Source organism: Rhinolophus sinicus, linkage group LG10 (assembly GCF_036562045.2).
Source record: "Rhinolophus sinicus isolate RSC01 linkage group LG10, ASM3656204v1, whole genome shotgun sequence".
In the NCBI taxonomy this organism is placed as follows: Eukaryota; Metazoa; Chordata; class Mammalia; order Chiroptera; family Rhinolophidae; genus Rhinolophus; species Rhinolophus sinicus.
This window is the reverse complement of record NC_133759.1, coordinates 57,468,752-58,622,184: the sequence shown is the minus strand read 5'-3', so window position 1 is coordinate 58,622,184 and position 1,153,433 is coordinate 57,468,752. Positions and strand designations below refer to the sequence as shown.

The 1,153,433-nt window shown below is 40.7% G+C and overlaps 2 protein-coding genes, 2 long non-coding RNA genes and 2 pseudogenes across 11 annotated transcripts; 4 read left to right on the top strand and 2 right to left on the bottom strand.

Moving 5' to 3' along the window:
* Nucleotides 1–206,404: 206,404 nt before the first annotated feature.
* On the bottom strand, nt 206,405–569,177 carry LOC109461181 (uncharacterized). Of its 3 annotated transcripts, XR_012489736.1 has the most exons (12): nt 568,726–569,177; nt 454,600–454,914; nt 321,265–321,500; nt 291,344–291,632; nt 283,729–283,987; nt 281,387–281,471; nt 272,134–272,257; nt 256,577–256,807; nt 254,137–254,274; nt 224,786–228,856; nt 208,569–208,811; nt 206,406–207,623 (listed from the first exon to the last, which is right to left on the bottom strand). It is a non-coding gene; the product is annotated as an uncharacterized LOC109461181 (long non-coding RNA). The 3 variants fall into 3 exon arrangements; XR_012489737.1 differs by lacking the exons at nt 272,134–272,257; nt 281,387–281,471 and having other exon boundaries at nt 206,405–208,811; XR_012489735.1 differs by lacking the exons at nt 206,406–207,623; nt 208,569–208,811; nt 224,786–228,856; ... (5 more) ...; nt 291,344–291,632; nt 321,265–321,500 and adding an exon at nt 448,974–451,656.
* On the top strand, nt 565,712–727,571 carry ADAMTS9 (ADAM metallopeptidase with thrombospondin type 1 motif 9). 2 transcript variants are annotated; one of them, XM_074313242.1, is made up of 40 exons: nt 565,712–566,550; nt 567,132–567,532; nt 572,530–572,689; nt 594,316–594,605; nt 596,855–596,938; nt 597,040–597,155; nt 598,139–598,179; nt 598,288–598,393; nt 603,353–603,499; nt 604,745–604,886; nt 606,803–606,907; nt 613,598–613,743; nt 621,228–621,409; nt 621,505–621,641; nt 623,283–623,400; nt 623,643–623,738; nt 630,972–631,138; nt 631,231–631,360; nt 632,420–632,546; nt 638,529–638,739; nt 639,241–639,405; nt 641,166–641,330; nt 647,619–647,738; nt 650,885–650,989; nt 651,128–651,295; nt 653,262–653,531; nt 658,098–658,259; nt 660,399–660,575; nt 684,446–684,613; nt 691,187–691,360; nt 703,097–703,270; nt 707,446–707,640; nt 708,955–709,087; nt 709,294–709,388; nt 709,499–709,593; nt 709,685–709,818; nt 711,427–711,518; nt 715,768–715,872; nt 724,061–724,155; nt 726,071–727,571. In XM_074313242.1, exons 1-39 carry the CDS (start codon nt 566,436–566,438, stop codon nt 724,148–724,150), a joined length of 5,808 nt encoding a protein of 1,935 aa, XP_074169343.1. In that variant the 5' UTR covers nt 565,712–566,435; the 3' UTR covers nt 724,151–724,155; nt 726,071–727,571. The 2 variants fall into 2 exon arrangements, with proteins under 2 accessions (XP_074169343.1, XP_074169344.1); XM_074313243.1 differs by lacking the exon at nt 684,446–684,613.
* Nucleotides 663,657–691,286, bottom strand: LOC109461183 (uncharacterized). The gene is made up of 5 exons (XR_002139652.2): nt 691,170–691,286; nt 680,247–683,929; nt 679,859–679,911; nt 667,038–667,183; nt 663,657–663,777 (listed from the first exon to the last, which is right to left on the bottom strand). It is a non-coding gene; the product is annotated as an uncharacterized LOC109461183 (long non-coding RNA).
* Nucleotides 727,572–794,365: 66,794 nt separating the features above from the next.
* PRICKLE2 (prickle planar cell polarity protein 2) lies at nt 794,366–1,133,130 on the top strand. 5 transcript variants are annotated; one of them, XM_074313240.1, is made up of 9 exons: nt 794,366–794,568; nt 795,349–795,434; nt 1,045,333–1,045,516; nt 1,078,259–1,078,372; nt 1,081,221–1,081,358; nt 1,084,184–1,084,387; nt 1,088,125–1,088,311; nt 1,093,372–1,094,244; nt 1,127,259–1,133,130. In XM_074313240.1, exons 1-9 carry the CDS (start codon nt 794,527–794,529, stop codon nt 1,128,131–1,128,133), a joined length of 2,703 nt encoding a protein of 900 aa, XP_074169341.1. In that variant the 5' UTR covers nt 794,366–794,526; the 3' UTR covers nt 1,128,134–1,133,130. The 5 variants fall into 5 exon arrangements, with proteins under 5 accessions (XP_074169341.1, XP_074169340.1, XP_019583911.2 ...); XM_074313239.1 differs by having other exon boundaries at nt 794,422–794,676; XM_019728352.2 differs by lacking the exons at nt 794,366–794,568; nt 795,349–795,434 and adding an exon at nt 977,878–978,158.
* On the top strand, nt 882,677–883,408 carry LOC109461172 (RNA polymerase II subunit A C-terminal domain phosphatase SSU72; annotated as a pseudogene).
* Nucleotides 1,073,744–1,074,303, top strand: LOC109445753 (2-iminobutanoate/2-iminopropanoate deaminase; annotated as a pseudogene).
* Nucleotides 1,133,131–1,153,433: the final 20,303 nt, after the last annotated feature.

Genomic DNA, 1,153,433 nt, shown 5'->3' with positions numbered 1-1,153,433 from the left:
ATCATTTCTCATTATTGTTTATATTAGTGTGAATTTTTAGTTTTGTTTGGATTTAATTTTTTAATAGTCATATAAAATTTATAAGTAAAATAAATGTTTGCCTGGTTTTATATTGGTATTGTATTAATATTATAATAAAAATTAATATCACTATGAAAGTTATTTAAGTAAAGTTCAGGGATTGGTATAATTTTATTTTTTCATTTAAAAAGAATCGTATTTGTTTGAGAAACAGTGATGTTGAGTGTAAAATCTTGCACTTGAAATAAGCACATAAAAAGATGCTCAACATCATTAGTCACTGGGGAAATGAAAATTAAAACCACAATGAGATATCACTATATAGTCATCAGAATTGTTAGAATTAACGAGACTAACTCATACCAAGTGTTGGTGAAAATGCACAGCAACTGGTACTCTCATACACTGCTGTTGAGAATGTAAAATGGTACAGCCACTTTGGAAAACAATCTGGCTGTTCCTCGAAAAGTTAAATTCAGATAAGATATGACCCAGCCATTCCACTCCTATGTATTTATCCAGGAGAAATGAGAGCATGTATTCACATAGATATTATGTGAATGCTCACAGCAGTATTATTTATACTAGTCTCAAACTGGAAACATTTAAATCTTTAGTCAAATGGATAAACAAATATGGTACATCCATACAATGGAATATTACTCAGCAGTAAAAAGGAGAGAACCATTACTACACTCAACAACATGGCTGCATCTCAAATCAATATGCTGAGTAAAAGAAATCCGCGAAAAAAGGCAGTCTGTGACTCCATTTATGTAAAGCTCTAGAAAATGCAAATCAAGGTATAGTAACAGAAAGATAGTGGCTGCCTGGGGTGTGGTGGGGACAGGGAGAGAGGGATGACAAAGGTCATAAGAAAGTTTCTAGGGGAGATAGACAGAGGCATTTTCTTGATTGTGCTTATGATTTCACAGATGTAGACATATTTCAAAACTCATTATATCGTACCCTTTAAATATGCACAGTTTATTGTATGTCAGCTTTACCTCAATAAATCTGTTAAAAAATAAAAACCATGGTTTGCCAAACCTTGCCATCAGACAGACTTGATTTTGAATCCCAGCTTTGCTTCTCACTGATACTCTTAGCTTGGAAAATGGCTTAATTTTTTTAGTGCAAATGTAAGTGGGTACAGTTATACCTACCCTAGAAGGTTGACTTGGAGTCATTGAAATACATGTGCCTTCTTGCAAAGTACTTGATACATAGTAAATTCCCAAATAAGTAGCTGTTGTCCTAGAGTGGGGTCCTCACCTGACAGAAAGCAATCTGAGCTGCATGTGTACATGTCTATTGTCTTGTTTCTGGGGATCTCAGTACATTCCGTATGCTTAGGATATGGGAATACTTCAAGAAAAATGTGCTACCATTTCCTAAAAATGTATAACTTGTATATATAGCGACTAACAACAAAAGCATCCACTCTCCAGGCGGCACCCTACATTAGTGAAATCAGAATCTCTGGGGGTGAGAACCAGGCATTAATATTTTAACAGCTCCAATTGACTCAGATATGTGGGGACATTTGAGAATTAGGGCGCTGTTGCTGTGCTACTCAAGTGTGAGCCTTAGTCCAGCAGCATCACATCACGTGGGAGTTGCGTAGAAATGCAGCCGCTCAGGCCCAACCTCAGATTTGAATCAGAAGCTGCATTTTATTTAATAAGAGCCTCACGTTATTTGTGTGCACGTTAAAGACTGACGAGCACCAGGAGGGATGATCTCGGAGGGTCCTTTCTTCTTTCATATACTGTGTGAAATTTTTGAGTATGATATAGTGATAATATAACATCCCATTTTAAATCTTATTAGAAGGAATCAGGGAGATCAGAAGATTATATCTCAGAGAGAGAGAGGCAGGTCAGAGAAAAATCTGCTAGAGGGGACACTTACTTCTCAGAACAGAAGGCCCTCAATTAGCCCTTTATAAAATGATAATTTGGGATGATTGGGGACAAACTGACCTCAACAGAAACTCTGTATTTATGTACTTACCAAAAAGCTTTATTTACATAGTTCATTCTCTGACACTTTGCAAATGTTGCAATTAACACTTAATAAATTTTTCTTTCAGAAACCTGATTTGATGGGCTAATTTTTCAGTTCGATTATAATCAATCAAACTAATTTGTCTGTATGTCAGTCTTTGTGCAAGAAATTTTGCTACATTGCCTTATTTAATTTAACTCTTGCATTAAACCTATGGAACAGGTACCATAAGCAAATCCACTTTTACTAATAGAGTCAGTCTGGCTCAGGGATTTGCCCAAGGTCCTATCCAGCTAGAAATTGGCAGCATAGGGATTTGCACCCCTGTCTATGTAGATCAAAGGTCATGTGTATGACAAGCCTAGTAGAGCAGAAAGGTGAAGAGCATGATTCTGGAGTTGCCCTGCCTGAGTTTGGGTCTTGACTCAATGTTGAATGGAACACTGAATGAATGAGTGACTTAGCTGTACATAACATGCCTGTGGGGGTAGCAGAGGAGGTCCCGAATGCTCCAGATGAAGCAGAGATGGGGTAATAATTCTGGTGAACAGGAGGGCAGTATGGTGCCTCTCAGCCCCTAACTCAGGGGGCTGGGAGTAAGGCATGGAGTAAGGATTGGGGGTTGGGGGTAAAGGGAATAGTGTAGATAGGCAGATTGGAGTTGCAGGGGAGATGGAGCTGTAGACCATAAAATGTGCCTGCATCACATCTTTGCCCACAATAAGTGATACACATAATTATCATGTCTGGCACGTGGTCTGACATCTAATTACACTAAAATGGTAACTAACTCTAGACCCAAGGACAAATCTATTGTTATTGTTTTCTATCAAACAACAGTCTCTGCAAGAACTAGCTGCCTCGCCTATTATTGTACCATAATCCTCCTTTTCTAAAGGAAGTTACTTCAACTGGAAGCCTAGTTCTACCCAGCCCTATCCTGCCTCATCGTAAAGCTCTATTTCAAACATTATAAAATACTTCTTTGCAATTCTGCTCCTGTATTCTTTTCCTTATTTATCTAACTTGATTTTTAATATCACTTAATTTTTTGAATATATTTTAATTAAACAAGAAATACATACTTTTGTGGAAAAACAGAAGGAAAACATATAAGCAAGAATAAGGAAAATGTAACACATAACTCTAATCTTTTATTGTTTAATATTTAGGTAATTGGCAATATGTTACCTTTATAAGTAATGCTGAGGTGACCATCCTTGTCTGCAAATCTTTGTGCATATTTTTAATTATTTCATATTTTGCAAACAGAACCAACAAAGCTGTTTGTCACCAGTTTTGGTTGCGATCTCTACCACTAAGTTTGGGGTATAAACCCAAGGTAGAAGCTTAGGTCTGCCATTGAGGGAAGGGCTTGATAAGTGGTAAAACTTTGCACTTCCTGATTTACATCGAGCTTCTCCTGAGACCAAGTCTGCTCTGGGGTGTCCCAGAGGTAACATTTCAGAACAGTATTTGGGAAACTCACTAAGGAGTGCATTTTCAATTCTGCGGATTTTTTCCCAAGGGTTTTCCTACATAGCTGCCTCTAGACCCAAGGTCTAAAATGTCAATGGGAACCATAATCTCTATTGAGTGTAAAAGTTTCTCCACTCTTCAAGAGAACTCAACTTATTATTGTAAGTGCCTTTTACACAGTCAAAATTCTGGAACATTTATCATTGTACCATCAATGAAGACAAACGAGTCCAAATCGATCATTCCAGTGCTTTGTAGAGAGAGCACTGGATCAGGACAGAAATCAGATCCAAGCCAACCAATTTACTTATTTTAACAAAATATTTTCTTTGAAAGCAAAGTGAAAATTAGAAAGAATATCAATTCTTTTTACTAGGAAAAAAGGACATACAAAAACATTGCAGGGATTGATGTTGGAAAACTTCATACCCATCTATCAAGACAATGCGGTCACTGATGGATGAGCTCCCCACAAGCTGAGAAAAAGATGAGAATTTTGGAGGTCTTAAATCAGTTTCATTATAAGGACCCTGAATCATGTGTACTGCATTCAAATTACTTATGAGAAAGACAAGAGAGCAAAACTTAAAATAGTCTCCAACTGGCTCCTGGGGGAATCCCACAGCTTGTTTGCAGCAGTATCTCCAGTGTTGTGGCCCCAAATGGATTTCTAGCCTCAAGACCCAGCATCATTTAAGTATCATTTAAGGCTCTTTTCGGTCCAACAACAAAGGGAACTAGTCTAACCACATAGCAAAACAGAATTCCTGTAGTCTGCCCCTTGTTTATAGTACTCCACCAGAGTAAATGTTTATCACATTATCTTTGTAAAACAGTGATGTGGAAACCCTGAAACTAAAAATATATTAGAGATGGCAACCTGATTTTTTTGTCAAATGGGAAGACTTGTAGAGGCACTTTACCGGAGAGGATAACCAAATGGACAATCAGTTTTTGGAAAATTGACTACATGTCAGAAAGCTGAATGTATGTAAGTATTTGTAATGACCCAATAATTTGACACTAATGTATTGAATACCCCAAAGGAATGTGTTCATATGTGCATCAAAAGGCTGATATAAAAATGTTCATAGAAGCACTGTTTTAATAGCCACAAAATTGGAATCATCCCAAATTTTATCAGCAGTAGAATGGATAAATAGATTGTGTTATGTTTACATAGAAATACAAAAGAACAAACTACCATGCATAAATCAACATGAATGAGCTCAGAGAGGTAATATTGGGCAAACAAGCAGACATAGAGTAAGTACTGTGTAATTCCATTACATATATTCAAAACAGGCTAAACTGATCAAAGGTGTTAGAGATCAAGAGAGTGGCTGGGCGGGGGCAGGAGAGAGGTTTCTAGAATGCTGGCCACACTCTATTTCTTGTCTGATTACATGGGCATGAACAATTTGTAAAAATTCATTGAGCCACACACTTATATACTGTGTTGGACATTTTTCTGTATCTGTTATACTTCAATGAAATCATTTACCTAAAAAAGGTCACAAAGGGAGATGCCTGATAGATAAGCAGCCCTTCTCATTTCATCAGGAAAAGAATAGGAACGTGATTGATTCAAGGACAATGGTTTTTATAATTATATCCTATTTGCTCACTAAGTGTGGGATGAAAATTTGTGGGTAAACGCATTTCGCTAAATTGAATTTTGTTCTTGAAGGAGACCCTGCGATGGATCATTGTGATAAGGTCCTGACTCTCTAATTCGTCTCGTCTACGAATTAAGACTTTTATTCTTTAAGCTTGCTCCCAGGGAGAAGCACATGAATTGATTCAAATACAGGTCGTTTGCTGTTGTTCTGCATTTATTTGTTTGTTTGTTTGTTTATATATTTAAAGTTAAGGTGTATTCTCAAATAGCACGTACATTCACCACTGTATTCGTTTCCTAGGGCTGCCATAACAAAGTACTATAAACTGGAAAGTTTCAAACAATGGAAATGTATTCTGTCAGAGTTTTGGAGGTCAGAAGTCTGAAATACAGGTGTTTCGTGGTGCTCTGCTCCCTCTGAGGGCTCCAGAGAGAAGAATCCTTGACCCTTCCAGCTGCCGGTGGCTCCAGCCGTGCTTGGCTTATGGCAGCATCACTCCAAGGTCTGTCTGCGTGTCTTCACATGGCCTCACCCCTGAGTGGCTCTGTGTTCTCTCCTCTTAAAAGGAAGAGGGTTCACCCTATATCCATAGTGTTTTTTTTTTTTTAATCTTGAGATCCTTAACTAATTATATCCGAAAAGACCCGATTTCCAGATAGATCACATTCTGAAGTTCTGGGTGGACATGAATTTTGGAGAGGAGACCACTATTTAACTGGTGCCCATGGGCTAAGCCCACCCACAGCCCTGAACCACATGCTCTTGACCACATGGACTGGGAGCCCTCAGGGGTCCCATCTGGGAAGGGATTTCCCCCCCGCCCGTCCCCCAGTCATTCCACAAACATTTTGAGCCTCTACTATAATGCGTGGCATTACTCCAGACACAGAAGATAAAGAACTTAACAATTAATGTTAGCATATGACTAAGTACCAGGCTTTTTATCATTTAAGTCTCTCCAAAACGCTGTCGTTGTATAAAGGTCGCAGTGGTGGAACAGATGATTTAAGTAACTTTCACAAAGTCACACAATTAGCGTGATTGAGCTCAGGTCTGTCTGCGCCAAAGAGTAGATGTCTACTATTAAAACTATACCACATGGCAATGAGCATGAATTGCTTGCTCACTAGGTGTCAGGCCCTGAGTTAGACTGTAGGGCACAGAGATGAATGAAACATGGGCCCTGTCTCTGAGAAGCTCATGACCTATGTGGCTACTTAAACCAAGAGTGTTAATGGCAAACCATTCACTCAACAAATATGTAATTAAAGCCTTGTACATGCTGGGCAGGTTTTAAGCGCTGGTGAGTTGTTGGTGAACATGACACATAAGATCCCTGCTGTTTGGGAGCTTACAGTCTATTGGGGAAAATGATGATTATTAGTAAGCAAAGAGGCAATAAATATGTCCCATGTTGTGATGAATATTATGAAGGAAATGAACTAGGAAATCAACAAAGGTTCGGTATCACCCCATTCTGCACAAATAGTGACTAGCGCTGACCTTCGAGGGCAGAACCAAGTGTAAGCATTGGAGATAGGAGAGCCTAGTGCTCAGCTTAAAAGGTGCTGTATAAACCCTGGCAAAGTTACAATGATTTGGGTGACCCACGCAAGTTACTAAAAAGCTCACCCATAGAACAGGGATAATAGTAGTCCCCACTGGGGAGGGTTGTTTTACACATGGGCTTTGCTTGGCACAATGCCTGGCACATGGTAAGGGTTCAAAAAAGATGAGGACTCACTGGTGGGCAATACAGGTAGAGAAGGGGATGAGGTGGGAAGGAGTTGCTGAAGCTTTTCTGCCTCCCCTACCCACGAGTACCACCATGCATTTGACCCACCTCCACTGCCCAGGAGGCTGGACCTCACAGCAAGCTCCATTTAGGGAGACAATGGCTGACCACCAGGGAAGATGGAAGCAGTGCATTCGCCCCCTTAGAATCCTGCTTTTATTCTTCCTGACAGCTTATAGCCTTTAAACCAAGACCTCCTCTCACCCTCTGTGCACGGAGCTGTTTCCTACCCCATCAAAGCTGCTCACGGCCCAGTGGAGCCTCCCCTGCCCACCGGCCAGCACTGTGCTGCATGCGCAGGTGTTACTGGTAGCATCTCATTACACATCGAGGGGAAGTTCTGATACTGAGAGCAGTGACTGGACGCTGGACACAGCACACAATTACAGAGCTGATCTCTCCCCCTGCAGCGATATGATAGATTTCATTCCTGGGGAGCTCTGCGGGCAAGATTTAAGTATGTTTTTCCCTGCTGTGAGTCTGGAACCAAGTCTTCACAGATTGCCAAAGCAAGTTCAGTGAATTATTCTTGCTTTCAGGTGCTCTTCGCTCCTCTGCATGGAGGTTACAATCTTACAGAGTAAATGTCACTCCCGCCTCCCATGCATCAGACACACGGCCAGGCAGTGGTACTCATTTGCAGATGTTCCTGTCAGCCCATTACAGCAGCCAAGTGCCTTTCCCTATGTGGCCTTTCATGTGGGAGATTGTCCTTCTGCAAGACACAGAATGGCAACAGGTAGGGTCACTCTGTGGTCCAATGTGCAAGGATTCCTGGGACCAGTACAGAAGTATCAGCTCTGGAACAAGCCTGTATCAAAGCTGATGATTGCATCTGTGTAGATGTGGAGTTTTCTTGTTGTCATTGTTGTTGTAAAGGTGGGCTGTCTGGATTGTTTGGACAAAATGTTTATAGAGGTTAGACATACTGGCTTAGGAATGATGCAGTTTATGTTTGAATCTAACACTTCCTTTTTTGTAGCTTTGGGTGAATTGTTTAACCTCTCTGAATTTCAGTTTGTTCCTCTGTAGAATACTACTTCATTTGGGGTGGGGGTTGTTACACGGTGTAAGGCATGTAGTGTGGTGCCTCGCACTGGTTATAGTTCATGCACAGTAAAAGTTAGCAATTGTAAATGCTGTTGTTATTGCGGCTGTGTTAGTCTTACATTATGTTATTTTTAACCAGGTTAGTGGTTAGCCCAACTGTGTTTTCTTAGCTTTCCTGGAGAGGTTGGAGAGAGAGTCTTTTAGAGGGGTTCCGGTTTGCTCTTTCTGGGCTGAATGTCAGGGGAAGTTGTAGTAGCCAGTTAGGACACTGTGGAGGCAATACACTGTGATGTTAAAAAAAAGGGAGCAATGATCTAGAGCAGGGGTGTCCAAACTGCCGCCCGCGGGCCAACTGCGGCCCCGCAATCCATTGTTAATTGGCCCGCAGCAAATTCCAAAAATATATTTAGTTTACTTAAATAAACCAGGTGAGGCAATACGTACTTCACCTCGAGTGAGTGGCCCGGCTGTTTGTGTATTTTACCGCATATGGCCCTTGGTGAAAATCGTTGAAAAAAGTTTGGGCACCTCTGCTCTGGAGTCACAAAACCTGATGCTGAGTTCAAGCTTCTCCACTATCTTCTGGAATTTCAGCAAGACACTCAGTGCTTTAGAACTTCCCTCCCCCCAAGCCTCCTCCAAATGGTTGCTGTGAGGATTCAGAATGTTGTAGGGTGCCTATCATTGCATCCTCTGCTACGTATTGAGTGCAGAGAATAGCTTGGGCAGTTGTTGAGTTCTTTACAGGTGTCAACTTATTTAATCATCTCAAGAATCCCGTGGGAGAGATAGTATTATCTCCAGCTTCAGGTGACTCCAAAGCTTATGTTTAACCACTCACAGTCTGGTAAATGAGATCACATCTTTGAAGATGAGCAAGCTCCTCATATTTTTTTTTTCTTAGAAAAAGATTTCTCAAAAGTCTTTTGTTGCCCAGAGTCACTAACATGGCATTTAATGGCGTTTGAGGTCTGGCTGCGGTCACAAAGCCATCCTCCTGTCCTGTCTATAGCTGGGGTCTGTGCTCCCTGCCTGTAGCTGTAATTTTATTGCCATTTCCCAGAATGCGCCATTCTCATGCAGGCCTATGAGCCTTTGCATATCTGTTCCCTCTGGCTATAATATCCTTCCCTTGTCTGCTTTTTTTACTTGGAAAACTTCTACTGTTCCTTTAGGCTCAGAATAGATGATCTTCTCTATGATCCGAACTCTGACATCTCACGTAGAGCCTGTCACCTTATCCTTTGTGTTTCCAGGGAACCCTGCACAAGACTCTGACACAGCACGTATCAAACCCTTCCAGGATTGTCTGTGAGAATCCGTGATTACCTCCGTTCAAAATGCTGGTCAGTAAACTATGAATTGGTAGCACCAAACACAGTGCCTGGCACAAAGTACATGTGTAATACCTGCTTGTGGAATGAATGAATGGAATGTGCCTGGTGGGGCTCTCCCCTTCCTCATCTGATTGATCCTGCCCAGGTCACCTGTGATGGGGATGAATTCTTTCTGCTCAGTAGAGGGCTAGCACTATAGTGTGTGCTAGGACAGGAGATCCATACTATTTAGCAAAGATTGGCTTGCCTTATAGTTACTCCTCCTCATGCAAAGAACTCAGATAAATGGTTCTGGTCTGGGCTGGGGTCAGGGAACACTTGGCATTACAGGTATCATGAGCTCGCACTTGGCCCCCAAACACCACATCAAGAAATTTATCCTGAAGATGTTATCAATACTGGTAAAAATATTTTGTCTTTTTGATGTTTATTACTGTGTTTTGTATAATAGCAAACAATTTATGAAAAAAATCTAAATGTCTCACAATGTGGAACTGGTTGAATAGTTTGTGGAGTTCTGTAATAGAATTCAAGTTATCCATTAAAAATAACATTGTAGATGAACATTTTGATATGGGAAAAATATATTCACATGTAGAGTAAGAAAAGCACATTACAAAATGTATGTATAGCATAATGCCTTATTTATAAAAATGCATGTATAATTTTATATTTGTTTAAAATTTTTATCATATGTTATACAAATGTAACTGCATGTGTGTGTGTGTGTGTGTGCATGTGATACACTTAGGAAAAGATTTGGAAGGCTATATACACCAAGGTGTTAACAATACTTCTCTCTGGTTGGTGGAATTATAGCATTATTATCATCATTATTATTATTTTTTGCTGGGTCATATGGTAATTCTATTCTTTATTTTTTTGGTTTTTTTTTTTTGAGGAACCTCCATTCTGTTTTCCACAGTAGCTGTATATGAAGGTTACTTTTTCCCTCAACCTCTCCAATACTTGTTATTACTTATCTTATTGATAGTAGCCATTCTAACAGGTGTGAGGTGGTATTTCATTGTAGTAGCTACCTGAAAAATTTGAAAACATTTATCCATAAGGCTATACGTACCCTTATGTTCATTTCAGCGTTATTCATGGTGGCCAAGATATGGAAACAACTGAAGTATCCTTTGGTAGATGACTGGATAAAGAAGATGTAGTACATATATATACAATGGAATTCTACTTGGCCATAAGAAAAGATGAAATACTGCCATTCGCAACACCATGGATATATCTTGAGATTATTATGCTAGTGAAATAAGTCAGATAGAAAATGTTAAGAACCATATAATTTCACTCTTATGTGGAATATAAAACTGAAAGCAACCAATGAACAAGACAGACAAACAAAAACTCATAGACACAGACAACGGTTTAGTGTTTACCAGAGGGAAAGTGGGGAGAGGGGGAGGCAGCAAAGGATAAAGGGAGTCAAATATACAGTGACAGAAGGAGATTTGACTGTGGGTGATAAACACACAATGTAAATATACAGATGTTGTATTATAGATAATGTATGATTGTACGCTTGAAACCTATAAAATTTTATTAACCAATGTCATCCCAATACATGTAATAAAAAAATTTTTTGTAACAAAAATATTCTGGTTATATTTAATATTGAAATATATTTATATTCATGGCAATGTTTTATATGGTTTGTTTTCTAAGTGCTAATGTTTCCATTACATTAAAACAAAAATTTCTTTTCCAAAATGAGATAGTGAAATGATACTGGCTATAACTGATCAAACTCTCCTCTCTATTATATGTGACAAACTATTCTGCAAGTGATATCTTTTGGACAATTCACAATTGGATTGCTGGGGTGAAAAGTTATCTTAGGTAGAAGGACAGGGTGAATTATAATAGCTTCTTTAAGTGGATTTTATGTTAAGCGTTCTAACTGATTGATTTATGGTTGAAATCAAGCTTTCAAAAAATTTCCTCAAATATATTAGCAGACAAAAACGGTTAACCCATCCAGGCTCCAGAGATGGTATTATAAAGAGACATTTAAAATAAAGATCATGAGAACCCACTCATTCGCAGGCACGTTGCCATCTGCAAGGCTAATGTCATCATATAAACCAAATCTCATGTAGGTTTTCTTGTCACCAGAGTCCTCTGGTGCTTAAGATCCTTCCTTCACAATCTAGTCCTTGCTTATGCAGTGTCTTCTATTCTTCTCTTTTAGTTATTTGGAATAAATTCTGTTCTCCTCATCACGTTAGGATTTTCTTTCCTAGCAAACCAAGCCCACTAGGGATTTGTGAGTAGAGAGTAGTGGATGAAAATTCTTGACCTATTTTTAGTATTTCAAAATGTCAAGCAGACATGATGTATTTTCCCATCCTAAAGCCATTTAGGCCAACCAAAATGTCAATTTTTTTTCTTTTTTTTTTTTTTCTCTTGGCTGGAACAATATTATCGGGATAATAATATTAGTTATTTCTTGTTTGCCAGATGTACCAATTGGCTGCTGAGGCCACTACAGAAATTTCTGGGATGTGTGTGGAGGGCCAGTTCAGAGACTTATGGTTTGATGGTGAAAGAATTACAAACCATTGGCTGAGGACAGAGTTGAACACAATGTTAATGTTTAATACATAAACATTGGGGAGGGGGACTCTATTTCATGGAGGTAAGTTCTTCAGTTTGTTTGACATCAAATCAAACAGACCAAATAGCAGGTAATTGACTGAGATTTTCAATTCTGTTTGTTTTCAGACAGTGGTTTTCCGTAAGTTGCATCAGAATCACCTGGGGAACTTTTTATACTCCAGATTCTCTGGCTTCCTCCTTCTCCCCTCCACAATGCTGATTTAGTAGGTCTGGGGTAAGGCCCAGGAATCTGAAATTGTAACAAGCACCCAGGTAATTATTTAGCACAGTTAAATTTAGGAACTGCTAATGTAGGTCAACATTAAGTAACAACAACAATAGCAACAACAACAACAACAACAAAAACTAATAATAACTAGGTTTAAAGTTTCTTTTTCGGTCTATGAAACATAAGGATGCCTACGAGTGATGTCCCTTGGATGACTGTTAGAATGTTCTAGATCTTGCAGGCTCTTCTTTCTCCCTGATCTTACCCCTAAGTACTGCTTCTGTGGAATATTGACTGAATCAAATGTGAAGATTGTGTTACCTGCCAAGAGGTTAAAGGAAATTCCCTGCTGGTAATTCGACTCTTTTCCTGTGGATTCAAGGATGTGGAGGCTCTCAGGGCAATTAAGGGAAAAAGAAGTTAACCAGATGGCTTTTGTGTAAATTCTTAATTCAGTAAGAGAAATAGAAGTATAATGTGATTCAAAATCATATTCCAATAGATAACACATAACCCAACTGGGGGGACAGAGCCCCAGAGAGCAGTTTCCAGGCTCTCGTCCTCACATAGACAGGTGCTGGCTCAGGTAGTAAATGGCCATCAACTGTGATTGGATGGCCATCAGCTGTGGCTTATTGACCATCAGCTGTAACCATTGAGCCATTGGCCACTAATATAACTGCCGTGGCTACGGAGGAGAGTGGAGGAGAGTGGAGGAGAGTCGATCGATTGGCAGCAAAGCGGACAGCAGGTTGCACGTCGTGTGAACCCAGCCTCCAGTGAGACCATAGTGGTATGACTCCCCTACCTATGGCTCCGTGGGTGTTCCTTTTTGGCCTCACCATATTCTGCGTTCTTATGTGGGGAGCTGGAACAGAGACCCTGCAGGCCGCCCTGCAGAACACCAACTATTGTTCTCCTTTCCTTATAAAATTATCTATTTTTACAACAGTAAAGCCAAGGCAGACACTTATCTTAGCTGGGTTTGAATTCAAGATGTTTTCCTGCTTGGAAACAGAACCCCTGAGAATGTTTTATTTATTGTAATAATGCAGTGAGAAGTCCTACTGCTATCTGGAAAATTATAAATAAGTTACCTAAATCATCAAAACCCGCATACTTTAATACATGTAAAGCCTCAAGTAAATTAAAACTCAACATATGGAAATCCATGCAATAGAATATTATTTGGCATAAACATATTGTTTTTACATTGTGTGTTACATTTAAAATGTTCAAGATACAATGCTGTTATAAAAATAATTTAAAAATATATACTGGTATGAATCAAATTTGGGGGGAAGCCAGACAAAAATAAACTGGCTGGTAAGGAACACTCCTAAAACATTATCAGTGGTTATCTCTGGATGACATAATTACAGTCATTTTTATTTATCATATTATATTTATTGTAATTTTTCCTTTATTTTCTGAATTTACTGCACAAAGTACATGATAACTTTATGATTGGAAAACAAAACAAATTGTTTTTAAAAGACTATCTGCATATACATTGGATACTAGCCTGACATTTATTTATCCATACAAATACAAACGTTTAAGTCCTGGATAAAGAATACATATCAATGTTTCATGAAAGATATGCGGTTGGGGGCCAAGTGAGGAGGGAGCTGGGGGTTGGAATTGCAAGGTGGCAAGTGCCTGGCTGTCTTGGGGTCCCCCACTCCCATCATATGAAACTCAAGGCAGGCATTACTGGAGACGTAAGCCCTGTTTCCAACGGAGCCCTGGCATCAAACTTCCCAACATCCCATCAATTACCAGCAGTTGATTGGAGAGGGCACACAGGGAGCAATCTACTTACTGGTCTTTGCTGGCTTAATACAGAGTCCTGGTCCCCAGGGCACTGCATCTAATTGGGAGACAGGGCAAACATAGGAAAAGTGCAGTATAAAGATTAGCTTTCCAGTTCAAAGTAATGAAAGAAAGAAGAAATGTTACGAGCCAGTCTGTGGTTAATTACCAAATGAATTGGAGGAGGAAGACATCAAATATCTTCCAATATGCACCAGCTGTGGCTATGTGATGTCAAAATATGTGGAAGAAAATTGTTTCTGCCTTCCACTTTGTGGGTCAGAATCCTTTCCACTCCTGGATGATCAGAACTGACACAGGTCTCGTGAAATACTGAACCTGGGCATGTTGGTTTCTCTCTCTGGGTCGTCATTTTCTTTCACTTTACAGTGAGTCAGGAGAGTTGGCTATGAGAGGTTTTGGCAAAGGATAATATGTGCATGTTCTGAAACTTGATGAGAAAGGCGGAAGGTTACTTAAGTATCGGAAAAACCCATTTAAAGGTCTTATTTTCTCAGACTCAGTTTATTTCACATATCAAATTATGGCCTCCCTATGCTTCTGCTGTAATAAGGTATCTTTTCTACTCTACTTGGGAAGGTCTGTGAAACAGATGGGTTGTGAGATGATAATTAAACTTAACGTCCTTCTTGGGTGTCTATACTGACTTTCATTTATATGCTGTCATAGAACAGTCTAAGGCATGTATTGGCCACAAGATAGTTATTGAATAAATGAATGCAAGTTGTGTTGCTTCCCAATAATAGGCAACAGCTAATTTACTTTAATTTATGAAAGCACAATATTTTGTTATGAGGTTTCACAGCAGCCAAATATTTCATAATTTTTAAGACTATTGGCCAGTTAGAGGAAGAGTGTAAGGGCAGAGGTGAATATACCATATTGTTCCAGGATGTGGAATGGCATTTTCCAGGACTGTGCTGGGAGTTCATCCCAACTTGGTCACTTAGTATTACATATCCTTGGGTGTTGTGAGCCTCTGTTTTGGTTTCCCTGCCAAACTCTCACTTTTCCTTTCTTAGGGTAACAGGACCCCAATTATCATTTAAGTAACTGCTCCTTCTCTATTCAGTGAACATGCCTTATTGAGGGATGGGATATGAATAGGCCTGGCCAATGAGAACAAGAATCATTGAATAACAGATGGGCATGCGATGGGCCAATTAGAATGAGTCCCGAGATTTTCCTAGAATTTTTAGGAAAGGAGAATTCTCTTTTACATAGGAGGCTGCTAAACCTGTAGATATCCATCTTCTCACTCTTAGGAGCACCTGCATGAGAATGAAGACAAACTAAAGAAAAGCAATGTAAAAGAAGAGAAAAACATACTGCAGAGAAATATGATTTGATCACCTAAATTTAACTGTTACCAAAACTGGAAACACTCCACTTTTGGCCTCAGAATTCCTGTGAATCAGTAAGTTAATTGATTTGCTTAAACTTTGAATTAAGTTTTTGTCACTTGTAGCCAGAATTCTAACCAGTTGGGCAATTCCTCTTTAGGCCTTTAGGTTGCTTCTCTTTAAAGGGTTAGGTATTTTAAAAATATTTTATTTTCTGATTTAAAAAGCAATACATGCATTGTAAAATTATAACATTATAGAAAAGGATTATTAGGTGGTGTCCACAGCACCATTATTAGGGTGTATCAGTTAATGGTTGCTGCATAACAAGTCACACCCAAATCCAGTGGCTTGAAATAATAAGTGTTTAGTATTGCTCATGACTCTAATTGTTAATTGGGTAGTTCTACTAATGTGGATCAAGCTTAGAAGATCACACTTGAGGTTACTTATGTGTCTGTGTTCAGCTGGTATATTGGCTGGAGGCTGACAGGTCTAGGATGGCCTCATTTGCAAATCTGGTGGGGCTGGCTGTCAGTTAGGGCAATGGGTATCAGGGTTGTGTCTCTCATAACATGACAGTCTAGTCTGGGGCTTGTTCTCATGGTGGCAAGAGTAAGTATAAGCCTATTAAGGTCTAGGTTGGCACACCTCTACTCCTGCTGCTTCTATTGGCCAACACAAGTCACAAGAGCAGCCAAGATTCAAGGGAAGGTGAAACTGACTCCACATTTTGGTGGGAGTTGCAAAATCACATTGCAAGCAGCATACATGCAAGAAGGGGGAATAGCTGTTGCTATTTTTGCAATCACTACATCACTTTATTCTCTCAGAAATAATCACTGTCAATATTTTGATGTACACTCTTCTGGGTTTATCCAGAATACATATCTTCTATTTATTTTTATTTTGGAGAATATATATTTTCCAGAAAATTTATTTTCTATTTGCTTTTATTTTTGTGGTTGGAAAACTGATGTTATATGGATTGCATTGCAATTTATTGTTTCCAGTGTGACAGTGTATCTTGGACATATTTCCATGTCTATGGATGTCAACCTCTTCTAAAGAGATTGAAAGTAGATCTTTTTCTTATCTCTGATCTTCTGAGACTCGGGGATTCTATGACTCATTATGAACCAAATTTCCCAAATCCTCAAGCTTATTTCCTTAAAGTGACAGGAGAACTGTTAGATTCCCAAACAGCTAAAAAGTTGAGCCTATAATTCTGACTGAGATTATGTGTCAATTTTGAATGTTGAGTGATTGGTTTCACCCTTGCTGGTTAGAAAATTACTTATCATTATTACTATTAATTATAATGATAATTACAAAACTATATCTGTTGAAATTCCAGCAATTGATTTTCACTAGCCCACGGAAATATGTACTGATTGTTCCGGATATACTGCTTGTCTTCTGGTTTGCACCAATTCAGCAAATGTGCTAAAATTGTTAGACAGAACAAGCTAAGAATAGATAACCTGGATGTAGTAAGATAAATGCTCACTATGCTAATTGTACACCATCAAGTTATAGAAAAAGGATGGACTCAGGATTTTTGGGCTCTGCTTTCTTTCTGGTTCTTCGGTTCATAGAAATCATGAAGTCTTGAGAGCTACTCATGTTTTTTTAAAGCATGTCCTCACAGTTCTTAAGCACCTTCAGCCTGACAATAACTTACTCATATACTACCGTGTTTCCTCAAAAGTAAGAACTAGCCAGACATTCAGCTCTAATGCGTCTTTTGGAGCAAAAATTAATATAAGACCCAGTCTTATTTCACTATAATATAAGACCGGGTCTTTAATATCATATCGTATTGTATCGTATCATATTGTATCATATATCATATCATATCTACTGGGTCTTATATTAATTTTTGCTCCAAAAGATGCATTAGAGCTGATTGCCTGGCTAGGTCTTATTTTCAGGGAAACACGGCATAGTAACTGACTTTGGAAAACCGAATAGATTCTTTTTGTGTTATGATTAAGGCCTTTGGGGAAATTTTAGTTAATAGATGGTAACTAAAGAATGACGAGGCAGTTATGGATCCTATGATAAGTGATTCATCTCTGAAATAGTGGTTTTTCAAACTTTCTTTCCTTTAGCATAACCACAGTTTAGCCTTCAGTTGCAGTGACAGAATTGATCGGACTAATGTGACATGAGCTAAGAGCAAGGGGATTTCTGTGTCTGCTGTAAGGCAGAATTTTTTTATTCATTTATTCAAAAATATTTGTTGATCACCTGTTGTTTGCCATGGGAATGAAAAGATGAAAAAAATTTGTACTCAAGATCTTATATTTTAATAAATGGAGAATGATACCTATAATATGATTTGAAGTGTTCCATGGACAGAAATTGATGTAATAGTCTAAAGGGAAATTGAGATGGCATATACAGATACCTAAAATAATAAAGTGCATTATAATAATAGCACATGCTCATGTAGTGCTTTTTTTATCAGGGAGGGTTCTCCAGGAAAATGGAACCAACAGGAGAAAATCTATGTATGTAGCTAGTTGTCATCTTATATTGAGAAAGAAAGAGGAAGGGAGGGAGGGAGGGAGGCAGAGAGTGAGTGAGGGGGGGAGAGAGAGAGAGAGAGAGAGAGAGAGAGAGAGAAAGAAAGAGAGATGTTTTTTTAAGGAATTGGCTCACAGAATTTTGGAAGCTAGCAAGTCCAAACTCTGCAGGGTAGGGTAGCAGGCTGGAGACCCAGGGAACAGTTGATGTTGCAGCTTGAGTCCAAAGGCAGTCTGGTGACAGAATTCCTTCTTCTTTAGAGGACTTCAGCCTTTTTCTCTTACTGTTTTCAATGGATTATATGAGACCCACCCATATTGTGGAGGATAATTTGCATTATTCAGAATCTACTAATTTAAAGGTTAGTTACATCTAAAAAATACCTTCACAACAACATCCAGACTGGTATTTGAGCAAAAACTGGGGACCATAAAGTCATCCATTACAGTCATAGTTAGTTGGCCAAGTTGACACATAAAATTAAGCATCATTGTCCACCCTTGTCAACTTGGCAGTTATACACATCCCCTTAAACCATGTTGAATCTCCAAATAGACAATAACAAGGTCATCCTTCTGCCTAACATGATACAAATAGCCCACTTACTACCAAAAATGCATTATTACTTTCCCCAGAAAAGGTACAAAATGCTTGGGTGATGTTCACTCTTTGTGACATCCTATAACTTAAATATTACTATATAAAGTTAACAATACTTAATTACCATGACGTAAAGTTAATACATCTTATCTTGTATGATAAGAGAATAAAAGAGGGATGAAAAAATATTTGCTTAATATACACATACATTTATAACAAAATGAGGAAGTACACAGGACAATTATGGTACCTGTTTCTTCTATAACTAGTCAAGTGGTCATAGCTGGTAATTATAACTACGTTCCTCCAGGACCCATTCCATATTCCCTTTATCTTCAGCAAGCACTTTAACTGGTTGTGGTCCTTTACCTGGTGGGGTGATCCAAACCTTTATTCCTGAAGGACCTGGGCCATGAGTAATCCTACCTGAATTTAGTTGTTATAGTTTTTCATTGACTTCAATCACAAAGCAAACGAGCCCTAAGAGGCACACTAAGGGATCTCCTCTCCCTTATCTCCATCATGGAGTCGGAGTCCACTTTCCCCTGGGTGCTCAGGATCAATCATCCCAGCCAGCAAAGTATAACTCCCTTCTTTGCCTGTCGGTTCAGAGGCATGCTGAGCCCAGAATGACTGGGTGGTGGACTTAACTTCCAGTTCAGTGGAATTATTGTTGTTTCTCTGGGTGAAAGCATTCTTTCCTCCAGAACTAAGACTTCTAGATCCACAGAGGACAAGGTTGCAGGGACAGAAAGCACACAATTTGCTGGTGGATTACTGGGAGTATTAGCTAGTAGATCACCCCTTGACTCCTGGACCCGTCAATCTTGGCTGTGGGAGAAAGAGCACCATATATTGGATGCTGATTCAGAGCATATTATAGCCTCTTGGAGAAGCTTGCCCTCACCCTGCAAGGCACTGCCACCTAGCTGACACTGTAACAGAGTCTTCAGAAGGTCATTGCAGCAGCCTATCAAGCCAACCCCTTCAGGATGGTGGGGAACACAGCAAGACCAATCAATGCTGTAACCATGGGCCCATTGCTGTACTTCATTGGCTGTGAAGTGAGTTCCTTGATCAGAAGCAATGCCGGGTAAAACCGCATGAATGTGATAAGGCATTCTGTCAGTTCATAAACGGTAGTTTTGGCAGAGGCACTGAGTGCAGGGAAGGCAAATCCATATTCAGAATCATGTCTGTTCCAGTAAGAACATAATGTTTCCCCTTCCTTGATGAAATCGTCCAATGCAATCAACCTGCTACCAGGTAACTGGCTGGTCACCCTGGGGAATTGTGCCATGTCAGGGACTCAGTGTTGGTCTCTGCTGCTGGGAGAGCTATAGGTTACCCAGCTAGTGCAGGAATGTGGCTCCAAAGCCTATGTCTTAACTGCTACACTCTGTCTAGCCTATAACAGTGAGAGATGGTCCAAAAAGTGACACAAAATGAAGTCGTTTTCAGGAAAACCCTGGTTGAGGATGAAATACTGAATGAGACCAGGAGACTGGCCAGTAAGTTTTTTGGGCAGTTTCCTTTCTCTCCTTTACAGAGCAACCTCATTTGTAAAATTACAGTATCGACTTAAGTCATGGGTCTTCAAATGGCATTAATGGTGTTTGGTTATTCAGATTTCTGGCTATGAGAAACCTGTGAGGGGCAAGTATAGAGGCCAAACAGGTAGGTTTTGGGTGTCTCCCCATCACTATCTTTACTTCAACCAGAGAGACTTCACTTTCATTTAGTTTCGTCTATGGGAGGCTGAAGACCATTGGACCCGAAGATCAGGTGCCTCCTTATCTTAAACAGTACAGAGACATGAGATTGAGATTCAGCTAACATTTACTGTAAGTTCTTCTACTTATGAGCTTTAAATCTAAAAACTATTTTCAGTCATACATCACTTAGTGGCTTAACACACCATGTGCTACCATGTTTCCCCGAAAATAAGACCTAACCGGACAATCAACTCTAATGCATCTTTTGGAGCAAAAATTAATATAAGACCTGGTCTTTAATATACTATACTATACTATACTATACTATACTATACTACCCAGTCTTATTTTACTATAAGACCGGTCTTATGTAATATATCATATCATATCATATCATATCATATCATATCATATCCTAAGTCTTATATTAATTTTTGCTCCAAAAGATGCATTAGAGCTGATTGTCCGGCTAGATCTTATTTTGGGGGGAACATGGTATTCCTTACAGTTCTAGCGGTTGGCTAAGTGGTTCTTTTGCTCCACATGGTATCGGCAGGGCTTCCTCATGAAGTTGTTATACTTTTAGCTGGTGGCTGGGTGGGGCTCGAAGGCTCCAGAAGTCCTGTCTCTCATGTCTGATGTCTCAGTGCTGGTTGATGGTTAGGAAAGCTTGGATCTTCACCCTGTATCCTCTCATCCCCTCAGGCCTCTCCAGGAGGCCTCTCTCACAGCAGGCTAGACTGAACTTGCATAGCATGGTGACCTCTTTAAGTGTCATTTCTGCCTATTTGACTGGTTGGTCAAATTACAATGACAGTCCAGATTCAAAAGAAAGAGAAATGGATGTCCGTCTCTTGATGGGAGGAGCTAAACGTGTGTACAGGAAGGGAGGGATTATTGGTGGCTTACCTTTGACTTCATTGATTTCCTTTACCGTTTTTCTAGTCTCTATTTCATTAATTTTTGCTGTAATCTTTATTGTTTCCCACCTTTTGCTGGCTTTCAGATTACCCTTTTTTTCCTCCAGTGCCTTAAGGTGGAAATTGTTATCAATTTCAGATCTGAATTTTTAAAATTTATAGCTAAATTTCCCTCTAAACACTGTTTTAGCTGCATCCCATGCATTTTGGTGTGTTATGTCTTCATTTTCATTCATCACAAAGTATTTCCTAATTTAATTTGTTATTTCTTCTTTGATCCATTGGTAATTTAGGAGTGGGTGGTTTAATTTCCATATATTTGTGAATTTCCAAAATTTTTCTGTTATTGATTTCGAATTTCATTCCATTGTGTCAGACAATGTACTATGATTATTTCAATCCCTTTAAATTTATTGAGGCTTACTTTATGGCCTAGCATATTGTCTGTGTTTCCTTGAGAAATAATGTGTCTTTTCTGCTCTTGTTTGGAGTGTTTTATAGATATCTGTTAGGTCTTCTTGTTTATCAGGTTACTCAAGTCTTCTGTGTCCTTGTTGATATCTTGGTTATATCCATTAGTGAAAGTGAAGTATTGACATCCCAAATATTATTGTTGAGTTGTCTATTTCTCTTTTCAATTTGCAGTTTTGCTTCCTGTATTTTGGGACCCTGTTGTTAGGTGCATAGATGTTTATAGCTATCATCCTGATTGACTGTCAAAGAAAATTTATAATTTGCCATTATAAAATGTCCTTCTTTGTCGCTAGTAACATTTTGTGTTTAAAATATATTTTGTCCAATATTAGGATAGCTATTCAAGCTTTTTTATGATTGCTGTTTGCATGGCATATCTTTTTTCCATCTTTTTACTTTCGATATATTTGTCTTTGAATTTAAAGTGTGTCTCCTGTAGTCAGTACACAGTTGTATCTTGTTCTGTTATCTAGTCTGACAATCTCTGCCTTTTAATTGGATTGCTTCATTCACATTTAGTGGTATTACTATATAGTTAGGTTTATGTATGCCATTTTACTTTTTGTTTTGTATATGGTGTATATCTTTCTTGCTCCTCTATTTTTTTACTGCTTTCTTTTGCATTAAGTGAATATATTCTAGAGAAACGTTTCAATTCCCTTAATAATCTTTTTACTCTGTTTTTTCGAGTCATTTTCTTAGTGATTGCTTTAGGGCCTACCACATGCATTTGATCTTATCAGAATTGACTTTAGATTTGTACAAAAGCAATTCCAGTGAGATATAGAAACATTACTGCTATAGGTCTCTATTCTCTCTTTTCCCTTTGTGCCATTGTTATAATATTACATCTACCTGTGTTACAATTCGTGGTTATAATGATTGTTTTATATAACTTACATCTATAAACAAATCTGCATAAACAAAGAGAAAAAAGGAGACAAGTATATATTTATAAAGTCTATGATATTAACCTTCCTATTTGCCATTTCTATTTCTTTTCATTTCTGTGGATTCGATTTACCATTTGATGTCATTTCCTTATTCCCATGTAGCTTTGGTCCAACCCACTACCTTTGTGCTATTATTGTCAAATATTCTATACTTCCATATGTTATAGACTTAACAATACAATTATATATATTTACAGTTGCCCTTTAAATTAATTAACAGAAGACAGTAAGAGCAATAAGCATTCATACTATCTTTTATAATTACATAATTACTGTAACTGGTGTGTACTTTATTTGTGTGGATTCAAAGTACTATCTTGGAATACTTTTTTTCAGCCTGCAAAATTTCCTTTAGTATTTCTTGTAAGATGGGTTAGTGACCATCTTTAGAGATAATCTACTACAAATTGTTGTGGAATTCAACAAAGGCATGCACTGGACTCCACCCACCAACAACAGATAGCATCAGAGATTATTACAATAGTATCATAAATGCACTTATGATAACCTTGATTAGAACTTTAATTGTAAGTAAAGGACATTTCAATAATGTTGGGCAGTGTGCTAAGCCAGCCTTCTGGGAAGGAACCCCAGGAAGGTCAGAGGAAGGAACCAGGCACGGGTTAGGGCCCTAGAGCTGTCAGTGTGGCTGCCTTTCTTGGTATGACCTACAAAGCAGAGGAGAGAAGCTTTCTAGTTCTGGCTTTTTCCCAAAACAAAGAAAATATTCCCAATTATGCTGTGGCAGCTTAAAAATAGGTCATATCTAGAGTCTCAGTTATTTTGTGGTGACCCTATAATCTAAACCAGTTCTTTCCTCTCTTTTTAATTTGGAAAAATCATTAAAGCAAAAGAAAACAAAAGCCCAATTAGAAAAGACCTGCTGCATACCAGATAATTACTGCTTTTGCAGAAAATGAGTATCTTTGACTATACCTGGATTGGGAGAGGCAGTGCCAAACTCCGTTGGCCAGGCACTACTCTGGACAGCATCAGCAATTCTTCTCTAATGCCTCATGAAAACAACCCAGTGAGTCAGATTATCTCCTGTTTATAAAAGCAGAATCTGGAGCCCTGAGAGTTTAAGTAACTGGCTCCGGTCGCATAGCTAGTAAGTGGAAGAGAATTGAAATGCAGGTCTTTGTGTCCTGGATCTCATGAGAGTTGTAAGGTCAAACTGGTTAATTTGGAGTGGTGAGCGCACTTTTAGTTCTTCTGGTTTATCTTGGACCACTTTTATTAGTCAACATCCAACCCCGCCCCGTTTTGCCTGGACCCCGTTTATGTTTGGTGGTTTGCTCTGTTTTATGTATAGACTGATGCCCTAGTATAAGTACATTTTATTTGATGATTCAATGGTTTGGAGATGTTAGAATAATCTTATTTGTTTTCTGTCTTTCTCACTGACGGGCAGGAACTTGTGCCACATGAGTCTTCTGAGTAGTAAAAACTCAAACTGGGTTTTCATTATGTATAAAGTTGACCTGCGGGTCATGACACTTGGAACACTTCCGTGATAGTATCATAATCAAAGCTAATTTGATTCTGCTTGGTGATAAAATGTACTGGCCTGGTTGTTGTGAGATTTTATTCCATTATTTCTTCTACCACAAACCAGTTGAGTGACCTTGGGGAAGTCATTTCACTTTGTTGGACCTCCATTTCTCCATTTATAAAATTACAGGGTTGTGCTTGATGCTTCTAGGTTTCTATGACCTTAGAACTAAGACTTGGTTATGGCCCTATCAGACCCAGAGAAGAATTCAAAAGGCGTAAGAGTTTGTGTTTTCCTTGTTCCACCATTACTCCAGCCACAGGAACACAAACCAATTGTCCAGCTGCTAGCCCATCCACGCTCTCTTTTTCCCACCTAACTTTTACACTCTCATCTGAAAGCTTGTGCCTTGTTACTCTCTGAAGGTTTTTTTCGTTCGTTTGTTTGTTTGGTGTCCAAATGCAAGCACTCACTGTTTCCACAACCTTGGTGCCATCAATATAATGATGGCACTTGCTGCCTTGTTTTCAGTCCTACTCACATTGCATTCTAATGTAATGTCATGTTTTGAACATCTGCTATATTCACTATTAAAAGCAATTTGCATAGAATGTCTCATTTAACCTTTGCAGCATGCTTATAAAGTGGACGCCATTATTATCTCTAATGTAATACGATGAAAATGAAGCCCAGAGAGAGTAAGAGGCAGAACTAGGATTATAACTCTGCCGACACCTTTGCCGCAAGCGACGACGCCCCCCCCCCACGCCCCCCCGAAACTGAACCACGTGCATCTCTCCAGTCTGATCCTGTGGCATCCTCGGCTCGAGTTTCTCGTAGTGCCACTACTCTCCCCCCACTTGGAGACAGCTTAGAAAGTTGTCTCAAGAGGCTGAAAGAAAGTTAGTCGAGGAAAGGCTCCCGAGAACTGCCACTAACATGTTTGTTTCCATGATGGCTGTTCTTACAGCAGTAAGTTGTTTTCCGTTGGGTGTTCAAGCTGATAATTTTACTTATTGGGCCTCTGTTCCCAACCCCCCATTGCTGACACCTGTGACCTGGAATGATGATCCTCCTTTAGTTTATGTAAATAATAGCTCCTGGTTTCCAGGACCTGAGGATCAAAGAGGCCCAGAATTTCCTGAGGAAGAAGGCTGAGAGTTTACACTTTCTGGCCATACAAGCTTAGGTTATGTGTATCCTCCTCTTTGCATTGGTCCCATTCCTCCATGCATTCCTGTTTTTGATCAGGTTTGGGTAGTCCCTGAGAAAAGGGAAATGATACATATAAAGACTTGTTTATGCTTTCTGCTAAAGGACTTCCAGCAGAGGGATTAAGTACTCATCTTTTTTCCCCTCCCCTTCATCCGTGTCCTCAAGATAATTGGGTTACTATTCATTCCCGCATTGCATTCATTGCGAAGAATGCAGGGGAAGTCGAGACCCAGTGTTGGCTTGTCCCTCCTTAGGAACCATAGTTGACTGGGGACCTTATGGTACTGCTGTGCACACCTGTTCTCAAGGAAGATGTTCTGATCCTCAATCTCTTAAACATAAACTAGTGTTGGGAGATTTTTCTGAAGATTATTAAATCTCCATATGATCTTTCCATTTATTGGATAGATAAAGTTTTGGCCCCACCTCAATTAAAAATGATTACTCCTATTCAGGGTCCGGTACAAAAAACCTTGTGGAAAGTAGCCTTAGCTTTAGGTCCAATTAAAGTATGGAATGGAAATCTTACCAAAGATAATAGTAAACAATATACCTTTAGTTTTAAAGATTTACAGGTATGTCTTAAAATTCCTTATGTTTTTCTAGTTAGAAAATTTACAGTTGATTCATCTCTTAAGGTTGTTAAATGTCCTCAATGTTGTCTTTTTACCTGTATAGATTTATATAATTTATAAATTTATAATCCATCAATTATAATCCATCAATTTATAATCCATCTCAAGATAAGGTTATGGTCTTGAGAAAAAGACGGGGTCTATGGATTCCTGTCCAAGCCCCACGAGTGTGGGGGGGGGCATCCCACTATTCACAATGTTCTTCAATTGCTTCATAAGATTGTACATAGAGCTAAAAGATTTATTGGTTTGTTGATTACTGCTATGATGGGAATAACTGCTGTAACCACTGTTCCTGCTGTTTCTGGTGTTGCACTTCATCAAACTGTTCAGACCACAGAATTTGTACAAAAATGGCATGAAAATGCTAGTAAAACTTGGAATCAACAAGTTAAAATAGATCAAGAGATTAATGTTAGATTAACTGATTTAGAAACAACTGTTGTTTTTCTTGGTGATCAACTGGAAAATCTTCATACAATGATTACTCTTAAATGTGATTGGAATGTGTCCACTTATTGTGTAACCCCATTTTCATATAATCAAACTCATACCCCTTGGTCTGAGGTGCGAGCTCATCTTTTAGGACATATGCCTAATCTCACTGTAGATATTGTTCAATTACAACAAGAGATCGATCAAATGTCTAGTGCTAAGCTTCCACTTCTCCCCGGAGAAGATATTCTTTCTGCGGCTACAGAGGGACTCTCCACCCTTAACCCTGTTAATTGGATAAATACTTTGCGTGGTGGGTTTGTTGGTGTTGTTGCTGTATTGATTGTTGTATTTTGTTTGTTTTGTTTAGTCCTCGGATGTGGACAAGCCTCCCTCCAAAAGGCGCCAAATGAAGAAACTGCACGGTCTGTGTTTCTCACCCTACGAAAACAAAAAGGGGGAGATGTGGTCACACAACAGCCTAGACGTCTGTCCCCCCATGCCTTTCCCTAAGAAAGGAAGGATTTGTGGCACTGTGCCTCTCTGGGATTGAGTTTGTTACAGCTCGTGTCTCTCTACCTGGTCTTCAGATGAAGGGTTTGCTGTCAAAGACGGGTAAGATTTCTCATGGGAGAAACAGCCTAAGCCAGGGGGGACCCCGTTGAGACCCCCGATGAGCTGTATGAAGATTGATGGGAAGAGGCTTTGTCATTCCTTCCCCCTGCTTGAGAAAAGCTGATGCTGACTCTTGCCTCTCCCTCTCACCTAATTGTGAGAGAGGATCATTAGAGCGATAAGATCAAGCTCTTTCTGCTCAGCTCAAGGCTTGTTTTACCTCCAGAGACTTTCCCCACCCCAGGGAGGTACATATCATATCACACCTTAGTTATCATGGGACTGGACGTCTCAGTTTTGAGATAAATAATTGGATTTTGAGATCATTTTTTTCTATGTGGTACAAGGGTTTCACCATCCTTAAATCATGTGACTTCTTTGTAATCAATAAATACCGACAGTCGGCCCTATTCGGAGCCCCAGTCTCTTGATACTGTGGGTCCCCTGGTTCTCTGTAATTTAACTGTGTTGAGTCTCTGTGTCTTTATTATAGCTTAACCCAAAGCTGCCCCTTCTCGCCTCCCTACAGCCTTTGTTGGGCTGGATGCCACATCTGGCGCCCAACGTGGGGCTCGAAAGAGAAGGGAAGGACGACCAAGAGTTGTGAGGTCTGCAGATGCGGCTGAAGGGCTCCGACATCTGCCGCGCGACAGCTACCTGGGGTAAGGAGGTAGTCATTGGACTTGCAGAAGTTAACCAGGGTAACGGAGCAAAGTTAACAGAGAACAAACTACTAACATTTTCGTGTGAAAAAGTGTGATTGTGTGAGTGAAAGCTTATAGCCCCACGGTCCTTGTGGCTATGGGACTTGATTGGGCTCATCACCGAGGTTCTGTCATCTCGTCATAAGGCATAATGGCGATTTGGGGGTCTCCCCAACCAGGGTCGGGGGTTATACGACCATGCCTTCAGCTAAGACGAGTGCTAAGGTCCCGAGAGGGGCACGGCTGGCCGAGCATCAGAGTGGAGATGGAGTGAAAGTCCTTTCCTTTCCGTTTCATTAACTAACATGGGTAATACAGAGAGCAAGTATAGACCATATATTTGCCTGCTTAAGCAGCTTCTTGACAAAGGGAAGCATAAAACCTCAGAAAAGAAATTAGAAGAACTCCTTAAAGTAATTGAAACTCATTGTTCCTGGTTTCCAAACCTGGGAACGTTAGACTTAGGTCAATGGGAAGCAGCTGGCCAGGACATCCGTGACTTACATGCTAACGGAGTTCCCTTTCCTGGTTCAGTCTGGGAAACTTTCGAGAAGGTTCGTTCAGTTCTAGAACCGTTACAAGCAGATTCAGAAGATGGAAAAGAAGAAAAAGAGGAAAACAATAAAGATTCCCCCAAGAGGATAAAAAAGGAATTAGATGAGGATGAGGGGTCTGAGTCATTTTCCACAAATCCTTCCTCTCTTAGGGAAAGGCATGGGGGGACAGACGTCTAGGCTGTTGTGTGACCACGTAGCTCAGGATCTCTGACACCAAAACATGTGTTCTTAGCCACCAGGCTGTTTCCCAGGGGAAGTGAAAACTGGGAATCCTCAACACAACTTATCTGGAGTGGGGTTCTTGGGTGTGAAGTCCATTTTCCCAAGCTGTGCGTCTGCTTCCCGGTGGAGGAGGAGTGAAATGAATATTTGGAGATAACCATAATGTCTAATCTGGGGCCTTAGATAAAATTGCTAAAAATAATTTCAGTCCAGATGGAAAGTTAACAGTGGTTTGGAACTGAGAACCGACGATCAAGGCAGGGGCTAGGATACAGAAAATGCAGGTATAGTGTTCCCATAGGCACATGGGAAGGACAGACTCTCCCATCAGAGTTGGAGGATCTGAGAATAAAGGCCAATAGGCCATTTTGGGGGGCTATCATGTCCCGTCATATTCGTATCCAGAGGAACTACATATTGAAGCAAGCCTCTTCAAAATGACTTCAAGGGCAGTTTGTACCTTGGAGTTCCTGGAAGTGTATACATATGGTGTCACTCCTTTAGCCACTAGACTTGAGAGCTATTCTCCCACCCATGTGAGGTGCCTTTCATGGACAACGTGAGTGAGACCACAGGGTGGAGACATGTGTCCTTTCTGACCTTTGTTCTAGACTTTTGTTTGAAGTATACAGGAAGGGAGGGGAGCATTTAAGACACTTCTCGTGGAAAACTCCAAGTCTCAGACTTTGTGCTCATATTGGTCATACCTAGCTTGGGAAGGCACATGAAAGGAGCTTGATTACAATTTTGAAGGTCAGAATGAACTATAAAGAATCAATTATTATATTAGTATTTTGGTGATGGAAGGAGTTTTGTAGCAGAGCTCTCTGCTGACACATAATTTTTTCCTCTAGCTCACCTGTCTTGGTTTAATAGCTAGATGGCAGATAATTTTTTTGTGTTCTTCAATGAACTTGACACATACACAACTTGAATCAAGCTGAGAAAATTCTCTATGGCTACTTTACTCTCTACCTTGGCCTTCCCATGCAGGAAACATGCTCACAAGAGAGTGCTTCAGGTTACTGGCTGGTGCCTGCTGTTCTCAGGGAAAATCCAATACTGCCTTTTACAAAGATAGGAAAATGGAGGCACTTTTTCAAGAATTAGTACCGAACATGTAAAATCTAGAATGTATCCTTCTATGTGGGGAAAAAAGTAACCAAAAAACAATAAACAACTCCTTCTGTAGATGCTTCCTTAAGAAAAGTAAAACTATTTTTGGAATAAAGCACTCTGGAGCCTAAAGCTTCTTTTAAAATTCTATATTCAATAACTTTTATGCAAATGATTTTATCCTTTTTCTTGTGCCACATAAGAATAATGATAGTCCCTTTCTAAAGCTTGACAAAGAGCTCTTATAATAGTGTCAATTTTGTTTTATGGATTCATTCAGCTGGAGGATCTTGTGTACAATAGCCAAGCTGGATTTTATGGAGCAGGGGTTAGAAAAAAGGAGGAATAAACATTTTTGAAATACAGGGAAGCCAAGTACTTCTGATAAGCAGATAGCTGGTAATGTTCTTCCCGTTCATTCCACTGATTCATCCACTCTGAACTTCACAGCTACCTTTCCTACGGACCCAAATGCACCTGTGTTTCTCAGCAGTGGTGCCAGGTAAGAGTGACCACAATGGAAGGACTTGGTCCAAGGCCGATCTTCCTTGAGACCAAGAAAGTTGTGGATTTTGTGTGATGGCTCAACAAGTTCTGATGCTGGCATACCTGAGGCTTGGAGAAGGTGTGGTACCATCATAAGCTCTATCCACTATTCTCACTCCTCAACTACTCACTAATGAGCTGAAAAAAATGGCACAGATCTAGTTTTCCTTTTCTAATAAGACTGTTGAACGTAATGCCCTGATACATAGAAAGTCTAGAGCAGCCTAGGTTTCAGGAAAATCCCTGCCTTCAATTTCCTAAAAGGATTTTTCTGTCATCATTACTTTCTGTTCCAAGAACTCTGTCATCAGACCCTTGTGGCTTTAAGTTTAGCGTCAGAGCATCTGGAGGCCTTTTGTGAAGTGAGAATACCCCTGGAGAGATATTTAGGTTCTAACATGGCTCTCAATGATCCCGGCCTTCCAGTGGTCATGTCCTGTGTAAAAGTGGGCCAGACCTAGTGAATTGTGTCTAAGGAATAGAATAGGACAAAGTGATGGGATGTCACTTCTAGGATCGGGTGATAAAAGACTGTGACTTCTATCTTGCCGTCACTCTCTCACTCTTTCTCATTTCCTTATCTGATGGTAGCTGGCTGCCATACTGTGAGCTGCCCTTTAGTGAAGTTCACATTGCTAGGAACTGAGGGTGTTCACTTGACAACACCCAGTGAGGAACTGAGACAGCCCACGGGGATATGAATCCTGTCAGTAATTACATAAGTGAATTTGAAAGAGGACCCTTCCTCAGTTGAGCCTTCAGATGAGACCCCAGTTCTGGCCAACATGTTGACTGCAGCCTGAGAGTTCCTGAGGCAGCGAACCCAGCTAAGCTGCTTTGCATACCTAACCCACAGAAACTGTGACGTAATACATTTTTTAAACCACTAAGCTTGGGTCTTAAAATAATATTTACATCCTAAAGTAAAATAATTCTTAAGTCAAATTCCAATCTTTATCCTGACCCCTCAATTTTGTACTTTCACTCCTTTGTTTTCAGTTGGATTAAGTACGTTAAGTGTATTAAAAATGAATTGTATATTTAGTGTTCCATCATTGACATGTAGCATTTATACCGTGTTTCCCTGAAAATAAGACCTAGCTGGACCATCAGCTCTAATGCGTCTTTTGGAGCAAAAATTAATATAAGACCCAGTCTTATGTTAGATAAGACCTGGTCTTATATTATAGTAAAATAAGACTGCGTCTTATATTAATTTTTGCTCCAAAAGACGTATTAGAGCTGATGGTCCGGCTAGGTCTTATTTTTGGGGAAACATGGTATGAAAAATTATAATTGTAATTTTGTTTTGGCTGAAGTTTTGTCTATCTCTTTAGCTCTTTCCAAACTGCTTCTTTCTAAAAGCGTATTGAATTAAACAATTCATTCTGCAAGTGTCAGAAACCAAACTCAAACCAGCTTAAGCAAAAATGTGGCTTTATTTATTCATGTGTGTGAAAACATCTAAGGACGTGGGTCCTGGCTTCAGCATTACTAGATGTGAGGGTTCAAATCAGGCACCATGACTCAATCACTTTCTCTGTCTCTCCAATCCCCCAACTCGCTGCTTTCCACACCTCTGTCTTTGCATTCTCTTGTACATTCTGTGTGTCCATGCCAACTCTTTCTTCCTTTCAACAAAGATGTCACCCCAAAGTTAGAAAACCTAGAGAAAAGGACAACATCTCCTTTTCCTAGAGTCTGCATTGATTCTCCCAATGGTCTCTCATTGGCCCTGTTAAGTTGTATGTTCCCTGTCTTGGATCAATAACTATCTGCAGATGCGATACTGTGATTGGCTGGGTTGGGCCACATATCTGCCCCTGAGGCAGAGGACTCCAAGGCACCTGGTGGACAATTCCAGAAAAATCACATGAGTTGGGAAGGGAGAGAGCTCCTAAAAAGGAAAAAAATTCCAGGCAGCTAAAAAGTATGAGAGGTCCACTCAGTTGAAAGAAAAAAATTTATTTCTTAGAATATTATGGTTATTTATTGCTATAAATTAAGACATTGTTTAACGTAGGGGGATACATTATGAGAAATGTGTCATTAGGCAATTTAGTCATTGTGCAAACATCACAGAGTGCACTTACACGAACCCAGATGGTGCAGCCGCCTGCACACCCAGGCTTGTGGTGGAGCCGGTTGCTCCTGGGCTGCAGGCCTGTACAGCGTGTCACTGTACTGAATACTGTGGGCAGTTGTATCACAATGGTAAGTATTGTGTATCTAAACATAGCTAAACATAGAAAAGGTACAGTCAAAATATGGTGTGAAAGATAAAAAATGTCCACCTGTATAGAGCACTTACGATAAGTGGAGCTTCCAGGACTGACAGTTGCTCTGGGTCAGTCAGTGAGTGAGCTGTGAGTGAAGGTGAAGGCTGAGGATGTGACTGTCCACTACTGGAGAAGATAAACACTGTCCCACAAGCCCTGCCTTTGTTTCCTTCCAATAGGGTCGGAAATAAAACATCAATGCTGTTTAATGAACACGGATGTGGGCTGAATTGATTAGAAATATCAAGGAGAAACAGTCTGGATAAGGCATAGATCACCATAATACTGGCAGTCAGGAGGGAGGGAAAGGTGGCCTGAGTCTATAGAAATAAGAAATCAAGATGGAGAGATAAAGGCACACAGGGGACTGACAGGGCAGTCTGGTTTCGGCTACTGCGTGTTGGAGCAGTGGTCAGGTTACGAAACTTTGTGGTATTCATAACAAAGAGAGCGTTTAACATGGAGCGGTTGAAGAACTGAGGACTCGATATTTTGACTTTAGAAATTTATTTTTGGTTCTACTGACCCTATCTGGCACAAAAGGCATTGCATTGATGGGAGAATAAAACTTGTCTATGCCATGTTTTCCATCATTACAACCTGAAAATATTTCCAAAGTACAGAGTCAGGCTGGCTCCACACCACCACAGGAAGCTTTTACTAAAGTGGCAGTGGCACTTAATACTTGCTACGTTAGCCCCTATACACCTGAGTCCTTGTACAGGATCTTAGGTCCTCAACAAAAAATTTATAGCTGTGAAGACCATCGGGCTAGATCTGGGGGTCAGGCTCCTCTGTGCTGAAACAGGTCCGTGGCTGACTGAGTTGTAATCTGTGAACTACAGTTGAGGTGCTGTGAGTGGAAGGGAATCTATTGCCAAGCTCCACAGACCTTGCTCCTGTCAAAGAAAAATGATTCCTCCCGAACCACATATACTTGTATTTCTTAAAGGAAATCCAGCTCCGTTATAATTTTATGGGATCGGTGTTGTGTATGTGGTCTGTTTTTGAGCAAAACTTGGTTATGTGGTATGTGACTGTATAACAAATCATCCCAACTTCATGGCATAGAACAAGAATAATCATTTATTATTATCATCTCTCACAGTCATGTGACCTGACAGGGCTTCACTAGATGGTCTCCACTCAGGATTGTTAAAGCAGCTGCAGCCAGACAGTGTCTAACCTGGAGTTACCTACAGGCCTCATCACTCACAGATTTGGTGCCTGCACTGGGAAGACTCAAATAGCTGGAATTCCTTGTCTCTCTCTCTCTCTCTCTCTCTCTCTCCTCCCCAGCATGGCGGTTATAAGGTAGCCAGACAGCTTACACCACGTCTCAGGGCTCTGGAGGGCTATGTCCCAAGAGGAGAGAGCCAGGTGCCTTTTATGAATGCAGCCTCAGAAGTCACACAGTGTCACTTCTGCTGCCTTCTCTTCCTCAGAAGGGAGCCATATTCAAGGAGAGTGGAATGAGAGTCCACTCTTGATAAGAGAAGCATCGAATAATTTGTGGATACATTTTTAAACCATCACATGAGAATTAAAACCAGTTTTTTTTTTTTGGTCTTTCTAAGCCAGCACTTAATTGAGAATTATTTCTAGATAGGCCAAGATTTGACTGAGACTTATATGTATTTGACAAAGGAAGGTGATAAAGTCACAGAATTCAAGGATGGAAGTTTTTAATTTCTAAACTAGAAAAAAATTACATAGGTTTTCTTACTCAGTACTCCAAATCCCAAAGAAACATATGATTTCATACTGAGAATTTATACATACACCAATAAGTGTTTGTGTTTCTTTTGTTGTTGTTGACTTCAGAGAACCTCCCAGTAAAGGGAGGGCAGCGTAGTTGATCAGTTATAAGCTGTTGCATTTCCTGTGCCTGCAGAGGATTCTGGATATCTTTAGGAGTTTGTTTTCTTGTGTAAATAATCATTTTTATTGAGGAATGATATGCCAAGTGGTAGAAGGGCTTTTTGCTCTCTAAAGTTGTCTAATCTCTTTTCATGACTTATTTGTAGTATATTTTTTAAGGGTTTCTAAACTTACAATTGTGTGTGTGTGTGTGTGTGTGTGTGTGTGTGTGTAAATACATGGCTTAAGATGTTTTATTAGCAAAAATAACTGAAGCAGCTGTCTTTTCCTGCCTGAGAAAAGCTGTAATGGCAGGCTTTGTCAATTCTATTTGCAACAAATTTGGATTATGACTTCGGGTAAATCATGTCATTTTTATGTGCCTTAGATTCTCTGTTGGGCTACATTGGACATGGAGTTTCATGTATTCAGAAGCTCATGTTTAAAACCCATAAATCTTAAAGCCTGAGGTGCTCAGCCTCATACACACAAAACAAAAATCCTCCTATGTATGTATTGTACCAAATTCCTCCTAGGTGCCTAATCCCCATAAATCTTAAAACGAACATGCTCAGCCTCTCAAGAATTCCCCACTGCCTCTGTGTCCCTGTCATATATTTCCACTCTTCCCCTGCTGATAAGATATAGGAAGAGATGATTTTATGACCCGCCCTATTCCCCTACTGGTGAGATACAGGAAGAGGAGGAAAAGCAAGATGGATTTCATGATATCATTTGGGGGTAACCTGCTATGGGATCAGGAGACAGTGAAACATGAATTTTATGACAACCTTGTGGTACTCAGGCAAGACGCCTTTCCAGTGAATCTCCATAGGGGAAGAGGGAAGAGCTGGAAGGTTCTGAGTTATGAGGAAGTACTCAACCAACTGGGAGATCGCTCCAATGAGCTCAAGCTGAGAGTACCTGAGAACGGGGCTGACGAGACCTGTGGAGTTCAGATACCTCTCTGACCATCTCTCAGCACAGTTGCTACTCCTGATGTTATAGTAAGTGGACATTATAATTCCCTAAAATTAGGAGATTCTTGTGATTCATTCCTTGGACACTGAAGTTTGTGAAGCATTCCCTCAGTGCCTGAGTTGCTGTTTGGGGAATGTAGCCATAAGTGCAGGCAGAGCAGTGAACCAAGCTGACTCTTGGGAAGGGAATCCTTAATGACTTTTTTTTTAAAAACACAGGGTCCAAGCTAAGGACACTTTTGAGGTCTTTGTCAGTCATAAGCCTTTGCTTTCAGAGTCTTGTCTATCAATTATACTTCTTAGTACAGTGCCTAACAGACAGTGGTGCCTCAATAAATATTCATTGAATGAGTTAATTTATTTAAGCAGCAAGAAGTAGCAGAAAGAGTGTGGCTATTGGATGCATACATACTGGAGTTTCATTCCCAGCTCTACCTCTTTTAAGGATGACCTTGGACGTGTTACACATAGTCTCTGTATCAATTAGGATCCAACCCGAAAAACAGAACACTATGTATTTAAAATGGAGGGAATCTAATGCAGAGAATTGGTTGTGTGGGTGATGGAAGAGACTGAAAAGCCAGCAGGAGTTGGCAATCAGACAGTACCAGCAGGAAGCTCGTACCCTGAGGGCTGAGGGACAAAGAGAAGAGGCAGAATTACTGAAGTTCAAGGCTGAGGGTTAACTGGCACAAGGCCACTAGCCCAGAGGATTTTGGTTGAACTTTAATTTCTGTAGTTTGTACCATGAAAATAATAGGGTTATTACACATATTTTTAAACGACTTATGCCCACCCCAACCTAAATCTGATAGCGTCATCCTATTAAGAATCACTGAAATAAGACAGGTTTAATCAGGGAGCAGAATCCCTTGTTCATAGCAAGCGCTTAATACATTTTTCAGCAAAGTGAAATTGTAATGCAAACATCTGTGGGAGAGGAAGCAGATTAAATTGCCATCACCTTGGGGTGAAATAGCATCAAAGGTCCTTTCCTGAATGCTGGGTGATAGATGGGCCTTGAATCCCCTATGGCTCCACAGTCAGAGGCACATAAGGAGGTCAAAGCTTCTTAGAAAACATGACCAGCCCAGATCTTTGGGCATAATCGAATTATAAACACCTGGCTTAAATTCTCCCACCTACCCCAAAGGTTTTACCTGGCAGGTAATTCCTTGCTCTAAAGTAAGATTTGGTATGTGTATCTCATAGGCATTTTAAGGATTCACAACACCTCTAATACTCTCTCCCTAATGAAAGAAATTATACACAGGGATGCAGAGATGGAGGAACCACGAATTAGCCATTAGCCTCACCAAGGATAGGCCTGTGGGCTGTATTTTTAATTCTTTTAGAGAATTATGCCTTAGCCTATTTGCTCTGTAAAGTAGTCTTTTGGGGACTGGTCAAGATAACACTTCAGTTGCTTAGTCCCCATTTTCCAAAAATGTTAGAGATGGACTTAGATTGGGGGAAGCATTTAAAAAGTCCAGATACGAATCTTCCTGGGAGTAGAAAAGGGATGGATCAGCCGCTGATGCTTTCTCGCCCCAGACACACTCTTTCACAAAATCCCTGCTGGCCCCACATGTCTTACTACAGAGAATGTTCACACTCAGAGGAGAGAATTTGTAAATCCATAAGAACACAAAGGCCTCATCTAATTCTATCAAATATAATAAACAGCATTGGAAAGAGACGTTTGTTTGTTTGTTGCATAAAGAAAAGAAGCCAACATTAAGAAATTATTATAAAATTATTGGAAATTTTTTTCCCTGTTGTTTCTCAAAATTGCCAAGCTTGGTCCTGTCTCAGAGTCTTTGTGTTTACACTCCGATGAGAGCTCTCTTCCCCAAGCTTGATCTCTCCAGCTATTTGGGGTCATTGAGGTCTCTGCTCAGATGTCACCTCCTTCGAGAAGCCTCCCATGATCATCCTACTGACAAAGTCTCTATTCGCACAGAGCTGACCTTTTAGGGAGGGGACGACAAATACATTGATTAACGGTTAATGTTTTATGTGATAAGAAGCCAACAAAGGGTAAGGGAGAGAGAAAATAGTCTGAGTGGGAGGCTGGGACAGGGCTGTATTGACCAGTGAGCACAGGCCTCCCTGATCAGTGGATATTTGAACAGGTTAAGAACAAAAGCTTGCTCTGTGCCTTGAAAGTGTCAACCTAAGAAACATCCAAACCTGTAGAGAGTTTTTATGAATTTACATGAGCGAAACTGACAACATATGCCAGGAAGCAAGGTCTCAAATGCTCCAGAGAATGGCGGCTTTGCAGCTTACTTCATATATTAGAATCGAAGAAGTAAGGAAGGTGCATGAAATCCATTGGTGGTAGATTAAAGAGGCAGGAGAAAGCAAATCAGGGAAATCTCTAGGATTGGATAGAAGGGAAATTGGAGAAGTACATACTTCTTTTACATTGATGGGTACAGGACAGTTAACATTTAACATTTACAGTAAATACAGATGGTATGTGGACAAAAAGATAATACTGAAGGGGTCTGTGTTCTGTTGGTCTCGTGATCTTTGGTCTGCAGTTATGTCTTTGAAGGTTGTGGAAAAAACTCACTCTGACATTTCAAAGGTATGTTATCATAGATCAGAAGAATAATGGACAGGGCTCGCTTAAGGTAAAGACTGACCTTTGCTAAGGAAGCCATCAGCCTGGCTACCTGCTATGACCTGCCCAGTTAGGAATTTGCGATCAGACCATTCTGTGTCGTTACTTTTGGTCACTGAGCTTGTCAGGATTGCCATGTGGCCCCTCAAGCTTGTCAGGTTTGTTGCACAGCTCCCTCTTCATTCACAAAAGAAAAGAAAGAAAGCCAGAGGTCTGGACTGGAGTCACCACAAGGGCAAAGGTAGGAGACGAGATCAGAGAGGTAGCTGATCATGGGCCAGGTCGTGGAGGCCATGATCAAACTTTGGCTTTTACAGTTGTAAGCAGAGGGGTAACATGGCCTAATTTCCACGTGGTCATTCCGATTGCTTTATGGAATATAGACTGCAGGAGGTTAGAGAGGAAGCAGAGGGACCAGCTAGGCGGCTCCTCCTGTGGCATTTCTTTGGGTGACTGTGTGAATAGTTCATGTACTTGAATTCTGTTTTGATTTCTGGTCTGTGTTCCATTGACTGCCATTCTCTAAACTATGACAAGAGTGGCCTTGGGACTCACTTGGTTTACATGTGCATCAGGTGCTCCTGGCGTACCAGCCTATGCCCAGCACCAAGGTAAGAACTAGCCAACCCACAGTTATTGATAAAAGCAGAGGATGGCATAATCCTGAATAGGGAAAACTCACAAGTTTTCAGATGTGCCTATTTCAGCCAATGATTTCTTAGTTCCCTGAGGCTTATTTACCAGAAAAAAAATGTAAGGGGTGGGGTAAGAGAACCAGCTGCTTTGTTTTTCCTTTCCTTGCTCTCCTACTTGTAAAAATGTTTGTGAGACACGCACATGGCCTGAACATCAGAAGGAAGATTAGCAAGAAGGAGGGAAAATCAGATTTATCCTTTGAGTCATCTGGCAGGGACAGAGAGGGCCTGAGCTCCAAGGAGGCTTTTCTGCCTCAAACAACTCATTCTGTTGGCTCAGTTCAGTGGCAGGAAGAGCTTTCAAGGCCAAGCTTGGGTCTGGGCTCCAGTTCACTTGAGGAAAACCCTTAGAGCTATTGCTAACGGACACAATACCATTGGTTCAGTTTGGGACCACAAAGTGTCAAGGGAGAGGTATCCCTGTGGTGTTGATATCATTTCCAAGCCCCAGTGGCTAGCAGCCAACCTAGTTGCATTCTGTTGTCAGGACAATGAGGGGACCATAACTCCTGTGACATCCAGTGATTGCAGGAGGCAAAATGACCCCCTAAAAAGCCAAGCTATAAAAGCTTTTCAATGTTGTGTGTAAATCTGCAGAGCCCACTGTCTTGAGCTTGTTTGAAACAAAAGTGCATTGTAGACAGACTTGTGAAAGCTGCTCTGGAGAAAATACCCTGGAATATTAGAACACTCCTGCCCACTCTGCCCCCCATGCCTCACCCTCCACCCCCGTTATCGACTGTTAATGAAATGGCTTGCCTTCATCCTAGGTATTGCCTTGAACTAGAGTTGAAAGTGTCTGCAATTCTACCAGGACCAACAATTGGGGAGATAAGAAGATCAGTGCGCCAAGACCAACAAATAAATTAAATCTGTGTCATGGTTACTCTGTTTTGCTAACATGGCCTGATGTTCAGGTTAAAATTCATTACATGGAGCCTCTCAAGGTCTTAATTCTAATGTGAGCCTTAACATTCCAACATTTAAAGAACTACCTTTTGTGGCTTATTTTGCCTACTTTCCTTGGCAGGGGTGAGAGTAGGAAGGGCGATGTCCGCCATTTGCATAATGTTAGGTCAAAAGTCCTTGGAATATATGATACAGAGACATTTTGTAGAACAGGAATAATCTTTATGCTGTGAAGGAAACCAGACTAGTAGCAAGACTTTACACACTGACCTCAAGACTTCACTCTGCCTGCATTATTACCGCCTCCATTTTCTCTTCTGCTTTTGAAAGACAGGAAATGTAGACCACAGCACAGAGCAGACAATAGATGTCTCAGGGTGTGACATAAACCAGACATTGCAAGGTGACACCATCTGGATTGATCCTGGAAGAATGTGACAGGGGCTATCTGTAAAGTAATGATTCACTGACTTGGGTAGTGGTGCAGACTCCTATCCAGTTAGTTTGATGGCGCATAAATGCTTTAGAGGCATCTCAAACCTCTCTGTTCTAGTGGCATCCATTCATCTTTGATTTGACTTACTCTAGTTGGATCTCAGTGTTCACTGGGAGCCTTTGGTGATGCGTGGGATGGTTGCAGAACGCCTGGGCTCCCCATTCTCGTTTCAGTCTGTGTCACTGGTCCTCAACCGGGGATGATTTTGACCCCAGAAGACATTCTTACAACGTGTCGAATCATTTTAGGTTGTCACAATGGGGAGGGGTTTCTTCTGGCATCTAGTGGGTAGAGGCCAAGGATGCTAACACCCTACAATGTGTAGGACAGCCTCCCACAACACAGAACTATCTGGCCCACACTGTTCATAGCGAGAAGCAGAAAAACCCTGTTGTACGTGAATGACCTGCTCTCTGCGTGACCTAGGCCTCTGCTTTAAGGTGGCCTAGGGAGGATTTTGGCCAGGAGATACACATGCGTTTGTTTTCCTTTCAGATTTTGTTCAATAGACTCTGTTACATGAGGGAATATAGAGTTGTCATTAAGAGCTAATAGACTTTGGAGTGCCACACACTGGAGTTCCATTCTTTGGATCTTCCGAATATTAGCTGTGTGGCCTTCAGCAAGTAACTTAACCACTCTGAAGTGAGTTTCTTTGTAAAATGAGGGGAATAATACCCATGGTGAGGATTACACGATAAACTAGACTTAAAATGAGAACATGATGTATAGCCCATAGTAGGACTTAATAAGTGACAGCCGTGTGACAAAGCCAGAGCTAGACCCCATAAGCTGAACCTTTTAACAGTCACGGCCAGGAAGCATCTGCACTGAGCAGAATGAGCGATTGCTGCATTTAGTATTTTTATTGGTGGTGGTTAGGAAAATATATGGCAGTTTCTGTGTCAAGTGAACATCCCTTGACTACCATTCCAACATTGCTTTATGTGTGGTATATAATATTTGGTATGGAGGCATCGGAATTAAGATAGAAAATAATTACAAACAAAAGCAACCGAGAAGAGAAGAAATGCCAAACCCACAAAAAATTAAACAATCACTTGGATTTTGTGGTGCTATCATTTTGGGAAAACTCGAATAGGAAAAAACCCTGCTATTTTAGGGAGGTATTTCTCTAATCTTGAGTGATTTAGTTTAGTGATCCTTTCCTGTGCCTCTATTGCCAAACTGACCCCTCAGAAATCTTTCTTAGATACCGGAATTTTCAAGCAAGTTCCCATGTTCACATGAGCAGGGCTTCTAATAGGATTCGGAGAATGCCTTCAACATGGCTTATGATGGATGTCTGTGATGGAAGGCCCCTGTGGTTTTCATTTGGACTTGACTTAATAAAAAACAATCATGCTAACAAAAGAGAGTGGGAGGGAGTCTGCTTCTCCCAATTTTTCTATTGTGTGGCCAATTTAATGTCGGACTTCTCAAAGGGCTTTCAAATACAAGACAGCAGGAAAAATAATTTAATATAAAAATGCCAGCATGGAGTAAACTTAAGTAGAGTAAATAAAGAAGAAGTAGAGTGTCTTAAGGGTATATGTTTGGCTTTTCTTTTCTTTCTTTTTTTTTTTTTTAATTTCCATGTTCAACAGCATAGTACGATAGTTTGCTTTTCCACACATGAACGTAACTGCCAAGAGAAGGCTTTCATCAGACACACCCCAGTGGGTACCAAAGCACCTCTCACCAGACTCTTCAGCCAGTCTGATTTCCCTGTTGGTTAAGGAAGATGAGAATTTAAGACACAATGTTGTCATCCCAAGCCAACATGGAAGAAAAAAAAACAACTGATTACATTATGTGCTATCCAAACTAATCAAAAATATTTCTTCCACTCAGCCAGAGTAACTGAAATTTCTCTGTAAAATTTTCCTTTGAGTTAAAGCATGGTAGATCCTAAAGCACAAATATAATATTCTATCTGGAAATGACAAAGCCAGTGGTTATCAACCTTGACTGTAAATTAGAATCACTTGGAAAGTTTAAAAAAAAAAATTGATGCCATTCAATATCTACAAGGAAATAAAATTTAATTGTCATACATAGGGTAGAACTGGGCATCAGTATTTAAAAAAAAGAAAAAAAGCTTTCCCACATAATTTTCGAATCTTCAACCAGACTTGAAAACAATTTCACTAACATTGTAAACTCTGGTTCTTGAATTTTTTTTTTTTTTAATCAAAACACCTACAGATTACCACACACCTTCATCAGTCACAGTGACTCACTTTGGCATTGATTCATGAGACAGAATCTTGGGTTGGGGTGAGGGAACAGAGAAACTGGAGGGAAGAGAAGGAATGGCATACATAGCCGGACGAAGCTTCACGTGCAGGACTGACAACCAATGTGGCATGGGCACTGAGCTACTTACTACCAGCTCTGCTCATTGAGATGACCCTGACTTTGAAAATCTGGGTGTTAGGACACTGGCAGCTACTGACTCTTGCACACTGTGAAGTCATCTTATTATCAGCAGTCTCCTAGCAAAAACCCAAGTGAGGGGAGAAATTAAGAGTATTTGAGGACCAAAGATGCAGGGTGTGTGACTGACTGGCTATCTATTTGGGGTGAGAAGGGTTTAATAACAGAGTGGCATTGGACAGAAAGCTGATAGGTTTGGAATACAAGAACAGCTGTTACCTACTTCCCAGGGTTGCCTTGGCTCAGCCAAGTTCTTAGGTGTTGACGTGTTTTATAAACATAGTGCCCTTTGTAAGAATTTTGGAGATGAGCTATAAAAAAACTTGGAGCTAAAAAGCAAGTCTCCTAATGAGAACTAATGATTCTCAATAAACTCCCAGAGGTCACGTAACAACCAAACTATAAATTGTAGAGCCTCAGACCCAAACAAAGGGTCACCATGACATTCTGTACACCATAAACTAGTGATCTTCTGTTTGCCTGTTGGTGGCCGGGGGCCTCTCTCCTGCAGACCCAATCATCTGTGTTCTGTACGAGCCCAAGAAGTTCCAGGGAAAAGAGCTGTCTTGTTTTCAACCCCAGCTTGGCTTTAATAGGCATTTTGCCCCTGAAACCTTCCCTCTGGCAGTGCTGGTCTGGTCTGTTGACACAAGGCAAAAGCTAGAAATATAAGTTGGTATATAACTGAAAGTTGATCGTTAAAAATCCAGTGTGTAATTGTTCTCTGACAGGAAATGTACCTTGTTCCACGTTAGTCAAAGACACTCTCAGACATTAGTCCATCTTAGATTCATTTCAAGTTGATTTGAAAAGGTGATAGCGTGGAAATAGATATGATTTTGCAGATCTTGAATGTGCTCAAGACTTTTAAGATCAGAAATCTAGAAATCAATGTATGCCACACGCCTTCAGACACATTACTGAGCTGTAGTGATTTATTAAAACATTTGCCGAATACATTGTTTTTCCTCTTTCTCTACAAATGCTTACCAGCTTGTGGACAAGATTTTCCTTGACAACAATGAAGCATTATGTTGCTGAGCTGTGATTTATGTGATTTTGGGGGTCAAGAGGATATTTAATCTTACCATCACGACCACCTTCAAAGTAAAGAAAAGTTGATCTTGTGTCTTAGCAGACTACCATTCAGTGACAAATATCCCGGTGGCCAAGAGAGGCTGTTATTTAAAGGTCATTCCAGCTACACCGTAAAACAACATTCATTTCTGGTTCAGAATAAGCATTTAATGTCTGTACAAATGATTAGTGACAGGCTTTCATATACAGCTTTGAGGTTGTCTTCTCAGCCTGAGACCCACAGCCTTTTTGAAACTGCAGCCATGTAACTCTTTCATTTATTTATTTTTAAAAGTTTGTTTGTTGTTGTTATTGTGGGGTCTCCAGTAGAAAGGGTTCAGTTGACTCCTCCTGGTCTGTTGCTGCCACATTATCCTCATTGTTCTGCGAAAGATCATCTTTTATTTGTTCATCATTCACTCCATTTCATTCGTTCCTGCCCCATTCTTTGTGCAAATGGTACTCTTTATTATTTTAAAGTTCTTTTCTCTATTTTCTACCCTTTTCACTAAGCACTATGTATTTAAGATTTGCAGTGACCAATAGGATGTCAGGTGCAGGATCCAGCGTTCTCTTCCCATTAACTGAAAGCTGGCTGGGATTGGGGGTCTCCTCCCTTCTCCCCAGTGGGGTGGGCTGCACCCAGCCTCAATTTCCCAAAAGTTTCTCCAGGTGCTATCAGCATGAGCATATAACTCCCCTGAATAGCCAACCCCTACACACAGCCTTTTTGGGCCCTGTTTTACCTGCATGCAAGGCAGCTCTCACATGCCTTGTAAGAAGGGGTGGATCTCCTTCCTGGCACACAACCCATAATACACCTGGCTGCACTCTGGCCCAAGAACACCTCCCTATGGGGTGCTGTTATAAAGGACAATTGCACGTCCACCATCCTGCTGCAGCCCTCTTTCCTGCGACTTCTCTTCTGTCCATATGGGGCTTCCATTGTGTGTGACAAAGTCCTGAACTCAGCAAAGATCCCCCATGTAGCTATATGTAGTCTTTTGCTTCTAACTGCTGCATAATACTCTGTGATGTGCATCCACTGAATTTTACCTAGTCTCCTCTCCCAGTAATGGACCCCTAACTTCTGCCACGACAAGCAGTACAAAGAACAGCCTTATTCATGTAGCTCTACAAACCTGTGTGAAATTTTCCTTGGAGTAGGCTGTTTAGGTCACAGGAAATGTATATACATCATTTGCTTGACGAGTTCCAGATTGCTTTACATGCCCCTCTGCTGAGAGCTGATTGGCAGTTGAATTCCATCTGGAAATGTAGTGTCAGAAAAGGTAGTTGGTCCAATCATTTGAATTGGGAACCCACAATTTGCGAGTTGAGGGAATGGCCAGTTTCTGTCAAGCATTCCTAGAGTGCAGAGAACGCTGATCTATATAGAGAGAAGCCTGAAGGTGACTATAGAGAGATGGAGAAGTGACAGGACTTGCCCCAGAGAGGTCAAGAGATCCAGAGGCTGGCTGTCTAGTTTTTTGGGTCCCATCCTTCCTGAGCTGTTTCCTGTCCTTGAGTTCCACAACATATTCGTCTTCATTCCCTACCTACTCCAAAGCAATTTCTGTTACTGTGACCAAATGAGCTTTTAACACAAAAGGGATAAATCCTACTGAAAACTGACAACATCTGAATGTTTTTCTAAGTTTGCTGAAAGCTGTGTGATTTTTAGAAATGAAGGTTTGGTTTTGATTGAAAGTCAAGTTTTATCAGTGGCTTTTAAAAATGAGAGATGGAGTTCTTCTATCAGATAAAGGCAGTTCTTGAATTTCTGCTAATGGATTTAAAAAAAAACAAGACAATAGTGTACATCAGAGGAGTTTTGCAGGTGAGAACCTTATAGAAATGAGATGCAAGTTGCTAACATGAAGACATCTGTTCTAATGTACAACTTTGAAGTGAACTGACATTGTGTAGGTAGCGTACATAGTACATATATGATAAAATAAACTTTTCCTATTTAGGTATTTTTATCAAGTATAAATTGTTATTCTGCTTTAATCATGCATTTTAACATCACTTTTAAAATTGTAGGCACTTATTTAGTCAATTGACTGTGCTCTTTCTTGTCCTTTTTCTACAAGATTTGGATGGGCTAGACTTCAGTCTGAGTGGACATTGGTTTCCATAACATCTTTCTATGAGGCAGATTAAAAGTGTCTGGTGAGTTTGGCTGCAGAGAAACATGCAGTGTTGGGTCAGGAGTAGGGGAATTGGTGGATTTAACATCATTGAAAATGGTTGCTCTCTTTTATGACCAGAGAGGATACAGAGAATGTGGAAAGAAATTTTTGATGGCAGGGCGTAAAAATATGGTTGATATACTGGCAAGGCTTCTTCTCTCTTTCTTGTTTGCAACAACATTAAAGGTGATGCAACTGTTTCTATAGTTTTATTAAGAAAATGTTTTCTTTTTTCCATTAAAGTTAGTTGTCAGATCATTTTTTGTTTTGGTAGGACTACCTCTTCCAACACCATTATATCCTATCTGAGAAGTTTCATAGCCTGTGTAGTATTGCCCAATAATTTTTATCTTTTCTTTCCTCCCATCGTATTTTTCTTGGTTCACAGCCCATCTGTTGTGAATCCCAGATAATATGTAGTAAAAATTCAGATTTATGGCAAGGGAAAAATCACAATCAGGTGGTTTGCAGTTAAAGGAAAACAGATTTCTAATGGCAAAAATCTTGTAAAATCACATGTAAACCTAGACTATATTTGGTTCTATTCACAGAAAAGATTAAGAAGGATAAGTGAAATGACCTTGATTTTTTTCATTTGAACATTTCTACTTGGTCAAATCATAGATCAGCAAAAAACAGTTGACGTTGTGCGGAAGCAACAGCCAAGGTCCTGTGAGTTTACCAAAAGGAAACTTATTTTTTTTTCAGCTTGCAAGCTTTTGCTTTCCCCATGAAGGAAAAAGACAGAATTTCAAAGCCACAATTCTGCTTTTGCTGCCAGGAAATGTTTTTGTTTTCAGTCTATTGTTATAAACTTTAACTTTTTCTTTCTTCTTTTTTGAAAAAACTGAACAAATGAATTGCTAGAATTATACCACACTGTTTAAGTTTTGAACCTCTTTTAGTCATTGAAATTCCATGAACTGAATTGGAATAAGTGGATGTGGGAACTCTAGTGTCTGGCTTCTGGGTTATGTGTAGCCTTCTTCACTGGACTTACACTTGTGTGGACACACTTTGCTTCCTCTGAACAGAACTTGCCTTCTGAGGGCAGAGGTCACGTGGTCATGACCTGTCAGCAACAAAGCCCTCCTTCCTCTCTGAGGGCTAGGTAAGTGGGACTTGAGGGAGGAGCTTCCTGGAAAGTCTTCTCAAAGGCTTAAATTAAAAGCTGCAAAAAAGTGGGCAAAAATTTTGTTTGGCCAACCTAAGGTTTCAAGACTATTTTAAATTACAGTGCACTTTCCACCACTAACCCCCAGCATAATGCATACATTTATGCTACCTAGTTGGTCCCTATGGGGATTTTGTAATGCTTAGATGATAGATAAATGGCACCTGAAACTATTCATTCATTTATCCATACATCCATTTATCCATCCATCCACAGAAGTTTTTAACCTTTTTCAATTACATTTGACATTCAATATTACTTTATATTAATTTCAGGTGTGCAGCATAGCAGTTAGACATTTATATAATTTATGAAGTGATCCCCTGATAAGTCAAGTTATTAAAATATTATTGACTATATTCCGTACGCTGAACTTTACATCCCCTTGACTATTTCATGGGTACCAATTTGTACTTCCTAATCCCTTTACCTCCAACCCCCCTCCTATCTGGGAACCATCAGTTTGTTCTCTGTATCTCCGAGTGTATTTCTGTTTTGTTTATTTTGTTCTTTAGATTCCACACATAAGTGAGATCATATGGTATTTGCATTTCTCTGTTTGACTTATTTCACTTAGTATAATACCTTCCAATCCATCCATGTTGTCGCAAATGATAAGATTTCATTTTGTTTTATGGCTGAATAATATTCCACTGTATGTATGTACCACCTCTTCTATATCCAGTTGTCTACTGATTGGCACTAAGGTTGCTTCCATATCTTGGCTATTAAGTAATGCTGCAATGAACATAGGGGTGCATATACCCTTTCAAATTGGTATGTTGGATTTCTTTAGATAATTACCCAGAAATGGAATTGCTGGGTCATAATGTAGTTCTATTTTTAATATTTTGAGGAACCTCCATACTGTTTTTCGTGGTGGCTGCAAACATTTGCAATCCCATCAAGAGTGCACAAGGGTTCCTTTTTCTCTATTTCCTCGCCAACACTTGTTGTTTGTTGATTTATTGATGAGAGCCATTCTGACAGGAGTGAGGTGCTATCTCATTGTGGTTTTTATTTGTCTTTCTCTGATTATTAGTGATGTTGAGCATCTTTTAATATGTCTATTGGTCAGCTGTATGTCCTTTTTGGAGAAATGTCTATTCAGGTTCTCTGCCCATTTTTTAAATTAGATTGTTAGTTTTTTGGTGTTGAGTTGCATGAGTTCTTAATCAATTTTCGATATTAACCCCTTATCAGATGTATCATTGGTGAATATTGGAGTTAATGGAGGAGAGGGGTTGGACAGATCACTGTAGATTGAGGGAACATTCATGTAAGTTCATGTGACACCAGGGCTTGGCATGGCCACAGGGCAGTAAGATGTCCAGAGTGGCTGAGTATAGGGAGAACTGGCTCTAATGGAGGTGGGTTAGATGCACAGCAGACTTCTCTACAAAGGCCTTGTAGATTAATTAAGGCTTTTGTTCTTTATCCTAAGAACAATGGGAAGTCATTGTAGGGAGGGCTGTAGTGTCGTAGATGTTTCATGAGGGATGCTTTGGCTGCTAAGTGGAGAACGGAAGGAAAAAGAGCAAGAGAGATGTAGTGAGACCAGAGAGGAGAAAACTGGGAGAGAACAGTGGTTTGTGTTGTCAAGGGGACTTGGAGAGTGGTTGGCAGAGCATTAGATAGGAGAGAAAACTGACAGTCCTAGGTGATGGGTTACATGTGAGGGTGAGAGAGAGACAGGTATGAAGAATGATGCTTAGATTTCTGGTGCAGCAAGAGATGGTGGAACATATTCCATGGAGGAGGGGCAGCCCTACTGTATCTTGGTCCTTAGTGCCATGCATCCTGCCTCTGTTTCCTCCAGTACAAGGAGATTAGATCATGTTCCTGTCCTCTTGGAATGCCCATTCTATTGGGAGAGACAAACAATAAATAATTATAATTACTTCATTAATTACTTTTGTTTCTGTGACAAATACCATGAGAGCAAGATAAAGCGAACTAATCAGGCCTGGATAGGAGGGGCAGAGGGCACAGGGTCAAGGCAGGCATCCAAAGAAGGATGAAAAGAAAAACAAAGCATTCCAGGAGGAGGAAAGAACATTTTTGAATGTCCCAAAGAATCAAAAGTATGGAGTATTTAAAGAACAGAGAGAGAGAGAGAGAGAGAGAGATCCTTCTACCTGGTGAAAGTGGGAGTACAGTACCGCAGTGACATATGACAGACAGGAGATGCAGCTGGGTTCTGGCAGATCAGGGCTGCACTGTTTTCACTTACCTAGGCATCTGAAAGTTGTTTTGTTACAAATTCCCATACTTAGAACTCAAGAGAAAAAAAAAAAGAGGAACTGAACTGGGAGGGGTGTGGCACTAACAAAGCAAAAATTGTAAGGTGATGGGAAAGAGGGCATATATACCTGCGGAAACAAGGAGGGTTGTCTGGAGGAAGAATTTTTGACATCGTATGTATTTTTGACTCAAGCCCTGAGTCATCCCTTTTCTTTTTTTGCCCTTGACTCCTTGATCTAGGATAATTTTATTCGATTACCCTTACTTCCCATTAGTTCCTGAGCTCACTTTCTGACCAGAGTAATAGAAAATGTACCATATGGTAGCCAGCTTCTGCAAGTCACGCATGAAAATGTTGATTCCTTTGCACTTACCTAACTGCCTTCCCCAGAGGAGAAGTTGTCATTCTTGTCCTGGATGAGAGAGAAGATGAAGATGGTTCGTAAGAAATAAGATGGCACAGTGAAACAGTTTTGAGGCACGGTGTCCCCTGCCTGCCTTCTGTTAAAAGATGTATTTTGGTGTGGAGACACGCTATGATTCCCTTCTTACTTTTTCATTACCTTTTCTCCAGTCTCCTTTGCCCTGCTTAATCAGAGCGCCCTTTCATCATGTAGTGAGTTCCTCCTGTGAGCCATAAGAGAAACAGGCCTCACAAAGGGCTCTGTCTCATTTAATAACTTGCTTGAAGGGAAGAAAAGTGTCAAGGAGCATTTTAATCTTTCCCATTTTTCAGATTCACTCAGCTGAATGTTAATTTGAGGCAGCTCTTTAGAAAGGAGATCATGGCTTTCTTATTTCAATGGCTTTCCTGATAATTTGAGTTGCGAGCATGTTCTGAGATTGGGAGTTTCTTCTTGGGCGGTTTTGGGGACAGCATGATTGGTTCTAGTTTGGAAATGAAATAATTTCTCACTTGTACACTTCTGCTATTGCAGATGTTCAAGCAATAGCTTCTCTCAGTCTAAAGACAGAAAAATATAATTAGCTTTTAGATTTGTTTTGAAACAGATTAGGCACCCTAGATTTTATTGAATGTGTGTGTGTGTGTGTGTGTGTTGGTGGGGAAGGCAGAAGAAACAGTGCCATGGAAAGAACAAAGGAAAGGGAATTTGGAATTCCAAGTTAGAATCTTGGCTCTGCCCCCAAACTAGCTGTATAACCCTGGGCAAATCATCCCATTGCTCTGGTTACAGTTTTGTCACCTGTGAAATGGAAATAATAATAATTTCCACCCATCCCCATCAAAATGCTAGTTTGAAGATATGAACCAATGCTTTATACATATGAGAAGATTATTATTAGAATTGTTGCTTCTTCCCCTATGGATTAATCATTCACTGGTCATTTGTTCAGTAATGGTGGGAGTGGCCTGACCTGACTTGCCTGGGGGGGGGCGTGGTGGGCTGAGGGGAAGCCTGAGTGTAAGTGGGCAGAGCAGTGTGGTGGTTGCCGTCACCCTGGAGAGAAATGGGAGTGTCCTAGATCAGGGTGATGAGTGAGAAGGTGGGAAGAAGTGGATGACATAAGATAGATGGACTGGTTAGAATTTTTATGGGAGAGGTAAAACAAGTTTAAATTATTAAAGAACAAGAGGGGTTCTTGGGGACAAATATGTGGAAAAGTATGAGAAGACAGTAAAGCTTAGGTGGGACCTACTTTCTGTTGTATTTTCTTTTGAATCCTCTAAGCCATGCATTTAGAAAGGCAAAGGAAAAAAATTGCTTTCCGTGTAAAAGATCACAAGCCATAGAATTGATGGTTTTTCATTTTTAAGTAACACATGGCATGAATAATTTCTTTCTCTGTTAACTTCCAATTACTTTAAATAAATTGGGGTGTGGCAACAGCAACCTCAAAATCCCAAAGAAACTTAAATCTTATAGCATAGTTCAAAATCACTTTTATGTTTTATTGAACAAAGGTTGACTTGTGGGAGAATCACAATACCCTTAGAGTGTGTTAAGACACAGACTTACAATGAAGCTGCTGACACTTTCATTTGTCTGTTACAAGTTCATTGTTAACAGACTCAGAAGAGACACATCAACAACAACCTATGCTAAAAAGCCTGCATTATAAATCTGCATAATGGTAATAGGTCTGTTGTCTGACTAATTTATTCTCCTTTTTTATATTTCTGAGTGACAGATGTATAGCACGTGGATATGAGTTGTACTGGTTGAGAATATCACAATAGCTGACAACACTCTTTAGAGAATGTGATTGAATTGAATTAACTACAATAAGTATGTCTACTTTCAATATAGTCTCTACTCTCCACTTCTATATCAGCTAGTGTATATTTTTTTATGAGAAAAGTTAATAAAGTATTATTATTCTACCTAAATAAATGAAGGGCACACATTTATTTCACTTTTCATCCACATAGTACTGTGCATTATTTAGCTATATGTTGGTGGAATCACTTATTTTTTAATTTCTTAGTTTTTCCTGCATTTGGTGAGCATTTGTTTTACCATATGCTAGGCATTGTTCTAGGCATGGGATGCATGGAGGACAGGCAGACATTATTTCTGCCGTTTTGAGTGGGGAAGACTGACACATACTCTAAAAGGAAACATGCAAGTTAGTAAAATCATTGCAAGTTGTAGAATCATGCAGAGTTTACTATATTGTAGGGGGCATTTGGATTTTAGTCTTTAGTATAATGGGTAGCCTTTGAAAGTCTTCAGTGAGGGAGTATTGAGACCTAGTGTAGGTTAAAGACGATACTTTTGCTAGTGTGTGAAGAATAGACTGGGCAGAATAAAATAGCCAATAGCAGTAAAAGATGTTCATCAGCGTTAGTCATTAGGGAAATGCAAATCAAAACTGGAATGAGATACCACAGTGAACTGATGGATGGCTTTATAAAATGTGGTGTCTCCATTCAATGGAATATCCCTGAGCCACGAAAAGGACTGAAGTACTGATACAAGCTACAACAAGGATGAATTTTGAAAGCATTATTCTAAGTAAGAAAAGCCAGTCAGAAAAGACCATATATTGTGTGATTCCTTTATATAAAATGTTCAGAATAGGCAAATCCATAGAGACGTGAAGTGGCTAGTGTTCTCCTGGGGATGGAGGGTGGGGATGAAGGCTGACTGTTGCTGGTATGGGCTTTCTTTTGCAGGTAATGAAAATGTTTTGGAATTAGATTGTACTAATGGTTGCACATCTCAGTGAATATACTAAAAGCCATTGAATTGTACACTTCAGTGGGTGACTTCGGTGGTATGTGTACCATCTCAATCAAGATGTCAAGAAAAAGAAAAAAAGAAAAAGAAAATTGAGGGAAACCGCTAAGAACATGGAACACATGACTCACTTCTCTTCTTGTTACTGGTCAGAACTGGCCAGGCCGTGCAATGGCTCCTGGGGAATGAATGTGCTGAATATATCGGAGTGCCGAAAAATGTATACACATGACTTGTCTTCATCTTTTGTTATCAGTATATATTGAGTATTACAGTTTTAATACAGTTTTCTCCTTTCTTAAAATGTGCATGCATTTTTTTAGTGCCCTCTGTATACATACTAGCAGTCAGGATTACCTCACCTAGCAGCCCCACAAAATGACTTCCATTTCTCTGAACCAGCCATGCACTTTTATTTCTCCTCACCTCTGCTCAGGCTGTTCTGTGTTTTTCTTTGCTATCTCTTTCTACTAGAAAAGAAACATTTACTAATTCTGTGAGCTCAGTTCAAATTTCTCCTTGAAACGCTCCTTTGTTTCCTGGCCCTATAATACATCATTCTTGCTTTCTGTGGGCCTATTTATTACATGTGGATTGTACTTCTCTGAGATCTCAACCACATAGCATTTCAAAGACCCACTTTGAATTCACTCTTTTTCTCCCTTCCTCATTTCCTCCCTTCTTCCCTTCTTTCCTTCTGCCTTCCCTTTCTTCTTCTCCAACCCCTATTCCTCATCTTCTTCCATCCCTTTTTGACAATTAGAAGGAAGTTTCTCTGCCACTTTAAAGTCTCTAAGATTGTCTCATCCTGTTCAGTATCTATAGATCTGCTCACAATTGGTTCCCTAAGACTAGTTGTATAACAGACGTTGTTCTTGCAGAAGTTCACCTTATTCTCATTACAACATTCCTCTCCTTCCAGAACTCAAGTTTTGATGGCAGTTTTAAGCAGGATATGACACGCTTTTTTTTTCATAATTCATTCAACAAAATTTTTCAGTAAATATTTATTGAGCACCTACCATGTATCAGGCGCTAGTTGTAATGGATACATCAGGGAACAAGACAGTTGAGGTCCTTCACGTTATTCAAGATCAGAAAATGACAAGTGCAGTGCAGAGACTTAAATTGGGTGATGTCAGAAAGAGTGAGTGAGAGGCATCTTAAGATTGAATGGCCAGGTAAGGTCTGTGATGAAATGTCATTTGAGCTGCGGTCTCAATGACAAGAAGGAGCAAAAATCACTCTAGGCAGAGGGAACAGCTCATGCACACGCTCTAATATCAGAAGTGCTTGGCATGTTAAAGAACCCGGAGAATGTTTAGGGTGACTAGGGTTAGTAGCAAAGGCAAGAGAGGCAGCTGAGCCTTTGGAGAAATAGCCAGGGGCTATTTCTTCTGTGGTTTTGCATGCCAGTGTGAGTGGTTGAGATTTATTCTAATTCCAAGAAGAAGCCAGTAGAGGACATTTATGTGAACATCAGTTTGTAAATTTGTTGAAGTTTTGGGATGTCATGTTTTTCATTTTTATTTTGGCCTATAAAAAGTATCATTACCAATCCAGAAAGTGAAAAAGGAAAGTGTAGAGATGGCCAAGAGGAGTTGAATCTCTTCACTCTAGCTGACCCTCAAACTAGTAAACAGCGAAACACACAAAATACTGACCTTCAAGTGATGAAAAGAGAACATCTAGGGATGCTATTGCCAGAGGTGGCGCAATAAGTATCTGGGGTTTCATATTTTTGTATAATCCAGTTACAGCTTAATGGCAACAGGAAAGGATTATTTTCTATCAGAAGGAATTTTAAAAGCTGTCCCAACTGCCACACAAAAGAGAATGTGGATCTCACAATGGAACTGAAAAAAGATCCTGTTGGTTAGAGAGACAAAGACCTGTAGCATCACATACTCCCAGCCAGATTTTTACAGAGCATTTTTGGAGAAATAGTGCATTACAATAGAAATCCACTGACTATACCAAAAGTTTAAGAATGTTGTTTTCCTTTTGGATATTGAAAATTCCACTCCTAGGAATTTATCTGAAGAAAAGATCATAGATCTGCATAAACATTGAGCTCCATGGATGTCCAACCATTTTTAAAAAATAGTGAAAATTGGAGAAAACTTCAAAATATCCAGTAATGGAGGAATGGCTAAATAAACTCTTCTAGGCAATGTAATAGTGTGCATTAGGCACGATAATGTTGTAAAAGAATATTTTATGATAAGAATTTTTTCCCATTAAGTACGATTAAATGAAAAATAGGACATTTCTCCCCAAAAAGTGGTGGAAACAAATTAGGTTACAAAATACCAAGTACACTTTGGTCTTAGTTCTGAAATTACATATTTAAAAGGAACACTTTTCCAAACTGTTACCAATAGCTATCTCTGAAAGGTTAGATGGCAAGATTTTAAATTTTCTTCCTTTTAATTTATTTTCCCTTTTTAAATTTTTCTGAAATTTCTAAAGTGACTATAAGTAAAAAATTAATGAAACGCAGCCATCGATCAAGAATGAATTAATACAAATAGCTAAAGCTTGAACTACTATGGGCCAGGCGCAAAGTATTCTCTTTACCTTATCATAAATCAGTTGAATGCTGGCAGTCACCTTCTGAGACTGACTACTGTTAATCCCATTCACTGTTGACAAAATTGAGGCACAGAGATATTAACACTCCCGAGTTACACATCTAGCAACTGTTGGTGCTGGGTTTAGAATCCCAGGCAGTGTGATGCCCAAGTGCACCCTGGGAACTATGACCCTACGTTTCCAAACCAAAAGTAGTAAAAAGTTTCTCTGTGGCCAGACATGGTCTAGGACTGTTTCCTCAACTTCACTGTAGAAGCGATCACCAGGTCCTTAGTGAGGAGTGGCTAGTCTAGGTGTCTTTTATTATCAAGTTTATAGAATGTGGATTTCCTGGTGGAATATGGATTCCATTTATTGCTATGAGCCGCTCAGGTTTTGTGATTAAAGAACACGTCTGGGTATTCTCATATGTAGGTACTTAGACAAATGGACCATATCAGATTTTATGAGTCAAGATTCTGATGTCTCTCCAATGGGAAAAACCATGTAAGACGACTTCGCATAATTGTCTTAACTAGGCTTCTGTCTATCTGGGTTTGCCATGTGCTACATCCAATCTATTTACTGTGAGTCATGCCAGTTGGCTTGGGCTAGCCCTTGTCATGTATACCTTTTATACGGCTAGACTCTATTTTAGGAAGAACACACAATAAAAGGCATGGAAGAGACTTTACACCAGGAATGAAACTGGAATGAAATGTCCGAGAGGCTATAATGAAGACAGCCAATACACAGTGCGAATCACAACGGCATCATGTAACAGGTGTTATTAATAAGAGCCTGCCAAGTGCCAGGCACTGCACTGAGCGCACATGATGTATGTTAATCCCGTAACTCCTCACGCACAGCGATCTGTGAGATGGGTGTTATTCTCCCACTTGGCACAGGAGGAAGTTGACTCAAGCATGGTTAGGTCAATGGCCCAAGGCCATGCAGCCAGCACTAGTGCTTTTAATCACAAGACAGTTTTGCTTCCACAAAGGCAAGGGGACCCTCTGCTCCTTCCCCAAATAGAAATCCCTAAATTATTATTTTTATTATTGTTTTGCTTCTACTAAGTGATAGAGAAATGAAACTTTTGTCTTTTTGAGAGCATTCAGTGTTCTTTGGGGAAGAAAGACTCTTTTTCCCTCCCATTATCACAACTATGCGGGAAAATGTCTGTGTTCCTTCGGCCATCCCTGGGGATCCCTGATCCTGAGTTGCACTGGCAGAGGTGTAATGCTTCACTGTAGGGGTTCTGGGACTAGTCTGATCATCATGAAATGATTTTAGTAGGCACTGAGTCAGAGTGGCTGGAAGCCTTTGGAATCTGACTAATTCACACCCTTCTTTATTTACCTGTCACTCTGGGTATTCCCAGACAACACAGCTGACATCCTGGTTACTCTGGCACCTGCAAATGACAGAAATCCTTTCTTGCTTTGCATCTGTCTAGCCTGTATTCTGGCCAGAGAAGGCTGTCACCATGGGAAGAACCTGTCATTGTCAGAGGATGGGCCTCTCTTGGCCTTCTGGGAGATCAGAGCCATATTGTGGGAACAGCCCCTGTGTCTCTGCCTGCTGCTTGCCAGAAGTCCCTAACTGGCTGTCAGCAGTTATGCTGTAGTCCTTTCACATGGACGGTCCCTTTTGAATGCATTGTCGTTTCAGTTTGGGTTATTTTCAGCTGGTTCTTAACCAACATTCATACTATACTGATCTCCACTCTCATGTCCTTTAAAAAAATAAAAATACTCTCTTTTACCTTGTTGTTTAACACAAACTCTAAGTAAATACAGTGCTTGTAACCTCACTTTTGGCATTGACTTTTAAGAATAATCACCCTTTCCCATAACAAAAAACACACCAATCAATGTTCATTTTTAAAAATTGAAGAGGTGAAAAAGAAAATAAAAATTATGTGCAATTAAAGTGGGCAGAAATTACTATTGTTGTTATACAAGTGTCTTCCCTTTGTATTGTCACAGGTATCTGTAGTTTACGAATAGAGCTATATATAGCCTTACAGCTGTGAAGATTTATTGGGCTGTAACTTTAGCTGGTGGTCAAGAAAGATAGATATATTTGTTTGAGATAATTGTTGTTTTATTTAGGCTAATGCTTATTTTTCCCCATTAAAAGAAGTTATAAGGGTGGCTGGTTAGCTCAGTTGGTCAGGGTGTGGTGCTAATAACACCAAGGTTGCCAGTTCAATCCCCTCATGGGCCACTGTGAGCTGCGCCCTTCTTAAGAAAATAAATAAGTAAACAAACAAACAAACACATAAATAAAAATTACAGCATGCATACATTATAGTACAAAAATATTCAGTGTACAGTTTGAGGAATTCTTACATATATTATGATAACCACCTAGATCAAGACAGAATGTTTTCAGTGCCCCACACCTCCAAAGATTCCCTCATGACTCTTCTCAGTCAGTGACCCCCTCCCTTAACAGGAAACCACTATCCTGACCTCTATCACCATAGATTAGTCTTGTCACTTCTTGAACTTCACAGACATGGAATCATACAGTAATTATCTTTTGGTGTCTGATTTCTTTTGATCAATATTATGTCTGTAAAAGTCACCCATGTCATTGAATACAGTAGTTTGTTCTTTTTTCTTATTATTTTAATTACTCCATCACATTTCTTGTCTGAATACACCACAATTGATTTTGTTGTGGGCAATTTGGGGTTGTTCCCAGTTTTAGGCTTCTATGAATAAAGACGCTATTCTGAAGAAGGATGAGGCCCTTTTAGTGACTGCGTTGTCACCCAACTTCTCCCTCTGCCCAGTCCTTTTGCCTGCCCTCCTCCCATCACCATCAGTCTTAAGGGACTCCCTAATAATGTTCTCTCCTGGTAATAATCTCCGTCTCACAGGCCACTTCCTGGGAACCCGACCTGCCACAACATTCTCGATGGATATATTATATCAAATTGGCTCAGCTGTTTTATTTTGCTCTAAGACTTAGAAAAACTAAGCGTTTGAAGTCAATTTTCCATAAGATCCTGGTCACAAAAGGGACAGAAACTGGCATATCAGGTGCACTGTCAGATTGAATGTCATGGTCAAAGGTAATTTTCCAAATACAAATACATGACTGTTCTCTAGATTTTTAGGCAACAGAGTCACGTAAAATGAGAAAAATTTTAGAAGGTATAATCTGGCTTTGTGGATACAAAATGAATTAGAGAAGAAATCATCTTTGAACAATTACAATAGTTATGACATTAAAAAAATCAGAAGAGAGGGGTGGGTGTGAGAGCCTCAGTGAAGGAAAGAGGCCCAGCATGAGGGCATTGCGGTCGCGTGCGGCATTGCTAATGCAGAAAATGGAAAAGATAATGATGACACTGATGCTCTGAATTCAAATGGCTGAGGTTACATTTCTCAGTGAATTCATTTGGGCTTTGGGGAAGAGGAACAAAGAGTGTAGAGAAGCATGCTTTTGAAAAGTACAGACATCAGATGAAATCCTTGTTTGGGGGAAGGAGATGCATAGTTCAGTTTAAGAGCATGATGGAATCATTAAGAAACCTATCAAGGAATAAAAGAAATGGGAGTTTTCTGTGTGATTGCCGTAGATTTAAGAGAAGAGATAAAGATTTGGAGGTCATATCATGTGTTAGTTGTATATTATTGCTGCACAACAGATTACCCCAAAACTTAGCAGTTGAAAGTGATGACATATTTACCATTTCACAGATTCTGTGACTCAGGAATCCAGGTACAGCTTAGCTGGGTCCTCTGGCTTTGGGACTCCCTCAGGCCTACAGTCATCTTATGGCTCAACTGTGAAGGATTCACTTCCAAGCCCACTCATGTGTTTGTTGCCAGGATTCAGGTCCTTGTGGGTTTGTGGACTGAGTTTTCGTTCCTCAGGGGCTGTTGACCACCCTTGGTTGCTATCATGTAGGCCTCTTCATCGGGAAACAGACAACATGGTAGCAAGGATGAAAAAGGTAAGAGAAAGTGTCAGCAATGGAGAGAAAGCCAGCAAAATGGAAGTTGGACTCTTTTAGAACCTCCACATGGAAATGACAACCCATAACTTGTGCTGTACCCTGTTTGCTAGAAGCGAGTCACCAGGTCCCATATACACTCGTGGGAAGTGGGAAGGGGATTATACAGGGTGTGGGTCCCAGGAGTCAGGCCTCGTTGGGAACCAAGTCAGAACCCACCTACCACATCTATGTAAAGTAATATTTGAGGAAATGCTGCTGATCCACTCGAGGCAAACTCTCTAAGCATTTTTTGCCATCTGTAACTTTACAGTTAGGAAGTTCCATAAGAATAATAGAAATGTTTTCCTTTGACAGAAGGCCATATGTCAATAGAGGTGTCTCTGGCATTTACTAATGTACTCAGTAACTTGATTGGAAATGTGAAATGTGTAATACTGTATAATTTCAAACACTTTTCTAGCAAAAATGTATTACCTTTAATTAGGCTGATTTAAAGCTATTAAGATTCTTGTCAGAAATAATTTTTAAGTGGATGTGTCAAGATAAAAACAGCAGCTATCAAGTGAAGAAAGCGATAATTTGTGCATGTGCTGTCTGGCTTATGAGCAATTGGGTCTTAAAATACTGAGTATTTGTGCTTACAATTTCTTTTATAGAAGCCCTTCTGGCAGTTAGGGAGTCAAACTGTTGGAATGCTATTGTTTGTGGTAAATATTTGTCTTATGACGAAGGAATTAAATTTGGTTCTTATCCTGTAGTATAGACAAAAGCATCACTAAGAAGAGAAAGCATTTAAGCAATTCATCAATTAATTGGTGTAAAACGCATAGCATGAGCAAAGCATTCTGGGTGATTACAAGGTAGAATAATAATAACAATAATGAAAACCACTCTTTGATGAAAGCAAATCAGGTGACTCAAAGCACTTGAAAAAGCTTGAACTCTCTTTGCAATCTTTTCAGGCTATTTATTTCTTTGGCAAGCTTTTGTTATTGAGCAGTGGAAAGGAGGGCTTTTGCCTGACCTCTGTTACAAGGTTTCTTAGTAGTGGCACTATTAACATTTTAGGTCATATAATTCTTTTTTGTGGGGGACTGTCCTATGCATTGTAAGATGTTTAGTAGCATTCCTGGCTTCGGCTCACTAGATGCCAATAGCTCTGCTCTCCCAACCCCAGTTGTGACAATGAAATATGAGTATGTTTCCAGACATTGCTAGATGTACCTTGGGGTGGGGGAAGGAAACAGGCAAAACGATTGCTCTGTGGGAATTAAAACAGGTTTTGAATTAGGGAATTCTAAATTAACAAGGGGTAATGTTATCTTACTTTTACACATTGCACTTATAAATATGTTGTCCTTCCTCTTGGTCCTCAAAAGCAAAATTCCATATGCTATATGAAAGATCATTCATTCTCCTATTTAATGAGTCAATAAACATTCATTTACTGCATGTGATTGACTTTACCCAGGCATAGTGAAAGATATAGAAAATAATGATACAGATTTTTGTCCTTGAGAAGCTTGAAATCTGAGAGGGAGTAGAGTGGGGATTTTGGTCATATAGACACATAATTATAAATGCAAGTAGAAAGCATTAAGTTTGACAAAAGAAAGGTAAAATTTTATAGGATGTTTCAAAAAGGAACTTTTAAATTTTTCCCTTGCAGACCAGTAGTGGGTTAGAAGTTCATCCCTGAGATGGAATGCTCTAATCTGAGTTTAATAGGGTAAAGCTGACCTATAGTTTTGGAGTTTGAGAGCAGTTTGGAGTTGGAGCTAGGTCTCTGGAACAAAACATCAAATCTCATGAGATGGAAACCCAGTCTGAAGCCAAAAGTTCTCAACAAGAAACAGTAAGATCGAGGAAGCCGACTCAAAAGGAGCAATAGGGGAAGAGCCTGGAGAAGGTTCCCGAAACACTGGTAATAGCACCTGGTGTCTTTTGTAGGAAACATCTAATAAGCATGAGGTACAACATGAGCTGTAAAGGCACTAAACTGGTTTGATGGGAGGGCAGCCTTCCAGCGGGACCACAATTATTCTTCTCTTCCCTGTGGTACCCAGTAACAGAAAGCAATTCTAAGCCAAGCACAGAAAGGGGTAGACCAGCTATCAGAGGGTCCTGCATCCATGCACCTACCACTGCCAGCTGCATGCCCAGCATCTCCACCTTTAGAGCTTTGTTGTTTGGGTGAGCATTTCAAAAAAATGAAAATGTTCCTAGAGATATCATTACTACAAATCGCATGGTGTTATATTCTCAAAGTGTATTCTGAAGACTGTTAATAGGTATTACCTTGAAGATTTTTATCTTCAAACTAGTTTTGAAATGCCAGGTAAAACAAATTAAACACATTTCCTTTCTGCAGAAATGTCAGAGTCTTTAAGACACATCACAAATCTCAAATGGAGGAATATAATATGAAACATTTCCCAAATTTATTTAATTACAAAACCTTTTACGGTGTAACATCTCATGAGAAGATGGTCTGTGCTACATGCTTTGTATAACCCTGCCCGGCTATGAATGGGTTTGCGAAATAGGGGCTGTTGTCAGCTGTCTAGAGATTAAGTAAATAGGATATGGCAGGGAAAATATATCAACATGTGAATATTCACAGACCTCTTCCTCCTTCATCTGCTAAAGGAAAACTTGACTTTGCCAATTTGGTTCCACCTCTTGTGCTTCACCAAATATATTTCTCTCTTGATCACCAGCTTCTAGGTCTTTAGTATATATCACTGTAAACAGTAAGGTCTGGAATTGCCAGCTAATTACTCTGATGAGGTCAAAGAGCAAATGGTAGGAGAAAAATCATAGAAATATTAAGGGGAAAATGACAAGTGGGACAGGTATGGAGAGTAATTGTTGGTGTTTGAGCATCGCAGGTGAATGACCTTGACAGTAGCCTTCATGTATCTTGGAGTTTGAGAAAGTGGGAATACTTGGTAAGAGAATATTTTCTAGGTGTTACAAGAGTAACTGGTAAATTGGTATTTTTCCTTATCAAACTGTAGTAAACATTGAAATTGCTTTTTATTTACTTGTGATTGCTAAGATAAATTTCTTTAAATATGAAAATGGGATTAAAAGTGGGACTTTAAGGGGGGATCCCAAAGGCCTGTTATTATAAAGGTTATTACAGGGAATATTTATTGGGAGGCAGAGGTTGTACAATAAGGTGAAAGAGGGTCAGAGTATATGATTATCCTGGAAATAAAGGCTTACTGGGATGATCTGGTGATTATCTGATCTGTTATTTTTGGCTTTCCACCCACCTTCTCAGAACAACAAACACTCTCCTTCCAGTAACTGTTCTTCCACCCCAGGAAGTTCTAAGGAGCTGCCAATCACAGGACATAGCCCTGTGACCACAAGAATGGGCTCACAAGTAGGCCTGGCCAATCATATTAGCCTGTTCCATGGCTACAGGGATGAGCACGTGACCCTCGTCAGGCCAATCAGTGTCCATGTCTGCTATGCTGTATAGACAGATGATGGAATAGAGAGGTCTGGTGTGACGAAGCAGGGAAGATGGAAGCCTGGATGTGTCTGCACTCACACTTCTTTTGTCATTCCATTTCTCAGTCTGGCCACAAGGAAGAAACCAAGCTACCACATAGAAGGAGGATATTAGGTAGAATCTGAGCTGGGACATGGAGGGAGATGGTAAAACTTAATCACATTATCTATGTTACTGGGCAACCTTACCTCTGGACTTACCTCTAAGTCCAGAGGCCAACCTACCTCTGGAAGTCACTGTTATTTGAGCCAATCATTCCAGCCAATCATTCTAGCCAATCATTCCAGCCAATCATTCTAGCTTATCTAATTTTAGTTTCTGTCATTTGTAACCAAAGGAGTCCCAGTGAATTATCCAGCAATGTTCTGAGTGCTGTGAGGGCTCAGAGATGCACATGGCAGTGATGATGGAGGAAGGCCGTGAGGATGGAGAGAGAAAGGCGTTGCTGTCAGCTTCCTCATCAGCGCTTTGCTCAGAGCAGAGCCTGATGGTGTGAGGAGGGGGTGGGAACTGTAAAGTGACTGGGGACTGAGAAATTAATTTCTGCTCTTCACCCTGAGTTGGCTCTCCTCCTGAGGTGATAAGGCAAGAAGAGCTGCATTCCTGAGATGGTGTTTTGATTTTGAATCACTTCAATTTATGCTTCAAAGATTGATCTTTTTCTCTTCTGATCTGTTTCATCACTGTAATCAGTACACTATATTTGGGTAAAAAAAATACAGGCCCAGGGCTTTTATCAGTTGCCTATTTTAACCGTTTCTTTACAGTTAGAGGAAGCTGTAGGGACAGAGAAAATCTGCTGCTGCTTCACGACACATCTGGTGCAGTTTTCAGGCTGTCAATGTGAGTGTGATGGAACAGTGGTCGAGTCCACCCGGATCCAGCTGAGCGTGCTCGTTCACAGCCTCAGGGCAGGGCCCCGGGCTTCACTGCACTGGCGTCCGTACATTCTGCTGGTGTACACTTGCCCCATATTTCTTCTGGAAATTCAGTTCCCGCTGCACAAATCAATGTCTCACTTTGTGTTATTGTGACAGGCAGTAACTAAGCAGATGATAGGCTTTGAAGTAGGAAGCATTTGAATTCTGGAAAGAAAAGACTGAGAACCTGTTGATTTTTCACTGTGAACCTGAAACACAGATGAGAGCATTACATTAGGTAGGTTTTTTTTTTTCCCTTGTTATTTATTTTATTTCACTTTTCTGTCCTTCTGTTAAAAAGAAAGTTCTTGTGCAGCTGCCCTTGGTCTTAGCTTATTATCTCTCTTCTCATCTATCCCATATACTCCTATAGGGTGAATGTAGTGAAACTCAAGCTGAATTAGAATTCAATTTCTAAAGGCAACTGAACAGGGAAATTGATTTACCCTTTGGTCTGTGTGCACAGGCATGAGATGTGGGCATGATTTAGTGGAAGGAGCTGTGGCAGTAGGCTTGTGGTCCTGGTCAGTAAAATCATAAACTTGGCAACAGTGCTAGGGAAACTAACCATAATCCAGGGCATTTTCTGCCGATATGAAAAAGCCGTGGGCCATGTCTCCTGTGAGGACTTGTTTTCTTAATAGTTAATACTACTATACAGTGGTTGAAGAAACTTGGGGTGTGTAGCCAAGTGAATGGAAGTTATATGGGAGAAGTAATGATAATAATGATGATAACTAATACTTACTGAACACTTATTATATGTAAGACATTCTTTGAAGCGCTCTACACGTATTCTCATTTAATTGCAGCAACAACTTTATGAGGCTGCCCATCTCTCAGATGAGGAAACTGAGGCTCTGAGATAGAACTCACACAACTAGTCTATAAGAGAATGGTATTTGGACCCATATCTCTGTGACTCCAGGAGTGGTTTGGGATTCAACTAGTGGATGATAATTTGATGCACTTATCAAGTAGCCAGGCCACTTCTGGAGATGCCCGTGCCTGGGATGAGGGTTATTGTCAGGGATGTTGTAAAGAGAATTCTTGTACCCTGACTAAAGAGGACAAGATGAAGACTCAGAGGGGGAAGGCGGCTTTAGGGGGACAACCTAAGAATTTGGACTGGTAATTCAGGATTGTATGTTCTTGTAAGGATTCAGTGTCTTAATCCTAAAAGCCCTAGGAAGCACTTGAAAGGCTTAGAGCTGGAGAGGGACTTGCATTTATATGAGATTACACTGGCTTCACTGAAAAATGAATCCAAGTGGCCAGACTGAGTCAGCAGAATTTGTAGGAAGTCATTCCATTGATATCATTGACATGGCAAAGCTAATCATGGTTTCAACTAAGCTACTTGATTAAAATAAATTTGCAAATCCAGGCAATATTATCCCCAGATGTTTAGTCTGCCACACATCGACTCAACCCTCCTGCCTTGAAATTCTCTCCGTTTCTCATCACTTTCAGCTGGTCAGAAAAAGTTGGGGAATATTCTGAAGAAAGCACACATCGAATAGGGCAGTCAGGGAGGATTAGCACAAATCGGTGACTTAGCCCTGTCCCTTGATAGGGGTGTCTGTGTGAAAGGACTGTTGTACCTTTTGTTGAGATGGAGGAAGGCAGGTCTGACTGACCAGATTTGCTGTAGGTGGCAGGTGGGAGGATTGAAGTTGTTATGTATTCTCAAGTTAGGTATCCAGAAAAGTAGAAAAGCTGTGAAATGAGAATCAGGAGACTCTTCTTTTTAAACTATCGGACTGGGGCCATGTCACTTAATCTCCTGACGCCTCAGCAGTTCTGTCTAGAAAGTGGGAATAATAATAATTCCTGCCCTCTGTTTCTCATGGATTCCTGGAAATATCTAATAAAATGTGGAAATGCTTAAAAAGCCACATATCATTCTATACACATTAACTGTCATGTCCAGTAACTGAGATGAGAAACAATTTGTGGATGTAAAGAACAATTCACAGGGAAAGCATGCTCATATTTTAAAATTTCAGTTTTCTCAAGTATCTGTGTATCTAAGGATCATTCCTCGGAGCTGATTGTACTTCCCATTATAAGTAGCTACTTAAGAGCTGGTGTTTCTATTTTGTGGAAACAGTACTGCAGAGGGCCAAGAATTCTGGACTTAAGAGTTATACAGGTATAGGTTCAGTTCTATGTTCTGCACTTTGACACCGGTATGATCTTGGTGAAATTATTTAACTTCTCTGAATCTCAGTTTCCTCCTCTACAAAATGGGTCTATTGGTAGAACTGACCTCATAAGCCTGTTCTGAGGATTAAATAGAATATTACATGGAAAGCTGTTAACACAATGGTTAGTTAGTGTGAAGAACTCAAGACATGCTAGCTCTTAGTATTTCTATCTGCTTTAAATTTTGTGCAGCATCTTTAAGGGGCATTTGCTCATTTAATCATCCTTAACATTATCAACAAGGTGTGTGGAGGGTCTGAGTATTATCAATCTTACTTCATTTATCCACTTAGGTAGGTTTTGCATGGATTCATTAAGGGTCTCCACCCTGCCCCCCTCTCCTCCCCCAGGTCCCCCCCCCCCCCATATTCTCTAGAACATGCTCTAGGAGAGAAATTCAAATGGGAGAGGCATGGAGACAGCTTGTTGGTGGAAGGAATAATGATGAGAACAAATGACATTAGGCCACTTCAAATTCGTAATGTTCCCAGGCCCCCTGACACCCATGACACTGTAGAGAAGTTCCCACTGGCCCTTGCATCATCAGTGTCTCCCTAGTGACAGCCGCATGGGAGAGCTCGTTGGTGCCGTGTCCTGAGGTGGTGCTGACGCACAGCCCTGCGAGGTTCCAAATAGTTCCGAACAGGCGGTGGGCACCGGACCGAGCTGGGACTCGTGATGTCACAAAGGAATCTCAGCACTTGGAAGCCTGACAGACTGCCTGTGCCAGCTACGCACTGGGAGTCAGAGGGGATTTGGCCTCCGGAAAGCACACTTTCACTCCAGCCTAGAGCTGGTCAAAATCAGCACAAGGCTCAGCAGTTAAAGATTCATTCTGTTGAAAGTGAGGAAAATGCCACAGGGACGTCCCCTTGTCCTGAGTAGGACCGCTGATGCTCTCTAAGCAGATGGATGAATCATTATTCCCATCACTACGGGGCAAAAGCACAGCTCCGCCTTCTGGCATCTGACCCGAGAGTTCTCGGCCTCTTTTGCCAAAGCTGAGGACATGGATGGGACGAAAACTGTAGGGGGAGCTATTTTGTTTTGAATGCAGAGTGTAATCTGCCTTTTCAAGTAAGCAAGGTATTAATATTCTAAGAGTTTCTTTTAGAGAAAAAATTCACCTTCTGGGGCATTATGAAAATGCTATAGAAGGAAACCCTGGTCATTCTACAGGAAACATCATATAGTATGCATCAGTGTGAATCTAAATTAGGAAATGAGAGGAATGCTCTCCCAATTATATCAAATGACATTTCGGCATTTTGAGGGTAGGGAAAAAAGTATAGGCTTTGAAGCTAAACGAACCTGGGGTCAGATCCCAGTCAGTTAGTACTAGCTAAGTGACCTTGGGCAAGTTGTTTCCTAGCTGTATAAAAGGGAAAGAGGAAAGCCTGCTCCTAGGATTCTTCTTTGGATTTAATTTGACAATACATTTAAAGATCAACCAGTAGTAAGTGCCCAGCAAATGATTTTTCCATCCTCCTTGTTCTTCTAGAGTGTCAGATATCATACCCATTCGTACCCATCTATGAATTTTGCTTCTCTAATGGGATTTTTGCTTTTTACATGGGAGATGTGATTACGTTCACAAAAAAAGGGGCACATACTCAAAATCAGTTCCACTGTGAAATTGGCATCATCTGTTCAAACCTTTGATAGGATGGTTGGAGGCTGGAGCCTCCAGCAAAGTGTGTCTGATGCTGTGGGAAAATGTATTTATGCTCAAGCACAGGTCAGAGAGAAAGTAATGACAGGATGGCATTTGCTTCTGTGGAGCATGGGCAGTAGCTTGAAAGTGATTCTTGATCCAAAGCGTATTTCCTGCCATACCATGAATATACGGAAGCCCAGGGACTGCTTGGCTCCTTATTCAGACATAATATTCTGCTCAGGTTAAGCTTCCTTTAGAACCCCAAAGGCCATAGTATAGCAAGCCAATTTCTTTGCCTGCAACAAACCTAAGATTGCTTTGGAATCCATTTTATAAATTACAAATGGGGCTTATGACCTGGCCAAGGAAACTATTAATAGTTAAACGATAAATGGAATCAAGAGAGGGGAGACATGCAGACCCACGGAAGACCAGCAACATACTACAAGGGAAAATGTCCTGCGTTTTTCTCTTTCTGCTTTGTTGGGCCTGGGCATCTGAATGAGGAGCTCTGTTCTCTCAGGCTATTACCTTAGGCAGTTTACCAAAGGCCTGGCTGAGAGGGTGTTTTCTTAATTATTTTTCTGCAACCACATGTGTACAAGAGAATTCCATATTTGACAGCATTCGGGTTCTTTTATTTAACAAAGGCATCTTAATTTTTCTATGATGGTAACATTGAAGTTACCTCAAGTGTCATGTTAAAATAATTGTGACACTTAGAGGTATTGTCAGACTAAAGCTGGAAAGAAACATAGAGATAATTACTCCAATTCCTTCATTTTATAGGTGACAATTTGAGGACCCAAGTTGAGTGTATTCTCAAGGCAACACAAAGATGGGTCAGAGTTGGGCTGAGAACTCAGATTAGTATTTCCACAATGATGCTCTTTCAACTCTTGACATGCAATCATTTGGATGCTACTTGGTAGTTACAAACTTACAGCATTAACAGGGATTTAAGTATAAAAGAATACTACCAAATAAACCCATGTGGGAAATTGTGACCCACAGAATGTTATAGAGAAGGGACCACGAAGATTGTGAAGGCTACATGCTACAGTCAAAGAAAACATGGCAGAGACGTTGAGTGACTTGCTGAGGTCAAGATAGCTAATAATTGATGGACCCAAGATTTGAACTCTTATCTGGCCTGTTAGATTCTACTAGTTAGTATCTTAATTTCAATTAGTTAGAAGTTAAACTGGAGTTGGCCAAGGGTTTTACTAGACTCATCTGTGTTTAGAGTATTCTGAGAGATTTGTTGACCCTACTTCAGTGATCTGTGAGGAAGCTTGTACTTTGGGAGCACATGGGAGAGGCTGGAAATGGGAATTCTGCCTAGCCTGAATAGAAAGAGCTGTCCAACCTCTCCTCCATTTCTGTACCACATGGGAGAATAAGTAGGCATACTAGGAAGACCTCTAAGTGGCTTTGAAATGTGTGTGTGTGTGTGTGTGTGTGTGTGTGTGTGTGTGTATTGTGGTGGGGACTGTGTTACACTTGAGAAGTCTATCGTTTCCTCTTTTGCCATTCAGCTTTTTTAAAGACTCTGCCTTACAGCCCAGAAAAGCATTCATGGCTCCTCTGATTTGACTAGAGGTGGACATCAATGGCCCCTATCACAGCCTCTCTCCAGAGTTTTTGCAATTAGGCATGGTGATTGAATTAGTTAACTTTGGAAAGATGAATTGGAAAGTCATACAGACTTGTCATCTGAAGCCACCATTTTAAAGATGCCATGATCAGATATGTGTTTGTGAAACAAAAACAACTGTGTGGAGAGAAACAGGGATCAACGAGTGGATAGTGCATTCTTTCTCTTTTTCTAGTTATAAGGGGTGCTTGAGCCCTGATTTTTTAGTGTCATCATGAAGATTCTCACTATAAAGCCAACAGTGTAGAAGATAGAGCAGAGAGGGAATGAAAATATGGTCCTGATAATTTGATCAGGACCTGAAATTTGGTCCTGATAATATCACTTGGATCTAGAATCCAGTTGATCCTGAAGTCAACCTCTACCCTGGAAATTCTGGGAAAAAGGGCCAATAACTTTTTTTTTTAAACTTACTTCAGTTGAAGTTGAGTATTCAGCCCCATGCAAGAGAAAGAGTTAACTTTTTAACTGTTACATGAACCCCACATCGCCAGTAAATTGCTTTGTTTTGCAACATGTCCAGTCAAACTTCAAGAAAAAAGAAATGCTGGATTGGCTGTATTTTGACTGTAGTTGTTTAATTTATTTTTTGTTTTGTTGTTTTTGTAAAGAACATGTAAAAAAATTCTCCAGTTGAATTCCACTTGGTGCTTAGATCCTGATTCTTTTGAAGAAAAAACATTTTTCCCCCTTATTCTCTGGATGGTTCCTGGATACTGTGGTTCTGAAAAAATGAGACATAGAGGAGAGTTCTCCAGACTAAAATTTAAGAAAACAAGTCAGCAACCTGAAGGGAATAGAAATGATCAAAACAAAGAAAAACAAAAAAGGGGTGAACTATCCAAGTTTGAGGTTGATTTCATTTGCCAAAAGCTCCAAGCAAATTGAGAACGTGGCCAAAACCACAATAAGGAAAAACTTTCTTGGGAAGGTATGCATTAATTAAAAGCAACCCTATGACAACAGAAATTCTCTCTTCCAAAGTAGAGTCCTGACATTGAAACTCATTGGTTATAATCAGCCTGAATTGAGCTCCTTTGTTCATCCCTGAACTAATCACTATGGTCCCAGGGATTTGATTTGTCAAGCTGAATCACAGGGATGCTGTGATTGGTCAGTCTTGAATCACATGTCCACCTCTGGCACTATGGAAATGATGGATACCACCCTACTGAGATTATGGAAAGGGCAGTACAAGGGAAATCAGGATACAAAAGATGAATGAACGGAAGTCAGACAGGGAACAACAGAAAACATGCAGGCTAGAGTTCTCTCTAAAGTGAACACCGTAGAAACCCAAGCACTTTTAATGACATATTTCCAAGTGAAACATTGTTGTCCAAGCTAAGTATTTCTGTGAGGTTTATAGAAAACATACCTGTTTCTCTCTGTTGGAAATTTCACACTAACAGGAATAGTTCTGAAACATTGAAAATATTAGAAACTTACAGAAAACTTTTGGTTCATTGGAAGTATAATTCTGAGAAAGAAGGGTTGACAGTTATGAAATCATAAAGACTTCAGTTTCAATTACTTGTTATATAGTCTTATTAGGGACTCAGGATTTCCTTCAGAGTGCATTAATAGAAATGATTTCAGAATCATGAAAACTTAAATTTTTGTGAAACTGGGCCCTTGACTATTCCACTTTTAGAACATTCTCATTGACGCAAGAATGGAGAAAAAACCACATTGGTTGGGGTAACTAATTGGCCCAACGAGAATGATCTTTGCAATCATTTTACCCAGCCCCCTTTTATAAGAAGTTTTCTTAAAAATCAAATGTATTCATTGTATCTATTCAAAGATTTGGGTTTGGTAATTTTCTCATTGCACTTTTCTTATTCCTTTCTCTCAGAAAATTTCTATGCATAATAACTTATTAATTTGAAAATCGTCCTTCACACCTAGGAAATGTGTAACTTTCTGAGATGAAGATGGATGCTCAAAATAAAAATAAAACATGTGAAAGGTAAGTGGACATTGTTGGATAAATGCACTGTTGGGAGAAAATAAGATGGTGGTCATGTCATTTGACCCGACTTCCCCTTCTTTGACTTGATACTCCACCTTCAGAAACAGGTGAACATGCCATCTATCATATTTTACATTTCCTTTGTAGTAAATTTGACTGGTTTTAATTACCACATTTTGTTAACTTGATATAATATGCAGTATCTGAGTTGAAAGGTGCAGGAACAACTGAAACGACATCTCTTTCTTTTAGGGGCCTTTGTTCTTAAATACAGGAAGTTGTAAAATCTTCAATAGCAAATTTCATTAGTTCTTGGGCAATACCATAAGTGGTGGTATTCTATGGAGTCAATGCCTTGAACATGAATCAGGAGATTAACTTTTGTAGCAAAACTGTCAATCTTTACTCCTAAATTATGGTGAGTAGTGAATTTTTTTGTTTTGGCTTTGAAGTTGAATTATTCTCTTTGCTCAGTTATGTCAGTCAGAAAGGAGAGTTTTCATCTCAGCTGAGCTCTGTGTGGTTTTCTTTACGTAATTAACATCTCTCTCCCTCCTGCACTATGCCATTACTGTGTTATTATTCTCATTCATCAAGTTCTAAATATTTCTTTAAAATTCTGAGGGGCTTGACAGGTTAAACTGTATCCCATTATTGACGATATTAAATAACACATTCTGAGAACCCTTCTTCAAACTTTCTGTCATATTTTCAGTAAAATATAATTATATTTGCATCTTTATTTCTTTAAGAGAGAGAGGTCATGCAGAATCACTTGCTAAAGCTCCCTATAACATGTTTGTAGACCAAAAAATATCATTTAAGAAAAAAGAAAAAAAAAGAATTTCTTAGAAGCATTGTGTAATACCCACTATCAACAGGCATACAAGCTTAAGTGCACACAAATATTTGGCCAAGAATGTTCATTGATGCCTTATTTGTATAAGCTAAAAAAAGAAAAATAATAACACCTAAAATTTCAAATAGATGAAAAGTTGCGTAAGCCAAGGAACAAGGTAATGTTATGTAACATTTGAAATAGATGACATAGATTTATCTGGACTCACTTGCAATGAGGTTCATGAGATATTATTAGGAATTAAAAAGCAATTGCATAATAGTTGATATAGTAGAATGATTTTTTTTTGAAAATTATGTATCTTTATCTCACATACACGAATGCATACAAATTGTTAACTATAGTTACTTCTGCATAGTGAAAATTGTGAGTAATGAATTAGAGGTGGGAGCTTTTGCTGTTATCCTGTTTTTGTTTTTTTTATGAGCATATATAGAGATTTTAAAATGCATGTGGACAAAAGAAAATAGGTTACCAATCTTTCTCATTTTGTAAGCAAGAGAACTAAGCATGGAGATATTAAATGACTTTTTCATGGTAACACAACTCATTAAAGCCAGGGATACATGGAATTTGAATCCAGGTCTTTGGCCTTCAACTTTGTATGGTTACTCCTATATAAGTTTGGCCATCCTTATATTAACTAAATAAGAAAAAGAAATGTTTTAATTATTAATACCTGCATCTTTGGAAACAAAACCCATCGCTGCCCTACTATAAAAACCTTGGAATTTAAATTTTAAAGTCAGATCTTACTTTTCTTCACAATATCTATAAACATACTTCCTTACATGAATTAGAATTTAATGCTTCTCTTTTGTTTTTCAAATGAGTTGTATTAGCCGCTAATAAATAGGATAACCTCAGTGCATGGAAGAAATAATTAACTGAAAAGTTAACTTGAGTAATCAAATCAATCTGCAAAATTAAGAGGAAGAGGGTTGGGGAAAGACTGGAAGACTGCGTTTGTGTTGCTTGGTGTAATTGTCGAATCATGCAACACTAGGGAAAGTGGCCATGGCTCAGCTCTTCCAACAAAGGTGCTCATTGTAGTGATATCTATGAATCGATTTCGCAAAGACCATATATCCAGGTGGGCTCTGAATTGAGCTCTGTTTCTTCTACTTTTCACTTGTTCTCATTCATTCCTTTCTCCATGGCTACCCACAAAAAGTTGCTCCAGATAGATGTTCCAGCACCTGAATTCACCCTGTTGAGTACTTACTCATTGTTTTCTTGCAGCCTTCTAGAAATTGCAGACATTTAAACTTATTAAACAGTCGATACTCTCTTCTTTCTGGGGGATCTGAACTCTTTGAGTGCTAAGTAAAGGATGTTGTAAGGTAGAAAGAAAGGAGATGATCAAAAGAATAGTGAGTTTCTGAGCTAAACTTAAATGTCAGACAGTCATGAGTAACATCTTTCTTACTAATCATTAATATAATCCCTGTTACCATCAGAGCTATCATTTATTGAGCATTGACTAGGAGCCAGGCACTGGGTTGGGCCTTTTACATAAACTTATGCCTCACTACAGCCTGCAGGGGTAGGTACTGTTATTATTCCTATTTGTATATAAGGAGATTGAAGCAAATAAGGCTTAGGTGATTTGTTCAAGGTCACATCCTTAAGGACTGCCTTGCCCGTTTTGGAGGGTAATTATCTTCTCTCAGGATTCAATCTTCGGGTGGGAAAACAGGCCAAGAGATCCTAATAAGACTCCTTACAGAAGTGGAATCCTCTACCACTTCTTTCCCCATTGTGTTCAGCTTATTAGTGTATAGGGGAACTCTTTGACGTTCTGAAAACGTGTATTGATTTCCTCCTTTGCAGAGATTTACAAAGACAATTTGTAGGCCTCAGATGCCATTGAAATATTCACTGCTTTGCCATGGATAGGAAGAATGTTTGTGAAAGGAAGGCCAAGTAATGTCATTATTCGGCCTCATTTGTGAAATGGATGGCTGTGTTCCTGGCACTGAGAAAGATGCCCCAAAGCCATTTGAAAGATGAAAGGGCTTATCTTGAAACAAGGTTTTCTGGAAGATCACAAACCAATCATATAAAATGTTAGTTCAGATAAAATGAAGGCAAAGAACTATCAGAATCTTCCTATTGAAATGTCTAATTAGGATTTTAACAGCGTTTAGGAAAATTATCCTTGCTCCATCCTTCAGAATTGATTCTTCTTATGGAAATGGGAGCAAGTTTTTCTATCTCTTGGTTATGGACTTCAAAGATATGCAGTGATTTAGGGTGTTTTTATTTTGAGCAGCCTTGGTATCCAGGCGTTCCTTCTGGTTTCTATAGTCAAAATTCTTGTCTGCAGCTCGAGGATGATTTTAATATAAATAGCAGGTTTGTCTTATTTCAGGTGCTTATTAAAATGTCATTCAGCAATCAACTGAATCAAAAAAGGAACATAGTACACCATTATTCTGCCTCAAAGTTTGTCCATATCTAAGTTGAAAATCTTGCTTTGCTCCAACAGCTGTTGGTTTGGGTGCCTGGACTAAATAAATATAGGAGTAAGTGCTGCTCTTTGGGTATTTCTGAAGGGGATTACTTCTGCTACCCTCTCTCGGCTAATATCACCAACTAATTTCAGAAGTGATAAGGGTGGATTCCCTAGGGCAATCATCTGCTATGTAAAAATGGGCCATGAAATATAATTATATCAAAATGTTGCTAATCATACAGTACTTTCCACAGATGTTTAAATTCCACATAACCTTGCAAATTGAATATCAAGTGCTATCCTAAAATTAAAAAAAAACTTCCAGACTGCAAAAATGTACATGTTACTATTAGCAGTGGGATTGTATTCCCCCTCCAGTGAATCTGGGAATAATCCCTGAGATGTTGCCGTCACACTAAAGGGTTAAGTTTTTTAGGACAAGTCTAAAAGAGTTTAATTTTCTCAGCACTTTGCCTCATCTCTGGTAGCTGCCACAACATGCTTCATTTTGGTAGCACAGCAGTTGAGACATCCTTTTGGAATGGAAAAAAGAACAAAAATAGGGAATCTCCTCTCCTCACTCTCAATAGTTAGTACCAGGAAGAAATATAATTAAGGACTTGCATGTTTAGTACAATGTAAACATTAATATTTCCAGTTCTGTTTGGTTCTGAATTATTAGCAAGCAAAGGGGAAAAAACCCATTAAGTACAAAGACTGTAGTGTGTTACATAGAAAAAATATTTCCAATACTTTAGATTAATTGGCACATTAAATTTTCTTTATTTTTTAAAATTGACAACTACTCCACTTCTCCACTTCCTCTTAAATGCATTTTCCAAGCAAACTGGCTCATGTCTTATCTTTGATCACTCTGTTCAGAATTCTGTACTAGGAATCTGAAAAAAAAAAAAAAAAAAAAATACATTGGGCCAACTTCTGGAATGGTGGAGTTAGGACATCCAAAAATTCACTCATCCATATAAGAAATGAGAACACTAGCAAAAACTGTGTATATCAACTTTTGGAACTCTGGAAATTAACTAAAGCCTTACAACAATCTGGGAAGTGTTTATTCAAGAAAAATGGCTGAATCTTGGCAAGAGCAGGATTTGTGGCATTTTAAAATTTGCTATAATTCTACCCCCTTCTTCAGTTCTGGTAGCTTTTGAAACTAACAGCCTTGAACTATAACAACTGTGAAAAATAACAGGCTGCCTGCCATTGGAGTGGGGAAAAGGGGGAAATTCCCCTAAAGCTCACTCGTCAGAGAATTTCTGCTATTTAACCTGTCTGGAAGCATGCTGAAAAAGTCCATTCTCAGGGCTTGTTTTTATTTAACTTGATTCAGAATTCTGTATAAACAACATTATCTCTGGGGTATTTGTTGGAAATAATCAGTGACAATCATTTAACATTACAGCTGCCTGAGAGGCACCATTACTAGTTGGGGCTAGTAAGAGGTTGACCAAAAACCTTGAAAGGAAAAATCAAGGAATGGAAGGCCCATAGGAGGCTTTGAAAATCTCTGACATATTCCTGGGAATTTAGAAAGTCACATAGTCTATGTAGAAAATCTTAAGGACTCTCCAAAGCTAATAAATGAGTTCAGCAAGATTATAAGACACAAAATCTATACAATACTTCCTCTTATCCATGTTTTCACTTTTCACAGTTTCATTTATCTGTGGTCAATTGTGGTCTAAAAATGTTAAATGGGAAATTCCAGAAACAAAGAAGTCATAAATTATAAGTTGCATGCTGTTCTGAGTAGTGTGATGAAATCGTGTATCATTCCACTCTGTCCCACTCGGGATTGGATCATCTTTGTGTCTAGCATATTCATGCTGTTTTCTCCACATGCCCTTTAGTCACTTAGTAGCCATCTTGGTTATTAGATCAACTGTCTCAGTATAGCAGTCTATAATGACAAGCAAGCAGTCTGTAATGATGAGGGAGCGGGGAAAAGAAAGGAGAGGGACACGCTAGAGAGGGGATTAATCAATTTATTTATTTACTAATATCTAATTCATTTATTTGTCACTATACAATAACAAAAGACAAAGGCAATTCAATAGAATGTGCTAATGATAAAAGTAAAGGTGGTTAAGACTAAACTATATACATTGACAACAATGTCATATCAAAGGAGTATACATACATATAAGTTTAAGAGACCTCAACATATATTTACTATTGATCAAAAATCATTTGGCTAAATACACAAATAGTATCAGTAAGGAGTATTTTTGAAAGCAGTAATAAGCTTTATAGGATAGTAACTATTACAGTAGATGTCAAAATTTCACCAAACCGGGGAAGAACAGCACTGGAAAAGTCATAAATCAAAACCTTGCCAGGTCTGTAGCTGAGAGAAACTCAGGCGTCTCCCACACCACTGCTTGCTAGTTCCCAAGAATGCTGCTGTTGCCGTTGTTGTTGTTGTTGTTGTTGCTAGAAGGCAAGGCGTCTTCTGATGCTGTAAGCTGCAAGCTGCATAAAAGTTTTCAAGTTGTTAACAAGTTCTCAAGAAAGCTAACCATGGGGAACAACACTGCAGAGGTCGGGAACCAGCCAGACCTCACCAGGTTTGCAGCTGAAAGCCAGGATATCCCCTGGTGTTGTAAGCTACACATTGCTAGAAGTCTTCAAAATGTTAGAATGATGAAAAATCACCATTGACAAATGACCAAATGATGAAAAATTAAAAATTAATAATAATTACACTGCCAACTGAGGTCTGTCTTATATATTTTGTCAGATGTACCTTAGAGCCAAGTTTCTTGTTCCTGCCTCCCCCTCCTGGAATGGCCAGTTCTGGGAGGGTCCGGCAGTTACTGATATGAATGCTTCCCATTCGGCCAAAGGGCCAATTCATCTGGAGAAGCAACAAGGCCTGGCTACATGCCTGTCACGCCGTCCTGATATAACTTAGCTACTTCTTCACTTCATCTGCTGATACGGGCAAAACAGACAGAAAACAACATCATCTCATATCTCCCCTACTTGGGAAGATGAGATCAAAGGGGGAATTCTTTTAACCCTAAGCTAACTATCACCTCCCAGCACAGACAGAGCAGTAGCCTCATCTCACATCTCCCCTACTCAGGAGGATGAGACCAAAGGGGGAATTTACTCAACCCCTGATCACAGCAGAAATCACCTCACATGCAGGAACAGATAAAAGCTAATAGACAAAAGCTCACATCAAACAATAAAGGCAAATTTTCCTCAACATCTACCCTACATAGTGTTTCCAGGTGGGAATTCCCGCCCATTCTTGTGAATTTTTTTCACTTTCCCGTTCCCAAATCCTGAGAAAAGTTAGTCGGGAAATTGGGAAAATCGGCTCCTTGAACCCAGGTGGTTGGTAGTATTGGCCGTCACTTTGTGGAAATGATTCATCGTGGAGAACAGAAAACAATTTACATATTGGGATTCAGGAATGGGAAAGCGAAAAAATTCCTAAGAACAGTGGGAAGGTGGGAATTCCCACCCAGAAGCCTTAATCCCTACAAAAGTCCTTGTGTTCAAGTAACATTTATTTTACTTAATAATGGCCTCAAAGCACAAGAGTGGTGATTCTGGCAATTTGGATATGGCAAAGAGAAGTTGTAAAGTGCTTCCTTTAAGTAAAAAAGTATGTATGACTAGGAAAAAAACATAGTATATACTGTACAGGGGTCAGTACTATCTGTGGTTTCAGGTATCCACTGGGGGTCTTGGATGTATCCCCACAGATATGGGGGAACTATTGTATAAAAAAAATCTATTGTATTTCTATATGTAGCAAAGAATAATTTGAAAATGAAATTTAAAAAGCCAGTTATTTTACCATAGCATCAAAAATAATTACTTAGTAATAAATTTAACAAAATAAATGAGAGACTTGTACACTGTATGCTTGTATACTGAAAACTAAATAACATCGTTAATTGAAGCTAATAAGTACCTAAATAAGTGGAAAGACATCCCATGTCCATGGATTGGAAAAATTAATATTGTTAAGAAGACAATACTCCCCAAATTGATCAATAGACTTAATGCAATCTCTTTCAAAATTCAAGTTGCCTTTCATTGCAGAAATGGGTAAACTGATCCTGAAATTCATATGGAAATGCAAGGGACTCAGAATAGCCAAACCAATCTTGAAAAAGAACAAAGTTGGAGAATTCACACTTCCTGATTTCAAATCTTACTACAAATCTATAGAAATTAAGACAGGGTAATACTGACATAAGGATAGACATATAAATTGATGGAACAGAACTGAAAATCCAAAAATAAGCCCTTAAATTTGCTTAATTGATTTTTGACAAGAGTGCTAAGACAATTCAACAGGGAAAGCATAACTTTTTCAGCAACTGGTGCTGGGACAACTGGATACCCACATGGAATAGAATAAAGTTGTATCCCTACCTCACAACGTACACAAAAATCAGCTCACAATGGATCAGATACCTAAATGTAAGAACTTAAGTTAAATCTTTGCAACATTGGATTAGGTACAGTTCCTTAGAAATAACAACAAAAGAATGAGCAACAATAGAAAGTATAGATAAATCAGACATCTTCAAAATTAAGAACTGTTGTGCTTCAAAGGATGCCATCAATAAAGTAAAAAGACAACCCAGATAATGGGAGAATATATTTGCAAATCATTTATCTGGTAAGAGTCTAGTATCCAGAATATATAAAGAATTCTTACTACTCAACCATAAAAAGACAAACTCGTTAAAAGATGGACAAAGGATTTGAATAGATCTTTCTCAAAAAAAAGATATACAAATAGTCAATAAGCACATAAAAACATGCTCGATATCAGTCATTAGGGAAATGCAAATCAAAATCTCAGTGAGATACCATTTTATATCCACTAGAATATCTATAATAAAAAAGACAAAAAATAGCAAGTGTTAACAAGGATGTGGAAAAATAGGAAATTTCTTGCTGGTGGGTATATAAAATGGTGCAGCCATTTCGAATACAGTTTGGCAATTTCTCAAAAATCCAACATAGAGGTACCATATGGCCCAGAAATACTACCGTTAGGTATGTACTCTAAAGAACTGAAAACGTATGTCCACGCAAAAATGTTCATATAAATGTTCATAACAGCATTATTCATAATATCTAAAAGTTGAAACAAGTCAAATATCAATCAATTAATAAATGTATAAATGAAACCTGATATGTGTATACAAGACAATATTATTCAGCCATATAAAAGAGGTTCCCTGCTATATGCTACAACATGGATGAACCTTGAAACATTATGTTAAATGAAAGAATAATTCACAAATGCCATATTGTATAGCATTTTATTTATATGAATTGTCCATAGGCAAATTTATAGAGACATAAAGTTAATTAGTACAGGGGCTGGGTGGAAGAGGTGGTAAGAGGTGATTTTTAATGGATATGAGGATTCTTTTGGGAGTGATGAAAATATTCTGGAATTAGATAGTGGTGATGGTTACACAATAGTGTGACTATACTACGAACACTGGTTCGTATATAAATGTATATATTTAAAGGATGAATTTTATGGTCTGTGAATTATATTGCAATAAAGCTATTATTAAAAAAAAAGGCATTCCCCAGCTGTTCTCAACTAATGCTCTCAGGTCATCTGTGGATGAATGATTCGGCAGAACTCAGTAGTTTCTTACTTACATTTTTAAGAGAGCCAAACTATTTTGCAACACAGCAACCATATTAAACAGCATATAATCATCACATATCAATGTTATAAATTAGATAAACAAAACAGATTTCTTCGCAGATACCATATAGAGATGGGATTCACCCATAGATATATCCAAATTGCTTTGGTCATTTTACACTGAGCTTGAGTTGGCAGAGAAAAGGAAGGTTAAGGCAGAATAATCTAGGCCTGATGATTCTGTTCTTGATTAACCATAAAAAGGCTTTTGTTAGATCCTTAACTGTCCAGCTTGGCTCCCTCTACCAATTACCTTCAACAGATAATAGTTTGTTGGCTAGGTATTGGTAATTATTTTAGATTGTGAGATTTCACTGTGATTAAGTTAATTAAAATCTGTCTCCCTGGCATCCTGAATAAAGTCTATATCTCTAAGAGTTTAAGCATTTTTTTCTTAAGTTGGAGAATGGGTAAAAAGAGATTGGTGTGATCTTGAGAAAGAAAAACTCAGACTCTCCTACTTAGTGTCATAATAAAAGATGATAATCAGCAAAAGAGTGGAGCTTTTGGCAGTGAAGATGACTTTAAACCTGAACTGTTCTGTGTATTTCTTGTTACTCTGGTCCTTTCCAGGTAAGTACCTTTGTTTATTTAATGTTCACATTTCATGCTAACACTCTAATATTGACATTTTTATCGCCAGCCCCTTGGATGCACAAGAATATATTATAAGTAGATAATATCCTGCTGGGGTGCTTTTAATTGCCATTAGATATAATTAGGTACATCATTAAAAACAAGGGGCACATAGGAAATTTCAAAAGTTTGAGTTTCACTATTTTAGTTTTTAGGTGTGCATATGCATAAATATTTATATTCAGCTCTGTGTTTGCTAGCTTAAGTCCTACATGCTTATATGCTAATATGGTCTCGGTGTACCAAGGCTGTCCACCTGATGAAATGTAATTGTAAAGTTGGATCGTACTTTCAATATTCCATGGGAGCAAACTAAGGGTATTGTTCATTTCATGGATTGACAAGTTATTGCAGGGAGAGGCTGAAACATAGATCAAGTATAACTCTTCCTCCCAGTGAACCTCTTTTGCCATTTGCCAAGTATTCTACTTTGAACATATTTACCTTAGGTTTGTCATAAGAGGACAAAGAAGAAGGCTTTGAACTGTCATCCGCAAACTGAGTTCTCTGATATCATTTATACATATGAAGGACTCTTGGGGCAGAAGTTGTTTATTTAGATCTGGCTGATACTGTGGAATTCCCATGTGGATATGAATATGGTAATCTTAAAAGGTAATTTAGATTTTCTGTTGCTTTTCCCCAATCATTGGTTTTTGCTAAAGAATGCATATAAATTACAAATTAGAAGGAACAGTGTCTTTAGAATTTTTAACTTGTATTGGTGACTGAAGTTATCTAGTGTTGTCATAAACAACTGAAAGATCTCAAAATGTTTCTAACTGAGGTGGAAAGGTATTGTACCAGACCTGTTCAGCAACATGAATCAGAAAAGAAAAAACAAATTAGTAGGAAACTGGGGTTGGCTTAATTTTGGAACAATTACATCCAAAATGGGAGTGCGTTTTCAGACCTTGGTCAGAATCTAAATAATCTATGAAAGTTTTGGAGATAAAAACCCAGGAATTTTAGGGTAATAGATCCCCAGCTTGCATGCATGAATGTGTAACAGAACTCGCGGTGTCCCATTCAAGGCAGACATCACTAATGGAACAGGACAAACTTTCTTGTTAAACCCTAAGGTAAAATATGATAGCCAGTCCTCAAGATGTCCCGCTATGATCCTAGCCTCCCTTGTGCACCCATGCCCTTGTGTAATTCCATCCCATTTTGCATAAGGCTGGTCTATTTTACCAATAGAACACTGCAGAAGTGAACTGCAGAAGAAGTGACTTCTGAGGCTAAGTCATAAGGACATTGTGACTATGCCTTGCTCCTTGTGGATTCCTTTCTCTGGGGGCAGCCAACTGCCATGTCATGAAGACCCTCAAGCTTTGGAGAATCCCCCAGGGTGAGGCCCCCTGCTAACAGTCAGCACCAACGTGCCAGTCACCCTAGTGAGCCATCTTGGGAGTGGTCCTTCCAGTTCGTATCATGCCTTCAAGGGACTGCAACGTCATGAGAGGCCCTGAGCCAGAACCATACAGTGAAGCTTTTCCTTATTTTCTGACCTATAGAAACTACAAGAGATAATAAATGTTCATGGTTGTTTTAAGCAGCTGAATTGGGGATAATTTGTTAGCAAGCAATAAATAGATAACTAATGCGGAATGTGTGAAAGGTGATCCTAGGAAGCTTAAGTGAGGGAGGGAAGAAAATGAGCCAGCGCACAGAGAGAAGTCAGTGAAGGGCCTGTGAACATGGGCAGCAGGGCTCCACCCCATTGGACAGCCTCTGAGGCTTGTTCAGTTCCTACCTGAGAAGGTGTCACAAAGGGATGGGGAAGCATACGTATTTTCCCACCAGACTCCCATTCCTCATTGGATGAAGGTTGTCCATGACGGTATTCAATCCTTATACTTCCAGGCTGCCTTGTCCTTCAGCTCTTGAAGAACCAGAGAAAATCCTCAGTCAGAAAAGCAGAAAGCTGCAGGGGGTTGAAATGGGAGGCTGTCAGCATGTGAAAGAAGGGTTCAGGAGGCCACATGTGAACTCAGGGGTGGAGAATGGATTATGGGGTGGATTATAGGGTGGGGTTTCAATAACGTCTGCCACATAGCTTCAGTCTTTTTCATTGCCACACTTTGAGCAGCCACTCCCAATCAATTAGAGTTGTGATTTGAGATGAAGTCCACTTGCCTTCCCTACTCTAGAGTATACTCCCCACTCTTTGTTCTGTCCCCTCCACTCAACACCATTTTCCACCTGGTGAATTCTTACTTAACTCTCAAAGGTCAGAGGTTACCTACCCAGTGAACCTTCCCTAATAATGCCCCCTTTGCCTGGCTCAGTGAGCCTCCCTTTCTTCGCTGGTCTCCTGCTTTCAATAGTCACATGGATTGTAATCATTTCGTTGTGTGTTTATCTCTCTGACTTGCCTGTCAACTTTTGCTCATTTTTGTATTTCTAATGTCTGTAATATATTATTAGGCCCTCCAAAAATGTGAGCTACATGAGCAAGACTGGAGGACGTCAGGTCCAGGGGTAAAGCTCCTCGGTGTTCCACAATATTCTCCTGGAGTTATTCTCCCTACAGAGCTATACACAGACATGTGCATTCCTCTGGGTAAAAGAAACATGTTTACATGCATTTTTTTTTTTTTTTTTTTTATTACTTGGACTGCTCTGTATAGGAGTAATCCAAGTGAGACGAAAGATTCTGCTAAACTGAGTTTGGGAAGATAGCATTTTAAGCCTTAAGCCATCCAATATTTGAATTTACTTACCATATGCATTTTTTAAAACTGTTTTATTCTAGTGACTCCACAGAGAAACTTGGAGCCAGTAGAATAAAACTTTGCTTTAAAAAAATGGGCTATCCATAGCAAAGTCATGCCATGTTAAGTGTGGCATGAGGTTTGGTTCCTATTATTAAAGTTGAAAGGCTAATGTTTATATGGGGGAAAGGGGAGAAGTGACCAGCAGTATTTCAAAGCTGGCATTGTTTCTGAAGGTTCCTGGGGAATGTTACCGTCCCCAAACATTAACAGATGTCACTCTCCTATCCTGGTTTGACCCGAGGCCCTTACCCATGGTTCATTTGTGTGGCGATTTAGTTCTTGTGGATTTCCTCATCTTTCCCTTCAGGGCAGGACAAGCAAAGAGAAGTGAGTTTCATTCTGGCTTTTTGTTTTGTTTTGTTTTGTTTTGCTTTGCTTTGCTTTGTTTTGTTTTGTTTTTATCCCATCAGAGCCACTCCATGGCTTATGTTTAGAGCATCTAGTAGTTGCAGACCTGGAGAATCCCCTCTTGTTGGATGCCAAGAGTTAAATGGATTCAGTGCATTTTCCAGGGGGCATTATTAAAGGTGCTAACAGATGTCGATTTCAGCTTTGTCATTAAAGTGCTTCTCAAACGCCACCTGATGTCCCTGGGTTAGAGCTTTTCTTTCAGCCTTTTCTCATTACACTTTAGCTCTGTTTTGTGACTAAACCTTTGAGGAAACTTGAGAGCTATTTTGGAAACCTAAGGAGTAGAAAACTTGAAATGCCTAAGCTCCAAAATATGCTTTTGACCTATGCCCATGGTGCACGAAAGGCAACCGCAGATGTAAGTATTTTTCTGTGCTCTAAAAAGACGATTTTCCTTTTTAAAAACCAGTCATTAATTCCATTATAACTACATATAACTATATATGTATGTATATATATATATACACACAATATATATGTATGTATATATATATATATATATATGTGTGTGCGTGTAGTTATATATATATATGTATGTGTGTGTGTGCGCGTGTAGTTATATATATGTATGTGTATATATGTATATATATACATATATACACATATAACTACACGCGTGCACACACACACACACACACACACAAGGTCAGACAATTAAGTTCATGAACTCATCCAAGAAAAACTGCTACATACCTCATTGCTGAATATCACTACGATCACCTTCGAACTATTCCTCTTGGGAAGCTATGCACTGACACCGGCACCAAGTATGACCTTCAAAGCAATTTTGGAACTCTTTTTCTGGAAGGGCCATCAGAGTTGTCATCATATTACCCTTGATGTCCTGAAGGTCATCAAAATGTTTTCCTTTCACTATTTCCTTTATCTTCGGGTAAAGAAAGAAGTCACTGGGGGCCAGATCAGTTAAGTAAGGAGGGTGTTCCAATACAGTTATTTGTTTACTGGCTAAAAGCTCCCTCACAGACAGTGCCCTGTGAACTGGTGCATTGTTGTGATGCAAGAGCCATGAATTGTTGACGAAAAGTTCAGGTGGTCTAACTTTTTCACGCAGCCTTTTCAGCATTCCAAATAGTAAACTTGGTTAACTGTTTGTCCAGTTGGTACAAATTCATAATGAATAATTCTTCTGATATCAAAAAAGGTTAGCAACATCGTTGCAACACGTTTGCAAACTTAGTTGTGAGACCTCGTATACATAGATACACGCACACACATTTTCTACTGTGGCCTTTGTATAAATCCTTGAAATTTGGTGTTAAAAAAATTTACATCATGTTTGGAACTTTTGAATGATTTTATTTATCCTAAAGGTGGATACAATAAGTCTAATAAAATTCATTAAAATATTCTTTCTATAGCTACCTGTAGTAGAGACAAAAAATAAATGCCAGTATCAAGCTTAGGATTTGCATTTTCAGTAATGGTTTGGAACCCACCTGACTTCAAGTAAAACAGAAATCTTTTAACTCAGCTTATTTCCCTTGGCTTCAGTTCTAGTTGACACAACCTAGTTTTGGGAGGCTTAATTCAATTGGGGTTGTAAGAAATATGTAACTATTCACAACAGTAAATAGAAAGGTAGTGTCATGTATATCTCTGAGAGTGCCCTTTTACATAAATTGTCCCCCTTTCAGTAAGTAGGAAGTGACCTAGTATAGATATGAGATGTCAAGGATATGTTTGTATTTGCTGGCCAAGTACTCCTTTCCTTAGAAAACAGCAGCCCAAGTGTCCATTTGGGACCCACCTCTAACCACTAGGCTTCCTTGTCACCTCCCAGATGTGGATAATTCTACTCTGAGGCTCCAGGGGTGGGCTCACGACTCAGGCTGAGCCAATCCAAAGATCTAATTTCCCCTGATCACAATGATTGTTGGCTTAAGGGTATATGTGCACCTGCCTTAAATCAAGCTGATCAAAGCCTTCCTGAGGACTTCGCTGGAATTATCAGGTGAGAATTGCACTTCTCTCCAGGATATTAAATGTCAGGACGCTTAAACTCAGAGTTGTCAGTGGCCACATTGGTGGAGAGAGTCTGCCTTCAGTATGAAACAATCCAGAGGAAAGCTGAGCCAAGAGATGGTGAGAAAGAGTCCTTCTGAGATTTGGCCATGCCAGGAACAACTGACTTTAGCGTTTTCTTATAAAGGAGCTAGTAAGACCCCTTGTTGTTCTTGTTGTTGTGTAAGCTCTGTGCGTGGGAATCCAAACTCATACACAGAACTGCCTGGGAGATCCTTTGCAGGGTGGATGTGACTTCCTACAGACTGGACCTGGTCCTGGGCAGAGAGGTAGAGAGATTCATAAAGAGATGCCCGTTCCTTGAGTGTCATAAAGAGACACTCCAGTTCCTTGACTCAAACCCTCTAATTTCTGGCACTTATTTTTTTATCCATCGTTGGGGGGTGAAGGAAACCAGAGTGAATGTAGAACACGTGTCTGTGTTCTTGCCCCTGTTCTGCACTAACGCACAACTTGTGCAGATCTTTTCTGGTGTTAAAAGCTCCATGTAGGCTGCAGTTTCCTCGCTGTTGAATCTAGGTCAGCAAATTCATACTTTTCTGAGGAGCCCCTGCTTAGAGTTCTTGGGGGAGGAATTAACCTTTGGAAATAAAGGAGACCAAGTTTACACAGTTTGGGTGTCCCTACCGCATTTCCCTCCTGTTTCACCTGCAAGTCGTCTTTTACTTATTTTTATATTTAACATTGCATTGGAAAAAGAAAAAAAGGCCTTTTCTTACAAATGTTTGAAAACCTCTCAGAGGTCTCTAAGTAAGCTTCCTTCCAGTTTATTTCTCTGACATCTTTAAGATATTAATCTCTAAGAACTTCATGTTGAAGGGTGTAGCGCCTGGCCTGCATCTCCGCTGAGCTGAATATCTTGATTGATGTATTTAGCCAAAGATGCTGTGTTTACCTGTGGGGGCAGAGCCCCAAAAAGTAGTTTCCAGGCTCTCGGCCTCACATAGAAAGGTGTTGGCTCAGGTAGTAAATGGCCAACTGTGATTGCATGGCCATCAGCTGTGGCTAGTTGGCCGTCAGCTGTAACCAGTGAGCCATTGGCCACTAATATAACTGCTGTGGCTACGCTAGCAGAGGAGAGAGAAAGAATGGGGGCTAGCAAGGAGATGGCGGCTGGGCTGGCAAGCGTGGATGGCGGTTTGCGGACAGTGTGAATCCAGCCTCCATTGAGAGTATAGTGCCGCCAGAGAGAATATAGTGGTATGACTCCCCTACCTATGGCTCCGTGGGTGTTCCTTTTTGGCCTCACCATGTCCTGCGTTCTTGTATGGGGAGCGGGAGCAGAGACCTCGCAGGCCGCCCTGCACGACACATGGTGCAGTGAGCAGGGTCTCCTGCATGACAAATTGCACAGCGAGCAGGGTCTCCTGCATGACAAATGGCGCAGCGAGCAGGGTCTCCCGCATGACAAATGGCGCAGCGAGCAGGGTATGGTGCCAGCCAAAGCTCTCCCAAGGACGGTGGAGCAGTTTGTGTGTATGAACACCCAGTCTGAGGAAGACCAGGAGGAGCAGCTGCCGGAGAGCTGGACCCCCGTGGAGGGGTGGGAGGACGTGGACGGTTCTCCCACCAGCACAGGAAAAGCCATGCAGCTGCTGGAGAGATGGAGCCCCGTGGAGAGGTGGAAAGATGTGGACGGTTCCCCAACCAGCACAGGCCGGAGAAAGCGAAGGTCGTTGCAGCCCTGTGGGCCGGGGAAGTTCCTGCTCAGGCAGCCCGGATGCAGGACTTGTAGTCCCAGGAGGTAACGCTTGCTGAGTCCTCCGTGGGAGATGAGGGTGAGGTCAAGGTCGTCCCTCACCCCCAGGACAGCCCTGGTGAATGACTATGGACTATGGGGAATTGCCTTCCATCCTTAAGTTAATGGACCACTTGACTGTTTGTTTGGGAACTGTTGTTAGTGGAACTGGGGGATATTTGCTTTTGTCTCTTGACTGGCCGCCATTGAGAATAGTAAGCACCTTGATTGTGAGTCGCTGTTGTTCCAGCAGGGTACCCTGAGAGGCACAGAGAGTGGCAGTGCCCTGAGAGCCCTGGCTGTGCCCAGGAAGTTGGGCTGTTCCCAGAAAGAGTGGCAGTGCCCTGAGAGCCCTGGCTGTGTCCAGGAAGTGTGGCTGTGCCCACAGAGAGTGGCAGTGCCCTGAGAGCCCTGGCTGTGTCCAGGAAGTGTGGCTGTGCCCACAGAGAGTGGCAGTGCCCTGAGAGCCCTGGCTGTGTCCAGGAAGTGTGGCTGTGCCCACAGAGAGTGGCAGTGCCCTGAGAAATCCTAGCTGTGCCCGGGGAAACTAGTGGTACCCTAAGAAGTCCAGGAAGTCTGGCTGTGCCCAGAAGTACTGGTGGTGCCCTGAGAAACCCTGGCTGTGTCCGGGAAGACAGGTGGTACCCTAAGAAGTCCAGGAAGTCTGGCCGTGCCCAGAAGCACTGGTGGTGCCCTGAGAAACCCTGGCTGTGCCCAGAGAGCCTGGCTGTGTCCAGGATATTGCATTCACCTTCAGGCTCCTCGCACAGGGCCCCTCGCGGAAGATGCTTGTCGCATAGATTGTGAGGCGAGAGCCTGTAGGGGTGGAGTGTGGGGGCAGAGCCCCAAAAAGTGGTTTCCAGGCTCTCGGCCTCACATAGAAAGGTGCTGGCTCAGGTAGTAAATGGCCAACTGTGATTGCATGGCCATCAGCTGTGGCTAGTTGGCCGTCAGCTGTAACCAGTGAGCCATTGGCCACTAATATAACTGCTGCGGCTGTGCTAGCAAAGGGGAAGAGGAGAAGGAAGAGAGAAAAAGAATGGGGCTAGCAAGAAGATGGCGGCTGGGCTGGCAAGCGTGGATGGCGGTTTGCGGACAGTGTGTATCCAGCCTCCAGTGAGAGTATAGTGCCGCCAGAGAGAATATAGTGGTATGACTCCCCTACCTATGGCTCCGTGGGTGTTGCTTTTTGGCCTCACCATGTCCTGCGTTCTTGTATGGGGAGCGGGAGCAGAGACCTCGCAGGCCGCCCTGCACGACACATGGCGCAGTGAGCAGGGTCTCCTGCATGACATTACCCCTCTCCCATTTCTAAACTGTTGATTTGCGTTCTCAATGTTAACAATGTTTTGATCACTGACCTCTCCAGAAAGTGCCTATCTGATGTACGGTTTATTGTATTTGTGTTTTGTTTTAAGTGAACTGTTTAAAATACCTTATAAAATTACATAACTAGTACTTGTTCTTTACAGACATTTTAAAAATCAAAAAATATTAAGGTGGACAATATCTTCCATGGTCTCACTACCCTAAGATAAGCCAGTTTTCTGCTGAAATCTCCCTGGGAGCTTTCCATTGATTTGGGATAAAATCCCTTCTCCTGGGCCTGGCCCACTGCCTCCACCTGACCTAGACCGCAATAAGCTCCCAAGTCACGTGTTGGCCCCCTTATGTTCTATGAGTTTCTCTACTTCTTTCAGTTCTTTTTTTTTTTTTATGTTATTTTATTAAATTTATTGGGGTGACTCTTTCAGTTCTTTGAAAGGGCTAATTTGCTTTCATCTCCAGACCTTTGCACCTGTTGTTACTCACCTTCTTTACCTTCCTAATTCCTCTTTGCTATGCAGAGCCCAGCTGAGATGGCCTTCTCTGGGAAAGCTGCTTTTCCCAGCTGGGTCTTTGTTACGCATATACTTCTAGAGCATCTTCTACTTTCCCAAGCACTACCCCAATTTAATTTTGTCACTTGTTTATTCACCTCTGTCTCCCTGTAGATCCATGATAAAAGAAACTAACTGGATCTTTTCAGCATTATACCCCCAATGCTTAGCTCTCATCTAATATAAAGTCATTACTCAGTATAGATTGGACAAATGGATCAATGTTGTTTAACAACTGAATTTTTTAAAATTAAGACTTTATTTTATAAAACAACAACCAAAAAACAGGTTTAGGTTCACAGTAAAATTGAAAGGAAGGTACAGAGATATCCCATGTACCCCTATGCCCACATATGCACAACATCCCCCATTGTCAACACCCCCAACCAGAGTGCTACATTTGTTAAATTGATGAACCTACAATGACATATTGTTATCACCCTAACATCCATAGTTTACATTGCAGTTTACTCTTGGTGTTTGGATAACTGTATACAAGTCATGACATGTGTCCATCACTATGGTATCATACAGAGTATTTCCCCTGCCCTAAAAATCCTCTGTGCTCTGCATACTTATCCTTCCGCCCTTCTCCCAGCAAATACTGCTCTGTCTTTTTACTGTCTCCATAGTTTTACCTTTTCTAGAATGTCATAGTTGGAAACATACAGTACATAGCCTTTCTTCATTAGTAACATGCACTTAAAGTTCCTCCATATCTTTTCATGGCTTGATAGCTCATTTTTTTTAGTGCTGAATAATAGTCCACTGTCTGGATGGATCAGAGTTTGTCCTTTCAGCTATGGAAGGACATCTTGGTTGTTTTCTAGTTTGGCAATTATGAGTAAAGATTTTATAAATGTCCATGTATAGGTATTTGTGTGGACAATCATTTTCAGCTCCTTTGGGTAAATACCAAGGAGCATGATTGATGGATCATATGGTGAGAATATGTTTAGTTCTGTAAGAAACTGCCAAACTGTCTACCAAAGTGGCTGCACCATTCTGCATTCCCACCAGCATTGAATGAGTGGTGCTGGGACACATCTTTACCAGCATTTGGTTTTGTCCGTGTTCTGGATTTAGGTCATTCTAATGTGTAGTGTTATCTCAGTATTGTTTTAATTTGCATTTCTCTGATCACATAAGATGTGAAGCATCTTTTCATAAGCTTATTGCCCTTCTGTATACCTTTGGTGAAATGTCAAGGTCTTCGGCCTATTTTTTAATAAAAAAATTTTTTTTTGAATATTGAGATTTAAGGGTTCTTTGTATACATTTGGATAGCATTCCTTTATCAGATATACCTTTTGCAAATATTTTCTCCCTGTCTGTGGCTTGTTTTCTTATTCTCTTGGCATTATCTTTCACAGGCCAGAAGTTTTACATTTTAATGAAGTCTAGCTTCTTGATTATTTCTTTCAGGGATTGTGCTTCCTTGTTGTATCTAAAAAGTCATAGCCATACCCAAGGTCATCTAGATTTTCTCCTACAAATTTTTAGTTTTGTATTTTACATTTAGGTTTGTGATCCATTTTGAGTTAATGTTTATGAAGGGTGTAAGGCCTGTGTCTAGATTCATTTTTATTTTTATTTTTTTGCATATGGACGTGCAGTTGTTCCAGCACCATTTGTTGAGAAGACTATCTTTGCTCCATTGTGTTGCCTTTGCTCCTTTGTCAAAGATCAATTGGACTATATTCATGTGGGTCTACTTATGGACTCTCTCTTTTTCATTCATCTATCTCTTTTTTCACCAATACACACTATTATGATTACTCTAACTTCATAGCAAGTCTTGGTGTCAGGTAGTGTCAGTCTTCCACCTTTGTTCTTCAATATTGTGTTGGCTACTCTGGGTCTTTTGCCTCTCTCTATGAATTTTAGAATCAGTTTGTTGATATTCCATAAAATAGCTTGCTGGGATTTTTATTGGGATTGCTTTAAATCTATAGATCGAGGTGGGAAGAACTGATGTCTTGATAATAGTGAGTCTTCCTGTCTATTAACATGGAAAATCTGTGTTTATTTAGTCCATTGTGAATTTTTTGCTATATTTCTTTGGTCATAGTTTTCCCCAAAAGTTAATCTTTAAGGATAGTTTTGTGCTAATAGTTGAAACTTTAGTCTTTATCTAGGTGCTCTGTTCAATATTGATGCTGTGAAAGATATCTCTCCTTGTTTTAATTGCTGTTTCTTCCATGCCAATGCATTAATATTACTTATGTGCCCTGCCTCTGCTCTGTGCCAGGCTTGTGCTGGGTGTCTGTCCATCCATCAGCGCTGGTGTATCGTGTAGGCCCATGTAGGGTAGGGAGACTATATCACTCCCATTCTCTAGATTAGAAATTGGAGGCTTCTAGAAGTTAAGTAACTTGTCTAAGGACATCCAGCAGTTAAGTATCTGAATTAAGGTCTGAACTGGGATTTAGATGTATCTGAATTCAAGGTATTGCTTTGTCCTTACGATTGTACCTTGGCCTGTAAACTCAGTCCAGTCTATGAGAAGTTTTTGTTGGTCTATATTGAAGTTTTCCTAGGTTCCAACAAAATAAAAAACTTAAAAAAGGAAAGAAACATTTTCTCCTAATTCAATGAGCTTAGCCAGAAAGTGAGGTTATATACACAGTACAAATAAAATTGTAGGTAAAGTTCAATATGTTCTAACATGGAAGATCTTTTGTTGTTGTTGTTGCTATTATTTTGGAAGAGGTGATTTAACACTTCTGAGAATGAGGTATCTTCATGAAAGATGGCAAATAAATATTTCCTCTCACTTCTATGAAGTAGAATTAAAGAATTCTGTTTTAACAACCAAACCCTCTTTCTTCGAAGGGTGTGCCAACCAAATTTTTGCATGCTGACTTTAGATTTTGCTTTAAATGAGGCAGTGAAGTTTTCCAAGTGATCCAAACAAAGAAAGTAGACTTTGGGGTGGCGGGTAGTTGAGTTGTCGTGTATGGGAAGCAAAGCACAGAGGAAGGAGCCCAATGCTGGTGCCTCTTGGAAGAGGGGGTTTGATGGTATCTAGGATCTACTTAGAAGGTGCTTAGTGATTGGCCCTGAAGAATCATTGGGTCAGAACATTTATCAGCACACTGCTTACGTCCACAAAATTAGTAATTCCACATGGCCCTAGAGCTCCAGCTGATTGACAACCCAGTCTTCATAAGAGAGTACTTTAAGTACACATAGCACTGACTATCTAGCAGGAACAATATCTGACCCAAGCCACAAGACCTTTCTCTGCATCCATCTGAGGACCCGTGTGTGTGCCTTCCCACAGTTCTCCCAGAGCTACTGTAAATTCAAAGGGACCTTATAAAGCAGGACAGAAACAAGTACCCTCCTGTGTGTGGAATGTTCCTGAGCGTGAAACAGGGGTGTCTCTTAATCCCACCTGGATGATGGGCCATAGCCTGGGCAATTTTGGATTGTGAGATTGGAATCAGAATGTAGGCTGCATAGTCCAGACAACCTTTGATTTTGGTCAGAAAATGGCAGCATTAGAGAGCTCCTATTTTGTGTTCTGATGAGATCATGAATCTTCCACAGTTCAAGGAATCTCTAAGTCTTCCTCATTATTTTGTAGCATTAAGTGCTTCTGCTTTTCCCTTTCTGCTTTCTGAATCTACCCAGCCTTCCAGATTTTGTCTTATGTTTGTGCTTAACATGAAGTTATGAGTCTTCTTTTCTCATAAAATGTCTATCACCCTCAGTATTTTGTGATGCACTCGTAATTTCCCTGACAAGTTGGGATACACCCCAGGGGAAGGATGCATTAGTCACCCATGGTTAACTACCAGTGACCTTCAGTATTGGAAGTAACCTTCCCCACAATGGCAGCCACCTGGGGAAGTTTGTTTTAGTTCCCACTCACCCACTCTCTCACCTTGTAGATTTATATCATAGTGCCTGGCACAGTGCCCAGAACTCCATCTTCATTTATTGAATGAATTAATGAATTTGTGCATGTATGCATGAGTCACTAAAAAGCAAAACCATTCACCTATGAAGACCAAGGTGAAATTGAGAAAGTTAGAATTTTACAGAGTGAAAGAAAGAGTTATTTTCTTTTATTTGAAGAGTATGCTAAATACACCAATGAGAAACAATGTTGGGAATTGCCTCTCATGCCCCAAAGGTGAGTGAGTGTCTTATCTAACCAGCCCAGGCCATTTCTCCTCTTTGTCATGCAGTGCACCAGAAGGCCTGTCCTAGGCGGCCTTTGAAATAGTAAGAAGCCCATTTCTCATTGCTGTGACCTTACATTTATTGCTTCAATCCCCTACCTGAGTTTTAAAACTTATACAACCTTAGTGTCTACCATGGCCTCACATTTAAAGAATGAGTACATGGGAAATGAGGTAGTGTTACTAGTCTCATAGCTAGAGTCCCTTTATTTCACCTCTTGGTTCAGGATCCTTTCCTCTATAACTTCTTCTTTCCTCTAAATCAGCGCTCACGTGCTCAAATGCCTTGTGAGGTCCTAATAGGAAATAGAAATGAGAGAAGTTGCCAGGTATGAGACAACAGGGAGTAGTGGTGAGTATGGCAAACTGGAACACACACTCCATCTAAAGGACCAGCCTACATTTTAGCTCTCACCATGTGTTGCATGAGAAAGCGTTGACAAACCCACTTCTCTTAGTAAAGTCTGAAATCTGGATATTTATGTAAAAGTTTTCAGCTTTTTCATGTTGGCAGCAGATTTTTAAAAATCTTGAAAATATTATGTAGACTAAATAGCACATACATTCAAGATGTGCTTAAAGGGTCTCATTGGCAACTTCCATTGAACTTCACCACAGAGCTAAGATACACCAAGGGTAAGTGGTGTCTCAAGTGACTTGACACTAATCTTTGCTTCTCTACACCAACATCGGAAGGTAATTTTCATTCTAAAAATATCTTCGTGTGAATTTAATGTTCTCACTCTAATGCTACCTCTCACTCTCTTTGCCTTTGGTTGTGTTTTATGAAAAGAAGAGACAAGGATGCAATTACATTTCTATCCTTCTGCAAGTCGCAGAGCTGGGTCAAGAGCTGAGTCTCTGGAAATCTTCTGCCTGGATATGTGACCTTAGGCAAGTCACTTAATCTTGCCATACCTCCGTTTCTTTACATTGCAAATTGAGATAATAATAGTACATACTTCAGAGGATTGTTGCACGGATTTATTGAATTATATAGAAATTGCTTAGAATAGTGTCAGGCGTGTAGTCAGCACACAGTAATTTTTGCTATTTGTAGGATTATCTTGTTATTAGTGCTAGTGAATTGTGCTTATCTGAGCAGCTACCCATTGATTTTGTTCTTCATGTGGTTCACAGCTAAACAAAGTTTGGCTGTATGCACTACTCTTTATAGCATGTAGGCAGATGAGGGTGAAGTGTAGCAAAACATAATTCCCAGGTCTTCATATTTGGATATGCTTTTGTGGGGATCGGGAATCCACCAGTTATATAGACACTAGTAAAGAAAAAAACAAAACTGAGGGTTGAGGCCTTCCAAAAGTGGTTTCTGAAGTTCTGAGACAATTGATTTAAAGCTGAGATCTTTTTAAAGCTAGACTGCCACTTATTTCTGATCTTATCACCAACACTCCATTAAAAACAGCTGCCTCTATTGCTCTGATGGGTAATTGGGCTCTTCAGTGTTTTTAGAATTTTGAGTAAGGAGTTTTAATATCTTTGGAGTAATGTTCTGATACCACTGTTTTTACTAACCTCAATTTAGTCATTATCTTGCAAACACATATATGCTATTTTAATGTATGTATGTTCTAGCTGGTTGAACAGGCTGGAACCTCCTGCTCAGGTAGGGGAACAAACCCATTTTATCTAGAGAGGGGTATCCAGAAATAAATAATGCAATATATCGTTTGTGTTTCTTAACAGTGCAAATAGCAGGGGTAGGATAGCTGCTGTGTAATACATGGTGGGAGGACCAGTTCAGGATCTGACTTCATTAACAATTCAAAGACCTGTACTGTCTGTCTCCCGACCTGCAGCTTGCTTTTGACTTGAGGACACCTTACCTTGTGCAGAAACTCTCTCAGGAAAGGAGATGAACGTATCTCTCCAGGTGGCAGGCAGGTGTAATAGGGAAGGAATGTGGAAACTTTGGTGATTGTTGCCTTTATGTTGAAATCATGGCAATTTCTCTTTGAACTGTCAGAGAGGCAGTGGTGAATTGTATTGAGAGCGTCCTTTCTCCTTATAAATGCTCTGTCTCCAACTGTTCTTTCTCTGACCCCTTTCTTTGTGTGGATCATCTTCTCTTTCATTAATCTATTTATTTTTTCTTTTCAAGGAGAGGGCTCTACAGACAGTAGATTCAGGAAGAGGTTTACCGAGTCCTGCTGCCCAGACTTTCCCATCTCCCACAGTGACATTTATGAGACAGAAAGAAAACAACAAAGAGAGCCCATAAAAGTTGATGGGAATGACTGAAGAACACAATCACTTCCTGAGTGGGGGGAAATCCCGACAGGGTGACTGGCAGGCACTCATGGTTGGTCTTCTCCGTGTGTCCTAGGAACTCATTTGATGGTGGGCTGTGTCTGTGAGGTAAGTTAGGCATGGCTGGACTCGAAGAGGCCCCTGGGCTTCCACAGTGATCCCTATGGGTTTACTTCCAACACATTTCTATGCCTTATCACATCTGTTGGTCAAGGCTATTTCTTACCAGAAAAGGCTCAGTGGGACCTAAACTCCATTTTGTCTGCACCTCTACTCAGCAACACGATGACCCTATATTGCCTGCTCATACTTAGAATTAAGTGATTTCTTTAGAGTTTTGAGCTTTCATCTAAGAATTAAGTCATCCTTTTCAATGGCATCTCTGATTAGTTGGAAACCAAACTTTATTTCTCTATTTTGATTTGCTTTTTCTTGAACTGCAATTTCCCCCCTTGATTGAATCAGCAAATGATTTGCTTACTAGACTCTTTCCCCTTCCAGAAACTATACCAAGATTTGACATATCATGGGGTGTCTCATGAGTTGATTGTTGCATAATGTCTTCTTGATAGGACAGTTACCATGAATGAAGCATTTTAGGTGAGATCCAACCAGACTTGCAAACTAATTGTCATTTTGATTTCTGTTCTGTCACTTTTTATTGTATTTTCTCTGCTTTGGCTACAATCCCCCATGTGATTTTTAACCCATCCCAGGTGCTGAACTTTAAAAATGTATTTGTGTGGTCAACATGTTTACACAAAAATGGCCTCTCTTAATCTGGGGTGAGGTTGGAGCGCAGTTTACATGTGTTTGTACCAATTCTTTCTTCGAAAATTCAAAGCCCTTTCCATTTTTATGGATATTGCTAAAGAAGCTGCTCATATCCTGGTATTCACTTGAGTAACACACACTCCATTTCATGGCTTCTAAGATCTCCAACTGTAGATGAAAAATTCTTGGTAGCTGTGCGTTGTGTTAGAAGTTGTGATAAGGACTGACTTTTATGTTTTCTGCTGATAAATGTCCATTTACTGATGCGGCATTGGAAATCTCTTATAAGCTGAAAAAAAAAAAAAATAACACACCCTTGACATCTTGGCCTCCTTCTCTGCAAAGTCTCCACCTTAGGGCTGAAAGGAGCAAAGGGGGTGACATCGCTTTCCAATCGGATTTTCAGCAATGCTAGAAATGTTCTATTTTGTGCCATCCAGTATGGTCGCTGCTAACCACATGTGGCTGTTAGCATTTGAAATGTGGCTAGTAGGTGCTTGAGAAACTAGTTTTCATTTCCTTTTATTAAGTTAAATTTAAATAGTCACATGTGTCTAGTAGCTATGTTATTGGGCAAGCTATAATATTCATGAACAGAAGTTGATTACTGAGACTTCTATTGAGTTTTTAAATTATTCTGTTGTGTTTTAATCAGACTTCAAAAATTAATAATGGTGACAGTAACATTTTTGAGTCTGTATTATGTGCCATGACTTGTCTATGCTATGTGTTTTAACATGCATTACTTCATTTAATCTTTACTTCAAACTACAGGGGAACTACTATTCCCATCTCTACTTGATTGTTGTTAAAATGGAGACAAAGAGAGGGAAGTAATGTGTTCAGAGTCACACAGGGAATTGGAGCTGTAGCCTGAGGCCAAGTAATCCCACTGGGTGCTTTTCTTTCTCTACCAGACACTAAACAGTTTATGCTTTTACCTTGTTTATGAATTGCCTAAATGGGAGCTGTATTAATTCCATAGGGCAGCCATAACAAACTACCACTAGTTGGATGGCTTAGAACAACAGGTATTTATTGTCTCCCAGCTCTGGAGGCCAGCGCCCACACAGCCGTGCTCCCTCTGACACTGGGAGGGGGGGACTCCTCCTTGCCTCTTCCAAGCTTCTAGTAGTTTGCCGGCAATCGTTGGCCTCCTTGGATTGTAGATGCATTGTTCCAATCCTCACCATCATATGGTGTTCTCCTGTTGTGCTTTTGTGTTCACATGGCTGCCTTCTTATGAGGACAACAGTCATATTGGACTAGGGGCCCTGCGGATCCTAGTATCACCCCAACTTAACTAATTTCATCTGCAATCACCCTATTTCCAAATAAAGTCACATTCTGAGGTGCCAGGGGTTAGGACTTTGACATATTCTTTTTGGGGGACACAATTCAACCTGTAACATGACTCTATTTTATTTTGTTAGGATTGGGGACTTTTCTGCAGTCTTAGATTATTGAGATTACTGAGATTTTTCTGGAAGCAGAGTATCATAATGGAAGAGCACTACATGGAAATAAGGAGACCAGAGTTGGAATCCTGGGTGTGCTTTAGTCCCACCATTACTTGGTTTTCTCGTGTGTAAAATGAAGGTAGCAAGAGCAGGGGTCTGGTGTCCCATTTTTCTCTTCGTTTGCTGGCAGGCTTTGCTAAGCAAGGAAGTGTGGAGGCTCTGAGCAGCATAGGCCATTCCTGCCACAGGCAGAGCCTGCCAGTTAATGGTGATGTTTCTTTCTCCCACTCTTCTCATTCCCAGGCAAGTGTCGGGAATTAGCCCTTCCCACAAGTGCAGGAGGAGGCCCGGAAAGGTGCTGGCAGCAGCTAGTGTGACTGCACTCACGTTGGTTTTCAGGACTCCTGGCAACACTGTGGTACTGCACGATGGATTGGCAGGGTGGAAGAGAAGGAAGCAGTGGGGATGGGGGCACTGGAGGAGGCTGAGTAGCAGAATGCCCTGCTCAGCAGTCTCCAGCTGTGGGATCACAGGGGACTGATCTCCTTTCTCTGCATCTCCAGTAGTTTCTGGTACTGTCTCTGTAGACTTAGCCCTGTATTCACTTAGCCCTCTTCTTGCCTTTTATTGATTGATGCACAGTTAAGCCAGAGACCAGTGAGACTTTTGTAAAAGTTTGTTTGTTAAACCCACAACCCTTTTCACCTTTCTTAGACTTGGGTATTTCTCTCAAAGCATGGAAGAAAAGTTTGACCTTTGCTCAGATCCAGATTAGCAGCGGGTCGCTGGCACCTCCTCAGACGTTCAGGAATAATGTGTTTGTTTTGTGCCTCCTGCTTATCTTCCCCATGTGTAGAGGCTGAGACCTCAAATGCTCCATGCTACAGTTTGGTGGAAATTCTTCTAAACATCTCTTACTCAATATCCTTGCAGTAAGTAATGTACGTTCTCCTTTCTACCCTCCATTCCTCAGTCTCCTGGTAGAATTCCTGGGTTCAGTGACACATGTCTTGCAGTGCCCTTTTTCCTGTGTATGGCTTCTCAGGTAGGAAAACACATGGCATCAAAGGGCAAATAGGAGTCGTTTGGGACTATACCCCTTCTGGTCTCCGAATTAGGTGAGCCCCAAATTATACACAAAGACAGAATCTTAATTTTCACCAAGTTTCTCAGGTATTGGAAAGACAGAAATAAAGATGTCCACTGTTCTGGTCATTTGTTATTGTGGTCTGGGCAGACCTGCTCAGACTGCTGGAAGATGTCTATTTGTTTTCACCCTCTAAAAGTTAGTTTTTAAAGAAACCAACTTGCTCAATAGTATCCAGTGACTTGAATGTCTTTTTAAAAGGGATTCTATTTTAAATGGACATCTCTTAACTTGTCATGCCTCAAATCTTTAAAAGTAAAAACCGTATTTTAAGAAAACAAAGTTCCTTGCTTAGAATTATTGAGGCAGAATTTGTCTTACAATTATGATTATGCCAATTTTTGAAATTGTACAATAACATTCTTGAGGAGTTTAATGTGTTTATTTAATATTCAGCACTGGATTAGATTACATTTCAATGGAAATAGCAACAACAGCAAAAATCCCCAAATAGCAGTGGCTGAACCAAGGTTGAAGTGAATTTCGTTCTCATATTTAAGAAGCTGGAGGAAGTCTATGGTGGTGTAAAGCATTAGAAAACAAGATTTCTTCTATTTTTCTGTTACACGTAGTTTGCTTTTCCATGTACATCTCATGGTCCAAGATGGCTGCTCACTTTTAGCTGTTACATCCCTGTTCTAACCAAGAGTAAAGAGAAAGGATCGACAAAGGGCACTCCCCCTTTCTTTAAGAAAACTCCCTAAAAGTTGCACATTTCTGCTTAGATCCCATAAAAAACAAGTGTTCTTTTACTGAGAGAAGGGTAAAAAGGATTTTAAGGACATTTAGTACCCTCTCCTCAAACACTGTGCCCCAAGCCAAGGGGGGTGCTGAATATGTAGAACACTGCCCCAATCTGGCCTAAAATTTCCTCCATTATCTAGTTCTACTTACCTTTGAGTCTCCTTTTTCAATAACCTCTTCATAAATATTCTAATCTTTGATTTGTTGACTTTTTTGCATCTCCTCAGACTGCTGTTCCTGGCAGTGAGCCTTCACCTGTGCTGTTTTTTTCAGTCTAGAATGCTCTCCTTTTTTCCCACCCCAACTCCATATGAAACTCTGACTTGTCTTCTAGACCTTAGTCAAGTTGCATATCCTTAAGTAGAACTTCCCTGGTCCCATGCATGTAAGGTTGTGTAGTCACACATTCTCATAGAAACATGTTCCCTTTCCTGAGAGCGTTGGTCGCTGTCTTCAATTATACACACATTCATGTCTTTATCTGATGACCTACGACCTTCCCTCTTCTTCACTACACTATAACCGTATTTCCCTGAAAATAAGACTGGGTCTTATATTATTAATTTTTACTCCAAAAGACACATTAGGGCATATTTTCAGGGAATGTCTTATTTTTTCATGTACAACAATCTACATTTATTCAAATACAGTCATGTCATCTTCTGGAACATCGTCATAACATACTAAATGCATCCATCTGGCTGACAATCTTAACTGGGTCTCATTTTTGGGATAGGTCTTATTTTCGGGGAAACACAGAAGTACTCCTTAAAGGTAGAGATCATGCCTGTGCTTTGCATTACCAAACCCTCGATAGCTATCAGAGTGCTCAGGATATCAGGGACACTTAATAATACATGTTGAGTGAATGAATGGATCAATAAATGCTCTGATGCAAAAAATTAACCGTTTTACTAGGGTAATACAGTATACCTAATTTACTTTGTATATGTATGAAATACATACAAATGCTAGATAATTTTAAAAATACTGAAAGAGAAGCAACCTAGTGAATCAATGTGTCTATTCAACCTAGTGAATCAATGTGATTCAACTTTCACTTTCACCATGATTTTTTTGTTATTTAGACTTAGCTTAATTCATTCTCCATATTAGTGAGAACGTGTTTTTCTCTTTGTAATCAATTACAATTAGTTTATTGGTTAGTTTTACATTTTCCTAATTGACTATTTTGGTCTCATTTTGATTTGATCAAGCAATTTAGGGAATGGGGTTCTGATCCTATTTTGTATAAATGGCATCACTCTTCACGCGTCAATTTTCTACTTTAGAAATGGGAGTGATCAGCGCACGTACCTCTTAGGTGTGCATTGGTTTGGATAGGCTGTGCTGCATTAACAAATGCCCCAAACTCAGGCGCTCAACCCAACAAAGGTTCATTTCTGCTGAGATTCAGGTGGCTCCCCGGGGAAACTATTCATTCACTGGCTCAGCAGTGATCTAGGTCACCTCAAGCTCTTGACATCTTCACTTCAATGAACCGCTTCCAGGAAAAGGAGAGAGAGCTGGAGGAAAGGGATCATCATTCCTCGGCTCTTAAATGCTTCAAATTGGGAGAGACGCATGTCATATCTGCTCATAGCCCATTTGTCAGAATAAGTTACATAGCTTCCTCTTATGCAAGAAGACAGGGAAATGTGGGAGAACACATGAATTTCAGTGGGCAGCAAATGTGTTAGCCATGGGACAACTGCAATGATTAAATAATTGACAACGATGATGATGATGATAGTGGCATTTAGGTCGTTCCTTGAGAGCCTAAGTTTCATGCTTCTTTATCCCTCACACCCTCTTCCCCCTCCACAACAAGCAAGTAATAATTAGCACCATAAATGCCCTGAATAATATGTTTGGTGAGTAACAGAACACAAAGAAAAACACAAAGCCAGCATTCAATGAGTGATGTGATGATGATGATGGGATTCTAGTGAAGGAACAAGAAATTGCAGCTACAGGTACCAAAGAAAGTCATCGATGTAGAATGCATTTGAACTGGCTACATAGGACAAATAGGATTTTGAGGAGTAGAGAAAGTAGTCACAACGGAGGAAGTAAGGAATTCCAAAAAAAGGCACTTATATGAACAACGTTCCCAAGGCATCAAAATGTCACCTGTGAAAGACGGGAATTGCACATGGTCATGTCAGTGGAAAAGGAGTGAGGTAGACAAGAGAATCTCCATGAGGGGAGTGTCTTCAGGGTTGAGCTGCTGGTAACAGAGTCTTCTTTATCTAGACAGATGCTAGCATTTTATCACCAGATTCGTAGTCTCTGCCTAGCTCCTCGCACTTGCAGTGTACCGGGTCTCAAAGAAAAAGATGGTCACATTTTTGTGCTCTGTTCACCTGATATGCACTGAACAAAAAAGCCTTTTCCTCCACTCCCCCAGGCCTAGTCTATAATCTTTATACACTTTCTAATAAAAATATGGAAAAATGGCTTTGAAACAAAAATATCCTATTATTTTTCTGACACTTTCATCTAATATTCCTGTTATTCTCTACTAGCTGGTAGTGTTGGGCTGGCTCTAACTGGGCCTCCATCTCTCTCATCTATTTAAAGAAAATAGGTTTGTGAAGAGACTTTTGACTTGTCTTTTCATCTGTTGCTTTTCAAGTTTTCAGAAAGTGAGCTAATGTCATTGGACTTTGTTCCCCTTTCCTTTCCTTAGTAAAATGTCCTTTCTATCTCTATAGAAACCCTCTGGAAGCGTTACCAGTATTTTTGGTAGAAGCCACCGATGCTTTATACTGTAGAGATTGTTTCTCCCTGCTGGAAATGTGAGACGTTATTATTTGATTGAGCCAGATTCTCTTAGAGTGTGTTCTATGTTTCTTCTAAAACTCTGAAAGTGTTTCTCCTAATTAATAGAGTATGGAAAGAAAATATAGTAACTTTACAGTGAAGAAATATGGCAGACATCACTTAAACTAAGAGATCAAGGCGAATATCACCATTAATAAGTCATGTTGATATAATTTACCCTCTGATATCTTGTGAGGAGAAAGACAGTGTACACCATTTCACAATCCTGCAGTGTTCTTCCAATAATCCGTATACCCCTTCTAATCATGAGAAAATACCACATTCTATAAGCATACCTGACCAGTACTCTGCAAAAGTGTCAAAGGTCATAAAAGCATGGAAAGACTGAAAAACAGATTGGAAGAGACTAAGGAGCCATAACTACTAAATGTTATGTGGTATTCTGGGTTTGTTCCTGAGACGGTAAAAGGACATTAGTGGACAAACTGGTGGAATACAAATAAAATCTGTATTTTAGTCAATAGTGTTGGACCAATGTAAATTTCTTGGTTTTGACAAATGCACCATGGTAGCATTAAAGAACAGTTTGAGAAAGGTAAAAAAATAAAATAAAATAAAATAAATAAATAAATAAATAAATAAATAAATAAATAAAAAAAAGCCAAGTGTTTCATGATATCCCAAGAAGAAGGTGACAGAACTTAAGGTGAGGAATGGTTTTCAAGGCACCCAGCTCAGAGGATGAAGCTCCACAGAGGGTCCGAGGAAGCTCAGGGAAAAAATATCACCCCAAGTATAATGTGGCAACCACCAATATGACACGTCATGGGTGAATCTTTCTAAACATGATTAAGAGCAAAAAATGAAGGCTCTTGGGGCGGATTGGTACATTAATCAAGGGAATTGGGATCCTCGTGCTTTCTTTATGCATGTTGGAATAAATTAAAGTAAAAACCAATCCATCCATCATGGCCACTCAAAGGTGCAGGCACCTTGCCTGGAAAATGAAAAGCAAAGGAAAGGAATTTCATCTGGTTGTAAGGAATGTTGCTCTCAAACCAGCCAAATTAATGAGTGCTTGGAAGAGGTCTGGCAGCCAAGGGAGTTGTTGGCTTATTGGTATCACTCTACTGGTTGGGGAATTTGAGATAATGGGAAAAGAGAGGGAGGACTGGGGCATTCAGGCTAAGAGGGAGCAGACTGTATCAGAAGCCCGTGGAGCAGAGGCCTTAGATGTCATTACTAAAAAAAATGATCCGACTAGCAACAAAGATTGATGATAAGAATAAAGAAAAGGGAAGGACCCTTTGAAAGAGCTTTTGCCTTGATCAGGCAGTAATTTATTTACTGTTTAACACTGCAAGAGATGCAAAATGAGATTCCTGAGTTGTAAAGGGGGATTTCAGATTTGGCAATCAATTGAGGGCTTAAAATAGAGTTTTCTAAATCTGCAGGCCAAATAGGTAGGGTAGTTCAGCAGTGTGTCTATAAGGAGGAATTAACCTACAGTGACGTGGGAGGATAGACATCTGGTGGCTGACACCACACATAGATTTGGAGGTCGAATGTGGGAGATTTGAAACCAAACCAAATATAATGCCAAAAATGTCAGGAAGAATTTCTCTGGGCCATAGTGTGGCATAGGTTTCCATCAAAACAATAAAACTCTTTTATTGAGAGTTAACCAAGAACATATTATTTGAATTAAACCTTACAATAAATTATGAGTTAGACCAAATTATTGTGTCTGTTTTACAGATGGATAGTCTAAGTCTCAGCAGTGTTCAGGGATGCGACAAGAGCACGCAGTTAAGATGAAAGGGACTGAGACTGGTGATGCCTAACTCACTCAGAGTGGAAGCTCTCTCCTGCTGCCTTTCCGACGGAGCTCCTAAGGGACAGTATATGTGCATGAAGGTCAAGGTAAATCTGTTCTGCCTCACATAGGGATTAAAGGGCAAAAATACATGTTGAAAACCATTCTGTTTCCTATGTACTTTTCTTGGCTCCATTACCTCAGATGCCTGGCATGACCTTTTTTTGTTTTGTTTGTGTTCTTTTTTCCTTCCTTTATTTGTACCCACCTCTTAGACTGTGGTTTTGATCTACCTTCTCATTCTGCTTTGCTTTTTGTTTACATTTTAGTCGTCAACATAGAACAGTGGTTAAAGGTGTGGCTTCTGAGGCTGGGTTGCCTGTGTTTGATCCTCGATTTTCTACTTGACTAGCTATGGTGACCTTTTGTGCTTCAGTTTTTTCATCTGTTTTAGATACCTATTGCTATATAACGAGCCACCCCACAAATTAGCAGCTTAAAATAACCACAACCACTTAGTTGCTCAGATCCCTGTGAGTTGGCCATGGCTTGGCATGGATGGCTCATCCCTGCTCTGTGTACTGCTGGCTGCTGGGTCTTGATTGGGACTGGAGGGGCCAAGATGGCCTCATTCACATGCACAGGGAATCAGCAGGCATGGAGGGAACAACAGGGGACTGAATTACCTCTTTTTCTGTCTCTCCATGATCTCTCATCATTCGACAACCTAGCCCACACTTTTTAACATTGTGGCTGGATCCGAAGAGGGCAAAAACTGAACCTACGAAGTCTCTTAAGATGTAGGCCCAGAAGTTACATGGCATCACTTCAGCTGCATTTTACTGGTCAAAGAGAGCCATGAGGCCAGCCCAGATTCAAGGAAATGAAGATAGTCTCCACCTCTTGGTGGGAGGAATGGCATGTGTGTCAGGGATGGGTAGAATTGTGGGAGGCTACTTTTGCCAACCATCTACCACAGGGAGGTAATTGGGTTGTTGAGGTAGCTAGTTCATGTTATCCTGACTACAACTTCCTGAGCTATCAGGAAAGTATAACAAGATGTAGTCTCTGGGATTCTGTTTTGAGATGAAATGCAGAACTGGACCAGGGTGTGAATTCACTGGCAGTAAACCCTCATTATAAGCCAGCTATATGTATTAAAGTAAAAAATTAAAACATCTATTATTTAGGTAACGTTTTGTTTTCTTCAAAGGCCGGGACATGCTAAACTTTCCAAATAGCTCATTCCCTCATAATCATCTGAAATATAATTTGATTCCCAAGAGGGTTAAAAAAATTATTATTACAGGAATGAGTTGAAATAAGGTCAACTTACCTAAAAAATCATGAGCATGCAGGGTTTTCTTTTTTTTTTTTTGTACAAGGCTTATTGTAGACAACGTGCAATATTTTCTGTTCAGTGCTTTTAATAAAGCCTGTGTCACAGCATCTTACATGTGTCATGAACACATGGACTCAGTCAGTGCAGGTGCACCCATGACCATGGTTGCTGAGATATATCACAACTTCTGCAGAGGAGCCCATGAGTGATGGGATATACAAAATCCTCCAAGATGGGATCAGACAGGAAGGAGCCTCAACAAATCCAGTACGCTAAACATCTTGAATCTCTATGTCTTGATATATTGATATGAACAGATTCACTTTTTTTCTTTCATGTGCAAAGCTCTTCTCTGAAGCATTCCATGCCCCACTCCTCCGCTCAGACACAGAGTTAAGCACTTAGTTCTCTAGCCCACCTCCATGAGGACGTTCATATGCCCACCTGACTTACATGACTTCAAGTGCACACAACAGGTGAGGCCCCCATGCTTCCCTTATAAACAGGCAGTGGATGAAATTAAGCCAGGCATGAAGGCAAAACACAGAGGAAGAATAAATGAATGATTTCAGTGTTTTCACCAACATGGGCATTGACGTATGGCACTTTGTTCAGGAGGTAGTTGAGACTTCCTCAACATTCTGAAGGAATTAAAGACTAATTTAAAGGCCATGATAAACACAGGCTATTACTGGTTTTTTCTGGGTGATTTAGAACTAATTTATATGATGCAAAATTTTATTTTTTAGACACTAAGTTCTTGGTAAAATTGGCCTCTACCTCTATACTTCTGTTTTTGTTGCACTTAACATTGATTTTTGTTGCACTTAATATACAATATTGTATTTGTTCAATCCCTTTATTTGGATATAAGTTGCTGTAACAGAGAGAGACTCCAAAATATGGTGACTGAAATAAGATGGGAATTTTCTTTTTCTCTCACAAAACTGTCAAAGAATGAACAGTCCAGAGTGGCTATACCATCCCAAATGTGGAGCTTCCACCTCCAGGTCCAAGAAAGTAGCTCTAGTTATTGTTATCTCCCAGCCACCTGGAAGGAGTGTCTTTCTTTAGAAAATCATAATCTAGAGTGGCATGCGTCATTGCTGCTCACATCCCACTGGCCAGATTCTGGTCATATGTCCATATCTGATTAAAGGGAGACTGGAAAAAGGAGTCTTGAGCAAGGCAGCCATGTGCCCTGCTGACACTTTCGTGGGTGGGTAGAGATTCTATTATTACAGGGAAAAATGGAAAATAGATGCTGCAAAACTATTAACAATTCATACTCCTCGTATTGCTCCTTGAGGGGCAATACTTTTGTTCACTTGCAAAAGGCAGGTGGTCCTTAAGTGTTTGTTTAATTCAATTAATGCAAAATATTATTGCATAGTCTTTTTTTGAATGTGCATTTATGCTCATGTGTCTTTCTTAGAATATCAGCCTCATGAGAATGGGAATGGTTGTTTTAATTGATTCACTGAAAGCTTCATATAGTAGCTTACACAAATTAGGCATTCATCCCTAGTCAACAGATATTTGTAAAACACCCACTATGTGCCACATACTTTTTCTAGTTTCTGGTGATAGAGAATTAGACTGATGTAGTCCTTGCTCTCTAAGATTTTATTTAGAGAGGAAGTCAGATATTGAATAAATACATCTAACCAATTGAGTAAATAATTTTTAAGAGTGCATAGTATCACAAAGGAAAAGTTCAGGATGCTTTGGAATACATATGCACTAGGGATCTTAACTTGGTCTGAACAATTACAGAGCCCTCCCTGAGAAAGTACATGTTTAAATTCAGTCAATCTAGAAATAATTATTGAGCATCTCCTATTTCCCAGGAACTTTTCCATGAATTGGAGATAGAAAAGGAACAAAATAAGAGTAGGAAATACTTAGATAAATAGAGTGGGGAAGAACATCCCAGGCAGAGGAAATGGCATGTGTAGTGACTGAGAGAGACCTTGGAGTCTTTCAGGAACTGAGGAAAGTCAACATTGCTGTAGCAAAAAGAGGGAAGAAATAATGGTAGAAGACTGGAGAGGTATGTAGAATTCAGATCATGCAAGTCTTTGATGGCCATGTTAAGGTTTTGGGTCCTCGTCCCACAAGCAATGAGAGATCTAGGAGTGTATAAGCTCAGGAATGCAATTCATTCATTGATTTTCCTTCAAGGGGTGTTTTTTGAGCCTTTTTAACATTCTAAGCATTGGTGCTAGGTTTAGAGCAGAAAATAAGACAGATGTGTCTGAGTCTGCTAATTGCACTGTGGTATTAGTGTCCCCTTCTTTGTTAATAAAACCGTGGTTTTTGGCTGAAGCTATTCAAAAATAAAGACTACATTTCCCAGTGTCCCTTGCAGGAGTTATGGCCATGTGACATAGTTTAGGCCAAAGACATGTAAGTGGGAGTAGAAGGGAGGGAGGACCTTGCTTTTTCCACTTAGTCTTCTGTCCTGGAAACATGAAGCCATGACTGAACCTCAAGTGGAAAGCCTTTTGAAGGTAGCAGATTTAAAGGATTTAAAGAACCTGAGTCTTCTAAAGATCTTGGAACCACATTACCAGCCCTGAACTGCTTACTTCTGGACTTCCTCTATGTGAGAGAAATAAATCTTATCTTGTTTAAGCCACAGTTAGTTTGGATTTTCCATGATAACAGAGGAAGCTCATTTTAACCTTTACAATAGATAAGATTCCAGTTCTCATGGAGTTTACACTCTAATGTGAGGAAATAGGTCATAAACAAATGAAAGTCATTTGGAGATAAGCACAGTAAAAAATTAATGCTGGAAGTCTATGTTAGATTCCTGGTTCAAGAGGATCTTTTTGAAGAAGTGACAGTTAAGCCGTGTCATGACAGGTTTTGTGAAAGATTGCTGGCCGAGGTGTTACAAATGGGTTATGAGAGGGATCAATAGGACAGAAGGTAAAGGTCTGATTTATGGTAGTTTTCTAAGATCAATCCCTACATACCGATTTAACTGCATGAAATATCCCTTAACATACAAATACCATCCTCTAACAACACAAATACTCTAACATACAAATACTTCAAATAGAAATCCAAAGGAACATGATCTCGTTAAGCCTGCACCTCTATACTCATAACAGTTACAAAAATATTTCTCTAATTTTCCAGCCATAGGGGAAGGTTGCCCTGAATCTGAACCAGTGACTAGATGTAAGTGCATTGGTGCTGTATTTGATGACAGACCTTGTGGTTCATTCTCCATTTGCAAATCACAGATTTTAGGCAAACACAATGGCATTATCCCATGTGGAAACTGACTAATATTTAGAAAGGGTCTACTAGATACTTGGGAAGAGAAAGAAATGATTAGTGCATGCCCCTTTCCCACAGAGAAGCTGTACTTCACCTACCAGCAAGGATACTTTTTCCTCAGCACTCTGAAATTAACTCTTTTGTTATTGGACTAGAGGCCGGTTAGTGTGTATGGTTCACCTCTCCTGACTTGGTTTTCTCCTTTGTTAAGCACCACAGCATTGCTTTGTCTCATTCAGTGGTACTGAAAAAGATGCTCTTTTGATTGATTGGGAAACATATGTGACATAAGCAATCTTGTCCTGTGGACAAAATAAAACTAGATAGTATACTTCTCTCTCTTCTGAAATAGCAAGGTTTCTAAGAAGGACTTCTATAACCAGGGCTTGAAAGGAGAGTTTCGATACCTGTTACCACTGTGGTTCCTATCTATAACCTCTGATTTGTCTCATTGCCGTGGAAAAAAAACACCACATCTCTCCTTTATGGGGTGTGCTTCTTTCTCTTAAGATTAACATCATCACCAAGTATTTACTTGGGGTCCAGGAGGAGGTTACTTGGACTGTGATGCTAAGAACCCCTGAACTTTATTGAAGAATGTTCTGTTTCTTGGATAAGGCATTTGATGATCGATTAAGAGAACACTGGCCTCAGTCAGAAGACTCTTGTTTCAGTTCTAAGCTCTTCCTCCGATTCACTCATCTGGTGACTTTTAGACATTTGGTAATGACACCAGCCCACTCCCAGTTCTCAGGAACTCTGAGAACAGGATGCCCTAATGTTTATACTCACTTAGCTGTTAGGAAGGCAGGAGCTCTGAGTAATTATGAACAGGGAAGTTGATCAATCATTATATCAACTCATTCACTACAGCCTCTAAGCTGAAAAAAGATATCCAAACATGATTAAGCATGGATTGTGAAGTCAGATAAGTGCAGGTTTAAAGACTTGCTCTGCCACTTTTAACTGTGAACTCGAGCAAATTCCCCGAGTCTCATTCTTTTATCAAAGAATGACAAAATAGTACCTTCCTCTGAGGTGCTGTGATGTTTAAATAAGTTCATGTGTAGGGAGCCTTTAGCACAGTGCTTAGATTATCATGCTAAGCGAAATAACTCAGCTGGACAGAAAAAGTCGAAAACCATATGACTTCACTCATATGTGGGATATAAAACTGAAAGCAACAAAGGAACAAGACAAACAAACAAAAACTCATAGACACAGACAACAGTTTAGTGGTTACCAGAGGTTACGAGGGCAGGGAGGGTGGTAAAAGAGGGTAATGGGGGTCAAATATATGGTGATGGAAGAACTGACTCTGGGTGGTGAGCACACAATGTGATATATAGATAATGTATTATAGAATTGTACACTTGAAACATATATAATTTTATTAACCAATGGCACCCCAATAAATTTAATAAAAGTTGATAAAAAAAATAAAACAAGTAATAAAAACCAGAGAAAAATAATTTTCTAATGCACATGCTGAGAAATTCTTTTGAAATCTGCTTCTCACCTAACTTGGGTCCAGACATCGTACAAATGTGTACCTGTTGTGCTCTTCCAATGTTGACAATATAGAACTTGAGTTTTGTTATTTTCAGTTATTGTCTATTTTAGGGCCAGTCATGAAAATTATCTGTTCCCTTCAAGAGGCAAATTACCCAAGGGACTGGAGGGTATCTTCTTGTAAATTAGTGGTGAAATAGAAAGAACAAAGTATTCATAGCCTGAATACCTGGATCATGTGTATAGAATAATGTGATAGAGAACATATATGTGATATATATTCTAAATATATACACATCATTGATATCTTTAGCAAGTATGAGATCTTATCACAGGTCTATGCTAAGAAAGAAGCGTACTGTTGACATATTGGTGTGCTTTGATTTATTTCTGTTTTATCTCTGTGATTCACCTGAAGACAAATTCAAACTGATTTTTATTCCAGGGTAACTTAAGCAGAACAACCCAGAGGGAATAATTTACTCCTCTGTCTGAAGCCTGGTAAAACCTAATAGAACTTATTTATCCCCTTTCAGAACAGGTGAGAGCATTCATACCCCCTCCAGCCTTCACTTCACAGCTGAGATACAGAGAAGTTTAAATACTCCCTAGTCAGAACTGGAATCAAGTGTGGAAACTCAAGAATGATACGGTCCACTTTTGGACACGAGCAAGTCATTGTCCAGACTCAGATATGATGAGGAGAAGTTTTTTGGAGTTTCAGAGAGCCATCTCAGGAGAATAGGGAACACCTTGTAACTGCTGCCTGAAAGACAAACCTCCGGATGTCTGAGCCGACTGTTTTTCTGTAGATTTTTGCTGTTTGTCTCTACAGGTACAGTCGTGTGGCAGGCCATGGAACTGGGCAAATTTCTAAGCTCTGTTCATTAGAATTGTATCAACAGAGAATTATACTTAGAAACAAAGATGGAAAAACTTAAGGCTTGTGGTTCTAAGTTCTCATCAATACCTATGACAGTACTGACTCATCTAATGAATCAAACCAGAAACCAATACGATCAAACCGACCATTTAATGTTGTAGAAACAGGGCCTCCCAATAAAAGCACGTCCATCTAGGGGTTGTGTGGGAAATACACAGGTACAATTTTGGTTGTTCCAAGGGTTGAGAGTATCTCTAGGTTTTGTGCTCCTTTGCACAGATGAAATCTTCTGACAACTTCACTGTGAAGTTTAGTTCCTAAGCAAATATTGAAATATACAAGTGACTTTTTGCTCTTAGGACATACTTACGTATTTATTTGTTTATTTAAATGATATGTTGATGTTATATTATCTGTGAATTTTATTTCAGAATAGTAAAGAGGATGTTGCAAAATAAATTGCTGATAACCACTGGTTTACACAAAAAGACAACTTTCCTGTGGTTCAAAACAGTTTTTTTTGTTTTTTTTTACCTTTTTTAAAATTAGTTTCAGGTGTACAAAATAATGTAATAGTTAGACATTTATACTCCCCACAAAGTGATAACCCCCAATCTATTGCGCCTCTGATAACATATGTATCTATTACAATTCCATTGACTCTATTCCCTGTGCTGTACTCCATATCCTGTGATTTTATATATATATATATATAAAATTATATTTGACATACAATATTATTCAGCTTCAGTTTCAGGTGTACAGTGCAGTGTTCAGGCATCTACACCATCCCTGAAGTGGTCTCCCTAATAAGACATGTGACCATCTGACGCCCTAAAAAATCTTTACAACATTATTGATTATATTCCACAAACTGTCTTTTATAATATCCCCATGGCAATATTGTAGTTACCAATCTATGTTGTCTAATCCGTTCCCTTTCTCCCTCATTCCCATCCCCTCCCATCTAGCAACATCAGTTTTTCTTCTATATCTCTGAGACTATTTCTGTTTACTTTGCTCATTTATTCAGTTCTTTAGATTCCACATATAAGTGAGATCATATGGTATTTGTCTTTCTCCGACTGACTTATTTCACTTAGCATAATGTTCTTTAGGTCCATCCATATCATTGTAAATGGTAAGATTTCTTTCTTCTTTATAGCTGAGTAATATTCTATTGTATAAATGTACCACAGTTTTTTAATTCAGTTGTTACTGATGGGCATTTCTGTTGTTTCCAACTCTTGGCTATTGTAAATAGTGTTGCAATAAACATAGGGGTGCATATATTTTTTGAATTAGCATCTTGGATTTCTCTGGATAGGTACCTAAGAGTGGAATTGCTGGTTCATAAGGTAGTTCCATTTCTAGTTTTTTGAGATGCCTCCATACTGATTTCCATAGTGGCTGCACTAATCTGCCATCCCACAAAGAGTGCACCAGGGTTCCCTTTTCTCCACATCCTCACCAGCACTTTTTGTTTGTTGATTTATTGATGATAACCATTCTGATCAGAGTGAGGTGGTATCTCATTGTGGTTTTTATTTGCATTTCTCTTATGATTAGTGAGGTTGAGCATTTTTTCATATGTCTGTTGGCCGTCTGTATGTCTTCTTTATAGATATGTCTCTTCATGTCCTCTGCCCATTTTTAAATTGGGTTATTTGATTTTTTGGTGTTGGTTGAATGAACATTTTATAAATTTTGGATATTAACCCCTTATCAGATGTATCATTGACAAATATCTTGTCCCATTCAATAGGCTGCCTTTTTGTTTTATTGATGATTCCTTTGTTTTGAAAAAACTTTTAAGTTTGATGTAATGCCATATGTTTATTTTCTCTTTTACTTCCCTTGCCTGAGGGGATATATCAGTAAAAATATTATTCAGGTAATAGCTGCCAGTTTAATTCCTATATTTTCTTCTTGGAGTTTTATGGTTTTAGGTCTTATATTTAATTCTTTAATCCATTTTTAATTTTTTCTCATCTATGGCATATGGAGGTGGTCCAGTTCTAGCCACAGCAATCAGACAAGAAAAAGAAATAAAAGGCATCCAAATTGGAAAGGAGGAAGTAAAATTGTGATTATATGCTGATGACATATTATACATAGAGAACCCCAAAGACTCCACCAAAACACTATTAGAACTGATAAATGAATTTAGTAAATTAGTAGGATACAAAATTAATATTCAGAAATCAGTTGCATTTGTATACACCAATCATAAACTATCAGGAGTAATCAAGAAATCAATCCCACTTACAATTGCTTCAAAAACAATAAAATACCTAGGAATAAATTTAACCAAAGAAATAAAAAGACCTGTACTCAGAAAATTATAAGACTCTGAAGAGAGAAATCAAAGAAGATACAAATAAATGGAAACACAGGCCATGTTAATGGATAGGAAGAATTAATATTGTTAAAATGTCAGTACTACCTAAGGCAATATATAGATTCAAAGCAATTCCTATCAAACTACCAATGACATTTTTTTCTCAGAAATAGAACATATAATCCTAAAATTTATATGGAGCCATAAAAGACCTCGAATAGCTACGGCAATCTTGAGAAATAAGAACAAAGTGGGAGGTATCACGCTACCTGTCATCAAATCATACTACAAGGCTATAGTAATCAAAACAGTATGGTACTGGCATAAAAACAGACACATAGATCAATGGAACAGAATAGAGAGCCCAGAAATAAATACATTGTTCAAATATGGTCATTTAATCTATGAGAGTGGAAGCAAGAATTTACAATGGGATAAAGACAGTCCATTTAATAAATTGTGCTGGGAAAAATAGACTGACACATGCAAAAAAATTAAACTGGATTAATGCAATTTTTCAACTTTATAACCAGTTGATTTAGGGTTGGGTGCAACCTTTCTCCTTTCAGAAAGCATTTCATCAGTGCCAACTCTTTTCAGCTCAGAACGCACTTGAAAAAAAAAGTTCCTTCACTGGCAAATAATTTAGTAATGAGTCAATGAAGAGCTGGCAGATTAGGAGAACAATTTAGAGAACAATTTTGTATGTTTCTGGATAATTAAGTAATCTGTTTCATGATTTACTGCACTGATTTCAAATGTGTTTTTACCATATGTGACTGTTTCCCTTCCTCCCAGGTTATTTTTGTATAGGAGATTGATTTCTTAAGTTGTGTTTCTTAGTTACCAATTTTTGAAAGACCTGAAATCTACATGAGTATTTAATGTGCAATGCTGAGCTAGTTTTTTTCGGCAAAGTGCATTGTAGTAAAAATTATAACCAAAATCATTTCTGTGTGCTTACTAAAAGATGCTGGCCTCTTTTGTGTGTAGGTTTATAGCTCACTTCTTATAGGGCCTTAATCCTGAGCTTACAAGACTGTCTTGGGCATTGCTTTCAAAGAACAAAGAAAAAGTCAGAGTGTATTTCTAGGGCTGACATAAGGTACGGCTGTCCATTTTGGTATGATTCCACAAAACTCTGTGTGTGCATATGTGTGCGGAAAGTCTGCTTCTTGTGCTTTTCAAAGCCCCAAATATGAGTTAAAATGTAAATATATGATCTTGGAAGCGTAGTTCATTATGAACTTCCCACTTAGGCTTAGGCTAATACAAACTATTTACAAAATTAGCCTGGAAACTGAACACAAAGACTAAGCCATGTTGCAGGTAAATTGAGGTTGAAGTGAGAGTCCAGGGTCTGTTCCCTGATGTGGAGGTAAACTGGAAAAAAACAAAACAAAACAAAAAAATGGAATAAAAATCTTCAGTTTAAAGGTGGAGCAAAGTGAGCTGTTCAAGATGAAGTCTATCAATAGAAAACACACATTAGACGTCAGATTGTGAAGAGGGAGCTTGTGCCCTAGGAAACGTCCCATTCCCGTGAAGGCAGCCTTGATGGTCTTGACCCGCTTTCCTATTAAGGAAGGATGTAGCCTCAGAATCCTTCTAAACACCGAGTTCTAAGAATCTACTACCAATTCATTTTTATCATACGAAATGAAACCTTTCTTTGTGTACATGTTAAGGTGTCCCTTTTAAGTTATGTCAGCATATGGATGATTTCAAGAGTATTAAGGAGCCCAAAGTTTATCTGGAGAGGTGCAAGAAAGAATCCTTTAACTGATACAGAGAATTGCCTACTAATTATAAACTTTTGCTCTGGAAGGTGTCTCAAGCTACCAGCTGGTACGTAGGACCCGAATCCTAAGATAGAGGTTTTCTTAAGTCAGAACAAGTAGAGAAGGTTAAGAGATGTAACTTATTTAGTATGTCAAAGATTTCTTTGATTAAAAAAAGAATGAGAGAGGAAAAATTTTAAAGCCTGTAGCCACACATATTTACAGGCCAGTTAATCTCAAGGGGAAACAAAAGTCAAAACAAAAATATGACATTACTTTGCAAGGGAAATCATTTAATAGTTGTGCTTGCAGACAATATATAATGATGCCTTTGATTTTGCAGGCACAATTGCCTAATCTATCATTCTGTATGTGGGAACATCAAGTTTGCTCTTTAACAATTGGATTTTGCGAAAATATACTGCAGATATCCAGTTTATTGGTAGTATTCTCTTGTAAACACCTTATAATTTGGATTCTAATTGAGAACTTTCACCCTAACGTAGACTTTTTTTTTTTTTTTTTTTTTGAAGCACCCATGGATACTGCAAGCAGGAGATGAGTGTTGCTCATTAAGGACATGACTATAAAATGAGAACCATCTGCCTTGCTTTACTCTATTAGAAAACAAAGCTTCTTCAAACAACTAAATATCATATCTCTGCAATGTCTCCCGTTGGATTTTCTGACTCAATTTCTGAAGTGAATGGATGAAGCTTTCATTCTCCTTAGCTTTGCTGGATATGAGATGCTCTGAAGGAACTGAATTTCAACATTGTGAGTAATTTCATCTTTCAGGGCAAAGGCAATGGAGGCTCAAACATAGCTGAGAGTTCTCGGAGAGAAGCGAGTAGAAAATGCCACAAGTGTACCTACCCCCGGGCAGATTTATGGCTTGGTGTCTGGTGAATCTTTAGATTAACACTCTCTAAATCCTATTGTCTAGACCTGGCAAAGACAGAAATTAATGTCAGCAGGAGGCAGCCTGTGCTGAATGTTGGGAATACAGATCCAACTTTTGACTGAGCTGTACCTCAAAGAAACTTGACATTTAGATAGACCCTAGAAGGAGATTTGCAAATCAGGGACAAGTATTCATGTTAAGAGTAAAAAGCAAGGCTCAGTAAAGAAACAGAAAATATGTGAGGGCTCAAGTGGACGAGACAACAGCAATCTCACGTTTTAACCTGGGCAACTTCTGTCTTGTGGATTATATTGAAAGTGAAGGCAAGCATGAGGGTAGAAATCTTTTCTGTGTTAGAATCTTTGTTCAGTAATGACATACACAGGGGTCACCTCTGAGAGCTTACAGGCAGAAGTAGGCTATTTCTTTACCACAATTTCGTTCCCACTTGAACGTGTGGGTTTGGAAATTTGCTCTCATTGAAAGAAGTTTAAAGAGGATGTTTGGAGAGATCATTTACCATCTCTCTTTCCCTGAGTAAAACATTTAGATGATTTACTTCTATGGAAGTCGGGAGGATCAAGATTAATCACAAAATGCACTCTGTCTGCTAGAGGAGCACAAGGCTCGCTGACATTCAGAACTGGAGTGGTCGGTGGTCCTGATTTCTGACTGGAAGGGTCACAGATGGATATGGGGTGAGTTTCTATGGGCTCTAAGTCACCCATGATTTTGACTCATTCTTTGGTTCTACTGTATTAATTCTTCATTGTTAATTTTTTCATTCAACAACCAAGTACTACTCTCCCTGTAGTTCTGAGCTTGGCATTGGGTGTTAAAGTCCTTCGTGTCTATGAGAGTGGTTCTCACCTGATGCCATTTTTGTGTCCTTACATTCCATTCTCCATACAGCGCTATAATGAACTCTAATGGCTCCTCCTCTCATTTAAAATAATATCCAAACTCCTTCCACTGATCTCTAAAGCCAACAGGAGCGGGGCTTCACCTAGATATTTGCCACAATTTCTGACCCTGGTACGTGACACAGGATGAGTGAGGACACCAGGGTAAATGTGTGCATGTTGTTAATAAACCTTAATCTTTAAGACGAAAATAAATATTAAGAAGATCAATGAAGAGTAACACAAGATGAGTTTGGGAGGATGGCAAGGCATTTTAGGTAAGGGTAAAGAGTTTTGCTTTATCCTATGTGCAATGAAAATTATTGGGGGTGATATGATCCGATTTGTGTTTTTAAAAGATCTCTTGGGCTGCCATGTGGAGGATGGATTGAAGAGGGAAAGGACATAAACCAGAAGCCCAGGTAGAAGACCGTTGTAGCTCAGGTAGTGGAAAAAAGGTGGATGCAAAATGTATTTTGGAAGTAAAATTAATGGGATTGGAGTTTGATTAAACACAGGGCGGGGTGGGAAAAGGGGAGGAATCTTGCTTGATTTATGGCTACCAGCTTCGGTGTGAGATATCATTCCTATGATCCAGGATTCAAATGCGGCCACTTTCACAATTATTCCAAATTCAGCTCATTGGTATCATCTGTTATTACATGCAGAGTTTAGCTAACTTGTGCCTATTTTTGGCAAAAGTATGACTAATTATGTTAATAACTCATTGGGCTTGACCTAAGAGACTCCGTCAAACCAAGATATTTCAGCATCATTTCTGGAATGTGAGCTCTTACTAAGAGATTTCCTCAAGTTTTCCTTTTTTTCTCCAGAAAGCATAAGATTGTCAACAAAAGTGTATGACCTGGGAATTAAAAAATCAAGGGGTTGAGACATATTAGTAATACTCATCTCCTCTGAGAAGGGGACAGTGAACAAATATATTGTCTTGGAAAAGTGAGTATGAAAATATATAAAATATAAGATGATGGAAGACTTTTTTGGGAGAACCATTTATTGAATATAGCCAAATATATTTTGAATGCATTTTATAAAAATGCAGGATATCAACAATAAAACATCTGCAACATACAGTTAAAGCTCTGACGCCATAACAACTTTTTGGGTGAGGTTCTTTCAGCGAAGAGTCAGATGGCCGGTTGAATACGATCTAGCAAAATGCAGTGTCTTTTTACACTTTCAATTGATTGAGCTAATAATTTAGCCTGACAATCTGGTGCTGCCTAAGAAGTCCTCTTCAACAAGTCTGAATTCTGCATCTGAACAGTTTAGTTGTTAGTCTTCACGCTGTACCACTTACAGCTGGTCCTCATATTGCTCAAAGCAAGTGACATCATGAATTTTCCCAAGAATCATTAATGCTAGTGGTAATATATTGGTTTCTAACTATTTAAAATTCCCTCTGAAGTCCTCTATTCTTTCCCCAAGAAAGCATTAAACTGAAATAAAAATGAATAGTTTTAATATTAGCAGCAGGAATTTTAGCCTTCTGTTTGCCTTTATAAAAATAATTTTTAATCAGTATTATTTATAATATGCTGTCAGCATGCCACATTTTTTTTGGCGTGCACTCCAGAAGGGTTGCATAAGCCTTCTTCCAAAGGAAGGTTTTAATTATGAGTTTTCTCTTGTATTTATACTTCATCTAACTTGTTTTATGGACTTACTAATAATTATCTAGATTATGACTATCTTTTGAGACCTTAGAAACGCTCCCCTTTATTTTCCTTTTTTGTTTCTACCACATCCCTACCTTTTCTTCTTGTAATCCACCTTCTGTCTCCAGGTCTTCCTCCCATTTGTCTCCAAGTGGTTTATCTTTGAGCTACTTTATATGTGTCAGGCCCTGAGCTATGCATACTGGCAGACAAGAACACCCTGCCTGAAGCTCATACAATAAATGGGGGCAAAAGATTAAGAAACAAGAAATTTCAATACTGGTTAAAAGGGGCTCTTAGAGATGTACAGACAAAGTATTAAGGTAGCTTATGGGACTGACTCATATCTCTTCTCCATTTTATTCACTCAGTTAACAAATATTTATTGAGTCTGCATGACAGACAGTACTGGGAATATGGAGCTTAAAGCCTAGAAGAGGAGGCAATTAAAATAATTGCACATATATCAGTATAACTGCAATTGTGGTATATGTTATCATGAAAAAGTTTAGGGTCCTATTGGATCATAATTACATAGGGAACAAACTACCCAGTTTGAGTCTTGAAGGTGGACTTCTCCTGAGTACTTGACATTTACTCTATAACTTGAAGGGTGAAGGAGAGTTAGAAAGGCAGTGGTCAAGGGGCAGTGACCTGGGCAAAGACCACATGGCGGGAGAAAGCCAGCATAGCTGAAGAATAGTAAGCTAAGGGAGGAGTGGGTGCAGCCTGAGGTGGGGAGCTGCCCGGTGGTGCAGGATCATTTAATTTATCCTAAAGATTGTGGCCTTAATCCCATGAGCCATGAGAAATCATTTAAGCAGAAGATGGGCAAGATCTTGTACCTTCCAGCATTTTATTTTCTCTTAAAACTCCCTGGCCTTGACTTTTGGCCAATTTTCGCAATGCATTTGGTAGTTAAGGGATTGGAGATCGGTAACTAGGATTAGTGTATTAACTGTAATTAGAGTATGAACTCTACTCTACTAACACCCCAAGCCAGAAAACACACTGACAGTAGAGCATGATCTGAGGATTTAAAAGTCTACTAAGAGAATCAGTGCCCAGGTCTTGAAGGTTTACACAGTTAGCTTGGAGAACAGCAATCAACCCAACACAGTTTTCTGCCTTCACCATGTTTGTATTATAGCCTGCAAAACAGGTGAGATAGTATAGACTTCAATCTCTCTCTGTCTCTGTCTCTGTCTCTGTCTCTCTCTCTCTCTCTCTCTCCCCCCCTTCCCCCCTCCCTTCCCCTTTTCCTCTCTCCTTCTCTGTCTCTCTCCCTCTCCCTCTCCCTCCCTCTCTCTCTCAACTGGAATACTTCAGTGATATCTACACTAGCAATTAGTGATAATAACTCTCGTGAAAATTGAGTACTCATAACATATTTTCATGAAGTTCAACACTTATCTCACCATCAGTATTTTGTGTGTATGTGTGTGTGTGTTTTAAAGGCCTCTTTCCATGAGCTAATTAAATACCACCCCAGAGAGGAAGAACACAAGTCCCATGAAGGGCTTTGAAATTGTTCTGTAGTTAAATACACAGTAATGTATTTAATTCACGCAGGATCGTGTGTCACCACATGTAGGTAATTCAGCATCAAAGGCTATGCTTAAATTAAAACAAAATCCTTTATTTTTGTTGTCATAAAAATCTCCAACCTTGAGTTCAAATCAAACAAGCGCCAAAAAGAGCAAAAGAGCCAGGAACAGTTTCTCTGAAATTTTCCCCCCTAATCTGAAAACGATTTTAAAAATAAATGTTAAGAGAGTTGTTTTCTAAGGACAACCATCACTTCATTTCTAGTAACCTTTAACGATTTTTCTATTTTACTTTTTTTTTTTCAATGTGAACAGCTTATACCCAGCAGTCACAAGTGCTGGGGTTATATTTTACCAAGTGGCTTATAAATTCCTTTTTCCACTACCACCTTCATTCATTTAGGCTCCAAAGTCAATACTCTGTTGTACATAGAAAGAATAATGGCTGTTGATGCTCATACAATTCACTTAGCTAATAACCAAAGCTGAAATAGTCTTACTGATATTTTAGTTCCACAAGTTAGAGATTATTTTTATTTACACTAGCTTTAGAAAAAAACAGAGCTAAAATCACCTTTAAAGATCTATCTTGTCCCTGGTAACTGATAAATTACAGCTTATATTGTAACTGATAAATTACAGCTTCTTGGAGATCTAGCTGTAATTTAGTGTTATTGAATAGTGCAAAGATGGGGGAATCAAAAGCGTTGTGGAAGAATGGAAAAAAAAAAACCCTTCCTTTTTGGAAATGGTATAGCATGTTAACTGCATATTCCTAGATTACAGTTGTCTTCAACGTTTATTTCTGTCTCCACCCTCCTGCCTGAAAAAAAGGACAAGGGAAGCTCACAAATATGTAACTCATCTAAAGCCAGGGGCCATAGTTGCCCCCTCTCATCTGGTTTCGCATAGAGGAATCATGAGTTATGACACCTGAAGAAAGTGAAGAAGAAATTTAAATCTTTTATGAAGTCTCTCAAAAAATGGCTGATGGAGACCCATTTAACACTGTACAGAATACTACTTCAAATTTGCTTTCCTTATCTCTCTCCATATTTATTTATGACTGCCACCTAGTTCTCTCTCCTTCCTGTCTCAGTATTTCCCTAAACTCCACTCACAGGCTCACCCTGCCTGAATCTTTCTCTTTGCATTTCCTCCCTCTACTCATCTCTTCATTATGTATGTCTGCTTAGCCTCTCATGTCTCTTTCAGCTTCCTTGTTATCCATTTTAGACAAAATCAAAGGCAAGGAGACAGCAAAGTAAGTAAGGAACCTTTCTCCTTAATAAGGTGTGTGTGTGTTTGTGTGTGTGGTGGGGGTAGGCAGATAGAATCCAGGTCTATGCTTCCCATATTTGAATGTTCACATGAATTACCGGGGGAACCTTGTTTAAAAAGCAGATTCTTATTCAGTGGGTCTGGGATTGGGCCTTAGATTCTGCATTTCTAATCAACTCTCAGTGGAATCTGTTGCTGCTGATTCTTGGACCACATTTCAAATGACAAAGCTGTAAAAGGACAGTCCAACTAGGTACTGAGAGAGAAGACCTGTAGGTAAAACAATTGTAGCTGGACCGTAATGATGTCTGCTTTATTCGCCGCTGTATCACGTGGCTTTACACAGTGGACCATATTCAGAATAGTTTTCCTGCTCTTGGATACGGCAAACCCTGATTGCTCTCTTTCTACTCCTGTCTTCTCTTAACACTTGAAATGCCTGAGCAGTGCCACATTTCTTGGAACAACTCCATTTATTCCAGACATTTATCTGGCATTTGATTTACACGGAATCCAGCAGCACTGAGGTACTTTGGTCTGACCCCTGCAGTCTTCAGAGATTCATTCTTCACTCCCAAGGACACTCATGCCCCACACTTGGCCATAGCTCACTTCTGACAGGCCTGTTTGGATCTTAATCATGGCTCCCAAAGTTTTAGTTAACATAGCTTTATCTGTGAACTTACTCAGCAAGCTCGCCACTTTATCATTTCGGCCATTGATCAAACAACAGCTACTAAATCATAGAGAGCCCTGGCTGATCCCTGAAAGCTATGCCCATTCTTGATGCTGAGCCATTGGTGGAAACTCTTTGTATATTGCTTTTTAACCACTTATTTACCAGTTTCCTTTTAACTGGGTTATCTCAGAATAACTCATAATTAACAGTTTTTAAGATATTTTGTTTAATAACAAATGTGAAACTTGCTTTTTGCTTTAAAAGTGAAAAAAATTAGAAGTATATAATATACAATGTGGACTTTATCTTCAATCTTTCCCTAATCTGAGTCCCTTTTCCCCTTCCCCTCCCCTTCCCATTAAATAGAGTTTTTCCTTCTGAAGATTTTTATTTGCATTTTATATCCATATATAGTGTGTCAAAACCATTTACTGCTAACTGTACACCCATGTGGTCTTCCCATTCCTTGTAGCTCTAATGAGCCATGAGACTAGCTTAGGCTTGTATGCTATAAACAAAGGTAGCTATGCATCATTGCTGGGCTGATGCATATAATAATAGAATGAGTGCTCCATGAGTTTTCTTCTTTTGTTGCAAAAACTGAGGAGACCCAATATTGCAAATAGCACAGATACAAAATGGTTGAACCTCTGCCATCCTGGGTTCCTGAGTGACTGTGTGGATTAGAGCTCCTCTCTGATTCTGCACATCTATTTTATATGTACCGTAAGCAAAATACACCTTCATTGTTTTAAATACTAAGATTTCAAGGTTAATTAGCTATCACAGCAAAACCAATCATAACCTAATACATATATCTACAATAGTGTTTTTTTAATTCAATGAGACCAAACTCTGTATGTTGATTTGCAGCTTATTTTTTTCCCTTAACATATCTGGATAGTGATCCTTGTCAATAAATAATTATCCCAAAGTTATAAAACTATAATCTTAGACTAGATTTTGACATTTTAACAGCCATACATTTATCACAGAGTCTGATAAAATTTACGTATAAGCTAAATATTGAATATGTACCTGTCTGCAAGTATATATGTAAATATTTGCTATTTAGTCATTTGTAAATGCATTTTACAATAATTGTATATAATTTTAGGTGTAAAATAATATAATATGACAAGTTCTGGGAGAACCATGACAGGTTCTACATTCTCATGAAGAAAAAGTGTTGAAAGAAATTTTTTTTAAGATTAAAAAAATTACGAATGCAATGAATACTGAATCAAAAGCAGAAAAAAAAGTTCCTTGTCTTTTAGGAAATGGCATAGAAAAGCATCAATTTGTTTCTGCATAATAAAGTTTAGGATATGTAATTCTTAAAAAGAGGCGGGCTGCATAAAACACAAAGAAAACATAAACATAAAAGCTATAAAAATGACTGAAGCTATAGCTAATTTTAATTTTCAAGGGATGATAAACAATTTTTTTACATTTTTAATAGAAATTTTAACAAATCAGAATTCAGTTAATCTAGAATTTTAATGTAGGAATAGACAAGGATAGCTTTGGAAACAAGAAAGCTATGTTGAGATTTTATTTATATTTGATCTATGAGGTTAGGTCAAAGAAAAACTTATTTCCTCATCCGTTACAAAGTTTTAAATGTATCTTTTAAGTATCTCTGCTTATCAGTTCTCTTTAAGTTGTGAGTGGTTAGAGCTCAACAGTAGATAAGGGCATCCTCATTTCTTTTTGGAGGACCACATTGTATGCTGTCTTATAATATTACCTTTTGTAGAGATCCCATTTTTTTGCTGTGTTGGTGGGACAGAAAATCAAGTTGTGCGTTCTTATCATCGTGGAAGTAAAGGAGAACCTGAAAGCATCTCTGTCGGCTTATTTTGTCCCCAATTCTGGTGTGGAAATAAAATTGAAAAAGAAAAGAAAGTGGGGGTAATGATGGGTCAGAGAAAGTAAAACAGATCCTTGAGATTTCCAGTCAAGATGACAGAGTAGGTAAATGCTGTGCTTGCCTCCTCTTATCACCACATCGAAATTATAACTAAACTACAGAAGAACCATCATTGAAAGTTGCCTGAACTCTAGCTGAACTGAAGCCCTACAACTAAGTACAATGAAGGTACATATATACAATGGAATGTTGCTTGGCCATGGAGAGGAATAAGTTCTTGCCATCAGCGGTGTCATGGATGGACCTGGAAGATATTGTGCTGAGTTGAGTATGTCAGACAGAGAAAGATGGATGCAGTCTGATTTTGTTTATATATAGAATCTAAGGGACAAAATAAACAAACAAACAAAATAGAAACAAACTCATAAATACAAAGAACATTTTAATGGTTGTCAGATTGGAGGGGGATTGGGGATTGGGTATAAAAGGGGAAGGGATTAAGAAGTACAAATTGGTTATTACAAAGTAGTCATGGGGATGTATGGTATGGCATAAAGAATATAATCAATAATGTTGTAATAACTACATGTGGTATCAGATGGGTACTAGATTTATCGGGGTGATAGTTGGGAGGGGGTTTGGGGACAGGGTGAAAAATGTGAAGGGATTAAGAAGTACAAACTGGTAGTTACAAAATAGTCATGGGGATACAAAATAAAGCATAGAGAATATAGGGAATAATATTGCAACAACTATGTATGGTGCCAGGTGGGTACTAGACTAATTAGGGGGATCACTTCTTAAATTATATAAATGTCTAACCATATGCTGTACACCTGAAATTAATATAAAATAACATTGAATGTCAGTCATAATTGAAAACTTACAAAGGGGTAGAAAAAGATGAAGAAGAATAGGAGGCTCACATTTCCAGGTGTAAAACAAATAAGCAAGGGATGTAATGTACAGCACGGGGAATATAGTCAATATATTGTGATACCATGGCACGGTGTTAGGTGGTTGCTGGACTTATGGTGATCACCTCTTTAGGGATGTAAATGTTGAATGACTATTGTAGATACCTGAAACTAATATAATGTTATATGTTAGCTATATTTTAATAAAAATCTTTTAAAAAAATCCTTAATGTGCTCATGTCCACCACTGGAAGGACAGAAAGCAAACCTCCACTTTCTCTTTTTTCTACTTCCTTTAATCCCTTTTCATGTTCTTTTTTCTATTTTTCATTCTTCTTCTTTTCCACAAGCTTCTTTATCACTGTTTTCTCCACATCTTTTTCCTTCCGGTGTTTCTTTTTATTTTCTTCTCAGCCTATGCTTTTGCCTCCTTTTGGTACTCAAAGCATCCACTTCCAGAAATCCTTGTTAACCTATGTCTCTTTTCTGCCTAGTCATCCAATAATGTTTGTGTCTCCTTCTCTTTAACCCCTCCCTTATCCTTACCCTTTCATTATATAAGATACTCAAAGAAAAATGTCTTGGCGATGTTTCCCACAACTCAAACTATATGTAATCCCATTGTTTGCTGAGAGAAAAATTTCACATGACTCGCAGGAGTTCCCTTTGTCTGAATGTTCCATTTATTACTCGCTACTCTGTTTGGCTGTGAGGGGTGCACACTGAGCCCCAATCATGTTGTCTGCCCAAACATTTGCAGCACAAGTTGGTCCTGAGGACCAGTCTTCTGCACAAAACGATTGTTTTGCTCAGTTCTCTGCATCAAATTTTCATGTATTTTTTTTCATTATGTCAACTAAATTCTAGCTGGAGCTACAGAACACACAAACATTTAAATGGTTTTGTCAGTTGTGGGTATAAGGCCAAATAGCTTCAAGCATCTTCCAGCCCCCTCAACTGTGGCCTCTACTTCCTCTCTTTCATTCTTTCTCTATCCCCTTCCTTCTCCTCGGCACACTCCCCACATTATTTTTTACAGTAACAGTACTGTTAGAAAAACAATGCATAAAAGCATATTCTATTGGAAACTGTAAACCACTGAGCCGGCCCTCACAAGACCAGTATCTCTAGTATTATATAAATGTCTATTATTTTTTAACAGAGAAAGAGATGTTGTCAGAAATTTTTATTCTTCGAATTCTATGGAGACAATGAGGTTATACAAATGCATAGATACAAGAAATATGATTGACATTCTGCGGTTTGTGTGATCAGTTTCTGTGATGAACAGCAAGCCACTAAGCAGAATCAATTAAAGTAGGAGGAAACCTCAGGTTCATATTAGATAGTGGTCCTTGAGATCAGCTTTGGGAATTCCTTCGTGCATTTATTTTATCATGAATCTGATTATTAGCACTGCTTGTGATGACATAGTTTGGCTATCTCAGAGGAAATATTGGGTACATTATAATTTGATCCAAATAAATGGAAAGAAAGAAAAATATATTTAGAAAGACATTCTAACACTAAAAAGAAGTCCAAGATAACCTGGTCGAATTCACTTTTTCTTCAACATAGAAGCTGAGGCCCAGGGAAATTAGAAATGTGCTCAAGTCATGCAGGCATTTTTAGACAAAATGACGCCCAGAATCAAGGTCTCTGGTCTCTACAATTGGTGTCCTTGCCACTTCTTTGAAATTCATATTTATGTAATTTTTCCTAATGATAACTGTATTTTTTTCATCCCCAAGTCCTTTTTGGTAGTTGTAATGAATTAAATATATATTCATTCAATCTTTATGTTTTAAAGTTTATTATATGCAGAAAATTGTGCTTGTGATTTGAATGAGTTTGGGGGTAGTATAGTTGTATTCATTTTCTGTTGCTGATATAACAAACAATGACGAACTTAGTGGGTTAAAACAGCACCAATTTATATCTTATAGTTCTTCAGGTTCGAAGTCTCACAATATTGGTTAAGAGTTTGGGTTCTAGACCTCAATTGCCTTGGTTTGAATGACAGCTATATGACTTTTGGACAACTTACCTAACTATTCTCTGACTCAGTTTTTCCTTTTATAAAATGAGGATATTGGTGGTACCTGCCACTTAGGGCTATTGTGAAGATTATAAGAGCTAATGCATGTTAAGCACACAGATCAATGTCTGACACATTGTAATCACAAGAGAGATACAGACTGATTCTTCTTTTTATAATTGTTATTACTGTTAAGATAATTGATCATACAATTCATTTCTCAAGAGATGTTACAACATGAATTATATAATTATTTGAATGGTTCCAACAATGTAATGAGGTTAGTGGGGTTGGTGTGCAAGAGAAGAGAGGACATTTTGAGCAGAAAGTTGTAAAAGAAAGAATTGAATCCAAAAAGAAAGTTGCATTTGATCATCATTTATCCAGCGAATAAGCGGGGCAAGTGTTGCAAATGGACTTAGTGTGTTCATTCACACGTGCTGAGATCATTCAGTAAACACTGGTAGCCTCTGACAGTAAGAGCTGGATGGGGAGTAGATGTCTCTTTCCCTCCATGTAAATTTTTCTATCAGGTGGTGCGTCATTAATGAGAGCAAGGCTCAAGCCAATTTCTCCCCCAAGTATGAACACTTACTAACAAGCCTCTTCTGTAATCCTGTAGTGAACCCTTTTCTCTGTTGTTTAAGTTCTCTAAACAACATCTGAAGTGAAATGGTTACTCCAAGACAAAGGTGGCCATACTATGATGGTAGGATTAACTAACCTAGTCGTGTCAGGCAGCAGACAGCCATGACGTGTGTCTCCATGCAAGTGAATGGCACCCTGTAGTAGCATTGTTAGGCTACTGGGCTTACCACGTTTGTATGCCCCATTTTTGTAAGGGTGAAAGCATATGAAATCTACTACATATCTTGAATACCATTCACTTTGCCTAAGAAAAAGTTACTTCCAACATCTGTTATGCTGATTCATGAATCCTGTGTTGTAACATTAGGCTCTAGTGATCCTGGAAATGCTGCTGCAGAATCACTTATAATAAGGACTCCTAATTAGTCTTTTAAATGATCACCTGATTAAAATTCTTCAGATTTAATCAGCTGACCCTAGATTCTAGATTAGATTTCATTCACACACATACATCTGTATGTTATATGACCTTTTAAGATATTTTTGAGTAAATTACATACAATGGAACAAATGGCTATATTTGAGGGTTTATGTTACAGAGCAATAGGCAATGGGATTACAAATGGGTTTTGGCTCTTTGGTGCTCCTGCTCTTCCTGACGGCTCCAAATTCTCTGTGGCATAAAATCTTCAGCATAAAAACAGACTCTCAAATCTCCCATCACAATAAAATCTTCTCTTGATTCCACCTTCTCCTCTGGCTACCATGTCCTTTCTTTGCTTCCCTTCATAAGCAAACCATAATAACTCCAATTCTCAAGTTCCCTTTTGTACTTTTGTTATGATAAAAAAAAATTGAAACTTTCAAATGTATCTTGCATGTACAGAAGAGTGTGAAAAATGTATTTATGCAGGTTCAAGGATGAAAATAACATGAATAGAGAATTGCCTAAAATCTAGCTGAACTGAAGCCCTACAACTAAAGGCATACAGAAGAAGCCACCTTGAGACTGGTAGGATGGGCAGAGATGTGGAATGGGCTGATTTCACACCTGCGTGTGACCATTAAAAATTGGGAGGGATATCTTGGCTACAGTGGTACCCCTCCCCAGAGGAGTGGGACATCCCAGGCCCCCCCAGGCTCCTCAGCCCAGGGTTTCAGTACCAGGGAGAGAAGTTCCCACAACTTCTGCCTGTGAAAACCACGAAAGATTGTGGCGGAGTGGGATGGAGGGCAGCTGCAGCTCTTGGTGCTCCTCTTAAAGTGCCCACACCTAGACTTACTCAGTCTGGTACAGTGTCAGATAGTTGCTGAACTTAATCATGGTCATCACTTCTTTAGGTATGTAATTGTTGAATAACTACTGTGTACTCCTGAAACTAATATCCTGTATTTTGCTATATATAATGTGCACCCACGTTTTTTGCCCAAACATTCAGGGAAAAAATCTTTTTAATTTTTTCAAATTTTTATTTTACATTTAGGTACTTTTTTTTTGTATTATACAGGAATTTTAGGATTTATTTTTTAACATATTATGGTACAAGAAATTTTATGTACAGGTAACAAAGTTACGATATTTACACATCATAGAAGGCCAAGAACTCTTCATCGTTGCAAGTTCATCATAAGTCCAACAAAACCGATCATTATATTCCAGGGTATTATTTTGCATATGGATATTGTTATTGATTTTTAGAGTTACACTTTTAACTCATGAGCATAAATAAAAGAATTAAAAACATTTATATAAATATGGAATTACTACTACCCATGTATAATGCACATCCTTATTTTTCCATTGAAAATTTGGGCAAAAAAGTGCACGTTATACACGGCAAAATATGATAATATTCTATGTTCAATATTCTATGTTTAATAAAAATCTTTAAAAAAAGAAACTACTATAAATAACCATAAATCCATTTGTTTAACTTAAGAAATAGAATACTATCCATATCTTAGAATCCTCTTTTGTGTCCTTCTTCAATTAAGCCCCCACCTTCTATTCCCTATTTCCAAAGTAAGCATATTACATTTGTGTTAATCATCTCCTTATCCATTTGTATAAGTATTAACGTGTTGTTTGTTTTTGAAAAACTTAGAAGCAAGCACTATAGCTTGGCTATGCAAGAAAAGGACAATATTTTCATTATTAGGGGGAGGACTCAGGGGAAGAAAAACTCAATAGCATTTCTGAGTCATAGTCTGGCTCCAAGCTTTATGAAAGTTTTAAAATTCTCTTCTTGAGAAGTAAGTAAGCAAGGGCAGAAGAGAACCAGGAAAACATAGGGCTCCCCATTTGGGCACTTGGAAGAGATTCTGATATCAGCAGATATACGAAAGATCTGACAATTAAGTTCGCGAACTTGTTGCATTGATGTTGTTAACTTTTTTGATATCAAAGGGATTATTCATTATGAATTGGTACCAACTAGACAAACAGTTAACCAAGTTTACTATTTGGAAGTGCTGAAAAGGCTGCATGGAAAAGTTAGATGACCTGAACTTTTCGCCAACAATTCATGGCTCTTGCATCACAACAATGCACCAGCTCACAAAGCACTCTGTGAGGTTGTTTTTAGCTGGTAAACAAATAACTGTATTGGAACACCCTCCCTACTCACCTGATCTGGACTCTAGTGACTTCTTTCTTTACCCAGAGATAAAGGAAATATTGAAAGGGAGACATTTTGATGAAATTCAGGACATCAAGGGTAATACAATGACAGCTCTGATGGCCATTCCAGAAAAAGAGTTCCAAAATTGCTGTGAAGGGTGGACTAGGCACTGGCGTCGGTGCATAGCTTCCCAAGGGGAGTACTTCGAAAGTAACTATAGTGTTATTCAGCAATGAGATATGTAGTACTTTTTTTAGGATGAATTCGCGAACTTAATTGTCAGACTACGTATGTTCAAAAGATTTGAGCTACTCTGTACATTCTGCTTTTATGTGAACTATGACTTCCTTTTGAGAAGTATGTCAAAGCAGAATTGTTCTGGCTGGTGAAATGTCCTTAGCTGATCCAGACACAAGGATAGAAGGGAGAGCAGGCATTCATCGGCATGTTTCTTAATGCTACCCAAGGACAGTTAAGAATCTGGGGCATTCTATCCTTCTGTCAGAATAAACAGGCAGCCGATATCATGGTGATGACAGCCTCAGTATTTCTGTTTCCATAGTCATGATGCTGATCCAGTCTGGGTTCATAGTCTTCTATGTCTGGTGTCACTCTGGGATCTCTCATTACTGTCATCCCAGGATTCTCCCCTTTGCCTCTCTCCTGTGATTGGGTCTCCTCTAGCTATTTCATTCTCTTTCTTAGTTTATTTTTTTCATTTCTGATGGAACTCATCCTGTGTTAGTTTTAAAAGAAATGTTACATAGGAGCTACTTTTTATTTTTTGAGTATATACATATTTAACCATGATCCTCTTACCCTCAACTTGACTGATAGCATAGCTGAGTGCAGTTCTAGGTTGAAAATCATTTTCCTTGTTTCCAGTGCTGAGTTGAGAATTTCAAAGCTATTGTGATTTCTGATCTTTTGTTTCTGATCTATTATTTTTCTTCTTTTCTCCTGAAATTTTGTAGATTCACTCTTCATCCACAATGATATATTTATTTTCATCTTTTATTTGGGGAACTCAGTGGGCCCTTTCAATCTAGTTACTAATATCCTTCAGGAAACCTTCAGTTATTTTGTCTATGAAATTTCCTGTGTTCTTTTTTGTTTGTTTGTTTATGGCTCTCCTATTTCGTGGAAGTTGGACTTTCTGGACTTTTTTCTAGTTTTCTTATTTCTTCCCTTTCTGCTTTCCTTATTTATTTATCTTTGCTAGTCTTTCTGAGTGATTTCCTTAATTTTATCTTCCAATTCTTCTACATAATTTTTCATTTTTGTTATCATGTATTTAATTTTCAAGAGCATCTTTCTTGCTATGGAAGGATGTCTTTCACCATTTGAAAGATATAAAAATGGTAATTTTTTGAAGTTTCCTTCTGCATAGTACCTGTTTCCTCCAAGTTATTTTTTTATTTCTATGTATTTTAATGGTCTCTGTCTTCCAAGTTAGAGATGTGGCGACTCTCTCATACGGCAATTCTTGACTAGGTGCTCACAATTAAGAGTGGCAGGGCCTGAATCGATGGGATGACCTGAGTGCATTGGTAAGGCTTGTCAACTTTGAGCTCTACTTTAGGGCATTCAGGTGGGTCATTTTGGAATGAATCCTCAGTGTAAATAAATACCTTTAGATGTTTTTTGGTTTTTTTTAATTTGATCAGGTTCCGCAGGAAAGTATCTTCCCATTTCCTGCCTCAAGGAGTAGGTTCTAAATCCCAATGACCTTGGAGCCAATCAGGAAAAGAAATATGGGGGTCTCTGTATTCAGCATTTAATATGTTCATTTAATCTGCCTTGTTTTCAGTACGGTGTTTACTTTCTCAACCATACAGAGATCTCTGTTGTGGGGACAGAGTCCCAGAGAGCAGTTTCTGGGCTCTCGACCTCACGTGGAAAGGTGCTGGCTTGGGTCGTAGATGGCCATCTGCTGTGACTAGTTGGCCATCAGCTGAAACCAGTTAGCCATTAGCCACTAATATAACTGCCATGACTATGCTAGGGGTTTGGCAGAGAAGCGGATGGTGGATTGCAGCTAGCAAGTGGGGTGGTTTGTTGGCAGAGAAGCAGACGGCAGATTGTGGCTCCTGCTTCCTGTATCTCCAACACAGCCGCCAGTGAGAATATAGTAGCATGAACCCCCTATCCATGGCTCCGTTGGTGTTCCCTTTTGGCCTCACCATAGCCTGTGTTCTGGTGCAGGGAGCGGGAGCTGAGTCCCTGCATTACATCTGTTTTATTTTCTATAGAGAAAAAAAGCCTCTAGACTTCTGTGGGGTAGTGAAGGGACAGTTACCCAACAAGGTGAAATGGAGGAGGGAATCTAGGAATCTGTTTTTCAAACAACTTTCACCCAGTGCTTTTCATTTTAGTAAACTTCCCAAGCCGCCTTGTTCTCAAGTTACCAGCTGCTGCTAATTCCTTTGTCTGTTGAGGACTCTGTGGTATAAATTGGTTTGTGCTCAGATTTCCTCATGACTAACTTGTAATTTAGCTTTCCTGAGTCAGCTAAGCCACTTACCACTCATCCATCTGCTTTCAAGCTTCCAAAATTTTGCTGTTTTTGTCTTTTCTCCCCATCCTTGTCTTAAAAAAAAAAATCCTCTTATTACAGTCTTACTGAAGTTTTGGAAGAAGCGAATTAGATGTGTGTTCAGTCTATCACCTCGGTTCAGACAATCCCCATTATGCTTCGACTTGCTTTGATCTGGTTTCTGCTTATATTGCACCAATAAATTATTTTATTTAGGTCACTAATGAGTGCCACATTGGCTAATTCAACATCCATTTTAGGTACTCATTTCATTGGACCTCTCCACAGTAGTCGACACTAATGTCCACTCCTTGAAATCATTGGCTTGCCTTCTGTGGAATGGCTCTTTCGTGACTTTTCTCCTGTGTCTTTTAATTAACCTTATTGCTGGCTTCTCCACCTCTGAGCCACATTCTAAATCATAGTGCTCTTTGGTTTCTTATGTCTTGTATTTAATCTCTCACTTTATGTCAGAAATCTGCTCATCATAGTATTAAGACTACACTTCTATTTTGGGTCCCCCCAAATTTTCATCTTCATTATTAATTTCTCCTCTGAATTTCAGTCTTAGATATGCAATTATTCATTTTCCTCATAGTGTATTCCTTTTTACATTATATAGTAATTTGCATATATAATTATATCCTCGTTTTCTTCCTAGACTCCAAAACCTATTAAGGAAGAAACAATATCTGTGTGTTCCATCGTTCACCTAGCATAGAGCCTGTCATACAGTAGGAATTCAATAATGTTTTTTGAATTAATACAGATGCATAAATATATACATATAAATGAATATGACTTAGATTTTTGGCCCCATGTTTTTCACACTCTACCATATCGTACCTTTTCTCTTAGACTGAGTTAGGGGCTTTTCAGACACTTGAAGACTAGCATGGATCACTAATACTGTAGTTCTTTTTTCCCTGTATGTGCCTTATCAAAAGCATTAGAGAGAAGATTCAACCACTTAGTAACATATTTAAAGTCAGACACCTGAGGAAAGGTGATCAATTATACAAGGAGAGTTGAGTAAGAGTTTATTTCTAAAACACTTATTTAATTTGTTAAAAAAAAACCACCCAAATACCAGCACTTAACTTTTGCCAAAGAAATCCAAATGAAAAAACAACTATGCTTTTTTTTTTTTTCTTTAATTTTCCGTAGTCTTCCATAAGAAGAAAAAGTACCTTGAAATTAATCAGGTACCTAGTCATGGTTTTTTGCCAAGTTCTGGAGTCTATACTAACTCCTGACATCTTTATTTATGGAAATATCATTTTGGGGATCCAAGTAGAGCAGAATTGAAACCTGGGGATTTCCACTAGCCTCCTGGCTTGAAGTTTCCCTTTTAGTTTTTCACATTGCCTAAGGATGGTAAACCAAAGATTATTGAAAAGAAAACAGTGTTTTGCCAGGTAATGTGATATGGAAAGCCAGTGTTGCGTGTTCAGAGGATTGCATCTCTCACGCCATTGGAACAGCCTTGCTTTATCTTGTGTTGAAATCATATTTTAGATTCTCAGACATGCTTCCATGTCTCTGATGGCTAAACTTGTCTCTGAAGTGAGTTCAACTGGGCTTAGATTAAAATCCAACTTAGTTCAAAGAGTATTTGCACTGATATATACTAACTATATCTGGCCAGTGAAAAAACTCGAAGGGAATCTTGTTGTTGTTGTTGTTTTTAATGACTTTAAAAAGCGCAATTAGCTTGATAATGATTGATACAATTTGGTCACTAAGATAGTCTAAGATATTTTATTCACATATATGCATATTTTGCAGAGCTACTGTTCAACAGATGCTGTTTTAGGTACTCTAGATATTATAGCAAACGAGCCAAAAAGTTGGAGAAAGATAGAAAATAAGAAAATAAATAAATATATTGAGAATCAAAATCATTTTGATAGAAGAAAAGAAATAGCATTATGTGATAGAAAATGACTTGGAGTGGGTATATGTATATAGCTAGGTTCTTTAGACCAAGGTGATCATGAAAGACCTCTTAAAGGAGATAACTTTCAAGCTGAAATTTGGAAAATAATAAGCCAGTCATGCAAAGGCCCAAGGAACAGCACTCTATGTGGGGGAAATAGTGAGTGCCAAAAATTAGGTCGTCAGAGAGCTTGGTGTGCAGATAAAATTAAAAGGCCAGCATTGCTGAGTGTAGAGAATAAAGTGGAAGGGTGTTTGGTGATAATGTAAAAAAGGTGGGTGAAGATTGAATCACGTAGGACAAAAGGCCTCAAACACTCAACTGGAAATTCCCGAAACTTTTCAGCGTCCACAATGTTAAAATGATTTTCATAATAATACTAAGTGTTATTTTCTCTTTTCACTTTCATTCTCTCATTAGCATATGGTAGTTTTCTAGAGGTCACACATAACTTTTCTTGAATCCCTCAAATTTCTGAGGTCTCAGGGCAACCAATTATGCTGAAATATAAGGTGAGACTTGTGCCTCTAAGAAGAGAAGACACATGAGCCATACAAGCTGATAGGAAAAATTTCAGCTAACGTTTTAATGAGTAAGCTAAAGGCTGATGTGCCTGGCCAATAGCATAGCTAACATGAGAGCCTCAGACTCAAGAGGACTTGACACACACTCACAGGTTCTTTTTCATGGTCCTCGCTGGGTCCTCTTAAGAAGGATTGGAAGCAGACTGAGAGTCTAAAGCAAACTTCATTGGTGATTGCAGGCCTGGAGGAGGGGAACAACAACCTCTGTGGGAAAGTCATAAGGCCTCAACCTAGTCCTCCAGTTGGAACTATCAGACAAGAAATTTAAATATGACTAATATGTTTAAGGGTCTAGTAGAGAAAATGGACAATATACAATATACAGATGATGAATTTTAGCAGAAAGATGGAAATCATAGGAAACAATCAAATGAAAATGCTAGAAATAAAAAAAATAGAGATAACAAATACCATTGACAAGCTTATCAGTAGGCTCAATAGAGCTATGGAAAGAATCAGTGAAACTGAAGATAGGCCAACAGAAATGACCCAGTCTGAAACACAAATGGAGTAAAGAAAAAGAAATAAGCATCCAAGAGTTGTGAAACAATATCAAACAATTTAATGTACAAATGATTGGAATCCTAGAAAAAGAAGGGATTAAAAACAAAACAAAACAAAACAAACAAACAAAAAAAACAAGACAGGAGCAATATTTGAAGTATATGGCTGAGAATTTTCTAAAATTAATGAAGGATGCCAAACTACAGATCTAAGAAGTTTAGAGAACACTAAGAACTGATTAAAAAAACACAAACAAAACAAAACCCCTCAAAAACAAAAACCTAGACATATCATACTCAAACTTCTGAAGATTAAAGATAAAGATAAAATCGTTAGGCAGTACAAGAAAAAAAGACATATTACATAAACAGGAGCAAAGATAAAAATTACAAGAGACTCTTCATCAGGACTCTGCAAGTCAGAAGACAATAGAGTAACATCTTTAAGGCACTGAGAAAAAAAGTTAACCCAGAATACTGTACCCAGCAAAAATATCTTTCAAAATGGAAGAGTAGACTTTTCCAGACAAATAGAAACTGAGAGATTCATTACCAGCAAATGTGTTCTACTAAAAATGTTACAGGAAGTTCTTCAAGCAGAAGAATTTACGTGGATCTATATAAAGAAATAAAGAGCACTGGAAATGACTTCAATGTAGGTAAATATGAAATTCATTTTTTCTTTTTTTTCACTTTAAATTGTTGTAAAAGATAACTTACTTTCTAAAGCAAGTAGTAATTTGTATTTGTAACATGTATATTAGTAAAATGTATAAAACGATAACACAAAAAGAAGGAAGAAGAACTAGAAGACTACTGTTTTAAGTTTTTTACATGCCACATGAAGTGTCTAATGTTATTTGAAGGTATTCTAAAGATATAGCTCATAAATTCTACAGCAACTACTAAGAGCTATATTTAAAAAGGCACAATAATATCTCAGCTTTAATTTCTAATGTAGTATCAATAGCTATAACCCAATTCTGTGTTTCTCACTAATTTTTAGGAGTGTAAGTATCCTGAGACCAAAATGTTTTAGAATTGTTGATGTAACGTCTTAAAGGCCCAGTAAAGAATTTGGGTTTTACTCTAAGTGTAATTGAAAGATCTTTGAGAATTTAAAGCAAAGAGATCAGATGACCAGATTTACATTATAAACAGATATAGAGAATAGATTATAGAACAAGAATCGAGGCAGAAGATCAGCCACAAGGCTGCCAGTCACCCAGGCCACATGTGGTGGCTTGGACAAAAATAGTAGCAATGGAGAGGAGTGGATAGATTGGGATATTTTTTAGATATCAAATGGACTGCACTTACGGATAAGTTTGGGATGAGAGGAAAGGATTAATCATGGATAACAGATATTTAATCAACTTTTAGTGATCAAGCTTCAGCCTTTTTAAGTGTTCAACTAGATGAGTGTACACAACTGTATACATTTGTGAAACCACCAACACAATATGGACATACAGAATATTCTACCAATCCTAAATAGTTCTTTGTGCACCTTCGCAGGACTCCGAGATTTTTTACTTTAGCAATAATGGTGTAGTTACGGTAAATCCAGCGAGGGAGGAATGTGTTTAGAAGGGGAAGAAGATGGAAATTAAGAATTTTTGTACTAGGTTGATAGACTATTTCCAATTATCATGTTTCATGTCCTCCAAGAAGACTTCCATATCATTGCCCTTTGCTCTTCTCCAGCTTGAGGAGAGTCCCAACTCTGCCCTGCGATGGCACTCTGCAATTCCCGGTCCTACACTTAGCATGTCGCTGAGTTATAATTGCTTGTATATTCCCAAATACAGTGCTCTCCTAGAAGTAATGACTGTGCATTTCTGCACAGAGTCTGGCACATAATGGACATGCAATAAATGCTCAATGAATAAGTAAATGTGAATGATTCTCCGTTTGCTGGGATTTTCCATCATTAATTAGATGGCATTCTTCATACCTGATGGGAATACAAAATACCTGTCACCATCCCCCAGTGGCAATGTGGGCTGTATTATTGGTTAAGATACTTAATATTGTTTTATTGGTTAAGATACTTTTTCCTTGGTAGGACTTTGGATTTTTTGAGCCATAGAGAGAATCTGTAATCTGGCTGGCAGGATTCAAAGCCATTCTAGGATTAGAGTGATGATAAACTGATTAACAGAGACTCAGCCTCTTGAGCTCTGAGTGCTGACACAGGGAGCCCACACAGCCTTCCAAATGTGCTCCATCCATATTTTCCATAATGTGCCACTAACCTGGGAGAACAGTGATGAAGAATTAGACTGTGCATCACATTTTTAAAACTGAAGTGTAGCATAGATATAATAAAGTACACAATAATTTTTTACATATGTATTCACCCATGTAGCCATCACCTAAATAAAGACATTGAACATTCCCAGTACCCCAGAATCTAAGAGTAAGAGTAAAGGGAGGGAAAGTGAGGGGTCAATGGGAATTAATGAAAATAGACTGACATGTAGAGCATTATAACTCAAATTATATTTTCATTTCCATCTATTAGATAAGGAAAGCAATTTAAATGCCATCTTGCATGTCATATGATGCAGCATAATTTTATCATATTTGAAGGCAGATTGATTAATTGAACATGTACATTGTAAACCTATGGGCAATCACTAAAAATTCTTTAAAAGGTATAAAAATTTAGGTAATATGAGATTGGTTATATTTAATCATTATATTTCTTGATCTTTTGCATGGGGATGTATTCAAAACTTAAAAAATTATTAACTTTCTCTTCTGAACTCTCATTTTATTTATATGAAAATTTGCTTATCAATTAGTTTTACCAACTAGTTTCATCAGAGAGAGCAAAAAGAAAAACTTCAGCACAGATTCAATTCAGTAATTGAAATGCTCAGATTAGTGGGGTCTGAGCTGCAAAGGCTGTACAGATAATAATAAAGAGTTACTTTCTGTGATTCTTGTCCTGCTCAGCTATACGTGTTGCGGACAAATGGTGACAGTGACCTGGAAGGAGAAAAACACACTGTTTCATTTGAGCACCTTATGGATTCACTCACTGATTTGAAATATGTCAACACTCAAAGAATGGAAAGAAGAGATAGAATAATGTCTATATTTCATTTAAAGTCAGATTTACCAGAATAGTTTGCAAAGCATAACCCATTTCTCCAGGAGAATGCTGTATAACAGATTGACATACATCACGTAACTCTGTTCTTCCAATAATAACAATATTTGCATTTATAACTTTTCACTGGTTTTACACATATCATCTCATTTTAGATCATTTTATATGCCTCCTAAAACACACATGAATGCTGGATTTTAAGCATAGATGAAATTTGCAAGTACTGATTTTGAAGTAGTCATAAATTACTAGGGATGTACCCTCAAGAACATGCCTTCCATAATCAGAACAGCATGTGTCTTTAAACTTCCAATATTAAGAAGCTGACAGTTGATATATTACTGTTAGAAGCAAGTTCTTTTCCAAGTTCCACCTAGGAATCATTTGCACGTTTTTCAGATGTAAAGTGTTCAGAATTGTTTTTAATTTGGAGCCAAGAACTTTTGTCTTTTCAGTTGACTCTGTTTCTTGTTTTTACTTGTATCCCCTTAAGCTGGGATTGTAAGGAGAGTCATTAAAATCGAACAGATACCTTCTTTCTGTGGCCAGAAAGAGAACATTCTGTAAAGCAGGGGAATTATTGGTAGAGGGAACAGCAGATTTTAAGTAAAACCTTCCACAGTGAGATTTGGTGGGGGAGGGGTATCGCTCAAGGGCATTACAAAGTTAGGGAGAGATATATATGTTTGTGATTCCAAACATACTGGTCAAGGAGAAAAATAGTTAAAGCTTGTATGTATAGGTCTATCTAGAGTTGCTCATAGTGACTAAGCTGACACACAAAGTCTGCAGCTGATTGCATAGTCCAGTTCCTGTGCTTGGGTTTAGGAGCCCGAGTTTGGTTTAAGACTGAACTATGTTTGATTCCTAGCTCAGTGACCCAGAATGACTTACTATACAGCTCTTGGGCCTCAGTGCTTTCCCGGTAAAATCAGGATGATATTGTCCCAACATCATAGATTCACTGAAATAATTTACACAAAGCATCTAGCATTCCATTTGGCACACAGTAATTGCTGCATAAATGCTACCCATTGTCAGGGCTGAATTTTCACTACTGTTATCAGAGTGAGTGCTCATAAACTGAAGAGGCGAAAGTATAAAAGTGGTAGGAAATCAGACTGAGTTTCTGAAATGCCAAAATGAAAGAAGCTGATTTCATGTGTTTCATGGGTAGTCGGTACTCTGAAACCAGCTAAAGCATTGCCTCATCATCTAGGGTTTCCTGCTTTGATGAAATGGTGGAACATTGAAGTATGAATGTTGAAATACGGATCCTACAAGGCATAGAAATTGTTTTTCCTAGAGTTTAATTTTTCCTACTGTAATCTGGGTTACATTTATACTTACAAACATGATAATCATAAATTTTGCATTGATAACTTTACTTCACACTTGTTTAAGTAGCCACACAATTAAAAAAATTTTTAGTGAGTGGAATTTAATGAGATTTTTGTTTGTCATAATCCATGAAGTATTATGTCACCTTTTTTTCTAGGAAAATTTTTGATACCTTTCTTTTCCCCTGACTCCTCAACTCCCTCCCCACCCCCAAACCATTTGAATTAAATATTTCTCAGTGGGGATTCCAGGAATCATACGTATACCTGCATGAAAGCACGTACTAAACTTATGATAATAATATTGTCATTCCTGAGTGACTCCTAAGTGCCAGGCATGATGCTCAGCCTTTTCAACTAACTTCTTTAATCTTGTCCACAACTGTTATGCAGGTACTGCTATTGCAAGTGGGAAAGCTCAGCACAGAGAAGTAAAACAACCTGCCCAAGATCACACCATCAGTAAACAGTAGTGTTGGGTTGGAACGAGGGCAGTTGACCCCAGAGTCCTAACTCTTAGCCTGATGGCTTGATGAGAGCCAATTGTTTTGCTTTTGGTAGAGAAGCCATGTGTCCCAAGTTGCCTAGGACAGTCCAGCTTATGCCTGATATAATTATTAACAGTGCGTACTTCTCTCAAGTTGTCCTGGCCTTATCTGGATGACAAATTCTATGGTGTCCCTAGTCTTCTGTTCCTCTTTATCCCCATCTCTCATTGGGCCTCATATCTCCACTTAGGATCACTCCCTGAGACACCAAGTGCCATGTGATGCCCCGAGCTTTCTCCACTCCTCCGCGTTGGCACCTTCTAATGACAAAGCATCTGCAGAACTGCATAGGCCCTTGTAGATGCTGTAGATAGCGCTCTGCTCACTGTGCCGATGCCTTGATGGCCACGGCCCACATAGGGGCCCTAGTTTGGGGACGATCTCAGTCATTTCTTTGGATGTGACTTCTGGCATTTTCTCCTCAGCTCCATGTACCCATAACCCCCTGATTCCAGAAAATTCTCTGCTTTGGTTTTGAGACACCCTGGCCTGGCTTTGTGATTTTGTTTCCTTTCATGAGAAGCTGATGATCACAAATGATAACAAATGTTCTCAAGATGGATGCCCTTCCTTAAAAATAGGCTGTTCACCTGCCAGCTGGGAGGAGAACATTGAATACCTACATATTCTCTGCTGAAAGTCTCATTTGTTTCAAACATTGTTCTTTTACAAAATGTCTTTTTTCATATTATTGTGTATGTGTCTCTAAATAACTTATGAAAAACTTGCCTCCAATGTTACAAACAAAAGAATGTAAGATTGGGACAAGAAACCTGCCATTCAGTCCCAGTTACAGGAGGAAAAGCAAACCCTCTTTGCTCTCAGTCACATCCACTGGGACCCAGAGGCAATGCAAGTGTCCTCTCTGTCATCCTCCCTTTTTAGAGGGAACCTGTTCCATTTCTGCACAGGGGCCTGAGGCTGAAGATTCGGAGGCAGGGAGAGAGTGGGTAACTCCTTTCATTGCAATCACCTTTAGATGTGCAGCATCCTCTGTTATTTTGTGATTCAAAGGACCAAACTTAAAGTGTGACCGTAGCGTGAACATCATCACAAGAGAAAGCAAGTGGTACACACATACTAGTAAATACCTACGCTTGTTCCTTCAGCTAAGATGGGGTTGTTGTTTCATATAACTTTTTTTTATTAAGATTTTATTGGGGAAGGGGAACAGGACTTTATTGGGGAACAGGGTGTACTTCCGGGACTTTTCCAAGTTAAGTTGTTGTCCTTTCAATCAGTTGTGGAGGGCACAACTCAGCTCCAGGTCCATTTGCCGTTGCAGGGGGCGCAGCCCACCATCCCTTGAGAGAGTCAAACCAGCAACCATGTGGTTGAGAGCCCGCGCTCCAACCAACTGAGCCATCTGGTACTGGCCCATGTGGGAATTGAACAGGCAGCCTTCAGTGTTAGGAGCATGGAGCTCCAACCACCAGAGCCACCGGGCCAGCCCGGGTTGTTTTTTTTTTTAAATGTCTTTATTTATTGAGACAATTTGAATTCAATTTAATTACAGCATAAAACATAGCAACTGAAATTTAGAAAAAGCAACCGCAGTCTTTGTTTTTTCTAAAAGCATTTCTTTTTTTAATTAAATTTACTGGGGGTGACATTGATTAGTAAAATGATATAGGTTTCAAGTGTGCATTTCTATAATACATCATCTATATATCATATTGTGTGTTCATCACCCAGAGTCAGTTCTCATTCCATCACCATGTATTTGATCCCCTTTTCCCTATCCTGCCATCCCCTTCCCTCCTTAACCTATGGTAACCACTAAACTGTTGTCTCTGTCTATGAGTTGTTATTTGTTTGTTTATCTTGTTCATGTGTTGCTTTCAGTTTTATATCCCACACATGAGTAAAATCATATGGTTCTTGACTTTTTCTGGCTGACTTATTTCGCTTAGCATAATAATCTCAAGATTCTTCCATGTTGTCACAAATGGCAGTATTTCATCTTTTCTTGTGGCAGAGTAATATTCCATTGTGTATATATGCCACATCTTCTTCTTTATCCAGTCATCTATTGAAAGACATTTTCGATGTTTCCATGTGTGGCCACTGTAAATAAAGTTGCAGTGAACATTGTAGTACATACAAGGTCTGACAAGTTCACGAACTCATCCTAGCAAAAGTGCTACATACCTCATTGCTAAATATCACTACGGTCACCTTTGAAATACTCCCCCTGGGAAGTTATGTACTGACACCAGCACCTAGTCCACCTTTCAAAAAGCAGTCTTGGAACTCTTTTTCTGGAATGGCCATCATATTACCAGAGCTGCCGTCATATTACCCTTGATATCCTAAATATCATCAAAATGTCTTCCTTTCAGTATTTCCTTTATCTTCAGGTAAAAAAAAAAAAAAGTCATTGGGGGGCAGGTCAGGTGAGTAGGGAAGGTGTTCCAATGCAGATATTTGTTTACTGGCTAAAAACTCCCTCATAGACAGTGCCGTGTGAGCTGGTGCATTGTCGTGATGCAAGAGCCATGAATTGTTGGTGAAATGTTCAGGTCATCTAACTTTTTCACACAGCCTTTTCAGCACTTCCAAATAATAAACTTGGTTAACTGTTTGTCCAGTTGGTGCAAATTCATAATGAATAATCCCTCTGACATAAAAAAAGTTTAGCAGCAACAGTGCGACAACTAAGTTCATGAACTTAATTGTTAGATCTCATATATCCTTACGGATAAATGTTTTCAGATTTTTGAGATAGATACCCAGAAGAGAGATTACTGGGTAATCTCTCTCCTGGGTACGGTAATTCTCTTCTTAATTTTTTGAGGAACTTCCATACTGTTTTCCGTAGTGACTGTACCAACAGTGTATGAGGGTTCCTTTTTCTCCACAGCCTCTCTAACACTTGCTATTATTTGTCTTGTTGATGATAGCCATTCTAACTGGGGTGAGGTGATATCTCATTGTGGTTTTGATTTGCATTTCCCTAATAGCTAGTGAAGTTGAGCATATTTTCACATATCTGTTGGCCATTTGTATGTCTTCTTGTGAGAAGTGTCTGTTCAGGTCCTCTGCCCATTTTTAAATTGGATTGTTTGCTTTTGTTGTTGAGTTGTATGAGTTCTTTATATATTTTGGATATTAGCCCCTTATCGGAGGCATTTGTTTGCAAATAATTTCTCCCATTTGGTTGGTTGCCTCTTTGTTTTGTTGATCATATCTTTGGCTATGCAGAAGCTTTTTAGTTTGATATAGTCCCATTCATTTATTTTAGCTTTTACTTCCCTTGCCTTTGAGGTCAAATTCATAAAATCTTCTTTGAACCCAAGATCCATAAGTTTAGTACCGATGCTTTCTTCTATGGAGTTTATTGTTTCAGACCTTATGTTTTTGGTCTTTAATCCATTTTGAGTTAATTTGGGTACATGGTAACAGATAGTAATTAATTTCATTCTTTTGCATGTGGCTTTCCAATTTTCCCAGCACCATTTATTGAAGAGGCTGTCTTTTTTCCATTGTATGTTTTTGGCTTCTTTGTCGAAAGTTATCTGTCCATATTTATGTGGGTTTATTTCTGGGTTCTCAATTCTATTCCATTGGTCTGTGTGTCTGTTTTTCTGCCAATACCATGCTGTTTTGATTATTGTTGCCCTGTAGTACAAGCTAAAGTCAGGGAGTGTGATACCTCCAGTATTGTTCTTTTTTCTTAGGATTGCTTTGGCTATTTAGGATCTTTTGTGGTTCCATACAAATCTGATGATTTTTTTGTTCTATTTCTTAAAAAAAAAAAATGCCATTAGGAATTTGATGGGGATTGCTTTAAATCTGTATATTGCTTTGGGTAATACGGCCATTTTAACTATGTTGATTCTTCCGATCCATGAACGTGAAAAGTCTTTCTATTTCTTTGTGTCTTCCTTCTTTAATTTCTTTTTTTAAATGTCTTATATTTTTCAGTGTATAAGTCCTTCACATACTTTGTTAAGTTTGTACCTAGGTATTTTATTCTTTTTTGTTGTTGTTGCAATTGCAAAGGAATTTTTGGTGGAGTCCTTAGGGTTTTCTATACAAAGAATCATGTCATTTGCAAAAAGTGATAATTTAACTTCTTCATTCCCAATTTGGATGCCTTTTATTTCTTTCTATTGTCTGATTGCTCTGCCTAGGACTTCCAATACTATGTTGAATAGAAGTGATGAAAGGGGACAACCCTGTCTTGTTCTTGAATTTAGAGCAAAAGGCTTCAGTTTTTCACCATCAATTATGATATTAGCTGAGGGCTTGTCATATATGGCCTTTATTATGTTAAGGTATTTTCCTTCTATACCCATTTTATTAAGTATTTTAATCATAAATGGATATTGTATCTTGTCAAAAGATTTTTCTGCATCTATTGATATAATCATATGATTTTTGTCCTTTATTTTGTTTATGTGGTGTATCACGTTGATCGATTTGCATATGTTAAACCATCCTTGTGTCCCTGGGATGAACCCCACTTGGTCGTGGTGAATAATCTTTTTAATGCATTGTTGCATTCGATTTCCTAGAATTTTGTTTAGGATTTGTGCATCTGTGTTCATCGGAGATAGTGGTCTGTAGTTTTCTTTTTTTGTGTTGTCCTTACCAGGTTTTGGTATCAGGGTGATGTCGGCCTCTTAAAATGAGTTAGGAAGTATTTCCTCTTCTTCAATTTTTGGAAGAGTTTGAGGAAGGCAGGTGTTAGGTCTTCTTTGAATATTTGGTAGAATTTGGTAGTGAAGCCATCTGGTCTTGGATTTTTGCTTTTGGGAAGTTTTTGGATGACTAAGTCAATTTCCTTACAATTGATCGGTCTACTTAGATTTTCCACTTCTTCATGATTCAGTCTAGGAAGGCTATATATGTCTAAGAACTTGTCCATTTCTTCTAGGTTACTGAATTTGGTAGCATATAGTCCTTCATAGTATTCTTGTATGATCCTTTGTATGTCTGTGGTATCGTGGTAACTTCTCCTTTTTCATTTCTGATTTTGTTTATTTGTGTCTTTTCTGATTTTATCTTAGTGAGTCTAGCTAAGAGTTTGTCAATTGCATTAATCTTTTCAAAGAACCAGCTCTTTGTTGCATTAGTTTTTCTATTGTATTTTTGTTCTCTACTTCATTTAGTTCTGCTCCAATTTTTGTTATTTCCTTCTTTCTGCTGACTATGGGATTCATTTGTTCTTCTAGTTCTTTAAGGTGTAATATAAGGTTGTTTATTTGGCATTTTTCTTGTTTCTTGAGATAGGCCTGCAATGATATAAATTTCCCTCTTATTAGTGCTTTCACTGCATCCCAATGATTTCGATAGGATGTGTTTTCATTCTCACCTGCTTCTATGTATCTTTTGATCTCTCCTCTTATTTCTTCTGTGACCCAGTCATTCTTTAATAGCATGTTGTTTAATCTCCACATATTTGTGGTTTTTCCTGCTTTTATTTCACAGTTGATATCCAATTTCAAAGCCTTGTGATCAGAGAATGTACTTGGTATGATTTCAATCTTTTTAAAATTTGCTAAGGCTAGTTTTATGTCCCAACGTATGATCTATCCTTGAGAATGTTCCATGTACACTAGAAAAGAATGTATAGTCTGGTGTTCTAGGATAAAGTGCTTTATAAATGTCAATCATGTCTACTTGATCTACTGTGTCATTTAGGGCTGATATTTCCTTACTTATTTTCTGTTTGGATGACCTATCCATAGCGGTCAGTGATGTATTCAGGTCCCCTACTATAATTGTGTTTTTGTCAATTTTTCCCCTTAGTTCTGTTAGTAGTTGCTTTATATATTTCAGTGCTCCCTCAATGGGGGCGTATATATTGATAAGTGTTATGTCTTCTTGTTGTATTATTCCCTTTATCATTATGAAATGTCCATCTTTGTCTCTTGTTACCTTTTTTTAATCCTGAAGTCTGTTTCATCTGATATAAATACGACCACACCCGATTTTCTCTGGATACCATTTGCTTGGAATATCAATTTCCACCCTTTCACTTTGAATCAATATTTGTCCTTGTAGCCGAGGTGTGTCTTTGGAGGCAACATATGGTTGGATTTTGTTTTTTGAGCCATTCTCCTACACTGTGCCTTTTTATTGGTGAGTTCAGTCGATTTACATTTAGGGTGATTATTGATATATAAAAATTTCCTATAGCTATTCTGTCTTTGGTTTTCTGGTATCTCAGAGTTTCTGTTGTTTCTTTGCCTTTTTTTTGCTGTCTGTTATTTTAGTGTGGTGGTATTCTATGATTTTTCCCTGTGTTTCTTCTTTTCTATGTTATATGTCTCAGTTCTGGATTTCTTTTTTGAGTGGTTACCGTTAAGTTTATGTAAAAGAAAGTGTCTTATATACAGTAGTCCTTTTTCTTCAGCATGCTTCTTATCTCCATTCCCCTTTACAGATTTAGACCTTTACTCTCTCCTCTTTCATGTTTTTGTTGTCACAAGTTATCCATACTTATGCTGTGAGTTGATTTCTGTGTTGCAGTAGCAAGTTGTCTTTTTTTCTCTTTTTCCTTTTTTTAAAATGTTTTTATTTTCTTTGTCCTTTATGTTATGTTTAAGTGTATAGTGCCCTATTTTGTGTAAGGATTGCCATTTCCTGCTTCAGTCTGTCTGTTTGTAATCTTGCCTATGGTTTTGTATTCTTTTGATTTTTTTGTTTCAGGTTGAACAGACTTCTTCAGTATTTCCTGTAATGCAGGTCATGTGTTAGAAATTTCCCTCAACTTCTGTATGTCTGGAAAGGTCTTTATTCCTCCTTCATATCTAGAGGATATCTTTGCTAAACATATTATTCTTGGCTGATAATTTCTCTCCTTTCAATAGTTTGATTCCACTCCCTCCAGGCTTGCAGAGTTTCTGCTGAAAAATCTGATGATAATCTAATGGGCCTTCCCTTGTAGGTTACTGCTTTTTTTTTCCCCTGACTGCCTTGAGAATTCTTTCTTTGTCATTAATTTTTGATATCTTCAATATAATGTGCCTTGGAGAAGGCCTGTTGTGATTGAGGTAATTAGGTGTTCTGTTTGCTTCTACGATTCGAGGTTCTTTCCACAGGTGTGGGAAGTTCTCATCGATTTTTGTTTGAATAGACTCTGTTCCCTACTCCCTCTCTTCTCCTTCTGATATACCCATTATTCTTATGTTGCTCTGTCTGATGGAGTCAGAAAGTTCTTGTAAATTTCTTTCATTTCTTTTAATTCACAAGTCTCTCTCTTCTTCCATCTATGTCATTTCCAGATTTCTATCTTCAATATCACTAATTCTTTCCTCCATCTGGTCAGATCTATTTCCTAAGCTGGCTATTTCATTCTTCATTTCTTTTACTGAGTTCTTCATCTCCAGAATTTCTATTTGGTTCTCTTTTAAAATTTCAATCTCTTTGGTAAAATATTTATTTTGTTCATTGATTTTGTTTCCGAGTTCATTAAACTGCCTATCTGTGTTTTTTGCATCTTGTCAAGTTTTTTCAGAACTCTGATCTTGAATTCTCTGTCATGTAAGTCACATATTTCCATGTCTTTAAGTTCATTTTCTGGAGAATTTTCATTTTATTTCTGAGCTGCCTTGTTTCTTTGGTTATTTATGGCAATTAATGAATTATTTCTCTTCCTCGGCATCTACAGGAGTGGGTTTTGCAGCAGGTTGATACAAAAAGGTCTTCCTTTTACTTTCCATAGGTGTTGCTGGAATGTTTTATTTTCTCTCCTGCTGCAGCCTTTTATTTTCTTTCACACTGTAGTGTTTTATTTTCTCTTGTGCTGTTCCAGCTTCTCACATGATGGGGGTTTTCTGAAAGGTGGGCTTGTCTTCTGTGAGCAGGTTGCCTGAGTTATCAGGGGATGATAGAGTTCTGAGCTTCTGAAACCTTAATGCTTCCCCTGCAGCCCAATGCAGAGCTTGTGTGTCTCAGTGGCTCTGGTTTCCCCTGTAGGGATCCACCCAGAAAGGTGGGAGTGGAGTGGGCTGTGAGAAGTGGCTGGTATGTTTGTGGCTCCAAGAAATGGCAACTTCCAGTCCACAGCTGTTTCGCCCCTATAGTTCCTTCCCTATCACATGAATTAGTTACACTGTGCATCAGCAGCTACAGGATTGTTTCTCCAGTTCTAAGGGCTGTAGATACGGTGTTTCCCTGAAAATAAGATCTAGCCGGACAATCAGCTCTAATGCGTCTTTTGGAGCAAAAATTAATTTAAGACCCAGTCTTATTTTACTATAATATAAGACGAGCATAACATAACATAACATAACATAACATAACATAACATAACATAACATAACATAACATAACATAACATAACATAACATAACATAATACTGGGTCTTATTTTACTATAAGACCAGGTATTATATTAATTTTTGCTCCAAAAGACGCATTAGAGCTGATTGTCCGGCTAGGTCTTATTTTCAGGGAAACATGGTATTTTGTACTTTGATCTGACACTGCTACCACTTCTTCTGGAGCCCGCTTCTAACACTGGGAGTGTGGGGGGAGGCAGCCAGGCTCCGCATCTTTGTTTTCTGTTTTCGGCCTGGCAGTGACGGCGTAAACCACAGTTCTCACCTTTCTGTATTCAGTCTTTGCTCCAAGGTCTCTGCCCCAAATGCTGGATTCAGCTGTATTATATGTTGATTCCTCAGGTAGGACTGTGGGCCACAGGGAGTGTGCCTGGAACCTGGATTCTTCCCTTTCTGGAGACAGCAGTGAGCTCCGGACTACGTTCTGTGGCCCACTTCTCCCTTCCCTCCTCCTCTGCTTGCCTGATTTGCCCACCTTCAGATGATATGATGCATGAATCTCTCAGACATGATTGTGTGTTGCTTAGGTTATTCTTTGTTGAATTATATCTGTTCAGTTTGTTGTAACTTCCAGGGGAGATTTCATGTTTCCATTTTTGTGACATAATCTAAGGTGGAGTTAAAAGTAGGTCTTCCTTGAAATGATTTTTAACATCATCCAATAAATTCCACAAACATTTAAAGATGCTAATGATAATCCATGATATCTCTATCCCAGTTATCGTCTTATTATGGTAGTCCCCCCTTATCTGCAGTTTTGTTTTCCTTGATTTCAGTTACTAAAGTCTCAAAACATTAAGTGGAAAATTCCAGAAATAAACAATTCATGAGTTTTAAATTGTTCACCATTCTTAATAGTGTGATGAAACCTCGAGCCTTCTCGCTCTGTCCTACCTGGGATATGAATCACCCTTTCGGCCAGCATATCCATGATGTATACACTACCTGCCCATTAGTCACTCGGTAGCTGGCTAGGTTATCAGATCTACTGTCACAGTATCGCGGTACTTGCATTCAAGAAACCCTTATTTTACCTCATAATGGCCCCAAAGCTGAAGAGTAGTGATGCTGGCAATTTGGATATGCCAAACAGAAACCATAAAGTGCTTCCTTTAAGAGAAAAGTTATGTATGAATAGGAAAAAAACAAAAACATTTATATAGGGTTTGGTACTACACATGGTTTCAGACATCCACTGGGGGTCTTGTAATGTATCCCCCAAGGATAAGGGGGGATGACTGTATCATCTTTCCCTGTAATGTAAATAATATGATTTTCAAGTTCAGGAGGCAAGTGCCTGGCCCAAGATCACACAGCTAGCCAATGGCCACTGCAGGCCCAAATTGAATATTCTTTCACTTCCTTCAAATTTCTTCTAATTTCTCTACAACAGAAATCCTACTTTGCCAAAGAGGTGGAAAATCTAGTGTGTGCAAAAGAATATTTGTTTAGGCAGTTTGTTCAAAAAGCACACCCAGTACCACATTTAAATGAACACTCTGGCCATCATTTATATTCAGTTGATCCAATGTACAGAAGTGAAATACAGAGCAGCGAGTTTGACCATTATCATACTGTGTTCATCTGATGTATCTGGACATCTTTAAAGATATACATGTAAAGAACTTGGCAATTGTAAATGGCCTCTGACATTTACTTGGTAGTAAACATAAGTATCGACCTTTCTCAGCTTCATATACTTTATTACTGGAAGTATAATTCTCTCCCTGTCTTTCCTCTACCCAGTTAAAAAATTTCATTAAATTACTTCATATCTTCTTTAAAGTGTCAGAACACTATTTGGAGAGAACAACAGTATACCAAGTTTAGTAAGAAGTGTTTTATACAAATCAACTTGCTAAATGTAAAAACCTAGAAATGAGGAAAGTGAAGTAGAAAATAATATTAAAAAACGGAATCTTTATACCGAAAAGTAGTTTTAAAAATTAATAAGCAATTTTTAGAGCAGCTTTGGGTTCACCGCAAAATGGACTAAGAAGTATAGAGAGTTCCTGTACACCCACTGTCCTCTCACACACAGCCTCCTCCACTGTAAACATCCCCCCCACGATGCTACATTTGTTGCAATTGATGAACCAACACTGACTTGTCATCATCACCCCAAGTGCATTGTTTATATTTGGGTTCAACTCTGGATTTGTACATTCTGTATGTTTGAACAAATGACAGGTACCCACCAGTGTAGTATTGCACAGAACAGGTTCACTGACCTAAAAATCTTTTGCACTCTACCTATTCATCCCTCCTACCTACTGCTCCTGACAACCACGCATCCTTTTACTGTCTCTATAGTTGGTAATGGGCTTTTAAGCCACAGAATTGCCTCCGTGTCACAACCTCAATATCCAGTAAGGGTTCCTTTTTTGCCCAGTGTCTTCAATTTTTTATTTCTGTCTTAATCAGGGATCAGGCTGACTTCTCTAAAAAGAAACTTTCAAGCTTGTTCAAGAAAAGAGGAAGGTAATTTAAGGATACAGCCAGCAGTATATATTTGGGTTTAAGAATGACAGCTTTGGAATCAGACAGAACTGGGTTTTAATCCTATTGCTACTAGTCACTAATTATGAGACTTGTGGGCAAATTACTTAATCTCTCTAAAGCTGTTTTGTCATCTATGATATGGGAATAATAGTTCTGACTATTGTTTGAGGATGAAATGAAACAGTGGATATATGATGTCTTGGGTATGTGCTCATTAATAATATTGGCAATTACTTATTTGTTACAAATTTGGATACTGAGTCTTTGTGAGACAGGAGTTGGAAAGTTAATAGGAATGAAAGATACTTCTGTGTCTCTGGGGCCCTACATTCAGTCTTTTTTTCTCCTTTATGGTCTTCTCCCCTTGTGTCTTTTGGTCTTTTCTCCCTCTTGACTGATTGCCTCAATTTTTTCTTTCTGGTTTTTGACTAACATGGTCAACCTGACCACTCGTACTAAATCTATTTGACTTTATGTTACAGTGCCCATCAACAGCTGACTATAGATTCTGAATATCTTAGTTAAAATTCTCAATAATCACAGTCTGATTGGTTGTTGGTCAGCCAATGGGTTGACACCTTGAGTCAATTTTTCACTCTTAGTATAATTAAGCTAATGATAAGGTTGTTGATTTCCAATATCAAATAAATGCTTCAATTCATCCTACTTTGAATCTCAAAGTGTTTTATTCCATCATGCTTGATCCATTTCTTTTTAGATTCAAGGCTTTTAGATTCAAGCACTGAGTGAAATGCTTTCCTTGTCTAAAATCCAAAAGATCTGTCATTTAATATGTTCAGGCTTCTTATAAGTTTTGCAAGTCTTTCAAAGGGACATTTCAAAAGCTTCTAGACACAGATAATTGTGTCAAAAGGGAAACAGCTGTCTCTGTATTTGCAGAGGGGAATAAAATTAAACAAATGGCAGAGATGAGACTCATGTATAATTAAAATTGGATTATTGCAGCATTTGACTCACCAGCCAGGAGTTTGATTCCTCTACTTCTGTATCTAGTCTCTTACCATTCCTGATTCTCACACTGTATTTCACTCAGCATTTCCTTTTCTTTTTCCTGGAATATTTTTCTTCCTGCTTCATAGCCCATTTCTCCATTCTTCTACTTCATCACCACTCTGTTCCTCCCAGATTCTTTTGTTCTTTTTCCTTTTGTTTGTTTTGTCTGGTTTGGATTTTTGTTGTTGTTGCTTTTGTTTTGTTTTTGTTTGCTTAGAGAAGGATAAATGAAGGATATGATATGTTCTTGTATTACTTCCCTTTTATTTATTTCTGGGAACAATCATTTTAGCTTTTTGTGTGGTGAAATCTCACAGAACTCATTAAAGTCAGTTTCCAAAGCACAGTATTAATCTCTTGCTGTTTACATGTAAGCAATTTCAGCCAGTTTTCCAAATGTTTAAATACGTGGTTAGAAGATGTGGCTTACCTCCCACCTTTGTTTGGGAAAACCAAACTAAAACTGCAAGGCTCTTTTTCTCTTTAACCCGGGTTCGTGACCATGGAGTTTCTTCCTTGAATCAGATTGACGTTGTTCTGTTGTGTCTTGAATGTTATAGTCACAAAGTAACTCTCTTTGAAAATGTCTAAATTTATATTGATCAGAAAAGATTTATATATGGTTAGAAAGGTGCCGGCATTTTTACTTTCATTAAAATATAAGCAGTATTTTTGATTAGTTTGTTCCACAAATATTAGTTAAGTGTCTACTAAGAACAAGAAGTAAAAAGAGGTAAAAGAGTACAAGATGGATACATACTGAGAGCTGTTTAGTGGAAAAGTTAAACAATAAATAGATAAATTGCACAATTATTTGAATTTCCCATGTTATTATAGAATAAATATGAGAAGGATTATTACAAAGTTTTACATATTAATTTTATCCTTAGAAGAGGGAAAAGCACTGCATCAATGAGTTTTGAGTATTTTTTAATGTATTTTTAAAAAATCAACGAATTTCAATCTTAACCTGAAATCTCAATTTATGTCCCCTTTGATTTATTCACGTATTTGACAGATATTTTTCTGGGCTTCTGTCATGAATTAGTTTTGTGCTCTGTGCTGCAAATAAAGTGATACCAAAAAAAAAAAAAAGTGTTGTTTAGTACTGAGTCAGGTATTATGCAAATAATCACATACTTATAGTATATTTATTTACAAATTAAGTGTAGTGCTATGAAGAAAAAGTACAAGGAGCTATGCGAGTATTACAGGGGACCTAATTTAATTGGTTATTTTATGATGCAGAGCAGTGTGTTTAATTGTACAGGAGATGGAATCAGATAGACCTGGTGCCAATTCTGATTGTGCTACTTACTAGCTTTATGACCATAGGAAAGAGACTTAACTTCTTTAAACCCCCATCTGTGAAATGGGCACATGAATACATACTTCCTATTTCAACGGCTTGTTGAAAGGACCAAACAAGCACTTCGATATAGAATAAGTGCTTTTAAAAAGTAACCCTTACTTTTAATTCTAACTGAGCAATTAAATATAGAGAACAAGAAGTAGGAAACAGACACAATTTGGAAGCAATTTTGTCCCCCAAATCCCAGAGCCACACAAAGCCGAGTCATCACCATCATTTCCAGGAACTTCACATACCGAGTGTTAGAGAGCCTTCCTTTCTTCTGAAACTCTATGCTCCTGTGTCTGCATGTTGTGACTCTATTTCCTCTGGATTCTGAAGCGGGGTAGAACCCTGTGTGGGCCTGCTCATGTGTCTATCTGAGGTTATGTTTTACATCCATCTCCATTGTTATCTGCACATCATCCATCTCTGTTCCTGACATGCCTTGAAATACGAGCTTTGCCTCAGTCTGGCCTCTCTTCATGTCCTGCTTCCCAAAGCTAGAAGCAAAATAATTGCTTTTAAAGTGTATTTAAGACTTTAGGAAGGTAACAGAGTGAACAGACTGAGACCCAAATGCCCTTGATTTACAAAGCACGCAACTCAGAGGCAGGCGGCCAGCTGCTGCATACTGCCCTTCCTGGGGTCACACGTGGAGTCCCGCCCTGCTCCCCAACCCCCAGGAAAGGGATTTGTAACATATGAACAAGTATAAGGCAACTTCTTCACCAATCAATTTCTTCATAGCCCTATGTCAGAGCTCTTAGAAAAGATGGGAGAAAAATATGTAGGTGTGGAATTCTATATATTCACTGAATTATTATTTGCATTAGTTTATGGTTTAGGAATAAAGACAACAGCAATAATAACAGCCAACAATTTTGGAACACCTATAGTGTGCCAAAGGGTATCCTAGCATGCCCCTTTTTGTCATTACAGTAATTTAGTGGGGAAAGAACTATCACGATCTGTCTTTCAGGTATGAAGAAGCTGAGACTCAGAGACTGTCACTTGTTAAGGCTACTTAGCTTGTAAATGGCAGAGCTAGAGTGCCAGCCCAGGCCTTCCAGATGCAGAGTCCATTGGCATACAAGATAATGAGATTATATCCATAGATATTTATATTCAATCATTCATTCACTTATTCAACACTGATTTGTTGAGAATCTACTACCTGCCAGACAGTGTTAGGCACCAGAGATTGAGCAGTGAGAAACAGGCAAAATTCCTACCCTCATGAAGCTTGTTTTTTACTGGAAGAAGACAGAAAATAAACAAAATATGTAACATTTATAGTGTAAAGTGATAAAAGCTAAAGAGAGAAATTAAGGAGGAGGAGGGTGGTCAGCAAAGGCTCAATAAGAAGGCGACATTTCACATATTACAAACATAGAGCTTGTCATTCAGGGCCTGGGCACTTGATGTGAGTTCTTTTCTTTCCTCCTTAGAGAGTCCCAGACAGTCTTCTTCACCAGGATCTCTGAGCAAGCCATTTGTACATTGACCCCAACCAAACACACAAAGACATTTGCAAACATCCTGAGTTGGTGTTTTATTTCACAGGCACCTCACTCTTGAAAGTCACTGGGTACGGAATTAAACAAGCACTTTGGACTTGGAAATTCTATTAAGACTTTTTTTTTTAAGGTTTAAGAGCTGATGTTGAAATAGGTTTGGACATGAATAGAGTTTTCCCATCCAAAATAGGTTTAGATATATATGATGGTAGAATAGAGCTGCCAGATGAATTATCTGTTAGCTCAAAAGTCACCAGCGAATTATTAGTGAGGAAAGGCCTCAGTCGGGAGGCCCGTAGCTTCCCAATAAGCCCAACGGAAAAAAAATCACAAAGAAGAATTAGAGGAAAAATTGGCCTCCTTGAATTTAGTCTATTTAATCAAAAAAAGTTATAGCAATATAGAAGATGGCAAACATACGTTTTACACACACACACACACACACACACACACACACACACACATTTCAATTATTAGCCTTTTCCCAATTGTAACAGTAAGACCTTTTAATATCATTGGGACAACTTTAGTACCAATTGGACAACCAATAGAACGAAATTTGTCACTCAGGAAAGAGCTTGGGATAAAATAAACTTTTCTATCCTCTTTGAATAAAATGGTCACATAAACAACATAGATAAGATAGCAGGAGATATGTTTAGCTTTTTAACATCAAATTGTTACACAATGATTGACACAACCTGAGCAGCAGCCCTTGGCCAAATAATGAAAGTGCCAAGTGCAAATGATTTTACCCCTTAGCAGCTCCAGTGGGACTTTGAGGTCCTTGGAAAGTCATTTGCTGTTCGTCTTTGCCCTTGAAAACAATACCGCTATTTTTCCTTAAAAAGTGTCTACACTTCAGATTTCACAGTGATTCTGAGTGTCCATCACCCCAGTTATTCCTAATTAGTGAGATTTGCCACTATGGGCTTTGCTGTGGTTGTGTATGAGTGACCTACAAATGTCTGGTCACAGATTCTTAATGTCACCCTTCCATTTCCCTTGAGGTGCTGGCTTTAAACCCCACCTGCCCTTTTGCCAATTTTAAGAGTTAGGTAAGTAGGATTAATTTCTGTTTCAATATCTCCATCTGCTTTTGAATCAGTAATTCTGCTTTTACTGCAGTATATTTCCTATTCATTGCAGAATAAAAATGAACATGCCTTGGGGGCATTTCACATTCTCTCAGCCTTCTCAACTGGTTTTCTTTTCTTTTTTTTCCCTTCTTCTGCCTCCCTCCCCTCCCCACTCTCCTTCAAGCCGTTGTTTCTCAGTCTAGTTGTGTAGGACACAGTTCCCTGGCCCACGCTGGTGTTATGAGCCTTGCGCTCCCCCAGCTTAGGCAGTCCGTCGCCAGTCATCGGTCGGCTGCTCCCAGCAGCTCACGGCAGCTCTCGCCTGCTGCCAGCTGCTCATGATGGGTGCCGGCCACTCACGCTGGCTGCCGGCCACTCACAGTGGCCACTAGCTGCTTCTGGCAGCACATGGTAGCCCACAGCAGCACACAGCAGCCTATGGCAGTACATGCTGACCTCTGGCTGGTCACGGCAGCCCAGCTCCAGGGAGAGCCCTTGTTCACAGTCTTAGCTGTAGAGGGTGCAGCTCACTGGCCCATGTGGGAATCGAACTGATGACCTCGGTGTTAGGAGCACAGCGCTCCAACCACCTGAGCCATTGGGCTGTCCCCGCAACTATATTTCTTAAAGCCCACTCTCGGAACTTCCTAAAACGTAATGGATTCTCTGAGCTAATTCGTGTCTGGTGGTGATATGCCCATTTTGCTAAAATCAACACACTTGTCAGTCTTGATGTTTCATTGAATCGGCTCAAAATTTCCAAGCTTATTGAAAACAGATCAACAATCTGGACCTTGCTATGAATCCTACAAGATAATTTCGTATTTTTCTGAAAAACTTATTTCCTCCCATAGTTTCCTATAATATTACATCACCCACCCAGGAACAATTAAATTGTTATGGTAAAACTGTCCTTTCCCTAGTGAAATGAAGAAAAAATATGAGGTAGTTAGAAATAATAGGAAAGTAATGCTGGAGTTGAAGGGAGATTTTGTAAATTATATAGCTGGGGTCAGAACCTCAAGTGTCTCCATGGGATTGGCCAGTCACTTAAAGGTGTCACCCAGTCCAGGTGAAATATATTTGAGAGCTGTGGGCAAGGTTGCAAACAGGAAAGCAAGAGTTCCATTTAAGGCATTCAAGTTAAACATTTAAACGCACAGCAACAAGGAGTGAAATACGCAAGTTAAACAAATCACATCCACTGATCAGTTCTGGCCTGCGGGGTGTCACCTTAGGAACTTGGTTACTAACAAAACTGCCTGGATTTAATTACCTGGGCCAAGACTAAATATGAGTAACCAGATAGCTGGTATTATAGATGACAAAGTCCTAAATGACTTTCCAAGTCACTTACGTTTGTCTTTAAGGTTGGATATTTATTTGCCCAACTAGTTATGCTCTTTCATGACTTTAGCATAAGGTCATTTGCAGAGCACAAGAAAATAGCATCCCTGATGTTAGAAGTTTATTCTACACGATCTGGAAGGAAGGTTAGCCAAGTGCCAACACTTGTGTTTCTCCTTTCTGCGTTGGAAGTTCTCCTGTTCCATTCTATCATCTCTCATTAGGGGAGGGGGAATACATATATATTATTATTCTGCTCACTGATAATGCTGCTTTTCATATCCACATATTGTTTTCAAAAATTGACCATTTCCCAATACATCCTTTCACTCTTGCCATGGGCCTTTCCAATAGACAGGAGGCCATGAATCTAGATAATCCCTTTTACAGACAAGAAATAGTTCAGCTTTCTTTTTTTACCTTCGTTGAAACCAGACCCAAGAAATTGGAGGCAATTTTAGTCATCATGTCAATTAAATGGTAGTGTATCATTATCTGTAAGAAGGAAACTCTTTCTTAGACTGATGGGTAAACTATTCCCCTGCAGTGGTTCTCATCTTCCCCTTAGCACCCCATCCCTTTAGTGTCACTATCTTGTTACCTTCCCATTCCTCAAAAATGTACTCAAGACATCACCCTCTGGCCTCATATTTTACTTTCCTGTCAACTCTATGGTATCAAAACTTACCATAATTTATGTCTCATTCTGTCAGATCCTATGTGTGAATGGCTGTTGGTGGCTGGGTGTTTTACCCATTCTAGGGAGCATTTGACATTTTAAGACAGGGTGAGAGATACTTTCTGGTATGCCTCAAATTATATCTGTGTAAGTCAGTGACTTCTTTCTCAGCACGAGATCACCCTCAATTGATGCACAGTACAGCATAAATATTTGTCACCCAACCAAATAACTCTTTAGAGCACTGGTCTCAAAGCATAGCTCCTACTCCAACTGTTATTGGCCTCATCTGGGAACTTATCAAAAATGTAAATTTTGGGGTCTAAACACAAACTTATTGAATCAGAAACTGTGGAGAGGAGATCCAGCAATGTGTGTTTTAATAAGCCTTCTTGGCAATTCTGAGGCATGTGAAGCTTCCAGAGACATGTTAGTGTACTCCCCTTCAAAGCTTTGTAGGCAGCTTGCATTTTTCCAACAAGCTCCCCAACCAGACTGTAAATTCCGAAAGAGTAGGGAGTTCCTCTGCTTATGAATCAATGAACACCCCGTCTCCAGCATTAACACCTGGTACATAGTGGGTGCTCAGTATGTATTTGTGGAGCACACGAGTGGTTGGCTAAATGACTACTTCTGTAGTGATCCGTGGTATAAAGGCCGCAACTCTCCCAGCTCATTCATGCAGGCAAGAGTGTGCGGTTGAGTAGGTGTTCTTATGAGCTATATTGCTTTGGATTAGATCTTTGCTCCACCATCTATCAACTGTGTAACCTTTGGCAAGTTGCTTAACCTCTCTTTCTGCCTTGATTTTCTCATCTAATCTGGGGATAACAATTGTACATTAACTTCATAGGGTTTTTTTTTTTTTTTAAGTTTAAATTGGTTGCAGTGGTGGCATTTGTTATTATTTTACCACTATGGTTCTCCCTTCCCAAAGGGCAGCCAAGCCACTCTCCACCCCAACCTACAGAAACTCTGACAAAGGTCTAAATAGAATTTGTCCCACCCCTTCACTAGCATAATATTCAGAGAATTGCATCCTGCAGATTTCAGTCTAACTCCTAGCTTTGTTATCATCCTCATCTGTGATTTATTACCTCATTTATTACTTCAATTAATATTTGCATTGCAAATAATGCATTGTTGGAATACTTAAAATGACTCTCAATTTGGTTGCATAAACTATATGAATGATATGATATGATTTTCATGGTAAAGCGCTTCTATCTTCTTATTTCTTGACACAAGCTGATGTTCCTGTGAACTTTACTAAGATCTCGAAGTCATCATGGTTAAACCATTAAAATACAAACAAATTGTTGTTGTTTTTCTTCCTTTTTCCTTTTTTTTTTTTAATTTTTGCTTCTGCCACACAGAGTAATGTGCTATTTATTATCTCCTTCCCACTAATCCTCATTTTGTTTTCAATGCTCAGCATTTTCCTTTTTGTACAGAGCCATAGATTGGCAGGAGTTCAAGGAAAGGCTGAAAATGCTTCTTAGAAACTATTTTAATCCCAAATAGTTAACGTTTGGAGAACAGGTTGAAACATATGTAATATAGGCACCCAAATGTGGACAATTATCTCCAAAGGGCAAGAGAGGACAGAGAATAAAGGCCCAGTTGCCCCGAGGTCAAGGGTAAAGAACAGAAGAAACGCCTTCTTTGGTTTTCCAAGGGTCACAATGTCAACTGAAGAATGAAATGATAAGACAAATGGAACAGCTTGATAACACCCAAATGCGTGTACTTATTCACACAGTTCAAGCCTGACGACTGGAGCTGCTTTCCCTTCTGCTGACAGCCATTCTGAGCATTATAACAAGATCCAGAATTTGAGGTCTAGAAACCCTTAATGATACTCTGTACAAAGTAGACGAAAGGTGACAAGGCAGAGGGGAGCGTGAGCCGAAGTTTTGGCTTAAAAATTGTGGAACTTTCAGAAGTTCTTTGTTGGCTTCAAACTTTGAATAACACAAAGACAATAAATAGTTCCTGCCTAATGTTTCTGAAGATAAAAATGGATACCCAGAGTTAGAATTGCCTTCTCTTTAAATAATGCCATTTGTGCTGTCCTTGAAGCATTGCATGGGACATGGTGAGCTGCTTCTGATCTTCCTTTCCACATCCAGCCATGTAACCACGCGTTCCCTGTCTCCCTCTCTCTGTCTCTCACTCTTTGTGTGACACACACACACACACACACGCACGCACGCACGCACGCACACGGTACACACTGTACATGTGGCATTGCTCTTAGGCAGTATTATTATTCAGTATCTATTGTGCAGCTATTACACAATGTGATTTTTTGGAAGGAAATACACTGTTAAAAGCATAACAACACCTTGCAGGATCAGTTAGGGGGAAAATATGAGCTCAGGAGGCAGAAATCCTTGCTTAATATTGCAGAGAAATTACGACAAGCCGTGAAAAGTTCCATAGGCTTTTGTAGCACTCAAATCTTTCCTTTAGGACCAAGTTCTATGAAAATACACTACGCCTGGAATTTGCCCTGTCAAAGCCAGACATATTTTTTTAATTGAATCTTGCTCTGAGAGTAGTGAATTTTTTTTTTTTTTTTCCCAGCTGTAATTTGCTTTTTATGTGAAGGGAGAGATGTTCTGTTTCTCTTCTTTGGGAGGTTGTCATATTCCTGTAAAAACAATCAATGTTGGGCCATTTATCTCTTGCCTCATCAAACTGTGATGTGGGCTATAGGTATGTGTATGTTCACAATACAGATTTTTCATTTCTGTATTTTACAGTCACATTATTGGCGAGTAGCCCTCATTTATTTTCCAGAACATTTCTAAGCTGATGACAACTCTTTAGTCTTTGTTTGTTAACTGTGTCCTGCCTGTCTACCTTTTCATGTAATAATTGCTTTCAGGGAATAAAACAGAAATGTGGTATTGCTTTATTTAATATTTTTCAAATCAAATATACCATAGCACAACCATCTGTGAAAATACATTTCAGTTTTCATCAAATTCTGCCAAGGCTTTTTTGAGGATTAATAATCCCTTCATGTGGGTGTACTCCTATAGCTAATGAATATTGTTGGGCAAAGACCAGGTCATATTTAGGTTCTGGCTCAGGTAAAAAATAAAAGAGCTTGTTGAGGGGAGAAAATATTGAATATTTTCACGCCTAGATTTTTGTTACTTGCAGAACGAGTGTCTGTGGAATGGAAATTCTTGTTGAGAAGCTTTTCTTGGCGGCAAATGTGGAAGTAAAAGCCATAGTCACTATTCCTGTACGTGGAGTCCAACTCTCTCTCAAGGGAATAGCCTCTAGCAGAAGAACTACAGGCATACTAGCAGAATGGGGCTGCCTGGTGCCTTTCAAAGGTGCCTTTTCGTTGGTTGATGCTGAGGAAGGGGGTTTGTGTCTCAGTTGTTTTTCTCAGCAGTTGTGACGCCTGTCCTTTCTGCTCATCTTCACGGTCTACTCACCACTCTCCTGCCTTTCATTTCCCAAAGCCCCACTAACACAGTGCTGTTACATGTAACGGGCTGGGAGGTGGGGCGGGCTATGGCGGGGACTGCAAGATTGTATAGAACATGAAGCAGCTACAGTTTTAACACACATCATTATCTTCAAAGTTCCTTGGCAACTGCTTCCAGTAGGAATTTCTAACAGGCTGTTTGGAGCCTCCGGTCCTGAACTCCCACCATATTGCCAGAGCTCTTATCCCGACTGTCCTAATTTCTCTCTAGGTGTTTTGACAGGAAAAAGGGACACAGTCCAATGTGGTCACTAAGAAGAATGCAATGAGGGGACTATTACTTATGAGGTCATAGGTCAAGTGTAGACACATGCACTACACGTACGTACAGTCAGTTGTGTTGTAACACTTGTTTTGAAAACATCGATTTGTTTCAACACCATTGATATATTTGGGAACAATTCGAGCATCATTTTGAATTCACTTATGTGTGATTTCATCTGTGACAAACATTGGGTGAACACACAAATCTGCACCCAGTTGAACCAAGCAATAAAGGAATGCCCAAAATGCATACCCTCAAAACTCCACCATCCACCTCAGTTTACCACATTGTTAGATACTGCACACAGTGCAGTGTTAGATACATTGTTAGATCCCCACACAGTGCGACAACTTTCAGTCCCTTTTCAGATAAGCCTCCTGTTGCCATTTCACACTAGCTCACAAGCTGTAGCCTTTCTGGAGCTCACTTTCACAAGCACATTTCTAGGTCTTTTTCAAGGTAAAATGCAGTATTTATTCCATTTATGTATTTCTTAATCATGTAACAAGTGTAATGCCATTTTTCTTAGTTTCCTATTTTTTCTAAATGTCACAGATGCAGTTTTTTGTGTGTGTGTGCCTCTACCCCCATTTCCCCATAAGCCCCATGGTTTTCCTTGCACAATTTTGCATAACATGATGAATTTCAAGAATACATATGTTACTTAAAGTACAACTGACTAAATGTTGAAGCACTCTGAGGCTGGCAACAGGAGAGCTGTTACACCCTTAGGCCTGAAGGACGAGGGCAGAAAAGCAGTCTCTGGAACCCTGAGGGAGAAGGGCCCTGTAGAAGAGCGTTGCTAGGCTTCTGCTAGCCAGAGACCTAGCATAAAGGAGCCTGTGGAGTGAACACCCTGGCCTCTCCCTCCTCCCATTCTCCCATTTGTGGCGGTTACATCCTTTTGGCAGAACCCAGTTGGGAGCCAGTGGGCCAAGGAGTGTGTTTAATGTCTCCACAGAGGGGGTTAAACACAGCAGAGTGGGGCAGTGTATACAGATGGGTCTGCAGGCACCCTCCTGCCCAACGCCACTGGGGAAATCACTTTTTAAGGAACTGCTTTTATTTTATTATATAAATCAACTTTATTCTCTTTCTGAATCACTCTTATCTAGGCTGGGGGATGAGTTGAGGAGACATATAAGGGTGTTTTTCTAAATAAAAAGAAATTTGCTGCTATGGAAGAGGAACTGCACTCCTTCTCGTTCAATTCAAAGAGCTGCCAACTTAGAAAATAATGTTTTCCCTATTTTTCATTATGCATGTATGTATATTTGTATTCGTAGTGACTTTCATATGAACTCCTTTCTAAGGGCAAACATGTTTCACCTCTAATGCTTGAAATTGGTTAGATAATGTTAAATAATTCGCTACCTTTTATGCTTGGTCAACACACGGAGAAAATACTTTTCTTCAATGATGTTAAAGAGAGAAAATGTTGGGGTTTCTTATGGTGATGCTTGTCTCTTCTTCAGTTATGCCAAGGTGTAAGAGAGGACTACTGAGACAATGATACAACTCGCTTGCTTACATACCTCCCCTTCAATTAATAGATTCATTTTTTAATAGTCATATTATAAAGCAACTAGCCATTTACCTCTAATGCTTAATTACTGTAGTGGGGTAGGGAGGTGAAGGGTGGGAAGTGGCATGAAATGAGCCTCTGCCCCTTGTGGCCTGAAAAATTTCTGTTGAGAAATCAACTGACAGTCTTACGGGAACTCCCTTGTAGGTAACTAACTGCTTTTCTCTTGTCACTTTTAAGATTCTCTCCTTGTCTTTAACTTTTGGCATTTGTGTCTTGGTGTGGGCCTCTTTGGGGTCACCTTTTTTGGGACTCTGCACTTCCTGGGCTTGAATATCTTGTTCCTTCACCGAGTGCAGAAAGATTTCCATCGTTATTTCTTCAAATAGGTTTTCCAGTCCTTGCTCTCTCTCTTTTCCTTCTCTTTTCTTTCCCTATGATGTGATTGTTGGTATGCTTGGTGTTGTCCCAGAGGACCCTTAAACAATCCTCATTTTTTTAGATTCTTTTTTCCTTTTGCTGTTTTGATTGAGTGTGTTCTGCTACTTTATTTTCTAAATCACTGATTTGATCCTCTGTTTCATCTAACCTACTGTTGATTCCTCTAATGTATTCTTCATTTCAGTTATTGTAGTCTTTATTTCTGATTGGTTCTTTTTTATGTTTTCTATCTCCATTTTTAAATTTCCTATCTCTTTGTTGAAGTTCTTCCTAAGATCAGTGAGCAGCCTTATAACCAGTGTTTGGAACTCTGCATCTATATTGCTTGTCTCCATTTTGTTTGTTTTTTTCCTGGAACTTTGTTCTGTTCTTTTATTTCAGACATGTTTTTTTGTCTCCCCATTTTGGCTGCCTCCCTGTCTTTGTTTCTATGTATTAAGTAGATCTGCTATATCTCTCAGTCTTAGTAGCATGGCCTTATGTAGTAAGTGTCCTATGGAATGCAGTGGCACAGTCTCCCTGGTCACCAGTGCTGGATGTTCCAGGTGTATCCCTTGTGTGGGTTGTGTGTGCCTTCCTGTTGTAATTGAGACTTGGTTGCTGTTTGCTTGTGAATGGGAGAGATCGCCCCTCAGGCTGATTGGTTGTGAGGATTCATGACTACAGTGGAGAAGCTGTTGTAATGGAGCTGACCCTATAGTGCAGTATTCACTTGACAGGGCTCTGGTGCCTACCCAGTCTGCCCTTTGGGTATGTCAGTCTTGAAGGCAGCTGGGCAATGTTCCAGCTGGGTTCAAAGATGGTCACCTGGTGTGCCAGACTTCAGGTCTCTGGGAGGGGACCTGCTGCAGGCCAAGTTCAGCCACAGCCTGTGTTACCTGCCCTGGACCACCTGGCCTGAGCCACAAAGCAATCTGCAGGTGGCCCCCATGTGTGCTGTTCTTGGAGGTCCCTCAAAAGGCCAAGCCATGAGCCGAGGCCAGCAGTCACTAGTGCTGGGCATAAGGCTGCTCAGCTGGAGGCACGGGACATGCCAAAGCCAAATGCTGCTTGTTGGGTTTTATGAACCCCTGAGAGATTTTAGGAAAGTCTGAAGCATGAGGCAAGTTAGGACATTTGTATGGAAAAGCCACTGGAAGCAACTTTGTTGTATCCAAAAGTTGGGTGGGGTGAGATTTCAGAATCACCAGGGCAGGATGAATGAATGGTGTTAGCCAGGTTGATGCAGACATAGATATGATGGCTGCCTGTGTTTGCACTCCAGGAGGGGGGAGGCCTTAACAAAGAAACAATGGCTTCTGCCAGTTCCTCCATCCAGGAGAAAGCTGTTCCTCCAGTCCTCGCTCTGAAGCCAGACAGCTCAGTTCCTCCCTGTATGTCCCAGGCATTTTTCGAGCTGCTGCCCCAGCACTGGAGCTCAGAGCCAGTGATTCCATGAGCAAGTCTGGTGTGGTCCCTTTAATAGGAGCGCCTGGAACTCCAGAACCTTTTTACTCACTCAGCCACAATCTATGCTGGTGTTCATAGCCAGAAGTTATAGGGACTTCTCTTTTCAGCCCTGAAATCCTGGGCTGGGGAATGGCTGGTACCCCTTCCTCTTCTGGGGGGTACCTCCAGAGCTGCAATATCGCTCCTGATTTTTAATCATCACACATGGGTGTGGGACCAGCCCGTTCCATGTCTCTAACCCTCCTACCAATCTGGGGTGGCTTCTTCTGTATGTCTGTAGTTGTAGGACTTCAGTTCAGCTAGACTTCAGGTGATTCTCAATGATGGCTGTTCTGTAAATTGGTTGTAATTTTGATGTGGTCCTGAAAGGTGAACACAGCATTTACTTGCTCTGCTATCTGGACCAGCTGTTCAAGTCTTAGTGTTTCATAAGTAAAATTTATTCCACCATTAACCATACTTTACTGTGTTTTATGCTAACTTGAAGTGAATAGCTGATACTGGTTGATTTATGACTGCGAAACTAATTTGATGATATTGTTAATGTTAACAAGATAATGGCAATGAAGATATAGATCCTTACAGGAGGCACATGTCATTTTTAAATTGAGATATAATTCAAATACCATAAAATCCACCTTTAAAAGTGTACAATTTGGTGTGGTTTTTTTTGTTTAGCATATTCACAAATGAGAAGATTTTCTTCGAATGGTTTTATAGTTTCATCTCATATTTAGGTCTGTGATCAATTTTGAATTAATTTTTGTATACAGGGTGAGGAAGGGGTCCAGCTTCATTCTGTTGCATGTGGCTATCAAGTTGTCCCAGCATCATTTGTTGAAAAAAAGTATTATTTTTCCACTGAGTTGTCATGACACACTTACCAAAAAGTCAATTGACTATAAATATATGGGTTTGTTTCTGGATTCTTAATTATATTCCAGGTTCATGGACTTTTAGAACTAGACAGGCCATTTTGGTCATGGAGTGTATGAGTCATGCACTCAGATGGCTGTCAAGTGTAGTCAGGCATAAATAAATGCAGTGGGCCAGGTGTACTTGGGGACAGCGGCTTTACCCAATGGTTGCCATATGGAAATATAGGATCAGGTTGGTCACATCTTTTGGTATTTCAAAATAAGCCAGAAATTTTGTTTTTTTCTGGAAAAGAGATCTTGATTTATATTTTGGCAACTAATTCATTTTTAAAAATTCTGACTAGCCAAAGAAAATATATCTTTAAGCTGTACTTGGCCCATTACCCACCAATTTTTCACCTCTGAAATATTTCAATTCTTTCATTTACATAGGTAAAGTTGATAAGTATAAGAGTGTTTAGGTGAGTAATCCTAGGTTTCATTGTTAGTTTATGGCAGACTCAGAACTAGAAATCAGAATCTGTGCTTTTCATCTCCCGGTTTAAAATACTAATACACCAAAATTCTAAGAATTCACTGATTTGCTTATCACATTGTCTTATTACCACGAGCAGATATTGTGTTTTTCTTTAATATTAAAACAAAACAAAACAACCTTTGAAAACTAAACAAATGTTTATTTGGGAGCTATGTCAGTAAGAGTTCTCCATTGAAACCATTTAAAAGGAAACATCTAATCTTTTTTCAGAAGTATGGTAGAAAAAGTTTGTTTTTTTCTCTGACAGTATACAAAAGAGCAGTACACAACTCTCCCTCCTCCTAAGAACACACACACACACACACACACACACACACACACACACACACGCACGCACACGCACACACACACACATCCTTTCCAGCCAACACCGACTCTGCTTCTGAGAGTCTTCCCTCATTTGGCACAGTTATAAATATACCATATGTGGAAGGATTAGAACTCATCATTCAGATTTTTCCTGCTCTGTTTTATGTTCAAAACCTTTGTAAAGATCAGACGTTTCCTTCCTTGAGATCCTCTCAATGGCATATTTTCTCATTCCAATAATCATTCCTGGTAGGACATTCCCAATTCCTGTGTCAGAATTTATTGAAAAAATGTTAGTATCCAGTAATATGAATGCACACTATTTCTCAACTCTTTCATGTTTGATTCAACTCAGCAAATATATGATGAAAACAGAGGTGCAAGAAATAGTTATGAGACTACTAAAATGAATAAAAACTATGACAATCCAAGAGACAAACATATGAAGCAGAAAGAAATGTTATAACTAAAGGTGCAAATGATGGACTGAAATGAAATAGAACAGTGACTTCTAAGTGGGGGTGTTAGGCAAGATTTCATATTGTGTGGACACTTGCACACCTAAGCTAAGTAATTAGCACCCACCAAGATGAAAACATGCCAGACATGTGGAAATTCAGAGCTAATGGACTACATCTACTCTAGGTTAAATCAGGCCATAGATTAATGAAAATTTCAATCATCCTGAATCCTTTACTTGCTCACCATCAATATGTTTGATATTTAGACAAAGCAATTGTATAACTGATGGAATTTTACTTTTCATTCAGTTTTTTGGAATAGGCAATAATACACAGTTTATCGAATCTTGAGAGAAGACTCTATTGCTCTCCTAATTTACTTTCAAATAACAGGAGAAAATTTGAAAGTAATCAAGAGGTTGGGGAAAGTAAAGTATGAAATGGCCAAGTCACAGAGAGTTACCTTCTGTAAATATGTTTATGACAATATATTTTTACAACTTGATAAGACTCTTGGTTTTGTTTTTTTGTTTTTTGTTTTTGTTTTTACTTTCCCAGAGAACCTCATTGTTCTTATGAAAAAAGATGCTGTGTTAGTCTGAAAAGCAGATGCCTGATGGGATTAAATGAACAAGGATTTAATTAAGGGAAACATCTGTGAGAGAAAATGGTGAAGGAACTATTAAGGTTGGGAGTACTATCAGATGGTGAAACCATCTGCCCCAAGTGAAGGAAGAGGGAAGAAAAGGTGGGTGGAAGTATCTTAGTTTGCCGTGCCATCTAAGGAAGGTTTGGCAGAGCCACCAAGGAGTCTTCAAGCCAAAGTTGGCTGTTAGAGGATTCCCATGTCTCCCAGGAATGGGACAGCTTTAGTATCCTCACCATGCCCAGATTGTGGGAGCAGTTTAAGGGAAGTGGTGGGCTGGGTACAAACGTGGTGGTGGGTTTCAGATTGCAATCTTTAGGTTTTAGTTAATTATACTCGTAGTTGGAAGTCTTTGAAGTGCAGTCTCATGTTGGACAAACATGGTAATTTCATTAAGCTATGGATTAGCTCTAATAAGAGTCGCCAGCATACAATGGTTTAAACCACAGACAATTGTATTTATTTTTCAAATTTGGATTTCAAGATGGATATTGGGGACCCAGGCTCCTTCCATCTTGTTCTACCATCCTAGCATATTACCATTCTCCACATAATAAGTAGTAGCATAAGATGGCTCACCAGCATGTTTCCGTGCCACCCAACTGGATAGAGGACAGAGGGAGGCAGGCTCACATATTTCCCCAGAAGGGCATGAGCTGGAAGTTGGACACCTCCCTTTCTGCTCATATTTTATTTGCCAGAACTCTATTATCTTAGTTACCTATGGCTGCTCTAACAAATTACCACAAATTTAGTGGCTTAAAACAACAGAAATGTATACTCTCATAGTTCTCTCAGTTTCATTGAGCTAAAATTGAGATGCCCATATGGCTGTACTCCTCGAGGCTCTAAAGGAGAGTCTCCTTGAATATCCCAGATTCTGGTGTCTGGAAGAGAATGGATAATTCTTTTTCAATCAGGCATCTCCTCCTCAGAAGATTCATGGAAACGGTGTAGTTTGAATCTTAGAGTAAGAAGTTTCACATTAACAACTCTAAATTCTGTATTTTATTGAGTACTTTGAAATCCAAGAGTGGTTGCAGTGGAAGTGTATTGTGTTTGCTTGCCCACCATTTATCATGCATTCCCCACTTTTTCTGGTAACAGTTCCTTGATTTTCCTTTGAGCAAATGCCACTTCCCAAATTTTAGTCCACGTGGTGTATGGCATGTGTAGCCTAGACTGGGCCAATTTACATTTTCTACTGGTTCAGGGTTGGGCCTGAGATCCAAAGGGGTTCTCTAAAGGCCATTGGACTTTTATGGAATAATGTGGGAAGTGGTGCCTTCTTTCCCTGGGATTGCTGAACAGCTAGATCTTCTGATAACCATCTTTCCACAGGATGTGCAAAGCCTGCCCGAGACTGGAGCCAACCCACAGGAAAATGAGCTGAGGGATGGGGATAAACATGTTCTCAATGATATCATTTAAGCACCTGATTGAACCACACATGAATCAAATATAACCCTGGACCTTTTATGTGGAGCCCCTGCTTTTACCTGTTATTTTGCCGTACAGTTGGGTTTTGTCACTTGAAACCAAGAGGCCTGACTAATGCAAAGTTCAGTGATATGCTAAAGGAAATGCATCAAGTTTTAAACAAAGTCAGGGCTAAAATTCAGATGTGTTTCCTTTTAAGCTATTCTATAATGTTGCCTTTCCTTCATTGCATAATGGCTGTTGACTAATTTCTTTTGATTCTGTTATAAAGTGGAAGTCATTTAGTCCTTTTAGTCAATCTTGATTTTTAAAAATGGCTTCAGCTTTTATGTGATTTCTTCTCATCTGACCTATGAGTTTCAACAGTTTACTAAACATCATTGACAAACAGAATTTGTGACAATGTTGAATACCATGTCTTTGGGAGATAAGGAAGGAAAAGACCGTAATTTCAAAATGCCAACAAGAAGTGAGGAAGACATTGATGACCTCTTTTGTTGTTGTTTCCGGCAGATTTATAATGCACTAGAAAATTTGTTCTGTAATAATTTAACCCATGTGGTTAATATTAGACTTTTCAGTCAAAACTGTTCAAGTCTTTCAGGAGGCTCTGAAACTTTTTATTTAAGTGAAAGATGCTGCTAAAATGTTGAACTCAACATTCTTCCTGAAGTTCTTTCAAGACTGTTATTATGAATAGTCTAGTTTTAAGAAATTCCAGATGAATTGTGCAAACCAAGATAAAAGACGAAGCATACACGCAGCTGTGCACAATAATTATGCAGAAGTATGCAAATTTTAACCCCAATGATGATGGAAATGTTAACCTTATGTTTCAGTAATAATAATAACTACTCTGATCTAATGGTGAGCCAAGAGGTGCAAAGGGCACTTGGAGTCAAGAATTAATAAGTAAAGAAAGCTTTTTTTCCCCTTACAACACCGGGTTATTTTCTGAATACCTTATTGTTCAGTGCAGTTCACCATAGCAACAAGTATTAACAATGACATGTTCATGACACAGGTACTTGTCATTAAGTGTAAACCTGTTTTGTAGAAATTTGATCCTTAAGCTTCCATAAAACAGGGTACTTTGAGAGAATTTGGTGGCAAGAATGGGTCAATGTTGGAAGGGGAAAAAAGAGAAAGGAGGCTAAGAGGCTTGAGACAATATTGGTCAAGGAGAAGACTCCAGAGCTGGACAAGTTCTGGAAAGTTCTGGAAATAAGTATAGCTGTCACCAATTGAGTACTCACTGTGAGGGAGTCACAATAAAACACTTTATAGTTACGATATCATTACAAACCTCAAAATAGCCCTATGGTTCAGGAAAACAGAAGGCTCCTTGTAGTTGCAAAGCTGGAAAGAGGTGGGGCAGAACCTGTTCAGGTGTCAGAGTGTTTGAACACTCTGCTGCATTGGGAGTGCCCTGTACACTCGCCATGCTACAATCCAGGATGCTACATTTATAACTTATGTAACCGAAGTATGCCAGATAGCCTTCTGAATATCTTCTTTTCAAATCATTCTTTCTGGATTTCTTTTAGGTTTTAAAACTCACTATTTATGTTGCAAGCAATATATAAGCAACTTTTCTTTTAAAAATAAAATGAAACATTGCAGGTAAGACTATAGGTTGCTTTGTCTATCACCACTAGAATTATTCTTTCCAGCCCTTTCTGCTGGGACCCTATGCTGACCAGCTCCTGAGGCTCACCTTGGCAATGCTTGACACCCACTTCTTAAGCTGGGGAAGTCCAGGGAGGCTCCCCAGGAGGATTCTAACTAGGTCCTGTCTTTCTCAGAGCCTTTAGCCTATAGTTCGACCATCTTCAAATGCTCTTTTTATCTCAGGTTCCAACATCACTTTCAGCTCCAGTCATCAAGCTCTCAGCCAGTAAGATGGAGAAAAAGGGAAAGAAAGGGTATGCTCATTCTCTTTAAAGACATGAATTGCAAGGTACATATATCATCACTTCGCACACATCTCCCTGGTCCAAAGTAAAATCATACGGCTGCATTCCCTGCGTGCTGACATGCTGTTAAGGCCGACATTAATAGTTACCCAATATCCCTTCTTCCCTTCTCTCTTCAGTAATGAACTCCCCAAATTTTCACTGGATAAGTGGTTTTCAGGCAAAAGTCTACATTCTGCAGCCTCCCTTGCAGCAGTCCTGGGATGTAGCCAGTAACTTTTCCTGCACTCTCCTGGCTTGACAAAGCTCCCAGGTCTCAAAGCTGACTAGACAGTGTCTGGCTGACCACCCTGGGATTGCTATAACTCATTTCTGCTTACAGATTGGCCTCGTCCTCAGAAAGTCCTGGAACAGATGCCTTGGGAGCCCAGGTCACTACCTGTTTTCAGAATATGGCCATTCTAGCTGAGAGAGAGGCTGAGAAATGTTATCTTTAGTTGGGAAGGCATATATGATCATCTTAAAATTGAGTGTTTTTATTTTTTTATTAAAAGAAGAAGAATAAGATGGAAATTGTAGGACAACTGAAAATATCTATTACATTTAGTCAAAACATATGTGATGCAGCTAAATCAATGCTCGGAAGGAAACTTTATAGTCTTAAATGCATACATTAAAAAAATACAATAGAAAAATAATGAGCCAAGAACTCACCTCAAGAGTTAAAAAAAGAAGAGAGTAAATCCAAAGACAGTGAACGAAGAGACTAATAAAGATAAGAGCAAACATTAATGAAAACAAGCAATAGAGATGATCTGCAAAAACAAAGGACAGTTCTTTGGAAAGATTAATGAAGGGGACAAGCATCTGGAAAGACTGAAAAACAAAAGGAAGGCACACAAAACAAAAACTGAGGGAAAAAAGGGGACATGACTGAATATAGAATAGTGACATTGTAAGGGTTAATGTGAATAATTATATGCCAATAAGTGTGATAGTTTATATAAAATTTATATATTTAAAAAAATATATAAATTACCAACAGTGATTTTAGCAGGGAGAAAGACCTTATAAAGCTGTGAAAGCACTTGATTTCGGAGTCAAACATCTATCCACCCTCACCTCTCCCCCCCACCTCCACTCATATCCCAGATGGTTTTCAAGTTGAGTTTTATCACACCGTCAACCGAACAAATAACTTCTAGCTTCTATGAATTGTTTAACACTCTGCAGAAGAAAAACCTCCTTAAATCCTGTTTTTCTTTTCAATTACAGTTGACATTCAATATTACTTTATATTAGTTTCAGGTGTACGGCATGGTGGTTAAACATTTATATAATTTATGAAGTGATCCCCTTGATTAGTTAGTACCCACCTGGCACCATACACAGTTATTACAATATTATTGACTGTATTCCTTATGCTGTACTTTACATCCCTGTCACTATTTTGTAACCATCAATTTGTACTTCCTAATCCCTTTACCATTTTCACCCAGCCTCTCAACCACCCTCCCATCTGGCAACCATCAGTTTGTTCTTTGTATCTATGAGTCTGTTTCTGTTTTGTTTGTTCATTTATTTTGTTCTGTAGATTTCACATGTAAGTGAGATCATATGGTATTTGTCTTTCTCAGTCTGACTTATTTAAATAATGTCCTCTAGGTCCATCCATGTTGTTGCCAATGGTAAGATTTCATTCTTTTTTATGGCTGAGTAATATTCCATTATATATATGTTACATATATATCATGTCTTTATCCAGCTGTCTATTGATGGGCACTAAGGTTGCTTCCATATCTTGGCTGTTGTGAATAATGCTGCAATGAACACAGGGGTGCATATATATTTTGGATTTCTTTGGATAAATACCCAGAAGTGGAATTGCTGGGTCATAAAGTAGTTCTATTTTTAATTTTTTGAGGAACCTCCAAACCATTTTCCATAGTGGCCGCACCAAGTTGCAATCGCACCAAGTTGCAATCCCACCAACAGTACACGAGGGTTTCCTTTTCTCCACATCCTCACCAACACCTGCTGTTTGTTAATTTATTGATGATGGCCATTCTGACAGGTGTGAGGTGATATCTCATTGTGGTTTTAATTTGCGTTTCTCTTACAATGAGTGACGTTGAGCATCTTTTCATATCTGTATTGACCCTCTGTAGGTCCTCTTTGGAGAAATGTCTATTAAGGTCTTCTGCCCATTTTTAAATTCGATTGTTTTTAGGTGTTAAGGTTTATGAGTTCTTTTTAAATTGTGGATATTAACCCGTATCAGATGCGTCATTGACGAATATCTTCTCTCAGCTGGTAGGTTGTCTTTGTTTTGTTGATGGTTTCCTTTGCTATGCAAAAACTTTATTTTCATTATTATTTTTTTAATTAAAGTTTATTGGGATGACAATTGTTAGTAAAGTTACATAGATTTCAGGTGTACAATTCTGTATTACATCATCTATATATCGCATTGTATGTTCACCACCCAGAGTCAGTTCTCCTTCCATCACCATATATTTGATCCCCTTTACCCTCATCTCCCACCCCCCACCCCCCTTATCCTCTGGTAACCACTAAACTATTGTCTGTGTCTGTGAGTTTTTCTTTCTCATTTGTTTATCTTGTTCTTTTGTTGTTTTCAGTTTTATATACCACATATCAGTGAAATCATATGGTTCTCTGCTTTTTCTGTCTGACTTATTTCACTCAGCATAATAATCTCAAGATCCATCTATGTTGTTACAAGTGATACTATTTCATCTTTTCTTATGGCAGAATAGTATTCCATTGTGTATATGTGCATATCTATATCTATATCTATATCTATATCTATATCTATATCTATATCTATATCTATATATAGATATAGATATAGATATAGATATATATATATAAACACACACATACCACAACTTCTTTATCAAATCATCTATCGAAGGACACTTTGGTTGTATCCATGTCTTGGCCACCATAAATCAACCTGCAGTGAACATTGGAGCACATATATCTTTATGGATAAATGTTTTCAGATTTTTTGGTGCAGATTGGTGCAGCCACCATGGAAGGTGGTGTGGAGGTTTCTCAAAAAAATTAAGAATAGCATTACCATATGACCCAGCAATCCCTCTCCTGGGTATCTGCTCCCATCTTTATTCTTTCCTTCCTTCTACATACTTTGAGCTTTGTTTGCTATTCTCTCTCTATTTCCTTAAAGTGTAATGTTACATTGCTTATTGGAGGTTTTTCTTGTTTCCTGAGGTAGTCCTGTATTGCTGTGAATTTCCCCCTTAGAGCTACTTTTTGTGTGTCGTGGAGATTTTGGGTCATTGTGATTTCATTGTCATTTGTCTCAAGGTATTTTTGGGATTCTTCCTGATCTCTTTGTTAACCCATTCATTGTGTGGTAGCATGTTATTTATTCACTGTGGGTGGGTTTTTTTTCGTTTTTCGTTTTTTTCCCCTTATAATTGATTTTTAGTTCCATAACATTGTGATAGGAGAAGATGTTTGATATGATTTCAGTATTCTTAAATTTCTGAGACTTGTTTTGTGGCCTAACATATTGTCTATTCTGGGAAAGGATCCATGTGTACTTGAAAAGAATGTTTATTCTGTTGCTTTAGGGTGAAATGCTCTAAAATATCAATTAAATACATCTGGTCTAATGTGTCATTTAAGGCTGCTGTTTCCTTGTTGATCTTCTATCTGGAAGATTTATTCATTGATGTTAATGAAGTGATAAGTCCCCATGACTACATTGCTATCAATATCTCCCTTGTCTGTCAATGTTCGCTTTATATATTTAGTTCCTCCTCTGTTGGGTGCATACATGTTTACAAGGTTTATATCCTCTTGTTGGATTGATCCCTTTATCACTATAAAATGTCTTTCTTTATTATTATATAGCTTTTGTTTTAAAGTCTATTTTTAAAAAAAAATTTATTGGGGTGACAATTGTTAGCAAAATTACATAGATTTCAGGTGTACAATTCTGTGTTACATCATCTATAAATCCCATTGTGTGTTCACCACCCAGAGTCAGTTCTCCTTCCATCACCATATATTTGATCCCCCTTACCCTCATCTCCCACCCTCCACCCTGCTTACCCTCTGGTGACCACTAAACTATCGTCTGTGTCTATGAGTTTTTGTTTCTCATTTGTTTGTCTTGTTCTTTTGTTGTTTTTGGTTTATATACCACATATCAGTGAAATCATATGGTTCTCTGCTTTTTCTGTCTGACTTAAGTTCGCTTAGCATCATACTCTCAAGATCCATCCATGTTGTCACAAATGTTCCTATATCATCTTTTCTTACCACCGAATAGTATTCCATTCTGTATATATACTACAACTTCTTTATCTATTCATCTATCAAAGGACATTTTGGTTGTTTCCATGTCTTGGCCACCGTAAACAAAGCTGCAATGAACATTGGAGCACACGTGTCTTTATGTATAGATGTTCTCAGATTTTTTGGGACATCCCAGGAGAGGGATTACTGGGTCATATGGTAATTCTATTCATAATTTTTTGAGGAACCTCCAAAAATGGAACGTCCAAAAGCTGCCTTCCATAATGGCAGCACCACTCTGCATTCCAAACAACATTGTATGAGGGTTCCTTTTTCTCCACAGCCTCTCCAACACTTGTTACTATTTGTCTTGTTGATGATAGCCGTTCTGACTGGGGTGAGGTGATATCTTATTGTGGTTTTTATTTGCATTTCTCTGATGATTAGTGATGTTGAGCATTTTTTCATATGTCTATTTGCCATTTGTGTGTCCTCTTTGAAGAAATGTCTCTTTAGGTCGTCTGCCAATTTTTCAATTGGGTTGTTTGTGTTTTTGTTGTTGAGTTGCATGAGTTCCTTGTATATTTTGGATATTAGACCCTTATCGGAGGCACTGTTTGCAAAAGTCTTCTCCCATTCAGTTGGTTGCCTCTTTATTTTGTCGATGGTTTCTTCTGCTGTGCAGAAGCTTTTAAGTTTCATATAGTTCCATTCGTTTATTTTAGCTTTTAGTTCCCTTGCCTTTGGAGTCAAATTCATAAAATGCTCTTTGAACCCAAGGTCCATAAGTTTAGTACCTATGTTTTCTTCTATGCAGTTTATTGTGTCAGGTCTTATGCTTAAGTCTTTGATCCATTTTGAATTAGTTTTCGTACATGGTGACAGATAGCAGTCCAGTTTCATTCTTTTGCACGTGGCTATCCAATTCTCCCAGCACCATTTATTGAAGAGGCTGTGTTTCCTCCATTGTATGTTTTTAGCTTCTTTGTCAAAAATTATCTGTCCATATTTATGTAGTTTTATTTCTGGGTTCTCAATTCTATTCCATTGGTCTATGTGTCTGTGTTTCTGCCAACACCATGCTGTTTTGATTATTGTAGCCCTGTAGTACAAGCCAAAGTCAGGGAGTGTGATACCTCCAGCATTGTTCTTTTTTCTTAGAATTGCTTTGGCTATTCGGGGTCTTTTGTGGTTGCAAGCAAATCTGATGATTTTTTGTTCTATTTCTTTAAAAAATGCCATTGGGATTTTGATGGGGATTGCATTAAATCTGTATATTGCTTTGGGTAATATGGTCATTTTAACTATATTGATTCTTCCAATCCATGAGCACGGAATGTCTTCCCATTTCTTTGTGTCTTCTTCAATTTCTTTCAAAAATGTCTTATAGTTTTCAGCATATAGGTCCTTCACATCCTTGGGTAAGTTTATTCCTAGGTATTTTATTCTTTTTGCTGCAATTGCAAAAGGAATTGTTTTTGTATTTCTTTTTCTGAGATTTCATTGTTAGTATATAGGAATGCAATGGACTTTTGTGCGTTGATTTTGTAGCCAGCAACTTTACTGTATTCGTTGATTGTTTCTAATAGCTTTTTGGTGGAGTCTTTAGGGTTTTCTATATATAGCATCATGTCATCTGCAAAGAGTGACAATTTTTCTTCATTCCCAATTTGGATGCCTTTTATTTCTTTCTCTTGCCTGATTGCTCTGGCAAGGACTTCCAACACTATGTTGAAAAGCAGAGGTGATAGGGGACAGTCCTGTCTTGTTCCTGAACGGAAAGCAAAGGGCTTCAGTTTTTCACCATTAATTATGAGATTAGCAGAGGGCTTGTCATATATGGCCTTTATTATGTTAAGGTATTTTCCTTCTATACCTATTTTATGAAGTGTTTTAATCATAAATCAATGCTGTATCTTGTCAAATGCTTTTTCTGCATCAATTGATATAATCATATGATTTTTGTCCTTTATTTTGTTTATGTGATGTATCACATTGATGGATTTGCAGACGTTGAACCATCCTTGTGCCCCGGGGATGAACCCCACTTGGTCGTGATGAATAATCTTTTTAATGCATTGTTGTATTCGATTTCCTAGAATTTTGTTTAGGATTTTTGCATCTGTATTCATCAGAGATATTGGTCTGTAGTTTTCTTTTTTTGTGTTGTCCTTACCAGGTTTTGGTATCAGGGTAATGTTGGCCTCATAAAATGAGTTAGGGAGTACTGTCTCTTCTTCAATTTTTTGGAAGAGTTTGAGCAGGATTGGTATTAGATCCTCTTTGAAGGTTTGGTAGAATTCACTAGTGAAGCCATCTGGGCCTGGACTTTTGCTTTGGGGAAGGTTTTGGATGACTGGTTCAATTTCGTTACTGGTGATCGGTCTGTTTAGATTTTCCAATTCTTCATGGTTCAGCATTGGCAGGCTATATGTTTCTAAGAACTTGTCCATTTCTTCTAGGTTATTGAATTTGGTGACATATAGTCCTTCATAGTATTCTTGGATGATCCTTTGTATTTCTGTGGTGTCTGTGATAACTTCCCCTTTTTCATTTCTGATTTTGTTAATTAGTGTCTTCTCTCTTTTTATCTTAGTGAGTCTAGCCAAGGGTTTGTGAATTTCGTTAATCTTTTCAAAGAAACAGCTCTTTGTCACATTAATTTTTTTCTATTGTCTTTTGGTTCTCAATTTCATTTAGTTCTGCTCTGATTTTTTTATTTCCTTTCTTCTGCTGAACTTGGTTTCACTTGTTCTTCTTTTTCTAGTTCTTTAATGTGTAACATGAGATATAAGTTAAAGTCTATTTTGTCTGATATAAGTATTCTTACCCCAGATTTTTTTCATTTCCATTTCCATGAAATATCTTTTTCCATCCTTATATTTTCAGTCTATGTGTGTCTTTTGATCTAAAATGTGTCCCTGGTACACCGTATATGTATAGGTCTTGTTTTGCTTATCCATTCAGGTACCCTATGTATTTGGATTGGACATTTGGTCCATTTACACTTAAAGTGATTATTGATAAATATGCAGTCATTGCCACTTTATTGTTCATATTTATTTACTCACTTATTATTTATCCATCTTCTTACATAAATTCTTTAACACATCTTATAATATTGGTTTGGTGGTGATGAATTTCTTTAATTTTTTCTTGTCTCAGAAGCTCTTTAACTTTCCTTCAATTTTAAATAATAGACTTGCTGGGTAGAGTTGTCTTGGTTATAGTAGGGTTTCCGGGTGGTAATTCCCACCCATTCTCAGGAATTTTTTTTCGCTTTCTCTTTCCCAAATCCCGAGATATAAACTGTTTTCTGTTCTCCATGATGAATCGTTTCCACAAAGTGATGGCCGATACTACCAACCACCTGGGTTCAAGGAACCGATTTTCCCGATTTCCCAACCAACTTTTCTCAGGATTCAGGAAAGGAAAAGTAAAAAAAAATTCCCGAGAATGGGTGGGAATTCCTGCCAGGAAACCCTAGCGATAAGTAGGAAAAATGTCTAAGAGATACATTGTGAGTAGTATGTTTATTTCCCATTGTTTTGAAGAAAGCGTATTCTTTATTACTGTAGTGTATGCTATGGCAAACTTCCTAGGTCTCCATTTCAGGACCAAAGCATACATTCTGTCAGCCACTGAGAATGGTGGCTGCTGACCACTCACAACCGAGTCCTTTCCAGGAATTTCCCATGAGTCTACACACAAGACTGGTAGATGCAAGTGTTCAAGAATCCAGACCCATTGAATTAATTTGGAAGAACATTGAAGGACACTCATAGTTCCATTTCTGAGGACTCTGATGTAGCTTCACTGGTTTCACTCTTCCCCTTGTCTTCACCTCCAATAGGAATTGATCCTCAGAGGCTCCCCAATAAACTTCCTGCACGTAAAAATTTTTCCTAGAGTTTGCTTCCTGGGGAACATGATTAAAGACAATAATAAAGCCAGATGAGGATCATATTAGAGAGGAAAATTATAGGCCCAGTTTAAAAAAGACATTATGATGCAGTAGGTTTATCTCAAGACTCTAGACAGTATAACGTTTGAAATCTGATAATGTACTTCACTGCCAAAGCAAAGAGAAATACTGTATGATTGTTTCACTAGCACATACAAAAAAAAAAAAGATCATACAATTCGTCTCCAATTAATGATAATTTTTTTAAAAAAATCTTATTCCTGCCTTATCATGAGAAAAACTTCAGAAAATTCCAATCAAGGGCATCCTACAATATACCTGATTAGTAATCCTCAAAACTGTGAAGGCCATGAACAACAAAGAAAGTCAGAGAAACTATTGTAGCCAAGAGGAACCTAAAGAGACATGATGATTATTTAGCTCGTGGTCATGTGGATGGAACAAAAAATGACATTAGGTAAATACTGTGGAAATCTAAAGATACTGTATAATAGGTTTTAGTTAATAATAATGTATCAATATTGGTTCATTAATTATAACAAATGTATTATACTATTATAAGATGTTAATAATTGGGGAAACTGGCTTCAAGTTATCTGAGGACTTTCTGTACTATCTTCTCAATTTTTCTGTAATCTGAAATTGTTCTAAGAAAGTCTATTTGAAAAAAATAGTCTGGAGGGAAGTACACCAATATGAACTGCTGTTACATCTGACTTGTGAAAACAGAATAAGATAATGCTTATAAAGTATTTAGTTATTGCTTTTAATATCTTCTTTATATTTTTTATATTAAAAAATTCTATCATAAGTACATATTAGTTATAGCATCAGAAACTTCTTTTTCTGAGAAAGAGCAACCTTCTACCTAATATGCTATAAATCTAGAGGGAGGCAACTCAATGGCAAGTGGAACAGCTCATGAAAATCTCATTTTGCCCCTCATTCCTAGAAGCTTACATATTGGCAAGTGGTAGAAAGATTTCCTTCTGTGTTAAGTGGTCTCAGAAGGCGTAGCTCTTCTTGAACTAATTCTCCATCTGAAGGATTTCTGAGGAATTCATTCTCTCCAGGGGCCAGCATGGACTTTCACTTTACTTCTAAATTTGACCCAAAGAGAAGAAACAGAGAACACAGGCTGACCTATGGACAAGGCCACTGGCCACCATCTTCATGAAGTCAGACACTGTGTCTACTGAGTCTCAAGAGTGAAAGGTTGGGCTGGGGCCTGCAGAAGAGAGAAGATGCATGGAATGGCAACTAGAGAAGTTTGCTGGAATGATAACATGATAAATAAAGGAACACCTAAGAAGCTCAAAAGAGTTCATTTGAGACTGAGAGTGGGGGAGAACTGAAGTTACCCTGTGTAGGTCAGGCTAGCGCATTGTAGGGCCTGGTATGCAGGAGTGTGGAAGGGGAAGATGTGGGCATGACCCACGCTTAGGGAAGAGTATGGCAGTTATGGTTAAATTTGAAAGGAAGAAGTCACAAGGAACCAGCTATTGAATATAGCTTTTTTTGGCAATTTTTGATACGCAGAATTATATACTAAACTCAAGTGAATTCATGCTTCTTAGTAGATACAGAAAGCAAGGAAAGCAGTCATTCCAATCCAGAAATCTCTTGTGGCTGCCATGTTTTAGAACACATTTTGGTCTCATAAAACTGAAAATGGAAAAATAGTGCAATACAGGCCTGTCACCCAATACCAGGCACTCTGTCAACCTCTGCTCATTACCCAGAAATGACTCCATGAGAAGGAATTAGTCCAGGTTGACCTTTTAGGAAAGAACAGAAATGAAATGTTCTTTTAAGCACTAATGTAGCCATTTCTGTCTCTTGTACTTTCTCTTCTCTTTTATCTGTCATTTTGTCCTCTTTTCTACTGTTAAGCTAGAACTCTGTTCATTGTTTGAAAGCTCTTTGTACAAGTCTTCAGAAATCTCCACATTTATTTATTTATTTACTTATTTATTTAAGGAGGTATCCAATGGTATGATGGAGCCCGCTTGTACCAGAAAAAAGAATTCCTAACAAATGAAAAATCTATAGCAAATATCATAATGGTTAAACATTAGAAGCATTTCTTTTTAAATCAGGAACAAATAGAAATACATATTTTCCTTGGATATTATTTGCATTTAATATTAAGTGGACATTCTTACCAAATAAGTAAGAGAACAAAAAATATACATAAAAATTAAAAGATACGAAATTATTATTTGAATATGATTGCCAACCTTGCAAATACAAGAGATTCTGCAAACTATTCAATAAAAATTAGAGTTCAGCAAGTTTGCAGGATACAAATGTAATAACAATAATAATATCACACTCACAAATCCATAAAAACTATGCAGTCCTTAGAAGCAAACCTAAAAATAGATATGCAAGAACTTTAAGGAGAAAATAATTTAAAAATTATTCAAAGATGCAAGAAAATCCTAAATATATGAGAAATCATTCTTAGATGGCAAGACTCATTGTCATCCCTATATCAATACTCCTCAAATTGATCTACAAATTCAATGCTATATAAAATATATATAATCAAGACCTAGAAGAGATTATTAAATTCCTGCATGTAATAAGGCTGTACTACTTATACCCCATCTCTTCTTAACATTAAACATATCCTTGATATGGGTTTCTTTTTAAACATTTTTTTAAATGGTATAAATAGATTTTTACTAAAAATGTGGCCTCTTATTGCCACTGTAATTGTTTCTAAAATACCTGTATCTAGGAAAGATTGTTTCTCAGATTCCTAAATTTCATTGTGAGTCTCAAGCTAAGTGTTGGGAAGTTTAACTTCCAAAAGATAAAAAGTGATAGTTTAAAAATGCAACCATCATTTTCTAATAAAAATAAACGTCTTTTTGGTTATATGGGAAAAATAAGTTATAAAAAATAATAGCTAACATTTAGAATGCACTTTTTATGTGCCAGGCAGTATGTCTGCTAAAAGCCTTGCACAGATTTTCTTATTTAGACCTGAAAATAATATGGCATTTTTAATTAGTCTCAATTAATTGGTGAGGAAATTGAAAGACAAAAAAATATATATGGAACTCATAACATCACCTAAAGCATAACCAATGGGGGGGTGCAGGGAGACTAAAAATAGACTTGGGCCCATAGATACAAAGTGGTACAGTCTCTTAATTATAATTTCTCTTTGCTTACATTATAAAACAAGATAGGTTGGGAATTGAGAGACTTATATCCTGGTCCATGTTTTATAGCAGTATTCACGACAAAATAATTTATTGAGTGACTAATATGTGCAGGACACTTTTAGAGGGATTGAGAGAATGCACAATCCCTATCTTTCAGGAATCTATAGTCTTTCAATAGTAGTAACTATTGTAGGCTCTGGAGAAAAATCTAGTTAAGTCTTAAAGTCTAAGTTGTGGTTTTCTTTATGCACAAAATCTAATATGACTGTCTCATTCTGAATGGGTAATATCTCTTTTTCTTGGCAGTGACAGAATTGAAAATTCTCAAGATACTTCCCATAGAATATATAAGTGTTCAAGACAAATGCATTGGTAATTCTGCTCAAGGTACATAATTATAACATGGGAATTATTTTATAAAGCACGAATGTCAGCAGGTGTATTTTTGAGTTAGAACTGAGTATGAAAATCATCAGGTTAAAACAGTGTTGTATTATTTAGTGATTTCCATTTTTAGAGGACAGTGAAAAATGTAGTTATTTAGAATTTTGACAGTGTGGATGTACTTTAAAATGACTGTGACAATGAATTTTATTCTAGAATTATCTTTTGATACTAAGAAAAGAAACATGCATTTGGGTTACTTACATACCTGTAGACAGCAAATTATAATTTCTTCACCCTAATTAAGTCAATCCCAGTCATGGTACACATCATGCATTTTGGGGGGTGCGTTTCTCTCTTCAAGTACTTAGTATGAGGTTAGCTCATCCTCCTGGCCAAAATTATTTTATGAGCTTCCTCTAAACAAAGTGTTATTTTGCCAGGTCTATCAAATGTCACTGATTGGTTTTAGCTCAGGGTAGGAAGTGGCAAATATATTATAGACACTATATATCATATGTTAGATCAATAGTTCTCAACAGTGGGGCAGGGGTGATTTTGCCCCCCAGTGGACATTGGACAATGTCTGGAGATAGTTATAATTGTTACAAAAAGGAGGTGAAATACTACTGGCATCTAGTGAGTAGAGGCTAGATATGCTGCTAAATATCCTACAATACACAGAATAACCTCACAACAAAAAATTAATCCACATTAAAGAATTATCTGGCCCAAAATGTCAATAGTGCCAAGGTCAAGAAAGTGTTCTGGAAGAAAAACATGTCATATTCAGTTAAATTTTTTGTTTCTGTTAGCTGATATACAGAATACCTAAGAATATTTCATACATTTGAAGTTAAGTTTCAAGTTATATCATCCAATTACAGAAAACCCATGACAAGTTAAATATATGGGAGGGACTTTCGTAATCAATGTTACTTCTCCATGATTTTTGGTCACGGCATGGGGCTAACCCAGTTTTCAAAGAGGAATGTTCCTGTGGACCCTCACTTTTCCATCCCCCTCTTCCTTTCCCAACTGCACTTTTGTTTATTTAACACAGCTTTGTCCAATAAAACTTTCTCTGATGATGAAAATGTTTTCCATGTATGGTTTCCATGTATGTTATCCAATATGGTAGCTATGTGTGGCTATTAAGTACTTGAAATGTCACTAGTGAGCCTGTGGAATTGATTTTTAAATATTATTTGATTTTAATTAAGTTTAAAAGTAAATAGCCACATGTGGCTAGTGGCCTACAGAGTGGACATTGCAGATTTCATATCCTCACACCTACCTCTCTAGGTTAAATCTCTTCTTGGGTCTGCCATCAAGCATACATGGTCATCCTTTTCACTTCCCTTACGTTTTGCTTCTGATTTTTTGGATAGGGCTTTTTGGACCCTGAAAGGAAAGGAGGGGAAAGAGATTCCCAGGTGATCTGGCTTCCAAAGGAATGCCATAAAGTTAAAGAAAATGGGGGTAGTTTAAACTCTAAAAGTTAGAGTCTTTGGATTTATAAATCTCTATGATATAAAGGCTGGTCTCCTATACATCATTTTCCTAAAACAGTGCCTCTCTCTATGCTAGACTTAAGTGATCACACAAGTTCCTTCTATTACAGTGATGGAACCTTCTTCCTAAAGAGAAGAATGGGCCTTCCAAGGATAAGAGATTGTCATCCCAACAGAATAAATAAGGACATTATATTTTTCCTTCCTTCTCCTCCACCAAACTTCTTTTGTTTGCAACTTCCCCTGCCCTCTCCCTCCTCCCTCTCTTCCCTTCTGCCTCTCTACCCTTTCCTTTCTCTTCCCTCCCCTCCCCTCCTGCCTTTCTCTCATTTCCTCCCTTCCCTTTCACCTATCTCTTCTTCTCTCTGCCTATCTTTTGAGTTATAAACCCTCTACAATCTGGCCTATGATTATTTCTCCTGCCTTAAGAAAAGAACTCATTAAATATTCTTTGGTATTCCACATCTATGCCTAATTGACTAACAGGAAAAAATATTTATAACTATGCCATCTCCCTTTACAGGATAAGATACATATGTGGTTGTCTGAAGTGTTAGTTTGGATTCTCTTAAAAGCAGGCACCAAGACAGGATTAGATGTGCAAGCACTTTATGGAGGGAAATGCCTGTGAAGGAAAATGGGACAAGTGCGAAGAGCCATTAGATTGCATGCAAGTCTGACGCTGTGAGAAAAGAAGGAAGGAAGGAAGCCCAGGTAGAAAGAGTCCAGACCGCAGTACTCTTCAGTATGGCTGGAGGGGAACCCTTGAGCCGCAGTTGCCCATCCAAAGAGCTCCCATCTCCCAGGAACAGGTCTGCCTCTGTGTGCCTGCTGTGCTCAGTCATTGGCTTGGAGCCAATGGGAAGAATGGCCTCAGGGCAATGTGTAGGTAGGTCAAAGCTTAAATGCTGCAACCTATGATGAGGTGAGGTGTGCTCCCTGGTGAAATGACCTCAAATTCCAAATTAGAAGGGTGTAAACGAAAGTCACTTTCCTAGAGGTCATTTAAAAGCCCTCCTAGGATTATTCATTTACATGCAGATAGGACATTCATTAACATTAGTCTTATCTACTATTAAAGTGGGCTTGGTAGAATTTTAATTTAATATCCTACTGGCTATTGGTCCTTAACTTAGGAAATTGAAACTTCAAATCTTCTGAAAACCCTTTAATTCAGATAATTCATTAATTCCAATTGTTTCATACCACCTTCTGCTGAGAACCCTGTCCTAGGTTTTAAACATATTGAAGGTGAGGACTGCATTCTTTATCTTTTTTATTTGAGCATATCTGACACAAAGTGTTCATTTATTCAAGAAATATTAATTGGCTCTATGTCTGGCTCTGGGAACACAACGGTGAGAGAAATACAGCCTATGCCTTCATAGTTCCTATGTTTAGTAGACAAAAAAGACAATACTATAAAGAACTAAGAATCCAATAGGATAACTCCTCTCTTGTGGAGAGATGGTTAGGTGGAAATTTGAAGGACTCGATCTGGGGAAATGGTTGGAGTAGACTCACTCCAGGCAGAAAGAATATATGTATGGGAAGAGCTTGAGAAATGGGAAAACCTGACAGTACCTTGTTGCAGTAACAGTGTACAGTGTGGAAAGGCCCATATAATCAATATTTAGCAAACTTAATTGATAAATATTGTGTGTGTTCTGACTGCTCCACTGACGGGCTGTTCCCCCATCTCTCTCCCTTTCCCTGAGACACAACAATATTGAAATTAGGCCAGTTATTTACCCTACAATGACCTATAAGTGTCGCATGTCTCTAATTGTAAGTCAAAAGCTAGAAATGATTAAGTTCAGTGAGGAAGACATGTCAAAAGCCGAGAAGGGCTGAAAGCTAGACTTCTTGTGCCGCGCAGTTAGCCAATTCGTGAATGTAAAGGAAAAGTTCATGAAGGAAATTAAACGTGCTATTCCAGTGAACACAGGAATGATAAGCCAGCAAAACAGCCTTATTGCTGATATGGAGAACGTTTTAGAGGTCTGGATAGATCAAACCAGCCACAACATTCCCTTAAACCGAAGCCTAATCCAGAGCAAGGCCCAGCTTTCTTCAACGCTATGAAGACTTGAGAGAGGCAAGGAAGCTCCAGAAGCAAAGTTTGAAACTAGCAGAGGCTAATGCAGCTGGTGACTTTCAGTTGCAGCTAATGCTCATTTACCATTCTAAAAATCCTAAGGCCCTTAAGAATGATGCTAAATCTACTCTGCCTGTGCTCTATAAATGCAACAGCAAAGCCTGGATGACAGCACATTTGTTTATAACATGATTTACTGAGTATTTTAAGCCCAATGTTGAGACCTACTGCTCAGAAAAAAAAATTTCTTTCAAAATACGACTGCTTGTTGAAAATGTCCATGGTCACCCAAGAACTTTGATGGAGATGGACAATGAGATCAATGTTTTCATGCCTGCTAATACAGTAGCATCCATTCTGCAGGGCATGGATCAAGGAGTAATTTCAACTTTCAAGTCTTATTATTTAAGAAACACATTTCATAAGGCTATAGGGGCCATAAATAGTGATTGCTCTGATGTACCTGGGCAAAGTAAATTGAAAACATTCTGGAAAGGATTCACCATTCTAGATGTCACTAAGAATATTTGTGATTTATGGAAAGAGGTCAAAATATCAACATTAACAGGAGTCGGAAAAAAATTGACTCTAATACTCATAGTTGAATTTGAGGAGTTCAACAGGTCAGTGGAGGAAGTAACTGCAGATGAGGTGGAAATAGCAATAGAACTAGAATTAGAAGTGGAGCCTGAAGATGTGACTGAACTGCGGCAATCTCAGGATAAAAGTTTAACGAATGAGGAATTGCTTCTTATGGATGAGCAAAGAAAAGGGGTTTCTTGAGATGGAATCTACTCTTGGTAAAGATAATTGAAATGACTACAAAAGATTAGAATATTACATAAATTTACTTCATAAAGCAATAGCAGAGTTTCAGAGGTTTGACTCCAATTTTCAAAGAAATTCTGTGCATAACATGCCATTGAGTCAGCTGTAATGCCTGGTGACCCTACAAGTGAATGATACACACCATGTCCTGTCCTCAACAGCCCTTCTCAATTCCTGCAGACTCATGCCTCTAGCTTCTTTTATGGAGTCAATCCATTTCATATTTTGTCTTCCTTTTTTTCTGCTGCCTTCTCTTTCCCAGCACTATTGTCTTTTCCAAAGAACCCTCTCTTCCTCATGATGTTTCTGAAGTAGGACAGATTCAGTTTTGTCATTTTTGCTACCAGTGATGTTTCAGGCTTACTTTGCTCAAAAACCCACTTATTCATCTTTCTGGTGGTCCTGGATATCCATAGAGTTCTCTTCCAACACCATATTTGAAATGAAATGAAAAGAAGTTCTGTGGGTAAAACGCTATCAAACAGCATTGATGCTACAGAGAAATCATTCATGAAAGAAAGAGTCAATTGATGCAGCAAACTTCACTGTTACTTATTTTAAGAAATTGCTTCAGCCACTCCAGCCTTCAGCAACCGCCACCCTGATCAGTGCGCAGCCATCAACATCAAGGCAAGACCTTCCACCAGCAAAAGGATTACAACTTGCTGAAGGCTCAGATGATGGTTAGCTTTTTTTTTTAGCAATTAAGTTTTTTTCAGTTGAGGTATGTACATATTTTAGACATAATGCTATTGCACACTTAATAGACTACAGTACAGTGTAAACCTAACTGTAATATGCACTGGGACACCAAAAATTTCATAGACTCGCTTTATTACAATATTCGCTTTATTGCGTGGTCTGAAACTGGACCCGTAATAGCTCCAAGGTCTGCCTGCATTTGGATGCAGCTCATGATGTAAGAGGCCCAGTCCTTTTTCACCTGGAACAAGTTAGGTACACAGCAACCTAGATGTGCTGGCCCTGAGAATGCACCTCTTAGAGCTCCTACAGCGAGGAGCAGAGAAAAGATTTGCTACAGTGATGAAGCATGTGCATATGAGGGTGTGGTATCTACAATCTGGAGAATTTCTATCTGATCAGCACGCTTTCTCATATTTCCATCTCCTGGAAACTAACCTCCGTGTTACCCATGGTAACCCATTTCACATGGTCCTCATAGGACTGACTTTACTTTTAACACTACAGAGATTAACAGGTAATGATATATTTTAATTTATTTAATATTAATAGGCTCACTGCATTCCAGGCACTGTCCTAATCACTTGGTATGGATAACTTGTTTAATCCTCACAAGGACAGCATGAGGTAGGCACTTTTATTATTATCCTTATTTTACAGATGAGAAAACTGAGGTCCCCCAAAATTAAATAATTTGTCCAGTGATGATGAGTGACAGAGGCAGAATTTGAATCTGGGTTGTCCAGCCTGATGTAACCGTTGCACGCTCCTACCTCACATCTTTGGGCCATCACATCAGAGCACTTTTGTCCCAAGACCACAATGGTTAGTTCCGAGAGGGGGTGTGGCCCAACTCTGCCCATTTAGATGCTTCTGGGATTTTGCTGAAGCCAATGGGGGGAGAAAATCACACCATCTTCTCTCAAGTGTCCTTAGTTACATGAACAAGGTCAGCCCCCAGCATCCCATGTTTGTTGTCAAAGAAGAGAGATCACATCAGAGAGAACAGAACCAAGTGAAGAAGACAGAGCTAAGGATGAAGAAGTGGTGACCGATTCTTGATGGTGGCATTTAAAAACATTTTATTTTAACTTACTATTATGAGTATTTTCAAATATTCATAAGTTGCATGGTAAGTTTCAGAGAGATAAGTATAGTAAAATTCCCGCTCTGACTTATGCCCATCATGCACGTTTAGCAATTATCAACACTTCATCAAATGTCCCTCCTTTTCCTCAATATTTATCTCCCCCCCTTTTTTCTGAAGTATTTTAAAGCAAATATGATTTCATTTCTCCATAGGTGCTGTATCTCCATCAGATAACTCCATAAAAACCTAATTCCAACAATAACACTCACAGCAAAACTAATAATTCGGTTAATCAGGCTCTGCCACAAGCCAAACAACTCCCTGTGTTTAAGCCAGTTTACAACGATTAAACAGGAAATTTCTGTTACAACCAAAGTAGTGTGTGGAGTAAAACTCCAGAGGAAGAGTTTGGATTATTTAGGAGTAACACACATTTTGTTCAGACAAACTTTGATAGAATCCATTCACATAGAAGTCATTACTTCTACGCACTAAGAATCATTACCTAAATATTTAACCTCCATAGCTCTGTAATTCTCCATGGCTCACAAAATGCTTTTGCATGTGCTGTGTTCATAGCAGCTATGCGAGATGGACAATGATTGTCATCCTCACTTTATATGAGGAAATTAAGATATAGATTAGTGAGAGCCTTCTCCAAAGCCAATGAAAGTGACATGAAGGGTCATAATCAAAACCATCTTCCTCCTTACATTCCATTGGATCCTAGTGACTGTTTCCTATAAGCCTCTGCGAGTCCCTGGTTCTAGTTCGGTACTAACATTTAACAAAAGATGTAAGTAAATAAGTAATGTGTGTTAAAAATTATTTGTGTGTGTGTGTGTGTGTGTGTGTGTGTGTGTGTGTGTGTTTCAGTGCAAGGTAAACAATATAAGAAAAATAATCCGATAATCTAGATCATCATCTTATTTAAAAAAAAACACAAACCTGGCAAAAATTTCCAAAAGAAAATATTATTAGTCCTTTTAAAGAGGTGCTTACCTAGCAGCATTTAGCTTTGATCTACTGATCCAAGGTAAAGTCAACAACTTTTTTTCTAGAACAAACATCCCAAGAACTTTAAATTAGACCCTTGGTTTCCAAAGTCTTAGCCAAGAAATCCAGTGTGATAAACTGTCTTTTGCTGCATTTATCTAATTTGGAAGGATGAAGTCCCAAGCTGACCTGGCAGAATTTGAACTCTTGGTTCCAGGAAGTCTCAATGAGCCAAAGATAATGCTTGGCCATGGATTATGACCCCTGGCAGGCAAAATGTATAGCATCAAGCTTGTCTACACTGACAGTGCTTTTTAAAATAAGGAATTACAATAAAATACTCACTAAAAGCAGAGTCTTGGTGTCTGCCTTAAGGCAACAGGTAGATCATTCCAGAACGCTTCTGAAAAAGACCTTTGTTTGGGATACTCTCCATGGGGAGGAATAAGGAACTTATTTATCTGTGACTAGAAAATGAAAAAACAAAAGACAAGCAAGTTGTTCTTCCTACTTTAACATGAGTAAGGCCCAGGGAGAGAGAGACTCTCACACTACCCTAAGAAACGGTTACAAAAAGGTAATTTTCTCCTCCCTCGGGCTCTGCGGTAAAGTGGTTAGAGTCAGAACCAAGGAGAGAGAGGAGCAGCTTCTGTTCGCACCTTAGATAACTATTTCCTGCTTGTCCTTAGGCAGATTGCTTCATCAGTTTGAGAAGTCATGATTAAGAGTGTCTCAATTTACCCATCTAAAATAATAGCTGTTTCATCAGTATTGTGGGGTTTAATTAAAGCCTGTGAAGGGTAATAAGATCCTCAGATAAGACCCTGTGTAAACACTAAGTAATGTTCGTCTGTATACATACTTACCACATACAGATACAGACCTGGGTCTACAAAACTGAATTATCTGACAAAATTGTTTTCTTCATCACAGCAACCTACCTCATGTTAGCTTTGTTTTCCCATATCTAGAACATAAATTCCTTCAGGCCAGTAATCTCCAAGGATTGCCACATGGTAAGGCTCCTCGGTTAAATGGTAAAAATCACAACCAACCTCAGGTCACCTGCCTTCCTACAATGTTTTCCAAACCTCAGACATTTGTTTTCCAACTTCACAGATTTTGCTATTTCTGTTTACCACTTGTACCATCATTTACTCAATATCTTAAAGTTGGAATACTTTTCTCTTTAAAAAGTTTAGTTAGGGCAAAAACTTTGTATGATTATTATTTGCAGAAAACCAGTGTTTTCTAATGCACATTAATGTAAATACATACCTATTACATTTTTACACTTTTTTCATGTTATTTTTAAATTATCTTGCATACCACTAATGTAGAACTGTCACGTTTAAATGAGGTCGCAAGTAAAGATAATTCAAAATTGCATGAAATCCCCAGACTGTTTATGTTTTATGTATAACACTTTGATGCTATTCTTCTGGCAACTTTATCAATGTGCTGTTGCAATGTAACAAATTCCTCAAAACTCAGAGGTTTATAACAATACTCATTTATTATTACTTAAGGGTCTGTCTGTGCATCAGCTGGGTGGTTCTGCCGACTGGGCCAGGTTTGACTGATCTTGGCTGGCTTGCTCACATGTCCATGGCCATCTGACAGGCTGACTGGAGCTGGCTGGTCAAGGATGGGTTTACTCACATCTCTGGTGGTTGCCTGGCTATTGCCTTGGGGTAAATTTATTGACTGGGCCACATGTGTTTTATCTTCTAGAGGCTATGCTAGGCTTGTTCTCAATTTTCAAGGTTCCAAGAGAAAGCAGAAGCCACAAGGTCTCTTGAGGCCTAGGCTGGGAACTGGAACCACCTCACTTCTGCCATATTTTATTGGCCAAAGAAAATTGCAATGCCAGCTCATTCTCAAGAAATAAGGGAATGGACTGTGCTTCTCAATAGGAGGGGCTATCCGGTCACACTGCAGAGGGCCTTGACTCAAGGAGAAATGCAGACCTACAGCCATTTATGTAGTCAAGCTGCTACAGTTGCTTCAACTTGTGTTCAGGTTTAGCTTAGGAAAATGTTAAAATGAATGTGCTTTTCTTGAATTCACATGAAGTAATGGAGGAAAGATGACCTGGAGTTAGGGAACTTGGCTGCTGGACCCCATTCTTTGTAGTAGAAGTGACCTCGGACAAGTTAGTTCTCTTCTCTATGTCTCAACTTCCTTATCTACAAAGGGAGCAGTTGGATAGCCAAGAGTCACTAAATGAAGGGACTAATATAGTTTATTAGGATTAGGTTTTGCTGTAGTCCCAAGCTGCTCTTCTGGTGCTGAAAACTCATTAGAGAACCAGATTCCTCCAGGTTTTCTGCTCAGCCATCCCTAGGCTGTGGTCCTCATCCCCACAGTCCAAGTAGTTTCTAGAGTTTCAGCCATTACACGTTGAGTGCAGCAAGCAGAAGGTTGTGGGAGGCTGGACAACAGTCCCTCAACATGTCGGCATCCTAATCCCCAGAACCTCTGAGGGTTACCGTATATAGCAAGAGGTTTTTTTGCAGATGCAAGCAATTAAAGATCTTAAAATACAGGTGAGATGCCCAGCTAGCTCGGTAGAGCATAAGTCTCTTAAAATACAGATGAAATTAAGGAACTTAAAATGAGATTATTCTGGATTATGCAAGTAAACCCTAAATGTACCTACAAATGTCCTTGAAAAGGGAGGTAAAGGGAGATTTGACTATAGCAGAGAAAGAAGACAATGGGCTGACTGAAGTATGATACTATACTGCTGACTTTGAAAATGGAGGAAGGAGCCATGAACCAAATAATGTAGCTCTAGAAACTGGAAAAGACAAGGAAATGGATTCTCCCCTAGCTTCTTAGAAAAAACCCACAAAATTGATAAGACTTCAGCAAGTCAGCCCAAGAAAAAAGAGTGGGAACACAAGCTATTAAATTAAAGAATAAAAGAAGGAATGTTATTACTAACTTTAAAGAAATAAAAATGATTAGAAAAAATATTATGAACAACTGCATGCCAAGAAATTATACAACCTATATGAAATAGACAAATTCATAAAAGGCTACAAACTACCAAAACTGACTCAAGAAGGAATAGAAAATCTGATTAGACCTATAACAAGTAAAGAGATTGAATTAGTAGGTAAAATGATTCCCAGAAAGAAAAGCACAGGACCAGAGAGCATCACTGACAAATTCTAGCAAAAATTTAATGAATTAACACCAATTCTTCACAAATTTTCTCACTACATAGAATGGAGCATTTCCAAATTCAGTCTGTGAGGCTAGTATTACACTGATCCATAAACTGTCAAAGACATCACAAGAAAAGAACACTCCCTTATTAATATAGATACAAAATCCTCAAGAAAATGCTAGAAACCTGGATCCAACAATATTAAAAAGTAGTATATACCATAACAAAGTGGGATTTATCCCAAGAATGCAAGTTTAGTTTAATATCCAAAAATCAATCAATGTAATATACTATATCAAAAGTCAAGGACAGAAAAACACAAAATCATCTCAATAGATGTATAAAAAGCATTTGACAAAATGTAAAACCCCTCATGACAAAAATATTCAATAAACTAAGACTAGAAAGAAATTTCCTCAACCTGATAAAGGGCATCTACAAAAGAAAAAAAAAATGCTAACATTATACTACAGGTGAAAGACTGAAAGCTTTCCTTCTAAGATCAGGAACAAGACAAGAATGTCCACTTCTGCCACTGTAATTCAACATCATATTTGAGGTTTTAGTCAGGAAAGTTAAGTAAGAAAAAGAAACAAAGGCATCCAAATTGAAAAGGAAGGAGTTACTATCTCTATTTGCAGATGACATGTTCTTGTATATAGAAAACTCTACAAAAAGTTAAAACTATATAAGAACTAACAGAGTTCAGCAAGTTTGTGAGACACAGAGCAATATACAAAAATCTATTGTATTTTTATACAGTAGCAGTGGGCAAAGTGAAAGTGGTAATAAGAAATGAATTCCATTTACAGTAGCATCAAAAGAATAAGACACTAAGGGATAAATTTAACAAAAGAAGAACAAAACTTACACTCTGAAAACTACAAAGCATTGCTGAAAGAAATTAAAGAAGACCAAAATAAATGGCAAGTCATTCTATGTTCATGTACTGGATAATTTATAATATTGGAGAATATTACCATCTTAACAATATGTTAAGAATATGTAATACTGTGTTCTCCAAATTGATCCACAGACTCAGTGCAATTCTTTTCAAAATCCATACTGGCATTTTTGCAGAAGTTGACAAGGTGCACCAATATTTGTATGAAAATTCAAAGGATCCAGAATAGGTAAAACAACCTTGAAAAGTAAGAACAAAACTGGAAGACACACTAATTTTAAAAACTTACTACAAAGTTAGTAATCAAGACAGTATGGTACTAACATAAGGATAAATGTTAATATATAGTGCCATAGAATTAAATTGAGAATCTAGAAGTAAATCTTCATCTTTACAGTAAATTGATTTTTTACTATGTCATGAGGAGAATTAAAAGGAAGCAAAAATAGTCTTTTCAAAAAGTGGTGCTGGAATGTCTTGGTGTCCACATACAAAAGAATGAAGCTGGACCCCCTTCCTCATACCATATATAAAAATTAACACAAAATGTATCCTGTGATCCTAAATGGATCAAGAGCTAAAACTATAAAACTTTTAGGAGAAAATATAGGAGTACATATTTATAACTTTGCTAGGCAATGGACTATTAGATATGACATCAAAATGCAGGCAACAACAACAAAAAACACCTAACTAGGACATTATCATAATTAAAAACTGTTGTGTTCAAAGGATACCTTCAAGAAAATGAAAAGATAACCCACAAAATGAGAGACAATATTTACAAATCATATATCTGATAAGAGCCTTGTATCTAAGTTATATAAAGCATTCTTACAACAATAAAATGGTAAATAATCAAATTTAACAATGGGTAAAGGATTTAAATAGACATTTCTCCAAAGGAAATATATAAATTGCCAAACAGACCTGCAAAGATCTTTAACCATTGGGGAAACACAAATGAAAACTACAATGAGATATCATTTAACACACATTAAGATGACTACAAAAAAAATAGACAGTAACAGTGTTGGGGAGGATGTGGAGAAATGAAAATCCTCATGCACTACTGGGGGAAATTAAAAACTTTAAGCCACTTGGAGAAACAGTCTGGCAGTTCCTCAGAAGGTTAAATGTAGAGTTACCGTATGGTATGGCAATTCCAATCCTAAATATACACCCAAGAGAAATGAAAACATATGTTCATACAACAACAGTGTTCATAGTAGCCTTGTTCATAATGGCCAAAAGGCAGAAGCAACCCAAATGTCCATCAGTTGACAAATGGATAAATAAAATATGATATATTCATACAATGGAATATTCTATTCAGCCATAGAAAGAAATGATAATAATATGCTGCACTATGGACAAACCTTGAAAACACTGTGCTAAGTGAAAGAAGCCAGTCACAAATGACCATTGTATGGTTCCACTGATATGAAATGTCCAGAATCGGCAAATATATAGATATAGAAATTAGATTACTTGTTGCCTAGGGCTAGGGGATTTGGTTGTGGGGGATAAACAGGGAATGACTATTGATTGGTACAAGAAAATGTTCTAAAACTGACTGTGATGATGGTTATAAAACTTTGTAAGTATACTAAAATCATCGAATTGTACATTTTAAATGGATGAATTGTATCATATGTGAATTATATCTCAATCACTATACACACACAAACACACACACGAGGTGTGATAAAAACATATGGTGAATGTTTAAATGAAAATATGTTATTATAGTAAAAGACACATTGCCACTAATCTTCCTCAAAATACTCCCCCTCACTTTGAACACACTTATCCCATCATTTTTTGCCATTTTCTGAAGCAATTCTGGAAGTCCTCTTTCATGAGTGTCTTTAATTGCGCTGTCGTGGCTGCCTCATGTCCTGAGTCATTTTGACTTTGGGGCAGAGCCAGAAGTCACATGGTGCCAGATCCAGTCAATAAGGTGGATGAGGACACACTGCGATGTTTTTATTGAACAGAAATTGCCGTACCAGAAGTGATGTGTGACACGGAGCATTGTCATGATGGAAGATGATTTATGGCACACTTTCAAAACACACCTTCTCTCAACCATAGCTCACACAAACAAGTTGAAACCTGTCACACACTGCTACTAAGGTTCGACACTCTGCTTCCCGTATTGAAGATCCCTGACTTCCTGTTGGATGGGACTTCGCAGCAACATTCACCGTATTTTGTAATCACACCTCGTTTTATATATATATATATTTTATATATATATATATATATTTATATATATATATATATATATATATATATATATATATATATATATATATATATATATAGCTATGCTAGCTAAAAGAGAATGACCAGTAAACCACTACAACAACAGAAAACAGGCCTGGGGTTATATTCAGCCCATACATGAACAATTGGTGATACTTAAAACAGATTCTGCCTAAGAGCCTCTTCAACTTCAGGATTTTCATTTTAAGGCAGAAATTAAAGAAGCCTGACTCAGAAAAAAGGGAATTAACATTTAGTATACAGGACCAACAGGTGATGAGTTGATTATATATATGTAAAATAAAATACATATATTGTCTACTGACCAACATTATGGGAAAATGAGGAATAAAAGATATGCCTAATTGACCAAGTAGATAAAGAGAAAAAATTGTTTGCTAACTCCAAACATAAAACAACACTGTCTGAAGACTGAAATTTCCTCCTTGGCGAGGGTACCTGATCTTATGAACTGAGAGGCAAAGAAGGTGCTGGAAAGAGCAAGAGGCATAGGAATTAGATAGTCCTGGGTACCAGTTCAGGCTCTGTCAATTGTTACTGTCACCTGGGACTCACCATTCCCAGGCCTCTGTTGCCTTATTTATAAATAAAGACAATAAAGCGATCCTAAAAATGTGTTGGGAAGATTAGGGCTATAAAAATACACCTGGCATATTGAAGGTACTCAAAAAACATTAATTTCCTTCCTTCCTTTTGTGTGGCAGAAAACGCAGCCGTACAGTTTAAGATGCTATAGAGTACAAGGAAATAATTCTTCAAATTCACTAGCATAGACCCAAATCTACCATCCTATTCTATATTATCATTTTCTCGTTTTTAAAAATTCACCATGTATGCTCTCCTTGCATTCTGGAGGAAGCATAATTTACTATTAGCACAATAGTATGTGATTTAGAAAACTGTGTTATTTCATTTAAAGGGGAAAGGAAAACTCCCTACCACCACCACTACTGCCAAGAAGCATCAACCGAGGGCTTCTAGATTTCAGAATAAATCAGGTGAGAAGGATAAAGAAAATGATTTGCCCAGAAAAAGTAAAATTCAGCTTTGAACCTACAAGTGGTCCTTAAGCAAAATTAGATAAAAAATCCTGTGAGTTGCAGGCAAGTGCTGAAAAGAAGTGCAAGGTGTTCCAGAAGAATCTAGAGTGAGAGGACCTAATTTTGTAGAACTGGCTCTTAAAGTAGCTGCATCACCGATTCTGCTTCCTCCCACCCCTCCCCACCAAACGGTTTGAAACTGGCCTTTTTTTGAAGTTGGTCTTTTAAACAATCATTTGCTGTCTTTAAAAAGTTTGAAATGACTGTCTCAGTAAAAGTGAAATCAATATTCTTTCAGTCTGGGCTTTTAGCAGATAATGTCTCCCCATAAATCATGGGCATAATGACTGGAATAATTCATCATCTCATTACATTTACATATGATGCGCCACATTGTTCTGAGACGAAGGTTATGTTTCCTGCCTGGGATTCCATCCAGAAACAAATAAAAGACTAAGGAACCTGCTGATTTCATGGTCCGTTTATAGAAGCTGTTTTGGATCAGTTTTCTGTCTGTCAGCTACTTTTTCTTTACAATCCTTCTGTGTGCACACTGCAGGGATGTATCCTTCCAGCTCAAGAATTTCAAGAACCTTTAAAACTTTATTTGCTGAAGAGGTGCCTGTCTAGGTTGAAGACGTTCTCAGTGCCAGGTCCAAGGTTATCTGTCAAACAGTCAAGTGTTTACTGCGTACCTACCAGGTTTGTAGTATGGCACTGGATGCTGGGTACACATGAAGTAAAGTCGAACATGGTCTGTTCTCATTGAGCTTGCCATTACCTGGGGGCAAATGATCAAATAATCATGCCATCTTTGCTAGTAGGAAGTATTGGGAAGGCTTGTATCTGGTCTGTGGAAGGCAGCCCTGCGAGTGATGTTCAGGGTAAGATCTAAAGGTGAGGTATTAGAATTAGAGTATTTTAGACAGAGGGAACAGAATACTATGTTATTTAGAAAACTGTGTTATTTCATTAAACTCAATAAAGGAATGAATAAAAGAACAGCAACAACAAAAAGACGAGTGAATCAACCAAGAGTGCACATAATGGCTCCAAATTTTGAGGACCTCTTCCGTACCTAATCCAGGAGTACTGAGTTAGTGAACTGTCCGTGAAGACCTGTTTAAGCCTGTGGTATTACCCCTTCACCGCAAACTCTTCCTATTTATACAGACTGTGGAATCCCGATCTTGGTATGTACCTAGAGAAAAACAGACCTAAGTGTGAATCTCAGAGTTACCCAATACGGTTTACTTGGTCCAGGGTTTGGTGGAGTGAGTTACTTTCTCAAACTCAGTTTCTTCAACTGTAAAATGGGCATTATGAGATCCTCTTAGGGCTGCTGTGAAGATTAGAAGAAATCATGTATGTCAAAGCAGAAAAACACAGGTGTTAAGAAGCTAGGCTGGGTCCCTTAGTGGACTGTGTCTGAATCTCTCCTGGTCCACTACTTAGTCATGTGACCTTGGGCAAGTTACAAATAGTTATGCTATAACACAACATACACGTTCCTAAAAATCATGCACTTTGCTAAATTGGGCAATAAGAACTACAGAGGTTATGGGGAAAATGAGGCTAGGGACACCACATAAAAACTTGTTAGTGATACGTAAAATAAAGACAGGAATCTAATAAATGGTAGTTTACACTTGTTAAATAGCTGGGAAATAAATGTGACAATAAATGTTTTGCCCTGAAAAAAACCTTGTGTTTGCTCATGGAAGTGGGCATTGAAAGGGGCAAAGCTTTCAGGCAATTGTCAAGTGCTGGAAGCAGGTTTATCTGAAATGGGACGGAAAGGTGAGGTGCCAGATATGGGTGGTGTGGCTCATCACACACGAAGTGAACTGAGGTGGGATGGCAGATGACTGAGGGGTGTGCAGGTGGGCGTTTTGTGCATTTGCATGCAGCCCTGTTTGGCCAAGTGTTCTGCATTCACCCCCGTGTTTCTTGTAGTGAGGCTTGAGCGTAAGCAAACACAAAAATCACCAATTCACATTATGCTTCAATTATTCCCTAACTTACCAGTTATGCTGGAGTAAAGAAGCATTATAGAAGAACTGCATGTTTTTGTCCTTGCTCTGCCTCAGTACTCTCAGCTGGAAATGGGGATAATTTTAGTGCCGGCCTCCTAGGGTGGTTGTGATCATAATTACACAAGATGGATCCATATAAAATGTCTAATACTGGGCATGACCTAGATGTTTGGTGCCTTTTGCCTACGCATTTAACATTGCATGTCGTATTAAATTTGATTTGGAGATTTTTACTGGAGGAAAAGTGACTTCTTGGTAAGTGAGGGATTCACCTTGTTGCACAGAGCTTGGCAGGGGCGCACATACGTGCACACCCCTAATACGTGCCCCAAGTCTCCTCCTGTTTCTCAAACAGGCCTGATGAGGAAGGCTGAAGGCCATGTCTTCGTGGGAGGAGGCAGGGAGAAAAAATGGCATCGATGGCTCTCTAGGCTAAGGAAGGGACAAAGAATCTAAGGTGACTGTTCCACAGCTCATCTAGGGGTAGTCCTTTGCCTCAGATGTAGCTCTTCCTGCCCATAGTCCTGGGGTAGGTCCCATAGTCCTCTGTAGCTGTAACCCACCCACTTCTTGGTGCCTCTCCAAACTGAGCCTGAATTCCAGAGGTTTCCCTATCAATGATGGCAATTGGCCCAGCCCACAGTGAAGTCCAGATAGGTAATTTCATCTTTCATCTTCCCTCCTTTTTGGTAGCTGCAGACAGCTGGCTAAGAACAGATGTGAGGAGCCAGGGTGTAACTTTCAGAGTTTGGGTGGCTGAGCTAGGAAACAAAGGCAACAGGCTTATGTGAGGTGCATGCCAGTTGTTTGTGGAAACTTACGAGGCTTCAGTACAGACAGCTGTGTGGGCTCCCCTGGTGGTGTTTGCTTCCAGCTGAACATGCTGCAAGCTTCTGAGTCATACACTCTGTTTCCTCCCCACAGGCTTCTACTCCCACCTGTATGTTTAGTGGGCACAGTGCTGCCTCCTCCTCGGTCTCCATTCCCAGAATGCCCTCTCTTACTTGACATATCCCACTCTCCTTCCAAGAGTGACCTCAACCCCACACCTTCATTGCCACTGTCTATCATCACTTCTGACTCTGAACTCATCCCTTATAAGGTTATTATTACCAACTCGAAACTGCATCCTGTGCGTCCCTGTGACCTCCAGCTCTCTGATCATTGTACTTTTTGGTACACACATCTTCCATCACCCCAACTGGGAACAGAAGGGTGACATGATTAAGAGCACAGACTTTAGAGGTAGACAGATCTGGGCTAGAATTCTGCTTCTACGTGGAAAGATGCTTCACTTCTCTAAGCTTTAGTTTCTCCTGCAAAATGGGGAGAGTAGTGGCTACTTCCTTGGGGTTGCTATAAGGATTCAATTAAATAATACCTGTGAAACACTCAACACAGCACCTGACACAGATTAAATACTCCGCAAATGTACCTATTGTGATTATTAGAAGGTTTAACTTCTCGCGAACAGTGGCAGTGGCCTCATGAAGCTAAATCCACACAGTAGGAGATGTACAAATACTTATCAAATGAATGAGTTTTCACTTGTTATTAATGTTGTGTTCCAGTCCATATTTTTATATGAATGTTTCATGTATCCATTCTTATGAATTGTCCAATATATGCCAGACCCAAGTAGGGAAGAGGGGACAGGAGTAACAGGATAGATAGTGCTGAAGAAAGGCACTGCAGGGAATTACCATTCTTGACCACCACCACCACCATCACCCCACCTGGAATTTGTCTCCTGAAGTACTTCGGGCATACATTTATTTTTTTCAAGTTTATATATTTGATTATATCAGGTAATGAAATATAGATTTTGACTAGCAGAATGATGTATCACATAGGCAAAACACTGATGGACTAATGAGCAAATGCCAAATGCTATAACCCTGAAATAAATTAGTCAGTGTAACTAAAAGTCTAGTGCAAAAATGATTCCACTCCTTGACCTTGGTTTTCATGAGATTTGTGGTCTGTAGGATTTTAAGGGTGGTATTAGAGGCTGTCTTACCACTCTGTCTTACCACTTTGACTGGATTCCCTATTTAATCTAAAAAGCCTACCTACGTACATTCAACAAACATAGATGTTTGGTTTCATGATGAAAAAACTAGCTTAACTGAAAGAATGTATATTATACAGCACTGTGTTACTCAAGGTGTATGTCATGCAGAGTATCATGTGGGGTCTCTGGTCCCGCTCCCCACATAAGAACGCAGGATATGGTGAGGCCAAAAGGAACACCCACAGAGCCGTAGATAGGGGCGTCATACCACTATATTCTTGCTGACGGCCCAGCGAGACTCACGAAGCAGGATCCACACGATCCACAGTTCGCCATTCACCTTTTCTGCCTGCCAACCAACCAACTAATCAACGCAGTCCCGGCAGTTACATCAGTCACCAATTGGCTAACCGGTTACAGCTGATGGCCAACCAATCACAGTCGATGGTCATTCACCACCAGAGCCAGCACCTCCCCACTCGAGGCCGAGAGCCTGGAAACTACTCTGTGGAACTCTGTCCCCACAGTGTAGATTCTAAGGTCAGCACCCAATATTGATTTTTTGTTTTGTTTGTTTTATCTTGTTTTCAGCAAGTATCTCCAGTTGATTCTGGCACAGGTAGTATAAATAGACCACAGTTTGAGAAACTGCTTTAGAGAATGTAGATGGTATCTGAAAGTCATAGAAATAAGTTCAAAATGGGTCTGAGTAAGAGTGCCAGGCACTGTGAATTGGGATCAGAGTGAATTTGTACTACGAGAATAATATTCAGGTAGAATTATGGCTTGGGAGTTTGAGTTACAGTCTGGATTGCTCCAAATTTGCATTTTCATGAGTCCCAAAAGTATGAAATCTACATCACTACACTTTTAGCTTTTTTAACTCAACTTCAGTCCACAGGTGTCTCTACAGAATTGTGTTAATAGAAATACCCCAAAGACTGCTTTTAAGGAGTTCGCAGTTGATTTGGAGGGACAAGACACGTTTGCATGAAACTTTCAAATATTAGCATCAGTTAGTAGGTAATTAATTATGTAAACCCAAGAGATAACCAATGGAATGGGAATTCAGAAGTAGGAGAGATCTGGTCCAGATAAAAGGGTTAGTGGCAGGTAAAATCAAAGGTGAGGGACTGACTTGTCTGAGCTCTAAAAGGGATGAAGAATGAAGGTGAAAAGAGGGCATCCCTCGGGCAACCACAGTACGAATTATGCAGGAAAGCATTGGAGGGTGTTGGCTTGGTGTTGACATTAGACATGGGTTCTCAAATGGAGCATAACCACCAGGAAGCTTTTTGGAAATTTGCAGGAATAATTTAGACAGTCACAACTGGGGGGACACTACTGGCATTTAGTAGGAAGCGTCTGGGGCCGCTATTCAGCCTGCAGTGGATGAGGTGGACACACAAAATAGGAAATTTTCCTGTGTGCTGTATAACTTTAAAATATCCTATTGGACATTTATTTGGTTGAAAAACCTGCATATGATTATCTTATGTAGAACCTAGACTGGATAGATGATAGTAGGTAAGTAGATGATACATAGATGATAGATAGATAGATAGATAGATAGATAGATAGATAGATAGATAGATAGATAGATAGATAGATAATGAGTTCATATTATTATATCTTCCAGGAATGCAACTACATAGGGTAGGTTATAGTTAATTAACTTCAGACATTTACCAAGCATTGCTCGCTCACCATTTCAAAAAATCATATCACTGATGACAATGCTACCTGTGACAATTTGGTTTTGAGTATCAGTTTGAGTTTGTAGCTGTCACATTCATAGTAATTATATGCATGTATATACAAATGTACTTATTTAGTTCTCATTTCAAAATGTGAAATTGAAAGAGAAAGAACACACATTCCGTGAGCACACTAACTTTTCTGAAATCCAAGATAATGTGATATTAAGTGATGCAAGCATCAGTATGATTTTTAGTATAATCATGCCTGAGTACTTATACTTTAAAATGTGTTACTTTATTATAAATTAATTATTTTTATTTATCATCTGTATTGTAGTGAGATCATGTTAATATTTTTCAAACGGTGTGTGTAGTATGGTTATGTTATGAAAAGTTTGTAACAGAAATGGGATGCAGGGTTTGATAAAAATAAAACGCCTGGGTTAAGACATCAGGCCTGAGAATTACAAGGACATGTTTGCTTAAATTCACTGGGAGTCGGGGCTGGGCTGGGCATGGAGTGGAGGTGAACCTTTGTTTGACTTTTGATCTTACTTCCCTAGCGCCAAGATAATATTTGCTCAAATATATCAACTTTTAGTCATCTGTTTTAACAAGAGGTAGATGGGCCTTTTAATATTTTTTGCAATATTTAAATGACTTATATCTGATATGGATGTTTCTGCAATAACAGATTTGGCCAAGTAAACAACTGTTGTAAGATGGCCTTATCAGCATTTTCAGTGGCTCAAAATGTTTTCCTCATGTTTAGAAAGCACAGTATCAGAGGGGTCTCCACTGAGATTTATCTGAATAAGCCATTTTAGTGATAAGTAAAGAACGCAACCCAACAGCATCACCTCCCCCAACACACACACACACACACACACACACACACACACACACACACGCACGCACCAGTTTATGTTCTTAAGCTCTACAGCGTTTCTTTCTTTTCTTTTTACAAACAAAGTAATGCTTCCCCCACTCCCTGACATATGGTTGATGCTTCCCAGAACTCCATGCTTCTCTAGAAACTATTCCTCAGGCAAGTCTGAGGTCCATTTAAACCAAACTTTGGCAAAAGAGAGAAATCTCATGTTTCCTCACGGACATAATTAAATTGCAAAGCATGGCATTAAGTCTCCACAGTTGGGGCTACAAGTTGTTCTTAAATGTTAGAGAGTTGGGGCTAGGGTAAGCCCCAGCTCTGATTTCCCAGTATCTGAGGATGGCAGCATGTATCGTAGGGGCTTATGAGATTCTACCAAGGGAAAATAAACATTGCTTTTGCTTAGAAAACAAATATATTTTCTATGTCACTTTAAGAAATGAAAGAATGAAACCATAAAATAAAATCAATAGCGATTGGTTATAGAAACATGAACTGTGTAATGCTGTTAGGTGTTCGATAAAAGAATCATCTAGACCCATTCTCAAAGATCCCCTGGTCATTGTTTGAGATGTTTTTCTCTCTTGAGGCATAAATAACCAGGAAACAGCAAATGTGGAGCTAACTTTTTTCCAGGAATTGCAGCCAGATGCCATGTTTGCTCTTCTTGGGCCTGCAATACCCATTAAGAAGGGGCTGTTTATACCACAAATGGCACGCAAAATAAATAAATAAATAAAGCACGCAAGCAAGCTTATTCATGGTGAGCATGCAGCTTTGATTGGTCTTAAAAAACTTATCCATTTTATCTAGGAAATGTTTTTTGTAACATGATACACCCAGTATTTCAATTCCAGTGTCACTTTACTAGGGGTGCCTGCTGCTGAGTACATAAAATGGACTAACTAATTTTGGTTTGGGTTTTAGTTTTCTAGGAAGTTGTTTTGGAATCCAGTGGCTAATATTATCCACTGGGCAATAGTCAACACTACGTTCAAGTTTAGGAGCTTGGGCTTTGTAGGCTCATAGATGTGGGTCTGAAACCACAAGCTCTACTCATGAGCTGGATGCCTTTGGGGAAATTAATGTAAAATCAATAGCAATTACAATTGTATTGTGAAATATTTTAAACACAAATAAAATGAGAGAACATAGTGCAATAAGTCTTCACTTAACATCATTAATAGGTTCTTGGAAACTGAGACTCAAGCGAAATTATGTGTAATAAAACCAATTTTATCGCAGGTTAATTGATATGAACAAGAGTTAAGTTTCTACAGCATATCTCTGGTCACAAAAATATCACCAAACTTCTAAATACATACCCCAAACATTTTTAATATTAGACATTAAAATAAATGTAGGCTGTATATACATTTAATAAAGATTATTAAAAACCAGTGAGACAATTATTTTCCAGCTCAATTATTCCAGTTCAGGGAAACCAGCCTGGACAGGAAGTCCTTCCATCACAAGGTACACACCCATTCCCCACACCCTCACTCAGGCTGGGATAACATAGACAGGCCAGTTCACCTCATGTGGCCATCTTTGGGACATGGGAGGAAACCAGAATCCACGGAGAAAACCCACACAGACATGGGGAGAATGTGTGAACGCCACACAGACAAGTGAGTGGCACCGATGGGATTCGATTATTTTTTCTCACCAACATTATAACAAAACAATGTTGAAGGAAACAATGCTATTCAAGAACCTGCTGTACAATAAACTCTACATGTATCCATCACCCAACTTCAAAAATTGTCATTTTGAGCAAGTTACTTAATGTTTGCAGCAGTAAAATGAGAATACAGTAGTCCCCGTCATCCATGGTTTTGCTTTCTGCAGTTTCAGTCACCTGTGATCAACTGCAGTCCGAAAATATTAAATGTGAAATTGTGGGAATAAAGAATTCATAAATTTCAAATTGTGCACTGTTCTGAGCAGAGTGCTGAAATCTCACCTTGTTGCCCTGTCCTGTCCTGTATGTTAACCATCCCTTTGTCCAGTGTTCGCACATTGTATACCCTCCCCACCCATCAGTCACTTAGCTGGCTCAGTGGTGCCACAGTGCTTGTGTTCAAGTAACTTTTTTTTCCTTAATAATGGACCAGAAGCAGAAGAGTAGTGATGCTGGCAATTCGGATATGCCAAAGAGAAGCTGAAAAGTGAAAAGGTGAATACAGTGCAATAAGATATTTTGAGAGAGTGAGAGAGAGACCGCATTCACATAACATTTATTCCAGTATATTGTTATAATTTTTAATTTTATTATTAGTTATTGTTGTTAATCTCTTACTGTGACTAATTCATAAATTAAAGTTTGTAACAGCAATGTATGTACAGGAAGAAACATAGCACAGAGGGTGCCAAAAAATGTATACTCATTTTAAGAAAGGAAAACTGTATTAAAATTGTAATACTCAATACATACCGATAACAAAAGATGAATACAAGTCACGTTTGACTTCTGCAATTATAAGAGGTGCTCAAAGTGGTTACCATCTGCGTCCAGACACTTCTGATTACGGCGAACTAACTGCTTGAGCAACACTGACCAAAGTGTCCACTTGGGTACATTTTTTTGGCACCCCTGGTATATATAGAGTTTTGTACATCCATGGTTTCAGGCATCCACTGGGGATCTTGGAACATATCCACTGAGGATAACGGGGGACTACTATAATAATAATTCACACATCCAAGAGTTCTTGTAAGGATTTTCAGAGCAATTGTATATGGGACGTTTTAGCACAGAAACTGGCATATAATAAATGCTCCAAAAAGTTTATTCAAATTTAAACGAAAAATATCTTTGGTTCAAATACAACCTATGCTACATGGAAAACAGTATCTTTGTGTTTTTACTGGCCTTCAGAACTTCACAAAGCATACAGACCCTTAGTATGAAATGATTAGATCTTGTATTAAAAAGTAACCCCCCAAATAGCACGGAAATCTGATGCATAGATAACCAGGGTTGTGTCTCAGTGAAAATTCCAAATGACCCATGAAAGGCCTTTTAAAAAGTTCCTTAGGAAGATAACTGTGCTTGAAAAAACAGTGGGTACAATAAAGGAACAAGTTTATGGCAAAAAAATCTTACCCCAAGGAAAGAATATCCTTTTTCCTTCGGTCTCCGGCCGCCAGCACCAGATGAAGTCACAGTTAATAGTCCTGCCATTTCCTTTGATTCTCAGTGGCCTTCAAGGTAGTGAGTGAAAACATTCTTTTGGTGCCAGAAATAGTTGTTGCTCTTGGGATAGAATGAGAAACTTTTTCCTGAGCTTCAGGATTCAGAGTGATTAATTTGCAGAAAGTTCTCACGGGCCAGTTAGATGGGGCCCCCCTGCGTGGAGAGGTGGCAGGGAAGAAGAGTTTAAGAAGATGAAAAATGAGCTGGGTACCCATGGTGCTTTGCAAAGAAGCTCAAAAAAGAAAAAAAGTTAAAATGTGCTGGCGGAGAAAAGGTAGTTTCACACTTGATTTGTATGGGCAGGGTACATAAGAATGTAGAATTTTTAAAATGCAAAACTAGAAGTTTTTCTGAACCCCCCAAAATATAAAAAGAATATTTGTTTATTTGTTTTTTTCAGTTACAGTTGACAATATCATTTTATATTAGTTTCAGGTGCATAGTGGATAGACATTTATAGAACTTATGCAGTGTCTCTCACTGACTAGTCTAGTACATACCTGACACTATACATAGTTGTTGCAACATTGTTGACTATATCTATATGCTGTACTTTACATCCCTGTGATTATTTTGTAACCACAATTTGTTTCTTTTTTTAAAATAAGTTTTATTTTTCAGTTACAGTTGACATATGATATTATATTAGTTTCAAGTATACAACATATTGATTAGACGTTTGTATAACTTATGAAGTGATCACCTTGATAACTCTAGTACCCATCTAACACCCTACATAATCATTACAATATTATTGACTATACTCCTTATGCTATAATTTACATCCCCATGGCTATTTTGTAACTACCAAATTTCTATTTCTTAATCCTCTCACCTTTTCTTTACCCTACTCCCCAACTCCTCTTCCCTCTGGTAACCATCAGTTTGCTCTCTGTATCTATGAGTCTGTTCCTGTTTTGTTTATTCATTTATTTTTTTTAATAAGTTCTTTTACTTTTCTTATTTTTTATTTATTATTTTTAACTTTTTAAAAATTTATTTAAGTGTGTTTTTCCAGGACCCATCAGCTCCAAGTCAAGCAGTTGTTCCAATCTAGTTGTGGAGGGCGCAGCTCACAGTGGCCCATGTGGGGATGGAAATGGCAACCTTGTTGTTAAGAGCACCACGCTCTAACCAACTGAGCCAACTGGCCGCCCCTGTTCATTTATTTTGTTCTTGAGTTGCTTCCATATCTTGGCTATTGCAAATAGTGCTGCAATTAACATAAGGGTACATATATCTTTTTGAATTAGTGTTTTGGATGTTTTTGTATAAATACCCAGAAGTGGAATTGCTTTAGTTTTAATTTTTTGAAGAACCTCCAAACCATTTTCCGTAGTGGCTGCACCAGTTGATAACACAGGCAAACACATGCACACTGCTTTAAACACTAAAGGTAAACGTTTATATCATCATTATTATCATTCTTTTGAGTTGCTGAGCGGTGCTACTGGATGGAGAAATTTTTCTGAAAAACATTTCTGTTGGCAATAGGCAGATAATGAACTTGATGTGGAACTTCTGATGCAGTAATTTCATGGTTTCCTTTTGACAAGCTGCAGAAAAATCCTTCAATAAATCACATTGTTTCTCTCTTTGGCATCTGATCTGTTGACTCCACTTCTACTTTAAACAATGAGTCAAGGTTGTATCTGACAGGATAAGAGTTGAAAAAACAACAACAAAATCTGATTCTTTTGGTTTTGATCCTACCCCAGGGCCATTTTACTAAGTAAGTGTTCAGAGCTGACCTGTTGAATGAATGAATGAATGAATGAATGAATGAATGAATGAATGATATACACTTTCATTGTCTATTCTGGTTCTTTCCCCTACTAGGCCATGCTTTTTTTCCCCTCTTATGTTTGTTTTATCTGCCTATCCTTAAACAAAACCAACGAGTTCAATTCATGTATCTTCTCCTTGTTTTACAACCCACCTCATCTCTTGTTTATTTAAATAGAAGCTAAATATTAAAAACCTGGGAGTATTTAATTTTAAAAAGCATCTTCTACAAGCTCTTTTCTGGGAAGAGTACAATATTGAACAAAGAAGGCACAATCCATAGTGAATAAATTTAAAAGTGTAATGGATTTAAAAGTTCTTTAACGGCACTAGTGTAGAAAAGCCCAACTAAATACTCAGGATTTAAGGATAACTTCTGGAAAACAACACCATCTTGAAGGACTGCTTTTCATCCTTCTTTGTGTTTGCTTGGCCCACTACAGTCACTATTGTAATGCGGTAATTGCTTACATGAGTTAGGCATTGTACCAAAGAGTGAATCCTTTACAACCATAATTTAAGGTGTCTATCCTTGTGTCTATTTTATGCATGAGTAAAAGATAAGTCTCAGAGAGGTTGAGTGTCTTGTCTAAGGTTACACAGCTGGTAAGTTGCCAAGCCAAGGTTTGTGTGCTAGTTAAGCAGAGAGTAATTTGGGCCTCCCCCCAAAAAAATTTTTTCCCCATGTAGACACAGACTCCTCTCATAAGTACAGGGCTTCTATATGTTGCTTTTACCTTCTGCTGACCTATTCAGCAAATCTTTCTATGATTGTCCATTCTCCAAAGTTCAGTGAAAGTAATAAGAACAGGGCATGGGGTCTTGCATTCTTGAGATCTCCTTTAACAAAAATTAGGAAATGGGATCTTTCTTGTTCAGAGTAGGTCAATTTTTGCAACTATTCTGTGGGTTGGTACAACAAATTGAAAATATATATGGCATTTAACAAGAATGTAATGGGACCACAAGTCAAATTAGAGTGGTAGAAAGATAAAATGAGAAGTAAAAATTAGAAAAGGAAAGAGTGAACTCCTGATTTACTTGGCAGTAAATAGGGAGGAGAAATAATGGGTTTGGGCATGAGTGGAGAGGGAGGAGAGTGAAACTAATACCAAAGGAAGGCTGGGGATGAAACAGTCTCTCTCCCCAACTTCACCTATAGCCTGGTCCCCACATCTCCTCTCTGCCTTTGCCAAATCAGCTTTCATTACAGTCTCCTCCACCTTCCTAAATCACACTGACTTGCTCAGTCCTCATCTCAGTTGACTTTCCAGAAGTACTTGCATTATTGCCTAGGGCTGCTTTCCTTCCCTTGGCTCCAGGGCACAATTCTTTCTGAGTTTTGTCCTATTATTGCTCTTTGTCTTTCTCCTTGGGGGTTCATCTCCTACCCAGGGGTTAAATGTTGGCGGTCCTAGGCCCTCTGCTTTTCTTAGTTTGACTTCTCTGCCTGGTGACCTCATCCACCCCCATCATTCCATATCACACATGTTCTCAGATGACTCACAATTTTTATCAGCAGTCTTGATCTCCCACTTAGCTCCAGACCCATATATTTATGAATTGTCTGCTTGCCATCTTTTGAATGCCTCCGAGGTACCTCACATTCATCAAGTCTTAGACTGAGCTCGTAGTCTCCTCCAGGCCTGGTCCTCATCCAGGGTCTCTCCGTGACCGCACCACTGTCTGTCTAGTTGCTCAAGGAGCTGTTCTCTCCCTTGACTCATATTCATCACCAAGTCTTCTTGATGTCACCCTCCTAAGTCTCTCTCAAACTCACCTGCCTCTCTGTCTCCGCTGCCATACCCCAGTCCAGGTTACAATTATCTCTTTTTTGAACAACAACATGCCTTCTGATTGGTCTGCCTGCACCCACAGTGGCCTCACTACATGTACTCTTTTCTCCACCTGCAGCTAGAGCGACTTTCCCTTCCCTCCAAAATATAAGCAGGGTCATGTCATCTTTGTGCTTGGACTCCCCCTCAGTGATTTTTCGTTCTCTGTAGGACAGAATGAGAAGTCCATCCCCTGGCCCACCAGGTGCTGTATAGTGCCGGGCAGTGGTTCTCAGAATGCAGCCGCATCACCCAGTGTGTTTTGAAATGTAAAGCCTTGGCCCCACCCCAGATCTAACATGTCAGTAACTGGGGATGAGATCCAGCAGATTGTGTTTTAACAAGTCCTCCAGATGATTCTGATGTCTACACTCAAGTTTGAAAATCACTGCTCTAGAACCTACCTTTCTGGCTACATCTTTCCTGTTCTTCCATTCTCACCTCTCATAACTTTGTTTAACTCCCTTGGATAGCACCATGTGTCTTTCTACCACAGGGCCTTGGCACACCTCTTCCCTCTTTCTTGAAAGCTTCTCCCTCTCATTTTTAATTTTCTTCTACTCTTCCTTCAGGTCTTAGCTCAAGAAATCTGACCAGGACTAATTCCTCCTAATACTATATACTGCTCCTTCCTAGCACTCAGTTATGTTTGTCTCTTATTTGTATGGTTGCTGGTTAACCTCTGTCTCTCCCACTAGGTTGTAAACTCCAAAAGCATTGGTACTGTATGTGTTTTTGCTTATTGTCTATGGTGTCTAGTACTAGGATAGAGCCTGTGCTCAGGTGTTTGTTCACTGAATGAATGAATGAATGAATGCAGAAATCAACAAACTTTTCCATACAGTATCTGAATACTGTTTGAGAACACACACAGACTGGATTTCTCATGGTTAGCTCCCAGTCCTCTCATTTCATAAAATGGGGACACCTACCTCAGTAGGCTATCGAGACAATTAAGTGAGGTAATACATGGACAAAACCTAACACAGGTCCAGGCAGACAAGTCCAGTTCATCATCATTATTGACCATCATTATTTTTACGACTCCACTGTTATCATTATTCCAGTTTCCAAAATCTCCCGCAATCATCATGATTGAGAGTGGTTAAAACCAAATGGTGTCATTCTTGGCACAAATGTACATTTTTAAATTATTAGATGAAAACGAATGCCTGTGCAATGTCTCAATTTTTTCCTCAAGAATTAATTTATCTTTCAATATTTTTTCTCCAGGAAATTCTTATTAGCCTTGTCATTGGTTTCTCATGCCATTCATTTATTTACTCAGCAAATAATTAGGGAGCACCTAGGTGTACTGTGCTAGGTTGCAGGGATTTAACAGTGACCAAGATGGGTGTGGCCCTCATACAGTTGACAGTCTGGTGGGGAAAAAGAAATGTTCCGCCCCAATGCTATGAATTCTAAGGAGAAGTACCAGGTACTGTGCGTGTGTGCGAGAACCGAGGCCCGCTGAAATAGGGAGGGCCTCTTCCACCCCCAGGCCCACCTTTGGCTATTAGGTAGGAGCGTCCTGTGCACAAAGCAAACCAACTACCTGGTGGCATGTGATATGAACCAGATAGGTCAAGTCCAAGTTTTATTTTTTTTATTTTTTTCCCAATCTATTTCAAACTGGTCTCTGTATGTGGTAATTCTGTGTTGTTCTTGAAAACAAGGTTTCCATGAAAACCAGCTAAAAGGGGAACAAAAGGAAAAGGCCAGCTGGGATGTTCTCATTGTTAACATATTTCCCAGGTGCTGCATATGTACATTTAGTGGTTGAGAACTATTCCTTTTTAGGCCCTCTGCCTGATTTTCCTTTGGCTGGTTCTGATTTCTTTACCACCTTGAACACCTGGGGCCAAGTCTCCTTTTCATAGCACGTTTGAAAGCAATCTTTTCTTTTTCTCTTTACTCAGTATGGTCCAGGTCTTATCTTCGAACAGCATCAAATATTCATTGCCAATTGACAAAGCTAGGGTTGGAGAAGCCAGAGTTTTGAAAACCGGGTCTTGCCTTACCATTGGTGATCCATGAGCCTTTCAGCAAGACTGACTCTAAATCATCCAGGCTCAATTAGCGTATTTCAAAGAAATCCCCAGGTGTTGTTTGACCTTCAAACATATGGACTGCTGGAGTCAATGAAAGTCTCGCCAGTTCCCATAATGCCTAGGAAACTGGATGGGGTAATTCTTTTTCATATTCTCTGAGTTTCGTGGAGGGATTATTAGGTTTCGGCTAAGTGAGTTATTTACTTAAACAATATGTCAATGGTGGCCTGCAATTGCCTTTGCCGAGGGAACAGCCAGGTGCGACCTGTCACTAACCACCATTAAAATAGCAAGCGGTATGAAGAAGAATTGGGCCACATAGAGAGTGGGGTATGAGCGTCACAAGGGGGAGAAGCAGCCTTAGGTTACAGCTAGAAGAGGTAATAATGTTAGATTTCTGGCGATTAACATCTTTATAACACAAGACAGTGCTGAGATTCTTCCTGGGTTTCTGCAGTGCAGGGGGTGACTCCTATGTGGTTGGACTCAGAGTGCTGCCCTACTTGATATCTTAAGATTTTCTTGGGTTTCATTTCGGAGGCCACTCTATGCACAATAGCCTGAGCTTAGTTTGCATCCTAAAGAGTTTCCAAGAACTGGGGCAATGTTGAAGATAATTGTCCTGTGATTAAGAGGGTTTTTTTTTTGTTTTGTTTTTGAGCTAAAAAGACCTGGTATCAAGTCATGACCCACCTAGCTTGCTAATTGTGTGACATCAAGCATGTTACTTAACTTCTCTGAGCCCCCATTTTCTGAGGTATAAAATGGAGCTGATAATTCTTTTAGCCTTTCACAAAGTATGTTTTAAAGGTATTCTAATATGCATCCAACCAAAAAGGGATTTAATGGTCAAATACATTTAGAAAACCCTTTTAGACGCTTTTTCTCTATCTTGGATTTGATAATGCATATTGTCAAATTAAAGTCCTTGAGAAGTTCTGAAGGAAATAAACCTGTTTAACTTTCTTTGATCTAAAGTGTCAAAAGACATTTGAGTTCATGGACTTTTTTTTTGTAGAAAATGGGAGCAGTGTTTTATGAAATGCAAATGACCTCATAGGATTGTTGCAGGAGTTGATTAAGAATTTAAGATGAATGCATCCCGTGGTGTGGGGGCAGAGCCCCAGAAAGCAGTTTCCAGGCTCTCGGCCTCACATAGACAGGTGCCTGGCTCAGGTAGTAAATGGCCATCAACTGTGATTGCATGGCCATCAGCTGTGGCTAGTTGGCCGTCAGCTGTAACCAGTGAGCCATTGGCCACTAATATAACTGCTGTGGCTATTCTAAGAGAAAGAGGAGAAAGAATGGGGGCTAGCAAGTAGATGGCGGCTGGGCTGGCAAGTGTGGATGGCGGTTTGCGGACAGTGTGGATCCAGCTTCCAGTGAGAGTATAGTGCCGCCAGAGAGAATATAGTGTTATAACTCCCCTACTTATGGCTCTGTGGGTGTTCCTTTTTGGCCTCACCATATCCTGCGTTCTTCTGTGGGGAGAGGGAGCAGAGACCCCACAGGCCGCCCTGCACGACAAATGGCGCAGTGAGCAGGGTATGGTGCCGGCCAAAGCTCTCCAAAGGACGGTGGAGCAGTCTGTGTGTATGAACACTCAGTCTGAGGAAGACCAGGAGCAGCAGCTGCTGGAGAGCTGGACCCCCATGGAGGGGTGGGAGGACATGGACGGTTCTCCCACCAGCACAGGAAAAGCCATGCAGCTGCTGGAGAGATGGAGCCCCGTGGAGAGGTGGAAAGATGTGGACGGTTCCCCAACCAGCACAGGCCAGAGAAAGCGAAGGTCGTTGCAGCCCTGTGGGCCGGGAAGTTCCTGGTCAGGCAGCCCGGATGCGGGACTTGTCCCAGGAGGAAAGGCTTGCTGAGTCCTCCGTGGGAGCTGAGGGTGAGGTCAAGGTCATCCCTCACCCCCAGGACAGCCCTGGTGAATGACTATGGACTATGGGGAATTGCCTTCCATCCCTAATTTAATGGACCGCTTGACTGTTTGTTTGGGAACTGTTGTTAGTGGAACTGGGGGATATTTGCTTTTGTCTCTTGACTGGCCGCCATTGAGAATATGTAAGCACCTTGATTGTGAGTCGCTGTTGTTCCAGCAGGGTACCCTGAGAGGCCCAGAGAGAGTGGCAGTGCCCTGAGAGCCCTGGCTGAGTCCAGGAAGTCTGGCTGTGCCCTGAAGATGCCCTGGCTGTGCCCAGGAAGTCGGGCTGTTCCCAGAGAGAGTGGCAGTGCCCTGAGAAATCCTAGCTGTGCCCGGGGAAACTAGTGGTACCCTAAGAAGTCCAGGAAGTCTGGCCGTGCCCAGAAGTACTGGTGGTGCCCTGAGAAACCCTGGCTGTGTCTGGGAAGACAGGTGGTACCCTAAGAAGCCCAGGACGTCTGGCTGTGCCCAGAAGTACTGATGGTGCCCTGAGAAACCCTGGCTGTGCCCAGAGAGCCTAGTTGTGTCCAGGATATTGCATTCACCTCCAGGCTCCTCGCACAGGGCCCCTCGCGGAAGACGCTTGTCGCGTAGATTGTGATGCGAAAACCTGTAGGGGTGGAGTGTGGGGGCAGAGCCCCAGAAAGCAGTTTCCAGGCTCTCGGCCTCACATAGACAGGTGCTGGCTCAGGTAGTAAATGGCCAACTGTGATTGCATGGCCATCAGCTGTGGCTAGTTGGCCGTCAGCTGTAACCAGTGAGCCATTGGCCACTAATATAACTGCTGTGGCTACGCTAGCAGAGAGACAAAAAGAATGGGGGCTAGCAAGAAGATGGCGGCTGGGCTGGCAAGTGTGGATGGCGGTTTGCGGACAGTGTGCATCCAGCTTCCAGTGAGAGTATAGTGCCGCCAGAGAGAATATAGTGGTATAACTCCCCTACTTATGGCTCCGTGGGTGTTCCTTTTTGGCCTCACCATATCCTGCGTTCTTGTGTGGGGAGAGGGAGCAGAGACCCCACAGGCCGCCCTGCATGACACGTGGTGTCTGGCCCAGAGTAAGTACTCAATAGTGTTATCACTGTATGATTATTATTAATAAGGGGTTTTAATCTCCAAAACATAAAACTCTAAATTTGATATACCTGGTTTCTGACCACAGGCACTTTTTCAGTGTTTGCCAGTTGAAAATTGGTGGATTCCTGCTGCTGGTAATGGCTAATGGCTATGACTGATTGTCGACCATGTGTCAGTGCACAAATTAGGTGCTTTAACCAACCCATCGCTGTATCTAATGGTCAAAATTACTCAACAAGGTAGTTATTCTTCTTCTGTGGATGTCAAAATTGAGGCTCAAATATGACATGTGACCTGCCCAGGGTTGAGTAGGTACTCAACTGTGGAGCTGGGAGTTTAGCTTCAATTTGTGTGGCCTAAAGCCCTTTATTACTCTCAGTTGGAGTCTACAAATCCTTAGGGGTCTGAAAGCATCAGTGGTCTGGGGGAAGTTTGCAGTAAGTCTAATGGAAATCAAATGCTTTACCAACATGAGGCATTGCAGGACTAACTACGTTGGGAAGGTCATGTTCCAGCCACCCCAAAAACCTGCCCTTTATGGAGCTCACCTTGTTCTCTCACCTCAAAGCCTTGAAAATAATTCTCCGATAATCAAGAGTGCACTTGTTGTTCCCTTGGCCCAAAGCATTCTTCGTGCCTTCCTTGGCTCTCTCTCATTTATCCTTCAGTCCTTTAACTTGTCTGTCTCCCCATTAAACTGTGAGCAGGGACCAAGTCCTGGTCAGCATTGGGTCACTGGCATGTAACACATCATATTCTATAGATATTCATTGCTGAATGAATGATGCCAATTCAAAACCTATGACTTTTTATGCAATAGAGTAATAAGGTGGGAAAATAAGTTTATTATTTAATATGTGCCATCTGTTTGATGTACGAGAGTCTCAAAACGGTTTCTTGGAGTTTGGGGCAACAAAAAAGATGAAAATCCCCATGTAGAACAATGTGTGCTACTAAACAGTAAGGAAGGCTTTGTACCACAGTAGAGGTTATTGAAAGTGGCAGCCTATTTTTAGCTGAGTCTTGAGCATGTCTACAGAACAATGCACAGCTTTGCAGGTTCAGAACCTCACTTTGTAACAGATCCCTGTGTTAAGGGGCGGGTGGTGTTTGTGTTTCAGCTCAAGGAAACCAATTCACTGGAATACCACTCCGTTATCATGGTTACTGTATATGGCATGCCTTCCTTTACCAACCTGTATCCTAGGAATATGTAGGGATGCAGTCCCAGAGAGCAGTTTCCAGGCTCTCGACCTCACATGGAAAGGTGCTGGCTCGGGTAGTAGATGACCATCAGCTGTAACCAGTTAGCCGTTAGCCACTGATATAACTGCTGTGGCTATACAAGCGCAGATTGCGGCTAGCAAGGGCGGTTAGCAAGTGGATTGTGGATTGCAGATCGTGTTGATCCTACTTCCTGTGTCTTGCCCGGCTGCCAGTGAGACTGGGGTGCAGGAAGACTCCTTGTTGGGGTACTGGCAGATGTTTGCTTTTGTGTCTCGACCAGCCGCCATCGAGAATATAGTGGTATGACTCCCCTGTCTGTGATTCTGTTGTTGTTCCCTTTTGGCCTCACCATGTCCTGAGTTCTTGTGCGGGGAGCAGGAACTGAGACCCTGCATTACAGCATATTACACCTGTTAACTCTCATTTTTGTGGTATGCCTCCAAGGTACTGGTTATTATTCCCATTACAAATGAGGAACCATAAACACCAAGAAGTTTTGCAACTTGCCAAGACACACAGCTAGGAAGTAGTAGAGCATGGACTTAAATCCAGTTCTGTTGGTCTCTGAAGTCCATCTTGCCCCACCCGGCCACCTTGTCATCTAAGATGAGAGCTTTTATTTTGTTTTCCTCTTCTCCAGGGGCATTCCACTAATTGGTAGTGGATACTGATGATTAAGTTTCCTCTGGAAACTAACCTTTGCAGCGAAAGGATGCAGAGTGACCTTAAACTAAAACTCATGGCAAGTGTTGCTGTAAAGCTCTGTACACCTGGCGCTCCCCTGCTGTCGTGTCATTTTCGTCTGTGCCAATAACATCTTAGTGATGATACCAGGAATAGTGCTTAACATCAGAACACCTGTTTTCTTGGTTAATTCGGAGTCCCCACTTAGCTTTCGAAATCCAATTCTCCTTATGTTCTGTTTCTTTCATTGTTTGAGAGTACCTGGTGTTAGGTGTGTTCTAATTTGATATTAATTATGGTTTTATATGCAGGCAGTCACCCTGGTTTAAGAGACTGACTGATTGTCTCAAAGGTTGATGGATTATTTCCTGCAAAGATTTCCACAGATGCATTATTTGATGCATTTTATTTTCATCTTACCTACTTCAGGAATATCTGAAAGGAAGGGAGGAGGTGGGAAATTGATATCCTTGAGTGCATTCTCAAGGAGTGGCATATTTTTAATTGTATATTATGATAATATATTCACAAGGTAGTTGTTTTGGTTAAAATGTTCAAATGTTGAGGAAACAACACTAAAGCAAAGAGCGAATGTGTTCCATACATGGTTGGAATACCAACGATCAGGTGATGGGTAACTAGGAAAGATAACCCAACTCTCATCACTGCGATGTTTACTTCTCACCCACAAATGCCATAGGCCTCCTTCCCCCTACGTTAGCCCCTTAATGTTGGAACCCAGTGGTGCTGCCCCTGTGGTTGCTCCCATTAGAGGAACTAACGGGTGTCAAGTACGTGGCGCAGGGTAGGCCTCACAGCACGAGATCAGTAAGGGGATGCTATTTACTCAGTTCATTTCAATTCCATGATGTGATCAATTCTAACTTGACTTCTACATTCTAAAGATAAAATTAGACACTTGGGGCTCTTTTTGACTAATTGTACAGGGGCCAATTCCAGAGAGAGTGGGCAACTCCAGGCCTCTTTTCTATTTAAATGAGGGACTTATCCTTCTATCACAGGGTTTCTAGAACGTTTGGTCTGAGGTCCAGTGCATGAGTTTTATTTGGGACACTTTATTTCTTAATGTTCCCACCTCATACCTACAATACCCATATTTCAGAGGATGAGCCATGGGTTTCTGTGATTTTAACAAGTTCCTCAGATGGTTCTTCTCAGCAAAATTTTAGCTTTAAAATGACCATCTGTAAGAAGAGAGGATTCAGAGGAGGAAGGAGCTGGGAGAGGCCTGGGAGATCAGATGGTCAGTTTCCATCATTTGTCAAAGGAGGAAACTGAGGCATAGTGAAGTGCCAAAGTTGCTGACAGCTCAAGGAAGACCTGAATGTAGATTTTTCAGATCTCTTCCAGATTCCTAGGACAAAACTCCATTGCTACACAGGAGTTGACATTCCCTTTTCTGCCAGGAAACATATTCGTTTTATACAGCTACATTTTATAAAGAAGAAATGGTAACTTACATGAGTTAGGTGTCCCTGGCAGTGCCACCCACTTTTAGTCTCAAACAGTAACATTTTAGTTAGCGTACTCAAAATTCCTTTGTGATTCCTCATTGTCTTGAGAGTGGGGTTCAAATGTCTCACAAACCCATATCAGTGATGCAAACCATCTTTCATCCCTCCTCTCTCCTCCACCTCCTTTGCACTGGACTCTCCAGATGTTCTCAACTATTTTCAGTTCACCAAACGAGCCATAGTCTTCTTTCTGGAGGGTTCGCACATGCTGTTCTCTCTACATTATTTTTTCTCTCTACATTATTTTTTCTCTTTGTCTCCCAGGTGTCAGATGTCAGGTTATGTCCTCCCTTCCCTGGGAACGTTTCTCTGACCTTCCAAGTGTGGATAAGAGACACTTCCAGGTGCCTATCTGGCGCCCTGTACAGCCCTTTTAAAAATAAATTGATATTGTACTGCAGTTGTTTCAGCGATTTCCTCATCTATATTTTAAGCTCAAAAGGACAGGAATTACGTTTTGTGTTGTAGCACACCTAGTGCATAGTGCCTGGTACAAAGGAGGCATGCTAAATAAATGGTGGGATGGTTTTCCAGTTCACATCCCAGAATGTTCAAGTCGATAATGATCTGCCTGGAATAGATGGTACCGTCAGTAAAAGGCAGAAGGGGAGCTGGGTCAGGGCAAGCTGGGATCAGGTATGAAAGACTTGGTTTTGACTTGAACATGCTGACCTGGACCTGGTCAGTAATGATTCATTGATGGTGGTGTGTGAGGGAGAGTCCCATGGCGGCAGCGAGAAGCATGGGTGAGAGTGAGAGGAGGCTAGAAACCCCACGAGGATTATGATGTGGCTGCAATAGTTCCAATTCAAGGCAGCGAGGGTCAGGAGCAGGCTCGAAGCTATATGAACGAGGAGAAATAAATAAATACCAAAACTGTCGGCATGAAAGAATCAGGAGTGCTTGATAAGGGGACAGAGTCAAAGGTCCTTCCTAGGGTGATCTTTCTGCTTTCACTGGTTCATTCATTCATTAATTCAATCAACATTGATGTATGAGGTACTGTAGCTACAACAGTGAATTAAGTAGATATATTCCTTGCTCTCCTGTAAGTGAAGGTGACAGATAAGTAAACCAAAGAAGGGGTGACCGATATATCCAGCAGGCAATGAACTTCATGAATGAAATGAAATAATTCATGTAAAGCACTTGGCACAGTGCTTAGTATATACTAAGAGCTCAACAAATACTATCAAGCCCCTATCCCTCACCAATAGCCTAATGAAAATTAAAAATTTTCTTTTATGTTTCATAACCATTACATTAACCATGATAATGGCTGCCGTATATTACATTCCTATTACATACCAAATTCTATGTTCTGGCTGTGCACATATTAACTTCTCTTTACAAGCACTAGTTGTGATTGTCCTTTTTCAGATAAGGAATCAGAAGCTAAAAGAAGTTAACCAATTTCCCCCAATTCCCAGAGCTATTGAGCAGACAACCCTAGGTGTTTTCTGCTCTCAACTCCCAAGTTCCATTCTCTTTCCATTGTCACAGTGTAGTTATTACCAAGCAGTGTTAAGGCAGTCTGCTTTGAGGTGACTCTGGCAAGCTCTGTAGAGTTATCTATCTATTCAAGCAACTGGAATAACTAGCAAGAGGCAAAGAGCAAATGGAAGTAAATACCTATAGCTCAGTCACCTCCGTCCAGGTATGCAACTGTGTGGAACTCCCATGCCTTACAACAAACATCTTTGAATGGGAGGACATTTGAACAGTCATTTTGAGACAATTTCAAGAAAGTGTTCATTCATTTCTGTATTTTTAGAATTCTTAGACTATAGAGAAAGCACCTACAGTATTGTTCACCTCAAATTTTGGGTGTTCACAGTGTTAGGATAAAGAGTATAAACTTTGCAGATCTGGTTGAAGTTTTCCTTGGCCACCGACTAGTCTGTGAAATTCAACAGGTCACCTAATGCACTCTAAGCCACATTCTCATAAAATATAAATGATAAGAAAGAGGAGGATCATAATAGCTCCTACCTTATTAGGTATATTTGGGATGAAAGTAGTAAAAGTAAGTAAAGTCTGTTTTTAACTGGTGGCAATTTTGCCACCCTTGGGGATATTTAGCAATGTCTGCAGACATTTTCAGTTGTTACAACTGGAGGCATGTGACTGGCATCTAGGGAGTAGTGGCTGCGGGCGATCTGAAACGTCCTACAATGCACAGCCCCATTGGCAAAGAATTATCCAGCCCGAAGTGTTAATAGTGCCAAGATTAGGAAATGTTGGTGTATATATACTAGTGTCTGCTGTGTAGCAATACAAAAAGAAAAAAATCCTAAAATCATCTAGGAATATGAAACATTTGGAAAATCCCTTTGGAAGCCCTGAGATGAATGACACGCAGATGAAAATACATCTGGGGTATTGACTAAATATTTCACTTTTCATAAAATATTTTGAACTCATGTAATAGATATTTACATTCATCTATTTGAGGTATAGTTCTTTGTCAATTGTTTAAAAGTTTCACAAAGCTGAATTTGCATTTGATTGAGGGCTCTGTTTTTTTCATTTCAGGAGTAGCTTACCCTACAACATAACTTTGGAAAGGGAGGTTTATTTGTTTTTATGTATTTTTTTGTAACTTAAAAGCATCTTGAATTATTAAGCCAGTGATTTTCCAGGCCTGCAAATGTTTTCAGCATGTTGCCCTAAACTAAGCTTCCCTGAGTCAGCACATAGTATTGCATCGTGGAAGACCTCAGTCAGTCAGAATCATTTCCTTAAGATGTTGGTATTTTTCTTCAGGGTTGTGATATTTGGGGTGCTCATTCCGACAAAAGAGAGCCTGTGTTTCTCCCAAACCCACCTTCAAGGTCAAGGTGGGAATTGTCAGGGCATAGGGGTATGCACCACAATTTCAGAATAAAGAGAGTAAACACAAGAAACTCAAGTGTTCAATTAATATTTTCCCCTGATGCTGGACTCTTGTTTATTTCTCACCAGGAGCCAAACCATAAAGGTAAATCCTTCAACCCACATTTTATGAGAGACAATAAGAGAGTACTATGAGTTACAACGAAAAAATTCTTCTTCTGCTTTGAAGCCAAATGCTTTTACAAAAGGCAGGGGGGGAAAAAAAACCTGAGTCAAATTGACGAAAACCAGTCAAAATATGGCCTTGTTGAGGCTCACACAGCCATGCTGGCTGGTCCCAAAACACAGAAGGCGTCTTCAGCCATGGCTCTCAATGCTGATTAAACTAGATTTCTGTGTCAACTGCTTGAAAGCTGCAGACCCACACCACACACTTCCTGACTATATTATTGAACATTATCAGACCTGTTTTGTTCATTACCAAGAAGCTGAAAAGGGACCGTCAAAAAAGGCTGAGAGGCTTTCTAGAGCCAGTACAGGCTGACTTTTAAACAAATGTCCTCAATGCTCATGAATACATCATGTAGGAGCTCAGACCTTGGGGAAGGCATTCTTCATAATCATTCCAAGGAAATCTCCACGGAAAGCCACTCACCGCTAGACGATGGATAGCCTCCCACCTAACTCTGTTCACTTAGCACTCAGAGCATATGGTTTGCTCTTAAGGAGCAAATGTGTTCATTCTTAATTTTTATTTTAAATAGTACTTACTGATACAGAGGCCAAAGAAAGAAATTTTTCCCTCTTTATGTCAAGAAATCTGAATTCTGCATGATGAAATCATGAGATTATACCTTGCAAGGACTAAAAAGGACATAGCTCATCATCCAACTCAATTTTACAGACAGGCTTCTATGATCCACAAGCTAATTATGCTGGAACAGGGAATAAGAGAGCATCAGCAGAGGTCTTTGCACTATAATACCTATGGCAGCCAAGGTCTTACTATTGTCAACTCTTCTCTTTGTTGTTTTCATCTAAGACCAGAATGCCTAGGCCTATGTCTCCTGATATTCCTAACATTCAGTTATAACCCCTACCTCCTTTCCCGCCCCCCATCTGACTTTGAAGAACCTGAATTCATTTCCACTTTGATGAGTGGTAATTATTTACCTGTCAGCTCCCAGCTGGACTATATCACCAAAGCTGAGTCACGTAGCTTTGCTTGCAGTGACTGCTTCCGGACAATTAAATTGGAGAAGCACCTGTGTAAATATGTAATATTTGCTGATAAGAAAATGATTAGGCAACAGAACCAGAGCTGAGCTGGTAAAAATAGTGAATATTCCCCTCTAGAGGCTTTTCACACATGCCTTTAAGCATCTTCCATCTCGAGAACAAGGTCAGGCTATTTTTCCATCCCTCCTATACATGTTTGAAAACTATAGCTAATCTGATATCACCAGATTTATTTATTTATTTTTATTTATTTATTTATTTATTTATTTTTCAGATTTATTTTCAGACATTCAAATTTTCAGGTCCTCATCTCGTGTAAGTTGAAAAAGAAGAGATTAAAATAGGGTGAGAGACTAACAACCAGTGATTTTTTCCATTCCAAAGTCCAGATGTCTACCTCAGTAAATGAGCTGACAATTGAAACTCATCTTGGACAATAATATCTGTTCTTATTTGTATTAGGGCTTCTGTGATGGCATTCAAACCTTAGGACAGTAGAAAGAGTGAGCACTTTTGTCCTCAGATAGACCAGGAGATGAATCTCAACATTACCTCCTAGGAGCTGTGTGACCTTTAACACATTCGAGACTCAGGTTCCAAATCTGTAAAGAGGACATAATTCTTAACCTTCCATGCCATGCCATGTGTAAAGTGCCGATCTCAGTGCCTGCTTAGCAAACATCCACTATGCCCCACGACATAAAAATAGACCACAAAATCCATCATCTTTGACCAGCTCACCATTTAGTAAGCCACAAACTGTTGGTGATTCTTTAAAGTTGCTTTCTGATGGTGATCAGTTTTTAGCAATAAGACGTACCAACAAGAAAATGATTCTAAAATTTCCTTCTTGTATTTCTAAAAGTACTCTGTCCTGCTTTTGGAATTTGTTCCTTCTTTAACACAAATTCATGTAGACTCTAAGAGACATCTTTTCAGTTCTACAATTGAACATAGAAAGATATTGACCCTTCCTGACCATCAGTTGGTTAGGTTTTTGCTGTTTCAACCTGGCTGTTATTTTTAGCTGAAGGATGTCCACAAGTGGTGTTTCATGGACCCACTCCTGTTGTGTTCCTTGTGCATTTAAGTACATGGTTCTGAACAGAGTCCAAACCCATTTCGTCTCTTCCTAAGCTCTGTGATCTTAATTATTCCTTGTGCTTCACTTTCTTCAATAGCAAAATGGAGATGATGCTAACTAATGCTTAGAAATATTCAGAGAATTCAGTGAGTTACATGTAGAGGACTTAGTACAGTGCCTTGAACAGAGAAAAAAGGTGTAGTTGTGGTTGCCGTTATTACTGGGACAATTGTAGGCAGCCAACAATGGAGTTGGCCTCATGGAAAGAGCTAGTGCGCATCACAGAGCATTCAAACCCTCAATCTTCCCAAGTCAAGAAGGTCACTGTTAAAAATTTTATCCTCTTTCATAAAAGTCATTCTTAATTTCATTTCAATCCAATGTTTTATTTGTGTTTTCAGAATAAGACAAAGAAAAGTGAGAAAGCCTTCTATGGAATGTTACTCAGTTATTCATAGAGTCAGGTCCAATTGTCTTTGGACCTTGACTATCAAATGAAATAGTTACTGTTTTTTCAAAATCCACAGGACATTATTCACTTGCCTTTGAGTTGATATACATATAAAGGTAGGTAAGGGGAGAAACAGCAAAATGTTGTAAATCATCAAGGTTTATTTTAACATCACTTTTTAAAGAAGTATCTGGAAACAGGAATATGGAATGTTTGAGAATATAGCATATCTCATTTACTGCACTAAGTATTGAACTTAACTCAAAATTACCCAATTATTTTGTCAGTTTGACAGCATTCTATTTTTGTTGAGCCCTTTGCTTGTTTGTAGAGATGTTTTATACTGTGAAAAGTGAGCATCCTAAACTGTGCACCCCCAAAATTTTTTGAAGCCAAAAGATATACTTAAGTGTGACAGCAGAGATAGTATAGAATTGTAGGAGGCAGTGAAGGAGTTTCAAACGCAAAATTAAAGGCAAGAAGGATCACTACTTGGAGTGCATCCTCTCCCTTCATAATCCATTAAGCAAACTGATCAGTGTTGAATGAAAAGATGTGGTGGGATGATTTGCTTTGCGATAGAAAAATCACTTTGAATTACTAAGCTTCCTACACATCTTGAAAGTAAATTTACTCTGAAATTCCCATTAGATACCATTGAATTCACTGAGCAATATGGCCTCTTTGTTTTGTTTAACAGTATACATTCCCAAGGGTGTTGGCAGCTCATTGTGTTGGAATTGAGCTCTAATGTGCTGCTTCCCTGAGGTCTTATCACTTATCTTGTCTGTTGATTAACTCTGTGCATCAATATACCATGATCCAATTGAGTAGGCTATTTGATAAGCATTTCAACAAAAACACCATAAAACCTAAGCAAAGAAATGGATAGTGCACTGATAAATAGACGTGCATGCATTGCATTTTAAAAATATATTTTCCCATTCTGCACTTTCAAAGCCATAGTTTAAATACCTAAAAGTCCTTTCCATGAATCTATCAATGTATAATTCTCTAAATTTGCTATACTTTTAATAAACATTGGTTCAATTTTTCTAGGAAGTTGAAGAAATCCTTCTCATGCCACATTTTTGGTCACTTATTTATAATTAATCTTAATTTTTTTTTCATCTTGTTTAAATATTCTGCCAGCACCTCTTTCACTTGACTTCTTGGTCAGTTCCCACTGAAATTTCTGTAGCTGCACACTCTCAAGCAGCTATTGATTCTTTGTCTCCTTGCTAAAGGTTACTAACTTCATCAACAGCAATGCTATAAATTACATCTGTTAAGATTCTCTTATTGTTGCTAGCTGACAATATACTTTTGTTTTCTGGCTGTTGAACATTCTTGACATTCATTTTGTCCATCTCTCTACAAAGACTACTGGGCTGAATTATTCCTGGATACTATTACCCAGTTGACACACTTTCAGCATCTGGATCATGAGCTGAAACCAAAAATCTGATGTTTTTGGCAACCAAATCCACAGCCTGTATTATCTTTGGTCCAAACAGGCTTTCAGATGATGAAAAGCATGGTGAGTGTTACTTCAAGCTTCTTCCCATTTCCCTTCACCAATGCATGGCATTCAGGAGCAAAGACTTGGGATAACACCCATAATGTGCTATGTTTAGAAGAAGAAAAAAAGCAGAATTTTTAAAGATCTGCGTGAGGAATAATTAACCGAAGAAAAATGAAAAATGAAAAGCTTAATGTAAGCATTATGGCATGAATATGAGCCAGAAGATTATAGATCTGTAGGTCTCATTTGGTATACCACAAACCTTTTATAGGTGAACCACCAAATTGGGAACAGTCTGTGATGTTTTCTTTTTGTACAGCTGAAGGTATTTATAGACATGACAACAGCTATCGCTTAATATGTCAGTCTGTGTTGTTCATACAACATGATGGGGCAGGGGCTGATACTTACCAGGAGTAGGAAAGGATAGACACAGAGTGACCTAAATCTGATACAAAAGAAATATCAAAAAGATAGATGATACAAAAGGTGTATAGGTGGAAACCTACAGTAACTGTCCTATGAGTGTGTAAATATGCATATGTTATCAAATTTATTGAAGTATAATTTACATGCAAGAAAATGTATTCATTTTAAATGTACAGTTCTATGAGCTTTTATATGTGCATAAATACATGTAACCATCATAGAAATCAAGACAGAAAATTTTCAGCACACTAAAATATTCCCTTCTTCCCCTGTGCAGACAACCTCCCAACCCAACCCCAGCTGCCATTACGTTTCTATCTGTACAGATTAGGTTTACCTGTTTTAGATCTACAGACAAATGGAATCATGTGGTATCTAGTCTTCCATGTTTGGCTGCTTTAGCTCAGCCAAATGTTCTTGAGATTCATTCATATTGTGTGCGTCAACAAATATTCATATACAAATATACAAGCAGTCTGTGTAGACATATGTTTTTCATTTTTCTTCGGTTCATACCTAAGAGATGAATTGATGGGTTATATGGTGAGTTTATCTTTATAAGAAACACCAAACTGTATTCTAAGATATTTATGCCATTTCATACTCCCATCACCAATGTGTGACATTTGCAGATCTACATCCTTCTAAGCCTTGGTAATATCAGTCTTTTCATCTGAACCTTCTTAGTGGGTGTAGAGTGATACCTTATTTTGGTTTAAAATTACATTGCTATGGTGCCTATGATGTGGAGTATCTTTTTGTTTTTATTAGTCAGTCATTTTTTTCTTTTGTGAAGTATGTTAAAATCTTTTGCTCATTTTAAAAAGTGGCTTGTCTTTTTACTGTAGAGTTGTAAGAGTTCCTTTATATTCTTGGATACAATTTTATGTTAAGATCTATATTGTGAATATTTTCTTTCAATTTTTGATGTGACATCTTTTTTTTTAAAAATGGCATCTTTTAAGTAGCAAAAGAATTTACTTTGGAGAAAGTCCAGTTTATCAGTTTTTTAAAGTGGTTAGTACTTTTTGTGTTTTAAGCAATCTTTGTCTATACAAAGTCACAAAGTTTTGTTGTTTTGATTTTTACACTCAGTTCTATGATATGCTTCTAGTTTATTTTTGTATGTGGTAAGAGGTAGGGTTCAAAGTTAATATTTTTCAATACAGACATCTGATTGTTACAGCACCAAATTTTGAAAAGATTTCCCCCACTGTGTTCTATTCAAGCTCGCTGACCTTTTCTTCTGCAGCCTCAAACTGCTATTACAACCATTTTGTGAATTTTTAACTTCAGATATTATATTTTTCTGTTTTAGAAGTTTCATTGGTTATTTTTAAAAGTTTTCATTTCTCTTACTGTGTTCATTTTAAAAAATAAATAACTAAACTACTTATAATAGCTGTTTTAAAGTCTTTGTCTGCTAACACCATCATCTCTTTTACTTCTGGATCTATTTCTGTTTTCTAATTTTTCTCCTGGTTATAGAGAAAAAGTTTTTTCCATAATCGTTGGCATGTCTAGTAATTTCTGATTGGATGCTTGGCTTAGTTGATGTTACATTGTTGAATATATGGATTTTATTATATTCCTTTAGGGAGTGTTGCTCTTTGATCTGGCAAGCAGTAAAATTTTGTGTTGATCAATTTAATCATTTTGAGACTTAAGGAAGACACAGAGTAGTCTTTATCCTGGTCACGGTTTTGCTTCACTCCTGAGACATGGACATTCTGGGGTCTCTACTGAATGCTGCATAGGTTCAGCGATGTGTCTTCACTCTGGCTGGCTGGAACCTTATTTAATGTAGCCTTTCCCAATGTGAGATTTGGTAATCCTTTCATTTATAGTTCTTCAATTACTGTTCTTTCCCCAGTAGTTGTTCTTTGCCTTGTGGAGTCTTACCCTATACAGCTTACTATCAGCCAAAGACAGCATATTTTTTGAACTCTTGTTTTTTCCTACATGTCTTCTTCATTTCTAGTATTCTGCCCTATAAATTCCAGTCACTTCAGTGTCCTCAGTCTTTGATCTCTGTCTCCTCTACTCAGCAAGGCCCATGTTCTACTTGGGTTTCCATTCCCTGACTGGCAGTCTGGAAGGTACAATTAGTCGTAGTCCCCCCTTATCCATGGTTTAGCACCTGCGTTTTCAGTTACCTGCGGTCAACTACGGTCCAAAAATATTAAATAGGAAATTCCAGAAATAAACAATTCCAGAAATAAATAAGTTTAAATTTCATGCCATTCTGAGTAACATGATGGAATCTTGCATTGTTCTGCTCTGTCCGCCCGGGACATGAATCATCCATTTATCCAGTTTATCCATGATGTATACGTTACCTGCCCATTAGTCACTTAGTAGCCATCTCAGTTATCAGATTAACTGTTGCAGTACGGCAGTGCTTGTGTTCAACTAGCCTTATTTTACTTAATAAAGGCTCCAAAGCCATCCACATAACTTTTGTTAGGTTGGTGCACAAGTTATTGCAGTTTTTGCAATTATTTTCAACCTTTTAAACCACAATTACTTGTGCACCAACCTAATATTACAGTATATTATTATAATTGTTTTGTTAGTCATTGTTGCTCATCTCTTACTGTGCCTAGTTTATAAACTTTATCATAGGTATGTATGTATAAGAGAAGCATGTTATATATAAGGTCTGGTACTATCCACAGTTTCAGGCATCCACTGGGGGTTTAGGAATGTACCCCCTTCAGATAAGGGGGATGATTGTCTCTCCAGGCAAAAAAGTCTGGGCTATTATCGCCTCATTTGTCTCTTTTCTCTCAGTGATCATAGCCTTGTGCTGCCTATTGTCCACTGTCTGAAATCAATGATTTCATGTTTTGTTTTGTTTTCAGTTTTATAATTGTTTATGGTGGGTGGTCTCTTCAATGACAGTTTGTCCATCATGGCCAGAAGCAGAACAAGTGTTATTTATTTATTTATTTTATTTTATTTTATTTTATTTTTAAATTTATTGGGGTGACAATTGTTCATAAAATTACATAGATTTCAGGTGTACAATTCTGTATTACATCATCTATAAATCCCATTGTGTTTTCACCACCCAGAGTCAGTTCTCCTTCCATCACCATATATTTGATCCTGTTATTTTTTTAAAAGTACAACTCAGGCAGTTACTGTACCACAAACAGGGATGGAGTGCTAACCGGTCCCAGCCAAATGTTATGATGACTTCATGTGATTTATTCCCTTTGAGAGTACTAGTCAAAAGTAGGCTTTAAGGTAGATGCCTTAAGCACTGATGGAGATGACTGTTTCCCAAACAGCAGTTGCTAGTGTGCCACCTTTGTGATTTTTGCTGTGGACCACTTGCATTCTATGTTACGTAAAATATTTTCTTTAAGTTGACTCATTTGTAACTTAAATTTATTCGAAAAGTAACCACTACAGCATTATCATAAATCAAGTTGAGAAACTAATTGTATTTTTCTAACACATATTAAAATAAGCAAATAACTCTTTAAAAATAAACAAAATGTCACTTCTTAAATTATATAAATCTCTAACCACTATGCTGTATAACTGAAATTAATATAAAATAATATTGAATGAATGTCAAAATAAATAAAGTGAAAAAATTATCCAAAGAATAAAAATAAAATAGAAAACAAGATGTATCTTTGGACTACTGAAGGCATCTTGTATCCCATCAGGGGTACTTTTGTACACCTAGTCATGCTGGAATAGATCACAGAGGCATTGCATGAAGATGTGACATAGGTGATGGAGATTTTTTTTAAATGACCATTTTTTTCATATGATTTTGTATGGTTTCTGAGAACCATACAATTTTACAACAAGGATGAGCTTAGAGAATGTCTAATCCAACCCCCTCATTTTACATATGAGGAAACAGTCTTACAGATGGAATGGTTGCTTTCCAAGGCCTCATAGCTCGTTAATTAATTCAACAGATAGTTATCAATGAGCTCTGAACAAAATAGAGAAGCCCTCTTGGAGCTTACATTCTACTGAGAAATAGAACTCCTTTTTGTTTTGGTTCTGTGTCCAATAGCATATTACTTAATGACCTCTTCACAACAAAAGACAGCACCTATGCCCATCTTGTCCCTCAACATCTTTAGAAATAAGGGTTTACTCTAAATCGACCCAGTTTAATAATTATTTCAGTCTAGCTCACCTGTAACATCCCATCTCTCAGGATGACACTTCCTACTTCCTAATGGGGCTACTTTTGATGCTTTTAGCTTTAGCCATAAAAGGGTAAACAAATCTCCCCTTTTTTGTGAGAAAATGCCCGTTACCCATTATAATTATGTAATTTGGAATTCTTTAGGATCTAGTCAGCCTCTGGTCGCAACATGCATTAAAGCTTGTAGACAGGGTCTTTTGGTTTCTTATCTCATCTGGCTTCATGATCTTGTTCCTGCCCTATTTTCAGTTCTCTTGCTATATCACTCTCCCAAGGTGTTTGTGCTGTTTATCTGTATCAGTTTCTATATCTCAGCTCTGTCTCTTTTCAGACCTGGAAACTCTTACCCAAGCAAGCCCCTTCTGGTGTGAGGAAACGAAGACTATATTGTGACATTCCGATCTTGAAAGCTACCTCTGCTCCTGACAGTTTCGATGCTTTTTACAGGCACAGCCACCCCCAGAAAGGCAGAAAGGGTAGGATGGAAGAGCTCATCAGGGATGAGTTTGGGCACACGGTGGACTCTCCTTTTTGTCTTTTCATCAGTGGAACTAATGAAAGCTTGTATGAACTCATGGAATTTTCAGCCTTTGAAATTCCCAGACGTCTTCAAGTTGTCTTTGAAGAATGCTTATTTTACAATATGTGTTTTTCCTCAGAAAAGGAGAAAAGCAGAATGGGTCTTATTAGAAGGTTAGCTGAGACTTGAGCATAACTCCCTTTATTATGGACTTGCTATGTCCCAGGCATTGTGTTACGCACTTAACATGCTTTTTCACTTTGTCCTTCATAGCAAACCAGTGTGATATTACAAATGCGGATATAGACAAAGAATTTTGGAGTGCTCACTTAGCTTCCCCAACATCAAACAGCTAATATGCGTTTAAGTCAAATTCAGTTCCATTTGATGCCAGTGAAACTCATTAATATCAGTATTAGGTAAAAATCACGAACACAAAAATATGTATAAAACATTAAGCATAGGATTTGTCCTTATATATTCATGTTATAACCAAGCCAACGGAGGTAGAGTGTATGGAATTTGCCTTAAAATTACTAAGTAAATTAATTCATGGTCTGAATTGGAACCCTAATGTTTTGAATTTTATTCCAAGGTTTTTCCACCACAGTATCGTAATTCCAAGAGAAAATTGTTCATCTCTGTATTAGCTTGAGTTATATTGTTAAAACCTAGTGTATGAGCAGTCATGATACAGAGAATTTTAAGGACAGAGTTAAAACATTGGCATTATAAAATTGTTTAATTCCATTAAATTGAAATATTTATTCAAATATTTATTGTATGTCCTTTTATTGATTACATTGTGCCCTTTTGATACCTGGACATCCTAAATAAAGTCTATTCTGTTACCAGACCAAAACAAAAGAGAAAATTCCCTTTAAATGGAAGGAAATTGTCTTGGTTCACCTAGGTTAACTATCTCATCCAAATAATGTATAGATGTGTAACAGGTGAGAATGCAATAGGAAATGTCTCTTTCCTCCAAGTGTTCTGTTAAGATGTGCCATTTGAAAGAGAAAAAAAATAGTTTAATCGGAACCACATAATCACCGAAAACAATCTTGTTTCTGTCGCCATCACTGCAAATGCAATTATGGCCAATTCTCATGAGTCTGTGCTAATGGGAAGAGGGTGTAACATGGATGGTTGACAGGCTCAGATAATCCAAATAACTGATTTTCAGCATTTCCCCCACTAAACCTATTTACCAGAGTTGCTAGCAAGTAATGGAAATTGCTGGTTCTAGTTTCCTTCCTTTCCTCCCCACACCCAGTGCCCCCAACCCCAGTCACCCTTTAATGGAGATGTCAGTGAGCAATGAAATGGCCAAAGAGCTGTGGGAGGAATAAAAGAGAAGGAAAGTCGATCAATCCTTGAAAAAAATAGGAACTATTTTAATGTGATGCTTTTGAAATAGAAGGTCTTGCTCCTCATAGAATATTCTTTTGATTGATATCCCTATCACACATATCACCACATCTCAAATACAATATTGTCAAAGTCCTATTATGTAAGTAAAATATCAATTCATTTTGTTTGTTTAAAAATGTTAAACGTTACAGATAGGGTTGAGGTTTTCTTTGGCCTTTACCCTCAGTCTCAAATCTGCCTCCTTTTCTCAAAAGGAACACAACAATCCTGTTTATTGTTACAAAAAATTTCTGGTTTTTCATCTATCCAGTTTTTTTCTGTGTATTAATATAGAAATTTAGTCAGAGAAAATAAGCATGTCCTTTTGTTTTACAGTAGTAATAGACTATTTTGCTTGGCTATGTAGCAGAGATTAATGCACTGCCCAAATCCCTCTTCAGTGAAGGACTCATTGCCTCAGGGGAATGTTGTCACCACACAGCCTTCAGCTTTGGCTCCTTCCTTTCTAGTTCTACAGAGGCACCTCAGACCTCAGCTTTGCCCCTTTCAGAGGCAGCCAACATCCAATAACTGATTTAATTCCATTGGATACCAATACAAAGTTCTTATGCAAGCTCACTGCAAGATTATAAATGTCTTGCTATATAGGCCCAAGTTGGGACAACTCAGAATAACCTTACTGGATTCAGAGATCTCTAATGAGGTGACAGAGCTGCTGTCGGGCTTGCATCACAGCTCAACTTCTCCCCCTGCCCAATCCTGCTTCCTCAGATGTTAATAGCAAGAATATCCCTTAACAAGTATGTATCCTACACAGTAAACTCCATCTCATAGTGTGCTTTCTAAGGAACCCATCCAGTGACATGTCACTTACTTTTCTCATTCAATGCTATGTTCTGGAAGTCTCATTTACTAGTAAACATAGATCTACCTTATTCTTTGAATATTCTTGTACTATTTGTGTCAGAAGCTAGGTAATTGTTCATTACAGCCCTGGTTCCCTTTTTTCCTGAACCAGTATCTAGAAAACATCGTGAATTAGTTATAGCTAGGTTACTAAGTTTTGTCCAATGGATTGTGGGAAGAAATGATATATGATATTTCCAGACCTCATGAAGTCTTCCATGCCTTTTCTTGACCCTCATGTGTTAGCTAGATGCAAAGGATTTAGCAGAAGATTCCAAGGTCTTCCAGGGTGGCAGAGTCACAGGATGAAAGAAGACCAGGTGACTGATTCATCCCATGGGCTGTCCACGAACCCTGCATCAAATTATTAATCTGTTGAAATATTTATTCAGGTTTATTTTTATAGGAGTTAGCTTCTCTTACTTAAACATGAAAAAAACGTTTTGTTGTTTCTGGTTTCAAACCACACTGTTCTGAATATTTTGTACGTGTCTTCTTGGGTGCAAGAGTCTCACTCGTGTTAAAGACAGAGAAGTGAATGGCTGCGAGGTATTGAGATGCACAAGCTTTAAATTCCATAAATATTTTTGTACCATTTCCCAATATGGTTATACGAATTTCTGTTCCCACTAGCTGTGTATGGGAATACCTCTTTCGCATATCTTTCAAATAGGGTATTTTAAGGGAAACTCTTCATTTGGGGATAAAAAAAATATTTTCATATGTAGTTGAATTTTAATTAGTTTCATATGTGAAATTCTAGTACATAATAGTTCAAAAATAGTAGACACCTGATATTTCCAGTTTAGTCTCTTTGAAAGCAGTCTCTAAGATTCATGCTATGAAAATCACTCACCGTTTTTCTGAAGCAGAAATTTGAACTGTATGTACCAAGACTGATGCACGCCACTGTGTGCTTAACTCCTGAATGATCCCCATCAAATGGCCAGATTCTGCCTCAGATAGCTTTGCTGTGACCTATTTTTCATTCAGATGGTGCTGGGTGGGCTAGGCAATAATGATACTGGTTTCTATTTATTGAGTATATAAGACATGCCAGGCTATGTGCTAAGTATTTTATTGCATGAACTTCTTTGAGCCTCAGAATAACTCTCTGCCATGTAAGTTTCTATTACTTAGCTCTGCTTTGCAGATGAGAAAACTGAGGTCAACATAATATAATTTATAAATGAAAGAGCAAAGCTATAACCCTAAGACTATCTAACTCCAGATTCAAGGCTAGATCTTTTATCTCTTACACTGTATTGCCTACATACAACTCTCATTCAAAGTTGGAAGGTGTCACATAAGTTGTTTAGTGAAATTTTACTGTACCTCATTGAGAGAAATTATGGGCTCTCGTCTTTGTGTATCTGGGGATTAATCAGGTCATGAGGAGGTATCCTTTGTGAATGTCGAGAGTTTAATGTATAGAACAACAGACAGGAGGATTAAACCATCTATCTCAGCTTTGGGGAAAAACGTATAAAAGTATACAGATCCATAAGTCATTTAAGGTTTAAAAAAAAAAGCCCCAAACAACAATAAAATCTGCATTCCGGGTGGTTGCTTGAAAAGCAGCTGTAATCACTTGGCCACCTCACATCTAGCTCAGTGCGCCTCCCTGAACTTCCTTTGTCCTCAAACTGAACAGAATGCAGAGGAGGTCTGTGTGGGTCTGGGACAAGATGGAATTTGGACCAGCTGTTCTCAAAGGTTACGTTAGAAACTCAAAAGGCTAAAACGGGTTGCTGTGAAAACCGCCTTCAAAAGTCACGGGCCCCACATTGTATCACGTGTCAGTACCAAGAAACTGTGGAAGAAGTGAAACTGGTAACACACAAATCCCCAAATGAACAAAATGTTTGGTTGGCCTTATCGATGAGGCACGACACATTTGACTTCCCGAATATCTCCCATTTTTGTGGTTTTCGAGGTTGCAGTAGAATTCAAACCTCTTTAGGTTCAAGTTCATCTAGTCTTGACAAAATATGACTTCCTGTGTCAGCGAAAAAAGGTTTTGATTTTTTAAAAATTGAGGGCAATTAGATGAAATATTTTCCACCAACTTTAAATGAATCAAGGTTAGATTTCTCTTAAAATATACAGGGGTCAAAAATCTGTGAATGAAACATAAGTAGGTTTCCTCGAGCCTTACCACATTGGAAAACCCGGAATTCCTATAAATCTAAATTTGCTTAAAGGGCCAGAAGACAGAGCAGGAAAAACAAAGAGGGCTAAGTGAGTATCTGTAATCATTGGGCAGAAGGCTTAAATCTCGTCTCTCCTAGGGTGAGCATGTCCCTTTAAAGCTGTCACCCTCTTTGTACAATAATGTATGTTCATATCAGCAACATCTATTGTGCTTATTCCATGTCTGGCACAGTTAGAAACTTTCTCTAGAGCAGAAAGTGAAAAGGACACAATCTCTTACAGTCTTGGAGTGAAGAGGTAAGGAAATGTATATGTGGACACAGCAATTTATAAACATTTTTTTTTTAATTTTTATTGGGGAATATTGGGGAACAGTGTGTTTCTCCAGGACCCATCAGCTCCTAGTCATTGTCCTTCGATCTAGTTGTGGAGGGTGCAGCTCAGCTCCAAGTCCAGTCGCAGTTTTCAATCTTGAGTTGCAGGGGGCACAGCCCACCATCCCGTGCAGGAATTGAACCAGCAACCTTGTTGTTAAGACCTCGTGCTCTACCCAACTGGGCTCTACCCAACTGAGCCATCCGGCCACCTCTCCGGAAGCTCCGTGGCAGCTGCTTGTCTTCAATCTAGTTGTGGAGGGCATAGTCCACCAGCCCATATGGGAATCGAACCGGCAGCCCTGTTGTTCAGAGCTCACGCTCTAACCAACTGAGCCATCTGGCCGCCCCCATAAACAACTTTTACAAACCGAGACATGAAGAAAATAATTGGGGTACTCTGCCAGGGGCCAAGTTTCTCTGGCTGGGGGCTACTCCTGTGAAGCCTTTGAGACAGGGAAGCGCTTGGGCTGATGGGAGCCTATGTCAAGATGGTACTGAGACTTTGGGGGTATGGCCAAGCAGGGGCCAGATGATCCCAGACCATGAAATGGCATTGGAGAGTCTTACACAAAGAGGTGACAGGGTCTGATTTACAGTTTGGAAATATCCCTCCAGCTACAATGCTCACACTATTTGGGGGAGGAGTAGAGTTGGGAAAGGAGTACAGTGGAAGCAGGAACTGACATAGTGAGAGATTATGAGAGTTCAAATGCAGCAGGGCAGAGGAACAAAAATGAGATGTATTTATTTATCGGTTCCCTCCTCATTGGCTGTACTCATTTGGACCTCCGTCAAAACTGATATGAATGTAAAATGTTTGTATAAATCTGATTGTATTGCATGAATTCTATTAAGCATTCTCAGGGAAAGGAACAATTAAGAAAGCCCGAAGGCCTTTACTGAGGCTTCAGCTTTGTCAGTTGCCAGAGACTGCAAACGCCCAAAGCACAGTGATTATAACAATGTGCAAAAATGCTTGAACTACTGGAGTTCTGCGTGTTCGAGTGTGACGTGTGGTGCACGTCGTTGCCATGGGAGTGAGCTCCTTAGGAAAGGATACTAGGAAGTACACTTCCCCTTGGTCTCTTTTCCATTTTCCTGACATGAGGTTGAATGGAGAAGGCCGAGCATAACCAGTTCAATGAGTTTCCGGATTTTTCTGTGCGTATGCTTATGGGACATCTGGAGAGAAAGGAAGGCATGACATCTAATTTCAAATGGCGGTGTGTGGAGGCTCAAGATTTGTTAATTTTAAAGCTCCAGTGGAGATTTTTGACTAGCCACTGCTTGTAGGTAGGCTCCATCGAAACCAGACATTGGTTTTTATGTTTTTTTATTTTTTAATTATAGTTGACATTTAATATTTTATATTAGTTTCAGGTGTACAGTATAGTGGTTAAACATTTATATAATATACGAAGTGGTCCCCTTCTATTAAGTCTAGTACCCATCTGACACTATACATAGTCATTACAATATTATTGACTGCATTCCCTAAGCTGTACTTTAAGTGGTACTGGGCCTACCTCTGCCTGTAAATTTGTTTTTACTTTTAGTATTTGATTATCCATCAAAGATTTCTATGGAGTTTCTGAGGTTGAACTTGCTATTTTGGAGAAAGGAAATTGGACGTTCTCTACAGCAGGATTGCAAGACACTGTTGAATATCCATTTGAGACATGTGGCTACGAATTTAAAGTGGTGTTAATCGGGGGTCTGGCCCGGTGGCTCAGGCGGTTGGAGCTCCGTGCTCCTAACGCCAAAGGCTGCCTGTTCAATTCCTGCATGGGCCAGTGGGCTCTCAACCACAAGGTTGCAGGTTCGACTCCTCGACTCCCACAAGGGATGGTGGGCTCTGCCCCCTGCAACTAAGATTGAACACAGCACCTTGAGCTGAGCTGCCGCTGAGCTCCCAGATGGCTCAGTTGGTTGGACCACATCCTCTCAACCACAAGGTTGCCGGTTCAACTCCCGCAGGGGATGGTGGGCTGCACCCCCTGCAACTAACAATGGTGACTGGACCTGGAACTGGACTGCACCCTCCACAACTATGATTGAAAGGACAACAGCTTGACTTGGAAAAAGTCCTGGAAGTACACACTGTTCCCCAATAAAGTCCTGTTCCCCTTCCCCAATAAAATCTTAAAAAAAAAAAAAAAAAAAAGTTTTGTCAATCAGCATTTTTGCTTTTAAACAGTCACACTGCTATTTCTTCTAAGGCAAATATCTTCAACGGGAAGTTGTTTCAATTTATTTCCCTTGGTATCTGTTTGAGTCTTTCTTTCACTGAGTGATAGATATTTCTTGAGCATCTATTATGACCCAAGGAGTATATTGATAGAATCCTCAGTAATAAGTTAAGGGAAGCAAGATGAGGAAAAAAAGATAGAAGTTAGGAGAGAGGGATGAAAATAACTTAGGAAAAGGGATTGTAAAATCCCTCTGGTGTTCACTTTCTAGTCTGTCGTTTTGCGTTTATATGACCTTGCGTGAATCACGTAATCTGCGTCTTTTGTTGCTCTTTCTAAATTTGAAGGCTTAATTAAACTATGGAGTCCTTGGCGACATATCAAGAAAAGATGTAACTGAAGTCGCAAATATGACACCTATTTTATATCTCAGATGTCTCTAAACTGATAACTCCAAAGACTTTGGTATCTTATTTAATCGGTAGCAACAGCAAGAATCTTTGATAAAGTTCTCCTTAGAGGTTGAGAACTTGGTGAAGTTTTGGGTTCAAAATAGAAATTACTACTCAGCAGGTTGATTTGCTCTGAATTTTTGTTGTTGCACCCAGAAGACAACAGCACAGGATTTTGGGGACTTTTGAGATTGTGTGTGTGTGTGTGTGTGTGTGTGTGTGTGTGTGTGTGTGCAATGTTGGCCATTTCTCTTGTTTTTAACACCAAAAATATAAAACATTTGGAACAGAGAAAGAAAGCGTGACCTCATTTGCTTTTACTTTTGCTCATTTCCAAGTGCCCATGCTGACATCATCCCAAATGCTAATTTAGCCTCTATGGCTAATCCCCTAAAAGCCTCAGCAGTCAGCCGTATAATTTAGTGCCACTCTACAGAAACTTCAATTTAATTTCTCAGATTTGTCGAGGAGAAGCATTGAATTGAGTTTATCCCATAAAGCAGAAACAACACTGGAAGATCTATGGAAAGATCAGCCTTTCCAACACCATTGTCGAGAGCAGTGGTTCTCAATCTGGGACAATTTTGCCTCCTAGGAGACATTACAATGTTGAGACACTTTGATTGTCATGACTCAGGAGTGGAGGTAGACAGAGGCCAGGGATGCTTCTAAACTCCAACCATGCACAGACAGCTCTCACAACAAAAATGTTCTGGACCAAAATGTCAATGGCGATAGTGGTAAAGTTGAGAAACCCATGTCTACATCACCCCTTTAGTCCCATAACCACACATGGCAATTTCCTGGGTTTGTAAGCGTGCTAAAAGAAAAAAGCTGAAAATTTCATTTAAGTTAGATTTCAACATGGTACCTCAATAGCTTTCTGATGCCAACTGCTTTCTGGCTTATAACATCAGATGTAAAATAGGTCTATTTGTAATAAAAATCATAATAATCCCTTACATATATAAGGTACTTTATAATGTGTAAAACAGATTTACATATGCCACCATGCTTGTCACTTCAATCTTGTTAAAAAATTATAGCTGGTATCATAACCATTTTAAAGAAAGATAATTATTTTTGTCTGTTGAGTCTCTTGAAATGGTTTTTCACCTTGTTATAACATCTTAATTATTGAGGAGTCACCAGCAAGCCTATCAGATGTGAAGTATTTCTAAAAGGAAATGTTCAGAGTGTGGGGGGCTCATGTCTCTCTCACTGAGCATGAGTGAACTCACCTACAGGGAAAATGGAGCTTCAGGGATTGCCTTAGAAGTAGTAAATTGTATGGTATGCCACAAGGGTGCCACACATCTGATTTATAAAAATTCATATTTTCAGAAGGCAAAAGATAATATTACAAGTGATTTTCTTATTTGATTTGCCTTGTTTTACAGAACCAGAAACAGAAGAGAGTTACGATCAGGAAAAATTCCTGGCCTCTGATCTATTCTCTGTATGGCTTTTCCATGCTGTGATCCACAGAGCATAAGTTGAACATTTAGAGGAGAAAAGATCTAAATGTTCTTTTCACTGAGTGATAGATATTCTTTTGGGGATGGGAATTAGATGCCGAGTTATTGTGTGGATCTCCTGGACAATTTTAAAATCTATGAGTATAAACGTGTCAAGGCCATTAGACAATCAAAGGACCACCTTTGATTCTGGAAATGTCTTAAAGACAGACAGTGCCAAGAGACAAGGGTTCAGAAGAGTCTTTGCTGAATGTGAAATGAGTTTTTAACTCATTCAGAACTGGCACAGAGCGCACTGCTTTTGAACCCAGGTTTGAGCAGAAGGCAGACCTGGGGTGAAATGTTTGTTGGACCACTTGCTAGCTCTGTGGAATCACAGCAGTTACACACTGATACTCATTTCCTCCAGCTAGATCGGGATGGTACTCTGGAGCAGCAGAGAGGATTAAAGGTGTAATGGAATGGATTTAGCACAGTGCCAGGCACATTGGAAGCACCTGAGGACTGCAAATCCTTCTTGAAGGGGCTGGGAAGTTCTGATTATGGCAAACCCTCCCTCTACTTAAAACCCTTTGAAGAATCTAACTTTCCTAAAGGAATAAGTCTTCCTCTGCCTGTCCCCAAGGTTTACTGCATAGCCCACTGCTTTTCTCTCATGCTCCCTGATGCTGTATCTTAGTACATTGTATGTGCACCAGTGTTCACAGCAGCATTATTCACAAGAGCCAAAAGTTAGAAGCGACCCAAATGTTCATCCGTGGATGGATGGATAAACAAAATGTTGTAAATACGTAGAACAGAATGCCATTTCAGCCTTGAAAAGGAAGGAAATCCTGATACATGCGACAACATGGATGGACCTTGAAAACGTTATGTTAAGTGAGATAAGCCAGGCACGAAAGGACAAATATTGTATGATTCCACTTATACGAGGAACCTAGAGGAATTAAATTCTTAGAGCTAGAAAACAGAATGGTGGTTGCCAGGAGTTGGGGAAAGGGGAAATGGACACTGATTTCTTAATGAGTACAGAGTTTCAGTTTGGGATAAAAGAAAAAATTCTGAAGATGGATGGTAGTGATGGTTACAAACAGTGTGAATGTACTTGATGACTCTGAATTGTACCGTTAAAAATGGTTAAAGTAGTAAATTTGGTTGTGTATATTTTACCATGGTAAAAGTTTTTAAAAATAAGCATAATATAATAATAAGAAAAATTGCCATTATTTAATATTTACCATGTACTAAGCATTAGGCTAATCAATTTATGTATAGTCATTAATTTAATCCTTATACTAACTATTGGAAATCAGTGCTGTTGTTATTCCCATTTACCTAGAAGAAAACTGAGGCCTTGAGAGGTTAAGTAAGCCCAAGGTCACATAGCTAGGAAGTAGCAGAGCTGAGATTGAAACCCAGGTATTAAATTCCAAATTCTTAACCACCTAGTCCCTGTATGTTGACAAGCGTCACGCTTTGAATCTCTAGCCCAGATTTGAGAAGAACGATGATGACGATATTGATGCTTTGCTAACATTATTTTCAGCTTCTCAAAAAATTGTGAAGTAGTTCCCATCATCCCAATTTAAAGATGAAGCATAGCAAGGTTAAAGAACTTGTTTGAGTTCGCTGATCCGTGGTGGAGCCTGCATTTAAACCTAAATTCGTCTGATTTAAAGCCATATTGTCAACATAACTGTTTTCTTGACTATCCCACAATATCTTATTCCAAGATAACTCTCTCTTTATATTTTAAAGTTTCTGAACTGGGTAAACACTTTACTATATCAATACTGTATTCTCCCTATAGTCCAGTGTGAACTTGGTGGATGACCTTTGTAGAATTCAGGAAGTAGGGCACTTATCAGTCTAGATGTAATAAGCGCTCAGAATAAGTTTGTGAAAACATGATCTGCCCCAAGATGACCAAAACTGGCCCTTAAGTACAGACCAAAATGAACAAATCAGGAATGCAGGTGAGGCCAGCACGTGTGTACAGGAGAGAATTCTCTCACAGCCCTCCATGAGATGCTTCTGAGGCCCAAAATCCTTGGCTCTCCCAAGGCCGACTTCAAGACCCAGCCTGTGTAACTTTTAAATGTTCAAACCATGCTACGTGCATTTTGGTCACCTCCATTATGGCCACCTTTCTTTACTGCCCGTGCTTCAATCCCTTAGCCAGCAGCGCAGCCTCATTGTTAAGAAGCACTGAGACCCTCAGTGGACCCCGTGGGTCTTTCCATGGGCAGTGGTGTTCTTGTCTCCACTCACACTGCTGCTTCTTTACCAGTTTTACAATTGTCCTCAGAGATTGCAGAAAATGGGACTGGACAACTTGGAGCCCAAACACAATTTCCAAGACCTAAATTCCTGACCCCCATAGAGATCCTAAGAGATGCTATGGAATGCAGACTCCACCAACTGAAGCCAATCTGCTTTGTTCTGTGAAAGAGTTTTCTAACAACCATGAATCATTAGGCATCATAACGAAAGGGCCAATTTTCCTGCTGTAAAACCAGCTTTTCATAAAAATTGGCCTCCTTGATGTCATGAGTAGGATTAAATGACCTGAATGCAACTTTTTAACAAAGGAAATAGTGGCTACGAGTTTTTGCTTTTCTTTCTCTCTCTCTCTCTTTTTTTTTTTCCTGGAGTATATCTTGCCTCTACCCAGATCTAGGTCTGGAAAAATTTATTTGTAATAATAATTCGATATTACCATGGCAACTGCAATGTTTAAAAATTGCTGGTAGCAAAAGAAATCACTTCTCAAGAAAAATTTTTTTTTGCTGAGAAAATATATGTAATTTTTCAAGGCATAAATGATATATATACCTTAAAATATAATTTTCCCAATTAGTACTGGTAATGTAAATCCAAAATACAGTTGAAATTTCAATGTGATGGAGTCATAATGAATTTAAAGGTTGACCTGACTGGTATTATCTTATAGAAGAAGAGAAATGAGCCTGTTTGGACAGGGCCTTGAATTCCTCTAGTCATCAAATATTCATGCTATAAAAACTCTGTAAAATGCTGTTTCCTAAATAAATGTCAAGCATTACATGACATTCAGTGAATGATTCCAGGATGAGTGCAAACAATATTTCTTTAATTAAAAGCAAGCAAAAAAATGATAACTAATTAAATGTCATGATGGGACTGAAAAGTGTAGGAAAGGGCTGGCTTAGTGGAAAACCATGTTAGAAAATTGGGCTCTGATTCTAAGGAGAGGGGAGCTAGGGGCAAGTTCCTCCTTTCACGGGACCAGGTTCAGACTGCCAAATAATAAAATACTCTCAAAAATGCATCCGCAGAAGGGAGAGCCTTAGCGTGCCTTTAAAGGGCAGGAAGCCACAGTCAATGTAATTGGGAACATATGTTGCTATTATTAAAAATAATAATAACTAGCACTGAGTAAGTGCTTCCTCTGTGCCAGGGAGTTTGATAAGCATTTTATGTACACTCTCTCACCAGATTAACCTTGTGTATGGGACACCAGCAAAGAACCAACCCCCCCACCTGCCTTTTTTTGGCCAGAAATTGATATTTTGCATTTCCAAAAAAGCATTGAGTTAGTCTCAGAGGAAAACCCGGGATGTTGCTGAACTACCTTTGTTCATATTTTCAATGGGTATTGTTTTATTTTAAATTACATCATGGGAGGGGGCAGGCAGCACCCGATTCTTTTCAATATTCAAGCTTTGGCCCTGGTCTCTGGAACCCCCACCCTCACCCCCACCCCCACACCTTAGTTAACTAGTTGCCACCAGGTAATTCCCATGAGGAGGAGAAAAGTAGGCATACAACTTTAAATGAGATTGGAGCACAAGTCGCCCTCCCACCCTGAACTTGCTCTGAACCACTTGACTGGAGCACCTCCTGTCCAGGCTGGATACACTGCCTGCTGCAAATCCCTCTTGTTGTTTTTATCTGAACTTTGTGTCTGATTCCATATCATCACCCCCCAGGATATTTCTACCCGGGTTGAAAACACACATTCTCTTCCAGGCATCTGCTTCACGTTTCCTGGATGGCCCTGTAATGTGTTTGTTTAGCTCACTTCGCATTAGACTATAGATTTTGCAGTGGCCTTTTGAACACCAGCCTCAGGATGTTTGTTTTTGTAAGTTTTTGTCTTATCTCACTTCCTCTAAAAAAGCCTTACTTTTCACAGCTTGGCTGAAGCCTGAATAAGCCACTCTCAGAGCCCTGCCTCCTCCACATCTTGCCAATGTGTGAGGCCAAATTATTTGCAGTTTGAAAATCATAACCATTCTGCGTTGCAGCATTTCATCAAATGGCCAGGAGAGCTTTCCAAGGACATGGATAAGAGTACAGTCAACTTCATGAGCAATAATCTGTCTCCTTTCTCTTCTTTCCTCCTTCCTTTTCCCTCCTATTTCCCCCATCACCCTCCTCCCTACACACTAGAGCATGGAACTGGGATGAAGTGCAGTGATTTTCAAATGCAAGGGAAGCACCTGGGGAACTTGTTAAAATGCAAATTCCCAGACCACATCCTCAGAGATTGAGACTCACAACAGCTGGGTGAGCCTGGGGACTCTGTCTTTTTAACAAACACCCCATACCACCACCATCTCGATCATTTTGATGAAAGACTTTGTAGATCTGAACATAAATAAACCCCATTAAAATGGTTAAAGTCCTATATTCAAACATCTCAGATCTCGCTTTGAATCCTTGTTCAGCCATTGCCTGGTTGGGTAAACTTCTGAACCCCAGTTTACCTCAGAGGTGGATAAAATAAAAGGTTGTGTGAGAATTCAAGGGGCTTAGCACAAAGTGAAAGTTCAAAAAATAGTAGCTCTTATTTTTCAGTTGTTGTGTTCTAAAGAAACACAAAAGAAATGAAAATGGTAGCAAACTGAATCTTATTGATAGTCTTTTTTCTATGAAAAGAAAGTGGTCCGAGTCTACGTCAAACTAAAGGCGAAACTAGGACCAAAATATGAAAGACAGAAAGCAAGTGCAGAGCTCCTTTATTTCCAATGATCTACATACAGTTCATAGCTTCCTTAGGCCCATCTTCACTCAGCATCCTTCAGGAGGTTTCTTGAATTCTCTTCCTCAGGGAGGTTGACCTTCCTGACCCTTAGTTTAAATCTACAGCTCTGGTTACTTCCTGTTGGTGTGTTTATTACGCGCTATGTTTAATTGCTAGTTTGATGTCTGCCTTTCTGCTAGACTGAGATCCACTAAGAGATGGGACTTAGTAGCCTTATTGCCTCTAGGAGGTTCCTAGTATGAACCGATATATATCGTTTGCGGAAATAAATAAATATAAGATTTTTTAAATAAATAAAAGCTTTTCAACTATGAAATAGAATGTCTTGGGGGTACTTACTTGCCTGCCATGGCAGGTCCATTCAAGTGGACCACGTGGATATATCGCTAAGGAAATCCCTGCAGAGAACTTGGTGACCAGTTGGCCAAACCTGTTTTCCAGAGCACCTCAAGGAAATCTTGGGTAATTTCTCGAAAAAAGACGAAGTTCATAACAAAGGCTCTCTTTTGCCATTTGCAAGGAGTTAGACAAATCGCACAAGGAAACGTCAGATGACAACATCCATTTTAATTAGGTCTCCGTGAAACACCTGAAGGTACCATTTAAATGATGCACCCTGGCAGTCCCCAGGACCTCCAGATGATGAAGGGGGAATTAGTGAGGTAGAGACAGAATTATTTTATTTGCCCATCTACTCCCAGCTTTGCTGCATTAAAATTTTTTTTCATTTCTCATATGGAGAAGTTTTAGCTTGGCATTAGTATTCCCACAAAGGAAAGGTGATTCACCAGCTGAATGAACTAAGCACTCTACCAGACTTAGAAAAAGTTGGAAAAACAGCAAAAATCACACATTATTTCAAGTCTGGGAAAGCTGAGCTAATATTTTTTTTCTCCATTGTCTTCCATTTTCTGGCCAAAAATAGAAAGCCACTTTTATATTCTTTTAAATGTGTTTCTTAGGGGAAAAGACACTTTCCAAGTGGAAGCAGGAACAGAGGATAAATGCTAAGTTCTATTTCTTTTGGCATATTGACTTCATTTGAATTTTGCTCACATGGCTGGAGTTTCCATTACTGCAAAATAAAAGGCTACCTGGAAACTTAGCAAAAGTGAAGCAAGAAGGCAACATAATTCTTAGCCATGGTCTTAATCAATTTACTCCTTGTTACAACTTAACTAAACTCTACAGCACAATCCCTCTGTCTGAATATTTACATTGCATTATTTGAAAAGAAAATCAAGAGTGCCATATAGAACAACAGTTTTATGTGACGAACATCTGAATGTAACTAGATAAATTATGGTTTTGTTTTCATTTATTTAGCAAAGCTATGGAAATGCCATTTTTAAGGTATTTCTACACATTCCTCTATTCATTATTTTCTTATGGGGAAGAAAATGCATTGAAAACAAAGACAAAGTGTATTCTCTGGCAAGTATAATATTAACAGTTTCAGCGGCAGACTACCTGCCTTCTGGGAGGTCATTCTGCAAAGGCTGTGGACTCAGTCTGGTTCATGAAAGCCCCCGATACTTGTTAGTTTGAGCTTTATTGGGTTTATCACTTGCCATAAATGCAAGAAAAAGCCAGTGTGGGGACAACCATATCATCAGATAGAAAGGATTGAGACATTCTGTGGAGAAAAACCCATTCTATACCATATAGTCAATGAAATCTGTGCAAAAGGAAAGCATATCATCTCTCTCCTGTGTGGATAAAGCAGCAAGAGAAGGATTCCTTTACTGAAGCAATTTCCAAAGTGCATTCCTTAGATGATATTCCATGGTCAAAAAGGTTTTGCACAATAACTCCATACTATTTCTACTTTTGGAGAGTCACAATGCATTTTAGCTAATTAAAGACCCTAAGAATCTCTAAAACCATATATACCCTAACTTAGTTTCCCTAAATTTATTTGATCTCTATTTTACAGCATACCTGTTAATAATAACTAGACTTTCATTGAAAAATAGTACCTCAATCCCCAAACCCCTCTCTTACCCCTACTCCCTAGCTCTTCTTTTTTTCAGACTTTATTTAATGCATGGATGATCTATAGTAACTCCAACACTTTCCAATCTTTTATATATCGTGACACCCATAGACAAATAGAAAACAAATTATAGTAGTTGTGGGACACACATGTACGTAATTAATTATTAATATATTTTCTCCACTAATGTTTTTTGACTATCTTTACCTGCCATAAAATATTCTGTGAGTTCTTCTACTCTCTAAATTTATGAAGCACTGGCCCAGACAGGAGGCCCCAGCCCCAAGAGCTGGAGGGTCCAGTAGCCTGGAGAAACCACTGCACCACAGCTTACCACTTGGGAGTTCCACTCTAACAAGTACGCACAAGTGAACCCACCCCAGCATTGGGAATATTTGTGTATACACTATTTGTATACTGACTGTGGAGTCTTCTCTACTCGCCCCTTGTTTAGTATCTTCAGGTGCCTACTTGGTGTAAAGTCAGATACGAGCCAGTGCAATGACTGGTGCCCTTTGTTTCACTGCCCACCCCTCCCCAAACATTTTACGGGGAGCTGCTGCTATATCATCCGAATGACTACCCTCATTTCCTGTGTTAGGTACACTTCATTTTTCCTGTCTTGGTTTCTGTAAAAGGCAGCAGCCCAGATGGAGAACTGAAGGATGATCTATCAACTCACTTCACAACATTTGGAGGATTTCTACTTCCTTTCAATTAGGAGCAGGCTGTTCCCAGAGGATACCCTGATCCCCCACTGTCCTACTGGCTTCCAAAGCAAACAGCCAGAATTTGATTTCATTATCAGAGGTAGGACTCTGGGGAAAAGGTAACCAGGTAGAAAAGAGGTAACTGGCAGGGAAAAGTTATCTTTAAATAGACTGGTATGAGTCCGAGTGTTTTCCAGATACACCTATTAGCTAACACCACATTTCTTACTCCCATTTCGAGATCTCTAGGTCCTTTTTTTGCTTATTGTTTCCCAATAGAATACATTGTCTCCTTTTTAAAAAAGATTTTTATTAAAAAATATAGCTGACATACAGTATTATATTAGTTTCAAGGGTACACCATAGTTATTCAATACTTATATGCTTAAAGAAGTGAACACGATGATAAGCCCAGCAACCAACTGCCACCGTACCACACTATCACAGTATCATTGATTATACTTCCCATGCTGTTCATTACATCCCCATGACTTATTTGTTTTATACCTGGAAATTTGGACCTCTTATTCCCCTTCACCATTCACCCCCCTTTATAAATTTATCAATTACAGGTGACATTCAATATTATTTTATATTAGCTTCAGGTGTACAGCATAATGGTTAGACATTTATATAACTTAAGAAGTGATCCCCCTGACTAGTCTAGTACCCACCTGGCACTATACATAGTTATTACCATATTGTTGACTATATTCTCTATGCTTTACTTTACATCCCTATGACTATTTTGTAACTATCAATTTTGACTTTTTAATCCCTTCACATTTCCCCCTGCCCCCCAAACCTCTCCCATCTATCACCCCAACAAATCTAGTACCCATCTGATATCATACATAGTTATTACAATATTACTAATTATATTCCTTGTGCTATACCCCACATCCTCATGACTACTGTGTAACAACCAATCTGTACTGCTTAATCCTTTCACCTCTTTCACCCACACCCCATCCTCCCAGCTGGCAACCATCAAAATGTTTTCTGTATCTATGAGTTTGTTTCTGTTTTGTTTGTTAATTTTGTTCATAGGTTCCACATATAAGTGAAATCACATTGCATCTGTCTTTCTCTGTCTGACATACTCCACTCAGCACAATACCTTCCAGGTCCATCCATGCCACTGCAGATGGCAAGAACCCATTCCCTTCCCTGGCTGAATAATATTCCATTGTATATATGTACCACCTCCTCTTTATCCATCACTCCATCGACAGACACCCAGGTTGCCTCCACATGTTGGCCATTGTAAACAATGCTGCAATGAACACATGGATGCACATGTCCCCTCGAAGTAGCCTTTTGGGTTTCTTTGGATAAATACCCTGACGTGGGATTGATTACTGGGTCCTTCTTTGTCTTTTGTTATAGCCTTTGTTGTAAAGTCTATTTTGTCTGGTATAAGTATTGCTACCAGAGCTTTTGTTTCATTTCCATTTTCATGAAATATCTTTTCCCCATCCCTTTACTTTCAGTCTCTGTAAGGGTCTTGTTTTCTTATCCATTTAGCCACCCTATCATTTGATTGGAACATTTAATCCATTTACATTTAAAGTAATTGTTAATAGATATGTAGCTATTGCCATTTTATTCACAATCCTGATTTTTTTTTTTTTTTTCCCTAAAAGAAGTCCCTCTAACATTCCTTGTAATACTGCCTCAGTGGTGATGAACTCGTTTAGCTTTTTCTTATCTGGGAAGCTCTTTATCTGTCCTTCAATTCTAAATGATAGTCTTGCTGGCTAGAGTAGTCTTGGTTGTAGGTCCCGCTTTTCATCACTTTAAATACTTCCTGTCACTCCCTTCTGGCCTGCAAAGTTTCTGTTGAGAAATCATCTGACAGTCTTATGGGAGCTCCCTTATAAGTTACTAGTTGTCTTTCTCTTGCTGCTTTTAGGATTGTCTCTTTGTCTTTAACTTTTGTCATTTTAATTATAATGTGTCTAGGTGTTTGCCTGTTTGGGTTCATCCTGTTTTAGACTCTGTGCTTCCTGGTCTTGCATATCTATTTCCTTCATTAGATTAAGATAGTTTTAAGTCATTATTTCTTTAAATAGGTTCTCAGTTTCTTGCTTTCTCTATTCTGCTTCTGACACCCCTATGATGCGAATGTTGTTATGCTTGATGTTGTCCCAGAGGTCTCTTAAACTATCCTCACTTTTTTTTTTTTTTAATTCCTTTTTTCTTTTTGCTGTTCCAATTGGGTGTTTTCTCCTACTTTATCTGAATTGCTGATTCAGTCCTCTGCTTCATCTAGTCTGCTGGTGATTCTTTCTAGTGCATTCTACATTTCAGTAATTGTATTCTTCACTTCTGACTGGTTCTTTTTTATGGTTTCTATGTCCCTTTTAATGCTTTCTGTCTCTCTGTTGAAGTTCTCACTACATTCCTTGAGCATCCTTATAACCAGTATTTTGAACTCTGTTTCTGGTAGGTTGCTTGCCTCTATCTTGTTTAGTTCTTTTTCCGGAGTTTTCTCCTGTTCTTTCACTTGGGACATATTTCATTGTTTCTTCACTTCAGCCACCTCCCTGTGTTTGTTTCTATGTATTAGGTAGATCTGCTATGTCTCCCAGTCTTGATTGGGTGGTGTTATGTAGTAGATGTTCTTTAGGGCCCAGTGGCACAATCTGCCTGGCCACCTGAGCTGAGTGCTCCAGGAGTGTCTCTTGTGTGTGCCCTTCTGTTATATTTGAGCCTTGATTGCTGTTGGCATATCAGTGAGTGGGATTGACCCTTACTTAGGCTGACTGGCTGTGGGGTTTGGCCACATCCATAGCTTATGGACAGTTGTGCAGGGGGCTTGCCTTACTGAGTAGTATTCACCCCAGGGGGCTCTGGTGCCTGATGAAACCACCCTTTATGGGTCTAATTGGGCTATGCTCTGCTATGGTCTGAAGCCATCCTCCAAGTATGTTGGTTCTGGAGCCTCTTAGGTGGGGCTCCAATGCAGGCCCTGGTCAACTACTGCTTATGACTGGCTGAAGGCTATCTGGTAGGGATACAAAGTGATCCACAGTTGTTTTCTGCCTGTGCTAACCCTGGGGGCATGTGGGAGAGACTACACTGTGAACCAAGGATGGCTGCCACCAGTACCAGGCCTGGAGTAACTCCGTGAAAAGCCAAGACACCTGGAGGCCTGTTGCCATCAGCCAGCTTCCTTAAGGTTCAGCCACTGATAAAGCCTTGCGTGGTATGAGTTAGGTGAGGTGGAGTCTCAGGGAGTCACTAGAGTGGGAAGAGTTGTGGTCATCAGGTTGATGTAGACTCTGGTTTGGTGCCAGTGTTGAGTCTGGGGCCACTCAGCGTAAGTCTCAGAGCATATCAAGGCCAGTTGCTGCCTGCCTACGGCCCGTGGACTCTGATAATTTTCTAAAAGAGTGCAATGTGGGATGGGCTGGCTGCTGGTACAGCAAGTGCCTCCAGTGGTGGGTGAATAAGGTAGGAGAGTGTCCCAGCTGAGTGAGTAGGAAGGAGCAGCAAAGTTCACCAGGCCAATCAAAATCAGACTTGGCCAAAGGGGGCAGGCTCAACATAAGAGAGATGGTACCTTCTTGCCAGCTGCATGGGAGAAGTACCCCTCACTACGAAAATGCCAACTGTCCTCCAGTCCTTCCCCTGTAGGCACACCCCTCAGTCAGCCCTCCATGTGTCTCTGAGGCCCTCTGAGTCACCGTCCCTCTGCTGGAGCCCAGGGTGAGTACCTGCGAGTGAATGAGTCTTTGCATGGGCCATTTAACAGGATGTCTGGGTTTCCTGAACCTTTCCATCTCACCCAAATGCTCAGAATTCCTACTGTTTTTCACAGCCAGATGTTGTGGGGGTTCCTCTTCCTGGCAACAGTACTACAAGCTGTGGAATCTGGTGTGGGGGGATGGGGTTCCCTCACTCTTCTGGGGGAACCACTGTAGCTGAAATATCCCTCCTGATTCTCCACTACCATAGGGAGGTTTGGGGCTTGTTCTGTGTCTCTGCGCCTCGTAGAAGTCTCAGTGTGGCTTCTTCTTTATATTTTTAGTTATAGGACTTCTGTTCAGCTAGACTTCAGATGGTTCTCCAGGTTTATTGTTTTATAATTTAGCTGTAATTTTAGTGTGTTCATGGAAGGACACAGGCACCGTGTTTATCTACTCTGCTATCTTGGATCTCTCTTATTTTCTCCCTTTTAGTCTCTTAAAAAGTAATCTATATTTCTCAGAATTGAAATTATACAAATGAACAAAACAAACAAAAATCACTCATAAAACCACCATCCAAATAGAATCATAATTAACATTATACTGTGTTTCTCCCAATCTTTTTCCTTGCATAAATATTTTTAGTGTATTTTAAAACATCAGAATATCTGTACATAATGTATTAGAAACATCTTTTCCAACCTTACTACACAGCTCATTTGTCTTTACATACCATGAAATATTCTGTGATATCATTTCTGGAGGTGATGTGAACTCCCCTTCTGTGGTTCCATGTGTGATGATACATATGTTTGATCCATTCCTTCATGTCATCCAACGTAGTGGTTCAATGTTGCAGGTTGTTTTCTTCCTATTATAAATAGTGTTATGGTTTAACCTGACACCTAAACCTTGGCACAGACACCTTTGACTTTGTACCATTTTTGCTTCATTTCTGGTGAAATACAAGACAGCCAAACAAACAAACAAAAACCCAAGTAGACAAAACAAAGCATAAAACATTTTTACAGTTAGCTGAATAAAAATGAACAACCATTGCATAACAATATAAATGTGCTTAATGCAACAGTACTGTACATTTAAAAATAGTTAAAATGGTAAATATTGTTATGTATATTTTTATCACAATAAAAAAAACATTTCTTTAGCTTAATATATGTTTATGAAATTTATCCTTGTAGTTTGTTCATTTACATTGTTGAATCCATACCACTGAATGAATATACCTTAAATTATCCATTCTAGTAAAGATGGCATCTCAGATTTACACTACTACAAACAGTCTGCAATATTCCTATGGAACATGTGTACCCACTTCTCTAAGGTATATGCCCAAGACTGACATCACTGAGTCATGGAATAAGTATATACTTTAACTTGAGTAGATGAAGCCAAAATATGTGATTATATTATTTATGCCAAGTATGTATAAGGATTCCCAATGTTCTACATTCTCCCAACATTTCGTAGTATCAGAGTATAATTTTTTTGTCAATATAGTAGATATACAATAGTATTTCATTTTCATTTTTATTTGCATATGTCAGATTATTAATGAGGTTGAGTACTTGTTCATATATTTATTAGTCATTTGGATTTTCTCTTTTGTAAAGCAAAAGATGAGGCTTTTGCAGACACTTTTCTATTATAGTATTTATTTTTTCTTATTGTTTTGGAAGAGTTCTTTATGTCTTCTGAAAACAAACCCTTTGTTTGTTATATGTGTTTCTCCATTCTATAGCTTTTCTTTTCAATTCTTTAGTGGTGGTGTCTTTTGATAAGTTTTTTAAAATATAGTGAAATATACAAATTTTCCTTTAGTTCCCTGTATTTTGTTTAAGACACTTTTATCTACCATATGTTCATGAAAATATTCTTCTATTTATTTTCTAAGTTTTAAAGTTTATCCTCTCCTAGTTGGATCATAAGCTAATTAGAATTATTTTGTATATAATGCAAGGTAGAGGTATAATTTGTATCTTCTTTTTTAAAAAATATGGATACTCAATTGTCCTAGCAACATTTATTGAAATTTGGTCTTTCCTTACCAACTTTCAGGCTACCTTTGTCATGTAGCAAATGTCCATATTACATGCATGGGACTGTTTCTGGGCTCATTGTTTGGTTGCAGTGGTCTGTTTGCCTTTCCCTGAGCCACAGTTCATTCTAACATCATAGTTATCCCTGATCCTTGATCGGGCGCACCTCCCATAGTGTCATTCTTCTTAGTGCTTAGTCATCTTATCATCCTTTGCAATTCCACATACATTTTGGATTATCAGCTTGTCATATTGTTGAAAAATTGGGGGATTTGATTGGGGTGATTTTGGAGGCGAATTTATATCTTTACGATACTGAGGCTCTCAATCTATGACCATCTATTTAGGTTCTCTTTAATGTCCATTAATAATATTTTATAATTTACTCAGTAGAAGTCTTCAATTTTGTTAGATTTATTCTTGCATATCTTTAATGCTATTCTGAATGCTAGCTTTTAAAAATTTTCATTTTTGGTTTGCTAGTGTATAGTAATATGATTGATTTTTTTATAGTGATATTATATCTAGAAAATATATTTAATTCTCTTATTGATCCAAATAACATACTGTGGTTTCTTTGGGGTTATATATGTCATATCATTTTTAAGTGACAAATTTGTTTTTTCCTTTCTAATCCTTATGCTTTTGGTTTCTTAGTCTTACCTCACTGTGCTGACTGAAACCTTCAGTGTAATTATGACTAGAAGTGGTAATAGTACACATCTTTATATTTTTCTTGATCTCAAAATGGGGATGCACTTTTAAGTATAATGACTGCTGTTTGTTTTGTTATCTCCTTTATCATGTTAAGGGATTTGGGTCCTTTTTATTCTTTTTTATCATGAATAATACAGAATTTTTTTCAAATGCTTTTTCTGCATTTCTGTATATTTTGTGATAATTTATTAATTTCTCTTTTAATGTCTGTTATCTATTCTTTTATAGCAAGCCATAACAATATTTAGTGGATTAAAAGAATTACCATTTTATTATCTCTTACACGTCTGTGAGTTGAAAGGGCTGAGCAAGGTGGTTCTTTTGCCCTCTGGTTTCAGTGAGCTCATGCAGTTGCAGTGAGATTGTGTTTGAGGCTGGAGTCATTTCAAAGCTCACCTTTGGTGTTAGAAGGTCCCAAATGGCTCATTACATGTCTGGCACCTTGGTGAAAATAGCTGAAGTCACGCTGCAGCTGTGATGCTGAGAGGCTAGGCTCTCTTCCTGTTGTCTCTGGACCTCTTTCTTTCTCTGTGGCCTCCACAAGATTTCTCCAGCTGGGTAGCTGACTTCTTACAGGGTGGCCCAAAGTACCAAGCAGGAGCTCTCAGGCCTTCTTGTGGCATATTCCTGGAATGGGCACAGCATTGTTTCTGTTCGTTGGTTAATGTAATTCACAGGCCAGCCAGCCCAGATTCAGTGACAGGGAGACTACACAAGCATAGAGGCCAAGAGGCATCTTTAGAGACCAGCTGCCACAATATATTAATGTGGTGAATTACGTCAATTAGATTTTCTAATCTCTGCTAGCTTTACGTATTGGAGATAAACCCAACTTGGTCATAATTAATTATTTTCAAATCTAATGTATTACTTGCTTAGCTTGTCTCACTTCTATTTTTTCCTAATAATACATGAGATGAAAAATTGTGGGTCATCCTTGCCCTTAAAAAGAAACTGATAATACTCTCATATGAAAATAGTTGAGGTTCCAAGTTCTCTCCTCTGCTAATGTATGTCCTGAGATGAAATGTCTTTCTTTTCATTGAGAGGATGAGACACTGAGACAATTTCATTTCTTCTAGTTTGGCAAGCATCAGAACCTGAGTAGCCATGATTTCAGTCGGTGACTCATTGGCACATTGGCATATCCTGTTCCCTGCTGATGGTGCCACCTTTTACACTAAAGCATTCAGAACATCTTGCGTTGACAGTGAGATGAATCTCCTTGGCTGCCCCTTCTAGTATGCGACCTCACAATGATTGCATTGGAAGGATTATGACAGCAACTTCCCACAGCCCTACAGTACCCAACAAATGTAGGGTGACTCATGCATCTGACAGGGAAGTTAATGTTTCTTTTCAGGGCTTATATGGGTTACTCTTTCCCTGTGTTCCCTTACATTTGCTGATCTTACTTTACAATAAGTTTCTGAAAAGATTGGAGGATATCACTATAAAGTGATTAGGATGGCATTTAGTTACTAGTATAGTGGATGCTATTTGAAAGATTATAACTTAATATGTACTAGATTTTGTGTGTGTGTGAATGTGTGTGTGTGTGTGTGTGTGTGTGTGTGTGTGTGTGATATTCTGGTGGACAAAACAGCCACTAATTTATCAACATCCTGCCCATTGAGAGGTGAATCTGTGACTCTTCCCCTTAAATCTGGGTGAGCTCTAGAACTGCTTTGAGCTGGAAGATGTGGATGAAGTGATGCTGTGACTGTTTTCAGCCCCAGGTCTTAATAGACTGTTAACTTCTACTTCCTGTCTCTTGGAATACTCCTTCAGGGAGAAGCCAGCTGCCATATACAAAGTCCAAAAATCTTGAGACTGTACTGCCATGCCACAAGGAAGCCATAAGGGAACAGAAAGATCTGACTAGCTCCCATTCAACTATACTGGCCATGTTGGTCCGAGCACCAGACATTGTAGGTGATGGATCTATCAGGTGATCAGCTTCAAATGACATCCTTTGATACAAACTAACATGGAGTTTATAGGAGATGAAATCAGCCCATCTATAAATACAGATGAGTTCAGTTTGGGTTGTATTGTGTTTGAAGTGCTGTGGGACATCCTGATAGAGATATTCATAGAATGCAGATGTTTAAAGTTTAGGATGAATGAATTGGAGTGAAGGTGTAGACCTGAAAATCTTGAGTGTGTGCATTATTGGTTTTTGACACCATTGGATATGGCCCACTTCTTTTGGTGGTAGTTGTTCACTGGCAGGGGTCACACCTTTTGGTGAGTTGAAGAGAATTGGACCTATGAGGAAAAGGGACAATGTGTGCCATACAGCTTGAATGAAACTTTCTCCCAGGCAATTCTAATACTTGTCCCCAAAGAACAGTATCAAATCTGCCCCCTCTCTTGCCAAAAACTAAACTAAAATGAAAACCATTATGTTACAATATAGGCCATTGTTCATATGATTATTATGGTCTTTCATGTAGATATTTTCTCACTTTTATAGTTATTGATCAAATTATCTCTTCCTCTCTCTTTTTTATGGCCTATAAACACCTACACCATCTGGTTCTTGGCTACCACTATGATCTCATTTCCTTTAATTTTACGCCTCACTCACTTTGCTCCCGCCACTTTGACTTTTTTTTTTTTTTTAATCTGTCCTTTCAATTTACCAAGCACATTCTCAATTGAGGGCATTTGTACTTATTATTCCTTCCACTTAAGATTTTATTTCTCAGATCTTCCTGGAGTTCTGTCCTTCCCCAAATTCAGATGTCAACCCAGATGTCACCTTCTCAGAGAGTCTATGCCTGCCTACTACACAGACTATTTAATTTCTTTATAGTACCTATTAATACCTCACATAAAAAAAATCCATTTTTTTGTAATACTATTAGCTTCATAAGGACAGGATTTTTGAATATCTAATTCCCAGCTCCATATGAGTACATAGTAGATTTTCAATAAATAACTGTTGAATAAAGAATGAATGGTCATCTGGACACAGAGAAGTGGACAGAGAGGTCCTGTGTGAGCTAGTCTTCCAGGACTCTGTTTCCAGTGCTCCCAAATCTTATACACTGGTCAATGGGTCTCAACCTCAACTGCACATTGCAATCATCTAGGGTCCCACTGAAGCATGAGTTCAATTTCCAGAAATTCTGTCATAATTTGTTGGGGTGTGGTCTAGGCGTCAAGTTTTTTCACAGCTCCCTAGGGGAGTATTATGAGTACCCACCTGAGAATGACTTATTAGGTGTTACTACAACAGAAGTAATCTTTTCCTGAGTTTCTTGTGACTTCTTTGTTTAGTAAACTCTGAGACTCTCTCTACAACCAACCAGCATTAAAGATATTCTCCAAAATACTTGGTCTAAAGAAAGATCTGGACTGCTCATGTTTACCTTAAGGATCAAATTCCCATTCACTGGTGGGAACATTTTGGTTTGTAAGAAAAGATACATGGAGCTAGGGATGGCATATAAGCCAAATTCAGTATTTTCCACAGTTGTGTCTTTCTTGATCATTTCATATTAAAGTAGAATAGGAAAGTAACTTAACAGTCCCCCTGGGAACTGGATAGGATTTTGACATTTTGAAGGTCACTTCTATGCCCCAAGGGAAGCGTATAGGAAAACGGAGCCAGGTTTATTCCCTAAGCCCATCTTTTGGGTAACATGGGGAAGGTACCAATGGCATTGATGGGCGCTATGTAGCATGAGGTTGGTTGAAAAATAATTAAAGCAGCAAAAGCCTCTTTTCAAAGGAAATAAAACTGTAATCTCAATTCCTAAAACTGATCAAAGTGGAGCAGCTCTGTTTGAAGTAGAGTTTGTAGCCTGGAGGCCAGCTCAGTCCAGGCTGCCTCACACAATCCCCCCCCCCAGATGGTTCTGGAGGACTGAAGCCTAGGGCTCTGCCAAATTTAACTTGAAAAACATTCCTCCAGATGATGCTTTTTGGAGTAGCAATTATAGATCTCTCCTGATTGAGAAAATGTACCACAAGATAAATTAAACTAATCAGAAATAGGTGAGGGTGTACTGTGGTTTCTTTCGTATCAAGATTGAGCATGGTATCAAGATTAACTGGATTGGCCCCTTCCTAGGAAAGCTTTAGTATACACGAGCTTGACCCAGGGACCTTGGAAACACGTAGGTTCTGATTCAGTGGATCTTGGGACTCACGATCTGCATTTATGATAAGCTCCCAAGTGCTGCCAATGCTTTGAATACCAGGGTTTCAAATCACAATTTGTATATCAACACCCCCCACACACACTCCAGGAGACTTATTAAAAATGCAGATCTTGGGGCTCTATCCTGGATGCAACCCTCTGGTTGTGGGTCTGGAAGTCTTTCTTTTTAACAAGCTCCCTAGCTTTTTCTGATGTTTGCAAATTTGAGAACTATGCTCTAGCATGTTTGTCTATATATCTTACCCTTCCAGACCCAGGAAGACAGTTTGAGAGTCAACAAATGCCAGGGCTGAAGGAAGGTTTGGAGATCACCCAGCCTAACCTTACTCTTTTATTAATTAGAGCTCCCAAAGGGCAAACAGCTCTGCCAGGTGCCCATCACCAGCTGGCAGCAGAGCAGAGCAAACACCAGAACAGAAATATCGGACTTGCTAACCCTCAGCTTCCCCCAGAATACCCTGCACCTTCTTTGTCCTTACGTCTCTGTCTGTGCTGCTTCCTGAGACCAGAGACCAGGCCTCTCTTGTCTTCTGCTGTGTTCCCAGAGCAGTGCCTGGCACGGGGAATGTGCTTAGTAACTCTGACCGTTGTGTATTCCTGCTATGCTTCTGCCTAATCAATGATCTTCAAATTCTCTTACTAAATATTTTCAAGTTATAAAAATGAAAATTGATGTTCCCAGATGAAATACCAACATTCTCATAAGAGTCGGAATACAGTAGGCATCCAGAGCTGGGCTTTGGGGAGTAGAGGGGATGGCCCTAGAGTTTAGCTCTGACTCCAATATTTACTAAGTGTGAGATTGTGAGATTTTGCTCAACTGCTCTGAGCCTCAGTTTCCTTATCTGTAAATTGGAGACATCAATACATGTACCGTATGTCCTGGGGTTTCATGAATATTGAATTGGTCAGTGCATGTGACATGTTTAACATGGTACCTGGTACATAACATGTGCTAAATCCAGTGATAGCTCTCCAGGTTACCAAAGCCAGAGAATGAGTCCATCAGTCACTCCAGAAGCCACAGCAGCAGAATCCTTTGATAACTGCCAAGAATTGGAAATGGATCATTTCTGAAATGAGCTTGTGTAAATTACATATGAGTAGATTTTAGGTCTGGAGTGAAAAAACTTGAGTTTGCTCAACTTCTCAGGAGAACCTTTCTACAGCATAAGGTGTGTCCTTCCCTTTTATAATAACGTGGTTACAGACATACCGAGGAATCAAGAGTTACTAAGCACACTCCCAACAGACAAGACGGCAAAAGGATTGGGTGGGCTGAACTCTCCCCTGGGATTCTCTCTGCAAGGTCCAAATATTGACTAACCAGCTCAGAGTTTGCTGCAGATATGTGGTGCAACAGCTTTGAGCAATGTGTTTCAATCTTTATCCAGAGAGTGTAGGAAATATATTTTTAGCTTGATTACTAAATGGAGAAACGTGCGTTTGAAATGCATGCCTCAGGAGTTCACTAGGGAAACAAGACTCAGTGTTTATTACTATCAGGAAGTGTGTTTTCTTCATATATTCCAGGTTTTCAGAATACTTTTGATTTTCAAGCATTCTGCTCTGTTCTATGAATAAAATTCTACTTGTCTGAGCAGATATGCTGATTTTAGGGGGCCGTGGTTGGGAAAATATGACCATGATGGACTAGAGCAATATAGAGATCATATCAAGATACCTAGTGTTGGAGGAAAATGCACTTTATATTAAAAGTGGGTTTGACTTCCCCTTGGCCTCAGTAATGAGTCAGACTTTTTTCAGTTGCAAGTGATGGAAACTAACTGAAACCAGTGGAGGCAAACAGGGAATTCCCTGGCTCTTGTAACTGAAAATTCCAGCGGCTTCATGGCTGGATGGATGCAGATTCTCAGTCAGTGACCTAAGGAGGTCAGTGATCTCCTCACTCTCATACCTCTGTGTTGCTTTTATTCTCAAGCAGGCTCCCCATTTGGGTAGCTGGGCTCATATCCTGCCAGCTTGACATCCACACAGAAAACGATTTTCCAAAGTGTTTAAGCAAAAGCTCTGAAAATTCCCTCTGGCTGGACCTGGGTCACTTGTCCCTCCCACGTTCATCCTTCAAGAGACTGGTCTCAGCATCACCTGACCTGCATAGACTAGAAGACTCCCCAAAGGAAACAGAGACATTGATATCAACAGAGGAGGGCATGGACCCTGGGCAGGGAAATGCAGTGAATATCCTTACGTTCTCTTCCTCTGACTCAGGATTCTGTTTCCCATTACTGCTTTATGCCCAGGTTTCCTAGAAGACAATTCTTCCACACACTATTATCAGCTACCCACAAGAGATTTGAGTCTTGCCCACAAATGATGTTCCTTTGGCCACCATTTACTTTTTCGGAACCACATGAACCTCAGCGACATCTCAGTTCTAGCTGTTGACTGTCTCTCCCCATGTGATTAAGTGTCATTTGGAGATTTTCTCTTTGTCACACTGGCTCCATTTTGCCTCCTTAATATCCATAAGTTTGTCACTTAAGTCTCGCAATCCTCTTATAACTGTAGAAGGAAGGGCAATGCCCATCGTTGCAGGCAGCCAGGAAGAGCTTGTTCTAGGATTGCCTGGGAAACATTCTCTGGCAAAGTATAGAATGGACCCACAGTACATCTGAGTTCACCAGAGCAGTTCACCAGAATGATTTGCTTGAATCCCATCTGCAAATTGCACTTAAAGAGCTAATTGTATATGAGTTTACAAATGAGAATCACTACCCTTGTGTGGAGCAATTTGCTTTATTAAATGAGAAATGACATGGTATGTGATATGCTTAGCACGTTCAAATTCACAGTTATACAGATAGTGGAGAACCTCCCAGACTGACCACTGCTCAGTGGATAGCGGAATGTCACAAGGTTTGGAAAGATCCTCAGACACCAAAACGGGGACATTTTAATGATGTATATTTTCTTCAGCACGGTGCCTCAGAACCTTCTATCGGGTTTATTTTTTAAAATTAACATTTATTGACTGCTTGCTAAGTGTCAGGTACTGGAAAGAACCCATCCACTCCTCCAAATACCCTATAGGGAAGGGACTGTTATTCCCATTTTTCAGTTATGGAAACTGAGGAACTGTGAGATTAACTGGTTTTTGGTGACATAGCTGGACCATGATGGAATTTCAGGACATTGGACCCCAGGTCCCAAGCTTTAATATGCTACATAGGTCTGATGCGGTGATCAGTTTGGATATTTAGAAATTATCCACTGCTACCTCCTATTTTTTATAATTTTATTTTTTAGCACATTTTTAGGTTCACAGTAAAATTGAGAGAAAGGTACAGAAATTTTTTCATGTATCCCCCCCAACACAAACACACACACACACACACACACACACACACACACGCATAGCCTTTCCTCACCAGACTGGTACAGTTGCCACAACTGATGAACCTACATTGACAAATCATTATTACCCAGAGTCCATAGTTCACGTTACGGTTCACCATTGGCGTTGTACGTTCCAGGGTTTGGTCAAAAGTATCTGTCATGATGCTATCACACAGGGTATTTTCACTAAAAATCCCCTAAATGCTCTCTTCTCCATCTATTCATCTCTACCCACTGCATCCCCCAACTCTAACAGCCACTGAAATGTTTGCTTTTCCAGAATGTCATAGAGATGGAGCCATATAGTATGTAGCCTTTTCAAATAGGCTTCTTTCACTTAATAATACATATTTAAGCTCCCTCCAAATCTTTTTATGGCTTGAGAGCTCATTTCTTTTTAGTACTGAATAATATTCCATTGTCTGGATGTATCACAGTTTATTATCCATCACCTACTGAAGGTGTCTTGGTTGCTTCCAAGTTTTGGCGATTGTGAGTAAAGCTGCTAGCAGCACCCATGTGCAGGTTTCTGTGTGGACATAAGTTTTTAACTCCTTTGGGTAAATACCAAGGAGTGTGATTGCTAGATCATATGGGAAAGAGTATGTTTAGTTTTGTGAGAAAGCACAATGTATCTTCCAAAGTGGCCGTACGATTTTGCATTTCCACCAGCAATAATGAGAGTTCCTGTTGTTCCACACCCTCACCAGCATTTGGGGTTGTCAGAGTCCAGATTTTGGCCATTCTAATAGGTGTGCTAACCTGCTGTTTTTAAAATATGACTGTTCATTAAATATCTTTGTATGCTTTCTACGTGCTAGATATTAGATGCATGCAATGCTTTAAGAATTTTTGAGAAATGACTCCCAGATAGCACCTGAAATGAAAAGCAACAATAACTAAAAACTATTGACTGATTACTAAGTGCCATGCCTTGTGTTAAACGTTTTACCTGTTTTCATCCTCTCATTTATTTAATCCTCATGCAAACTTCCAGAGTTAGATACCATCCCTGTATTAGAATAAGGAAACCAAGGCCTTGAGAAGACACTTGCTTACGGCCATCCAATAAGTAAGTGACAGCACTAAGAACTAAGCACAGGTAGTTTGGCTCCATAACCTTTGCTTTTGACCTCTGGGTCACACCACACAGCATGCCATGCCACCCCAGTCCTGCCAGTCACTGGCCAGAACCAATGAAGCCCCATGGGAACCCTATCCATTTTAAACTCAGTGTTCCTCAATTATCATGCAATAGTGTTTTCCCTTTTATTTTTATAGGCCATCACCTAATACAACTTTAAATGGTAGGTATTTCATTTTTAAGTTCACTTGCAAAGCACAAAAGTTTTGAAGAGTGAGATTTTGTCACTGAGGAATATGACAGAATGCTACATTGTCGGTTCATTCAACAGATTTCCTAAGAGGCTGTTGGTGCCAGGCTGTGTGCTAGGCATTGAGATGTGTGGTAAGACACAGACAGCTCCAAATGAATGCACACAGTTTGGTGATATGAACACAGACACGTGTAGGGCAGTGTTTTGAGTTTTGAAGTAGAGGGTATACCAACATGCCAAGGGACCTAGTCTGAGCTATCCACGACTGCCAGTAAATTGGGTCTTCTCTAGCAGGTAGTGGAAGACTTGTTCTCTAATCAAAGGGATCAGGTTTTGCAAAGTTGCGTACTTAGTGAAGAAACCTTTGGTTACAAATTAAAAAAAGAAACCATAACAGAGGTTTAGATAAGTAGCGGGTTGACCAGCGGTTAACATCACTGGCTCAGTTGCTCCAGTGTTACCAGTCTCCTTCTGTCTGTCTACTCTGCCATCTTAGTTGTTGGCAGTTCATAGTCATGCATTTTCCTTCATTGTCACAAGATGGTTGCTGTGGCTCCCGACAACACTAAGGTGGGAAGTAGAGTGGGAGTGAAAAAGACTTTTCCTGTAGTGGCACTCCTTTTAGTAACAAAGGGAAAAGTTCTTTTCCAGAAGTCTCCCAGAACCCTTCCCTTTTCATCTCATTCTCCAGTATTGATCACATGATGACACATATCCAGAAAGGAAGACAGGACACAAGCAAGTATCCCGCTTTTTTCTAACTTCTTTAAGGCAAAATGTACAAAGGAGATAGAAATGGCTTTGCACTATCTAATCCATAGTTTTTGCCACAGTGTGAAAGAGTGTGACAGACATATTTGGAGCGTCCTTAACCACGTGACTAGGTATTGTGACCAATCATTTGTGACCACATAATCATTAATTGGCCAGTTTGTTGGAGTTAATCATATAGAATGGGGTCACATGTCGGAGGCTGGGGAATTCCTGCCCCCTTGCTCATGAGTTTTGAAAACTCTTCCCAGAGAAATTAATAGACTGAAAATTGGCTTATCTGTTTCCCCTAGAGTTGTAATAAGGCAAATCTTTTTCATAACCTAAGACTCGACAATATGTTCCAAAGTTAGCTTTCAGGACTTCCCTTCAGACTAGGTAGCGATGTCGGCTGAACTCCATACAGCTTTTAGTGCTTTTGTCAACGACAGCTTATGGGCTATGGACAGTGCTGGCTATGTAATTTGCAAATCTCAGTGCAAAATAAAAATGTAGGGCTCCTTGTTAAAAACAAATAAATAAGAATTTCAAGATGGCAGGAGCAAAGCACTAAACCAAGCGCAGGGCCCTGTACAATCGCCCAGATTACAAGTCTGCAAAGGCAGCTTTGACTGAGGGTGACTGGTTCGCTGCTGAACCCTACACTCAGAGGAAGCTGACTTCACACTTTTGAATAGGCCTGGTGTGTATTATAATGCTGCGACTGGTTTGCTTAATGATTTTAGAAACTTCTTTAGCCTTTCAGTTGATTCAGTTTCCTCCTCTATAAACGGATGGTAGTATCATCTCTTTTATGTATTATTGAAAGGAGTAAACTGAATGATGGATGTTATGTTCTTATCATAGTACATTCCTGGTATACACTATGCTACAACCTCAATGAAATGTAGCTATGACCTGTCAATTTTGCTTATTCAGAAACTCAGTTTTACCATGTTAGACAGAGGATATTAAACTCTGAGGATATCCCCTTGCACATTAAACTCACAAGAGAACGATCAACAAATCAGAATGTCCATTTTGTCAGACGTAAAGAATTCATTAGACTTGGAATGACATCTAACATCAGTTCTTATTCAGAATTCACTTTGGAAACAATATTAGTTCAGCAGGTTGCTTTTGAACACAAAATCAGTATTTTCCTCAGATGCTGTGTCCTGACGTTTCCAAGACCAAATAAATTGAAATCTTTGGATTTAGCCAAGCTTCCCTTTTTGTAGGACTTGTCAGAACCTTTAGCATATTTACAAGTTCTGTGAATTCACAAGGTGATTTCCAAAGTTACCCAAGCATACATTATTGAATCAATGTGGTGATTCACTTTAGTACACATTTAACATAACAGAGTAATGTTTTATATGGGGGCACAGGCATGTGTAAACTACTGTTAGCCTAACCAATAGGAAAAATTAGCATTCAAAGCACCCTCAGCAAGAATCTAACTTCAGGAGTAGTTACTCAGACTTTTTGGTTTCCACTACTGTAATTTACATGATAGATTTTGTCAATTTTCAAAAGGGAAATAGAAATGCTTTTTTATTGTTAAAATTAGTGGTGTTCAGATATGTTATGAGCCAGAATGATTGCATGGCCCCATCACCTTTCCAACCAGGGAAGCCAGTCACCCAACCTCTTTGGTCCTAAGGTCCTATACCACTGTTGTCTCTTGACAGTCCTACAGTTAGCTGGTCCAGAGGATTGGGGTCTCAGCTTGTCTTAGGCAGAGTGAACATTTTAAGCAAGGGTATATACCACACCCTAAACACAGACTGGGACTTCCCAGAGCTTAAAAGAACTATATGCATTTCCATTTTTTCATGCTTATTTGCTATTACACATATGTGTGTTTGGCAGAATTTGGTCTAAGGCTTGCTCACATTAGGACTTCTTATTTGTCAACAGGGATGTGAGGTGGAGGATACACCTGAAGGATGGAAATATATGAGAAAACAACCAAACCATTTTGCACAGCCAAATGTTCTTAGGGCATTCACCATGTACTGTGTTTCCCTGAAAATAAGATCTAGCCAGACAATCAGCTCTAATGCGTCTTTTGGAGCAAAAGTTAATAGAAGACCTGGTCTTATTTTACTATAATATAAGACTGGATGTAATATAATATAACATAATATAATATAATATAATATAATATAATATAATATAATGTAATACAATATAAGACCCGGTCTTCTATTAATTTTTCCCCAAAAAACGCATTAGAGCTGATTGTCTGGCTGGGTCTGATTTTTGGGGAAACAGGGTAGTGCTTTCCTTGTTGTACAGTTCATGAAACTAGTATTCTCAGGACACACTTTGGCAAAGTGTGGAGTTAACTCACAAGCAGGAAGCTAAATTTTTAGGCAATATTTCCATCAGTCTAGAGTAGACAAGGACAGTTGATCTAGTTCTTTTCTGTTTATATCTTCATTTCCTGATCTTTGATGTAATTTATAAGGAAAGTGTTAAAGAGGCATCACAATGAAATCTCATTTCATTTTGCGTTTAATGAACTGCTTTTACTTAAAAGAGTAAATTGAAGAAGTTTGGGGAAAATGAAAGACATGGTCACTCCACTTGCATACTGATAGCAGATATGTGGGTGAAAAATGAAGCATTTAGGCATCATCTTGGTGTTTCCCATGTTTAAATGCTTCCTATTTGTAGAGGGACATTTAAATGACTGACTGAAAATTTCACTTTCAGAAACATGACACTGTAAGATACATCCTAAGATAGAAAATCCTTTGTGGTGAGAAAATTCACTGCTTTTCTGTGCCATCTACAACCAGCACACATCTAGTAATCAAAAGGAGAGCTGCACGGAGTAAATACAGTAGTGGACTTCTGCCCAAATCCTTTTGAAAAAAGGAAGTGGAGCTGGTCTGCTCTTTGACACACAAAAGCACATTGCTTTGTAATGGATTCCACAAAAGAAGCAAAAGCCAAACAAAGCAACATCTTTTTGCTCTAACCTACGTGCAATGTAAGTGAGATTCCAAGTATGCAAATGGTGGGAGGAAAGAAATGCATGTACACTGCCCCGATTATTGGATATTGTTTACAACATGAGTAGTAATTGCCCACAATTTGGATGATTAATGTGCACCACTTCTTTTTCCCTTCTTCCTCTTCTTTAATATTTGGGGCTCAGTCTGATTTTTATCTACTATTTCTTTTGTCATTTCTTTTTCTGTATAAGTTGTTCCAAGAACTAGCTCCATCTTCCACAAGCCCAAGATATTGGGGTGAAATATAACTTCAGTTTTCTCCATCTGGGCCAGTTGTCTCTTTCTAGACATCAGTAGGACTTTCTCATGTCCATCATGAGTTCGGTTTTCAAAGGACACCTGGTTCCATCCATTGATTCTCCTGGTCTAGGTGCTAGTGGAATTGGTGCCATTTTACAGCAATTTCTTCAAAGTGGACACTCCAGAGTCTCAATTTGGAACCCTAAGGCTGCAAACCACAATACTCAGCCTTCCTCCACCCACGTACTCCACCCCCTTCATGCAGGCCTACTATGAGTGAGTTTGTCAGTCTCACCACCCCTCTTCACATTCAGACAGGGATCTTGTTTAATTTGTCCTGTGTCTCCCTCCACTCCTCCCCAGGACCTGGGCCAGTGTTCCATCCAAGTAGGCTCTAGATGTTTGTTGACTAGTTGAATACTTTCAGAGGACTGTTTAGGGTACTACTGACAAAACGGCTTTGCTGCAGCTGCACATGAAGGAGGAGGCTTGGTTCTACAGGCTGGAATGAAGTACAGTGTGAGGATTTTGGAAAACTGGGGGCGGAAGGCACTATGGAAAAAAGAAGTGCTGATGGGAATTTTGTGTTCTATCTTTGCAGTTAAATACATCAAGTCTGTATGAACCTCAAGGCGTTGAAAGCAACACCATCTCATAAAAGTCTTGGCCTGCACTGTCCAGTGTGGTAGTCAGTAGCCACATGTGGCCATTAAAATTAAATACAAATTAAACATTCAGTTCCTGAGTTACACTAGCCACAGTCCAGGTGCTCAGCAGCCACATGTCACTACTCACAGCTGTGGGGGACAGTGCAGATGTGGCACATTTCCATCATCTCAGAAAGCTCTGTTGGACAGACTGCTCTAGGAGATGATGACCTCTTCATTTGTTTCACTCCTTGTTCACTCTACAAATATTAACTGAGCACCTACCTTGGTCTTGGTGCCACACTGAGACGTCTGGGAAATGTTTAAGAGCACAGACTCTGGAACAGCCTGGTTCAGCTGCTCACTCACTGTGTAACCTTGGCCAAGGCACTTACCCCCCACCCCCGTGCTTTATTTTAACTAGCTGTAAAGTGAACATCATAAAATTATCTCATAGGGTTGTTGTGAGGATTAAATGAGTGTGTTTGCATGTGTGTATAGGTATATAAAATGTATGTGTGTGTATGTATATATATGAGTATATATATGTGTAGGCATATACGAGGTATGACAGTTAAATTTGCAAACTTGTTCTCAATGATGTTGCTAACATTTTCGATAGCAGGGATTATTCATTATGAATTTGTACCAACTGGACAAACAGTTAACCAAGTTTACTATTTGGAAGGCTGTGCTGAACATGCTGTGTGAAAAAGTTAGACCACCTGAACTTTTCGCCAACAATGCATAGCTCTTGCATCATGACAATGCACCAGTTTACACGGTACTATCTGTGAGGGAGTTTTTAGCCAGTAAACAAATAACTGTATTGGAACACCCTCCCTACTCACCTGATCTGGACCCCAATGACTTCTTTCTTTACCTGAAGATAAAGGAAATATTGAAAGGAAGATATTTTGATGACATTCAGGACATCAAGGGTAATACAACAACAGCTCTGATGGCCATTCCAGAAAAAGAGTTCCAACATTGCTTTGAAGGGTTGAATAGGCAGTGGTGTCAATGCATAGCTTCCCAAGGGGAGTGTTTCGAAGGTGAATATAGTGATATTCAGCAGTGAGGTGTGTAGCACTTTTTTTTTAGGATGAGTTCATGAACTTCATTGTCAGATCTTGTATGCGTCTGTGTGTTCATCTATGTTTATATTCCTATGTGTCTTAAAACAGTCCTGGTACATATTCAGTGCTTGGCGAGTGGGAGCTCTTATTAGTAGTAGTAGATATTATTACACAGTGATGAACAAAACAACTATGGTTCCTGTGGTCCTGGAATTTACCATCTAATGGGAGCAGCAGACAATAAATAATTAAACAAATTAATAATTACAAACTATGTAAAAACTGCAAAGGAAATAAATGGGATGAAGTAACAGAGAACAACAGAGGCAAAGTTAGCTAGGAAAATTCTTAGAGGAGGTAACGTTTAAGTTAAACATAAAAAAATAGGGGAACAAAGAGGAGAGATGGCTGCCATGCAAAACGAGAAGGAGGATCAAGAACCCCAGGCAGAGAAAGAGGCTAATGTGATTATAACAGAGCAGACACAGGAGGAGGTCCAGATAAGGAGGCAAGGAGAGGTAAAGAAAAACAGTATATACAGGGCTGAAGCCAGTGATAAAGAGTATACACCAGGGGACAATATTTATATTATATGTAAAATGATCACTCTGGAAGCTGTGTGAGGCACAAATTGGAGGAGAGGGGCAGGAATTAAAACAGTGCACTAGAAGGCTATTTCAAGAGACCAGGGAGACTTGAGCAATAGGCATGGAAGTGAGGAGAAATGAGCAGTTTCTAGATGTATTTGACAGATAGAATTAATGAGACTTGCTGATGGATTATATGTGGTTGATAAGAGGGGACAGCCAGGCTGATACTCAGGATTTTGACTTGATTAACTGGGTGAATGGTAGTTTCATTTCCTGAAATAAAGAAGACCCGTAGAGAACATTTTTGAGGAAGAAAACCCAAAATTTCTTGATGACAAGTAGTCTGCTAGATATGGAAATCTGGTGTCCAGATGAAAGGCTGGGTTAGAGATAGGCACATGGGCATCATTAGCTCATAGATCAGATTTGAGAGATAAAATAGGAGACCAATTTCTAGAAGGTAAAGAGCACAGCAAACTTTCTTACCAACAAAATAACCATTTAACTGAAGAAAATCTATCATCTATCTATTCTCTCTCCCTCTGTCTCTGTCTCTGTCTCTTTCCCTTTCTCCCTCCCTCCCTACCTATTTACATAGTTATATATACCTATCTATGTACAAGGTATGATTAAACAACATGGTGAATGTTTCAATAAAAAAAAATTATTACAGTAAAAGACACATTGCCATTAATCCCACTCAAAATACTCCCCCTGCTTTGAACACACTTATCCCATCATTCTTACCACTTTCTGAAGCAGTTCTGGAAGTCCTCTTTCATGAGTGTTCTTAGTTGCACTGTCGTGGCTGCTTTGATGTCCTGAATCCTTTTGACTTTGGGGAAGATCCAGAAGTTGCACAGTGCCAGATCTGGTGAATAAGGTGGATGAGGACACACTGTAATATTTTTATTTGACAGAAATTGCCATATACCAGAAGCGATGCATGACATGGAGTATTGTCATGATAGAGGATGATTTACGGCATACTTTAAAACACACCTTCTCTCAACCGTAGCTCACACCCTACTAGCTGCATGGAACAAGGTAAAATTTGTCACACACTATGACTAATGTTCTACTACTTTACATGGGATGTGCTACTTCCCATATTGAAGATCCCTGCCTTTCCGTTGGATGGCACTCGGCACCAACATTCACTGTACGTTTTGATTACAGTGGAAAGGCTCTGTGTCACACATCAATTCTGGTACATCAATTTCTGTCAAATAAAAACATTACAGCATGTACTCATACACCTTATTTACTGGATGTGGCACTGTGCGACTTCTGGCTCTTCTGCAAAGTCAAAATGACCACGAAAGCTAAATATTTTACATTGATTCAGGACATCAAGGCAGCCACGGCAGTGCAACTAAAGACACTCATGAAAGAGGAGTTCCAGACCTGCTTCAGAAAGTGGCAATAATGATGGGATGAGTGTGTTCAAAGTGAGGGGGAGTATTTTGAGGGGAATTAATGGCAATGTGTCTTTTACTGTAATAATTATTTTTATTGAAACATTCACTGTATTTTTGATAACACATTGCATATCTATACATCTATTTCTAATAAAATTCTATAAATATACAGTATTATATAAAATATATATAAAATTATACATATATATCTCACGTAAAGTCCTTTAAGTCTCTGGAAACTGTCCTAAGGGCATAAGCAAATGGAGAAATAGTCATTCAAATAAGTTACTAAATTCCAGTAAGAACAGTGAGAATTTGTGGTATTTGTGTTATGAGATCCCCATCCCAGCTACATCTATGGAATTACCATCGAAGGGACAGGCTACCAGCATTTTTCATCCTCCCAAAGCCCCATTTTGCAGAAGATCTATTCAGAGAAGACTAGGGCTCTACTCCTCCACCTAGCACTCACTTGTGGGATAGAAGTTATATGTGAGATATGGTGGCCAACAATGTGGGACTCCAATCATCCTTGAGCACCTCCTGGTAGAGCAGGAGACCCATGCCAGGAGAGTCAAGCTAAGAAGAACAAGGATCACCATCCTTCTCCAGTGCTGCTTATAGAACAGGTGGGTCACTCCAGGAGAAGTGGGCCTCTCTCCCCATTCTAAACTCCTGTGTAGTGTCATAGAGTTTCCAGGAGGAAAGGCAGGCCATTATAACTCTTCCTGAGGAGAGTGACCTTATTTGAAGCGAAACATGATCAATTCTTTGCCTATGGTGTTGTCAAAAACCATGGAGATCTTGGTGGAGAGCAAGAAGGAGGATGCTCATAGCTCCACAGTATTGGCAACAATGACTGAAAAAAAGTAGCACAATCAGAAATTTAACAAAGAGAAACATGGGAAGAGACAACCAAGAAGAGCCCTCCTGGGATTACAGTTAACTTTGGGGCTGGAAAGGCTGTACACAATCATGGATTGCACCCATCAGGCACAATCAGAACAGGTCATGGATCACACTTGAAAACGTTTCCCAAGCTGCACACAAATCCATCACAGAGGGCACAAGCTATCAGTGGCACTAGGGACAACCTCCAGCCAAACATTGGCTGAGCAATAAGCTACTCCAATCTAAGAGCAACTCCTAAGAAGATAGGCTTAAAAATTAAATCACATGTATCTCTGGCAGTCTGGAACTGTATGAATGACCAAGATTGCACTCTCTCAGGAGTGAATGGAGAGGGAAAATTAAAGCTACTAGTCCCTTGATTAACAAGGGGCAAAAATGTGAATTCCTTCACCTGTGATAGTAGCCTCCATGCTACTCATATATTCAGTAGTGAAGGCAAAAATCTAATTGCCAACAGGGCTTAAGCATAACCTTTGACCAATAAATGGTTCATGCCATGCCATGATTGACCACGAAATAGCCAGGGTAAAAGGCAAAAACAAGGAAAAAATAGGAGGAGTCTCTGAAGAGATCAGAATGCACACTGGAGGGAAACAGACTTCAGAGAGTTAGTTCAGCCAACTAACTAAACAAATAAATCAATGACTTGGAAAACAACAGCAACAATATTAACTCCCTGGGGGCTGGGGCAGACCTGGAATCGAAATCCAGAGTTGCTAAAATATATTATCTCAAATGTCCAGTTTTCAACAAAAAAATTTACAAGATATTCAAAGAGGCACAAAAGTGTGACCTGTACAACCAGAAAAAAACAAAAACAAAAACTAAAACAGACACTAGTAACTATTTTGAAGGAATCCAGATGTTGGATTTAGCAGACAAAGACTTTAAAGCAGGCATTATAAATATGTTCAAAGAACTAAAAGAGAGCATGTCTAGAGAATTCAAGGGAGTTAATAGGACAATGTTTTTACCAATAAAGAATGTTAATAAAGAGATAGGAATTTTAAAATTGAGCCAAATAGAAGTTAAGGAATTGAAAAATATGATAACAGAAATGAAAATTTCACTAGAGAGTTTCAAAAATACATTTTATCTGGCAGAAAAAAAAGGATGAGTAAATTTGAAGATATTCAATAGAGATCACTCAACCTGAAAAACAGTAAAAAAACAAGAATAAAGAAAAATGAACAGAGCATCAGAGAAATGTAGGCCATCATTAAACAAATCAACATATGTAATGGAAATACTGGGAAAAGAGAAAATGAAGCAGAAAAACATTCAAAGAAATTATACCTGAAAACTTCTGAAATTTAATTAAAAAGTTAATCTAAACATCCACGAAGTCCAAGAAGTAAGATAAACACAAATAGACCAAATCCAGATACACAGTAGTAAAATATTTGAAATTCCAATATAAAGAGTTCTTGAAAGAGATAAATAACTCATCACATACAAGGACTCCAACAAAATGTACACCAACTTTTGATCACAAGCAATGGAGACCAGAAGGCAATAGGATGGCATACTTCAAGTGATGAAAGAAAAAAAAGTGTCAACCAATAATCAGCAAACTCTTTTAAAGATGAAGGTATAATATATATATATATTCCAAGATAAACAAAAGCTGAGAGAGTTTGTTGATAGCAGACCTGCCTTACAACATTTGCTAAAGGAAGTTCTTTAGTGTGAAAAGAAGTAATTTGGATTCATATGAAAAAACAAGGAGTGTCAGTAAAGGTAATTATAAAAGAAAATGTATAATGGTGTCATTGAAGGTGATGGAGTAGGAAACTCCAAGAACCAGTCCTGTTACTGCAAAAAAGAAAATACTATTGAGTAGGTATTAATAGTCAGAAGCAACTATTTGGCAAATATGGAGTCTAATCAAACACCAGCAGTGTCCAGGGAAGTGCTTAATGATGTAAGACGCTGGTAAATTTTGGTAAATTTTGCATTTTACAGGGAAGCTACTATCCTCTATTCCCAAGACCTGCAACAGGTGTCCATGGGGATGGCAACCTATGTTCCTGGCATGCCTTGAAGCTACCAGGTTGAACAGTAAGCACTCTGTCTTCCAAGGATCAGGTGTCTGTGTAGATCTGCCTGTCAGATCACTGAGGGACCAGTGTAGGAGTTGGTCATTGTTTCATCCCTCTCAGACTGAAGCAGCTTACCTAGCAGTATCTGTCAGGGGGAATTAAAAGAACAGAGTGTCTTTTCTTTTTCTTTCTTTATTGGATCCATGCATTCAGGAAACTGTCAGGCCATTAGCTGACTGCTGAGATGACAGAACAGAGACTTCAACGAGTGACCACACATGACAAGGAATACAATCCTCCCAAAATTAATTTGGAGAACTTACTAAAACAGATGACTATACCTCTCTACAAGAAGCATCAGCAATTCCTGGAGAAAGAGGATATCCTGATTCCCAGACTTACCACATTATGATATGAAAGTGTCCAGTGCTGAACAGAAAATTACAAAACATACAAAAAGTCAGAAATGTGTCTCCTGTTCACAGGGGAAAATAACCAATGGAAGCCCAGACATTGGACATACCAGACAAGTCTTTAAATTAGCTATGTTAACATATGTGAAGAGTTGAAGGAACCAATGGACAAAGACCTAAAGGAAATTGGAAGAACAATGCATGAACAAATAGGAAATGTCAATGAAGAGACAGAAATTTTAAGAAGTAATCAAATAGAAATGCCAAAAAATACAAAAGTTGGAATAAAAAAGTAACTAAAGGGGTTTAATGGCAGATTTAAACACCCGGAAAAATCTGCAAATTTGAAGAGAAGATAAGGCAATTGAAAATACCAATTCTGGGGAGAAAAAAAAAAAAAAAAAAAAAAGAAGAAAAATGAACAGCATCTAAGGGACCTATAGGACTCCATCAAGTGTACCAATACATGTCTTATGGAAGTCCTAGGAGGAGAAGAGAGAAAAGAGAAGAAAAATAGTTGAAGAAATAACAAAAGGAAACTTCTACATTTGATGAAATCTATAAATATACATACCTAATGAACTAAAAAAACTCCAAGTAGAATAAACTCAAAGAGATCCACATCAAGAAACATTCTAATCAAGCTGTCAAAAGCCAAGACAAAGAATCTTGAAAGTACCATGTTCCCCCCCAAAAAATATGACCTGGCCAGACAATCAGCTCTAATGCATCTTTTGGAGCAAAAATTAATACAATACCCTGTCTTATTTTACTATAATATAAGACCAGGTCTTATATAATATAATGTAATATAAGACTGGGTCTTATATTAATTTTTGCTGCAAAAGACGCATTAGAGCTGATTGTCCAGCTGGGTCTTATTTTTGGGGAAACACGGTACCAAAAGAGAAGTGACTCATCACATACAAGGAATCCCCAGTAAGATTAACAGGCAATTTCTCCTCTGAAACTATGGAGGCTAGAAGGTAGTGGCATATTTATAATGCTGAAAGAAAAAAATGATGTGAACCAAGAACTCTGTATCTGATAAAAGTATCCTTTAAAAATGAAGAAAAAAAATTAAGACATTCCAAGATAAATTAAAGCCAGAGGAGTTCATCACTATTAGACCTACCCTACAAAAAATACTAGAGGGAGTCCTATAGGTACAATCCCATCACAGTAAAGGTAGCTACATGAAAGCTATTATTATTATATTTTTGGTCTGTTATACCTCTTTTTGTTTTCTAGATTATTTAAAAGGCAAATTCATAAGACAATAGTATAAATCTATGCTAATGGGCACACAATGTACAAAGATGTAATTTGTGACAATAACATAAGGTAAGGTGGAGAAGTGGATAGGACCAGAGTTAATGTATGCTGTATTAAAGCTGGGTTGGTATCAATTCAAAGTAGAATGATATAAATTTAGAGTGTTAGCTATAATCCCTATGGTAACTGCTAAGAAAATGACTAAAAATTATACAGGAAAAGAAAAGAAAGAATCAAAATGGTACTAGAGAAAATTTAATCAAAACAAATGAAGGCAGTATTGGAGGAACTGAGGAACAAAAATGGTATAGAAGACATGTAGAAAATAAATAGCAAAATGTCAGAACTAAGTCCTACATTATCAGTACTAATTTTAAATCGAAATGGATTAAACTCACCAGTTAAAAAGGATAGCTTGAGGGTCTCCCTAGCTTAGGGATCTCCCTTTGACAGAACGGGTTTTTTTCAAATGTTCCAACTATATGCTGTGTACATAAACACTTTAGATTCAAAGATACAAATAGTTTGGAAGCAAAAGGATGGGAAAAGCTATACCATGCAAATAGCAACATAGTAATATCAGATAAAATTGACTTTAAAACGAGAGCTAGAAAAGGGTCAGGCACTCAAAGAAAAAGCAGTGCTGGAGAAGAACAGATGGTTTTGGATGGAACTCTGGGAATTCTCAACTTTAGAGGTTAGAGAGAGGGAAAGAATCTTGAGAGGGAGATTCTCAACCTTGAGAGACTGTCAAACTACAATTTCTTCCTGGGTTTTACAGATCATGCTGTTGTGTAAACATGCACTTTGGAATCCTTCACCATCAGCCCTAAAAATGCATGCAGTTCAACTGTATCCTTTCACTCTTAGCCTCACCAATTTGACAAATGAGGAAACGAGGACATGAACAGAGACTTCCCCAAAGTCAGAGAAACAGTAACAGAGCTGAAACTACCCCCCACCATATACAGAGCAACATTATAGAGGCACTGTGTTACTTCTCCTTCTCTCACACTACTAAATCTTTGTCTTATTTTGGGAGCCTCCGAGGTAGACTTACAAGAGTGCAGTCTGCTTGGAACCCTGGTAGACAGTTTTCAAGAGTTTGAATCAATAGAACGAATTTGGGTTGACTGTATCTTAGCTGTGTCATGTGGGTGACTGGTTAACTTCCCTGAATCTTAGTTTCCTCATCTGTGAAATGGAGAGAACCACAATCTGGGGGAGGTATAAAAATAAGGAAAGAAGCAGGAGCACAGAATTCCATAGGGTTTAGCCTGTATAATACCTGGAGCCCATCAGATTCATTTGAAAATCACAGTCACACTCTCCTGCCCCTTGAGGGCACCATGAAACATTTAAGATGTAATGTCTTTGCAATGAGAATTGACCTTTATAGGTAGAAAGAAGCAATTTTGGAGAGTTCAGTGAAAATACCATGCTGTGTTTCAAGTGCCAAAGAAGAACCACCACAAAATCTTCAAAGTTTCCAGCAGTGATTCTAATCATATCACAGGTTTCATTAACATCTACCATGAAACAAATGTGCAAACATTGCCCTGACATGAAAATGCCGGTGATTCTACGCTACCCTGAAAACTAAACTGCTTGTTGGCATTTAAATATGCCATAACCTAAATGGCTGTAGGCATTTAATAAATGTCCCTATTTTTTTTTTTTTTTTTTTTTTTTGAGTAAACCACCTACAGTCAGATCCTCTCAACCTCAGGAAGACAATGGGAGTTTAACAGAGATGAGCCTAGGTATATCCTTTATAACTGTCTTCATGCTGCCCCTTCGGTGTTCCCAGGATAAGAATCTGACCCTAGTACAACCCCAGATTCTACCACAGTAGAATCAGGTTGATATGTTAAAAAACAAAACAAAACAAAACAAAAACAGAAAGAAAGAAGGAAAGAGAGAGAAAGAAGGAAAGAAAACTATTATGTCTGGTAATCGTTTTTACAATAGCAAATCGATTTCACAATAAACACACATTGAAGCAACTCTACTCATAACATAAGCAATGATATGAAAGAAGATTAGGTAGTTTGGGAAACAACAGGACCCTGAGTGGGGATACACCATAGAGTTCCACACAACTTGCAAAAGCAAAGTGACTGCAACTTGGACCACTTTTCAACTCTACTTAAAAAGTTATTATCAGGCACTCCCTATTGCTGATACCATGGGAGCTTCAGGTAAACATTTTGTTCCTAATAACTTACAGTATGTTATAGCATTGTACTGGGCTCCAGAGTTAACCCATAGGTTTCATATCTGGGCAACCGGAAACAGTTACTAAGCTCAGTAGAAGATGGAGATTTGGGTGGTGCTAGTTAATTGTTTTCTAAGTTGTCAGAAGAAAGAAAATTACAGATGGAGTGGAAGTTTCTGCTTTCATACTGAAAAGATAAAATGTTAAGGTATGGATAAGTCTAGAATAGTTAGGTGCTACAAAGAGTGATTTTTGACTCACCATTTGACAATATTCTCCATAAAACTCTGTAAGTGAAGTAAACTGAAGTTCTTAATGCATTTTCTTGGAGGAAATTTTCTCCTCTCAGTTTAGGTTGCCTAATGAAGGTAAGGAGTATCATTACAGCCACACCTTGCTTTACTGTGCTTTGCTTTATTGCACTTTACAAATATTGTGCTTTTTGCAAACTGAATGTTTGTGGCAACCTTGTATTGAGAAAGTCTATTGGCGTCATTTTTCCAACAGCATTTGCTTACTTTGTGTCTGTGTCACATTTTGGTAATTTTTGCAATATTTAAACTTTATCATTATTATTATTATTATTATTATTATTATTATATTTATTATGGTGATATGTGATCAGGGATCTTTGATGTTATTATTGTAATTGTTTTGGGATGCTGCGAACCGTGCCCATATAAGGAGGCAAACTTAACCCATAAAGTTTGTGTAAATTTCGACTGGTCTGCTGACCAGCTGTGCCCCCATCGCTCTACCTATCCTCTGGTCTGCCTGTTCCCTGAGACACAACAATATTGAAATTAGGCCAATTAATAACCCTACAATGACATCAAAGTGTTCGAGGGAAAGGAAGGGTCACATGTCTCTCACTTCAAATAAAAAACTAGAAATGATTCAACTTAGTGAGAAAGGCATTTCAAAAGCTAGGCCTCTTGTACCAAACAGTTAGCCAATTTGTGAATTCAAAGGAAAAGTTCTTGGAGAAAATTAAAAGTGCTCCTCGAGTGAACACGGAAATGATAAGAAAGTGAAACAGACTTGTTGCTGATATGGAGAAAGTTATAGTGGTCTGCATAAATGATCACACCAGCCACAATACCCCCTTAAACCAAAGCCTAATCCAGAGCAAGGCCCTTACTCTCTTTAATGCTAGGAAAGCTGAAAGAGGTAAGGAAGCTGCAGAAGAAAAGTTTGACGCTAGCAGACGTTGGTTCATGAGGTTTAAAGAAAAAAAACTGTCTCCTTAACATAAAAGTGCAAGGTGAAGCATCAGGTGCTGATGGAGAAACTGCAGCGAGTTACCCAGGAGATCTAGGTAAGGTAATTAATGAAGGTAGCTGCACTGAATAACTGACTTTCAGTGTGGATGAAACAGCCTTGTATTAGAAGAAGAAGCCATCTAGGACTTTCATAGCCCATGAGAAGTCAATGCCTGGCTTCAGAGCTTCAAAGAACAGGCTGACTCTTTCATCAGTGCCAAATGTAGCTGGTGACTTTCAGTTGAAGCCAAAGCTCATTACCATTTTGAAAATCCTAGGGCCCTTAAGAATTATGCTAAATCTACTCTGCCTCTGCTCCAGAAATGGAACAACAAAGCCTAGATGACAGCACATCTGTTTACAACATAGTTTATTGAATATTTTAAGCCCACTGTTGAGACCTACTATTCAGAAAAAAGGATTCATTTTAAAATATGACTGCTCATTTACAATGTACCTGTTCAGCCAAGAGCTCTGATGGAGGTGTGCAACGAGATTAATGATTTTTTTCTTGCCTGCTAACACAGCATCCAGTCTGCAGCCTAGGGATCAAAGAGTAATTTCAAATTTCAAGTCTTAATATTTAATAAACACATTTCATAAGTCTGTAGCTACCATAGATAGCATTTCCTCTAAAGAATCTGGGCAAAATAAATTAAAAAAACTTCTGGAAAGAATTCACTATCCTAAATGCCATTAAAGCATACCTAATTCATGGGAAGAAGTCAAAATATCAACATTGACAGGAGTTGAGAAGCAATTGATTCCAGTCCTCATCGATGAATTTGGGGGGTTGAGGACTTCATTGGAGGAAATAACTGCAGGTGTGGTGGAAATAGCAGGAGAACTAGAATTAGAAGTGGAGTCTGAAGATGTTACTTAATTGCTTCAATCTCATGATACAACTTTAATGGATTAGGAGTTGCTTCTTAAGGATGAGCAAAGGAAGTGTTTTTTTCTTGAGATTGAGTCTACGCCTGGTGAAGATGCTGTAAAGATTGTTGAAAGGACAACAAAGGCTTTTAGAATATTTCATAAACTTAGTTGATAAACCAGGTGCAGGGTTTGAGAGGATCGACTCCAATTTTGAAAGTTCTACTGTGGGTAAATTGCCTTCAAACAGCATTGATGCTACAGAGAAATCATTCATGAAAGGAAGAGTCGATTGATGTGGCAAACTTCATTGTTGTCTTGTTTTAAGAAATTGCCTCAGCCACCCCAACCTTCAGCAACTGCCACCCTGATCAGTGCGCAGCCATCAACATCAAGGCAAGACCTTCCACCAGCAAAAAGATTACAACTTGCTGAAGGCTCAGATGATGGTTAGCTTTTTTTAGCAATTAAGTTTTTTAAATTGAGTTATGCACATATTTTAGACATAATGCTATTGCACACTTAATAGACTACAGTACTGTATAAACCTAACTGTAATATGCACTGGGACACCAAAAAAATTCATGGACTTGCTTTATTGCAATATTCACTTTATTGCGGTGATCTTGAATTGAACCCGCAATATCTCCATGGTATCCCTATACTACTGAGAAGTAGAAGAAATTAAAATAGGAAGAATAGAAAGAAAAGGTAATCATAATAAATTTCAATGCCATTATTCATTACATCACCATTTTAGGCCTTTTTCAATGGTGCTAATCAACTCTTCAATTAAACCTGACTGGTACTATTCAAAAACCGAAAAGAAATTAATGATATTTATATGCAAAATTTTTTCTCAAAAAAATCTGTTCTTGCCTGTATATGGTTTCTTTTTGTAAGTTCGTATTTTCAGTTTATTAATATTACATCAAAACGTAATATTCATTCTTTTCCCCCCCAATGATATGAATCAGCTTACCACAATCCATTTCTTTTTCGAATAAATACAGGGAAACAGGGTTGAATTTATTAAAAACAGTCTAAAAACAATTTATTTTGATTAGAGCCTAATCTTATCTTGAGTTTTCCTTATTAGATTGCAAGTCCTTTATCCGTCAGATCTCTATTCATTAATACATTAAGCCAAAAATCATTAAGAGTCCTGCCTCATTATAAATCACCAGAACTAGCTTTCCATGCTGGAGCTGTACACTGACAATAGCTTCTGGGGCATGATAACATTTTCTTTAAATGCTCATGTTTTATCTGATCAGTATCTTATCATCATTGACAAGTCCCCAAATCAGACTGACTACTGAGTGTGTCCATTCAAAAACAAATAGCATTGCATATTGTTTTGAACAACTGCCTTAAGAGCAAAAGCATATCATCTTCTCAAGTGCTTTTTCCCATCATTAACTAGTTATTCTTTCCAATAACCTTATGACAGAGGCAATTGTAAAGAAAGTAGAAATAAAAAACAAATTCTACCAAAAACAAAACAAAACAAAAAAACAACTATCAGTGGTTACATGTTGCCAATGTCATGTTCTGATGGGAACAAGTGCCTTTAAATGATTCATGTCTTTTGATGGTTACACCCCAGCAGGGCTGATCAGATCAATAATGCTACTTAAATTGCTGGGAATCTGAGACTGAGTTAACAGTTAGGAACAAAATCCTTTCGTCCTCATTTCAGTCAAACCAACCAGCCAAAGGCCTCCTACAAGGTGATAAAATTGGCAGAGCTGTGGTGTCAGATGTTCCAAATGTCCTTACAGGGAGGAAAATCATCCTTGGGCTCTCATTGTCTTGGATCATTAGCTCTTCTGAGCATGCGATACAAGCTCTGTGTGGCATCTCTCTCCCAAAAAATACACTTAGAAAAACTTCCCCCAGTTAGAGCCCATCATTAAAACTTACCTTGTCTTTTCAGGTGAGGAAGTACAGACCCAACAATGTGAAGTCAAATGCACAGGTTCACATAACTCTTAACTTGCTCCTCTTCCAATGATTCCTTGGTGACTCTGGAGAGGGCCGAGGTGACCTCAGGTCTTCTTCACCTGTTCTAGGAAACAATAGTACTCCAGTTCTAAATAACATTCAGCAACATTTGTTGAGTCCTTCTATGTGCCAGGCACTGTGTTATTCATTCTTCTCTTCCATAGCACAGGTGTTAAGTCTGAAAAAGAATCAAAGTGGCAATCTTACCTGTTGATATGGTCTGTTGGTGAAGTTCCAGACAACATTGTTCTGCTTTTTCTTTTCATCAGATAAAGAGAACAGACCTCTAAAACAGTTCTAGCTCTACTCAGAATGCTTAACGTTCCTCTGATGCTCTTGAGACCAAGCCCAGTTCCCTGCCTGGTGTTAAAGGCCCACGTGTACATGGGAACTTATGTCCAGACTCATCTTTCTAGACCTCTGTGCTCAAAACAAACCATTCTACTCACTCTGCACCAAATCATTTTTAAAAACACCAAACAGAACCATTGTTCATTCAAGCAATTCTCACCCAGAAATTTACTGTAGTTTTATCCATCCTTCAAAGCCTGGATCATATCGCCCTTCCTCCCTGAATCCTATCCTGATTACCTAACTCAAAATCCCTCTCTGTCTCCTCTTAATTCCTACAGCTCATAGGGCAATGCCCAATTGGGGGGCTGATACTTGATGGTCTTATTTTATCTCTTCATGCCTGCATGACTTAACACTGCTGATCTAGTTAAGCTTTTTGAGGATAGCAAGCATGCCTATGGTTCATTATACACCCTCATCCACTTGATAGATTTGTTCAAATGAGGGCTAGTAAAAATGGCCTCTCTTCAAAGGAATCCCAAATTATTTCTATTGTTAGTAGTTGACTATTAACAGAAAGCCCAGTCTATCCACATATTGAAATCCTTGAATCTGCCTTGAATGTGAATCCCTTCGCCAAGAATACTCTCGTTTTTATTTTCTTCCAGAGTCCAGAAAACCTTGGAAGGCTGCCTTATAGGGTGATGGAATGAAAAACCAGACCAAACCAACCAGACATGGGCTCCTTCTATAAATGAACATTCCACAGCCCAAGACAGAGCATCTTCCATTTCACTGCTTAGCCCCCAAATGCCTGCTGGTTATAATTAAGGACTTCAAAGTCTCCCAAACACCCTTTTAGAAATGACTGCTCCGAATACAAAATGATGTCCAATTAGATGTAAATCATCACACAGCAGGGAGGGAGTGGCATGGAAAGCGGTCATCATCGCTTGGACTAATCAGAAAGTCTAGTCTCTTGATGAGGATTTTCGTTTTCCCATTTGTCATTCTAGCCACTGAATTCTCAAGTGGCCAATTTGCTCCATATTGGTAATCAGCTAGTTATTTTTACTCTCATTCCCCTCTCTGGGACTGTCAGACTCTTTGGAGCAATTCGTCACCCACATGGGCCTAACCCTTCTGTGGCGGGAAGTGGGGGAGGGAAGCTATTATCCTGGAAAAGATAAGTAGAAAACTATTTCACCGTTTATATTTGGCTTTTTAAACAATGATTTCCCCGATGAGGTAAGTAAAATAATGACACAACTGGGTAAGAGTGAAACAATGAAAGCTTCAAGGGTAAGAACATTATGCAATGGAAATGATCTCCGGCTGTGAAGTTTGTTACTCTGAAATGACTTGTTCTTAGATTGTCTTTACAACCCCCCAAAGGAGCATCATCTTACATTCATTACTTAAGTTCGCAGGAAACTGCCTCTATGAAAATTATAAACCCAGAAAGGAGAGTTTCAAATATGTATAATTCATTGGCAGTAATTCTAAGCAACTTCACCCCACCGGCTAGGAGGCAGGTAGCCTTTGAAGGTTGTTTTGTCTGAGCAGGAAAGTTAGACCATTCTGTTCCTCCATTTCTTCCTGCCAAGTCTTCTCAATTACAGAATCTCACAGGTTTGCCTGTTGTCCCTTCTTCCTCCCTCTAGCAGTTCCTATCTCTGTGTGTCACCAGTGAAATCATTTCCAAACATGGTTTTAACGATTCCATTTTTCTGAGTGCCCCTCAAGTGCCATGGAAAGATTGACCCCAGCACTCGTTGCAACTACAACTCTGGTATCAGTGCATTTTGTAATTAGTGAGTGTCTAATTTGATCTCTTCTCAGAATTCCCTCAACCTTCTGAAGAACCTAATATCGAACCCAAGGCTGTCTGTACTCACTGTAGCCAATATCCATGGTCAGCTTTAAGAAAGATGTTAGTGTGACACAAACTGACATTTTCTTGGCACTTCCTTTGCTCATAGCAAACTCTTTATTCCTTGGAAGGAGGCTGAGAGTCGAATATCCCTTGTAGCTATTTCTTTAGAGACTCACTGAATTGGGGCAGCAACATGATCTGAATCTTGAAATGTTTATCTTCTCGACCATTTTTCATGTCTCAGGCCCTTTCTTGGGTCCTTTCTGCTTCATATAAACATCCACATATGTAACTTCACTTTTAGGTGTGTCTATCTATAAGGAGAATTGAAAGAGACTGAGAAAGCACGTTTACACGCCCCATATCGAGTTTGCTCACTTTTCATCTGCTAATTCCCTCCACGCATGGCTGTTTTCACAAAGGGTGATATCACCCAGCAGCTGTCTTGGACTGGAAACTAAAATGCTTGTAGAATTTCAGTCTTTTGCCTTACCTACTTAAATCTGTCTCTTTTCCAAAATACCAAAACAATAAAAGAATAGTTGGCTTGTTTCAGCAAGAAATTATGCCTGTAACTTTAAATAAATTGTTTTACAACTTATTCTTCTAATGTTTTGTTGTAATTGTCCCTAATTCTAAATTTGCTTTCAAGAATCATTAACTGCCATTATATCGACATGAGCTCTTATATTTGGTATTTGGTGAAACAGGAAAATTGAGTTTGTAAAAATCGGTTTTCCCTCTGCAATTTGTGAGTAGGAAACAAGTGGAAAGAATTGACGTTTTACCTGGCCAGTGTCTGCAGGGTGACCTGGACGAGAACTTTAATATCTCATATGGTGCATATTTGTTTTAGCATCTGGACTGACTGAACACAATGAGCAGAGACTTCTGTGCCTCCTTCTAAATAATCAGTCTGGTTATTTACTAATGTCCATGGTTTTCTACAGCAAGTTCCTCTCATCATCACCAAACATTTCTTCATCACTGAAATCTTGATTTCTGAGAGAAATCTCCTTTCTTATCTGTTCTTCTATCTCTTATCTTGAGTCTCCATCCTCATCACAATACCCTGTTCCCCAGTCCATTCCACCATTTGGGGGATTGCATTAACTCTATTTAGTCCCAAAGAGGAGTGTTCTTGGGAGATCGCAAAAGCCTCCGATGAACAAAGCTCCTAAAATCCACAGAGCACCACTGGCTCACAATGGTATGTGTAGACATTGCATACAGAGCAACAGATTTTCATAAACACATCTATTTGCTAGTATACATCAGGATCTGACAGAATAATGTCTGTTGAAATTAATAATAATAAATTAGGGCTTGTATTCTGCCTGTCTCTTTATTCCATTTTCAGTCATTTGTTGTTATTGTATTGTTAAAACTGTATTGACTGGTGAATGATTAGAAATAACCAAACAAAATGACAGAAAGCAACAAAACTGGTCCTTCACCTGACTATTTGAGAAGAACAAATCTAGGCACCTTTAATGCCCCTATGATATTTTGTGCTTGATTATTTTCAGCTGCTATTATAGCGTTAGCATTTCTGTGAGAACTGATCTTTCACCTGAGGCCCAGCTCTCGGGTAACACCCCTACAGTGAACTCATTCCCAGATGTTGTCTCCCATTCCCAAAGCATCTTTCCTTGGGGTTAGAGTTAACACTATGTGTGTGTTCGGGGTCTTAAAGTGTTGCCTTCCTTGGGGTCCCTGCCTCACAAATGTCAGCGAGGCTTGAATGTAATTAGGAAAAGTTTCCCTGCTACATCTCCTGGTCGACACTAGAGAAATTATCATTGTCTACACTACAGAAATCATTTTCCTGGTTCTAAGATAGAAGCTGACACATAGGACTGGATTTCTACTCCTCATGCCAAAATTGCCTGCGGATGTCAAACTTTCCTGTTGTGAATGCGTACAAGCTGTGATGTTGCCATTCAAGGACTTCCAGGGCGGTAAGAGGAAAATTACGAACCAACTCCCCTCAGAGAGGCAGTGCCTATTCAAACAACGGTGGGTCGTGAGCATGATAGCTGCCTCCTTCCTACCAGGAACAGCCCCGCCTCTGCAAGTGCTGACTCTTCCATTGTAGGGTACATGAATTAGCATGACAGGAAGAAGCTTGGCAGAAGCAGCATTTGGCATATTCACACTTATCCCATGAGCACTTGGGGAAAGAATTAGTATGTGCATTTTCCTGGAAGACAGAATTTCCCTTGTTCATTGATTGTGTCTTTAATTTACAACAAATGCCTTGAAAATGGGACACATGTGATATTGTAAGCCTTCTACAAATTCTAATAGCAAATGACCCAAGGCTCATTCTCTATTTTTTTCCATTGCTTCAGAAATTGACTGCTGGAATGGAAGAGGTAGTACACAGAACCATACAGTTGGAAGGACCTTACAGATCAACTAGCAAATCCGTCTTCCTTTTTATAGATACTAAAACTGAAGTCCAGAGAAGGCATGTGACTTGTCAAAGATGAGATTCAAAAAATACAGATTGGATTTTAGGATTTTATGTTTTAATTTTGATTTGTTTTTTGTAAACTGTTGATGGAAGGAGAACATACAAAAAAGTCACAAATCGTAAATGTACAACTCAACAACTTTTGATGAGCTAACTCTACCCAATCCTAGCACACAGAGCAAGAAGTTGAACATCTCTAGCATATGGCAATGTCTCCAATATACACTCTGGGTACTGTTTCCTCCCAAGAGTAATCACTACCTTGCCTTCTAGTAGGATGTTTTGTTTTTGCCTATTATCGAACATCATATAAATGGAATTATATAGTAGGTTATTCTTGAACCAGGCTTCTTTCATCAACACAATATTGGAGAGATTCATCAATGTTGTTGCATGTAGTTTGCAGTATAGTATTCTTTTGTGTGACTGTCGTACATTATTCATCTTTTCAACTGTTGATAGACATGTAGGTAGCTTCCAGTTTGGGGCTGTTATGCATTGTGCTGCTAAGACCATTCCTGTACATGTCTTTTGGTGAATATATGTGTAATAGATTGGGGTTTATGCATACTTTGTGCCTAATGATGCTCCCAAGAAATGTTAATAGAAGGAACGTACAAACTTTGTGCAAGTGTTTGTGCTATAAGAGATGGTCACTGAGCCCCTGCCTGTGCCAACCATCCAAAGGGAACCATTTGGGGAATTACAGTACCCACAGCAGTCACGAATACAACATTTGTGGTCAGGACTGTTTGCAAGGACTCGCAAAAGCCAAAATAAATAGTCACTTGATGTTTTGTTAATATTTAAAAAATGCGTTTTCTTAATTTGCTTTTATTTTTTACTTATTTTTAAGTACACAAATAATATATAAATACTTTCTTATTCTATAAACATATTAACAAAGCAATAATGCTAGGATATAGGTGTCATGGTTGCAAGGGTTTTTGTCTGTTTTCTTGATCACAAAGCAGCATCATTGCCTGGTACAGAAGCTGCTAGACAATGTTTGCTGAATGAATGAATGATGGATGGCACCCATAACTCTGCTCTCATCCCTGGAGCTTTCCTAGAGGTAATCTCATCTCTGAGTTTGTATTTCTCCATTCCTTTTTACTATACATGCTGCGTGTGTATGTGTGTGTGCGTGTGTGTGTGTGTGTGTGTGTGTGTGTGTGTGTTATTATCATTGGATGATAGGTTGCTGTATGGATTTTTAAATTAACGATATGTTTAAGCATTTCTTTATTGTCAGTACATAGAGACCTACCTTTTTATGAGCTGTGTAAAATTCTATGGTATGGATATATTACATTTCAGCTATCTCTAGTTTTTTGATTCCACAAACGGTGCAATGAACATTCTTAAGAATATGTATAAATGTCTCTTGATGGTAGAAAAAAAAGAATTGCTAACTCACAGGTAGTGTACATTTTTAATACTTCCAAAATGGCCTTTCTAATTCACACATTCATCAGCAGAAAGTACCTGTTTCCCCTCATCATTGCTATGATTGATATTATCAAACTTAGAAGTTTTGCCAAAGTAATATGTGAAAAAAGTCATTTAATTTGTATTCCATCCATATTACTGGAGAGGGGCATCTTTTCACATATCTGTTGATTAGGTTTGGGTTTGATTCAAGCCTTCTGCAAAGAGCAAGTGTATAGTTGTAAATCATTTAGTGGGTGGGTGAGGCCTGCCAAAACTCTATCAGGGCATCTCCTTAATGCCATGTTATTCTTTATTCTGATCTTCAAGGCTGTAGGAATCTTAGACAGTCCCTTGTTGTATCTCCCCCCAAAAGTTAATAGTGCAAAGAAGTGATTTAAACATGTCTTGAACATCCCAGGGTATGGTGGGAATCTGGAGCTGCCCTGCATATCAGTACAAAGTAAAATCCATTTGGAGACTGGATTTTCCAGTGAATTATCTCAGTATTTTCTCTTTATATCAGAAACTGGAAGGAAAAAAAAAAAGTTCTACTATGTAGCTTACCTACCTTTGTACAGGGTATGAAACTTCAACTACACCTCTATGAGCATCTTGTGTATAGTGCTGCTTGTTGGGTTCATTGCCCAACCAGTCCCTGAGCAATAGTAAGAGCAGAGGTTCTGAAGGTAAGCTGTCCAGTTTTCTATCCTGGTCTTTACTGGATTGCAAGCGGGCACATGTTTCTGAATCTCTGCTCCTCTGTTTCATTTTCAATTATGAAATGGAGCAAATAATGTAACCTACTTTGTGAAATCATCAAGAGGATTAATGGATCACTAAATGTGAGGTGCATAGCACAGAGCCTGGCATATATTAAATATTCAAGAAAGGTTGTTATTATTATTATATTATTATTATTAGCAGGGTTAGTTTTAACTGAATCATAGATCAAGGTTTGAATTGAAGCTTAGAACATGTCCAAGTAATTTTCTGCTTTTATATTGGGGAAGAAAATCGCTTTAGTATGCCCTTCACACTCATCTATAGATGTACCCCCATTTTGGGTAGAAGAAGTCACATTGGCTCTGATGTTGATTTTATACACAGCCCCTTCCAGGATTTAATCCAGGACATGCAAATGAGGAGCACTTAACCAATGGACCCACCAGACCACTAAATTCCATATGAATTTTACCCAAAGATAAATTGATTCAAGTTTGCTCAGACCTTGGTCTCATGAGTCCTTGGCTGACATTTCTGTTTGAAACCTGACACCCTGCCAGAAAGTTTCTTCAGTTTAAATAAAATGAAAGGAGGGACATAATTCCAATAACAGATGGACCCCGCAGGGCCAGCAGTTGGTTCGGATTTTTATTGTCCCACAGAACTTGGCTTTCTAGGCTATGACTCGAGGCCTCTACACATTTGCCGTGCATTCAGGAGAGACTAACCAGAGGCTCACAGGACATCTGGGTGGAACGAAGTCAAACACCAGCTGCCTTTTTCCTCAGCTTCCTCAAAGTTCCCGTTCTCTGAGGTCCAACCACTCTTGGTTTTAGTGATGAGAGTGATTCAATGCCAAGGCATCTGCTGGGGTGCCATTTGAGAAAAGCTGGGAATGCCACTTCTCGTCACACTCACTCCACAAGGGCCTCCCGTGTGGAGCTCCTTCTCCACGGAAATGCTAATGAGCTTAAGACGCACCCTTGATTAGAATCTTCTGTCCACACACAAGCGTTCCTGAGGAAAATGACATATTAAGTTATTGTTAGTCCATCAATTCTTCATTTGTTCATCCATGTATTTATTTCCCACACATGTGTAAGGGCTTACCCAAGGTCTGACGCTGTGCTATGTGCGATGAACCGAGGGGATAGCGGAGAGCAAGGCAGAGCCAGTCCTTATAGTCCGCATGCTGCACATAGCTCAGTCAAGTGCGGAGACAGGTATTGGACAGGCAAGTACATCAAAGTGTGATGAATGTAAAGGAGTTCCAGGAAGGGTCCTGATGGACTAGGGTTTGGGCTTGACTCTGTGGGACCTGGATCATCTCTCCGTCTGTGTGAGCCTACCCTGTCATGGGATGCCATTCTAGATGCTCCTCCTAACGAGATTTTTTACCTCCTGTGAGGCACCAGGTCATGCGGCCAGGTCAGGGCTCCAGTGTAACTTACTAAGATCTCATTACAGTGTCCCTCTTCGGGTTCCTGCCATAGGGTCACGTTGTAGGTGAGACCACCTTGTAATGAAGCTTTTCTGTACATTTTACCCTGGAATCAGCTTAAATTTAAGTTGAGAGAGAGAGAGAGAGAGAGAGAGAGAGAGAGAGAAGAGAGAGAGAACAGCAGGAGAAGGGAGGGGAGGGGGGAGGAGAAAAGAAAGGAGGGAGGAGTAGGAAGGGAAGGGAAGAAGGAATAAAGACCCTGAGTAAACAGACACAGGAAGAAGAGAGACAGGTAGAGTGTGATTATACTGTTCTTGTTCTGAATAAATCTGGTACCAAACATCCTTTCCTTGTCAGGGAGGAAATGAGAGTTTGACTCAGGGCACCTGGGCTTGAGTTACACCCCCATCATTCACCAGCTCTGACCTTGGCAAGTCAACAGTCTGTTGCCTCAGTTTTCCCACTTGTAAAAAGGGATTTAAATCACCACGTCCCATTAACTGGGTTGTTTTGTCACTTGAATGAAATTAAACAAGTCAATGCCCATAAACAGGGCTTTCAAAACATAAAAATGATAACAAATACTAGTTGTCATTGTTACGTACAAATATTCAATATATGTATGCACAATGGGTGCGATGGACAGAATCTATGCTTTGGAGTCGGCTTGGGATCAAAGGTTGACTGAGGCTGTGAAGTTCTGGCCTTCCCAGAAAGAAAAGATTCTAACATTCTCCTCCTCCTCTTCCTTTTCCTCATCATCTCCAAAGTGTATTTCCGTGGTGCTTCTAACTTTTCAAAGCATTCACACATCAGCCATTTCCCATTCATGCCTCACTGTCTCACTATTGCGTGATCAAAGTCACTGAAGAGACCCGCCTCTTTTGCTCACAGACTCCAAATGGATGTCATTCAACATGACTACATTGTTACCCTCATGAGGCTGGAGGGAGACAAATACATTGTAAGCTGGGTAGAACTGTGTTCAACAAGTACAGTCCTCTTAGACCGCTGAGCTCCTAATCTCCATGGGAAAGAGAAACTGCAATGTGAGGGAATGAGGCCAGACTTGGGGGAGATTATTCATGAGAACCACACTTGCCAAGTCAAGAACAGGACTCAGTCAAGTTTATGAACAGTTCCTTCAAAAGCCCCCTGGAAAGATGCTTAGCCTCTGACTTCTAGTGCCTGGCGTGCCACTGTTCCTCTGTGAAGGAGCAGTCCTCCTAGGAAACTTCCAGAAACAATGCATTTTCTGACATTTGCCAGTGGTGTAGAGCTTCAGGAACTACTTCTCTACATCTGTCTGCTCTAACTACTAAAGAAATAGATTTCAAAACCCTGTGGGAAGAAACCATGAGGACATACCAGGGAGATGTGATATAGAGGGGACGCTGCAGGTCAACTGTGCCACCTACAGTTGTGAACACCCAGCACCACCAGGAGAACTGACCAGAGTCTCCCTGCCCTGGAGGCGAGTGCTGCAGGGTGATGTTCTCAAGTCAGGGATGGGCTCGATGCAGTGCCGCCCTAACCCCCAGCCCCAAGCTGCTCCACACTCTTCAACAGCATCACGGTAACCAGAGAGCAGGGGCTTTGGAGTTGAAGGAGCCAAGCTGAAATCCCAGCACCATCATTTATTAGCTGAATAATTGTGGACAATATTTTTATCCTTTCTGAGTCTCAATTTCCTCATCTGAAAAACAGAGATGATATTATTCTGATAGGTCATTATTAGGATTCAATGAGAAATTGTGGATAAAGTGCTTAGCACCTGACACATAACAGTTGCTTAATTGGTATCAGTTGTATTCATTCATCCATCTATTAAATTTAGGGGGGCAGAATGACCATAGTATAACTTAGGCCTTTTTAAAGGCCTTCCTTCATTCCTCATATGTGACTTTATCACTGAGGCCTTCCTGATTACCATATTTAAAATTGCTACCTTGTATCATAGACACCACCACCCCCAGCACCCCCACCCGCACCCTTCACACACACACCTTTCAACCCACTCCCATCCTTTTGGCACTCACATTCATGCCTCACCGTCTATTTTTTCCCATAGCACTATCACTTGCTAACAGACTAGATAACTTAGTGTAGATAATTTATTATTTATGGTTTGTCTCTTCCTGATGGACCCTAAGACCCCCAAGGATATGGATCTTTGTCTGTAATATGTTCTTTACAGTTAGAAAACAATATGGTACCTAGTAATGCTCAGTAAGTATTTGTTGAATGAGTTAAGGCCTTGCAATTATGAGCTAGGCCTGCTTCCAGTGCTGGTCTTGGCTCCTGGCGTGTGTGATGTTTAGCGAATTACTCTCAGCTCAGCCTGTTTTCTCCTCTGGGAGATACTGACAATGATGATCTCAACCCCTCAGACTCAAAAGAATTAAATGAGATTCTGTCTATAAAGCACTTGGCATAGCATCTGGGGCACGGTAACTTCTAACTAAATGAAAGTTAGTAAAATAAAAATTTGAAAATCTCTTGATTTTCATGCTAATGTGGACAGACAAGGGCTCCCCCAGAATTATTCCCATAAACACACACCTGTAATCTTATTCTGAGCTCCCTTTCCCCCTGTGTGCTTAGGCAGCCAATACTGTGAATTCCAGCTCGTCTCTGTGCCCTTCCAGTCACCAACTTTCCCCAAGTCACAGACAGCATAATGGCCAATGGGGAAATCTGGAAATCATCACAGGTATTTGGCCCCATCATGTATATGATTTGACTGGTGCTGGAACAAAACAAGGTTGTTGCCACAAAACCTTTCATTAGCAAACAGTAGAGTTCCTATGGGTCTATCTTGTGGTGGGAGCCAAAACCATGGTTACAACCCTCAAGGAGTTTATGATTCAAAACTTTCCCAAGAGAGAACCAAGGAACTCCATGCCAATAGTCTTTGTGGGCAACGTGTGTGTACGCTCTTGGATTGTATCCACGGAGGCTGGGAGCGTGCAGGGACCAGGTGGGTTTCCCGCTCGTTTTAGCGGGCAAAGACAGCCTGCCACTTTTTCCTCACTTCCCTCTCCCCAGTATGAAAACCATAAGGCAGATTGACATAATGGTTTATGTCATTAAACCATTAAAAACAAGGCTGGCAGTTCAGAGAGAAAACTGAGTTCAAGTCTCAGCTCTGCTATGTGTCTTTGGGCAAGACACTGGGCTTATCTAAAGATAATTATGATAACAGCCAGCATTCGTTGCTTGTTTACTGTATGCCAGCTGCTTCATAAATACCTATTAGCTATTTGTTCAGCCATTGGTTGGTTCAGCCAAAGTCTGTTGAGTGTTGTCTCACTCTGCGTGCTGTGGACGCGACAGTGAACAGGCAGCTCAACCCTTTATCTCATCAAACGTAAATACCGGTGGTGGAGACAGACTGAGGAATGCATTGCACATATACTTAATCATTATTAGTTACTTATTCATTCACTCAGCAACCATGTATTAAGCTCAGACTACTTGTTCAATAAATTGTAGTCAGTGTCATGAAGGAGAAGTTTAGGGTGTTCTCTGGGAGAGCATGTCCTGGGAGGGTGGCTTCCTCTGACAGCTCAGCCAGGACTTCCAAGGAGAAACGACTTTTGATCTCTAAAACTGGAGAGTGAGTGAGAGTTAGCAGTGTAGTCCCATTTTGTAGACGAAGAATCTGAGGCTCAGAGAGTTCCCATAACTTGTCCAAAGACCCACAGTTAATATTTGATGGACTCCAGATTTGAACCCCGGTTTTTCTAACTCCAAAATGGGTAGTCTTGTTTTCATTACACTGGTAGTGTTCTTAGACTGTGATACATGTAAAATTGCCACCTAGGGCTTTTTCAAAACCTGTGTGCTGGAGTTCCACTATGATTCTGATTCAGTTGCCCAGGCGGAGCAGGGGCGGGTGTGGTGGTGGTGGTGGTGAAGGTGAGATTCAAATAGCTCTACAAGTGATTTGGATGCACAGCTGCAATACTACCCCTGTTTGTATTTCGGCTGCTCTTCTCCAGAACCTAGTGACAGCATGGCATGGACTCAAATGTGACTGGGTATCAGGGCTCTGCCATATCACTAGCTACCTGCCTGATTGAAGAGAAGTCTCGGATTCTCTAGTCCTGTCTTTTCATGGGGCTATGACTACATCGGTACGTCTAGCCCTCCTTGTGCATTAGAGTCACCTGGAAATCTTTAAAAATATTCCTGTGCCCCACCTCCAAACAACAGCATCAGAATCTCTGAGGAAAGGATCCAGGGATAGGTATTTACTAGAAGTTTCCACATGATTTAGCACTAGATGATCTCAAAGGTCCCTTCTGATTTGAAAATCTTGTGCGTCTATGAAATCCTTCATCCCCTCTTGTCTGACAACTCAGGGAGAGACTTTACAGAAGGCGTGTACTTAAGGGGGTGGGGGTGGGGAAGATGATGCATTGCCAAGACCTGCTGCTCCGCTTTGGCAGTATCTTTGTGAAAATAGTAACTTTTTTTTTTCTGACTGATTTATGTGACAGTTGGAAAGCAGCCCCCAGAACAGGCTGTTCTCCCCTCAGTACTATTAACATAAATATGCACACGGGGCCTTCAGCTCCTGCCTCTCTCTGTGTAAACGAGGCTTAAGGGGCTGTGAAAGCCAGAGGCTGAAGAGAAAGCAGAGCAGAGGAAGTGTCCTTAGAGGCACAAGAATGAAAAGGGGAAAAGGACAGGACGTTGCTAAGAGACAATGTCAAGCTGGGCCATGGGATTAGCAGCCAGTATCAAAGCAAGGACTTCTTAAGGGTATGTTCTTCCAGCAGGGCCTTTTGCAAGCACTAGCAGAGAGTGAGATTATCAAAGCAGTTCCATTCCAAATTGGGCGTAAAAGGCTCTTTTCCTTCTTGGTTGGATGAAAATATTAGATGGAGATTAAATGATTTAAATAAATATATCTTCTAGCTTGGAGTAGAGTGAAATAGATTCTTTCCAATGGAACTTCTCAGAGTTTTTAACATGCTAGTAAGCATTGAGAATCACTGACAGGTAAATATAGTTTGCAGTACACTCTGAAATTATTTACAACTTTTCATTTAGAGGAGATGAGTACTTTCCAAGACATGTTTGAGAAACCTTGGGATAAAAAACTACTGTAGTATCTAACATTACTGTGCTAAGAGTTTAAACAACACTACGTTAGGTACTTTGTTTCCTTCTTTGCACAAATAAAGAAATTAAGGCATCTTGCCCAAGATGACACTGCTAGAGGGGAATGGAAGGAACCTGAGCTCTGGAGCTAAAAATCCTCTGGATTCGAATCCTGTTTCTGCCATTTGTTGGAGGGACATGTTTGGACACGTTAATTAACCTTTCTGAGCGTTGGTTTCCTTATGTGCAAATTGGGGAGAATGAAATGTACCTTGTAAGAGTTGCACAGATTACACATAATTTATATAAAGCACAGAGTAAGTGTTCCATAAATGGCTGTAGAGACCATCATTATCATTATCATCTTATATTTAGTGTTAGAAAAGGGAGTTTATAAGTGGTGTCTGGAAAAGAATATGTGTTTTGGTGGAATCAAATGAAGTAGGCAATAGGACCTGACATGTGACAGGGCAGGTAAATTATACACCACCTCCCCAAGGAAATGGAAAGTCCTCCTCTCCCTCTTCAGGCTGACCTTTCTTATTCTTTATCAGCAGCTGGCAATGGAGCATTTTTCTTCAGAGTTTATAAAGGGGGAAGTGGCCAGCTTGGGGGCCTTGTGGGGTGGGATTCTTCTAGAGAGCAGGGGCTGGGAGAAACTGGCAGGTTCCATCGGGCTGGCCGTCGGAATCCTTGAGGAGCTTCCTGAATCAGATTCCTAAGCCCTGGGCCTGGGGAGCCTGAGTCCACGGGTCTGTGGTGGCCCTTGAGAATATGTATCTTACACAGCTTCCAGGTGATTCTAATTATCTCAGTCTGCCATGAAAGCTTGGGAAATCTTCCAGATGAGTTACCCAGCAAGGACTCAGAGGACAGCCTGGTATAATTACTTCTGGGATCCAGAGAGTTTGTGGCCTTTCCTTGAGCAAGAACCCAACAGTGTTCAAACATCTTGGCATTTGAGGGACAAATTTTCCCCACGCTTTGTGGTTGGTACCATAGCCTGAGTAGGTGGTTTTGTGATGATAACAGCATAAGTTTGGCAAGCCTGTATTCAAATCCCAGTGCTGGGGAGGGATGGGACATGACACTAGAAAGACACAAGCAACAGGTCATGATGTTCTAAATGGCTAATGTCTGTGCGTCACCTTCAGGATACAAGTGAGAAGCCTGGTTAGAGAAATAAAATCCTGAGTTACATTTAGGTAATTATTTTCAAGACAACAGAAAGCAAAAACCTTTTAGTATTCTAATTTATTAACGTAGTTTTCTTTTCTTGAATAACATGCAGGTAAGTAACATATGAATATCTGGCTTGAAATTAATCTTGATTTCTCTATCAAGTAGATTTAAAACTCACTATAAGATATATTTCATGCTTCTCTATTTTGTAAAGGTTTTTATTAAAATGTAGCTAACATACAATATTATATTAGTTTCAGGTGTACACAAGAGTTATTCAACACTTATAAACCCGAAGAAGTGATCGCCATAAGTCCAGCAACCATCTGACACTGTACTATGGTATTGCGATATTATTGACTGTATTCCCCATGCTGTACACCTGCTGTACATCCCCATGACTTATTTGTTTTATTCCTGGAAATTGGAACCTCTTATTCCCCTTCATCATTTCCCTCCCTTTTTAAACTTTTTCTATTACAGTTGACATTCAGTGTTATTTTATATTAATTTCAGGTGTGCAGCATAGTGGTTAGACATTTATATAATTTAAGAAGTGATCCTCTTGACTAGTCTAGTACCCACTGGCACTATACATAGTTATTACCATGTTATTGACTATATTTCCTGTGCTTTACTGTATATCCCCATGACTATTTGTAGCTACAAATTTGTACTTAATGCCTTCACCCTTTTCACTGTGCACCCCAACCCCCTCCCATCTATCACTCCAATAAATCTAGTCCCCGTCTAACACTACACATAGTTATTACGACATTATTGACTATGTTCCTTATGCTGTATCTTACATCTCCATGACTGCTTTGTAACAACCAATTTGTACTTCTTAATCCCTTTACCTTTTTCACCCATTCTGAAACCTGCCATTTGGCAACCATCAAAACGTTCTCTGTATCTATGAGTTTGTTTCTGTTTTGTTTGTTTCTTTGTTTTCTTCTTTAGATTCTAAAGGTAAGTGAAATCATGTTGCATCTGTCTTTCTCTGTCTGACATACTCTACTCAGCACAACACCCTCCATGTCCATCCATGTCTCTGCAGATGACAAGAACCCATTTCCATCCGTGGCCAAGCAATATCCCATTGTATATATGTACCACCTCCTCTTTATCCATTAATCCATCAATGGACACCCAAGCTGCCTCCACACCTTAGCTATTGTAAACAATACTGTAATGAACAAAGTAAAGCATGCATCCCCTCAAAGTAGCTTTTTGGGTTTCTTTGGATAATTACCCAGAAGTGGGATTACTGGGTCCTTTGTCACTTGTTTTAAAGTCTATTTTGTCTGGTATAAGTATTGCTACCACACCTTTTTTCATTGTTGTTTCATTTTCATGGAATATCTTTTTCCATCCCTTTACTTTCAGTGTGTCTTTAGATCTGAAGTAAGTGTCTTATAGGCAGCATATGTAAGGGTCTTCTTTTCTTATCCATTCAGCCACACTATCTTTTGATAGGAGCATTTAATCCATTTACATTTAAAGTAATTGTTGGTAGATATGTATTTATCGCCATTTTATTATACACATTTACAATCTTTTTTTTTTTTTTTTTTTTTTTTTTGTCTTAAGTCCGTCTAACATTCCCTGTAATACTGATTTGGCAGTGAGGACCTCTTTTACCTTTTCCTTGTCTGGAAAGCTCTTTATCTGTCCTTTGATTCTAAATGATAGCTTTGCTGGGTAGAGTAATCTCAGTTGTAGGTCCTTGAATATTTCCTGCCAATCCCTTTTGGCTTGCAAAGTTTCTGTTAAGAAATCAGCTGACAGCCTTTTGGGGGCTCCCTTGTAGGTAACTAACTTCTTTTCTCTTGTTGCTTTTAAGATTCTCTCTTTGTCTTTAATTATGATGTGTCTTGGTGTCTCTTGGAATTCGTCCTGTTTGGGACTCTGTGCTTTCTGAGCTTGTATATCTATTTCCTTTGCCAGGTTAGGGAAGTTTTCCATCATTATTTCTTCAAATGGGTTTTTCATTCCTTATTCTCTCTTTTTAACTTCTGTACCCCTATGATGTGATTTTTGGTACCCTTCATGTTGTCTCAGAGTCCCCTTAAGCAATCCCTATTGTTTTTTGGATTCTTTTTTAGTGTCCTGGTTGTTTTCTGCTACCTTATTTTTTAAATCACCGATTCAATCTTCTGTTTCATCTAATCTACTGTTGATTCACTCTAATGTATACTTCATTGTAGTCTTTATTTCTGACTGGTTGTTTTTTATGTTTCCTATCTCTTTGTTGAAGTTCTCCCTGAGATCATTGAGCATCCTTATAACCAGTGTTTGGAACTCTTTGTCTGATAGATTGCTTGTCTCCATTTTGTTTAGTTGTTTTTCTGGAGCTTTGTTCTGTTCTTTTATTTGGGACATTTTTTTGTCTCTTCATTTTGGCTTCCTCCCTGTGTTTGTTTCTATGTAGGGCTCCCATGCCTCCTGGTCTTTGAATGGTCTTATATGGCAGGTGTCCTGTGGGACACAGTGGTGCAATCTCCCTGGTCACCAGAGCTGAGTGCTCCAAGTGTGTCCCTTGTGTGGGTGGTGTGTGCCTACCTGTTGTACTTTGCATGTCAGTGGGAGGGGTTGACCCTCAGGCTGATTGGTTGTGAGGACTGCCTGTGACTACGGTGGAGGATCTATGGTGCAGGTGCTGACCATACAGAGCAGGGTTTGCTTTAGTGGGGCTCTGGTACTTGCCCAGTCTACCCTTTGGCTGTGCTGTCCTTGGAGGTGGTTGGGTGATCGTCAGGCCCAGTCTGAAGCTGGCCACTGGGCCTGCCAGCTCCAGGGCTTCCTGGGAGGTGACCCACTGAAGGTCAGATTCAGTTGCGCTCTGTGCTCTGACTGGGGCCACCTGGCATGAGTCACAAAGCAGTCCAGAGATGGCTGCTGCCTTTGCTGTTCTTGGAGGTGCCTTGAGAGACCAAGCTGCAAACCAAGGCCCCAAGGCTGGCTGTCACTAGTGCTGGGCTTAGGGCTGCTCAGCCAGTGGTATAGGTCATGCAGATGCCAGATGTTGTTTGTTTGGATTTTGTGAACCTTGGAGAGATTTTAGGAAAGCCCACAGCATCAGCCAAATTAGGCCGTTCATACAGAAAAGCCACTGGACACATCTTGGATGTGCCCAAAATATGGGTCGGGCGTGGTCTGAGGGAATCATTAGGGTGGGGCATAGAAAAGGTGATAGTCAGTTTGATGGAGTTTCAGATGCATCTGCGTGAGTTTGCAAGCAGGGTTGGGGAGGGCTCAACAAAGAAACATTGGCTTCTGCCAGCTCCTCCAGCAGTGAGAAAGCTGCCTCTCCAGCCCTCAACCTGAAGCCAGACAATTCAGTTCCTTCCCGTATGTCCCTGGTGCCTTTCAAGCTGCTGCCCCAGAGCTGGAGCTCCAAGTGAGTGAGTCGATCAGCAAGTAGGTCTGAATGTGATCCATTTAAGAGGAGCACCTGGGACTCCAGCTGCCCTCTGTCTCACTCAGCCACACTCTCTGCTGGTTTTCACAGCCAGAAGTTATGGAGACTTCTCTCCCCTGCACTGAAACCCCAGGCTGGGGAGGGACTGGGATCCCTCACTCCTCAGGGGGGTGTCCTCCACAACCAAGATATCCCTCCCAATTTTTAATGATTACAAGAGGGTGTGGGACCAGCCCGTTCCAGGTCTCTGCCCCTCCTACCAGTCCCGAGGTGGCTTCTTCTGCATGTCTGTAGTTGTAGGGACTGCAGGTTCAGCTAGACTGCAGGTGAATCTCAGTGATGGTTGTTCTGTTGTGTAGTTTAATTTTGATATAGTCCTGAGAGGAGCACAGCATTAATCTACTTTGCCATCTTGAATCATCATATTTTTCTTAAAGTGATGATTTCAAGCCTCTTAAATATTTACACCAGCCTTTTTTCGTAGAGGAAAAAAAAGACTAACTTTAGCTATTGTTATCATCTTATGGTCTTAACATACTCATTGACATATTTCATATTTAGAAATAAAATTCTTTGTTAAACTATCACCGTAATAAAGTATGTGTTGATAAAAGTAAATCCCAGTGTTGTCTCTGTCACTGTGTAACAGGGGTATTTTTAAATTTTCTGAAGCTTAATGTCTTCATCTCTAATTTAGGGATAATGATAGTGCCCATTATAATGGGTTGCTAGGAGTATCAAGTAAGAGAACTCTTATCAAGTACTGCTAGAAAGCTGACTTATAGTAAAGGCTTAATTAATAGTTGCTGTAATTTCATTATTTTTTCCTAATTCACCTTGCCTGCTATCTGCATGACTGTAGACAAGTAACTGTGCCTCCCTGAGCCTCACTTTCCTCATCCATGGAATAGGAATAACTATATCTACTCATGGTGTTGTCAACATTAAATGAGGGACTACTACATGTGACCTGCCTAGCACTGTGCTTGACATATCATAAGTATTTAATGAATGTTGGCTAATGTCATTTGCAAGACTGACAGGTGTTCTTTGTAGGTGGATCTCTTAAGTCATTCATTCATTCATTCATCCATTCATTCAAGAACACATGTCAGGAATCCTCATACAAAAGCACTTCATATAAATGCTTCTTTATGCATTTTGCTGCCCTAAAAACACAGTGTCCTAAAGGTACAGTGTCACCTCTTTCTGTTCTGAAGGAGGGTATCCCTGATGAGGTAGAGTCTAGGAGGCAGGTGTTGGGAAGCAAATCCTGAACCTAGGAAGTCCCATAGTCCCTCTGCCTATGGGGTGAGGTCAGGGCAAACTAAACATCTGCCACCATCGTCCATAGGGTACTGTCTTTCCTCCATGGCTATTGTCTGCCACCATGCACTGTGCTGGGTCCTAAAGAAGGGGTGATAAACTAACAGGCACGATCTCTGCCCTCATGGAGGCTCTACATAAGAGAAGGGAGTCCCCCGTTCCTTACCGTGCAGAGGCTTGGAGTGAGGGAGTATATTTGGTAAATATAGAAAAGAGAGAGAGAAAATGGCACGTTTAAAGAACTAAAAGAAAGTAAATATGGCTGAAACATAAAAGGCAAGAGGGAATGTGGAGAGAAATGAGATTGGAGGCGTAGCTCTGGGTCTAACACACAGGGCCTCCAAAGCCATGATAAGGGCAGGTTGAGGATGTTGGAGACCCACTGATAGGTTTTGAGCTAGAGGACACATGATCAGATTTGGGTTTTAGAAAGTTACTCTGACTTCTCGGTGGGGTAAAACGTGTGTGGAGTGGGGTAGGAGAGGGATATTTATGTTTTCTTATTTCTAATGCCACAATGATTATTCCCTTCTCTGGTGGTGAACCTAAGGGCAGTGGGATAGGAAAGCAGGCGAATGTAATGTCAAACACGGCCATCATTTACTGGGCATTCGACTTCTCAGGTATGATACTAGATAGAGATGTTGCACGTGATTTTTGGGATAGACAGGTTTCGAAGATGGCACCAATCGTCCCCACCTCTGGGTAGTCATACCCCTGTGCAATCCTTTTCCCTTGAGTGTGGGTTGGATCTGGTTACTTCCTTCTAGCAAATAGAATACCGACAAGTAATGTGATTTCACTTCCATGATGACTTCTGTCTTGCCATTGCTCTCTCACTTGCTCTGATGAAGCTCCCTACGGAGAGACTCACATAGCAAGGAACGGAGGGCTGGCTCCATGATCAGCCAACGACAACTGAAGGCCTCTATCCAACCACCTATGGGAACTGCAGCCTGCCACCAACCACTGAGTGAGCTTGGAAGCAGATCCAGCCCCGGCTGGGAGGTCTACGGCTCCCACTGCCACCTTGATTATAGCCTGTGAGAGACCCTCAAACAGAGGACTCCATTAAGCTCTGTCTGGCTACCTGACCCTAAAACACTGAGATAAGAAATGTGTGTTGTTTTAAGCCGCTCAGTTTTGGGCTAATTTATTACATAGTGGCATAGAACAAAGACACTGTTATACTCGTATGATGTCACAGAAGGCAAGAGAGGACACAGCATTGAGAAGCAGGAGTGACAAGCATTGTCTAATGTGGCAGGGAGATCAAAGATAACCAAGGATGACAAGAGAAAAGAAAGCATGGAATCTGACAAGGAAGCAGGGTGAGTAAGCTTGGGTGTGGTGGGGTAGAAAGGGCAGGTATCAAAGCTCCCAGAGGTGTATATGTAGACCTATATGATGCAACCAAATTTAAATTCCAATTACTGCTGCAGGTGGGAAGTATGACCTTTTGAGGATGAAGAATGCAATCTGTTTTTACTTTCTATTTCTCATTTGAGTTTTGGTTGTAATCTTATGATCCTGGGCTTCTAAAAACTCTCTTAAAGGCATGTATTAATGAATTCAGCACCTGGCTTTGCAGTGCTGATCCAAATTCTTCCTTCCCTTTCTCTGGATTTTGTTCCCAGTGATGCACTCTCTATGCCCTTAAAGTGCGTCTTTTCCACGCATTATCTGTTGTCTTTGGAGCAGACTTGGGAACAGAATGAAAATCCAATACATGGTGACCTGGGCGTGTGAAGTCAGAGTCTGGGTAAAATCAAGTTCAAGTTCTTCCCTTGCTTGAGTTTTTTACCTAGGAAAGACTCATAGATTACCACATGATACTCTGTATACTTCCCCTCTCTCCCTCTTAAACGTTTCCCATTCAGCACAGAGGAGAGGAAATATCAGAGTTTGGAGTTACCACTTAATTGCTGTGTGGCTTTGAGGAAATGACTTAACCTTTCTGAGCCTCAGTTTCCTCTACTGCAAAATGTAGGTAGTAATACTTGAGGTTGTTAATATATATAAGGCACTGAGCAAGGGCTTGGCATGAACCCTTTTCTGAATCTCTCCCCTCCCCCCTTTTTTTATTATGGTTGCCATTTCTTTTTTTTTTCTTTTTTAAAAAACTTTTATTTTTTTAAATTTTTCTAGGACCCATAGGCTCCAAGTCAAGCACTTGTTTCAATCTAGTTGTGGAGGGTGCAGCTCACAGTGGCCAATGTGGAGATCGAACCCGCAACCTTGTTGTTAAGAGCTCGTGCTCTAACCAACTGAGCCATTTGGCCGCCCCTCTGAACCCCTTGATGTGATAAACAGCTAACCTTCTCAAGTTTTCTTACCTACATGGCAAACCCAAAACCACTCTAGAGGCTGCCAGGCCAGCTGCCTGAGACATGTCATAAACAGCCTGGGGAGGCAATTTGCTTTCAAAGAGAAACAGGTAGAGGGAGTGAAAACAAGACAGCCAGCAGCAGGCCCAGCCCTGAGCCAGGACAATTTGGCACTTGGCAGCAGCAACTGCTGGAGGTGCACCGCCCAGAGAGTGTGTCTCTGCAGGACCTCACAAGCTCAGGGCCGTCCTGAAACACTACGCTCATGGGGAAGATCCGTCAGGGTTGTTCCATGGCACCTGTACCAGCCTATTCCAAACCCACACTTGCCTGAAATTATTTTGCTCTGATTTTTTTCATGCTACCAAGGCCCACATCTCCTGTCAACAGTATTTGTTTTCTCTCTTTAATTCTCTCTCGAGGTGGGTAAAACAGTTGCAAGGGCTGCCTGAGAAAAGTATACAGGACTCTTACCAGCCGTTGCCAGCATTTCACCGCACTGAAACTTAGAAAGTGACTTGGTGCTAGTTGATGGCATATGGGTTACAGCACAGGATCTTTGCTATGATGCCTATTCCTGTGTTTCTGTTCCGGAAGACAATTTTTGGAACATAGACCCTAGCCTCCTACCTTGGATGGTGATGTGGCTGGCTCCCTGTCACTGTTGAGCTCACAGGTAACTGATCACTTTCTTAGAGAGGCTCACCGTGATGATCCTCTTGAAGCAGCCCCTTTGTCTCCATCCCCTGCATAGTTACTTGCTATCTCAATAACCCGTTAAATTGTCTTCTAGCACTGTGTGACATTATTCTGTTTACCTGTATTCATAACAATAAGTTTTCTGTGCTCCCCACTAAAATATAGCTCAGTGTGGGCAGGAATTTCATCCAACCCACTTGTCTATATTTTTATCCCCCTATGGTGAAGGGATGACTATTATCACACCCATCTTACAGATGAGGAGACTGAGGCTCAAATAAATCAGATAGGGTTCCCAAGGTGATAGAACTAGTTAGTGGAAGAACAAGAATTCAAATCAGGGAATATAACTGTGCTGTCCAATTTAGCAGCTGCAAGCCACAGGTGGCTACTGAGCAGTTGAATTGTGGCTCGTCCAAACTGAAATGTACTTCAAGTATGAAATACATACTGGATTTGAAGACTTAGTACAGAAAAATAAAAGAATATTAAAATATCCCATTAATAATTTTATATTGATTATATGATGATATAAGTTTTTGATATATTGGATTAAATAAAATAGAATATTATGATTAATTTCACTTGTTTTCTTTTTAGTTCTTAAAATGTGGCTACTAGAAGATTTAAAATTATACATGTGACTTGAGTTGTATTTCCATATAGACTGCATTGGTCTATATTTTTAATCACTTCACCTAGTAAGACCTGAAATGTTAGTAGACCTGACATAACATCACTGTGCTAATCATAACAATAAAATGCAGAGTCATCCAATTTAAAATTCCCTCTTCTGGTTTCTATAGTTCATTAGTTAACATAAAAAGAAAAAAAAACAGTTACCCTTTAATTTACCCACGTACAGTAGGTACCACTCTGTGCAGACCACTGTGCAAGTTGCTTTTTGATGCAGTTAGAACGTGCATTAATCAAGAAGTGGCAGAAACCCAATCTGAACTACGAAAGGAGTAAAAGAAGTTGACGAGTTGGAAGAATCTTGGGTAGCTCACATATATGAAGAAAGAACTGACTGAACAATGTCAGAGATGGGACTCAAAATCTACTCTCTCCCTCTCTTGGTTCTACCTCTTTTTGAGTGTTGGCTCTATTTCCTCAATCAGCTTCCTCTCCTGTCCAGAGGCAGGTTTGATGGTGGCTTTCAGGCTCATTTCTTCCCAGTTTCATCACCAGAGTCACATGGGTGCCTCTGTATCAATTCCAAACAGGACCCTCCTTGGCTTCAGTTGACCATATGGGGATCTTGGGGGCCAATCACAGGTGGGGGATTGACTGAGCTGGGTCACACGCTCATCATGTAAACAGGTAGGTGGTTAAACTGATTGGCCACCCCCATTAGAAGCAAAAGCTGGGAGGGAATGTTTCCCAAATAAAGGGGATTTTTTTTTTATGACGGGAGGCATGCTGAGCAGACAGAATGGCAAATTCAGTGTCTTTCTGGATGTCGTTGTCTTCTCTATGGAAATGAATTTGAGAAATTATAAAAAATCCCTGTAAAAGTAAAGATGAAGAAGCTGGTAATGAAGCTCTAAGATATTAGAAAAATTTAACAGGAAAGTAAAAGGAGAATAGAAGTCTTTTTGCGGGTGGCAATATATAAGCAGACTCAGACACTGTCCCCTTTACAGAGCCTGCCTTTGTCCATTATGACCATCTGTGGTCAAGACAGCAACCTTGAGTGCGGAGATACTGGAATCATTAATGTCCTCGACTTCTTATCACCATTGGAATATTGCTGCTCATTTGTTGAGTACTAACAGTGCGGAACATAGAATGAAAAACAGTTCTGGTCTACTAGACAAACAGTCTCATCTAGGTAATATGTTCTGTTGAATGACATGCCCCTGAAAAATCCCTTTAGAAAGAGACTGAAAACTCTCCCACTTACAGTCAAAATGTCTCCCATGTTCTTCGAAAACAGATTCACTGATTCCTGCGCACACACACACACACACACACACACACACACACACACACACACACAATGTGCTCCCTCTTCATTTGGGGTTTAAAACCCTGGTCTTTTCAGCTTTATGATATTGTTATCTTACCACCAGCTCCAATACCCAAAACATATCCTTCCTTTGTCACTTAGGCATGGGAGTCACGTTTGGACACATTTCATTAAAATTGAGAAAATTGGGCTTCGGGACTTGAAGCGTAAGTAGAGTTGAATATGCAGGCACTAAAGAGAAGCGCGAATAAGTCATAAGGCTGTCCCTCCATGCCCAGAAAGCCCCGGGGGGGTCTTGAAATATTTACATATTTATATTCGCTTCATAGATATTTTTAAATGTGCTCACATTCATTATTCACTCTTTCCTTTATTTTTGGAAACATGTACTATGAGTTTACCCTCTTGTTTTCTTTCTGACTACTCAGTTTCACAAAGAGGTGAAATTCTAACTTTTCAGCTCAGATAGAGGGGTCTTGTCTAAACTATAGGAACAAAACAAGCTGCTCTTTGCTATGCATGCCTGAAGCATTATGAAAATAAGTCAGGTTTCTTGGCTGGGAAGACCTGGCTTGGGGGAAAGGGTTGGGGAGAGGGGTTGTCTTAAGTGGCAATTCAGGCCTGGAGTACATTGTACATAATCATATTCTTAGGAAACCTCTGAGCTTGTGTTTCCACTACGTCACCTTCCCTGTGCTTTGTGGAGGCCAAAGACAGGTGGGCACAAGAGACAGCCTTTATATAAGTAAGTTCAAATACATTTCCTTGAGAGGTGTGGTTTGGTCAGACAAAACTTGTGAGTTTTGTCTGTACCGGTCCTCATTACACAGTCTTTCTGATTTGGGGCAAACTGATGCTTTACACAAATCATTAAAAATCGGTTCTCTAATGTATGCAGCCTCTTTGAAATGAAGACAGTTTAAAATGTGAGGGATGGGGGTTGGGGGACATGTTTTCCTCCCTGGATGCTTTCATGTTTAATTAAATCTGTAAATTAAACATTTTCACCCTTCTCATTTTAAATCCCAGCCAACTAGTGTCTTGCCTTTCTGGCACAAGAGGCAAATCTACATGTCTAGCTTTGCAGGTAATGGTGACTCATTGTTGTAACCGAATGGGAGGGAAGAAAACACACACAAAAAAGCTCTCCTTCTTACTGCAGAACACAGAATGTCATTTCAGGAACAGTCAGTAATTTCTAGTTAAACACTGCCAGTTTTATCTTAAAGGGACCATTACGTGCTTTGCTTTTGTTCATTTACGAGTTTTATACCTAAGGTTATTTCAGAGCATAGAAAAGGAATGAAGCTGATCATCCATACACAGAGCTGTGTATCCCCTTGTAATGATTTGCCTGTGTAAAATGATGGCTGTGAAGTTAATGGTTATAAGATTTAAGTACCCGCTTCACAATAGTTCTTGAACTGCTCAGTTTAATTTCAGGCATTGAAAGGAACCAGAGCTTTTAGCAATAAAACTCTCAGTTATATGCTCTGTTCTAATTCAGATATCTTTCCTATTCTATGAGATGTAAGAGAAGTTCTCTTATCCTAAGATGTGTTCCACAATTTTGCCTTGATGTTTTCTTTGGGTACCTGGAAAACAATGTGCATGTCTTTGTCCAGAACTGAAAGAAGAAATAATTTGGTATTAAGGGATGAAGACTTTCTCCCCAATAATCAAGCACTGACTTAAGTGAATTAGTAATCAGTCACTTCCTAGTATAGGCTGAGCAGTTCAGGATTCAGCGTATGCTGTCATGTTCGCATGCCGTGGCCTCTGGACATGCTTTCCCGTCTGCCTACAACTCACTCCTCACTCCTGTATCTCTGGATAGATCCTACTCATCATTTCTCAGTTTAATATCACTTCCCTGACATGGCCTGGCTAATTTTAGTGCTCACGGCATCCTATGATTTTTCTTGTGGAAAGAATAATAATTCATTAATCAGGGTAAGTATTTATAGTCTTCATTGGGACAGGCACTGTAAGGTAGGGGTAGCTACAAGGCCTAGCACTGTGTCTGACACATAGTAGGTCCTCTATAAATATTTTGTTGAAGGAATCAGTTATTCATTCACTAGCATTCCATATAACCTTAGACAGAGGGTCTCAAGCTTAGCAATAACTAGGAAATGGATCCAAGCTAGAATCCAGTTACATTTTAGAGGTCAAATTGTCCATCCTCTGCCTCACAATCTGGTCTTGTGATTATTCAAAACTTCCAACCCTTAATGCAGGCTTTGACAAGCTCTGCCAACAGTATCATTTCTATCCAACATTGTTTCCAATGGGCTCTAAAAGCCATCAGTATGTATGGTTGTCTATGATAGCCAGCCTTCAAGATGGCCCTCAATAATCCTCTCTTCCTTTTATTTACTAGTTTGTGTATTTGCCTCCACATCGAGTCGGTGCTGGCCTATACTCACTTTGGAGGCTAGAGTGTGACTCTGAGGCTAAGTCATAAAAGGCATTGCAGCTCCTGCCTTAGTCTCTTGGACAACTTTCTTTAGTCAAATCTGGCCACCATGCTGGAGGATGCACCAGCAGCCCTACAGAAAGGCCACATGGAAGTGGACTGAGGTCTCTGCCAGCACCATCTGGTAGCCACATGGATGAGCCACCCAGGAAGTGGATCCTCCAGCCTGAAATTATTGAAAAACGAAGCTCAGGGTTTCATTGACCCAGGCGGAAGCTGAAATACAATAGAGGAGCATTCAGATGCTTCATACCTTGTCAGCATCCTGTTCAAAAGTTAGCCAAGAAAGTTATTTTTGGTCATCAAATGTTGGTTGAAAAATCATACTTTGAATACTCATTGCAACGAGAGTAACAAAAAATGCCTTATTCCCTCTCTATTTATTTAAAATCAGCTCTTGGATTAATTTCTAGTTTCAGAAACCTCAATCCAATCAGCAGGCCTGTTTTCATATTTCTCACAATTATTTTCTAATGCTCAGGATACTTCAGTCAAAAGCAGCCATATTAATGGTAAATAGGCTCTAAAATTTCCCTTCTAGACATATTCTAGTTCTCCAAACTTCAACCACCTGATATGTAGTCCAGGCAGAGCCATGGGCAGAGGAATAAACTTTACCTTCATGGAAAACAACACAAAGCACCTATTCCATTAAAAATGATGGAAAATGGATGACATCTACTCTCGGCATGAAAAATACTAAGTGTTGTGTTGTCACCTCACACCCTGCACATTTTGTCCCATTTCGTATCACCGAGCACTTCCATCCTCTTTTTCATTTTCATTTTTTTTCACCAAGTATTTTGTCTTTCTTGTCATTAAGGTTTGCCTTGGCAGGGAATATCTGCTACCCTGGTTCCTCGTAGACCCCACATTATACCCAAAGCTTAAGGGTCGGAAGTCATATGACTTATCTTTTTTATAATCTTATCTTTATTTTCTTATAAAAATAATATATGTTCATTATAAAGACATATACTGAATGATTCAGAAATATATAAATCAGAAAAGAAACTCCTTCTGTCCCTTAAGGTTAATAGTTTTGGGTCCGTATCTTTCAAAGGTTTTATGTTTATTTTTTCCATTTGTAAGCAAGTATCTATGTATGAAAAAAATGTTTTATATAAATGGACTCATTTAATAAATAATATAAGTAATATTAAAAAAATCTCAGTGATATATTATGGACATATTTAGATAATAGGGGTGACTAACATGTATTGCGTTATTTAGGTGCCAGACTCCATGCTCAGCTCTTTACATGAATTATCTCTCAGAATTCTCAAAACAACACCATGAAACAAATGCTATTCATGTACCCATTTTATAGATGGGGAAATTGAGACTTAGAGAATGTAAGTGCCTTGCCTGCGACCACACAGCTAAGAGGAGGTGACCTCAGATATAATCTTCTGAGTTGTGCTTTAGAGTCTACACTCTTAGCAACAACCCATGCCAATGTTCACAAATCCAGCTCTCCTTCTTTATAATGGTACATGGCATTAATTCCCTCCAAACTTGCCTCCTTCTTTCACTGGCTGTCTGCTCTAGACCTTGACTAGTTTCCCTTTCTTCTCATGTACCCCACCTCCAACTACCATACCCTTGGACTACCTTCCCAATCTTGTCACAGCCCTGCTTTATTTGTGGACTCTGAATAGCACTTCCTTTCTCTCCAGGTATATTTGACCCTGATAATCTGGTTCTATACTAGTTTTGACAACGATGGGGGTAGGTAGGGGCTTAATACATTTTAGAGGTACTATTGGTGAGGTCTACAAATTCTATTATCTTAGAAATAGGCATATTTAAAGAATAATGTTTCCTTTTTTTCTCCCTCCTGCTCTAATTTTGATTCTGCTCATTCCCAACTGGGTTCATGGTCTCTTTCTGAACTTTCACTAACAGTGTCTTGGGTGTGTCCATGCAGCTCTTAAATCCTTCTCTTAAGAAAGAAAAAGAAGAAAAGCATCATTGTATATGAACTGGAGGGGGAATAGTGGGGGAATGAGGGCACAAGAGGTAAACCGCCTGGGCTTGGTTTAAGGACTGGGAAGCCAGGGTAACGACCTGTTGCTGTCCTAAATCTGTACCGTGTCATGATCACTGGGCACTCCCAGGCTCACACCAGTCATTACGCTTGTGAGAGCATGCTGTCTGAGAAGGAAACCTAACCCCTCTGAGGGGAGGCAGCGTTATAGGCCTCACTGTTGGCATGGAGAAGAGTGCAGTTTTCCTCTTGTGGGAAGCAACAGACCATCAAAGAAGCATCAAGACTATGGAAATGGTGGCTTCACAACTAGCTTGGTGGCAGAGGGCCCCAGGCTCTTTACACAGCATCCTCTCTCTCTTTATAAGTAGCAGTTGGGCTGTGGGCTGTGAACCATCACATCTCAGATGCAACTCTGGGAGTTACAAAACAGTCTTTGTAAAGTAGCAAAAGTAGCATTCTTCTCACAGCATGCAGAGTTGACTAGTTTTCACTGTAGCCATCAAGGTAAGGGTGTTCGTCAGGAAGAGGTGATGCACGGGTAGCTTAATAGACATGACATTGAATGTTAACTGTTGTGGACCAGGAATGACTCTGGCTGGCTAGAGTAATTTGTGTAGAAGGATTCTGTGGTCATTTCCAGGCTCAAACGGGAAGAACACCATGACTAACTAGTAACATCTGCAGTGGGTGTGGGAAAGAGCATGGTGGCACGTGTGTCATGCATTTTTTGAGGAGTAATAAAAGACTGGGGTGCAAGCTCAGCTCTGCACTTCCTACCTGCAAGTGACATCTTGTGCAATTGACTTCATTTTCAGAGCCTCAGTTTTCTCATATATGCATTGAGAATTTTATATCTTGGGTTTTTTTTGGTGGGGGTGATAGTAAAGCTCTTATCAAGGTATCTGGAACATTAGAACTTCTCAATAAATGGAAATCGATGTGGATCCGGATCAAAATGGCGGCGTGAGGTGAGCCTCTGTAAAGCTCTCCTGGAATTTACCACTAATCGAACAACAATAACTCCACAAAGGACTCCCTGCACAGCAGACAGGCAAGACGAAGAGGCCCATTACTGAATTCACCTACAGGTGGGAGAATTGCGAGCAGGGGAGGAGGAGGAAAGGGAGAAGTGTGGAGATGGAGCCCTGCGGAAGCAGGACGCAGACCCAGCTCAGTGCTCCGAGCTCCTGCATCCCGGAACTACCGCAGCGGCGGGAGAGGGAAGAACTCGGACTGCTAGGGCTCCGCTTATGGCCCACAGGGCTGAGGGGGCAGCATATAACACAGCTGAACCCAACGCTCACGGCACAGACCTCGGAGAAAAGACTGAGGGAAGAAGGCTGAAAACGGTGGTTTAAGCCCGCACTGCCGAGCAGAGAACGGAGCCTTAGGCACTGAGACTAGCCGCCCCCTCCCTACCCTCCCACAGCTCGCCCCACCCCAACCTGTCCGGTGCTAGAAGTGGAATAGTAGCAGTGTCAGATCAAAAGAACAGAATATTTGCTGTTCTGAGCACTGTGGACCGCAGACACAAATTCGCAGACCAACTAGTTCCGGCAAAGTGGAGGGAGCTGTGGAAGCAGGACCGTCTGTGGTGGTGGACGCCGCCATTGCTCTAGGCCACCTCTCACAACTCACCCCACCCCTGACCCCAACTATCTGGGCGGATCCCTGCAGGAGTAAACAGAACTGCTGAAACATATGGGCTCTGAATCTGGAGCTGGAAGAACTTTGGAACATCTAAAGCTCTCCGAATACCCACACAGACACTATGCCCTGTGACCTAGGCGGACTATTAACAGAGGAGAAGCGCGTCTCCCAGGGAATCCCCCCATTGTGTGAGAAGCTGGAATAGTGCAGAGAAAACATAGCACTACCATGTGAGAGAGAAACAAAGGCTGCAGTAAGAGAGAAAATAAAACATTCTACCAACAAGTACCGGAAAACAAAAGAAAGACCTCTTTCTATCAACCTCTTCCAGAAGCCACTCCTGTAGATATCTAGGAAGAGAAATAATAAATCAGTAATTGCCATGAATAACCAAGGCAACAAGACAGCTCAGAAAGAAAGTGAAAAGTCTCCAGAAAAGGAACTTAAAGATATGGAAATATGTGACTTAAATGACAGAGAATTCAAGATTGCAGTTCTGAAAAAACTCAATGAGATGCAAGAAAACACAGAAAGGCAGTTTAATGAACTCAGAAACACAATCAAAGAACAACATGAGCATTTTACAAAAGAGATTGAAATTTTAAAAAAGAACCAAATAGAATTTCTGGAGATTAAGAACTCAGTAGAAGAAATTAAGAATGAACTAACCAGCTTAGGTAGTAGAGTTGACCAGATGGAGGAAAAAATCAGTGACATCGAAGATAGAAACCTGGAAATGAAAGAGACGGAAGAAGAAAGAGACTTGAGACTTAAAAGAAATGAAAAAACTACAAGAACTTTCTAACTCCATCAGAAAGAGCAATATAAGAATAATGGGCATACCAGAAGGAGAAGAAAGAGAGAAGCGAACAGAGAATATATTCAAACAAATTGTTTACGAGAACTTCCCAAACTTGTGGAAAGAACTGGATCCTCGAATCCAAGAAGCAAATAGAACACCTAATTACCTCAATCCCAACAGGCCTTCTCCAAGGCACATTGTATTGAAGCTGTCTAAAATCAACAACAAAGAAAGAATCCTCAAGGCAGCCAGGGAAAAGAAGACAGTATCCTACAAAGGAAAGCCCATTAGATTATCATCAGATTTTTCACAGAAACTCTACAAGCCAGGGAGGAGTGGAACCAAATATTCAAACTATTGAAAGAGAGAAATTATGAGCCAAGAATAATATATCCAGCAAAGATATCCTTTAGATATGAAGGAGGAATAAAGACCTTTCCAGACATACAGAAGCTGAGGGAATTTTCTAATACACGACCTGCACTACAAGAAATACTAAAGGAGGCTATTCGACCACCATCAACAGGGAGAATTTGTGCAACCAAAACACAAAAGGGGAGAGTAAAGGCCTGAACCGAATATGGGAATGGAGAAAGTAAGCGTGATGAAGAAAATGGAATAATCTAAATATCAAACTTTCTTTTACATAAACTTAAGGGTAACCACTCAAAAAAACTCCAGAACTGAAATATATACTGTAATAAAAGAAGAAACAGAGGGAAACATCATAGAATACCACCACACAGAAATAATAGACAACAACAAAAAGGCAAAGAAACAATGGAGACACAGCCTTACCAGAAAACTAAAGATAGAATGACAGGAAATCCTCACATATCAATAATCACCCTAAATGTAAATGGACTGAACTCCGCCAATAAAAAGGCACAAAGTAGAAGATTGGATAAAAATACTAAACCCAACCGTATGCTGTCTCCAAGAGACACATCTCAGCTACAAGGACAAACATAGACTCAAAGTGAAAGGGTGGAAATTGACACTCCAAGCAAATGGTATCCAGAAAAATCAGGTGTAGGTATACTGATATCAGATGAAACAGACTTCAGGGTGAAAAAAATAACAAGAGACAAAGATGGGCATTTCATAATGATAAATGGGACTATACAACAAGAAGACATAACAGTCATCAATATTTATGCCCCCAATCAGGGAGCACCGAACAGAACTAAACAGAACAGAAATAAAGGGAGAAATTGACCAAAACACAATTATACTAGGGGACTTAAATACATCATTGACAGCTATGGATAGATCATCCAAACAGAAAATAAATAACAAAATAGCAGCCCTAAATGACACATTAGAGGAAATGGACATAATTGACATATATAGAGCACTTCATCCTAAAACATCAGACTATACATTCTTTTCTAGTGTACATGGAACATTCTCAAGGATAGACCATATATTGGGACACAAAATCAGCCTCAGCAAATTTAAGAAGATTGAAATCATACCAAGCATATTCTCTGATCACGAGGCTTTGAAACTGGATATGAACTGCAAAAAGAAAGCAGGATAAAACACAAATACATGGAGATTAAACAACATACTTTTAAAGAATGACTGGGTAAAAGAAGAAATTAGAGAAAATATCAAAAGATACATAGAAACAAATGACAATGAAAATGCGTCCTACCAAAATTTTTGGGATGCAGCGAAAGCAGTTTTAAGAGGGAAATTTATATCATTACAGGCCTATCTCAAGAAACAAGAAAAATCCCAAATAAATAACCTCATGTTACACCTTAAAGAACTAGAAAAAGAAGAACAAGTAAAACCCAAGGTCAGCAGAAGAAAGGAAATAACAAAAATTAGAGCAGAACTAAATGAAATAGAGAACAAAAAGACAATAGAAAAAATTAATGTGACAAAGAGCTGGTTCTTTGAAAAGATTAACAAAATTGACAAACCCTTGGCTAGACTTACTAAGATAAAAAGAGAGAAGACACTGATTAACAAAATCAGAAACGTAAAAGGGGAAGTTATCACGGACACCACAGAAATACAAAGGATCATCCAAGAATACTATGAAGGACTATATGCCACCAAATTCAACAACCTAGAAGAAATGGACAAGTTCTTAGAAACATATAGCCTCCCAGGCTGAACCATGAAGAACTGGAAAATCTAAACAGACCGATCACCAGTAACGAAATTGAATCAGTCATCCAAAACCTTCCCAAAAGCAAAAGTCCGGGACCAGATGGCTTCACTAGTGAATTCTACCAAACCTTCAAAGAGGATCTAATACCAATCCTGCTCAAACTCTTCCAAAAAATTGAAGAAGAGACAGTACTCCCTAACTCATTTTATGAGGCCAACATTACCCTGATACCAAAACCTGGTAAGGACAGCACAAAAAAGAAAACTACAGACCAATATCTCTGATGAATACAGATGCAAAAATCCTAAACAAAATTCTAGCAAATCGAATACAACAATGCATTAAAAAGATTATTCATCACAACCAAGTGGGGTTCATCCCCGGGGCACAAGGATGGTTCAACATCCACAAATCCATCAATGTGATACATCACATAAACAAAATAAAGGACAAAAATCATATGATTATATCAATTGATGCAGAAAAAGCATTTGACAAGATACAACATCCATTTATGATTAAAACACTTAATAAAATAGGTATAGAAGGAAAATACCTTAACATAATAAAGGCCATATATGACAAGCCCTCAGCTAATCTCATAATTAATGGTGAAAAACTGAAGCCCTTTGCTCTACGTTCAGGAACACGACAGGGCTGTCCCCTATCACCTCTGCTTTTCAACATAGTGTTGGAAGTCCTTGCCAGAGCAATCAGGCAAGAGAAATAAATAAAAGGCATCCAAATTGGGAATGAAGAAGTTAAATATCGCTCTTTGCAGATGACATGATGTTATGTATAGAAAACCCTACAGACTCCACCGAAAAGCTATTAGAAACAATCAACGAATACAGTAAAGTTGCCGGCTACAAAATCAACGTACAAAAGTCCATTGCATTCCTATATACTAACAATGAAATCTCAGAAAAAGAAATACAAAAAAACAATTCCTTTTGCAATTGCAGCAAAAAGAATAAAATACCTAGGAATAAACTTAACCAAGGATGTGAAGGACCTATATGCTGAAAACTATAAGACATTTTTGAAAGAAATTGAAGAAGACACAAAGAAATGGAAAGACATTCCGTGCTCATGGATTGGAAGAATCAACATAGTTAAAATGGCCATATTACCCAAAGCAATATACAGATTTAATGCAATCCCCATCAAAATCCCAATGGCATTTTTTAAAGAAATAGAACAAAAATCATCAGATTTGTTTGGAACCACAAAAGACCCCAAATAGCCAAAGCAATCTTAAGAAAAAAGAACAATACTGGAGGTATCACACTCCCTGACTTTAGCTTGTACTACAGGGCTACAATAATCAAAACAGCATGGTATTGGCAGAAACACAGACACATAGACCAATGGAATAGAATTGAGAACACAGAAATAAAACCACATAAATATGGACAGATAATTTTTGACAAAGAAGCTAAAAACATACAATGGAGGAAACACAGCCTCTTCAATAAATGATGCTGAGAGAATTGGATAGCCACGTGCAAAAGAATGAAACTGGACTGCTATCTGTCACCATGTACCAAAATTAATTCAAAATGGATCAAAGACTTAAGCATAAGACCTGACACAATAAACTGCATAGAAGAAAACATAGGTACTAAACTTATGGACCTTGGGTTCAAAGAGCATTTTATGAATTTGACTCCAAAGGCAATGGAAGTAAAAGCTAAAATAAACGAATGGGACTATATGAAACTTAAAAGCTTCTGCACAGCAAAAGAAACCATCGACAAAATAAAGAGGCAACCAACTGAATGGGAGAAGATTTTTGCAAACAGTGCCTCCGATAAGGGGCTAATATCCAAATATACAAGGAACTCATGCAACTCAACAACAAAAAAACAAACAGCCCAATTGAAAAATGGGCCGAAGACCTGAAGAGACATTTCTCCAAAGAGGACATACAAATGGCAAATAGACATATGAAAAAATGCTCAACATCACTAATCATCGGATAAATGCAAATAAAAACCACAATGAGATATCACCTCACCCCAGTCAGAATGGCTGTCATCAACAAGACAAATAGTAACAAGTGTTGGAGAGGCTGTGGAGAAAAAGAAACCTTCATACACTGTTGGTGGGAATGCAGACTGGTGCAGCCAGTATGGAAGGCAGTGTGGAGGTTCCTCAAGAAATTACGAATAGAATTACCATATGACCCAGCAATCCCTCTCCTGGGTATCTACCCAAAAAATCTGAAAACATTTATACATAAAGACACATGTGCTTCAATGTTCATTGCAGCTTTGTCTACAGTGGCCAAGACATGGAAACAACCAAAATGTCCTTCGATAGATGAATGGATAAAGAAGTTGTGGTATATATACACAATTGAATACAATTCGGCAGTAAGAAAAGATGATATAGGAACATTTGTGACAACGTGGATGGATCTTGAGATTGTAATGCTGAGCGAAATAAGTCAGACAGAAAAAGCAGAGAACCATATGATTTCACTGATATGTGGTATATAAACCAAAAACAGCAAAAGAACAAGACAAACAAATGAGAAACAAAAACTCATAGACACAGACAATAGTTTAGTGGTTACCAGAGGGTAAGAGTGGTGGGGGGTGGGAGATGAGGGTAAGGGGGATCAAATATATGGTGATGGAAGGAGAACTGACTCTGGGTGGTAAACACACAATGGGATTTATATATGATGTAATACAGAATTGTACACCTGAAATCTGTTTACAGAAGTGTACACCTGAAATTTCACTAACAATTGTCACCCCAATAAATTTTAAAAAATAAATAAATAAATAAATAAATAAATAAATAAATAATAAATAAATGGAAACTACCCAGCCATATCACTGCAGTTGTGGCACCACAGAAATACCGCTGGGGCCAAGGAAACAGCAAGGATGTGTAATGATCCTCTTGTTAGATTTAACAGTGGTTTTGAAGATGCTTTCTCCCTCTGTCTTTTCTTTTGATGCTAATTGGTTCTACTGCTGTGACGATGCCTTGAGTTTTCAGACGTGTCCTGTAGTAACTGGGGCTAGACTCCAAACTACCACCTATTTTCTTCATTATAAAACCTGATATGCAATAACATGGCTCTCATACCCTAAGGCCCACAATACGATGCTCCACTTAGATGTTTTATTTGTGTGCCCTTGGGCATATTATTTAATGGCTCTGGGACTCAGTGTTTTCAATATTAAATGGGAATAATACTTACTTGACAGGATTGTCAATAACTTCCATTCAGATAATCTTTGTGAAAGAGTTACAGAGGCACTGTTATCTTAAAGTTTTATTAATATTTCGTAATTATTCTGTTTATTCATATAGAGCTTCTGATTTTATTTGGAATAGAGGAAAAATTGAAAACAAATGGCAAAATGACTTGAATAACAATGGGAGGAGTTTCTATTTTTTAAGGTCCATTTAGCGCTATGCTAGGAACTAGATAGTGCCCTCCTCATTTAAGGGAAGGGTTGCCAGGTGAAATATAGGATGCCCAATTACATTTTAAGTTTATGTGGGGACAGAGTCTCAGAGAGCAGTTTCCAGGCTCTCTGCCTTGCGTGGGGAGGTGCTGGGTCGGGTGGTGAATGACCATCAACTGGGATTGGTTGGCCATCAGCTGTAACCGGTTAGCCAATTGGCTACTGATGTAACTGTGGGGCTGCGTTGATTGGTTGGTTGGTTGGCAGGCAGAGAGGTGAATGGCGGCCTTTGGATCCTGCGGCTACTACTGCGTGTGTCTCCGCCGGCGCCAGAGAGAATATAGTGGTATGACTCCCCTACCTATGGCTTCGTGGATGTTCCTTTTTGGCCTCACCATATCCTGCATTCTTATGTGGGGAGCAGGACCAGAGGCCCCCGCAGGCCGCCCTGCATGACAGTTTAATTTCAGGTAAATAATATTTTTAGCATAAATACATTCCAAATATTGCATGGTCTATACTTATAATAAAAAAAATTATTTGTCATTTATCTGAAAATCACACAACTGGGCATCATTTTTTTTAACTAAACAATAACTGAGAATTGCTGAAATTATTAAGAGTTAATTCATATAAACCACCGAGAAGAGTGATGGAACTGTGTTCACATAGTAAGTGCTTACCAAGTGTTAGCAATTAGAGAAACAATGCTGTACCAAGGTTACAGGGGCAAGCTCTGGAGCCACACTTTCTGCACCAAATCCCAGCTGGGCCACCTGTTAGTTGAGTGGCCTTGGGCGAGATACTTCACCTTGATGCTTCAGTCTCCTCATTCATAAAATGAGAACGGCAGCCTCTTCCTCATGGAACTCTTGTGAGAGTCACTGCGTTAATACATGTGAAGGTTTTAGGTTGGTACCTAAAGCAGAGACAGTAGTCAAAAAATGGCAGCTATTATGATGTTATTGTCACTGCTGTACTCATCTATCAGTCTATCTGACCCTGATATTTGAGTATTACTGCTTGTTGTAATGAAGGTAATGCATATCTGCTATCCACCAGGAAAGTTTCCAGCAGCTAGGCAAGTGCCTCATCTCCATTGTGCAGAGGATGTATCTAAGACCAGAGAGGTTGCTAATTTGCCTAAGGTCACACAGCCGGAGCTGAAGTTCTGACTTACTCTAAAACAAAATCTCTTTCCACTCCTAAAGTAGCTGAGATCTGTGATGTATACAGTAAAGATGACTAGGAATTATCATAGTTACACCATGTGTTAAATGTATGAGCACTCTATCAATTCTAAAGAACATTATAAGAATATTACAGTAATGTTATAGTTCATTATTTATATTTATTTTAAAAATCTAAATAGACCTAATCATATTATCTCCGTTTTTCTTCATATCTTCTGAGGTGGGCAGATCAGGTATGATTACCACCACTAGGTAGAGGAGGGAACTCAGAATCCTGAAAGGTGACACGACTTGCTCAGAATCACCCAGCAGAATAAGCAATAGTGGGTATGACTATCATCCTTGGTTTCAAAGCCCATGTTTGTTTCCTGACCTGTGGCATTCCCCTCATTATAAACACATTCCTCCATTACAGCTTCTAGCATGGTCTGCTTTGGTTTTTATTAAATTAAGTGTGGTGTCCACATCCAAAGACAACTCGGCTGTTCTGTCCTACGAAAATTCTCCGTGCATTGGATTTTTCTTTCCAGTTTATCTTTAAGATAATAAAAACAAGTACTTCACAAATCCAGGGGAGAAATGAGCAAAACAAACTTTGCTGTTATTTTTGAGCTATAAGCAGAGCAAGCAAGCACCATAATTGCTAGCAAATGTTCTGTAGCCTATATTATCTCATCATGCTAATTATAAAGCAAAGGCCACTTCACCTAAGATTTTCTTTAGGACTCACAGGTATAATTCCTACCATGTTATTACAGCATTTTCAATTTTCAATTATACTCCAAATGGTTATTTGGCAGTTGAACGTATTCTGTGCATTTCTTTTTGGATTCTTGAAACTATTGCCCATGCTGTATGTCTCTAGACCACCATTAATACACAGTATGCTCATCCTTGGATTTCTTTCCTCTTAAAAAAAACAATACAGATGTTTATGGAAAATGCTGGATTTAGAGACTTTAAAAGGAAAGCGCTTTGAAAGACCAGGCAGGAGTCCAGCTGACCTAAGGCCGAAGTTTCTATCAAAGCTGCTGAGCCACGTGGAAGGAATTGCCCATTGGTGGATGCCATGGGATAGGCCCTGCCCTCTGAACTATCTTCCTGGGGGCAGATGGGTGACAGGAGTTGGGATCAGGGCAGCACAAGTTACTCTACCCATTCTCAAAAAGACTTGCTAATCACAGGCAAGAAAATTTGTAACAGGATCAGGAAGTAACAAAGTATTAAAATTTGTAGATTAAGACCCATTTTTATTTAAAAAAATCTATGCAGAGACAATGAGAGAGAAAAAATACTGGAAGAATATTTATATAAATGGAAATGTGGTCATTTCTGGATGGTTGGTCAAAATTATTTCACTTATAAGTAACAGAACCTCAGCTGAAAGTAGTTTAAGTAAAAAATAAATAAATAAAAGAAGCATGTAGGGTCATATCACTTTTTGGCCCATATATAGAGGTTATAGTTTCAGGCACCACTGCGGATCTCAAACTGCCATTGGGGATCTCTCACTACCCTTCCTTCTTCCTCTTCGTCCAGAAAGCTAGAATCTGCTTTCTTTTCTATTTTTTACCATCCAAAGCTTCAAGTATATTAATCATATGTCTCATAAGTCCCAGGAGAAAAGAGCCTCCTTCAGTAACAGCAGCAAAGCCCCAGAGGAGGTTCCGCACGTCCCCTGGCTCAGGCCTGCAGAGGGTCAGCTCCATGCAAACCGCATAGATTGAGCAGAATTACTGTGCAGGCGGGACAGTTGGTTCCCAAAGGGAGGAATGCAGCGAGATGAAAATTACCCGTCCTTGACGCTGTGATTTTCATCTGCTTTTTGTGATTCTTTTCGAAATAATTTTTAATACACCTATATTATTTTATAAGATTGAAAAGTTTAAAATTTTATTTTGAAACATACTGTGATGTAGAGGAAAGGAATTAAGAGAGCCTAAGCACCCAGGAGACCTTATACTTCTAATATCCCTAGTTGCCTTCCAAGTAAATGGACATTAGTAAATAGCCAGTTTGTCCACAAGAGCCTGTTACACTGGCCACAGTTAGTGGGGCCAGAGATAACCACCCTAGCCTAACAAGAGAAATAGCATCGTCCTATCTGCATTAACTAATTTAATTCTCACAAAATCCATTTAAGGGAGGTACTATTCATACCCACCTGTAACAGATGAGGAAACTGAGGCACACAAAAGTGAATCAATGTGCCCAAAGTAAATGTAAAACTTGATCTTCATATCCAAACAGAGTGTCTGTCTAGGGTATGTTAGAACAACATCCTGAGAGAAGCACCCAGATGTAGAGGGAACAGCCTAAGTAAAAGGTGAAAGTAGTAAGAATGGGAGAGAGAAACCTCCTCAGAGACAACATCCAAATACCCAGCCCTCAGAGCGTCCATTATCCTGAGGGACAAGGGGCTATTATTCGAGCTCTTCATGAGCTGTTATCCTGTCCAGCTGGCTTCCCCGGGTCTTTTGATAATAATGCTCCATCGCCTGACACATTGTTCCTCTTCCTAAGCCTGACTCACAGGTGTGACAAAGGACACATATAATCCTATACACACCTGGCCAGTCCAATTAACCTCCATCAAGTCAGAGAAAGCTAGTGAGCTTATTAATTTCTTTTTCCCTCACTCTCCTGAAGTTCTCTGCTTGACTGTCTCTTTTGACACAGATTTCATTTTGCCTGGTATTGTCAGGAGTGGTCAGTGTTTCTTTCCCCTATAAGAGTGCAGCTGGAGGGCAGGGGCTGTGCTTTACCCATTTCTGTAGGAGCACACTTCTCAGCACGTGTCAGGCGCCCAGTTACCACTTGTGCAATAAGCTTGAGGCTTGTCCTGGTTCCCAGATAACGCTCTGCTGAATGACAGAGCCCTCTGCTGTGATGTCCATGTCCCAAAGGCCTGTCCCTCTCTTCTCCTGACCCTCATCTTGTCAGAGAGTGAAGAATCCACCTTCTCTTACCATCCCAGGCTAAGTGTACTCCTGACACAGACCCTCCAATGTCGTCCTCAGCGGCCAGGCTTGGCTGAGCCCTGTGGCTGTACCACTGGGTACAGAGAATGTCAGTCCAGAAGAGGACCTTGGGGATGCCTGGAGCAGCTGGACTGCAGCCACCAGTGAGATCAGATGTTGTAGACCCAGGAAACTTCCTTCCCACAAGAAGTGGGCCCTGGCGACACTGTGCCCCATTTCTTTATATTCCTGCACTTTGGGACTGGGACACAAGGCCTTTGAAGAGCAGGTTGACATTTAGCTTTTAGGTACTGGTTTTAATTTGTGAAGCCACTTGAGATCTTAGTGAAAGATGTTGAAGAACGGGACGAGACCACTTGGATGTCTGCCTGGAGACAGAACTCGATGAGTGTCTTCCAAAGGTTTCTCAGAAATCTAGAAACGTGGGATCATCATTTGATACTGAACAAATATCCCCTGATGCTTTTTGAAGCTATATCCTTAAGAACAAGGAAACTGACAGGAAAACATACCAAATTTCCATCTAACAAATTCCAGCAGTAGCATACCTTGTCAACCTTTTCTAGTTGTGCTCCACCCCTCACTCATGATGCTCCAAGGCCCTTTCAAGCCCTCAAATATTACAGTCTTGTTCCCATCTCAGGGCCTTTGCACTTGCTGTTTCCTCCTGAAATGCCCTTCTTTCTGTTCCAATGAATCAAGAAGGTATCAGTTCATATTTCACCTCCTCAAAGACACCATTCTGGATCACTCAGCCTAAAGTAATTCTCTCCTAGCTAAAGTAATGCCCTCATAACCCTTACCACCATCTACAATTATTTTCTCTATTGCTTTGTTGATATTGTCTTACTTTGCTAGAATGTAAGTTCCATAAGAATGGGATCCTTGAATCTCTATGTCTTTGTCTATCTCTATATGACTGTGGATGTAGCCTGTCATTACATCGTAGGACACAGTTAGTAAGCCATCCTCTGTTCCCTTGGGTGTAGGAAAGATGACTTTTCTCTTTCACAGACAAACCAAGTTAGAAGCTGATGCTACGTTTGGATCTTTAGAAGGCTCTGTGATGTAGCATCCCATAAGTTATGATTTTCCAAGGCTATTTCTGCTGAGTCTTGAGATTTATATGTTTGGCATTTGGTGGCATGTGCAGGAATTCCCTTTGGAGTTTTACCCACTGTAGCATAGCGTTGGTTCTGTGTATCCAGCTCAATGATAGCTTCTTGGGACTCATCGAACTGCTTGAATGTCTTGGGTGTTGTTTTCCAAATTCTGTTTCTCAAGTACTACTTCTACCAGGCATAAATGGGTGTCCTGCATGAAAAATCGAAGGTAGAGGAGGCACCTGTGCAGCAGATATTGTAATTCCCATCCACCTTCCCTCAGCATCACAGCAGTGCTCTGTCACAAGCACCTGTTAATCTTTGTCTGAGGTCATTCTCTGGATGCTATGCAGGGCAGACGGGAAGTGCTAGGGAGTTAGGGGCACTTCTTAAGCAGCCCTCAATTTATGACCGGTGAGATGGTGGACAATATCCAGCTTCATCACTCCTGAGATGGGACTCCTCTGAGACGTGTTCTTCCCATTGGTCCCCAGCACGTTGGAGTCCCAGTTGCCCACAGAGGTAAATCTGCTCATTAATGTACCTGGACTGGCTTCCTTCCCTTTCCAACCTCACTTCCTGTTTCTGTTCTTGGCGCTTTCTATAAATTCACCTCTCAAATAAAAGTGCTTGCACTTAAATCCTTATCTCAGAGTTTGTATCTGGTGCCATCTAATCCAAGAAAGCATTCTATGGCAAAACATGGGCAAATAAACTTAGGAACTGAACAAAGTTAAATAGTTATGTTTTTTTCCCCCTTGTAGGACCTCTCGGCTTCTCTAATGTGCTAATGTCTATTGTGAATTTCTAAGACAAGGATTGTTGCAGCATTTCCTTTATTTATTTGGCCAGGGAGATTGAGGCATTGGTGCCCCTTTACATGAGGAAGTGTGTGAAATCAGTAAGCCTTAGAACAACACACTTTAGGAATCACTTATTCCACTCCTCTTCCCTCACTCCTCATGGTAGGGGAAGCGCTATGGCTGAGACCTGGCATGTTAAAACTTTTCCTTAGCAACAGTTCTGTGGGCTGAAAGGTGAAGAAGTGGTATAAATGCAACAGCACTCCCCTCACAGCCATTCACATATTCTCTTGGCAAAAATGGCCTGTACAGATTCAAGTTTCTGTTCTAAAAGCAACATAGACTGGACAAGGCTTTCAAAACCCCTTTCTTCTCAAGGTTACTCACACAAAGTCCTACAACTTAACTGAGCAGTTTCATTCATCTCATGTCCTTCCTCTTTGTCATGCTGAAAGCCACCGGGTTAGAAATGTGCTGATGGGAACCAACTATATTGATGGTTAAAGAATTGAGAATGACGTGTCACTAATGAGTCAATTATTCACACTGTGAGGTGGGATACAGATGTGAGGGCATCGTGAAACCTCAGTCTAGCAGGGGAGATGGATACTGAACTCACAGTTACAAAAAGAATTGATTCCCATAAGTACCCTAAAATGAAACTTTAGGTTGCCAAGAGAGTGTATAATGGCGTACCAGTAAGGCTTCCTGGAGCAAGTGGCATTAGAGGGAGATGTGAAGGCTGAAGAGGAGAGAGGAATGTGGGAGGTGCTGCTAATAGAGGAGTGGGAAGTAGCCAGGCATTAGGGGAACTGACCAGGGGGACCAGATCTCTGATAGCGAGGGGACAAGAGTGGGAACTCAATCTGGGCAAGTGGATACAGGCCAGGTCAAGTTCATGTATTCGCTTTGTGAGCTTAAGTAGTAAACATTTCTTAACCTTTGAATCCTTATCTACAAAATAGGAATAACGATAGTACCCGCCAAGGGGGTTCTAGGATTAAGTGAAATTAATACATGTGAGCCCTCAGCAAAGTATTAGGTTGGTGCAAAAGTCATTGAGGTTTTTGCAATTATTTTCAACCTTATAAACCGCAATGACTTTTGCATCAACCTAATACCTGCTGCATAGCAAGGGGTTCAATACACATTATAACATTAATTATTTATGTATTGTTATGCTAATTAAGTTGGTTATGGGGAGAACCAGAATTCAAATGAGTGTCTTCCTTACTGGAGCCTCCCCTACTAACTGCCATGATATATTTCCTGGTTTGATTTTATATAGTGTTTCTCAATGGGGATATTGTGGATTATAAGGTGATACTTGGAGATCAAGTTTTTGAAAAATACATAGAAGTTAAGTATATAGGAAAAAAAATAACAAGATTTTAGTAAGAAAATGTATTCTGCAAAATTTTATGTATCATTATCCCTCTTTTGTTTTTTTAAATATTAGAAGACTAGATTTTTAATAATAAAAATGGTAAAAACATTATTGTTAGATAATGGAATGATGGGTGATTTTCTAAATAAATTTATGTAAAAGATTTTATAATTGTTCTCCCAAAAGATAAAAAAGAAAACCCTGGTAAAATTCCAGATTTTCTTCCTGGCCCCAAACTTGGAATTACTCATTTCCCTATTTCCAAAAAAAAGTACATATATATATGCAGGACCCACCTCCTACCAGGAATTGACTTAAAAGATTATTATTCATGCTTGGAAAAAAAAAGAATTAAAGTAGTTGACTCTGCATCCTGGTCCACTTTAAAGAGGAAAAGGTTGCTTTCCTGCTCTCAGGCGGACGTCAGTGCAAAAGTATAGGAGTGGTCCACTTCCAGGCATGGCAAGAGGACCCATGCTGAGAGCATCTGTGGATCAAATGGCTGGCACAGAAAAGAGGAGCTGGATTAGCATCCTTGGTTTTCTCAGTGGCTTAGCTCACATGGTTAAGGCATTTTCCAGAGTGCACTGGACCCAGCACTAGGCTTGGATAACACCTTGGAATTATTCATGAAATCCTATATGCACCTTGGTTTTTGTCCCAGAAAGAAAGCAGGAGTACCAAAGCCCTACTTCCCCTTTGCAAGGTGTTAGCCACAAACATGCCACCAGCATGCTGTGGGGAAGACCCAACAAAAGCATTCCTCAGGGTTTTCAAGGAACACAATAGCGCATGATCCCTTCAGGATTTAAAGATCATCTTCAAGCATCCATCCATTCTTCTTCCAGATACATACATCATCAGATCAAAATGTGCCCTGACTTACAAATTCTGAGAGCTGAAAAGATGTTTGGTACAGCAATTTGAGCAGTATCGAGTCAGACTGTTGATGCAGCACACGCAGCTTTAGTTTGGATTAGGGTGTTCCAGAGAAAAGAAAACAGTGTAATCTTGTCAAACTGCGCCCCCCCCCCCACCCACACACACACAGAGGGTGAGAGGGAGAGAGGGAGGGAGGGAGAGAGAGAGGAGGGAGGAGGGGGAGAGGGAGAGAGAGACAGAGAGAGACAGACAGAGAGAGAGAGAGAGGAGGGAGGAGGGGGAGAGGGAGAGAGAGAGAGAGAGAGAGAGAGAGAGAGAGAGGGAGGAGGGAGGAGGCGGAGAGGGAGAGAGAGAGACAGAGAGAGAGACAGAGAGAGGGAGGAGGGAGGAGGGGGAGAGGGAGAGAGAGAGAGAGAGAGAGAGAGAGAGAGAGAGAGAGAGAGAGAGAGAAATTCAGCTACAGTTCTCCAGCCTTTGTTTCCAACAGTTATCTTTTATAGCATCCTAAAGAGTATCCCAATGGACAGTCATTTATTAAGTGCCTACCAGGTGTCATAGATTGCAAAGGTGTGCCTCAAAGAGGAGAAACTGGTAATTTTTCTAGCAAGCAGATTCTTGGCAAACATTTTGGAGGTAAATCAGGATTTATTTGAAGCTTAAGCTAGAGGATGTGGGCTCCAGATGGTACTTGAGTGAGTAAAAACTCTTAAGTAGAACAGAGCTGACCTCAGAGTGTAAGGAGCACGTTTTTGCAGATTATTAGACCATCTGTCACTTGAGGACACTTGAATAATGTCTTTCATAGGAAACTGAGGAAGTTATGTGCCTCTTTTTGAAGGTCTAAGTTCTGAAAGAATATGCTCGTGAGGCATTCATTGATTTCAGAAGTTGGACCCTCAGGGTATGTGAAAGGTACACTAAAATCCTCAAAACTCATGATCCCCTTCAACAACCGTGATAAATCACTGCATTAAAATAATAAATAAATAGAATATTTCCATGTGTTGGTGTACAAAGCATATGTACAATAGTAGGCCCAACTCCTGGAACTCTGGAGTTATACCCACTGGGGTTCTATTTGGAAGGTCTCAAATCATTTTGAGAGGGATAAAAGATACATACCGAGGACTTTGAAATCAATAGCCATGTCCCTAGAATGCCTGGATTTAGACTTCACAGCATAATGTGGCACATATTCTTTTTGTGGTGTTCCCGTCTTTCCCTTCCCTTCTGGATGCTTCTTTTCCACCACTTGAGAGTCTCTTAGGCAAAGCTGAGTGTCTCTTCTTCATTTACCCATGGCCTCACCTGCTTTCTCAGTGACAGCCCATTGTCATTATGTAGCTGCCTCCCTGCTAGACTGTGAGTATTCTGATATCAGGGAAAAAGGTTTGTTCATTTTTGTACCCCTTAGCACCTGTCACAGTGGCCAGCAGGATAGACCCAGAAATAACTGGAAAAGGAAGGAGCAACTCCTACAGGACCTTTACCCATTTTTCATCTGTTAATTCACAAGTCTTTTTTTTTTTTTTTTTTTAGTGTTGTGGTTAAGAGTGTGGGTTTGGGGTTCAGAATATCTAGGTGGGGTCCTGTGACCTTGTATAAATCGTCTAAGCTCTGAATTTCAGTATCATCATTTACAAAGTGAAAATAATATATTTATCTCATGGAATCATTGTTTTAGTTCTGTAAATTAATATATGTGAACCGCTTAGCTCAGTATGTAGCAAATAGTAAATGCTTAATAAATCCTAGCCATTCTAATTATTAACCAATAACATGTTTAGCATTTGCTAATCAAATAGGTTTAAACTACAGGTATTTACCTACATTCAATCCAACAAAATTTGTCCTGGGTGCTTACTGTGTTGTCTGGTAGAAATGTGCACAGAGGGCTGGATTTAGGAAGACGAATGGTCCTTTCCTGAAGTCTCACAACTAAAACTAAAAGGGAAGCAAATACTTGAAACACAGTATAATATGTGCTATTAATAGAGTCATTAACGAGATGCCATGGGAGAGACGTCAAATAGAATTTTAGTGTTAATTATGGTCAGTTGGTTGAGACTGACTGCTTTGGAGTCCTGTGTTGAGAAGGATTCTGAGGCTAAGTCCAGTTTCTTTGGAAAAGAGCAATGTGGTCAATTAGCAATGTCTTCCAGAAATTGAAGTGAGGGGATTGTGGTTCAAGTGCCACACATTAATCATTACAACTTTACCTACTCAAGAAAGGATAACAGGGAAGATATTTAAGAGGAGCAAACATTTCTGTCCTATGGCATTCCATATGCTTGAGTGGAGCTAAGGAGTAACATCGAAAAAGCAGACACTGCGGGTTTAAATCTGGGCTTTGCTCTGTGCAACTTGCTGAGCATGTTTAAGCTTCATTGACCACAGAGGTGAAATGGGGGTAATAAAACATTCTTATTGTGTGGACTAAATGTGAAAACACCTAGCAAAGAGCCCAGCCTTCAGTAGATACTTCACAAATGATATTGCTGTTATACTGATTATTGATTTCCTAAATGATTTCAGTGTGATGACATCTCAGATTTATTTCTGCTCACTCAAATGACTCGACTCCATTTGAATGTGCACAAAAATGGTTAAATGTTTTTATCTCATTAAATCCCCTGCACAATGAATGAGACATGAAGAGAAGAGTGAATGAACTTGCCTTTTTTTGGCAGAAAGTTTAGAAACACAAATAATCTTCATCCCAAAAGAGTACCTTTTCAAGTGCATCTTGTCTTTTTAGCAGGTACACTCTGTGAGAGCAGGGATTATGTCTCACATGGGTTCTGTACATCCTCAAACAAATCAGTAAGTGATAAAGATAAAAATAGCCCAAGAAAATGAGCATGATTTCATTTGAGGGATACGAATTGTGAAAACATGAAAACATAAAAAGTCAAATATTTGATGCTAGCAGATTCCCTATCAAGCTTATTCCTAAATGCAATCATTCTTCTTAAACGTCATGGGTAACAGAACAAAATTATATTTGAAATATACACATATATTTCAACCATTGAGAAATAAATCATTTTATATGCCAATAAAAATAAATCTTACATTACCCAGTGGTTATAATACACAGATATTGAGAGCATACCAGATGCGTGATTGTGCTACGACTTTGAGCGGCATCATATCATATATACTTGACCACAGTCTTTTGACATAAGGTACTGTTATCTTCCAAAAGTTACAGATGACAAAGTATGACTTCAATTAATTTCAAAGATTTGAAGCTAGGTGTTTCTGACTCCAAAACCCATGCCTTTTGCCCCTATACTTAGAGCCTACAGTCCCCCCAAAGTGTGTGTAGTTTTAATGTTTGTAAATGGAAGCATTTTAAAGTTTGTTGTTTTAAGAACTCAAAAATTTCTTTTTTTATAGATCTCACTATATCTGTTCTTTCAATTCAGACCTTTGTGTATAAGGTTTGCTTAAAGCAGAACACATGTGGGGTTACTCACAAACTATGAATATGAGTGTCTAGCATATGGATGACATATCATAGACACTTAATAAATGATGACTTTAAGAATGAATAATCAATTGAATAAAAACATTTTGTACAGTATATATCACTATGCAAATACCCACATTATCATTTCCAATAACTGTGTAATCTCTAATGCTCTTAACAACCACATTATTTCACAATGTTTTTGGGAATTTAGCTCATCTTTATCAGTGCACTATCAGCTCTGTGTGACTATTTGAGCACATAATGTGCCCAAAGTAATAACTGCCCTCTAATGATTTTTAGAGGTGTGGATCACTTCCTTTTTGGTTAAGTGGACAATACTTTTGGAAATTAGTTGACCCATATAAATGAATGTACTTGTTCTTGGCAATGCACCCTTAATTACCTAATTTCAAAATCTATTATCTACCATAAAAGGAAAGGTAAGTGGACTATGAATGAAGATCAGAGATTCCAAATAAATTAAACCCACTTGCCTTATATCGTCAGATGATTACAAAAACGTAGTCAGAAAACATGGAGGTAATATACATTAGTTAAACACATATGTGATAGTGTCAGTTATGTGGGGTAATAGAAGTTTAAACTTTTCACAAAGATGAAAGTAAACCACTATTTTCAGTTCATTTCTCACTCAGAGACAAGTGTTGAAATTCCTTTGTGTCTGTTCTCAATGTAAAACACAGTTCTGTTCCATTCTAAGTACGTGAATATAATGGGTACTTGGCATGGTCTGGGGATATGGTATCCTAATTGATCCGATCTAGAGTTTCTAGAGGTACCTTTTGTGGATGATCAAGTGTCATAGTTTGAGTGCAATACAACACACTGAAAAAACTATCTCCTAAGGATACTGGTTCTGGTAAAGATGGAGTAAGCACATGTCACCTTGTTTCTTCCATTGAATGCAACCTGGAACTCTGGGCAAAATGCACAGAACTTGTATCTGAGGACTCCGAAAAGTAAATAGTAGCAGGTTGATTGGGAAAGGAAACCAGAACTCTTAAGTAATATTGAGACCATGAGTTTCCTGGGGCTTTACTCCTAGCCTGGGCTCAAAGGCGGCATGAATCCTGAAATAGTACATGGATCCAGAGAGAAAGAACCCCAAGAGAAGCCCCTGCTTCTGGCCCACGGAGTGTGAAGGAGGGTCCTAAGGGACCGAGAGAGTGGGGGCAAACCCCTGTGGGTGTTCTTCTGTTTTTTCTTCCTCTCCTACCCCAGCCTGCAGGCCAGCTTCAGTCCTGAGAGCAGCAACCCTGGTCGGCGGCAGCAGCAGCAGAGTTTGGGCAGGCACCTAAAACCCTGAGCAGGGGTCAGGGGAGACCTCTCTGAGCAGAGGAACTGTAGGTTGAAGAGTTGGGGGAAATAACTGTGTTTCCTTTTTTTCTCTCTTGTACTGTCCCAGAGGCAGACTCAGTTGTGGGAAGTGCATGGGATGGGGGTGGGGTGGGGTGGGGTGGAACTAAAGCCTTTACTTTCTAGTAAAAGGACCCAGAAGGTGACCCCTAAGAGCCAGAGAGAGTCCAATAGAAACAATATATTTTATCTAGTCCAATATATCAAAAATATTATCATTTCAACATGTAATCAATATTTTTAAATATTTATACAATATTTTACTTCTCTCTCTTTTTTTTTTTTGATACTAAGTTTTCAAAATCCCCGAGCTCCATGTAGTTACCGAGCCGGAAATGTGGCTACTCCAAACTGAAATGCGCTGGAAGTGTAAAATACACATCAGACTTCAGAATTCTTCAAGTCAATGTCACCTATTTCTTTTACTTTCTTTAAAGTGACTACTAGAAAATGTAACTTATGTATCCGACTCAGATTTTTCTTGGAAACACTGCTACAGATGCTGAAATTTCACTGAGAAAGAAGAGATTGATCCTGGCTAAAGTCCTCAGGAACAATTTCATGGAGGTTGAAGGCCTTGGGAGTTGGTTAGAACTGAAACAGGTAGTGGCGCAGAGGTGTGCTTTCCCAGTGGGGTAGGTAGGGCTTCTGGCTTGTCTGGGAAAGCGGGGAAGCGAGGAGGTGGGGAAAGAGCAGGCATCTAAGGCCTCCCGATAGTACACACCTAACCAAAGCGATTCTGAGGCGAGCTGAAGTATTCTGAGCCTGGGAGGTCCCCAGGGGGCAGGGGGCTGACACCAGCAGGCCCAGGAGCCACCTGACAGTGTCTATGGTGCTAATAGGAGATTCTCAACTGAGTAAGGTCAGCACGTTAGCATAGCACAGAGGCTCCTGAGATAAAATCTCTTGCTATGCCAGGAGCAATCAGGGCCTAACTTACCCACATTTTCTCACTAGGAAACTATGTCCTTTTGGCTTGATGAAGGAAAAGCTGTTTTAGGTGACTTCCTTTTTCCCCTCAGTTATGCTGTATTGAGTGTTGAAAAATATTATCTCTGGCTCACATTTATTAAAGTCTTACGATATGCTTGGGACTGTACTGGGGCGTTATGTACATCATCTCATTTAATGCTTCTGACAAACCTATTCTACAGATATTATTATGAGTTCATTTTACAGTGAAGAGAGAAAAGCCCAGGGAAACATATTGCGAGTCAAACAGCTTGTAAGCAGTTCACGGTGAATGGGAATCCAGTGCTGTCTGCCTGCTAACAAACCTGCTGCTCTCCACATTAGCAGGGCTGGTATAAACTCAGCAGTGGGTTGGTTTGTCAGCCACTTCAGTCTTAAATGTCCACTCTAAGCTTAAACAGCCAAGCAGAAAGAAGAGCAACTCCTTTTCCAGCTGGCTGGAATTAAGCACCTGCATGGAATAGCTACCTGATTCTCTGTGCACCTCACACGTGGGGGTAAACCTTCAGTGTGAATGGTTATTTCCCAAAGCTGAGCCTGGCAAGAACATCCATGCCATCCTCTGTCTTAGGCAACAGAGTCTTGTTCTATTGCTAAGGAAGCTTCTTTGGCACATGCAAAGGTCTGATCATGCCACGTGTCTGTTTAGGAGCCCGCAGAGGCGTCACCTGAATCTGTGTGCTCTGCTCCTACGCTCTGAGCTCATGCCCAGCTTCGAGGGCTTTGGGAACCTGGCAAAGTCCCATCTCCTTCCTAAGTTTGCACAGAGCTGTTGCTCAGCCCATGCAGGTTAATTGATCAGATGCTGGTTTCCCGGGTCTCCTGCCCCTACCTCCACCACCATACATGTACACTAAACTGATCCAGCTTCTCAAATCAGGTCTCCTGGATGTAAAGTAATGAAGGAGGCTAGCAGGGCAGAGTAGAAAGGACATTCCAATGGTGACATATCTAAGGAGGCAAGAGAAGAGTTAAGGAACACATAGTGAGGCACAGCCTGAAATGTTATTAGCCAAGGAAATTCAAGTGTGGGAACAGCCACCGTAAGGCGAGAATTTCCAGGAAGGCTTCCTGGAAGACCTTGCATGTGAATTCCCAAATCCAGTATTTGGCAAACTGTGGCTCATGACCCGAGGGTCAGGAGGTCATTTTGGTGAGTCATGACTAGATTTCTTTTATTCTTCTTTTTTTTTTTAATGAAATAGAATCAAATCAAATGGAAAACACCAGAATGTATTGCTGGCTCACAGCATGTAATGTCTGTCTGTCTGAGGGTTGTGATCCAAAAAGTTTGAAACACATTGCCCTCTCCTTTGGCTTCTCAGAGGCTGCTCAGTCCTGTGATTCTAAATCCACCAGCCCCTGTCAGACACGGTCTTCTATTCTGTTAGGGAGGGAGAGAGAATATATGTTTCCCATCTTCAGAGAAATCACCCTTCATCTTTCTGTTGTGTCTGTTCCTACTGGGCAGTGTTCATTCATGAAGACAAAAGCTAACACATATATAGACCAGACTCAGTACTAGGCAAATTATATATAAGATCAACATTTAATCCTCACCTCATCTCCTGCTAGCCTCATGCCGTGTTTCCCCCAAAATAAGACCTAATCGGAAAATAAGCCCTAGCATCAGTTTTCAGGATGACATCCCCTGAACATAAGCCTTAATGCATCTTTTGGGGCAAAAATTAATATAAGACCTGGTCTTATTTTCAGGGAAACACAATAATAACCCTACAAGGCAGGTTCATCATTTCTATCGTACTGATGAGGAAAACTGAGGGCTAAGAGGGAGGAAGTGACTGAGCTGGGACTTGAACCCACTCTCTTCTGACCCTGATGCTAGTGTAAATCCCTCTATACTGCAAAGAGCTACTTTTTTCACTTGGAATTTGTATTGTGGAATTATATAGGCCAGTTACTCAGCGCATAGATAGTAAAGCTCTATTTTGTGCCCTTCCTTAGTGAATCCTTGAGTTTTGCCAGATTTTTAAAAAGATTTCTTAAGAAATATAGCTAACATACAATATTACATTAGTTTCAGGTGTACACAAGAGTTATTCAACATTTATATACCTAAAGACGTGATCACTATAAGTCCAGCAATCATCTGACACTATACCATGCGATTACAATATTATTGCCTATATTCCCTGTGCTGTACATTACATCCCCATGACTTATTTGTTTTATACCTTAAAGTTTGGACCTCTTATTCCCCTTCACCTTTTTAAATTTTTCAATTACAGTTGACATTCAATATAATTTTAAGTTAATTTCAGGCGTACAGCATAGTGTCTAGACATTTATATAATTTAAGAAGTGATCCCCTGACTAGTCTACTACTGTGTTTCTCCCAAAATAAGACCTAGCTGGACAACCAACTCTAACGTGTCTTTTGGAGCAAAAATTAGTATAATACCCTATATTATATTATATTATATTATATTATATTATATTATATTATATTATATTATGTTATAGACAAGGTCTTATATTAATTTTTGCTCCAAAAGACAAATTAGAGCTGATTGTCTGGCTTGGTCTTATTTTCGGGGAAACACAGTATCTACCTGGCACTATACATACCAGGTCTGACAATTAAGTTCGCAAACAATGTTGCTAACTTTTTTTGATATCAGAGGTATTTTTCATTATGAATTTGTATCAACTGGACAAACAGTTAACCAAGTTTACTATTTGGAAGTGCTGAAAAGGCTGCATCAAAACGTTAGATGACCTGAACTTTTCGCCAATAATTCATGGCTCTTGCATCACGACTGCACCAGCTCACACTGCCCTGTCTGTGAGGGAGGTTTTAGCCAGTAAACAAATAACAGTATTGGTACACCCTCCCTACTCACCTGATCTGGCCCCCAGGGACTTCTTTCTTTATCCAAAGATACAGGAAATATTGAAAGGAAGACATTTTGATGACATTCAGGACATCAAGGGTAATATGATGACAGCTCTGATGGCCCTTCCAAAAAAAGAGTTCCAAAATTGCTGTGAAGCGTGGACTAGGTGTTGGCGTCGGTGCATAGCTTCCCAAGGGGAGTACTTCAAAGGTGACCATAGTGATATTCAGCAATGAGGTATGTACCGTGTTTCCACAAAAATAAGATCTACCCCAAAAATAAGCCCCAGTTAAGATCTCAGCCAGATGGACACATTTAGTATGTTATGATGATGTTCTAGAAGACGACACGACTGTGTTTGAATAAATGTAGGTTGTTGTACATGAAAAAATAAGACATCCCCTGAAAATAAACCCTAATGCGTCTTTTGGAGCAAAAATTAACATAAGACCCAATAGTATTTTCAGAGAAATACAGTATAAAACCCGGTCTTATTTTTGGGGAAACACGGTAGCACTTTTTCTAGGATGAGTTCACGACCTTAATTGTCCAACCTCGTATTTATTACCATATTGTTGACTTTATTCACTATGCTTTACTTTATATCCCCATGACTATGTTGTAACACTAATTTGTACTTCTTAATCCCTTCCCCTCTTTCACCCATTCTCAATGGCTTCACCTTTTTCACCCTGTCTTCCAACCTCCCATCTGCCATCATACATAATTATTACAATATTGTTAACTATATTCCTTATGCTATACCCTACATCCCCATGACTACTGTGTAAGAACCAATTTGTACTTCTTAATCCCTTCCCCTCTTTCACCCATTCTCAACCTCCCTCCCATCAGGCAACCATCAAAATGTTCTCTGTATAAGTTTGTTTCTGCTTTGTTTGTTTACTTTGTTCTTTAGATTCCACATAAAAGTGAAATCACATTGCATCTGTCTTTTGCTGTCTGACATACTTCACTCAGCACAATACCCTTCAGATCCATCCATGTTGCCGCAGGTGGTGAGAACCCATTCCATTCCATGGCCAAGCACTATTCCATTGTATATATGTACCATCTCCTCTTTATCCATTCACCCATCTATGAACACCCAGGCTGCCTCCACATCTTGGCCTCATAAACAATGTTGTAATGAACATATGGATGCACACGTACCCTCAAAGTACTGTTTTGGGTTTCTATAAATAATTACCCAGAAGTGGGATTACTAGGTCTTTCTTTGTCACTTGTTATTGTCTTTGTTGTAAAGTCTATTTTGTCTATTATAAGTATTGCTACAGCTTTTTTGTTTTGTTTTGTTTCATTTCCATTTTCATGAAACATCTTTTCCCTATCTCTTTGCGTTCAGTCTGTGTGTGTCTTCTGATCTGAAGTGAGTCTCTTGCAGGCAGCACATGTAAGGGGTTTTTTTCTTATCCATTCAGCCACCCTATCATTTGACTGGATCATTTAATTCATTTACATTTGAAGTAATTGTTGATAGACATGTAGTTATTGCCATTTTATTATTCATATTTTTTATTTATTTTATTTTATTTATTTGTTTTTTGGTCTTAAATAAGTCCCTTTAACATTTCTTGTAATAGTGATTTGGCAGTGAGGACCTCCTTAACTTTTCCTTGTCTGGGAAGCTCTTTATCTGTCCTTTGATTCTAAATGATAGTTTTGCTGGATAGAGTAATCTTGGTTGTAGGTCCTTGCTTTTCACCATTTTGGATACTTTGTGCCACTCCCTTCTTTCCTGCAAAGTTTCTGTTGAGAAATCAGCTGATAGTCCTATAGGAGCTCCCTTGTAGGTAACTAACTGCTTTTCTCTTGTTGCTTTTAGGATTCTCTCTTTGTCTTTAACCTTTGGTATTTTAATTATGATGTGTCTTGATGTGGACCTGTTTGGGACTCTCTGTGCTTTCTGGGCTTGTATATCTATTTCCTTCACCTGATTAGGTAAGTTTTCTGTCATTATTTATTCTAATAGGTTTTCAATTCCTTGTGCTCTCTCTTTTCCTTCTCTTTTCTTTCCCTATGACATGATTGTTGGTACGCTTGATGTTGTCCCAGAACCCCTTAAACAGTCCTCATTTTCTTTTTTTTCTTTTTTTTTAATTCTTTTTTCTTTTTGCTGTTCTGATTGGGTGTTTTCTGGTATCTTCTAAATTGCTGATTCAACCTTTGTTCATCATTTCACTTATTGTATTCTTTATTTCTGACTGGTTCTTTTTTGTGGTTTCTATCTCCATTTGTATGTTTCCTACCTCTGTTGAAGTTCTCCCTGAGATCACTGAGCATCCTTATAACCAGTGTTTGGAACTCTTTGTCTGGTAGATTGCTTGTCTCCATTTTGTTTAGTTCTTTTTCTGGAGCTTTGTTCTGTTCTTTTATTTAGTACATGTTTCTTTGTCTCCCCATTTTAGCTCCCTCCCTGTGTTTGTTTCTATATAGGGCTGCTAGGCCTCCCAGTCTTAGTAGAGTGGTCTTATATGGTAGGTATCATTTGGGACCCAGTGGTGCAGTCTCCCTTGTCACCAGAGCCAGGTGCTCCAGGTGTGTCCCTTGTATGGGTTGTTTGTGCCCTTATGTTGTAGTTGAGATTTGATTGTTGTTTGCTCATCAATGGCAGGGATTTATCCTCAGGCTGATTTGTTGTGAAGACTGGCATGGACTACGGTGGAGACACTGTTGTGCAGGGGCTGACCCTACAGAGCAGGGTTCATCTTGGCGGGGCTCTAGTGCCTGTCTATTCTGCCCTTTTGGTGTGTCATCCTTGGAGTTGGCCAGGTGATGCTCCAGCCCAGTCTGAACCTGGCCGCTGGGACTTCCTGTCCCAGGACCTCAAGGGAGGTGACCTGCTACAAACCAAGTTCAGCCGCAGTCTGTGCCCTGCCTGGGGCCACCTCGCATGTGCCATAAAACAATCCTGAGATGGCCACTTCCCGCACTGTGCCTGGAGTTGCCTTGAGATGCCAAGCTATGAACCAAGGTTAGGTGCTGCTAGTCAGGCATAGGGCTGCTCAGCCAGAGGTATGGGAAATGCTGAAGACAGGTGAACCTTCTTTGGGTTTTGTGAACCTTTGAGAGATTTTAGGAAAGTCCATAGCATGAGCCACGGCAGGCGGTTTATACAGAAAAGCCACTGGAAATGCCTTGGGTGTGCCCAAAATTTGGGTGGGACGTGGTCTCAGGGAACTACTAGGGTGTGGCAGATGAAAAGCCATAGCCAGTTTGATGGAGATTCAGATGTGTCTGCCTGCATCTGTGTGCAGAGAGAGGGAGGGCATAATACAGAAATGATGGCTTCTATGAGCTTCTCCTTTTGGGAGAAAGCTGCCCCTCCAGCCATCACCCCGAGGTCAGACAATTCAGTTCCTGCCCATATTTCTCTGGTGCCTTTTGAGCTGCTGCCCCAGTGCTGGAGCTCAGAGTGAGTGAATCCATCAGTAAGTAAGCCCATGTGTGGTCCCTTTACGTGGAGCATCTGGGAGTATAGTCACCCTCCATCTCACTCAGCCACAATCTCTGCTGGTTTTCACAGCCAGATGTTATGGGGACTTATCTCCCCAGCACTGAAACCCTGCTTTTTGGGGAGGGGCTGGGACCCCTTGCTTCACAGGGATGGGGAGTCCTCCACAACCAATATATTCCTCCTGATTTTTAATAATTACACGTGAGTGTGGGACTAGCCCATTCCCCACCTCTGCCCCTCCTACCAGTCTCAAGGTGGGTTTTTCTGTATGTCCTTAGTTGTAGGGCTTCAGTTCAGCTAGACTTCAAGCAACTCTCAATAATGGTTGTTCTGTGGTTTAGTTTTAAATGATGTGGTTTTGAGAGGAGGTAAGCATAGCGTTTACCTACTCCATCTTTACTGGAAATGCTTCTGTGCCAGATTTTTTATTTAAGGTGCTAAAATACACATAACATAAAATCTAGCATTTTAATCATTAAGTGTAAAGTTCAGTGGTATTAAATACATTCATAATTTTGTGTTACTGTCACCACCATCCATTACCAGTACTCTTTTCTTATAAAACTGAAACTCTATACCCATTAAACAATAATTCCGCATTCCCCTTTCCTCCCAGCCCCTGGCAATCACCATTCTACTTTCTTGTTTCTATGAATTTGACTACTCTAGGTACCTCATATAAGTAGAATCATACAATATTTGTATTTTTTGTGACTAGCTTATTTCCCTTAGAATAATATCTTCAAGGTTCATCCATGTTGTGGTATATAACAGAATTTATTTCTTTTATTAAGGTAAAATAATAGTCCATTGTATGTATATACCATAGTTTGTTTATCCATTCATCTGTCAGTGGACACTTGGGCTGCTTCCATGTTTTAGCTATTGCGATTAATACTGAATATGGGTATAAAAATATATCTTCAAGACTCTGCTTTCAGTTATTTTGGGTATATACCCAGAAGTGGAAATGCTAGATCATATGGTAATTTATTTTTAATTTTTTGAGAAAACATCATTTATTTTCCACAGCAGCCATACCATTTTACATTCCCATCAAGAGTGTACAAGGGTTCCGATTTCTCTGTATCCTTACCAAAATGTTATTTTGATTTGATAGTAGCCATCTTAATGGGTATAAAGTAGTATCTCATTATAATTTGGATTTTCATTTCCTTAATAATTAGGGATGTTGAGCATCTTTCATGTGCTTATTAGCTATTTGTATATCTTCTTTTGAGAAATGTCTATTCAAGTCCTTTGTTTATTTTTGATCAGGTTATTTGTGGAGTTTTGTTGTTGTTGTTGTTGTTGTTGTTGTTGTTGAGTTTTAGGAGTTCTCTATGTATTCTTCGTATTAATCCCTTATCAGATATGTGAATTACAGATATTTCCTCCCATCATGTGTGTTGCCTTTTCACTTTGTTGCTATTGTCTTTTGATGCATAAAATTTTCCAATTTTCATGTCTATTTTTTCTTTTGTTTCCAGTGCCAAATGCAATGTTGTGAAGCTTTTGCCTGATGTTTTCTCCTAAATTTTATAGTTTTAAGTCTTACATTTAGGTCTTTGATTCATTTTGAGTTAATTTTTCTTTATGGTGTTAGGTAAGGTTTCAACTCATTCTCTTAAATCAGAATATCCAGTTTTCTCCAGCACCAGTTGTTGAAAAGATTATTCTTCCCCCCACTGAATGGTCTTCAAACCCTTATCAAAAATTATGCATAGTTTTTAAGCTAAGTTTGTAATGTGGCAGTATAGATTTCTAAATGCCATTTGTATTGCCCAATAGGACTGAATAAACTTCCATTTTCTATCTCTAGAGTCTTGTAAATGCCCATGTAATTTTTTAGAAGAATAGAGTTATGCATTTCCTAGTTTCAGATCTAAAGTACGGTTTTTTCATCTCAGTTCTATCTCTTGGGTCCATCATCCACCTCTCTTTACCTTCAGTGCCCATCACACTGGTCTGAGCCATCACCATCTCTTGACAGACTACCTGTAATAGCCTCCTAACTAGTCTTTTCAATCTAGTCTCTTCTAATATTTTTGAAATGCAAACTCTATCACTTACAACTTAATACATTTCAATGGCTTCTCTCCACTCCTATAATAAGGACCATGTTTGTTAGGGTGGCCATGTGTTGTCATAGTCTGACCTCCCTCTCTTCTCCAATTTTATTTTATAGCATGTTCTTTGCTCTTATAACCAAGCATACTTCCTTTCAGTTCCTCTGATGTGCCTTCTTTCCTCCTGCTACAGGGCCTTCGCATATACTGTTCATTCTGCCAGCATCACTCTTCAAACCAATACCCTATTACCTTTTTCTAAATATCTCCTGTCCATTCATCAGATCACTGCTGATTTTATTAACTCCCAATGGAAGATTTCCCTATCTTCCTTGTAGACAAATAACTATTATATGATCTCAAAAAGACCTGAATCTTTACTTCATAAAATTTTTGATTTTCATTTATGGATATGATTCTTTCATTGATATCTATCTCCCCAACTGGTCTATGAGTTCCATAAGGACAAACATTGTGTGTATCTATCTTTGCCCCCAGGGCCTAGAACAGTGTTCAACTCATAGAGTAGAGAGTAGGACATTCAACTTATTTGACCTGTTTGGAAACAGGTGTAATAAAACCTCCAGGTGCTCAGGTTTGGCCAGGAGCCTTAACTCAGGGAGGTAATCAATGGTAAACCTCTGAAGGATTAAAGAGTCAGGCTTAGCAGTAAGAAGAGCCTTCTGAGAATAAATGTTGATGTCTCAGAGCCCTGGTATTTATGGTTTCTCCTTTATTTGGTTTGGACACAAGACATTCTTCCATCTTCTTTGGGTACTGTCATTTCCTTGTTTAGGAGTTTAATTAAATCTGTACCTAACATACTACAAACAGTTGGTGGGGAGAGGGGTGTCTGGTTTAGGACACCGAGGGAAATGTTAACTTGCACAGCTTAGTGTAGCCACAGGATTTGCTATGTGTATAATCTAAGATAGATCTGCATGGGCCTCCATTAGCCTCGTCCCAAATTTCAAGCTATGTATTTCCCAAGAGATCTAAAGATAGGAAGTGGAAAAAACAAACAAACAAACAAAAAAAGAGAGATAAGATTCTCCATGAGCAAATATGTCTTTTCCAAACAAGACACTGGGATATGCTGAGGTAACTGTATTAATAATATTGGTAGTAGCAATAATAATTATAGTTCTTATTGAGTTTTTAAACTTTTTTTATTTTTAATTTTTTTTATTAAATTTATTGGGGTGACATTGGTTAGTAAAATTATATAGGTTTCAAGTATACATTTCTATAATACATCATCTATATATCACATTGTGTGTTCACCACTCAGAGTCAATTCTCCTTTCATCTTAATATATTTGACTCCCTTTATCCTCTTTTACCATCCTACCTCCCCACTTACCCTCTGGTAACCACTGAACTATTGTCTGTGTCTATGAGTTTTGTTTGTCTTGTTCCTTTGTTGCTTTCAGTTTTATATACCACATATGAGGGAAGTCATATGGTTCTCGACTTTTTCTGTCTGACTTATTTCGCTCAGCATAATAATCTCAAGAGCCATTCATGTTGTTAATGGCAGTATTTCATCTCTTCTTATAGCCGAGTGAGTAATACTCCATTGGATACATATACACCACATCTTCTTTATCCAATCATCTGTCAGAGGACATTTTGAATTTTTTTCCATGTATTGGCGAATAATGCTTCAATGAACACAGCGGTAAATGTTTTCAGATTTTTGGGTAGATACCCAGAAGAGGGATTGCTGGGTCATATGGTAATTCTATTCTTAATTTTTTGAGGAACCTCCATACTGTTTTCCATAGTAGCTGCACCAATTTAAATTCCCACCAATAGTGTATGAGGATTCCTTTTTCTCCACAGCCTCTCCAAAACTTGTTATTATTTGTCTTATTGACGATAGCCATTCTGTCATACCCTTTTTGCAGATTAAAGAAAATGGAGGCCTAAGGTAAAGTAAGTTGCTCAAGTGCCCATAAACAGGGAGTGAATGGCTGGGATAGGGTCTCGGGTATATTTGACTTTGTCAGGAATATGTACCTCTTCCTACAACAAATTACAAAAATGTGAAGCATGCACAAACAGAAGTACCTCCAATGCATTTTGAGAGTACGGGGCAGGAGGTGTTTAATTCTGCCTAGAGAATCCAGGGGAGGCTTCCCGAGGACTAAATAGATCTAGGAAAGAAAAAAATGTAGATTTTTTGTGTGTGTTACTTTGCCCTCTGCCTTCCTGCTTAAATTAACTCCATAGCTGGCAGTAAGTGGGAGTGGAGGGAAGTGCAAGTCAATGGGTAGATTTCCTAGAGGACATATTTGTGTTCATCATACAGAACTTTCTGATAGTTCTTCCAGACTAAGAATAGAATGAAGTGTTTGGGAAGTAGTGTGTTCCTTACCATTGGAGGTATGAAAGAGGCCAGAGATACCTGAGAGATTCAGTTACTGGACTGACAGTCACATTAAATCAGGGGCACTCAGTTTAACTGTGCATAAGAATTGGTGGGTGATTTGGTTAAACTCCAGTTCCTGGGCCTTCCCCCTGGACATTCTTGTTCAGTGGTCAAGACAGGATCCCAGGAATCTGCATTTTTAACAAGTTCTGCAGGTGATTCTGAAGGATCCAGGTCATTCTGAAGTCGCATTGCCACAAGTGGGCTAGGTGAACTTTGAAACCCTTCCCAACACTGAGGTTCTCTAAACCAGTGTTTCTCAGTGTATATTCCACAGATCATGTAGCCTATAATAGGGGCAGCAAACTGTTTCTTTAAAAAGCCAGATAGTGAAGAATTTATGCTTTGTAGGCTATAGGGTCTGTCACTACTGAAATTACCGTTGTAATATGAAAGCAGTCATAAGCAATATGTAAATGAATGGCCATGGCTGTGTTCCAATAAAATTTTATTTACAAAAATAGGTGGTAGACCAGATTTGGCTCAAGGCTATAGTTTACTGACTCCTGGACTCCAAAAATTGGTGCCATGTAAAAATGAATTTGTGGATAGCTACAAACCATATCTCTTCATGAATAATAATTATGCATAGTAGCATCTTAAAGACTCTGAGAAGGCTTGGGAAGTTAAGAGATCTGTTTATTTTGGGTTCATTTAACCATAGGACCCTCTCATTATGTAACACTGATTCCCAGCCGCTTAGAACTGGTATTCCAGAGAACACACTTTAGGAAGCATTGATTCATATCTTACAGATGAGTAGCACATATAACTACTTGCGTAGATGTCTTTTGAGAGGTTAGAAAGGAAACATCCTGAAATGTTTGCCTCATTCAGGTCACTGGTACCTAAACTTAACCCATCTGAGATGGGACCCTTGGCTTAGGGAGCTGTACCCAGATTAAAATGAAAACACACCCAATGTAAATGCCTTTGTCAGAGGTGGTTTTAAATGCAAGTGATGGGAGAGAAGACATAGAGGTATTTGGAAGGGGTCAAAGAAAAAAAAAAGAAAAAAAGACATCGTCCAAAGGAAGAAAGAGCAGGTAGGGGAGTGAACAATCATCGTAAGATTTAAGTACTTTCCTAGTATCCAGAATATACAAGGAACTCATGCAACTCAACAACAAAAAAACAAACAACCCAATTGAAAAATGGGCAGAGGACTTGAAGAGACATTTCTCCAAAGAGGACTTACAAATGGCAAATAGACATATGAAAAAATGCTCAACATCACTAATCATCAGAGAAATGCAAATCAAAACCACAATGAGATATCACCTCACCCCAGTCAGAATGGCTATCATCAACAAGACAAATAGAAACAAATGTTGGAGAGGCTGTGGAGAAAAAGGAACCCTCATACACTGTTGGTGGGAATGCAGACTGGTGCAGCCATTATGGAAGGCAGTGTGGAGGTTCCTCAAAGAATTACGAATAGAATTGCCATATGACCCAGCAATCCCTCTCCTGGGTATCTACCCAAAAAATCTGAAAACATTTAGAGATAAAGACACGTGTGCTCCAATGTTCATTGCAGCTTTGTTTACTGTGGCCAAGACATGGAAACAACCAAAATGTCCTTCGATAGATGAATGGATAAAGAAGTTGTGGTATATATACACCATGGAATAGTATTCGGCGGTAAGAAAAGATGATATAGGAACATTTGTGACAACATGGATGGATCTTGAGAGAGTAATGCTGAGCAAAACAAGTCAGACAGAAAAAGCAGAGAACCATGTGATTTCACTGATATGTGGTATATAAACCAAAAACAACAAAAGAACAAGACAAACAAATGAGAAACAGAAACTCATAGACACAGACAATAGTTTAGTGGTTGCCAGAGGGTAAGGGGGGCGAGGGGTGGGGGGTGGGAGATGAAGGTAAGGGGGATCGAATATATGGTGATGGAAGGAGAACTGACTCTGGGTGATGAACACACAATGGGATTTATAGATGATGTAATACAGAATTGTACACCTGAAATCTATGTAATTTTACCAACAATTGTCACCCCAATAAATTTAATTAAAAAAAAAAAAAAGATTTAAGTACTTTCTATACACCTACCACTACACTAAGGCCTTTATTTAGATCCAGAGTTTTTAACTGGGGGGCAATTTTGCCTCCTAGGGGACATTTGAGAATGTCTGGAGACATTTCTGATTGTCAAGACTGCGGGTAGGTGATATAGTACTACAGCTCTTTGAGGCTAGGGATGCTGTTAAACATCCTACACTGAACAGACAGCCTCACTCCCACCTCCAACAAAGAATCATCCAGCCGAAAATGTCAATAATACCACGGTTGAGAAATCCTGATCTGTATTACCTAATTGCTACCATATAACAAACTTGAGAGGTAAATGGTATTATTTGCACTTTTAAGAAATGAGCCACAAGATGCCCAGGTATTTGACCAAATATTATTCTGGGTGTGTCTATGAGGGTGTTTTTGGATGAGATTAACCTTTATAATGTTGGTAGGCTGAGCATAACAGATTGGGCTCCCTTCTGTAGGTGGGCCTCATTCATCAATTAAAGGCCTGAAAAGAACAAAAATACTGACAGTCCCCTGAGTAGGTAAGAATTCCTCCTGCCAAATGCCTTCAAACTGGGACTTCAGCTTTTCTGAGGCTTTTGACTTGAACTGAAACATTGTATTTTCATTGGTGTTAAACCTGCCCCCCCACCCCAACCCCCCGCCTGGCTTTCTGTTTATAATATCTGCTTACCAGTCTCCAGGTTGCAGATTACCCTGAAGATCTTGGGGCTTGTCAACCTCCATAACTGAGTGAGTCAATTCCTTATAATAACTCTCTTTTATAATAAAACAAAAAAAAAAAAGAAAGAAATGAGGAAACTGAGGCAAAGAGAAACTTAAGTATCTTTCCTCTGTGTTCCCCATAGTTAGTGACATCATGAGCCCATACTCTTAAAAGCTCACATTCAACTACCTACAGCAAAATGTCCTTGGCCATGAATAGCCCATAACTCCAAGAGGTCCTCCCATAGCTCCTTCCCAGCCCGTTTTGCTACCCTATCTCCTTTCATTTCCTGTTCCTTACATATGAGGTATGTACATGTCACAATTTTATCTATCCTCCCAAAATGTGTCTCTGATGACCACAACAAACACTCCTTATTTAAGCCTTGAATGTCATCTGGGGCCAGCCTGACCATTTATGTTTAATTAAGTTTGTAACACGAGGCAAATGATTTTAACCTATTGTCTTGGTTTTACCACCTGCAAATGAGAATGATAACAATATATGCCCTTCCCAACTCGATTCAATTCAACTCAAACCCAAGGTATAGGCTCAGGATTATGCTTGGAGAGTTGGGGGATCCAAAGAATGCAAAACCTCCCAGGGAGAGTATGCTGAGGTGATGGGCTCTTTAAGGAGGAGGCAAATTCCTCGTTTTTTTATAAGTCTGCTCAGCTCCAGTTTTGGGGTTTTTTCCCCCAGCAGCTTACAAGAATGCTGCAGAGAGTATAAGAGGCTTAAGAGTAAGGTCTGGATAACATCACTAAAGGGCAGTCATTACCCCAATATTTGACCCAAGGATGACTGAAGCTGGAAGTGCATGCGTGGCAGCACTTTACACAGTTAAAAGTTACAAGTTCCTAGGCAGAAGTCTCTCCCAAGAAGGCAATCAGGGCAAACACGACTGGGATTCTGAGGAGACATCGTCAGGACATAATTTGGCTCCCGTAGAACGACAAGTTATTCTCCTCTCTGGTAATTAAGAAATGTGAAGCCCTTTTACTTTATTTTTATCACTGCTAAATTGAGCAATCAATTTTAGATAGTCCATGAATAGGGAGGTTGTTTCTGGGAAGATGATACCCCACAGATTATCATTAAACATTGAAACCAGTACTCAAAAACGAAAAGCCGCACAATGGCATGAATATTTAAGATGGTGCATCCTGGCTCCAAGGTCTGGTTTGGCAGAGAGTCGTGAACTCTGGCCATGGAAGACTGGCCTTCCCATTACTCTCTCTAATCTTCTGTTCCCTTTAGAGATGTCAGTTCTGTGCCTCTCCCTCTCCATCTATACTGAATGTGGTTGCGCAATTATTTCATAATGAGAGAAGACACTCCTAGAATTGGAAACGACAAAAGAGCACCCACAGCCACGATGATACATCCTTTAGAGAACATCAGATCCTCATCAAAATGAATGATTGCTGAGTGCTGTGCTGTGGTGCTCACAAATGCCAGGAATTAAAGAGTTTTTAAATAATTCATGTTCCATAAATTACTGCTTCCCCTCTTCCCAACAATTAACAAAACAAATATTGTGATGTCAGTGGGGTTTGAGGGTATCTGACTGGGGCATGAATGGGGACTCATGGGGGCTGACAGGCACATACGAACGAAGTGAGGTTGTTCAATTATTTCATAGCAAGAGATAGGTCATATGTTATGGCTATTTACGATAAATCATATTTTGCTTGACTATTGTACTAAATCCCATTCCTTTTTGCTTTTCTTAAGTCCTTTTTCTACAGAGTTTCCAGAAAGGCAATAAGGGGGGGTGGAAAGATATAAAATTTGGAATAGATAAGACCTGAGGTTTACATCTTGCCTCTGCCACTTATTAAATGGGTAGTTGTGGACCAACCACTTAGCTTTCTTAGGTCTTAGTTTTCTTAATAGTTAAATGAGAAAATATTACCTATCTCATTGGATTCTTGTGAGAAATAAAGGAAATAATGTATGTTAAGTGCCTATAATACACTAGGCACGCAAAAACAGTAACTGTTATTTTCAGTCAAATAGAAGTGAAATTATATTGATGCTCCAGTGAAATCTCTCTACTAAAGATACCTAATCACTTCCCCTAAAGAAGAAGAGCTACTCCTTATTATACCTGGAGGAGTAGCAAACATAATGGATTATAATTTCAATTTATCATTTTTTTCTAAGTGGATCTCTGACCATTCAAGCAAAGTGGGAAGATACAGTTCAAAAAAGAAAGCAGGTATCCCATAGTACATGGTCTTACAAGAATTCAAATTTGATTGTAGATAAATCATTTTTAAAAGAATTTTTATGAACACAGGTTTAACAATCCTTAGCAGTATTATCATTTCATGGTTTCTTAAACCCTGTAGCTCAAACTGGGCTATCTGACCTCTTAGCCTGGGAAATCCCTAAAGCGGAAACTGTGATTTTCTCGAAATGAATCATCAGTGATTAGAGACAATTCAGTCTGCGATTCGTTCAACTATGTTACCTTGAAACATGGAAGCACCCTTGCCTTTCCCTTTTCCTTTCTTTGTTCTCCAGCCAGCCACAACTTACTAGGTCCACCACACCCCCTCACCTCTTACACAAAGACCTTCAGAATCTGGAAGTTTCAGCAGCCTCCCTGGGGAAGAGCCCTGCAGAACCTCCATTCCCACCCTCTTTTCTGGCAGGTGCTGGTTGACTAAGTTTTCCCTTTGTGCAATTTTCGGGTATTGCTTTTCCTCTCTTTCAGTAACCCATGATTAGCTAGGTAATAATCATTGTTCCTTGGAGTTAGCAAATGCCTGGTTGGGTAAAAGTAGTCCTCATGGTGAAGAAAATCTGAGAGTCTTTGATTAATTGTGTTAAAGGCAAAGAAAGCTGTATGCTCATGCCTAAGTAGGTGTTCATGCTACCTGGAAAACCTGGGAAGAAAACCTCAGCAAACGAGGCATCAGGTGGGATTCGATTAGCACAGGCTCCAGTAATGGTCTCATGGGACTGTTTGGGAATGTGTTGGGGGAAGAGTTGCTGTGATCTTCTTTCCCATCTTGCTGCTTGCCCTCTGTTCCAGGAGCAGACAAAATAGTGCTTTGAGAAGGGCAAAGCTGATGCTGGGGCAATTTTTTAATTCAGTCATGTACATTTCAATCCAGCCAGTCATTCCTAGCCCCGCCGCTGGGCGGTAGGTCAGGCCCCATCCCTCCCCTCCTGGAGCTTCCTCCTAGGAAAGGAGATGGATGTGAAGATACCTACGCTACAACACACCACTTTTCCATGCCAGTCTAAAGCTCCAAAACACAAACTGAATGAACATACCCCACCTCCACAAATTTTTCCATAAAACCATAGCAAAGGGCTATCATTCACTCACTACTTTTCTTTAAACCTACTTTCTGTCTCTCCTTTTTACTTAGCCTCATTCTAATCAATACATGCTGTGAAATCATGGGTCTGATGTATCAGTTACATTATTACAAATGCACATTAAAGTAAATGCATAAGTAAACCTGTTCCTCCCTGTGCCACACACCCAGTCCGCCTCACAGATCCCCGGCAGTGGGTAGACGGCCCATGGGGATCACTGCCATCTGGTGTGCTGTGTGTAGGTACATGGCAGACGTCTTACACAGTCTGTGCCATAGAACCGGGTAGGAGGAAGGAAGCAAGACAGAGAGAAAGTGGAGGGCAGACTTCCCTGAAGACTCTGAGCTGAGATTCAAAACACAAATTGGAGTTTGCTTGGGTGTCCTGGGGAAAGGGTGTTCCAGACAGAAGGAACAGAGCATGCTAAGCTGATAATACAAAGGGAAGCAGTAAAGAAAGGAGGAAAGATTCATTCATTCATTCATTCAATATGTATTTTATGACTACCTACCTTCAAACCACATATCTGTTTATTTGGTCGTTTTCTACATGGTTGGTTCTGGGAGAATATAGCATGAAATGTGATAGATGGTGTTGCTCTCAAGTTGCTTGCAATCTAATTATACAAACAACACACACACATATCCGGAGACAAGTATCCAAAGAAGGACATGATTAAGGACCAAAATAGCAGCACTGATAACTTACTTACTGTGAGTTCACAGAGGAAATTTCTGTAGACAGCACTGGCTGAGAAAGGCTTCCTGAAAGTGAGGGACGTTGAAGAATAGCGTAGAATTTGGAGAGTAGAAGAAACATTTCAGGTAGCTGCAGTAGATCAAGGTGGGCAGCTAAAGTGACCGGACATATTTAACTGGTCTCCACCCCTTGGCTTCTAGAATGAAATTGGCGCAGGCTCTATCTAACCCAGGTTCCTAGCCCAGCGCCCTGGAAGTAGGTTAAGGGGTCTGGGACTCTCCAGACATTACATGCAAATGTTTTTGTGAATTTATATGTGCATTTTTCAGGGGAGAGTATTTCTAGTTTTGATCAGATACTCTCAAGAGCATCTCAAACTAGCTTAGGAACTTCTGCAACTCTTTCTGATATGCTTTTATTATCACAGACACCCCTACTATTTTTCTTTAAATCTTGCCCCCCCCCACCCCCCACCCCGCATTATGAAGAGAATCCAGTTTTCACAAACTTGAGCAGAAATAAAACTTCTCAGGTCAAATATACACGGACCCCTGACTGGCAATCTCACCTCTGCTCTTAGGGCTTCTTATTGTCCTAGCTTGGGGAACACCACTCTGAGTAGCTGGCCCTGATCAGTCACCATGACCTGAGTGTTAATTTTCTCCTTTTGCTAATCATCATACTCTACTCAGTGTAAGAGCTGGTTCTTTGGAAACTGTAAGCAGGCTTTAAATAGCTTTGGCACAGCCTATCTTTTTAACTTGATGTTTCACTACATAGCTACACATGAACTCTACATTAAAAAACAGCAGCATTGCGATTTAAAAATCAATGTTTATATGAACCTGATTGCAGATGCACTGCTTATACATCATTTTTTTAAATTAACTGTTCTTGTTATTATACAAAATGAGGGAGAAGATTATACCAAGTCCCATGTTCCTGTCTCCTAATTTTCTTGATGAGCTCATGTCAATTCTGTTTCCCTTTAGCCCCACCACCAACTGCCCCCACTTGGATTATTTTGGAGCCAATCCCATGTATCATATAATTTCATCCCTAAATATTTCAGTAGTATACAGGATATAACATACGGTTTGTCAGAAATAGTATGGGCCACTTGGCCAGGTGATAGAAAAATCTTGTGCTATACAACAGTGTGTGAAAGGGTTTTATTTAAATAGGGCCCTAGTTGTTTCTCTGGAACATTTCTGTTTGGTAGTATTTATAGGATAAAGGTCTTTTTGATAATGAAGTCTGTTACATTTTTGAGAATCATTGTTGCTGTGAATTCCAGTTTTAGTTCGATCAACTCAGTTCAAGTAAATATGTACAGTCAGTTCTGCTATAAGGTATGTTTTGAAAACACGGGTTTGTTCCAATGCTATTGATATGTTAGGGAACAATCTGAGCATAGCTGAATTTCAAGTTTGCTTATGAACGATTTCATCCCCAAGAAATGCTACATGAGTGCAGAAAACTGCACCCAGCTGAACTGTGCCGTGTGGGAATGCACAAAACACACACACACACACACACACACACACACACACACACACACACACAATCTATATGGGGACAGAGCCAGGAGTGCAGTTTCCAGGCTCTAAGCCTCACGTGGAAAGGTGCTGGCTCAGGTAGTAAATGGCCATCACTGTGATTGGATGGCCATCAGCTGTGGCTAGTTGGCCGTCAGCTGTAACCAGTGAGCCATTGGCCACTAATATAACTGCCGTGACTATGCTAGCAGCAAATGGGGGGCTAGCAAGAAGATGGTGAGTGAGCTAGCAAGCGCGGATTGCAGCTAGCAAGTGGGGTTGGTTGGTTGGCAGAAAATTGGACGACAGGTTGCAGATCGTGTGGCTCCTGCTTCCTGTGTCTCCAACCCAGCCGCCAGCGAGACTATAGAGGTATGACTCCCCCATCTATGGCTCCGTGGGTGTTCCTTTTTGGCCTCACCATGTCCTGCGTTCTTATGTGGGGAGCAGGACCAGAGACCCCACCTGACACCCTGCAGGATAATCCACCTCAGTTCACCTCCTGTGTGATGAGCCACACCACTCACATCTGGCACCTCACTTTTCCGTCCCATTTCACATAACCCTGCTTCCACCACTTCACAAGTGCCCACAAGCTGCACCCCTTCCAATGCCCACTTCCACAAGCAGATGCCAGGTCTTTTCCAGGGCAATATATTTTGCAGTATTTATGCATTTTTCACCATTTAACATGGATAAAACTATGTTACTGTTTTTATTAGATTCCTATCCTGTGTTTTTTTTTGTTGTTTTTTTAATGTGTCACTGACAAGTTTTTGAGTGTCGTGCTCCCAACCCAGGGTTTCTCAACCTTGGCACAATTAGCATTTGGGGCTGGATAATTGTGCTGTGGGGAATGTCCTGTGCATTGTAGGATGTTTAACAAAAACACTGGCCTCTACCTGCTAGAAATCAGCAACTACTTACTGAGCACCTACTCCTTTTACCAAAGGAGGTATATAACATTGATAATGCAGCACATAGTTGAAGAGCCAAAACCCACAATGGGTTGAATTGCTCAGTAAAAATGATCTCACATTGCTACACTGAAGCCCTCTGCTAACAGTAAAAGTAAGGTTGTAGAAAAGGAATTATATGGAGAAATCTTCATATTTTACTTATTTACCAGCATGTGTATCTATTTCTACATAGAAACATACTAGAAGGTGTTATATCCATTATTATCTCTGAGTGTTATGATTACCATTGATTTCTGGCCTCGTCCTTTTGTTTAACCGAGCTTTTGAAATTTTCAGCTATGAACATGTCTTACACACACACATAAAAGAAACATGTTTTTGAAGAGAAAATTAAAGCCCAAGATAGCACAAGAGATAATAAAAGGGGAACTAGACACTTAATGAGTTCAAGTTGGATTAAACTCTAGCATATAGAAAGGACTTGCAGATGTGATTACAAAACCACTGTCAGCAATCTTAGAAAAATCAGAGCCTGGGAGTGAGGCCAGGGAACTGGAGACAGGAATATGTTATTCCAGTTTTTAAAAATGAGAAAAATGTAGATTCTAAAAACTAGAAGGCAATGGATCTAGCATCCGGGACCTGATTATGAAACCTACCCTTAACGCACCTTTAGGAAGAGAGCACAGCTGGAGATACTGAGAGCTTGCAGAAGTTCAAGTCGTTCTGGCCTAACTTTATTTCTTTTGAGACTTCATTTTTGATAGATCAATAGAATATTGCAGACATCATTCCAGCAAGAGCATTTGATAAACAGATGTGTTTTTCCTCGTGAAAAGCTGGATGATAATCTGATGAGTTGGGTGCACAGCTAACTGAATTATTCCCAATAACCACTGATGGCTACACACTGTTTGAGGAGGCACTGTGCTAATCCTTTGCACACAGAACCCTATCGGATGGGTGCCATTGGAATTTCCACGTTTAGGGGGAGAGAACCAGAGGCTTGGAGAGACTGTTACATTCTCAAAGACACACAGTATGTAAATAGCAGAGTTGGGATTTGTGCTTTTAATAATCACTTTATATTGCCTTCCTAATAAATAAATAGGGATTGAAACAAGGGATCTAATTACAGGCCACAGGCCCTTACTTCACGCAATATATTAATCAGTGACTTGGGAGACAATGTAGAACTGATAGTTATCAGACTGGCAGATGACATACAGCTGTGGGTTTAGCTATCCCTGTCTTCACTTCCCCTTCCTTGTCTTGACTGCAGGAGTGGACTCTCCAACTGGCAGAGCTGGGACAGAGAACCAGAGAGGCATGGGCATGGGTAGAAACCAAAGTCCAATCTTCTTTTTCCAAAACTATATTTGCTAAGGTCACCGTGAAGTTCAGCCCTTTCAGTACTTTCCATGGACGTTTTGCTGGAATAAGGTAGAGATCTTTGGCCCATTTATTTCACCAGTTCTTTCAGCTGCAAATCTTTGGGGGGAAAAATCCTTCTGGCTCCAAAAATAAAGGATTTATCTCTTTGTTAAATTTTCCCCCAAAAGTATTTTGTTATGGAAATTGGAAGGAAGGAAGAAAAGGGGGGGGTGGGGGGGAGAGAGAGAGAGAGAGAGAGAGAGAGGAGAGAAAAAGAAGGGAGAGGAGAGAAGGATGGAAAGGAAAAAGTAGAAGGGAAGGAAGAAAGGAGAGAAATAAAGAATAACAAAAAAACAAAAACAAAAAACAAAGGAACTTCTTCCTTGTCTGATACTATCAAATTTCTTTCTGAGGCAGTAGGGGAAAATGAACGAGGTTACGATTTCTCCGGCCGTTTGGTCTGGGATGCAGTGTAAACAAGCTGGCAGCTGACCTGGCTCCCAGGAGGCTGTGCATCTCAGCGGAGCCTGAGTGCCTGCGTGGCCAAACCGCTGTGAACTCTCCCGTAGTCCCCTGCTTGCTGAGTCAGCAGGAGCAACCCAGGGAATCTGACTGTTTCCCATTTTCATTCTTCTCAGCGCCAATAGCAGAGTATGCAGGTGAAGGGTGATGTCCTGGAACAATCAAGGTCAGCTCTGATTAGGAAACTGGGACGCAGTTCTCAGATCCTGACCCTGCGGAGTTGAGCTGTGGTGAGATTATTCTTAGCTGCCTTTCTGAAATGTGCACAGTGAGGATTTGGCCAGGCATTTTAGCCAGGGCTTGAATTCTGTTTGGCTTAACTTTACTTTCTTCTCCATCGGGAATATATTCTGGCATATTTGCATCGATGGAATGCTCTGCAGTTATTAAAAAAGATGAGAGACTGCAGCGCAATAGTAATTGGCAGGAAAAGATGCCTGCGGTATATTGGTTATAGGAGCACCAGTGTAATGTGACACAGTTAACCTCAGTTATCTTTGGGGGCAAAGATTGCAGGTGATATTTAAACCTTATATTTTTCTGTACTGTTTGTATTTTTTATACTAATTATAGCTAATGTGTATGGAGGGTTTCCTGTGTGGGTGGGTGCCATGCCAAGTATTTCACTTACATCAACTTATTGGCTTCTTGCCAATAGGTACTATTCTCATCCTCAGTTTGCTGATAAGGCAACATAATTAAGTTCTTTGCCCAAAGTTATGAAGCCAGAAAGTGCCAGAAAACAGTACTCAAACCCACACTAAAGCCCATTCAATCTTTTTATTATTATTATTAGTTTCAGGTGTACAAAACAACATAATAATTAGACATTTGCACACCTTACAAAGTGATAACGCCCCCCAAGTCTACTACCCCTCTGACACCTTATATAGCTGTTACGATACCATTGACTATATTCCCTATGCTGTACTTTACATCCATGACCATATTTTATATATATAATATGTATGTACATATATTACATATTATACATATGTAACATGTTATATTACATATATGTTGTATGTGTACATATATATTATATATATATAATTAGAGTTGACATTCAATATTACTTTACATTAGTTTCGGTGTATAGTGCAGTGGTTAGGCATTTATATAATTTATGAAGTCATTCCCCCAATAAGTCTAGTACCCATCTGACATTATACATAGTTTTTACATTATTGACTACATTCCCCATTCTGTATTTCACATCCCCATAACTATTTTGTGACTATCAATTTGTACTTTCTAATCCCTTCACATTCTCCCCCATCCCCCAATACCCCTCCCATCTGGCAACCATCAGTTTGTTCTCTGTATCTATGAGTCTATTTCTGTTCTGTTTGTTCATTTATCCTGTTCTTTACATTCCACATATAAGTGAGATCATATGCTATTTCCTTTCGCAGTCTGACTTATTTAACTTAAGATAATGTCCTCTAGGTCCATTGATGTTGTTGCAAATGGAATTTCATTCTTTTTTATGGCAGGGTAATACTCCTTTGTATAAATGTACCACAATTTTTTAAATCCAGTTGTCTATTGATGGTCGTCATTCTTGTTGTTTCCATCTTGGCTATTGTGAATAGCACTACAGTAAACATAGGGGTGCATATTTTTTTTTTTTTGAATTAGTATTTTGGGTTTCTTTGGATAAATACCCCGGAGTGGAAATGCTGAGTCAGGGGTCTATTATTAATTTTTGAGGAACCTCCATACTGATTTCCACAGTGGCTGTGCCAATCTGCAATCCCACCAACAGTGCACAAGAGTTCCCTTTTCTCCACATCCTCGCCAACATTTGTTGTTTGTTGATTTATTGATGATAGCCATTCTGACAGAAGTGAGGTGGTACCTCATTGTGGTTTTTATTTGCATTTCCCTGATGATTAGTGATGTTGAGTATCTTTTCATATGTCTATTGGCATCTGTATGTCCTGTTTGGAGAAATGTCTGTTCAGGTTCTCTGCCCATTTTTTAATTGGATTATTTGTTTTTTTGGTGTTGAGTTGTGTAAGTTTTTTAAATAAATTTAGGATATTATCCCCTTATCAGATGTATCATTAGCAAATATCTTCTCCGATTCAGGAAGATGTCTTTTTCTTTTGTTGATGGTTTCCTTTGCTGTGCAAAAACGTTTTAGTTTGATGTAGCCCCATTTGTTTATTCTTTCTTTTGTTTCCCTTGCCCAAGGAGATATATCAGAAAAAAAATATTACTAAGAGTAATGTCTGACAGTTTACTTCTTATATTTTATTCTAGAAGTTTTATGATTTTGGGTCTTACATTTAAGTCTTTAATCCATTTTGAGTTTATTCTTGTGTATGACGTAAGCAGATGGTCCAGTTTCATTTCTTTGCATGTATCTGTCCAGTTTTCTCAGCACTATTTATTGAATAGACTGTAAAGCCCATTCTCTTGAGCACTACCATGACAGTATTTTTTAGCGAAAACAATAAAACTATCTGAATTAAAATGTGTCCTGACAATTGGTTAAATCAAATTTTAAGCAACATGCAATTATTTAAAACAAATGGGTAGATAAATAATTAATGATGATGCGAAATGTTTCTGGTATTCTACAAAGTGAGAAGAGACGCCACAGGTATTACTTTGTTATGAGTGCCTGTGAATGACTGTAGAAAACATAAAAGTATATTGATATGTTAACTGCTGCACTTTCAATATTGGAATGAGGATAATTTTAGACTCTTCTTTTGATTTATAATGTTTTCAACATTTCTGTAATAACGAGTAGTACTTTTATAGTCAGGACAGAAAAGGACAGCAGCCCCTCCCTCTGCCTTCCTGACACCTTGTGCAGCTGTCTGAATTCCCCATTCGTGAGCGTCTCAAACAATAGCTTGTCTTTCCCTCTTCCTTCTCCTGGGAACTGCCTCTTCAGCCTTCTTTGGTCAGAATCTGAGCTGATGCCTTAGAGACAAGGAACAGAATCCATGACATCCAAGGAGTTGGCAGGACACTAGAAGATAAGCCTGCCTCCAAGGGTTTACATCCCTGTTTTGTTTGTACTCGTACATTGGGGCAGCTCACAGAGGTCAGAGGGGCTCATTAAAGATAAAGGCTCTTATTCCCAGGGCTCAGGGTGCAGGGTGTGGCCACCAGACAGATGGAAATTTAAAAACCATGTCAAGAGTTCTGCAAAGGCCTCCACAAGAAGTAGCGGGAAAGGTCTTTTGCACCTGAAGGAGATGTACCAGGCAAGAGTATTCAATACAAACCAGGTACCTTGCCCTTACATGTGCTATGCCTTTTGCCTGAAATTCACTCATTCATTCAAGAAATATTTATTGAGTGTCTACCATATGCAAGATACTGTTCTAGGTGCCTGGGAGGCAGCAGACAATAAAACTGACCAAGTCGCTGTCCCTGTGATACATGACATTCCAGCCTTTGTATCATCTTGCCTGCATAGAGAACACCTGGTCTTGCTTCAAGACACAGAATTTTAGGCCCATCAGAGACTTCCGTGATCATCTGGGGAAGAGGATAGTCACACTTTTCTCCATTAGATTCCATTATATTTTATTGGCACTTATTTTTCTATTATATAACTTGTACATGTGTTTGTTTGTGTGTAATATAATTATTTGTTTATATATTTTTCTCAAAGACCATTAGCTTAAGACACCTATGGTCCACCACTCAACTAGTTGTGTGACACTGGGTCAGTTACTTAACCTGCATAAGGCCCAGTTTTTTCATCTGTATTATAGGGACATTAATATCTAACTCAGATTATTGTGGGTTTTACAAGAAAAATGGAATCTGTTCATACAAAAACATGTATATGAATATTTATAGCATCTTTATTCCTAAGGATTCGAAACTAGAAGCAAAATAATGTCTTTCACTGATGAATGGATCATCAAACTGTGCTGCATTTGTGCTGTGGAATACTACTCAACGATAAGAGCGAATGAGTTAATATACAACACGACGTGAATGAATATCAAATACATTATTTTAAGTGAAAGAAGCCACAATCAACAAGCTACATGCAGTGTAATTACATATGACATTCTGCAAAACACAGAGACAGAACAAAGACCAGTGGTTGCTAGGGGCTGACGTGAGAGGAGAGGTTGCCTACAAATGGGTAAAAAAGAACTTTTTTTTTTTTTTTTTTTTATTAAATTTATTGGGGTGACAATTGTTAGTAAAATTACATAGATTTCAGGTGTACAATTCTGTATTACATCATCTATAAATCCCATTGTGTGTTCATCACCCAGAGTCAGTTCTCTTTCCATCACCATATATTTGATCCCCCTTACCCTCATCTCCCACCCCCCACCCCTCGCCCCCCTTACCCTCTGGCAACCACTAAACTATTGTCTGTGTCTATGAGTTTCTGTTTCTCATTTGTTTGTCTTGTTCTTTTGTTGTTTTTGGTTTATATACCACATATCAGTGAAATCACATGGTTCTCTGCTTTTTCTGTCTGACTTGTTTTGCTCAGCATTACTCTCTCAAGATCCATCCATGTTGTCACAAATGTTCCTGAGATGGACTATTTCTTATGTTTATGGTGGTGGTTACACAACTGTATTCATTGGCCCAAACTCATAGAACTGTACACTAGTAATTGTTGGATGGATGGATGGATGGATGGATGGATGGATGGATGGATGGAATGAAGTAAGAAAAGATGCATTTAAAACTGCAGGGGATTTAATGCCTCTGAAACTTTTACCAACAGAAAATGGAAACCAATGAATAAATTCTTCTCTTCTAGTTCACATGGCCTGGCAAAAGGTGGTCCCACAAGAACAGCTGGTCACATTTGATACTGTCTTTCACTCCTTCCTTGCTCATTCCATTTTCTCCTCACTTCTGCTTCTTGATGCACTCCCTAATAAAATAACATAAAAGCTTTTGCCCCAGGCTTTGCTTTCAAATGAACTGAGGCTAAGACCCTAGGCATGGCAATGTAACTAGGCTCTTGCTGGTGGAAATGGGAGCAGAAATGATGGTGATGCCTTTGGTTCTGAGCCTTCAACCTTTTGCAGGCTCTCCTTCATTACTCCCTCTTCCTTTTTCTGTGAACTGGAACCCAAACTACAACCCAGACTCAAATATGTAGATAAATTCAGCCCCCTAAAAGATGGTGAAACAACATTATGGGAGGAAACTTGGTTCCTGAATGATCCTGTGGAGAAGAGGCCTTGCCAACCTAGACAATTCTTCTCAAGACTGTTAAACGAGACAGAAAGAAATCTCTGTATTCTTTAAACCATTGTATTTTGGGATCTCTTTGTTATATAACATTTACTTAAACTAATATGGAAGTTAATATGGTTCTCAAGTAATCTCCATGGTGGTGACTCTTCTAAAAACATAGTGATTATGTATTTTATCACTGAAAGTGTAAAGGAGGTGCTATTAATAATGATTTAGGGATGATAGGAGTAAAATAGTCTCCCTATTTGTAAACAACTTCAAACCTCTTCTAAGAAGATAGTTGCCATTTACTTGGTTTCATACCTTCATTGGGAGGAAGGATGGAGAGTGGCATTAACATTAATAACTTCCGACCATGTGAGGGTTGTTGGTTGTAGAGTTGGTGGTCTTTGTACTTAGAGTGTATAGGGAATTTCCATCTCTAGGGGATGTGGATGTGGCAATTGGCATCCCTGGTCCATATACATTGGAATCTTAGGTGACTCTAAAGGTTTTCTAACACGTGTGGGGATATTTAATGACTAGGAGGAGCCTTCATTTGGATTTGAGTGGAGAGGAGCCTGAAAGGTGAATGTTCTCATTCTCAGGTGGGTGGATATGAGGAAACAGATATGAGGCTGCCATGGTCCAGTCTCACATTCTGGATCAGAAGCCTCCGGAAGCCTTTTCAGACAATCGTTGAGACATGGTGGCCCTGGAGTGTTGCATTATGGCCCAATTGACAAAGTGCTGCATTGAGCTTGAATGGAGGACATTGTCCCTATAGCTGAACTTGACTAAGTGAAAATGACAGGAAGTCCAGGAGCCCCAGTGCCCACTGGTAGTTGCAGAGTTGGCAGTTTGGTCAGTTCCATACCCGTTTTTCCTCTCTCTTTGTTTTCTCCCTAGATGATTTTATGTACTCTCATTATTTAATGAAATGAGTTTTCTTTTTTAAGATGCTAAACATACAACCAGAGAATCCAGCCATCAGGTCAGTGTACAAAGAAAATGTTATGTTGCAATAATTTCCATAACTTAAAAATAGAATGGCTTTCGAGCCTTCTTCATGAGGACTAAACCCTTATCCACACCATTTCCTTCCACTGCAAACCCTGTTGCTGAGCTAATTAGGATTACCATCAAACTGTAGCTTCATGCCTCGATTTGACCCCAAATCCACTACTTTTGTTCTGTTTTGTTTTCTAGTACCTTCCCTGATTCCTGTCTCATCAGTACATGGGGCAATGTAATGAGGTAGGCTTATATCGGGCTAGTTAAATTTCATGCAGCCCAGTAGCCACATAAAATGTTATCTACCATGCCACCTTATTAAGTTACAAAGCAACTAGTTGGAGAGAGGAAATGTTAGTGTTCAAATACAAGAAATTTAAAAACCGTAATCTGCCAAAAACAAACAAACAAAAATTTCCTTGGAGCTAATATTCTCCCAGGGACGGACCTAAGGAATCAGACAGCTGCATCTATTTATGGTTTCCCTGTATCTCCCCTACTCCTCTGAGTCCAATCAGTTCTACAGAAAGTAAGGACTGTTCCTTTATAAAGCTTCCTTATTCCCAGCAAGGGACAGAAGTAGTGCAAGAGTGAAACAGAGCCAGCTGCCTTTGAAATGCTCTGACCATCTGCTTCTTCCTATTTTTCCCTACTTTGTTCACATTGAAATGTTCTTCCTTATTTATCTGGTTGTAGGAAGCAGATGGGATTGTCATCACATCATTGTCATCATCCCATTCTACTACTGAATACCTACTATGCTCTAAGGACCATGTTAGTCATTTTGGATAAATGATCTCATGTAATCCTCACAAAACTTTAATAGAGTTAAGTCTTATTGCCCCATTTTACTGATGGTGAAACTGAGGCTTAGAAAGTTTAAGAGATTTGCCAAAGGCCACATAGCTAAATAAGTGGGATCTTCTAAACCCTAAGCCTCTCTTCCTTTGAAAGAAATTTTTGATGTAGTGATAAACCTTCAGAAAAAGTTACCAAGTAGGTGCAAGTACTTTTAGTGCTTTCAACCCCCTCTTTTCAAGATACTGCCCTACACCACATTTCCCAAAACCGTCAAGAATCCCAATAGTTTCAAGAGTATCCTTTCTTAGTGACATTTGCATTTGAATGCTGGTCTCTTAGAAAGCAAGACAGTTGAAAGATCCTAAGAAATAGACCTCTAAAGGCTGATTTTCTACCGTGTAACCGAATAACAGGAAAGATCTTTGTTAAGTCAGTGGTCTTCCCCAAGGCTGCTTTGGTGATTCCAGGAGAGAGCTGCTACTCTGAAAAATTTAATAACCCTATGCTCTCAGCAATGCCAAGTTCATACACAGGGCTTCTCAAAATAGGCTACATATTAAACTTTTCAATTCATGAAAACTAGAACAACAAACATCCTTTAAGAACATTCCTAAGATACCATAGCACTTTGAAAGGGGTGGAAAGCCCAATTTTATTCCAACCAATAAAGTAAAAAGATTCAGATCCCTAGCTTTGTTATGATTAAGTAAACAAGGGGTTGTTTTCTAGCAAATTGAAACATATTCTTTGGATGCTCTTGTCCCTGGGACATGCCTTCAGTCTGCTATTGAAACTCTAAAGCGTTCTGGTGGACAGAACAAGAGACTTGTCTCTTGATGCACAGCTGTGTGTTGAGTTTGGACGATGATTTTTCTTCTTCCAGAAAGTCCTGGGGGAGGGGGGGAGGCAGGGAGAGGAACTGGGCTTGGAAAGTCAGCCAGGTGTTAGACACCTCCTCAGGAGGTCCTCCTCTGCCAGGCTCTGAGATCCCAAACCTGGAACTGAACCCACACTTATTTTTCCCCAAAGTTTGACCTATATTAGAGGGCCAAAGGCCAGGGATATTTCCATGTGCAATTCTTCAGCTCTGAAATTCTGGATCTGACCTCCTTGTCCAATAGAATTCGCATATACCAACCTCTAAGACATAATGTGACTATAAAACACTCAGTTGTTTTACTTCCTATAGCCTTTTCTTATTTCTAGGAAATGAGGCTGAATAAAAGAGGTATTGGGGATGTTATTTGGCAGGTTTGTAGGAAAGAATGTCACCCTATGGATTTTTCTATGATAGGTAAAATTATCTTCTTTGCTAAATGAATAATTAATGGTATTTTAATATGGCCCTTAATTTAGACAATTTATGTGCATGAATGCCCACCCCTTCTTTCTCTCAAAACAAATGTGAGTATGGCCTAAAATAAGTAAATATTTGGGTGGTCCATTGATATTCACAGAGCACATTTGAAATGAACTAATTTGCCTTATATGAGAAACAGACTTTAATACTGTTCACAGAGCTGGAGCTTTGAAACAAAGTTGCACAAGTTGTCTTTGAATATCCTCTGACTTGTTTAGGTTGTTGTTTTAATGGCAGCATTTACTAATGAAGGGAAGGAAGTTGCCAGAACTAGGGACAGAGGCTAGAGCGGGGCCTCCCAAAGAGAGTGAGTTTCAACCATCAAGAGTGAATAGGCAAATTAGCCATATATTTGACTTCAGGTTCTTACAACCTAGTTATTCTCTGTCTCTCTTCCCCCCAGAGTTATTGTTTACCCATCTCTGCAGCACAGGAGCTGACCGTGCAGGCTGCATCTGGGGCTCCTTGGCCAGCTAGCTTCAAGCTGGGTTCAGCTAGACAATGGTACAAGAAAATCAGAGAAGGAGAGAGAGAAGTCAGGGTATTTCTGCTCTACTCCCTGACTGTTTTGTCATCTGCCCTCTGGCAGTGACTTAAGGTGAACATTTATCTTTTCAGCCCAGGAATGGTTGTCTTGGTCCGCTCAGGCTGCTGTAACGTATTACCATAGACTGGGTGGCCTCCACAACATAAATGTATTTCCTCACAATTCTGGAGGCCGGGAAGACCAAGATCAAGGCGACAGCAGGGCTGGTGTCTGGTGAAGGCACACTTCTTCCTGGTTTGCAGATAGCCCCCTTCTCATTGTAGCTCACATCTTGAAGAGCACAAAAAGAAGAAAGCTCTCCTGTCTCCTCTTAGAAAGGCACTAATCCCACTTATGAGGGCTCCACTCTCATGACCTAATTACCTGCCAAAGGTCCCTTCCTCCCCAAACCATCACACTGGGGGTTAGAATTTTAACATGAATTTTGAGGGACACAGCCTTCTGTCTATAACAACGGTCATGGCTCCTTAGGGTTTGCTAGTCTCTGATGCCTCGCCACCTCTTTTTTCCCATACTCACACCTCCGTTTATTAACACGCTATCACTACAAGCAACTTCGGGGGTGCTGGTGCGTCCTGTTTACTGCCAGGTTCCTGATAAACCACATGCCTGGCTTTTCCTCAATAAGAAACATTAGGAATTTGCTTCCTTATGATGACCCCAGAGTTGGATCAGTAGTAATAGCAATGGGAGCCAGCACTCACTGAGTGCTTTCCAGGTTTCCATGCATTGTGCTAAGTGCTGTACATGAAGAGTCCCAGGAAGTGGAGACTGAACAGATTTCTCAAAATGATAGGCTGCAGGAGACAGAAACCACTCATAGCCCAAAACTATTTAAAGACCAAAGGAAGTGATCCTTTAAGTAATAATATTAAATACTATTTTTATTAATACCGAATAATAATAAAAAAATAATAAACGATCCTTTAAGGGTACTGGATCAATGAAGACAAGGAGACTATTTTACTAAAAACTCTTCTTCACTTAATACTTGCTACAGACATCTTTACCAGTAATTGTCCATGGAGTCAAAAGACTTTATATGTCTATCTCGTTTCCTCTCCTAACTTCTCCCTGAGGAATCCACAAGCACACATAATGCTATCCCCACACCACCACCTGCCATGGGCAGGGCAGCAGAACCTGGTTCTGTACCCACTAGGGGTTGCAGAATGGGGAAGAATTTCCATGCGCTCAGGACTCTTGAGATGCTTTGGGTTTTGACCCTCTTAAGATTGTTTTTTAGTTGCTGATGTGTTTGCTTATGAGCTTCATGTCTCTGAGGTTCTCTCTACTTTAACAGGTAAATTGCTTCAAATGAATGCATTCTGCTAGAAGTAAGAGAACATGAAAGAAGTTAGGACAGGGTTGGGGCAGGTGGTAGAAGGGGTTTGGTGTGACCATGTCACGTACAGGGTCTTTCATCCTCTCCTTTACCAAAAATATGATCCAAATTGCAAATTCTGGTAGGTTTTTGGGTAGTGTTGGGGCAATGACTGGGTAATAGTAGCATTGGTATTAGTGGTGTGCATGTTTGTGTATGTGTATATTTTGTCTGACACTCTTCATTCCTCAAAGTCAACTAAAATTAGGTTTAAAGGCCTTTCCTACTAGTCTTAGGGAAAATTGGACCCATAGCCTATCATCTATCACAGATGCCATGATTTCCCACCTGGGGTATGTGTATTCCTGATGATACACCGAGTTTACAAGAATAGCCAAAGTCAAGATAAATGTCCAACATCTTTACTGAAAGAATGTGAGACAAAATTACCTTCAAATTAAAATGAAATAAGTCATGGATGAAACTGCAGAATTCACATGAATTTTCAAGATCAGATGGGAAGCATTAAATGTTGCTTTTTCAATGAGTAATTGGATGGAATGCTCCTGGATTCCTAAGAGTGATAACAATAACAGCTCATATTTATCAAGTTCTTGTTATGTGCCAGACATTATCTAATTTAATCATCACACCAGCCCTATGATCTGCTTATTATGGTTTCCACTGTACAGATGAGGAAACTGAGGCTCAGAGAAATTGGATGACTTGTCCAAGGTCACACAGCTAGTAAGTGGTAGTGTGCTGACTTAGTACTAAATTGCCTCCCTATATATGCAACTTTCAGTTTTAATTATGTAGCTCTATGTGTTCATCAATTTTTTAAAAAATCAAAACATTTAGTATTATACAAAGTAAGAAGGAAAAGGTTTCCATCTTCCCAACTTCTTTATTTCGTTTCTACTTCCTTCTTGTGTACGATCCTGTCAATAGCCTCTATGGACCTTGACCAAGTTTTTCAAAGTGTAGACTCTTAATTTCTATGCTGTACTGCTGCATCATTGAAAAAGCTGAGTAGCACTTACGTAAATTTTTCTCAAAGATCAACCTGCCCAATACTTAACTTAGTCCCTACTTAAATCAGATTCTTATTGGGTACATCTGTTCAATCCCTTTGTCAGAGAGTATTCTTTAAAAGTTAGAAGTATAATATGTGCTCTCAAATATAGTGGGTACGTATGTCAAGGATTTCTCTAACTCAGTAACAAGGGACACAGCAGGATGACAAAGCTGGTTCAAAGGAGGATATATATGTGGCCAGTTAAAAATGCTGGAATAAGATTGCAAATTTGATACAAAACTGATTAATTTTCCTTAGGGTGATAAAACCATAACCTGTAGAGTTTCCTTTTCTTCTGGACAAAAATTGTTTGCATCTCTAGGGAACAAAAACTATTTTCAATTTTTCAGTCTTTTGCCAGTTGACATTTATAGAGTCTGAGTTCTAATGAATAGTAAATTTTAAGGCTAAGTTACCTTCTCTTGGAATAGCTGTCCGATAGAACTTCCCGCAATGACGAACACGCTCTTTATCTGTGCTGTCTAATATGGTGCCCGCCAGCCTCATGTAGCCATTGAACACTTGAAATGCGGAAAGAGTGACTGAGGAACTGACTTCTAAATTTTATTTAATTTTAATTCAATGTTCACTTTAAAGAGCCATATATGGTTAGTGGCTACTAGACTGGACAGTAGCCCTAGAGCATCAAATGACTCTTCGCTGGGCTAATTAGAACAGTTAATAAGACTTTTAAAGGGCTTACAATAATCTTTTTACTTTATCTCTGAGTTTGGGATATTTTTCATAACCGCCTTTTGTCTCTTCTACGCGTCCCTCCATCAATCTTTCTTTTTCTTTCTTTGCTGTGAAGAGCAGGAGGGAACGATCTGTTTATAGACTATTGCCCACTGCTGGCTCCTGTCCAGCTCTCAGAGCAGTCTGATGGCCCCTTTGAGGACTGAGGACGCAGTCCCCGGGCACTGCATCACGATGAACGTACATGCAGCTTGGACTGAGGAAGCTGACGTGGTCTCCCGCGGAGCTGAGCAGTAAATGTCACGAGAAAAGCCCTTGGAAATGCTTCTCATCCCTTTTCTCCATCACAGACAACCCAGAACGAAATGTTCTTAACTGTTGCACTTCACTATTCTTGATGGTGGGGACAGGCTTCTGGTAAGGAAAGTCTAGGGCAAACAGGTCACTAGGTTGTGGTTGGTTATCAGTGAAGTTCCCAAAGAGATCTCTCATAAAGGAAATAGACTCACGTAAGCTTAAAAAGAACGGACAAAAAGGAAATATGTTGTCTTTATGATAAGATGATGCAAGAGGGATTTTTATTGATTTGTTTTGGAAGAGCTGTTTATGAAATTACTGAGATTTTTTTTAAAAGAGAGAGGAAGAGAGAGACGCCTCTGGTGGTCCCAGAGGGCCCAGATAGTTGATTATGTCTTAGAAAAATGTACTGCTTTTATATTTCCTGCTGTATCGGGCCATTTTTACCTCTCTTAAATTAAAAGCACCTCACTGCCAATTCCCAAAGAGTTTAACAATCCATAGATGGGGTTACTGCCTCCTGCAATGCCCCCTTCCGTTGCATTTGGCTGGCTCTGTACTGAAACTTGCCTGCCGATAAAAGCCTGCTATCCTGCCCTGGGTTTGCCAGGACCCTGTCTCTGAAGGAGCTCAAGGCACAAGGTTCTCAGTTTGGAATCACTTGCCAGTTCTGGCAACTTCTGTGACTCCGTGAGTTCTTTCATCTTCCCATCTTTCTTGCTCCCACAAACAACTAAAGCCTTTACCGGGAGGTCAAGTAAACTTTGCTGTCAATCAGTAGAGGATCCAGAAAAGGAGAGTTAAAAACGGGAATCCTGATCGCTCTCAGACAGTCTTGACAGTTCACTGTTTTCATTATTTTTAGCCTATAAAAAGACTTATAGACACATATATAAGTCAGAATGTCCATTGATTTTTAAAGTTAACCGAAGGCTAACTAGAAATGGATTTATTATCTCATTGTTGTTGTTCAAAAGCTTTCTGAAGTGTATGTTCACCTACCTCCCTTATTAATCACAATAAACATGATGAATCATATATTTCTTTTGCTATCATATAGTATACTATGCCTAAATCTCACCATTTTCCACTTGAGTTTTCATCCTAATTTACCTTATTGGAGAATGGAGACTGAGTTGAACATTGAGTAGTGTGTGTATATCCCCTTGAACGGGCTGGGGGAATCTTTTGAAATCAACTTGGTGTTATCACCTCTTTTTTTTTTTCTATACAACTAAGGTTTATTGAGTCCTTAGTATGAGCCAGCCAGTATGCTAAGTATTTTAAGCGACTATCTCTTTTAACGTTCACAACATCGAGTTAGTACTAGTTTTCTCCTTAGTTAAAATGAAGTAACTGAGGCTCAGAAAATGTAAGCGACTTACTTGAGGTTACACAACTAGTCAGTATAGAAACCATAACTAAAATCTGGTTGTGTTTAACCACATAAACTTGCTCACAACTCACAAAAGTTTTAAATTCCATTCCCAGCTCTGAATGTCACAGACTAAGGAGTTGTTTGGCATCTCAGGCATCTATGTTCTAGTTGGCAAAATGAGGGTACTAACATCTCTCCTCCAAGCTTGGGGTACAGAGACTTGTAAGAAATGCTAAGTTCATGTAATGTGTTATTATTTTTATATGGACAGTAGTTAGTGACTCCTCTAGTGAACTGATTCTAATTAATTGATACAGTATACTTAGAATATAGGTTGGAAATTTCACTACCTACCATAGGGAAGATATTCGTACAAGACCTCCTGGCTTTGGACTTAATCCAGTGTGACCTAGTTCTTGAATTACCACTAGGAGTTCAATGAAAGGTGGTCTGACTAATGAAATGCCTAACTCATAGCCCCTAGTACTGACCCTAGTTTCGACTTTCTTACTTGTTTTACAAAGTGTGCATTCAGTAATCTGAATAATTTTCTCATTAGTCTTTGAGATGGTCTATTATATTATTTGTTTTGTATCTGTTTAGGTGGGCTAGGTAGAACGACTTTGAAGGGGATTACGGTAATCTTTTTGCTTTTTATCACATTTTAGGTAATTTTGTGTGTGTGTGGAGGGGTACTTTTGCTTCTCCTACATTCTTATTTCGATCCCAGCTATTGAAATGGTCTTCCTAATTTTGAACAGGACTTTTTGTGATTTGGGATTCTCTTTTCTGACACAGAGTAAAAAAGAGCAAAATGGATTTCACACAGATCAATTCTGTAATGGCCTCGTGTTCTTTGGAAACTCTAATAAATGTGCCTGTAAGCAGAGAGATGCCGTGGAGAAATAACCTTGTCCTCTAAGTGGCCTTGCCAGGATGACATGTTTTCTGAGGAGCATTTAAATTCAACATTTCAAGGAATTGTTTCACACAGTGTTGCTATTTAACGTTATATATATTTTTTCCTATTGAAAACAATCCTTTCCTTGTTTAGGTGATGGCTTCTTTCAGGAAACGTGCAGAGAAAGTGTTTAAGTCACTGGGAGCTGAGCTTCCAGTCAGCTTTCCTGAGCATTCGTGATGTTTAATTTTTAAATCTCTCTCAAATGAAATTCCATGGAGACATCAGACTTCATCATCTAAGAGGCAAATCAGTCAAACATATCCACAGACATTATCAGAGAACACGATCCTCACCGCGTGCATTCCCCAGGGAGCCACTTTTGAAGATATGGTGATAAAGGCTGCGCTATCAAATAACTTACAGTTGGCTAGTGGATACTGAAAGCTGCTACCTACATAAACATTTGTAAAAACAAAAAAGGAGATGCCTGGGACTGGTTGGGTTGAGTGGACCCATTGCTAGCCAATGGGTCATATTCTTTACTCCCAATCGATCTGGCTCTTTTGGCTTCTTTTCTTTAAAGTACTTTTCAGCAAGTGAAACAAGAGGCTTAAGAAAGTCACAACACTAGCTACACGCTGAAGGCAAGTAAAAACTCGATTTGGTTCTCATTTTCAAACACCTGACCCCAATGTCTGAGACATGCTGGCAATAAACAAAGAGTAGAAATGATTAAACAAAAAACAACAACAACAAAAAAAACCCAGAAACAGCTTGCACTCTACATCAGGGGGAGGGTAAATAACATATATGGTCAAAGACGTATTTATCCAGTAAAGCCTACTTGTCACCCTGATAAACTTGGTATTAAAAATCCCAGCCATGTGTTTAGGACACAATGCTAGAGCCAAGTGAAGATAAACAAACCACCCATCTGTTTCTGTTTAAAAACATATTCAACTTTCCATATTAAATACCATAGGTCTGTTTAGAATGTCTCTTCAGGAAAAGAAATCCGGAAAACAAAATTTAAGTCCTTCAAAATGACAACACAATGTGTAAAGAAGATAAACCATTAGAATTTGATTAAGCTGACTTTTTTTTTTTTTTTCTTTTCTAACGGGAAGGATATCTTGATTGTTCTTGGTGACGAAGATCTACTTGTAATCCTGTTTCTTACTGATGATACCTCAGAGGATAGGGAAGAAGATCGGTCTTATCATGATAGAACTTTCATTTTAATTTGATTGATGCAGAAAAGCCGATTGAATTGAAGTCTGTTTTAATTAACAAATTTACACCAAACACCTCCTTGCCCTATATGACTCCTGTGACTGCTCGGCCTTAAGGATTTCTTTCAATATTTCTCCTCCTCTTGGCTCTGCATACACATCAGAACGCTGTGTACCATGGAGAAACAACATAAATAAATCATGTAATTAAATGACCTTTCCCAAATCATGTTTTGATGAGAAGATGTTTTTTACAGCTGTCTCTTTGCTCTAACTACGGAACAGTGGAACTGTGGAAATTTTACAGGCCCCACTAGAAGTTGGGCATCCAGTTGAATTCAGTTCTGGGGAAGCTAAAGTCTGCATGCTTTTGTTTTACATTTTTGGCAGCATGAAAATATATATGGCCAATGAACCAGGGTGTGTACAAATAACATCCTTAACTTCGGCCTTAGAGTTTGCTTACAGAGAGAAGAAAGTTCTAGGAGGAGGACCTTGAGAAGGAACACCAGAGGGATTATTTCTTTATTTCTTTTATTTGTTTATTTGCTTGGTCAAGATAGTTGATTGTGTTGTCCTAGGAATTGTTGAGCACAGTGACGTATAAATAGGAAAAGGCTTGAAAAGTAGCCTGTAAGTCCTCCTTTTCGGCGGTGCTTTTGCTCAGAAATGAGACAGTTCTGTGTATGCCAGGAGACGTAGCTACTCAGGGGTTCGTTTTCTACAGGTGGCAGTGTTTTGTGCAATGTATGACAGACCACACTATTTGTCAACACAGCCTAATCCACATGTCAAACAACATTTCCAGTCTGTTTCCAGAATATAGCATATCCATGTCAACTACCAGAAAGGTCATAATTCGCAGAAACACATAAAAACCAAAAAATTGGTTAAGTCATGAAGGATGAGAGGGGGAACCAGAGAGTGCTTGCCACTGTTTTTTTTTAACTATTAATTTCCTAACTCGGTTTTACTGGGCTATTATATGACACTGGTTGCAGAACGAGAAGTAGAAGTTTCTGTAAAAGCTGTAAGTTCTCTCTCTCAAAGCAGCTCTATAATGTTCTGACTCCTTTGCTCTCCTAGTCACATCAAGGTCTTTTGGGAGGAGGTGGGAAGGAAATCATGATTAAAAAACAAGTAATATTCACTTCTCTTTTCTTAGGGTGACCAATCAATTTCAGGATCATGGATTGGAAACCAAGAGAACCCCTCTCCTTCTCCAACTCTCTTCAATTCGACTCTTCCTCTTTCTCCTCAATTCACTTCTTCTAATTCCTCTTCTCTAAATTCTACTAATATTCCTAATTCTTCTCATTCTTCTCCATATCCTTCTAATTTTCCTAACACTTTCTCCTTCTTCCATCTCTCCCTCCAACCCTCTCCCTTCAACCCTCAGCCTCAGCCTACATATCTAGTTTACTCATTTTCTAACTTAGAAACTGGATCCAGATTTTATTCTCAGAATCCCAGAGTAGACTGAGCAAAAGCAGGCTAAAATGGAAAAACCCAATGCACCATCAATCTTTCTACTGCTGCCTCCATGCCTTTTTCCTTACGAGCACTATGCTCGAATTCTTATTTTCTTGGGCCAGTTCCACTACAAATTGTTGCAAGCTCTACAGGGGAAACAAAATGGCACAGATAAATCACAGTCGTATAAAACTGTGAGCAGGTTGACCACATCTATTAGTGAACAACCTCTCCTTAGGACCAGAAAAATAACTTTGTTTTTGTTTCTCAAGCCAATTCATTATAAATAGGCACCTATCTTTTTGTTTTTACTTTCAAATTCAGTTATACCTACTGTTCAAATGATGGTAAAAATGAGAAAAAAATGGGGAAAAAATATGGTAAAAAAACTCAGTGACAAGTGTCTAATGTGTCACAAAATAGATAAAATGTTTATTTAATAAAAATGTTTGCTTCTCATTAAAGGAGACTGATCTGGTTAAAATCTAGGTTGAACTATAAATATTTACCAATATTCAACCATTTTAACCTACAAAATGAGAATTTCATACGGTTCAGTGTAATAGGTAAGATTGTAATTTTAGCTAAATATGTCTTCAGAGTCTTCCAAATCCTGGAGAGCCCACAGGACTTGAACCCTGGTTCCCATATTAAATTTATAAAGACTCCTCAGAGGTGGAGTATATTTTCCCCTATATTGTGTTGATGTGCAGTTCACATGAAGGTGACAGTTATAGATTAACAGCTTAACTCAAGTTTACTATCTGAATAGCAACAGTAGACTTAAAACCTTAACCGAAGATATACAAAGGTCAAACAATTAAGTTTGCAAACTCAGCCTAGAAAAAGAGCTACATACCTCACTGCTGAATATCACTACAGTCACCTTTGAAGTACTCCCCTTGGGAAGCTAAGCACTGATGCCAGTGCCTAGTGCCTAGTCCACCCTTCAAAGCAATTTTGGAATTCTTTTTCTGGAATGGCCATCAGAGCTGTCGTCATATTACCCTTGATGTCCTGAATGTCATCAAAATGTCTTCCTTTCAATATTTCCTTTATCTTTAGGTAAAAAAAAAAAGAAGTCATTGGGGGCCAGATCAGATGAGTAGGGAGGGTGTTCCAATACAATTATTTATTTACTGGCTAAAAACTCCCTCACAGACTGTGCCCTGTGAACTGGTGCATTATTGTGAGGCAAGAGCCATGAATTGTTGGTGAAAAGTTCAGGTGGTCTAACTTTTTCACGCAGCCTTTTTAGCACTTCCAAATAGTAAACTTGGTTAACTGTTGTCCAGTTGGTACAAATTCATAATGAATAATCTGATACCAAACAAGGTTGGCAACGTCATTGCAACAAGTTCGCGAACTTAATTGTCAGACCTCATACAACTAATAGCTATGCTTTAAGATATTATTGTGAAAATAGGGATGGTATTTAATGGGATCATATATTGTTGAAGGTGGAGCCAACTCTAAGCATTATTGTAACAAATCCTTCATTTTAAAAATGAGAAAACTGAAATCACTAGAAGCATCAGGACTGGACCCCCATCTGATGGCTGATAGTGCCGGGGTTCTCTTGCCACTCCGCACTCCTTCCTCTATTCCACACCCTCCTGACTATTATCTAGTCTTTCCCTCTTCCTTACTTAAACTCACAGACTTCACTTCTATCCAATAGAGGGAGTGGGAAGGAGAAAGGAGTGGGAAAATAGAGTTAATAATTTCTCAGTCGATAATCAACACTTTCTGTTTCTAGCTGGTAAACTAAACACTTGCTACAACCTTCCCCACCGACACCAAATCTCTCAGAAATGTTAGAAAACATGTTTAAAATGAATGTGTACATAGCTGTGTGCCAGAAAACCAGAAAGGAGCTCTCAGTGAGTCACAAACTGGGAGGAATCCCTCGAAGGTAGAAATTAGGTAAAATCAGATCAAGGAGTAAAACCAAACCTCAGTCTGTGCCTGCGAGAAAGTCCACTGACGCTCTGCCAAATTCCAAATTTCAACTTCTATCCACCCGCAGCTGAATCTGCACCGAAGCCTTTCCCTCCATGAAGCCTTCCTTGCCCCAGAATTCTCTTTACTGGCTTATGCTACGTCAAGTTTTTCTCATCATCACCCTCCCAGAAGAGTCTTGAAGGATTTTTTTTTCCCTAATCACACCCCTGTGAAAATTTAAAACCACAGATATAGCGTATATCTGTTTATGTACCATATATAAATCTATATTTAGTACATAGATACTAAATATATCTATGTACTTTTACACAGAAAAGGAGTAAGAGCTTTTTGCCCCTCAAGAACCAACCTTTGCTCCTTTGTGGGTGACTCTGCCCCTCTTGATAATGTATGTTTTATGCCCCAAGGATCATATGGATTCTTTACAGATGCTATGAGGGGGCTCTGACTCCTCTCAAGTCGTGCAGTGGAAATGACCAATATGTGTGCATATCTGGGCTGTAAATTCTGGGTGAACAGTTACAGTATTTGTGAACAGAATCTTTTTCTTTAATTGGGTTAGGGGAAATTTTCATAGGGGGATAAAACCAAGCACCAAAACATGGTTTAGTTACTTTTACTCCTTGTTTTATTTCCCTTTCTCATGTCACCAGGACATGCTTTACAGAAATGACAACCTCTAGGGAGTCTTCAGAAGGTATTAGTAGATAGATATCAGCACAGAAAAAACCGTGGTGGGCACCCTCATAGATGGCTGCCACGGTATCCATGCCCCTGTGTGATTCCTTCTCCTTGCATGTGGGCTAGACTTACTGACTCGCTTCTAACACACACAGTTTGGCAGAGTGATGGATGTTACTTCCAAAATTAGGTGATAAAAAGACTGGTTTCCATCTTGGATTCATTTCAGTCCCCCCCAGCCCCACTTCTGTCCTTCTGCCTCAGTCATACCTTAGGTTACTGTCCCTGGCTGATGCCTTGATTGCAGCCTTATGAGAGACCCTGAGCCAGAATCACCCAGCTAAATTGCTTCCAGATTCCTGACCTACAGAAAATGTGAGGTAATACACATCTGTTGTTTTAGGCCCCTAAGATTTGGGATAATTTGTTATGAGCAATAGATATCTAATACATTCATTCTTTTCTGTTTTTCTTCTTCCTCTAAGATTATTCATTATCTTTGGTTGGCTAGTCCACCTGTTTTATATCAGATCGCTACTTCTTCTAGACAGACATTGAAGGTAGGACTAAATGCTTTACCAAGCTAAAGATTGATCCCAACACAGGAAATTAGAGTTTTCCATGTTATTGGTATGAAGAGTGATAAATTTGATGGAATAGCGACTGGTTCACATAGAGAGAAGTAACGATTTCAGTTGTCCTGTTTTAGTTATGTTTTTTCAAGTTTGACTATATTAAAAAACTCAAATTCCACTCCCAACAATTCAACATTTAAAATTATTTAGATAGAGTCTGGGGAGTTCATTCTTTTTTGTGATATTATGTATATATATACATGTATATGTATACACACATATATATAATGCAACATATATATGTTATAGATTATATATGTGGAGAGAGAGAGAGAGAGTACAGAAATATTTATAGAGAAAGTACAGACTATATATATGGAGGGTGCCAAAAAAATGTATACACATTTTAAGAAAGGAAAACTGTATTAAAATTGTAATACTCAGTAATACTGATAACAAAAGGTGAATATAAATCACGTTTGACTTCTGCAATTGCAAGAGGTGCTCAAAATGGTTACCATCAGTGTGCAGACACTTCTGAGTACGGCGAACTACTGCTTGAGCAACATTGACCAAAGTGTCTACCTGTATACATTTTTTTGGCACCCCTGGTGTGTGTGTGTGTGTGTGTGTGTGTGTGTGTGTGTGTGTGTGACAGTATAAAAAGATTGCAAGATAAATGTTTATCAGCTTATAAGAACTACTTTTTTCCAAAACTGTAGTAGCATCTTGACCTGTAAGTACTGTAAATGGAAAACTATATTCAAATAGCCCTCATCTGTTTATCAAAATAGGCCCAATGAGAACTCCACATGGTTCTATTTTTGCCCAGTTTATATCATTTTATATTTTTCATACTTCAGTTTGATTGATTCATTCATCCACCAGATATCAAAAAGATAATAAGACTTTTCCTTCTTTTAACTCATATTTAATTGACATTTCATTAATTCAGGATTATCTCTCCCTTCAGTAACTCCAAATAAGTGAGTTCTCTCTTTGAGACATTTTTAATATCTTTCTTATCTTGAGCCTAGTGGTATTAAACTGATTTGATTGATTCGTTAAGAACTTACTTTGTTTTATAACATGGCCAGTCAGAATTTTTCTCTGAACAAATAATCAGGAAGAAAAAAAAAATTGCAGAGATTTTGGCAGATTGGCTCATTTTAAGAAGAAACTATTTTGTGTAGCAAAAGTATGAAAGACGTCGCACTCAAAATCTGATTGAATGAATTAATATGACAAAAGTACTGAGACCATAAAAGATGACACCAACTCTGTCCCAGGTCGTTCATGCAGGGAGCAGAACTAATGTGGGAAGTGCTGGTTATGGATGTGAGTTACAACATGTGAGAACGAGCATCTTCTTCACCATTGGCCTGTAGCCATAGGATGGCAGGTGACCAAAAACTTTGGAATTTTGCAGGTCTGAGTCTGAAACCTGGCTGTACGTCTTGGTAGCAAGTTATCCCAACCTTCTCAGATTTAGTTTTCTCATCTTCAAAATGGAAAGAAATTAAGCCCTCTTCATACTGTTGTGAAGTTTAAATGAAATTAATGAAGTAATGCTTAATTCTTAACCTCGGGCCTGTTACTTTGTAAATGCAGGATGAGTGGCCAGGTTATTATGTGAACAGTGAACCTGAACTCTGTTTCTAGTAGAGAGATGACATATCAGGTATTAATTATTGGAACAAACACACATTGAAGAAATGAACTATACTATTTGTACTCCTCTCTTCAATGCACTAGTTTGAAATCTTATGGAATTTCCCTTATGGGTCAAAAACGGTTAAATATTGGTTCATAGTGCCCAATCTAATGACAATTTTATATTCAGAAAGTTATATTCACCTTAATCATACAAACCATGGAAAATCTCAAGGATTAAAATAAGTTGATAATGGACTCCCCTGTAAAACACTTACATTTGGTTTTTTCAAGTCAAGGATAGGCACAAAGTTCCAAAATATTCATTTAGTCATCATTCCACTCTACTAACATGGTAGTCTAAACCTGAGACATTGATCAGGCCGGTTGTCTAAATGTGCCTACTTAGACATTTGAGCTTGAAACTTCAGTTACTTCACTGAGAGTTACCATTATTGTGTTTTAGTCATTATCATGATAACTGATCGAAATGTCTGATTCAGTTTTTATAGAGAAATTTTAAAACCTTCCTCGTTAACTTATTACCTTGTTGTTCCACACACTCTTAAGGGCATCCTGAAAAGATTCAGGCAATGAGGTTGAAAGATGGTTTTCTGGTTTTAGTTAGAGTTTTCTTTGTTTTTTTTAAAGAGTTTTCAAATCCACAGGCTTTGTTATCTAAACACATCAATCAAATCTGTCATTGTCTTGGACCCTGCAGTTATCTAAACACGGAAGCCCAAGTTCATGGATAGAGTATTGGAAAAGCAAGCAGATATCTTGGTTTCCAGGCTTCCAGATGCCACATCAGGTAATCTAAATATCTCTCAGTTAATTGAGCAGTCACAGCATTACAGTCCTAAAAACCATTTAATGTGCTTTTATTCTACCAGATGTTTTACCTATAGTATTTAACCCTCACGGTTCCTTTTTTAAAATCTTTTACCAATGAGGAAAATTAAGCTCAAAGAATTGAAAGCAATTTATCTAAGTTCACACCGAGCTTATAACCTCTAAGCTTAGTCTAGGCAGTGTTTCTCAACCAGAGAAGAATATACTCCCCCTTCCCAAGGCACATTTGATACTATCTAAGGACATTACTGGCTCGTACAACTGGGGGACAGTGCTTCTGGTGACTAGTGAGTAGTGGCTGCTAAACATCCTGCAATGTACAGGACAGTCCCCACAGCAAACAATTACTCAGCCCCAAATGTCAGTACCACCAAAGTCAAGAAACTGGCCTCGAGTCTCCAGAGATTTTCAACAGAACTTTCCACAATGATGGAAATATTCTCTTATACACTTGAAATGTGTCTAGTCTGACTGAGAGACTGAGTGTTCATTTAATTTTAAGTAATTTAATATAAATCGTTAGATATACCTATTGGCTAGTCTATTGGACAATGTAGGTCTTACTGTACTATTGCTTCTTCACCTCTAGAATATCATACGTAAAAAATTTTATAGGGTTGCTGTAAGAATTAAGTGACCTAAGTAAGTGTTCAATAGAATGTTAGCTGCTACTTTATAATTAAACAATAAATCCATAAATAAATGGTAATTACACTGTTAAATATTTGCATGTATATTATATGTATATACATATACACACACATGAATGAAGCAATTTCCAAAGAATGATCTCAAATAATCATATGTTTAGATAGTCCACAAACTATTAAAATGCATCAACATGAATTCTCCAATCTGGCTGAATCCCCACGTCCCTTCTTGCAGCTGCCACAGACATTGGGAGCTCAAACATTAGCGACTCCTTTCACCAGATCAATGAATATCTAAATTTAAACAACAAAATTAAGGGATGATTATTAGCAAAATCCCCACCCACCCACTACCAAGATTAGGTTGTCTAAAATATAAGTACCCCAGTGCTGATGAATATGGTTTGATCTTAAAAAGTAAAATGTCTTTCCGTGGCTTCTAGCCTGAAGGCGTAGCCCACTTCTGCTGTTTGAAGGTACCTCTGGAAGACAGTGAGAGTGGCCCACCGTGGCTCTTGTTTGCATGGGGACCCATGGGGCTTGGTGGACACACTAATGACTGGACACTTTGAGGCTGACAGCTGGGCCTGGATTCAGATTTCTATGCTGCTGGGAATAAGGTCACCCCTTAATTCTCAGGTTTCACACGTGCCTGTTAAGAGTCTGTGTACAAACTTGATATTGGAGTCAGCTTTTTCTCCCATCAACATTCTAAGTCTTTTAGCTTCATTCCCTTTAGGACAGGGTCGGAACTCAATGGAAAGGAGATGAGGGCCCAAGAATAGTCAGAATAAAAATAAACAGGATCACAGCCTCTCTTCTTTAGGTTTGGTTTTAGAGAGACCTAACCCAACCAGCATACACATAAACTAGGTTTCCTACCTTACTCTGATGTCTTACTTTTATCTTATCACCTTATTAATTTCCTTCAAAGCACTTTTAGGAATTAGCAATTACGTATTTGTAGAATTACCTACTTAGTTTCTCTGTGTGTCCCTCACTAGACAACAAGCTCTGGGAGGGAGGAGACCATCCCCATCTTGTTTACCACAGCCTCTTTATGACCTAGCATCGTGTCTGGCACATAGTAGGTGTTCCGTGTATATTTGTTGGATGAGTGTGTACGTAAAAACAAATGATATTTGCCCATATTCCTGGGAATAAATGTTCCCAATTTGTGATATTCTTCCTGGATCTGAGAAAGCTTAGATTCAGAAGCATTTTCCAAAGAGTATTTGTCCCCCTTCTTCTTGACTTCAGGACCCAGGCATGAGGCTTCTGGAGATGAAGCCGCCAGGGAAAAAAGTGTGGTAGTAATTACATGAGAAATGTAAATGCCGGGCCAGCATCCAAGCAGCCATTGGTTCCTGAGGAGTCCACTTCTAACCAAGGCCATACAGCTTAGGTTCAAGCCTTTAAATCCCGCAAATTTGGGTTCAGTTCCCAGTGTGGACACGTTCTGGTGACCTTGGACATGTCAGACATCCTCCCTGAGACTGTGATCCCTTATCTGTAAACTAGGGTAATAATAGCACATATTTCATACCATTGTGATGAACTTGAAATGAGACATCCTTGGTAAAGTATTTAGCACAATGCCCAACACATAGGAAGCACTCAGGAAACATTAACTATAGGTGATGATTTTAAAACTTGGCCCCAAATTCTTTGACATTCCTCAAAGGTGGAGTTATGTCTCCTCTTCTTGAATCTGGATGTGCTTGTCACTGCTTTAACCCATAGAGTACGGTGGAGCAACTGCCAAAGCTGGCTCAAAAAGACATCAACCTCCACCTTGTTCACTGGAACCCTGACGCACCTTGGAAGAAGTCCCACCTCCCTGGGGCCAGCATGCTGAGGTACACTGGCCAACAGTCCCATCTAAATGCAGCCTCCCCACCATCTCCACCAAGCTGGTAGACCCATCCCTCTTGGAAATGGAGCCTGCAGCCCCAGGTGATCATTGCTCCAGATGTTCAGCTTCCCTCCAGCAGAGGCCACACACGTTAGCAAGCAGACTCAAGGCATCCCAGCTATGCCCTGTCTGAGTTCCTGACTCAGAGACTCCACGAGCACGATGGAGGGGTTGTTGTCTCAAGCCACTGAGTTTTGGGATAATTTACTACCCCACAGTAGATTATGGAACACCATAATTACCATTCACGTCAGTTATTAAAAACTATTGTGATAATTATTAACATTAGCCCCAATTAAATAATAATCATTAATAGTTATTTGCAATAATTGAGTAGATAGTTATCATTCTTTCCACCTTGTATTCATTCACCCTTCTGTTAACAGCACCCTGAGAGAAGCCTAAAACTGCTCTATCTTTTCTCTGCGGCTTCGCACATGCTGGCTCCTCCTCCTGGAACTCTCTTCCCTCCTTCAGGTCTTTCTGTGGCTCATTCTTCCTCATCCTTTAAGATTTCAGCTCAGGTGGCACCACCCCCAGGGAGCCTACTCCCCGTACTGGGTCAGGCTTCCTCTGTCATCCTGCAAGGACCTCGGAGTTTCTCTGTGCACTTTACCTATTGCACGTGCTGCATTACATTATAAATTTCTGTGAGCTCCTGGGGGGTAGGCACTGCCTTATTAACTGCTTTGTTCCCCAGGGCCTGTGTTGCATGGGTGGGACGGTGTCAGGCCAAGGTTTAGAGCACAGGCTCTGGAGCCAAACTACCTGAGTTTGAAGTCTGTCTCAGACACCTTATCAGGTAAGTGTCTGAAAATGCTTGTGTCTCATATGTAAAGGGGGCTTCCTGAATCCTATCTAACTTAGAAAGTTCCTTATAATTTAAAGATGAAAATATGGAAGGAAAAAAAGCATTTGGATCAGCACTGGGTACATACAAGTCTTCAATTAATTACTCTTTATTGATTATCAAGTATTCCTTATTGGCATGGCTTTAGACCGAGGGGTAGGCCTGTATCTCATTTTTCTGGTTCCATTTGTAGTTTTCCCTCTTAAGCATCGCGTGCACTTTGCTTGTTTGTTTGCTTCTCTAGCCGGGATCTACCAGTAATTCCCAAATCCAGCTGTGTATCTAGACTCATCTCAGGCACTCCTCCCAGGAATTCTGCAGCCAGAAGTGAAACCAGGGAAGCTGCAGCTTGAACAAGTTTACTGGTCAGTTCCAAGGAAGTGGCCCGTGTACTGGGCCAGCATTTAGGAACACTGACCTAGGATTTCTATTCCATTTTAATTTTACTGCTTTGTCTTCTGACTCCATTTTTCAAGAGGGCATCCCATACACACAATTTTCCCATCAAGCAGCAAATTGAAGTCTGTTTAAAACAAACATCCAAGTGCCATTCCAATCTCTTTTTATAGGATGCCCTTTTCTCACTTCCTCTAGTCCCCTTCACTGGCAGTTAGCATCTGATCCTGTCCTTGTTCACCAAAGGAGTTGACCATTTGTTGTCAAAGGATGAACAGCTGATGACTTCTTTTAGAGGAGTAAAATTTCCAATAAGGGTGATAAATAAAGCTGTTCTCTAATAGAGTCACTCTCTGTGGAACATTTTGTGCCTTCTCTACCAGAGGGGGGAAAACTGAGGCTTATTCATAAGGGAATGAATAAATGGTCAAAGAATCGCTCCAGAGAGTCAGAGCGAATCCTCTTTGTCACAGAGTGAATGCTTTTCCTGGTTCGTTTTTGTTTATAATGCCGCAGCATGTATTCCTTAAACATCATTCCTAGAGAGAGAAGAGCTATAATTCTGGCAGAATTATATTACCCAATCACCTTAATTCGGTATAAATTTTAGATAGAAAGGAGATAGCAGAAAACCAATCCCCAGAACACACCTGTGAGACGCTTTGAATAGCGCTTTGTGAATGAATTGCCCTTTATCTCCCTCCCCAATGATGCTATCACAGCTTAACTGGCACTAACACAGCTGTTCACAGCTGCACACAAGATGCTAGCAAGAGCACAATGTCAACCATTTGTCCTCGTGTGGTGCAGCTTAATTTATTTCCTTTGAGCATTGAGTCTGATATTGTGTTCTAGCAAGAATCCAATCAGCAGATCTAAAAGACATTCAGAGGTCATATTTAAGGGATGACACGAGTTTCTATGTATGATTCTTCTCTTGGCTATCTACCCCTGCCCTTCGAAACGCATCCAGTTGAGAACTAACCTTGATGGTGAGTTTGTTTTTAATAGACCTTGAGCTGGAAGTGAACTGAGTTGGAACAAATGTTCTCATTATTTGAGGGAGAACCATAGCCACACTCCACTTCGCAGCTGTGTCCGCTGATACCAGAATGCTCTTCACAAGCCATTCAATGCCATGTGATGAAAGAAATTTATTGAGCACCTACTGCATGCCAAGCAAATGTGCAGGGCCAAAAAAAGCAATAAAAAGATTTCTTTTCATTAGAATGTTAGTTTCATGTCTTACTCCTGAATGCCTTTAACATGACTGGACCAGTTTAGATGTCTAATAAATGTTGAATAAATGAATAAATAATGCACTCAGTAAATCAGTCTCATAAGCCAACCAGATAGATTGGTGGCAGCTGCCCAGAGGGCTGTACCGAGAATGGTTCTGAGGCTATATCCCAGCTCAGTGGGAAACGTGACCTGACTGATCAACAATGTTAGTCAAGGGCAGGAGCGGATGAGACCAAGTGTGCCATATACTCAGCCTTCTGGGGCTAGCATAAGCGATATAGCTCCTCTACCCTCTCTCTCCTGCTTTTTTTTTTTTTTCTTCTTCTTCTTCTTCCATAAACCTTATTTCCCTTCAATTTCTAGAACAAGCTGAGTAGCTGTCAGGGTCTAATCAGCAATATAAATCTGCTGCACTCATGATCCCCATCTCTTCTGAATCTATCTTCTTCTACTCAGGAGAGAGGAACTAATAGATTCTGGTCTGCGTGAATCAAAGAGACCCCTGAAGGAAGTTCCATCTCACTACCACTGGGGCTCTGCCTGGTGGGTATACAAAATGAAAGACAAGGCAAACTGAAACGTTCAAAAAATGGAAGGTATAGGGTTTACATTTTCTTGACTTAATTTGTACACACCAGGTTCACCTGATCCATGATGTGTGGGAATACAGCTGATTACTATGCTTAATTTAAGTGGTTTTTCTTCTATTCCTGTGAAAAACCGCATATGCCTTTTCTCTTCTTGACTTCACACTTAAGGTTTTGTTTTATTTTAAATTGTCCAGTGCATCTTGTTAAATAGAAAAACATTAAAACATAAAAAATTTAATCTCTCACTCGATTAACTAGACTGCCCTGTTGCAGTTCACTCTATCAAAGCCAGAGGAGTAAGTTTTGACACTACGTATGTAGGAGAAGGTGTTGCAAAACAACATGTATTTTAAATCTTACCTTGAATCTCATAAAAGATCCATCCAAATTGACCTGGAGACCGTAGAGAACTACTTGCCCTCCCAATAATTTGGCAGAAAAGTTTCACCAACAGCCAACCAATAGTTACTAAAGCCAGGCAAAATTGCCTGATTTGGGGGCAAACAGGTCCAGATTTTTCCTTATGCACTTTATTTCATTTGCATTTGTGAAGACGAGTGTGTACTACTTTATAAGTGGGAAAAAAGAATTCATATGGATATAAGTCAAATGCATGTAGATATTAAAAAATAAAGACAGTGTTTCTAAAATGATGTCTTTCTTTAAGATTAGAGGAAAATGAACCAAAATTTTCAAAAGTGAGTATCTTTGAATGAAATTGCAAGCAATTTTATTCTTCTTTAAAGCTACGCAAGAAAATGAAGGGAAAAGCATAACAGAGTGTGAAAGTAAAAGGAAGTAAAGAATGAGGTTGATATCCAAATTGCATAACAAGTTATTCCTATAAAATTAATGTAAGTATTCGTATAAAATTAATGTAATAACATTTGATAAGATTCCCATTTTTCTGTTTCTTTCTGGAAATCTTTGTTAGAGAAGTAAATAAGAATAGGAGGAAAAACAGTTTCAAATATATCTAAATTCAGAAGCTTAATTTTCCAGGGATTTTTAACTCTGAAACAAAAGGTAGAGATTCACACAGCGGAACACATGACATTGGGAAGCATAAACAGGAGTAAGTCAAATCTGGTCTCCTGAATCTATCTTTTCAAAAACTTCACAACTAAATAAATACTATATAACAATTATATAATTGATTCTCTAATACACAAAAACTGTTACATAATTCATTAGCACAGTAGTAGGCATTGGGAAATGTATGGCAATTCATTCTAAGGTTCCCAATGTTTTCACTTGCATTTTAAAAAATATTGCTATATAAGCATTGTTGCTAGTAGCCTAGACCAAAAAAAGAAGTATAAAATCCCTTAGTTATAATACAAAATAGAAACAGTGAAAACAGGAACCTGTGGAAATATGGCAGACTTGGAAGAAACTAAATTTTGCACAAAGCCTCAGTCTCAAGATCTAATTAGTGCCCGCTGAAGACTAATTCTTTTCAATTAGAGGGTGACTTCAATGTCAGGGGCGTGATGAATTTGCACAGTGGGTTCCCACCCACCATTTTTTGCTTGAGGGTTGCAGTTACAAAGAAATGCACCAAAGAAAATGAAATCTGTAACAAGTGAGAAAAATCCTCCACAAGACCATTGAGGATGAGAAGAATATAATTTGGGTTCCAAAACCTATGAAGGGAGTTTTATAGACATCAGCAGACAATGGTGAAAGGGCGAAAAACTGCCTGCCGTATAAACAACTCCCAGACATTCAGAGTGGGCCTCGAACCTCCTAGGTGTTGATCTGGCTCCAGGATTACCGCAGAGGCTGATTAAATGCCTTTGTTGATACGGTAGGATTGTACACTGCAGTCTTATTCTGGGTCCTCCCTGAGTTTTTCCTATTCTGTCAAAAAAGTAGGCAGACCTGTGTGTCCTCTTGTTTCAGAGGATTTGGATTGTAGGGTGTAAAGCGGAATTCTCCTCAAGAGATCCTCTACTGCCTGGCTTTTGTTTTCAAAATTCTGCTTATTGATTAGACCACTGGTATTTTGGGGCCTCCATTGCCCATAACGGAACCTAATCCTAACTGACATTGAAATTGCTTCCACCCTGAATGAATGGTAGTTCAGAGTAATATTTAATTTTATTTTAGAGAAATCGTGTCATATTCTTTTTGCACAGAAGGGTTTGGGATGTAATTCCTACTCTTGCTCTATTAAATTTGGAAGAAGTCACAATTACCCTGGAGATGTTTTCAGTGCTTCTAAAATTTTGGTGTGCATATAAATCACTTGAAGAGCTTGTTAAAATAAAGATCACTGAGCCCTACCCCAAAATTTGTTATAGAGCAGGTCTAGAGTGGAACCAAGAATTTCATTTCTAACAATTTCCCAACTGCTGCTAATACTGCTGGTCCTAGATCGCACTTTTGAGAACCACTGTTTTACACTAATTCTCAAACTGCCTAAGGTAAAGGACAAGTTTTATTTTGTTTTGTTTTAATATTCAATCTGTCCTGGACTGATGCTTTTGTAAGATACCATACAAATAAATTACTAGAAACATGAAACTGTAGAAAGGTATTCAAATACAAACCCCATTTAAAAAACGATTTGTGTTCGACATGTGCAGAGACATCAAGTTACTCTGAAAACTGCGGTAGAAGTTTCCAAATGCTGATTCTCAGCATACACTTACCTCACTGTGGACTGGTTACAGGATGTTCACAGACAAGCCTGCCCCATGGCCCACTACGGCACTCCTCCTCTGACTAGCTAGCACTGGTCTGAGGCCTTCGAATGCTTCCAGTCTGAGAAATTCCTTCAGGAGGAATCAGAAGACCCCAAGCCTAGGCTAGAATCTTTTCCCTTGCCTGGAGTGGTTAACAGTCCTTTTCTACTGGCCATCCGATATCAAGGGGGAGGTGGTGATTTGTTTCCAGGCTGGTTCAATGTTAAAAAGCGCATCTTAGCAGTGCACACAGCAGAGCATTATAGAGGAGCTTCTGCTGACAAACTCTTCAAAAGAACTTGACAGCAAACAATCAATTGTCAATAGATCTCCCTTCCCTACTATGGGGTCTGCCCCCTTTTCAAAACACTATCTATCAATAACTGGCAACAGAATTGGAGCACGTACTATGTGCCAGCAACAATGATAGCTTGTTTGTAAGTAATATATGTGCTTTCCATGCATTATGTTATGTAAATTCTCAACAACCCACAAGGCAGGTGAAGTCATTATCCCCATTTTCGGAAGAGAAAAAAATGAGGTCCAGGAGAGTGAAATAGCTTGCGTACGCATACAGGGGGACGTGGGCATTTATACCACGTCCATGTTTTAGCCAGCAGGCTTTACTCCTCATTTCACCCAAGAGCTTTTCCTGCAGAAGCGCAGGACAGAACAAGCTGTGAGCTTTAAGCAAAGCATCCTAGAGCAGGCACCAGGAGACCCAGGCTTAAGTCCTGGCTCTACCCCTAACTAGCTGAGGACCTGGGCGAAGTTAGGGTCCTCTTTGGCCATCATTGAGTTGTCTTCCATGATTTTCTTCAAGAACTAGGGATTCCTCCAGGGATTATGAGATACTCTGTGAAAAATGGGTTTAGGATCAAGTAAATTTAGGAAAGACTGAGTAGAATCTCTTTGAGATTCACAATGCAGGCATATCAGAGGCTCTGGAAGCTGCGATGGTGAGCTGTGTTTGATTGTATTTAACCCAGCATTTCACAAAGTTATTGGCTAGAGACACCCCTTTTCATATAACTAATATTTTAAATAACAGTGGATATTCATGGAAGAGTTCTGGAAACAACACCCTAAAAGTTTCCAAAATTCTGTGACTCTATGACTGATACTCTTATTGATACGGAACAGGAAAAGAATGCCAATAATAATAACAACAAAACCAATAATAATAGCTAAACCTTGCAGTAAGTGCTATGACTAACTGTGTGCAGGATGAATTAGAAACCCAGACATTATGCTAAATGCCTCACATGTATTAATTCTTTTAATCCTTATAACCACCCTAGTATAATACTTGTAGACATTATTATCCCCATTTTACAACTAAAGAGACTAAGGCCCTGAAAAGAATAATTCTGTGTCTCTCAAATGGAGACTTTTCTTAGAGACTGTTTTATCTGCATGCCCTAAGGAGAGAATCCAGAAATGCACTAGAAGCAAGCCCATTTATAGTTTTAGTTTTTGCCTTATGTGCTTCATTTGCATATCAAAAGCACTCTAATGTGACTGTAATAGGCACTGTTTAATGTCTCTGACTTTCTTTGCCTCTCCCTCTGTTTAGCATAGCTCGCAGTCATTAGCCTCTTGATCAAGTTACAGACAAACGCAGCCTTCAAATTAGGCCTATTAAGATTTGTTTTTAATGAGGAGATAATTCCTCTAACAACACAAGCCAGATTCGGCTGGGGTATGATTACACAATCAGGCTATTTGCAGAAAGTAAAAGAAAAGCAGATTTTTGCCTCTTCTTCAGATGATTTCATCCAGCCTTGATTAACCTGATGCCACTTAAAAGCACATAGCAAATATCACATTTGAGACTTCTGATTGATGAAGCAATCACATAGCCTGTGCTCTGCTCTGACGGGGGAGTTTTTCTACTTCAAGGGTTTGAACTTCTTAGAAGGCAAATGCTCAGATTCATAGTACTGGAAATCACAGGAGGAAAGCTAAATCCTTTCTTTCTACCAACCTGAGCTGTCTTGCTTACATTGCGTTCACTTGCCAGTCCTCTGTCAGGAAGGACTACCCTGTGAGACTTAGGTAAAACAATTTGATAATTAACCCCAACCTTTTGGGGTCCTTCTGCATGCTTTTTATTTTCATTTAAGTTATGTTAAATGATATAAAAATAATCTTCTGCATATTCAATTTCTCGAATGTTCTTCCAACAAAATCATTTCTAGATTATGTTTATATTCTTTGCATACTCATTTTGGTAAGTCTGGGGTTAAGAAATCTTCTTCTGTATCTTATCAAATACCTCAACCAATCATTTCTTTATACTTAAAATCTACCAATACATCTATTTATCTGAAATTCTTGTATAATAATCCGTAACAAGAAGAATGAATTGGAGTCCTTGTCGGCTCAGTGCTCCCCAATATCGGTCCAAAGCCTCTTTCATCGTTGTAGCACTACTGTGAAGGGGTGTGATAAGCCTCCTTAAAGATTTAAAGTTGTTGAGCAACTTTAAATTGTTAGAGTTGTTTGCCCAAAATTGAACTCAGTCTGAATGTCAAGGAACAGCTCTTAACAACAGGCAGGGTATATAAAAGAATATTTTAGCAGGAACAACAGTTACTAACACTACACATGACTCTACATGTAGAACTGGAGCCAAATGATTTATTTGTTCTGTATTAATACAGCAGAAACCAGCTTGAAGCATTTGGGGGCTGAGTGAATGAATCATGGGAAATGAAATGACCAAAATCAGGAGACCAAGGTCTAACCTGATCTTGAATACTATCACCCCACCCCATTCCAGCCTGATACATGCACAGGCACACACTCACACGTATGACTCAGTGTGGTCACTTGTACAAAGCAAGTGTTCAATTAATGTGGTTGCCTTTTAGTTCCATAAACACCCCGATTTCTTTCCCAAATATAGCCCTTTTTATACACTATTCTGGATTCCTAGAATCTTTTTACTCAAACATTTATATGGGTCATTTCTTCTCTTCTTTCTTAGCTCAAAGAAGTCATGAGAGCAGCTTTCCCTGCGCACACTTTCTAAAGCAAATATACCCAATTGCTATTCTTCTCCACTTTCTCTCCTTATCTTCAAATGTAACACTTTTTTAATTTACTGTTTTATTATTTTTAAGCTTGTACTCCTTACGTATCTTTGAGCATACACAAAATGTCCATTTTGTCCACTGCTATATCTCCTACCAATAGAGAATATGATAAAATTGACATTTTATATTTTGTTTGCTCCAAATGTATCTTCTTACTCATATCTCATTGTTCATTGTGATTTTCATTTCCCACTATAAATTTCCCTCACTGGAGGCAAAAGTTGAGTTTTATGTGTATCCCGTATCCATCCTTTAATAAATTCCCTCATCCTTCTACTGCCATATATTTTGAATATGATTTTACTTATTGCCTCTCAATGAATGTTGTAGGTAAAAACATTGGAGAACTCTCTCCTTTGAGACTTCACTTAATATTTCTCCCAGATGAACTTACTGCCTCACAAAAGGACTCTTTGTCTTTCGAATTTAACCGGCTCTTTGTCTAGGCTGCTATCCAGCACCACAGGAGTAAAATGTCAATGCTTTCTATTTCATCAATGTTTTATTCTTGGCTTGTATTTCAATAAGGGGAATGAAATAGCAATTCAAATGTCATTGCAGATATATTTTTGTCCCTTTTTAATTCTTTATCTGTTATGTGAATCTCAATAATTTATCATTTATTTTCAATCTGTACAAATCCCTTGGAGAAATGTGCTATTCATGTGCTATAAGACACAACAGCTGTGCTGACATTACACCCAAACCAAGATCCAAACCTCTCAGCCAACCCAAGAGGTCATTTTACCACCTTTTTTTTCAGTCAAAAATTCCAGATTTTATTGTTTGTAGAGCAGTGGTTCCCAAAGTTTATTATGTGGAACACTAATTTATAGTGCTATTTTTCCTCCCCTCCAAAAAAAGAAAAGTTTCAATGGGCCAAGAGTTTGAGAAATCAAATAACAACTCTGAGACAATCAACTGTTGAATTTGGTTTAACTTTTAGCAGCTTCTTAATTTATTTGACAATAGTAATGGTTTGCAAATTGTGGTACCCCGCCCACCCTGGAACTTATCAAAAATGCAAATTCTTGGGCCCCACCCCAGATCTACTGAACCCCACATCCTAAAACAAAGGGGAGGCTGAGCAAACCTTGGTGGGTTTGTTCAAACCCACCAAGTTAACTTGAAGTATGCTCTTTTGAGAACCACTGGACCACGAAGTTTTGTATTGGGACCACCTCCTAGTATCCTGAGAGCACTGTGTTCAAATCACCTGGGAAACTACGTAGAAGGTCTGAAGTGCAGCCCAGGATTGTGCATTTCTCACAAATTTGCATGTCATGTTGCTATTGCGAGTGTATATTGTGGAGTATATATTGCGAGTTGATATTGTGGAGTATATACTTTGAGTAGCAAGACCAGAAGACACTTCCAAACACAGCTGGAGCACACATGGCTGATATGCACAGGGAAGAATACTTGGATAGGTTCTTACAAAAGAAATCATGGGCAAAGTGTCTCCTATTGCCTACCTAATCAGTCCTTCTCCAGCCGTCCACGGGATTTGTTGGCAGATGGGTAGAAATGACAGCAGGATGCTCCTCACCTGGCCACCGACCAAACCACGTGTCCAAAGACAGATACATGGCAAAGGAAGAGGTGAAGCCAGAGATACCTGAGCATGGAGGTTTTCTGCCACTTATAAGTCAAAGATACTTACAAGTAAAAGTTACTTCTAAGTTACTTGTGGTTCTGTATAGCTTATGTAACCACTGTGAGACTCAATTTCTTCACTGGTCGATTGGGAATATTAATAGCCCCTGTATTACTAGTTGTAATGAAAGTTAAGCATGACGTTCTTGTAAAATACTTATTCTGTGGTACATAGTAAGTACTTCATAAAAGATGATGATGATTGTGGTGGTCCCATATAAAACCGAAACATCCTGAAATCAGCCTCATAATTCAATGGAAAAAAGGATGTGGAAGCAAAGGTCAAGTCACCTTATTTTCCCTCCATGACTGGGGAAGGCAAACTATATATTTTCATCTTGATTCTCTTCTTACAGTTTCAGACGTCAAACCCACCTACTTAGATATCCACCGGATTGTTAATTGTGGAGTTTGTGAGTAATGGAATTGCTAATGATCCTTATTCTTTCTAGTATGATTGGGATAAAAATAGTCTTACGTAAGGATTTAAAACCTTCCCTCATCTCAGAACATTCCAAGGAAGATTTAGTATGTGCCTGGGCTCCAGGTCTTTTGTTGTGTGGATCTAGGCAATTGGTAAGGCAGCAGCATGCTAAGAGGTTACATGGATCTAGACCAGAAAGGCCAGAGAACCACGTGTGGAAGAGCTGAGTTGGTGAATAAAGCATGGGCAGGGAGAAGAGACAGAAAAGCTAGGAAGGGCCGGAATTGAGGTTGAGTTTGAGAGAGAAGAGAGATTGTGAAAGAGCAACTGCTGTAATAAGAGAAACGAATAGATGGCTGACAAGGGGTTTAAGAGTATTTCAGGGTCATGAACTACATTTTCTGTTCCCACATTCCTTAGGGAGATTTTAGTAGAGAGCTAAATTTATTTTCATTGATTTGTGGATGTCATACTTGTGATTTTGTTGACTGTGATGACATGATGAGACTGACAACATGATGAGAGGTAATTTGGCATTACTTAAATCACATATGTTTTCATATTTTATAAATATAAGTATTTATTACATTTATAATCAGAAAGAATACTTCCTTCTCTCCTTCCTCCTTTCCTCCCTCTCTTTCTCCTTTCCTCGCTCTCTTTTCCTCCCTCTCTCTCTCCCTCTCTCCCCGCCACCCTCCTAACACAGGAACTATTCCCTTACAATTTTAAACATCCAAACTTGTCTAAATTAGTGATTCTCAACTGGGGGCAAGTTCACACCCCTAAGAGACTTTTGGCGAGGTCTAAAAACAATTTTGGTCCCATCACAACTGTGGGGTAGTGGCATCTACAAGGTAGAGTGCAGGGATGCTGCTAAACATCAAATAATCCTAGGTTAGCATCCCCCGCAACAAAAAATTGTCAGATCCAAAATGTTTATAGTGCCTAGGTTGAGAAACTCTGGTTTAAATTATTAGAAATTTTCCTTCCTCAATTCCAACTTTCAGTGTGTGATTTGGATAATTTTTCTGATTATAATTTACATACTTCCAATAATCATAATTCTGGGTGAAAAACATTTTATATGTCAGATAAGAAACTTTGACTATTCTTAGGAAACTTCTTTCCATATTATTACCTGTCACAGTAGATAACCTTAATAAACTACCAATTTTTTCTAGAGACTCCTACACTAATAATACTCTCAATTAACCAATAAGTAAAATGTCCAATTCTACAACATCAATTACTTTTTAAATTTTCTTGCCAGGAATAAAATGTTTAGGGACTTTTATGTGATTTGCATGACCAATGTTTTCCATGAAACCTCCATCTTGGAGGAGCTGTTGCCAAGCATTTGAAGAGGCAGTAAGGTCAAATGCAAAGAGCCTTGTCTGGTTCTCCTGCACTCAGTTTTAGGTCCAGCTGTTTCATGAGTGAGCTCATATTCTTGGGCAGTCATGTCACTTCTCTGAATCTCTACTGCCTCATCTGCAAAATTAATAGAAAATGGATTAAGTTTACTTTATGGTCACTTCTGGTTCACTCTAAACTCTGATTGAGAGCCTTCTCCTCCATGAGAAAAAAGTGGCTTTCTGTTAACCTTTGAAGGACTACTGAATAAAGTTCAGGTCAGCCTCAAGCTCAAGGAAGTGTTTGTGCTATTTCTAAAAAAGTCACGAAAGAAAGGAAGACGGTATGGCACGTTGCCACTGTGGAAGTTAATATATCTAAATGGAAATTTAGCATTTTCTCTACTGTGACAAATCTGGATCCAAATAGAATATGAAAAATAGTAAAAAGTAGATTCCCACAGAAAACAATGAATCAAAACTAACATGTGTTGGGCTTTTTTTTTTTTTTAAAGTCAGGCCAACGCCATATTAAACTACGGCTGGTACTTGTTCACTCTCCTTATTATCCCCCTTCTAACAACAAGTAAAATAAAAAATTTAAACAACATAAAAAAATTTGCATTGACTTCATTTTAACAGAATGTAAACCAAAACACATCTTTGAAGTTCCCAGCACAGATGGCAGGTCCCCGCTCTCCCATGGTAGATGCTAAGCAAAAAAGTGACTGAACCACAGGAAGCTGAGGAGACCACAAATATCTAACACCATAAAAATGGCCCAGAACTGCCACTGACAAACATGCAATTCATTAAACTGATGCATCTTTCTGAAGCAGTCCATTTCTGGGTCTTCTGAGGGAAGTCCTTCTTTTCATTTGAACTTGTCGGTAGAGTCTAACATATCAGCAATAGGACATGCTCCCTCGAGCCCCATGTTTTACTGGGAGAGATGGAGTTGTGCTACATTGTGGGGGTCCGCCACCTGGTTCCCATGGTGACTTGTAGCAGGCATTTGTAAGAAACCTTCCTGAAGTGTAGAATCATGTTGAGCAAACTTTTTTGACCTCAGCACATAGTTAGAAACACATTTTACAATGTTACCCAGTACAAATATACCCACGCACACACACACACACACACACACACACACACACACACACACACTTCTCCAAAGTACCAAATTCTCTCTTATCTCTCTTATTTGGGGGCTTATATGCCAGTTCCTCTATCCAGATCAGTAGATCACTGTTCTTACCCGACTCTCATTCCCTCGTTTGTCTAGTTAATGCCTCCTCATCACTCAGGCTGAGAAGCCTGTCCCTCTACACTGAGTTCCATGTCTTCGGTCCCTTTATAATAATAACACCAGCTACATAAACACATACAGAAAAGGTGAATAAACCATGGGAGAACTGAATTTTGAATGGTCTGATTTACCTCAGAGCATTGCAGAATTTTTAAGCAAAAAGGCACCATAAAAATTATTAAAAGCAATGATTGCCAACTTACATTTCTTCTATATCAAGGCCACAATCTGTGTCTAAGTACCATGGTTCAATATTATAGAAATAGAAATCCAAGGGGGAAATTGTCCACTTATTTGTGACAAGACTGAACAAGAAAATAAAATTAAGTTTATTACGACTTTGATTAGAAAAAATAGGAAAATCACTGATTATTACTTCAATTAGTGCTGTTTGCGATTTTTTTTCCCAAAAAAGTCTCCCAAATCGTGAGAGAACAAATTGTTAAAGGTTCTTGGTGGTTCCAAAAATTTTTTGAGAGTCATTGATTTAGCCCAATCCCTTAAATTTTACAAGTCTGGAAACTGAGCTCCAGAAAGGGTAAGTGACCTTCCAAAGGCCTTATAGTATATAAGGGCACAACTAGGATGAATTGTCATAGCATAAAACACAGAATAGCACTCCAAAGGCACAGATAATTTATCTCATCAATATGTCATGAAGGTAATGCATGATCCAGAATCCCTGTCAACGGTCGAGTATAACAATCCAGCAAACATGAATCAAGATCTACTGTCTCAAAATTGTACAAGATTCATCAGAAAATACAAAGCTTAATCCTTGACTTTAAGACCTTAGATTTAATAGCACCTGTATTCATCCCCTCATTTAACCTACACAGCCATTCTATGGGGGAAAATGCCACATTATTCCCATTTTGTAGGTGACAAAGTATTATTGCTGGTAACCTGCAAAACAATGATTCTGAGCCTGATGTCTCCATCACTTCCATATGTTACAAAGGTACTTTGAGAATTCAGACAAAGAAAGATTGATTCTGGTTGGGAGGTTTGTGTAAGTCTCCTTGGAAAGTCTGGGATTTAAAGCATGTGATGTATTTCAACAAAGAGAGAATCAACAAAAAGACTAAGGCAGAGGGAATCCATGGGCATACGAAGAAAAGTGAAAAGAAAATTCTAGATCTAGTACTGGGAGGATGTACCTCAGGCCAGACTACAGATGGCCTTAAATGTCATTGTAGGAAGCCAGCGATTCCCAAGGGATATTCCACAGAGCAGTTTCTGTGGGATGTTAATCAGGGTTAAACAGTGTTGTATGGCCAAACAGGTTTGAAAAATACTGGATTAGAAAGGTTTGACAGGTTCTTTACTACAAGACTGCTCAGAGCCCCTTCAGTGGGCTAGTGTGATTATCAACATCCAAGAAGGAGATGAAACTCACAGCATTCCCAGATTTATTTGATCTAGAATATCCATTTTATTTTGTTCTCATTTCTTTTTGATAATGTTTTTATTTTACAATTACAGTTGACATACAATATTATATCAGTTTCTGGTGTACAACATAATGACTAGGCATTTATATAACTTCCAAAGTGATCAACCCAATAACAATAAACCTAGTACCCATCTAATACTATACACAGTTATTACAATATTATTGACTATATTCCTTATACTATAAACTATATCCCCATGACTATTTGGTAACTACCAGGTTCTACTTCTTAATCCCTTCTCCTTTTTCACCCATCCCCACAACCCTCCTCCCATCTGGCAACCATCAAAATGTTCTCTGTATCTATGAGTATGTTTCTATTGTTTTTGTTCATTTATTTGGTTCTTTAGATTCCACATGTAAGTGAAATCATATGGTATTTGTCTTTCTCTGACTTACTCCACTCAGCACAATAGCTTCTAGGTCTATCCATGTTGTCGCAGATGGCAAGACTTTATTTTTTATGGCTGAGTAATGTTCCATTGTGCATATGTACCATCTCCTCTTTATCCATTCATCTATTGATGAACACCCAGGTTGCCATTATATCTTGGCCATTGTAAATAATGCTGCAATAAACATATGGATTCACATGTCCCTTTGAAGAAGTGTTTTGAGTTTCTTCAGATAAATACCCAGAAGTGGGATTTACTGGGTCCTTCTTTGTTATAGCCCTTCTTTTAAAGTCTGTTTTGTCTGGTATATGTATTGCTACCCCCATTGTTTTTTGTTGTTGTTGTTGTTTTAAATTCCATTTTCATAAAATATCTTTTTCCATCCCTTTACTTTCAGTCTGTGTGTATCTTTCAATCTGAAGTGAATCTCTTGTAGGCAGCATATGTAAGGATCTTATTTTCTTATCCATTCAGACACACTATGTCTTTTGATTGGAGCATTTATCCTTTTACATTGAAAGTAATTTTTATAGAAATGTAGTTATTGACATTTTTATTCAATTTTGATCTTTTTTTCTTCTTCTTAAAGAAGTCCTTTAACATTTCTTGTAATACTGGTTTGGTGATGATGGACTCCTTTAGCTTTTCCTTGTCTGGGAAGCTCTTTATCTGTTCTTTGATTCTAAATGGTAGCTTTGCTGGGCAGAGTAATGGGCAAATCCTTGCTTTTAATCACTTTGAGTATTTTGTGATGATCCCTGCTGGCCTGCAAAGTTTCTGTTGAGAAATTAGCTGACAATCTTATGAGAGCTCCCTTGTAGGTAACTAATTGCTTTTCTTTTGCTGCTTTTAAGATTCTCTCTTTGTCTTTAATTTTTGGCATTTAAGTTATGATGTGTCTTGGTGTGGGCCTCTTTGGGTTCAACTTGTTTGTGACTCGGCACTTCCTGGACCTGTATGTCTATTTCCATCACCAGATTAGATAAGCTTTCCATCATTATTTCTTCAAATAGGTTTTCAATTCCTTGCCCTTTTCTCTGTCTGGTAGCCCTATGATGAGAATGTTTATACTCTTGATGTTGTTCCAGAAGCTCCTTAAACAATCCTCATTTAGGGATTCTTTTTCTCTTTTTGCTATTTCGATTGGGTGTTTTCTGCTACCTTATTGTCCAAATTGCTGACTCAAACCTCTGCTTCATCTAATCTGTTGATTCCCTCTAATGTATTTTTTATTTCAGTTATTGTAATCTTTATTTCTGACTCATTCTTTTTTTATGTTTTCTGTCTCCATTTTTATATTTCCTACCTCTTTGTTGAAGTTCTCCCTGAGATCACTGAGCATTCTCATAACCAGTGTTTTGAACTCTGCATCTTACTTGTCTCCATTTTGTTTAGTTATTTTTCTAGAGCTTTGTTCTGCTCTTTCATTTGGGACATGATTCTTTGTGTCCCCATTTTGGCTGCCTCCCTGTGTTTGCTATTATGTGTTAGGGAGAGCTGCTATATTTCTTAGTCTTAGTAGAGTGGTCTTATGTAGTAATATCCTGTGGGGTCCAGTAGGACAATCTCCCTGGTCACCTGAGCGGTGTGCTCCAGGTATGTCCCTTGTGTGGGTGGTGTGTGTCCTCCTGTTGGAGCTAAGCATTGATTACTGTTGGTACCTCAATGGAAGAGATTGACCTTTGGAATGATCAGTTGTGAGGACTGGCCAAACTACAGTGGAGGAGCTGACCCTAAGGAGCAGGATTTGCTTCAGCAGGGCTCTGGTGCCTGCTGTGTCTGTCCTTTGGATGTGTCATTTGTGGATGTGGTTGGGTGGTGCTCTGGTGTGGTCTGAAGCTGGCCACTGAGTGTGTTGTTTCTGGAGCCTCTTGAGAGGGGTTCTGGTGCAGGGCAAGGTCAGCTGCTGCCTATGCCCTGCCCAGTGCCACTTGGTATGAGCTGCAAAGTGATCTGCAGATGGTTGTCAATTGTGCTGGCCATGGAGGTACCTGGGAGAGGCTAAGCTGTGAACTGAGGATGGCTGCCACATGTGCCTGTCTCGAGGCTACTTAGCAAGAGGTATGGGGCATGCTGAGGCCAGGTGCTTGTTTGGGGTTTGTGAACCTTTAGAGATTTTAGGAAAGTCCATAGCATAAACCAAGACAGGCCATTTGTATGGAAAAGCCACTAGAAGTGGCTTGGGTGGGCCGCAAAATTAGGTGGGGAGGAGCCTCAGGAAATCACCAGGAAGGGGCAAACAGTGTTAGCTAGATTGATGGAGACTCAGATATGGCGCCTGCCTGTGTCTGTGCAGTGCATAGAGGGAGGGCTCAACAAAAGGAACAATAGGTTCTTCCAGTATTTCTGTCTGGGAGAAAGCTGCTCTTCCAGCCCTTGTCCTGCAGTCAGACAATCCATTTCCTCCCCTTATGTCCCTGGCAACTTTCGAACTGCTGCCCCAGTGCTGGAGCTCAGAGAGAGTGAATCCGTCAGCAAGTAAGTTTGTGTGAGAGCCCTTTAAGAGGAACGCCTAGGACTCCAGCAGTCCTCCATCTCACTTAGCCACAGTCTCCACTGATTTTCACAGCCATAAGTTGTGGGGATTTCTCTTCTGGGCACTGGGAGAAAGGCACTGGAACCCTAGGTGCAGAGCCTGGTGTGGGGCTGGGACTCCTCGTTTTTCATTGGAGACCTCCACAGCCGAGATATCCCTCCCAATTTTTAACCATCACACATGGGTTTGGGACCAACCTGGTCCATGTCTCCACCCCTCTATCAGTCTCAGGTGGCTTCTTCTGTATGTCCTTAGTTATAGGAGTTCTGTTCAGCTAGTCTTCAGGCAATTCTCAGTGATGGTTGTTTTGTAGTTTAGTTGAAATTTTGATGTGGTCGTGAGAGGATGCAAGCAGAGCATTTACCTACTCCACCATGTTGACTAGAAGCCTTTTTTTGTTTGTTTTCTTTCTTAAAAAGCAGTAGACAAACTAGTGTTCCACAGACCATACTTTCAGAATAATGATATTTGTGGTGGGAAATAACAACAGAGCTAAACTTAGGAAAATTGACCTGAGAAGAGCGGGAAAGTCTTCCTAAGAGGGAAGTGAGAATGGAGACTAGAAGACCAGATGGAAGGTCAGGGTAAGGGTCTTGGGTGGGTAGGGGACATGATTACCTGAAGGTGAGTCTTAGGAGTAGAAATAAAAATTCACAAATCAATGTGTATTTAAAAAAAAAACAACAAAAACCCTTTGAGAGACAATAGAAATGTTGGACATGGATTGAATTTTAGATGGTTTTAAGGAATTATGGTTAATTTTATAGGTTATAATAGCATTGTTTTTAAACAAATTTGCTTTTAAAAATTATTTATATGTTAGATACATATTGAAGTATTTATAGGTATTGATTTACTTTAAAAGAATATAGTTTCAAAAAAGGATTTGATGAAACAAGAATGAGAAGATGTTGGCAAGGTTGATGAGTTGTATTATGCTCTTGGCTTTTGTGTATGCTTGCACATTTCCATAATAAAAAAATTAAAAATAAAATCAATGTGAGAGAACTTTGGGAAGAAACATTCTTCACCATCTTATGTTGGGTTCCCTGGAAAACTGGCTCTGAGAGGAAGATTTGCATACAGTGCTCTTGAGATTAAACCCTGTGGGAGATTTCAAGAAGTAGAACTGAGCCCAAGATGGAACCAAACTGCAAAGTAGTCACAGTGAAGACCTCAGTTGCTTCCAGTTGGAATGATCCTGAAGGTTACCTGAAGTCAGGGGACCAGGCCTTTTATAGACCTCTCCCTCCCCTCCCACCCACATACGTGGTACGATCAAACAATACAGTGAATGTTTACATTAAAAAATGTATTACGGTAAAAGACACATTGCCATTAATCCCCCTCAAAATACTCCTCCTTGCTTTGAACACACTTATCCCATCGTCCTTGCCACTTTCTGAAGCAGTTCTGGAAGTCCTCTTTTGTGAGTGTTCTTAGTTGCGCTATCATGGCTGCCTCTATATCCTGAATCATTGTGACTTTGGGGAAGAGCCAGAAGTCACACAGTGCTAGATCCGGTGAATAAGTTGGATGAGGAGACACCATAATGTTTTATTTGACAGAAATTGCTGTATACCAGAAGCGATACATTGTGACACGGAGCATTGTCATGATGGAAGATGATTTACGGCACTCTTTAAAACATACCTTCTCTCAACTGTAGCTCACACCTGGCTGACTGCACTGAACAAGTTGAAACTTGTCACACACTGTTACTAAGGTTCGACGTGCCACTTCCCATATTGAAGTTCCCTGCCTTTCCAGTGGATGGCACGCGGCAGCAGCATTCACCTTCTTTTGATCAAAACAGAAAGGCTCCATGTCGCACATCGCTTCTGGTATGGCAATTTCTATCAAATAAAAACATTATGGCGTGTCCTCATCCACCTTATTCATCAAATCTGGCACCATGTGACTTCTGGCTCTACCCCAAAGTCAAAATGATTCAGGACATCGAGATAGCCACAACGGCACAACTAAATACATTCACAAAAGAGAACTTCCAGAACTGCTTCAGAAAGTGGCAAGAACAATGGGATAAATGTATTTGAAGGGAGGGAGAGTATTTTGAGGGGGATCAATGGCAATGTGTCTTTTACTGCAATAATTTCCTTTTATTTAAACATTCACCATACTTTGTGATCACACTTCATACATATAGCGTCTAGTCATTGGATTGTGAGCTATCCCTAGGGAACAGACATAACCTAGGACAAGATAGTATCTGGCTGGCAATTCCTAGAGAGCGAATCCTATAGCCAAGACTCCAAACTGTCAACAGTTAAGAGAGCAAGAACCTCAGTTCTGAAGGAGGAATCTGGGCAGCATACCATAACATCCATCACACTCTCCATTTGTTCATCCTGAAACATTTACAACAATGACATTTTTCTCCTATTCACATGCAGCTGATGATTGTTTTTGTATGTTGTTTTGTTGGCTATTATAAAAATATGACATATTTGCATAAAGAGGGCATGTGTTGACAAGAAATAGATCTATTGCTTTAAAGTCATCTTGCAAGTAGATTTCATTGAAATAGCAGGAAACTAATGTCCTTTTAAAACTTTATTAAAATCATCTGGATATATTCAACCTAATAAAAGCAGAGTACATAGTTGCTGGACTTCCTGTAGCTTTAGATATGGACAAAAAGAGGCTTAAGTAATATCCTACATTTAAAATTGTGTAGAGAGATATGTTACTGAAGTAAGAAAATATGTCCTTTATGAAAGAGAGTCACAAATAACATCCACGCCCCATTTCTTTTGGCATGACTTTTTGTATATCTTTGGCATTCTGTCCTACTTGGCCTCTTCATTCTGTGTGTTTATACACATCAGTGCTATTTTATTGGGACTGCTGCTTTGTCTTGTTCAGTCTAAGACATTTTACCTCTCCACTCCAGAAAGGTCAGTTCTGAAGTGTACCTTTACAAAGAGCGGTATCACCCCAAGCTTAAGAATCATTTTGATTCTCTCCTCCAAAGAAGCAAATTGAGCCTTCATCATAATTGTATCCTGTTTAATCTAGCCATTTTAATGATTAATTACAAATGGGGGCTCTGGGCGGGATGAGGCAGCCATATTTAACAAGTCAGTTCGCTGGCCATGCTTCTTTCTGTGGCATTGTGATCTTTGACTAACTTTTGGCAAAAAGCGTCAAATAATTTACACTCTGTTGTTGAGTTACTTTAGAAAAATACTACCACTGTTCATTAAAGACATAGATGCATGTATATTTATAAAAACGCACATCCTCCCCCCAAAAATCCAATATACAACCTCGATTATATTTGATTCCAGGGCTTTGAAATGCAAAGGAGAACACTGATCACAGTGGGATAAACTCCTTTATAACAGGGAACTAGGAGGAAGTCTTGAATCGCATTACTCTGGCCAACATACACAAGCTTAACATTACTTTTGAACCGATGGCCATGTGGATTAAAGATGAATATTTTGAATATGTGAAAAATTAATGTCCCAAAGCTCTTACAATGATTGTTTCTTTGTGAAATGGAGTGTGCAAAATGTCTTTTAAAAATGCAACCTTTCGGTGAATAGATTGCTTCTCCTCTTTTGCCTTGTGCTACTAGTTGGAAAGGTCCCTAAAGGAGCATTAAGCAAATGACTAAATAGTTATAAAAGAGCCATCCAGATTCACAGAAGCGTGGAGATGGAAGTGAGGGAGACCAATTTTCATCCTTTTGTGAAACAAATAAAATGTCTCTTCTCCTATTTTCTTTTCCTGATCTTTTAAAAATGTAAAGGTCCATTGCTCTTTTCTTGGTTAACAGATTGAGTTTTAAACAAAGAAGGCTGATTCTGAAGGCCACGAGGAGCTAGGCTGAGGAGGACGGAGCTAGCCTGGGAGCTCTGTGAGTTATCAGGTAAATGTTATGTCTGGAGTCAAGTCTAAGATAACCAAGCCTCATGGGGCCTTGGATCAATTTAATTTTGATGAATGACCAGTTTGGTAAATATTATTTACATTACTACACAAGTCGGGTCTGTTCCATTCATGTTTGAACAACCCACATAGTCTGCTGTGGAATAGCTTCTCAAGTACTCCCCACTGGCCGGCTTTCCCCACTGTTAACTCACAATTAGAAGGATAATTAGTAATGAGGGCGCTTTGCTTTTGAACTAAAAATGAAAACATGAGCAAACAGCTCAATAACCTCGAATGTAGCAATTCTTGAACCACAAGACCTCAAAACTACATTCCCAACCATCTACAAAGGTGGTGGTCTTACATTTTAAATTTTGTCTCTGCTTTCCTTAAAACATGGCATTCTTAAACAAATATTAAGGAATTTACAAAGAAAAAAATTTTCAAGCATAGTCCTATCCCTTGAGCACAGGTTTTTGTTTATTTGCATTTTCTTCCACTCTTCATCCACATGTATTCATTTATTCATTCATAACTCATTCATTCTACAAGTGTTTATTAAGCACTTAATATGTGTCAGTTAGTGGTTTAGGCCAGAGATCAGCAAACATTTTCCATAATGAGCCACATAGTAAAGATTTAAGCTTTGAAGGCCACACAGTCTCTGTCACAATTACTCAGGTCAGCCATTATAGGCCATAACAGCCACAGACAATCTGTAAACAAATCAGTCTGGTGGTGTCCCAATAAAACGTAATTCACAAAACAGTCAGCTTTGGCCAGTTGGCTACAGTTTGCCGAGTTCTGCCACAAGACCATGGAGCTATAGAGACAAACAAAATAAAGTCCCACTGAACATACACTGCAGTTGGGGGAGGGAGATAACAAATAGCAAACATATAATTTCAGAGAGTAACTAGTACAATGAAGGGAATTGTATTTCTCATATTAGAATCATAGTATACCTTCAGTTTGGCGCTCTGCTCTACTCAGTATTATTTTGTGAATGCTTTCTATGTAGTAGCACAATCTTCATATTTACTGATGTTCCTGGCATAATTGGGATCCCATATTTTACTTAATTCATTCTCTATGTTGTACATATAACTAAACCTAATTCATGAACATACAAATAAAGGAAACAAATAAATCAAGGTATTCATCTTATAGTAAACTTCTTCTAAATTCTGTTTTTGCTTTGGACGGAGAAGCTCAGCAATTCTAGGTCAGGAAAAATGCACCAGTGACGAAGGTGAATGTAAAAAATGTTTGCCCTGTGCTAAGAAAACTTTAGTTAGTTTCAGGTATCCTCCATTTCTGGGTGGTCCTGAAAATCAGGATCCAGAGGCTAGATTGTTCTGAAGGAAGGAAGGGAGAAGACACATGAGAACCTCACACTTCCTATTCAGGGTTGTGTTTTGTTGCCAGGCAACCGCCCCTCCAGATTTAGTCCATAAGGAACAAAATCGCTCAGAGTTAAATGCTCATGTTCAAATCCATTAAGCACTGATGGAGTGCTTATTAGATGCAAAGCACAGTGCATGTTAGGTAGGCCTGTGTTATGAAGGGCCCTGTGTGATGGAAGCCCCTTCCTTCCAGGTGGAGACAGGGACCTGCAGGGATACGATGGATCCAAGGCCAACTGTGTCGACTGATAGAATGTATGGGAGGTAAACCCTACTCCCCTCTGCTCCGTGTTCAGCATAGAGGAAGGGCTTTACACCCCATACTCCAGAAAGGAAATGCATAGCAGCAGTATTTCTCCTTCAGAAGTACTTGCTCATTTGCTCTTCCCCTTGGGAAGAAGAGTAACCTTTCTGGTACGTGGGTTTGGAGAAGCAAGGGGGTCTTTTTCAGATACTTACTGATACTGACAAACACGTATTAGTTTCCACGTGCCAGACAGCACCATTTTCATTTATTTAATCCCCATGACAGTCCTATGAAGTTGTACTATTATGATCTCCATCTTACAGATAAGGATACTGAGTCACAGAAACTCTAGAGACTTGCGTTGCTCCTTGGGTGATGAATAGCACAGCCGGGTTTACTCGTACAATCTAACTCCAGGATCTGTGCTCTCAGTTTCTCTGTCTGAGATTCACCTGAGGAATGACAGTGTTCTGCCCTGTTCCCCCAGGATGTAAGCATTCCTCAGTCTGGGCAGGGTCCAGGCCTTGCTCACACCCTCTGGGTCCCTGGTGGAGGCACAAGAGAAATTTTGATGTGCGGATACACAGATTTCCTTAGGTTAGGTGTGCCAATCACTAGATTTGGTAAAGGTGGGCAGAAAAGCCAACCCATGTTCTTAAAAACAGCAATATCTTATAGGGAAAAGGATGTGATGAATTTTCATCCTAAACCCCCAACATAATATAGGTATGAATGATAGAATAATAGCAGTAGTAAAAAGTAGCTAACAAAAATTATGATATAGCAGTGCTTTAGATATCTGTTATCGCTTTGCATCTTCACCACAATCCCAAATGAGTAGGTACGTACTATATGTCATGGAAGATAAAGGAGGGATTACATTTTAGGTTGTCAAATAGGCTTCTGATAAATAATAGGGTAATGACTATTTTATTGACTACATGACATATTAATAGACAAACCCAACCGTTGATTGCAATGGTATTTGGTGTTAACATCAAATAATCCTGCTTTTCACATAGGCTCTAACAATAGTTGACATTTAATATTGCCCAAGAGCACCCAAAGGTCAAAAGAACTCAGTGGTACTGGCCAGCAAAAGCAGAATGAGACTAGGTTAAGACATCTTATTTGAAAACGTCTTCGATCTGTCCCCTTCTTCCCATCTTTTATAGTATTGCCCTAGACAAGCCACCGTCATCTCTCACTCGGGCTGCTACTGCAACAGCCCCCACATTGTCAACTACATATCCTCCCGTCCATGTCGAATTTTCTCCATAACACAGAAGCATGACCTTGCTAGAAGCCACTTCCCTGCATAGGACAGCTAATGTTTTCCAATTCTTCTTAGGATGAAAATTCTCAACACACCCTTCCAGGCTCTGTAAGGTCAGGCCCCTGACTGTCTTTCTAGCCCTATCTCCTCCATCTCCCATTTCTGCACCCACAGTATGCCACAGTGGTCTGGTTTAATTCCTTGGCTATCCCATACTCCTTCCTGACTTAATTATTATCCCCACCTCGGTTGTCACGTTCATAAACAAAGTTATGCTTCAGGTTTCAGCTTAAATGTTGCTTCCTCAGAATTTCTTCCCTGCCACCTCTAGAAGGTGTCCCTGTTAGAGGACTTATGCGATTCTGCCCGCATAAACCATAGGAGTTATCCCAGTTTATATTTATTGGTTTTTGTAGGTCCTCATTTTTTGTCTGACTTCCTCTAAAATGAAGATCCATGAGGGCCAGATCCAAGTCTGTCTTGCTCACTGCTGTGTTCTCAGGGTCTAGGACAGTGCCTGGCACATACCCAGTATATACTGTTGGATCGGGGCCACTGAGTTCGGCTGTGCAGGCTGTGTACTGCTCAGCTCCAGGGGCACTATCCACAAGACGACAATATCAAAGGTGCTGCCTGGAAATGTGTAACACAGCAGCCCTGTATTGAGTGAAAGAATGAATACATGATAAATAAGTAGATGACTAAATGAAACCATTGGTATGGAATTGCCTTATTGGGGAAAACTATATTTGATGTCCAGTATTTCCTAAAAACGATAAAATCCCACATGGTAATATCTATCTTGCATATATGTCACACAGAAGCAGTTATTTTGGCATTTTATGTGCTCTGAATGAGATCTCTTTTGCCCTTATTTGAATTCCACCTATACCTTTTCATAATCTTAAACTTGGTCTACAACCCTCCAGGTGCCAGTAGACAGTCCCACTTTGGTTTTTTTTTATTGTACAGGGACCTTGTTTTTGACTTGCAGGTGAAAAAGAGCTGAAGCTGCATTTCATTTGCGAGCCAAAGTACATTTTTAATATAGTATTTTTATTCAATGGGGCCCCTGAGAGATATCTGCAATGTATTACAATACGCTGGCAAAATATGTACAATCATCAGGGGAAGAAAAGAGTGACATCCAGGAGAAGGTTATAGATCACTGTGCTGAGAGCTGAATTAGCTGGCACAGGGGACATCTCCTAACTATTGGAAATAATAAATCTTAGCCAGGGTGCCAGTCTCCAAGTCTTGCCACATGTCTACGTTCAGTTTATGATTCCAGGTTTCCCTGCTACAGAAGTGCAGCCATGATTATTACTCATAGCATTTATTAATAAATTTACAAAAGGCAGAGGCTTAGAAAATAAAATGGGTATTCTTCTGTATGCATATGGGTTGGGTGAACTGTGGTTTCTTAGGACCAAGAATTGCTATATTATCCCCAATACTGCCACCATTTCACCTCGTAATGCACATTCCTATGTTTCCCAAAGAAGCTACAAGCTCCCCAAGGACAAGACCTGTGTCTTGAATTTGTGTTTGTGTCTAACTACACATACTTGGAGTGCTTTGCACATACAGGGTTTGCAGGTCTTGATATCCATAGGATTACAATGGAATTATTAAACTAAATAGCTTAATTAAACCAGGATTAAAATTCCACACTGCCTCCCAAACATCAATACATTGATTTTTCAAGCTAAGAACAGAGCGTTGATCTGGGCAAGATGCTCCTCTGGACTGAACGCGTGAGCTGATAAATGCCTTTGGGAGCGAAGGACCTCACTGCCCAGAGGCTGGGAATGAGGCCAGAAGGCAACCTTTGGTGGGCAGCCCCCTTTGGGAAAACACTGCTGAGGAAAGCTGCCTTACCCTCCTGAGGGAAACCTCAGCCAAGTGGTCTATGCCAATGGATAAAAGCTGGGCCCCCTCTCTCCAACTCAGGACAATGCTCATGGGAACCCCAGTTTTGGAGCTTCCCATAGGCTCGGCTGAGGCCTTTGCTGAGAATGCAACACAGCTCACCTTCTCTCTCTGCCTCTGCCTCCCTCCGTCCCGCTCCCATGCACAGGTATCGATCCTAACAGCACTCCCTAATAGGCCTCCTAAATGCTAATATTTGTCCCAGAGTCTGTTTCCCATGGAGCATGGCTCTATGTACCCCCTCTCCCAAGCCCCGCCCGCCCCATTAGGACAACCCAGTAACAAATGGCATTATTATTTGAGAAAGGGACTGGATCTTAGCAGCAGCTGCAGCAGAGGCTTGGACTCATGCCGTTTATGTAATACAACAGAAAGACTCTCTTCTAGCCAGGAGTAGCAGGCACCGTTTTCCTACACTGCATGGGAATGCTGCTCCCAAAACAACATTAGGAATTTAGGAAATTACGGTGGTGAAACAAGCACACACTTAATTACGGGCAGTGTTGGAGTTCTTGCATTTTTTTAATTGATCTCCAGAAAACGACTTTTCTTTAATGCCTGGTTGTTGTTTGTTTAGCTCTAATTCCCCAAAATAGGCACTAACAAGACAACCCTTTAAGAAATCTCCAAGGTTTAGAGCCTTAAAAAAATAATACATTTTCCCTATTCTGACAAAGTATGACTAGTGGTGACACTCTCGTGTAATTATATTGAATAATCTATTATAACTATTGGGGAAGCTCGTTCCTGTACAGAAGTCAGCAAACTGCAGGCTGGAGGAGAAATCTGGGGCGTGGTGGGTGGAGTCCATTCATTTACAGGTTGTCTGTGGCTGCTTTTCGACTGCAGTGGCAGAACTGAGTAGTTGTGACAAAGACTGCATGGCCCAGAGTCTAACATTCTTACAAAAAAGGGCTACTTCACAGACTGCTGACTTCTGCTCTGGTATAGTAATGATTAGAGATCCAAATGTTGTATTAAATGAAATTTAAAAAATGTGGTTGAAAGTCACACTCTGTGTACACCCACACACACATACACACACACACAGACACCATTATCTCTGGTCACTGAGATTAGAGGTGAATTTCAGTATTTTCTTTTTATATTTTCTACAGAAACATGCATTGTTTTTTAATAAGAAAACCAATAGATAGTATTTACTGTGTAATTTGTGTTTTTCCTTCAAAGCCATTTAGAATTTCATCATTAGCTCGCTATCTATAAAAACTACATTTATCTTCTGAAGTCCAGTTAGAAGCAGCTCTGAATGTGTGCATGCTGAAGGCTGTTTCATAATCCCGCCTGTGTCCAAGGAAAATATGTAAACAATGCAATTTAGAGCAGCTTGTCCAGCTACTGGGTTAAGCATCCAGTTGGCTATCAGAAGTTAAAAAAAAAAAAAAAGAAGAAGCAACACCACCAGCCTAGGTTGTTTTCATGACAGCTGGCTCCATTTGGTAAGCTTGTACACATGACGCGAAGAAATACAGTTTATTCAGCCTCTGGCTTATAATGCTTTTGAAATTCTCCCATAGATGTAGAAAAACAGCCTCCATTTTCCCAAAACAAACCATTTCTGGACTATAGAAATAACACAGTGGTCATTATAGTAACACAGCTAACCATTTTTGAGCAATTTTCTTGATAAACAGCATGCTCCAAGTTCAGTGCTTTTTACCAGCATCCTCTCAACAAACATAAGGAATATTCTCTCAGCTTATTTTCAGATGAGGAAACAGCCTCAGCCAGGTGGAGAAGGTGGCCAAAGAGTTGCCAGCTAACACGTGGCTTAGCCAGAATTCAAGACAGCTCTCTCTCTGGCTCTAGAATTCTGAGTCCTCACTCATCGAGCTGTGCTGTCTGCTGACCATTTGTACATTCCAAGACACGATTATATCCCCAGTACCCATCTCAGTGAAAACACATAATTGACAATAAATATCTGCAGAGTAACCAAAAGACGGTTCTCTTTAGCATATTAAATAAGGACGAGCATGAGGAATGGGAGTTGTGGCATTAAAAAGTGTTGGGAGATCATGATTTTCATGTATAAAATTATTTTGGGACAGGATATTCGGAGTTGATATAAAATACTACCAGACTATTTCTACGTGATACCAAAAAACTTCTTATTTTAAATAACGATTTCAGGAAACTTTTTTGTATAAACATGTTATAAGTCCAAACTGATTTCTTTAGTCACATAAATATTAAATTTTGTATAGAAGTCATATTTGGTTAACCTGATAATACATATTAATATTAGATAGGAAAATACCAGAATATGATTTATATTTCCTTTTTTTTTTTTTCACTCTCTTAGGCATTTTTAGAGGGCTGTGTCTTTGCTCACTGGAAACCTGGGGCTTTCTTTCTTTCTTTTTTTTTACTATTTGAATTAAAGCAAGTAGTATTGACATGTTTCTGGCTTAACAACCATGGATCTCTGTGGATCCTAGAAAATATATATATTCATAATTGATCCTTTCCTGTTAATCAAAACAGAATGGGTCTTTCAGATTTTGAAATTAATATTGCTTAGCCACACCAAATGAAAACTCAATTATTGCCAAACCTATTTTATAGTTAGAATTATGCATCTTGTATATTTCCATTATGTGCTAATATAAAGAGAAAATAAAACTTGGGTTTGGAGGTTAAACTTAAAAGTTGACAGTTTCCTCTCAAATTGTGGCAATTTGCATTTGCAATTAAAATATACTAATAGGTGAATTAAAATGGAATATATCTTTAAATCCTTAAAAATGCTAGTCTTGACCGAATGCCATCAAAGTACGTACTTTATCATTATGTCCATTTAACGGAAGAGAAATCTGAGGCTCAGCAAGATCAGGAAACTTAGCTAGGGTCACATGGCCATTAAAAGAGAAAAGCTGGGATGTGAATTCAAGTATATTAAGCTCAAGGGCTGAGTTCTCAATGTAAGCACTACTGACATTTTGGAGTACAGAATCCTTTGTTGTGGGAGGCTGTCCTGGGCATTGCAGGATGTTTAGCAGCATCCTTGGCCTCTACTCATTAGATGCCAGTAACGACACACTGCAACAACAACAAACATCTCCAGATTTGCCGAAGCTCCCCTGGTGGTGGTAGTGGTAGTGGTGGGGCAGGGGGGAGGGGGGGCTTGCAAAATCACCCCTGGTTTGAACCACAGCCCTGGAGCTCCTGTCTTAAGTACAACCCTCTTCTGCCTGCCTTGCAATGTCGGTCAAGATCACCTTTGCAGAATGGGCTCCCAGCAAGCTCGCCACAGTCTGCACATCTGGGCCTCAGCCAAGTTAGTTTCTCCCTCATTTTACTTAGGAAGGAAATGCCGGGCGCCCACAATCTACAGTGGTTTGGGATATGTACCCAAAGCTAAAATTAATAAAAAAATAATGAATTGCCCTGCTCTCATTACCCGCAATCTGAGCCAGAACTCAATCCATGTGCTCGGGGATGATTGTTAAAGAGGAAGGGCAGTGGGAAGACTAATTCAAGCTCCGGGTACTCACTATTTCACTCAGAATTAATTTGATGAAGAAATAGAATAAGAATTGCAAAGTCATCAAAGATGATGGCTTTTCCTTTATGACCCTTGGCACCAGAACAAAGAGCCTATTTTTGTGGTTTTTTGGATTTCCAGAATAAAGGGAATAAAAATGTTTAGGTAATGTTTGGATGGTTTAGAGACTGTATGTACATTAGTGATAGGTCAATTAATATCTGAACAGTTCAAAGAGGCAATTATTTCAATTTATAAATCACTTCAGAGGTAGGGAGCTGCCATCCATGAATGTGGTTTTACAAATAAGAGTGCTCATTGTTATGTGTGTTTGTGTGTGTGCATTTCTACCCATGTCATTCTATCTGGCCTGAATTTTCCGACCAGATCGCATACCTCCGTGATTATGTATTTGTCTCCAGAGCACTGCCAAATACATAGAGCACTGTATCTGCAATTTGACCCTTGGCTGAGACCACCCTATTTTTTGAATTTTCACTGTGCTGAAAGGTACCACCACGCACAATGTTGCTTCCAGGAATGGACTTCTTACATTACACTCTAAATGGCAGGGTCTGGGAGCTAAGACTCCCCGGGGGGTTACAATGCCTCTCGGTAATCCTTCAAAACGGGGAGAGGGCCTACGTGATTTCTGGGCATAGTGGGCTTATCAGACACTTTGATAGTTGGTGAAAAGTTTCCAAATGGCAAATTAGAGCTCTCCTTTAAAGCCGTGTGATAAACATCCCTTCATTTTATTTGTTTGTTTGTTTGTTTGTTTGTTTATAATTACTGAGTGACAGCAAAGTGCCACGTATACTGCTCAATGCTTGGAGTATAAGAGCATGCAAGGCGAACACAGTCCGATGGGGGAGGCAAACTAGGAAGCTGGAAATTACAGTATAGTCTGATGCGTGCTATGCTGGGTGAAGTATAAGATACTGGAGTATAAGGTATGGTGGTTGGGGAAACTTCCAGAAGGAAGTGAGTTCTACTTCAAAGCTGAAAGATGATTCGGTGTTAGTTTGGTGAATTGGGGTTTTCCAGGCAGAGATACATGAAATGAGAAAAGACCCAGAGGCAAGAGAGAACTTGGTGATTGCTGGAAATCGAAGGAAAAATGGCTGGAGTCTAAAGATGAAGGAAAGTGAGGGACAAGCAATGAAGCTAGAGATAGAAGAGGGGCGGGATTGGAAAATATTTTCCAGGTCATGTTAAAGAGTTTGACTTTATCCTAAGGGTATTGGCATGTGATGAAAATTACTTTAAGTTGGCAAATGATATGGTCAGATTGATGAAAACCAATAGGAGGAGAGAGAAATGGCTGCCTGTGGAAGAGATGAGGAGGTTGGGGCAGGAAAGGTAGTGCCTGGCTTACATCAGTGGGCTTAAGATCTGGAAAAAGGGAGCTTATAGATGATGTTTAAAGGAAATAATAGAATTTAATTAATACTAAAAAAAAATGTAGCTAATGATAAATTCATTGATAATCCTTCCTATTATATATGATCCTTCCTTTTCAACTCAGGGTACTCGCGTTCCAAGAGAGAGAGAGAGAATTGTAGAATGTATAAGTATATAATCTATATTCATGCCGTTGGTTTTAGTAATTAAAAGTTAACAAGTATTTACTGAGCACCTACTACATGCCTGGCACTATTCTAGGTGTTGAGGAAACTACTGAAGACCTGAGATCATTCCCACTTTCAGGGAGTTCTATTTTAGTGATGGAGACAGATAGTAACAGGAAATCAAAGCACAGATATTCAGACAGCAATCAGTGCTACAAGATGAGAAATTATAACGTCATGTCAAAAGTCATACCCTACAGAAAGAAAGGACTGTCTGAGTGACCTTTCAGCTGAGATGGGAACAGAGAGGAGTCAACCCTGAGAGGTCAGTGGAGTAGGCATTCCAGCTGAGGGAACAGTTGAGTCCTTGAGGTGGAAATGATCATGACCTTCTGGGGAAGTAAAGAATGGCGGAGGCATGTCGTGGAAGGCCCTGGGCCATAGGAAGGCATTTGGATACTAGCCCGAAGGCAGTTCAGATCTTGGAATCAGTCCTTTTTGTGAGTGGACATTATTAAATCCATTCCAGTGGGTGGAATAAGTAGTCCTTTGAACTGTGACACATCCCAGTATTCAAGGGTGAAAATGTCTCATTATGAGATTTCTACTTTCTACCTTGAGATGATATTCTTTTTGATATAATGCACTTTGTAGGGAGTACAAACCAGAAGGCCTAAGGAACAGCCCTTAATGAGGTCAATACTTACTTATGCCCACAGACCAGGAGGCCAGGCACTGACCCATTCTCCAGGCCTTCTCTTGAAGGAAGAGCAAAACAAAGCCCCATGCTATTCCCAACTCCCACTTAGAGGGAACTTACCTAGATGGGAGTTTTGCTGTGTGCTGATCTGTTGCCCCATCAATAAGGCATTCAGTTCCCTGAATCACAGAAAAAGTGCTCAGGAAACTGAAGTAGAGATGAGAGGGACGACATCATGAACGTGTGTTCCCAGGATTCCCTCACACAGTGCCAACTTCCCTCCTGTCCCAGCGTGGAGTGAGTGAGTATGGATATGGGTGCTCACTTGGGTTTCACTCCCTGCTGGGTCTGTGGCCTCAGTTTCCCAACCTGTAAAATGGAGGTAATAACACCTGGCTCATCTGACTGTGATGACAGAAAACTGAGGAAACTATTACTATACTCTCCATAGAGTAGATTTTCTCATTTATATTTACACGGCAGCCTCGCTCCATTGGGTTCCACTTGTTTTTAGCAGAATATCAGGCTTTATAGACTGCAAATAATGCATCAATATTTCTTCTGTGGCCACTCTCTTCAACTGGAAATGAGAGAAGAATGTTGCTACTTGGCTTCATTTTATCATCACCAAAGGGTGGCAGCTAATCAAGGTGGTGTTTATAAAGAAAACCTTGAGATTCTCTTTCTGATGAAAAGACTTACCTAAAGGCTATTGTTTGTTACTGAAGTAATATCAGTGCCCAGTAAAATTTAAAAATACAACACAAGATGAGAGGTGGAGCAGGAGAAGGTTGAGAAGGAGAATTCTTAGAGAAGTTCAATTATATTTGGCTCATCTCTAACAAGTTACACGATATTGTTATGAAAACATTATCATGGTATTACAAAACATTTGTGAATGTACCATTAAATTTTTTTGTATTCTAATGGCATTATTTCATCACATTAAAATGAAGAATGTTTATCACTGTGGCAGATATGTTAATAACTTTCTGCTTTGAACTGCATTTATTTTGAGACTTTTTAAATAGTTACTTTTTGGGGAAGGTACACTTCACCATAATACTGTCCATCTTTTCCTTCTAGAGTTATATTTCATGATAGTTATATTTCATAATCTAAGCAAACAGAGTCAGTGGGAGGCCAGGTGACATTGAAAAAAATATAGATAGGGAATTGCTTTGTAATTAACTGCTAAGACTGCACGTGAATGGAAATATTATTGCAAAGATGACATCTCATGCTCTATAGTTAGAAAGACTGAGGTACAAGTCAGAACTCCACCATCCCTTACAGCTATGTGACCTCAGGTAAGTTACATATTCTCTCCAAACCTCAGTTTCTTTATTCATAAAATCAAGATAATAACAATAATATCTACCTTATATATAAGTTGTAATCAGATTTAAATAGTATAAGCCTCACAACAATTAAAATGGTACCTGGTACATAGTAAGGGATCAAAAAAAATTAACCATTGTTAACACTAATTAATTGTGCTACTTTTAACAGGTTGCTTTACCAACCCACACTTTAAATTCCTTATTTGTAAAATAAAAGGTTTGGACTAGAATCAGTGTTTCCCAAATTTAGTCACTCTTACACAACCTTCAAAATGTTTTCCATTTGGTGGGGGGTGAAGGGGGAGGTGATATAGTCCTGAAAAGAATAAAGCCATACCAAAGATATTCAGTATATCTGTAAATTTAAAATAAATCTATAATTTAAGTGCATTGGCTTTAATTTAATAGCATAAAATATCAAAATACCCGTCCTTCTAATGTGTCATTGTAGGAGATCCCAGCCCTGGAGGTTTGACTCATTCCTGGGCACATCTGGGCACCATACCTGTACCAAAAGGACTACAGCATCCTGCACATCTTAGGCTTCTCCAGAACAAGAATAGCTAGTTACCTTTTCGTTTCAAATGCCCATTAATATAGACACACGTGAAACCAATAGATACAGTGTAGTAGCTGAGAGCACAGAGCCTGAAGACAGACAGCCTGGGTTTAAATCCCACCCCTGCCACTTGCTTTGTGGTGATGGACAAGCCATTTAATATCTCTGGGCCTCAATTTCTTCATCTGTAAAGTCAGGATTGTAAGAGTGCCTACTTTAGAATGTTATTGTGAGAGTTTTAGATAAGTTAATATATGGAAAGTGCTTAGAATAGCACATGGTACCAGCACCTGGTAACTGAGCTACGCCTACCAATAAGACAAATATATCACACTTTAACGAACACTGTCTTGGATCATCCTTATATTCCATTTTGTCTCTGAAGTCTTTAAGGAGTTCAGAAGAAAATCTGGATCCTAATTCTCTTCAGTTGGAGGAGACACTTAATGTCTCTAAGCTCAGATTTTTCCTCCTATAAAATTATTGTAGTACCATTTTCCTCTAGGTACTTCCTAAGTATGGTAAGGTCGAGAGTGGGTGATGGGTCTGTATTTGAACAACTTTAACTCCCCCAGCACTCGACAGTAGGAGATCCTATTATTAGCTGGTAGCTGGTGAGTCTTCAGCCTGAGCAGACGATCAACGTGAGAACCAAATGTTGTTTGGTGACTCTCCACTGCTTAAGCAAAACCACCAGGGAAAAGAAAGCCATTTCTCTACTGTGACTTTCCTGCCAACAACATTGAAGAAATTAGACATAACGTGAATTCCATATGTCCAAATATATTACCATTCCATTTGGTCACAAAAAAAATAAATCTCTCTGGCCTACCGTATCTGAAACCCAAATCGTTTATATCTCAGACTCATGTCCTTCCGCTAAGTCATCACACACCTGCATTGTGTTGACATCCAAAATAAGCATGATTCATTGAGAAATGTGAGACTTCTGTCCACAAAAGAAGCTCCATGAGGATAAGGGAAACTCTGTGCCCAGAGATTGCAAGTAAAACATGCAGATGGACATAGCGTGGCAGGTAAATCCCCACTGTTGTGTGTATTGAGAGAGATCCAGGGGACAAGTCAAGTGTTTAAATTACTCAAGTAGAATTATTATGTGTTTAATTATCATGTCTCAGATGAGAAAGTTTTTGTAAATCACAGTGAACTGGTGATTATACTCTCAGATACACGACAGCAAGTTTTAATAGACCACAGAGCCCCTCTATCTTGAGGCTTGAATGTAGTCATGTTTCGCTGTGGCAAATGGACAACTTTGTGTGTCAGAGCAGTAACCTTGAGGACATACTGGCTGAACTAAGGCAGGAGACAGGGATGATAAGGATTGAAGCCATGTATAGGGCAAATGGCTTTGTCCATTGTCAATTTGGTTTGGTTTGAAAAGAGATGATCCAAAGTCAAGAGAACATGTCTGGTTTGGTTTCACTTCGTCTGGTACCAGCTGACCACCTCTGGGACAATAATCCCCTCATCAGAGTTTACCTAATTCTCCAGAATCCATTTATAGGTTTGCAAGAGGGAATTTACCATGGCTGTGATTATTGTTTATCTATTCTTAACAAAATTTAATAATTTTTTAGATAGAAAATCATAGTATGTATTTTATGCTACTAAATTAAAACCCATCCAATAAATTTTGCATCATATTGGGTTATAGCTAGTTGGCCATATTTAATACCCTCCTCCAGTACCTTTTTTTTTAAAAAAACCGAATCCATGTTATAGACCCAGGTCGGTTGTTAACTAGGCTGAGATTATCTTTCTGTTGTACTGTGTCATCTTTGCTCTTCCTACCCTGCCTAGGCCTGGGTGGGTGAGACTCTGACGGGTTCTCTGCAAGCATCTGGTTCTTGACTCATTCTGGTTCTTCAGAGCTAATGTACCTCCCTTCTAATCAAATTCCTATTTTGCTGAAATCAAGCAACGTCTATTTTCTCTCTCTTTTTCCAAACAAGATCATCTAATATATTAACCAAAATGTCATATATCTATATACAATTTATTGAGAACTTACTATGCTAGTCACTGTTCTAAACTGTTAACATGTAGAAATGATTTATGTTTACAAGTTTATGTTTACAAGTCTCTGTCCATACTTTAGCACTTTTATTTCTAGTCCCTGTTCTATTTTTTTTTCTGTTTTTCAAGTATATTTACCTCTTTTCAACATACTTTATCGTTTTCTTAGATTATAAGATTTATTAGATAAACAATTCGATTTATTGTTTATCTGTCTACCCACACTGGAATGTCAGCTCACTGATTATCTCAAGTGCCCAGGACAGTCTGTCCATGGCTGAGGCTCAATAAATACATGTTTAATTAATTAACGAATTAATTAATGAGCTACATGCTGCTATTTGGTTTATTATGAATATGTTTTTAAATCCACAACCTCCTCCCAACTACCTACCAGGGCCTGCTTAGGTAAGATGTTTGTTCTCCTCTCTAAAGCTTTTTAAGTATGGGCTAGATTTTCATATCTGTGGTCTTACCCAGCAACAGGGGACTAGATCAAATGACCTCTTGAGAGCTGCCTGGCCCTTGACATTCTAATTCAATTCCACTTAAATGTCCTAAAAGTAATTTGTGAAGGAATTCTTTTCCTCCTCCTCTCCCCGATTGGAGTGCACATTTATCTAATTATTTCCTTGGTAGATTGACCTAGCTTTAAAGGAGCACGATGTCAGCTCTCATGCATTTTCTCTAAGCACTCACTTTATAAAACTACGACTAAAGACTCAGCTCTCTAGGGAATTAAATTGCATTCAAATAAGATTAAGGATTTTTGACTCACAAAAGCAAGGACAATCAGAGGCTCACTAAAATGAGGCAATTGTTCAGTAAACTAATCCAGACATGTTATTCACAAAGGGACTCTCACAATTGGTCAGGGCAGAAAAATGCTTGTGAAGGAATGGGCGGGCTGGATTGCGTTTAGGGGAGGCTTCTTCCTTCTAGGATTTAAAGCCCTATCCCTCACTTCCTCGATAGTGAATATGTTTATTTTCTCAATTTAGTCAACTGTGGCCCAATATCCTCCCACTGAACTGGATTAGATTAGAGCTTTAGAGAGAGCCTTAAATTGGAATTTGAAAGCCTAGCACACGCACGCACACACGATGGTCCATTCCTCTAAGAAGCAAAGGAGCAACAAACTAAGGGCTGTCAGGGGTGGAGAGACTGTTGATGTTTGTTGATCTAAGGAAGTTCCTCTGTCACCCCCTGGTTTGGAACAGAGGTTCTTAACCTCTTACAGGCCTTGGGCTCCTTCTCAGAACAATGTTTTAAAATGTGTAAAATAAAGAGCATAAGACTGCAAATTACACTGAAATGCACTTGTCAAAATATTTCTTTCAAAAGTACATCAATAATACATGTATTTATTAACAGATTAAGTATCAGGGTTCATAGTAGGTTTGATAATTGCCATCATTTTAAAGTGGTGGTAAGTTTAAATGATAGTTTGAAGTATCTCAACAACTGTAATACGATATGAAAATCTCTACAATTTATATAAGTGATAAAGTCACAGGTACTACAGCTAATAATACTGTGGTTTGTTGCTCATATTCATAATGGAAGGAAATACTAAATTTCATTCAGATACTCATAAAAAATAATATATAATTTCATGGATGACCCCGCTGCAAGTTCTACCCCAGGTTAAGCACTTCTGGCATAGAGATTACAGTGAAAAAGCCATGAAGCCAAGCCTCCCTCTAAACACTGGACCCAACGTCATGGTGCTATGCCTGTGCTTGCTAACATGTGTTCAAACTATTACCCAGCCCACTAAAAACTGTTCTCGCTGGCTCAGGTCAACAATGAGAAAGCTTGAAAAAAGAAAAAGGAAAAATATTAGCACCTGTCATATCTATTTTATGTTTAATTAAATGGCCTCTCTAGACTGGTGGCAAGGACCCCCAGGTTGCCAAAATAGCGTAGTGAGAGCTCGGGCATCACATGACCAACGTGTGTTGGTTTGCCCAGGACTGTCCCTATTTAATGTCCCTATTAAAATGAAAAGTCCTATGTTCTAGAAACCTCTCAGGCCCTAGCTAACCTGGATGGTTGGTGGGTACTTGGGAGTTAGAAGTAATAGTGATCTTGGTCAACTTACTTATCTCTCTGAGCTTCTCCAAATGGGAATGAGAATACCTTTCCTACAAGGTTGTAATAGTGGTGAAATAAGGCTGTGTATATAAAATACTTGGCACAATGTGTCACATTATAAGCACTCAAGAAACAGCGGCTATTACTATCATTGCTGCTGCTGTTTTTATAACCTAAACTCCCTTCTCTCTACCTGACTGCATACCATAGAAAGAGTCTCACCTTCCTCTCTGTCTATGTAAGCTGTATAGTCTTCAAAGCCCCTCCTAACGTCTACTTTTTCATGAAGAATTTGCTAACATCACAGGCAGGGATGAAAGTATGTATTTGGTGGGACCATATGAAATGGACAGTTTTGTAGGTCAAAACCAGTCAAATACGGAAAATGCTGTACTGTTCACATGAATGTGTGCATGAACCAGGCACAGAGTATGGCACCCAGGAGGCCGTCGTTTCATAAATATGGTCCTTTCTTCCTTAATGATTCTGATATGCATGTTCGTCTCCTTAGCTCATTCTTGTACAGTAATTCCACGTTTTCAATGAGATTTCAGATTTTATAACATTATATTCTTTTCAATTAAGATAATCTATGAAATGCTTAAAATGACTTTTTAAGCTTTCGTAAACTACATGTAAAAAATTCACAAATCAAAAGAAAAATTCTTTAGTTTTGGAACTATATATTTGCTTAGATGCAATTGTTATTGTGTATCCTTCACTTTTTGGCAATGAACAATATGCTACTTGTGTTATTCTTTCTGTACATATGTCTTGGGCCTAATCTTGACCATGTTATATTTCCCTATATCTTTAACAATATTCAGTGCTGCAAAGAAATGCATTAATTGTGAATAATTTGAAAGGGGACTTTAAATGTCATAGAAATTAAATGCGAAATTTACATCTCTAAGGTCTTGGACACAAAAAAAACATTAATTAAAGAGAAGGCCCCAGACTATTGTGCTATATACATGCAATGGAATCTTATTCAGCCTTAAAAAAGAATGAAATTCTGATACATGCTACAACATGGATAAGCCTTGAAAAAATTATGCTAAGTGAAAGAAGCCAGACACAAGGAGACATATTGTACGATTCTACTTATATGAGGTCCCTGGAATAGGCACATTCATAGAGACAGAAGGTGGACGAGAGGTGACCAGGGACTGGTAGGAGGGGGGAACAGAGCGTTAGAGTTTAATGGGTACAGAGTTTCTATTTGGGATGATGAAAAGTTCTGGAAATGGTTAGTGGTAACAGTAGCACAACATTGTGAATGTACTGAGTGCCACTGAATTATACACTTAAAAATGATTAAAATGGTAAATTTTATATTATCTATGTTTTACCACAATTTAAAAAAGCTTATAGGTGGCTCGCGTGTGTGGCTCACATTATATATTTTTGGAGGCAGAGCTTCTCTAGAGCTTAAGAAAAGGCCAAGGCAAGGAAACGTGCTCGCCTATCTGCAGTACTGGTGGTGTTCGAGAACTCAGCCTCTGGAGTCAGAAGATGGCAGGATTTTAATTCCAGCTAGGAAACCTTGGGAAATCTCAGAATCTCTGACAACCTCAGTTTCTTCACCTGCAAAATTTGGATTACAAAATGTGCCACATAGGGTTGCTATAAGTTTAAAAGAGAATATATACACAGTGTGTTTCATTGCCACTATGAATGGAAGCATTTTTATCGATACCTAGCTATTTTGCTAATGCCTGAGGAATAACAAACAAAAAAACAAAAAAAAACCCAACAGCATTCCACTTGCCTTGGTGAAAGCCTAATTAGTAAACATGATCTCCTTTCTGGAGACTGTGGGAAAAAAGCTCAGTTGTGCTCTGTAGAAGTAGCATTCATTTTAGAACTCCCTTTCCCTGTTGTCCAGATATTGTCCTCATAATGTGATATGGGCATTCCTAAAAAAAATCTGTTGGGCAAAAGTATGCACTGAAATAACAAAGATTATGGAGCAAATAAGGTTAAGAGGGGACCATTCAAAGCCTACACACCTTTGCAATCAGAACACTTACAAAAACAACTGGTCCATGGGGAAATAACTTGGCTAACCAAGGTGGACAACTTGGCATGGCTGGAGGCTCCCACAGTGGTACTTAAAAATGCATACTCTCTCTCACACGCAAATGATGTGGAAATGCTGGCAGTGCCTTAGCTGGAGCAGAGCTGGCAGGTGCTGAGACAATACAGATGGAAGTGAAGCTCTGAGCAGTGGGGCTGCCATTAATATGGGCATTACATTACAGGAGAAAGTACAACCTGCCATGAGCTGAAAGATGAGCAAGGCTAGGGTTGCCCATCCCTGGAGAAGAAGCCCCAGGTCTGGAGACATGTGTTTAAATATGCTTTGAAAACAACGGGAAGGTTTCCTGCTGCCAATACAGCAGGCCAAGTGGAGGACGTATTCCTTACTGGCTGAAGCTTTTCACTGGACTCCTGCGAGTCCAGTTCCCCTTCCCTGAAAAACAGAAAATCACATATGAACCAATACATCTTCTGGATTACACAGCCAGCAGTCCTCTCTCATAGTAACAAATGACCTAACTCAGATTTTAGAACCCACGTGTCTATATTTTCTGTGTGTCAAGGGCAGGGGCACATCCATGATCCTCTTTGATATTTACAATATCTCTATACAACTGGTGTTACTACACTCATTTTAAAGTTGATTACCTTGCTCAAAGATCCTACAGCAAGTAAGTAGCCTTAGGATTCACATTAAGTCTGCTTAACTCAAAACCCATCCTCTTAAGCACTGCACTACATTGCCTGGTCGTTTTTTATCATTTAGGTTATGACAAATGGGACCAGACGCTTTAACAGATTTTAGGTTCAGCCTTGACTAAGCTCAGCTCTCCACAAACATCCATTGCCCTTTCTGAATTCACTCCATATGGTATTAGTGGAGATAGCAGAAATGATCCAGGCATATTTCTTCTCTAAAGTACTTGGGAGAAGTGGAAGGTATAATGTCGTCTGCTAAGATCTCTAACCCTGAGGCAAGTATTGCGAGTTTCCTGTCAGGTATGAAAATAAAAATCATTATGCTGTAAGTTTTCTGTGTTCTACTAAGGCTTCTCCTGGTGAGCTAAATGGAAGAGTGTCCCAGCAGAACTGGGTCCACCCCAACTACTAGGTCATTTGCTGTTAGGATTCATAATATGCAAACAAGTCTTGAAGGCCAGCAAATAGTCTCATGGGAGAGATTCTTGGATGAAATTCAGAACTTGCTTCCTGTCCTGGGATATTCAGTTAATAGGTACCAAAGCAGCCATACTGGTTATTAAGGGGTTAAATATTTCTGTAGTGCTGGGTAAACGTCACTGCCTGAGTTCTCGGAATGCCCCCCACCACTTTAGCTTCCCTGGCCCCTCCTCTGAATCCCCTCAAACCTCCTCACACTTGAGGAGCTAACTGCCTAACTTCCTAAGGGGATTCCAGTTCTTTAGCTGGCGTCCATTCTCACTGGCCAACACCTCTACTATACTGCTGGTTAAGTGTTTCCCATAATGCCCCCAACTGACTCTCAATCTGTGGCTAAAGAACTGGCTTAATTCCTGAGATGTCAGATGCACATCGTTATATTGATGGGATAGGGAGTGTAGATGGGAGTGAAGAAAATAACCTGACCCTGCTGCATAATTTATCTATTGTTTGAAAAGAGTTCATATTCATTTGTAGAAAGTCTCTAAGTCAAGGGTCACAAACTCCTATGCATTGGCCAAATTTGGCCTGTACGTTTAAAAAAAAATTTTTGAATGGCCAGGAATGCATAAAAATATTGAATTCAAATATTAAACCAAAAAAAAAGAAAAGGTTCCTCACAGCTACCCTCCACTTGTTTATGTTATCTTACTGCTCAATTGCACATATGAAATCTCATGTTGTTCCCTGAAGGCATTCAAATTTGAAACCCCTGTGTTAAATATATATAACATTTTCTCAGTTCTATTAGTATTTACTCAGCAGTATAGGGCGACACCCATCTTGCAGTCTATTACTTGAGCTATGATGTATCTGTTTTGTCTGAGAAATGAATGCAAAGCTACATTCAGAAGTAGCCAATTAAGAGTAATTAAACATTTCACCAGACTTAACAGATCTAATTAGCTTGGATTCATCTCTAATTTTATTACCAATGAGCATATTTTGATGATTATTTTATATCTTTTTAACTTCACAGGAGACAAATGCTCATCTCTTCCACTTGGGCTTTTTCTTCCCCTGAAGGGATGTAATGGTGAGTCATACTTCATGTTGTCCCTGACTCTTGGTACCATTAAGTAAAGACCATCTGAGAGCTGAGGATGGAATCTGGAGCTGGGCAGCTTCTGGCTTTGGGCCACATCCCTGAATCATTCGTGTGGAGCCAGGGTGAGTGAGTGTCCAGCCACAAAGATCCAGATCCAGGGCCAAGGGGGAGACACTGGTCTGAAATAATTGAGGAAACCACCACTGGCGCCACTGACTTGGAAGCTCCGAATAGAGCTACATGACTTCAGCTCAGGTCCAGCTGCCCCTTGACCCGCTACCCAGGACTCTTGTGTTAACTATGAAAGGAGCTCTGAGGAGCCAAGATGTCTCTCTGACCTGGTGTAAACCTGGTCCTTTGAGTCGTTCCTCTTAGCAACCCTACAAGAGGTTTTAGAGAGCCTTAGGATTTTCAGAATAAATAGCAATCCCCAACCTCTAATTTTCCCTTGGCTGCACTCTTGTAATTATACTATTGGTGTTAAGTTGATTGTATGTTTTCAGTGTATTTACTGAGTACCTATTATGCACAAAGCACTATGAGGGTCCTAGTGAGGGGATACAAGAGTGAACAGGACACAGATTCTGATCTTTAAGCAAAATAAGGAAGTTTCACTTGGAGTCAACTTGATAGTGGCTGTTAGAAGACATGTCTTCAGAAGAATACTAAATGAGTGGGAAAGACTGCTGTGATCAAGACATGATCTGGCACTACAGGGGGTGGCAGAATATCATTTGTGACCAGCAGCCTAATAAGAGAGAGAATACTCTGGTCTATCACCAATTCATCTATAATGATATACGGAACTGAGAAAAATAATCACTACAATTGACTCTGTATTACACGCAAAAAGTTAGGTGGGTGCTTAATATGCATTTACCCTCATCTTTTAAGAATGCTTGACATTGTTCATCCTGATCATTAATGACTATTTTTAGGCCTGGGGTTTTAACTATGTGGTCTGCATGTTATCTCAGCTCTAGATGCAAAGATACAAACTCTTAAACATTTTCATAGTGTAGTATAGAAAGGGTGCACTAGCAGTTTAGAAGACTCAGATGCTGGTAAGCCATGTCACATTTACAGCTTTATTTCCTAAAATATAAAATGTTAGTGAGAATTTCATGATTTCTCAAGTCCCTTCCAGCTCCACAAGTCCTATGAGGAAACCTAACTCACTTCACTAATGTGTGAATGAACTTAACAAAAGTAATTGACAAAAAACGACCAAAACCATATACATTCTGTCCTCCATAAACATCCAAGAGGCTTAATTGTTTATGATATCCTGGAAAGGAAAGGGATGCTGCTGAAGTGACACCCCACAACCCATCGTAGGTTTTGGGGTCTCCTAGGTTTGGGGAAGATACAATCAAGGAAGTTGCCTAGGATACAATGATCTTAGTACATAAAGTAAAACAAGAGATGCTTGTCTCTAGTAGTTGTGCCCAGGTCACTGAAGGTATGTGGGGAGAATATGTTCTGATAAAGGCTACAAAATCGTTAACACTTTTAATTATGTTTGGAGCACACAGCATTATAGAACCAGCTGAGTTGGCGTTATTGAAAACTTTGTCAGCTGCCATTCAGTGACTCAGCCAGCCAAGGAAACTCTTGGGAAAGATTGTTCACTTCTTTATTTAGGTTGTTTGTCCACCCATGTAATTTTAGGAGTGTTCTTTCGAAGAATCCAAAAGCTATTAATCTAACAAACAATAGCTTTTGAATTCCAGCCTATCCTTCAACGCATAATAGTTAAGGTACAAGACAGTGGGGACTTTTCTAGTTATATTTTTACATCCTTTCCACAATATAGTTTTGAGGAAATACAGGGGTTATTTGACATATGGAAGCAGGAAGATATATTCATTTTTTCAGATGAATATCCTAGATATTATTTAATAGTTAAATTGTGTTGGGAATCATTTAAACCTAAAGACCTAAATTTGAAAACAGCTATTTGATTATTTTATTTTATTTTGCTGCATATTTATATTGAGCTTAAATAGCATTTCCTTATGTGAAATTTTTTAAAAAGGTTTTAAAAGCTACCACAGTCTGAGCTTAATATTAAATTTTGTAGATAAAGCAACAGAATTTGCATTACTTAGTGGGTAGAACTACTTATATTCTAGCTGAAGTGGGAGAGCAAAAAACCCAACACTTGCTTTGGTAAAGCCACACATTGAGATTTGTGCCAGGGATGGCAGTTCATGTTTCAGAACATCAAGAATAAGGAGGGTCTATTATTCATGGCCTATGATGAAATGTTTAATTTCATATCATAGAACCCAGTGGCATTCCATTGAAATATAATCCTTTGGTATTTAAACGTGTGAATCAAACATAAGGTTCGGTTCCCCCAAGAAACCTACTGAAGAAATAGTGCCTAAGAATGGAGGCAAATTTATTTATCTACTATTAACTTCAGTTAAGAAGAACCCAGCATAATCATCCAAAGAAGAGTTAAATGTTGACTAGAAAGACCTGAGAAAAGTGATCTCTTTCTTTCCTACTAACCTTTTTCTTTCTGCTTTCATCCATTTGCCCCATCTTCTCATTTCTCAGCCCCTAGTGCACTATAGAGGAAAGACAACTGCATGAATACATCGTAGTAAGTAAACAGCCAGCAGTCAGTGGGTTTATCAATCTCTACCTTGTCAAAAATAGGTGTCTCAGTTATCTATTGCTACATCCAAAGCTTGGTAGCTTAAAACAGCTATTTGATTTGCTCATTATTGGGGGGTCAGCATTTTGGGCTTAGCTTGGAGTTCTGTATGTCTCATTTGGCATCATGCATGAAACTGTAGTCATCTAGTGACTTAGCTGGAGCTGGATGTTCTGAGAGGGTCTTACTAAATGGTGGCATTTAGTTGTGGCTGTAACTCATAGCTTCTGTGTTTCCAGAAAGACAGTCTGACCTTTGTTATATGGTAGCATTCTGAGAGACAAGTCCCAATGCATAAGGGCTTTTCAAGCATCTGCTAGCATTACATTTTCTGATGTCCCATTGGCCAAAGTTAGTCAAATGGCCAAACCCAGTCAGTGTGGGAGGGGACTGCACAGGGCATGGATGTGGGAAGGTATGATTCACTGGGGATCATATTGTAAAAACCTACCACAGTAGGCAAGAGTAAATGGCAGAAAAAGAACTTGCTCTAACTAACCTACATGGTGTGATCAAAAAATACGTGAATGTTTAAATTTAAAAAATATTATTACAATAAAAGATACAGTGCCATTAATTCCCCTCAAAATACTCCCCCTCGCTTCAAACACACTTATCCCATCATTCTTGCCACTTTCTGAAGCAGTTCTGGAAGTTCTCTTTTGTGAATGTCTTTAGTTGTGCTGTCATGGCTGACTTAATGTCCTGAATCATTTTTCTTTTGGAGAAGACCCAGAAGTCGCACAGTGCCAGATCCAGTAAATAAAGTGGATGAGGACACACTACAATGATTTTATTTGACAGAAATTGCCGTACCAAAAGCGATGTGTGACACAGAGCCTTTTCATTGTGATCAGAAACTACAGTGAATGCTGCCTAGTGTCATCCAACAGAAAGCCAGGGATCTTTAATATGGGAAGCACTACATCAAACCTTAGTAACAGTGTGTGACAAGTTTCAACTTGTTCAGTGCAGTCAGCCAGGTGTGAGCTACAGTTGAGAGAAGGTGTATTTTAAAGTGTGCTGTAAATCATCCTCCATTATGGCAATGCTCCGTGTCACACATCGCTTCTGGTATGGCAATTTCTGTCAAATAAAAACATTACGGTGTGTCCTCATCCACGTTTTTCACCGGATCTGGCACCTTGAGACTTCTGGTTCTTCTCCAAGGTAAAAATGATTCAGGACATCGAGTCAGCCATGACAGTGCAACTAAAGACACTCACAAAAGAGGACTTCCAGAACTGCTTCAAAAAGTGGCAAGAACGATGGAATAAGTGTGTTCAAAGCAACGGGGAGTATTTTTAGGGGGGATTAATGGCAATGTGTCTTTACTGTAATAAATATTTTTTATTTAAACATTCACCATATCTTTTGATCACACCTCATAGTTAGTATAGGAAAAAGAACAAAGGGAGCAGGCTTCAGGACTGGGTACTGCCTCTGATTTGACTTCTGAAAATACATGGGATAATGATGCAGGTCATTTTTTTCACTCACAGTGACATCCTCAGCCCTGCTGCTGAAAACTGGCTTGCTCAAAACAAATTGGGTCTTTCCAACACATGCATTCCCCTAAGCCCATCTATAAAGTGAGTTCAGTCTCTGTTTTCCTTGATTAATCATTACTGATGATCTGAATTAGTTTCTATATATTTCCAAAAGCACCTGTTATACATAATAAAAGAGAACAAAACAAAAACTTTGTTTTTCTTGAGCGATGTCAGAGTGCTCTTGCTGTGAGCAGAAAGATATAAATCAAATGTTTTAGGAGTTGATCATTTAAAATGAATACAGTGACATCAGTGACCTACTCCTAAAACTTCAAATACCCACTAGCCTGAGCAACCCAACTATGTAATGGACATTCTAAAACACACTTGCTTTTGAGAGGTCTGTTAAATGGACCATGTGTAAAATCAGAGAATCACAAAGTTGGAAAGAATCACAACAGTTTTCCCTTTGCCTCGTCAACTTATGGTCTAAATTATTCAAGACAGATGGACCATAATCTATTTTAACCTCTCATACTGACGTTTGCCTCTTGCCAAATTTCTCTCCCCTGAACACATCCTTTCTTAATGATATAAAAGAAATTGTAATCTCTGGCTCATTTAATCTGTTTATAAATCTACATAAGATAAATGGAACTTGGAAGTGTTTCAGGATTTGGCTAAATAGGTCTCAGTTTTGCAAGAGAGACAGAGAGAGAGAGAGACAGAGAGAGAGAGAAACGTGTGTCATACATTCATATGCATCGTGCCTCCCATGATCAAACTAGTCATTTAATTTGAGATGCGTGTACCTCTCCTAAAAATGTCCACATATATATAATAACATCAGCAGCAAGTTACACTGAGTGAGCACTTATTGCATATCAGGCAATGGACTGAGTGTCTTAGAACGTCAGCATAGAGCTTCTGTGTCAGGTTGGGTTCATGCTGAACAGTAAGCTCATCAGTAGGTGAGCCGGATATTCAGGGAAATCAGAGCCAACATGGCAGCCCTTAGGGACCAGGCAAATGCCAGTCCTATTACTTTATGGTAAAATGGAAAGCCATGGAGCACGAAGGAGATTTGCAATGCTTCTTATACTTATGGAGGTTTTTCCCCTGAAAAGATATCTGAACATAAAATTTTTTTCATGTAATTCCAGGGGTTCTCACAGAGACCCTAGAACCTAATCATGGGTACCTTGGACTCTTGTGTTAAGAAAAAGAGACAGAGAATGAGCTTGACTTTTCCTAGGAACCTTCTGTGTGGCAGACACTTGACATACTCGTACATATATCATCCACCTTCACAATCATCACAAAAGACAGGGCTTGTGGTTCCCATTTGGCAGATTCAGAACCTGTGACCCCTAATAAGTTAAACATCTACAGAGATCACACTGTCCACAAGTACTAGGCAGGGATTCAAACTGCATCTTCCTGTCTTCCCAGCCTTAGCATTTGAGTCTACAATAAGACATAAAATAGAGTGTGAGAAACTGAAACACAAGAGGGACAGGCATTTTGGTAAGAGATCACTTGTATTAGAAACTACCTAAATATCCCACATTAGTTACCATTAAATATATCATGATTTGTCCATGCAATGGAATATTGGGAGGCAGTAAAAGTCATATTTTCATAAAGTGTTAAATGATGAGGGAATGTTCACAATGGCAAGGTCACAGAAGCATAATTCAAATATGTATATTCAACAGCCTATATACATGTATGTGCCTGTGTGTAGATATATATATATATATATATAGTGAAAACTTTGATGATGGAAAAAGACGTTATTTCTGTCTTTTTATTCATTCATTTTTGTATCACAGTGATCATTTATTATTTTTATAATCAGAAAAATAGTCAATCTTTTTAAAATTTGAAGTATAGTACTTAGACTTCGAAAATGTCTCTGTAAAGCAGAGAATATGGGAGTTAGAAGGGACTGCAGCACAATCTCTTTTTAATTATGGGAACACTGAGGCCCAGACAGGTATGGTCTAAAATTAAACAGCTTGCATGAAATTGGTGGCAAGGTTGTAATGCATAGTATGTATAGTCTTTTAATTTTCCTTTTTATATGCTTTATGGAGTAAAATCTTATCTGAAAAGAAATGTTCTCATACTGAAGCAATGTCTTAAATCTCTGTAGGTACCATATACATGTGAAAACTAAAGTAGAACTCTCATTAGAAAGACAGATCATTCAGGTCCCTGCAAACTCTCTGTCTTCTGTCCCTCAGTGCCTCTCACCAAGGGGACATCCAGTCTCATCATGACAACTATTTGAAACCAAGAGAACAGCAATCCAGCGTCTATTCTGAAAGGCAATTTACCAAAAGTGGCCCCTTCCCTTGGAATCTCCTCCTGTACACATCTTCTAGAGCCTGAAACAGATTAAAAGCAAAACATCCATGTGGCCCTACTTCCTCTGAAGAACCCATCAGAGACTTGTTCTGGCAAAGGTTTATGAGGGATGGATGTCAGCCTCTGGGGAATATTCAAATATGTGTACATTTGTTTCCATAATTACCATAAATATTTACATTGTCCTTATCAGTAGATTACATTATATATTTATTTAGAACTATCATTTACAGTCCTCTCCCCTAATTGGGAAATGAAGCAGCTGTTTGGCACTTAAAAGAACAAGTCATGTCTCCTTTGACTGATCACTTAAAGAGGACAAGGATTTTAAGTATTTATTTTGGGATTTCTAAAACAGGGCTGAACAGTTCTAGACACAATGAAAATAATTTCTCAGGAGTCTTCTGCTGTAAGACATTGCAGAGGTATACTGGCAGGAGTGATGAATGGAAGAGCAGTCTGTTGGAGTGAAATGGCATTTGTCACTAGTTACAATGGGACTGGGCAATTGGATAGTGGGTGTTCTAATCTGAATTGTGCTAGTTACGAGATCACAGTCCTCGCTGTGAGTAGGTAACAGCGATGCTGCAAGTCTGTGGACTCACTGCTCGGTTTGCTAACTAGCTGGCCAGAGGGTAGCTCAGAGGAAAGGTCTTTGAAACTGACTGTTTATTCCACAGGGGAAAGAAAAATGCCCTCTTTTAAGTATTTTGGCCATTAATTCAAATGATAAGAACATAAAAAGTCAAGTTTTTTAAATAGCTAATTTGTATTATAATCTTGCATGCAAATGTAAAAGAAAGACTTAACCAAGTTTGTTTCTTTGTTTTTAATTAAACCCGATGTAAAGCCAACATTTCTGCTTGTATTTACCTACAGGAAATATAAAGTAGATGGTGAATATTGCATTTTTCTGGCTTTTCCCACATAACGATGTATTGTTTCTATATGAAAAAGTGACTGTAGCTTAGGGGGAAAAATATGTTCACCCTTAGTGTAGTTGTAGCTACTAATATAAAAGGAAATGGTTTTGTTTATTAATGCCATATCTAGTTAACAGTGTGTGAAGTTTCACTTTAAAATCCCATATGATTAGTTTATTGCATACAAATGTGGTCAGTTAAAATAAATTTCTTAAAGCATAGCAAATTTAAATATCAACGTAACTTCCCAATCCAACATCATTATCAAATAATTTCACATTATCTTCAAGAGGATATGGTTTTGCACCCAATGGTAAACATAGTTTTAGCACTTTATTTTGAAGGGTGGGGGGTGGGTTGTGTGTGGAGTGCGGAAATAACTCACCAATTTAGTTCATAGTATTAGACATTTTTGAATAATAGCCAAAGGGTTCTTGTCAGTTTCAGGAATTTACTGAATACACACTTTCACTTTTCAGAAGTGGGCCTGGAATCAAACTCTTAATAGAATGAGATAGCAAGTCTGTGTCATAGACTCCAGAAATGGGTTGAGGGCTCTTTTTGGAATTTCCACATACTAAGAATGTTCAAAAGAGTCAATAAAACTAAACTTTGCATCCAAGCAGTCATAGTGGGAAAATGACCACTTAAAGATTGACAACAGAAAAGACAAGCATATTGAACTTCAAATAGTGATCGAGAAACTAGGCATGGGGCAAGGTATAGCACAATGTTACCAGTGGTGTTTGGAAGTTAACAGTCCTGGATCAAAAGCAGCTTTCTTCTTTCTACTTAGGTTGTATGACCCAAGACAAGCCAAGCCATTTCTCTCCAAGTGATTTATCTTATCTCTGCAATGAGTACAACAGCACCATGTAACTCCACTGGGTAGGCAGCATTTAATACAGCTGTAAATGCTACATTTATTTCTGTGGTTCTTTGCTTAATATTTGTCTCTTCTTTTAGACATTAAGTTCCTTTGAATCAAGGTCCTACTCATCTTTACATCCCCAGTATCAATCACTGCCTGGTACACAGCAAGATTTGTTGAATAAGACCTTGTTTCATTGGGAAATTATGAAGAACAAATGGAACGATTCATGTAGAACATTATTCCCTGCACAGAGGGAATTTTCAGTTCAAATGAGATAGTATTATTATTATTATTATTTGCATTAGATCAATGTCTGGTAAATAAAACAATAATGCCGGGCTCTTTCAGAATAAACTTAGCAGGTAATTCAAACATGGAGGATGTTAAGAAACTGTATCTTATTAGTTTAATTTTTAGTGGTAAGGCCTAAGGAAATCACTAAAGTTTGGCATGTCAGCCAGAATGGCAACTCATCAATTTACAAAGGAAGATGTATTTTTTCCTAGAGGTAAGGACTTCCTTAAATCCAGGTAGTTGAAACAGAATTGATAGTCAGAAGATTGCAGCTTTTCTTCCAGGACAATTAGGGCTCCTCCCCTCCAGGCGATCTTTCTAGGAGGCCACCGCCAGAGAGCCCAAGGCGATTTTCTCTCAGTTGAATTTCCTATTTCTAGAAGTTTATGAGTAGACAAGAACTTTCTGTGCCTTCCGAGATCATGAGGGCATGCCAAAACCAGTGACTTCAATGAAGTTTTCTTAAATTAAGGCACATCTGCTTCAGTCATGGCCAGTCCTCAAAACGAATCAGCCTGAGGGTCAGTCTCTCCCACTGACGTGCCAATAGCAACCAAGGCTCAACTACAAGAGGAGGGAACACACCTCACACAGGTGACTAGGGAGACTGCACCACTGAGCCCCACAGCACACCTACTACATAAGGCCACTCTACAAAGACCAGGAGAAACAGCACCTCTACCTAATGCATATAAATAAACACAGGGAGGCAGCCAAAATGGGGAGACAAAAAACACGTCCCAAATAAAAGAACAGAACTGAGCTCCAGAAAGAGAACTAAACAAAATGGCGTAAGCAATATACAAGATGCAGAGTTCAACACACTGGTTATAAATATGCTCAATGATCTCAAACAGAACTTCAAGAAAGAGATAGTAAACATAAAAATGGAGATATAAAACATAAAAACGAGCCAATTAGAAATGAAGAATACAATAACTGAGATAACAATACGTTAAAGGGAATCAACAGTAGACTAGATGAAGCAGAGGACTGAATCAGTGATTTAGAAGATAAGGTAGCAGAAAATGTCTACGCAGAAGAGCAAAAACAAAAAATAATCTTAACACGTTGCGTACGGCAGGGTTTAAATCCCTCGTGAAGATTCTCGTGATCCGTAAGCAACGTGTTAAAAAATGAGGATAGTTTGAAGGACTTCTGGGACAATATCAAGCATAACAACATTCACAACATAAAAGTACCAGTAGGAGAAGAGAGGAAGCAAGGGATTGATAACCTATTTCAAGAAATAATGATTAAAAACTTCCCTAACCTGGTGAAAGAAATAGACATACAAGTCCAGGAAATGCAGAGAGTCCCAAATAAGATGAACCCAAAGAGGCCAACACCAAGACACAACATAATTAAAATGCCAAAGGTTAAAGACAAGGAGAGAATCTGAAAAGCAGTGGGGAAAAAAGCAGTTAGTTACCTATAAGGGAGCTCCTATAGGACTATCAGCTGATTTCTCAACAGAAACTTTGCAGGTCAGAGGGATTGGCACAAAGTATTCAAAATGATGAAAAGCAAGGACCTGCAACCAAGATTATTCTACCCAGCAAAGTTATCATTTGGAATCGAAGGACAGGTAAAGTGCTTCCCAGACAAGAAAAAGCTAAAGGAGTCCATCATCACCAAACCAGTATTACAAGACATGGTAAAGGGACCTCTTGAAGAAGAAGGAGAAGGAGAAGGAGAAAAAGGAGAAAAAAAGATAAAAAATATGAATAAAAATGGTAATAATTACATATTTAGGAACAATTACTTTAAATGTAAATGGATGTAATGCTCTACTCAAAAGACATAGGCGGGACTGAATGGATAAGAAAACAAGATCCTTACATATGCTGCCTACAAGAGATTCACTTCAGATTGAAAGACACACACGGACTGAAAATAAAGGGATGGAAAAAGATATTTTATGAAAATGGAAACAAACAAACAAACAAACAAAAAATCAGCTGGGGTAGCAATACTCATACCAGACAAAATAGACTTTAAAACAAAGGCAATAACGAGACAAAGAAGGACCCACTAATCCCACTTCTGGATATTTTTCCAAAGAAACTCAAAACAATACGTTGAAGGGACATGTGCATCTATATGTTCATTGCAGCGTTTATTTACAATAGCCAAGATATGGAGTCCATCCATTGTTTGTCCATCAATGGATGAATGGATAAAGAAGAGGTAGTACATATATACAATGCATTATTACTCAGCCATAAAAAAGTGAAATCTTGCCATTTGTAACAATATGGATGGATGTAGAGGTATTGTGCTAAGTGGAGTAAGTCAGACAAAGGAAGACAAATGTCATATTATTTCACTTATATGTGGACTCTAAAGACCAAAATAAATGAACAAAAACAACAGAAACAAACTCATAGATACAGAGAACATTTTGATGGTTGCCAGATGGGAGGGGTATTGAGGGGATGGGTATAAAAGTTGAAGGGATTAAGAAGTAGAAATTGGTAGTTAACAAACGGTCATGGAGATGCAAAGTATAACATAAAGAATACATATGTGGAATCTAGAGAACAGGATAAACAAACAAACAAAATAGAAATAAGCTCATTGATACAGAGAGCATTTTGATGGTTGCAGATTGGGGTGGGGGGAGGGGGAGTTGGGGGATTGGAGGATGGCTATCTACGCACTAGGAAGCCCTCACCAAACTCAGATCTTTTGTCGATTGGATCTTGGACTTCCCAGCCTACAGAGCTGAGAGAGAAATTTCTGTTGTTTAGAACCTACCCAGTCTATGGTATTTAGTTATTGCAGCCCTAATAGACAAAGACAGATAGTAAAGGTCATGGCACTGTGTACACTTCTAAGCCTGAAGAGAGGGAGAGAGAGAGAGGGAGAGAGAGAGAGAGAGAGAGAGAGAGAAAGGCAGGTGGGTAGAGAAGCCTCTCTGACAAGAACCATGACAACTGTACAGGAAGGGAATCTGGGGAATGAAAGCTCCAATTTCCTCTTTCCTCCCTCCATCTCCTTTTGGTCTATTTCTGTGCCCACCATTAGCCAGAGGACATGGTAATCTGTTAATGCAATCCCTAAAGGCCAGCCTCCTGGGACACTGGGCAGTGTAGAAGGGTGGGGGCTGGATCTGGGGAGGCAAAAGGAATCATCCAGCACAGTTCCTAATATGTACACACAGCAGACGAAAGCTTTGAATACTGTGGGTAACAAGTACGCGGTTGCTATGTATGCATTAAAGCAAATCAAATTATCATGTTCTTATTAGAAACAGTGTGAGTATATACATGAAGAATGGGAAGAGAGAGTAACTAGTATTTATTGAGTATCTACTATATCCCAGACACCGTTTGGGGTGATTTGCATATGGCATCTCAGTTAATTCTCAAAACAATAATATTCCATATGTGTATGTCACCCTACTACAGATAAAAACACTAAGACTAAACAACTTCAATTACTTCTCCAGAGTCACATAGCTAGTAGGTGGCTGAGATGGGATTTATACCAGGTCTGATGAAATTCAAAGTCCCTGCTGATTTCCCCATTGCGTGTAATGTTTCCATGCTTGGCTATAATTTGAGAGCTGGAGGCTTATATACATGAATCTTCAGTACACATACACATCGATGCCAGGCCTCACGTGTCAGAAATGCCATATTTGTATCAACTAGCATGCCCTCAATGCACACTGGTCTAATATCTTCCAAAATGTACCACCCTCTTAAACGTCTTGCAGTGTTATTTTTCCATGTTGCTCTCTCTGCCTAGAATATCCTCTCCTAACCTTCCCCACCCCCACCCCACCTTTGTCACCAATCAAAATCTTCATATCCTTCAAGGCACAACACAGATGTTTTCTTTTCTGAAAAAACCTGATTCCTGGATTTCTCAGAACTAATGGCTTTTTCACTTTTGTTCTCCAAATATCTCATTTCTAACATCTGTTACCAGGAGATTTTTACAATAGTGACTTGTGTGTGTTTCTCCTGTTCCTTAGCCCATATAGTAGACATTTGTGAGGTCTGCCTTCACAGCATCTATTCCCCCTTCTTTGGGTATCAGTGTCCTGAGTTCCCTCCCCACTGCTTCAGCCCTGTAGTTAGTTTATTCCAATCCAGGAGTGCCCATGTGATCTGGCCTTGGCCAATCAAAGTACCACCTCCTCCTGGACTCAGTGATTGGCTTGGGAATGGGTCCTGGACCAATCATAGCCAATCAAGGCTAATCCTTCAAGACTTTTGCTGGAATGAGCAAGAGATGGGAGTTGAGGGGAGGAAAGGGGGAGAGTCTTTTTCTTCTCCTTATTTTTTTCAGTTTTGAATCAGACAACATAAAATCAGGAGCCACCATGTAGAGGGAACCTGTGTAGTAGTGAAGTAGACGCAGAAGTAAAAAGAGGTGAAGAGCCCAACCCTGATGACATCTGCTGGAACTACTTCGTTTATCCAGTGCTACCTCAGTTTTTCCAAATACATAAGCTGATATATTTAAGTTTCCAGATACAACCAAAAAATCCTAACTGTAACTGCCTAACAGAGCATCTGGCGTACTGGAAATGTTCAGAAAACATTCATTGAACTAATTAAATGGAATCCTTGCAAACTGATATTTGTCCACGTGTCAAAGTCCTAAAACCCAAATCAAGAAGACAATCAGGTTTTATACTCTTCCCTTTGGTTTTAAGACAGTGCTTGAAACGTGTTTGCTAAACACGGACAGAACTTCGTGTTCTCCTCCCGCACGTGACACACGCAGAGGGAAGATGCGCTGTGCGTGAGGTAACAAGGGCGAAGCCTGATGTTTCCAAGGTGCTGAAAACTTACGACGAGCCCGCTGATTTCTCCACCCATCTGCTGAGCGGCTCCCAAGGATCACTTGACAGTTTCTGTGGGGGTGAAAGTGTTTGGACTATTGTTTCCTGCTCTGTAGGAAAAATAAGATTAGGATTTTCCTTTCTAACATCCTGTTATTTTGTTCTTGTCCACATTCATCTGTCTCTGGGACTTCTGCAACAACAGCAGTAGACTTTTTTTTTTTTTAGCTTTTGAACTGCTCACCATCATTCCCTTAATTTTCACCTTACACAAAGCAATGGGCTGACAGAAGCCATACAGGCCCAGAGGTGGGAGCCTGAAGTTCAGCTAGGTCAGTGGTCCCGAGGAATCTGGAAATAGAGCAGAGAGATGGAAAATGGAATTGATTCAGTCATTCCATGTGCCTGGAACTACACAGCATGTGGCCCTGGGAGCTGAGGGTGGGCATCTTTCCCCCACCACATGAAATGAGGAACAGGGAAGATGAGTGTGCTGAGACAACAAAAAAAGAAGCAGATGTACAGACACAAGCAGAGATGGAGAGTGTGTGCTCACTGGCTCCTGCCATCCCTCCAGTTCACTGTTCCAGCATTTCCTGAGCCCTCATTGCATACCTGCTTACAATTCCATTGCAACACCTCGGCATATTTATACTACATCCTCATGGTTTGATTAAGCTAACCCAAGGTGATATTTGTTCCAATCAATCAAAAAAAAAACACCATATATTAGCCACAAAATTTTTAAGATGGGGAATTACCTAGGTGAGAAGAAATATCCCAGGTGAGAGAAACAAAACAAAAATCATCAAACAGAGTTGGCAATAGTCATTCCAAAATCATTCAAGAGACATCTCTCAGGGCTGAGAATAGAAAAAGAAAGCTGCTTAGTCGGCCAGTTGTGCAGAACTGAAACAGAAAGGACTTAGCCCATGGATTCACATAGTTGCGGAAAGTGAATTCCTTTCTGCAGTCTTCAGCCTGCAGCTGTGCCATGAAATGTATTCCTGTTAAAAATTCCTTTCCAAGTCCTATCTTATGACTTCATGAAGGTGTCTGCTCACAAGAGTAACACTCAAGCGGAAAGCTGTTGTGTTTGCATCATCACTGCCATGTAGACAAGTGTTTAGATAGTCCATTAAGTAAGGCCCTTACCAGCACGGGGCACATCTGGTGCTTTGACAGCCCTGCCCTGCCTCTGTACAGATGGAAAACCCCAGCTTTGCTAATTAAGGAGAAACAGGCACGATTATTGTGTCAAAACACATTAGTGTATTTTATTCTGCTATTGTATTTGCTTATTGGCATTTGATGAAGCTAAAGAGATTTTAGGTTATGAAGTCTGCATTTCCTGCTTCTCTTTGTTTCGAAAATATGTGTGGCATAATGTAGACAAAGAACATCACTTAAGCTTCTGACCAATTTTCCCCAACCCACAAATGGAGCAGCACCCTCATCAAAATAAGTCCATTCCTGCTCCTTTTTTCCTGTCTGTTTTCTGAGAAAACAAGCTATTGAAAACAGCAAAAGGAAGCGTGTCCCTTTTTACCCTAAAAAAAACGAAAGAAAGAGATGACCTTTCCCTTACATTAATTAAAAGATGATTATCCACATTACTGGACTTTCTTAGGAAATCTCTGGACAAAAGTACAAACTTTTATGAAATCTGCAGATGATATTAAATTGGCCAATGCTGTTGTCATTATTAAGGACAATGGATCAGGCACCAGCCTCGGCAATAGCATCAGCAAGAGGGGAACGATGCAGTGGAGAAAGTTACATTTGCGAGAAAGCAGAAGAGCTATGAAAAATTAAAATCAATCCCCAACACAGACGCAGTGTGAATGGTGGACAGGTGAGACTTGCAAATTCACTTATCAAGCCAGCATGGGCATGAGTGGATGGCCGGTTAGTGATCCCTGTGCTCTGGGGAATGAGAGCTAAGCTATTTTTAGTCCCACAAGTAAAGGCATTGTGTCTCAAGACAGATGGTCTTTTCTTCCAAAACTTTAATAAGACCGCACCTGGCAGAGGGTGTTTAGTTCTGGAACTGCACCAGAATGACATTCAAGCAAGCAAGCAAACAAACAAACAAAAACTCTTTTATGTAATTTTTCAGGGGTTTTTATTGTGTGTCTTTTTTCCCCAAGAAAGAAATGCAGCCACCTTTGTTTTTTAGCAATTCTTAACAACATTATCAGCTGCTTTTATGGCCTGGATCATCTTTTAGTGTACCAGTACTTGAAAGAAATGTGGACGCCCAGTGGGCACCCCAAAATGAACATATTCAAACCCGAGCTCCGGTCGCCTCCCTACCACTCCCACCAAACCTGCCTTTTCCTCAGTCTTCCTGTCTAAATGAGTGGAAACCGATCCTTTCAGTTCCTCAGGCTTTTGAGCCATCCTGGATCCGTTCTTTCTCGCAGACCACACCTCCCATCCATTAGCAAATCCGGTGGCTCTGGCTTCAAAACATACCCAGATCCTGACCCTGTGTCAAGACCTCCATTGCTACAATGCTGACCCAAGCCATCGGATCTCTTGCCATATTTACTGCAGTAATATTCTACTTGGTCTCTCTGCTTCTGTTAAAATGAGGTCCAGATCATGTCACTTTTCTTCTCCAAAGTCCCCAGTGGCTTCCCAAATCAGTTGCAAAAGCCAACAATAGCCTTCGTGGTCCAGCATCCCTTACCTCTCTGATCACGCCTTCTAGCCCTGCCTTGCCCACTCAACTCCAGTCACACCAGCTTCCTTGCTCAAGCTCCTATTACACACCAGGAAGATTCCTGTTCCCTCTTTGTGCCTGTGATCCCCTTTGCCTGGAATTCTCTTGTCCAGACAGCCATGTGGTTCATTCCCTCATGTCTTTACTCCAAATTCACCTCTGCAGTAAGGCCTTTCCCTGATCACCCTAATGAAAACTGCAACCCACCTTCACATCACATGTCCTCTCCCTGCTTTATCTTTCTTCATTATACCTATTATCAGCTAGCATGCTATATATTCTTATTTGCGTATTGTTTGTCTCTCCTCTGACAGACACACCCAAAATATATGCTCCTGCCATCATTTGCTTTTGTCTGTTTTATTCCCACCCCTAGACGAGGGCTGATCACACAGAAGGGGCTCCATACGTATTTGCTGGGAAATGGAATGCAATTTGGTGTCTGTTGGCATGCTGGCAGTGCTAACTTTCATAATCAAAATACTTGATCAGAGCCTGTCAATTCTAAAAGAATATCTAAGTTCAACTCCAAGGAGAACCTCTACAACTACAGCACCGTGAGTTACGCTCTTAAAGTAACTTCCGTTGTCTACACAGTGCATGTAAACTCCACTCAGAGGCTAAAGAGCATTGTTTTCTAAGCTGTCATCATTTCCTGCTAGTAATGCTGGACTATTATATTTTTAATCAGTAGAGAATATATTTGCACAAGCATGCAATGGCTAAACTAAGGGACTTTACTAATAAATCTCAGAAATAAGGAAAGCAATGCTCAGAAAAGTGAATCTAGTAAAAAGAACACTGACCCCAGAATCAGACAAAAGCTAGCACTGTCAGGCAGTGTCCTCAGCACTTACCTGTATTTACTTGTTTAGCGTTCACAACAACCCTAGGAAATAGGAACTATTGTTTTTTTATACCCATTATATAGATGGGAAAACTAAGGCAGAGAAAGTGGGAATAATCTCCTTAACGCCCTTCATGTCTTAGGAGATGGTAGTTAGAACCCAGGCAGATCTGGCCCCAGAGTCCCTGTGCTTATGCACAATGCCAGCCAGGAATACTCAAGCTTTTTGGTGTCAGGATGCCCTTATACTCCTAAAAGGTAGTAAGGACTCCAAACAGTTTTGTTTATGTGCATTATACCTATTGATATTTATTGTACTCAAAATCAAAACTAAGAAATTTAAAATATATTTCTTCATTAACTCATTTAAAAATAACAATAATAAACTCATCAGATGTTAACATAAATAACATAGCTTAAGAGAAATAATTATATCTTCCAATACAAAAAACATTTGGCAAAAAGAGTAGCATCATTTTATATTTAATGTCTGACTTGAGAGAAGATAGTTTGATGATCATATCTGCTTCTGCCTTCAATCTGTTGTGATATATTGCTTTGACTGAAGTGTATGAAGAAAATCTAGCTTCACACAGATACATAACTAGAAAAGAAGGGAATAGTTTAATAGCTTTTTCAGATAATTACAGCTGTTCTTTGATAGTACAAAACGTGACACATGCTATGTTTGTAAACGTTAGTTGTAATGTAGAATCTGGAATCGTATCAATAAATTTTCATCCTCTGTTATAGTAAAATCCATGGGTCCATTTTGTTTTTTCAGTGGGTCTTTTTTTTTTTTTTTTAAGATTTTATTGGGGAAGGGGAACAGGACTTTATTGGGGAACAGTGTGTACTTCCAGGCCGTTTTTCCACGTCAAGTTGTTGTCCTTTCAATTTTAGTTGTGGAGGGTGCCGTTCAGCTTCAAGTTGTTGTCCTTTCAATCTTAGTTGTGGAGGGTGCAGCTCAGCTCCAGGTCCAGGTCCAGTTGCCGTTTCTAGTTGCAGGGGGCACAGCCCACCATCCCTTGTGGGAGTCAAACCGGCAACCTTGTGGTTGAGAGGATGCGCTCCAACCAACTGAGCCATCCGGGAGCTCAGTGGCAGCTCAGCTCAGGGTGCCGTGTTCAATTTTTTTTTTTTAGTTGCAGGGGGTAGAGCCCCACCATCCCTTGCAAGAGTCGAGGAATCGAACTGGCAACCTTGTGGTTGAGAGCCCACTGGCCCTTGTGGGAATCGAACCAGCAGCCTTCGGAGTTAGGAGCACGGAGCTCTAACCTCCTGAGCCACCAGGCCGGCCCCTTCAATGGTTCTTTTACCCATGCATGGCTTTTTAACAGTATGCATTGAATATTTGGAAGATACTAGTTCACTGAGTTTTGCAAATCCTCCAAAACACATTTTTTTAAAACAGGTTCATGAATGTTACCCCTCTTATTTAAAAAAAGAAGCTTTAAGAATGGAAAAGCTGACGAGCTCATGGTGGTAGAAACAAGTTTCTCAATATTCTAAGTTTTGCTTGAAAGCCCAAATTGTATTATAGGCAGCAAATACTTTCAGGTTATTGTCCCAGAGGCTTTTATTATCATTCATATCGCATATATTTCTAGGCACTAGCTTCCAGGTATGTTTTTATCTTCTGAAACTTTAGCTGATGTGAGTGTGTTTATCAGAAGTCCTCATATAATATCTCCAGAGAAAATGTTACTTTAACTTATACAATTAACATCACTAATAAAAAATTAAATATTTTACTAAGGCACCAACAGCTTTACTCACCATTGCTTTTGAGCCAGCAGTACAAATGTTAACACAATAAAAAAGGTAAGTGATATCTTTGTGTTGTTATGCAACTAGTTTTGACTACACAGCCCCTTGAAAAGGGCTTAGGCGCTATGATGGGTCCCCACAGGTCACACTTTGAGAACTGTTGCACTAAGTTGACCGACCTCTCACATTTGTATCCAACCTCTTACAAATTGTGCAAATTTAGCTTCTCTAAACTTCAATTTCCTCACCTGAAATGCAGGTATTAACACATGACTCTGATCTTACAAAAATATCTTGAAAACTTGAGATAATCATATGTTAAGCTCCTGCAAAGTACCTGACACACAGTTGGTGCTTGAAAAGTAGTAGCTGTCATGCCGGTTGCCTAAGCACACAGTACGTTATTGGCAAAGCTGGAACCGAACTCCTATCTCCTGATTCTTGCCCAGAGTGTTCCCTGCTACATCACATCGGCAGGAGAACAGATTCCTCCATGGCTGTTGTTACAGCAAGAAGCACAGTAGTTGATTCCATTGATTGAGTTGATTCAGTGGTCTCCTTAGTTAATGTCCCAGATGACACATGGAAGCGGTTAGGTGGAGTCATTGAGAATATGTACGACCTGCATTCGGGTCATACATTTGCTGTGTACTCGCTATGACCTTGTGTGAGTTCTCAGAACTTCAGTTCTCTCTTCTGTAAAATTGGATAATAATAGCATCTACCTTACAAGGTTGCTGTGAGAGTTAAATGAGATAATGCACAGAAATCGTAAAGTACCAGCCCAGTGTAAATGCTCAGTAATGGTGAGCTGCCTGCTATTATAATAATCATGACTATTGTTATTATCGTCATAGCTCAGCTCAGCATCACGTCCTCAGGGATGCCTTTTCTGACTCACTAAAGAAGGGACCCCATTGTAAGATCTCATCACTCCTTCTTGGACTTAATATAGTTGTGATATTATATTCAATATGTGATTATTTGATTGTTTATCATACACACTAGGATCTAAACTCAATAAAGACAAGGACAGGGCTTGTTATGCTCATTATTTTATCTACAATACCTGGCTCGGCGCCCAGCACAAAGCAGGTTTCTATAAATACTTATTGAAGAAATGAATGAATTAATTTACTCATTTGACAAACCATTATGTAATTTATCTGAACTTCCTCTCGTACGTGTTACTCAAAGTATGACCTGTGGAGCAGGAACCGCAGCCTAACCTGGTAGCTTGTTGGAAATGTAGGCTCTTAGGCCGCACTCCAGACATGCAGAGTCTAGGCGTGCGCTTTTACAAAATACCCAGGTAATTCGTATGTTCATAACATTTTGAGAAGTATTGAGGGGAGGAAGGGGAAAGGGAAGGAGGAAGAGGAAGAAGGGAAAGAAAAGGGAGGAGAGGAGAGGGGAGGAAAGGAGGAGAGAGGAGGGGAGGGGAGGGGAGGGGAGGGAGGGAGGGAGGGAGGGAGGGGAGGGAGGGGAGGGAGGGAGGAGGGGAGGGGAGAGGAAAGGAGAGGAGGAGAGGAGGAGGAGAGGAGGAGAGGAGAGGGGAGGGGAGGAAAGGAGAGGAGGGGAGTGGAGAGGGGAGGAGAGAGGAGGGGAGGGAAGAGGAGGAGAGAAAAGAGAAGAGGAGGGCAGGGGAGGGGAGAGGAAAGGAGAGGAGAGGAGAGGAGGAGAGAAAAGAGAAGAGGAGGGCAGGGGAGAACAGTGGAGGGGAGGGGAGGAGAGGGGAGGGGAAAAAAGATAATCACTAAATTTCCTGGGTAAAGCAGTGCTCCCTTCCACAATTCCAGGTCTCATTACATTCCCAATACAAACATTATTACAAATATTACCATTTCTAAAAACCAGCTGCATTTTAACTTTTTTAGGCCCCAGCCAGACTGCTCTTATTTCCTATTCACATATGATTTTTTCCAGAAGACTATTTTGGCCTCAGTTGAATAATTTATTTCAGACACTTTACATCCTAAAATATTCTCTGGAGGAGACAGAAACACCATCTGTGCCCACTCCTAGAAAAACAGCCCTAAACCATGCAGTAGGGGTATCATTTTAGTTACAGAATTGCAAATTTTAAATGCCTGCTTGTCTACCACAACTTCAGAGAAAGGAAAGAAAACACATTAAAAATCTCTCCTCCTATAATAGTACAAAACCAGTTCCATTCCTACAGCCCAAAGAGATTATATAATAATATGCATGGTACCCAGTTGACCCCTAGAAAAATTACAGCCTAGTTTTTTAATGAAAATGTCATTATTTTTAAAATTGATTCCAATTTTTGAATGGTAAAGCCCAACCATCATTGGATAGGAATATACAGGAAGTCGATGAGATTCAATGAAGGGTTCATTCACCTGTGTTCAATCTACACATTTGGTGGGACCCAATTTCAAAATTCCCTTTGCTCCAGTGTTCTCTGATCCCAAGGGAAGAAGCAGGTCTGGCCAGAAGCACCGCACATTGTACACCACTGGGTCCTCTCTTCCGTCAGTGCGTACACCTGGCAATAGCAGCATCTGCGAGCTGATGATTATTAAATGGCATTTGAATTTGCTACTGTATGTTCTTCCACAGCATCTTACTAACCTGGGACTCTCCTTGCTTTGACTCTCTCCCTTCTGTCTCCTATAGATCTAAGAAATGTCTGCCCTGAGAAATAAAAAGCTGCAGCATCTATAGAACTAATTCCCAGTGGGTCTGTCCCTGTGGCCATCGTATCCCCTCCCCTAACGTTTCCCTCGGGTATCCCCACAGTCACAGGGGTGGACACATGATGAGAAGAGGACGACTAGAGTTAGGGTACAAGATAGAGATCAAAGCTGAAATAATAGCTGTCCTCATGGCCTAGTCTAACCAGATGAGCCAGGGGCCCCAAATGCAGCAATTCCTCATCTGCAGACATGTAAACATAGTATCATGATTGCTGGGAAGAAGTTGGTTCTCAGCACAGCCAAGCCCAGTGCGATGTGAAGAAACTGGGCTGTGGAATCACATAGCTCAGAATTTGAATCCTGGCTCTCATACTTGCTGGCTATGCCTCCTTGGGAAAATAGCATTTTATTATCTAAACGCCATTTTTCCTAATCTCTACAACAATAGGTATCTAACATCCATATTGTGGGAATTCAAGGTTTTGTTACATAATGTACCTGGCGCATGGGCAACTCTCAAGAAGTGTGAGGTGCCTTCTCCCATTTCTACTTCCCTGATCACTACTATGGTATATTTCCTTGCCCCTGAAAATGCTGATGGGAAAAGGAAAGAAATGGGGGGAGGAGCAAGGGCAAAGGAGAAAAAGAAAAAAAGAAACAGTGAGCTAATGTTTCTAAGCAAGTGTGACTTAAAGAAAACATGGCTGTTTAATAACTGTAGTTCTTAAAGTCGTGGGTAAAAGGAATTCTCTTTTCAATGTGAAGTCTACCACCATAGGCTTGTTTATTATTTAATTCCCCCCATTAGCTATTTTAGCATTATCTGCCTTTTAAAATTCATCAACGCCTCTCCTACACAATCACTACTGAAATAAACTTTCTGCTCTCCAGACACTCCATTACTGGTTCTAACCAGAGCTTGGAAAAAGAACGAACGTGGCTGTCTGTCAGAGCTTTCAGCTTTGCTCTGGTGGCACTGGGACCCTGTCCCAAGAACTCACTCCCTTGTCATCATACTTGGGCTGCTTTATCAGAAAAGCAATGTCGAGGAGAGGGAGACACTTGGAGATTGATGGCGAGCCAGGAATAGGGGTCTTAATCCATGGAGCTCTCAGCACCAGGCATAAGACAATCTCTAAGTTGTACCAGAGAGAATAGCAGTTTCAAAATGTCTGTCAGGAGTTTCAGTAGCTAAAACATCCAGGCTGACACACAGGGAATCCTCCTACAGTCCTTTAGGGTCTTATTGATGGATGAAGTTGGCTTGCCCAGAATGTGGGCACGAGAGGTAAGCTGGGTAGATGGAGAGACTGAATTGAAAGTTCAGTGCAATTCAGCAGCTACAAGCATCATCGACAAGCTATTCCTGGTGCCCCTGAGTTAGGCATCATTCTATTACAGAAGTTCCTACCCACCTGGGATGTTACCTTACTGAAAACATTTCTGTAGACCCTTCATTTGTTTTACTACCCTCACACCACCTCCAGCAGTCTTACCATACTTTAATTTTATGAAAAATGGCAAAACCTTTATAGTTAACTATTCATAAGCCACCATTTACTTTCCTTATAGGTTTTCTGACTCAGTGGGTAGAAACCATGGCTATTGTTTTGGAATCACCTGGGAGTCCCAACGCCCAGAATATACATCATATCAATTAAATCTGAGTCTTTGGGAGTTACGCAGGCATAGATTTTTTTTTTTTAAAGCGTTCCACGTGACTCTAACGTGACATCAATTTTGAGAACTAATCATAGTTTAAAGGTTTTGGGAGTGGAGTGGAGGGTGAATTGACCTAAAACAACTTTGAAATAACTCAAGCAGGAGTCTCAGTATTGATTGATCCTTGCACCGGGCAACTAAAGGAGGCAGTTTTAAAGTTCTCTGTACATTTTTACATATCTTATGAAACATTTTACGTAAAGTCAGATTGCTCATCGTGAGTGTCAAGTACTCCAGGAAGTACAGTAGATAAGTCTAGAACCCTGACTTTTTAGAATCCTCACAAACATTTATGCTCACATTCTCTGTCCCAGGCACAGTGAAAGTTGTTAGCAATGGGATGATCGTGATATTAGCATTAATACAAGGAGCAGTAATGAGAAGCTTTCACTGAGTGCCTGCTCTGAGCAGGAACAATGATGCTAAGTGCTGTACATACATTTCTAATGTAATCATCCCATAAACAGCGAGATACATACTATCAGCATTTCCTTACTATGAATGAGATTCAAAGATGTTAAATAACTTGCCTGAAGTTACGTATGTCAGAGGTGAGACTAAGCCAGGGATTTGAAATCTCATTTTGCATTCAGCAGTGAATTAAGTGAAAGAGGCAGTGTCATACATTTTAAGATTTTTAGTATTTTATTTTAGTATTACCAGAGCTAACACAATGATAAGCCCAAGATATTTTGTACAAAATATTTGCTGAATTAGACATTTTCCTGCTCTCTCAGCCTGGTGTAAAAAATAGATATAGAATGATTGTAATATAATGTATTAGTAGCTGCCTGAAGTGTTGTCAGAATACAAACAAGGGCCCATTAATTTTACTTAAGTGTAGAAGATGGGGTCAGGGTGGCTTACAAATAAGAGAGGACAATTTTTGAAGAACTTTAAAGACTGAATAGGAACCTGCCAGGCAGAAAAGCAAGAAGCATTCCAAATGGAGGGAATGGAAGTACCAGACACACAGGCATAAAAATGTAAGGAATTCTGGAGAAATAATCAGCCTCTATCAGTGGTTCTCAAAATAAAGTGTGCAGTGGAATCACCTGGAGGCTTGTTAGAACACAGGTTGCTGGGCCCAATTCCCAGAGCTTCCGATTCAGTAGGACTGTGTGAGACCAAGAATGTGTATTTCTAATGATTCTCAGGTGATTCTGAGCCTGCACTTTGCTGAGAGCCCTGGTCTACATGAGAGGATCGTCTGGAAACCCCCACAGCTTTGTGTGTGCACGAGAGGGGCGCCGAAGTGAGCAAGACAAGCACCAAAAGAAAATTCCCCAAAGAGATGAGGATTCTTCTCTTCCTGCAAAGAGTGGTGCTTACATTTTACTGTTGGTTTTGGGAGCAGTTCATACTGAAGCAGCGGGAGGAAGCAGGGAAACCACAACTCAGGACTGAAAGGAGGGAACCTGGGATGTGATTGCCTTTCTGCCCCATCAGTGCCCCTATTCACAGTCAGTGAGGGCCTGCAGCTAGAGGAATTGAAGCACACTAGCTCTTTTGTTGTTCCAGTGTTTGTGCCCAATTCGCAGGGAGGATGGCATTTTCCACAGATCCTCCTCCAGTTTTGGCCCTGTGTCTGCTGAACCTCAGGTGAGTTCTTATGTTTGTCACCAAGATGATCTGTTGACCACCAGTGGCCACAGATGTGGGAATGTTCCCACATGCAGAGAATGGCGAGGGTGCTGGAATGCCAAGCTAAGTTGGATGGGACTGGGACAGATGACATCCTTATGAAATTCTTCCCTTTCCTCCAATTCTAATTCAATTACCATGGTTTGCTTCTCTCATTTTCCAGAATGGAAAAAAAAAATCTAGGTTGAATCTGCCATTGCTGTCCAACCCCTTCAGAGAAAGGCTTGCCTCTAATACTGGGATCTCTCTCTCTCTCTCTCTCTCTCTCTCTCTCTCTCTCTCTCTCTCTCTCTCTCTCTCCGCCCCCCTCGCCCTCTCTCTCTTTCCCGCCCCCTACCCCACCCTGCCACCAACCTCTGACCCACCTAAAACAGAAGGTATCAGCTACATTTGGAGATCATATTTGTCCAAATAAAGGGGGAACATGAGGCACCAAGCTCCAATCCCCACTTTTTTCACTAGGTTGCTTTGCCAGCTGACGCCAACAGCTGTGTGTGTAACATTCTGGCAGGGCCCCTTCCAAACCCCACCATTACTGCCAGGATTGACAGAGAGGAGTGGGAATTGCTTACCAGAGAAAGAGAAAGGAAACAAACTTGTGCTGTTTGGATTCTGTGTTCTGTATCTGTCTTCATTTCTAATGCAATTCCCCATTACTCTATTGCAATCTTCTGGAAAACTTCTAGAAGCCTACTCAGTAGTCCACTTGGTTAATGGCCAATATGGTGCTGGGGACACTTGGTTTTCATTTCAGGATTTTTATTTTCTTGATGTTTGCCAGGAAGGAGAAAGAGAATAATGGACTAAAAGACAAATGTTACCTGAGAGAGCATGAGCCTGGTGCCAGGAGTTGCTCTGGAAGCCCCGTGCCCCATTTCTTTGGGGGGATGGGAGTTTTAGTATCAGTATTTTTGATGAGACTCTGGCTTCCTTTTCAGAGATGAAGTATTTTTGTCATCATGTCTATTGTCCCTCACAAGAACCCAATTAGGGGAGATTGCCTCAACAGAGGAGGCTGATTAAATTCATGGATTTATTGCAAAACCACTTTGGGAGTTGTGGAAAATGAGTTTCACTGCCGAGCTTCCTTACTTTAAAAGAGAAAAAAAAAATCAAGGCTGCTAGTCTGTACCTTGTATTATCCATCTGTAACAGATCATAAAACATTCTACCCTTGCACGCAGTTAATTCTCCAGAGAGACTCAAGATGCTTCTTCCAGGCTCACAGTGCCTTCCAAAGGGATAGGTGATGGCTTTTGTGCTCATCAAGGGAAATTCTGACCCAGGCTCAGGGTGGGTAGGCAGAGGCCTGCTGTCAGGATATAGGTGAAAGGAGAAGACTTTCCTTTACAGAGCTTGCAACCAATCTGAGCAGGCAGTCCTCAGTTTTATTTGGATCCCAGAAATGCTTCTTTGAGGAGGTATGATGTAAATGAAATCTGATTTTCCGTAGAAATGAGGACAGCTTGAATATGCCTTCCTGACACAACATCGGATGCCCAAAATGTTACAGAAATAACCACAAGTACCACTTTAAAACTTTTAACTTTCTAACAAGGATATTCAAGACAAATATTCCCCGTTCAGAGTCTGAGGTTTTGTTTGCTTAAGGCAGCATTTCTCAAGTTGTTTCCCTCAGAACGTTAACCTCATGGGGTGCCCTGGAAAAAAAAAAAAGGTTTTTTTGTGACAAAATTGGGGCAATGTTTCATTCTATGTGACTCTTGATTCACAATCCTTATTAACAAACTAAAAGTAACAGCTGACTCTTATTGAAAGTCTACCTGAGCCAAGTATTATCAAGCACTTTTATATTTATCTCATCAAGTCTTCAAAAAATAATCCTCTGAAGTAGATACTATTTTACAGGAGGAAAGTAAGGTGTGGAGTAAATGAGTTGCCCATTTAATGGTAAAAGGTGGAGCCAGGTTTCAAATCCAATCTCAAAACCAAGTTTATGCTCTTCACCATTAAGCTTTATCACTTTTTCACTCCCTTTATGGTACTTTCTCACATCACCATTACTGTATTTTTTTTCATTATGCTTTTTTACACAATTGAGTCCATTCCTAACTGTGACAGTAGGACTTTTGTTGGCATCTTTAATTTTTATTCATGTCATCACATAGAGACAACTTGATATCATTTTAGGTACTATCTTCCCCTAACATCAAGCTTTTATGATCTGATCTCTTGGCCTCCTTTGAGCATGCTTTAGTGGTTTTTCCTCTGTACCTCTGACAGTTTATGGATAAACAAAGATGTAAGGGAGACAGGATATGTCTAAGTTTATTTACCTTTGGCAAGGGAGTTTTCCTCCACAAAATGATGAAAGTGAGGAGAAAGTAAAAGTAAGATAAAAAATGTTGCCCAAGGTATATAGTTAGCACTCATGTTGTGTGGGATTGAGACTGCTTGCAACGTTGGACCTTAATAACTAATAGATGATAACTTATTTTAGCTGAAAGGTTTGGGGGTGGAGTGAGATGAAACCGAGCATGATACTGTCCCCTTCAGTGTCACCCTAAAGAAATTGTTCATTAAACCTGGAAACCAGGTTGGCCGCCAAGCCAACCAAAACTTGCACTGGTTCAGGAAATGGGCTTTCTGAGGGTGGAGAAGAGAAGAAAGTGAGTTATTAGCAGTGGCCCTATCTCAGCAGGGGCAGAGCCGAAAGCACTAGAAGTGATGTCCTTGGTTCCACAAGATTGCACAGGGTACCCAATCTCCCATCATGCTTGACCCCAATTAAGTCGGCTTCCTTGACTGTGTTCTCTGAGCACCCACACGTGATAGGATTTGCCCTCCCTTTGCCCCCTTGATCAGACAGGAATAATTTAATGAGCATCTACACTGGATTCAGCATTTCCTTTATACACAGGCCAGTTGCCTGGTGTGGCTGGGATGATGTAGGAGGAAGCTTTTTGTTGTTGAAACTGTGCTTAATGCTTTCCATGGATTATCTCCTTCCATCTCCCTCACAGTCTCACAAGGGAGAGCCTGTTATTACTTGTGGTTTGCGGAAGAGAAAAATGAGGGTGAGAGAAGAGAAATGACTTGTTAAAAGACACAGCTAGTAAGGGGCAGAGTCGGGACACTAACCTCACTCCCTCAAATTCTAAAGCCTGCATACTTTACAACTATCAAATACCAGATAAGTGAATGGGAACTCCTGCACTATCACCCTTCTTGTGGACTAAGTGGGTTCTGTTTAGAAAATGTAAATAAAGAAGAAAAGGTTGCATTCATGAATTAAAAACCAATGTTAATACTCATCTAGTGAGTGGGACTTCCGATGCTGCCAGGAGAGAAAAAGATCAGGAAATGGTTTATTTTAGGGAAAACATTAATTACATGGATATAAGTTCTTCTGGGTGAAAATGCCAAGAATACCAGCGTTGCCTGCAGCCTGAACAGACCTTTTCTAATTTGGCTATGACTGAGAGATTCGAATTTTCTCTTTATTTCTCCAGCCTTACAGAAACTACTTGAAATTGTTCTGTATTTGATTCTTTCCAATCACACATACAGGAAGCTGACGTTTTAAAACTTCGGTGAGGACTAGTGATCTCTCAACATTATGAAAACGCCAGGCAAGGGGGAAATGAGAGGTGGGGGTATCTATGCTGCTTTTAGCCACTGAAAGCTTTAAATATGAAGCAGAAGCAATTCGGTAATAAAAAGAGATGAGCCATCAAGCCACAAAGAGACCTGGAGGAACCTGAAATCCATATTGCTAAGTGAAAGACACCCATCTGAAAAGACTACAGACTATCTGAGCCCTACTGTTGGACACTGTGGAAAAGGGAAAACTACAGAGGCAATAAAAAGATCCGTGGTCACCAGTGACTGGCAGGAAGAAAGGGAGAAATAGGTGGAGCCCAGGGAATTGTTAGGGCAGTGAAACAATTCTGTGCGATACTATAATGGTAAACACGTCATCCATTTGTCCGAACCCACAGACTATACAATGTAAAGAATAAACCCTAATATAAACAATGGATTTTAGTTAATGACAATGTTATTAATACTGGCTCATCAATTATAACAAATGTCCCATACTGACACACTAATGTAAAATGTGAAGAATAGGGGAACTGGGGTGGGGGCAGGGTGAGGGAGTAGATGGCAGCCCTACTTTCCACTCAATTTCTCTATAAACCTAAAACTGCTCCAAAAAAGTTTTGTTTTTTCTTAAGCAAAAGAGAATCACACTATTTTTCAGCATCATAGCATCTTTGTAGATGATAGTGCCCTGGTGGGGAAAAAATCATAATATTCTTAATGCATAATACCAACTCAGTGCTCAGGTTGTGACAACCGAGGAATGTATGAAAGGTCAATCTAACCATCTCACTGGGTTGGAAAGACAAAGCGGACTTTGTGTCACAATAGAACTCATCCCATGGAACCATGGAGATGGCAAACGATAAAACAATACTCTTTATCACCAGCAGATTAACCAGCAAGGACATGTTCTTTCCATTTCTCCTATAGGCTCCTAGGACAATGGGCCTTTTGTCCTTACACCTGTTGAGGGGGAAGGCGCTCTTGACAGAGACCTGGTGAGGTTTATGTGAGGCCATGCAGTTCAGATTTCTTACCTGTGTCTCTGACAGTGCATCCCATTTCATAACATGCCTTCCAGCAAAGGAACCTGGAGGCTGAGCCATCAGCTTTCAAAGGGAAAAAAGCAGGTCCATGCCTTAGTGGAGAATGAGGGAATATAGAAATCGGTGTTGGAGAGCAATGTAACACACTTGTGGCATGTTTCGTTTCTGCTCTCAGCCAGACACCAGCCAGGAGTTCTGCGAGGGTCCTGCTTTTTCCAAGGGCTCAGCTTCGAGCTCAACACCAGGCACAGAGTAAGAATTCAACAGAGGCAAGGCTTGCTGGATGAATGCACCTCCGGGACTTTGCTAAAGAAAAGAGAACAGCAAAATAATTCATCAAGCCTAACACCTGATTTTCCCCACTGTTTCACTACAGTTTCCAGATAAACCTTTGCGGATGGGTTTGCATTGATGGCTTTCTTCGGCCTAACGCCTTGTTTGGAATGGGATCTGCTGGTTTTGACAGCAACCAACCTCCCCCCATTCTTAGTGTGTGAAGGTTGAATTACTTCCTTTTGGCTCACGGGGATGTCTGTGGCCTGGGCCCAGCCAGACAGAGCACTGTGTGCCTTGGCTGCAGTGAGATTCAGAGAAGAACATCTCCATGACTCCAGCTGGACCCATGAGAACCCCGCGTGGGACTTCACTGGCATGATTTGAAAAAGAAGTGTTCTTAATCGGCTAGGATTGAAACATTGATAAAACGCAAGCCTAGAATTACTAGTGGACTTCTTAGCCAGCACTTGGGAAAAATCTCCTTGAAAATAAAGCCAAAATAGAGCAGAACTGAGCTGGAAGATGGAGAGAGTCCTGGTGAAAATATTTGAACAACTTGAACTAGCCAAGCCTGAAGTCAACATGTTTCCTCAACCCTTCAATGAAATGAGCCACCGAATTCCCAGGATTTCAACCACCTTATAAACAATTGTAATTTACCAATATATGCCTTTTCCCCTTTATATTGAAATTCTGAGTCATTACTGTTCTTTCATTTGTTCGTGTCCTTCTGATTAGAATTTAATAGGAAAATTCTAACCAGGAGATGTTCTATCCAGAGCCTCTACCACTTGTCAGCCCAATCATGCCAACAGATGGAAGAAAAGGTAACATCTGAAATTAAGAGTCCTCGAAATACCATTTCCAAATTCCAACAAAAGGCAGAACTCTCCTTTGTTGAACATTTCACTTCACCACGACTCTAGCTCTTTTCCTGGCTTAGCTGACGTTGGCACGTGGCAGAGTCCTGCTGAACAGATTGAGACATCAGACAATGGGCCCTTGGGGGTGCTTGGCACATGTTCTGAAGACATGGCGCCATGCCACTTCTTTCCCGTGCACTCAATGTGCCATTAACACTAGGAGTAGGCTCAAGAGCCAGGGCAACTAGGACTTGAAAAATAACCTTGAAAATTGTGGAAGAGTTTGAAGGATGAAGAAAAATGCTCTGTAGCTCTTCACACCACTCTCAATATTAAATATAATAACTAGCATCTACTGATTTCTGCTGTACCAAACATGGTGCTAAATACGCTTCTTGCATCCTCCCTTTTAATCTTCATCTCCAACAACTCTACAACCCCATTATAAATCCCCATTTTACAGTTGAAGAAATGGGACCTAGAGAGCTTACTGAACCTGCCCTGGACCACTGAGCAGGATTCAGACCCAAGTAGCAGGGCAGCCTCTCCATCACAACACAATGTTGCATACTAAGAACAAAAACAGTGCCTGGATTGTGGCTTAAGAATTGTACAAATGAATGTGATGGCTGAAAGGAAGCTTCAGCATCATTTAGCCTGATGGGAAAACCAAGGTTGAGGGAGATAAGTGACTTCCCCAAGTCACAAGCAAAGAACCGGGCACTGACATCGAGCTCTGATGCACCACCTCTTTTGCAGTGCGTACTCTGTCATTTTAGGATATATACACCCCATACCATGTACCAAGTAATTCAACAAGCACCACCTTTACAGATGCACCACTGTTAAAATTCTAAAATATGTCCTGACCAGTTAGCAAATTGCACCGTCCTGAGACTATCTCCCTCGCCTCTCATGACTTCTGTACCTCTCCACAGTTTACTTCAGAAATTAAAGGACTAATGTCTGTACCTGTGGCCAGCTTCCATTCTGATTAGTCAATCCCCACCCTCAGTCACACAGTTTTAATTGGAGCCCTTCATTAACACAAAAGGCAGCACGCAGACTGTTATCCCTCCAGATAATGGCAACTTCATGGGTAAGCTGCAGGCCACGTCTCAGTCATTTGGGATCACTTATGTTTATTATAAGTTGTCTCAGATATAAGAGGTAGATGAAAGCTAATTATGCTAACTGGGTCCAAGACAACATGGAGGGGAACAGAGGGGAGAAAGTTCAGCCCTGGCATTTGGGGACTCTGAAGAAGCCTTTTCATTCCCTTCTTAGGTGTGGGTTATGGGGGGTTAAGATATACCCTCCCCACAGAGATGAAGAGTTCAGGGCCTCTGAATCTTTAGTCAGAGGCAAGGAGGGTCTGCCCCCCCGTTTCTTATCATTCTTGTTTTTTGTTTTTTTTTTGGAATGACAGATCCATCTTTCAGCTCACAGGGGTCCTACTGACAACAAGTGGAAAACATACGGAAAGCAAAGCTGCCAGCTGCAGAGACCCAGGCTCCTTTTGAAGTCAATGCGAGGTAAGCTGCTCTTTCTGACTCTTTAGCTGCAGCAATGGAGAAACAAATTGCTAATGGAAGGGAAGCTCTGATGCACAGAATCCCTGCGCACTGCTGGACAGTCTGAAAACCACATGATTCCAAAGGCCTGCCTTCATGAGATTTACAGGCAACTGAGGTCATTTGAATATGTTTCTCTGCTATGCCTTACCAGAATTTTCAGATCACCAAATAATTCTTAAATATTAATCGATATGCATATTCGTATTCTGTCCAGCAACATTTTTTTTATGGACCAGAAATTACTTCAGTGGTAGCCACACTTTCTTGTATAATGTTTGAAGCAAGAGATATATGGTGGTTGAAAGCAAATATAGAAAAAGCCAGAAAACTCACCTGCCTCCCCTTCATCTGGTGATCTTCTCATTCTTGGGATGTTAGCTCACATGTCTTTCCCTGTTCCAGCCTACCTCTGACTAAGTTTGCATTCCCATGGAACCTTATAGAACCTTATGATTTCCTTTTTGTAGCATTTATTACATTCATAATAAATTTCTTAACGCCCGTCTTCCCCCACTAGACCCATAATAACCCCGAGGATAGAGACTGCCTCGCTCTTCTTCACATATCCCCAGTACCTAAAAGAATGTTTTGTTTAACAGTGGATAGTATTTGCTGAATAATGAATGAACACTACAAGATCCTGACATTAAGTTCTAGCTACTTATGGTGTGGGCCTCTTCCCCATCACTAGAATATGTGGGAGAGGCATCTATAAAGACATAAGGTCATCATGCAGACATCAAGTTCTTCAACTTCACCGATTCACAAAACACTTTCCAGTTTCTTCTCTTCCTATTTCTTTAAGTCCACTATCTCCTGCATGGTGACTTAAGGAAACCTCCATTCCATGTTACTGCAATTGGTGCATAACTGAGTTTTTCTCAAATTGGGGTCCAAAGACCAGTGGGGGTTGACTTACCTTTTCTTGGGGTTCTGTGAATTACCTATGAGATTTATAAAGAGATGAAAGCATATACTAATCACACAGATGAACATTTTAAAATTGAATTTAGCCATATGATTTCAATATCTGGAGGTTTTCAAATACACTGCAAATTCTCTCACACTCCTCCCTTCAGAAAGTAGAGTCTAATTTCCCTTCCTTCGAATGCAGGCAGGACTCAGTGACTTTCTTCTAATGAGCAGAATGAGGTGAAGTGACCTTGCATGACTTCCAAGCCTAGGTTAGAAAAGAAGGTATGGCTTCCACCTGGCTCTCTCTCTTGAGGCATCCAGCAGGGAAGCCACCATGTAAGAAGTCTGGTTTCCCTGAAGTTGTCAGGCTGGAGAGACCAAATGGGGAGATTGTGTAAAATTACATGGAAATTGCCAGCTGTTCAAGTCTTTCTGGCCCAGCTATCAGATATGTGAGTGATAAAGATTTTGAGATGACCCCACCCTGGGCCACTGTGTGACTACAACCACATGAAAGACCCCAAGCCAGATGTACCCAACTGAGCCGCTCCTGGGTTCCAGACCCAAAGAAACCGTGAGAAATAAATGATCATTGGTGTTTTAAGCCACTGAGTTTTGTGGTGTTTGGTACCAAGCAAAAGATAACTATTATGTGTCTTTACTTGCAGTTGGGTTTACGATTTCATTGGAACCGTGTATTTATTAGAGGGAATGAGAAGAGAATATAGGAGACTTACTAAATGCATGTCAAGTGAGGGATAAAGTTCTGCCGTAGTTCAAAAAGAGAAAAGTGACAGGAAAATGGCTCATCACACCCAACTTGGTGTTTCAGGCGGGCTGAACTCAAAGGAATCTTTGTTCAGTCAGCATCATGCTCACGTTGCAAGCAGGTACTGGGTCTCCGCAAAACAACTTTAGCAATTACATTTAATAGAGGCAATCAATTTTAATTCTGTTGGCTTCATTTGCTTTTATTTTTTCTCTGATTCTATTTAACTTTACAATTGCTCATATAAGTTTTATATTTAACTAACGTTATAAAAATAATTTGAAGTCAACATCAGAGAACCACATTATTTTTTTCTTTAAAAGGAATCTTAAATGTAAGAATCAATGAGGGAGGATCTTCAGAAAGGCATATGGATCTATAACACTCTATCATCTCATTAACTGTTTTTAAATGAAGTAATAACCTACTATTCAACCGAGAGCATTCTTCATAATTGTCCATAGATGTAACAGTTCAATTTTAAGGTTCGTGTATCTGCCTTTAAGTCTCCCAGTTTAAGCCTTATGCTTGAAACCCTGTTGGTGACACTGATGTTTTTGGTCCATGTGTTCTTAGTACACATGGCCTGTCTTTTTGATTAACAATCACTTATTTCTTCTGTTTATCAGTTTCAGTTAGAAGACGGCCACATGTCTTTGCAGTGCCCTCGAACTTAAATATTTGAGTAGAGCACTTAACTTACATTTTAAATCAGACCATTATAAATGTACCTGTCAAATCTGGTGAATATTCATTCATTCATTTTTATATTATGCTTAACCAAAATACAGAAGCTTAATTTATAACGTTAATATTTTTTAAAGTATGTTTTTATGTGGATAACTGATAGATACAACACATAGTTTTCCATTGTGTGCTGTGACAAATATCTGGAAGTAGTTGATTTTAAAAAAAATAAAACAATAGATTATTAAGTATCATAATAATATTTATTGCAGTCTTCAAGTACTCGCACAGTAGGATGATAAACATTTCACCTATATTACTTCCTTTAACCCACACAACTTACCTAATGGTTTAGGTAAAATTGTCATTTTACAGAGGCTTGGAGGGATGGTCATTTGTCCAAAGATAACATGACTGTAACTGGAGGAGCTAAGATTTGAATCCAGATAGGCCTGCCTGTATTAACTCAGTTTTCTAACCTCTCTAAATTCTCTTGGCTGTCCATACTTTCTTATTTAGCATATTTCAGTAAAGCTAAGTTGTCCAAAGTTATAAAATGTCCCATTGTTTATGTGCCAACATGACAAAGGCTGACACACTATGACACAATACTTTATGACTAGAATTTTTATTTTATTTTGATTTTCTAATGCTCTATTCGATAAACAGACCTAGTTAGACATATATTTTTATCTAACATTACTATTGTACACACAGAAAATGGAAAGTATACAGGTAAACAAAATATTATGGGAAGAGGTATTTTTAGAACTTCCTACTCAGAGTCCGGTTCTTCTGAATCATTTTGCAGACAAGGATTATGAGTGTGTGTGCTTTCCTAATGTCATCCTCCATCAACAAGAACATCGATGATGTAGCATTTCATAAAAGAATGCTCCATTATCGGCTCCGGAGTTTTCTTCTAAGCTGCTGTCATCCTTTCCACAAGTTTTAGTATATGTGCTGCGGAAGCGAGCACTCTTTCCACAAGTTTTGATATGTTATACAGACAAAGTCAATACCTCTCATTTAAATATTTAAAAATGCATATCTTAGAGTCAATGGAATATGTTATTATTATGTTTCCTGTAGACCATGATAAAAACGTCAACCATAAACGAATTTAAGGAGTATCTTACAATGTTTTAGTTATGCTAGGTATCTAGGTCTAATATCAGACTTCGGCCTGCTACAAATCATTAGTATACATTCATGTTACTTTACTTACATTATCTCCATTTGTTGAATGCTTAAGATACATCAGGTACTGGTCTAGAGTCTTTACATATGTTAACTCATTAAACCCATTAACCCAAGGAAGAGGTAGATTGTCCCACTGACCAATGAAGAAACTAAAATTTAGAGAGTTTAAATAATTTGTTCAGACTCCCATTGCTTCTTAAGTGGCAAAGCCAGGATTTACCTTCACTCTCCCTAACATCAAATTCTATTCTACTGCCTACTTTGCCACATTACCATCCACATAAACACACACATTGGCAGTATGAGAATTGGTAATACATACATACATATATATATATAAAAAAAATAAATGTATGTTTGTATGTATGTGTATGTATATATATATGCAAAATACATATATATTTTAAGAAAGAAAAACTGTATTAAAATTGTAATACTCAATATATACTGACAACAAAAGATGAATACAAGTCACATTTGACTTCTGCAATTACAAAAGATGCTCAAAGTGGTTACCATCAGCATAATTTTAATAGAGTTTTTTCCTTTCTTAAAATGTGTACACTTTTTTGGCACTTTCTGTATATGTGTGTGTGTGTAATAATTTTACATTTGATTCAATAAGAGTTTGAATTTTTTAAATTTAGTTTTTAATTAGAGTTGACATACAATATTATATTATTTTGAAGTGTACAACATAGTGATTAGAATTTATATACTTTACAAAGTGATGACCCTGATAAGTCTAGTGCCCATCTGACACTACAATTGGTAACTAATATTCAAGTGCTATGTAAACTATTTCTATTTCCCTTAGCTTTCCCTCTGCCTGCATATATATATACATAAAGCATCATGAACATGGATCTTTATTAACTCCTCTCCCCAAGGCCAAATATTAACAGTAATCCTTCAGGAACTGACCTGGAGGTAATGGGCCAACATTTCTTACAATCTGACAATGCATTACTCCCATGGCCATCTTGCTTTAAAGGATGAATCGGCTATAAAAATGACCACAATACTAGCATGTCACAAGACCCTTACAGGATGTAGGTTCATGTATTCCTATTTTAACACTGATCAGAAAATTTCATCTCGGCAATCATTCACAGGAAATTAATGCTGCTTCCTTCATATGTTTATGGCCCACACTCAGAATGGAAAGGATATATGCAATTATTTTATGGTGTACCTGAAGCAAAAGATTTTATTTTTTAGCTGTTGCCCAGTAGATCCATGCTTAGGTAATTATTTTGCTTTCAAAATGAAAGGAAATAATCTCAGAGGAACTGTGACCTCATTTTATAACCTCGAGTTCAGTGGCACAAATAGTTAGCAATGCTCCTCAACTTTATGCCGTACAAGCAACTAATCCAGCAATTTCTTAGAAAATAAAATCAAGCAGCTTTTATAACGATAGGTCATAGATTCTGGAAACCTTCATTTACAGATTCCTCCCATGGTACCTTGTGACAGCATCTTTAACAACTCAGTCCAGGTGTTTAGAAACAAGAAGAGTATACATTTTGGAGAAATATCAGATTCATCGGAAAAGGCTTGTGAGGCACTGTGAACCAATGCCAAGCCAAATGGGATGCATTGTACAAGATATCTATGTTCTTTCTTCCATTTTCTCAAATCCCAGCACCTGGCACCACCATCTCCCATCTACTCAAAGTTGAAATGATTCTTGACTTGCCCCTCGTAAAGTTTCTATATCCAATTGATCTTTGAGTCCACTTATTCTACCACCTCAGCAATTCCCCAAGTTGCCAACTTCTCTCCATCCTACCTGCCATTACTTGCAGTCATCACCATGTCCCACCTTGACAACTACATCAGCCTCTCCCTAATCTGATACTTTCTGCCTCTGGTCCTGCCTGCTATTTATGAAGCAACAAGTCTTATCACTCCCTGGCTTAAACTATAGGATGGCTTCTTGTGGCTCTTGAGATAAGGCCCCAAGCCCACTGTATAGTTTACAAGGCCCTTCATGGTGAGGCCCCTTTCTGCTTCCCAAGCCCCACGTCTCTCCCTCCAGCCCTCCACATTTCTCTACTTCAGTTAAATTGAACAACTTTCAGCAACTCAGTTGTCCCACCTTCAGGCACTTACACATGGGATTTCTCTGCTTAAAATATCCTTCCCTTTTAAATCCAGTCAGATTTTACATCCTGTTAGGATGACTTGCTCCATGTCCAGGCTAGTTTCATGCCTCCTGCCCTTTGCTCTCTTACTTCTTTATGATTATCTTATCATTTAGTTAGTTTTATTAAAATTATCCACTTAATTACATTCTCTCTCAACCATGAATTCCTTAAGAGTAGGGACTGTCTCCTGTTCATTGTTTATGTCAGGGCAGTGGTTTCCATACCGTATGCAGTACTAGTGCTATACAAAGGAAGATTTGAAGCAGTACACAGAGGCTCTCTTTCAAACTTGTAAAAATTGTTCTACATTTTCTTATGTTTATCATCTCTTTATACCAAGCAGTGTTTGTTTTCTTTTCTATGAATCTCAGATGCACAGAATGGGGTTAACTGTAATCCTTGTTCCATGACACAGTTGCCATTGGTCCTTGCATAACCATAGTTTGATATATTTATTTTGTAATTATTTTGTACTATAATAACTATCCCCAAATTCACCATGCAAAATGAAAGCTAAAGATCTTCACAGAAGCTAACATCTAACCATATGGTATGCTGGTTCTGTTCTTCTGCATCTGTGAATCTGACCCTATATGCTGTGACTACCATTTTCTTGCTTTCTGTTTAAATAGTTTAATTGCCTATTTCTAAACTTTATTTGTTGTTTTTATTTTGTTTATTTATGTATTAACATTGTGGAAGGGATTTAATAATTCAATTGTCTTCTGCCTTTTAAATTATGTACAATTGCATATCAAAACAGAGTAGAAGACTGTATTTCCTTTTTTTATTGGGTATAATTGATATATAATATCATATTAGTTTCAGGTGTACAACATATTGATTCAGTATTTGTCTATGTTGTAAAATGATCACCATAATAAGTCTAGTTAACATCTATCACCACACACAGTAACACATTTTTTTCATGTGATAAGAACTTTTGAGGTCTACTGTCAGCAACTTTCAACTATGTAGTACAATATTATTAACTATAGGCACCATGCTGTATGTTCTAAACTTTATTTTTTTATGTTGGTTGTTTTTAACTTTACAAAAAGGACATCATGCTTGTACAATACTTGGGGAATTTTTTCACTTAATATGATGTTGCCGAGAGTCATCCACATAGTTGTACACTATTGTAGTTCACTTGGTTTGACTGTTATATTCCATTGAGGAATATACCACAGTTTAAGCATCTACTCACCCACTGATGGGCACTTGGGTTGTGTCCAGGTTTTTGCCATTGTAACGGTGCTCTGAACTTTCAAGTACATGTGTCCTGTTGGACACGTGCAAGCATTTCACTGGCGTAAAACTGCTGGGTCATAGACTATATGAATCGTTAACTCTTAGAGATAATACCAAGCTAGAATTCGAGGAGATGGCATCAACTTACACTCCTACTGGTATTGGATTTGGACTCATGAATCCACATCCTCTCCCGTGCTAGGTATCATAAGCCTTCTTCATTTGGCCATTCAACGTATCAGTAAAATGGTGTCTCATGTGACCTTGATTTGTATTTCCCTGATCACCAATAACGACTATTTCTTCATGCGTCTATTGTGCTTATGTGTTTTGTGTGAAATGTTTATTATGGTTTTCTGCCCATATTTCTCTTGGATTATTTGTGTTATTCTTATTAATTTGTAGGCATTTTAGCATATTTTGATACCAATTCTTTGCAGATTGTATAATTATTGCAGAATATCTTATTGGAGTTGGTAACTTATCTTTGTAATATCTTTAGTGTCCTAATGAATAAAAGTTCTTAAGATAACATATATATATGACATTCAACAATAATAATGTAGGCTTCTGGATAACATGGCAGGGAGTGAAATTACCCAGTTTCTTAACTCATGAAGTGGGTCATGGTAGAGGTTTAGCTCTGTATTTGAGCTGTTGTTGAACTAGAACCTACTGCTATCCACATTTCCATAAGGTGCTAGGCACATCATAAGCACTCAGCCAGAACTTGCTGGAAAGAACTAAAATATACTCTATGGAAACAGGCACACTAATAAGAACATTCACCCTCCAAGTTGTTTAAACAGATGGCTTGTTTTTGAAAGACAAAAAAAAACAAAAACTTAGAAACTAAAGAGTAGGCTTAATCTCCAGTTGATCCTCATAATGTTGGGGAAACTATTTTGGCAGACTATTTCATGTTGTTAGATTGCGGAATTTTCCCCTTTCCTAATGCTATATTTTGGTAACTCCTTGATATAGGTATTTTTTTATTGACTCATCTGAAAGTGACTTTTACACATATCATGAAAATTCTCTTTGAAGCTAAAGCAGTGAAATAAATGATAATTAAAAACTACTTCTTAAAATCCATCAATGACCTCAAATTGCCCTCAAATGGACTTATCTAAGTTCTTTTTCTTCCTCCCTCCTTAGCTGTTACAAAGGCACAAAGCAGGACATACCAACATGCTATTTTCATGTGAAGTCATAATGTAAAAATGCTGATTTTTAATGTGCTTTTTATCTAAAATATGGGGTCAACCAAGCTCTGTGAGGTTCTTCCTGTGACTACCACCCACCTTATACCAAGCACTCCCACCCACCTCCCCTGAGGACCAAGGCAGAGGAGTAAGTTGGGTCTGAGAGATGAGGTGAAGATGTCTACTTTATACCTTCCCTGATAATGTTTCTCAATATGAAAGTTCAATAGTGTATTTTCAAATTTTAAAGTATATTATAATTTATAATACAGAAGACCACTTATTCACATATGTATATGTAGTATAAGGAATATTGTTACATACATCCTGTGTACCTATTGTCCAGCTTAAGTAACCACTTTACCAAGTCCTACTGCAACTGTCATACCAATCCATCTCCTCATTTATTTATTCAAAAATATTTGAGTGACTATTATATGTCAAGCACTATTCTAAGTACTACAAAATAGTAAAATAAAATAAAAATTAAAAAAAATAAAAAACAGACCAAAAGCCCTGACTTCTGGAGTTCACATTTTATTAAAGGAAACTGCAATAGTTTTCCCTTATCCACTGTTTTGCTTTTCATGATTTCATTATCTGCAGTCAACCACAGACTGAAAATATTAAAAGGAAAATTCCAGAAATAAGCAATTTGTAAGTTTTAAATTGCATGTTGTTCTGAGCAGCAGGATGTAATCTTGCACCATCCTGCTCTATCCTGCTGAGGGCATGAATCACCCCTTTGTGCAGTATCTCCACGCCGTATACACTACCCTCCCGGTAGTCACTTATTGGCCAATTCAGTTATCAGAGCAACTATCATAGTACGGCAGTGCTTGTATTCAAGTAATCCTTAACTTACTTCATAAAGGCCCCAAAGTGTAAGAATAGTGATGCTGGCAATTCAGATATGACAAGGAAAAGCCATAAATTGCTTCCTTTAAGTGAAAAGATATGTATGTATAGGAATAAAACAGTATATATAGGGTTTGGTGCCATCCACGGTTCCAGGCATTCACTGGGGGGTTGGAACAGATTCCCCCAAAATAAGGGGGGGCTATTTTTAATTTAGGATTCATCATTCCCTCCCCCCACCACACCGCATACCAGGGCTGCCAAAAAAATGTATACACATTTGAAGAGATGTTATCTATGCTCAAGCAATAGTTCGCCGTAATCAGAAGTGTCTGGACGCTGATGGTAACCACTTTGAGCACCTCTTGTAATTGCAGAAGTCAAAAGTTACTTGTATTCATCTTTTGTCATTCGTATGTATTGAGTATTACAATTTTAATACAGTTTTCCTTTCTTAAAATGTGTACACATTTTTTTGGCACCATATATATATATATATATATATATATATATATATATATATACACACATATATATGTATATATACATATATGTGTGTGTGTGTGTGTGTATATATCTATATCTATATCTATATCTATATCTATATCTATATCTATATATATATGGTGTATATATGTAATCTCCAAACAATATACAGTGTTTCCCTGAAAATAAGACCTAGCCGGACAATCAGCTCTAATGCATCTTTTGGAGCAAAAATTAATATAAGACCCGGTCTTCTTTTACTATAAGACCAGGTATAATATAATATAATATAATATAATATAATATAATATAATATAATATAATATAATACCAGGTCTTATATTAATTTTTGTTCCAAAAGACGTATTAGAGCTGATTGTCTAGCTAGGTCTTATTTTCGGGGAAACACGGTATTAGTTTACTATTATACTACCTAATGTTCTTCTAAGCCTTGCTTTTTTTACTTAATTTTTTTATGCATGAAATGCTAGTTCATTATTTTCAATATTTTTGTACTTCTTTTATGTGAATACTGCATACTGTATCCATTTTCCTGTTTACTAGAATTATCTTTAAATTTTTGCTGTTAGAAAAAATACTACTATGAAATGCTACCATATTTAATTTCTGTTGTGTGTAGCAATAATTCTTTACTGTTCATTTTTGTGCAATTTTCCATTGTGTGTATGTGTGTATATATACACACACACAATTTATTTATAATTCTTTATTTCAATATTGAGTTATTTCTAATATTTGTTTAATGCCCTGTTTACATACATTTCTTTTGAGTTTGAAATATATATTTGTGTTGAGTATTGCAGGGTCTTAATATATGCGTAAGTCCAATTGTAGTATATACTGTCAAACAGTTATCTGAGGTAGTAATACAATTCAAACTCCAACAGGAATGCAGGAGAGTAACCATTCTGGTGACTGTGTATCACGTTGTGCTTTTAATTTCCATTTACTTGATGATTACTGAAAGTGAGCACTTTTATAAAAGTTTATTAGCTATTTTTATCATATTTTCTGAGATACCAGTTCAACACTTTTACTTACATTTTTTCTGTTGAGTATATATGTAAATATGTATATATACATAAGTATTTCTAAACATATAAAGGATGGGGCAAATGGTATACCATTTAACAGAAATGATAATAATAGACACATTGGTCTTATTCCCAATCTGAGAGATAAAAATTCACTTAAATATGACATTATTATAGGTTTCAAAAATTGGTTTATCAGATTAAGGAAGTTCCTTTTCATTCCTTGTTTGCTAAATTTTATCATGAAAGCATGTTGAATTTATTAGGTGCTTTTTCTGCAACTATTGAGATAATGATACACATCTTCTCCTTTTTACTATTGATAAAGTGAGTCACATTGACTGATTTTTAAATGTTAACCCAACCATGCTTTCCTAGAATAAGTTTAGTTTTACTGTAGTATAGTATCCTTTTTTGAATATTGATGGTTCAGTGTGCTAATACTTTGCTCAGAATTTTTAAAAACTGGATTAAGAAACTGTGGTACATTTATACAATGGAGTATTACTCGGCCATAAAGAATGAAATCTTATCATTTGCAACGATATGGATGGACCTAGAGAACATTATGCTAAGTGAAATAAGTCAGACAGAGAAAGACAAATACCATATCATCTCACTTACAGTATATATGGAATCTAAAGACCTGAATAAATGAGCAAACTAAACAGAAATAGGCTCAGAGATATAGAGGAAAAACTGATGGTTGCTAGTTGGGAGGGGGGTGGGGATGTGGGAGAAGGTGAGGGGATTAGAAAGCACAAATTTGTATTCACAATATTGCCATGGGGATGTGAAAGACAGTTTGGGGAATATAATCAATAATGTTGTAAAGATTTTGTAGGATGTCAGATGGGCACATGTCTTGTTAGGAAGACCACTTCATGGATGATGTAGATGCCTGACCACTGTGCTGTACACCTGAAGCTGAAGCTGAGTAATACTGAGTGCCAACTATAATTTAATATATATATATATAGTCACAAGATATGGAGTACAGCATAGGGAATAGTGTCAATGGAATTTTAACAGCTACATATGATGTCAGAGGGGCAATAGATTGGGGGGGTATCACTTTGTGAGGGGTGATATATCTAACAATTACATTGTTTTGTACACCTGAAACTAATTTTTAAAAATCTATTTTCATGGGAAAAAATGGCCTATAGGTTTACTTTCTTGTAACATCCATATCAGTTTTTAGTATTAAGGTTATGCTGGCTTCAAAATTACATTGGAAAATGAAACCTCTTCACTCTGGATATTTTCTGTTCTGGTTCCCCCTTCATTAATTCTCTCTACACCCACCTATATCTAATTTTGATTGAGCCCATTGATTAGGTTCTTAAATTCAGTTATTTTATTTTTTCATTCTCAAGTTACCGGCTGATCCTATTGTATATCATTTTCCACCAGTTTTCTCCATCTCATTATTAAATATTGTAATATATTTATCTTGATTACTTTACTATCCATGTCTGATAACAAAAATATCTGGATATCCCTTGGGTCTGTTTCTACTATTTATTATTTCCCCTTGGTTATTTGTCAGTTCTTCTCTTATGTATGTCTCATTATTTTTGTTTGAGTGTTAAACATTGACACTCAATGGTGTCAATGGTTTGAGGCTCTTCCTTTCATTTCAGCAAATTCCTTCAGGAGGAAAAGCAGTTTGGATTACAAGCCCACCTCTTTGGGATTCCACTTTTTCTCCAATTCTAGAATTGCAAGTTCTTATTGTATTGATATTGTCTTGTTAATGCTTTCAAAGACATATTTTAAAAAATATTTTGTCAAGTTTGTGTAGTTATTCTCAGAGGGACATTTTGTCTAACATAAGTTAGTATGCTATTGCCACAAGGAGCAGTGAATATCATTGGATTTTAATTTTCATTTTCCATATTTCAAATGACTTGAGCTTTTTTTATAAGCTCATTAACCACTAGTATTTTCATTTATGAAAATGTTTCTATTTAATTAGTTTTTCTTATTGACCTATAGAAATTATATCACATAGATTTTTATTCTTGTTAGTTATATATGAGGTATGATCAAACAATATAGTGAATGTTTAAATTTTTAAAAATTTATTATAGTAAAAGACACATTGCCATTAATCCCCATCAAAATACTCCCCCTCTCTTTGATCACACTTATCCCGTCATTCTTGCCACTTTCTGAAGCAGTTCTAGACGTCTTCTTTTGTGAGTGTCTTTAGTTGTGCTGTCGTGGTTGCCTCAATGTCCTGAATCATTTTGACTTTGGGGAAGAGCCAGAAGTTGCACAATGCCAGATCCAGTGAAAGAGGTGGATGAGGACACCTTGTAATGTTTTTCTTTGAAAGAAATTGCCATACCAGTAGCGATATGTGACACGGAGCATTGTCATGATGGAGGATGATTTACGGCACACTTTAAAACACATTGTCTCTCAACAGTAGCTCACACCCAACTGACTGCACTGAACAAGTTGAACATTGTCCCACAGTGTTACTAAGGTTCAATGTGCCTCTTCCCGTATTGAAGATCCCTGCCTTTCCATTGGATGGCATTTGGCAGCAGCATTCACCGTATTTTGTGATCACAATGGAAAGACCTCATATCACACTTCACTTCTGGCATGGCAATTTCTGTCAAATAAAAACATTGTGGTGTGTCCTCATTCATCTTATTCATTGGATCTGGCACCGTGCAACTTCTGGCTCTGCCTCAAGGCCAAAATGACCATGGAAGGAAAACGTTTTGAATTAATTCAGGACATTGAGGCAACCACAACAGCTCAACTAAAGACACTCACGAAAGAGGACTTCCAGAACTGCTTCAGAAGGTGGCAAGAACGATGGGATAAGTGTGTTCAAAGCAGGGGGAGTATTTTGAGGGGGATTAATGGCAATGTGTCTTTTACTGTAATAAATTTTTTTTTTAATTTAAACATTTACGTACATTTTAAATGCTTTCTCTCTAATTAGTTTGTCTTTTTATTCTTTTTTTTGATGTACTCATGTTTTGTATTTAATATAGTCATATTCATCGGTATTTTTCCTTTAGCCTGTGTCTCTTATTTAGGAACTCCTTCCCTATCTCAATGTCATAAAGATATTCTCCTATATTTTTCGCTAATCATTTTAAAGTTTTTCCATTAAATTTTTTCTTTAATCCAAGTGCAATTCATGTTGCTATGTGGAGTGAAGTAGTTTCAATTTTTCCCATATGGATAAGAAGTTATCCCAGAAGCATTTATTGAAATGTTGAACTGACTATACAAAAATGACTTTAATTTCAGAACACTATTGTTTCAGGGAACTATGTTCCAAGTATTGGAGGTCCTCATCTTAGTATTTATTTGTGTCCCCCAAAGAAATGACCTCTTTGAAAGCTAGTCTTTCCTCAAACAACCTTTTGCTTTAATTTTAGCTTTTCTCCCCTTACTGTGTCAATAGTAATTGCCAGTCATTACCATGTTTCCCCGAAAATGAGACCTAGCCAGACCATCAGCTCTAATGTATCTTTTGGAACAAAAATTAATATAAGATCCAGTCTTATTTTACTATAATAAAAGACTGAGTAATATAATATAATATAATTAATATAATATAAAATATAATACTGGGTCTTATATTAACTTTTGTTCCAAAAGACACATTAGAGCTGATGGATTGGCTAGGTCTTATTTCCGGGGAAACACGGTAACTCATAGCTTGTTAGCTGTTTTAAAATCCCCAAAATGCAGTCTAAAAACAATACAAATGGATGGCAAAGTTAAAATACAAATCTTGCAAAAGATGCAGGATCTTACCAACTGAGCAGAATTACTCTAATCATCCCCAAAGGCAATGACAGACGGGGATATAGCAAAATTAGACCAGTTAGTAACAAAAGAAAGGAAACACAAGAAAGTAAGATTGCACTATTGATGCCTCAAAAAGGAATGACTTGAATGTCAAACTTAGGAGTAGTCCTTGAGAAAAATGTAGGAAGACCTAGTATATTTTTACAAACTGATCTTTATGATCATAATGCAGAATTGCAATTAAAGATGTCATAGAGTTCGACTTTTAAGGAAGAATTACACACACAAACATAACTAACAGCAGTTGATTCTTGCCTTGATTGTACTATGAATATCTCACAACTGAAATTATGACTTAAATTCTCTTAAACATATAAGATTGTCTTCATAAGTTATGTTGTATTTTTCAAGATAAAATCCCAATCAAACCTTTTCCACTTCCATTTATTATAAAACTTGGACTCAAGTATATAAATAGTAACTTGGATGAGGAGGTAGGGGAGGGGAGACTATAAACCACACCTTTAGCACAAACCCATTTCTCAATGGACTTATTTCACAAAACAAGTTTAAATGATTATCTCAGCCAGAACTAAGGTAAGGTAACTGAGATGCCTAGAGCATAAAACTAGGAAAGCATTAACTGCAAAGACTGATCTGATTTCTATTATCATACATTAGTTTTGCCTATTCTTGAACTTGGAATAAAATTACACAGCATGTTCTCTTTTGTGTCTGGCTTCTCTAACTCAGCATGCTTTTGAGATTAATCCATGTTGTCATGTGTATCCATAGTTCATTTCCCTTCATTGCTCAATATTCAGTTTTAGAAATTTTCATTCTATAATATATCACATTTCCCAAAGATGCCATTTTATATTTTATAATGCACCTTTTTGTATAACATTTTCTAAATATACCACAGTGTGTTTTCCATGCATCTATTGATGGGTATTTGAGTTGTTTCCAGTTGTTGCCTATTATGAATAAAGTTGCTGTGACACTTGTGTCCAATTTTTTTGTGGGCATACGTTTCCATTTTTCTTGGGTAAATACCTAGGAGAGAAATTGCTAAGCAATATAGTGCTTGTTTAACTTCATAAAAAACTGGCAAAGTGTTTTCCCAAAAGGTTGTATTTTACATAACTATCTGCAATGCATGAGAGTTCCAGTTGCTCCATATCTTCACCAATACTAGCTTATTTTTAGTCATTTTAATTTTAGCTGTTCTATTACAATGAAGTGGTATTGCACTGTGTTTCAATGTGCATTCTCCTGAAGTCTACTATGATGTTGAGTATATTTTCATGTGTTTGTTAGCTACTTTCTTTCATAAAGTCCCTTTTCAGGTCTTTAGCCTGTTTTTTAATTAAATTGGTTGTCATCTTATTATGGCATTTAAGAGTCCTTCATATATTCTAAACTATATATATGCAGAATATAAGACCTCTGTCAGAGTCATGTATTGATAACATTTTCCCCCAATTTGTGGCTTGCCTCTTGGTTTTCCTAATGGTGTCATTTGAAGAGCAAAACCTTTTAAAGGGACGATAAGTGATAAGTCCAATTTATCACTTATCGCCCAATTTATTGGCGATAAGTGAATTCTACATTTTACATTTTTCTCAAGGACTACTCCTAAGTTTGACATTCAAGTCATTCCTTTTTGAGGCATCTGTAGTGCAATCTTACTTTCTTGTGTTCCTTTCTTTTGTTATTATTGAAGAGCAAAACCTTTTAAAGGGGCGATAAGTGATAAATCCAATTTATCACTTATCGCCCAATTCAAAAATGATAAGTCCAATTTATTATTTTTCTTTTATGTTGTTTAGTTTAAGAAATGTTTGCCTACCCCAGAGTTATAAATAAGTTCTCTTATATTTTATTCTAGAAATATTATAGTTTTGGCTTTTACATTTAGACCTAAGATCTATTTTGAATTAATTTTTGTTAATGGCATAAGGTAGACATCAAAATTCCTTTTTCAATATGAATGTCTAGTTGTTTCCACATCACTTATAGAAAACAACTTTACTTTCTCATATAATTACTTTGGAACCTTTCTCAAAATCCAATGGAGCATAGGTGTGTGGGTCTATTTCTAGACTTTCTTCTGTTCCACTGATCTGTATGTCAATACTTTTGTCAATACCACATTGTTGTGATTACTGGAACTGTATTATAATAAGCCTTGAAATCAGGTAGTGTAACTGTTCCAATTTTGTTTCTTTTCAAAATTGTTTTGATTATTCTTGGTCATTTGCATTTCCATATAAATTCTAAAATCAACTTGTCCACTTCTACAAAAACATTGCTGGGATTCTGACTAGGATGCCATTAAATCTATAAACAAATTTGACAGAACGAACATCTTAACAATACTGAGTCTACCAACTCAGTATGAACATGATATATCTCACTAAATCTTTTAAAATTTCTCCTGGTAGTATTTAGTAGTTTTCACACAGAGATCTGGCACATCTTTCAATAGGTTTATTCCTAGATATGGCAGTAGTTTTTTATTTTACTAATTTATCTTTTTTAAAATAACTTTTTTATTATAGATGAGTTTTAGATTTACAGAAAAATTGTGAAGCGAGCTTAGAGAGTTTCTATAAACCCCACTCCCAGTTTCACCCATTATTAGCATCTTAGTATGGTACACTTGTCACAAGATTAAACCAAGTGGTACATTACTATTATCAATAATAATGATAGTAAACCAATATTAACCCATTATTATTAACTAAAATACATACTTTGTTCAGATTTCCTTAGTTTTTATCTAGTATCTGTTTTCTGTTCCTCGATCTTATTCAGGATCTCATATAACATTTAGTTGTTATGTCTCCTTAGGCACTTCTTGGCTCTTATAGTGTCATTTTATTTGATGTTATGTTCATAATGTTATGTTTTCTTTCTCTAAAATGGTATATATTAGATATTCACATGCAAAAGTGTGAGAGTAGGCCCGTACCTCATACCATGTACAAAAATTAACTCAAAATACATCACTGAGCTAAATATAAGAGCTAAAACTATAAAATTCTTAGAAGAAAACATGGGACTAAATCTTCATGACCTTAGATTTGGACATGGATTCTTTGATATGACATAGCAACAAAAAAAAGTAGACACACTGGACTTCCTTAAAATTAAAAACATTTGTTCATCGAAACGACATTACCAGGAAAGAGAAAAGACCATCTGCAGAATGGGATAAAATACTTGCAAATAATGTATCTCATAAGGGTCTAGTATCCATAATATATAAAGAACTCTCACAAATCAACAACAAAAGGACAAACAAACCAATTTAAAAATGGGCAAATATTTGAATAAACATTTATCCAAAGAAAATATAACCAAAGAAGTAGACGTGGACAACAAGCGCATACAAAGATATTCCACATCATTAGTCATGAGGAAAATGCAAACCAAATCCACTTCACACCCACTGTGATGGCTGTAATGAAAAACATGACAAGTAACAAGTGTTGGGAAGGATATGGAGAACTTGAAACCCTTATACATTGTTGATGGGAATATAAAGTGGTTCAGCCAGTTTGGAAAACAGTTTGGTAGTTCCTCAAAAAGTTAAACATATTATAGAATTATTCTATGATCCAGCAATTCCACTCCTAAGTAAATACACACACACACACCAAAAAAAAATGAAAGCAATTACTCAAACAAGTACATGTACATCCATAGCAGTACTATTCATAATAGCCAAAAGGTAGAGACAGCCCCAATGTCCACTAACCGATGAATGGATAAACAAACTGTGGTATATACATACAATGTTATTCAACCTTAAAAAAGAATAAAGTACTTACACATACTATAACATAGATGAACCTTCTGAACATTATGTTAAGCGAAAAAGTCCAGATACAAAAGGTCACATATTGTATGATTCCATTTGTATGAAAAATCCACACAGACAGAACACAGGTTTGTGGTTATCAGAGGCAGGGTTTGGAAAAGTAGGCAGCAGCTGTTTAACAAAATAAGTTTTTCTTTTTGTGTGGTGAAAATATTTTCAAACTGGACAGAAGTGGTAGTTGCCCAACATTGTGAATCTGCTAAATGTCTGAATTTTTTCACTTTTAAATGATTAATTTTTGTGATGTGAATTTTACCTCAATAAAAAAAGAAAGAGTGACTTTAAAAAATAGTACTGATATTTATTTTGTCACTGCTGTATCTCCAGCTGCTTAAATAGTACCTGGCATGCATTTGGAATTCAATAAATATCATTAAATACATTAAAAACAGTACCTGTCTCTTAAGCCCAGGAATTGTCTTTCATAGGCATGGCTGGAAAAATATGTCTCAATATGCCTCCAAAAAGAATTTCTGACCCCAGACATGGCTAGAGTAGAAATTACCAGCTACAATTTCCCTAAATGTTAGAAGGAGGCAGGCCCCAATCCTGGAAAACAACATTCTGAGTCCTCTGTCGGTCTTATTTTTCTATAAAGCTGAAATTGCTGGCTATGGCTAACCAAGACCCTGACATCCCGTCTCACTCCCCAGGCCCCTCCAACCAGTGTAAACTTTGCTGTGTTTACCTGACTACTTATTATAAAGAACACTGTGCACAGCAAAGCTGGGCTGTTAACTAAGCCACTGTAAGTGTCGTGGATTAACTTGGCCAAGAGCTACATGAATAAAATAAGGCAGAACACAGCAAAATCGTTATTCAAGATACAGAGATAAATATGGTAGGAACCTGGATTAGTTTCCATTCTTTTGTTTTGTTCAGCATTTGTGATGTATCAGGCACTCTAAGAGGTGCTTTTCACACATTATGTAACTGAACATTCACCCTGGTATTCCTATTTTTAGATAAGGAAACTATACTCATGGAAGTGATGTAATTACTCTCCGGTCACACGTGAAGAGGCAGAGCAAGCATTTGAACTTAGACACTCAAACACTGAGTGTTGGCTTCATTCTGTTTTTGGCCAGTGTCCTTCTTTACAAAGTGGAGCTCATGGTAACACGCAGCTCCACTGCTCTGACGCTATTGGTACCTTAATCACAGTGAAAAAGACATCAAGTTTAAACAAATCTCAGGGAAGGTCTCTTATTGCATTAACATGGGTCACATACCAACCTCCAGAACAGGGGGCAGAGTGCTATGACTGGATACTCTCATTTCCCAAAAGCAAGGGGGGACTGTTTTTACATCTAAAACAAAAAGGGAACTACATCTCACATATGTTTCAGGCTATCGTGTAAAAGACATCTGGGAAATAACATCCATTAAAAACCCAAGACAAGCTGAAGAGAGAGATACTCAGTCTGTTAGTCAATTCTAGGGTAAAGATGGGGGGTGGGGGTGCCAGGCTACATGATGGAACAGACTGAAGGTCAGGATGCATTTATTGGTTCTAAGTCCTCTCTCTGTCACTCTCTCTGCATCTTCAGGTCAGCCCAATCTGAGCCTTGATTTTCTAACTATAAATGCAGCAATTGTCATAAATAGTTCCCAAAGGCCTTTTCAACTCTAGGTAGCTATGATTTTCTTGGTCTGATCTCGAATTTTGGAGAAAAATTCCTAGATAGCCATGTATGGGAAAAGAGAAGCATGTTACTGCTGTTTTCAATCCAAATACCTCTTTTCTAATCTTTGTTTGGCCTTGCAGTGCTGGTTTTACTTCTCAGACCATAAATCCTCTAATTTTAAGGTCTGATTTTCACAGAAATCGCAGAGAATGTGTATCTTCCATGCAATGCCCAGCTTAACCCAGCCAGAACTTCACAGAGGGAAAATGAAAGTTGTTGCTTGGTGAATTGAAGCTGTATAACGGAAACCAGGATAAAAAATACAGCTTTTAGCTTTTTCTGGGTCAACATAACTTCAAAGTATAGAAATTTCATAATTTTCAATTTCATTTGATTGGTGTAGATGAGAGTTTCTTAACCTTTTACAAACCATGTTCCCTTTTAAAAAATTAATGTTTATTTTTTTAGTTACAGTTGACATTCAATATTAGTTTCAGGTGTATTGCATAGTGGTTAGACATTTATATAATTTACAAAGTGATCCCCTGACTAGTCTAGTACCCACCTGGCACTACACAGTTATTACAATATTATTGACTATATGTCTTATACTTTATATCCACAAGACTATTTTGTAACTACCAATTTGTACTTCTAAATCCCTTCATCTTTTCCACCCAACCTCCCAACCCACCTCCCATCTGGCAACCCTGTTTAATCTCTGTTTCTATGAGTCTGTTTCTATTTTGTCTGTTTGTTTTGTTCCTTAGATTCCACATATAAGTGAAATCATATGGTATTTGTCTTTCTCTGTCTAACTTATTTCACTTAGCATAATACCCTCTAGGTCCATCAATGTTATCACAAATGGTAAGATTTCATTCTTTTTACGGCTAAGTAATATTCCATTGCATATCACATCTTCTTTGTCCACTTGTCTGTTGATGAGCAGTTAGGTTGCTTCCATTCTTGGCTATCGTAAATAACACTGCAATGAACCTGAGTTTGCATACAACTTTTCAAATTAATGTTTTGAATTTCCTCAGAATACCCAGGAGTGGAATTGCTGGGTCATAGGTAGTTCTAGTTTTAATTTCTTTAGGAACTTCCATACTGTTTCCCATAGTGGCTGCACTAATTTGAAATCCCACCAACAGTGTACAACATCCTCACCAACACTTGCTGTTTGTTGATTTATTAATAATTACCATTCTGACAGGTATGAGGTGATATCTCATTGTGGTTTTAATTTGCATTTGTCTGATGATTAACGACATTGAGCATCTTTTCATATGTCTATTGGCCCTCTGTAGGTTCTCTTTGAATAAATGTCTATTCAGGTCCTCTGCCCATTTTTAAATTTGATTGTTTGTGTGTGTGAGTGTGTGCATATGTGTTGAGTTGTTTGACTTTTTTATAAATTTTGGATATTAACCCCTTATCAGATGTATCAATGGCGAATAGCTTCTCCTATTCAGGAGGTTGTCTTTTCATTTTGTTGATGGCTTCCTTTGCTGTGCAAAAATTTTTAGTTTGGAATAGTCCCATTTGATTAGTTTTTTCTTTTGTTTCTTTGTCCGAGGAGATATGTCAGAAAAAATATTACTGACAGCAATATCAGAGAGTTTACTGCCTATGTTTCTTCTAGTTTTATGGTTTTGGGTCTTACATTTAACTCCTTAATCCATTTTGAGTTTATTCTTACATATGCTGTATAAAGGTGGTCTAGTTTCCTTTTTTTTTTTTTTTTTTTTTTTTTTTGCATGTATCTGTTCAGTTTTCCCAGCACCATTTATTGAATAGACTGTTTTTACCCCGTTGTACATTCTTGCCTCCTTTGTCATAGATTAATTGACCATACATATAGGTGTGGGTTTATATCTGGGCTCTCTATTCTGTTTCATTGACTTATGTGTATGTTTTTATACCAGTACCATGTTGTTTTATAGTATAGTTTATTATCTGGTCTCATGATATCTCCAACTTTGTTCTTCTTTCTCAAGATAGCTGTGGCTATTCGAGGCCTTTTGTGGTTCCATATGAATTTTAGAATTATTTGTTCTAGTGTTGTGAAAAATATCATTGGTATTTTGATAGGGATTGTACTCCCGATGCTCACACGTGGGGTGAGGCCAGCCCTGTCTCCACCCCTCCTACCAGTCTCGATGTGGCTTATTTATATCTTTAGTTGTAAGACTTCGTTCCACTAGTCTTCAGATGATTCTCCAGGTTGACCATTCTATAATGCAGTTATAATTCTGATGTGGTTATAGGAAGATATGAGCACAGCACTTACCTACTCTGCCATGTTGAGCAAAACTCTCAACCCATGTTCCCTTTTCATAAACATAAATAATCCACACCAACTCCCAGAGTTTCTGAAACACACCCATGGTTGGGGGTTGCAGTGGGGCTCACCTCGTCCTCCCTCTCACCATTTAAATCACTGAAACACAGAATATAAATTCTATTTTCTGTTTCTGACCGTATGGCAACATTTGTCAAACTTGACTTTCCCTATATTGTATTATAAAAATTGTAAGTTTTTGGTTTTTTTAAATTTCCAACAGTTAAACAATATTGGCTAAACTTTTATAACCTCCCCATCCACTCCATCATCCCACCCATGGAGGGGAAGTTCTGATATGCCCCACCCCTAGGAATAACTGTCTTATTTTTGAGGACTACAGGTAGAGCACACTTACTAATAATCCCCACTTATTGCAGACTCTACTTTTTCCTTGACTAATTTCCTTGAGGTCATTTGTGAACCTCAGTTCCCTCATATGTAAAAGACACACAGTTAAACTTCATAAGCTTGCTGTGAAAATTCCTGGGATCATTTAGGGAAAACGCTTGGTGCAGTGCATAGAATATAGTAAGTGATCAATGAATATTAGACATTGGTAATCAGAACTTCTGTGTACAGTCATATAGGATGTGCACTGCACAACTCTATAGGCTGCAAATCAAACTACAATGTAAAAGACAGATGCTGGAATTGTGATATGTAGAAAACTTATAGAGAGAGATCTATATCTATTTCTAATGAACCCTGTATACTGTCCAAGCACAGGGTGTCTGATTTACCAGGACTCTTTCTCTGATCCTGCTGTGTAATATCAGCAGAGCCAGGAAGTCCCGGACAGCCAAGTATGCAGTATCAGGCCAGCAGGATCAAGTCCAAATGCTCTCTCAAGCCAGCTCTTGCAAAGGAACAGCATTTGTGACCCAAAACGAATGGGAGTATAGAAATAAAGCATTCAAGAAGGGCCATGTGAGGTCTTCTGCAAAGTTTCCAGGCTCCCAAGGAAACAGTTTGTGTCATTTTAAATATTGGTTGTTTAGATTGGGATTACCCTGGGAGCAACATGCTGCTATTATGGTAAAGCCCAATGCCCAGAGGAGAGAAGCTCTAGCTCTGTTTGTTTGGACTTGAAGCAAATGCTTGCCCTGCAGCCTGTGGACTATAATTGTTTCGTAACTGGGGATGCTTCAGTTCATGCAGGAGACGTGTGACTACAGAAACAGTATGAAAAGATAGAACAAGTTGAGGAAGCAGAATCTGGAAAACTTACAATTCATCACAGGCTCCCTAACCATGTGTTTTATGGCATGAAACACTCAAGGCAGAATGTGACATTAAAGAAAATAAAAGGAGTCTGTGACTAAATAATATTAGTGTTGAAGAGTCTAACTGGGCTACCTAGTTAGAGAAGATCAAATACCTCCAACTACTGGAAGTGTATTTCCCAGATGCATCACTCTATGCCCAAATTAACCTCATAATACCACAATGATATCACTCATTTCTCTTTCCTATTCATCCAATTTGTTGCTACCCAATGATTGACAAGATTGGTCTTTCTCAGCTGGAAATATGTAAGCCATTCAAAGCATTTCAAAGAACATTTATTACTTACCTAGTACGTGCTAGGTAAAGGGATAGGAATAGATAAAAGGAAAAAAAAGAAGAAGTATAATTCCCCTCACGGACCACACTGCCCAGTCAGATTCCAAAATGGTAACTATGTGCTATAGTAGTGATGATAAGGTAGTCCTGCCAGAGTGATGGGCAATAAGAAAAAAACAGAAAATAAACACAAATGATCAATTTATACTTATATTAAATTTTGCCTGAAGAACCTGATGACACCAAGAATTTTGGATTAAAGTCGAATCTTTTGTTTAGAGAAAAGATACTCCAGGCATTTCTAAGGGAGATATTCATTAGCTATTTTAAAAGAAATTGTGTTTTTCACTTGCAAAGTAGCAATTTACATCTGCAGAGAAAAATCACTTTGCCTCAGTCATTACATCCATGATTAATTAGTTGATGAATTAGAAAATCATGCTTTAGTGAAACCTAATTTATTTAGTGAGCTCAATTTATTTGGGAGGAAGCATGTCCAGATGAGACTTTAAAAAAAAAAATCTTTCACCCCAATCTTATTTTCTAACCACCCAATCCTTTCTTCCTTCAAAAGTAATCACCAGTTTCAAATTAGAATCGCAAAAATGGTTGAATTACCTGAGTAAATGAAAAGCTATCTTCTTCATTTATATGCCTCCTGTATTTTAAATAATGATCTAGGTGAAAAGACAAGTTTGGAAATTTAAAAATAAATCTATCAATTCCAGGTTTGGATAAGGAACTGAAAACAGCTTCTTTGTATCCCTAGGATATTCATTGATTTGGCCTGTTTTGTCAACTCTCTGTTGGTCTCCGCAATGGCCCCCAATGGTTCTTGAAAGTGTGTGCACAGTTTATCCACATACGTTTCTCAGAGCTTGCCTCCTTTTGCCTGGATAGAATAGCAGAAACTACTTCCTTCCCTGTGAACTAAATTTTGTACTTTGTGATCTGAAGAGATCAGACGAACCTCAGGAAATCAAACCATTGGCTGACCACTTTAAATAAAAATGATTACCACTTATCAAGTAGCTACTACAGTCCAAGGAGTTTTCCTCATGTAGTCCTCAAAGGAAAGCTACACAGGAGTATCATTAGTTCCATTTTACAGATAAAGGTCACTAACACGCACAAAATCAGATGGCCAATAAATGGCAGAATGGGATTGGAAACTATGTTTGCTGACTCTGTGGAAACATAACTAAGGAGGTGGAAGCAACAGGATTTAGGTCCACGTATTTTTCACCCCAAAGCCTGGCCACTGAAAGAAATAAACCTCAACTACATTGAGTCTCTTCAAGATGATAATATTTGCTTAGAACAAGACTCTTCTATTATAGGATAGCAAAAACTCAAGACACTAACATCTATAGTATATCCATTATATACAAGGTCTTATCCTGGGAAGCATGGGACACAGAGATAGGAGCTCGTAATCTAGTCAAAGAATGAATAATCATAGCCCAATGACAGGCAATCCGCACACATATGCATCAGGGATGGGGTATATTTATTTATTCATTCATTCAACAAATATTCACGGAGTGCTACTTTTTGAGCATGTGGGCCCGTGTTTACTCATCTGAAAAACAAAATAAGGACAATAATGCCCTTGCCTGCTTCCCCAGGCTGTTGCAAGGATTCAATTAAGGAGTGTGGGAAATCATTTGGATGACTGTGAACTGCCTCACTGCCACACACTTGTTACTATGAGGCGATTCCATCCAGGAGTTCACACCTTCCGGAGTTTGAATTCCACTGCTGTGTGATCTAGAACAGTGTGTGCCCTGGCTATACACTCTCAGCTCTTAAGGTGACCTGAGTGAAGGCTCGTTCCTTAATGTCAAAAGTTCCTGATGAACACTGTTATCATGGGCTCTAGACACAGATGAGGTGTGACAATTAAGTTCACGAACTTGTTGCACCGGTGTTGTTAACGTTTTTTGATACCAGAGGGATTATTCATTATGAATTTATACCAACTGGACCAACAGTTAACCAAGTTTACTACTCGGAAATGCTGAAAAGGCTGCGTGAAAAAGTTAGACCACCTGAATTTTTCACCAACAATTCATGGCTCTTGCATCACGACAATGCACCAGCTCACATAGCACTGTCTGTGAGGGAGTTTTTAGCCAGTAAACAAATAACTGTATTGGAACGCCCTCCCTACTCACCTGATCTAGCCCCCAGTGACTTCTTTCTTTGCCCGAAGATAAAGGAAATATTGAAAGGAAGACATTCTGATGACATTCAGGACATTAAGGGTAATACGATGGCAGCTCTGACGGCCATTCCAGAAAAAGAGCTCCAGAATTGCTCTGAAGGGTGGACTAGTTGCTGGCATCCATGCATAGCTTCCCAAGGGGAGTACTTCGAAGGTGACCATGTGATATTCAGCAATGAGGCATGTAGCACTTTTTCTAGGATGAGTTCGAGAACTTAATTGGCAGACCTCGTATACAGCACCACAAGTATCACTCCTAAAATGAAAGCCCCCCAGGGTACAATGAAAAGAGCACGTATTTGGGCATCCAGTGAACTAAATCCTGGTTCTGCCAGTCCTGTCATGAGAACCTTGGGTATATCACTGAAACTCTCTGAAATTTGGTTTCTTCACCTATAAAATGAGGGTATTCATATCAATCTCATAGAGATGTCATAATAATTAAATGAGAATATGGATATAGAGTTCTCATGTATTGAAACTGCTCAATAAACTGTGTTAGTGGTATGTTGGTAAAACATGGCTCCTGACATTAAGAAAGCACAACTCTATTTCTGTTTTTCAGCATGCCTTTGAACTTGAGTCAGTGAAGGCAATCTTAGGAAAGCTGGAGAGGATGAATAGGGCATGGCTAGCTTTTGTCACCTCTCACCTTCCCTATCACCTTCTCTTGGTTAACTGCTGTCTCATAGCAGGATAGAATGGCTTGTACTTTGCTGGGCAATTTTTGGGCTGGCAAAAGGGCAAAGTATTGGCTAGTCCAGATGGTCTCATGTGACCTCTTCCTCAGTCAAGCCCTAGGCCTCCAGTGGGCACATCCAACCACTTCCTACTGAGGTCCCGTCCAGGCAGTCAAGAAGAGTCCATACCAGCTCTCTCATCTGTCCCATATCTGATCCTTGGGAAATGCTTGTGCATTTTCTGGAAGTGCAGGCCCCTGCCAGCACAGCAGCATTCTGTCAGAGCAGCTGGTCAGCTCTTCTCCGGCCTTAGGGTTCCCTGGAAGGAAGGGGACCCTGGCCCACAGTTACCTTAGTCAGGATTCGTCAAGCCTGAATCAAACACTAGTCATCTAAGTTTCCCAAACACAGGGACACATTTCAAAGTTGTCCAAGTACCTCTCGAAAACTCTTTTCACCAGGCTTGTGGTTAGACCAGGGTTGGCAAACTTTTTCTGTGAAGACCAACCTGATAAATATTTCAGGTTTTGCAGGCCAATCTCTGTTGCAAGTGCTCAACACTCCTTTGCCAAAGCAGCCATAGATGATATGCAAATGAAGGGGCATGGCTGTATTAATACTAATTTATTTATGAACATGGAAATTTGAATTGAAGTTAATTTTCACATGGCACAGATATTTTTTACTCCCCCCAACATTTTGCACTCTATAAATGTGAAAACTGTTCTGAGCTCATGACTATACAAAAAACACCCAGTGGGCAAGATCTGACCTGCGGACTATAGTTTCCTGATCCCCCCACCCCTTAAAAAAAAAAAAAAAAAAAAAGCAAAATGAGGAGTCACACAGGATGCATCAACTCTCAACCAAAACACCTCTTCACCAGTCTATTCACACAATCCTATTCTCCACATTCTGGCCTCTTTAGAATCCTCAAAGATAGGGCTTGCGGTAGGGATGAAAGGCAGTCTGTTAAGAGTGCTGAAGCAGTTTTCTGGACATTTTCTTTTAAAATAATCTGTGTGTGTGGATTTGCCTTACTCACCTTATTGAGAATCTGTCATAATAACACCTCAATTGAAACTGAGACAGAAATTCCATTCTAAAATCTTGTAGTAAGAGCCATTACTGTTATTCTCATCATTACTGCCTAGAATCTATGGTTAAGAGGCAAAGAAAGAAATATGGTCAAATGGAATAAGTGCTAGCAAAATTCTGTATTCTTCTATTTCCTTGCTAACATTTGATTCAAAGTTATCAGGAAGAAACAAATGTATTCTATTTACCTAGCATGGCTTATCTTCTCTGTCCTAGAAGTGTGTCCAAAGTGAGAAAGCACTTTTTTCCCATTGTCAATTCCGTTATTCTTCAGAATATTGGTTTTGGTGCATAATGTGGCATCTTTCAAGTTCTGACTTCATCCACAGGAGCAGATTCTGGTCCTAGGATCAATTGTCATAACTATATATGAGGTCAAGACATTTCAACTTCATATGGACTAATTTTTGCATATTTTCAACAAGTTGGTTTGAAGTATATTTAAGTAGCAAACATTTATCTACTCCTGTGGAGGCCATTTTTGCCAAGTGGATTTCAACCCCAAGCTTCTTTGAGCTTTGATCATGTTTTTAATCTTGGAGACTGTAGGATTTACACTAAGGAAAAGGAAAGTTCAACTTAAAAAGAAAGCGATAAAGTCTGAGTTACTTAACCAACCTCTTTTTCCTTCTGAAAGCATCACTGTTTTAATGAAGCTGTAGTGCATCAAATGGATATTAATGTGCATCAGATCGAGGGAGCAATTTTGGGGCCACATTTTTATATGAAGACTCGTACTTTAGAGTCACGTAAGATCTGCCTTCTGACAAGTTCAAAGCCCTGAGGAAACATGACCTCATTAATTTGCTCCACATCTCAGGGAGCAAAGAAGGGACAAAACTAATATTTCGTCCATTTTGCAGGTGATGAAACTGAGGCTCAGAAAGATTTTGACTGGACAAGGAGCACATAGCAGGTAAGAGGAGGCCTCAAACACTGCTTCATTTACTGACCTATGCACCTTTCACTTAGGTGATGGTGAATGAGCCTCAAAACAGGACCATAGAACAATTTCTCATATGTAAATGTGCTTAACGCAAAATATTGTCTGAAAATTTATTAACATTCCAAACTTGTGAAGCAGTAACAGTATTTTCCAGAATCAGGATTTTCAGGCTCAGAGACCCTAGGGATCATAAAATTCTGCTCATTCATTTTACATTGGGGAAAATGAGGCCCAGACGGAATAAAAGATGTTCCCAAGTTATCCAGTTAATTGGAGGCAGACAGACCAGGTCTCTTGCCATTTTGTGACCTTTTCACTGGACTCAGGATGACAAATACACTTCCCCATTTGGTGCCAGTAACAGACATCAATAATCGATCACACTAAATTTTTCTGCCAAGCCTAGTCACAGTCTCACAGTCATGCTAAACATAGCACCCCAGCCAGTCATAACTAATTACTCAGAGTTGACACTAGAAATAAAACCTTTTTATCATCCATGATATAAAATACCGAATATGATTTTTAACGCTCCTGATTATTTATAGGCACATAGTATATACCAGACATAGTACGCACAGTGTTTAATTGCAACCTCAAAACAACTCTATGAGACTGGCACCCTTAGAGATACAGAAACTGAAGTTCAGAGAGGTTATATAGCATACTCAAGGTCACACAGCTAGTAGGGGGCAGATCAAAGATTTGAATCTAGGTATTTAAAAAGTTCATGTGTATAGGTGGATAGATAGACATATATGAATTTTACTTAAAGGTTAGCTATATCTCATATTACTCCCTTTTTAATTTTTTATTTTTTAATGAAAAATACATATATTTAAGGTGCAAACATGGTGATGTACTATACATACACAATTGTTACAAGCAAGTTAATTAACATATCATCTCCTCACATAGGTACCATTTCTGTGTGTGTGATGAGTGCACCTGAATCTACTCTCTTAGCATATTTCCATTGTTCAATACAGTATTATTAAGTAGAATCACCATACCTCTATATTAGATCTCTAGACTTACTCATCCTTCATAACTGAAAATCTTTGACCAACACCTCCCCATCTCCCCTGCCCCACCCAGCCACTGTTCTACTCTCTGCTTCCATGAATTTGACTTTTTTTTTTTTAGATTCTATATACATAAAAGAAATCATACAATATTTGTCTTGCTCTGTCTGGCTTATTTCACTTAGCATAACGTCCTCCAAATTCATCCATGTTGTTGCAAATATCAGTATTTCCTTCTTTCTTATGGTTGAATAATATTCCTCTGTGTGTGTGTGTGTGTGTGTGTGTGTGTGTGTGTGTGTGACATCATCTTTATCCATTCATTTGTCAATAGACACTTGGGTTGTTTCCATATCTTGGCTATTGTGAATAATGCTACAATGAACATAGGTTGGAGACATCTCTCTGAGATACCAATTTCATTTCCTTCATATATATGCCCAGAAGCAGGATTGCTGTATCATATGGTAGTTCAATTTTATTTTATTTTATTTATTTATTTGAGGAAACTCTGTACTGTTTTCCATAGTAGTGGCTGCACCAATTTACATTCTCACCAACAGTATACAATGGTTCCCTTTTTTCCACATCTCACTAACACTGGTTACCTTTTGTCTCTTTGAGAATAGCCATTTTAACAGGTGTGAAGTAAGATCTCATTGTGGTTTTGATTTGCATTTTCTTGATGATGAGGGATATTGAGCATGTTTTCACAAACCTATTGGTCATTTGTATGTCTTCTTTTGAAAAATATCTATTCATTTTCCTTGCTCACTTTTCAATTGGGTTATTTGTTTTCTTGCTACTGAGTTGTTTGAGTTCCCTATGTATTTTGGATATTAACCCCTTATCATATGCAGGGTTTGCAGATATGCTCTCCCATTCCATAGGTTGTCTCTTTATTCTGTTGTTTCCTTTGATGTGCAGAAACATTTTTAGTTTGATGCAATCCATTTGTCTGTTATTTCTTTTGTTGCTTGTGCTTTTGGGGTCATATCCAAAAAATAATTGCCCAGGCCAATGTCAAGGAGTTTTTACACTATGTTTTTTTCTAATAGTTTTATATTTTCTGGTCTTTCATTTATGTCTTTAATCCATTAGAGTTGATTTTTGTATATGGAGTGAGATAAGGGTTCAGTTTCATTTCTTTGTATCATATCACTACCTTTTGAATATGGTTTTTATATCATATTCATTCTATTTTTTCCTCTTCAATTAACTTTGGATAGGTGCATTTCTTTTTCCTTGTTGAACTTAACAGTAAGAACAGTAAAGTTCCCTGAATTAGAAATGCAAAGCAGTTGCCTATCTTTGCAATCTCCCCTCAGTTGTAACTTGCTGCAGGTTAGAAATGGCCTTTTCCTGAAAGGCATATTTGGTAGAACAAATAAACTATCTTTTGTTAGGAATGTGTTGTGGCCCTCCCACCAGTGCCCGCCCCCTCACCTTTTCCATTTCCAAACCTCTTACTTCTGCTTCCCTGTCCTCAAATAAACGTGAACAAATTCAGCCCTTCTGTATCTAGCATTTTACGTGGAGTTGGGGCTAAGCCTAAATAAAGTATTCCAGCATTTTCTAGCAATTCACCAGTAAAAAGACTTTAAAGGATTTATAGCAATTTTCAGTTATATGTAAATGCCATCAGGGTAGCTTAAGAGACCAGGCATAATTTCTAGAACCTTTTGCTTTTATCTTGCTGAATCAAAAAGGAAAAAACTATAATAATAATAAAGACCCAAGAGAAGTAAAATCTACTGTGCCATGTGGTATTTTTAGCTGCCTCTGAATTTGTTAGTGGTCCACTCAAGTCTACAAGGGTGAAGTTCAAGGAAGATCACAACAAAATGCCCTTTTCTGAACACAGAAATCAATCCTCTAAGATGATCTTTTCTGGCCAAACATGACTAGCCTCTCATGACTCCATTTGGCTCCTGGACGAGAACCTGGGAATTCCCATAAATGCCTCCCAGCATTGGCCTTAAGCCTGCTTTCTAACAAAATGGACCTGTTTTTTAAACACCATTGGTTCTCTCTGTAGCTTCCATCTAAAGTCAAGGCAAATAAATGTCCTCAAAAGATCCTCTTGAAAGAGTAAACTACATTTATTTCCCTGGTAAAGAAGACGAAAACAAACATCCTTAGTGTTTGCATATTGAAAACTGAGATTCCAGTTGCTGTGGTAGAAGCCGAGCACTTGGCCTGTTTCTAGACTGTATTTGAACCGTTTCAGATGCCTGGTTGTACCTGGTTTCTTAGAAAGATAAACGGACTCCAGGCCCTTGAGGGTGTTGACCGTGACTGCTTGCTTTGCCAGAGTAAAATGTAAGCTACTGACAAGCTTCATCCTAGCCGAAGGCACAGCCTTCATCAGTAAACAGTTTATTCTGCACCTTGTTAATACTGAGAGGTATTTAACGTAAACTCTGAATTATTCAAACCCTGTGTGGTTAGAAACACAGCTGCACCTCCCGGTGTCATGTGGAACTTTCCTTGTTTGGTCTCCATCAAAATCATGTAGCAATAATGTGTTGGGAAGGAAAGGTAAATAATTCTTGATTTCATAATTTTTATACAGCTGTGTTTGTAAGCACATGGTTGTTTGGGTAGGCAAATACCATCTGAGATTCTTTGGATCAATTGTGCGGCTGCCATCACTTAGGAAGCACTGTGTCCACACAGACAAACTGCAAGTGAAATTTGATCAGTATAGACAGCAGATCTAAATAATCAAAGTAGTTTATAGCAAGTGCCATAGGAATCCTATACAGACATCATATTAACACTTGGAGGAGAGACAGCGAGAGAGATCCCTTTGGTCTGCCTTTGACGATGCTGAAAGACTTCTCCTAAGACACGGCAGTAGAGGTAGATATCAGGTGGCACTTCACTGGGCACAGGTGACAGAAAGGACATTCCAGCAAGGGCATTCTAAAAGCAAAGGCTTGATGTCTAAGTGTGTGATTTATATGCCTTTATCTCCATCTGCTCCTTCTAGTTTTTTCTGGCTTTTCTGTCTACACCCTAATATCCTTCCTCTACTTTAATATCCTTCCTGACTCCTAATTATAAAAGTTCTGTCCTTGTGGACAGGGGCCGTATTTTGTCCTCTGTGACTTTTTACACACTATCATTGTGCTGGAGCATGGTATGAGTCTAGTTAATATTTATTGAGTTAAAATTTGGTCCTCAGTCTATTTCTGTTCCCTTCCTGTCCTTTCCATTTCCACCCTATGACTATTAATGTTTGCCTCTTATCTGCTGTCATTTACCATGCCTTATACATGAGAGGTAGTCCACAAACATTTGAGGGAGGGATGGATAAGACCAACTTGGTGACACTGGTGGCAGGAGCAGGACCCACAGCTCTGTAAACACACTCACCTTGTTATGTCAAGTATTGCTGTATGCAGGACATTTGATTTGGGAAGAGAATTACAATACCCACGCCAGGGCTGAACCTTTCCTGTCAATCATCTCAACAACACTGTGAGGTCAGGACCACCACTCTCATCATGCTGCAGATGATACAAGCAAGGCTCAGAGAGGGCAAGTCACTTGCCCAAAGTTCACACAGAGATTGTGTGGTGGGGATTCCGGGGTTACACGTCTGCGACTCTCACTTCAGATCCTGAGTTCTTAAATCTGTTCAACAGTGAAGCCATTATTATTTCAAGAGTCTATTTCACTCCATAGCAAACAACAAAGTACTGGCTAGACCTTTCCTTAGAGCCATCCCCCACCCTTCCATCATATAGAGAAAGAGGAGCAGAAGAAAGAAGGTGGAGGGAAAGGAGGAACGGAAGATAAGCCTCAATCAAGGGTCAAAACTGGCTCACATACACATCAGCTTTCTCCGGACCCTTTTGTTCCTACTTGAATTGCTTCCCTACTTGCAGCTGCTTAGTGAACAAAATAGCACAGGAAACGCAAGTTTATTAAGTGAAGTCTAAACGAGAAGGCACAAGTTGCTGGGGAGTGTATTACAGAGTCACCTCTGAAGGGCTTTTGCTGATCTGCTGTGTGTGTGGTTATTCCCATCCCTGCTTTGGAGTGAATTGAGAACTACCTGTAAATACCTTCGCTCTCTCAGCTTCTGACAGGATGGTGGTACTCCCAATGGTACTGAGAAAACAGGCTTAGTGAAGAAGCAATTTTGCCCCCAAATGTCAGCCAGGTATGCAGCCAACTATGATCCCATCCCTTCTGAATGCCCACTTCTTAGAACCTAGACCGAATTTAAGAGAGGGTTAGAATCCATATTGGCTAATACTTTGGTTACCACTGAACACGTGACAGAAATGATCAGAGCCAGATACCTGGATGGAATGCCTGGCTTGTAGCTGAGGGGAAAGCAGGAGAGATGAGAAGATGTTGCAGACCTGTCTGCACCAGGTATTGCTGCAAAGGCTTGCCTGGGATTAGAAGCTCAGGTTTTTGAGATCTGTGTCTGGGGAGACAGGATGGAAGTTAAAGTCTCAAAGAAGGAATTTTTACGAATTTAAGTTTGGAAATGTTTTAGTAAGTTTTAAATTTAGTAACTTTATAAGTGAAGGGACCAAATATGCCTCTAGTGAGAATGTTTTGTTCTTCTAAATAAAGAAGAGAAAATAAAGCCCAAAATACATTAAGGAATTATCCGATTCCAACTTGAAAGTAGGAGATAGCTATTAATTATTTTGGACAAGTAAATCTCACTTTCAGAAACAAATAAAACATACAGCTTTCTCCCTCTGCCTTCCTCTGACTTCCCCCACCCCAGGTCTGATCTGTCTCTGTCCTTTTCCATGTCCCTTTCATAGCATGACTATTAAAATTGCTTCTTACAGTCTGACCTTCTTGCCAGGCAAAATCATCCCTTGTATTTCTCTGTATCCCCACTGGCCTCGCCACATCATAATGCATAGAAAAGAAAGTCACTTTTGGGAAAAGGGCAATAAGATTCCTTGCACTGGGTCCAGTTCTTCTGTTACTACTAAATTAAGCTGTTTATGCAATTACTGCCACTCACATTTCTGTTTGGAGGCTGAGGGGCTGCTGGTGCCAAGCAGAGAAATGGCTGCCTACACCTCCTACTTGCCCTGCTCCTTCTGCCATTACACCACTGGAGAAGGCAGCCCTGGGAAGGAAAGGACCAGGTCGGCACAGAACGGAAGGACCATGAGATTGAGTGGTTATCCTAAGGCCACGAGGGCAAAGACAAGATGACTTGGGGCATTTATACTGCTTTGCTCCAAGAGGCTAAATATTTTGAGAGGTAGAGGAGGAAAGAATGGAAGGGAAAGGAAGCAGTCCTATTTTAATCCGTCTGCTAAGCTACTTCAGAGTGAACTTCCAAAAAAGCAAACCTGATCAGCCCCTGCCCTGCTTACAACTTTCAAGCCTCCTCTTGATTTCTGAATAATCACAGCGTGGCCACATGCAGCATCTCTGGCCCAGGAATCCCTGAAGTTCTGCACACCCCAGCTATGCCAGCACTCACCGTGCTCTCTTATCTCCCTGTCTTGGCACAAGGAGTCCTTCTGCCGTGTCCTCCCCTGACTTCTCAGCCTTGTTTGATTAACTCCTCCCCGTCCCTCCTGTCTCAGATCTGGTATTGCTTCCCCTGGGCTACCTCCCTAGATCCCACCACCACTCATGTCTGGGATAGGTACTACGGTCTGTCAGGGATTGGAAAGCTTTCTGTAAAGATCCAGACAGTAACTATTGTAGGCTACTCAATTCTGCCATGGATGCACGAAAGCCTACACAAATGAGCAAGTCTGAGTTCCAGGAAAATGTCATTGACCAAAACAGATGGTGGGTTAGATTTGGCCCATGAGCAGTAGTTTGCCAGGCCCTAATCTACATTCCCATAGTTTCTTAAACTTTAGTCTATCAAGACGCTAATCAAAGAGCATGAGGCTCTCAGAACAAGGCTGAGGTCTTTTATCTCTGCATTGCCAGTGCCTGACACAGGGCCTGAGGCGGGCACCACGTGCAATGGCAGCGGAGCACGTGCCTGGATAAAGGAATGGGGAAGGGTCAATCAGTCAATCAACCTTCCATGACTACGTCACTCTTCTACAGTCAGACCTTTCTCTGTAAGACATGGCAGAAAATACTTTCTAAAAGACTGTTGTCATTGGATTATGGGGGTGGGTGGGGGGTAGATTAGTTAACAAGAGGCTCGTCTTTTTCTGTCCTCTGAAGGGGAAACAAGGACACAGGAAATTTCTTCCTCTCAAATCTTCAGGCCCTGAATAACTGGCTCTTCTAAAGATTCCAGATTATAATGGGTAAGCCTTCCAGCTCCCACAATGCTGGCAGGATCTGCTGAGTATCATTCTCTGGGCCTGCACACTCGGGCCGTCAGCAGTCTGACCCCTCCAATATCTTGCTGAGACACATTTCTGTCCATTGCATCCTGTTACATTTCCAGCAAGCCTGAGCAGCTCCTAGGCAAACATTTCTGTCTGTTTCTCTAAAACAGTGACAACTAACCGTGGTGTTTGGACAGCCCTGGGTATCTCCAGGGACCTTTTGGGGAGCAAAGGAATTCCCTTCCCTCCCCTAGTAGTTCACAACCAAATGAATTTTTAAATGCTCCAGCTCTGCAACAACCTAAACCACCACATGAGAACAAAAGCCATATCCTGCAGCTGTTTAGAGAGGTAGAGGAAAGGAGAAAGGGATTGGCAAATAGATAATGAACTTTTGTTCTTTCTTCCAGGCCCAGTCCATACCCCTTTCCTCTGGTTCTAAGTACCTTTGTTTTCATGCAGAGAATCTGCCCTTTCTCTCTCTCAGTTCGCATGAACTGGATGAGACGAGACCAAGCGCTATGATGCAGGGCTGGTACATGATTCAGGCCTCGCCAGCCTGTGTAGTCCATCTGCCTGGCCATAGAGACTATCTTAGAGAGATGGTTCTCTCACTCAAGTCAGGCCAACCCAAACCACTGCTGGCACTTCTGATGGAAATCCTGGGAAGACTTAGGTGAGCTGAGAGGATAATATAAGTCAGGAGCAACTGGCGTCTACTTTGTCAACAGAGAGGGATGCAGAACTGACAGACAAAGGTCTCATGACTTTGCTTGAGCTCCTGATCCAGTCTTAACTGGAGCTTAACATCCCCATGAAATTTTCAGGATTGTGAGCCAATGAACTCCCATTTTTGCATAAGCCAATTGAAGTCAGGTTTACAGCTCTTGTGACTCAGAGAATCCTGAGTAACAGAAGAAGCGTTTATATACTCAAAGCACCTAGGAAAGAATGTTATAACTTACAAAAGCCTGGGCTTCCCCATTCCAGGAACAGGATTTTCTGTCATGAGTTTAGCTAGTGCTTCATCCTGACACCTTCTTTGTGATGAGCAAACATGTAGGTGATGACCCACTTTCTTGCACTGAGGGCTTTTTAGAGCCAAAGGTGAACTGGAGACAATTTGGGCTCATGAATTTAAATGCAGTAGGGTTGGCCTCCACTGATGGACAGCATCTACTTATCAGTAGTGGCTATTTCCCTGTAGGGTCATTGGATAGTAAAGCTGGAAGAGATTCAGACCGTCTGGTCTTATCGCCTCATTTGATAAAAGAGGAAACTGAGGCCTATAGAGAGAATATTTACTGAAGCTGTAGACATGATTTAGTGGTTGCTCCAACGTTAGAATTCAGGTCTCTTGACTCTTACCCCTTTACTCCTTCCACTAAGTCCCTGGCCCAACTATTGTAACCTGTACTATTTCTCCACTGATGAGGGAATATGACAATTTCCTTGAAGAAAGATAGAGCCTGTAACTGTGGGCTTAGAGAGATGCCTATTGAGGTGGAAAGAAAGCTAGCCCTGGAGCCAGAAAACGTATGCATGACGCTGGGCAAGTCTCTTGGTCTTTTGGAATCTCAGTTTCCTTACTTGGAAAACAGTGAGAGAACCAGCCCTTTGCATCTCACAGGGCTATTGTGATGATAAGGTGTGTGTAAAAGTGTTTTATATACTGTAGCGTATGGTGCATTCATTCAACAAATTATTAGAGCCTACTCTGTGCTCAGTGCACATATAACAGTTAATAAAACATTAACCCATGCTCATATGAAGTTTATATTTTAGCATGGGGAGGCAGACAAACAAAACAAAAATACTTGGTAAGTTAGAGGGGATATGGGTTATGGAGAAAAATCAAGCAAGGAAGAGGTGCAAGGGATACAGATGTAACCTGGCTGGGCAGGGAGCCTCACTGAGGAGGTGACAGCTGAGCAACAACCACCTAAGCGGGGAGAAAGGACCAATCCTGCAAATGGGGGAAGCGAACTCTAAGGAGAACAAACAACTGCTTGAGCCCAGAGGTGGAAGCCTTCAACCTTGCTTTGTAAAACAAATCTTCCTTTTGTGAAATCACACTTGCTTCGAATACATTCCAACCTCTTATATCTACTTGGTGAACCACCAAGCTGTGCTCAAACATGTTTCTGGTTGCACTTACCAAAGTGGCAAAAAATAATAGGTTAGGTAGAGGTGAACAAAAAGAGTTGAAGGAGGGTGTATACATTGGCATACCCTCTCTTAAGGGAAATTTACCGACATGTCATTTATATCCTCCCACCCAGAATTTCTATTTCTAGATACTTATCCTAGGAGAATACTGCAATTAAGGATATGTGCAATGACTTAGCCACAAAACTGTTGTTTTATCTCAGCATTATTTATAACAGTTTAAAATTTGAAACATCCTAAACATCCATCTGCGTGGAATTGGCCATAAAGTATGGTATTTCCACCAGAAATTCCAGAAATGGCTCAGTTTGGGCTGACTTGGTTCATGGACCTATCTCTGAACTAGTCTCTATGACCAGAAAGAAATCCGTGTTTAGTGAAGATCAGTTCTGTGCAGCCATTAAAAATGGTATTGTACACATTGGTCCATATTTGTCAAAACACTGCACTTAAAATGGGTGGATTTTATTGTCAATAAACTCTATTAAAACAAAACAAAAGATAAAGTATTTATTAACATGAGACATTTTTATTTGGTCAAAAAAATGAATCACGACATGGCTATACTACACTATGTAATATATGAGACATATGAACAAAAGCTAATTAGAAGACTATATTCCAAAATATTGAAACATTTTCTGAGTAGTGGGCTTAACAGATGATTCTTATTATCTTTTTATTAAGTAATTTTTGCTGGAAAAATGAAAACATGATGCTGGTTTCAAAAAAAAATCACAGTGCAAATAGAATACAGAATACAACAAGGCTATCTCCTTTAAATAACCACTTTTGACAGCTTCCTGGATATTCTTCCAAGAATGTTTTTTGCATACACCAGCACATATGTGGGGATCTGGGTTTTACTCAGTATAAGTAAGCCGTCTGAGAATACAAATAGAAGCCAACTAAATACAGTGCTCTGTGCTTTCCTCCCCCCACCAGTTAACTCATTTTAAATATCATTCAGTATCAGCGCTTAGAAATAAATCTGTCATCTTTTCAAATGACTGAAAATGATTCAATCATACAGATGCCCTGTAATTAATGTAATCAACCCCCCCCACACACACACACACACAAATGAACGTTTAGATGATCTTCACTCTTTTGAAAACCTCGTGCTGGCACCTTCTTTCTTTATTGTGCCTCTTTGCCCACATATGTATATATTTTTCCATGATCAGTCCCTGAAAATGAAATTGCTAGATCATAGGATCTATACATTACCTTCATGGCACATTCCTATGTTTATTATTTTCTAAAATTACATGTTACAGGAGTATTTTGTTTTTTAAGTAAATTACTTTAAAATGGCATTGGAGAGCCCACAGTTCTCTCAAAAATCCTCATTAAGTGCAACTATTGTTCCTTTGGCCCCAAGAGGGAAGGGTCCAGGTGCTGGACTTACTGTGGCGCATGCCCAAAGGACACGTTCTTATTAGGTTGCTGAATTTGAGAGGATGCTGGCTGGAATCTGAAACAACAGCCTCAATATATAGTCCATCTTATCGTGCCAGAAAATCTCAGAGCTCCTTCCCAACGATGTACACCCATTTAATAAAGCAGCTGGCAAAAGACAAGCCGTTGGCTGAAGGAAATGGGACTGTATCTCTGATATCTTTGGCATCAAAATGCCCTGAGAGAGGCAAAATGGTCAGGAACCCATAAAACTTTCATGGCCTATTAAGAGTGGCATGGCAGGCCTCGCACAGGCTAAGAACAGAAGAGGTAAATTTGCCCGAAAAAGAAAAAAAAAAAATGATTGGACTGAAATTCCATAGACTTTATTGTTGGGACAGAGCAGCTTAAAGTCATTATAGAATCTGATTGCCAAGCAGTGTAAGTGAACCAGGGTTGAAGCAACATACAAGTGACACATAGACAATTCTCATTGCAGTTGGTATCTTAGTAGAAATCTGTTAATTGTGTGTTCAGGGCATTAAAACAACTATCTAAACAGGGTAACATGAAAGCATATTTGGCATGTTTCCTCAACGGACAAGAAGGCAAATGTTGGCAACTTTCTTCACATGGCAGGAGATGAGTTTGCTTAGAATACCCAGACATGGGATTAAATTAACATGATCCAACTAATTATTAGGTTGGTGCAAAAGTAATTGCGGTTTTTGCAGTTATCTTTAAACCTTTTAAACCACGATTACTTTTGCACCAACCTAGTATTTTTCCATTCCTTGGTAATCATCCGAGGCTGATACCCTTTTTCAGTTTGTTTAAAAATATATTGATTTGCTCTGTGATTCCACCTCTAAAAATCATTTGGCTTGCAGTATGTTTACATTGATAGCAGAAACTAATCTCAGAGAGTGAATTTACATGAGGAAATAACTCGGATACTGGATAAAATACATTTAGGAGTCAAGAAGGAGGAGGGCAGTCGAGGTTTCAAAACAACTGATAGAATCTGAAGAATTTCAGATATGCGTACGTACGCAGAGTATTCTGCACTGTCCAATGCAAGAGCCACTGGCGACATGTAACTACCTATATTTAAAGTAATTAAAATTAAATGAAGTTTTAAATTCAATTCCTCAGTCATACTAGTTACACTTTAAGTGTTCAATAGCCACATGTGGCTACTGGCTACCATATGGGACCGTGCAGGTCTAGAACATTTCCTTCATCTTAGAAAGTTCTATTGGACAGCACTGGATTAGACCTTGGAAATCGTTGTCAAAGATGATTCTTTGGCCTGCTCAATTTTCACTGGTCCCACCCATATTTCTGACTGTCACCGCTAGTCAACTCCATCTTACTTTCTTGCTTTGCGTGTCCCCTGGTGAAATAATATGAAATAATTGGACTAGCTGGAAGCTCTTGGGGGACACTGATGATGTCCTATCTTCCATGCCTACTAGATGACTGGAACATAGTCAGTGCTCAACAAATGTTTATCCACTGATGACTTAATAAAGAAGGGGCAGAAGGAGAGAAAGCATCTTCTACAAGAACTAACTTTAACTTTCTAGATGAAACAGCTTACTGAAGAATAGATAACAAATGACAAATCAGAGTTCAAGCAGGGGAATTAGACATCAGAGACGGTGTTACTGTCAAGCCTTAGTATAGCTTGTTGAAGTACACTTTTGTTTTCCAAAGCCTTTTCTGTCTAAACCTGGATCATTCTTCCCCCAGAAAAAATAGAGAAATATCAGCCCAGAATGCCACTCTGGGTCTCCTTTTGTACCATAACCCTATTTTATTTTGCCCTTATCAACCTTATTCACTTGGGCATAATTTCATAAGATGGTATAATCTCCACAAATGCCAGATTCTACGGTGCTTGCTTTATGGTGCCATCTGTGGAAGAACCTTGATTTTACCAGGAAATACTTTCCAAATCATCTTCTTAGGGTCCTATACAGAGATACTCCCAGGCAAGTTCCATGAGCTTTCCCAGGAAGGACGAAGCATGCAGTTCTGGAAAGAACACAGGCCTTGTACCGTCCAGACATGGGTTGGAATTTTGGCTCTGTCACTTGTACCTGAGTAAGTTATTAAACTATCTCAGTTATTCTCACTATCTCAGTTTCCTCTTTGGTGCAACTCATTTCAGAGAATCATTCTGAAAACTCAAAATGCCAGGAATTCACTGCCGCCTTCAAAAGTGGCTGGCCCCTAATAGGCCCTTAATAAATGACAGCTACTCTTACAATTGTGATTGATAAATAACATGGACCAAAGAACGTGGCTTTCCTCACATGAACAAGTTTTGTTTTTTTTTCCTAACCTTGTCCGACTTACTTTTGAGTGCCCCCATTGCCAACAAATGGGTGAAATCATTTCTCTTACCCACTGTTCCTCCTTAGATTGAATAGCCAGATGTGGTAGGAAAATTGTAAGATGGCTCCATGATCTTCACCCCCTACTGTTACTCCCATGATCACATGGGAAAAGGGATTTTGTTGATATGATTAAGGTTACTAACCAGTTGGCCTTGAAACAGGAAGATTATCTGGATGGGCCTACCCCAATCACATGAGTTCATTAAAAGCAGAGAGTTTTCTCCAGCAGGTGGAAGAAAGGGAAGTCAGAGAGATTCAAAGTCTGAAAGGATACGATGAAGGAGAGTTATTCTGTTGCTGGCTTTGCAGTTTGACAGGGCCAAGTGGAAAGGACCCAGGAGAGACCTCCAGGAGCTGATAGCAAATCCCCAGATGACAACCAGCAGGAAAAAGGTGACCTTGGTCCCAGATGCAAGAAACTGGATTCTGCCAACAACTGAAATAACCTTAGAACTAAGGTTATTATTTGGGGTCAGATAAGACTCCAGTCTGGCTGACACCTTGATTTCAACCTTGTGAGGCCTTAAGTGGAAGATCTAGCTGAGATTTTTCTAATCCATAGAATTGTGAGCTAACAAATGAATGTTAAGACACTAACATTCTGGTATTTTATTATATAGTAATAGAAAATCAATACCTAGGAGGTGGAGGTGGGACCTGGGGAGAAGCAAGAGAATGAAAGAGGCTTGCAGCCAGCTCAGAAGTGAGTATGAAGACGGGAAGACATTGAGACATAGCAAGAGGGAATAAAAATGATGTAAACTTTATATAGTCTCAGATGAAAATGAAATACTGTTAAAAGTACAGAGAGGCAAACCTGAGGCGGCCTAACATTCCCTTGGATTTGCCTAAGGAGAGAAAGAAAATTAAGTAGTTTCCCTTATTTTATACCATACAAAGAGAAAAGACATGAAGACACAAGAAGAACACCATTTGCACATGAATAAAGCCATCTATCTACTAGCCAAGGAGAGAAACCTGGAATAGATGCTTCCCTTTAAGGCCTAAGAAAGAACCAACCCTGCTGACATCTTGATTTTGGAATTCTAATCTCCAGAACTGTAAGACAGTATATTTCTATTGTTTTAGCCACCAGTCTGCTGTGGCTTGCTTGCTCTCTCTCTCTCTCTCTCTCTCTCTCTCTCTCTCTCTCTCTCTCTCCCCCCCTCTTTCTTTCTATAGCAGCCCTAGGAAACTAATACCAAAATCTGTTTTAGTTTGTTAGAACTGCCATAGCAAAGTACCACCGACTGTGTGGCTTAAACAAAAGAAATGTACTGTCTCACAGTTCTGCAGACTAGAAATCCAAAATCAAGGTGTTGACAGGATTGGTTCCTTTTGAGGGCTGTGAGGGGAGGATCTGTTCCAGGCCTCTCTCCTTGGCTTGTCTTCTCTCTATGTCTGTTCACATCGTCTTCCTTCTACATGTGTCTCTATGTTCAAATTTTCCCTTTTTAGAAAGACGCCAGTCATAACGGATTAGGGCCCACCCTGATGACCTCATTTTAACTTTAGTAGTTCTATAAAGACCCTACCTCCAGATAAGGTCATATTCTGAGGGACTGGGTGTTAGAATTTCATCATGTGAATTTTGGGTAACATATGATTTTTAAGGATAATAAGTTACCCTTAAAAATAGTTGTGCCTATAAATGAAGGTTGTGGTGGGCAGAACCTCATATTGGGATGGCGGGACCTGAACCCAGTCCCCATACCTCTGACTCTGTGACCGTGGACAAGCCACATCACCTCGGCATGCCTGTTTCCTCATCTTTCAAACGGTTACCTTTTTCACATTCGATCCTTTTATTACCTTTTATCTTATTACATCCTGCATTTACTAAGTTACTTAGAGCTATGCAGAAATGACATAACTTAATTCAACAATCATGTAATGCACACCTTCTACGAACCAAGCACTCCGCAAGGTGACAAGGACACAGAAATGGGCCTAGAACAGCTCTTCACCTCAAGGAGCTCCCAGTCTAGTGGACTCTAGGTGTCAGATTTTTAAATTGGCAAATAAAAGAAAGTCAACTCATTAGTTGTGTGAACTGGGTATATATTAACTCTCCTTCCAACTCTAAACTCAGTGCATGAACTTGGAAGGATTAGGCTTAGGCCTCTGTGATCAGAAGAATGAAAACATTAGCTGAACTGCAAACACGGGAAGGGATCTGAAATGTACTGATCACCGACTACACATCAGAGACTTTACTTCCATCCACCTCTAATGCTCACAGTTATTCCAGGCAGAATTTGTCTAAGAAACATAAAGACCAAGAGCAAAAGGGAGGAAAATCCAACCTCTTCAAGCAGTGGTAGTATGAGGAATTTCTGTTGGGTCTTTTTACTTTACAGCTCAGCATAGAGGAAACATCTATATCAAAATGACACTAAAAAATATGTATTTGAACCTCTATCAGTGAAGACATAGTAACACCAATTGTGGCTTTACACATACATAAAAGCAGAACAACCACTGGAGAAGATCGAGGTTGGATTTAGAGCTGGAAGAGCTGAAATCTTCCTTGGGCATTTCTAATGACTAACTACTGAACAGAAGAGAAGTGATCTATGTCTTAGTGATAGACTTGAAGGTACATTGGACCCATTAAAGGATAATTTGGGAAATAATGGTGATGATAATGCTAATGAAATAATAATAGCACTCCACTCTGACCTTGGTTGGGTTATGGTTCCAGCCAGCTTCCTCCAAGCCCAACCATTCAGCTTGCACTAGCTTTCAACTGCTGATCATTATAGCATCTGTGTTCATTCCCAGAGCTGACAGGCAACCTCCTACCTTTGAACTGAGTAAATAAATATGACAGTGAGCCCTTTAACGAATGCCCACCCATGATTATTATGAAGGCTTTGGGCCAGTATGCTCTAAAACTGCAGACAGATTTAAGGGGCCTTTGCCATTTACTGGAAACTCATGTTGAACGGGAAGACTTATTGGGGCCAGTGATTCTAAAATAATAAATACAAAAGACATGGGAGTCAGGTCCAAAGCCACACAAAAGCGCCTGGCAGGTTGCAGAGCAAATGTAAACATACAACCTTCTCCAGGAGCAAACGTGGAGAGAAACCACCAAGCTCTTGTCATCCCAGTACAGCTATTTATAAACACTCTTCTAGCCAAGGTTCAGTTTTAGCTCATTCTCATGCTAATGTCTGCAGTTATCTGGAAGTAAAAACAAAAAATCACCTTTTATCAATGCACACAAACCTAGGGTCATTTTTTTCACTGCCTAGGAACAAATTTGGGGGCAGAAATATGGAAATAATTTGAATGGCAGTCAATTCATGGGCTAGAAACATGCTGCAATATTGCCTAAGTCTGAGTAGGAGAGAAATAGCAGCACTCACCCTTTCTTATCTTCTTTCTCTATTGCTGATTGTCTTCATTTTTCCCTTTGTATGACTATTTTGGGGTGCATATGCAAACAGATAACTGCTTACTCTCATATGTTATTTATCCTCAGTGAAAGGTTGAAGAAAGTACAACACACACTCTGCACAGCTGTATTTGCCAATAATTTCTGGATCTGTTTGGGGCTGACCTCATCCTTATCCTCCCTCCAGCACCCATCAAAATAATGGATGGTGTAACTTCTCTCTAGATGCCGGCATGCATAGTAACATGCTGTGGTAGGGATTTCTGCTTCTCTCTGATTAATAGGTATTCGGAATCACAGCCCTTTTACTGTTTTCTTTAGATTAGGGAGGATCTTGGTACATAGGGTTGCAGTCTTGAAGGGGAAGGAGAGGGCTTTTCAGATCACTGTGGAAAGAGTCACCATAGTTTCCTCTCAGGATTTCACCTAATAGTACAACTGGACTGCTGAGATTGGGATCAGATGGGCCTGGACTGAATGCTCACTTGGTGAAGAGAAAGCCACTTAACCTCTTCTCAGGCTCCACCCCTCACCAGGGGATAGGAGGACTATTAACACCTACCCACAAGGGAGGTGTGAGATTTAAAGCCATGGTGCTGGAAGAGCCAGTAGCTAAGTGCCAGCCACCCAAACACCACTCTGCTCATTGGATGCTGCCAGAATGATTGTTTGGACCCTTGGGGAGCTCGATCAGTTCCCAAAGTGAGCGCTTCAGTCCATGGTTAACTGGAGACACAGAGAAGGGCAGAGAAGAGTTTCCATTTGCTCAAGGAGGAGGCAGCTTTAGATGTTACTATAGGCATGATTAAGAAAACACTTGGGTACACAGACATAGAAATGATCACGGGTTTGTTCTCCTGGATTGAACGGATAGTACTGATTACTCGGTTAGGGTCGGATCGTCAGAAGGGAACACAACGCGTTTTGGACAAATCCCTTCCCCACCCCAAACTGCCAAACAGGATCATCACAGGTGAGTGGTTCCCAAAGCCAGTGAGTCCCGGCAGCAGCACTGAGGGACTCTCAGGAATGGAGATTCGTAGGCCCCACACCTGCCCTGATAAATCAGAATCAGAAGGATGGAGCCTGGGAACTCGCATTTTAACAAGTCCTCTCAGTGAATGGGATCCATGTTAGGGAACATTTACCTTCTCCTCTCCATGCGTGGATCCCCTTGCACTGATATCCTTCACTTAAAAACAGAAATAAAAATGAACTTCACTTTTCTAACCCTACAGTTGGTGGGATGAGGTTGAGCCACCCTTGGAAGGAAGGTTTTAGAGTGGGAGTAAGGAAGCAGAGTTTCACATGTCTGCATGCTACACGTGATTGGTTCCTCAAGGGGCTGATAAATCTAAATAATCAGTCATCTGATTGTGAAAGGCCTTCTAATATGGGTGCTAAATGCAGTTCAACAAACTTAACAGTACTTTTATTCCCTCTGTGGTATCCTTGCTTTATTAGAGATTTGCACTAGAAATTAACAGAGTGTAGGTCTTTAGCTCCTGCAAACACTGTAGCTAAGAATTAAAACTCCTGAAGTGAAAGTGTTCATCGGCTTCCTTCAAAGTCTGAGGTAAGGACCGATGTCACAGCTGTTCAGTGCATGAGCAAACTCAGGCTAGATTTGATTAAAGGAACACCTGAGGAGAGCATGGCTGCAATTAGCATAGCTTTTACGTCCTTAACACCAGCCCCCCCCCCCCCATTTCCCACTGGGTAGCGGCCATAGAGTCAGATTGGCTCTTCTCCCAGCTCCAGGGATGGGCCCCACCTAAATGAAATGCAGCGTCATCCTCTCCTCCATACCACAGTGACTGTCTGAGAAACCCGGCCTGGAACAGCCAATTGGAACAGGCATTTCTCTGGCCACAAGGACCAGTGCAGTCTCAGCACCGGGGTGGGGGGTGGAGGGGGGGCGGTGTAGGAGCTGTTTGCCTCCTGCAGACAACACTCACACATAGGCCATAAATGTCAGTTGATCTTATTATCAATATTAACCTTCTGCTCCTCACCTACCCGATTCTTGAAGAGAATAAGATGTCTATAAGAGCTTCTAAACGGGGCCTCCTAGAAAGAAGAAATAACTTGGGGGAGACACCAGAGCTATAGAAATCCTCAAGGATTTCTAAGAAAAAGAATCAAGAAGGAAAAATAAGTAGGAAATGACTATTTATAGGCCTTGTAGTGAAAAACATGAAAAACCTTGGGATGTTAATTCAAAAGTAAGTTCCCCCAGTTCCCTCCAGAAGGAAAGGATTAGGAAAGTCTTTGGGAGGATCTGAAGCTCTTGAAGTAAGATCCAAATAATCTAGACAAAGAGTAGAAGAATCTTCTAGACATGATAGGAGATCCCATAGCAAGTGGAAACATGTTGGGTATAAGGAACTGAGAAGGAGGCCAGAGTGACTGCAACAGGACAGCAAGAAGAAACATGGTATAGGACACTCAGATACATAGACATTAAACGTGGTCATGCAGTTGCTCTCCTGGATTGAAGTGACAATGGCCCAGGAGGTAGGTGATCACAGAGGCCTTTTAGGCAACATTAACCATTTTGGCCCTTATCCTAAGAGCAACAAGAAGCTACACGTTGAAGGGTACATGTGTGTCATGATAAGTTTTGCAGAGAGACAAGTCAAATGCTTAGTTCTCAGATGACTCAAAAAGGTGTGAAGACTGCAATATTTCATCCTCTTAGCAGAGCCCAAAGGTTCCTGCCATGGCTGTGATGATTCTATAGGCCAATTGAGGAAGATTAGAGACAAGTTAGCATTCAGGCACGGGAAGCCCAAAAAGGAGCCCCACACCCCAAAATATGATACCAGTCCCCCTTGGCACCTGACCCTGCCATGGGAATGAGTTGCTCCCAATCTGATGGAAAAGACTTCCCCAGTTGAAATGTCCTCTCTGGGGCTCTAGTGCACAGGCCGGCAGTTTGCCCTGTAACTCGATGTTATGTCACCTAGCAATATCAAAGTAATTCACTACCTCCAGACTATTTTCCTCTATTGTTGACAAGCTTTCCTTTGTCTGGACACATTCATATTTCTGAAACTAGGACAGGTCTTAGAATCATTTTACAGCAGGTACTCAAATAGCTTGGTTTAGTTATAATGTTGGTGAGGGAAAAAAAATCGATTCCCAGGGCCACTGTCTGTGTGGAGTCTGCACATTCTCCCCATGTCAGTGTGGGTTTTCTCCAGGGGCTCCGATTTCCTCCACACCCCAAAGATGGGCACATCAGGTGAATTGGCCTGAATGAATCGTCCTAGTGTGAGTGAGTGTGGTGTGTGTGAGCGGACACTGGGATGAAAGGGCATCCTGCTCAGGCTGGGTCCCCAGCTGGAAGGATGGGCTCCAAATACCCAAGACCCTGAACTGGAACCAGTGTATTGGAAAATCTTACTTGTTTTGTATTAATCTTTCTTAAGTGTCTGTTTAGCTCACATTTATTTCAATGACTAATATGAGAAGTGGTTTGTGTCTTGATGTAGAAGTTTGGTGATGTTTTCACTAATTTGTCTCTTCCTCAATTGTCCTGCAGTCATTGTGGCCATGGCAGGAATCTTTGGACTCTGTTAAGAGCATGGGATATTGTAAAATCTTCACACCTTTCTAATACTCTGAGAGCTAGGCATTTGATTTGTCTTCCTGCAAAACTTATCATGATTGTAAGTAACTCTCATTCATTTTCATGGCGTTTTATACTTTTTGCGTTTCTCACTGGAACATAATTATTAACACTTGTTTAGTTCTTTTCTCTTGCACTAAGCAGTGGGCTCCTTTAAGCACAGGAGCTGTTTCATTCGTCTTGATGTATTTCCTGCCCCCTCCAGCCACTAGTACCTACTAGGGCGTGAACCAAAGTAGGACTCACATAATTGTTGAATTAATGGATGAACCAATAAGTGAATAAATAAATATCATGAATTTGAGGCAAGGATATCCCTAAAAGCTTCCTTAAAATAAATATAGATTTCTTTTTTATCTGTAATCTGGGCTGGATTTGTAATACCCAACATTTTTTGAGTATTTACAATGGAACAAGCTCTGTGCTAAAAGCTTTACATGCAATGTCTCATTTAATTTTCAAATGAACCCTTAATTGATAGCATGTTCTCTCCAGTTAACTAGCACATATACTGAGATCAGCAAATATTTGCTCCCAAATAGCTAGCTCACCATTTCTCAGCCCTGGCCTAGCTGATTCCACAGGCTGTCCTCCCAGCCAGTATATGGAAACATTTTAAACATACCCTTCCCAGAACTAAATTTTACAAATAAGGAATCGAGTCCTATGGCGGTCCTGTGTTTGCATCTTCTCCATTCCTATGGTAGCAATAATGGCACCTGGAGTTGCTGAGTCAGGAACACTCCAGGGTGAGGGATGGATTACTTCCAATTTCTTTGCTGCATACAGACCAAGCTCAGGATAGACACATGTGTTAATAGAACTTTCCCTATTTCTCTCTATCCAGGGGATTTTCTTTTATCCTATTTCAAGTAGGTGGGGTTTATCTTCACATTTCAACTTTGAATGCAGAAATGCATTCTTGCTAAATGAGACACCTCTTTTTCTTTGGAAAGAAAAGTGGAAAGAATTACAAAACACCATAATGAGATGATAGTGCAAAATATTCAGTCTAGATTAAATTTAGTGGGGAGGTACCATTATATATTTGGATATGTCAAATCACATTCCTGAAACATGCTGTGTTAGGAACTGCTAGTTGCTCCCAAATACTTGTTTCCCCCTTTCTCTGTAGTAAGAGACTCCTGATTTTTAGCTGGGTATCTGCCCCCAAAACAAAGACTATACTTATCAGCATCAGGCCATGTGCCTGAGCTCTGGCCAATATTCTGTAAGAGGAATCTTCCTGAAAATCTCCTGTTGTGCTTTCTTTGCTCCATCTCTTTCATTCCTTCTTTCCTGATGGCTGGAATTTTAATGTGTTGGCTGGAGGCAAGGCAGCCATCTTGGACCATGAGGTGACTTTGGGAATAGAAGCCATACACAGTGGAGCAATAAGATAGAACAAGCCTGGATCCCTAAGGTAGTCATGGAATAGAATCTTCATAATAACCTCATACTGCCTACCTCCAGATTTTGACATGAGAGAGAATAAACTTCTATCTATAAGCCATTGTTATAAGTTATTCATTTAAGGAAAGCCTAGTCATAACTTACACACATGCCAATAGGACTTAGTAAGACCCCAATAATAATAATGACTAGATTACAAATATGAATGTCAACCTTATACCAACCTTGTAATAGGATCAAGCTATCTTTCTATTAAGATATGGGTATTTTATACATTTGCCACTTGATTTCTGATGGAAATGGTCGTCATTTCTCAGGGGCTAAAGAACTATAGAATCAATAGATAAGTGAAACACCAAAACAAAAAATGTTCAACTACTGGGTAAAAGGTAAGAAGGAGAATCACCTAAGAACTAGAGAAAGCGGTGAACAAATAAAAAGTTATGTTAAATGATTCAATCAGAAGTAGAATTTGGAAGCAAGTTTTGGTTGGCCCTTCAAGACCTGTCTAGGACTCACCTCCTATACCTGAGAAGGCAGTGAGGATGAGGAGCTTGTGAAATATTTCTTCCTAACCCTACTCCATTCATTCTCTGCAATAGCACTTCTCAAACCAGGGATCTTGTTAAAAGTACATATGCTGTTTCAGAAAATTTGGGTGGGCTCAAAGATTCTTCTTTTCTAACAAGCTCCAATATGACACTCGTGCTGCTGGTCCACCAATGGACCATGCTTTGAGTAGAAAGACTCTACACAACTGCCACAGAGATCTCTTTAAAACCTAAATCAGATCACGTCAGCCCCCGGGTTAAACCCCACCCCTCACCCCAATGGATTCCCACTGCAGTTGGAGTAAAATCCAACTCCTTATTGTGCCCCTTGACGCCCACCGTGGTCCGGCCCCACCCACATTTCTGGTTGCACATCAGCCCACTCTCTGCCTGGTCCACTCTCCTCCAGCCACACTGGACTTATTGCTGCCTCTCAAATATGCCAACGTTATCTCAGTACCTTGTTTCATTTTTTAAATGGCACTTATTTGGAATTCCAATTATTCTAAACCTGTAGAATATCAGCTGCTGGACTTGAGCTATAGGATAGTCAGGTATTCTCAGCACCTAACACACTCCCTGCTACAACGTAATAGGTGCTCGATACAAGTGAACACCAAAAACGAAAGTAGCAAAAATAACTGATCCTGGGGCACAAAATTCTGGTGGACAAGAGGAACAGGAGGACTGAGTGAGAATGCCATTCTCTCCAACACACACACACACACACACACACACACACACACACACAGCCTAGTGTCCTGGAGGAATTGACTTCAATTTAAGTCGAATCCCTATAGCAAACAGCACTGGATCTGAACTCCTGGAGTCCCCGCAGATGGTTGATCCCCAGTAATGTCTGGCATAACAAAAGCCATGATGACAAGTGCACTTGGGCACTGCCTAGGTGCTTGTTATAAGAGTCAGAGCCTTTAAGCTCCAGGGAAGTGCTTTATAATAGGGATGATTTCTGTGGCAAAGGAGATGGAGCCCAGGGTCACCGCAACTGAGACAAATCTCTGAATATGACACTATTTCCCAACAGAGCCCTCTGGAAGAGTGAAGGCACCCATCTCTTTCTCCCAGTCTCTGCTTGCAATGCCACAAAATCCAAACAAACATGCACGCTCCAGAAAGTTTAGCCAGCTCATGCCATGGAATATGGCCATCATGTGTTTCCTTTCAACTCACCCTTGATTCCCTCCCCAGGGGTGAAAATAAAACATTTTGAAGGTCTGAGAACATTCCAAATAAGCCATCATTTAGAAGTAACGGCCACTCATGCTATGCACATAAATAAAAATCCATACTAAACTTAAACACATTTATAAGGTCTTTGTAAAGACTGCCTTTTCTCTATAAATGTCTGAAAAGATTAATTAAGAACAGGATGACTTATCCATCTAGATTGATTAAACGTATATTTAAGGGTCAGACTAGAAACAATGCCTAGATACATTAACATACAAATTGCCCACAGTGATTAGTCTATTTATTTTACTTGCTGACAATATTTCTGGAATTAAGTCATTGTTAATCTACATCTGGACGGAGAGACAGGACCACCCTATTCCCCATCCAAGAAGCCATCTTCTCTTACCTCCTGATACGAGCATTCTCCCCCCAAATTTTCAGTCCCTTTCAAAGCTTGGGAAGGAAACAAGGTACTGCAGTATACAGGGAGCGTACTAAAAGCTGCCTCCCCACTCAGCCCACTACTTCCCCATTAGTCTTCTGGGCAATGCCTCTGCCCTCTTGGAATTTCTCCTTTTTTCACACCTTCCTGTTACATCAGGGTACATTCTCCAAAAACTTTTTGGGAAGTAAATGTACTCTTTCCAAAAACAAAGCATTAATTCTATGCTGTTATCTAGACCTGAAGAGTAATACCGTGTTTCCCCGAAAATAATACCTAGCCGGTCCATCAGCTCTAACGCATTTTTTGGAGCAAACATTAATATAAGACCCGGTCTTATATTAATATAATTAATATATTATAATTACATATATAATTATAATTATGTATATTAATTACATATAATTATAATTATATAGTTCTAATACAATTATATTAATATATGAATAATTACTACTATTATATTGTATTGTATTATATTATATTATATTATATTATATTATATTATATTATATTAGACCCGGTCTTATAGTAAAATAAGACAGGGTCTTATATTAATTTTTGCTCCAAAAGAAGCATTAGAGCTGATGGTCCAGATAGGTCTTATTTTCGGGGAAACAGTTAACGCTGGGTGCTAACCATGTGTAGTAAACTGCATTATTTGTGTTCTGTTCTTTATTTCAATTAATACTCAGAAAAAGTCAGCAAGGAGTTGTAAGTACTCATTTCCCCATCTCGCAGGTACATGAAACCGGGATTCAGAGAAACTGAAATTGTTGACTGTATTCACCTAGTTAGAAGTGATGAAAGCAGGTTCAGAGCCTGGTGAGCTGGGTGGCAAGCCTGTGCGCTTAGCTCTTGGGCCATGCTGTCTCACGGACGTCAGCTTGGATCTGTCAGTTCTGCTTCTCTGAAGTAGGACCCCTGGGCCCCAGGGTGAGCAGTTGAAGATTGAGAGTAAACTTTCTTTCTCAGCTCCATCAACATCCATGTCCCTAGTAGCAAGTCAGGCTCATCGTGTGCCCCAGACATATTTGTTGATAGTTAGAACACAAATTATTTGGGTAATTTTCCTTTGGCTGTTCTTTGGTTATGGTGGCCAATTCTCTGGCACTTATCTAAGCCATGTTTATTAATATAACTCCTTGGAGGTTTTTAAAGAGCCGGTCATACTTACAGGCTGAACACACTGTTCTAAAAAGAGTCTACCAGCACAACACAGCTATAAAGAAAACAAGGCACTCTGAGTAGAAAGTAAAAGGACCCAGGACCCACTCTGCCTCATCAAAGTGGTGCAGAATTGGCTTTATTGGAATTGCCACACCACCACTGCTGTTGGCCAGGTTAGTTACCCTCTCTGAGCCTCAGCCCCTTCCTTTGTCTGCAAGGAGGTGATTAACCTATAAAGTGTTTAAGAATATTAAATGAGGTAATAAAGGCAAAGAAAGCAGCACAGTAACTGTTGAAGAATAAATGCTCAGCCGATGAGAACTATTGTTGCCTAAGGTTCTGTATAACATAAATAATAATAACAATCATTGTTAGCCATTTATTTAAGATTACCTACATACCAGCCATTGTTCTAAGCACCTTCTACAACTTAACTCATTTAATGCTCACAGCAGTTCTATGAGAAACTACTGTATTTCCATTTCCATTTCCATTGTATTTCCATTTTACAGATGCTATGTTGAGGTCCAGAGAGGTACACCCCTTTGCCCAAGTTTACAGTGCCAGGCAATCTCCATTAGAACGAGGCACTTTAGCTCCAGGGCACACACTGTTGACCATCATGCTATGTGGGAAGTAGTTACACAGTCACATATCCACGGGATGTCTGACATGAGCTACAAACAGAAGACGCAGGTTAATTTCGCCTGCAGGGCTCTGCTTGTCTCTCCTTCCTCAAGTTTGTTCCACTAGAGCTCTTTCTCAGCTGGAGTCTCTCAACAATTTTTCAGATAAAATGATGACGTCATGGTTGTTAAGACAACAAGGAAACATAGTAGAGAAGCACTAAAAGAGTTACACACAACGAAGAGTGGCTCAGCCCATCCCCCAGGCTGATTCTCCTTGTAAGAGAACGTGCTATCCTCTGTTCCTACCCCCTCCCCACCTCTCATCACCAACCTCCTACAGGCCTCTAGTTTCACCCACCTGATTCCTACCCACCCATCAGATTTCAGCTTTGACCTCACTTCCTCCAGAAGGCCCTCCTGGACCCCCATGCCCAGGCTTCTTGAGCTCATACAGCATACATCATAAGTTTTGGAAGGGCAATGGCCTATAAGTAACATGAGGACACCATCGGAATGCAGCAGGTATCCTGCATCCCCAGAGTCCAGCATTGTTCCTGATATATAATTAGACATCTCAGTAAACACATGTTGAATTGTATCTTTGAGAACTATAAAGCAGGCCATTTCTTTTAAGGTAATCATGTAATAAAATTTAAGGTACTCATGTAATAAAATTCTTAAAGACCAGGCATTCATGACCTGAAAGCAATATAACAATTGCAGAAAACTGCCAGCCTATTTTCCTAGGTCACTCAATAATTTGGAAACCTGGAGAAGGTTTAACAATACTTGCTATGTTGAAACTGTCTTTCCTAAAGGGACCCCCAAATCCGTCCTTCTGTCATTTAATCTGATTCCACTTCATTTGATTCCTTCTGAAGGTAATGCTCAGGGACTAAATGATAATTATGACATTTCCCTTTAGATTTCTCTCCTCTGAATTTAATAACTGCAGCTTCTTAAACTTTCCCCTATAAAAATCTATTAATTTTTATTGCTTTCCCATTTCTTCATATTATTCATATCTTAACACTTTTTGTTAAATGTCACAAAGAAAAAATAAGTTCATATTCTTACTTTTGTTCTCTGAGGGCTTAAAGGCCAAAAAAGAAAACTCCACAATTATATCTACAAATTGAGAAGTAAGATATGGGTTTAGTAATAGGCAACTGGATCAGTCTACCTAATTTTTTTTTTTTCTATTTGAGTGTCATATTTTGAAACATGCTCTACTTTCTTGAAGAGCATGTTCTAGAAGAGATGATGTGAAGTCCATGGTTTAATATAAGCATATACATTAAGTCATTAGAAATCATCCCACACTTTTCAGAGTGGTCCCATTGTAAATATTTGGACCTGTTTTACCATGAGCAGAACTCTGCATCATATCTATTTCCTAATTTGAGGCTCAAAAAATATGGTCAACCTACATATAGCGTATGATGTCTAGGTAATGATATCACTAGGAACATTAATTGTAGCCTCTCTCTGTAGCTCGTGCTATCCTAGTCATTCGTAGATATTTTCTCTTCTAATCATTAAAATATCTTTATGAGATAGATGCTACTTTTATCCCCATTTTACAGATTTGAGGAAATTGAAGCCCAGAAAAATTTTTATAGAATCACCCGCCAGTAGGTGGCATAGCAGGGAATCCAACAGGCCTGTCTGACAGTGTACTCTAAGCTCTAGAAATACTGGTTTTTGGTTTTTGTTTTTCTATTTGTTTATTTTATAAATGACCTGGTCCAGCACTGTGCATACAGTAGCTTTTCAATAATTCTTTGGTTTATGACTTAGGGAAGCAGAAACGTTCATACTTTGTTGACAAGATATAAATTGGTTCAACCACTCTGGAAATCAGTTTGGCAACATCTAGGAGTGTTAAAGATGTGCATATCCTAGGGCCCAGCCATGAGTCATTGGGCAATATGATGGATATAACGGTCAACAGACCCAAACACCTTCCACAGTCCCATGCCATCCAGAAATTTTCTTCTGATTGGCTGAGGAGTGAACCACATGATCCTGCTCTGGCCAGTAGGGTTTAAGTGAAAATCAATGACAGGAGCTCCTAGGAAAATTTGTTTACAGGGACAGTGTGACTTGGAGCCTTTATCAGACTTTTGTTCCTTTCCTTTCTCTCTGACTAGAACATGACACAATGCCTGGAGTTGCTGTTAACTATTTTGTGACCATGAAACAACAAACCTAAGGATAAAAGTGCATCCTCTAGGATGGCAGAGTAGAAAGATAGTATAAACCTGCATCCCCCTTGCATCACTTAACTGCCATGGCAGTTCTGGAATGCCTACTTCCAGGCTTATTGTTCTATTATTGTATCATAGAAAGAAAAACCTCCTTTACCACTAACTCACTGTTAGTTAGACTTCATTTCACAGTTCTTTAAAGAAACTATCACACACGTGCACAACATACACAACAGTTTGTAATGTGAAAAATTACAAAAAGCTTAATGTCTATCAAAAGAAAAATGAATAAATTAATTGTAACATTCATGAAATGAAACATCACATAGCAATTAAAAAGGGGTGAACTAAATTTACACATGTCAACAAAGATAATTCTTGAAACCAAAATGTAAAGTGAAAAAGAAAAATTGCTGAATGATGTCTGTTCACTACCATGAATTTTAGGGAGACATGATTCAGTCCATAACACACCTTCCTCTATTTTTAAAAACACATATAACAATTCTATATGTTTTACGGATATATACATATGTACTGAAGTAAAAACATGAAGATGGAAGAAATACGCTAAATTCAGGGAGGGAAGAAGGGATGAAATTGGGAAATGGCATCAAAGGCACTTAAACTGAACCTGTAGTTTTATTTCATAAAAGTAATCTGAATCAAATATAGCAAAATATCTTAAAATGTTAAATTTGCGTAGTAGATCCACGGTTATTTGCTAAATAATTCTGCATTGTTCTATAAATTTAAAATGCTTTAATTTACACTTTTAAAACTTTGATTAAAAAAGGCAAAGAGACTGTTTCAAAAAACAGTTAGATATGTACATAAAAGTACTCTGCCAAATGTAAGGTGACATGCAAAGCAGCATGCCTTATTATTCTCATTCCTATTGACTGAGAAAACTGTGTTGAGAAGTGAAATTCCCATGAGCCCTGAAGAAAGGGTAGAATGAGATTTAACTAGGTGGTGAAGGGGAAGGAATGTTATGGACTAAATCGTGTCTCCCCAAAATTCATATGTTTAAACCTAAACCCCAATATGATAGGACCTCTAAGGAGGTAATTAAGGTTAAATGAGGTCATAAGACTGGGGCCCTAATCCGATAGATCTGATGTACTTATAAGAAGAGGAAGAGACGCTAGATACACAACCACACAAACCAAAAGTCATGTGATGACACAGTGACAAGGCGGCTGTCTGCCAATCAAGGAGAGAGGCCTCAGGAGAAAGCAGACCTGCTGACACCTTGATCTTGGACTTTCAGCCTCCAGACTGGGAGAAAATTAATTTCTGTTGTTTGAGTCACCTCGTCTGTGGTATTCTGTTATGGCAGTCTGAGCAGACTGCTAGAACTGTAGTTGTCAATAGTGAATGGCACTGTGCAACAGGACACGTTTAAAAAATTGGGGAGGGGGTAATTTTGGTGGTCACAAAGCCTGAGGAGCACAACAGCCATTTAGTAGGCAGCGCCCAGGGAAGCCGAACATTTTTCAGTGCCCAGTTCAATCCTCACAACAAAAAAGAATCCTGCATCCCAAATGCCTTTAAAATAGCCCACCAGACATTCACGTAGATGGAGAAACCTACGTATAATTATCTCAAGTTACAAAAAGACGCAAATAATTGGTGATGGGGGAAACCAGGTAATATTATACACTGAATTTCCCAGGAAAGTTAACTACTATGTGCTTTGTTTTCTTCAGAACTTTGCCAAAAGGTACTTGCCACCATTTTGAAAAATCATGTCACTGACAGTGATACTGTTAAAGATGTTTCAATTTTCCATACAATGTATCCTTATCAGTCTTTCTTCATAGCTCTTGTATGTGCCAAGAGTCAGCAAACTAAGGTGAGCTGGCTAAATCCACTGTCTATTTTTGTAAATAAAGTTTTATTGAAACACAGTTACACCTGTTCATTTACGTATTGTCTGTGGCTGCTTTCATAGAACAACAGCAGGGTTGAAAATAGCCTAAAATATTTACTATCTGACCCTTTTACAGAAGTGCTTGCCAACTCCTAGTGTAAACATGGTTTTGTGTCTACTAACATCCAATTATTTTAGTACCTAACCTAGTTTAATCCTAGAATATTTACCTATTGAAATATGCATGATTTTATTAAGTTACGTCCCCTTTAAGTTTTAGTAATTATAACTAATACATTATGTGGATTCTTTTGAAATTGTGTAGGTATCTATGTATCTGTGAAGTTTATTTCAGGGAAGAAATGGAATTAATTTCAGTAAAGAGGGGAAAGTATTTCTAAACATTCTCAGAGTTAAGAACAACTGTTCTAGACCTAACAGAACAAAGACCATCAAGAACAAAGAAAGAGTTATGTAACCAAGAAGAAAATTGAAAACAGGTGCCATATTGAAGTTGAACTGACCATTAGCTCCATAAGAGAAGCTACTGGGTTTATTTATACATCACTTCATTTGGTAACTGGTACACAGGAGGTGCTCAGTAAACACTTGGCTGAATGATGTGATGAATGGCGAGATGGATGAGGTATACAGATGACTGAAGGATAAAGAACTGGAGTAGTGAGGTTCCTGTCTCAAGGGATCATCTAGCAGAATCTCAATGGTCATTTGCTGGGCAGTTTGTAGAAGGGATTCCTTCATACAAGAGTTAACTGAAAGGACTAGAGAGCCCTCTAGGTCTCTAAATCTCTATTTATAAGGTTGAGACCTAGTACACCACAGATGCAAAGCTCATACCCTAGAGCAGCAAAGACCTTGTTCAAATGTTGGACTGAATGATACAAAGCTGTCAAGATATACCTAGCCTCCTGGCCTCAGTCCTCAACCAGCTATACGAGGCAATGTAGAGAGGGAGTAAAATGTGGTAAAGCATAGACGACTCTGGAATCAAAGAGATGTGGGTTGGAGGGTAAACTATTGGCAAAACTGGACACAAAAATTCCTCCCATCCTTGAATGTACATCACTTTGCAATATGACGTTGTAGAGCATTCCTTTAGAAGGTGAAGTCTATTGACCTTGGATCTGGGCTGGCCTGGTGACCTCCTTTGAGCAATAGAATGCAACAGAAAGAATGCTGTGTGACTTCTGAGCCTCAGTCTCAAGAGGCTTTGTAGCTTCTGCCTTAACTCTCTCGAAATGTGCAGCCCCTTGTGATGAAGTTTGGTCTAGCTCAAAGATTGGCAGAGTATGGCCAAATGCATCCCTTCACCTGCTTTTGTAGATAAAGTCTTACTAGAACACAGCCATGTCCACTTGTGCATGTGCTTTGACTGCCTTCACATTGTAACAGCAGAGTTGAGTAGTTGCATCAGAGACTGAATGCCCCACAATGCCAAAAATACTTACTATCTGGTCCTTTACAGAATAAGTTTGCTGAATCCTAGTCTAGCTGCTGGTGGATGAGATCAGGTAGAACAGAGAGTGCTGTCCCAGTTAAGCTCTCCCTAGGACACGCAGCTCCCAGTTAGACAAGTAAAGCCACGTGAGTGACCCCAGGTGAGACCAGCAGAACAGTCCAGCTGAACTCAACCCAAATTGTAGACCTATAGACTTATGAACAAATATGGTGGTTTCTATTTTAACCACTAAGTTTTGGGGTAGTTTATTCTGCAGCAAGAGGTAACTGAAAGGGGCAGCCCTGGCTCTGCCACTTCATGTATCATGGGGCTCACCACTTCCGTGCAGGCTGGCTGGCTAACAACTACCATTATCTGGATCTCTCTACCTGAGGGTTTTCTCCAAAGCCCTGGCAAGGGCTCTGTCCAAGCCGGGAAATTAACACTCTATTTCCTCCCCTTAATCAAAGATAGACAGAGGAAGGTATAAAAACACATTCCAGTTCCCTCACCTTGTGGAAGGGTGAGGCATATGTGCAACACTGTTTTACAGAGTTCCCCTGAAGGGTAACACTCCAGTCTCCCACTAATCATATCACACCCTTTGTGAGCAGCCATCTTTTCTGTATCGGTTTTTCCCATGACTCGATTGATATTTCCTGAACATCCTAAATAAGCTACTTTCACTCAAATCCTTGTAACAATTTCTGCCTCAAGTCAGAATACTATGCAGGAAGACAGTATAACCTTAGATAAATTTCTGTCTTTCTCTAAACCTTGGTTTCCTTATTTGTGTAAGGGGAATAACAGAAGCATTTATATCCTGGGAGGTGATCATGAGTCCTTACTTGAGATAAAGTCTATATGGCGCCCATCACAGCTCTCAGTGGCAACAATGAACTTAGCTAGCCCCACTTTCACTGTGCATGCGTTCTGGTGACTGGCCAAAGCCATGCACAGAGCTCTGGTGACAGGCCAAGGCACCTCTAATTGATCCAGAATACTACCGCGTTTCCCCAAAAATAAGACCTAGCCAGACCATCAGCTCTAATGTGTCTTTTGGAGCAAAAATTAATATATGACCTGGTCTTATTTTATTGTAAGACCGGGTCTTACATAATATAATATAATACCCGGTCTTATAGTAAAATAAGATCGGGTCTTATATAATATAAGACTGGCTCTTACATTAATTTTTGCTCCAAAAGACACATTAGAGCTGATGGTCTGGCTAGGTCTTATTTTCAGGCACATACAGTATTGAAAGACTAGCAAGTACCGGTTAGACAGGCAGAGAATACCTGAGTTCAGCCACAGTGTGCTGGGGCTTGCTCTGGCTTTCCGGTCACGTCCCAGTCCCAAAGTCTGAGCCCCACGCCACAGATCCACGTCTGGAGGACACTGTGGCTCCTGAGGTCTGAGTTGGCACATTGGGCTGGAGCCTGCTGCGTGCCTGACCCCAGGAACCTGTCCCCGACAGGAAGGAGGAATGTTGTCAAGGAAGTGTGGCAGACCTCACTTCAGACAATTAGAAAACATTATTGTGCCTCATGGTGGAAGGTAAGCATGACTTCAACTTCCCCCTTAAAAAGAAATGGGGTGGGGGAGGATGTTTTCCTTTTCTCCTTTAAGAGAGGTCTACGCAAAATCCTCCACTCCTAAGAGCCTATAAATACACACCCAAACCTGGAAAAAAAATTAAGAGCACACTTCTGCCTCACATACAACAAAACACATTCCATTTGCTCTAATACCTTGTAAACGTTGACCCCTTGATTCTCCTCCTTCATGACCTGCCCCAGGACATTTGGGGATGTGTAGGAGTGAACCAGACTGAGGGACACGCTCAGAATGCTCGGGGTCCCCACATCCATATGAAAGGACTCCATCAGACCGGAGGTGGGGCAGTGTGAGGTAATGAGAGCAGATTCTGGATCACGGCCAGGCCAGGAATAATGGCAAAGCTGTAACCACCGTCCATAAGACTTGATGGAAGTGACTATTTTAGAAACCGAAAACATTGCAACGGCATCTTGGAGCCACGTTTGGGAAATCCCCTTTTTACCACTGTTGTCTTCTTTCAAGCAATAGGATGTCAGTGTCGGAGATATTTCCTACCAGAAAACCATCAAGGGATCTGCGTAGCATTTGGAGAAGCTTAAAAGGATGCCATAACTTATAAGCCTTGATTCTGGCAGAAAATGCTATCATGTTTTTCTTTCAGAAGAAAATATTTTCATCCTAGGGTTTGTAGGGTCAACACAATTAGGATAGTTTGTGGCTGTATGATCCCGTGTTTCCTGCAAATAAAACCAGATCTTATATTAATTTTTGCTCCATTAAGGCTTATTTTCAGGGGATGTCTTATTTTTTCATGTACAACTATCTACATTTATTCAAATACAGTGATGTCATTTTCTTCTGGAACATCGTCATAACGTACTAAATGCGTCCATTTGGCTGAGACCTTAACTGGGGCTTATTTTTGGGTTAGGTCTTATTTTCGGGGAAACACGGTCTCTAACCACAGAGCATCAAGTCTTTGCAGTATATCTTTGCACAGTCCACACATCTAACTCAAGGCCTTGTAATTATTAGATGACTGGGGATATCTGTGTGGAAAATAGCACGTGCTTGGCTAGGGAGCTAGAGACCTCCTCAGAACTATTTGACTTTAGGTTAGCCAGCCTCTCCGAGACTCCCAGGCCTTCATTTCTTTATCTGTTATTTCCATTGTAAGCTTCTTCCTCCACTCCTAAGACTTTCAGAAAAGTAGATGGAGAAAACAATACAACAATAACAATAACAAAAATCTTAGTATGTGCTCAATGAGTGAGAGGTTCTATCATTAGAGCATCTCTTCAGGTTCTCCAACTTGTAAAAAAAAGGAATATAAAAAAAAAATAGAGTGGGAAATCAAACATAGGCTTTGGGTTGAGCACAGACTCTGGAATTAGACTACCTGGGTCGAATATGAGCTTTGCCATATCCTAAGAGTATGACCTCATATGACCATGGGCAGTTTACTTCATTTTTCACTGTCCCAGTTTCTCCAACTGTAATACAGAGCAAGCACCCATCTTGGTAGACTTCTATAGGATTAAATGAGACAATTCATACAAATCTAGCACAAAGTTGGGTATGCAGTAGCCATCAGTAAAGGATAGTTGCTTCAATTCGTATAATAATCATTTTTAAACTGCAAGTATTGTTATTGGAGACCAGTCTTTTTTCATGCCTATGAATGTGGGCTGTCAGTTATGTAGCAGGTACTTGGAGGCCATTCAGAAGGACACAAGGCACTTGGTAGCAATTAGGGTGACTGTAGGAGGGCACAACGTTCCAGCCCAGGACACCGACATGAACTTGTGTTATAACTCCCTGAGGGGCCCAGTCAGATGGGTGGATCGTGACAAAAGAAATGTGGTACAAATTTTAGTTATGGTATCAATGTACAGAGGTGTGACAATAAAGTTCACAAACTTGTTGCAGTGATGTTGCTAACCTTTTTTGATATCAGACAGATTTTTCACTATGAATTGGTACCAATTTGACAAACAGTTAATCAAGTTTACTATTTGGAAGTGCTGAAAAGGCTGCATGAAAAAGTTAGACGACCTGTACTTTTCACCAACAATTCATGGCTCTTGCATCACGACAATGTCTGTGAGGGAGTTTTTAGCCAGTAAACAAATAACTGTATTGGAACACCCTCCCCACTCACCTGATCTGGCCCCAATGACTTCTTTCTTTACCTGAAAATAAAGGAAATATTGAAAGGAAGACATTTTGATGACATTTAGGACATCAAGGGTAATATGATGGCAGCTCTGATGGCCATTCCAGAAAAAGAGTTCCAAAATTGCTTTGAAGGGTGGACTAGGCATTGACGTCAGTGCATAACTTCCCAAGGGGAGTACTTCAAAGGTGACCATAGTGATATTCAGCAATGACATATGTAGCACTTTTTCTAGGATGAGTTCACGAACTTAATTGTCTGACCTCATGTATGAAGGCTTCTATTAAAAATAATAAATTGGTCTGGAAACAAAGTTATCTAGACCAGCCACACTTTTTTTCTTAGTTGCATCTTAAATCTTTTTCTTTTTTTCTTTTTTTTTTTTTTTTTGAGAAGACAAAGGGGTGGATTTGAAGCTAGCCACACTCAAAATTGCCCCAAACCATGTGTATTACCTACATTTAAGTACCTGCTTTTTATTTGATGCTCATCAACTTTCCCTACATTACCTCCTTTGATACAAGGAGGGAGGGTACTCTTATTATCCCCACTTTACAGAGGAGAAGACTTAAGCTCACTGAGGTTAAGTAACAAGCTCATTATCACCAATTGGTGTGTAACATCTGGGGATTTGAAGCCAACCCTGCAAGAAACAGGACTCTCCGGTTCTATCTGTGCTGAAGTCCGTTCTTCTGGTATGTCCTGGCAGAACATGCAGTAAGGAGACAGTGTTTGCAGAGAGCAGACTTTATTCATGGCTTCCTTCCTGTCCCAGGAAAATTGTAAAAAGGCTGGGAAGTGCTGAGCGGTCAGGAGATTGATAAGAAGTCAATTCCTTAGTCTATGACAACTGGGAGGCAGTTTGCAGGCAGTAGGATAAAGTACCACCAATGATGACCTACGCATAGCCATTAGAAGCCCTCCTATGCGTATAGCGATTTTCACTTTCCAAAGGGCTTTCGTCGTGTCCTGTCATTGGTCCCTTTGAACTATCCTGTAGAGGCAGAATGAACATAAGTACTACTGGAAGCATAAGCTATAGACAGACTGGCTAGAAAGAAAACAAGTTGGAAACTCTAATACCAGTGGACAGAAGTCAAATATGAATGACTCTCCAACCCAGGGCTTTACGTGCGTGATAAATACACATTGGTTCATTGAACAGTACAGTTACATTTCCTCAATTCTATTTTTAAGTAAACACAATTATAAGGGACTCCAATCACCCGTAAATTGTATGCCTGTAACACACTTTACAAAGTTACCCAGAGGAAACACTTCAAGAAATTACTGGGTTGCTCACTGGGTTGCTTACTGAATGGCACTGATAAGCAATTTTTGGTGTGTGCTGGGGACATCCTAACAGATATTAGCAATAACCTAAGAAAATTCAAGCTGAGAAATTTACTGGGCCTGAGGAATTACGATATAGTCTACATTCCAGACTCAAATATCACCAAAGTTTCAAAAACATCTACTTTTCAAAATAACATGACTATCAAAACAGATATTTGTTCACCACCAATTGCCCTGTCCACTAGCATAGATGGTTTGGAATTGGCAGGATCAGTAGGGGATGATGTAAACTGAAGGCAGAAACAGAGCTAGTGAGGAGGGCTTCTAGTGTAGGCCCAGTCCTTTTCAGAGCGTTGACTAAGGAGACAAGAGCGGTCCCTAAAATGGACCTGAGCTATGCAAGGCCTGCTGTATTCGTTCATTAGTCATGGCCGGTTTGTGCAGGGCAGGGAGAGGCAAGACAGCAGAGGCCATTCAGCCGGACTAAAGAGAGTCTGGGTTTTGTCCTCTGAGTGCTGGACTGTCAATGAAGAGATTCTAGAAGAGAAGTGGCAGGATCGAGATTTGTTTTCAAAAGATTGCTGCAGCAGTGGTGTGAAGAGAGAGGGCAGGCTGTCTTCCTGCAGTGTTTGAAGATCAGGGCGCCAGCCTCTCTGGCAGCCACAAAATGCTTTTAGACCTGGGCATTTCCTCCCCCGAATGCAGATCAGGAAGAACTGTGCCCGCATTTGTAAAGGCCCTTTTACTCCTCAAACTCTCTCTTTCTCACTTCATCAAACAACTATCTGGGGAGGTGGGCCAAGGGGAAACACCCCCATTCACAGATGGGGAAGCATCTCTAAGTAACTGCAGAACCGCAGAACAATTTCCAGTTAGAGTAATTGCATTCTGGCTCTGCCCCATTTAAGACTGAAATTTGATTTGTGCGGCTAGAAAATGAAGCGTGTTTAAAACTCAGGTAAAAAAAAAAAAAAAAAGCCTCCATGCCCATAAGTAGAAATTAAGGCTATATAACAATCTAAAATACATTAGTTTCAAAAGCAAAAGAATGAGTAACTAGCACAAAGACACATGCAGCATGCCTGAGAGCCAGAAGGTGGCTAGCTAATGATCTGCTTTGCAAAATTAAAAAAATATATATGGAAAAGTATTGTAATTTCATGCATCTAATATGCATGGCATCTAAATGTGTTTGGATATAGGATTTAAGCCTGCCTCATTGTGCACATTATAGCCCTTATCAAACAGTGCTTGGATTTAGTTTTTAAAAATTCCAAAATGACTATTATAATGCATGTGCTCCGCATTACAAGAGAATGTCCTTCATTCTCAGCCACCACTTTATCCTGCATTTGCTTTAAAGCATGCATGTATAGTCACGATTTTAGGGAGATAACCAAATACTGTTAACATACAGTATAATTAACATCTTGAACTTCAGGTTTCAGCAGGAAGAGCCAAAAAAAAGGGATTGGGTCAGGTTTGTAACACGGGTCTGCACAGTCAAGAGAAATTACCAGTGGAAAGGAAACAGAAAGTCTCTTATCCATCTAAGCAGTTTCCAGAGTAGAAGAGCAGTATCTTTAGATTGGGCTCAGTCACTTATTCTCCCAAAACTCAGGTCCTTCATTGTGAATGGCCCACAAAGCCCTGACTACTTCTGGGCTCTGGCCGTATCTCCAACCATCTGTCTCCCCATTCTCTCCCTCACTATTCAACCTCTGCCACGAGAGCTGCCTAAGGCCTCCTGACCTTGCCCAGCACATTCCTACCTCCAGGTCTTTGCAAGTGTCATCTTCTCTGCCCAGCATCGGCTATTTACAGATACTTACAGGCTCACTCTTTCATTTCTTTCAAGTCTCTTCTCAAATGTGCCTTCTGCAGGGACATTTTTCTTAGCATTTATCTCTACCTGACACTGTTTGTTTTCCTATTTATTGTCCTCACTCCTCACTAAAACGTAAGATCCAGGAGCACTGAAACTTTGTTTTCTTCCTATTTCCCAACTCTTCAGAGTGTCAGCAAATAAGTGGAAACTCGATAAATACTTATAGGAGAGAAGGAGGGAGAGAGGAAGGGAAGGAAATCTCAATGATCCATTTTTCTTCATCTAAAATTCCAAATTGGTACCATGATTTTAAGTTATTTCCATTGACTGGTTTACACTGGGCCATTAATGGATTAAAATAAGAATTATCTCCTTTTTACATTTTTAATAATTTGTATTGTGATAAAACATACCATAAAATTTACTACCTCGACCATTTTTAAATGTAGAATTGAGCAAAATTTTTTGGACTGAGCCAGCTTCAAAAGGGGTAACCCAGCCCAAACTTCCTACTGCATTGCTCCTAAATCAGTGAAAGATTGCCCCAGTCCAAAAAACTGTGCTACATTCTTAAATATTTACTTGAACCAGATTAATGCTTTTAAAGTAGAAGGAAAATGCAATGCAATATACTTATGCTAAAGCAAGATAGTTACAGAACTTACAAAAAAATATATTAATGTCGAATGCACCAGAAGTAGTGTGGTCTAGTAATGCAACAGACTTTTAAAGCAATATAACTGACTTCTTTCCATCTTGTCAGTGTATCTAAGGAACATTAAACAAAACCTCATTTGGTGATTATCTCAAATATCTATATTTGAAACTTTTCATGAACATGAGGCTTGGTCAAACGGCCCCTGTGCACCCACTGTGCTAGGCCAAGAGATTTATCCCTAATTTACAGATAGGGAAACTGAGCCTCAGAAAAATTGTCACTAGTTCAAGGTCAACACAACGAGTAGTAAAGCTTGTATTCACATCCAACACTAGGTCTTCTAATAGCAAGCTCTGAGTCTGTCCGCCATAACAGGCTGCGAAATGACATTCCTAAATATAACAGTTTTGTTTTTTCCGTCTCTTTTTGTTATCTACTTTGCTATTCAAAGTCCTTCTACACTGAAATTTCTTCCTTCAAGACTTGTATAGAAGGGTGGGTTTTTGTTGTTGGGTTTTTGTTTGTTTTCTTGAGCCCAGCCCATGAATTTTCCAGACTAGCTTCTTAGCAGTAAAAACACCTTTCCTCACAAAGTGGCCCTACATGGCACCTGGTAGCTCTGACCTCACTTTAGGAAATCCACCTTAATTTAATGGGGTGCTAGGAAGCAATCTTGGGATGCATCCAGCATTGTAATCTAGAGTTTCTGACCAGATGCTTTTCACTTGCTCCTAACTTATCCTTCTGTTATTGTGAGACTACTTTTTTTTTTTTTTTTCGATTACTATAGCAATAACTAAAGAGGTGAAGATCATGGTTTGATTCATGGAGGGGTCAGTTTCCTTTATTCAAGTTCTAAGGTGTTATTGATGTGATTGGCCCCATTCCATGGGCAGCCCCATTTCAATTTACAGAGTGGAACTGTGTGGACGGATCAGTGCAAATCCATTACCAGGTTGCTAAGCAGCAAGTAGTCAAATCTCCACGCCTTCTGCCAAAAGCCTCTGTGAAATTTCTAAAATATATTTGAGTACATGCTAAATGTCCAACACAATGTAGGACACAGTGAATGGTTAAAAAGTACGCTTTAGTCCTAGTTCATTGTTCATCAACTATTAATAATGAGTCCCTACTATATTCCTGGCACTGTGCTGGGTCCTATGGATACAATACTCAAGGCAGACGTTGTGTGTGGAGCTCACAAACTAGAACTACAGTAAGTCTGTTCCTATAGTAATAAGTCAACATCATCTGACGAGTAGTTATTATATATGAGGGACTGCAGTGGGCACAGGATAAAATCCCATCCTCTGAAGAGAATGGAGACATATCTCATGTTAGCACCTGTCATTAATAAGCACACCTCTTCACGGTGTGCTTCAGCTGCTCCTTGTAGGAAGGCAGGATCGATCTGCACTGCATTTCTGGGTGGCAGAGGTCTAACAGGTAGCTTTCATTTGTACCTGGGCATATGCTTAGCAGGGCCTACCCTTTAGGAGACAACTGTGTTTCACAATGTCATTTTTAAAAGGAATCAGTTGTAATCTCCCTGGGACAATTGAAGTCACAAGAAATTGGGTCACTGTAAAGTTTTCCCTCAAACGAGTTTTAAGCTTTCCCACAATAAAATGTTTGTTTGAAAAAGATAACATACCCTTTGGACATAAGGTGAGCATAGAACAGCAGCTGGCATCTGCAGTCCTGTGAGGTTAGCATGACCCTGATATGGATGAGCTCAGTGATTCTTTCTTTCTCCCATCCAATCCCTACCTTCACCTGTGAGACCAATGTTATATATATATATATATATATATATATATATATATATATATATATATATATATATATATATATATATTCAGCTTGAAAAGTACTAGAACTCTATCATTAGAGGACAAAACCCTTTGAATTGTGTTTCTGCTTCTATAGACAAACTTGAAATGATTCCTCCAACGTCCCTCAGCCAGACAGCCCTGTGAACAGGACCTCGTGCTTGTAAGAGATGGGTGTTTGCTTTCACAAAGCTGACAGGCCCAGATGGGGATCCAACTTGGATAATATCCTGGCCTCACTAGTACCACACTTGAAACTAACTGAGCTAACTAGTCTGACATGAAGGAAGAATGAAATCCCAAAGTGGGCCCTGAGTTATTTTCTTTGGCTCCACAATAGAACTATCTTCAAGAAATATTTTTATTATTTGGACTCTTTTTTGGCCTCAGCGAATTTTCCTCTGGGATATTTTTCTTCCAATTACAATGGCTCCTTGGGTAAAGGTTTGGGAAGGAGTTAACATGCCTTCCTGGGACTTAAGAATAATCACTCCATTTTACTGTGATGATCTAATAGGTACAAAACTACAAATGTCATAGAAAAGTGAAGAAATCAGGTCAATTTGAAAATCTGAAGGGAGAGCATAAAACAGTGAAATTACAGCTTCACTTTGTGACTACATCTTCTTTGCAGCATGAAAAATATCCATTACTCTACATATGAAAAATCGATATCTGCAAGACACTATTTTTTCACATAATCTCTCTATCTAAGAGGTTGTTTTAATGCCCTTAGATGGTAGAATTTCAGCATGAATTGAAGGCTGTGAATAGCTAGCATGCAACTTGCAATGTGCTGAGAAGAAATGGAGCAATGTATTAGCATTTGACACTACTGCCTAAAATTTGGCTTCTGTCTTAACAAAGGAATATACTTAACCTGTAGCTATTCCAATTTAGGGAAATGTATTATAAAATTCTCACTCAGCAATAGGGCTTTCAAATGCCCTACTAAATTTTAAATGAAGTCAAGATTGAATTTTCAGATATGTATCTCATCATTTGACATTTCCATTTAGGAATTAAAACATCAAGGATTGGCTTTAAATGAAATCAATCTAATACTTTCATTCACACTTCCTTCTTCAAATTTTAGCCATTTTGTACTTTAAACATGATCATATTTTATTAAGGGTTGGAAGTTACACGTTCCATGCAAATATAATGAAAACCCTAGGACATAGAAATGTAGTAGCTTAAGGGAAATAAAAGCTAGTAATTAATGGTTCTCTGCTTGAAACTACTTCACCTCCCTGTTTTGTGTGTGTGTGTTGGGGGGGGGGTTGATCAAAATTATATTTTTAAATAATTTAATAAATTAAAATAACAACTAGCAGTTACTGAGCACTTCTCATTGCCTGGCACAATTGTGCTAAGCATGTTGCAGGCATATCTCATTTAAATAGCACAACACTTTGAACTTAAAAACTACTATAAAGTGAGAGGAAAAATTTGTAGAGCTACTAAGTTTAAATTGCATCCTGAGAAAGGAACATACACAGCTCTCAGATACTGTAAAAAATTAATTTATTTTATTTGACACTCCCTAGTGTAAAGAATAGGGAAAGCAATTCCCAACCAAAACTGCTTTTATATGTCATTCATTCGTTCATTCATCATTCATTCATTCCACGAATATGCATGTATTCCCTGTTATGTGCAAGTCACTGTGATGGGTGCTGGTATTGAGTAAGGAATAAAACACACCTGCTCCTGCCTACAAGACAATTATATTCTAGCATGAGACAAACAACAAAAATAAGATTAAATATGTACAATTACAAATTGTGATGCAAGCACTTAAGGAAACAACCTGTAATAGGAAGTAACAGGGGCCCGACATGGATGAATATTAAGTCGGCTGCAGAGTTCTTCCAGGAGGGAACAGCACGTGTGAAGCTGCTGAGGGGCACAGATGCTGGGTACATTTGGGAAGAATGTGCTGTGGCTGGAGCATAGGGAGATGCACAGATTAGGGTCGAGAGGGGGAACCAGGACACAGTTGGGAGTGTTTGTTTCAAGTGTGAAGGAAAGCAGGTAAAGGGTTTAGGATGGAATGCGAACTGATAAGACTCATATGTTGTAAAGACCTCTCTGACTGCTCTGTGGAGAAAAGCTTTAATGGGAGTGAGGGAGGGTCTTATCTTCAGTGGGGAAGACCAATAAAGAGGCTTTGTAGGAATTGAAGTAGGAGATGAGAGTAATTTGGGCTGGATCAATGGTTCTCAACTGGAGATTATGCTTCCCAGGGGACATTTGGCAATGTCTGGAGACATTTTTGGTTGTCACAAATGGGCGGGGGGGTCCACTGGCATCCACTGGGTAGGGAACAGGGTACTGTTAACAATCATACAGGGCGCAGGACAGCCCCCCCCCCACATGAAAGAATTATCTGGCCCAAAATGTCAACAGTGCAGGGGTTGAAAAACCATAGGCTAGTAGTTTGGCAATAGTGATAGAGATAAGTAGATATATTTTAAAAATGTTTTTAACTGTGGAGTGAATGGGACTTAATGATGGATCAATATGGAGTGGTAAGAGAAAGAGAGGTATCAGGTATAACCCCCAGATTTCTGATTGAAAATTTTGAGGTGACATTTATTAACATGAGGAAAGCTGTGGACGAACCAGATTCAACAGGGAAGAAACAAATAATTCATCTCCGAATATGTCAAGTTTGAGGTGCCTGGGAGATAGCCAAACGATGTTAAATAAAAAGCTGACTTTCTGAGTTGACAGCACAAACATAATCATAATAGTAATTGAATTTATTGAGCAGTTATAATGTGCAAGGCATCGTTCTAAGATTGTTTTGTACATATTTTATTAATCCTATTGACAGTCAAGATCAAGATTCATTCTTCAAATCTTCTTCATGTGTACTTAAGTTTCCAAATTATGAACAAAGGATATCATTCTAGTCCAAAAATTTTCCTTCAGCATAGGAAACACATTGCTGAGAGCTAACAGTAAATATTGTGTCTTCCCTGATAAAACAGAATGTGTCAGTAAGATAAAGCCTCCTAACCATCATGGCATCAAAGTTATTCAAAATTATATTTATCATTTTCCAAAAAGCTTTCATTGTCTTTATTTTAGAATATCCTGAAAGTATTCATCTTCTGTATTGTCTCTGGTTTGGATAAAATACAAAATTTTACCCCAAAGAGGACGTTATTTAGGAAATATAAGCATCATCTCCAGAAACAGTTAAGCATTCCAAGAGAGCCTCCTGCCATTTAATATTCTTTCAAAGCCATCTGGCCTTCCATTCTCCTGGCCAAATGATACAATGTCTTCAAAACATATTTCCAGCATTAGCAAATGCAGCTAACCGAAGTCAGGAAGCCTGAAGGAATCGAACCACCCCGTTCTAAGTTACATGATATGTAAGTCATTCTGTGATACTCCTGATGGATGTCTGGGAGCAGTTTTGCTTATTTAGTCTGAGAGAAAGAATCTTAAATAGCAAGGCTATGAAAGCTCATATTGTTACAATGAGCCCTACTGCAGTTGTTAGGTTCAGCTAGACCTCAGTAAAAATGGGACTCCAGTTAGGAATTTGTTAACAAGGCCAATTCCTGGTGGGGTATATATTTGTAACTTGGCTCAGGCCTCAAGTTTCAGGTCCACTCACACTAAAGGAGAAAATAAGGTGCTTTGTTCAGTTGAGAAGGAACAACTCAGCTCAGAATCTAGGAATACAAGTGATTCTGGATCCCCTCCTTTCTCGGGACAGTCTTTCAGAGGTTTTTCTCCAGTTTCTTATCTCTCCACTCCACCAAGAACCTGATCGAATTGTATCAGGTGAGAAACAGTGCTGATACGCCTGAATCCTTCCTATCATTATTGAAGGTACTCATCCATCTGCAAGGATAAATAAGATTTCAAATTGCACACTGAAATCTATTTTATGTTTTGTTGGGTTCTAGGTCTCCAGGTGCCGTCACAAAAAAATCGAGAATTTCTAAATTCTTGTATTGCGCTTGGCTACACCATATTGAAAATCCCTTTCTTTCTTAGCATCAAAAGCGTTTTTTGTGCCTCATTACACAACTTCCTTAGCTGTTCTAAAAGTGGCTTAGGGAATTTTTTTCCCCCAAGGGAAAGAGAAGGGTCAGGAAGCTGAGTAGCAAGATTAAAAACACAGTTCTGGGAGCCCTGTCCCCAGTTTCAGTCCCTCTACTGAAATTGTTCACTCACATGTGCTGAATAATTTCATAGCACCTAGATATTCTCCCCCAATGTCTTCTGTCAATATGCAAGGACAGCCTGATCAAAGAAACAACTCTTCCTTACCTCAGTAGTTCCAAAAATGGTATTCCACATGAAGACTATATATGATGTCTATAGAATTATTTTACATTGAAACTTCAAGGTAGTATGCTTTTCTAATTTGCAACATGTTCTTTACTTTTCCACTAATCTTTCTGGAATTTTCTTTTGGTGGGATGGGAACATCATGATATTTGCAATTCCACAAAATGTACAACTGATACATCCTTAATAAACAAGATGCAAGTCTACCATTGAGGAATATAAAACACTAATTCACTATAAAAAGGTTCTATTCTACTAATTTTAAAACCTACATTCCCTCTCTTCTACCGCCACAATTTTTAAATTGTGTCAACTCTTGGTTTATTGTTTCTGGTAGTTACATTTTAATATCATTAGCTACTCCTGGGATACCTGTATCCTGTTGTATGGTTGGAAACTAAGTCTGATATATAGAAAGAACTACTTTGATTGAGCTCCCAGGCTGGACCAGGTGTTCATACCTGGTGGTTAGCTGATTTAATTATTAATGTATAATGAACTCACATATGTTTTAATACTGGTGGCAGATAATTTTCTTTAATCATAAAAGTAATAGTGCTTATTAAAGAAATGTAGGCAAAATGAAAATAAGTGGGGGGAGGCAGCAGTCATAATCCCATTCCCCAAAAGTAATCACTGTTCAGTACATTTCCTGACAGTTATTTTCCTATGGTTAGGCAAAAAAACAAAAACAAAAAAACCACCCTAACTGTAATGATGTTATATGTATAATTACAATATACATACTCTACATATAATTATGCTTAATTGCAGTAAAAATATACATACAATGATTTAAAATTATTTTTTAGGTTAACACTAAAAATGCTTTGTGATATAGTGTGGTTACATACTTTTTAAACAGCTGCATTTTATTCTGTCTACGGCTGTATCATATTTATCTTAATTATTCTGAGGTTGAGCATGGACATTTTAAGCAACTCACAAAGGTCAGGAAAAAGCCTTACACTGTCACTTTAAGTTAAAAAGAAGAAATCAAGTTAGGCCATGCAAAGAAATCAAAACCTTGAAAAAAATATATTAATATTCTTTCATTTGAAAATTATCCTATAGGCCATGCATTTGGAATTCTATTAAGTATATTAAAATACATTCAAATTAATAAATGTGACTGAAATACATTCTCATGTCCCCATCCCCATAACTCTACTGAAACCTGAATTCCCTGAGTTCTGTATGCACTTTTAAAAGACAGCTAAAAATGTACAGCAAGGAAATAAGGAAAGCAAGCCACTGTTTCTTCAGACAAGGAGTTATCGTGTCCCACTGGCAACATCCTTTGGCAGACATAGTCATTTGGCTTAGTATATTAGTTTCCTAGGGCTGCTAGAATAAAATGCCTCAGACTGGGTGGCTTAAACACCAGACATTTATTGTCTCCCAGTTCTGCAGGCAAGAGGTCCAAGATTAAGGTGTGGGCAGGGTTGATTTCTCCTGAGACCTCTGTCCTCGGCTTGCCGATTGCTGCCTCCTTGCTGTGTCTTCATGTGGTCTTTCCTCTGTGCACCCATGTCTCAGTGCCAATTTCCCTTCTTATAAGGACATCAGTCATATTGGATTAGGGCCTGCCTACACACAGGACCTCATTTTACCCTAATCACCTCTTTAAAGGCCTTATCTCAAAATACAGTCACATTTTAAGGGGGACACAATTCAACCCATAACAATTAGCAAGATTAGCAATGACAAAAATCTCTCCTTTTTTTTTTTCTGTTCTGATATCTGATTAACAAAGCATCTTCCTTTTTAAAAAATAAAAGAAAAAGGAAAACAAGAGAAACAGATGTAGGTCTTTTCTAACACTCCCCAACTCTACACCATCACCCAGAAAATGTTTTTTTAACTTTTTTCATTTGAAGTCTCAGAACACATATCTGTGTGCATTGGGCATGTTTTCACATCTTGGGCAAGACCTCAGAATAGCAAAAGGCACAACTTTTGCACTAAATTCCTTTAAGAAATAGCCACAGACGTGCTGCAATTTCAAAAGAAAAAGAAACAAAAAGAAAATGCTAATAAAAATACTGCTGCTGACATACCCTGGAGGCCATACTTTGAAAACAGGCCTCGTGGTACTTGACGCCGCAGAACCACTGTTTTTCGGCATTCTCCTCACTGCCTGTTCCAGTTGGGTCCCAAACCAAAAAACAAACACTCGTTTCTTCTCGGAACCTGATCATAGAATTTCCTACCAAATCCAAACACCTAAAAATCTTCCTTGAAATGTATCCTAAATAAAAAATAAAACAAAACACTTAACTTTGTAAAGATTTTGTTCAACACCAGCCACCTAAACTTAAATGTAAAGAGAGAAGTGGCTTTTAAGTGGAAACAGCCTGGGGAAGGCTCTTCTTTGAATAAATGGCCACTGGCTCTTTTGTTCTTTTATTTTTGCAGGAGACACGGTGAAGGATTTTGTATCCCTGTCCATATCTTTTGGTGAAATCTAATCCCGTTTGGCTAGAGGTTGCCTTCCCTGTTCAGTTTGCCATGTCAGTGGGGGCTAAAAGTCGCATTTTAACCCAGCAGAGGGCTTTCCTGAGTTTATTAACACAGTACTGCTGAGGAAAGTCAGTCCCTCAGTGTCTGCCCTGGCTCCCGGGTGAAATATCCGCTTTCCCTATAATATGTTATCGTAAATACAATACCAAAAGGTTATTATATTTTGGACTAGGTGACTGATTCTAAATTTCCTCCCTCTACTGAAATGAAAATAAAAGACCACTCAATACTGTAATGGGAACACATTTGGAAAACCGACTTTTCCTTTCTTGTGGATAGTGCGAGCATGGGTTAGAATGGAAGGCTCTTGGGTCTTCTTGTGTTTTGTGATCTTGAGCAGGCAGATACAGACCAGGTTCACATCCACGGATCAGGGAGGAACCCCCTGCCTCCGCCCCCTTGGATTAGGAGCCTGCCAGCTCTGGATTGATCAATGTGACAGAGCAGAGGACAGTGCACTCCTTGAGTCTGCTAATCCGTGAAAACGTAAAAAGAGGAACCCCATTGATTAGACCTGAAGGTGCTCATTTCAGGCTGATGAACTTTCTCTTCCTCCCTGGCCAGAGGCTACACTGCAACCTCATGGTGTCCACTTTACATGACAATAGAGCCATATAATCCTAAATGGAAATACTTGAGAGTGGATAGATTCATGAAAGCATCTAGAAAAACCACTCATGGACAATTGCCAGGCAGTACACTTAGAACAATGGCAATTTAAATCCTTTGTCAGGTAACTATTAAAAGTCTGTGTCCTATACTCTAAATTCAATGAGGTCAGGGATTGATGGATGAAAAGAACGAAGAATTGAATGAGAGAATGAATAAAAGCACCAAAGAAAAAGAACAGGATTTGGATTTAGAAGCCTTACATATGAATCTTAAGATGTTTAATTCATAATGGATGATTTTGTTTAACAAAATGTCTGTGTTCCCTACACCATGCTAAGTATTTCAAACTTTACTTTTCTCCTCTGAAATAAATAGCTAATCTTTTCTAAGAAAGTTTTCTGAGTTCCTGACTTGGATGACCAACCATCCCAGTTGGCCTGGGGCTGACAAGGTTTTCAGGATATGGGGAAAGCATAAAAGCAGGAAAGTTCTGGGGAAAAAAGTTCTGAGCAGGTCATGCTGCACTGACCTAGTTGATTTTTATTCATTTTTCTCTCATCTAATCCTCACCAAAGCACTATCAGATAAGCAAATACTTGTATTATCCTGTTTTACAGATGAGGCTACAGGAGTCAAGTGTGTCAAACAACAAAAATCTGGGACTTATTCAGGAGCCCAAGGCCCAGCTGTCATGAAGCCACAGGGCTTCACGTCACAAGATTGGGTAGCGCAGGAACCCCGATCCGTGGATCTCACCTGGTTATTGAGATGATGATAATTAATTCATGGGTAACATTTTACTGTCTGCAAAGCCCTTTCTCATTTAACCTACAGTGAAGGGAGGCCATTAAAACTAAGTTATGGATAACCCAGGTTGACCCTCCATTAGAAATTTTGTGGCCCATCACTCTAGGCTCTGGTCAACCATTTTTTCATTTCTGTTTTTAGAGAAGACATATAGGAAATAGTGAAGGAAAGGAGAGTAAATTAACTTTTATCAGCAAGTTATTTCCTGCAAATGCACTTTTTAAGCATTCTTATAACAAAGCATTCCTTTTTCCAAAGTCTGTTCTCAGGTTGAGAGAATTTTAACTGAAAAATAAGTGAGTGCCTTAAAGTGGTGACATTGTAAATTGTCCATCAAGTCTAAGGATTCATGGTTGGCTGTGTTCTTTTTATTTATCTCTGCGAGTTCCCTGGTCCTTCAACTGGGATTTCCCATACTAGTATTTATTTTTATTTTAGCCAAATCTCAAAGTTATAGGCAATAGGAAATTTAGTAAGCTAGGGCATACAGATGCATTCAACAAACGTAATGAAACTTTTCCCAGTAGTAGGTCAAGCAAGCTTATATAGCTTAATTAAAAATAAATGCCTTATATGAAGTATACAACTACATACCAGACTCGAAGAAAATGCAGAAAACTAATTTTCAATTCACGTGATGATGTATTGTATTTGTAATATGTGATGATATTTTTTGGTGCCTCCCCACTGCCTCTGAAACTGGGCATAAACACCTTATCTTTTCAGTCACGGCTTTCTACAACACCTTTCAATCTTACTTTTTCTGTCTTCCTCAATCCTGTTGTGAAATTGGACTTTCCTATACTATCCTGTCTCCATGCCTTTATTCAGTTTGTGGCTTCCACCTGGAACTCCCTCCCCATTCTCATCTCCACTTGTGAAACTTGTAATGCACATCTGTTGTTCTTGACAACCCAGGAACCATTTCTCCTCTGTTTCAGTTTAAAACACACTTTGTAATTTGGGGAACCACTTCTGCCCAAACTCAGTCCAACCCAATCTCAGTTCAGTGGGGTGGAGCCTCTCTTTAACTCCAGAAGTGGGCATGTGATCCAGACCTGGCCAAACCAAGCCCCACTTGTATATTCTGCTGGATTTGTCAGAAGTGAGGCACTCTCTTTTTGCTGGCGTGATGGAGCAGGTAACAAGGGGAGCCTAGAGAACCTGGTGTTCATCGTACCTCCACAAGGAAGAAGCTTGTCTAAAACCAAAGCCAGGACAAGGTAAAATTGCCAAGATATGGAGAGACAGCTCTCTTATGGTATCATTTAGATATCCTGGATCCAACTGTGCCTGAAACAGAAACCCTGGATTTTTTCAGTTAGCTAAGCCAACACATTTTTCTATTTTTGCTTAAACAAGTTTGAGTTTGGCTTCTGTTGCTAAAAACCAAAAAACCGAAAGTCTCAATTATACAAAACCCTACCCATAATTATGGGTTCCTTTCAAAGGTCATCAAATTCCTAAAGCTTTTCTGGCCTCAAAAGCTTTACTAACACCAAAATAATCTTTAGAAACTGAAGATCACCCAAAAATAGCTTTCACACCAGTTTTGTTCAGAGGTCAAAAAAGTATTAAATCAGGAAAAGCAGTAAAGACATAAATGTGGATAAAAATAGCATAAATATGTTTATTTCTACATTATTAGCAATGTGATTACTGTGATTTATAATGTGTATAAAAATCTTATCATATAGTCAGCAGAGATTTGAAAAGTAGATGTATTAAAGAATCGTATACCTGAAACCTATGTAACATTACTAACAATTGTGACCCTAATGAACTTTAATTTTAAAAAAAGAAAAGAAAGATAGATGCCTATGAAAGACTATAAATCCTTCTGGAAAAGAAGAGCGAGAAAACATGAGCTTTCCAATCAGATGCCTGGATTTGATCTGGACTTCCCTGTTATGTGATTCAGGGGTGAATTCATTAATATACGTGATCCTCATTTTCTTAATATCTAAAATGACACAAATAACTATCGCCAAAGGATTATTGTGAGGTTGGAGTGAGAAGAGAGATGTTGCATATTAGTTAGTACACAGGTCAAGCTGCTGTCACAGAGATCTGTAACATCAATGGTTTAAACAAGAAAGGTTTTTATTTCTCTCCCATGTGATAAACACAGCACAGGTTGTCTGGGCTGGTGTTGTGGCCGGAAGTTCCTTCTATATTGTGACTCTGCTTTCCCCAATGTGTTGCTTTCATCTTTATTTGACCAAAATGGCTAGGGATTTATTTAAATGAAACAATACAAAAGTAGGAGCTGTTCATTCCAGCGTCACTGGAAGAACACAATTGTACATTGCTCAATAGTCCACAGTGGTAGACCATACGCCATCCCTTGCATTTCTGAGACCAGCTTTGAAATTCTCCGGTGTTAGCCCTAGATACCATGACCTTGCCCCAATGCCTGGGCCAGTGCTGACTGGATTAAAGATTCTAACAGGCTGGGTTCCTGGGAAACAGGTCTCAGTCAGATATTAGTGTGCAGGAGGTATCTGTGGTATCGATACTTGTGGGAAAGTGAAGCAAACAGAATTGGGCAGAGGAAAAAGTGAACTGGGATGCAGTCAAACCAAGGCATTAGCCAGTTCCACAAGGAGCTCTGGAGCTGGAATGACCCGTCAGAGTTGTCCTGCATCACCCATCATTAGATGTGAGCTGCCCTTGGACAGGAGGCATGACTTCAGGCAAAGGCAAGTCCCAGGGAGGAATTCACTGAGAGATTACAGCGGCCAACATGCTGGCATCTGAGAGAAGGAGCACCTCAGTCCTGAAGAAGGGTTCTGGGTTGTGCCGTTCAGCATCCCCTGTAGGAGTCAATGCTGATCCATTCTCAGCCAGTAAGATACTGTCGTATGCAAGTTTAAAACGAAAGACAAAGAAGCCGGAAGTGGGAAGGCAAGTTTACTGCAGTGTTTGAGACATGTTCTACAAATTCATGTGATTCTCTGAGCCACCTGTTTCCTACCCTTCTTAATGCCTGGTTGTTGAATGGTTCATTGGATTTCATTTTTTTCTTCTACCCAAGGGAACCTTAAATAATTTGCCAACAATCCACAAGTATTATAAATATGACAGAATATTACGCAGGCATCAAAATGCTAATAATGTTGTTTTGATAATAATGTCAAACACAAAAATATTTCCAAGATATAATTTTAGGTGATACTGGCAGAACAGAAATAATATTTCTCATAAACACTAATAAGTAAAAGTAATAAATGCATCCAAGGAAATTATCAAAAAAGTGAAAAGACAACCTACAGAATGGGAGAAAATATTTAAAAGTCATAGATCTGATAAGATTCTAGTATCTAGAATATATTAAGAACTTACAATTCAACAACAAAATGATAACTTCATGAAAAAATGGGAAAAGGACCTCAATAGACCTGTATTCAGAGAAGGTATACCAGTGGCCAACAAACACAGGAAGAGATGCTCAACATCATTAGACAGGCGGGAAATGCATATTGAAGCCACAATGGTGCCAATTTACATCCACTACGATTGCTATTTTTTTTAAAATGAAAATAAGAGATGACAAGGATGTGAAGAAATCAGAACACTTGGACATTTTTGATGGATAAAATGATTCAGTCACTGTGGAAAACAGTTGGACAGTTCCTTAAAAAGGTAGAAGTACAATATGATTCAGCAATTCCACCCTTAGGTATATATACAAAAGAATTGAAATCAGAGACTCTAACAGATGTACACAAATGTTCATAGTACCACTATTCACTATAGCCAAAAGGTAGAAACAGCCTAAATATCCATCACAGATGAACGGATAAACAAATTGTGGTATATCCATAAAATAACTTATTCGGCCTTAAATAGGAACGAAGCAGGGATACATGCTATACTACAGATGAACCCTGAAAGCATTATGCTGTGTGAAAGAAGCTGGACACAAAAGGCCACATGTTAGCTGGTTCCATTTCAACGAAATGTCCACAGTCGGTAAAGCCATTGAGACAGAGAGCACACTGACGGTTGCCAGGGGCTGAGGGGAGAGGAGAATGGGAAGTAACTTGCTTAATGTGTCTGGGGCTTCTTTGTGGGGAGATAAATATTTTGGAACTAGAAAGAGGTAATGGTTGCACAATGTTATGAATGCACTTAATGTCACTGAATTGTTCCCTTTAAAGTGGTTAGGATTATGTTATGTGCATCTCACCTTGATTTAAAAAAGGTAATAAAAAATAAAAGATAGTATGGAGATAATTTGATTAAAAATAGTTTTTAAAAATATTATCTTACCATGTTATATATACACACACACACACACACACACACACACACACATATATACATATATATGTACATATATTGTGTTTCCCTGAAAATAAGCTCCAGTTAAGATCATCAGCCAGATGGACACATTTAGTATGTTATGATGATGTTCCAGAAGAAGATGACATGATTGTATTTGAATAAATGTAGGTTGTACGTGAAAAAATAAGATATCCCCTGAAAATGCGCCCTAATGCGTCCTTTGGAGCAAAAATTAATATGAGACCAGGTCTTATTTTCAGGGAAACACGGTGTGTGTGTGTGTGTGTGTGTGTGTGTGTGTGTGTGTGTGTGTATAATTTTTTTTCAGGTTGTTTTTGCTTTGGGGTAAACATTTGCTTGCTTCCTAAAAGAATCAAAATAGTTTAGTATGAGAGAAATACTTCTAAGAGTGTAAGTGATCACCATGCTCCACGTGGAGAAGGTGCCCCATGATAACAGATCCCTCGACAATATCCCATTGGCTGTAAAGGGATTGACAACTTGCTCTTGTCCTTACAGCAATGTCAGTGCTGTCATTTCAGTAGCCTCAGTTTACTGCAGCATTTTATTCTTTGCAGTTGAATTTTTTGGACCACTCTTATGTTATTTTGTCATTGCTGTCATTTCAGTAGCCTCAGTTTACTGCAGCATTGCATTGTATGCAGTTGAATTTTTTGGACCACTCATGTTGTTTTGGTAGGGTTTCTTTGTAGCACCTTTTAAAAAATTCTCATTAATTCTTTTATTGTAAATCTTCCAGTATTAAATATATGCATAATATAATTCCTTCTGAAAAGCCATATAAGAATGAAAATAGAAAATAAAAATACCCATTATTCTATCACCTAGAATAATAGTACTAAATTTTGGTTTTATATACATATGTGCACACCCATACATCTCTATAGTAGTAAAGATGAATTTCGGGCAACAAATATCATAGTACTGTATGTTTTTCCTTTGATCCTGTTGTGAACAATTTTCCATCATTGCATATTCTTGTAAAATACAATTTTTAATGTACAGCTGTACCATAACTTATAAAACTGATCCTGAGAGACATCATCAAAATGGCGGCGTGAGGTGAGCCTCTGTAAAGCTCCCCTGGAATTTACAACTAATCAAACAACAATAACTCCACAAAGGACAACCTGCACAGCAGACAGGCAAGACGAAGAAGCCTACTACTGAATTCACCTAAAGGTGGGCGAATCGCGCGAGTGGGGGAGGTGGGAAGGGAGAAGTGTGGAGACAGAGCCGCACGGGCGCAGGATGCAGACCTAGCTCAGTGCTCCAAGCTCGCTGCATCCCGGAACTACCGCAGCTGCGGGAGAGGGAAGAACTCGGACTGCTAGGGCTCCGCTTATGGCCCACAGGGCTGAGGGGGCAGCATATAACACAGCTGAACCCAACGCTCACGGCACAGACCTCGGAGAAAAGACTGAGGGAAGAAGGCTGAAAACGGTGGTTTAAGCCTCACTGCCGAGCAGAGAAGGGAAGCCTTAGGCACTGAGACTAGCCGCCCCCTCCCTACCCTCCCAGAGCTCACCCTGCCCCCACCTGCCCGGTGCTAGAAGTGGAACAGTAGGAGTGTCAGATCAAAAGAACAGAATATTTGCTATTCTGAGAACCGTGGACCGCAGACACAGATTCGCAGCCCAAATAGTTCCGGCAAAGGGGAGGGAGCTGTGGAAGCAGGACCGGCTGTGGTGGTGGTCACCGCCATTGCTCTGGGCCACCTCTCACAACTCACTTCGCCCCTGGCCCCACCTATCTGGGCAGATCCCTGCAGGAGTAAACAGAACTGCTGAAACATATGGGCTCTGAGTCTGGTGCAGGAAGAGCTTTGGAACTTCAAAAGCTCTCTGCATACCCACATGGACACTGTGTCCTGTGACCCAGGTGAACTATTAACAGAGAAGCCCGTCTCCCAGGGAATCCCCCCATTGTGTGAGAAGCTGGAATAGTGCAGAGAAAACATAGCACTACCGTGTGAGAGGGGGAAAAAAGGCTGCAGTCAGAGAGAAAATAAAACATTCTACCAACAATACCGGAAAACAAAAGAAAGACCTCTTCCTATCAACCTCTTCCAGAAGCCACTCCTGTAGATGTCTAGGAAGAGAAATAATAAATCAGTAATTGCCATGAATAACCAAGGCAACAAGACAGCTCAGAAAGAAAGTGAAAAGTCTCCAGAAAAGGAACTTAAAGATATGGAAATATGTGACTTAAATGACAGAATTCAAATTGCAGTTCTGAAAAAACTCAACAAGATGCAAGGAAACACAGAAAGGCAGTTTAATGAACTCAGAAACACAATCAACGAACAACATGAGCATTTTACGAAAGAGATTGAAATTTAAAAAAGGAACCAAATAGAATTTCTGGAGATTAAGAACTCAATAGAAGAAATTAAGAATGAAATAACCAGCTTAGGTAGTAGAGTTGACCAGATGGAGGAAAGAATCAGTGACATTGAAGATAGAAACCTGAAAATTACACAGATGGAAGAAGAAAGAGACTTGAGACTTAAAAGAAATGAAAGAACTCTACAAGAACTTTCTGACTCCATCAGAAAGAGCAATATAAGAATAATGGGCATACCAGAAGGAGAAGAAAGAGAGAAGGGAACAGAGAATATATTCAAACAAATTGTCGATGAGAACTTCCCAAACTTGTGGACAGACCTGGATCCTCGAATCCAAGAAGCAAATAGAACACCTAATTACCTCAATCCCAACAGGCCTTCTCCAAGGCACATTGTATTGAAGCTGTCTAAAATCAACGACAAAGAAAGAATCCTCAAGGCAGCCAGGGAAAAGAAGACAGTAACCTACAAAGGAAAGCCCATTAGATTATCATCAGATTTCTCAGCAGAAACTCTACAAGCCACGAGGTAGTGGAACCAAATATTCAAACTATTGAAAGAGAGAAATTATGAGCCAAGAATAATATACCCAGTAAAAATATCCCTTAGATATGAAGGAGGAATAAAGACCTTTCCTGATATACAGAAGCTGAGGGAATTTTCTAATACACGAACTGCACTACAAGAAATACTAAAGGAGGCTATTCGACAACCATCAACAGGGAGAATTTGTGGCAACCAAAACACAAAAAGGGGGAGAGTAAAGGCCTGAACCAGAACAGGGGAATGGAGAACGTAAGTGTGCTGAAGAAAATGGAATACTCTAAATATCAAACTTTCTTTTACATAAACTTAATGGTGACTGCTCAAAAAAATATCCAGAACTGAAATATATACTGTAATAAAAGAAGATACAGAGGGAAACATCACAGAATACCACCACACAGAAATAATAGACAACAACAAAAAGGCAAAGAAACAATGGAGACACAGCCTTACCAGAAAACTAAAGATAGAATGACAGGAAATCCTCACATATCAATAATCACCCTAAATGTAAATGGACTGAACTCACCAATAAAAAGGCACAGAGTAGCAGATTGGATCAAAAAACTAAACCCAACCATATGCTGTCTCCAAGAGACACATCTCAGCTACAAGGACAAGCATAGACTCAAAGTGAAAGGGTGGAAATTGACACTCCAAGCAAATGGTACCCAGAGAAAATCAGGTGTAGCCATAATGATATCAGATGAAACAGACTTCAGGGTGAAAAAGATAACAAGAGACAAAGATGGACATTTCATAATGGTAAAGGGGACTATACAACAAGAAGACATAACAGTCATCAATATTTATGCCCCCAACCAGGGAGCACCGAAATATACCAAGCAACTACTAACAGAACTAAAGGGAGAAATTGACCAAAACACAATTATACTAGGGGACTTAAATACATCATTGACAGCTATGGATAGATCATCCAAACAGAAAATAAATAACGAAATAGCAGCCCTAAATGACACATTAGATGAAATGGACATAATTGACATATATAGAGCACTTCATCCTAAAACATCAGACTATACATTCTTTTCTAGTGTACATGGAACATTCTCAAGGATAGACCATATATTGGGACATAAAATCAGCCTCAGCAAATTTAAGAAGATTGAAATCATACCAAGCATATTCTCTGATCACAAAGCTTTGAAATTGGATATCAACTGCAAAAAGAAAGCAGGATAAAACACAAATACATGTAGGTTAAATAACATACTTCTAAAGAACGACTGGGTTAAAGAAGAAATTAGAGGAGAGATCAAAAGATACATAGAAACAAATGACAATGAAAATATATCCTACCAAAATTTTTGGGATGCAGCGAAAGCAGTTTTAAGAGGTAAATTTATATCATTACAGGTCTGTCTCAAGAAACAAGAAAAATCCCAAATAAATAACCTCATGTTACACCTTAAAGAACTAGTAAAAGAAGAACAAATGAAACCCAAGGTCAGCAGAAGAAAGGAAATAACAAAAATCAGAGCAGAACTAAATGAAATAGAGAACAAAAAGACAACAGAAAAAATTAATGTGACAAAGAGCTTGTTCTTTGAAAAGATTAACAAAATTGACAAGCCCTTCACTGCACTAAGATAAAAAGAGAGAAGACACTAATTAACAAAATCAGAAATGAAAAAGGGGAAGTTATCACGGACACCACAGAAATACAAAGGATCATCCAAGAATACTATGAAGGATTATATGCCACCAAATTCAATAACCTAGAAGAAATGGATAAGTTCTCAGAAACATATTTCCTGCCAAGGCTGAACCGTGAAGAACTGGAAAATCTAAACAGACCGATCACCAGTAACGAAATTGAATCAGTCATCCAAAACCTTCCCAAAAGCAAAAGTCCGGGACCAGATGGCTTCACTAGTGAATTCTACCAAACCTTCAAAGAGATCTAATACCAATCCTGCTCAAACTCTTCCAAAAAATTGAAGAAGAGACAGTACTCCCTAACTCATTTTATGAGGCCAACATTACCCTGATACTAAAACCTGGTAAGGACAACACAAAAAAGAAAACTACAGACCAATATTTCTGATGAATACAGATGCAGAAATCCTAAACAAAATTCTAGCAAATCGAATACAACAATGCATTAAAAAGATTATTCATCACAACCAAGTGGGGTTCATCCCCAGGGCACAAGGATGGTTCAACATCCGCAAATCTGTCAACGTGATAAACAAAATAAAGGACAAAAAACATATGATTGTATCAATTGAGGCAGAAAAAGCATTCGACAAGATACAACATCCATTTATGATTAAAACACTTAATAAAATAGGTATAGAAGGAAAATACCTTCACATAGTAACGGCCATATATGACAAACCCTCAGCTAATCTCATAATTAATGGTGAAAAACTGAAGCCCTTTGCTCTACGTTCAGGAACACGACAGGGCTGTCCCCTATCACCTCTGCTTTTCAACATAGTGTTGGAAGTCCTTGCCAGAGCAATCAGGCAAGAGAAAGAAATAAAAGGCATCCAAATTGGGAATGAAGAAGTTAAATTATCACTCTTTGCAGATGACATGATGCTATATATAGAAAACCCTAAAGACTCCACCAAAAAGCTATTAGAAACAATCAACGAATACAGTAAAGTTGCTGGCTACAAAATCAACGCACAAAAGTCCATTGCATTCCTATATACTAACAATGAAATCTCAGAAAAAGAAATACAAAAAACAATTCCTTTTGCAATCGCAGCCAAAAGAATAAAATACCTAGAAATAAACTTAACCAAGGATGCGAAGGACCTATATGCTGAAAACTATAAGACATTTTTGAAAGAAATTGAAGAAGACACAAAGAAATAGAAAGACATTCATTCCATGCTCATGGATTGGAAGAATCAACATAGTTAAAATGGCCATATTACCCAAAGCAATATACAGATTTAATGCAATCCCCATCAAAATCCCAGTGGCAATTTTTTAAAGAAATAGAACAAAAAAATCATCAGATTTGTTTGGAACCACAAAAGACCCCGAATAGCCAAAGCAATCTTAAGAAAAAAGAACAATACTGGAGGTATCACAGTCCCTGACTTTAGCTTGTACTACAGGGCTACAATAAACAAAACAGCATGGTATTGGCAGAAACACAGACACATAGACCAATGGAATAGAATTGAGAACCAGGAAATAAAACCACATAAATATGGACAAATAATTTTTGACAAAGAAGCTAAAAACATACAATGGAGAAAAGACAGCCTCTTCAATAAATGGTGCTGGGAGAATTGGATAGCCACATGCAAAAGAATGAAACTGTCACCATGTACCAAAATTAATTTAAAATGTATCAAAGACTTAAGCATAAGACCTGACACAATAAACTGCATAGAAGAAAACAAAGGTACTAAACTTATGGACCTTGGGTTCAAAGAGCATTTTATGAATTTGACTCCAAAGGCAATGGAAGTAAAAGCTAAAATAAACGAATGGGACTATATGAAACTTAAAAGCTTCTGCACAGCAAAAGAAACCATCGACAAAATAAAGAGGCCACCAACTGAATGGGAGAAGATTTTTGCAAACAGTGCCTCCGATAAGGGGCTAATATCCAGACTATACAAGGAACTCATGCAACTCAACAACAAAAAAACAAACAACCCAATTGAAAAATGGGCAGAGGACCTGAAGAGACATTTCTCCAAAGAGGACATACAAATGGCAAATAGACATATGAAAAAATGCTCAACATCACTAATCATCAGAGAAATGCAAATAAAAACCACAATGAGATATCACCTCACCCCAGTCAGAATGGCTATCATCAACAAGACAAATAGTAACAAGTGTTGGAGAGGCTGTGGAGAAAAAGGAACCCTCATACACTGTTGGTGGGAATGCAGACTGGTGCAGCCGTTATGGAAGGCAGTGTGGAGGTTCCTCAAAAATTACGAATAGAATTACCATATGACCCAGCAATCCCTCTCCTGGGTATCTACCCAAAAAATCTGAAAACATTTATACATAAAGACACGTGTGCTCCAATGTTCATTGCAGCTTTGTTTACGGTGGCCAAGACATGGAAACAACCAAAATGTCCTTCGATAGATGAATGGATAAAGAAGTTGTGGTATATATACACCATGGAATACTATTCGGTGGTAAGAAAAGATGATATAGGAACATTTCTGACAACATGGATGGATCTTGAGAGTATGATGCTAAGTGAAATAAGTGAGACAGAAAAGTAGAGAACCATATGATTTCACTGATATGTGGTATATAAACCAAAAACAGCAAAAGAACAAAAGAAATAAATGAGAAACAAAAACTCATAGACACAGACAATAGTTTAGTGGTTACCAGAGGGTAAGGGGGCTGGGGGGTGGGAGATGAGGGTAAAGGGGATCAAATATATGGTGATGGGAAGAGAACTGACTCTGGGTGGTAAACACACAATGGGATTTATAGATGATGTAATACAGAATTGTACACCTGAAATCTATGTAATTTTACTAACAATTGTCATCCCAATAAATTAAATAAAAAATTAAAAAATGAGAAAAAGAAGAATCCTTTAAACGAAATGAAGAAAAAAAAGAAAGAAAGAAAGAAAAAACTGATCTTCTATTTCAGACATCTAGTTTTTCCCCCCCAATATTCTGTAATCGAGTCCTTCGTTGTACTCCATGATCGCCATCCCTTCATTCAGTTACATTTTTTTTAAATTAAATTCCTAAGACTGGGAATATATAATCAAAAGGAAAATTTAGAAGTTTTTTATATGTTTTGACAAATTGCTTTCCTGTTAGTTTATTCCAAATTTCCCTTTCAACAACAGTGTATAAGATTGTGCAAACTGTTTCACATCCTTGGCAAATGGGGGCATTCTCTAATAACCATTGCCAAATGTATTATTTTATACGTTTTTAAAATTTATTTTTGATTAGACAGTATATATTATGGTTTAAATATCAAAGGAACCAAAGGGTGTACCAGGGAAAGTCTCTGTCCTGCCGTGTACACCATCCCCCTCTGGAGGCAACGAATATTTGCTTCTTGTGTTACCCTTCCAGAAATAATTTATACATTCATAAATAGTAGCAGTCTAAACACACTGTCTGTACCTTACACTTATCTGTACATCTTGAACATAGCTTCTTCATTCTTTTTCTTATGGTCATATACTTTTCTATTGTTGAATGTTAAATACTTAGGTCCCCTTGTGATGGGCAGCTAGGTTGCCTTTAACCTTTTGCTGTTACAGACAATGTATCCATGAATTACCCTGCATAGCTATTGCTTTGTATGTGTACAAGTGTGTGCGTGTGTAAGTTAAATTTGTGGGTTACTAGGTTCCAGGATTTTTAAAAATGTTTTTGTTAATATTATCAAAAAGAAAAAGGAATGAGGTAGAAAGAGCAAAGAAAAAAATCAGAATATTTAGAGAGTCTGATGGTTATTAAATGGTGGAAAATGTCACATAATTTTCCCAGATTGCACATCTCTGAAGTTTCTGGTGTTCTTTCAATTGTCTCCCTCGTCTGTTTAAAGGGTTAGAAATTTCCAGAGTAGGGGCAGGAAAAAGAATGGATGCTAAAAACCCACTAGCAGAGCTGCTTCCTATCCTATGCAACAGTTGTTTTATCATCAGCTGAATTCCAATAAGGAAGAGCAAATACCTTAGAACAGGGAGAGCTAAGCCCTGGAATAGATATTACACATTGTCTCTTCAGAAATACAAAAGGAGAATATGTTTAGTGTTAGTAAACAATTTTCCAGAGATGAGATCATCTACAATATAAAGGATTAAAACTTCAAACCCTCAGTTGACGTGACTTAACAGTGAATTTTTTTATGGCAAAAGTTGATTTCATTTATTTTAAATAAATGTAAAAAAAAAAAACATGCAAACAGCAAAGTACACAAATCATAACTGTATAGCTTAATGAATTTTTACAAAGTGCACACATCCCTGTAACCACCACCAAGATCAAACAACAGAACATGATCAGCATCCCAGAAGTCCCCCATGCTCTTCCAAATCACTAACTCCCCCAAAGTAACAATCTTCTCTCACCATCTTTTAATTCTATTTTTGAGGTTACATAAGTGGGAAATGTAGAATGTACTTTTTTATGTCTGGTTTCTTTCTCTCAACATTATATAGAATTCATCCATGATTTTATTTTTCTTTCTTTCTTTCTTGTGGATTCATTCAGTCCACAAATATTTACTGAGCATCTACTGTATACCAAGCATTATGCAAGGCACTGGGGACGCAAGGGCAACGAATAAGACAAGGTCCTTGCTCTCCTAGAACTGACGTAGGGGGATTGTCTTCCGACTTGGAAAATGAGTACTGAGGATTTAAAAGTGATGGCTTTCCAGGGCAACAACTAAGGTGTGTCAACACAGGTAGCTCCAAAGTATCTATTTGTCCAGAATGTCACAGGTATGGTCCGGCTAAAGTTTGCTTTAGTGGATTTCTACATCTCTACCTATAGAATCTCCCAGCATCATTTATTTACCTGCTCTATGAGAGGTAGAGGTCTGCAAAATAAAAATCTAGCTTGCCTTTTCAGAGTTGCATTCCAGCACAGCTGCTTGAGTGAGTAACTATAATATGTCTGCTTGGCAAGACGCAGGGGGAAGCAAGTTGTCAGCATCTTTGAAATGCTATTTCAAACACACTTGTTTTGCAGGAAAATTCATAGAAGAGTAATGGCCAAGCAGTGTTTTTTTCTTTGAAGTTATAGTACCTTCAGGTTTGGGAGATATACTTCATGTGGTCAGTGAAGTTCTGAATTAACACTGAAATCAGGAGAGGGTACAGAGAGCATTATTTCCAGACCCAACCAAAGTCAAAAATTGTAGCGCATGCATGTATAAACTTTAGATTTGACAGTAATCATTGGCATTTGTAAATGACTTTTAAAAAGTTAAATTAGTACAACTTGAGGTAATTAAATATGTACATTCATCAAAAAACCTAAAAATTTTAAGAGCATGACAAATAAATCTGAAGTCCCTTTCACACACCATCCTCAAACGTGTCCCCTTCTCCTTTTCTCCAGGTATGAATTTGGAATGTATCCTTGTAGACTACTTTTTACATCTTTCTATACAAAAATATGTATGTGTGAGTGAGTTGTTTTTCACATAAATTTATACACATCATGCTGCAACTTGCTTTTTTCCCTTCAACAATATTTTTTGAGATCTTGCCAACTGATGTCTGCTTAGTTCACTCCTTTGAACTGCTGTACAGTGTTCTGCCATATAGATGTACTATTTTCTATAATGTAGCCATTTTTCTGCTGGGGACATGTTATCTCCAGTGTTTCTCCATTACAAGCAGTGCAGCTATGGACATCCTTGATGTGGGTTCTTGTTCACGTGAGCAAGTATTTCTCTGGGACACATATCACAAAGTGGGTAGATTATGCCATTGCTTCTTTAAAAGAGAATCTTAGCCCTTAATACCACGGAAGCTCCTTGAAGGCTGGATAGGTCTTATTTTTATCTGTCACCAGAACCCAGCACAGAGCCTGCCAGCTAATAACTGCCTTCCATAACATGAACGGAGGCCCTGGCTTTCCTCTTATCTCTTCATTTCTCAATTTCTTGGTTGGTTCCTCCTTGCCGACCGGTCATTTAAAACGTTGATGTCCTAAGATCTTTGGTCTTGGCCTTCTCTTGCTTCTCCAAAGTCTCTTCCCCTGGGTCAGAAGCTCTTAATCCCTAGCTGCACATTAAAAACAACTGGGGAGCTTTTAAGTTTACCAGTGCCCAGGGCACTTCCCAGAGAACTGGTCTGCAGTGGGGTGGGCTGCAGGTATTTTTTCTCATGGCTTTGCATGTGATACTCATGTGAGGCTCGAATGCAGAGCCATCACCCTAAGTTAATGGTTCTCCTAATGGCATCCCCAACCAGCAGTATCAGCATTATCTGGGATTTGTTAGATGTGCAAATTCTTGGGCCCAGCCTCAGAGCTACTGAAGCAGACACTGGAGGGTGGGGCCCTGCAACATATGCGTTAGCAAACCCTCCAGATGATTCTGATAAATAAAATTAGAGAACCACTAACCTGGGTGATCTCGTGAATTTATTTCTCCAACTTTGTGAACATGTTGAGACTTCCTTTTTCTCATCTTCCACCGAGACTCCTCTGCCGCACAGCAGCTGCCTCACTGCCACGCCACAGGGGTACCGCTCCTGCAGCCCCAGTGTTCCCACCCCACTCCCACCTGCCTTACTGTTTTTCTCTCAGCCTTCTCCATCCCAGTGAATGGCACCAAATCCTCCAACTTGCTGGAGGCAGAAATGTGGATTCCATCTTTTAATACTGGGAATATATTCGTGTACATTAAAACCCAGAAGTTATGAAAAGGTAAACAGTGGAAGTCTCCCTCCCGCCCTTATCCCTTGTTATGAACTGAATTGTGTCCATGCTACTACCTCCCGCCCCCAAATGTATGTGGTGTAACCCTAACCCTCAATTGGAGATAGGGCCTGTAAGGAGGTAATTAAGGTTAAATGAGATAAATGTGGGACTCGAATCTGATAGGACAGATGTCATTATAAGAGGAAGAGACACAGGGAATGCATGCACACAGAAAAAACACCATGTGAGACACAGCAAGAAGGCAGTCATCTGCAAGCCAAGGAGAGAGGCCTGCAGAAAAACCCCTGCAGATATCTTCATCTTGGACTTCCAGCCTCCAAAACTGTGAGAAAATTCATTTCTGTCATTTAAGCCACCCAACCTGTGATATTTTATTATGGCCACCTCTGGTAATTAATTTATGTGTCCATGTGACTGGGCCAAAGCAGAGCTCAGATATTTGATCAAATATTACTCTAGGTCTGTGAGGGTGTTGTTGCATGAGATTGACATTTAAATTGGTATGCCTAGTAAAGCAGATTGCCTGCTGTAATGTAGATGCACCTCATCCAGTCAGTGGAAGCCCAGAACAGAACAAAAAAGCCAAATCTCTCCTCAGTAAGAGAATTCTTCTGTTTGATGGCCCTCAAACTGGGACATTGGCCTTATCCTGCCTTCAGACTTGCACTGAAATGTAGGTTCTTCCTGGGTCTTGAGCCTACCAACCTCGGGATAAAACTAAACCATCAGCTCTCCTGGTTCTTACACTTAGACTGGAACTAAACCATCAGCTCTCCTGAGTCTCCAACTTGTTGACTCTGCTTGAAACTTGCCACCCTCCATAATCATGAGTCAAATCCTCATAATAAATCTCTTTGTGTGTGTGTGTGTGTGCATGCGTGTGCATGCCCACGCGCATGTGCGCGCGCGCACACACACACACACACACACACACACACATCCTCTTGGTTCTGTTTCCCTAGAGAACCTTGACTAATTGCAGCCCTAGGCAACTAACACATCCTCCATTGCCCAGGTCCCAATCTTCCTCCCTGTGCTTAGCTTCTTATATATCTGTTCGGTTTCTTTAAAAATATATAAGCAAATAAAAATATGTAATTTTTCCCTATTTTTATACACACACCACCACCACCACCACCATTCCATTTACAGATACATTGTGTTTCATTGTATGCCTGTATCTTAATTTATTTAATCAGTCCCCTGTAGTTTATATTTTCAGTTTGTGATTTTTTTTGCCATTAGGAATGATACTTCAATCAATGAAGACTCTTGTGTGTGTCATTTTCCACATATGCAAAAATATCTGATGTATAAAATGCAAAATCTGGATCAAAGGGTTATAATTTTGCCATTTTGACAGATGTCAAATTACCTTCTTAAGGGTTGTCCAATATACACACTCAACAACAATATATAAGAGTTCCCCAAAACCTTAGTAATTGACTATATTCATTAGGATTTTGCCTACATAATAGCTGAACAACTGGTTTCGGTATAGTTTTCATTTGAATATTTCTAATTATGAATAAAATCATGTATCTTTTCACAAGTATATACCACTTGTATTTCCTTTCTTGTAAGCTGTCAACTAATGCCTTTTACAGACTTTTCTTTTGGATTGAAGAAAAGATCTCTCTGTGTTTTGAGCTGAAAATGTTTTTTCTCAGTTTGTCATTTGACTTTTGATTTTGATCGTGATGTTTCTTGTCATGCAGAACTTGTTTTGTTTTGTAATGAAGTTAGATATTTCAATTTTTTCTCTTGTATGGCTTGCGGATTTTGAGTCATAATTAGGAGACCTCCCTTTTGCCAAAGATATAATTATTCCCTCCTGTGTCTTTCTAGGCCTGTTTTGCTTTATTTTACTTTCAACTCTTGTTGAATGTAAATATCAGGTTGATATGGATCAAGTATGTATTTAAAGTAAAATATGAGGTATAGATTCAACTTTCGTAGTAGTAGTAGTTTTTAAACCATATGGCTACCAAGTCAATTTAGTACCATATAATAAGTGGTTCATATTTGCTCAATTGGTTTCAGAGTCTATATCTATCAGAAATTAAATTCTCAAACTTAGATCTATTTCTGGATTTTTCTAGTCTACTGGATTTTCTTTCATTCCTAATCCAGTGTCACCAATTTACTTATTGAGGCTTTATATCCCATTTTAATATCTAGTATTAATACTAGATTCTCCACATTGCTCTTCATTTTCAAAGTTTTCTAAGCTGTTTTTGTTTTGTTTTATCTTCCCAAATAAATTTTGGCTCAATTTGGCTCATTTAAAGAAAAAAAAAATAACAGAAACAAATTATTGGAATTTGCATAGGGATTGCAATCATTTTATGAACTATCTTAGGCAGGAGGGCACCTTTGTGATATTACATCACCCTAAGAATATGGTATCTCTCCATTTACTCACATCTCCTCTGAAATCTTCATTAGTGTTTTAAAATATTATTCATATAGGCAGTGCACGTTTCTTGTTATTCCTATTTCCAGTGATTTTGTTACTGTTGTGTGTAGGGATTTTATTCCTGTGTATTCTTTATCTGATGGATATTTGTATATATAAAAGACAGCACCTTCTGCATAATAATTCTAGGACTCGTTCTTGATACCCGTCTCTCATCCCCACCATAACATCCTTTGCCATGTCCTATTGATTCTATCTTTAAATATACTTTGCATATGTCCAAATCCTGCCACCGCCACTAAGACCACCCTATTTCAAGCCACCTTGATCCTCATTTGAACAACACAATTACCCCCTTGACCCCATCCTGCACACAGCAGCCAGAGGGATCTTTCCCCTCTGGAAAAGCAAAAAGAGTGTCTTGTAATCACTTTGCCGAAAATATTTCCATGGGTTTCCTTGCACTCAGAATAAAATCCTCACCTGAAAGGCCCTCCATCACCTGGCTCCTGGCTTGCTCCCAGCTCCCCTCTAACTCATTTCCTCATTCACAGAACTCTAGCTGCAAGGGTTTCTTTGGGTTCTGAAACACTCCCACTTCTTCCCTATCTCAGACTTGCCCTGCTGTTCTCTCTGCCAGGGATATTTTTCTTCCCGTTCTTTAAGGATTGGCTCCTTCTTATTCTCTAAGTTTCAGTTTACCTGTCCCTTCTCAAAGAGGCCTTTTCTGTTCACTTCATCTAAACTATCTCCCTTTTAATCTCCTTTACAATACTCAGAACAATGTTTAATTGTACATTTGTTCACGGATTTATTTATGTTGTGTTTCTCTTCCCCAGTAGACTGTGAACTCCTCTGCTATCTGCAAAGTGCATGACACAGAGTAGGTGTTCAGTAAATATTTACTGAATGAATGAACAAATGTCTTCCCTGTTTATAGAGTCAGGGCTTGGGTAAGTTTATATTTTTTTCCTGTAACTCTGTCATTTATTTTCCATTCATATTTTAAATCCACAGTTACTGTATTCCAAGTGTTTATTTTGCTAAGTCACAAGCACCCCTCAAATTCTCTTCAATAGCCTGATTTAGCTATCTTAATAGTGTTTGTTCACATATTTTATATATGTATATATGATTTTTTATATTTATATTATATATATATGAGTTTGGTGCAAAAGTAATTGCAGTTTAAAAGGTTAAAAACAATTGCAAAAAACACAATTACTTGTGCACCAACCTAATACACACACACACACACACACACACACACAGATGGTGGCAAATAAATGTATACACATTTTAAGAAAGGAAAAAACTGTATTAATATTACACTGATGGTAACCACTTTGAGCACCTCTTGTAATTGCAGAAGTCAAATGTGACTTGTATTCATTCATCTTTTGTTATTGGTATATGTTGAGTATTACAATTTAATACAGTTTTTTCCTTTCTTAAAATGTGTATACTTTTTTTGCACCATCTGTGTGTGTGTGTGTGTGTGTGTGTGTGTGCATGATCATTTTCAAACGATGAAACACATGTTGAATGCTATAGAAAATGGTAAGTTATACATCATTTATGGGGAAAAATTTCCCTAAGAGTGATAATACCATCTAATTTTCTTTATATGTTTTCTCTACTTAAAAAACTACTTTTCTCATTAAGAAAGTTATATATTCTTGTAAAAATAATCAAACAATATGGAAATTCCTTTTGTAGAAACGTAGAGAGTATAAAAAATCTCCATCATTCCCAGTCCCAGAGATCATAGTCATATGGTCATAGTTGGATATATATCCATCTTTCTAGACTTTTTTCTATGTTTATTCCATTCTAACACAGGCTGAGATCTTGTTCTTGTCCTTTTATCTTGTTTTTACTACTCTAGGGCCCAATTAGACAAACAACACTGTGACTTGCTTGCTTAATAAGACACCTTCCCCATGTCTATGTGCTGAAAAACACAGCTCTTCCTTACTCTTCAATAATTACCTAAGATTTCATTGCATTTACTATTTTTTGAAAGTTAGTTCCCTTCCTTTTTCTCCTGATCAGTGAAGTGGTGACGAGAAGGTTGAATTGTGTCAGTCGTTATTTTTAGGACCTCTACCACTCCCAAATGCAGGACCAAAGTCACTGCTCAGGGAGCTAGTTCTCCACTTCAACCTCTGTTTTGTAGGAAAAGGTAACTTAGAGTAAAATCTAAGTTCCGTGAGGTCCAGATTTGTGTTGAGAAATAATGAACTGAATAATTAGCTGTAAGAAGTGTTGATATAAATAATCCACATGGGTGAATTTGTGTTGCCTACTGTACCCAGAATTAAGGCCCACCACCACTGTAATGAGAGTGCCCGAAAGAAAATTATACCTCCACACTCTTGCTTTTTTTAACTTCACCTCTTGAACAGAGCCCAAAAGTAGCTTAAGTTTATTGCAGTTATGCTTGCCATGAATGCCACTGATACGTACTGTCAGACCTGTTTTTGAGGGGAGGGGGGGAAGCACTGCAAAACCAATTATTTTGCCAGCATCTGATAGGGACTTGACAAGGCACTAATTGCTAGGCTCACGTTTCAGGAAGCAACCTTTTTTCTGTTATTGGTGCCAGTTAATACAAAGGCCATGCCTGATGAATATGCCATTTATAGCTGACACTGACTTGATGTCACATCTATGTTTTTGCATATGAATTTGGAAAATAAAGGTATTCCTCCCTGCCCCCAGCCCCTCTTCATTGCCCTTGATAGTTATAGGAGCTGAGATATTTTGAAAAGTTCTTTGAAATATTCTTTATAGTCGGCCCCCACCTAAGTTCACCATGGAGAATTCTTTCACACGCACACACACACATACACACACGCGCGGGCACATACACACGTGCACACACATGAAACCCGAGGAATCACTGAGGTAATCTCCCTTTCTCACGGTATCATTATTCATGGGACACAAATCCTGCTTTAATCAGAATCACATCGTGATTCCTTTCTTCTAGAGTAGAAATTTCCCGAGCTAGGCTTTCCCCAATGGCGACCTCGGGATCCTGAGCATCCCAATGCTGTGGGAAGTTTCCATATCCTTCCCATATCCTGAAAATGGGGTAATTACAGTTACCTGCCTCATAGGGATACTGCGAAAATGAATTGACCAATGAAAGTGCTGGCTTAGTAGCTAGCACACTCTTGTAACTCCAAGGCAGGCATCTTGGCCATATGCTGTTTTTATAGCAAGGACCACAGGACAGCCTGAATGACACAAAGACACTGGGTTGACCTAAGGATCATGGGAGTTTATAAGAATGGTTGTGGCAAAAAGACCACTGAAGAAGACGAGTGTTACCAAGAGCCAGTCTTATTGGTTAGGTGAGTGAGTGGTTTGGGGTGTTGCAAAGACATTCTTGCCCAGATGTCCTGAACCACACTTGGCCTGATGTCCAGAATCCCACATTTGTGACTGATACCCGAAACCAGACCTCCTATAGCCTTCCTTCCTCCAATTGGCCTGATACCTGAATTTCTACTGATGTCTGAATTTCCGCTCTTTGAGATTGCATCCCTAAACATCATAATTTATCCTGTATTAAGCATAATAAAGCATAAATATTAATACATATGACAGTCAGTATAATGTCAGGTACAGGGCTTCGGGCAGCCGGATGGCTCAGTTGGTTAGAGCGTGAGCTCTGAACAACAGGATTGATGGTTTGATTCCCACATGGGCCAGTGAGCTGTACCCTCCACAACTAGATTGAAGACAACGAGCTGCCACTGAGCTGCCAGTGGGGCAGCCAAATGGCTCAGTTGGTCAGAGTGCGAGCTCTCAACAACAACGTTGCCGTTCAATTCCTGCATGGGATGGAAACGGCGACTGGACATGGAGCTGAGCTGCACCCTGCACAACTAGACTGAAGGGCAACTACTTGACTTAGAGCGGATGGGTCCTGGAAAAACACACTGTTCCCCAATATTCCCTAATAAAAATTAAAAAAAACATATATAGGCCTTGAAATCAGAAAGCCTGGTTTTGAATATTCACTCAGTTATTCATTTGCTGTGCAACATTGGGCAAATTTTCCTCTCTATGGCTTCATTTCCTCTTCTGAAAGGTAGGGCTAATGGCATTCCTATTTCCCTAGGTTATCAGGACTGAGGGCAGTAGAATCTACTGTGCCTAGAAGTAGTGAGCAATCATCAATGTTTATTATTATAATAAACACCATTAGGACGGACAACTGATTAATCATCATCTGTCAGAGGAAATTACCTTTTTGCATTTATAAAAATTGTTTACCATATAAAAAAGGTGTTTTTTTTTAATATTCAAAGGGGAAATTATGTGTTGGCTATTTTAAAAATTCTGCCAGAATAAAAGCCCAGTGCTTGAAAAAAACGCTAAATTTGACTTATATGAAATACTAATTTAAGCAGAGTGTGAGAAAAAATAAAGCTGTTTAAAACAATGAAAAAAAATTAAAGGGCAAGAAGGCTAACAGCAAGGTTGAGTGCGAAAAAATACAGTCAAGGAAATATAAGCTTGTGCTTATTCTCTGTCCCAGTAGGAGAGAGTGTCATAAAATGGTGGTAAGGGTGGAGGGAGGTTAGCTGGGAAAGGAGTGCTAGGCTGCTGGCACCCTCTCTGTCAAACCAAATCAGGAACTGCCCTTCTCAACTAGCAGGTGGGTTAGAATACGATGGCTGATTTGAACCTTTAGAGATCTTTGACTCTATCCAGCCACTAAGCCAGCACTCTCATTGGTCAATTCATTTTTACCACATCCCTATGAGTCAGGTAGCTACGATTACCCCATTTTCAGGATATGGGAAGCATATGGAAACTTCCCACAGTATTGGTTCTTACTTGCCATGCTCATGATCCTGAGGTAGCCCTTGGGAAAAGCCTAGCTCTGGAAATTTCTGCTCTAGAAAAAAGGAATCATGATAAGATTCTAATTAAAGCAGGATTTGCAACCCAAGAGTAATAATACCATGAGAAAAAGAGATTACCTCAGTCATTTCTGAGGATTGTGTGTGTGTGCGTGAAAGAATGACTCATAAATTTTTTTTAAAATCTGAAAACTCAAAACAATTTTGTGGCAATAGCTGACTCATTAAGAAATATTAAGTGCCTATTATGAGCCACTAAGGGAATACAGCAGTGAGGTCGGCAGATTTGCCCCTTGTCCTCATGTATTTTAAATTCTAATATAGGACACCAAGTAACTGAAACAGTTATAGGACAATTTTTGTGTATGATGTTAGATAGCAGTCTAAACGGGGCTAAGACAGATTTGCCCCTCATGTTAGATAGCAGTTAGATAGCAGAGGAATAAAGAGTGTCTAAAGCCTGGGCAATAGTGAGAGTATGGTCTTCTGGGATGACAAACAAAGAGCACCTGGTAAGTGAACAGCTTTGTATAATCACCGTAAGCTAGTCATGAGCTACATAAAGCCACCTTAAAAACTGAAACTGTGACTTTCCAAGTAGTCTCAAGAGAAGTTGTTTAGAACATTAGATTTGGCATGAAAAGAAAAGAAATAATATTATTACAGATTACATTCATGAGGCCAAGTATAAAGGCAGAATGATCAAGAACAATTAGGTGAATGCCTTTATATAATTAGGCTGCTCTGAAGCTTTGGAGGTCAACCAACCCTGGTTCAAATCCCAGCTCAGCACACTCTGGTAGCTATGTATGCTGGGCAAGTTAAGTCCCTTTAAGTCCCTTAACCTTTTTTCACCACATGTAAAATGGGAAGAGTAAAACCCAGATGAGGATTAAATAATTAGCAGAGGGTAGGAACTCAATAAAGAGAATCTTATATTAACTGTCATTAATGGTATAAACTTAGTATGACTTTCAGTATACTCATTGCATACTAATAATTATAACTTTCTCTATATTATGCTTTGCTAGAAATTAATATTTCAAAGACATTAAAAATTACACTGGGCCAGCCCGGTGGCTCAGGCGGTTGGAGTTCCGTGCTCCTAACTCCGAAGGCTGCCGGTTCGATTCCCACATGGGCCAGTGGGCTCTGGGCCACAAGGTTGCCAGTTCAATACCTCAAGTCCTGCAAGGGATGGTGGGCTCCGCCCCCTGCAACTAAGATTGAACACAGCACCTTGAGCTGAGCTGCCACTGAGCTCCTGGATGGCTCAGTTGGTTGGAATGCGTCCTCTCAACCATAAGGTTGCCCGTTCAACTCCCGCAAGGGATGGTGGGCTGTGCCCGCTGCAACTAGAAAACAGCAGCTGGACCTGGAGCTTAGCTGCGCCCTCCACAACTAAGACTGAAAGGACAACAACTTGAAGCTGAACGGCACCCTCCACAACTGGGATTGGGAGACAACTACTTGACTTGGAAAAAAAAAAAAATGCCTGGAAGTACACACTGTTCCCCAATAAAGTCCTGTTCCCCTTCCCCAATAAAATCTTTAGAAACAAAAAATTACACTGTGAGGCATCATTTGCAAGTATCTTCTCTCATTTGCTTGGTTGCCTTTTTGTTTGTTAATGGTTTCTTTTGCTGTGCAGAAGCTTTTTAGTTTGATGTTGTCCCATTCATTTACTTTTGCTTTTACTTTCCTTGCCTTTGGGGTGAAGTTCACAAAAACCCCTCTGAGACCAATGTCCATAAGTTTAGTACCTATGCTTTCTTCTGTGTATTTTTTTTGTTTCAGGTCTTATATTCAAATCTTTAATCCATTTTGAGTTAATTTTTGTGTATGGTGTCAGATAGCAGTCTATAAGGTGCTAAGATATAAGCAGTCTACAAATCCAAAATATATAAAGAACTCATACATCTCAACAACAAAAAAACAATTCAATTAAAAAATGGACAGAGAATCTGAACAGACACTTCTCCCAAGAAGACATACAGATGGCCGACAGATACATGAAAAGATGTTCAACTTTGCTAGCTATAAGAGAAATGCAAATCAAAACCACAATGAGATAACCCCTCACACATGTTAGAATGGCTGATATCAATAAGACAAGAAATAACAAGTGTTGGAGAGGATGTGGAGAAAAGGGAACCCTTGTGCACTGTTGGTTGGAATATAAATTGGTGCAGCCACTATGGAAAATAGTATGGAGGTTCCTCACAAAATTAAAGAAGAACTACCATATGACCCAGAAATCCCTCTTCTGGGTATCTATCAGAATAATTTGAACACATTCGTAAAGACATATGTACCCTTATGTTCACTGCAGCATTGTTCCCAGCAGCCAAGACATGGAACTACCTAAATGTCCTTCAATAGGTGACTGGATAAAGAAAATGTGGCACATATGCACAATGAAGTATTACTCAGCCATGAAAAGGGATGGTATATTGCCATTTGCAACAACATGGATGGATCTTGAGAGAATCATGCTAAGTGAAATAAGTCAGATGGAGAAGGACAAGAACCGTATGATTTCACTCATATGTAGGAAATAAAACAAAAAGGAACAAACAAATAAACTCATAGACACAGACAACAATATGGTGGTTACCAGTGGGGGAGGGCAATGGGGAGAGGATGAAGCATGTAAATGGGGTCAAATCCATGGTGAGGGAAGGTAATGTCATCTCTCATATTTCCATTGACCAGATTATCTCTCCCTAGTGGCTAATGTCAATCATCACTCCCCTGGTACCCAATTTTCATGACGAATCAGCCAAAGAAGTCTACCACTTAACCTCCAGTAACATTCAACTCCAGTAAAGCCTGGAAGAAGGAAATGGGCTTAAAAATGGCCCTCCATTAACTCTAGGTGACTTCAAAAAGCTGTTTCTTTCTGAGCAAACTTTTGTGATGGGCCAATTTGTTATAGACTCCACTTTTCCTGAGAACTCTGGTCATTCTATATTCCTATTTATAAAACCAACCTCTAGATTGCACATATGTGTGTGTAATAAAGAGTCATTTTAACACAGTTGAACCAAAGTAGAAGGATTATATTTATTCAATAAATATTTCTTGAGCACCTACTATGTGCAAGACCTGTTCTGGGTGCTGAAGAAAAAGTTGTGAAATATCAATGAAGTAGCTAAGATGATTCTAATGAAATACTCAGCATTAGAAAAAGGAGTTAGACAGCCAAAGAAAAATTACACATAGAAAAGACAATTGAGGCAATTCTCCAGGTGATTTTAACAGTCTTCTCCCAAACCAAATCCCCTCATACCTAAAAACACTTCCAATGATTTATTCATTGTATATATGATAACAATTATGAACTTGGACTAAGTTGCTGAAACAGAATTTGAATTATGTCTCTCACTAGTTGAAGGACACTTGTCAAATTATTTTACCCCTTTAGACTTTGATATCCTTACCTGTAAAATGAAATTACTAATACTTCCTGCCTCATAGAGGTGTTACATTAACTGCTGTACATTAATTAGCACATGGTCTGGCACATTGTAAGTACTCAATAAAAGTTGATTACTATCATTATTACTATTCAGACAAAATAATCTTGATCTTGGATTTAGTTGGCTCAATTGGCCTACTGATTTCTCAAGATTTCAAACATCTTCCTAAGATTCTTTGAGATTTATGTACAGATATGAATTCAGAGCCAAGCTAATACACTTAAGAAAGGATGAATAGACTCACTAAAGATGAGAAATTCAGAAACCCAGGCTCTTGGTCACCTCAGGAAGTCACCAAGGGATACTTTCTGTTTTCCTTTCCTAGCAGCTTTTGTGAAATGATTGGGTTGTATCGGGAGCAGTTTTAAAAAGAACAGTAAGTAAACTTCACATTCAAAACCAAGTCCTAGAAAGGAAGCTAAAGAGAGAGACTAAATTAACATGTCTTCTGTCCCTATATAAAATAATTTCTATACTGTTAGCTTCTCTTTATCAGGAGGGGTTTAAACTTAAAAAGAGGACAAAAATTTTAATAGGAAATACTGAAAAGTGCTCTTTTCTAATCTGCTATATACTTTATTTTTAATTGAGATAATTGACATATAACATTCTATTAACATTAGTTTCAGGTGTACAACATAATGATTTAATATTTATATACATTGTGAAATGATAACCACAGTTAGTCTCGTTAATTAACATCCATCCCCACAGTTACAAATTTTACTTCTTATATGAGAACTTTTAAGGTCTACGCTCTTAGAAACTTTCAAATATACAATAGAATATGATGAACTATAGTCACCATGCTGTACATTATATACCAAGACTTACTTATTTTATAACTGGATGTTTGCACTTTTTGATCACCTGCACCCATTTTGCCAAACTCACCTTCCACCTCAGACAACCACAATCTGTTTTCTGTATCTATGAGTTCATTTTTTTTTCATTTTTTAGATTCCATATAAGTGAGATCATATAGTATTTGTCTTTCTGTCTGACTTACGTCACTTGGCATAATGTCCTCAAGGGTCCATCCACATTGTCGCAGATGACAAGATTTCCTTTTTTTTTTGATGGCTGAATAATAGTACATTGTGTATATATATCGGGAGTGCCAAAGAAAATGTAATTAAGTGGACACTTTGAACAACGTTGCTCAAGCAGTAGTTCACCATAATCAGAAGTGTCTGATGCTGATGGTAACCACTTTGAGCACCTCTTGTAATTGCAGAAGTCAAACGTGACTTGTATTCATCTTTTGTTATTGGTATATATTATTACAATTTTAATAGTTTTTTTTTCTATCTTAAAAAATATATATATTTTTTGGCACCCTCTGTATACCCACAAGGTGTGATAAAAAAATACAATGAATGTTTAAATTAAAAAGAATTTATTACAGTAAAAGACACATTGCCATTAATCCCCCTCAAAATACTCCCCCTCTCTTTGAACACACTTATCCCATCGTTCTTGCCACTTTCTGAAGCAGTTCTGGAAGTCCTCTTTCATGAGTGTCTTTAGTTGCACTGTCATGGCTGCCTCCATGTCCTGAATCGATTCAAAACGTTTACCTTTCGTGGTCATTTTGACTTTGGGAAGAGCCAGAAGTCGCATGGTACCAGATATGGTGAATAAGGTAGATGAGGACACACTGTAATGTTTTTGACAAAAATTGCCATATACCAGAAGTGATGTGTAACATGGAGCATTATCATGATGGAGGATGATTTACAGCACACTTTAAAACACACCTTTTCTCACCCGTAGCTCACACCCGACTGACTGCATCGAACAAGCTGAAACTTGTCACACACTATTACTAAAGTTTGACGCACCGCTTCCCGTATTGAAGGTCCCTCCCTTCCTTTCCGTTGATGGCACTTGGCAGCAGCATTCACCATAGTTTTTTTTATCATACTGTGTGTGTGTGTGTGTGTGTGTGTGTGTGTGTGTGACATTTTCTTTATCCACTCACCTCTTGAAGGATACTTAAGTTGCTTCCATGTCTTGGCTATTGTAAATAATGCTGTATTGAACATGGGGGTACATATATCTTTTCGAGTTGGTGTTTTCATTTCCTACAGATAAATACCCAGAAGTGGAATTGCTGGGTCATGTGGTAGTTCTACTTTTAATTTTGGGGGTAACTTCTGTTACCAACAATGTACAAGGGTTCCCTTTTCTCCACATCCTTGCCAACACTTATTTCTAATCTTTTTGGTAACAGCAGTTTTGATTTGCATTTCCCTGATGATTAATAATGTTGAGCACCCTTTCAGGTACCTGTTGGCCATCTGGATGTCTTCTTTAAAAAAATGTCTATTCAGACCTGTTTTTTGTTTTTTAATCAGATTTACTATTGAGTTATATGAGTTCTTTATACATCTTGTATATTAACCCCTCAGCTGATATATGTGATTTGCAAATATTTTCTCCCATTCTATAGCTTGCCTTTTCAGTTTGTTGCTGGTTTCCTTTGCTGAGCAGAAGCTTTTTAGTTTGATGTGGTCCCACTGTTTATTTTTGCTTTTGTTGCCTTTGCTTTTGGGTGTCAAATCCAAAAGATCATGACCAAGATCAATGTCAAAGAGATCACCCTCTGTTTCTTCTAGGAATTTTATGGTTTCAGGTCTTATGTTCAAGTCATTAATCCATTTTGAATTAATTTTTGTGTATCATGTACGAAAGTGGTTGTTTCATTCTTTTGAACATGGCAGTCCAGTTTTCCCAACACCATTTATTGAAGAGACTGTCCTTTCCCCTGTGTATATTCTTGGCTCCTTTGTTGTAAATTAATTGACCATGTGTGCATAGGTTTATTTCTGAGCTCTCTATTCTGTTCAATTAATCTGTGTGTCTATAAAAGTGCTATATATTTTAGTAATTTTATAGTGGAAGTTCTGGAATACTTTCCATAGGAATCAGCTAATAGTTTGATTTCTTGATGTTTTTTTCTGTTCCTTGCTAAACTCTTAGCAATGATTGTGAGGAATTTTACTATGTAATGACAAGATTGCGTATTAGAAGAAATGTATTTTTGTGAATTATTTTGAACGTTTAAGAAAAAGATTGAAATGTCATCCTTTAAAAAATCTCTTATTGTGTATGTACTATGCAGGTGTTGCTATTTTGCCATCTTTATATGCCATTGTACATACCCAAATTCCAGGAATACACTTAGACAATGGTGATAGTAATCCATTTGGGTTAACAACTTTAGGAAATTCCAGTCATGCCAGGACATTTTCCCCTCTACCAGGAGAAATATATACATTAATATTTCTAGACTAGTGGACTTTTCTAGCACATTGCTATTTGGTCCCTGATGTTGGTAGTCTTAAATATTTTCAACCCTGAGTGTCAGCCAACCAAGCAACAGAAAACTACAATTCTGGGACCTTAGTCCTATCTGTTTTAAAAACTGCCATTTCCTTTCTCTTGAAATTAGCATATCCTATCTTCGTGAGGATTGGTAAACTTTTGAACTATCCAGGATTAAACAGTATATACACAGAGAGAGTTACACAAGGTCACACATTCACATACAACATCCTCCCCCTCTGGTATAATTTTTGACTTTCAAATTTCATGCCAAGGCAGAGGTAAGTGTATTTTAAGTGTCAGCTTTGCACTGCTCCAAGCATCTCTGGCAAAAAGCAAGCGGAAGTGATTGAGAAATCTCTCTTGGGACTGGTGCTTCCCCTCTGGGGCCGCGACCATCCCTTTGCACTCCGCCTTCTCCCCCGCCCCAATATCTCTACCCCGCTGGTCAGTCAGAGGCGCCAATGCCCCCCCCCCCCCCTTGCTGCCAAGAGTGGTTCTTAACCTTTTTTGGATCCGGACCTACAGAAAACTATGGAACCTCTCAGGATGGCGACAGAGGCTGAGGAAAGCACATCTTGAAAGCTTTGCGAAAGTTTCAGGAGACCAAGGATTTGAAACACACCCCACACTGCAAGATTATTAACTCCATGGCTAAAACTCTTGACTTGGGGCGATTAAACCGAGAGCGGAGCTCAGATGCCAAATCTCGTCCCTAGTGAGAAACTGTTGGAAGGGAAGGCGCTCCAGCACGGAGTCACTTTCACTTGTAAGAAACCAAAAAGAGGAGATAGACAGGGACAGAAATTAATAAAGGGAAGAGAGAAGACGGAGAGAGGACTGTTGGAAAGAGGTGGGAAGAGAAGAGAGAGAAAGAAAAGGGAGAAATAGGGGAAATTAGAGGAGTACCATGGGAGGAGGGGTAGAGACCAGAGGGAGGTAAAGGGAGGCTGGTTCAAAGCAGCATAGAGAGATCGTGCGAGGAAAAGAAAAAAGAGATTCAGACGGTAGAGAGCAGAGAGCAGAGAGGAGACGAGAGCTGGAGAGACTCAAAGACAGACTGCAAGCCCCAGGAAAGGGAGAGAACTTTCTCTGTTCTTCATCCCCAGGACAGGGAGTCTCAGAAAAGCTCCGCTCCACGAAGTGCCCGGGACCACGATCCCCTGCCTCCGAGCTCCCGGCGCCTCTGGCCTCCGCCTCTTGACGCCGGAGGCCGGCTGGGAGTCCCGCACCAGCCGGCCAAGCAGGGGACGCGGTCTGGAAGGAGGCGGTCCCCGCTCACTTCGCTTTCTCCTCCCCTCTCCTCCTAGAGGCGGGCACCCGGGGTATTTGAGCGGCGGAGGACCCCCCCCCCGCCTCCGCCCCCCACTCCCCCATTCAAGAAGCCGCTCCGCTATCCCCGCCAGCACAGGGCGCCCGCCGCGCCTCGGAGCGCACGTTCCGCGCTTTCTCCTACACGTTCCCTGGACATTATGCGGCGGAGCAGCCGAGCCCCAGTCCTCCTTCAACTACTCCTCCAGCTCCTCCCGCGGCCCGAGTGGCTCAGCTCTTGGCAGGCGGCGGCGTTGCTCAGCGGAGCGCAGACGGGACCCTCCCGGCGAGACCTCAGCGAGTCCTAAAGTCAAAAGTTGGCGGCGGGCGCCGGGCTCCGCGCGCTCTCCGCGGCCACTGCCTCGCTTCGCCGCCGCAGCCAAGGAGGACAGGAGGGAGGGGGTGGGAGGTAGCGGGGGGAGGGGTGGGGAGCACCATGCAGTTTGTATCCTGGGCCACACTGCTAACGCTCCTGGTGCGAGACCTGGCAGAGATGGGGAGCCCAGACGCCGCGGCGGCCGTGCGCAAGGAGAGGCTGCACCCGAGGCAAGGTAACGAGGCGACGGCCCCCGGGACTCCTCCGCCCCTGTCGCCACCTCCCCAGCCTCTGCGCCCGGGAGCGGGCACCCCGCCACGGAGGCCTCTTTGCTTTTCCTAGAAAGAATTATCTCCCGCTTTGCAGCCTCTCCCTTCTTTAGGTCATTCCCAGCCAATTTCTAGAGAGAGACACTGTGGAACGAACTTATCCCCCTACCTTTTTCCTCTTTCCCCTTCCCCACCCCCATGCCCCAAACTACCATAACTTAATAACTGGGGGCAACTGCTAGCGGCATGTTTTATTTTATTCAGGGTATTTGTCAAAATCTGAAATTACTTTATTTATTTTGACTTGCTCATTGTCTGGCTCCTAGTGGTGTATCATCATTGCCTAGCACAGTTCCTGGCTATTCCTGCCACATAGTAGGTGCTCAGCAAATATTTATCTACTAACTGAGGGTGAAAGGGTTGATTCTAATGGGCAGGGGAAGATAACTGCTGGAAAATAACTCAGGACAAAGCCCTCATTTTTGTTTTAAATTAAAACTTGCGGAAAATTGAATTATTGGTTTATGTGCCTCTCCTCTCTCTGCAGTGAAATTATTAGAGACCCTGAGCGAATATGAAATCGCGTCTCCCATCCGAGTGAACGCTCTTGGAGAACCCTTTCCCACGAACGTGCACTTCAAAAGAAGGCGACGGAGCATTAACTCTGCCTCTGACCCCTGGCCTGCCTTCGCCTCCTCCTCTTCCTCCTCTACCTCCTCCCAGGAGCATTACCGCCTCTCCGCCTTCGGCCAGCAGTTTCTATTTAATCTCACCGCGCATGCCGGATTTATCGCTCCACTGTTCACTGTCACCCTCCTCGGGGCGCCCGCGGAAAACCAGACAAGGTTTTATTCCGAGGAGGAAGCAGAACTCAAGCACTGTTTCTACAAAGGCCATGTCAATACCAAGTCCGAGCACACGGCCGTCATCAGCCTCTGCTCAGGAATGGTAAGTGGGCGCGCGCGCCTCTGCCCTCCCCGCCCCCGTTTCTGGAAGACTTAATTGCTCTTTGGCCTAAGATCCTCACTGTGGCGAGTATCCTCAGCTCTGGCGTTAAGTATCAGTTGGAAGCTCGTTTGCGTCCTGCAGTTTGGGTGGCTGGCCCAGAGCGTGAGCTTACACTCGAGAGGAGCGCACGCGTCCGCCCCCAGGGGGTTCTGGATGTTTCCGAGCTTTCTAGGGTCCTAACTCGGCTCAGCTGCTCTTTCTCCAACGCCGGTAGGCGGCTTGGCAGTCGGCTTCCAAACTCGCAGAATTTGCAGCAACTGTGGCCGCCCAGGAGCGGAGCAGCTGAGCGCGGGGAGGACCCGACTCCTTATTGGTGCGTCTTGAGTCGGGGGTGTGGGCTGAGGATCCCCAGGCTCGGGAACGGGGAGTTCCTGCTATGTATCGTAGAGGGCGGTGCGTAATCTAGAGTCCCCGCGTTCTCTCAGGGTCTTTTTTTCAAGCGCCAGGAACCCAGAGGCTTAACAGGATTGACAGGGAACAGGTCCCGTCCCGGAACGGAAGGGTGGGCCCAGGACTCCGAAGGCGGGGAAGAGGGAGGAGCCTGCTCTGGTCGCTTTGAATTAGGGTGGAAACCGGAGTGGGGGTGCGGCGCAGTCCGACTCTGCACCCTGCTGGCGGGGTGGCATGGAGACGCAGAGATAGTGGAAGACAGCCTGGAGATGCTGCCCCGAAGAGATTTCGGTTCTAGGGTTTCTACCACCCATGGGGGTTCCAGAGAATCGGAAGAGGGAGCCTGCGGCGCACGTTTCCCTAGACAGGGTGGACAAGAGGGCGGGGCGACCACCTCCCTCGCTGCAAAATACGCACTTAGCAGGGGATCCAAGCTAGTACCCCGACTTCCTGCTTACTCCCCCTACTTGCCCTCCAGGAGATTCTACATGACATCCACCTTCTCATTCCCCTCCCCCCCGTGACATTTGAAGACCCGCTGTAATGTTCTGGCCCGGGTGATAGTCCTTGACTTTCCCAAGCGACGTGCGTTTCTGCCACGCGCGTGTGACGCAGAAACTTTCCTGGACCAGGTTCTTCCAGCGCAGGGCGATAGCGCCCTGTGCCCGGGTGATACGTTACTCTTTGCTAAGCACCCACACGCCCCATCGTCACCTTTTCTAAGTGGGAGCATGGATACTTACCCGGGGTGCTCCGCTGCCCCCTCCGAGCGCTGCTGTTTGTGGGTCCAGAGATCCCAGTCTTGATGTCGCATCCATCTCCGCTGCTCAACGGAGGGTTACGGTGGGGAGCTAGGCAAGCCTGAAGACTGGGGCAGGGGTGCAGGTTTAGCCTGCTGGGGTGGGGATGAGCTCCTTTAGCCCCCAGAAAGCGCAGGGAGTCGCGGCGCGTTGCTGAGATAGTTTGGGGGTGGGAGGAGACCGCAAGTTGAGCCAAGGCGGAGCGGGTGCTGCGGTGAGGCATCGCTGCCCCAAGACCTGGGACCAGAGCGCAGAAATCCTTCCCTTCTTTGCAAGGTTACAGCGGAGGTGTGCATAAATCAGGCGCTGGAACCAGGAACGTCAGAACGCCCCCAGATACCTAGACTGTAACCCCGATTTTAGACCCTTGCGGATTGGGCTGCGTCGGTCCGACAAGTTTGTAAACAGCCTTTACTCCTCCCCTCTCCCCGCCCCCGCACCCCGCTGAGTGGCCCCAGCAGTTGTATAAATATTTTGCTGCGCAGGATCTTAATTTCTGTTGGCAATTTCAGGTTGTCACCCGCACGTGGAACTACAAATGGTCACTCTCTTAGGGAACTAAGGGCCGGGACTTCTTAGGACCACGACAGGACTAATTAGATCACGATAACTCCGTTTATATTGCGTTTCATTTACAATCTGCCTCTTTGGGAGAAAACGGTCTGGTGCACATCCTACAGCTATGCGGGCTTCAGTGAGGAATCTAGCCCCAACCCTCGCTCACTTTGTCTTCCCTCTGGCATTTATCTTTCCTCCCAAGACTTCCCCTTACTATTTTTGTAGCAGTGGTATTGTGAAGTTCCTAGTGGCCCTCCCAGAAATTCCTCCAGTAAATATTTCACTCTTGAGAGGGGGCCATTCCGATCTCCCCACCCCGCCAGACCCTACCAGTAGTAAGGTATCAGTTTCCCTGAATTCCATCTGAAATGTGTCTCTCACCTCTTGAGCATCTGTACCCTATTTCTAGCTCTCGTCTCTCCGGCTCTGTCATTGGAACTGATGTCTAAGAAATATTTCCATCTGGCTTCTCCTGCAGTCATTTCTCTCGAATGCCTGACACACACCACTGCCGATCAATGAGGACTCGGCACAAGATCACAGCACTACAACGCTCACCTACTTTACACAGCTCCTCACCGCCTGGTGAATGATGTAAACTCCATCTGGCACTTCAGACCTCTTACAGTGTACCTTCTCACCCCTGTCACACCGCGTCCAGGGTGGTCTCTCCAGCTTTCCTCCACAAATCCTGTATGTCAGTCAATCTGCTGTTGCTTTTTTCTCCGAATTTCCCTCCTATCCTAATCCTACCTCATTGCCTTTGGGCCTTTGGATTTACTGGTTTATCTCACCCAGCTTCTCATGCTCAAATTATATCCTTCTTTCGAAGTGTAACTTACATATCTTCTTTCAGAGGAAACCTCTTCCTAGTCCTACAGACTGCTATTATGATTCTTAGTATTCTCTCCCTTGTCTTATAGTTCTTGATACACATGTTCTGTCCCATTCTCCTTGGCATCAGGATCAACATCCATCCATTTCTCTCTCATATTGGACCCTTGTATATTGTGGGTACTTAGTTACTATGTTTGAGTAAATGTTCGCCTTGACCAAGAAAGATTACTCTTTGATCTAGCAGCTATTTTGTGAATCAACAACAAGATTAATTTGGCATCGTATAGATACCATTTATTGCACTCTTATTATGTGCCTTGACTTGTAAGAAGTACTTTATATATGCATTATCTCATACAAAATCTTCACAGCAACGCAATCTTCAAACCCATTTTACAGATGGGGACACTGAGGCTTGGAGAGTTGGAGACTTGCTTGAGGTCTCACAACTATAAGCGGCAGAGTTGGGGTTCCACCCAGTCTTTCTGATCCACGCTCTTAACCCTCTAGAGACTGAATCTATGTTCCTAAAGATAATTTCAAAGTTCTTTTTTCTAAAAAACGATGAAGTCAGGATACCTGAGTTCTAGCTTCTGCACTGGCACTCTTAAGCTGCTTCTTTGTCACTGAAGGGGAACCTTGGACAAGTCACTTCCTCCCTCTGAGCCTCGGTTTCCCTTTTTACCAATCAGAGGTGTCAGATCTTTCCCAGTGTTTATGGCCTGTTCTAGGAGGTGTGTATCCTCTGTGCTCAGAGAACACTAGAGTTGTGTACTAAAAACAGAGAGAGCTGTTTGGGTGAGAATAAATTTGTTAAATCACTTCTCTGGAAACCAGATACTCTGTTGCTTAGTCTGACCACACCAGAACTCTCCCCTTCTTTAAGCCAGTGGCTCATGAATCACATGGAGAGCTTTTAAAAATATATAGTCTCTAGATCTCAGCCCTAGAAATTCCAAATCTGCGGATAAGGGGTAATGCCCCAAATCAAAAATTTTTTTAAACTTCCCAGGCAATGTTGACACTTAGCTGGGTTTGGGTACCTGTGTCTCAGCCTCATGCGTCACAAACTTTATCAAGCATAAGAATACTACTGTGGAGGGCTTATCAAAATTCCAATTCCTGGGCCCTGACATGAGATTTTGATTCAGTAGGTCAGATTTGAGGTGGAGCATGATTATTTGAATTTCTAACAAATTACTGGATGATGCTAATGCTCCCTGTGACCATTAGGGATGGTCATTTCCCTTGTGTCCATAGGAGGTCAGAGGCTTCTGCTTTGCTTTGCTTTCTTTCTTTCCTTCTCCTCTTTCTTCCTCCTCTTCTTCCTCCTCTTCCTCCCCTTCCTCTCCTTCCTCTTCTTCCTCCCTCAGTGCAGGAAAAGGAACAATGGAGGAAGAGAGAAGAACTTGATTTTTCTCTTTAAACACTGCCTACCAGCATAACTTTTTTAGTGCTCTTGTAATGTTTGGTTTCGGTCGTTCACCCTTGAGGCATCATTTATCATTTGCAAAACTTGTGGCTATGTGGGAAGGGGAGGAGAAAGAGTTACCTCTTCCAAGGTGCTTAGAATGCTTGGCAAACACAAATCGTATCCTGGTGGTTAGAGGCAAACACCACCAAAAGCCACTAATGTGTTCTAAACCCCTATAAGTTGTCACTTTGCTAAGCACTTTAAATGCATTATCTCATTTAATCTGCAGAATAACTCTTTACAGTAAGTATTTCTATCCCAAATTGACAAGCAAGAAAGCTGAAGCTCAGAGCACTTAAGAAACTTACCCAAGGCAGGTGGGTAAGGGGTGGTGCTGGCACTGGGACCTAGGTCAGCCTGACTCCAAAGCCTTGTACCTCATCACTCCCTATTGCAAAGGGAAGGGGTGGTGAAAGACTCATGTGCCAGTGGTACAGGTGGTACCACCTTGAGTGCCTTGTGGCCAACATACGCTGCCTGAATTTTAGTTAATAAGGCTTCCATGGGTCAGCTTTTCCCTTGGGGCTCACACTTGTTCCTAGTAAGTTTCTAGGCTGTCTTAACACAGAGAACCACTCTTTCAACAGAAGAAGGGAGTATGTGATTCAAACTTAAGTACCAAGGAAGTATTTCTTAGAGACAGATTTGGATGATGGGTGCAACAAAGTAGAGTCAAATCAAGGATAAGGAACTGATATGGCAGACAGTGACAATAAACTGCTTCTCTGAGTATGTTGTCAGCATTTTCAGTTTAAGCAGCCCTCCTGAGAAAGCGATTGGGTAAAATGGTGCCATCTGCACTTTTAATTGTTTCATCGGTTCTCTTTCCTCTAATGGCTGAGTTGTGTTAAATCAATCTCTGATTTCTTCATTTGCAGCTGGGCACATTCCGGTCCCAGGATGGGGATTATTTTATTGAACCACTGCTATCCATTGATGAACAAGAAGAAGAGGAACAAAACAAACCCCACATTATCTATAGGAGCAGCACTCCCCACGGAGAGCCCTCAACAGGAAGGCATACATGTGACACCTCAGGTATTTGCTTCTTGCTTAAGCGGAGAGCCTACTTCTGTGAGATGGGTTAAGGTTAATTGCCGTGCCACAAAGATGTCGATCTTTCACAGGCTACGAAGCAGTACCATATACACTGTCTTTTGTTCAGTCTTCACGTGAGGTAGGTATACCCTCATGGTACAGTTGTGAAAGCTAGAGACAGTCTTAGTCATCGTCCAAGGTTGCACAGCTAATAAGTGACAAAGCCAGGATTTAAACTCAGACAACAGTGACTCGAAGCCCATTATGAGCAGAGCTGCCTATTTTTGTTGAAGTTGCTAATATTTATGGTGAAGCTTTGATCATGTCTTTGAGGCTATTACAGCGCTATCCTCAACCAGCAATTGCTTGTGTTCTCTTGGTGTTTTCTATTCTTTTTTTTTTTAAACCATGTAAGGCTACAAAAAATTTTCCAAATGGGCCTCATGAAAACTATGTGTTTCTTGGAATTTGTCCTATCAATTTTAGTTTAGCTAATATTCTGTGGTTTCAGGAAATGTAGCACTGGCACTGTAGGTTTCACTGTCAGGTTTCTGTCAAATGTGTATGTGCCCACAACTAGATTTCCTTCTATCCTGGCCAGATTCTTTGAGGTTTTGTGTTGACATGTTTGGCCATCATCAGGGATGTGTCCTTCTGGGCACCCTGGAAAGCTTATCTCAGTCTGCAGTCTTGAAGCAACCTTTTACTGTCTTGGAAGCCTCATTATTTTCTCACTGACGATAGCATATAATTAGAAATCATCTCTTAATTGGGTCCTCTGTTTAGAATGTTTGTTAATATACTTTTTTTTTAATTCTTGGACTTACTGTTTCTAAAACTTTATCCTTCTTCCTATTTTTTTTTTTTTTAAGTTGCTTCTCTGAATTGAATAACTTCTTAGGCTCTTTCTGGCATCTCCAAATAAGAACAAAATGTAAGACCAAAACTCAGGGAGTTTCCTAAAATGCTTCCCAAATGATTACTTGTGCTATCTCATAGCTGTATCAGGTTCTTCCACCAAGACAGAGTGCAGTGTCCTATTCCCTTCTGGAGTTACTATTTCTAAAGTTCTTCTATTATTCCTTTAATAAAAGAGCACTGGTCCTCTAACCTGGAGTAGCCAAGTCATAGGTTGTAGCATCGTAGGCTGGTAGCATCGCAGGCTTGTAGCATCGTTGGCTTTATCCCATCCACCATCCAGTGCTGTGTTACCACCAAAGCTAGGTGGGCTATAACTGAAATACTGTCTGTTGGACTCTCTGAAGAGCCAAGAGGTGGGGGTGGGAGGCTGAGAGAGGAGGCACTTAGAAACAATAGTCCCAGCAGCTTGCCTGGTGCCAAGACTGTCAGCTGCTAGCAAGTTCAACCGCAAGACATTTTTCACGGTTTTTTTTGGCCTTGCTAGTAAGAATGTTGAACTTTCTTCTTGACTTCCCAAATCTGAGTTAGCAGGTGCAAAGTTTATACACGAGTATTTACATATATGTGCATATATATATATATATATTATATGCATATATATGTACACGCATATATATACATATATATGCGTGTATATATATGTATATATATATGCGTGTATATATGTGTGTATATATATATATACATATATATATCATGTGCTAGAAAGGAAATATGGATTCCTCCTCTTCTATCTTACTAATATATGTTCGAAAGATAAATAATATTTTCACTAATCAATTTATTGAACACTGGTACTTTGTGACATTCTTCTGCCCTAAAGTGGCAGCAAAAACACCAAATGGTAGTTTTTAAAAACTACCATTTCTTGTGGTCCTGTTCTCTACTGGCGTTGTGCAAAGTACTTTACATACACTGCTTCACTTAATCCTTGCCACAGCCCTATGGGGGGGGGGGGAAACCATTCTTACCTCCACTGTACTTGGTAAAAGAGCTGAGGCTTTCGGATATGAAGCAACTGACCCAAGATTTCACAGCTAGACTAATGACAACCCATGTTTTCCTGTCTTATTCTACAACCAGTTTCTCTCTGTCTAGGCATGATGTGTATGTGTGTGTGTGCATTTGTGTGTGTATGTGTGCATTTGTGTGTGTGTGTGTGTGTGTGTGTGTGTGTGTGTGTGAGAGAGAGAGAGAGAGAGAGAGAGAGAATATCATAATTCAAAAAATCCTCAAGGTTTATTTTTTAAAATTACCCAAGTCAGTGGACATTTGATTTGATTTTCTGGACAAATCGCTGTCAGATCTTGTTAAAAACACAAAGAAGAGAGAATCTGAAAAGGTGAAGATTGAGGACGACGGAAGATGCCTTACTTTTTCAGAAAAGCTTATTTGGTTTCTAGTCGTTAAATCAGTGCTAGTCGTTATTGGTGCCACATTCTAAATCACCCGTGCCAACTTTTATTTTTCCTTCTGGTCTTTGCTTGCGACTGATCAACATGGTGGGCCCTTCCTTCATCCTGTGGGATGAAATCAGGAGCCCAGCAGTTTTGATCGGCTCTTCCAAAGGTTGCTGCTGGACTATGCCACTCTGATTTCTCTCTTCCAGCTGCTTCTGCACCCTTTCTTTGAATTCAGATGTAGGAGGCTCAGAACAGTTGGAAAGAACTTTGGAATATGGCGCAATTCACCAGCAGCCATTAGAGGGATGGACCAGCAGGTCATGGAAACCTCCGAAACCAGGTAGCCTTTGCACAGGGAGTGAAAATAGGTGGGGGCGTGGGAGAAGTCCCTCTGGCCAGAGAGGAAAATATCTTCTTTGCAAACATCAATCCATTCAGCTGCAGGGATTTGCCTGCATGAGCAGTGGTTGGTAACCAAGAGTAAATTTTAGGAGTACCTTGGGAACCTCATACAAATGCAGATTCTTTAGAAAAACAAACAAACAAACAAACTCCTCTCCCCTGCAAGTGAGATGAGGTTTACTAAGTGCTCCAAGAGATTCAGAAGTTCAGCTAAATGTGAGAGTCCCTGCTGAATTTGTAGTTGAGGCAATAACCACTGTCTATAGCTTGCTGCTTGCTTGGCCCTTGGCTTTCTCCATTATTGTTTTCTACGTCTTCTCTTCTCATGTGATGGTAGAATACTTAAGCTGGAGGAAATGTTAGCAATCCACTCTAGGCTACCATGCTAATTCTGAACAGATGAGCAAACTGTAGTCCTGGGATGTTGTTATCTATTTCCAGGAGTGATACCCTATATATTCACTACCAACTCATCAGAATTTAAGGTAGCCCAAGCCTTGGAACAGGCCCCTAAAGCCCCCTACAAGCTCTAGGTAACCCTTTAGTTGCTGGATCATGGGAGTCTGCCCAGGGCAGGGTACTGAGGCTCTTACACTACTGCCTGTAGAGGGAATATGTCTTGCTCATTTCTGATTCTTCATGTACATCTAATTTTCAAGAAAAAATAGTGATATGTGTAGAAGGAGTCTTATGTAGTGAAAACTTCATGGGTTTAGTAAGATGTCTACAACTTAATTTATTCATTCACGGGGGCGGTTATTCAGACATAAAGTATTTATTAATTCCTCTGTGCCATGTAGATAAAATCAGGAGTTATCTTTATTCCAGTTATTGAGGTGACCTCAAGCACATTTAGAGCGTAACGTAGGAATAATGTGTACCTTCCATGGGTATCGTCAGGACTAAGTGAGTATGAAATAGTGAAGACTCCCGGAACACGCTTAGCAGAGGGTAGACGATCACTGAACGGCAGATTTTTTAAAAACAGATCATGACAATAGAAGTCAAAACACCATAGCAAGGGAAGGAAAGCTTAAAATACCAAACCCAAAGCTAATCTGGGTCTTGTGATGAAGCTTGGAGTTTCTCGGTAACCTATCATTATTTCTAAGGGCTGTGGGACTTGCCCGAGGTCACCCTGCTAGCCAAGGTGGGCTGAGAGCCCGGTCTGTCTTCTTGTTTTCTCTATACCTCCTGCAGCATTTTCAGATTCTATTTCTTGCAAGTTTCTCTTGGCCCAGTGGCTGCCCTTTCTACAGTGTCTCTGTTTCACCGTCATTGATTATGTCCGTGTGTACAATTGGGGCACTTGAGTGTATTTGCATTTATTTGTGATTTTCATCCTGTTTGTAAGTTCCTCAGGATTCAGGATGGGGAGTGGGGAGGCTTCTCTTTCCTATGGTATGTATGCCCTTGTGACTACAGTGTCCCATACACAATGGGTCCTCAGTAGAGTTCATTGAGCTGCCTGCCTGCCTGCCCACATACCAAGAGGAGGGGCAAGTGGCAGGACCCTGGGAGCCATTCGGGAGAGTGTGTTGCTTTTGTAAGCCACTTTCTTCCAATCCTTCACATTGCATTTCCAGATGAACCCCCAAGTTCTGTCACGTAAACACTCTATTTGACCCTGAATTTTGCACAAGAGGATTTAGTTATTCTTATCAGTGATATAGACATGCTTTCTGGTGGGTGAGTGAGCGAAGGCAGTGGAGTAGGACAACAGAAGACGGTTTTGTTTGCTTGGGCCTAAAAGACAGTGTTTTTCTGTTGCTAAAATACCTCTCTCACCCTCCCATCTCAGTAGGGCCAGCTGTTTTTTGTTTCTTAAGGCATTTAGGAATTGTACACTCATTGACCCATCAATGCCACTTCTAAGGAAATAATTGGACAGCTGTGTAAAGGCGTTTGTGGGAGAATACTCAGTACAGTGTTGTTTGTGATAGCAAAAGGCTAGAAACAACCTCAGTGTCCATCAGTGAGGATAGATCAGTAACTTGTAACTTATGAGGTATGCGTTTGATAGATTCCTATGCAGCCATTAAAAATAATGGCATAGATTTATGTTAACAAACACAGAAATATATATTGAACAGGCAGTGATGATTTAGTACATATGGTATGATTTCATTTTTAAAAAAATAGTAAAGTGTGTGGGTACATGTGCATATAAAGAAAAGTTCTGAAGCAATATGCGTGAAAATATTAACAGGGATTATTTCTGGTTGGTAGGAACATAGGCAAGGTATTTCATTTTTATATTTTTTACCGTGACTCTATACTGTGTTTCGCCGAAAATAAGACCTAGCAGTTCAATCAGCTCTAATGCGTCCTTTGGAGCAAAAATTAATATGAGACCCGGTATTATATATTTTACTATATATTTTTATATTTACTATAAAATATTTTACTATAAGATCTGGTCTTATATAATATAATATAAGACTGGGTCTAATATTAATTTTTGTTCCAAAAGATGCACTAAAGATGATTGTCCGGCTATGTCTTAATTTCAGGGAAACACAATAATAGTTTCATAATCAGAAAATGTTGTTTAAAAAGAAATGGGGGTAGTGGCGTGTAGTTATTTTGTAACCCCATGGCACTTGTCGCCAAGGACAAACAGCCAAGTCAAGGTCCCATCTTCACTTTTTTTGGGGGTCGGGGGGTTGAAAATGAGACAGTCTCAATAACCAGACATGCCTCATGGCTGCTTCTTGGGGACACCGGAGCTGGTCAAAGCTGAGGGTCCCTCTCAACCCAGCTAGATTGCCTTGTGCCTATTGGATTTATGTTGGGAATACCATGGCTTAGTCTCCATTTGGTAGTGGGGACTCTGTCCATCACGCCCATTAGAATGCACTGTCACTTCTTGGCTGAGCTCCCAAGGATACGATCATAAAGGCTGGAAAATATAATTAATGCCATCATTTTTGGGGCTCGTATTATGAGTATGTGAGGTCTGTATGCTTCACACATTCCATACAGTGTCATATGTAATTCATCCATTAACACTGCAGGGTTGGTAGTATTCTTATTTTATAGTTGAGAAAATCACAGCTCAGAAAGATTGAGCCACTTGTCCAAAGTCACACAGCCGGGAGGCTGTGGGGCTGACATGGACCCAGATCTGATACCACCATGCTACACTGTGGGCCAAATTACATTGAACACAAGTGGAAGAAGCCGCCATCTAGAAAACCCTTTTTACTTAAGTTTTCAGAGCATCTTTTTTGACTTCCATCTAATCTAATCTGCAAATAATGCTAACAGTAGCTAACGTTTGTTGAGCATGTATTGTGGGGCAGACACTATTCCACATGCTTTACGTGGTGGGTCATACACATATATTTTAATCCTTACCTCGACCTCCACTTTGCAAATGGAAAAACAGACAGAGAAGTCCATTAAGTTGACTTACCCAAGGTCAAAGCTCATAAACATACCCTTTTGTCCTGGTCTGGTCAATAGAGGATTTTTTTGGTCTGCCCCCTTGTTGAATTGATATCATTCACATATGAATTACTTTTGCTGGCAGGAGTTTTAAAATGCCTCCCTAGAATTTGATTTATTTTGAGGAGGGCTGCCCGGTACCCAGAATTCCCACCCAGACTCTAATGACTCATGGAGGCCTCCTGTCTCCAGCATGCCTCTGTTGGAGTGTATACTTGTTACACATTAACCTCTTGGATCCCATTAATAATTTAGCATAGATTAGCTGATGAGATTAGTTGCACTGAGAGTTGGGCCCAAATGGAGTGAGAGACAGCGCTAAGGAGCAGACCTCTGAGGGGGCTTTAAGTAAACAATTCTAGGACAGCTTGAGGGTTCCAGGCAGTGACAGAAGCTTTGGCTGACCTCGCAGTCCTGTCTGCGCCCAAGCAGGTCAGTGGTTATTGGCTAATTAGTGATTTCTGTGAGAAGCCAGCCTGCCCTCATTTTCCCACACACTTTCATATCCTCACATCCTTCCCCCTCAGCCTGTGAACAGAAGAACAGGCAACATTTGAGGAGCCATGTGCTGAGCAGTGCAAAAGCACACTGTGTCTTATTTCATTTATTCCTGGAATGTGCTGCAGTTAGTCCCATTTTACAAATGAAAAAACTGAACTCAGGAAGGTCCGTGAACTTGATCACAGTGTATAAAGGAAACAGCTGGCACTCCAACCCAGGACTGATTTGATCTGTAAAGATAATTTCTGCAATTGGGGGTTTATTGTTTTGGCTCAGTTTCCTTTCACTTGTCAATATAAGCAATGACCTCTAAAATCCTTTGTAAATTATTAGAAAATTACTGTTTTAAATAACTGAATTCTTGAGCTTATTCCCTCAGCTTTATCTTTGTGGCATTTATATAAAAATATTGCTTTTTTTAAACATGGGAATTAATCGTGCAGTACTCCAATAAAGTCATTAAAGGATAGTAAAAAGGAAACTTCTAATACAGGAACAGTTTCTTCTTTCATTTGTTCTCATTTATTCATTGAACTTTTGTTTTAAATTTTACTTTTCATCTTGTTTTTTAAAAACCATTTAGTAAAAGTAGAGGCAAAGGTAAAATGAACCACCATGAACATACCATCTGCATTTAATGACGGTGAAGAACTTTACACCTTTGCTTCTTAATTTTCCCTTTTGCTGGAGTGTTTTAAACTAAACACAGGTATCATGACATTTCCTCTCTAAATACTCCAACATACATGTCTAGAAAAATGAAGATATTTTCTTACATAACTATGACATCATTTGTCATGGTCAGCAAAATCAGCAGTAATTTCTCCACATCATCTAAACAGTACCTATATTAAAATTTTTCGAATTGTCCCCAAAATGCCTTTCACAGCCTATTTGTTTAAGTTGTGATATAAACAAGGTTCACACATTGCAGTTGGTTGTTATGTCTCTTCAGTAACCTTTCACTTGGCTGTCATTGTCATTGCTAAAATTGCTGTTTCCCTTCTCGTTTTAGTTTTGCTCCCCATGGCCCTTTTCCGCTTCCTGCGTTTACTCTTTGATTCACCTTTATCATCATGAGGTTAGGCTGCATTTGCAACAATTTGAAAGAGCAGAGTCAGCCCCCAAACCCAGGGCCGGTACCAAGAACAAAGCCACGAAAACAAGCCACTTATCAGAGTAATTTTGTTGAGCACAAAAGGCAGTGTGGTTAGGGGAATTTGTGATCCTTTGTCTCGAGTACCTTGATAGCCCTCTTTTATATAACTCTACCAGTAGAAAGGTCCTCACTTCACAGTGTCTACTGAGACTACCTTATCTTCCATTCAAGGATTTTTCACTCACCTGTGTTTTGAAGCCCAGAAGAGACAGTTTGCTGTTGGGAATGTAAAACGGCAAGTTAGGTTTGGACCTGACATTAGGGCTCCTTGATGTATGACATGCTTTCCTGCCCTCTCCACCAGCCCTTTCATAACTTCTGGATCCAGAGACAGCCTGAGGGCTGCCTACTTTATCTTCAGTCCCTTTCCCTGTCGCCTAACATCAGACCTTGGTTGTTTATGTCCCGTTGCTTCAGAAACCCATTCTGTGCTGAGGAAAAAGGGTCATACAGATACTTGCTAATTTATTCACCTTCCCAGGTGCCCCAGGAAACAGGTTAAGCTGCTTGTTCTCTCTAATCTGAGAGCCCTCAGACCCTTCACCTAAGCGAGTGGTCTCTTTGAAGTAAGATATGGTAGAATCTATTGGTGCTCTTTGTCTGAGGGAATAAATACCCGCTCATTTAATAAAGTGCTATTTTTGTCATGCAATTGAGGTTTACGATTTTTTGTAAGCGGGCATTTTCCTGCCAAATCACGTGATAACACGGGGCTTTTTTGACATTTTCTCGCCAAAATTAGACTTTCCGAAAATATTCATATCTTTTGATCTATTTGATATTTTTCTATGAAACTTTCAGTGTTTTAGTTTAAAAAGAGGTCTCTATTTATTTACTTTGCAAAATTTTTGCCGGTTCCAACTAGAGGCGATATGACGAGTTTACTCGTTTCCCGCAAAAAATGTGTTAAACTTTGTATCTACGGTTAGGTTGTTTATGATCATCAGACTGTTACAGAATCATTTTATTGTAGCGGTAACCAAAGTCTGCTTATGGGGTCCAGGACTTCTGCATGAATATTCTGTGCAACTGAAAATCATTAATAAAGAGATAGCATTCTGAAATCACAAAAAGTAGCCCGAGGAAATGCAAGCTGTGATGGTTCATGTACAGTGAGTGGTGAACTCTGAGAAGGAAAAAAGCAAGACGAAGGGCTAATGTTGGCAAAATGCATCCTTTTTTATTGATCCCCATCTCGCGTATGACATTAGAATTAGAGTGGGGAGCTGGAAATGCAGTTCGCGGGTGGCGTGTAGAAAAACTTCAAGTTGATGTGATTGGCATTGGCATTTTTCTGTTAAGAGTTTTATTATTTTACAAATATTTTTATTTTCTGGTGTTTTCTTTCCAGTTTTCTATCAAGGTTTAATTTACATGCAGCAACCACCATCCTTTTTGGTGCACAGTTTTTGCAAGTTTTAGCAAATGCGTACAGTCGTGTAACCAACTCACAATGAAGATAGAGAATAATTCCTGGCGTCTTTTGTAGTCAGCCCTCATTTTCTGTCTCTGCATTTTAGCCTTTTCCAGAATGTCATAGAAATAGAATCACTAAACATAGTTAGTGCATGTAAACTTCTTCCTATATTGCCTGTATCAGTAATTCATCCTTTTTTATTGTGAGCCGTGTTCCATTATATGGGAATACCACAGTTTGTTTATCCATTATCCAGTGGAGGGACAAAGTTTTGACAGTTACAAATAAGGTCATTATCAACATTTGCATACAGGTTTTTGGGTGAACATAAATTTTCATTTCATTTGGGTAAATACTTAGGAGTGAGATTGCTGGGTTATATGGTAAGAATATGCTTAACATTCTAAGAAACTGCCCATCTATTTTTCAAAATGGCTGTACCATTTTGCAGTTCCACCCCCAGGGTATAAAAGTTCCATTTCCACTGCATCCTCTCTAGCACTTGGTATTGCCAGTATTTTGTTTATTTTTTAATTTTAGCCATTCTGATATGTGCATAGTGGTATCTCATCACAGTTTTAATTTGCATTTCCCTAACGACTGAGCATCTCTTCATGTGCCTATTTGCCATCTATGTATCTTCTTTGGTGAAGTGTCTGTTCAAATCTTTTGCCCATTAAAAAAAAACAAAAAAAACGAGGATGTTTTCTTATTATTGAAGTTTGAGAGTTCTGTATATATTCTGGAATATAAACCCTTTGTCAGATAATGTAGTTTGCAAATATTTCCCTGAGACTGTGGCTGTGTTTCTCATTGTCTTTATTTGCAGACACTTATGTCATACATGGCTTCCTTATTTTATTGTAAACATTTCACGCACCGTAGACTTCATGCTGTCCCAGGACTACATTGCAGGAAACCACAGTGGAGAGGGCAGTATAGTTAGTCCAAGACACAGGTGAAGAGCAATAGACTAGGAAAGGCTTATTTAGGACTTGTTATTAAAAGCCATTGTCTATGCCAACAGAAAAGGCATGCTATTGTTTTTATTTCTAATTGGTATCTACAAGCGCAGCTTTCAATTTTAAGCCAGTGTACTTTATTATGGGAATGTATTCTCGTCGTGCCTGGGTGAAACACTTACAAAGGAAGTTTTGGATACCTAAGAATGTAACTATGTTCTTTTGCACATAGTGCACACCAGAGAGAAAGAGAAAGCCAGTGAGAGAGCAGACATAGAAGAGTTAGTGGTGTGAGAATCAGCCCTGTATGAGCACACGTTCCTGGGAGGAGAGGAGTGGGAGACATGAGCCCATTATTTCCCAGAGTTCCTATTCTGTGCTTTGTGGGCAATGTAAGATAGGTTCTCCAAAGGCAAGTTTGATAATGCACTTTTTTTCTTTTAAGCCAGTTTCCTAATGCTCATATCTGATGCTGTTGTATTGTAACAAGTCAGATTAGAATGAAAGTGGTTTTCAGAAACTGTTATCTGTTTTAGCAGGTCCAAAATAATAACTTCACAGTAAATATTGGAGATGTGTACACTGTACCTCCCTTGGTGTTATCTAACATCAGCCACAGCTCACTTACTTTGTGTTGGTCTCTCTCCATTGGTGTTGTCCTGTCTCCTCTGACCCACCCACCCCACGACTCTTGGTTATTTCTTTTATAGCCTCTCTAAGAGGAACAGTGAGACTCTGTTGGGTTTTCCCCTTTTGAATATTAGGACTTCATTTTTCAGCATTATTCAACTTTTATCTTTTAAAATATAAGAACTCAGATTTTTTTTTTTTTTAAAGATTTTATTGGGGAAGGGGAACAGGACTTTATTGGGGAACAGTGTGTACTTCCAGGACTTTTTTCCAAGTCAAGTTGTTGTCCTTTCAATCTTAGTTGTGGAGGGTGCCGTTCAGCTTCAAGTTGCAACCTTGTGGTTGAGAGGATGCGCTCCAACCAACTGAGCCATCTGGAAGCTCAGCGGCAGCTCAGCTCAAGGTGCTGTGTTCAATCTTAGTTGCAGGGGGCGCTGCCCACCATCCCTTGCGAGACTTGAGGAATTGAACTGGCAACCTGGTGGTTGAGAGGATGCGCTCCAACCAACGGAGCCATCCAGGAGCCAGCTCAGCTCAAGGTGCCGTGTTCAATCTTAGTTGCAGGGGGCAGAGCCCACCATCCCTTGCGGGACTTGAGGAATTGAACTGACAACCTTGTGGTTGAGAGCCCACTGGCCCATGTGGGAATCGAACCGGCAGCCTTCGGAGTTAGAAGCATGGAGCTCTAACCACCTGAGCCACTGGGCCTGCCCAAGAACTCATAGATTTTTAATATAGGAGGGGATTTTAGAGAGAACTTCCAGTCCCTCTCTTCATGGATAAGAAGATCAAGGCTTAGAATCTTAAAGAGATTCATAATCTTGGAGCTAGAACAAATGGAAAAATGGTCCCTGAACACTCGCCTCTTACTTCCCAATCCTATGTTCTTTTAGGCTGCAAATCTAGGAAAAGTTGTCTGTGAAAAGTGCCTAGAAAGAGGATATTCAAAAGTGCGACCCAAATGAGTTTTGGGGAATGGCACTGGATTTAAGGATAAGAGCAATTAATAAACAAGTGAGAGCATTTAAGTTATCTCACAGCTATGCAGAAAGATATTAGGCTTTTAATTCATTTAGTAGTTAAGTTGTCACAGCAAGAGCTAAGTATCTGAGCTGAGCCAGAGTGCTACGGGAAGGTGGCCTGTGGTTGGGAGGGTTCCTGGTGAGGTCACCTGCAATCGGTGCAGCGTGCCCCTGCGACCACTCGTTGCTGTAGTCATGAAACATGGACATCAGAACGAGAAAGGGTTTGTACTGCACACTGTGCAGTATAAACTCGTCCTCAGTGCTGTGTAAACTGGGAAACTTGTGTATCAAAAGAATGTGGGAGATACACTCTCCAGGAGTTGCTTAGAAGCCTTTTTAAAGAGCTCCTGCCCATCTGCTCTTTAATCTCTGATATGGGAGTGATACCTAGACCCACCACAGGCAACTTCAGCCTTAGGGCCACCCAGGAGCTGCAACAAATGTCAGATAGCAGGAAGCCCTGGAGCCCCTTCTTTCCAGCAGCCTTAAAAGGGTATTCGCTTTCAGGAATGAGTCCCTGCAGCCAACACTCCTGGAGTACTACTATGCCTCAGGCCCTGTTTCAGTACTTTCTGTATATTAGGGAAGAACCATTATTATCCCCATTTCATAGATGAGGAAACTGAGGCACAGAGGGTTTAAGTGACTTGCCCAAGGTCACAGAAATTGAATATGGAGCAGCTGGGATTTGATCACTGGTTCCTGTGACTCCCAAGCCCAAACTCTTATGTACATAGCAGTCATTCTGCCTCCAGCATTCACTCTACAAACACCAATGCCTGGAATGCAGCATCCTGTACAGTAGCCAGGAGTCCCATGTGGCTCCTGAGTGCTTAAAATGTGTTGAAATGATAATATTTTGGATATCTGGGGTAAATAGAGTGACTCGATTATTAAGATTAATTTCATCTGTTTCTTTTGACTTATTTTTTAATGTGGCTACTAGAAATTTCTTAACTTCCATGTGTGGCTCACATTTTGTTTTTACTGGAGAGAGCTGGCCGAGAAGACCCCAAGCCCATCGGTATGCTCCCCTCCATCTGTGTTTCACAAAGGGGCCTGAGAGGGGCTGTGGAAAGCAGGCCACCACTAGTGCAGGGTGGCTGTGGGCAGCTGGCACCCCACCAGCCAGGAAAGGCCAATGTCCCCTTACTGCTAAGAGAGGGAATGAGTCACCAGCAAAATTTCCCGAAGAGTATTTCTCAGGATATTAATAGCAAAACCAAACACTCTGTTAGTAAAATACAGGTCCGGGTATGTTTAGCATTTTATACATCTTCCAATATATTCTTTAAATATTTTCTCAAGTTGTTTCAAGTGTGCCTTAATTTCCTCATTAATGAAATGGAAATAATAGCCCCTATCATATGTGGTTGCTGTGATGAATAATCTGATTAATCCATATAAAGTACTTAGAAGAATACGTGGCACAGAAGAAAGCACTCAACAAATGTTAGCCAGTATTAGTATAACAGTAGTCGTCATGACTGCATTTAGCTGAAAGAGCTGCTGGATGGTGAATGAGAAAGAATGCAGACAGTCTTTTGGGGGTAGAGCCCCCTCTTGCACACCTGAGTCAGCAAATTTAACTCCCCAGTTAGCTGGAGGCCACCCCCGCCCTTAGAAGACAGAGTAATGACGCTCAGACATGCGTCCCACCACCCACCATCCACCACAGCACCTTGAATTGCAACAAGCTTCTCAATTGTTTTTTTTCCAACAGCATCTCTTTCCCTCCCTGAGAAGCCCATCAATATGCTCCTCTCCATCTCTACTTCCAGGGAGGATTCGGTTCCCATCATCTGCCCCATAAACTGGCCAAAACCCCAAAGTTTCCCAGTTACATGGTTAAACAAATATAAACTGGTTTCTTTGCTGCAAGACTTCTCAGAGCTCTTAAAATGCTAATGTGCCTGGAGAAAGTCCCAGATGTGAATGCTGGTCAAGTGTTTTTCCAAACCTATTTGATTTGTTTTTGGAAATACCTTCCTGGACTAATGTTCTGTAAACCACTCTCAGAGAAACTGTTCATAAAGGTTGTGGCTAGCCAGAAAGGAGACTTAGCAGTATCTCTTCCCCCACTGCCCTTTGCACCCGTTTCCTGTCAGTACTGAGCTGGGAGCACAGCCAGGCAGGCTCAGGTCATTCCCCCGCCCTGCCTTAAAGCTCAGAGGGATGGGTTTGGGGGTACCATCTCAGGGAGGACCCAGGGATTCACTATTAGCTTTAAAGCTAGCAAATGGAGGACCCTTAAAAAAAATTAAACCTTGGTGTGAGTTTTCATTCGTACCCTTTAAAGCTTTATACGTAAAAGAACAGTTCCCCCACCTCAACTCCTTCCACACCTAGTTTCTGGAAACACATTGTTCTTTATTATTAGAACATTCATTGGTTTTATGGCTGTTTTTGTTTTTATGGTTTATCTTTTTTCCCCACATTGTGCTTGTTTACCCATCTTCCTCTGATCCCAGTAGACTGCTTCTCCTGGCCTACATAACCCCTGTGTGAAGGCTTCATTAAGTAACTCTGAACACACCCAGTGAGCACAGATCTTAGATCTAACTGGAACCAAGACGGCAGGGAACTGCCATGGCTCCACTTTTTGCTCGCTGTGGTTATCAGCCCTTGGAGCCAGCTCAGAGGTGGAAGTGTTTGCATTTGTTTACATCTAATTACAGCTCAGACTCCATCTTCTCGCTATCAATCTGCAAGTGTTTGTTACCAAATTGAAAGTTCAGTGGGAACAGGGACCTGCTTTCATGCTTTAGTTCCTTCCCTCCCTCTCTCCCACCCTCTCCTTTCATGTAAAAGAGTCTTTTTAACATAAAATTGTCTTGTTTGAGAAACACTCCTGTCAGCATACTAATTTATAAAGAGAGGATATTTTGCATACTACTTGTAAAACAATAACAACTAATAATTCTCATCACGTGAAATATTTTATGGATCCTTTCTTGTGTCATACTCTGCTCTGGGGAGAGTCGGGGTTTCTGTGCTATCTTTTCATCCTCACAGTTAGCCTTTGAGGAATGTGCTGGTATTATGCTCATTTTACAACTGAGGAAACTGAGGCGCAGAGACAGAAGAGGCAGCTAGATTAGTGCTAAGGCAGGAACGTGAACCAGGGCTGGTCTGGCTGCAGAATCCGAGCGCGAAAGCACTCATGGTTCCTGTCCAGCTTCCTCCTGGCTGTGAAGCCCAGGTGGAGCAGAGAGGAACTTGCTGAAAGCCTCGCTCTCTAGTCTTCCCTTTGGTCCTGTGCTGTGATTCCCTGCCTACTCAGACCACGAGGTCACAAGGTGGCTCAGTGCCTTAAGGAAGTTCAGTTAAATTTTGATAAACCTTATGAAAATAGGGAGCAATAATTAACTTCCCAGCTGTTAATGTTAACATTCGAATCTTCTTTGCCCAACCCCAGTTGGTGGGAAACGCTCAATGAGTAACTATTGAATAAGCAAGGCCTGGGTGTGATTTTCTAAAATAATTCCAGTTCTTTAGTAATATAATATGTACTTTATTGCATGGCAATGTGAAATGAAGCTCATTTAAAACATTTTTACCCATAAATAAGCAAATATCAAAGTTTGGGGCTGTGAGGTTTTTAACTAATGGTACCATCTTAAATTTTTATAATAGTTTTTTTAAGGATTGCCCCAAGTTTTAGTCTTGTTTTGACATTGCTCGTTTTGTTCAACTTACCTAGCCCAGGGCTTTTCACAAAATAAGTGCCCAATAAGTCATTTTTAAAGTTAATTTACAAGGAATTCTCCACATAATTTCTCATTTAATTTTCAAAATAGTGTTAAGATGGAAGCAGGTATTTATGTGCCCATTTAACAGGTCAGGAAACGGGGGCCCAGAAAAGTGACTTAGAAAAGATCATTCTAGGACATAAACAGCTTATAGTTTTGAAATTGTCATTGTAAGCCCGAAAATAGTCTTTAACAGTCACTCTCCCTTAACCGTTCCTGGTATGCCTCGCTTCCACTATGACTTTATGACGGGTAAAAATAGAAAAAATTACAGTATTTATTGGGTCCTTCCGATGTGTTAGGCATTTTACAGGCATGGTCTCCAATTGTTCCTCAGAGCGACTCTGTGAAATGGGTACTGTTCTTACTCAGCTTTACAAGTGGGAGAAAGGACGGTGAGCAAGTCACTTCCTTGCCCAAGGTCAAACAGAACCTGAAGCCTGCTCCCGTTAGAGCACTTGAGCTTGTGGTTGTAAGCATCGCAGCTTCCCCTTCCTAGTCATCAAGGCCAGGACAGCTGTAAAAGTCAACATCAACTCATGTTCTTGGAATAAGATTTTACAACTGTAGTGAGTATGACCTGGCATTAGGAAGCACACAACTGCCAGTTAGAGCTTTCTAACGTGCCTGAATTTTGTTTACATGCACGTGAGGGTTCAAATTGCAAAATATTACACTTTTTTCTGAATGCAAATATGTATTTGATTCTTAGCGGTATTGTATGCTATATTTTTATTGTCTCATTTTTTAGGGCAGTTTTTGGTTTACAGCAAAATTGAGAGGAAGGTACAGAGATTTCCTATATGTCCCCTGTCCCCACACATGCACAGCCTCCCCCACGGTCAGCATCCTTCACCAGAGTGATGCATGTGTTATAACTGATGAATGTACACTGGCGCATGATGGTCGCCCAAAGTCCTGATTTATGTTATGGTTCCCTCTTGATGTTGTATATTCTGTGGCTTGGACAAATGCCTAGTGATGTATCCCTCAGTATAGTATCGTACAGAGTATTTTCAGCGCCCTAAGAATCCTCTGAATGCTCTGCCTACATATCCCTCCCTAGCCCCAATCCCTGTCAACCACTGATATTTTACTGTCTCCATAGTTTTGCCTTTTCCAGAACGTCCTATAGTTGGAATCACATAGTATGTAGCCTTTCCTGATTGGCTTCTTTCACTTAGTCATGTGCATTTAAATTCCTCCAAACCTTTTTGTGGCTTGCTAGCTCATTTATTTTCAGCGCTAAATCATATTCCATTGTCTGGATGTATCACAGTTGACTTATAAATTCTCCTACTGAAGGACATGCTGGTTGCTTCCAACTGTTAGCAATTATGAATAAAGCTGCCATAAATATCCATGTGCAAGTTTTTGAGTGGACATAAACTTTCAGCTTCTTTGAGTAAATACCGAGGAACTCGTTTGCCAGATCGTACATTAAGAATATGTTTAGTTTTGTAAGAATCACCCACCTGTCTTCCAAAGTGGCTGCACCGCTTTGCATCCCCACCAGCAACGTGTGAGAGTTCCTGGCGCTCCGCGTCCTTGCATGCATTTGATGGTGTTAGTGTTCTGGATTTTGGCCAGTACATCATTGTTGTTTTAATTTGTATTTCCTTGGTGAGATATAATGTGGAACATATTTTTATATGCTTATTTGCCATCTATATATCTTCTTTGGTTCAACTTGCTATTCTAAGATTTGAAGTAGGCCAGGTTGCTCATAAGCTGTTTAGTTAAGTAAGCATGATTAGTTATTGAGAAATTTTTAAAATAACCATAAAAAATGATTTTCTATTTCTGAGTGTCACATTTGAACTTCAAGAAAAGGCATGAAAGTGGTGCAGCCACTTTGGAAAACAATGTGGCAGTTCCTCAAAATGTTAAACATAGAGTTACCATGTGACCCAGGGGTTCTACTCCTAGATATCTACCCACGAGAAATGTAAATATGGTGACACAAACACACACACACATGTTCATGAAAGAATCATTCAATTGAGTGGTTAGACCCAAATGCCCACCAATTGATGAGTGGATAAACAAAATGATATATCAATACAGAGGAATATTATTTGGCAATAAAAAGTAATGGAATACTGACACATACTATACAACATGGATGAACCTTGAAAATATGCTAAGTGAGAGAAGCTAGACACACAAAGCCACATATTGTATAACTCCATTTGTATAAAATGCCAGAATAGGCAAATCTATAGGGACAAAACATAGTTTAGTGATTGCCAGATGCTGGGGGGAGCGAGGGAATGGGGAGTGACTGCTAATAGGTACAGGATTCTTTTGGGGACAATGAAAATACTCTGAAATTAAATAATGGTGATGATTGCACAACTCTGTGAATATAGTAAAAACTACTGAATTGTACACTTTGAAAGTGTGAATTTTATGGTATGTAAATTATATTGCAGTAAAAAAATAATAATAAATGTATGGGGGGAAAAAAAAATGCAGACTCTTTGTCCTGTACTTTCCACAAGAATGAAATTTCATTATGTAGCCCATGCTAATAAAACTATTAGTAAAGTGGCATTGCAAATTTGAACACGAGCCTCCATTCCATTAGGCTAACAGGTCATTAAAGAGAACTGTGGATGACTTTCTTTTTATCCTAATAGTGTGTGTCACTTGGTAAAAATAACTCTCTGTTATTAACAATTTCTGTTCAAAGGCAAGAGAGTTGAGTAGGTTATACATGTTATAATGTCTGTTTTTTTCGATTCTCAGTAAAAATGTTCATGTGTTTGTAGTCATAGTGAATACTTGAATCCTTAAAGCTCATACTATTTTTAAGATTTTTAACATTTTCAATTACAGTTGACATTCAATATTGTTTTATATTAGTTTCAGGTGTCTAGCATAGTAGTTAGACATTTATATAATTTATGAAATGATCTCCCCAAATAGCTTAGTACCCACCAGACACTATACATAGTTATTACAATATTATTAACTATAGTCCCTATGCTGTACTTTATATCCCATTGACTATTTCATAACAACCAATTTGTACTTCTTAATCTCTTCACCTTTTACACCCTGTCCGCCAACCCCCCTCCTATTTGGCAGCCATCAATTTGTTCTCTGTATCTATGAATCTGTTTCTGTTTTGCTTGTTCATTTATTTTGTTCTTTAGATTCCACATATAAGTGAAATCATATGGTATTTGTCTTTTCTGTGTGATTTATTTTACTTAGCATAATACCCTGTAGGTCCATCCATGCTGTTGCAGATGGCAAGATTTTATTCTTTTTTATGGCCAAGTAATATTCTATTGTATATATGTATCACATCTTCTTTATCCAGACATCTATTAATGGGCAGTTGGATTGTTGCCATGTCTTGGCTATTGTAAATAGTGCTGCAAGGAACATAGGGATTGCATAGATCTTTTTGAATTAGCGTTTTGGATTTCTTCAGGTGAATACCCAGAAGTGGAATCGCTGGATCATAAGATAGTTCTCTTTTTAATTTTTTGACGAACCTCTAAACTGTTTTCCATAGTGGCTGCACCAATTTGCAATCCCATCAACAGCTCATGAGGGTTCCCTTTTCTCCACATCCGCGCCATATTTTGTTGTTTGTTGATTTATTGGTGATAACCTTTGTGACATGTATGAAGTGATACCTCATTTTAATTTGCATTTCTCTGATGATTAGTGACATTGAGCATCTTTTCATATGTCTATTGGCCATCTGTATGTCTTCTTCGGAAAATATCTATTCGGTTCCTCTGCCCATTTTTTAACTGGATAGTTTTTTTGGTGTTGAGTTGCATGAGTTCTTTATACATTTTGAATATTAACCCTTTATCAGATGTATCATTGGTGAATATCTTCTCCCATTCAGTAGGTTGGCTTTTTGTTTTATTTTTGAAACTCATACTATTTTTAATGCTAAATATAAAATTGCTTGCTAAAATGATGAATGTGGTAGAAATTAGTTGGGCTAATTAGGTCAATAAATATGATTCGAACCCATTAGGATAAAAGGTCAGAGGGGTAAAAGACAGAGAAGTATTATGTATTAGAAGATGTTTTCAATTCTAAAGAAATAATTTTATTCCTGCATTTTCATGTCACATAAAGTATACTGAATTATTTATTGGAGGCACAGGTTACTTGTTAATGAAATGTCTTCCAGGTGTGTTAGAATTTACATGGGTTATTCTCTATTAGAAATTGCAGCCTTTTCATTATTAAAGCCTTAATTCTTTTCAATTTTTTAATTTAAATAAGTGTTCCTTATTATCAGTTAGTGCCTTAATTCATCCTTTGCTTTTCCTATGCCCAAGTTCCTTCTGATGATTCTCTAAGACTATGTTTTTTCCCCCCTTAGTGGTCAAAAAGAGTGAATTCTATAGTGTTTCTTCAGTGTTTTTCTCAGGGTAGGTATACTTTTCTCTAAATAAATCCCATAAATCAAAATATTTACAGGAGACATTAAGTGAGGATTATTTACTTTTCACAAACTAAGTGACATATATTCTTTTTAAAACAGCTTTATTGAGATATAATTCTCATACCTTACTGTACATCCATTTAAAATGTCCAATTCAATGGCTTTTAGTGTATTCACAGATATGTGAAACCATCATCAGAGTCAATTTTAGAACATTTTTTTATCATTTGAAAAAGAAACCCTGTACCCTTTAGCTATCAATCCCCATGTCCCCACCCCATCTCCAGCCCTAAGCAAAAATATTTCTGTCTCTGAATCTCTCATTTATGTGGGGAAGGGGGGGGAGGGGTGGTACCTCAGACTCTCTCATGTATTTGAGGTTCCCATACATACGTATGTAATTGAATTTGGCTATTTTCTCCTGTTAGTCTGTCTCATGTTGATTTAATTATTAAACCAGCCAGAAGAACCTAGAAGAATAGAGGAAAGTTTCTTCCTCCCCCATACGTTAAAGTTTTAAAGCACATTTATGAACTGATAGGCAAGATAACTGATTAAATTATGTTTTTACTTAAAGTGGATTTTGGCAGGCATTTTCATGCTTATTCTGTTTATTGTGTGATTGATGGTTTAAAGTTGTATATTCTCACTAGCAATAGTTTCAAGCCAAGTTTGAGACTAGTGTGTCTCAAAACATTAACATAAATGTGAATCACCTGGAGATCTTGTTAAAATGTAGATGCTGATTCATCAGTTCTGCCGTGGGGCCAGAGAGTCTGCATTTCTAAATTTCCAAGGGTTGCCAGTGCTACTGGTCCAAGGATCATACTTGGAACGGCAAGATTGTGTAGAATCCCAGAGGGCTAGGCAAGAGTTGGAAGGGAGTGGAGCTAATCTGCCATTATGCATCATAGTCCCAACTGCCTGTTTATACTTTGAGTTTAATCCACTTCCTTAACTGAGCCCTGAAATAAGTTAATTTAAAAAATTCAGAGGCATTGAATAGCAGTGATTCTATTCTTATAGATCATTTTGCATATTACAATGATCAAACACAGTAATAGAATAATAATGTCTCACTTGTCGTGCACTTTCTCTAGTTCCTGTGTATTGTCTATTAGCCTACCCACCTCTCAGACTTCTTTTTATTGTATCACATTGAATATCAGAAGTGGTGTATACGAAACATCTGCATTTCTATTCTCTGGATCTCTGTAGCTACTTTTGGCCCTTGCTGTATCCATGGCAAAGAATAATGAATGGAAACTGCTGAAATCCCAGCAAGACTTTTGTTACCAAGTGAAATGAGTCACTTGCATTTGTTGCTCTTAAAAACAGGTCTGATTTTCTAATACCTTAAGTGAGCATTTACGGAAACTTCCAGGGCAGCTAATTTCAAGTCCTCAGTCATTTAGTCAAGTGCAGAGTGTGGTTCACATGTAGAATCCACAGTGTGTAGAACTTGATTTTGTATGTAATTTGACTACAGAGGCATCATTGTAAAATGTGTCAAATTCAATTCTTAATATGAAATAGATGTGACTTGAAATGTAATGCATGCCGTCTGATTTGTTACAGAACACAAAAATAGTCACAATAAAGACAAGAGGAAAATGAGAACAACGAAATGGGGAAAAAGGAGTAGCCTGGCTGACGATGTGGCCGTCTTAAAAAGCAGCCTAGCCACAAAGACGCTTTCCGCCTATGGTAACAAGACGGACAGCACAAGAGAAAAGAGGACCCACAGAAGAACAAAACGTTTTTTATCCTATCCACGGTTTGTAGAAGTGATGGTGGTGGCAGACAAAAAAATGGTTTTATACCATGGAGCAAACCTTCAACACTATATTTTAACTTTAATGTCAATTGTAAGTACACTAAAAAGAAGATGATTTATGAGGTCCCTAAATGTGCCATTGGGGAATGGGTTTCCAGGCAGTGCTTTGGTAGATCATTCTGGGTTGGACTATCAATGACTCAGGCAAGTAACTGAAGAGAAAATAAGATTATACTTTGGTTGCCTTTTTATGGTGGCAGTAATGATTATCAATATTGAGTGTTTATTCTGTGTTAGACAATGTGCTTTTTACTGAAAAGGCATCATTTCTAAGCCTCCTGGCAACTCTGCTAGATATGATTATCACCCCCATTTTATAGATAAGAAAACTGAGCCTCAGAGGAGTTAGGTCACTTGCCAATGGCCATGTAAAGATAGCAAATGGCTTAGAAACTACACGTGACCTTTAGCATGTCCAGTTCCCAAAACCAGTGTTCTTTGTCTGACACATGAGCTTGCAGAGTGAAGGATGGGTCTCCAGTAAGGCTTGGATGCTGGTTGTGAACCAGAATCACCCATGGAGCTTCATAAAATGCTGCTGCCTACCTCTATCCTCTTCCCCAGGATTCTAATTAGCCTTGGGGTGAGGCCTAGAAATCTCTATTTTTTTTCTATTCCCATTTTGAATTGAAAAAACAATATATTTGCATAATGAAAAAAATCAAACATAACAAAAGACAATTGATGAAAAATAAATGTCCTTTCCTACCAATCTCACAGGCCCCTTCCCAGAGGCACCACTATTAAAAGTTGCTTTGCATATGTTTCTAAGAAGCTCTGCCCAATAGAGATGTAACGTAAACCACATATGTAATTTAAAATTTTCTACTAGCCACATGAAATAAAACAAATAGGTAAAATTAATTTTAATAATGCGTTTTATTTTATATCCAAATATTTCAAAAATTACTGAAATATTTTAATTTTTTTATACTGTCTTCAAAATCTAGTATGTATTTTATGCTCACAGCACATCTCAGTTTGGACTAGCCACATTTCAAGTGCTCAGTGACCTCATATGGCAAGTGGCTGCCATATTGGACAGCACAACTCTGGACATTTCTTAAGCATATATGTATGCATGTACAACTCTTTTTTCAAACAGAAATGGAACATTGCCCTATACTGTTTTCCACATTGCTTTTTGCTTAAAATATTAGAGATTGTTCTCTATGGCAGCCCCTATGATCGTGCCCTCATTCATTTTAAACCTCAGCACAACATTCCCTTTAATGGATTGACTCTAATTTATTTGAACAGGAATCGACTTTTTATATATTCCACAAATGAATATGAAAAGCAATCATATTTGGAAACATTGCTTTAGAGTTTCTTCTTCCCTCTCCCTGGCCTGTGGTTCTCCTTGTCTTTCCCCACACAGCTGTGAACCAGTCCCCCATGCTCTCCACCCCAGCCCCAACCTGCCTCCCCTCCACCCACCCCTTAACCCGTTTTCCATGCTCAGTCCCATGTTCCATATGCCCCAGCCCTCTCCTGTCCTGGAGCAGAGAAAGAAAAACCTAATCAGACCTTGCACAGACTCTGCTCCATTTTCACCCCATAAATTCTGACCTGTCATAAGAATTTCAATTGCGAGCATGGATTTTGGGTCAAATTGATGTAGTTGAGAGTTCTGGCTCTGCTACTTACCACTGCATAGTCTTGGATGAGTTACTTAATTTCTCTGAGCCTTATTTTCCTCATTTCTTGAGCAGAGATTAGAATAATAACCTAGCCCAGAGTTTTGCTATAGAATTAAATGCAAACGCATATGCAATTTTCAGCAAATCTAGTCCACACTAAACATTCAATGAATGTTAACTCTCATAATTAACAATAATAATGGGGGAAAAATAGGTTACCAGGTGATGGAGAACACATATGGGTGGTAAACATGAAGAACAGCAGGAGTAGCAAGGGTATGGTCGATGTGAGAGTCCCTAATTTGGCAATCCGGGACGAAAGAGCTTGACCAAAAATTAATATCCAGTATGTTGGCATAGAGGAATGTTGAGTTGCTATGCAATTTCCAAAGAAAACACTTTAAAATTTAAATTTGTTAGAATTTATTATTATTTGAAACTTCCATCTTTGAATTTTACAATAAATGTTTGTAAATGACTTTTAATAAATGTGTGTTGAATGAATGAAAATTCAAAACTGAAAAATGAGTATGTTGCATGAAATGTAAAAAGAGGTGGAGTCTCCACGTAAGAAGTGAATTGCTTATTGCTTACACAGAGTTCACAATTAACTTTGAAAAATTTATCTCGGTTACAGGTAGCCTCTATCTATAAAGACCCAAGTATTGGAAATTTAATTAATATTGTTATTGTGAACTTAGTTGTGATTCATAATGAACAGGTAATAAAGTTTTTTTTCTTCTTTCTTCTATCCATATCTGAAATGGCATTTCTAATTGGTATTGGTACGTTGAACCAATCATAATTCTTTTCTGTATTTAGGAAGGACCTTCCATATCTTTTAATGCCCAGACAACATTAAGAAACTTTTGCCAGTGGCAGCATTCAAAGAACTATCCAGGTGGAATCCATCATGATACTGCTGTTCTTGTAACAAGGTATCTGAATTCCTTATTCTTCAAATCTTTGTTTCCAGTCAAGTTGATGGAATGAGGTTGAATATTGCTGGTAGCCAGCCCCCCGTACAAGGGTTTTCAACCTCAGCACTATTGACATTTTGGACCAGATAATTCTCTGTCGGGGGGTTGTGCTATGCACTGCAGGACATTTAGCAGCATCCTTGGTCTCTACCACCCACTACATGCCAGCAGTATCCCCCATCTCAGTTGTGACAATCAGCAATGTCTTCAGACCGCATAGGTTGCCAAGTGCCCTCTGTGGGGTGGGGAGAGGGGAACTCAGCATCACTCCTGGTTGAGAATCACTAACCACTAGGTGCCAAGTAGGCAGTGAAAGAGTTAGGTGGGCCTGAAAGGAAATGCCCTTATAGCGGGGGCAGCTGCTCTTCAGATTGGGCAGGTTGCTAACATGCAGGATGAGTCCAGTGTGGCCAGCTGTTGTGATTTTGCAAAAAGTCAGAGGTGTGGATTTTTCTTTTACATGAAACCTGCCAGTTTTTAAATGGTAGCTACTAGCTCAAAAATATTTAAAAAGCTGTACAGTGCAACAAAGAGGTATGCTGCTTTAGTTGTGCCGCTTGTCACTCAGCTCGGATATGGTCACAAGCACGCACTCTTCAACAGAAGTGAAAGGCCTTAAGAGCCTTCTCAGGAATGTTTGCTAAGAAACTAGAATCACTTCCTCCAAGGTATGAGGAAAACTCCTGGTTGGAGAGGTTTCTGCTTGCTCTGTGCCTACCCCCGAGGCAGAAGAAGACCTTTCGGTGTAGCTTTTTATCCTTAAATCAATGGTTCCCAAACTGTTTTTGAGTTGCAAAACCCCAGCCTTGTTAGTTTGCTTTTTGTAACCCCCTTCCTTAAAGTGGGTGCTGTTGTGAATTCCTAGAAGACTCTCAAGTGTTTACTTGTATTGACATTTCCTCTTCGGTGTTGTCAAGGCCCTAAGTCTGCTTTGCTTTCAGACAGGACATCTGCAGAGCTCATGACAAATGTGACACCTTAGGTGAGTCTGCCGTGTGTGTCCTCTGTGCCTACAACACTTGACTGCATGTTTTTATTCCAGGCCACAATTGCTTTTGCAAGTAAATCCTTGTTCTTTTCCTTCTAATAGGTCTTGCCGAACTGGGAACCATTTGTGACCCATACAGAAGCTGTTCTATTAGTGAAGATAGTGGACTGAGCACGGCTTTTACAATTGCCCATGAACTAGGTCATGTGTATGTATCCTTTCCATATTTGCATTTAATTCAGAGTGACCCAAAACTTTCCTTCCTGCACAACCGTGAGCATTTACTTGACTATAGAAGGTGGATATACTTCCCGAGTCATAGTAGAGTTTGCAGGGTTGAAGAGCTTTGAATCTAATTGGGAGAAATGACTTTGATTTCAGGAAGTTAGGTAAATACAGCACACCCTCTTTGGTCATAGCACATGTGTATTTGGTTGCGATGTACATGTTTTCTATGCAAAGTCTAGTATTCTCCTTTCCTACTGGGAATCAGAGGAAGGGGTCCTTTCCAACCTGTCCACTGAAGCAGCGGGTACAGCAGCTAGAGCTTTTCTGATTTAACCTCTTTGTCTAGGAGGGTCCGCCATCATTGCCCCGGCTCACAAGCTTTTCACAAACCCCGGTCATTCCTGATTCTAGTTATACAAGTCTATAATTCAGACACTTAGCCTCGAGGATCAGAGATATCCCTCTTTCAGGGAAGAGAATGAATAAAGGTAGAGCAAAGGAAGCATTTACTAATTTTGGTCACTATTACGTGGTCATTCTGAAATTGGCTTTTCCTCTTTGTTCTTTAGAGACAAAGCATGGTTAGAACACACGACAAAACAGTGTAAATTTGCTAGAAATTATTCTGATTTTTGATCTGCATTTTTTTCTTTCCAGAATGATTAAGTTACTTATACTGTATCTTTCTGAAATAATTTTCTCAGAAGCTGTCACTCATATAATATAGTTGTATAGCATTTTGCATGTCAGAGGTGAACTTTGTAACTAAAATCATATATTAAGCAATCACCATTCACCAGTTTTTTAAGGTACCTATAGTACAGTGCTCTCTCATTCACCAGTTTTTTAAGGTACCTATAGTACAGTGCTCTGTGCTACGCATAAAGCAAGATGCATATATAGCGATCTCTCCAATTCACTTCAACACGTAACGAGTATATTTTAAAACTAGTACCTCTCAAGCATATTTTAAAAGCACACCCCTTTTCTTTTCTCCAAAGGAATATTGTCAGATGTCCAATATTTAGAGCACAAAAAAGGCTTGGCTTTCTGTTAAGCAGTTGTGTTGGGCCAGAGTCCTGCTTAGTCAGCTTCTTCTCGGTCCTTTTGTTTCTGAAATGCTTTCATGAAACTCAAGGATTTCTTGGAACGTTGTTTGAAAGCTACTGATGCCACCAGTGTTTCCCAAAGCACAAGAGCTTTAACACTCATTCTAAAAGAATGATCTGTGAAAAATAAAAAAGGAGTTTCGTAGTCAGGTGATTTTAAAACATGTTTTCCTAGTCTACCCTGCTTGGAGTTAGGAGGTTAGACGGTATAAAGTAAAGGCTCTGACAAGTTCTGTATTAACCTGTTGGTTTTGTCTAACTCAGTTTTCTCACACTTGTTTTAACAGAATCTTTTAGGGATTTTTGTTTGTTTTGCATAAACTTTAGTAAATTCCTTTCAAACTTCAAATTAGAGAGTAGATTTGACCATAAAGAATAGGGTAGCATTTCAACAGGGCAGCTATTCCTGTCCCAGGAAATGGAATAGGAAAAGTTACAGAGATAGGAATCTATTCAAAGGGCAGACGTTGGTGTGATTTACAGATTAATATTCCCCCCTAATTAATATATGGCTAACAAAAGTATACTATTTAAAGAAGCTTAGTTAATTTCCTATTAATTTCTTTCCAACATGAGCTTAGAAACTTTTTTTAGATAGCCAGTTCGTAAAGTTGACATTTTAAGGAAAGTGAGAATTTTGAGTAGCAAAAACAAAATATTTTCAACTATAGAGAAACCTCAATGCATAATTAACAAACATCACACACACACACACACACACACACACACACACACACACACCATGTGGTTGGAGCTTTCATTTATATTATCTCCCTTAATCTTTATTATCCCCGTAGGTAGATAGTATTGCTTCTCTGTGTTGAACTTAGCAATATTAAATTGTCCTAAGTCTAGTAGCTAATGCTGGGGTACCAGCAAATGACGCTGGGGTACCAGCTCTAAGATAGAAATCAGCTGGGAGCCAGATACCCAAGTTTTGGACTGAATTTTTTTACATTCTCTTTGATGTGAGGAAAATGTATGCTCTTTCCCTACCTGTAAGGTGGGGATAATACATACATACCCCATCTCAAGAGTATCAGGAAATGAAAAGTGAAATAATTGGTGAAAGGTATGAGTTGTTAAACAAAAAGTACATTCCTAACCAATTAATGAATTGTTTTTGTTTTGATGCTTTTTCTCATATACCTTGTTTCCCTGAAAATAAGACCTAGCTGGACAATCAGCTCTAATGTGTCTTTTGGAGCAAAAATTAATATAAGACCCAGTCTAATTTACCATAATATAAGACCAGGTCTAATTAATATAATACAATACAATACAATGTAATATAATGTAATAAATACCGGGTCTTACATTAATTTTTGCTCCAAAAGACACATTAGAGTTGATTGTCCGGCTAGGTCTTATTTTCTAGAAACAGGGTAGTTAGGTTTGCTCAGATATTTTAAGGAAAGTGAAAATCCACGTAGTTTCTAAGACACCTTTTAAAAATTAAATGTTGTTACAGTCATGGCTTTCTGATGATATAAAACCCAAGAACTGTTGGAAAAAAGCAATTCATCTTGTATCTGTTGAGCATCATTGGATGCTGCTACCTTCTCGTACCAACTTCATAGACACACAGAATCTAAGAGTTAGGACTAATTTGGGAGGTAATTGAGTCTACTGGATATGGAAATCTTTGCACAGTGTTCCTGAAAAAATCCTCCACAACTTGTCTGACAGGAGACATATATATGAAATATACATATATTCCAAAACAAGAGATTTTAGAATCAGACAGAAGTGGCTTCCAAAACCAGCTCCCCCATCTTAGTAGCCTTGTGACCACAATCAAGTAATTAAACTGCTAATACTCAGTTTCCTTATCTGTAAACCATGGATAGTAACAGTACTCATTGGATCAAATGGGTAATTAAGTGAAATAAAGCATCTAACACATTTAACATACTGCCTGGTGTGCTGTGAATGCTAAAAAAGTTTTGGTTATTATTGTTTAGTAAGTGCTAATGAATGTTTATTATTATTTCGCCCCTGCTATGAGCAGATGTGCCTGACATTGAAATGAAAAGAAGTTTTTTGTTTGCATGTGAAATAAACTGGATTTTTGTCAAGTCATGGTGGAGGTAGAGAGTTTTGCACCACAGTGAAACAAACAATTAAACTAAGATTTGAATGTTTTGTTTGTGTTGGGGTTTTGATATAGGTAGCATACTGACTATACAGCTGGAAACTAGAAACCTGGGCAATCATTCTTTTAAGCAAATGGATTCTTAAGCATTCAGAACTACTTTTAATTTCAACCAAGACAATTCGAGTTTTTCCATCTCACAATTTCCACCAGGCAGTTATTTCACCTGGCAATTTTTGCACTGCCCACATTTTTAAAAGAAAACGAAAACCAAACACAAGAGAAATTAATGGAATAGACTTCACAGACTTTTATCCCAGCTTTTACTTTTATATAAAGTAAGGCTGCACATTTCTGTCTGACTCGCTTATTGCCATGTTTCAAGATGAATTAGTGGAGGAAATTCCTCCCTAAATTCCAAATTAATTATATGCATCTATTTTGTGATTGGGGAAAGTCATCCAGAGAGGATGGCCCCTCTGAGTCTGTTACCCAATGGATAATTGCTTAAGCTGAGAATGGATATTTCTGGATTGAGAAATGCTTCCTATCATTTTTTCCCCCCCACTTCCTCTGGCTAAGCCAAGAATGGCAAATATGTGTTAATGTCGCTGCTGAGTTCCCTCCCAGGCCCAAGAGAACATTGGCACTCCATCACAGTCTTCTCTGGGGGCCTGGGGGTGGGGGGACCTGGATTAGTTTAAGAATCCTTTTGTGCCCACATTTTCAGGAAGCCAGTACCAGTCACTTGGCATTGGCATGAAGCATGACTCTACTTGCCATCTTTGAGTTAAGCCAGTTGAATTGGCATGGGTCTGGTTTCCATGCTTGCAGCCTTCCTTCGTGGGTTTTATGGCGCATGAACTTTGCATACCTTTCCCGTGATATACCTGCATGGTTATGTCATTTGTCAACCTGACCTGAAAAGGAGGAGATGCCAAGACTCACAGTGAGCCTCTTATTAGGAAGCGTTTGGCTTCAAGTTTGACATTTGACTGACTCTATATTCACAACGTTATCATAACCTGCTAAATCCGTGACTGTATAAATTGGCCTTTAACTGCTTATTAGGAATTCCAACTACTGTATTCTAGCACCAACTACAGCATGTTCAGAGCCTCTGCAATTGCAAAAAATACTCTTCAACCAAATAATGGCCCAATCCACATCTTTTTTTAAATACATTAATGGCGCTTTGTACTAAATTGGGTAGAAATTTAGTTTTATTTATACTTCATCTTTGTCTAGTAGGTTTTATTCTGCTCCCCAGGATTCAGGTTCTTGTCCACAATGTAGAAGTCAGTTAAACTTTTTTTCTTAGACAGGTGCATTCTTTTTTATTATTATTATTACTAATTAAAGTTTATTGGGGTGACAGTTGTTAGTAAAGTTACATAGTTTCAGGTGTACAATTCTGTATTACATCATCTATATCTCACATTGTGTGTTCACCACCCAGAGTCAGTTCTCTTTCCATCGCCATATATTAGACCCCGTTTACCATCATCTATCACCCCCCATCCCCCTTACTCTCTTGTAACCACTAAACTATTGTCTGTGTCTATGAGTTTTTGTTTCTGTATTTGTATGTCTTGCTCCTTTGTTGTTTTCAGTTTTATATCCCACATATCAGTGAAATCACATGGTTCTCAACTTTTTCAGACAGGCACATTCTTGAAGGCAATTCTAACAGCTTGGTTCATTGACATTCTTACCCTTGTCTTGTTGGCTTTAGGTTTAATATGCCTCATGATGACAACAATAAGTGCAAAGAAGAAGGAGTAAAGAGTCCCCAGTACGTCATGGCTCCGACACTGAATTTCTACACCAACCCCTGGATGTGGTCAAAGTGTAGTCGAAGATACATCACTGAATTTTTAGAGTAAGGCTCGGACTTTCTTTTAGCACAAACTTCTGCTGTCTGGCCTCAACATAGTGAACTAATTGTGGGAAAGAAAATGTAGAGTCAAGCATTCCTTTTGAGTTGTTATTTTTGTTGACATTCCTTGGAGGAGGGGAAAAAAAAATACTTTCTGACATCTGTGCCGTTCACATCCTTGCCAGAGTTTAGAAGATTACAGACTGAGCTAAAGAGAAGGTTGGGATCTTAAAGAGAATATGTAAATGTTGCTTTATTTTGGGGGAAAGATAAGAAATCTGTGCAGGTGTTGGGGTAGGGACCATGAAAGTGATTATATGCTGAAGGAAACCCACAAATATTTATGGGCTTTTAACTTAGTGATTTGGGCTTGGAAAGGAGTAGGGTAGTGAGGCCATCCCAAACAAGATTATCTGGATGGATGAAAATTTCAGCAGCCCTCCATGTTTTTGAATTGAGAACATTCATTTTCTCTCTCTCTCTCTGTCTCTCTCTCTCTCTCTCCATCCCTCCCTCCTCTCTTTTCTTGTTTTGTTTTTTAAGCTCCCTGCCAGGCTGCTCAAAGATCCAATTACATTATACAATATCCCTGTGTCACAGATTTATTGCTTTTCTCTCCCAGAAGTACGAAAGGTTAAGTGATTGTCCTAAGGTCACTGGGTGTATATTTCTGCAACCACAGGGAAGAGGAGGCTTTATTAATCAGAACTCACTGGGTGTGAATTTTCCAGAAGAAATGTTTGTAGAAAAGTCAAAGAACTGGAGAGTTGCTGTTTTTCTCTTTAAACAGGTGGCCTAAGGTGTTTCTTGGTATAGTTATTGATTCACCCACTCATCTGTTCAGCAAACATTTACTAAACATCTGTTGCTGTGGACAGAGCCCCAGGCTTAAATGAAAAGGACACTATCTTTGCCCCTAAGAAGCTTACAGTCTATTGGGGAAGATGGTAAAAAATAAATAAAAAGGATAATTGCCACAAAATGTGATAAATGCTGTAACAGATACATGTATCCTACTAGCTATATGTATGTATAACCAATCGGTCCATAACCAAACAAGTATACACCAAAAATATAACTTCAGCTTCTAGATTTAACCTTGGATAGAAGGAATAAAACAACTAGAAGAAAGGAACTATTCTCTGTACCATTCAGCTGGCAGGATGGCCGTTCACTTTCATCTGGAGGCACTGACAAGTCGCATCTCATCCACTGCTCTCACCATCTGTATTGTTTTGCTTTCCATAGCACTGGTTACGGCGAGTGTTTGCTTAACGAACCTGAATCCAGACCCTACCCATTGCCTCCCCAACAGCCAGGCCTCCTTTACAACGTGAATAAGCAATGTGAATTGATTTTTGGACCCGGTTCTCAAGTGTGCCCATATATGGTAAGTGTTTGCGGGCTGTTTCTGCCTCCATCAATTGATTTGGGACTTCTTTTAATTCATAGTTTTCCATTAGATTCTCACTCTTATAGAAACCGCTGGTGGAAAAGTTGATAATGGTCCGTTGATGCTTAATGATAATAGTAATAACGATGATGGTGATAAGCAGTAATAGTACTCACTGTGGGATGGTGCTTTACCAGCACTTTCTCATTGCGTGTCCAAAAGGGAGATGCCGTTATTGTTTGCATTGTACACGTGGGCGAGTGAGGCTCAGAGAGGACAGCGTTCCCTGCTGGTAATGGCAGAGCTCCGTCCTTTACTCTCCTTGTCTCCTTTCATGCCCTTTGACCTGTCTAGGTAACCTTTATTATGGGGCCTCTTCTAGATTCCGTAAAGGTAACTCCTAACACAGACCTGTTGCCCTGTTTTAGCTTGTCAGGGCTATGTCCTGTGACCACCTGGAGCTTAAAATCATCTCTGGTGGTGGCTCAACTGCTGGTGTGTGATATTCTGATGTATGTGTTGTGGACATTTGGACCAATGATATGATCCAGTGGTTATCAAGTTGCAGATGAGCAGAACTGTGCGTCTTTGTGGCGCCCCATTCTATCCCTTTGGCTGTGTGTTTGTTTTGCTGGGAGAAACTTCAGAGGTAGCATAGTGAACTGGGAAGTACAATGATCTATGGAAATAATTAAAATTTTTGAGTAAAATTTATCCATGATTATGTTAATTTCTGTTTTACTCATGATAGAAACATTAGGAGTAATCCAAATGCCCAACAATCGAAAGGTTAGGGAAATTATGGTGTCTCCATTCAGTGGAATATTATACAACAATTGAAAATTAACTACACATGGGAACATGCTCCTGATATACTTTTTAAGTCAAAATAACGGGATAAACAATTACTTCGTAGAGTATGTTCTCAACTCAAAATGGGGTGGGGGAAACTACAGAAAAGATAGGGTAGTTTGAGGTGTTTTTCTATTTAAAAAAAAAAATATTGGTACTTTCTGAGTTTTCCTGTTATGAGCAAAGTTTAGTTTAATAATCTGGAAAAACAAAAGTCTTTAAAAAGTATGCCCTTAAATAGAGCTAAATATATCAACTTGGGTAAATCTGAAATATAGTGGGGGGCGGGGTGTCGGAAGCAAGTTGTAAGATATATCCGTATATCCTGAAATGCTGAATACTATTGTTCATTTAAAGTTATAATGTTGGCTATTATTGGTAGATATTTATACATTTGTAGTAAATGCAGTGGAAATGATGATCACTGCTCAGGACAGTGGTCACCTCTGGGGGAAGAGGAGGGATTGGGAAGAGGATGAGAGTATTGGGCTAGGCCTGTGAAGTTGCCTTTCTTTAGTTGGGTGGTGGATAGAGGGGTATCCATTATGTTAGCTTGTACTTTGTGTATGCCGGAAGTATTTCACAGTATTCTGTCCCTTCTTTCCTCTGAAAACCCCTAAACACCCTAGAAGAGTCATTATATGATTGTGGTATTACATGGCCTACTAGAAGAAAACATCTCCAATAAGAGCGCATCGCAAACTTAAGCTCCGATGACACAGCCCCAGTGTGACAGAGAGCATGTTCCTTTGTCTCTGCTCCTGTGTGTCCTCATCTGTAACATGGGGTGGTCGTACTGAGGACCAGATGACACCATGGGTGTTTTTGATGCACAGTAGCTCCCCTTTCACACCACCCCAAGTCCTACCAGGCACAGCAGTGTGTCTTGGGCTGCTGTCTATAGCCCTTGGAATATTTTACCATTAATCACACCAAGAAATAAAATCCCTTTCTGATCTGTACCATATCATTGGCAAAACATGAACTGAAAGTAATCCTTGCCTTGTTTGATATCATCTAATCACATCGTCATTGACTTGTCATTTAACTGAAATGAGCAGATGCAGTGTAGACGACTCTGGTGCAATAATGCGGATGGAGCACACAAGGGCTGCCGGACTCAGCACACGCCCTGGGCCGATGGGACCGAATGTGAGCCTGGAAAGGCAAGTAATGCCCCAACCCCTCCTTCTGTATTGGGGCAGATTGGGCAAGGTTTTAGCTGGACACTCATCACTGCTGTGAGAATGTAAGTCAGCGCAATGTGCTTTAGCATGCGTAATACTTTTTTGAGGCAAGAGGTTCGGCTTTACTATGAAAAATTGTGAAAACATAACATTATTATGAAATATTGATATGAGAAACATAGCTATCACTATTGCCTCTATTTTAAGGTATACTTCTTCTCATGAAAACTCCAATGTGCTTTCAACTTATGGGTACATTTCATGTGAGGTAGCGTTTCTTTTTCTTCTTTCTGTCTCTTTTGGGCATGGCAGTGAAAGTCCATTATTAAGTTCATGAAGCATCTTAAAATCAAAGAAATGCAGAAATACAGTCAACTTATTGTCTTCACTACTGGGATGCCAAGCTTTCACCAACTTGCGTTTGTGCCTTTCAGAAGTGATTATGTCACCTGGGGTATATCCAAGTCCAAATATTCTGAGTTGGTTATCATGGTTCCCACTTATTTGTTAGTAACCAAGCAGAATCTATTTGCATGGTCCAATGATAACAATGTCCCATGTACCTAGGAGTATGATTAATGCAAATTTCTGCACCTGGTGTCCATTTAAAAAAAAAAAGGTACTATGCTAGTGATATCTTCTTCTTCTTCTTCTTCTTCTTCTTCTTCTTCTTCTTCTTCTTCTTCTTCTTCTTCTTCTTCTTCTTCTTCTTCATCACCCAAATAATTTGGTTACAAATGTTTTAGATGTAAACCCTGATTTTTTTTTTTTTTAATCCTACAGAAAATGGCATTCTGTCACTTACCAATGATGTAATCCCAGGACTATATTCTGAGTCTCTTGTTATCCTTCCATCTACAGAGGGTGCCAAAACAATGTACACACATTTTAAGAAAGGAAAACTGTATTAAAATTATAAACCTCAATATATACCAATAACAAAAGATGAATACAAGTCACGTCTGACTTCTGCAATTACAAGAGGTGCTCCAAGTGGTTACCATCAGCGTCCAGACACTTCTGATGATGGCGGACTACTACTTGAGCAACATTGACCAAAGTCTCCACTTGTATACATTGTTTTGGCACCCCCGGTATTTTTCCTATCTTCTCTCTTCTTCCCATGTCTGCTTAACTCACTCTTACTATTTTATTCTCATCTCACTTCTTTTTCCTCCACTTTACCTGATAGCATCCAGAATGTTTCCGTGGAAGGTAACCTAAAGAGATGAGAGAACTTAATTCTCCTTTCCCCAATTTTATAGATAGGGAACAGAATAAAGAAGGGACTTGCCTAAGATGAAACAGTTCATTTAGGTAGAGTCTCCCCATACCTGAGCCTCTTCCCCCGTAACTCCCTCCTTTGTTTTGTCTGAAGGGGCTGGAAGGGTACTGGCGAGGCCATAACTGAATGTGCTGAGCTCCACCAGCTCCCAGTGGTCAAACAGCATGTTTTTTCACTCATTTCTCAGGGTGATTTTATAAAGTTACAAGAGCTACATGGTGTGTAAGTTATTTGAAACACAAAAAATTCAATACAAAAATAAAATTATAATGAAGATGACTTTATTCTTACTTGGTGACTAAGTCAGCTCAAGTTATCACCTCTCAGTGGCTAGGGCCTCGGCAATTGAGTATACACCTTTCTGTAATAACAACCTGACCAAAACTATATACGGATATAGGCATAATAGCCTTTGCACTTTTAATTAACTTAGAAAGAAATATATCTCCTTGGCCAGTGAATCTTTCACTTTTTGCAGGACATTTAACTCAATGTGTTGATGGCCAAAGGACCATAGGTTTGAGTGGGAATATGGTTCTTAGGATTCTATGGCAACCATTAAGAATTCACTCACTGTTATAAAATGAAGATGTGGCCTCAGAGTCCTTCTAAACACAGTGATCCAGACAACTGCTTCCAGTTGATGGGAGATGACAGTAGACGTGATAACCAGTTAATAACTAAGTTGGCTTGAGTTAGAGCCAGCCAACTGTATCATTTAAGTTGAAACAGTTTAATCTCCGAAAAATCTCTGGTATTGTGTTGGATTCTTAGTCAATCTGATGCACCCATCTAACATGTCTATTTCTGACACATTATCACTCATAAAACCGTAACAAAGAAGAATTCTCAATAATATGATGAAGTGAATTATATTTAGTAAAATTGTCATGAACAGGCTTCCAAGCACCATGTTGTGATATGGTATCCCAATCAATCCTGACACACAGAAGAACTTGGGAGGGTGTCTGTTGTGTCTTCTTCTAATCTTCTGTTTTTGTAACAGAAGCTGAAGATGTAGTATTGCAGGGTAATCTTATACTTGGGGGATGGGGAAATTTGGGCGATCTCTCAGAAGACTTTTTCAATGTCTCAAGAAGAGTAAGACTTGAAGGCATTCCAAGGGGCATGTTCAGAACACTTTCAGAGAAGCAACTCTGCAGATAAAATGGCAGGTACATTTTTAGTTGTGTTTTAGAGAAGTTGCCGCCTAGCAGCTTTTATTAAAGATGTGGATTACATGTGTGTTTATTCCCCTGAAGAGTATTTCCGCATTTTACGAATGCCAAAGATGGTAGATGCAAAGGTCTGACAACTAAGTTTGCAAACTTCTTGCAATGATGTTGCTAACATTTTTTGATATTAGAGGGATTATTCATTATGAATTTGTACCAACTGGGCAATTAACCAAGTTTATTATTTGGAAATGCTGAAAGGCTGTGTGAAAAAGTTAGACAACCTGAACTTTTCACCAACAGTTCATGGCTCTTGCATCACGACAATGCACCAGCTCACACGGCACTGTCTGTGAGGGAATTTTTAGCCAGTAAACAAATGACTGTGTTGGAACCCCTCCCTACTCACCTGATCTGGCCCCCAATGACTTCTTTCTTTACCCGAAGATAAAGGAAATATTGAAAGGATGACATTCAGGACATCAAGGGTAATGTGATGAGAGCTCTGATGGCCATTCCAGAAAGAGTTCCAAAATTACTTTGAAGGGTGGACTAGGGGTCGGCATCAGCACATAGCTTCCCAAGAGGAGTACTTTGAAGGTGACCGTAGTGATATTCAGCAATGAGGTATGTAGTACTTTTTCTAGGATGAGTTTGCGAACTTAATTGTTAGACCTATGTCAGCATAGAAATTCTTTGTTTTTTTTCAATTTGTTGTCATAGAATTGGCAGTAAAACCATATGCCTTTTCTATAGCAAATTCTGGCTCTTTTTCCTGAGGGGTTAAATTTTTTTTTTCTTTCTCTTCTTTCTGCCCTGCTCTCTCAGCAGTAATCTGTCTTGGACTACTGACAATGTTATTTTGATGAATGACTCTCTAATGTCTCTTTATTTTCTCCATTCTCTTGTTAAGTCCGTTAACATTTTCGTTTTAACCTTGTTTGTGAGTCTGAGGTTTGAAACTTCTGTTTTAAGACTTCTGTTTTAAGCCTCCTTGGGACAAACTTGCTTCCCAAGTCCTTTTTCCAAGCTCTTTTTTAAAAAGGAACTTAGGGGTCATTTAGGTACAATATCTTTCAAATGGTTCTGGACACTTCTAGGAAAGGCTGACTATATTTTCGCTTGGACTCCACCAGCTACTTATGCTTTGTTATGATGTAACGGCTCTTCCAGTATATTATTGTTTGTCGAATTCGGCTGGTAAAATAGATCATCTTGGTACATATTTGCAAAACAGCCCTGATTTTAAGCCTCTGTCACCTCAGGCAGTTCTCCTATTCCTTGAACGTTCTTCCTCTTCTATAAATAAACATCAGTGGTCGTATCAGTAAGACATGTTTCATTTGCAGACCAGTTTTTAATTATTTGCCTTTTAAGAAGGTACCATATGAGGACATTTAAATGCAGTGCTGAATAGCACACTGTGGTATATCTATGTCCTCATTTTGCTCTGAAGTTTATGGTAGTACGTTTGAGACTTATAGTCACTTTGAAGTTTGTTCTTATGTGGAGGTACGGTGTATAGACTAGAGACTTCAGACTGAAGACTTCAGTGTCAAGAGGAAAAAAAAGTATTTCCAGGTAACTTCTCATTATTAAACTCCATGAATAGTCATAGGTCCTTACTTTGTAGAATTTATAAAATGTGTATCTGGCACCAAGACTTGCAGGGTGAATTTGGGCCTCAGCTAGGACTTCAATTATATATTAATTAGAAATTTTGTTCAGGTCAGACCAAATAATAGTAGTATAAACAAATTGGCTCTTTTTTCTAACACAAAAAACAGTTAGACAGGTTATGGAGATGTTGTGGCAGCTCCACAAAATCATCAGAGACCCAGGCTCCTAATTTCTTTCTGCCCCACTATCATATGCAAATGGTCTTCATCCTCAAAGTCACAGAATGACTGCTGCCGCTCCAGCCATCAAGTCTGAGTTCCAGGTAGAAGGAACAAAGAAGCAAAAGAACCGTCCCAGGAATCTTACCCAAAGAATCCTGCTGACATTTCTTTGACCACTCTTATCTATACAAGAATCTAGGGAAATCTAGATTCTGTTACCAAAGATAAAAGGGAGAATGGATATTGGGTAGATACCTGAGAGTCTTAGCCTTGCCTAACCATTTCATTAATTTGCTTTTGTTTTAAATTGCAGTCTTTATTTAGATGTCAAAAATTGTTCCAATAAATTTAATTTAAAAAAAAAATTGTTCCTGTTCACACACAACTGAGAGGCAGCATGTGTAACAGTTAAGAGTGCGCCTTTGAGTCAAATTATCTGTGATTCAGACCCTTACGGAGGTGTGGCATCAACCCCTCTGTGCCTCCATTTTCTTTTCTGTGGAAGTGGGGGTAATAATAGTACCTACTTCATAGTGTGAGATAGATAGATAGATAGAGATTGCTTAGAACAGTGCCTGACAAATATGAAGTGCTATGTAAATGTTTCCCATTATTATTACTAGCTGTATGTCTGGTCCCCTATGTTCTCAGCTGATACTAGGTGTTTTAGATACACTGTCTCATGTTATACTCAAGACAACTTTGGTTTCATTTTTCATCTGTGGTAGCTGAGTTCAGTGACTCACCCAAGGTCATAGAGTTGGTTTGGGGAAACTAGAATTTTACCTCCTAAGCTTTGTCCCTTCACTGTCCGATATAGCAACCATTGGCCACACTTGGCTAGTGAGTACTTGAACTGTCAGTCTGAACTGAGATGTGCTTAAGTGAAAACACACTACCAGGTGTTGTAGACCTAGTATGAAAAGAGAGTATAAAAAACTCATTTATAATTTTATATTGATTACATATAGAAATAATAATGTTTCAGATCATTTGAGCTAAATAATTAATTTCAGTTTTCTTTTTTTTTTTTTTAATGTGGCTTCCAGAAATTTTTAAATTTGTTTAAATACATGATTCAAGTTGCATTCTCTAGACCAAGCTGCTTCTTTCATTTATTTTTGTGTGCGTATATTCCAAGAAATGTTCAAGAACACTGTAGAGACAAATATAAAGTGATTTCAGGGAGTGATGTGGTCACCTCAGCCTCTGCCCACGTTTCTTGGATATGGAGTTGCCCAAGATTCTTTGGGTGCAGAACCTTTTAAGCCTCAGCTAAACAGCCCAGGGAAAGGGACGAGTCCTCAGATACTCTTAAGAGGATAATTACAAGGGAGAAGGCGCGACAGAATAGCGAAAGCGTAATTGCACTTTTAAAATAATTGTTCACCAAGCTTTCGTGGGGCCGGTTGTTCCGACTGGGACCTTCTTCAGCGTCTTGTTTGTCCACTTTGCCTGAATGTACCCCCACCCCCTGACCTTGGTGGCCCTCTGCCTCTTTCTACGCGCCTGCGTCCTCCCTGCGGATAAATCACGCCAGAGCCACTAGCTTTGCTTCAGAGATCTGAGTGAGCCGCGGGGCGTCACCCTCCTGCCACCACTGCTGCCACTCTTCCTTTGTCCACTGCTCAGTGACCTCAGCTTTGTGTCAGGGCCTCACACCCCAACAATGGCAGAGGGTTGAAATGGCCTTTTGGACTCTCTTGTCCTGCTGAGGACTTTTATTTTTTGTTTTGTTTTAAACATAGCCTTCTTCCTGCTCCAGGCTGGAGAATGTGAAACCATTAGTAACAAAAAAGCAATAAAATTTAGGGCTCTCTGTAATGTGTCCATTTTGCTTTAGTGTCATCCTGTGTGCCTTGGTGGAGTGAGTTTATGGGAATCATGTAACTAGCTTTTTTTCTTTCCTGTTTAATTAAAATTGGGTTCTCAAATCTCTGGGAAGTAATAAGGCATTATATTTTAACAGGCTCACAATATCTCTGGGCCTTGTTAATGGAGATCTGCTATGCAGATCCAATAACTCATTTTGGCCCTGTCTGCAACCAGTCTGCCCACTTCCACTCCTCATTTCTCCAAGCAGACTAATTGAGCACCTTGAAGCTGGCCATTGACGTTACCCCGACAGCCTGGAGCCAATCACTCATGGGCCAGTTTTATTCAAGCAAGCTGTAAATGAAGACAGCCTAAAATCAATACGTAGAAGATTAAAATCCCTACGGTTGCAGTTACTGACATAGATGATGAAATGGCAGCATTTCACACTAGCGCAGGAAAATAATTACAGTGTGGTGTATTTAGAAGGACAGTGGGTCCTGCGATGTCTCAGGCACCGAGCTCTCCCTCATTGTTCCCTTATTAAATACAGCACTGCAAGTTTGGATTTTGTGTTCCCAAAGAAATGGAGGTCCCTGTGACTGATGGATCCTGGGGAAGCTGGACTCACTTTGGAACCTGCTCAAGAACATGTGGAGGGGGCATCAAGACAGCTGTTCGAGAGTGCAACAGACCAGAGTAAGTCCGAGAACTCATCACTGCTATTATGGAGACAGCAGGAGTGAAAAATGCCCAAGGGAGTAATTAGAGGCAGATGAAGAGCTCCCTCTAAATTAAGAGAGTGGGTGGACTTCCAGGGCTGCTTAGAGCCGCGGTATCCAAGATCTACCCGTGGGCACTTCCCCGCTCTGTGTTATTATTTTTCTCCCATGACCCTTTATTATTAAAAGTGTTGTCTCCCAAACAGTAGATGCTTTTGTGTTGATTGGCCTGTTTAACTGTTTTAACAGTCAGGCCCCCACTCACTGTCACCCAGAGCTTGGGATAGCATGCTAATAAACAGGTAGATTTTTCACAAGGAGACAAAGAAAGTGGACATTTGCATCCAAATTGTAGATCAGTGCACCCTTTCCATTAGCTCCTGAAATGCTGAAAAGGACACCCAGATTCCCAAGGCAGCATTAGCAGATCCCAAGGGACCTGGAACCCCAAGTCAGGAATTACTTTTGAAATCAATCTAGCTGTTTTACAGGTAAGACACCTGAGGCCCCTATCCCATAACCTGACAGCTTGTAGATTGGGTGTGCCCTGCTCTTCAGGATAGTTCTCACTCTCTGACCAGCCTCACCTTGTTAGGACCTGCATGTTCAAATAAACTCAATGGGTTTTTCCCCAGCATCTATCACGAGAGACATGTGTTTGCTGGGGAGGCTGTTTACAAGTCGGTTTTAAAACCTGCTATCTTCATTATGAGGAAAGACATGTAATTGTGGTGGATATAAGATGTATAAAGTTTAAAGGAATTGAAAATATAATACACGATATCATTGCCACTGAACCTATATAGGCTGGGAACCCCAAGAAGTCTTCACCCATTAGGGATAGTTTTTAGGTGTATAAACCAACACCCATTTTTAAGAGCCAGCTGCTTTGGGATTATAGAAAGCAGTTTCTGCCAGCAGTGCTCATTTATTTTGAATAGCCTATGTTAAGGACAGCAGACTGATTGTAAAGAGAAGCGAGCAGGTACAGTAGCTAGTGGGCTGGTACAAGAAAATCAGGTTGTACTGCACAGGAGTGGGACCAAGTACAGGGTGCTGACCTAACTGACTTCTCACAAGTAGGAGAAGGGCCTAGCATTGACAAAGCTTCCAAATGTTTTGTAAGAATAACCTGAGATGTGTGAACCAGAAAAAACCATAGCTGTGGGCCACTGTTGCAAGCCCTGGTCTACATAAATACTCTCTAGTACAAATCACAGATGATGATCAATTTATTCTAATATATTTTTGTTCCCAGTCCAAAATTTAGTTCATGTCCACGTGTATTAGTCTCTATAGAAGACAACTAAAGATACTCTGGTTCATAAAACTAACACTGTAGCTATGTATATAAGCTAATCAACATTAGACTTTCCATAGAGTCTGTTTTTAGTATTTGTTTTTTGAAACAATAATAGTATAAATATAGAATGTGCTTTAAAACTTGGAACACAAAAGTATATGATATAAAAAATTGCTATCATTGTTATTTCTAATCCCCAGTTACTTCCCACAAGAAAAACAATTTGATGTGTATTCTTTTGGACTTTTGAAAAAGATTATAGATGTAATATATAGCATATGAAATATGTTTCATACAAAATAAGGATCACACTATCTATAGTTGTGCAGCTTGCTTTTTAAAGTCAATTATAAAGTCTAGCTTTAAAATAAAACATTTTAAGCTAACAGCAAGTATGATGAATTTTTTTTAATTAAAAACTGTTGGGTGGTCTCTTTGAGCCAAAGTATTATTATTATTAAGCTATATTATCATGACGGTATGAATATTGCAAATAGTCGGCGCTTTTGAAATTTGACTCAAGAACATTCCATTCAAAAGAAGTGTCTGGTCTTTTAAAGTCTGAGGGCAATTCTAGAAGTAACGTGGAAAGTGGAGGGAGATAAATCACTCCGTAATTGGAATGGGCCAGACAAAGAAAGTCACCCTACGTAAAGACCTTAGTGGGAAAGGATATTGAGCTTCAAAAGTGAAGTGAATTGAAGATCCACACCTTCATAAGTTAGGAAGGAATCATTCAAGTATCAGTTAAAGGTTCTTGTCAGTGCTGTTGGCTATGGGAGGTTTTAAAATAATACAGTCCACCTACCTAGTGCGGTATCTGCACTGACATCAGTGCATTAAAGCGCCTCCAGGTTATTTGCAGTTTGGGATGCCCTGTGAATTGAGGAAGGATCTGCCTCTGAAAACCAGGGTTCCGGTGGCATTGACGAAGCCCATTTGACAAGAGAAGGGAACACAGAACAGGGAAAGTCAGATTCAAACCTCAGTTTTAAAGCTTGTTCAGAGAAATTCACAGAGTAGATGGTTCACTATGTAGAATGTGAAGTGGTTGCTGTCCTGATTCTCGGACTTTGGGTCCCGTCTCGCTGGCAACATGCCTTTTCTCAGTGTGCAGAGCCCTTAGCATTAATGTAGAGTTCCATTTTTAGAATCCATGGTGGTCTCTAGTAAGAATACTGGATTGTTTTTATTTTTCCACAGTATCCATGTGATTCAAGCATGTATTTATTTAACATCCAGATACTTTATGCTATATTTTTAGGTTTTCTTCCTTGAAAGTATAAAAGCTAAAAAAAGAGAAGTAGCCTTGCCACGTATATGGAATTGCGCCTAAGGAAGTGAGCTAGCTGTACAAACCACGTGCTTTCCAATTTTGGTAAAAAATGTTTTTGGTCTCAGTTGGTATACAATGCTACAGATTTGCCATCTTGAGAATTGGACCCTGATATGTTGCCTTTAAATGCTTTATCTATTTTTTTTAATCCAATTTTCCACCCATGCCCTACAGAGAAGATGAGCATATGTTCTGGTTTGTACAGACAGTCGCAGTTTACATCTGTTGTCCTGCAGAAGTTTAAGACCTCCCCTATCCATTCTCAAAGTTTCCTGGATTGGACAATTAATTACATGGTCACCTGATCACTCTGTTACATAAGAAATACGTAATAGAGTAAAATTTTAAATCAGAACCAGCAAATCATAATTTAGAGTGCCGCAACAAGACCAGCTGCTTTGGAACTAGAAGATGCATTCAGGCCATTGGGTCCTGTCCTTACTATTTTATGACCTAAGTTTGGCCCTACGCTTCCTGGTGACTAAAACAAAATGTTTTATAGACTTGTTAAGAGTCCATCAAAATAAAAAACTAAGTCAGTTCTTTAGGAAAGACAAAGTATTTCTTCTAGGAGATAGGCTAAATTTTAAAATAATGATAAACTCATAGATTTGAGAAAAAGTCAAGATTGTGAGCTGGATATTTCCCATTTAGGCTTTCACCATAGCAACTGCTTTATGAAACCTTACATAAAAGAGAGTAGCCATATGTATGTTCCATCTAAGAAAACCAGTCTCTCGTTTGACTGTAAAATATTGCAGCAGAGTTTCTTTGAGGTACTGAGTCGGATGAACTTATTTCAGAATGTCAAGAATTGGCTACTGTCAGGGAGCTGTTAACTAATGAATTAATATCTAATCCCAGAAACTGCCCTATTTGGCAGGATCATTAATGATTGCTAGTTCAACTCCCTGGCCCATCCCATCCAATCCTTGAATAGCTTTTCAGCATCCTCTGCAGTTGGCCATCAGGCCCCGTCTTAAAACTCTCCAAGCTTAGGAAACACAGTACATTCTGGAGCTGCGTGTTGTATCATTAGAAGTTTCTGCCTCGAGCTGACCCTAATCTGCTTGCCCTAACATTGTAAGTAAACATAGAAGTTGAGATTTCTGTTCAAACCTATTTGCAGACTAAAGGTTAGCTTTCCTTGAGGGTAGAATTCACCTGTGATGATCTTTGCAAAATTTATTTCATCTTTGGCCATGCAGCGTGGCAAATTTGTATGTATGAATAGAAATGGTCATATAAGATGTGCTTGAAAGAAAGATTCAGCTTGGCTGTGCTGCATATAGTTACTTTCATAATAATTAATCAGGCAATTTCCTTAAGTCCTTTCCATCCCTATTGGACATGCAATATTTTTAAAGAGTCTTAATAGTAGGAAAATGTGGTTAATATTTTTTAAAGTTTCAGTTCCTATAATTTTCATTATTTTCCTACATGGAAAATATACCCTACCCAGCTAAATTACTAAATTATAAAATGAATTTCTTCCATGCTGAAATGGTAAGTTAGGTTGGCTAAAGCCCACCTCATTACACAGTGCATGCAAATCAGGCAGAGATCCCATGGTCTAGGATATAAGATAAGCCATATATTTCAAAAGGGCAAATTTATGTTTATTCATCAAGTATAATCTGCCTTTAGATAAACAGCAAATAAGGTCATCGAATGACTTTTGATATGGAAAGAGTCCTGTTTCAAGAGAGGCAGCATAGGAGAGAGGCCAGATCATGAGCTGAGGGTCAGGGAGACCTGGGTTGGTCTCTCTGCCAGCACATCTCACTTCGTGGGCGTGGGCCCTTGCCAGATTATTTAACAGTCCTGAGCCCAGTTCAAACAAAGATTCAGAAACAGGGGTGCCACCACCTACCTCACTGCATGGCTGTGCACAGTCACAAGAATAGTTCCGGGGTCCGCAGACTTTTTCTATAAAGGAATACTTTTTCTATCATATATTTTATAAGTACTTTAGACTTGGGGATCATAGGATCTCTGTCCCAACTAGTCACTCGTACTGATACAGTCAGAAACATAATGAACAATATGGAGAGAGTGGGTGTGGCTGTGTGCCAATAAAATTTTATTATGAACCCTGAAACTTGAATTTCACATAATGCTTGTGTATCTCAAACAATTTTTTAATTTTTACAAAATGTGGAAAACATTCAGTAGGCCAGATTTTGGCCCATGGGCTATAGTGTGCAGACCCTTATAATAGCTAAACGTTTACTGTGTGGCAGTCAAGATCTCGCTCAAGTGCTTTGAATGTGTTAACCAGGTAACCCTTACTCAGCCTGTGAAGTAGACGTTAGCATCCTCTCCCTTTACAGACAGAGAAACAAGCTTAGAGAGCTGAAGCAACTTGCCCAAGGTTGCACTGCTACTAAGTGTCAGGGCTGGGATTCAAATCCTCTGTGTCTAGGGTCCATCACTATAACCCTCAGCAATACAGCTTCTCACATAGAGTGTTTTCTGTGTGTTGTTTATAAAAAAATGTAATTTATTAAATCACTAAATGATGTTTGATAGTGGTCAAAGCAAGCAAAGGTGGAAACTGTTGTCATCCGAAGGGAAGCCACCTATAGGTATTAACGACTGTGGCCCAATGACGACTGCAGTTGATCAATTGCCAGAGTCAGCTGAGACTTATTATGTAAGAGAGCCAAAAGAAAAAAAATCAACTTTCAAAAGGTTTTATTTTCAAAGAGAAAGAAGTATGAATTACTTTCAGGCAACAAATAAATTATCAATCCACCATAGTTAGTTGGGACATTTCAAACGATTCACAAAGCTCATTTCAATTTGAGGAAAAATTGAAGGGGGTCTTCCTTGTAGCATATTTAATGCAAGTTTCACCTGAATCTGTTATTCATATGTAATCTGATATTTTATACATGAGACTGGGGTGCGTTGGTACAGAGAGAAGAGCTTGCTATCCAGGAAACCAAGGCTAAATGGCATCAAAAAAGAAAAAGAAAAGATGCTGGGCCATAGTTCTTGGATAATGTTGTAGAAAGAGCACAGAGAAAGAACCTGGGAGACTTGGATTCTAGTCCTGTCTGCTCTTTTATTAGCTCTGTGACTCTGGGCAAAGTATTTAACCTCTCTGAACCTCCTGTTGGTATAAAAGTACCTCTGCCTTTCTCTCTGATGGCAAAACATGAGTGAGTTTTGGCTAGTCAAATGCATGATATGTAAAGCTTATGGGCTTAAAATTGTATTTAATGGAGAAACAATCAGACATAGACACTACTGGATTTATGTGCCATCCCTAGATGCAATCTTCCTCATGATAACAGTAAATATGTACCAGACTCCTTGCTAAGCTCCTCAGATTCATAAAAAGCCTTTCAGGGGTACAGTATCATCTCTGCTTTGCATGTGCAGGACGGAGCTCAGAGAAGCCAGGTTGCTTACACAGAGGTGCCCAGCTTGTAACCACACAGCCTACAGTCTTACCTTACTCCGTAACTCTTTGATCGAGGGAGCATGTTTACGACAGTCTCACAGCCACATGGTCCTTCCTGAGACTTGAGTACTTTGCAGGAGCATTGAGTCATTTCTCACAATGCAGACCAGGCTGTAGCTCAGATTTGGTTCCCAAAACAAACAGCCTGCTGAACTGGATCAGATTAGATTGGGAATGCTCACATATAATACCATCATAGGGGACATTTCAGGCATCTGTTCTGTGCACTCATTTTAGCGAAGAAGAATACTGAAGAGCAGGGAGACTAAGAACTTTGTCTAAGGTCACACAGTGAGAACAGGCCAAGATTGGAACACAGATCCAACTCTTTCCTGCTCTGCTAGGCTGCCTCTCATTCTGTATTGTATGGGCTTCGATACATTTCCCATTCCCCCAAGGCCTGGTGTAACACTTGCCATGGTCCAAATTACTCTGAAAGATTCATTCTGAGGAAGAAAGGTGGAAAGGTCTGAGAGATGTCCTACGACAGCAGTGGAAACTGAGCTGCTCCCGCCCTGGGTGGGTGAGCTAAACTTACTAAGATTCTGTGATCTTCCAGTTTCCATGATGACTTTGGCAAGCTGTTGACTGCTGGGAGATGTGTTATATAATTTACTTTCTGGGTGACATCTGGAAAATGCATGTACGGGTTGCATGCAGAGATTCAATTTGCCCTGTGATGCTTTGCAAGGCGTACTCCATACTCTTGTCACACAAAATTTAATGAAACCAGTACGCTTTCTCCTGCTTCTCTTACTAAGTCAAAATACAGGCATATTTCTTTTATTCCATCTTATTTGTAAAGTAAAACAAACAAAAACAGTGGTTATGGGGGGAAGAAGAATGAGGAGGAGGGAATGAATTGAAGTAAAATGACAAAGGTTTGGGATGGTTTCCCATGAGAGTATCACAAAAGGAAAAGCTAAAAGGGAACATTCTAACTGCTCGTCTGTACCTTTTACCTTCTATATTTTTAAAATCAAAGGACTGTGAATGGGGAAAAGAAGAAAGAAAATGTCCTAATAGATTCCAGGCTTTGTATTTCATACTTTAACTTATACACTCCAATATTTTTATCCACAAAACAGCCTTTCCAAATAGTGCCTTCCCATTTTACAGATGGGAGGGACCATTTTATTGAGGCTCAAGGAGGTTAAGTGACTTGCCCAAGGTTATGCACTTACTGGTGTTGAAGGCAGAATGCAAACCCAGATTTCAGAGCCCTTGCCCTGTTTTATGTCACTGGCCATTTCAAATTGCTTCCCTAGAGGACAGGAAGCCACAGATGAGAGAGTGATGTGGGAAGACATACATTATAACATAGTGTATCTGTTTTTTACCTTTTCTCAGGCCCAAAAATGGTGGAAAGTACTGTGTAGGGCGTAGAATGAAATTTAAGTCCTGCAACACAGAGCCATGTCTCAAGCACAAGCGAGACTTCCGAGAGGAACAGTGCGCTCAGTTTGATGGGAAGCATTTTAACATCAATGGTCTGCTTCCAAATGTGCGCTGGGTCCCCAAGTACAGTGGAAGTAAGTATACCGAGGGTGGTGGGGGGGTCCTGCGGTGGCAGGCTGGGTGGGGTCCAGGCACACAAGTCACACTGCGTTGTGTTTCTCCTCTCCAGTTCTGATGAAGGACCGGTGCAAGTTATTCTGCAGGGTGGTAGGGAGCACGGCCTACTATCAGCTCCGGGACAGAGTGGTGGACGGGACTCCGTGTGGCCAGGACACCAGCGATATCTGCGTCCAAGGCCTCTGCCGGGTAAGTCCCAGATGCTGCTTTTGTCACTGTGTTGTCCTGTGGCCATGCTGTGGTTTGTGGCTTTCTTGACGGGGTAGCAGCTGCTAACGTCTGTGCACTGCCTGCAGGGCACTGGTTCTCAAAGTGGGGTCCCCAGAGCAGCATCAGCATCACCCGATTGTGATGCATGCCAAGTTTGAGAAGCACTGCCCTGCATTTTTCTGGATATTTCAGCCTCGCTGAGGGTCTGCAAAAAACCCTGTCCATGCAGATATTTTTGTAGCAATTTTCACACACATACTCCCTCACTCCTTTACTGTAAGTTCAATGCTTAAGGTTTAAACCAAATGCTTCTTGACAGTAATTTCTAGATTGAATAGTTCTGGTCCAGAAAGATGTCATGAGGGAGAGCTGGCCTCACTCAGAATTGTCTTTCTGGTTTTAATCAGGATAGCTTCTACCTGAGACATACCTGTCATTTACTCTTAGAAGGGAATTCAAGAAACTTCTGGCTGATGGTAAAGCATCAGAGCAATGATTTCTCATGGCTTGGTACCATTTCAACTGTCCTCACCAGTCAGCAATCATCCCTAACACAGCAAGGCTATGCGATGAGACGTTTGTGCCTTGCATGTGGTCCAAGGTGGGTTGGTGTTTCTAATACCATGGTTCCCTGAAAAATAAGACCGGGTCTTATATTAATTTTTGCTCCAAAAGATGCAGTAGGGCTTATGTTCAGGGAATGTCATCCTGAAAAATCATGCTAGGGCTTATTTTCTGGTTAGGTCTTGTTTTCGGGGAAACACGGTAGGTAGGATTTGATTGAAAGCGCCACCTAAGAGCTTCAGCCACTTCCCAGCTCACAGCTCACAGTGCAGGTTTCCATTTTATAGCAACACATTGAGTATCTCCTCAAAGACGAGTTCATACAAAGGAACAGAATGGACAGGAATGTGAACTGCGGGTTGCTGGTGGTGGTTGCTGCAGTTTATGGAATGATTCTCGGCCCTCTGCCTATACTGCTGCGTTGCATTACGATGGGGAAAAGTTCAGGAGGGCTTTTGGAGCCCTCGGCCTCACACTGGTGGTCTGCAGCCATGCTTTGTGTTCCATCCACGGTCGTTATTTGAACATAGGGGATTTCACATAAAATCACAGTTTCCAGCTTCTCTTAAAAAACTTAGAAATAGCAACACTGGGCTCCTGTTTCCACATGGCAGCAGTAGCCTGGAGTGGACAGTGGCTGCTTCCTTAAGATGGGATGCAAGCTCTTTAATTGGATACAGTCCTCATGGCTCCTTTTTTTAAATCCTGAACAACTTTTTTCATTGCCTCCACTTTTTTGTAGACTTGAGCTTCTCAAACTGTAGTCTGTAGATGCAACACCTAAGGAGCTTGTTAACATGCCAGAAAATGTACTCTGATTCAGTAGATCTGGGTAGGGGTCGAGAAGCTGATTTTCTGACAGCACCAAGATACCCACAGCTGCGGATCCAAGGACCACATTTTCCATAGCAACTTTGAGTTCTCAACCCTGGCAAGTTTAAAGAGACTTAACTTTCTTGTCATTTGGAATGCACATCATGCAAAGGAACACATGACTTGCCATTTTATAATCTCTGTAATACTTACCATTTATTTCAAATGTTTTCTTTTTAAAAGCAAGCTGGATGCGATCATGTTTTGAACTCCAAAGCCCGGAGAGATAAATGTGGGGTTTGCGGTGGTGATAATTCTTCATGCAAAACAGTGGCGGGAACATTTAATACAGTGCATTATGGTAAGAATCTGTTCCTGAGAACCATAAGGAGGAAAATGGTCAGTTTAAAAATTGTTCCCCATGTGTAACACGTAAAAAGTATTAATGTCAAGCGTAAAATCAGTCTTGTTAAGTTACATGACCCATCTGGCTACAAGGCACCTAATAGTGAGAGATAGCTTATGTTCCTTTGTTGCTCACATTTTGCTTAGAGAAAGTGAACCATGCTACAGAATACTGAATTTCTACTGAATTCTTTTCAGGTTACAATACCGTGGTCCGAATTCCAGCTGGTGCTACTAGTATCGACGTGCGGCAGCACAGTTTCTCAGGAAAATCAGAGGATGATAACTACTTAGGTGAGATGGGTGCCCCTCGCCATTTGCAGGAATTCTGGTTCTCGGATACTAACCATTTCCTTTCCCCTTTTGCACTCGGACAGCTTTTGGATGTCAAGTATCTTCATAAAAGACATTGATCTTGAAATTCATTATTTCATTTCTCCCTCATATGTACACCCTCAGTGTATCGATTTAAGAGTCATGTGGTTGTACTAATCAATATCGAGGGATTTACTCTGGGTCTTAGAACACAGAATGGCCCTAAATCAAATTTTAAAAATACTTGCCTTGTAAGTTTAGCATAAAATCATTATTCTTTGAGTCTTTTTTCTTTTTTTTTTTTGAAATTCTGTCCTGTGGATAACTAACTTACAAATGTTTTACTAGAGGTATTACTTGGCTAATTTTTATGGTATCAACTCCAACCAATAGCAGACCACTGGTGGACTTATTCAATATTTCATTATGCCCAGTGATTCCGAAGAGTTCTATAGTGGCAATATTTTCCTCATGTCATCACAGAATGGCCCACCTTGTTACTTTATAGATTCTTCATCCTGCTTGGACCATGCTCAGACATGTGATTCATTCATGTTTGTTCTTACATTTAAACCACAACACACCAACGGCCTTGTGTTCATTTTCAGCAGTTTGCTCAGCCCAGTCCCACTTCAATTTATGATTCCGTAAGCTGCAGTAAGTGACTAAGAAGTTTGCCCAACTATTGCTAATTAAAAGGCGGACACGGGGAATGGGATCATGACTAGAAGGGGCTCGGGTGGGCACCTTGCCCAGTCAGACTCCTCCTAGCCACGCAGCGTAGCATGGCTTGCACTTAGATCTGGAGAAAGTCAGAGCAGTCTCGCTAGGCAGGCAGTTTTTAAAGGACATGAATGTACTAGTGTACTTTGTGTCTTATACTGTCCAGACAGTATAAGGATAAATAGGAACCCTATTTATCCATCAGACTACAACCTTTGGCTTACTCCAAACATTTGGACATATTGAGCTAGTAAATAAGTATTAGTTGCGTCACATTGGAATCTGTATCTACATTGTGGAATGTCTGCATGAAATCCTTCATGATAGACAGTGATGCTTCAGTCAGGCCTGCTAGCAAAGCACAATATTTGTGCATGACTCCCTTATAGCTGTTTTCTGCAGTGTATCAGCATTCATTCAATCAGGTAAGTATTTACTGTGTGCCAGCCACTGTGACCAAAACAACAAAAAATTAAGAAATAGAAATCTCTGTTTTCTTGGAGCTTACTATTCAGTGGGCGTAGATAGACAATTTAATGGATAAGGAAACTATCTACTGTTAGAGGATGATAAGTGCTATGAAGAAACAGAGCAGCAGAAGGGAAGTTGGGATACTGAGGGTGGGGTGAGAATAGTGGGGCTGAAATGAATGTCTGAACTGTAGCAAGAGACAACAAAATACCTGGGGGAAGAGCATTCCAGGCAGAAGGAACAGCCAGTGAAAAATCCTTGAAAGAGGAGTACGCCTGGATTGTTCCAAAAATAAAGGGAGGCCAGTGTGGCTGGAGCAGAATAAGCACAGAGACTCCTGGATGAGGTTAAATGGGTATCAGAAGTAGATCGTAAAAGGCCATATAACTACTGAAAGGATTATACTCTGAGAGACGTGGGGAGCTACCTGAGGTTTTGAACCAAGAAAGAACATAAGAAAATATTTATATTTTCAAAGGAGCACTCTGGCTGTTATGTTGAGAATAGATGGTGGGGAAGGGTACAGGGTTGAAACAGGAACATTCGTTAGAAACTTATTGCAATGATCCATGAGAGAGACGCTGGTGATTTGACCCCAAGTAGGAGCAGTGAAGGTGTGGTTCATGGTAAAATTTCTGGATACCTTTTGAAGGCGGAGGCATCATGATTTGTTCACGGATTGCATATGGCATGTGAGAGAAAGAGAGGGTGACTGCAAGGTTTTAACCTGAGCAACCGAAAGGGTGAAGTTACCATTAACTGAGATGAGGCGACTTGTATCTTATTTATCCATATGACCACTAGTGTTTTAAGGTCGGAGGCCGTGTCTTTTTATCTTTAGCTCCTGATACAAAGCCCACACATGATGCTAAGTACGTGATTGCTGAAATGTTGAACAACCATTGCTCGTGCAGTCTTTACTGAATACCCACTATGTGCTTAATGGGAGATGGGATTACCATGGAAATAGACAGAATCATCCCTTCTTTTAAAGACCATAAAGTCTACTTAGAATCAATTACTCAGCGGCTGAATCAGCTTCATCCTAAATATTGAAATGAGTGGTGACTTTATAAGACAGTTAATGAAGTTCTTGTGGGACACATTGGAAATTATTTTTTGGCAATCTCACATTTCTTGTTCTACCACTGTGCAAAATGGGTCAAGCATTTTCCTTCATGCACCGGGTCATAAATTTGAGCATGTGACTGCTGTGGCCTTACTACTTCCTAATTAAATCCAGCAGCATTGCGTGCAACCTCCCTTATAAATTAATTTCCCGAGAGCTGAAAGCCATGCTGCCCTGCTCCTTCCTTCTCCTTGAAAGGGGGAAGGATTCTCCTTTATTCTCCTTCTTGGAAAAATAATCCTCCAAGTAGTGGCCTGAGTTCAATGCAACTTCATCAACCAGGTCAGACGCCTGAATTGAGGAGGCCCTCCTGATAACCTTCTATTTCTCACTGGAGGTTTCTTAATCTTCTTGTAAAGAGTGAAAGCAAAATTAAGGATTTGTCATCTGGGACATGCATGGCTTTTTAATGGAATATTACGGTAAAGTCACCTGTTAGCAAGCAAAACAACATCCCTCTGGATGTACATGAAAAGTGTGCAAGCATAGATGGCAAGTCACAGTTCACTGGGTGTGAAAGTCAAGAACTCAGAGCCTTTGAACCTTGCAGTGGTTTCTTAAGAAGTTGGGAAGAACATGATGTCATCAGATCTGGCGTGTGTAAATGTTTACTCTTAGCTTGAAGGAAGGTGCAGGAAATGCTCTAAGAAGGTTTAAAAACCCACAGTTGAGACTTACTCACGTCCAATGACAGCTGCTCCATCGCTAAGCAATCCTGATCCTGCTTACATTTTTAAAGGTCAGTCAAGCCATCCTCTTTCCACATGTTTTGGTGAAGGAGCAATTTCCAGGAGAGAGCGGGCCTTTGTAATAACCTGGCTCTGATGGGTGAAATGGGGGGGAAACCAACCCAGGAAATTAGCTCTTCTAATCGCATTAGTGGGAGGCTGGGCAGTAGACTGTTGTTTTCAGGAAACTATTTGTTTCAAAAGGTACCGAAGCAGAAAGTCTCCCTGTCAATGGTGGTCCTTTCACATAGACCCCTCCCTCCTGTTGTGTTAGAACCAAGCTGAACCCAGTGCCACCATGTTTGTATTTTTTTAGGAGAAAAAGGAGTCATTTCCGTGATACTTATTTATCTCCAGTCCACTTAGCCCTTAATTAGTTGTGGCAATGGGAAGACAGGAATCGATTCAGTTTGAGATAAAGCAGGAACTTCATTTCACCTGATGACTCCTATCTCATTCCTTACTGTCTTCTGGGGCAAGGAGCATGCAGTGAAGGGTGAAATGGTGCAGTCAGCATAGCATCAAAGGAAGCCTGGAGACATTGGGAAGGAGCCCCAGAATTCACCTAGAATGAACAATTGATTGCTCTTTGAATACGGACAAAACTGGATTACCGCTTAATTTACAGAATGGCCTTGTGACATCTCATTTCCCACCATTAGTGAAACATCAGCTGGGTAGCTAGCAGGCAGTTTCACTTGAAAGAACTGGGTGATTTTGTTGGCAGCACATCCTGCCATCACCATGTCGGCAGCTCACATTAGGAGGCAGCCTCAGGATGCCTGAGGAGCCAAGGAAACAACCTCCTCTCCAGTCAGTGACCCGTTGAAACTCCTGCGTGTTGCATGGCTGACGGGTCTCGCACTGCAGGAGCTGCAGGGGAGACGAGGTTGTCAGAGGTTTACACTGACAAGGAAATGGCTATTTGGCTGGAAGCACTCTGTTCCCCTTGTCATGAATGTCACTTTCAATCGATCACTCCTTTCCATATCATTGCTTGAGCACCTACTATGGGCTGGGATCTTTCTGGGCCTTATAAAAGTACATTTTTAAAGGGTTGCTTTGTTAAGGGGCTCATGCAGTCTAGCAAAACAAATAATTTAAGTTTGTTTTAAACCAGTAACTAAACAGATTTGGTTTCTATTTGTACATAAGTGAAAGAATGCATGAATTAATTCACTCATTTAACAAACATTTGTTGACTTCCTTCTTGGAAAACTTTAGTGGATAACAGGCTTTCGAGATACTTCTATCATGAGAAGTCACCTGGCCTCTGGAAGATATTTTGCTAACATTTAAGTCATGCTTTTCTCACCCATACATTAGGCATAATTATGTGATAAGGAGACAGTGAATGTAAAGGCCTTATGATCTGCCAGAAACAGAAACCTAGGTGTCCTATCATGTTTAATGTCCTTAACACTCCTCTGGAAAACCCATTATACAGAAGAAGAAACCGAGGCTTAGAGCGGTTAAGTAACTTACCCAAGATCACACAAACAGAAAGTGTAAGAATTGGAATCCTAACTTTTTTGAATTCAGATCTTACACCCTTACCCACTTCACTTCACTGTTTCCATGTAGAAAAATGTATGGCTGACCTGACCAGGGGATATACAGGACTAGAAAGTGAGGTTTATCGGGGAAGGTGAATGGTGAGGCTGGAAAAGTAGGTCAGGATAAGATTTGTAAAGATACAGGAAAGTTATGCTAAGGAGTTTGAACTAAATTCTATAGGTAATAGGGACTACCAAAGAATGTGGAGCTAAGAAGAAGCAGCCAATATCATCTTTTCTTACCAACGAATAGTATTCCATTGTGTATATATACCACAACTTCTTTATCCATTCATCTATCGAAGGACATTTTGGTTGTTTCCATGTCTTGGCCACCGTAAACAAAGCTGCAACGAACATTGGAGCACACGTGTCTTTATGTATAAATGTTTTCAGATTTTTTGGGTAGATACCCAGGAGAGGGATTGCTAGGTCATATGGTAATTCTATTCTTAATTTTTTGAAGAACCTCCACACTGCCTTCCATAGCGGCTGCACCAGTCTGCATTCCCACCAACAGTGTATGAGGGTTCCTTTTTCTCCACAGCCTCTCCAACACTTGTTACTATTTGTCTTGTTGATGATAGCCATTCTGACTAGGGTGAGGTGATACCTCATTGTGGTTTTTATTTGCATTTCTCTGATGATTAGTGATGTTGAGCATTTTTTCATATGTCTATTTGCCATTTGTATGTCCTCTTTGGAGAAATGTCTCTTCAAGTCCTCTGCCCATTTTTCAATTGGGTTGTTTGTTTTTTTGTTGTTGAGTTTCATGAGTTCCTTGTATATTTTGGATATTAGCCCCTTATCGGAGGCACTGTTTGCAAAAATCTTCTCCCATTCAGTTGGTTGCCTCTTTATTTTGTCGATGGTTTCCTTTGCTGTGCAGAAGCTTTTAAGTTTCAGATAGTCCCATTCATTTATTTTAGCTTTTACTTCCATTGCCTTTGGAGTCAAATTCATAAAATGCTCTTTGAACCCAAGGTCCATAAGTTTAGTACCTATGTTTTCTTCTATGCAGTTTATTGTGTCAGGTCTTATGCTTAAGTCTCTGATCCATTTTGAATTAATTTTGGTACATGGTGACAGATAGCAGTCCAGTTTCATTCTTTTGCACGTGGCTATCCAATTGTGACAACATGGATGGATCTTGAGAGTATGACGCTAAGCGAAATAAGTCAGACAGAAAAAGCAGAGAACCACATGATGTCACTGATATGTGGTATATAAACCAAAAACAACAAAAGAACAGACAAACAAATGAGAAACAAAAACTCATAGACACAGACAACTGTTTAGTGGTTACCAGAGGGTAAGGGGTGTGGGGGGCGGGAGATGAGGTAAGGGGGATCAAATATATGGTGATATAAGGAGAACTGACTCTGGGTGGTGAACACACAATGGGATTTATAGATGATGTAATACAGAATTGTACACCTGAAATCTATGTAATTTCACTAACAATTGTCACCCCAATAAATTTTTTTTAAAATAAATAAATAAATAAATAAATAAATAAATAAATAAATAAATAAATAAATAGAAGCAGCAGCCAAGATTTGGGAGGATTTTAAAAATCTTTTTAAAAGCTTTTCCCCTGTGTCACCACATTCTTTTCCACCATTTCAAAAGAAGGCATCTTTTCTTCCCTCAGGGCCAAGACGGGGCTCACAAGGGTGGGAATTCTGGTAAGTGCAGTGCTGGATTAGGGACAGACTTCAATGCACTTAATTCCCGATTCTGCAAAGAGTAGTCCTTGCATCAGGACAGTGTCTCCAAATGAGTGACCTCTGCAAGGTTCCCTGTCCAAGAAAACAAGAACCCTGCTGCTGCTGAGCCACAAAGACTATTCAGAGCTTCATCTCACATGTAATCTCCACAGAAAGGGACAATCCCTAGTTTCCCTACATCCTCTAGACCTCTTCTACGTACACATTGCTTATGGCCTGCGTGGGCTTGGAAGTCACTCTGTCATTTCCACAGTGTCCTAGTGACGACACAGTCAGTGCTATTCAGCGTCCCGAGATGTGAGTCCCAGGAGGCAAGAATCGCTGGGCTCACATTGGAGGCTGGCTACCACCCTATGGGCCTCACTGAAAGAGTGACATCACGTTGGCTGTGGATTTTCAGATTTCAAAATGTCAAACAAGAAAGACTAACAAAGATTCAATCAGCCCAACTAAATCTAATGTAAAGCAGAGGGGGGATATTTGTGTGGGAACCAATTTTGTAAGTTCAAGTTGCTGTATGTGTTTTCACATCATAATACTTGTGCTTCCATCTGTAACTGTGGGGGTTGCATAACAAACCCCAGGCTAATTATGATGCTTATATTTCACTGAATTTTGACCGATGCTTTGAAAGCTAGGTGTTTTTATCTCCATTTTAGAGATAAAGAAATGGAGATTGAATAAGGGAAAGTGATTTCTCAAGGCCATATAGCCGGCAAGTGGCAAAAGCAGGATTTGAATCCATGCCTGTTTGGCTGAAAAGTCCATACGCTTTACACCCTCTCTGCCTATGAAAGTGTTATTTCATATTTCAAACAGCGAGAGAGTCATTGGCAGCAAATTAGTGGATTCTCTTTTTTTTTTTTCACCTGCAGCTTTATCTAACAGTAAAGGTGAATTCTTGCTGAATGGAGACTTCGTTGTCACAATGTCCAAAAGGGAAATCCGTCTTGGCAATGCTGTGATAGAGTACAGTGGGTCTGACAACGTAGTCGAGAGAATTAACTGCACAGATCGCATTGAACAAGAACTTTTGCTTCAGGTAAAGACTTGGCCACGAGCCCACAACCCTTTTCTTCCGCTCGGAATCACCGGACCTGCAAACATCCTCTCCGTTTTGTCTGCATATTCCAGGTGTTGTCGGTGGGGAAGTTATACAACCCTGACGTGCGCTATTCTTTCAATATTCCAATTGAAGGCAAACCTCAGCAGTTTTACTGGAACAGTCATGGACCCTGGCAAGCGTGCAGCAAACCCTGCCAAGGTATCAGCTTTTAGGTTGAGTTTGGGGGATTTGAGGGATACTTGTTGTTTGTTTTTTCTTCCATTTTTATTGAGATATAATTGACATTATAACATTGTATAAGTTTAAGGTGTACAACTTAATGATTTGATATATTCCAAAATAATTACCACCATAAGTTATCATCCATCATCACACACAGTTATAAATTATTGTTTTCTTGTGGTGAGAACTTTCAAGATCTACCTCTCTTAGCAACTTTCACGTATACAACATAGTATTGTGAACTGTAGTCACCATGCTGTACATTACATCCCCAGGACTTACCTTGTAACTGAAACTTTGTAGCTTTGACGACTTTCAACCCATTTTTCTCAACCCGTGCACCTCTGGCAACCACCAATCTGATCTCTGTTTCTGAGTTTGGTTCTCCTTTTAGATTCCACATTTAAATGAGATCATGCAGTTCTTCTTTCTCTATCTGACTTATTTCACTTTGAGATGTTTTTGAGTTAAAAAAATGAATTGAAATGTTTAAAAGATTTTTTAAGAAACAGCCAAACACATGCAATTTGTACAACTTTCTATCTGCATGCATTCTCTGATCTCCGTCCATGAGTCTGCCTTGTCACTTTGGGCCGGTAAGTTCAGCTTTTTAAGGGATGCAGGATCCATTAGGTTTTCTCATCCTAAAATGTTCACACACGAGTGAAGCCAAATGAAACCAGCGCCTTGATTTTACAGAGATATAGATTTAGTAGTCGTGTTATATGCTATTTGTTTTGTTTCCTTTTGTCTAAATTAGGGGTTGGCAAATCACAGCCAGTGGGCCAAATCCAGCCTACTGCCTGCTTTTATAAATAAAATTTTATTAGAACACAGCCACACCAATTTTGTACATGAACACCTGCTTTTACCCTGTAATGACACAGTTGAATAGTTGCAACAGAAGTCATATGGCCTACAAAACTAACGGTAATTACTATCTAACCCTTAAAAGGAAATGTTTCTCAATCCCGGGTCTAAATAATCTGTGGAATAGATTGCTCTCTCTGAATAATTTTTTCCCTCCCTGCTTAGGGGAGCGGAAACGAAAACCCGTTTGCACCAGGGAGTCTGACCAGCTGACAGTTTCTGATCAACGATGCGATCGGCTGCCCCAGCCAGAACCCGTGACTGAGCCCTGCGGTGCCGACTGCGACCTGAGGTGAGGCCAGTGTTTCTTCAGGGTCTTTACTACTGAGTTTTGAGCGTCTCGTAGGAGGTCTCTGCTTGTGAGAAGGAGGGCATGTTGCCCCTTCCTTGTGTTTTTGTGAAAGAAGTGTTAGCTAATTTCCCATCCTGCTAAACTGATTATCCACTACACATACCTGCAAATGTCTTATTCCTCTCCTAAGAATTAAAAACAGCCCATGGAGTATGGCACTTGCCAAAAAAAGTTCTCATTTGAGCCTCACAACTCACTGCATAAGTATTATTATGATGGAATCACATCTTTTGCAAAAGTTTGGTTTGAAAGTCAACAGAAAGGGGGAAACTTTATCTGTCCAAGTACCTGTGATGTTCTGTATCCATCCAGAGTATATGTCCCCTAGTAGAACTTTTGTGCACATGAAGTATATGGATACAGATGTCTAAATATCCAAACAATTCTGTATTTAAGAAAAGTCTGAAATCTGAGGCAACAAATAGTGGATGGGTGGGGAATTCTAAAGCTTTCTCATTTGCCTGCAAGGTTGACTGTGTCATATTTGAATATTAAAAAGCTTGGGGTCTGTATTGTATAGTCTGCATATCAGTTAAATGCAGGTAAGATGAGTTGCTGCTTTATCCTCCTTTTATAGATGAGAAATTATAAATGTAGAATGGTATGGGAACTTGAGGTCTCACCATTCAAAAATAACAAAGTGAACACTTAAGGATTTTGCAGTTTCCACGTCACCATGCCAAATCCTATCAGGTGGTACTGGCAGCCTGTAGTGCTGGAGTGAAGATGATAAGGTATTTTCAAGGTTATGAGAGAAAAGAGGAGTGCTGTGATCAATTAGTAATGTCTGTCATGGGAACAGCACAGGGACACGTGGCATGAGTGCCACATCTTTGCCAGTCCTGATCTGAGTTTCTGACTTGGAGTCCCGGCTCTTTTCCACCCCACTACGCTTCCTCTCTACCCAGTGTCACTGACCAGCTTTCTCATTGGCTTGTCAAAAAGCATTGACAGAAATCATTGTGAAAAGAAAAACCCAAGGCATTAAAAAGCAGACATTTACACTTGGCAGTATTAATTCTTGATACAGGTCCATATAAACCCATTGCTTCAGCAAACTGAGTTAAACTAAAGTTCTTTTCAGAACAATAACTAGTTAGCTAATGCTGAACTGAATTAATCACTAAAGTTTAGGGGGGAAACATTGAATTGGTGCATATATTCCTTGAGGCACAACCTGAATAAATTGGGAAAGGTGACATTTTTCCATTTCGCCTTATATAAAATTACCATATTATATCACTAATAATTAATAATTAATAGTAATTATATTATTCAGAGTGGTAACTACTCTGCAAGTAATAATAGAGTCAGCCATTTACTAAGAACTATTTTTAACAGTTGTGTATTATTCTATTAATAGGATAGTAATAGGATAGTCTTATAGTAATAGGATAGTTCTTATATATATAAAATCTTATCCTATTAATATAATTAATATCCTATTATAATAATGTCCTATTAATTGTCTTATTAATAACCTATAATTCCTTAAACAACACAATGACATAAGTATTATTATTATTCCCAATTAACAAATAGGAAAAACAGAGGCTGAGAGAAGTTAAATTGTCCTGGGTCACACAACTAGTTAGTGAAGGGATAGGATTTAAATGTGGTCTGACTGACCCTTGAGCCTGTACTTTTTTTTTCTGATAATGATATTTTTTACTGTAGTAAAATATACAAAACATAAAATATACCATCTTAACCATTTCTAAATGTTCAGTTCAGTGGCGTTAAGCACATCATATTGAGGTGGAACAATCACAACAATGCATCTCCAGAACTTTTTCATCTTCCCAGACTGAAACTCTGTCCCCATTGAGCAGTAACTCCCCATTCCCTTCTCCCACAGCCCCTGGTACCAGAGTCTGTACTCATAACCCTAGGGGAAAGCTGTTTTCATTTTTGATTCAGTCACAATGCATGATACTCATTGATCGCATTCTGTGTAGCTTTTCCTCCTTTGGGAAAAGAAGTAACTCCCAGGAATTTTCTGTTTATCCCTGTTCCCTACCTCCCTTGGACCCCTTAGCTGTCATTTCTCAACTGGACTGGCTGAATCAGACTGAGCTGGGAGAGTCTCAAAACGATAAATGCAGATACTGTGGAACTCCTGTGTGTAGCACTAAGCATACTCATAATTGTAGGGAAGGCAAGTTTGTGCAAAGCATTTTGAGGAATAGAACATGACCATAAAAAAAAAAAAAAAAGCAAACCTGCTTAAATTTACCCCAGCAGCACCCGTTTGACATACTGTTTGAACTATTACTTCAAGAAACTAAAATTTTCACTTCAAACAGATTTCAAAATAAGTTGCAATTGTGTTTGTAATGATGCTGGCTAATCTGATGCTCTCCAAAGGTTCTCCTGCACTGGAAGCTTTCAGATGTAAAACAAAAATTAAAGCAAATTTTAGAAAGTGAATGCATTGAAAGGTAGCATTGAATCTATGAGGCTTTTATGTAGAATTATACAGAGGATCTCAACTGGATTTCTCCTCAAACTGTATTATTGGTTTATGAGGAGTTACATGATAATTAGAACTTGGCTGGAGAATAACACATCAAGAGTGTAGTAATAATAATAATAACACTACTAGTAATAGCTACCCATCTTGCGTGGGTGCCATATGTGTTAAATGCTACACATGAATTGCCTCATAATCTTCCTAGTAGCCCTGTGAAGTGGATCCTATTTCCCCCCATTTCACAGATGGGGAAGCTGAGTCTCAGTGAGGTTAAGTGACCTACCAAGGGTCAATAGCTTAAATGTGTTAGAGCTTGCATTCACACCTAGGTCTTTCTGATTCCATAAGTGATCCTCTGACTTTTATTAAAAATCGTTTCACAATACCTAAGTAAAACCAGGGCTTCAAATCTTTTCATTTTATACAGTAGATGTGTCAAAAGTGCTATTCTAAATTCCCACCTTTTTTTATACTTAAAAAAGAAATACTTAGACTCTACTGAGAGCAAAGGGGGATAGCAGCTCAGGGAACAGGCTTGGATGATAATAGCACCTTTGGCTGATTAAAGAAAAGAAGGTGAAGGAATTGTAGCCCTGTCTTTTGGTAGAAATGTCTGGTAAAAGGGACAGACCTTGCGAATAAGAATTTAAAAATGAAATGAAAAAAAAAAAGAGAGTTTAGGATTAACTTATGAAGCCTAGTAACTAGGCAGGTGCATGCTCACATCTGAAATAAAATAGAAGATCGTGTTTATTTGTCATCATTCAAACACGTATCTCCATGGCTTATACGGATTGTTGGAAAAATAAACTTGTTCACTGAGAAACATGAAAAGACATAAACTGAGCCCAAAGAACTTGTTCTATCTTCCTTCTATCAACCTGACAGTTGCTATAATTGTGATTTATACTAATTATTGCCAAGTGGCTGAGTGCAAAACTGGAAGACTGAGGAGTGTTATCGATTGGTCAAACTCTAAAATAGTTTTTCCCAAAGCATGTTTGTAGAACACTAGTTCCACAAGACGGTCCATGGTGGATCAGTATGTCTGAGAAGCCTTACTGACTATCTCCTCCCCTAGGTGGAGATTCATAATGCTGATTAACATTTTGAAGGCCCTGAGAAAGTCTGCAATATAGAGAACCCTGCTTGAATCAGTAGCTCCCCAAATTATTTAATGCCCCACACCCCCACAGAGACCAAACTATTTTTGTTTCCACTTATTAACAAATACTTTGCTTTTCTGAAATGTAGTAATAAAATGCCATAGTTACATGAAAGGAATTGAATGAATTTAAAGCACTGAAGTTGAGACAACCTTCCAGAGAGAGACTGAAGCATAAAGATGATAGCATTTTGAGGAGGAATTTCCCAAGGCAGTGTATGACCTTTCGCAGACTCTTTTCAAGGTCTCTGCTCAGACCCGGGGATTGTGTGAATATCAAGGAAACTCTACTATACTTTTCCAGCCTGACCTGCTGGAGTGTTTTCTTGTGGGGCCAGGACTCCTGCCTCCATTATCCAGGATAGAAAATAACCTTTCCACCAGGAAATGGTGATGAAGGCAAAGAGAAGGTAGCCAAGAATCAAAGGGCAAATGGAAGTTCTGTTGAATTCGTCCGCATTTTTGTCTCACTTCCTTAGGGAAGTGAGAGCTTGCCCAGATTAAAGTTTGACAGGATGAGATAAAGCGTTGTTTTACAGTCCTTCCTTTAACATGTTCAGGTTAGAGCAAAGTCCCCAAAATACTTTGTCGTGGAAAATCTCAGTAGCCTACTTTACATGCCAAATATGAAAGTAGGTCAACTCTGACCGACTTTTGAGCATTTGTGAGAAATTCCAAGATAAGCATGTGTCCAGTACATACTCCTGTTTTCTTCCTGAGTCCTCCCCCTGGACAGGTGTGGATGAAAGAATTCTTAGGACACTGGTATTCACCAAACCACCGATTTTCTGAGCAGTAGAAAATTAACAGTCAAGAGTGAATCCAAATGAAGATTATAAAGAAATTAATCTTTTTGGACTGCTACGTTTAATCAACAAAATACAGAGGCTGCCAAAAAAATGTATTTAGTTTAAGAAAAGAAAAAACTATTAAAATTGTAATACTCAATATACTTATATACTGACAACAAAAGATGAATACAAGTCACGTTTGCCTTCTGCAATTACAAGAGGTGCTCAAAGTGATTACCATCAGCATAATTTCAATACAGTTTTTTCCTTTCTTAAAATGTGTATACATTTTTTTGGCACCCTCTGTATATTTCAAGTTCATTTATTTAGACTATTCTATTCAGTTTAAGCATTTTTTTTTTCTATTTTAATTTAAGCACTAACTGGCATTAAAAGAACCGGTCAATTTATTATTCCATTCTGAGTACCTACTGTACACCAGGAAAGGCTCATTATAGGCACTATAGATACAAAGGTACCGTAGGTGCCAAAGATGTGTAGATTCACTTCTAATTTTAAAAATGTATATTCGTGGAGCAGTGAGGGGTGAATAATAGGTGGAGGACAGAGGATTTTTAGGGTGGTGGAAATATTCTATATGCTACTGTAATGATGGATACATGCCATAATACATTTGTCCAAATTCATAGAATGTACAGCACCAAAAGTGAACCCTAATGTAAACCATAGACTTTGATAATGATGAGTTAATGCAGGTTCATCCACTATAACAGATGTGCCATGCTGGTGGGGATGCTGGTAACAGAGGATGCTATGAGTGTGTGGGGGCAGAGGTCTGTAGGAAATCTCTGTACCTGCCTCTCAACTTGGCCGTGGGCCTAAAAGTACTCTAAAAAAATAAAATATTTCTTAAATTGTATAATTGAGTTGTATAGACTATGGTCCATGTCCTGAAGGAACTTAGTCTTTATTCACAGATAGTTATGTAAGCAGTTGAGCACAGTTGAAATTCACAATTGCAGCCCAAATTATCCATTCCTTTATTAATCCACAGAATGTTCATTGAGCACTTTCTAGCCCACAGAAAGGAGATTTCCTAGGGAGAGTTTCCAACAGTGGTTCTCTGTTAGAAGCAGTCTACTTGATAAATGAAATGCTGGGTAGCATGAGCCTTTTAAATATAAAATTGCTTTTTTTTGCTTTGTTGAATTCCAATGCTTTTTTTCCTTTCTTTTTCTTTTTGGTTGCTTGAATTTTAGATTGACTGTATCAGGGGAGAATCTTCACAAAGATAGAAGCTCTGGTTATCACTCTGTGACTTCCATGTACATGGGCAGCCATGAAAAATACAGAGATGTGTTGGCTTAAAATTGGATTTAAAAAAATGGATTTCAGCAACTAACTGTGGCTTTGGGTTTTATGGTATTTGAGTTAAGGAAGAAAAATGAACTCAACTCTGACACCAGTTGAATATAGATAAGACATATATATATTTAACAAAAATGTTGGTTTCTCCCCATTGTCATGCACAGGTGGCACGTTGCCAGCAGGAGTGAATGTAGTGCCCAGTGTGGCTTGGGTTACCGCACATTGGACATCTACTGTGCCAAATATAGTCGGCAAGATGGGAAGACCGAGAGGGTTGATGACAGTTTTTGCAGCAGTCACCCCAAACCAAGCAACCAGGAAAAATGCTCTGGAGAATGTAACACAGGTGGCTGGCGCTATTCTGCTTGGACAGAAGTAAGTTGGTTCTCTCTCAAACAGAGTCTTCTCCTTGAATGTGGTCTGATAAGCTGATGGTGATGAATCAACTAATTCATTAATTAGGGCTGTGTTGAAAAGCCCCATTTAACTGTATAGAAAAAGAGTACCATGATTGATTTATAATGCTTGACTCCATTCAAATGCTGCAGAAATGTGTACCACGATTAATTTCTAATTGATTTGTCTGATATGGCCATGGCATGTGGAAAATTGGGAGTGGTGGAACTCAACCAATCACTTTTTCCATACTTCATAGGTCATTTCCAATTTTATTTTCCTATGCCAATTTGCTAATATTGACCTCACTGTAAACTTGGTAAATAAATTGATAATATGAACAGATAGCCGCCGAATAACAACCAGAATTGGCTAGGGTTGGTTGGTTAGTTGTTTCTTAAGATCTGGCCGAGATAAGCCAGCATAGCCAGGATCTTAAAAAACTCAGCAACAGACTTATTTAGTTTTTTGTCTTTTCAGTGTTCTAAAAGTTGTGATGGTGGGACCCAGAGGAGAAGGGCTATTTGTGTCAACACACAAAATGATGTACTGGATGACAGCAAATGCACCCATCAAGAGAAAGTCACCATTCAGAGGTGCAATGAGTTCCCCTGTCCACAGTGGAAATCGGGAGACTGGTCAGAGGTGAGAGGGGAGGGCTGTTGTTTCCCCTAGGTCGTACTGATACTCTCATTTTGAGTCTTCCCTGGTTCAAGGTTAAACCTGCTGCACCTTTCTCCCGCCCACTCCTTCCTTGAGGAAACAACTCCAGTCTTCTACCCTCTCCATGACCATGGTACTGGATGTGACAGGTCCATGGCAACCTCAGAGACACAGTGTGTTTAGTTGGATCACTGACCATAGCAGCTTCGGTTGGTGATTTTGAAGTTCCAGTCCCTTGCCTTTTCTCCTCTTTGAGCCCTTGCTCAGTCACTGTAAAGGAAATCAGGGCTTTAGGAATTATAAAACTGTACTGGCTTAGATCTGAAGTAACAGATGAGGTTTCCTACTTCCTCATCTTTCAAACAGGAGAATTAGACCCCAGTAAGCGACCTATCTGACTTATCCATCCAGTCGCCAGTGGAAACTTGGGAAAAAGAGAAAGGATCAGGCTGAGTATTCCAGATTTATGCCTTTCTCATCCCTTACCTGATGAAGCATAAGGCACATGGTCCATTATTGAACACAGGTGGCCCCAGGACAGCAAGAGAAAGGAAGTAGAGCCTCTTTCTTGTTTTATGGTAGTGTTAGCACTCATTATTAACATAGCCCTGTGAGATTCTCACCAAGCTCATGGAAGCAAGTGGAAGGGGAACTAAAGTTCCCTTATTTATGGGCCAGGCCAGGAATGTGGGGAAAGAGGTGTTTCCCTACAAACAGCTTCTATGTACATTCCCTTGTCCAGTCAAGCATAAAGTAACTGTTTACTTTCCACATCAAATAAAATGTGAATCTTAAAAGGATAATGTCAGTGCCCCGGAAATGGCAGACAGGTAACAGGGCATGTGATTAACAGTGTCTGATTCCTGGATAAATTAACAACAAACCTAGTGCTTTCGTTCTATGTTAACAAGCTGCCTTAGCTTAAACTCTAGTATTGGTTCAAGAATGATGAAAGAACATAGTGGGTTTTTCTTAGATAGCTAATATTAGCTAAAGTATCATTTCAAATTAAGTAACAAATTTTTGCAAGAATACTTGATTAACTGGAGGCTGGAAATATCAAACTATATTATATATTCAGTGTGATCCAACATTTTGTAGATAGAGAAGAGAACAGCAAAATAATTATGTGAATGATTATTCCTGGGCAGTGAGAATTTTGGATCATTATAGTTTTCTTTCATGTTTTTCTGTATTTTTTAAGTTTTTTTTATAATAAGCATAGATGATAATGCTTATATTTAACATTAAATGAACATGTGGTGAATACTTCGCTTGAATTTGTTTTCGTTTAGTTTGCACAGTTCTTTGCCGTAGGTACTATGGTCCCTGTTGTACAGATGAGAACGTTGAGGTATAGAGAGGTCACTTGACCTCTGGATTAAAACCCAGGTTGTTCTGACTCATCAATTCCCCACACTTAACTCCTGTATTAGAAAACCGTGAATGCCATTCTTCAGTGTTTCAGAGCATGGTTCTATGTTGAGTTTATTCTGTGCTTGAAACTGGCCCAGAGCCTGTGTAAACACTGAATGAATGAATGAATGAATGAATGAATGGATGGATGGATGGATGGATGGATGGATGAATGGAATGAGCCCTGATCTATTTACAAATTGCTGTGGGAGAGAAGAATTGTGTGGGGAAAGAGCACACCTGTTCCTGTTGGTCAGTGCATAACCCCTGGGACCCACAATACACTTCTCGGCAATGACACTTACTGCCTGTGCTTTTTATTACAGTGCCTGGTCACCTGCGGAAAAGGGCACAAGCACCGCCAGGTCTGGTGTCAGTTTGGTGAAGATCGATTAAATGATAGGATCTGTGACCCCGAGTCCAAGCCGGCCTCCATGCAGACCTGTCAGCAGCCAGAATGTGCGTCCTGGCAGGCGGGTCCCTGGGGACAGGTATTTTGAATGATAAAGTTCTTAACTACATTCTTTCCTTGTTATCTGGAGAGGGCTTGCAGCTGGGCATTCCAGGACAGGGATTTTAATGCCCTATCTGTGACTTGCACTGCACCTCATGGCTACGGGTCAAGCATGAGAAACTGCAACCCTTTTGCCCCAGTTCCAAGGGTTGCCACTTGCCCACCTGCAGCTGACTTGTTACCTTTGCAGACCCATGTCCATGTCTACGCCCTTGGGTCAGAACTAGACTGAGACATGAGTGTTTGAACAATTCACAGCAGAGCTCTTGTTTGGCTGATGTTATCTTCCAGTGTGCCCTATGGGTCTGTTACAGAGAATGTGATTCAACACCGGCATCTTTGGCAGGACAGTCTGGACAGGGATTTGGACGGGATGTGCTGGCTCCCAACATCACTTTCCCAAAGCTCATCTCTCATAAATAAGTCAGACTCTTCAAACAGAATCAGTTAGATCAAAGGTGGCGGAATCATCGTGCTTTGAAAGAATCTTTTCCGAGTCCTCTAGTCTGTAGGTTTTAAGTCTTAACTTGACCTATTCTTAAAGGAGAGAGTGAAAGTCTCCCTTGGGCTTGCATTTGAGAAGCCACTACTCTTCAAATTAAGTCCTTCCTAATATAGAAGCAAAAAGCATTCTGGGTACTATTTAAGCAGCTCTCCGGGTTCCCAAGAGAAGCAGAGCAGCTGTCTGCTGTCACTTACATCATCTCTTGAAGAATGACTGTCCCTCCACCCTGTCCACTCACAGCCCCAGCCACTTCGGTTTTCTAGCTATGTCTTCATTTCCAATATGCACGCGATACATGGGAACAGCTTTATTACTGCACCCTGACAATTTCTGTCATTAATGTTGACAGTCTTCTGAATCCTCATCACCCAGGATCCCGAGTCAAAATGGCTGATCGTGTCCGATCACTCTGCATAAACGGGAAAGTCCACTTACACTTCGGAAACTTGCCTCTGCTTTGTCTACATCTGCAGAACTCTTAGAGAATAGTAAGAGGAAAAATGCACAGTTCAGGGTCACTTTTATGATTTGAATATAACATCTTTTAGAACTGATAGACCTGGTTTTTATCCCTGTCTACACCACGCCAACCCTAGCCAGAGATTTGTTCTTCCTTTGACCGAACATGCAATTCAGGGCAACAGACTTTTTTAAAGTATTATTTAAGAGTAATGCATGTTCATAAGGGACATTTTGCAAAGTGTAATTTAGCGAAAAGAAGAAAACCAAATACACTCCTAACTATACTGCAGAGATTCCTAGTGTTAATATGTTTATGATTTTCTTCTAATATTTTTAAACTAATATTAACATTGTACTTTGTTTTTTTTCAATTGAAGTAAAACTCATGTAACAAAATTAACCATTTTAAAGTGAACAAAGCAGTGGCATTTAGTACATTCATAATGTGCAATCACCACTTCTATCTAGTTCCAAAACATTTTCATCACCCCAAAATACTCATTAAGCAGTTACTCCCTAGTTACCTTTCCGTTAGCTCCTATGACCCACAATCTGCTTTCTACCTCCATGGAGTTACTTATTCTAAGTGTTTCATAGAAATGGAATCATTAAATATGTGACCTTTTGTGTCTGGCTCATTCATGTAGTTTAATGTTCACAAGGTTCATCTTCTTTCCTTTTTATGGCTGCATAATATTCCGTTGTGTAGATATCCCACATTTGTTTATCCATTCATCCCTCATTGGACATTTGGGTTGTTTGCACCTCCTGGATACTGTGAATAGTGCAGCTATGACTATTCATGTATGAGTGTTCTTTTTAGTACCTGATTTCAGTTCTTTTGTGTATATACTCACAAATACTGTTGCAGGATCATGTGATGAATCTGTGTTTAACTTTTTAATTGCCAAACAGTTTTCCACAGAACCTGCACTATTTTACATTCTTACCATCAATACACAAGGGTTCCAATTTATCTACATCCTTGCCAGCACTTGTTATTTTCCTGCTTTTTAATATGACCGTCCCAGTGGGTGTAAAGTGGTGTCTCATTAGGGTTTTGACTTGCATTTCCCTAATGACTTGTTGATCATGTTTTCATGTGCTTGTTAGCTGTTTGTATATCTTCTTTGGAGAAATGTCTATTCAAGACCTTTGCCTATTTTTTAAAAACTTGTAACTGTGATAAAATACACATAACAAAATTTACCATTGTAACCATTTTAAGTATACAGTTCAATAGTGTTAAGTATATTTACATTGTTATGCAACTGATATCCAGAACTTTTCATCTTGCAAAACTAAGTCTACCCATTAAACAACTCTCCATTCCCGCTCCCCCCAGCCCGTGGCAGCCACCATTCTACTTTCTTTCTGTCTCTATGAATTTGGCTATTCTGGACACCTCATAGAAGGGGAATCATACAGTCTTTGTCCTGCTGTAACTGGATTATTTCATTTCCTGTAATAGCCTCATGGTTTATCCGTGTTGCAGCAGGTGTCAGAATTTTCTTCCTAAAATTTTTAAAGCTGAATAATATGCCATTTATGTATATAGCACACTTTGTTTAGGCATTCATCTGTTGATGGACACTTTGGTTGCTTTCACCTTTTGGCTGTTGTAAATAATGCTGCTATGAACATATGAGTATATTAATATCTCTTTGAGACTCTGCTTTAAATTCTTTTGGATATATACCCAAAAGTGGTGTTGCTGGGTTATATGGCAATTCTATGTTTAATTTTTTGAAGGAACCACCATACTATTTTTCATGGCAGCTGCGCCATTTTATATTCCCACCAACAATGCATAAGGGTTCCAATTTCTCCACATCCTCACCAATGCTTGTTTGTTTGTTTTAAATAATAACCATCCTAATGAGTGTGAAGTAGTATTTCATTGTGGAGGTTTTTTCTAAGACTTTATTTTTTTCTTGAAATATAATTGACACAATATTAAATAAAGTCATTGTGGTTTTGATTTGCATTTCCCTACTGAGTAGTGACGCTAACTATCTTTTCATATGCTTCTTGGATATTTGTAAATCTTTTTAAGACAAATATCTCTTCAAGTCTTTTTTCATTTTTAAATAATTTTAATTATGGCAAAAAAAAAACCACATGAAATAAAATTTACTGTTTTAACCATTTTAAATGTAGAGCTTAGTAGAGTTCATTTTCCCATTTTTTTAATTTGGTTGGTTGTTTTGTTGAGTTATAGAAATTCTTTATGTTCTTGATAACAATCCTTTATCAAATATATGACTTGCAAATATTTTCTCCCATCCCATGGATTGCCTTTTGACTTTTGTGGTAATGTCCATTAATTCACAAAAGTTTTTAATTTTGATCAAGTAAAATTTGTCTATTTTTGTTGCCTGTGCTTGTTATTCTTTTCAATATTTTTTTGGCTATTTGGGTGTCTCTTGCCACTCATATGAATTTAGGATCAGGTTTTCCATTTCTGAAAAAAGATCATTTGGATTTTAATTGGGATTGCATTGAATCTGTGCATCAATTTGGGGAGTATTGCCATTTTAATGACAGCTAATCTTCCAAACCATGAGCATGTAATGTCTTTCCATTTATTTAGGTCTTCTTTAATTATTATTATTTTTTTTAGCAATGTTTTGTAGTTTTTAGTGTGGAAGTCATTCACCTCCTTGGTTAAATTTGTTCCTAGGTAGTTTATTCTTTTGGATGCTGTTGTAAATGGAATTGTGTTCTTAATTTCCTTTTCAGGTTGTTCATTGCTGGCATTTAGAAACACAACTCGTTTTTGTGTGTATCATGTACTTTACAACTTTGCTGAATTTGTTTACTAGCTCTAGTAATTGTGTTTTTGTCTTTTCCCAATGAATTCTTTGGGATTTCTATGTATAGGATGATGATATCTGCAGATAGAAATAGTTTCATTCCTTCCTTTCCAATTTGTATGCCTTTTATTTCTTTTTCTTGCCTATTGGCTCTAGCGAGAACACAAAATACAGTGTTGACTGGGCAGTGGTGGAAGCAGACATCCTTGTCATGTTCCTGATCGTAAGAGCAAAGCTTTCAGTTGTTCATCGTTGAGTATGATGTTAGCTGTGGGTTTTTTGTAAGTGCCTGTTACCATGTTGAGGAAGTTCCCTTATGTCCCAATTTTCTGAGTATTTTTATCATGAAAGAGTGTTGAATTTTGTCAAATGGTTTTTCTGTTACAGTTGCGACGATCAAGTGTTTTTTTCTATTAATATAGTGTATTGCATTGATTGATTTTCTTTTGTTGAACCATTTTTCCATTCCTGAGATAAATCCCACTTAGTCATGATATATAATCCTTTTAATAAGCTATTGGATTCAGTTTGCTAAAATTTTGTTGAGGATTTTTGTGTCTATACTTATAAGAAATGCTGGTCCATAGTTTTCTTTTTTTGTGGTAATAGCTTTGGTGTCAGGGTAATGCTGACCTCGTAGAATATTCTAGGAAATGTTCCCTCTTCTTCAATTCAAGAGTTTGAGAAGGATTGGTGTTAATTCTTCCATAAATATTTGTGAGAATTCACCAGTGAAGCCTTTTATTTATTGAGAGGTCTTTGATTACTGATTCAATCTTTTTACTTCTGATAAGTCTGTTGAAATTTTCTATTTCTTCTTGTCAGGTTTTGTGATTTGTGTGTTTCTGGATAATTTGTGTGTGTTTGGCACTTTGTGTGTTTCATCCAAATTGTCTAATATGTTGGCATATAATTGTTCACAGTAGCCTCATACTCTTTTTTATTGTTGTAGAGTCAGAAGCAATGCCCCCACTTTCTGATTTTAGTTATTTGGATCTTCTCTCTGTTTTTTAGTCTAAGTAAGGGTTTGTCAATTTTGTCAATCTTTTTAAAGAGCCAACTTTTAGTTTTGTTGATTCTGTTTTTCTATTCTCTATTACATGTATCTCTATTCTGATCTTTATTATCTCCTTCCTTCTGCTAGTTTTGGGTTTAGTTTACTCTTTTTCTAGTTCTTTAAGGTATAAAGTTAAGTTATTAATTTGAGATCTTCTTTATGTAATGTAGGTATTTACGGACATAAATTTACCTCTGAGCACTGCTTTTGTTACATCTTTATAGTTATCCTCAAAGTATTTTCTCCTGTCCTTTGTGATTTCTTCTTCAACCCATTTGTTGTTTGAAACTATGTAGTTTAATTTCCACGTATTTATGAATTTTTCAGTTTTCCTTCTGTTTTTGCTTTCTACTTTATTCCGTTGTGACCAGGGATTTCAGGCTTTAAATTTTATTGAAACTTGTTCTGTGGCCTCACATGTGGTCCAGACTGGCGCCTTGGAAATATTGCAGATTCGGGTCTAGGCCACTGTAGTAAAGCGAGTGTCATAGTCAAGTGAGTCATAATCTTTCTGCCGGTGGAGGCCCTCACCTTTAAGTTATAAAAAACACAGTATCTGTGGGACGCAGTAAAGTGAAGCTCAATACAATGAGGTCTGGCTGTACCGGAGAATGTTCCACATACATTTTAGAGGGATGTATAATATGGTTAGGGGGTAAATAAAAATGCCGCAGAACTTTCTGACCGAAATTTGGCAGTTTCTTTCTTCATTAAGTACTCAACCAATTGCTGTAAGTTTTTTATTAGGTTTCAGAGTGCCAGCTTAATGATTGTTTCCGTGGAGGGATCAATTCTTGGAGCTCTCTGATCTGCCATTTTTGTGACATCACTCACTCTACTTAATGTTTTTTAGACTGCTTTTTAAATCTAACAATTAGCCTTTTAGTGGCTACATTGTTTTCTTTAGGACCTGTATGCCATGGTGTATTTCACTGACTTTTGGTTGTTGTGTACTTAGGTGGCTTATAACATTTTGCCTTTTATAAATAATATTGCAGAGACCATTCTTACGCAAAAATATTGATGCAAACTGATTATTTTCTTAGGAAGTTTTTTCCAGAAGTCAAATAAAGTCACCAAACTCTATTAAGTACTTATTTTAGCCACAGCATTCTGCCAGCTGTGAGTGATGTAAAGATGATTGAAATGTACTCTCCTCCTTCCAGGAGTCACAGTTAGGAATTGAACTCCTACAAATACATTTCCAATGGGAGGTAGAAATAATTCCAAGTGTTACAGTGATAATTGATCAGTATAATTTGTGCAGAGCAGGATTGCCCACTTTTACCTAATTTCTTTGGGTGCCTACACTTTGGCCCACTATGATGGAAATATTTTTTCTCTTGTAGAATGTTATAGGGAAAGCAAGGGAAAGAGAAATCTTGCTGAATTGTATATTCTTTTTGTTTGATTTCTTTCCTCCAGTGCAGTGTCACTTGTGGACAGGGATACCAGCAAAGAGCAGTGAAGTGCATCATTGGGACTTACATGTCAGTGGTAGATGACAGTGACTGCAATGCAGCAACAAGACCAACTGATACCCAGGTAAGTCTCCGTCCAACTCAGTTACTGGCTAAGATGCCAAAACTTCCCAGTGGTTCAGTCAAAATTGAAGTCTTTTCATAGATAAGTATATAGATAGAGAAAACAGTTGATTAAACTGTTCTGGATTTCCTCATTTGTGACATTATGAATCAAATATTTTGATGTGCCAGTTTCAGTCTTCTCTGATTATTTGAAATGTATGTAGGTTTGATTCTGATTCTTATTGGATGACAAATGTTAATTGTTTGGCCTTATTTTCATGAACTCAGATTTTTTTTTTTTAATGATTTCAGTGTAGGGTTCAGGAAACAATGTCATATGTTCAGGTAGTAGTGTGCTGGTGCTGACTTGTTCGAGCTCACGAGAGATGATTGGTAAATTTTCAGGAATTTTACAAGCTGGTTGTTAAATATAGCCATTATTAAAAATTGAAAATATAATTACATAGATGATATTAAAAACTAAGTTGATAAATACTCAACCTTATCACTTTCTAATTATTTTACTACATTTTACTATTATCTATGCTCTTGAGGTTATTTACGTGTGTATATCTGCTCAGTAGAAATACTATATAATGGTGACCTACTGCATGTCTCCTAACTCTGTGTTCAGTGACATCTAGTTGGTAGCTTGAGATAGGCCATAGTAAGAGTATTTACAGCACAGCAATCAGCAAATACTATATAATTCAGGATTTAATGTATTGTTTTGTTGATTAGTTACACGTAAGAAAATGATGGAGAAAATAATAATGCAAATTAAATTTAAAAGAATCTAGTGTCTGCAGCTGTTACATTGTGAGTCACACAAAAATTAAGGACATATTTTTCTGGTTTTGAAAAATTATTAACTGGTTCAACAAAGAAATCAGGTCATTGATGAATGAGTAAAGTTCTTACATGCATCTTCATTGCTTCACTTTCACCTACTCTTAAATGTAAACAAAATATCGACTGACATTTATGTCAGAACTACAGCTGTCCATTTATAACCATAGTTTGTCAACAGATTCAAGAGTTCAGCCAACCAACAAAACTGTTCTGTGAGACTTGGCTGTATGGAATTTTAAATAAATTGTATACTGCATTTTTATTTGTAAATTGTGTGCTATACATCCTTTGTATCCGTAAAATTTATCATAAGCATATTTACATATAGAAACATACATGTGTGTATAATATGTGTGTGTACATATCTATCTATATACACACGTACACACCTGTCTCAGAAGAGCTAGTTGACCATCGTTCACCAGCGCACTGCTCTGTGTGGGCCTTGGTTTGGTATCATTGACGTAGAAAAGACTTGGGCTTACACATCAGCTTTGCTAGTTGCTGAGAACTGAATCTGCACCCAGACTATGCCCAGAATTTATGCTCCGAGGCCCCATCTGGCCAATGCACTGCCTCCGTTCTGAGTACCCTCAGTCTGCTGTGTTTTAACCTGAGTTGTGTATGGATGAAGAGTGTCAAAGAAGTAAGTGAATATGGCAGCGTTGTTCATGTTGTCATCAAGGATCAGTTAACCAAACATTACTTGTGAGTTGTGTCATCTTTATTTTTATCACTGTATTGAAATATTCCAAAATGCCTGGGAAATGTTAGTTATTACATCGGAGCAATCATGAAGTGAGGACGTAGCGATTTCCTTAGAGATTCAAAACATACCATATTTTGCCAGGTATAATGTGCATTTTTTTGCCCAAATTTGTGAGGGAAGAATAAGAATGCTCATTAAACATGGGTAGTACTAATTCCATATCTATATAAATGTTTTTAATTCTTTTATTTAGCTTCTGAGTTAAAAGTATAACTCTAGAAATCGATAACGATATCTGTATGCAAATAATACCCTGGAATACGATAATCAGTTTTGTTGAATTTACCATGAACTTGCAACGTCGAAGAGTTCTTGGCCTTTTATAAGGTGTGAATATCGTAAACTTGTTACCAGTACGTAAAATTTCTTGTATCTGTGCTTTGTAAATATTTGTTACATAAAATTTCTTGTACCATAACATGTTAAAAAAAAGCAAAAATTCCTTTATATAAAAAAAATAAGTACCTAAATGTAAACAAAAATTTGAATTAAAAAATTGAAATGAAAGACTTTTTTTCCCTGAAAGTTTGGGCCAAAAAGATAAGTGCACATTATACACGGGAGCACATTATACAGGGCAAAATATGGTACATATTTTTGTAAATTGTCTATATCCCTCAAATTGTTCTGTAATATCCTTTGGACTATAGGACAGACCCCACAGCTGCAGCTTATGAATTATTTCTTCATTGTATGAAAAGATCCCTGTGTCTTTCTTTGGACCATGGGCAGAGAAATAGACCAGGTCTAGAGCCAAGTAACAGACTGTCCCATTTAATTTGTAAGCTCCCTGAAGTCAAGGATGCATCATTCCATTAAGCATTGAACCCCCAGCACTTTGAGCCATGCCCAGCACATCTTAGCCATTTAGTGGATATGTATTTAATCAAAGAATATTTGCTAGCCACTGAGGCTGGGAATGATTGAGCAGGTGTGCACTTCTCTTTTCCCATTTGTAAGTCTGGGAATATTATCTACACGAGCATGGCCTCAATTCATTATAGGGATTTTCTCTGAGTATTGAGGAGTGTTATATAAATGTAAGCATCAGGATATTGAATATACCTCTTATATCTAGATTTGACCTTCAGGGCCTCAGGAGTTATCTTTAAATACACTCGGAAAGCAAGTTCATTATTAGCAAATTTTGATTAAGAAACTAATTGAAATTTGAGAACAGAATTTGGCCTTCAGAATTTTGGAACATTAACAATTGCTCATTTTAAAAGGATATCCTGCTCTTTCCCAACTTTCTGCCACTTTGCAATATTTTGTCTCACTCTACATGAATGGGTAAATAAATATGGTATTAAAAATCACTAAGTAGACCCTGGCCCTGTATCAAGGTGCCCACAAAGCAACTCAGGTTGCATTTCATTTACAGTTAAAGAAATTGGGGCTAAGAGATGTCAGGTTACTTGCCCAAAATCACACACAAATCTGAGGTCTTAGAATTTTTAGCCCTTAGACTTTTACATGCCATGACCATTAAAGTGTACATTGACATGAAGGTAACTGGCTTTTCCCCTCCTTCTCACATCTAGGACTGCGAATTGCCATCTTGTCACCCTCCCCCACCTGCCCCGGAAGCAAGGAGAAGCACACACCATGCACCAAGAACCCAGTGGCGATTTGGGTCTTGGACTCCAGTAAGAAATAGAATGGAGGAAGTAGGGAGGGTGGAAGGGGAGGAAGACGTTCTCTGACATGACAGTAGAAAGTGGACTACTGTCCAGTTAGCGACCGTTCCAAATAACATTTCTACATTATTTCACTCCAACACCCAGTGCTCAGCCACTTGTGGAAAAGGTACCCGGATGAGATATGTCAGCTGCCGGGATGAGGATGGCTCCGTGGCTGATGAGAGTGCCTGTACGACCCAGCCTAGACCAGTGGAAAAAGAGGAATGTTCTGTGACCCCCTGTGGGCAGTGGACGGCTTTGGACTGGAGCCCTGTAAGCAAGTGAATTCTCTGGAATTGGGGAGGATTGGGCCACAGCAAGGGAGACGACTAGTAGCAGGTCCCAAATGTCAATGGGTAATATTTTAAAATTGGATTTAGGTTGTGATTTAAACTGCTCTGCTTCATATACGTGCAGCTGGTATGAATCTTAGCTAGACGTACAAGAAGTGCACAATTTAAAACATGCAAATCAACTTACAATCTACTGAAGCCCCGAGCCTGTTGGGCTGATTGGCAAACCCAGCCTTAACTGAGTCACACCAGAACATAGTAGGTTTGCAAAGAACCAAAAGTGGCAAAGATAAAGGGAGGAGGAAAGAGATGGCCTTTTACCTGGAGTCCACATGCCTGCTGTGTCCTATGTACCCTTGAAATCCAGTGGTTCTTGGCTCCCCTGCCAAGGGTAAGAAGTGAGAATCCTCAGTCAGTGCTGTGGAACTGGCCTCCTGTGCACACTAGGCACCATCGATAGGATTTTTAAAAACCAGAAAAATTTTCGTCTTCCGGCAGCCCCTGTTTTCTGCCTTGCAAAAAACCCCAGAGTCTGGGAAACACAAAACTTAGCATAGGTGAGGAGCTATCATAAGGAAAATGGAGACTGATATCTCAATAAATATCATAACATATATATGAAATTTGAGAGGTGGATTCAAAGAGAGCTTTGTACAAATCCAGGCCTTGACATTTACTGGCTGCATGACCTTGAGTCTCAGTTTCTTCTGGTCTTCACAGAAGACCAAAATATACCTACCTTACAAGGTTGTTGTAAAGATATTTGAAATATATAGAAGGTGCCAAAAAAATGTATACACATTTTAAGAAAGAAAAAAAAACTGTATTAAAATTACACTGATGGTAACCACTCTGAGCACCTCTTGTAATTGCAGAAGTCAGACGTGACTTGTATTCATCTTTTGTTATAGGTATATATTGAATATTACAATTTTAGTACAATTTTTTCTTTGCTTAAAATGTGTATACATTTTTTGGGCACCCTCTGTATATACCAGATACATTGGTCTATTCACCAGATATTTGTTAAAGCTTACTCTTATTATAGAAAGAGGAGTGGACAACAAATAAAAAAGTCCTTGCTAGCATGGAGATTATTGCAGTGAAGAGTCCAGTCATGGAGAAAATAAAGAAATGGATGCATAATATAGCAACAGATACTAATAAGTACTAGAAAAAACATCCAACAGAGTAACGGCTTAGAGAAAGGTGGAGCATGCTTTCAAACAGGGTAATCAGAAAAGGCCGGACATTGCATTGAGTGGGACTGAAATTAAGTGAGGAAATAAGCTGTACGGGTGTCCGTGTGGTGTAGCAAAAGGTACAGCAGGTGCACATACTCTGACATGGGAGTGTTCTTGGCCTGCGAAAGAAACAACCATGAGGCCAGTGTGGCTGGAATGCAGAGAGTAGAGAGTGATAAGAGGTGAGTGAGAGCAATAGCCAATGGCCACATCGTAAGGGGTCTACCAGGTCACTAAGGACTTTGGACATTATTTGGAATGAATTGGGAAGTCACCAGAGGGAGTGACATGATCTGACTTTCGTTTGCAAGGGTCACGATTTATGATACGGGGATAACAGACTTGGGTGGGGTGGGGTGGTGTCAAGATGGTAAGTGGGAGCCCAGCCAAAAGTCTGTTGCTGTAGTCCTGGCAAGGGAAGGTTATGGCTTGGCCTAGGAGAGGACAGCTTAGACCAGAGAGTTGAGGGTGCAGGTGAGAGGTGGCTGCATTGGGGATATATTTTGAACGCTGAGCTGACAGGATTTCTCAATGAAATGGCTATGGGGTGGGAAGCAAAGGGAGGTGTGAAAGATGACACCTAGGTTTTGACCTGATCCCTGATCAGTTGGGTGAGTAGTGAGCACTTTACAGGAAAAGCACATGCATGAATTTATGACTGCCAAATGACTGACCCTTTCTCTTTCTGAACATTCAATGTAGTGTTCTGTGACGTGTGGGCAAGGTAGGGCGACCCGGCAAGTGGTATGTGTCAACTACAGTGACCATGTGATTGATCAGAGTGAATGCGACCCAGATTATATCCCAGAAACCAACCAGGACTGTTCCATGTCACCATGCCCTCAGTGGATCCCAGACAGTGGCCTGGCGCAACACCCCTCCCCAAATGAGGGTTATCACCCCAGGAGCCTCAGCCCGAGCCGCACCCACGTGCTCGGTGGAAACCAGTGGAGGACTGGCCCTTGGGGAGCAGTGAGTATTCACTGAGGTCTTTTCTTAATTTTCCTTCTCTTTCAGTTGAGGCAGCATTCAGAGGGAAATACTAGAAACACCTTTGGAGCATTTTGTCTTTCCAGAGATTGACATGCATTTTCATTTGTTTGGGGAGAACTGCAGTGGGTTAATTGCAGTCCCTGACAAGTTGTCACAGGATGCTGCCTGCATGTACCCATAAGCTACCTTCACTGGGTGGAGGAGGGGGTGTCACTACTGGCGGACACGATCAGGTAGCCTGGAAGGTTCTGTGAAGGCTATGACGATTGAGCATGGAGGCAGCAGGCAGTTCTTACCTGTAGGGAATTCAAAGGGCAGAGGAACATTTCTGAAAGGGAACTCAGAATGAAAGTCATTTTCCTTCTCGCTGCTTTCCAGACGAGTGCAGTGTCACAGTGGCGTGGTTGCTGTGTAATTTGTAGTAGTAGATCATTGTCCTGGATCAGAGACACTAGTCTAGGTAAAATCTGTGCTCGGGAGCAAGTACCATCACCTGTGGACTTTGACAGGTCTGCTCTCCTCTTTGAGCCTCAGTTTTCTTAACTGTAAAACAAAGTGAACCGTAATTCTGGCCTTCCTGGGTTGTAAGAATTAAATGCAGTGATGCAAATAAACTGTGTTGCACTCTTCCTGCCACAGAGTGAGACTTTCATAGAGTATAACAATTATCCTTATCATTCTCATTGTCCTTCAAACTGGAAGACCTTGAAAAATATTCTATATTCAAAGGGAAAAATATGCTTCTGAATGTTCTTTGTTTTTTTACTAAATAATTTTCCCCCCAAAATGATTATAATGTGGAATAGTGAACATGTCTAATGCAACTGCAGACAGGGTAAGGAAGCATGAGCCCCTGGGCAGGCGTGGGCAATTAGGATTTACTAATCACTCCCGGGTCTTCTCTAATTATTTACTATTTATTTCCTTCTAGTACTGCTAATTGTGTTTAATTATTTTTAGACTAAAAAGCATTAGAAGGAAGCTGTCCATTTCTCACCATAAATTTGACCGACTTTCCTGTGAATTCTGATTAGCCACTGAGCATTTGCGCCACTGCCAGTGTTGGCCATTTGCAGGGCATCTGCCAAGTTGCCAGGGACCTTCGCCATTTCATTCTCCTGGCTTGCGTCCTGCTCTAAGTCTTCCTTCACCTGGGTTAGAAGAGATCTTGCTTCTAAGAAATTAAAGGCTGACTAAGGGAGGTAATCAGTGAGTGTCACACAATTTTTCTAGTTGAAAAAATTCAGAACTCCATGTGTGTTCTAATGATAGCACTAGAAAACATTTTAAAACATTTTAAAGCTATACTTACTTAGGACTACATTTGGGGATGGTACATTCCTTTAAGGAATGATTCTGCCCTTGGGCAGGGTTCCCCAATTAGGGAGGATTAGGACCTTTTTTGCAGCAATAGGCAACACCATTCTTCTCCCCATTGTGCCTTTTTTTTGTTTGGGGATTTTTATTTTTTCTAATTTAAGTGAAGCTGAAGCTGGACGATGTGATTTTTCAGTGCTTGCTTGATGTGCCTGACCTACGCCCAGGAGTGTGCAGGCGTATGTGCGTCTTTGGTGCAGCACGCAAACTGTATGTGGTCTTCCCACCACAGAGAATCATAACCTTGGGAAAATGGGAATCTAAGGTTTGCAGTGGATTCTGGAGTAAGAACCTCATTCTACAGTAGATTTCTGCATAAACTTGAACCCTGCATGAGGTTTCCCTATGCTATCAATTGGGGGTCTCTGGTTGCAAGCAAAAGAGAAGAAACTGACTCTTTCAAGTGAAAGCAAAGCAGACAAAACTGATCAAACCAGTACAGGCAGAGATCAAAGAATCTTTAGGGATCTAGTTCAGGAGTTGGCCATTTTTTCTTCTGCGAAGGGCCAGATAGTAAATAATTTTAGCTATGTGTACTATACAATCTCTGTCACAACTATGCAGCTCTGCTGTTGTAGCTCAAAAGCTGGCAGACATTCAACTATTGGGCATGGCTGTGTCCCACTAAAATTTTATTTATTAAAACAGATTTGGCCCTCAGGCTGCTGTTTGCCAAATCCTGATCTAGATGGGGCAGTAACTAAAGGATAACATCTTTAAGCAGTTCCTGTCTTAATGAATCCCTTTCAACTCTGAACCACTCTTGAGTTACACTACTCAGTATTCAACTTGCCAGGAAAATCTGATTGGTCCAGCTTGCTCCACTTGCCCACTCCTTGACCAGAGAAGGGCAGAGAAATACGCACACGGCCCCACCAAGGTGGCATCCACTGGGGGAGGAAGGGTTCCTTAAAGGAAAACTGGGCTGCCAGATGTAAGAGGAAGTATGCTAGGCAGGTAAGAAAAACAGATGTCCGTCATCTCTTGCTTCCCATTTTCCCCTGTTTGTCCAGTGTGGATGATCGGGTTTGTTCAGAGAAATGTTTACCTAGGAAAATGTGTCATCTAAAGAGAATAGGAAAATTGTTAACAAAAGTTCAGAGTGAAATTCTGCAACATGGGCATTGAACTCAGAATCCCTGTTAATCAAAAAAAAAAAAAAAAATGACACATTTAGAACTGGAGAAAGATTATCTACAACAGTTCACCTGTGTCTGGGAGCATAAAGACCCAAGCCGACCTGGGTTTGGAACCATGCAGTGCAGTTTCAGGGCTATGCAATTCAACTCCTTGATGCCGGCTCATCACTTTGTCCGTCTCTTTGATCAGATCCTCAGTAGGAAGCATCTGATTGGTCACTGGGCAGCCATTGGATTAGCTGGCCTTGGATCAGGTATCCAAGGCCTAGTCAGCCATATTGAAGAGAGGATAGCATGTGGTTTATACAGCTGTTGTTTCCAGAAACTTTCATGGGATCAGGGACTAGATTCTATGACCAGTGCTGCGGTCGTTAACAGGGACACACGTTATGACACTGACCCCTCCCTTAAGGAGTTTACTGTCCTGTTGGGCCTTAACATTCCCAGGAGAGACAAGAAAGGAATAATACAAGGTTGTATTATGAAAGGGAAGACTCAAGGGCCAAAATATGTATTCTAAATCTATTTGCAATATGGAAGGTCTTTCCTAGTATTTTAAACTCTGGTCCCCAAATAAAGCCAATTAAAATAATAGTTCTCTGTGTTTTTTTATTATGTAGTAAGCTGTTTTAAAAGTAGAAAACAAATATTTTTCAAGTTTAGAGTAAGTATACCAGAACCATCAGAGAGTAGAGGTAGAATGTTTTTAAAACATTCAAAATTTACCTAAATCAAAAATTACCTAAATGTTCTCTCAGAATTCATAAATCATTTACCCGAGTCAAAAAATCACCTAAATATTTTATCAGACAGAATTCATAAATCTATTTACTCACTCTACATTTTAAAATTAAACCCAATATATTTTTAAATCGCTCATAATTTGACAAGCATAGGTAGGGAAATCGATCTGAGATCCAATGTAATAAGCAAAATAAATTCACATCTTTATATGGAAGAAAATGACCAGCAAAAAGCAATATTTGTGGGTATTTTGAAAAAACACTGGTGTGAGCTGAGGTTTGATAGAAAGCACAAATCAGCCATTGGCATCTGGAACTCAAAACATTGTTGCAAATGCATTTTGAGACTTGATAACTCCTGGGAATTGCCTTGCTTTGAGGACTAGATGGTTATTTTATAGACACACTGATTTTACAAGTTAAGGGTCAGAGTGAAGGATACTAGCAAACACATTGGGTTTCAAAAGATAAGGAAGTTATGGAAAGAAGAAAACACTCAAGATGTAGATAAATAAGAGAGCTATGAGAAGCTTGTGTGGGAAATTAGCTGAAACGCAAACATAATTCTATGACAACCATGAGAGGCAGTGCTAGACTGAACGTGCACCTGAAGAGAGGTTTGTCAATATGGAATTCAGTTAAGTTCACTGGGGAATGTAAACAAATAAAGAAAACAAGGCTTGCTACCGTTAGCCACTAAAGTAGACCCTATTATGAAGGGAGAGAAAGGAACATTACCTGTGAGGAAGTGATGTCTAAGGGACATTCCATGATGCTTTCCTTGGGTAATTGAATGAGTTCATATGAAAGCTGAATTTCAACAACTGGCTATTCGTTAAGCATGTAATTTGACCCCTGTGTTGAAAGGGAAGTCAAATGTTTGTTCTAAATCAGCACTTGGAGTTTTGAAAAGAAAAGAATGTCTCAGGAGGCTGTGCTGTCAGTCAGCACCTCTGTGCCTCTCAGAGATGCAGACCAGATAAAGGAGAACCATAAATCGGGCTGCTTTGGAAATCACGACACATTGTCACTCAATGCGCATTTATTGAACACCTACTGAGGGCCTAAAGCTTGCAAAGGAGAAACCCCGGCTGCCCTCCAGGTGTTGATTTTAAACATGTACATTAAATGACCCCACGGAAGGGAAGTTCTCATGATTGCTTTCTGTCCATTGTGGACAATTTCTGTCACATTTGTCTCTAACCTTTCAGTCAGCTGTTTTTTGTGATCCTAAAGTGGGTATCGCGGTGAAGATTAACCTGTTGACTGATGTCTGATGTGTTCAGTGTTCCAGTACCTGTGCTGGCGGGTCGCAGCGGCGTGTGGTTGTGTGTCAGGATGAAAACGGATACACCGCAAGTGACTGTGTGGAGAGAATCAAGCCTGATGAGCACAGAGCTTGTGAATCTGGCCCTTGTCCTCAATGGGCGTATGGCGACTGGGGAGAGGTGAGAGGAAACAGTCCGTTTGTACATCCTTTGGGAAAAGCACACAGTAACTCTGCTGACCGAGCTGTGTTCTTGTTCATAGTTTATTTGAAAGAAGAAGAACTAGCTCCAGTTAAAGCTTCTTGATTTCAGATGAACTGGGAGACCTGTCTTAATTCCGGACTATTTTAAAAGTGTGTTTATTACCAATTAGAGACAGCTTGACTAAATAAGCGAGGAAAATCAGGAAAGAATGCAGAAAAATGCTAATGTAAATGGTTAACCTCTACTGATTAAAGCATAGACACTTTTAAAGTGTTTGGAAATATGTGTTACATTAGTCCATAACAATTTTGCCATCATCTTCGTGGTTTTTGGCTGTCTGTGATACACCCTTGTTCTCATGGCATAATGTTTCCCAATGTTTCAAATCCCTAATAAAACCAGAATAAGTTGGTGCTGTTAGTTCAGTCAAATGTGACACATTTTAAACATGGACGTAAATAAATACTTAGCTGTATATTCTCCATTTATGAAATTCTTCAGCTGTTACCTTTTAGACCTTTTTAAAGAGTTGCCTGCTATGACCAATGAAGGACAATAGAGTATTTGGACCAGAAAAAAACTGGGTACCATTCCCAGCCCTGACTCTTCCAAGTCATGTGGCGTTGGCAAATAACGTGACTTTGTGACACGTGTATATTGTCTTCTATAAATGGGGATGATAATGGTATCAATTTGGTAGTATTCATGACTATTATATAAGATAGTGCATGTCAGATGCCTAGCACTTAGCTTTTAATCAAAGTTAACTGCTCTGATAAAAATGATAATTATTAGCAATAGTAATCATGATCATTAGTATTACTATCATTATTAAATGGGCTTTTGAGCCACTGTTACATGTAAGGCTTATGTGCTTATTGTTTTGTGTTTAATTAACCAAGAATATATCTCTCTACTCTTGAGTGTACAGGGAGAGCACACATTTAAAGCCCGTTGAGTTGTTCGGTCTTGATTGTAAAATTTATAAACTAAAACATGAGGATTAACATCTTGGAGACCCTAGTGCCAAGGGAGGGAAAAAGACAAATGAGATGGATGGGCATGTTAGCCCACACTACTGGCTAACTGAAATCATGTGTCCACATTTCATGGTTTCATACACGTAACCCAGTAGTTAAGGCGGCCGTAGTGGAGATTTTTGTTGACTTTTTTTGACAGTACGTCATTTTGGAGGACTTGGATGAAAGGCAGGAAGAGGGAGTCAGGCTTTGAGACTCGTGTATTATGGGTTTCCCAAAACTCCTCAGAAAGTTCTGTCCTATGGGACCCGTGATTAAGCTTCTGTAATTGGACTGAAGCCAGGAGAGTGCACGCATGCACTGGGATGCTTGCTGTCGACACGGACCAGATCATTCCAAATTCCGTGGGAGATCTGGCCTGACGCAGCGGGGAAGCCGAGTGGCAGTGTTCCTGGATGTGAGCACAGCAGTGCTGTCCAAGAAATACAATTTGTTCCTGTCTCAGAAGTTTGGATCTAGCCAGGAGTCAGAACTTGGTCCAACGTTCCCACCACACTGTTGACTCATCCAGGGAAGCGTCATAGTCACCCTAAGATTCTAGACAGAGTAAAATATGTTAACGTCATAAAGGTCTGAGGAGGTTAGAGTCACAGAATAGCCAAAGGTTGGTGACAGCATCTTAGGAGTTGCCAGAACATAAAACTGGCTATGTCATCAGTTCCTTTATATGGCACTGGGTGGTTTTTTGGATTTTTGATTTTTTGGTTTTGTATCCTGTAATCTTATCCTAAATACTTGCTGTTGAATTGACCTTGGTCCAGTTAATTGACCTCTTTTAAGCTTTGTTTCCCCAAAATTTAAAATGGAGCAAATAATTATCCTGTCCTCTTGGTGAGATAATGTATACTAAAGTACTAAGTGCCGATAAAGAGACAAGGGTAAACAATACCTACCATTGAGGTAGAGAGCTCCTCTGTTGTATTTCCTACTTCAGAAAATTCAGTGGGTCTTTCTAGAGACTTACCTTGCCCTGTGCCATAATAAAGTTTGGCTACGACATTTTTCTCACAGAAAAATAAAATTTGCCATTGGCTGTTCAGACACAATAACTGCAGCTTTCCTTTCCTTTTTCCAGTGTACTAAGCTGTGTGGTGGAGGCTTGCGAACAAGACTGGTGGTCTGTCAGCGGCCCAATGGTGAACGGTTTCCAGATTTGAGCTGTGAAATTCTTGACAAGCCTCCAGATCGTGAGCAGTGTAACATGCATTCGTGTCCTCAAGAGGCAGCCTGGAGTACTGGCCCTTGGAGTTCGGTACGGCCCTAACTATTAATGTTTGTTAACCAAACTGTCTAACTAACACACGAGATTCCAAGGTGTCTGAGGCACTGCTCTGCGACAAACAATTATCACACCCCTAAGGGCATCCCTGAAACTATGCTAGGGACAGTGTATTCTTTTCTTCATATTGACATATGACAGAATTCATTTTTTACAATGTTGCCAAAGTGACTTTACAGAAGACATGTACCTCATACAGCATGTGCCCTAAACTACATATGTATATTTTATTTCGTTCTGTTTTGTTTAAGAAACTAAATAACTTCATATAATTATTAAGCTCTAGAGTGATTTCAATAGACAACTCAATAGCAGGCATGCTTTCATTTTCTAAGCTGTGGTGGTTTTGACCTTTTGGGGAAGATACCTGATTATTAAGGCCAAAGCAATTTTTTCTTCAGTGACTCTAATTCGCCTGTGTGACTCAGGTACAATTCAGCATAATCACCACAAAGGCTGTACCTATAACATAGACTGAAATCATTTGGAAAATGCTAAAGACTAACAGTGGATTCCATGACCTGGTGCTTTCCAGGGTGTCTGAAATGCTCTCTCTTTTCCACCAGACACGAAGCCCATCTGAGGCCATGTTTTGCCTCAGTCCCGGGCTTCCTTTGCTGTCTGCTAGCTGACACTGTGAGACAGGTTTGCCATTCTGAATGCTGTGTAAACTGAGGCAGCTCTTGGCAAACAGAAGGATCAGCTATGTCAAAACAGCATTTGGCTAAGTTGTGCCGGAAGTGGTGGAGCCATTAGGGCTGTTTCACATAAATACAGTAAACTTTCCTGTAAATATATACGTTAATTGCACTGAACCTGAATTTAATATTGTATTAAGTCTTTTCCGGTTCTTTTTTTGTTTTGTTAGTTTATATGGTTCTGAGGAAAAATCTTAACCATTGCTGAAACCAGCTAAAGAGCAGATTAACTAATGTGACATAGCTAATACCTGTTGACGCTTTTAATAGTCAAGGATTTCAGTGTCTAAGATTATGTCTGCAGGTAGAACACTAGCTATATAACAACTGTACTTTTATTAAGTAGAAATCTAGAAGAATTTAGGGTATCATCTGAACTGGTACTATTGAGCTGGGCTGTAGGGATTTTATTCAAAAGCTTGAGAAATGCCACTTAGCAGATGTATAATTCACCCAGAGCATCTTGTCGGCTGTACTGGCATCTTCCAAAAGTGAACATTTTGAAAAATGTCAGAAATAACCTTAGAATGTAAGGAACGTCCTCTGACATTCTTAACTTCCCTACGTCACCTATTACATATTTTTCATAAATTTCCCTTCTTGAACCCGTTGTATTTTCACCCTATTCATTCAGCCAACAGCAACACCACAGCAGAATTATTTCAAAAAGTCTACCTGCTCTCTAAAAAGTTGTGTTTTCTTTTATTTGACCAAAACACATCTCCTAACCCTCAGAGGGTATGTATGCGTGTGTGTATGTATATGAGTATGTATAGTACAATAGTATAATTAATACATATTGTATAGTTTTGATAGTATGTACTCGTATATACAATATATATCATATGCAATATATAACATATATATTAGTTTCCACAGCATTTTCTTCCTTGAATGCTTTCTAAATAGAGCTCACATTTTTTTGACGCAGGATCACCACCCTCCCTCACAGATATTTTAAGAGCTTAAATGCTTAAATTTTAAAATACGATCTGCTATTTAACTGAAAGACTTTAAGTTTTGTTTTGTTTTGTTTTTACTATACTTATTCTTCTTGGGCCTGCACACAGTTGTCTGAAACACACAGAAAAAGAGAGATTCTAATGCTCTGTTATACACAGAAGCAAATACATGAATTTTTAAAATAGTTGTGTAGTTTATATGATTTTAAAGCTTCCTTTGTAAGTGATCATTATTCATATATGTATTTAAATTCCTCTGCAGTATCGGAGCAAGGCCACTCCTGTAGAACTTTTAATTGTGATTTTTAAAAAATCAGATCGAAAGTATTTTATTTAAATAGATACATTTATAATATATTCCTTAATTATATGTGTACAAGGGCAATCGTTCAGATTCTCACTGTAGGCTTTTGATTTAACTTTTATGTTGATCTTTGTGGATGCTTTGGTATAATTTCCTAGTAATTCTAAATTTAAGCATACCTCAGTGAATTGTGTTAATAGAGCCATAAAGCCACTTCTCTGGTGCTTCATCATTGTAACTGACAGTGAAATTAGCAACAACGACAACTGTGTTTGAGGTAGTAACATGTTGCTTTCAACAGAAAGCAAACTAGATTTATTAGAGTCCAAGGGTAACAGTCAGTCCTTCAGCCATTTGCTTTCTCTCCCCAAGTACTCCCACGCTGGAGATAGTGGACAGAAGCAGCTGTGAGTAGGCCTTTTCCAAGGTCAAAATGGAGATAGCCTAGTTCAACGATTGTTACGAAGGAGCAGCATTTAGGAAAGAAACTCCAAGTCGCTGTTCGCATGGCTTCCAGTCCCTAACCTGAAGCTGCTGTAAACAGCATTCAAGTACCCGTGTTATTAGTGCTGCCTCAACTCACTGCAGGTTTATACTCACGGGTGTGAAAAATATCCTCCAAAAATTCAGCCTTTTCTGTCCTCTTTTTGATGTGTCCTTGCACTTTTAGTGGGTAATGTTTCGTTTTTGAAATTGGTGCTTACACTGATGCGCCTGTCAGTCGGCTCCTGCAGCCAGTCCCAGGAGCAGGCTCAACAGTGAATGCACACGTCCCCTCACACGTCGCCTGCCTAGAGGGATACATTGGGAAGACAGCTCTGTACTGTCAAACCGCAGCAGAAAGTAGGGTAAAAATCCGTGGCGTTCTAGATTAAGCTGATTCATCAAGATAGGCAAAGTGGAGAAGGTTGCTAGGCGAGTGACGTCAGCGATCCAAGGAGGTCCTATGGCATTCCTTTTTCTCATTGTTCCGAGTATCTGCTAGCTGATCATCTTGGAGACTATGGTTCTTCTTAGGTGAAATCGTTCATTTGTGTTTTTCATGACAAACCTAAAAGCGTTCTCTGAGCCTTGCTTTAGGTGCTTTGGAATAATGCTTGTCCAACCGAATAATGAGAATTTATGATTTCACGAAAGAACTGTGCTTTTATTTCTGTCTGGCTAACTTATGAATTTTGTCTACCTCATTTTCATATTAAAGTTTGCAGCTCCTGTAGGTAGAAAGAGAAAATGTTTGACATCGTTATTTTATCACCTCACTGCATTTCTCTCTGGCAAAAATAAAGATTGTAAATATCACTACCATATTTTCTGAATGCAGTTTTGAGCAGCCAAGCCTAGCATTATCTGAATAGTTTGAGCAATACAGATTTCTATGTGTTTATATAATAAAGCATAATTTATTTTTCCATGTTATTTAATTTTATATACAATGTTTATAAATCAGTGTTTATCAGCAGACTGTAAAGTCAAATAGGCTGTGAACTAGAAATGCACATGTATGTTTCTTTTGGTTTTAAAAGTATACATTTTCATTTTGTATATTCCCTCTAACCTGTACCATCCCTTTCCCAAATCTGAGTAGCGAAATGGCAAGTTTTATGGATAGTTTAAAATATGTATTCTAAAGGGATACTTCTAAAAATATATTCTGAATTGGAAATGGTGCTTAGTGACATAAACAAAAATATATGAGGCATAACATTTTGTTGTTTCTTTTTTCTTTTCTAATATTGTTGTCCTGATTCACTGAGTCTCAACTATGAAATATGAATGCTCCATTTATTGAATTTGTAGGTAATGATAAAACATAGCCAGAAGACAAAACAAGTGATTAGAAAAAATGGTTCTGCGCATGTAAGCGGAGCTAGGTATGGAAAAAGCTAACCTAAAAGTGCGTAAATTTGATCATACCTTATTCTCTGTGTTCAGATAACTGTAAAAGACTTATATATGTCAATTCTGTCATTTGCTCACATGTAATACATTTCAGAAAGCATTTCTTATTAAAGAAAAATAAAGAAAATACTGTAACCACAAACTTGGAAGTTTTAAGAGAGGCTGCACTTGTCAAAAAATTATAAATCATGAAAATGGCCCCAGACGCCTATTGGTTCCACATTCCCCTCCTAACCCTCCATTTTGCATTATAATTTATTATGGTAATTGAAGATGACAGGACCAAAATTAGGGAGTCCATATATGAGTTTGACATTTTTATAAGGTGCTGAATAAGGTGAGAATAATAACTTCTCCAAAGCAGATGATGATAGTTAACTTTTACTGAGTATTTACTATGTACCAAGCCAAATTAAACAAATATACATCACATTTAGCCCCCATGTTACCCTGTGAGGGAGGTGTTATCGTATATCTGTTTGACTATGAGATAATCTACTTTAGTGATCAGACTTCAGTGTTACAATACTCACTATACTAGTCCTTCTTATTTTGGTAGAAATAAACAGCCCATGTACGTAATGAAGTTTTTAAACTCTTGTTTATATTAAATAAAGGGTACGCCTAACACCCAAACTGCATCAAACCTCAATATTATTGATGTACTATCGACCCTGTCTATTTGACTCCAATAACAGCAAATCTAAATCGATTACTATTATTGGTATATTCCCAAAACCAGTAGTTAATGAATGCTTTAAACAACCGACTATGATTAGGGAATGGCAAAACACATCGCTCTTTCATTTTAAAGATATCGTATTAGCTAGATTAGGAGGGTGATAGAAAGATTTTGACCATAAGGAATATCACATTAAATGCATATGCGTTTTTAATAAGTATAAGAAGTTTTACTAACTAACAAACACACATCTTAAACATAAGTAGGGCCTGTTCAAAAAGAAATAAGAAACACATTATTTTGTTCTATCAATATGGAGTATAAAAAATAAAATAGTTTTTTAAATCAAAGCATTACAACATGAAATTTCTATATTTACCTGAATCTAGTGTAGATTAAGACTCTATAAACCATTAGTCTGAAATGTGTTCAAAATAAGCAAAACACTGGCCGGCATCTATTTTACTGGACATACACTTAGCTGGCCTTTTTTTTTCTAGGATTTTCTAGGATTTCTAGGATAATTGTGTGCCTGTCAGAGACTCTGCCCCTGCTTTGCGACAGCTGATACTTCAGTTTTCAGCAGTCCAAAGTTTGGGGGGTGGGGTTGGAGGGTTATTAGACCCAGAGGAGGAATGTACATCCGCGTGCTCAATCACGTCAGAGAATTGTCTGCTGGAATGGAAAGGGTTGGAAACTACAGAATGTGGAGTGGGAGGTCGGGGTTGCATCCTAGTCTAACTGGCTGGCAGGGAATCCTGACTAGTAAACATAGTCGAGGAAGATTTATTTTATGAAGAGGGAGGAAAAACTCTGGGTCATTCCTTTGAAAAAAAAAAAAAAATCATTCAGTTTTCAGCAAGCACTTTTTTTATGTGCCTACTGTGAGCCAGGCACTGTTCTAGGTGCTAAGGCCATAGCAATGAACAAGTCAGAGCTATTCACTCTAATGGAGAAAGAGAAATTTTGGTATTAAAGGCATAAAACTACACACATAATTAAAGACTGACACTTGTTTTTTTCTGGCAGCCTCAACACAATCATTCTATTCTATATAGAATACCATGGAGATATATATATATGATCTTTGTTTAATAAATCTCTCGATCCTGTCTTTCCTTTTATATGTTCAATTGCCTGATCAGTTTCAGGGATAAATGCTCTCTGGCTGATGGCATGGAACCTTTAAAAACCTCCTGGCAGAGAACAGGCTTCGATTCCCTTTTACATTAGAACCCATACATGAGTTCAGTGGTCTCAAAGCAAGGAGAAGTGGAAGGCCTGGCTTCCTGCCTCTCCCTGCCTGAGTGCTCAGCTCCCACACAAGTGTGGGAAGTTGTGGCCAAGAACAAATTTCCCGTTTGTTATTTAATGGGTACCAATAAAAAGATCTGGAATGTGTGGATTGCCACACCCCCATCTTTGCTTCTTGTTGTTGTTGTTTTCTCTAAACTGGGATCCATTTCATGGATGGTTTTAATGACCACAGTTTCCCTTTCCAGAAATTCATAAAATGAAACTTTGGCAGAGCCAAGAAAACAGTGTGAAAGAAGTTGTACAGAAGATAATAAATATAAGCTGAACCTACAGAGCCATCACTATTAGCCAGACCTGCATCCCCTTTTCTTCTATTAGAAAGATGTCATGCCTTGGCCAACACAGCCCAGTAACTTTCTACAATGATCTGGAAGCCACATATGGCTAATATTGAGCACTTGAAATGTGTCTAAGTTCAACAGGGAAGTGCATTTTGAATTGTATTTAATGTTGCTTATTCTAAATTCAAAGAGCTACCTGTGGCTGGTGGCTACCACATTAGACAAGGCAACGTCAGGCAACAGTGCGTCTTTAGCAATTAATAATAACTAGCAAAGGAGTTAATAAACTTACAAAAATACATTGGAGAGAAAAACGCTGTATCAGCATGTAAGGGGTCTCTGCGTAGGGTGCCCTTGGGTGCAATGAGTGGCATTCTCTTGCCTTTCTTCTGTTTTGTGCCTTTGTTCTGGAACTCTTCAGCGGGTGTTCCCTGACAGCTGGGCATTAGAAAAAACAGAGGACAATAAAACGAGAGGCTATCAGAACCAGCTGTCTTGAGAGTAGTAACTCCAGGGCCTCAGTGTAAAAGCAGCTGTTAAAACAAATGCTCCTCTTGTGTACTTCAGAGTTCAAGTTCATCGTGGCAGTAAGTTCAGTTAAGGAGAAAGAATGTTTATGTGTTCAGTGGGCTGAAAGGGCAAAGCTTGATTGATGCTTTTTAGGAGAAGGCAAAAATGGAAAACACCAGGTAGCCACCTTGCAGAAGCTTGAATGCCAAGGGATCTTTCCTTTTTTTTTTTTTTAAATGTTGTTTCATGGTTCAGTGCTGTTCAAGCTTCTCTTTGTTTTTAATTATTTTTTTTTTTATTGGGGAAGGGGTACAGGACTTTATTGGGGAACAGTGTAGGACTTTTTTCCAAGTCAAGTTGTTGTCCTTTCAGTCTTAGTTGTGGAGGGCACAGCTCAGCTCCAGGTCCAGTTGCCATTGCTAGTTGCAGGGGGCGCAGCCCACCATCCCTTGCGGGAGTCGAACCGGCAACCTTGTGGTTCAGAGGACACGCTCCAACCAACTGAGCCATCGGGGAGGCAGCTCAGCTCAAGGTGCCCTGTTCAATTTTAGTTGCAGGGGGCAGAGCCCCCCATCCCTTGCGGGACTCGAGGAATTGAACTGGCAACCTTGTGGTTGAGAGCCCACTGGCCCATGAGGGAATTGAACCGGCAGCCTTTGGAGTTAGGAGCATGGACTGTAACCGCCTGAGCCATGGGGCTGGCCCATCTTTCCTTCTTTGAAGGAAAAGTTTCAGGAAGGCAGCTTTTCACATTTACTGAGCCCAATAGGTGAAGGCTGAGCCTATTAGCTGTGCAGGGCTCTGTTTCAGATACACCTCAGAAGAAGCAGAGTCGAGGCAATGTCTCCTCCATCACTGTAATTGTCATCATTTAACTTTCCAAAACCTATACTCGACAGTGTTAAGAAAACCCTTATGGATTAATTCACTTAATGTCGCCCCCCCAAAAAGAATTAAAATGTATGCAACAACATTCACCGGAAATAGACCAATGATGTCATCAATTCTCTTTTCCAGTGACCAGATATAATTTGTTTGTTTGTTTGTTTGTTTTCCTTTAGGGCAATGTCCTGAATTAAACTATAAACCATTCAGGTAGTTTTATAGAAGCTCTTATAATTTATTATGCTTACTCTCAGGTTTTCTGTGCACTAAAAGGGGAAATAATTCAAATAATTCTCCCTGAGACACTGTCCTCTGAAATATCTCAGAAAGTGAGTGAAGAGATAGATTCAGCGATCCACAAAAGAGCTGTTTTCCTCTCCTTTAATTTTGCAGTGTATTTCCCTCCATGATTGTAGGGAAGGCTTTGGTTTTTTTAATTATAACAATCACCTTTTGAAGCATTCACTTTTTGCTAGGACTTAGGCAAAACAGTTCACCCATTATCTAATTTGATCCTCTCTACTTGATGAAGGTAGCACCATCAGAGAGGTTAACTAGCCAATTCTAGGTCACATTGCTGAGAAGTAGCCGAATCAGAATTGGAACCCAGGACTTTCTGACTTTCAAACCCCTGGTTGTTAACCAAGAGCTAGTCCCCTCATTTAACTGTTTGGTTGATGAAGTGGTGAAATGCAACCTCTATAGAAAGACGATGCCTACAATTTAAATTTTCTGTCTTCCCAGATTGTAACTACTTGAGATATTCTGGAACTATTGAGCCATTTACAAATTTTGCTCAGAGCTCTAAGGGGATGAATATGAGAAAACTGCTTCTCTTATAATTAAACCAAGTGGTAAACAGCAAAATATGGGCCTTCTAGAAGACTGTTCGGGGGGGGGGGGGGGGGGAGCATACAGTACCGATTAAGCGCACATTAGGTGATATTTTTGACATTTTAATATAGAAAAAGAAATACAATAACTTGAAGTAATAAATCTTAAGTGTTTTCTTTGTTCAGTAGATACATACTCCAGACGCTAGATTAGATGTTTTTAAAGCCAGTTTAGGGGATTTGCAGATGTTTGTGGTGATAAGGTTTGTAGTAGAATGTGGTATGTTGTTATGCTACCAGTGAACTATGAAAAATGAAATTAAAATTTATTAAAAAGTTATCTCACACTAATAACTCTCTGGTTGAAATAAAACAAATTAAATGCATTGAGAGATCTTCCAAACTATTTCTTGAGCTAAAACTAAGCTATAGGAGTTGAACTCTTCTAATGGCAAAACTACGTCTTATTCCTTCCCATTGGTGGGACAGGCAGCTACTCTGATTCTGTCCTTGGTTCTCTTCCTTTATTCACCCTCAGTCTCCCACTAGTGCTGTATTCCTCAATCCCTGTGACAGGGAAATGACGAAACATGGTTCTGGTGTAAGAGCTGGGTAAGATGATGGAAGGGAAAATGTAACAGGGAAAAAGAGTGAGTCTGATTCCTTTTCCTTAGCAGAGACAGGGGAAGAAATGTGGACATAGCTACTACGTTTCAAGTGAAAAACCTGTGCCCCAAACCTTTTATTTAATTCTCCAAACCTTAATTTTCTTTGGGCTGAGGAGGTCCACTGTTCAAACTTGATGCATTATTCAATGTGGACATAATAAACGATACAGAAATGAATGAATGAATGAGCCTAGCTACTCAGGAGGTGAACTCCTTATCACATTGGCCTAGAAATGTGGAAATAAAAGGCAACTTGTAGGAAGGAATCATTTTTAAAAATACATAGGATTGGACAGTGGTGTTGTATCAAGAGTGATTTCCTGACTTATAGAGTTGTGTGGTATTTATGTAGGAGAGTGTCATTGATGTGGGAAACTAGTATTTTGGAGATGATGAGACATTATGTCTGCAAATGCTCTCACACTGTTCAGAAAAAAACAAAATAATATTGGCATATATGTATGTATATAGGAAGAGAGGAAGGAGCAAGTGGTGAAATGTCGACAGCTGGTGAATATGGATAAGAGAGTTCTTTGTGATGTTCCTGCAATTTTTCTTTAAGTTTGAAAATTTTCAAAGTATGTTACTTTTTTTAAATTTCTAAAAGAAACATAAATATGTTCAGAGTGTATATTTTACTTCAAAAGGAAGTGAAAAGTATATCTGGATTTATTTCAGAACTTTAAAAATTTTGACACGTTACAAAGCTGTTTTTAATCTCAGATTTGCACTGTAACGTCATAATAAAAATGGATACTCTAGCCAGAGCTCAGCATAAACAGAATCTTTCCTTGTTTCTTATTGGCTTTTTTCTCATGACTTTATCTTCTTGTCTCCTCCTCCCTTCCTGCCCCCACCCTCTTCGACCCATGCAACGAAAACGAAAGGCCTTTGGGAATGTTGTGTTTCTTGCTCCTCTTTTTCCCAGGGAAATCCGGACTTTCATTGCAAGTCTTGCCAGGAATCCCAGTAAATACTTGGCCATATGTAGACTCCCCCTTTTTTTTTTCTCCACTGCTCCCTTATCAAAACCCAGGTTCCTTTGAAAGGGAAAGAGTTTTTCCCAAAATTGTGTGCTGTTTGTTTTCCTTGCAATTAATAAAAAGGCCTCACCCAACCAACTCACCTGTTCTTGAATTTGCAATTCTTAATGAAATCATCATTCCCTTCTCGTTAGTTTTCTCTTAATCAGATGTGAAATACCCGGGAACCCCTTAGAACAGCTTGTCACAGACACAGCGTCGGGGAGGAAGTGCGTCCCGGAGAGCATGTTTGTTCATAGTAATCGGGATCTTCATTGCTGTGCGTGGGAGCTGACTTCACATTGTACATGTCATGTTCTCTGCAGACCAGGGCTTCCCAACCATGTTAGCGGAAGATCTTGACCTTGTAGGATTGATGTTCAACAGGCCCGTTACCCCTCCAGCTACAAAGAAGCTCTGTGTGCCCCGCCCCATCAAGTCAATTAAAATCAGTTTCAAGAGCTTGTTGAAAGACTTTCTGAAAACCTGGGGATAATTCAGTGGGTCTCAGTTGGGAGTGATTGTTACCCCCCAGTGGACAGTGGGCAATATCTGGAGACATTGTTGGTTGTCACAAGTGGGTTGGAGGTGCTACTGGCATCTAGTGAGTAGAAGCCGGGGATGTTGCTGAGCATCCTACAATACAGAGCATAGCCCCCAACAACAAAATGTTGACATAATGCCAAGGTTGAGAAACCCTGTGGAGACATCTGGTGGAGAGAGGGAGGACTCATAGTCAAAAGTCAAAGTTGAAGGCACAGTTGCAAACCCCATGGAATGACACTGGTTAGCTCAGAAAGCACTTCTCTCTGGAGAATTAAATTTTCCATAATATACTATGTGGGATCCTAGGAAGCCAGCAGGGTCAGTCAAAAGATTTGCAAGGATGAGCTAAAAGTTCAAGGTCTCAAAGTTGCCTCACCAGACTGTGAATCTGCAAACCAACAAGCAGTGTCACTCACTCTCTTTTTGGAGTGGGAAGGAAGAGTTGTAAGTGTGTGCAGATGTGCCCAGTGTGATCCATAGGCTGTCTGTGTGGCAACTTTGGCAGGAGTGACCAACTTTGGAAAGAAAGGCATAAATGAGAATGGGTATTTCTGAGAAAACCAGGGTTACTCCAACATTTGGATTGTTCTAATAGCACTGATTGTTCATATGTACATATTTATTTTAAATTCATGTTTTAAACCAACAGTGCTTCCCTCATCCATAATAGAATTTGCACATATGTAATGGTCCAGCTATATCTAGGAATTGGTGTCACAGTTGAACATTTAAGTTTTTCTTTGGGGTACTTTTAAAAAGGATTAATCCTAGTTTGCATTTTATCTGTGGAGCAGCAGACCACATTTCTGATTAGGGACTTAGACAATAAATGGGTACAGAAAGTATTCCATGGATTGTAAATAAGTATGAAGCAGGGTTTCCCAACCTCAGTACTATTGACGTTTGGGACCAGATAATTCTTTGTTGTGGGGCTGGTCTGTGCATTGTACAATGTTTACCAGCATCCATAGCCTCTACCAACTGGATGCCAATAGCATATCTTCTTGGTTATGATAACCAAAAATGTATTCAGACATTGCCAAATGTCTCCTGGAGGGTAATATCACCACCACCACCACCACCCCATAGTTCTATGGATTTCTTACGGTGAAATTTTTCTTTTCATATTTTCATGGGTATTAGGTAGGTATAGTCTACAGCATTTCCCAAACATATTTGATACCAATCCATATTTTCTAAGTCAGAGAATCTTTGAGGTTATAAAATTGTTTCCTGCCTCCTCTCAGGGAAGATAAATCATTACATTGTAGAGATCACCAGGTTTTCACCATCAGTCATTTCCTCACCATTTGTTTTTTTTAAAACCCATCAGAGGAAGCCATACGTAGGTGATTCATTTTTCCAGATGTATGGTATTAATTTGGCTTTTCAATACATGAATTTCTGGGGAGGAAAGTTTCTGAAGTTCTACCTCTCCAAACCTCCCCTTTTCCATTTTGCAAATATTTCTTGCTTTGGCAGATGGTGAATGCTATATATTTAACTCCAAACCCCACACCATACAGAGACACACATATAGGCTCAGAATAGCAGAAAATAGGCTCAACTCTGAGATCAGTGGGTGAGAGAACATTTTAGATGATGCATCTCCTAGCCCTAGAAGGAAAATCAATTTTAATTCTTCTTCAAAAAGGTCACTAACGATGGCCATAAACACTAGTAGTGATTCCAGCGCATTGAGATCGGAGAAGAAATCTATCAGTAGAGGAAAGACAAGCAAAATGAACCCAAGACACTGTCATCAACCTCAGACATTTTATGGTAGGACCTAAATTCTAATGAAATGTGGGAATTTTCCCACAATGTTTGAACTTTCTTTGATGGAAGACCACAGGAATTTCTATTAAAAGAAGACACGCAGACTGGTGACCAGTGTAGAAGAGGTCTTGGTTGTCCCTCAGGCAAGTGGGTACCACCTTAGAATTAACTGGAATCTTAGATTACCAATGGACTATGTAAAAAGCCCTTTAAAATGAGAAATTGAATTTTGCCTTTTACATAGCTATAACCTTACCAGTGATTCTAGGCTATAAATTGGGCACATGCCAATCTTCCCTAAAGAAACGAGAAGACAGAGCCCCGACTGAAAATTCGCTTATCTAAATGAATGAGCTTCTCCACATCACAGTCACCAAATGATGACCAGTCTTACCTTGACTGATGGGGCACAAAAAGGTGCCCATCTGCAGTTGGCCAGATAGATTTGACCAGAAGTGGAAACATAATAACAAAGGTCCTCATTTACTGCGCATGTGCTGTGAGCCAAGCCCAGGGCTAGGACTTTGCAGGCATTATTGCTAATCCTCATGTAATCCTTGCAAAATGGACCTTATTTATGCACGTAGGAAATCGGAGCTGCAGGAAGGCTACGCAAGTTTCCCCACATCTTATAACCAGTAATTCTTGGATCCAGACCTGACTGACTCTCAAGCCCCATGCTTTCCCACTTCCTTTCCAGTAAGGCTTTCAAAACTTCTAGAAGTACTGATTTTGATATGTGACCCATGAAAGAAACAATCTCTGGCCCAAGTGGAAACCAGTTTAGTGCTCTTCTGCATTTTTAAAGCCAGAGAAGCTTAGTTCTCAGGATCTGAATGTTTCTCAGGGGTTTTGAGCCAGGTCCCTGGTTTTGTTTATTTTACTTATCAAAAGGGGAAGGTAGCTGAATATTTGCATTTTGAATAGAACAATTTTAACACTGCACTTGGTTTCAAGTGGTTTCTAAAGGAACTCAAAATTGAGCTTGGTCACCTAGCGTTCCCAGACCGGAGCTCTGAAAGGGTCAGCTTGCCCCCGACACTACAGCAACCTTGGATGGTGTGAATTGGTTCATCTGGAAGGAAAGGTCTGCTGGGCTAAGAAAAATTGGTCTCTCTGGACATGCCCTGATCCTAATATTTGGGTAACAATTACCCACACTTAATAGAGAGGCTTGTGGTGGCTAGTTTGTCAAGAGTGTACAGGAGGGTGGCAATGATTCATTTCTAACAAATTCAGTCTACAGTTACAAAATCTCGGGCTTGATGTTGGTTTTGTACTCCTGGCTATCCTATACTATGAGGGCTTTTTTATAAATAAAAGGAAACTTAAAATCAGGATCAAACTTAGACACACTGTTTTGTAACAGGAGTGTAGTTTTTTGCTTTTAAATGTTTCCAGGCAAAATGGAAATGGATAATACCTGGCTTAGATAGAGACCATTCTTGTCCATCACCTTTCTTAGTAGTCTACTTAAAATCTGTCTATCTACACTTTTTCACCTGGCAAAGGTACTATTCTAAGATGACACCTCCCAGGGGGAAAAACAACATTATGTGTCACTCAGGGTGTGTGGTGGTCTCAGTGGCTTAGAGCCTAACTTTCAATGTCAGTCTTGCCTTTGCAGGGCAGTATAGCATTCTGAGTTCCCAGCTTCTGCCTCTTACTATCTTATATCACATTCTCGGGTAAGCTTCCTCTTAGATGTTTCCTGTGAAGTATCTAGTTCTGTAACTATGAATTAAATATTAAACCACAAGAGTACTTAGCCAGTTTTGGACTGAATCGACGCAGGAGATAGGAGAGAGCAATAGTTATTTATTTGGTCTGTACAGTGAACTGAGCATGGTGAAGAATGTTTACTTAATCCTTAAAAATTCTTGTGAGATAAATGGCTCTAGATTCTATTAGATGCTATTCATTCACTGATTCATGCATTCCTTTGTATATTCTGTAAGTGTCTGAGTGTGTTCTATAAACCACATACGGTTCTAGCCAGTGGGGATATAGCAGTGAACACAACACACAAAAATCCTTGAACTCATTGAGCTTACGTTCTAGGGGGGATTGGAGAGATAACCTACAAATAACAAACAAAACAAAACAAGAAAGGGTAAACTGTATATTGTGAAAGAAAGTCGTTAGTCACATAGATAAGAATAAATTAGAGAAGAAGGTAGAAAATAGCAAGGAAGAAGAGGTAGGGACTGTAATTTTGAGGTCAGGCAAGTCTCCATTCAGAAGGTGATGTTTGAGCAGAGATTTGGGGAAATACAAACACAATCCATGTAGATATCCAGGAGAAAAATATTCCAGGTTAAGACCCAGAGACAGGAGTACACCAGGCATATCTTAGTGATAGCAAGGAAGCCAGTATGGCTGGGATAGAGGGTGTAGGGGTGAGATATGAAATTACAGGTCAAGTTGAGGGAAAGAACACGGAGATCATAAAAGGGGGAGAGGAAAGGAGGGTTAGACCACCGGAGAGAATTTTGCTTACACTCAGTGAGGTGGGAAGCCATTGAGGGGAGAGGGAGATTGAGTAGGATCATGAGTTTGTTCTAAAAGAATGATTCTGGCTTCTGAATTTACAAGAAGCTACAGGAGGAACAAAGAAAGGAAGCCATTGCAGTAACTTAGATGAGAGAAGACAGTGGCTCAGATGAGAATGTCCACAATGGAATGTAGTGGAATTCCAGTACTGAAGGCTGAGCTGAGAGTTTGGATATGGGGTACAAGAGCAAGGGAGGAGTTAGAATGACTCCAAGCACGGTGCACTGGGTAAGTGGGAGGATGCAGCTTCTACTGATTGATATGAGGTAGACCACAGGAAGAAGAGCTGCGAAGGAAGATTAGGACTTCTGTTTTGGATGTACTGAGTTTGAGATGCTTATTAACCATCATTGCGTACATCACATTGAACAAAATTGGAAAGAGATGCTTGCCATGGTTAAGCATGTTGCGTAAGATCACAAAGGAAGAGACAGTACTAGTCAAATCAGGCCTGATTGATTTCAAAACCTCGTTCATAACTATTCCCCTCTTCTACCCTCAACCTTTGGATTTCCATTTGAATAAAACTTCAGTTAGTGTAAGAATAATGTAGATTCACAGAAAACCATCAAACATTATTTTAGCTTCTTTTAATGCCAGGTCTTCTATATTGTGAACCATTTACACTTTAGCTGGTTTTTATTTCTTCTAGTCTCATCCTTTCAGAGTGGTACTTTTGAGCCATTTCTTTACCAAAAGGTAAACAAGAAAAAGAGACAAGAAAAGCCACAAAGGCCTTGAATAGTGCATGTTGGCAGCGACTTGGTCCTGTCTGAACTCCTGATAGAGCTATGCAGAGTTGGAGGCTAAGCATCTAATTCAATAATGGTTAAAATGACCTTTTCCCCTTGTGTGGAGATATATTTCTCTGGATACAAACTCAGATATGTATGTACATCTCAGTTCTGGGGTGGCATTAATATCCACCCAGAAGCAAATTAATTATATGAACTACTTCCCCAAAACAGTTGTAAATTTTTCAGCGTAAAGATGTTTGACGTGTTGGCATGTAAAGATGTTCCTTTCATACCAAGTTGATGGAAGAAGGGCCAGACAGGCAGAAAAAGCAAGATTGGAAAATGCAATTAAGTGAACTTTGCCCTGGTGTCTTTTAAATGACTGACACACAGATTAGCTCTTTCGTAGGAGGAAACGGGTCAAGGGCATTGGTTAGATGAAAGTCCAGAGACAACCTGCTTGGATTATTTTTCTACATAAACATTTCCAAAGGTGATTTAAGCTTCTTGGGTCTGTTTTTGACTGCCTGTGACAATAGCAAAGTCGTGAGTGGATGTTCCTGAGCACTGTCACCTTCTGGCAGAATGACACATCCAGGTAGCCTTGAACCCTCCTGCCTGGCCTTTGGTCATGGGCCACCTTCAGAGTGCCAAGAAACTTTGGTCGCCATTCCCATCAGCCATAGCTTTTCCATCAATTACTTACTTAGACACTCCTTCACTCACCTTGGCAACAGCTGAGACTAAGGACAGTGGAACAAATAGCTCACTCACTACCCTCCGTGTCTTCCACTCCCCTCATAGATAAACCTGTGGCAAGCTCAGAGTGTAGATGCTTGCGCCATCTTTGCCTCTTTCCTGACAAACGCCAATATTATTATTCTGTTGAAGTAGGTTACAAATAATCATTGTGTGTATGTAGCCTTGAAAGGGGAAAGAAGTTGTATAAAAATAGTGTGGTTGGGAATGGGGAATGGGAGGGCATGTTAGGGGTAATGGACTGGTGATATAATATGCTTCAAATTCCTGGGGACACCACTGGATGTGCCACGATAGAATTCACCAGATGCTGCTTTTGCAGATTTTCTTGGTTTTTGTTTTCTGTCTTTATAGGTAGAAAAACTGTCATATTTATACTCGTGCAGAACAAAAAGAACCCCAGTTTGAGTTTCATAACTTGCATAGCTAATTTCATTTGCTGCTGTATTGAATGTTAAATTCATCCTTCCCCCACATGGAGTTGTTACATTATGAGGTACGGAGGGAACAGCAGGAGAGCCCTGTGCCTCATAATTCTTGGGAGTAATGAGAGGTGGTGGACATAAGCACCTCTCCCTGTCTCTCCTTATTGTTTGGCCCTGCCAGCTTCCTTAGGAGGCGTATGCAGGACCACCTACTCAGCTGTAGTGTTGACAACAGCCTTCAAGTGTGCGCCAAGAGTTGACGTGTGAATCTTAGTTCCTTTCTCTCACAGTCTTAGACCTTTGTAGCATTGCAAAGGCTGGGGGGGTGGGGGGGCAACGGGAATGGAAGGATGACCTAATGCCCCATCCGGCTAGGATGACCATGACTCCTGCATGTGCTTTCTTCCATGGTGTTCCCTGCCAATCTCATGCTTTCTCAGCTCGTTTTCATGGTAATAAGTGCCGTGGTGGTCCTGGACATAAACAGCCATCAGGCGGGCCTGTCAACACTGGCTTTTCCGCCTTGAAGTCACAGCCCTTGTTTCCTGGCAAAGCTTTCTCTCCTTCCTCCTAAGTGATTTTGGTTCCCTGATGTCCCCGTTCAGAGCCATTCTTGTGTTGGAGAAGCCGTATAAAAAATCCCCTAAATGTGTTCATACCTGCCAGTTAAGAGATGTTTTCTGACAAAGAACTGTGGTCACTCCCACAGCCAAGCTGAGCAGAGCAGGGAAGTGAGCAGATATGTATTCGGTAATGGGGATCACTGAGGTTGATTCTGTAGGACACTTAAGAAAAAAATATATTTAAAACATATGAGAAACATAAGTCGTTCTTGAAATAAGTACAAGCAGGAAAGGCTAGAGATGTGGCATTCAGATGTGGTGTCTTTCTTTTTCTTATTTGTCTTCCTGTCTTCTATGTTTAGAAGAGACCCTACTCATAAGTAATAATCTATAAGAGTGAAAAGGACACTGCCAAAAGAGAAGGAATTTTGAACATTTATGTCTGCTCTGTGCATTTCTCTGTGACTTTGGGAAGGAAAGCTCTTCACCATTCACATGGGTGAGATTCTGCCAGATTAAGTCCCTCCTTCCCCCAGCAAACTCCTGTGTTAGAATGCTAATCTTAGGTTCCATTAGTTAACATATATATATTTTTAAATACTCACCTTTTAAACCACAGGTTAGGAGATGCTCTGACAGACTCTACTGAATGGCAGTGGTGACGGTGGTGACAGTGCACATGTGTTGACCTTTATACTGTTAGACCGGATCACCAGGAACTGTCTGTGTGCATCTTCACCCACTGGGCACAGCTCTGCTGAGTATGGATAGTGCTGTCGTCCCCATTTCACAGCGAACAAAGCTGAGCTGAGCAAGGTTAAGTCGCTTGCCCCAAATGGCACCAGAGGAAAGTGGCAGCTGGCATTCAGCTTAGGTCTCTCTGACTTCAAAACCTGTGCCTTGAAATGCTATGTTTTAGAGCAACGTGAAGACAGGGGACTGTCATTTCCTGTGCAGGCCTCATGCACACCCACCCCTTGGAATTTGTTCTTGACTGGTACCTCGGTACAAGAGCTTCTCTGTTCACTCTTGTTCCTATTGCTGTGTACATCTGTCAGAGCCAAAGGTGCAGAATCCATGGCTGCCTTGCTGCTCCCTGTCCATCGGGCTATCTCTTTATGAGCATCACTGACTTGGAACAGAAAGAATCGGGATGTCTCGTTAGCTGTGGTTCCCGAGCAACGCACACAGGACACCGGGCCCTGGCCACACATCCCCAGCGCGATGGGCGAGCACCGAGTAGTGTTCTGTGGTCGGTGCAGGAACCCAGTGTGTGCCTACACCGACTCCTTCCTTACTGTGTGGCTGAGAACATGCCGTGTCTCCTTTGCTCTAGCGTTGAAGTTGTAAAAGAAATAGAAGGACTGGGTAATCTTTGAGATGCTCTACACCTCAAATGCTTGAGATATTAGTCCTTGGTGAATTGGCCAGCCAAAATTTACAACCTGCAACCTTCCAATTATGAGCATGCAAAAAGTCATTCACCAGTGGATAGTCCCGACCCTTGGGTGCCAGCATTGCATCATTTCTGATAGCATACTTTCCAGATGAGGATTGACTTTATGCTTTGTTAAACAAAGTCAAAATGAGAAGAGCTTGTTGTTGTTACGAAAAGACGCAACTGAACATTTTTTAAATGAAGTGACATAGATGTCATTTTCATATTTTATGGAATCAAAGGAAAAGGCCTTGAATAATAATTAGTAAGGTCTCCCGTCTCAAAACTGAACTTTGCCCACCAGTCTCACAGTCATGGTTAGCTACCCCAATTGTCACAAATCCTTAGGTCAGGAGAGTTTTGACTTAACTTGGTAATGGCATCTAGTATATTACCTTTCTGTTGACCTTTCAGTGCTTCCTTATTTCTATCCTGCTGTCGGCCAATCCTGTGGTGGGAAATACAGACTCGTTGATCAGCATCCTCTGTAGCACATTTTATATATACAGAATCTTGTGTATCTAGATCACTTGGAGACATGAGTCACCTAGATACACAGACCTGTGCCCGGACACTCTGCGGGGTGCTCCCCCTGGACCATCCGTTAAGCCACACGTATCAGGCGTCTGCTACAACTCAGGCAGTCCTGATTCACACTGTACCTGCCCGAGGGCATCCTCTAAGCCCCACCATCTTCCAGCCCCACTGAGCAGCTTCCTTCTAGCCTGAGCCTGTGTGCATCCCTGCTCCAGCCTCTCCTTATTCTTTCTGTGGAGTCCTTACCAGTTCCGGGGCAGCTCTCCATCTTCATTTGGATGTCCAAGTCCTCACCAGCCTCAGCAACTCTGGGGATCTCATTCTCTTTAGGTCTTCAGACCTTCTTTTCCAGGCAGACACACCAGGGTTGTTTGCTGGCTTCCTGATGACTGAGAAACCATGTCCCTCAATATAAGTGAAAGGATTGATGCCAGAAGGCCAGGGACAGCACACTGGACCTTAATCCACGCTGGATACATTGCATCCAGAGCTATTACTCAGGAGAGAACAAGCCCTCCCCCTCCACTGAAGTTATAAGCAGGCTGCCCATTCCTAGGGTTTCATTTCCCCCCAGAGGAGTTTAAATGTAAGGATTTCAAACTCTTAGAACTTACTTTGTGGAAAGGGTAAGGCAACATCTGAACAAAGCTCCAGTTTAAACATCCCCTTTGAACAGGTTCATAGAAACAAAAGCCTGAAAGCCCAGGCATTTGTGATGGACCTTGATGTTTCTAAATAACAAGCAGAGATTACATTGTTTGGGAGTCTTGCTTCAAGTTGGGGATAGAGAAATCATTCTCCAAAGAAAACAAGTCACAGTCCTATTGGCAAATTAGGAGGCCAATTCAGCTGCAGATTTAAGGAATTAAATATTCCCCAGAGCAAGAATCCTCGGATACACAGTCAATAAATAACATGTACAAGGTGATGCACCAAATTTAACTATTCTCTCAGTGACACATGCCGATGCAAAAGTCAGTGCCTGGGAAAGGACTGGAAATGATCAGATGGAAATTTCCCTCAGAATATAAGAGCTGACTAACACGTATTTATTTAGTTATCAAAATGGCACGTGTTTTATAAAGTCATAATAGACCCACTGATAAACCTGTTAGATATGAAAATTTCCATGAGCAGCTGTTTTTCTTCATTGCTAAGTTAGAAAGTGTAAAACAAAAAGTGTTTTTATCAGATTAGATATCTGGAGAATCTTCTAATCACTTTTGGATCTTAATAATTTTTGGCAGATAATATGTACAGTGAGTCACGCTGAACTGTATGGCATTTCTTTTTCCAAGTCAGTTCCATTCAAATCCCCAAATAAGAAAAATGCACATAAGAATGGGTAGGATGCAGCTAATTCAGATATTAAAAGATTTTGAAAGCATCATCATTAGAAAGTGTGTCATCCATCTTTATTTCACGGGCAATAAGATGCTGGTAGCATCTCAGAAGAATTACTATCAGTGATGTTGATGATTTAACTGTTCTCATTATGCTGTTACTGTTCCTGACAGACATCTATCTACTTGTGTTGAAGTCATGTGGGCAGAGGTGTATGTAAAGCCCAGTGGTTACACCATTTAGAAAGCTCCAATTGTTTCTGCTAATAGTACCTATCTCTGTGGTTATTGGGATGATTAAATGAGAATGCATATAAAGGCTTAGAGCAGTGCCTGGCGCAGAAGGAATGTGGGAAAGCTGTGCCCTTTCTAATTCTGCCTCTGAAGATTGCTGCCTACTTTTAGGTTATCTCTTCCAATGACCACTGCGCATAATTAAATCAGTATTTCTGTCAACTCCCTTTTTCCTCTCCTTATTCAGTTTATTTAGTTATTTAGTTAAATGAGACCATGTCTTACCGTGACTTAAAACTCTTCGGTGTTTCCCATTGCATGCAGGATAAAATTCCCTTATTCAGGGACAGCTTGTTTGGACTGTTTGTATATTGCAATGACTATCCCTAAGCATAGACTTGCTTTAAGGTCACCCATGTTCATCTGATTACTCTAAGAGAACTATGTCTGTATCTTCACACTAATCACACAAGTATTACCATCCATGATTCTAGATCCTTTAAGTTCAGCCTATTTTCTACAAATAAATATATCCTTGACTCCTAATGCTGTTTTCCCATCTCCATAAATGTCATTTATCAATCCAGTTGCCCAGACCAGAAACAAGGTATCATCCTTGCCTCTGCCTTCTCCCCTCCACCTCACAGCTGATCCATTGGGTACTATCACGTCTACCTCATATAAATAGGTCTTAAGTCCACCCCCCTGCCTACCCCAACACTCTGCATTCTCATCTAAGCCACCATCGCCTCTTGTCTGGACAAATGCAATAGCTTCCTGAGTGGTCTTCTTGTTTCCACTCACACTGTATTCCCATCCATTGTCCACTCAGCAGTCAAGGTAGAATTTTTGAAATGAAAATGAGACCATGTCTTACCCTGACTTAAAACTCTTCGGTGTTTCCCATTGCATGCAGGATAAAATCCAAATACAGTATTATGATCTATGAACTCTGCATGCTCTGGCCCCAGGGAATGTCTCAGGGAGCCCTCTTCCAAGCACTCCAGTCTGTTTCTTTCATCACACTCATCTTAGTTAATAAGCATATACTTTCTTTTGGCATCACATGATTAATGCTGGTCTTCTTCACTGGTCTATAACTTCATGAGGGCAGAGATTATTTTGGTTTTGTTCATCATTATATCCTCAACATTTTGTATAATTCTTGGAACTAAGTAGGTGCTCAATAAATGTTGGTTGAATAAACAAATAAACTCATCCCAGATTCTAATTGTACCTTATATTATTTTCTTGTTAAGGTAACATTTTTAAATATTAAAATTAGTTACTAATAATAGGGAACACCTGTGTACAAGTCATTAGATAACTAGTTTGCAGAGATAGTTCTAGGAAGTTCATCCTAAAAACCTTCTAGAATTATGTCCCAAAATCTTTATACGTCAAAACACTGTAGGTTGAATGATGGATATTTTGGTTCTGGTACAGGTATTGAAATTGGGCTCCTTCCTTCCACACTGTATACTCTATTAAGATTTCCAGAATAACTGCTCCAAATCATAATACTCATAAGATGAGAGCTCACATTAAACACCAATGTACCCGTCTCCTAAAGTAAAAAATTATATCCAAACCTGTTAGGATACATGTTTTAAAAATATCATCTACTATTGGAAACTTTATAATGGTTTGTGTTTACTAGAAAAGTATGTCTGGCACATTTATGAATGATATAACTTTGAGCATGCTTGGTTGGTAAGAGTGGTTGGATTGATACCAGGCTACATGTTTTACATGGCGCTATTTATCTATTAGGCATAAAAGGGCACTTTAGTAATTTAAGTTAACAAAATCACAAAGTTAGTGGGGGATATAAGAAATATCAAATAGAAGGAAATGACATTTGAAATCTATTTTCGTTGCATTTTCACATTTTGTTCTTCATTCTTAAACTCATTTCCCTCTAAAAAGCAAGAATGTTATATTGGGAAATAGTGTGTCTTGAAAACCTGACCCAGCAAACTTATGATCCAAGTGGTAATGATTTCCGTAATTGTTAATGAGGCAATGGAAGTTGGATATCTCAGTGCACTCACTGGGGCCAGCCTCTTGCCTGTTCTACAAGAAGCTGTCATATCAAATTTTTGTCCTGACTCCATGGGCACTTTGATTCCTAAACCTTTGAGAAACCTAATCTGAAATCAAAGTCAAGTTTCTTAGATGTGGTCAGACAAGGTCACATTTAAAACAGTTCAGTGAACCTGCAGACCAAAGTTGAAAGGTAATGCCTCCCTCCCAAACTTGGCACAGACTTACCTGCTAGCTTACCTTTCAGTTTCTAAGATGCCTTTTTCACCTCCTTCTCAATGGACTGGGAAAATGAGAGTTTATCCTCTGAAAAAATGGTAGAAGAGTTTCCTTAAATTAAAATCATTTAATTAGGAAATTACACACAATTGTATTTCAGAAATGTACCTTTATCCAAATCAGTGAATCATGAGGGTTTTTGTTGTAGAAATATCTTGATCAGAGATTGCATGAAGTAAGATATGCCAAAGGAGCCCTTACTAATTCATAGAAGGACTTCTTTAAATCAGAATTGCATGGTAATGTCAGGTTCATGGACTTCATTTTTTGGCCTAAAGTATCAGGATTTACCCACTCTCTTCAGTGATCCAAAACACTATACAGGATTACATAGCTGTAATGCTATGGAATATTTTTACCCCAATGCTACCTTTCTTCCATGTCGAGCCTTGACATATTATCCAAAATGGCGCTGGAAAGTGGGGGAATGGTGACTCTTGTTAGTCATGATCTTAACATTTCACCACACAGGTTTTTATCAAACTTCATGTGATTTAAAAAAAAAAAAAAAAAAAACAACCTTGCCATTGCTTTATATTTCAGTGTTCTGTCTCTTGTGGTCGAGGGCATAAACAACGAAATGTTTACTGCATGGCAAAAGATGGAAGCCATTTAGAAAGTGATTACTGTAAACACCTTGCTAAGCCCAATGGGCACAGAAAGTGCCGAGGAGGAAGATGCCCCAGATGGAAGGCTGGAGCCTGGAGTCAGGTGAGCAATGCTTCTCCCCTACCACTGCTTCGTTACCTTCGGGCACGTGGCTGACACCATCATGTTGGCTTGTGTTCCTGTGCTCAGTTTTCGTTTTTCAGAGGGGAGCTTGGGGACGGGGAGGGAAAAATCTTTATGTCAGGAGACTAGCTGTGGGACCTTGGGCCAGTGGCTTCAGCCCTTGGTGCTTTGGCTAATACCTACAGCAAGGTGGTTGTGAGGATTCATTCTAAGTGGTAATCGATGGAGATATCAGATGTGAGCGCAAAGTCGCCCCTCCACACTTTGCTGATGTCATTTATATTATCAATCACTACTTAGAAAACCACTAATTCAGATCGCAGTAAGGTCACCTGGCAGGAACTGAGTTTGAGTTTACCTTTGAGGTTCTTAAAGAAAAGACTGTCAATATAAAGTAGTAGAGACTATTTCTCTTGTATACAGAGAGTTAGGGGACAAAGGGAAAGTTCTCTGTCATTTTCTAGCTATGTGTCCTTGGGTGATTTGTTTAACCTTCCTGAGCCTACTTCATATAGTTCTTATGAGGATTCAATACAAAAATGAATGCCACGTAGGGGATTCAGGGATCTTGAATCTCATAGGCTCTCAAGAATAATAATTTTTTTGTGATGAGTGTGATGTGTATCCGATGGGGAAGGGGGGGGGTAAATACCTAAGAAACTAATTACGGTTAGACCCCACTAATTCTACACATTTGGTGATTTAGTCAGGAATTGGGTGTGAGAGTTTCCCTGTTGAATTCAAGAAGAAACTCTAGAAATTTCTATTTACCTGCATGACCTAAAGCCACTGGCATCTAGTCCTTGAAGTGAATCTCGTTACTCCATACTCTGCCTGGTTGAAGGTGCTTACTTAAAAGTAATAAGGCTCAATTTCTTTCCTCGTGTTCTTTGTTTAATGATTCTCCTTCTCCCCATTGATTTGATGCAATGAGGTCTGACTGAATTTGTGGTTCCCCTCTGCAATGAAGAGTCATGCAGATACTCCTCAGAATCAATAAAAAAACTAGATTCAAGTTTGGCAGCCTCAGGAATTGATTCTTCCAGAGCTTGGATCTTGATTTCTAAGGCCCTAAAGAAGCATTGGACAGCTGTGCTAACATGGGGAGGAGCTGAGAATCCTCCATTTCAACGTGACTAATGGAGAATTCCTCTAGAAACGTGCTTTTTTCTTAAATGCTCTGAGCTGGCATCACTGTCCCCCATACCTTTCAGCTATATTCTGCTTCCCAGATATGCAAATTATGGCCTGCACCATTCTCCAGCAGAGTGGGCAAATCCCTCTCAAAGCCTTCAGCATAATGATCATGCCTTTTTTTTAGTTTTTGTTTTAATTTAATACTCAAAGCATCTGTGTCTTGCCAGAGCTAGCTCCTTCTCTGGCTTCCTTAAAGGATGAGATTTCAAAGCTGTGTTTCATATTAGTCGTCTTTTAATGGTTTTCTAAGTGATTACTGTCATCTGCCACTTCCAGTCCTTTTGTTTTGGAGCCATTCAATTCATGTAAAAGCCTGAAGCTAATATTATTTAAGGTACCACACTAATTAACTTGTCCTGTTGTAGATTTTCATGCTCTGTTACTGTTCTTTATGTTCCTTAGCCTCTATTTGCCTATTTGCAGCTTGCCCTGAATATTAAGTTTAGAGAATGTAAATGATGGTCATTTTAAAGTCCAATTCATTCAGTAAAAAGACGATTAAGAGAATCTTTTGCTGTTTATTGGTAAACACAGAGTGAGTTTTACTCCAGTATCCTGTGATCCTGAGGGAAAGTCTAAAATTGCTCACAAAGCTGTGATGCTTAGGTTTGAACCCTGGGGATTTTTCTGAACATAAGGTAATAGGATTATCAGAAAGCCTCCCCAGAAAAGACCGCACCTGTTCAAAATGATTGCTCAGAAAAGTCTAGTCACCTTTGTAGAAAATGCAAGTAAACACAGTTATGTAATGACCTGTGGCCAGCTTCATAATGTCCTGATTTGATTTGTAGAAATGAATTATAAAAGCAGGCAAGACAAGGTGCTGCACAGGTAAAATCCAATTGGTGCAATTTAGAAGAGTGCCTGAAAATAATCAGGTCCAGTGCGTGATGGAGAAAGATGGTCTGCATGATTAAAGATTATCTGGGTACTAATGATCCAGTGGTAAACAGGAGTGTCCCTCAGGTAGCAATATTAAAGCAAGAGTAATGACTATCTATTTGCCACAAATTTAAAAGAGTTTATATCTGGTCCCTCTGTTTTCTGCTGGTAGCTATTTTCTAATCATCTCGTCTTCAAGGTAGGAAGAATAATTAATGCAATTTCTCATCATGTCAAACTGTCTGATGATAATAAGACATAGAGAATATTGTAATAGGTGACTGGGAGAGCCAAGCTAATTTGCAGAATCTCTCCCTCAAAACTGGTGTTTTGGAGTTTATAGTAGAATATTTTATTCCTACGTCTTTTGAAAATCTTTAATTTCTAAAGGAAGTATTTTCCAATAAAAGCATGTCTTTTATTGGAAAGCATCCTCACTATAGTTTAAAAGCTTTTTCTCCCCCAAAATTCATGTTCAATTTGTTTAGATGATTTTGATGAAGAGCTAAGGTTAGACACCCATGAAATTTTAAGATAAAAATCCACATCAAATTCTTGATTCAGCTTCATCAATGTGAAAGCTCTATATGCTCCAGATACAAAAGCATTCCAGAATGAGTTTTTTAAACTTACCTGTTCCTATAGAAAGTCTTTTTTTAATGAAAATCAGAAATGCGAAGAATAAACGGTCAGATTAGGACTTATCAGTCATGAATTCATTTAGTGGATGCATTCATCAATCCTCTGTCACATTTCTTTTTTATGCTGTACTATCTCTGTGGTCAGGATGGGCCTAACAATCAATTTCAAAATGCCATGATTCAATGAATACTCCTTGTTTTCTTTCTTACTGATACAAAACATAACACTGTGTCTGGCAATGAGTGGTGGCTTAGATTCGGGGAAATAATTCAGTGTCTTTCAAGCTCTTCAGTGCTAATGCCAGAATAGAAACTGGCAAATTGCAATATGAATCTTCCAGCCATTTGGGTTAGGATTTTTCTCATAATTACGATGAGAGCAGCCTGATGGTGGTGTCTGGTTCTGAAGTGTTCTGCAAGTGTTAAGGGAGAAACATGGCAAATGCATAGCTTGTGTCTTTTGAGAAATCAAGGAAACCGTATACGCAGGGTCAGTGATGAGAAAGAGAGGTGCTTTAGAGATGTGTGCTCTCCATTATTTTGTTTGTATTTGAACTGTAAGCATTGATGTTGAATTGTTTGAGTACAGGTTTCTCACCCGCACTCTTGCTGACATCACACAGAAGACTGCACCATATTAGCACCATATTTTAAAAACTGGAAGGTACATTGTAATCCACAGTAACTACAGTACGTTGCCGTGGACAGAATTTACTTTGACTGTTGTTATATTTTGTTTTGGTTTTTTCTTGTTTTTGTTTGATTTAGAGTGATTATCTCTGTTCTTTGCTTAATTTATTTGTGGAGTATCTGCCTAAAAGGTTTACTAAGAAATACAAAAGATATTTTATGTAAAAGATATTTTATGTAGCATATAGCTCTCAACTGGGGTGATTTTGTACCTCTTGGGACATTTGGCACTGTCTGGAGATAGCTTTAGATGTCATAACGTGGTGGAGGAAACGAAATGTGACTGACACCTAGTGCGTGGAGTCCAGAGATGCTGCTGAAATTCCTACAAAGCACAGGACAGCCACCAACAAAAAAAAAGAATTATTAGGTTGAGAAATCCTAGTTTAGAAACTAGCACATAATAAGTGCTTAGTAAAAGTCTGCTATTATTGTTGTTATTAATATTGTTATAGTTGCTTCATATAGTTATTTTTCAAGCTAGTCCCTCCTTTAAATAATGTCACCACAGTAATACTGGAAGAAAGTCTATAAAATTCTTTCCAGGTTTTCAAGTGTATATTATAATTCTCCAAAATCAGAACTTCCACAGAGATTCTTTTTATCCGTGGAAATAGGCGTCAAGTTCCCTCTTTCAGTTGGTGAACTCTGCATACTAGCATTGCACAGTACGGAGTAGAGAGATGAAACATAGCTCCCGGCTTAGTACTTCAGAACTAAAAACGTCTACTTTTAAACCTGCACAAATAGACTGGCATGCTGGAATGATGGCTGTGGGGGAAACACATTAATAGAGACTGCTCAACCTTTTTCCTCTGCAAACTAACGAAAAGATGTACTAAATAGAACAAGAAGAATTAAGCATGCACATGTGCACATATCACCACCATTACCACCTCTAGGATCATGCAGAGGTCTTTTTGATGCTGTTTTATTCATGAGGATTCTGTACAAATCTCTCTGAATTCACTAAGCAAGGCCTGGCTAGCTGTGTATGCAAATCATTGCCTCCCACGACACAGCACTGGAAGAAAGCAGAAACACCGAGAAGTCACACTCAGGCAGTGCAGTTCATTTTAAACAAAGATCCCCATGGATGCAGTCAGTATACAGGAAGGCAGAGCTTGTACCTTGCTGTGCATTTACATCATGTCAAAACTTTGTTGTATGTTTTCAAAGCTGGCTTTGACATTATAAAAACAGAAGCCACAAAAATATATTATGTAGTTGAATTTTCCTGTGTCTTTATTTGCCTTTTGAAATATTATTGAACATTGTAGGCAGTGATTCTTTTTTTTAATGTTGCATACTTCAGGCTCTTAATACCTTGCTTTCGTTGAACCATATGTAATTTTCTCAATAACAATAACATAAAAAAGAGGTTTCGTTTACTTAGAGCCTGAATTGTACGCACTCTAAATGTCTTCAGCCTTTTTTCCTTTTTCTTTAGGTTATGAAAGCTTCTGAGCTTTTGCATATGTATATCAGCCCTATGCCCAACTCAAATTTGTTTATTTAATCCTTCTTATTCTTTCTTTGTATTTCTATTTGGACACATTGTTCTGGAAATGTACTGTTTTATAATTAAGAGCCCAAATTCACACAGCCAAAGTGTTCTTTTGATGGTTGTTGTTTGTTGATGATGAGAATGTTTGAATGTTTGTCATTGGTGTGGTCACTCCCCCGTGTTACAGTTCCTTGTTTCCAGTGTAATCAATGGGAAATAGTATGTATGTTGCTCCCATAAGTGATATGTGGCCATTCTTTGTAGACAAGGCAATCTCTTGTGTTCAGGGCACCCCCTGTTCCACCCAGGACATAATGACTTTAAAAGTCTGATTTTTTGTGGGTCACAAATGCATTCAATCCAATTAATACAATTAAAACCAAACAAGAATATGTTGCTCCAAAATATTTCCTTCTCTTCAGCTAGCTTTGATATGAACATCTGAGCTCCTCCCTGGTAGAGACTCATCTGAAACGATATAATTTTCCTTCTACGTAGTATCATCTAGTTTCTTAAAATCTGAAATGGCAATAAAATTAATAATCATCAGAATCCATTGGGTGTACTTTTTGATAGTATATTTCTATTAACTCAGAGTTAGATGAGTCTTACCGCAGGTTAATTGGACAAGAATTCTTTTCTAACTTAAGAGTGCATAATTCTATTCTTTATGAAGACTTCTTCTTAGGAATATGGATTTAGTGTATGTTAAACTTGTTTTCTCAAAGCCAGACAAATTAATGGAAGCTGAGCTATCACAAAACCTTGGTAAAATTTTTAAATAGCTAAGTGTAATAATATGCTGTTCTTTCCAATCAAACATTGCCATTAGTTTCTGACTGTCAAAACCTTAATAAAGACGATAATTCTTGGCTTGAGATTGTAAAATCCAGCAATGAAGCAACCATTAAAAAATTAATTTAGAAGAAAGTTAATTGCAGATTTAATATGGTGTTTTGCAACTTGGTCAACAAAATGTTTCAGCCTGATGAACAGTATTTTTCACGAGCTGAAACATTATGCCTGAGGAAATGGTTTTTCCTTTGTCAGCTTTTCTTCTTATGTATTCAACTTAGGTTGTACACAGACAAAAATACTTTAGAGAATTCCATAGTTTAAAAAAAAAAATTTATCTGTTGCCAGGAATAGGAGCAAGAAAAGGAAGAGACTGGAGAAAATAATTCTACTTATAAGGCCCTAAAAGCTTCATGATTTACAATCCTTGGGTTATAGTTTTAACCTGCCAAGAAATTCTTCTTGTACAGTACTATATCTCCAATTTCAAGAAGCTCACATCCTCCAGGACAGAAACTATTTGGGATTTTCATTTCACATGGCAATACGATTTCTAGGTTGTACTAAATGTTTCTTTATGATCATTCCCAGCCTCTTCAATTGTTCAAGAGTTTTGCTAACTTTTGAGATTCCTGAAACTTGAATACCTTCCTTACCAACATTGATAGGCAGTGAGTTCACAGGTTAAGACATTGCCCTCGGTCCCTTTCATTGGGATTTAGAAAACTTTGTGAAAGGCATTGTATTAGGGGTTCACTCCCCATGTCTGTGACCCTCCCCCCACACCCTTCAACACACAGTGTTCCCCAAAGCTCCCACTTACACACTCTGTCTTCTTAGTGCTCTGCGTCCTGCGGCCCAGGTGTGCAGCGGAGAAACGTGGGCTGTCAGATGGGAACACACAAAATAGCCAGAGAGACCGAGTGCAACCCTTACACCAGACCGGAGTCGGAGCGAGCCTGCCAAACGCTGCCGTGTGTTCTCTACGCCTGGAGGGCAGAGGAATGGCAAGAAGTAAGTAGAGCCATGAAGTGGGCACCTGCCAGGCACGTTGCTCAACCCCCTTGCTATCATCACATCCGTTCCCCTGTGAAGCCTTGAAGCATGGTGACAGGGCTGGCTCTTTCCCAAAAGGTCTGCTGTCAGAAGGCAAGCAGTTCACTCCAGCCAGGGTGGGAGAGCTCCTCCTTTTTATGCAATTCCTATGTCGGTGTCCTTGAATGTACCAAGTCTGACTGCCTCCAGAGAAACTTTAAAAGGCCTTGGGCCAAATACATACAGATAGCTTTCACAGAAGGAGGGGGAGATGGACAAAATATTTCAAATATGTGTATCCAGACTTGGTCATTCTGTATTAGTGCAGACAGCCGCAAGACAGACTCAAGGTTGGACTCCTCTGTGTTGTTCCTCCTTCATGACTTTGGCGGGCAGGTAGAGGACAGGCCCTAGTTTGAAACCCTGATTAATTAGTGAAGGATTTCCACCATTAAAACAATGATGGGATCTGAAGAACTGCTCAGTTGATGCAGAAATAGACGACTTATTTTTCTCCCACTTAATGTTTGGTTAAAGAAAATGCTAATGTTTAATGTTAATGTTTAGTTAAAGAAAACACTAAACGTCCCTGGGGAAAAGTCTGGCTAGAAAGGTAAGACATTAGTACAAGGTAACCTCTGTTTCCAGAACAGAAGCTTAGATTGTAAAAAGGGGGAAAGAGTTTTAGGAAGCGAAACCATGTTCACTGACATTGGAATGAAATAGAACATTCATGCTGTTATTTGCAATAACCAAGACATGGAAACAACCCTTCAATGGGTGACTGGATAAAGAAGATGTGGTACAGATACATACAATGGAGTACTACTCAGCCATAAAAAGATGAAATACTGCCATTTGTGACAACGTGGATGGATCTTGGGAGAATTATGCTAAGTGAAATAAGTCATGTGGAAAAGTACCAGAACCATATGATTTCACTCATGTGGAATATAAAACACTAACAGGTGTGAGGTGATTTGTCATTGTGGTTTTGATTTACATTTTCCTGATGATTAGTGATGCTGAGCACATTTTCATATATCTTTTGGCCGTTTGTATGTCTTCTTTTGAGAAATGTCTGTTCAGGTCCTTTGGCCATTTTTAGTTTGATGTTGTCACACTAGTTTATTTCTGCTTTTGTTGCCTTTGCTTTTGGTGTCAATCCAAAAATCATCTCCAAGACTGATAATATCAAGGAACTTTCCCTCTATGTTTTCTCCTAGGAATTTTATGATTTCAGGTCTTTTGTTCAAGTCTTTAATCCACTTTGAATTGGTTTTTGTGTATGGCACAAGGTAGGGGTCCAGTTTCATTCTTTTCCATGTGGTTGTCTAGTTTTTCTAACACCATTATTGAAGAGACTATCCTTTCTCCTGTGTATATTGTTGGCTCCTGTGTCATAAATTAACTGATCATATATGTGTGTGAGTTTATTTCTGGGCTTTCTATTCTAGTCCATTGATCTGTGTGTCTCTTTTTTTTTAGCCAATACCATATTGTTTTCAGTGCTATAGCTTTGTAATATAAGTTTGAAATCAAGAAGTGTGATGCCTCCAGCTTTGTTCTTCTTTCTCATGATCTCTTTGGAAATTCAGGGGTCTTTTGTGGGCCAATTTCCATACAAATTTTAGGATTTTCTTTTTCTGTGAAAAATGCCTTAGGAATCTTGACAGTATTGCATTGAATCTGTATATTGCTTTGTGTAGTGTGGACATTTTAACAATATTAGTTCTTCCAGTCCATGAGCACAGAATATCTTTGCATTTATTGTATTTTCTTTAGTTTCTTTTGTCAGTGTCATATAGTTTTCAGTGTACTGATCTTTCACCTCCTTGGATAAATTGATTCCTAGGTGTTTTGTTTTTTTTGATACAATTTTCAATGGGATTGTTTTCTTATCACTGCATTCCTAACGTGTGTGGGGATTGAGCCTTCCCGCCTGTCCTTCCACCTCAGCTCACTCTCCTAACGGATCAGTTCCACTGTTTGCAGTCATCTCTTTTCTTTAGGACTCTCTCCTCTGTCTATTTAGGGTGGGTTTTTTTTCACTTGGTTTCCTTTTAGATAGTTTTACTTCCATCAGATAGTGACAGAGAAGAATGGCTAAAGCAATTAAATTTCAAATTAATTACACTTGTGCCACACAAGTCACTGAAAACCACAGAGGCTGTAGAATTCTACAGACCTGTTTCATATCCCAGCACTGCTACTTATTAGCTGTGTGACTTAGAACAAGTTTTCTTAATTTCTCTGAGCCTTGGGGTTTGCCATCTGTAGAATGGGGATAGTAATAACTATGCAGAGTTGTTCTGAGAAAATTTGAGATAATAGAGTGGTTTGGGATTGACGATATTAGATTTAGAAGGAAGTAGAGACTCTCTCAGCTCTCTTTTCCTGTGTTATGTCTTGATTCTCTTTGTAATTCTTGTTCCAGACCTACCACTGCTGGCTTCCTCCCTCTCCCTCTTTATCACATACCAAACTCAACCCTGTGTAACTGCTCCAAGGAGTTGAAAGTAAGATAGTGTTGAGAAATGAATCTAAGCTGACTATTCATGTATTAGCCAACTTTTGAAAAATGCTGGAGCCAATCTGGAAAACGCAAATTCCATTCCTTCTGAATCCAAATAATAGAAACCTTGCCAAATATGTACTGAGGAAATCCTCTTATCTGATCATACAAAATATGACTAGAAATTGACATCTTTGCATGTGATATGCAGATGGATATTTTTAAATTCTTCTTCAAACATTGCTATCAAGCTTCATTTAAGAACAGAAGACCTAAGGAAATAGCCTGACCTGTGACTATATTTAGAAGTTTACCAGAGGTTAACCATTCTCACAAAGGGGAAAGACTCTAAACAATGAAAAAGCAGATTCGGATAGTTACCCGCCTGTGTGCATGCTTTTTCATCTGCCCAGACCTGGAAAGTTTGAGGAAGGTGGATCTGGGTGGTGAGGGAGAGTGGAACACTTGGAACACAAGGTCCTCACTTGACACCGAATTTGCAAAGTGAGTCTCAGGGTAACTGGAGGAGAGAGAAGCCCCATCAAGAGCCTTTGTTCCTCATATGTGAAGTCAGCTGGTGGCCCTCTCAGAATGTCCCCACAGCAAGGCTTAGAGTGAATGTTGATAACTGCTAGGCAACCACCCTAGTAGTTCAAATCAAAAATAGAGTGGCCACTCATCCTGTTTGCTTGGGGCAGTACTCGTTTATGTCTAGGACAGTGCTGGTGAAATTATTCATGGCTGCTACTTTCATGATCAGAAGGATCCTTGTCAAACAGTAAATTGGATGGTGACTCGATAGTACAGCACCCTTCAGGCTCCCCTCAATCACCACCCTCACGTGCTCTCACACCCATCACTCTGCTACCATCTCACCTGATACTTACTTGGCGCAGGCATGTGTCTGGACTTTCCTCCCTTCATCTAGTGACACCTTGACCTGACTGATGTTGGTGAGCATGCCAAGGCACAGCCTCAGAGCCCACTGACTGGGGTGTCCAGATTCCCTGACCCCGTCCCATTACAGGAAGTTCTCTTCCCTAACAGCCCTGAGCAACCACCTCAGAGCTCCTGTTTGCTTCTTGAGTGTGCACGTTCCCCTTTTGCTTCCCCCTCGTGGACTATTGAACTCACCTGTTTGTTGGCCAGATGCATTTCATGCAGGGTACATAGCAAATGGCACCCTCCTCTTTTTGAGAAATAGTCCAAACACCCACTTTGAGAAGCACAAGTTCTGCAGAGCCACCGTGAATATGTCTCTGTGAGTCCCCAAATGTTGTAGGGGACTTTGGAGTGAGTGAGTGAGTGCCGGGATCGTGTCTCGTGAGACCGAAGAATGGAAACACGGACCCAGGAGAGGCAAAGAGTTTTAAAAAGAGGATAGTTTTATTGAAAGCAAAGGGTCAGAGCTCCTGAATGGGGTTGTCCACTGACTGAAGCAAAAGCTCTTACTTTTATGCCTTCCCTTGCCTGTTTGGGGAAGGGGAGCTGGCGCCTTTTAATGAAATCCGTCTACCAGGTTTGTTCTATTTGCCCATCCTGAAGGAATCAGCAAAATAACCCACTCTTATCTATCAGATCTGCTCCGTTTGTCAGGCCAAAAGGAATTTTATGATTAACCTCAAGGCACTGTTGCATTTTGTGCTGGAGCGAAGGAGTAATTTCAAAATCTGAAGTCTCAGAATATGTCTGTCTTTTGTTTATTCCATGAGGACCTCCCTGTCTACTTAGCAATATGCTAACTAACCTGTCTCAACAGTAGCGTGATCCTCAGGGATGTTTTATACAGCTACACAGCTGGTACACTGCACAATTCGGGGTGTACTATTCCCATAGGCCGCAATGTCGGGGCAACCCCTAGAATTATATAGAGCAGTGGCCCTAATACTGATGATGATTTTTTTTTTAAATCATACATATTATTGTTTATTAAGCTATGGACTAAGCACTGTGTTGAGTATTTTTATGTGGAGGAGCTCATTTAATGTTTTCCATAACTCTCTAATGTAGTCATTAAATTTTTATCCTCACTTAAAGATGAGGAATCTCGAGGCTTACGTAGGTTAGTTCATCCACGTTCATGCATTTACTAAGTAATAAGACTGGGATCTGAAGCCCAGCAGCGCGACCTCTGGAACATATGCTCTGAATCTTTATATTCCACTGCTTTCCCTGCACCTAAGATGAACAATTTTATTTCTCTCTTAAAAGCTTGTCTAGCCTCTTACAGCAGAGTTGACATCAAGGTAGAATTCCCGTTACTGGGTGACTACCCCAACCCCCTTCTAAAACTGAAATTCTTGGTCTAGTTGGTTGCTGATCAGACCTTAAGCTTTGTGGCTGGGGGAGTCTTGGTGGCTGCAGGGAGTCAGGGGACCTCTTTTGTTTATCGCATGTCCTGTTGGCTGTGTGGGGTGAAGGGGCATCGGCATGCCTTCATGATACCAGAGGGTAGAGCCTGGACTTCTAGATGGAGGAGAAGAGGAAAGTGCTCTATCCAGACATCCATGTCTCATTTTGTGTATGCCATAGAAGTACCATACTATAAACGAGACAAATTGGTGTGTGGCTCAGGGAAATGGACTTCAAATCTCTGGGCTTCAGTTGGCTCATTTGCAAAATGGGAATTTTATATATGGCGGACTTTGCTGAAGGGGCATACTGAGGGTGTAGTGAGATTTAAGTGAGGGATCAGCCCAGTGCCGAGCACATTTTAGACCTTCCATAGATGTGGCTTCTCTTTAGTAGAGTGACATCCTGACGACATCACCAGCACTACAGCGTAACCTGCACACCACAATGTTGGGCTTTTAGTAACACCTGCCAACTTCCGGCTCGGTATTTGGCCTCTCAGTGACTACTTTAGAATTATAATGCTCATGAGGCTGTTTGAGTTTTAAAAAAAAACAGAGTTTTTAATTTTTTTGAAAATTGTGATCCTAAAGGATTTACTTATTAATAGTATTATAATCTGACATAGAATTTTCTTATAGCTGCAGAGGTCTTTCAATCAAATTTGAATTGTGAATATATGAGTTATGCATCTCTTAGCAAAAGGGAATAAATCTCCCAGGTCTTGCAAGTATCCTTTGTTTTTTAACCTTTACCTGGAATACTCTCTTTCCTCCCTAGTAACTCTATCACAAGGAGGTTTCCCAGCTCCTTCCTTTACTGCAGTCACTCTTGTTCATCCTTTAGGCTTCTATCAACCAAGATGTCACTTCCTCTCAGAAGCCCTTCACACTAATGACTGAGTCAGATGGCCACTCTTTCAGCTCTGACAGTAACCTGAAAATAGTCTGCTTTTGCAGTTAGCACTCTGAATTGTTGTTGCCTGTTTTCCTTATCTGTGTTATCAGCTGATTATCAGTTTGGGGCCAGACAGCTTATTCACCAGTTTCCCCTCTATTCCCCCCCATCCCCAGCATTTAGCACAGTACCTATAGCATTGAATGCACTTGTTGAATGAATAAAATGAATGGTGGTACAAAAAGATAGTTGGAAGGAAGGGAGGGAGGGAAAATAAAGATATTAAAAAACATTGCCTGTAAATTGATGGTCTTTCTTCTTTAACTCTTTAGAATCACAGCATTCTATTATAAAATGTCTTTTAGAACAGGCAAGCAAAGTGTTTGTCCTGTAAGAACAGCTGTTTTCTTGTCACATTACCACAGACAAGCTGTGCTTAGATAAGTCTGGCCTTTGCAGAGCTGCCTACCCCATGGCTGTTTGGCCCAGTGCAGGAACTTGGGCCACTCTCATACGTATTTGGATTCTAAGAACTTTTATTGAGATCAGCTATAGAGTGATTCCCAAGTTTATCTCCTTAGCACAGAAAAGTTAGAAATGAGTAGCAGGTCCCTGGTCAGTTGGTTAAGAAGATTTTGGCAAGTGTTCAATAGGGAGGGATCAGGTTTTGATTTGTGTATAAGGGCCGGATATTAACTCTTTATTACTCAACGAGGCAATAGGGATGCAGTAGAGACTATGGAATTGCTATGGTGACATTGATTGCCTGGCGGGAGAGACTGACACAAAACAAGCAAACATGTTATATGAAACTGCCAATTGTGACAAGTGCTGTGACAGGAAAAAAACAAGGCACTGAATACAGAGACAGAGAATGACAGGCCAGTCCCATTTTCTCAAGCGTGGTCAGGCGGGGAAGAGCAGAAGGAAGTGATTCCAGGTAGAAGGAAGAGGGAGGACAAAGCCCAGCGTGTTTCTGTACAAAAGCACAGCATGGCGGGGCAGAGTGACCTAGGGGACCAGGGGCCGTAAGGAGGTCAGACTGCAGGAGCCATCCGGTTATGACGTGCCCTGTAGCCAGAGCCAAAGTTTGGATTTTCTCCTAAGCAGTGCAGTAGGTTTACAAGCTCCTTCCAGCCCTGGCCTCTGTCCATTTCTGGAATCTCCATCTCAAAGAGGAGGCTCTAACATCCCCAAGCTGCTGTAGCATCCGCCCGCCCCACTTCCCCATGACCTTCACCTCCAGCCTCCATGCAGCCTGAGCCCCTCTTCCACTGACCCTGGTTAGCTCACCTCCGCCTGCACTCCTCCTCAGCCATCACTACCTGGGCTCCCCTTTCAGCATGGTGCAAATTCCTGCCTCTTGTCTTCTTCTACTTTTACTGTCACAGTTGCAGAACTCCCTGATGTCACCTTCCCCCATCACATTCTCTGTTATGAAACCCACATCTGCTCATACAAAGCGGCCCTAACTGTTAAACCCCAGTGTCACCAGTTAGCCGGCTGTCCTGACACATAGACCCCAAGCTGGGAGAAGCAGCCACCCTAGGTGTCATAGCAGAGAGAGAAGGGGAGGAAGATGTCAGAGCTGTACCCAGTGCTTATTACAGAAATTGGCCCGTTGAAAATATTGGTTGAACGTGTGATTGACTTTAAAGTTACGAAATGTCTCCCTAGTATGGTGTCTGCCCTTTTCTCTTACAGATATAGTATTTTGGCGTAAAAGTGTCTGAGCTCGACCTACCTGACTTTACAATGAGCTTTGAGAGTAGACCCTATCGGTAATTTAAAGACTGTTTTTTCTTTTTTATTTAAAGCAGTGTTAGGTAAATTGATTTGTTATCACTGCACAAAAACCTTTGCACAACACACATAGAACACAGTGCTATCAAGTTCTCCGTTCGTCCTGTGGCTTGCCTGCACACACTAGCGAACAATGGCAGCCTGGCACAAGAACCAACAGGACACAGTCCTTCATGCGCGGAGAGATTCAACAAGCTTAAAAGGTAGAGCACACGAAGATAAAGTGATTTTCTGCCCCCCATGGTTAGGGAATCTCAAAATAGTGTCAAGTAACTTGATTATAATCTTTAAGGAAAGACAATTTCTACTCCTTGCACCAAGGATGCTTTTTAGACTGTCATCCTGTGGCTAACCGACCTGGCTAAATAAAATAGTACCTTAAAAGTTTATTTTAGGTCTTCCTCACCCTCAAATTTGGAATGTTGTTTCCCCCTTTGTTAATTTCAGCACATTTAAAGGCACACGTAGCCGGTGAGACAATGGGCAAGCTACCCACTGTAGCCCAGTGCTGTGATTATTTGCTTTCTGAATTACAGTGTGTGCTGGAATGCAAGGAAGCCGGTGGTGTGACTTATACACTTGGTATCATTTTTCCTAAAAGTTGTAATGAAATTTGAGAAAACCTTTTGGAATTAAAATGAGGTTAATTAAGCTTTCCAGCTGTTTTTCAGGACCTTCTAGATCATTTTTCAGGACAAAGGAAAGAGTCATAAATCACAAGAGGGAAGTGATATTACCAAAGGCTGATAAAATCCCATAGCGTAGGGCTGGGTTTGCTTTCTGATCACCCAGACAGCCCCCTGCTCTAGCTAGGATTTAGGACTCCAGGAGGAAAGCTGTACTAATGTGATTTCAGAGCTTCTGCTAACTAATTCCAAAGCACTGGACAAGTCACTTATTTACTTTAATTTTTCTAAAAGTTATACTCAGTTGTGGACAAAAAGGGGGCCACATACTAAACCCGACAAGCTCAGGGGAGGCCAGCATGGCAGGACCTACAAACTCAGAGACTGAAAGTAACCACATAGGAAGAGCTGAACATAGAAATCCCTAACTAAAAGCAGGTCATGGAGCGTAGTCACGTCCTAGGCTTGTAGCTTCCTTGACAAAGGTCAATCTTTACCTTGAGTCTGTCTATTGTCTTTCTGCATCTAAGATAACCTCCCTTTCAAATGTCAGAGTAATCTTATTTTCTAGACCCTTCAGGGCACAACCGTGCACCAGAGCAGGAGACCACAGAACCCCTCATTGTTATCTTGTTGCTCACATACCATCATCCCATGTGCTGTAGATGTTAATTATTAACTTGTACTCACCAATGTAAAAGAAGTATGTGTTACCCTATTTGCCTTTTTATTCAATGCCAGAGACTTCCCTGCTTTGATTTCTCCCACCCCCTTAATCTACCACCAGTGGATTTCATGTAACCCTCCTTACGTCTCCTCCTTTGATTCTAATGTATAAAATAAGCTACAAAACTCCATTCTCAGAAACATTTTCTCAATCCATTGAGATTTTCCTTCCTGGCAATTGTCTTCAGTTTGGCTCAAATAAACTCATAAAGATTCTCACAGGTTTGGACGTTGTTTTTTGTTGGTTTTTTTTTGTTTTTTTTTTCAATGAAAAAAAAATTTTTTTAATTAGTTTCAGGTGCACAAGACAAACCAAAACTTAGACGTTTATCATTTATATCAACGTTCCCAAAACCTCTCACCTTCCCCTTATCCCCACCCCCCCGCCCCTCTAGCAACCCTCTGTTTTTCCTCCATGTTAGGTTTGGACGTTTTTTACGTCAACACAAAGAAAGGTTTCCCAACTCCCTTTTCCACCATTGGCAGAAGAGTTTTTATGGTAGTTAAACAGTCTTCAAAACCAAGGGAGAAACGCTTACCAAGCAGAAAGTGTTTAGTAATCCCTGCATTTCTGCTCTAAACTGTTACTTATTGACCCAGATTAAAGCCCCATGGATTAGTGAAAATGAGAGGACACTGAAGGTTTAGTCCAGGTTGGCTGCTCAACGATCATGATCTTCTCTGAGTCTCTTAAATCCTGATTTTCTAAGGAATTCCTTTTTCTAAGGGGAGTTAAGTATTTCTTCTGCATGCATCTAACCATCACAGATTAACCATTGTTGTGTTGTGTTTTGCAACATCCAGTAGCTCCCTAACTCATCTGGCATTTTTTTCAATGAAGAAACAAAAAGCATTATTACTTCATAATCATTCCCAGCATCCTCCAGGGACACAGAAAACCCCAAAACCACTGAGCCAGGATTGAGCCAGGAGCTAGCTCAGCCAGCCGCTGAAGGGGATTTGTTCCTTCATGCTCACCTCACAGTGCTTTCAGTTCATATTTGTACCCCAGAAAAATTATAAATGCATGTTCTAGATATTGAGGTTTTCTTCCAGGCAACAGAAATTTTGAGTTAAGTTTGCAAATGACAAGAGGCTACCAGGACACACTATATATATCCTTCTTCTTGAAGGAGCAAGCGGCTCACAAAAGGCAAAGTATACCATATGACCCAGCATTTCCCCTTTTGGAATACATCCCAAAAAATTCAAATCAGGTGTTAAAACTTGTACACAAATGTTCATAGCAGCAGTATTCACAATAGCCAATAGATGGAAACAACCCAAACATCTGTCAACATTTGAATAAACAAAATGTGGTTATTCATACAATGGACTATTATTCTGTCATAAAAAGGTATGAAGTACTGATAACATGCTTAACATGGAAGAACATGGAAACATCATACTAAGTGAAAGAAGCCAGTCACACAAGGACACATATTAAATAATTCCATTTATATGAAATACCCAAAGTAGGCAAGTTCATAGAGACAGAAAGCAGATTGGTGGTTGCCACAGGCGGGAGGGTGGGGTATTGGAAGTGACTTCTTAACGGGTACAGTGTTACCTTTTGGGGTGATGAAAATATTCTGAAGAGATAGTGGTAATGATTGCACAACATTGTGAATGACTAAATTCCATTGAATTGTATACTTTAAAAATGGTTAAAATGATGAATTTTATGTTATATGTATTTTATTGCCAAAAATGGAATGAAGGAAGGAAGGAAAGAAAGAAGGAAGGCAAGGGGCATATCAGGAGAGAATTTCTGAGTTAAACTGGCTCCCAACGTCAAATGGACAGCATAGAAATCATCCTAGAAGGAAACATACCAGCTGCTCTGTTTTCCTTACTTCGATCATGGGAATAAAAATATCTGTCCCTTCTACCTCACAAAGAAATGTATGACGTGGGATAAGTTACTTAGGCTCTCTTCAGCCCAAATTTCTTCATCTGAAAAATAGAAATAGCAACTGCTAAATGTCCCTATTAGCTATCCACACCTTTAATGTCTGTTTTTGCTACTAAAACACAAGCTCCTCTCCGAGAGCAAAGACTGTGACATTCGTGTCCATTCTTGTTCCCCCAGGACCCATCACAGGGCCTGACCCTCATTAGGATCAGGGTGAATATTTGCCGAATGACCATGAGATGAGAGCAGTTCACCCTGGAGAAGAAAAGGCTGTAGGAGGTCTCAGGAAATCTCTCCTCAAGTCCCTGAAGGGGGATCATTTGTGAGAAATGAAACTTATCTTTTATGCTCCCCTAGAATCGACAGCTAGGGCAAGAGGCTGGAACCTGCAGAGATATATTTAGTTCTGTGTTATAAGATGAAATAGGTCACTTGAACAGGCCATGACTTCCCTGACTCTAGAGGTATTTAGTCACCAGTTTGAAAACCATTAGGCCATAATTTTACAAAGATTCAGTGTTTGAGTGGGTGGTTGAAGTGACCAGAGCTTCAGGTTCTTTCCAAACATGAAATTTCCTTCACTCATGATTCCATTCCAGCGTTCAGACAGCCACTTATTGAATGTTTTTCACTAAGCCAGGATAGTGTTGTAGGTAACGGGGATAAAATCATGAGTTCTCTGATAACCCCTGCCCTCAGAGATCTCACAGTCTTACAGGGTATATAGACAGGAAAACAGATAATTACAGTAACATGATAGTCTTCTCTATGTAATAGACAGCATATATTATATACATATTTATATGTAATAATAACAGGATATTATTATTATTACCCTGTTTTTCTCCCATACCAACACTTGCTTTGTCCGTCTTTGACAGTGCACCAAGACCTGTGGTGAAGGCTCCAGGTACCGCAGGGTGGTATGTGTGGATGAGGGCAAGGGAGACGAGGTTCACGGCATGCATTGCGACATCAGCACACGGCCTGCGGACAGTGAGAGCTGTAGTTTGCAGCCCTGCGAGTATGTCTGGATCACAGGAGAATGGTCGGAGGTACGTCCTGGGATTCCGTTACCACCTTCTGGTCAACAGTGATCTGAGGGGAAGAGAGTGATGTGGGCAGGAAAGTGGGAGACTCAGAACCCCCTGCCAGTTCTGCCACTGAGAACTGGGAATTCCCAGACAAGTCCCTCAGCCTTCTTGGGCCAGAGTTCCACCTGTGCATATTGGGGAATGGGGGTGGCATGAGGTGGTCTCTGAGCTCCCCTCAACTCTTCCTTCTGTGATTCACCTTGAGAGCCCATTGGTATGATTAGGAAGAGATTATTACAGGGGCTTCAAGTTCATAAGATGCCTGTCAGTGCCTGAAAAAAGTTAAGGATAAGAGAATGTCTTAGTGTCAGGGAGACAATAGGGAAGGGTGGAGACTATGACAAACTAGCACATGATGTGTAAAGGGAACAGGCTCTCTTCACTCTGGCAGAGGCCATGCAGAAATGCGAGTCTGGTCTTATCAAACCTGATTTTTCAAGAGAGGACAAAAATATGGATTTTTCTGTGAGATCTCCTAATTTTAAAATATGGACTTAAATTATATGTTTAAAACATTGTATGGGGCACACCAAACACATGCGTGGGCCAGGTATGGGTTACCCATTTAACAACCTCTAATCTCGGAGTGGCTGGTTGGCTCAGTTAGTTAGAGCGTGTTGCTAATAACATCAAGGTTGCTGGCTGGATCCCCGCATGGGCCACTGTGAGCTGCGCCCTCCTTAAAAACAAACAAATAAACAACAAAAAAACCTCTGATCCAGAGGAAGAAAATAATTTTCCATAAAATCCAAGGAATCTCAAGTATCTATGTTTTCTTATCTCCTCCTGCATACAGTGCCTATCTGGACACTTTGTATTATTAATCAGCCAGTACTAATAATAGCATGATTCTAATATTTTCAAACCTCATGATATTTTCAAATACTGAAAGATCTATGACATCAAAACCAGTTATACTTTTCCTAGAAGAATTTAGAGATGTGAAAGGAAAGTATCTGGGCTCATAGCAAAGGTGTTTGCTGTCACTGGAGTCTCTTCGAGTTTGACAGGGCAGCAGTTTCACGTTTAGTGGGATGAGTATTCGCATTTAGATGATATGTGTGTTGAGTGTTGAATTGTTTCTGTGCTAAAGGTGGTCCTAAAGTCTTTCTAACTATGTCTCTCCATCGTTCTCTCCACTCCAGTGATTCTGTCTCCCCTCCCTGCCAGGGGATATTTGGCAATGTCTGGAGACATTGTTGGTTGTCACAACTGGGGGAAGTGGAATGCGCCTGGCATCTAGTGGGTAGAGGCCAGGGGTGCTGTGAAACTCCTATCGTGCACAGAGCAGCCCCGCCCCATCCCCTTGGGCAGTTCTGGTGTGTTATCAGTCTGCTGAAAAAGCTTTGGTGTCTTTCTAAGACTTGAGTCATGTTACTCCTGTAATCTTAACCCCTAAAAGATGAGATTGGAAAAAGATTTTTTTAAAAAGCCTTCCACACTTCTGCAAATTCTCAGATATATCATAGATTGGAGAAATCTGCACATGTACAGGTAAAGTTTAGCGGGTTGGAGATAGGACTTCACACAGATACAAGGAGCATGGGGAAGAGACCCTATAAAGGGCAGTAATGCCAAAGAGGTGGGATCAGAATTCCCTCTAGAAAAGCTACTAGTAAAATGCAAGAGCCACAGCAAGACGTGTCTTCTCTCTGAGAGCCCTATGACCTGGGGAATTGTTGGCGCTCTTCTCTACGCTCTGCCCCACCTGAATCTGAGGCAGCCCGGCCAGATCGGAAAGGCGGAGTTCTGTTACTCCTGGCTGATGCATTTCCCTGGCCTGAAGTGTATCACTGATACAAGGAGCCCACATTCTTTTTCTTCGTATTATTATTAATTTCAGGTGTGCAAAGCAATGTACTAGTTCGACATTTACACCCCTCACAAAGTGACAACACTCCCCCAATCTACTATATCGTATACAACTGTTACAATACCATTGACTATATTCCCAGTGTTGTACTTTACATCCCGTGGGGTTGGGGGGATGGGGGAATACACACACACACACACACACATAATTACAGTTGACATTCAACATTGTTCTACTTCAGCCTCAGGTGTATAGCACAGAGGTCAGGCATCCTCGCAGTTTATGAAGCGATCCCCCGATAAGTCTAGTACCCATGTGGCACCCTACATAGTCTTTACAACATTATTGACTATATTGCCCATACTGTATTTCACATTCCCGTGACTATTTTATGACTACTAATTTGTACTTTCTAATCCCTTCATCTTTTCCTCCATCCCTAGCCCCTCCTATCTAGCAACCATAAGTTTTTTTCTCTATATTTCTGAGTCTCTTTCTGTTTTGTTTGCAAGGAGCCTACATTCTTATTGTTTCATTTTGCTTTGCTGTTATTTTCAAATTAGAAAAGTAATCCACATACATAATGAAAAAAAGCCCCACCTCACTCCACTCTCCCCTTGTGGCAGATGAGCCCCCTCCATTTCAAAACTCTGGTCTGCAATGGAGTTAGGAAGCCGGAGGCAGTCAACATCTTAATGATGCTCTGAATAGCTCCTTAAGAGAATGCTTTCTTTCTAGATTCTTCTCAGAGATGCAGAGGCCTCTTACTAAAACCTGACCATACTTGGGGTTCAGCTCCCTCAGCAAATGCCTGTCTCCTACTGTGTCCCCATGTAAACTGCCACCGGGCTGCTTTTGCTTCTGCTTTGTCGGGGTAAAGTTCTCGGTACCTGCCTTCTCAGACAGATAGCCTTGTTTCAGTTCATACGAACTGAGCTCCGTGCACACAGGCACTGGGATAGACACACTGAAAAACCCACAGCTTGGACAGAGCATTTGTTAGCGATCTGTCCACACACGAAACACCCCAGACTGGCCTAGTATTCCCATGGCCCAGCTCCAACTGGGGCTTCGGGCATTTGAACAGCGGCAGCCAAAGAAGGAAGAAACATACCCAGAGCATTTCCAGGTCTTGAGCCAACTGGAGGGGAAGGACCGGGAACGCTCTGCATGCCTCTGGCCGGGCTTCTTCAAGAAGAGCCTTCTCCTTGGAAATGTTACAGGAAAGGAATGCCACGTGGCTTAAAGTAACAGCTCAAGAGACATTAGGAAAGAGTGGCACTGTGGCCTATAAGAGAGAATAAGAACTGATGGAAGCTTTGGTCCTTCACCCCAGAAAAGGCATAACATGCCACATGCTACATACTCTTTCCAGGGCTTCACCTGGCCTGCCTCAAAGAGCTTCTTGTCACCAGAGTCCTGATACTCTGCCTTAATTTTGTATAGCACTTTCACAGGCGATGGTCCGTATTGGAGGGCTTTGACTGAAAATATCAAAACTAAATTCATTGTAATTCATACTTATTTTTAAATAATCTATCATATAAAATATTTAGCTGAGGAGGTTGAACAGATTATAAAATAAATAACTAATTAGATATCCCATCACAGAAGGGAGCTGGGGCACTAGTAAGGTATTTTTTTCCTTCTCCTTTTCTGTATCGTCTGGGTATTTTTAAATGCCATTCTAATTATGGCAAAATGGTTAAACGACTGCATCATTTAGAAGAGAGAGAGGAGCAGAAAGGTAACATTTCAGTCAAGATATATAGCCGGGGAGGGAGAAGAGAGAAGGAATGTAGGTGGGGGTCAGATAGAAAGCACAGCACATTGGGTAGGAAAGGACAAGTGTCCCAGAGTCCCCGTTGGGCTCAGTGCTTGGATTCCACACTCAGCTCAGGTGGGCTCTGGCCCTTCCTCCATCCCACTTGGTCACTTCTCTGATGTGGTCCTTGTAGTTTTGGAAAAGTGTGATTTGTCAGCCAGTGTGTGGGCTGTGGAGGCTGTAAATTGAACCAATGACAGCTGGAGCTTCTCCTCCCTGTGTCTCCCCTTGAAGCCAGAGAAGGGGCTACTGGCTCCCCCACCCACAGTGGGGGCCATGGAGAGGTAGTGGGGGCACTAGATCCAGAAGGCATTGTACAGGGTTTTATGTCTCCTGTGTGTTGGGGGCTGCTCGAAATGCATAAATAAGCTGATAAAGTAAGAACTTTCTGCAGCGTTGTCACAGGGTCAGCCTGCAAAGTGGAGGTCAGGGGTCTGCTGTGGGCGGGCTGCCCCCAGGCACTACTCCAGCCTCTCCTCTCAACCCCTCTCTCCTCAGTGCTCAGTCACCTGCGGAAAGGGCTACAAACAAAGACTTGTCTCCTGTAGCGAGATTTATACCGGGAAGGAGAATTATGAGTACAGCTACCAAACCATCATCAACTGCCCGGGCACACAGCCCCCCAGCGTCCACCCCTGCTACCTGAGGGAGTGCCCTGTCTCGGCCGCCTGGAGAGTGGGCAACTGGGGTAGTGTAAGTAGATGACTGAGTTATCAAATCCGAAACCTTTTGGATCTATAACCCCATCTTAAACATGTCCTGCCTGATGTATCTTAAGTCATTCTCCTTCTAAGAGAGAGCCTGGTAAAATCAGCAGTTAGCATCTTGAAATAGGCTCATGGGAACAGAAGATTTCCTTCTTGTCTGGCAATGTGGCTGACCAAGTGCTTAGCGCATGGGCTCTGAAGCCACGCAGCCTCCCTCTGATTCCTTGTTCTGCCACTTCGCAGTTGAATGACTTTGGACAAGGTGCAAAACCTCTTGTGTCTCAGTTTCCTCATCTGCAAAACGGATGGTGGTAAAGATGAAATGAGTTAACATAGAAAAAGCACTTAGGTTATATGGCACATTTTAAGTTACATATATTTTGCCACAATTTAAAATTATTAATAAAAAGCACCTAGAACTTTGTCACTTAATTAGAGTTACAGAACTGTTAGTTGTTGCTTCTGTTGCTAAGAAGCCTGTATGTTCTAGTCCTTCTACACTGGGAATTCTTTGTTACATTCGGGGTTCAAGTGAGAATATTTTAAACTGGGACTGCCCTGGAAAATGGCCACCGCCCTCTGGCTCCTGCCCGCCCAGTGCTGCAGAGTCATCAGGAAAAAGTAGAGGACCAGTTGAAAGTGGTTAGGGTTTGAATCCTGGCTCCACCATGACCTTGAACAAGTTTCTTAACATTTGAGCCCTAATCTCCCCTCTGTAAAAATAGAATAATGGAAATGCTGTCTCATAGTTATATATACATATGTATATACAGAGAATGCCAAAAAAGTATACTCACATTTTAAGAAAGGAAAACTGTATTAATTGTAATACTCAATATATACTGATAACAAAAGATGAATACAAGTCACGTTTGACCTCTGCAATTACAAGAAGTGCTCAAAGTGGTTACCACCAGCATCCAGACACTTCTGATTACGGCGAACTACTGCTTGAGCAGCGTTGACCACAATGTCCCCTTGTATACATTTTTTTGGCACACCCAACATGTATGTGTGTATGTATATATATTCATACATGTATTCATATCTATGAATACATATGTAAGTATGTACACTGTATGTATGTGGGTAGGTATAAATGTGTGTGTGTGTGTGTATATATATATACATACATACGTGTCCATAGTACGTGCTCAGTATGCTAGCTATTTGTTTCAGCAGCCTAAGGTCTGAAGTGACACCCTGTACGTGCCGTCAGGCCCTGGACACCACTCCACTAGAAGCGCATGCCCCCTGAGTTTGGTAGCCCCCTCGCTGACTCTGCTCTCCTTATACGTAGTGCTCAGTGTCCTGTGGTGTTGGAGTGATGCACAGATCTGTGCAGTGTTTAACCAATGAGGACCAGCCCAGCCATTTATGTCCTGCTGATTTGAAGCCAGAAGAAAGAAAAACGTGCCATAATATATATAACTGTAAGTGAAACCATCTTTTGGGAGCATGAAGAACAGGGTATCTCCATTCCTTTGTTGGCCTGCCTATTTTAGAGATATATAATTTATTTTAAAGAAATTGTCCCCTTTGCTGAAAAGCTTTAGTGTGAACAGTTTAATTCCCTTCATAAGGAGATATGACACATCTTAGAGCATCACATCTCATTTTTGCATTTCATGTTTTCTAGGTGAGTTACCCCAGAACTGCAAGGAGGTAAAAAACCTAAATGGTGCCAATGAAGATGGTGAATATTTCCTGATTGTCAAAGGAAAGCTCCTGAAGGTGAACATCAGATATCAGTCCTTATTTTGAAAATGTTTTTGGAGTGAGTGACGTTGGCTCTCATCATTTCTGAGCCACCCTCCATGTGTTACTTCTGGTCTGCCTTTCAGATATTCTGTGCGGGGATGCAGTCTGACCACCCCAAAGAGTACGTGACACTGGCCCATGGTGACTCTGAGAATTTCTCCGAGGTTTATGGGTACAGGTAGGACAACTCAGGCTCAAAGAGCCCAGGTGCCTGGACATCCCTAGAAATCCCTTCCCATCCTTACCAAAACATTCTCTCTGGAATGTAGGTTGCATAACCCAACCGAATGTCCCTACAACGGGAGCCGACGTGATGACTGCCAGTGTCGGAAGGACTACACAGCAGCTGGGTTTTCCAGCTTCCAGAAAATCAGAATAGACCTGACCACCATGCAGATAATAAGTAAGTTCAGTGGGATGTCCTACGGGAATGGATTTGTTAGTCCCCACTCCGTCAGCAGATACATTGGCCTGGGGATGCAGAGAGGAAGGAGACCAATTGCATCCGAGCTGCCTGAGGGTGGTGCTGCTCCTTTTACTTCGCTGTTGTGCCCCCTGGAAAGTGCCTGGCACAGGGAGGCATTCCATCAGACTTATGATGAATGAATGGAGTAGATGGAAGTATATTAAAGGGGCACCATTACGGCAGGGAAATCAGAGCAGCATCCCCAAAATATAAGAACTTGAGGTCAAGTAGTAGTTAGCTAGGCACAGGGTATCTGTGTGGACATAGCAAGGGTGGTAGCAGAAGTTTTTAAGGGGGGAAAAATAGGAGGTACAAACCCCAAAGCTAAGAGATTCATGTGGCAGCACCCCCCCACCCACCCACTCCCACCAGCACAGTGTATACACACACACAGGTGAAAACCTAATTTTATCTGATTGTTGATTTACACAAGAAAAATGGAGCACAGAATTACCTTTAGAAAACTAGCCTGCGCGTGGGCTGATATTATTCTCTGGCCAACACTGCATTTTTGTTCCGGACATTAATCATAGGAGTGGTAAAGACAGCTCAGATATCCAAACACGTTCCTTTGACTAGAGAAAAAACAGAAATAATGAATAATTAATTTTTCCTCATTAATGTTGTACCCATAATATTACATTGCTTTCCTCTTGAGGTACATTAAACTTGATTTACAGCAAGATATTTTTAATCGCTTTCAGCTAGGCCAATTAGGGCTAAAGGCAGAGGGACCACAGTTTCTCGCTGAGAAACCTCCTGATGCCCCTGCCAAGCCAAGACCCAGGGCTTCTGCCTGCCGAAGCCGCGAGGGCCCCTTTCCCTGCAGGACCAGGGACTCCGATTCCCCTCCCACCAGCATGTGCTCTACTGAACAGAGATTCGGGCCTTCTCCTGCTCTCAGCTTACCTCCTGTTCCACCTTCCCCATTTGTAGCGCTGGTCTTGGGAGCTACAAGAGGGTTAAAAACAAGAGCATTGTTTTTATTTATTTTTTTAAACTACAACTGAGCCCCAAACTTGAGAAACTGCCATTAATACTTTCAAGATGTGGGGTCTAATTGCTCCACATTTTGGCAATAATGGTGCCTAGGCCACGGGAGGACAGATGAAGCCTCAGGGAATAACTCCAGAATAGCTGGAAACGCTTTTCTGGCTTATTTCCCTGGTGCTGAAGCCTCGGAGGCCGTACACAGGCGGTTACACTGCTTAAGCGATGTGGTACTTATTTATAAAGGAATCAGTTCCAAAGTCATCCCGAACCCCCTTTTTGGCTTCCATACTATGAGGAGACAGTCGGGGCTAATAAAACCCAGGGAACGAGGCTCTTGGAACCTCAAAAATAATGAGGGAAAAGCCAGTGCCCATCTGGACCCATTTGCTCACTAATCATACTTTGGATGTTTTTTCTCTCCCACTCCCTCTTATTATTTCTGTTATTATTATTCTTCCCTTCTCTCTCCTTGTTAATATCCTGTCCCTTCCTTACCTTTTTCTCTCACTCTCACCTCTGCTCTCCCTTTAACCCTTCTCCAAAACCCCACAGCTACGGACTTACAGTTTGCGAGGACAAGCGAAGGGCATTCTGTGCCTTTTGCCACCGCTGGGGACTGCTACAGTGCCACCAAGTGCCCACAGGTATGTGCTGGGAGCCATCCCCCTTCCCAGGGATCCAAATCCCAGCCTGTCCTCAGGGACCCTTGGCTGTATCTGTTTCTGGGAATCTCATTAGAACGAATGGCTGCTCTGGGAGGCAGCTCTGCATCAGGAGCCCCACAGATGCTCACAGCTTCTAATCTAGTAATGCCACTATTCGGAGTGTTTCCTAAGGAAATAATCATAGCTACATTCCAAACTGCTGCTGCATTCAGCAAAATGCATCTATTATAATGGTAGAAATTTAGAAACAAATTAGATGTTGAATAGCAAGGGCTTGGTTAAGCAAACGATGATGGTTTAATAAAATGGATATAATGCAGTCAGTGAAGTGCTGGTAAATGGTTAATGACTGGCTCTCCAAGAAAAAGAAAAAGAAAGCTCTGCTTTGTAAAAGCATTTACTGATTCTGATTTCTGTAGTGTAAATATCCTACTCCCACTACCATGACTGATTTCAAGCCATCAACATTAAGTCACTAAAGTGAGAGTTGGGGAGAGAGACACAGTCAGCCCTCAAAAGCCAGTACAAAAGGACTGCGACACACCACTGTCAGTCATTAAAAACCCTGACTATCCCATGATATAGGAAAACTGTTACCCCTACTTCAGATGTCTAAAATGTGCAGTGTTCAGACCAAGAGTTGCAAGTTTATCATCTTCTACTGGATTTGCTTTTCAGCAGTGCAACCTCACTGCCCATTCTGCAGTTCCACACTTTCTTGCCTCTTTAGACGTGTGGCAAGTTTCAACTTGGCATTCCAAAACATGCTGTAGGAATCAACCTGGGCTAATTTGATAAAGCAGGCATCAGTCTTTGCAAGACGCTTCCACAATGAGAAGGAAAGACAAACGTAATTCATTAGGTAATTCAGGATAGGGGAACTTGGCCCCAGTTTTTACTTTGGTTCGCTTGAGCTTTTCACAAAGCTCTTGTTGAACTGTGTATCAGAACTTTCCCACTTGGCCTGTGCACCTTCGAATGTCTGAGCTTTGGGACTGGGTGATGCGTTCCAAATCCCAGGATGGGTTTATACCCAACCACAGGGATCATCCAGAGACAAACACATCTGAATTTTCTTGTATGGAAGTGTTTTCTCAGCCCCAAGCTTTAGAAAGCATCACTAAACATCTTAGAGACGTGAAAAGGAAGCTCTCAGGGGAGAAAGAAAATAAACAAAGGATATAATGGTACAAAGGGCCTCCTACATTACCCAGGAATTGAAAACTTTTGAAGTGCAGTTTCTTTAGAGCAGTTGAGGACTTCAAACACCCCATGGTATGGGTTGCATTTTAACAGCTAATAGATTGGCCCTGTCCTGCCTTTTCCAAATGTCTCAGGGTTTTCTTGTCTCTGTATGCGCATCTTTGGGGAAGCTTAAGTAAATGAAAGTTAATTTGCATTCATTTATTTTAATAACTCGGAGACAGATGAACTGATTGACTTGCTAACTCCTGATACTGAAGCAATTGCTAAGTGAGAAAACCCAAACCCAGTGAGGGGTTAATTTGTATTGTTTGCCAGCCCAGTCTGCAAACCCTATTGGATATTTCCAGAATTCTATTCCTTAGACGTTTAGTGAGCACCAACTCATTGATGAAAGACTTGAGTTTTTCAAATCGGTTTTCCAGGAGAGGTCTGTGGAGAGCAGGGTTGTGCGTGCTGCTCTGGAGCGGATGGCTCATCCTCTGACCTGCAGATGGCACAGAAGTTGAAGCAGAGGGTGCTCTGTGTGGCAGTCTGCTTCTTGCTGCCTCCTGCCCATCCGCTGTGGTTGCTTTGGGGATTTCTTTATCAGGAAGGGTGGGTTCCCCAAGTGAAGATGTAACCAGAATATCTCTTTTTTAATTCTGATCCCAGTCGATGCAGCATAATTATTATCGCTGCTGGTATTAGTAGTATTTATTGAGTGCCTACTAGGCTTTAGCGTAGCATTTAATCCCCGCGCATCCTAGGAGAATGCCCCCTTTTTACAGATGAGGACACTGAGGTGTAGACAGGTTGGGTAACTTTCCCGACCTACACAACTGGTGCCCATTAGAGGCCAGGTGTGATCGCAGGTGTGTCTGAATCCAAATCCATGATGCCAGACTCCTTTCCAGGCAAGATTTCTGCAGCGTTCACTCTTGTCCGAGCAGAGAACAAAAATCTCTCTCTGTTTAAGGCACATGTTTCACAAACCCTTCTGAGGCATCTAGTGTGTGCATGACTCTTAGTTACTTTTTCTCTTTTAAACCAGCTACAGAAGATAAACTAAAAACTCTCATGCCCTTTAGACACTGAAGATAAAGCTTTTAGGGGCAAAGATGTCCCAGACCAAAGCTAAAAGGACATTAGGTCTTTACTCCTCTGGCAGCACTCAATGGTTAAGAGTGCTGGTTATCAGCTAGGATGCTTGCTGAAAATGCAGATCTCCGAACCAGAAAAGGAGGAAAGAGAACGAGGAGGAACATGTGTTGCATCAGGTTTATCACCCCCTCTCAGAGGGCAGATCTAGCTACCCGAATGGAAGGAGTATGCTCAGATACTGGGGGACGTTCTCAGGCTAGTCGCCAGGTCAGCAGCCTGGACCTTTGACATGGAAGCAGATCAAGGCTACCTTCTGCTGCACAAGTGGACACAGGCAGTCTGCCTAGGATGCAGGGTGGGAGGGAGAAATGAGAGGGGGGTCTTTGGCAGCAGTGTGGTGTGGGTACTATGAACAGGTGTGGACGCCCTCCTCAGGTCGGGAACGATAAGAAAATGGCCAGGTGGGATAATGCAGCAGCAAAAGTCAGTGTCTGAGCAGGCCAGGCAAGGAGAGCTTTGTGCCTCAGCGCAGCCACTGGCAGGGACACCTCCATACTGAGGCTGTTTGACTTAACAACCATTAACATCACTATAGTGCTGTCATAAAATACTTTCCAAAACATTTTTAAAACGTTTTTCAGCTATTCTCTACCAAGTAATGAGTTAGGTACATTATACCTTCTATCTAACCCTTCTTATTCACAGGTCTGGAAAAGTTAATTTGTGCATTGGGACCCACAAAAGAAGGCTGCCCCCATGGCCTTGCCCTTGTCACAAATCTAAACCTAATTCAGCCTGAACTTAGGGAAACACCTTAGGGAAACCTGTCAAGAAAGCCTAACACACCAATCACAATCCTCCAACTCAGGATTTAGCTAGCTTACCTCACCCTAGAAAACAGGACAGTTATTACCTCCCACTTTACAGATGGGCAAACTGAGGTTCTGAGAGGCTAAAAACTATCCGGGTCTCATTGCTGGTAAAAGAGCTGAATTTACCCTTATGCTGACTGGCTGTGAATCTCCACCTCAGACCCCCTCCTTGCTTTACTAAAGATTGTTTTGACAAAGCACTGGATTGTAATGTTCAGAGAGGAAGCATTCACCCTGAGGGTGTTGGGGAGGAACATTTTTAACTCTGAAACTACTCATTGTGGAGTAGGAAACCTCAAGAAGAAAAGAAATATTTCAGGTGGCTTGGCAGAATCATTTTTGAAAGAGAAAGTGAGAAAACAGGTACAGATGCAGAAAACAGAGAATCTCTGCTGCACCCTCTCCTTAGAAATACATATCAAAAACCCAGGCCACGTTTCGAATGGAACCCTGGAGCGGCCTGGGAGCTGTGGGTTGCCTTGGCCCAGCAGAGGCTGCCATGGTCCCCGGTGGTCTGGAGCAGGCCACGCGCGCCCCCTGCTGGCCGTCCCGGAGACCGCGCCTCTCCTTTGAAGTCCCGCCCCGCTGTGCTTAGTACGCTGAGTGCTCAGTGCCGCGGGGAGCTGAAGCCCAGGAAGCTTTGGCATCGAGATCTTGTTAGAAAAATTACACTGTAGCATTTTGTTCCTGAAGGAATCTGATAATTATGAGCAACATCAGAATTGCTATGTTAGGCAGGAAGAATGGTGGTGGGTGAGAGGACTTGGAAGACAGAAAAATGTGAGTTGGACTCTTACTGTATCCTGGAGAAGTTAACCACCTCAGCGGGGCCTCAGTTTCCCCATCTGTAAAGAAACCCCCTTTCGTAGAGCTCTTGTGAAGGTGCATGAGATGATGCTTGTAAAGTGCCTGGCCCAGACCAACCCCCCCCCCCCAAAAAAAAAAAACCCTCAATTAGTAATATCGTTATTAATTACTATCCTCCTCCTTTCCAAGTTACTGTTTATTTGTGTGGCCTTCGCTTTGCACGTCACGTGGACTAAAACTTTTTTGTTTGGTATTTATTCCAGGGTCGTTTTAGCATCAACCTTTATGGAACTGGCCTTTCTTTAACTGACTCTGCCAGATGGATATCACAAGGGAACTATGCCGTCTCTGACATTAAGAAATCACCGGTAAGGTTACCAATTACTTAGAGGATGAGGTTTTTCACTTTCTTCCTTCTTTCTTTCCTCTCTTCCTCCACTCCCTCCCTCTGTGGTGGTGGTGCTAAACAAAGGAACAAATACACTTTCCCATTTCCTCAAACCGTTTTGCAAAGTGTCAGAAGATTCAGGAAATAAATCGAAAGTGAAGTGTGTATAGGTGAGTGGAGGGAAGAGAGCCTTGCTTCACTCCTAGTGAATTCTTCCTCGCTATGGGAGCCTGTGAACCATACAAGTAATTAAAAGGATGCCTAACCAGGAAGCTGAAAGCAGTAAGAAGCCACTAAGCGAGTGTGTGTCTCAGGCATCTTGCAATTAACCAACATGAGTGTCATGGAGGGCGACCTGCGGGGTCTCTGCTCCCGCTCCCCATACAAGAACGCAGGATATGGTGAGGCCAAAAAGGAACACCCACGGAGCCATAGGTAGGGGAGTCATACCACTATATTCTCTCTGGCGGCACTATACTCTCATTGGAGGCTGGATCCACACTGTCCGCAAACCGCCATCCACACTTGCCAGCCCAGCCACCATCTTCTTGCTAGCCCCCATTCTTCCTCTTCTCTGCTAGCACAGCCACAGCAGTTATATTAGTGGCCAATGGCTCACTGGTTACAGCTGACAGCCAACTAGCCACAGCTGATGGCCATGCAATCACAGTTGATGGCCATTTACTACCTGAGCCAGCACCTGTCTATGTGAGGCCGAGAGCCTGGAAACTTCTTTCTGGGGCTCTGCCCCCACAATGAGATTCACTTTTGTGAGCTTAGGGAAAATTATGTTTGTTTAAGAAAAATGGAAGTACAAACGGAGATAACTTATCAGGTGAAGTCTCTGGAGAGTTCGAGAAACACTCACAGGTTCTACAGTAATTAATTTTTCATGCTCTAAAATCTTGCTACTCAAGGTGTGGTCCATTGTAGACCATCAGAATCACCTGGGAGCTTGTTGAAAAATTAGCTTCTGGGCCCCAGAGCTACTGAGTCCGCTTCTGCAGCTGAACAGGGTCCCCTGGTGGTTCATAAGCACAGGACAGCTTGAGAAGCCCTGGTGTCAGCCTGGGGGTACATGAGAGTCACCTAGGACAGTTCAAAGTGCCTGTTCCCAGGCCCCTCCCAAAGTCATGGAATGGGAGTCTCTGAAGCAGGGAGAGAACTTGGAATTCCCCAGGTGATCCTAATATATAATAATCAAGGCAGAAACCACTGCCCTTCCCAGCCTTCCCTCAGAAATGCTGAGAATGTGGGGCAGGAACCCGACCTGTGGACAAGTGGGAAACTTACCAATCCCACTTCAACCATGACCCATGCCTCGGGTCTCCTCAGAAATGTGAGTAGGAGAAGGGAAAGAAGAGAACTGGAAAGTGGGTGTTATTCCAAAGTGGAGTTGCCAAACAAAATACGGGATGCCCAGTTACATTTTAATTTTAAATAAACAAGGAACATTGTTTTTACTATAAGCATATCTTAAACATTGCATGGGACATACTCATTCTAAAAAGTTTGTGTTGTTTATCTGAAATTCACATCTGATTGGGCATCCTGTGTTTTTATTTGCTAAGCTATATCAAAATCAGAATATAAAAAAGCAGTTCATCCTGGTCCCTTCTGGAAAAGGAAGAAACATCCAATTGTGACTTCCCAGGAAAATCTTAGTTTCTTGATGCCTGTTTTTAGCTGACAGGGTTAAATGCACTACCTCTAATCCGATTGATTGCTCATAAATTAATCACTACATATGTTTCCTTGCACTGAAAGGAATAAAGATAATTGAGAGAGCGAGAGAGACAGCATACGTCTTTAGGGCTTTAGAATGTGCTCTGAAATTGTAATATTCTTCCCTTCTCCTGACCTCCAGGGGCCATATATTATGTTTTGGTGACTAAGAGGAACAACAACAAAAAATTAACTGCCCAAAACATGGTCGGACATGAAGCATGATTATGTAGGAAACTATCTGTGTAAACTGTGTAACATAAGTTTCAATTCTATTTGTCAGCCAGTGTCAGTATTGCAGTTTTACCCACGAAACTAAAAATAATTACAGCCTGGAGCGCCACCTTATGGAGACTCTGGTTACTACCCTGCCAAGATCAAGTGTCTGTTCCCCAACTCATGGGGGACATGGGGAGTTGGTTCCACAATTGCCTGTCAGCATTTTCTCTCTCTTTTTTTTTTTTTTTTTTTTTAAATTTTGGTGTTTTGTGATAGCCCAGAGAGCCTGAACTCAAAATTAATCTCCAGGCTTTGCCGAGCATTCCTTATGCAGCCCCGGGAGCCAGGACTCAGCAATTTCTAGCTCCTGGCAGCCCCTAGGAAGGCCACTCTGCATGCCTGACCTGTCCTGCGGCCCACGGAGCAGCATCCCCTAGGGATGCTCCATAAAACTAGGCCTCCGCAGCCAAAGGCATTTGGAGAACGAATTGTCTGTTTTATTTCCTTCTTGAAGAGGCACAGTAAGCATTGGTATCTTAGAGTTTGGAATAAAGTATGCAGGGGTGAAACCTGTGTGACTTTATTCAAACCATTGTTCCCCTAAATCAGTGGTTCTCAAACTTGACCTAGGACTCTAGGACTTTCTAAAGCACAGCCGGGCTGGGGAGGACCCGGATGGACAATGTCCCACCATTTCCCAGGTGTGCTGCTGCTCCGGCCTGGGGCTACGTTTTGAGAACCACTGACATCAGTTAAACCAACTACAGGACCTCCTTTTCAAAGTTTCACCTTAAAATTTACCCGAGTAACCAGTGTTTTACAGAACACAGTTGGACAACTGTGCAGGGCCCAGTTCTCGCCGTTCTGTCCACCATCTGAGGCCATCCTAAGGCATAATCCTCTCCTCTCCAAACAGCTATGCTTTCGTTCATCATTCCTCACCTTCCTTCATGTTTCTACTGGGAGCTACAGAGGGAAAACACAACGAATACCTTAATTTTCCAAACCTGGCTGGCAATAACATGTTTTCCCCAAGCAAAACTAAAGGAAAATTCTAGTCATTCAGGGTAAAACTGAATCACCAGAGTCTTGGAGGGCAAGGATGCTGTTTCACCATCAGAAGCAGAACTGGTAAAAATTAGTGTCAATGTCAGATTCACTGTTGACTCCCATGTGTATAATGGAAAGCATTCTTCTCCTATTCTCAACTAATAAAAAGAGTAGAAGGTCAGGGGACTTCAGTTGTCCTGGGGCTGAGCCTGAACCCACTTGGGTCCCCGCCCCAGCCGGAAGTGAGGCATGTGGGACACCCCTTTGGCCCAGGGATGGGCTTCAAGGCAAATGCTTCAGCTGCAGCTGCTTGGCTCAGGGACTAATGAGTATCCACTCTGCTTGTGTGTGAGGGGCAGACGGCCAGAACGGGGAGCATGGCACCCATGTTGAAATTCTGAGCTCCCCTGCCAGTGACATTTCACGCACCCTCAACTCACGAATGTGCTCAGGGCACAAAAGGAACTTCAGCCCCATCCAAAGTCCTTTGCAGCTCCACACACCCCATTCTCAGAGCTACTATGTGGCCTTTCCTCCAGGAGAAGGTTCTAGAATGGCTTTCAGACCTAGGCAGAGTAAACGGAGGTTCATCAAGCCTAAAAATCATACTGCAGACCAGTAGAGTCAAATTATAGTTTATATATATGTGCTTTTTATTCTGTAACTTCCTATAGAAACTAGGTAACGTTTATACATATATTAATTGTCTAGGGTTGTATTGGAAAAATATATATACATACATACGTTGTTTTATGGGCAGTTTTCCCACCAGCACACGCCAAAGAAATGTAAGTAAGCACCTTCAGTCTAAGATGAGCTGGCTTTCCTAAATCACATGAGGCTACCTCCTCTGCTCGTATTGAGAAAAACAGAGAAATTAGGGAAAAGTGTGACATGTAAACTGTTCTTGATGGAGCAGTCATTCATTTTAATGATATGTAAGAGCTTACAATAAGCTAACAAAATATTCATTAAAAGACTTTTAGAATGCTTGCTTTAATGAAGAAATAAAAATGATTTACAATTAATGTTTCATTGTAGGTGAGTGGGTGCTTCTAAAAGGCTGGAAAACACACCTTTTTCTCTGAAATAGGCACTGCTTCGATGACAATCATGTTTACACTATGCATTTTCTCAGTATATTTTTTATTCTGTAGTAAAAATGATGTTTTAGCTTAGTCTTTATCTAAATCAAATTAACAGAGTTCCAGTTAATGAAATAACATGAACATTGCAAAGTCATTATCAGTGATTTTATAATTACACAGACTTTTCCTCATCTCCATGAGAACAGGCAATAATGGTGATCCACATATAAAAATACCTTTATGATAATAACAACTAATATTTATTGAGCACAAATATTAGGCCAAGTACTAGGCTAAGCACTTTACATGCATTTTTTTCATTTACAGCAAACCTATGAGGGAAAACTAGTATTATGCCCATTTTATAGTTGCACCAGAAAACTGAGGTTTAAAGAGGTTATTTAAAGATGCAATACAAGCCCCAGGCAGTCTGACTCAGTTATCTCACTGCTGGGTCAGGAGACAGTTTGGGTAAAGCATAAGCTTTAATGAGACAGAAGACAGTTGTGACATATGAGTATCCTTAACGCCACCAAACCATTACTTCAGCCTGGGTAGAGGTTGGTCCAGCATCAAAGCCAGTTGGTGGTGTCAGACTAACTCCAGAACTAACATGGGCCCCTAAAACCAGGAATGAGTAGAGTCATAGAAATCACCCTCCCAACTTAATCTCATAATCAAAGGCATGCAAATTAAAAAAAAAAAAAAAGTTTCGTTCTTTTTATTTGTTAAATTGGGAAAGCTTTTCTTGTTCCTTTTTTTTTTTTTTTTCCAACAAGGTTATCCATTATTTGCAAGAGACTTTCACAGTTTGGTCATTAGGAACCAAATCTTCATGCCCTTTGACCCAGTTCTGGGAATGTAGCCCAAAACTATCCTGAAATACAGGCGCAAATACAGTCCAATCACAGTGTTATTCCCAATAATGGAATATGTGAAACATCTAAAATGCCAAACATTGTGAAGGAGTGGAGGGGAGCGGGTGCCTAACATGACATGGTAGATTTACACAATGGGATATGATGCCACAATTCAACAAGGAGTTCTTCATAGCATGGTAAAGTGCTAGGGAAACTAGTCGGCAGAGCAGGCTGAATTGCAGGTCAAAAAGAAGTGTACTTCAGCTTCAACCTCTTTCATTCATTCATTCACTTAACAAACGTGTATTTAGTATTACTCTGAGCCATGTACCATGCTAAGTTCTGGAGACTCTTTGATTTTAAGACATTGGCTTGCCAATGAAGGGCTTACTTTCTAGCAGGAAGACAGATGTAAAAAAAGAATTACCTAACTTTACAGTGTGCTATTCAGCAGGTAACAGGGTCAGGAAGGTATCTCAAAGGAAGTGGACTCTGGGCTAGGTTCTGAAAAATTTACCAGTTAAAATTTAGGATGGTCTAGTGCATACAGAGAGGGACAGGAGAGGAAGAGAGTTCCAGGTAGAAGAATGGTATGTGCAAAGGCTGTGTTGTAAGGGGCACATCAGAAAACAACCCAAAGAAATTCAGATGGTAGGGGCCATGTAGAGGGAAAGGATGGCATCTGGAGAGACAGACAGGGACAGATCACACAAGACTTTAGATCAGGGATTGGAAAACTTTTTCTGTGAAGGACCAGATAGTAGATATATTTTGCCAGCCAACAGGCAAAAAAATCAATGATATTACTTATGTATTTCTACGATAAGAGTGAAAATGAATTTGCACAAAATTTTTATTGATTAAATTTAAAACAATAATGAGTATAATTATTTTGTAATGCAGACCTACCAATGAGAAAAATACAACATTGGAAGAGGGTAGTATTTTGTTTAACTAGTATTCTCTATCATCAAAATTGATAATAAATGTTTATCTGTAAATGCTGATTGGACATGAGATTTTCTGTATTTCATCTTTTAAGTGTTACACAAATAGGTATTGCCAAACACTGATAAAATCCACAATCATATAATTTTAATTGAGCATATTCATGCCTTGGCAAGCATTTTTAGAATTCTATTAGATTTTTCTCTTCATATTTACCTTTTAACATGTCACTACATTGCCGATTAATCACTTGCAATTGAAGGTGAGATGGAAGGAAGCTCCTCAATTGCCTCATTAAATGGATTTTGAAGTATGAACATATCCTTTGCACTTACATCAAAGTACAGAAAATTGCTGCTGAAACTGCAGTTCAAGCTCAGAAAATATCTCCACTATAAATTTATGTGGAATGAAGATGTACCTTCTTGTTTTAACTTTTAACAGAATGAAAAGTTCATAAAGTGGCTTAATATTACTTATGATTCAAACAATGTTAGTTGTTATTGAAATGACTTTACCACAGTATAAGTTTTGTCTATAAGTGGCAATTTAGCCTTGTAATTTTAGGTTCAATTCCTTAAGAATTATTATCAAGTCTGTAGCAAAAACTAATGTCCAAAGCCATTGAGTGTTCAGTTACACTGATCAAAAGAAACTCTTCTTGTTCAGAAAAATTTTAATCCCAGCCCTAAGCTCAAAAACTCACAATAAAACTTGACCTCTGCTAAGTCATCAAACTGCTGTATGGTAGGACAAGTCATGGTATTCAGCTTCTAGTTCTGACAAAAATTTACAAAACTAATGACGGTTAAGTTCATGATAGCAAAAGAAGTGCATCGTTGACATCCCTGGTTCTGTAACACCTAATAGATTTGAATATTTCCCACAAAGCACCTACTGATGAATAATACAGTGACTAGTCATAGGCTTTAAACATCTGACATTTTCACAAGCTTTGTAAATTTGACCAACTAAAGCTTTTTCTGCTCCCCCAGATTTTTTTTTTTACCTCTGTCAGTTGTAAGCACATCTTAGCAGATTCCACTTCAGTTGTTCTGAATTTGTGTTTTCTCAATCTCTTTGAAATTTTCTTGTCTGAACTTGTTCCACCTAGACTCTTCATAGAAGCTAATTCTTTAGTCACTTTAGACTCAGCATTGTCTTATCAAATAAGTGACAACAGTAGTATCAGTAGTATCTGTCAGTTCATGAAGAGCCAAAGAAAGCCATTCACAATTATCTGCCTCATTGTTTAATGATTATTGATGTTGCTCCCAATATCAATTATTTCTCAAGAAACTGTTCTTGCCAAAAAGATAATAGTCTTGAGTTTATTTTCTTTGGACACATTTCTACAGTTGTTACAATTAAGCAAGATTTTAACTCTCCATGGGTAAACTGTTTTCCTTGCTTGGCTAACAAATGATCCTCTTGGAAACTTACTCATTTTCATTTTTTCTTTTTATTCATTTTTATTTTTGTGAAGAAATTATGGTGATATATTCCTTTTTCAATTTTCTAAATTTCTGGCCATTGCTTTCCTAATATTGTGATGAATGCTGAGTTTGGTAATGTTGGTGTATATTGTTTTGTTTCTTTTTTTTACCAGAGCTATAGTATTATTGCATGATAAACACAATGCTTTGCCATCTAAACTTGATAACAGAATAATCTACATGCCACTGTACCTTAAAAGCGCAATTTTCAAAGTCCACTTTTCTTGTTTCACCATGATGGTATACACTGGTAACAAAAAAAATAAAGCAAAATGTTGTAATATAGCAATATGCATGGCACTCAAAACACTGTCAAAACAGTGTCACTGTAATTTGGAGTGTGCTGAGTAGCAGTGTGGAGCAGTGACAGCTGTCGCAACTACTCAGCCCTGACATTGTAACATGAAAGCAGCCATAGACATTAGGTAAATAAATGAACATGGCTGTGTTCCAATAAAACTTTATTGATGGACACTGAAATTTGAATTTCATAAAATTTTCACATGTCAAGAAATATTATTTTTGGTTTACTTCTTCTCAGCCATTTAAAAATGTAAACACTATTCTTGACATGTGGTCCATACAAAAAGAGGTGACAGGCTGGACTGAGCCCACTGACCATAGTTCGTCACCCCAACTTGACACCATGGTGAAGATATTGGGCTCCACTTCTATTCAGAAGGCCTACCTCCAGTGTGTGCAAGAGTGATTTCCTAAAAACCAATGCAAGCCCTGGAAACATTAGCCAAGCAGGTAGTCTAAGATAATGCATCTCCTTGCAGGATGGTACCCGAGTCACAGGGAAGTGCGGTGGTTACTGTGGAAAATGTACACCGTCCTCTGGCACTGGCCTGGAGGTTCGAATTTTATAGTTAAGGTAAGTAAATCCTATGTGTATCTGTCTGTTTGTATCTAGCTAGCCAGCTGTCTACCTATCTCGTTCTTCCTGTAGCCTGATTAGCAAATGTGGCCAGGTCTTTGACCCCAGGCAGCTGACTGTTAAGCATCTTGAGTCTGACTCAGTACTATTCTACCTTTTCCTCTCATGCTCATCTGTCATCACATGACAGAGGCCATCTGCCCTCCATCCTTGAGGTCTCTAGGCTTCCCGCATCAGATTCCTCTGCAGTGCTTATTAAAAATCCCGCTTACTGGGCTGTATCTCTAGAGGTCCTGTTTCATTGGGTCTCTGGTAGATCCAGGAATCTTTACAACAAGGAATTCTGATGCAGGTGACTCACAGATCAACCTCTGTGAAATACTACCTAGGAGTATCATAGCAATACTCTTAAGGGCATTCACTGAGTCCTGACTGTGTGTCAGGCCCCATGCTAAGCATTTTGCAAGCATTATTTGATTGAATCTTCACAAGAGGGGGCTGTTACCCTCGTTTTACAGATGGAAACTGAAGCTCCCAACAGTTAAGTAGCTTGCCTCTGGCCACTGAATTCCCTTGGCAGAATCCAGGAATGTCCTACACCAAAGCCACTGCTCTCAGTTACTGTACTGTTGCACACACTTTCAACTTGCAGTGTAATGGAAGAACTAGCTAGATCAGCATCACCTGGGCACTTGTTAAAAATGCAGAATTTCAGGCCCCGCCCCAGACCTATGAAGTCAGGATCTGTATTTCAACAAATCCACAGGAGAGTCGTGCATGTTCAAGTTTGACAATCCCTGGTCTAACTACATTATGCCAGCAAGTGCTTCCTCTGCCGGGCAGAGGATTGAATCTGCCACTCTTTTTCTCACGCCGGTGCCTTCTGCTACAAGGGATGAACCCAGCCAACTCATGTGACCCCCCCGCAATGACTTTACTCAAGTTTCCAACAGTCTTCAAGATCCTGACATGATGCCTATTTGACAGTTATGAATCAGTATTTCGATGTTTAATTAAACATCTATGTTCAAATTACAATCTTAAATTAGGGTTATTTCTACTGCAAGAGGCAAAGAAAGAAAGGAAACTTATTGTCTTAAATAACTGAGATGTCCAAGCAATGGGCTAGCTTTAGGCATGGCTGGATCCAGAAGCTCAAACAGTCGTCAAGACTCTTTCTTTCTCCATTCATCAGCAAGGCTTGTCTCTTCAATGGCTTCATTCTCAGGCAGATCACCTCCCCTATACTATAGCCCCCAGCTGCTCTGGCTTACATCATCCTTAAAGCTCATGGTCCCAAGTAAATGCTAACTTTCCAGGTTCTATTCTGCACAAGAACTCTGGTTCTGATTGGGTCATGTGGCCACTTTTGAACTAATCACAATGTCCAAGAAACAGAGATTGCATACCCACCTACAGTTGGGTAATTAAAAGCTTCATTTGGAATAGAGATGGTCCCCAAAGAACAAGAAAGGGTTTGTTATCAGAAACAGGGAGATGGGATGAAGGCAGGCAAAGTAAGCAGCTATCCACTAGAGATCCCTATTATATATGTATTTTATATATTTTATATCTAGTAACATAATTTTTTGTTTTATGTGTATTAAAACTTGAGTAAGTGTATATACATAATATTTACATGTATGTATAGAAAAAAGACTAGAAGGAAATATACCAATATTTGACGAGTATTATCTCAGGTGGAGATTTCAGGCTAGTGGTTTTTTATTTTATTCTTTATACTCCATGAAATGTACATGTTTCTTATAGCAAACATATATTACTTTTAAAGTCTAAGGAAAATAGTGTTATTTTTAAATCCTGTATGTAAAAATGTATGGATTACCTACTCTTGACTTACAGCATTTGAGACAGAAGATTCACATTTGTTGGTTGATTGGTTTGTTTTCAGGTGCTCTGAAGAGGAAGCCATGATGGAATGGATGAAGGATAGTAATGCAATACCTCCACCTTAAATTTGTGTGAGTGTGTATGTGTCTGTGTGTGTGTGTGTGAACTTGTACACTTGTGTGTGTGTACATATGCATATATATACATATACACACACACATATATACATGTATATGTGTGTGTATATATGTGGAATATCCTAATGATGTAAAGTTTAATATTTATGTTTGAAATTATTTATTGTGATGTAATATTTTTGTACGTAAAATGATTCTATTATGACTGCCTTTTGCATTATTTTGTCCCTTGCAGTCAGACCACTGCATTTTACGTACTCTACATTATATGTAGTCCTATGACAAAAGTGAGCCTTCATCATCACGGTACCCCATTGTTTACTTTCTATCTGTAAATTTCTATTATTACTTTTTTTAAATTGTAATTTGTGTTTTAAAACAATCTAGCCACCATCAAGGTGCTACAAGGGTATATTTTTGGCATTTCTAGGAAAGCATCATTAGCCAATAAAGAATTTTGTCATGTGACAGATTGTACCAGCTATTAATTATGATAAGTATCTACTATTTAGTTTCATGTGATCTCTGGGGAAAAAAATTGCCTTGGTGCTAATATTATATGTATTTAAGTGATCTTCAGACTCCGAAATGTAAACACATTTAATAAAAGAGAGGAACGGAAGGACATTTTCCAATGGACAGAATCACTTGGATAAAATAAGAGCAGCTGTTTACCCTTATTTTTGGACCTGACTTTTGTGGGAGAGACTTGGACTCTGTTCTTTTTTTTTTTAGTGATTAATATGCTTTGCTTTTATTCCCGGTGCCTTGGTCTTTCTGGTTAAATGGGGGGGGTCCCTCAAGCAGCTTCATTACAGAGTGACATTGAGAAAATGAGGTCCTCTCAGCATTTTGCCAAGATGAAATGGTGTCCAAGTTTACCAGTTGCAAGACGAAGGATGCATAGGATGGGGGTAACCTTCAGCACCCCAGAACACCTGGAGAAGTTTAGAACCAGGTTCTTAGTCATCGGAATTGCCTTTTGCGTGAAAACATTGGCTGGTGACATGACTTGTCTTCAGGCCATGAGCCTACGACCCTGCCAGTGTTCATGGCTGCTGCAGTAATTGGCATTTGTGACAAGAAGTGAACTGTGGAGTTCAAGACACTTGAGTCTTTCTGATCTTCCCGTAATCCACTGTCTTACTTCTTTCCACAATAGAAGTGCCGAAGCTGTGGTCTTTCTACCCTTCCAACCCGATCGGAGGGATGTGATCGCTAATACCCCATGGCACACACTCAGTTTGAGAAATCCTGCCTACTTCCAAAAACCAAAGAGATTAAGAAAAATCTGGCAGTATTTTCCAACTCCCTCCCCCAAACTCCAGACTGCTCCAGGAAAAGTTATATTCAGTGTATGAATACGTGTTATTCTCCATTATTAACACATTGTGAAAATATGCTATGAATAAATACCATGATCACACCCAAACATTAGTGCTTCACGTGGTTTCTGGACCTTTGGTTCAAGTTGGAATGAAAATGTCTCTAGTTATTAAGATTGCCAGACTGAGAAAAAAGAACAGATTTTCTTAATCCCATCAATTACAGTTGCTATTCTAGAGACCGATAAGGGATGGGGACTGTCCCTGAGTTCTGTATTTTATCACTGAGATCAGTTGAAATGTTTCTTCTGAAAATCAGACATAAACCTATTGTCTGTGTGATGGGGAACAACTGAGCAAACAAAAGGAGAGATTTAAGTGGACTTTGGGGGCTTAATTGTTAATTTTTTGTAACAGTAGTTTCTACTCTATAGACTGATGGCATTCAGAGAAATTAGCTTTCCAAAGAAGTCTAATAGTAAGTGGACATCCACCCTATCCCAGGCCCTTTACTGAGTTGTTTTGGCTCCTCCTCACAATTGCCAAGGAGAGCAGGTAACAGACTTACGTCTTTCTAGGGTTAAGGAGCCAGCGCCTTCAGGATGTAAATAGGCCTGAGTTCACATACAGTGAATAAATGGCAGTCCCCAAAGAACTCTGATTGTGTTACAAGGCCACTCTAGACCCCTCACATTGTCCAGGGCATGGGATCAAGTGCCCATTGGGGTCATGTGTCCAGTTATTAACAGCTTCAGTTGGAGCAGGGACAGTTCCCAAAAGAGAAGGGTTTTATTGTCAGAAAAGGGTACATGGTACGAAGACAGGCAAAATCAGCAGGTATGCACTCTAGATTATAAGTGTATGTGTGTGTGTGTGTGTGTGTGTGCGCGCACGTATACACCTATGTGCATGTGTCAAATCTCCAAATCCAATAGCTCACACCACAGTCCCAGCCCTTCTCTTTCCTCAGCATCATCCTTGGTTCTCATCCTTTCTCTGGCATCTGCTAATTGTATGATCCTGAGCCTTGGTTTCTTCATCCGTAAAATGAGACTATTGAGGGTCTTCCCATCTACCCTGAGGGATTGTTTTCTGAAGACGTTTTAAGCACTGCACCAGTAGTAGCAAAATAGCTGCCCTCAAAATGTGCATCAGCAAGTTTATGCTGACATCAGTGAAGGCACGGGATCTGTATCAGGAACTGTGTTCAACTGCTAATGATAGAGACCTGACTGCAATTCAAAGTGTATTTCAGAGCTGGTATGGCAGCTCCACAAAATTACCAAGGACCAAGTTTCTTTCTTTATCTACTTCTCCCAGTCTTTCATATTTCAATATGGTTGCTAGAGCTCCAGCAATCACTCCCAAAGTCCAGGCAACAAGAAAAAAGGAATGGGAGGGAAGTGTAAAACGTGACTTGGTCCCTGCTCTCTATCCTTTTTAAGAGGTTTTCCAGAAACCTCACCCAACAAACTCCAGTTACATCTCCTCAGCCAGAACTTACTCATATGGTTGCACCTAGGCTGCAGGAGTATTGGGGAAATGGGGTTGTTTCACAGATACATTGTTGCACTGAATAAAACGAGGGATCTGTTCCTAGGAAAGAAGGTAAATGGATTTGAAAGAGGCAACTAGAATCTCTGCACCAGGTTCAAGTACAGAGACTGGAGAGAGAATGGTTTAGAAGCAATTATCATAAATTAAGACAGAAATAATAGAATCTGGGCTAGAGCTGTGACCATCGTAATGGTAGAAAATTATAGGGTGATATTGATGCTAAAATTAACAGGCTCTGACTATGGCTAGATTCAGGGTAGACTGTGGGAGAGAAGACACTGGTAAGAGTTCAAAGGTGAAGTTTGCCATTACAAACAAGGTGATAGAAAGATGACTGGGTGGATGGATGGATGAATGGACAGATATAATCTGTTAGAAGCCATTAATTCTTTATATTTTTATAGCACTGTACAAATTAAATATTCTCTTTGTGTTCTATTCATTTATTTATCCAAGTAATATTTACTGCATCTCTACTAATTTCCAGGCACTGTTCTAGGCACTTGACGTGCAGCAATGTATTAGGGTACAGGCTAAGAGGCTTTATTCATCCTTTAGGGCTATCATATCAAAATACAACAGACTGGGTGACTTAAACTACAGAAATTTATTTTCTCACAGTTCTAGAGGCTAGAAGTTCAAGATCAAGGTGCTGCTAGGGTTGGTTTCTGGTGAGGCCTTTCTTCCTGGTTTGTAGACAACGCCCTGCTTACTGGGTCCCCACATGGCCTTTCCTCAGTGTGAGCAGTGAGAGAAAGAGAGAGAAAGATCTCTGATGTCTCTTCTTCTTCTTATAAGGACCCCAGTTCGATTGGATTCGGGCCCCATCTTTATGACCTCATTTAACCTTGATTACCCCCTTTATAAGCCCTATCTCCAAATGCAGTCACCTTAGAAATTAGGGCTTCAACATGAATTTGGGAAAGACAATGCAGTTCATAACAGAAGCCAAAACAAAGAGACCCGAAAATACGATAGACCTTTATTTCTCTTTGCCATACAGAGGTCAGCAGGCAGTCGGGCCTGGTGACTCTGTTCTGTATGGTATCAGAGGACTCAGGCTCCTTCTGTTTTTCGGCTTGGTCATTCTCAAAGGCATTGTCCTTATATGGTTCACCCTCACCATGTCTGTGTGTAGCCTGCAAGAAGGGGACAATCATTTTAAGGCAAGACCTGGAAGTTAAATAATAACTTACTGGAAATTGCTTATATGCATAGCCTCATGTAGCTGCAAGAGAGTCTGGAAAATGTGCTCTCTCGTTGGCAACCACACACCCAGCTAATGCTAAGCGGAGCTTAGCAGTACAGAAGTGGGGTTTCTGTTACTAAAAGGAAGAAGGGAAGAAGGTCTATGGGCAAAAGGTCTGCTACAGTCACAAACAGTGAACCTACAAAAATCTCTGCCCTTTGGTGCTTACATTTCAGTGGTGACAGGTGAGAGAAAAAAACTGAGCAAATAAGGAAACCACTCTGCAATTCTTTTTTTTGTAATAAATCTGACTATGTGACCATCCATATACCATCATGGCACATCAAGTCATTCCCTGAACACCAAGAACTTCCATACCCCAAAGCATTTACTCATGCTGTTCCCTTTGCCTTCGAGTGTTGGTTTTTCTTTCTCTGCTGATTGATGCAAAAGTAATAAATAGCAAGCAAAACCTAGTGTGCTGGATGGTGAGAAGTACTAGAGGAAGAAATAAAGTAGGGAATAGGAATAGGACATGCCCAGTGCCCTGGGGTGAGTGTGTTTTAAATACAGTGGTAAGAAATGCCTTTATGAACTTCCATAGCCAAAAACAAAGCTGTGAGTCACCATAAAAGCCACCAACCGCAATGGGTGTGGAAACTACCTGTCATCAACAGATGGCAGGAGAAGTCCTGTTCTGTCATTTTAATCTAAAGTCTAGGCCATTGCACTGTTAATCCTGCAGCTTTTTTCTGCTTGTTTTTTTTTTTATTGTGGTAAAATATAACATAACATTTAACATCTTAACCATTTTTTTAAAGTACGCAGTTCAGTGGCATTAAGTACATTCACATTGTTGTACAATCATCACCACCATCCATCTCCAGACTCTTTTCCTCTTGTAAAACAGAAACATCCTATCCTAAACGATAACTCCCCATCCTCCTTTTCCCCCAGTTCCTGGCAACCACCATTTTACTTTCTGTCTCTGTGAGTTTGTCTACTCGAGGTGCTTCATATAAGTGGAATCATACAATATTTGTCTTATTTCCCTGAGCATAACGTCCTCAAGGTTTATCCATGTTGTAGCATGGGTCAGAATTCCCTTCCTTTTTAAAAAATTTTATTTTCCAATTACAGTTGACATATAATAGTACACTAGTTTCAGGTGTGATTGGACATTTATATACCTTATGATGTGATCACCCCAGGAAGTCCAGACTATGCTAATAAGAGGGGCATCCAGTTACAATGGAAAAGAAGATGAAATGTAATTTTGCATTGAAATGTACACTTTCCTGTGTAATTTGTGTGGTGTTACATTTTTAGGGCTTAGGGTCAAATGCCTTACCGGCTATTGATACAACTGTCAAAATGTGGTCGAGGATGATTTTTGTGTGTAGAAAGACCTAATTTTCAATTTATTACACACGTGTAAAAACCTAGTTCTTAAGCTTTGAAGTTCAGCCTACAAATCCTATTATTTTACTTGTTTGTCAGCTTACATTTTAGCAATTAATTTTTTTAAACTTTTGAATAAGGTTTGCTCCACTCATCACTTAATCAGTTAAACACCTTCAAATGTTTTGTAGGTTATTTATGCATTTCATGAATTTTATTTCTATTATAAGTCCTTCAATTTATCTGACTTAAGCAAATCTTTCTAAGTACTTCAATAATTTTTATAAATACAAAAATATAAATATTACATAAATCAGTAGACTTAAAGTTCTTTTAAATATTCCAAGGTGGAAAATTAATTTAATATGGTTTTAATTTAAAATCGCAAATCTAAATCAAGTACTCAATGACACATTTTAAATTGGCATAAGCTACCACTCTAATAGTTCAAATGCTTAAAATCATGGCAATTATATAAGCTATCAAATTTTTATATATTCCTTAACACAAATTTTTTTTTAATTTATTGGGGTGACAATTGTTAGTAAAATTACATATATTGCAGGTGTACAGTTCTGTATTACATCATCTATAAATCCCATTGTGTGTTCGCCACCCAGAGTCAGTTCTCCTTCCATCACCATATATTTAATCCCACTTACCCTCATCTCCCACCCCCCACCCCCCCTTACCCTCTGGTAACCACTAAACTATTGTCTGTCTCTATGAGTTTTTGTTTCTCATTTGTTTGTCTTGTTCTTTGTTGTTTTTGGTTTATATACCACATGTCAGTGAAATCATATGGTTCTCTGCTTTTTCTGTCTGACTTACTTCACTTAGCATTATACTCTCAAGATCCTTCCATGTTGTCACAAATGTTCCTATATCATCTTTTCTTACCGCCGAATACTATTCCATTGTGTATATATACCACAACTTCTTTATCCATTCATCTATCGAAGGACATTTGGTTGTTTGCATGTCTTGGCCACAGTAAACAAAGCTGCAATGAACATTGGAGCACACGTGTCTTTAGGTATAAATGTTTTCGTATTTTTGGGGTAGATACCCAGGAGAGGGATTGCTGGGTCATATGGTAATTCTATTCATAATTTTTTGAGGAACCTCCACACTGCTTTCCATAATGGCTGCACCAGTCTGCATTCCCACCAACAGTGTATGAGGGTTCCTTTTTCTCCACAGCCTCTCCAACACCTGTTACTATTTTTCTTGTTGATGATAGCCATTCTGACTGGGGTGAGGTGATATCTCATTGTGGTTTTTATTTGCATTTCTCTGATGATTAGTGATGTTGAGCACTTTTTAATATGTCTATTTGCTACTTGTATGTCCTCTTTGGAAAAATGTCTCTTCAGGTCCTCTGCCCATTTTTCAATTGGCGTTGTTTGTTTTTTTGTTGTTGAGTTGCATGAGTTCCTTGTATATTCTGGATATTAGCCCCTTATCGGAGGCACTGTTTGCAAAAATCTTCTCCCATTCAGTTGGTTGCCTCTTTATTTTGTCGATGGTTTCTTTTGCTGTGCAGAAGCTTTTAAGTTTCATATAGTCCCATTCGTTTATTTTAGCTTTTACTTCCATTGCCTTTGGAGTCAAATTCATAAAATGCTCTTTGAACCCAAGGTCCATAAGTTTAGTACCTATGTTTTCTTCTATGCAGTTTATTGTGTCAGGTCTTATGCTTAAGTCTTTGATCCATTTTGAATTAATTTTGGTACATGGTGACAGATAGCAGTCCAGTTTCATTCTTTTGCATGTGGCTATCCAATTCTCCCAGCACCATTTATTGAAGAGGCTGTCTTTTCTCCATTGTATGTTTTAGCTTCTTTGTCAAAAATTATCTGTCCATATTTATGTGGTTTTATTTCTGAGTTCTCAATTCTATTCCATTGGTCTATGTGTCTGTTTTTCTGCCAATACCATGCTGTTTTGATTATTGTTGCCCTGTAGTACAAGCTAATGTCAGGGAGTGTGATACCTCCATTATTGTTCTTTTTTCTTAAGATTGTTTTGGCTATTCTGGGTCCTTTGTATTCCCAAACAAATCTGATGATTATTTTTCTATTTATTTTAAAAATGCCATTGGGATTTTGATGGGGATTGCATTAAATCTGTATATTGCTTTGGGTAATATGGCCATTTTAACTATGTTGATTCTTCCAATCCATGAGCACGGAATGTCTTTCCATTTCTTTGTGTCTTCTTCAATTTCTTTCAAAAATGTCTTATAGTTTTCAGCATATAGGTCTTTCACATCCTTGGTTAAGTTTATTCCTAGGTATTTTATTCTTTTTGCTGCAATTGCAAAAGGAATTGTTTTTTTTTGTATTTCTTTTTCTGAGATTTCATTGTTGGTATATAGGAATGCAATGGACTTTTGTACATTGATTTTGTAGCCAGCAACTTGACTGTATTCGTTGATTGTTTCTAATAGCTTTTTGGTGGAGTCTGTAGGGTTTTCTATATACAGCATCATGTCATCTGCAAAGAGTGATAATTTAACTTCTTCATTCCCAATTTGGATGCCTTTTATTTCTTTCTCTTGCCTGATTGCTCTGGCAAGGACTTCCAACACTATGTTGAAAAGCAGAGGTGATAGGGGACATCCCTGTCGTGTTCCTGAACGTAGAGCAAAGGGCTTCAGTTTTTCACCATTAATTATGAGATTAGCTGAGGGCTTGTCATATATGGCCTTTATTATGTTAAGGTATTTTCCTTCTATACCTATTTTATTAAGTGTTTTAATCATAAATGGATGTTGTATCTTGTCAAATGCTTTTTCTGCATCAATTGATATAATCATATGATTTTTGTCCTTTATTTTGTTTATGTGATGTATCACATTGATGGATTTGTGGATGTTGAACCATCCTTGTGCCCCGGGAATGAACCCCACTTGGTCGTGATGAATAATCTTTTTAATGCATTGTTGTATTCAATTTGCTAGAATTTTGTTTAGGATTTTTGCATCTGTATTCTTCATCAGAGATACTGGTCTGCAGTTTTCTTTTTTAGTGTTGTCCTTACCAGGTTTCGGTATCAGGGTAATGTTGGCCTCGTAAAATGAGTTAGGGAGTACTGTCTCTTCTTCAATTTTTTGGAAGAGTTTGAGCAGGATTGGTATTAGATCCTCTTTGAAGGTTTGGTAGAATTCACTAGTGAAACCATTTGGTCCCGGACTTTTGCATTTAGGAAGGTTTTGGATGACTGATTCAATTTTGTTACTGGTGATCGATCTGTTTAGATTTTCCAGTTCTTCATGGTTCAACATTGGCAGGAAATATGTTTCTAAGAACTTGTCCATTTCTTCTAGGTTATTGAATTTGGTGGCATATAGTCCTTCATAGTATTCTTGAATGATCCTTTGTATTTCTGTGGCATCCGTGATAACGTCCCCTTTTTCATTTCTGATTTTGTTAATTAGTGTCTTCTTTCTTTTTATCTTAATGAGTTTAGCCAAGGGTTTGTCAATTTTGTTAATCTTTTCAAAGAACCAGCTCTTTGTCACATAATTTTTTCTATTGTCTTTTTGTTCTCTATTTCATTTAGTTCTGCTCTGATTTTTGTTATTTCCTTTCTTCTGCTGACCTTGGGTTTCACTTGTTCTTCTTTTTCTATTCCTTAAGGTGTAACATGAGGTTATTTATTTGGGATTTTTCTTGTTTCTTGAGATAGACCTGTAATGATATAAATTTCCCTCTTAAAACTGCTTTCGCTACATCCCAAAAGTTTTGGTAAGATATATTTTCATTGTCATTTGTTTCTATGTATCTTTTGATCTCTTTTCTAATTTCTTCTTTGACCCAGTCGTTCTTTAAAAGTATGTTGTTTAATCTCCATGTATTTGTTTTTTTTTCCTGCTTTCTTTTTGCAGTTGATATCCAATTTCAAAGCCTTGTGATCAGAGAATATGCTTGGTATGATTTCAATCTTCTTAAATTTGCTGAGTCTGATTTTATGTCCCAATATATGGTCTATCCTTGAGAATGTTCCATGTACACTAGAAAAGAATGTATAGTCTGATGTTTTAGGATGAAGTGCTCTATATATGTCAATTATGTCCATTTCATCTAATGTGTCATTTAGGGCTGCTATTTCGTTATTTATTTTCTGTTTGGATGATCTATCCATAGCTGTCAATGATGTATTTAAGTCCCCTAGTATAATTGTGTTTTGGTCAATTTCTCCCTTTAGTTCTGTTTGTAGTTGCTTGGTATATTTCGGTGCTCCTTGATTGGGGGCATAAATATTAATGACTGTTATGTCTTCTTGTTGTATAGTCCCCTTTACCATTATGAAATGTCCATCTTTGTCTCTTGTTATATTTTTCACCCTGAAGTCTGTTTCATCTGATGTCATTATGGCTACACCTGATTTTCTCTGGGTACCATTTGCTTAGAGTGTCAATTTCCACCCTTTCACTTTCAGTCTATGCTTGTCCTTGTAGCTGAGATGTGTCTCTTGGAGACAGCATATGGTTCGGTTTAATTTTGTGATCCAATCTGCTACTCTGTGCCTTTTTATTGGTGAGTTCAGTCCATTTACATTTAGGGTGATTATTGATATGTGAGGATTTCCTGTCATTCTATCTTTAGTTTTCTGGTAAGGCTGTGTCTCCATTGCTTCTTTGCCTTTTTGTTGTCTATTATTTCTGTGTGGTGGTATTCTATGATGTTTCCTCTGTTTCTTCTTTTATTTCAGTATATATTTCAGTTCTGGATTTTTTTTTGAGTGGTTACCCTTAAGTTTATGTAAAAGAAAGTTTGATATTTAGAGTATTCCATTTTCTTCAGCACGCTTACTTTCTCCATTCCCATATTCCGGTTCAGGCCTTTACTCTCCCCCTTTTTATGTTTTGGTTGCCACACATTGTCCCTGTTGATGGTGGTCGAATAGCCTCCTTTAATATTTCTTGTAGTGCAGGTCGTGTGTTAGAAAATTCCCTCAGCTTCTGTATGTCTTGAAAGCTCTTTATTCCTCCTTCATATCTACAGGATATCTTTGCTGGATATATTACTCTTGCCTCATAATTTCTCTCTTTCAATAGTTTGAATATTTGGTTCCACTCCCTCCTGGCTTGTAGAGTTTCTGCTGAAAAATCTGATGATTATCTAATAGGCTTTCCTTTGTAGGTTACCATCTTCTTTTCCCTGGCTGCCTTGAGGATTCTTTCTTGGTTGTTGATTTTAGACAGCTTCAATACAATGTGCCTTGGAGAAGGCCTGTTGGGATTGAGGTAATTAGGTGTTCTATTTGCTTCTTGGATTCGAGGATCCAGGTCTGTCCACAAGTTTGGGAAGTTCTCATCAACTATTTGTTTGAATATATTCTCTGTTCCCTTCTCTCTTTCTTCTTCTGGTATGCCCATTATTCTTATATTGCTCTTTCTGATGGAGTCAGAAAGTTCTTGTAGAGTTCTTTCATTTCTTTTAAGTCTCAAGTCTCTTTCTTCTTCCATCTGTGTCATTTCCAGGTTTCTATCTTCGATGTCACTGATTCTTTCCTCCATCTGGTCAACTCTACTACCTAAGCTGGTTATTTCATTCTTAATTTCTTCTATTGAGTTCTTAATCTCCAGAAATTCTATTTGGTTCTTTTTCAAAATTTCAATCTCTTTCGTAAAATTCTCATGTTGTTCTTTGATTGTGTTTCTGAGTTCATTAAACTGCCTTTCTGTGTTTTCTTGCATCTCGTTGAGTTTTTTCAGAACTGCAATCTTGAATTCTCTGTCATTTAAGTCACATATTTCCATATCTTTAAGTTCCTTTTCTGGAGACTTTTCACTTTCTTTCTGAGCTGTCTTGTTGCCTTGGTTATTCATGGCAATTACTGATTTATTATTTCTCTTCCTAGACATCTACAGGAGTGGCTTCTGCAACAGGTTGATAGGAAGAGGTCTTTCTTTTGTTTTCCAGTACTTGTTGGTAGAATGTTTTATTTTCTCTCCGACTGCAGCCTTTTTTTTCCCTCTCACACGGTAGTGCTATGTTTTCTCTGCACTATTCCAGCTTCTCACACAATGGGGGGATTCCCTGGGAGACGGGCTTCTCCTCTGTTAATAGTTTGCCTGGGTCACAGGACGCAGTGTACATGTGGGTATGCGGAGAGTTTTTGAAGTTCCAAAGCTCTTCCAGCACCAGATTCAGAACCCCGTGTGTTTCAGAAATTCTGTTTATTCCTGCAGGGATCCACCCAGATAGGTGGGGCCAGGGGTGGGGTGAGTTGTGAGAGGTGGCCCAGAGCAATGGTGGCGACCACCACCACAGCTGGTCCTGCTTCACAGCTCCCTCCCTTTTGCCGGAACTAGTTGGGCTGCAAATCTGTGTCTGCGGTCCACAGTTCTCAGAACAGCAAATATTCTGTTCTTTTGATCTGACACTGCTACTGTTCCGTTTCTAGCACCGGGCAAGTGGGAGCGGGGCGAGCTCTGGGAGGGTAGGGAGGGGGCGGCTAGTCTCAGTGCCTAAGGCTCCATTCTCTGCTCAGCAGTGAGGGCTTAAACCGCCATTTTCAGCCTTCTTCCCTCAGTCTTTTCTCCGAGGTCTCTGCCGTGAGCGTTGGGTTCAGCCGTGTTACATGCTGGCCCCTCAGCCCTGTGGGCCACAAGCGGAGCCCTAGCAGTCAGAATTCTTCCCTCTCCCGCAGCTGCGGTAGTTTCGGGAAGTAGCGAGCTCGGAGCACTGAGCTAGGTCTGCAGGTCTGCATCCTGCACCCGCGCGGCTCCGTCTCCACACTTCTCCCTTCCCTCCTCCCCCGCTTGCGCGATTCGCCCACCTGGAGGTGAATTCAGTAGTGGGCCTCTTCGTCTTGCCTGTCTGCTGTGCAGGGAGTCCTTTGTGGAGTTATTGTTGTTCAATTAGTTGTAAATTCCAGGGGAGCTTTACAGAGGCTCACCTCACACCGCCATTTTGATGACTCTCACCACAAAAATTTTAATACAGTGTTCTGATTCCTTTAAACATTTTTTTATACCATAAATCTTATACTTAGCCCAAATAAGAGTTGTGTACTCATTCAACTGTAATAGACTCAGAGGTTTATGTCAAGCATAATTTGGGAGCAGCAGACAACCAGAGTGATTCTCACTCCAACTTGGGAAGACTTCTGTAGTCATTCATTTCCTATTGCTACTGCAACAAATTACCTCAAACCAGGTTTAAAACAACACAAATATCTTACAGTTCTGGAGGCCAGGCATCTAAAATGGATCAGTAGGGCTCATTCCTTCTGAAGGCTATTCTGTCTCTTTGCCTTTTCCAGCTGCTAGAGGCCTCCTGCATTCCTTGGCTGATGGCCCCTTTCTCCGTCTTTGAAGCCAGCAGTGTAGCATCTTCAAATCTCTCTCTCCCTCTCTGACCTCTATTTCCATCATCATGCTGTTTTCTGACTTTAACTCACTTGCCTCCTTCTTATAATTGGCCTTGTGATTGCACTGAGCCACCAGATAACCAAGGATAGTCTCCCTATCTTAAGATCCTTAACTTAATCATTTCTGCAAAATGCCCTGTGAAATGTAAGGTAACATATGAAGGTCTGACAATTAAGTTCACGAATTGCAATGATGTTTCTAGACATTTTTGATATCAGAGCGATTATTCATTATGAATTTGCACCAACTTAACAGACAGTTAATCAAGTTTACTACTGTGTTTCCCCAAAAATAAGACCTAACCAGAAAATAAGCCCTAGCATGATTTTTCAGGATGACATCCCCTGAACATAAGCCCTAATGTGGCTTTTGGGGCAAAAATTAATATAAGACCGGTCTTATTTTGGGGGAAATACAGTATTTGGAAGTGCTGAAAAGGCTGCATGAAAAAGTTAGACGACCTGAACTTTTCACCAACAATTCATGGCTCTTGCATCACAACAATGCACCAGCTCACAGTACTGTCTGTGAGGGAGTTTTTAGCCAGTAAATAACTGTATTGGAACACCCTCCCTACTTATCTGATCTCGCCCCCAGTGACTTCTTTCTTTACCTGAAGATAAAGGAAATATTGAAAGAAAGACATTTTGATGACATTCAGGACATCAAAGGTAATACGACAACAGCTCTGGTAGCCATTCCAGAAAAAGAGTTCCAAAATTGCTTTGAAGGGTGGACTAGGCGCTGGCATCAGTGCATAGCTTCCCAAGGGGAGTACTTCGAAGGTGACCATAGTGATATTCAGCAATTTTTCTAGAATGAATTTGTGAACTTAATTGTCAGATCTCGTACTCATAGGTTTTGGAGATTGAGATGTGGACATCTTTGAGAGGTCATTGTTTTGTCTACTATACCTTGTCCACACACTTAAGGACCAGAGATATATTGGCCAGAGGCTGACATGATTGTCCAAATTCCTAATGGACCACACTGGCCTTTATGTCAATGACCCTTAACTTCAAAAGAAGGATGTTTCCATAGCCCATGTTCTGAGATTCAGATTCCACATATTGCCTAACTTTTTTGACTATTCCAAAGTCTGCAATAGTTAGACTGCTTGATTGGAATTTGCATGTTGTTCTTATATATAAATATCTTCTTTCCTTGGTCCAAAGACTCTTGAACTTGACAAGAATGACATTTTTTCACATATACAGAATTACATGTTTTCCCTGGACATCCCCCAAGCTTACTCAGTATGATCAAAAGATATGGTGAATGTTTAAATAATAAAAAAATTATTACAGTAAAAGACACATTGCCATTATTTCCCCTCAAAATACTCCCCCTCACTTTGAACACACTTATCCCATTGTTCTTGCCACTTTGTGAAGCAGTTCTGGAAATTCTCTTTCGTGTCTTTTCTTCATCCTCCATCATGACAACGCTCCATGTCACACATCGCTTTTGGTACGGCAATTTCTGTCAAATAAAAACATTATAGTATGTCCTCATCCACCTTATTCACCAGGTACCATGCAACTTCTGGCTCTTCCCCAAAGTCAAAATGACCATGAAAGAAAAATGTTTTGAATCGATTCCGGACATCGAGGCAGCCACAACAGTGCAGCTAAAGACATTCACTAAAGAGAACTTCCAGAATTGCTTCAGAAAGTGGCACGAACAATGGGATAAGTGTGTTCAAACTGAGGGGGAGTATTTTGAGGGGAAATAATGGCAATGTGTCTTTTACTATAATATTTTCTTTTAAATGTAAACATTCACTGTATTTTCTTTATCACACTTTGTACTCCCTAGGACGTAGAATTCTTATGGTACTCAAGTGATGGTACACTGAATTCTGGGATCTCTCATGCCTGGATATCTCTGACCTGCCATCAAGGCTTATAAGACCTCTCTTAAGTGATGACAGCCTTTCAGGACATGAGCCACTATTAAGTACAGAAACTTTCATAGGTATACTTGGTAGTGGGGCTTTCACCTTTCTTTATAATCCAGGAGACTTCAATTCTCAATGCTCAACTTCGCAATACCACAGAACAGGAGCATATCAGGGAGCCTTCTGAGCCTCAGCATAGCTAAGGCAGTGGGCGGAGACTGCAGGGCAATTCTGTGTGGTCCCTGGACATCCCCCAAGCTTACTCAGTGTCTCCAGGGGTGGGAGCTGAGAATCTGCCCTGTCAACAGGCTCCCAAGTGATCTTTATGCACATTAGAGAGACCCACTTTCCCAAAACTCCTTTCCACACAGCAGTGAGTCTCTGGGAGTCTCAGTTTCCTTCACCCCTTCACTCCAGCACTTAGCCATTCTTCGTGGTGGGGATGCAGTTGGTACCCACAAGCTCTAGAAGAAGATGGAATGGCTTGTCTTGGTTCCTCCACTCACTAGCTGTGTAATCTTGGCCATGACTCTTACACCCCCGGCCTCACCTTCCTCTTTAGTGAAACGAGGGATGATGATGGCAACCATGTCATGTGGTTGCTGTGAAAATTCAATGTGCTGACACATTTGAAGCATCTAGAACACTGCCTGGCATGTAGTAAGTACCCAATACCTCTCAGCTACTAGAAAATATATGTAATGCATGCTTTACATAAATAATCTATGCTTTAATTTGGGGAAGCCTGTGGTGGGAAAGGTATAAAGGTATCGGCCCCAACTTTTACCCCAACTCCATGTCCAACTTTTATCTCAACTCCTTGTTGAGAAAACTAGGTTTTCCTGTATGAGCCCTCCTCAGATTCCATTTGCTCACAAAATACTGCAGTTCTGTCTCTTTCCCAAAATGTGAATGAAAGCTGTGAATCAGAGGTTGAGGTCAGGACTAGAAGGGACCCAAAAGGATATATAGACCAACAATAATACTAACTACATCACAAGAATAATACAAACTGTACATACTGACAATTTACTATGTATGATGGTTAATTTTATGTGTCAACTTGGCCAGGCCATGGCACCTATTATACTTCTTAGTCAAACACCAATCTAGCTGTTGTGAAGGTGTTTTTTATGTGTGATTAATGTTTACATGAGTAGACATTGAGTAAAGCAGTTTTCTCTCTACACTGTGGGTGAGCCTCATCTAATCAGTTGAAGGCCTTAAGGGAAAGACTGAAATCCTCTGAGAAAAAAGGATTTCTGCCTCCAGATGCCTTCAGACTGCAACATCAACTCTTCTCTGGGTCTCCAGACTGCCGACCTGTCCTGCATATTTCAGATTTGCCAGTCCCCACTATCTCATGAGCCATAAAATAAGTCTCTTCCTTAAGTAAATCTCTCTACATGTAAGATAGATAGTATATTATATATTACATATGTATATATATTATATTCTGTATCTATATATAGCTATATATCTAGTATGTCTACAGATAGCTATCTCCTGTTCATTCTGTTTCTCAAGAACCCTGACTAATACACTGTGTGACAGGGCAGAGATACTCCTTTGCACAACTACAGAGGGTACCACTCCCTCTGAGCCCTAAATGCTTTGCGTGTGTCCTCTTATGGAACCCTCATGACAGCTGTCAGGGGCAGCCACTATTTTTATTCCCATTTTAAAGATAAGGAAATCGAGGGTTAAGAGAGTCTTCCAGCCTGACTCCCAAACCCAGGGTCTTAACGACTCAGCGTGGGTGAGATGCAAGCAGCTATGTTAGCTTAGTTAAAGGTGAATGCTGAGACTAGAGCTAACATCTCCTGTCACCTGACATACTGACTTTCCACACCAACAAGCTTCCTCACAAAAAGAAGAGAAAATTTAGACCCTCACTGCACGTGAGCAAGCAGAGAAAGAAAGAAAACAGTCCTGCCTGGAGCATATCCTGTGATTGCTCAACTATATTCTGGACTAGACAGTTAAGAGCCACAGTCCCCAGAGAAGTCAAAACGAAGTCAGTTTCCAGTTAGTTGGACTTTCCTCCTATTCCATTTCTCTTGGTGGCTCAAGAGAAGGATTTTTTATGACTTTATTATGACTGAGAAGGATTTAGAAATGCCTTACTCAGTGTCCCTTAGGGATTTCTGCTGGAACAGCCAGCTGTATTCCAACAAGGGAATGTAGGGTGAGAGGCGCTGGGTTCACATGCACCCCCTTGATCTTGGGCCTGAAATAAAAACTCTTTGTCGAAGTGAAGACAAGCCAAGCTCTTCACTCAGTAGCTATCTGGTGCAGAGACCTGCGACTTTCAAGAAGCCCTATGTTGTCTGAAGTGAGGTTCGTTTTCCATCTCCCCCCAGGTATTAGTCCACTTAGGAAATAAAGTGTTAAAAGCAATTGCTTGGGTCAGCTTGGGCTAACCCCGGGGTTGCCAAATCCATGCTTCATGCGCAATTTACAAAATATGTTCTTTATAGTTGTCCTTGAAATCGAAGTGGGGCTAATGGCTTTAACTACCAATCTGCAAGTTTCAAAGTGATTTCCACATCAGGAAACCATTGTCAGCTTCCCCAAACACTTAATTGGTATAGGATATGAGCAATTCTGAAAGGCCATGCTTCTGGTCCAGCCCCAATCCGTTGCTCAGATAGATGCTAGTTTTCAGGAACAATTTCCATGTCTGCCTCCTTGTGTGTTGGTAAATCATTTATGGCTCCATTTTTCTATAGAATAAAAGGTTACCTTGATAACAAAAAGACGTTTTAATCATCCTAGGCACCCAAGAAACAGAGTTCACTTTGCGGTCACAAAGACCGAAGTGCTCTGTGTTAGCAAAAACTCATGGAGGACCAGTGTCAGAAATGGTCTTTCCAAGTATATGGTGGCTAAGAAGGCAGTTTATAAAATCTGGAAAAGTGACTTCTCTAGAACTCAGTTTTTGTAATTTGTAAATCAGAATAAAAATGGCATCTATCTCATACAGTAATACAAGGATTAAATGACATACATGATAGGACAATTAAGTTCGCGAACTCATCCTAGGAAAAGTGCTACATACTTCATTACTGAATATCATTATGGTCACCTTCAAAGTACTCCCCTTGGGAAGCTATGCACCAATATCAGAGCCCAGTCCACCCTTCAAAGCAATTTTGGAGCTCTTCTGGAATGGCCATCAGAGCTGTCAGAGTATTACCCTTAATGTCCTGAATGTCATCCAAATGTCTTTCTTTCAATATTTCCTTGATCTTTGGGTAAAGAAAGAAGTTATTGGGGGCGAGATCAGGTGAGTAAGGAGGGTGTTCCAATAGTTACTTGTTTACTGGCTAAAAACTCCCTCGCAGACAGTGCGGTGTGAGCTGGTGCGTTGTCGTGATGCTAGAGCCATGAATTGTCGGAGAAAAGTTCAGGTCGTCTAACTTTTTCACGCAGCCTTTTCAGCACTTCCAAATGGTAACTGGGTTAACTGTTTGTCCAATTGGTACAAATTCATAATGAATAATCTTTTTGATATCAAAAAAGGTTAGCAACTTCGTTGAAAACAAGTTCGTGAACGTAATTGTCAGACCTCGCAATGTGCATGATGCTTCTAGAACAATGACTGGAACACAACAGATGAAGTGTTTATCTCCCCTCCCCTTCCTTCCTCGATTCACCGTCATCGCCATCACTACCCTACTACTCATGAATGTTTTTCAAAAATGACACAAACCCAGAAGATATAAAGAAGAAAAATTACCAATTTAATCTCATAAAAAAAAGCATTGGCCAAGTCCACTACATAGTGATACGTTCCCAGGTGGACAGTCAGACGATCCATTAAATCATGAATTGAAGGCACTGCAGCGTGCAAGGGTGGCGTCACCTTATTTAACTCCCTACAGTCCACAGTCATTCGCCAGGTCCCATCTGGCTTCTTGACAGGCCATACTGGGGAGTTAAAGGAACTGTGCGTTGGCCTCACAATATGTGCCTTCTCCAATTCCAATATTGTACGACCAATCTCCTCCTGTCCTCCTGGCAGGCGGTACTGTCGCACTGTAACCACGCGCCAGGGCGTGGCAACACTTGAGGAGGGTGGTGAGCATGCCCGCGTGTCACCGCTTTCACCACCCGGATCCGGAGACGGAACTCTCCTACCGACGTCTGTAAGCTGAGGCCATGTAGCACGTCCACCCCTAGAATATACTCTGGAACGGGGGAGACATAAACCTTGTAAGTACGAGGAGGAAGCCTTCCTATACCCAGTGGTAAGGAAACGGCTTTCACAGTCACAATCTTTCTCCCGTAGCCATCAATGCAGATTGCTGGTCCGGGGAACAGTTCTGGGTTCCCATAATCGAGACTGCAGTCGGCGCCAGTGTCAACTAGAGCCAAAACCCTCTGTACATTCGAAGGGGACCAATGTATGGACAGTTCCACGTGGGGCCTCCGGTCCCTGCTCGTCCCCTCTGACCGGGTACCTTGGCCCCACCCCTAATCAAGCTGCAAGGAGTCGGCCTCAAGCGGCTGCATGAAGTCCTGGAGGGACACGGGTCGCGCTTTCCCAGACTCCTCCTTTATGTTTCTCCGGAATTGTTGTTCCGGACGCAACTGTTTCCAAAGTTCAAGCAGGAGTGCATTGGGTTGCTGGTCTATTTTCTTCCTATCGACCCCTGCTGCCACGAGATCACGCCACATCTGTGCGCGTGTTACTCTCTGAGGCCCACGACCTCGCCCCTTTACCTTTGGTTTGGGCTTCCAGGTCTCAACTGTGCGGACCTCCTGTCTTAACTTCCTTCGCCTCCGGCTTTCAACATCCCCTAGGGTGGCCATGGCAGTTGTAACTTCATGGATCCGTTGCCCTACATAAGGTGTAAGAATAGCAACCAAGGATCCAAAAGCACTCACAGGTGCAGTATCCAAACCAGATCTCTCATGCTGGCTGTAAAAAGCTCATCATCCGGCCCCTGCATATTAGGGTTGAAAACAGCATGTCTCATACCCATTTCACAGATGATTTGAGTAAGTTCCATATATGACTGCCATTGACTCACAGTGTCTGGCAGCTCGCCAGCCTGTTCCCATATGGTGCGTACCGCAGCCGTGAGCCACGCCATTAGAGAATGGTTGCCCTGGTTGTTGGCCAACCTATGGCAGTTTTGTAACCTTTGTTGCAGGGACGGATGGACTGTCATGAAGTCTAGCGTTTCCATCCCGCCTGGGGAGCAGAGAATGCTGTCTGCTCCCTCATCCCATAAACGTAGTAGCCAAGCCGAGACTGGCTCTCCAGGGCTCTGTCTGTACCGCCTCCCCAGCTCCTGCAACTCAGTGGGAGTGTAAAGGGTATAGGTCATGAACTCAGTCACAGCTGGGTTGCCGGCAGCAACACCCCCGGGGCCCAAAGGTTGCTCATGTTTTACCCTTTGCTTCAAGATTGGCCAGGGTTGGGGGTTGGGAGCTACATTGTCTCCACTTGCTTCCTCCGCCTCTGCCTCAGAGTCTCCACTGTGGGACCCCTCTTCTAACAGGCAGAACCGAGCTTTCAGCACCTCCAACCGGGACACCTGGTCCGGCACCTGGGCCATTTCATTAGGCGCATTTTCTGCGTTGAGACTCAAGGCCATGAGGAACATCCAGCTCATGCAGCCGGCTGTACCTGTCACCTCATCCGGCAACCGCTCAGCCAGAGCCTGCAGGGCCCTCTCCACACTGGCCGGAGAGCCGTCCATGTCCTCCCACCCCTTCTTGGGGGTCCAACTCCTGAGAACAGTGGGCACCGGACACCACACACTGTGTGGGGGCCATACATCCTCCTGCCCAGAGTCAGATTCCATTCCTACCTGGTCGGAATCTTGCTCACCGTGCCAGGTGTCTGAGTGGGTGGTGGCCTCTGTGTATAATGTCCACAACCCTCGGAGCCTAAGGCCGCAGCAGATTACCAAAATGAAGGCAACGCCGTCCACGGCCAAGAGGGTGATGTGCCATCTGGAGGCTTGAGTCTCCCAGGCAGACCGTGCCTCCCGTTCGCGGTGTCGCTCCTCATGGGCTTCCCGAAGCTGGGCTCTCACACGCACAAACTGCTCCACCATGCTTCGGTAGGTGTTGTCCGGCACCATACCCTGCTTACAAAACTGAGCTTTTATACTTGTAAACTGCTCCAGTATATTCCAGAGAGTTTCGGCCGACACCGCACCCTGCTCGCTGCGCCATTTGTCGTGGGGGGTGGCCTGCAGGGTCTCAGCTCCCGCTCCCCACACAAGAATGCAGGATATGGCTAGGCCAAAAAGGAACACCCACGGAGCCATAGGTAGGGGACTCATACCACTATGGTCTCACTGGAGGCTGGGTTCACATGACGTGCAACCTGCTGTCCACTTTGCTGCCAACCGACCGACTCTCCTCCACTCTCCTCCACTCTCCTCAACTCTTCTCGACTGTCCTCCTCTCGCCTCGACTCTCTTCGACTCTCCTACGTAGCCGCGGCAGTTATATTAGTGGCCAATGGCTCAATGGTTACAGCTGACGACCAACTAGCCACAGCTGACGGCTATCTACTACCCAAGCCAGCACCTTTCCACGTGAGGCCGAGAGCCTGGAAACTGCTCTCTGGGGCTCTGTCCCCATACTGTCTAACCTATAACCCTGTTTTATTTTCTTTTGCCGTTTATCACAGACTGAAACAATTTTATTTTATTTTTTTGGCTTGTTATTTCTTCATGTGTCTATGAGTTTACTGTCTGATTTCCTATACTGCAATACTCCTCAAGGTCAGGGACTTTATCATTTTTGCTTACCACTGTACCTTCAAACTTGGAAGAGTGCTTGACACTTAGTAGGTGCTCAGTAAATATTTGTTGAACAAATAAATGAATCTTACCAGAATGTTTTCAATTGGTTTATGTTAAGATACAACCTCTAAGGTACTTACCTGATAAGAACAAAAACAGCACTGGCCCCGTCTGTACTTCTCGGTCTGGGGTCGTTGTTTTGTTTTGTCTTATTGTACTAATGTTTTGAAGGGGTGTATGTTGCTTTCAGACCATTGCTCTTCAAAGTGCATCCCCCAGGCCAGCTGCATTGTCATCATCTGCGAGCTCCTTAGAAATGCAGACTCTCAGCCCCCAGCCCAGACCCACTGAATCAGAGCCTGCATTTAACAAGATCCCCCTCACCTGCATTTTAAAATTGGAGAAGCCTGTCTAAAATCCTGGTCGATTCCATTTCTGCTCCCACCCTCTCTTCAACTCTACCCAACCACCCCCATTGCTAAGCTCTAATGGTCCATCCCAGAAAGCAACTTCTGGTGCCTCCCAAACTATTTACCTAAAGGCTTATCTTTTCAGGCTCCTTCCCTCCGGATTTTGTTCTGTTTATAAATAATAAAGCTGACACATAAACCATGTTGAAACGCTTCCCCCAAAGGACGGCGTGTCTGGTAAGTCTTTACATCTGCAGGTATCTATTGACATATCTTAAGCAAACAATTTTAAATGTTTCCACTGGCGTCCTGAGTCTAGCTTTTCCTTTCATCTTGCCTGGTAAGCATATTGAGGCTAGCGTTTATTTTTAAACCTGAAGAATGTGCAGTATTTCTTAAACATGGGTTGAAGTTAGGGGGAGTGGATCCCATGCATTCTGATTGCAAATCCTGGGCGGTTAACCTCTGCGGCAGCAATGGGCACAAAAGTGTGCTTTACAGAAGTGCCTTTTGTTTGCTTTTTCATCCATCTACCCATCCACCCATCATTCATTTGAAAAACATGTGAGGATATTGGTGTGGTATAGAAATGTAGAGCTTTCCAGCCCATCCAAAGAGGGGATGAAACAAGCACAAAAGTCACTTCACAAGGTTGAGTCACGTACACGGTGTAACTAACATACTCTGAGTACAGTGGGGGATCTCATGGAGGATGCAACAAGTATAGGTGCCTCTGAAGAGCAGATAGCCCAGGAAGTCAGTGTCCGAGGACTGTCTCTGAACCCTTCCAGCTGACTTTATTCCGGATCTTGGCTCTCTTCCAAACTGTCACTGGGCTTTTGTCTCTTTAGGACATGCTAAGAGCCTGGGAATTATTTAGGGCCCAGGGGCAAAGAGTATTCAGCTCCACTCACTCAACAACATTTACCTGAGCACCTACTATGTGCTAGAAACAGCCCTAAGGACTGAGAATGCAGCAGTGAATTAACATGCAAAACATTATTCTTATGGAGCTTATATTCTCATGAGGGTTAAATGAGATAAATAATGTTTGAAGTCCTCGATGGTTTAAGGGTGCAGAAAAGACTATTCTGAAGTGTATCTTGGTTTTAGAAGTTAATGACCAATTTATTAAAGTCACATGTTAAAAGCAAGGATTTAAGCTCAGCCTATACATCGACTTAAGGGCCATTTGAATAATATTTGCATTTGCAAACTTAATTAAGCTACATTTATAAATTCTGTGTATTCAGTTTTATTTGTTAGTGGCTGATTTGTATTATTAACAAATCTTCCTAGGTGCTTAAATAATTTTTTATAAAGCTATTAAATTAAGCTAATAAATATGGGTGATCCTTAAAGTGTCTTAAATGTTCTAAAACTATATAAACTTGGTAAGATTTCAAATTAAAGTTCTAAGTCAAGATCAATTATTACTCAATTATGTGTTTTAAATGGATGTTGCCAGGCTGATATATTCATTTTAAAAGACCAAATTCTTATAAACAAAATAAGCAATTTAATATTAAATTATTTAATATGTAAATATTAATATTATTGATTTGATTATCCTAGACATTTTTATAATTAATTTTAAATTTTCTAAGGGTTGAAATATAACCTTTGAGGAAACAATGATGTCACCCCCTTCAGGTTTAGGGGGCTGCCTTTCAGGTTTAATGAGTTTAATAATCGGATACACCTAGATCTTTAAAACATCAACTACCACCTGAACCCCTTTTTCAGAGCTGCCTATAAAAGGTTGTGGCTAGGGTTTCCAGGTGGGAATTCCTGCCTGTTCTCAGGAATTTTTTCACTTTCCCATTCACAAATCCCAAGAAAAGTTGGTCGGGAAATCGGGAAAATCAGCTCTTTGAACCCAGGTGGTTGGTAGTATTGGCCATCACTTTGTGGAAATGATTCATCGTGGAGAACAGAAAACAGTTTATATCTTGGGATTCGGGAACGAGAAAGCGAAAAAAATTCCCGAGAATGGGCGGGAATTCCCGCCTGGAAACCCTAGTTATGGCTTCACCCGTGTCCCTGTGATTCACATGTAATTCATTACTCTCCACCCAAATGGCCACCACTGTTGGTTTTTGTATTTCTTTCACTCTATAGATAAGTCAGTCTATCCCCATGACCAAAAGCACATGAATTTGCCCAGAACCTGGCTTCTTTTTTCCATAATCTCTAGAGCCACACAATTCTTACAGATTTCTGATTAAATTGTGGATATTTCTCAGTGGGGTATGGAATTTTTAAGCACAATTTCCAAGGTCATTCTATTGACAAGCTGTGATATGAAAAGAAGAAAAACAGAGCAGAGGAGAGGGGTTAGAAAGCATTGGAGGTGTGCTGTTATAGAGGATGGTCAGAGATGGCCTCTCTGACAAGGTGACTCAGGATCAGAGACTGAATGATGGAAGGGGCAAGGCCATGCAGATATCTAACAGGTAGAGGGAATGGTAGTTGCAAAGCCCCCCAGGAAGGAGTGTGCTTGCATTTTGGAAGAACAACAAGAAGGCGTGGGGGTCGAGATGTGTGAGTGGGGGCAGAATGGGAAGAGACGGAATCAAAGGGGCAAGCGTAGGATGGAGGTGATGGGGACAGCTGTGCATTACTTCATGGACCACGATAAGGATCCTGAGGTTCATTCTGAATGAGATAGGAAGGCATTTGACCTGATTTAGGTTTTAGAAATCTTTCTCTGGCTGCCAGTTGGAGAATAAAATAGTAGAACTGGGGTAAAAGAAGAAAAACCAGTTAGGAAGAAGCTCTTAAAATAGTCCAGTGTAGAAAGCATGGTGGTCTATGGTACCAATGGAATTTGTGCAAAGGGACTGGATTCTAGGCATATTTTCAAGGTAGTGCCAATGTGAGTGGATGAGGGATATGGCACCAAGAGAGGAATTGAGGAGGACAGAGTCACAAATGAAGTGGCTCATTTCAAAGATGGGGAAGACTGGTGAAGTAGCAGATAGCGGTGGGGAGAGCAGGAGTTCCGTTTGGAGCATGTAAGGAGCAGTTGGACACAGGAAGCTGGAGCTCAGGGTGGAGGCTGGAGCCATTCTGGGTGGCAACCCTTATCCCCACTCTTTGGTGCTTCCACTGGCTGTCTAAGGGATGTCTTTAACGCTGAACAAGAAGTAGTTATCGGTAAGCACTCTCTGCCATGGGTGTCTGGTGGGGGGCAGGGTAGAGGAAGTAGGTGCTATATTCTTCTAGGCAAAATAAGTAGTGTCATCTGGGTGGCTTTTCAAGACATCTTGTTCATTTTGCAATGGAACTTCAAAGGTGCACGTACCTCCACCCAAATTTCTAGTTCACAATTGACCCACTTTGGGTAAATGCTTTGTGTGTGTAGTAGAATGTGAATTGAAATCCCTTCCCCTTTCTTCTTCCAGTGTTGACTGTCTCCACATGCTGGACTATTAATTTCCTAGGGCTGCCATAATAGATAACCACACACTAGGTGGCTTAAAGGAACAGGAATGTATTTGCTCACAGTTCTGGAAGCCAGGGTTCAGAAACCAAGGTGTCAGCAGGGCCACTCTCCTTCTAGAGGTTCTCAGGAAGAACCCTTCCTTGTTCTCTTCTAGCTTCTGGTGGCTGTTGGCATTCCTTGTGGCCACATCACTCTAGTCTCTGCCTCCATCTTCACATGACCTTCTCCTCTGTTTCTGTGTCTTCTCTTATGTCTCTCATAAGGACCCCTCTTATTGGATTTAGGTCCACTATAGGTTGAATGCTTGTATCCTCGCCCTCTGCCCAGTTCCCAATGGGATGGTTACTAGGAGGTGGGGCTTTGGGGAGGTGATTAGGTCATGAGAGTGGAGCCCTCATGAATGGGATGAGTGCCCTTATCAAAGGGACCCAGAGAGCTCCCTTGCCCCTTCTGCCCTTAGGGGACACAATGAGAAGACAGCCATTTATGAACCAGAAAGCAGGCCTTCACCAGATACCACATCTGCTGTTGCCTTGATCTTGGGCTTCCTAGCCTCTAGAACTGTGAGAAATAAATGTTTGTTTTTTCTAAGCTACCCAGTCTATGGGTTTTTCGTTATAGCACCCAGATAATCCAGAATGATCTCATCTCAAGATCCTTAAATTAATTACATCTGCCAAGCCCCCTTTTCCAAATAAGGTCATATCCCAGGTTCTAGGGGTTAGGACATGGACCTGTCATTTTTGGGGCAGCCCCATTCAACCCACTACACCTGGTTGGTATTGCAGACACAGGAAAAGATGTAACATGTTCCTACACTCATACACCTATTAACTAATTCAACAATTTTTTTTTTTACTTTTTATTTTATTGTATTTATTTATTTATAATTTATTGGGGTGACAATTGTTAGTAAAGTTACAGAGATTTCAGGTGTACAATTCTGCATTACATCATCTATAAATCCCATTGTGTGTTCATCACCCAGAGTCAGTTCTCCTTCCATCACCATATATTTGATCCCCTTTACCCTCATCTCCCACCCCCCACCTCCCTTACCCTCTGGTAACCACTAAACTATTGTCTGTGTCTGAATTTTTGTTTCTCATTTGTTTGTCTTGTTCTTTTGTTGTTTTTGGTTTATATACCACATATCAGTGAAATCATATGGTTCTCTGCTTTTTCTGTCTGACTTATTTCGCTTAGCATTATACTCTCAAGATATTTATTTAGCACAGAAAATGATCCAAGGCCCCGTGTCTGGCATCGCAGACACTGAGGTGAAGATAACAAGTAAAGGCCTTACAGAGACCTCACAGCCTCACTAAGGAAACGGGGCCTTGAAGGGAACTCAGCTCTCCTGGCTGCGCTCATGGTGTTCTCATCTACGTTATATTATTGACTCCTACCAGTTCTGGAAGTAGCTGTGAATGTTTCCATTTACAGGCGTGGCCACTGTGGCTCAGAGAAGTACAGTGACTTGCACAGAGTGACAATTAGTAAGTGGTGCCGTCAGGATTTGCTGTCAGGATTTAACCCCAGGTCTGCCCAACTACAGCATCCCGACCTGTGCACTGCGATGCCCACCCCACAGTAACGCCCACTGGAACACCACTTGTGCACCTCACTTACACATTCTGCAAATCTAAATGTGCAGGACTCAGGTGGTCTCAAAAACCTCAGTCCTGTTAAATAGCATGAGAATGACATAATGCATCTTTGCCTGGGACTCTGCAACCCAGGTCTTTTGTTTCGTGAGAGAGTGATACCTTCAAAATGTGTTGGTTCCAAAAAAACAACAATCCCTGTAATTGATTGTGATTAGATGCACCACAACAGCGGCAACCACTATTCTGGAAAATTACCCTTTGTATGCAGACCACATGGGTCAGAAATGGGGCTTTCAGTTATACCTACTGTCTGGTAGAAGAGCGAGGATTTCCTTTTTCCTTCTGCTTTTTCTGCTGTGGCCTCTGGAAGCACTAGCGTGGCAGACAGGAGAATTGGGCGTCATCTTAGCAGCAGGGTCTCTAAGCTGAGTGACCCAGGGGACATTGCTTCTGATCACTGAGCCCCAGACTCTTCATCATTAACGTGAAAGTTTTCACCAGGGATCTCCGAGGTCTCTTCTGTCTCTGAAATGCTTTCACCATAAGGCAAAATATTTAGTGCTAATTTTATTTGCTAGAACGTATGTTCGGTATGGCTAGGATTAGTCCACATTTTTTATGAGACAGATGAATGAGGTTAATAGGAACAGTTAATTTTAAAATGCTGAATTCCCAGATGGCAATTTACTGTGAATTTAATTATGCAAAGTGCTAATTGCATCACTCCCAGACTTGAAGGTTGTCCAATTGCTTGGTGCACAGAGTAGGGGACAGTGTTTCTCAAGGCAGCCTTAGCTCTGAACTAGGACCAAAGATGCAGAACGGCTCGCTTTCTTGCTGTGCAAAGAAAGAATGCAGGACAGCCAGGCAGTTGATATAATCAGTCTGTTTCCTGGTCTTTGGCAACACGATGTCTCTACAACAGGTAAGAAATGTACATTTAAATGTAAGTCCACTATTATCTATGTACTGTGTGTTCTCACTATAGGGCTGCCACTTAGCCTATATGGCGTCTCCACTGCAAATTAGCAAAGACGCCCCTTTCAGAGAACACAGGTCCACAAACAAAATGTCTGTTAAGCAGATGGCTTACCCTCTTCACCAGGGTATGCTTTGCCAATTAGAGCTTGAGATGAATTGCAGTCTACTCACCCCCTTGACAGAGTGTTTGAGCAGTGCACACACTGCCCCACTGAACAAGGCAGCCCTTCCTGACCCATTCACTTAAACTCTTTCTGCCCCTCTCAGGAAGTGGCCTGTCTTTATTTTGAAAACGCCAATGACCATTGCTTTGAAGACAGCTTCCTTTGAGGGTGAAGGCAGAGGGTCTGGGACATTTGAGGGCCTTAGGGGTAGGAGAGTAAATGACATTTTTGAAGAATGGAGAGAAAAACCGTTGTGGCTGAAATAGGGAGATAAAGTCAGGAGACAAGGCTCTAGAGCTGGACAGGGGTCATTGCATAACCTCCAGGCTATGAAGGGCTGTTTCCTAAAACAACGGGACTCTGTGACTGGTTTTAATCACTGAAAGGTTTAAAAAGATCAAACTGGTTCCTCTGTAGAGAGTAAATTGTAGGAAGTCTTAATCGGAGGCAAGAGAGGCTGGGGGCTTGGGCGAAGGTAATGTTGGAGAAAGGTGAATGGGTTTTAGAGATGCTTGTAACGTAAAATTATCCAGAAATGGTGATGGATTGGATTGAGGCACGAGGAGTAATTTCCAGAGCAAGAATAATGGATAACATAGCACTTCTATGTAGCAGGCACCACTCGAAGTGCTTTCTAATGCCGAGGCACTAGATAACTGATTTACCAACACTAGAGGAAAACCAGTTTGAGGGAGACTAAAAATTGCTTTCTGGACACATCCAGTTGGTGTCCTTTAAGACACCCAGGTAGATGGCTGGATGCTTGCTGGGCTCCACCATTCAGAGGAGAGATCTGGCACTGGTTAGAATAGGTTTCTATTCCTGGCAACCGGACATACCCTCATGCCTTCTATGTTTTATCTTGTATTTGTTTGTTTTTACCCCACTCTCGTTCAGAAAGGATGTAAAGCTTTTTACAAGAATAAACAATAGGTCATAAAAGTTAAAAGTGGGAGAAAAGAAGACATTAACGTGAGGATGGAGACATAGGGTGGAGCCAGAAACAAGGCCCAAGTATCCCAACTATATTATTGGCTGCTGTGGGGTGGTTATTAGGATTGTGTTGGACTCCTGTGTCCCGGTCTCTGCTGTCCCCCGCCTGTGTCTTTGCCCCTCTCCAGCAGATGAACCCCGAATCTCATCTCCTGGCCTCTCTGCAGCTGAGAAGAAAACTGGATATGCTGACTGTCTTTTAAGTTCCTGATACATAGTAAGTGAGCAATAAATATTTGTTCAGAGAATCTCTGGGGATACAGTTGTTGACAAGACACGAACCCTCCTCTCATGGAGCTGCCTTTCTAATTGGGGACATCACCCAAAAAGGCTGTAGGCATTCATGGTTTTGTTTTTATCAGATAATTTAATAAAATAGTTTTCAGTTGTCGTTCATGCTATAAAGAAACAAAAAAGGAGTCAACAAAGAAGATGTTAGATGGCAAGTTCAGGAGGCCTCTCTCAGGAGGTGGTATGAAAGCCAAGGCCCAAAGAACAAGAAGGAGCCAGCAGGTGTAGAGTGGGGGTGGGGGCATTCCAGGCTGAGGGAACAGATACCACTGTGTGGGAAAGAGCCTTGGCCTTTGACAGACCCAAGGAGGCCAGTGGACCTGAAGTAAGGTGAGGGAGGTGAGACTGGGAGGAAAGACGGTAGCAAGATGGAGTGGGCTGTATGGGGTATAGTAAGGAGTATGGATTTTATTCCAAGTCAACAGGGAGCTTTGGAAGGATTGTGTAGTACAGGTCAACAGTCATTTCCAAGTATCCGTTTTCCCCTTCTTCCTCGTTAATAAAACATACCATATTGAGCTGCGCACGTGGCTGTCCGGAATATGGACTCCTTTTCCCAGGCTCCTTTGTAGGTATGGCCATGTGACTTAAGCTCTAGCCACTAGAATGTAAGCTGAGCTGGTGTATGCAACTTCTGAGAAGTATCTAGAAGGTAGAGCACCGCTGCCCTTGCTGCTATATTGAATGGATATGAAATGGCTGGAGCCCCAGCACCATTTGGACTTTGAGGTGACCTTGGAAATAGAAGCCAGGAATGGAGACGCCACAAGCTAGATGGAGCCTGATTCTGACAATATTGAGCTGCCTAGCACCAGATGCTTCTATGAGAGAGAGGTAAATGTCTGTCTTATTTAAGGCATAGTTAGTATGAGTTATCTATTACAGCTAAACCTAATCCTAACTGATGGAGGTTTTCAGGAGGGAAGGACAGAGTTCTAGTTATAATGTAGGAAACTCCCTTAGGCTGTTGTGCAGAGAATGGATTAAAAGGGAATAATATCATGGAAACAGGGAGATGGGGTAGAGGCCACTGCAACTGTCCAGGCAAATGAATGAATGAATGAATAATTGAGTGAATGAATGAATTTCCCAGTGCTGCCTACATTCTCACTTTCTCTGATGATCTGCTTTTCTTTTATTTTTTTTAAGGTTTATATACTTCAACATTTATATACTTACAGAAATGATCACCATGATAAATCCAGCAACCATCTGACACTGTACCACACTATCACAGTATTAGTGACTATATTCCCTATGCTGTACATACATCCCCATGATGTATTTGTTTTATACCTGGAAATTTGGACCACTTATTGCCCTTCACCTTTTTCTTCCCTGTTTAATTTTCAGTTACAGTTGACATTCAGTATTATTTTGTATTAAATTCAGGTGTACAGCATATGGTTAGACATTTATATAATTTAAGAAGTGATCCCCTGACTAGTCTAGTAGCCACTGGCACTATACATAGTGATTACCATGTTATTGTCTATATTCCCTGTTTTACTTTACATCCCCATGACTGTTTTGTTACTACCAATTTGTAGTTCTTAGTCCCTTCACCTTTTTCACCCTGCCCCCAACTCCCCTCCCATCTATCACCCCAACAAATCTAGTTCCCATCTGACACCATACATAGTTATTACAATATCATTGACTCTAATCCTTATGCTATACCCTGCATCCCCATGACTACTGTGTAACAACCAATTTGTACTTCTTAATCCCTTACCCTTCTCAACCATCTCCTCAACCCCCCTTCCATCTGGCAACCATGAAAATGTTCTCTGTATCTATGAGTCTGTTTCTGTTTTGTTTGTCAATTTTGTTCTTTAGATTCCACATATAAGTGATATCATATGGCATCTGTCTTTTTCTGTCTGACACTCCACTCTGCACAGTAACCTCCAGGTCCATCCATGTCGCCACAGATGACAAGAACCCATTCCTTTCCCTGGCCAAGCACTAGTCCATTGTATATATATGCACCACCTCCGCTTTATCCATTCATCCATTGATGGACACCTAGGCTGTCTCCACAGCCTGGCCATTGTAAACAAGGCTGTAATGAATGTATGGATGCACACGTGCTCTCAAAGTAGTGTTCTGGGTTTCTTTGGATAAATACCAGAAAGTGGAATTACTGGGTCCGTCTTTGTCTCTTGTCATAGCCTTTGTTTTATAGTCGATTTTGTCTGGTACAGGTATTGCTACCACAGCTTTTTTTTTTTTCATTTTCATAAAATAACTTTTTCCATCCCTTTTAGTCTCTGTGTGTGTTTCAATCTGAAGTGAGTCTCACATAGACAGCACATGTAAGGGTTTTGTTTTCTCATCTATCAGCCATCCTGTTTTTGATTAGAGCATTTAATCCACTGACATTGAAAGCAATTATTGATAGATATGTCGCTATTGCCATTTTATTATTCATAATTTTGATTTTTGTTTTCCCATCTTAAAGAAATCCTTCTAATATTCCTTGTAATAGTGGTTTAGTGGTGATTAACTCACTTAGCTTTTTCTTGTCTGGGAAGCTCTTTATCTGTCTTTTGATTTTAAAGGATAGCCTTACTGGGTACAGTAATATTGGTTATAGATCCTTACTTTTCATCACATTGAATATTTTCTGCCAATCTCTTCTGGTCTGGAAAATTTCTGCTGAGAAATCAGCTGACAGTTTTATAGGAGCTCCCTTGTAGGTAACTAATTGTTTTCTCTTGCTGCTTTTAGGATTCTCTCTTTGTCTTTAACTTTTGCCGTTTTAATTATAATGTGCCTTGGTGAGGCCTCTTTGGGTTCATCCTTTTAGGGGATTCTCTGTGCTTCCTGGGCTTGTATGTCTAGTTCCTTCACCAGGTCAGGGAAGTTTTCAGTCATTATTTCATTAAATAGATTCTCAATCCCTTGTTCTCTCTCTTCTCCTTCTGGTACCCCTATGATGCAAATGTTGTCACGCTTGATGTTGTCCCAGAGGTTTCTTAAACTGTCCTTTCTTTTTTCTTTTAATTAGTTTTTTTCTTTTTGCAGTTCCAATTGGGTGTCTTCTACTACTTTGTCTTCCAAATCACTGATTTGATCCTCTGCTTCATCTAGTCTGCTGGTGATTCCTTCTAGTGCATTCTTCATTGCAGTTATTATAGTTTTCACTTTTGACTGGTTCTTTTTTATGGTTTCTATGTCCTTTTTTATGCTTGCTATCTCTTTGTTGAAGTTCTCACTAAGTTCCTTGTGCATCCTTATAACCATTCGTTGTTTTGTCTTTTTTAAACAGCTTTAGATTTTCTTTCTTTTTTTAAGTTTCTTTTTCTTTTCTTTTTTTAAATTATTTATTTATTCATTTATTTAAGTCAAGTTGTTGTCCTTTCAATCTTAGTTGTGGAGGGTTCTGTTCAGCTTCAAGTTGTCCTTTCAGTCTTAGTTGTGGAGGGCACAGCTCAGCTCCAGGTCTAGTTGCCGTTGCTAGTTGCAGGGGGCGCAGCCCACCATCCCTTGCGGGAGTCGAACTGGCAACCTTGTGGTTCTAACCAACTGAGCCATCCGGGAGCTCAGCGGCAGCTCAGCTCAGGTGCCATGTTCAATTTTAGTTGCAGGGGGCGCTGCCCACCATCCCTTGTGGGAGTCGAGGAATTGAACTGGCAACCTTGTGGTTGAGAGCCCACTGGCCCATGTGGGAATTGAACCGGCAGCCTTCGGAGTTAGGAGCACGGAGCTCTAACCGCCTGAGCCACCGGGCCGGCCCTATAACCATTCATTTTGAACTCTATCTGTTAGATTGCTTGCCTCCATTGTGCTTAGTTATTTTTCTGGAGTTTTCTCCTGTTCTTTCATTTGGGACACATTTATTTGTTTCCTCATTTCTTTGGCTGCCTCTCTGTGTTTGCATCTATGCTTTAAGTAGGGCTGCTATGTCTCCCAGTCGTGCCTGGGTGGCCTTATATAGTAGGTGCCCTGTGGGGTCCAATGGCACAGTCTCCCTGATCACCAGAGCCAGGTGTTCCAGGAGTGTCCCTTGTGTGGGCTGTTTGTGCCCTCCTGTTGTAGTTGAGCCTTGATTGCTGTTGGCATGTCAGCTGGTGGTATTGACTCTCAGGCTGACTGACTGGCCTGTGGGGTTCAGACACATGCACAGCTTATGGGCTGCTGTGTGTGGGGTTTACGCCACAGAGCAGGATTTGCCTCAGTAGGCTCTGGTGACTGTTGAGACCACCCATTGTGTGTACCACTTGTGGGGGGTAATTGAGTGGTGCTCTGCTGTGGTATCTGAAGCCAACCTCCCAGTATGTTGGTTCTGGGGGGCCTCTTGGGAGGGGTTCCAGTGCAGGCCCAGGTCAGCCACGCCTGTGACTGGCTGGGGAGTACCTGGTAGGAGCTACAAAGTGATCCATGGTTGATCGCTACCTGTGCTATACATGGAGGCGATTGGGAGAGGCCGTCCCGTGAACTAAGGATGTCTGCCACCAGTACGGGGTCTGGGGTACTCACCAAAAAACCAGGACACTCTGAGACCCGCTGCCACCTGCTGGCTGTTGGCTCCAGTAAGGTTCAGCCTCCTGCAGTTCACAAGTGGGATGAGGCAGTGTCTCAGTGAGTCAGCAGGGTGGAGCAGCTGAGCTCACCAGGCCAATCAGATTCAGATTTGGCCTGTGGAAGCAGGATCAACACAGGAAAAATGGTGCCCACCTGCTGCCTGCACAGGAGCAGGGCTCCACACAGGGAAAATGGGGACTGTCCCTTGAGTCCTTGCCCCAAAGTTACTTAGTCTCTTCCCATATGTCTAACCTACACTGGGGATTTCATGCTCTGCCTTCATATCTTGAAATTAATAATTTTATCTTTAAATCTGTGTTTTGTAAGTGAAGTCTGGCAGGATGACGGAGCATGCTCTCAGGGTTGGGAGCCTCATGTCATGTGAAATCGTGTCTCCCACCACCTCTGCAGGTAGGTTCTCAGCTGCCAGCTTCCCATTACCCTGGGGTTACAGGCCTGGCCCAATCTGCTCCTTCCTGCTCTCCTGGCCCCATCCCCCACCACCATGTCAGGGGCCTGGGCATGAGGAGGGTTGGCACACACCCCACAGTGTCTCAGGCTACGGCATGACTGCTGCCATCCTTGTCCTAGGCTGGCAGTGCCATGTGTATTCAGTGGGCAACCCAGCAGGAGTGAGCCTCTCCTCCACCCCAATTCAGGTACCTACTGACTCCAGGTGTGGAGGTTGCAATATTTGGGGTCACCTGTCCATCATGGGTTGGGGCTAAGAGCCTGTGAGAAAAGGGGGTGCCAGGCTCCCCTTCTGTGCTCCCCCAGGCACCTGGCAGCTAATGGGCAATGCATACACATGCCAGGCTCCTGTGAAGGTCTGCGCTCTCCTCATGCCCAAGGACCATGGCTTTGAATAGCAAATAAAAAGCACAGTGCACACTGTTGAAAGAGGCTGCAAACAAAAAAAAAGCGGTATGTTTTCGTACCTTTAACAGCACCTCTTTTCTGCTTTTTGAACAAGGGGCCCTGTGTGTCATTTTGCCCTGGGACCTCAGATTAGGGAGCCGCTTCCGACTCGGGCTCCCGATGGCTCCTGCCATCAGCCTCCAGCTCTAGCTGGGCAGCACAGCTTTTTATGTTCAGCCAACTGTGTGTGTTCCATGCGCTGAGCTCAGCCCTTTTCCTGTATGACCTGTTTTGAAGCCTTGCAAGAACCCCGGGTGGTGTGTATTATTAGACTTACTTTAAAGGTGAGGAATGGGAGGCACAGACCCTATGTAAACTTGCCCAAATCCTACAGCTGGTCAGCTAGTGAGACAGGCTGTCGCCCCAGGCAGCTGTCCGCTTGTCCTGGCCTGGCCTGTGGGCAGTTGGGGGAGGGGAAGGAAGACACGCTGTCTGCTGTCTAGGAGCCGGCTATAGCTGCCTCTCCTCCCCTGCGCAGGGCCATGTGCACTCCCCGCCACCCCCCTCCTCAGCAGACTCACCCGGGGGCCCTCCAGGGGAGGAGACCACGTGGCCCAGACCACTGTGTAACCAGGCAACCGTTCCGAGACGCTGCTTTTCTTCTGTGCTCCTTCTGCCTTATTCAATATCTGCCAAGCAGCACGGCTCCTGGGAGCATCCCAAAAGTCATTGTAAGAAATAAGGCTGACTGAGGAGGGCTGTGGGGACATCGAATATTCATCTCTCTGAACTCTGTACCCCTTAAGTCCTGAACTTGCCTGTTGGGGATTCAGAGAAAATAGTGGGAATCCAGATTCACCAGGGCTGAATCTTGATGGCTGGGGCTTGGGGCATGGGGAGGGCAGGGGCAGGGGAGGCTTTGGAAAATGTTACACTCTGCCCTCAGCTGCTCCCCAGATGCCCTGGGTTCCCTGGGACGGGGGTACAGATAACCTGTACTCAGAAGCAGCTCAAGTCTTAGAGATCTTCCTTCTGCTCACACAATTCCTGCCATATGTAATCAGGTGTGAAATGAAGGGGGCAAGCAGGATTTATTGAGATCCTGTTGTATTCCCTGTGTCAAACACTAAGGACAGAAAAATGAACAAATTGGACCTAATCCCAATTTCATAGATGGGAAAATAAAGGCTTAGATAGGAAGAAAGCGTGTGAATCTAGCTGATGACAACTCCTCCCTTTCCCACTAGCCCTGTTGCTTTTATAAGAACAAAGGAATGTAGGCGTCATCTAGGCCAGCTCCCTCATTTTATAGAAGGGGAAACTAAAGAACAGGGAGAGATTGTCTATCCAGGGTCACACAGCTTGCTTTGGCTCTAGGGTCATCTTGGAATTACTTGAGCTTAGTTCCAACCTGGTCTGAGATTCAGTTACTGGTTAGAACTGCAAACGTCTTCTGTTTTCTGAAGGAAACAATAGGGCAGCATAATGTAGTTAGGGCTCATTCCTGCCTTTTAGAGCGGTGGAATTTGGGGCAATTATTTAGTCTCTTCAGGTTTCAGTTTCCTATTCTGTAAAATGGGTATAATAATGGCATTTACCTCATAGGATTATTGTGAAGATTAAATGAGATTATTTATGTCACGTGTTAAATATAATCTGCAATATTTTTTGTTTCAAAGTTTTATCACAGATGTTTTCTAAATCTTAACCAAATAAAGAATAGGGCTTATATCATATTTATTTCTTTATTGGTATCCCAAAGGCCTAGGACTATGTCTGCAAAACTGTAGATTCTCAGTAAGTGTTTGCTTAGTAACATTTTGAAAAATCTAGAATTGACATCAAAGTAGACTTTGTAAACCATGCCAAAATGGTGGAACGCTTGTCTTCCTCTTTAGCCAAGACTGGACTTGAACATATTTATGCATCCAGCCTTCTCTCCCTTCCCTTGTCCTTCCCCAAATCTCCAGCCTCCTGTCATTTCCTCTGTGATATGGTTTAAGATCAAGGTGGCCCCCTTCCCCGGGGTGGTTACATTCAGTCTTCTCAGCAATTGTGGAAGTTCTGTCATCAGAGAGAAGGTACAGCAGAGTGGAGACCTCCTCACAGAGCTCAGAGAATGAAGCAGAGACTGGCTAGCTGTTCCTTACCTTTGACAACTAGGCCCTATTTCCCAGCTTCCCTTGCAGCTAGGTATGGCTGTGTGACTGAGTTGTGGCCACTGAATGTGGGTACAAATGATGTGCACTGCTTCCAGGCCTGGCCCATCAAACCTTCCACACTCTTTTACCTTCCCCAGCCCAGATGGGAGGACCCTCCCCCACCCCCTTCAGGAGTACTGATTTTGGAATTTACTGAAGAGATAAACTTTTATTATGTTAAGACATTGAGTTCAGGGAGGGAGGGGGTTATCTGTTATACGTTATAGCATTTAGTATTACCTTAACTAATACAGAGGGTGCCAAAAAAATGTATACACATTTTAAGAAAGGAAAACTGTATTAAAATTGTAATAATATATACTGATAACAAAAGATGAATACAAGTCACGTTTGACGTCTGCAATGACAAGAGGTGCTCAAAGTTGTTACCATCAGTGTCCAGACACTTCTGATTGCGGCGAACTATTGCTTGAGCAACGTTGACCAAAGTGTCCACTTGTATACCTTTTTTTGGCACCCCCAGTATAGTCATGAGGCGGGTGGCCACAGGAGGAGGTTGAGTGAGCTGTGCACATACGCAAGGGCAGGCTGGGCAGGAAGCAAGCCAGGTTCAGGTCCTGCTTTCCCCATTTCCTCCCTGGGCTTTTCTTCCAAATGTTCTGGGCAAGCTACTAAAAAAAAATAATAATAATAAAAAAAAAATCTCAAAAGTGACACACCCATCATTGCTTGATCATTCTTTTCTGAAGAGATTCTGGGAGAATCAGAGACCTGGAAAGTAGGGCAAGGGTTCTTTGTTGCGACTCAATTTTTTATTTTTGCCTTGGCTAAGAGTTTTGAGTTAAAAATTCCCTAAGGGAAGAGTTCTTCAAACTGCCTTTCCTGCCCCTCCCTCCACCCTTCCCGCCTTCCCTCCTTCCCTCCCTTCCTATATCTATCTGTATCCTATGGTGAATGCGGAAGCTGGCAGCCTGGGCTTCCTGCTGGGTGCGCCATTTTTAGCTATATGACCTCAGCCAAGTCTCTCTACCCCTCTGGGTCTTCGTTTCCACATCAGTAAACTGAAGATAATGTTACTTACCTTTCCAGGTCATTGTAATGTTAGAAGACTGGCTCATGGTAACCCCTCAGGGGGGAAACGGCACCTGCTTCTATTTTTGCTTCTACTTCTAAATTTTATATTCTCTTATTCTGTGTTTCTATTCAATTCTTCACTCAGCAACCATTTATCGAGCACTTACAATGTGCTGGGCAGTGAACAAGAAGACCGAGTCCCTGCCCTCATACAACTTGCATTCTGGCAGAGAAGGACATATAAGTGAGCAGACATGTAAAATAATTGCAAATTGTAGTAAGTGTTACAAAGGAAAGAAACAGGTTGCTGAGATAGAGAATAAGGGGCAAAGGGAAGTGAGACACGTGGAATGGGGCAGTCAGGTAAGACCTCTCAGGGAAGGTGACATTTCTATGAACCCTGAAGACTGAGAGGCAACCAGACAAGAGATGAACTAAGGCAAGCCATCCCTGCAGAGAGAGCAACTTATTTAAAGGTGTTTTAAGTGGCCAACAGGCAGACGGGAGGTGGTGTGGCTCAGCAGAGGGAGCGGGCCACGGGACAGGAGGGGCCACATCCTGCCTGGCAGGCCATGGTATAAAAGGTGGATTTTAAAATATATATTTAAGTGTAATGAGAAGCCATTTCAATAGGGAGTTTTGTGGTCCGCATTATATTTTTACAGCAGTGGTTCTCACAGAGTGGTCCCCAGGCCAGTAGCCTCTGCATCATCTGGGAACTTGTGAGAAATGGAGTCTCAGGCCCACCCCAGACCTGAATCAGACACTCGGGGTGGGGGAAGGGAGACAGCGCTCTGTGTTCTAACAAGCTGTCCAGGTAGCGCTGATTCTGCTGATCCAGATTGGAAGCCCAGTGGTTCTCAATACTAAATGCACAAAATCATCCAGGAGCTTTAATGTGCTATGAACGTTAAGAGACCTCCAGAACTCTGAGCTCATTAGTCTGGGGTTGGCACCTGGGCATTGGTAGTTCATTAAAGCTCCCTATGGTGTTCCAGTGACCCAAGCAGCTAGGATCACAGCTCTAGCTTCTGCGTGGAGACTGGACTGGAGCAAGAAGGGAGAAGATGCAAGAGGACCGATTAGAAGGCTGATGTGGTGGTCCAGGTGGGTGATGATAGCGGCTTAGATTAGGGTGGTAACAGAGAAGGTGGAGATTTTAAATATATTTAGGGGGGGAAAATCAATAGGACTTTTAGATGGATAGGATATGGGGACAGGGGAAGGGACTCACAAACATCAGACTGAAATGGTAGTTAGTACCCTGTGCTTGTAGGTGGACTGCAGCTAGAAGATTCTGGGTCCCTGGGTACGCAGGCTGGACATTGAGAATGGAAACCTCAGAAGTAAAAATTTATATCTGCCTGGCAACAACGAAGAAGATCGCAGCAAAGTTAGCAAGCTCCGAGTTCCTCCTGAGTGCTACGGGGAGCTGCGATGTGAAAGAACCCCACCCCCACCCCCTTCATTGAATGTTCAGGTGAGACATTCCCTGTTCTTAGAGCCAAGTTGCCCAGAACACTCGGGATGGGCCCCTTCAGGGTTGACCCAGTGATGTATCCAGCAGCGACCAGCAGAGGGCGCGCCAGACTCGGAAATGTGCATTGTTAGGCGCGAAGTGAATCTTGTTTGCTTTCTCCAACACAACTAGCAGAAAGGGAATCACGGTTGAAATAATAATTATATCTGCATTTACTAAACAGCCACTATGTATCAGGTACTGTGGTAAGTGCTTTACGTGTACTGTCTTATTTAATCCTCATCGCTCTATAAGGTGGGCGCTGTATGCATCCCCACTTTATTTATACTCGAGAGGATACGTGACTTAGCCAATGTCACCCAGTTAGTCCATGGCAGAACTGAGCTTGATCCTCTCTCCTGTCTGACCCCAAAGGTGTATGGCCACTTCTGTCAGAAGGGCCAGAATCCCCAGCAGCTCCTTCTTGTCCCTGGTGGTGCTTTCTGTGGGGGAGATGCCCCTGGAAGTTGGCATCAGCTGAAGGAGCAAAGCCTTTGAGGTCAAACTCCCATGGCTCTGCCAGTCACTTGCTGTGCGATGGTGAGAAAGTGACCTAGCCTCTCTGCGCTCAAGCGTCTTCATCTCCAAAGTGGGGTGTGATGTGGGGGGGGCGAAGGGGACTATGGTGAAATGGTCTTATGTAACTGACCCAGAACCTTGAACAGCCCAAAGGAGGTGCTCGATTAATGGCAGCTTTTCTGCCTAAAATGATTTCACAGAAGTAAGAAACAGCTCTGGAAGGTCGAGAAATTTTCTGTTCAACAGCGCTTTCTACAATGATGGAAATGTTGTGTATGTGCTCTGTGCAATATGGTAGTCTCGAGCCACATGTGGCTATCAAGCCCTTGACACATGACTAATTTGAAATCTAGGAATCGAATTTTAAATTTTATTTAATTATTATACATTTAAATTTAAGTCACCGCATGTAGTTAGTGGCTACCATAGCAGACAGAGCAGGTCTCAAACGTGTCTGAGTTCAAGGTCTGCGTATCCTTGAAAACCCTTTGGGTATTAAATAAAATGTTTAACATTTAGAGCCTGGCAGATAGCAAGTGCATAATGAGTTAGAGTTGGTCACAAAGAAATATAAGAGAGAGGACAATCAACAAGCAAAACCATGTTCTGCATTTGACAAATTTTCTCAGACATCCTCAAGGAAAATCTACTGGTCATGCCAGAATTCTTTAAATGTTTCTTCAACATATATTTATTGGGGATAAAGAACAAACTTATATTCTAGTTAATACAGTGTAGGTTCAAAACAAATTCCCTTTCACTCACTAGAGGAATCTTTTATCCTTTTCTATGCCCCCTCTTCAATTTTCTCTTCCGATTTTATACACCAGACAACTTTTTAGGAAGTTTTTTAAAGGCTTCAAATGTAAATTAAAAATAACTGGTCCCAAGGAAACAGTACTATAGCATGCATTTCTTGGTTCAAAAATTTCATCTATTTAGGCTTTGTCTTTAAGCAATGGTCAGTTGGCAAATTTCGAGATTCAGTGGTGGAATCTTGTAGCTCACAGACCAGTGCCAACAATTTCCTCCAGAGATAGGTCTCCATTGTTGGCCATCTCATTTGTTTCTACCTGAGGGTAATTTCTATGCTGACACTATTAGGACTGCTTGCATTCCATCCAGTTGTGTAAGGAAACCTGAGTTAATGGGCACCTTATTTCCAGTGTGTTCCGAGGTATTTAGTGGACTTTGTGGAATGGCTCCCTGGCCAGTGGACCCATCCCCTCATCTGTCCCTGACACAATGTAATCTGAAACGCCTGTCATCCAGAGCACCTGTATGCTTACAGATCTGGCTTTGTGGCATTCAGTTGCTGGAGACCCTTCCTGCCATCGTCGCCATCCTGAAGACTCGCACTCTCTCTGGGACCCTAATTTGATGCACACATAGCTCCTTGAACAAGAACCTATGGTCCGAGAAACAAACGGCCCAGTGGACGGAGTTGTTTTTATTTTTTGACTTTTCCTTTCACTACTCATCAAAACCCCTTTAGGAACAAAGAGAATTCTCTGCCAGAATGACACAGTCCTGTTTTCAAACTATTTTTTTAATTGAAGTATAATTGGCATACATCATATTAGTTTCAGGTGTTTGACAGAATGATTTGATATTTTTGCATATTGTGAAATGATCACAAGTCTAGTTAACATCTGTCACCATATATAGTTACAAAATTGTTTTTCCTTGTGTCTTTTTTCTTCTGTCCCATTTCTGAACATAGTTCGTTCTCAGCTCTGTCACTAAGGTCCCTGGGCCCCTTGGGAGTGGGGTCCAGATATGAATGAAGAGGCTCCCCCCTCGATTGTGCTGTTGAATGAGGGGCGGACTGGTCTGTCCTCACATCTTTACGTTTTCCTAGCTGCCGAATGGTTGGGTGTCCTCCCAAATAGACATTTCCAGCATTCCAGCAGCACGAGCAGCTGTTAATACACACCCGTAAGGCGCTGTGTTACATGGTATCTGTTAGGTCAACGTCCACAGGGCTCAAAGAACCTGTAGCAGCCATGAAGCTCCTCACCCAGGTAGTTCCCATCCTGGGACTGAATGTGGGTTTTCACACTATATTATTACTCCTTAATATCAGAGCCAGTCTGCAACCTCGGCTGTCTCCTTCCCCTCAGTCAGCCCTTATCTATACACTCCTCTGTACCTGACTCTCGGTGAAAGCTCTGCCTTCACCTTCTGGGCTGGGCATCTTGGGTCCCCCAGACCCACTCCTTTGTGCCTATTGGCTGTCTGTCACAGGGTACCCTTCCCCTTTGGTATACAGTTGGGTTCAGCCAGTGCAGAGCCCCCAGGAGAAGACTGGAGGGAGGGAGAGAGAAGAGAAGGAGTGGTAGGGATTTCCTTGGCACTTCCTTTCAAGGTCACCTTGGACAGTCTATGTCCCTGCACTAAGGTTTCCGCTCCTCACAGGCTGCCTTCTCTGAGAAACTCTGTCAGGTTCTACTAAAGGCTCCCTTCCCTCATCCTTTCCCATCTAGGGCTGTGAGCCTTTGCTGCTTCTAGCCCTGGGTCATTGCACTAACCATTATGTTCCTCTGGACCTGTGCCCCTGTAAATAGTCCCTTTCTAAATAAACTTTCTTCCAATTGTCCTAACTTGAGTGTGTCATCTGTTTTCATTAGGTATCTGATGACATATCTTCCTTTGGCATACAGTATATGCATTCTGGTTTTGCTGTATTTATATTCCTGGTGGACTTTACTGCTGAGATTTACCTCCCCCTCCAAACAGTGCTTGTGTTCAAGATGTTTGCTGATTGTTCCCAAACAATTCTAGAATCCCAGTCTTTTTCAAACAGACCTTCTCTCTCTCCCTCACTCCTTCCTTCCCTCCCTCCCTCTATCCCTCCCTCCTTTCCTCCTTTCCTAATGAGCAGTCATGCATGTAAACACTAGAGTCAGACTGCCTTGGTTAAAATTGTAGTTTGTCTACGTACTAATCATGTGACCTTAACACACTAACCTTCAGTTTACTCACCTGTGAAATGGGGATAAAGATTGGATTGTCATGAGAATTACACGAGATCTTAAAATAGTGTCTGCACAGTCTGAGGCTCCTCTATATCTCTTGACTGATTATTTCTATGTCTAGGCCACTCTGTAACTTCCAATTTCTTAACTTAGGTTTCTCAGGTCTCTCTTTCTTGCCTTCCCAGCTGGTAGATGACTTCTCCTTCCCAGGACCATCCAGGATCCTGTCTTTAAAGAAATCCTTAATTTCGATGGGTTGAGTATAGTCAGAGAACAGACTTATCTAATTCTTACAGTTTAGTTTGCATATTCCCCACAGTTACTGGTAAAGAAAACAAGGGCTTTAAATAGTATTATCTTTAGTATCTTCTCTGAAGCAGTGGATATTTGGAATGGCTTAGAGGGAGGCATAAAGAGGCCAGAGAAACTTTTCTTACAGAGGAGATGGGCACAGCAAGAGGGAGAATTTGATACCGGTTCTAACAGGCTGAGAGAAAAGAAAAGTACAAGTGCTTTACAAGGGAAGACTGTAAGTATTTGTGGTTTTGCAGTGGATTTCATCAAGATTGTAGAGGAAATAGTTGAGACCAATGGTTAGCTCAGAGATTTAGGAGGATCTGTGGCTATAAATTCTTCATTACATGTCCGATCCATTGACAACTTTAAGTGTTGATTACATGATTTTTCACCTCTAAGCTCCTGAGACTTGTAGGAAAGGAATTAGGAAGGAGGTGTGTACGTGAACTCCACCTAGAAAGAGTGAGGACTCAGTTACAACACACCCACAGCTGAACACATTTTCATGATGCTCTGTTTATTCCACATTTTCATTTTCGCACGATTCCCCCAAAATAGTGATTTATGCACATTTGTCTTTCCATCTAATTTTGTTTTAACAATAATTGGGAAAACACTACCAGATGCTTTCTTTAAAAAAAGAAATCTACATGTTGGTATCAATGTCAAAATTAGTACTCAGTCTCCAGAAAGCCATTTCTTCAGTTCAGTTAATAATTAAGTTGGCTAACCCACCTCTTAAGTTCTGGGACTAACCACGCAGTTCGGGGCTCAACCATGACTTGGCCTCCGGGAAATCCAATAGCTAAACTCCCTTCCTTGCAGTTCCCTGGAGAAGCATGCACTCAGCCGGGTTTCCTATTTAAACAATTAAACTTTAATTATCTAAGTAAGGGATGAATCCATTCTCTTAAAAATCTTAACACATCACAGATGAAGCTAAAGTTCTTTTGGACCACCACTCCTCACAGTGATTCTGACGCTCTTTCCTGGAAGTGACAAATGTGAGGTGTATCTTTCCCAAACCTTTACTTTGCACTTTTCTATGGGAACAGTCACAGCCATGACTCATGGGAGGGAAGGTTTGGAATCCCTTGTTATTACTGAGGTTTGGAATTTGGGACCTTCTCCCCCTTGCATTTCATTTTGCACAGACCAAACCTATAGTTTTTACTTTCTTCCTGGCACTTCTAAGCCCTCTGCTGCTGGCCCCTTCCTCTGTGATCTTTTCATGTATGTGGAGCCTTTTTGCTCGTACTTGAAATGTCAGTCATTGTTTTCCATGCCTTCTGGGGGCAACCTGCACATAGCCTGGATTAGTAGGCAGCAAATCATGTGATCCACCCATGTACCTTCCCTAGCCATGATGAATAAGTAGAATGAGCACTTGACCTTCAAGGTCATAATGTAGTGTTGGGATTGGCCGCCATCTTGGGTCACATACAACGCAAGTAAGCAGATGAAAAACCCAAGTGACACAGTGAGGTCACCTATACTCCTGGGTTTCCAGTTCTAGTGCCCATGTCACCTGGTTAAATTGTTTCCTATTCTTGATTCCACAACCTATTTTCCTTCCTTCCTTTCTTCCGTCCTTCCTTCCTCCCTTCCTTCCTTCCTCCCATCCTTCTTACTTGAGTTAAATTGAGGAGGTTTGTGTTATGTGGATCTAGAAGAGCTTTTCCTAGATAATTCCTAACCAAGTAATTAAACTCTTTGAGGCCATAGGCCCTGTGTGCCTCTCAAAGTATAAGATGTTGTCTACATATTGTAAGTATTTACTAAGTATTGGTTTCTTAATAATGGAGATTTTTATGGAGTAAGAATTATCTTGATCTATGTATTTGGATTATACTTTGTTTCCTTAAGGGAGAGAGGCCATGGGGCAATAATAGAAATCATTCATTTGTTCATCCAAAGACATTTATTCTGGATAACAGAAAGTGAAAGGTAGAATAAAGCCCAGTTTCTGACCTTAGAATGCTCCCTGTCTAGCCAGGGAGATAGCCACGGAAAACAGATAAATTATAGTTTGATTGGTTAGTGTAGCCTAAACAAAATGTTCTCTCCCTGTGTCTGCTGTGATTATTGTTTCTTCTTGCAATTGGTAATGACTCTGGCTAATTCAGATGTAACACTAGTGCCCCCACTAACCAAAGCCTACCCAAGAGTCTTTGGTTAAGAGTGCAATTTCATGGTGATAGAGCAAGTGTTGCTTACCCCATGTGAGTCTAATGTAGAATTCCTTCCATTCTATATTATCAGTGTTCACTTCAAACAAATCCCTGACACTTGTTGTTCATTCAGAGTTGTTAGTTATGTCTGAAGTTCAAGATTGGTTCCCAATAGTCTCTGTTTGCATGTGGAAGATTTTTTTTACAAAATACTAGAATGTCTTTCAATCCCCTTTCCGAGATTTCACAATGAGTTGGAATATGCTCAAAATCAAAGGATTTTTTGTTCTTCTTGCTCTGCTTTCATAGGGTAGACCAGCTGGCATTTTTGCTGCCATCCCCTTCTGTACCCCAATTTGAAAACTCATCTTATTTCCCAAGGGGAAGGTCTGAGCCTCTGTCACTGATTAATGAAAATTTTGAATTAGTTTTCCATGAATTATTGGATGATGAAATCATAATCTAACACATATTTTTGAGTACCAACCATGTGCCAACCCTCAGGCTAGGTCCGGGGAACAGTGGAGAATAAAATAAACCCAATCGGTACCTGTCATCTGGAGCTTGGGGTCCAGTGGGGAAGATGATGTTTGACATACAGTTATACAGATAATAAGATGACTGATAGTGTCATATGTGGTATGAAGAAAAATTACCAGGTAGTATGAGGGCATATGGCAGGAGGGTCAATGGATTTGAAGTGTCTAAAAAGGTATCCCAAAGCCACATTGAGGCTGAGAACTCTGAAGGAGTGAAACAGGTGAGGAAGGAAGAGAGAGCATTTGGACTCAGGGAAGAATGTGTGCAAAGGCCTCAAGCAGGGAGGAATAGCCTGAATAACTTGGTGGCCACACGTAGAAGGCTAAGGAATGATAATTAACTAGGCGGCAAATTGTCACCCCTCAGCAAACAAACGCTCTGTTTTAACCAAAATAACTTGCTGGTGGGTGAGAAACCCACAATGAAAAAAATTCCTCAGTTAGCACTGAATTAGAAACTGTTTTATAGATGTGACGGTGTTTAAAAATATGAGTGGCAATTCTAAAACAGCCCCCCCTCCCTGCGTCCCTCCCCTCATCTCCCTAACCGGTAATGAGAACTTCACACAACATGAACTTCACACAACCCAGGATCCCAGAGCATCTTTTCAATACAGAAGAGCCAGAGGACAGAAGGTTCCTGGTTTACCTTCATGAACCTTTGGTCTACCTGTCTTGGTGGAGACAAAAACAGCAAAAACACCGAAGAGCAAGATTTGGTGGGGAAATAAGCAAAACTGTCAGTCAAGCCTGAAAACCACTGCTGGAAACTGCTGCCCTTTCTGTTGCCTTTGATTTGTGACTCTTTCTTAAGCATCATCACCACCACCACCACCACTGTCACCATAGTTGTAGGAGCAGGTAACACTCACTAACCATTAACTCAGTGCCAGGCATCGTGCTAAGACTGCACATGTATCATCTCACTTAATTTCAACAATATCTCATAAGGTAGAACCTGTTACGTTGAACAATGAGAAATTATCAATATTCAGCCATTTTTTTACCTATAGCAATGATTGTTTTATATGGTTGAACCAGGGGGGTTATAACTGGGGAATGGTTGAGCTGAGATTCATACCTGGGTGTATATAGAACCAAAGTGGTTGTGCACTTTTGCCTGACTTGTGAGAGGGAGGAAGGGAAGATATAAATACCATAAAAGTTCTTTCCCTTCTCTTCCCCGTCCTACTTTACTACTCATGCATCTCATGGGTTAAGAGAGGAGAGAAATGTCAGAAGATGCTAAAGCCTGAAGATAGTCCAATTCTTACCCTTTTTACTCCGCTGCCCTGCCCTGACTCCATATAAAACTGGTTTTCCCCACAAAAGGGAATCATTGGCGCATTCTACTGAGTTTCCTGACAGAGAAAAGTCCTGGGAATCAGTGCCTACAGGCACAGCTGATAAAAATCTGTCTCTAGATGTCTCAGACCTCCTTTCTACTAGATGCTTCAGGCTCCCACAGCCTAACGCTCCCAGCAGAGAGAGACAGAAGTGGAGGGTTGGGGGAGGGAGAGAGGGGGGGAGAGAGAGACAGACAGACAGACAGACAGAGAATGGCTTCCTCAGTGCTTCCAACAAAATCCTAGCAAAGATTGCCATTAGTTTGGATGTCACGTGCCCACGCCTGGACCAGTGATGATTGCAGCTGTACCTGTTGAGGGCGTATACAGTGTTCTTTATGTGCATTATCGTCACTCTTCCTCATCACAACTCTACAGAAGTGGGGCTGTTATCATCAATTTTACAGATGGGAAGACAGAAATGATTAGGTAAGTGGTTCAAGGTCACACACCTAGTAGACCCTGGCCCCACCGGGCTGTGTGCCTCTTTGACTAAGGTCACAGGCAGCAGGGGTTGGCAGCCCAGGCTATGAGGCCAACCCCTGGAGTGTGGAGCAAGGGTGCGGGATTGGCCGTGTGGGGCCAGGCCCACCTCAGTCACCCAGACTGAGTGTTGGGGAAAGGTGATTCCCCAAAGGAAACCTGGGTGCTCTTAGGAGAAAAGAGATTGGGTGCTGGGCAGGGACAGGCTCAAGTGACCTCTACAACGAGACTATAGAAAAGGTTTTACAAAAAGGATATTTTTCTCTCCAGTCTGATGTTGGGCCCCAATTTCAAAGAACAGGAAGCTATAAAAAGGGAAAGGAAGGAAGTTCTAATTAAAAGGTCCCTGCGGTCTCTGGGGTCAAAAAGAACAAAGAATCAGAGTGAGGGCAGCTCGCATCCTGGTGTTAACAGCACAGACTCTGAAGCAGGACAGAGGTCAGACCAAGAAACTTAGATGGGGGATGGAACCTCTCTAACTTCATCTTTCTCATTGTAAAATGGTGACAAAATACAGACCTCTCTGGTATCTTAACAGGATTGGATGTTCTAACATATGTCAGTTCCTTGTCCTGCTGCTTGGCACAAGGCTGGTTCTCAATAAATGGTAATGGCTGTAGTTAAGGTCGTTGCTAAGGCTATTCAAATATTAGCGTCCTGTGACCCTCTTAGGCCAAAAGTCTTATTTGCTGCCCTGAGATCTCTGGTTCCCTTTTTAGGGTCACATGATCAAGGACTTTCTCTAGTACCTGTGATCCTAGAAGTCCTTGTGACACTTTTCCAGAACTTACATTGGGGGTGGGCACTATGGCTCTCATCAGTGGCCGACTCTGGTATTTTTTATCTGATCCTTCCAGATGCTGGAGAAAAAAGAGCCCTTATTTCCTTTGGTCCAGAGTGTGCAAATGGCAGTGTCCTACAGTGCTCGTTTTGCACCGGTTGTCTTTCTCAGGGCACCATTGTAAAAGTCTCTGTAATCCATGTCCAGTGGCTTCTGGCAACCATTCTAGGCTCAGCCTCCAGAATCCACTTGCTCTATCTTGCCTTCCCTTTGAATCCTGCCACTTCTATCTTAGACTTGACACTGTAGACTTTCTGAGTTTCCTGACTGATACAGATCGGTCAGGTGTCTTTGTTGCAAATAACAGAAACCCAATTGAAACAGACTTAAACAATTATATAATTGAAAAGTCAGCATGTAGCAGAAGTCAGGGACTCCAACAATATTATCATGTCTCAGTCTCTATCTCTTGCCTTTGCTATCCTTTCTGTTGGCTTCATTCAGGCAGACTTGTCCCATCAGGTGACAAACTGGCCACCAGCAAAGGTGGCTTATACCATGTGACTGACTGCATGAATGTTCCTAATTCTTCACCCCTCCCGCATGCCCTCTGCCAGTGACTTTGCAATTTTCCCATCATAGGTAGAGTACGTTTGCCACCCCACTGATGTTGACCATGGCCATGTGACTTATTTTGGCCAAATAAATATGATTGGAAACAACAGTGTTCCAATTCCAAGACAAGCCCTTAAGAATAATTACCTATTTTCATTTGCCTTTCTCGTGTGCTTCTGGAATCACCACGAGAATACCCTGAAGGTAGCCTTCTGGTCCCAGAGAAACAAAAGACATTTAGAGCAGAGCTTGCCCCCGAATCCACAGACCTGTCAGCGTGATGACCAATGCTTACTGTCCTGTACCATTGAGCTGCGGGAGTGTTGGGTAGTGTTGTTGTGGCTGTAGTTGAGTGATGCACAAGCTGGTCTTCCAACAGCCACCACCAAAAGAGAGCTTCTCCTTTCTGATCATGCCAACAAAAATCTTCGGATTGATTTTAATTGGCCAGACAGATCTTCTTCTAGTGCTGGGATAAAGGGGAAAGAGAAGCATCTGGCACCAAGACATTAGTGCTGAAAGTGAAGAAGACGTGGCTCCCCACAGGAAAATCACGATGCTGTTACCACAAGAAAGTGGAAAGGTGGAAAGGATGCCACGTAGGCAGAATGGCCAACTCTCATTGCACCATCCGTGAAGGTGATGTAGAAACCTGTGTCCCATGGCTCCATATTCAGCCAGGAACCAGCCTTGCTCATGTCTATACCCATCTGTGTAGGCTGGCACTCAACTGGAGCTAAGAACCAGGTAGGGAGGCTCAGTACACAGTGTTTGGTGTACTATTATACCAAAATTAAAAACACCTAGCCCTTAATTTCTCTCGTTTTCCAGGACAGAATGAGTAAGGTGGCTTTGGCCGACTGGCAGGCTACTTGGCAACACACCCTCCTTGCCCACAGTGCCAATTCAACTTGGAGGCAAAAAATGGTGGCTGAAATGAAGCTGGGTCTACACCTGGACCTGATTGCTCCTTTCATGAGCAATCCTTTCTCATCAGCGCCAGTTCTCAATTGTACTCATGGTGTTTTAATTCCCAGTGGGGTCTGTGTCCTGCTGCCTCTCTCTTTGAGAGAGAATAGACCTGAATTGGAAGCATGGTATGTAATAAATGTAACCCCTTTGCCCTGTCCCATGGGGTCATTAAACTTCCTGCTGAATATAATTTAAAATTAAGTTGAATTAAAAACAGTGATGACTATATTTTGATTTCTTCCTCCAAATCCCACCTTTGACCTTGATATTTTTCCTACTCTGTTTAGCAGCTGCTTTCTTTAAGAAATGCCATTTGGCTCCAAGATAATCATGGGACATTTTTGATGGACAGTGCACTGGAAAAGGACAAATGTCTATCTCATTCTGACAGTATCATACCCCAAAGATACATGGCAACCTATGCTTTTCCAGGGCTTCTCTCATGTAGAAGTATTTAGAGATGTAAAGAGAAGGCTATATTTTCTCTATCCCTGGGGTCTCCCATCACTTTTGCCACACTCCATCCCCCACCCTCCTTTAAATGTCAAACCTCCCTATGGAGCTGAAAGAAAATGTTGGGAGAAGGCCCGGGTGGGGGAAAGCAAACACTGGTCAATGTATTCGCTCTGATTTCACCGTTATGGACGAGACAATAGCTGCTGTGAACACAAGCAGGCAGGGCTCAATGCAGCTTTCTTCCCCTCCTCAATGCAGCTTTGATCCAGCCAGGACTACCCAGGAGGAATTTCAGCCTAACTGGGGCAGCTCCACCTGGCAGCTAGGGCCTCACTCTGCAGGGGTGGCTCCTTTTATGATTTGGGAGGTTATCAGGAGCCAGCTTGGAACGGTCCATGAACGTGAACCATTACTACCCACCAGTGCTTCCACACACCAGCCTAAGTCAATTTTTTAGCACACATCGTTGGTATAGGTATCATTGCTGGTGCCATTTATTAAACTGTTGTCTCTCAGCCTCAAAGTCACCACTGTTTTGTGATGCTGTGGCTGGAACTGCTATTTCTCCTAGCCAGCTGGTGCCATATTAGGTGCTGCCACTAGGAGGCACCAGAGGGAGATTGCAAAGCTGGAGGAGGGGGAAGGGAAGTTTTCCGTCTAGTCCCCACCAGCTTCATTCTGGCATAGCATTTGGTTTCAGGCTCTAGCTTTTTTCAGCACTCCCAGTCCCAGATTCGAAATCATTTCTCCACCCCACGATTTGCAAAATTCTCCTACCTAAAAAACAACTACCTCTGGGTTTTAAAAACAATCCAGCCCTCTGTGTACGATTTCATTCATGGCAAAAAAAATAAGAGAAGTGTCAACAGCTGGTACCAGTCGGAGAGAGGTCTCTGCCCGCATAAAGATCCAATTTCTTCCTGGGTGGTGGATAAAGCTAAGAAGATAAAAAATGACCTTTCACCTTAGGGAACAGTAATGTAAGATTAATTTGAGGCTTTGAAACTAATGAGTTGGCTTGTCCCAGGGCAGCACCCTGTGAATAGCACCATATTTGCAGAGCCAGCAACCCAGTGCTCTTTCTTCCTCAGATGGGGATTGGGAGGAAGGAGGGAGGAGAAAGAAACTCATTTTTAAAAATAATCCTCGGAGGAAAGAGATCTGCTATGTCCTCATAAAGCCGGTATTAGAGGAAGGGAGAGAGAGAGAGAGAGAGAACATGAATTATGTACCTTTAATCTGTTTAGCTTTTCACTGACGAAAAGCTGAAGGGCTCAGACAGGCAAGAGTATTGTGAGGCACTTAAATCCACGAACTTGGAGTTAGATCCCTTAGGGTCTAGGTCTGATCTGTGACTCTCTAACTGTGTGATCTTGGGCATGTTTTTTAACTTATGTTTCCAGGCGGTTTGGATTAGATAGTGCATGGAAAACACTGATATTCACACTAGGAATCTGGTTATTTTTGCATTTTTGATGATGATTGAGGGAGGCGGGAGCAACTTGAGGGTGATTTATCCACAGAAAGGGAAGTCTGAGGTTTCTGCTCTGACAAGAGGAAATGTCTAACAGCAGAAGATGAAAGTGGAACCAGGCTGATGTAAATAATAGGGAAACTGGTTTCAGCACAACCCAAGAAAGAACTGTCTCACCGGATAGCTGACCGACAGTGAAAATGGGTACCTGGAAAGGCAGGGAGCACCCATCCCTGGGAATATGCAAGCAGAAGCTCTTTCTCCTATACGAAAAGATAGGTTAGGTTATTTCTAAGGCTCCTTCTCCCTGTTCAAACCTGGCTCTTCCACTTGCTGACTGTGTCGCCTGGGGTCAGTGTACCTCTGGGAGCCTGGGTTGCCCAATCCTTGAGTCAGGCCAATGGTGCTCCTGGCTTCCCTCTTAGGATCGCTCTCCCTTTCCCCTGTACTCCTTCCCTCCAACAAACTGATGCTTATAATGGGCCAGGCACGGTGGTAGGCTCTGGTGATACCAAAAGGAAGAAGATGGCATATAGACACTGCCTTGGAAAAACCTCAAATGTGTAGAGAGGGAGACAGACAAATGAATAGAACATTATGAAGTAATTCCATAGATGTACTGATACAGCTATGCATTGAGCACTCTGGGAGCCTAGAGGAGAGCCATCTAACTCAGCAGGGGTGAGGTGGGGAGGGGCAATCACAGCACGCCCCCTGGAGGAGATGGTGCTGTAATTGGATGGTGAGAGTATATGCTTTGAAAACAGAGCAAACAGTAGGATCAAAGGTCCAGGGGTAAAGAACAGCATGGTGTGCAAGGAATCATACCACAGGGAGAGCTAGTGGGAGGCAAAATGTGAGGTGACCCTGATGGCAAATGAAATGAAGAGGTAGGCAGAGGCTAGATGATGGAGGTCCTCATCCTCCCTGCTAAGGAACATGAACTTTGATCCTGTAAACGAAACCCAGTGGCTGAATTACACATGGAGTGGCACGTTCAGGTTCCCACTCTAAAGCGACCTCTCTGGAGCCTGTGTGGAGCATGGGTTAGGAAGAGGCAAGGCGGACCACCAGTTGGCAGACTATTGAAATCAGGAAGTCATCTAAGCCAGAAGTGACAATGCCATGAAACAGGCCTCTTACAGAGTTGTGGTGAGAATCCGATGGCAGGGTGCCCAGGGAAGCTTGTAGTAAAACATGACTGTTTCCCAAATGCAAAGGGTTGTTATAATTATGATCATGCTATAAAACTTTGGTTTGGGGGGCCGTGATATAAACTGGGTCCCCTCATCACTTACCCAGGCAATGGCAATAAAATTCATACATGCGGTCCAAACCAGTATAAATGGTACTTGTGCTTAACAAGACGATTTTAATGAGGTAATGAAACCACTGGCTTGAGAAATAATTTTGCAGATGCTTCTGGGATACAAAGTTTTCCATTCGAAGACTGGTGCTTCTGGGAAGGATGGGGAGAGAAGCACAAGATTAGATTTCATGCAGGCAAATTAAGAGGGGAGACAATACTCTTTGAATAAAACTTCTAATAGATTTGGCACGAGAGGGCTCTGGATATGGGCCCAAATGTGTCAAGTTTGCTCAACTGTTTTTGCAGACAGCTGAAGATTTACCAGCATTATCCTTTTTTTTTTTTTTTTTTTTTTTTTACCAGACTACTGTGGACCTTATAGATATGCCCTGCAATGCCTCATCTCCGGGAAGGTAAGAGGAGTCCCTCTTAAGCAAGTGTGGTGTCTGCCTCTGGTGCTGTTTATGGCAGAGCTGGAAACTGTCTTAGAAATTAACAATGGATGTGCATAAATCTTCTTCTGTTACCTAGCAACTAATAGGACAACGCAGAAGTTCACAGGGCTGGGTGGAGGTAAACCTGTTTTAGGAATACCTGGGAGCATTTCCATGACACTTGGGGATTGCTGGGAGGGAAAGAAAGAAAATAACAGGATTAATTAAATGTTTGACTTCCTTCCTTCCTTCCTTCCTTCCTTCCTTTCTTCCTCCCTTCCTTCCTTCCTTCCTTCCTTCCTTCCTTCCTTCCTTCCTTTCTTCCTTCTTTCTTTCCTTCCTTCCTTCTTTCCTTCCTTCTTCCCTTTTATAAAAATTGAATCAGATAAAAGCCTTTCCTGAACTCTGAGGTTTTGAGCAACAGGATTTACAAAGAATAGATAATTTCTGAGGCCCCTTCCAAAGATACATTTTTCGCTATAAATTAGCTCTGGGACTTCGTGTGTAAAACAAGAGGGAATTGTAAAGTTTTACCCACATTTCTAGCATGTGTGCAGTGATAGAGTTTTTAGGCTTTAGTTTTATTCGGTCAAAGGCATGTGTCCAGAGTCAAAATAGATTTTTAAAAAGGAAAAGATGTTGAAATAATGAATCCAAGAGACATATGACTTAAGGGATACACACACATACGGGTACATATGCATATATAATACATATATAAATATGCTATATTCTCTGTTTATATGTATATACATGTATTTTTTACTTATAAAATTAATTTATGAATTAAGGCTGGGATTGCAAATTCAGTGCTGCAGAGCCTGGTGGGTGACACAGGGACCGCAGTGAGCCAGACAGCTGGGCAGCTGTCTCGTGGCTGCAGCTGAAAATGACCATAGGAGAAGGAGGGCCCAGTGCTGCCAGATCTTGTGATTTTTCAAAAAGTCAGCAACCCAGAATTCATGTAGAATCTCCTATTTCAAAAATATTGACAACAAATTCCAAGTTTTAAAAAACATCATGTGGGTTAAACAAAGCAAGTCTACCTTAACGCCGAAGTTCTGACCACGTAGTTCTCTGTGTAGTAATTATGTGGTTGCTCACAACTCCTTTATCTGACAGATGGAGATAAGCACACACAGGCCAGCAGCTAATAGGGCTTATCAGTGCCTCCTGCACACTGAGCTGGGCGCTTTCACGTCTGTCTTGCGCAGAACCCTTCCTAAGGTGGGCTTATTTATCACAGGAATCATGAGCCTGATTTCAGAGATGAGGATGCTGAGATTCAGGCATTTCAAGGTCATGCTGAGGAGAGCTCCGCTCCGGAGTCCTGGAGCCTCCATGTCAGGCCCATTTCTGACTCTAAAGCTGCGGCTTTTTTGGCATTGACTCCCCTGGAAGAAAAGAGGGAAACATTTTTGTGGTTTTGTTTGAAGGAAAAAGTAGTTTCAACAGAATTTCTCCAGAGAAGTGTTAGGAAGCTATACTCATTTGCTAGGGCTGCCATATCAAAGTCCCACAAACTGGGTGGCTTAAACAACAGAAATGTATTGTCTCCCGATTCTGGGAGCTAGACATCGGAGGCAGGTGTTTGTAGAGGTGGTTTCTTCTGAGGTCTGTGAGCATGTAGATGGCTGTCTTCTCCCTGTGCCTTCACTTGGTCTTCCCTCTTTGTTTCTGTGTCCTGATCTCCTTTTCTCACAAGGATACCGATCATAGTGGATTAAGACCCACTACCTGACTTTGTTTCACCCTAATCAGCTCTTTAAAGACCCTGTCTCCAAATACAGGTATATTCTGAGGTACTGGGGGTGAGGGCTTCAATATGTGGATTTTGGGGAGGACACAATTCAGCCCATAACCAAAACCATCTATTTTCCTTTTCTCTCCTACCCTTTAGTAGCAATAGTATTATTGGATAGACTGAGAGAGGTTTCCTGAGTCCGGAAGCCAGCATGTAAAGCAAGGCATTGAACACCTGAGGGGATATGCTTGTCTCACAACTCCGCGCTGGCTGACCCAGCAGTTCATCAGCCGCAGTCCAGCCCCAGGAGGGGTGTGGCAGGTTTGCACACTCGAACCAGTTAACCAATTCCCAAAGCATAGCCTCAGTGTTTTAGAATTAATAAAACATGAGACGTTTAGCAATGTCATCATTTTATTTGGCATCACTGGTTATACCTGTGTCTTGATTTAAAATAATATTGATATGGACAAGTGGCATTATGTATTATGTCAAAACTTGGAAACAGCTTCCATGTACACAGTAGGGTTTAATAGGATCCTTTGAAGCCTTTGGAAACTACGTTGTGGAAAAATATTTCTAATGTAAGAAAATTCTTATGATAGGTGAAGTGAAAAAAAAGCAGGTTACAAAGAAGTATGTACAGTTTGATTCTTATTTTTTGAAAACAGTTTTTTGTTGTTACATGTATATATGCATATGTATGTGTGTGTATGTGTATGTGCTGGTTTATCTGGAAAGGTGTAATCCAAAATATTTTAAAAAGCTCTCTCTCAGTGGTAGAGTTATTTATACATATTTAAAATTTTTTCTTCTATTTTTCTAAATGTTTTATGTTTTCTACAGTAAATATATGTTGTTTTTGCAATCAGGAGAAAAGCACTAAAAATGCAAACCTTGATATGCAGTTTACAGAAAGACTTTTCTAACTTAGCCTTTTTCATAAGGAACTCCCTTACAGCTTTTTATACAGTACGACATTTACAAAAAATTAATTTCCTTGACATTTTCCAGGTTGACTCTCACCTATGATTACCTGGATTCCAGAAGAATTTTTGTGGCAGCCTAAGAACCTCTTCTGTCTTGTATTTGTCCATCTGATGCTCTTTACTCATGAAAGGCGTTTTTGGAGTGAATTCAGAGAAAGGGTGGCACCCCACAGACCTGGATAAAGGGTGCTAAAAATAATTAAGTGGACTAGAGTATCCTCGAAGCAGCTCCCCAAAGAAGCAGGGTGTGATTTCATAGGGACTCTGTTCCTTCTGTTTCTTCCCTGATTACCATGTTGGGGGATATCGAACAACTCCACTCTGCCCCAGAGACTCAGTGATTTACACCAGGCATGTAGAACATGAGCCTCTGTGGCAGCCAAACCTGGCTTTTGATCCCCACTCTGTCCTTTGCCAGCTCTACCCATGTGAAGGGGGCAAGTCACTTAACTGCTCTGAGCCTAGCTCCTCATCTGTCCCATGGGGGCAATCACAAAATCTAACTTTAACGGTTGTGAGAATGAAATTAAATTTAATTAACTCAAGTAAAGTTCTTAGTGCAGCAGAATGTTGTTTTTTGTACATGCGCCGATATTTCCATTTTTATTTTTACCATCCTTTTTTGCTGAGGATGGGCGGAAGAGAGGGGCAATTTTGCTAAAAAGTGAAAAGGACTTGGTCAGAAATTTAGAGCAGAGGTCAACAAACCAAGCTCATGGGCCAAATCCGACCCACAGGCTGCTTTTGTAAATAAAGTCACACATTCATTTATGACTGCCTTTGCACTGCAATGACAGAGGTGAGTCATGGCGACAAAGACTGCATGACCCACAAAGCCGAAAAAATTTCCTGTCTGGCTCTTCACAGATAAAGTTTGCCAACCCCAATTTATAGTATAAAAACAGAATATCTTTCCACATGGACTGCCACTGATGAGATGAATGTCATGAGTCTTTCTCTATTCAGTGAAGTGGCTGACTGTTGTCAAACATTTCCTGTATCTAAGAGTCAACCCTCACTAATACCTTCATTCCCATTTTTTTTTTTCACCAAGAACTAACATTCACAATGCTCAAGAACAAGGTAATGTTCTTTAGAAGCTTGGCTAATTCTATTAGAACAACAAGGCATGGAGTATTGTACATCTGATAAGACCATTGAGACACCTGATAAGGTGGCCCAGGGGCTCACCGATGTCTCTGCTTCTGTGCTTTTTCCCAGTCACAAAGCTAGTGGATACTTCCCAGTCCCCTTGCAGTAACAAGGGCCGGGTCTTGAATTTTTGCCAACGGAATAGGGGTGGAGGCTGCAGAACATTTCCATCAATCCCAGAGCGGACTTGAGCACTTCTCTCTGATCCTCCCCACTCTCTCCTCTTGCTTGCTTGTAGGCCACATGCACACAACTCAGTGGAGGACCCTGAAGTCTAGAACAAGCTGCCTGATAGAATTTTCTGGAATAATGGAAAACTGAAATTCTGCACTGTCCAGTATAGTAGCTTCTAATCACAGGTAGCTATTGAGCCCTGGAAATGTGGTTAGGATGACTTTGGAAGTAAATTTTTACTTTTAGTAAACTTAAAGTTACGTATTACTAGTGACTGCCATATTGGATGGTGCAGTGCTGGAAGATGTCAGATGCAGAAGTTAGAAGTACAATAGGCCTGAACACCTGGATGGAGCAGAGCACCAGTTCCTTACCCCCTCCCTTGCTCCACTTGCATTACTTTGTGATGTGAACAAGAAATAAACAGCTCTTTGGATAGGCCTGTGAGAACTATTGATTGACTGGCCCTAATACAGACGCATGTCCTGGCAACCCCTTTTATGAAGAAAAGACGATTCAGTCTACTACTCGTCTATTTTACAAGCTCAAAGAATGCCAGGGGCCTCTGCTGAGATCTAGTTTTTTGTTTGCTTGTTTGTTTTCATTTTTTTATTGGGGAACAGTGTGTTTTGCCAGGGCTCATCAGCTCCAAGTCATTGTCTGTCAATGTAGTTGTGGAGGGAACAGCTCAGCTTCAAGTCCAGTCACCGTTTTCAATCTTTAGTTGCAGGGGGCGCAGCCCACCATTCCATGCGGGAATTGAACTGGCAACCTTGTTGTTGAGAGCTCGCTCTCTAACCAACTGAGCCATCCAGCCACCCCGAGATCTAGTTTTTAATATAGTCTGTGGCACTGAGTATCCTGTTTAAAAGATGAAAGAGGTGGCTTTGTGGTTCAGAGAGTGAGGAGCTTCACTTAGTGGTGTGGTCATATTGACCCCCGCTGTAAGCTAGTTAGGAAGGTGCCATTCCATTCAATGAGAAGTTCCAATTGTTTTTCAAAATCATTTAAAATTGTACATGTCCAATACATGACAAAGAAAGGACCATCTGGTTTGATTATTTTTGGCTTAGAAGAAGAGAACATGAAAGAAAAGTATAAGTTTTAATACTCAAGAGATTGGACTCTCTGTTGAAGAGGAAATGAACTCCATGTCCAGGAGGGTTCCGCCAAGAAGGGGCCAAACAGACCATGCTCTCTCTTTGTTTTTGGAGGCGCGGTTCTCGATGATGTCAAGAACAGCACTAACGTTCCTTTTGGTCATTTCCAAGGTGAGACGGTGACTCACTACTGGAGCAGGACAACTGGTCTCTCTGGTATCAGCAGGGGAGGGTCTTGCCAGTTTCCTTCCAAAGCAAGGAGAGCTCGAATGACAGGAGCCATCTTATCTACTGTGTGCCCCCCTGTTTCTGGGCAAGACATGTGATGCCTGTTTTATTGCAAAGAGAATCAAAACCCTGAATCTGTCACTTACCAGCTTGAACAAGTTACTTCACTTCTCTGAACCTTGTGTTTTTTCCTTGAGGGATAATAGCAAACCTCCCTCGCAGAGCAACAGCAAGGATCAATTGAATGGATGTGTAAGGAGGCATTTAGGACAGGGCTGCCTGCAGGCAGTACCTGGGGGGTGGGGCTGAGGGTTTGGAGCACCTGATTCCAACCCTGGCACATCACAGAGGAGTTTCAGGGTGGTCCTATAATGAGGATGTGGGCTTATGTGTACATTACAACAGTGCTTCTCAAACTTCCATGTGTATTCATATCACCTGGAGATTTTTGTTTAAATGCAGATTCTGAGTTAAATTATGTAATTTAAATGAGTTTCCCGGTAATTCTAAGACTGCTGAAGAGCAAGGAATTAGAGGTCTTATCCTGATCTCTGTTTCCCTCTTCTGTTACCCACATAGAGGAGATGTACTGTATACTTTGAGTAGCGAGGATGGGGTAAGGATAGCTTAAGGATAATGTAGATTGGGCAGACAGAGGGGAATATAGGCAGATGAGTAAAGAAACTGTGGGAAAAGATGGATTAGAGGTTTTCAACTCTGACTGGATTTTAAAGTCACCTAGAGAGCTTTAAAAACTATCCATTGTCAAGCCTCAACCCCAGGAATACTGATTTAATTGATTGGGATGGGGCCAGACATGATATATTAAAGAAAATAATTCCCCAGGATATTCTCATGTGCAGCCAGGCTGCGAACTGCTGGTCTAGACAAAAGAGGCAACTTTCCCAGCTGGAAAGAATCAGTAAAGGGTCTTATCAAGACATTAGATCAGGTTTGGTTTTGGGGGATGCTAGTTTGGGGTGGGGGAAAGTCTCATGAAAATTGCAGGTAAGAGAAGCCAGTTAGTTAGCAGAAACCTTAAAAAATCAGATCCATTTGATCAAGCTGTTAGGAAAACACTAAATCTCTGCCTTACCTTACCTGAAATGACAACTTAGCTATGGGTCTTTGAAGTGATTTGTTTGTTGAGAAGCCAAGGGCAAATGGAAGATGTGAAATCTATGCCGTTTCTTGGAATTGGAGACTCTTTTTCTTTCACTAGCATTGTGGATTTGATTGTACTGCATGCACACAGAGGCTACTGAACAATTTATACTGGAGCACAGAAGCCAACCTTGGCTGGTAGCGTTAATTAGGCCTCAATCCAATGGGTCTCTATCAGGAGGCACGAGCCCAGCACAGGTGCTCCAACAAATTCTGACCAATGAGCATAATTAGTTTTGCTGAGATTCAGTTTATAATCTTGAAGCTCAGGTGTAGGCTGCTTCCTTGTCACCAGAAGCTAGCTCAGAGCTGGCCCTTTGCCAGCCTTGACTCAAAGCTCAGCCCCCTTTTGGGATCTAGACATGCCAAACATCTGCGAATATTGTGGTTTGTACGGAGATTCCCTATGTCCTGGGGTGGGGGCCACATCAGGCACTCCACGCCATTTCACTTGGGCAATCCCCATGAGACATCCTCTCCCCTGAATGCCTGTGTGCACAGCCAATAAGGAGGTTCTCCATTGCAATCCCCCCACCCCCAACCTTTTACTCCTTTGGAGCAGAGTGACTGTGTCCTAGCTGCCCCACATTTGGCTGCCTGTACACAGGCATAGTAAGCACAAGGCCCCCTAGAAACTTGGAGCCACCATCTTTAGGTAGATGGTATAAACTGTTACCTGGATGTTGAGCAGTTTATTCTGATGGGTGTGTAGAGCTGGGCACAGCTTCTGGAAGAAAGATATCACAGCCAACGACAAAGCTGGCCCTGAGAAGCCTTTGCCTGAGAAGTCACACAATCAGTGGTGTTACTTCTCTCTCAGTGCATGTTGGAATCACACAAGGAGTTCTGAAAATGCTAATGCCTTGGATACACCCCCAGAGATTCTGATTTCATTGGCCCAGGATGTGGCCTGGGCACTGGGATTCTTAGAAGTTCCACAAATCATTCCTAAGGTGCAGTCAAGTTTGAGATACACTGTTCTAGCCAAACTGCTTAGTGCTAAAGGGCAAGTGAAATGGATAACCATGGTTCTTACATTATGGTAGGAATTGCTTTGTACTGATTGCTGTCCTAGTTAGTCTTCTCTTTGGTGTTTTAATCCCTTCAAGTGAGCCGTCCAAAACTCTACCATTAGAAAGCATTAGTCCCCTCTTATCGACAAGGGACATGTTCCAAGACCCCCAGGGGTTGCCTGAAACTGCAGATAATACCAAACCCTATATATACTATGTTTTTCCTATACATACACACCTATGATAAAGTTTAATTTATAAGTTAGGCACAGTAAGAGATTAACAGCAATAATAATACAATAGAACAATTATAATAATGCACTATAATAAAAGCTATGTGAAGGTGGTCTTTCTCTTTCCCTCTCTTTCTGATAACCAATCTGATAAACAAGATGGCCACTAAGTAACTAACAGCCGAGTCGTGTACACAGCATGGATATGCTGGACAAAGGGATGATTGATTCATGTTCCAGGCTGGATGGAGTGGAAAGCAAAACTGATGAGAAGTGTGGGGACTACTATCTAAGCATTTCATCACTACTAAGAGTGGCACACAATTTAAAACTTATGAATTGCATATTTCTGGAATTTTCCATTTAATATTTTTGAGCTGAGTGTGACTGTGGGTAATTGAAACCGTGGAAAGTGAAACTGATAAGAAGGGTGGGGACTACTGTCTAAGCCTAGAAAGGTTGAGGACTACTGAGTAATTGTGTCTTGGGGAGACAAAGAGTCCATTATGGCAGAGAGAGAGAGAGAGGGAGGGAGGGGAAGAGAGAGAGGTGGAGGGAAGGGAGAGAGGGAGGGAGAGAGAGAGGAAGAAAGAGAATATTTATTTTTGAGCTAGGATTGAGGAGAAATACCAGCTCCTTGTCCAAACCAATAGCCTTATTTCTATGATGCTTCTTACGCATAGACTAGGACAACGGGAAATTGGTGGCAGGAAGTTCTCTCATCTCTCCTTCTCATGGTTTCTATTAATATGACAGAAGACACTGCAGGAAAATTGTAATTGCAGAACCAGCTCAAACTGGCCCAATCGTGTTTCTAACAAGACCCCAAAACAAAGTTTACCCCACTTAAGGAGTAACACTTGTAAACCCTGAACTGCTGCCTGCCTACACAACCTGAACACTAGAACCCTTTCAGAAGCAAAGGAAAGGGTTCATTGTCTAGGAATATCTGGTGCTGAAGCCCCTTAAAATCCCGCTCCAAACTCGGAATTGGAGAGACTGATTTGAGTGGTGCATCCTGTCTCTGCAGGTCGACTTAGCAAGAGAAGCTCTTTTCTCAAAAGCCAGTGCCATAGTATTGGCTTCTATGAGTGTTGGGCAGCGGGCCCTTGAAAGGTATCAAGATACAACAAAGACTTGAGAGCTGAAGCAAAGGGTCAGCCTTGAGAGGTGAGCAGTGGGGAGGAGAGGTTGGGGGGATGAGGTAGCCAAGAGGAAGGATGGCCACTCAACTGCCACATACGCTGTTCACTCACACCCAAGCTGGTTCTGCACGTGCACCTGTTGGGGAATTAAAAGGTGCCCCCGCCCCGATGCTCTCAGCTCCCACTCCAAGACACACAGGGTACCCTAAACACTTCTTTGTGTGTTTGTGTGGGTATGTGAGTGAGACAGACAGAGAAAGAGAGCGACTTAACAGCTATCCCCAAAGGCAGGAAGGGATCATGAAAACCTGGAACAACAAAGTTGGGCTTCATTCCTTCTGGAACCACCTCTCATAATAGCACAGGATGTTAGGCAAATCATACCACCTCAGTGAGCATTTGCTTCCTCTTCTGACCTCCCTGCAACTCTTGGGGTTCCAGTGTGTTACTTATGAATGTATGTACTTTGCAAACAATAAACTGCAACATAAATGTAAGGGATTATTAAAAAGTCACCTTTTCATCTTTGTACTTTTATAGAGATATTAGAAAAAGGAGGAGCACAGTAGTATAAAGCCTTCAAATGCATGGTTGAAGGGAGTGACGGAAGAAGGGAAAATGAAAAAATATTTTTCTGTTATTACAAAAATCATATATCTCATAGGTGAAAAAACTTAGAAATTGGCAAAAAAAAAAAAAAAAAAAAAACCCTTAAAAATTTCTCTGTCAAAAGAATACTAGTGTTTGTCTTGCAAGACAATTATTTATGCATATTTAAAATCCATTTATATTTTCAAATTTAAGAGTTTCTTAATTAAAAACAATACGTGCTTCTTATAAGAAATTCTGGTTGATAAGAAAAAGAGAATCATCTATATATTCTACCACTTAGTACCTCCTACTCTTCTAGAACATTGAAAAGTCAAATAATTATTTATATATTTAATATTTTTACCTTTATTCATTATACATAGAATATACCTTTGAAATAAAAATTAGATGAGCGAAAGGGGAACTATTAAATCACTTGAAATTTAACCCCCAAAACAATTGATCACAATCTGTAATATTTCTTTTTATTATAGTCTCTGGACTTTTCAATATTCAAATATATGTGTATTTTTGAAAGCATAAGAGGTAGCCAAAATCTTTTCCAAATGTGAACTCATATTGCTATTTTGTAATCTGCTTTCAAATAGAATAATAGCCATACAAATTTTCCCATATTCTACAACATCATTTTTAATGTCTGGGCAGAATTCCATTGAAAGGATGCACCATTAGTTATTTAACAGGTCCTCTAATGTTAAGTATTTAGGTCATTTGTGGTTTTTCTTTTTCCTCTTAGAAACAATGTGGTCATAACTATCCTTTAACCACATATTTGTGCTTTTTTTTTTTTTGGTAATTTAGTTACAATTTCTCAGCAGAATTCTAAGGCTTTTCAAAGAGAAGTGTACTACATTTTTATCATTTCAAATACTTTGGCTTAAATAGATTTGAATATATTTATAAATTTAAGACAGTGCCCTGTGAAATATTTAGCCCATAAACACTGGGTCTTTATTCTTGTTCTCTGCTGATTTGATTTTATTAATATTAATATTATTATTATTATTATATATGTTTGTTTCATGCTCATACTAGAAAATTTGTAACTACAGAAGAGAGGGCATTGGGAAGAAAGAGAAAATGTCCCCGATAATCCCACCACTGAGAGAGAATCATCTCTCCAGTCACCCGGTCAACTCCCTCACCACCCATGGCTTTACACACTCTTTTTCAAAATACCATTTGTAGATTTCTGATTAGGAGGACACTCTGCGGGTGCTTCTAACTGCTGGTTGCTATTCAGGGAGATTTACCCCTTTTGCAACACTCAGAATTGTTTCTAGTCGGCAAGAGAAATATGCACCTGGGCAAGGCTGTACTAAGAAACAGTCCTCACTTAACGTCCTCTGTAAGTTCTATGACTTTAAGCCAAAACAAAGTAGAAGGAAACCAATTGTACTATAGACTAATTGATATAAACAAGAGTTAAGTTTTAATCTTATCAATGTTATAAGGAAACAACATTGAACGAAACATTATTCGAGGGCCTGCTATACTGTATTCTTCTTCCTCATTTTAAAAAGTACTGTGGACACATCCCTAAGGTTTGCTACAGGTGGGAACAGGGCATCAGAAGTTTCACCTGGCTTAACTGTCAGATTTATATGAGAAAAAAAAAAAAAGCCAAAATGCAGAAAACAGGGATGCATAGGCCAAGACAAACAGCTTCTTGCTACACCTGAGGCAGATTTGATGTTAGAAGACCTCAGGGAACCAGGGCACACTTCTCAATTTAGATAAAGTTACATTTCTGATTATAAAATGAACACATTTATTATAGCAAATACATTTGAAAGGCAAAAAGAAAAATAATTTATCACTTCACCATCCATCCATTTTAATGTTTCGTGTGTTTCTTTTCAGTTTCTTGATGTATATTTTACATCTAATTAAAGTCAAGCAGCCTATGTATTTTTTTTCCACTTCATATTATAGCAAAGTCATCTTCCCACGTCAACAGTTGTGTGTGGGGATTTCCTCAAGTTCCATTAGTAATTGTACTGTCTTGAGAGATGAGGAAAGGGCATACTTTAAAAGGACATTGATGAGGCACAAATGCGGTGATAAAGCAAAATAAAATTGTCTAGTGTTCCCCCACAGCTGACAGCAAGAACGTGTTTTCCTTCCTGGGTTACTAAGCTTTATCCTCCTAAGCAAGATAAGTAGTTGATGAATAGAATAGTAAGATGCTGCTTCTCAAATATGAGCCTCAGGTATATCTAAGCCTGTGGAAAACTAGCTCCTGCTCTGAGGAGGTAGACCCAAGGGAACTTGCCCAGGAAAATATGCTTTTTATTGCAGGTATCAGGGAAACACTCTTGGCAGCTTGTTTGTGGGGTAGAATTGGGCCTCCTGCATGTAACTTGTCTAGACAACATGTGGAGACCATTTGCATCTTCTTGACATTTCCTTTTTGACCAAGAGACAAAAGTTAAAGGTCCAGCTCACTCAAACTGCCCCAAGGGTGTTATTAGTGTTGCATCCTTCCCCAGCCACATCTATCCAGAAGCAAGATGTAAGACAGGACCACTGCCACTAGCTGTGGCAGTTCCTTCCAGGGAACTTGAAAAAGGCGCTGTTCCTCAAGATACATTCCTTCCATTTGTTAGAAACGTGTAATGCACTAATTTTATACAGGTCATTGCTAAAACTTCTCATAATTTAAATACAAATAGGCAATACCCACAATGCAAATACTGTCCTCCCCACCCACCTCTGCCAGTTTCATGGTCCTATGCAGTTCAGTGCAGAGCTGGGTGTATGGCAGCTCTGCTGAGAAGGCCAGGTGAGCACCCTGCACCAGTACTGATTATAACCACGGGCTTTCATTGTTAATGCCCGCTGCCACCTACTGCTGTAGAAGGTACTGCCTTCTGTTTCATCATGTAACGAACACTTGTTGAGCATTTGAAATGAGCCAGACCCTGTACTACTGGGCCGATAAAGAGATGGGTAAGCCGTGACATTTACACTCTGCAACTGTACCATCTACTGGTAATGGAGGGTGGTGGTGGGTAAAGAGAAATGCAATATAGGGGAGTCCAGCCTTTATTTCACTGAGTTTGGGAGCATTTTTACCAGGAGTAGGATTAGGGTGAAGTGAGTGAGGAAGAGATATGGAAGTCTAAAGTAGGATCCTGTCTTTGTTTAAAATGTTGATATTCTGTTCATCATGGACTGTTTTACATTAATTTTGATTCTTTGAAATACTGCATAAAAATACTGTTTGTCTTGATTACTGAGTGTTGTTGATGCTTCTGTTCATTTTGCTCCCGAAGTGAAGACCTCACTGGCCTTACTGGTTGGAGTTCTGTACTGGAACTCAAACCAAGCCTAACTTTCTGGATGTTGAAAATCATTAGCTAACGCTGAACACAGGAGGTGTCTGAGCTTTATCACTCTATTCTTGGGAGTCTGGGATATAACTAATGAGACTGGCTTTGCCACTCATTTGTTGTTACCCCAGGCAGGCAGCTTTTCTTCACGCAAGGTCAATGCCTCATTTGGAAAAATGCTAAGCTGGGAGAAGGTCTTTTCTACAATGACAAGAATGTCTTCCTTTGACAAATATTTATGGAGTACCTACTATGTGCTGATACCATTATATGCTCTAGAGCAACTGAGGTGTACAAGACAACTTAGGGTGAGGGTGAATAAGCAAGTAAACAATATCATTTCTATGTATCTACATGTGATATGGGAGAGTCTGTGAGAGATGTTACAATTGAGGGTCAGGAAAGTTCCCTCAAGGGAGGTGATGGTTGAGCTGAAACATCAGTGACGAGTGGATACCATGGCCAGTACCTCTCAGACTTGCAACAATTTTTTTTTGACAGGTAATCTTTAATGAGCCCCTCCTTTGTGCCTGTTATAACATGTATGACAATTATACATGTCCCAACTCATCTTTCTCAACAATACTGTGAGATATCTTTTGTTATATGTTTTTTATTGATAAGACAGAATTAATATTTGTTACATCAATAATTTTTATTGATAAAGAGACAGAATTAATTGACCAAAGAGGTCAGTTAATTTAGGAAGACCACCAGCGAGTGATAGTGCAAAAAGAATGGGCAAGTGGGCACTGGGGCTTCAAAGCTTGCATTCAGTGATTCAACAGTTACTTAATGAGCATGTACTATATTCCAGGCACTGTACAGTTAGGGGCATATTTCCTCCTCCTTCTCTTCCTCCTCTGCCAATACTTAGTGAATATTAAATAAAATCCATGCATGGTACAAACTTTTAAAATAGTCTCTTTTGGGGGGTGATGGGACTGTTCTATATCTTGATTGTGGTGGTAGTAATTAAAGGTCTGTATGAATTTGTCAAAACTGGCAGACTGTGCACTAAAAAGGGTAGGTTTTACTGTATGTGAATTATACTTTAAAAACACCTTGACCCCCATCCCTCCACCTCCACCTGCACCCCCACCCCCTATCCCAGCTACAGCAGCAGGGGGCCTTGAAGTGGTTCCTGCCCCTAACTGCTGAGACAGGTGAGGGAAGAGCCTTTGGGGGCGGGGCAGCCCAGGTGCTGCACGGGAATTGGCCTCAGTGGGTCCGCGGGGAAGCAGGGAAAGGGAGAAAGTAGGCACAGCCAGGGTGCGGGGGAGGGATGGGAAGGGCCAGTGGATCGCGGGGCGAAGCCGCGGAGGGCGGGGGGATGCCGGGAGAGAGGGAGGGACCTGCGGGCGGGAGAGCGAGAGGCACTGGGAAGGGAGGAGGGGAAGGCGTGCGCTCCACAGCGAGCCAGAGGCTGCGAGGCGGAGACTACCCGGCCACCGGCCGCCGAGGGTGCCCGCCCAGGTGACCCGCCCTCCCATCCGCGGTGCGGACAGACCAACGGAACACACTGAGTGCAGGCGGCGCCCGGCCATGTTCAGCCGGAGCTCCCGGAAAAGACTCTCCAGCCGCTCGGTGAGTGTCCCCCACCAGAGCGGGACAGATCTCCGGGTGCCCCTGGGCCGCCGCGGGCGCCCCTGCCCGGTCTCCCAGTGCCCGGCGGCCGCGCACCTGTGGCCCCAGGTAAGCCGGCCCCGCGGGCGGGCGGGCGGGCGGGCGGAGGCTTGGCCGGAACGAGAGGGAGCCAAGGCGCAGAAGGGGTTAAGTCCGGATTCCCAGACCCGGCGAGAGGGAGACCAGAAACTGTGGCCCGCAATGTCACAGTTTGGGGGCGTCCCGGAAAGCCCCCTCCCTCGCCTCTTCCTTTAAGACAGATCATAATCCCACCACTAAAGCTCCAGCGTCCAGCTTTTTGGAGCTTTAGCCGCGGACTTGACTTGGGTTTGTCTTTTGGGGTGCCCTCTGCTGCCCCGTTCTCAGGAGGACCAGCCTGGCCCAAGGCAAGCGTGCCACGGTCGCTTCTCCGGGAACAGAAAGATCTTGCTTTTGTTTCTTGGAAACCCGGTGACCAAGGTGTCTCGGGGAGACAAAGCCCCAGCCATGGCCATTTTTTGGTGGCTTGGTGGCCTAAGCCAGAGGCAGCCTGCCTGGGTCCGAACACCCTTCCCCTGGCAGAAGACCACCCCGGGGCGCCAGCACTGCCCTACCCCATATCCCCCACCTCAGAGAGGAACACTGGGGTCAGATCAGATGAGGTGGGGTGGAAAGAGCAGGGCGTCCTGCCTGGCTCACAAGTGGGGCTTTGGAAGGAGCCTCTGTGGTGGAAACATGTTGTGTTGTCTTTTTGTTTTGAAGTTGACTGGACTGGGGCGGATAGAGAGAGGCCAGCCATGTAACGCCTGTGGTGACCAGTGCCCTGGGTTTGCCTTGCATAAATGGAGGTAGGACGCCTTAAATCTGATTTCTAAAGACAACAGGTCAGGCGGGCAATATGGGCAATATACGTATATGTATGTGAAAAGAAATATATGCACACACGTATATTGTTCTCCTTTTGTAAATCTTACTTGTAAGCCACATGAAAGAATGCAAAGGCTGTTCCTTTAAGAGTGAGACTACATCTGCTGCAAATATTGAAGGTGGACGTGGTGGCCAGACACTGGGGGATGCAGGAGAGCATTTCCCTGATGTAAGAGTTTGGGGTCCCTTGTACCCACACTCTGTGTATCTAAGTCACTCAACCCCACACAATTCAACTTGGGCATGGAATTTCCAAGTGCCCCAGTGCAGCACTTGTAGGATTCCCTGGCCTGGCTGGTGTTTTCCAATTGTGTTTTTAATTCAGCCCCTGTAACTCTGGGTCCCAACCACAAATCCACCACTGCCTGCCTGCGCTGTGTCAACCCTCTTCGGTGGCCAGATGTTTCTTATTAATGTGCTGTGAATGTTGACTTCCAGGCAGCCCCAGCGTGGATTGGAATGATTATGTTTGGGAGACAAGGGATCTCGGTGCCCTCCCAATGCATCTGGCTGCTGGGGCTCTGGTTGGAAAAAGTTGGGGCACAGGCTTGTTGGCTCTCAGTTGGATGACGTATAAAGGTGGATTCTTCTTAGCAACTTCATGAAAAGCAAAAACCAGTGATAGGAGAAAATCCTCCAACATCATAACATGTTCTCTCTTTGATTATTGCATCCTTTTCCCTTTCTCCACCACTCCTATGCCTCTTTGAAGAGGGCTGTTTCTGGATTCTAGGGAGAAAAGCCTTTGATCTTTTTTCCTCCCTTTGTGCATGCTTCTCTACTTTCTCCCAATTGGTAATGTGTGCTGGGCACCCAGTTATAAGGAAACTCCCAACTTGCTCCTTCAGAAATTAAATGCTTTTGTTCCTGCCTCAGATGGGTCTGGCAGCCTCTTTGCCTTTGTTTCAGGGCACTGAGCGCAGCCCTCTGGCTCCCGAGCATTTAATAACTTCTGTGTCAGAGGCAGGGCCAGCCGACCTTATAAATATGTAATGGACAAACATAGGCTTCCATCAGTTGTGCCAATGTTATAACCTCTTGTGTGTCCCAGATGTGAAAGTGGGTGATACATGAGAATAGATTTAGAAGCCTTATTTTGTCAACCAGATCCAGGATATGGAACTACAGATCTAGTCTTTTTTGATCTACCTTGCGCTGGAATGGGGCTGGGAAAAGCAGAGTGAACAGGAGAGTGATTTTCAGCTTCTCCCCTATTCTGGAGCATTTGTGTTAACTTCTGACTGGAGGCCTGTGGAGTAGTTGTACAGTGTGGGGGTGTACCTGGCACCCCCACCCCACATCAGTCTGTGTGGCCTCTGACCTCAAGTCAGTTATTTACTCTCTCTAGGTCTCAGTTTCCCTAACCATTAAATGGGAACAGGAATTTACCTAATGGTGTGATTGTAGGGATTAAATGAGATATTTGAAAACGCATTGTTTGCCCAGTACCAGGCACCCAGTAAATATTAGCTACTTTTGTTCATTACTTTCAGCCTCCTCTCAACCGTTGCTCAGGAAGAAACATAACCAGCCTGTCTGAGGCTGCGGGATGTCCAGATCACTTTAGACTTTCCTGACCACAGCTTCTTGGAGACCCTTAAGCCATTTTATCCCAGCTGACTTTGTGGTGGGAAAACAAGTGTTTTATTTTCAGCCCTTTATGGAGCTTTCTCTTGGAAAGAGACCCTTTCATTAGGCTGCGATAGGTTTTCATGCCGAAGCAGTTTCCTCACTAGCAGCAGAAAGGCTTTACTTTGACTCATGAATGGGGTTTTTATGGTGTTTCCACCCATTGCTGGAAAGGAAGCAGCACCTTGCTTTTGCTCCCTCCTTTACCCCTTGGGTATACTTTCAGGTGACCTTTTGGAGAAGAGGCACAATCACTTGTGGGTCACAGCGTAATTTCTTTTGGGCAGTTTGAAATACAGAGTATGCTCACTTTCCACCCCTCTGACTGGAGAGACAGTTGTGCCTGGACAGGAGGAAAAAGCTGGCCTGACAGGCTGACGAACTGCCGTCCATCTGACCCACGGACAGTGAATTTCCCTTACCCCAAGTACCAAGGCACTTGAAATACCACCACTCGTTGGCCCCTCAACTAGCCTCTCTGCTTCCACACTCGTCCTGCAGTGCACTGTCTACACAGCAGGCATCTCCTCAGAGCAGAATAGAATTGTGTTACTGCCTCCAGCACAAAGGCATTCAAGTTCCAGGGAGGAAGTGTGCTGTAAACAAACTGTGCTTCCCCCTCTGGTGTGGAGGAGAGGGCTGGGGCTTTGAAGTCCAGACAGAGCTGGACTGGTGTCTTGCTCTGGTTTTGACAAGCTGTGTGAGCTTGGGCAAATGACTTAGGCTCCCTGAGTTCCGTTTTTCTCAGCTGTCAAACTGGGATCTCTACTGAACAAATATTTGAGTGCCTGCTTTGTACCAGGCACCCTGCTGGTGCTGGGGATACAACAAAGAATAAGACAGACAAGATTCCTGCCCGCATTCAACAAATTATATTTTAGAGAAGGTGGTCAGGAAAAGACTCTGAGGAAGTGACATTTGAACAGACACCTACAGGCAGCCCGGCAGGCGGGTCCTGTTGATTCAGACCTGGGGAGGAACCAGCAGCGTCTCCATCTCCTGGAAGCTGGCTTCCCGAGTGAGCCCCAGCTTTAACGAGATCCCCAGCTGACCTGTGAGCACTTTGAGGACTGAGAAGTGCTGACCGGAAGCACTAAGCACAGTGTCCGCGAGTGTACAATTGCTCTCCGCACTTTGGGGCTTCCTCTGTGTGAGGAAAGATGCCAGCAGGGAGCCCGGTACAGTTTATAGGGATTTTCCTGAGTTATCATACACTCTCCCCATTTTTATTGTCATCCACACCGTTAGGTGGCAAATGTGGGGAGTTTTTGTAGGATTTCTAAACAAAACCCACAAGGATTTATGTGTCTTGAAGAGCAGAGGGCTCATAATTGTCAGCCAAAGGGATCACCACCACCTTATGTAGGGCAACTGGGAGCAAAGGTGGGTGCTGCTCCCTTCAGGTAACCTAGCCCCTAGTAGCAGCTCCTCAGGACAGCCTAGGACAAACCCTGCAGTGGCGGGACCGTGCAGGGAATTTTCATTAAGAGGAAGATTAAGGCATCTCCATGGACGGCAGCCAGAACAAAATCATTAATAACCAAGCACTTAGTGTACTCTGCTATGAGATGGCATTCTGAATGGGGGTTAATTGGGCTTGCTTGTTTGCTACCAGATTGAGCAGGGAGAGAAAAATAGCCATTTTTACAGTGCCCTTTGAATGCCTAGGCACTGATAAATAAAAATAGTAATAATAATACCAAAACAACATCAGCAATAATAACAGTGAGTGCTTATTCTGTCCAGAGCTGAGCCTCCCTGTTTTGCATACATTTCTTTTTAATCCTCACCAAACCCTATGAAGCAGATGCGATCATTTTCCTGACGAGGAAACTGAGGCTCAGAGCTGCTGGGGTTTGCCTTTAAAACCCAGGCTGGTTTCCTTGTGACTCACCATCTCTTGTAAATTGTCTGTTAGGCAAAGGTCACAAACTAGAAGGCCTTGGGTCAGATCCAGCTTGCAGATGGGTTTTATTGGGTCTGCACAGTATGGTAAGTAAAGGGGCTTTTTCTAACCTTAAAGCACAGGTTTCCAGCTCTCTTGGAAAAATCCAGATATGTCGTAACATGGGGCCTCCTTGCCTCATGTCAGTAACTGGCAGGACACAGTACTCTCGGTTTAGAAGGAAGGATGTGACCTCGGCTCACCATAGTCTCCCACATTCCAGTTGCATTCTAGGACTTCTTCAAATATTTAGGTTGTCTGTCAGTTTCCAGAAGTGATTGGAGCTTGCAAATCCTGAGTGAGCATTCTCATCTATCTAAATGTGAGTTAAAAAATAGTAAGCTTCTGTCATATTAGCTACCATTTTTAAAGCATTGACAATGCCCAGCAAGTGTTTTACATCCTTCCTATCTTTCACTAACAACAGTCCTCGGAGGTGGTTGCAATTATTTATTTCCATTTTAATGGATAGTGAAACTGAGGCTCAGAGGGTTAAACGACTTGCCTAATGTTCTGCAGCCAGCTAGTCAATGGTATTCAAAATTCTGTGTTCTGGACCAGGACTTCCCAGACTTGGCTTGTGTATGAATCGCTAGGGGATCTTGTTTAAATGCGGATACTGATTCAACAAGCTTGATTGGGGCCTAAGATGCTGCATTTCTGACCAGCTCCCAGGCGATGCTGCTGCTGTTGTGCAGGCCCACACTTTGAATAAGAAGCGTCTAGATCAGGGGTTGGCAAAGTACGCCTGCTGGCCAAATGCGACCCTTCTGCTTTGTGTGACTGGTTCACAAGCTAAGAATGGTTTTTACATTTTTAAAGGGTGGAACTAAATCAAGAGAGCATTTCATGACATATGAAAATTATATGAAATTCACGTTTCAGTGCTTATAAATGAAGTGTTATCCGAACAAAGTCATGCCTATTTGTTAACATATTGTCATAGAGTTGACTAGTCACAACAGATTATATGGCCACCAAAGCCAAAAACATTTACTACCTGACCCTTAAAGGAAAATATTGGCCAACCCCTGGCTTCTACCTCTATCTAGGGGAATATGCAAATAGCTTCTCTTCGTTTTAGAAGAAAGGAATCTGAGAACCTTTTGGAATCAAGGCTAGAGGAAACAACCACTCCCTCTTGGATGAGAATGGTGCTCAAATCAAAGGCAACCATAGAACCGGGGAACAGACCAAAGCCATTTCTAAAGGGCACAGGGAGATGAGGCTTGCAAGATCAGATCAATGAACCGCCAGTGGATTCTAAGCTCCTTGTAATCCCTTTAATGGTTCAGTTTTGCTGATAAATGTAGATTCGACTCTAGCATTAAAAGGCGGGCTTTCAGAGCAAGCCTCCTGGAGCTGTACTTTCATGAGCAGCTGACATGGAAAGCCCAGAGCAGTGGTAGCTTTGTGAGGTCGTTTTAATTATGCAGAGCAGTCTGTCTCCCCACAAGGGCTGCCTTTCCAGGCAGGATGCTTTGGTGCTGTCTCTCCAGCAGTAGCGCTCCTGGGTCAGCCAAGACTGCGCGCCTTGAAAAGCATCTTTCCTTAGTTGCCCTGGCAATTGTGTTGATTGATGACCAAGGCAGTAATGTGGGGGAGATGCCGGCCTGGTTTCCTTTAGTGGATTGTAATTTGGCTATGAAATGCGTTCCCACCGATTATTTTACTTGGGGAGGAAAAACACTCTGTCTCAGTCATCTGATGTGCCAAGAAAAGGGGGGGGAAGTGGTGCCTGTGTGTACACGAACATGCGCTTAAGACTTGGTAGGCAAAGTACCAAGGTAGGCAAAGATACTTCTGCAGCTTAGAAGGTTGCTGGGTGGCTCACTTTATGTCATTTGACTTTGATAGAAGCTGAAACACCTTAATCAGGTTTTTCCCTGGAGGAAACATATTAGTTCATTCCAATATATCTGTATTGTCTCTGATTTGAAATAAGACATGGCTATTACGAAAGATTTAAAAGTCACACACATACACGCACAAAACATACACAGTGCAGAGAAGAAAACCCTTAATTATACCTTTGAGAGCAAGGGTCAGCAAATTATAGCCTGTAGGACAAAATCAGTTTGCTACCTGTTTTTGTACAGCTTACTAGCCAAGAATAATTTTCAAATGGTTGGAAAAAAAAATCAAAAGAAGAATAACATTTTGTGGCACATAAAAATTATATGAAATTAAAATTTTAAGTCCATAAATAAAGTTTTAATGGAACACAGCCATGCCCATTCATTTAGTGTCATCTGTGGCCACTTTCGCTGTAGAAGAATTGAGTCATTAAGCCAGCCCTCATAGTCTACAGAACTGAAACTATCGTGTTTCCCCAAAAATAAGACCTAGCTGGTTAGTAAGCTCTAATGCGTCTTTTGGAGCAATAATTAATGTAAGACTCGGTATTATATTATAGTATACTCAGTATTATATTATATAAGACCCGGTCTTATAGTAAAATAAGACCGGTTCTTATATTAATTTTTGCTCCAAAAGACGCATTAGAGCTGATGGTCTGGCTCCGTCTTATTTTCGGGGAAACATGGTATGTACTGTCTGGTGTACAGAAACAGCTAAACATATATGTTGTTTATGTCCTGCAGTTTATTTCTTCAAATTATGATTTATTAACAAGATTTTTACAGGAAATATACACTCTGCATATGGTCTTTTGTAGCTTACTTAGAAATACTTTTTGGATATTTTTACATTTCAGGCAAAAAGATCTAATACACTTATTAGCTTTTTGAATCCTGTGTATGGATTATCACTGAATTAAAATTTTTCTACTCATAGCCACTTTGGTGGTTTTCCATTGTTCCATATTTACTATATGACAATAGTTTCTCTCATTCTACAGCCTGCCAATGTGAAGCTCTTGTGAAATTGTCCCCCAACAACGTGGTGCCAACATTCACTCCTATTCTTTAAAAAATTTGAGTATATTGGTGTGTTCTCTGGGCTGAAACTTTGAAACATCTCAGCTTGTATGGCAACCTTGTGATTAATCCTTGTTTAATCACCCTGCGTGGCAATTTGTACCTGATGAATAGTAAGGAAACACAGAGCATTGATGTCAGTCATCTTGCTTTCAAAATACATTTTATTTGTCTTTAATTCTGAAAGTGACACCCACATTCTGTTGAAAGGTTGTCGTTCAACCTTATGTTTCTGTTGCTTAAGGTTGGTGGGATGAGGGGGAAGCTAATAAATTTGTTATTTTGTGGCCTCTGGTTCAAAAAGCTGGAAGGTTATCCTTTAACTGTGATAAATGAGTACCCAGGAGGAATTCCCTGTGGACCGAGGGAGCATTTCCTACAGGGAATGATGCCCAGATCACTGAGCATTTTGAGATCAAAAGGATTCTACCTGCCTTGTGTATGGGAGAGCCATGGGGGGTGATCTCTGGGGAGAAATGTGTATTTCCAGGCAATGTCATAAAAACTTCTGGAAGCTTGTAAGGGCTTATGTGGGAGTATTATAGCTGAGTGGTTAAAGGGACAGGCTTTGAAGACATTTTGCTGGGATGATAGTCTTAGTTTTTACTGAGTATTTTTGGGAAAGTGTCTTCATCTTTCTGAACTTTTCTTGGTTTTCTAATCTGAAAATGGGAATACTGTTACTTATTATGAGGTTATTTTATGACGATTAAATGGAAAAATGCACGGCATTTGCCTCTTTGTGCATGGTGTATAGCATGGGCTTCATGTATGTTTGTGGTTGCAAAAAAGTTTAACGGAAACAAGATTGGATAAGGAGTAAGAAGACCTGGTTCACGGCCCTGGAAATTGTGAGTTCTGTGACAGAGAAGTCACTTCCCCACGATGAGCTGTAACCCTTGATATGTTAAATGATTCTTCTCTTAGGGACTTAGCTCAGAAGAGATAGTGGGTTCCTCCCTTATGTGGTTGTTTGGATTCTAAAGGGATGAGACTTCCTGATGGAATAGCAGATTCATACAGCCCATCACACGCTCGCTGGGGCCGTATGCACTTGAGATGAAATGGAACTTAGAATTGGACCCTGTACCCTCACAATCTCTTTGATTAAGTGAAGTGTGCATATGATATTTGTAAAAACAATTTGCAAACTCTAACAAGAAGACAGCATTTAAACTCTCCCCCTGGGGTCTGTATATAAAAAGGGACCTTTTTTGTGCCTTGTGCCTTCCCAGTGGACCATGTATATTCATGTCCAAGATGAAAACTACACATCATCAAGGCAATAGTTAATCTACAGAGGGTGCCAAAAAAATGAATACACATTCTAAGAAAGGAAAAACCTATTAAAATTGTAATACAATATATAACAATAATAAAAGATGAATACAAGTCATGTGTATTCATTTTTTTTCACAACCCCAGTATTTTACCCAACCTTGCTTAATAAGTATGAGATTTTGTGACTTCTGGTGTGCCATGCTAAATACTTTCATTTACACAATCACCATTCCTTACGCAGAAGCTCTCTTTTCTTTCTTTCTTTCTTTCTTTCTTTCTTTCTTTCTTTCTTTCTTTCTTTCTTTCTTTCTTTCTTTCTTTCTTTTTTAAAGATTTTATTGGGGAAGGGGAACAGGACTTTATTGGGGAACAGCGTGTACTTCCAGCACTTTTTTCCAAGTGAAGTTGTTGTCCTTTCAATCTTAGTTGTGGAGGGTGCAGCTCAGCTCCAGGTCCAGTTGCCCTTGTTAGTTGCAGGGGGCACAGCCCACCATCCCTTGTGGGAGTCGAGGAATCGAACTGGCAACCTTGTGGTTCAGAGGACGCACTCCAACCAACTGAGCCATCTGGGAGGCAGCTCAGCTCAAGGTGCCGTCTTCAATCTTAGTTGCAGGGGGCACTGCCCACCATCCCTTGCAGGACTCGAGGAATCGAACCAGCAACCTTGTGGTTGAGAGCCCACTGGCCCATGTGGGAATCGAACCGGCAGCCTTTGGAGTTAGGGGCACAGAGCTCCAACCACCTGAGCCACCGGGCTGGCCCAGCTCTCTTTTCTAAGGCGTGACTGACAATGATATTTATACAATATTTGAACCCAAGATCATACTCTGGAAACTCCTAAGAGAAGATCTGGCCTGTATCCATATTTTTTTGACAATGTACAATATTTAAAACTTTAATTAAGTGCCAACATTTGGTATTTTGTATTTTTTAAAAAATCACATTCAGAATTTTCTCTGGAATAATGAACATTTGTGGCAACTCTGGGCTTAAATTCCTTCCTCTTTTTAGATAGAACACAAAAGTTCAGATTTTCCACAGTCCCCACCATTCCCTATCGGTATATATGGCCTGCCTCACTCGTTTACATTACTGGTTGGCTGCTGTAGACGTCTGATTTTGAAACTACTGATTTGAAGAAGCAAGTGAGTGAATATACGCGACTGGAAGGATGATATGAATGACAATAAAGCTGCCACTTGGCAGGGACCACTGTGCTGAGCAAGTCATCAAAGCAGCTAAATTCCCCCTATCTGGGAGATGCTATTAGGGAGGAGATAACATTATTGAGGACCTGCTGTGTGCTTGGCTTTCAAGCATCAACGCATATCATCCTCAAAACATGACATCATCCATGTCATTCTCTGAGGCATATATTTTATCTTCGAGGAAACCGAGGCTTAGGGCAATTAGGTAACGTGCCCTAGGTCACACAGATAATAAGTAGAGTCAAGATTTGCAACCAGATCTTCAGGGCTCGAGATCACAAGTTTTTTAATCAAGAGAGAGTGTTTAGCTCTGGCATTTTGACTCTCCTTGTCTAAATATAAAACTATACCTTGGGGGAAAACAGAGTCATATACTCAATGGCCTGGGGATGAGATCTGACTGTTGTCTACAATGAACAAAATGTCTGAAGAATCCTAAGCTAGTTGGTTTATTTGAGATTGGGGTCTTAAAGGTGAAACTCCTCTAAAACCAGAGGGTGTGATGTTGAGCTTATTGGGGTACCCAAAAGGTGATTTCCAGTAGGAGACGACTGGCAATTTTCTAGTCAGATCTGCATACATAAAGCGGGCTCCATTCAGCTTGTTTACAACTCTGGTGTTAAAATTGAGCAATCTGGACAGTTTATGAAGGGCGGGGGTTGTGTTCAGAAATGTCTTTTGCATGTTTCCTAGAGGAAACCTCCACAAAAGGGATCAGTCAGGGAAAGGAGTTTACAGCTTATCCCTTCAGCAGCCAACTTGAAGTCTATACGCTAAAAATAAACAAGATGGTCATTATCCAGTCTTTGGACCCATGCTTTTTTAGCTTGTGCTCCCCAAGGCTTTACCTGACACCATGTTGCAAAACAGACGCAAGCATATTTAACCGTTGGAAAGCATTTAATGAGAGTGTTATTTGATTTTATGTTTGGTAAACTACTTGGTGATGCAGAAACTGCTTTCACAAGTCCTAAAAACTGGCTCATTATATGTACATGTAACACCCAGCGCGGGTCTTCCAAGTTTAAGTGCTGAGGAATTAGGCCTCCAGGGGACTTATTAAAAGAATGCAGGTGTTTTCTTTCTTCAACACTCTATGAAATTACTCTGATAATATAATTTCTCAAAGTCTTTTGTTCCCAATCAGGCACCCGGAGCACTCCTGTCATTTGCATCCTTGATGACTCTCTGCCTTTGGAGCTTCTCCAACGATTCATTGAGTTGTTTGGAAATTATGACAGGCTCCTTTCATCCATATGAAGCCAAAAATTTGGAGACAATAGATAACTGGGGAATACCTCCACTATCTTAGGTCTGGAATATCTGAAGCCACGGGAAAGACACATGAATATATTTTTCTGGATTCTGGGAGGTGGAACAATTTAATAGATGTTTCCAACTGCTAGGGATTTCAGATAATTTTTTTCTTTTTTATATTTTCAAAATTCTGGTGATAACAGCCTTTTGAGGCAGGTTTACTTCTTATTTTAAATTAATTTTGATCAAATTGTTGGATGATAAATGTGCAGTGTAGACAATTTGGAAAATTCTATTTTGAAAGTCGAATGATTTGGAAAAAAAGTATAACTCCATTACCCAAAGAGGAGTACTCTTAGCATCAGGGTGTGAGTTCCATCTAGTCTGATTTCTTTACTTAGAGTTTTACGTAGTTGTATTAGTTTTCTAGAGACATTGAAACAAATTAGTGCAAACCGGGTGGCTTCAAATAACAGAACTTTCTTTTCTCACAGTTCTGAAGGCTAGTAATCAAAAATCAAGGTGTCAGCAGGGTTGCTTTCCTCTCGAGACTCTGAGGAGAATTTATTCCATGCCTCTGTCTCAGCTTTTGGTGGCTTTTGGTACCCCTGGGCATTCTTGGTCGGTAGATGTGTCACTCCCATCTCTGTCTCTGTTATCACATGGTGTTCTTCCAGTGTGTCTCTGTCCCTTTCCCTGCTCTTCTTCTATAAGGACTGACCACTGGATTTGGGCCCTCCCTAACCCAGGGTAATCTCATCTCAAAGTCCTTAACTGAATTACATCTGCAAAGAGACCCTTTTTCTGAATAGATCACATTTAGAGATTCCAGGTAGATGTCTCTTTTGGGGGACCACTATTCAACCCATTCTAATCATTATGGTAATAAAACATATACCGTTTTATATTCTTAAGCAGCCCCACTAAGGCTTCTAACTGTGTTATTTGTAAAACTATACAGTGGCACCGAAGGGTTGGGTCTTGATTTGGGGGCACCTTTGATGAGACTGTCCTTTACTTGTCTTTTCTAGGCAGTTAAATGCTTGCAACAGGAGGGGATTGTACAAGCTGCCATTAGTTGGTGGGATTTGCTACCCATATTGATGAATTCAGCTGTCTGAATCAGTCGACCCCCAGGTCACCCTATAAAGTCTATCCATCTTCTTCTAGCCTTTGTTGGGGATGTATAGGAAATGAACTGGTAGTCTGTGCACAGTTATTTGTGGGAAGAGCTTTTGGCCGTGGAGCCTTTTAATTAATGTCTAGGTTTTATAATTGATTCATTTTTAAAGGCAAAAAATTAAAAAAGCTTCTTTAGAAAAGAAAATTCTTCATAATCCTAGAAATACAAACCATCTCCACAAAATCCTGTCAGAGTTAACTCACTCTACCCCTCTCCACTTCTGTGTAAACACAGTCAGAAAAAGTATGCGATTAATTGTACTCCCCATTCCCTGATTTCTGTTAAATCCAGCATGAATGGATCTAGGCTTCTCAGAATAAATTATCTGAAATAAAAGAAAAGCAAATTATGGTTTTTTTCATTACCGTCGTCGTCATCATCATCATCATCATATTAGCTTAGCTATCATTAACTGAACATTTGCAATATGCCCGGGATATTAGATTCTAAGCATGTTCCTTATATTCTCTTATTTAATTATGGAAGCCCTTTTTGAGATAGACACCATTATTCACATTGGTTTCATGAAGAAACTGAGGTGAGGCAAGTTTAAGTTACTTCCCCAAGGTCCCACAGCTAGTTAGTATTGAAACCAAGTTGAGAGCTTAAGACTGACTGTGGTTTGGGCTCTTAAGCACTATATTCCTGGCTCTGGAGGGATCTTTTAGACTCTAAACATTGGTAGGGCTGTTCCCCTTCCCCTTGGAGTTTCCCATTCATTAGATCTCAGTTGGTGCTTAGAATTTACACCTGATAAATTAGGTGCTGCTGTTAGTACTGGTCCAGGGAACAGAGTTTGAGAACCACTGGTCAGCACCATAGCCCAGCTTTCTAGGATTTGATAGTGACATCAGGGAGACCAGATAAACAGGATTGAAATGGGTGTCCACTTGAGCAGTCCACAAGCTTTCTTCCCACAAAGTAGTTTGGACTACTGTTAAAGGATTGGTATTGATGTAGAGGGCTAGGAGTTTCGATTGGAAAGAGAATCCCAGCCCCCACTTAAGCCTTAGTACATTTTTGGCCCTCTCCTCTTTCCTGTCACTTATAGAACATGGAATTTAAACTCTTTCATCAACTGGAAAGCTGACCCAGCCAAGGTCTTCTAGCTGTGAAGATGACGAGAGTAATGCAAGGTTCTAGCCCCACCAGATAGTGAAATACATTGTAAGGCTTCAGAAATGAAAACAGTGTGGGGCTGGAGCAGGAATAGGTCCCTGGGATAGAACAGAACGTTTCCCAGACTAGATGGAAGTCATTGTGACTTGGTGGTACATGATAAAGGTGACGTGTCGATGCAGTGGGGGAAGGATTTAGTATGGTGCTAGGACAAGCAGCTTTCCGTTTGGAATAACAAGAGGTTAATCGAAAACTATAAAAATATTTTATTATGGATGAATGCTTTTACAAATTTGGAAAGTAAAAGACATATCTAAATTCAAATGTTTTTCCTTTTTCTCTCCCTCACTCTCTGCCCTCTAGCCACACTGGCCACCTTACTGGTCCCCAAACTCATTCAGCATATCCCCACATCACACCATTTGCCTTTGCTGGGACCCCCCCCCCCAGGCCTGGCTCCCCCAGATATCGACAAGGTTTGTTCCCCGACTTCCCTTCTGGCCTCTCCAGTGTCATTTTCTTAGAACAGGGTTCACTGCCCATCTTAACATAGTAAGTACTCCAGTCCCTCCTTTTTCCCTTCCCTTCTCTTAGGTTTTTTCAGAGCACTTATCACCACCGGACACCCTATTTTTAATGGCTCACCTGGATTTTTCTGCCCTAGAATTAATTACTTTAGCCTACACGAGAATTTAGACTTCATGAGGATATTTTGTTCCACGTCTCTTTTGTTCAATTCCCCAACACTCAGAAAAATAGCTGGTGCATAGCAAAAATCCCACCAGAATTTGTTGAATGACTGAATAAATGAATGGATGATATGAAACTCAGAAGTCATAAAGGAAGATGGATTATTTTGACATGAATAACTTAATTAAAATTGTCAGATGAAAAATTGAGAAAATTATTTGGAACATGTATGATATACAGAGGCTTACTTTTGAAAATACGAAAACAGCTCTAACTAATATGAAAATACAAACAACTCATTAGAAAATCGGGCAAAGGATCTCATCATGCAGATGTATGAGAAAGTATCATTTGTTTTCTTAATGATGTTACCATTTCTAATGTTTCTGTTTATTTGTGAGTCCAATATAAAGAGCTGTTAGAAAATTGTGTAGCATGGTGAAGTCTGTATTCAGTGAGCTATAGCATGTCTTTTCCTAGGAATTATTAAAATAGTGTACATACTTTTATGTTTCAGGCTAAGCTTTGTTCACTACATCAAGGAGATTAAAAGACCTCTTAAGATTCCTTAGGATTTGGAATTGTCCATGGGTGTAAACGCGATCCAGAGCAGTGATAGTGTGGTTTAAAAGATGACAGAAAAATAACTATAAAACTACAACATCAAAAAAATCACTTCTGCATATCACGATGTGGGCATTTGGCCACTCATGGCTGTTGTTTTGTTTTCTTGTCACAATGACTTGGAGTGCTGCTATAGGCATTTAGTGGGCTGGAGACTGGGAGGTTGAACGTTCTGCAGTCTGTGAGACTGCCCTCGCCATGGAGGTGGTCCTGCCCCAAATGTCAAGGACATTCTTACCCAGTGAGAAGCTATGGGAAGTGGTGCAAGCAGCAAATGCCTTTGAGAAGTGCATAATACACTTCTGACGTTTGGAAACTTCTCTGGACCTCAGTTTCCCTCATCTATAGATTGAGGAGGTAGGTGATAGAATCAGGAAGGGCTCCGTCAACAGTGCGATAGCATTACTAGGGCTTTTCTGCTGAAGTAGCCAACTGAGGAAATTTTGGCAAGAAGACATTTAAGAGAACAGAAGTGCTTCACTCAATGCCCTTGCTGGAGAAACCCCAAATCTCTCCATTTCCTCTGTAAAACATCCACTATGTAAGTCCCTCTTTAGGATGCTCTCACTCTTTTGATCCCTCTAGCTGGTTTGTAGAGTTGCATATTTACCAAGAATGGACTTGTTTGTTCCTAAACCTGTTTATGCCAGTAATACCTGCTATAATTACATAAATTACCTTCATAAACCCATGAAATATAATGCAAAAAGAGAGTTATTTTTATGAAAACTAAGCTGAATGCCGAAAATACCCCAACAATGAATACTAAAAGCAAACTATTTGAATTAGGTTCTGGGCAAAACAATTATAAAAGATTAGGAACAAGGCAGAAATTATAGAAGGAACTAGTTTTTTTTTTTTTTTGACATCTTTAAGTTCTGACACAGGTCTGAAAAAAAACCCAAACTGGATATTGAAGAAGATGCATTATAGGTGTGTTTTATGTGTGAAATATAAGGTACTGTGATCTGTAAACCCATATGCAAAATCTCCTTTCCCATTATAAGTGAACGTATGGTTATGTATTTCAAGAAAATAATTAAGAAATGTCTGTCATTATTTTGTGATTCCTTAATGTGATAGACACTGCTGGTTGTCTCCACATCCATTGTCTACTTATTCCTTAGAAAGATAATCTTCAAAATATTGTGTGGCACATAGTTTGAGAATTAAGACATTATTTAGCAGCCCTCCTTGCTCCTAGGGCTTGCCATTTGATTAAGTTCTGGGCGAAGACATATAAGTAAAAATAGTAAGTACAATTTCTGGGAAGTGTACCTTTGTTTCTCTACCTCCTGCCCACTGGAATGTGGATGTGATACTTGGAGCTCAGGCAGCTAAATTGGACCATGAGGTGGAAGCCCTGTGTTGAGAAAAGCAGAACAAGACAGGCAGTGCCTGGGTCCCTGGTAACCATAGAGACACTGCCTTGGACTACATAATTCCAGACTGTATTTACGTGAGAGGGAAATTAATTTCTATCTTGTTTAGGTCATTATGATTTGGGATTTTCAGTCATCCACCGCCGAATTTTATCCCAGCTTAACTACAGATGTTGATTATATTGCGTAAGAGAGGCTCTATTATAGTGGCGATGGCCCAAGGGTCAAGAATTAATTTTGACTATTTCAACAGATGTGCTAGAACTGTTATTTCTATCCATAATGTACCCACTGTGTTCTCAGTGGTTGAAAATACAAAATTGTTCTTTATTTTTAGGAGTACTTGCTACGGGCGCGTGTGCTGTTCCAGAGTATACTGTTCTGAGGCAGGGAAGATTTCATTTGAAATCTTGACTTTTGATTAAGTTATTAGAGTAAATTGAATTACATGTGGTTATAATAGATATTAAAGAGTGAGTTCCCCACCCCCCACTGAGAGAGTGTTCAGTCTCTCAGTGACTCTGCACCATTATTTATCGAGGAATAACCTGGAACATTTCAAGAATGTCATCATGTAGCACTGATTTCACCCTTGGAGAAAGTGCATATGCTGTTTCGGAATGCATTTAGAACTGCTTATTTTAGGATTAAAGGGTATAGAATGAAGGAATACGATTAATCCCTTTGATAGCCCCTATCATTTTACCAGCAGACTGAGCAGAGGGATTGAGTTCACATTACATACGTGAGGAGGTATGCCACACTGCTACTGCATGTGAGTGCGGCAAGGGCGAAACCTTATCGCCTTTGTGTGAACAGAAAACGGCATGTGCCTTTTTAACCTCTTGATTAAATAATCACCATCCAAGAAGTTTCCTAGCTGAAAAGTCCGCCTTGTTGGTTGTGTCCCAGGATAGTTTTGTGTGAAAGTCTTTAACCTTTCTGATGGTGATTCCTGACCAGCTTTTTCAAATTATCTGAGAAGAATGTTAAATTGATAATAATAAATGAGAAAAAATTTGGTGGCATTTTGGGGTTAAGTTTTCATAAGCAAGGGGAACACAGTGTGAAATTGATTTATAGAAAGCTTAGGGGAATTTAGTCATTCAAGAATATTTATTGTGTGCCCACTATGGCCTCACATGCCTTGAAATACAGTAAAAATAATATAAATTTATATATTTCAAAGTAGTTGGATGTCCTTTCTTGATACATACACATACATATAGGTATGCATATATGTTTATACATATGTCGATATGAATATGTGTGCATGTGTGTATATGTATGTACATGTTTTGTTTGATGTTTCGTGTAAATGGTGGCATGCCGTAGATACTTCCCTTTGGTCACTTAACAATAGATCTTGGAGCACTTTTAATATCAGTAAACATAAATACCCTTTAAAAAAACATCTAATATTCTGTTATTAGCTGCACTATAATTTATTTTTACCCGTTCTCCACTGATCATTTGGGATGTTTAAAATTTCTGGTTGTTGCAAGTGGTGCTTCAGCAGACATTCTTATGTGTAGCTTGTCGTTGCTTTTATGTGTGAAAATATCTGTAGGATAAATTCCTAGGAGTAGAATCACCAAATCAAAGGGCATGTGCATGATAATTAGATGAATTTTACTAAATGGAGAACAAAAGTTTGTTTCCAAAGATGTGTAGATCTAACAATGTGTAGGAGGGTAGAAGACTACTTTCAAATGGCTGAGGATTTAACGTCAACAAACTTTGTGGAATGCTATTTAAAACATTTATTTTTTATTGTGGTAAAATATACATAACTGGAATGCCATCTCTGTTCATTACTTTGATTTACCAACCTCAAATTTTTATAAAACCACTAAATTGGATTTAACCTCCTTATCCTAAGATAGGAGCTATTAAATGATTTTATCCTCATTGAATCTCTATGGGACTAAGACACCATTCTGATTGAATGTGGGGACCGACCTGCTGTCACTGAGAAGCTACTGAGTTCTGGTGTATCAGAATGTGCAATCATGTTCTGCTGCAAGGCTGGGTGGGAAGAGGCAGAGGGCTGGGTGCTAACGATTTTGGTGCTGGTCTGTTCCGCCCCTCATTTTTTTCTATCTCATCTTTGGTTCCTGATGTACACTTCCGTAAAAATCAAGGGTTTAAATAAATTAGGGAATGAAACCCCTCTCCCTCATCTTTCCATCACACCCTCCAAAAAGGTTTCATTAAATTAAGTCTTGAACCCAGTTTGAAAATCACGGGTTAACTGTGTCTGGAAACATTTCTTTTTTCTCTTTATCTCCCCCATATCACTGTTTTCCTCCAAGCCCCTGTTATTTCTTGCATCAATAGCTGCCCTTATTTCCTGACAGAGCTCTCCACTTCCACCTTTTTACTCCTTGAATCCATTTTCCACACAGCACTAGGACGCAAAGAATGGTTCTTATGAAATATTGAGCAGATACAAAAATATTGATAAAATATGCATAAGGCATAAACAATAGTGATGCAATGGACACCCGTGAGCCTACCTCCTGGCTTTAGGAAAACAAGCCTTGTTATTATCTTTCGGATTCTATCCTCTTCCCCCCCCAGAGGTGACCACTCTCCTGAATTAGGAGTTTATCACTGCTGTGCTTTGCTTACTAGTTTGGCCACCAGTGTGTCCCCTAGTAGTATTTTGTTTGCCTCTGCAGGTGTTCTTTTGGGGTCCATGTGCAAGAGCTTCTCTGGAGCGTGTACCCAGGAAGGGCCTTGCCAGGTCATGGGGTGGGTAACTGGGACTTGACTAGATAAGACTTGTTGTTTTCCAAGGAGGTTTGTGTCACTTTCTACTCCCATCAGCAAGTAAGGTTCTGCTTGTTCTCATCCTCGCTCACACTTGATTTTGTCCCCTAGTCCTTTTACAGGTGGCTTCCTGGAGTGTCCTCTGCCATGTATCCCAGAACTGGCTGTCTCTCCTCTTCTCCTCCAGCACTCAGTTTAAATGTCACTTTTTCAGAGCATCACTCTGACCATAATCCCTCTAGCCCCAAAACTGTACGCTCTATAAGGGCAGGGCCCATATCTGTGGTTCATCATTGTATTCCTCAGGGCCTAGCAGAATGGCTGGCACATAGTAGGTGCTCAATAGATAGATGATGAAATGAGTAAGTGGCTGAGTGAGTCAAGTTCTTCAGCCCTTTCCAGTCTAAATCCCCTGTCTAGTGAAATGAAATCAGGACATGAGGAAGTTAAAGGGAACCCACTCCATGTTTGCCTCAGGCCTCAGGGCAACTTCGGGAAGGGGTTGACATCAGAAGACCTTTCGGGAGCGTAGATGCTACGCTACTCTGGTGGAGCAGAGCATTCCTAACATGGACACCAACAATGACGTGTGTTTGAAATAAATGAGCAAAACTTGCTTGCCTTCCAAGAAAGAAGGGTGAGTGTAGGTGTTCTTGGGGGTACACAATTAATCTATATTCCAACCAGCATTATGTGGGGAAGAAAAAGTAAGTGTTCCTGGAGAGAGACCTGGGGAGGTTTGACTCTGGAGCCTCAGTTCCCAGAGTGGACATCTGAATTTGCTTGTGGGTGTTTTGTTTTTCAGGGATTGAATCCATTCCATCCTTAGGGGTAGCACATTGCCTCAGAGCTAAGGTTGTTCGGAGCTAGGCAGTGCCACTGCAGGCCTGGACAGATTGGGTGGGATTGGCATGTCGTTGTTGCAAATTAAGGCAAGGAGGTCCCCAGACTGCTATCCATAAAGAATGAACTCTCTTACACAGAATCACTGACAGCCAGCAGAGCACTTTCTCATGCATAATCTTATCAAATTGAAATGGGAGGGAATTAATCGGTGCCCGGTATTCCTGGGAAGTCCCAGCAGCAGGGACACCACATGGGGGTTGATAATAGAGGCTCAGGCTGGAGTGGAAGTGTGCTCATTGAGTAGCTCTGTAAAGGGGGGCATGCCACTTAGCTTCTCTGTGCCTCTGTTTCCTCATCTGTAAAACGAGGCTATCTGTACCTCTGGAACATGTTTCCTGTGAGGAAAAAATGATGTTCTGAAGGGTAAGCACTTGGCATAGTGTCTGGCACATGGAAAGTTCTTGAATTTTTTTCTTTTAAAGAATTGTTATTTTGTACGTGAGGGCGTGGGGGATACACAAAGGCTCTTGACTTCCTGGAGTGTGTAGTGGAAAGCAGGCCCAGATCCCAGGTCTAGGCACTCTGTGCCAGTGGTCTTTGGACCCACGACTCTCTCCGAAAAGCTCAGATATCTTAAGCCTCTCTTAATTAAACCTTTCTGTGAATGGGGCCACTTTTATTTTTAAAAAAGTTTCACAAGTCTTTCTTTTTTGTTCCGATACAGCCTTAGACACCTCTGATTGAAAACGGAGGGATTAAGACAGAGATATTGGCAGCGGCCAGTAGGTACACATCACTTGGAAGGAAGACTCTTAAAAAGGAAGCAGGAAGTGAAGAGAGGGTGAGGAGAGCTGCCAGAGCCTCCGCCTCCGGAATGCGAGCCTGTTGCGGAAAGGCTGGGAGGGGCTCTCTGTGGCCCTTAAGCCAAGAGGAAGAGCCTTTTTTGTGAAAAGTGAGTTTAGTGTGAAAAGGCTGGGCAGGCTGACTTGTGATAATTAGTGACCCAGGGGAGCAGAAAACCCCCTCGGACTCTGCCTGCTCCCTGCCAGCCCTGGTCTGTTCCTCACATCCTTCTAGTGTTTCTTAACTGGAAGCCCATGGGTGAAATTCAGAGCACCCCTGAACTCGGATGGGAAAACTTTACATCTTTGTTTCCCCTAACCCCTACTTGAACTTGAGTATTTCCCTCCACTATGAAAGCGACAAACCACAGTAGTTGCCTTAACAATACCTGTGGCTTTGTCACCAATAAAAATCCCAGGTATCTTTCTATTGCATACAAGTCCTGGAAGTCATCTTGAAATATTGTTTGCTTGGAAATTATGCAGCTTAGAAATGACAGTAGTCACCAGACTTGCTGTTAGATCTATGTATATGTTCCTAGATCTATTCTTGCCATATATGCTAAGTTATGCACATTATAACCAATATAAAACTTACATTTATAACATACAGCTTATATTTAGGACTACATAACATACATATATATATATATATGTATATATAACTTACATACTATATAACATACTATTACCCTGTTCCCCTGAAAATAAGATCTAACTAGAAAATAAGCCCTAGCATGATTTTTCAGGAGGACATCCCCTGAACATAAGCCCTAATGCATCTTTTGGAGCAAAACTTAATATAAGACCCGGTCTTATCTTCGGGGAAACACGGTAGGTTGGTTCAAAACTAATTGTGGTTTACAAGGTTAAAAATAATTGCAAAAACTGCAATTACTTTTGCACCAACCTAATATATACCATATGCGCTAACATATACGAAGGACATAAATTGCTACATCAAATTAAAGAATATTTTAATAACTATTGTAATGTAACTGGCTTCCTTTATAGTCTGATATTTTTTATTTATTCCTTTTACTTTGGGAAGGGGTTTGTGGGCTTCACCAGATGCCCAAGCAGTGTAAGGCAGAGGAAAGAGAAGATGAAAAACGCTGATATTCTGGAGGGAGGGGAGAGGAGACACGGGAGGAGGTGCTGCCTCAGGTATTTTTGTTGTTGTCTCTCTTTAGAAGTCTGTGAACACAGTAGAATTGATGGCTTTTCTTAACCACACTGTTTCGTCTTTATTTTTAAATCAAACATTGTTTTCCACAAAGAGAAGCATTTTGCTGTTCAGGGACTTGTCCCCTCACTGAAGTGTTTGTGAAGCGTTTTCTCTCTGATTCCCTTAGGATGGCGTCAAAAGGAGAATCTCCAGAGGTGTTTCTGCCGTCGCTCCTGCTCACTGACAAGCATTGCACACTCACGAGCATGCCTTTCAATTTCCTCCCTTTTCCCTTCACTACATGAGAAACACTTTGTCTCAAACCCTCCCCCTCCCTGATCAGTGTTTGAAGGTGGGAGAGGGGAAAACCAGAGTTCTCCAGGCCCCACGGAAAACAGCTTAGGAAACTGCTCCGTGTCATGATCCGATCCGTTCACTTGGGAAGGGTCCAGGACTGGTAGCTCCCTCTGTTTCTCCTAGGCAGTACTGCTTAGAACCGAGCTTCCCAAAGCCAGCCACGTATGTGCCCCCTCCATACCGTGTGCCATATCTAGGTACCTTCCCTCTTGCTATATGTAAGTACGCATAAGTTGACACATGTAAAGTGCTAAGAGCAGTGTGTGACATAATACGTACTCAGTAAGAGCTGGCTATCAGAATTAGTGATTGTTGATTTAATGGTTTTCTTAAAATTGGCTTTTAAAAATCAAAATGAATTTAATTTAGGAAGGAAACTAGTAGATACCAGGAGGGGGGAAAAGACAAGTATGAAAATAGGAAGAACCAGGATTTCAGAGAGAAAGGGCTGAACTCCAAGGGCAGGGAGCAGAACTTCCTGAGCCAGGGAGAAAGGGGGGATGGCGAGCCAGGTGCCTCATTGCAAGTGAGGTGGTGAGGACAGGAGAGGGGCTAGCGGGACCTGGGGCATCCAACTGTCTGTGGGGATCCAGATCTGAGGCCAGGGCAGGTCAAGTTGGATTAGGGATGAGAGAGGGAAGGAGTAGAAGCGGGATGACAGGAATGGTGGAAGGAGCAAGGCTGTGGCAGAGAGAGGCAAGATGGAGGCTGAAGGAACGGAGAGGTTGGAGGAGGCATGGGGCTGGGGCTGAGATGAAGGGGTCGGGACCTGAAATTTGGATTGGAGTACGGGTGTCCGAAGGTTTATAATGAAGCCTCTTCCAAGGGATATGCATGCATGGAAGTTCTTTTTACAAACTTTTTATTGAAGCATTACAAGTATAGATAAAAGTGTATAAATCATGTGTACAACTTGAAAAATTTCCCCAAACTGAACACTTCAGACCTAGATCAAGAAACAGCATTCCTAGCCTTTCTGCACTTGAAGTTCCCACCATGATAAGGTGTACCATGCTTTAGGAGACGTTCAGAAGAATATATTGGGAAGCATAATCACCCCAGTGGGTACGTCCTCATTATATTGGAGTCATTGGTTTTGGTGCACATCCAAACAGCAAGGAAAATTGCATAGATTTTTTCTTTCCTCAGTTGTGTTTGGCAACAGGTGAGAACAGTTGACCAGTTATATGCCCAACATTTCCCCATGAGGCAAAGAAAGAAATGCAAGTAACTAAATATAAAAGAAAGGGACAGAAACCAAAGAGGCTACTTTTGGCCACTGCTGTGCTAGGTGTTTAATATGCACTGTCCCTTCGCTCCTCTCCGCCGCCTGGCAAGGTAGGTCTCCATTTTACAGAGAGTAAGACTGAGTCTCAGAGTTCAGCTCTCGGCTCAAACATGCTTCTGGTAAATGTCAGAACCAGAGTCCAAATCCAGGTCCATCTGGTCTGAAAAACTGGAACAAATTCCTTAACTTTGTTCATCTTTATCGCTTTGCCTGTACGTGAAAACGATGATATTCACTCAGAAAATTGTTACGGGATTTACTAAGCTGAATTCTATGGGGTTTATGGAGTTGTTCAAGGATTAAATGAGATAATGCATTAATAAGCTTAGAAAAGTGCCTGACACATATTAAATTAAATCACTCTATAAATACTAATTACCACTGACAAATACAGGTATTTAATAAATGTCAATGGTTGTTGTTAAGCCTCTAGGCTCACAACTATTGGTTCAATCTCACTATTGAGTTTATGTCTTTAATGTTACCTGGTAATGGCTACTCCTTGGAGCTAAAACATCTAATTGCACCGGGAAAGCTTTTTAATGATGTTGCCTAATAAAAACCTGTTTTTATCCATTGACTCTTTCTCTGCACAATTAGTTCACTTTTGATTTTTGTTTTCTGCCATAATAGGTACAGAGTCTGTGAAAAGAAGCCTACATATTTTGTTTCTTAAAGACTGTGAATTTTTTTTTCTTGGCCTGATACTCATACCTGTCCTAGCTACTTAAAATTAAAGGGAAAAAAAAAATGGTATTTAAGAAAGTCATTTTTAACATCATCCACTTAAAAGAAAAGGAAAAACTCACTCCGAGACATCTAATTTAGAATATTATGAAAGATTATCTCTGAAAAATTATATGTGTTCATCCCCCCATTTAAAAGCATATTACTTTTACTTGAACTGAAATAGCAGTGATTTTAATTAGGTTTTTTTTTTAAACTCCCAAAGTTCCCAGGCTAGAATGGAAAAGGCAAGACAGTTTCTAAAGAAAAAGAGATCTAAGTTTTATTTTTCTCATTTTATAATCACATTCTCCTCCCCCCTTCCCCCCACCTCATCTTAATAGCTGACATTTTAAAAATAATCTTGTATTGATTTGTAAGCTTCCTCAGTCTGGCCTAGGATGAATTTTTTTTTCTTTTTTTTTTAAGATGTTATCACCGCATTTGGTTTCCAGTGATAATCTATATGGGCTTAAAATTCCCCTAGCAAAATCTTGTGAGATTGGCCAGGGCCAATGTTTAACATTTCGGCAACTTATCTCCTTGTTTGTTTAGCATTTCTTAGCCTTTGAAGCTTTCCATAAATAGTCATGAAGTTATCTTGGAGGAAATCAGCTAAGATGAATTGGTGTTATTCCCAAATGCAAGTCTAGTGCCAGAAGCTGCCTGGGATTCCAGAAAGGTGATGGTAGGAGCGATATTGCCTGCATTGTGGGAAGACCCTCTTATGGCCGAACAAACGCCATGACTAATGGTCCTCTTGATGGCTAACCCTGTTGGACCTTTGATAGGTCTTTTGAATTTTTATTTCATCTCGGTAGAGTGGAGTATGAATTAGGAATCAAACAAACAAAACTATCTCCAAACTACAGAGCTCATTTACCAGTTATGTGAATGCTTCTGGGGGCCGGGGGTGGGGGGGGGGAAAGGAAGTGCCTCCAAAATACTCCCTGACACATGGAGACATCTCAGCGCCTCTCTGAATTACCTAAGGAATTCAGAATACAAAAATATGTCAGACTCAATGGACTGGATAATTGTCTTAATTACCTACTTTGCTGTGACCATAGAGGCTGATCCTGACTGTGGTGAAACATGGCCGTTGTATTTGCTCTTCATTGAAAGTCCAGCCTGAGGCACCACGTCAGCTCTAGAAAATGCTGGTACTGGAGCTCTTGGTGGAAGATAAAGTGTTAAAAGGACTTGGTGAGCGTCTGCCCTTTCCCCTGACCCTTTGCCCCCTCTTGGAGCCCAAAGGAGGACAGTGTGTTTTTGAATCTGTAGGCCACTTCAGAATTAGAATCCTCAGGACTCAGTGACTCACTTGAAATTGAGGGATTGAAAGAGAGGAAAGGTTTCTGTGTTGGGAGGCTGGATCATGCTGAATACCCGAAACAGGGAAGCCAGGGACAGGAGAACAGATTTGGGGAGGAAAGGAAGAATTCAGTTCAGGTAAAATGGGGTTGAGTGGCTTGTAGAACATTTTGGTGGAGATGTTCTCTGGAGGTTTATCTTATTATTTATTGAAGCTTTCCATAAATAGTCATGAAGTTATCACGGAGGAAATCAGCTAAAATGAATTGGTGTTATTCCCAAATGCAAGTCTAGTGCCAGAAGCTGCCTGGGATTCCAGAAAGGTGATGGTAGGAGCGATATTGTCTGCATTGTGGGAAGCCCCTCTTATGGCAGAACAAGCACCATCATTAGTGGTCCTCTTGATGGCTAACCCCGTTGGAACTTTGATAGGTCTTTTGAATTTTTATTTCATCTCGGTAGAATGGAGTATGAATTAGGAAAGGCCTAGGCTTAAGAATATGATTGGGGCTTTAGATAAAGATATTATTAGTCATTCCTGTTTACGTAGTTGAAGCCATGGGACTGACATGATCATGAGAGAGTGTAGACCCACTGTTGTGAAGAGTTGTGTGTGGCTGCAAGTAGCATAGACCCCCTCTTTTCCAAAACGAGAATTAGCTTAAATGAATTGAGAGTTTTATTTTTGATATGTAATGAGGAACACTGAGTTTAGAAATTCAGGGGTGGTATGCCAGCTTGATGCTGTCATCTGAGATCCAGGCTTCTCTTTTCTGAGATCCAGGCTTCTCTTTTCAGTGCATCCAACCTTAGCATGTACTCTTGAAAACAAGAAAGCTTTTCTTGTCCCCCACTCTTCCCCTGCCCTGCACAATCACTATATTTAGGGCAGGAAGGAAGGAATGGGGAGAGGGGAAATGCAGTGTCAATTGAATCATCTTGCTTTCATGAAAGATCTACTCGACTTCTATGCACATTTCATTGGCCACAACATGGTCTCATGTCATCCCCACCTGCATGGAAAGTTAGGAAATGTAGTTGTTAGGGTAGATTCGTTACCATTCTGACTATAAAATTGGGGTTCTGTTAGCCTGGCACTAGGGCCAAAGGAATGAATAAATTAACGAATTAAACATTCAGCAAATATGTATTGAATGCTGACTGTGTGCGGAATCTGTAAGAATTCTTCCTCAAGCGGCTTCCCATTCTTTATTTTACAGTCTTCTTCCAATTGGATCGCGTCTCGCCCTGGGTAAAACTGTAAACTGTTCATGGAGTACTTACTATGGGTTACTTATTTACTGGTCTGAGTGCTTAACTTCCATTATTGCATTTGGTCTTCACGCACTACCCTCTGAGGCTGGCACTGTTATGTCCATTTTACAGGAAAAGAAACTGGGACACAGAGAGGTTAAGTCACTTGCCTGGTGTCACACAGCTAGTGATACTCTTTTCAGTGCTCTCTACTTTTTCGGCTCTCTATAGCCAACCCATACCCTACTTTCTTAAAAGTCCCTTACCTTTTTGTGCTCAGTTCTTTTATACCAGTTCATTTCCTGAGTTAAATTAAATTCCTCCCCTCTTAAAAGAAAAGTTTTCAAAATTTATCTAAGACTTGCATTTCCTAAGAGAATTTAGATTTTAATAGGCTCATTTTGTATGCGAAATGGTGGATCCAAAGAATGCATTTTCTTTTTCCCTTTCCCCTTCAATGCCTCCCCCCACCCCCCAACTATGGCTTGAGCCCTTGTTTCTCAGTCCAGTTGTGTAGGACACAACTCCCTGGCCCATGCTGGTATTATGAGCTTTGCACTCCCCCCACCCCCCGCCCCAGGCAGTCTGTCGCCGATTTTTGGTCAACCGCTCACAGCAGCTCACAGCAGCTCTCGCCGGCTACTGGCCACCCAAGCTGACTGCTGGCCACTTACGCTGGCCGCTCCTGGAAGCACACAGTAGCCCTGGGCAGCACACGATCTCCAGCGGCTTATGGCAGCCCAGCTCCAGGGAGAGCTGTTGTTCACAATCTTAGCTATAGAGGGCACAGCTCACTGGCCCATACGGGAATTGAACCAATGACCTCGGCGTTAGAAGCATGGTGCTCCAACCACCTGAGCCACGGGGCTGGCCCCAAGAATGCATTTTCAAGAGTGGAATTTTCACCTGATGCATGGAATTGGGAAGCATTTGGGGCATGTGAGTCAAGGGATTCTGGTGAGGAGAAAGCTGAACCTATGGAAAGATTGGCAGACGAATTCCTGTTAGACCAACTCATCGTTGTGGGAAAGACAGAGTGAAAAAGAAGGAAATAATTTAGATAAGTGTGGGGAGTTTGCCTGCACCTTACCTATGGTGCTTAGTCTCAGCATGAACAGGAGAGAAAAGGCATGAATCTCCTCATTCTCTTTGGTTTCCGTTTCTAGGTACCTCTGGTGGTGTGGGCTGCTCGCCATGTGAGTGGGGTGCTAGTGACTGAAGATACGTATTCTACATATATGGCCCTTGGGTGCAAGTTGGTAACTTCCTCTAGTGATCAACTAAATCAGCAGTGTCTGTTTCAACACTGGAGGAAAACTGGCTTGGCTCGACCAGGAGAGATGGTTATCATTTTCCAAGATGGCACTTTTCTCAATGTGTTGAGAAGAGTAGTTTCCTTCTACATCAGGGTTTCTTAGCCTGAGCACTGTTGACATTTTGGACTGGATAATTCTCTTTTGTATAGGGCTCTCACCTGCATTGTAAGATAGTTAGCAGCGTTCCCAATCTCTACCTATTAGATAGATGCTAGTTGTGACAACCAAAATAATGTTGGACATTGCTGTATGTCCCCTGGGGGGGTCAAATCACCCCTGGTTGAGAACCACTGCTCTGCTTGACCTGATATTATGTACTGACTTTAAAACCTAAGCCCTGCCTAAGATGTAGCTGTAGTCCATTTTTTGGAGCTTTATTAAGATACAATTGATATATAACATTCCTAGTCCATATTTATGAAAATCCTGTAAAGCTGCTGTAGATTCCCATGTTTGGGGCTTAGAGAAATATGAGGTCTGACAATTAAGTTCACGAACTTGTTGCAAAAATGCTGCTAACCTTTTTTGATATCAGAGGGATTATTCATTACGAATTTGTACCAACTGGACAAACAGTTAACCAAGTTTATTATTTGGAAGTGCTGAAAAGGCTGAATGAAAAAGTTAGACGAAAACGACCTGAACTTTTCACCAACAATTCGTGATTCTTGCATCATGACAATGCACCAGCTCACACGGCACTGTCTGTGAGGGAGTTTTTAGCCAGTAAACAAATAACTGTATTGGAACACCCTCCCTACTCACCTGATCTGGCCCCCAGTGACTTCTTTCTTCACTTGAAGATAAAGGAAATACTGAAAGAAAGACATTGTGATGCCATTCAGGACATCAAGGGTAATACGACGACAGCTCTGATGGCCATTCCAGAAAAAGAGTTCCAAAATTGCTTTGAAGGGTGGACTAGGCGCTGGCATAGTCCACTGGTGCATAGCTTCCCAAGGGGAGTACTTTGAAGGCGATATTTAGCAGTTAAGTATGTAGCACTGTTTCTAGGATGAGTTCACGAACTTAATTGTCAGACCTCATACCATGCCTTGATATTGGATAGAGACAGTTAGCCTCTACCTGTAACATTTCATTAAATCACTTGTCCATTAAATATTTATTGTGCCAGTTATGTGCAAGGCACTGAGCTTAGAAGGCCTGTGTATAGAGGGCACAGCATAGATATAGTTTTTGGCTTCATGAAGCTTCTATTCTCTCTTTGTGCTCATGAAGCATGAAACATCAAATTATAGATTTTATTAAGTTGCAGCAAGTGCTCTAAGGGAAGACCAGGGTGGACTGACCAAACTGAGAAGATGAGAGAAGGTGATATTTAATTATTTAATCTGAAAGATAACCAGGTGACAGGGGTGTGAGAGGAGAAGAGTAGCCTGGGCAGAGGGAACAGTATGTGCAAAGGCCCCGAGGCAGGAAGAACCATCACATATTTGATAGACTGAAAACCAGGGCAACTGAAACCAGGGCAACTGAAAACAAGGCAAAGGGTGAGAGAGATGAAGGAGAAGACGCATACCTGGGCTAGATCATCATGAACACCCTGAACATTTAGGATTTTGTCTTAAGAATAATGAGAAGCCATTGAATGATTTTACACAGGGGAGTGATAAGATTCAATTTGTGTTTTAAAAGATCAGTCTGTATCTGTGTAGGTGCAGAAAGCACAGATTTCTCCCCAGACCATGAGGTATTGATCTTGCCCCATGCCGGGTGACTCTGATGGAGTCTTTTGAGGTTACCACTACCGTTGGTGCTTGTACCCATCCTCCAGCCATCCCAATTTGGAACCTTTAAAACTTTAAATAAAAGAAGCAGTTCCTGTTCGTGTCCTCCCTTTGTTCTCCTTCTTTAAACCGTGATTGAAACCAGGCTCAGATATCTGAAAACCCCAGAGAAGAAAATGATTTCCATAGCAGCTGTAACCATGGGAAACCTTCAGAATAGCTCCCATTCCTATATTCCAGTCTGCTCTATCGGTTGACTAGAAAAAAAGGCTTGGCATTTTAGTGTTCTCCTTTTTGTCAAAATCTGTGTAGATGAGAGTCTTCCTTTCCTTTCCGCGTACATTTTATAGCTTGAGAATCAAAGGATGGCATATTTGGGGTGAGGAAGGAAAAATGAAGCCACGAGGATATTTTCATTTGTTCATAAGCTAGAGCTCCCAGGAAGCGTGATAGGACCAAGTTCATGTTCTTGAGAGGTATCAGGAACAAACATTTTTTTTCCTCCTAGAGACACCTGAAAGTGGTTTTCATCAGTTTTCCTTCCATTTTGCTCTCATAGACTCTTGGTAATGAGTCATCTCTTTGTCACTTCAGAGAGATGCATGAATTTCATCCAGAAACAAATGATTCCCCTTTGTTAGGGTTTCTGTCATAAAAATCAGGGCTTTTGTGGGGGCTGAATCTCTGGTCCAGTGCCTGTTTTTGGGGATGGGCATAGGGCAAAAACGGGCTGGGCATTTTTTCTCTGGATGAACAGATTTTAATGAGATGAAAGCAGGACAACAAATCAGAAGTTACTGTGGCAAAAGTTATAAGGAGGCTGGAATACATGAGTACAGTGTTTGCTTTTGGAGTTTGGCCAGGCCACTGGGAGAGGCTCAGGAAGAAAGTTGAGAGAGGAAATACAAACTTCAGGCAAGTCCGTTATGTGTGTTCTTATTTCCAAAATGTTTGAAAATCATGCTGAGAAATGCATCATGTAAGTTAAACCAGCTGGCGGCAACTTTTATGTTTATAACTTCCCTAGGTCACCGCAGATAACAGAGTAACTTCTCTAAGATCTCTGTGTGTATGATAGAAAACGGGGGGGATTTCCTTTATGCAACATCCTTATCCTGACAGGGCGGCATCCTTTTACCTCCGGAACTCACTGTATAAAAAGAAATGACTCTGTGGGGCTGGACTTATCATCTGTTGTTGTACTTGGAGGTTTATGTTTTCAAACAAGGCACTCAGGACCTGGCAATCAGTTAGAATCACGATGCAGGAATTTAAGAGATTTATCCTGGCTCAAGAGCTTGGCCTGGCCTTTTTGAATTTTCCCATTGACATTCATGCGCCTGATTAAAGTGTACTTGTAAAAATTAAATAAGATGATCTGTACAGCTTACCTGGCATCTGCTCCATACATGTCAGTTCCCATCTCTTGTTAAACTTTCACAAGGGCGATCTTAAGAGAAGACAATTGAGTCTGTCTGGGATACCGTCCACAGCTTCAGTTTTCCATGAACTGTGTGTGTAATCACATTGCGAGGCCTGGAATGATAATGACGGTTCCTTCAATCTCTTTTGCTCGCAGTCAAGACTGGCTCGCCTGAAAGCAGTCTTTTCAGTCTCCAGAGTCAGGCACTGGACAGCTTGCCTTGCTAGCCTGCTGTGGCCTCTTTGAGGCCACCATGATTGGTTGGTCACCACTTAAGGTGCTGGTACCCATGCTTAAAAACTTCACTTGACCAAAATCTGCTTATTAACATCTTCTTCCTGTTAAGAAATCATTAGTTGTTAAATAACAAATGTCTCTGTGTCCTTTAGACTATGATTTGGCTCACTGAAAATTTTTTCAGTATGCATCCATGTTTCAAGTGTACTTTGAGAAATTTCTAAATGCAGGAATTCCTTCCTTCACAGATTTCATTGCTCAATTCTTTTTTCTTTTTTTAAAATTTTATTGGGGAATATTGGGGAACAGTGTGTTTCTCCAGGCCCGTCAGCTCCAAGTCATTGTCCTTCAATCTAGTTGCAGGGGGCACAGCCCACCACCATCCCATGAGGGAATTGAACCGGCAACCTTGTTATTGAGAGCTCGCTCTCTAACCAACTGATCCCTCCAGCCGCCCCTCTGGAAGCTCAGTGGCAGCTTGTTGTCTTCAATCTAGTTGTGCAGGGTGCAGCTCACTGGCCCATGTGGTAATCGAACCAGCAACCCTGTTGTTCAGAGCTCTTGCTCTAACCAACTGAGCCACCCGGCCTCCCCTCCGTTGCTCAATTCTTGATAAAGAGAAAACTTTACTTAATCTCAGAGTGACCTACCTTTTCTTTCTGTGTCTTGCGGAATCTTAGACCTGGGAATATTCTTGGAGATTACCTGATATATCCAATTGAGAAAACTAATTTACAGAGAGAGAAAGTGACTATTCCTAAACATACTTAGTGGCATAGTGAAGGCCAGAATATGGATCTAATCTGGTGTTTTTCAAACTAAGGTCTATAAATTCCGTCAAAATTTTAAAAATGTTTTTTAATATTTACCTAAAATTATTTTACTAGTTTTAAATACTATAAAACTTCTCTTTTATGGATGATTGGATAATTCATAGCTGATCAAGATTTTATTGAATAAGATTTTGATTACTTAACTTTCTCACACACTAACCCCTAACGCCAGGTGGCAGGTAAAGGGCTATGTGAGTCCTTTTTCCCTTTAAAGTTTTCCTTTACCAAAAACTGATTTTGTCCTCAAGATACATAATTCTAGGAGATTAGAAGATTGAGGTTTTAAAACTCTATGTGGATGTTTTTCGGGGAGTCTTTGCAATTAGACAAGCCTGGGTGCAATTCCTGTCACTTCTGAAACTTAAGTTTGTGAGCAAATGCTGAAACTTGCTGAGCTCCCATTTTTCTCTCAGCATGAGGAAGTTCAAAGTACTTCTTTCATGAGATTATTGTGAGATTAAATGATGTATAGTGTGCATAAAGCCTTTAGCACAGTGCCAGGCAATAGCTGAAAACTATTATTAGCTGTAAGATCAGCAGCTGATTTCTATTCTTGAACTTGAGTTCCTGCTAACAAAGAAGGTCCCTTCAACTTCCCTGTAATATGAACGACTTATTGAAAATAGCTGGCTTAATTTTTTTCCTTTTTTTTCTTAATCTTTTAGCCTGACTGAAGCAGACTATTCTTACCAGTAGGAAATGATTTTTGTTAGTTGTGTGTTAACTTTTTTTCCCCTAAAGTCTCCTGTGTCCGTATTCAGACGAATCCTCTGATTTTAGGCTATTTATTACAAGGGTCCTGATAGACCCAACATATCTACATATTTTGTTTCCAGCCCCTTTGTTTATCCTTGGGAATCTGAGTCCCACAGCAGGGATACAAAAGTTCTGTTTAAAAGTACGTAACAATGAAAACTATAAGAAATCTTGCTGAACAATGCAGAGATGGATAATAGTTCACTCTTTCTCACACATGGAACTAATTGTGACATTCAACCCAGAGCCCAGTTTCTGCACAAGGACCCCAGATCCCACGCTGTAAAGATGTTTTGGAATCCCACCTCTGTCAATGCCCAGTTAGGCTGCAATCAGCTTGGAGCAATGCAAAAATAATAAAGTTGAACATTTTTACAGAAAGATGACCCATATGTTTAATATATTTCAGTATCTGAACCGAAGTTCGGTTTGATTACAAGCCACATAAAAGCTTCACTTAGGTTCTCATTTTTCCCACTCTTTTTTTTAAATTGAGGTATAATTGACATATAACATTATATTAGTTCCAGGTGTATAACACAATGATTCAATATTTGCATACACTGCGGAGTGATCACAAGTTCAGTCACCATCCATCACCACAGAAAATTAAAAAAAAATTTTTTCTTGTGATAAGACCTTCCAAGAGCCATTCTCTTTGCAGCTTTCAAACATGCAATACAATATTACTGACTATAGTCACCATGCTGTACATTCCATCTTTATGACGTATTTATTTTATTACTGTAAGTTTGCTCTTCTTGACTTCTTTCACCTATTTCATCCACCCCTCAACCCACCTCCCCTCTGGCAACCACCAATCTGTTCTCTGTATCTATGAGTTTTGTTTGTTTGCTTTGGTATTTTAGATTTCACATGTAAGCAAAATCATAGATATCTGTCCGTCTCTGTTGACTATTTCACTTAGCAGTTAATACCCTCAAGGTCCATCCATGTTGTCACAGATGGCACGTTTTTATTCTTTTTTATGGCCAAGTAGTATTCCATTGTGTGTGTGTGTGTGTGTAATATCACTTTTTCTTTATCCTTTCATCCATCAGTGGATACTTGGATTGTTTTCTTATCTTGGCTATTGTCAATAATGCTACAGTGAACATAGGTGTGCCTATATCTTTTTAGATTATTATTTTTTAAAATAAATACCCAGAAGTGGAATTGCTGAGTAATATGGTAATTCTATTTTTAAGTTTTTGTGGAACCTCCACACTGTTTTCCATAGTGGCTGCACCAATTTATGATTCTAACAGCGCACAGGGTTTCTCTTTTTCCCACATCCTCACCAAACTTGCTATTTGTTGTCTTTTTGATAATAGCCATTCTAATGGGTGTGAGGTGGTATCTCATTGGTTTTGATTTGCATTTCCTTGGTGATTAGTGATGTTCAGGATTTTCTCATGTGCCTGTTGGCCATCTGTATGTCTTCTTTGGAAAAATGTCTTTTCAGGTCCTCTGCATTTTGTTGTTGTTGTTGTTGTTGTTGTTGTTGTTGAATTGTATGAGTTCGTTATATAATTTGGATGTTAACTACTTATTGGCTATATGATTTCCAAATATTTTCTCCCATTCAGTAGGTTGCCTTTTCACTTTGTTGATGATTTCCTTTGCTGTGCAAAAACTTTTTAGTTTGGTGTAGTCCCACTTGTTTATTTTTGCTTTTGTTGCTGATTTCCTTTGCTGTGCAAAAGCTTTTTAGTTTGATGTAGTCCCACTTGTTTATTTTTGCTTTTGTTGCCTTTTAGAGTCAGATCCAAAAAAGCATTGCCAAGATCAATGTCAAGGAGCCTATCACCTATGTTTTCTTCTAGGAGTTTTATAGTTTCAGATCTTACATTCAAGTCTTTTATCAATTTTGAGTTAATTTTTGTATATGGTATAAGATAGTGGTCAAGTTTCATTCTTTTGCATGTAGCTGTCCAATTTTCCCAACACCTTTTATTAAAGAGACTGTCCATTTTCCGTAGTATACTCTTGGATAAATTAATTGACCATGTATACATGGGTTTATTTCTGGGCTTTTTGCTATTGATCTATGTGTCTAGTTTTATGCCAATAACATACTATTTTGATTACTATAGCTTTGTAATATAGTTTGAAATCAGGGAGCATGATACCGCCAGCTTTGTTCTTTTTTCTCAAGATTGCTTTAGCTATTCAGTATCTTTTGTGGTTCCATACAAATTTTAGAATCATTTGTTCTATTTCTGTGAAAAATGCCATTGGGATTTTGATAGGGATTACATTGAATCTGTAGATTGTTTTGGGTAATATGGACATTTTAACATATTCTTCTAATTCATGAGCATGGAATATCTTTCTATTTATTTGTGTCTTCTTCGATTTCCTTTATCAATGCCTTATAATTTTCAGTATATAGGTTTCACCTCCTTGGACAAATTTTATCCTAGGTATTTTATTCTTTTGGTGGAATTGTAAATGGGATTGTTTTCTTAATTTCTCTTCCTGATAGATTGTGTTAGTGTATATAAATGCAACCAGTTTTAGAGTATATTGATTTTGTACCTGTAACTTTACTGATTTTGTTTATTCTAACAGTTTTGTGGGGTTTTTTTTGGCAGGGGGGAGACTTTTTAGGATTTTCTATGTATAAAATATCATCTACAAATAATGACTGTTTTACTTATTCCTTTCCAATTTTATGCCTTTCATTTCTTTTTCTTGCCTAATTTCTCTGGGGCTAGGACTTCCAATACTTTAGTGAATAAAAGTGGTGAGAGCGGACATCCTTGTCTTGTTTCTGATCTCAGAGGAAGAGCTTTCAGCTTTTTACTGTTGAGTATGATGTTAGCTGTTGGCTTGTCATATATTCCCTTTAATTTGTGGAGTTACATTCCATTTACACCCACTTTGTTGAGAGTTTTTATCATATATAGATATTGAATTTTGTCAGATGCTTTTTCTGCGTCTATTGAGATGATCATTTGATATTTATTCATTTTGTTAATATAGTGTGTCATGTTTGATTCGCAGATGTTGAACCATTCTTGCATCCCACTTGATCACGGTGTATGATCCTTTAAATATATTGTTGAATTCAGTCTGCTAATATTTTGTTGAGAATTTTTGCATCTATGTTCATCAGAGATATTGACCTGTAATTTTCTTTTTTTGTGCTGTCTCTCTCTGGTTTTGGTACCAAGCTAATGCTGGCCATGTAAAATGGGTTTGGAAGCAGTCCTTCCTCTTCAATTTTTTGGAAGAGTTTGAGAAGGATAGTTACTAATTTTTCGTTGAATGTTTGGTAGAATTCACCAGTGAAGCCGTCTGGTTCTGAACTTTTGTTTGTTGGGAGGTTTTTGATGACTCAATTGCCTTACTAGTAATTGGTCTATTCAGATTTTTTATTCATGTTTCAGTCTTGGAAGATTGCAAGTTTCTAGGAATTTATCCATGCCTTCTAGGTTGTCCAATTTGTTGACATATAATTGTTTATAGTAGTTTCTTATGTTATGACCCTTTATATTTCTGTGGTACCAGTTGTAAGTTCTCATCTTTCATTTCTAATTTTATTTATTTGAGCCTTCTCTTTTTTCTTAATCTAGCTAAAAGTTTGTTAATTTTATCTTTTCAAAATCCAGCTCTTATGTGCTCGCTTCGGCAGCACGTATACTAAAATCCAGCTCTTTGTTTCATTGATCTTTTCTTTTTCTTTTTTAGTCTCTATTTTATGTATTTCTGCTTTGATCTTTATTTTTTTCTTCCTTCTACCTACTTTGGACTTTGTTGCTATATTTCTAGTTCCTTTAGGTGTAAAGTTAGACTCTTATTTGAGATTTTTCTTGTTTCATGAAATAGGACTGTATCACTATGAACTTCCCTCTTAGAACCGTTTTTGATGCATGCCATAGATTTTGGTATGGTGTATTTCCACTTTTATTTGTCTCAGGTATTTCTTGAGTTCTTTGACTTTTTCCATTGCCCCATTGGTTGTTCAGTAGCATGTTGTTTAATCTCCACATATTTGTGATTTCTCCAGTTTTCTTCTTGTGATTGATTTCTAGTTTTATACCATTGTTGTTGGAAAAGATACTTGAAATGATTTCAGTCTTCTTAAATTTATTGAGACTCGTTTTGTGGGCTAACATATGTTCTATCTTGGAGAATGTTCCATGTGAACTTGAGAAGAATGTGTTGTTGTGTTTGGATGACATGTTCTGTATATGTCTATTAAGTCTAACTGGCCTAATGTGTCATTTAAGTCTGAAGTTTCCTTATTGATTTTCTGTCTGGATGACCTATCCATTGATATAACTGGGCTATTAAAGTCCCCTACTATTATGTAATGTTGTCAGTTTCTCCCTTTACGTCTGCTGATATTTGCTTTATATATTTAAGTACTCCTATGTTGGGTGCATATATTTAAAAATATTATATCTTGTTGGATTGACTCCTTTATCATTACGTAAAGCCCAGCTTTCTTTTGGTTTTCTTTTACATGAATCATGTTTTCCCATCTCTTTATCTTTAGTCTGTGTTTGTTCTTACATCTAATATGAGTTTCTTGCAGGCATCATATAGATGGGTCTTGTTTTTTTTATCCATTCAACTGCTATATGTCTCTTGATTGGAGAACTTAGTCCATTACATTTAATTAGTGATAGGTATGTACTTATTGCCATTTTGTTAATTGTTTCCTAGCTGTTGTGTAGTTCCTCTCTGTTTCTTTCTTCTTCACTTGCTCTCTTCTCTGTGATTTAATGACTTTTTTTAGTGTTATGCTTAGATGCCCTTCTCATTATCTTTTGTGTATCTTCTATAGATTTTTGCTTTGTGGTTACCAGGAGGCTCACATATAACAGTATATACACAAACACACACAGATACACACACACAGACACACACACACACAAACACACACACACTGAGTGCCAAAAAAATATGCACATTTTAAGACAAGAAAAACTGTATTAAATTTGCACTAATGGTAACCACTTTGAACACCTCTTACAATTGCAGAAGTCAAATATAACTTGTATTCATCTTTGATTACTGGTATATATTGAGTATTACAATTTTAATACAGTTTTTTTTTTTTCTTAAAATGTGTATACATGTTTTTGGCACCCTATGTATGTGTGTGTGTGTGTGTGTGTGTGTGTGTATGAATATGTATAAAATCAGTCTACATTGATAGCATGTTAAGTTTGAATGCATTCTAAAATTCTACATTTTTACTACCCCCCAATTTTGTTTTGATGTCACATTTTACATCTTTTAATTTTGTGCATCCCTTAACTAATTATTGTAGTTATAGTTATTTTGCTTCTTTTGTCTTTTGACCTTCATACTAGCTTTATAAGTGATTTATCTTCTACCTTTACTATATATTTACCTTTACCATTGAGATTTATACTTTCATATGTTTTCTTGTTACTAATTAGTGCCCTTTCTTTTCAATGCAAATAAGACCCTTTAACATTTCTTGTGAGGCTTGTTTAGTTGTGATGAACTCCTTTAGCTTTTGCTTGCCTAGAAAACTCTTTATCTGTCTTTTAATTCTAAATGGTAACCTTGTTGGGTAGAATATTCTTGATTGAAAGTTCTTTCCTTTTTGCACTTTGAATATCTCATGCCATTCCCTGCTGGCCTGAAAATTTCTGCTGAAAATCTTCTGATAGTCTCATGGGAGTTCCGTAGTATGTAACAAGTTGTTTTTCTCTTGCTGCTTTTATGACTGTCTCTGTAATCTTTGACATTTTAATTATAATGTGTCTTGGTGTGAATTTCTTTGGGTTCACCTTATTTGGAATTCTTTGTGCTTCATGAATCTGGATGTCTGTTTCCTTTCCCAGGTTAGGGAAGATTTTAACCATTATTCTGTCAAATAAGTTTTCTATCCCTTTCTCCTCCTCTTGGCCTCTTATTATGCAAATGTTATTCTGCTTGGTGTTGTCCTACAAGTCCCTTAAGCTATCTTCACTTTTTAAAATTCTTTTTTCTTTTTGCTGCTCTGTTTTGGTGAGTTCCACTGCCCTGTCTTCCAGATCACTGATCCTTTCTTCTGCTTCATCTAGTCTGTAGTTGAAATCCTCTATTGTACTTTTTTCATTACAGTTATTGTATTCCTAAGCTCTGGGGCTTCTCACTGTGGTCATTTATTCTCCTAAGTTCAGTGAGCATCTTTATGAGCATTACTTTGAATTCTTTATCAGGTTAATTACTTATATCTGTTTCATTAAGGTTTTTTTCCCTCTAAAGTTTTGTTTTGTTCCTTAGTTTAGAACATATTCCTATGTTTCCTCATTTTGTTTGACTCTGTGTGTTTGTCTATATGTTGCAGGGAAAAGAACTACTTTTCCCATTCTTGACTGGGGCCTTGTGTAGGACATGAACCGTATCATTCAACCTTGCCCAACATCTTGGTTTTCTCTTGACCTTTTGTGATTTCCTAAGCAGCCTGAATTATTCTTGATAAGTCCCAATTGTTGAGGGTGTGCCAACATCTGTGTTTCAAAGGGAGACATCTCAGTCAGCACCTGCCTTCAGGCTGATTGGTAGCCAGACTACACACACACACACACACACACACAGAGAGAGAGAGAGAGAGTCCTGTGGGAATGCTATCTTATGTACTGCTGGCCTCCAGACTCTGCAATCTAGAGGTGTCTCCAGGTGACACTGGCAAAACTGGGGGCTCCACGCAAGTACAGAAGCTCCTTTCTGGGAGGTTCTTGTGTGCTGTAGCAAGGCCAAGGAAGAATGCAGAAATGACATCCTCTAGTCTACATTTTCTGAGAGCAATTCTGTAGCCTCTAGATGTGTGGTAAACCTGAAGCCTGCCCCTTAGGCCGAAGGCTTAGGATAAACAAGTCTTTTTCACAGAAAGATTGGGGGTGTGTTGCAGTTGGCTGTCTATGCTGTGCCATGTGGGTGGTAGCCTGCCAAGGACTGTCTCCCTGATTGTTTCAGTCTCACGGGGCTCAAAACAAAAGCCCCCCTGTCCACCAGAGCCAGGAAATGAAGGGGCATCCTCTCTGTGGACTGCATGCACTCACTGGCTTTAGTGAGGCAACAGGAGAGTACGGGGCTTGGGTCCACTCGCTAGCTTTAGTGATGCAGCTGGCGAGTGCTAGGCCATGATGTGCCCACCTGCTTTAGTTCCCACTCTTTGTTCTAAATATGGATTTACCAACTTGACTTCCCTGTATGGCACTGTTCATTCTGTGACCTGTAGGACGAGGAAACTTTGAATCCTGCATTCACTCTTATAAGTTCTGGGATAGGTTTCATGAGCATAATCTCTTCAGACCAAAAGGAACATTAATCATAATATTGGAGCTAATAGAACTATATGGTTTTCCACCTTCTTTGAAAATGCCTTAAATTACATTTTATTTTTTTATTGGCTAGTTCTCAAAAAATGGATCTTATTTAAGTTTATGTGTTTTTTCACAAATAGTCTTCACTACTATTTAATTATGAAGTACTCATTTTTTTTTTAAAGGGAAGAGGACTTTATTGGGGAACAGTGTGTGCTTCCAGGACTTTTTTCCAAGTCCATTTGTTGTCCTTTCAATCTTAGTTGTGGAGGGTGCCGTTCAGCTTCAAGTTGTTGTCTTTTCAGTCTTAGTTGTGGAGGGCGCAGCTCAGCTCCAGGTCCAGTTGCCATTGCTAGTTGCAGGGGGCGCAGCCACCATCCCTTGCGGGAGTCGAACTGGCAACCTTGTGGTTGAGAGGACTTGCTCCAACCAACTGAGCCATCTGGGAGGCAGCTCAGCTCAAGGTGCTGTGTTCAATCTTAGTTGCAGGAGGCGGAGCCCACCATCCCTTGCGGAACTCGAGGAGTTGAACCAGCAACCTTGTAGTTGAGAGCCCACTTGCCCATGTGGGAATCGAACTGGCAGCCTTCGGAGTTAGGAGCATGGAGCTCCAACCGCCTGAGCCACCAGGCCGGCCCCTCATTTTTTTTTTTAATTGGAATGTATAACATGCATGCAGGAAAGTGCAGTTTTTTTTTGTTTTTTTTTGGGGGGGGGAAGAGAACAGGACTTTATTGGGGGAACAGTGTGTACTTCCAGGACTTTTTCCAAGTCAAGTTGTTGTCCTTTCAGTCTTAGTTGTGGAGGGTGCAGCTCAGTTCCAGGTCCAGTTGCCATTGTTAGTTGCAGGGGGCGCAACCCACCATCCCTTGTGGAATCGAACTGGCAACCTTGTGGTTGAGAGGACGCGCTCCAACCATCTGATCCATCTGGGAGCTCAGCGGCAGCTCAGCTCAAGGTGCTGTGTTCAATCTTAGTTGCAGGGAGCGCAGCCCATCCTCCCTCACAGGAGTTGAAGAGTGGAACCGGCAACCTTGTGGTTGAGAGCCCGCACTCCAAACAACTGAGCCATCTGGCACTGGCCCATGTGGGAATTGAACCAGCAGCCTTCGGCGTTAGGAGCACGGAGCTCTAACCGCCTGAGCCACCGGGCCGGCCCTGAAGTACTCATTATTAAGCACCACTAGTTAAGTTCTACTTCTTGAGTACCATTAAGACAACAGTGGCTCTTCCAGGTGTCACTGTGCTTCTGTCCACGAATAAGAATAACCTATATTTGCCTACCTCTTTACAGTTTTAAAAACCGTTTTGCATATATTTTCTCTTGATACCTGCACCCTGGGATATTTTCTTGCTTTTGTTTTTGTATCATCACCATTTTTAGATGATGAAACCAAGGCTCCGAAGGTGACAGGCCTTGTTCAGCATCGCTACTGTGTGACAGAGCCAGGATGAGAACCTAGTTCTGACTGTAACACAGAGCTCTTGTCTCTGCCCCAGGTAGTCTCCCCATACTGCAGCTGAAGTTTATATTGACCAAGGCATCAGCATAGGAGAATCTGGCATTTTCCGAGCACCTTCCATAGCCAAGTAATGTATACGTTACTTAATTAAATATCTCTAGTACCCTTTGAAATAAGTCAGAAATTTTATAGATGAGAAACCAGCATCAGAGAGGTTACGTGTCTTGCAGAAAGTCAGAAGTTCTTAAGTTGTAGAGTTTAGATTTACTTCTATAGCCTATGCTCCATGGTGCCTTCCCACAAAATAGTTAAAGCTGTGGTCTGTATGCTCTGCTTGCTAAGTCTATAAAAGATATGGAACAATTACAAGTCTATAAAAGATACGGAACAATTGCAAGAGAATTTGTTAAAATTGGATTTTCTAAAAAGATAATCTGCAAATATTTGAAAATTACACGCCTCCATTGAAGTTAAGTGGCCATAATAGCAGAATGTGCTGACTCATCTAGCTAATTTTTCTTTGCTTGAGCAGAGGACTTAACTTCCTCTCAGAGCCGGAAATAGGAAAGGGGTTAAGAGCGTATATCAAAGCTGGATGGGAATGAGATTATGAAGTTGTGCTGAGCATCAGTCGCCCTCTTCCACTCGTCCCTGATGGCGTCAGGTTATTCTCTTCTACTCTGGGAAGATTACAGAATTAGTTCCTCTGTCAGTTAGCTATTACCAAAGTAATTATGTGTAACAAATAACCTCAGAAATCTCAGTGGCATGCAACACTAAGCATTTTTTGTTTATTCATGAGTTTGTGGGTTTTCTAGAGTGGCTCCACTCCTTGCCTTTCATCCTCTTCCTGGGACCAGTTGCTAGCCTGGGCATGCCCTGTTCGGGGCAGGAACAGAGGTACAAAAGAGCAGGCTGAAAAAACACATGGCCTCGGAAGGCTTAAGGTTAGAACTGGCACGTTGTCACTTCCACTCATTTGCCATTGGCCAAAGCCAGTCATGTGGCCAAACCAAAGGTGAGGAGTGGGGACATACACTCCATGATAAGCATAAGTGTGGATGTAGGGAGAGGTGAAAATTGGGGCTGGTGTTTCAATCTAATACAGTTTCCAATAGAACATGTTTTGGAATTACTCCTTTTAAATCAGTGGCTTTACATTTTTGGGTTTATGGACTCCTTTTTGAACATGGTGAAGATTCTGAACAAGCTCTCCAAGAAAATACAATACACACCTAATTGAGCTTTCAGTGTTCAGGGGATCTCACAAGTCCAGCCATGAGCCCAAGTTCAGAAGGCCTGTCGGGAGCATTGCCCTGGGTACCCTGTCTTCTCCAGCGGAAGGAGGGTGAGCACAAAGCGCTGACCCTGCCTCCTTCCCAAGATCTTCCTTCCCCTCTGCTGACCCCAGATGCTCAAACATTCATCAATGTGAACACTTAGTATTAGATGGGGTCTTTGAAAATATTTTTCAAAATTAAAATAGTTTTGTCAGTCTTTTCTGATTATAAAATGATAGTTTCTCCAAAGCGAATGGGTCAGCAGATGCTATTGTATGGTACTGTTTTTATTCATGCACAGTAAAATGTGAAGAATAAGGGTTGTGACGTACATGAAACTTCAATCCAGTCTATTTAAATCCAATAATTTAAAGAATATTTATTTTTTCCCTGATGTTTGTCTTTGATTTTTAGATTTGTGTTAAATGATTCTTTTAAGAAATCATGGTGATGTTAAATAGTAGTTTTTATGTTTTCTTAAAGCCTATGTAGCTCCCCCAAATTATTTTGAACATTTTTCTGACTTGTGAAATTATGAGAACTACTGATGTATACCAACTGCCCCTTTGAAGTTGGAATCCTGAGAGTTCTTCCCATCCCTAAAGAAGCATCCAAGCTCTGTATGATCATCTCCAGAGATGGAACGTCTCCACCACTGATCAGCTGTGACCAGTGGGTCATTCTTCCCTATGTCAGTGTGAAACCCTTCTCTCATTCGAGGTATCCTAGGAGACATCCAATCAGCACACTGACCTTTGGTAGTTTACCGAGCATCGTAAGAATGAAAAGAGGGGCAGGTGTACTTTTCCTCTGCCTATGCTGATTCCTTATACGCATCACTTTGAATTTTGTAATAATTTGTTGTCCATCTGAAACTTAGGGATGTTCCATAAGTTAACTGTTGTAGCATTTATTCTACTTGTGGGCTCTTAACTGGACCCAAGTTTGAGTAATCAGGGATGTGAATGTATCGTTTTTTAGCAACATCCTCTTCCCAGCCTCTCCACCTCTGCCCCCCAGTCTCCACTCTGGATTCTCCTCTGGAATTCATTTGGCTGAGAACTCTGTGGTGTTGCTCTTTCCATTTTGGTGGGGGACAGAATTTGAAAAAGTCATTGTCCTCCACGCCCAAGGTCATGCAGGATTCCTGAGCTTTGGCCTATTGCTTGGCCCAGTGTCTCCCAAGATCAATACTTAGTGCACTAATGAAAATCCACAGCAGAGGGCGCTCTCTCACGCATATCAAGGCCCCCTTTATGGCGATGTCTGTTTAATTGGAAAAACCCATAGAAAAGTTTCTTTACTAAGGCTGGCTTCATAAAGGGGAAAAAAATCTGCTCTTTCTAGAGACCATATTTTATCTGCAGGAAGGACCATTTTGTTCCTAAAGGGGTGTTTCCCTTTTCCTTTTACCCCATCCCTTCATGCTGTTGGGTCTAATTTGTGAAATTCAAGGTCAAAAGGGGGTTCGTTTTAGAGTAGCTTTTCTGGTTTTTGTTTTTGTTTTGTTGTTGCTTTTTACTAAATATACAAAGTGGTAAGGACATCTGAACACTGTCTTAGCACCCTGCGCAAAGGATTAGACTGGAGATGATTATTAATGCCAAACATCTGTTTTTCTTTCTTGTGTCAGGCACTCTGCTGAAATCTGTTTTATAAAGTATCTAAATAGTCACGAAAACCCCATAAGGTGGGTATCTTTGTTGGTGCTGTTTTACAAATGGGGAAATGGAGACACTGAGATTAAGGGACTTGCTGTGTGACCTTGAGCAAGTTACTGTACTCTTCTGGGTTTTACCTTATTCATCTGTAAAACAAAAGTGTTAGATCAAATAGCTTTGAACATCTCCATTTCCTCCAGGTTCCAGACAAAATCAAATCAAGAGTTATGAAATCAGAGTTATGAAAGTGGGAAATCTTTATTGTGTAGGGTGGCTGTGTTGGTGTTATTGACAAGGAAGCAGGGCTCTACTTTTGTCGTTTGTTTAAAATTGCCTGAGCTGAGCCCATGGCATGTCTGGAAGCCAGCGTTGGCTGAGTTTAACATCCATACATGTTAACATGCTGAGCCTGGTCCAGTTTTAGCAATAGCCTGCCTCAGTTCCCTGGTAATGTTAAAATGAGAACCGCATTAGTGGTTCCGAGCTTGGCTGCTTACTGTATGCTTCTGGTCTTCCATGAAATGCAGAAGCAAATTCTGATCATACTGAATTATAACAGAGATGACTCTCATTTTGTTTTTTTCTGATAAAAATTTACCAAAAACTCTGACTTACCCCTTCTTCCTAAAACAATTCTTATAAAGGATACAAAAAGAACTTTTGGTGGCTGATCTTAGATGGAAGTTTTTTCTCTGAAGCATCAACCAACTTATAAGAAGACTCATTGTGTGTGTGTGTTCTAATGGTTTTATATTCCTTCATGCACCTCTCCCCAGGTCCTGGATGCTGGGTGATGCTACTGAGCAGGAGTGGGGTGGAGGCAGGAGAGAATAGACCCACACTGAGTGGTTCTTAAGTAACAGTGGGCATAGCTTGGTTGCTTCTGAACTGGGCCAAGAACATTATACAAGGCAGGAGTGATTATTTAATGTTATTTTGGGTTTACAAATCCTGTGACAAGAAGGAATCATTTTAAAGAGAGAAAAAGCTTATGGTGTGAATGAGAGGCATTTTATTGGTGGATATATTAAGCTGTAGCATCTGAAATCACTGTTTGGCAGGGAAGATCTGGGCTGGGAAAAATCAATTCAGGAGTCATCAGCATATTGATGGATTCAAATCTGTGACTGAGATCACTTAAGGAGAGAATGGGTGTAGGACAGAGGGCCTGAGGTTTTGCAGTGTTCAGAAGATTTCTAGAGGAAGAATCAGCCATGGAATTAGAGAAGGGAAAAATGTGTCCTTTACAAATACTCTACACACACACACACACACACACACAAACACTGTTAAAAGTCCTGATTCCAGCACTGCTTTTCACAAAGTGAATTCTCCCCTCCTAAATAACCTTGCCTGGCAAAGATGTTATTTTGTCAGAGGAACCAGCAGGAGCTGCTAAGCTGAGATGATGATTCATTATCTGTTAATGATTTCCCCCTGTAGTTTTTCTCTATATCTAACAATCCCCCATCCCTTTTAATGGAGTTTTTCCATGTGCTAGAGAACCCATCTGTGGGGGCAGAGCCCCAGAAAGCAGTTTCCAGGCTCTCAGCCTCACATAGACAGGTGCCTGGCTCAGGTAGTAAATGGCCATCAACTGTGATTGCATGGCCATCAGCTGTGGCTAGTTGGCCGTCAGCTGTAACCAGTGAGCCATTGGCCACTAATATAACTGCTGTGGCTACGCTAGCAGAGAGAGAAGAGAGAGAGAATGGGGGCTAGCAAGAAGATGGCGGCTGGGCTGGCAAGTGTGGATGGCGGTTTGCGGACAGTGTGGATCCAGCCTCCAGTGAGAGTATAGTGCCGCCAGAGAGAATATAGTGGTATGACTCCCCTACCTATGGCTCCGTGGGTGTTCCTTTTTGGCCTCACCATATCCTGCGTTCTTGTATGGGGAGCGGGAGCAGAGACCCCGCAGGCCTCCCTGCACGACAAATGGCGCAGCGAGCAGGGTATGGTGCCGGCCAAAGCTCTCCAAAGGACGGTGGAGCAGTTTGTGCGTGTGAACACTCAGTCTGAGGAAGACCAGGAGGAGCAGCTGCCGGAGAGCTGGACCGCCGTGGAGGGGTGGGAGGACGTGGACGGTTCTCCCACCAGCACAGGAAAAGCCATGCAGCTGCTGGAGAGATGGAGCCCTGTGGAGAGGTGGAAAGATGTGGACGGTTCCCCAACCAGCACAGGCCGGAGAAAGCGAAGGTCGTTGCGGCCCTGTGGGCCGGGGAAGTTCCTGCTCAGGCAGCCCGGATGCAGGACTTATAGTCCCAGGAGGTAACGCTTGCTGAGTCCTCCGTGGAAGATAAGGGTGAGGTCAAGGTTGTCCCTCACCCCAGGACAGCCCTGGTGAATGACTATGGACTATGGGGAATTGCCTTCCATCCCTAATTTAATGGACTGCTTGACTGTTTGTTTGGGAACTGTTGTTAGTGGAACTGGGGGATATTTGCTTTTGTCTCTTGACTGGCCGCCATTGAGAATATGTAAGCACCTTGATTGTGAGTCGCTGTTGTTCCAGCAGGGTACCCTGAGAGGCACAGAGAGTGGCAGTGCCCTGAGAGCCCTGGCTGAGTCCAGGAAGTCTGGCTGAGCCCTGAAGATACCCTGGCTGTGCCCAGGAAGTCGGGCTGTTCCCAGAGAGAGTGGCAGTGCCCTGAGAGCCCTGGCTGTGTCCAGGAAGTGTGGCTGTGCCCACAGAGAGTGGCAGTGCCCTGAGAAACCCTAGCTGTGCCCGGGGAAACTAGTGGTACCCTAAGAAGTCCAGGAAGTCTGGCCGTGCCCAGAAGCACTGGTGGTGCCCTGAGAAACCCTGGCTGTGTCCGGGAAGACAGGTGGTACCCTAAGAAGTCCAGGAAGTCTGGCCGTGCCCAGAAGCACTGGTGGTGCCCTGAGAAACCCTGGCTGTGCCCAGAGATCCTGGCTGTGTCCAGGATATTGCATTCACCTCCAGGCTCCTCGCACAGGTCCCCTCGCGGAAGACGCTTGTCACGTAGATTGTGAGGCGAGAGCCTGTAGGGGTGGAGTGTGGGGGCAGAGCCCCAGAAAGCAGTTTCCAGGCTCTCAGCCTCACATAGACAGGTGCCTGGCTCAGGTAGTAAATGGCCATCAACTGTGATTGCATGGCCATCAGCTGTGGCTAGTTGGCCGTCAGCTGTAACCAGTGAGCCATTGGCCACTAATATAACTGCTGTGGCTACGCTAGCAGAGAGAGAAGAGAGAGAGAATGGGGGCTAGCAAGAAGATGGTGGCTGGGCTGGCAAGTGTGGATGGCGGTTTGCGGACAGTGTGGATCCAGCCGCCATTGAGAGTATAGTGCCGTCAGAGAGAATATAGTGGTATGACTCCCCTACCTATGGCTCCGTGGGTGTTCCTTTTTGGCCTCACCATATCCTGCGTTCTTGTATGGGGAGCGGGAGCAGAGACCCCGCAGGCCTTCCTGCACGACAAATGGCGCAGCGAGCAGGGTCTCCCGCACGACACCATCTCTGTAAAACCTCCAGAATTCTCAAGCCTTTTGGACTTTTCTTGACACACGGGACCTGGGAACTTCTATGGCAATCCAGAATCGATGACTGTTAAGCTGTGCCTGAAATTTGAAATTTGATTAACTCCTCTAGGTACATGCTTGTGCTGGTTGATTTTATGTGTCAACTGGGCTGGGCCATGAGGTGCCCAGAATATTGTTCAAATATTATTCTGGGTGTTTCTGTGAGGGTGTTTTTGAATGCGATTTAAATCAGTGGACTTGAATAAAGCAGATTGCCCTCCATAATGTGGGTGGGCCTTGTCCAATCCGTTGGATGCCTGAATTAAACAAAAAGACTGATCCTCCTCTGACTAAGAGAGAATGTTTCCAGCTGGCTACCTTTGGACTTTATCTTCAATGTTAGCTTTTCCTGTCTGACCTTCAAACTGGAACATGGGCTCTCCCTGGGTCTCCCACACCATGGCGCACCCTGCAGATTTGGTTCTATTTCTAATACAGTGTGGGTTGTTCTTGGTTTTTTGTTTGTGTGTTTGTTTTTTTACTACTATTCTATACCATCTGCCTCTCTATTCACGTGACCTTCAAAGGCCTGGTCAGTTACAATCTGAACCTCGTACTGTGGAGCTCCCCATTTGTTGTGGGACAGCATCAGCAGGGGTGGAGGCCTTGGTACTGTATACAGCCAATGGAGATTTATTGCACAGACCCCCATGCTGGGAGGGCTGCCATTATTAGATGGTTCTAAGATGCATGTTGACCAGGAAGGGCTGTTTTGATCCCATTCTATTAACGCTTTGAACTCTGCCCAGCATGGCAGTCTGCTAACAAACAACCTTCTTGGTTTCTTTCACATGCTTTTCAGATTGCTTATTGGAATTGGTGAACAGAAAGCAAGAGAAGAATGAAGGACTAACCTTTGGTTTCCCTTGCTTTGTCAAGTCTACATGCAGTATCAGATAATGTGCCCTAAAGCATTTTTAAAGCAATATTTGCTATTTGCTTTGGTAAACATCTTCTCATGTATTAGCTCACTTAAGCATCGCAGGAATCCATAGAGGGTGTAAAAACACGTGTTTCTCAGGGCTAAACTGTAGTCAATAAGGACCAGAATAGCTGCACTGTGTTTACACTGGCGATTGACATTGGTACCAGTGTGGTGGGCAAGGAGGCTTGGAGCGGTGCCAGGGCAGCAATCCTGGGAGCAGCTGAGTGGCTCGAGGCAGAGTCTGTATAGCACCTGTCCCAGCACTGTCTGCGACGTCAGAGAAGGAACAGGGGGCGGGGGTGGTGGCATTATCAGCAGACACTAAGCTCAAGGTCTCTAAGTCCGTGTTACATGGGACGAGCTGACACCTGTTCCTGCCCAAGATGCACCTGCAGCAGCTGGTCTCCCTCTGGCTACAACAAGGTGACCCAGGGACCAGCTAAGGACCAGGGTCCTAATGACTATTAATGTAATGGGGAGGTCTCTGAAAGACCACAATGTGGTTCCCTGTGTCACCCATGGTTCAGACAGGGGCATTGTTTACTAGTAACAAGTGCAGCAAACAAAGGGTATGCCAACAAACCTAAAAATCAATAAACGATTGGAAAATTTTAGAACAATTTGAAACACAACATGTGGTACAGCTTCTGTCATTTAGTAGTTTCTGACAAACATTTCACTTTCATGCACACTTATATGTTATGTAGAGAATAAACGGGAATGAATTTAAAATTTTAGTATGTGTTTTTATATCAACTTGTAGTACGTTTAGTATTTTGAATATAATCACTGACTAGAATAGTCTAATTTTACACAAAAGGAACCAAGACTGTCTGCTACCAAGTGCTGGTCTTTTTTCTTTCCATGCTGCTCCTTGGAGCTTTATTTGTTTCTTCCCTGCACAATTTATATTCAGATTGGCAGTAGCCAATCAGACCTTGCATCTTGAATCTTAAGTTCTCCCTAGAAAACTGTCTTAGTTAATATACAAATGGAAGAAACACTAAATTAGGCTAGCCAGGCATTGAATAAAATGTAGGCATCTTTATACAGAATAGTCTTTCTGTCAGGAACAGAAGAAGATCCAGAAGCTCTGAGTATTACTTATAAATAAAGAGGGCAGAGTGACAAGGCCACTGGGGCTCAAGGGAATAAAGAGATGGATAGTATTGGCGGCGGAGAAAAACATGACTGTGGAACCACACAGACCTGGGCTCAAGTCTTGGCTCTTCCTTTTACTGTTTGTGAGTTCTTGGCTCAGTTGTTTAACTGCTGGCCTCAGTTTCCACATCTGTAAAATTGGCATCATAATAATATCTATCACATGGGTTTATTGCAAAAATCAAGAGGAACAATTCATAGAAAGTGCTTAGCACAGAGCCTAAGACATAGTAATTGCTGAATAAATGTTTGCAATTACTATTGTTAAGTGGTTATGGGCAGTAAATAATAAACTCTATTCTAGCTTTGTCAGAAATGTTCAACCTTTGTTCAGAGGTACTTTGGTATCTCTATTTTTGTTGACTATCCCTCTGGTTTTTAGAACAGTTTGTAAATATTCTTCCAAGTGACTCGTGTATTACCTGGAATACACCATCAAAACGTCTAAGAAATGTCCACTTAATGCCATCCAGCCCACTCTTCCCAGCATCTGTTTCTCGCTTGGAAGGGCATAAGAGTCCTAGTCAAGCTGACTGGGTGTTCAGAAAATGGGTGACCAGGACCAGCGCGGCCATTGATTACATCAGTGGCCTAAGCCTCCCGTCCTCCTTCTGCGCATGCTGTCTGTAGTGTCCTCCTGCTCTGACTCTGCGCTCAGCCATAGGACTGCTTTGGCCAACGGGGGGTTAACAAACCTCGCGCAAGCAGCATGTTTCTGCTCTTGCCCTTCTGCTCCATCATCATCACGAGAAAGATGTGCCTGCTTAGCCTGCCGGTCCAGGAAAGGAATGAGAGACACACCAGGTAGAGCAGAAAGGACCTGCAACCTCAGCCCGAATCGGCCAACCCCCAGATGCATGAGGGAGCCCGGCCTGGTTGGTTCCCACAGACTCCTGGGAAAGATGTGCCGCTGAGGTCTTGTAGGCAGCGTCACTGTTGCAGTAGGTAACTGGTACACCTGGGCAGGGGGGAAGCGTTTTTCTGGGTGGCCAATTTTTCCACGAGGAAAATGTTGGAATCTCTGTCTTCAAAAATTTTTATGTTCCAAATAGGCTTTATGCCTTAAAGGGAATGTAGCTGCAAGCTGACATGCCCTAAGAAATGCCGACCAGATTTTCAGCTCATTGCAGGATGTCATTATTTGAAGCCTGTGGGGAAATGAAACCCGTGTACTCATTTGAAGCTGCTTGTAACTGCCACAAACAATCACCTGTAAAAATACGGAAGGGGGTGGGAAGGGGACTTTGTTTCCCTGCCGCATTGTGCTGGTAAGTACTGAGAAGAGTGAGAGCCAGGCCTCATGTCACCACTGTGCAAGACTCAGTTGGTGGGAGTGACGCTGCGAGTAGGGACAAGGGCGGGTCACAGTCGCCAGAAGGCACCAGTGCCAGGCACTGTGGCGGGCAGGTACTCGTGACCACCTGGATCCTCCTGACGCCTGTCTCCTGACTATTTGGGAACCTGAGCATCACTCTGTCATTGCACTTCCCGCATTGTATCCTGATGGCCTGTTGGGAAGGGAAAGGGACGTCTCCCACTAGCCTGGGGTCTGTGATTCTTCTGAGGGGAACAAGTGGGGCTTTTTCTTTTTTTGTTTATGAACTGTCTGCATGTAATTGGATCCTAAGAGTGCATGAATGAACAAAGGAACGAGCAAACGAATGAATGAATGATGTACCATTAAGTATTTACCAGGTGCTGAATTTTTTCTTTGTTGGACATACATACTTTGAAGACTGCAGAAAGAGAAAGAAGGCATGTGTAATACTGGACAAGTTATGTAATCTTTTTTTTTTTTTTTTTTTTTAAGATTTTACTGGGGAAAGGGAACAGGACTTTATTGGGGAACAGTGTATGCTTCCAGGATTTTTTCCAAGTCAACTTGTTGTCCTTTCAATCTAGTTATCCTTTCAGTCTTAGTTGTGGAGGGCGCGGCTCAGCTCCAGGTCCAGTTGCCATTTCTAGTTGCAGGGGACGCAGCCCACCATCCCTTGCAGGAGTCAAACCGGCAACCTTGTGGTTGAGAGGACACGCTCCAACCAACTGAGTTATTCAGGAGCTCAGCGGCAGCTCAGCTCAAGGTGCCGTGTTCAATCTTAGTTGCAGGGGGCGGAGCCCACCATCCCTTGCGGGAGTCGAGGAATTGAACTGGCAACCTTGTGGTTGAGAGCCCACTGGCCCATGTGGGAATCGAACTGGCAGCCTTCGGAATTAGGAGCACGGAGCTCCAAGTGCCTGAGCCACCGGGCTGGCCCATTATGTAATCTTTTGAAGCCCTAGTTTTCACATGTATAAAATGCAGGCTTTAAACTCTGCTTCGTAGAGTGGATCTCCACTTAGCAGTCAGGCCGCGAGGACTTAGTGTTGTGTTTGGCACACAGTTTGTAGCTAATAGTGGGCTAGTGGTGCTGCCGATGCAGGTCACTTACGGTAGCCTATGTGCTAAGGATTTAGTTCAAGGGTATTTAGTAAATCATGGTGAACATCGTCATTCAGTTGTTTTTCTTCTACCATCCAAGTAAGAAGCTCTGGTGATAAACCAGTTTAGATCGTTACCATATGGCTCAGTCACCTCACTCTGTAGCTGAGTGGTCTTCCTGTGGGACAGTCAGTTGGTTACCATCATATGCCATGTGAAAGCCTTGTGGGTGTCGCCACTGACTTTGCTGTTTCCCTGGCCCTCGCCTGCCGCTGTCAGGTAGCCCCACACCCTACATCAGGCCTTACACCAACTAATGGCCACACCGGAGCTGATACCCAGGGCTCAAGGGAAGGGTCTGGCCCTTAATTCACGCCAACCCCCAGCTGGATTGCTTAGTGCTAGTGACTAAATATTTTGATTACCACCCTGGCTGTTGCCTTTGCAGGCACAGATTTGCAAGACAAATGTTTAGGAAGCAACTTACCAATGCCTGTCCCTGGGGACTGCACGTTAGAGACTAACAACACCTGGACTGTGATCACATGGCTCAGATATACAGACACAGGTGACAGAGTGAGCAAATTGGACATGGTTTCCATGAAAGTGCTTATTTTCTAGAGAGAGAAAGTTCATTAGTGAATCTGTGTTTCCCAGCGTGGGAGCTATAGACCTCTTGGTTTGAGTGAATTCTTTATGGTGTAGGACTGAACCGCACATGTAACATCCCTGTCCCGCACACAATAAACGCACATAACACCAGAAAATGCCCTGAGCATGCCCAGATGTTCCTGTGGGGAGGGTGGCAGTGCGGGGGGTATAACAATAGTGTCCTTGGTGGAGAAGCAGCATGTGATTAGCCAGACAGAAATAATGAACAGCATTTTATAAATACATTGCAGAGTAAAATGCAAAGTGGAAAGCCTTCTTAATACAAATAATTAATGAGCATTTAACTTGCCACTCAGTCTAACCCTGGCCTTTCTTTACGACTGGCGGGTAGCAGCCCTGCACACTTCCATTTAGCTCACACACAGCAGGTGCACTGTGCTCGGGACTGGGCCAGGTGCTAGGAGTGCAGCGGGGAATGAGAGCGGTTCCTGCCCTTCAGGAGCTAACATTTGTAGGCCTGTCAGGAGGTAGGAACACCTCTGGCTTCAGAGCGTCACACAGCCTGGGCAGGAACTTTCACTTACCCTTCCATCCCACTCTAGAAGGAGCACATCTTTCTCTCATGTATCTGGGATCCTGTAAAGCAGTGTTTATCCCTATAAGACCCTAGTTGATAGGTTCACCTTCTCACCCGTGGATTAAGATGGGGAAATGGCACATAAACAGAAATGATATTCAAAGTATTTAATAAATGCCATGGCACAGATGCTCAGAATTCATAGCCAGTACTGGCCAGAGCATGGAAATAGGCTCCGGGAAGTCCCTTCCTGTATGATGAGTTACTCTCTGGTGCCGGTGGGGCTGCCTCAGGGAACGTGCTGGAGAAGTGGCTGTTTGCTAAGCATTTCAAATTTTCATGATAAGTATGGCTGTTCGTGCTTACCACTGGAAGTCACCTGTCTTGCTGTCAGTCCCTGTGGTCCTTTTTCCCAGGCATGAGAAGATTGCCCAGGCCACTAAATTCTGCACCCTTTACCAAGTCTCCCATCCCTCCAGGTAGTTGACATTTTCACCCTGTCAGCAAGGTGTCCTCATGAAGCACTGGTCGTGGCACACAGCATGGACACAACTGCTTTTAAAAGCAGTGCGTTCACGCACCAACCAGGACTGACATTATAAAAACATTTAATAAGGATGTAATAAGTTTTTAAGCCAAAACATAAAGTGGTTTCTCTCTTGAAGAGAAAGGAGCAGTTTTGTTCTTTCTCTTTTTATAAAGCTTTTGTGGTTTCTTTTTAAAGGTGGCTCTCCCCTCCTTTGGACCAGATCACTTACACCCTGCTGGCTCTCTGCGACTCCACTCCAGCCCTGATTGTTAGTGTTTTTGCTTCTGTGGTTTCAAGACAAACCTCTGACATTTGTCCAATGTAGCATTTTGTGGTCATATACATCTGTGCACAGTGCTTATTAAAGTTGACTGGCATTCTTGTTTTGCAAATTGTTACCTTTTGAGATTTTCTTTTGGTTTTCATTGGTAAGATAACTTTACAGTCTTAAGAATCTGGCTGCATCAGATGTCTGCTGGATTTTGTGTGTTTAATGTGAAAATTGCTTTGATATCTGTTCTTCATACCTCCAACTAGGTAAGAAAGCTGTTGCACAGTGTTCTGTGTTTGTACAAAGGATACTATAATCTATAAATGTATTTGATTTCTGTTCGCTGGTTTATTTTAAGGTGGCGTTTTAGTGCCGCATGATGGAAATGGATGCCTTTGAATCCATTTGATAATCAGCAGCAGCCCAGATAAAAACATGAAAAGGGGTATTTATCCCAATCATAATTCCTAAATGTGTATTATCTCTTGAAAGAAAAATGTGCCTGAGATGCTAGAACTGCAAAATGGACTGTTTAGCAAGCGTTTGTTGAGTTGTGAGTCATTACGTTATCTCTTTGTTCATGGCTTTAGGGGAAAGGACCCAATTTATCAACTGCCTTACAGCAAGATATTTGCGCCTCTAAGACGTGGTAATTTTAGTCAAATCAGATCTTTATTGACTTGTATTGGTAAAACTGTGCCCAGGAATACTTTTTAAACATATAATTATTTAGTCACAAATCAAAGCTTCAGTAAAAGGAAGTGTCACAGAACAGAATGGAGACTGCTGCCTTTGATGTATGACATTCCTCTGTTGAAACTAGGAGAGGCCCATTCTGGATCCTTTCCTCCTGGTCTCTTTGGTTCTGATCCATTTCCTGATCTCTCTTTCCAAAGTCCCAATTGAAGACTTTTGAAGACCAGAGGGAAAGTGGGGGTTGCTGGGACATTTGTATACCGGACGTGGTATTGGGTGGGAAAGGAGATGTGATTCATGAGGGCAAGGGGAGGGCAGAGTTAGCAGTGAGGGAAGGTAGGAAGATATGGACGCAGGACCAGTCCCCTATCTGGCTGAATTTAGGGGGACAGCTCCAAGCACGATATACAGCCAGCCTGGCACGTGCTTTTTTTGTTGTGATGAACCTGGGTAGAAGTTCATAATGGTGGTGGTGGTAGTAGTAGCAGTAACAGCTACATTTGATTGAGTGCTGACTATCTGCCATTTTAATCCACCAAGTGTTTTGGTTGGATTATCCCATTTAATCATCATAGTGGCCGTATGAGAATGAAACTTATTATGCTTGTTTTCCTGTTGAGGAAACTGAGGCTTCAAGAGAATGAGAAACTTAAAGGTAAAAGAAGTAATCAGTACATTGGAAAAGGGGGTTTGTTATATCTCCTCTTCCTCCTACATGAGACATCTTTGGAGCCTGTTGGAGGTCATCTCCCCTGGAAAATTCTCCAGGGATGATGTGAATGTGAAAGTGGAAAATAATTTGAAGTAGGCCTCTATTATTTGAAAATCTTGCATTACACCAAGTCAAAGAGGTCGGAATGTATCAATTGTTTGTTTTATTTTTTATTGCAAGACTTAGAGCTTTGAATATATTAACATGTGGCACAAATTTTCTAGAAGGGGAGCTAGTATATTTTTCCAAACTTGGCTACAGAACAAACCAACCAATCTACCTCCCTCTGTTCCTCCCTCCCCTCCTTCCTTCCTTTATAGGGAATATCTATTAACTTCTGAAAAAATATATAGGAAGCACCTTTTGAGAAGCAAGGATGAAAGTGTCGAATGTGTGACTAAATGGAAATGATCTAGGTGCCCTACTTACTTACGCTGCCAACTCTCCATAATTCAGGGTAAAATTTCACTTCTCTCTGCCAAAGCTTTCCCTCTATAGCTTGGAATGTGTGTCTTGTACTATATTGCAGAGATGAGTTATTGTGAATAGTTAAATGAAAATTAAAATATATTTCATTGTGGACACTAAACTGATATGGAGGCATTTTGTACAGAAAAGTGTTATTAAAATATGTTGTCATTTTTTAATAATGGCCCGATGGAGAGGGAATTTGAATTTTCTTTCAATACCTAAGTGTTTATAATCTAAACTATTGAAACCAATTGTGTTTCTTCATGCTTGAGAAGTTAGAAAGAACATTTAAAAAAATGATTGAGATAATCAAATCTGGACATGTGTGAGCTTGTATTGACTTCATCAAAAGCCTCGGATGGAAGCTGGTAACTCTACTTCGATTAAGAGCCCTGGATTCTGAGCTGGAGTCCTCCAAACCTGTGGCCTTGTTCTTCTGATTTAGTGTTCATAGTGACACTTAAATCCATGCGAGAAACAGCTAGAGAGCAGTAACTAGATCAAGGACAGCATTAATGGATCTAAGATCACACCTCCTAGAATTTCATGGGTCAAAAGTGCCTGGACTAAATTAAATGTCGAACAGAGCAAGGCAGCCATATTGCAGAAGCACAGTCTTGGGTGCGGTATGGATTTTTCTTTTTCTTTCTTTTCCTTTGAGGTATGAGTTGCAGAGCCAATAGGGAAATTGTGTTAGACATTTCCCTGACACCAAATGGGAAAATGCAGTTGAGTTTTCTGAAATGAGCTATAAAAGGCACAGATCTGAAGAAAGAAGGATACATTTCTTCCTCAGTGAGGTTATGTACTTAGCAGCTTTTTGATGACACTTGACCTCTGAAGCACGAGTGTACCAAAGTTATAGTGCTGAAATGTAAGACCACATAGAGGGTCATGGATGGAGGCAAGGCTGCTGCCTCACTGTTGGTCACAGATTCAGCTCCCCTTAGGAAGAATGTAAAACATCTTTCCATCCCAACAACGCCAGGCTGGTGGTGGGTTTTTGTTTTTGCTTTTCCACCCTTCTTTCTTTTACAGTTCATTGACAATTCTGCTCATGCTTTAAAATAATCTGGGCTCAAAGTGAGGCTTGCATCTAGCTGATTTTGATTACTCCCACATACTGTATTTGCCGTTTAAATCATCTTTGTCTGGAGCAGATTCAGTTTCTACAGCATCTGATCTCTGCTGTTGTTAACTAAGAAAAGGCAGAGGGAAGGCAGGTCCCTTCAGAGGGGCCTATTGTGTGAGGAGGCCTCCAGGGAAGAAGGGGAAAAAATAAAATTCAAAACGACAGGGAGGGGTTGACTGCTCACTCAGACCTTTGTCTGATGCCTCTTACTCTTTCTGGGCTTGATGGATGCTCCTTCAAGACTGTCCTTATCATATGAAATACACAACACTCATTGTTTCCATAGCAGCTGGGCCTTAGATTCAATTCCACAGGCTCTTGTCCTGGGACTCTGGTCCCTTTGTCATGCCTCATGGTGACAAGAGGTGCTGCGTGATCAAGAGTTGTCAAGTTTCTCATGAGTTCAGGAAGCAGGGGCTGGAGATCACCCCCACCCTCCTGGCACATGAACAAAATATCAAAAGTTTGGATAAATTAAATTAACTTTAACTAAAGACTAGAGATTAACATTGCCCTCCAGGAGCCATACTGGAGCCTAAGGAAGGCAAAAGGAAAAAAAAACATCAGTAATACAGATCTTGTTTTTATTTAAAATTTTTGATATTTTTAGTGTTATCTGTTTTGCATTGAATTGGATGTTTAAAAATATTGCATTAAAACACTGTTTTCTTGATTGCTGAGTTTTTTTGGTGCCCTTTTAAATTTGGCACCCAAGGTGAGTGCCTCACTTGGTTTCAGCCCTGATAATAAGTTCTACACGAGTGCTTTTAATAAAATTGCTATAATGATGTTGATAATGTCACTTATCAAATATTGAGCCCTTACTCTGTGCTAGGCTCCATGGGAAACATTTATAGCATTCGCACATCGGATGATTAACCCTTGAAGTAAGTACCGTGATTTTCCCCATTCTAAAAGAGAAGAAACTGAGGCACCAAGAAATGAAGTGATTTGTCTGACATTATCACCCAGCAAGGAAGGCAGAAGCAGGATTCTAGCCCCAGTGTGTCTGATTCTCTCCTAATCTGTCTCCAAGGAGCTGAATTTTTTTTCACCCTATTCCATAGGGGTTGATTCTGTTTTACCTGTTCAGCAACTTGAGGTTTTTCCATAGAATAAATGTGTTGTCTTGATTTATGCCTAGGAGATAATGCATCAAAATCAAGTGGAGCCTGAAATGTAAGGTATGATAAAAGTATGTGGAAATCTTTAATTCTGTTAATCCATGGAAATTGGGTGTTAGTCTAGTTTCTTTTCCCTTGTAATGGAGATTTTTTTTTATATACAATAATGGTTTTAATAGCTTTAAAAAGTGTAATAAAAGTATCTGTGTAAAGATTGGTTGGCTCTTCAGTGATACTGTAACATAGTTTCATTGCCTTCATTTTCTTTTTCCTCAAACAGATTCATCTTGGAATTCTTGTACGGCCATTTAGGTCTTTAAAAAAAATATTTTTTATTGTCGTAAAACACACATAACAAAATTTAACAGCTTAACCATTTTTTAACTACACAGTTAAGTGTATTAAGTACATTCATATTATTGTGCTACTGTCATCCACCATCCATCTCCAGAACTCTTTTCATTGTGCAAAACAGAAACTCTATCTCCATTAAACAATCATTCCTCATGGCGCCCCTTTCCCAAGCTCCTGGAATTCACTTCCTGTCTCTATGAGTTTGACTACTCTAGGTACCACATTTAAGTGGAATCACATTTAGATCTTGACTTGACATTTTACCTCCCCCATTCCCAGGCCTATGCTGTCGTCCATTATGGTAGCTACTCACCATGTATCGCTACTGAACGCCTGAAATGTGGCTCATCCTTAACTGAGCTGTGCTCTAAGTACGCAACCACAGAGGAGTTTGAAGACTTAGTATGATAAAGAAAATGGAAACTATCTCACTAATACATTTTATATTGATTACCTATGTCAATGGTATTTTGGATCTATTCGTCTAAGTAAAATATGTTTTTAACATTAATCTCACTTGTTCTTTTTTTAATATGGCTAGTTGAAAATTTAGAATTACATATGTGACTCGGATTTATTTCTGTTGGACAGTGCTGCTATAAGATATCGTCTCTCAGCTGTTCCATTTGTGAAGCAAGGGGTTGGTGTGATTTGTTTTGTTTGTAACTGTTGCAGGGACAAGTAAAATTTGCCAAGAAAAATTGAAAGAAAATTGTTGGAGCTGAACACTTTTAGCCAATAGATAGTTGCTTCATTAGGAAACGTAGCCTTTGTTCCTGCCACCTCTGCAGACATGTGAATTCTTTGGGCTGTGGCACTAATTTACATTCCAAGAGGTTTGTAAACAGCAGGGCCTATCAGTGCAGCTGCCTATAAATTACTTCATCGGACTCTAAATAGTGCTTAGGTGCTCATTTAGTGATTGAGTATTGATAGGACTACCTGTGTGTGCCTAGTTCAGAGCTCTGCTGCCTCTTCAACGTCAGTGCAGAGTAGAGCGGTTCGCTGCACCGGGCGTCTGCATCTTGGCCCTCAGTCGTTAGTTTGCAGAAGAATCGCCTGGTAACCCTGATGAACATGCGGGTTCCTCGGGGCTGCTCCCTAGAATATCTGGTTTAGCTTTTCTGGGCCAAGCACTTGGCTGCATTATTTCTAACAACACTCCCCACCCCACCTCTGCACTCGGACATGGGTATTCCTCTGTCTCTTCACTCTGTCTTGGGAATACATTTGCTCTTTCCAGAAAGCACTGTTCAGGAATCCAATCAGTTTTCCTTTCTTCTTCCTTTCCACACACTATAGAGTCTAATGTACTTCCACATAGGTTTTGGCTACTCAGCTATCCAAAAAACTCCTAGAGCACAGAGAGTAGGAGGTAGGGAGGAGGGAGTCTTCTCTTTTCCTCTTGTCTTATGGATCAGTGAAGTTAAAAGATGTCTGAAATCTCCTTTGAAGTAGATGAGATATAAATTTTTAGCAAATGTTAGAATCAGCATTTGACAAAGAGAAGGTGCTCCATAAATATTTATTTAATGAATGAATTTCTGTCCTGTTCATCTTTCTCAGAAGCTGCATTAACTCCTCCTGGTCTCCAAGGGACTGAATCTGTGATGTACTAAGGCGGTAATTAGGTAACCGCTCTGACTGGAGGAGTGGAATATGGACTTTAATGTCACACTGTAGAAAGTGCCTTAATGCAATAAATCAAAATGACCCTTAGGAGTAACTGAGCATAACCCCTCCCTATGTATTTTCTTCAACTCCTCTTGGTCATGCACTACATGTACCCATTCCCCGTTATCCATCTCTTCCTTAGAGTGGCACTGTATTTGTCTGGACTGTTCCAAGTGGCAGAGACCAATCAAAAAAGGGTTTAAGGACAAAAGTGATCATTTATTGGTTGAGGTTATCGAAATACTCAGGTAAGGCTATGTGCAAAGGCTCAGGGAACATCATTATGATATGAGTCTCCACGTCTTGGCTCTGCTTCTCGCTGCATTGGCTCCACTATCAGACTGTTTCCACCCTTGTGGGTCAGATGGTAGCGCATTGTTAAATCTCTTCTCAAACCCCACCCTGCCCCCAAATCCCCAGCTCTCCAGATAGCTTCAGGAAAAATCCTGTGGTTTAGCTCTGATTGCATTGTGTACCTCCCCCTGAACTGTGGCAGCACAGATTAAATGATCTGATTTGCCAGATCTGGGTCACATACCTCCCCCGGACCAGGCTGTGAGGCCAGCATCGCCTAGACTGCTTGAGTAGAGAGAGGGGAAGGGCATGGAATCCCAAAGTTAATGCACCATCAGTTAATCACTGAAAAGTAGAAAAGGTCCTGAGTTGGCAAAATATATCAAAGGACCACTATAAAAACTTACAAGGAATTATTTTTCTATTTCTTTATGAGATCGACTTTTGCCAAGGAAGCCACAGTCCTCCCCCACTTCCAAAATCATGTTGCAGGAGTTCCGCAGTCATCAGCAGGCTGGCTGCTTCTAGGGGTGGAGAACATGCCATTTGATCTTGGAACGTACTCCAATACATTGCACACATAGATTTGAAATAATTGTTTCAATTGATATAATTTCATTGTGTACCTACTGTGTGCCCAGAACAATTAAATTCACGAGCAACTGTTCTTGCAATAATGAAATTTGTGTTTACACCACAGCCTGCTGACAAAGAGCATGGTTTTCGAGGAGGTGCAAAGGTAACGCCAAATCTGACTCTGCCATTGACTAGCCCTGTGGATTTGGGCGAGTCACCAGCCGCTCAAAGCCTCACTTTCTGCATGTATAAAATGAGGCGAATGGAGTACTCCTGCACAGAGCAAGTGCGATGATTAAGTGAGATGATGCCTGTAAAGTATTTTGCACAGCAGCTGGTTTATAGTGAGGTCCAATTCATGGACATTAATATAGTAGTTGATACTGACATTTGTATATTTCAAAGAATGTGTTTGGTGGCCACTTATATTCATTTATTAGGCATCTGTTAAATTTTTGCTAGGTCCTCTAGTAGACAGGGGATAAAGATGAATAAGATAAAATTCTTTTCCTAAAGGAATTTGTGGCTTCTTGGTAGAGGCAGTCATGTATACAGGTAAGGAAAGGCAATGCTTTTGTAATTCCATGATGTGCATGATTCAGTCCCCGGAGCTTTGTTCGAGCAAGAGTAATTTCAACCTAATTCAGATTTCTAGAAATCATGAAGGGGATGCATATGGCCTGCCAGTACATGTCTCTCCCTCTTCTTTTGCTGACTGCCTTCAGCCCACTGAGACATGCAAATCCCTCCATGTCATGGACCTTGCTGGCTTTTCCTGCCCTACCCCAGCCGTGTCCTACTGCCAAGACTCCAGGATAGTGCCATTCCCTTCCTGACCTTGGATTCTCCACACAGTCATTTTTCTCGGCCCCAAAGGCTCTCTCTATCCCTCTATAGCCTGAGTAACATCTACTTTTCCTTTAAGACTTAGCTCAAGTATCACCTTCACTGATAAGCCTTCCCAGCTACTTGACTTCCATGCACATCTTGTCTCTTCCTAGTTCCACTGAGGACTCAGTGCATGCCACCATTATGATCCTAACCATCTGATGATGGGATTTTCAGCACCCCCTTGGCCTTCCTTATTGTGGTGTGTGGACCGCAGCCTGGGCCTCCTGAGAGGAAACTATGATTTCCTGCATTCCCTGGCAGCCTGGCACCATATGAGTTGGAGGTAGGGTTTCCAGGCGGGAATTCCTGCCTGTTCTCAGGAATTTTTTTTCTCTTTCCCGTTCCCGAATCCCAAGATATAAACTGTTTTCTGTTCTCCACAATGAATCGCTTCCACAAAGTGACGGCCGATACTACCAGCCACCTGGGTTCAGGAAGCCGATTTTCCCGATTTCCTGCCCAACTTTTCTCAGGATTCGGGAATGGGAAAGTGAAAAAAATTCCTGAGAATGGGCAGGAATTTCCTCCTGGAAACCCTAGTTGGAGGGAAGGAAGGAAAGTGGCCCTCCATAGGGACGAAGCAGAGGTTTCTCTAAGGTTGACAGTCCTCTATGGGGGGTTTTGAACATGATCTCCACCTGGTGAATGATGCTTTCTGGTCCAGGTTATGACACGACAGTAATGGCAGAATAGTGCGTGACCACCAAGCATAGGCTTTGCCATCAGTTAGAGCTGGAATGGACTCAGAGCTCTTACTGGTGGTGTGCGAGTTACTTAACCTCTTAAACCTCCTTACACTGAAATGGACAGCGTAGCAGGACCTAGCTCAGAGGGTTGCTTGAGCTTTTGATGAGATGATGCAGAGAAAGCCCGGGCACAGGACCCAGCACCTGGTAAAGTCACCAATAATAGTGGGTGCTGTTCTTCTAAATACAGAAATTTCTTTTGGAGCTCTCAAATGGGTTTTCAAGATACACCAACAACAACAGTTTTCTTCAAGGAGGTGGTTTGATGGTTTCCTATGATAATTAGAAAGAAGGAAACAAATAGCATGTTGGTTGCAGAAGGGGAACAATTGTTTGGTGGTTTTTTGCTTTTGTCTTTCACACCTGTTTTCTCAGGGGACTAGGACTTAGTGTGTCCCCCAAACTTGATAGCAAGTATAATCTGTGGCTTCAAGTCCTCAGCAGTCGTAGCAAATGTGAAACCAAATCTCTCGTTTGCTTTGGAGCGTCCGGACGGCAAGGACAGCTGGAGTGTTGCTATTTTTTATTTCAAATAAAAGAGTCAGCTCCTCGTTACCATAGAAACTACCAACCTAATTATAAGGAGTTTTGTTCACTGGATAAAAGTCATCATTTCTCTTTCCTCCCCATGCTCATATAGGTCCCCAAAATATTGGCGTGGATGTGGTCATGGATGACGGGATTTGCTCCCTTTTGCAAAATGATGACAGTGCACTGACCAGCCAGCACAGGAAATAAAGAACTGGGGCTGGCCAGAGACATGGAGAAACTGCGTCCGCAGCTTGTCTTCTACTTTGAAAAGAAGTCATGAGCATTTAGCAAGAACAAATTAGTGTGTTTAAAGTAAAGTTCAAAGAAAGATGCTCCTGGTCTATCCTACCACTAGGTAGACATGCCCTTTCTTATCTGGCAGTGGAGGGTGGACTAGCTCTGGGACCCTCCCAGTCTAGGGTTTTATACTGGGTTCCTGAGATCAATCGTATTACATAACATTGCAGTGTCTGCAGCAGAAATGCTAAACCATGGCGTTGGAAAGCTGACAGGCTGTTTAACATACGATTGGGCTTCACTAGAATGGTTGATTGTTGTACCTCACCATCGGGGCTCAACCCAAAGAATGTGGAGCTACCTTGTGTATGCTTCTTTCTTTTGGACTGACTGTCCCATCTGTTTGCTGACCTTCATGCTTATGTGTACTAAAGTGGAGATTCTTTTCCTTGACCCTAGAAAGGTGGTCTTTAAACAGTCAGCTGATAGAAAGCCAAGTGGCATTGGGGAGCAAAAGTCTTAGATGTCGTTTGGGCATAAGGTTACTTAGGGGTTAGAGATTTGCAAGCGCAATTAATCCTTTTCTTTTTTCTTTTTTTTTTTAAGCTTCCATTTATAGAATGTACCAGCTGTAGGTCAGTGCTGGTGTTGAGCACATTGCTTGCATTTTGTAGACACTGAAGTTCTCACTCGAGACGTGAATGTTCCACGTGCACATATCAGGAGTTTTGGAAGCTACATCAAGGCATTTCGGATGGGGGAGGGAAGGCATGCTCCACAGAGGGGCTGGCTGAAGACTGGCCAGGCAAAAGCCTGAGAGTGAAGACAGAAGTCCCAGAAGAGAGTATACACTCAAAAAAGAATCTTATATAAATATGTGTGGAGGTGGGATGGGGAGAAAGTGGTGGTCGCAATGCATTAGGCTCTGTAACGTGGATAACATCCTCGGGCTGGTAAATGTTTCCTAGTGCATGCCCAGCACGGGTTCCTTCCTACAGATACAGGGTTCTCTGACTTGTACGTGTTCCTTGTGTGGCATCCTCTGCTCTTCCTGTCACTTTCCCCTGCACTTGACGGTGCTGATGGTGGGTGTTGTAATGACCGTGGTGCTGCAGATGATGGAAGTTGTCATAACAATGGTGGTTAGAATGAAATTGGTAAAGTGATGATGGTTAATCTATTTTTAGCACTTTCTCCGTGCCAGGCCCTCTTCTAAGCAATTATATCTGATGTTTGTTGTTTAGCCCAGAAACCTGCAACTTTTCTTTGATTGTTCCTTTTTGTCATACACTCCATCAAACTATCAGCAAGTTTTCATCAGCTCTACCTTCAAAACCTATCTCTGTTTTGTCTCTCTGGCCATCTCCTTTGCTACCAACAAAGTAGGTCAAGCTCCTCTCTCACCTGTTTCACTGCTGGAGCCTGCTCCCTGGGCTTCCAGCTTCTATTTTTGCCTCCTGCAATCCATCCACACAGCAGGCAGAGGGTCCTTCTAAAATAATACATTTCATCCTCCTCAGAATCTTTTTCATGGTTCCCTTCACACGGACAATAAAATCTAAGATCATGGCTTTTTGGCCCCAAGTGCCTCTCTTACTGGCCTCATCCCCTACCATTCTCTGTGTTACTTTTTCTGTTCCATTCATACCATCCTTCTTCCTGATCCCGAATATACCAAACCCTTAGCTCTTACACCAAAGCCTTAGCTCTTCTTCCCAGGGCTTAGTATGGCTTGTCCCCTTATTTTATTTAGGGCTCTCCTGAAACCCAACTTTCTCAGTCCTGGCCTGCTTTATTGAGATATAATTGACATTGTACACAATTATTTAAAAAATATAATTCAGTGACTTTTAGTATAGTCACAAAGTTGTGCATCCATCACCGCAATCAATTTTCAGATATTTTTATTACCTCAAAAGGAATCCCCATGACCCCTTAGCCATCATCATCCCACAAGTCCCTCTCACCTCCAGCTCCTGGAAACCACTAATCTATTTTCTCTCTATGGATTTGCCTATTCTAGACATTTCATGTATTATTTTAAAAAAATGGTTAGCTTTCATTTATAGCAAAGTGATTGGTTTTTCTATGGAAGTATAAATTTTCCTTTTAAACTAAATGTATTAACATAAAACACTAATAAGCTTAAACAATATTAAAAAATAAGCGGTGTGTGCAGAAAAAGTAAAAATTGCTACGATGGTCGGTGAGGGCTGTCCATAGAACAGGTGTCCTTCTGGTAGAATGTATGTGTTTAGTATGTGGGAAACAGCTGATTTACTTGAACTTGACTGGTCTGGAGAAACACCTCATCTTTGGAGAGGACAGAGGGAGCCTGAGTGCGTACTACCACATATCCACATCGTCAGAGAGCATCTGCCATCTTGGAGCTGTGTGACTTTGTTTGCCAGTCTAGCAGTTAAAAAAAAAAAAATCACCTCAGATAGACACCAAAAGGTGTCCCTTTTGCATACCTGCTCCCACACTTTTCTAACCAAGAGCAACTTTGAGTTTGGTATTACCAGGGTAAGGATCAATCTTTGGCTTATCAATAAATATAATTCTAACTTCTGTTAATCCTCTCTGCTTTAAGAAAAGCAGTGCTTATGTGCTTTTGTCTTTATTCCCCGTTCCAAAATTATGTGAATAAAGGAAATAGGGGCTGTTTTATTTTAAACTTGCCTCATTGAAAAAATATGTATGTATAGTGTGTTATTTAACAGCATATGTACAAGTTTCTGTTGAATTTGTTGACTGAGCATGACTAGTAAATATTATGTAATAAAAAGAATTTATCATAATAGTAAAAAAAAAAGTCTTACTAATAAGTAAGACCTACTTCAGAGGGCCTCGGTGAGGACAAAGTGATTAACATGCAATAAGCATTTACAGCATAGCCAGACACAAACCAAGTGCTAAGTAAGTTTCCCTGCTCACCAATTTCAACCCCCTCCCAGAGGAAGCTCTGAGTCCTCCCTCCCACTGCCTGCTGTGGCCCCCGTTGTATGGTTCCCTTGTTTCCTCCTCTCAGCCCCTGCTGCTTTGCCTTCCTAACCAGAGAGCCTTGGTAGAAGAACACCCCTCTCTCAGAGCTCTTCTGCAGTGACGGTATTTGAGTAGCTGCATGTTTCTGATGAAATAGCCCAGCTAGCTTTCCAGTTGACAAAACCATGGGTTATCTCTTTATGATTTTGCAAATTGCATCAAATCCAACACTAATACTGTATTCCACGGGGCTGAGTGCCTTTGTTATCAGTTTAGTATGTAACCCTTGAATGTGTACACGTTCCCATGCCCCAACATTTGGAATGCATCAGCAAACCAGAAACACGATAAGTGTTGTTTTTTCTAAAAACCATTGTACAAGTAAATTGGGATTTAAAAAATGCATTTTTAACATGTTTTTATTCAGTTGGATCAACCATATGTTAAAGTAAGCTTCACCTATGGCAACAGTTTTCATCTGAGGCTTATTATAGCTTAATAAAAGAGTATGTGGGTGGTAAGCAGAACCTTGCACAGAGCTGCTAGAAAATCATTACTAATGGCTTTTGTCTTTTTGCCTTGTTGATCTAAAATGGTTTGATTTTTGCCCAGATTGTGGATGGGTGAAGCCAAGTCACCATTACCACAGGACCTAACCTAGACTCTGTAGATGTCCAACGAAAAGGCATCATTTAGGGTGGTGCCTCGGGTGGGATAGAGGGGCCCGGGACACAGACTTGTTGCGTTCTAATTCCAGCTCTGCAGCCACTTAATAGCCATGTGAACATTATGAGTTATTAACTCCTCCAGGTTTAGGCTGCTTCACCTGAAAAATAGGGATGATAATACCTATCTCACAGGATTGTCGTAGATAAAAGTATTGCATGGGAAGTTCTGTGCATGATGCTTGGCACAGAGCTAACTGCCATTATTGATATTACTATTGTTTTCTTTCATTTCTGGAGCCAGTGGAGAATTTTACTCCTTTAGGTACATCCGAAAAGTTCTCTGATATCTGGTCTAATTGCATTTAATTGCCACACTGGCCTCCTCTCTGTTTCTTGAACATACAACTCTGTTCCCACCTCAGAGCCTTTGCACTTACTGGCACCCCTGCCTAGCCTGCCCTTTCCCCAGCCATGCAGGTAGCAGCTCCTGTTGATCTTCAGGTCTCTCCTTAATGTGTCTGCCCCACCTCAGATGCTCTGTCATCTCACCATGTTTCTTTTCCTTCAGTGTTCTTGCCCGCACCTGAAATGCTCTCGTTCGTTGGTTTGTTTCCTTATCTATTGTCTGTCTCTCCCACTAGAATATAAATCACCAAGGCAGCATCCTTATGTGCCTTGTCTGAGGTCAGATGACTTCCTCCTAGCTCAGTTTCTGGCACGTAGTAGCACTCCTTAAATATCTGTTGGATTTCAATTGCAAATTCAGTTTCCTACGTAGTGGGACCTGAAGCTCTAGATTAAGTGTTATGCTAGAAAGGCCACCATAGTATTTTAAAAGCCTTGTGTTCTGAATTTTAGTGTTACATCTCCTCCCCACTATCCCCTTGATCTAACTCGATGTCATTAGGAGGAAGGCAGACAGGATGACAGTGACTATTGATGCAGGGACTAGAACTAGTTTAAAGGCCATCCATCAGAGGATGTAGTTTTCGTGCCAAAATGGAGAAAACCATATCTCATCTTTGGCAAAATGTGGACAAATAGATGGGCTATGTTACCATCTTTTCAGCCAGTTAGTAGATGTGTCAAGGGAAGAATTGGAAGGGTTATAATGAAAATTTTATTGCCTTAAATGTCATGGCCATTTAGGAAGCAAAACATCCTTCTGGGGCTTGCATGTCAGTAGATCCATGCTGTTCTCTTTCTAGTTTCCTTGGGTTATTGGAGCTAGGGATGAAAGAGTAAACTAATAATTATATATATTATTGCTAGTTGTAATAAATACTATGGAGGAAAATATGGAAAACATGGCATCTATAAGAGACAATTGCTGCAGGAAACCTACATTAGACTGGATGACTAAAATGAATGAATGAATCCCTTGGTGAAGTTGAATATGGTTTTCTGCATTTTGGCATGAAAAATGAATACTTTGATGGCCCTTACACCCGATTCCTTGCCCTTCTATTACTAGCACAGGGCAGGGGGAACAATATCAGTCTTTTATTCACCCAGTTGATGTCTCTCTTTTTCAGACTGGTAGTGGATGCTCAGTTCTCTCCTTGCTGCTGTGCTCCTTCACCTCCCTCCCCAGCTGATAGCAATGAGCATCCTGTGGGCCAAAGCCACACGAGGGCCTGGACCTGCAGGATGGCAGGCCGCCAGGGCACATTATCAAGAAGCAAAATCCTCTTGGGCGGAAGTGAAGACAGTGATGGCTTCTGAGTCACGCTCTTGGCAGAGTCCTTAGTGCTGTTTGGAATTGTGCAGAAGGTGGATGTTTTGGCAAGTGGCTACCCCTTCTCCCACTCTTCACCCATCCCAGTTGGGTGGTCTTATACTTCAAATATGGGAGAGCAATGCCTTAAACATACATTGTGGTGATGTCTTTCAAAGAACGCAGCATGCATATTTGTTCATTGATATTTGTTTATTGCTTAAATCTACTTTATTTAAAAGATATAGACTTACTTGAGGGCTGACCATGTGCCAGCATCTGGATCAAGGACTTCATAGAAACCTCACCACAATTCTATGGAGACAGGCGCTATTTGAAGACCGATTCTCTTTTTTGGATGGGGAAATTGATGCTGGAAGAGATTCTGTTTACCAGGGTCATATAGTTAGGAAGTAGCTGAGTCTAGGCTTGCACGCAGCCCTTTCTCTTTACCACGTGCTCTCTTCACAAGTGTCACATAGTCATTGTAAATAGTTAGAAAATAGGGATAAGGGAAAAGAAGTTCTAAAATACATCTGTAGATCGCTCATAATTCCACTACCTATCCACTCATAAGTCTACTAATTACTGTTAAATTTTTGCCTTCTAAACTCTGTGTGGATATGTGTATTTTTACATATAAAATGTCTGTTTATATAAAATATTGAATGCATGTGCCTCTATGTAAATGTGATAATTTGCCACTTTTCAACAAATACCAAATAATAACTTCCCATATCAATATGCATGTACATGTCATTTTAATAACAGCATAATAGTCTATGCATCATGTGTAACATGACTTATTTCACCAAATCCCTATTACTGGACACTCACTGCTTCCTGCTTCCCAGATAACAAGAATAAAGTTCCTGTGGTATGGTTTTTCATTATTCCAAGCTACAGCTATGGATGTTTTGTACATGTCTACAGGCAGTCATACCTTGAAAAGAATATAGCTGCTGTGATGAAGCATTTAACCTGGCTCTGTGTTTCCTGGATTAGTAAATGCCAGTTGGCTGGCTGGCTGCCTGCAGCTTGCAAGGAGCAATGCAGTAGGGTAGAGAGAGATTGAAACTCGGTGTTGTAACATAACGTGGTAAGTTCAATAATAGAAATACGTTCCCTATACAGGACAGAGGCAAGTTGTGCCTGCCTAACAGTACCTGAATAGCAGGAGCTCCCATGGAGTTCGCCATATAAGGAGAAGAGAGGATGAGAAGGTCAGGCTTTCAGAGTGAGATGTAGTAGGCAGAGCGGACAGAGACAGAACCAGAAGCGTAACCAGGAGCCATCCCCGAGAGGGCTTATGTGTTATTGAGAATGTGAGGACCACCCTCTGGATTTGATACCAGCTGTGATGAGGGGAACTGTGAGATGGCTCTAAGGGCTGATTTACATTTTAAAAGATTCCTTCTGGTCAGGGCACAGAGGATGGTTGCACAGGAGACAAGTCTAGAGGCAGATGTGTTGGAAAGAGGGTGCACTTTTCTAGATGAGAGTTTCCACAGGGGTCTAGATGCATGCAGTGGTCAGAGAGGGAGAAGGGAAGGGATGGACTGGATACTGTTTGGATTAGTGGCCTTTGCCTGGATATAGAGCTAAACTTATGGGAACATATGACCCCCGGAATTCTGTCTAAAAGTGTGCATATATACAAGATGTTTAAAAATATTTACAGTGGTAAGATTTGGATGCTGGGCATAAACAATAGGCAGAGTTGTACCTGTTTGTTCTGGCTGGAATTCTGACATTTTCAAAAGGATCCCCATATACGAGCATTCTTACCGGGGTGATGAAAGTCTTCTAAACTGGATTATGGTGATGGTCACACAACTTGATAAATTTACTAAAAATCATCTATTTGTATACTTAAAATGGGTGACTTTTATATGTAAACTCTACGCCAATTAACTTTAGTCCAAAACAGATTAAATGCCACTAAATTATATGTGTTGAATTAAGACGCGATGATTCATTCAATGTGTCAACTTGGCTGTGCTATAGTACCCAGTCATTTGGTCAAAGAGTAGTCTAGATATTGCTGCGAAGGTGACTTTTAGATGTGACACATGTTTACAATCAGTTAACTTTAAGTAAAGCAGATTACCCTCTAATCTGATGTGGTTGGGCCTCATTCAATCAGTTGGAGGCCTTAAGAGAAAAGACTGAGGTCTCCTGAGTAAGGAGGAATTCTGCCTCCAGACTGCAGTGTGGAAGCCCTGCTGGTCTGCCCTACAGATTCTCAGACTCAAGACGGCAATATTGACTCTTGTCTGAATTGCAAGCCTGCCTTGTGAATTTCAGACTTGCCAGCCCTCACAACTGTGTGAGCCAATTCCTTAAAATACATATTCTCTCTATATATATAGATAGCGCTAGATCGAGCTGCAGATAGCGATCTCTCTTACTGATTCTCTTTCTCTGGAGAACCTTGACTGATAAGTAAGGTAAATTGAAATGTTTCGGTTGCTTTAATTGTTCACGTCTTTTTCAGTGTAGACAGCGTATTCTGGCCTGCTATTCACAGCTGTGCCTGGCTAGCCCTCCGCATATTGGACAGTCCCCGTCTGCCTGGTTGGTATGGGCATATACTGGGGGGAGTTAGGCCGAAACTCAGGGTCCTGGATCTCCCATGCGGTTAGAGTGTTGCTTCCAGTGCACTGTGGGGAGCTGGGAAGGCCTGGCTTGTGTAGCCTGGCTTGGCATGACGGTCTGAGAAAAGTGGACAAGCAGGCCAGCCCACTGGCTGCTTCTTGTGTGGCGAAGGGCCCAACTGAGTCACGGGGAAAGATGGTCCCCCTGTGACCCTGGCTCTCAGAAACCCAGCCACCCTCCTTTGGCTTCCAGTCCAAGTGCGTGCTTTGAAAGAAGGCACACCAGTGGTGATCAGTCGTAGCTCTTACTTTTATTAAGGGTTGGCCAGAAACCACATGAAAATGACAGCCACTCCCCAGATGAGGTCTGGTTCTCATCCTGCAAGTGTCATGACTCACTTTGACTCCCTCTCGCAGTTTCGCTCCAGGGAGGCAAGTGGCTCCTTTTTCCTGTTTCAGTTTTTGCCATGGCATTCAGGACCATCAGGACAGAAATTTAGGCAGACATTTCCGGGGAAAACTCTTGGAATAGTGAAGATTTCTTACACAGAGCACCCTGGAACTTCAGTCCACCTTGGAATGCTCCAGTCTTTATTGAGTACTTACTATGTGTCGTGAATTATGTTGGGCTTCGGAGTTACTGCTGGTCTGTTTTCTTCACGTGCTTGCAGCTGCCCAGAGGAATTGGAAAATGTGTACCAGGTTCTATTCTGAAACAAAGAAAGCAAAAGGAAACTGTTAACCACCTACTGGGTTAACCTATAAAAGGCTGTCCAGCTGTGGTGCCAGAGAAGGTCTTGGATAGAGACCCACAGGTTGGTACCTAGTACTCTCTGGGATCTAGAATATTTGTAGAAGGTCACAGAATGGTTTACTGGGCAGTCAATGCAGAGTTGTATGTTGTCTCTGCTACTTACTGGTGCTTTGGTCTTTTGCAAGTGCTTAATCTCTTTGAGGGACGGATCCTGTTCCCTCATCTTTAAAATCATTCTCCTCAGTGTGTTGTGCCAAGGAGCAGATGAAGTAGTGCATAAAAAGAATTTATATGGAGATACTGTGTGCTGAGCACTAGGCGCCATGTTTTAATAGTCTAAGAAATGTTCCTTGATCTTAGTGAAATTGCATTCTGAGGAGGAAAATGAACCTAAAGCCAAGTGTGTGTACAATTGTATGTGTCAGTGTGTGTGTGTGTGTGTGTGTGTGTGTGTTTAGAAACCAGTGTGTTTAACACAGGTGTTGTCATCAAAGAAATGTTTTGACAACTGAAGGTAATTAAAAAAAATTCCATCCTTTCCTTTCCTTACACATTGTGAAGGGATACTTAAAAACAGTCCGTAAAAAAACCTGTTTTCCCCACTCATCCACTTCTCTCACACATTGTTAGTTCCCCTCCATCTTTGTTTTCCAGACTTCCGTAGAAATTCATCAGAAAATGCTCTTCCCTAGGCCCCACATCTCTTCAATGACTCCTGTACCCCCACTTTCTCTCACTTCAGTTTCACAAAGGTGTAGATTCGTCCCCTAGAGAAGGCACACGCTCTCTGCAGACCTCAGGGTAGAAGCATAACAGGGAAGGCAGAAGGTGGAGATGAAACCAGGTGGACAAAGCCAGGAGGACTATAAACACCGTGTATCATTATTTGTCTCATCACAGGGTCACCTGAACCTAATGCTGTAGGACGGTCCTATTGTGGGAAGCCACCATAAGGGCCAGCACCTGTGCCTGGAGAAGTCACAGGAAACTCCGCAGAGGAGGTCTCGAGTTGGGTCTTAGAGGAGGGGTACAGTGCATTAATGTGGCAGCAGGAAGCAGTGTCCTACGAGTTAGGGAAGAGAAAGATGTTCCGTGTGCCTGGAATGGGAGCGACGTGGGAGGAAGAAGCTAGAAAATGAGGCTGGGCAGGTTACTTGTGTCTGCGTGTGGTATGACCCAGCTCTACACAGGAACTCTCCATGCCCTGGTTGCAGATGCCTCTGTACACCTGCAAGAAGACCATTTGCAAATGATCCCTCCACGACCACGACGGCAGGTGGGTGAGATCACTGTGTCCCATCTGGGCAACCATTTCTGTCCCCTGAAAAACTGCAGACCTATGCTGGCAGCATCTTTGTTCACAAAGGGGGAATGGTCGATGTTTATTTCCTTGGTTTCTCAACCAGATCACTTTGGGTTGCAAGTGACAGAAACCTAACTTAAGGTGACTGATGCAACAAAGAATATTGGCTCATGTAATGGAACAGTCAGTGGGTGGGGAGGGGGTGTGTAGCACTGGCTTTACGCTTGGACACTGGTGGTGTGGTGATTTCAGCAGGAGCATGTCTGTCTGTCTCCTCTGTTTTCTCTCTGCATTCCTTGTCCAGAGAGACCCTCTTCTTGTGGTGGCAGGAGGACCCTAGGGAGCCTCAGATTTACATCCTATCAACATAGTTACCTTGGGAAAGGATCTTTCGTTTCCAGTCCTTCCTGCAAGAGTCACGTGATTGGCTGGCCTTGTACTGAGGTGGGGCATTTGCCCATCCCTGAACTGTCTGGCCAGGAGGATGGACTGTGCTGATTGGCCAATCCTGGCTGATTTGTACCGGGATGGGAGCTGCCCATCCTCCTTCAACCTGGTGAACTGAGAACGAGAGACAGGTGGTTCCTCAGAGGACCATATAGGTGCTGTTACCAGAAGTGGGAATGGATCTTACAGAGACTAAAACCACAGATGCCCTCAACATATAGCGTCCTTTTCATCTGAATGTAAGCAGTGAGAAGAATGACCTACACCAGAGATAACGAACACAGCGATTGACAAGGCTTTTTATGGAGGGAAGGGGAGTGACTTCAGGGAATGTATGAGCAGCAGGAAAAAAGATTTGAAATGAAGCCCAACTTCTTATTGTTTATTAGTCTCTTGTTTGCTGAGGAGAATCAAGCAGAAGAGAAGTTGATTGCGTCTGATTGCTTATAACAGTGTTCAAAAGACATTTTATCACACAATTTAGATGGGTAAACATCTGAGAAGTGATGCCACCTTCCAAAGTTATAAACAGAGTGGCAAGTCTCCCTTGCATTTATTTAGGCTTTCGCCAATGCAGCCTGCGCTCATTGCTTAAACTAAGGAGGAGTGTGTTAACTCAGGACAGATGGCACTTAATACTGACCACACATGAAGACTGGTGGCCCCAGGCCCCAAGTTCAGGCAGAAGGCCAGACAGTCTTGCTTCCATATGGGATGAGTAGCACTGGATTCTAGGATGCTGTGGTTTAGGAGTGAAACTGCAGAATTATCTTGGCGAGGTAAACATTGTTACTCTGGATAATTTTAATGACCATTTTATAGCAGGGCTTTACCATTTACCTAATGCTTTCAGGTGCATCTCTTCACTTTATCCCCACAATCACGTATGTAAAGTTTGTTCACCTCCATTTTTACAGATAACAAGTGACTGACTTGAGGTCACAAAGTTGTATTGTATTGGGACCAACACTTGAGCATTTGTATCTCTATCTTTGACTTAAAATCCAGGGCTGTTTTCACCATTCCATAATTACTTGCCCAGTGGTCCTCCTTAGTGATTAAAGTGTTGCATTTGTATATATATGTCTATCAGTGCAGGCATCAGAATTAAACTACCCAGTTTCAAGGCTCCGCTCACCTCCTCTACCAGAGGGGTCCCAATAATTTTCCTAAGCCATCCTTGACCGTATTTTTTAATCTCCAAAGTATTATATATGCATGTGATGGTCCAATTGGGGAAGGAAAAAAGATTAACATGCAATTAGGATTTATTTTTAAATAACTAAACCACTAATATTTTAAAACTTTTTATTTTGAAAAAATCGAAAATTACAGAAAGTTGCAAAACTAGTACACTGAAGTCACCTAAGGTTAATATCTTACAAAATCATACATTCGTCAAAACCAGAAATTAACTAATAAGCAACAGACCTTATGTAAAATTTACCAGCTTTCCCACTAATGTCCTTTTCTCCTCCTGGATTCTCTCCAGGATCTCATATTTCATTTAGTTGTCATGTCTCCCAATAGTCTTCTCTAATTTGTGACAATTCCTCAGCCTTTGTCTTTTATGACTATGACATAGTTGACTAAAACGGACTATTTATTTTATAGAGTGTCCCTCAATTTGGGTTTGTCTGATACTTTTGCCTAATTAGATTGAGGTATGTCTTTTTGGCAAGCAGATCACAGAAATGATGCTGTACTCTTCTCAGTGCACTGTATCAGGAGGTACATGATATCAACGTGTCTTAGTATTGGTGATGCTAGTTTTGACCACTTCTTCAAGGTACTGTCGGCCAGGTTTCTCCACTGTTTTTCCCTTTGTAATTAATGCATATTTTATGGGGTGACACTTTTGCGATTATGAAAATATCCTGCTTCTCATCATAATTTTGCCCACCAATTTTTAACCTCCATTGATGATTTTTGTAACAATTATTATTGTGGCATTCACCTAACAGGCTTCACTAAAATTTAATAAATAAATTTTCCTTGGTGCTCTAACTCAGATGTCTTGTTATATGGTCACATGCCATCGTAGCATATACTTAGAAAAAATTTTCTTATCCTGTGTCTCTTCACATACATGCATATTTTTACCCACTTAAACTATAATAGTTCATGGACAATCTTATAAATACCTTACTTTTTGTAACAAGAAACACAAAAAAGATTTTTTTGGAAGTGTATCATTGACTCACAGGATTGACAGGAGGTTGGAGAATTAAGCTTGGAACTTCAAGGTCATGCAGGGCGACCCATGGAAAAGACAACATTCTGCTTTTTATTGCCCACTGGAATAAAAATCTGTCCTTGCCCATTTCACTTAATGTTATGTCATAGCATTTTTACATGTTTCCAGTATTACCAGTTACTATTTTTGATACCTGCATGATATCCCACGTACTACAGTTGGATGTGTAAGTTGTTTCAACTTTAGTAAGGGATGCATTAATAAATATCTTCATGCCCAGTGTTTCTGAAACTTGGCTGTACCCTGGAACAGCTTAGGGAAATGTAAGAAATACTGATACCCGGGTCATTCCCCCCAGAGATTGTGACATAACAGTTACGACTGTGGCCTATGCATGGGGATGTTGTAAAGTTCTCCAAAGATTCTAGTGTGTAGCAAAGGTTGAAAACTGTTGGTCTAGAAGCTTCTATGGCCTACGCGGAGTACGTTTTCTTACACGTGAAGAATCCATGTATTCACTACTTCCTGTTGACCATAGAAATTTCTGCTGTTTTTCTCTCTAGACCTAAACAGCACAAACATTCACACTCAGAGATATTCACACATGTAGGCAGCCTAAGATTGCTTTACAGTATCACCACATTCTGCTTATAGGAATACGGTAAGTTATGTGAGTCCCTGGTGCCTTTTTTCCTTCATCCATAAAATGGAGATACACTGTGTCTCCTTCCTAGGGTCATGGGGATGATTTGAAAATTGAAATTCAGACTCTGTTTTTTAAAAAAAGATTTTATTGGGGAAGGGGTACAGGGCTTAACTGGGGAACAGTGTGTACTTCTAGGTCCCTCTCCAAGTCAAGTTGCCATCCCCTCAATCCTAGCTGTGGAGGGTGCAGCCCATCTCCAGGTCCAGCCACCACTCAGTCAGTTGCAGGGGTGCAGCCCACCATCCCTGTGGGAGTCGAGGTTCAAACTGGCAACCTTGTGGTTGAGAGCCAGCGCTCCAACCAACTGAGCCATCCAGGAGCTCAGCTGCAGCCCAGCTCAAGGTGGTGTGCCCAATCCCCTGTGGGTCGAACTGGCAACCTTGTCGGGTCGAACTGGCAACCTTGTGGTTGAAAGCCTACTGGCCCATGCGGGAATCGAACCGGCAGCCCCCGGTGTCAGGAACACAGAGCTCCAACCACCCAAGCCACCGGCGGGCCCGAAATTCAGACTCTTTATGCACAGCTCTTGAGTGCAGCCATTTTAGAGAACAATTAGGCAATATCTGATTAAAAGGAATATTTGCATCCCCCGCTTTCTGTAAAGAGCTTCAGGCACGTAACAGGGGTTAAATTATTGGGTTAAGAAACCACTGAGATGGCGTTTCTCTCGAGCTGGTTTTAAGAAGTCAGGGAGCCATCATGATGGTGGTTCTCCAAGACTGGGTTTGGTAGAAAGCATGGAAGAGGCTTTAACTTCCTCTTCTTACTGGGAGCTAGCCACTTTTGATGTAGCCATCTCAGCATGGTAAGTTTCCTTACCAGTTCTTTTGTTTGTTTTCCCTCTTATTTTGTTTAAAACCTGTTTTTTATTTTGTTTTACACACCTGAATAGTTCTGAATTACCTGTGTGACATCCTAAGCATTTGCTCATAAATGCCAGATTCCTAAAGAATATTGGAATGAAGTTAAGTCACAGAGTGAGTGATGGTAAATTCAGGATGAGAACCAAGTTGTTCTAACGCTGTTCGGTATGTGGTTCCTTTTTAAATTCCAAAGCATTTCATTGATTTAAAATAGCAGCTGCCATTATTGAACACTTATTCTCTGCCAGGTACCATGATGAACATTTCACAAGTTTTATTTAATCTTCACAACTTAATCTTTCAAGGGTTAGCTTGGGTTTGAAATAAGTGTTCATTTTAAAGTTAAGGAAACATAATAATAATTTATTCAATTCCGACTGTGTCCCAGGTACTGTTCAAATAGTCTGATTTGAACTCATTTGCTATTAACTAATTTACTCAAATAGAGGAGAAATAACTTACCCATTGTCATACAACCTGTGAGCACAGAGGTGGGAATTAAATCCAGTCCTGTCTCCTTGATCACTGAATTGGATTATTTCCCCTAAGGGGTGATGTTTGGTCAGTTCTGTAAGTGGTCAGGTGCAGAAGACATGAGGGAGGTTTTGTTTCATGTCATTCTCAGCCAAGCACTGACCGGTTTGTAGGTGAAGCAGCATCTAGGTGCATAGGGGATTGGTGGCCCCTGACTCAATGGAAGTGCCTGCAAGATAGGGTAAGCCCAACATTTTATGAAGTTAGGTTTAGGAATAAAATATCACACAGAACAGCCTTTTCTTGATAACATTAACACCAAAGTGAAGGAAGATCCCTGTTGATTTTCACTCCAGGAAAGAATGGGCCCTTCAAGGCAAATTAGCTTAGATTCGGTTGTCCCAGAGCTTCTGCAGTTGAACCTGGCCATGCTGTGCGAAAAGAGTTCAGCTCCTTCTTGTTTATTATTCACAGTGAAGGTGTTTATTTTGAGGGTTACTGCTAGATGGATTTTATAAATGCTATTCCAGGACTCTAATCTCGTATGTTTAGCATTGGGTCTTTATTCTGTTGCCTCTAGAACACCCACATTTCTGTGACTTTGCAGAGCCCAAGACTCACTCTGTGCTTCATTAATTTCCCCCAAACAGAAATGTTTCCAAAGAATTAATGCTCAGCTCTGTCACAAGGTGGTCCTTTCTTCCTCAGGCCACCGACCTGCATTCTGAGTTTACCTCTCATCTCATGAAAAGCTTCCTGAGGAGGCGTCTTGCTCAGTGGGCATCTTAGCCTGGTGTGCGCCAGCATCTTGCAGCCCCAGTTTCCATGCCTCTAGGGAACCATATTCAGGGAAGTGATGGACACCGAAATCGGTTTGACAGATCTCTAATCCTCTGTCTAATGGAAAGCTGTTGTTGGAGGTGGTTCTTACTGGTGACTCTTGTAGGAATTCAGTTTCCATCCCCCTCTGAGCCCTTGCAGCTTTCTCTCCCATGGCATCTGTGGACTCTGGCTACTAAGGGATGAGAAGGATGGCACACAGGATGAGCAATCCAGCAGTAATTGTGTTCTAACCCAGGGAGGAAGAGGCAGGTCTCTCTTCTATAGGTGGGAATGGATTTTCTGGCATTAACGTTCACTTTTTAGTGTTAGGTGAGCAGTAAGAAGATGAAGTAAAGAAAAAAAAAAAGATTAAAGGGTGGGGACAGAACCTATTCTCTTTTCCAAAATTGATTACTGTCTGCCTTCAAAGTGCCTTCCAGATGGGCAAATGCTACGAACAGAAAGTGCAGAGAAGCTGAATTCACATGGCAAGTGGGGATTTTAAAAGTTCAGCTCATCGGCAATGAAAACAGTGCAATTAAAACAAAGGAGGTATCATTTGAACTATCAAACTAACAAAGTATTTTTTGGTTTTTATTTATTTATTTTTACTTGCCAGTGATAATACTTAGTGTTTAAGGGTGCTGAGTGATAGGCGCTTACGTACACTGCTATTGGGAATAAACATTGGTTCCACATTTCTGGCAAGATGTTATAAAAAGGCTGAAAAAATATTCATGGCTTTTGACTCAATAACGTCATTTCCAGGAATCCTTCCTAAGAAAATGATTTTTTTTTAAAAAAAAGAAACTGTATCATTCAGGTGTTTATAGCAATGTGTTTTTTTCATAATTGGAGATGACTAGCAATAAGGTTATGAAACATTCTAGCAACAGGGGGCTGGAATAGTAACATATTGAAATAATGTAGCCATTAAAAGTGATATTTACTAAGATTTTTATGAAATGGAATATGCTTTTAAGGTGTTGATAAGTGACAGTTGTATATTTACTTTCTCATTATTTTTAAAAACAATACATGCACAGAGAGAAAAAGGCAGAAAGGAAATATACCAAAATATTAATGATGGTTGTGCCTGGGTAGTAGTATTTTCTTTCCCTTTTAAAAAAAAATTCTGTGTGAGGTGACCAGTTAGCACAGTTGGTTAGAGCGTGGTACTAATAACACCAAGGTTGCCGGTTCGATCCCTGCATGGGCCACTGTGAGCTACTCCATCCTTTAAAAAAAAAAAAAAAAAAAAAAAATCAATCTGTGTATACTTAGATTGTTTAATTCTGTTCTGTTACATAAGCATTTATTTAACCAATTCATGTTGATTAAGTGTCAATTATATCAACTCTGATTTATTATATTGGTCTATTTATCTTAGAAGTATTTGTACATATACATAAATTGAGTATAATGTTGAGAGTTGCTTCCTCAGGGCTGTCAATAGACTGTGAGTTTCTGCCAATGAGGGCTAATGAACTCTCCTGAACTTTCCACAATATGAACATGCTTGCCAGAGGGAGGATGATGGAAAAGTCATCATTCTTCTATCATTACTTCATGGTCTCATGAAAACTATGAACTCATGATACCTGGAAAAGGGCTTATAGTAAATGGTGCTAGATGTGCCATGAAGTACCAAGGAGATCTATAAACAATGGGTATTAAAAATGCAAGAGCTACACAGAGTAACTTTTATATTTGGGAGGAGGGGTATTTATTTTTAAAATAAGGAAGGAAGGGCAGGATAAAGAAAGAAGAAAAGAAGGGAGAGAGGGAGGGAAATAATTTTCCCAGTGAACTCTTTGTGTTACACCTTTAGGTGATTGTTTTGGACCTGCTGGACAAGTGTGCTTTTGAAACTGAGAGTTAAGTGGGTCCGTGACTTTATTTCTCATTGTAGATTGTAAATGTCACCTAGGTGGTACCTAGTAGTACAGAGGGGAAATCACTGTGCAATTTCAAAAGAGCGTGTTCTTATGAATGGTTGTCTGGGCTCTGGCCCTAGCTCTAACCTTAGATGAACTTCAACTGTTTGTGCCTCACTTTCCTCATCCATAAGTTAGGGATTTGAAAAATGATCTTTGAGGCCCCTTAGCTTCCAGTGATTTTGTGGCTCAGTATGAATTATCTGGAGATGTTCTGCACTTGCCAAGAGAAGAAACCAAGCCTTATTCTTCTAGTATCCCTTGGGTTAGCATGCTTCTCTTGGCATAGGTAAGACTGCCATGATTGTGGATGAGTGCCTGATCCAGTGGTCACCTCATGAGGATCTTTCTTGAGATCTAGGAAGAGGTTTTGCTAGCCCCACAAATAGTTAGAGGTGATAATAAATTGCCTGTCATATTTTAAGTGCCATGCCTTGTCACACTTACTCCTCACAGCTCTCCCGAGAGGTAGATTTACCTATTGTTGTTTGCCCTGGAACTGTGCGATCCATTTATTTGCAAATTTTTTCAGTAAATACCTGTACTGTTTGATCCACAATTGGAGTTCCATGAATACGGAGGGCCAAATATGTGCATTGATCGATGCCATTTTATATAGGGGACTTGAGCATCTGCAGATTTGGGTATCTGGGGGGGGGGTGTTGAAACCACCTAGGTAGTTAAGTTTAGGGTAGTTAAGTTTTGGGGGAGTCAAATATTATATGCAGATTTTTGACTGAGGGGGTAGGGGGTGTCAGGGCCCCTAACCTCTGAGTTGTTCAAGGGTCAACTCTATACCCATTTTACAGAGGACTAGAGAGGCTAAGTGGTCATGGAAAATCATGCAGCTGGTAGGTGTCAGAGTCAGAGTAGAGTCTAGATCTTGCTGACTCGGAGATACGTGCGCTTCATCGTCATCCATGATCTTTCTTGCGAATCTTTTACTGCAGAATCAATGAGATTCACAAAACATCCCAACCTCAAGTAACTCAAAACAGTAATACAAAATGGCGGCCATAAGCATCAATATGTTCACAATGTGTTTGGCCCGTATAGGTTTTCTTGAAGAATGGGATCAGCTGCTGATGTTTGCAAATTGGCGGTTCCACATTGGCCTTACAACATTGCGTGGCTGTTTGGAACTCATTAATTGGTGCCCCTTTCAGCCCTTTCAGACGGGACACTGCTGTGCTGTGTGCTGCTAACCCCATCTGACCTCTATCTCTTATTTACATTAGTTCTCAGGTTGAAAGAAAAATTCAACCTTTTGGATAATGCAAAAGTGGGACAGCCAGTTGCTGAATGATTATAATCCAACCACAGCTACAATAGAACTGAAAGTGCTATAGATGTAAATACCTCCCCTTTCCCCCTTTAGAAGTAACTGAATATCATGTCTGAAATGAAACTGTGCAAAACAATGAATTATCAGGTACACACTCTGCAAAAGGAGTCTCTTATATTTATAAAAGTCTTTACCAGAATATTCCCTGAAATGATGAACTCACTTAAATTATGATACTTTTGTAAAGACTTTGAATTTAGTATAACTTCCTGGAAATGCCTCTGAAACACAGAATGAAATCCCCCTGTATTTAAATAGCTTTTATCTGCTCGAAGCATCACAACTCCTGTGGCAGTGTCATGGCTGCTGTGTATAAAGGTGCTCGCATTGTTTAATGTGTTTGGAGCCTGAGAAGCTTGGATGCAAGCCCCAGCTCTTCCATGTACTAGCTGTACATATTTGAGGCACCTGGGCAACCTATCTGAGCCTCAGTTTCTTTTTTTGTAAAATGGAGTTTTTTGAGAATGAAAGTATATGTGTGTGTGTAAGAAAAAAATACACACACACATGCATTATTAATTTATATGTTTACTATTATCTGTATCACTTAAATATGGTGCCTGGCCCATTGAAATAATGTGTCTTATGATAGCTGTTATTGTTTTTCTCTTTATGGTAATCTTTGCGAAACTCTTTTTTTATTTTATTACTCTTGATCCTGACCTGACTACTTCCTAATATTTCTTGAAAAGCCTTATAATATCCATGAGAACAGTGCCCTAAGATAGATGACTTTCCTTCCAGTCCAAGCCAGAACAGGAATAATTAATTACCTGGGTTTAAAAAGAAGGAATCATTTGTGAGCAATCCCCAGTGATGGTGTTTGGAAATAACGTCAACCCGCGGTGAGGTTGCCTGGGGGTGAACTTTTGTGCGGGAACTGGGAGAGCCAGGCTTAGCTCAGCTTCTAGGCTCTAGACTACACCGAGGGCAATCCCTCCTGAAATGGGCTCGCTTCCTTCCAGGTCGTCATCCCAGTAATTCTCCAGACACCGGTTTTGTGCAGGAAGTAGGTGCCAAGTTATTATTTGCAGGGAGGGGGGTAAGTAGCTAAACCTCATTCTGTTCCTCCTCCTCTGTCTTTCACATCTTACACTTTGCAGTCCTTGCAGTGTTTCCTGTCACTCTTGTCGTTTCTTTCTTATTGTTCTGTCCTGCTGGAAGGAAAGCACTCAGCAGGATAAAGTAGCACAGCTAATTCTCTTCTTGTCTCTCATGATAAGGCCTTAAGCACTCCATTTCTTACCACACTGTGGCCGATAATGCTTATCTCCTCCCAATATCCATTCTCCCCATCTTCTTTTATGCTGAAATTTAGGAGGGCACATGATAAAGACAATATTGCTCAGCCTCCTTCGTAGCTAAGGAACAGTCAAAATTGTCCCTCAGTTCTGACCAGTGGATGAGTGGAGCTTGGCTCATGTTCTCAGGAGGAAGGGGCAAGCCCTCCCCTCCTCTTTGGTCTCTTAACTCCCAGCTTCAGTCATGTGGCCATGGTGGCAGTGAGCCATCCTTTACTTACAATGATAGCAACACTATAAAGATGGGGGCACAACACAGAAGGAAGCTGGGTCCCTGAAACATGGAATCTTCACATCAGCTCTGGTCTGCGTATCTTCAGATTTCGGCAAGAGAGAAATAAGCTTTCTTTTGTCTAAGCCACTGTTGCTTTGGTCTGTGTGGTAACCGATGATCTAGGATCCAAACACATGTGTGTGTGCACACACACACAACGCACACACACAGCGTGCGCACACACAGCACACACAGCGCGCACACAGTGCACACACACAGCGCACACACAGCGCACACACAGCGCACACACACACAGTGCATGCACAGAGCGCACGCACACACAGCACACATACAGCGCACACACACAACGCACACACACAGCACACACACACACAGCGCACACTAACACAGCGCGCACACACTGTGCACACACACAGCGCACATACAGCGCGCACACACACAGCGCACACACACAGTGCGCACACACAGCGCACACACACAACGCGCACACACAGCGTGCACACACAGCACACACACACATAGTGTGCACACAGCGCACAGCGCGCATACACACAGTGTGCATACACAGCGCACACACACAGCACACACACAGCGTGCACACACATACAATGCACACACACAACGCACACACACCGCGCGCACACAGTGCACACACACAGCGTGTGCACACAACGCACACACACACACACACACAGCGCACACACACATAGTGCGCACACACAGCGCACATACAGCACGCACACACAGCGCACACACACAGTGCGCACACACAGCGCACACACAGCGCACACACACAGTGTGCACACACACAGCACACACACAGCACACACACACAGTGCGCACACACATAGTGCGCACACACAGCGCACATACAGCACGCACACACAGCGCACACACACACAGTGCACACACACAGCGCACATACAGCACACATACACACACAGTGCACACACAGTGTGCACACACAGCGCACACACAGCACGCATACACACACAGCGCACACACACAGTGCGCACACACAGCGCAGATACAGCGCGCATACACACAGCGCACACACACAGCGCACACACACACAGTGCACACACACAGCGCACACACAGTGCGCATACACACAGTGCACACACACAGCGCACACACACAGTGCACACACACAGCGCGCATACACACAGCGCACACACACAGCGCACACACACAGCGCACACACACAGCGCACACACAGTGCGCACACACAGCGCACATACAGCGCGCATACACACAGCGCACACACACAGTGCACACACACAGCGCACATACACACACAGTGTGCACATACACAGTGCACACACAGCGCGCATACACACACAGCACACACACAGCGCACACACAGCGCGCATACACACACAGCGCACACACACAGCGCACACACAGCGTGCATACACACACAGCGCGCACACACACACACACAGGTGCACACACAGCGCACACACAGTGCACACAGCGCACACACACAGTGTGCACACACACAGCGCACACACAGTGCACACACACAGCGCACACACACAGTGTGCACACACAGCGCACACACACAGTGCGCACACACATAGTGTGCACACACAGTGCACACACACAGCGCGCACACACAGTGCACACACACAGCGCGCACACACAACGCACACACACACAGCGCACACACACAGTGCGCACACACAGCGCACATACAGCGCACATACACACACAGCGCACACACACAGTGCGCACACACACAGCACACACACAGCGCGCATACACACACAGCGCACACACACAGTGCACACACACAACGCGCACACACACACAGCGTGCACACACACACAGTGCCATTCCTTTCTGACTAAAGAATTTGTCTAATCCCCAAGGCACAGTAGAAGAGGAGTTAGAAAAATCTGGATTTGAATCCCAGCTGTGCTAGTTATTAACTATGTGGCTTTGAGCAAATGAACGGACCTTTCTAAACCCCAGTTTCCTCATCCACAGAATGGAATAATAACGCCTATCTCATGGAGTTGTAAACATTTTGTAAAGCACTCAGCTAGTTACCTAGCACATGTAAATGATCAATAAATGGGTAGATACATATCCATTGATTTTTAAGCATGATCATTTAGTGCTTTAGCTCAAGAATTGTGAGCAAAGAGACACGTGTCACTTCCTGGTATAGTTTGCCATGTTTTCCTTTCCCCCAGCCATAAGACTGGTGATGCTGCTGACAGAGGCTACTCCATCAGCTGCGACTCAGGAGTGAAGGCCATGGGGCAGAACCACAGCCAATGGGCATGCAGGATGAGGCTAGATTATAACCAATGAGCTGTTAGGATTATTGCTTATCATGCCTTGACCTCTCCTGTCCTTACTAATATGTGTAAAGCCCTTAGCTTGATGCCCAGCAGATAGTAAGTGTTCAACCAACATTAGCTTGTATAATTATGTCTCCTCACTTGTATTTTTTCAATTGCTGGCCCCAATGTTTGGCTAAATTAAAAACTAGAAAAATATGTTCAGTCTTTTGCTATCATTACATTAAGATATGGAAATGTCACTGGCATTGGCCAGTTTGGTCTGAAAGTTCAAGAATAGAATAACCAAAAGAGATGAGGAAAGATGCATTTATAAAAAAACATACTATACCAGTATTCTTGGTCAGGCTTGGTAACCACTGGTCTGAAGGCCAAACCTGGCTGCCTATTTTTGTAAGATCTGTGAGCTAACAACCGCTTTTTCATTTGTAATGGTTAGAAAAAAATAAAGATAGTATTTTGTGATATGAAAATTATATGAAATTCAAATTTCAGTATCCATAAAGTTTTGTTGAAATACCAACCCCCCCTTTTGTTTATGTATTGTCTCGGGCTGCTTATCCAAGTTGCTATACTACTTGGTTTCAACATCCTAAACTGTACATATTATAGGATTATTTTAAAAACCTAAAGAAACCATATATATGGCAATGTACTGAAAAGAATAAGAATCTGTGATAATACTCTTGAGGGAGGAAACCCTTTATAACAGGTGTCATTTGAAACGTATTTGTTGTTGTTTTAACATGTTCCTAGAAAAAGTACTAGAAACCTATGTAAACTAAAATCCTAAAAAAGGTGATCCTGAGTGGTAGGATTATGGATGATTTTTATGTTATATAAAATCTGTGCCTTTGGGTGTTTTCTTTTTGAGTTGTATGCATTGAGCACAGAATTGGAGAGGTTATTTAAAACAGTAAAAGAAGCTTGCTGCCCTGATGCCCATAGGGTGGGCCTCCCTCCACCTGCAGCTGAGCATTGTGGGCCGGCTAGGGGTGGCCACAGGGACACCTTGCACACTCCCAGGCCACGGGGACACCATGCACACGCCGGGCTGCTGGGACACCATGCACACTCCCAGGCCACGGGGACACCATGCACACGCTGGGCTGCTGGGACACCGTGCACATGCCCTGGGCAGCGCGTCCTGATGCCACACGTTCCAGGTGTCGCTGCTTCTACATCATGACTTCAGGGTGTCTTGGCTGCCATCTTGCTCGTGTGGTAACACTGCGGCTGGGTGGGAGCCTCGGAGCTGGACAGTATGGACCATGTGGTTGCCGCCCTGCCATTGTCGCTGCTGCAAGTGGTGGTGATGTGCTCGAGCAACCAGAACCATGGCATGGAGCCACACAGCATCCTCAGCAAATGGGGTTCAGTGTCCGGTCCTCTGGCACAGAGAAGCTTCAGTGAGGCTTCCCGGACCAGCACCCTACAAGACAAATGTTTATGGTTTCAAAACCACATGTGATCAGATGCACGGTGATCTCCTTAGGAAAGATGCATTTTGCATAGGGTGGACAGAAATAAGCGGACCAAGCCCCAGCCAGAAAGGTGCCCAAACCGCAGGGACCTGTTCGATCTGATCATCACCCGCGAGGAGAGCGTGTATGACCAGGTGGCGGAGGATCAGAGTCCCGGAGAGCAGGAGACCCGCCAGGCAGCGCGCACGATCACCGTGGGCACGTAGGCCAACCAGAGGACGCCATCCTGGGCGCCTGCCTCCTCTGTGAGCTCTGCCCGTGCGTTCCGCCCACGGAGGGCACGGCGAATGTCAGCAGTGAGCTGCGGCAGGAGTTCGAGGAGAAGAGCGGCAGGAAAGTCCTGCACACCGCCTGCCTCTACTTACCGGCCGGGGCTGCGTTCCCCGGGAGCCGTCTTTTTGAGCTTCCTTCTGTTACTTCTTTTCCTTCCTGAGGCTTGTTTTCACTTTTAGGGCTTCTGTGGATGGACGGTAGCAGTACCCAAATGAACTCTACTTACGAAATGAGAAGATACACATACATGCCAGAGTAACAACATGTTTTATCCCACTTTTGCTTAATGAGTTCTTGATGTTTTGAAGTTTTTTTCTTTAACCAAAAGGAAAAGAAGTTTATAGCGTATTTCCCCCATGGTATCTGTATCTCATTCTACGCGCCTCCCCTTCTTCTCTACCCGGCTGGAATGTACAAATACCTGAATAATGCAATGGGCTGTGTCTTATTAGGAGAAAACCTGCAATTGTCCAATAAACACATGTTGCTGTTAAAAATAATAATAATAATAAAATAGTAGAATAAGAACATATGATAGAGGGAGCAGAAATAACCCCTCTTAACAATGTTGCGGGTCTCTCAAGTCCTGGTCCTATGTTGTGCTATAAAGGAAGAAAAGATTCTGTGCCAGAGAGTATCTCCTTCAAACTCCATTCCATTGTTTTATGTGCCACCTGGAAACAGAAACATCCTGTTCTTTCCATACTTTTTCAGTCTTGGCACCTGAGCCTGGCATCACCTGTGTGCTTTGGAGACTGTACTTAGAATTTGTGGCTTCTGTAGAACCCCTCGGAACTCCCAGATGCTGTATGACCTGTGTGCTCAGCAGTGTCTGGCAGACACACTAGTTCCAACCTGGAAACTGTTCCCAGCCCTCTCTGCTTTTTAAGAGCATCCATCTGGGACTCATGGCCAGGACGTCAAGTTCTTGCAACCTTTGCCCTTGAATCAGCGTTCGTCCATAGAGGTATCACATGGAGAGTTGAAAGGGGTGTGGTGTGGACTTCTCTGAGGGAGCAATTTTCCCTGTTGGTGGACTTGTGCCCGCTGTCAGAGCCGTCTTGCTCGGTCGGCCCTGGACTTACTACACCCAGGCAGGTGGCCTGGCCTCCTCCATCTCCCAGGAGTCACCTTTTGTATAAGCTGTGTTGCTCTGGAGCCTCCAAGATGAATGTATCTTATATAATTCCTCCTTTGTTCTCCAGGGCCTGGCCAGACCAAATGCTCTCCAGAAGGCATCTCAGCAGGTGTCCTGGATGTGTGTGCTTTATTTAGGCTTCCTCAAGCTATAGCATTTAGTGGACAGCCTAGATAGAAAATGTGGCAGCCAAAAAAGAATCAAGAGCAGTATTTGTTGTTCAAGTCCATTAGAGGGAAACTGATTCATCATTGCGCACACTCAGGTCGCACGGTGCTTTTGTTCCCAGGATAAAAGACAGGCAGAGGCGAGGTAACTCGGGTTAAACACTCAGATCCGAGTCAAGTGCACCTGCATTCTGGTCCTGGTGCTGCTATAAACTGGCTGAGTGCCTTGGGCGTGGTTCTTACCCTCAGTAAATTTTGCTTCCCTTATTATTGGTAAAAGGAAAATTTAAAAGAGCACCTACTTCATGGCGTTAGAAAAACATGACTGAGGCGTTATGATAAGATGCATCACATCACAGTAAGTTCTCCGGCGGTTTGTTTATCTAGTCAGACATCCATGAGCACATTTAGCCCATGGAGTAGTTGCAAGGGGTCAATTTGTATCTGTCATTCATCTGAGCATTGTTTGCTTTCTAAATTTAAGAAACTGTAATGCCCAAGGTTGAATTTGGGGACAATTTACATCTTTTCAAATTTCTATTTATTTGCAAAATTTTTCTTACATTTAAAACTCCTTGCCATCCTCCTATTTTACCAAGGGAATGAGAACACCATTAGTCATAATCATCATAATTAACAGCGGCAAATACTGAAACCCAGGCGTGGCGCTAGGTTTTTTATTCCTTTAGTCCTCACAATAACGCTGTGAATTTGGAAGTTTTATTATCTCCATTTTGCACATTAGGAAAGCGGGGCACAAAGAGTTTCAAGTACCTTGCCCAAGGTTATGCAATTACTAAATGGTGGAGCTGGGATTCAGTCACAGACCATGTGGTTCTGGACTACTGGCTCTTAACCACTGTGTGAAGCATGTCCCAGGTAGCAGCCGCTTGATTTTTTCACGTTGGAATCTAGCCTGCTCTTTTAAGAAAAACTAGACAGTAGTAGTTGAGTACATTCAAAGCAAGCTTTCACTCTGGCCTTGGACGGAAATGAATCATACTTATTCCTTGAACATTTTTTAAAAGAGCTTTCACTAGATCTATGAAATGCCAAACAAAATGAATCAGATCTTTTCTTTGGTAGGAAGGTAAACTCTCTCCAGGTAGCTCCAGATAATAATTAAATGAGTTATTCAGTTGAGAAGTAGAGCGATCTTTCTGCATCTAAATCTTTGTGCTTCTAGTTCTCAACCTGTCAGGAGTGAAGGATTTCACTGGAGAATTCTCTAAGGCAGAGTTTTTCAACCTAAGCACTATTGAAATTTTAGGTCAGATAATTTTTCGTTGTGGGGCCTGTGCTGTGCGTTGTAGGATGATTCATAGCATCTCTGGCTTCTAGATGACCCTCTAGATGCCATTAGCATCCCCCCTTCCCAGATGGGCAACCAAAGATGTCTCCAGACAGTTCTACATGCCCGCTGGGACGCAAAATTGCCCTTGGTTGAGAACTACTGCTCTACCTCCCCAGTAGATCTCTCTGGGAATTAGTTTCGTCGCTTGCACAGCAGGGCAGTGTGACATGGACAGGTCTTAGAACCCCTCTCAGATTGTTTCCTCGTCTGTATTCATAAGGGCATGCTAGTTCCTTCCTGTAGGAGGATTGGGAGGCTGGAATAAGAAAACCTAATTAAATTATAGTGGAGGGTTAATATATATGCCTTTTAAAAAACTGTTTGTTCCCTTTCAGCTCCAAAATTCAACAATTCTAATCATAATTCTTAGTTTCACTCCAGATGCTAACATATGTATGTGATAAATCAATTTATATTTCTCTGGAAAACAACTCTTGGGGATAAAAACGGAGAGTAATCTTTCTCCTCCACCCCCCCTCCCCCTGCATTTATGTATTCCTTTTTCTTCTAACTCACACAGAAAAGTGTTTTATATTATTCCTTTTGAAGGGTTGATTCAAAGACTATCAAGACCAAGTCTTTTGAATATCCACTAGCAAATTGAGAGGAAATGAGTTTAAGTAACAGTTCCTGGGAATGAAGTTAGATCTAAGAAGGAACTTTCAGACAAAGGTATCCAATAGTGGGAGTTCAATGCCAGAGCAGGTGATAGAATTGTCTTTCTTGGAGACTGGTGAAACCTAAAAAGCCATTGGTCCGGAACGGTCTGCAGTAAGACTTCTAAATTTGGAAAACATCTAAACCTTGTATGTTTGCCCTTGAATCATCTGCAAGCTCCACTCCTGCTCTGAGCTTCTAAGAAAGATTCTGGAACAATTCACGTGTGTTTCATCCTTCTTCTCCGGTGGTTCTGCCCCCTCCCATCCCTCCTCTGTCTCACCGCACTGTAAAAGAAGAACCCCAGAAACAGTTGGCTGAATTTTACCACTTAAGACCTTGAGGAAGGCAAAAACAAGAAACAGTTATTCCCACTTTGTCAGCAATTAATTGTATTTTGAACGTAACTTTTTATTATTGGGGGCATGGCCATGGTCCTATGGTTCTTTAACTGCCAGAGCACACCTAACCTACCACTGCACTGACTCATGCTTGCCGCTTGAAAGGCAGTGTTGGACCCCACCTCTGGGGTTCTCATCCAGAAAGTTTGGGAGGTGCCAGCCAACTGTAGTAAACACACACACACACACACACACACACACACACACACACACACGATTCTCATCACAGTCATATTCTCAAAAGCATGACCAGATCTTGGACTTTTCATGTCTGTTTCTCCTCATCTGTAAAGTGGGGGATAATAACAGTACTGACCATACCCAGTTGTTGACATGATGGCGTAGATCATTCCAACCCAGGGCTCAGCGCAGAGCCCAGCGGAGATGAGGCCTCAGGGGCTGTCAGCTGAGGCTGCCTCTCTGCTCATCGTCGTCGTCACCACTTCTGCCCAGGACACTTGGTCTGCTCAAATCCTGATGAGTCCAAATCCTCTTCAGTGTATCTGCCCCCTGCTTTTTTTTTATATTTTTACCCCTCTAGTTCATGCCTTGCCTGGACAACAAACAGCTCTGCACTCATCTCCTGCTTCCCGGCTTCCTGCCTGTTCTCCAAGGTGCAGCCAGAATGAGCTTTTCACATATACATTGGATATCACTCCCTGGGTTAAAACCCTTCACTGCATATGGGATAAAACCAACCTTTTTCCAAGATGTACACGGCCTGCCTGATCTGACCCACCACTTTCTGCCCTATCTACCGTGTTTGAGCCAGAGTCATCTCCGGCCACATTTGGCTGTACTTCTATTGTGCCAACTTGTTTTCTGCCTGAGGACGTTTGCACAGGGCTCCTTCTGAATTTCCCCAACTCTTCACATGGCCACCACCTTCTCACTTCAGGTCTCATCCATTGCCACCTCTTTAGATGGGCCTTACCTGATGACACCCATTCAAAGCCCACGTCTTACTCCCCATTATTTTAATCTTGGTCTCCTGACTGTTCTCTTTATAGCATGAGACACTTTGTAATTACTTAATTTGTTGGTTTACTTGTGTTTTGTTGCGCTCTTTCACTGTAATGTAAAAACCATGTGGGAAGCAACCACGTTTGTTTTATTCATCAACCTGTCCCTAGCACGTAGTTCAGTGCCTACCACATAGTTTATGCTCAGGAAATATTCTTGGGGTAAAAGAATTAATGATACACGGATGGGTTTATTTGCTTATTTATTCATTCCCGTATCCAGGGACCTGTGTTACCACTCCTGTAGACAGGCCATGGGCTGAGTGAGTATCTGAAGAGAAGGGATAGATAGATAGAGTGATGTTATCTGGACCACATGCGAGTGTTTTAATTTTTCCAGAGCGCTTGAATTGATTCTGCATTTTGGACACAGTGAGTTGTGTAATTATATAACTTTTCCTTTTCCACATTGGCTGCTACAAACTTAGAGCCAAATTTGTGGCCCATACGTCTTCTTGGTATGCAATTTAGCCTCATTCTTGGACCCATTTCATGTCCCTGTCCTCATTTTTCTTTGCCTTTTGTTCCTATTTTTAATTTATGCCATCTTGTATTTTATGTATTCTCATAAGCTGCCTTGAAGTCTCCCTGAAACAAGACAAAGTATAAATCAATCAATATGTAAAAATGTGAAGAGAAGAGCTTTATGAGAGGTATAAATAAAATGTTCCTTGCATTCGAGGGGTGGATATTTCCCAGATGACTTCTGTAAGCTCCAAGGTATGGACAGCAGAGGGGAGAGCCTTCCCTAGGGGATTCCTGAACACTTAGCAGGTACAGGAAATACGAATTTATTTGCAATTATTAAGGGGAGAATTTAACTGGTTATTTTGCCTGTTCTGACTACACACTGGTGCTCTAGACCTCATGCAGTTTTCTCCATTATCGTTGTTCTTTAAAAGCACCGTATAATTTTCAAAATAATCAAGTCACCCATTCTACTCTCGCTGAAAGGTTCACCCAAGCTTTAGCATAACTCTGTCTATCTTATTGAACTCTCCGCTGACCAAAACTGAGATTCGGGTGAACAAGGGATTGCTTCTTCTCCATTCTGTCTGTTGTTGCATTTGTTTACAGGGCATTCTGATTTAGAACTGGCCAGTGAGGGGAATCAAAAACCTTTCCTGGATTTTGGGGGTGGCCTTGTACATAAAATGCCTGTTCTGGTGGTGAGCTCACCCTTCTTATGGCTTGAAATACTCCAGGTACCCCAGACAGGAAGCATTGTATCTCTAGTCCAGACCTCAGACTTGCATATTCAGTGGCTGTCTCGGTGTCATTCTCTTGGATGACCAGTAGCCTGTCAAGCTTAACGCGCCTGAAGGTGAATTCCTGGTGTTCTCCCTTTGCAATTAATTGCAGCTTTTGCCGTCTCTCTTGATGACAGTTCTCTCCATTCCAAAAGCTTTGAGGTCATCTTTGACTCTTTCTCTTCTATCTCACCCAGTCCACCAGGAAGTACTAGAGGTTCTGCCTTCAAAATAGGCCTTTTCTTACCATCACCACCCCGATTCTATGTACTGTCATCTCTTGCCTGGATTCCAGCAGTAGCATCTCTACCACCCCAGCTGCCAGAGGGATCTTTGGAAAATATAAGACAGGTCTCTAATCACAACCCTGCAATGGCTCCCCCATCTCCCTCAGTCTAAGGCCAAAGTCCTTCAATGGCCTTGGAGTCCCCACGTGATCAACAGCCCCTGCCCCACTCCTCGTTCCTCTCAGTGCCCCTTTACCACTCCATCCTCTCAGGCTTGCTGGTTCAGCCACACCAGGCTGTTTGCAGTTCCTTGGACATGCTCTGCCCGCTCCTGCCTCAGGACATTTGCACCAGAGGCCTCTTGCTTAGAAAGCCTTTACTTTCTTAAAGTCTTTGCTAGGTTTACCTGGACAATCTCTTTAAAATTATTACATTCCTCTCTGGGACTCCCAGTCTCTCTACTGTACTGGTTTTCTTTTATGCAAAGCACTTAACCAACTTCTAACACAGTATATAATTTACTTATTTATTTGGTCTGTTTTCTGTCTGTCTGCCCTGTTCCCACCCTGCATTAAATATAAGAGCAGCAATCCTTGTTTTACTCACTGATGTTTTCCCAAGGGCCTACAACAGTGCCTGACACATAGTGGATTCTCAGTAATCATTGCTGAGTTAATCAATGAAGCATCGTCTCCTCCTAAGTGAGAGTGCTTTTCATCTCTTCCTGTCATCTAATCTGATGCACTGTCTTGCTTTAGGAAACACTCTATAAAGTCTTAATTACATTGATAAAACTGGGGCAAAATCCTCCAAAATAAACTGTTTGTGACTTAACAGCAACCCTCATGTGAACCTTGCCTGTTTCTTTAGGAATCTCTCTCTGGAGCCTCCTGGATCCATCTGGAAACCATTCCAACAAACATCCATCGTATATAATAGATCACTATTTTCCTTTTTAATATGACTCTGGCTCCCCAGAGCCCACAGTCAGCATGGAGATGGATTTCTTATCTCTGTTGCTTCATTAAGAGTGTACATATTTGGTTGCCAATGCTACGGTCCTCCACAGTGCAGTTTGTTGCAACAAAAGAATGTGTTTGCCAAATGATTTGTCAGCATATGTTATAAAGCCACACAGGCACTCTTTATGTAACTGGAAAATACTGATCCCAATTAGTGACAGATTAAAGACCAAGAAGGAAAAAATGTTCAAAGGAACTTAGAGGGTTGATGTAAAGGTGTCGGGGTGCTGTGGGGAGGAAGAGGGGAAAGGGGCAGAAAGTAGAAAAAGAACTGACCGTGAGTGATGGAATAAAACTCTGCAGCCAAGGAAACAGGAATTTAAATTTAGCCCTGAAGGTCTAAACTATCTGTCTTCTCAACTCCCAGCATTCTTCAAGGTAATAATAACCTTTCCAGGCCAACTGGTCTTAGGTGCCAGCTCCTGGGAAGAGAAGCATTCGCAGGCTTTCTGAAATGGCAGTGGCCGGAGCTGGTCTCTCAAGGAGCGAAGTCCTACCTTGTGCTATGCTGAGCCCCCAGGGGGGTGGTGAGCTGGGATGCGTGCAGCTTAGAGAAGGAGAACCTGTCTACTGAGGTTGGCAGTCAAGGATGAACTCAGCAGCCTGTGTTTCTGGCTGCCTTTTGAAGTGACTCACCTACACACAGGGAAAGCACATTAGGCAAGCCTGGCCTCTTCCCTGCAAAGAAATATTTGACCTCTTGATGTTCTCCAGGCGTCTTCCTAATTAGGAAACTCAGACGGATCTCTAAGAACAAAACCAAACATGGCTCCCCAGTGCAGTACAGACCTCCCTCCCCTCGTGTTAAGTACCTGAGCTGGCAGCACCTGGTTATTGGGGTCCGGGAGACATCTCTTATACTTGCCTTCAATGAAAAAAATTTAATAGAGGCATTGTGGTTTGTTGCCATTAGAAGAAAAGAACGTCCCTTATCAAAACCAAATGTTTATCTAGTCAAAGGCTTGCTTCATCTAGCATTCTTTTGGCCATGTCAGCAAATAAATGTAAATGCTAGGAGGACAGACAAATATGTCTTTTTAGGTGGTTAGGTAGCTGATGAGCTGAATTAAAATGGTCCCATGAAGGAAGCATTGTTCTGACTTTCTGCATACCTGGTGGTACCATGGAAATACCCACTTGTTTACTCTGAAGCTCTTCTGTGGTCATGGTCTTTGGAATGTTTTTAAATTGAGGGAAGTCAAGAATTTACAATTGTTAGATCAGGGCAGAGTTTAAACTTTTATGATGTGGACATGAGACTCACAGACTAAACTGACACTAAATGTGTTCATCCTGCTGTGCTGTGTGGTTTGGGGTCCAGACTCTTTTACTTCAAGTTATTGTTCTTTAGCTGATGGTTTTCTCTGGGTGAAAACAGCCTTTCTTCTACCGACGTGCCTTCCACCCGCCACTCATGTCAACAGGAAGATATTTTGCATTAAGAAGAGATTCCTCAGGAAATGAAGAAAGTGAATTGGGAGCTGGGCTGAAAAATTCCAAGTGGTTTTTGAATCAAATGATTTTTGTCTGGCTGGTTGTTGAGGTGATTTTACTCACACCTCACTTACACACTTATCTGAAAGTAAGTCCAAGTTTAGGATACAAAAGACAGTCTGCAGCCACACAGTCAGAAAAGCTCCCCTGAATGTTGTTTAATTATCAGCCCAGATTTAAGAGGTATGATCAAAAGATATGGTGAATGTTTAAATTAAAAAAAATTATTACAGTAAAAGACACATTGCTATTAATCCCCCTCAAAATACTCCCTCTAACTTTGAACACACTTATCCCATCATTCTTACCATTTTCTGAAGCAGTTCTGGAAGTTCTCTTTCATGAGTGTCTTTAGTTGCACAGTCTTGGCTGCCTCGATGTCCTGAATTGATTCAAAACACTTACCTCTCATGGTCATTTTTACTTTGGGGCAGAGCCAGAAGTTGCATGGTACAAGATCCGGTGAATAAGATGGATGAAGACACACCATAATGTTTTTATTTGACAGAAATTGCCGTATCAGAAGCGATATGTGACACGGAGCTTATCTGGTGTGATCACAAAATACGGTGAATGCTGCTGCTGAGTACCATCCAATAGAAAGGCAGGGATCTTCAATACAGGAAGCGGCACGTCGAATCTTTTTTTTTTTTTTTTAATTAAATTTATTGGGGTGACTTAGTAACAGTGTGTGACAAGTTTCAATTTGTTCAGTGCAGTCAGTCGGGTGTGAGCTACGGTTGAGAGAAGGTGTGTTTTAAAGTGTGCTGTAAATCATCCTCCATCATGACAATACTCCATGTCACACAATGCTTCTGGTATATGACAATTTCTGTCAAATAAAAACATTATGGTGTGTCCTCATCCACCTTATTCACTGGATCTGGCAATGTGAGACTTTTTGGCTCTTCCCCAAAGTCAAAATGTTTCAGGACATTGAGGCAGCCATGACAGCGCAACTAAAGACACTCAAGAAAGAGGACTTCCAGAACTGCTTCAGAAAGTGGCAAGAATGATGGGATAAGTGTGTTCAAAGCGAGGGGGAGTATTTTGAGGGGGATTAATAGCAATGTGTCTTTTACTGTAACAATTTTTTTTATTTAAACATTCACTGTATTGTTTGATCACACCTCATGTATCCTTCATGTTTGATAGGACAGTTCTAGCAGAGGAGAGAGGAGAAACAAGCTCTTTTCCGTGGTTAATAAAATCATATTTATCTTTGTGTAGCATCTGATTACAGCTGTGTATATTATTTAAAAGATTCTTTAAAAAAACATGACCACAGGGGAAAACAGAGAGGCTTTCTCTTCCTGCTGTCTGCGGATATGTTTTAATTATGGTGCATGTAAATATGTGTTGTTTTCCGATGAAATCTGTCAAATCTAATAAGGCAATTTTCTATCACATGGCAACCCTGCTTAAGTAACTCTTGTAATTACCCAGGCCTGCTCTGAGATTTTAGGCCATCCTATTCTTTTTCTCTATCCCATTCAAGACCTTCTTGGAATGAACCAGTACCACTATGTCAATTGCTTCCATTCGAATCCTGTCAGTGTACGTGGAGCTACATTTACCAGGGGAGAAAGTTATTATTGTTTAGGTAGTTAGGTTCATTTATATAGAAGGGGGTTTTAAATGTAAACAGCCCAAAGTACTGCTGGAGGGTTTGGGGACCAGAAGTGGATGAGAGGTAGGCATGGTTCTAGAAACCCAGAAGAGTGCACCGTGAAGGTTCTCAGCCAGACTGGGGGGACGTGCAAGGCAGAAGGCGTCCCCCCTTTCAGAATGCACACCATGGAAGGCTCCAGGCCTACACATTCCCTGAGTGGGTTTTGGCCACAGTGGCTTAACAAAATTCTAAAGCAAGGGTCAGCGAACTGCAACCCAAATATTGCCCACCACCTGTTCCTGTAAATAAAGTTTTATTGCAACACAGCCATGTGATTTGTTTAGTTATTGTCTATGGCTGCTTTCCCTCTACAGTAGCAGAGTTAAGGAGTTGTGACAGAGACCACATGACCTGCAAAGCCAAAAATATTTACCATCTGGCTCTTTACAGAAAGAGTTTACCAACCTGTGATGAGATTTTTAACTTATACGTCACGATTTTCCAAGGGCATCATTGTTGATGGCCTTCAGTGGAACAAAGCCTCTGGAATACCATGCAGAATATTTATGTGTGTGCATTCCCACATGGGATTTTCTGGAGAGAGAGTGCATGGATTATAATAGTTTTTCCAAGATGTCTGTGATCCTAAGATGAAGGTCCTTAACTTGAAAGGATATGCAAATTTATAGGCTTGACTTCTGCTTTCCCTTAACTTCTTTCTTTTTTTAATCTTAAACCCTTTAGGATCCTGCTAAGTAATTGGTCTGAAAATAAATTATATGTGAAGTATGAATGTGTCACAGGAAAGTGTTTTGCTCCGGGAGACTGTTTCATTGTAACCAGGACCTTCAGGTGTAAGTCATGGGGGTGGGGGGTGGGGGGCACATGGGAAACTGAGTCAAGGGTGGGGTGAGAGAGGGGCTGTAGTGTCCAGGAAGCTGTTGGCTGGAGGCAAGTGGAACGTTTTTGGTCCTGTTTGAAGTGACAGTAAAGGCAGTTATCTTTCTGGCCAAATAAGGCTATGCAACCATAACAATAGCTGCTCTAATAATACATAAGGTAGTATGCTGAGCATGTTATATGAAATATCTTACTTCATTCTTACAATTCCCCAATGAACTAATGTCTGTAATGTCAGAACAGCAGCCAGCACAAAGTGCACACAATACAACTGTTAGTGATTACAATTAACTTCCTCAGCCTCACCACCCCCATTTAGCATCTGAGGACATTGGGGCGCAGGCTTGTCCAAGATTTCCCAGTTCCTAAGTCATAGAGGAGGAACTGGACTTTGCGTCTGTCAGTCTCAGATGTGAACCTAGAAGCCAAGACTGTTCACTTCCAAAGTTTTTATTTTTATTTTTAAAAATACTGTTATTCTGACCAACTCCATCTATAGCAGTATGTGAGTAATTCCTCTTTCAAAAGGCACCAGAAGGAATCCTATAATGTTAATATCTGGAAACATGTCTTTTCCCATTTGTCCCCTTCATCTCATTCCTTTGAAGACCTTATTTTTAGTATCTTGGTTCTTGAGCACTAGTTCTCAAATCTGGCTGTCTACCTACACTACCTAGAAAGCGTTAAAAAAACACACACAGATACTCAGTTATGCCAGAACCTACCTAATCAGAATTTCTGGGGGTGGGCCCTGGAAATCTGTAGATTTTATAAGTGTCTATAGGTAGTTATGCTCTAGCTAGCCAAACATTGGTCAAACATCTGCTGCTTGGAAACCCCTACTCTAGATGTCACCCTAACTCGGGCCATGTGAGGCATTTGGGAGTGGGGGTTGGGGTGTAACTGTTGCAGAGATCTGAATGCTGAACAAAGGTGACTCAATCCCTTTTGGAAATAGGCGAGATGTTCCCTCTTTGCATTTGGGTCCTCTGTCCAAACAGAGCCTCGTGTCTGTGGGTGGTCCTAGGCATGCAGGAGGACTCCCTTTTGGCAGAGCCAAGAGGGAACAGGCTGAGATGCAGTTGGTTCTTAGGAAGGGAATAGAGAAGGGTGGGGGTGGTTGGCCCAGAAACAACAGGATTAGGAAGTTGATTTGGAACTCCAAGTGGAATTGGAGGAGGAAGACTATTCCTCTTTTTCCTTTTGGCCTCATTTTAAGGTCTTTACTACATCTTCGTTTAATTCTTAAGAGCTATGGAAATTTAGAGCTGTCCTGAAAAACGGGGGGGAAAGCACATTGTATAACCAATTATGGCCCTTTACTTTATAGTTTATGGGGAGTGTCCCTAGTGTTCATTCTAGTTACCCTCTCCAGAACCCTGGACTACTTACATATTGACCACTGCATTTTAAACCCACATAGGTCTCAATTACATACCTATCGAAAGTATGAGAGAGGAAGGCTAAGGGGTTGGAAATGCCTACGGGACCCAGGAGGGGAGTTTGCCAGATTCTTGATGAGAAATCCAAACCACTCAAAACAAGTAGAGCAAGGTGCTGTTTGTGTGCATGTTTGTGTATGTACATATTTGCTAGTCTGCACTGGTCTTTTAGGGGGTCAGAGCAATTAACTTTCTTTTAACCGGAAGTTTGGAAAGGACTTGCAGCATTTCAATTTTGGAAAGTACACAGGGAGCAGACATATTTATGTTAAATTCGATATTTGAGAGTCTTTTTTTCCTCTGAAGCAACATGAGTAACTACCAGTGGGAATTCACTGCGAGTCATGCATTCAGGTTTCTGTCTGGCTTTTCCCGGTGAGTCGATGTCCCTGGAATCTTGGGGTGTATGGAACTGTCATTCCTAGCGTTTTGCTGAAGTGCTCCTCTCTTGTGCTAACTCAGGCAGGGGGAAATGTCATAACTGAAATGTAGACTGCCCATTATATCTCAGCTAATTGAGTTATTAATGATACAAATCACCTCCTTTCAAGTTCTAACTTTTCTAAATTCTTTGCTGTTCAAACCTGGTTGGATAGAAAGTTCAGACTGGGCTGCAATTTGTGTTCTGCTAGTATATGGATTTAAGAAAGGATGGCAGATGGAGTCAGCCTAATTAAAATGAAAATTTAATTAGTTGAGGAGAAGGAGAGAAATTCAGTGTCACACTTGTACCAAATTAACAACCACACCTCCCCCAACCATCTTCCCTTGGCTCTAATACTCTTATTTAGAGACCAAGACTTGAACTCAGTTCCCTTGCTGGCTGCCCTGCCTCCTCTGAGAGAGGTCCCGAACTAGAAACTTGACTCTTCCATGGAGAGTATTGAAAACTGCCAGGGAGAAATGGCTCATGAGTTGGCGGCTGTGTTAATTATAACCCAGGACCTGGGGAAGCCTCACTGCCCAGCTACCCATCATTGTGTTCATTATTCCTTGAAAATAAAAATAATTCTCTCTTTAACAGCAGGCAGATACAGCAGTAGGACTAGGCCAGGCTTAAGGGAGCAGCTGATCTCCTCTAGGAGCTGAGTTGTCCCAGCTGCTCTTGGGGTGGGAACTTATGGGAGTGGCTCTAGGCCTCTGATTGTTTTCAACAGCTTTGTTGAACAAACTATACAACTCACCCATATAAAGTGTACAGTTCAGTGGTCATTAGTGTATTCACAAAGGTGTAACTATCAGTACTATCTAATTCCAGAACATTTTCTTCACCTGAAGGAAAAACCCCATCCCTTTTAGCAGTCACTCCCTGTTTCTTCTCCAGCCCACCCTCCCTCAGCACTGGGCAATCCTTAATCCATTTTCTGTCTCAATGGGGTTGCTTATTCTAGATACTCCGTATAAATGGAATCATACAATATGCGGTCTTTTGTGACTAGCTTCTTTCACTTAGTTTAATGTTTTCAATTCGTCTATGTTGTAGTAATTATCAGTACCTCACACCTTTTTATTGCTAAATAATCATTGTGTGGATATACTACATTTTGTTTATTCAAATGTTGATGGACATTTGAATTGTTCCCACTTTTTAGCTGTTATGAAAATGCTGCTATAAGAATTCAAGTACAGGTTTTTGTATGCACATTTGTTTCCTTTTCTCTTGGGTATGTATTATACCTGAGAGTGGAATTACTGAGTCAGATAGTATCTCCATCTATAACATTTAGAGAAATGGTCAGACTGTTCCAAAGCAGAAGTACCATTTTACATTCCCACTAGCAGTGTATAAAGGTTGCCTTTTCTCCACATCCTCACCCAGTGCTTTTGATTATAACCATCCTAGTGGGTGTAAAGTGGTGTCTTATTGTGGTTTGGGTTTGCATGATGGCTAAGAGTGTTGAGTATCTTTTCATGTGCTTATTGGCCATTGTATATCTTCTTCTTCAGAGAAATGTCTTTTCAGATCCTTCACCCATTTTGAGTCAAGTTATTTATCTTTTTTATTGTTGAGTTTTAACTGTTCTTTGTATATTCTAGATATAAGTTCCATATCAGACATATGCTTTGCAAATATTTTCTCCCATTCTGTGAATTGTCTTTATACTTTCTTTTTTCTTTCTTTTTTGGATGTATTACTTGATATATTTTTTTAAAAGATTTTATTGGGGAAGCGGAACAGGACTTTATTGGGGAACGGTGTGTACTTCCAGGACTTTTTTCCAAGTCTAGTTGTTGTCCTTTCAGTCTTAGTTGTGGAGGGAGGGTGCTGTTCAGCTTCAAGTTGTGTTCCTTTCAGTCTTAGTTGTGGAGGGCGCAGCTCAACTCCAGGTCTCATTGCCGTTGCTACTTGCAGGGGGCACAGCCGACCATCCCTTGTGGGAGTCGAACTGGCAACCTTGTGGTTGAGAGGACGTGCTCCAACCAACTGAGCCATCCGGGAGCTCAGCGGCAGCTCAGCTCAAGGTGCCGTGCTCAATCTTAGTTGTAGGGGGCGCAGCCCACCATCCCTTGTGGGACTCGAGGAATCGAACTGGCAACCTTATGGGGCTCATAGGCTCCCATCCCTTGTGGGAGTCAAGGAATCGAACTGGCAACCTTATGGTTGAGAACTCTCGCTCCAACCAACTGAGCCATCCGGGAGGCAGCTCAGCTCAAGGTGCCCTGTTCAATCTTAGTTGCAGGGGGCAGAGTCCACCATCCCTGCGGGACTCGAGGAGTTGAACCGGCAACCTTGTGGTTGAGAGCCCACTGGCCCACGTGGGAATCAAACCGACAGCCTTTGGAGTTAGGAGCACGGAGCTCCAACCGCCTGAGCCACTGGGCCAGCCCGTCTTTTTACTTTCTTGATGGTATCTTTTGAAGCACACAAGTTTTCAATTGTGATGAAGACCAAGTTAACTATATTTTTCTTTTGTCACTTGCGATTTGGGGTTATATATAAGAAGCCATTGCCTATCCCAAGGATATGAAGATTTGCTCTTTTGTTTTCTTCTAGGACTTTTATAGTTTTATTTCTTACCTTTAGGTCTATGATGCATTTCGAGTTATTTTTTGTATATGTTATGAGGAGAGGATTCAACTTCCTTATTTGGCATGTGGATATCCAGGTGTCCCAGGACCATTTGTTGAAAAGACTATTGTTTCCCTCATTGAATTGTCTTGATGCCCTTTTCAAAGAATCACTTGACAATAAATGTATTGGTTTAGAATTACCCCTGGTCATTCGCAGAATGTGGTCATTCGCAGAATGTGAAAGAATTCACAAGACTCAGAAAAGTAGGGAAAGCAAGGAAAGTTTTACTGAAGGTTGGGCAGAGAGAATGCCTGTGGCAGTATCTAAAGAAGACGGCTGCAGCAGGTAGTAAGGAGAGAAATACCAGCAGAGGCATTGCCAGGGGCAGAGTCTAAAGTAGACAGCTGCAGCGGGTTGCTGTGTAGACGGGGTTTTATATTTTTCTATGCAGGATGCAGGGGGCTAGTCATCTTGCAGTTGTTTACCATTGCGGCTGGCCCCTTCTGAGAACTATTGTCGCAGTTGGCTTCCTCCGAAAATTGTCCTGGTGTTTGTCAGCCTGCAGGTGTGGTGCTAGACGGGGACTCAGAGCTAACTGGTTAATCCTTAGGTTTATTTTTGTTAGTTCCCAGACTTGTTCTTATTAACTCTTTTTCTGACTCATCCATAAATACATGAGTTTATTTTGGGGCTCATAAGGCTATGTCATTAATTTGTATATCTATCCTTATGTCAGTACCACATGATCTTTCTTGTTGTAAATTTATAGTAAGTTTTGAAATGGGAAAATGCAAATCTTCCAACTTTGCTCTTCTATTTTAGGATTGTTTGCGGGCTATACTGCATCTCTTGAATTTCCATCTGAAATTTGTCAACTTCTGCAACACAAGTCAATTGACCTATGCCCCAAATTGAAATGGTCCTAAATTGTTAGCTGTAGGCAGTAACTCTGGGAAATAGTTCAGAGAAAGCCTAAAGAAAATGGGGGACTCAAGATAAACAGCTGACTTTTACTGCTATGATTAAAGCACACACACACACACACACACACACACACACACACACACACACCTTCTGAGGCTCATATATACAGGCAGCTCCAAATTCTCATTTACCTCCATCATCACCTAGGTTTGTGCCACTTTGCTACTATATGTGTGCTGGGAATAGTATAATTATTCCCGTTTTACAGATCATGTGAGTAATACATGAGATGATGTAGGCAGTTTATCATACTGTCTTGCATAGAGCGAGTGCTTGATAAATGTTTGCTGTTGCTGCTGTTATTATTTCTATTGTTTTCCTGAGTAAGATCAGTAACCTAGAGCAGCAGTATGACCTTAAACAAAATACAGATTTCAGTCCTTAGATACATGACATAGGGAATCCCTCTCTCTGTTGGCCCTTGGATTGCCTCTTAGGCTCAGACATGAATTCTAGGGTACTGTGTCTCAACGCTTCAAGTAGAAGAATTACTTGGGCATTTTATTAAAATGCAGATTCTGATTCAATAGGCCCCGGGTAGGGCCTGAGATCCTGAATTTCTGACAAGCTCCTGGCTGATACCTTTCTGAGGACCACCGTCTGAGGAGTAATGTGGTTGAAGGCTTAGAGGTCATGCCAAGGTAAAAGGGGTTCAAGATGGCTTCTGACACTTGGGGGCAGGCTGGAGGTTGGGAGGCAAGGTTTGCGCCACATGGAAGATGAGAAAGCTACACTGTGAGACTTGGATTATTTAGTTCCTTGTTAATGTGATCATTTCCCTTTTGCCATGCCGCAGTCTCTACTAAGCATCATCTGAGCCAGAGGTCTCCAAACTCTTTTTATTGCACAATCTCTCAGTAGAAAATGTTTGAACAAAGGCTGCCAAACTGTGTATATTAACTTATCAATAAATTATACATGTGTACGCCTATGATTAACTAAAACAGGCAGTACTTGCTTCACACAGCAGTATGGGACTGTAAAAATAACCCTGCAAGCTGAAACTTTGCAAAGCAGTCTTAATAAGCAGTGGGAAAAATTACAATTGTACCGTGACCTTTAAAATTTTTTTAAAACAGTAAAAGCTCTCTTACTGTTGATTATAAATGCATAGGGAAATAAGAAAAAAAGTAAAACTAATATTTATTTAGTACACTGCTATTTAAAACATTGGGAATTAAAATGCTTTATTTCTTCGTCAAACACTTACAAAGCGTAGTTTGAATAATGCTTCTTTTCCCCTTCTCACAACTATGGTACAGAGCAGGCACCTTTTCTATAACATAGCAACTTGTCATACTCCTTTCTGAGCTGGGATCAGTTTCCACTTTATGCTGTGTGGGTTCATGAAATGTCTCTGAGAGCTCCTTTAATGTTAACTTTCTTGTCATGTGTCACTTCCCCTGGATTGTCATTCTTCTCCCTTCCCCTTCCCCTTCCCCTTCCCCTTCCCCTTCCCCTTCCCCTTCCCCTTCCCCTTCCCCTTCTTCTTCTTCTTCTTCTTCTTCTTCTTCTTGTGTGATTACAACTACTTTCCTATTTATGTTAAGTTCTCCTTCATTAAATTCCTCTGGTTGCATATCCAGAATCTCTGGACTCTGTGTTCAGGTGTCTCTTCTATATTTCCATTTATCTTTTATTTGAATTTCACTGCCAGCATGGTCACTTTTTGTTTCTTTGCTGCACTTTCAATGTTGGTGGCCAGTTCACTCGTTTGTGTAAAATGTCACATGGCAATATCATTGCGAGAGAAGAAGGCAACACAGCCACATGCTTTGCTGTCTGCATATGGACTAAACCATAGACGCCTAGTGACCAGTCACTGACAAACTTAGAAAGAAGTGACATGATTGGTCACTGATCATAATGTACATCTGTTATTTACATAGTGATTTGTAGACCAAAGATGAAGTTTGTACTTTATGCAAGTTACTCACAGTTAATATACCATGGAAACTGAAATTAGAATCATGAGGAGAGACCGGTGTTATTTAAACTGGAGTGAAGGAATTGTGCGAAGTGCAGACTGTATTCCGAAGCATGATTTACACCTGCCTCAAGGTTCCCAGTTAGAAACTGTGCAAAATCTATACTTCAGAGAGCCATCTTGATCATTTTGATTTTTTTTTTAAATTAAATTTATTGGGGTGACAATTGTGATGAACACACAATGGGATTTATAGATGATCATTTTGATTTTTAAAACCAAATTGTGGTTTGTTCTCATTATTTTTACTTTATACTGTGGCATCAAAGGAGCTCATACTAGGAGCAGGAGACGCACCAATTCAGCCATTTTCTCACTTTCTTGTGCTTGCACTAGACAATTATACTCTGGATTTTTTGGTAGTAATCTGTTTAGGTCATTTGTAAAAGTTCGAGTGATACCAGAATTCACAATTCTGTAAATCCATTTAACCTGACAAACTCAATAATATGTCACAGCATGCTAAAATTAAGTCCTCAATATCCCCCATGTCAATTCTCCCATATTGTGGCACCACCACCCTTTTCTCAGGGCGCTGTCAGTGCTGCTTGGGAGGCCTGACACATAATCACGGGCCACCAAATTCAAGCGATGTCTGTAAAGTTTAATCTCCTAAGTTTTAGGTAAAAACCAACTCAGAGATAAACACTAATACTATGTTTCCCCGAAAATAAGACCTAGCCAGACAATCAGCTCTAATGCGTCTTTTGGAGCAAAACATTAATATAAGACCCAGTGTTATGTTATGTTATGTTATCCCTGGTCTTATAGTAAAATAAGACTCAGTCTTATATTATGTTATATTATCTAAGGCCGGGTCTTATTGTAAAATAATACCGGGTCTTATATTAATGTTTGCTCCAAAAGATGCATTAGAGCTGATGGTCTGGCTATGTCTTATTTTCGGGGAAACACGGTATTGTCAGTTACTATGCTGTGGAGACCACTGGCCTAAACGTTGTAGTTCTGACTGTACTTGAGCTGTGCTCCAGCTAAGGGAAGGGCCCTACTGGCCGCATGGGATTGACACTTGAAGAATTGCAGTGTTCTCAATTCTTCTTGCACAATAGATTAAACTGGGTAATTTTAAAAAGTACGGATGCAGGAGGTCCCACCCCAGACCCTTTAAATAAAAGTCTCTGGGTGGGGGTACAAGAATGTATGTATTTTTTACAGCTCATAGTTCATTCTAATGCATAGGGGAGGTTGCGAAACTGCAGCCTCAAGAAGATCGTCCCTCCATTGTCCATCTTGAAGGACATATGCAGAGGGTGCCAAAACAATCCATACACATTTTAAGAAAGGAAAAAACTATTAAAATTGTAATACTCAATATGTACTGACAACAAAAGATGAATACAAGTCACGTTTGACTTCTGCAGTTAGAAGAGGTGCTCAAAGTGGTTACCATCAGCGTCCAGACACTTCTGATTTCGGCGAACTTCTGCTTGAGCAACGTTGACCACAGTGTCCACTTGTATACATTTTTTTGGCACCCCTGGTATTACGTGTGTGTGTGTGTGTGTGTGTGTGTGTGTATAATTGTTTTGTGTAGGTGTTGAGGCACGCCCCTCTGGCAAGCAGCCTTTGTACTGCCTTCTTGGTGACATATATTTGCCAAGGAAGGTGCCTCTTGCAGTCATTTAAACATCAGCAGAAGGGGGTTAGCTAAGCATGCACTCATTGCTGATGGCTCTGTCCTCCAGGGATGACTGTCGTTGTAGGAGAGTCCTGCAAATGCTGAAATGGACCTGGGCTTCCTTACAGTGTTGGCCTGAGCCTTCCATCTGGAGCTTGTTCTGCAGATGGGAGAACTTACTGGAAATCCCAGTAGATAATAGCTGACACAGTGACTACATACCAAAAGACTCTATCACCCTTTAAGAAGTTCTGAAGCAAACAAGGCCCAGTCAACCCCCAAAGGATGGGGACCAGGGATACCCAAGAAAGACATAGTTGCTTTTCATACACAAAAATCCAAAGAGGTTGGTTGAGTTGTCAAAGCAAATGTGCCACAGAGCTAGGATCTTGATTCCCAATTCCTGCCCCTTCTAGACCTGTTTACCACAGAGTGAGACCCACCTTCATTTGAAGAACCATGGAGTTTATGAAAATTCATATTCCTAGGCTCCTCCCTAAGCAGGTTGAATCATAATGGGGTGGCAGGGAGCCTTGGAATCTGCATTTTTATCAAGCTCCCTCAGGCAAGCTAAAAGCTAAAGTTGGAATCATTGTCCTGGCTGAAGATGCCGTTATGCAATAATCTTCCAGCCTGCACGCCCCTGCACATAAAGTTGTAGCATTCGAAGAATAAATGGGAAAGTTTTCTAAGGGGATGCCTCAACACCTACACAGAACAGTTATACATGATTGAGATTTATGTTTTGAATACTTGTCCAAAAGAATGATCATCTCTCTTTGGGAAGAGGAATACTTTAAGGACTTTAATACTTTCTGTAGTAAGGACTGAGTTGGTCCTTGTATACAGAGTATAATGGGAATTCAGAGCTATCGAGCACCAGGCTTTCCACAACTTAGAGAGGAATGCAGGCGCCTTGGAATAGGATAAATCTGGGGTAAAATTTTCCCTCTGTTGCTAATTAGTTGTGGGAAATTGGACAAGTTATTTAAACTCTCTGAGTCTCAGTTTCCTCATCCAAAATGAGGCTAATTATATCAATTTTGAAGGGCTACTGGGAAGATTAAATGAGAAAATAAATGCAAAGAGCTCGATAAAGAGGGTACTATTTCTATTCTAGAACTGACATAGTGTTTTTCTATTTTGGGGGGCAATCAGATCAGATTTCCAATGTACTGACTGACGAAAACCTTAGATGAACTCTTTTGTAAGGGACAAAGGTTTTTGAAAACTGGCAATGTCCACAAAGCCTACTCTGCGTTTGACATTATTAGGTGGTAATAATGAGGTTAGAAGTACAAAGAATATGTGTTAAGAGGGAGATACAAAGAAACACAAGATGATGTCTTCTTTATACATAAGCAGCTCTCAAATCCAGTTGGGGAGAAGACTGGGATCATAATACCCTTGCTTTTGTTTGTCCTTTGCAGTTTCCAACGTGGTTTTGTATTTTACCAGGCGGCAGCTGGAGGGTAGATAGGGCAACTATGATTATCTTCCTCACCTCCATTCTGCAAGTAAGGAAAGCGAGACCTGAGGGCTTCTGACTTGATCACTGCACCTAAACTCACACTGAATTCTGCCCATGCTGCCTCTTTCTATCCATGAAACAATTAGAGAACACAGAGCTTTGTCGCACATGGCCAGGTGTGTGTACCTTAGGATTTCAATGGATTGCTGCTCTTACTGCCAAGATTTGACCTCTGCTGATTTCTGAAACAGTCCTTGACATAGTAGGGGCTCTGGAATTGACTTACTGGCCTTCTCTTTGTCAACTGTCTCTGCCTTGGTGTTTTCATTCCATGTCAAGCTTGTAAAGGCGCACACCACCAGCTCCTGCTCGTCTCTGTAGTGCTGACTTGAAAATAATTAAAACACATGCAAAGTCAGCGTATCTGTTTTATGTTCAAAAAAATGGGTGTCTTGTTGAAATTGAATTAACTACTGGAATCAAGAATGTGGTAATTATTTTAGGAATTCATTTAGACTTTTTAAAAATCTGGTTGTTAATATGTAAAATAGTCCTAGGGCTGCTTACCCACCCCCAGAGTAGAATCCTTGGGCTTTAATTAGTGAATATTTGGAAAGGGCCAGACAGGGTCGCCGTCATCATCATCTTCTTCATCATCTATCATCATCACTATCCTGAGTTTCATCATCACCACTTCCATTGTTATCATCATATACTGTTCCCTTATATAATGACTGTACTTCAAGGACATGGAAACATTTTTTTTAATAAGCTCCAAAACTTTTCTTCCCCTCCTCCCAACTCTCTTTCCATTTTTGTTGCTCTGGGATTTGGCAACCCAATTTAATTTATGATGAAAAGACACTCTGGAAAATTGAAATGAGATAACATGAGTTGATTGGGGGAAAAAATAACTTCATCTTAACTCTTGAAGCAGAAGACATCAGGTTCCCTAATTCCTTTCTTTCGTCCTTGAAAATAGAACATCAGCCACAGAGCGCACCTGTGCTGAGTTCTAAAATGAATCTGTGGCAACCGTTGCCAGAGTAGCAATTAGACAATTAAAGCTAAATTTCACCTGCAGAGGCAGACTGCAAAATACCGGCGGTTTGACCTTCCACACTTTGGAATGAGGTAAATAATCTGTGGGAGATAGAATGATGTCATGGAATGGATATTGGCAGGGGAGTCAGGCAGTGGTATGACCTCCATGACCTTGGGGACATTGGACGTGGTGCATAGTTCAACTGTTTTTTGTCTGCTTCTCATCTGTGACAGAGGAATATTACACTTTCCTTCCTCCTCATAGAGTTGCAAATAACCAAGGAAATCACCCAGCCTATCACTCTGCTGTTGTTGTTTTTTTAAGAGAGCTTATCATAACTAGAAAGATGTTTTAAATTTGTTTAGTTATTTTTTGGCTTCTCCACTCTCCTCTACTCCCTCACCCTAGCTGTAACCTCCACAAAGAGAGACATTCTCATCTGTCTTGCTCATGTCTCTATGCCCAGCTCCCATATTGTCCCCTAGCACATAGCAAGTGCTCCGTACACATTTGTGGCATAAATGTGTTAAAATGCTTTGGGTTGTCGTGCGGGGGACCCTGCTCACTGAGCCATTTGTTGTGCGAGGTCGCCTGCGGGGTCTCTGGTCCCGCTCCCCATATAAGAATGCAGGATATGGTGAGGCCAAAAAGGAACACCCACGGAGCCATAGGTAGAGGAGTCATACCACTATAGTCTCACTGGAGGCTGGAGCCACATGACCTGCAACCTGCCGTCCGCTTCTCTGCCTGCCAACCGACCAACTGACCAACCATTGTGGCCACAGCAGTTACATCGGTGGCTAATTGGCTAACTGACTACAGTTGATGGCCAATTAGTCACAGCTGATGGCCATCTACTACCCGAGTCATCACCTTTCCACGTGAGGCCAAGAGCCTGCAAACTGCTCTCTGGGACTCTGTGCCCACAGGGTACATAAAGCAGAAATCATGAGGCAACAGCCTACAGGCCAAATTTGGCTTTCTAGCTTATTTTTGTTGTTGTTGTTGGCTTGTATAGTATTGTTAAAAATATTGAATTAAGGGCCAGCATTTGAATATGGTGAGCCTTCATACAGAAGACCACATGTCGTGCAGGGCGGCCTGTGGGGTCTCTGCTCCCGCTCCCCACATAAGAATGCAGGATACAGTGAGGCCAAAAAGGAACACCCACGGAGCCATAAGTAGAGGAGTCATATCACTATATTTTCACTGGCGGCATCCGCCTCTCTGCAATCCGCTCTTGCTAGCTCGGCCACCGTCTTCTTGCTAGCCCCCATTTTTTGCTAGCGTAGCCACAGCAGTTATATTAGTGGCCAATGGCTCACTGGTTACAGCTGATGGCCAACTAGCCGCAGCTGATGTCCATCCAGTCACAGTTGATGGACATTTACTACCTGAGCCAGCACCTTTCTGTGTGAGGCCGAGAGCCTGGAAACTGCTTTCTGGGGCTCTGTCCCCACACCACATTTCTGGCTTCTCTTCAAATTCAATCAGAAGATCTGGAACTCTGGACCAGTCTTAAGCAAGGAAGCCTAGCCTACATGGTGGTTTTCAGAGTGTGGTCCTCAGATCAGCAGGATCGGCATCTCCTGGGAACTCGTTAGAAATGCAGATTGTCTGTCCTGCCCCTCCTGAACTGCTGAATCACCTGCAATTTTTATTTTAACAAGCCCTCTAGGTGATTCTTACACACCCTAAAGCTTGATACCCACTCACTGTCCTTAGAGGTTAAAGAGAATGACTGGCTTTGAAAACAAAATGTCTGGCCTTGCCACTTCCTAGCGTGGTGGGGTTGGACAAGTTACCTAATCTCACTGTGCCTCAGCTCAGTTATGAGATGAGGATGATGATAGGACCTTCCTCCTAGGGTTAGGAGGGTTAAATGAGTGAGTGTATGGAAAGCCCTTAGACCCGTAGAGGGATGGTGTAACAAATGTTACTTGCTGTTAAAATGGCTATATAGTCAGCTGAGACTGAGCAAGCTGTTTTAGATGCAACCTTAGCTGGGTCTCCATTTTATTAGGACACCACCCAACATGCTGCCCTCCTTCATGTGACTTGCTTGGCCCCTGTGGGCATTTAGGTTGTCATCCCAGACAGGAAGCAGCTTTCTCAGTGTCAGCAATGACTCCCACACCCTCCCATCAAACAGTGGTAATATGTATTATATGCCTACTGCCCACCATGCACTAAGAAAGGCCCTTGTTATATTTTATCCTTTTATATTTCCCAACAGCCTTACAGACTTAATATTGTTATACTCACTTTACAGATGAAGAAGTGGCAATTCAGAGAGGTTAAGTAATTTGCCTAAAGCCACACAGCTGGTAACTGGCAGAGCAGGAATCCAGTTCAGGTTTTGAACTTCAAAGTCTGTTTTGTTTTCTCTTCATCTGTGTTCCCCAAAATGGGACACATGCCACAGCAGATTACAAATGATTTTACATGGCATTGAGATGTTTTCACTTGGTGAGGGAGATGGTTTTAGTTGGTCTACACATTCTGCATTAAGTAAAAATAAAGTATGTAGTGAAAAGTTAATACATTTTAAATTCTCCCACAAACCTAAGGGGAAAGTCAGAGTTGGTGTTGGTAGGTCGTTTTCTTTTCAATGAAATTCCAGTTTAATAATCTTTAAGATTAAATGTTTTAGTTACATTAATTGAAGATGTATTTTAAAGGCTGGCATAAACAAACTAGGAAAGGAAATTCTATACTTATATTGGCACTTAAAAATAGGAGCATCTGGAAATACATTTTTCTTTATATTTAAGCATCATTGAATTAAATGCCAAATTTTTATTTAACCATTCCTGAGTGAACTATGATTAAAGTGGTTTGTCAAGGGTAACCAGCACAGGTTCTGACCCCCCAAAAAGGTCTTTATTATCCATTACTTGTAATCTCCCCCTTTTCTTAAACAAAATGAATTAGCCACAGGCTCGTGGCCTTTGATGGACAAGTGCATCTAGTAAAATTGAGTTTGTTTTAAATTTTATTTATTCCAAGGTATTGTCTATTTGTGGCAAGTAGAAATAGTTTTCACATGTAATAATTGTATAAAACTCCCTTTCCAGATAGATTTATTATAATGAAACAGGAGCCAGTTAGAACTATGCTGAATAAATAATGTTAAAGGTAGTCTGGATATGGCATACGTTATAGAGATGGACTGTAAATGACAAACTGCCACTGCCATCATAAGGAGGAAAGACGCATGCCTGCCCTGCTGGCCCGAGTCCTTCAGGGCTTCTGCTTAGGCTCAGAAGAGCTCTGTCGCCCATTCCCTCTCTCTCCATTCTGGCCACTTGCTATCCACGTTACCCTAAAGCTGCAGGTGACAGCAAAGGCCAGCTAGAAAATCAGGCCCTGACTGAGGAATCGTAGAGAGGGTGTGAGTCTGTTAACCCAAGACAGCGAGCTGCGTCAGCATTTGGGGCATTGGAGCTTGGATCGTACTCTCCAAGGGCAGAGACTATGGCTGTGTGACTCAGTGAGTCACTCTAGACCAGCACCACCCACAAGAAGGTGTTTGAATTGACAAAGGGATCCTGACACGGGAGCAGCGCTGGGGAAGGGGGGAAGGGGCATGGAGTATGGGTGTGGTCTTGCTTTTTCTTGTAACTTTAAATCTGCTGCCCTAACTCAGAAAGAAAGGAGCATCCTCAGGAGTTTCCTCCCAGAAAACAGGCAGCTTGCCTAGTGGTTGAGGTCCTTGGGATGGACCAAGGGAGACCTGAATGGGATACCTGGGTCTCCCAATTCCCAGCATTTTGGCCGTGGGCACGTCATTTCACCTCTCTTTATCTGTAAAGGGGGAATGGTATATTAGGTAGTTAAGCTGATGGGAGCAAAGGGCGTTGTATAGAACCTGGGGTGCTGTGGGTGTGATTGTGGTTGGACGTGGGGGCAGAGTTGGGTGGAATGGTGCTAACGTGTTCTTCCCACCTAAATTCCTGAAAGCAAACCTGTTGCCACGGGATCACCATTTGGTCATGTATTAGGTTTCTCTGATTTAGATTTATTTTAAAGAATTGATTCAGGCAATTGTGGAGGCTGCATGGTAGGTCGACAGGCTGGAGACCCTAGGAAGAGTTACAGTTAAGAGTCTGAAGGCCGTTTCCTGGCAGAACTCCCTCTTCTTTCAGGGAGGTCAGTCTTTTCTATTAGGGCCTTCAACTGGCTGGACAAGGCCTTCCCACATCATGGAGAGTGATTTGCTTTACTCAGTCTATTGATTTAAATGTCAATCTCATTTTAAGAATTCCTTTATAGAAACACATAGGGTCATGTTTCACCCAATACCTGCATACCATAGCCAAGCTGACACAGAAACTTAACCATTACAAACAGGTTTTCCTGTCATCGGGTGGCCATTGGGAGAATCACTAGTGGAACTCTGTTGTTCCTTCCACGGTAAGCAGAATTCTGTACATTACAAGAGGCAGAACACATTTCAAAACTGGTTGAAGAGAAAAAAGAAAAGAAGGGTGGTGACTGAGTAGCTCAAACTGTCAGGTATTCTAGCTTCTAAGTCAGGGTCCCATATGATTTGAGGACCTCCCCCCTTTCTCATGCAGTATCCCCTTGTGGTAGGTACATTGCAGCCAGCTGCTCTTGCCTTAAAATCACAGATTTCTTTTTCTTGTCAGATCTTCCAAAAGAAATCCTGGGCCTAAATCTCACTGGCCCAGTTAGGCCACATGCCTGTCCCTGAACCCGTCTCTGTGGCAAGGGGAATGGATACAGTGTTTGGCTTAGACCCAAACTAAGTTGACTGAAGCCCAGAGAAAGAGGTTCCCTATGGGAAATCGGACAGGTGTTCCAGGAGGAGGAAGGCAGGTTGCTGGAGGGGCTACAATGTCCCTCATGTACATTGTACCTGCCTCATGTACGCAACTCTCTCCTCCCTCCTGCCTGTTCCATGGTTCTTCTCTTCCGTCTTTCTCCTCCTGAGCACACAAAGTACTTTCTATCCCTTTAAAAACCTGGTTCTTCTTTCCTAATGTTGAAACTCCCAGTTCATCTAAGAAAGCAGATGCTTCCGAAGCAGGCTGCCTGGGATAGCAGTTCTGCGCCTGAGCCTGTACGTGTGATCATTGCCCAGGGACAATTTATACCAGCTGATCAGTCACCGCTTGTGTTCCTGGTGTGGGAGGATGGAACGCAGAGTGATTTAGTGCTAACTGATGCTGCAAAGAAGGCAACTTGTAATTCCTGTGTCTTCTCTTTGTCCACTCAGTCAGAAGACTACATTAGGGTGTTTAGAATGGGAACTAGGGACTTACCTGTGAGTTGTAGCAGACACATAGAAATCACATGCTAGGAAGATCAAAGATTAGGGGGAAAGCTGCCTGCAGACACTTTCTGCGGCCACACACACTCACACTTAAGGCAGTTTTACTGAGCTGTAACTCACATACCATACATTGCACTCATTTACAGTGTACAACTCTGTTTTTTAGCATATTCACAGGGTTGTGAAACTACCATTAAAATCTGATTTAGAACATTTTCATCACCCTTAGACCCCGTACCTATTAGCAGTCACTCTCCATTCTCCTCTGCCTCTGAGCACCGAGCAACCACTAGTCCACTTTCTCTTCCTATAGATTTGAATATTCTGAGCATTTCATATAAATGGAATTATACGTTGTGCAGTGTTTGTGATTGGTGTCTGGCACTTAGAGTAATGTTTTCAAGGTTCATCCATATTTTTGCATTTAAACGAATGATCAATATATCCTTTGTTTTTATTGCTCAATGATCTTCTATTGTAGCACAGTGGATGGACATTTGTATTGCTTCCTCCTTTTGGCTATGATGAATAATGCCGCCCTGAACATTTGTGTACAAGTTTTTGTGTGTTACATATGTTTGCATTTCTCTTGGGTGTCTGCCTACGGGAGGGGTGGAATTGCTGTGTCATAGGGTAACTCTGTGCTTAGCTGTGAGGAACTACTGAACTGTTTTCCAAAGCAGCTGCACCATTTTACATCTCCACCAGCAAGGTGTGGGTTTCCAATTTCTCCACATCTTCTTCAACACCTGTTCTTATCTCCTTTTGATTGTTGCCATTCCGGTGGGTGGGAAGTGGTGTCTCATTGTGGTTTTGATAGGCATTTCCCTAGTGACTAGTGATATTGAGTATCCTTTCATGTGCTGGTTGACCATTTGTGTATCTTTTTTTGAGTATTATCTTTTGCCAATTTTCTAACTGGGTTGGCTTTTTTATTGAGTTGTAGATGTTCTTTATATATTCTGGCTGCAAACACTTTTGATGTAGATTCTTGGAGTCCTGTGAGGCCTTGACTTTTAACAGCTTCTGGGTTAATGAGAATATCTTCCTTTTTTTTTTAGAATAAACAAAAGCATTCTTTATTTTATTTTATTTTTTAAATAATTAATAAAGAACATATTAATATTCCTTACCAATATATATTTTTTAAATATTAGTTTCAGGTGTACAAAACAATGTAATAGACATTTACCATTTATATCCCTCACACAGTGATAACCCCCATCCCCCCATCTACTACCCCTCTGACATCGCACACAGCCATTACATTTCCACTGTCTATTCCTAACGCTGTACTCCACTTTATATATATATATATATATATATATATATATATATATATATATATATATATATATATATAAAATTGTAGTTGACATTCATTATTGTTCAGCTTCAGCTTCAGGTATATAATGCAGTGATTAGGCATCTACATCTTCCCTGAGGTAGTCTCCCTAATAAGAAAAGTGTCCATCGCATACTCTACAAAATCTTTACAACATTATTGATTACATTCCCCAAATTGACTTTCGTATCCCTGTGGCAATCTTGTGGTTACCAATTTTAAGAAATTGTGATACATTATACAATGGAGTATTACGCAGCCATAAAGAAGAATGAAATCTTACCATTTGCAGCAATATGGAGAATATATTTTATACAAGCCTGAGGGAAAACCAAGGGACAGGCTCAGCTCTAATTGGTAGTATACCCAGAGGTTTGGGTGTGTCATTTAAAGGTGTCTCGGAACCTGATTTCTCATTTCTCTCCCGCTTTGTTTTGAAAAATGTCAAAAATTACTGAAATGAAAGAACAGCACGTGGACTATCCCTATGCCTTCCTCTAGATTTCACCAGTCATTAACATTTTGCCACATTTGCTTTCTTGTTTTGTGTGTGTGTGTGTGTGTGTGTGTGTGGCGTGCGTACTTTTTCAGAGCTGAATCCTTTGAGAGCAATTGGCAGATATAATGACCCTCACCTTAAAGAACTTTAGGATGAGCAAGCTATGAATCAGGATATGTGTTGACATAACCCCCATAACTTTATTATTATGTATCCAAGAAATGTCATTATTCAATAATATCTAATATATAATTGATATTCATATTTCCCCAGTATACCCCAAAATGTCCTTTCTTGCCTTAAGAAAAACCAGGATTCATTCAAGATTTACATGTCACATGTGTTTGTCTTGTCTTCTAATCTCCTATAAGCTAGAAAAATTTCACACACCCCTCCCTTTTTTTGTGTGACACTGATATTTTTTGAAGAGTCCAAGCTAGTTATCTTGTAGAATGACCCACATGCTGGATTTGTCTGATTGTTTCCTTATAATTGGAATTTGGATGGACCTTTTTTGGCAAGAATATTGCATGGGTGGTGTTGTGTACTTCCCTCGCATCACATTTGGAGGTGTAAAATGTCCGTCTGTCCTCTAGTTGGCAATGCTCAGTGTGATCACTTGATCACGGGGGTGTCTGCCAGATTTCTCTATTATAGAGGTAACTCGTCTCCATTATAGTTCATAAGTAATCTGTGTGAATACCTTGTTCTCCAAAACCTTCCACCCAATTGTTGTCGCATTCATTGATGACCCTTGCTTCAATCAGTTATTACATGGAGGGTTGCAAAGTGCTGATTTTCTATAGCTTACATTCTTCTGGGAAGAAGAGATTTACCTTTTATTTTCTCATACTTAAATATTTCCCTGTCTTTCCCTCTTTACCGCCCTTTTTTCTTGTTTTTCCAACTAACACCATGAACTCAAGAATCATTTTAATCATTGTTGTTTCCTCATTAAAAAAACTAAGCTATTTATCCTCTAACAGGCATTTCTTAGTGCCTACTATGTGCTGGGCATTATAATTTAAAAAGTTAAATTGGATTTTCTTTAAGGACTCTTTCAGACCTGAAGTATTTTGTGATTCTATGACTAGTGAGTAGGTTTCATCCTTGTACCTGCATTTTTGTATTTATCTCTGCCTGTAAATTGTGTATTTAATTCCACTTATTTTCTAGTTTTAGTATTTTATCACAATGTTTTTATAGAGTTGTACTTATTTATTAGGCAAAAACAAGTAAAGAATGTTAGAATAATCTGTATTTCTTAGTGTTCAAGGCCTAGGGGAAGTCCAACTCTGTGAAGGTTCGATGGTTTCCAGTTCTGTCCAAACTGGTAGCAGCTTACATAATCGCAGCCACATCCCCTCAATAAAGTAAATGGCCTCTCAAGGTCACAGGCATTGTTTTAGATACTTTTAACTTGCATTGACTAAGTACTTGGCCATCAACCCCCTTCCCAAAATAAAAGTAACACTTTAGGTGTTACAGGTGATGTTGCCTGCCATTCTATTCATAAGGTTTGTGCCCAGATTATGTGTGAGACAGATGTGCCCGTGCTTTTCAGAACCCACTGCTTCTTGCAGCGTGGGCGTCTCACATGCAGCAATTTCACATTTCAGAGTCTGTCTTCTTATGTAATTAACAATATCACATTATCCTTTGCGTATGGAGTTTTATTGCACACTGTACATTTTAGTCTATGTAATACATTTATATTAATATCTCCCTGTATGGGATCATCAGTTATATTGTACCTCATTGGTAATTCAAGAGATAAGTTAATTGTGACTCTATATTACTTTTGCCTTGTACAATGACTCCAAAACCTAACCTCTCAGATGTCTCTATTCTACTCTTGCAAATTCATTTCTAGATAGTTTTGACGTACATGTCTTTTCCTTTCAAATTTTTTCCTTTCGCTTAAGCTGATAAAACCCACCAGCCTTGCTTAATTAATCCCACTAGAGTGCTGGTCTATCAGTTACATCTGTGCCCTCTGTCTTCCCCTCACCCCCACTCTTCCCCAGTAACTGGCAGGAGAAATGGGAATTATTAACCCTAAGATGTCAATTTTACTGCTGTCTTGAAAATAGTCCCTTGCCTGCAATAAATTACAGTGCACACCTGGTAAATACAAGCATGTCAATTTATTGCTTTTCTGAACCGGTGCTCTTTCTTTGGAATGCTAGATTTAGAGTTGATATCATTTCCATGTTTTGATTGCAAGTAACAGAAAGTGCTTCTGGTAGCTCCAAAAAAAAAGGAAGGTTATAGAGTGTCTCACAGATTCTAAGGCAAAGCCGAAAAAGCAAACCTCAGGAGAATAGGACTGAAGGATCAAGGAAGCAGGGACCAATGTCTATTGGTCCAAATTCTTCCATCTTGGAGGAATTCCAATTCTTCTCTGCTGAAAATTCTCCGTCATGGGAGAGAGAAACTAAATGGGCTTGACTGGGGTCATGTGCCTCGTAGGGGGTTGGGGGATGGAATTTGATTGACATTCTCACCAAAACTGGGGAGGAAGCTTGCTACCAAGGAAAACTTGGGCTGCTCTTTGCAGAAGAGGCAAAGGAGACTGAGCAGACATGAAAGCACTGCCCTCAATCCAGCAGCACCATAAATTTTTGTAGATTATTGTCTGTGCTGCCCAATACTTTGGAGCAAGAACAAGGCATTCTACCATTTTCTTCTGCAAACAGCCACCAATATTACAACACACATTGCCAGGTGACCGATTGACCTGCGTCTGTCTTACTTTCCTCTGCTGGTCCTCTAGAAACCCTGGTAGTCAATTGCAGCCTCTAGAAACCCAAGTAGTTAATTACAGATCTGTTGGGGGCAGGGAAAAAGTACAAGGGAAAAGAGAAACAACAGACAAAGAAGGAAAATGACTGAGAATGGGTTAAAATGATTAACTGTTTTCTGGAAATTTCCAGCTGTCAAATATTTATTTCTGGGGACCAAAATATTTTTCATTAGAAATTCATTGGCTTGGTCATTGCAGCCTGGAGCTGTGGGTATGTAAATGTCAACTCTCTCACTGGCAAGTTCGTGAAATTTGCTGATGACACAAATCTGCGTAGGTTTGGGAGAAGGCAGGACTGTGAGAAACTCCAGATGCATCACAGCAAACAGTATGAGTCACTCAGTCGGGTCAATGGAGAGTCTGCTTGCTGGGTGGTGGGGGGAAGGAGAGAAAGAGGAATTAGCATATTTAGCTCCAAAAAGAGAGAAGTCAAACTTGAGGACAGCAGTGTTATTAAATGGCTTTCTGCAAAATCATCTTCAGTTCTTTCTTGGATCTGTATACTAAATTTGATTCTTCCTATGTCAGAGAGAGAAAAAGGAAGAAAAAATAGACCAGTGCATGAGAGCAAGGCTGAGTGAAGCTCCTGGTTCCCTCACCCAGAAGCTGTTTTTATTACTAGGAATGTTAATAATATTAACAGTTACCCATTGTTGATCACTTACTTAGTACTGGGTGCTATTATTAGGCATTTTACATATGTAATGAATCTGCTCAGTAACTATCTGGGGGAATATGGACGACAAAAGTGAGGCTTGGGTAAATTGTCCAAAGTGCCACAGCTAGTAAGTGGTAAGGAAAGGATAAGAAAAGAGACCTTAACATGTCTTCCACACACATGACAGATGCCTGATTTCTTAATGCCTTGTGCAATGTTAGGAGGGGCCCTTCAGTCTGAACATAGGAAGTCTGTGATAAGACCGCATACTGCATACCGAAGCCCCACACGGGATGTTTAAGTATTAATGTTTTCATTTAGCAAATATTTACCGGCTGTTCCTCTCTGCTAGTCTCTATGCTTATAGGCAGAGGGGGAGCCACACTAGGAAAGTCAGCTTCTCACTTTCCATTTTTATACCCACAGGCCAGAAGCTCTTGGATATTTCTTCTATTTGGGGGTTTCTTTGAGCTTCTCACACTCTTATTTAACCGCTTGACCAAAATTGTGGAACGTGACAGACTTTGGTCCTTCCCCCTGCACTTACAGCTCTAACCATGGATGTCCCTGGGGCATCTCTGCAGCTTGTTTGCTCATGTCCTTCATGTCACCTTCCCAGTGAGACTGACTCTGTCCAGACTATTGAAAATTATAGCTATAAATAGGCCGAGGCCGAGGATGGTGTGTAGGCAGCATTTGTCAGATGGCTTCCATGACCTTTGTCCCTTGATGTTTCTCCCAGGATTATGCTGTTTTATGGCAAAAGGGAGGTCATCTGGGTCTACAACTACAAGGAAGTAAATTCTGCCAACAATCTGAATACGCTTGCAGTGTGGATTCTTCCCCAGAGCCTTTAGACAACAAGCCAGCCCACCAACACCTGATTTCAGATTTATAACACTCTAAGCAGAGAGCCCAGCAAAGCCTCCTGTACTTCTGACTGACCGAACTGTGAGATAATGAATGTTGTTTTAAGCTGCTAAGTTTGTAGTGATTTGTTAGAGCAGCAATAGAAAATGAATACAGATGGCAAGGAGGATTCATCTCTCATGGCAGGTTTGATCCCTGAGCAGTGCCCGCCTGTCCCACTGTGTTAAGAAGGGTTCTGAGACTGCATGCAGTCTCCGTGATGAGTTCGCAGTGTCTGAGAGTAGCTATGTGGTTGCCACGTACATGCATCCTGGTCTGGGCTCTTTCCACTGAACTGGAATGATGGGGTTAAGTGAAGCTAATGAAGTTGTTAGGCTGGGGTCAGCAACAGAGAACACAGATCATTAAAGAGAACCAGCCAGCAAAATAAGGATTAAGAATCAAGAGTATAAGACTGTCTTAGTGCATTTGGGCTGCTATAGCAAAAATATGGGCTGGGTTGACTTATAAACAACAAACACTTATTTCTCACAGTTCTGGAGGCTGGGAGGTCCAAGATCAAGGTAGATTTGGTGTCTGGTGAGAACTGCTTCCCGGCATAAACAGCTGTCATCTTGCTATGAGCCCTCTAAGGTCTTTTTTATGATAGTACTAATCCTATTCATGAGGGTTCCACCTGCATGACCTAAGCACTTTCCAGAGACCTCACCTGCTAATACCATTACACTGGGAGTTAGGGTTTCAACATATGAATTTGAGAGGATGCAAACATCTAGTCTATACCAAAGACCTAGAATGTAACTTCTATTAGGGCACAGATTTTTGCTTGTTTTGATCACTGCTCTATCCCCAGTGTCTAGAACACTGAGGCATATAGTAGATGCTCAATAAAATTTTTTAAATTGAAGATCTAGGTAACGAGGGATAGGAGTTAAAGTATGGCCTCATGGTTAACTGAGTATGTTTTCGTACTAGAAGGGCCTGAAGTCAAACTCCATTTCTACCGCTGAACCATTTCCTCATCTCAAATAGGGAGACAAAGTGATTTCTTTGCAGTGTGGTTGTGAGAATTAATTGAGATAACATGCATAAAGTGTTGTGCCCCGGGCCTGGTACCTGGTCAGATTCACCCCGTGGCTGGTGTTTTACAATCCTCTAGCAGTTAGGGTTTCTGGTTGTGTGTAACAGCCATGAGCTCAGGCTGATTTAACACGTTGTGTATGGCGGGGTTTAAATCCCTCATACCCCTCTGTTCCAGCAGGTTTTTAAAAGAAACTACTTTAAAATGCACTCTTCTCTTTAAAGCGTAAATGCTTCTATGTCATTTATTATTTTTCTATGGAATTTTTTAGGATTTACTCACCTATGATGTTAGTAATCCCTCCTGGTGTGATACTGCAGAAACCAGCTTCCTTTGTGCAGTGGGACACGGCAAAAATTGCATATGTACCGAGTTTCACTTCTCACTTTTTTTGATGTGCACACTTTACACACCCGTGTGTGATATTTTTTCTTTCCTCTTCCCACTATGGGCTCCAGATGATGCGTGGCCAAATCTCCCGAGAGCCTGGCCGGATTGTCTTCCTTGGCGGCCTGCTGCATAGGGACTTTCACAGCTGGTTCCCTATCGCCACTCGTCTCACCTCCCTGTCTTGGCCTCTCACTGCTCTCTGCCCAATCTTTTGAAATTCTCGTTATCCGTCCTTAACGCATGGCTCAGAAAAAACGAAGGTTCTCGTGATCCGTAGGCAACGTGTTAAGAAGGGAGATCGTTTTCAAAGGTTATCAGGAAGCTCACTGAATTTCCAGGAAGGCTGGAGAGCCAGACTCTGAGCAGACAGATCAAAGGGAAGCTCTCTACTGCATGAGACAACCAGAAGCATGCCTGGGAATGGGTCCATGTAGACGCGGCTGCCACCACCGCACACGGTGGAGGCTTCGGCTCACATACTTCGGCCTGTCAGCTGGACCCACCTCTGCCCTGACGCCCCGTGGAAGCCCATGTTGCAGCCAGCACCGCTGGTTGAAAGACTCACACCTCCCCTATTCCTTCTCCTTTGTGTCCTAAGATCCAGATTCTAGCCTCTGGACAAGCACACGTAATTGGTCAGGTCTGACTCATGGCCATGGAGCCACCAGGAGAGCTGACACTCTCTCCGGTATGAGATAGGCTCTGTCTGCCACTTACAAGGCAGGGATTCTCTGAACAAATGGATGGAATTTAGATGCCAGACAGCACCCCCTTTCCGTACACCATAAAGAAGACAAAATCTCCTACTTTTACCATTAAGTTTCTGATTCAGGGTCAGAAATACTGTTTCAAGAGGACAATGGAAGCCCTAGGGTTCAGTCTGAGGATGATTCCAGGTGGGAGGGGTGATTCATGGGGGTATTAAATAAATGTTCAGGTATAGAGGAGAGGGCCATTTTCCATTTGACACTGGCTTTCAACTTGACTCCTTCTGACTGATTCTGCACCAGAGTCATGCATAACATAAAAATCACTTGTGTCTAGCCTCAGAATATGCTTAGAGGAAGGAGGGAACTATAAGCGTGAGCTTTCTTTCAATCCAGTTCCAGAGCTTTTAGGCCTTCATGCTTCTAGTAGGACATACAGAGACATGTGTGATGTTCAATATTAATCCCACGGTGATACAGTCAAAAGTTGACTATTGTTCTGTTTCTGTGTTTTTTATACCTGAGAATACCTTCTAAAAAGTAATCATATGATAATACATAATATTTATTCAATGCTTATCGTTTTGTAGCTGCTGGCTAAATATTTTGAATTGTATATGGTTTCATTTAATCCTTCTGTGAGGCGTGGTGTAATTATCCCCATTTTATAGACCACGAAACTGAGGCTTAGAGAGCTGTTCAACCAGGTTGCAGGTGGTAGAACTTGGACTTAAACCAGGGTTTGTATGCCTGACACCAAAGCATACGGTCTTCACACAATGTATGTAAAGCTGGTGGAGTGTAAGCAGTTAAAGCCCTTTTCAGAGCAAACTTAGCTATTCATCATTCAGCATTATGAAGTGGCAGTACAAGCTTGCCATAAAGACTACAGAAAACCCACAGGTGTCTTCTTAGATTCGGAATGGGAATTCGGGAACTTTTGGATCTCCAGGTCTTTCTTCCAGGTTTGTCTGCAGATGAAGGTTTTTTAAAAATAATAGCGGTATGAGAGAACATATAATTTTTTTTCTGTAATCAAGATAATGAACTGAGTTGCCTTTATTTATTTCCATTAGCACAGTGATTACATATAATTAAAGCCAAGGCATCATCAGAAAAGGTCAGATGTAGACTAGAAAAACGATTTATCTTTTCAGGGGAAAGAGTTTGTGCAGGGCCACTAGAAGAAATGCCTATCTCCCTACCCACTTTGGGCCAGTCCCCAATGCTCTGCTCTTCCCTTGCCTTTGCCATCACACTCCACTTTCTAATTTACTATCTAATTTATTATTAATTGTGTTGATTGACTTCCATCTCATCCTTTTAAAATGTAAGCTCCTTGAGGGCAGGGGCCTTGGTTTCATTCTGTGATGGATCTCAAATGCTGGGAAGAGTCCTCCCACATAGTACATACTCAGTAAATATTTGTTTAATGAATGGGTGAACGTAATTAGTAAAAGTAGAAGTAGAATAAGATGAAAGGAAATTCTCTAAGGATGGGGCATAGATTTGCATGATTGTTTCAATTACCGATTGCTCTGAAACAAACCACCTTAAAATGCAGGGGCTTAGAGCAGGTGATTGTTGCTCACCATTCCATGGGTCAGGGATCTGGCAGGGCTCAGCTTGCATGACTTGTCTCTGTCCCATGGGATGCTGGCTGGGGCAGCTTACCTGGTTCTGGAGACTCCAAGGTGGCCTCACTCACATGCCTGGGTTCTGGCTGTGGGCCACGGTGCCTTAGTTTTCCTCATGTGGCCCCTTCGGCACATGGCCTCTCATCTTGCAAGGGCCGTTCTCTCCTCTTTCTCCAGCTAGATAGTCTGGACTTCTGAACACCATGGCTGGGTTCCCAGAGTGAAAGTGGAAGCTCCCAGGCCTCTCGAGGCCTCAGCTGCAACATCCCAGAACGTGACTTCCATTACGTTCTGTGATCTAGCCCCTGAGCCAGCCCATGTGCGAGAGCTGGGGAGATGGACTCTGCCTCTTGGTGGGAGGAACAGCAAGGTGACATTGCAAAAAGGGTATGGATGGGGCTGCCTTTGTGTTCTGTGGTTTGTTTATTAGTTTACTTTTTTTATTGGAACTTAAAATATATGGAACTTAAAATTTACTATTTTAATACTTTTTAAGTATACAGTTGAGTGGCATTAAGTATATTTACATTGTTGCTCAGCCATCACCACCATCCATCTCCAGAACTTTTTCACGTCCCCAAACTGAAACTTCGTCCCCATAGAAAAATAACCCCTCATTCTTCTCCTCCCCTTCTCCCTATCCCCTGGTAACCACCATTCTACTTTCTGTCTTTATTAATTTGGTTAATCTGGGTATAACCAATTTAGGTACTTCACCTGCATGGAATGATACAGTATTTGTCTTTTTGTGACTCAGAGTTCATCCATGTTGTAGCATGGGTCAGAATTTTCTTTCTTTTTAAGGCTGGATAACATTCCTTTGTATGTGTAGACCACATTTTCTTTACCCACTCATCCTCCAATGCACACTTCGGTTGCTTTCACCTTTTGGCTATTGTGAATAATGCTACTATGAACATGGGTGTACAAATATCTGTTCAGGTCACTTCTTTCAATTCTTTTGAATATATACCCAGAAGTAGAGTTGTTGAATCACCTGGTAATTCTATGTTTAATTTTTTTTTTTAATTAAATTTATTGGGGTGACAATTGTTAGTAAAATTACATAGATTTCAGGTGTACAATTCTGTATTACATCATCTATAAATCCCATTGTGTGTTCACCACCCAGAGTCAGTTCTCGTTCCATCACCATATATTCGATCCCCCTTACCCTCATCTCCCACCCCCCACCCCCCGCCCCCCTGTTTAATTTTTTGAGGAGTTGCCGTGCTCTTTTCCATAGTGACTGTACCATTTTAAAGCGAGGGAGGTCTTTTTAACAATCTATAATCCCACAATAATATGTCATTTTCTTTATAATCTATGTTCACCACTTTTTAACTGTTTTTTTTTCCCTTTATTCCTGTTGAAACATATTTTAATATATGTTTTTTTTCTTTCTTTTAAATTTTTTTTCCTTTTTTCATGTGTATGTATGGTCCTGAAAAACTTAATTTGTGTCAGGTTTTCCATCATTCCTAGGGAACTCCTCCCTTTAGTGCAGAGACAGGCTATTCCAAGTTCAGCTGAATAGTGAATGGCAAGGGTCACGTACCCCCAAGCCTCTGCTCTCCACCTTGTTCAAACGCTGCAGCTCACACAGATTTCTAGGTGAGGGTGGCATCATTTTCCCTGAAAAGCTTTGGAGCATTGCCCTAAAAGACAGCTCTGAAATACCTTCAGCTTCCCAGAATTTTGTCAGCCTTCTGTGTATAATCTGAAAATGAATCTTTTGAGAGAAAGAAGGAAAAAAAAAAAAAGCACCCTCCCAAGACAAGTAATGAGAAATTGCTAAAAATAATAGATGCTTTATTGTTTCTGTTCCTAAAGGCCATATTTTTGGCTGGCTTTAGCTAGTCTTCACTCCCCTGGGGCACATTTCCTTTTCTATGAAAGATCATATAGTAAGGGGAAACAGTTTATAATTTAGGCTACAAATTGTGTGCAACATTTCCGTATCTTGTTTTGTGGTTCTTATCTCTGTTGTTAAGAAGAGCTTTTCCTTTAATAGCCATTGTTTGAAAGCAAGTAATGCCCCTCAAAAACAAGCATCCCTCTTCTGTAAAGATGGATAATATGGGTGACTTCCGTGTTTTTTTGAAGAATGGGATTAACCTTACCTCTGATATTTACAATACTGTTTTGCACCCCAACCCATAACAAGAGTAATTATAGTCTTCATTTCTCTAAAGCCTTCAATATTTGGAGGAAGCCCGTAAAGTGTATTGGACTTTATCCAAGCTTTTCTGGAGTGAGGACATACTTCCATTTTCCTTTGAAGGTGATCTTGGATTCAAAACTTTTCAGGATTCAGGCAGCCGAATAGAGATTCTGCTGGGTCTTGGAAAGGAGCAGGAGCTTTGTAGTCTGGCACACGTAGGTTTCAGTTGTTGTATGGCCACTCACTAACTCTGTGATTCGGGGCAAATGAGTAAATCTATGTCAGCCACAGTTACTGCATCTGTAAAATGCAGAAATCAAGAGTACTTACCTCCATGGATTGAACTGAACAGTCAAGGACCAGTGCCTGGTACAAAGTAGAAACTGAATAATTATTTGTTCGTCCTATTATTAAATTATAATTTCCCTGAGGGCACAATATTTCTTTTCATCTTTGAATGCATAGTTTATTGGTACATAGAAAGTATCATAAATAATCTGCTGAAAAGAATTGTGACAGGAAAATCAGTGTACATATTTTAGAGCTCTATGGAATTGGTTTTATCCTATGCTATATTTTAAACTTTAATAATGATGACAGCAACTAGTATTTCTTTTTTTTGAAAAGTCACTGTGTACTAAGCCTTGACGTAAGCATTTTACATTTATTAACTCATTTAATCCTTGCATTCAATTAATAACTTTGGGAGATAGGTACTATAATTATGCCCGTTTTAAAAATGAGAAAACTAAGGCCAATAAAGAAAAGATAAGTAACTTCCCTCCCTCAGTTAAGTAAGTAACAGCGTAAGCAAAATGTGGACTCACATAGTCTGGCTCCCAAGTCCATACCTTTTAGCTTCATAAGTTTTCTAAGGTTTTGTTCCTAAGATCCCTTTAATCTCTTAAAAGAGCTTTTGTGTATATGGTACATTTACCATAATCAAAATTGAAAGTAGGAATTTAAAAAATACTTATGAATTTATTTAAAATATAAAAATAAGAAATGTATCATGTTAAATATCATATTTTCTAAACAACATCAAACAATTAGTGTGCGCAGTGACGTTTTTCAAAATCTTTTCTTTTTTTAATTTATTGGGGTGACAATTGTTAGTAAAATTACATAAATTTCAGGTGTACAATTCTGTATTACATCATCCATAAATCCCATTGTGTATTCACCACCCAGAGTCAGTTCTCCTTCCATCACCATATATTTGATCCCCCTTACCCTCATCTCCCACCCTCCTCCCCCCTTACCCTCTGGTAACCACTAAACTATTGTCTCTGTCTGTGAGTTTTTGTTTCTCATTTGTTTGTCTTGTTCTTTTGTTGTTTTTGGTTTATATACCACATATCAGTGAAATCATATGGTTCTCTGCTTTTTCTGTCTGACTTGTTTCGCTTAGCATCATACTCTCAAGATCCATACATGTTGTCACAAATGTTCCTATATCATCTTTCCTTCCCGCCAAATAGTATTCCATTGTGTATATATACCACAACTTCTTTATCCATTCATCTATCGAAGGATATTTTGGTTGTTTCCATGTCTTGGCCACCGTAAACAAAGCTGCAATGAACATTGGAGCACACGTGTCTTTATGTATAAATGTTTTCAGATGTTTTGGGTAGATATCCAGGAGAGGGATTGCTGGGTCATATGGTAATTCTATTTGTAATTTTTTGAGGAACCTCCACACTGCCTTCCATAATGGCTGCACCAGTCTGCATTCCCACCAACAGTGTATGAGGGTTCCTGTTTCTCCACAGCCTCTCCAACACTTGTTACTATTTGTCTTGTTGATGACAGCCATTCTGACTGGAGTGAGGTGATATCTCATTGTGGTTTTTATTTGCATTTCTCTGATGATTAGTGATGTTGAGCATTTTTTCATATGTCTATTTGCCATTTGTATGTCCTCTTTGGAGAAATGTCTCTTCAGGTCCTCTGCCCATTTTTCAATTGGGTTGTTTGTTTTTTTGTTGTTGAGTTGCATGAGTTCCTTGTATATTTTGGATATTAGCCCCTTATCGGAGGCACTGTTTGCAAAAATCTTCTCCCATTCAGTTGGTTGCCTCTTTATTTTGTCGATGGTTTCTTTTGCTGTGCAGAAGCTTTTAAGTTTCATATAGTTCCATTCGTTTATTTTAGCTTTTACTTCCATTGCCTTTGGAGACAAATTCATAAAATGCTCTTTGAACCCAAGGTCCATAAGTTTAGTACCTATGTTTTCTTCTATGCAGTTTATTGTGTCAGGTCTTATGCTTAAGTCTTTGATCCATTTTGAATTAATTTTGGTACATGGTGACAGATAGCAGTCCAGTTTCATTCTTTTGCACATGGCTATCCAATTCTCCCAGCACCATTTATTGAAGAGGCTGTCTTTCCTCCATTATATGTTTTTAGCTTCTTTGTCAAAAATTATCTGTCCATATTTATGTGGTTTTATTTCTGGGTTCTCAATTCTATTCCATTGGTCTATGTGTCTGTTTTTCTGCCAATACCATGCTGTTTTGATTATTGTAGCCCTGTAGTACAAGCTAAAGTCAGGGAGTGTGATACCTCCAGTATTGTTCTTTTGTCTTAAGATTGCTTTGGCTATTTGGGGTCTTTTGTGGTTCCAAACAAATCTGATGATTTTTGTTCTATTTCTTTAAAAAATGCCACTGGGATTTTGATGGGGATTGCATTAAATCTGTATATTGCTTTGGGTAATATGGCCGTTTTAACTATGTTGATTCTTCCAATCCATGAGCACGGAATGTCTTTCCATTTCTTTGTGTCTTCTTCAATTTCTTTTAAAATGTCTTATAGTTTTCAGCATATAGGTCTTTCACATCCTTGGTTAAGTTTATTCCTGGGTATGTTATTCTTTTTGCTGAAATTGCAAAAGGAATTGTTTTTTTGTATTTCTTTTTCTGAGATTTCATTGTTAGTCTATAGGAATGCAATGGACTTTTGTACGTTGATTTTGTAGCTGACAACTTTACTGTATTCATTGATTTTTTCTAATAGCTTTTTGGTGGAGTCTTTAGGGTTTTCTATATATAGCATCATGTCATCTGCAAAGAGTGATAATTTAACTTCTTCATTCCCAAGTTGGATGCCTTTTATTTCTTTCTCTTGCCTCATTGCTCTGGCAAGGACTTCCAATACTATGTTGAAAAGCAGAGGTGATAGGGGACAGCCCTGTCATGTTCCTGAACGTAGATCAAAGGGCTTCAGTTTTTCACCATTAATTATGAGATTAGCTGAGGGCTTGTCATATATGGCCTTTATTATGTTAAGGTATTTTCCTTCTATACCTATTTTATTAAGTGTTTTAATCATAAATGGATGTTGTATCTTGTCAAATGCTTTTTCTGTACCAATTGATATAATCTTATGATTTTTGTCCTTTATTTTGTTTATGTGATGTATCACATTGATGGATTTGATGTTGAACCATCCTTGTGCCCCGGGGATGAACCCCACTTGGTCGTGATGAATAATCTTTTTAATGCATTGTTGTATTCGATTTGCTAGAATTTTGTTTAGGATTTTTGCATCTGTATTCATCAGAGATATTGGTCTGTAGTTTTCTTTTTTGTGTTGTCCTTACCAGGTTTTGGTATCAGGGTAATGTTGGCTTCATAAAATGAGTTAGGGAGTACTGTCTCTTCAATTTTTTGGAAGAGTTTGAGCAGGATTGGTATTAGATCCTCTTTGAAGGTTTGGTAGAATTCACTAGTGAAGCCATCTGGTCCCGGACTTTTGCTTTTGGGAAGGTTTTGGATGACTGATTCAATTTCGTTACCGGTGATCAGTCTGTTTAGATTTTCCAGTTCTTCATGGTTCAGCCTTGGAAGGCTATATGTTTCTAAGAACTTGTCCATTTCTTCTAGGTTATTGAATTTGGTGGCATATAGTCCTTCATAGTATTCTTGGATGATCCTTTGTATTTCTGTGGTGTCCGTGATAACTTCCCTTTTTTCATTTCTGATTTTGTTAATTAGTGTCTTCTCTCTTTTTATCTTAGTGAGTCTAGCCAAGGGTTTGTCAATTTTGTTAATCTTTTCAAAGAACAAGTGCTTTGTCACATTAATTTTTTCTATTGTCTTTTTTGTTCTCTATTTCATTTAGTTCTGCTCTGATTTTTACTATTTCCTTTCTTCTGCTGACCTTGGGTTTCATTTGTTCTTCTTTTTCTAGTTCTTTAAGGTGTAACTTGAGGTTATTTATTTGAGATTTTTCTTTTTTCTTGAGATAGGCCTGTAATGATATAAATCACCTTCTTAAAACTGCTTTCGCTATATCCCAAAAATTTTGGTAGGATGTATTTTCATTGTCATTTGTTTCTATGTATCTTTTGATCTCTCCTCTAATTTCTTCTTTGACCTGGTTGTTCTTTAAAAGTATGTTGTTTAATCTCCATGTAGTTGTGTTTTTTCCTGCTTTCTTTTTGCAGTTGATATCCAATTTCAAAGCCTTGTGATCAGAGAATATGGTTGGTATAATTTCAATCTTCTTAAATTTGCTGAGGCTGATTTTATGTCCCAATATATGTTCTATCCTTGAGAATGTTCCATGTACACTAGAAAAGAATGTATAGTCTGATGTTTTAGGATGAAGTGCTCTATATATGTCAATTATGTCCATTTCATCTAATGTGTCATTTAGGGCTGCTATTTCGTTATTTATTTTCTGTTTGGATGATCTATCCATAGCTGTCAATGATGTATTTAAGTCCCCTAGTATAATTGTGTTTTGGTCAATTTCTCCCTTTAGTTCTGTTAGTAGTTGCTTGGTATATTTCGGTGCTCCCTGATTGGGGGCATAAATATTGATGACTGTTATGTCTTCTTGTTGTATAGTCCCCTTTACCATTATGAAATGTCCATCTTTGTCTCTTGTTACCTTTTTCATCCTGAAGTCTGTTTCATCTGATATCATTATGGCTACACCTGATTTTCTCTGGGTACCATTTGCTTGGAGTGTCAATTTCCACCCTTTCACTTTGAGTCTATGCTTGTCCTTGTAGCTGAGATGTGTCTCTTGGAGACAGCATATGGTTGGGTTTAGTTTTTTGATCCAATCTGCTACTCTGTGCTTTTTTATTGGTGAGTTCAGTCCATTTACATTTAGGGTGATTATTGATATGTGAGGATTTCCTGTCATTCTCTCTTTAGTTTTCTGGTAAGGCTGTGTCTCCATTGTTTCTTTGCCTTTTTGTTGTCTGTTATTTCTGTGTTGTGGTATTCTGTGATGTTTCCCTCTGTTTCTTCTTTTATTACAGTATATATTTCAGTCCTGAATTTTTTTTGAGTGGTTACCCTTAAGTGTATGTAAAAGAAAGTTTGATATTTAGTGTATTCCATTTTCTTCAGCACGCCTACTTTCTCCATTCCCATATTCCGGTTCAGGCCTTTACTCTTCCCCTTTTTATATTTCAGTTGCCACAAATTGTTCCTGTTGATGGTGGTTGAATAGCCTCCTTTAGTATTTCTTGTAGTGCAGGTCATGTATTAGAAAATTCCCTTAACTTCTGTATATCTGGAAAGGTCTTTATTCCTCCTTCATATCTAAAGGATGTCTTTGCTGAATATATTATTCTTGACTCATAATTTCTCTCTTTCAATAGTTTGAGTATTTGGTTCCACTCCCTCCTGGCTTGTAGAGTTTCTGCTGAAAAATCTGATGATAATCTAATGGGCTTTCCTTTGTAGGTTACTGTCTTCTTTTCCCTGGCTGCCTTGAGGATTCTTTCTTTGTCGTTGATTTTAGACAGCTTGAATACAATCCCTTGGAGAAGGCCTGTTGGGATTGAGGTAATTAGGTGTTCTATTTGCTTCTTGGATTCGAGGATCCAGTTCTGTCCACAAGTTTGGGAAGTTCTCATCGACAATTTGTTTGAATATATTCTCTGTTCCCTTCTCTCTTTCTTCTCCTTCTGGTATGCCCATTATTCTTATATTGCTCTTTCTGATGGAGTCAGAAAGTTCTTGCAGAGTTCTTTCATTTCTTTTAAGTCTCAAGTCTCTTTTTTATTCCAGCCATGTAATTTCCAGGTTTCTATCTTTGATGTCAGTGATTCTTTCCTCCATCTGGTCAACTCTACTACCTAAACTGGCTATTTCATTCTTAATTTCTTCTATTGAGTTCTTAATCTCCAGAAATTCTATTTGGTTCATTTTTGAAATTTCAATCTCTTTCGTAAAATGCTCATGTTGTTCTTTGAGTGTGTTTCTGAGTTCATAAAACTGCCTTTCTGTGTTTTCTTGCATCTCGTTGAGTTTTTTCAGAACTGCAATCTTGAATTCTCTGTCATTTAAGTCACATATTTCTGTATCTTTAAGTGCCTTCTCTGGAGATTTTTCCCTTTCTTTCTGAGCTGTCTTGTTGCCTTGGTTATTCATGGCAATTACTGATTTATTATTTCTCTTCCTAGACATCTACAGGAGTGGCTTCTGCAACAGGTTGATAGGAAGAGGTCTTTCTTTTGTTTTCCAGTACTTGTTGGTAGAATGTTTTATTTTCTCTCTGACTGCAGCCTTTTTTTCTCTCTCACACGGTAGTGCTATGTTTTCTCTGCACTATTCCAGCTTCTCACACAATGAGGGGATTCCCTGGGAGACGGACTTCTCCTCTGTTACTAGTTTGCCTGGGTCACAGGGCGCAGTGTCCGTGTGGGTATGTGGAGAGCTTTTGAAATTCCAAAGCTCTTCCTGCACCAGATTCAGAGCCCGCGTGTTTCAGCAGTTCTGTTTCCTCCTGCAGGGATCCACCCAGATAGGTGGGGCCAGGGGCAGGGTGAGTTGTGAGAGGTGGCCTAGAGCAATGGCGGCGACCACCACCACAGCCGGTCCTGCTTCCACAGCTCCCTCCCCTTTGCCAGAACTAGTTGGGCTACGAATCTGTGTCTGTGGTCCACAGTTCTCAGAACAGCAAATATTCTGTTCTTTTGATCGGACACTGCTACTGTTCTGCTTCTAGCACCGGGCAGGTGGGGGCGGGCGAGCTCTGGGAGGGGAGGGAGGGGGCGGCTAGTCTCAGTTCCTAAGGCTCCGTTCTCTGCTTGGCAGTGCGGGCTTAAACCACCGTTTTCAGCCTTCTTCCCTCAGTCTTTTCCCCGAGGTCTCTGCCATGAGTGTTGGTTCAGCCGTGTTATATGCTGTCCCCTCAGCCCTGTGGGCCATAAACGGAGCCCTAGCAGTCCGAGTTCTTCCCTCTCCCGCAGCTGCAGTAGCTCCGGGAAGCAGCGAGCTCGGAGCACTGAGCTAGGTCTGCGTCCTGCGCCCGCGCGGCTCCGTCTCCGCGCACTTCTCCCTTTCCTCCTCCTCCGCTAGCGCGATTCACCCACCTTTAGGTGAATTCAGTAGTGGGCCTTTTCATCTTTTCTGTCTGCTGTGCAGGGAGTCCTTTGTGGAGTTATAGTTGTTCGATTAGTTGTAAATTCCAGGGGAGATTTACATAGGCTCCCCTCATTCCACCATTTTGATGACGTCCATATCCGTTTTTCAAAATCTTAATGTCTAGCTTAATAGAAGACAGCTGGATAATATCTGCTTTTGCATTCAATTTGTTGTGATATCACAAATCATTTAGCCTCTGAAAAATTCCGCTGAACATCCATTAGAGAATGAGAGGGAAAATGATAAATAACTTCTTAGCGTTATTATGAAAATATTTTTTTACCCCATGGACTCCCTAGAAAGACTGGGGGTCTCTGAGAGCTTCTAGACCATACTTAGAGAATTGTTGTCTACTTTTTCCTACAGTTCAGGTAAGAAGTTTACGATCTAGTTAGAACAGGAAAGGGAAGAGTTATTAGGAGCTATTTCTCAACCACCAAATAAAATATAGAGATGGCTGGCATAGTCAGTAGCCTAATTTCACCTGTGTTTCTCATTGTATTTACATAATTGACCTGAGGGATAATTTTTTTTTGTATTTTTTAAAAAGATTTTTATTAAAATACAGCTAACATACAAAGTTATATTAGTTTCAGATGTACATCATAGTTACTCAACAGTACCCACCTAGCACTATACGGACATTTTACCACATTATTGATTGTATTCCCTGTGCTAAAGAAGTAATCACTATGATAAGTCCAGCAACCATCTGACACTGTACCATGATATTGCAATATTATTGATCTCTTCTCCCCTTTCTAAATTTTTCAATTAGAGTTGACACTCAGCATTATTTTATATTCATTTGAGGTGTACAGCATAGTGGTTAGACATTTATGTAATTTAGGAAGTGATCCCCTGACTGGTACCACCTGGCATTATACATAGCTATTAGCATATTATTGATTATATGCCCCATGCTTTACATCCCCATGACTATTTTGTAACCACCAATTTGTACTTCTTCATCTCTTCACCCTTCCCCCAACCCCCCTCCCATCTATCACCCTGACAGATCTTGTACCCATCTGACACCATAACACAGTTATTACAATATTAGTGAGTATATTCCTTATGCTATACCCTACATCCCCATGTCTACTGTGTAACAACCAGTTTGTACTTCTTAAGGGGATACATTTTTAATATCCATTTTATAGGGAAGAACAGTGAGGCTTAGCAGTCAGACGGAAGTCTCTTTGCTGAGGGTCACGCTGAGCTGTGAACTGCTTCAGACGTGTCTTTAGGAGTCAGCAACATGGCAGAAGACTTTAAGGCCAAAGTCAAGAACTACTAGATTGCCCCTTTTGACAGCTGCTCCCCAACCAGAAGCAGAGCAGGAACGGTTGACACTACTGCCTGGACTTCCACTGCTGTGAGAAGGAACAACCGCCAAAGGAATAAGGTCTCCGCGTGAAAATGGTCCCGGCATGTGTACAAGTCCCTCTGCCCCATATCCTGGGTGTCGGGCAGGCAGAAGTCACATTTCCTGGGAAGACCTGAACTGGCTCCATCCTGCCTCGCTTCTCCCAGGGAGGTGAAGGGGGATCTGGGTACATCCCACCCTGGAATCTTGGCTTAACTAGTAATAAATACTTGTTCGGAAAAAAGAACACTGAGGTCAAGAGGTTGAGTCTTGCTCAAAAACTAGGGTGTGAACCGATGTCATCGAAGTCCAAAGTCGCCGTTCATGCTGCCATTTTCCCAGTTAGCAGTTGACATATTTCCTTGTTATGTAGACCACTATGAGTTCGGGACCTGTATTAATCAGAAGTTTGGGTTTTTAGTGACAGAAGTTCAACTTAAACTTGTTTCAACCAAAAAAAAGGAACATTTATTGCCAGCAAAAGCAGGTGGTAGAGTAACTCCGCACGACTAGGTCTAGGCCCTCCACTAACAAAACCAGACCTCAGATTTTTCTCTCTTCGTCTCGTGGACTTGGCTTCCCTCTCAGTTGGCATCATTCTCATGCAGGATTTGACCCTAGCAGACCTAGGCTTTATCTAAGCAGTTTGACAAACCTTCAAAAAGAAAATAAGCCTTCCCCAAAAGTTTCAACAAAGGGCCACTTGGGTCAGGAATCTATCTGTAAACCAGTCCCAGGGCCAAGGACGTGGGGGGCGGGGGGCTGCGATCGGCCACGATTAGGACTATGCCAATCCCTGGAGCCTGAGGCAGTAGTGGGTCAAACCCCCCAACCCCTCTGTTAGTCTCAGGTACCTCGTCTGAGAGTGGTGGATGGGTAGTTCCCAAATAAAAATTAGGAAACTCTTACCAGAAAAAACGGGCAACGAATTGTGGTCAGGCAAAACCCCACGGATGTCCGCAATGGATCTCATTTTTCTTATGTATACCATTTAAACTCACTCCGTAGTAGATTTCATTGATTATTTTTCCCCTTCCTTTTCATATTCTATAGGGTTGTTATGTGGGATGCTGGTCATGTCAAAATGTTCTTTGGAAATTACAGTGTTGTCCTGGAGACAAATCAGACTTACACACCAAATGCTCTCAAAGTAGTTACCAAGCAGCAAATTAGCATGTGGAAATGAAATCATAGTACAGGTTAAATGTCTGCGTAGAGGATCACAACAGACACAAATCTGAGCCAGAACAGCATCTTCAAGGTATAAATTTCAAGGTAACGTACACTGTGGCCTTTCTGCTGTAAGGCAGTATTTGGAAGAAGTCTTTCTGTCTTCCTGAGAGGCAGTGTGTTGAAGTTGAAAGAGTACAAGTTGGCAGTCAGAGACTCAACAAATGCTAGATCCCTTCCTCCTTCCCTCATCCCCCAGTGCTGGTATTTGCTTTCTGGCCCAAGTTTTCGTGTCCAAGTAGAACCTGAGAAGCACGCCATTCCTGGTCTTTCCACTGTGCTGCCCTCACACACGGCATGTGTGTATGTCCAACAACTGGTGTCCAGGCAACTCTTCAGTCCTGCACCCTGATGAGTGACAAGCAAGAGCAATTTGTCGTGGCGGTTGTTGTGTTCACTGGAAAGAGATGTGACTCAGAAGAGTGAGTGGTTGATGGTTGTTGCAATCACAGAACCGAGCAATACTCGTACTGATCCTCAACTAGGTGACTGGGTACAGGGAAACTGCAAGAAATGCAATATTAAAAGAAAACTTTTATTTAACCAAGAGGTTATTTAGCCATTTAGGATTTCTACTTAAAGGGTTTCTCAAGCTCTTCGTATGTTGTTACTGAGCATTATTATTAACTGCTGTGATGCCTTTGTTTAAAGAGAGAAGGAAAAGTATAACTTGTATTTAGTGAAGCCTGTTTAGCTCTTAAGCTTCAGGAATTCAGATATTATTACATTTATTTCAAGAGTCAAAACAGTTCACTCTGAATTAGTCGTAACTTGATGATTTTGCTTTGAAATTTTCAGGGATTGTTTTCTCCAAAGTTTCCCTTTCCAACCCAAACATGCACAGATCGAAATTTCCTTTTCAGACATTGTTAGGCTCACTTGCTCCAGTGCAAAAAGTGGAAGAAATTGGCATTTCTACAACCAGTTGGAAGCTTTTATCTCCAGGTTTTGGGTTTGATGCTTAAAACTGTACTATGTGCATTGGCCTGAGCTCTGCCTTCACTCTGAGTCCTGAGTGGTCAGCAAAAAGAACTAACTGGCTTGGGCTTGCCATTCACAACTTGCTCTTTGGTGGCACATAGTCAGGCTTCTCATTCAAGTTCCCTACCCACCCCACCCCGTGTTGACAGAGACAATAGCGCCACACTTTAGGTAGTCAAAGTCCACCTGATGAAATGGAGACCCACTTCTCTTTATTACTGAGGAGCGTTTTCAAATTGTTGTATTCATCAGCGCAGGTCGCCCTAACAAAATACCATAGACTGGGTGACATAAACAACACAGATGTATCCTCTCACAGTTCTAGAGTCTGAAAGTTCAAGATCAAGGTGCCAGCAGGGTTCGTTTCTGGGGAAACCTCTCTCCTTGGCTTGCAGACGGCCACCTTCTCGCTGTGTCCTCACCGGGTCTTTCCTCTGCGTGTGGAAAGATCTCTGGGGTCTCTTCCTCTTCTCATAAGGACACCAGTCTGATGGGGTTAAGACCCCACCCTTATGACCTCACTTAACCTTTATTATGTCCTTATAGTTCCTATCTCCAAATACAGTCATAAGGGGCTTCAGTATATGAATTTGGGGGGTGAGGGAACACAATTTGGTCCATTACAATCATGATATGCTTTTTCTTTCAAGAAGGGTAACATGAGAGTCTTTTCTATGCTTCTCATTCACATGGTGTTCTTGTCAACCACGATCTCTGCTAGGAGAACAGCAAGCAAGCTGTGGGTGGAAGAAGGACACAATAAACTATTTCAGTTGGTGAGAGTGACGTGCAAGATTAAAAGCACAGAAAATTGCGTCTCATCTCATCGCTTCTTGTTCTCCTCTGCTGTCAATGTAGCCTGTCCTATTTGTAACTGCCTGTTTATTTCACAGCCCTCTTCTGATGGATGCCTGTTATTAAAGTGGATAGGGCCCTGAAGTGGTAATACCAGAGGTGATTTCCCAGGGCAAGGAGGTTTGTTTAATGTGAAGATTAGCGGTGTTCAGCAATCTCGTCTTTGTGAAGACACTGAGAAGAAAAGCTAGCACTTTTAGCTTTCTTCTGTCATTTGACCATGGAATTTAACTGCGTCATGGCATTTTCTGAGATAGTTGGCTTTGCTGCCTAAGTACGTACCTGTATGTGCCCCCTTGCTGCCCATCTGTTTATATATTTATAATAGAATGATGTTTGGGACCTACTCTCTTTCCCCAAAAATAAGACCTAGCCAGACAATCAGCTCTAATGCATCTTTTGGAGCAAAAATTAATATAAGACCTGATCTTATTTTATTATAAGATCAGGTATAATGTAATATAATATAATATAATACCAGGTCTTATATAATTTTTTGCTCCAAAAGATGCATTAGAGCTGATTGTCCAGGTTGGTCTTATTTTCGGGGAAACATGGTAGTAGAAGTTATCCCCTTTTGTTCCAGAATTTTGGCCAAGACTCAGAGTGGGGACAGAGGGCTCAAGTACCCCGCATACTAAGTACAGAAGTTGGGGCCATCCAGGGCTTGTCACAGGGCCCTAGTTCAGTAGATTGGGCCTTGCTGGCTTCACCCCCAACCCAAACTGATACAAGAGACAAACTGGAAAGAGAGTTTGTCTTTTTAGGGAGAAGAGTGTTTACCAAAAGCTGTTATCTCCCTTCCCTTCCTGTAAGAGAAGTAGGGGGGCTGTCCTCTTGTTATGAGCTGACCAAAGCCAATTTGATCTCTCTGGGTTAATTTGGAAGCTGCCAAGAAGTTAGAGTCAGCTATTCTTCTATAACCGTGCTTTGATTTTGATGAAAGCAGGCGTAGGACCAAATTCTCCCACATATACAGACATTTACTAAATGAATATTCATTAGCAGAACAGGCTCAGAAGTGCTCATGAACCCGTTCTGCACGCCCAGTACAGTCCCAGTAAGTTGTGCCGCACGGTAGTGGTGCCGTGCACGAGAACCATCGGGGGAGCTTTCAAAAAGCACTGACACTGGTCCTCCCTCCACAGACGCCCACATTGTTTATCTGGCTGAGGCCTGGCTTTTGGGATTCTGAAAGCTCCCCTGCAATGTTCATGTGCAGCCAAGGCTGAGACCCACTGTTTTAGATACTTCTACCCCACCCTGTATGACAGGTTCGTTTAAGACGAGCCCAGCATCACAGAGGCAGGATTCTGTCTCCTCTAGTTAGGACTCTTCAGTTAGAAACTCTCCTAAGCCAGTAGCTGCACCTAGGTCAGGGGTATGGCGTAAGGATACCGGGTACAGGCCCGAGTGGATTCTTATTCTCAGCTCATGCAGAGGTGAGAAATGTATCCGGACTATTTTAGCCACTCCACACATCCTACATATCTCAGATTTCACCAGTGAGACCCTATTTCTAACCCTATCATGCTAACTAACAAGTTATTAGTTTCACCAATGAGAACCTGTGTTGGCATCCTTGATGCTAATTAACAAGTGCTGGTTGTTGATTAAGCTCGGCTAGGGAAGTGTACATATGGTAGCTGACCCTGGATATGGCCCTTTCCAGTGTGGTGCTAACTGGCCTCGAGTATGTATGTTCTTGGTGGCACATTAGCGGACAACCCCTAAAGTCAAGGCTAAATTAACTGGCACATACATGATGTCACCCTGATTACACAGATTATTTTAAGGTAAATCACAGTCGTATAGCAGTGCATCTTTCCAAGGTCCGAGAAGGGATGATCCAAGAGAGTTGTGTGTGAAGTCTGGGCGTGTCCTGGCTGCCAGGCATCCCTCTGTACCCTACAGTTAAGTCAGGGCCTGGAGAGCTCTGGTTGTAGAGCGACAGCAGTAGCTTATTACCTGACGTAACCTGAGCAAAAAGACAGGAGACGTGTGACCAGTGGGATGGCCTGCTACCCTCTAGTTCTGCAGAAGTGTAGACGTTTTCCCCACACTGTGCCTGCGGTACTGGAGTTGGAGGACAAAGTGAGTAGATGAGATGAGGCTGTAGACTTGTAAGGGAATGCTGCATAGGACAGGTGATACATGCAGCAGAGGATCGTGGTCCGAGACCACCAGCCGGGAATCAGCCAGGAGACGCTAAATTCTCTCAAGAGGACCAGGTGACTGAGGCAGCTAGGTGCCACCTGTTTATACCAACAGCATGTAAAGGGACTATGTTAGCTTTACATGTTCTATGTGTAACCAAACTGTATTGTTAGCTTTTCCTACAATAACACTGCATAGCAATCCACTCCTAACTGAAGTAGCCTGTGACAACAATCATTTCTTCTTGCTCATGTCAGCTTCTCTAGGATGTGTGGGTGTCGTACTTCTAAATGTGAGCTGGACTATGCCTGTTCACTGTGCTTGGCCGCAGATATGCTCCCACACTGGTCCCCACACTGAAGGGGCAGCAGCTACCTGTGGGACTTTTTCCTCATGGCAGTGAATGAAGTGTAAGACATTAAGCCACGCTACTAGTGTAAGCTCCAGGACTGCTTATGTCAGGACTGCTGTCATCCTATTGGCCAAAGCGAGTCATGTGACCAAGCCCAACATCAATGAGGCAGAGCAAAGTACTCCTCCTGTGAAGGTATTTTTAAGAGAGTGAATGTTTTTGAACCATCATCTAATCTGCCACAGGAGCCAAGAAAGAGGCACATCTCATCTTTCCCAGTATCTTTCTTGTCCCAAACACCAGAGCAGAAAGCTCCGGAAAGGAGTGCTTGGGAAGGCAGACCATCTTCTTCTCCACCACAAGCTTTAGCCACATGTTCTGGTGGGAGGAGGAAAAGAATATTGACCTAATAACAAAATGTAAGTTTTACAAAGAACAGGGCTCAGCCTTAGAAAACCAGAATGAGACACTTCCGATCATTGAAAGTTACTGAAAAATTATGGAGTTGGATTAAGATATCTGTTGAGGGAGACTTCCACCAAGAGTAAAGGGGCATTTGACACAGCAGAGTTGAACACGAGGGTCAGTAAAGTGATGCCATCTCATGTTTATACCTCAACGTGCTGAGGCACCTTGGAAATCTGCTACATGTGCCTGCTTTGATGTCATCGAGGGGAATGCCTTCATAGAGCCTTGTCCGGTGGTTAGCTGTAAGGAGTACACTTCATGTGAGTGGTGCCTGGGAAAATTCACTTAGTTGGCGGGACAACAGGATGTCTCCATGGAGTCCTTTCCTTACCTGTAAGAAGATGCTTCCCCTCTTTGGGATTCTAGCTGCCTAGCTGTTCATTATGGATAATGCTGCCTTTCCATAGCGTGTGCTTTACAAGACCCCATTTTCAAATTATGTTATATAAGTTTCTCTGGAAAGAGAGGATTCTATGTTCAAATAAATTTGGGGACGTTTGGGTTAAACAAATATAATAGTTTTCCTCACTGCGGGACTTTTCAGAGCCTTTAATATGCTAACATTCATTATAAATATCTAAAAAGAGGAGTAGTTTGTAAAGATTTATTTTAAATCATTTTGACTAGAGAATGCTTTTTTTCCAAGGAATGCTAGATCTGCTCATGATGGTGCAGCAAATTCTGCCCTAGTGAATTTATGGGATAAATTTTTAAATTACTTTTGGGTTGGAGAAAAGTGCTGGCTAAATTCATGGGTTTTTGTTTGTTTGTTTGTTTGTTTAATTTTTCATTAAGCACTTCTCTTCAATGTGCTATTTCAAACAGATCACCTCCACTAAAATTTACATCACCTTATGAGCCTGAGTAATAATATAAGTTTCCAACAAGACAATCTGACAACAGTAAAGTCTGGGAGAAAAGAGTTTAGGGAGAAAATGTTGAAAGAAATATAATTAATGAATAATTAAATTAACACATGGCATCATTGATATTTGTCATTTCTAGGTTAACAACATGTTTGTCATTTCTAGATCCTTTCTTCCTACTGTGTGTAGCTAAACTTTGTTCCAGGGTATCTGTTTGGAGAAATTATAGGGAATTGTTTCATTCTTGGCTCATTAGCAGCACATCCTTCCTCTCTTCTTGACTGAAACTCCATTGCCAATTCCTTGGTGACATTTCTGATCATACTCATCTTTCTTTACTTCATATTTCTTTTCCCACAGCCTGAACCAATCAATAGCTCTGGAAAAGTCCAGTGATCCAGTTTTCTGTTATTGATTCTGGGTGCCATGTTTTCCTAAGGAAAGGCTCATAGCCATTGTGGGTGACGTCCTTATACATCGGTTGTTTACTACTTCAGCTGTGCTCTCTTGTACTTGTCATCTTTGCCTTGGTGACTTCAAAAGGATCCTTCTTTACCACCACCCCCCATTTTCCTTGGCATAAGAAATAGGAGTATTCATGGGTTATATCCTCAACTTTATTCTCCTCCAATTTTAGACCTACCTGTTCCATCATCTTTCCTTCCTTTACTCCTCACAAGGTCAGAGGAAGCCTGGACCCACCTCTCTCCCAATAGTAATAGCTAATTCATTTAATCTTCACAACAATTTCTTTAAGTAGATACTATCATTATGTTCATTTTACAGATGAGACTACTGAGGCACAGAGAGGTTAAATGATTTGCGAACATCACACAGTTAATAAGTATCATGGTTGAGATTTTACCTAGTAGTCTGGCTCGAGAGTCCTGGCAATCTATTTTTTCCTAATTTCTATAGCTTTAAAAAATAATAATAACAGCTTTATTGACCCTATTATTCACATATAAAATTTCCATTTTAAAATGAACAATTTAGTGGGTTCTAGTATAATCACAGAATTATGCAACCAACACCACGATCTAATTTCAAAATATTTTCGTTACCCCAAAGAACCTTTGTGCTCATTAGTAGTCATTCCCGATTGCCTCGCCCCCACTTCCACCCCCAGCCCATGCTAATCACTAATCTACTACCTGCGTCTAGTTTTGCCTATTCTGCCCATTTTACATAAATGAAATCAGGCAATCTGTGTTTTTTATTTGTTAATGGCTGGCTTATTTCACTTAACATAATGTTTTCAAGGTTCAGCTATGTGCAGCATTTATCATTATTTCATTCCTTTTATTGCTGAATAATATTCCACTATATAAATTTATCACACTTTGTTTTTCATTTGTCATTTGATGAGCATTTGGATTGCTTCCACTTTTTGGCTATTATGAATATGCTGCTATAAATACTTGTGTACAAGTTTTTTTGTGTACATATGTTTTCATTTCTCTTGGGCGCATGCTTAGGAGTGGAATTGCTGTGTCATGTGATAACTTTGTGAGGGTTCTAATATTTCCACATCTTTTATAACACTTGCGTTTTATTATAGATATCCTAGTGTACGTGAAGTGGTGTCTCATTGTGGTTTTGATTTGTATTTCTCTGATGACTAACAATGGTTAGCATCTTTTTGTATGCTTATTGGCTATTTGCATATCTTCAAGGCAGAAATATCTATTAAAATCCTTGGTCTTCTTTATTTGGATTATTTGTCATCTTATTGTTGAATTGTAAGAGTTCTTTTATAATATTCTGGATACACGTCCCTTATCAGATACATGCTTTACAAATATTTTGTCTCATTCTATGAGTTATCTGTTTCCTTTTTAAAAAATATGTTTATTTAAAAATGTAGCTAACATACAATATTGTATTAGTTTCAGGGGTACATGATAGTTATTCAACATTTATATACCTAAAGAAGTGATCGCCATGATAAGTCCAGCAACCACCTGACACCGTACCACACTATCACAATATATTGACTATATTCCCTGTGCTTTACATTATATCCCCATGATCTATTTGTTTTAAACCTGGAAATTTGGGCCTCTTATTCCCCTTCTTCACATTTTCCCCTCTTTTTTAAATTTTGAATTATGATTGACATTCAATATTATTTTATATTAATTTCAGGTATACAGCATAGTGGGTAGACATTTACATGATTTAAGATGGGATTCCCCCTGACTAGTCTGGTACCCACCTGGCACTATACATAGTTATTATCATATCATTGACTATATTCCCTGTGCTTTACTTTACATCTCTATGACTATTTTGTAACTACCAATCTGTACATCTCAATCCTTTCACCGTTTTTACCCTGCCCCCCAACCTTCTTCCATCTATCATGCCGATAAATCTAGTACCCATCTGACAGTATATATAGTTATTACAATATTATTGACCATATTCCTTATGCTATACCCTACATCCCCATAACTACTTTTTAACAACCAATTTATACTTTTTAATCCCGTCTCCTTTTTTCACCCACACCCCCAACCACCCTCCCATCTGGCAACCATCAAAATATTTTCTCTATAAGTTTGTTTCTGTTTTTTTTATTTACTTTGTTCTTTAGATTTTACATATAAGCAAAATCACATTGCATCTGTCTCTCTCTGTCTTACTCCACTCAGCAGAGTACCCCCAGGTCCATCCATGCCCCTGCAGATGGCAAGAACCATTCCCTTCCATGGCCGAGCAATATTCCATTGTATGTTTGTACTACCTTCTCTTTATCCATTCTTCCATCGACAGACACCCAGGCTGCCTCCACATCTTGGCCACTGTAAACAATGCTGCGATGAATATATGGATACACACATTCCCTTGAAGTAATGTTTTGGATTTCTTTGCATAATTACCCAGAAGTGGGATTACTGGGCCCTTCTTTATCTCTTGTTATAGCCTTTGTTTTAAAGTCTACTTTGTCTGGTGTAAGTATTGCTACCCCAGATTTTTTTGTTTGTTTCCATTTTCATGAAATAACTTTTTCCATCCCTTTACTTTCTGTCCATGTGTGTCTTTCAAACTGAAGTGGGTCCCTTGTAGGGAGCATATGTAAAGGTTTTGTTTTCTTATCTATTCAACCTTCCTGTAGCTTTTGATTGAGCACTTAAGCCATTTACCTTGAAAGTACTTATTGATAGAGACATACTATGTAGCTATTGTCATTTTATTATTCATAATTTTGATCTTTTTTCTTTTCCCCCATCTTAAAGAAGTCCCTCTAATATTCCTTGTAATACTGGTTTGGTGGTGATGAACTTCTTTAGCTTTTTCTTGTCTGGGAAGCTCTTTATCTGTCCTTTGATTTTCAATGATAGCCGTGGTGGGTAGAGTACCTTTGGTTGTAGGTCCTGGCTTTTCATCACTTTGAATATTTCCTGCCAATCCCTTCTGATCTGCAAAGTTTCTGTTGAGAAATCAGCTGACAATCTTATGAGAGTTTCTTTATAAGTTGCTAGTCACCTTTCTCTTGCTGCTTTTAGGATTCTCTCTTTGTCTTTAACATTTGTCATTTTAATTATAATGTGTCTTGGTGTGGGCCTCTTTGGGTCCATGTTGTCGGGACTCTATGTTCCGTGGACTTGTATGTGTATTTCCATCACCAGCTTAGGAAAGTTTCAGTCATTATTTCTTCAAATATGTTCTCAAACCCTTGCTTTCACTCTTCTCCTTCTGGAATCCCTATGATGCAAACGTTGTTATTCTTGATGTTCCAGAGGTCTTTTAAACTATTCTCATTTTTAAAAATCCTTTTTTTTCTTTTTTGATGTTCCAATTGGATGTTTTCTGCTACTTTGTCTTCTAAATCACTGATTTGGTCCTCTGCTTTGTCTAGTATGCTGGTGATTCCTTTTAGTGCATTCTTCATTTCAGTTACTGTATTCTTTACTCCTGACTGGTTCTTTTTTATGGTTTCTATGTCCTTTTTTATGCTTGCTATTTCCCTGTTGAAGTTCTCACTAAGTTTCTTTCTTCTTCTTTTTTTTTAAATCTTTTTTAAAATTAATTTCAGGTGCACAAAACAATGTAATAGTTAGACGTTTATCATTCATATCCCTCATACAGTGACAACCCCCCTCCCCCCATCCACTACTCCTCTGACATCACACACAGCCACTACGTTTCCACTGTCTCTATTCCTAATGTTGTACTCCACTTCTTGTAACCACACACACACACACACACACACACACACACACACACCAATCTATCTACTACAATTTTATATATATATATTTATTTGAAGAATTTTATATATATATAAAATTGTAGTAGATATTCATTATTGTTCAGCTTCAGCTTCAGGTGTACAGTGCAGTGATGAGGCATCTACATCATCCCTGAGGTGGTCTCCCTAATGAGACAAGTGTCCATTGGATACCCTACAAAATCTTTACAACATTATTGATTACATTCCCCAAATTGACTTTTGTATCTCCGTGGCAATCTTGTGGTTACCAATTGTGCTTTCTAGTCCCCTCACCTTCCCCCTTATCCCCTCCCACCTCCCATCTAGCAACCCTGAGTTTTTCCTCTATGTCTCTGAGACTGTTTCTGATTAGTTCATTCATGTATTCTTTTCTTTAGCTCGCTAAGTTTCTTGAGTATCCTTATAATCATTGTTTTGAACTCTGTATCTGGTAGATTGCTTGCCTTGATTCCATTTAGTTCTTTTTCTGGAGTTTTCTCCTTTCATTTGGGATGTATTTCTTTGTTTCTTCATTTTGGCTGCATCTCTGTGTTTGTTTTTATGTATTAGGTAGATCTGCTATGTCTCCCAGTCTTGGCCAGATGGCCCTTATGAAGTAAGTTACCTGTGGGGCCCTGGAACAATCTCCGTGGTCACTTGCTCCAGGTTCTCCAGGACTGTCCCTTGTGTGTGTTGTGTGTGCCTTCTATAGTTGAGACTTGATTGCTCTTGGCACGGATTGGCCCTCAGGCTGATTGGCTGTGGGGTTTGGTTATGACCACAATTTATGGGCTGCTTACTCCATTGAGTGATATTTGCCCCAGTGAGCTCTGGTACCTGTTGGGACTGCCCTTTGTGCATGCCATTTGTGGGACTGGTTGAGTGGTGCTCTGTTGTGGTCTGACGCCAACCTCCAAGAATGTTTCTTTTGGGGCCTCTTGGGAACGGCTCTGGTGCAGGTCCAGGTCACCAACTGCCTGTGACCCACTGGAGACTGTCTGGTAGAAGCTACAAAGTGATCTGTGGTTGTTTGCTGCCTGTGCTAAAGTTGGAGGCATGTGGGAGAGGCCATGCTGCAAACCGAGGACATCTGCCACCAATACCAGGCCTGGAGTAGCTCTGCAAAAAGCCAGGACACCCCAAGGCCTGCTGCCACCTGCCAGCTCTCTTAAAGTTCAGCCCCTGATAGAGCCTTGTGCAGTATGCAAGTTGGATGAGGAAGGGTGTCAGGGAGTCACTAGAGTGGGAAGAGTTGTGGTCAACAGGTAAATGTAGACTCTGGTTTGGTGCCAGTGCTGAGCCTGGAGCTACTCAGTAAAAGTTTCAAAGCACACCAAAGCCAGTTGCTGACCACCTGGAGCCCATGGACTCTGATAGTTTTCTAAGAAAGAGTGTAATGCATGTGGACCTTACTGCTCACAGAGACAGTGCCTCTGGTGTTGGAGAGGGGCAGGGTCCCAGTGGAACTCACCAGACCAATTCAGATTCAGATTTGACCCTGTGGGGGAGGGCTTAGCACAGGAAAGATGATGCCCACCTGCCAGCTACATTGGAGGAAGACCCCACACAGAGAAAATGGCAACTATCCTCTAGCCCTCACTCTGAATCCACACACCTCAGTCGGCCCCTCATATGTCTCTGATACCCCCTGAGTTACTGTCCCTCCGATGGAGCCCAGGGTGAATGCCTGGGAGTGAGTCTGTGTGCAGGTCATTTAAGAGGATGCCTGGGTTTCCCACAGCCTTACGTCACACCTGGATGGTCCAAATCTTGTTTTTCACAGGCAGATGTTGTGGGGGCTCCTCTTCCTGGCACCAGTACTCCAGGCTGGAGAGCCTACTGTGGGGTTGGGGTCCCTGGCTCCTCAAGCAAGAACCTCTTCAGCCGAGATATCCCTTCTGATTCTCAACCACCACACAGAGGTTTGGGACCATCCTGTTTCGCCTCTCTGCCCTTTCTACCAGTCTCAACGTGACTTCTTTACATCCTTAGTTATAAAACTTCTGTTCAGCCAGACTTCAGAGTTCTCCATGTTCATTGCTCTATAATTTAGTTGTAATTTTAATGTGTTCACAGAAGGGAGCACGCCTAGTGTTTACTCTGCCATCTTGGATCTCCTCATCTTGTATTCCTGTTTGCTTTCTTGATAGAATCCTTCGAAAAGCAAAATTTTAAATTTTGATGAAGTCCAATTCATCTGTTTTTTCTTTTGTTGCTTGAGCTTTTAGTTTTATATCTAAGAAAATAATGTCTAATCTAAGATCATGCAGATTTATTCTTATGATTTTTTTCTAAGAGTTTTATAGTTTTACCTTTTAAATTTAGGTCTATGATTCATTTTCAGTTAATTTTTAAATATGGTATAAGAAAAGGGTCCAAATTATTATTATTTTTTTCATGTGAATTTTAGCCTGGAGGAGTCCCTTTAGTATTTCTTGCAGGACAGGCCTGCTAGCAACAGATGCCCTCAATATTTGTCTCAAAATGCCTTAATTTCTTCTTTGTTTTTAAAGGATTATGTGATAGATCTTGGATGACAGTTTCTTTTCTTTCAGCACTTTGGATATACCATCCTACTGCTTTTTGGCCTTCACGGTTTCTTATGAGAAATCAGCTGTCAATATTACTGAGGTTCCCTTGTACAAGAGGATTCACTTTTCTCTTGCTGCTTTTAAGTTTCTCCCCTTGTTTTTGTCTTTTGACAGTTTGGTTATGCTGTGTCTAGGAGTAGATAGTTTTTATTTTATCCTACTTGGAATTTGTCAAACTTCTTGGATGTGTAAATTAATGTTCTCCATCAAATTTGGGAAGTTTTTGACCATTATTTCTTAACATATTTTTTCTGATCTTTCTTACCTTCTGGGATTCCTATTATACGAGGAGTGATGGAAAAAATGGTGACAGTTTTTAAAAAATGTATTACAGTAAAAGACACAGTGCCATTAATCCCCCTCAAAATACTCCCCCTCGCTTTGAACACACTTATCGCATCGTTCTTGCTACTTTCTGAAGCAGTTCTGGAAGTACTCTTTCGTAGGTGTCTTTAATTTTGCTGTTGTGGCTGCCTCAATGTCCTGAATCATTTTGACTTTGGGGAAGAGCCAGAAGTCGCACAGTACCTGATCTGGTGAATAAGGTGGATGAGAACACATTGTAATGTTTTTGACAGAAATTGCCAGAAGCAATATGTGACACAGAGCATTGTCGTGATGGAAGATGAAACCGGTTGCTCATTTCTCAGGCCATTTTCTATGTACATCGTTTCTTTTTCTTTCTTTCTTTCTTTCTTTCTTTCTTTTTTTTTTTTTTTTTTTTTTTTTTTTTGAAAGATTTTATTGGGGAAGGGGAACAGGACTTTATTGGGAAACAGTGTGTACTTCCAGGACTTTTTTCTAGGTCAAGTTGTTGTCCTTTCAGTCTTAGTTGTGGAGGGCGCAGCTCAGCTCCAGGTCCAGTTGCCATTGCTAGTTGCAGGGGGCACAGCCCACCATACCTTGTAGGAGTCGAAACGGCCTTGTGGTTGAGAGGACACGCTCTAACCAACTGAGCCATCCTGGAGGCAGCTCAGCTCAAGGTGTCGTGTTCAATCATAGTTGCAGGGGGTGGAGCCCACCATCCCTTGCGGGACTCGAGGAGTTGAACAAGCAACTTTTGTGGTTCAGAGCCCGCTGGCCCGTGTGGGAATCGAATCGGCAGCCTTCGGAGTTAGGAGCACGGAGCTCCAACCACCTGAGCCACCGGGCCGGCCCCTGTACATCGTTTCTTAAACACTCATAAAGACACTCACGAAAGAGGACTCCAGAACTGCTTCAGAAAGTGGCAAGAATGATGGGATAAGTGTGATGGAAGCGAGGGGTAGTATTTTGAGGGGGATTAGTGGCAATGTGTCTTTTGCTATAATAATTTCTTTTTAATTTAAACATTACCAATATTTTTTTTATCACACTTTGGTATATAATTTGGTACACTTGATGGTGTCTTAGAAGTCTGAGGCTGTTGTTATTTTTCCACATTCTTTTTTTTTCCTTCTTATTCCTCAGACTAGATAATCTCTATTGGTCTCTCTTCAAGCTCACTGATTGTTTCTTCTTCCAGCTCAAAGTTGTTCTTTAACCTATCTGGTGAAATTTTTATTTAAGTTATTGTGCTTTTCAACTCAAGAATTTCAATTTGGATGTTTTATTGTTGTTGTTTACAATTTTTATCTTTTATTGATAGTCTTTACTTAGTAGACATGGTTTTCATAGTTTCCTTTATACTTTATACATGTTTAAACATGTTTCCTTTAGTTGTTTGAACATATTTATAATAGTAGATTTAAATTCTTTATCCAATAAATCCAATATTTGGGCTTCCTCAGGTGCAGTATATACTGAATGCTTTTTTCCCTATATATGAGCTATTCCTTCCTGTTTCTTTTCATATTTCATAATTTGGAATGGCCTGAACATTTGAAATAACCTAATGTTATATCTCTGGAATCCGTATCTGCCCTCCTCCCCACAAAGGTTTGTTATACTGTTATTGTTTATTTGTTTAGTGACTTTCCTTGATGACTACTATAATGTCTGTATTCTTTGTTATGTATGTCCACTGTTATGTATGTCTCTGCTCAGTTACCTTAGTGGTCAGCTAATAATTGGACAAATATATTCTTAAATACATAGGACAAGTAAGTCTCTCCTTAGCCAACAGGCTCTGTGTGTGTTTGTGTACACCTTCAACACTCAGGCAGCTTACAACTTTACATTAACTTTCACTTCCTGCTTGTGCAGAACTTCAAGGTCAGCTAGAGGTGAGAGAGCCCTCTGAAGTCTTTCATAGGTGTATGCACAGCCCTTCACATACCTGTGACTTTCTAGAGCCCCAGGAGCTCTTAAAAGTCCCCTATGTTTATCTCATTCTCCAGCTTATAATTATAATTTTTTATTTTTTATTTTTTGGCAAGCCTATTGTTTCCTTAAATGGTATTATAGTCTTAGGCACCTGCGATGTTAAACATTCCTGCTAAGTATTTTCAACAAACACCTGAAAACAGGGCTTTTCCCACTGAGCCAGGTCTGGTTCAACTGAAAATAAACCCTGTTAATGGGGCTTTCACTAGGGAACTTTCAGACTGATCAAATAGTGACAGGTCTCTGGGGATGAGATTCTGGGGGCTCCAAGACCATTCTGCACCCCTCCAGTGGCTGATAGGTCACTGTTTTTTTTTTTTTTACAATTACTGTTCTTGGAAGACTGCTGCTTTCAGGGCTACTCCAGAAATGAGAGGTAGATGGGAATAGTACAAGTTAAAATGCTCTAACGCTTTCTGTTCTTACCAAGATTCAGCTGTTTTTCTCAAGTAAATGCTGTTCTGGTTGGTGTAAGCCCTTTGTTAATTTTCAGAGTCCTGGAAAAGTTAATTTTAACATTTGTTTTTTGCCAGTGTTCTTGTTGCTTTTATAGAGAAATAGATTTTTGGAGGTCTTTGGTCTTTCATCTGGAGTTTGTTTTCTAGGCAATCCAGTTGTAATTTGTGCACAGACAGTTTGGAAAATCCTTAATAAGGACTCTGAAGACCTAGTTAAGAATGAAGTGGAAGTCTATAGGATTCCAAGTCATTTGTACAGGAGAACTCAAGAAGCGATTTAATTTTTTTCTTACTAGTTCAAGACCGTCAAGAGGATATTTATAGCCAGCCTGTACTACGAATGCTTTAGGAAACAATTTTCTGTGAGTTAAATTATGACTGGATAGTGTTACCTTCATATGGATGAATCTTGATTTTTGTCGATGAACTTTTAGGTTTTTCCCAAGCTTTCACTGCTACAAATAATGATATAAGGCATATTATCAGGCACATATCTTTGTGTATGTAAGTTATTTGATCAGATAAATCCATTGCAGTGGATTTACTACTTCAAATTTACTAGCTTAAATGATACATGTGTTTTAAAAAGTTACTCGTGCAAAGATATATGTGGTTAAAATCTTGATAGCTAGGGTAGCTTATTCATTTTTAAATCTTTAGAGTTTATATTTCCTTTCACATGTTAGTGTTGAGAATATTTTTTAATGGTTTATTCTTTGTCCTTTTTTTTGAAGGTCCTAATATGTGTAGGATATCTGAAACTCTGGGAAACAAGATGAACTAATTTTAAACTGTATGTTGATGATATTTTCAAATACATTTTTCTGTACCCTCTGGACAACTTTGTAGATGAAATACTGAATTTAAGGCAATGAGGCCAGTTGTTAATCTGAAAAGAGGACAGTGGATACACTATTTGCCCCCAGGTGTCCAAACTTCTTAGACATTCTGTAGATTGGCAAGCAGATGTTTTATTTTATCTCAACTCATAACATCTATACCAGGTACCATCCTGAATAGCTAAAACCCTTCTTGGTATTTGACAGCCTTATTTTTCAGCGGTTCTTTTGGAATATTTTTCTCTTTCAAGTGAGTTGTAGCAGCATGACTCACCTTTCTGGATTTGTTACCCGAAGGACTCAGCATCTTTAATTATAACATACATGTTCCTCTAGCTGGGTTAGATGAGAGCATGAGAGGCTGATTGAAAGTAGTGCAGTGCAAGGAGAATCTGGGTGTGGGTAACACTTTATAAAATGTGTCTTGAGTTGTGATTTACTCTTTTTCGTTACATAAAGGGAGAATAAAAATGATCTCTTGTCAACAGCCTCTCTTCCCTTTATTTTAATGTTTATCTGGCTGCCTTTTGATATTTTATTACTCATCCTACCTTGTGATGAGCAAAGCAATAAAATGTGTTTTAGGCAGACCATGTTGCAGTATTAATTGCCTCATTAGGAGAAAGCTGCTTCCAGTGCCAGTACCCTCCGGCACGAGGATTCAGGAAATAAAAGTGGCCTTTTGCTAATTCTCGGTTAAGTTATAGGCCAAATCCCATTACAACAATTCCCAGCACAACAGAATCTTTATATGGCAACAGGATTTCCAAATCTCCGCCAAACAACAGCCTGCTCATTGCAGGCAACAAAATCCTACCCTACATATGCATTAGGAGTTTTTTATAATGGAATTTGACCTGTGGTTATGTTTGGAATCAGAATATGCTCTGAGAATGGTGATCCTACACACAAATGCAAAGAATAAAAGGTCTCATTTGCCTTTCTCTGAAATATGCTGTCACCCCTGTAATAACTTGGTGAATTCTCCTAAGTACTACTATGCAGGAGATTAGTAAAAGCTGCTCATCGCACTGTGACCCACTGCTCAGGCTCCGTAACAAGTGCTGGCCACCAGGCTCTGCTCCTAGCGCAGGCCGTGGCCCTTACGGTGCTTTCAGGAAGTGTCTGTAGGATGAGGAAGAGACGAGGGACAACTGTGACTTGTGTTTCCATCGTCTCCGAGTAGAAAAGGTCCACAGGGTGAATCAGGCTCTGCAGGGAGGCTGGGTTTTAATCGCACTGCAAACAAATCCAGTCTTTCATTAGCCTGTGGCCAAGTTGCTGATAAGCCCCTCTGCATCCTCCAGTCAGCTGCAGAGGCGTAGAGCTGATGGAGGAGCAGTGCTGTTACTGGGAAGTCAGGAGCTGGTTCTGTGGAACCTATCAAGGGACCATGTGTAAAGCTACCTGAAGAGGCCCTTGTGGATGATGTGTGGTCTGTAGAATGTGGAAGTGGATCTCTTCACAAGGAGGATAGGCAGATCTGAGAAATATTTAGGGGACAAAATTAACAATTTATCATGGATGAAACGTGAGGGGAAAGATGACTACAGCCATCATGGAAACCAAACATCTAAACAAAATGGCACATAGAAGGTTTAGACTTGGATTTCATTCTGGTGCCCCTAAAGCCATCTAACTAATGGTAGCAATGTTCTTAGCTATTTGCTGGGAAAGACATTGTGCAGTGACTTAAATATTGGTTGAGCACCTACCATGCACCAGGCTGTGCATCAGGCAGTAAGTAAACAATAACATGGACACAAACCCTGTCCTCAAGGGGTTTCATAGCAGTGGTTCTTAACCAGGAGCAATTTTGCCCAACCCTTACCCCCAGGTTGGGGTGGGGGTGGGGTTTGCCCCTGGCATCGAGTAGGTGGAGGCCAGGTAGGCTGCTAAACATCCTACAACTCACAGGACAGGTCCCTGCCACCAAGAACTCAGTGGCCTCAAGTGTGCATAGTGCAGAGGTTGAGAACCCTGGTTTATACTTTAGTTGGGAAGACAGAGGGGCAAGCAGTACAGTTTATAACACAGCGTGATGAGGTCAAGTGCAGGGCATTTTGGCCATGCAGGGCATGAAACCCAGCCCTGCATGTGGGAGGAAGAGAGCGGCAGCTTCTGCTTTTTGCAAAGGGTGGAGAAGGCAGTGTATACTTCCTAGCACGGTCCTTGAGTTCTGCTTAGGTTGGATGAATTTAAACTAAAGCGTTAGCTAAGATTGTGTGGTTTGGTATCCAAGGGCTTAAATCCACATTCTCCCTATACAGCTGCATGACCTTTGACCTCACTGAGCCTCAGTTTCTTCATCTCAATATTTGTTTCTCCTTTCACAACCCTGTATTGAAATTAAGGGCGATAATCCTCATGAAGACTTGACTACAGTATCTTGCACGTGGGAATCAGTAAATGCCCATAATAAACACTTTTTCCTTCAGTTGCCTGGTTTACGTCATTTTTATTTTCTCCACATTTCTTTTTAATGAACAGCGGACGTAAAACTGCCTGACTCCAGCACCTTCACAAAACCAACTCCTAAACCTCCTTTTCTGAGTTTGCTTGCCGAGTGTGAGTAGCCTCTTTCCTGCTTGTGACAGGAAAACTGAAAGAAGAAAGTAATGCAATAACTGTTTTATTTTAACTCTAGTATTCAGATTTTTGTGAGAACATCTGATGGAAAAAATGGAGATTTTGAAATGGGACATCCAGCCTTAACTCACAGTTAAGCAATAAACATTCTGCTCCCGGTTTCAAGACTGAGCACGTCTGCTGAGTATAATTGTCCAGTTAGAGAACTGCAGTCCAACAAACTTACTCATCACGTAGTCATTGGCTCCGAAGTTCTTAGAATTTGAAGCATCCTAATCTGTTAATGTGCTAAAGCCCATTGCATTCACACAACTGTGTTAACTGAAAAGCAAGGCCAATTTTTTTTTTTCAACTCAGCAAAAAACTTAAAACTTTTAAACCCTTTTAAAAATCTGATTTCTTTGTACTTAAAGGAAAAAGCATTTTGGGAAATTTCCCGATTGAAACATAACCATCTGACCTCAACAAAAAGGCTGTAACTGATGAGGCTGGCAGAGGTATTACTGGGAATGTGCTACTTGCTACGGCTGGGTGAGAAGTCACGCTGGGTGAGGTTTCCACCTCCCAGGATGGGGAATGTGTACGGTTGTCTTATAGCAAATCAGAGAATGGATCTCTCTGAATGGTGTAGCCCCTGTACTCTAGACCATGGTTTGGCAAACTGTGGTCCACAGGCCAAATCTGGCCCATGGCATTTTTTTGTAAATGAAGATGTATGGAACACAGCAATGCCTAGTCATTTATGTATTGTCTATGGCTGCTTTTGTGGCAAAGTTGAGTGATTGCAGTGAAGACCATATGGTCTGTAAAGCCCAAATTATTTTCTATCTGGCTTTTTACAGAAACAGTTTGACCAACTAGCTATAGCTGCTCAGATTCCCAGTCTATTCCACTAGCTGCCAAAGGCACCCTGGTACATGTGCCTTCTGTAGGGCACAGCCCGTAGAGAATATTCTCACTGGTCTTAAAACCAAATTCTCAAGATAGAACAAGACAAAAGGAAAACCATATCTCTCTCTCTCTTTTTTTTCCCTTGTATGACATTAACTGCTTTAGTTAAGCCTTGGTTCTCTTGGGGCCAAACTAACACTTAGGAGGGATATGCTGTTAGGTTGGGAGTTGTGTGTTGTTTTTACAGAGTACCTTGTTGCATGAAAATTTTCTTGAGGTTAGTAAGTAACCTAGTGTCAATCTAACCCATTCCGTGACCAACTTATCCTAACACAGGAAGCTTTAGGTTAGGTGATGAGAGCTTCAACAGCTCTTAAATGCTCAACCCGTGCCCACCAATTTTGTGTCCTTGGCCTCTAAGATGTTTCTTAGCAACAGCCTTTACATCTTTTGCACATTAACCCACAGCAAGGTTTGTCTAAACAGATGCCAGTCTAGTGAAAACCATGAACTCACCAGTCTGTGAGGCCAGCTCGAACAGCAGGCTTATAGAATCTATGCCTGCATACCGCTCTGTGGTTTTCTTCCTTGTGACAAATGACACAAGAGACAGAAACAAAGGAAAACAGTGATGATCTCTGGGAGGAAAAGGATAAAAAAATACCAAGAGTACTTATAACAAATCTTTACCAGAGTCCCTATACCCAAGGAACTAGTTCCACAAATATTTTCTTCAGCTAATCTAAATTTAGAAAGGAAAAAAATTCATCACTCTCGTTTCCATCTGATCCTGCAGGCAGAGATCCAGAAGACTGATGTGGTGAGAATTTTTACCTTCTGCCAGCACTTGTCAGGTCCCAGGATCTCTCAGCTGTAGCAGTCTGGGAGGGAGCAGGGGCCAGCCAGTGAGGTTTATCCTGCCAACTATGCCAACTGTGGGGGAGGAAAAATTTCTCTTCTACCCTTCTAGGTTCTTTGGCTTGTGTAATAATCAAATTAACATAAGATAGATTAACAGGAGAAAAACAAATTTAATTATGTACATGCGGGGGCCTCATAAGAATAGGCAGTCAGGCAAAAATGGCTATGTGTCATTCTGAGCTAAGGAGCAGGAGGTAGGGAAGGAAGACAATTCACAGGAAGTTGGAAAGAGCAAATGTTTGGTAAACAAACGCTTGCCATGCCATGCAGAGACAGTGGGACATGAGAGAACTGTGAGCTCAGACGTGCCTAGGACCCCCAGCCCACCATGCCTAACCCATATTCACCCAGCCCAGTTATCTCTGGTGATCATTTTCTTCCTGGGTCAGATCCTCTAGCTAAATTCTTTTACGCAGTTAAAGGGGAAGTAGTAAGCTCTTCCTGCGTCTTTTTGGGCCTTGATTGTCTTTAGCTCAAAACAATCCATGCCAAAGTGGCATGTTCTGGGGAGACTTGTTCTGAACCCCTTCGGAGGTCACCTTAGCAGCAGGGATCTATGTGAGTTTCTTGGAGCCCCAGGAGGGCAGTTTTGTTTAAAGGAAGGATTACTTAGAGATTGCTTTGGTTTTAAAACTTTATATTCATTAATTAGAAAAACCTAATTTTTCTTCAAGTTCAGCATTCAGATCTTACTCTTCTATCATGTTTATAAATCTTCAATTCCCATTTACAAACTTAAATAATTAAATTACTTATATTTTAAGATGTATGCACAGTGCAGAATAGTTGGCTTCTTTTTCTGTCATCTGATTTGATCCTCTCTTTCCCCAAGGAAAATACCCTTTCCCTTCCCTTTTAATAATTCTTATAATTCTCACAAATTAAACTTATAAATATGGTTGACATTAGGTTGACTTAAGTATTCTAAAACTATATATAAATGTCATAAGATTTTAATTTAAAATTATAAATCTATACCAATTACTCAAACATTTTTAATTGGGATTATAAAAACAACCTATTATTGAATAGGGCAAATTCTCTTGTGAAAATGATTAAAGTAACAAATATGTACAGATCCCATAACACCAATTACATAAAGATTATAGGTTTGGTTCTTTTAAACATTTTATACATCATTATAAATCTTACCAGGGTTAAAAGATGGCTATCCACTAGGGAAACACTTGTCATTCTAAGCGGTTTTGGGGGATACCTTGTGATTGCATGATCAGAAATTTCAGGTGGGATGTGGATTGCGTTCTTATTTTGAATGCTGCTAGGCAGCCCTGAGTCCTATTTATAGTTCCTATATAATTGCCTTCATAAATTAATAATGTGGGTGGTCAGATAGCTCAGGGACCTTAGATGCAAATTAGAGGTAACAGACGTATAGAACACTCTTCCAAGCTGCTCCAAGCTTACTGCTTGAATGTTGCATTCTTTGTTTCTTAAGGAATGTAAATATCTTGCCAGGTAACTTTAATGACTTGAACTTGTTGGAAAATGGCATATATTTTTATTTTTTTCAAAAACTTTCTGTCTCTGAGGGCCACAACTTTTCTAGATATTCAAATGAGACCCTACTTAATTTTGAAACCTTGACTGACATGTGGTCACAGTTTCTAAGGTCATTCTGCTAATGGGGTTAGCCCAGGTCATTAAACTCCTTTGCTATTGAAGGCAACCAGTTCAATATTATCTATGTGGTGTCTTTGGGTATCCTAATTATAGAGGAATAGTATTATAGTTACAGTTGGTTAAAAGTGTCTACCATAGCTTCTCTCTTTTTGTAATGGAACTTTTCACAGAAGCTTATCATAATTGGCGTGAGACAAATGACTCCAGATGATTAATTTTTGCCTGCATTTCATTACTTGAAAATGTGAGTAGGTCTTAGATTATATTACCATTAATTTATTTAAAAGACATTCGTTTAAAAGGTAGTATTACTGTGGCTTTGGCCATTTGATACACTGTTGCTTTGGGTACCCAATTTAGATGTTTCCACCAGAACAAGCTTTTCTGGGCGTGGATCAAACTTTAGGAACATACTGCAAAGTTTATTTTATTTTTTGTTATAAAAATTTATTTCTTAAGTATATACATTTTTGAGCTCAAGCTTTTCAGGAAGAAAATACTCTGATTGTATCTTTCCAGTCTATTCACCTAAGGAAGGCCAATCTCAGCAATCTGAAGATAAGCATAATTTTGTGTGGAATTCACACCCAGGCATCTCAGGTCTTTCTTACAGGAGATGGATGTACTTTGTAGTGAAGGCCAAAAGTACATTTTTAGCCATTTTATGGTTAGAGGCTCCAGAAGTGAAACCCATCAATTGCATTATAGGAATGAAATATGATCCTATTCCTTTGAAAGAAATTAAAAAATTAAACCATTACCTTCCTGTTCATGGTAAGGTTAAAAGTGCTGTGGATAAACCAATCTCTTAATCTCCTCTTGATATACACGTATCTGCATTTGATAATTTTGACCAATGAAAGATTGTTTCAAATGATATATGCAGAGTTGCTAGCCACCCTGTTTTTTGCATGTGGTGTGAAGTTTTGTAACACACTGAGACACATGACCATGACACTTCTCCCTTTCTCAGGAATCCATCCACCTTACATTTGAATTGCATTTGAATTTCACACTCTCTTCCAGAGCTCTTACTTGGGCCCAGTTGTTGTTGTTTTTATTAAAGTATGTCAGAGTCAAATTAGCCTTTAATATTTTTATTAAGGTTTCAGGTATACTGTTGCCATTCAGAATATTTTAATGCTCTGTAGTTCTGGGAGCTCTGAAAAACTATTGGATTTCAGTTGAAAAAAGAAAATAGTTGATTTAGTGCATTTTGGAAAATGTCAACCTCTTCATTTTGACTTGAGTTCAACATTCAAGTTGCCAAGTTTGCATTTGGTACTTGAAAAGAGCAGTGGTGATAATTAGGACCTGACCCCAGTTCTTATATCCCAGACTAGGAATGTCTTCCTGATTGGCTAGAATCTCTTACAATCCTACCTGATCTGTTTCCTCCTAACTCCCTTCACGCTGAGTGTCAGAATGTGACTCCATTCCTCAAATATAGTAACAGGGAATCTGCATTCCTCTGAGTTCCCCGTTTGAGTTCAGCTTCCTTAAAGGCAATAACTGTTTCCCAGCCCAGTTTTATCCACTCATTTAATGGCTCTTCATTCAATGACTCAGTAAACAACTGAATGCCTGCTGTGTATCAGGTGTTGTGTGACTCTGGTGTTACGATGATAGATAAACATGGGCCTTGCTGTCTTGTGCTTTTACATTCTGGAAGGGAAGACCGACTGGAATGGATGATCACATGGTCATTTAGTCCCAGTTGTGATAAGTGAATGCTGTATTGTGCTTCATGCAGTGATATTCACTCATAGACCATATTTAAGAATTGTTGGTAATAACTGGAGAGGAACTTCTGGGGTCCACTTAGTTTCACTTAGGCTTCCCTGCAGTCTTGGCCAATGTGTTTTTATTTTTCTTATTTTTTATTTTTTTTTAAATATTTTATTGGGGAAGGGGAACAGGACTTTATTGGGGAGCAATGTGTATTTCCAGGATTTTCTCCAATTCAAGTTGTCCTTTCAGTCGTAGTTGTGGAGGGCACACTTCAGCTCCAGGTCCAGTTGCCATTGTTAGTTGCAGGGGGGTGCAGCCCACCATCCCTTGCAGTAATCGAACTGGCAACCTTTGTGGTCCAGCGGACGCACTCCAAACAACTGAGCCATCTGGGAACTCAGCGGCAGTTCAGCAACCTATTCAATCTTAGTTGCAGGGGGCAGAGCCCACCATCCCTTGCGGGAGTTGAGGAATTGAACTGGCCACTTTGTGGTTGAGAGCCCACTGGCCCACGTGGGAGTCGAATTGGCAGCCTTCGGCATTAGGAGCACGGAGCTCCAACCACCTGAGCCACGAGGCCCGCCCCTTGGCCAATGTGTTTTTAGAGCAGTTTCTTATGTGTTTGTTATTTATGCCAAAGTCCATTATCTGGAAAAGCTTTAAAAATTGGGATTTACATACTATGAGGAAACAGAAAAACTGGGTTCTCTTAATATTCCCCAACTCTGTGTGCGTGTGTGTGTGTGTGTGTGTGTGTGTGTGTGTGTGAAGGGATGCTCGTTCTCCTGGTTCCTTCTTACTATTATCACAAAATTAATATGACTTTGTATGGCATGATCATTGTATTTATTAATATGCATGTGCTCAAGCTCCATTATTTCCCTCAGGTTGCTTTAAGCATTTATTCATTGTCAATTATTTTTTAAAATATTTTACTCCATTTCATACTACTGACGCTATGAAAATGCTAAGTTTTGATCTAATGATTTAGCAGTGATAGGTAAAGATATGTTCAAATCCAAGAAAGGCTCATAAGTATGACCCTAGTAAAGAAAAGTAATGATGACCAAGATGCATGGTGGCAGTCACAAACAGAAGAGACTTTGCAGATTTTATTTTTCACAAGCCTAATTCCAGTCCTACCACATTAATAATCTTTCTCATCACAGGAAATGACAAACACATCAGGCATCGGAAGTACCAGAGAATAGGTGATTTCTGGTATACTATTCATCAATTGATATTACAAATTTGATCAGTCCATCTTGCTCTGTCAATACATGGATGGCAGAGATGTCTCATGAGGGCTTTAGCCATTGTAGAAGCCTGAGCCACAACGCAGAACATTTCTATATCACCCAAATGAAGAGACAGCATTCAAATGTAAAAATAGCAAAGTGCCAGAGTGCATATTAAAATTCCATGATGAAAAGATGTGTGGTCTGTCTGCTTGCACCCACTCACACGTTTGCCGACACACACATTCTCTCCAGGTGGAATCCCGCCCCCACTTCTGGCCAGGGCTCCAATTTGAGAAGTGTTTCCAGATGCACTCAGGTGCTGACATCTTAAAGGATGAGAGTGAGCTCTTAGGATCCTCAGTCAGTTGAGAATTTCCTGGGCTGCACCCCAGACTGGCATTTAATGCCTTGCAGCCATTCGATCTCACTGTCCATGCACGTCCCTCCATAAATGCCCTGTTATCTCTGTAATGGGGTCTACTGAAATGCCACCTTGGAGCAGTTGAGGCACTTGCCAAGCCAGATGAATTTGGCAACAGAAACTTGTGCTGTTTCCATAAAAGGCTGTTGGTCCTTTCTTATTATACATTAATGGCACCAATTCCTGCCAGGTGTGCTCCTGAAAGAATGTTGGGTGTTTGGGTGGGTTGTTAACACTTCCAAACTGCTGAATACCTAAGGTTATCCAGGAAGGGGCAGAAAGGTATGTAGAGTGAAGTCAGTGAAGGTGGGAGCTCCGGTGGGAGCAGAGGCCACTGTGGAGAACCTCTGGCCTCCTGCAGGAAATTTAGGGTCCACTTCGTTTGATGTAAATTTCTCCAAAGAAACTGGAAATCCTGCTTTTTCTATAAAATCTACTGCTATTTACAGGTTGCCAACTAGTGGAGACTTTCTGGAGCATTACACGGGCCAAACACAACACATCTGTTGGCCAGGGACCCTTTTGTGCTAGGGCCTGGCTACTCCAGGTGTGGTCTCCAGACCAGCAACCTCAGCCTCACCTGGGAGCCGGGTAGACAGACAGAATCTCAGCTCTGCATGTGCACGAGATCCCAGGTGACTTGGATGCACATTAAAACTGGAGCTTTATTGTGATGGGGTTCTGATTCAGGTAATCACTCACTCCATGCAGGGAGCTTTTGAATCATTGGCTAGAAATTAGATGGTTTAAATGGAACTCCATTTTAAAAGTCCAAAGAGCACCTCATCCTTGAGTGTCGGCTTAGGTGTACCTTCTCTGGGGAGACCTCCTCCCTACAGCCAGGTTAAGTGTTCTTTCTATGTGACTCCATCCCAGTATGTTCCTACTTGCATGTTCCTCCATATTGACATGGACCCTCTGAAGACAAGGACCACATCTTGTTCCCTTTATATGTCAGCACTTGTCACAGTGCTTGGCACATGGGAGTGTTCAAGGAATGAATGAATTCAGTGAAATCTCATGATCTTCATTATCAAACATTCCTTGTTAACTTATTTACTATTTGACTATTTACTTGTTGACTTGTTTACTACTAGACTGTTCAGAAGGAGAAATACTCAGCAGGTATACAATCTTACTTGCAGTCTTTTGTCCATTCCTGTGGAGTAAGTCTTCTCTCTCACTGTACATCTTGTTCACTCTCACATTCCTAGGACCTGTCCCATGACCTGATATGTAGTAGGTGCTCAATAAAGATTTCCTAAAAGGAAAAACAAAGAGCTCAGTAGTGGTTCCTGCATTAAGTTAATGCTCTTCTCATTATCATCCCTTAATTACCCATCTAAACTACAGACACATGGCTTAATTATGGACCTAAAATTATTTTTTATATAGATATGTATTTTTTTAACATATTGCTCACCAGCTCTATTCTGAATTTTAATGTGGCTCTAGGGTCCTTAAAGACTATTATTTTCCTTTTGAAAATAATAGAATAGTGCCTTCATGTTTATCTTATCCACATAGAAGGGACGGGGGCCCCTTCCTTTCTCAGTCTCAATAGGCTGCTCCCAGGTATCTGAGTGTACCTTGACTTTCCCCATCTGATCTCATTCTTTATCCACACATTCTCTAGAACTGCATATTGTTAAGAAGAAGGGAAACAGGGCAAGGCAGATACAAAATAATGTGTCCTATGTTAGTGTTCACTTTTTATATATTCTAGACAAGAGTCATTTGTCATTGGGGCAAAAACCTTTTGATCCAAATAAAAATATTTTAAGTTGGATTTACAAAATAAAAAATAAGACTGTTTTGGTTTTTTATGAAAGGTGAGTTGCTTTGCTATAATTCTATCATCTGATAGAAATTGACTCTGTTGTTCTCATCTACGTGCAATACAAGTATGTGTATTGACACTCCTACCTGTTAAGAGAATTTATTCCTTAATTCAGCTGCACTCTTACCCTGGACTGGGATGACCTCTCATTTTTGTATTTGTGCTTTCACTGTTTTTCTTGTTTGTTTTTCTGATGTGTGTGTGTGTGTGTGTCTTTGTGTGAGATTTTAATGCCTTGGGTTAGATCTCCAGCACTGACTTCGAGCATGGCCAGCCTGAGTTTGACTTCAGTTCTAACAGGTAGAGTAGTGCCTTTTAGATAGGAGTTCTATGTTAGAGCAAAAAAGCCCCCAGAAAACTCGCTTCTTGTATATATGTTATAGAAGTAATCTTTCTGTTGAGTGTGTAAAGTGAAAGAATAATTGTCAGTTTGAGTGTTAAAGTACAGTTAATGTCATAGATACTTGATTATAATGAACTGAAGCTTTTATAAAATAAGCTCTTTAGCTTCTTGTCAACTGACTTTTTTTCTTATTTTCAGTTCTAAGGAATAGTAACTTAGTAGGCCTTTAATAACTACGTTTGCATAATTAAAGGAAAATTATAAAAATGCACACTAAATTATTAGTAATCTGTTATACCAGCAAAGTAAGGTCAAAGGGTGAGAGCAAGGGAGGGGGAGACTCACTTTTACTTTACATACTTTATATTTTAAAAGTTTGTATTACTTTTGTGATTTAAGTGACTAAAATAAAATATATGAAGAATTGAGAAAGTGTATGACCTAAAATTTTTAAATAATAATGTGTGATTGAAGCTTATTATTTACTTTATATTTTCAAAATTCATTCTAGAGGTTACACTGTATCAGTCAGAATTTTTAAATGGAATTTGGTGCATGGATGGTTGGAGGTACTTTTGATTTTTACTGATTTCAGGATTCAAACTGTGTTCCTGTGGTATTTCCTTAGGGCACAGTAGTATTTTGTGATCTTGGTCATTGATATAATTGTTCACATTAAACAATGCTTTTCCTAACTATCATGTAAATATTTCTGTAGAAGAGAAATAAACAGAGTTGAGAGTCACTATTGTGGAGTTTAGGAGCAGGTACTCTGGGGCCAAACTGACTGGGTTCAACTTCTGGTTCAATCATATTCAAGGTCACGATGTGACCTTGGGCTAGTTATCAGATCTCTGTGTGTTTAAATTTTCTCATCTGTGAGCTATATAACCATACTGCCTCCAAAGGATGTTTGTAGGCGGTAAATGAGTTGATTTATGTAAAGTACTTTGAAGAATGCTTGACACTCGCAAACACTGTATCAGTTAGTTTATGCTACACAACAAAGCATTTTAAAACTTAGTAGCTTAGAACAATACTCATTTATTACTTCTCATGATACAAGTTGGCTGGCCAATTCTTCCAGTCTGGGCCCCTTAGGCTGGGGCTGGATGGTCCAGGATAGCTTTGCTTATCTGCTTAGTGTGATGGTAGTAGGGTGATGGCAGCTGGGACTATGGCAGCTGGGCTTGTGGTCACAGCGTTTTCAACAGCAACCGGAGGGCAGAGCCCAAGTGCACAACTACTTTTCAAGCCTATACTTCCGTCATATGTGCTAATATTGCATTGGTCAAAGCAACTTCCAGAGCCAAGCCAAGAGTTAGTAAGGTTACTCGAGAGCATGGGTACAGGCAGGGAAATTAGATCATCTTTGTAGACAATCTACTTCAAGCACTATAGAAGTATTTGCTGCTGCTATTACTTCTATTATTATTATTAATATTAACTTTCCAAACATAAAGCTATTGAAAGTCAAGATATACTCAAGTAAAACTCTTGAGTATGTCTTCAGTTAGTCATTAGCATTTGCCATTTCTAAATATTGTGGGAGCCTCAAAAATTAATACTTGCAACAAGAGAGTTTTTACGAGGAGCTTATTCTGCAGGGCTGAAATTATTATTTTTGTTACAAACTGTAGCTGTCCCTACTGGTCTCCCTGGGAGCATTTTGGAGGTTATAAAATACAGCGATTACTATGGTAATCATATTGCAAGTATAAAATGGCTTTGACCTAGTTGTTAAAATGCAGCGTGTATTAAAATAAAGACTGTGAGCTTAAAGCTAAATGAACTCAGAATAAAAACAGAAGAGCAAGTCCAAAGTGCTAGAGAGATCTTCAAAGGAAAGGAGGGCATTTGATAAAAAGGAGGCATTTTTCCTCATTTTCTCCACTTTCCCACAGGTGTGATGACCTCTGGGAAATGAAACCTGTCTCAGAAAGCATTTCTGTTCTCTGCTGGACTTGCAGGCAGAATTTTTTTTTTTTTTTTTTTAGATAATGGGTGCTACCATTTGGGGAGCCACTTACTTTGTACCAGCCATGTGCTAGGTCTTTCAATTCACTATTTCAGTTTCTCACCATGACACCGCCCCAAAGTGGGAATTATTATTCTCTTTTGATAAATGAGGAAACTGAGGCACAGAAGGAGTAAACGACTTGCCCTAGCTTGGGAATTCCTGCCCCCAGAGGCTTGGATCACTGAGGGCACGTGAATCATGATACCTGAAACAAAAGAAATTGGTTACAATTACATGAATCTAACCTTCAATCAGTAATGATTGTATGTTTGTACTTTGACATATTTATTTATTCAGGAAGTATTGATTGTATGCCTATTGTGTGCCAGACAGCATGCTGAATTCTCTGTTACTTAACTGGGTACCTGTGAAGGTCTTCTGAGGTCAAGGCGGGCTTCCCTGATGTCCAGAATTCAACCTGGAAGATGAGTGGGCATTTCTCAGGAGCTGTGTTCCAGGTAGCAGGAGCAGTAAGAGCAAGAAACCAGAAGACCTGCAGTCGGTCAGCTTAGCTAGAGTGGAGGACAGTTTTGATAAAGTTGGCATTGTTAAGTAGGGTGTAAGTGACTCAGTTCCTTTAGCCTGAGGGCACTAGGGAGTTATACAGAGCTTTGAGCAGGGAATGACCAGGTCAGGTGGATCGTTTAGCAAGATCATTCCAGCCACAATATATAAAATGGGATTGGGATGAGAAGGGAGGGGATGGGATGGGAGAAGAGGCATGATTTCTGGCAGTAAGACTGGCACAGCAGTCCAGGAAAAAGAAGACAATGCCTCAGTCAGAGCATGTCAGCAGCAATAGAAAAGTGAACAGTGTTCAGGGGCGTTTAGAAGCTGCTTGGATATAAAGGAGTGGCGGAGTTAAGGATGACATCTGGTGTCTGACTTAGGAGTCTGGGTAAATGGTTCTGCTGAGGAGGAAAACTTGGAAGAGCATGATGTATCTGTGGTAGATATGGTGGTGTTATGCCTGGGGGACTTCCTGGTGGGGATACCCAGAAGTTAGTTAGATGGGGAGTCTCAAACTTCTGGGCTGGAAAGGAGAGCTGAGTTGATCAGCGCTCTCTAGCTTAGCACCGCTGTGCCCTCCCCATCCTCCTTCTCCTCTTTTGACTTTATTTTGCCTCCTAATACTTATCATCTTATTTGCTTGTTGTCTTTCTCCACCACAATAGAATATAAGCTCCGTGAGGGCACAGGATGTGTCTGTTTTGTTTGCTGCTACATCCCCGGCACCTAGAACAGCACCTGGTAATGAGTGAATCAGTCTGCTGACAGCGGGTGGTGGAGCCACTGGAGAAGAGGGGAGGGTTATCAGCCCACCCTTGGAGAATGGAGAGGCGAGCCCAGGACATTAAAAGGAAGGGCACAGAAAGGAGAGCCTTCGTAGAAAACAGAAGATGCCTCTTCTCTTGCTCTGAAGCTTGAATGGCAAAACAGTTAGAAATTTCAACTACCCAAAAAGAGTGGTTCTTGAGGACCTGATAATTTCTGGAAACAGAGGGCAGGGTAGGGCTGAGTAGATGTGCTGTTTCTTTGTCTTTTTGTTGTTGCTGTTGTCCTTTTTCCTTTCCAGTAGTAATAGTAGTAGCAGCAGCAGCAATAATAATAATAATAATAATAATAATGAAAATCAGCTAAATGCAAGCATGGCTTCAGCGCATAGGTGAAGAGGGGGAACTATCAGTACATTTTATTCAACAGGAGGCAAATTGATTTCATCTTGCAGGCCAGTTGGGACCATTTGGAAGGGGCTTTCATTCCAGCAGAACTAGGTTGAGGGTGACTCTGAGTCTGTTCCAGGCCCAGCTGGAAAGAGCTCTGTGGTTATTTAATGGTATTTGCAATGGAAGCTGGACCTGGGTGGTAACATAGCTGGAAAACATTCCCACCCTCATCTAGAGAATTACTTACTATGAGTAACACTTTTCCAGAAACACTTATATTCCGTCTCTCACACTTAACCAAATGTGAATCTTGCCTTCCCAGGACTCTGGTGCTCGGCTTGGTAACTCATGTTCCTGTTTCGTTTTATTGGCACAACTCACTAGAGAGTTAAATGAAGCAGAGTAAGTCAGAGTGAAGGCTGACTTACTTTGTACCAGCCGTGTGCTAGGTCTTTCATGCAGCTTGATGATTTTTATGCCACCCAGGAAAACTGTGACTCCATTGCTTACAAGTTCGGGCTCTCGGTTTTCTCCGTCATTATTTGTTCTTTAGCATAGATAATTTTGAGACATAATTAAGCCCAGGCATTGCAATTATTAGAGTCATGTTAATTGACCTGCTGATAATGACAAAAATGAAACTACACATCAGCTGGTGGGTAAATTCAGGTTCCAGGAGCTCTTACTTCTAGAATCCAAGGGAAGCCAATAGTAAAAGCTTTATACTACAAATAGATTTTTGTAAGCATCCATTATTTTGAATTTTCAGTTTCATAGCGAAGAGCAGTCTGGTCAGTACGGGTGAGTGATGCCTTTGGATGTAACTTATTCTCCTTAATAGGTTCTCTGTGCTCCGTTAGTTGCACTCTTCATTTTCCTAGAGGAAAGTTAGGTCTTGAAATTCTCTTGTTGCCCTGCTAGAGGAGGATAGAATATTTAATGGACAATGCTAACGGAACGCTTCCTTTTGGAAACCTCCCGCACTGGATCTCCTAACTCGGGCAGTGAACTCCAAGCCCCGTAGCTGGAAACCTCAAGCTTGGGGCATTTGTGAGGCAGCAATAGAGGGGCAGCAAGAAAGGCTGAACGGCAAGAAGCATTGAGACTTTTTGGCTACCAGCTCGTAGTAACTGATTAGAGACTGGACCCTGAGAGTTAAGTGACCTAGGAGACATCACTGTGACTTAAGTGTCATCATCACCCATGAGAGTGATGTCATGTAAGTAATTATTGAAATGTAAATGGATCTTTTGAATGCTGACATATTGCTCCAAGTCGATTCAATCGTAACGTGAATTTTGGCAGTAGTATGCAACACCTCTTCTCCCCTTGTGTACTGGTGAGGGTAGGGATCCGTGGCCATCAAGCAGTAATGATTTACAGTGAGCTTAACACTGTTACAGGCACAGGGAGAAATTCAAAAGATCCTTCCCAGTGCTGACTTTTGCAGGGGAGAGCGGAGGGGAGAGAGGAGCACACAAAATAACATGCGATCATTCAGGAATATTCAATGATAGACAGGACAGTAGTTTATTGACAAGAGATGTCACAAAATGAAGAGGGTTTGGGGCAGCAGAATTAGCATGAGTGTGTGTGGTGATTTGGGGAAACCAGAAATTGCCCTCTGCACACAGTGGGGAGAGGCTTCATGAAAGAGGAAGGATTTAGCAGGACCTTGGAAGATTGTGGAATCTAGGTTGTGTTAATTTTCTATTACTGCCTAACAAATTACCCCAAATTTAGCAGCTTCAAACAACACGTACGGGTTTGAAGTTCAGGCCTGATGTGGCTGGCTTCTCTGCTCAGGTGCTTAGGAAGTGCAGTCAGCGTCTTGCCATCTGCACCCTCATCTTCCCCTCTTCTCCTCCTCCTGGCTCATTCGGGTTACGGGCAGAATTCAGTTCTTTGTGGTGCAGGACCCAGGATCCTGTGTCTCTAGGGACCCCCCTCAGCTTATAAAGGCAGCGTTTGGGTCCTTGCCACATGGCCCCTCCATCTTTAAAGCCAGGGACTGGGAGTCTCCCTCACATCGAATGCCACTCACCCTTTCCATCTGTGTGTCCAGTAAGATCCCAGTCTCTGTGAAGGGACCTAGGATTAGGTCAGGCTCACTGAGGATCTCTTCATCGTCCACAGTTTTGGTGTGTCAGTTACAGATGTTTAATTGAAAAACCAGAAGAACGTGTGTGTAACCCTGGGGCCAAGAATCGTGGGTGTCATCGCAGAATTCTGTGCGCCACCTGGGTACATAGAACGTGTATCATCCGTCCAAGCGAGCAACCAAATCAATTATCCGCATAATGGCTTCTCATGTGGATTGTGCATGCAGCCTGGAGTTGGTAGGAGGCACTTGGAAAGGAAGTGAGCTTCAAAGTGGCCTGATGGTGACTTAGAATTTGAGGAGCCTGACTGACTGGCTTGTTTCATGACGTAGACCCAACCTACCCCACGATGCTTTTTCAGCCACTGGAAACCTCTTCCTTCTGGTCCTTTTCTCACATATACTTGCAAGTTTTGCCATTAGTCCAGGTTTTCAAAGGGATGATTCTGCTGCTTAGGGGCAAAGGGATGATTCTGCTGCTTAGGGGCAATATCTGGAAATACTTTTGGTTGTCGTAACTAGGGGGGCGCTACTGGCTTCTAGAAGGGAGAGGCCAGGGAAGCTGCTCAACATCCTACCCACACTGGCCAGCCCCCCAGCACAGAATTGTCTGGACCCTAATGCCTGTGCTACCAATGTTGATTAGCCCTATGAAATGCCTCTCTTTCCTGCTCCTCCTCGTCTCTATGAAGCCTCCATAATTTCACCCATACCGTTGCATCTGCCTGACTGCTTATCTCCCCTTTTCCATATCAAGGATTCCTACTCATTCAAGACACGCTGCGCACCTCACCTTCTGGTGTTGGTCCAATTTATTCACTCCACTGTTCCTGAGCACTTCTTCATACCTAGCCTACCTCACTCAGTGCATTCTTTTGTATGTGAGTATATAACATAGATCTGTCTCTCCCACCCAACTGGGAGTTTTTCTGGAGTGCGAACTCTTGTCTTTTTTATAGCTGTGTCCCCAGAGCTTATTACCATAATGCCTTGTATATAGCAAGTGTAAAGTGGACGGGCAGATGGATAAACGTAAAAGCATGTGACAAGTTTCCAGAAGTAAATTATGATCCGATCTCAGCTTCTTCTCTGCCCTCCTGAATGGCTCTCATGACGGATCCAGCAGGACCTACACGGTGGCCGGAGTGATCAGTCCGTGGGAGGACATGAATCTCAGGGATCTGGAAACAGGACTGCCTGGGTGTGAGTCCCATCCCTGCCACTTACAAGCTGTGTTACTGGAGCAGGTTACTTAATTTTTCCTTGCCTCGGTTTCCCCCTCTGAAATGCAGGGATCATCATAGTCCCCACTTCAGAGGGCTGTTGCAAGGATTCAGAGAGTTCATGGAAAGGCAGAATAGGACAAAATTAATACTTCCATGTTCCAAATGCCTGACTAGTGAACTTCCCAAGAACACGAGTGGATGCAGCTCAGCATGGCTGCATGTGGCACATTCTCCAAGGTAACACACCTGAAAGTACAGGACCAAAAACTGTGTCCATGACCACCAAGAAAGGCGATGCCCAGATGTAGGCCTACAAAGTTAAAATGCTGGTACCTACATCTCATATCCATACAAATTTCCTCGTTAGAAATGCTCCTAAGTGCTTGAGAGTCATCAGTTTCCCCTGTGAACTGGAAACTTTGCCTTTTCAATTTGGGAGTAGCCAATCCGAGGTAATATAAATATTTCCGTTTCTTCCCTTCCTCCCCCAAATGTAATTAAGAGGTTCTACTCAATCTTTAGGGATCATTTGTCATTTTTAAAAACCTACTTGATGATATAATGGAGCAGTAATGAATATATTACTTTGGTTTTAAGAAAGCTTTAAAAATGCAAGTGTGGGCCGTGTCCCAAACATAATGAATCTGAGTTTCCATGGTTGGAGCACAGCAACCTGCAGAACTGACAACATCCCAGGTGGTTCTTATGCAGACACAGTCCAGCCATTGGAAACTAATAGACTAGATGCTACATGGCATTAGGAAGCAGATTAAGAATCCCAAATTTCTGCTCAAATGGAGGTAATAGGCTGAATTAAAAAATAAAGAAATGAACAGACCTGCACTTAGAGCCAGAGACCCAACTGCCCAGATGTAGAGTAAAGTGGGGGTAGTCTGGTGAGGGCTGTGTATAGGAAGAAGGAAACAAACAAACAAATAAACCCTAACCTTAAACAGATTTTGGTCAACAGCTCAGTGTGATTCAAATTAATATGATAATTGAATTACTGTGTCAGAACATGAAAAGTATAAACCCTCTCTACCCTGTCCTGCAAATCATATTTAAAAGCTTCATTATTACGAACATTTTCAAGCATACTCAAAAGTAGAAAGAATAGTACAGTAATCCCTATATAATATACAATTATCAAAAGTTTGCTATATGTGCTTCATCTCTTTTTACTTTTGCTTAAATTCTCTCCCTCCCTCCCTTCCTCTTTCCTTCCCACCTTTCTTCTCTCTCCTTTTCTTATTTTCTTCCTAAGTATTTTAAAGCTTAACAGACATCATGTTACTTTAGCTTGACATTCCTAAACATGTTTCTCTAAAAAATATGGATGTTTTCTTACATGACCATATCTCACCTCACAGCACTGACAATAATTCCTTGTTCTAATTTAACTGGGATGTCACATTGTGAGTAGCTGTCATGCTAGAGGCTTTGGAACCATGTCCCATGAGGAACGGTTAAGAGAAGTAGGTTGATAGAATACAGACTTGGGTTTTTGAAGGATGCCGAGCAGGAGAGTTGTCTGGACTAGTAGTTCTGTGTGTTCCATACTGGTGGCGTGTTGGTTGTCAGCTCACTGTGCAGAACTTAATTCAGGAGCCAGATGTCTGGTGATGAACTGAGCTGCTCAGGTGTTTTCTCTCCTGGAAGGGTGGAGTGTGAGACAAGGTTTATGTCTCTGATTTTATGAGTATTTATCAAGTGCTTGCTATGTTAGCTGCTGAGAATGGCTGTGCAGGATAAGACAAATGCAGTCCCTTCCCTCATGGAGCTTCCAGTTCTAGCACTGTTTCCAAAATGTGGAATGGTTTTGGATGGTACAGAGTAGTTCGTTAACTAACATTAGTTACACATCATTTTAAAAAATTATCTTTTCAGTCTTCTAAACTTTTTGAGTACGTCAGAGAGGAGATCTCACTTGGGGGCTGGAGTTGCCACTTCTCTAAAACGTGATCATCTCCCTTTTTAGTGAAGAAAGAGCAACTTCCTGGTTACAGCCTTTGGCAGACCATGGCTTCTAAATAATGATTTTTTGAATAATTTATTAAACATATTTTAAAAAACAACACAACAGGAAAATATTTAATACTTAAATATTTAAAACCAAAGTGGTACTACAGATGATTTTAACTTTTGTTTTTTTCTTATCTGTTTTTGTTTTGCACTTTTTTTTTGCATACAGTAAAATTCAGTCTTAGGTTTACAGTTTCATGAGCTTTTATAAATGCAGGCATGTCACCACTCCCTCAATCAAGATACAAACCACTTCTGTCACCTTCCAAATTATTCTCATGCTGTTCAATCCCACTTCCCATTTCAGCCCTTGGCAAATACTGATCTGCCTTCTGTTCCTATAATTTTGTTTTTTCTGGAATGTCATGTAATGGAATAATACAATATGTAGCCTTTTCAGCCTTGCTTCTTTCACTTAGCATAATACATTTGAAATTCATCCATCTTATTGCATATATTCATTCCTTTTCATTGCCGAGTAGTATTCCATTGCGTGAATGTACCACACAATGTATGACAAGTCATGGACATGGTATTTAGTGAAAGCATATTTGGTAGAAATTCTGAAGGTGATATGCAAATGAGTGTGTCTTGGAGGAAAAAAGTAATCCGACCAATTTATGCATTAAAGAATTGTTTGTAGTAGGTCATCTTTTACTTTTTTTTTTTTTTACCCAAACCTTCAACAATGTATTTGACTGAAATATAAATAGGTTTCCTGTCCTCTTAAATCAGAACATTTTGGGGCCTCAAGGTAAACCTGGTAGTCTCCAAAACATTCTGTTCATACTCTGTCAGGTCATTCATTTTCACTCATTCATTCATTCATGCATGCATTCATTCCCTTCATCCCTCCTTCCCACCCTCGTTGTCCTTCTCCTCATTCGCATTCTCATGTTCCCTTTCACTCTTTTTCTCTCTCTCCCCCAGCCCTTCTCCCTAATATTTCATTGGAATTTATGTAACTGAATTAATTAGACCTATTTCTCAAGGAGTTGGTTTTCCATAAAATTCACTTTGCAGTTGGCATGACAGAAGAGCTGGCATATTAGTCAAATGCTACAATTTGTTCTTTGTATCTGAATCAGGCTGGGGTTGGGCTTCCTGCTTATCTGTTGTCCATTTAAACCATTCTGTCCTTTGCAATGAATGTGCCTGGATTCTTTGTGATTGGTCTTGGGTGATGGTTGTGAGTGTTGATGGATTGGGTGTGGAAATGCTTAACGGGGACAGACCCTATCTCTTTAGTTAATGTTACAGAGTCCCCAGGATATAAAGTGTCTGTATGAAAATAAATAAGGTCTTTTCTTTTCCTTTCTTTGGCTGATGATATCTGTACCATTTAATAGAATAAAATGATAAAAATCTTTGTCCTTTCTTAAATAACTTAATGTCCTTTCTTAAATAACAGCAATGTTAATTGCTGTTCTATGTATTTATTCATTTCGTATTTCTGAAATATATTCACTTTATAGACATTTCTGTTGCCCAATGCATTTTAAATCCTCAAGCATACTCAAATTATATATGTTTATTGTAATCTTCTATGTATCTGGGGGTGGGAGGGGTGCACTTTGTAGCTAAACAGGAGATCAAAGTCTGTTTAAATGTTCTCCATTTATTTAGCCAGTTTGCTGCAGAATACAAAGGCTGCTAAAGGATTTGAGTGCATATCTTAAAAGCTCATCAGAAATATTCTGAGCTATAATTTTTTTTTTTTCTCTCTCTCAGCAACATTTCAGATATGGAGGTTCTCCTTGGTTGCCCCTGCTAGAATTGCTGAATTTAAATTGCCACAGGAAGAAAGAAAGATCTGTTCTGTTTTTTCATCTGTGGAATGAGGGGGTTGGACTAGATGGGAGATGTCAAATTTATAGCACTAATGCTGTCTGTCACTCCTATCCATCTGCATGACAGACATCACTAATCAATCACAGCATGCTTTCCTACCATAATGTAGCCTCAGACTTCTTGACAAGTCAGCACTCCAGGAAGTCAATACTAATCAATCAATGTTAGCCCAGAAATGCAATCTATTTGCCGTTCTGAAACATGATGGTGTTTAATCTCTAGTGCAAACTTAAGATGGCTTCTAAAGGTTAGATCACCAATGCATGGTAGAAGGAAGAATGTTGGAGGGCATGTACAGTTTCAAAAAGAGGATTTGTAACCACTACATTTTATGCTGCTTGAAGGCAGGCATCGTGCTTTATTCATGTTTTCTTCATGTGTACCCAGCCTATAAGGCAAACCCCTTTTCGTAGTAGACATTAGATAAATGTTTGTTAAATGGCAAATGAAGGAATGAGTGGAAAGCATGCTCTTGGCCAATTCTTTGCTCCCTAAGACGGCACAGTTCAGTGCTTCTTTCAAAAGGCAGGCACAGCCCTTGCCATTATTGAATTTCATCTACGTTAATTCAGGCCATTCCTGCAGATTGGCCAGATCGCTTTGTGTTGTAGTCCATAGAGCATTGGCAGAGCCCAGCAACTTGGAATCATTGGTTGGACTTTATATATTTCTTCCCCATCCATCCTTTTGGTCATTCACAAACCTATTGAGTAATACTGAGGAGGGTCCACCTATTCCTTCCTCTGCTGGACTCTAAATCCTTTCACCTTGGTTTGTGGTTGGGAATCTGAAGATTTAATGATATAGATAGGAATGTTGTCACAGTTTTGGGATCTAACACTAGAGATAATCACATATTTGACATTTAGTATATGCAGCCTTCATTAGGTATTTTGGGGGAATTATATTTTAAGTTCCTTCATGGAAAGGACCAGATCTGATAACTCTTTTTATTTTGATAGCATGATAATGTGCCTTTTTCAAGGTGGATACTAAGTACATTTCACATTCCTCAAGGTAGTTTCATGAAAACAGGGTGAAGCCTCTGTCTTCTTCAGCTTTTAGGAGAAAATCACCTTTAAAAACAGAAAGTGGGGCCGGCCCGGTGGCTCAGGCGGTTGGAGCTCCATGCTCCTAACTCTGAAGACTACCAGTTTGATTCCCACATGGGCCAGTGGGCTCTCAACCACAAGGTTGCCAGTTCAACTCCTCGAGTCCCGCAAGGAATGGTGGGCTCTGCCCCCTGCAACTAAAATTGAACACAGCACCTTGAGCTGAGCTGCCTCCCGGATGGCTCAGTTGGTTGGAGCGCATCCTCTCAACCACAAGGTTGCCGGTGCGGCTCCCGCAAGGGATGGTGGGCTGCGCCCCCTGCAACTAGCAATGGCAACTGGACCTGGAGCTGAGCTGCGCCCTCCACAACTAAGACTGAAAGGACAACAACTTGAAGCTGAACGGCACCCTCCACAACTAAGATTGAAAAGACAACAACTTGACTTGGAAAAAAGTCCTGGAAGTACACACTGTTCCCCAATAAAGTCCTGTTCCCCTACCCCAATAAAATCTTTAAAAAACAAACAAACAAACAAAAAACCAGAAAGCATTTTTTCCACCAAGGCACTGGATTTCATCTAATAGTAATACTAGTCACCCATTTAATAAAAATCAATGTGTAGGCTGGGCATTCTGCTAAATGCTTTATATATATTATCCCTAAGTCTGAAATCAACCCCAAGACTAGTGATGTGAATTCCATTTTTCAGATGAGATGAATGAAGCTTAGAGAAGTTACATAACTTGGTCAAAATCACAGGATAATAAGTGGCAATACTGGGATTTAAAGCCTCGCCAATCTCTAAAGTGTTTTCTCCTGAAGATACCAGCTCTCTCCGTGCAGATGCCACCTCCTCTTCCCTGGGGTACCACCTCTCCTGCAAGGATGGTTCAGGTGCTCTTCCTCTGTGTTTTCACAGCAGTTTATACTCCCTTATTAGGACACTGTTCATCCTGTGATGGACCCTTTGTCTGCTGCCTTCACCACCAGAGTAAGATTCTTGAGAACAAGGGCTTTTTTTTCCTCTTTCTTTCTTTCTTTCTTTCTTTCTTTCTTTCTTTCTTTCTTTCTTTCTTTCTTTCTTTCTTTCTTTCTTTCTTTTTCTTTTCTTTTTTTCTCTGCCACTTTTGTTTGATGACTGAATAAATACTTATTTCCTAGGAGATCTCTTTCACTTTGCTTTGGTGCATGGGTATCATATATACTGTACAGCTAGGCCTTCAAGAACTTCTATAGCTCGGAATTCATTAAATTGGGGGATGAAAGATTTGGGGAGATATAGTCCAGCTCTAAATGTGGAATGGAGAGTTGTCTCTATTCTATACCACTTAACGTACTTTCTGCTTACCTTTGTCATTGTACTATTAAACCACTTCATTTTTCCTCTTCAGTTTTTTATTAACTGTATGTTTATGAATAATTAATGCATGCAGATGTTCTTATGTTTATTAATCCTGTTTAAAATGCCCTATGCTTCTTGAATCTAAGGATTTATGAGTTTTATAAATTCTAGAAAATTCTCAGCCATTTGGCTGCTCCTCAGTTTCTCTATTCTCTCCCAGTGGGACTCCTAGTAGACATGTGTTGTGTCTTCACAATCTATCTTTCATCTCTATTAACCTTTCTTTCATATTTTTCAAGTCTTTATCCCATTGTACTTCATTTTGCGTAATGTCCTGAGATCTCTACTTCTCTCTTCAGCAGTAACTAACCTTCGGTTTAACTTATCCATTGAGTTTTTAATTTTAATGAACCTATGGGAAAGATAGGCATCATTTCCTGTTCTTTTTTAGGGTTTCAATTCTAGCTTTAATGTTTTTAATCATTTGAAACTTTATTTCGTATTCTTTTTCAGAAGGTTGTTTTAGGACCTCTTACTGAGCCTCTGATGCTCGTATTTGTTGGCTTGTGACTCGTCCGTTTCCTGGGTGTTATTAATATGCTATGGGAAGCTCACGCTTTGCAGGCCCAGTTGTAGCCTGGATTATGGAACTGGCTCTCTGGGGTAATTTTTCACTTGCTTCTGTGAGGCATTCTTGGCGTATCATGGATAGGACTGGACCAATTTTTATATTAATTTCTCAGGTACAGCTTCCTGATTCTTACTTTTGTTACTAGTACTCCACTCTCAAGAAAGGCATAGGCCTAGGGTTTCTAATTCTCAGCTTAAACGGTTCCCTCCTACTCAGAACACAGGTAGAGACAGACAAGTTATGTTGGGCTGGGTGACGATATTTCTGATCTATGAATTCACTGAGGGTGCAGTCCTCAGTGAATATTCCTGGTTTTCTCACAAGGTCTCCTAACAGCATCCTGCTTCTCCTTGTTCCAGGGCCTTTTCTCCTCTCTTCCATGGGCATTAGAACCCCAGCCCCTAAGGAATCAATACAAACATTTCCCCTGCTGCCAACCGCCTTCCCCTCTACCTCAGAGCCACAGCATGAGTTTGCATGCTTACCATCCTTGTTTTCAGTTACTTTATTTCTACCACATGGGAAATTTCCTTTCTTTATTGTAAGTCAGCTAAGCACTTAAAAGAATTTTTATTGTATTTTATCTATCGTGTCTAAGTGTTTGAAGGGTTGTCTAAGGGTTGGAATTTTCAGGCTGTCATCATTTGCCATCTCGCCAGAACTGGGAGTTTATTACAATCTCAAGGTGAAATATTCAAATAATACACAAAGATATATGATGAAATATTAGTCTCCTTCCCACCTTAGACCTACCTAGTTCTCAAACCACCTTGCTAGATAGAATAACCTTTATCATTTTCTTAGGCATAGTTCTAGAAGCATTTTAGGCATGTACAGCATATATACACAATACATGAATATTTAAGTAAGCATGAATATAGTTTACCTTCTGCACTGTACTTAGCAATGTATTTTAGAGTTCACTGTTTATTAGTGCACTTAGCTCTGCCTCTTTCTTTTCTCATGACTGTATGGTATTCCATCAGATGGATGTATCATAATTTAACCATTTCCCATATTTTATCAGATCATTGTTTTCAGTTATTTTGATATTATCAACTATCCTGCCACAAACATTTCTGTGCAGATGTCTTTACTAGATCATCATTTAACAAAATTCTCTTTGTCTATTCTCTCTTCTTCCCCACCCTGTAATCTTTAATTTTACGTGTCAACTTGACTGGTCTAAGGGATACCTAGAGAGCTGGAAAACATGATTTTGGGGTGGGTGCGTCTGTGAGGATGTCTCCGGAAGAGATTAGCATGTCAATCAGATTTCCTAAAGAAGATCACACTACCCAGTGTGGGAGGGCATCCTTCAATGTGTGGAGGGCCTCAAGAGACCAAAAAGGCAGAGGAAGCATCCCTTCGCTCTCTCTGCCTGCACTGAGATGTTCATGTTCTGCTGCCTTACACACTGGCACTCCTGCTTCTTGGGCTTTTGGACTGAGACTGCTATTTATACCATTTGCACCCGATTCTCAGGCCTTTGCACTTGGACTTAATTATACCACCCGTGTTCTTGGTTCTCCAGTTTGTACGATACAGACTGTGGAACTTCTCAGCCTCCATAACCATGTGAGTCAACTCCTATATTAATCTCCTAATATCTCTCTCTCCATCTATCTCTCTATCTCTACCTCCTATTGGCTCTATTTCTCTGGAACTCCCATCCCCACTATGAGTTTTTTGTGGATCTTATCCTTCGTTGGTGACCTCCGCACCTCACATAGGGTCTGGCACTGAGTTAGCACTTTATTTATGTCTGTTTCATGAATGACTGTATACTCACCAAGAAGCCAAACCAGCATTTTACCAGCTCCAACTTCCAGCAAATAGAGTTTGATTTCAGTAATAACAACAACTATTGATATTCAATAGATTACAGCCATTGACTGAGCACCTCCTCTAGCCCAGACCTGAGCTAATGCAATCTTTACAGCAACCCCTCTGTGAGATGGGAGATTTCATGATCATGCTTTACAGACAGGGAAACTGAGACACACGTTATACAACTAGTGAGAGACGGAGGCCATATTGGAACAGTCTTGTCTGGAATCAACACCTGGTCTCTTGAATATTGTGTCTTAATTAACAGTGGTATTGTCACAGCCAACATAGGACATTCACTCATTCATTCAATCCACAAGTATTTACTGAGAACTCACGATGTTCCAGTCAGGGAATGATACAGTGTGATGACTGATGAAAATATCCTTGCTCTGGTGGAATTTACAGTGTAAAGGGAGAGACAAATAATGCAAAACAAGTGAAAGTGTGATGAGTGCCTGGAAGGGGGCAAGAATGGGGAGAGGTGTAGAACAACATAGCTTGGGAGCTATTCTCAGGAATAGAGGGTCTCCAGCGAGAGTGAAGAACTGGATGAGCCTTGGAGGATGAGTGAGTTCTGGGGAGGTGGACAGGAGGGATGCAGGCCAAGGGTCCAGCATGTCGGGTCTTCCTCATGTGCACTGCACGGTATACTCCTAATCTTGCTCTTTAGCCACTGGCAGCTCTCAGGACCTCTGCAGCAAGGGCCAGAGAGCCTGTGTCCTTGTGCTTCTGAAAGATGGCTGAACACCCCCTTCCCTCCCCCCACCATCAGCCTTTTCTAATTTTAAAGCAGTAGCTCCCTTGATTGAAATCTCAATTTGGGAACAGGCCTCCGATTGGCCTGTGGCTCAGCATTTTCACCAATAAGCGGAGCGGTAGGTGGGGAGGCGTCCCTTTAAGCAGCCGGGAAGCAGCCTGGAGAGCTTGGAGCTTCTCTCCCCAAGACCTGAGAGATTTTTCTGGATCTGGAGCTGTGTTCCGAGCAGCTGCCACCGCCCTGGGAATGTCACCCCCCTTGCACGGAGCCCCTGCAGGGCCCTCTCTGGCTTTGGGCAGTTGGCGGCCGACGCCCCGCTGGGCTTCTTAGCCGCAGCCGCACCCCCTACTGCCTCCCGGCTCCCTCCACGTTCCCTGGCGGCAGAGGCGCCGCAGCGGCGAGCAATGCAAGGCTGAGCCGGGTAAGTGGCCCCCATGGCCGGGGTGCACGTAGGGGGCGCTGGGGCGCATTTGCTGCTGGTTTTCACTAGCCTCCCCGGGAAAAGGGGACCTTGAACTGGGAAACTAACCTATAGGAGAGATGCTCCTTGTCACACAGACACTGGGGAGGTCGTGAGCTCTGGGAGGAGACCTAGACCTAGGGATCGTTTTGCTCTGAGTGTCTGCCAGCTTTTGCGCAGCCACTTTATTAACCAATTATAGTAGCAATGATATAATCAGAAGGAGGGGATAATGTTATTGTAATAAGACTTTTTCAGGGGAAACATTGAAACTTCCCAGAACTTGCTTTTTAATGTCGTTATTCTCTGACAATTCATTTCTCTCTCATGTTTAAAATGTATGTGTTGCTAATGACCTACTTATTTATTTTCCTTACACTTTCAAAAATATTTTTAATGTCTTCAGGAAGGTCTACTTAAAAAAATTGTTTACTTCTCCCCACACACCTTATTGTTTATCCTCCTAGAACTTTCCAAATGCATTCCTTTTCTCCTTGGTGGATTTCTGTAATTAAGCAGCTCTGGATTTGTCCGTTTATTCTCTCAAATTAGGGCTGGAGGTGGGGGGAGAGACCCCGCCTCCTGACCTTCCTAGCTCTATGTTAGGGAGTCTATAGGATGAGAAAGCTGATGGGGGTCGGGGCCCTTAATTAGAACCTTGCTTCCCCAGGTTTCCAGATGCTGGGAGAGTCAGACCTTGGTCAGGATCATGCAAATCTGGGGTGTCTGGGCAGCTGTACGTTGGGAAATTTTAAAACCAAAATAATCTGTAGGGGTTGGAGGGTTATTTTGGAGTTTCAGCTTCCTCCCTCTCCCTCCTCAGTCTGTTCACTTGTGTGTACCTAAGCAAGAAGTTGAGATCCTAATGCAGTCAGAGGGTTTGTTGTTGTTTTTTAAAGATGGGGCAGTTGGAAATTAATATCTTCCAAAATTGGAGCCAAGTCTGATGCATAGATTGCCAAACTCCATTTCCACCCATATGAAATTATTTTGGCTTTTAACGGCCCTCATTTTGCTGGGCTGGCTGACCTTTATTTACACATGTTTAGGTGGTGTGAATCATTTGTATACTTTGGGTTCCCTGCTTTCTGCAAACAGATGTTTTTATCTGTGCAACTAGTTGAGTAATTAGAGAGATGGACATAGCCCTGTATGTACAGGCAGAACAAATACCACTTGGGGAGGATTTGGGCCTTTCCTGTTCAAATCATCAATTGCCAAATCTTCCCAGCCCTTGAGCAATTCAGATAAAGGTGTCAAGTGAGCCTAGCAGTGAAGAATTTATATGTACAGCTAATTCTGCTTCTTCTACAATAAAACATCTTCCCATGGGGCCAAAAGTGGGGGGAGGGAGGCTTATAAAAATGACCTTGTGTTCTTAGTCACTGACTACCCAGCTCCCCCTGGATTTCTGAGAACCTGCCAGGAGAAACTGTTGACTGGATGGAAGTTTCAAGAAATGCAGAACAGAAATCAGTACAAGCCCTCCTTGAGCGACTTTTATTTCTGTTTGGAGGAAAGGAACACTTTGTTAGAATAACAAATCGTGGCTGCTTTTCAAGAGCAGAAAACGGTTCTTGTTCTGAAGGCAGATTCCTTTTAAGAGTGTGAATCATTTGGTTTAGTTTTTTTTTTTTTTTCCCCTTTTTTTTCTCTTTTGCGGTGGAGGCTTGGAGATGATTAAACGTCCTGTCTGCAGGAAATTACCAGGAGATTTGAGTATTTTCCTGAATCAGCCTCAGATGGTACACAGCTTTGGGTGTAATACAAGAAAACTCTGTTACTAGGCAGTCCTTCTGCGGTGATACACTCAGCCTCTCTCAGTCTTTCAAGGTTCTCCATCAACAAGCCTTTTATTTTTTATTTTTGGGCTTCCATTTAAGAAACTGAAATAACTCTCTCATTCCCTTCAGGAGCTTTTTAAGATGGAAATTATTTTCGAGACAGTTTTATCGTGCCCACTTCCCCACTGGTCTCCTCCCACTAGCCTCAGCAGGAAAAGCTCTTGGCTCCTTTTCCCAAGATTTCCTTTAAGCCTGGATTGTTATCCTTAGGGACACAGATGTCTCAAGGAATGAGAGATGCAAAGGTTTGAACGACTGCTCACCAATTTGGTGGTGACGTTCATGGTCTTTGTAGAGCTGTTTGCATAGAAGGCAAAGTGGTTTGTGTTGAGTTTACCCTAAATTAGTGCATCAGCAATGTGGAGAATGGGCAATTAAAAGACACTAAGAGACAACCAAGGGACACACGTGCCACTTTGTGTAGTTGTGCTTACAGAGATCTGCAATTTTTAATAATTTGGAAAACTAACTCTTAGAGATGCTGTGCTCCCCAAGCTGTTTTTCTTAATCTTTCCTGAAAGGTACCCAGTCACATTTAGCACTTTTAAGCTGTATAATCAGAGAGGAGAGCTCTGGGTAAATATAAACTCAGTGTGATATTTTGACGTCGATGAGGGGAAGCAGAGGGAATAATTTTTTTAGCTACCAGAACACAGAATGGTAATCCTTGTTGAGTATAATGAAACTTTATGGAAATTGTAGTGAGAGTTTAAATGTAATGTTCCAAAAAAGTTTCTTTGCTAAAATCTAAATGGCAAAGAATTCTTTTTCAGGATACTTAGCATTTGATTTCCACGCAGGGGTGAGTGTGTGTGTGTGTGTGTGTGTGTGGCCTTTTTTTCATATCCTGCTGCTCTGTGTCACAAGCAGACAACCTGTTTTTGCAAAGGTTGTATCTGGACATGTTCCAGAAGAATGGCAGATATAGGGGTGGCAGAGGGAACAGACAGACACAGGTACTGTGGGACTCAGTGTCTGAGAAAACTCATGAATGATTTCCCTGCAAATTTAGCCCAGAGACCTTTGAGAATTGCTTCACAGTTGACTTTTCCCAGCCAGCCTGTGTATAGAAATCATTATACCCATCCTGAGGGTCTCCCGCCTCAAAACACACCTTCCCAGGGGAGACGCCAGTCCACAAGCATTGTGTACATGATATTGCTTATCGCATCTTTGAAAGTTTGCTTCGTAGTCCTTTTTCTTAGAAAAGAAAAGAAAAAGAAAAAACTATAACTACTTGATTTCTTGGGAACATTTGCAAAAGATTGCTTTGTATTTACCTAGGCTGCTGTAATTACTCACTGATTTTATTTTAATTTTTCCAATGATTGAGGCTCTGTTTAGGCTTCTGAGGATGAGCAAATGTCTTGAATTAGATTTCAGATAAATTCTGATTTCAAGCACCAGCTGTCCGGCCTGGAGAAGAGCTCTCTTGTTTGCATATTACAAATGATAATAGTAATAAACAGAGTGATAGTTGCTAACTTACTGAGCTTTTGCCAACACAGACTAAATGTCTTATCAATTTTTCTTAGACTTTCCTATGCATAAGAATATCCTTCAGAGAATCTGTTTCAGTAGGTTTGTGGTAAGACCTGGAAATCTGCGTTTTAAGAAGTGTCCCAGGTGGGACCTTGGACTCCATCCTGAGACACACACTTTGCTATTTTGTTCATTATCGTTTAAAATCCTCGCCATAACCCCATGGAGAAAGTGCTGTTATCATCCCTGTTTCAGAGATGAGGAAGGGTAGGCTCAGAGAGGTTCAGTAACTCCCCTGGGTCACACAGCTGCTAAGTGACTACACAGGGGACCTGAGCCTGTGACTGTCCAACTGTAGAGTCCATGTGCTCAAGCTTGTGCTCTTGGTTGTTGGGGGGTCTTCTCTTTACAGTTTGAACCTAGTGACCCCTCACTCAAATCTCTTTGCTGAAGGCCCCTCTCTAATATGTGGGCATTCAGAAGGCAACAGCAGTCCATGGGGCCCTTTTATTCATTCTGCTTTGGCAGAATTTAGGGGGACTGCACAGAGCTGTAGGTACCAATGTTAGTAGGTGAGAAGTGACCAGCTAATTTGCCGTGAGTTCTCTAACTGCTGAAGCAACACAACTCAAGGTCACATTGATTCTTCTGTGAGGTGCTTTTAATTCCCCCAGCTTTGGGAATTCTTAAAGCAGCTCTGAAGGGGTTCAGTGGGCCCTCCCACAAGTCCCAGTGCCACTTCCTTTGTCCTGTCCATACCCTTCCCACACGATCCTCCCACAAGACCCTTCTTAGAACACATGCCCAAGAAAGGTGAAGGCTTTTCCTAATGCCATGACTAAGCCCACCCGCAGCCCCTCCTTTTTCCTCTAGCTTCTGCATCAACTGCTCCCTCCCTGGGTAGTTCCTGAAGAAAGCAAATGCAGAGGGAATATTGTGAGAAAGAAGCAGAGACGAGGAGTCTCATGTAGGCCTCTTGCTGGATTCCCCCTTGGTTCGACCTGATTTTCCTTCCCCTGGAGGCATGGACCGGTGCTGATTTATCTGGCTTAATTGCTCCAGGACTGTGCTACAGAACAAACCACTTAACCTCATGAGCTTTTCCTCCATTATCTGTAAAATGGAATGTTCATGTCAACCCTTTCTCCTTTGAGTACAAGTGACATAACATCTGTAGAAGCACTTTGAACTTTGTTCAAACACATTTTGAAGACGTGATCATGCTGCTTCTTGCACTGGTTCCCCTACTGTGTCCGAGGGGTCACCTGCTTGGAGAATTGCTCTTCCAAACAAGAAAGCAAAAATAGTTCCATGATATTTGGAAAAGGAGATATCCTACGTCTCCCTTTTAAGGAATAACACTTCATGCTAGAGTATTAGAGGCTCCGAGCCCTGGAGCAGAGAATCCTGTTGGACTTGGACTTTCCATGCTGTTGTGACCCCAGAACCCCTGTGCAGCCTCAACCTGTTAATGTAGTGCAGAACACACTTGGGAGGAAGCTACTTGCCTTCGAAATGTTGGTTCTACTACGTATTTATAGTATGTCTTTGGACAAGTCCCTTACGTCTCTGAACCATGGTTTACTTCTCTGTAAAATGGGCATAGTAATGGTACCTATGCTACAGAGTTTTAGGGAGAGTTAAATAAAAGATATGGAGGTCACCTTCCACCTTTCAGGAGCATTTGTCTGAGTGCATTGTTCCCTTCTTGTGTCTTTCTTCTTTCTTCCGTAGGCTTCTGTATCCCACTTGCCACATCTTCCTCAGACTGCATTTACCCTTGCTGCTATTTCTCTGGAATGCTCTTGTCCTGTCTCTCCTGCTTCTTCACTTTGCAGCTTTGTTTGATCCCTTGCCATCATCATCCAGTCCATGGCTTCCTGCAATGACTGCCAGATTTATCTTTTCAGCCTGGACTTCTCTCCTGAGCTCCAGACTTATATACACAACTGTCTTCTCGGTGCCTTCATTACATGTTAAATGGGCTTCTGGAACTTAACATGTCACAGCACAACTCTAAATTTATTCCTCTTCCCAAGCTTGCGCCAGGTCAGCAAATGGCACCTCCAGCCACCAAGTAGCTCACTAAAAACTTGGGCATCTTTGATCTTTTCTCCTTTCCACAGACTCCCATGTCTAATCCCATGGGAATAAGTCCTTTCAGCGCTACCTCAAAAATATATTCCAAATTGGGTGTGGGGGAGGAAGAGGGCGGGCTGATTGGAAGGGGGCTTGCAGGAACTCCTGGGGTGCTGAAAACACTTTCCCGTCTTGATAGCGTGTAGGTTTTATGGACATAGACATTTGTTGCAATTAATTGATCAGACTCTATACATAAGATACGTATTTTACACCTCAGTAAAAAATGAGATAGAAATGCTATGTATCCCAAATGAAACCACTGCTCACTATCTCTACAGGTACAACTTTAGTATATGCGGCCATCCTTTCCCACCTTGATAATTCAGTAACAATCCCAAATTCCTAGTGTTTTAATGCTTAAATCAGATCATACCACTCCTCGGTTTAACACCTTCCAATGGCTTCGCATTGCAATAAGGAAAACATCCAAACACTTTCCTGTGCGCTTTGAGGGGGCCCCACCTCAACAAGATCTGGCCCTTGCCTGCCTCTGCAAGATGCTTCCTCAAACACTAGTCCTATGCTCCAGTCACACCAGCCCTCAACACCCCAAGTCCCTGCAGCCCTTGGGCCTGTGCACTTGCTGTTCTTCTGCTTGGAGTGCTTTTCACCTTGAACTCTGCCTGACTGGCAGCTTCTGATCATTAAGGTCTCAGCTTAAAGGTCGTTCTGCCAAGAGGACTTCTACCTGCCTTTGCTTCACCACCCCTCTCCCCACACACCATGTTTTTCTTTGCCACATTCCCTTATTCGTTTTTGTCCAAAGCAATTCTTAAGATGCAAAATATTTGTTTCCAATATGGTAAGTGTCTGCCTCTCCCCCTGGCCCCTGCTGGGCAGGGTCTGTGCCATTCAACTCCCATCCTTACTGCACAGTACCTGCCATCTACTAGGGACTCACTGAGGTGAACGACCCTTCCCTAGCTCAGTGCCTGACATAACAACTGCAAGAAAGTTGTACGTTCATGAAATTCTTTTAAATTCTTTGTATTCACGCTCCTCCTTTTCTCAGCTCCCTCTTCCTTCCTGGGGGATAGAAAGACTGATGTGATTCTGGACCTCACTCCGTCCATGTACTTCATGTTTCTCAGCCTCAGTTTTATTTCTATTTGTTATTTTTTTTAAATGGTAAAACGAGGTCAGTGGTAGTTGCCCCTTGCGGAGGCCTGCACACTCTTTGGTGGAAGGTGTTACTGCAGTAGGAGTGAGGCATTAGTGTTTCATCACCTTTTAAAAATGCATCCCCAGCTAATGGTTTTCTTTGAAGACGCAAAGCTTCTGAACTTTTCTGCTGCAGAAATCTGATCAGATGCAGCTGCTGCTCTGGGAACCGACTTAGGATGCCGAGATTTTGGAGACCAGCTGTAACTCCCACGAATGGCTTTAGAACAATCAACATGTATATATTGTGATCGGTTGGAGACAATCCTGCCCAGAGGAAAAGGGCTGGATGGATGTCTAGTGCCCCAAACTTCCTCCCCTTCTTGCTCTCGAAGGCTCTCCCCCAGGATCGTTGCTGGAGTCCTCATTTACCGATCAAAGCAAAGAATTGTACATTCTAGAAACAGGAAAAAAATCGATAGATATTGGTGGGGATGAGGATAATCTTCCTTGGGCAGGAAGAGAATAATCCAGGCATTTCTGAAAACCCACAGGCCATGGTTTATTTATTTGGACTGTTCATGAAGTTAAGATAGCAATAGTGCAGAGGTTTTACTTGCGTAGAGCTCTGGTTAAGCATTAGGGGGCCCTGTCAGAGCTCAGGGGACAGTGCTGTGATTAATTAGCAGTGTTGCCAGAGGCAAGAATCAGCTTTGGCCTTGCACAGAAAGAATTAGAGTTTGCTAGATCGGGAAGGGCCTGTGGAGTTTCTCCATCCAACTCCTCATCTGGTAACTACTATGTCATGTTTGGGGGGCTTTAGAAAAATAATCATGAAAAAATAAAGTAATAACCCATCCGTTTTCAGGCCTTTGTTCTCTCGGGGGCCTCGTCAGTGTTTTCAGCATGACAGTCTTCAGTACTTCCTAGGAAGTGCAATCCTCCAGTTAAGTTTGGGAAATTCCATATTACTGTATCCCCTTCTTTCTTAAAGACACATAAGGCACAAGAAACATATTGAAGATCCTGAAAAGTCCAACCATAAAGAAATCCACCTAACATTATTCCCCAACCTGTTATTCCCCATTAATCCCAGGATGCTTTTCAGGGGCACCTGTTGCTGTCTTGTAGAACATTCTCTGGATGCTGCTGTATGATGTTTAGATAATGGAGAGTGTATTGGTTTCCTGCTGCTCCTGTACCCAATTGCAATAAATTTGGTAGCTTAAAGCAACAGAAATGCATTTTCTCACAGTTCTGGAGGCCAGAAGTTTGAAAACCAAGGTGTTGGTTTTCAGGACCATACTCCCTTCAGAGGCCCTGGGAGAGAATCCATCCTTACCTTTTTGAGTTTCTTGTGGCTGCCTTCAGTCCTTGTTGTTCCTCGGTGGGTGGCCACATCACTCCAATATCTGCCTCTGTCTTCACGCTGCCTTCTCCTTTGTGCATATCTCAAATCCCCTCTGCCTTTTGCCTTATGAGGACTCTTACGTGACACTTAGGACCCACCCTGATAATCCAGGGAATCCTTTTCTTTTGTTTTTAATTTTATTGGGGAATATTGGGGAACAGTGTGTTTCTCCAGGGCCCATCAGCTCCAAGTTGTTGCCCTTCAGTCTAGTTGTGGAGGGCGCAGCTCAGCTCCAAGTCCAGTTGCCATTTTCAATCTTTAGTTGCAGAGGGCGCAGCCCACCATCCCATGTGGGAATGGAACCAGCAACCCTGTTGTTCAGAGCTCATGCTCTAACCAACTGAGCCATCTGGCCGCCCTCCAGGGTAATCGTATTTCAAAATCCTTCATTTAATTACATCTGCAAGGACCCTCTCTTCAAATAAGGTAACACTCATATTTCTAGGACTTAGGATATGGACATATGTTTGGGGGACCAGTTTTCAACCGACCACATGGGCATATTGAGTCAAGAATCCAGGGACCTGGATCAAGTTCTCGCTTTCCCCAGAGCATCCCCGCCCCCACCCCAGTTGCATGGGGAAGCAGTAAGAATGCTTCAGTCAGGAGTCAGGGCCCATTTCTTTACCTTCCAGCACCTCAGTTTCCTCAACTATAATATGGGGTATAATTGCACATACTTCATAAGATTATTACAAAGATTAAATGAAATAATCTTTTAAAATGCTTAGCACAGGTGAATTCTGAGTAAGTGTTAGATAATTACTATAATTACTTATTTTTACTATTGTTCCTGCTCCTACCACCATTATTATGTTCCTCCTCTCTGAACCTTATGGTCAAATGAAGTAACATGGGTTGCCCAATCCCAAGACTACGCAAGGCTCCTTTCAGAACTAGCAAACTATGGTTTCTGATCTCTCAAAGGCCACATTGTATTTTTTAAATCTTTTCACTGAGGTATAACATACATATAGGAAAGTGAACATAGCATAGGTGTCCAGCTCAGTGAAATTTTATAAACTCAACATTCATGTTACCAGCACACAGGTTAAGAATAAAATGTCACCAGTGTGCCAGGAGCCCTTTCTGCTCCCTTTTCCATCCTCTTAACACTAACCACTATCCTTACTTCTAGCCTCATAGATTCTTCCTGTTCTTATAATTTACATATATGGAATCATACAGTATGTACTATTTTTGTATCTAGCTTCTTTCAGCATTCTGTTTGTGAGATTTAATCATTTTGTTGCATATAGTTGGAGATCATTCATTTTATATGTTGCTGGTATTCCACTGTTAAATGGATCACAATTTATCCATTCAATTGGTATGGGTATTGGTTAGTTTTGAGTGTTTGGTTAGTTTTTAGTTAGAGGCTATTACAAAGAATGCTGTTTTGGGCATTCTAAGTATATCTTTGGGGTAAACATATAATGCTGAGACAAAATCCATGATATTTTTAATCAAGAACTCTTCCTCAACCTTCACGCTAATTGTCTGCTTCAAATGCTTTGCAGTATGAAGAACTCATAACCAGGGATCATAGCTGATTTAAAGGAACTGATACCCTCCTCTGGCCTACACAACACCCTCCTAAGCCATTGGCCAAGCCTACGTTTCCTTGATGTGTTGAAATCTTTTGAACCACTACACTTTCCAGAATACTTTTCCCTTGGCCTGCCTTCCAGTAGGCTTGGACTGGATGTGGTAATTTCCAAGGAGTCAATACCCAGCCAGACGCAACTCCACCTCCCAGCATCCCACTCATTGCCACCTCATTAATTTATCATGGCCCCACTGCCAGTGCCAAGTCAGCCCTTTCTTCCTTGACTGCCTTAAGGAGAGACTGATGGGCCACAAAGGTCCCCTTCCTTCTCCAGCTGGGGCCTCCACTGAACTAATTCTATACCCCCTTTCTTAATCCCAAGCCTGGTATTTGGAACAAGCTAAACTGTTTTACAGATTAGAGCGTGCCCAACTGAAGGCTGGGAGCAGAAGAGTGGATGAAGTAGCTGGCACAGACTGGCAGAATGATGTAGGCATAAATGAGAAACTTGGCACCACTGCCCAAAAAGGTTGAGAGCTGCTGGTTTAACTGAGCCATATAATTTTCCTTTTTGGGGGGAAGGTTGGACCTCATGCTTCAACTGCTCCTGGTGTTACATACATGAGAAACTCTTCCCAGAGGCCCCAATTGCGTTTGGTCATGGATGAAGCATTACTACTATGTGGTGAATGGTAGAATCATATATGTGGCTTTGCTCAGGTTTCCATTCATTTGGGCCAGATTGGCAATTTACATATGTCAAACCTGGAAATTAGCTGGAGAAACATAGGATGGATATTAGGACCAGTTACCACAACATTCCAGAGAGATATAAATGAAATTTTGCTTATCTTACCCCTTTGTCTTATCCATTTTGTCCCTTTTTTGTTGTTGTTATTAGGTGGCCTTAAAAATATATCTATGACAGATGGAGTGGAGAGGGAGGTATGGGAAACTGTATATTGTGTGTGTCTTTGTTATGCTCTTCTGTTTCGTTTTCATTGCCTGGTGACCAAGAAGTAGGAAGGAAAGCAGAGATGCTTGGGAAGGGTGAGGTTGACTCTGGAAGATTTTTTTATCTGTTCAAGTCAACAAAGAATTAAGCCATACTTTTCTGTAGGATTATAGTATCTCAAAAGTGAACAAGTAATTGAGCAACCTCGGTGCCTGACTCTTTTGGAGATTTAATTATAATAACAGCTGTCACTTATTTTCTATATGACCAGCACTGCATTTGGGGCTTTTGTACATCGTAGGACAACAATTGTTTTCTGTAAAGAGCCAGATAGTAAATATTTTGTTTTGTGAGTCAAGAAGCAAAATCGAGGACAGTATATAGATACTTATATAACAAAAGCCAGATTTTCACAAAATTTTAATCGACAAAATTAAAAATATGATAATTGAGTATAACTTTTTCATAATACAGGTCTACTAATGAGAAGTATTAATAAATAAGAATTCTATTTTAGGGGGTAAGGATTGGAATTACTCTTCCCTATCATAAAATTGATTGCAAATATTCATCTCTAAAAATCACTGTTAGCTCATGGGCTATATAAAAACAGGTGGTGGCTAGATTTGGCCTGTAGGCCGTAGTCTTGTTTACATTATTGCTGAGGCTTATTTATCAGTCGTCCTTAGGCTGCGCTGCACAGAACAGAGGAAAACTCACCAGCGGCCCGAGTTACACATTTATTTCTCTCCCTGTAAGAGACGTTTCGAGGTGGCTCTAGAGGGTTGGCCTGGCAGCTTTACTATGTGATAGTGACCCAGGTTTCTTTTCTTCCTGCCCTGCCCACCTCAGCATATGGCTGCCTTTCTCAGTGTCATTCCATGGTCCCAGCTGCTGCCCCCACATCTGCGTTCCACGCAATAAGAGGAGCAGGGGGGCAGAAGTGCACCTCTCCTCTTGTTTTTAAGGAGATTTCTCAAAGTCCCACCCAGTCCTAGTACCATCTTGTTCACATGACCGCACATCTCTGTAGACGAGGCTGGGAAATGCATTTGTTTACTCCAGTTGTCAGTGTGCTTAGATCACAGTGGGAACCCTGCTGCTGAGAGGGCAGGAGAGATGTTGGGATAAGTAACTGGAGTTCTCTGCCATGTGTAACAAGGGCAGAAAGCTGTCTTCCCCAAGGCCTTGTGGGAACAGACTGGGGTTCAGATCACATCTGCCCAACTCCAAAGTCTCTCCCTCTCCCTGTGTCTGTCCTCAAGCATTGTGGATAATATTAGGGATGCAGTGATGGGTAATTTGTACCCTTGCTCCTTCTAAAGTCATCCCCACGGTACTGAAAACAAAGGATGCCAACCATCATCCGTCAGTGGAGAGCCCTGTAAAGACTGGACCAGGGCACATGGCTATGGTTGAAGCCAAATGGCTCCTCCTACGACCCCCTAAACATTAATGCATGTCTTGACATCCTACCAAACCTTCTCTTCCATTACACAGACAGGAAACAAGTGCAGTGGCCAACAAACTTAGATATGCATGTCTAGGGAAAGCTGTCGTAAGCCACTTACCTGCCAAGCTTCAGGAAAGGATGGATGAGGGAGCGAGAAGACAGTGTCTAGGTACGCGGCCTGTTAAACTGACCCTACTCACTACTATGGTTTATAGTTTAGACAACCAGCTTCACAACTTTAGATCCTAAATACTACTTATACCACATACTACATATGTCTACATATATACGAGGTCTGACGATTAATTTCGAGAACTTGTTGCAACAATGTTGCTAACCTTTTTTGATATCAGAGGGATTATTCATTATGAATTTGTACCAACTGGACAAACAGTTAACCAAGTTTACTATTTGGAAGTGCTGAAAAGGCTGCGTGAGAAAGTTAGACGACCTGAACTTTTGCCAACAATTCATGGCTCTTGCATCACGACAATGCACCAGCTCACACAGCACTGTCTGTGAGGGAGTTTTTAGCCAGTAAACTTATAACTGTATTGGAACACCCTCCCTACTCACCTGATCTGGCCCCAATGACTTCTTTCTTTACCCGAAGATAGAGAAAATATTGAAAAGAAGACATTTTGATGAAATTCAGGACATAGAGGGTAATACAACGACAGCTCTGATGGCCATTCCAGAAAGAGTTCCAAAATTGCTTTGAAGGGTGGACTAGGCGCTGGTATCAGTGCATAGCTTCCTAAGGTGACTACTTCGAAGGTGACCCTAGGGATATTCAGCAATGAGGTGTGTAGCACTTTTTGTAGGATGAGTTCGTGAACTTAATTGTCTGACCTCATATGTAGAAGGACTCTGTATGTTTATATGTATGTGTGTGTGTGTATATATATATACACACACACACATACATATGTATTTATGTATGTATGTGTGATATGTAAATGTAGATATGGACAGCTAGCTGTTAGAACATTTGAGTGCTTGCAAAGTACCAAATCATGTATCACATAATATCGCAATAACCTTTTGGGGTACCATCATCATCATCTCCATTTGTAAGATAAGTAAATACGATGTGGACAGGTTAAGTGACTTGCCCAAGACCACACAGCTGGTAAGTGGTAACCTAGGCACTTGGACTTGAGTCTTCACTTTCAACTCTATTATTCCTGACTGTAATACTTAAGTCACCCTGTGAAATAAAAGCTATAATAGCATTTTCAACAAAGCATAAGGGATTCCAACAGAAGGAATGATACATTTTTACTTGGGGGAAGAGATGAGGAAAGTTTTCAAGAGGTGGTGGTGACATTTGAGCTGGGCATAGAGACTGATGAGGGCTGTGTGGGTGGGAAGAATGAAAAACACTGAGATAAATTGTTGTTTGTCACATATGTTATATAATATACTAATAATAAATAACCAGCCCTGGCTAGTTAAGAGGTGAGAAATGGATTCGGGGGCCCTGTCTTTTTTTTTCACCTTCCTCTGAATATTCCCATCACTATGGTAATAAAATGTCTGATCCTGTTCCTGAGGTGGCTTCTTGTCTAGCTCTGTTTCAGTCTTGTCTGTCACACTGGGGGACAGGAGCAAAGCCTCTTGCCAGAATGAATATGATTTGCATCCAGTTTTGATGGTCCGGTGGAATTGAATTGTTTGTACCTATCTCGACTGTATTCATGACTGGCTGTGTGTTAGTGTAAAAGAATAAAGCTCATAAATAAAAGAGGAGGTAAAAGTAGGTTTTAGTAATGAGGCTCCTGCTTAATCGCATCAGTAAGCTGAGGAAAGAACCATTAAATATTTATTGAATTGTTGCATTCACATGTTCACTCTCTCTGCTGTGGATGCTAGAACTCTCTGGAGAGTGCAGTTGTTTACCACTGATCAAGAGAAGAGAACTGTGGTCGTACCAAAACATCCACCTCTATTATTACGAACTCCATCCATCCAAAGGCCCCAAAGAGACTGCTTTAATAATCGCCAATGGCTCGAGGAGAGTTTGTTGACGATTAAGAGAGTGAGACAGTGCACAGGCGTTGATGGGGCATCAGCTCATGTCCAACCCTGAAGCACCTCAAGAGATCAGCCAGCAGCTCCCAGGCACTTTACAAGCTGCCCTTTGATTTTTCCCAAGGCCACTGTTTGAGAGTTTTGTTTATGATTAATTTAACCATGATAAACCATGGTAAGATGTAGGTCCTCGGCTCTCCTCATTTTTCCTTCTTCTGAGTTTAAAGAATTCTTTAAATGGGGCGTGTTAGCCTGGGTGAGAGACTGCAGATTGCATCCACACATCCAGCACTTGTCTCGGGGTCGTCTTCCAAATAAGGCATGCTGTAGGTATCCCAGCCACAATAAGGTCTGGAGCGGGTCGAAGAGTCAATTATTAGGCATTAAAAAGCAATTCGTCATCTAGAGTAGTGAACTTGTATGTTATTTTTAGGCCAACCTTTTAATTTATGTGGCAGGCAAGAACAGAGTTTCTCACGTGAACTTCTGGAGGGTTCGTGGAAGAATAACCCCGCAGGGGTTGGAACAGCAAGTGGGGGTAGGTTTCTGAACAATTTTGTCATGATTATAGGCCTGTAGTTTTGAGCAAGGGTTTGCCGTAGAGTAAAACAGCCCAAATCCCAGCTCTGCTACCTCCCGTTTTTATGACGTTGAGTGGGTTATTTCAACTGCTGAAGTCTCAGTTGCTTTACCTGTAAAATGGATCAATGATGGTATCTATGTCAATAAATGGCTGTGAGGACAAAATGAGATATAGCACATAAAGCCCTTATTAGCATAGTTCTTGGTACATAGCAATCACTTAATAAATGGTAGCTGTTGTTATTATTTCCTGAACTTTTCATTTCAACCTAGAATTTTTCTAGCCTTTGAGACTGTAAGGCCAAATGGGAGGTGACTCTTGGATAATTAAATTATGGTAATTCAGAATTGGTAGGTACCAAGATGAGATCATCTAACCCAGGGTCTATAAACGATGGCTCTCTGGCCAAATCTAGCCTGAAGCCAATTTTGTAAATACAGTTTTACTGGAATATGTCCATGCTCATTTATTTAGTATGCATTCTCTATGGCTATTGTTGCACTGCAAAGACAGAGTTGAATCGTTGTGACAGAGAATACATGAACCACATGGCCCTGAAAGCATAACATACTTACTGTCTGACCCTTTACAAAAATAGTTGTGGACCCCAGATCTAATGCACTGAGGTTTGACCCCTGAGGGGGGCAACAACTTGGCAGGACGCACAGCTGAGTCTTTAACAAAAGCCCCCTGGCTCTGATACCAGTGCCCCACCGTTGCACATATGCCTCTGGCTTGGTAGGGTTAGGGTCCTGTGAAGCACAGGGGAAAGGTCATCTTACTTGTGTGTCGCGTCCAGCGCAACATGAGTTGTGGTGAGTGAAGAGGGCGGCGCAGGGTTAAGAAAAGACAGTAGTCACGAATAGAGTTTAAGCAGACCAAGGGACCCCCAATCTCAAGGACTGGAAGCCCCGAATCGGCCTCGCATCAGTCGCATCAGCTTTTATTAGTTCCGGGGAAGTAAGGGAGATAAAGCTTGTCAATCTCAAGATCTGTGAATCCTATACATCATAATAGGAAAACCGATTCCAGTCAATCATCCTGGCCTGCAGACAGCTGGACTGTAACTCTCAACTTCCCCAAGGGACAAAACCTAGATGCATATGAATAGATGGAGAGCACCTCATTGAATCACTTCCCTTGCAGGTTTCTGGAAGGAATGCAGCCACAGAGGCTGAGGCTTTCCTTAGCCTGAGGAAGGTAGGGGGCTGTACCCACCTCTGTGAACCCCGTGGGTTCTCCTGTTGGTCCCCACTCGACTGCATCTGGCTTGAGTTGTTCCTTCCGTGAGGAATCTTACTCGTCATTGACTGTCCAGTCATCTTTCTGGGACCAAACAGGGAGGCATAAGGTGCAAACACAAAGGTGAAGCAAAGTCCCTGAAAGGATCTGTCTTACAGACTCTCCTTTCTTTGGGGGCAGGTTCAAGGAAACAAAAGGTTAAGCTACTGCCTGGCAACACTTGTGTATTGAAAACTATAGCAGAAGTGCTCTGGACCAGCAGGTAGACTAGTTCTGCCCTGGAGAAAACCACTTGTTAGAGGTTGGGATGATGCAGGATCAGAGGTTCCAGTCCCATGCTCAATTTTCTCCAACTTGTCAACCAATGGGTGGGGAGGAGGGCGGACTTCCAATTGACCCGTCTAGTGTGTGGGCGACCTGGTGGGCATGTTCAGTGGTGACCAAGTATGAAGTTTCCTGGGAGAGAAAGCTGGGGTGGGAAGGTAACTTTCATAAGCTTTTATGCTTCAGAGTATCTTGCCATGCTGATTGCCTCATATTTTTCATTTTGTTAAGTTTCCTATTGAAGTACTTCACATAATCTTCCCAAGAACCTTATAAGGTAGGAAACTATTGCTACCCTCATTTTACAGAGAAGGAAATGGAAGCTCATCGTGGTTAAATAACTTGTTCAAGGTCGCAAGGTCAGTGGTGAAGCCAGGGTCTGAACAAGATCTGTCAGATTCCAAAGAAACGAAGGCACATATTGGAGATGAGTGAAGAATGTTGGCATGGGTGTGGGATATGTCCTTTTATTTTTTGAAGACCATATTGGGTTCATTCAAATGCATTCTTAAACACTTTGCTATAATGTCTCCAGTGTGTTCCCTTAAAATGTGAGTTCACCCATAGGAAGGTCTGACCAGACAGGCAATAAATCACGTCTGCGTGCAAACCCCCATCCTTCGACAGTACATCAGGGCTGAGATGTATCTGTCATGCTCATTGATGTGTCCCCAAAGCCTAGAACAGAGCCTAGCATGTATTAGGAGCTTAGTAAATATTAGACAAAATAGGATTCAAGATGTGAAATGTGACTCGTTTAAGTCACCAAATGTAACTTGATTGCTGTACAGCAAAGAAAAGCCCAGTCTGGGTGAAGGAGTCCAGACACTGACTCGGACACTGAAAACCTCAGACTTGCAAATCAGGGTGAACAGCAGTGAGTAACAGACCCCGGACGTGAGCAAGTCCCTCATCTCTGACAGCTCGCATGCTTCTCTGCCATATGTGTAGAATGGGCTCTCTGCCTCTCGACAGGGGATCTTTATTTTTACTTTCCTCCTGTTTTTGTTTTTCAATTACAGTTGACATGCAATATTATATTAGTTTCAGGTGTACAGCATAGGGGTTAGAATTTATATGACTTACAGAATGATCCATGCCAATAAGTCTAGTACCCATCCGATGCCATAATTATTATGACTGCTTCTCTCCCCAGGGAAGGAGTGCTGAACATAGACTTGGGGGCAGTGAGACATGCTGATACCTGGGGAGTGTCCCAGGCAGAGGGACCTGCACATACAAAGCGTGCCTGGTGTGTCAAGGGACAGCAAGGAGGAGGACCCTGGGGCTGGAGCAAGGGTGGGTGAGCGGGAATGCGGGAGACGCCAGAGCATGCTGTGGCTGGCCAGGAAAAGGACTGGGGCTTTCACTCTGCACTAGAAGGGAAGCCCACACTGGGCTTCACACGCTACAGTAAATCAGACCTCTCTGGATGCAAAGCTCAGATTCTCAAGTCAAACCCGTATTAGCCAAGAGGGAATTTATTGGCTCATGGAAATGGGAATTCTGAGAGGTGGAGCTTGCTTCAGATACCACTGGAGGAATGTTCTTATACAGTATCATAGGGGCTTTCTTCTCTCTCTCTCTCTCCTGATTTGTATTGGCTCCATTTCTTTCCACCTGCTGCCAAAGATGACCATTGACAGCTCTAGACCTAAAAGTGCCATGGTCTCAGGAGTGAGGCTGTCTCAATTTTCCAGTGTCCTTATAAATACCCTCCCCACCTAACCCCCTCACCCCAGAATACTGATGGGCCCTGCCTTGGTGACATACACATTTATGGTCTAACAATGGCAGAGGAAAGCAGCTGGGATGCTCTGGTTGGTTAATTTGGATCATATGCCCACCTGCAGGCAAGGTAAACTTGGCTTTTCTGTAGCCCAGTGATTCCCAACCAGTGTGACCCACTCTTCCCTCTCCCCAGGGGGACATTTGTCAGTTTCTGGAGGCAATTTCAATTTTCACAGTTTGAGGAGGGGTGCTACTGGCACCTGGTGGGTAGAGGCCAGGGATAATGCCAAATATTGTACAGTGCACAGGACAGCCCCCACCACAAAGAATTATCGGCTCAGAATTTCAATAGTTGAGAAACCCAATATAGCTGTAATGCAGAACCAATACTGGTCTGGCTCTCACAGCCTCCCATAAAACATGCCGATTGGTGACACTGTGATTGACAGATAAAACCAGTGTTTACTTTGGTGGTAAAGGGGAGGGGAGCAGTTGTGGCATTTGAAATTCTGGGTTCAATTCTACCTATGCTCCTTAAGAGTTATCAAGTCTTGAGGAAGTCATTAAACTTCTGTTTTCTCTTCAGGAAAATGGACGGGGTAAAGCCCCATGTCACCCCGTGGCTGGGAGGGTTGAATTTCAAGCTCCATGTGCATGCAATTTATAAATGAGTAATGCATTCTAGTAGACAACCTGTTGTGTGCAGTAAGGACGCTTTGCTATGCATTAATGTTACACAAAACAGCCTCTGCCCTCAAGGAGTGTCCATTATTGTATGGGTGACAGGAACATACGAAGGTCTGACAATTAAGTTCGCGAACTTGTTGCAACAATGTTGCTAACCTTTTTTGATATCAGAAGGATTATTCATTATGAGTTTGTACCAACCAGACAGTTAACCAAGTTTGCTATTTGGAAGTGCTGAAAAGGCTGTATGAAAAAGTTAGACGACCTGAACTTTTTGCCAACAATTCATGGCTCTTGCATCACAACAATGCACCAGCTCACACGGCATTGTCTGTGAGGGAGTTTTTAGCCAGTAAACAAATAACTGTATTGTAACACCTTCCCTACTCACCTGATCTGGCCCCCAGTGACTTCTTTCTTTACCCGAAGATAAAGGAAATATTGAAAAGAAGACATTTTGATGAAATTCAGGACATAAAGGGTAATACAACAGCTCTGATGGCCATTCCAGAAAAAGAGTTCCAAAATTGCTTTGAAGGGTGGACTAGGCACTGGCGTCCGTGCATAGCTTTCCAAGGGGAGTACTTCGAAGGTGACTGTAATTCAGGAATGAGGTATGTAGCCCTTTTTCTAGGGTGAGTTCGTGAACTTAATTTTCAGACCTCATACTTATAGTACAAGACAGCAAGTAGAGAAGTACCCCCAAAAGGTGGAAGGGGTTCATACCTACACAGCAGGATGTTCTGGGAGTGGAACTGAATGGGTGAGCTATAGGCAAAGGGCTGAGTAGTCTTCAAGGCATTTATTGTGCAACTTTCCTCTAGTTGGGGTTGAGCCTTGCAGTAGCGAACAGTCTGTTGTGTGGTTCATTGGCGAGTGAGAATCCTTCCTACTGAGCCTCCATTTGACAAGACTATCACTGGTGCTATATAGTTAGTGCAGCATTTGTTTCTTGGATCACTAATGTATTTATTTTAGTTTATGAAAGGGGATAGATTGTCAGGGTTTTAGATGTAGTAAATCATATTGAGGAAAAATTTAATACATTTGTAAATCACAGGAGTTTACTTTTAATCACAGCCTTAAATTACAGCTTTAATCAAAAAAGAATTTCCCTTAAGAGTTAAATTCTCAACTTATTTTTTCAGCTTCACTTAAATTCTGTTACTAGTCAAGGGAGTGTGTTACCGTGGTTTCTATGGAGTCTATTATTATTGTTTGATCCTGCCGCCCGACAATCCATCAGTATAAAAGATTTGCCACATTTTGCAATATGGAATGGTGGGAGAGGGTAATGTTTTTTTTAAAAAGAGGTGACACATCAAATGAAGGGACAAGATTTTCCAGCTGGATTTGTCTCATTGGCTTCATCTCTTGCTCCTTTGATGTGAATGGTGGTTGATCTGTGGTTCAAGTCACCACCTGCCTGACAGATAGAGAGGTTAACCTTTAGCTGTTCAGGTGGCGACTTTAATTATTCGCCTGCAACTTACTGAGTGCGTGGGTGTCCCTGCATTCGTCTGCTGGCGACACATTAATTAACTTCTCCAGGTCCTTCCTCATTGGAAACTTATTGGGGAAGGAAGGAGATTTCCTTTTGGAGTTGACTGGTAAGTTGTTTTTTCTTTTTGCCGAATTATTTGCCATTTGCCCATTATTAAATGCTTTCCTTGAAATGAATAAGGAAGATTGAAGAGGAGTTAGGTGAAACAGTTTTCTGCCAAGACAGATCATTAGCAAGAACTAGTGGGAATGACTCATGAAAATTAACTGATGTTAAGTGAATTATTTCTAATGTACATTTTAATTTTCATCTGGTGAGATGGTGGGCTGCCTTTTTAAAAAAGAAGTATTATGTGCTCAGCTTTCTCATGCAAAAACTTTCAGTGAGTAAAGTTTCAGTTACATAAGGTTTATAGAGGATTTTGGAATTTTACAGTTTTATGGATTGGGGTGTGCAGACCACGGAAGGTTGTCAGTTTTCCCTACCCATCAAAAAAAATGAATGTCTGACTTCTCAGTTGGTGATAGGCTGGTGAAAACCAGTCCAGACCCACAGTCACTTTAATCTCAAAATGATTTTACACACCACTTTCGAGGCCCACTGGAAAATGAAATTCCATGCTGTAACTCATAATTAAATTAATTTTCTTCATTAAGAATCAATTAGAGTTGTCAGTTCAGTGGTCTCCCAGCCCAGAAGGCCTAGCTGATGTGAAGTCTTTACATCTCAGCATATTGCTAAAGAAACTTTAGATGGAAAACAGTTCATTATATCCTATGTCGTGTTGCAGCCCAGGTTACTCCTCCTTTCGAAATGGTGTCTTATTAAGTACGGGGACAAATCTTTTTGCTTTGCTCTTCATTGCTGCAAAATTTTGCATAGCTAAACAATGGAATCAAAAGAATCCACCTACAAGTAAAGCCTGATTCAGTAAGGTACAGAAGGTTATATATGATGCAAAACAAAAAGATTGCAAAAATAAAATGTCTTTATACCCTGAAGATAATAGTCATTTTGGTGTGTTACTCTTTTAAAATCAAAATGCTTGAAGGTAATCTGTAGCCTATAAATACATGGCAAGGTAATATAAATAGGACGGTGCCACTTAAAAAGGAAAGAAAACTCACTGTATCTTCTGTGCACATTGAAATGCATGCATAGTAATTGCTACAATTATTAAACTATATTTGAGGACCTTTCTGTTCAAATGAGAAAAGATGTGATGTAGATTATTCAAATGCATCATCTGATCAAGGAGCCCGGCTTGGTAGAGAAGGGTTCTGTACTGGAAACTGACCAATCCAGAAGCCTAGATCCTAAGTGTAGCCCTGGCACGTGCTGCCAGCATTGTAGCCGTGGACAAGTCACATGATCTGTTTTGGTCTCAGGATTTCCATCTACGAAAGGAGATTTCAAATATGTGACCCCAAATACGATGCTTACAAAATGGACTCCAGACAGACCCATGAAGACCTTCCTGTGAACAAGTGTTGATAAGCCCTGGAATGAACCATGTGGATAGGTCATGCCCCTCCTTCTTAGGGATTTCTTGCTGCATGAAGGAGCAGGAAAGCCCAGGGAAACTCGAGAACTTCATGAGGGCACTTTTTACCAGGAACTTGGCTGCAGTGAGGCAGGGACATAGCATGAGGGAGTAAAACCTTTGGCTGTGAACTGGACTGAACTCTCCAGGAGTGCCTTTCCCTCTGGCGTAGAAGCATCTAAGTTAGGGATCCTCACAGTGTGATCCCCATTGGCAGCGGCAGCCTGACCATCACCTGGGAACGTGTTAGAAATGCAGATGCTCAGGCTCCATCCAGCTCAGACCCACTGACGAGCAGAAACTGGGATTGGGGCTCAGCAGTCTCACCAGGCTGCCAGGTCATTCTGCTGCACATTCAAATTTTAGAACCATTGTTATAACTGAACCCAGACCACAGGCATCATCAAGGGGAGACCTGAGGAGATCAGAACAGGAGAAAAGAGAATATATTCTAATGTTAAGAGTTCTGTTTTCAATAACATCACCAAGATCCCTCAGGTAAAGTTTTAAAATGACAACTGTGGCAGTGAGGTTTTCCAAGGAAAAAGGGTGTACACAGGAGGGATTTTGTTTTTTAATGATATTCACGAGAGCCCAAACCAATAGAAAAGTCTCAATGAACTGTCACTTAGAAAGAGAACCTCATCTTTACAGAAATACCTAGGTTATTGGCAAAATGGAGAGCACACAGTTATTCAGACACCTGGTCCTTTCCCCCCTGCTTTCTTCTGTATCTGAACGCTCAGGCTAATTTCGGTTTCAAACCACAGTATCTTCAGCTGGAGAACGCTTAGCTGCCAGTTACCCTGGATTTGAAACTTTCTCAAAGTCATGCATTGGTACCAAAAGAGGAATCTCCCCAAGCCTCCCTGGATTTAAACAATTGCCCTAGTTGAAGGAACGGTTATATCACCTAGTCAACAGCCCCGGAATTGCTTTGTGTGTTCTCCCAAAGTCTACTTGAACACCTATCACCCGTCAAGGTTCTCACTTTGCTTTAAGATCTTCTGTTATGAGTGTGGACTCTGATTCCAAATAAAAGCTACAATCGACATGTAGGGCATGGGTTTCTGAGGACTCGGAATGCTGTCAAAATGGGAAATGGTGGTGGGAGATGAGGGCCACTAGTATTTATATAGCCTTGACTACAAAGACCTCTAGTCCATAATTTCCCCATTTTTCCCAGATTTAGAAGCCCAGTGTACCCCCCAGAGGCAGCCTTCCTGACCTTCCTCATCTACCCATCCAAGCCTTTCTATTCTGGAACACTTGAAAATAGTAGGATTTTTGACCGGACATTACAAGGGATTAGCTGTGATTTTCTTTTTCTTTTTTTTAATTAAGCAAGCTTTGGAAAATTGAAAAAATTTCAATTTTCTTCTGTACAGTGAACACACAAATTTTATCTTAGGAAAAATTGGCTTGAAACTGTCCTATGCTTCTTACCTCTTATTACTAATAACTCACCCCATTGACGTGAAGTGGCTAAATAACTTAAGTCCACATTCTTAAGGCAGGGTGTCAATGTGCAGTGTACATCTTTGATTACAAAAATAGTTCATACGCATTGATCACAATTTGACAGCCCAGTTTTGAAGAATTCAGGGTACAGTGCTGTATGCTGTTACATGCTGGTTGGGAACTATAGGTCTATCAGCACCCTCAATGTAATCATATTTGTGTATTGTGTGTGCAGTTATGTGCATTTTTCTAGTCTGAGCTGTGATCCACCTAAGTCAAGGATTGTGCCTTATTCTTTCGGTATCTAGTGACCAAATGAGGCCAAGATCATGCTAATTTGTGGTTTGTTGAAGGCATATATGAATATATCCATTCCTCACCCCCCCACACACACACACCACCGATTCACTTTTTTTCTAGTCTTAATGCTTTTTTCCCCCTTTCATCGTCATCACCTCGTGCCAAACATCAGAACATCCAGCATTTGTTCTCTAAATCTAGGGTAACTGAATGTCAAGGAGAGAGGGAGCGCTCTCTTCTCAATATGACTTGATAATTGTCCCTGGTATTTTTAAGTGAGAGACTAATAACTGCATTAGTTACTGTGTGACTCCCTACACCAGCTAGCTCATAATCTCCCTTACAGTGACAAGGCATAAATAAGTATACAAATTGAATATTGCGATGAGATGGTATTTTTTGACTTGAACTGAAATCCCAGGGTTCTAGCTGTGGTTACTACTGTGTTTTCCCCAAAATAAGACCAGGCCTTATACCATATGTCCCTGAAAATAAGACTGGATCTTATATTAATTTTTGCTCCAAAAGATGCATTAGGGTGTATTTTCAGGGGATGCCTTTTTTTTCATGTACAACAATCTCCATTCATTCAAATACAGTTATGTCATCTTCTTCTGGAACATTGTCATAACATACTAAATGCATTCATCTGACTGAGGATCTTAACTGGGGCTTATTTTTGGGGTAGGTCTTATTTTCGGGGAAACACGGTAAGTAGTGATACAAACATTTTCACTGAATGACAACAACAAAAACAACTTGAAGTCTCATGATTTCAGTAGAATATCAAAGCCAAAATACTATAACTTCCCCAATGCCAGAAAGGTCACTATTAGCCACCACTGTAATTACATACAAATTAAGATTTCTTTCCTCCTGTTTTCCTTTGGTCTTTAAGTCATTGCTTCATCAAAGGGATGGTAAGTACTTCCCTGAAAGACTCAACTTGTCTCATTCCATAATTTGACTGCCAAAAATTGGAATACTAACAATTATGAGATGATGAACATGGGTCATACCGAAATAACATACCAGCAGGCTCAAAACTTTTATGAGGCGGAAATGATCAAGGGCATTGAGAGAAGTGGCCAAAAATGTGTATTTCTTGGAGAAGTAGACCAGGTCCTAATCAGAATGAATACCTCCTATTTCTGAGCCTCAGTCTACTCATCTGTGTGATAAGATGATTAAATTTGACCCCTTCCAATTCTGTTTTTTAATCACAATAATAACAGCTTACATTATTGCACTATTACTCTGTTAAAGGCTTCATCTGCATTTTTTAAAAATCCCCAATATTGTTATCCCATTTTACATTGAAAGTCTCAAAAAGGTTGACTAATTCATCCAAGGCCATAAGTCTAGTAAGTGGCAGAACTGAAATTTGGACTCGAGTATGTTTGATACCAGAATTTGTGTTCTTAACCTCTACTTGATATAGCCACCGAAAAGGCTGTAATAACTTCTTGCAAAGTAGAATTTCTAAACTACTTCTAGACCTGTGCTTCTCAGTGGGGGCAGTTTTGTCCCCTGGGAACATTTGGCAATATCTGGAGACATTTTTAGTTGTCACAATGGGGAAGTAGGGTGGTTCTAGCATGTGATGGAAAGAAGCCAGGGACGCTAATAAACACCATACAATTGGTGGCACAGACTCGGACAACAAAGAATCATCAGGCACAAAGGTCCGTATTACCAAAGTCAAGAAATCCTGCTCTAGACCCAGCGTAGAAACACCCTCTTCACCACTATCCACAAAAGATAAATAAGTTATCCTCAAGGGAGTACATCCCTATTTTTAGAGTTGTGTACACACATGCGTTGCAGTTCGACCCACTCAACTGCATTTAAGAGCCACAGGCTTTGGTATAAGACAGACCTAAATTCAAATCCCTGTTCTACTACTTTCTGTTTTTAGTTAGGCCATCACTTACATTCTTAAGCCTCCTGTTTCTCATCCCTCAAATGGAGATAATCATTCTCTGCCTTGGGATGACTGGGACATAGTAAGTGGTCAATTAATCATTGTAGCCTTCTCTCATCATCGCCTCTCTTTCCTTTTATGAACATGTCAGTGTGTCTGTGCTCTTAAGATGGCCAGGTATGCTCTCGGCTGCACTGCTAATACTGGCAGGAGCCACAGACTGTTGTTTGTAGACTTGTGTTCATTGTCTTAAACACACAGGAGATGGAGTAGGTGAAATGCACCCAAAGAGAAGCAGCTGTACAGTATGGTGGCCCCGTGCAAGTGAGTGGGGTGGTGGCAGAAGCAAAAGAATACAGGAATCTTGGCACCTGGCCAAGGCATCCACTGAAGTGGACTCCCAGAGTTGGCTAGTTTTATTGTAGAATAAATTGTTGCTCTGTAATGTAAATGGAAAATTAACTTGTGTAACCAATCAAAGAATCTTTGTGATTCTTTGTGAAACATGCCACGTAGATAAGCTGAAGATTTATGTATTTCCTTTCAAGAGACCTTTTCTTGGGTTGACAGGGTGGGAAAAGAGGACAAGTTGAAGAAAGAGGGAAGGGGTTGAGTGGAGGAATTTCCTTCATGAAAAGGCCCCCAAGAAAAATGTGCAGTTGGAAATGCTGTGCCTGGCTCGTGTAACTTAAAATGCAAGGTTCCAGCTAGACTGCTAAGAAGGTGACATTAAATATGCCCTTTTCCTTCTGTAAGGAAAGATCATTATCGTTATGTGCACATTATTTATTTATTTGGATCAGTGTGAGGATGGGACGAAGAGGGAAGAAAACTGAATGAGGGCGGAAGGCTCCAGATAAGACCTCTGATCCCTTAAGCTGCTTGCAGAGGAAAAGATGATTAGAGGTCACACCTGGCATTCTGAGCTTTCCAAAGAACCCTTCTGACTGAGCAAAATAATATACAGGGAGGGACTTCTCTCCGTGCTTTCTCATGGGTGTGAGCTAGGTAATGAGAGGATCAAGGCAGTGGAATATCCACTTTGATTTAAGGGAGTGTTTAGATACCTCATGTAGGAAAAAATATGTATATACCTTTTCTCCTGCTTGACCAACCTGAAGGTGTGATTTGGCTGCTGACAATCAGACCACTCTGTGCTGCTTTCCCAGGCCTTACCGCTGGTTTGCTGTCACAGCAACTCTGGGAGGGATGGTTTTTGCGCTTGGACGCAAGAGGAAGCTGAGCCTCGGAGAGAGTAACCGTCTTGCTCAAGTTACAGTATCAAAAACAGATCAAGGGCTGGAGCCCCCATCATAGAATTCTAAACCAGGATTCATACTATTGTGGTGTTAAAGCTCTTCAGAGATAATTGAGATGTCACCATAATATAAAGTACTGAAAGCTGGTGAGTGTTAAAATACACACACACACTTACCAGTATATACATATGCATGTATATATACAAATCACATGTCAGTATAAGTAGATAAATTCGAAAATGATCAGTGTAATAAATGTGAGCTGACTCTCTGCCTTGGTATTGGAGAGAAAATAGTTGGGACTGTGGAAAACCAGAGAATGTGTCCCCAGCTAAAAGAAGGCTGTCTCATTTAGCTCCAGCTCATTGCTGCCTCTTGGGAACTTGAACTCAGAGTAGACAGATCTTAAGTATTTTTGTTTTGTTTTATTTTTTTAAGAGAAGCTATTGTGTAAATGTAGGGTCGGCAAACCAAACCCTGCAAGCCAATTCATCCCAGTACCTGTTTTGATCAAGCTTTATTGGAATATCGCCACTCCCATTTGTTTACAGAATGTCTGTGACAGTTTTCAGGCTACAACAGCAGAGTTGAGTACTTGCGACAGAAACAGAGATCGAGCGGCCTTCAGAGCCTAACACATATGCCACCCGGCCCTTTACAGTTTCCCGACCTCTAGGCCCAGTGAACACACAGGTGGGCTGCATTCCGCCTCCAGGCCTCCAGCTCGCCATCCTGACCCTCCAGAGGCTCATCCAGTCTCATGCCACTGCTCACCCCTCTTCCTGTTTTTGGCTCTCAATAGCAGTTGTTGGGCATTACTTAGACCACAGATTCTCAAACTTAAACCTGAATGCAGAATTCTATAGCGGGCTTGTGAAAACTCGGATGGCCCACCCCCACCTCCAGATACCGTAGGGCTGGGTGGGGCCAGAGCATCTGTATGTTCAGCAAGTTGCCTGGTACAGAGGATGCTGCTGGTCCAGGATTACCCTTTGGGAGTCATGCACTCAGATATACACCATGCTGTCGGGGAGATTTCAAAGTACCTGGTCTATCAAGCGGGTGATTAAATTGGCCAAGAGAGAGGCATGAATTCTGTAGAACCCCTAGGACAGACTCACTGAGGCGCTGCACGGCTCCCACTGGCACCGTGAAGAACTCGGTGGATCCTCAGAGTCCTACAGTGTTGCTGTGTTTCCTCAATTGGCAGAGCCTCCCTTGGGGCCCATCCAGGACCACCTGCATAGCCTGCCTAAGGGCTCTCGCTGTGTGTAAATGTTCAGTATTTTCCAGACGTTGGTCCCGGAGTACCTCGTCCTCCCAGCTCCTCTCTTTGACCTGGCCAATCTCTTGGGTATGTGATGGCCTCCACACATAACTGGCCCAACACAAGAAATCTTGTATCAAGATTAACCCAAACCTAGGATGGAATGGGAAGAACAGATTTAGCAAGCTAAAAAAAAAATTTAAGAATAGCAATAAATAGAAGAAAAAGGAAATAGATTCAGAAATTAAAGGGATGCTTGCAGTTAAAAGCTATTTTGATTTCTCTGAGCCTCAGTTTCCTTATCTGTGATAGGGGACTATTGGTATAACCTTGCCGGGTTGTTGTGAGAGTTAAATTCGATATAGTGTATATCTGTAATTGACGCCTGTAAATCTGGCTTAAATCTTCTCTCCGCCTGGGTCCCTACGTGCCCCACCCTAGGTGCTCCTGCTAGCGATCCTCTTAGAGATCCCAAAGGACCTTGTCTGTGAGTCACACCTGGTGGCTGTGACTTGGCTTTGCCAAAGGGTCCCTCCAAGAAGCATCCTGTTTGCTCTGGGCAGCTGACTCCAGCCACTGGCTGACGCTAGCCTCTTTCTTTCCTGGAGTTTCTGGTTTCCAGTAATATGGCTCCCATCACCCCAGCTAGCTGAACCCCATCTGCGTATCTTCTTTTTGGCTGGGCTCCTAATAGCCCTTCTTTCCACAGCCGCCCCAGCTGTGATAAGTTGAGCAGCGAAGACGCTGCCAGCCTCAGCCCCCAGCAGGGCTCTGTGTGTGCCACTTAAGGGAAGAGAAATGTGGCTCCTGCCAGATGAGTCAAGGGCTGCCACCTCAGAGAAGGGGTGCTAAATAATTCACTGCAGCAGCCTGCTCTGACATCCATCTGGGCCTGTCCCCTGGTGACCCTGAGGATGCATCAGCTGGGTTCCTACTTGCTGTGGCATCATGGGGAGCAGGAAGAATAAATAAAGCAGCATGAAAACCACCCTGGCTGGCAGAGACTCCCCCGGCCCCAGAGTCAGGGAAGAATGCAGCCTGGGTGGACTGAGGGGGTGTTCTGACGGCCACTCAGAGGCCTCAGACGTCCTCTCTGTACCAAGTGCGACTCATTCTATGTTTACACTCAGACTCTATAAACATTTTTAAAGAAGCTGCTGTGTCCTTAGCAGGTTTACCTGCATTGTCTCATATAATCCAGAAAGTCCACGAGGCAGAGACTGTCGGATGAAGCTCAGAGAAGAAAAGTGACTTGTCCCAATTCACACAGCTAATAATAAGGGGAGAGTCCGGATTTGCCCCCAGGCCCCTCCCACCTGACAGAGTGCCTGTTATCCAGGAGTCCCTGGCCACTCGGGAGCTGTTTTCTCTCCTCCTGACACTGGCTCCCTCCTCTCTAAGTGGTTCAGATTCCCACATGTGAGGCTGAACACCACTAACTTCTCTAAAAGGAAGTGCGTGATGGTGTATAAAGAACACACTCCCACTGCTCATTTCGGCTGGAGTTTCAAGTTCTGATACCGGGTCTTTTGTAGTTTGGACGCTGCCTTGGCCTGCTCTTCTGCAGAGCAAGATGGCGGCTGTGAGGTGGGTGGTGTCCACAACGTTGGCCTGCCTGAGGGAACTGCAGGTCTTTAGGCAGAATTCCCAGCTTCTGCAGGGCCTGGCGTAGCCAGGGGGGCTGAAGAGTGGGAACACAGGCCTGGAGGAGAAGCGTGATAGACTAGAACAGAAACACACATGATGGGGCGTTTTCTCAGCCCAGCAGTCAAGGAAGACTTAGTTGTGTGGCTCCAGGGAGGTAATTTTGCACAACACATCACACGAACAATCTACTTGTGTAGCTGCTCTCTCGTTAGATGTAGATTGCCCCAATGAGCTCAGTGGTTACTGTGATTCTTGTGCAGGACGCTTTGGGAAGATTATGTGAACTCATAACAAGAAACGATTTTAAAGGTATCACCATGATTTACATTTTTCAGAGGAGGCTTCTGAAGAACAGAGAGGTTAAGTAACTTGCTCAGTGACACTCAGACCGCAAGAACCAGCGCCCAGAATCAAACACAGACTTACTGATTCCACGTCCAGGGCTAGTTCCATGACATCAGGACTTTCTTTCATACCAAGATAAATTAGATGCCCTTTCTAGCAAGTTATTTATAGGTGTTAAAGAATATTTAAGATGAAAAAGAACAGAGCCAGCATCCAGCATGGCGGGTTGAGGGATGTATATGCCACAGCGCTTCTCGTTCTTTTTTCTACATCAGCCAGCTGCCCAATGACTTTCACAGGTGTGACAGTCTCCCAGGGCTGTGATTAGTTTCTGAGGAAATTGAAAAAAATGTTATGTGGAAATACAGGACTGCAGTTCTTCATAATTGTCACAACCATGAATGGATCATCAGTCATGGAAATTTAGGGTTGGCCATGGCATATATAGAATAGGCTCTGGGTCATGGGGACTCCATTCATCCAACCCATATTTATTAAGGGCCTACTGTGTGCAGGCTTTGAGGATTTTTTTTGAAACTGACAAAAATCCTGCATCCTCCTCCCCAGCATGGAGCTGACATGCTAGGGCTCTACAGGGAGATAGACCATATAGCAACATAAACAAGTTAAATGTATACTGCTTGAAGAGTGCTAAGTTCTGGATATCAACTTCCAAAAGGGCAGTGTGAGGCATGGCAGAAACTTTAACCAGGAAAAGTCATTTGACTGCTAAAAATTAATTAAAAATGAAAACAAAAACCAACCATTTAAGGTTTCTAAAAATTGCCTGAAGGGTATGCAGCAAATGGAGAAACTCTATTCAGGAAAATCTACTAAATCTTGGTAAGAACAGTGAGTCTGTGACATACCATTCATCTCTCCTTCCTCCCCCAACACAGATCAGTGTGACAAACTCTATTCTGAGAGTATGCAGCCAAGAAGACAAGGATCCTTCTCTACCTGGCCATCCATCTAGGGCTATGGCCTCACTCTGGGAGGGGCCACCTCAAAGACTGGCAACACTCCATCCTGCAAAGGAGCCCTACTTGAGTCAGATCAGACTGTGGAGCAATTTATGCTGCAGGGTATTGCTGAAAACAATAGAAAATCAGCTAGCAATTAGTGGAGGCCAACAGCTGGGTGTGATACCAATAAGTATAGACCTGGCAGGTGCTCAGGGAAACTTTGTTCGTGCCCTCTGAGAAGCAACATCAGAGGCTGCACACTGCAAGGGAAACAGACTTCACTCAACTTGTCTAGCCAGTCACTGAACAGATAACAACAAGCTCCAGAAAAGGGAGGATGGAGTCAGTATCCAGAATTGCTGCAATATATCATCTAAAATGTTCAGTTTTTAACAAAATAGCATGAGTCATGCAAAGAAACAATACAGTGTGGCCCATATACAGGGGAAAAAAATAGACAAAAGAAACTGCCTGTGAGGGGGCCTAAATGTCAGATTTACTGAAGACTTTCAGGCAGCTATTATTATAAATACATTCAAAGAACTATAGGAAACTCTAAAGAATTAAAGGAAAGCATGATGACAGTGTCTCATCTAATAGAGAATATCAATAAGGAGAATTCATTTTTTAAAAGAATTTGTAAAAATGAAAATTTTGGAGTTAAAAATGTATAATAACTGAAATGAAAAATTCACTGGAGAAACCAAACAGTAGATTTTATCTGGAGAAAGAAAGAACCTGCAAACTTGAAAGTAAATCAATAAAGATTATGTGACCTGAAGAATAGGAGGAAAAGGGGGAAAAAATTAGGAAAAGCAAACAGAGCCTTTGAGAAATGTGGGATACCATGAAAACATAGGAACATATGCATAATGGGACCAGCTAAAGGAGCAGAAAAAGGAGCAGAAAAAAATGTTTGAAGAAATAATGGTGGACACTTCCCAAATCTGATGAAAAATACTAGTCTACACATCCAATAAGCTAATGTGCTCCTAGTAAGAAAACTCAAACATATCCAATCTCAGACACACCATATTGAGAATGTTGAAAGACAAAGAGAAAATCTTGACACCAGCAAGAGAAAACAATGCATCACATATAAGGGAACACCAATAGGAATAACAGCTGGCTTTTCAGTCTTGGCAAAGATTTTGGTAATTCGTTAAAATGTTAAACAGAATTTCCATATGACCCAGCAATTCCATTCCTAGAACTATACCCAAGAAAAATGAAAACGTGCGGATGCACACTTGTACACACGTGTTTATGGTAGCGTTGTTGATAATAGTCAAAAAGTAGAAACAACCGAAATGTCCATCAGTTGATGAATGGGTGAATAAAAGGTGTATCCGCACAATGGAATATTATTCAATAATAAAAAAGAATGAAGCTCTGGTACAACCTGCAACATGAATGAACCTTGAAAATAATACACTAAGTGAAAGAAGCTGGTTATAAAAGATCACATATTTTATGATTTCATTGATGTGCACGTTCTAAATAGGCAAATATATGGACAGAAAGTATTGTTGGCCGAGAGCTAGAATAGTGGGGAAAATGGAGAGTGATTACTACTTGCTAAAGGGTTTCTTTTGGGGTTGGTTAAAGTGCTGTAAAGTTAGATTGTAATAATAGTTGCACAATTCTGTGAACATGCTAAACCCATTGAATTGTACACGTGAATGGGTGAATTGTATGATATGTAAATTATATCTCAATAAAACTTTTAAGAGTGCTAAAGAGAAAAAGTAGGGAAACATTTTGGCAGTATTAGGAAGGTGAAGAGAGGTCCATTTCAGGACAGGAAGGCCTGAGGTGACAATTTTAAGACTTGACAAGATGAGAAAGTAAGCTACGCTGCTATCTACAGGAGGAATACTTCAGATAGAGGAAGAGCAAGTGCAAAGACCTGGAGGCAGGCATGTGCTAGGTGTGTTTGAGGACCATAATTCAAGTGACAGCGAGGCAGAGAGTAGCGGAAGAGGATGTCGTGGGACATAGATCTCAAGGGCCTTACTCGGAGATGAGCAGCATTGATGGGTTTTGAGCAGAAGCATGACATGCTCTCATATTTGTTCTCAGAGAATCACTGTGGTTGCGGTTTTGTGAATACACTGAACGGGGGCAAGATTAGACCAGATGGAGGCAGAGTTGACGGTTGCTCGTACTGCCATCCAGAGAGAGATGGCAGTTGCTTAGAGCAGGGTGAGAATAGTGGAGATGGTGGGGACGTGTTAGATTCCGCATACATTTTGAAGGTAGAGCCAACAGGACTAGTCCAGAGTTATAAAATGTTCAGTGTAAGGGGTCAGATAGTACATGTGTTAGGCTTTGCAGGCTATACAGCCACCGTTGCAACGACTCAGCTCTGCTGTTGAAGCCTGAATGCAGCTGTAGACGATACATAAATGAGCGGGCATGATCACGTTCCAACAAAACTGTATTTGCAAGAACTTGAAGCAGACCAGAGTTGGCCAGTGGGATATGGTTTGCCAACTCCTGGATTAGATGTCAGGGCAAAAGGAAGAAAAGAATGAAGAGCGACTGGAAGGTGTTTGTTCTTAACCACTGGAAAGATGGAGTTGCCATGAACTGAAATAGTGAATACTGCAGATGGAGCAGATTTGGGGGGGTATGAGGAACTGAGGTCTGGACTTGTTAAATTTGAGAAGCCTTTTAGACATCCAAATGTAGACGTGACATAGGCAGGTGGATATGGAAGCCTTGAGTTCATGGAAAAAGTCTGGCCTGAAGTCATCAGCAGAGAGGTGGTATTTAAAACCCTAGACCAAATCAAAGAGCATCCAGAGAGAAGAGTGGGGGTCCCAGGACTGAACCCCAACATTTAGCTGTCAGGGGGATGAGGATGAACCAGCAAGAGACTGAGGAAGAACAGCCAGAGGGTAGGAGGGAAGCCAGGAGGATGTGGAGGCTAAGAAAGTATTTCAGAGAGGTTAACTGCCCTTTCCTTTCCTACTCCCAAAATCATGTTGAAGTACAAATGATCAGAGAGATATTCTTGCAGGAATAATTCTGAATTCCCTCTAATTTCTAAATAATAAAAATCATTATCTAACTTTATTCACTCAACAAACAGTCATTAGCTGTCAGGTCGCCAGGCATTGTGCTAGGTGCTTGGAATAGAATGGTGAGCCCAAAATGCAGAGTTCCTGCCCTCAGAAAGCACACAGTCTAGTTAGAGAGTGAGGTGTTAGTCAAGGAAACAGTAACACTAATGATGGATGGGTCATGACGACTAACCAAGGCTGTGGAACTATGAAGCAGGATGAGCGTTCTAAAGGAAAGGACACACATCCACACATCTAAGACAGCAATACTGTGAGTTTTATACAAAGGCTTCATCTAATCTGGAGGACCAGGGAACCTTCTGTATTTTCTGTTTTTAATAAGAAGTTATTTCCAGCATACCACACTCTGATTGGGATACAACTAGTTTTTGTTTTTTTGTTTTGGGATTTTTTTTTTTTTTTTTTTTTTTTTAATTTACAGAAAAGTTGCGAAGATAATTCAGGTTTCCTGTATACCCCTTCCTTACCTATTTTTCCTAATGGTAACATATTGTCTTAATACATTTGTCAAAATAGCAAGCCAACATTGGTACAATCCTATTAAGTCCAAACTTCATTTAGATGTCACCAGGGATACAACTAGTTTTTGAGAGGATAAGTGCAAACCTTTGAATGAGAGGAAGAAATAGGGACTTTGTAATCAGACCCAGGACCAAATCTCAGCTGTGGTTTTCATGTCGTTCTTGTTTTCTCTTTGAACCTCAGTGTCCTCATCTGTACAATAGGGGATAATAAGAGCTACTGTTTGGGATTATGGTGAGGAATAAATGAAATAAAATGTGCAAAACACCTAAGATGTAAGTTCCTTCCATCCTTTGAGAAAAGCAATATGTCAGTTTGTACATCTGTGACATTTTGCCTTACAGGATAATTTTCCCAAAACAAGTGTTTGTTGCCAGTTTTCTATTGTATGAGGCAGGGAGTTTTTCAGACTTTTTCCGGGGTATCCTCCATTTGCCAGCATCCTCTCCCAGGAGAGGTGTGTAAGAGCTTAGGAAGTGCGGGGAGACCAAAGCATCCCTGTGCAGTAGTTGCTTGTTCTCCCAGTCCTTTACAGAGAGAAAATTCAGATTTTTATTCAGCTGTTGAATGAAAAGGAATAGTTCCCAAAAGGTATGGTAGTAAGTGCAGCTTTCATTATCTCAAACAAAAGTAATGTTTGCTAGCACATCATGTCAATTTTAACAATATTTTCCTGGAAATGTATAATGTAAATAGGTTTAAATCATTGAGGTAGTCTTTAGTCTTTGGGGGAAAGGAGCAAAATCTTCAACACTCTTTCATTTTGATTTGCCTGTGCTAGCTTGTCCATATTTCTCCTTTTAATTAATGTAATTAATAGAGGATAAAGGCTGTATTACAATTTTGTGCATTAGATTATGTATTGGGATCAAGAATAATTAAAATGCATGAAACGTGGCTGATTGCTAAGACGGTGGAAACAAAAAAAGGAAGACCTCTTTTCTGGATTTAAACTGTGCCTGATTATTTTTCACAAGCTATAGAAATGGTCCATGGTCTGAAAAGCATTTATGATAGTGAACTCTTAAACATAATGGAAGAGAAGGAAGGGATCCTGGGGGGATGAGGGGTTGTCCTTATGTTTATCATGAAAATTTTATCATTACTGCTCTGAGTCTTGCTCCCTCTTTGAAACCCAAGTGGGGAGTTATTATTATATAACCCTTGCTATATGCCAGGTACTCCACAGAGTACTTTATACAATATAGCTCATCTAATCTTACCCAGACCTTTGGTGATAGATACATGTCTTCATTTTATAGATGGAGAGACTGAGTCTTAGAAAAGATGAGTGGCTGTTATTACCAAGGTCAGGCAGCTAGGAGGTAATAGAGCCAGATTTAAATTGGGTCTTTTTGTTGGCTCTTTTAATGATAATGCCCTGCCTATTGTGGGAGGCAGATCATTTTAAATCTGATTTGGGAAAGGGATTAGAAACTATTGAGGAGAATCTCTTTTTTAAGAAGGCAACTCTGCCTCTGTGGGTGCCTTGTTGATCTTCACCTGCACTTTACAAGTTTCATTTTTCTCTATGGTTATGTGGGATGTTGTTGCTTGTTATTAAAAGGTGGATAAAAATCTAGAATGTTTTCTTTGTTTTCTCGCTTTTAGGGCAAAACAGGTACAACTTTCATCTCCGGTATTCATTTAGGACTATGATTATTTCTTTTATGTTAAATATCCCTTTGTTTTAAGACATTGTGAGTTTAATAGATTGTGCTATTTAATAAAAAATGGATTTACATGGCAAAACTAAAAATTGACAGCTGGGGAGTCCCCGTTGTTTGTTTCTCTCCTCTTCCTGGGCATACACTTCCCAGCCCCCTTGCCGTTGGATGAGGTCATAGGATGACTAGTTTGACTAATAGAAGTGATGTCATTCACGTCCACGTTGAGGCTCCTAAGACCTCTCCAGTTCTCTCTTCTGCTGTTGCTGGAACCTGGAAATTATATGTTAAGATCACAGGCACACAAGAAGGAAGCAGACTAGATCCCTGAGTCACTGCTTGAGATGGAGGTGCCTAGAGAGCCTCTGGTCCTCCAGCCAACACTGCATGAGTGAGAAATCAATGTTTTGTGTGTTAAACTGCTGAGATTTGCCATTGTTTGTTACTGTGTTATAATTGCCTAGCCTATCAAGTGATACAACAATTCTTTGTCAGCCTATCTCTCCAATTTTTAAAAATTCACTGGATTTTGAAATCTAAATGTCAGAGAACCTGTCTTGAGTAGATTACTTAAAACTATAAAAGCCTCTGTGTGTTTATGTGTGTGTGTATAAAGTTTTAGAGAATAGATTTCTTTAAAATTATATAACATATACTTATAGTAGTTATAGTATATATATGTGTGTGTGTATATATATATATATATACATATATATATGCACACACACACAATAGCACACATACTTTTTTAATAAAATAAATGAACTTATGACCTTTATTAGACGTCTGATTTGAAACTTTGGTAGCACCTCTCATAGTAATTAGTATTTCACTGTGGCAAGGCCGGAAGTATGGCTCTAAATCAGCTAGAACTGGTGCTCTCTTTATCTTTTTAAAGTGCTTCTAAGACTAAGATGCTGCCATTGCTCTGAGTGACCCAGGCCAGTTCTATCATCTCAATATTTAAAAGTCTTCCTTAGGTCCAAGGAAATCCCTCTGTAGTTCATTTAAAATCTATTCCTTTTGATTTCACACCTGTGGAGACAGTGATGAAAAATTGTTCCTTATGACTGTTCCTCAAAGCCCTTCCGCCAGGAGGCCCTGTCCTTGTTGTCACTTGCCCTTCTCTTAGTTGAACTAACGAGGAGTGATTACCTTATCCTTTCCCCATAATACTTTAGCAAGGTTTTGACTAATGCTGGCTAAAGATGATTTGATTTTTCCACACGTGTGGAGTGGACTCTTTGTTGTTACCTGCCTGTTACGTCATGTGGGTGCTGCCTTCCTGTCTGTGCCCCTGCCCATGAGTCTTTTCATTCGGCATTTGTGTGAACACTTTTTTTCTCATGTTCATGCTCACTCTCCTGCCTGCAACACCCTCTCTAGCAGCTAACGTGTGACCTTAGCTATTTTAGCAGCCTTTTCATTTTTTTTATGAATTTTTTTAATTACAAAAAAAATTTTTTGGCCCTGAATTTGACTCAAGTTACATTTTTCCTGATTTCTGGTCACCTCAGCCACAGTCAATCTTGTCTTCCTTATCCCTCTTGCTCTATACTATGTGCACTTGTGGTCATTTATGTAACTATCTTACTGTCTCATCTCAACAGAAAGTTCTGAAGGTCGGTAGTTGCAACCTTGTCACCCAACAAGAGTGTCCTGCATTTCAGATTCCCAGGAAATACTTGATTGTTTCCCATTACCTGTTCTCCCCGATCCTACATCCAAGAAGTTTGCTGTCATAACGTGAAATTTCATGTTTTTGTAAAAATAGTGTGAATTTTGCCCCTATTTACTAGATCTCTGAGATTTCCAAACTAGTTGTTGCCTCACCTTATCTAATACCTAACAGCGTATTTTCCCAAAAGTCCTGAATAGAATGGTCTCCAGGATGAAAATAATCACAGGGAATTGTTGATCCGTGGATTGTGTTATTTCAATAATCTGGACAAGGGCCATGCATAGATCCCCAGCTTCCCCACTGAGCTGTAGTCCCAGAGAACATGCTGTCATAAGGACTTCAGCAAAATGCTTCTGCACCATCCCCCTCCTGACTATAATTAGACCTCCGAGAACTCTGCACGTGCCCTGTCATAGCGCGTGTCACCCTCTTCTTTAATTGCTTGCTTATTTGTTTTTCTCATTTCTAAGCTCTTTTAAGGCAGGGCCCTGTGTTGGTCCCCATGATGTCCATCAGGCCTAACCCAGTAACTGATAAATTTTAGGAGTTCATTTAACGTAACTGAATGGACGAAGCACCATGCTTCCCAGAAATATGATTGTCTTGTCCTCTAGTACAGCTTTGGAGCAGGACGCCCCCGGTGCCTCCTGGTCATTTTTACTGCTTTCTTTCCTAGCTTCATAGTAATTGAAAAGTGTTTTTGTTGTTTCCTGTAGGAAGAGCATGTCAGCAGCTCACCCACATTAGGTAGATTTTTGAGCCGTACCCTAAGAATGGGGATGATTTTGCAGTCTATCCTTTACTCGCTTCCTCCCCACCTTTTGGACTTTGTCTAGCCAGTTCACTAGTGCCAAACTTAACAGTGAAAGCATCATTACTTCCACCACCGATAGCTAATATGTATCGAAAGTTTGCTATGTGCTAGGCTGGGTGCCTGTGCTCATGTGAATTCTCAGTTGATCCTCACAACAGCCCTGCAAGGATCGGCACTATTATTGTCTCTCTTGTTATAGATGAGAACCTGAGGCCCCAGATCATAGAGTTAGCAAGTGTTAGAGCCAGGGCCTGTCCCCAAGCAATCCATTCCAGACGCCGTGTTACATTGTTACTTCTTATGAAGTCGATAGGCATGTGTCATATCAAATGTAGATGAAGATTAAATACTTTTCACTTTGTGTTCCAGCTTTCCATTTTATTACTTCACTGTCAATCATTTGTGAATTGCTTCTCATAATTCGGATATGATCATGCTAATAATGAGGTTAGAGAGCAGTGGGCCCATCTTCAGATGAAGAAACTAGAGCATAGAAAGTTCAAGTGACTTGTCCATGGCCACACCAGGGTAGGATGTCACTGCTTCCCCTTGGCCATTGGTGGCTTCAAACTTTGTATTTGGTATTTTCTTCTTGAAGGATACTGAGGTCTGGGAAACCATCCGCCTCCCCACATGCTCTGAGCTCTGTATGCTGGAGACTTAAAGCAGAATATGACTCATTCACTTGTATTCTGTTCCTATTAGTGAAAAGTTATTCCGGGTCCCATGATTTTCAGCATGAAAGGTCTTCTGTGAACCGGAGAGAAGCATTCTAAAAGAAGTTATTAAGCATTATTAATACAATTACCTATAACAAAAGACATAATTTAACTTCCCCACAGCCAACAAAAAACTTCATTTGAGGCTTCAGGAACTCTAGCTGGAAGGACAGAGCTCATCAGAGTGGGTTTTTCAGGTGGAGGACGTGCAGGCAAGGAGCCAGGCTGACTGCTTTGTCCTTGGGGACGCTTCTGTGCATGATGGAACTCACCCGTCTCCCAGCCTCCCAGCCCCTCTGTCACTCTCCTCCTCAGGAACCCATTGTGCTTCTTATCACAGGCACAGCGTCCAGAATATTCGCTTGTGCTCGTCTCTCACCTGGCCCAGGGTACTGCAGAGGCAGCACTGGAAGAATGATTTATTTTAAAGAATAAAAGATGACCATGGAAATACTCAGAGGATAGAAACAATGGTCATCCTAGTGGAAGGAAAGCCTTGGTGAATTTTTGTGACTTCATCCAAAATGTCAAAAATAACTGTTATTTATTGAGTGGCATTGTGTCAATCCCCACCACAATTCCATTCACTGTTTTTATTTTATTGTACTAAAACATGAGCTAGGAGAGCGCAAGCACTGTATCTTTACCCAGTCCCTAGACCAGTGCATGGTACAGAGTAGGTGCTCAGAAAATGTTTATTGAATGAAGGGATGGTACAAATGAAGAAATTGAAGACCCCTAAAGTTAAGTTCCTTGCCCAGGATCACATCACTAGCGGAAAACAAAATCAGGATTTGAACCCAGGGCTACCCAATTCTATAGAGTTTTTTCTTCATGATTGCTTGGATGGGCCTCTTTGTTGGTACAGAGAAATGGAAATTGGAGACCCGAAGGTATTTAACAAACTCCAGTCTGAAGTCCAGGATATGCAGGTTCTGGCCCATCCTTGCTGAAATTTGGTGTGACCTTGGAAGTGGCCCTTCTTCACTCAAAGCCTCAGTTTCCTAATCTGTAAAATGGAGAGATGGAAACAAGGCTCTCTAAAGGTCCAGGTGTCCTCAAATGCCCAGGGCAGATGTATGCTTTGTCATCTCTCATGCTTACTCAGAGTCAGGGTCGGGGGTTGAGGGACAGGGTGACTAATTCACCATCCAAGCACTTAAGGAAAGTAGTCAAATGTGTTTTATTTCAGGGATGCACAAAAATTCAAGGATGACATAGTCTCAAGATAGCGAAGACCCTAAAATTAAAGTTGAAGAGACAAAAGAAAGTAGGGGCATTTGTAGAATCCACACAGCTTTTGGGGAGGAATAATGGAGCTGTGATTCCACTTCTGGGCTTGGGCTTGTGCAGCATATAATCTGAAACAGGTGCTCAAGTTGATAACTCTGCCCGGATCTGATCCCCTGCGCATAAGAGCGCCACTTTAAAAAAAAAAAAAATGCATGTATCTTTAAAGCCTTCCTTTTATATGTGATATTTTTTGTACTCCTTTGGAGGTTGAGTAGCTAGGGCTTTTGCATCCAGGAAGGGCTTTCTTCCCATCATCTCCCTGGTTGGGGATTATTGATTTGGAAGGCAAGGCTGATTTACATGTAAATAAATCTCAGCGCTGGGCAGCGGGGACAGGACGTCCAGATGCCGGGACAGACTTGCTGACGTCACGGCCTCATTAGCATGCGGAGGATGCGAGCACTGCAACAGCGCCTTCTCCAGCACCACCAGCAGCTCCTCCGACAGTTATTATTTTTTGGCCAAACTGCATGTTTCCTGGTTTAGTGTCTTGGGCTCTGCGACCAGCTAACTGGTTTCCCCGGGTCTGGCTCAGGATCAGTTGGTGACGCTGAGGCTGGGGTCTGTGCCTTCCTGCAGATTGACGAAAGCCAGGCTCTCAGGAAGGCTACCGGGTCCAAAGGAAGGGGAGAAGTCACACTTTTCCCCCTGCTCGGTGGATCCCCAGCAGGATCTAGATCCAGCAGTGCTGTTTTCCACGTGAATGCCGAGCAACTCAGGCTTGAGCCTGCTGCTGGCTTCAGGAAGGGTCCAGATTTTGAGAAGCGTTTCCAGAAGAAGATGCTTTGGCTGCCTGCGGTCCTGCTTGCCCTGCTTGCGTTCCTAGAAGCCAGACTCAGGGAGAAAGTGAACTGGGGCAATTGACAAGCGCGCAGGGTCTGGCGGAAGCTACTGAGACAGGGAATTGCATCTTCCTCGGAGGTAGGTAAGGAATTTGCTCTAATTCACAGATTAAAGAACAGCGTGTTTTCTAAGGAGAATGAGAAAGCTAGAGCTACAGGCTTTGCATTGGGGGATGACATCAGGGCTCCATTATCCTTAGCTAGGTATCGTTTTTAGTGGCCCTCTGACATCTTTTGCCTTTTCTATGCTTATTAGAAAGCTCAATTATAAAGTGACATATCACAGCTATAGGTAGTCCTGAAGAAACACTTAAACCCTAGTCGTTGAGAAGTAACATTCTCTAAAAGAAGTGCAGCTATCTTTTAAAAAATGATAATAAAAGGGGAGAGGGTTTAGAAATCGAACACCTGGTAGTGTTCATGCACAGTAGTCGTTTCAGTTCAAGAAATCAGTTAGTGGGAGGGCTAAGGAGACTTAGCTGAGACTTCCAGGTAAAGAAATGGCGCTTGAATTATTTAGGTTTAATTTTAGTCAGTGCTTTCAGGTTAGAAATGATGACAGAGCTCCAGAATATGACTGCACAGCCCATAGAAACACATGACTCAGTGTGTTCTCCACATCGGCTTCTTTGGGGAGTATCCATAGTTCTCTTCACCCTTGGTTTCCTGAAAACCCGTCATTAGCATTACTAATCCATCATGGGGGTCTTGCAATGAAATACAGTGAACTATTTCTTGCAATAAAATTTTTGTCCTTGTATTGTTATGTGATCTTAGACTATGCTGGGGTCCAACAGGACTTTTAGGAACCATAAATGGTCGAGGCTGTGCCATATCACAGCACAGTAGGTGATCCGTACTAGATGTGATGCCATCGCCAGTGCACGCATGGCTGTTGTATAATTGAGGCACATGGCTTGTTTCCCCGTCGTCTGCCTCCAGTCAGTACATCCATGACCACAGTCACGGGAGGGCTCCAGCTTGCAATGAATATATGGTCACGGACTGCCTGCCATGTACCAAGCGGCAGATTGCAAGGCTGCAATTTGCTTTGCTTGAACGTCTTTTCCCGGAGAGTGTTTTAAACCATCTCGGTTAGACTTAAAATAAATGAAGCAGGCTGGCCTCCTTGCTGGAGGCCAAATTGGCTGCTCTAATCCTGCTCCCATAAGGCTCCTGGCTGCTGATGGCTTTCGCAGATGGGTCAGGGTGAGTGTCCCCATGGGCTCCAGAGTAAGTCACAACTTTGACAGAATTACCATATTTTGGAGATTTGGGTTTTAATGCCTCCTTCAGTGCTTGTAAAGGTTTTGCCTTTCCATCAAATTCTCTCTGCCCTCGGGAATTCTTTATGAATGCGAAAATTAAAACATGTTGGCTCCATCAGGCATTGTCATCTGTAAACAGTCATGGGACAGCCAGAAATAGTAAAATAGATTGTTTGAAATGGCAGGTTTATAAAGGTTCATCGTGCAAGGTAGGGGAAAATTGAAATATTGGAAAGAAGATGCGTTCGTGGAAGCTTGAGGAATGAAAAGGGAATTTAGAGGTTAGACAGTATGGGATGATGTTTATCAAAGGCTCAGACTGTGAATTCAGAAAGAACTGAAGATACACAGAGCTTCCTCTCTGAGCACTGATTCCTATCCATGTAGTGGGAGAGCATTAGAACCTATAGGCTGGGTGATTGGTGTAAGGATTTAATGCGATGACGTACGAGAAGCACAGTAAATGCTGTATAAATGTTAGCTATTCCTGTTGTCATTGTTACTGTTTTATCATTGTCATTATAAGCGCTGTTGCTAAAAACAAAACAGTCCACTGTAAAGGCAACATGTTCACATCCATTTGTCTGCAGAGAGGTTTTGCCAGCAGAAAAGATGTCATTTCTATTCACTGTACTATCCGAATCCATTCCCACTCAAAGAAACTTTCTACCCAGTTGCTTGAGTTGACAAAATAAAGTGTATTATCCGGGGCTACTATATTTTGCAGAACTGAAAGTGACCGGATGGTAAAGTGAAAATTCATTTCGCTCAGTCACCCTTAACAGCCTCCTGTTTTGGCAGCTGACAAGTCCCAGGTAGAAAACTGCAGGGTCCAAATAGGAATCAATGCATTTCTGGATTTCTGTTTGCATTGTTGCAACTTTGCATGCGAGTGGCAGTTCTTTGCTGTCTTCTTTCTTTTCAGAGAAGACACTTAGCATTTTCTTCTCCATCCAGGGAGGCCTTGGAATATATGCTTCACCTGCTAGCTGGCTCCTCAAAAGTTACCAGGCTGAATTTATGCCACCCTGTGGGTGACTTCCATTTGTGGGTCCCCTGTTAAGGGAAAAGAGTAGGCTCCTCTGCCCACCTGCCCGTGACCCAGTCCTCTGCCCTTGATTTTGTCCCCTAACGTGATACATTTGTGCCAGATTTGTGCCCTTCCTCCTGTCAGTGAACATACTTAAGTCACAATTTGACAGCTGTTTCCCAACATCTTTCTTTTAAACTTAGGTGAAGTGAAACTCCGATGCAAGGGTCTGAAGGACAAACTTAAAATGAATTAAGGAGCCAGAGGAGTCTAGTATAGAATTCTTCCTCAAAAAAACTAAGAATTGGGACTTGAACATGCCTGGTTGCCATTGGTTTTCATTAAAGTTGTGTTTTGTGTGGAGAATGGTATTTATACCTTGACAGTAGCCCACCTCCTTTGTATGTGTGATCTAGGGAAAGTTGCCTAACCTCTCTGAACTTTGGTTTCTTCAAGTGAAAATTGGACCTAAATTCCCCTGGACTCATGAAATTGCTATGAATTGACAACTGCAATGCCCTTGCCCAGTTCCTGGTACCTACTATTTCTTTCTGGTGCTGATAACTTTCATATTTACTTTAATATTCCCATTTAATCCCAACCTGTGGACAACAGGAGGTAGTAGTTGTAATGCACATATGACAGAGGAAACTGAAGACCAAATAGGGAAATAGGGAACATAACTTACCCTAAATGACACAGCTGGTGACAAGTCCTGGTACCCTGTCTAGTGCTGCTTCCTCTGCTCTTCGATTGCAAAGGCTGAGTTGGAGCAGGACTCTTAACCACCTCTCTGTACTGCCAGCCTGGAATTAGCCGAAACCTCTTTTTCCAGAAGCCCTAAGCCACGGTCTTCTGTCTTCTCTGTTGTCTTCAAACACCCAAGAGCCAAAATGCTCTCCCTCAGACAGGACTTCTAGGTGGCATTTGGATGAGGACTTCTCCACTGTGTTTGAAGACCCACTAAAACCTTTAGTGTCTCCCTCCATGATTGTTGTTTATAACCAATAACTGCTGGGGATTCTGAAGTGTCACAAACTAAGTTTGGGGCTAGGCATTGACAAAATCTCTTTTCCTCACTGATGTTCTTGACTGATACTTGCCACTTTGCTCTCGTCCTAACCTGTAAAGATTTTTAGTGAAATGTTCTTTTATACTTTGCCCGTGTGTGTGCATGCATGTGTGTAAATGGATTGGGAGAAAATGTTGCATGAGGATCACACAGAGTTTCCAGCAACGTAAGTCTCCCAAATCTCCACTGGGGACTTAGCCAGTTGAGTTTGGAGACTTGGTTTTCTTTTTTCTCTGGCCTATTGTTTGAGTAGTTCTTTGTTTGGAGTCTAAAACCCAGGGGATGCTTCTACTGTTATTTCCCTGGGGACAAGGCAGAGGGAGAATAGAAGCAAGGAGAGAAAGAGATTGGATGGAGGAGTTGAGAGGAGGGGAGAGAGGGAAGACAATGGGGAGGGAGCTGGGAGAATATCAGCAACCTCTAATCCCGCATGGAAGTGCCATGCTGAAGGCTCCCTTTGGGTGACATCACAACTCAGAAGACAAGAGCCTCTGTTCTCCTTCAGCTAGAAATTCCTCTCCTCCTCTCCCCATCTGTCTTATAGAACTCATAATGCGGCCATTTTAAATGCTAAAACCCTACTCGTGGCTAAACACAGGGTGTATTTTCTACCAGAGCACCACAGACCATTTTTTAAAAGTGCCTTAATTAAAAAGAGTGCATTTTCCAGTACAATGTGATGGGCCTGCCTTTCCTTAGTGGTTCTAGAGGGTAAACTTCAGCAGGCTTTTGGCTATCAAGTCTGTAAAAATCAGCTTGGCTGAACTGAAGACCCAGTGTTTATGAGAGCTGACAGGGAAGAGGGGACTTAACACTGTAGAGGGCACAGAATCCAGAGACATCACCAGTTGGAAGTGAAGGCATCGAGGAAGTCAGGGCTAGCCTCACGTGGGAAAGTGTTTCCAGCGCCATGCTCACAGTGGAATGAAGCTGTAGGAGGAAGGAACAATGCTGATTTCTGCTCTCCCACTGCTTCCTGGTCCTAGCGTTGGAGCTGCTGTGTGTTAACTGTGCTAGGGCACAGTGGGCATGACAGGCACCATTTACCCCTGGGGATGTGGGACAGAGATGGAACCCAGGTCGGTGCCTTTGACAGTCCAGCACTCTGACTGGCAGGTGACTGACTTGAGTGGAACTGGGAGTGCCATTGGCCCCAAGTCCCCCACCTTTCCTCAGTTCCTTAAAAATCAAGCCTTATAGCTATGGGCGGCCAAATGGCTCAGTTGGTTAGAGCGTAAGCTCTAAGCAATAGGGTTGCTGGTTCGATTCTCACATGGGCCAGTGAGCTGCACCCTCCACAACTAGATTGAAGGCAACAAGATGCCGCTGAGCTGCCGGAGGGGTGGCTGGATGGCTCAGTTGGTTAGAGTGTGAGCTCTTAACAACAAAGTTACTGGTTCAATTCCCACATGGAATGATGGGCTGCGCCCCCTGCAACTAAAGATTGAAAACAGCAACTGGACTTGGAGCTGAGCTGCGCCCTCCACAACTAGATTGAAGGACAACAACTTAGAGCTGATGGGCCCTGGAGAAACACACTGTTCTCCAATATTCCCCAATAAAATTAAAAAAAAAAATCAAGCCTTCTAAATCTTATCCAGCCCCATCTAAGGTTAAAAGCAACTGGGACAAGAATTCTTAGCATTTCATTTCAATGGACAAGATGCTGTTTTCCCTGGTCTTGGCATCCATTCCTCAGAGTCCTTAGAGATGCTTGTTTGAAAGTTCCAGGACTCAGATGAAAAGCAGCTATAGTTTCTGTGGTCACAGGGTAGGAAATGTTTTTAGGGTAGCTGTTAGTATATATGTAAATGTATATTTTGGGTGTCTGTGTCTGTAGATAGTCTGTGTATGTATTTATGTAAATGTATAGTAAAATTAACTATTATAGATTGAGCACGTATTGTGTGCTAGTTGACATGAAAGATGCTTTAGATACTTTGCCTTATTAAGTCTTGCAATTATACAGTAAGTATTATTAGCTCTCCTTAATAATGGAAAAACCAAGACTCCTAGAAGTGAAGTAACTTGGCCAAGGTTATACAGACAGTAAAGAGTTAAGCTCGAATTCAAATCCAGGATAATTATAGTCCAAAGCCTGAATTAAGCCAACCATTCTAGACCTCCTTACCCTTCTTACTATAATATCCTCTGTGTATGTTTTTACTTTGCCTTCTAGATCTTCTCTATGGATCTGTCATTTGAGAAATACCTCATTATTTAGCCACTAAATTAAAATCCTTTTGGTTGATCTTTTGGTAAAATTGGAAACACCCAAGAGAGCGTGTCAGGCATGAAACAGAGCATATGACTTTTTCAACTACAGCTTTGAATGTGGCTTTTAGAATGAAAGGGTGAGATTGATTGGAAAGTCAGTAAAACACCCTGAGATGAGGAGTAAAAGCTACAGACCAATGGAAGCAGCTCTTTGTTGGACTAGAGGGAGTATGGGAAATTCTACTGGGCCTTGTGCCCATGGGAAAACCAACTGGAGTCCTAGAGAGAGGGGCCAAGCTTGCTGACTCTTGATCCCCGGTTACATGCACATCAGGTAATAACGAGAATGTGTTGTGTCCCCTTACTGAGCCTCAGTTCTTTCATCCCTAAAATGAAGGTCCTGAATCAAATGAACTGTAAATGCTCTTCTGGCACGGACCTTGATAAGTGTGAACTTTAAGAATGAATTCAGCCTTGTCGGAAAAGGTGTGTGATTTGCACTGTGGGCTGCTCTTGGGTGGAGAACTAAAAGGTCAGATTTTCTATCAGGACCTGACCTGTCTGTGCGGTGAGTATGTGCTAGAATATGAGAAGCAGTAGCCCTCCAGAGAACGACTCAGAGCTTCCTGTAAGAACATCTGACCTTTGGATGCTTCAGGCCAGTTGAAGAGGGGGCGGATGCATGTGTCAGTGTGTTGATGCTGCTCATTCACTCTCAGAAGCCCCCCCCACTCCCCCCCCGGGCTTCGCTATGTATGCAAGCATCCTGCAGACTGCTAGAGACCCAGACCAGGCCTTCTCCAGTTTAATGGGCATACACCTGGGGCTGTTGCTGAAGTGCAGTTTATGCATTTTTGACAAGCGCCCTGATGATACTAATACTGCCCCTTCTCAGCCACCTTTAAAATAGGTATAGAGTGTTCCACAGGCAATAAAATTTGACTAAATTCAGAAGGCCCAGGTTCTAGTCCTGGTTATGTTATTCGTTATCTGAGTAAACCTTACCAAAATCACTTAGTTGCTCTGTGACTCAGTTTCTCCTTCTAAAGAGTAATAAAAATAATAACATTTAATGACTGCTTACTGCTTGACAGGCAGAGTGCGCACTATTTTATGTGCTGTATCTTATTTAATCCTTATAATAACCTTCTAAGCTAGGTTATGTTATCATCTGCATTCTACAATGAATCCCAGCAAGCTGAGATTGAATTCACACCATCCAGCTACGGCGCCTTCACAAGTTATAAAGACAATAGACGTGAAGGATCTTGGAACTTAGTTGTGCATGTGTGTGTGTGTATTACACAAACATATGAATAAACATATTCACATATATGATATATACACTTTATAAATATCAAGGGCACCTGAAATTATAAGAAGTAACTATTTGCCAAATGAAGTTGTGTTGTTTTTCATTAAAACATGTTTTTTTCAGTTTATAAAAATTAAGATCCAATGCTTTGTGAAGTTTTGAAGAACACAGGTGTTTGCTCTGTAGTCTTGGATAGTTTAGCTAGGGGAAAAAATGTTAGCTAAGAGGAATGTTCAGAAGAACAGGAGGCTATTGTTCCCTGAGTTTCTGGTTATTTAGAATTAAATCCCATTAGTTTTCGATCTTCTTTCTGTAAATTTGGAAGATATGTATGATGTTGTTTTTTGCTCTATAGAAAGAGCAGTGTTACCCAGCTGAGTGTATCTTGTGATACAGGATATGGCAGTCCTGTAAATAATTATCCTGAACCTGAATTCCCAGTGAACCTGCCTTGTAAATGTGTTGACATAAGAAACATCCAAACCTGCAGAGAATTTCTGTGAGATTATTTGAGCCAAACTGATGACAGTTGCCGGGATCCAAAATCTCAACAGATTGAGAAATTGATCTGGAGAATGAGTTTTGCAGTTTATTTTATACATTAGAATCAAAGGAGGAGACATACGGAGGGTTACATGAAATCCTTTGGTGGTAGATTAAGGGGGTGGGAGAAAGCAAAGCAGGGAAATCTCTGGCATTGGGTAAAAAGTAAAACAGAGAAACATATACTTCTTTTACATTGGTGAGTATAGCACAGTAAACAATTACATTTACAGAGCATAGAGATGGTGTTCGGGGAACAAGATAACAAGGAGGTGTTCTGTGGTCTCCTGCTCTGGTGCGAGGTTGTACCCTGTGGGTTCCAGAAGAAAGGGGATTACTCTGACATTCCAAGGGTATGTTATCTTAGATGCAAAGAGACAATAGACAGGGTCACGTAAGGTAAAGATTGACCTTTGTCAAGGAAGCTACCAGCCCAAGATTTAACTACCAGCCATGACCCGCTTTTACTTAGAAATTTTTATGTTCAGACCATCTTATGTGGCTACTTTCAGTCTCTTGAGTTTGTAGGGCCTGCCATGCTGTCCTCCCCTGAGCTTGTCAGGTTTAGTATGGGGCCCCTTTTTTTGTGCACAAGTGGGAGTCATAAGAGGTTGATCATGAGTTTCATCTGAATTTGATATCTGTCACCTCCCTGGGTAGCAGGTTGTGATCTAGCAGGGTAAACAGATGTCTGCTTTCTTCCCTTATTTTTCATTGTTATTCCCCCAGAAGATTCTATTTAAGTGGCAGGGAAAACCTTCTTCAGTGGGGAAAATTATTCTTATTTGAATGTGTACCCATGTTTTAACTCCATTCTTAGCAACATCCTGACCATAGTATTAGTATGGCAAACAACTGGCGCCTGCATCGCCAGGCCCCAACCTCCCCAGTGCAGACCTCACTAATGACCACCACACTCTGTCAAGCCCCACCACAAATTTAGAATCCTTCTCAACACAAACTCCAGACAGCCTCTACCCATCAGTTGTAGTTGACCCAGGAGATTTAACCTACATGCCATGTCTACCGTTCCAAACTTTCTGGAAGTTGGTTCTCTTTTCAATTTACTAATTATTTATTAAATTCCTATGAATTCTTTGGCATGCTGAAAAGAAATTGTGTTTTCCACTTTCTCTACATTTTCTTCCTTCCAAAGTGGATGACATGCAGGCTTATCAAAAGTTTCAGTTGAATTTTCTGTTAATTAAGGATTTCATAGATTTTCTTTTCTTTCTCTGGGATATACATCCTGTTCTGATTAATATGGTTACTACTCTTAAAGCTCCTGTCACTTTGTATTACCAGTGACGTAGGGTCTCTATCTAGCTTTCCTGCTGTGATGCTCCCATAGGAATACCTCCTTTACAGTGAAGTGGTTTCTGTAGGCATCCTCTAGGCAATCCAGCCATTCATTGGCTCAGTGGGCAGTGCAGATGGGGTGCCTGCTGTTGGCTCAGCAACTGCATAGCCCTCCCCTGACAGCTTATCTGTCAAGATTCAGGAGTTCATTTAAATGACTGCTTAAGTCTACTACTTGCATTTGAGTTCATCATCTCAGAAGTGGCCTGGAAAGCCTGTCAAGACTAGCAGCTTGCCATGGATTGGAACAAAGAACTCCTGCCTCCCCCCCACACACTCACACACATACACCGTACCCTCCTCCCATGCTTCCAGTGTAGGTTGGACCACTTTGAAACACTTGCCTCATTAGGAAGCAGGGTGAAAATGCAAAGCAAAGAATTCACACCTTCCTCTCAATAGCAGGAGCTGGGTTCTTGCTACCCTGTTTCCCCGAAAATAACACCTAGCAGGACAATCAGCTCTAATGCGTCTTATATTATATTATGTAAGACCCGGTATTATATTATATTATATTATATTATATTATATTATATTATATTATATTATATTATATTATATGATCTGGTCTTACATTATAGTAAAATAAGACCGGGTCCTATATTAATTTTTGCCCCAAAAGACATATTTGAGCTGATTGTCTGGCTAGGTCTTATTTTTGGGGAAACACGGTAGTATGGCTTCTGAAAGGTGAATTAGGTAGAAAGAAACCTAATCACTGGGCTTCATCACATGAGCTTGAACTTGACTTCCTTTCACGTTGTTAGTTTGTCTGCTTAAACACTAATGTGGTTTGCCCCTGCAATACTTAAAAATTGTTTTAAATCAGGTACCATTGAATTGCTAAGATTCGGCTTCCTGCGTGGTATTATAATGTCACATGCTATTTTAAATTTTTAAAAGAACATTGCAGAGAGTGAGAAATAGACCATCTGCAAGGTACAACGCACTGTCTCTGGCCCTATGGAGAATATTAGGGAAGACCTTTTACACCTAATTGGTTGTCTAAATCAGGTATTTTATACTTGCAATCCATGAGTACCAAAGGACCGGAGAAGACTGAAGAACCTTTTGAAATTAAATGCAAAATTTTCTGTGAATGTATATGTGTTCATTTTTTAAGTGTAAGGATCCCAGCTTTCATCAGATTCTTAAAGGCATAAAGTCACCCAAAATGTCGAGAACTGCTACAGTGGTTGGAAGATTATTGTAAACTCATCCAGGAAAATCTCCATAGGTTAACATGGGACTGGAAAAAAAAACTGTCCTCTGTGGAAATCCTTTTTTCTCCATGGCTACCCAGGAGCTAATGTTAAGCTCTGTGGAGCTGGAAGGAGAATTACTTGGGTTTCTTTCATTTTATAGATGAGTAAATTGAGCGCTATAGTCTCAGCTACTAAGGCCACAGGTGTACCATGTTTCCCCAAAAATAAGACCTACCTCGAAAATAAGCCCCAGTTAATATCGTCAGCCAGACAGACGCATTTAGTACATTACAACGATGCAGAAGAAGATGACATGACTGTATTTGAATAAATGTAGATTGTTGTACATGAAAAATTAAAACATCCCCTAATGCGTCTTTTGGAGCAAAAATTAATATGAGACCTAGGCTTATTTTCAGTGTAACACAGTAGTTATTTCTTGTTACTTTTGATACTTTCTTGTGATACTTTTTATTATTCATTTAACAGTGTAACAGTGTTTTGAATTTTTACTTTGGGTTAGGTCATGGATTTTCATTCTGTCTATAGTCAAAGCATTCTTTCAAATATTGGACATTTGCAATACATGTAACAGAATTAAACTGCCCTGTGGTTATGGCACGATTTTCATTCATTCCCAGCAATCAATACATTCTCCTCTGCCCTGACCTTCCTCTTTTGCATACTTTCATTTAACCCAGGAAAAAGGCAGTATTTCTTTGGTGTAGTTAGTGGACTGACACTCTATATTTTTGGCATAATTGTAACAAAAATACATTTTAGTTATTGTAAAAAATAAACAAAAAATATTTACACGTTGACCGTATCTTGTTTGCATGCCCATGAAGGGTCCAGTGGTTGACAACTACCAAGCTAGATTCTGGGCTAGGCTTTCAGGATTTGAAATTTTTTAAAACTTGCCTAATGAATGCTTATTGTCCTAGATATAAGATAAGCTCCTTGCTTAACCTATGGAAGTTACAGTGGGAAAAACATAATAGACACATCAAGTAAGATGATTTCTGATAGTGAAAAATGTTAAGGAAAAAAATTGAAGGATAATAGAATGGAGAGTGAAGGAGAAGGGGAAGAGGGCTATTTTTATAGGGTCCTTAGTAGACATACTTCTGAGTGATGACATGAATAATGAAAAGTAGGCCAGCTCATAAAGAGCTGAGGGAAAGATATTCCAGGCAGATGCAAAGATCCTAAGGGATGGCCTTGGCAAATTCAGAACACAAATGAAAGGTCAGTATGGCTGAAACATGGTATACAAGATAGGGAATGGGACAAAATGAAGTTGGCGAGAGAAGAAGGGGGCAGATTATATACCAGATCTCATAGACCAGGCTCGAGTGTGTACGTCATTCTAATTGCAGTGGAATGCCGATGGAACATTTTAAGCAGGATTGTTGAGGGTTATCACAACTGTTTTAAAAACAGCTGGTGGAAAATTCTGGAAGGGCAGGGATTAAAGCAGGGAATTAGAAGGAGGCCGTTGCTCTAGCCTTGGCAGGAGGTAATGGTGAAATGGACTAGGAGAGTAAAGGTAGAAAAGGGGGAGAAGAGGTAATGAGTAAATGATTAAGACGTATCCCATGCACAAGGAAGCCCCAGTCTGAACTGTTGTTCATTGTATCAACTCTACCAAAAGCGTGAGGTCGTGGCTATATCCAACAGGCTTTGGAGCACGGTGTGGGTGTGCACCTAGGGGGCATATATCCTTCAACCATCACCTTGTCAAATCTAAATATAACAAATTTTAAATATTTTTAAAACCTTACTCCTGTGGACCATGTGAATTTAATTTATCAAGGGCTTCTTTCCAATAAAACATGAAACCAGGAAATCTTATTTTCTTTCCATGTACTTCTCTCTGTCTTCTCACTGATGCAGAATGAGGAAACTAGTTGTGGCTCATCACAAAGCTGCGAAAATCTTTCCACAGATCCAGCTTGAAGAAGGGAAGTCAGCATCTTGCCTTTGTCACTTGTCCTCACTATGGGAAATCCCGAGAACCTTGTTTCACTTTGTTGTTTTTTTCCTTGGACTTGACTGAAGCCAGGTCTCTCCTGAAAATAACATCTTTCCCTGTTGTGTCTAACTCAGTCTGAATTAAGTGGCTTTACTTCCAGCATCAATTTTTGGTAAACACCCAACTTCTTGATGCTCTTGTTTCCCAAGTCCGCTGGGGTCATCTTGAGCCTTTGGCCTCATTCACTGAGGAACATGGATTTCTGGGAAGTTTTTGCCTTGAGCCCTTCAGCACCGATAGTAAAGGGCCCCTGTCAAGTTTTGAAGGGTGTGACCATTGCCAGAATCCCCACAAGCCAAGCCCCTGAGGGATGCTCTTGCCAGCTGGCCCTTGTCCACACCAGAAATGGCTGGATTTCAGTGGTTCTCTGTGTATGGAGCTGGCTGAGTTCCCCTGGATGAAAGGCAGCTTAATATAAACTGAAAATGTTATTAATAAGCAGCCACTTAAGAATTTCCTATGACTTGCCAGTGATTTGGGGGCCTCTATGTGAATAGGGAGAAAAGCACAACTTGTTTTACATGGATTTAGGGACCAGTGCAGCCAGTCTGAAGGGGCCTTCAGGTGTCTGGTGAAGCACTCTGGCATCCAACAGATCTAGGTTTGCATCTTCCTTTTTATCGTCTCCTGGCTGTGGGAACTTGGGTCTGTTCCAGAAACTGTGAGCCTTGGTTTTCCCATCTGTAAAATGAGGATAATAATAATTTCCACCTCAGACTGTGCTTTGAGGATTAAATAAAGAATATATGGAAAGTGCTTAGCAGAGCCCAGCATATGTTCAGAAAGTGTGTTCTTCAAGAGAAAAGTTGGGAAAATCATACCCTAGAAATGGAACCCAACTGACTTTATTTCCCCTGCCTTGGAAGAAAATAAAGTAGATTTGGAGTTCTAGATACTCCAACGCTTAGTAGCAACCACAGCACATGGCTTTTCTTTGCTTCACCTTCTTCATGTTTAAAATGGCAATAATAACTTGCTCTGCTGACTAGCCTTATAGAGATTTTTGGCAATTCAAAGAGTTAACTAAATTAAAAGTGTGTGGTAAGCTCTAAAGTGCTTGATTAGGCACAGGGGTCATTAATTTAATATCCAACCTGTCTACCTTATTATATGTTGGTAAGAAAAAAAGGTTACTTGTGTGACCTTGAAATATTAAAAGCATGGTAAAGGTTAAGTAATTCTTCGGTAAGGATGGTAATCGAATTACCTTGCTCAGTCCAGCACTCTGTTCACCTGAAACTAATGTAAAATAATATTAAGTATATACTAGGTGTTTTCTAAAGACTTATAAAAATGATTTGTTCACCTCCCATCTGTTCTCCGTTGATCCGTTTCCATCCTAACTTGAATACATTACTAGGGTGTAGATTGACTCCTGGAGAGCAAGTGCCATGACAATGTTTTTTGCTTGTTTGTTTTACTTTATATCCCTGCACATAGCATAGGGCCCAGCAAATTGGCATGTAGTCAGGTTTCGCTATACCAAGCATGCTGTGTGTATTATTTATTATAATTTTAGCAGCAACTCAGTGAAGTGACAGGGGGTTCGAACCCAAGTCACTCTGCCCCCAGAATTTAAGGTCTTAATCCACTGCACTCTACACTGCCTTTAAGTATTTCATGTCTCAGATCTTTTCTCCTTGAGGTTAGCCAACTTCTGCCACAAGGCAGGTAGAGACTAAACAAGTACTTCAGCAGATGACATGAAAAAGAAAGGCAAACAAAGAGATATTTTGTGGCGTCTTCCAGCTCTTATCTTGAAGTTTGGTGGTGAGGAGTGTTAGAATTGTTGCAGTCATTTCCTCGGAAATTGTTCCCCTGAAGGACTCATGTGCCAAGAGGAAGATCTAGGAACGTGCTGTGCAAAATGTCCAGTGAAGCAAAAACGTACATGCCATAAAATCACGGTTAGACAAAGTAAAGTGGAGGAATCCATCCACAAGGAGTACCCGTTCTGTCTACCTCGGTTTATTCTTAGCAGGGCGGTGGGTCTGACAGGCAGCTGAGGAAATCAGAGCTTCTCTCCATACACACAGCCTTTGGTAGAAATGCAGTGAGGCAGGTAGCAGTGTTGCCATGGAGACACCATCCGTGGCCAAGCGCTTCTCCTTTGAGGGCTCCCTCTGTCTACTCATCAGGATACTGAATTAGCTAGCTGGGTGTTTGGTAGGCAGATACTCACTGGCCTGTGAACACGTTTACAATAAAATCAAAACGCCTTCACATGGATTGCATGTGTCGGTGGTTCTCCAGCTGCCATCTTGTCACCATCTTAGACTCCTCTTAATATCTTGAGGACACCTTGATCTCTTCTACCTCCGTGCCTTTACTGACCTGTTGGAAATACTCCTTCCTTCTCTTTTTGCCTAGCAACCTCCTACTCAGCAACCTTCAGGTGCAGCTTTCTCAAGGGGGCCCTTTCTGACTTCACATTAATAGGAACTCTCGGTAGGACAGTACCTGGCACATGGTCGGTTTTCTATTAATAATTGACCTAACAACGAAGTCAAAGTACTTTTTAAAAATTATTTTTATTTTTAATTACAATTGACATTCAATATTATTTTACATTAGTTTCAGGTGAACAGTGTAATGGTTGGACACTTAGATAATTTATGAAGTGATCCCCCGACTACTCTAGTATCCACCTGGCACCATATATAGTTATTACAGTATTATTGACTTTATTTCCCTATGCTGTATTTTATATCCACATGACTATTTCATAGCTACCAATTTGTACTTCTTAATCCCTTCATCTTTTTCATCAAGTTCCCCTAAACCCCCTCCAATCTGATACCCATCAGTTTATTTTCTGTATCTATGAGTCTATTTCTGTTTTATTTATTTGTTTATTTTGTTCTTTACATTCCACATATAAATGAAATCAGATGGTATTGGTCTTTCTCAGCCTGACTTATTTCACTTGCCATAATACCCTCTAGATCCATCCATGTTGTCACAAATGGTAAGATTTCATCCTTTTTTCACGGCCGAGTAATATTCTGTTGTATACATGTACCATATCTTCCATATCCAATCGTCTATTGATGGGCATTTAGGTTGCTTCCATATCTTGGCTGTTGTAAATAATGCTGCAGTGAACATGGGGTGCATACATCAAAGTAAAAGTATTTTTCACTTTTGTTTCTTTTCAAACTTATTTTAAAAAATTGTAATGTTAGAAGTTACGGGGATAATATAATGAATGTCCATACACCCTTTAAGATTTTTCTATTGTTAATGTTTTGCCACACTTGTACTGCTTGTTCTCTTTCTCTACCCCCACCCCACATTCACACATTATTATTATTATTATTATTATTATTATTATTGAACCATCTGAGAATAAATTGCAGACATCATTCTTTACTTGTGTATATTTCAGTATATCGCCTCAGAACAAGGACATTCTCTTAAATATACCCACGAGTACTCTTCACATTGAAAGTTAAGCTCTAGCTCTTTGTGGCTATATCTTTGTGTCTTAGTTAGACAGGGACCCCTTCTGTGTTGTGTTGTTTTAATTCCTTGCAACACCTACCAGAAAGCATACTACATAGTAGATGTTCTGTGAATTATTGTTTAATAAATGAAGCTGCCTGCAGCAAATACCTTGAGCATTCCCTTCTCCCCTGTTGGCATTCACCATGGGTGTACTGTGACCCTGATTCCTGCCACAGTGGGAGCCACAGTGTTGTGCTTGAGCCTGCCTGTCTTGCATGTGGGGAACCCAGAGGGCCCCAGGAGTGGTCCTCACCCCGTGACTTTTGGGAATTGGTGGATAAGTACCCCTGCATCCTTGACTCTCCAGTGGGACATCTCTAAGGAATGTTGTAGACCATCTCCCGTATCTTGTCAACTGAAATGAGTCACAGTTACCCGAAGTTATAGCAGGCTCATTACCTCACCTTGTGTTGGCATCATTCCCTTCCTGACTTCCCTTCTCTAACTCCCTACCAAGACTTTTTGGGATCATCTCTCAAACTTCTTTATGCTCAGATACCTTTCAAGTATCTGATTCTGGGGAAACCCAGTCTAAGACATTGTCCCTCGATTGCTGAGACATCACACCTAGAAATCAAAGTATAGGAAGAGATGTTCAAAAAAGAAAAATTATCCAGAAGGCTTATTTTTAAAAGAGAATATTTCCACAGCTCAAAAATTACAAGATAAATTAATCTAAAGGAGGACACTGTATATTTCTTCATTGAAATAGAATTGACACCTTAAGAGAGGAAACAGCTGCCACTGAGACTTATCCTATACCAACTTTGGCAGCGCCAGGGGCGAGAAGCTCGTCTTGGTGCAGATGGCCAGAGCCGCTGGAGCCCAGGCGGAGGGCAGGGGGTTAGATGGGGCGAGGCGGCATGGTTTTGGCTCTCAGCACACCCCAGCCTCACACCCAGCTGGCCCTGCCATGGTCTCCGTCCTTTAGCTTCTGTGTTTATTAGGAAATCATTTTTCCTTTCTCACAGAGATAAGAATCTTGCTTCCAGACATGGCAAGTGTCAAGGTTCATGCCTGGGTCCCTCATTCAGACTGAGTGTTTGCCAGAAAGGGGGAAAACAAAATACTGTGGCTGGGATAGGGAGTTAAGGAGCCAGTAAGGCTGCAAATAACAGGATATGCTGACGTCTGGATATCAAGATAGAGGGGTATAAGAATTCCAAGGTGAAGGGAATTAGAATGGAAGAACTTACCTACGCCCACTTAGATGGCATCGTCCCCTAAATTTTACATCTGTGCTTGAGCTTTGGGACACGGAGTGGCTCAGCCAGTTTGGTCACTGTCATCAGTACAGACAATGATGGGAGAGGACAGGCCACACACCACTTCCTGATAATGACTCATTCCACAGTCTTCCCCACTGCAGAGCCTTTGTATTTGCTTTTCCTGTGCCTGGAAAACTCTCTCCCTGGTTTTTCTCAGAGCTGCCTCATACTCAGTCTTCTAGTCACAACTCAAATGTCACTTTAGTGGGGAGGCCTGTCCTGATCCATCCTCGTCTCCCTGTCTCTTTCCATCATGACTCTTAGCACAATCTGTAAGTGGCCAGTATATCTATTTGTTTACCTGTTGTCCCTCTTCTTCACTTGACTCTAAGCTCCATGAGGTTAGAGATGTTGTCTGTCTTAATTACTGCTGTATGCCCAGCATCTTAGTACAGTTCCTGGCACATAGTAGATGCTCAATCAATGTTGTCTGCTTAGATGGTTGGTTGGTAGGTTGGCTGTATCAATAGATATGGATAGAGGGATGGGTGGATGATGGACGGAGAGATGGAGGGAAGGATGGAAAGATACATGGAAGAAGAAAGGGAAGGAAGATTTGGCCACTCTACTTAAAACAAGGTGGTAGAAAGGGCACTGGTCTTGGAGTCAGAGGACACAGGTTCTCATCAGTACAACTTTTCAAGTTGCTTATTATTAATCTAAAATTTTATATCTGTGAAATGGATAACAATGCCAAATTTACAAGACTGATGAGAATGAATAAATGAGATAAACTATGTTAAAATAATGTGAAGATTATAAATCCTACATACTATAAGAAATGATGTTAATAGTAGAATACAGCCACTGCCCACCTTCCCCTGCCGTCTTCCAGTGTGAACGCACCCATTGGAGGCGGGCGTCAGGGCCCTGGAGGGCAGAGGTGTTGTGTGGCGTCCTTGATCCTTTGGGGGCAGACTTGCACCTCTTCAAGCTTCCTCATTTCATTTTAGGCCAGCCTCCACAAATGTAGTTCTTTTTCACTTTCCTCTCTGACCTTGTGATCCTCCACTTGTGTTGTGTGGGGGTGTGGAAGGTGAAAGCTGCAGCCCTGTGTGCGGGTCGTGTGATCCTATAACCTGTGCAGTTTGGGAGAGGAACAGCTTGTGTCCTGTGTGCTCAGTGTTGATAACTCTGACTTATTCACAGCAGGGGCTGGATTACCTCAGCAATGTCTTAGGGCAGGGGACCCTGCCTCCCATTCTTACTGGCTCACTTAAGCACAGCAGGGTCACGCCTTTTTTAAGCACCACCATTGTCTCTATACTCACTTACTTCTGGGCAGCCTCAACCCAGCAAAAACTCTCTTCGCCCAAAACATTTATTTACCTCCCAAAGCCTAGGGAAGGTGCTCCCAAAGGGGAGGAAACTCAGAATAATGTTTGGCTCCTTGGAGGCTGGTGCTTTGCATACATGTCCAAAGCTGATGCTGTCATTGGAAACCTGGGAAATTGAGCAACAGAGCAGACTGAGAAAGCCGGGCTCCTGCCCAGCTGCTCCTGAGCCAGTCCTGCCAGGATGGGTCCTTTAGGTGGTTTGAGGTGACGTAAGTTACTGCAGCACTGAGAGTATGTGACTGATTTACAGAGACCCAATTCAGAGGCAAGGCTTGGTGGTTTTAAATTATCCATGCTCCATCTCTCCCTACTTGCACAGAAAATTGAAAGTCAATAGATGTTGAAATCTGGTTTTCAGATGTTTTTTGTCTGAGGGACCTAACTTAACTCTGAGATACCCATAAATATATATGCAATTCCCATGTTGCCGGCATCTTCCAGGCTATGTAAATAAATTCTCTGATCCTGCTACAGGGCACCAGATGAGAACAAACCCACTTATCTGGGTTGAATGATGCACGTCTATTTGCTGTGAGAGTTGTGTGTGCACGTGTGGGTGGCTCTGGCTCATGTGTTTTCCTTCCCGGCCAGAGCCTTGTCTCTTGGAACTAACTCACTGATGGCGAAGACATAGAATGAAGTCTCGTCTCCAGTTTAACACGCGGGAAAAAGAGGACCAACAGCTGTTTCTGTTTAACAGTGATTAGCTCTGGGATTGTGAGTGTTTTGAAATATTTTTCTTCTTCTTGCTTATCTGTAATTCCTGATCCCTCTATACATTAACTGTGTATTGCTTTTTTTTTTTTTAAGGATAAGGAAGCAGTAACTTTTAATTATAGTAAGAAGTAAAAGAGTTCCTCTTTTCCTCTTATTAATAATAAAAGCAGTTCTTCTTTGCCTTTCAGCGAGCTGGAGTCATGGAAGAATCGAAATACCTAGGACACATCTGTTACTTAGCAAAAAGCTATGGAGGTCTTTGGGTTATTTTAGCCTTTTGTCTTTAACAAAAGTATATTTCCCCACACTTGATTTTGGCTGCCTGAAGGGCTGCCATGTAGAGTCTAGCATTAAGCCTTTCTCATCAATTGCTTGATGTTGGTGTCGAGCCGCTCTTTAAGCAGCCTGCCCCTTGACCGTGTGCATAAAGTGGCCTGAACCTGATCCGGCCGTGGACTTGGGAAAGAGAAGCCTGTACTACAGGAGAGGTGGAAGGCAGGAGGACAGGTGGCAGGGCTGGCAAAATGAGAGACACCGTTCTGGTGGCTGCTCACTCCCTGTCACCTTTTCACGCACATGCCCCGGTGGGTAACCAACTAAATGACCTGTGAGCTTAATGATGTAAGCGTTTAAGGTATGGTGGTTGGGAGATTTTGGCATAGACTCCGGGAATGGTTTTTTAAATATACATTGCCCAGAGTTGCTGAGACCATGAGGTATGTTGGTAGAACCCACGCTGGTTTTTAGACCATGCTCCACCTCAGGTGCTTCCTTCTAACTAGGCGGCTAACTACAGAAGAGTGTCTTCCACGTGTGTGCCAGAATCACCTGGGATGCTAGTGGAAATGCACTTCCTGGGCCCTTGTCAGACCTGTCAAATCAAAGTCACTGGGGTACATTACTACTCCCCAGGTGTCCCCCTGTAATGTCTTGGCAACCAGATGCACCATTTCCCATGCCTACAATCACTATTTATATGCAGAGTGTCATGATTAGGAAGTGTTTGTCTTTTAAAAGTCATTGACAACCTCAGTTTATTTACTTTTTGTCTTCTATCCAATTATTGGGCACCTACTTCATATTTTGATAAGAACTGGAAATGACCTTGAGGAATCCAGGGCTATGGTCTGGTTTCCAAACTTGTCTCTTTGGAACCTTGGGACCTTAAGACAGTGAAAATGGCTGGAGTTTGGGAAGAAGGTTGAGCTTGAAAGAACTTGAATTCAGGGTCTCTTCTCACATCAACTTGCACAGCTCTGTGTTATGTTATCGAATGTATTTCCACATGTTAGTTCTGCAAAAAAATGTTTTCTTCTCATTAAAAAGGGGGGTGGGTGAAAGAGAATGAGAAGGAAATTTTTTTTTAAGGCTTGATGATTACAATCCCGTCCAAATCTAGAATCCTACAGTGTATGACTTGAACTTGTCAAAATCACGATATAAAGGAAGAGCCCTTTTTTGCCTTCATCCTATCACTTCTCACACGAAACAAACCATGGTGGTTCAGCATTCAGTGTTGTAAATAGCTTGTCAACATCTCAAGGATGAGACCCCCCCCTCCCCACACACACCCAATCTATTTATAATGAATATTCCACATCATGGTAGGTAAGTGAATTGGTATAAATTGCTAGTCATGCTTCGAATGTGGTCACTGGTGCAGATGGCCAGCGGACTGTGAGATGGTTAAAAAGAGCCTCCACCTGTCGGCATGTGTATTCAGTGGCAGAGCAGATTGTGGCTTCTGAACGGGCAAGTGAGTGAATGAATAGCTGCAACTTTGGGGTGGGGGGGTGTTGCAAGGCTTATTGCTGGGTAGAGGGAGGGAAGAAAGGGGAATGCAGGGTCTCTGCAATCTAAATCATGCCTTATTCTTGGAAACTTGTCATTCACAAACCCAATTATGTGCAGGTAGAATGTCAACTCTGACAGAATGAAACCAATGCATGCTTTATATGGTTGGCTTTAAAAAAAAAAAAAAGAAATCTTGCTTTACTAGCAGGTTCTATTTTCATAAATGTCTATTTGGGAAAAAAGAAAAGCCAAATCATATATTTCCCCACGCACTCCTGAAAAGCTTTAATCAGTGTGTCGAAAGAGAGATCCGTTGAGTGTTGCTGTGTGCATCTTGCCCAGGGTTGGGGGAGTAGGCCAGAAAGACGGGAGGACCAGGAGAAACCCCCTGGGCTTTACACCCTAACCCTCTGCTCCTTTCTGAGCATCCGGGCCTTGGGTTCCCCGTTTGTAAACCGATGATATTAAATTAGTCTTTCCAAAGGCTGTCATGGAACCACTCAAAGCTTGAAAATTCTTTGCAAATAAAAATGCCTTGCCACGGGAGTGCCTGTTAATTATAAATGAGGAGTAGAAGGCAAGCAGCTCGCAGGGAAATACATAAGGTCCTCATGGTTTTGGTTTACCATTTTTATTTTCTTTCCTTCTTTTTTCCTGTTTGGTTTTGATTTTTCTGAATGTGTTTGTTGTTCAGGAGTAAAAGGGTATTCTGTGGTTGGAATCAGGTATGACGCCTATAGGTCATTGTTTTTGTTGAGGGGTTAGGTAGATCTCACTTTGAATCTCTGTTCTGCTTGCTATTTAGCAGAACATACTCTAAACACATTGCTTAACTTTCTGGGCCTTTGTCTTCTTGTCTGGAAAGTGGGGGTGACATTTCCTTTCTTGGAGGAATGGTGTGCACATCTGGACTCCTGTATGTAACGTTTAAGAAAGTCCAACACTGTGCATCTGCTTGCGATGCCCCCACCTCTACCCTGATCACCCTTCTCCTGCTTCACCTTTCTTGTTTTCCATTGCACTTAGCACCTTTCATATACTATATGATGGTATGAGTTGTGGTGTTTATTGCTTATTGTATGTTTCTCTCCCTCTGAGAATGGAGGTTCCATGAGGACAGGAATCCGTGGTTTGGTTAGGTATCTCCAGGGCCTAGATACTTGAAGCTTTTTGTTGAATGACTAACTAGGGCCCTTAGCCCTCTCCCCTTTCTCCTACGCTCATGCTTCTGCGCACTGAGACTCATTCTGGATCTGGTTCTGCAGTTCTGTGTTTTGCTCTCTTCTTGTCTTTTTCCTTCTCCTGGAGTTGAATTCATTAGATCACATCCGTCCAGCATCAAATGGTGTGCTCGTCCCTGAATTGCTGAAGAAGAATCACTGATGAATATTCTGGAGTCTAAATTTGGTAAAAATTCCTGTACTTTTTTTTTTTAAGTATGTCTTTCTAGTAAAAACCATTAGTCACCTAAATTTGCTTAAACGTACTAAAACTTTTTTTTCCTTTATGTCATAAGCTGGCATAAAAAATTCTGGAGTGAAAAAAACCTGACCACTTTCCAATACCACTGACTTCTTTACAGTAGCTAATTAATTAGTTACTGTTAAAATAAGCTCTGACTATTTTAAAAAGAACAGCCATGGTTTGGATGAAATGTCTTTGAATTTGGAGATGCAAACCAGATCCAATTGTGCATTCTATCTGTGTGTATTTTCAGTCTGATAAAAAGCAGGAAGTAGGAAATCTGACAAGCCTCATTTAGCTGGACTAAACTCGTTTTGTTTCTTCAGTACATTTTGGTGTCAAAATTCAGGCATAAGACATTAACAGAATAAGGACAAAAGCCAACTGCTCATCTCAATGATGCAAAAGAAAGTATTTGACAAAATGCAACACCCTTTTGTGATAAAAACACTCAACAAACCTGCAGGAAGGAAACTTCTTCAATTTGATAAAGGGTATATACAAAAAGCCCACAGCCAAACCACCCTTGACCGTGAAAGATTGGATGCTTTCTCTTAAGATCAGAAGCCAGACAAAAATGTCCATACATGCCACTTCTATTCACCATTTACTGGAGGTCTTAGCCAGGGCAATAAGGCAAGACAAAGACATAAAAGGCATCAGATTGGAAAAAAGAAATGAAACTGTCTCTATTCGCGATGACATGCTCTTGTATATAGAAAATCCTAAGGAATTGCACACACACACACACACACACACACACACACACACAGAACAAATAAACAAGTTCAGCAAAATGGTATGATACAAAATCAATGTACAAATACCATTTGTGTTTCTATACAATAACAATCTAAAAACAAAATTAAGCAAACAATTCCATTTGTAATGGCATAAAAAAATACTTAGTAATAAATGGAACAAAAGAAGTTCAAGGCTTGTAACAGAAAAACCACAAAATAGCACTGAAAGAAAATAGACTGGAATAAATGGAAAGGCATCCTTTGTTCATGGATCGAAAGATTTAATATTGTTAAGAGAGCAATATTCTCCAAGTTGATGTACAGAGTCAATGCAATCCTATCAAAATCCCAGCAGGATTGTTTGCAGAAATTGGCAAGTTGATTCTAAAATTTATATTTTATGATGCAGATGCCAGGGACCCAGAAGAACCAAAACCATTTTTTAAAAGAGGAATAAAATTGAAGGATTCACACATCACAATTTCAAAACTTACTACAAAACTATAGTAATCAAGACAGTGTAGTCCTGACATAAGAATAGACATATAGAACAGTAGAATGGCATTGAGAGTCCAGAAATCTTTACATTTACAATCAATTGATATTTGACAAGGAAGCCAAGACAATTCAATGGGGAAAAAATAGACTTTTCAACAAATGGTGCTGGGACAGTTGGATAGCTACTTGAGAATGAACTTGGACTCCTACCTCATGCCATATATGAAAATTAACTCAAAGTGGAGCATATACCCACTTATAAGACCTAAAACCATAAAACTCTTAGATGAAAATACAGAAGTAAATCTTTATCACATTGGGTCAGGCAATAGTCTCTTAAATACGATACCAAAAGCATAAGCAATAACTGAAAAAATAAATTGGACTTCATCAAAATAAAAACCTTTATCTTTCAACAGACATCATCAAGAAAGTGAAGACAACCCACAGAATGGGAGAAAATTTTTATAAATCATATATCTTATAAAGGACTTGTATCCAGAAAATATATAAAGAATGCTTACAAACATAATAAAAGACAAATCATTTTTTAAATGGACGAAGGATTTGAATAGACATTTTCCCAAAGAAGATATATAATAAGCATGTAAAAAGATGCTCGAATCATTAGCCATGAAGGAAGTGCAAATCAAAACCACAATATGATTCCACTTCACCCCCACTAGAATGTCAACCATCAAAAAGGACAATAACAGGTGTAGCAGGGAAGGGGAGAAAATGGAACACTCATTCATTGATGGTGGGAATGTAAAACGGTGCACATATTTTTGAAAAACAGTTTGACAGTTCCCCAAATTGTTAAACATAAAGTTACCATATGACGCAGCAATTGTACTCCTAGGTATATACCCAAGAGAATTGAAAACACACACACACACACACACACACACACAAACTTGTACATAAATATTCTGAACAGCATTATTCACAAAATCAAAAGGGGGAAACAATCTAAATCTCTACCAACTGATAAATAGATAAGCAACATGTATTATTATTGCATCCATACAATGGGATATTATAATGCAATGAAAGCAAATGAAGAATTGACACATGCTACAACACGGTTTAACCTTGAAAACATCATTCTATGTGAAAGAAGCCTGTTTCAAAAGACTACATGTTGTACGATTGCATTTATGTGAAATTTCTAGAGTAGGCAAAACAATAGAAGCAGAAAGTGACTAGTGGTAGTCAGGACGTGGCGTGAAGGAAATGTGAGAGGTTGCTGCCAGTGTGCACAGGGCTTCTTTGGGGGACGATGAAAATGTTCTAAAATTAGACAGTGGTGAGAGCTTCACAACTCTGGGAATATACTAAAAGTACACTTTGAAATGATGAATTTTATGGTCTGTGAATTATATCTTTATAAAGCTGTTATCAAAAAATCCAGGCACATGTGGGAATTAGGATTCTGGGTTCTTCATTGCCCTTATAAGGTGCTACTGAAGCTAATCATAAAGATGAGAGTACACGTATAATGGCTTATTTTCTTAAAAGCTTCCTCCTCCATTTTTTTTCTCTACTTTATTGGTGGAAGCTAGAAATGCTTTGTGTTGTTGACATGAACCTTTTTATTGCTTCGTCATTTGTGTAGCCATGGAAAAGGGAACAGATGGTAACCTTAAAAGAAACGTTCAATTTTGGGGAGAGATTTTTATTGTTGGCTGCTACCTTTTGAAATAATTCACTTGCATGATGCTCTTGTATATTAAAAATGAAAAACGACCAATGTAGGGAAGATGTGGGTTTCTAATGAGAATTTCAAACCTACGTGGATCTTTAGTGGAGGTAAAAATGTCTTTCCCATGAAATCTTAGGACCAGATTTGTTTAGTGGAAAAAAATATTTTTGCTCTTCTTAAAGAAAATCTCACCTACAGTTTTTTTAAAAACTACTTCTGTTTACAAAGGTCTAGGCACCTTTTATAAAAATGGTGCATAATCAATATTTGTGAAATCTACTGGTAATATTTCTGGTCAGCATATGCATTATATCTAATTGCTATTAGTCTAAGAAATCATGTTCACGGTCCATATCCAGTGTTCTACCTAGTAAAATAAGATATTTTGACATTCTTCTTGGGATACTGATTTAGAAGAAAAAGTTGGGGTCCATGGTGAAACATACTTAGCATGCTTACCTGGTGATCTCTGACCTTTTACGGCTTTTCCACGTGTGCAGTGTCATACCTCTACAAAGACAGGTATGCTGTGGTATGCTCCTTTAGATGTTTTTGCCAAAAGCCAGTTGCCAAGGAATGCGTTTGTGGTTTGGGATCCAAGGACTGGGGACTGGCAGACCAGATGAAAAAATGGTTTATTTTGCTTTCCTTCTCACCTGCCGCCTTTGCTTCTTGCAGGAAGATCTGTCTGCACTGCAAGTGCCCTCAGGAAGAGCACATGGTGACAGTGATGCCCCTGGACATGGAGAAGACCGTCAGCAAACTCATGTTTGACTTCCAGCGGAACTCCACCTCGGACGATGACTCGGGCTGCGCCCTGGAGGAATACGCCTGGGTCCCACCAGGGCTGAAGCCTGAACAGGTACCATTTGGGACGTGAGGGTGATTGTGGTTTGGCTTTTACCTTTGTCTTGCCCATCCTTTCTCATTCCAGCTGAGAAGGAAGAGTTGACTTGGATGATTCAGGGAGGAGGTTGGGGCTCCGTGGGTTGATGATGTCCAGGGCCCCAATAGGAAATGAGGAAGAGAAATGAAAATTTCTCAGCATTGTGTGGGCCATTCCTAATTCATTCTGTATCATCGTTATTAACTGGTAACAGAAGATTGTCTAGAAACTTATGAGCAATGTTGGTTTTGAAACATTATAGTGAAACTTCAATTCTGGAGAGGGGTGGGGAGTTCTACACTGGCCATGAATCTTAATGTTAAGCTTCTTTGTAAAGGAGAGTGAGGAAATTGGGATTCGCCTTATTTTTCCCAGTGACATATGTTGTGTTAAATATTACGTTTGGCCTTGCTTTACAAAGAAAGACATTGGCATTTCCTGAAATATTTTGGCACTACCCATAAGCTGTAAATATTGTTGGCTCGATGAGATGAACTTGGTTTCTTTCTGTTTCACTGCATTTTTCTCAGTGATATACAGCCTTTGCTCTGCATTTCTTGGTACTTGGAATTTTCTCATCCACCAGCCTCAGTGTTGGTTTAGAAGCCCCTTCTGTAGCCTGGATATTTTCATGATCTTCTCTGTGCATGTTTGAGAGACAGGTTTACCAGAATCTTAAGTGTTCGACCACTATCCCCTTCCTCTGACACAGACAATTTCTTGCTCCGGAGACTTTTTTCATGTCTGACAGAATCTTTTGAAGCTTATAAAGCCCTGAAATTTTAAGTCAGGAACTTCAGATGTGATCATGATTTTAGAAAAAGTTCTTCATGATTCAGAAAGACCCAAGAATTCACCAACAGTTAAGAGTGGGACCCTAATAGCATGTCTTTGATTAGCTGTTTCTTATTTTCTTCTTCCAATATTGAGGTTGCAAATTGGCTGATGAAATCAAGCACAGACAGGATTTGTTTAGCCAGCAAAGAATTGTTTAAATTTTTCAATTAGTTACTAATACTTAAAAATTAGCGGTTTTTATTTAAAAGTTCATATTCTGCTATAAGAAAAGATGAAATAGTGCCAGTTGTGACAACATGGATGAACCTTGAGATTATTATGCTGAGCGAAATAAGTCAGACAGAAAAAGTTGAGAACCGTACAATTTCACTATTAAGTGGGATATAAGACTGAAAGCAGCAAAGGAACAAGGCAAACAAACAAAGAAACAAAAACTTATAGACATAGACAAAGTTTAGTGGTTACCAGAGGGTAAGCGGTGGGGGGTGGGAGATGAGGGTAAAGGGAATCAAATATATGGTGATGGAAGGAGAACTAACTCTGGGTGGTGAACACACAATGTGGTATATAGATGATGTATTAGAGAATTGTTCACTTGAAACCTATGTGACTTTACTAACCATTGTCACCCCAATAAACTTTTTTAAAAAAGTTCATATTTATATCTTGAAAATTTGAGGATCTGAACTCTCATTTCTGTAAGGATTGGTGTCTGGCCTTCGAGTGGAGCACTAGCCTTTCTTCCTGGACAGAGCGCGCACTCTCCAAGTCACTCCCGGCTCACTGAGCCCACGCCCTCCCTTTGCGTTACCTTCCTAAACCCTATGTTTGTGATCTCTATTCTAATTCTTCCTGTGGTGAAAATATCTTAGAAAAGAAATATTCACAGGAATAATCTCCAAGAGAATTGAAGGAAGTTCTCTGTTGGGATATTAGCAGAAAGAAATAAGAGCATTTTCTCTGTTTGTAGGATGAGGTGATACCTTTATTTATTTATTTATTTATTTATTTATTTATTTATTTATTTATTATTTTTTAAGATTTACTGGGGAATATTGGGGAACAGTGTGTTTCTCCAGGGCCCATCAGCTCCAAGTTGTTGCCCTTCAGTCTAGTTGTGGAGGGCGCAGCTCAGCTCCAAGTCCAGTCGCCCTTTTCAATCTTTAGTTGCAGGGGGCACAGCCCACCATCCTGTGTGGGAATTGAACCAGCAACCCTGTTGTTGAGAGCCCACACTCTAACCAACTGAGCCATCCCAAACGCCCCTCCAGAAGCTCAGCGGCAGCGGGTTGTCTTCCATCTAGTTGTGGAGGCCACAATTCACTGGCCCATGTGGGAATCAAACCGGCAACCCTGTTATTCAGAACTCATGCTCTAACCAACTGAGCCATCTGGCCGCCCTGAGGTGATATCTTTATTTTCTTCTGTTTCAGTAAAGACTGTATTATTCAAGAGTAAGTTTAAGAAGAATGAGAGTATCTCACTGGGTTTGTCTGGAAACTCAAATAAGGTGGTGGGTGACTGAATGTCTTTGTTTGACCGTTCTACCTCCAGGGAGTTTTCACACCGAGATGCCTGTAAGCTCACTTCATTTTCTTGCTTACCTCATTTCCAGCAGCTTCTTTCTAAAAGACCCATCTTTCTTTTGTTCACGGTGCTTCCTGCTAAATTGGGCCCTGAAATTCCAAAGTTAAGCTTTTTTCAGTTACCTGCATAGGTATATTCTTCTCTAAGATGATTAAATGTCATTCTATGATGTTCAGATTCAGAGAAAATTTTCTTTTGACCCAAGAAAACAGACAATGGCAAGAGCTAGGTCTTAGTTAAATTCATCAATTTAAAAAGTGAGTGCTTGTGGTATTTTTGGAGGCCAGTTGACTCATCTGAAATGAATGTCTTTGGAAAGTATAAAACAACATTCTTTGATTTGTTTTGAAAGAAATTGATTACTGCTCTTAAACAAGTGGTTTGAATTACATCAGATGAAAGGATATTCCTATCTCTTTTGCTTCTATTGTTCTTTGGTTTTCTTTATTCCCTACACTGACTCAAACATGTATGACACAGATGATTAGAAAGGAAGTTGTTCTCCATAAAGAGACTCTCCTTCAGCCATGTGAAGGGCTCTATGTTTGCCTAATAAAATGTGAGTCTCTATTCAAGATGTTTGAAGGGATCATGTTGCATGAAAGCAATGGGCTTCAAATTTTTTAATGATGAGATCTTTTGAAGTTTATGAGTTACGGAACTGTTTATAGGTTTAAACATTTAAAAAACCTGTGCAGTATGTTCTAAGATTAGAAAAATTTGAGTCCAAAATGCCCTTCCTTAATAAAAATTCACTAACAACTATTCATGTTAGTTGTCTCTGGTTCGAGAAAAACCATTTTTCTATTGAGAGAAATTATAATGAACATTAAAATGCTTTGTGCTGGAGGCAAAATACTAAAGACTAGTTAGGGTTGAGAGTAAAGTGCTTTCATTTTTGTTTGAAACTTTTCATTTCACTCCTTGATTGTGGGGTTGGTTAATATCCCTTCAGGTGACACTCTTATGATTCTATTTCTTCTGAGAAATGCCTTCAATTAAATGTAATGCAAACGAAAGTCACCTCACCAAGTTCTTGAATATGTGCATTTAGTTTTAGTAAAATCTGCTAGCTGCAAAACCTTACTTTCTTAAAATAGTATGAAAAATGGTAAATATAACAGATGATGCCAGAAAGGACAGGCACTTATCTCGTGATTTTTAATGACTGGCCTGAAAAGTAACCAGGAGGTTGCTCAGATCCTTTGGCTTTGGTTACTCCCGTTAAGGTGTTCCATGTCATCCAGAGAGCCGAGCCTGTGGCAGCAAAACAGAAAACTGGAATCAGCCCTGATTCCCCATCTGAAGCCATCAATAAGTCTCCAATTTCTCTTCAAGCTGAAACAGTTAATATTAATAGTATGTGTCCTGTCTCTTGTAGATACTATGGCTATAAATTTACAGTACATAATACTTTAGCAAGGATTTGGAGAATATTTATCAAGCTAAAAGAAAGGCAAACGAAGAGCAGGGTTTCTCAAGGTCAGCGCTATTGACATTTTGGACGCCACAGTTCTTTGCTGTTTAGACTTGCTGTGCATTGCAGGATGTTTAGCTGCACCCCTGGCCTCTACCCACTAGATGCCAGTAGCACACACCACCACCCCCAACATTGGGATAACCAAACATGTGTCCAGACATTGCCCAGTGTCCCTGGGAATGGTTTGAGTACCACTGGGTGAAAGTATGTTAAAAACTGGAGTATCTATCAGCAAAACTCTGGCCCAATGGAGATAAAAAAGGATGGCTCGATGCAACAAACATTTATTGAACATCTACTATGTTGAAGCTCCAATATAATAGCTACTGTCTTTTAACGTGCTCAAGCATTTGGCAGAGTGAAAAAGTGTTGATCTCATGAGACCAGATCCTGCTACCTCCCCCACCCCCGCAAGTCAAAGCAAGAATTGGAGTGGCGTGAGGAGTAGGCAGGGTGGGTCACCTTTTCGTGCTCCAAAACAGAAATTGTTTTTTCCTTTTATAAAGGGAAGGCTTCCTCATTGAAAAAAAACACACAAAAAGTACTCATAGTTCCACCAACTAAAGAAAATTGTTTCCCAAACCACTTTGCATATATATAATAAGTATCCACACGTATGTAGGAGTACATTTCTGTTTTATTTTGGACAAAAATGTGATGACACTATCCACTTATTTTTTCCACTTCATGTATTGTGACTTTTTTTTTCCACTTCATGTATTGTGAAGATTTTTCTCACTCAGTATATTTAGATCCAGATTATCCTTTGGAATGAGGGTATAGTTCTCCATTGGTAGTTTCAAACCTGGAGTGCTACCACCACACGAGGGGACATTTGGAAATGTATATTGGAGAGGAGGAGGTTATTGTCACATGACTGGGAAACTCCACTAGCGTTTCCACGGGTAGGAGCTTAGGACGCTAAACATCCTGAAAAGTACTAGATGATCCTGTTCAAAGGAGAATGGATTCATCCCAAGTACCAAGAGTGCCACCATTGGGCAGCCCTAAGCTGCAGGTTTGTTTTTGGACGCCGTGTTGTTGGTAGCTTTCTTTGATATTAAATAAGGTGGCAGCAGCCCACCTTCCTATATACCTGCCTGTTCCTCTCCTGAAGAAAAATTCCTAGGTGGAGTGGTCACGTGTAAAGCTCTTTAAAGCATTTGATTTATTGCGCTGAACTGCCCTCCAGAAAGGTGGTGAGTGCTGCGCCCTCTGGGTGGATGGCCTCCATTAGGTACGTGGATGTGGACGTGGTTTTTCTATTAGTCCCTCTACTCGCTGCCCCTTGAAAATCTGAAGAGGCCATCAGACTGTTTCTCTCGAGTGAATGCCCTTTTCATCGATGTTTTGTTTGCTCCACGTATCTGTGGGTGTTCTCAAATATAAATGTCATGAAATCCAAAGATTAGTCATTTTTACCTTGCTCCTAACTGTGTTTTTGCACATAAAGAGTGGCGACTAGGTTATTTGTCCGGAACGCTCAAGTTTCCCTTCCAACTGTCCCAGAAAGAATGAAGAGTAGATACCAGGAGTAATTGCTCAATGTTTGGCTGTTGAGATGTGCTGCCATAAGTGGCAAAATAAGCTCTCCAACGCTACCTGGAAATGGGGTTGAATTAGTTGGTATTGAGCCCTGCAAAAGTCTAAAATATCTTTATTGGGGGGTACATAAAATTGTTTATTTGGTTTTTAATTTGTAGACTGTTATCCACCCATCAGATATCAGATTGAATGTTTCCTCAAGAAGCTTCTCTGGCCACTACCCCCATCTCCCAGGACAAGGCTAGGTCCCATTTACATGCTTTATTGTCAAGGTCTGAACTTTTCCTTGTGAGCACTCATCAAACTTGTAATTAGATAGTTAATGGTGTAATTAATTGTTTAATATTTGGCTCCCTCACTCTGTTTTAAGATGCAGGAGGGTAGGAATCTTGTCTGCTTTGTGTTTTAGAAATCCCCAGCACCTAGCACAGCGCCTGACACATGTAGCCACCCAGCACATGTTTGTTAGGAGACAGGCAGGTGACCGGCATCCTCTGATGAACCAGAAATGTTCAGGGTTGCATCACACTGAAAAGATACAAGACTTTTAAATGTTTTTCTACATGAAGAATGATTGCATATCAATTATTCCTGCTCCCTGTGCTTCTCTTAAAAGTATGTGTTCTGAGCAGATCCCCCTAACCAGGCCAACTGCTTCCGAGATTTCTTAGGTTGCAAAGGGCAGGAGGTAGTTGGCATCTTTGAAGGATGGTGCTCCAGCACTCCTGGCTCCAAGACTCGGGGTCTGGAGCAGGGTGGGAGGAGCCGAGGACCTGGCCGAGGCCCTTCGTGTTCCCTCACCAGGGAACCATTTGTGTCTCCATCCCAATCTGGGGAGCCATTGGGAGTCCCAGTGTGGGCAGGAAGCAGCAGGGCCTGGAGGCAAGAGTGTCCTTCTAATCAGGCACATCTAGCTGCTGCTCCCTCCCTCTCTGACCTCAAGACAGTTGTTCAACTTCCAGGAGCCTCAGTTTCCTCTTGATACTGATGATGACCATGGAGAAAATTACTGAACTTTCTTCCAACACTTGATATGTACCCATCACCATTTTTAACTTTGTGTGCATTATTGTGTTTAATTCTCATAACAGCTTTATTTGGTAATTATTATTCTGGTCTCTGTTATAGAGGGGAGTAATGCAAGGCTCAGAGAAGTGAAATAACTTGCCCGAGATCACACAGCTAGTGAGCAGCAGAGACGCATTCAGTCTCAGACAACCTGACCCGGGGGCCAAAACTCTGACAGCTGTAGACCCCAGGACTCATCTGGGCCCCGAGTGAGGAAGTGTGTGTAAAGCTGCTAGTGTGTTTGCACACAGAAGCTGCTCAATGAAATGCTTGTTTCCTTCTGTCCCTTCTTGTGAGGCTGTAGTAAGTGGCATTGATGACTGCTGCCCTGAGTGGGCAGGGAGAGGGGAAGGAATTTGGACTGTCCAAGACAGACGGAGGCTAGGTGGGGTTGGAAGAGAGAGGGGTGAAGCATAGACATAACAGAAATCCTGGATTACTTCTCAGCCTTCTCGAAGGCTTTTAGTAAAATAATTGTGAATTCTGCCTGCACGGGAGCCTCTGTGCTCCCCAATTTCTTGGTCGTGGGGTTATTATAAAGGTGCAGCTTCATTCATATCAACTTGGACAGGGGCCCAGACGGAGCCACCAGACTATGCCTCCTGACACCCAGCTGGGCCTCAGGGCTGTGTGCTCTGAGCTCTGCCACCTGCCCGCCTCAGTGCCTGCGACCTGCAGCGTCAGAGTCCCAGGCCTGCGAGCAGGGCATCCCTGCAGACTTTTCTGTAGGTTACTCGGAATGCAAAGAGAGCCTTCCCACCAAGAAGAATATTCTACCAGCCCCCCTTTGGGGAGCAGCAGGTTCAGCAGGGGTGGTCCCTGGCTCTGCCTCTTACTTTGCCACTCAGAGCTTTGTTCGCACCTGTCTCTAATGGGGGGGCTGAGGGCTGTGGGGCAGCGCTCCACTGGACTTTATTCCCTTTAAGGAGAGAGTGAGGAATGAAACAGAGAGCATGCTGGAGGATTTTGTGAAAAAGGAATAGCAATTAGGCTTTTTTCATTCATTCATTCATTCATTCATTCATTCATTCATTCATTCATTCATTCATTCACTTATTCAGCCAATATCTAATATGCACCCACTATGTGTCAGGCACTGTTCTAGGCACTGGGGATAAAACAATAAACAAGATAATGAAGATTTCTGCTATATTGTAGTTGCAAGCCAGTGTTGGATACATGTAAATTAGAAAACAAATGATCAAGATAATTCAAGATTGTGATTTAAAAAAAGAACAATGATGTTAATAACAGTGATATAAACATTTAGTGAACTCTGACATGTGCCAGGCATTATCCTAGGTTCTTTACAAGTTGTGTCTCCTTTAATTTAGACTATTAAGAAACTATAACAGCTTCTGTGATAATGGACGTGGGCGGGGGTGTTGGAAGGGTTGCTGATTTACACTGATTGGGCAGGGATGGCTTCTCTGGGGAGGCAGTATTTGAGCAGCCACTGAATGACTGACAAAGCCTGCCAGGCAAAGACCTGGCTTGTTACAGAAGTGCTTCATTTGCGTGCACCTCAGAAGTGAAATGGAATCGATACCAACTTTGTCTGCACAAAGAATTTGGGGAGAGTGTTGGATGGTTTGGGGAGAAATGAATGGAGCCCATGCTTGTCCAGCTCCTGCGGAGGCATCCGTGGACCTGAGGACTGGAAAGTCCCACTGCTGTGTGTACCCCTGGGAAACCAGAGGAGCCCCCATCACCCATCATGCCTGCAGGTGGAAATAAGGCAACGGAGAGTCCTCGTTTAGAGACTAGAGGGGTAACAAGGAAACTTCCATGTGCCGAGTGCATAGCAAATACTCCATATACGTTTGTGTCTGGCCCCTTGCCACGTGTCCTACTTTCTAAATGTGAGCCTGTTGGAGGGAGATGTACATTGTCTTGTTCACCACTTTTGCTTGGTGCCTAAAATAATGTCTGATACATAGCGCTTATTCAATAAACAAATGTTACATAAATAAACAATCACATTTAATCCTTGTCCCAAATCCCCCACTTTTCCCGTGAAGACCTTGCAGCTCAAAGAGGATCAGAAATTTGACCAGGATGCCACAGCTGGTAAGAGGCTGAGCCAGGATTCACACCATCCGTCTGTCTCGCTCCAGTGCCCATTCAGGCTCTTCTCCCCCCCCACCCCACCCCCACATTCCATGGTGATCCACCGAGGATATCGGATCTCAGGATGCCAACTTGGCGTGTGTTACGAGAGGGAGCAACATGGGTCACACAAGGCTCTTCCATTCTTAGTGGAAGGAGATTTCTCCTACTCAAGTTGACGCTGGTGACTAAGGAATTCCTCTTTTCCCTACCTCCAGTTGCCCCCTCGCTGCACGAAGCCGGCTGGCCTTGCTTTGAAGGCTTGTTTTCCCCACAACGATCTCTCTTTATCTGCGGCTCTTCTCACTCTCTCATCCTGCCTGGGAGCCCACATGGTGACGACTCCGTTTCCTCTACTTCCTCCCAAGGCCCTCTTGTTCCTGGTACAATGTCACATACCTGGGCACTCAACAGTCATACTCATTCCTTCAGCAAATATTTCTGGAGTGCCAGCTCTATGCCACGCACTCTTCCAGGCACTGAGAGAGAGCCGTGAACCAACAGACAAGTATCCCTGCCCTTGTGGCACCGACATTGGAGTGCAGGGTACAGACAAATTAACGACTGAATGGACAGGACATTTTCAGAGAGTATTGAGTGCTGGGAAAGCATTAAAAATGAGTGACATGATTTAGAGCCACGGTTTGGCAAACTTTTTCTGTAAAAAGCCAGTTAATAAATATTTGAGGCTTTGTGGGACTTACAGTCCCTGTCACCAATACCCAACTCTGATGTAATGTGAAAGCAGTCGTACGCAATACATAAATGAATGAGCAGGGCCACAGAACAATAAAACTTTATTTACAAAAACAGACAGTGGACCGGATTTGATCCACAGGCTATAGTTTGCTAGTCCCTGATTTGGATAATCTACTGCAGATAGAAAAGCCTCTCTGAAGGGGTGATATTTGGGCTGAGTTCTTACGTGGAATGATGGTTAAGTTCCTCAGACTTAGTCAGCCTAGTCCAGTGGTTTTCAGACTGCATTAGCACCAGAAGCACTAGTGTCACCTGGGAACTTGTTAAAGATAAAGCCTCCCAGGCCCTGCCACAGAGCTTCTGAACCCGGACTCTGGAGGTGGGCCCAGCAGTCTGTTTCAGCAGGGCCTCCAGGATTTCTGCTGCACGCTGAAGTTGAGAACTGCTGTCAGACCATGGAAAAACCCGTGTGGGAAACATATGGGGCCAAATCTTGTCTCTACCACTTGCTAGCTCCGTAACCTTGGCTGTCCTGAACTTGAGTTGTCTCGTCAACTCAAATGAAATGAAGAGATGTATGCTCACATCTAAAGGAGCTGTAAGAATAAATGAATTATCGTATTTTGCAGCATATAATGCGCTCCCGTGTATAATGCACAGCCACGTTTTGGGCCCAAACTTTCAGGGAAAATAAAAATCTTTCATTTTAATTTTTTAATTTAAATTTTTATTTGTTTACATTTGCGTACTTTGTCTTTGTATTATAAAGGAATTTTAGCATTTATTTTTTAACATATTGTAGTACAAGAAATTTTATGTAACAAATAATTACAAAACACAAGAACAGACACAAGGTACAAAAAACTTTATGTACCAGTAACAAACTTACAATATTTACACCTCATAGAAGACCAAGAACTCTTCGTTGTTGCAAGTTTGTCTTAAGTTCAACAAAACCGATGGTGATCGTATTCCAGGGTATTATTTTGCACACGGATATCATGATTGATTTCTGGAGTTATACTGTTAACTCAAAAGCTTAAAAAAAGAATTAAAAACTTTTATATAGGTACGGAATTAGTACTACCCATGTATAATGCACATCCTTATTTTTCCCTCACACATTTGGGCAAAAGAGTGCGCACTATACACGGCAAAATACGAACTCCCTAAAAGCCCCCAGGCGATGTGGACACATAATAGGTCCTCATCAAGTAGTAATTACTGTCATCACCACCGTCATCATTTGGGTTCAAGACACTGAAGCAGATTTGGCCACGGGAAGCAAGGGGATGAGCTGTCCCCTTCCATCCCCAGCATGTTGCCCCTGGCTGACTTTCCCTGGATGTGGCCTGAATACTGTTTGTCAGAGGAGAATTCTCAAGGCTGTTTGTTAAAGAAGAATTCCAAATGCTTTTAAAATCCTTCCACTGGTCCCGCTTCCTCGGCTTTCTCCTTGGCCTGTTAACCCAGAAGACTCTCTGGTCCCTGTTACTGTGGAACCATGAATTCTACAGCTGTGATGCACCAGTGGGCTGGGGCCGTCGTGCAGGCCCCCAGCTTTACCCTTCACTTTCAGGCAGTTGACAATTTGCTCTCTTTATGTGAGAAGCTATTTATACCAAGGACAGAGCCTGGCAGATGTGAGGGAAAGGAGAGAAGAATGACGAAGTAGTTCATCTCTCAGCCTGCTGGCTGGTCTGGTTCATAGGGAGGGAACACACAATCTAGTAGCCCCTCTAAAAACCCCACAAAAACCATTATTAGACATACCAGCCATTTGCAGCGTTGTCTTCATTTCATTATTCCATCAGCTCATGCTGAGCTCAAAATGGAATTTCATGGCTGCAGTGAATCACATATTTCTCCCAACTGGACTAGATTAAATTTCTTCTAACCTGTATCTCTTATGTTCGCCGTCACTGCCACTTACCCCAGTGTTTTCAGTGCAGTGTGAGAGATGAGTGGGGAAGGGAGGTAAGAAGGAGATAGGAGACCCCCAAACCACCTCCTGAACAGTTCTCAGGAAACCAGTCACATGAACGATGCTGTGTTTATCTTGGCTCCAGAAATGCACTGAATCATCACATGGCAATGAGAAATATGCCTGTGTGTGCAGCATTCAGTAAAACTGCCTGTTAATGAACTTGTTTTCAACGGAGCTGTCAGAGGTGGAACTAGAACCTGGGTTCAGGCTTCAGGGCCTCTGCCCGATGACGTCAGCAGCAGCGTGGCCAGATTCCGCCAGCAGGGCTTTTTCAAGGCTCATGTGCAGACCCTGGGAAACCAAGGCTCATTTGCAAACACAGGAAGGGAGACCTGCCATTGGCGTTCCCAGCTTTCAAGACAGATGGTTCTAACCTTTACAGTAAATGTGTTCTGGGATCCTTGAAATTGGGGTGGGCCTCTGCACTTGGCCTTCCGGCGTGAGCTCACAGCTACACACCCTTTCTGCTGACTGAACAGGCTGCTCTGTGGGCTGCAGTGGGAGTTGATTTACTATGAAGATGATCTCCTCTGCCTTATGACTTGGGAGATAACTGTGAGTAGTTTCATGAAATGGTTGGGTGACTCTGCCATCAAGTCAACTAGTAACTAACTTCCTCCTTCTACCATCTGTCTCTCTGTCAGTTCAGTCATTTATTTGTGCCTTCAGCCATTTATTCATTCGACAGTTGCTTGAGTACCCATAGGTGCCAGCTCTTACTCTAGGTGTGGTTTTGGTGTGCCTGTTTTCCAAGTCCAGTGTAAAATGGGAGCTTGCCAACCATGTCTTGACGTTGTGCTTTGTGTGCCATGGAGCACATCGTAGGCAGATGGAGAAAGTCCCTCTTGGTGGAAGACCCACACAGACTGCAGGCTTTGTGCTGGCCTCCCCGTAGCTTCCAAGCACCTGTCCTTCTGAGCTCGCCTTCAAGAGTCTGACCTTTGACACTAACTAGTTCTGTGTTCAAATTTTAGCTGTGCAGCTCTTGAATATTGGCCAAGTTAATCCACCTCCATGACCTTTCATTTCATCATTTGAAAAATAAAAGTGTTATTAGCTAACTACAATGTGGTTGTGAGGATTAAATAAGACAATACCTTAATCCTGGGACTTTAAAAATGACAGCTTTTAGCTTTCCTTGTAATAGCCAGAAATTGCAAACAACCCGAATGTCCATCAACAGAAAAATGGATAAACAAATAGTGTTATATTCCTATAGTAGAATACTACTCTGCGATGAAAAGGAGTGAACTCTTAGTATTTGCAACAACACGAATGAAGCTTAACCTCATTGTTCCAAATGAAACAAGCCAGACCAAAGAAAGTATATACTGTAGGATACTATTTACATGAAACTCCAGAAAATGTAATCTATCATGACAGAAAGCAGATTGGTCGTTACTTGGGGGTAGGGAGGTGGGGAGCAGTGGGAGGGAGGAGTAACAAAAGCTCAGAAGAAACTTTTGAGAGTAATGAGTATTTTCACTGTCTTGATTGTGCTGGGTGGTTTTGTGAGTACTGTGTATGTGTATGTCGAAACTTATTAAATTGCATATTTTGAATATGTGCAGTTCATTCTACTTCAAATTCCTCAAAGTGATTGAATGAATGAAGTTGCCCTTTAGCACACAGGAAGGCAAGCATCCTCTCATTTCAATGCTGGAATCTTCCTAAGGTTCTACGGCTGCCTCAGGAATAACAGCCTTTTGGTCAAGCACTCTTAGAAAGAATTGCTCCGTATTTATTATGCATAATAAAGAGGAGATTTGGGACAGAAACTCATCAACATCTGTATGGATGGCACTAAAAACACATTTCCACAGACCAGCTCATGTCGCTGTCTCTCTTAATTCCCCAGGACAGTGCCTAGCATACAGTTGGCACTCGATAGTGATGGATGGTAGTTGTTATTGCTATAGGAATTAAGACGACTGAGTAAAGCTCAGTGATCAGACCTTGCAAATTATTCAAGCAATCTCTGAACCTGCATTTCCTGAACCAAAAAGATAAATCCATAGGCTCTCAGCTTGGGAGAGGCTCAGGGCTGCCACGTAGACTTCTAGGGTTTGTGCACTGCACAGAGGTGCCTGGCCACGGGGGTGATGGGCAGCTGGTAGTCACCTGAGCCCAGATGCCTCTCAAAAGGAGGAGTATGTTTTATTTAACATAAGGCACCTTGTATTTCACCTGGCTGTGATACAGGACTCTGTCTTCCAAGATTGGGTGCTAGTTTTTTTCTAATTTGTACTTGGGAGGGTCTGTCTTTCTAATTTCTATAAAGTTACCAAAAAGTCTAGCAGCAACCAAGGAAGAACCGTAAACCTTAAATAGCCTTGCTCAGTGATGACTTTTCATGTCTTACTTTCCTGAAATCCTGCGGTTCTAGGAAACCTCCTTTCTGACTCCTGCAAAAGGGTGTTAGGAAAAAGAGGCGGTGTCTCCATCCTCACTGACATCGAGTGATTGGTGCTGGGAGGAAGGTGGGTTGTGATTTCCCCGGTTTCGATGGTCACAGTTCTGTACACTTAGAGACATTTTTCTTTTCTCCGTCCTCTTCCATCATTTTGCACATCATTACAACCATCCTAGCCTTGGATAGAGAGGCAGGCAGGGAAAGGAGTTGAAATGCCAACCAACTAATTGTGCCTACTGCTCAGCCACTCAGCTCATGTTGTTTGAGGGTGATGGTCGAGTCAGATGATGGGGACCAATTGGAGGTTGAGCCTGTGCATGGTTCTGAAGCATCCATCCTCTCCCGGACCCCATTGCTGTGTGGATAATCAAGAATTCCTCTGGATGGTGAATATGACATGACAAACAGCTCTGCTGAAATATGGTCCATGGATGGTGTTTCCCAAGCATCGTGATTAAAAGCCGTGCCTGTGGTATCAGACGTACCTGGGGCCTGATCTAGCTCTGCCCTCTCTGGCTATGTGTATGATTGCGGCAAGTTATTTTACCTTGGTGAAGTCATTCTTTCTCGTCTATAAAATGTAGATAGTAATGGTTCCTGCCTTAGGACAACTAATACAGTACTTTCAAGAAACATTAGATATAAATACTGATTGGAAAGGCCAACTGGTGTAAAATCACGTTTCTTAGAAAGGCCCATCTGGGAAAACAAAACAGATCTAAGTCTGAAGCTCTTGTTCAGAGATTGGAGGGGAGGCGATAAAAATTATAGAAATATGACTTCAGAAATTATTAAACCTAAAACCTTGCCTTTGATATTTAAGAAAATAATCTCAGAAGAAGTATATAACTTGAATATTATCACATAGAGCCAGAATTTAGGGAGCAGAGTTAATGTACTTCACCACTCCTCCCCTTACACCAGGGGAAAATACCAAGGGACTGTAGATCAGGAGATTGCACAGAAAAGGAGACACTCAAGTCCAGAAAGAGTTATGAATCAGGAAAGTTCGGTTTTAGACAGTGATATAGCTAAGTGGCCTTGAGCAGGTTTCTTAGCACCTTCTAGCTTCTTTCTGTTCCCTGGCTGGAAAATAAGCATGTGAAAAATCCTTTATTCCCAGTATAAAGTAAGAATAAACAGGTAATGTTTCCAAATTGTTAGAAGAAAGGTGACAGAGTTAATAAACAGTAATTACTATTGATATACTGTATGTCCTTCGTAATTTTTGTCTTTTTGATCTATCAATGCCTGCGAGAGATATCTTAAAATCCCTCATTATGTCTATAGATTTGTTTCTCCTTCTACAAGTATATCTGTTTTTGCGTTATGTATTTTGGGGCTTTATGTTTGGCTGCCTTCAAATTTGTGATTACACTAAATTTTTAATGGCGTTTTCCTTTCATTATTTTGTAATATCACTTTTATTTTTCTGCATTTAACTTATTTTAATATGAAAATCATTTTTATGTTTATGAACAGCTGCATTAATAGTACACGGGGGTGCCAAAAAATGTACACAAATGGACACTTTGGTCAGCGTTGCTCAAGCAGTAGTTTGCCATCATCAGAAGTGTCTCGGGGCGGCTGGTTAGCTCAGTTGGTTGGAGCACGATGCTCGTAACACCAGGGTTACTGGTTCAATCCCCGCACGGGCCAGTGTGAGCAGCGCCCTCCACAACTAGATTGAAACAACTACTTGACTTGGAACTGATGAGTCCTGGAAAAACACACGTAAAATAAATAAAAGTTTGAAATAATTTTTAAAAAAGAAAAAAAGAAGTGTCTGAACGCTGCTGGTAACCACTTTGAGCACCTCTTGTAATTGCAGAAGTCAAACGTGACTTGTACTCATCTTTTGTTATCAGTCTATATTGAGAACTACAATTTTAATACAGTTTTCCTTTCTTAAAATGTGTTTACATTTTTTTGGCATCCTCTGTATTTTCCAGGAATATTGAACTGGTGACTATTACAAAGTGACCAACAAGTTGTATAACTAATAATTTTGAAATGACCAAGGATTTACTAACTAATTGCAACATCCCTTTTTATCTCTCCTAATTATATTACTTAAATTCTGGTTTGTCCAATATTAACATTGCACACTAGCTTTCTTTTGGTGAGTAACTGCAAGATTATACTTTTCTATTCCTGCATTTCAACCTTTTCTTGCAGATTTATTTTAAGTAAGCAGCATATGATGAATATTGTGTTTTTGTTTCTAACCCAAACTGATAATCTATCTTTTAATTGATGGGTAGGTATATTTACATTTATTTTGGTAACTTAATTATTACTACCACTTTTTTTCTGTTTTCTGTTTGCCATCTTTTCTCCTCTGCTTTGTTCTATTTTCTTGACTACGATTTTTAATGCTGTTTTCCCAGTTTCTTTCCTTTTCCTTTACCTGTTGGAAAGCTGCAGAATGCCTTTCTATTCTTGTAGTGATTACCTGCCAGTTCTTACCATCCAGCCACACTGGCTCCTTTGCCACTCTTCCAATACCCCAAGCTCCCTCTAGCCACAGGGCTTTCATACTTATTGAACTTAATGCCTTACTTTCCCACTTCATTCGTTTTAACAAATATCCAGTTGTTCAGTATTTCTCTGTCTTCCTTCTGAGTATGACAGGGACCTTATGTGATGCACCTTTTAGTACCATTTCTTTGATTATTCATGAAAGATTTGTCCTCCCCTCATGAATAGCCTGCATCTTGATATAATTCTGAGCCACCTTCCCTGACTTTGAGTCCAGATTTGCTCTAGCCTCAGTAAAATATAATTTGGGGTAGTTTCTCTTTAAAGCAAAGTCATATCAATACTAATAATCGTAGCATCGTGTCCTGCCTTTTTGTTTACTTCTTTGCTCCCTTTGTTTAGCATAGATAAGAACTGATGCTGAAATGCCCCATTTTCATAGTTCTGTTTCCTAAAAAGGTATGTGTAAAATTAAGACTTTTTTCTTTTCCATCCATTGCCTGTGTATTTCCAAAAGAGGTCTAGAGGAGCTTTCAGTAGAATAAGTAAAACTTGGGTAAGGAATGCTGTAGGCAACGGAGGAAAAGGAGATCATTAAAACAAGACAAGACTGCTGCTACAACTGGGCCATGTCACTCGCTAAGCACAGAGTAATAGCGACTGTTTTTTGTTGGTGGTTTTTTAGGTGTTTTGGGATTTTGTTTGTTTGTTTGTTTCTTGGATGAGACTGTGATAGCACGTGAGTGAGCACTATTTTAAACTAGATGTCAGAAATGTCAGGATGCTGAAGGGTACCTGCCAGAATTGCCTGTTTCGTCTGAGTCCAGGTGATACTGAGTTCTCTTGCAATTATTGACATTTGGTTGCTTCTCATGCCAGTCCAAAGGTAATCAGAAGACTCTGTCTGTCATGAGCTGGGAAGAGGCGTAATATAATGGGAATTCTATGATTTGTAAAATGTTGACTTAATACCCTGAAGCTGAAAATGCAGGAGAAATAACTTACCAATTATCAGTGGCCGTTTATCTCACAGGTCTTCTCAGTGGAAACGTGCGCTAACAACTGAGCTCCCAGATCCTCTCATGTGTTACTGTCTAATGGCTGGGGCCAGAGTCTCCCCGTGCAACCTCTAATTATCTTAGGAAAAACAGAAGGAAAGTTGCTTATAAAAGGACTTAAGTGTAAGTGTAGATATGGTGTCTGACTCATTTTTCCCCCCACTGATTTTCACCATAATTTCAGAGAAGTGTTACCACAGAAGAACATTTGGTCCCGACGTGTAATAAGAATCACTCTCAACTAGTCAAATTCATCTAGACAAAAAGAGAATGGTGGTTGCCAGGCCTGGGAGAAGGGGATCGGGGAGTTAGTGTTTAACGGATATGGAGGTTTAGTTTGGGAAGACAAAATGTTCTGGAGATGGATGGTAGTGATGGTTGCCCAGCAATGTACTTAGTGCCACTTAAAAATGGTTAAAGTGGTGAATTTTATGTTATGTGTATTTTACCACAAAATAAAGAAGTACCTGCAATAAAATAAAATTTTAAAATATTCTGAAATTCTCAGGAATTGAAGTAATCACTTCAGGGACCACATGGCTGTCTTGGAGGTGAACCTGAGCACATTCATTTCTCTTGCAGAGACCGCAAAGAGAAAAAATTGTCAAGCCTGTTCAGTTCCCATGATTCTTACTGTGTAACATATGCACATAACACTCACAGCATACCCGCTTCCATGTAATGCGGCTGATTTCTGCCTGCTTTGGAATTCCAACTGGTCTGTGTGGCTTTCATGATTAAACAGCCACTCTAGCCTGTTTATTATTCAAGGTTTCAACAGGAACCACAAGCTTGAGAAATGAACTGTGACTATACTGGTCATTGATTCATCAAATACTCAGGGCAGAGGTAACCCTGTGACTGGTTTATGGAGACAGTGGGGTGAAGTGGGAAGAGCATGAGCTTTGAGATCAGACCGAAATTTAAATCCTGGCTCAGCCCCTTACTCCTGAGTAGGTCAACTAGATTGTAATCTAGTTGATCCTCATTATTCATGCATTCGAGTATTAGCAAATTCACCTGTCAAAACTGTAACCCCAGAAATCAATACTTACAGTGCTTTCACAGTCATTCTGAGCCATGCACAGAGGGGTGAAATTTTGAATCGCTCCCCTGCCCCCCACCGCATAGTTCCAGCTGAGGTTGAACAAGGCAATGTTCTTTCTACCTTTTGTTGCAGCTCTCATACAGTAAGCATGTGTGCCTTTTGTCTATTGAGTATCACATTTCTTTTATTTGTGCTTTTTGTTGGTGATTTCGCTCTTTAAAATGGCACCCAAGCTTAGTGCTCAAGTGCTATCTAGTGTTCCTAAGGGCAAGAAGCCTTTGAGATGCCTTATGAAGAAAATATGTGTGTTAGACACCAAGAGTTATATTGCTGCTGACTGTGAATTTGATGTTACCGAATCAACAATAGATATTAACTAAGGTATCCTTTAAACAGAAACACATGTAAAACAAGGGCATGGATGGATTCATTAACAAAAATGCTATGACCAGAAGCTGGCAAGAGCCTATCCCTAGGAGCAATGGTTCAATATTCATTAATTCTTTTTTTGCTGTGACTTTACAGAATATAACTACCACGAATAACATGAATCAACTGTACTTCCCTTTCTAAAAGATAATCTCTTGTTCACATTACTCCATTCTTTCCCTGCTTAGGTGGTGGAGATTAGAACTGTTCACAAATGATTGGCTCCCTCCTCTTCCTGGTAGGGGGAGTGGGATGGGGGAGGGTTGTACTTTCTCACCCCCGTGCAAATCAGGCATGGCCATGTGACTCACATTAACAAATGAAATGTACACAGAATTACATGCAGCACATCCAGATAAAAGTGTTTCACTGCCAGTGTTCAGCTCCAACTTTCCTTTTCTCTGCTGATATTGGAAATACACATCAGTATAGAGTCTCCATCACATGGGTCTCTGCCTACCCATATCAGAGATGTAATGTGAGTGAGAAATAAAATTGTGGTGTGGGTAAGGATTTACTATCCAGAATATATAAAGAACATCAACCTAACAACAAAATAAAAACCAACACAATTTTTAAAAGGGCAAAGGACATTTCTCCAAAGATGGTAGGCAAATGGCCAATAAGCACATGAAAAGCTGCTCCGCGTCACTAGTTGTTAGGGAAATGCAAATCCAAACCACAGTGAGATACCACTACATACCTACTAGGATGGTTATAATTTTTAAAAATAGCAAGTATTGGCAAGGATATGAAGAATTTGGAACCCTCATACATGTACATTGCTGATGGGAATATAAAACACTCCAGCCACTGTGGAAAAAAGTTTGACAATTCCTCAAAAAGTTAAACATAGTATTACCATGTAATCCAGCAATTCTGCCCCTCGGTATATAACCAACAGGACTGAAAGCAGAGATTCAATCAGATACTTGTACTCCAATGTTCATGGAAGCATTACTCACAAAAGTCAAAAGGTGGAACACCCATGTTCCATCAGCAGATGAACAGATAAACAAAGTGTGGTATATTCATGCAACAGAGCATTATTCAGCCATAAAAAGTAATGAAGTTCTGACAGATGCCACAACATGAAGGAACCTTGACAACATTATGTTAAGTGAAATAAGCCAGACACAAAAAGAAAAAAACTGTACGATTCCACTCAGATGAACTATCTAGACTAGGTAAATTCATAGAGGCAGAAAGTAGCTTAGAGTTTACCAGGGACTGAGAGGAGGGAGAAATGAGGAATTATTGCTTAATGGGTAGAGAGTTTCTGTTTGGTGTGATGGAAAAGCTTTGGAAATAGATAGTGGCAGTTGTTGTACAACATTGTGAATGTAATTAATGCCACTAAATCGTACACGTTAAAATGATTAAATGGCAAGCCTTATATATGTTCTACTACAATAAGGATTTTTCTTTTTTAATTAAAAAACAACTATGGTACAAAGTCAGTGGTATTTTGGTGGTGTTTGTTTCTGTGGCATACTCGAGCTCATCCTACCCAAACCTTCCTGATTGTTTCTCTAAAATGTCATAATGTAGGAGGTTTAGAGCTTTATGGCCGTATCTAACCTTGAAGCTGTAGTACTGCCTTCACTGATCTTTTGGCCTCTAGAACAGGGAAGACTAAATTCTTGCAGTTATATCCATGATACATTTGAAACTTCATGGGGCAGGCAGTGTAACTCACGCTTAAAGTAGCAATGGGGGTCAGAAATATTTACTTTGTACTATGTAAGCGAGCTCCATAGTTTTCGTCCTTTTCCATCTGTTCACACTTTCAGTTACTTTAATGTGCAGAAACAAAACTGCCTTAAGTGAACTGATTGCAAACAACGATCACCTATATTGCAATATGGGTTTCCAACAGTGTCCTGTGATCCGCAAACTCCAGCCAATTCAATAAAGAATTCTTCTTGAAATCATAGCATATCTGTCATTATGCATCTCTTTGCCCAGTTAAAAAGTTGAATTTGTCCTAGGATTCCTCCTCTTGCTGCTTTCTAAACTTTCTTCAAAATGGTTTTACATGACATTGTGAATCTGCACTTACTAATGTTAGAGAGGAAGTGGGCGGGTTGTGTTGTATTGTGAAGTATACAATCAAAAACAATGATTTAACACATAGGAAAGATACCATATAGGAAACTCCTAAGGAGTTCACATAAGACAGAGGTAACCCAAAACTCAGGTACTTATTGCGGACACAGATTTCCAGGTGTCCATCTAATATTAGTATCTCCTCCTTTCTTACTGACAAAATCTGATTTTATTCTGGGCAGCAGTATGCCTAACTAAGAATTATATGTTCCAGCTTCTCTTGGAGCTAGGTCTAGCCAAGGGATTATAAATACCAAGGGTGCCAAAAACATGTATACAAGTGGACACTTTGGTCAGTGTTGCTCAAGCAGTAGTTCACTGTAATCAGAAGTACCTGGACACTGGTGGTAACCACGCTGAGCACCTCTTGTAACTGCAGAGGTCAAACATGACTTGTATTCATCCTTTGTTCTTGGTATATATTGAGTATGACCATTTTAATACAATTTATACAATTTTCCTTTTTTAAAATGTATATACTTTTTTTTGGCACCCTCTGTAGAAGTTCGGTAGTACTTCCAGGAAATGTCCTTAAATGTTTTTTATCCAACTGGGAAGTAGGTCTTTTCCTCCTTGCCCTTACCTGTCTTCTTGCCTGGAATAAGCATGATGGCTAGAGTTCCAGCAGCCATTTTGTGATTGTTGTGCATAAATGCTACGAATGCTTAGAATGGAGGATGATAGAAAGAGGCTAGATGCTTGATGGTTTTTACAAAATGATGTTATCAGCCCTAAACCACTATACTTAGGTTATTACTAGCAGCCTAATACAATTCTAATCTACAATGTTATTGTTATTTTCAGTAATAATCCTGATCTGACAGTTATATACAGTCTTACAATTAACAGCGTATTTTCATTCTGTTAATCACCTTCAATTCTCACAACCCTGTGTGATGAGTGCAATTACTCTAGTTTTAGAGATGAGGACACTGAGGCCCAGAGAAGTCACATAACTTGGCCAAAGTTGCAGACTTAGGATTTGTCATAGTCAAGACTCAAACATTAAGCACTGAATGCAGTTTCTTTCTCCTACACTGTAGGCAAATATCAATATAGTTGACATTTGAGTAGCCATCCCAGAAATGGAGAACCTTTTTGCATTTTTAAGAAACACTGACTTGTGAGAACACAGTTAGCCAATCACATGCTAGCTTAAAAAAGAAGAGTTTTATTAAGGTTCGAGGTGGGGAATTTGGTGTTTTTCTTCTTCATGGAGACCTACAAAAGAATGTGTGTCAACTCACATCCTTTTTGACTTTAGAAAATAAAACCCCTGCCAATAAATAAATGACTTTAAATATTTTTCTGTTCTGTTTTATGCCTAAAGATATGAAAAGGAAACAAGAAGGGAGCAAAGGTAAAGATTTATAAAGAAAGGGCAAACTTTGGGTGAGAAGAAGGGAGGGGATATGGAAAATACTAGGAGACTAAGAGCTGTAAGTATTTTGAAGTGTAGGTCAGCTGAGGTAGATAACTTGGCTTCACGTGCTATTTGCTAGAACCATTGAAGAAGACAGAGTTAGTTTGAGAAGACAGCATACAGTTGTCATCAGACGTTTTGCAACAGTCTTTAGGTGTTTGCAGCTATTCTACTACTCTTTTCTTTTTACCTTTTTAAAGATAATTTGCCAAAGAAACTATGCACATTTCTGTCAGCAATGCACTGGAACTAGCTCATACAGTATCACAGGATCCAATTGGTCAGTTTTCAGGAATTTGGTGAGCCAGTTGTTAAATATTGCCATTCTTAAAAACTCAATTATATATATTCATAATTAAGTTACATTAAAAACAAAGGTAACAATCAAAACAATCAAAACTCATCACTTCATAATTGCTTTTCCATAATTCACTATTATCTATGCTTTTGAGGTCATTTCATCTATTCTATCCATACGGTGGAACTACTGCATAATGGTATGCTACTGTGCACCTCTTCTCAATCCCACATCCAGTACTGTCATTGGTAATTTGGGATTATTTCCACCACAGTAATTGGCCAATGCTACAGATTTTGGAATTTAATCTACTGTATTTTGAACCATTGTAGTGTTTTTGTCTGACTGTAATGGCTTTTGCATTATTTAACTTTGTATTATAGTCATTTGCCTGCTTGTCATATACACTCTCCTGAAGCATAACCTGGAGACAATTTTAGTTGTTAAAACTGTGTGCATGCACATATGTGGGTCAAGGCCAGGGATGCTGCTAAACCTCCTACAGTGCATAGGACGGCTTCTACAGTAAAGAATGATCTGGATCAAAATGTCAAAGTGTCCGTGGCATTTATGCTCCAATAAGAATAGTTCCTTATTCATATGTGTGTCCTTTCCCTGCAAGCACTCAACAGTTCCTTGCATACTCTTATAGGAGACTGTTTTAAATTGCTCTGGCTGCCATAACAGAATACCACCGACTGGGTGGCTTAAACAACAGAAATTTATTTCCTCACAGTTCTGGAGGCTGGAAGTCCAAGATCAAGGTGCCAGCAGGGTTGGTTTCTGGTGAGGACTCTCTTCTTGGCTTGCAGACAGCCACCTTCTTACTGTGTCCTCATATGGTCTTTTCTCTGTTCATGCACACTCCTGGTCTCTCTTCTTCTCCTTATGAGGACTTCATCCATTCTAATTATAACCCCACACTTATGACCTCATTTACCCTTGATTACCTCCTTAAAGTCTCTATCTCCAAATACAATTACATTGAGGCTTCAATATATAAGTTTGTGGGGGAGGGGGACACAATTCAGTTCATAGCATAGACATTTATTACTTATATATTAGATTGCTTGAAAGTTAAGAATATAGAGGCTTCACTGTGTGCCTGTCTCTGTGCTAGGTACATTATATCATCTGAGTCTCATAGCATTGCTTTAACATAGATATTATTGCCCCCATTTTAGATGGGCATACTGACTCTATAAAGGACAAAGTAATTTGCCCAACTATATACAGATGGTAAGTGTTCAATCAGTATTTAGACCTAAACAATGTGACTCCAAAGTGCAAACACTTAACCACTGTAGGAAACTGCCATCCTGCTTGCTTTTTTCATGTATATATATTCTAACGGCAATATTGAAACTGTTACCAAAAAAAGTCAGCAACTGTTGGGGAATTTTTAGTAACATATATGCAAATGAGCAGGCATTTTTCAAAGAGTGTTTTAATAAAATTGAGGTGGGGGAGTCTTTATGTAATTGTAGCTTAAAGGAAAAGTGTTTAAACTCCAAGTTCTTCCATTTCTGGGACCTTTTCTTTAAGACAGGGTAAAATAAATAAATGTCAGATTATGCTCCAAACTAAATGGAAAGTATGTTCTAACTAAACATTGAACTTTGATAATCTAAATAAAAATTTTAAAAACTGAAAGGTTTGGAGAGAGTAAGCATGTGAACGAGAGCAGGCATAGGAGCATAACAACTCATGTGATTTTGAATTACAGTACCTGCTTCGGATGTAATGTGATTATTTCCTTCAATTTGTTTGAACAAAGTTTACTCAACTAGAAAAAAATTCTCTGGCTTCAAATACAAAATGGTGTTGTTTTAGTTCTTCCTCTTAAAGAAACAGTACATTGACAGTTATTTTATTCATTTTTCTCTTAGCATGTCCTCCATGTACCCCACACCAGTAATCTGGTGAAAAAGCAAGTGCTGTGATGGAATGAGAGGGAAGCTCAGTGAGTTTTACTCTGGTTCCTCCTAAAACCTCATCTGTGTATTATCTTGCTTCATGTCCGTGTCCAAGTCCTTTGATAAACCAGAAAGTAAGAAAGGCAAGATTGGAATACAGTATGCATTCATTCAACTAACATTTATTGAGCACCTACTCCATGCTAGACACTCTTCCGGGGTATATAGTGAACAAAGTGCCAGGCATTCTAGAGGGAAGAGAGGGACAATTAACAAGTAGGTAATGCTTCACCAACTGGTAAGTTCTTTGAAGAAAACCAGGTTAAGGATTTATCCATTTCAGCATTATTGACATTTAATCCAAATCATTCTTTACTGTGGAAGCTGTCCTATGTATTGTAGGGGGTTTAGAAGCATCTCTGGCCTTGACCCACTATATGCCACCCCCACCCCCACACACACCCAGCTGTCTCAACCAAAAATGTCTCCAGACATTGCCAAATATCCTTTGGGGATCCACAGTAGCCACTCCTTGAGAAGCACTGGTATAGACAACAAGAGATGGGGTCGCTGATTTATTAAGGTAGTCAGGGAAGGCGCCTGTGATAAGGTGACCTTAGGACGGGCGGGCATCATGTAAGTATCTAGGGGAAGAATGTTCCCGACAGAGAATGGCTAGTGCAAAGACCCTGAGGTGAGTGGCATAGCAAGCCGGCTCACTGGGAGCAGCAGTGAACAAAACGAGTATAGGAAGCGATGTGGTCGCCAGCTCTTAATGAGCAAGATCGTGATCCTGTAGGAAGGAGTTCGGCTTTTATTCAGAGGGGGATGGGAAGTCATTACAGGGTTTAGGAAGAGCAGGAACATGACCTGCTTTATAGTCACATAGGTTAGTTCTTGCTGTGGAAGAGGGAATGACTGCAAGGACGCAAAGCTGAAAGCGTGGGTCCCGAGGCAGCCATGGCAGTAATTCCAGAGAACACTTAGGCATGGTTAGACTGGTTGTGAACAGCTGGGGGAAGTCACTGGATTCTGGATATGTTTCGAACCTACATCTGACATGGTTTGCTGTTGAATTAGACATTGGATAAGAGCAAAGAATGGGGGGAAGGGCAGTATGAAATACTGTTCTTTGAAAATACCCCAACTGAGCTTTTATTTCTGATTTTTTATCCTAATCCTATGGAAGTTTTAGCATGACGGAGACGTTGTTTAGGAATTAGGTTTTAGACTGTTATTTCTTAAATTACTTCCTGAGTAAACCAATTAAAATTATAACGTGGGTCTCCAGGAGAAACAGAAAGGAGCCAAAACTCAGTACGATTTTACCTCTTAGACACCACTTAGCAGCACTTTTCTCCTATTGTGTAGGGAATGAAATTCTGGCAAGTAGGGGCAAAATGAGCAAACAGGCCTCCAAAGCAGCCCATCCGCACTTGCTCAGAGCCGTAATGCTATCCAATTGTTCTCTAGGTCCCCGTTTGGGAACTAATGGGCACTTTTCATAAAAACCACCACGTGCTACAAATTCAGGCAGCATTTCTCTTTTCTCTGTAGCACCTGCCTTGTGAGACCTCAGGCATATTCTAAATATTGCTCCCCGAATTGAAGTAGATTAACTGAGCTTCCAAACTTCTCACACTGCAGGAGGGGAAGAATTAAATAAAGACCCAGTCTTCTAGTTAGTGTCTGGGTTAAGATGAGCTTTTATAAAACTTTCTAAATGTGTCAGCCCACATTGGAGATTACACTCCAGGAGTTTTTACCTTTAAACCTTGTGGAGTCATGTTTACCTTCCCCTTAAAGCAACATTTCTCCTGGTATGGTGTGAGGTGTTTATTAAGAATACATAATTCTGGGTGTCTTTTCAGACCCAGAGGGATGAAAATGAGAATAATGTTCAATAAGGCCTCAAATGAATCTGGACTATGCTAATATTTGAGAAGCATTTGTTATATCATTTAAGAATTGCATTCACTATAAATAAATACATAGTGTATTTCTCTCATTGGTAAAATATAATCATCATCATCGGAAATAGGCAATTCAGGGCTGGTATGGTGGATCCTTGGTGTGATCAAAAAATTCTGTTCTTAACATTACCTCATGGTGCAGGATGGCTGCCAGAGCTCCAGCAATAGTGTTTACATTCCAGACAGGAAGCAGGAAGGAGGAGGGGGCAAAATGAGCCTTTGCCAACTGCTTGGCATCTTTTAAAGAGCTCTCCCAGAAGTTACATCCTTACATATCATTGACCAGATTTATTCACATGGTCACTTATAGCCGCTAAGGAGGTACTGAAATATTGTTTGTAGCTGTGCATATTGATCCTCTGAGTAAAACGATGGTATTCTTATCAAGGCAGAAAAGGAAAATGAATGGTGGGCAGCCATCTCTGCCATAACTCCCTTACACCACCATGGTGTTGTGCAAAGACTGTTTAATTTGGAATACATTATATTTTAGTTACTGTCAGTTCATTTTGGAGCATATGTTGGTTATTTTGTGGAGAACGCCAGAGGAAAACAGTTTCATCATTTCTGTAGTCAGTCTTAGAGATGTATTGGGAAACTACTATTTCTGTTTTTTTCTTCTTCCCTATCCTCTTCCAATCTCTTTTTCTTGGTTAAAAAAAAAAAAAAAAGGCCAAAACCCCACAATAAACAGAAGGGGAGGAGGAGGAAGCCAAGTCCAAAGGTGGCTCGACACTTAGCTGTGTGATGCTCAGTCTGATGAATGTAACGTACCAACCTTCAGGATGTGGGGAGGGTTCATATAAAAACACTTTGGGCATAAGAGCCATTCAATAAATCAATATGTTCATTGATACCTTCCTTCACTGAGATAGTGAAGGACAGTTGAATTCGAGATCAACCAAGAAAGTCAGACTTCTTTGCTGGGTCCCTGCTTTAAGAAAAAAAGGTATACTTTTGATATAGAAAATATCCTCCCAAAATAATTTGAGTTCTTTTCCCTTAGGAGTTCTCATTTTGGGCAGAGCTGGTGCAATCCCCTTGCTCAAGCATATATGTAGGTTTGAAGGAGACACCTGTAAAATTGAGTGAGTCTGAACACATTCTTTCCACTCCACTGAGCTTACTTGTTGCCTTGGAGAAAACAGGAATCCCGCCATTTACCCAGCAACCTCATGGGTTGGATATGGAGGGAGAACACCTGGATAACTGAGCCTCTCAAAGTCTGGCCCTGGACATCGGGGCATCACCTGAGAACTTATTAGAAAGGAAAATTATCAGCCCTATCCTAGGCTTACTGAAATACAAAGATGCGTTCTAACAAACCTTCCAGGTGGTTCTGACGCAAGCTAAAGTTTGGGAGCCACCACTCTAAATAACACACTGTGCCTGCTTTTTTAAATTAGCACACTTTTCTCTCCAGTGAGGGGTCATTGACTCTCTTTCTTCCATCTGTACCCAGGCAGAAATGCTGTCAAAAGTGAAGTTCCTTCGAACAAGCCCAGTCTTTCAAACTGGGCGAATCCTTGCTTTGCAGACTTTATTTGCACACTGACTAAAGCTCTGACAATCCGTCTGCCACACACTAAATTGTTGCCAAACCTCCCTTTTGGGAGTAACACCTTAAATAAAGGCCTTCAGCTACTCTGTTTTCATAAGCCAGTTTATTATATTCCAAATGCTTTTGTTCAAGGGAAATGTACCTAGTACAGCTTCATCCAGGACAGAATCACAGGGCACTTCTACCTGGGAATGTTTAAAGGGAGCAAAGTTTCTAGTATAGTCTACAGACCTGCTTCTGAAGTCCTATGCTCGGTAAGCTCAAGAGGAAAAATAAAGTGATCAACATACCAGGGAATAGAGTCCCGTGAGACATGAGCCGGGGTAGTATACAGCATTGTTCTCTCGGCTGCAAAGGAAAAGGATTAGCTCTGTCATCTTCAATGAGAAAGGTGGTCAGCACCGCGAGAGCCCCAGGGGCCACTGGTCTCTACTGTCAAGCTGTGTTAGTCAACAGGGCCATTTACATTTCAGGGCAGCGAGGCGTGGACACTTCCAATGGACAGCTTGTGCCGGGGGATGGCAGGAGAGCTAAACAAGCTCTCACAAACATGGGTGAAATTCTGGAAGCTGCAGGCAGTGACTTCACTAATGTGGTAAAAACAGCTGTTTTGCTGGCTGACATAAATGACTTCGGTATTGCCAATGAAACCTACAAACAGTATCTCAAGAGTAATTTTCCTGCAAGAGCTGCTTTCCAGGTTGCTGCTTGGCCCAAAGGAGGCCGTGTTGAGATTGAAGCAGTAGCTGCCCAAGGCCTTCTCACAACGCCATCACTCTAAGGGGGCCTGGATATTAATGATGTTTTTAGATGAACATCTTGATTTTTGTAATCGATGTTCTTAAGTAAGACTGGCTAAAATATCTGAAGCATTATGGAAATATCATATAATAAGGGGAATTCAACATGAATTAAAGAGATGAATCCAGTTACTGATGTTATAAAGTACACTTATGCACACTCATATTCCTGGGTGTGAGAAAACTATGCATTGCATAGTTACTCAAATATAAAAGTAAAGGGAAATAATGTGCAGGAAAGATGAGTTACTATTCGTGAGAAATATTAGAGTACAACTAATTCAGTGAAATCCTCTTAATTTAATGGTGTGAAATATTTAGTTTTCATGTTACATATATGCTTCTGCTTTTACTTGAGTAAAGATTTAAGTTTGAATGATAGAGGTAAAAGAGAAAAAAGTAGACCAAACTTTTATATAGCTAATATTTTTCTAATGGAAATAAAATAGACATGCAGTTTTTTAAAAAAAAAAAAATACCAGGTAATAGCTTGGTAATGACCATCATTGACAAAATTCTGTTGGATTTGCTTATTTATTTGTAAAAATAAGTAAGTGAAACATGTTTGGGCTAAAATGAACAGTCTTCAATGTTTGCAGTGGTGGTGCCCAACTTAATTTTTGGAGTGCCATAAAGTACACTAAATATTTCCCCTGGTGTTTGTTTTGGGCTGTGTGGTAGTTTTATCATGGAGTATATCAGAGGATAAAGCATGAAGCATTTCTGTGTTCAACCAAAGACAGATTGGGAATTCAAGAAAGTGGTTTCTCCCTCATTCCCATCCATCTTCTAATCCCCTTTGCTTGATAAAGAGCTTAGAAAGTCCAGATCCTAAATACCAGGTGGACACGCAGAAGCCAACATGAGCGGAATGACTTTTTCTCCTGAACTTGAACAGATTGGAGGAGGATTGGAAGTCGTAAGGGCCAACTCATTCTCTTTCCTCAGAGCAGGACAGATCACCTACCACACAACAAGGTTTCATAGGCTGTTAATTAGCTGATTTGTTTTAATAATGGAGCATCTCACTAACTAGGTAACTTTTTAAGTCATCTACCAAATTATTGGTTACCTTGTGAGGAAATATTTTAACACATTCTGTATTCAAGGAATTATTGGAATACGGGTAGAATGGATAAATTTTCAGTTGTGGTGATCAATTGGCTTGAATTATGAAAGGCAACACAAGACGTCCAGCCGGGAAAGATAGAACTATGTTCCCAAGGAGTAGCCACTGCCTCTGTTGACTTAGGAATCCGGAGTCTTCAGGACGGACCTCAGCATACCAAGATGTTTATTTACCTCCTGAGCATCTCTAGAGTCACGTTTCAGACTCCTTTATCCTCCAGCCTTAAAGTGGTGTGACTTCTTTAATCCAATCTCCAGGTGTGAACCTTGCCCAAGGTGGGCAATCAGGGTCCCTCTCTGGGGAATTTGGAATTGAGCAAAGCTAATTAGTCTAGGAATGAAGGTTGTGTAAACTCAAGTGCTGTGGGAAACCTGAAGCTTTGAGAAGGCAAGAAACAGATCTGCAGAGAGAGAATAGAGCAGAGAGAAGAGGACACTGGACTTAGAGAGATGAGTATCGCATACCAACCACCTTCCAGGGGCAGGTCCCATTTCCTCATGAGGCCCTATGTACTGCTGGGTTTCTTGAGACAGCACCACACCTTTTTAATAATTTGCCATTTTTTTCTCTGAACTCAAACTAGCTTAAATAGCATTTTATTTCTTGCAGCCTTCTGGCTTAGACTAAGGTGGGAGGTGGCTTCCAGGGTTGGTCTCACTCTGTAAGCTGCCAGTGTTGACCTACATTTTACAGTGGAAGAAAGGCCAAGGAAGCATCTGGATTGTCCCATTTGGAGTATACCAAGCTAGATAATATGCTTGTTGCTATCCATGCATGTTATTTATTGCTAGTCAGGGACAAATGCTTTGCCTACACTCTCATTTAATTGTCACGATGTTCTGATGAGGATTCTGAGTGGGTCATGTAACTTGCTGAGGAACAGAGATGGGACGTGGCAGAGCTAGGACTAGGGGTGCACATCTCCCCACCACGCCACGGAAGCAGCAGGGAAGATTCCAACCGGCGTCCGCTGTGGACAGTATCAGAGGGCTGGGCTCAACGCACTAATCAGAAGGTCTCCCAGGGGTAACCTGGTCTGGACGGTGAAGAGAGGGCTGTATGAGTGATGAGGGGAGATTGAGAGGAGGGTCAGGCAAGCTCAAATTAGACTGTTGATTAGCAAGGATCCACAGTCATTCATTTCCGGTTAGCATTTGTCCCCAATGTTCTGTAAGGATAGCAGGAGTTGTGAGAATGACACAGTGATGTTTGCAACGAGGCCTTTGTACTAGCAGTTCTTTGACTTGGGAGACAAAGCCCATTCCCCAAGACACTGGGTCTGCTTCTTTATACCTGGCACTTACCTGAGGAGGCATCTGGTGCACGGATTCTCCTGAGCACGAAATGGTGTGCCGGTCTCTGACGGGCTCATCGCCAACTTCTAATCCCAAACTAACTCATGATCTGGCTTTTATTTCTTCTCGGGGAGAGTACCCTGTGGGCGGCCCTCAAAACCTGAAGCCGTTCCTTCACACCTTCCCAGCCCAGGACAGGGCTCCCTGCCAGGTGCCTCTAGGGAGCAGTTGCAGAGGCCCTGCCCTCGGAAAGCCAGCTAGTCTAGGACTAGAAGTCTGTTTACGGTTGCCTTTGGTGTTTGATTAAGAGGATGATATGAACATGATGGTGAATGGTTACAATTATTTGTTACGAAAATAAAGATGGCTTTCACATATTTTTAAGGCCTTGTCGTTGCAAAACCCCCCCCCCCCCCCCCCCCCCGTTCTCTTCTAACACTTATGACTTAGTTTCTGGAGATCAAGGTAGACAGAACTTTTGTTAACTCTTCACCTCAGCATTCCCAAAACAAGGCTCCCTAAACTCCAAGGAATTAGACCACATTTGTGTAGTAGAAGGAATAGGATGAATTGAGAGCCACAAGTCTTCTTTCTTCTCTGTTTTGTTGAATGAACGCCCTTGTTTCGCAAGAGCGCAAGAGCTGGTCATGATGCTTCTCAGAGATAGTTGAAAAGTATTTTCCATGATGTCATCGGAGCTTGTGGTTTGGGTTCTGTTTTGTTTTTTGACTTTGCTGTATAATAGCATACCTTCTGTTTTGGTCAGATTTTTCTTCCCTAGTTTTGCATGCAGTTGGATGGTACAATGTTGTTTTCTTTTCTCAGGCAAAATTAGACAGTTGGTGCTTTCTGAAGTTGTTGTTAGGGTTGAGTGAGCCTTAGAAAGTGCAAGAATCTGTCCTAAGAGTCGTAAACAGGAGTATTCTAGGATATACAGAAATATTCTTATTAATGACGATTTTTGATGACACGGTCCATATCCCAGATTTAGCGACTCTTTTTCTGACAGATGTGAGCTGCTGCCTGTCCTTACAAAGGATTGAAAACCTGGAGTGCTTTTAATGTGGAGGCTGAGGGACCCAGGAGTTTGCTGAGTGCCAAAAACTGGCTCTGACTCCAGTGACGCCAAGGCAGGCACTGACATATCCCTTTGGCCCAGGAGGCATGTTACATGCTGGAGACTCACAGAGAAAATGGTAAAGTCAGCTCTCGGGGGAGCCTGCGGAGAAAGCCCTACCCCTCTGGGTTCACCTGTGTGTTTGCCGATTTCTCTTTTTCTAGGAAAGTCTGCTGGCTTTATTGTTCCTTTGCAGAGAGAGGGAATACCCTCAAGATAGAGTGATTTGCTCAATACTTTCTTTAAGGATGGATTTCTCTGCTTGCAGTGAGAAACTCGTGCTGTTGAGTTCCATGATTGGCGGGGACAGTGGGGAGTAGATTGTGTCCTGCTTTGGGAATTATCCTCTCAGAAGTGGTCATGAGCGAGTCACCTGTGTGCTTTTCATCCTTCAGGTTCACCAGTACTACAGCTGTCTCCCAGAAGAGAAAGTTCCTTATGTCAACAGTCCGGGAGAAAAACTGAGGATCAAGCAGCTATTACACCAGCTGCCGCCACATGACAATGAGGTAAGGGGCGGGATGGACCTCGGCAAGACTTTTCTTAGAACCTTCTGTGAATTATTACCCTTGCCACAATTAAAATGCAATAATCAATGAGACCTCCAAAGAAAAACTCGGGCAATTTATTTTAGGTTTTAGCTTCCTTAATTGGAGCCAAAAGAAACTGTTGGACACCTTTTGGAGAGTGTTACCGAAAAGCAGAATCTCATTATGGACAGGACTCGCCTCTGCGGCTGGCACTACTTGCTGTTGGGGGGTAACCAGGGAGTACTAAAATTTTAAAGCTCAAGTTCATGTTTTCTTAGCTGAAGAAAAATGTACGACCCTGGTTTCCTGAGCGTGTTAGATGATTGAGATTCCCTGGGCCAATTCAAACCCCACAAAAACTTTGTGACTCTCTTGAATTTTCAGCATCATTTCATATTAGATGAATGGCACAATTTCCACATTATGCTGTAGGAGAAATTACGTGTCCAGATTTGCAGCTCTGAACATCTGTGTTTCTGTCATTTAAAGTCCAACTTGCGAATGTCATCCTATACCCTTGAAAGCATGGCGTGCAAGCCGTCCTTTTTTCTGAACCCAGACCCAGGGCATGTCTGGGAAGACAAATTGGTCATAAAGGGAAATTTGTAAATAACACTTTTAAAGGATCATCATGCTTGAGGGGTTTAGATTTGTAAACTAGAAATTAACTTCTAAATATCTGGTTTTTAAAAATGGTAAGCTCATAGAATTGAACTGTCCACTTAACTCTGATTGCATTTTAAACAAAAACATGGTTTTAAATTGAAAGACTATGGAACCCTTTAGAGAGCTAAACACCAACTTTCTACCAACTGCCCCACCCACAAGCTGGATCCCAGGGGAAATGAGCGAGTGCTTTTTTAGTCTTTACCTTCCCATATTTGAATAAAAAAGGATAAATCAGGAACCTCAAAAATAAGTTTGAATAAGTGGAACAAAAGCTTAAACATTGAAGCCGCGATTCCCTTTCTTGTTGTTTATTTCAGACTTCATAAAAATGTATAAATAATGCCTTCTCTTTAAAGCCAAGAGCAAATATTGTAACCTGATGCCCAGTTAACTAGTTTGGAAGTGAAAATTCCGGATTTTACAAGTAGGAGGGGTGTGCCTTTCTTTAAAAGCATGTCCATAAAATGTCAGTGGTGTAAGCATATATTCTGGGCTGTTCAAGTCACTGCCATTCTGTCCCTGGGACATCGACATAAAGACGTTTTCTTTTCTTGTTAACTCTTTTTACTGGCTAGAAGGAAGTGATCTGCTCTTCTCTGTTTTTAATGGTTTATTCTGTTTATGGTTAACTATGCTTTCAGAAAGAGAGACCTTTCAAAATCTTTCTTCCTGTGGATGAGAATCCCTTCCATGTGAACTGGCAGGCAGGCGCCCATTTGGCGTGGCCCTTTAAAGACAAAGGGTGATTCTAAAGTAAATATTTCCTCATTCTCTTTTTCACCCACATGAGACAATTTTGATATCTAAAGCTGCATTTGGTTTTCAAATTAGGATGCACCACTCTAGTTCAAAGTTTTCCCTGTAACCATCTGGATGACAAATCCCCTGGGCAGGTCAGTCAACCTTTCTGATACTCAGTTTACTCTCAAGTAGAACAGGAGGTGGGGTTCAGACCGTGCTACCCAACGTGTGGTACATACATGACTTTGGGTGGCACATGGAGATGGCAGTAAATAAAATTGAACCCTATAGTGAAAGAATCACTGCCTTTTAAACTGTATTTCATTCATAGTGATTGAATGGTTGAATATTCAAGGGGGAGACTTGAGTTTGGTGTCAGCAGGTATATCACACTTCTCCAAATCATGCTAGTCTGCACTTTTTAAGTTGCAGCATGAAGAATCTCCATTGTAGGGTCTCCCACAAGCAAACATAGCCAGCTAAAATCTAACAGTGTGGTTTTGTTCTCTATTTAGTTTTATGGTCACCTACTGTTTTTTGCAGGTAATACAGGTTTTCCATTTATAATTACAATACACATTTTTTAAGTAAATGTATTCAAGTTTTAAAAAGTGAGTCCATTTTAAAATAGTATTAAGAAAACAGTTGTTCAAGACTATGGTGAAATTCTCAAGGAGTGCATGAGTAACGGGAGAGAATGGGAAATACTGGATTTGAATGTCTTTAACGTCCATCCCTTAAGTCTGTTTCTGTGTTAAACAAGAAGGAAAATATCTTATGCAAGCTGGTGCATTAAACAAAGCCCAGCAGGCAGCTCTTTGCCTCCTGCACACAGATCGGCATGCAGGGACACCCGTGAAGCAACACAGATACCTTTGAACCAACTCTTCAGACTCAGGCCTTTGGTTCCCCATTTTCCCAAAAATGAGATGGGAGAAGAGAAGCTGTGAGCACACTGCCTGTTGTTCTGGCTTGCTAGCCTGGAGCCATCCATTGGTGTCAGGACCATTTACATGGGCACATGCATGTGAAAGTATCGGGACCCCACAATCAGTGTGAAGATCCAAATCAATACGAAAGAAGGAGGAAGTCCCAGAAATTGTCTAGCCCCAAAGCTATCCCTGGGGATTTGGATCTTGGCGTGGTGAGCAGAGTGAGGCAGTAAGGAGGAGCAACAGGTACCTTTATCCTGCCCAGGACTTGGGCTCCAGAGTTTGGAGCATTTAGTAAGCTCTTTTGCCTGTCAACAGTCTTGGGTAGACACTCATAGTAAGTGGCCCCAAGCCTAGTGGTGTTAAAGTACAGGCCAGGACTATAAAACCAAATGGGAGTGTGTTTCATGAGAAAACTCTGAGGCATGAGCATCAGGAATCCTAAAAGCAAGACTGACCTCTTCCACGCCATTCTCTGTGTTCAGGTCCGATATTGCAATTCCCTGGATGAGGAAGAAAAAAGGGAGCTGAAGCTCTTCAGCAACCAGAGGAAACGTGAAAACTTGGGCCGAGGGAATGTAAGGCCCTTCCCAGTCACAATGACCGGAGCTATTTGTGAACAGGTGAGCATGGATTCTGGGAAGTGAAGAGGGATGCTTTTCCCCATTCATTCATTCCACAGTTAGTCACTGAGGGGTGTCTTCTTTGTGCCAGGCACTATTTTTGGGTCAGGGGAGATACAGCAATGAAGGAAACTTTAAAAGCTTGATTTTGCCCTCGTAAGGAGTTACGTGATAGGGGAAAAGTCAGACAATAGCATAAATAAATAACATAGAAAAAATACAGCAGGGAAGGGGGATAGGAGTGCTGAGAAGGTTGAAGTGTTCGTAAAGTGGCCTGGAAAGCCCCGCTTAGAAGGTGGCTTGTGAGCAAAGACGGGCAGGAACTGAGAGTGAATCATGAATGATGCGGTCTTGGGTGCAAGGGGAGGGCAGAGGGAACAGCCAGCTCAGAGCCCTGAGGCAGGAGCGTTTGTATTGTGTTCCAGGAAGGGCAAGTCGGCCAGGGTGGCAGGGCAGAAGGAGAAAAGAAAAGGCTTCGCAGAGGCCAGATCCGGGAAAGTTATATAAGCCACTGGAAGGATGAGGGGAGGAATGACAAAATGGAGTATGCCTGGACCAGGGGTCAGCTTCTTCCCCAGCACCATGGCAGGACCAGTGCCACTTAAAGGGGTGGTAAATGATTGCCTCCTTGGTTTGAGGGCTCTTTAGCCAGGTCCATGAAGCCCCCTGCATTCTCCCTAGCATCTCACTGAATTGAAGAGTCTGGCTTTGTTCGTTCTCTTCCTCTCTGGTATAGTGGTCAGGGCATGGTGGAGAGGTGTCTTAATGAACGCAGGGAGGGAATCCAGCCTGCCTGCATGCCCCTGGTCCCTCCTCTCTGCTGCCAAACACCTGCCTGTGCTGAGTACCATTGCCCTCCCTTCTCTTAGCTCTGCTGCTTCTTGTACAGCCCCAGCTAAATCCTTAAGCCCTAGGTCACCCATTCAGGTGCGGAAGACAGGTGAGCTGGACCAGTGAAGAGAAAGTGAGAAAGGACCTGAGGACAGTAGATGCTGTTTGGGGTTTCTTTTGTGTGTTTTTTTTTTTTTTTTATAGATTTCAGAGGAATAGGGTGAGAAGGCTCAGGTAAAAGACATGGAGATGCTCCTTAATAGGGGAGCCAAAGGACCAGAGATTTGGCAGTGCAGTGGGGTCTTCATCCTTGAGACCCACCCTTGAGATGCAAGTGGTTGGTGGTTAGATGTGAGATTTGGTGTGCTCAATTCAGGAACTCTGCCACTCGTGGAACCAGCCCTGCTATGTTTACTCGAGGAAAAAGGATGGTTGGGATTTATTTCTTAGGCAGATGTCAAAAATAGTAGAGAATAATGACAAGAGCATGGAAGCAGACATAAGTCTGACTTATATTTCTCCCAGATGACCTTGACCATGTTGCTTTTCCTCGGTTTTGTCATCTGCAAAATGGGAATAACAAATGCCTATGTTATAAACTATGGTGAAGGTTAAATGGCATCCTGTATTGTTAAAGTAATTAAATAAAAAGGCCATTATTACACTGAGGTGGCTCTAATGCCTTGGTGGCCTACAGAAAAAAACCAAAACCTAAGCCAAAGTTGATGTACTAGAATCTGAGAAAATGAAACTTAATAACCAATCGCAAACAGCCAACTAGGCTTTCCCAGATAAGGCAATCACTTAATCTATAGCCAATCAAATAACTCCCTTGCTTTGCTTCCCCTTCTTCCCTATGAGAACCTCTCCCTGGCTCATCAGTGGGGGCTCTTAACCTCCACCAGTCTGGTGCTGCCCAGTTCAAATCAATATTTGCTCAAATAAACTTGAAAATTTTAATGTGCCTCAATTTATCGTTTAACAGTATGCCTAGCCCATTCTACTAATGCTATGAAAGGCAGGGGAAGCGCTTTTTATAATACAATGTCTTTCTGTTTTCTGCTCACTCACATGAATAAGCTCCCAGAGACTGTTCCGTGAGAGCTTTACTTCATTTCCGAAGCATTTCATCCCGCATGATGTCCGTGGTAGAGGAAAGGTTGCGAAGTAGCTTTTCTACTCTTCAGACCCTGTTCCCAGAGCTCAGCCGCTCGCTCGTGTGGGGCCTTGGTACTAGATCCTCAGGCCCTCAGGCTGTGACCCTCATGCCCAACACCATGGTCAGCAGAGAGGCTTCCCCTGGACCCACCGCCTCACACGTTATTCCCCCCTCAAAGACCCTCAGACTATATTCATTTAATCCCAACCCCCACCATAAACACGGGTTACCAAGGATTCTGCCTTGTTCCCTTCTGGATAGGGAAAGGAGCTTTGGAACATAGGTGGGAAGATAGGGGAGGGAGGGGGAAGAAGCCTTTTCTAGAGTCTGGTCTTAGAAGTGATGCCTTTTTAATCGAGACTATGAAAAAAGATGTTAGAGGAAGCGGCTGAAAGCATGCCTGAAAGGCCTTTAGAGAAATAGTTAAAGGCAGGCATATGTTTGTGAACCCACTCCTTTGCCATCTTACCAGCCCCCACAGCCTACTCCTTCTGGTGTCAAACTTGGCTATGGCTCTGGATGGAGTGTGGAGGGTCTCAAAGATAATGAGACCTTCACTCTGTGTGAGTTTGCCTCCTGCCTGCAAGAGTTTTTCTTCCTTTCCCACCTCTGTGACCTCTTACATTCTCAGTTACTTTATCTGCAGCTTACGTATAGGCCCTAGCAAAGGAGAGTGAGGGGAGGGCACAGGAGTAAAAGCAGGCAGTACAGGAACTAGTTGGTAAAAAGTGCTCAGTAACTTGCTATTGGTGGTGGGGATAGTCGTTTGTCACTGACGCGTGGCGCTGAGAGACGGGAGCCAGTGTTCAAACTGATGTTTCTATTCACCTCACAGTGTGGAGGACAGATTAATGGTGGGGACATCGCTGTGTTTGCATCACGTGCCGGCCACGGTGTGTGCTGGCACCCACCTTGCTTCATATGCACTGTCTGCAACGAGCTCCTGGTGGATTTGATCTACTTTTACCAAGATGGGAAGATATACTGTGGCAGGCATCATGCCGAGTGCCTGAAGCCACGCTGTGCAGCCTGTGATGAGGTCAGTTCACACTCCCCGGGGCTTGCAGCCCTGCCCATCCCCCGTCTGTGCCCCATAACCAACACATTGTCCTGTGGCTTCCCGCACAGCAGAAAACCATGGGCCATTCCACCTTCTTCTATTAACCCTTTTGAGAGAGAGGCTCCACCTATTCCTGGTTGTTAGCATGTCAGGGATTGTCACCATTGTCACCATCTTACCAAATGTGGCAATTTCCTGGTCCTCCAGGTGTAAAGGCAGTTCGTTTCTATGGTTGAGGAGATTCCCTGGCACTAGGTCAGTTCATAACTCTTACGGAAAAAAGGAAAAAAAGGCATTGTGCAGCTTTAGATTTCAGCCTGAAACCCAAGGAGTAATCCCAGTAACGATGTGCCAGTTATACCTTCAAAAGTTCCATTTTCTGAGCTTCGATGTGACAGGTTGGTTTGAGAAGAGAAGCAAACTGGTAGCATTATTTAATTTCCCCACAACTTACAAAAGTTCTGACAAGGACTAAGGAGGCAAATGGACATTCCATTTGGATACCTCTGCCCCACGCTCTAAGAGGAACTTGAATTTGCTACCTGCCCCAGGTAAGAACGCAGACAAGAATACAAGGCCCATGCCTCATGCTTTCTCCCACCAGAAGCTCACCCTGATATGATCTGTGAGCTGGAAAAGTACAAAACCTGGTTTAGCTTGAAAGTTTGGAGGTTATAGCTCAATAAAAAATTTTAAGTTGGAGCAGAAAGGAGAATATTCTAAAGCTGACTACTTTTATGGGAATAATTTTGGGAAAGGTCTTAGACAGGGGTTTCCTCCTACACAGAGTATATTTTTGGTTCTGTCTCACCCTGCAATGTGGGACTGTGTAAACAGCACTCCCCTTTTTTAGCCAGAGTTCACTATTCCATGGGCATTTCTTCCTTTAAACTGCCTGGGAGAGAATCAGTCTTCTAGGAGGAAGTTGATCAGTCTTAGCTAATGTGGATTCTTGGATTCCAGTGCTGTTGGTGGTGTTCTAGAGAGTCCCTCCGGACAGGTAGTTGGAAAACTGAGTTCAGGTCCAACTCTAATTCTAGGCAGCTGCTTTACTTTCATGCCTCAGTTTCCACACTTGGAAACTGGTGCTCATTATCCAACATTATGTTATTTAACGGCAGATAGAATATGAGGATTTAAGTGCTTTGCCATTTTTGTTTATTAAGACATAATTCACACAGCATAAGGTTCACCCTTTTAAGGTGTACAAATTTGGTGGTTTTTAATATATTCAGAAAATTGTGCCACTATCATTACTATTTAATCCTAGATCATTTTCATTACCCAAAAGAAAACTGTATCTATTAGCAGTCACTTCCCTTTTCCCCTTTCACCTAACCCCTGACAACCACTAATCCATTGTCTGTCTCTATGGATTTACATATTCTGGAGATTTCATATAAATAGAATAATACAATAAGTGACCTTTTGTGTCTGGCTTCTTTCAGTTAGCATGATGTTTTCAAGGTTAATCCATGTTGTAGCAGGTATTAATACTTTATTCCTTTCCATCACTGAAAAATACTCAATTGCATGTATAAGTCACATTTTGTTTAGCTATTTATCAATTGATGGACATTCAAGTTGTTTCCATTGTTTGACTATTGTGAACAATGCTGCTGTGAACATTCATATACAAGTTTTGTGTGGACATATATTGTCAGTTCTCTTGAGTGTATGCCTAGGAGTGGAATTACTGGATCATAAGGAAATTCTATGTTTAACTTTTTGGGGCAATCCAAACTTTCTTCCAGAGCAGCTCTACCATTTTACATTCCCACTATCAGTGCATGAGTATTCCAGTTTCTCCACATTCTCCTCAACACGTATTGTCTGTCCTTTACATTATAGTCATCTCAGTGGGTGATATCACACTGTGGTTTTGATTTGCATCAAAACCCGAATGGCTAATCATGTTGAACAGCTTTTCATGTGTTTATTGGCTATTTGTATACCTTGTTTTGTGGAGAAATGTCTACTTAAATCCTGTCCCGTTTTTTTTTTTTTTAATAATTTTTACTTTATCTTATTGGGGAATATTGGGGAACAGTGTGTTTCTCCAGCACCCATCAGCTCCAAGTCGTTCTGCAATCTAGTTGTGGAGGGCGCAGCTCAGCTCCAAGTCCAGTTGCCATTTCCAATCTTTAGTTGCAGGGGGCATAGCCCACCATCCCATGTGGGAATTGAACCGGCAACCTTCTTGTGCTCTTACCAACTGAGCCATCCAGCTGCCCCTTAGCCCATTTTTTCAATTGGACATTTTTTCTTTTCATTTTGGAATTGTGTTTTTTATATATTCTAGGTAGTAGTTCCTTATCAGGTACATGATTTACAGGTATTTTCTCCCATTCTGTGGTTGTATTTTCATTTTCTTGATGTCCTTTGAAGGACAAAAGTTTTTGACTTGGATAAAGTCCAATTTATTTATTTTTCTTTTGTTGCTTACTGTTTTAGTGTTATATCTAAGAAATCATTGCCTCATCCAAGGTCATGAAAATTACACCTGTGTTTTCTTCTAAGCATTCTATAGTCTTTGGTCTCTTTAGGTCTTTGCTCCCCTTTGGGTTCCTTTTAGTGTATGGTGTGAGACAGGGGTTCAGATTCATTCTTTCACAATTGGTTACCCAGTTGTCACAGCCCCGTTGGTTGAAGAGACTGTTCTTTCCCTACTGAATATCTTTGGCATCCTTGTTGATAAGCAGTTGGCCCTAAATGTTTGGGTTTATTCCTGGACTTTTAATTCTGTTGATCCATGAGTGTCTATCCTTATACCAGTATCATGCTGCCTTGATTACTGTAGTTTGTAGTAAGCTTTTAAATCTATGCTCTGAAATTTTAAAAACTCTATATTAGAAGTCAAAACACAAATGCTTCTGAGGGCTAGCAGATATTGTAAATGAAGGTGACTCTAGGCAACAGTGAATAGTGGAGAGTATGATGAAACTGAAGGACTCGCCACGCATCTGAAAGCATCAGCCTGTGCTCAGCTCTCGCCCACTGTCACCATGCACGAATGTGTATTGAGTACAGTGGTACCTCGGTTTTTGAACGTCTCCCTTGATGAACATTTCGGTTTACGAACGTCGTAAATTTTATGGATCTATGGTATCATTAGATAGTAAAATTCATGCTAAATTTGCAGTTTTAGGGATTGATTTTAAAGGTCTGGAACGGATTAATCTATTTTGCATTACTTTCTATGGGGAAACCGTGCCTCGGTTTTCGAACGTTTCAGAACTCGAACAGTCTTCCGGAATGGAGTATGTTTGAAAACAGAGGTACCACTGTACTGCCACATGTTATATATTCAAAAGACAGACCAGGATTCCAGGTGTTGATATGACATTTCCTATTTTTATAAATATTGTGTATAGGCCAAATAAAGCAGATATGTATGTTCAAAGTACCCGTGAACTGTCAGCTTTTGATCCTGCTTCATATTCTTCAGGGTAGAACATTTTTTGTCTTATTAAAATGTGGTAAATTCATCACTGACAAGGCTAGGAACCATGTTTAATTGTACTTTAAGCAAATTAAAATGTGGGAGCTGATTTAGATATAGAATAAATATTTAATACATATAGATATTTTAAATAATTGTGGGCGGGACCTGTTTTCCTACCCTTCTAGTTTGGGGCCCCCATAGCTTTCCTCCTTTAAAGTGCGTTCCCATGGCTGGGTCTTAACCACGGACCGTTTGGCTTCCCCGTCTCCAGATCATCTTCGCGGACGAATGCACTGAAGCTGAGGGGCGGCACTGGCACATGAAACACTTTTGCTGCTTTGAGTGTGAGACAGTGCTGGGAGGCCAGCGCTACATCATGAAGGAGGGAAGGCCCTACTGTTGCCACTGCTTTGAGTCCCTGTACGCAGAATATTGTGACACCTGTGCCCAACACATAGGTAAGGCAATGCTTGGTACTGAGCTCGGTCCAACTGTGACTGGATCTCTGCATTGTGTTACAGTCCCTTTGGTTGCAAGTGATAGAAACCCAACTCATACTTGCTAAGTGGAAAAGGGAAAATCTTGGCTCACACTGCTAGAGTGGCTAGGAGTATGCTGGCTTCGGCAGGGCTGGATCAAGGGTTCAAACAAAGAGTTTTTCCCTCTGTACCTCAGCTCAGCTTGCCTTCCATTGGCATCATTTGGAAGCAAGCTAGCTTCACATGATGGCCAAGATGACCCAACCCTCACACTTACACAGAGTATTAGCATTTGTATTCCGTACAGGTGTGGGGCCACGTCTCTTCCAGCATCCAAGTCAGGTCCTCCAAATAGGAATCCCACAGGCTCTGCTTTGGTCATAGGTTCTGCCCTGAAAACAAGAGAATACGGGATTCCTATTGGTCTGCCTGAGTCATAGGCCCACCCCTAAGTGAGGCTATATGATGTACAGCCCCACCACCAAGAGGAGGGGGCGAGGTCTCAAAAGGAAAATATGAGGGAGAATATAAACAGATGTTTTCCACTGCCTCTTAGAAAAATTCAAGGGTCACTGGAGGGAGGAACGAAAGCATTTCTCTTGGTAGGAAGGAATAGTCAAGAAAACCAAATGGCTTCTGGCAAACATAGCTTAAACAAGAACAAAAAAGTCACTAAAAGCTGACCCAGCCAAATATAAAGCAAGGAATCTCAAATAGCCTATATAAGCTATAAACTCCCCAAATAAGTGGCAGATCTGAGATGGTGAAAATCATTTTCCCTTTGCAAATACTAACCAATTTGTTCAGCCCTTCAGTGCTGTTCCAGATCGTGCTGCATCTGTGGCTTCTTCATTCAACTTGCCTGTTCTGGCACCTTGAGAATGAGCCACACTTTAAAAAAAAAAAAAAAAAAAAAAGCAGTTGGCAGTGGGTGAATGTTTGTGAGACCAGCAGCCTGATCTTCCTGGGCTTGTGCAATTCAAATCTGCATCTGCCTACAGTGGGGAGATGTGGAGATAGCCTGGGAGCTCATTTGCCTCACTTAAAAGATATTTATCGAGAACAAAAAGAAGTGGCTTTGCCTCCCTGGTTCCTCAGAAGTGATTAGTCAAATGAAAAATTAGCTAGCAATTTGAAGGGTTTTGTGTGTTTGATAAAAAGCACAGCTTTGTGGACAAGGCACCTACTGTGTGCTCAGTGATCCTTTGTTGTTGCGCAGTTCGTCCCACAGACCCAACCCTGCTTCCGTGAGGCCGTTCCAAGCTACGGCCCATGCCAGGCCCAGAGCTGAGCATTGCTTTGCCGACCCTCATCCAGCATTCCTTTCTGGGGTCTAGAAGGATGCACAAATTCCCTTTCCTAACCCCTAAAAACCTCACTCTCTCCCAACCTGATACCTCAACCAAGAATCCAACAGCTTTCATTTCTTACAAGGTCAAAGCAATCAAACAGATAAGCTTCCTTTTCTGGTAAGAGTTAGGAAATGGGGAGCTTGATTTGGACAGGTGGTTCGGCATTTGAGGAAGGGCAGGGGGTGGGATGCTGTCAGGGAGATGATGCAACTTACCTGCCCAGCATTGCTCACTGGATTCTAGGGCTGCAAGTGGGGCTTGCCTGGAGGAGAGGGACTGTGTACAAAAAGCTCACAGCAACAATACCTCCTTCTCATTAGTATTTCTATTTCTTCTGTCCCTTTCCACTGAAGCTTCAAAGCCTCTCCAGAAAGTGCCACGTAGAATTTTCACTCAGCGACATGGAAGAGAGAAAACTTGTCTGTCACCACCGTGTGTACCCCTCAGAAGGCCCCTCTGTTTTCTTCTATTTCTTGCTTCTTCTAGCTGTTTGAGGTGTTGATTGGCATTCCCTCTCCTGCCCTCCTAAATCCATAAAAAGGCATCACTGTTTTACCAGAAAACGAGAGCTCTGTGGCCTGCAGTACTATCCCTGCTGCAGTTAAAATGCTGTCCGCGATTTTTTTTCCTAAATCCACTTTTCTGTAAAACGTAATTTTCCTGCGACAGTGAAAGGAAGGATATGTTCTGTGTATCATGCATACCACAGTCTCTGGGTGCTTTACTCTGATTATATTATATAAATATCCCATATTTATATAGCTGCTCAGAGCCGACCCTGCATCAGGCAGCCGTTGCTAGGGCAACGGTACTTTTGCCTGCGCACAGCAAACAGTCCTATAAACAGACCAAGGCTCTAGCATCAGTAGACACATCCACCCTCAGAGAAGCGCTTAAAGGGCTTAGAGAGGGAATACAAAGGGACGCTTAGATGTGGACCCGCAGAGCCCTTTTCCAGATGTTTAGAGTTCAGGAGCAGTTCAGAGCACCATCTGACATCGCTGATGTTTATCAGGGACCACGTTCCACTGCCTGCTGGGCTGCTTTGTAACACGCTTCCCCCTCCTCTCTCCCCACGATGGCCCAGGCTTCTGCGAGGCCCCCACTCCCATCCCCAAAACTAGGCCCCTGCTGCCATATTGGAGCGTGTTTCCTTGCAGAAGCACAGAGAAGCGGCTGGTAGAGGACAGGCCACAGGAACTGGACTTCTTGTGTATGTCTGACAGGGATTGGGAAAGCTACAGCTGCTTGGATGCTGTGCTGAGTCGGAGCTCACAGCAAGGACCAGGGCAGCCGGGTTACCAGCACAGGCTCCCTGGAAGAGAGGAGAGATGGGGAGAGAGGAGGGAAGACCCAGCCAGACTCAGTCCTCTCTTGGCCTGCATCCAGGCAGTGGCTCTCAGAGAGAAGAGGGGCACGGGCTAACACCTGCTAAAAATACAAGAAGAGCAGTCAGAACAGTTAGCAGGCACTCTCTGCATATGAACGCAGTTAATCCTCACAACAACTCTCTGAAGTAAGTACTATTGTTATCCCTGTTTTATTGTGAAAGAGACCGAGGAACAGAGAGGTGAAGCCCCTTGCCTAGGCTCACACAGCCAGACAGCGGCAGAGCCAGGATTCGAGCCCAAGCTAATGGGCTGCATCCTCTTTACCACCGCTGGGACAGCATGGGGCTGGGATTTGAACCTGCATTTTTCTGCGTCCTGAAGTCTTAACCACTGGAGAGTTCCTCCTCCCTGTGCCACCTGCCCCTGTGTTCTCCCGGGATCATGGGAGGGCGTGTGGATGGAGCCACAGCACTGGGTCATCTGCTCTAGCCCTGCCCCAGCCACTCCTGGGGATGCTGTGTCGAAAGGCAGTGGATTCAGGGTCCCTCTTGCCTTGGGAATGGCCCTTGTGGTTGCTCCTGTCCCTCTAAAAATCCCCTAAGAGTCCCCAGGACCAGACTCCTAAATAAATAAAGACCCCTTTGGGGAGGAGCTAATAGAGAAGAATTTGCCTTATGCCTCTCTCCCTGGTTTCCAGGGACATATAAGTAAGTCCGGGAGAAGACAGGAAGGTCAGGAGAGGCTGTGTGCACTTTGCCTTTTGTTCTTGCCCTTCTCTCTTTCTCTCAGTTTTTTGTTCGTCGCCTCTCTAGAAGTTATTCCCGGAAAGTCCAGGCTCAGGGTTCTCAGCCACTAAAGGTGAAGGTTCAGATTAGTACCTTTCTAGAAAGATTTTTATCATCAGACATCAGGCGTCTTCCAAAGGTTCTCTTCCATCCCATAGTAATTTCTGGGACTGCATCTCAGCAGGCTCTCCCCACAGGATGGAGGCCCCAGCAGTGGTTTCCATTCTGCCAGATTAGCAACTGCGGTCAAAAAAAACCCTCCCTGTGTCACTGTCTTAGCAACAATCCCAGGTGACTCTCCCATTGGCCTGGTGCAGGTCACATGCCCACCCCTGAATCAGTCACTAGTCTGGGAGTTACCAATTTTTAGTGGCAAGTGCTGGGTCCAGGAGTGGCTTTAGTCCCCGCCAAAGCTCATGGCCCAAGGGTAGCAAGGAGCTGAGGCCTCATGGGGAGATTAAGTCCTATAACTAGAATAGGGCAGAAGAGATGCTGAGAAGCAAGGACAGCGGGGGCTGTGGGAGGCTCCTGCACACGGGTGTAACAAGACTATGTAAAGCAGGCACAGCCCTGGCGTGGGGAGGAAATGTTTCTTCCTCCCCTGATGAAGTTAAGCAAAAGGTATGGATGCTTATGGAGGGGAGATATAGTTGACAAACCACTTCCAACTTTTTCCTTACCAAGAGCTGAAATCTAATTTTTTTTTCTTTGCCACTGAGCTGCTACAGTGATTACCCTTTGGAATGGCAGACACTGGTGATGGGATTCAATTTATCAATCCATTCAACATATGAAAAGCCCCTATGATGTACCAGGCCATGTTCCTAGAGATACCAAAGAAACTCAGTGGCCCTGTCCTCACAGAGCTTCACTCTCAGTGGGAGCGAGAACTAATAAGCAGATGAGGTAATAAAATGTCAAGCGGTATTAATGCTATGAAGAAAAATACAGCAGGCATGGGTGGAGAATGTGAAAGTAGGGAAAGCAGGAAGCTTCTCCAAGGAGTTGGCATTGGAGCAGACCGCTAAGTAGAGGGAACGAGACGGTGCCAGTGTCAGGGTGAGGGGCAAGACTTCCTGGGCACAGATCTCACCTATGATTCTTGGCTGTTTTACGTGACGCAAGGTACTTAACCTTTTTGTGCCTGTTTTCTCATCTGAAAAATGGAAATCATAGAAACCTACCTCATATAGTCATACAGTGGAGGGGTTAAATGAGTTTATGTATATGCAAAGCATTGAAAGAATGTCTGCTTTATTATATGTTAGTATCACTATTGCAATGTGTCTGGAGGACTGTGTCCCAGGCAGAAAGATTTATGGACAGGCCATTTTGACCTAGTTTCTCTGTATCCAAAGCAAATGAGTTACGGAGCTGACTAGTAGAACAAGGGGCTCTCCTAGTAGATCATGAATACCATTTATGTGGGGGCCTGATCATTGATTTAATGACATTTTATTCGCTGCTGCATCTGGAGCCCTGAGCCACACCAGGGAGCTGTGTGTTTCACACTGTCATGCGATACTCTGAGCAGCTCGTCAGCCTCTTCCGTGTCTCTTCTCTGTCCTCAGGGATCGACCAAGGCCAAATGACCTATGACGGCCAACACTGGCACGCCACTGAGACCTGTTTCTGCTGCGCTCACTGCAAGAAATCCCTCCTTGGACGGCCATTTCTCCCTAAACAGGGCCAGATATTCTGCTCACGGGCCTGCAGTGCTGGGGAGGACCCCAATGGCTCAGACTCGTCTGATTCAGCCTTCCAGAATGCCAGGGCCAAGGAGTCCCGGCGTAGTGCCAAAATTGGCAAAAACAAGGGCAAGACAGAGGAGCCCATGCTGACCCAGCACAGCCAGTTGCAGGTGAGTTCCAACCGACTGTCAGCCGACGTGGACCCCCTGTCAATGCAGATGGACCTGCTCAGCCTGTCCAGCCAGACACCCAGCCTCAACCGGGACCCCATTTGGAGGAGCCGGGACGAGCCCTACCATTACGGGAACAAGATGGAGCAGAATCAGTCCCAGAGTCCTTTGCAGCTCCTCAGCCAGTGCAACATCAGAACTTCCTACAGTCCAGGAGGGCAAGGGGCCGGGGCCCAGCCTGACATGTGGGCCAAGCACTTCAGCAACCCCAAAAGGAGCTCGTCACTGGCCATGAAGGGACATGGCGGCAGCTTCATCAAGGAATGTCGAGAGGACTACTACCCGGGAAGGCTGAGATCCCAGGAGAGCTACAGCGACATGTCCAGTCAGAGCTTTAGTGAAACCCGAGGCAGCATCCAAGTCCCCAAGTATGAGGAAGAGGAGGAGGAAGAAGGGGGCATGTCCACTCAGCAGTGTCGAACCCGCCATCCAATCAGCTCCCTGAAATACACTGAGGACATGACACCCACGGAGCAGACCCCTTGTGGCTCCATGGAATCGCTGGCCCTGTCTAATGCAACAGGTAGGTTCTGTCCGCCCGCAGACCGAGAGCAGTGGATGATCTCTGGGTGACCTGGGGCCGCTCTTCAGGGTTTTAGTGTTGTTCTAGCCACGTGCCCTCCTCCAACAGGGCATTAGGGAAGGTGAACCCGAGTGACAGATGGCTTCTGTCTTTGATCGGATTCCCTATAAGCAGAGCCTGAGGCAGAGATTAAGTTGCCTGTGATGTGTTGAGCCGAGCTTCAGGGAAGGGGAGTGAGAGAAACTGGGCAGGGTGGGGGAGGAGCCAAGTGAAGAATGAGGTCTGGACCTGAGTCTAGCATCAGCCTGACCCCACAGGGGCTCTGGAGGATGCTCCACCATATAGTTGGTTCCCTCTTGTGACAAAACGCTGACATTTGTACCACCATGTCAGTCAGTCATTGGCTTTGAGCCACGAGAGCAACTCGGGGATGAGGTTGTGGATGTGGGCATAGGGTAAGGCAGCGCCTGTTGGCCAGAGCAGCATCCAGGAGAAGGGACAGCTGTGAGCTGCAGACGGTATTCACAGACCCTGGAGCTGCCTGGGACACCAGAGCATCCACAGCAGCTCCAAGGCTGCTCCGAACCCCCGAATCTCATTACGGAGCTGGTTTTAATGTGCAGATAGAGACCAAAGAAATGTGGATAGAGAAGAAGGCAGGTAGGCTGGGAGGGGCTGGCGTGGGGAGGGGGGAGAGAGAGAGAGAGAGAGAGGGAGAGAGAATGAACCCGTTGCCTGCCCTCTGCCATCAGATCGTCCTGCTGGTGTGTCTGCATGTGAAGACTAGTGTAGATGATGCCTAAGAAGGCAGCACGCAAAGTGTCGTCCGCTGATCAGGGCCGGTCACAGTCCTCAGCGAGATAAGCACTGACATGACGATGTTTAGGAACCCTTAGAGCAGTTTGGCTTTGCTGCAGCATCCAAGGGAATCCCAGTGGGCTCGTGGATCGGCTCAGGTGCAGACCAGGGACGATGTTGTAGAACCCGTGGGTGAGTCATATGTCACATGTGCTGTGTATAGTCATGTTCAGGAAGGCCACATATGCGTCCACAGTGGATTGGGAATGAAAAACTGGCCTTGCACCACCGATAGCTTCAGAAGTCCTTCTAAGATGCACTAAGTGTATCTGCCCCTTATGGACAGGACCCCCGAGGAGGGAGATACACATCTACCCCTACAACAGGGACCGCATCATCAGATGTGTCTGGGTGGAAACTGATAAACTGGCACATGTCAGTCCCATCTGCAGGGGACAACCGCTGCTCAGCTCCAGCTGCTCGTTGCCACGTGCCGGGATATTTATTTATTCAACTAACAGTTCTGTAGCTCTTACCATGTGCCAAACATTGTTCTAAGCACTTTATAAATATTAACTCACATAATTAACTCATCACAACCCTATGAAAGAGATAGACTGTTAAAATTCTCATTTCACAGTTGAAGAAACTGATGCTCGGGGCTGAAGGATTGACCCAGCTTTTAGGAGGAGGAGCAGGAATTTGAACCTGTGCATGTGACCCCAGAGCAAAGCTCTTCATCACACCAGGCTGCCAGTCTGATAGGAGTCCCATGCTGTCAAATCTTGCACTTGTTTCAGACAAGTTAAAAATGTGGAGTTTTTTAAAATGTAAAATCTATTAAAACTCTCTGCTAACAAGCACAATGTGTCTCTGAGTTGCAGGAGATCTATACAGTACGTTTTTAACTTTTGTCCCCCTCAAATGCTTTCACATCTGTGTTCTCATTTGTCCTAGAGGACAAATGGCTGATATCCTTACCCCCATGTTTCAGATGGAAAGAAAAACAAGAAAAGAAAAAAAAACGAGGCCTTGGTGACTAAGCACCTTGCCAATGTCATAGAAGTGAGCAATTAGCGCAGAGTGATGACTGCCTGGCTTCCAGCCCAGCTTGTGCTATTCTCACAAGATTTATGTGCTATAATTGTTTAAAAGGCCAGGAGATAAATAAGTAATTCAGCCTCTGAAGCAGTTTCTGGAAGCTGGACCACCTGCACTAGACTCATTGGCTGCTTTATTAACACATGGACTCCAGGCCGTCTCCCCCCCTTCAGACTCTTTAAAGGTGGGGCTCAGGAACCTGCATTTTAACCAGCTCCCTGCTGATGCTGACGCAAACATTGTCAGAGAACAGTCGTTCCTGGTTTTGTCTGTTCCGATTTAATGTCCTCACACTGTGACTTATGAGGAATTGAGACCTGGGGGTTTGGGAATGTTGGAAAGACCACAGAGGTACGTAAATTTGAAGAACATACAGTCTCTGATCCTAAGGAAGAGGCAGGGAATTTTTCCCCATGATTTTCTGTGGCTCCTTGGGCAAAGCAATTTCACATTGCTTCAACTAATGGCCCTCTGTTTCTGAGATTTGGGGAAAGCAGCCCTGAACCGAGTCTGTTATAGCTGAGAGAAGTTCCTCAGAGCAGCACTGCCCAATATGGTAGCCTCGGCCACGCGTGAATACTGAAATTTGAATTAGTGAAAATTAAATGAAATTAAAATTTCAGGTCATCAGCTGCACTAGCCACTTTTTAACTGCCCAACAACAATGAACTGAATTTTAAATTTCATTTCTTTTTAATCAGTTTAAATTTCAACAGCCACATGTAGCTGGTAGCTGCTCTGCTGGACAGCGCAGATGACGTGAGTGAGCCATTAGGATGGGCACAGTTTTAACCCCATCATTCGTCTCTTTGGATGGTCTCACAGGAGCACTAGTTTTTCAGATTCTCAATTGAAAAATTAATGGTTTGGAGTACTAGTTCTGGAGTCACTATTTCTGCAGCCTTTATCATGTAGGAACTTTGTGACCTTGAACAAGTCACTTAACTTCTGTAAAGCTCCATTTCTTCATCCATAGGATTTAATGACTAATATCCTGTGTAGGGTTTTTGTAGAGAATTAAATGATAATGTATTTAAACTCATTAATATACTTGGTGGACGTATGATCCTCTATAAGAGGATCCTTACCATTATATGATTACCTGATATTTTTTATTATTACTCTCTTATCTCAAACATACTGGTGCCCCTAGGAATATTTAAGCTACTGACATTTCCCAGCATCCACCAGTTGCGCAGGTTTGCATTTATTTTTAGGTTTGAAAATGTTCCCCCCCGGGCTCCTCTTTTTCCTAACCAGCATGAGAACAGCATGAGAAACAGGAAGCTAAAGAAATCCATTTTATGGTTCTATGTTTCCATGGATCTGTTAGACACAAAGTGTGGAAGAAAGATTGTAGCAAATAGTCAAAGCATTGTATCATCTTTGTCACTAGAACAGACCCTAAATAAATAGCCTTTCACATCCTATGTGGCACACAGCATATACTAAGGACGTGATATTGACTAGACTTGGGAAGTTGGTCTTATTGCTGCCAGACCCTCACCATTGCATTTGACTTTTGCTACAAAATTCAATAGTCTTTTGAGAAGGCAGCATTCTGAACTATCTGTGTATCTTTAAATCCTAGAATCCTGATCTATGAGTAACAAGTATGTGTCACAAAAGGCTTAGACAGAACACCTTGATCCTTGGGTGAAAGCTAGATTGCAGGATAATAGATTTTTTTTCTTCCATGGTCAGTAAATTATCTTATTGAATAGTCTATAGTGTTTAATCTGGCATGAAGCATGATCTTTTTGTGGGCAGCATTTTTCCTTAGAACAGATCTGGAAAAACAGATCATCCCACTGGCTTGCCAGCTTCAGATCTGGGCTGTGGCACTTCCCGATTTGTTTAGAACTGGGAGTGTCCCGTTTCTTCTTGGAAAACACAGTCCATCCCTTATGCTCACAGAGAGTGAGTCAGGCGGGCAGGCGGCACTTACACCACTATTGTGGAGAGCCTGGCAGGAGCTCTTTACCCCGCCATTCCCTGAACACAGCTCTAAAGCATCTTGCAGACTGGGTGGTCATAGTATTTGAAATAGTAATAACAACAACACCTAATATTACTGGGTGTGTATCATGTACTAGGTATAATTCTGAGCACTTTACATGAACTAACTCACCACATCCCTATGAGGTAGATAGAGGTGTTATTCCCATTTTACAGGTGACATAAGTGGAACACAGAGAGGTCACACAGCTTGGAAGTGGAGAAGCAGGATTCAAACGTGGGCATCCTCGCTCCAGAGCCAGTGCCCTTAACCACCGTACCATAGCAGATGTGGATGATGATAATAACTGATAGCAAGCATACTAGACCACTGACTGACCTGACATGCTAGTGACTTCACATAGTACATTGCTTTAAACACAACCACCCTGTGAAATAAGTCTGACTATTATGTCCATTTTACAGATTGGTATACTAAAGTTCATAGACATTGTGACCTCCCCACGGTCCCCACTGACAGCCAGGCCCTGAGCTGGGTGTGGTAGTCTGCAGAACCCCTGCTCTTAACCTCCCTGGTCTACATCCTCACAGGAAGGGAGCCGATCACCGTCAGGAGATTTGCATCATGACTGTCTGAAGGGACAGTCCTCTTCCTGTGCAGCCAGTTGGTGGTTATGTCTGTCTCGCTCTGGCAGGGCTAGAGGGAAGCTTGAGAGCATGCATGTCATATGAACGCTGAACGGCAGGAGGCAAAGCTGGCAGTCCGAGCCGATGTGCCCAGGTCAGAGGCAGGAAACACACAGGAGCCAAGTGCAGCTGTCCCAGATTGGCTCCCAGGCAGGAGGCACCGATGGAGAGATTAGGCTGTAGTGCAAATTAGGGTCAGGGTTCAGGTCACACACTGGGGCCTGGTGCAGAGTTGGAATTGGGACTTGTTGCTGCAGCAGAGGCCGCACCACAGGACAGCTGGAGACCATCAGCTGGCCCCTGCAGAAGGGCCCCTTGTGGAGTGAGGGGACTGGGAATACGGGTCCTCCTCAAGGATCAGCCATATTCTGTAAGAAGTGGTTGGGTCAGACAGAGCTGGCACCTGTGAGAAGGAAATGCAGGTGTGTATGGGAGTGAGGGAAGGGAAAGATGGTTTCTGTCCATTCGTTCAGCTGGCAGTTGTGACTTGAGTGCTTACCCTGTGAGTTACAGCAGAAGAAATGAGAGTGCAGCTGCAGAGCAGCCTACTAGACCTTGTAGTTTAATACCTATGTAACCTTGGACAACTGGCTTATCTATTCTGTGCCTCAGTGTCCTCATCCTTGAAATGGAATGACAACAGTGCCTTGTTAGGGTTGTTGTGGGAATTAAATGAGTTAATTCCTATAAGGAATTTAGGACAGTGCTTAATACCCTCTAAGCACTCAATTAATAGTAGCTGTTATTATTGTTAGTAGGTGCCTCAGCCTGTGCAAGGTGCTGGAGATGCATGCTGAGCCAAAGTGGATGTGGGCCTTGCCCTCCTGCACCTCACAGTCTAATGACGTTTAATAGATAGTAACAATCTAATCGCACAATATAAAATTGTATCTGTGGCAAATGTGGAGCTAGGAGGGTAGACAAAGAGGGATATGGCCGAGTCAGGGAGATCAGAGATAGCACCTTGAAAAAGTGATGCTTACTGGAGAATAGAAGGCATATTCAAGACAGCAGGAGCAGCATGTGCAAAGGTCCTGTGGTAGGAATGTATGGCAAGCATGAAGAACTAAAAAAAGGCTCCCTACCTGGGCGGAGCACAGAGAGCAGGCAAGGAAGGCAAGGGTTAGATAGTACAGAGGCGTTTAGGATATTTGAAGTGTTTGGGCCTTTCCACTAAGGACAATGGAAAGCCCTTGAAGTTGCAGGCCAAGCATGGAGGGACGTAGCAAGATTAATTTGCATTTTGAAAAGATGGTTCCAGCAGCTATGTGAGGAATTGATTAGAAGAGGGCAAGTACTGATGCCCGGAGACCCATTAGGAGGGAATCCAAGATTGTGCAGCGCAGGAAAGAGATGACGATGCAGTATCCACAGTGTAAACAGAGCGAAGACTGAAATAAGGGGATGATGGTGACTTAGGAGAGGAAATTGGCAGAGGTTTATAGGGCCCCTGAGAGAAGGGTCCTGGGAGACCCAAGAGGATCGATTTGAAAACAGAAATGGATACAAGTTTGCCTACTCTGTGATTTTTTGACCCAGGCCAGCATGAGCTGAAAGTATGTGTGTGTCAGTGACCTGGATATGCAGACGCAGCAGGAACAGAAGTCGGAAAGGGCCTCCTGCCGGCTTTGATCAGTGTGGCATTGTTGTGGCATGTCCACACCGTTAACACCCATCACCTACACACCTGGACAAGGGAAACGTAGTTGTGCAATGCTGAGACTCACTTATTACTGAGGGGGATGGGGGAATTTGTCAGCGTTGCTGGAAACTGGAAAAGAATGTGAAAGCAGCAGTGTAGGGGTCTGAAACAACTGGAACAGCTCCCTTTACCAAGAATGTCTGAAATGCTTTTTAATCCCTGTAATGCAAAACATTTCTATATTTAATTTGGGGGAAGGAACATTTCTCTTATTCTTCTGCATAACTTGGGTATCCATCTTCTAACCCAGTTTCTTTATTTAAATTGTTGGGTAAGACCTCCTAACCAGCTGGCGCCCAGTACTTGTGTGGCCACACCTCAGCCGTGCTCATATATTGCACAGTCCAGATCTTTTTGTTCATTCCCTCCCCTGGGGAAGATGTGTGGCCCAGTCTGGTTTCCCAGATTTGAGAACCTCGAATCTACCTTGAGTCCTGTGCGTTGGCCCTGGGCTGGCCTGGGGTCTACTTGAGAAATGCATTGAGATTGTCTTCGTTCATTGGAATTACAGAAGTCTTGTTTGCAAGTGTCAGAATTCCAACTTCAACTGGTGTAAACAAACAGAATATTTCTTAAATCAAGTAACTCCAAAGTTCACAGATTCTTGGTTCCAAGCACAGCTGGATGCAGGTGTCATCAGGCCTGATGGCATCCGCACTCAGCTGCTTTCCTTCTCTCAGTTCTTGTTTGCTCTATAATGGCTTCATTCTAGGCAGGCTCTTCTTAGGGGCTGCACAAATGGCTATCTCAGCTTTAGGCCAACAACATTCCTTGGCATTAGGTGAAGGGGACTAGGAACTGCTCTTTCTTAATAGTGTCCCCAAAGTCCCAGAATTAAGTTGCAATTACCTGAGTTGGGTCACCTGATCATTGTTAAATTAACTCCTGTGGTCAGGGTGGATGATTGCTCTGATTGGCCAGGCCTCAGTGACATACCCATCCTGGGAACCAGGCAGTGGGGTCAAGGCCAAAATAATTCAGGGATTGAGAATAGAGATGGGGGGCTTCTCACAGGCAAATCAAGGTCGTGTCTTCAAAGGAAGAAGGATTGTGTTGCAAGGAAGTAAAAATCACAGCGGTCTCCTACTGAACCCTAGGGATCCCCCCATCTTGGCTGACTCCCCTGCTCTGGTTCCTTCCTCCAGAAGCCCCACCATTTGAACTTGGCTTCATATGTCCATTATGTATGTCAGCCATGGTTTTCTGGAGTCAAATCTCTGGTCTTTGAGGCATGTTGCTGTGGTGATTTTAATGTGGGGGTTTCAGGCCAGCAAGGAGATATTTTGGAGGGGCAGGTTGGATGGAGCTGAACCCTCTCGCTGTGTTTAGGATTTGATTCAGGAATACCTCCTGACTGGTCCCATGGGGCGACTTCCTCTGTGCTCTTCAAGGAAGCCGTGCCCTCCTGGGGGCATTTCATAGCTCTGAACTAGGCTCATATACCAGGGGCCAGATGAAAACCAGCAGAGTAAAAGTCATGGGAGAATCTGTTCGTCTCTTATTTCTATTTCTGAGTTCATTTCCTGGTATGTGGGGAAGCAGAGGATATCTCAGAGCCAGGTGGGAGAGTCGGAGCACAGTGGACAGATGGAGAGAGCCCAAACCAGAGGCTGATGCAATGCACTCCTGCTACATGTCATGGTCTCACTGACATTTTCTGGGTTCGGAGGAATTTTTCCAGTGTCCTGGTTTTTAATAACCATTCAGGAGGCTTATTTATAACCTCCTTGGGCGTGAGCAGTCATCTGTGCCCAGAGTAAGTAACCGTGGCTGCTGACAGGAGAGAAAAGATTGCTGATTTTATTCATTTTATTACTGAAAAGGCAACCCTTGAATAATGGGTCCAGGGTGGAGGCTCTTCAGACTGGTGGAACATTTATTTCATAGAGTGAGTGGATTTTTAAAGAATGTGTATACATTTCTCTTAGAACCTTTCAATTTGGGAATCTCACAAAAGGAAATGAGGTAGCTCTTGACCACTAGAAAATGACTTTGAAACTCAGATTTTTATGATTTTTTGTGTTGTTTTTTTTTGTATGGGAAGTTAGGAAAATGTAGAAGAGGAAAATTAAGAAAAAAGAAGTAGGGAAACAATATCCAAACTCTCACCACTCGACTAGTGTTAATATTTTGGTGAATTTTCAATTTTTTTTTTCCAGTATACTGGTGAGTTATTTTTTCTGTGTTGCGAATATACTGAATATTGTGGGCCCTGAATTTCATCAGTTGCTTTCTGGCATCAGCTTATTTTTATAGCTTCTGTAACCATCATTTTTAATGCCTGCATTAATATTCAGTTGAATGGATGTTACCACATCTCTTGAACTAGACATTGAGGCAATTTCCAAACGGATTTGTGTTTAAATCTTGATTTCCTTTTATTTCCATCAACAAAAACTTTTTTACCCCCTTTCCTTATAAACATAATCAAACCTTCTAAATATTTTGACTCCGTGGCTCTCAGGCCCTTGACCTTCTCGATAACTTACTCACTTGGAAAAGCCCCTTTAGCATCTCCTCTACAAAGTGTCCTGGTGGCAGGCGAGGCCTGTCAGCGATTCTGTGCCAACAATCACTCCTTCCCCTTCAACCCATATATGAAGGGTCTCCTGGAGCACTGGAAAAATTAATGTGATTAAAACCCCACTTCCTAATACAAGCCACCTGTAGCCAGCTTTTACGAGTGTATTTCTCCATGTAAACAGTCACCCATCCACTCCGTCAATTAGAGTAATCCAGGAACCACCTACATTATATTCATCAAGGATGCTTGTCAACAATGCAGATTCTTGGGCCCCATCCCAGACTCACAGACAGACTTTCTCAGGGCTCGTACCTGGGAATCAGCATTTCTAACAAGTGCCGCCCACCTCCCCACTCTGAGAACACTTAGGCCCACTAAGGTTGAGGACTATTGAGCTAGAGAAAGCCAGGCTCCTCACCTTTACCTGAGTGATCACCTGTACTTACCATCTCGTCTATGGTCAGAATCTTCATCTCTCCTCCAGTGCCCTTTTGCATCCCTCTTAGCCCTGAGTTCAGACTCCTGTTTAGACAAAAGAAAAATTTGATTATGCTTCTTATGAAAAGCTCTGAAGATGTTCCTGCCATCAAATAACTCCTGGTACAGAAAATAGCACCTTAATGAGCTAAGAGCACACCCTCTGAAACATATGGACCGTATATTCCTTAATTACATAGCATGGATTAAATATGAAAGCGGGTAATATTTGCCGAGTGGTTTTGGTATTGTCACTGAATGCAGCATCAAAAGTGGACAATGAGTGACACACTCTTCTTCATGTAGGGCACGTTTCAGTTCTAAATCAATACCATGAAACCACAGTTGCGCAAGAATTTGAAGTTGGTTGCCGTCTTATTTATTTAACCTAGAATAATTTTCACCAGCCCTCCTCAATTGTTTTGCCAGCAACACCTTGAATACCCAGGTAGGGGGTGTGTGTGTGCGTGTGTGTGTGTGTGTGTGTGTGTGTTCTCCCAGGCATCTCCTCCAGCCTGCCCTTCCCAAATCAAAACCAGACCATGACATGTTTCTGGGAGGCAGCTGTCACAAATCAGGCTGAGCAAACAGGCGGGGCACTGTCTAGAAGATAAAGTCTTTGTCTTCCAACACAAAATTACTAAGAGAAAGCCTAGTGTTTTCTTTGCTAGAAAAACTTTTAACAGCTTAAAAGTGCCGTGCTGAATTCCCCATCCACTTAGCTAAAGAGGGCATATTTCCCCCATTCTTTTTCTCTGTTGCAGAAAATAGCCTTTCTCAACTCTTGGCTACCCAAGGGTTTGGTTTGCAGTTTGCAGACCATCCAGCTCCTGTCTTCTCTTTTCTCTTATTTTTGCCACGCACAAGGAGTGCTGGCAAAAACGAGTTCCTTTTGCTCCTTGCACAAAGGGGTAGGAACTGCCCTCTGTGCATTTCTGTTCTCTGGGCCTTTTCTTGGAACAAATCCTTGACTCTCAGCTGTGCGAAGTCCCAGGGATTCTTCTTGGAGTCAGTCCTCCTGTCCAGTCAGATCTGCATCTGTGAGAGTGTTACCAGTCCAAGGACACCCATGGGGACTCACTTCCGATTCTGAGGTGCTTATGGTGAGTGTCCCTAGCAATGGCTCCATCGTGCGAGCAGCAAGCGGTCTGGATCTTGCCAGAGTTTCACATCCTGGCAGGAGCAGACTTCCTGATGGCTGCCTTTCAAATCAGAAGTGCTGATTTTAAAAGGCAGAGAAGTCTGTTTCAGGCTCTTCTTGTGTCTTTTCCTTGGGAGCAGATTGCGCTCAGAGCAGGATGAGAGAGGAAAGGAGATGAGAACAGCCTAGAATACCTCATCCTTTTTATTTCTTTCTTTATCCTTGGCTCCTGAGTCGTAGGTAAAATGATCGGGGGGAAATACCCTTTACCTGCAATGCGCACTCATTTGCAAACACTGCCCAATGTGAGTGGGGGTCTAAATCAGAGGTTTTCAGCAGTGGGGATTTTGCACCGAGGGGACATTTGGCAATGTTTAAAGACATTTTTGGTTGGCATAGCTTGGGGTGCAGGGTGGAACTGACTTCTAGTGGGTAGAAGTCGGGGTACTGCTAAACATCCTACAATGTGCAGGACAGCGCCTTCCCTCCCAGCAAAGAATTTTCCAACCCCATAAACCAGCAGTGCCAAGACGGAGAAAGCCTGGTCTAGACACAGGGCATTCCACTGGAAACCACCAGCCCCCACTGAAGCCAGGCAGAACCGAATCTGAGGAGGGCATGCTGTCATATGAAGGGCCTGCCTGACTGGACATTGCAGAAGCCTTGTCTGCAGCTGAAAGAAGTCTTTTAACTTTGGTCTGACCTCAGCTGCAGTGCACATTGGGGCTTAATGTTTAAGGATCAAACAGACCTGGTTGAAATCCCACCCTCTCTAGCTGTGTGACCTCAGGCAAATGGCTTCAATCTCTTCAGTCCCTCAGCTTCCTTGAGAGTAAATGTAAATGTCTGCCACATGGGGCTGTTGTGAAGCATGAGGTAATATGCAGAAAGCACTTAATTGCACGCCTGGCACGAGGCAACCTCAATATTTGAGAGTTATTATTACTCTTACTATTAGGTGCCCCAAAGATACGACCTCCTACCACCTTCCTTTTAATTCTGTCTCAGCCCATTGCTCACTTGCTAGGGAGAAGGAAGATTGAATGGAACTTAGATATCATTATAATAGACAGGGATAGAAGGAAAGGACTGGAACCAACTGAGGAGCGGGAGGCTTGGTGGTTCTGTAGATGTCAGTGATCCAGACACATGCTGACACCCACAACTGGGGAATTCTGTGCCTCGGGTCTTCAGGAATGCTAGCAGCCAGAAAAGATAAACCCTTTCTTCTTGAATCTCATTTTCCAACCTTGTCTGAGTTAAAAGAGGCTACAGAATCTGTGGCCTAATTATACCCATGTACCACCTATTAATGCTAATGGAACGGGCCTCCCCACGAAAGCTGACTGCTCCCACACCTCAGTCTTTGCTTCACTGCTTCCCCCGCCCCCCAGTATCAATTAACTTCTCAGAGAATTCCCATTTGCCACAGTTTAGAGGAGTTAATTTGTTCTTTGAGTCTGTGGATGAGATGCAGGCCCAGCTTTGGGCCCGGAACTAGGAAGACAATGGGGAGAGTACAACAATGGAAGTTTTCTGTTGAGATCATTATCAGCTCCAGAAAGAAGCCCTGCCAAGCCCTTGTCTGCAGACCTGTTTCAAGCTTGGGCCCCTCTGCAGGGAGAGGGACTCCAGCCTGGCCCCAGGTTCTCATAAAGCTCTCCTTGTTGCATCCCAAAGCTGTTCCTCCTTGAGTAAACTGACCAGGAGAAGTGCAGACTTTCTGTCACCTGACTATTGTCCTTTGTGGCTCTCTTTCTGCTCATGATTAGGGCTGCCCAAGAAGCGGATGGCTTCCTCTTTCACTTCTGCCCTCTGAAGCTGTTTATGCGGGAGGGCGGTGGGGTGGTGGGGAGGCAGTTTGTAGGGACATCTGACACACCTTTATCTGGCAGTATTGGATGGAACACATCAGATTAGAGAACATTTTTTATTCCAGGTTTCCTCTGAGCCCCAGAACTGCTACAAAAGGAAAATTTTAGACACTCTTAGTGGGTTCACAGAAGTGCCATCCCCACTCCGCCCCTCCACCCCTATTTGCCATCCAGCATGGAACCCAAAGTCCTCCTGGTAACATTGAGACGTAAATATCATTTGCTGTCAGCCCAGCCCCTGACTGTGCATCTCAGCTGGAGAAACTGCATAAGATGCCACATCCTCCCTTATGGCATCCCCCCAAAATACATCTCTAATGGGCTGCGTTTCTAGAGTTGCCATTTAAATGGGAGCTGTGCTGGTGTGTCTCCCCCACGCACCCACAATCCCAACAACCCTGTTTATCTGTTTTCTATGCCAGAGTTTGAGACAGGATTTGGGGGGAACAAAAAGAATAGGAAAGAGAAAGATATTTTAAAATTTTTGATTCTGAGTTGTTTTATATTCATTTACTCAACAAATATTTATTGAGTGCCTACCACGTGCCAGGCCCTCTGCTAGCTGCCAAGTATACGTTGCTGAATAAATCAGACCCAGTCCCTGTGTGGGTCAAGGCCCCAGCAGGAAACAGATGGCATATTCAGAGGTTAATTAAAGTCTAATGAAGGAGGGCCACTGGGTAGGAACTGAGGCCTTAGCGAGCGAACTACAGCCAACCTGCAGCCTGGCGGAGGACACCAGGGTAGTAAATAACCTGAGATAACTCACTTTCTGGCCTCTGATCTCGCCCATGAGTCAAACCCAACTAGAAGCCAGAGGGTAAGAGAGCCAGCCATTGGCACAGTTCTAAGAAAGAACAGGGTGGAGATGGTTTATAATCTAGCAGAGGCTATGCAAACACACACATAAGGACTGATTGTGATATGTGTTATGAAATAAATGAGCAGGGAAAAGAATAGAGAATATTGAGAGTTAAGTACCTAAAAAGGGTGGTCAAGGAAGCTCTCTGGAGTGATTGATATTTAAGCTAAGAATTGGCTGAGAAGGACTTGACCTTGCAAAAGAGGGGAGGAGGACAGGAAGGAGATCATTGGCTTTAGGAATAGCATATGCAAAGGCCCTGTGGCAACAGAGAACTTGTGCAGTTCCAGAAACTGAAAGCAGGCCAGTGTGATGAGAATGTCCTGGTCAAGAGGGAGACAGCTATACTTAGAGCTGTGAAGCACTCACATGTTATTGCTGGCTCAAATTCAACCTCTTGGAATTCCTCTGAGAACACTGCCCTGGTCCCCTTTTTCAGTGGAGTGTCTTAGAGTACAAAAAGGAAGATAACTTGCCGAGTGGGTTGAGGAAGCAAATGCAAGAGTACAAAGAAGCATTAGGTCAAAAATATCATGTGTGTTGGGGAGAGTGGGGGAAGAGCACACCATTTAAACCAAAACTATTTTGTGACAAAACTAAAAAACAAAACCAAAAAATAACCCTGTAAACTCTTTCTGTTGGCATTTCTATTGCTATAGCGTATTTTTCCTTTCAGTGCTGACTTCTGCCTTGGTCATTTCCTGGATTTCATTTACGTGGTACATTTGAATTTTACCCCAGGTATCCTTGCTTAGCCAAGCAACTAATATATGAATCTGATTAAAGCAAAAGCCTTTCCTTAAGTAAACAGTAAGCCTTGGAAACATATGGCAAAACAGAAATATGATTCATAAATCCCCTTCTTTTTTTATTGCACAAATTAGCCAGTGTTGGCCATGGCCGACAGACTCCAGGGCTCTTTAGATCTGTCCATTGGTCCTAAAGAAGACTGAGCAGTTGCCATTTCTCCCAGGTAGATATTGCGATAATTATAGAAGCCTTTCACCTAAACTTCAAAGAGCTCTATCCTTTCACCTTTCCTCAAAATCCCTTTCTCAGGCCAAGGTACAGGAGTTCAGCAGGAAGATTCTGCATTGTTGGTGCCAAATCATCATGTGACATTGTCCTTCTACAAGGTCATCACAGTATTAAGGCAAGAGAGGAGACCAAGTGAGGTCACAATTTCGGACCAATTCGGTGACCACTGACTGAGGCTTGTCCTTACAGATCTCCAGAGTCCTCACGTATTTGAGGCCCTTGGCTGCCATCACCTTTGTTCTGGTTAACATGGATATGGGAGCCAATTCCTCATGGGAATTCGCTTCTCAAAGTCACATTGTTTAGATTAAATACTTCACACACATTCTAAAGAAAATTGTCACCAGGTCTTCTCCATCTCTTCTAAGAGAGTTTGATTGGGCACCTATTGGAAAGATGGAACGTACACGCTAAAATACTCAGACACTGGTTCTCAATCTTGGTGACACATGGAGTGTAAAAAAATACTGATGCCTGGGCCTACCCCAAAATTTCCAATTTAACTGTTCTAACGTTTGACCTAAGGGTGAAAGGATGTTTGAAGTCTTCCCAGTAATTCTACAGAGGTGACAAAATTGAGAACTACTGCATTAAGGCAAATCCAAATTCTTCATCAAGTGCAAGGTCTGACGATTAAGTTTGCGAACTTGTTGTAACGATGTTGCTAACGTTTTTTATATCAGAGGGATTATTCATCATGGATTTGTACCAACTGGACAAACAGTTAACCAAGTTTACTATTTGGAAGTGCTGAAAAGGCTGCGGGAAAAAGTTAGACGACCTGAACTTTTTGCCAACAATTCATGGCTCTGGCATCACGACAATGCACCAGCTTGCATGGCACTGTCTGTGAGGGAGATTTTAGCCAGTAAACAAATAACTGTATTGGAACACCCTCCCTACTCACCTGATCTGGCCCCGATGACTTCTGTATTTACCCGAAGATAAAGGAAATAGTGAAAGGAAGACATTTTGATGACATTCAGGACATCAAGGGTAATATGACAACAGCTCTGATGGCCATTCCAGGAAAAGAGTTCCAAAATTGCTTGGAAGGGTGGACTAGGCCCTGGCATCAGTGCATACCCTGCTTCCTTGAAAATAAGACCTAGCCTGACAATCAGCTCTAATGCGTCATTTGAAGCAAAAATTAATAAAAGACCTGGTATTATATTATATTATATTATATTATATTATATTATATTATATTATACCCGGTCTAATATTATAGTAAAATAAGACTGGGTCTTATATTAATTTTTGCTCCAAAAGACACATTAGAGATGATTGTCCAGCTAGGTCTTGTTTTCGGGGAAACACGGTAGCTTCCCCGAGGGAGTACTTCGAAGGTGACTGTAGTGATGTTCAGCAATGAGTTGTGTAGCACTTTTTCTAGGATGAGCTCACAAACTTCATTGTTCAGACCTGTATGTTTCAAGCTTCCGGGGTGATTTGTGGGCGGCTCTGCTTCCATTGCCCTAGTTTGGCCCTTTCTGCCTCTGTCTGTGAAGTAGCACACATCCTAAGGGAGACAGTGCTCATTTGAGTGTACAAAATGCTCTCTGGTAACATCCTTGCTCTGCCTAATCCCGAAGCACCTAGAAATGCCACTAAGATGATCGTCTCGAGTGTCAGACCACTGTTCAACTCTTGGCTGTGTCTGTGACCAGCTTAGTAACCTTGAGCAAATTACCTAAACTCTTTCAGCCTGAACCTTCTCACCTATAACAACCCTTTCATAGAGTTAAATGAAAGATCACTTAATATAATGCCTAGCTCAGACTCAAAAACATTTGCTGTTTTCATCATCAACAGAGATGTGGAATAATCTCAGGATCCATGTATTTTGATACTGTTATAGCTAAGGACTCAAGTGGAAAACTCAAGAGAACTATAACAAACAGCAACAATTATGACCATTATCCACATCTTGGAGATGAGGAAACTAATGATCAAAGAACTTAAGATCACATAGTTGGTGAATGGCCGAAGGGGTTTTGCCAGCCTACACATGAACCACTACTCCATATTTCCTTCCATAAAATGAAAGCCCTTGAAGGAGAAGGAGGGGGCTCTTGGCGACATCAGCCCTTAAATCTTGGCTGAGAATAGGGAGTTTACACAAAGCTCAGATCTTTCTCTGATGGGAAGGGTACTCCAGAGAGACATGAGCAGATGAAGCCAGAAGGGGCAGGGGCAGCCAACTGCCACAAGCACCTCGAAAAATCATCTTCCACCCGTTTTCATTGTTTGTGTCCTTCCTCACAGCTGCCCAGCACATATGGCATCCACAGCAGCCAGGGCACCAGCCAGGCTCAGCCAAAACAACCTCAGCAGCTGCCATTGCAAGATTAGGGTGCCCAGCTGAGACAGGCGGGTCTCACCCCTTCTTCCTCCTGCTCATTGTTTTTCCTCATCCTAATAGATAAGATCCTCTGCAACTCAACTTGCAACGTCAATGGTTCAGACCAGTGTCTCTTCACTTTTGTTTGTTTATTTTTAAGAAGGCATACCCTCTTTTTAACAAACTAAACAGGAGACTCTCACACCCGCACCCCACTGGAGTTTTTGACTGTCTGCATCCCAGTCTCTTGTCCAGAGCGTATCCTCTGTGCAGCCCCAAGATGGCAGTCATCTACGGTCATAAATAGAGCTGAGAGCTGTGAAGCCTCTCGGGTGGGCCATTGTGTTAACTACTAATGTAGACGTTTCTTAGTTAATCTTTATAATGACACTGTGAAGCCTGTGTGTCGTGTTGTCTTCACAGAGAAAGCCCAAGAAATTGAGTAACATGTTCAGCATCACCACCCAGCAGATGGCTTGAACTCAGGTCCCAGGGGTTGAGTCCTATACTTTTAACCGTAACCCTGTGGTTCTCAACCAGGGTGATTTTAGTCCCAGGCGACATTAGCAGTGTCTGGGATGTTTGAGTTGTCACAAGAGAGTGTGGGATGCTACTGGAATCTAGTGACTAGAAGCCAGGGATACCGCTAAACATCCTACAGTGTAGTGCCCCACCCCCACACCAGAATTACCTGGCCCCAAATGTCAGTAGTGCCCAGGTTCAGCATCCCTGCCATAGCCCAAAACTGCTAAGCGACCTTTTTTCAGTTTGTACTGTGAAAAGAATCATTAATGTGATTATTAGAAGATTCAATGTGCTTTTTAAAGGGCCCATGCCCTCCCTTCCTCTACTTCTCTCCCTTGACCTGGGAACGCAATAGCCACTCCAATCCCCCGCTTTGATAATCCCTGGGTTTTGACTTTGTCAAAATCACTTCATCACGTTAGCAGCAGAGGTTGAATCTGTCTTCAGAAGTTTCTTTTTGCCTGTGGAGAAGTCCATTTCTGTGCTGGACCAGCAGCGGGTGTCCATGGCTCCAGGCATGGAGAAAGCAGGTGGGCGCTCTCAGACCACGCCAGGCCTGCCTCCTCTGTCTGCTTTCCCTCTTCACCACCAACACCCCCTTCCGTGTAAGGATGGAGGCTCTTTCCATGGGAGCAGCCTGAATGCTGCAAACTGCAGAGAAAAGGAAAGAAGGGGAACTTCTTAAATCATATCAAAGATAAGGAAATCACCCGGAGACAGACCTCAATGGTTCAATCCGTCTGCTCCCACTTAACCCCCACTCCCTGGTTGAGACTTCCAGTTTAATCGGTGTCTGCTGCCCTCTTCCTGAGTCTGTTAGATTGGGAGACCCCAAATCACAAAATGGGACCGAGAGAGAAAGCTTTCTGGCCTGGGAGGCAGAAAAGCTCTGCCTCCTGTTAGGCTAACCAGAATGTTACCTCTGTGATCTGAGGGGAGAAGGCCCCAATCTCTCTGAGCCTCAGATTCCTCTTTTGAAAAAATGGGAATTACAATACCTACTCTTAGGGGCTTCATAGGAATCAAATGAGGTTGTATATGTGTTAGGTTGGTGCAAAAGTAATTGCGGTTTTTGCAATTGTTTTTAACCTTTTAAACCACAATTACTTTGGCACCAGCCTAATAAAACTGCCCAGCAGCATGCCTTGCCATGGTAAATATTCAGAAGGGTACCTCTTGTGAAATAACAATGGAGAAAATCTTACACAGGACAGGACTTGCTGCAGAGGGGATGGGGGCAGGTGGGCAATGGTGGTGATAATAGTGGTGGAGGTAATGGCAAGAGTCACTGAGTAGTTTCTATGGGATGGGGCTCTGCTAAAGCGTTATGTGCATTAGCGCATTTTGTGAGGGTGGAGTCTGTTCTTATCCCTAGTGTAGCCCCTCCTTCTCTTCCCCACCTTATCTTTCTGTATAGCACGTAACACCCTTTGATATAGTATATATTTTATTGCTTATTTTGTTTATTATCTCCCTCACTTGTTGCCCCAGTAGCTGGAGCGCTGCCAGACACATAGTAGGCATTTCGTAATCTGACACATAGTAGGCATGCATGAAATTGTTGTTGAATAAATGAGCCTCCATTTTACAGATGAGAAAACAGAGGCTTAGAGAGTTTAAGAGATTTGCCCAAGATCGCATGGCTGCCGCGAGGCAGCCAGAGTCCAGCGCCTGTGACCGATTCTGCAAACTGCCTCATGCGGCATCATGTGGCCCATAGTGGTGACCACAGGACAGTGAACGTGTGGCTGCTACTTAAAACCAGCTGCAGAGGAAGTGGGTCCTTTGTTTGGGTTCAGAGCTTTGGGGTAAAGATGTGGGTGGAGGAGGATGGCTTGAGATCTGCAACTGCCTGCCCTGGTTTTTCAGGCCTCCCCTGTGAGCTCCAGGTATTTTCAGCCATGAAACAGCTGAGTAACTTAGCACAAGATTTGGGGAGGAATGTATTTTCTTTGCTGTGCCTCACAATGTCCCAGAAATAGTAGCCTTTGTGCTTAATATTCTTGTGCCAGGCTCCATTTCAGCTCCAGAGAAAGGATCTTGTATCTAGTTCTCATGGGGGGTAGGCTAACGTGAAAGGGGTTACTTTTCCATGTAATTTTATTGTCTTCTCTAATTACATACAAAAATAGTATTTTTAATTACAAAACTATAGAAATATATTCTGTATAAATTGAAATTGTCCCATAGTTTCCTTCCCTCACCACTATTCCTTTAGTATTTGTCTCTGGGCATACACTGACAAATACATAATTGCAAAGGAAAAAGTTATCACCCCATTTTGTCATTTGATTTTTCACTTACCAGTGTACCTGTTCACCTTTCCCCTCTTGGTACATGTCTGATAGCGCTAACTCGCATGAAGCTCTGTAGTATTTCACTGTATGATTGTACCACCGTCATTCTTTTAACACAATCCCTATGGCTGGATAGTGGGTGTTTTTTTCACATTTTTCACTGTTAAAATTTGTGTTTCCGTGAACATCTTTTTCCTTGAGTTTGTGTGCTTGTTAAAGTTTTTCCACAGCATAAATTCTAGACGTGAGATTTCTGGATCGAGGGACGTGCACATTGCAGGTTTCTATGGATGTAACCAAATGACCTGCTTGTATAAATGTGTACTTCTATCAAAAGACTCGGAGCTCTGAGCTGGGTGCTTGGGAGGACAAAATCCTGCTTCAGGACGACGATTGCACAGCATGTGGAGGGTGGGCACCCACCTGCTCGGATATTTGGGGGTTTTAAGTGCTCGCAGAGCAGAGAACAGCTCTGATGACCCAAGAGTTGGAGCCACACCAACTGCATTCCTCCCTCCCTACCGGTCTCCAGCATCCTGACAGGTTTCTCAGGTGCCAGCCATCTGAACAGTTTCCAGGGGAGCTGGGGTGCCATCACCCTCACTGGGTTGGCACAGGGACCACACTTAGTGACAGGGGCCTGGGAATTAAGTCATCAGTCTTCGCCAGCCAAGATCTGGCAGGAAAGGTAACAAATTGTCCTGGAAATCCTGCGTCTGACAGTGGCTTGGGGTTTGGCGGGTCACAGAATCCTCGTACCTTGCTTGGCGCTGGTGAGGTAGTTACATAACAGACTGAATTCCAAGGTTGCCTGTAAGTGAGGGGAACTGGTGCTGGGGACCTGTTTGCTTATTCACACTCACATGACTTCAAAGCAGTGGGGTTTATTTTATTTTCCAAGGCACCAGAATCAAGAAAATGCAGATTCTGGAGCCCCCACTCCCAGAAGTTCCAATGCAGGAAGTCTGGGACAGGAACCAGAAAACTGCATTTAAAGAAGCCCCCCCCACCCTTGCTGGTTCTGACACAGGACTGTGCTCTGTTATACACTGAGCCTTGGCCGTTTGGTTATAACTTTCAAAGCGCAGGGTACCAGGACCTACACGATCCACTTGAGACCTCTCCGTCGGTTTCCACAAATGAAAAATGACGAAGTCGGCAAATCTTTGGTTTAGGTTTCTCTCTTTTTCTTTTCTTTCTATCAATGAACTGCACCCCTAAATGTTCCCTGACTGTCTAAGAACCCCTGAGTGTTTTCATGTCTGACCTCTGGCAGCTCTCCAGTACCTCTCCTTTCTCTCCCTTCTGCCTTGATCAAAACGTCCCTGGTACCCTTCTGTCAGGGGCCAGACTCTGCCATGGTACCTGTACAATAATCCACACCGATCAGATAATGAGACGTTTCTGTCTTGGATTATAGAATCAAATCACAGACTCTCATTCTCAGAAATGGGTGAAAGTGATCAAAATTTATGAACTTGCAGTTATAAAATAAATCCTGGGGATAGAATGTACACGTGGTGACTATAGTTAATCATGCTGTGTTGTATATTTGAAAGTTGCTAAGAAGATAGGTCTTAAAAGTCGCCAGCACAAGAAAAAAAATGTAGCCATGTATGGTGATGGATGGTAACCTGTGGCGTGCCAGCCGCCACGAGTCGATCAGTACCTGAAAAGGGGAGTGGGAATGAAAGAAGACACTCACACAATATGATGCGATCGATCGGACTCCAGTGATGCTGAAGCGTCGAGTTTATTCTGTCCCCAGAATTTATACATTCTGTGGACGTGCAGTTTAACAATCACAAAAATGCATTACCTCATTAACAGTAAATCTTTAACTTTAGACACAGAAACTACAAAATCACTGAAACTACAAAAGATGATTATCCTATCAATTGCCCTGATAGGCATCAGCCTTCTGTGTCCGGGAACTGGCCAATCCCACCACATTCCTGAGCAGCTTGCAAGCACCCTCCAGGTGCAGGCAGAGACAATTGCCTCAGGGGGAGGAAACAGGTTAAGCATAAACCGAGCCATTCTGTTAAGGCTCAGAGTTAGCTGTAACCATGGCTCCCCACAGTAACCAGACTTACTGTGGTGATCATTTTGCAATATGTACAAATATCGCATCTGTATTACCCACCTGAAACTAATACAATGTCAGTAATATCACAATAAAAACAAAAAATCTTTGAACCACCCCTCTTCCTCCCCACAGACTCTCAGCTGGGAGAAGGTTAGAGAGTCTCTGGTGCAAATTCAGAAGAGAAGAGGAGCTGAGGCTCAGAAAGGAGAAGTAATGTATTTAGGATCTTACTAATGCTTTGCAGCGGCGTTGGGACCGGACTCCACGTCCCTTGCTATCCATGGCAATTACAGATGTTCCTTGACTTACAATGGGTTTACACCCCAGTAAACCTATCATAAGTTGAAAATATCATAAGTCCAAGTGCGTTTAATACTAGAGTACTGGTGATCGCAAGGCTGACTGGGAGCTGCCCAGCATCACAAGCGAGTCTCGTACTGCAGATCTCTAGCCCCAGAAAAGATCAAAACTCAAAATCTGAAGTATGGTTTCTATTGAATGCATACAGCTTTCATACCATTGTCAAGTCAAAAAATTGTAACTCAAACCATTATAAGTTGGGGACCATCTGTATTTTTTCTACTACCCTAGTAAACACAGTTTATAGGACATATACAATCCATAGAATTTCACAAATGAAAATTAAAGATTTGACTGAGGTGAAAGGTGAATGACCCGTCTGGCATGACCAGGACCGGGGTGAGTCAACTGTGTCACTGCCATGGATACATAATTGAAAGGGGTGCCAAAAAACTCAGCACTCAGGATAAGTAATATCTCAGTGCAGTGTTTTAAGATTCAAAATTCATGCAGAAATCCATGATTAACAAAATATAAAATTTGTAAATAAAGACAGGATCAGTTTTACTGCTTATATCCCTTTGCCTCAGGCTCCAATTTCACTGGGCATAGCACTATTACAGTGACAGGGATAGAAATTATAAGCAGACACCTTTGTATTTTAACAGGAATCATTGTTGGTAAGCCAGTATTTCCCAAAATGTGTCCTTTTGGGTCAGGGTGGAGCCAGGTGTGAAGGGGTGCTATTGTCAAAATACGGAAAACAGTGCATGTTCTATCTTCTTTCTGAAAATTCCTACTGTACTTAATCCAATGAAAGGGTTTGAAAAGTCCTTCAGAGATTGTCAAACGTATTTGTCTACAGAATTTTGTTTCGCATACTTCAAGGAGGATACTTTGGAAAAGCTTCTATAACTCCCGGGCTGGATCCATGTGGGGTTGGTGAGGTGGGAAGAGAGAGATTTTTTGAGGGCCTTTGGAGGACGCTGGATTCCCAGCTCCTCACAGGTTAGCAGCTGCTTATTCCATCTGTGTGAATGGTGAACCTCGCCAAGCCCAAGTTGCCTCAGGAAGACGAGTGAATGGCACAGACAGGCTGAGTCAGGAACTGGAGCTGAGAACAGGAAAGGAAGTTGCCATGGTCAGGTTCAATGTCCTTATGTTTTCCAAGAACGCAGTCCTGGCTTTGGTGGGTCTTTTGTCAGAAGCAGGGAAGAGGTTAGTGGCAGCTCTACTTGATGAGCGGAGAAAGGAATGGGATAGAGCAACGCCACACTTTCTCTCCCTCCTTCAGAAGTTCCCTGGCTCCCTGGCCAGAGGTCTGGGGGCGTTACATGCTCAGACACAGCCCCCTGGATGGTCTCTATGATTACACCTTCCTGGATGCATTAAGAGAAACAGGGGATGCCAGGTGGTCTTTCCAAATGCAGGTGATAAAGGAAAGCACCCCCAGACCTTTGCTGTTCCAGGTGTGGTTTATGGACCAATAACTTCAGCATCTCCTGGGAGCTTGTTAGAAATTCAGAATCTCAGGCCCAACCCCAGAGGCATTGGATCCAAACCTTCGTTTTAAGAAGATTTTTGCCTCCTGCCCCTCAAATCTCCTGCCATATTCCTTTTACTCTTTCTACTCAAAATAATAAAGGCAGGAGGTAGAAGAGTTCTGAAGTAGCTCCTGTGTGACCTCAGGCAATTCTTCCAGCTCTCTATTACCCACTTGAAAAAACTGCATAACAATGCCTAGCAATATACATGACAACACACTAAAAAATGTTTTACAGGTGACAAATACGAGGTAAGGACTGTGAGAACATTGCATCTGATCTCACTGCATCAGCACTGTTCTGAATACTCGGTGTATTAACCCACTTAATACCTTAACCCTAATGAAGTAGATTCTGCAATTATTCCCATTGTGTAGATGAGGAAACTGAGGCACAGAGAAGTTCAGTGTCTTGCCTGAGGAAGTAGAACCATAAGGGACAGAGCTGGAAGGTGAACTTCAAAGTCAGTGCTCTTCACTGCCCTGTGCTCTAAGATGCTTTATTAATCCTGCCTGCAAGCACGGGGGAAGGGAAAACACTCTCAAACCCACTAGAGAAACCTCCCTCTGGCTCCGGTTCCCCTCCATGGCTTCATCCCGCTTCTGTCCTCCTTGCTCAAGATACTCCAGTCTCACTACCTTTTGGTCACTTCTTAGAGCACATGGAACTTTCTCTGGTACAAAATGTTCTCATTCCGTCTGCCTAGAATGCTTTCCCTGCTCTTGGCTGGCTCCTTTACATCCTTTAGGGCACACGCTAATTATCGCCAACAGAGGGTTCTTTGCCAACAGTCTGTCAAGGCAGAGCCAGTCTTTTCTTCTCTGTCGTAGCATTGCGTTTCTTCCCTACCTCGTGAGTACTGCTGTAATAACTGTATGTCTATGCTGATTTAGTGATACGTCTCCCCGCATAATGTAATACCCATGTGCCGTGTTCCCTGGAAGACCTTGTTCCCCATGGTCTGCACAGCCCCTGGCAGTGGCAGGGCTGCATCAAAATCTCTGAAGAAACCAAGTAGGTGGCCAGGTCCGTTCCGGCTCTCTACCCCTGGAGAGCCGTTTAGCTTCTGCCCTGTGTAGTCAAGTGTTTCCTGAGCAAATACTCCAGTGTGGGCTGCCTGTTGACTTGAGCTAATAGATTCTGGAAAGCAGCATGGGGTCGGTGTAGGCCCAGAACAAACTCTGGCAAACAATCTTCAACTGGTTTAAATTTTTGCACCTCCTTTCAATTAGCAACTGGCTTTGTGGCAATATAGCCGCAGTCCCCCACAGAGTGAGTAACAGTTAAAATTGACCCCGCATGTTTCTGAAAATATTGCTTCCTGGTTAGCCCCTTCGCTACTTTTACACGTCCGTCTTTAGTGGGGTAACTATTTATCAGGAAGTTAATGTAAAAAGCAAGGCAGTGAATAGAAGAAGGTAGGAGACCTCCAGTCCGAACCAAGTTTTAATATTGATCAATTTCGTCCTTGTAACTGTACTGGGTCAGTGAGAGAAGCTATTTTAGTCCTACTGCAATGCATGTCACTTCCGAGTCCCATGCTGGTTCAAAGGCAAGTGCCTAGTGAATGCTGCTAAAAAACAAAGGCTCTTCCCTGAATGGGGGAGGCAGCTGAGCCTGGGGGCAGAGCAGGGGGTTGAAAATCATAAGTGCCCATGTTCCTTCCTTTCCCCTCCTCCGGCCGCTCCCTCCCCCTCGACAGCAGCAGCTGACAGAAGGAAATTGTTTCTTGCATCTGCCAGCACTTTTCCTGGTACCTTAGGAGCAAAGGCCAGACGTGCGACTGCTAACACTCACAAGCTGCTGATCACCTGGGACGACTAGATAGGCCGGTGACTGGAATAAAGAAGTAAGAAAGATGCATCAAGGGCTCGCGATTTCAAAAGCTTCAATAAGACGGTGAAGACCTTAACCACAGGGAACTCTTGAAACCCATTAAGGGAAGGACAGACTGTCAAGAGTGGGTTTGTAGAGAGGAGTTTAGGAGGGGACAGCTGTGCAGTTCCCTGATTGTGGAGACAAACCACACCCAATAGTGGGATGCACTCCTCCTTCTCTAGAAAGAGGGGCCCCCGTCCTATCTAGGACTAGGTCAGGCTGATGTTTGCTGTATGGGATGGAGCAGGCCTAACCCACGGCTGCTCCTGGAGGGTCAAGAGTGGGGTGCTCCTTAGCCTGAGGTCAGCAGCTGCTCCAGAATCGGATCTATTCAAGCAGTAGTTCTCCGTCTGGTGGTGTTGCCCCCCAGGGAACATTTAGCAATGTCTGGAGGCATAAACTACAGAGGTGTTACTGGCATCTAGTGGGTAGAGGCCAGGGCTGCTGCTACACAGTCCACAAAGCAGACGTCAGCCCCACAACAGAGAATTATCCTGCTCAAGATGCCAAAAGTACTAAAGTTGAGAAATCCTGAATTAGAGTATCTGAGGGTATAACAATGTGGTTTCCGAGAATAGGAGCATCTTTAGTTACGAAGAATATTTTTCTGGAAACTGCCATCTGGCACTGTGTCCCTCTCACCCTCAGGGGCATTGCATCACCAGGGGCTCCTCTGCAAAAGCAGATTCAGAGCCTGAAAGTCTGGCTAGGATGCCACTGCCCCTGGCCCACAGGGCACTCTCTGAGGAGCAAGGGATTTTGAGTGTGTTCATAATATCCCCACCTCCACCCCGTCTTTTCCTTCCCCCTCTCCCTCTCTTTCTATCCCTGTCCCCCAGCTGTCCCTGTCACACTCCGTTCGAACCATTCACATCCGGTCACCAAATAGTATGTGGTGGTGTTTAAACTTCACTGCGCAGATAGCAGCTTCTCTCCAGCTGTTGCCAATTTAAAATTCAGGGTGTTGAAATCAATTGACTTAGTTAGGAAAAGGATCCCAAGGGACCTGATCAAACTGCCCCCCCACACACACTTAAATAAACTTGTACCTCAAAGACATTTTTTGCATGACCAGAGACACTTAGATGGTGAGAGCCCATGGCTTTGGGGATGCTCAGGCTTGCTACGCTTCAGAGATGGCACATTCGCACTCTAAACCATAGGTTGACTGTTTCTAGAAAGGGCCAGATAGTAAATATTTTAGGCTTTGCAGGTCATACAGTATCTGTCACAACTACTCACTTCTGCCAATGTATCAGGAAAGCAGCCATAGACAGTATGCAAATAAATAGGTGTAGTTGCATTCCAATAAAACTTTATTTACAAAAACAAGTAGTTAGCTGGGTTTGACTCATGGGCCAGTTTGCAAACCCCGGTTCTAAACAATTCCTATTTCTTCATGTCTCTCCTTCAGCGAAAAAAAAAAAAAAAAATCATAGGGGGAAAACCTTACTGAAAGAGAGTTAAATCATCAGTATGAGTTGTAAATGTCTAGAGGGCGAAGGTGAGTAGGTACTATTTCTTTTACTGCACAGAAATGTGACATGTAAATGCACCTTTTAAGTTGGCAGAAATATACCTCTGTCTTCCTATGCCTTTTTTTTTTTTTTTTTTTTTTGAGGAGTAGAAACAGAAAGGGCAATAAATAAGGAACAGAAAGATGTACCAAAAGGGCTGCCCTTAACATTTAAGTCTGCATTTTCTTCTCTTTGGATTTGAGTGCATACCTACTGCTCTTAGAACAGATGGGAGGAGGGGAACAGAGCAAAGATTGCCTATCTCTCACATCAGACCCAGCGCATTTTTTGAAGGTATTGATTTTTCTCATTGTCACCGGCTTCTGTGAGACCTCCTATTTGCAACGAGGGGACTTTGCTGAGACAGAAACGCTGATGTTGCTTACAGAGCCATGGCTGCACCTTCGTGTTGACAGTTTAACCACCGAGAAGCAGAGGCTGCATTCAATACTGATTTCTCCTTGTTGGTGCAAGGCCTGTGGGGCCTGAGGGAACCTGCGGCCCTGTGGGTGTCGACATTTGTGTAGCTCCTGGCCACACTGACCCCTGGGATAAAGAGAAATCAAATCGAGGCCTTTAATTCCACACTCACCATCTAGCACGTCTCACAAAGCCTGCATTATTTGGAGAGGAAAAAATCCCCCTCTGTCTATTTACAAGACAGAGTTCCATTTGAGAGGAGAATGACCTGGCATCTGTGTCTCATGCTACCAGGTTCTCCAGAATGTGTTGGAGGCACCAATGAGGCCGGTGTTAAATGTGTGGTCAGACTGTGGGCTTCGGCTAGAGCTCTCAGGAGAATGGGGTTTGCCGTCTACCCCACCCCTACCACACCTGTGCTTCTGCATCCATACACGCTCACATACACACAACATGGCTTGGGCGGCAGGACAAGCAAAGTGCATTGATTGCAGGAAAGCAGAGTGGCATCTGGGAGCCCCATTTGGTTGGACTGTCTTGATTTGCAGTGTTTTGACAAATAAAGAGTTGAATTTCGTCTGGGTAGAGAAGTAATCTCCAGCTTCAGTGTAGAGCACAGATTATTTTAACAGTGGTTCATGGTCAGTGAGCATTGCCAAGTGCGGGTCACGTTTCTCAGATTCGCTCATTCATACAATCATGCATTCATCCAGTATCTGTTTGCCTGTTGCCTGGGTATAAAACCCTTAGGGCATGTTCTCTTTCTTTGGGAATTTTTAGGCCCTGTGCGCTTTCTTCCAGCATATTGAATACCAGGTACTGAGGTGGGCACCCAGCAAACAGGAGCCAGTCCCTGCCCTGTTGGAGCTTATAGACTAGCCAAGGAGATGGAGAGGAAATCAAAACTACACAAATGTATTACCGTTGTGATGAGTCTTAAAAAGGAAAGGTACATTTTTCCTCATCTAATAGTCACTACAGCTTTCAAGTTTGGATACTATTGTTATGTTCATTTTACAGATGCATCTCAAGAGATTTGAAAGTGGCCCCAAGTCACCCAGCCAGGGTGACTCTCCAGTTCTGCTTATAGTTATTTAGAGAGAAAGGGCTTATCACAGTGAGATGTGATCTGTGATAATACAGTTCTATCTTGGGGACAAGCTGCTAATTTAAACAGACCTCCAGAGCTATGATTAATAAGACAAAACATTTTTTGCAGATCAGGAAGCTAATAATAAACCATGTGTTCTTCAACTTTAAAATTGGAAAAGCCCCAGATACTGAGTGGGCTGATTACTGAACTGGCAAAGACAACGAACGAGATTGACAGGTGTGACCGCGGTTGGCATCCCACCCACCTGAATTACAATCAGTTGTTCTTTCAGTCTGGCTCACTCTGGGTCAGAGGGTGGTTGCTTTTTCCTGGCAGTGGGCAGGCAGTGTGAGGCTTCTTGTGCCTCAATATCACAGATATTTACCAGCATCAATGGGGTGCCAGGGAAAGTGCTAGTTCCGGGCAAGTGTAGTGAACAGGAAAACAAGATCCCTGTTCCCGGGGGATATCCATGGAGCTACAAATTTACACATAAATTGAAGAAAGTCAGGGTGGGGGGCTTTAAAAAGAGTCCAGTGCTACAGAGTGACTGGTTGGTGGGGGAACAACATGTCTTTAGAGTGATCTGGGCAGGCACCGCGGAAGAGGTGACAGTTACGTGAGGGCCTTCACGAGAAGTCAGTTCTGCAAAGGACAGGGTTTTCCAGAGGGGGCTGGAATGAGCTTGCTGTACGTACGTTGGAGGAGGAGGAAGCCTGTAAGTGAGGCTGAAGCAGGGAAAGCCAGGAGCAGCACTGAGTCAGTGATTTTGGATAACCAAAGGGCCGTGAGGTCTGCATAAGGACTCTGCATCCTGCTAATAATGAAATTAAGCACAGAGTGACCCCATGTAGAGGCAAGTACACAATTATTGCTAGTCTGTGGGCAACACTGGCCATTTTGTTCATGCCTTGCGTGAACGAAGACCCTGAAGAAAAATCTGAGATGAGAACGTTGACATTTCTCCTCTCTGGAGTGAGCAGTCCCACCCCCATGTCTGCCAGGGGAAGAGCTTAGGTGGAGGTAAAGCCCATGGTAGACCCTGCTTGAGCAACAGAAGGGCGGCAGGGTTAAAGGCATCCTGAGATTACCCAGGATGCAGAAGCACATAGGAGAGGGCAGGGTCACCTCCCAACGGAACTGAAGCTGCCCGTCTTCACCATTAACCCCCTCAGTAAAATAGGAGTCTCTTCACATACAGGACTGTCTCAGAAATACTTGACTTTGGGCTTCTGAAAGTCAGGTTCAGGAAAACAGCATGTCTGAGAATTTGCAGCATTTGCTGACCCTAACTCCAATCCAGGGTGTGAGCAGAAAGCTGGGCACAGATCATTGGGCTGCCTGTGTAGCTTTTGTTTCTACATGTGATTTTTGAAGAGTTTTACTCCCTCCTTACTAGCGTCCGTCTGCTCACACTACTCACTCATCATCTCAGGTTGCTACTCTCCTCTCCTCTCCACCTTCAGATTGGGGGCGTTCTGGAAGCTATTAGGCTGTTGTAAATCAGCTTTTGTGATGTGTACGTCAGAGATAAGCAGCAGGAAAGCAGGAGATGGAGGACTCAACTCCTCTTGCCCTGACAATTATCCCAGTAATGAAATGAAAACACAATATGTGACTGGAAAGTACGCTGTTGGTCAGAATAGTTTCCTCATAGGCATATCCTACATTTACACGTGGCTCTCTGATGAGAACCTTGCTTTATTTTTACACCATTTTATTGAGGTATAACTTATGTAGGATAAAGCAAGTAAATATGGAAACTACACCTCAAGAAACTTTTACGTTTGTGCATCCTTTTATAATCATCACCGAGATGTAGATAAAGAACATTCCCAGTGCCCTAGGGGTTTTCCCTTCTACCCCCTCCCACTGTTCTGACCTCTGTCTCCACAGACAGCCTTAGCCTGTTCCTGAACTTCATACAAATGGAATCATGCAGCATGTACTCTCTTCTGTCTCTCAGCATTTTCTATGAGATTCATCTATGTTGTTGGATGTAGTTATTCATTCTATTGATGTGTAGTATTCCAGTAAATCAGTTTCCCAGCTGCGGCATTGATGTTCTGAGCTGGATAATTCTTCTTGTGGGGAGTGTTCCTTCTTGCGGGGACAGTGAGGTATTTAGCATCTCTCTGGCCTCTACCCACTAGGTAGGTGTTGGTAGCACCTCTTGCCCTTAATTGTCCCTGGAATTAAAAACCATCACATCATATAAATACACTACAATTTTTTAGAAGCTTTTAATTTGGAAATAATTTCAAACTTAGTGAAAAGTTGCAAAAATAGAGCACATAATACTCACAATACACCCTTTACCCAGATTCAGCTATTGTTACATTTTGCCTCCATGTGTTTTATCATTTTTCTTTCTCATACACAAAATTTATTTCTGAACCATTTGAGAGCAGGTTGCATCCACCTTGGTCATTTACCACTGTGTACTTCTGAGTGTATTTCCCAAGAACTGGATCTTCTCCAACACGATGATAATTATCAATTAACCACAGTCAAATTAGCATAATACATTTATCAATTGCCCATAACCCAATTTTTGTCAGTTGATCAACAATTATCCTTTATAGCATTTATTTTCACTACAGAGCAGGTTCCAGTCCAGGATCAGGTATTGTATATATTTGCCTTAGTATCTTTCAATCTAGAACATTCCCTCAGCCTTTCATTGTCTTTTATGATACTGAATATTTTTTTAAAGAATACAGTCTCTTTTCTTATTAACAGAACATTCCTCACTTGAAGGTTTGTCTAATCTTTCCTCCTGAATACATTCAGGATATGTATTCTTGACTGAAAGACTACATGAGTGGTACTGTGTCCTTCTTAGAATGTCCCATCTGGAAGCACGTGAGGTCCAGTGGCACCTCGTCAATGATGGGAAGTGTGATCTCCACTGTATAGTTACTAAGTTTTCCCTTGCAGCTAATAAGCTATATGCGGGGAAACATTTAACACCATGCAGGTATTATGCTCCCCCATCAAATTTTACTCCCCAAATTTAGCATACTTTGACTCTGGCATGAGTCTTTACCTACAATGGATAAAAAATGATCTTCCAGATCCAGCATTCCTTCTCTATGCTCTCACTCTGCTTAGCACTCTACTGTATACAAGAACCCACTCTTTCCCCCCGTTTATTTATTGATGTGTTTATCTGTTTTCAGTATAGAGTCATGAATTCCTTTCCCCCCCCAGTGGGTTATAAATCATTACTGGTTTAAATGCTCAAATTGCTCAGCTATGGCTAGTGGGAGCCCCTTGAAGTTGGGCCCTGTGTTTTTCTGACAAACACCATCAACTTTTATTTTTTAACATTTCCTTACTTTTTGGCATAACAAGATAGATGTTCCAGGCTCACCTCTTACCTTCCCTTCTGTGGTCCTAGAATCGGCCATTTCTCCAGAGTCCTAGTTCCTTTTAATGGGGAATGACAGAAAGTATTGCAATATATTTATCCATTTACCTGTTAATTGACATTTGAATTGTTTCTAGTTCTGTGCTACTCTAAAGAAAGCTTGTCTGAATACCCTTGTACATTATTTTAATACCTTTGTACATTTCTGCTGGGTATATACTCAGAAGTGGTGATGTGATGAAAAGTCAGAATCTCCACTCTGGTTATGTACCCAACAGAAATGAATACATAAGCCCATAAAAAAAGGACACAGATATTCAATGAAACTACTTTCATAATGTGTGAGTATGTATATATGGAGCTTTAGTAGATACTGCTAAGTAGTTGTTCAAAGTGCTCATAACATTCATTTTGTCCGAGGAGCAGAAGTCATTGGCCCCAGTGGGTGGGGAGAAGTAAACAGTGACAGGGGACATCATGGGCCATTGCAATCCAAAGACATGTTGTCTGTGAGCAGAAATAGCTTGCTCATCCTTTCAACAGATAATGAATGGAAAAAACTGAGATTTTGCCACCTGGTCCACTCTTAAGCCTCTCTTTTCAGAGCTGCTCTAAGACGGGCAAAATGGAAGCTACCAAAGCCAAGGATCTCCCACGACCTTCAAACCTGTTTTCATCTCAGAGATCCCAGGGACAGCACTTAGGGAATGCAGGTCCATTGCCAGGGGCACCTGCTGTTAGTGAGCATTAGGGTCACTGCTTTGTTTTAACAATGCGTCCCCGAGGGAAGGAGGAGACCCGCAGAGTCCCACTCCCATCTCCGGGCTGATGGGGGCCCACTTAGAACACTGGAACAATTACTTAACAGTCTCTACATCCGGGGACTCAGTTTTCAAGACATTTGAGAACAGGGGCTGAGGGACAGCAGGGCCCTCGGGAAACTGCCAGAAGCTAACAGGAAAGTAGGAAAGTGAACTGGTCCAGTATCGTGGGATGAGGTTCTAGGCTCAGTGTTGCCAGGAAGTGTTTGGGCGTGGCCTGGCCTCTTAGAGCTTAAAGTTTCCGCATCCAAAATATCTGTTCTACATAGCTTATAGTACATCATTAGAATCGAAGAGGCAATTGAAACTCTCTTTAAATCGGAATTCTAAACAGAGGAAACATCATACACAAGATACACAGTGGGCTCTTAGTAACTTTGATGAGCCGTTCTAGGAATTAACTCATAAAATGCATCTCTGTGGATGCATTTTAACCAAGTGTCCCCTCTAGGTGGACATTGCCCCACTGTGCAGTGGGGAGAGCCCTCCTACACCCTCTCTGAGAGAGCCTTTGTGCAGCGTCCAAACATATGGGCAGTGACCCCTGAATAGCTGATGGACAGCAAGAGTGACCCCCACTGCTGCACATTTGTATTAACCTCCATGGTCCTCTTCTCTCCACCTCCCCTCCCCCACCCCACCCCCCACAGGCCTCTCAGCCGACGGTGGCGCCAAGCGCCAGGAGCACCTCTCCCGGTTTTCTATGCCTGACCTCAGCAAAGACTCTGGAATGAATGTCTCCGAGAAGCTGAGTAACATGGGCACACTTAACTCGTCCATGCAGTTCCGCAGTGCAGAGTCAGTTCGCAGCCTGCTCTCGGCCCAGCAGTACCAGGAGATGGAGGGGAACCTCCACCAGCTCGGCAACCCCATTGGGTATAGAGACCTGCAGTCCCGCGGAAGGATGCATCAGAGCTTTGATTTTGACGGGGGGATGGCAGGCAGCAAGCTGCCAGGGCAGGAGGGCGTAAGGATCCAGCCCATGAGCGAACGCACCCGGAGAAGAAGTACTTCCCGCGAGGACACCCGCCGCTTCCGACCTCACCGGTCCAGGCGTTCCCGACGCTCTCGCTCGGACAACGCCCTCCATCTGGCCAGCGAGCGCGAGGCCATCTCTCGGTTGAAAGAAAGACCGCCACTACGAGCCAGGGAGGACTATGACCAATTCATGCGCCAGCGGAGCTTCCAGGAGAGCCTGGGCCAGGGGTCCCGGAGGGACCTGTACGGCCAGTGCCCGAGGACTGTGTCGGATCTGGCTTTGCAGAATGCCTTTGGGGAGCGATGGGGACCCTACTTTACCGAGTATGATTGGTGTTCCACCTGCTCCTCCTCCTCAGAATCTGACAACGAGGGCTATTTCCTAGGAGAACCGATACCCCAGCCAGCCCGCCTGCGATACGTCACAAGCGACGAGCTTCTGCACAAATACAGCTCTTACGGCCTCCCGAAGTCGTCCACGTTAGGGGGCAGGGGACAGTTGCACAGCAGGAAAAGACAAAAGAGCAAAAACTGTATCATTTCTTAATCTGATTGGGGTTAGGGACTGGGGAAAGATGGGAGCTAAGAATGTAAATTCAGAAACTTGCACTGTTTTAAATTTTAAAGCGCTTTTTGGGGTGGTTACTGGGGGAGAAAAAGGGAAGTGCTCTCAGTTGATGAAGGCAAGGTTACAGATTGACTCAATAGGTAGTCACAGTTCTTGGCATGTTGAATATTATTTGCACATTTCACTTTGGAAACGCTGTAGACTCGGAGGCCAGGGTTGGGCGCCCCTCCCGTCAGTGTGTTGAGTTGCCGCTCTCAAGATGGCAAATTGTTTCCCGCTCGCTTACGTCCTCTCTGGTTCTCTTACTGTTAGGGCCCCTTTTCCAGTAAGTAATTTGTTTATTAGCCAGGACCCAAGACTAAGTTATTTACATGTCCATTGTAAATGCAATGTAAATGAGAGTTCTGATAAAATATTTTTGTATTTTGTAATATGAAAGGAATTTCTATATCGTAGGCCTCAGCGAAGACGTGCATGCACACCCAGCCTTGTCTTTGAGTGATACTCAGAGGTGGTCCGGGACCACCTGGCTTTCTTTCTTTTTTCTATACAAATTTGTTACATGTCAGTGAGACCTTTTTCAAAGGAGTTTATTCAATTAGGCTTTTTGTGGCTAAAAAACAAAAACAATTAACTATTATACCCAAAGCATTTTGTGCTCTATTCCTTCTTAAGGAGCCATCCTTATGTCCATTCCCACCCTCAATAGAATCTATTCTCTACAAAGTGATAGTAATTTTTTAAAATAACAAACATAGCTTTTGCCAATTAGCGAAACCAATCAGTGTCAGTAAAGTTCTGTGAGAAACACCATCCCTGCTGGGAACCCCAAAGTTGCTTACTATTGGTCTCTCCTTTGGGGAAAATAAAAGTGACTGTGAGTGGTGCTGTCGTGTGATGTCGGCATGACGTTGTTTTGAATGTGGCATTCTTTTCTGGTGCTCATGTTTCCTGGATTATATTATCTGCTTTCCTTTACCAAGGCAGACAGAACAGCTGCCTTAGCCTGACAACCGCTTGTCCTCAGTGCAAATGAACTTAGGTGCAGGAAGGTTCTGGTGGGGCTCTGGGAGTGTGCTAGAGTATATGTTATGCATGGAGGAGAGAATATGAAGGAAGGTCAGGGCGAAGAAGAACTTCTGGAAATGAGCTGGAGGAGAGGTGACAGCCGCCTTGAAGAGCCCCAGTCCAGTGCTTGTGGAAAGAATTGGGTTTAACGCACTCCACAACCAGAGTATCTCAGTGACCCAGAAAGGTTGAGCTGCTCAGGAGGTTTCAGTATAAGGGTCTTAAAAAACAAATGTTGTTGAAAGGAGGATTTCCATCTTGAACTTCGGGGGACATTGGTCAGACAGAAAATGGGCTCAAAGTGAGTTTGCTTCAAGAAGACATTTAACGGTTGTGTTGTTTATAGTAAAATAAAACTTCCTACCTTGCTTCAGTTAAAAATGAAGCGCTTGCTGTTTCTTCCATTCTCCTCCTCCCCTTAATGGATCGTGGCAGTTGAAATACTCCATCGCAGGACCCACCTGTAGTGAGATATCCTGTTGGTGTAGTGCACAGTGTATCTCAGCGGCATCTGCCATGGTGAGGTGAGCGTGGTCTCTTTTCAGTGTAGTAGTTAATATTTTCTAGTATTTTTTTATGGAGAGAATGTGAAAAGTGGCTTTTCAGACACCATGCCAAATGGGTCTGGGGAAAGGATGGCTGTAAAGGATGTGGAAATGGCACTCCATTCAGGATGTATTAAAATAATTTGCTTTTCAGGTATTAATATGACATTTGTCATTGTCACTGATTTTTTAAAAAGCAATGCAAATGTTGGTTGTGGCTGTTTTCCGCATGCTACCTTCATATCTAAGTGCTTCATTAATTATCCAAGTATAGTAAGTCTGTAAACTGCTTGGCAAACTGATTTTAAGAAATAATGTGCAACACCACACTACTAAAGTGGCAAGTTTCTGGTAGAAATTGGGCTAGTCCAATTTGGAGTTTTGAGTTTCTTGATTGAGGATAAAAAGGCATTTTGGAAAAAGAAAAGCGTCGATCACTTAACCTAGCAAAAAGCTGAAAATAATGTAGGTCCTCTGTGGCCTGGAATCCAATGAAAGTAATTCTCCTAGTAAATGCTGCTTTCTAACTCTGTCCTTTGCAGAGTACCTTTTGCATTTCCCAGATGAGGCTTTAACCACCACCAGCAGAAAGAAGGTGGCCTAGAAACTGATCCATAGTAACCAGTACCCAGAGGGGTTAGAGGAATGAGCAGTTTCAGATCTGGTCGCTCAGGGAGCATCCAGCATCCAAGCTGGGCCGAGCTTGAGATTTAATGAGGTACAAGCCTCTGTCAAATTGTCTACCCCTCCATCTGTTCCACCACTGCAGGTGTCCTCTCCCCACGCCACATGCAGCCAGCTGCCTTACAGAACGCCCAGGGAGGACAGCTGAGTCCTCACAATGAGGATGGGAGTTCCACTTGTTGGTGATCACTTACACGCAACATCCCAGAATCCCATTCCCCCAAATTCAGTGCATTCTTTTCTGAGGCAAGAACTTTCCCTGACTCCTCCACCATAGCCATGAGTTCTTCTTGGCCAAGTTTCGCCTGTGAGTGGGGCCCACACTCATCTCTTCTTAGATCATCACTTCATATCCAGTAGACTGTGTTTATAGAGGTCATCTTTTCCCAGTTTCCTCTCTGCTCTACTGCCTTGGGATTTTTTTTGTTTTTCTACCTCCCCTCATATGGGTCTTCTTGTCTTTTGGTTAACACCACAGCTTTAGAGTTCAGTTCCTGTCCTACTGCGCCTCAGTTCAGTGGCAAAGACCTGGCTGTTTCCCAAGAAGGAGAGGTCATTGACAGTTTCCTGAACGGCCCTGCCAATGCTACCACTCTTGATACTGTGAACAGGTTTCTTAGCAGGCTGATAGCATTGAGCGTGACATTTAGGTACCCTTCCTTTTGTCATATAGTTCTGGGGACTCTACCAAGGTGAATCAGTGAGGGAAACCAGAACTGGGCTTCTTGGTTTTGCATGTGTTCAAAGGGGGAGAATCCCTAGGGTTGGTGGTTGGACACCTTTCCACATTCACCTTCTGTTCTCTAGTCCTTCCTTTCTACCCTCGGCCAGCTCAGTGACCAAACAATTTTGTATTTCTAATATGGGACCTGGAGGCAGCTCTTTCTCATCCTCTTTCCCCTTTCTGTAGGATGCTCCTGCACTACAACAAGATTATATTTCCTTCTCCTCCTGCAGCAACTTTCTGCTTCTTGGGTACCACTAGCCAGTTTCGGTGGGGACCAGTGATGACATATATGTAGCACATGCTCTGCCATCCTGCAACCTGGGCAGATATAACCGATGTGTCACTGTAAACTTTCCAGAGAACGTGGATACAGCCTCAGAAATCTTGCAACGCTCCAACCAGCCAGAGCCAGTTGATCAGAACTAAACTTATTTGTCTGATAACAAATCTTATTTGTAACCTGATTTTTATTTGTCTTCCCACTCTGGGCTCTTTGACCATTGGCCAAAAATAGTACAGCAGCCATTTAGAAAGCATCATTCATAAATAATTGAGACTCCAATTCCCATCTCCCCAGATCGTGGATGCTAACAGGATCTGACTTCTTTAAGCTAAACGAAGACAAATCTCTTTGACCTCCTTTTCCCTTCTTGTGTTCTTGGCAGCCTCTGTTCATCCTTTTGCAGAGGTCAGATAAGAGTCCATCTTACTATTCATTTAATCCCACCTTTTAACGAGAAATAACACAAATATTAAATTCCAAAGAGAAGTGCTCTTTGTGTATTTCTGTCTAACAGAAACCAGATGTTAACACCTAAGAAGGAGAGTCTGTCTATGACAAAGGGAAGTTGAAGGTGGAGCCAGCTATCTGAATATTTCATGCCAGAAGAGTTGCTATTAGCAAGCAACTGTTTAGCACCTTTGTGGCTTTGAAATGGGCTCTGCGGACAGCATTCCAGGTACAGGACTCAGCCAAGCCTCCTCTGCTGATTTGAAGACAGTTTCAGATTGCTACCTTTTGAGGTATATTTCTTTAAGCACAAGAGAAGTAGAAATGAGGAGGGTTGTGCTTTGCCTCCAGTGGTTGGTTCCTCGGGGACCTCAGCAGACACCAATGCTTGTATGTCTGACCACTTGGAAGCAGCCACCAAGGTTAGGATCAAGAAAGGATTTGATTCTTTTTCCATTTTCTCATAATAGTAGCCCGGTCAACACAAGACTCATAAAACATGACTCACTGTTGGGAGCTAAACTATTTTATAAGCTTACTTCCTGCTGACAAAACTAGCTTCCCTCAAGGGGAATAAAAAGAAGGCAGGGAAAGTCATGTAATGTTAGGACTTCTGTGATTTAGAGATAACGAATCCGTAGGATAGAAAAAAATTATCTTGTTCTATCCTGAGACATCCTTTCACCCTACTGGGCTTTTGGCCGTCGATGTTCAATAGGTCACTGGCCAACCTTTTCTAAAATTTTCAGAGCTAATTACTCACCAACAAGGTCTGTTCTCAAGTCCTTTCTGGTTGATTTCTATATTTTCCCAGAAAGCATTTTGGTTCTATCATGGACCCTGACTTAACACTCTAAGGCCAATGAGTCCTCTGTTTTCCTTAGCAAATTAGAACTTTGGCAGTTTTCCTTCTCCTAAACACATTCTTTCCTGTACAGGATTGCTTTGCCCATCTCCTGATTTAATTCTAAGTAATTAAACAAAACCTCAGAGGTCCTGAGAAGGTGAGGCAGGCCAGAGTCTGTGCTGTGTGTCGAACGTCGAGCTGTTTGTTAAGAAGGTCTACAACAGGCCTTTGGTGTAGGCTCTGCCAGAGACTGTTGTGAACACTTTGCTTGAGATCTGTGCCCTGTAAAATGGATATGATGTTTTACTGATGTCTGTAATACATTTGTAAACTTCCAATAAAATTTGAATAAAAGAAATGTTGCCATTCTTCTCAGTCCTCCCTCGCTTTCCAGATTTTTAAAAATCTTTGCCTTTTAGCATCTCAACAGAGAAGAGAGAGACTACACATGTCAGGAGATGAGATTTACTATAGAGATGAACCTAATTAGTTGAATCAGAATTTCGCAACCTCAGCATCACTGACTTTTGTGCCAGTTTATTTGTTGTAGCAGAGACTGTCCTGTGCTTTGCAGGATGTTTAGTAGCATCTCTGACCTCTTCCCACCAGATGCAAGTAGCACCCTTGCCCCGAGTTGTGACAACCAAAAATATGATCCATACATCACACCCATTAGGATGGCTACTATCAAAAAACAAAACACAAAATAACAAGTGTGGGCGAGGATGTGAAGAAATGGGAACCCTGTGCACTTCTGATGGCAATGTAATATGGTACAGCCTCGTGGAACACAGCAGTTCTTCAAAAAAATAGAATTACCATGTGATCCAGCAATTCTATTAGTATATACCCAAATAATTGAAAGCATGGCCTCAAAGATGTTTGTACTCCCATGTTTATAGCGACGTTATTCACAATAGCTAAAAGGAGGAAGCAACACAAATTGGTGTATGAACGGATAAAGAAAACGTGTTCTATGTATACAATGGAATATTAATTCAGTCTTCAAAAGGAAAGAAATTTTGACACATGCTGCAACATGGATGAACCTTGAGGACATTATGCTAAATGAAACGAGCCAGTCATAAGAAGACAAATGCTGTATAATTCCACTTACAGGAGGTACAAAGAGTAGCCAAATTTGTAGGTTGTTGCCAGGGGCAGGGGGTTGAAGAGAATAGGGAGACGTGTGACAGTTTTTCAAGATTAAAATTCTGGAAATTGGTTGCACAACAGTGTGAATGTGTTTACTGAACTGTACACTTAAAAATGGTAAATTTTATGTTATCTTTATTTTACCTCAATTTAAAATTAGTATCACCATCCATAGCTGATTGTCCCCTGGGAACAAAAAATCATCTCTGGTGAGAACCACTCATTTAAATGCTGTGCCTTCTTAGCATCTCTGTCCCTTGAGTATTCTTGGAACTGACTCCTATCCAGGCCACACAGTTAAGTTTCAGTTATTAGCAGGAATTAAAACCAGCAGATGACCCTAAAATATTTGTATTTGCTTTTAAGCAAATAGTAAGTGGGCTGTTTAGAGAGTTATATGCACAGCTGTGTTCTGGTTAGGATGGCATTAATATCGTCTGGAAGCCAGAACCAAAGCAGCATGAAAATTGGATTTTCCCACATCTGATCTACAACATTTAGGAGCTGCTGGATACGGTAGTATCATTTATTCATTTATTCAAACATTTATTCAGAGCCTGCTCTATGTCAGGCACTGTTCTAGGTGCTTGGAAAATAGCAATGCACAAAACAAACAAATCTTCCTACCCTAAAGGAGCTTACAAGTTGACTTTGTACCAGGCAAGAAATTCGGAACAGCAAATATTCTCACTTAACCATGAGGACTTGGGATTTGGAGATGAGTTATTTTACTCGCAGGCCTTCTGAGAGCCTTGGAATGAAGACTTACGTCGTGCTGAAATGGCAATTACGTGCCATGCCGGTTCTGCACACAGACCCTTGTGGAAAGCATGGCCATCAGGCAGCCATGGTTTTACTAGTTGACCCCCTCTTCCTCCTCCTCAGCCAAAGTGACTCGCATCAAGAATGGCACTAGCCACCTAACACAACACGGTAACCTGGACCAATCAGATTCCCTCTCTCAACCTTAAAAACCAAGGAATTCCGAGAGAACGGGGCATTTGGCAGTGGAAAATGAAGCTAAGAGGATGTGTAGGAAGAACAGCTAGGAGGTAAAGTTCAGCCCACAAGCATCCTGGTAACATGAGGGGTGAAGAAGCAGAAGTGATGAGTGAGCAGACGCTCAGGCTGAGAACAGGTCCAGGAACAAAGATGGATGTGAGCACCGAGAGATCTGAAATGGCCCAGAGGAGCTGGTCCCAGGACTTCCTCACCTGCAAACAGATTCCAGTTCCTGCTCTGGAGGTACTCTTCTAGGATTACCTGTGAGTTTGGTCCTTCACACACCTCTTCCCCATTATGCTTATGTATTAGTACACTAGACACCCACATAAACTCTTAGTTGCACTCAAGTGTTCCTTGCCACCCTAATTAAAGCATATGGAAGATGAATTCTCAATACCAGCCACCACACCTCTTTTTTGCCCCACTTCCTCTTGAGCAACTTAATCCCATCTCAACCATTTACTAGTTGTATCATCTTGGGAGATACCCGCATCTTCTCTAGGCCTCAGTTTTTATCTGAGAGAAATGGGGAACAATAGAGTTGTGTAGATTTACTGGAATAATGCATGTAAATCCCTTAGTGCTGTGTCTCCCACTGTAAGAGCTCAAAACACATGATCTGTTGCTGCTGCTGCTGCTGCTGCTGCTGCTGATGATGATGATGATGATGATTTCTATCCCATCCAAAGATAAAGGGTGGCAGGAACTAGATATCATTGGTCTAAGAGTGTTCATTGTCTTGTCTTTGAATGTCAGCATTAACTAATGGTTAGAGACATCCCCGAAAGGCCTGAATCTTTATTACAACACATATAAGAAATGTCTGCAAAGCGTATTAAACAATGAAAATCTCCTGGTCCTGCCCACAGAGGTTATGGTTCAGGGGATCTGGGAAAAAAACTCAGAATCTGTGTTTTTAACAAGGCCTTCCATTGCATTCTGATCTAACTGGTTTGAGGATCACAGTTCAAGAAATTCTGCCTTAGCATTTGTTTGTTTTTTTCCAAATATCTGGGAAAAACAAAACACACCAAAAACCTGTCTCCCAGTTCCACTCACTTCAGGAGAATCTGATAACAAGTCCATTGGTCAGGATGGAGAGATCTGAGCCTGGGGGCAATTCTGAGGACCTGAGGTATATTCACTTCATCACAGGAGTAACAGTCTTCAAAAGAAAGAAATGTCATTTGACTTTAATTTTTCTTGAGTGACATAGATCACTACTGCACTAGAAGAGGGTGGGCTTATTGCAAAACACAGTCTCACAATTGTGTGTGGACTTGAGAATTGCTACTTTGGGCTCATAGCCAATGGCTTTCACACATCAAAATTACCTAGTTAGATTATTTAAAATCCAGAGCCCCTGGCACCTTAGAAAATCTGATTCAGGAGTGTCCAGCAGGGTAAGGAAAACTGCATTTTTTATAAGGATCCAGGGAAATGAGACCACCTTTGGAGGAAAGCTTCTCTGAGCCTCATTGACTGTGGGAAATCCTTCATCTTCTCTCTGAGCCCCTATGTGCTAAATGCAGTCCAGCTCGTGGTATCGCACGTCAGTCTGGAAGGGTCTGCTTCTCAAATGTTCACCTACCATATGTGCAAAGTAGATACTGGTTTACTTCTGACCTCTGACCTATAATGAAACATTAGCCCCTTTGGAAAGCCCAGGCTAGTGTAACTTCTACACACAGCTTATTTGTCTGAGAGAGATGTTGAGACAAGAACCCAAGGTGGAAATCTTATCAGAAGACACAACAGATAAATAATCAAAGACAAACACAGGCTCCAATTTGGGGGGACATGGTTAAGCCATTAAATGACACAGTCTTATCCAGCAGAAAAAGAGATGAGGTCAGAGCTTTCTCAGTAAGATACTAGCAGTTACTTGTGTCCCTGCTAGGTTGTTGATTCTAGACATAAAACAAATCATCAGGTTTCATGGAAGGCTTTGTGCCATTAGCACACAAGTTAGCAAACAGATGACACCAAAAGTACAGAAAGCAAACCCAATAACGTGAGAAATTTGGACCATGATTTTTTTGTATTTTTAGTGGCCAAAACTTACTTCAAACCAATTTGAGCGTAAGTTGGGGGAAAAAGAGAGCGAGAGAATTTATTTGAATGTACTATGCATCTTGTGAGAACCTACGGGCAGGCCCTTCATGAGGGTCTGGACCCAGGAAACAGAAAGCTCAGTCCATCCCAGTTTTGAAATCTGTTTCCCTTCTGCTGTCTGCTGAATCTTCTCCCTTAGCTTTTTCTGCTTTGAGCAGCTCATGTACATATGTGGCAGCTCACATTTAACCCCTTATTCTCAGGAAAGAAACACTGATTGGCCCAACTTGGATCAAGTACTCATTCCTGGTCCAATCAACTGGACCAAGAATGAGAGTGATTCCTAGGGGCCAGCATGCTGGTAGAGTGCTAGTTCTTGAGAGTGAGGAAAGTTTTCAGATAGAGAATAACGTGGGCTGAACAGGCACCGCACAAACTGTTTCTTATAAAAATGATCCTAGTAATATCCCAAGAGGGAAGAACCAGGGTTATTATCTACTGGATGTGTTTCTAAAGAGTCACTGGCACTCTACTTATAGAATTGGAGCTAGGGAAAGTTTCCACAGCCCCCCAAACCCTATGACTCCAATTGGCCTGGTCTGTCAAGTAATACATTAAAAGAAACACCATTAAGGAACCAAAAATATTATAAATCTGTACTAAGTATTTCAAATCTGTACTGTCTCTCAAGGGAATGACAAAGGAGAAGATGAATCCTTAATGCATAGCAAACGTCTTAAAATTCTCTCTCCATTGCTGCCCTTCCACTATTCTGTACCTGGGTACCAGCGTTCCCCCAAACTCTCTTTCCTAGTCTCAACTTCCACCCCAAACATACCAAGTGCACAGACCTTTGCTGCCCCACTTCCCCTTCTCCCTCACCTGCTACTTATTATGTAAATCAAATTAGCCAGTGTGTGGTGTTTAGTTTTTACCTCTACTTCACCCAACACCCAGACTCCTCTGTACTGTGCCATTTCTAACACTGGATGAATTTTTGTCACCCAAGCTGCAGGTACCATAGAGATCTTTTCCTCTGATGCCATAGCCTGTGTGGATTCCATCCATGTCGTGGCCTCCTGTCAGGTAAGAGGATGGCTCTGGGTAAGTCACTGTATCTGTTCTCATGGTCAGGTCCATAACCCAGGACACCTTGGTGGTAGACAAGTTCTCAGGTCTGGCACCTTCTCTCAGTGTTCAGCTAATTTTGTCTCAGAGAGCTGTCCAGACATGCACACACAAGGCACATGAGTGGAAGACATTGCATGATGGGCATATGACCAATAAGTGGTATGGAAGTCTGACCAAACCAATCTCTCTGTTACCCATCGGTCTCTCCCTTGTACCTACACCTTTGTGCTTGCTGCTCCATCCATTCAAACACTCTTATTTATTCTGTCCCTCCTGGTCTTCACCTGATTACTTCTCATGCTTCAGCTCTCAGCTTAGACGTGCTTCCTCCAGGATGAACAGGCTGCTCTCCGCAGATGGGAAACAGGTGCCTCTGCCTTGGGCTCCCCGGGACTCTGCGTATCCCCTACCCCCATCTTGTAGTTGTGAGTTTCCTCTTCTCCCCCATTACAACCTGTGCTGCATGAGGGCGGGGGTCCTGGCTGTCTTCCAGCACTATTCCTCTGGGGCCTAACACATAGTAGAGACTCAAAAATATTTTGAAGAAATATCAAGAGGAAGATTCCTACAGATCCCGGTTCAGTAACTTAAAAGGGTGAAGGGAGAGATGAGCTTAGTTTTTCACACTGTTGAGTGTTTGGTCTCCCTGCTGTGCTCCAGCCTTCCTTCTAAGGTGCAGGCTCTTTTCCTCAGGATGATGCGTTGCTGCAACACAATGTTTCATTCAGAGCTCCCATTAGTGTCTGTGGCTGTGATCAGGTTTACGTTACTGAGTTTCCCCCACATTGGAGCTTTAAAAAAAAAAAAAAAAAAAAACAGCTAAGCATAGTGTTTTCCGATATCGAGGAGTCAGTGCCGTTGGACTCCATAATGAAGCTACCAACATTTCAAGTACTATCACCCATAAATGCAAAAGCCAAAGTCAAGAGTTCTTGCCACTGAATTCTAATCAGGTGCTTTATGATATAATGAAAGCATCATCACTAGGAAATGAAGGCTTAAGAATAATCAAATCCATATTGATCTGGAAAATGCTACCTAGGAATATACTTATAGTAGCAAATGGAAGAAATTATCACGTTTCAACATACTGTTTTCACGGGTCTAGTGCTAATTATACTACCCTTGTTTATTGGAAAATGTGCCTGAGCAAACTGCGACAGAATCAGGGCACACTTAGTAGGTAATAGAAATCTGCAGCTGAATTAGAAATAAATGAGATAGTACAACACTTAATAAAAGCCCCAATGGCAGAAGAAACACAAAGAAAGAACTTGATGTTTGCTACACAGTAACAAAAAGTAAGCCTAACAAAAGCAAATGTTACTCTAACATTTTAGATACAATCAGCTGTATTTATTGTACACAGAAGCCCAACGGGCAAAGGTTCACAAAGGCATACATTCATAAGGTAGGTAATACTACTGCCACAAATTTTGTAGATATATTAAAACCAATTTACTTATTCTATAATCTAAAGTTTTCTCTCATCTCTTTTTACCAGAGTGGAAAAACAGACTTTGTCACCTGAAAATATGCAGGGTAAGATTAATTTTTCCTGGCCTGTAAAAGAGATCAAAGAACTATGGACATAGCACCAAAGTCAATACTGACTTCCTCTGACCTAGAGAGAGGGGCAACTAACCCTATTCCTTTCATTTCAAAATTATTCCCAGATAAAGAGCCCTGGGAAGAAATTGGCCCATTGTTTGCAAAAATCTATCCTCTAAATCTCATCTATCAACTGTCTCAAAGTTGTTTCTCAATTCTGCAGAATGATGATTCGGGGTGGGGGGGTTACATAAAGAATGGGTATGGCTAAGACATTTAATGCTCACTGAATATCCATGTGTTGTTGCCTCCCACTTCCCAGCCCCTTTGCAGTTGAGTGGGGTCATGTGACTAGTGCTGGCTAAAGAACCAAGGAGAAGTGAGGTGTCACTTCCAGACTAAGGCAGTGAACAGCTCTAGGCATTTACGTACAAGCTCTCATCTTGCGCCATGGTGACCTGGATGCCACAGGTTGAGATGCTGAGTCATTAGATAGAAGCAGACCAGATCCCTGAGTCACTGTGTGGAAGATGCCATCCAGCACAAGCTTTGTTTAAACGAGAATATACCTTTGTTTTATTAAACTGTAGAGATTTCAGGGTTAATTTGTTACTATAGCATAATCTAGCCTATTGTGATGGATACATGGTGGCCAATCTAAAATGACCTTTCAAGGTTTTTTCTAGCCTAGAATATCTAGCTGTGTGAGTCATTTGATGGCCATGAGAAGTTCTGAAGGCCCAAAGGGCCAGTGTTTTGGGTGTAGTTTCTTTGTTTGTTAGTTTGGTTGGTTGGTTGCTTTGGTTTGGTGAAAGTTATTCAGTTAGTTAAAGCCTCCAACCGTGATGCTGTCCTTAGAGAAATACATTCCATAAGACTGCAGATTCCAAGCTGGTGTACACCTACTTAGCTCACCATTCACACATGCTAAGCTCAGTCAGTGCCTGCACAGAATAGGTTCCCAACAAATACTTGTTGAACAAAAGGAATAAAAGAACTAATTAAATCATTGAAATGACCCACGCAAATGTTATCTAGATTGCATGGAGCCCTCCACCACCCCAAGTGCTTTCCTGAAACACTGAGGAACGCTTTCCCCTCCATGCAAAAGCATAAGGAAACCGCTGCACTGAGTTCATTGGACAGCGTACTAATTCCTGAGGTATTTATTGAGAACCTATGGTGTGCATTTTTCTAGGGTTAGGGATAGAACAATGAATAAGTCAGGCACATTTCCTGTTCTCATGGGGTTCTGCTTGGCTTTTCTCACATGTCTATTTTTTAAGCCAAAGTTTCGTCTGCACAAAGAAAATTTCACTAGTTATCTAGTTATCTGAATTTTCTGAGGCATGGCAGAAGGTCCAAGTACACCCCAATATGTTAACTCCACAAACCCCACTTCCTTGGGGCCCTTGATCACTAATCAGTCTGCCTTGCTTTTGCTTCACCATTCACTTTTGCTGCTTTGCCCTGGAGATTCCCCCTCCCTGTTTCTTATTTGAACTGAGTGGATGACCCCTACTCTCCTCCCTTGCTCAACCTCATTCTTAAGAAAAACTGTTTCCTTCTATGAGCTTCCATTCATCTCCTCCTGGGTCAGTTTCCTGAGGGTTTTTCCTATCCATGGTTTTGGAGATGGCTTGCTAGTCTGCCCTGATCTAAACGTCCCCAGCCAGGGCCTCAGAACTATGACTGTTTGCAAAAGGGTCACTGCATCTCCACAGAAATGCTCCCAACAGTCCTAACTGAAACTACATTGAACTGGCCCGAGGACTCAGGACAAAAGTTTGCTTCCTCCATCTAGTCCTCAGGGCCTTGCCTGCCCCCACACAGAGTGGTAACCAAGCAATGCTTAGCACTTAGTAGGGCAGCAACACAAGCGCACAGCTGCTTGCTAGCTGCCCTCTTTCCTGCTGGGGCAGCCCTCCTTTTACCACCTCCACCCACCCACACAGGGTCACCAAACAGCTGTAAATACTTAGCTGACCACCCTCAGGAGCTGGGATGGGAGGGTCATTTCCAGTATGCAGTCCTGCCTTTGTTCCTCCTGCAGCTTCTCAAATGCTTGGCCAGTATTTTGAGTAGACTCAACCTCACCCATGAGAAACATGTCCCCCAGAAACACCGGGTCCCCTGAAAGGAGTCTTCCTGACATCATCAGGGAAATCCTCCTCCTCTTCCCAGCTCTTTGTCCTGCAAATCAGTGCCATCCATACAGTGCTGTAAAGGAATCTTTTTTTCTTTTTTTTCTTTTTAAAGACTGAGGCCAGGAGCTGGGCACAATACACCAGCCAGGGCATGAACGACCTTTCAACCTCGTATGCTGACAGCCCAAAATAAAATCCTTAGAATGGGCAATAAAATGCTCTGCAAAGAATGAGCATATAAGAAGCCTGGAAAGGAATAGGACCCCAAAGAGCAGAACATTGGGAGTTTGCTCCTTCAGAGGCGCCGCTGCTCCTGTCTCCTCCCCGACTTGGAACATGTGCCATTGACCCAAGAGGTATACCCAAGAGTTCTCTTTCTGTTAGGCGGGCCATCCAGGTAAACAACAGGTATAACAACGCATGTAACCACATCCAAATGGTCAACAGAGCACTGGAGAAGGTGCCTTTGTGCTGCCTTCACCATGCCAGGAGTTGCCGCCCCTGCAGTAAGTACCCTGTGAACCCCGATTTCAGCTCAGACTGTGAGTCAGCTGGACCTTCGGGAAAGGGAAAGAAGAGGGGGACACAGCCTCCTCTGCTGCCCAGCACTAATGGTTCTACAATTTTGAATCCAGACAGGATGTATCTCCCTGCATCCTCTGAATGGGTCTTTGTCAAAAATAATGACAGCATCGAGGGAAAAACTCATCTCTGGCCTGGGCGAAGTATATTCTTTAATCTTCTCAGATGATTGTACTAATGAGCAAACTTCTAGGTAGTACACAGTGTTATTTTTGTGTGGGCCATGTTCAATGGAGGGAAATTTAGGGAATCATCTATATTTTTTGCATGCTTACCGATTTTATTCTATTCTTTCTGTTGGATGCTTGATGTTTCTCATCTCACTCCCACTCTGAGACTACACCATGAGGAGCATTAGCTGTAACTAAACCTTCCCTCCCTTGTATCTATCATCTTCCATTATAAAGGACAGTAGTTTCTCAGTGAAGTAGCCTAAGATAACACGTGCATGATAAAGCTTCTGCATTCGTCAGCACACGATCCTGGGACCACAATTTGACCCAGGGCCTGACCCACTGTACAATGGAAGGATCTTAATAACATACCCACATATATGTACACGTGTAAGGATTTTGTTCCCCAGAATTGTATATATCTGCCAAAGCAGGTAGATTTGGTGCATTGTAATAAGTCCACCAAAGATAATTTTTATTTAATGGATTATTATATGAAAGTTTTAAAAACACACACCTTAGCTACTATTTCTTAGAAACAAGCTCATTGCTAAGTGGGACACGTACAACCTAAAGACGATGTATGTATCAGTAACCACTGTTACAAATCTTATGTGTTGCAAGTGAATTTCAAAGAAGTAAGGGTGCTGTGATATGAGAGAGCGTTCGCCATTCAGCACCAAAGATCACCCTAAGAGAGTCTGTTATTAAACTTTTACATTTCTAGGGCCTAGCAGAGGTCTTGACTCATAATAAGTACTCAATAAAACATTCTTTCCCAAAATCTCATTAAGAACCTCTTATATACAGCCATTGCGCTGGGTACCAGACATACTTCAAAGCATATAGCTCCTGACCTTGACCTTGAGAAGTTCAAGGTCAGAGGTCTAAAAATAATAACAGGCAAAAGCTTCTCAAAGGAACTATTTGAGATTGATTTGAAAGGATGTGTAGGAGTTCAACAGGTGAAGACCAAGTGGAAAGGCAGAGGAAACCACAAAGGCCGAGCTCAGCAATATGAAACAGTGTGATGTATTAGGGGAACATTGTGGCTTTAATGTGGCCAGAATCCTGATGCCGGGACACAGGTCGGGGAGATAGATGGAGTGGGCAGTGAAAGATCCTGGGTGCCATGCAAAAGAGTTTGAACTTCATTTTCTGGGCAGTGAGAAGCCTCTAAGTTTCCTACATAGGAAGAATGAAGTGATTCCATTTGTTTTATAGAAAGCATACACTGGTAGCCATATGCAGGAAAATTTTGGAATGGAAAGAAAATTGAGACCCAGGGCAGAGTGATTGTTGCATCAACCCAAGTGAGAAAAATTGAGATCTTTCTGTTCAGTTTGACCCGAAACATGGGCCTCGGAGGGAAAGAATTGGGGGAAAAAGCTAGAAAGTTTGGTGGGAAGAGGCAGTGTGGTGAAGCCATTGAAGATGGGCAATAGAGAGATCAATCTGGAACCAACAGAAGATAGTGTTTTACTGGTGTCCAGACGCTTCTTTCTGTAGCTGTGGCTTTCAAGAGACTTGGAACCCTTAAACAGGAGCTATGCACAGACTTAGATAGCTCACACTTTATATCTTGGCTCTGCCCCTTGCAAACTGTGTGCCCTTGGACGCATTCGTTGCTTTCTCTAGGCCCCAAGTAGAAAAAACAGACACCATGCTGGAGGCAAAGGGGAGTCCTTGTTTACTGAGAGGTGAGTGGGTACATATGAAGCCCAAGTAAGCTGAGCCAAGGAAAGAAATAAAATTGGGCAACTTGGTTGACTCCAGTTACTTGTCCTTCCTGTTTTTATTCCTATCGAGCTGCTTCTTTTTCAGGTGAAATTCATCACCCAGCTTCCTATTCTGGGATCCTGCTTTGCTGGGGAAAGTAGAAGAGGTGTCCAGGGAGAAGAGGAAGTCTCGTCTAACATGCTGGTTGAACTGCAGACAGGACCAGCCTCCATCTAGTCTCTCAGTGAAACACTACATTGTTTCCTCTCACTCTCTTTCAATGGGGATGATCTAGGAAAGGGCTGGGACCAAGTAATCAAGCCCTTGGATCTGATCCATATGGCATCCCATTTGTGAGCCCCAGGGAGATCAAAGCTGGCCAGTGCTGGAGCCAGCCCATATTTAGACCATTTCCAGATGGCACCTTTTGATTGACACTTGGCAAGTACATGAGAGAGTTTACTTTTCTTTCCTAAAAGCTATTTCTGTTTCCAACACTGTAATATCTAATGCCTACAAATGTCTTTTAATAATTGTAATTGTAGCGAGGATAGCATGGATAGGATTGAATTCACATTTAGTTTGGGACCTGTTAGAATTTCAGACCTTTTGGGAATGGTCCTCTTGGGCCATGGGGTGAAAGCACATCTCGGAGGCTGAGGCTGGAGTGGCACGTCTCCTGGAGGGAGCGGGTAGCCCAATGGCCCATGGACTTGGGCCTAAGTCACTTTTGGGGAAAGAGGATTTCATTCAACAGTCAGGATGGAGATGAGTGGGGCCAAGAGATTCTGGGGCATAGAGAGGTCCTAAGAGTGGATATACTCTCTGGCCATGTCAGGGCTGTGGTCATGCGTGGCCCATACGGGCACCATTCTCAGGGAAGAGAATGTGAACGGTGCCCCCTGGAGTTTCGCAATAAGGTGACGCTAAGCCAAAGACAAGGAACTGGCTCAGTAGGAGAAGCTGGCAGGTTTGGGCGTGTGATTCAATAGAGAAGGCCGATAGCCACACTTGGGGTGTTATGTCCCTCACTGCTGTGGTCAGACTCGGGGGAGGCAGAGAGCAGGGCAGTGGAGCCAGCAGCAGGAGGGGAGCCTGAGACACAAAGTCAGTATGCAGTGAGCTCTTGTTTGGAGCAGAGGTGGCAGGTTTCCAGGGCAGGAAGAGTCAGACAGTGACTGCATCCTTCAGCTTCATGGGGCAGCTACCATGTTTCCCCAAAAATAAGACCTAACTGGAAAATAAGCCCTAGCATGATTTTTCAGGATGACATCCCCTGAACATAAGCCCTAATGCATCTTTTGGAGCAAAAATTAACATAAGACCTGGTCTTATTTTAGGGGAAACACAGTATCACCTGGTAGCAACCAGGCATTTGAGTGTGATTAATTCCTGGACACCTGGGGTGAAGGAAAGAGATGGGCTCATTTGGGCCCTTAGGCACGAGTTGTTGTACTTGGAGCATCAGTGTGGGGATAACGTTTGCACATCAAGCTGGGGAATGGATACCCCATTTATATGTGACTGTGTTGGCTTGTTACCCATGGAATAAAGTGAACAACTGGCTGTGGATCTTAGGTTTGCCTACCTATAAAATAGTCTGGTGAGTTTTATGAAGATATTGGATTCTCTTATGTTAACATTGTCGTGGGTCGAATTTTGGCCCTCAAAAAGATATGCCCACGTCTTAATCCCTAGTATGTGCGAATCTGCCCTTAATAGAAGGTCTTCACAGATGTAATTAAGCAAAGGATCTCCAGATGAGCTCATCCGAGATTTCGAGTGTGTCCTAAATCCAATGACTGGTGTTCTTCTGAGAGAAAGGAAAGAGAGATGCACACAGAGAGACACACAGAGGGGAAGGTCATGTGAAGACGAGACGGAGATTGGAATAAGGTGGCCACAAGCCAGGGGACATCGGGACCCACCAGAAGCTGAAAGAGGTAAGGAAGGATTCTCCTTCAGAGCTTGCAGAGGGAGCACGGCCCTGCCAACTCCTTAACTTGGGACATCTGGCCTCCAGAACTGTGAGAGGAAAAATAATGTCTGTTTTAAGCCACATGCTTTGTGGTGATTTGTTACGGCAGCCCTAGGAAACGAATGCAAGCATATTCAGTGTTTGCTGATGTAAAAACTGAGTCATGATTTCACGCCCCTCTCTCTAATGGGAGATTCTAAACACCTGGTTGAAAGCATGTGACTGATTCATTAAGCATTCTAAGGCAGAGATTCTTAAACTTGAGTATGCCTCAGAATCAGTGGAAGGTTCATTAACACAGATTGCTGGGCCCCGACCCCAGAGTTTCTGATCCAGGAAGTCTGGGGTGGGACCAAGAATTTGGATTTCTGACAAGTTTCCAGGTGATGCTGGTGCTGCTAATTAGAGGCCATTGAAGAGCCCCTGAGCTAACGTTTGCAGCCCCAGGGCAAATGGGTGCTTCTTATGTTAGACACTAATAGTAATTCTGGGGAAAGAATCCCACTTGGGGTACATGGATGATGGAAAGAATAAAATTTATTATTTTATTTGCTATGGCTTACAAAGGGTCCAAGTGACAAATCAAACAAAAATTATTCACTTGTGAACAGTATTGCCTCTTTTCTCAATCAACTCCCTGCCATTTTTCTCCGAGTGTCGACAAGTCTATGGATTGAGCTGGTGTTTCATGGGCAGCCCCTTTGAGGTCCCCGGGAATACAGTGGATCTAGGCAGTAGTCATGAACTTCATTAGACCTGCAGGATCATTTATCACACTGGACCCCTCTTGTATACCGCTCCACTCCTTTCAGCCCTGCCCCTTACTATACCTCCTGTTGTGCCGGTGAGGTCAACCAGACATCAAACAGCTTCATGTAGACACAACCTGACAAAGCTTCCCTTTGGGTCTTGACCCTGGGCAACTTCCCTCTTGCTTCCCTCTGAGTCTCCTCTGACTCCTTGCACACTCAACCCAAGGTGTGTAATGCAAGAAGTTAATGCAAGAAGTTAATGCTCTCATGCCCTTCCTGACAATAAGGAAATAAGCTGATGGACAAATATTTCCACTTTTCGATTCCTAGGTGGACAGTTCTGGCTTCTCAAAACGTCCTACAGGATAATTTAATGCCCATAGCGGTGTCCAACTCTGTAATGATTCTTAGAATAGACTTTCACTCCTTCCTTATTTATCCCTCATCCCTCACTCCAGCTCCTTAAGACCACTTCCCAAAGAAACCTACTTGTACTCAAGCTTTTATCTCAGACTCTGCTTTTTAGGGAACCCACGCTAAGATATTCCCTGTACCCCTGTTCCCCCCTACCATCGTTTAGAAATTGATAGAAGTCCAAAGATTCCACGTCATATGTGCACAGGACATTTGGGATGTCTGCCATAGGGATGAGGGAGTTTGTTGGTTTCCGTCAGGTACCTTTGACACTAAGAAATGAAATTCCCCATAAGTGATTCATTGAAGTGGACAACAAAAGCTGACATACCCACAACTTGCCACCCTCCCTTAGATTTCACGGACTAAGGGAGGCCCATTATTGGTTCAGGCAGATACCAAAAAGGCTTGGAGTTCATCTGTGCTCACAAGTAGGAAGACCCTACAGTTTGTTTTCATGTAATGCCGTGCAAACGCTTTGGGTTTCTCAGCCTCTGAAACTCCCCGAGCTGTATGATAAGCTAGTCCCGTGGTTCTCCCACACTGCGCTATGGACCAACTTCTTCAAAATCAGCTAGAGAACTTCGTGTTTTAACTGTGGTAAAATATATGTAACATAAAATTTACCATTTTCACCACTTTTAAGTGTACAATTCAGTGGCATTGAGTATGTTCACATTGTTGTAGAGCCATCACCACTATTTCCAAACCTTTGTCTTCACCCCAAATAGAAACTCTGTAACCTTATTAAGCAATGACTCCCCGTTATCCCTTTCTTGCCCCTGGTAACCTCTAGTCTGCTTTCTGTTGCCTAGTCTAGACGTGTCATCTAAGTGGAACCATACGATATTTGTCCTTTTGTGTCTGGCTTAGCACAATGCCTTCAAGGTTCATTCATGTCGTAGTATGTATCAGAATTGTATTCCTTTTTATGGCTAAATAATATTCCATTGTGTGTGTGTGTGTGTGTGTATAGATACATATAGAGATATAGATATAGCACATTTGCTCATCTGTTGATGGCAATTTGGGTTGTTTTCACCTTTTGGTTATTGTGAATAATGCTGCTAGAAACTAAGATAGTACAAATGTCTGTTTGAGTCCCTGCTTTCAATTCCTTTGGGGTATACCTAAGAAGTAGAATTGCTGGGTCATACGGTAACTCTATGTTTAACTATTGAGGAAGCGCTACAGTTTTCCACAGCTGCCATACCATTCTCCTACTAGCAATATAAAGGGGCCCATTATTCCACATTCTTGCCAACATTTATTTTTCATATATATATGAAAGCCATATATATATAGATATATATAGATATATATAGATATAGATATATCACTTCTGATACATAATGGGTGTGAAGTGGAATCTTATTGTGGTTTTGATTCGCCTAATGACTAACTAGGGACCTCTAAGCAAATACCCACCCTGAGCTCTACCTCTGGAGATTTGGGTTGGCTCTGGGGTTTGGGCCATAGACCTAGCACATCCTTCCACCCAGTATGGAAATCTATTTGTATACTTCCCCAAAATGCTAATCCAGTCTCTGCATATTTCTAATAACATGGAATTTGCTGCTTTCTGGGGAAGCCCATTCCACGTTTACACAGTTTTAGTTATTTATCTCCTAATCAGAATTTGTATACTTTACAGCTACTCACATAGCATGTGGCATGGCATGTTTTTTCTGCCTGGACGCTTTCTCAAACCATCCCTATCCCAGGCGGAATCGGCTGCATCCCCTCTGTGCTCCCATAGCGTCTTAACCTTCCACTATCATAGTGTTTCCCCACGTGTTGTAATTTCCTGTTTACTTGTGTGTCTCTGCTACCACACTATGAGTTCTTTAAAAGCTCGCAGCTGTCATTGATGTCACACACAGTTCACTGATGTCTTCCCAGTGTCCACTACCCCGTCGTAATATAGGCACCTAACAAACAGAGGTTGAAGCATTGGTTGAAAAACATAAGTTCTTCACTAAATGCACAAGGAAATATTTTGGTATTCTTTAGTATGAAATAGGTTATGCTTGTTAACTAACGTTAGGAGCTCCTCAATCAGCAAGAAAGAAAGAGGATTTCCTAAAACCTAGACCATCTTCGAATCAGGCGATAGAATCCCAAACCAATGAGAAATATCATCCATAAGCAAAGGGAGCTGGAGAAGCTGCTGGATTCCTTTCTCTCTCCACTCTTTTCTCTCAAAGAGACTCACTGCCAGCACATATGACATTTGCTCAACCTGAACTTTCCCTGTGCTTGACAAAAATAAAGCACCTTAGGGTGTATTTAAACAACCTCAGAGTTACATTTTCACTTGTGCATTTCACCTATGCATTGGAAAAAGGAATTTTGTCCCAATTAGAAAAGGCCTTTTCAACTGCTGACACAGTTTATAGAGCATCTGGATATAATCTGATTAGCATCTGGTGTCAGGCTGTGAGATACTATCTCCCGAGGTCTCCCATAAAGAAGGAAAGGCATATACTTGCATTTATTTGGGCCATTCTAGTGTTGACATCTGCTTCTGGGTCAAGGTATTGGGGCCCCCATCCTCCAACGCTCCGCCAAAGTTCACCTGGACAGAGGGCGTCACCCTGGACTCTCGAGGTCTCACTTTAATTGGAGCAGAAAGCCAGTGTCAGCACTCTAGCTGGTAAGAAAATCTTAACATTCTTCTCTCTTCTTTTCCTCTCCAGCCAGCGTGGAATCATCACACACATCTAGTGAAGGAAAAATATTGGTGGGCCTCTTCCTGCTCCAGCTGCAGATGTTGCCAGCTCTTTGGCGCATGGCTTCCCCGTTCACCTCCAGCTTGCATCCTCACAGAAAGTTGCATGATACAGCTCAAGAATTCCCTTCCTGGGTTTTGTTTTGTTTTGTTTTCATTTTCAAGGCAGAGGTTTAAAGGAAAATTATTTCATCGAGTTGTGTTTATTTTTTGTGTTAGTTTTTGTTTTAGGTTGAAGCAAATAGAGCTGGTTTCCCAACATGTAAACTAATGGGCATCCTCTCCCTGGAAATGCTTAATTACTGATGTTTGATGAATACACTGAACTGAACTGGGGATGTGGCAGCAGCACTTGTCGGTCCTCACCCAGCATAGCACCCTGCACTACGAAGGCTTAGAAAGGCGAATCTGCGTAAGAGGGAAGGAGAAGGGGGTGGTGCTTTCAGGCGTTGATAGATGACTAGTTGGGCAGGATCCAATATCATCTTAGGTGCATAATTTTTGTGATGGGTCTGAGGAGAGAGGGTAGCTTGTAGGTGTTTGGCTAAGTCTCACATACCCTTTATCTGTTTAAGTCCAGTAGGGCCAGACAAACACACTGACTTTAGTTAGTGATTCAGGCAAATATTTACTGAGTGCTTCTATCAGGCCCTAGAATACGTGCAGAAGGAACAAGCCCACCATGGCCCCTTGTCCTCGCTCCAGACAGAGTCTCGTGAGGGAGACTGGCCATCACACATGATCGCACACATCAACACAGTGTCCTCAACTCAACGAGTGCATTTTGTCATTATGCTTTTCTGTTTTCCAAAGTTTCTGTTTTACTACTTGAATTATTTTTAGAATGTATTTGTATTTTCATAGCTACTAATCTTTATTCCTGAGGAAAATTATTGGTACTACGGTGAAAATAAAATTTGTGAAAACAACAACAAAAGGATGGTATCCTTAACTGTGGGAGCTCATGAGTGAGAATGTAGGCCCAAGAGGAATTGGAACAGATTGCTGCTCTGACTCAGGGGGTGAGGATGGCCTCCCCGAGGATGTGACATTTCAGCTGACACTTGGAGGCATCAGTCAGGTGGAGGTAGAGAGTTCGAGGCAGAGCGAACAACTTCGCAATGGTGGGAAAGAACCTGGCACATGCACGGAACTGAAATCATGCCAATGCGTGTGGAGCAGAGAATGAGAGTGAAAGGGTAGAGGATGAGACTGAGGGTGAGGAAGGAGTGGGTGGCACCAAGTCACACAGGTGTTTTAGCCTTAGGAAAGCACATGGTCTTGTTCTAAGGACAATGGAAGCCATTAAAAGTGCTTAAATTGGGGGGGTGGTATAATCCAATTAAAATCAATGGTTGTTTGGAAAATAAATTGTAAGGACAATAGTAGAAGCAGGAAAACAGATCAGTAAGTATGAAAAGAGTGCTAATTGCCCACCTAATAACCATTTTCCCCTTCTGCGAAAGAACCCTGATTTTATTCTAGTAGGTGATATGATTACATTTCCCTAACACCCTTGCAGCTAGGATTGGACAATGGGATATAAATAACATAAGTGAAGTTTTCGGGTAAGACTTTTGAAAGCCCTTTGAGAGGAACTGATTTATCGGGAGTAGGCCCTTTTGCACTTTACTTCCTTCCCCATCCTGCTGCCTGGAGTACAGATATGATGGCTGGAGCTTCAGCAACTATGTTGGATCACACAGTAATCAGACTTAAACCAAGGTGGTAGTGAAAGGGATGCAGTGATGGAGCAGTGGGAAGTGAAGGGTATGGCCAGGAAGGCTTCCCATAAGAGGTGATGTTTCTACAGCATTTTGAAGAGCCAGAACGATTTGATCAAGTAAAGAAATAGGGCAGCTATTAAAAACATGTCTTTGGGGGCCGGCCCGGTGGCTCAGGCGGTTAGAGCTCCGTGTTCCTAACTCCGAAGGTTGCCGGTTTGATTCCCACATGGGCCAGTGGGCTCTCAACCACAAGGTTGCCAGTTCAATTCCTCAAGTCCCTCAAGGGATGGTGGGCAGCGCCCCCTGCAACTAAGATTGAACACGGCACCTTGAGCTGAGCTGCCGCTGAGCTCCTGGATGGCTCAGTTGGTTGTAGTGCGTCCTCTCAACCACAAGGTTGCCGGTTCAACTCCCACAAGGGATGGTGGGCTGTGCCCCCTGCAACTAGCAATGGCAACTGGACCTGGAGCTGAGCTGCGCCCTCCACAACTAAGATTGAAAGGACAACAACTTGACTTGGAAAAAAGTCCTGGAAGTACACACTGTTCCTCAATAAAGTCATGTTCCCCTTCCCCCACCCCCCCACCCCCCAAAAAAGTCTTGTTTTTGTATGTTTAGTTTTGTTTTCATTTCAACGTCTATCAAGAATAAGGCCAGAGGTTGAAAATGGTAGATCATAGTCAAGTCTAACCCTGTGATATATTCTATGTGGGCAACACTTGATTTCACATGTTTTGAATTCTTTGTCAAGCTTTACAAATTCGGAGAGCTCATATAAAACTCTGGATAGGAGGGAATTCTCTTGAGGATTTAACAAGATTGGGGCCCTGTTTATGCAAGGCAAGATAGTTAGCTGAATCCAAGTGGTGACTGCCCTACTGGCCTCACTCCCCCCTTGGCTCACTCACTGCTGCTATTCCCTGCCTGGCCCCAGTGGGCACTTGAGTTCGCAGCCTTGGACAAGGGGACCCTGCCATCATGACCAGTGGGAGGCGCCCTATGCTGAGACTCTCTGAGGGCGAGGAGGTGGAAACCAGGTGTTAATTGACTTTTGGAGAATGCAGCGCCACCCTGTTGAGTTCAGGCCTGGACTGGTGGCAGATGAGGCCAGGAGGGTATGCAGAAGCCTGACTGGGGAGGCGACGTGGCCTAAGCTGTGAGGTTCAACCATTTTCTGGAAGAACATAAGGAAGTAGGGAGCATTTTAGACATAACAGCTCCTTAATCAGGTCTGTTTTCAAATTTTTACTTGGAAAGCTGGGTGAGACTAATTTTGTTGTAAATAATTACCATTTGTATACAGTTTACAAGTTTGTACATACTTTTTTTTCATTTGATTTTTATAACACTTCAGGAGTCAGGCATTGTGTATATTTACTTTGATATAAGAAAACGAAGGCTCAGAGAGGAAATAAAACTTGCCCGAAGTCACACTAACAAAACGGCAACTTCTAAGACCAAAGCCCAGGTGATATTTTCCCCCAGGGCCTAGTATGTGAGACCAAAAAAAGGGAAAGAATGAAAGAAAAAGAAATAAGCATATTTCATCATCCTGAAA

Coding starts and splice junctions, on each gene's coding strand:
- ADAMTS9 (XM_074313242.1), top strand. CDS start 566,436: ATGCAGTTTGTATCCTGGGCCACACTGCTAACGCTCCTGGTGCGAGAC. Junction 621,410..621,504: donor GGTCCCCAAGTACAGTGGAA/GTAAGTATACCG, acceptor TCTCCTCTCCAG/TTCTGATGAAGGACCGGTGC. Junction 641,331..647,618: donor AGGCGGGTCCCTGGGGACAG/GTATTTTGAATG, acceptor TCTTTCCTCCAG/TGCAGTGTCACTTGTGGACA.
- PRICKLE2 (XM_074313239.1), top strand. CDS start 794,527: ATGTTCAGCCGGAGCTCCCGGAAAAGACTCTCCAGCCGCTCGGTGAGT. Junction 1,078,373..1,081,220: donor TGCCGCCACATGACAATGAG/GTAAGGGGCGGG, acceptor CTCTGTGTTCAG/GTCCGATATTGCAATTCCCT. Junction 1,088,312..1,093,371: donor CACCTGTGCCCAACACATAG/GTAAGGCAATGC, acceptor CTCTGTCCTCAG/GGATCGACCAAGGCCAAATG.